This window comes from Triturus cristatus, chromosome 11, assembly GCF_964204655.1.
Source record: "Triturus cristatus chromosome 11, aTriCri1.1, whole genome shotgun sequence".
NCBI lineage: Eukaryota > Metazoa > Chordata > Amphibia > Caudata > Salamandridae > Triturus > Triturus cristatus.
The window spans coordinates 460,274,299-461,427,731 of record NC_140594.1 but is presented as its reverse complement, the minus strand read 5'-3'; positions in this window follow the sequence as shown (position 1 = coordinate 461,427,731).

The following is a 1,153,433-nucleotide window of genomic DNA, read 5'->3' as shown; positions in this document are numbered from 1 at the left end:
GAATCGCTGGATGATGTTGAAGAGTTCCTTTGAGTTGCAAGAATTGGTGAGTATTTTGTTATGAATGAAGGTCTTCTTTGTGGATCTTTATACGTTGGTGGTAGTCTGTCATGGCATTCTTGTAGGTGGTTCGGTCTTCCATGGTTTTGCTGTTTCTCCACCATTTTTCGGGACATCTGCAGGAGCATCTGGCTTCTTGTAGGTCGGTGGTGAACCAGGTGACCTTAAGGGGGCATTGTCTGTTGGTGGTGTGGAGGGGCCCGAGGTTGTCTGTGCAGTTGGTGACTCAGTGGTGTAGTTCCTTGGCTGCAGAGTTGTCGTTGGTCAGGCCGGCTCTCAAAAGCTGCCATGCGAGCCTTGCCTGACCTCACAGTCCATGGCCTCGAAGTTGGCCACAGACCTCGCTGCCATTGTTCGCTATTCAGGGTTGACACCACGACACAGGACCCTGCCCCAGGGATTACTGCAGGTGCAAATACAATCAGCAATAGTTTTACGCTATATAGAAGACTTGTCTCCAATTTCTTTATTAGAGTCAAGATGTGACCTCATCCACCTGTAAGAAGAACATGACATGGCTGATCAAATGTATTTTACTCGGTGCTGCTGTGAAGGCTTGAGTACATTGGAATTGGTGGGTCAGCTTTGAAGTGGTTTAGTTCTTTTCTCATTGTGCATGCTGAAACTGTGACTTCCTCATCATTTGTTTTTTCCACCTATGAGGTCCCATGCAGTGTCCTGCAGGCTCATCATTGAGCCCTTCTATATTTAATGTATATATTTCACCACTTGCTAGCCTTATTTGTCATCTTGGTCTGACCTTGGTATCTTATTCTGGCAAGCAATTAGTGGTGTTGCTAACAGATAGATCGGCAGCCAAAGAGAATCTATGTGTTGGCTTTTCTGCTGTGGCCAACTGAATGCAGTCTAATTCTCTTAAGTTAAATATAGATAAGATGGCAAACTTTATGTTTGAATCCATTTCCATAGTTCTGATCTTTCGGTGGTGGCTTTATGAAATTGTCTCTCCCCCGAATCCAGCGACTTTGTCAAAGAGTGTTTGTTTTTTCCTAATAGACAGTAAACATACTCTGGATAAACAAATTAGTGTGGTTACTTCATCCTGCTTCTACTACATGTGGCTGTGCCGAAAGTCCTTCCACTGCTTCCTTCCATCATCAATATGTAACCCAGACATTGGCTTTGTCTTGCCTGGATTATTTCGGCGTTTAATATTTGGGAATTCCTACCAAATTCCTGCACCACCTTCAGTGGATGCAGAATGCTGCAATACAGGAGGCTCATGCTCTTACCTGTTTCACTTCCACATCTGCTCATGAGAGAGCTCTTCATTGGCTACCCGTTGAAGCCTGCATCGAATTCAAAGCAATTTGTATTGTACATAAAGTGTTTTACAGACAGGGGCCTCTGCTGTGTGAAGAGAATTTACAAAGGTATACTCACAGCTGTGTCTTCTAATCTTTGGAGTATCCCTTGATGAAAGTTCTACACATTAATCGTACTTGTATGGGAGAAAGATCTTTCTTGTATTTGGACCCCAAATTGTGGAACTCTGTGTCTCTTTGTCTGTGCCTACACACAAATCATTTGACTTTTAGAAAAAATGGAAACTTGGTTATATGTTTACTGTCACCTGGTTCCTATATGGCTATTGTCAGTTACCACCTGCTTTTTTGTGGTTTATAAATTTGAAAATAAAAAAATAAATACATGTAATAACTTAACGAGTTTGAGTTGTGATGTCACAATGCTTTATGCCAGCAGCCAAGTTGAAAGGTAGATCACAGGTCTGCAGATTAAACACTTTTTTTCTTATTGGTTTTCTAAAATGTACAATAATCAGCACAAAGGAGAGATTTATGGCAGCATGCACATTTTTTATAAACCTCTTTTGTGCAATACCATATAGCACAGCCATTCTACTCCCACCTGCTCACTATACACCACTCTGCATCAGTACAGCAGAAGCTGCGGAAAGACCTGTGTCAGTTCTCCATTCAGCATCACCTCTAAGTCCATAGCAGTCCCCCCCCCCATTCGCCCCATCACTGAGTATGCTTCTGGGGACATCCCTGAGTCCAATAAACAGTCTCCTCAAGTTTGGAGAACCAATCCATCGTCCTCTGCCATTCTGCATACGGATACAGCCAGACCACATGAAAAAAAATCTGCATCAGGGTGGGAGCAGCAGAAGCACTGGGGCTTGGGAAGTCTCCCCACCCTCCAGCGGCAGTGGGGGGGTTTAAATAGGTAATATGTAGGAAATTCAATTGGATAAGTCGCAGTCGGGCCAGTATGACAGTTTCCCTAAGAGCCAGAAGCACATTGCACCAGTCAGCATCATCAAGTTCCCTAAAACAGCTGTCACATTTTAGCTTCAAGGACCTATTTTTATCTGGGACATGGTGTACCAAGGAGCGATATATCTTTAAATATGCCAAAAGCTGATGCTACCCATCAACAAGTGTGACTCCAGTGGGCTGTATTTGGGAAGAAGTGTAAGGTTGGAGCAAGTAGCAGGTAGGGCATGGCAGACCTCCAGGTATTTGTGAAATTGTGTACGGCTATGCTAAAAAATGGTCTGTAGCTTGACAAAGGGCTGCATGTGGGCACCACTCCACACATTGGCCAAGGGCGTAATGCCAATCTTATCCCACTGACTAAACACTTCTAGCTGGGCTGTATGATGTGTTCAGCATCCACTCCACAGAGGAGTCTGCTGTGTGAGTGTACGATCCCAATCTATGAAGCGGAGCACCTCATGCCAGAATAGTAGCATCACTTTAGTGAGTTCCAGCATAGAGATGGGAATGCGGCAACCATACAAGTATCCCGGGACCCTCTCTAGGCCCAACAAGGCCAATTCTATAAGTGTGATCACTTCAACCCGCCCCCCATCATTCAGTCATTGATTGCCCAAAGGTGCGATGCCCAGTAATAGAGCTTGACATAATTCAGCCATTGTCCCCCGTCAAATGTCGAATGACAGCACCTAGCCCTCGCAATGCGAGGGGATCGCTCACCAAATAAAGGACCATTGAGTTGTTTAAAGCAGGTGAAGGGGATGGGAAAGTGAAATTCTGCAGGGTGTAGAGGTGCCTAGGGAGCAGCAGCATTTTGAACAGCGCCCCCTACCCAACGTATTTAGTGGGAGATCAGACCAGGACCATTGCGCTTGATTTGTATCAGCAAACTAAGGAGTCAGATTGAAAGTCTGAGATAGGCCTAGTGGGAGTAATATATAGGTATTTGAAACTGAGGCACTGAACTGGAATGGTACTCAGCCAGCTTACTATCAGTGTGTCCCCATTCAGTGGGACCAGAAGAGACTTTCACCAATTCATCCAGAGGCCAGTGGCATCCTCAAATACACCCAAAATGTGGAGGACACAAGGGCCCAACAACTGTGGTAGGGTCAAGAAGAGGAGCACATCAATCAATCAATCAATCAATCAATCAAAGACATTTATAGAGCGCACTACTTACCCGTAGGGTCTCAAGGCGCTTAGGGGGGGGGGGGGGTGCCGTCACTGCTCGAACAGCCAGGTCTTGAGCTTCTTCCTGAAGGAGAGGTGGTCTTGGGTCAGGCGCAGGTCGGCCGGGAGGGAGTTCCAGGTCACATCATCCACGTATAAGACTACCTTATCCTCCGTGCCCTCGCCCAACCGCCATCCCCACACCTGATCATCAAGCGAGATAATTGTAGCCAATGGTTCAATAACCAAGGTGAACAGGAGGGGGCAGAGAGGGCACCCCTGCCTCGTACCTCCGCAAGTGCGAAAAGGCGCTGAGAGTGTTCCAATGATGAGAACCTGAGAAGAGGATTCCCCATGAAGGCGATGGACCCGTCTACGGTACTTTGGAACAAAGCCCACACACAGCAAAATCTGGCCAAGATAGACCCAGTCCATCATGTCAAAAGCCTTCTCGAAATCAACCATGAGCAGCGTGCTGGGGTCAAATTTGTGTGATGGCAGGCAAGAGCAAAATGGATTCTACCGATGCAGTGATGGATACCCTGGCTGGACATAAGGTCACACTGATCGTCATGAATAAGATGGGGCTGTACCCGCAGCACCCTAATCACCAGAACTTTGGCAAAAATCCTAAGCTTTGCACTAATCGGTGAAATGGGTCAGTGAGAAATGCAGGTTTCAGCCTCTTGCCCCTTTTTCAGAAGGACAGCTATGGTGACCCCATCCAGCTCTGGGGAAAGGAGCCCCACTGCTCAGATTCAGAATATTAATGCACCAAATTAGGTGTAAGTACAGAACCAAATGACTGATAGTACTCTACATGGAACCCATCCATCCCAGGGGTTTGTCCGGTGTTCAGGTGCCGTATGGCCACCTCCTCCCTCGATATGGCAATCTCGAGGTTCGCACTCTGAAGCACATTAAGCCCGGTCAGGGCTATGCAGTGCAGAAGCAGGCTAGCCTGCTCTTGCTCCGGCCAAGGATGGTGAGCATGTAAGACTTAGTAGTAGGAAGTGAACGCATTCGCTTTATACTCAGCATCTGTGAGATCTCAAGCCGCAGCATCTTTGACCCCAGGAATTATACACAATCCCATGCTGAGCAAATAAAGGAGCTTCCCATTGTTATCATAGTGCTTGTACAATCTCTGAGTGGACATTCAGCAGAATTGTCGAGTCTCGTTAAGCACTCGACCTCAAGTTGCCAATGGATCCCCTTGGGAGCCCCAGCAAGGAAGCACTTTTCAAGGGCAAGAACGTGAGATTCAAAGCATGCAAGCTCCTCCCACTAAAGCCTCGCTGCTCTGCGGATGTAAGATTTAGTGATCCCCGAATTGTGGCCTTGCTATTCTCTCATAGGGATCCGGAAGAGACCACTGAGCCCATATTGGTCTGAAAATAGAAGTCAAGCTCTGTCCAAAAGTGCTCTCTGAACTGCTGCTCCATAAGACACCAGGCATGAAGTCGCCACATCAGGAGACTAGAGTGGGTTGGATCCCTGAAACAGACGAGCACCAGAGAGTGCTCGGATATGTCCCAGGAGAGTATATGCGCTGCCGTCGTATGAAGCATGTCACAGCCAGGAGAAGGAGGAGTTCAGTCTTGTACAGGGTCTTAGTCAAAGCTGGTGTGTGCATGTACTCCTTGTCAATAGCGTGTCAGGTTTGCCAGGCATCACAGAGACTCAGGAAATCCATTCAGGAATCCAATTGTCATGCCCCCACTGTGTATGACTGGCCGAGGTCCTGAGGTGCTTATTTCGGGAAGTGGTGTTGCTTTGAAGTTCCCTCCCAGAATAGTAGTCCCCGGAAACAATCCCTGTGAGCACCATGAGGGTCTGTGTCAGCAATGAAGGCAGTATATATACACTCAAAGGTTTGCAGCCTAGCATACCCTCCATTGCTACATAGCGACCCGGTGGATCCAAGGATGACCAAGACACCACCAAGGGGAATGTTCTGTGCAGGAATATAGCCACCTCCCTGCCCGGATACTCTGACATGTCCTGCGGGGTAGACCTGGTCATAACCTAACCCAGAATGAAGAGTTGGTGCCCAGAAGATGAGTCTTCTACAGCATCAAGACCTGACGTTCCATGTCAACACTTGGAACCAAGCCATATTGAAGGTAAGAAGGCCCAGCTCCCCAGCAATGTGCACAAGGGGGTGGGGTAGCAGGGAGCATGTGAAGTGCACAGTGTGTGCAAAAGCCAACAAAGGAAAAAACCTACAATAAAAAGCACACTGTCCCATTCCTCCCAACTCCTCCTCTCCATACTTCCACCCCAGAAGCAGCTGCAGCCCCAGCATAGTCCCACAAGCATAAACGTGTAAGATAAGAGCAGGCGTTAGAAGTGGATCTCCTCCTACATAGGATCAATTGACAGTAGGTACGAGCGGGTGCCCCCAGGTCAACCCTTACAAGAACCCCAGCTCTCTTCTAATCAACAGAAAAAGGTTGAAACTACGCCTTTGTCTCCAGGGGCAGTCTCTTTTTGGGCCACCTGGGAGTAATTACTCCGGGGTGTAGGATCTTCGTGCTCTATCCAGGGACCCTCCTCCAGGTCCAGGGGAATCAGTTGAGCCCCTTTGCCATCTCTGATCACAGAGCTCTCCAGGCCACTGAAAGTCCGGGTTGCCTGGACAGTAGAAGTCTCTGGTTCTCCTGGCAAAAGGACGGTGGATCATGCTGGCAGAGCTGAAGGCGTTCAGCAGCCCACTGCCAGCCCTCCCTGCTCCTCATAAAGAAATGGATGTGAGAATCACAAATCACTTTCATCTTGGCTGGGTAGATCAGCCTATAAGGCAAGGTAAGCTTCTTCAGTTCGTCTTTAGCAAGTCAAATGATTTGCACTGGGTCTGAACCAATTTGGTATAGTCTGGGAAAATCATCATTTGGCTTGAGTCAAAGTGAAGAGCTCCTTTCTTGTGGGCATCCAGGAGGATCACATCATGGTCCAGGTAGTTCAGGATCTGCACAATCAGAGATCGGGGACGCTCCAGGAGGTGTATGCTTGGCAAGGGCTGTATGAGCTCTCTCTATGACAAACCATTAGGGGAGGACATCATCCAAGATCCAAGATTTGAGTCAAGTGTCAAGAAAGTGCTCAGGGTCCAAGCTTCAACCCCCTGAGGAAACCCCACAAGGCACAGATTGTTGTGGCGAGGTCTGCTTTCGGCATCCTCGACCCTGGCTTCAAGGGTTCGGGTGATGCTAGTCAGCTTGCCCACCGTGTTCCGTGAGATCAGCAACCTCATCTTCAAGTTCAGAGATTAGCCCCTCAGCCTCAAACATGCGGCCCACAAAGTTTCAGAGGTCCTGGTGCAAAGCACCACTTCCATCCCCACCTCCATGGCATTCACCTCCACCACCTCCCTAGAATTCTGGATGGCCTGAACTGTAGGATGTCTGACACATCAGAGGTTTCCAGGTGGCACTCCCGAGAAGTGTCAGAAGGGGATCTGGGTTGAGTCATGGAGGACAAACACCGCCATATAAAACACTTGTCGAGATGTGCATCCCTGGAGAGGTGCAGTGCGAACTTGGAGATGCGCTCCACAGAAAACCACATTTATAACCCATGTGCATCTGTGTGGTGTATCTGTGTGGTCTCCAAGTTTTCATCTGATTGTGTGTGTGTTCTCACTCTATATAGTTTGTGTGTAGTTGTTGTGTCAACACCATTACTTATGGTCTTGGCCTGATGATTCTACAATCAGGAAATGCATCACACAGACTGGGCCTGATGATTATACAATCGGGAAATCAGTCACCCAGAACGTGTCATGGTATGAGCCTGGTGATTATAAAATCAGGGTATGAGCCACCCAGGCTGGGTCTTATTATTATGCAATCAGGAAATATGTCACCCAGAACACATCATGGTAGGAGTATGGGGATTATACAATTATGAAATGTGTCACCCACTCAGCAGCCATCTTAATTGGACCGGAACTACAAAGGCACTTTCAGCCTGCAACAGGTTGCTAGCCAATCAGGACTGGGTGTGGCCATGGTCACATCTTCAAAGCAGCTCCAGTCACCGTTGGACTTCATGATAACAGCATCTAGTGGATTCTGAGTCACGAGCCTGCAGAGGAAATCAGTGCATCATTCTCTGTCACCCCAAAGTGACTTGCAACATCCTTATAATGTACAGCAAGTGGTACATTATCCATATATTGTGTTAATTCTCATATTTATTTTTCAGCTTTTTCTAGATGTTTCTTTTGCACCTTGTGGTCAGTGCAGTCATCGGTTTAAGATATGCTGGCACTAATATGTCTGCAAAGCCATGAATATATATGCATGAAAGCATATTACGAAAGTCATATGGAAATTATGTGCATGTTATATATGGTGAAATCAATATCTTCCTGTAAAGTCCAATCATTAATTTATTACAGGTGCCTTCTAATTTAGGAACTAACCTGTAATAAAGAAAATTACATCATTATTTGCATGTTATGATTTATTAAGCAAGCGTATTACATCACAGGGCCCTTTCCTGAGTAAATGCCCAGGGCTAGATGCTTGCATCGATCAAAGTTGTGAAGGAGGAATAAAAGAGGCGCTAAAACACTGGGCCTGTGTGTGGAAAGAGACAAACAGTTGAAGGAGAAAAATGCTACTTCTACTTCCAGAGCACAGAGACAGAGTTCTCATGCCCAACAAATCTTGTCCATTTCTCAATTCTCAAGAAAGACAGAGTCCAATATGTAATCTGAATTGGCTGCTCTGATGCTGAGAAAAATGACTTACCGCTTGTTCACCAATGTCATTGTTGCATTAGAAGGAAGGATGTGAAGACTGGGCACTTGACGAAGATGTTGTGGAACATGGTGAAGCAATCACAGTGTGGAGTGGAGCACTATAAAAACATCTAGGTGGTCCCATGGCAGCCAGTCCTGGCTTCTTTTTTTTTAACCTAACAGAAAATCGCATTCTAGTACATGTAGTTTTGTGTAATGGGTTGAAATATTTGAGCATGAAATTGCTAAAATTTGCTAAAGGTTTCACTAATGATATGATGTCATTTGGCAACTATATCTATAGGGATTATGGACAGTGAGAAGGGCACCGAAACTCAAGAGTAAGGAGACATCAGAAGAAACAGGTTCAGGATATCATAGAACAAAATAGGACCTATTAATACAATGTAATAACATTTCAAATGACTGTGGGGTTTCATAATCCTCTAAAAGTCTCTAGGGTTGCGATGCTTCATACTCTACAACAGCACAGAACTCTTGTGGCACTTGCAATGTTATGTTATGTTATGTTAGTTGCATTTGAAGAGCGCACAGTTACCCTGGGGTGTCCTGGCGCTAGCACTCGTTGCTGGGGGGAAAAGACTGTATGCTACTGTGCAATGAGCCAGGTCTTTAACCCTGTCCTAAAGGAGAGGAGATCCGGGGCGCTCCTGAGATGGAAAGGGAGCTCGTTCCAAGCTCTGTAGGTACAGTTAATAAAACTCCTCCCTCCCCAGTTGACTCTTTTAAATGGGGGGACTTGAACATATTTAGCTCCAGAGGAGCGTAGCGTTCTTCCCGGGACATACTAGACGAATTTACGCCTCAGGAAGTCGGGTCCTGCTCCATTGATGACCTTAAACACTGTACAGAGTGCCTTGAAGCGAACTCTTAGTTTCACCGGGAGCCAGTGAAGTTGCCTTAGCTCCTTTTTCACTAAAACAAATGTAGGAGTTCCTGACAGCACTCTTGCTGCTGCATTTTGGGCTAGTTGTAGCCGATTAATGTGCTGTTTTTGAGTGTTGAGATAAAGGCCATTGCAGTAATCCAAACCCAATATTATCATAGCCGTAATCACTGTCTTGAGGCTATTTTCAGACAGGAAGAACTTAATCTTCCATATATTCCTCAAGACTAGAAAGCAGGCTGAGGTCACCGTGCTTATTTGGTCACTCATGGTGAGCTTGTTGTCCAGCAATACCCCCAGGTTTTTTTGCTTTCCTTGTGGGGGGGGGGGGACATACACCAAGATCTTCCGGCCACCAGTCCAGTGTCCACATAGGTGGATTGTTGCCAAACTTTATGACATCGGTCTTGGTGGAGTTCAGATTTAGGCAATTAGATGCCATCCAGTGTGAGATGGCCCCCTTACAGTCATGGAAACGTGCCTCAGTTTCCGTTTCCCTCTCTTCCATCAATGATAGTACTATTTGAGTGTCATCAGCGTATGAGGTGAGTTGGAAACCAAATGATCTGATGACACCAGCCAGGGGTGCCACGTAAATATTGAAAAGTGTCGGCCTTAGACACGAGCCCTGTGGAACCCCGCATGGAAGGGAGAAGGGTTTGGAGCTGTTACCATCAAGATTCACCGTTTGTGACCTGTCGGTTAAAAAAGACTGCAACAGTTTCCAAGCTAGCCCTTCTAGTCCTATATCTGATAAACGGTCCATCAACACTTCATTGTGGACCGTGTCGAATGCTGCCGACAGGTCAAACAAAATCAGCACAGCATTGCCACCCCCATCCAAGGCTTCTCTAATTTCCTCAGTGGATTTGAGTAATGCGGACTCCGTCTTATGTTCTGCTCTGAACCCGTCTTGGGAAGGATCAAGAGAGTTATTAAGCTGCAGAAACGCTCTCAGTTGGATATTCATGGCCTTTTCCAGAATTTTGGTTGGGAAAGGGAGCCGTGAGATGGGCCTGTAACTGTTAGGATCTTTTGGATCCAGGATCTGTTTTTTCAGCAGTGGGAGAACAGAGGCCTTTTTCCAGGATTTGGGAAAGGTGCCAGACCCCAGAATATCATTCAGCAGGGGTGTGAGTGCTGTTCCAATAAATTCAGGATTTTGCTTCAAAATCCGTACTGGACAAGGATCTGTGGGGGTTCCAGACTGAATAGAGTTCAGGAGTTTAATCGTTTCTGGGGTTTCAAGGGATTTAAATTGTGCTAACACCAGAAGAGGGCAGGGGCAATCAAGACTATCCAAGTACGGGTGATCATGTGCCCTGTTGTCTACTTGTGAAAACGAGGAAAAAATGATTTCTACTTTTTTTTTTTAAAGATATCTGCTAACTCGTCACAGAGTTCAGAGTTGTTCTGACTCTTAGAGACATTCGGGGTGGCCAGTTTTTTAAGAGTTTTGAAAAGTTCCTTCGAGTTTGATTTGGCCAGTGTTATTTGTGCAATATCCTTATGTTTTTCGAGGACCACTTTTCCCATATATGATACCTGCACTTGACGCCCCATGCACAATCAACAAAGTGACCATCAAAGATATGCATGAGTACCCAGCCAAAATGAAGGGTTGCTTTCAGCAATAGAGATACTGACAGGAACAGAGACATGAACAGCTCTCAAAACCAGTGTTGCCTAATGTAAGTGATTGTTACCATATCATGCTACAGATGCTAATGCAGCAGCAGATACACAAACTAACTGTATGAAATTGGGTTACTGGTTGAAGGAGGTGCAACCCTACTCAAGCAGCAACCACAATTTCTGTCAGGGTGAAACACAAGAAACCTCAAGTTAACCTGTGCTCAGACCTCTGGTAGCCTGGCACAAAACAATCAGGCTTTACTTAGAGTCAATGTGTAAAGTATTTATGCAACACTATAAACAAAAATAAAGTGAAAACACAACACAAGAAAAATAAAAAAACAATTGAGAAAAATTGAGTAACATATAATACATTTTTTGACACAAAAAGAACAAAATCCCAATTATTCGAATGGGACACATGCAATTTAAAGGTTTTGTGAAAATCAAAGCTAAGGATCAAAAAGAGCCAACCACAGTTATCTTGTCATGGTAGACCAGCTTCACGTTACAAGTTCATACTGATTGTGATGGAGGTTAGGCTAGACACAGGACTGAGTTCAGTCAGCTGAGAAAGTACCTTGTGGGCTTAGGCATCGAGATGCGATGTCCTTGCGTCAAAATGCGTGGGCCAGCACCAAGAAGCCGTCGACCAGGAGTTGCGGTGTGAGGTCTAGCATCGAGAGGCATCATGCAGCAGCAGAGTCAATGAATGTTAATAAGGAGGTGTGATGCGAGGTCCTGCATTTTCATAGAGGAAATTGGTGAGGTTTGCAGGAGACTTATGCTGTGATACATCGGCTCAGGGGACAAGATGCGTCAGGCTGGGCTGGTGTTGGCGCTGGGCTGCATTGCCATGGAAGAAGCCATCGGTGCTTGAGAGGGCTTGCAATGAGATGCATTGGCACTGAGGACAAGCTGTGTCATGCTAGGTCAGAGCCAATGGACACTGATGTCGCATTGCGTGGAGATGCGTGGAGATGTGTCGAAGTTGAAGAAGGGGCCAACCAACTGACCCTTGGAAATTCACTGGAGTTGTGGGTCCAAGCAAGCAGGCTGGATTCTCCAGGGAATCTTACAGAAATGGAAGAGTCCTGGTGAAGCAGCAGCAGGCATTGGCAGCAAAGCAGTAATTGGGCATCAATCAGGTCATCAGGGTGCACTTCACAGATGGGCTGTCTTTCTTCCTGGCAGAGTCTTCTGGTTGTGAAGTGATCTGAGGAGTTGGGTCTGAGAGTCCAATATTTATACCTGGGGCCCACTTTGAAGCAGGAGAAGTTTCTGAAGGTCTTCCCATGCAAAGGTGTCTGTTTTATCCTGTCTGCCTGCCCGGCCCCAGCTTGTCTTTTCTTGTGAGTGTGCTGAGGCAGAGCCTTTGTGATGTGCAAGTGTGGTAGGTGACAAATGATCCCCCTATCTGACCAGAAATGGCCCATCCTGCCAACACCTATTCCCAATATGTCTCAAAGTCTGGAAGCAATACACAAGATCCAGCTAGTTATGTTACCCAGGATACAGGCTGCAGTCTCCAAATGGTTGGGACGTGAAAATGCCAACTTTCTAAAAGTGGCACTTTCCCAACTGTGACTTAAAATCCAACTTTATTATTAAAGAGTGTTTGAAATTACAATTCTTTGGAGACCAACCTCAATATTCCTATCTGCTCCTAATTTAAAGGTATCACTTGTTAAATGTGATATGGTAACCCAATGTTATCCATTGGCAGAGTTAGGTCTTGCAGCAGTGAACAATAAGGTGCCGATTCCGATGCTGTAAAACCCGGGTACGAATGGTCGTACGGAGTGTATTCCCCGTACGACTCGTACCCGGGAAATGCACCTTACAAACCAGCAAGTACGATTCATACAGAAATACCATTTCCGTACGAATCGTAAAAAACTACGTGCGACGAAAAAATACCCACAATTCCGATCCGGGACATCGCGTACGTGACCTCCGGACGGAGTCAGGCAGCGTTTTATGGACCAGCAAGTACGAATCGTGCTGACATCACTCCGCACGGATCATTTTTTATGGCAGCCAAAAACTCCCTGTAAATTGAGGACGACGCGAAGAAGGAGCAGCGGGACGCGACGGACAGCCATGGACCCCATCCTACGTGTCATCCCGGCCCTCCTAGCCTATGACCTGGTGCACCGAAACCACCGCGCACGCCGCAGAAGGTCAGCACAACACCCAGGGGCAAAGGGGGGGCGAGGGGCCAGAAACATAACCGCTACCCAATTTCAAAAATACCATATACTGCCCATACATTAGCTCCAGGGTCTGGTCACTTCAGGGGGCGTGTCCACCAAACCCCGCGTACGCATACCCGTCACAACTACAATGGTGGTACGGCCCGTACCACCATTGTAGTGGTGATGTAGGTGTACGCGCCATACCCACGCCCTCAAAAATACAATTACACAGTCATTGTATGAGCTGGCACCCGAATTCTAATAAGCCACTGTAAAGAAGAAATAGGATATCAGTAAGTACATATACATGGCACCACGGTGGTCTGGATGACTTGACACTCGTAAGTTGGTATCAGCAACAACCAAGGACTTACACACATGCAAACACACTGTGTGAACATGGATATGTATAATCAGAAAACAAGTGGTAATCAAACTGTGCCTTCCAGTAAAATGTGCCAGCGTGTCCACGGAAAGTGTAAAAGTACTTTATTTTGCACTTCCCTGGGAGACATCTGTCATGCAGGCACATTATTGTCCTTCACAACCAACTAGCAAAATGAAGCATATGAAAAATTCAGACATGTTGACAAGTGTAGTGAGCGCCAAGGTACAAAACTTATTGACTAAAAACGTGAATCATGCCACCTGTCACATGGACATCCGTACCATGATGACACAGTTGGCAACACATCTGACCCACTGCCTGTCATGTGGAGTGGCACACATGTCCAAACACAGGACAATGCATTAGCTAATGGGCCTGCAATGTGTCGGGATAAGGAGCACCTGCACTGAGGAGACACCCTCATGGCAAGCAAGAATGTCCACACAGATGTCAGCACACACACACCAAACTACGTAGCATCTCGACCACACACTGGTGGCAAAAATGGATGAGCATGAGCCATGTATTTGCATTTTTGACACATGCTGCAAAGCACAAACATTAAACCCAGCACAACATGACTGGGTCACTGCATGTTGAATGTCTGTCCAGACAATTATCACACACAGGTCAGACCCGGCAAGGAGACATAAGGTTTGGACATGTAGGCCTTGCCCGCACAAACCCCCATACCTGAGACAATGTTATTGAGACAGATCCAGAAGTTACACCTCTTAATCTGGGTTTACTCAAATGTGCATCAAGAATTCCTAAATGTACTCCACATCATCTTGTGAGGTTGCCAACACATATTTGTGACCAACAACCATCAACAGATGGTTGTACATAGACAAACATGCACTGCCCAGTGTGAGGATGCACAAGCAAAATGGGGTCAGCCTGTACAATGGGCACATGTAGCACACTTTAGATAAATACAAATGAGGCCAGGGAACAATGCCACAGAGGCCAAACTATGCTGAACACACAGAGAATGGGCACAGTGTTGGATGACACACATGATTCCAATGCAAGGGTGTCTTAGGGGACTGTAGTGGGAACACTGCTCCATGGTCCTGGAATTATCTGACTGTAACATGAGCTACCGTCCCGGCACTATGCATATCTCCCACTCATGCACATCATGTCTGAGGCCACAACATCGGTCATGCATGCTGCAAGTCTGTTCATTTGAAAACTCACACTCCTATGTTGAGACTCAGCATCATTGCCAACTAATATGGACCCCCAAATGACTGAACAGGACAGGGCGCAGGCAAAGTAACAACACATGTCTCAGACCCCCCCCACATGATGCAGAAAGCAATGTGCACTTGGATTAACTGCCAGCCTAGATGACCATGTGCAATAGTGATTACACACAGACCAGGGAACACATGTCAAGGAGGGGAAGGGAGGAAGAACAGCACAGTTTGACTTTGGGGAACAGGATATGCACTGCACAAATTAACCCTCGCTGTGTATCCAGGCGACTGAGCACTTCCAAAAGCTGGTGACACACAACAAACACACATGTACCTACCCCCTTCCTGCTGCTGCAACTCCTGTAACTGCCTATCCAAGTCAGGAAGACCACCGCCAGGACACGCTTCATCTGGTGGGTCTGTCGTCTGCCCCCGCCGTGCTTGCGTGGAGGTGAGTCCTTCAGCTGCCACCGGGCGATCCTCCGGGTCCAGCACCGGATGTCCTGCCAGCGTTTCCTCACCTGGGCGAGGCGCCGACTGCGACCCTCCACCGATCTCACGGCCCTGACGGCCCGCTTCCATATCTCCCCCTTGGCGTAGGCAGTTACCTGTGAGGATGACAAAGTGGGACAACATCACTACACCTGCTCCATGTCACAGAGACCCACATTTGAACATCTTTGATATGTTGAACAGGGCATAGGAAGCCGGCAACAAATAGCACCTTTGTCATAGGGACATTAGCCTCTGTGGAAGCCCCAATGCACTACATGGCATTGAAAGTACACAGGTGGCATGAGGGGTGCAACACACTCCCTGATAATGGCACATGCTGTGCATCACATGCAACACCAGGCTGATGGACAGCACCTCCAAGCAGTCACATGCCCCAGGCCACTGACGCAACCTCAGCAGAGTACACAGACACACTCAGGCACAGATCAATCACCTGCCATTGGCAACAGCGGATACAAACATCACTCTGCACATGTGCCACTTGCCTGTGGGGTGTCACAGGTGTGGTGCTAGGTCAGCAAGTAAGACACTCTGCACGGCTTACTTCTCACATCAGATGGGTGGAGCTGTTGCCTCCTCCATGCAGCTGGGGTGCAACACTCCACATAGACACTCCCCCACATGACAAGGAACATTCACACACATCAATGTCCAGGGGGCGTACACATCATTTGGACACTCTCACCACAGCTCCACTCAACTCACACACATCTGTGGGTACAGTCACCTGTCACACCGGGGGAGGCAGGGAATCACCTCTGGACAGTAGGACAAAAATTGCCCTAAGGATTGGGCAGGCTGAATGTGTCATGCACTATGCAGTGAATGTCACAGTAAGCAGAACGCAAGTGAGGAGTGCACACAGGAACTAAATCATGCTCTGCATGGGAAACATAAGCCATTTCCCCCCTGGGACCCACTCTAAACAACATTGCATGTCTGTCACACCTGGACACAATGCCAGAAGTGACACTCACAAAAGAGGTGCACAGTCAAAGCTAGTGGAGTCAGCACTCACCTGCTCCCCTGGTCTCCCATACAGGCTGGGGTACTGTGGGAGGATGACGTCCAGCAAGGCCTCATTTTCCTCATGGGTAAAAGGCTGGGCCCTCTCCACAGACCTTGACATGGTGCCAGAGGAAGCACAAGCAGCAGCAGTGGTGTCGAGTGAAAGGTAGTGCAGGCAAGTGCCCTCTCATGGGTTCTGGCTGACTTATATCTGCCTTGCTGGGTTTCCTCCAATCCCTTTAAACATACCACAGTGAGGGCCTTTGCATGGTTCAAAATTTGAGCATAATGTGAAGTCAACAACCACTTTGCAACATTGTATTTAGTTGCCAACTGCCTTTTCCAGGCCACATGATAGAAAATTTGAACTTGAAAATCGGTATCCATGACAACCAGCATGCATTTAGGCCCTAATACGTGTCCCTCATGTGTCCCTATGTAATTTAGCTATCCACACACAGGTACGGCGCGTTTCACATGTACCCCTACCGCACCAGTTGCACAGTGAGTTTGATACGTGCATGTACGAACAGTGTGTACACGTACGTGTACTACCAGTGTGTACACGTACGTGGACTACGGTCGTACTCGTACGGGTACGACCAGTGTGTAGACCTATGTGTACTACCAGTGTGTGCACGTACGTGTACGACCAGTGTGTACACGTACGTGTACGACCAGTGTGTACACGTACGTGGACTACGGTCGTACCCGTACATGTACAACCGTAGTCCACGTACGTGTAAACACTGGTAGTACACATAGGTGTACACACTGGTCGTACACGTACATGTACACACTGGTCGTACCCGTACGTGTACGACCGTAGTCCATGTATGTGTACGACCAGTGTGTACACGTACGTGTACTACCAGTGTGTACAGTACGTGGATTTTGGTCGTACACATATGGGTACGACCAGTGTGTACACCTACGTGTACTACGGCAGTGTACACACTTGTCGTACACGTACGTGTGCGAGCAGTGTGTACATGTACGTGTACTACCAGTGTGTACAGTACGTGGACTACGGTCGTACACGTACGGTACGACCAGTGTGTACACCTACGTGTACTACGGCAGTGTACACACTGGTTGTACACGTACGTGTGCGACCAGTGTGTACATGTACGTGTACTACCAGTGTGTACATGTACATGGACTACGGTCGTACACATATGGGTACGACCAGTGTGTACACCTACATGTACTACGGCAGTGTACACACTGGTCGTACACGTACGTGTACACACTGGTAGTACACGTACGTGTGTACGGTCCATACACACACCCGTACTCCGGCGGGAACACCAATGTGATGATAAGGACCATTCACACGCCCTCAGAGCGTGTGTACGGTGCGTTTCACAGCTTACACAGGTGATAGGAGGCGCACACAAATGAAATGGAGGTGTCAGACTCGTGCACGGCTGTACATCAAGTCATAGTCATTGCAGTTCTTCATGTGCAGGGCCTAGGTGTGTCAGACAGTGATATGGCACATGTCTCCTCATGTTTTAGCACAATAGATGTGTGATGACCTGTGTACACATGTCTTGTGTGATGGGGCAGTATGTGGCACACTTCCCCTTCCCACTTTGCACATGTGTGCATGTAGTACAAACGTGTCAAGCACTGCATCACTGGTATGACACAGTCACCCACACCCGCAAATGTCCCCTGATGCCAGGGACAGGGGCACTAACACCTGACATCTAAGAACCAGCGTGCCCCGATGTGACTATGTCCTGTGTGTCATGTGTTCCCATGAGCTTGCTGTTGGTGTTCCGTCAACTGCATCTGCTGTTGCTGCATCCAACATATGTCTGTGTGTAGATGGGCATGGCACACATATACGCACACCATGCCACACGTGGATTGATTTGATTTGATTTGATTTTAGGTTTTCTAGAGCGCGCAGCTACCCTAGGGCATCCCGGCGCTAAAAAAAGACCACGGTACTGAGGGAAGGAAAGGTCAGGAAGACGAGCTCAAGGGAAAAGTAGGGTTTTTAGACGTTTCCTGAACCTGAGTTGGTTGTGTTCTTGCCTCAGGGAGAGAGGAAGGGCGTAGGGATTCACACGTTACGTGTGTCTGGATGCTTCAAAGAGGATTTTATGACATGAGGACATATCTGCGCCGTATCTATGTCTGTGTTTTTGTTTTTCACGTGTACCCCTTCATCGCTATGTGTATGATCTGTACATTTCCAATGATATGTGACCTGTGCGTCTAGCTTGCTGCCAGCAGTCTGTATGAGATGACATCCTTCAAATGCAGATATGTGGATGTATGTCACTCCTGTGATGTCTCTGGCTGTTCACTTACACTGGCCCACAGCTAGTTTCGGGCCATGTCATGTAGAACTTGACTATCAATGGGTGTAGCTGGCTTGTCGTAGGAGTATCACCTGGCTGCCATACGTGTCCTGGATGTATTGCACAGACCTGACTCTGTATTAGCAGATGTGTAGTAGCAGTTGAGCGTGTGCTCAGTTCATTGACATTGATGTTGTTATGTGCTAACTGTTCATTATTCCTTCCAATTTTCTGCAGGGCACCGCCTCTCCCCCGACCAATGCCAGACTTGGGTGCCATGAGGGAACGTGACTGCATAAGACGTTAGTGCTTCTCGCAACAGTTGATTGAGAACTTGACCGCAAAGCTTGAACAACACCTCCAACTGCGACACAGGTATCCTACTGCGCTGACCCCCAAGATGAAGGTGATGGCAGCCCTACATTTTTTTGCCACCGGTACGTTTCAATTCACCATAGCTGATGTGGGTGGCATGTCACAGACCATGTTCAGCCGTGTCCTGCATGATTTTTTAGAAGCCATGTTGGAGCACCTGGATGAATTCATCCATTTTCCAACTCATCAGCAGTTGACAGGTGTCAAGGGTGAGTTCTATGCCCTGGGAGGGATGCCCCATGTAATTGGGTCTATTGATGGGACACATGTGGCTTTGGTACCACCACAGGCACAGGAGGCCGCCTATCGCAACCGTAAACATTACCACTCTATAAATGCCCTTGTAGTGTGTCTTGCTAACATGCTGATTTCCCATGTCTGTGCACGTTTTCCAGGGTCAGCACACGATGCCTACATCATGAGGCGTAGCAGGGTGCCAGAAATGATGCTGGGGCTGCACAACGAACGAGCATGTCTTGTTGGTGGGTATACTCTGTTTTTCCTTTGTTTAGCGCTATATTAGTATCTTACGGCATCTCCTGACCCACTTCTTTACATGATGTTTCCATGTAGGGGACTCTGGCTATCCCAACATGCCATGGCTGATGACGCCCCTCCGCAACCCCAGAACAGCTGCAGATCACCGTTACAACAACGCACATGGCCAGACCAGGAGAGTGATTGAGAGGATGTTTGGCCTCCTGAAGAGCAGATTCCGGTGCCTTCACAAGACAGGCGGGTACCTCCCATTTGCACCAGTGAAGGCCTGCAAGATCTTCCTCGTGTGCTGCATGCTGCACAACATGGCAGTGGAGAAGGCTGTGCCACTCATCCTGGATCCGGATGAGCAGGAACATCCACCCGTGGAGGATGAAGGGCTTGGTCACGAGGCAAGTGAGGATGAGGAGGAGGAGGACGACGACATCCGGAGTCAGCTCATATGCAACTTCTTCTCATAATGGTGAGTCCATGGGTCTGAGTGTGCACGCCCGGAGCCTTGTGTGGCATGTGTTGCAATGTGTGTGTCCAACTGACTGTATGCTAAGTGACTTAGATGTGTGTTCAGATGTGTCACTCGAGTGATGATGTCCTTCCACACACTTTAGCTTAGACACTCAATTTTAATATAGCATGGTGACACACTTATTCCTGTAGAGTAAATGACCATGCATGCGGATGACAATCTCTTCCCTGACTTCTTGTGTGTCTGTCATCCCCAGATAGTTTCACATGCTGTCTGCTCGTGTCATCGTTGGCCTCCCGCTATTCCTCATGAGTATTGCAACGTGTGCTGAATCAGCGTCCCATGCACAGACATGGTGAAAGTCTATTTGGTTAAGGATTGCTGCATGGCATTTTGGTGTTGGTAGGTGTTTGTAATGTGTGGGCACTGCTCCTGTGCATGTTGTGTTACTATACATACATGTTGACTCACCATGGGCCACATGATATGTTGCATGACTCCCATGTATTGATAGTCACCCTTCGTAGCAGTCATCTGTGATGGGACTGTGGATTCTGATGAAGGCATCAATGTGTGTACAACTTCCCTCTGAAACATACGGGATGCTACGGGTGGACATAGTGTGGGACATCCCCATTAGAGGATACATGGGGAATTGCAGCCCCTCCGTTTGCAGCAGGGGGTGTTTTTCTCACACCCTTCACTTGTGTGCCAGTTCAATGGATTTACAGCATCTGTGTTGTGAAGGGGGTGTCCAGTGTAGGTCCCACATGTTCTGCCAAATGACCTGTGAGTCTGTTCATAGTGATGCATTTCCCTTGGTGTGAACCTGAGTAATAAAGGTGTTCCTCACCCTCCAAGGTGCCTCATCTCTGTCAATGCAGGTCTCTTGCCACTTTGCATGCGGCATCTCTGGCATAGTTGTCAAATATTGTGCATAGGAGTCTATGTGTAGTTTAGCAACATGCATGCAGTTCTTCAGGGATTTGAATATCCATTGTGCATGATGTCCATGGTTGTGTATGTATTTGGGCATGTTGGTGACCACAACAGTCCGTCAACACCTGCTGAGGGTGTGTATCCTGTGCGCAGCTCGTCCTTCAGTTTAATGATCCGGTGTCAGTCATCTTTGCTGATTGTGCATCCATTGTCTCTGGGTGTGCCATGGGAAACCGGACACTCCTTCCTTTACATACGCCTGTTGCAGTAGTCCTTTCTGACATCCTCGTCTTTGTGTGCAACTAGTGGCATAGTTTCCAGGTCATGCCGCCTGCTGCTGCAGCCCCTGCAGCAAGGGCACAGAGAGTTTACAGATTCGGCAACACACACACCTCAAAGATGCTCCTCCCTTCCTCCCTTCACCCATTCATTTGGCTGGCATCAGCTTGTCTGTGCCACTGTTGCGCCCACGCAGTGCCAAAGGCTGGACCGTCAGCGCATGCAACGTGCACATTGCACGAACCTCATGTCCTTACATAACCCACATCACACTACAGTCTGATGTTGCAGCCACCCTCCAAGCATTGTCCATCCAAGGAGCTACCGCCTGCTCTCAGACCTACCCTAGGCGCACACACGACACCTTTGCATGATGATTGTGCAACTCCAACTGCCTACACAGCGCTGCCCCGCCTTCCAGGCCCTGTCCCTCCTACTCCCCACCGGCTCCGTACACCAGCAAGGCCATGGGAGTGGGACTCAAGCCTTCAGCATGTAGTATAGTGGCATAATCTGGCACATGGCCCAGGTATCATCTCTCAGTGTGTCAATCTTCAATGTGTCCAGGTCCCCCTCACCGGCATCACATGCACACAGCACCTCTTCATCAGCTCGTATGACATCGACAGCCAGGTGCTCCTCACCCACACCAAAGACGCAGCCATAGGCAGTTCCAACATTCAAGAAGGCATGAGATCCATTGATGAATGGCTGAACATCAGCCACCTGAGGCTGGACTTATACAGGACTGAGGTAATCATCTGAGGATTGTCCCCTTACAGGTGGGTCAACTGCTTGTGTCCCACCCGCAAGAGCCCTGCACATGCACCCAGTGCCCACGCACACAAGATGGTGTGCATCATGGATTTGTCACTCACATTTGCCATGCTAATCACCAGCATCTGTACCTCAGGGTGCAACACCCTCTGCATGATGCACATGATCCACAGATAGATCCACTCCAGGGAAAGATAGACCATGCCCCAGGCCCACGACACCAGCCGTGTCAACTACTGCCCCGCCCTCTACGGAGCAAGTACATCCTAACTCCCAGGAAACCAGTCCACATCCAGGCTGCATGTGCACACCTCAGCTTCAACATCCTGCACCCCAGCCACATCACCGTGCACCAGAGATAGCTGCAATGTATCACTGTGTGCTGTAGGATGACCTTCAGACTCCTCACCCACACTCATGAGGCAGGCCACAAACCCAGACCCCACACCAACCTTGGGCCGTCTGTCATCCGAGACCCCATTGTGCCAACTCCGTGCATCCAACCTTGCCCTGGCCACCATTCTTCACATCCACCGTACTCCAGCATGCAGGACATAGTTCTCCCACCTGGCTAGACATACCTGCTAATCCCTCCCCGGCAACATCCACATGAGCCATGACCTCTACGCCTTCAAGATACTCTTCCCAATTGGTCTGTCCGCACAGTAATGCATGCGTCCCCTCAGCAGCTTGAGGCCATCACGGGTGAGTATTGTGCCCCATGTCTGTATAGTATGATACATTGTGACCCATGTGTGTCCTGTCCCAGACTCAGATTCCAGGGTATGGATGGCTGGAGTTAGTTCAACACTCATGCATAGTTTGAAATTTCCTCACACGTAGGTTGTGTACTCATGCAAAATGAATGCAACATGTAATTGTAGAAAATGAGATTTATTCTCGGTGGGGGGGCCTGTTTAGTGTGGACAAATAGGTGCTATACAGTGTGCATGGAATCCAAAGTTCACAGGGGGAGATGGCATCCTTGTCAGTTGAAGTCATCAGAGTCCAGACCACAGTGTTGGTCATCATTGGTCAGACTGTGACCAGCAAGTCCATGTGGCAGAGAATGTCATTGGATGAGGTGCTGCTGTTGCGCCAGAGGGCCAGGTGCCAGGCCAGGTGACCTGGCAGATGTGGATGGTCCACTGCCTCTCACGGTCTTTTCCGTGGATGACCCACCTTCCTTGCGGGACCCTCAGATGCAGGCCTTGACGATGCTTGGGACGCTCCGTCGGACGAATCCTCCTCCACCTCCCTCCGGCTGGTGCTGGTCTTCGCCTGGTGGCACAGGGAGGGTTGCCCATGTTGTCGGCGATCCGACGGAGTGAACGGCTTATGTCCGTTTGCACCGCCAGGAGCTCAGCTAGTCTTGCCTCCATCCGTCCTTGGTGTTGTTGTTGACTGGTGTGTTGCTCGGCCTGCTGGTTCTTAATCTCGTTGAGGGTCCCCACTACCTGGGTGATGCCCCTGGTGTCACGCCGGTGTGTGTCCAAGATGTGGCAAATGTGTGACATACCGGTTCCCTCAGCTGGCTGGTCAGGTTCGCGCCTCCGCCTGCCTCCACTCCCACCACCCCTGCCCACACGAGCCTGGCCTGCCGTTGTGGGCACATCGGGTCTACCGGACCCCTGAGGGATGGCATTTGCAGGGTTGTCTGCCTCCTCCTGGGTGGCCATAGAACCTTGTCCCTCCAGGTCAGACTGGCTCAGTTGTTGTGTGCGGGCAGGGCTCCTGGGTGTCTCCTGGGTTGTGGCAAGAATGGGGGTGGTGATTGGCACAGATGTACCTGACGCAGGTGCTGCAGGGGCTTGGGCACCAGAGGGTCCAGGTTGGTTGGGGTCATCCACAGAGTGCTGAGAGTCGTCGCTGCCGGTGAGATCATCTTCCTGCCGAGCCTGGGCCTGTGATTTTTCCCCCCCCAGTGTTGGGAGGAGATCCATGACGTTGCCCTGTGTGTGAGAGAGAGACAATGTTAATGCTGTTTCATGCGACATCCATGTTTCATCCATGTTCTGGTTGCCACAGTTCCTCCTGGTAGTTGTATGTGCCAAGCATTCACATCAATGTTCACTTGTGGATGGGTATGTTGCAGGGGACTGATTGAAAGGTTATCCAGGGTCTTTGACATGTCACATTTGGCCTTGGATGCTTTTTTGGCTGTGGCTTGATCTTGTTGTGTCACATGTCCACTGTGAGAGTGTGTGACTCCCTTGGCTGCCCCGGAGGTGTGTGCTTGTGTGAGGGGTGAGTGATCATCACTCAGCCCGACGCTGTTCAACATCCACATGGCCCCCCTCACACAAGTGGCCCGCCACCGCAACCTCTAAGACATCTCTTACGCCAATGACACCCAACTCATCCTCTCCCTCACCAAGGACCCTCACACTGCCAAGACAAACATCCACGAGGGTCTGAGGGCCATCGACGACTGGATGCGGAGTGGCCATCTGAAACAGAACTCGGACAAGACGGAGGTCCTCATCCTGGGACCCACACCCTCACCCTGGGACGACTCCTGGTGGCCAATCACTCTGGGGACATCACCGACGCCCACCAAACACGCACGCAACCTAGGATTGATCCTCGCATCCTCCATCTCCATGTTCAAGCAGGTCAACGGCGTCTCCTCCTCCTGCTACGACACCCTACGCACGCTCCGCCGGATCTGCTGGTGGATCCCGACTTAAACAAGTAGAACAGTGACACAGGCCCTCGTCAGCAGCTGATTGGACTACGCCACTGCACTCTACGCAGGACTCCCATCCACACACCAACGGCGGCTACTACGCTTCTGAAACGCCTCGGCACAAGTGATCGTCAACGCCCCCCGCCACAGCCACATCACCCCCCTCCTGAGAGACCTGCACTGGGTCCACATCGACAAGAGGATCACCTGTAGGCTCCTCAGCCACGCACACAAGGCACTTCACACCGCCGGACAAGCCTACCTGCACATCAGACTCTACACCCCCACCCGCCAGCTCCGCTCCGGCATCCTCGCCCTCGCAGCTGTTCCCCGCATCCAACGTACGCCCGCCTGCAGCAGATCCTTCTCCTACCTCGCCGCCAAGACCTGGAAGACCCTCCCAACCCACCTACGACTGACCCAAACCTACTTGCCTTCAGATGACTCCTCAGGACCTGGCTCTTCGAGCAGTATTGGAACCCCCCCCCCCTCAGCGCCTTGAGACCCTGACAGGTAAGTAGCGCGCCTTACAAATACCCTGATCGATTGGTGCCTGCTGGTGGGTGGAGTGTGATTTGGCAGTCTCCCAGGTGATGTATCTGTCCCCCCATGGAGCATGCTGCCATGTCAGTGAGTGTGAGTTCCTGTCCTAGATATCTGAGCTGGTTGTGTTTGTGTTAGATTTTGCAGTTGTCACAGGAGGGCCTTGTGCTGCCTACAGCAGGGCCAAGTGTCAGCTACCTTGTCAGTACTTTGCCAGTCCCTGTGCATTGCGCATGGTGCATGGGTATGTACCAGGGCCTTATGGGCTGAGGGCAATGGTGTCTGTTTCTGAGTTGGACAATATGTTTGGTCATCCCCACCCTCCCAGCATCCTGGACATCCTGTCTTGGGTTTGTGGTTTGTGTAGGCTGGGACATGGCATGGCCTTGCTTTGTGAATGGGGCATACTCATGTTAGTGGCCTGAGAGTTGTTTATAGTGTGTCAGGTAAGGGCTTGGGGGTAGGTGAGTGCATTTGTTGTAGTTGGGGTGTGGATGCCATTCCCCCCATGTTACGTGAGTTGTTTGTGTACTCACCAGGCTCTCGAACTCCTTCGACTCCGTGTACTCCCACCGGCAGAAGCAGGGCCATCACCTTCTCCTCCCAGGGATGGTAATGTACCAGTCTGCGGGGCAGCCCACCTCCTGTGATGTTACTCTGGGCGTATTCCTCATTCCTTTTGCGCTTGACTGCCCTGCGCAGATCGTACCACCTGGCTTGACATTCATTCATGGTCCTTCTGATGGGCGTAACAGCATTCACCCGATCGACGATCCTCTGCCACAGGGTAGTTTTTGGGGATATGCTGGTCTGTCTGACCAATGTTCCAAAGAGCTGTGGCTCGACTCTGATGATTTTGTTGACAAGGATGTCCAGCTCCTCCCTTGTGAACTTTGGATTCTTGTCTGTGGGCATGGTGTGGGGTGTGGATGGTTATAGGTGTGTGGGTGTGAATGTGTAGGTGTTATGTGTATGTGTAGAAGGGGCCCCGTGCTAGGGGTATGGCGCGTACATACGGGGCTGGAGTGGGGGTACGGCACGTACATACGGGGCTGGGGGTACGGCGCGTACATATGGGGCTGGGGTGGGGGTACGGCACGTAGATACGGGGCTGGGGGTACGGCGCGTACATACAGGCCTGGGGTGGGGGTACAGCACGTACATACTGGGCTGGGGTGGGGGTACGGCGCGTACATACGGGGCTGGGGTGGGGGTACGGCACGTACATACGGGGCTGGGGGTACGGCGCGTACATATGGGGCTGGGGCTGGGGTGGGGGTACGGTACGTAGATACGGGGCTGGGGGTACGGCGCGTACATACAGGCCTGGGGTGGGGGTACAGCACGTACATACTGGGCTGGGGTGGGGGTACGGCGCGTACATACGGGGCTGGGGTGGGGGTACGGCACGTACATACGGGGCTGGGGTGGGGGTACGGCACGTACATACGGGGTGGGGGTACGGCGTGTACATACGGGGCTGTGGTGGGGGACCGTACGACTCGTACCCCGGGCACAAGTGTACCCGGGGTTGGGGTCGTACACAGTTCGCTCCGTATGGGACGTTTTCCATACGCTTGTGCATTCGGAACGCCGGTACGGATCGGACTTGTGCGCTCGGACTTCAGTTTTATGACTCGTACGTAAAACTGTCCGAGGACGCATTGTACACTTTTCCCGAGGCGATTCGTATGTATTTTTCCCGTACGAATCGTACTTCACCGTTTGTACGGTACTTGTACGATTCGTACGTAAAAAAATACGGATACGAGTCATACGGTAAAAAAAAATACAGGATCGGAATCGGCCCCTTCTTGTTTATAAATGCTTAAAATGTACTCAGAGGTAGACGAAGCTAACTGGGACAAAAGTGCCTAAAACGAAGAATGTGCCTGACACTAAATAAAAAAAAGTGTCTAGAAGTCGGAAATGCAATTGATCCCTCATCCGTATCCCAAGGAGCCACCTCAAATTGAGGCATCAAATAAGACTACCGTCTTTCTAGAAGCTTTAATTAAAATGTATGTCCTACTTATAGATGGACCCCTTTTTATTTGGTGCACAGACAAAATATTGAGTTTTTAATATCGACCTACATTAATATTGAGTTTTAAATATTGTAGGGACAGAATATCAACACCAAGAATATTGGTGACCGGAATATCGACCTGAAGGTAAGAAATATCGTTTTTGTTTATATCGAAGTTATTAATATCGATAGTAAAAATATTGATGTTAATAATATGGATGTTCATGTTAGTGTTATGTATTTTAGTATGTATTTATATGTATGTGTTCCACATGTTTTGTTATGTTTTGTATTCATTTTTTAAATATATGTATTAATTGTTTAGAAGTTAGTAATTTTTTTTAAAGTAAATTTTGCATTTTAGTGACGTAGCAGGTTGTAGGTTTATAGGGGAATAGGGTGGGAAGTAATTCAATTATAATAAAGTAATTCATAATTTTTAGAAATTATTAATTATTTTTAATTACATTTTGCATTTTAGTGCTGTAGCGGGTTGTGGGTTTATGGGGGAATAGGATGGGAAGTAAATTAATTGTAATTAAGTAATTATTAATTTGTACTTATTGGTATTGATATTTAATTTATTGTTAATTAATTATTAATTGGTAATTAATTTTTATTAACTGATTAATTGGTAATTATATTACTTGTATAAATGTTTTAGTGGAATGGTTGTGGGTTTATAGGGGACTAGGGTGGGAAGTAAATTAATTATAATAAGGTATTTAATAATTTTTATTTTTTGGTATTGATAATCAATTTAATGATTAATAATTATTACTTGGTCATTAATCTTTATTAATTAATTAATTGTTAAACATATATAAATTGTGCTAATTTATTTTAGGAGCGGGTTGTGTGTTTATAGGGGAATAGGGTAGGAAGTAATTTATTATAATTAAGTAATTAATTATTAATATTTATTGGTATTGATAATTAATTTATTGTTAATGACTTATTAATTGGTAATTAATTTTTATTATTATTGGTATTCAAAATTATTTTATTGTCAATTAATTGATTAATTGATAATTATATTGTGTTAAATTTGATGCGGAGTGGGTTTTGTGTTTATTGGGGAATAGGCTGGGAAGTAATTTAATGTTATTAAACCAATTATTAATTTTCATTTCTTGGTATTTATAATTAACTTATTGTTAATTTATTAATAAATCAATATTTAACTAAAAAAAAATATTTAATTGATAAGTATGTTATTTTTAACCTCTGCCCTATCCAACACTTTCCCTACTGTTGCACTTTCTGGAGTTAGAATAGCAATTATAACCCCTACGCTATCCAACCCTTTCCCTACTGTTGCACTCTCTGGAGTGGGAATAGTAATTTTTACCTCTACGGAATCCAACACTTTCCCTACTATTGCACTCACTGGAGTGGGAATAGTAATTTTTACCCCTACGCTATCCAACACTTTCCCTACTGTTGCACTCCCGGGAGTGAGAATAGTAATTTTGATCCTTTCGCTATCCAATACTTTGCCTGCTGTTGCAATCTCTGGAGTGGAAATAATAAATTTTACCCGTACGCTATCCAACACTTACCCTACTGTTGCACTCTCTGGAGTGGGAATAGCAATTTTTACCCCTATGCTATCCAACACTTTCCCTACAGTTGCACTCTCTGAAGTTGGAATAGTAATTTTTACCCCTACGCTATCCAACACTTTCCCTACTGTTGCACTCTTTGGAGTGGGAATAGTAAGATGGCGGCTAGCTAACGGCCATTGCAGCGGAGCAGTGAGGGCTTGGAAGTACGAGACCGATGGCGAAATAGGCTGTGCGGACCCGATTCCCCCGTAAAAAACAAAAAAGAGAGCCCTGAATACGGTTACATTGTTTTGGAATGCCGAGGGTGATTCTACTGACCTGACATGGCTCTGTGAAGCAATTTGCTCGGGCTGTGGTGCCCGCGGTATCGGCTTTCACGTCTGGCCATAGACGCCACAGGAGCATAGGAGGGCGGAGCCCGGTTCCAAGGCTGCGGAGTAGAGCAGGATCCAGGCGGAGCGGAGCAGACCTTCGTTCCAGGCCGAAAACGGAGGGCGTTCATCACAGCGCCCAGGGTTCATTGAATTGGCTTGCTGTAAGACGGAAGGAGGTTATGGCTCCTAAAGTTGCAATTGGGGCGAAAATCGCGTCCCAAAGGAAAAAAGCTTTACGGGAGGATACTGAAAGTGTTTCAGCAGGCAATGACGATTCTCGTTTAATGCCTTGCCCCACCGGATCATCAGAAAAGAGGCAGCTGAATACCGGGAGAACTCGGCAGGCTACCTCCTCGATCGCCTCAATTGCCGACATCTTCCCCAAAACGGGTAAGGAGAAGGAGAAGGAGAATGAGAGTGCAAAGGTGAAGGAGGTGGCTAAAATGGTGGGGGGCAGTATCTCTCCAGTAGTCATAGCCAACGCTCAAAATGAGGAGCCCGAAGCTGGTAATATCATGGGTGGGCTCCCCCACAATGTTGTGGAACTTTCTGACCAGATACCACCTACTGCACTATTTTTGTCTAAAGAGACAAGCCTGGATGGCTCTCCTGTTGGGGATGAGGCGACAAAGGTGACATCTTCAGCTGAAAATTTGTTACCCCCCAAGGAAGTAATGAGGGGCGAGGTAGGCCTCTCTGCGCAGGGCACCGATACCGCCGATGTCAGGGTACAGCTACAGGAACATGTACAGGTGCTGCCGGTTCTCTCAAATATTGGGGGTGACCCGGGCTTGGGTGTGGGTGGCCCTCTTATTGAAAAGGAAAGAGATACTAGCGAATGTTTTTTCTCAGTCTCTGAGGGGGCAGAATGGTATGATGATGAGCGCAGCTCTTATTTAGATTCAGAGAGTAACTCAGAATCAGACTTTCCAGCAACTACATCAAGACCCCCAGCAGGTCCGGCTACGAGGAATCAGGCTCAGGTTAATCCCCAATTTGAACTCAGTTGGGATCACTCTTCGGCCTTGGCTCTCCAGGGATCCCCTAATATGGATACCACCCACCTCTCACTCCTGGAAACAATACACAAAGAGATAATTGCGCATAGAGAGGAGACCCGCCAGGACAATCGTAAAGCCCAGGCTGCCATGAGGAAGATGCAGGGTGTGGTTAGGAAGCTCTCAAAAGTCTGTACCAACATGGGGGATAGAGTATCAAGCTTGGAGGAGAGAATCATATTAACGGAGACTGAGGTAGCTGCAGCCACCAGTCAGGTGAATTCTCATTGTTCACAGGTGGTCGACATGCAGTGGAAATTGGAGGAGATGGAGAACAGGCTGCGTCGGAACAACCTGAGGGTTTTGGGGATCCCAGAGGGAGTCGAGGGCTCGGATATAAGGTCATATATTATTAAACTTTTCAAACAAGCATTTCCAGAACTCTCTCACTGGAATTGGTCTACCGAGTTACAACGGGTTCACCGTACCCCCTTCAAACTTCGTAGGAATTCCAAGGAAGGCGATAAACCCAGGGCTGTGCTGATATTTCTTGGCAATTTTATTCTGAGACAATCTATCGCAGAAAAAGCGAGACCGGATGCTAGGAGAAGCAGTGAAGGGGTCTCTTTCTTTGTGCGCCCGGACTTCTGCCATGCGACAGTGGAACGAAGGTGGCGTCTGAGGGAGATGATTAAACCATTCCAGGATAAGAAGATCCAAGCCTTCCTGATAGACCCAGCTCAGCTAAAAATAATTAATGAAGGCTGGACTGTATATTTTGCTTCAGAAGTTAAGGCAAAGGAGTTCTTGGACTCTTTAGGCAAATAGCTCTATTTGTTAAGCTGCCGGGGGCAGTAACTACCCCAGTCTGTCTTTAAGGGTTTAGTTGATTGTTAGAATCTCTAGAATCTCTAGAAGGGATATCGGGTCGTACATTTTCATACTGGTTAGACGTGGTTCGGTCTCTGCAGTTGTTTTGGATTATTGTGTTTGTTATAACAGTTTGTCCTCACTGTGTTCTCTGCATTCCATCACACGCACAGACTAGGTCTGAGCGCTTCTCAGAAGGGGCTGTGGCAGGGGGGGTTAGGGGCAGGGGTGGGGGGGTTGGGGGGGTTGGGGTCAAGGGCTGGGAAGGGTGGAGGGGTGGTGGTGACTTCAGAAAATAAGAGAAAAAGATGCAGTTTGGAGTATGTGGAGTATTTTGGATATGTTTCTAGTCAGATTATGATTATAGCAATGGTTAACTGGTTGAAGGTGCAGGTGACTCTTGATGTGCAAATAGATTCTTGTGATGGCGTGCATTAAAGTTTGTTCGATTAATATAGGCGGGATGAATGATTGGAGGAAACGTAAAAAAAATGGGCACAGTTTGTGAAATATAATAAATGTGATGTCCTCTGCCTTCAAGAAACTCATCTCCCTTGGGCTAGAAGGAGTCTCATGCTTTTGAGCGGCTTTGAGCTGGTAGCATGTACAACGCAGTCATCGAAAAACCGAGGGGTTGCGGTCTTAGCTAGAACATCCCTGGGAGGGGCTAGGCGGACTAAAGTGGACAGTAGTGGGAGATGGGTTTTAGCGGAAATGGGAAAAGGTTTTACGTTGTGCGTTGTCTATGGATCAAATAGTGACGATCCCAAGATCTTCGATTTCCTTGAAATAAAATTGATGCACTGGCCAACCCCCATAATATTCTGCGGGGACCTAAACATCTCAGCTGACTGGTTTAGTAATTCAGTATATTCAGGAAGGAAGCCGAGAGTTTTCAGGGCCATAAAGGCTCTTATTAGTTCAAATGGGATGGTAGGTGTATGGGGGGTCAAGGAACTCCTAAAATCAGGCTTCACATACTTTTCAAACCCTTTCCAAAAGTATACAAAATTGGATTATTTCTTTGTGTCATCCTCGGAAATAAATAGGGTGGAAATCACCAAACTCCCGAAGTTTTTGTCGGGTCATAACCCGCTGGTGTTATCATATGAAGTGGAAGGGCTAGAAAGGGCTCGGACTAGATGGACCTTCGAAAGGAGGTTATTGTCGGATAATCGGTTTGTTGAACACATAAGGAAATGGGTGGTGGAATTCTTTAATGCCAATAGATATAGTACATCATGAAACGGGGTCTGGGAGACATTTAAGGCGGCCTTTAGGGGCGAATCAATAAGCTGTGCAGCAAGATTTAGAAGGGAAGATATGAGTGAGGTTGAAAGACTTTCAAGGAAATTATCAGCTACGGAAGAACAACATACTTTGGATATAGCACTAGGTCGGGATAGCAACGAGAGTCATAGGATATTGTTGGTAGCTAGAGCGGAATTACAGAAGTTGGTGATGCAGAGTGCGATGTGTGATTATCAATCGTCTAGGGCTTAAAGTTACGAAACAGGTGAACAGGCTGGTAGAATTCTTGCTCTTCAAATTAAGCAGGGGAAAGCAAAAAATGTTATTCCTAGGATAGAAGAAAATGGGATAGAATTTACAGACGCTAAAGAAATCCTACAGGTCTTCAAGAATTTTTATCAAAATCTCTATGGTGAGGGAAAGTTAGTTGACCTCCAGGGTTAAGCGGTTGTCAATAATGGCCCTCGAGTAGGGGATTCAGTAAGGGAAGAGATGGAGACGGAAATCAATGGGAGTGAGATCTCGGCTGCCTTGCGAAAGTTAGCCACAGGCAAGGCAGCGGGCCCTGACAGGATCCCTTTGGAGGTTTATAAATGTGTAGAATCTGAGATCACTCCGCTTCTCATTGATCTTTTTAACGGTATAATCTGTACAGGAGTAGTCCCAGAGTCATGGAGGGAAACTAATATGGTCGTCTTCCATAAGAAAGGGAAGCCCAGTGAGAAACCGAGATCTCATCGTCCCATCTCGCTTATTAACGCAGATACGAAATTATATTCCAAGATATGGGCTAAAAGGCTGGGCAGGATCATTGGCGGTCTTGTCTCCCCGTGGCAGCATGGGTTTGTACCTGGGCGAGGTACCACGGACCATATCAGGAGAGCAATAGCTCTGTTCGATGCTCAGGCTGCTGTGGGGGGAGAGATGGCCATGATCCTGCTCGACGCCGAGAAAGCTTTCGACCGAGTGGCTTGGAATTTTCTTTGGCGTATTTTAAGGGGGAGAGGATTTGGTGAGAAATGTATCAAAGCGCTTAGAGCGATGTATGTCGATCCAGTGGAGCGGATTGTGGTTATGGGGGAGAGTTCTGATAAAATGTATATGAATAGAGGGACGCGTCAAGGGTGCCCTTGCTCCCCAATCCTCTTTTCTCTGTACATCGACCCACTCATTCGGAAGATTCTAGAGAGCTCTATGATTAGCCCCGTGGTGTGTAATGGCTATGAAAGCAAGATTATGGCGTATGCAGATGATTTGGCAGTGATTACCACCAACCCTCAACAAGCACTCGTGGTCCTGGCTCAATTGGCCAAAACGTATGGTAGTCAATCTGGGTATTTATTAAACGAATCTAAAATACAAATCATATGTACCAAAAATATCGTTAAATCAGACTCTAGATTCGTGGACTCTGCAAGTTATTTGGGGATCAGAATTAACGCGTCAATTGATAGGATAGTAGCGGAGAATTTTGTCCCACTAGGCAAATCTATAGAGGCCGATTTGAAAAGAATAGACGTTTTACACCTTTCACTGATCGGGAGGGTTATTGTCCTCAAAATGTCAATGTTCCCAAAAATGTTATATATGTTTCGCGCCATACCCCTTTTAGTCGAGGAGAAAGTAATCAAAAACTTGGAATCAATCTTTATAAGGTTTATATGGCAGTATGGGAAAATCAGGCGTTCTACGAATCTCATGTCACTTCCGAGGGAAAGGGGTGGGTTGACCCTACCAAATTTTAGGCTTTATCATTGGTCATGTTTGTTAACTCAAATGTCCATTTTTTTCCAGTCACAGCCATGTCACAGCCCAGTAGACAACGATAGTCAGATGCCACCCTCAATCTTTGAGTTACTAGTTGGGAGAAAAGCATTAGGTCTTTTGATGTGTGAAATCGATCGTAGATATTGCAAAAGGGCCCGTTTTAAGATCTTGGAAGGGGCGTGGGGGGTTTGGAGGGCTACTTCAAAGTTCTGCAAAATCCCCAAGATAAACCCATTCCTCCATCTTTGTAATTCGAGTCTATTCTGGCGGATGGGCTTAGATAGAAATCTTCGGGTTTGGAAGGATCTGGGAATCAAGATGCTAGGGGATATATGGGGCGAAGATGGGATAAGGGGGTTCGATGTCCTTCAACGTAGAGCTGGTATTCCATCACATTATTGGCTCTCTTATGTTCAATTAGTATGCACACTGAAGGCATTAAGACCAAGGATGTCACTTATGGTAGAATCCCCCTTGATCGATATGGTGGTGAAAGGGGGTCAGAAAATTAAAGCTATTTATATGTCCTTATTGGGTGAAATTCAAGATGATCTGGAGAAAACGGAACACGCCCTGGCATTAAAATTAGGGAACCCTGATGTTGATCTGTATATGGCTCCATATTTGAACAACAAATTATTTCGCTCTACGAATCTGAGGGCTCAGCATTACAAGACTTTGTTTGATCTTAATTATACTCCCGTAAAGTTGTATGCATGGGGGGTTAGGGAAGACGACAGATGTCCCAGATGTAATATGGGGCATGCAGATCTGTTGCATATGTTTTTTAATTGTGGCTCGCTAGTAGTCATTCAGGGAGAGATAGTGAAATTCTGGGAGGGATTATTAGGTCAAAAGATCGATCTATCCCCTTCCCTAATGTTATTGGGCACAGACAATAGGTTAGATCTTGGAAAAGCCGAGGAAGCTCTGGTTTTTATTTCTGTAGCTGTACTTCGGATCTTAATTTCCTCAGGTTGGAAGGATACGAATGCTCCCTCATTTCAAATGTGGCTGTCCAGATTATTAGGTATGCATAATATAGAGATATCCCTGTATGCTCAGAAGGGGAAGAAAACTGGGGATTTTGGTAAATTTATCTGGTCCCCCATTTCAAACTGGAGGGCGGTGAGAACGAGAGAGGGAGAACATTTAGTATTGTGAATTGTTTATTTATCTCAACCTTTTGACATTTCTTTGATTGTTAAGCTTGTGAAGACAAAGAATATTTGTAATGCTGCTAAATCTCTAGCAATTGTTCTTTCCTTTTTTTTTTGTTTTGCCTCATTATGTCCAAACTGCATAAATAAAAATAATAAAAAAAAAAAAGGAGTGGGAAAGTGGGAAAAGTAATTTTTACCCCTACGCTATCCAACACTTTCTCTACTGTTACACTCTTTGGAGTGGGAATAGTAATTTTTTTTCCTCCGCTATCCAATATTTTTCTGTATTGTTTTAGTTAATGTTTAGGAGCGGGTTGTGTGTTTATAGGGGAATAGCGTGGGAAGTAATTTATTATAATTAAGTAATTATTTTTTAATATTTATTGGTATTGATAATTAATGTATTGTTAATTAATTATTAATTGGTAATTAATTTCTAATAATTATTATTTATTGATATTGATAATTATTTTATTGTTAATTAATTATTAATTGTTACTTCATTTTTATTAATTGATTAATTGATAACTATATTGTGTTAAATTTGATGCGGAGTGTGTTTTGTGTTTATTGGGGAATAGGCTGGGAAGCAATTTAGGGGCCGATTCCGATCCTGTATTTTTGTATTCCGTACGACTCATAACCGAATTTTTCCCGTAAGAATCGTACAAGTCCCGTCCCACCTGTGAAGTACGATTCATACGGGAAAAATACCTACGGATTGGCCCGATCCGTATGAATTCGATCGGAAAAAGGTGTACGAGACGGACCTGGACACTTTTCCGTACGAAGCCTAAAAATACAGTCCGACTGTACAAGTACGATCCGGACCGGCTTTCTGATTTAGGATTCGTACGGAAAACGTCCCGTACACGGGGAATGACTTCACCCACTACAAAGCAAACATTGTACGACGCGTATCCCGGGAAAAGTAGTTCCCAGGGTGCGAGTCGTACAGGGGTACGAGTCATACAGGCCCCCCATGCATATGTACGCACCTTACAACAACATCATCGTGTATGTATGGTGCGTACCCCAACATCGCGTATGTACGCACCCCATAACAACATCATCGCGTATGTACGGTGCGTACACCAACAACGCGTATGTACGCACCCCACAACAACATCATCGTGTATGTACGGTGCGTACCCCAACATCGCGTATGTACACACCCCACAGCAACATCATCGCGTATGTACGGTGCGTACCTCAACATCGCGTATGTACGCACCCCACAACAACATCATCGCGTATGTACACACCTAACAACAACATCATCACGTATATACGGTGCGTACCCCAACATCGCGTATGTATGCACCTCACAACATCATCGCATATGTACACACCTAACAACAACATCATCGCATATGTACGGTGCGTACCCCAACATCGCGTATGTACGCACCTCACAACAACATTGCGTATGTACGCACAGTACGTAGGCAATGTAAAACAGCACAAGGAGGGTCTATTAGATTCGCACAACACCACAAAACACGTCTACAGTGCACAAAACATGGAAATGACTGACCTGGCCACATCCAAACAGGCAAACAGAGGGGCAAACTCACAACCACCCCTTATAGCACACCCACCAAAAATTCAAACTGAGGCCCACCCACAATTGGACCAATAAAAAGGGCTCACACACACAAACCATTAGCGTTTGCAACAGACTCACTGCAGCTAGAGAGCACGCACCAACAGCTACACCCATCCACCTTAACATATACACCTTCACACAACCTCCTTCACACATACCCCCTCTTCACATTCAGACCCACACCTTCACATTCAGACCCACACACCCTCAACCATCCACACCCTCACCCCACACCATGCCCACAAACAAGAATCCAAAGTTCACAAGGGAGGAGCTGGAGATCCTTGTCAATGAGTCGAGCCACAGCTGTTTGGAACATTGGTCAGACAGACCAGCATAGCCGATAAATCACGCCTGTGGGATAGAATCGTTGATAGGGTGAATGCTGTTGCACCCATCAGAAGGACCAGGACTGAATGCCAAGCCAGGTGGTACGATCTGCGGAGGGCGGTGAAGCGAAAAATGAACAACGACTATGCCCAGAGCAACATCACTGGAGGTGGTGGGCCCCGCAGACCAGTACATCTCCATCCCTGGGAAGAGAAGGTGATGGCCCTGCTTCCGCCGGTGGGAGTACATGGACTTCAAGGACTTCCAGAGCCTGGTGAGTACACAAACAACTTACGTAACATGGGGGTATAGGCATCCACACCCCAACTACACAAAATGCATGCGACTACCCCCAAGCCCTCACCGGCCAGAACCCCAGTCAAAAACAACACTAATGCCAATAACATGTGTATGCCCCATTGAGAAAGCAAGGCCATGCTATGTCCCATTCTACACGAAGCACCAACCCAAGAATGGATGTCCCGTATGCTGAGAGGGTGGGTGTCACAAAACGCATTGTTGAGCTCCAAATCAGACACAATTGCCCTCATCCCATATGGCCAAGGTACATACCCATGCACCATGCTCAATGCACAGGGATTGAGAAAGTACTGACAAGATAGCTGACACTTGGCCCGGGTGTAGGCAGCACAAGGCCCTCCTGTGACAAGTGCAAACACAAACACCAAGACAACAAGGTCAGATATCTAGGACAGGAACTCACACTCACTGTCATGGCAGCATGCTCCATGGGGGGACAGCTACATCACCTGGGAGCCCCAGTGCCAAATCACACTACACCCACCAGCAGGCCCTGTCACACACACCCCTTACACAAGCAGACACCCCTGGGACAGGCAATGGATTTACCCACTGTCACAATGGACATGTAACACAAAAACACCAATACATAGCCGAAAATCTACATGTCAAAGACTCAGGAGAACATATCCATCTGTCCCCCGCAACATACCCATCCACAAGTGAACATTGAGGAGAATGCTAGGCACATACAACTACCTGGAGGAACAGTGCCAACTTGAATGTGTATGAAACATGGATGTTGCATGAAACAGCATTAACATTGTCTGTCTCTCACACACAGGGCAACGTGATGATTCTCCCCCCAACAATGGGGGTGAAGAATCTAAGTCCCAGGCTCGGGAGGAACCTGATCCCACCGGCAGAGACGCCTCTCAACACTCTGCGGATGACCCCGACCGACCTGGACCCTCTGGTGTCCATGCCTCTGCAGCACCTGGTTCAGGAACATCTGTGCCACACACCAGCCCCATTCCTGCCACATCCCAGGAGACACAGAGGAGCCCTGCCCGCAGTGAACACCTGAGCCAGTCTGACCAGGAGGGACAAGGTGTGCCGGGCACCCAGGAGGAGGCAGACAACACTGCCGCTGCCATCCCTCAGGGGTCCCGTCGACCCGATGTGCCCACAACGGCAGCCCAGGCTCGTGTGGGCAGGGGTGGTGGGAGTGGAGGCAGGCGGAGGCGAGAACCTGACCAGCCAGCTGGAGGGACCGCTATGTCACACATAGACAACATCATGGACGCATACCGGCGTGACACCAGGGAGTTCAGCCAGGTAGTGGTGACCCTCACAGAGATGAAGAACCAGCAGGCCGAGCAACACACCAGTCAACAAGAACACCAAGGACAGATGGAGGCAAGACTGGTTGCGCTCCTGGCGGTGCAAAGGGACATAAGCCATTCACTCCGTCGGATCGCCGACAACATGGGCAACCCTCCCTGTGCCACCAGGCAAAGACCACCACCAGCCACAGAGAGGGAGGAGGAGGAGGATTCGTCCGACGGAGCGTCCCGAGCATCGTCAAGGCCTGCATCTGAGGGTCCCCGGAGGAAGGTGGGTCGTCCACGGAAAAGACCTTGAGAGGCAGCAGACCATCCACATCTCCCAGGTCACCTGGCATGGCACCTGGCCTTCATGTGCGACAGCATCACCTCATTGACTGACATCATCTGCCACATGGACTTGCTGGTCACAGTCTGACCAATGATGCCAAACACTGTGGTCTGGACTCTGATTACTTCAAATGCCAAGGATCCCATCTCCCCCTGTGAACTTTGGATTCTATGGTCCCTGTATTGCACCTTTTTCTGTGCATAAATCACGCCCCAGACCTATAATAACAAAATTTATAATTGTAATTTGATGTTGCAGTCATTTAGCATGAGTCCACAACATACGTGTGGGGATATGTCAAAGTATGCCTGAGTGTGGAACTAACTCCAGCCATCCATACACTTGGATCTGAGTCCGGTCGAGGACACACATGGGTCACAATGTATCACCAAATACAGACATGGAGCCCAACACTCACCCATGATGGCCTCAAGCTGCTGTGGGGGGGCTTGCAATACTGCTCAGACAGACCAATTTGGCAGAGTATCATGAAGGTGTAGAGGTCATGGGTCATGTTGAGGTACCCGGGGAGGGAGTCCCAGGTCTGTTTGGCGAGGTGGGAGAACTATCTCCTGCATGCAGTTGTTCTGTGGATGTGATGAATGGTGGCCAGGGCAAGGTGGGCTGCACGGAGTTGGGCCAACGGGGTGTTGGATGACAGACGTTCAAGGTCAGTTTTGGGTCTGGGGTTGTGGATTGCTCCCTGAGTGTGGTTGAGGAGTCTGAAGGTGATCCTGCAGCAGACAGTGAGACATTGTAGCTATCTCAGGTGGACGGTGATGTGGCTGGGGCGAGGGATGTTGAAGATGAGGTGTGCGGATGCACCCTGGATGTGGACAACTTCTCCTGCAGTTTTGCTGTTGTTCCTCCGTAGAGGGCATTGCTGTAGTTGACCCGGCTGGTGTCATGGACCTGGGGGACGGTCTGTCTTGCCTTGGAGTGGATCTATCTGTGGATCATTTGCAGCATGCGGAGGGTGTTGCAGCATGAGGTACAGATGGTGTTGAGTTGCATGGTAATTGTGAGCGATGAGTCCATGATGAACACCAGGTTGCGTGCGTGGCCACTGGGTACTGGAGCGGTGCCCAGGCCGGTGGGACACAAGGAGTTGACCCAGCCGTAAGGGGACAATCCTCAGATGATGACTTCAGTCCTGTCCAAGTCCAGCCTCAAGTGGCTGATGATCAGCCATTCGTCAACGGATCTCATGCCTTCTTGAAGGTTGGATCTGGCAATGGCTGGGTCTTTGGTGAGGTTGAGGAGCAGCTGGGTGTCAATGGCATACGAGATGATGATGAGGTCGTGTGCGCATGTGATGGTGGAGAGGGGGGTCATGGAGACATTGAAGATCATCACGCTGAGAGATTACACATGACCCCAGTGTACTACATGCTGCAGGGTGAAGGCCGACTCCCTGGGCCTTGCTGGTGAGCCACTTGTTGATTTAATCCTGGGCCCTCCTCTGGATACCAGTGTTGGAGATGTGTAAGCTGACAGTGTGGTAGCACATGGTGTAGAATGCCGTTGAGAGGTCAAGGGGGGTGGTCTCACCATTGTTGAGCAGGGCTAAGTTGTCGTTGGTGGTGGCAATGATGACGGTTGCAGTGGAGTGATTACTGTGGAAGATGTTCTGGTGCCTGTTGCCTGGAGCTGTTTGCATGGAGGAAGTTTGTCAGTTGCTCGTTGAGTGTCTTCCTGATGACATTTGCTGGGTAGGGAAGCAGGGTGATGTTCCAGGAGATCCTGCGGTACTGCCGTCCGTTGTTGAAGAAGGGCCTGGGTCTCTGCATGCCTCCAACTCCCATGGAATGTGGCAAACTCAAATGAGACATTCAGGACACCCTGGACGTGGGCTTCAAGGATGGGGAATGATGTGGTTGAGATGTTGTGGGAAGGGGCCTGATGGAGAGCCAGAGTGGATGGTGCACATGAGCCAGGTGGTGTATTTGTTGCTGACGGGAGTCCAGAACCTGAGGGGGGTTTGTCCCACGGATAATAGTGCTGTCTGCCTCGGTGTGCCAAGGCTGTCGTGTATTCTCATGAGCTTGCAGTGGTACAAAGTTGCAAGGGATGTGATCTGCCTTGCAAGGGTGGGGTGTCTTTTGGATGGAGATCTGCTGCCAGTTCACTCACAATGCTGATGAGCTTCTTGATGTCGTGGGTTTTGGTGCCTCTGCCCTATCTGAAGGATCTCCACTTGTCCTTGCTGATGATATGGTGATGGCTGTGTGTGGCGTTTTCCAGGGCTGTAAGGTAAATGAAGGTACTTTGTGTTGCAAGGTTTGCACAAGAGTCCGGCTAGATCTGTATGAGTCCAGTAGGTCTGCCTTGTACCAGGTGGCTTAACTGTTGTTGTGCTTCACAGGAAAGTCCGTCAATGTGGCAAGATTGTTGGATCAGTAGCTGCTCCAGTGTGTGAGGTTGTAGGGTGTGGTGGTGTTGTTGGTTCGAGTGTCCCACACAGCTTGTCTGTGGTGACTTACATCAAGCATCTTTGGGGGATCGGTAGCGGGGTGTTGGGCAGTGTGTTACTTGTCGGCGACGTGGATGCAAATGTTGATGGACCAATTTTGGATGGTGGTGTGGTTCTCCTCCAGCAAGAAGTTACTGGCCCCCAGCCACATGTAGCCTGTGGAGGTGAGGGCGTGCGTGTAGATGTACGTGTTGATGGCTTTGCGGAATTGTGGATGTAGGCCTGGAGATCTGTAGATGAGTGTTACTCTGAGGGTTGCCAGGGGGTTTGAGCAAAACCGGATTTGTGACTCTGAGTGTGTACTTGGGAATAAATTGCAATTCATCCTCCGGGATTGTTGTTGCCGTCCCTGCGGGTGATCTTGTATCCGTCTGAGATGGCAATGAAGAAGTTGTGTGCTGAGGTTGCTTTTGACCAGGATCCTGTCAAGAAGGTGATGGGTGGGGCTGTTGTGTTGAGGAGGTAACAGAGTCCAATGGCGTGCTTGTGGACGGAGCGGGTGTGGAGTAGGAGGCACATGACCTGGTTGTTCTGACAGGGTCTGGTAGGCAGGGCAGCGCTGTGTAGGCAGTTGGAGTTGCACACTCAGCATGCGAAGGTGTCATGTGTGCGCTTAGGGGTTGCCTGATAGCAGGCGGTTGATTGTCTGGAGGACATTGCTTGGAGGGTGGCTGCAGCATGAGCGTGTTGTGTGAAGTGGGTCATGCAAGGACCAGAGGGTCGTGCACTGTGCACGTTGCAGGTGCAGACGGTCCTGCCTTTGGCACTGCGTTGGTGCAACAGTGGCACAGACAAGCTGCTGGCTGCATTTAGAATGGGTGGAGGGGGAAGGGAGGAGCATTTTAGAGGCGTGTGGGTTGCAGAATCAGGGCACTCGTGGGGCGGTTCCGTAGGTGAGGCAGCAGCAGGCAGAAGGGGTGAGAAACTAGGCAAAAAGTAGCACACAAAGACAAGGAGGTCAGAAAGGCACAGTGCAACAGGTGTATGTAAAGGAAGGAGTGTCAGGTTACTCATGGGTCACTCAGAGAAAATGTATGAACAATCAGCAAAAATGACGGCCACAGGATCAGGCAACAAAAAGCGGAGTTGCGCACAGGAGACACACCGTCAGCAGGCGTTCACGTCCCGTTGTGGGGAGCAACCTGCACAAATACATACACAAACAGGTACTTCATGCACAATACATAATATTAGCCATGAAGAACTGCATGCATGTTGCCGAAGTACACATACACCCATATGCTCAATCTTTGACAATTATGCCATAGATGACGCATGCAAACTGGCAAGAGATCTGCAGTGACAGAGATGAGGCACTTCAGATTGTCCTGAACACCTTTATTACACAAACTCACACTAAGGGAAATGCATCCATACGAATAGACTCTCAGGTCAGTTGACAGAACATGTGGGACATACGCTGGACCCCCCCTTCACAACACGGATGCAGTAAATCCCAATGAAGTGGCACACAAGTTAAGGGGATGAGCCAAACACATCCTGCTGCACACGGAGAGGCTGCAATTCACCATAGAGCCTGTTGTTGTGATGTCCCACACTATGTCCACCAGTAGCATCCACAATGTTTCAGAGGCAAGGTTTACGCACATTGATGCCTACATCAGACTCCACACTCCACTACAGATGACTGTCAAGAAGGGTGAATATCATGTCATGGGAGTGATGCTACATGTTACATGCTCCATGGTGAGAAGACATGTATGCATGGTACCACAACATGCACAGAAGCAGTCCCCACACATTCCCAACCCGTACCACCACCAAAAAGCCTTGCTGCTATCCTTACCTAAACTGACATTTCCACATGTCCGTGCATGGCACGCTGATTCAGCACACGTTGCAATCCTCATGAGGAATAGCAGGAGGACAAAGATGACACAAGCAGACAACAGGCGCAAAAACCTGGGAAAGACAGACACACAAGAAGTCACCTAAAACAAATCTCGACGCACACATGGTCAGTTACGAAACATGAACAGTGTTGGACACATGCAAATTTCAAAGAAAGTCTCTCCGCAAAACTGTGTGGCATGACATCATCACTCGAGTGACATATCAGTACACACATCAAAGTCACTTTGCATTCAGTCAGCTGGACACACACATTGCAACACATGCCACTCAATGCTACAAGCTTGCACACTCATACCCAGTGACTCACCATTATGAGAAGAAGTTGCGTATGAGCTGACTCCGGATATAATCCTCCTCCTCCTCATCACTTGCCTCATGACCAAGCCCTGGATCCTTCACGGGTGGATGTTCCTGCTCATCAGGATCAAGGATGAGTGGCACCGCCTTCTCAACGGCCATGTTGTGCAGCATGCAGCACACAATGAAGATTTTGCACGCCTTCTCCGGTGCATATGGGAGGGACCCGCCTGTCTTGTCAAGGCACCGGAATCGGCTCTTAAGGAGTCCAAACGTCCTCTCAATCACTCGCCTGGTCTGCCCGTGTGCATTGTTGTACCGGTGATCTGCAGCTGTTCTCGGGTTGCGGAGAGGTGTCATTAGCCATGGCATGTTGGGACATCCAGAGTCCCCTACATGGAAACATCATGTAAATAAGTGGGTCAGGAGATGCCGTAAGAGCCAAAGATACCGCAACACACAGAACAAACAGAGTATACCCACCAACAAGACATGCTCGTTCGTTGTGCAGCCGCAGCATCAGTTGTGGCACACTGCTACGCCTCATGATGTAGGCATCGTGTGCTGATCCTGGAAAACGTGCACAGACATGGGAAATCAGCATGTTAGCAAGACACACCACAAGGGCATTTATTGAGTGGTAATGTTTACGGTTGCGATAGGCTTGCTCCTGTGCCTGTGGTGGTACCAAAGCCACATGTGTCCCATCAATGGACCCAATGACATGGGGCATCCCTCCCAGGGCATAGAAATCACCCTTGACATCTGTCAACTCCTCAGGAGTTGGAAATTTTATGAATTCATCAAGGTGCTCCAACATGGCTGCCAAAACATCACGCAGGACACGGCTGAACATTGTCTGTGACATCCCACCAACATCAGCTATGGTCAATTGAAACGTACCTGTGGCATAAAAATGTAGGGCTGCCATCACCTTCATCTTGGGGGTCAGCGCAGTAGGATACCTGTGTCGCGGTTGGAGGTGTGGTGCCAGCTTGTCGGTCAAGTCCTCAATCAACTGTTGAGTGAATCTATAACGTCGGATGCAGGCACGTTCCCTCATGGCAGCCAAGTCTGGCATTGGTCTTGGGACAGGCGGTGTCCTGCAAGACATTGTTAGGAATAATGAAGATTGAGAGTCTGCCAACATCAATGTCAATGAACATAGCACATGCTAAACTGCTACAAAACATCAGGTAACTATGGAGTCTGGTGTGTGCACTACATCCAGGACACATATGCCAGCTTGCTGGCACTCCTACGAAAAGCCAAATACACCTGTTGATTGTCAAGTCTACATGACATGCCCTGAAATGAGCTGGGGGCAAGTCTGAGTGAACAGCCAGAGATATCACCGGAGTGACACACATGCACATAGCTGCATTGGAAGGATGTCATCTCATCCAGACAGTTGACTGCAAGGCACACGCACAGGTCACATGGAATGTCAAATGTACATATGACACACATTGCGATGAAGGGGTACACGTGACAACAATTAAACACAGCCATTCAGATAACCCAGACATGTATGCCTGGGAAAATATGATGTCCAATGCACACAGACACTACAGCCGTGGGAATCCACATGTGGCATGGTGTGCGTGGATGTGTGCCATGCCCATCTTCACACAGAGCCATGTTGGATGCACCAACAGCAGATGCAGTTGACGGAACACTAACAGCAAGCTCTTGGGAACACATGACACACCTGACATAGTCACATAGGGGCACATTGATCGTGACATGTCAGTTGATAGAGTGTCCCTGTCCCTGGCCTCAGGAGACAGGTGCGGGTGTTGATGACTGTGCCATCCCACTGCTGCTGTGCATGACACAGTTGGACTACAGACACACATGTGGCAAGTGTCAAGGTGATGTGTGCCACATAGTGCCCCATCACACATGACATGTGTACACAGGTCATCACACATCAATTGTGCAACTAGATGAGATGACCTGTGCAATATCACTGGCTGACACACCTAGGGCCTGCACATGAAAGTATGCAATGACAAGTACTTGATAGACATCCTTGTGCAACTCGTAGCCGTCCATTCCTGGAATGTGTACGCCTGTATTACCATTGTAAGCGTGTGAAACACACCGTACACATGCGATCATCACGTGTGTACACTTCGTTTCAATATAGTACTTGTGCCGTAGGGGTACGTGTGAAACGCACCGTACACCCGCAATCATCACGTGTGTACGCTTTGTTTCACTATAGTACTTGTGCCGTAGGGTACATGTGAAACGCAACCCTAAACCCGCAATCATCGCGTGTGTACGCTTCATTTCACCATTGTACTTGTGCCGTAGGGGTACGTGTGAAACGCACCATACACCCGCAATCATCGCGTGTGTACGCTTCGTTTCACAATAGTACTTGTGCCGTAGGGGTACGTGTGAAATGCACCGTACCCACGCATTCATTGCGTGTGTACGGTCCGTATCACTGTTCTACTGGTGCCGTAGGAGTACGCGTGCAACGCACCGTACCCACGCATTCATTGCGTGTGTACGGTCCGTATCACTATTGTACTTGTGCCGTAGGGGTACATGTGCAACGCACCGTACCCATGCATTCATTGCGTGTGTACGGTCCGTATAACTGTTCTACTGGTGCTGTAGGAGTACGTGTGCAACGCACCGTACCCACGCATTCATTGCGTGTGTATGGTCTGTATCACTATAGTACTTGTGCCGTAGGGGTACGTGTGCAATGCACCGTACATGTCCACTTCCGTTGTTGCGGTACGCAGGGGTTGCTGGCCACGCCCCCCCAAGTGACCAGACCCTGGTGGTAATGTATGGGCTACATATTATAGCTGCAAATACCTGAAAGTCGAATGCTTTTAATATTGCAGTGCTACATGTTTTTAACACATTCTGAAGAAGAGCGTTCCTAGGAGCAGAGCATAGCTGATCCTGTGATGTGAACTCTCTGAGCTGATCTATAAGGTATGGGGTTCCCCATTCAAGCCTAGAGACCTTTTATTAGTCTAATAATACTATGAGTGTGTTAGAGAAAGGAAGGTGGCCTAGAGCCACTGTCATTTTAGTATGATTGCTCCTTTCATTTTCTATGGTATTGTAACTATGCTGATGGTTTTGATTTTAATCGTTTGTCTGCTAATGTTAGCCAAACTGCTGCATCTAAGGACACGAGGTTTATAAAATAAACTCTTTAAACTTTTCCCTTGTCTCTGTTTATTCTGTTGTGGACTGGTACGAGAATAATTACGAAAAGGTGTTTCCGATTCCCACCATTCCTGAGAAATATACTAAGTCGCTTGTTCTGGGTTGTCTATACATTGGGACCGCTGAGCTAAATCTCGGATAACGAATGGGACACTGATGCTGGCCGGATAGGGGTTCTGGGTTCTGAGGTGAGTTTTTGGTACACCGCAATTCACTGAGGGCCTGGGTTCCTGCGCATAGTTCTGCGCATAAGCAGAATCCCTGCAACATGGCGCCCAACATGGGGCACCTAACGTTTTGTCTATTGATTTGAGACGCCTTAGTAGTGCTTGTATTAGTCCACAACACCCTCACTCTGGTTTCCGGATAACTGGAGTGACGGTTTAACCTACCTGTGTTTCGACTAAATAGGTTCATTCAAGCTTGATCATTAAAAAGGTTATTTAATCTGAACCCTGGTGCTACTGATATATTGTAGATTTACTGTTTGTGTCCTAATGGCGGTCGATATTCCGGCTCATAGCCGAGCCCCCCTGAAACGTCATTTGGCGAATTATGGGGTGCCAGACGATGGTATGGCTGTGATTTTTGTAGTGAGTGCCGATGCGTTGTTTCCGTTTGAGTTGTTCTACTCTTGGGTTACTTTCCCGGCGATAAGTGATGACGATGATACGTTCCACAATTATACTCACACGGCGTTACCAGCCAACTATACGCCATATAGGACTCAAGAAATTCCTTTTTCCGCTTGGCAGCATAACATTTGGTTTAATGGCGCCCTTCCCCATGCGGTAACACCGGCGAGAATGGGCCCTTTGTCCTTTCCAGGGGCCACATGGCCGGTGTTAGCCGTATTTACGCCTCATCCCCGTTACCTGCAGGTAGCGGTGGCTGAGTTGCGCGCTCTGCACACTGCCCTGATTACAGTACATAGGGCTCTAGTGCAGTACGTGTCACGCAACGTGCAGGTGGTCGCTACTGCTGTTGCGGGACAACCGACGGACCACCACGCGGTGGTTATTAGTCCTGTTATGGTCAATTCGGTGGTCGGCAAGCGACCCCAGAATAGGGATGATTTCTATTATTGGCTTGCTGAGAAATTTGTTCAAATAGAAGCGGTTTATCCGCGTACATCTCCTGTGGAGAAGCACAGGATCCTTACCATTGCTTTGCCTAAAGACTTGGTCCCAGATATGGCAGATTGTGAAAACTGGGGTAAGGTCTTTGCAGCGACATACTCGAAGTGCTATGGCACTCCGTCTCTGTCGGTACTGCCCTCCGTTATAAAATGTGTTCAGGAGAATCATGGTGCGGAGGCTGCTATTGAATTAGGTATGCGGCTTGTCGGTGTCTTTGATGTGGTTGCTACCATGATCTTGGGCAACCTCAAAGGAGATGCTATGCAGTTCCCGGTGCTTAATAAATTAGACGCAGTGGACGAAGACGACAAGCTGAGGGAATTCGCAAAGATTATTGCGATGGCCTATAAACAGGTTGGTCGTAGCGCTTTAGGGGTTAAGCCAACTGTGAAAAATCCTGATTCTCAGCAGACAAAGGCAAACTTGTCTGGTAAGGACGAGCACCCTAACTTTCCTAAACAAAGTTGGAGGGCGAAAAAACAGGAGAAACAGCAACAGAAACAGGGGTCTCGTCCTGCCTCTCCCGTTCAGTCAAGTAGTGAACGCACTTATGATTTGCGCGATCGTGCTACTATTAAGTCACCTGATAGATTTCAGGTTTCTGAACAACGCTCTCCTCGTTCTTCACAGGAAACATCGGCTTCACAATCCGGTGGCGGAGGCGCTGGGAAAAGTCGGGGTGCACCGCAGGCACGTGAGCAATCCCGACAGACCGACGGCAAAGGCAAGCAAGAAGACTCTGTACGTCAGCGACCCCCGTTTCAGAAGAAGAAAGTTGCTGCTCTGACAGCGAGGTATGCCTCAGATGGTACGAACGCAGCTTCAGAACCTAACATGGGCGCTAACGCTGCTGGACAGCGCGGTGGAAGTTACAGTAGTGCGACAAGCACTGCGTCCATATCTGGTGGCGACAGCAACTGATATATTCGTAAATATTGAAACTGCTGACACTCGTGTGTCTACCCCTGATAGACTATATAATATAGTTCTTCACATTGAAGGTGACATACAATGTACAATTCAAGGTTTTTTTTGGGATAATCTGACCACTACCTATGGTATTTTGTTGGCGGAGGCAGATTGGCCCCCGGCTTTCGTTTTGGCTGCTCCTAGAGGGGAGGAGGTGATCCTCCCGTCCTTTGCGCACACTGTGCCTAAGGTCTTAGCTGATAAGTATGCCGGGGATTGGGCTCAGGTGCAAGCCCCTGCGTTATATCGGACTCAGGTGGGCTGGGATAAATTTTCCCCCGGCCATGAGATTCCGTTACGGACTACGCCCCAGCCACAAGCCCAATACCCCATGCGTCGTGAAGACAGATCTCACGTAGCATCTATCCTTGAACAATTGGAATATCAGGGAGTAATCGAAACATGTGTGTCACCTATGAATAATCCCTTGTTTACTGTGACGAAGCCTGACGGGTCGTACTGCCTAGTTTTGGATTACCGGCACCTTAACTCTCATTGCCGGACCTGTGCAGTACAGAATACCCATAGTTCGGCTCTCGTCGATAGTCTCGTGAGAAAAAGGTTTAAAACCACACTTGACATTTCCAATGGCTTCTACAGCCATAACCTGTCCTCTCTTAGTAGTGAGTGGACGGCATTCACCTCTGGTGGCAAACAAAAACAATTCAAAAGATTGCCAATGGGCTATAAAAACAGCCCGGGAGTCTTTGCCGCTCGCATGGTCTCCCTCTTAGAGGGTGTAGACCCAGATGCGTACTCGTACGTGGATGACATTTATCTCACGGATGACGAGTTAGACCCGCATCTTCGACGCGTTGATCGCATTATTGTTTTGTTTGCAGACTTCGGTTACAAATTCAATTTTGCGAAGTCGCACATTGCAGAGTATACAGTGTTGTTCTTGGGGTACGAACTCAACAATGAAGGTCGAGGATTGGCTCCGCACTTTCTAGAAAAGTGCGCATGCCTCCGTGCTCCTACTTCACTGAAGAAATTACAATCCCTGCTGGGTTTTCTGAATTTCGGTTGAACTTATATCCCGGATTATGCCCAGCGTATCAAGCCACTTTACGCCTTGGTACAACCTACTTTTTCCAAATCCTGTTGGCTGCCTGAGCATTCAGCTATATTGCAGTTATTGCAAGCTGATCTTCTTGCTTCTAAGTACTTACTGACACGTGATAATCACACTAACCTGGTCATAAGAATAGTGCCCGGCGCAGTTGGTTTCACATACTTAACGTTCAATGAGGGCGACACCGTCCCCATTGCTTACAAATCTCACTTGTACACTTCAGCTGAACTGCGTTTTTCTGCTGTCGAGAAGGTTCTGACAGCAGTACAGATGGCGATTCTGAAAGAAAGAGCGCTCTCACAAGGAAAACGCATGTTGGTGGTTACACCTTATCCCGCCCTAGAGGCGGTGACGAAAGCAAGTGCACCGAATTCTAAAGCTTTGCATCCAAGGTGGATACAATGGGCCACTTCCTTGACCTCGCCGGACGTCACCTTTATATTTGACGCGGCACTTCAGACTCAGGAGTTTTTGCAGTATGAATTCGCTCATCCAGCTCCTCTGTCCTTGCGCCCGCTCGAGGATTACCATTGTGTCATATACACTGACGGTCTGCGCAACCCGCAACTGGATCAAAGCACGCATTCAGCGGCTTGCGCAATTGTGGTTGGTACTTTCGTGAATGGTGAATTCATGTCCGATGTAGTGCACATGCAGTCATTGGGTGATTGTACCGCTCAGTTGGCGGAGCTACGTGCCCTGGTGCTCGCACTGGAGTTTGCTGATACCCGAGTCACTACACTTATAGTGAGTGACTCCTTTTATTGTGTTCAATCTTACAACGACAATCTACATTTTTGGTCTCAAAATGACTACCATGATTCCAAAGGTAGCACTATAAAGCATAAACTGCTTTGGGTTCGAGTGGCAGATCTTAAAGACCGTCTGCCTCTCGTGAATGTAATTCACACTCTTGGTCACCAACGCGTTGGTGTCCATGCTGTCGGCAACAGCTTAGCTGACGAGGCAGCAAAAACAGCAGTGGCGACATACTTAGTAGCAGCAGTTACAAGATCCAAAAGTAAGATCGATGATGACATCTTGGCAGCTATTGCTGCTACAGAGCAGGGCACGAAGCCACCGAAGGGTTTCCCTGCTCGTTACCATTATCGCTTAAGTCCTGATAAAGTCCCATTAGTGAGGATTAATGACGTTGGTGACAGATTGATTCCCAACGCGGACTGCAGACCTTCTTTGATATTAGCGGCCCACGAGGGCATCGCGTCCGCGCATGCCGGTGATGCGGCTACTATATCGTTGTTACAACAACGTTACTGGTGGTGCGGTTTGTACAAACAAGCCAGGGCTTATGTTCTTAATTGTGATATTTGCCAGCAGATTAAACCTTCTTCTGCGGCACGCCCGCCACAAACTCAGTTGTACATATCTAGTAAACCATTGGGTTGTGTTTATTTAGATCACTGCGGTCCTTTTACCTCTGATACTGCTTTCAAATACATCTTGGTTGCAGTGGATTCGTGCACACGTTTTCTGTGGGTGTGGCCACAAAGGAGTGCTGATTCTCGCACTGTCAGTAAGGATTTGCGTGTCTTTGTTGGGAGTTTTGCGTGTGGTACCTTTCATTCTGATCAGGGTCCGGCGTTCGCCTCTAAGCCGTACAAAGAGGCCATGAGAAATTTGGGGGTCCAAGTCAAATTTTCGTCTCCCTACTGGCCTGAGGGCAATAGTGTAGTGGAGCGAATGAACCGTGACTTAAAGCAATCTTTGACAGCCCGAGTTTTGGGTACTGGCCGGAACTGGCTTGCCCACTTGTATGACGTGCAACGTGCACTTAATTATCTCCCTAGAAGGTCTCTGGGTAGGCGGACCCCATACATGATGCTCTTTGGTGTTCGAATGTTTGTTCCAGACCTTGATGGTCTAGACATGGCGGCGTCGGCCGCACCCTTTGACGTAGATGAACACTGTGCTGTATTGCAGATTCTACAAGAAGCCAGAAACAGTCTAGCGAAGGAACACGTACCCTCCTCATCTGAAGCTGAGGTTCAGATTCCGGTAGTCGGCTGGCTACCCCGAGTTGGTGATCTGGTCCGTGAGAAGGTGGAGAACAAGAAGGAGTTCGGCCCCTCTTATCGGGAACCGGTTCTAGTGCTTGGAGTGCAGGGTACAAGAACTGTCATTTTACCTCCTCTTCCTGGTAGAAAGGATAACAGGTACATTTCGATTGACAATGTCAAACTACAACGAGTGGCCGATTCTTCTTAGTATGACTCCGGCAGTTTCATGCCCTTCGATGTTGAGAAATTCTGTTGTGGCCCGAGCTTCTGACATAGTGCCTGATGTTGCCATCGAGATGCATGCCGTTACTGGTCCCTTGTTGCCACAAACACCTAGTGGCGTGCTTGAAGAAGTTGAGCATGCTTATCCTGCGTATGTTACCTTGCCTGCTTTACAATCCACCACAGTTGCCCTCTCACAAGACTCTTTTGATTCTCGTTCAGTGAATTCCATTGCCCCGTCCAAGGTTTCGATTTTTGTGGCTTGGTTCAAGAGACATTTTTTGATACCCCCTTGGACTTACATTTGGCTGGTGCTCATATGTGTTTTTTTGTTTATGTCCATTGGCTTTGTGGTAGTGTTTTTTAGACTTATCAATGGACACTACCTGAATGAACGTTCTACAATTCGACTAATTAATGGAACTTTGGCCCCCCACTCCTCATCACACATAATGAAGAGGGACCAGACTTTTGTGAACTTTACTGCCTGGCCTGTACGTGATGGGATCGCTTGGGATGCTGTTAAATTTCAAATCCATGGCCCCACTGAAGTGATTAATGTGCCAAATGTATTTCGTGTTTCTATGGGTGATGTCGTTAAACAGAACATTCACTCAGATGATTGGGATGTTCAAGCCATAGAAGCACTGTTTTCTGATTTGAAATATTATGCTGCTTTTGATGCTGAGGATTTGTATTTAGATACTGCTAATTATGATGAACAATTTTGTTATCAACATTATGGCACACATTTCCTGCACAAGGCAAATACGTTTAGAAATTTTGTAAATTTTACACAATGGGAGCACTGCCCCGCCCCTAGGATGGGCAGTTCTACCACGCTAGTGGAGAAGTTCACTTATTTTTCTGATTTTAGTGTAGCCCATCCAGCGTCCTTTTATTTTAAGGTTGCGCCTGAGGCTGCTTCTAAAATTAGACGGACACACACCAAATTATTGTATTCCAAGTCCTTTATGGACGAGTTGGCAATTGGCGGGTATGATCTGTGGAAAGCTACGGTCGATCTTAAATTGGTTTGGGGTTCCAAACGATGGCAGGTACAGGGAACAGAGGCTTTGCATCGTGCCTGTCTCATCCCGAATCATATCTTAGTTTTAAATTCATCCATTTTTCAGACGACCTATTTTGGATTGGCTACCACTAAAAAATTAAATTCTCCCTCCATGCCGGATCTGGGTGCTTATCCAAATTGGGGTAATCATATGGGTCTATCCCTTGATATGTTGCGGACACAGGCTTTCAACACTTCCTTCAATATTTCTACATTGAACCCGAAGTGGTGGTTGGTGTGGCAAACGAGTGCGGACTCTTGTCAACATAGGTTTCTGGATTTGAAGCAGGGGTATACACAGATTCGTGTGGACCCCCGTTTTGAATCCTCTCACACTGTAACTACATACTCGGTAGGGAAGTTATGCCAGTCTTGGCTGCAACATTCCACTTTATCGTCGGTCAAGCTCCACTTAGCGCGATTGAATGACAAAATAGATTTGAATAATTTTGTTAAGGGTCCTGCTATTGGCAGACCCAAGCGATGGGTGTATGCTGTTTATAACGAAGTTTGGAAGTTGTCACAAATTGAGGCTGCTTCCAGATTGCGTGCTATTGATCAGGCCAATATGGAAAAAGTGCTGGCTGTTATAGATAATAGCATTGTATCTCACAACAAGGTCAAAGAGGAGAGTTGAACCACACACGGTATAACTCCTATAACTAGACTCACAAAAATATACCCTAGTGGAGAGGATATCAAAAGGTTAATTACAAAAGTGCACAGAACACACACCTTCAAAAATATTAGTTTTTAAAGACGAGAACCCTCACTCACCAAGATGGTGACATGCTTCATCATTGGGTCCCCTCTTGCACACAGTGTCCGCAAGGTACACTGTGTGGGCTTCTACTCTCCCTTAGGAGAGGAGCTGAGGTGTTTTGACACTCCAATGTGGATATGTGAATGGGGGGCAGAGTGCAAATAATATCAAATGTGATTTAAAACCATCTCTCTAAGGCGAAAAATTATTTATTGGCTCTCCCTTAGGGATGGATCTTAAAATAAGGAGTGTGACGATAGGGATAAGATATTTCCTATCTGACTAGGTCAGGTCAACATGTTTCTGCCAAACTGAGGTGAATTCATGGCATTCATCAGGACCATTGTCTTGTCACTCTGCTTCAAAATGATAAAAATAAAAACCATACTTATAATTCGTAGGTGTGGAGAGACCAACATCAGTTTGGTCTTCTTACTGTAACACAAGAAAAAACACACTTCAATATCTCAAATAGTATCATATACCTAACGTGTCTCTCACCCAGTGTATGTGGAATCAATGCCAAATAACACCCCAGTGACGCAAAACACCAAACAATGATGAAAAAATAATAATTCTCACCATAAAGCAGATCAATACCTGCCAATACCTTTTATTGGTCCTTATGTTAAGCGGGTATCTAAGAGTGTGAAAAACATAAAAGTATACTACTTATCACCATAATCAAACACAGCATATTACTAATGTGGCAACTCAATATAGCAACATACTGCACATAAGATCAAAATGAATTTCAGTATGGGGGTTGTCCAAAGTAAAGAAGGAAAAGAGGAGAAAACAGAACAAAACGAGTGAAAGTTCCTCTTCTCGTTTACTTAAAAGAGACAGCACCTCTTTCTTTTAGATTTTAGTTGGTTTCCACTCTTTTGTAAACGATCAATCGATCAACAAATGTTTACATATTCCTGCAATTCTTTTCGTCAACAAGAAAGCATATACACCTCTCACGTGTATAGTTCCCCACTCAGTAAAACCCCGGACAATCAAGCGAACCAAAACCGAGTGTTCAGCCCGTTTTACTGGCTATAAGGCACTCGTATAATAGATATAGACTAAAAGGTCACCATCTCTGACACAGGGGTATGTAAAAATAAACACATTGCTCACCAAGTTACACCGCCAACTTCTCCCAAATGGAGCCGACGACATCTTCTGAAAAGCTCCTTTCTTAAATGTTGATTTCCTGGGTCCCGGCCGTGCAACCCGGAAGTGTACCAAATTGCTTCCGGTTGCAACGACCTCTTCATTCAAAATAGCCGTAACAAAACGAAATGGACTGATTTAACCATCGTAACAACCAGGTGCATATATATGTGTATACATTTTGCGATCCCTGTCTAATCTCAGGCGCTCGCCTTGATACCTCTATACTAATAGAAAACTACTCCCGAGAAGCAGAACCTGGAAACAGTACTCCGCTCAGCTGTATACAATGCATTCTGGGGTCTGTAGTTAGTTAGCTTGTTACTAAATCTATTTGTTTGATTAGAAAGAGAGGACCCACGTTCAGGATTCACTTTCTGTCTACCAGTGTTCAAACACATGTTGCCTGAAGAATGCATCGCCTAATACATGCCATCAAAGAGAAGTGACTCGTCTCATATCTAGTGTGCAGACTAATTGGACTCAATAACGGCACAATAAAAGAAATATTATTCATAATTGTCATATGAATCTAAACTTCACAAAGGTGTTGTGGGGCAGGAAATTTACGAGATATGCAGACTTTAAGGGGCAATAGATACGGGATATAACGCAGCCATGTGAAGAACCAGCAACATGTGTAGCATTTTAAATAAGACAAATAATTGCCAAAATCTCAGATTTACAATGTATTCCACGGTATATCTTCATTCAGACCATTAATATGGCTTTTCAAGCGAAACACCCACCTCTGTTCCCTAAGTAACAGAACTCTCTCCAAAGGACCCATATTGACATGGTATTTAGGTTTATCAATAATAACCCATGTAAAATCATCTTCCGTGTGTGACTTGTCAACAAAGTGTCTAGTCATGCAGGACCCAATGATGAAGCATGTCACCATCTTGGTGAGTGAGGGTTCTCGTCTTTAAAAACTAATATTTTTGAAGGTGTGTGTTCTGTGCACTTTTGTAATTAACCTTTTGATATCCTCTCCACTACGGTATATTTTTGTGAGTCTAGCTATAGATAATAGCATTAACATCCTGTCTTCTAGAATCTATACTTTAGATACCATTGTTTCATCAGTAGTAGACATTGTGCAGGATGATTTATCTGTATTGTATCATGGTCAGAACCAATTGCGCTCCATTATGCAGTTTGCATGGACATTGCAAACATTGAAGGCAGGAAAAGTCCCTTGGGATTACATGAATACTTCATCTTTATTCCTTCCCTTTAATTTGACTGCGAAACAGCAATTCATGTCCATGAAGGATGCTACATATTCATTGCTGCACATTGAAAAGTTAGAACCTTTGCCTTTCTCTGTCGCCGAACTGAATTCGGCTGTGTGGCTTGTACATGGGTTGATCACTCTACCGTTTCGCTTGTTCGCGTTTAGTTCGTGCATGAAACATTATGCCTTGGGCAGGTACGAACAGTTGGGTACTGCCTTCTTACATGAAGTCTGGTCGCTCCCTTTCACATACAGATGTGTGAGGGACGGCAAGGAGGTTTACTTGAAAGGTGAAGTGTGCACTTCTGCACCGGATTACTCTGTTGTGTGTAGGCACATTCAATTGCATCGTGCATGTAATATACAGGCCCCTAATTTAGCTTGCGTCCTGAAAGGGATCCCTGTCCCTGTTATAACCCCGTCTTTTACGCTGCTTGCTAACGGTAGTTATTTGCTGTTAAATAATGAAGCTTGCTGTGGGATGCTAGTGGGAATTCCCTACATCGTGACTGTATCACAGAGGGTGGTTTGCTGTAATAACGTCCTTTTCCCACCCCCGCATGGCCGGCTGGATGTCTCCATATGGCCTTCGATTCCAACCTTGAAAGCAGAGTTCAATAAGATGAGCAGAATAAGGGCTCTATTGTCTCAGAAAGAGGTCGCTCTGACTTCATCCCGGGAAACATTTGTCCTTCACGTGGTGAACAAGCACACTGAGGTGCAGGCGCTTTTGAATACTGATCTTCCCCTTCATTTTGGGACCTTGATACAGACTATCTTTAATGCCTCTTCCACAAGTGGCATAGCTCATTTTTTAAAATCTTGGGCTCCGGCCTCGTGACCTCTTTTCAAACTATTTTTGGAGTGATCCCGGCCTTTTTTCATTCTATTTTTTCCAGTGTCTTCAGAGGTCTCCCTTTACTTCTTGCCCTCATAGCTGGAATACTATTGTTGATCTGTGCCTTGCGCTATGGATGCTCAACTTGCGTGGCACAACAACATGTCCCGGCTGCACCATCTTCGTAACCAGATGATTGAATTCTATGGCACCTTACCACTGGCAACTCTGAGCGTAGCGTATGGATTGTCCTTCCGGTTTGCCTACTTTACTTGTGTGCAGCCTGTCTTTCATTGCCTAGATTGTCCGTTCCAATGGGCTCTGGATTTGTGTCTGTCAAACCCGGTGTCTCCTGATCCGGATTAGGATCGGCTTATGAGCCCCCTAGTGGCCCATGAGTCGAACTGTTCTGGCGTCGGGATTATGGCCTGTGCTGCAGCGCATGGAGTTCTTGGTAATTGGGACATCGGAAATGCAGCGATTGACTTCTTGACGAACAGTTATCTTGAGATACCCACCGGTTGTCCTCGCCAGGTGCTGGAGGTGGTTGAAGAACACGTCTGTTCTTTCCCTGTCCTGAACTGGATGGCCGATACTTTTGCGGAACGTTCCAATGATTTCCTCTTGGAAGCAGTAGCAACGTATTGTGCATACACTTTGATGGATTGACTTTTGTAATTTCGTTCGGTCCTCAGTCCTTGATTGTTTTTTTTTTTTTTTGTGTGATTTTTTCATCTCCCTTTTACGTTTTTAACTCTTTCCATTGAAATTATTTTTCTCGTACTTTTTCATTTCCCTTATATGGACTTCTAGTTCATGCCCTTGGTTCCGTTCTATCGAACTTGAACTCTGCATTCTTGCTAGTGCGCCCCTAGTGGTTACTGGTCCGATCATGGGGGGATGTAGTGAAGATCGTTATCTACCTATGTACAACGCTAAGTTAGCATAACCGCGTTTAAATGTTAGAAAGCCATCTTGCCGCTTTTGCTGCTTTTGCACACAACACTGTAGTCACATGTTATTAGAATTGAGAAATGCTTACTCGACTTTGCTTCACAGGAGAACTGTCTGTTGTTAACATCTTGAACAGTGAATAGCGACCTTGGTCTGTACACAGTGTAACAGAAACAGTCTGGATCGCTAGACGGTGCATGTTGTTGAGTTCAGGTTGATCGGCCCACTAATTTAGCCATAGCACGCACGCAGCTGCAAATACCTGAAAGTCGAATGCTTTTAATAATGCAGTGCTACATGTTTTCAACACATTCTGAAGAAGAGCGTTCCTAGGAGCAGAGCATAGCTGATCCTGTGATGTGAACTCTCTGAGCCGATCTATACGGTATGGGGTTCCCCCATGCAAGCCTAGAGACCTTTTATTAGTCTAATAATACTATTAGTGTGTTAGAGAAAGGAAGGTGGCCTAGAGCCACTGTCATTTTAGTATGATTGCTCCTTTCATTTTCTATGGTATTGTAACTATGCTGATGGTTTTGATTTTAATCGTTTGTCTGCTAATGTTAGCCAAACTTCTGCATCTAAGGACACGAGGTTTATAAAATAAACTCTTTAAACTTTTCCCGTGTCTCTGTTTATTCTGTTGTGGACTGGTACGAGAATAATTACGAAAAGGTGTTTCTGATTCCCACCATTCCTGAGAAATATACTAAGTCGCTTGTTCTGGGTTGTCTATACATTGGGACCGCCGAGCTAAATCTCGGATAACGAATGGGACACTGATGCTGGCCGGATAGGGGTTCTGGGTTCTGAGGTGAGTTTTTGGTACATCGCAATTCACTGAGGGCCTGGGTTCCTGCGCATAGTTTTGCGCATAAGCAGAATCTCTGCAACAGTTGTACTGAAAGTTTACCGGGTACGAGTCGTACAGAGAAAACACTCCGTACAACGATTCGTACAGCCTTTTTCCAGGATTGGAATCGGCCCCTTAATGTTATTAAAGTAAATATTAATTTTCATTTATTGGTATTTATAATTATTGTATTGTTAATTTATTATTAAATCATTATTTAACAAAAAAAAATTATATAATTGATAAGTATGTTATTTTTAACCTCTACCCTATCCAACACTTTCCCTACTGTTGCACTCTCTGGAGTGGGAATAGTAATTTTTACCTCCACGCTATCCAACACTTTCCCTACTGCTCCACTCACTGGAGCGGGAATAGTAGTTTTTATCCCTATGCTATCCAACACTTTCCCTACTGTTGCACATACTGGAGTGGGAATAGTAATTTTAATCCTTTCGCTATCCAACAATTTCCCTGCTGTTTCAGTCTCTGGAGTGGAAATAGTGATTTTTACCCCTACGCTATCCAACACTTTCCCCACTGTTGCACTCTCTGCAGTGGGAATAGCAATTTTTACCCCTACACTATCCAACACTTTCCCTACTGTTGCACTCTCTGCAGTTGGAATAGTTATTTTTACCCCTACGCTGTCCAACACTTTCCCTACTGTTGCACTCTTTGGAGTGGGAATAGTAATTTTTACCCCTACATTATCCAACACTTTCCCTACTGTTGCACTCTTTGGAGTGGGAATAGTAATTGTTTTCCCTCCGCTATCCAATATTTTTCTGTATTGTTTTAGCTAATGTTGTGTATATATATATATATTTTTAAATTAAAAATATTGTAATTTTTTTTAATTTGTTAAATATATTTAAAACAAATTAAGAATATTATTTTAGTATGTGTATATATGTATTTATAATTTATAAAATGTTTTTAACAATTTATAAGTTATTAAAAAAATATTGTGAATATTATTAAGTATATATATTATATTTTATATGTATATGTTCAATTTATTGTAACATTATGGTGCTGATTCCGATACGGGTCGGAAAGCACTCCGACTGAGCTGGATCCGGAGTGTTTTCCGACCGAGCCGGAGGCGTGCAGTCCGACCGAGCGAGTACGATTTGGCCGTATGCTGCCGGGAGCCGGTCGTACGACGCGTACATGGGCTCCCATTGACTGAATGGGTACGTCGTGGACTAGTGTGCCCCCTACAGTGGGTACGTGTCGGTGCCATCCGCACCGTACATGCCTGTGTTGGGGAGACCCATGGGTCTCGACCCTGCGTCCGAGTCGTAGGGCCGCGGGTGTCAGGGCGTCCGACGCGGACCTCCAAAGGCAACTTTCCGAACGTTTTGTGAGCCGTGCATCGTACTGGCTCAGTCGTACATCGCATCCATTGCACGCCACGGTTAGCTTACGGCCGAGACGTACGGAGCGGTTGAGACCCGGAAACGACTCGGTCGATGATTTTCACGTAGCTCGCATTGTACTAGCTCCCTCATACAGCTGTACGAGTTGGGCAGAAAAGACACATAAGGCTCATAGTTTTTCCGGCCAGATCATGTTTGGTGCCCTTCCGACCCGGATCGGAAGCGGCCCCTTAATAGACGGTTGAAAACATTAGATTTTAGAGTGGTGTAATGTTTCTGGCTATTGGGGCAGTGGCGGCCGGCACAGGTAAGAGTGGCGAGGAGGTGAGGCGGGGTGGGGGGAGTTGACAGACGACTGGATAGGTAAAATTAAATAAATAATAAAATAAAAACACTTACCCTGTGACTCGGCAACCACAAGGTGCATGGTTTTATTAATTTTTTTATTTAATTTTACCAATCTAGTCATCTATCGACGTCCTCCCACCCTACCCTGCCCCCGACTCCCAACCGCTCTTACGTGTGCTGGCCACCACTGTATTGGGGCATAATATAATTGGACATTTCCACTAACCCTGGGTCCAGTGCTGAAGATGAAGAAGAGAAGCACTACAAACTGAAACGACTATATGTACTTCCTATGTATAATCAACCATTATCTCAATTTCCAATTTCATTACCATTGCATCTTAAAGGTAAGGAAGCTCCTCTTGTGACAGGTATACAGTTGCCAAAATGACACTTTCACAATCGGGTGAAGAAATCACACTCATCCAAGTCCCACCCAACTACGGACCAGAGCCAAAATGAGACAAATAAACCACTGTGATTCGTGTGTTTCTGTAAAGATACTCTCAGGTATTTTGGACTCGGCAGTATTCTCAACAGTCTTCTGCCTCATAGGAACAATATACCGAAGAGACCACGCAGACCAGGATGAAATAACAGATTTATCATAGCGGACCCTGATATGTAAACCAGCAGGATGTCACTATTCGTAAGAGGCACAGTCAATGTATGCCCTCGTCACTCTAGTTTTGATATCAACTTTACTAACTTTAGCAAATACACTATGAGGTCGATTCCGATTTCGGCCGGAAAACTTACTATCCGACACGGACCCGCCAATATTTCCGACCGAACCGTACCCACGTCTTCCGAATAGCTGAGTACGATGCGATGCCTGAATTTTTCGAAGGATTCGTCCGGAAATATAATCCTACAGACGATTCGTCAGGCAAGGAGCCTGACGGGATAGACTCGGACGCGCAAGATTAGACATAGCCAAGCGTCAACCCTACGCAACCGAAACGTACACGAACGATGCCACATAGCCAGGCATAAACACGAACCGCCCGAGTTGGACGCGAACGATGCCACATACACAAGCATTAACACAAACCGCCCGAGTCGGACGCGAACGATGCCACATACTCAAGCACAAACATAGGCAAGCATCAACACAAGCCCACCGACTCGGACGCGACCGCGCCACATACCCAAGCACAAACATAGGCAAGCATCAACACAAGCCCACCGACTCGGACGTGACCACGCCACATACTCAAGCACAAACATAGGCAAGCATCAACACGAGCCCACAAACTCGGACGTGACCGCGCCACATACCCAGGGCACAAACATAGGCAAGCATCAACACGAGCCCACAGACTCGGACGCGACCACGCCACACACTCAAGCACAAACATAGGCAAGCATCAACACGAGCCCACCGACTCAGACCCGACCGCACCACATACCCAAGCACAAACATAGGCAAGCATCAACACGAGCAAACCGACTCGGACGCCACCGCGCCACATACTCAAGCACAAACATAGGCAAGCATCAACACGAGCCCACCGACTCGGACACGACTGACGCCACATAACCTACCATGAAATGAACCCAGTGGTCCAAAACAAATTACACAAGAACAAGCATCATCTGCTGACAAAACAACTTACATATCTTATAATAAAAATCATTGAAACAGAAAAAGGACTACACCAAAATGCAATGTCATCCAAATCAAATAATACATTTCCATTTTAAGTCACACCCACAAATCTCCCTATATAAAGCAAGCAGAAAACGTCCTACAACATTTGCAAGCAGACCACACCACTACACAGACAACTCATCCACACACATAACTCATCCACCACACAACCTACACACAACTAGCACCACTGAAACACACACCTACACACACACACTCACCCTCAGCTTCACACACACATACATCACCACCACCACCCATAACCATGCCCCTAAGGAAGAATCCACAGTTCCTAGCTGCTGAGTTGGAAGTGTTGGTCAATGAAATCATCCGAGTTGAGACACAGTTATTTGGCAGCATGGCCCAACAGACCTCACAGGCCCAGAAAAGCAAATTGTGGGACCGTATTGTCAGCAAGGTGAATGCCCATTCACCTATCTTGCGCACACTGGAGGATATCCGTAACTGGTATTACGACGTCTGCAGGAGGGTGAAGAAGCTCATTGCCAGAGAACATGCCCTGAGTAACAAGACTGGCGGTGGATGTCACAAACCGGTTTGTTTGAAAACCTGGGAGGTGAAGGTGCATGACCTGCTCCCACAGGAGTCTATTACAGGATTAACTGGAATTCCTGAACCTCGTGAGTACATGTACAAGTAGTCTAAAGTTTGCTTGAATACACATCCACAGACATCTCAGCAAGATATCTTGGATGTAACTTTGTTACCACTGTCATGTAAGCCTGGAATATGCTGGTCCATTTGTCAGGGGTGGGAGGAGGAGTGGGAGCAATGACTACTGCCACCAGCACACATTAGTCACACACACACACACACAACAAAACAACTGTCACTATGCTGTCCCAGAGAGTGAATGTCAATGCCCTGTCAAGATGGCAACACAGGCACACATGTACTAAATTTCCAACTTATCCTGCCATCTTGAGGCCTACTCACACGACTACAGACCATGCCTCAACTGCACATGACACACACTGACAGGTCAAGATGAGTCACATGTGCCCAGAATGTGTAGGCCATGAATGCCAGAAATGTGTGTGGAGGACAGGACACACTAAACCAGCTATCACACCACATAACACAAAACACACACAGATGAACACACATCTGGGACTATTCACGCAGACGGTAGATGTGAGGTGTAATGCTAGACGGCTAACACTTAGGTATTTGCCACATGCACAAGCCATACTTCTGTCCAGCATCGTAATTCAACATCAGTCAGCGGTGTCTACATCCTTGAAAACTAACACCCTCCCTCTCATTTATACTATGACAAGGATGAGTGAGCTGGTCTGTTCACAAATGTAAAGTGGCCTATAAGTCAACACAGCCTAACTCAAGCACCAAACACACTGCACCTCACAGCCCTGACCATGAAAATGCAAAAGGACATCCCTGTATCACCAATCAGTCCATGTAGAACAAGTAGACTGTACATGAAGTGATCATGTGCTAAAGTATGTCTCAACAAAGTATGTCTCATATGCAATGTGATGAGACATGACTCTGTAGTTATTTCTCATCATTTTGTACACATGGTCCATTGTAAATTATGAGCACAAGCTAGGAGTAGTCTCAAAACTGTAGTGGTGAGCATCATAACTACACATACCATGGACTAATAACAATGAGCATCAAGTTAGCATTGCCACACACGGATCACAACTGATTGTCCTACACACACACCACACTAAGGGAATGCGTCATCAGCCATCTTTGCATACTTACACTCAAGTAAAAAAGTTGTTAATGAGCTGTCTCCTGACATCCACCTCCTCTTCCTCATCGTCACTGGCAATGTGCCCCAGGTCAGGATCCTCCCATGATGGTGGTCGTTGGTCCCTGTCATTCTGGATGATGGATAGCCTATTCCTCACAGCCTTGTTGTGAAGCATGCAGCACACAATAATTATTTTGCACACCTTCTCAGGGGAAAATTGCAGTGCACCTCCAGTACGATCCAGGACGTGTAATCTGGTCTTCAGCAGGCCAAATGTGCGTTCAATCACATGCCTGGTCTGACCATGTGCCACGTTGTAACGGTGGTCAGCTGGTGTGACCGGGTTCTGGAGTGGTGTCAGCAACCAGGGCTGGTTGGGGTATCCAGAGTCCCCTACATTTAACAAATATAAATGGGCATCAGAGCAAAAACAGGCTACATCATGACATTAAATTAACACACAACTGACACTGACAACATGACTCACCAACAAGCCAGGCACGCTCATTCCTGAGCTGGGACATCAGCTGGGGGATCCAACTCATCCTCATGATGTAGGCGTCGTGTACAGATCCTGGAAAACGTGAACATACATGTGAGATGGTTTGATCCGCCAGACATACCACAAGCGCATTGATGGAATGATAGTGCTTACGGTTGCGGTATACCTGCTCATGGGGTCGTGGTGCCACCAAACCCACATGTATACCATCAATCGAACCAATCACATGTGGCAGTGCATAAAAGTCCTCCTTAATGGCCCAGAACTGTGGTGGTGTTGGAAAATATATGTACTGGTTGAGGTACCTCAACATGGCCTCACACACATCCTGGAGCACTCGACTGAACATTGTCTGGGACATCCCACCAGCATCAGCCACAGTAAACTGGAACATACAGTTGCAAAACCATGCAGTGACGCCATCACCTTCACCCTGGGGGTAAGGGCAGAGGGATATGTGCGGCCAGGCAGCAAGTGTGGTGTCAACAGGTCTGCCAATTCCACAATCAATGCACTCAAAAAGCGGTACCTCCTCATGCTCTCACGCTCCACCATGGTAGTGAGATCCGGGAAGGGTCTGTGAACATTTGGTGCCCTGCGGAACACATGAGAAATTATGTACACACATCCCTCCCTATTCAAAAAACAACTGATAACGAGTCAACTGATTGCGTTTCACTCACAATGATGACACAGTGAAGTCAGATGTCTGTGGTAGATATAATCCCTGACTTGCGGCAATGTGAGCATGAACAGTTAGACAATTACGCCCTGGATTTCCTAAACATACCGTGTAGTACTGTGACTACTCACTGTTGTCTGTCACTCTACATGTGACCTATTGTAACATACACAACACACACAAAACCAAGTCCAAAGCAGATATCTCAAGTACAACTAGCACATGATATCAATGTGCACTGACATGGACAAGGTACTAATGCCTAGCAAACAACACAACATACAGACAGCGTGTCACAATGCACAGCACTATCATGGTGTTGACATTTTCCGGATATGATGTATGACCTACATTTCCTATCACAGTGACAGAACATTGATGATGTGTATCACTAATTTATATGACATACAGACATGCTATTCAATTACACATGGACCCTACAGGAACTCACATGCCAAATGCAATATGTGAAAATTGTTCTTTAATGTGACAAGTGTCAGCAGTGAGACCTTGCGTCACAAAAGTCTCGCACCCTGTGGACACAATAAAAATGAGTTTACACTCAGTAGCGTGATCATGATCTCTTGATACTGTGAATATGTGTGGATGATTACTGTGTTAACATAATGATCCTCTGGGACAATGGACAGGCATAGGATGGTGAATTGGGAAGTGGACACTCACACCTGTCATGTTCCTCACTAGCACTGCTACAGTTGCCTTGTCAGCTTGGGTCACAATGTGAGTGATCTTCTCTGTGTTCTCTGTACCTTATGACATGTGCTTAACTCCATCAACACAGGGCATGCTGCATGGCATCATCCATACACATATTGTCTGAGTAGATGAGTGTGCATTGCTTCTACGCACGTGCAAAATCATGACCGAGCCAGCGGGACAGATAGCATCCTGGATGCAATGCATTTTGAGGCGTGTGATTTAGCAGGAGGCGCGACTGACACATCCCGACCGAGCCGGACGGACAGATAGCATCCTGGATGCTATGCAGTTTGAGGTGTGTGATTTAGCAAGAGACGCGACTGACACATCCCGACCGAGCCGGACAGACAGATTGCATCGTGGATGCTATGCAGTTCGAGGCGTGTGATTTTTCAAAAGATGCGACTGACACATCCCGACCGAGCCAGACGGACAGATTGCATTGTGGATGCTATGCAGTTCGAGGCGTGTGATTTTTCAAAAGACGCAACTGACACATCCCGACCGAGCCGGCCGGACAGATTGCCAGTTGGTCATCATAGTTAACCCTGGGCATAGTTCGCGAAGTAGCTCTACACGTAGCTACGCAAAGTGCACTTCGCACTACGCGAGCTACGCATAGCACTTCGTGAACTGCGTAGTACCCTGTTGGCACTGTGCAAGATGCCGTTTTCAATGATTGCACAGTGTGGACAAGCATCCGGCACTGTGCAGTCATTGAAAACGGCATCTTGCACAGTGCGAGCTGTAGTTTTCTGCCACTCGAGTAGATTTTTACTGGAGCAGCAGCTTTCTCAATGCGGACTGGTAGTTTCTCGCGAGCATACGCGACCACTCGCAATGAGAAACTTGACCTCCCCGCATTGAGAATCTCGCTGGGAGGTTTATTTTTCCACGCTCGCGATCGGCAACTTGATGTTGCTGATCGCGAACGAGGAAAAAGTCTCGCCGGGATGTCATTTTGCTTGCTCGCGGTCGCCAACTTGACGTTGAGGACCGCGAGCAAGCAAAAAATGACCACTGCACTACACTATGCTACGCGTGTTTGCACTGGGCTACGTGCAATTCGCGTAGTGCGAAGTAGCGCAAACTTTGCAAACTACGCAAGCGTAGCTTATTGCTTTGCCCAGGCTTAGTCATAGTGACAGATGCACATTTTGCATCATGCACGATTCGCGTAGGGTACGATTCGAATCCTTTTGCACACAAATGTATCAAAATCTAAACTGTCATGATGCAGAGTCTTTGAACGTGGTGGTAGGCGTGTCCGATGTGTACTATTTCATGGATTAGGCAAATTCATAAAATGCAAACGAGTCGGACCTATCCTTTTGGATGCATGGAACCGGTTCTGCCTCAGCAGCACAGATATAAGGCTGTCTCTTGCCCTGAGTGCTCACTTGCCTGCTCTGAATGATCAATAAGGACATCTCTGCTACCACTGCTGCTGTCTCTGTATCCTCTGGCTCCAAGAATGGCATGTACTGTGGAGAGGGCCTCAGCATTCATAGAGGAGGAGAACCAGGCCCTGCTGGACAGCCTCCTACCACAGTACATAAAGCTATATGGGAAACCAGGGGAGAAGGTGAGTGTGCAGTCCTCAGCCTCTCTCATTGTGCATCTTGTCTGACTACCAGTAATGATATTGTGTAATGCTGGGGCTAGCATGTTCACTCAGTAGTTGTCACCCTTAAGATGTGTAGGTACCTGCAGTGAACAGGTACTTTGCTGTGAGAGTTTTTTTTAGACGGTCATACTATCCCGGGAAGGTTTCCATTTTGGTGATGCAGGACAAGTGTCTATCCCCATGGGTTTCACTACCTCTGTTCATCATATGTCCTTGTTTAACCCCTTGTGTGCCCCGCCCTTTCCACGCCCTGTGCCGGGCGTTTCATTAGCGGGCGGGGCTCATGACGAGATAGTCTCGTCATGGGCACAGAGCAACCGCGGCCCATGACGAGACCATCTCGTCATGGGCACTCAAGGGGTTAAATAACATGTTTATCTAACTGTGTGATGGACAAACATGTAGCATGTGTTTTCATGGCCCTTTAACTTTGTCATCCTCACAGATTGATGCCCATCAAAAACAGGAGATATGGCTGACCCTTGCCCGGGCGGTTAGATCTGTGGGGGTCCACAGGCGTCGGATCTGCAACTGCCAGAAGAGGTGGCAGGAACTACGTGGCTGGACCAGACGCATTGCAAGATTCCAGCTGAAACTGTCACCTCCTCGCAGGAGGGGCGGACGCCGGACCCTTACGCCCCACATGCACCGGATTTTGGAAGTGGTCTTCCCTGACCTGAATGGGCAGTTAAAGGCCAGGCAGCAGCAAGGAGGGGGTACGTACATGCCTTTTCTGTGAACTGTGTCTAACCTGATCTTTGCTTTGCTTCAGCCTGGTTATGCTACCCCAGTCCATGTGTCGGTTTGAACTAGCATCATGTTCCTTCATTCATTTATGGGCCTTCCTCATCTGAGACACAGGTGTGTCCCTTTCAGTCAGTCACATGTCTGATTGTTGGTGGGGGTGGCCTGCTGTTGTGCAAGGTTGGTGCTGTTGGTCCGCTTCTGCGACCGTCAGAGTGTGTTTGCCTTCATGAGTATGTGTGTTTAGTGACATGTATCTGCACATGGACAAATCCATGACATGCACTCTGTGGGGCACATGAATACTTGTCCTAGTTGATGCTCTGCCTCGCCATATGTGTCTGGTGTGTTTCACAGACACACATGCAGCAGATGGGACAATGTTGTGGGCACTGAAGTATGCCCATTATTTCTGTTACACATGCATGGACACATGCCTAATGTTCAGGCAACTCGCATGTTTCACATGGACTAGGTCAGGAATGCCTACTCTGGATGTGGTGTACACTCTGTTATCCCAATCATGTGTTCAAAAATGATTTTGATGTATTGTGCAATGTGCAATCAGGTGTCTGCCTCTGTATCATTGTGGAGTGTCTTAGCTTTTTAGTCAACTGTGCTCTCTAATATTTAGTGGTGGCCAGCCATCTGACATGTGCCTGGTGGATCTTCACAATGGGGTCAGACTGGGTGTCTAATCACTTGACTGTGCCTAATGGTGTATCAAAATGGCAGCTATACTACATTGTCATCAGACTGAAATGTGGTCATGTTGACAGACTTGTACTAGCTGACACTGTACTGTGGCCTTTGTATGACGTGGGTTCATCACATCAGTAGCATTGACATGTGGGTGGATTTGGGGCGACATGTGCACTTCACCAATGCAGGGCTTATATTCGCCACAATGAGAAAGGTGCTTACATTTGGTTTTGTGAAGCACTGCCCCAGTGACAGCAGGCAGCAGGAAAACTTGACCAGGAGTGCACTGTATCATGTGCTTTCAATTCCAACAGTGTATCCCACAGTGATGTAAGTTGTCCTGCATACACTCAATTGTGGAATTGTCCAGCAATACCTGGGAACATCATGGTGTGTGGTGAAGGAAGCACATCCATATAGTTTAGATTTACTTTGGGCATCCCTTATCCTGACACATGGACCAAGTCAGTGGCAGGAGATGGTATATGTGTGTACTGATACATTTCTATCACAATTCCTGCAATCAAGAAAACTGGCTATGTGGTGCATGTGTGCACATATGGGTAGTGTCTGGCTACATGCACCAGACTGTGGTCTCCATGGACATGTGGGATATGAGGGCCTTGGTTTACTGGTAGACTGACATGTGTTTCACAGAAAGATGTCAGCACTTTACAGAATTTAAAGCAAATGATTCACAGACGTGCGCAGTAATGTCCTGTACGGACTGGGATGTGTGATGTCAAATGTGTGACTGATGTTTAACTGTTTACCCTGTTTATTTGCAGTTACATCTACGGACACTGGAGGGGACAGCTCCACGGACCATGAGGAATAGCAGAGTCTGACAGGGTCCACTTCCGAGGGTTGAGGGACCCAGTGGCACGGAGGGTGAGGGGAGCCACACTGAGGAGACAGCAACTACAACCACCTGAGATGAGGAAGACAGCTGCACCGGTGTGGACTCCCTTGTGGATGCGGGTGTCAGCAGACCCACGGCAACATCTGTTAAGTCTTGCCCCAGCACCACCACCATCTCCACCCTCCCATCTGCTCCCATCACAGATGTCCATGGAGGCTCCCCTGTAAGGGAGCATGTCTCCTTCATGCCAGGCACCGCACCCCCTGCCCCCGTCTCCCCTGCTGCCCTGAGTGTGGAGTCTGTGGACTTACTTTCACAGGTCCATGTAGGGCAGACATCAATGCTGAGTGTCCTCCATTCTCACACCAGTCTGTAGACCCAACTGGTGTCCTACATGGAGGGCATCTCAGCCAACATGTCTGCCCTACATAGGACCATTCAGTCCATGGCCTCCACACAGATGGCAGCAGTGTCCCTCCTCCAACAGGCCCTCACCCCTGCTACCCCTGCCACATCCACAGTCCCCACTCCGCTGTCTGTCCAACAGACACACACACCCGCACATGCACACACCACATCAGCCACTAGCAGCACACAGACACGCAAGCCAAAGACAAGATCCCCAAGCACGCACTCTCCGGGGACTGATGACACACACACAAGGGATGGGTCACAGACACACTTACAGGTATCCACAAGCACTACGCAAACCTCAGATGCCTCTCCCTCCAATGCACCTTCCCTTGCCTCACCTACTACCCCCACTGCCAAGCAGCTCTTCCTATGTGACCTTGGTCTCTTCCCCACAGACCTATCAGAACCAACTTACAAGGGGAAGAGGAGGTCAGGACAGATGGAGGGGACTTCCCCTGCTAAGCGCATACCCTCCCCCAGGTGCAAGCACACTGAGGCCACCACCGGCAAGTCTCCCCGGACCAGGAAGGGGAAGACACCACCCAAAGGACACACTTCCACCTCACACTCTCCAGCCAGCAGCCCCCCAGACACACACATACAGGTCCCACAGCCATTCCCTGCACTTGGTTCACCCACATACTCATACCACATCCCCAGGATGCTTAGGCCCTCACCCCCTTCCACTTGCACTTCCACCCCCACTTCACATGCCCAGCCTGTTCCTGCCACTGGTGTGGAGGAGGTGTCTCCCCCCTCTGTCCTGCCCACAGAATCTGAACCCCAGTTTACTCCTCTCGATGTTGGCACTGCAGTAGGAGGCACATACACCCGTCTGACTTGGGCACTGCAGTTGATAGCCCATTCACAACATCTGACATGCACATTGCAGTGTTGCAGGAAAACACCACATCTGAGTTGTACCCAGCAGTGGTGACGGCGCCCATTGTCTCAGACCCCTCCACTGCAGTTGCTGGCATCACTCCTGCACCCTCCACAACTCCCATGCCCCATTCTTCTGTCCCCTGATCCTGTCCCTGCAGTGCCTGGCCTGCCACTATGTGTGCCCCTCCAAGGTGTGAGATGTCTCTGGTCCACAGCAGTTCAGGCAATAATTGTGTGACAAGTTGTCACATGTCACCCTGATAAAACATTTTGATGGACTGGACATTGACCTTTTTTCTTCGTGGCATGGACACTTATATTTTTTTGAGAGCTTAATAAAGCCTATTTTTGTTAATCAGTGTTGTTGCATCTAATGTACACGATGTTGATGATGTAAATAATGAACTTGCTGTTGTGATGGTGTCTGTGTTTGTGCATCTGCACCACTGCACTGTACTGTCTTTTCCTTGCTATTGGCAGTATGTATTTTGGAGGTTTTGATCTGTGTCCCTGCGTCTCCTGGCTCATCAGCATGCACATTCATTATTTTTTGTGTCTGCCATTGCTGCCATGGTATGGTACTTGGTCACCTAACAGCTACAGTCTCCACAGGATTCCTCAGTATGTGTGTCTGTTGTTGGGGATATGTGTGTATGCATCATGTTGGTCATTTTGCACATTATCAGACTATACACCAGAGTCCTTGTCAGGGATAATGTCCATTGCCTGTCTGCACATGGCAGAGGGTGTTCTTGGGATACACGGCAATATTTGCCTCAACAATGCTATTTTAGTATGTGACACGACAATTACATTGCCACAGCATTGCTTGTGCAATTTGGACTGGGAATCATGCATGCTGTCTTGGAGCTGCTGCTATTTTCATGTACACATTCAGCTTTTGCTCACTGTGGTGATGGGTGTTTTAGAACTCATTACCACAATGATCATTAGATACAGGGAAATTGAACACCACAATGACCTTTTGGTCACTGTAGTGAGGGGGGGAGTAGACCCCATTACCACAATGGCCATGAAATGCAGGATATTAGTGACACACATAGAAATATTGGGCACACGTATGTTGTGAGTCAGATTGTATGATCACTGCCACAATCTGTGTTGTGTGCATTTTTTACATGCAAACATGCAATGTAGATAAGATGGTAGGGGTGGTGGTTTGCTGGGTCACCCGATGTGTGTGTATCCTTCCACCTATGACTGGTGTTGGGCATTTAGATGGGCATCCACCCCCCTATGGGGTGAACACTCCTGGGAGTGATAGGCATCCACCCCCCTGTGGGGTGGACAATAGTGGGAGTGATAGGCATCCACCCCCTTATGGGGTGGACACTACTGTGGGTTATGGGCATCCACCCCCCTATGGTGTGGACAATAGTGGAAGTTATAGGCATCCACCCCCCTATGGGGTGGACACTACTGTGGGTTATGGGCATCCACCCCCCCTATGGGGTGGGCAATAGTGTGAGTGATAGGCATCCACCCCCCTATGGGGTGGACAATAGTGGGAGTGATAGGCATCCACCCCCTTATGGGGTGGACACTACTGTGGGTTATGGGCATCCACCCCCCTATGGGGTGGACAACAGTGGAAGTGATAGGCATCCACCCCCCTATGGGGTGGACACTACTGTGGGTTATGGGCATCCACCCCCCTATGGGGTGGACACTACTGGGAGTGATAGGCATCCACCCCTCTATGGGGTGGACGATAGTGGGAGTGATAGGCATCCACCCGCCTATGGGGTGGACAATAGTGGGAGTGATAGGCATCAACCCCCCTGTGGGGTGGACAATAGTGGGAGTGATAGGTATCCACCCCCCTATGGGGTGGACACTACTGTGGGTTATGGGCATCCATCCCCCATTGGGGTGGACAATATGATAGGCATCCACCCCCCTATGGGGTGGACACTACTGTGGGTTATAGGCATCCACCCCCCTATGGGGTGGACACTACTGTGGGTTATGGGCATCCACCCCCCTATGGGGTGGACACTACTGGGAGTGATAGACATCCGCCCCCTGTGGGGTGGACAATAGTGGGAGTGATAGGCATCCACCCCCCTCTGGGGTGGACAATAGTGGGAGTGATAGGCATCCACACCCCTATGGGGTGGACACTACTGTGGGTTATGGGCATCCACCCCCCTATGGGGTGGTAAATAGTGTGAGTGATAGGCATCCACCCCCTATGGGGTGGACACTACTGTGCATTATGGGCATCCACCCCCTATGGGGTGACACTACTGGGAGTGATAGGCATCCACCACCCTATGTGGTAGACAATAGTGGGAGTGATAGCCATCCACCACCCTGTGGGGTGGACAATAGTGGGAGTGATAGGCATCCATTCCCCTGTGGGGTGGACAATAGTGGGAGTGATAGGCATCCACACCCCTGTGGGGTGGACAATATTGAGAGTGATAGGCATCCACCCCCCTATGGGGTGGACAATAGTGGGAGTGATAGGCATCCACCCTTCTATGGGGTGGACACTACTGTGGGTTATGGGCATCCACCTCCCTATGGGGTGGGCAATAGTGTGAGTGATAGGCATCCACCCTCCTATGGGGTGGACACTACTGTGGGTTATGGGCATCCACCCCCCTATGGGGTGGACACTACTGGGAGTGATAGGCATCCACCCCCCTGTGGGGTGGACACTACTGGGAGTGATAGGCATCCACCCCCCTATGGTGGTGTTTCCTTTCGTGTACTCTTGACATTATGGTGTGTGGTAGGTGTCTAACTTACCTTCTGCGTCGTGCGTGTCGGTGTCGATGGGCAGAGAGTATAGGGAACACATGCGCGATTGGGTACATGGCTGCTCTGTCTCGTCCCCGTGGATTGTGTTCTGGCGCGATTCAGAGCTTTCATACGCCTCGTCCGGATGCTGTGACGTGTTGGAAGCGGCGCCCTGCACGACGCGTACTGTGCGAGCATCGTACTTGCGTACCTGAAATTGGTCCGGATGAGCCCCCGTACAACTCAATTTCAGTGTTTCCAGAGCCTGTTCGCTACTGACATAGTGCACGAATCAGAGCGGATGATTCAGTCGGAAATTTGCAGGTTAGAAGCATCATACTTGCTGGTTTGGAGGCAGAAGCTCCGGATACGAGTCACTTGTCAGGTACGCCTACGAATAGCATTGGGAAGGCATTTTTAGCGACACCGGAATCGACCCCTATAAGTTAGTTACATCGGTTTAGATATTCCCAACGAACGACTGCAAAGACGATTGGGTTCAGTCACACAATATGACTTATGCACGACTATTGAGGAATATTGCCTCTGTATTACTGGGATCCTTTAGACCTGGACATCCATATATTATCTGCAATCCTCTAATGCACGCCAGCTGACAATTAAATACTGAAGTTTCCTAAAGAAATTATCTAATTGTAACAGATGGATATTATGAATTCATTTAGTGAAGTCTACTCTTTATTCTGAATATTCGAAAATCAGCCACTGGAAGGGGTTGGCATTCACTCTGTATGAGCATTCCATAGCCTGATGTCAATTCGTGAAAGTATGAGGGTTGGAGGAAGTGAACCCATACTTGATCTTGCCTGTTTTGCATTCTCCTACTTGCTAGAAGTGATTTTGCTACGTAATTAAGCACATGACACTTTACTTCCTGAATTCCATCTCTTACTTAATTATAGGCCTAAGTGCTATTTAGGGGTCTATTTTGCAGAAAAGATTAATGATCCACTGTTGATTAGAAAGTGCGTCTGACGGACCCTTGCTCCTGGACTCTTGGCCTTGGGCTGTTGTACTGTCTTTAAGCCCACTGTTCGCCGGACCCGCTTCGCGGGTCCCGCTTCACCGGAATTGCCGCTGGGGAATCTGTGGAGAGGCTGTGCAGTCTGTGCTGTGCTGGGGCTTTTGGGCAGGGCTGCGAGCGTTTCTGCAGGGACTCCGTTTCCCAGGAGTCCCTGCCTGGCCGATTGAGAACACCTGGCCCGCTCTCCCTGTCAGCCCCGCCCCCTGCGCACAGAGTGTGTTAAAGAGCCTGCCTGCCTCTTACCTGCGGGATCCACTGTTGATTAGAAAGTGCGTCTGACGGACCCTTGCTCCTGGACTCTTGGCCTTGGGCTGTTGTACTGTCTCTAAGCCCACTGTTCGCCAGACCCGCTTCGCGGGTCCCGCTTCACCGGAATTGCCGCTGGGGAATCTGTGGAGAGGCTGTGCAGTCTGTGCTGTGCTGGGGCTTTTGGGCAGGGCTGCGAGCGTTTCTGCAGGGACTCCGTTTCCCAGGAGTCCCTGCCTGGCCGATTGAGAACACCTGGCCCGCTCTCCCTGTCAGCCCCGCCCCCTGTGCACAGAGTGTGTTAAAGAGCCTGCCTGTCTCTTACCTGCGGGATCCACTGTTGATTAGAAAGAGCGTCTGACGGACCCTTGCTCCTGGACTCTTGGCCTTGGGCTGTCTTACTGTCTCTAAGCCCACTGTTCGCCGGACCCGCTTCGCGGGTCCCGCTTCACCGGAATTGCCGCTGGGGAATCTGTGGAGAGGCTGTGCAGTCTGTGCTGTGCTGGGGCTTTTGGGCAGGGCTGCGAGCGTTTCTGCAGGGACCACGTTTCCCAGGAGTCCCTGCCTGGCCGATTGAGAACACCTGGCCCGCTCTCCCTGTCAGCCCCGCCCCCTGCGTGTCACGTCTGACCTATAACAGTGGTGCTTACTTCCGCTGAGCTGGAGCGTCCCGGGAGAAGCCCAGGACAAGGGCGGGACCGTCTGTGGCCGGCAGGGGCCGAAGGAGGCTGGGCTGGGCCCGCTCTTTGACATTGCGCCTTCTGACTACTTGTTACAGTACGTTCCCTGTATCTAGAGATCTCTGGTGTTTGCTTATATAGTATTGTTCATTTTAAAGCTCGTTGGCTGCAAAGTATGTCTTCTCCTTCAAATACCACTGCCCAGATCTTTACTCAGGCCGAGGTGGGGTCAGCCATCTTGGGTCCTCTAGACAAATACTTTAGTCGGGTAACCCAAGATATTGACAAAGAGATCGCTTTGGCGGAGAGGCGCGCCGAGCGTAGGTTATCTATTGAACTCCTTAAAATTCCTTTGGAGAAACGGCCACCTCAGGGTTTCCCGGCATTGGTTCCTCCCCTGTCATCCCTAACCCTGCCAGCTGTACTGGAAACGCCTTATGCTTTTCCCCCTTCACTAGAGCTGTTGGCTGGCTCGTCTGTGGGTCACGACGTGCCCATTTTGCCTTCTACCTCGTCCACTATACCAACTTGCTTACCTACAGGGCAGGTGACCACTGCCCAACCGAGTGTGTCAACTCACATGGTTAAAACTAAACCAAGTAACAAAAGAAGTGCTGCCCCGAAGAAGTGCTATCTTTCCAAACATCCGAAAAAAAAAATAAGGAAGGTTGGAATATGCCTGCGCCCTTCCTGCGAGCCTATTGGGGCTGGCTCTGGTGGGGCTAAGATTGTCAAGGACGGAGTTGTTCCGTCTAGTCCCGTATCTAACATGAATGACCCCTCAGCGATGGTATTGGCTGAGACCTTATCTTCTGCTCCACCCCTGTTCTTCGAGTTGGAGAGGCTGATGAGGTTTCTCCTGACTCCTATTGAGGAACGAGTTAAAAAATTAGCTGATCGGTTAGATCATTTCGAGCAGGCTACTCTAGATAACTTTTTTTCCACCAATTCCCTAATCAAGTCCCACCATAGGACGGGGGATAGCATCAATCTTCTGAAACCAAATGGCCAGGCAAATGGTGTGTCCATCGCTGAGCCTCCTCCCCCCGTAGTCAGCATTGCAAGTAGGCCTCAGTCGAAGGGACAAATCCCTATTACTAATTTAGATTTGTCGGACCCTCCAAGTAGTAATACCACTAAAAAAAACAAGTTGCCTGATACTGCGGTTATGGGTAATAAAGATAGCTCCAAAAGTGGCAATCCTGTATCTAATGGTTCCCAACCCTCACCAAGCATTTCAACACCCCGTCTTGGCGTTCCTGTTAGGGGTAACAAAGACAGTTCCAAAACTAATAACACTGTATTGAATAGTTCTCAACCACCACCAAGTATTCCAACATCCCGTCCTGCTGCTCCTGTCATTAGCCTGCCTGACACCCTCCCGATGAAGGCACCTCGTAGGATACCTCCTATGAATCTCACCCCAGATTCTTATCCTTTCGTGGCTGTCCTCACTAATGTACCACCTTTGTTGGCCGGGCAAAGAGAATCCTTCCAGATGCTAAAAAACAAGTTAATGCACTGGTTAAAGGCAAATAGACCACTGCCCGGGGAAGTGGACGGGCTGATTATTGGAGTAAGAAGGACAGACTGGATAGGTGGTACTCCTAAGCACTTGGGGGGGAGTGTATATTGTTCATTTCCAAGATCCTAGGGTGGCACGTCTGATTACGAAGCAAAATTGGGGCACAAGCAGTGGTGGAATTGGTGTTGTTGATCTCACATTTTTTTATCCAAGACCAATAGGTGTTCAATTTGGTATGACCAGTGAATTAGGTTGCTATAATAATCTCCCCTCCCCAGGGTTTGTTCCTTTCACTATACCCTTACAACGGGGTAACTTTTATAATGGACCAACGTACAATCGTTTTGAAGTGATGAAAGATCCGGGGTGGGTTCATTGACCAAATTCCGATTATTCCACGAACAGTAGGGAAGGTATGACCCGTTGGGATATATGTGGGAAGCCTGTGTTAACTGTTTTGACTAAAAACGTGGAATCAAATGAAATGAGAACTGGTTGGGAGACTGTGATTTTGGAGGAAACATGTGGGGAGTGTATTCCAATTTCTGGGGACTCTGGAAATGAGGAACTAATTACACTTAGCACTGTTGGCACCCAAGAGGTTGATCACAACACTGAGGATACCAACCGAGAGAGGGAGGGGTACGACAGAATCTTAACAAACGACTTTGGGATGTCCTGTGTAGGAGTAGTACCCATGGACGGCCCCAGTTTAGGGAAGTTTTTTTCATGGAACATCGCGGGGCTGAGTAGCAAGCTGATGTCCCAAAACTGGATGGATTTCGTCAATGGCTTTGAAGTTTGTTTATTCCAGGAGACATGGGCTTGCGACCCTATATTTCTTCCTGGCTACTTACATTTTTCAATCCCGGCCAGTAGAGGTGCTAGGGGCCGACCGATGGGAGGCCTTACAATCTGGGTAAGGCAATGTCTTCAAATAACAATCAAAGTGGTGGATCTGGGTTGAAAGGACATCCAAATGCTAAGAATAGCCTCAGAAAAGTGGGGAGGGATAGATATATACAACATCTACGCCAGGGGCAGTACCACTGGGAGTTCACCCATTCTAGAGGCTTTGTCCACTTTTTTGGAATCGCAGTCCCTGGGTAACAAAGTTGTAGTAGCTGGCGACCTAAATAGGACTTTCGAACCATTGGACAGTTCGGATGATCCCCTAGGGCAAGAGGAGGATACGCAATGGGGTGTTCTGACTTTAAATCTGGCTCATGTTAAGTGGTGGACGAAAGATATATTACAACTGAATGCCATTTGCCTGGAACATGGGTTGAGAGCCCTAAATGGGAGGACGAAGGGCGATAGGGAAGGTGCCTGTACATTCGACAATGGTCATAACCAAAGTCGGATAGATTATGTCCTTTGCAGCCTCAATTTGTGGCAGTTGGTATGCGACATGAAAATCGAGGGTAGACTGGAAAGTGACCACAATCCCCTCTGTGTGACCCATAACTGGTGGAAGGCCATATCAGGGAACCATCAATTAAGTGACGGCCTAATGTCTACCATGGCCAATGACATGCGCAGACTTAACTGGCCGAGTGTATTGGCGAATGCAGAATCTATGGACTTTATAAGTTCGGAGGTGGATGCTGCAATCGCTGCTATGGAGGCTGCAAACCCCGTAATCCCAGGTTCTAGGGAAATAACGGACATACACAACAAGCTCTTTTCCCTTTTAAAGCCGCTTTTCTTGAGGTCCCGCAAGATAAATAGGAAACAACCACCCAAACCAGCTAGGTGGTTTAATCATCAGTGCAGGGAAGCCAGGTTAAGCTTGGGAAGAGCAATCAGGAATAGGGACAGGGCAGCGACTAGCGAGGCTAGGAAGCACTACAAGGTTAGCGTTTCGCTAGCAAAAAAAACATGGGACGAAAAGTATTGGGCAGAACTAAAGGAGGCCTCGGGGGCTAAGGATTCCAGGTTATTCTGGAATATTGTCAAGTGGGGTAGAGGTGGAACTCCAAATAAACCCGACAATAATGTCGCTGAGGGTGCCTGGGTGGATTATTTCAAACCCCAATATGCTGAGACTACCAAGTTTAAGGATGTGGAAGTAATTTCAGCTGTATTCCCCACTGGGAATTTATTTTCCCCTAAAGAAACTGAAGTTGCAATATGCACTGCCCAAGGGGGAAGGGCCCCGGGTCTAGATGGGATACCCTCTGATGTTTTCATAAACGATAAGGTGAGGTGGGTTAGGTATGTATTCCTTTTGGGAAACGCTATTGCGAAGGGAACGGCAGTCCCAGAGCTATGGAAGGGAGCAAATATTATACCCATATATAAAAAAGGGGATCGGTCCCTCCCGGCCAATTATAGGCCGATAAGTTTGATTGCCACTATCCAAAAAGTGGTAGGGAGAATGGTGGTAAACCTATTAATGGATTGGGTAGACGAGAACAACGCCCTGTCCCCTTATCAGGCAGGTTTTCGGCGGGCTACAAGCACAGTCGACCAGGTGTTTCGCTTTGCTCTGCTGCAGTGGGGGACGGTGGTGCTCAGCGAGGGCAGCCTGTATGTTGCCTTTGTCGACTTGCGGGCTGCCTTCGACCTGGTCCCAAGGAGAAAGCTCTGGGCAGTTCTGAGCAAAATAGGCCTTCCGGATGAGTTACTCACCTTGATAATGAGGCTGCATGAGTGTAACTTCGCCAAAGTTCAGTGGGGTATGAATGGTGAATCATCTGCCGACTTTCCGATTGAACGCGGAGTACGACAGGGGTGTGCTATGGCCCCCCTGCTTTTTTCCCTATTTATTAACGGAATTGTGGCTCGGATGCTGGATGCCAGTGTCGATGCACCTTCGTTGGCGGGCCTCAGGGTTCCGATCCTGATGTTCGCCGACGATACGTTGATTTTATCCAAAACACCGGCTGGCTTGCAGCGAGCTTTAAACATCTTCGATCTTTTCTGTGGGGAACAGGGCCTGGAAGTTAATGTGGGTAAGACCAAGCTGATGGCCTTCTCACCGAAACGTAGACCCCGGCCTAAAATACTTTTGAACAATTGTGAGCTTGAGGTGGTTACTGTATTTACCTATCTTGGGGTGCAGATAGCAAACAATCTAAAATGGTCCCAACATATAGAAAAGGCGGTCTTGAGGCATCAACAGATTTCGGGGGCACTTCGGGTGGAACACAAAAAGTCTAAATCAAAGCCTATAAAACCAGTCCTGGCAGTATATGATGCCAAGGCTATTGGGTCTGCCCTATATGGGGCTGAGCTGTGTAGTTTCGAGAGGCTTCTCCCCTTGCAAATATCGGAGAATAGGTTCCTCAGGGGAATCACGGGTCTCCCTCAGAGTACACCATTAACCCCGCTTGGTCTTGATTTAGGGAGAAGATCAGTAAGTGACCGAGCGCGATTGCGCCCGATTCTCTATTGGAGACGCCTCTGGACTACCCCAGAGATACGGCATTATGCAGAGGGGTTCCTTGCCATAATTAAAGCTGACACCTTTCATAAAATAGTTTGTTTAAAAACCTTAGGACTGCTTTAGGTGACCTCGGCCTCTCCAATCTATGGGATAATCCATCTGGGGAACCCTTTCCAAACAAAAATATAATTAAAAGCTTATATTGGGATTGGATAGATGGCAGACTCTGGAGTAGAACGAGATCAGATACAATGGCGGGGCGTTTCTTAGAAATCAAACTGTGTCCTGCATTGGAACTATACTGGGACAGTATTACTAATCCAGGGGATAGGAAGCTTTTCTTCCAGTTAAGATTAGGTGCCCTTCCTCTGAGATGACTGACGGGTAGGTGGAGGAGTTCAACCACCTCGTGCTGCCCGGTTTGTGGTGCAACTGAGGAAAATATAGGTCACTTTCTATTCTTGTGTAAAGCTTATGCCACCCCGAGAAGAGTTTGGTTAGCTCCTGTTTGTAGAAATCTAGGGACATCCAGGGGTGTTGAGGCGCTACGAATTATTTGCACCGCCACTGATATGCCTATTGTTCTAGGAACAGCACAGTATCTGGGGTGGGCATGGTCCATTAGACGGAGGGCAATTTCTATTAATATAATATAACTGGGGTATCAAGTGATTTCTGTGTAAATGTACACCAAAGATTTTTATTGATTATGTACGCACAACTGTCTTAAAAGTATGTATAAATAGGAACAATTTAATGTGATGCATTTTAAATGTATGTTTGTGCTTTTATGAGTATATTCCTCGAATAAAGCTTTGAATAATAATAATTAATGATTTATTTGTATTGAATTATGTCTTCCTAATTGGTAAGATTAAGGAATTATTTATATACCTCTCTCCATAGTGGGCCATTTTACCTTGGTCTGGTTGTCAGTTCTGACATTGTGTAACTTTTTGTTTGCTGCTATTCCATGTGCCCTTCAGATTAAGGGTGTCCCACAGGGCAAATTAGAATGCGAATGCCACCCTGGCAGTTGCATTGCCCATGATATGTATTGTGGTGGGTGCTGCGCTGTGCAACACCCGCCGTAAGACAAAACAGACATCTCACACATATCCGTGCACTACGTGGCAGGCACCATACGGTACCTAGCACATGGTGTAGGGATATGTAGGGGGATCCATAGGTGCCTCCCCGGGGCCTATGTCCCGTGCCCAAGGGGTTAGGGGGGCACGCTACGGGCTTGCAAATCTGTTTCCGCCTGCTGTTTTGCTGCGTTTTGACTGCCACAGAACCACCGGCAGAAAGGGATATTGTAATCCCTACAGCAGTGCCGGACAGGCATCATTATGATGTCGGTCGGAAAGACTCCTAAAGACATTCAGATTTTCCTAACCCGAGTCGAAACTGTGTTTCCGACTCACTCGGAATCATTTCTGAATGGACGATTACGAGAGATGGTAACCATTCGGTCTTTCCGACTCGGTTCCACCCGCCATTCGGAGACACCGATTCAGTCGGAGCCGAATCGTACAGGTCTACGGACCACGTTTCCGACTGACATATTAAGATGTCGGATTCGGACAGCCTTTCTGAATTGGCTTGTCCGACACGGAACGGCTGTTAGAAAGTGAATTTGGAGGCCTGTGGCAGGCCCCCCTACACCCAGACGCCTCCAGTTGGGGCCCTTGGGTGTACCCATGGGACCCCTCTATACAACCATGCACAGTGTAGCAGGCACCATGGGGTGCCCGCCACAGGGTGCAAGGTTTTCCGCAACCATCCCTTTCTTCAAGGGGAGCCTGTGTTGTCGGACGGAACACAGGGTCCTATTGAAGTCAATGGGAGTCCAGCCGAATGGTGTTCGGGACCATCGTAATTGATTTGTCAGACTACCCGAACCCAAGTCGGTCAGAAACATTTCCGACAAGGAGTCGGTCGGAGTGCTTTCCGACCCACATCATAATGAGGCCCCAAATTTTACTTCAGTGAAAGGTGCAAATTTTAGACAGATGCATTTTTATTCCACATGGCTCCTGTATAGAACCCCAGCGTTTCTACATAAAATTAATCCTCAAATTCCATCAAAAATGTTTAGGTGTATGAGGGAGGCGGCAGGCACATACTCCCATAATTTGGTGTTGTCCAAGAATAAGATCATTCTGGTCTGAGATTGACCAGTATTGTGCTCATACTTTAGAATTGGCCCAGTCAATTGATACTTAGACTGCGTTTTTTGGGTATTCACCTGGTATTAACAGGGGCCTCTTGAAAAGACAAAGAGTATATATATAAATGTATTAATTGCAAGATCAAATATTCTTCAAAACGGGTGCCCTGAAGTAATTCGGACATTTCAACAATGGATGTTGAAAGTATGTGGAACCAAGGAATTAGAAAGAAGATATGCTTTAAGAACGGGCTCTAGATTCTGGGAGGTTTTGGGATAAAAGTATTTTAGTCAAGATCAAATAAGAACTGTGAGGAATGTGCAATATAATATTTATTATTTGTATTTTTCATGGCTTATATATTCCCATTTTGTAAATTGCAGTTTCTTCCTGGTGTTATATCATCAAATTATGGGACTGATTCACAAAAGGTATCCACAGTCATGACGGAGGCCTCGCTGTCATGGGGGAGTCTCTGCACTCGGGGTGGAATCTGAGTAAGGAGAATTGGGGTCTATTAGGATGGCAGTCGGAAAACCACCCGATGCCATGGAAGCGGAAAACTACCGTCCGCCAGTACCGTGGATAAACCGGTGGCCAAATTAGGATCAACCACCAAAAAACACCGACCGAGGCTGAACGGGGCCAAGAAAAACCACCCGTAGTGGGCAGAGATGGCCAAAATCTGTCCGCGGTGGTCGGATTCACAGCAGAAACACACCAACCCGCCGCAAGTATAGCGGAGACACCGCACTGGAAATTAGGATACCCCCGATGGTCCCGCGGTACGTTCCGCTGTTTCCGACTGCCGCGGTCGCAAACAGTGATGAATGGGAGAGCCAGCGGAAGAGCTGCAGCATAGCCACCGCTGCGGTCGATCCATGACAAATATGGCGGCCGAATGAAAAAACCCACAATAAGACCACAAGCTGCACGCAGCAAACTAGCCATGCCCCACAAAAACACAAAACACACCCCAATGACATAACCACATGGCAAAAAGAAAAATACAAATCCCAGGACAACCCACACAACACACCTGACAGAACTCCCCCATTTGGTCACACCCACATAGCTGAGTATAAAACCAGCCCCTTCCCTTACCACAATCGTTTGCAATACTCCACAACTGAAGAGCCCAACACCAGAGCACAAAGGAGAAGCAAATCAACATGCCATCACTACTCACACCACACACAGCACCACCACCACTTCCACACCTGCACTACTAACCCCCTGCACATCACACACCATACACATCACTACCACACCCACCACTCACACCCCTGCACCCAAAACCACTTTGCACACCACAGACCATGGCAACACATAAAATGCCCAAATTCACAGAGAGTGAGTTGACAGTCATGCTAGATGAGATAGTCAGAGGGGAACCACAACTGTTTGGTAGCCTGGTCCAACAGACACCATTAGCCACAAGAACACAAATGTGGGCAAGGATAGTAGAGAAGGTCAATGCACAAGGGACCACCCCGTGATCAAAAAAGGAAATCATGAAGCGGTGGCATGACTTGAAGAGGGTTGTCAAAGAGAGGAGGAGCAAGAACCGAGGACTGGCAGTGGCCCTCCCATTCCACCAAAACCATTCACTCCATGGGAGGAGAAGGTGCTTGCCATACTGCATACAGAGAGCCTCACAGTAAGAACAAACAAATGACTACCACCACATTGCTATGGAGTGTCTTTCACAACTACAAAGCTACACCACCTAGGAGGAATTCCATTCACCTGCACCACACACTCCCAAAACATGTCTCACAGATCCGACATTCACTCACTCCCATTCACCCCAAACGTAGCTAGCAACATTACCATGGGGGCATGTGTACAGGCATCGAGCACTACAACCCCCACCAGGACCCCTTGTCCCACAGCATCAGTAAGATAGAGCCCTCCCCCCGCCCCACCCAGAAGCATGTGTCAGCCATTACATAACCCACATCAAACTTACAGGTAGGTAGCCATCTTCACAGGGAGGGTGTTTGTGGGTGGGAGGGCTGCTCTACTACTCCCACCATGCCCCCTGTCCCACACCTGAGCAGGATGAAGCACTCCCCCACCCAGAAGCATGTGGCATCCATTGCATTGTTTACCTTCACCTAACAGGTTGGTAGCCATCTGCCCTGGGAGCGTGTTTGTGGGGAGGCCAGCACCACTACTCCCACCATGCCCCCCTGTCCCACATCTGAGCAGGATGGAGCACTCCCCCACCCAGAAGCATGTGGCATCCATTGCATTGTTCACCTTCACCTAACAGGTAGGTAGCCATCTTCACAGTGAGGGTGTTTGTGGGTGGGAGGCCTGCACTACTACTCCCGCCATGCCCCCTGTCCCACACCTGAACAGGATGGAGCACTCCCCTACCCAGAAGCAGTTGGAAGCCATTGCAGTACACCAAACAAACTGACAGGTAGGTAGCCATCTTCACTGGGAGGGTGTTTGTGGGTGGGAGGCCTGCACTACTACTCCCACATACCCCTGTCCCATACCTGAGCAGGATGGGGCACTCACTCACACCCAGAAGCATGTGTCAGCCAGTGCATTGTTCACCTTCACCTAACAGGTAGGTAGCCATCTTCCCTGGGAGGGTGTTTGTGGGTGGGAGGCCTGTACCACTACTCCCACTATGCCCCCTGTTCCACACCTGAGCAGGATGGAGCACTCCCCCACCCAGAAGCAGTTGGAAGCTATTACAGTACACCAAACAAACTTCCAGGTAGGTAGCCATCTTCCATGGGAGGGTGCTTGTGGGTGGGAGGCCTGCACTACTACTCCCACCATGCACCCTGGTCCCCCAGTACAGCAAGATGGACCTCTCTATACCACCCAGATACATGTGGCATCTAATGGATGGATCACTACAAACAAACAGGTAGGTAGACATATTATTCTGTCTCGTGCCACCACTGAGCAGGATGTAAGCCTCCACCACTCACACACAGATGTGTCACATAACAAAGCCAAATGCAAAAACATAACAGGTAAGTTGCCAGTACGTGCACCTAGCCATTCGTCTCAAAATAAATGGTGCCATAGGACAACACCAGCCCTCTCATTGAACAAATATGCACACCGATCCTATTGCCACGCACAGCGTGCACACAGCTAAGCAAAGGAAACTGTCACAGCAACCAAAGTGTGACACACCAATGAACATGTAGAAGAAAGTCTGTGCACAATCATGCACAGCACCTATTGACATGCACAGTGCCATGGGGCCAGAGCAACAAGGACCATTTGAAAAATAAGAAAGCATGTTTGGTGGTACAAATCAAGATATGGACAAGACAAGACAAAGGTATGCAGGAGATGACAATGGCCAGTCCATGGCCAGCTGTGACATCTGCCAGGTCAGACAAATCAACAAAGAGTCCTCACTGAAATAATATGTTGTGCTGGTCCCTAGATGTCAACATGTCCCTGTAGTCACAAATTATGCACGTGGCGCATGGTATGTATTGACAACTCACACCATGGACAAGTAATGCATGTACCACAGCATCATGTCAGGAGGCACAGTAGTGCACATAGAAAACAATGTGATGATCAGTCAACTGTGTAGTGTACAAACAGTGAATGACACACAGCTAACACAAAGCTTGCACTGCAATGACCATTTCACATCTGACCCACAGGTGACCAAGAACTGACTGCAGAGGACAACACCAGCAACCTGCAGAGCCAGTCTCCCCCCATACATGGACTATCTGATGTTGACTCCCGGGATTCTCTGGATGATGAGCTGGAAGCTGGCCCATCTGGTGTGCCAGGGCACAACAGGTCCCAGGACCCCATCGTCCCCACACCACATCTGCTGCAATACCAACATCTCTAGAGACCCCTGCTGTCACGGCCTGTGCATCCTCCACCATCACCATCACCACCACCACCATCACCACCACCAGTGCTGCCTGCAACACTCCCCCTGTCCCAAAGGATGACCACCCACCCCACTGACTGAGGAGGGCAGAGAGAGGATGTGGGTGCCTACAGTGGTGAGGCAACAGGTCCATGGTATCAGGGAAGGTGGGAGGGGCAGGGTCACCCACAGACAACCAGAGGCTGGGACCCAATCCCTGAACCACATCACCAGAGTCCTTGGGGCATATGAACAGGGCCAGGGACGAACGGGACGATCGAACTGTTCTGCGAGCTCATCCTGCTGATGAGGTCCATCGACACCCGCATGGGACAAATTGTGGACCTCTTGGGCCAGCAAGTGGCGGTACTGAGGGACAGGCCAGCGTCACAACCAATACCTCCACTTCCCTCTGGTGGGCCGCAGGATGACAGTTCACCATCCTCCCCTGCGGCCACAGAGAGGGGTGAGTCCTCAGACCCCACTGACCCTGCAGCAGGGCCCTCCCCTGCTAAGCGACGAAGGGGTCCTCCTAAGAAAACCCTGGGAGTATCTGGAGGCAAAGTACCTGACAAACACCAGTCACGGAGCCAGCCATGAAGGCAACCCTCTTCACCACTGCATTGACTTTTTGGACTGTTCTTTCCCACACTGCCTTGTGAATGGCATCTGTCTGTTGGACTGGGTCACCACATCAATGTGGTGACTACTCGATTATCTCATTTACCATAACTGTCAACTCACTGCTCCACTAATCACCTCAATGTAAATGTTCACCCCCTCACATGTCACCATTGTAAATAAAAAATCCTTACACACATGTTGTTGTGTCTGCTCCGTCTTTATTCCAGGATGTACAGTCTTCAAAATGATTACAATGTACCAGGAGTATGGAATGTATGTAGGCAAGGAGAAGTTGAAGGCACCTAGGAAAACACAACAGAACAACATTCACTGGTCTGGGTGTGGCATCACAGACATCACACAACACCTACCATCAAGATAATCCAACATGCACACATCACAATGGGAAACAAGTGTCAACATACACATCATGTAGATGTTCCTAAATGACCTGTCCCAGAAACATTGTCAGCCACCACTGAGTCTACAACTGGCTGCTGTCACAAATCTCACATGCACCTTTACAACAACAGCAACATCATCAGACAATGGGTACGTTGTACATTGCCACCCACCTTCAAGTGAAGTAGCGGGTGATGAGCTGTTGACGCAGGTCAACACCTTCCTCCTCTCCACTGTCCTCATCACTGGACATGGGTTGGTTTGCAGGCGGGGTCCTTGGGTCCTCATCATCATCCAGGATCAGGGCAATATCATTGCGAATGGCTAGGTTGTGGAGCATGCAGCATGCCACTACAATCTGACACCTTCCCTGGAGAGTACATCAGTGCACCTCCGGTCTTGTCCAGGCAGTGGAAACGTGACTTCAGCAGACCAAAAGTACGCTCCACCACATGAGGTGTCCTCCCATGGGCATCATTGTAGCGGATTTCAGCCGGGGTCCTGGGATTACGCAGTGGGCTCAGCAACCATGGACGTTTGGGATATGCAGAGTCACCTAGGTGTGACAAACACAAATAAACATTGCTTTGTCGCTGAGGTAGAGGGCAGCAGGTCACACACCCAGCATGCCATATGGCTAGGCATACTCACACAGAATCCATGCACGCTTGGGAAGCAGATTAGCCATCAGCTGGGGTACAATGCTGTTATGCAGGATGTAGGAGTCATGGGCTGAGCCTGGGAATTTGGCACACACATGTGAGATGATCATATCTGCCAGGCACATCACTTGCACATTTATGGAGTGGTAATGTTTACGATTCCTGTAGATGTGCTCACGTGCCTGTGGTGGCACAAGCCCAACATGGGTGCAATCAATGGCACCAACAACATGGGGGATGTGTCTGCAGGGATAGAAATCTCCCTTCACAGCTGCCAATTCAGGCCCCCTGGGAAAATGGATATATCTGTCCTGGTAGATCATCATGGCGAACAGTACATCACGCAGCACCATGCTGAACATAGGTTGTGACATCGCACCTGCGCTGGCCACCGTGTGCTGGAATGATCCAGTGGCAAAAAATGCAGGGCTGCCATCACCTTATACGTTCAGGTGAAAGCTGTTGGATATGTTCTGCGAGGCTGCAGGTGGGGCTCCAACATATCACAAAGGGTTTTTAGGGTGGCTCTATTCAGACGGCATTTCCGGATGATCGCCTCATCCTCCATGTCTTTCAGCACTGTGAGGTGACGAAGCAGATTTGGTCTCCTCCTAGTTGAGATGAAAGTGGACACATGTTAATGCATTACATCATGAGATGGGCACAGCATCTTACGTTCTGGATGACACAACGCCAACAATGACTGTCATCAAAATAGAGTTACAGACCAGCTTACATGTAGGGACACCTTCAGCTACACAAATGGCACACTTGTCAACTTACACAAAGCAAGTACCTCAAACACCACCTCGGTCAATGTAAATGCACATAGGGATATGGCCACATTTACCATGGGCACGGCTGGGAGTATAGCATCCAGCATATATGTGTAACAAATCAACCCCACTGTCTCATACCTAGCTGCTGTACCTGACACACCTTCGTGCGTCATTTGAACCTGGCACACATCAACAACACAATGACCACAGTCTGAGCAGAAATTACGATTGTGTGCATGATCAGACATAAGAGGACATGCAAAAAAGAACATCATTCATTGAGACAAACATTGCTGTGATTGTCACTGCACCTCAACACATTGACATGTGTACACATTGTAGAGTCCATAACAACACTGTCTTGTGTACAGGACCATCAATATCATAAGTGACATGTGAGGGAGTACATGCCAATCTACAAAATCACATACACAAACATGGCATGTGTAGTCACCAGTGGAGTAAATGGAACATTGGCATTGTGTGCACAATGATGTGCCATTGACCATGTGGCCACTGTGCACTGTTGATGTGTGCCAGATGGCCATTGTGAATGTATGGCACCCAAATCGCGGGAGCTACCGCCTGGCCCCAGAGGTGTGTCACCAGCAATCCCCAATGCACAAGTGATAGCCATGGAGACATGCCCAAATGGCGGTTGGCATGTCCCCCCACCCAAATCGCGGTGGCTCATGTGAATGTATGGCACCCAAATCGTGGTAGCTACCGCCTGGCCACAGCAGTGTGTCACTGCCATGGAGCATGCCCTTACAGCCAATGGGAACCTTAATTGCAATGGCATGTTGCAATTTTGAAAATCGCTGTGGGCGTGCTCCGCCACCGCGGAGCCGGTCATTGGATGGAATTGAAAGATGCACCATCACGGTAGCACCTGCCTGGCCCCTGCGTTGTGTCACCGCCATGGAGCATGCCCTTACAGCCAATGGGAACCTTAATTGCGGTGGCATGATGCAATTTTGAAAATCGTGGTAGGGGTGCTCCGCCACCACGGAGGCAGTCGTTGGATGCATTTGAAAAAGGCAGACCTAGAACAACAATTGCTGCAGCTTGGCACCTTTGAAATGACCCCAGGGGGCTATATATGTGTGGAAGGTAGGCTCACATTTCCACTGCTCCCAGAGCCTGCTGCCAGAGACCCCTCATCTGCTGCTGCCTCCAGGGACTGCTGCCAGAGACACCTCACCTGCTGCTGCCTCCAGGGACTGCTGCCAGAGACCCCTCACCTGCTGCTGCCTACAGGGACTGCTGCCAGAGACCCCTCACCTGCTGCTGCCCACAGGGACTGCTGCCAGGGACCCCTCACCTGCTGCTGCCTCCCAGGACTGTTGCCAGGAACCCCTCACCTGCTGTTGCCTTCAGGGACTGCTGTCAGAGACCTCTCACCATCCAATTTTGCCGCTGGTGTCTCATGTCCACAGTGATGGCAAGGACTGAGAAGATTCGTGCCAGTCCCTTCACAAGCAAGGAGCTGGAGGTCCTGGTGGACGAGGTGCTCACACAGTACCCAAGGCTATATGGCGCCCCAAAAGTCATGGTAAGTCCTCAACAGTGGGGGGGAGTGCAGGGAGGGCACACATGTAGTTGGACTAATGCAGTATGTGCCTGTGAGTGTGGGGTTGTGTCATGCACTGCCTAACATGCTGTCTCCAGGGGGACGGTGTGTGTACCCTATGCCACAGGTTTCCCTGCCTGCAAATGTATGTTTGAGTGACCTGTGTTGTGTTGTCAGCCATACAGTGACGCAGCAAGTTGTTCTTGCAGGAGTCAGGACAGTGATTGATTGGCTGAATGGCTGTGTGTGCCCCTGTTGTCCATCTCAGTGTGAGCCCAGCTGACCTGCACAGTCCCCGCACAAAAAGACAAGGACACATCACTTCACTTACAGAGTATTACATCAGTCTTTTCTCATTGCACTCCAGCTATGGGCCATCTCAGCACTGTAGATTGCACCCGACCAGCCTTGTGAAAAGGATTTTGGATTTGTGAGATCATGTCCCTCAATGTGACATTTATGACACAGTTAACTATTCACAGGGCAGGGACATTGAGGGCTGTGCAGTCTTGGACACAGTTAGTCTACCCCCATACATAGGTTGATATGTGATGTATGTCTTGCTCAACCTAAAAAGGGACTGGAGATGTGGGCAGGCTACACAGGGGTTTCAGTGCTGGCATCCTGCATTTGTGTGAGATGTGCAGGGACTGTGTTCCCCCTCACACCTGCATGCACTTACATCAGCTTCCCCCATGCAGATGTACCATGTGAGATGTATTCTTGTCCCTGTTAGACATGTCTGTGGATTTTGGATGAGTTTGTATCATGCTACTGTACTATGAGATGTAGGTACATGACACTGTGTCACTGATCATTTTCCCCTCTTGTCTCCCATGCCTGCAGCTCAAGGTATACCAGCATAAGGCCGTGTGGAGGGCCATTGCGGCCAAGGTGCAGGCTCTGGGTGTTTCAAACTGATGGCGCACCCACTGCCACAAGAGGTGGGACGACATCATCCGGCCAGCAAAGAACGTGGCAGAGATGACCTTGGGGCTGCTTCCGCACACTGGGCGGTTGGCACGGCGCAGCATGACACCACTGATGAGCCGCATCTTGGCCGTGACACAACCTGAGCTGGATGCACATTTGAAGGAGCATCAGCAGCAAGCCAGGGGTGAGCATTCTGGGAAGGTTGACTTTGGCTGGGAGTGGCTGCATGTGTACAGAGCCTGTGCCAGCGCTGGCCTATGTGATGTTGGTGGTTTGATGCAGAGGCTTGTAAGTGACTGCTGGGCTGGGTGCAGGTGTTATGCATTTGCCCTACCTATACATACTAAGGTAATTTGAGTACTGTGTATTCCCATTGCATTCTGAGCAACCCTGGGCGTAGTGGGCGTAGTGGGCGTAGTGGGGCTACGTGGAGCAGCGCGTAGTGTGCCCAAATCTTCGCACACTCGCGCACTCCACGTAGCCCCACTACACGCCGCCCGCCTCCCGCCCACCCTCCTTTTAAAATAATGTAATCTTGCGAGAAATGCGCATGCTCGGGCATCTGCGCATGCGCATTTGTGAAAAGAAGTTATCGGCAACGAGGAAGAGGGAGCCCCGGGACGCCGCGCTGCAGGTAAGGCATTATATTAATTTTTCTATTATAGTTTACATTATTTTAAAAGGAGGGCGGGCAGGAGGCGGGTGGAAGGCGGCAGGCAGCTCTGCTTCGCCCTGGCGTGTGCTTATTGCTGCCTGCTACGCCTACTTTGAAAACTGCGAAGCAGGCAGCGCTACGTACACTCCGTGGGCGAAGCGGAGTACTACGCCCGGGGTTAATTCTGAGTCGTGGTCGTCAGGTATTTTCTGCATTGGGGTATTCTGGGGAATCCCATGGGAGGGAACCGCTGTGTGCCCGATCTGAGTGTGCCTTCATCAATGCGTCCATTGCCTGCACTCAGATTTGTGAGGCTTAGACATCTGACAGCAATGTGCACCAGTCATTGTGCCCCCAAGTACAACATGGTGGGTGGCATGGGCTCATGGCCATTGTGAAATGTCATGTTGTAGTCTGTGTCTGTGTTGTCCACTCCTGCTCCATCCAGATCTGTCAGTGGCAACAAGCAGTGTGCCCCCATCATGGCCCTAGGTGTTCTCAGATCTATTTGTGTGTCTGGTTGAACGGAGCCACTAGCAGGATGTTGTGCTGTGTGGTCATCACATGGCTCACTTATGCCTGCATTTTCAGTTTCCACGCTCTTTTTGAGTCAATATAGTGAGTTAGCACAATGTGATTGCACAGGGTGTGTGCAACATGTAGATTTAGTCATCTTTTGTGATGCTTTGCTTGCATATGTTTGTTAATGTTGCTGCCACTGAACTGACCCTACATCTCTCTCTCTCATGCAGCATCTCCTGTGGTCACGGACGGACAGGAGACGGACACCAGTGGGGGTGAAACAAGCACAACAGCTGCACAGGAGCCCAGGGACACAGATGTCACCAGCGCCCCAGAGGGGGACAGGAGTCTGCTGGAGGAATACCAGCCTGAGACGCAAAGTTCCACATCATCTGCGGCCAGCGGTGATGCATCCATGTTGGCAGGCACAGGGAATGGGGACTCTGCATCATCTTCCACCACACAGCGGCCAGTGCCCACCATCCCAGCCACTTCCTCTGGTCCTGCCCGTGTTCGCCCCAGTAAGAGAAGAGTGTCCTTCACCCCGGGCACCACTGCCCCTGCCCCTGTCTCTCCTGCTGCCATCAGTGCTGAGTCTGTGGACCTTTTGCCCCAACTGTGTGTAGGCCAGACATCTCTCCTCAATGTCTTCATTGACCACAACAAAAGATTGGCACAGGTGCTTGCTTTCATGGAGGGCATACATTCAGACGTGGATAGGCTGCACCGGACTGTCCAGTCTTTGTCCTCCACAGTGACGGCAGCCCTTCAATAGGCACATACTCACAGTCCGGCTCCAGTCCCTTTGTCTACCCCCCTGGCATTGGCCACGTCTGACGATAGTGACCACACTCCACAGACCTCCAAGTCATGATACAGCAAACGAAGCACACAGCAGCAACAATCCAAGCGGTCCCGGGCGCAGGCACTATCCCCACAGAAGACCAAAGCCACACCAGAGCGCAAAGACAAAAGCCCGTCAGGCGACACCAGGGGCCAAAATACAAAGAAGCAGGCCTCAGGCTCACATGCCTCAGAGGCATCCCCTGCCAAGGACTCCCCTGTCCCTAAAGCATCTCGCAAAGAGAAGCATACAGTTGCTGTGCCCACTGAGAAGGTGGTGCATGCCAAGGGTACACCCAGGAAGGGCTCCGAGGCAGATTCACCCACCACCTCGACTCCCATTCCAAGTCCACTGAAGCAGTGGAAGGAGGGCACTAAAGGGGTAACACCTAGTAACCAGGGGATGGAAGGGCAACGGTGAAGCCAGGCAAAGCTGGATCTTGCACATCCCCAGAGGGAGTGCCAACGTCTGCACCTGATGCAGCTTTGGTGGTGAGTGTGCCTGTTGTGTCCACGCCACTTCCCGTTGATCCAAAGTCAGGCAAGCCATTTATAATCCCCAAGAAGTGGAAAGGCACCCCTCCACAATCTCCCACCCACACTGTGTCTCACATCTGCATGACTCCGCCTCCACGTGCCACTACACCACCTGGTCGAAGCAGCTCTCTGACTTGCCAAGCCACTGATAGCTCTACCTCAGCTGGTCCGCTCTCTCCCCGGTCAAGTGCTCCGACAGTCACCGAAACACAGCCAGCTCCCAGTCCGCCTGACAGCCAAGTCTGAGTGGCAGTCACCCTCACACACCTGTCTCTCAAACAGGTGGGCCTGTACTGCACATTGTTACCCCCTGACTGTGTTGCTGCCCCTGGAAAGGTACAGTTGCACACATTCCCTGTGCAGCTTCTCATGGACATATTCTGCACCCTGAACTGGTCACAGGCCTTGCTGTTTTGACCTTGCCTGTGCAGCTTCTCATGGACATACTCTGCACCCTGAACTGGCCACTTGCCTGTGCAGCTTCTCATGTAACTTCTCTGCACTTTGTGATGGCCACTAGCCCTGTTGTTCACTGCTGTTTGCCCCTTGCCTGTGCAGCTTCTCATGGACATACTCTGCACCCTGAATTGTTCACTGGCCTTGCTATTTTGGGCTTACCTGTGCAGCTTCTCATGGACATACTCTGCACTTTGCCCTGCCCACTGGCCTTGTCATTCACTGCTATGTGCCCCTTGCCTGTGCAGCTTCTCATGGACATACTCTGCACTTTGTGATGGCCACTGGCCTTGTTGTTCACTGCTATTTTCCCCTTGCCTGTGCAGCTTTTCATGGACATACTCTGCACTTTGTGATGGCCACTGGCCTTGTTGTTCACTGCTGTTTGCCACTTGCCTCTGCAGCTTCTCATGTAACTACTCTCCACTTGGTGATGGCCACTGGCCTTGCCCTTGTCTAATATTGGTGCCTATCTGTGCAATATGTGAATAAAGACAGTTGCTCCTGTTGTCTGTATTGTCAGTGTCCTTACTGAATAAAGTTATTTTGCTGTGTGTATATGGTTTACTGTGCCACATGCTCTGTGTGCCACTTCAACATAGCCAATGTCTTGGCTCACTTACTATATTTTTTACAAGGGTGACAGGGACTTCAGTTATCCTGACCCTGATACTTGTGGGGGCAATGATGTCAATTTTAAATAGAAAGCAGTTGTCATTTTCTTATTTTGTTCATGTTGGCTATATTGTACACATGTCAGGTTGAGGGGCACTGCCAGCACAGAGTGGGATTCTATCCACAGGATTGCAGTCAGGCTGGCCAGGGACATCATGTATGTGTATTCTTCCTTTATGTGTGCCCAGTAGTGTATGTGTGTGGTCATCTTGTGATGGCCGGGCATCCCAGTCCCATGGCTTACTTTCAATGTGTGCTCTTGGGTGGTCAAGAAGTGTGCAGTGTGAAGGGGTGACTCCGTCAGGATTGTTGATGTGTGTGTGCCCCTGCATTGTCAACTACACACATGTGTCACCCAGGAGTTGGTTGCCTGTTGTTTTGATTGTTCAGCACTGTGGATGTGGTTGTATGCACATGTGTGAGATGTATGTTGTGCACTGTGCAGTGTGTTGGTGTGTATTTGCAGTTCTGGCTGACTCCTACTTGTTGTTTTTGTCAATTGTGAGTATGCTGAGCGTGTGACTTGCAAGTCAGTGTTGTGTTTTGTTGATCATCCATTGTGTCTTGATACTGTTTGTGGAGATTGTGCAGACCTGCTTCTCCACACTGCCATTGTGGTTGTGTTTTCTCATGCATTGCTGTCACATGGTGCCTTTTTGTCTCCAGCCTGGCATGTTGTGTGTGGTGTCATACCATCCCCTATCTGTGCTTCAGATGCCTACCCATTGTGAATCTGCACTCCCTCTATTTGTGTATGGTACACTCCTGCCATGTCCCCTACTGACATGCAGAACACTTCACTTTGATGTCAGCTGTCCCCTTGGTTTACATGTGTGCGTGCCTCCCCATCACTTCATTGGTGACACTGTGCTTTGTGGTGCCGTTCTTTGGCCAGGAGCAATGTGGCACTCAGGACATTTCCTTAATAGGTTATTTGTGATGTTCTTGTGCTGTTTGGCCGTCATGGTTGCTCATATGCACTTCAACTGTGTGTGCTGCCCAGTCCTCTGGTCAAGTTGTTTCCACCTTTTTGTCCCACACTTCTGCATCTGTTGGTGTTGTGTTGAATGTATGTGTCTTAGCTGTGGTTCTGCTTCACTTCCTGGGTATGATGTTGGCTTTGTGCTGTGCAGATTGGTGTTGTATGGGTTAATGATATGTCACTCATATCTGTGTGGGGCTGGTATGCTTGGTGTGCACACACTGCTTGTTGTGCATGCAGTGCTGTGGGTGTATGTTGCCTTGTCATTGCCTGGTGTGCATCCCCTGATGTCCTGCTGTGTTTGCTATGTGATTTTTCTGCCTGTGCATCTGTTGTTTGTTTGATGTGGCTGTGTTTTTCTGTGATGGTGCACTTCTCATCTGTTTTGTGGTATGTTGTCTGTGCATTGTTCCGGACTGATGAGGTTGTGCACTCCGGTTGTGTCTGTGCTCCCATTGCCTTTCCACAGTTTAGCTGCACAGTTCATGTGTGGTCTTGTTGTGGTTCTGTGTGTGTTTCTGTTGGGTTATGTGTTTGTCTGTTGTTTTTGTGCAGACATTTGTTCTGGCATCCCTGTGTGTGTGTGTTGTTTGTGGCTACCCCCAGGGTGTGTGATTGTTTGTCTGTGTATTAACTGAAAAATATTGCCACTCGTCAGTGTGTTTGGCACTGGTGTTGTGTGCTGCTGGTGTGAGGGGTGTGTGTCGGTATATTCCTACTAGTGTTTGACAGTCATGGAGTGTGTCAATGTGCCCTGTGTGTTGTGCTGCTGGTGTACTCCTGTGAAATAGTTGTATACATATGTGTGGCTGTTCACAGTTTGACTTCAGGGCCTTCCTTTCATGTTTGTGCCTATACATGTGTAGTTGCACTGAGCTGTCTGTGGTTTGACTTCACTCACTATGCCAGCCATGTGTGCTTTGATGGGCTGAGGGTGTTGTTCTATGTTCCTTGTCTTGCATGTGATGTACCCATGCTTGTCTCCATGGCCTTCCATTTGTGTGTACCTCACTTTGTCTTTCCTATTTGTTGTGCTCCATTGCTGGTGGCATGTGGTGGGTGCATGTGTCTGTGTGTCAGTATGGGGTATGTCTGTGTGACTTGGCAGGCTGTGTGTCCAGTAGGATGTGTGTTCCTTTATGTGTGTGTGTTCATTTAGTGCTTGTACTCATGTTTGTTGCCATGAGTGTGGTTTTGTTGTGGTGTGTGTGTTGCCCTGGGCCTGTGCTTCTGTGCTGTGTGTTCCTCTGCAGCCACTCCTGCTGTGGCAGTCTCGCTGGTTGCTTGGTGTGTGGTGCAGGCTGTGGATTCACCTGGCTTGTTGTTGTGCATGGGGGTGCACAGGAGGGGCACATGGCATGTGCCTCCAGGAGGGGGCTAGTGTGTGGAGTGTGGCCCTGTGCTCTTTGTGCCCTGCCCATGCCTGGCACTGGCCCTGCCTTCTGCATTGTGCGCATGTATTCCCTTGTCTTCACTGCTGCGGTGACATGACCGGGACATTGCTGCATGATCACAGAAAATGTGTGTCCTGGATGCAGAGGGGTGACTTGGTGGCAGGTGGGTCATGTGTGGGTACACTTGTGGATGTGTTCCTGTCCCCATCTAGGTGTCTGATGTGGATGTGGACCCTGTATCAGGCCATGAGTTGTGTGTTGAGGTTGTGTTATTGCGTACCTGCAGCGGCGTCCGCGGCGGTCCATGAGATGCTGGTGATGTATCAGGTACAGCACCGGAAAAACATGTAGGGCTGGGTCCATTGCGGTCATGTCCGGGTGGTGTGGACTGGGACTCTGGTTTCGCGCTCCGCTGTCATACTTCCGCCGTCTCTGTTTGGGCGGTTTCTCCGCTACGGTGCCACTGCTCGTTTGGGGCATCCTAATTTGTGGAGCGGGGCGGACGTCATTCCACACTGCAGTGAGTCTCCATTGGCTCACACCACCGCGGTGGCACGAGCACTTTGATGGCGGTTTGCATCGCACCACGGCGGACGGGAAATGGGCTATGTTTGGCCATACTAATATGACGGGCGTGAGGTCCGCTGCTTGTGGGCGGTAAAATGCATTTTTCCGCACCGCCAGCGTCGCGGTGGTGCCACCGCCCGCCATCCTAATAGGCCCCTTGGTGTGGAGAATCCTCCACAACTGCGGGTCCCCCTCCACATGTGTGGAGGCCCTTTGTGAATCAGACCCAACATGTTTTAATAAGTGTGACCTTCTGCTTTATGGCACTTTTATGTTTGTTGAACTCTTCCAATAACAAATGTATAATTTAAAAAAAGATATGAAAAGGACTGAATGTTTAATTGAAGATCCCATGCAGACAATAGTGGTAACACTGTACTAATGGGGGAAGTAAACTACAGTATTATAAACGTTTTTATTCTCAAACGCTGAGCATAATTTAATTCCTGGATGCTGACTTTGGTATCAGTTATTGCTTTGAATATGAGCCTTGTAAATCTATGTTATTCCAGTGCTGAGAAATTCAGCAGTGTTTCCAAGACGAAGTTACAATATAAATGTTAATTACATACATTTCAAACTTTATTAAATTCAATTGAAAATGTGTGTATAAATGTAAAGACATTCTGAAAACTGATAACTGAGAAAGTGGGAGAGAGGACTTCTGGTGCCCAATGTGCATAATGATTTCTATTCTCAAGGTCTTAACGCAGGGATATGTTTCATTATTATTTATAGAAATATTATGCTAACATTTCTAATAGTTGGCCCCCATGGGGGATAAACAAATCTTGAAGTATGTTTGTGTCTGCCGTTGGTGCTGGAACAATATTCAGATTGTGGGTACTGCCATTAGTGTTACACCCTCAAATTCATAGAAATTGCAAAAAGTCCAAGCATGACCGCATGGTGTCACCGTGTGACACGTGATATCGGCTCCCATTACACGATCTTGTGGTGAGAAGCCCATATCACATGGTGGCAGGGAAAACGAGCTGAAAACCACTATATATTGTCGTTTTCCAGCTCATTTGCCGAGACTTTGAGCTGCCGACGTCCATTAAGGGGTGTGAGAACACCCCAGGACATCGGGGTTTTTTTTTTAGAGGGGGCTTTGGGGTGAGGTGGAGCTCAAAAGTGCCTTGTAGATACTTCTCGGCACGAAGCCCCACCCCTTCAAGCCCCCACCCCCTCTTCACATGGTGAGATTGTTCTTCAAGTTGGCAGGCAGGCATGCATGACACAGAGAAAAATATAGAAAATGGACCCACCCTTTCTGTAAATGAGCAGTAAGGGTGTAGTATGTAGCCGGAGGTGTATTTTGAAGCACACTGTCGCAAATGTATTACTAACGCATGATGTGGTAGTGCACTGTTATTTACAGACACACATTTCCTTTTGAAATTTGCAGAGAAATGCAGGACTAGTGATAAAACTATACAGTGTTAAAATGATAACGTGTGGAAATCGGATTTCAGTGAATCTTTTTTGTGCCTCACCAAATAAAATGTTTGTTTCAACCAAACTTCAAAACTTCAAAATAAAGTGAATCATTTGTGCTTTCCGAACTGCTGATTTATATTAAAATATTTGTACAGTTAATTTACGGAAAGTTAGGTTTTGTTGTATGTTAGAAACATTTTTTATTTCACGCTCTCTCTACCCCAGTAGGATTATCAGACAGTTCACTTTCCAAAACCCTCTCAATTAGCAGTCAGAGAAAGAAGAAGAGAAAGACAAGCAAACCCTAATCTCCATGATAATAAAGCAGCAATTTGCCTCTATCTGCTTCTTAGCTTTTGTGTCTGCCGCTCATTCATTAAACGGGAGGCATTCTGAGTATGTCTATTCTTCAGACAAGAAAATAACAGATATCCAGCTCTGCGTTGATCCAGCGCATATGTTCAAGAACCTCTAAAGTTCTGTCAATATCTGTGCTCCCATGAACTGTATCCAAACCAGGAGCCCACACTCAAGGGACTCTTAAACAGTAAGGGGCAGATTTATGAGCCCCTTGCGCCACTTTTGCGTCACTTTTAACATGGGAAAAGTGACGTAAAAGTGGCGCAAGGGGCTCATAAATCTGCCCCTAAATTTTCTGTGGCCGGATTATGTATATTGCATCAGTGCAATTTTGCATTGACGTTTTCTCTCTCTAGTGTGTAAAAACTAGAACTTGGACAGGTTGGTCAGCACAATTGTTGTCACAAATATTGGTTCAAATTCTGCACCATAACATATAAATACTGATGTATTTAAAGCACGGGCGGTGATATGGCAGTCTGGCCATCGACCTTGCTGCCCATCCCTTTCACCCCACCACGTAATGAATTATGACATTTCTATGTAAAGCCGGTTTTTGCAAAGTGGGAATTGAAAGAGGACTTTAGGCATGTGGATGGGTTCACTTCCATGTTCCCCTACAAGGGATTACCCGCCAGGCCTCACTGCAGCACTTCAACAGACTTAAAGGTTCATTCCTGATAAGCAAAATCCCTCAGTTACACGGTGCTTTAACAGCTGGATCGCAGCTCTGGTGCATTGCACGCTCCCCAAAGTCTTTACTTATCCCACAGCCCCCGATGGGATTATTTATTTTGATAATGACACTAATTTGAAAGTGTAAATATAGTTGATGGCTTCCTGCCGCCTCCCAGGTCAATACCATGAGAAGTACTGCAGCAAAGACCCAGCAAATGCGCCTTGGAGACAGTATGGCTTTTTAATGTCCCCGTGTGACTAATTATTAAAAAGGCAAAAAAGCTGTGTTGCTGAGTTTAATTAAAACATGAAATGCGTTCCTAACAAAATGGTTATTTGTGAAATACAACCTTGGATGATAATAGAGCAGTGTAGCTTCCTGTAACTGTTTTGTAATGTGCTTGGTTGTGGCATCAAAGCCTCTTCCAAGCATCGTGAATGCACACCAGTAGGGTGGCTGATTTGCCAATATTGTAGCCGCAATCACAATTGGGCCACACTTTGCTTGCTGGCGCATATTCAGTCAGTCTGTCGGTTCTTTATTTCGGCACAATGGCCATAGTAGAGCATGCTAAAACACAGTACATAACAAGAATAAACCAATACTAATACTTAAAAAGTCTCTCAATTCTTTGGAGCTAACATATACAACTGACATATTGCATGTCGTATAAGTCCAAATGTTCACAATTAAAACAGTAGCAGAGTAAAATAGCAATTATTCAAATTTGAAAGAATAGCAATTATTGTGACCCACCTGAGGTCAGAATGGGCAAAACCTGTCAGAGTCACAGGAATCATGTTTCCATTTGGCTGTGATGGAGCGGATAAGCAACATTCCCATACAGAACTTGATATATAAGGTCTTCGCAAAGGGGGCTCTGAATCTCGTCCAAGAACGCCGAAACGGTGTCTTCTTCCAGAGAGAAGTTAAATTTGAACGCCATGAAGGAGATAGGAAGTGAACCAGTTCTAGGAGAAAATAAAGTTAGGTTGTCAATGTATCACCAATAGGCGTGTCTGAGTTCAGACTGTGAAACTCTGACAGAATCTGTGAGGGAAGGCCAGAGGTGTTCATACCTGATCTGGCCCAGTTGGTCTTTCATAGCCCAAAGCCAGATGTTCTTACAGGCCCTGGCTGTCCCAAGACATCTTCTAGGGCCATGCGGAATGGCATGAGCTCTGGGGATACCAAGAGTCTCCGCCAGTAGAGCAATGTTCTTAGCCCAACTATGTCATTGAGACTTCGGAGGCCCTAATCTAACCATAAGGGAAAAAGCAGAGTACTGACTGGTAGGCTGATTAAGCCCCCCTATTTCAAAGCCATATAAAGTAGCCCAGAGGGCCTGACATTTATAGATTTCTAGGGCAGGTATTATCAGATGGAAGAAAGAGCCCCTTTGAGCCCTCAGGATGCCCACACAGTGTTGTTCTAGTTTGAGCCTACACTTCAGAACATGAGATGGCCAATCAAAGCTTTCAATAAGCATAAACCCCAGGTAGGGCTTAGGGGCTGACATTCATTTTACCTGTTCTCTGTTGAAACGCTGCTCTTTCTTGCTACTATTTGCTGTTTTACTGTGTGGGGTGTCATTTAAAAAAAAATCATTCATAGCCTTTTTGCACATGTTCTGTTTCTCTCCATGAATTTGGGGGCAGTTTTAATTTGACTGCATCTCCGTTTTTTCCCTCACTTCCGGTGTGCCAGAGAGAGGCGCCATTTTGTTTTGGCGGGCGCGCTCTAGTTCTCTGGCCACCGGGGCTACTTAAATGCACGCTCCACGTTCGCGCAGTGGGCGCGCCTAAGGAAAGCCCGTCTGTGCTCGTCAGCGTCTCGTCAGCAGCCGGGGCCAGTTATGCTGCTCCGCAAGTGTTGGGTGATTCAGGCCGGCGGTGCTTCTCGAGTGAGTCTCTTAAATGTTTGCAGGGAGCTTGCTGTGACAATCAGATCTACCCCAACCTATGGGGGATGCAAAACTATGTGTGCGGGGTTTGTGGGTATCATCTTTGTTTGGAACCTATCCCGGCGTTTAGAGCTCCTTCCATTGCAGCAGCATTAATAAACGTGCGCTCACTGAAGAAGCACCACTTGGAGGTGTTTGATTTATTGGAGGAAAACTCTCTGGACCTTTTATTTATTACTGAAACTTATCTGGACAGCTCCTCTGACCCTATAGTGACGATGGCTATCCCTGTGGGTTATAACATTTGCAGATTAGATCGCACTGTGGGGAGAGGAGGCGAGGTGGCTGTTATTTTTAAGGATAAATGGGAGCTCGGTAAAAGTGAGCTTTGTAATTGGGGTGGCTGCGAATCCCTGGATTTTAGTATTCATTTTTCAGCTCATTTCACGCTGGGCGGGTCTTTGATCTACCGCCCTCCAGGCGTGGCTAAATCTTTCCTTCAGGCTTGCGATGAGGCTGTTTCATTGTGGGCGCTTCGGTTTTCCCACTATTTGATTCTTGGAGACCTCAATATCCATCTGGATCAAGGGGATTCAAGGGATACGCAGGAGCTTCTTGAGATTTGCCAGGTAGCGCGGCTCTCGCAATGGGTCTGCCAGCCTACCCATCAAGGTGGCCACATTCTCGATCCCATTTTTTCAACTTTTCCCATTAAAATTAAGGCTCCACTTCTGGTCCCGTGGTCAGATCATTACTTAATTTACTTTTCATGGGAAGTAGCCTCTCCGAGCTTTAGGCCTGCAGCTTGTCATAAACCCCCTTTTAAGAAAATTGATCCCGTCAATTTTGCCAGGGTTTTGCAGGACAACAGGCCGTCCCTGCCACAGGACTTTGATGGGAGCCTGGCAACCTTTTATAACTGGTTGCAGGATTCTATGGCTGAGATTGCCACTCTGACTTCTTCTAGATGGTCTAGGGATTCTCCCTCTAAACCCTGGTTTACAGTGGAGCTACTTCATCTGAAGCGGGACTGAAAGAAATTGGAGCGTTCTTGGCGCCTCAGTAACTACTGTCGGGAGGCCAAGGGCCGGCTCAGGCAGGGCCAGAAAATGTATTACAAGGCCATCTCTTTAGCAAAAAGGCTGTACTTTGCCACTTGCAGAGACCAGGCTCAAAATAAAGCTAAAGAGATTTTTGCCATCGTTCAGAGCTTTATGTCCCCGTCAGCTCAGAGCAGCATGATGCCTGCGACGGTGGTTTGGTGCGAGTCGCTATCCAAATTTTTCTTGGATAAAATTAAATGGATACAAGATAGCTTTTAATGTCCTGCTGCCCAAGAATGCATGCCCCCCATCTGAGGTGTCTCGTGGTCCCAGCCTGGAGGCTTTTTCTTTCAACCATTCCTTGGCTAATTTCTCCTCGGTTGATCTGTCCTGCACGTTGAGAGTATTGAAGGGCTTGAAGTTCGGCTCCCCGGCTGACCCGTGCTCGGCAAGATTATTGGCTTCCGTGGCAGAGGTTGTGAATGCTGAAGTAAATTACATCATTAACCTGTCCTTGCATGATGCTAGGGTTCCGAGTGCTTGGAAGCAGGCTAAAATCCTCCCCCTCTTGAAGAAATCTACTCTCAATCCCTCGATCCCGGGGAATTATATACCGACCTCTCTTCTCCCTAGCCTTACTAAGGTTTGTGAGAAGATAGTAAACAGACAGTTGTCAGAGTATGTGGAGAGGGCGGGCCTATTACATCCAGCTCAGTCGGGCTTCCGCCCTTCTTTTAGTACGGAAGGTGCTCTGGTGGAAGTATCGGAAGCTATTCGGGAGTGTCTCAATTGCTGGCGGGAGAGCAGCCTTAGTGCTGCTCGACCTGTCGGCTGCCTTTGATACGGTCCCCCATCCCTTACTGCTGGACAGACTGGCGGAGATTGGTGTGCTTGGTTCAGCCTGGGGCTGGATTAAGTCCTTTTTGGAGGGTCGGTCTCAGCAAGTTTGGCTACCCCCGGCGGCTTCTTTACCTCAGCGGGTTTGCACAGGGGTTCCTCAGGGTTCATCCCTTAGCCCCCTTTTGTTTAACATCTACCTTACCCCTCTCGCTATGTTGGCGGAGGGTCTGGGGGCTAAGGTGATTGCCTACGCTGATGACACTCAGCTACTGTTTACATGGAATAAGAACATGGCTACTGTGGCCCCTGTGCAATCGTGTCTTTCTGCAGTTTTCAAGTGGTTGGCGAAGGCCCAATTGAAATGCAATGAAGACAAGTCAGAGGTGCTGCTGTTTGGTGATTTTCCATCTGGGTTTAGAGACTTGATCTGGCCAGCTGAGTTTCCACCCCCTCTGTCCAGTAGCCAGATCGCTGAGAACCTGGGAGTTTGGTTTGATGGTAATATTTCCTTCTCCAGCCAAGTGAAACGACTGGCGGGTTGCTGTTTTGGGCTCCTCAGAGTCCTCAGAAGATTTTTCCCGTTTCTTCCACAGGCGGCTCGCGAGTCCGCGGTGCGTGCGCTTATCTTGTCCCGTCTGGACTATGCTAACGCGCTCTATGTGGGGATTCCAGCCTACTCCCTCAATAAACTTCAGGTGATCCAGAATGCGGCCGCCCGCCTCCTGGGGGGGATCCCGCCCAGGGAGAGTGTGCGGGGTTACCTGCATTCTCTGCACTGGCTTCCGGTCAAGGCACGAGTGGTGTTTAAATCCCTCACCATAGTCCATCGAACACTCAATGGCTTAGGTCCGGGCTATCTGCAGAAACAATTCTCCTTTTATGTTCCGGGGAGGCCTTTGCGCTCCTCATCCCTTAAACTGGCAAAGATCCCTGGTTTTCAGCGGCATCATTTGGGGGGCGCTTCCTTGTCAGTTATTGCGGCCCGTGCCTGGAACGCACTTCCCTTGGCTCTTCGCTGTGTGGAAGATATTGCTGTTTTTAAAAAAAATTTAAAAACTCATCTCTTTATTTAAAGTCAGGTATTGTTCTGTTGCCCCTTGCTTGCGCCGGGACACTCCTTGGAGTAGCCGTGCGCGCTATAAATTTAAATAACATAACATAACGTAGGGAAACATTTGAACTCTCTCTAGTGCAAGCCCACTAAAGAGATGGGTTAAGATGAAATGTTGGTCAAGGGGTCAATACCATATATTTGATCTTGCAGAGGTTGATCTCCAGCCCCTGCTGACTGCATAATGACCCCAAAAAAATCCAGAGTTTTTGGATCCCCAAGGAGGATTTAGATAGCAAAATGAGTGTCCTCCGCAAACAGCAGGGCCAGAATCTTATATCTGGTGAGACACTGGACTTCACCATCTCATTTATCAAACTGAAATACTAGGTCATTGATGTGGAGAAAAAAGAGGGTTAGAGCCAACACAAACCTCTGGCTCACACCCCAATTTGCCGGTATAGGGCCAGTTAAATGCACTGCTAAGATAAAGGGACCCAGTCACATTGGCATGGGGAATAATGCAACAATAGTATGTGTTCTTTATTCAATTTCTGCATGCACAAACAGTAATTTACTGTATTTTGTGCTACTATTTGAGCAATCTTTACATACAACTGCAAATCATAGGAGCTAACACCTACATTGTACGCATTAGGCATAATTTGGTTTTCAGCAGAAATGGAAGTATGCACCCAAAACTAGATTTGATACCCAATAGTGATCAGGGCTTCTGAGTTAGTCCCACTGCAGCAACGTGGTTGTAGGTTTGGACTCTTCAGCAACGTGCACCACAGTGGTTGGAATGAGTGGAGGGATCTCAAAGCATTTTATGCTGTTCAGGGCTTGTGGCATGCCCTGAAATCCTGGGGTGTCTCGAGGCTGAGACACTGTCCACAAGGGTGTGGGTAATCTCGCACAAAAAGTGTGAGTTTCATTCTTTTTTTGTATTTGGAGAGATTTCAGGGTTTGAGTAAATGTGTTCGGGATTTGGCATCTGATGAGATATCTCACTGGCTTTTTGCACCAAAATAAGGATTTTGTAATTAATCTAGACAATGTGTTTGCTTATTCTCAACTCCTCTCTTGCTATTTCCAATCTGACGCCCCAACTTTTGCGTTCTTTATGTTGTCCTCCTTCCCCAGTTCTTCCTACGTCCTTCACCACTACCAGTCCTGTTCTGTTGTTTTCTTTAATACACCTCACCTTCCATTGCTTCTACACCCTTCTTTGTTTGTCATCACTGGTGTTGTTCCCCGCTACCTCCACCATTCCTCTTTTTCTCTCTTGTCTGCCATTATTTTAGTTTAATTTGATATAAACTTTTAGGAAAGACCAGCAGCTACAACTTGCTGTCGGGCTTTTCTAAAAAAAAATATTTTTGCACATCTTGTATTCATTATTTTTTAATTTACTTCTCCAAGTGCGTCTGCCATCTTGAAAAGCTAAATATCATTGATGAACAGCATCGACAAAAACAATTTTCAAAGTCAATAGGTATGTCTTATTAAAGTCAAAAGGTTGAGACTGATCGGCTTTGCTAATCTTTAAATTGTTGTGTATGGCAGACACTGGTAAGATCCAAACAAACAGCAGGTAGGGTATAAAAGGTAATAGCCGGACGAAGTGGCAGGGAAAAATATGGGAATTTTTGAAGTGTGGATGTGAGAAAGAAGGGATAAAACACTTGTAAAGCTGTGTTTAGTAGTTAAAAGGGTTTACGTACAATTGGTCAATTCTACATTGCACAATCTTTCTTTCACCAATCATGAAGGGTGTTACGCCTTTTGGATGATTGTCTTTTCATGGTCTCATAAACCAAATGTATTTCCAGAGTTGACCATAAATTTTGAGTGTGTGCTTTCTAAGGACAAGGTTTGTATTGTGGGATGCCTTACAAAAGTTTTGCTTTTCTCCTAATCAACACTTATTATGGCCGCAATGATACACATCATTTCGACTGCCTAGGGGCAGGTTGGTCCACTGTTTGCGATATACAAACTAACAATAAATGAATTAAAAACAAGTACATAAATAGGTGTTCTGTAAAGTTGCAGTTAGTATTCATTGTTAAAAGGGCAGGTGTTGCAGGGATTCTGCTTATGCACAGGAAACCAGGACCTCAGTGAATTGTGGTGTACCAAAAACTCACCTCAGAACCCAGAACCCCTTATCCGACCAGCATCAGTGTCCCATTCGTTATCCGAGGTTTATCTCGACGGTCCCAATGTATAGACAACCCAGAACAAGCGACTTAGTGTATTCTCAGGAATGGTGGGAATCAGAAATACCTGTTTGTAATTATTCTCATATCAGTCCACAACAGAATAAACAGAGACACGGTAAAGTTTAACCCCTTCTGTGCCCGCCCCTTTCCCCGCCCTGTGCCGGCCGTTGAATTAGCGGGCGGGGTCTATGACGAGCTGGACTCGTCATGGGCACAGCGCCACCGCGGCCCATGACGAGTCCAGCTCGTCATGGGCACTGAAGGGGTTAAAGAGTTTATTTTATAAACCTCGTGTCCTAAGATGCAGTACTTTGGCTAACATAAGCAGACAAATGATTAAGATCAAAACCATCAGCATAGTTACAATACCATAGAAAAGGAAAGGAGTAATCATACTAAAATGACAGTGGATCTCACCCACCTTCCTTTCGCTAGCAAACTAATATTATTATTATTAGACTAGTAAAAGGTCTCTAGGCTTGAATGGGGAACCCCATACCGTAAAGATCAGCTCAGTGAGATCACATCACAGGATCAGCTAGGCTCTGCTCCTGGGAAAGCTCTTCTTCCGAATGTAATGAAAAACATGTAACACTGCAATATCAAAAGCACCCGACTTTCAGGTATTTGCAGCTGCATGCGTGTTATGGCTAAATAGTGGGCCGATCAACCTGAACCCAACAACATGCACCGTCTAGCGACCCAGACTGTTTCTTTACACAATGTACAGACCAAGGTCGCTGCTCACTGTTCGAGATGTGAACAACAGACAGTTCTCATGTGAAGCAAAGTCGAGCAAGCATTTTCTCGATTAATAACATGTGACTACAGTGTTGTGTGCAAAAGCAGCAAAAGCGGTAAGATGGCTTTCTAACATCTAACGCGGTTGTGACAACTTAGCATTGTACGTATATAGATAGCAATCTTCACTACACCCCCCCTTGATCGGACCACTAACCAGTAGGGGCGCACTTTCAAGAACGCAGAGTTCAAGTTTGATAGAACGGAACCAAGGGCATGAACTATAAGTCCATATAAGGTAAGTGAAAAAGTTCAAAGAGAAAAAACAAAGAAAAAAGAATAACAATGAAAAAAAAAAAACATTCAAAGGATAAAAAAAAAACAGCATTGAAGGACGTAGGACGAATTGAAGGTGCAACAAGTCAATCCATCAATGTATAAGCACAATAAGTTGCAACAGCCTCCAAGAGGAAATCATTGGAACGTTTCGCAAAATTATCTGCCATCCAGTTCAGCACAAGGAAGGAACACACATGCTCCTCGACAACCGGAGAGTCCAGTACCATTCGAGGACAACTATCGTGCTCTTCAAGATAACTTCTCGCTAAGAATTCATTTGCAGCCGTTCCGATGTCCCAATTCCCAAGGACTTCATGTGCTGCTCCACAGGCCATAATCCTGACGCCAGAACAGTCCAACTCATGAGCCACTAAGAGGCTCATTAGCCGATCATAATCCGGGGCAGGAGACACCGAGTTCGACAGACACAAATCCAGAGCCCATTGGAATGGACAATCTAGGCAATGAAAGACAAGCTGTATACAAGTAAAGTAGGAAAACCGGAAGGACAATCCATAGGCTATGCTTAAGGTCGCCAGTGGTAAAGTGCCATAGTATTCAAGCATCCGGTTACAAAGATGTAACAGCCGGGACCTGCTGGCGTGAGACGCAAGTTGTTCATCCATAGCGTAGTGCGCAGATCAACAAAAGTACCCCAGCTACGAGGGCGAGAAGCAAAGGGAGACCTCCGAAGACGCTGGAAAAAATAGAATGAAAAAATGCCGGGATCACACCAAAAATATTTTGAAAGGAAGCCACAATTTTAAAAAAATGAGCCAGGCCACTTGTCGACGAGGCATTAAAGATAGTCTGAATCAGGGCCCCAAAATGAAGTGGGAGATCAGTATTCAAAAGCGCTTGCACCTCAGTGCGCGTGTTTGCTACGTGAAGGACAAATGTTTCCCGGGATGAAGTCAACGCGACTTCTTTTTGAGACAATAGAGCCCTTATTCTGCTCATCTTATTGAACTCTGCTTTCAAGGTTGGAACGGAAGGCCAGATGGATACATCGAGCCGTCCATGCGGGGGTGGGAAAAATACGTTATTACAGCAAACCACTCTCTGTGATACAGTCACTATGTAGGGAATTCCCATTAACATCCCACAGCAAGCTTCATTATTTAATAGCAAATAACTACCGTTAGCAAGCAGCGTGAAAGATGGTGTTATAACTGGCACAGGTATCCCTTTCAGGACGCAAGCTAAATTAGGAGCGTGCACATTACATGCACCATGCAATTGAATGTGCCTACAAACAACAGAGTGATCCGGAGTGGAAGTGCACTCTTCACCTTTCAAGTATACCTCTTTTCCGTCTCTCACACATCTATACGTGAATGGGAGTGACCAAACTTCGTGCAGGAAGGCAGAGCCAAGTTTTTCATATCTGCCAAGGGCATAATGTTTCATGCACGAACTGAACTTAAACAGAGGGAACGGTAAGGTGATCAACCCGTGTATAAGCCACACAGCGGAATTTAATTCAGCAACAGAGAAAGGTAAAGGTTCTAACTTTTCAATGTGTAGCAATGAATAAGTCGCATCTTTCATGGACATGAACTGTTGTTTTGCGGTTAAATTAAAAGGAAGGAACAAAGATGAAGTATTCATGTAATCCCAAGGGACTTTCCCAGCCTTTAACGTCTGCAATGTCCATGCAAACTGCATAACAGAACGCAATTGATTCTGACCATGATACAAAACAGACAAATCATCCTGCACAATGTCTACCACAGATGAAACAATATTATCTAAGGTATAAATTCTGGAAGACAGGGTATTAATGCTATTATCTATGACAGCCAATACCTTTGCCATATTGGCTTGATCAATAGCACGTAATCTGGATGCAGCCTCAATCTGTGACAACTTCCAAACCTCGTTATAAACAGCATATACCCATCTTTTGGATCTGCCTACTGCAGGACCCTTAACAAAATCATTCAAATCTATTTTGTCATTTAATCGTGCTAAATGAAGTTTAACAGATGCTAAGGTGGAATGTTGCAGCCAAGATTGGCATAACTTCCCTACTGAGTAGGTAGTTACTGTGTGAGAAGACTCAAATCGGGGGTCTACACGAACTTGTGTATACCCCGGCGCCAAATTCAGAAACCGATGTTGACAGGAATCCGAACACGTTTGCCACACCAACCACCCTTCCGAATTAAATTCAGAAATATTGAAGGATGTGTTGGAAATGTATGACTGCAACGTAGCAAGGGATAGATCCGTATGATTACCCCAATTTGGATAAGCACCCAGATACGGAACAGAGGGAGAATTTAATTTTTTTAAAGTAGCCAATCCAAAACAGGTGGTCTGAAAAATGGACGAATTTAAAAATAACATGTGATTCGGGATAAGACAGGCACGATGCAAAGCTTCTGTTCCCTGTACCTGCCACGGTTTAGAACCCAAAACCAATTTAAGATCGATAGTAGCTTTCCACAGATTATATCCTCCAATTGCCAACTCGTCCATAAAGGACTTGGAATACAACAATTTGGTGTGTGTCAGTCTAACTTTAGAAGCAGACTCAGGCGCAACCTTAAAATAAAAGGAGGCCGGATTTGACACACTGAAATCAGAAAAATAAGTGAATTTGTCCACTAATGTGGTGGAGCTGCCCAGCCTAGGGGTGGGACAGTGTTCCCATTGTGTAAAATTTACAAAGTTTCTCAACGTATTTACTTTGTGTAGGAAATGTGTGTCATAATGTTGATAACAGAATTGCTCATCATAATTAGCAGTATCTAAATACAAATCCTCAGCATCAAATGCAGCATAATATTTCAAATCAGAAAACAGTGCTTCTATGGCCTGAACATCCCAATCATCCGAGTGCATGTTCTGCTTAACAACATCACCCATAGAAACACGAAATACATTTGGCACAGTGATTACTTCAGTGGGGCCATGAATTTGAAATTTTACAGCATCCCAAGCGATTCCATCACGTATAGGCCAGGCAGTAATGTTCACAAAAGTCTGGTCCCTTTTCATGATATGTGATGAGGAGTGGGGGGCCAAAGTTCCATCAATTAGTTGAATTGTAGAGCGTTATTTCAGGTAGTGTCCATTGATCAGTCTAAAAAACACTACCACAAAGCCAATGGACATAAACAAAAAAATAGATATGAGCAACAGCCAAATGCAAGTCCAAGGGGGAATTAAAAAATGTCTTTTGAACCAGGCCACAAAAATCGAAACCTTGGACGGGGCAATGGAAGTCATTGAATTATTGTCAAAAGAGTATCGTGACTGGGTAACTGTGGTGGATTGTAAAACAGGCAATGGAACATCCGCAGGATAAGCATACTCAATATCTTCAGGTAGACCACCAGGTGTCGGTGGCAATAAAGGACCAGTAACTGTATGCATCTCGATGGCAACATCAGGCAAGGTGTCAGAAGCCGGGGCCACAACAGAATTTCTCAGCATCGAAGGGCAAGAAACTGCCGGTGTCATACTAAGAAGAATCGGCCACTCGCTGTAGCTTGACATTGTCAATGGAGATGTACCTGTTATCCTTGCGACCAGGAAGTGGAGGTAAAATTACTGTTCTTGTACCCTGTACTCCAAGCACTGGAACTGGTGCATGATAAGAGGGGCCGAACTCCTGCTTGTTCTCCACCTTCTCACGGACCAGATCACCAACTCGAGGTAGCCAGCCGACTACCAGAATCTGAAGCGCAGCATCAGATGAGGAGGGTATGTGTTTCTTCGCTAGACTGTCTCTGGCTTCTTGAAGATTCTGCAATACAGCACAGTGGTCATCTACGTCAAAGGGTGCGGCTGACGCCGCCATGTCTAGACCATCAAGGTCCGGGACAAACATTCGTATGCCAAATAGCATCATGTATGGGGTCCGCCCACCCAGAGACCTTCTAGGGAGATTATTAAGTGCACGTTGCACGTCATATAAGTGGGCTAGCCAGTTCCGGCCAGTACCAAAAACCCTGGCTGTCAAAGATTGCTTTAAGTCACGGTTCATCCGCTCCACTACACTATTACCTTCAGGTCGGTATGGAGACGAAAATTTGACTTGGACCCCCAAATTTCTCATGGCATCTTTGTACTCCTTAGAGGCGAACGCAGGGCCCTGATCAGAATGAAAGGTACCACATGCAAAACTTCCAACAAAGACACGCAAATCCTTTATGACAGTGCGGGCATCAGCACTCCTTTGTGGCCACAACCACAGAAAACGTATGCACGAATCCACTGCAACCAAGATGTATTTGTATGCAGTATCAGAGGTAAATGGACTGCAGTGATCCAAATAAACACAACCCAGTGGTCTATTGGATATGTACAACTGAGTTTGTGGTGGGCGCGCTGCAGTTGAAGGTTTTATCTGCTGGCAAATGTCATAGTTAAGAACATAAGCACGGGCTTGTTTATATAAACCGGACCACCAGTAACGTTGTTGTAACAGAGATACAGTAGCCGCAACGCCGCCATGCGCGGACGTCATGCCCTCGTGAGCTGCTAGTATCAAAGATGGTCTGCAGTCCGCGTTGGGAATCAATCTGTCACCAACGTCATTAATCCTCACTAAAGGGACGTTATCAGGACTTAAGCGATAATGGTAACGAGAAGGGAAACCTCTAGGAAATTTCGTTCCCTTCTCTGTAGCAGCAATAGCTGCCAAGATGTCATCATCGATCTTACTTTTGGATCTTGTAACTGCTGCTACTAAGTATGTTGCCACTGCTGTTTTTGCTGCCTCATCAGCCAGGCTGTTGCCGACAGCATGGACACCAACTCGTTGGTGACCAAGAGTGTGAATAACATTCACGAGAGGCAGATGTTCTTTAAGTTCTGCCACTCGAACCCAAAGCGTTTTATGCTTAATTGTGCTACCTTTGGAATCACGATAGTCATTTTGAGACCAAAAATGTAGATTGTCGTTGTAAGATTGGACACAATAAAATGAGTCACTCACTATAAGAGTAGTGACTCGGGCATCAGCAAACTCAAGTGCAAGCACCTGAGTACGAAGCTCCGCCAACTGTGAGGTACAATCACCCAATGACTGCGTATGCACGACATCGGATTGGAATTCACCATTCACGAAAGTACCGACCACAATTGCGCAGGCCGCTGAGTAGGCGTGCTTTGATCCAGTAGCCGGTTGCGCAGAACCGTCAGTGTAAATGACACAATGGTAATCCTCGAGCGGGCGCAAAGACAGAGGAGCTGGATGAACGAATTCATACTGTAAAAACTCCTGAGTCTGTAGAGCCGCGTCAAAGATATATGTGACGTCGGGCGATGTGAAGGAAGTGGCCCATTGTAACCACCGTGGATGCAAAGCTTTAGAATTTGGTACACTTGCTTTCGTCACCGCCTCAAGGGCAGGATAAGGTGTTACCACCAACATGCATTTACCTTGTGATAGCGCTCGTTCTTTCAGAATCGCCATCTGCACTGCCGTCAGAACTTTCTCGACAGCGGAAAATTGCAGTTCAGCCGAAGTGTGCAAGTGTGATTTGTAGGCAATGGGGACGGTGTCGCCCTCATTGAACGTTAAGTATGTGAAACCCACTGCGCCTGGCACAATTCTTATGACCAGGTTGGTGTGGTTATCACGCGTCATAAGTATTACGAAGCAAGAAGGTCAGCTTGCAATGATTGCAATATAGCTGAATGCTCCGGCAGCCAACATGATTTGGAAAAAGTGGGTTGTATCAAGGCATAAAGCGACTTGATACGCTGGGCATAATCTGGAATGTAAGTTCGACCGAAATTCAGAAAACCCAGCAGTGATTGTAATTTCTTCAGTGTCGTGGGAGCACGTACGCATGCGCATTTCTCTAGGAAGTGCGGAGCCAATCCTCAACCTTCATTGTTGAGTTCGTACCCCAAGAACAACACTGTATATTCCGCAATGTGAGACTTCGCAAAGTTGAATTTGTAACCGAAGTCTGCAAACAAAACAATAATGCGATCAACGCGACGGAGATGCGGTTCCAACTCGTCATCTGTGAGATAAATATCATCCACATACGAGTACGCATCAGGGTCTATGCTCTCTAACAGAGAGACAGCGCGAGCGGCGAAGAAACCAGGGCTGTTTTTATAGCCCATCGGTAATCTTTTGAAGTGTTTTTGTTTGCCACCCGAGGTAAATGCCGTCCACTCACTACTAAGAGAGGACAGGTTATGGCTGTAAAAGCCATTGGAAATGTCAAGTGTGGTTTTAAACCGTTTTCTCACGAGACTATCGACGAGAGCCGAACTGTGGGTATTTTGTACTGCGCATGTCCGGCAATGAGAGTTTAAATGCCGGTAATCCAAAACCAGGCGGTCCGACCCATCAGGCTTCGTCACAGTGAACAAAGGTTTATTCATTGGTGACACACATGTTTCAATTACTCCTTGATATTCCAATTGTTCAAGGATAGACGCGACGTGAGGTCTTGCTTCGCGACGCATGGGGTATTGGGGTTGTGGCTGGGGCATGGACCGCAACGGGATCTCATGGCTGGGAGGCAATTTATCCCAGCCAACCTGATTACAATACAACGCAGGTGCAAGCACCTGAGCCCACTCCTCGGCATACTTTTTAGCTTGGTCCTTCGGCACTGTGTGCGCAAAGGACGGGAGGATCTTCTCCTCCCCTCTAGGAGCATCTAAAACGAAAGCCGGGGGCCAATCTGCCTCCGCCAACAGAATATCATAGGAAGTGGTCAGATTATCCCCCCAAAAAACTTGAATTGTACGTTGTATGTCACCTTCAATTAAGAGAACTATATTATACAGTCTATCAGGGGGAGCCACACGAGTGTCAGCAGTTTCAATATTCACGAAGGTGTCAGTTGCTGTCGCCACCAGATATGGACGCAGTGCTCGTCGCACTACTGTAACTTCCGCCGCGCTGTCGAGCAGCGTTAGTGCCCATGTCAGGTTCTGAAGCTGCGTCCGCACTATCTGTGGCATACCTCGCTGTCAGTGCAGCAACTTTCTTCTTCTGAAACGGGGGTCTTTGACATGCAGACTCGTCCTGCTTGCCTTTGCCGTCAGTCTGTCGGGGTTGCTCACGACCTTGGGCACCCCTTCCTTTCCCACGGTCTCCGCCACCGGATTGTGAAGCCGATGTTTCCTGTGAAGAACGAGGAGAGCGTTGTTCAGAAACCTGAAATCTATCAGGTGACTTAATACGTGATCGATCGCGCAGATCATATGTGCGTTCGCCGGACGACTGCACGGGCGAGGCAGGACGAGACCCCTGTTTCTGTTGCTGCTTCCCCTGTTTCTTTGCGCGCCAACTTTGTTTAGGAAAATTGGGGCGTTCGTCTTTAGTAGACGAGCTCACCTTAGTTTGCTGTACTATATCAGGAATGATTACGGTAGGTTTTACACCCAAAGCACTACGGCCCACGGTCCTGTATGCTTTCGCAATTATTTTAGCGAACTCCTTGGGCTTGTCGAGTTCATCCACGCGGTCCATCATATTAGCAACTTGGAACTGCATGGCATCTCCTTTGAGGTTGCCCATTACCATGGAACATACCACATCGAAGCGGTCGACAAGCCTCATTCCCAATTCAATAGCAGCCTCCGCACCGTGATTCTCTTGAACCTTTTTGATGACGGGGGGTAGTACAGACATAGACGGAGTGCCATAGCACTTCGAATAGGTTGCGGCAAAGACCTTGCCCCAGTTAGTGCAATCAGCCATATCTGGGACCAAGTCTTTCGGCAAACTAATGGTGAGTATCCTGTGTTTCTCCACAGTAGTGGTATGTGGAAAAACCGCCTCCAGTTGGTCAAATTTCTCAGCAAGCCAGTAAGGAAATTCATCCTTATTTTGGGGACGGTTGCCGACTACCGAATTAACCATAACAGGACTAATAACCACCGCGTGGTGGTCCATTGGTTGTCCCGCAACAGCAGGTGCCCCCACCTGCACGTTGCGTGACACGTACTGCACCAAAGCCCTATGGACTGTTATCAGGGCTGTGTGAAGTACGTGCAACTCAGCCACCGCCACCGTGAGATAGCGGGGATGAGGCGTAAAGCCAGCCAGCACCTGCCATGTGGCCCCTGCAATAGACAACGTGCCCATTCTCGCCGGTGCCACCGAATGGGGAAGGGCGCCATTAAACCAAATGGTATGCTGCCAAGCAGAGATTGGAATTTTTTGTGTCCTATACGGGGTATAGACTGCAGGTAACTGTGTGGCAGTAAAGGAATGAAACGTATCATCGTCATCCACCGCCGGAAAAGTCAGCCAAGAGGAAAACAACTCATACGGGTAAGACGCATCAGTGCTCACCACAAAAATAACAGCCATCCCATCATCCGGCACCCCATACGTCGTCAAATGACGGCGTAGAGCTGCACGACTATGCGCGGCTATCTCAACCACCATTAGGACACACTAAAGAGTATCAACGATATCAACAGTAGCACTGGGGTTCAGTAAAAATAACCTTTTTGATGATCAAGCTTGAAGGAACCTATTAGTCGAAACACAGGTAGGTTAAACCGTCACTCCCGTCAACCGGAAACTAGAGTGAGGGTATTGTGGACTAATATAAGCACTACTAAGGCGTTTCAAATCAATAGACCAAACGTTAGGTGCGCCATGTTGCAGGGATTCTGCTTATGCACAGAACTATGCACAGGAAACCAGGACCTCAGTGAATTGTGGTGTACCAAAAACTCACCTCAGAACACAGAACCCCTTATCCGACCAGCATCAGTGTCCCATTCTTTATCCGAGGTTTATCTCGGCGGTCCCAATGTATAGACAACCCAGAACAAGCGACTTAGTGTATTCTCAGGAATGGTGGGAATCAGAAATACCTGTTCGTAATTATTCTCATATCAGTCCACAACAGAATAAACAGAGACACAGTAAAGTTTAAAGAGTTTATTTTATAAACCTCGTGTCCTAAGATGCAGTGCTTTGGCTAACATAAGCAGACAAATGATTAAGATCAAAACCATCAGCATACTAAAATGACAGTGGATCTCAGCCACCTTCCTTTAGCTAGCAAACTAATATTATTATTATTAGACTAGTAAAAGGTCTCTAGGCTTGAATGGGGAACCCTATACCGTAAAGATCAGCTCAGTGAGATCACATCACAGGATCAGCTAGGCTCTGCTCCTGGGAAAGCTCTTCTTCCGAATGTAATGAAAAACATGTAACACTGCAATATCAAAAGCACCTGACTTTCAGGTATTTGCAGCTGCGTGCGTGTTATGGCTAAATAGTGGGCCGATCAACCTGAACCCAACAACATGCACCGTCTAGCGACCCAGACTGTTTCTTTACACAATGTACAGACCAAGGTCGCTGCTCACTGTTCGAGATGTGAACAACAGACAGTTCTCATGTGAAGCAAAGTCGAGCAAGCATTTTCTCGATTAATAACATGTGACTACAGTGTCGTGTGCAAAAGCAGCAAAAGCAGCAAGATGGCTTTCTAACATCTAACCCGGTTGTGCCAACTTAGCATTGTACGTATATAGATAGCAATCTTCATTACACAAGAGGGTGGATTATTTGAATTGGTCACATAATAAAAAAGCATTTCTGAAACCCTTTACTGTCAGATGATGGCTAATTCTCATCTTTGGAGTGTGACCTTACCCCACATGGAGAAAATTAAAATTACTCAAGGGAAATATTCAAACCACAAGAAAATGTGAGTATCTGAGAATGAGATATTGATATATAAATGGTGTGGCTTGTTGAGTGCCCTGGAACTAAAAGCACCCCCTCCCACAATGAGCGTATCACTATGGTGAATCTTTGTGTAGTGCAAATTGTAATCTATATTCTGGAAGTGAGTTGTGCAACTAGCACACTTTCTCATAATATGTTCTAATTGAAATATATTTAAATAGCACTGACGAGGCAGTGACGTTTTTTGTGGCAAGTAGCACCCTACCCCGGAACCCACGATTAGAGTTAAAAGTAGATTAGCAATGTGTTTTTTTACATGTGTATTAGATGTGTTAGGTTTTTGCTCTTAATTTCGTATATGTTTAGTAGATTTAGAGCAGGGATATAATGATTGGAATGGATTTGAAAGGGAAGTAATATGTTGTTTTTAAAAGTATTGGTCGTGCGTGCCTGTTAGTTGGGTGACATAGCTAAAAAAAGAGGGTGAAGTATAAGAAGGAGGTTAGAAAGTTCATAGTAGTCAGGTTTTGGAGGAGTCAGAGAGAGAATGAGACAAAGGCTGATAAGATTTTTTTTAAACATTTGACATTAATCATGTCAAATTCATCGCACTGTGTTTCTCGGTCCTCATTAAGGGGGTCATTATGATGGCGGACGGACTGCCACCGCCAGCCGCGTGGTAGCGATCCGTCCGCCATCAAACGTGAATTGACCGCCCGCCACATTAGGATGGCGAGCGGATCCACACTGTGACCATGGTGGTTGCAAAGACCGTTCACCACGGAGCCGGCACGGGCAATCGCACCGATTGCCTGGCGGAGCGGTCCGCATGCATAAAATGGTGGTGGTGCCTAGCAGGCACCGTCCATCATATCATGATGCAGGCTTGATCCAGCCTTTCCATGATGGGGAAACAGTCATGAAAAGGCTGGCGGAGATTTTATTTGGGGGCCTGTTGCGGACCCAATGTGTTGGGGGAGTTGTATGTGCACTCAGTGGGGTACCTCCCTACATTTCAGTGCACTAGGTGGCAGGCACTGTGTGGTGCCGGACACGTAGTGCACTGAAATGCACAACCTGCATTTCCAGCAGTGCGGCGGGTGCTGCTGTCAGCAGCACCCACTGCAATGTAAAAATACAAGATACGTCCGCCATGGTGGCGGTCGCATCCTACTTTGGTGTGCGGAACCGCCGCATGTATTGTGGACAGTCCCGGTCACCACCACGATGACGGACGGACTCCAATCCATCCGCCATCATAATCAGCTCTAAGTATGAGTGTCCTGAAGAGAAACAAAGGAAGGACTTCCTTTCAAAATGGCTTGATTTTGGTCACCATCTTGGAGTGTAGTCTGGCCAAAGGATTTTGAATAGTTTGTTAATTCAAATATTAGTTAGCCACCTTTTTTCCTCTCTACCAAACATGAATGATTGGGTCCTTCCCTTGCATGCAATCACCTCAGTGCACATACCTTTGTTTTGCCGCACTTCACTTTTTGTACGGTTCCTAGAGTGCCAGTCTTGTGGCAAGCATCTCACCCATTTAGTAATGTACCTTAAATAAGGTAGGTTCCATATCCTCCAAAGTGGTTACGGGGGTTCTGGCAGTTGCACATTAGTGGTCAAGGTGTTGTCACCTTCCTGGATGACAAAAAGGATATTCAGAGATGCATGAGGTGCCAGCAGTGATTTTGATTGGCTGCTGCTCCAAAACTGATGGAAAATATGATTATTTGAATGGCTGGCCAATCTGATAGCCGTTCTGAATTGTCCCTGTTTTATGAACATTTTGATTGGCCGCTGGTAACCTATCAGTAACAGGTCACAAAGTATAATTAAAGATGCACTTTGAAAACAAAAATAAACATGTCTTTTCCTCCTTATGCTCCATTTTTTATATGAACAGAAAGGATATATTTATCACAACATGTTTATTTTTTCCATGCGTTAGGTAATTTTAGGAAAGATAGAATCATGTTTCTACATTTTTTAAAATCTTGTTTGTAATAAACTGATTCTAATCTTTTAGCAACAAATATCTAACTGTTGTTTGTTGTGTTTAATTTTGCTCTAATTGTTAGAAAATGGCCCTCTCTGAAGGGTCACACCAAACTTTTTGTTCTCCTCCTATTTTTCTGACCTTGTTTTTGTTGACTTTAGGACTCTGAGCACTTCATCACTGCTGACCAGTGTTAAAGTGCATCTAAACATAGTGACACTGGTAAATACCCAGTTTGTATATTTAATTTCCAAGTAAGTCCCCACTACTGTGCACTACATGTCCCCAGGCCTTTAAATTAAATACTACTAGTCGGACTACAGCACTGCTTGTGCTACCCACTTCAGTACCCCATTCACCATGTCTCAGGTCTGCCATTGCAGGGCCTGAGTGTGCAGTTTAATGCCTCTTTGATGTAGCATTTAAAACAACTTGCCAGACCTTAAACTCCCCTTTTATTACATGCAAGTCACCGCAAAGGTAGGCCCTATGCAGTTTTATGGGCAGGGTGCTAAGTAAGTAAAAGGTAGGATATGTAACCTGTATGGTTTGCATGTCTTGGTGTGAGGCCTACCCCTCTCATAGAGTATTACTGGGAATTCCTCAATAATCTTTTAAGCTGTAATTCCTGATCAGAGATGAGTAGCTTTTTGATGTTTCATATGTTTGGAAAGGTATTGATATTCCTACTTACTGGTGACGTTGGAGTTAACTTTACTATTTTAGAAATGGCACTTTAAGAAAATGGATATTTATCTGCACTAACTGCTCTGTGTGCCTGACAGCCTGTCTCCAATACACGTCTGGGCTGGGCTGGGTGACAGTACATTTGTGCATTCCCTCTAGACAGCCACAACACAAGACACTCAACTGACTCTGCATTCATCTGCATACTAAAGGGTCATCTTGGGAAGAAGGGAGGAGAGGAGGTAACAATTGACTTGCACAGGTAGAGTCCTTTCTCCACACAAAGGCCTGCTGTACCCCCCATAGCTAGGCTGGCAGACAGAACTAATCTGAAAGGGACCTGTGCACTTCAGAGAGTTCCTTTGAAGTCACCCCCCACATCAAAGACACTTTTGAGTAGAAGTACTGGGTCTCTGACCCCACTAAAATCAGTTACTTCTAGATCTTGAGCTAAACATCTGTCAGAAGGACTGCTGTGTTACTCAAAGAACTTAACTGTACTGCCTTTATGGAAGGACTGCTTTTCTGCTTGTTGCTCTGCTACCCGCCACTCCCTGACTTTGCTGGAAGGATGCCACCTTCCCTCAAGTGATGTTCAAGGGCTTGCTGGCTTGCCTCCTGTTTTCTGAAGTCTCATGGAAACAAAAGACTTCCTACAATTCTGCTGGTGCTGCTGGACTCTGCCTTCTGTGAGTACTACCCTTGCCTGAAGTGCCTCCTCCAAGCCCTTGGCCCCAGAAACGGATTCTACTGCTGTTTTTGTCATCTACAGCTCCTGGGTCCCTGAAATCAAGCTTTTGTGCTCTTCATGACCGTGGACTGACCCATTTAGACTGGGACTATGTTGCTCGCTCAAAGGATCAGTGCGAGCCACTGGAAAATCGTCTCCTTGCACAGTAACTAACTGCCACCATGACCACAAGGCCTTGTCTGCTGTCTGTTTCGCCCTTCTGTTTATATTGTGCCTGCAGGATCAGCACTAGCAATGCTCTACTTGCTCCAGTTGACTGTCTCCCCTGTAAACAGGGCTCTTGGCTCAGCTTGATATGGTAACACTTCAGAGGGACCTTTTTCGAACTGTATCTGACCCGCGCTTCATCGCACTCGCACTGAATTTTGCATCTACCCCAGTCTAGCGCGAGCTAAAGTAACCTTTTAGACATCTAAGCACTGTTTTTGGTTTATTCCTCAAAAATTCATAACTCCAGTTCTGTTTATTAGATTGTTGTTGTGTTGGTCTTGTTTTATTCATTCAAACACAATCTATATTTCTAAGCATGTGTGGACTCTTTTTGTAGCGTGTTCATTGTGTTACTTTCGGTGTGTGTTGCACAAATACTTTTCACTCTGCTTTTGTAGAGAAGGCTAACTACTCTGTGCCAAGCTGCTGGAGGGTGAGCATAGGTTGTCTTATTGTGTATATAGCTCACCCTGACTAGAGTGGTGGTTCCTGCCTGGACTGGGTGCATATCTCATCCAACTAGGAATCCCATTTCTAATATTGGTGATCAGCAGTGAGGATAGGACTTGTGTTTGTTCAATTCCAAAGTAGTAACTCAATATTCACTACAACTCCATACAAAGACCATTACTATTTTTTCTCTCTATTGGTAATTTTTCAAAATTTGACTCTTGCTTCACCCTCATCCATTTGGGACTCTTTTTGCTGTTTCACTTGTGATACCCTGTCAGGATGTTCATGGATCTGAACTACCTAGCATACTACACTGTGAGAGAGCTGAAATACTTAAGCAAGGAGAGGGGGCTGAATGTGGGCAGGAAAGCTTCCACAGTAGAACTACAGATAACCCTCAGAGCCTATAAGGAAGTTAGGAGGCCACAAGCAACAACAGAGGCTGAGAACCCTGAGATGAGGGGGGAGTGTATGTGCATATGGTTTTGGACATCAGCAACATTAAGGACTACAGCAAGGCTGAGCTGAGGAAGTTGTGCAGAGAAAGAGGACTGAGAATCCCAAATGTTGAACCAAAGTTGGAGTACCAGTTTGCCCTTAGAACCAACCCGAGAGGATGTCCACAGGATGCAATCTGCACCACCAGAAGAGTCTGAAGTAGACTACCTCAGCATTCTTGAGAAAGTTGAAACCTGGTTGCACCTGACCTCAGAATCCGGGCCCAAAAATGACAGAGGCCCTGAGAAGGGTGATGTTGGATGCACTAACCTGTTATAACCTGAACCCAGTGGGAGCGATGTTCATGCTTGTCCTACCACGTCCTACACTGCAATGAGGACCCCATTTCTGCAGGCCCCTGTAACAATGAGAATGGGGGGATGGGACAAAAAATTTAAAGAAACATAATCTGGTCCGTTGGCTCATTAGACGCTCTCGTCTGTGGTTGCCAATAGGCGTTGCCCATAATGTAATACTAGGTGGCCACTGAGGATGTGGTGTACACTGCGATATAAACATAAGCATAATTACTCAGAGATAATCACACCTAACAGAAGCACTCCCCTGCGCATCCCACCACACTCACTTCAGTATCTGTATTACCTTTTCACACAACCAGACCAGCAGGTAGCCATGGATCTTGGCTCAGGAAGAAGGAATGGAGCCCTTTTCAAATCTGAAAGTGCAGTAATAATGGACTGTCCAGACCTGAACCAGGCAAACCTTTGGGTTACTTCACCATCCAACTATTCCTAGTGGCTATCTCTAAACGTTCAGCCGCGTTCCATGCAAGTAAGAGCGGTGAGGCCGGGTGGAGGGATTTCAAACGACGATGACGAGGGAAAATTAAATAAATAATTACTTTTCCCTCGTCATTGTCCACCAAAATCCCCCCTACCGGACCCCACTGCTCTCACAAGCATGGTCCGCGGCTGTAGTTTCATATGTGCTTGCAGTTGTAGTCCTGTATGTACTGACTTATTACCTTTGCTGCGAGCTTTTGTGGTGAGATGTTATTGTATTGTAAGGTGTTAAAGAATGATGTGTCGATGTCTTCTGCAGGCTTGTGACTCCGGATCCACTAGATGCTGTTATAATGAAGTCCAACAGCGAATAGAGCTGCTCTGAAGATGCAACTGAGGCTGCATTGATTCCTGATTGCCTAGTAACCGGTTGCAGGTGGGGAGTGCCTTTATAGTCCCGGTCCTATTAAGATGGCTCCTAAGTGGATGACTCATTTCCTGATTGTATAATCACCAGGCTCATACCATGACCTGTTCTGGGTGACTCATTCCATGACTGTATAATCATCAGGCCCAATCTGGGTGAATCATTTCCTGATTATATAATCACCAGGCTCATACCATGACTTGTGACTCATTTCCGGATTGTATAATCACCAGGCTTCATAAGGTGAACTCGGTGACTCATTTCGTGATTTTATAATCGTCAGGCCCAGTTTGGGTGACTAATTTCCTGATTGTATAATCATCATGCCGAGATCATTACATAAGGGTGTCAACACTAGAAGTTCACCCAAAGTATATTGGGTGAGAACACACACACAGTCAGACACACATGTGGAAAGCACATAGATATAGCACACAGATGCACATGGGTAATAAATGTGGGTTTATGCAGAGCATATCCTATAAGATCACACAGTGCCTGTCCAGGGATGCACATCATGACAAGCATCATATATGGTGGTATATGTCTCCATGACAGTACCCCCCTTAATGGTGCCCCCGTGGTTGCCTCACTACATGAGGAAGGACCTGTTTCATGGGGTTCAAACCGTGAATTTGTTGTATTAATCAGGGTGCATGTAGGTTGTGGATGTGCTCGTAAGACCACTCTTCGGGTCTGAACCCCTTCAGTCCACTAAATAATTTAGTCTTCGACAGATCAGTTTTGAATCAAGAATTTGCTTTACTTCATATTCTAGCTCTCCCTCTATGTCAATAGGTTCAGGGACCTGGGGTCTGCACAGGTCCGGGCGACAGGGTTTGACGAGTGAGACATGAAAGACAATGTGGATTTGTAAGGCCTTTTGTAAGTCATAAGAGATTGCTGTGGGGTTTAGAACGTTATTGATGGTATAAGGCCCAATGAATTTTGGATTAATTTTTTTGATGACCCAGTAAGGCCAAGTGTTTTGTCGATAACCAGGTCTGTGACAGAATACTCAGCGTTGGGAGATATGTTTCTGTCTACATGCAATTTGGCCATACCTTTGGCTAATTCAAGATTTTTCCTGGCTTGTATGTGAATGGTTCTCAAGGTTTGGTGGTTTTCTAGTGCTATTGGATTCATGGATGGTGTCGGCCATTCAAAGGGCAAAATATTTGGGTGATAGCCAAAGGACACAAAAAAAGGGAGAATACCCTAATGCTGAATGTTCAGCATTATTGTATATAAACTCCATCAGATGCATACTTCAGTCTTCCTTTTGTTGTGCTACCAAACATCTTAAGTACTGTTCTAATGTTTGGTCCAGTTACTCAGTAATGCTGTTCCGCATGTGGCTGGTAACTCGTGGACAGCCTGAAGTCAGTTTTCAACAACTTGCAAAGTTGCTGCTATAAATGTGCAGTGAACTGTGTTTCCCTATCAGTGATCAGAACATTGGGTATACCATGCAGACATACAATATGATGTGTGAATGTACGAGCTAAAGTTTCAGCCAAAGGCAGTTTGGGTAAAGCAATGAAAAGCCCTATTTTAATTAAGTGATCTACATCTACCAGAATTACTGTATTTCCTTAAATGATAGGCATCTCTACAATGAAATTCATGGACACCATGTGCCATGAACTAAGGGGTGTCGGCAGCAGTCTTAACAACACATTAAATTTTTTGTGTTCTACCCTTGCTTGGGCACACACCATAAATGTCTTGATGTGCCTTCTGATGTCTTCTTTTAAGGTGGGCCACCACAAATGTCTCTGAACCACTGCAGTGTTTTTTTAAATTCCCAGGTGCCCTGCAAATCTGAGTAAAAGTACAGTGTAATGGCTTTTTTGCTGTAAGGCTTCATGCAGCACATATATAGCCTCCAGATGAAATAGCAGGCAGTGATCCTTCTTCCTGATGTTCTTAGCAGAAATCCAGTGATGGCAATTTTATCTTGAGTGGCTTTTTTCACAGCAGATAAGAATTCCTGATCCTCAATAGTAACATTTATGTTCAGGAGGTGTTCCTCCACTGGATGGCCTTCATAGAAAATTAGTGGTGGTTTTTTAGATAGTTCCTTTGGTATGTGAGGTGCTTGATCCTGAATCTGAGACAAGGCATCTGCTTTACCATTCTGTGCTCCATGGCAATATTTGATTAAAAAATCAAAACCAGCAAAGAATAGTGACCATCAAAGTTGACTTGGTATGAGGGGCGTAGCTGATTTCAGGAACTATAAATTCCGATTGTCAGTGTAGATGTCGATCGTATGGCGAGCCCCCATCAAGTAGTGTCTCCACTGTTCAAATGCTCTCTTGATGGCTAAGAGTTCCTTATCTGGAATGCTATAGTTTATTACGCTAGGGGTGAACTTCCGGGAATGAAAGACCATTGGGTGCATTTGGCCTGTGACTGGATGTCCCTGTGACAGTACTCCTCCCATCGCATGATAGGATGCATCAGCTTCTAACTGGAAGGGCAAGGTCACGTCCAGATGGGGCCTACAGGAGTTGTATCAGCGGTCGTACTCTGGTGGAGAAATGCTGTATAAACCTCCTGTAAAACTTCGCTAAGTCAAGGAAACTTTGAAAAGACTTCACTGTTGTCAGTCTACCAATGAATGATGGCTGCTACTTTGTTTTTGTCCATCTTGATTCCTTCAGGGATGATAATGTAACCCAGGAACTCAATCTTGGATACATGAAACTGACACTTCTCCAACTTTGCAAAGAGATAATTCTCACTTAGGCATGTAAGCACAGCTATTACATGATCGATGTGTGTCTTCATGGTGTCAGAGAAGATGAGGCTGTTGGCATTATGCACCACACAGAAGACATCCAGGTAGCTTCCTAGAATATCACTCATAAAATACCGGAAGACAGTAGAGGCATTGCAAAGTCTGAAGGGCATGACGTGATATACGAACAGGCCAAACCTGGTCCTGAATGTGGTCTTCCTTTTATCACCCCTTCCATCTCGCACGAGATGACATGCTCCCCTGTGGTCAAGTTTGGTGAAGACTTTGGCTCCTTTTAGTTGATCCTATTCACTGCAGTCAATGCAAGTGCGTAAGTCACCCCCCTTCTTTGGAAAGAAGAAAGGATGCAATGAGACCAGGGACTGGGAAGGACGTATGAATTCCGACACCATGATTTCATTTAAGTATTGTCAGAGATGCTGATTCTCCAGATCCATGAGAGCATACATCCTGCTACAAGGTATATAAGCGCTTGGCATCAGATCTATCCTACTGTTGTATTTATAATGCAGGGGTAGTTGACAAGCTTGTTCCTTGATGAAAACCTCATGAAAGTCTAGATAGTCATGGGTAAGGAGGAAACACATAAGATTTGGGCCTTACTACCATGAGATAAATAGCGAGCTGGAGTACTGATTGCTGAGTGTAGCTCTATTGCTTGTTTGGTACACTGTTTTTTACAATGGGATGACAATAGGAGAACTATGTGATTAGCCCGGTGAATGGATGGGTCGTGCAAGGTCAACCATGGCATTCCTAAGATCAGGTGGATGTTAGGTGCATTGATAAGGTCAAAATGGATGCTCTTGTAATGGTTGAGCCCTAAGTGCAAAACTGTGGAATGAGTGTGGCAATGCATTGGGCCAGAGGTTAGTGCTGTTCCATCAACTGCTTTGTCTGGCTCAGGGACTGCCTTTTTAATACAGGGTATCCTTGGCTGACTAGCCAATGAGTAATCATTGAAATTACCAGTAGCTCTAGAATCTATGAGGGCTGCTATCTGCCCTTGTCTAGCATCTGGTAAGGTCAGAGTGATGTTGATGTGGATATGGGCCACAGCCCCCTGCTGCGTATTTCCCAAAATAATTAGATCTCTTGGTCCATTGGTTTTCTTGAGTAAGGGATCTTTTTCAAACACAGGAGTACTAGTTTTCAGCTGCTTCTGGTGTTCATCTGGGTGTGTACTATGGCTTGCTCCTTCTTTCCTGGCCTTTCTTCTCTTAACTTAAGGAGAGTTCTACAGTCTTTGAGAAAGTGGCCACTTATGCCACAGTATAAATACAACTTTAGTAATCCCCTTTTCTCACGTTCTTCTTGAGTGTGAGGCGCCCTGATTCGGTTCACCTGCATGTATTCAGGGTTGTTACTTCCTTTCAAACCGTTCTCCCACAACAAGGACACAGGGGCATAGTTACAGGCCCCTATCACCACCACAATGGCTTAACACTGCCTTGTAAATAAGGCCCTCTTTCACACTATACTCAGCGTGAAAGGGGCAGGCAATGGGTGTTGTGGTGGGCGTCCCACCGCAACACCCATTGATTTTGACGCTGCCCCCTATTTACAAGAGCAGCCTGAATAGGAGGCAACGCCAAAATTAAGACAAGGGACCTGGTCTTAAACGCGTGAAATGAGGAGAAATGCTTTATTTCTCCTCATTTTTGCTGTTGCCATCAAGGCAGCACACATAAAAACAGCAACATGAAAATGCTTGTTTGTGTGCAGGAAGGTCCCCCTTCCTTAACATAAACAATCATCTTTAAAAAATGCTGTTTTGCAACTTCTATGTGGGCTGCATTAAGTAGCACACATACAAGTTACAACATTACATTTAGAGATTGTTTATGTGCAGGAAGGAGGACCTTCCTGCAAATAAACAATCTTCCCCTCAACACAGGCACCCTTGCACTATGGTAAGGGGTGCCTGCGTTGGCGCTAAGCTGTAAATATAGCGCCAGCGCAGTGGGAAACACAGGGCTGCACCATACTCTAGTAAATAGGATGCAGCCCTGTGTTTCTAAGGTGATGAAGGGTGTTGTTAGCCTTCTTGGCTTAAGGACACGCTTCGCCACTTTCTTGTAAATATGCCCCACAGTTCGGACCATGATCAACTTATAGTCTATTCTGGTTTCATCTCCTTTCCATTCCAGCAACCTATGATCCAACTCGACAGTTAAATCTATAAGTTCCTGGCAAGTTTCTAGTAGGTTGACCCCCTGGGTTAGGACGTCCTTAAGTTCACTACTAAGACCTTGGTAAAATAATGAGGAGCATTTGGCTTCTGGCTATGCGATTTCAACCACCAGTCTATTAAACCTGGTTATATATAACAAAAGGTGTTGTGTGTCTTGCCGCAGCTTAATCAACTCTCTATCCAAAGAAAGTCCATGTGTACTATGGTCAAACTGTTTGTTTTTTCATCGCAAGAGGTGGTCAAATTGTATAGAATAGGGTCATTGCATTCAATAAAGGGGTTAGACCAACTGGTGGCATAACCTCCTAAATAAAAGTAAATATGACAGAATATACACCGTTTTACTCTGCTCATCGGGGAAAGCTGCAGGTTTGCCTGGGAAGTGAAACTTGCATTCACTAAGGAATATGGCATATCTTTTGGTATCCCTATACACCTTTCTGCACCCAAAACTAGAATGGTGGGAGGCTGTACGACACGTATTGTATAAGCCTTAGCGGGTGTGGTAGTTCCAACCCCAGGTGGTGCAAGAGTGGGAGAGGAAGTGGAAGTATGAGTAGAGAAGATGTGCTCCCAGTCATGAGTAAAGGAGAAGGAAATGCCCATGGATATCGCTTACCACTAGCAGAACCAGGCTTCCCCTAGCAAGAAAATCTAGCTACCTCCCTAAGTATTGTCCTTAGGTCCCTATGTAGTTATTGGCTTTCTACTCGCGAAGCCTGCATTTCAACTTGTAGACCCATGATCATTTCTAAGATGGATGTCAATACCTGGTTAGCATACATCGCTCAGGCTAGTTTAGCATACAAGGGCTAGTGAAATTGTCAGATGCACTAACCTGACATATTCTGAACTCAGTGGAAGCGATATTCAATCTTGTCTTACCACGCCCCTCACTGCGATGCGGACCGCATTTCTGACAGCCCATAGGACAAAATTATAGAGAAAGAAGATCTGGTCCGTTGGCTCATTGGACACCCTCATCTATGGTTGCTGGGTAGGAGTTGCCCTTGACGTAGTACCAGGTGGGCTTTGAGGATGTGGTGCACACTATGAGATGAACATAAACAGAATTACTCACAGATCATCACACCTAATGCAAGCACTCCCCTGTGCATCCCACCACACTCAGTTCAGTATCTGTAACATATTTTCACGCAACCAGATCAGCAGGTAGCCTGGGATCTTGGTTCAGGAGAACGGCAAGCTGCTGCCTTAAATTGAGTCACTGAATAATCGCCTGAAGGAATGGAGCCCTTTTGCAATCTTAAAGTGCCATATGGTACCCTACACACGAGCCTCACAATAATGAACTGTCCAGACCTGAAGTAGGAAAACATTTGGGCTACTATTCCCTCCAACTATCCCTTGTGGCTATCACTAAACATTTCAGCAAGCTGGACATGAGATGCTGAGGGCAGTGTCATACATGCTAGCAGTTGTAGTCCTGTATTTACTGACTTATTACCTTTACCAAGAGCAGCTGTGGCGAGATTCTATTGTAAAGTGTTAAAGATGCTCCCCAGGGGTGCGTAACTGGAGGCATGACATAGTGTTCAGTTTCAGATGTGCTGCTGTCCCCTGCAGGTCTGTGACACAGGATGACATTCTGAGGTCCGCTGCAGACTCATGACACAAAATGCTGATGTCCACTCCAGACTTGTGACACAGAATAATGCGCCAATATCCTCTGCAGGCTTGTGACTCAGGATCCACTAGATGCCATTATCATGAAGTCCAACAGCAACCGGAGCTGCTCTGAAGAAGCGAAAGAGGCCTCACCATTTTCTGTTTGCGTCAACATTGGGTACAGGGGTAGTGCCTTTATAGTCCTGGTCCAATCAAGATGACTGCTGAGTGGATGACTCATTTCCTGATTTTACAAATAATTGAGTCCTCAACTCATACCGCTGGCCACATCCTGGATGGTATTTGTACTAATATGACCAGTCTTATGGTAGAATCTCCCTTAGCAATCACGTGGTCAGATCATAAATACATTTCATTCAAGATTAGATTTGATAAGGACCCTACAGCGACTGGTCGGAACCCACAAGACCCTATAAAAATCCGGAAATGGAACAATATGCTCACACATCCAGAGCTTTTAAATATGGCAGAGATAACTAAACCCAGTTTTTCAGGTACTTCTTCCATAGATACAGACAGGTTTTATGAATGGATGGAATCTTTGGCCGATAAGTTAGCCCCACTCACGTATCTTCGGAAGGTACGGAGTAATAGCAAAAAGCAAGCCCCATGGTTTACCCCCCGTCTAAAGGAACTACAAATGAGCTGTAGGAAAAAAGAAAGAATTTGGAGGACTAGTTACAAACCAACGGATCTTAGGTTGTTTAAAGATGCCCTCAAACAATACCATCATAGTATTAAAGTGGAAAAAGTTACCTTCTACTCTAATCAAATTGAGTCAGCAGGAAATGACCAAAAAATCATTTTTGATATTGTTAAGTTATATACGGAACCTAAGATACTGACTCAAGAAATGATACCATCACAAGTATTATGCGATTCTATCTCAACATACTTTGAAGAAAAAATCAGAGACCTGAGGGAAGATTTTGCTGTAACCACCCCCTCGATGAGGGGGGCTACACTCGCAGGGTCTGCAAAAGTTTTTTCTAGCTTTCAAGAAGTCAGTTTGGAACAATCAAAACAGGCTATCCTTACCTGTAAATCGGGTTCCCCGTTTGATCCGTGTCCTCCGAAAGCCTTTCAGGCTCTTGTAGAGAGTATCAACCCGGTTATTAATAGGATAATTAATGCATCATTTGAGTCCGCTAATGTTCCGGACACTTGGAAAATTGCGGCAGTAAAACCTCTCCAAAAAAAGAAAGTTGCTGATCCCAGTACACTTTCTAACCTACGACCAATTTCATCATTGCCCTGGTTGAGTAAGTTGGCGGAAAAACTGGTAAACAAGCAATTGAACGAATTCTTAGGGAAAGAAAATATTCTTCATTCTAAACAATCTGGCTTCAGACCTGGCCATTCGACAGAATCAGTGCTGCTCCACACATCAGAAACATTCAAATTGGTGTTAGATGAAGGCAGGGATGCAGTACTGATTCTGTTGGACTTATCGGCAGCGTTTGATACCATCTCCCATGCTGTCTTGTTGGATAGATTGGCGAACTATGGCATTACCAATAAGGTATTATCCTGGCTGACATCCTTCTTAGGAAATAGACGTAGTATTGTCACCCTCGGCCACTATAAGTCGGCAGAGAAACTGAGTCTGTCAGGAGTCCCTCAGGGCTCTTCTTTGAGCCCTACACTTTTTAATCTATATATGACCCCGTTACTCACTCTGATCGACTCATTTGAGGTTGAGGCTAATACATATGCAGATGACACCCAGATCATCCTTACCTTAGATAAACATTCCACCAATTCCGAGGAAACATTTTATCACTGCCTAACAGCAGTTATGAATTGGATGAAGGAGAACCATCTAAAATGTAATAGCCAAAAAAACGAAATTATGTTGTTTGGTAAAACTAATCTTTTTTCACCTAGCCAGTGGTGGCCTGAAAATATGGTTCCTCCACCTAATATTGCGGATTCTGCTCGGAATTTAGGAATTGTATTTGATCATTCTTTATCCTTCCACAGACAAGCATCGCAAGTAGCAGGCATGTGCTTTCATACAATAAAGACTTTGAGAAAGTTTCTTGACCTTTTGCCTGTTCATGCTAGGAAGGCAGTTGCAGTGGCGCTAGTGCTTTCACGCCTGGACTACTGCAACAGCCTGTATGCGGGTGTAAACAAATCCATCATAAAAAAGTTACAAGTGGTCCAGAACACAGCTGCCAGGATGGTGCTTAGGCTTCCTCGGAGAGCTTCCTCTTCGTCAGCACTTCAATTTCTACATTGGTTGCCCATACATAAAAGAATTCTGTTTAAAATTTTAACTATCATCTATAAAACTACTAAAGCACTTGGGCCAGTCTATCTTAGAACTCGAATTCAGCCTTACACCACACATCGTTTTCTTCGGTCTTCATCTGGACATTTTTTGGTAGTTCCCCGTTTTCGACTGAAAACAAAAGGGGGTAAAACTTTATCGGTTTTAGGGACAAAGGCTTGGAACAGGCTGCCGGCTCAGCTGAGATTGGCGCAAACTGAAGTGCTTTTTAGAAAGCTCTTAAAAACCTGGGTTTTCTCTATCAATGATAGTATTGTGTTCTCTCTGCTATCATGCTAATCATGCCATCTGTTTCTCTATTTCTTTTGTTACCGCTATGTCCTTTGTTTCAGTTTGATAGCGCCAAGATGCTCCCTGGAGTGGACGTAGCGCTCTATAAATAAACTCATTCATTTATTCATTCATAATCACCAGGCTCATGCCATGACCTGTTCTGGGTGACTCATTTCCTGATTGTATAATTACCAGTCTCATACCATGATGGTGACTAATTTCCTGAATGTATGATCATCAGGCCCAGTATAGGTGACTCATTGCCTCATTGTATAATCACCAGGCTCATACCATGATGGGTTTTGGATGCCTCATTTCCTGATTGTATGATCATCAGGCTTAGTCTTGGTGGCTCATTTCCTTATTGTATAATCATCAGTCCCAGATCATAACATAATGGTGTCAAGTCAACACAACAACTACAGAAAAACTATATGTGGTGAGAGCACACACGCAATCAGATGCACCCGTGGAAAACACACAGATACACCACACAGCTGCATATGGGTTATAAATGTGGGTTTATGTAGAGTGCATACTTCAAAAACTCACACACCTGCCCAAGGATGCACATGACGACAAGTTTCATATATGGTGCTGTACGTCCTCATAACAGATGAGGAGGAGGAGAAAGATGACTGGACAGAGGCTTCAGAAGAGAGAGGGGAACCCACAGAGAGAGAGTACCCTACTTGATCCTATCCCAGGAGCGTTGTCTCCTCCCAAACCCTGTCCCCTGAGGATCTCAAAGACAGGCAGCTTGAGAGCGACCAGAAGCTGCATCTGGCCCGTCTGACTACAGAGGAGAGAAAAGCTGAGGCTGAGTGAGCCTTTGAGAAAAAAATGTATTGTGGGCTCATGAACTGATTCTCAAGGAGCTGGGAAGCAGAGCACTGCAGGTAGGTTCCATCATCAACAATGTTATTGGCAGCAAAACGACTGTGTCCAGTGTAAATATGCAGTCCAAATACCGAGAGACGTGGTGTCTGACTTCAAAGAGGGGTATGACATACACCAGTGGTTTCAGGCATATGAGGCAGCTCTAGAGGTGCACAGGATCCCTGAGGAAGATTAGGGAGCTGGCATATGGAGTCATATTTATGGTGCTAGAAGTGATGCCCTACTAGCCTTAGAAGACGGTGACAAGTTTCCACCATGAAGGAGGCCCTCGTAAAGAAGTATGAATCCACCCCAGAAGAGTGTAGGTTGAGTTTCAGGGGCAGTCAGAAACTGTCTTACCAGTTCAGACAGGATTTTGTAGGATCCTTTTGCAGAGTTCTTTATAGTTGTGTGAAGGTTAGCATGGTAAACACTGTTGAAGGGATGTACATTTTACCAGAGAGCACCTGTTCAGTTATTGAGTGCGAGTTCCTTTACGCCGGGGAACTTGCAAAGAAGGCAGACCACTGGATGAGCACCAGAGTGTCTGAAAAGGCATTTGGCAATGATGATAAGGGGATTGGCTGAGGTTCTCCCCAACCGAGTGTGGGGGGAGGGGTTCACAAAAACCCAGGCACGTCTCAGTAAAGTGTGCGAGGGGAAAGGGTCTCATGTCCCTTCCATTAGTAGGATAGGCTGGGTGAGAAGAGAACCAAGATGCCCTATTCCCAGCCCCAGAGCTTGAATTGATCCCAGAGGGAGCACAAGGAAGTGAACCAGATCTGTACCATGAGAACAGCCACTGATGTGAGTCCCACAGTATCAGGAGAACTTGAGAAGGCGACTAACACATGCACCCAACAAGTTCTGCTTTCTGGTAGACACAAAATGAGATAGCCAGGAAGCTTGAATGTGTACATGGGCCCAGTGTGAGTAATTTGTTGATTTGTGAAATGTTCGACCTGGCCTTCCGCTGGGACGGTAGTACCACCCCACAGAGGAAGGTGTAGAAGGCTAGATAGAGGGGCAGAAGGTGGAAACTGTCCACAGTGGGAGGACCAGTGGTTCAGGAATTGCCATCTGTGATATCAGAAGACCCCAAGACTGACACTGACAAGGTCACTCCTGGCCTGGGGGGGGGGACTCCATGCACTGTCACAAGGACAGAGGGCTGGAGACCTGCACCAGACAGGCTCTTGTACCACACAGGGTGAATGTGTTCCACTTGGTGGAAGGGTAGTTGTACTCCCCAGAAAGTCCTGGCTTACCAGGTACATGTTCAGCCTAAGAACACAGACCCTGGGTTGAAGGATCAGGCCCAGGATATCACTCCTGACCTTGTGGGAGGGAGAGTGAAAAAAGGGTACAGGTTGCCTAGGGCTACTGCGCCCACTCTGAGAAACATCAGAGATCCCTAAATATCCAGTGGGCTGTGACCTGGCTCCTGACACTGACTAGTAGTGGCAAACAGCCTGTTTCATTTTTCACTACTGTGAGGCCTACTCCTCTCATAGGGTTGCATTGGAAATTCCTTAATAATCTTTTAAGCTATAATTGCTGATCAGAGAGGAGTAGCTTTTTCATGATTCATACCTTTAGAATGGTATAGATGAATGCTACTTACTGGTGAGGTTTGATTTATCTTTACTATTTAAGAAATTCCACTTTTAGAAAGTGGACATTTCTTTGCACTTACTGCTCTGTGTGTCTGACAGCCTGTCTACAATATACATCAAGGCTGAACTGGGTGACAGCTACATTTGTGCATTCCCTCTAGACAGCCACAGCACAGGACACTCAACTGCATCCGCATTTATCTGGATACTAATGGTTCATTCTGGGCAGTAGGGATGAGAGGAGGTAACAATTGACTTGAATAGGTAGTGTCCTGTCTCCACACAAATGGATGATTTACCCCCCCATAGCTCGGCTGGCAGACAGGACTGGGCTGAAAGGGGACATGTGGACTTCAGAGATTCCTTTGAAGTCATCCCCTAAATCAAAGGCACTTTTGGATATAAGTATTGGGTCTTTAACCCCCTAAAACAGACACTTCTGGATCTTAAACTGAACCTCTGTCAGAAGGACTGCTGTGCTGCTTAAAGAACTCAACTAGACTGCTTTTATGGAAGGACTGCTTTTCTACTTGTGGCCCTGCTGCTTCCTGACTTTTCTGGAAGGACTTTACCCCGGTCAAGCACGACCTAAAGTAACATTTTCTCAATGACTTCTTAGCAATACTTTTGGTTTATCTTTAAAAATTCATATCTCTGGTTCTACTTATTGGATTTTTGTCATCTTGGTCTTGTTTTAGTCATAAAAATATCATCTGGGGGCGTGGCTAGCGGACAGCGGTAATGGTCGCTCTCTAAAGCAGCTCCACAGCCCTCGCCAAATATCCGAGCATTTCTCCGCTTATAAAACTGGTGAAATCCCAATCACATCGGGAATCTCAGCAAGACCTAATCCGGCATGATGGCGTCGCATGGGGAGAAGATCCGCGGGCGTTTGAGCTAAGCAGAGCAGCCGACTTGCGATGCTCCGGAAGAGTCAAGATGGTGGCGGGTAAAAACACCGAGCTAGCCCCAAGCATACCCCGCGGAACGTTGCTGCACTGAGAGATAGGCATTGCTGGGAGCTGGAAGACCCCCCCCCCGAGGTCTACTGGAAAGTGGCGCAGGAGTGGGGACAATGGAACACCACTGCGGACGGAGACGTGTGTGAGGGGCACCCGAGGACTGTGGCGACTGAAAGCAGGCTGGGGAGGTGGCTAAATCGAGGCCCCGGCTTTGGGGCCTGCCTGCAAGACCGCCGGAACACGCCGTGCTCTGCAGCATTTCTCAGAGGACACCGGGGAGACGAGGTGAGAGGGGACGGGCTGAGAGCTCCAGTGGGTGCACACGCAAAGATAACGCCCTCGCCTTCCTAGTGAGGCGGAGGGCAAGCAGAGCAGCAGACCGTAAACTGAGGCCCCGGCCGAGGGGCCTACCCCGTAGTCGCCGTAATAAGACAGCTCCCTTCGACCCCAGGTCCACAACTGCAACGGGGCACCTCAATACACAGTGGACACCGCACCCATGTTATCCTCCTAACCCCTACAGAGGTCTGGGAATAAGGTGGCAATAGAGCAGCATTGCTCATCCGAGGCCTAAGCTGGCTTCCACAACCTGAACTGCGCCCCCAAGACTATCACAGAGATTAAGTCAATGATCTATAAGCAAGGCTGAGACGAGAAGGTACTACCTGGCGATCTGGCCCCCACGTACTCCTTCTGTGGGCTGCCGGAGTAGAAGTAACGACGCAAACCTGGAGCTGGCCCGGTTCCCCAGGGGTCCAGGACGCAGCGGAGGTGGGGGTCCCACTGATTAAGACCGCATGGTTGCGTGCCAACACAAAGCTCCCTACACCAGATGCCTTGGCCTTGCTGAGTGGTAGAAGGCACACAATCTGACACAATACTGACTTTGCTGCGGGGTGGAGACGACTTGAATCCTTGCCTATTTAGCAGACCCACCTGGAACACCGACTGGCTGACGGAGGGTAATCCTTTCCTCCGGGCTGGCGGCGGCAACTGCAGGTGTGTTTCCACGCATAGATACGTCTCTCTTGTCCCCTGCGCACTCACCATGGCCAGCAACAAAGGTTTGAAATATCAAACACAAAAGCAGCTGGCGAAATTTGTCTGGACCAAACAGGGAGAAGACAACGCTGCGACACCTAACGATGATCCCAAAACCGCACAACTTTGCCCCCCAACAAAAAATCTTACCCTTGAGGACATCATGGAGGCCATAGCAGGGGTGCGGACATCTCTGGAGACGCGAATCGACTCGGTCAATATTGAAGTAACCCTCCTGCGAGCAGACTTTAAGAAAATGGACTCTAGGTTCAAAGACGTTGAAACCACAACAAAGGCCCTCGTTTTCGACACCTCAACGCTGCAGCGGCAACTTGCTCAACTCCAAGTTCAACAGAAATGGATGGAAGCGCTCCTGGATGATTATGAAGGGAGGGAGAGACGCAGTAATATCCGTATCCTGGGAGTTCCTGAAAGAATGGAGGGACCTGCCATGGACCTCTTTGTAGAAGACCTAGTACTCACCAAACTCCTACCCAAACGTCTCTCCAACTATTTCTCCATTGAACGGGCCTGAAGGCCGTCCAAAGCCGGGAGCTCCTCCGAGGTCCATAATTGCGAGAGTTTTCAATTTCCGCGATAGAGACGTCATCTTGTAGACTGTGAGAGCCGGACCTCCTCTGAAAATCGACAATGTAGGTGTCACCTTTTTCCTGGACTTCACGGTCAAAGTCCAAGCACAAAGACGCAGATTTACAGCAGTTAAGAAGGCACTTAGAGATAAAGACATTGAATATTCCATGCTGTTCCCGGCTAAACTTCGCATCGTATCTGAAGGTAAGACTTGTTTTTTTCTATCCCAGGAGGAATCTTGGGAGTGGCTGGACGGTTGGCGAAAAATAGGGAGGACTTCAGAGGGTCGCAACAATAGGAGCCCCAACAGCCAACGTGACCCTCCTGCACCAAACGAATGGCTTCTGGGGGGAGATTCAGACGGAGCACACTGACTTGAACCGCTTGCTCTTGCCGCTCTTGTTGACTTTCCTTAGCTATATTTGTCCTCTCAGTTCCGAAACGACAATACACTTGGGCTACAATACTCCTATTGATGGTCGAAATTATCGCCATGGCGGAACTGCTCGTATCAGGCGTATACCTAACTGACTTGACGCCAATCAGACGCTACCATGAGGATTGGACTAGAATTAATAGCATGTAAGTATACCATGAACACATTATGCTGATAAGGCGAGGGGTGGAGGTGGTTAGCCAGGCACCTCACACATGGACGGGTGGGCGACAGGCACTCTGCCTTGTTGGGGAGTGGAAAATTTGAATTCCACTTGCAGGGGCGCAGGGAGGGGGACTCAGAAGGGGAAAGGGGGGTAGTTGGGGTTTTCATAGGTACCAGTTTTTTGCACAGAACATCCGAGTGAGTTTATCTCTGCCATACCTAAAGACTAGACTACTGTTGTCATCCATGTATTTGGGGGGTGGGACTGGGGAGGTTCTGCCAACGCACCACTTCTCGTACAGGGGTTCATCTTAAGACAGACTTCAGACAGACTTAAGACAGACTTAAGACAAACTTAAGACAAAATCTTAACTTAAGTCTGTCTTAAGTCAAACTTAAGTCAAACTTAAGTCAAAATCCTAACTTTACTACTACTAAATGCCATCTGTGAATACCCAAAGTAGTACGTTTAGGATTTTGCCTTAAGTTAGTTCTGTGAATCGGGCCCACTGACGTGGAATGTTAATGGCCTAGGCAGTAAAATTAAAAGGGGAGTGGTTCTGAAGTACCTCCAGAGACAGTCGCCAGATTTAGTGCTTCTGCAAAAAACCCACTTGGTGGGTAACAGTTGTAAAGCTCTTCACAGATGGGGATACAAACTCGTGACACACGCAGGGTTCACATCAGGCTCCAGGAGCACAGGCATTCTTATTCATAAAAATGTAGCCCTTACAACTACCCCTATATGTACTAATCCACAAGGTAGATTTGCGGTATTGGAGGCGCTTTGGGAGGGTAAACCACTGAATATAATATCGGCCTATCTTCCACCGGCTCTGGGAAAAATGGCACTACAATACCTGGGGAAAATATTAATAGACCTTCCCCCAGGCACTCTCATACTAGGAGGGGACTTCAATATGATAATGGACGAAACAGTCGACAGTCAACCCCCAAAAATGTCCCCCCCGTCGCAGTACGTACCTCGCTGACTTTTCCCTGGCTATGGAAATTGTGGACATATGGCGGGTACTGAATTCTAATGCGGTCCAATTCACTCACTATTCCAACGCACACAAAGTAAGTCCCGTATTGACTATTTTTTTACATCCCTCGCAGACATAGGCCACTTCCAACACCCCCAGGGGCTCCGCAGAGGTATCTCCGACCATTCTCCCCTCAGGGTAGACCTTACTTTCCACCAGCGACATACCCGAGGTCCCATAGTAATCAGCCCATGGCTTCTTACTATCCCAGACATCAAGGAAGACCTGGCTGAAAACACAGATCATTATTTCACTGAAAATGTTGGATCTGTTGATTCAGCAAATACTATCTGGGAGGCCAATAAGGCGGTAAATTAGTGACTCTGGCACTGAAGGTAGGCTATATCTGAAATCAAAATGAACAATTGACCCAACTGTAAAGCGACTTGCTCCTCTTAGAGGCGGAACACAATGCTTTTCCCACTGAGGCCACTGCCCAAAAACTCTGAAACAAACAGATAGAATACAAGGCCTTAGCACAGGAAAAAACACAGGCGAGACTCCTTCACACACGCCATCGAGTTTATGAACTTGGTGAATGAGCGGGCAAAATGTTAGCATGGCTGGAGCAGTGGGATCAGGCGGCATGATGGTTCCCCGAGATCTTCCTTGAGGATGGAAGGCGGGTAACAGACCCCCGGGAAGTAGCAGAAGTGTTTGTGGATCACCTTGAGGCAGTACACACCTCCAAAACGACCACCTCCTCCGAGGACTCACGTCAATTTTTGGAAGAAATGAACCTACCTACACCCTCAGACAGTGATAAGGATGCCTTAGATGCAGACCTAACAGCAGAAGAGATCTGCAAGGCTATTTTTGCTATTGATTCCGGGAAAGCAATGGGGCCTAATGGTATTTCGATTGAGTTCCTCAAGGGGATGGTCCTTAAAGTGGCACCTCACCTTAAAAATATGTATGAGGAAAGTCTAGAGCGGGGAATTCTTTCTTTAGATTAAAGACTGGCTTCCATAGTAGTCATAAAGAAGCCAGGTAAACCGGCGTCTCATTATAGCTCGTATAGACCCATTTCTCTAATTAGTTCAGAAGCTACGGTATTAGCTAAACTCCTTGCGTCTCGGCTTATCGCAGTCCTCCCATCTCTGGTCCACGAAGACCAATCAGGGTTTGTACCAGGCCGTAACACCGCCTTAAATATTCGCCGCATCCATAACGTCCTTGGCAGGCAGCCGTACTTGCAAGAAGATGCGGTTATATTATCGTTAGACGCCACTATGGAGTTTGATTCAATAGAGTGGCCTTACCTTTTCGAATTCTTGGCAAGATTTGGTTTTGGCCCGCGATTTCAACAATGCATGACATTGCTCTATACCGGACTGTTGGGTCAAGTCAGAGTTAACAACCATACTTCACGTATATTTGCCTTACGGAGGGGGACCAGGCAGGGATGCCCCCTGTCCCCCTACTGTTCGCACTGACCCTGGAGCCATTGGCACACTGGGTACGACAGGAAATCTCAATACGGGGATTGAGATGGAGCAAAGACAAAGAGGACAAAATATTGTTATACGCCGATGATATCTTATTATACTTAGCATCCCCTCAAGCTTCTCTTAATAGTTTGTTTAACGTTAGCACCAATTTTGGCAAATATGCTGGATACACCATCAACTGGTCCAAATCTGTCTTATACGTCCTACACGGCCCCTCGCCCAGACTACCTCGAGGCTACACAATTTAGCTGGCCACTGAGGGTTTCAAGTACCTGGGCATTTTTATTACGCCAGACCCCAAAATGTTTTATAATCGCAACCTTCAAGGCCCCCTTAAACGGCTACAAGAGGATGTTAAACACTGGAGATCGCTACCCTTATCTCTCTTGGGGAAAGCGGCTCTATTTAAAATGTTAGCACTCCCTAGATTCTTGTATGCACTCCAAAACTGCCCATTCCCGCTCGAGGATACTTATTTTACCGCCATTGAAGGTGAACTCCGTACCTTACTATGGGACGGGAAAGCACCACGTATCACCCTACGGAAGCTAACAAAGGGATGGTACGACGGGGGGATTGCCCTTCTGGACCTCCACCTCTATTATTGGGCCTCGCAACTTGTGGATGTCAATCACTGGATTTATGGCTTCCCGTCGAACCCGTCTTTCCATTTAGAACAATACCAAACAGGGAGGGAGGGATATCTGGGGGATCTTTATAGTAAGGTTCCAAAAGGTCGTTATTTAGGACCCATGTCACAAACTGTGGCCGTCTGGCATAAGGCCACTAAGCGCCTAGGATGGGCGGATACATTTACAAAAGCTACGCCGCTATGGTCCTCTCAGAGGTTGGGATTGCTCTGCCAACATACAGGGTTTGATAGATGGGACACCATCGGCATAACCAGTATAGGAGACTTGATCAGTAAAGGAAAACTTCTCACATTTAAGGAACTACAGACCAAATATGATCTTGCACCAGGTGAGGTTTTCCGATACTTTCAGATCAGACACGCTCTTCTCACAAGCGTTCCAAACCTGTCCTCCCTACCGGATTCTTCCCCTTTGGAGGATCGCCTGCTCACAGAACCGCTCTCGTGGGGGGCTGTCTCCTGCACATACCGTAAACTCTGCAATAACTTACCGGAATCTTTCCAGGCTCTTCGAGCGCGCTAGCAAGTAGACATGGGGCCAATAGACGATGAAGATTGGCAAACTACCTTAATGTCCCCCAGGGAAACTGCAATAAATCACCGCTTTCGCCTCATACAATTGAAAATACTACACAGGTCTTATCTCTCGGGGTGCTCCTGGCAAAAATAGGAAGCCGAACAGATGCGTTGTGACTCAAGGGATGCGGCCAGGACAGTACCTTTTACCACGTCTTGTGGGAATGTCCCATCATACGTTCCCTGTGGGACACCGCAACTAACAAAATGAGAGACACACTGGGTAAACACCTTCAACTATCACCGAAAATGGGGATTTTGAACATATGGGAGGCCACCGACCTGACAGACTTAGAGCGGCAGTGGGTGGCACTGGGATACTTGCTGGTGAAGAGAGCTATAGCGATGCACTGGGGGTCCAACGCACGGCCGTTAACGGTGGGATGGGTGACATAGATGGACAGATGCATGATTGCAGAGAAGGAGGTCTACAAACAGCGGGGCTGCCCGAAGAAGTGGGATAGGAAATGGGGAGAGTGGAATGCATTCAGGGGGGAGATCTGTACTTCCCCGACAGAAGATATGGCGATGAGGAGAAACCGACACAGTGACCTGCCAGACCTCTACATATTTGTAGTCTATGTATCTTAAAATGCATTTATGGGGAGGTCTGTACCTCTCCGCCAGAGGATATGGCGAGGAGAAAATTGAGACAGTGACCTGTCAGATCTTTAAATATTTTTAATCAATGTATATTGCAATTCACTTACGGAGAAGTCCATACCTCCCCACTAGAGGATATGGAGATGGAAGTACGTCGTAACAGTGACCCTTTAATCTTTAAATAACTGTAGTCTAAGTATACTGAGGTATTATGGCGTATATAAATTGGATTGTTATGTGATTTTGTAATGATGATTCTGTGCTTAATTTTAATAAAACTTTCAATAAAAAAATATGTCATCTATTTGTTTTAAATCTGTGCGGAGTATGTTTGTGGTGTGTTTATTGTGTTACTGTGTGTGTGTTGCACAAATACTTTACACATTGCCTTTGTAGTTAAGCCTAACTACTCTGTGCCAAGCTATCAGAGGGTGAGCACAGGTTACCTTAATGTGAATCTCTCTTACTCTGTCTAGAGTGTTGGTTCCTGCCTGGCTAGGGTGCATTCCTTAGCCAACCAGGAATCCCATTTCGAACACTAATGATTCTAATTGTATTCACATTTACAAACATCCTATCTCTTTCATATGAAGAGCACCACACCAAAGATTTAAGTGGTTTGTGGGAAAGGTGATGCTGTGACCATGTATTATAAGGAATACATTACCCCTTGCTGTACATAATAAGGATACAGAAAGTCACCTTGGAGTTCCATGACCTTATAAGTGAACTCATCATTTGGCCTCGTTCACCTATATGGTCACAGAACTCTTCTGTGACTTGCAATATCCTTATATTGTACAGCAGAGGGGTATGTTTGCCCACATATAACATAACATTCTGAAATAATGATACCTGGCAATTGATCACTTCCTGCTACCTTCCATCTTTAGCCAAAATGTTACCTGGCTGCTAAAAATACAGCAGCTACATAGGTTCGCGTTCACTGTTAAAAGTATGGCTAATACTGACTGTGCATGACCGAGCTGCACTCTCTGCACGGCATGTAAGGATGACCGGTCTCTTAATAAATGTAAGCCTCACATCCCATGGAGTTAAGTTGATAGCATAGCACTAATTTTTCTTCCTACCCTACACTTGACCCTTTTACCACGGGAAAATCGTGCCAGAGCAAACCATCAATTCCCGCATTGGAGACCTTCGAGACTGGACACTTAACAGCCACTTTCACTGCAGTCAGCAATTTTTAGCATGCATTAAAAGCTACTCCATGTTTCATTTCTGTGGCACGAGGTCAAAGGTGGACGTCAGCCCGTTCATGGAGGTCACACAGTCAAGCGTGCAGGCGAGGGCGCCCAGTCTTGTTTAGATGTATTTTCCGGCTGCATCCTCATCTTCCACGCACGACCATCCGCGTGATCAGCCCCATTAGGTTTCATTCATTTTACTTAACACGAGCAGTCAACTCCTGAGCAAAATTAACAAACGTCGCGACCTCCAACACAGGAACCACCTGCATAAGCGCAAATCAGAATCTCTAATTAGTGCTTGTGGCAGACACTGGACCTTTGCGTGACCTCATATAATCAAGAAAGTGTACGGCGGAAGGAATCGAGAGGTGATTAACAAGATGCGGCGTGCAATCCAATCTAGGCGCGCGTCTTGATACTTGATTCTGTCAGCCACCTCTGACAGCTGCTCTGGTTCTTTCCTCTTCCGCGGCACACTTGTTTGCGTAACATAATTCATTTGATGGGTTTGCGATGCTCTATAAGTGAGCGTTCTTGTTCCCGCCTCGTTCATTACATTTATGAATTAGATCAGAAACAACCCTTGGCACCGTAATATCCACGCCGGTCGCGTTATGTGCAGCGCCTGACGCATTGACTTTATATTTAGGTTTGCAATCGGGCAGGTTAGCGCGCATGAAAATATTGCAAATACCTATTAGCCGCGTAATTGCAGGCCACATTACAATCTAGTCGCTGCTAGAAGTCTCTTAACAATATGAGGTACGCATTGGTGTTTGTTTCACAGACTAATCGGGCATATCACCTCGCGCTCTTTTTACAGATGTTTATTTATTCACTTTCTCGGTAGTTGCTTGTTTGCAGCGTGATCATTTGTACTCTTAACAATGGGGAGAAAGCTATTCGGGCAGGGTCGGATTGGTAACGCGGGCACTGGGGAAATGGCCGTAGGGCCGGTGGCCGTGTTCTAGCTGTTGGCTGCTCTTTGGGCAGCCTGGGGGCTGTCGGTGATGTTAAGATGCCGCCAGGGACCCAGTGAGTGCCAAAGTGGCCTTTCTATAGGCGGATGGGCAGAGGTATCACTCCCTTTCACTCGCTGGGCCGGCCCATTAATGTATGCTGATTGAGTGGGGGTAGGGGGCCTGAGCAGAAGTGGTCTCACTTGCATTCATGTGTGGCTCAGCAGTGTGAACTAATCTGTGCATTTTTTTTTATCAAAGTGAAGTTATCAAAACATGCCCCCCACCCCCTTTATTTTAATAAAACTTCGCTGAAGCAGTGTTTTGCAGAAAGGGAATACGCAAATGTGGGCCACTTTTGTTTGGTGTGCCAGCGCCGATTTTTGATCCCAATCCAAACCTGTATTCGGGCCAACCCCAAGGTTCCTCCTGGACAAAGGGGTACCCGCGCAGTTGCTCTCACTAATGCCAGGGCCAAAGGTGACTTTCGACTGCCATCAAGCCAGCAAATGCAACCCATGAGCAGCAGACAGCACAGACACATTGTGAAATGTCAGACTGCTGATGAACAAGAGCGACCATCACTGAAAGAGCCGGAACCAAGGATTTGGCCTGCGCATGTACTATTGCAGGGGCATGTCCAACTATGTGATTTTTTCAGCACATAATTTCATGATCCTGTCTGCAGCCTTGGAGTATTCATTGACTACTGCAGGGCAATCTGTCCATATCCTACTAATTGGTTTTAAAATATACTGTAGCAGTAATCATGTAATCTTAGGGTGAAATAACTGGTAGCACTTTTTCCTAGGATGTGTTCTTTCATTATGCTATTAACTGTAATATTTTATGGTTTTAGGATGCAAAATTGTTATGGTTTTAATTAACTGAAACAATAAACTTAAACCTAACCCAAACTTAACTTACTGGAGTGCGTGCTCCCATACTTCCTAGCCAACTCCCTGACGTCCTCCATATGTCCAAGAGAGACTGTCAAATATCTTTGTGTCTTCTCTGTGCTAAGAGCCGAGGATGTTTTTAGCTCACAGTGTTATAGCTCCCAATTTCTCAAAAACAGATGCTATTAAATTTGTTCCCTTAGGGATCTATTCACAAAGGTAAATATGAATGCATATATTTACTTGCGTGCAATCATTCATTTCAGAGGTTGATTGTAGGTGGGGCCCAACCACGCTCATTTTTAGGAGACCAGCAACTATTTCTTCTCATCAGACTTTGACACAGACGAACAGAGAAACAAACACAAAAGGGGGAAAGAGGAGGGTGAGAAAGAGGGAAAAACAGTCACAAATAAAGAAAGCATAGAGATTCAAAAGTTATGGGCAGGTTGCCATAGTCTAAGGGCAGAGAGAGATCGAAGGTCACGACTGTGCTTTGGGCCAACAGCTCATGTGCTGGTTACTTATAGAGGCTAGAGGAAGCTAATGGTGAACCGAGGGGGCTAGGTTGTATGGCGATGTGAATGGTGGAGCGCTTGTGCGCTCATGTAGATCTGAGTCTTGGCCAGGACCAACAGAGTGTTGCGACAGATGATCGTTCACTTGGCTGAGTGGTGCTATTTCATCAAAGAACAGTACAAGGTTAAAACCGAAGCTAGCCTCTGCACCTTTCTCTCCTGTATCAATGGCAGAGGGATCAGAGGTGCCATTTTGGACTTTTATGCTGGGGGATGCCAGGTTTTGATCACCTGCCATGATTTCTGGTCTTTTCCTTTTTCTCTGATGAAGGGGAGGCAGAGGATGCATGCACCTGAACTGAAAAGCATGTTGGCGTTTGAGCTGCTGCAGCTGGTGCTCCCTCCTGGAATAGGCCCTCAATATGAACATGATTGTCCTTGCTTGCTGAGGTCGATATTTTCAAAAAGATGTGATACTTTGGTATCACAATACTCACTGATGCACAGGAGGATATTATGTTTTGATCATGTCGCCTTCGTGTTCCCATCTGCCTCTTGGGACTACATCTCTGTAATTAATTTTTACTCAATTGAAGATGAGATTTTTCACTGTGTGAGTGCACCCTCACGTATTGCTCATATCTACCTCGCATTTCTCGTTTCAGGTTACCTAACCAGCCAGAGTGGTATGTAGATTTTTCACGTATCCACTTAGTGTAGATAGTACAATCACTGATCCCGAGGAAGTGCCCAGATCTTTATGACAAATATGACACGAAACATGTCGATCATTTGAGAGTAGGGTATACACAGCTAGATGCATCATTTCTAGTCTTAGTACCCACCTCAATCCCCCCTTTTTTAATTAGGCTGTTTACCTTCATAATAAAAAGTATTTCTTGGACTAACTGACCTATTTTAGATTCACGCAAAAACAACATTTGATGGACAGAATGCAGAACAATGTCATACATTCACCCCAGTACAGAGATCTGGGCCTAAATCCATCGTTTTTTTGCTCACCATGCCATTCCAGTTTGAACCCAGCCATATGCAAATCAGTCTTGACCCTGTGCCCCATGGGAACAGTCCAGCCCGAACTGCCAAGCCAGGTCCTCCCTGGACTGGAAACAAGCATCCTAGGACCGGTTTCGGGCTTTCAGCCACTGGAGTCAAGCTATCCTGGCTGACGACGGCTGATAGCCAGAAACCGGTCCTAGGATGCTTGATTCCGGTCCAGGGAAGACATGGCTTGGCAGTTCGGGCTGGACTGTTCCCATGAGGCACAGGGTCAAGACTGATTTGCATATGGCCATGTCTAAACTGGGGTGGCGTAGTGGGCAAAAGAACGATGGATTTAACCCAGATCTCTTGACTGGGGGAGAATGTCTGCATTGTCAGCATTCCGTCCATCAATTGTTTGTTGTAACACTATTTTAGATTCACTTCACCTTCACTCACATCTACACACTAGGACCCTCACCCCCAATGCACCTACCGGCAGGAACAAAAGATCCCCGCCAAAGAGCCCCGGTTCGGGTGCCCGTCAGGTATTGCAGCACCGACCTGACGAGGGGCAGGCTTATATGATGAAGCATGACACCTAGCTTGCTGGGTGTGTGAGAGCCCTAGTTCCAGCAAGGGGAATTCCCCCCCTTTCCACAGCACTACTAGTGGGTTTTTTGTAACCCTACACACTTGACAGTAATCCTTATCTTCTTATGAGCTTAGAGGAACTCTGTACTCAGTTCTTGTGCGCAGCCTTGATGGGGTATGTACATTGGACCTCATTAAACTTACCCTAGTGTCCCCTCTTTTGTTTGATATGCTCTTCACAGCTACCACTAGGATAGCTTTCTGAAGGTTATCTTTGACCTTATACATCATAAAGGTCGTTGGACTGATGCAAGGTGCCCACTTTAATTAGTGTACAGCATATACCAGACCAACTTCTCACAGCCACCTCCACTGTGCATGCTTCCACCCCCTGGCATGAGCCCTATATTGGGGAACTCATGCCATGAAGACCATACCTGTGTTAGCCTGCTTGTCACCGATCTCTTACCTCATCAGGCCTCCAGCTTCTTTCCTGCCACCACCCTTCACTTTCGGCATCTCAGCGACAATGGTAGTGGAGACAGTGTCTGCAGCTCAGGTGGGACCGGCAGGTTCAACCAGATCGACATTGGCATCTTCGAGCAGGCTGGCAGGGCAAAGCAGCAGTATTGTGTGCTTGCCTATCCCACCAGGGCTCTGGCCTTCCTGGGCTTCCTACGCCTTTGCCTGCGTAACTCAGCATGATGTCAGCTGCAGCTGCTGTCATTGCCTGCTCGAACAAGGGCCACACCCACTGTGTTTCCACCGAGTTTCATGTTTATTTACAGTGGGACTCAAATTAATGTACAGTATAAACTTGAATGCAAATGAGGAATCCAGGCAGCAGCACAGCAACAGCTTTCTTCACTCAAGGTGCTGACCTCTTTAACATGGCTGAACAGCTGTGACAGAAAGAAAGCATCAATAAAAATAAGTTGACTGAGTGCGATAAAAGGCAGGGAGTGTCTGGTGGTGGATGAAATAGCCATGAAATGTAATCAAGACTAAACAGCCTTGGTATTATGCACCCCCAATTCAGTAGCACCAACTGCAGGCTTCTGAGAAAACATAGGACCCCATCATTTATTCTTTCACAGGTTTGCACTGCTCATGTGCATATTTACCACTCACCATGGTGTAACTTTACACTTTTTTGGTATTCACTATTTTCATCTGTAGATATACTGTTAGATATAGACTTACAGGAATCTGCAGTTAGATTGAGTATTCATTATAAACAGTATTATCTGATTTTTACGGTGCGTAATTTGTTTTTTCGATTAGAGATTAACTGCCTCTGTTATGCTATGTGAAATAAACCCCGTCATGTCAACCTTCTGACGCCATGATAGGTACATAGGTAATTCTTCGAATTGCATGTTATTAACAGTCGCTCTATGCACGTTGCATGATAGGATTCCCATTTCGGCATACCCAGGATGTGGTCTATTCTCCTTCTCATCCCGTTTTCGTGAGATTACTTGGCTTTTTCACTGCCTTTAGGGCAATTACACCATTACAGGCATGTTTATCATGTATACCACACTTTACCTTGGAACAATTACATTCTCACACGCGAAATGGGTCATATGCCTGACTTCTGTTTTTTCTATTTTCCCCTTATTTTCTTACCAATTTCTTCTACAGGTGTTCTTAATCTTACTTAAGATGTCAGTTAAGACATGTATTCTTTGCACACTAATAAATGTAATCAGGCATGTATTTTGAAGTCCTGATGATGCTCCTGTATTAAACAATGGATCGAAACATCATCGACCTTAAACACTCTGACCCTATAAATATGTGTAAGTGACCCCAGTTGTGGATTTAAATGATGGACCTTTAATATCTCATGCCTGTTTGTTTTCACGTTTTTAACACCCATTGAGGATTACCCTAGTGGGGTTGATCTTCCACACATATATATATGCTTGATTAAAATTGTACTACATATCCATTTTGATTACTCCTGGGAATTATTCCTATCTTCAGAGCATTATTATCTATCTATTGTCTTTAGGGACCTTTGTTTCTGAACGAGTTTGTGAGACCCACATTTCAGTTTGTGAGTTCTGCCAAACTCATGGGTCTCTATAACATTCACTCCTTGCCTACTCCTTACCCATGGTTTCAGATGGTTCACCCAGGATGTAGCACTAATCACTTCCTGGATTACAAGCATGAATTTACATTTGAGTCTCTTTTAGATGAAGTTTGCCTTCCGGCAGCAAAAGAATAAAATGTGAAATAAGAGTAAGGGGTATGCAAGGAGTGGGTGTTATAGGGACCCGTGAGTTTGGCATCACTCACAAACTTAAATGTGGGTTTCACAAACTCGTTTCCAACACTTTGCCACCTTGCAAAAGTTTGTAGATGAACTCCTATAAATAATTTTACAGAGTTCTAGCTAGCCCCATGCATAACCCTCCTCCTTTTGCAGCTGGGCTTAGGACTGGCCATGAAAGAGATAGGTGAAAGGAGCACAGATTTCTTTGATAGGCAGTAGTGTATTCACACACAACATAATACACAAGGCAATGTGGGTGTCACCAGACCATTCAAAACAGAATCAGATTGACCATGTTTTCATTGCCAAGAATTTCCAGAGGTTTCTGCAGAATGTGAGCGAGATAAGAGAAGCGTGCATGGTGCCAAAGCATCACCTAGGTTAAAGCTTAAGCTGAAGAAAGCATGGATGGAACCCACAAATCAAAGTCAGTGATATAACACCACCCTTCTCAAAGATGCACAGAAATGGAGTGAATACTAAGTCACACTCAGCATCAACCTGTAGGTACTGGGTCCCAAGAAACACCAGCATAAAGAATGGATCTCCACCAAGACTCTCCGCAAAATCCAAAAGAGAAAGGAAAATAAAGATACAGTCTACACCAGCTAAAGAAGAGTAGAATAAGCAAAAGCTCAAGGCAAATATCAAAACCAACAAGGAAGTAAAGAAAAGCTCAAGAGGAGACAAGCGAAGATTCATTGATTGTCTTGCCACAGAAGCCCAGAAAGCAACAAGCCATGGAAACTTCAAAAAACTTTACAACACAACACGGAAACTCTCCTGCAGATACAGCAATCCAAATATCTTTATTAAAGACAAAGCTGGAAAGATAATCATGTGTAACGGGGTCCAACAACAAAGATGGATGGACCATGTTGAAGAACTGCAGAACCAGCCCATGCCTCCACATGCCAGACATGCAGCCAGATGACAAGGGTTTGCCAATCGACTGCAGCAGACCAACTAAGGAAGAAACACGGCAAACCATCAAACATCTGAGAAATTGAAAGCAGCAGGACCCGACAATATTCCTGCAGAGGCATTGAAGAAAGACATTGAAACGCCAGTAGACATGCACTACCACATGTTTGGAAAGATCTGGGAAGAGGGAAAGCTGCCATAAGACCGGAAGGAGAAAAAGCTGGCTGAGATATCTCATTATGATCCCCAAGAAAGATAATTTAACAAAGTGTTTAACAAAGTCATCCTGAACAGAATGAAGGAACAAGTTGACGCTCAGCTGTGAGGTCAGCAATCTGGCTCTGCAAAGATAGATCCTGGACAGTCAAGATTGCAACACTGTGCATCATCATTAAGCAGTTGATGGAATGGAACTTCCCCCTCTTTGTCAACTTCATCTACTAAGAGAAGGCATTTGACAGCATGGACAGAGAGACCCTTTAAAAAATCTTCGGTCAGTACGGCTTTGCCAGGTACTCATAAGAATCATCAGGAATTCTTACAAAGGATTAAACTGCAATGTAGTCAATGTAGGACAACTCACAGAAGCCTTCCAAGTGAGGATAGGAGTCTGACGGGCTTGTTTGCTCTCACCTTTTCCCTTCCTGCGAGCCATAGACTGGATTCTGCAGACATTCACAACAAGGAGAGGAAATGGGATCCAGTGGACATCTTGGACGCAGTTCGACAACCTGGACTTTGCAGACTACCTGTTCTTACTCTCCCATATCCGTCTGTAGGTCCAAGAGAAGACTGATAAGGTACTACATCAGAACAACTTAGCCTCAATGTTCACAGGGGAGAAAACAAGATCCTGAAGGCTGACACTGCCAGCATAACTGCAGTCACTCTTGCAGGTGATACACTGGAAGAGGTTGAGGTTTTTACCTACCTGGGCAGTGCAGGAAGGCCAGACGTTGATGTCAAGGCAAGAACCGACAAGATTATGCCTGAGTGAAAAATGAATGCTTGATCTTGTTGTTTAACAATGTTTCTGAGGCTCCAGAGCTTGTTCCAGGCTAAGGCTGCCAAAAAAGAAAACGAGTTGCTACCCTTTTTTGGCTAACCTTTTTCTCTGATCCTTGACCAAAGCCTCATGAGATGAGTGTAATTGACTGCCAGGAGTCTAAGTTTATATTCCGGCAAACAAATCTTGAGGTTCAGAGTGGAAAATGCTCTGAGTCAATGGCAGTGCTTTGTAAATAATCTTCTTCTTTACGGGAAGCCCAGTAAGAGACCTCACATACGGCAAGATAGATGTTCTAAAAGGTAGTTTAAAATGAAAATGAAATGACATGCCAGTGCTTGTTTTACTGCCTCGTTGATAGAGAGTTTTGAATTTTGTGAACCCTTTGCCATGGGGAAGATAGAAATTGGCTTGTAGGTTGACTGGGGTATGTGATTTAATCAAGTAAAACCCATAATCCTAATCATGTTAAGAAGCAGGTAAGCACTATATTAACCTTTGCTCACACTCTGGTAGCTTGACACACAGCAGTCATGCTTAACTTAGAGGCAATGTGTAAAGTATTTAAACAGTAAAACATTGAAAACACCACATAAAAAGATTCCAAACCAGGTTAGAAAATTGACCTCAATTTCATAAATAAAACAAAACAAAAATGACAAAAATCCAGTAGGTAGAACTTGAAATATGAATGTGTAAATAATAAACTGTAAAATAGCACTTACAAGCAATAAGTGCTTACTTGGAATATATGGTCTTGCGGGACCGGGATAAAGTCAAAAGTTCAGGCTGACCGCAATGGAGCATGGGCTGGATACAGGGATCCAGAGAGGCACACTGAACAGAAGTACTTTGATCCTGGCTGCGTCTACATTGAAGATGTGGGTCACTGCCAAATCAATGCAGCGTGTCAATCCACGCAACAGGGGAAATGCTCCAGTCCTGAGCTGCACAGCAGCGATGATGCATTGGCTCTAATGAGCAAAGAGCTGCGATGCAGAGATTAGGCATCGTTGTCAAGGATGCCGTTGACTGAGATGCAGAGACCATGTGCAGGGGTGGTTTGGAAAGCCATGAATCTGGGCCAATCCACGCAGTAGCAGCATTACGGCGATTCTGGTCATGAAACATGAGTGATGCATTGGTTCTGATCCACACAGCATGGGCAATTCACCGGTTCTGAACCATGCAATGGCACTGAAGCACCGGTTCAACATACGAAACATGAGCTTTGTTGAAGCAAGTACCTTAGGCCTCACTACCAAGGGTCCAGGACTGGGGTGGCACCACAGGGCAGGGCAGACTCACAGAAGGCAGAGTCCAGATGCAGAAGCAAGGAAGTCTTTTATGTCCCTGAGACTTCAGATCAGGAGGCCAGCTAGCTAGATTCAACTGATGCAAGCCCAGTCCTTTTCACCCAGGCAGGGGAGCATCAGGCAACAGGGTTGCACATCAGGGGAGTAGTCCAGCACAACAGCAGAAATGTACTGAAGTGGTTGTGTCTGAGGTCCAGTACTTATAACCGGTGGTGCCTTTGAAGTGATGGAGACTTCAGAGACAATGCTTTGAAGTGCACTTATGTCGTGACCTTTCTGCCGCGGTTCCAGACTCACTACAGGGGATATGCAACCATTTTCTGGGAGACAGGACACAGTCTATTCAGGTGAAAGCGAGACTGGGTCCAGCTCCTCCCTTCCATCCTGCCAGGTGTAGTGTCTTCATCACCCTGGGTACCTGCCACACGGAGTTTAGTTTTACACATCTTTATTCCACTTTGTGTAACTGCATACTTAGCATTCTAAACCATCCTTCAGTTCATTCAGCTCTAACACTTACGCCCCAGTCCATCAGGAGCCAAAAGGGTCCATCATTTCTAACTCACAAGACACGACGTCTCCCCCTCTGTTAAATGAAAAAATTATGAGTTTTTTTTTACAAATCTATAGATAGATAGACATTTACTATTACATATTTTCAATCAATCTGTTTGGTGTTTCAACGGTATGACCTGATTTTGTTCTCGGAAACTGGGAACTGTCATCACTAATGTCCAGGATCTGCGTATGGGGTGTAGAGGTAACAGCAGCCACTGATTGTTCAGACCAAGTCTCTCCTTTAACAGTTAGATCTGATGAATTATTAGTTAAAAGCCAAAAGTTATAAGATTAGCTTGTAATAGACTTCCTAGGGCACTGGGCAGTCACCATCTGTAATTTGGTACACACCACTTGAACATGTTCTGCTTCTAATGGAGCATCAGATTTTCTTCTCCACATTTGTAGTGTGAGCACTCAATCATCTTTCCTAAAGATAATCTTTTTCACAAGTCGTCTCTGGTCAGGATCTATGTTTTCATCTTTTGTTTCTTCTCCAAGTATTTGTCATGAGTTGCTTTCTCATCTTTCTTTCTCTGATTGGTCCACTGAGGTAACTTGGTGTTCATTGCTTTCCTGCACATTCTATGTCACAGGACTTTCAACTGTGGTTGAGTGGGTTGTTGAACGATAAGCTCTCAAGGTAAAATTCAACGCAGTTTTCAAATCGAGCTTCTCAAGACTAGCATGCTGCATTACCATCTTTAGTGTACTATTAAAAGGCTAAACACATAAGTTAGCCTTTGGCCCCAAAGGTGTTCTCTTCTGATGCAATATATTCAAATTCTCCGAGAACTCTTTAAACTCTCAACTATCGAAAGGCTGGCCATTGTCGGACTTCGCTATGGGTAGAACACCCCATGTCGTAAAGATGCCAGCTAGTCTTTTAATGACTCATTCTTGTGCAGTAGATGAAAGATCTTCAATTAATGGAAAAAATGTAGTCATCAATAATCACTAGCAGGTGATGTTCATTGTTGAGTGGCTCGAAAAAGTCAATGGCTATTCTCTCCCATGCATGCTTTGGGAGTTCTGACATGCTCAAGGTGTAGTGAGTAGTTTTGTAAAAAGGCAGTTGCATAGATGACAGGCCCTTAGTTCCTTTTCAACCCTGTCATCAAGATAGTAAAACCAGACTCGGTCTCATAGAGCTCGATTTGTGGCAATGATTCCACAATGTCTTTCATGCGCTGTCTCAATTATTTTCTGTTGCAGAGTCTTCGGAATCATAATTCTTGACCATCATAGGATAGCTCCTACCTGAGTTATGGACAGCTTAGCCTTAATATTTTTATATTTCTGATATTCTCCGTCGCTGGTGAGTGGTCAAGTATGTTGATTCCACCACTGATGTGTTGTCATGTCCTTTAGGTTTAACATGTTATCATGTATCATGGCAGTGATAATCAGGGATAATGAAATGGAAGCTGGTGTGTTTGATTTTACAATGAATTGCTCTCAGCCATCTCGGAGGGAGTACCTTGTCCTTGTTGAGATGGGTGAATATGATGTCAATGAATGTCATAATATGTTCAGGCCCAACAAAGGCAAAATCAGTAAATGCAATGTGAACATATGCCACTGTTTGTAGCCGCACAATTGGTGTCTGGATTGGATACCAATAAGCCTTGGCAACGGCAACCCATGTGTTGAGAGTAAAAAGGCTTCGTGTGGACCAGCAAGGTCCTGTGGACTCCCCAAGCAATGGAGTGTCAGGGCACGTCTGGAGCAACCAGGTAAGCCAGTTGAAAGTTAAAGTATCCTTCTCAGGGACCCACAAGTCGACGGACAACGGATCACGAAGGGACCTCAAGAAGAATCATTAAATACCAGTCCACGGGACACTCGAGGAGTGTAGGCCAGTAATCTTCAGTGGAATCACTGCTCGGGGTCTGGACTACAAGTAGCCCAAAGCAGAGCCTCAGGGATCGCCAAAGAGCATATGCTGCTGCAAATGTGCACCGTGTCCAGGGGTTCGGGTTGCACGGTCTCCACAAGGGCTTTGGATCTCAGGTTTGCTGAGAGCACGGATGGGCCTCAGGGAAGCATGGAAACCCACCTCCTGTGTTGCAAAGTCTTCGGAGTACTTCAGGAGCTACGTAGTTGCAAACCGGACAGATGCGTCTTTGGTACCTGCCTTGCAGGGGAGTAACTCCTTTACTCCAAGGGAGATTCTTCGGTCATCCAACGTCGTGTAGATAGTTGAAATTCTGGGATTCTCTAGCAGAGTTTTGTCCAGGTAAATGTAAAGTCCTTTAGCCAGGGGTTCCTACTTTATACCCAAGGAAGGGCTGGGACAAACTCTGGGGACCCACCTGTGGGAGGGTCAGGACAAAGGGGTGGCTACACCCATGTCCTTTGTCCAGTTTCATGCCAGAGCAGGGGCTGGTAGCCCCTGCAACCGGTTTGAGCTGGACTATGCACAGGGACACAAAATGTGTCCCCAGTGCAGACATCAAAGCACTCTTGCAGTGCACCCACCCAGCCCCAATACACTAAAGCCTGTCTGGGAGGTGGTCACATCTCCCTGTGATAGGAAACCTATTGTCCAGCCTCCCCTACAGAATTTCGTCCAGCAGCACGAGGGCACACTAGTGTCTGTGGCTGGCAGCATCCATTTTGTGATGCCAGGGTTCTGTGAAGCTGGTACCGGGTGTAACGGTGAAGTCATATTTTTCCCTCTAGTACGGTGGAATCATACCTCCCCCACCAGTTACTGGTGGGGAGGTAGGATTCCAAGGTGTTTGACACCAAACACAACATGTTTCTATGCAGCCATTCCAAAGTTAGCATTTACCGCGAGGTTATAATGCACTTAAGAGTATATGGTTTGGCTGCATCACAAACAACCCCAGAATAGAGGTTCCGAAGGCTGCAGAGGGGCTCTGCTCATGCATGGGCACCCTCTCACATAAAACCCAGCAACCTGCCTCAGGATTGAAAAGGCCTGCCATGGGGTGACTGATAAGTTTATAAGTGTAGTGATATGGATAGATATAGTAAACCTATATCTAAGTAAGGGGTGCATACACCACCTTACACAGGCTGCTGTAGCAGACCTGCTGTGTCATTTTGAATGGTCTTCCAGGGGTGGCATAATACATGCTGCAGCCCCTGAGAGGCCCCTGGGGGTACCTATGCCTAGGTACATAGTATACCATATCCTAGGGACTTATAAGGGTACCCCAGAATCCAATCTGTGGTGTACCTAAAGTACATGCAAATACTTTAGAGAGGAAGCAGCTAGGCTGGGGTCCTGGATAGCAGGATCCCTGCCAGACTAAAGTCGACAAACAGTGAAGCATCAGCAAAAAGTGAGGGTAACTATAAGAAGCAGATCCTACTCTCCTACACTTCCGTTCCCCAGAAATACCATAAAGCTAGATACCAAATGTAGATAGGCACACTCAACTAATCAGGACACGACCGGCACACCACACTTAGTGATCATGCACTCCTCATTCCGGACATCTGGACACATACACACTGGGCCACATTAGCTCTTCCCGAGGTTGAGAGCCATCTGTGTCCTTATCTGATGCCAATGTTTGTTTATTTGCAACTGAGATGCTTTTTTTGGAATGTAGCAAAGTGTTTTATTGTACCGCATGAACTGTATAAATGGACGGCTAAAACTTTGTACATCAAAAGATTTTGAGCAGACGCATCCTGCTTTTGTTCTTTTGTTCTCCCGGCCTCAGCGTTTAAATAAACCAACTTCTTCCGCTTTTGCCAAATGCCTCTTGTCTTTTCCTTTATTTAAGGTAAATGTAACATTTTGGTGAGCCAGCCAGGAGAGTTTGGTTCATCAAACCCAGCTCCTGTTGATGGAAAGGCCCCGGGTCGAATGGATTCATCTGCACAAAAAGATCAATGAGCAGAAGCAAAATTGACTAGAAGTTCTGCTGAATCCACGGGGCGGAGGTCCATCCAGAGCAAGCCGTCAGAAGGTAAGAGAGCTTCATCCGATCCTTAGACCCAGTAGTGGCATGTGGCAAACTAGGAGAAGCACGTAGATTAATTATGCCTAATCAGCACGCTAGAAGAAGGCAAAGGTAGCTACAATGTTTGGTACTTTATCCCGGGTACAGGGTACAGCTAATCTCTGGGTGTCAGTAAGGGAAGGTTTGTACCTCTGGGCGTGGTTCAGTGGATTCATTTAGTCCCTGGGTGTCAGTAGGGCATAGCTTGGGGAGCTGGGCATGGTGGCAAGTGGGTTCGCATAGTCTCTGGGAGCCAACATCTCAAACCTGATTTTTTTGTTGTAAAATCACCTAGTGCTATTGATTCCAACACTTATAACATCTAAAAGAAGTGAATGGTATTTCCTTTTTTCTCTCTGCTTGGATCACTGGGTGTTAGGCAGTGATACGCACAACGGGGTGTAACATACACCCAGGGTATAATATAGGGTGTAATTCAGCAGTTGGAAAAAGTTTCAGACCTGGGTGGATCGGGTATAGCTTTTATCTGGCCACAGAGAGCCGATAAGTATCAAGTTATTCCTGTATCTCCATTTAAATTGTTGCAATCTTTTGGCTGCCGAGCCGTTAATGACAGACTAACAGGCTCACCCAGCAATGCGTACTACACAGAGCATCCCCTGTCCTTTGGCTCTAAGCACTAGGAGAGGGCTCAGCTTTTTGGAGAAAATAACTGTTTTCTCTTTCAACCTTTTTAGCCTCTATTGGATTCTTTTTCATTTTTTTAACGTTTGTTGATGTTGTGGTGCTGTAGAAATTTTGCAAATCATGCTGCATGTTTAAATCTTACGTCTCATATTAAGTCTTTGTTTTTACATGATGATAACGGTTTTTCAACTCAAAAGTTCATGATTGCTAGTTTTCTGCTGCAAAACAATCTGCACTGCCCTGAACTAACAACTGCACTTTTTTCAGGTTGTTATTGTTTCATTGCATTATTATCTTTGTTCCATCTTAACCATTTTTTTGTTGATGCATCAGGTTGTTTTTTGAGCTCATAACTAGTAGACTGAGTTTTTCATACCACGGTGTGTATACAGTTCCGCCAAACAAGAGTAGAACTGGTAATTAATTTTAAAGCAAATCTTGAAATAACCAAAAGTTAGCATACCTTTAAAACAGACACATTTCCCAATCCATCATGGAGACTCAATTAGACCAAATGCGAGTGAAGTTCTCCAACCAGGCTTGGAGACTAGAAAGACACTGCTGTGAGTGGCACACTCATTTCCCTGGCCTAAAGGGGCAAATTTGACACCAAAACCATAGCGTATACAAAAACTTTAATTCAGAAAAGACACAAGGGTCAAGAAAGAGCCCAGCAAATGACCCTGATAAGGATGCAAGCCGACACAGGGATGCCCCTAACAAGCACCATACCCGACCACAGAGCTGACAGCAGCAGAGAGGAAGGCTCCAGCTCCTCCAAGTCTGAAAGCAAAGGCGAAAGCCTAGAATGAGGCCTGCCCAGCCAGGGGGCAGAAAGGAAGCTCTCGCCAAAGACCACCCAGTCACATAAGAACATTCCGAACCCCCTGACAGTCCCGGACAGCCTTAAGGAGGGCTCCATGGTCCTAATGCTCATAAGCAAAACACTGTACCACTTTCTGGTCGACACCAGAGCAGCTAGGTCATGCCTATGGGAAGGATCAGCTCCTCTATCAAAGACCACTGCCATGATACAGGGGATTTTGGGATCCATGGATAAAGTCCATCTGACTGAACCCCTTCAAACTGGAAATAGGAGGAAGTAAGATCAAGAAACATTTGCTGTAATATCCCTCCTCCCCAATCAATATATTAGGATGGATACTATTGCACAAATTGAGAATGTCCATCCAGTTCTCTGAGAATGGAAATATAGCCTACTCTTCCCCTGGACTCTGCCCCCTACAGTCCGGAACAACAACATCTGCTCACTCCTTGGGGATACTAGCCAGAGCAGATGTTGCCTGATGGGGAAATAACTCAGCAATGGGACCCCAGGAGAATCCAACTTAGTGCTCGCACCAGAAAACCAAAAGGTGGGTGGCCTCAAACCATCATAGAGTGCCACTACTGCCGCCGAAGAAACCACAAGGCTGCCCATTGTCATCTTGAGGTATTCCACAAAGGGAATAGACTGTCATCAGGGTATAGACCACAGAATCCCTACACACAGGCCAAGTCATGAATCCAAAGCATCAGCACCCACTACACACTTGCTTCTGGAATTTCACCCTACATGAAGAAGGCAAAATGACAACGTAGGGATAACTCAAGAACCTTTGATTTAACCACAATAGTAAAAATAACTCAAAATCCTTATTTAACAGCAACAGTAGGGATAACTTCAAAACTTTACCTCCAAACAGTAGGGATAATGTAAAACCTTTAAGTGCGCACAGTAACATCTCAGGATGGCCGTTATATAGACCGGGAATCCACACTAGAATTCTTCATCCAGATGCCCACAGGAAGCCCGTGGACCCTCAGCTGTTGATCCTCCAAGGCAGGTCAGCTGACCCAACGCCCGGGGGGGCGACAGTCTGACGAGGGAATAGAAGTGCCCCCAACGGTGCATGAAAGCAGGGACCCAGACTCTTATGCCCATACCACCAGGGCATGCCACAGTTCAAAAGAATCCCACTCTCCAATGTCTTTCAGGCCTTCTCCAAATAAAGGCCCACATATAGATCTAAAACGTGGCGAAATGCTCTGCTAGTGGAAACCAGACCTTTCTGGTTTTCTGGGCTCAAAAAGAACACTAGTGCTCCATGGGTCTCACACTGCCCCAGCACCGAGACAGTAGATAAATTCACCGAAGATCAGCCTTTCCAGTTTGCTCACACAATAAGCCCCCAGCTGCACAACTGACTCCTCTCCTCAACCAATTGGATCACACCTCACCAAAAGCGATAGATCTGAACATTCAGTGTCCGGTGAGAGGGAAGTGATGGAAGGCAGAGGGTCTCCACAGTTAACCTTCTGAGCCCGCATCTGAGGTACAGGGATGGGCATTTCAGCAATGCCTAGCTGGTCAAAATGACACTCACAGGCCCCATGGGGCAGCATCCAAAAAAAATGGACAGCCCAAACCCAGCCAGAGCTGTGTTTAAGCTACAGACTCCAAAGAACAGTGTCCTGGCAACTGACCCTCAAAAACCAGAAGAAAGAACTGATTTGCAGGCCCAATCCATTGGAAAGTCCCACCAAGTTTGTTTACAGCACCTCCATCAGGTCGAACACCCAGAGTCTCAGCGGGACCTTTGACTCTTGGCGAGAAAACACTGCAGGCAAACATAGTCCCAGCCACTTTTTTCACTGCAGTCCCCAACAAGGTGTCCAAATGCGACCTTTCAACCACCTCCAGTATCCTTTATTAGAAGTGGCACAGCCCAAGAGCTGGGAAACAGCCCACTGGGACCCTCACAATAGAGCTCCAAGACTGTCAACCCTTTCTGAAGAAGGGCAGGACCTGGAAATTCGGCCCAATCAGAAAAAACCTTGTTTCACGACACTTTCTAGACCCAAGGGACAGACATGTGTCAACAGAAAATTAACCCTAAGAATTAAAAATCCTCCTCTTCTCCCAATTGCATGCAACCCAGATAGGCTAAAAGGACACATCAGCACCTGCTAAAACATCACACTCTGAATCGAATAGCTTACAGAGAAAATGCTGCTCCCGCAATAGCAAGGAGAGAGGGGAGAACCAATAATATGAACCACATTAAAATTAGTTTAAAAATTCCCGGTCACTCCCAAAATTCTAATGCTCACTGAAATTAGTTTAACAACCTTTAAAACCTCACCAATGACCTTAAAAAGCCTATCACCTCTGTCCAATACTGATAGGAAAACCCCCAGCAAAACAGTTGAAAAACAGTAATGTTCCAATAAATTGCCTAACAAATGTGTTATTCCTGGTTATCCTCAAACCCACAGCTCTTACCCCACAGGTCAGTGATCGAATTGTAAGTGCATCAATAGTGCTGTGACCCACCGTTCCTCTACTTCTGGCTCTCAAAAGACTTTCCATAGACTAGTTACTCAGGTACTTCTGAATTCAATTTCCTTTGGGGACTTCAATTTAAAGAGGCATTCTTTCTGCATTTCAACAATTCGAAAACACCCCTGAGCAACCCAGACATCAATTATCAGACACCAAAGCACAGACAACAGCCGCCTGACACTAAACCACAGACAACAATCAACAACAAAAAACAACTCAGATGATAGACATCCCCCTCAAAGGCTATTCTACATTTAACAGATTCTTTTCAAGTTAAGTACCCTTGTATTTTTGTACACACTCTCTTTAGCCAAAGTGCTTTTGAGCCCCTCCAGAACCAAAAATGTACATGATTTTGTAAGCTCTACTTCTGCATTCTTGCAATGCATTTGCAAGGACCTCTCTCAACTCACTTACACTAAACCAAAACCCACACACTACACAGCGCACTCCTACACAACACCTGGTATCTGCATATAAGCAGTATAGGTAACCAAACTGCGCATAGATCATGTTACCTCTTCTTTCTGACACCTCATGGTGTAGGCTCAAATTTGCTTTACTTATCACAGGAGCTAGTCCCTAAAAAAGCAAAATGTCTCATCCATCTGTACCTTTTTTAGGATCAAGGCAAAAATCCAACTAAACTGAGTAGAACCCTGTAGGACTCTAGTAAACATCACATGATATGAGACCAACACCACTGCACTATATCTTTTCACCGAGCCAAGTGATATCCAATCAAAGGTAGACAAGATGTGCAGGAAAAGCACCATAGGGGAAGACTCTGTTTGGCCCAGGATTTTGTATAAAAGAGGTTTCTTGAGGTAGTAAAACCACTGCACCAGTGGACAAATACGTATGCTTCCACCTCCGTCTGCAGTGGTCCCAGGGCAGCCCTTAACATCATTGGGGCCACCTTCGCTAATGATCAAGGGACCCCAGACATCGAATTCCAGTGCAGGTCTGCTCATCTCAATCATGCAGGGGGAATGAATCCCATTGGAGGGGGTCCAATGGCAGCAAAGACACCCCATGCCAAGAAATCTGTGAAAGCAAGATCGATAGGTACATGTGGTTGGAGGGGAAGAGCCAACTCCTAATTGTACAGAAAGTTATGTTGCACTCCTTATGTTTCAGAAGCAATGGAACCATACAGTTGGACAGCAATGAACATTGGGTTACAATAATACCTATACCGGACCTGCAATGTGGCACCTCTATGCTGATGGATCTGTACTGCCAATGTGGGGTCCTTGCCTGCATCCAGCCTGACCCCAGGATGCCGTGGCCTCTGCATCCTCCTGACCATACCCACCCCAACCCTGGTTATCCCTGGAGAAGATAGGTCTGAGCTGTCTCAACATCCGTTACAGAAGAAAACAACTCTGTTTCATCAGGCTCAAAGGAGAACTACTGCCGTGTATTTTTGTTGAGGTCAGTACAAGGACATTCCAGAAGATTTCAGGCTGTTCACAGAAGCTCAAGTAAACGCCAGAGGTTCAATACCATCCACCATGCAAACATAAGCCATCGCCTTTTGGTTACAAATAACCACATGGGAGATGAAGAAACTCATAAACAGTTTTGCTTTCAGCCTTAACACTATCAAAGAGGAGTTGAGAGCCATCTATCTATGGTGGTGCGACACCGGTATGCGTTGGACTTGATGATCGATATGGACGGTGGGGTGTCAAAATCGGTGATTCCTGTTGTACCTTTCTCCCCGGAATGACCTGGAAAATGGGTAATTAGCTCATGCCATCCAAAAACTACATTTCTTACAAACCAACATGAATAAGGAGGGAGGTGCCCCGGAGCAGGACTGGTTACATACTTTTTCATGGATCCCCTTATGGTTATCAAAACTATTTAAGTTGTTCATACCAATTCTCATTGCTGCACTTCTGTTATGTGGTTTCCTATGTATCGAGGTTTCTTGCTGTGAAAATGCAAACTGAAAATGAGGTAGTATGCACTTAGGGAAAAAGCAACTGACACTACACACACACACTTTCAAATAACATAACTGTCATGACATACGAGTAGGATAGAGTAGTTGATGAATCAACTAGTGGGGGGGAATGTTGAGATGGGTGAATACAATGTTATGAAAGTCATGATATGCGCAGGTCTGACAATCATCAATAACAGTAAATGCAGTGTGAATGTAGGCCACCAATTGTACCCACACAATGCCCGTCAATGCAATGTCAATGTACACCATAACATGTATTCGCACAGCAGTGCCAACACCAGCAATAATTCTACCAATGTATTCCTTGATCCATGTTCATACGATATTATTGTTGCGAATAGGAAGAATGTCAACGTGTGCACAGACCAGAGAAAACATTCTCATTAATACCAGTAGAAACTATATCAATGTACAAAATCACCACTGTATGTGTAATAATGATAATGTTAATAGAAATGATACCAGTGGTTGCCATATTACTTTTATGAGTTCCAATGAACTCACATCATTGCTGTGCGATTCAATCAAGCTGATCTCTCCATCAACCCTGAGTCAGAGATACGTGGTCACGCAGTTCCTGTGACCCATGCCCATGCCTATCAAGTAACAGGTCACAGGTGGGGTCCCCAAAAAACCAAAGACAAACATGCACCCAGGGAAAACCTTGATCGATTGCACAGATGGGTGGTTGCACAACAAACAAGTCTGAGATAATTGGCCCCAATAAATCCCATTTGGCCAAGGGCTCGCGTTCCCCAGAAATACCACGAAGCCAGATACCACATGTGGAGTGGCACACTCAACCAATCAGGAAACGACAGGCACACCACACAAAGTGATCATGTACTACAAATGCCAGACATCAGGACACATACACACTGGCTCACACTAGCTCTCCTCAATCTCGAAAGCCATCTGTGTCCTTATCTGATGCCCTCATTTGTCGAATGACAATGAGATGTTTTTTTGGAATTTAGCATAGTGTCTTATTTTACCCCATGAACTGTATAAATGGACGGCCAAACCTTTGTTCCAGAGATTTTGAGCAGAATTGATCTGTGCAGGCTCTCCCAGGCGCAGCGTTTAATAAACCAACTTCTTTCTGTTTTGACAAATGCTCCCTGTCTTTTCAATTTTTTAAAAAAAAGTAAATTGATATTCAAGCAACAACCTTGTATAGGTAAACTGGAAAAGTAGTCAGCGGGGTTCTAATCTTTCCCTGGATGATGCACAATGGTAAAATTAAACTCTTTTGAATGTAGTCCCCATCGTTCAATGCGAGGAGGCATTTTGGCCTTTGGGTTGTCAGATATAGTCAGTAAAGCTTGAGGATCAGTTGCAAGCGTAAAAGGGTCTCCGTACAGGAATACATGGAAATGTTCCCAAGTTCATATCACAGCTAAGATTTCTTTTTCAGGTTGTGAGTAAACACATTCTGTTTGGGACAAACATTCACTTGCATGTGCCACAATGTGCCTTTGAGTATGCAAGTGTCAGCTGTGCTGTGTAAGGGTAGCACCTAACCTGCAGGGGCTAACGTCAACAACAACCTCTCTATGAAAATTTGGATTCAAGTATGCCATTTCACTAGCATTCTCAATGGCCTCCTTAATTCTTTTAAAGCTTTTCTCACATTCATGTGACCAATAAAATTAAGCATCCTTTTTCAAGTCTCTCAACAGAGCACTTACAGTGACAAAGTCTTTTATGCATCTGGAACAGTCACTTGCCATGCCAAACAATGAAAGAACCATAGAAACATCTTGTGGGGAATCAGCATTTGACAGGGCTTGTACTTTAGCAGGATCTGGTGTCATACTCCCATCAGAAAAGATATGGCCAAAGAATTTTAGCATTGTCTTATGAAACTCACACTTGTTTACATTCAAAGCCAAACCAGCTTCAGCAAGTAAACAGCATACTTGTGTAAGAGTTTTATCATGTTTCTTTTGTGTGGCTCCGAAAACCAATAAGTCATTGCTGTGAACGAACGCATTCATGACAGGCTGTATGATATGTCGAATGACGTCTTGAAACAGTTTGACTGCAGAGGACACACCAAAATGAAGACTTTTGTATGGAAACAGACGAACATGTGTAGAAAAAGTTGTAGTGTACTTGCAATTTTCTTCAAGTTCTAACTGATGATAACCTTCATTTAAATCAAGGTGAGAGAAGACCTCTTCACCATTTAATTGCATTATCATGTCAGCAATATGCGGACCTGGATGTCATTCTCATTTAATTGCCTTGTTTGCCTGACGCATGTCAACGCATATGTGTATAATTCCTTCACTGACCTTTTCAAGCACTACCACTACGGGAGAAACCCATGGCGTTGGATCAGTTGAACACTCAATAATGTCATGCTTAAGTAACGCTTCAAGTTCTTTTTCAACAACTTCTTGCAAACAAAAAGCAATTTGTTTATATTTCTTTGAAACAGGATGGAGGTCCTCATTAATATTCAATATTACTTTTAGAGTCTTAAGCGTTCCCAAATCATGAAATAACGAAGGGAACTGATTTACTATTTCGTGTTGCGCATTCATGTTATAATTCACAGACATCCGTCCCATATCTGTGTCTGCGCTGAAACTGAGTAGACAAAAGACACACAGATGATAAACAATGCAGAGCAAATCAAGCATTCACCCCAGTCAGTAGATTTGGGTTAAATCCATAATTCTTTTCCTCACCATGCCACCCTATTTCAAACCCAGCTATTTGCAAATCAGTATTTGCCCTATGCTTCTTGGGAACAGGCCAGCCTGTACTGCCTAGCCAGGTCCTCCCAGGACCGGAAACAAGCATCCTGGGACTGATTTTGGGGCATAACCCCTCATCAGCCAAGCTAGCTTGAATCCAATGACACAGTGAGCCCACGACCTATGTCTGGGCATACCTGGTGCACTTAGGGCGAGAAAGCAAAAGACACACAGATGATGGACGAAATGCAGAGCAAATCAAGCATACACCCCCAGTCAATAGATCTGGGTTAAATCCATCATTATTTTGCTCACAATGCCACCCCAGTTTAGACCTAGCCATATGCAAATCAGTCTTGACCCTCTGCCTCATGGAAACAGTCGAGCCCAAACTGCCAAGCCAGGTCCTCCCTGGACCAGAAACAAGCATACTGGGATGGGTTTCAGGGCATCACTCCTCATCAGCCAGGCTAGCTTGACTTCAGTGGCATGCAGTGCACGGGACCAACGTCTGGTCATACCCGTCCCACTCGGGGTGAAAAATGCAAAAAGACAAATGATGGAAAGAATGCAGAACAATGTCATGTCAGTAAGTGAATAGTAATTTCCAAGTAAAACGTACTACCACTGGTGAAGTGAAGAAAACGCCAGCAACTCCTGGTTGGATCCCCATGAATGGTGAACTAGTCCAGGAGAAGATTGTGGACAAGCCTGTGCCTGTCCTCGCTGTCAAAGGTGCCCAAACTGTACATTTACCACCCCATGCTGGCTGCTAAAACAAGAGATTTGCATCAATAGATCTCATCAAACCACATTACGTGGCTGGTTTTACACACTTGGCCATGATGGCTCCTCGGTGGTTACCTGTCTCTTCTGATGATCACCAATGAAGCTTCTTTTCCCGATCTGGGGATAGCTCATAATGAAGTGGAACTTCTACCTGCTAATTCAACAACTACTATAAAATCTACTTGTACAGAAACACAGATTTCAATGCTGAAACCTAACACGGATGGTGTTTACATCAACGTACTAGTGTTCGAGTCAACTACCAGTTCTTCACATCCTCAAGAGCTGCCAAAAATATATCAAACAGCCTCAGGCTACTTTTTTTTCAACTTTGAAGACATATCTTCGGATTTGTCTCAGCCACCTCTGTTTTCAGTACTATGAGTTAGATTGTGTGTATTCTACTTTTGGCTGAAGAAGACATAGTTTGTTTCTCCATGGCTATAGCTGTGGATTGGAATGTTGTTGCTCTTCCTTGTACTTTGGATTGTTTTTGTGACAAGCTTTTTCCTGCTTCTGAATGGATACTATCTCCCAGAACACTCTGCTGTGCAGCCGATAATCTTGGTTTTAACACCACATTCTTCATCACACAAAGTGCAAAGAGATCTTTCCCTGGTGAACATTTCTGCTGTTTCAGTTCCTGATGGAATTGTTTGAGGTAGGGTATTGTATGATACATATGGTCCAACAAAACTTTTGTAAATACGGTATGTATTTCACATTTCATTGAATTACATTATCACCCCTAGTACTGTGTCCGATGATTCGAACATTGATACACTGCATGAAATGTTAGAAGATCAAGAGTAGTCTATGGTTTTTAACTCTGATGATATGTATGATGGCACAAATAATTTTGATGAAATGTTCTCTTTTAAACATTATAGGTATCACTTCTTGCATAAAGCAAGTACTCCAAATGCACTATTTAATTACACAATGAGAACGCTGCCATACACTTCTCCACTTTTTTTTTTTGTTTTGTTTTTGTTTGTTGTTTTCTTCCCCTCTTATCTCCTCTCCCTCTATTTCTCCTCTTCTCCTTTCTTCATGTGACTACAACGGCTAAATCTGGACGAAAGTCACCATGTAGAGGTCTAACCATGTTTTAATCTTGTTTACTTGTATACGCTACTCCGTTATTCCTGCTGATTTTGCTGTATAACTGGCTGGATGAAATTTGTATAATGAAATGTATGGATCGGTTTTCTTTTGTGACGATGAATAAAAAAATTAAAAAAAAAAAAAGAGAACGCTGCCATACACAACCACGGGGTAGTAAAAAAATATTTGCACATAAGTTTGCATATTTTTCTGGTCACAATACATCAGACCCAGGATCTTGTTATTCTAAACTCACACCATCTCTAGCAAAGAAAAATACGCCCACTGAAACAAAGCTGATATATTCTGCATCTTTTCTTTCCAAGATGTCCACACCACGGTTTTACCGTTAGAGAGACACTGTTGAGTTAAACTCTGTTTGGGGAACTGAAGATTGGCAGATTCAGGGGAACAAGGCAATATTTAGATCATGCCATATACCACATCAACTGATTTTCCTGAACAAAACTGTGCAGCACACATCATGTTTTGGCCTGGCTAAGGTAAAAGATTTAAATACACCAAACATGCCCACATTTGCACATTGTGCAAACTGTCAGCAGTTCATACAATTCTTCAGGGACCTATCAGGGGGGATGGTTAGTGTGGCCGTTAGATGCTAACTGATGTAATGCACGTTTTCTTGGTGACAACAAAGGGTTTACAATTAATAGGCCCAACCTACGTTACGCGCAAACCCAACACTCAGGGATTAGAACAATTTACAGTTTGAAAAGGTAAGCCTAGATTGGCTAAAAACCTCAACATTGTCTCAGGTGAAGCACCACTTTTTACTTCTCTCTAATGACATGGGACTACCAGACTTTTTTTTGGGTCCCCAAAAACCATGTCAAAAGTGCTTCTTGTATGGAATATACAACAAAGTATATGGAAGTATGTAGAAGGTTTCACAGCAGGAAGCTGCTGAGAGACTGCACGAAATTGACAGGAAAAATTTAGAAAAGGCTCTAGTATTAGTTGATAATGGTGTGACTACTTTGTCCACTAAGATATACTCTCTGAGAAATATAATGTCACCTGCAATAGACATCATACAGAATGAACTGTCCTCCTTACAACATGGGCGGTAACAGCTTAGATCGATCATGGTACTAATCAGAACGCTTCAGACACTTTGTGCCGGTTGGGTACCATGGTGACACCTTAATACCACTAGCTTGTTTTTACCTTATAACTTAACAAAACAGCAAACCACCATGTCAAGAAAGAACGCAATGTATACAATGTAACATATAGAGACGTTAGAGAAACTACCTTTTACTGTTTCAGAAATACCTTCTGCAGATTTGATAATCCACAGGTTTATTTTTTCTGCTAATTTCGGCATGTCACTTCCATATTGTTTACAACACCATCAAGTAGGCGGATTCCAAGCACTAGGAGAAATGTATGTGCATGAGTCGTGCATATTACATTTTAGATACCACTGTAGGAATAGTGAGACTGAAGCTTTTCTTAGCGGGACTAACGTCATGAGTACTTTAAGGCATTCCTTTGTATGTGGGGAGGTTTCACTTTATGGTGCATGCAATGAGTTCATAGCATATTTGTCCAGCAATCTGAAGGGTTCTCTAGCTGCTGTGATTGGTCCAGCTTTCGCATTGCTCTTGAATAGGAGTTATTTGAATTTGAATGATCAGAGCTGCTGTGGCATGAAACCGGGCATTGCCTATCTGGTAACGGTTTCTGCAGTCATGACCTTTTGCACACAAGTACTGTTTCCACCTGCCCCCATAGTTAGGGAGGAAACACTTTTACCTTCGATAAAGCTTTAGAATGTGCACTTTGATGCTTTGAGCAGACTGAAAGCTTTTTGCTCCAGAAGCATGTAGCCTTAACATCTGTATAGGAGACATCTGATCTCCAAGTTGCAAGGTCTTCTTTTGAGATACAGTTGCTAATCCGCACTAATTTCCTACTGCATTTTGGGAAGCTTGTACACAGCATCTTTACCATGTCTAGTACGAGTGGAGTAACACATTTTTTCAAATCAATTGACTCTGGGTTGGTTAACATCTTCCAGACAGTCCTCCATCATTCATGCACTCCGTGCTTGGAAGCGTTTTGTGGAGGCTGTCCATTGGTCCTACTCCTGATTAGCGGGACAGTGCTTTTATTTTGTGTGCTTCACAATAGATGTCGCATCAAGAGGCAAAATGGAACTGGCACTACCACATGTGCTCCTGGGTCATGATCAAATAATATAGTGTTTTAGAGCAGCCTTGCTTCATGAACTTAATTAGCATTTGTTATTGTCCATTCAGCCTGTATTCCACTGTCTGCTGTGCACTTTCAAGGGTGCCCTGGACATATGACTAGGAAAGCAACTGGTTCAACCATTGGACATGGAACTGCTGGTGGGCGTCCTAATGGCACACTTGTACCTGTGTCCTTCGCTCTTGCTGTTGCTTTTGAAGGTATTGTATGAGCCCTCCTAGGATGCTTCAGCTCCTGGTGTTCTGGATCTTGGCTTGGCTTATAGGATTTTACACTGGCTATTCCTCCTTTGGTGGCTACTCAGGAGGATGGATTGGAACACATTTGCTCTGTGGATCTGCTCCCATGGGTGCCTCTGGGAACATCATCTGCAGCAATAGTCAGTCTACCTCTCGGAACATTCTGACAGTTTCAAGTCATGGGAACCTTTTCATTTGGCTTTTTTCTTTTAAATGATTACCTTTTTTAAACAATTGCTTGATTTTAATATTTTAAGAGTTTGATTTTCGCTATGTTCTTGCTTTAAAGTAGCACAATGTTCTATATAATTTAAGGTTTTTATGGCTATTTTACCCTATTTTTTTAGCATAGTTTTGATTATCGTCTCACATCCAAGGAGTGGGTATCAAGTGGTTAGGATAGGCCCGGTTGGAAACACCATTGTTTTACATACTCATATTTCTTAGGTTGCCTTCTTTCTTACACAATGACTTTTGGCATACATTTGCTGTTGTGTCCATGCCGGATAATATTTTCTGAAAGAGTTTTGCTTACATTTCCACTTTGTAGGCACACTATCAAGACACCTTGAACAAGTTAATTTGCACAAATATTAGTGCATATTGTTGTCTGGGAGGTGACCAACGCTATCACAATAGGATAAATGGTAGCAGCCTGACAGGGGCTTAGGCATTGCAACATGGGTGTTGATGTTATATATATAGCATCACTTCCCTGTTTAAGGAGGGAGGAGCATTTCACTGACACTGCAAGGTTTCTGCATGCTGGAATTCCAGCTCAGCTAATTCCTGTTTACCTCTGCAAAGAGGGATATCCAGCTTACGACCAAGATGGGCACTCTGATGACACTTACCCAAAGGTAATGGGGAGTTAGACCACCTGACAGGGATTTGGCTGATCACCCACCCTAGGGAAACTAGGTTAGGAAGTGCTACACAGAAGTACACTAAAATACAGTACTTATATGCCAGCATATATTCGCTGTGATAGCACAATGGTGGAATTGTTAATCTTTTTCAATATTATCATAATGCTAATTAAACTTTTATGTTTCATTCTACTGATCATCGCAGTGCATGTATTTTATATAAGAACCACAATGCTTCAATAAATATTGAAATGCTTTGCTGAGTATATCTTGTGTATTTCTTTGGGTATGCACAAGTCACAAAACAAAAGGGTCCCAGATTCCTTGAAGGATCAGGGTTGTCATGTTCTGAGGCCATACACTCATTTGTTACCCTGTAAAATTAGGGGTGCAGATAGTGCACTGTGAGCTAACAAGACTAGAGGTCAACATATTCTGAGGGTGTGCACTGAATCAGTCTGCCGCAATTCTGATGTTTATGTTGTCCAACAAGCACACAGTTTTATAGAGAGGCATAAGTCATACAACAACCTGGCCTTGATGATGTGCATCAAATACTTAATCTGGAACGTTCTAGTGCCATTTTGTCTTCATGCCATGACACCCTTGCATTTTCCTTTGCTTTGCAAACTGTCACAACATGGTTCTCCATTCCACAGCCTTTACATATCTGTCCAAGAGTGGGACATTAGGCTTTGTGTGTAAATAAAAATTCACATCTAAAACACAACCTCTTTTTACAAGTAGACATTCATTTGTGCCCTTCAAGTTTTTGTTTTGACTTACTTTTCACGCTCATGACAGATTCAATCTGGGCACCTCGGATCTCCATGTCCATGTCCGCAACTTGTCTATCTGCATGCTATTCAGCCCTGGCAGCAACTAACACTCCCTCCAGACTAAGAGTTTCTCGCAGAATTCATCCTCTGAATGGATCCATCAATAACTCTTGATGCACAGCTACCTCATCATTAAATTCATTGAACTTACAATGTCTGCTGAGTGTGTGAGTCTCTCTATGAATTCATCAATGATTTCATCAACTTTCTAGAATTCTTGGTTTAAGATGTATTGTTCATAATCAACATTTGGCATTCGATTAAACTAAACATTCAACACTTCTTTAATCTTACCATATGTGTCTTCTTCATTTGTTTGCAGCATTTTCTTTATGACTTCTTTAACACCAGAAAATGTTTTGAGACACTTGATAAATTTTATATTGTCAGTCTCGTCAGTGCATCAATTAAATCATCAAATGTCTCTATCCACCAGTCCGTCTATCAGCAATATTTAGAGTTTTGGCAGTATCGAACAGTGGTGGAGGTGGTTTGAAAAAAGTGTCAGTGCAGTTACAGTTCCTTGGAGTGGTTGATATTGAGAGTGGAGCTCTCTATGGCTCCCTCGGCAGATCATCTTGAATTGGTTCTTGTGAGCTGTCTCGAAGGTCTTCAGATATGCTGGTTTCTGGATCATCCTTGATAACTTTGGAAAGTTGGCCTCGGTCTTTTCCTCCATTGGAAAAGCACTGTTTCTATATTCCAAAGATATTTGCAACCATTCTTCTTGTCACCTACTGCTATGTTCCTGTTCTGACCGTCTTCACGGCCATTCATTTAGATTAACAGAAACCACCTCTGTGTTAAGCCTGTGCTTCGCCTGGGTTGCGACATCTGGTGCTAACATCGTATCAGCTCACTTTATTTAGTTTCTGGTGAGTAAATAACTGGTTTATTCTTTGACGTCTCTTTGGGTTCACTTGTTATCTTACAGCTTGCGATTATTAATAGCTGCTCTTTGAAAACCTTGTTGTATCTGTCTTCAGTGCTGGTGCTCTGGATTACGTATGCCTGTATATTGCGTAGCAGTGCAGTAACTTTATGTATGGTCTGATCAGCAGGTTCTCGGTCACCGATATGTAGATTTCTTATCAATAATTTGTTGTTTCCAATTTCTTTACAGTGACTGGAGTGGCACTTTGACACCACATATATTAAGCATTGATTCTGTACTTTGGTTGCAACACATGTGGCATGCACAAGCAGGGTGCTCGAATCATGGCAAACACTCTGGGAGAGCACTGTCAATCTTCGGGTTACTTATCCCACTAACTAATTGCCAGTTGCAGTGTCTTTCCCAGCCTGGGTACTCACCAATGACTATGCCTAACACAGAGCTTAGTTTACACGTCTTTGTCTGCGTGTAACTGTAAACTCAACATTCTAAACCAGCGGTTAGTGCATTCCACTCTAACACATCTGTCACAGTTCTATGGAGTCCATCAGGAGTGAAAAGGTTCCATCATTTCTAACTTGTAAGACACTGCACCAGGATGGCCCATCAAGTCACACTTAAGATGCCATTTTGTGTGGCTGTCTAAGGGAAATACACAAAGCCCAGCTGTCACCCTCCCCAGATGTGTATCGGAGGTAAGCAACAGGCACCAAATGGCTAAAGTAAGAAAATGCCAACTTTCTGAAAGTGGCATTTTCGGAATTGCAATTTAAAATCTGACTTAACCACAAGTTGTGATTTCAAATTGTGATTTCACAGACACCAAACTTGAAAAGTCTATCTATGCACAGTTGGGGATTACACTTTAAGAATATAATATGTTATCTTATGGGAGAGATAAGTCATGCAGTAGTGAAAAAATAATTTGAAATGTTTTCACTACCAGGAGGTGTAAAGCTTAAAGTACATCCTGCCCTCCCGGCTATCCAGGGCCAACCTTAGGGGTGACATATGTTTTTAAAGTGAAGAATTGGGCCTGGCAAGAGGTTTATCTTGCCAGGTCGAAATGGCAGTGTAAAATACCCACACAGGCTCTGCGGTGACAGGCTTGAGACATGGTTAGAAGGCCACTTAAGTGGGTGTCTCAATAAGTGCTGCAGGCCCACTAGTGATATTTAATTTACGGGCCCAGGGCATATGTAGTGCACTTTACTAGGGACTTATAAGTAAATTAAATATGCCAATTGGGCATGGTCCAATTTTACCATGTTTTGGGGAGAGAGCACAAGCACTTTAGCACAGGTTTGCAGTGCAGTCCTAAATCCACAAAAATGAGGGCAGAAAAGTGGAGGAGGTAGACATAAAGTTGGGGGTAGACCCCCCTAAAACTGTCAGGTCTATCAGGGTCCAGTGCCAATCCTGAATAACACCACACCAGCAAAGCTAGCCATTTCTGGCCATACTTTCTGCTGTGGCAGGTCACTCTCTAGTAGCTGCTTGATAGGAAAGTAGATGCAACTATTGATAGAATCACAAGATGAGCAGGTTTGAATGTGGTTCACACCCACAGCAATGAGTTACAGGAGAGATGTACCTAACACTATTATGCAGAAGTGTAACGAAAATGTATCATTAAAATTCAGTTCTCTCTTTCAGTACTTTCCATTGCATTACAGGCGTATTAAGAATGCTGTACGCTGTCACTGGCCATGTAGCATGTTCCTTTATGTAAGGGTGCCATAGTAGAAATATGTGAAATTTATGCTCTATGGAGTTTTGTGAATTCTGAATCTCGAAACAGAGGGTGCAAATATAGAGTTTAAGGTGAAATCCTTCCACTCGAGAATAAATAGTCATGAAGTGTAAAACAGGAGCAGTGATGCTTAAGTCACTATCTGGTATCCTCAGAATGCAGCCCCTTGCTACATTAGTCATTTGTAGTATGAGCCCAGGAATTTCCATTTCAGAAAAAACATGCCTTCGAGAGAACAGATGAGGAAGTACCAGCAGCCGTCTTGTGCAGTTCATCTATCTGCTAGTTGAGTGGCAAAAATAATTAGAAATGACTCCCTCCTCCAATGATCAATGAAAACCTGCACCTAAACGGCAAAACGAAGGGAAGAGTTATGGTATATTTTATCATGAATGAAAATTAACTGGATTTCCTAGGGTTTCTCAGTATCTGTATAAAGGTTGAATTATGAATGTTATGTACTTCCTTTTGTTTGATCTCACTGCCACAAGTCATCAACATGGAAGCGGGGTTGGTCATCTCCTTGGGATGTCCTGAACTTTATTCATAAGGTGTGGAGCGTCATTACGGCCCAGCCCGGTCACACAGCGATGTAAATAATTACAAACAAATACTCCGTTTCAATGATGTCATCCGTTTTTATACATTTAATTGCATTTACATCCAATATAATTAGACTTTTTTCTCAATCCACATGTAAGGTTTCATGCTTTTCCAATGCTTTTACTGCTTCTAATGCAATAGATCTGCCCATCGAGGCCTTGTTCTAAAGCATGTTTGGTAATGAATTGTTCATCCTAGGCAGTATATTCCACTTCAACCCAATGCATTTCGGGATCAATAGCCCTTCTTCAGGGGTAACTGCAAATTTAAAAACCACCATTACTATTTTTACTGCATTAGACATGTAACATAGTCTGTGCTTAACTCATTTTGTTATATAAAACCTCAAAACCATGCATTTAAATAACAGAACCCTTCACCTGCCACTGCTCTTATATTCTAAACCGACACCAGTTTACTGTTTCTAAATGAACCCAAAGTATATCCCCTGCTTTCTGGGTCTAGAAGACTGGTACCTGGAGCACTGAGGGCCTCCCAGAAGAGCTTTAAATTGCATGGAATCATACCTTCCACACTGTTTATGGTGTGAGGGTATGATTCTAACATGTTTGATACCAAACATGACAGGGTTAATTACAGGCACTTAAGAGATAGCCTCGCGTAATGACGCATGGCCACTTTATGTATCGTAATGGCGGACAGACTTACAACCCGGGAGAATGGACTCTGAGGGTTGTAGGGGTGCCCTGCTCATAAAGGAGCTCCCTCACCCTCAGAACTGAGCAACCTGCCTCCAGGATCGAAAGGCCTGCCTTAAGGGATGACTTAGAGGTTTTAAGTGCAGTGACCTCAGATACAAGGATCTTATTTCTGTCATACGTGGTGCTAGCCTCAGCTTACACAGGTTGCAATGGCAGGCCTGTAGTCACAAATTGAGTGGTCTTTCATAGGTGGCATAATACATGCTTCAGCCCATGGACGACCCCTGGTATACATATACCTTGGGTATCCTAGTACCATATACTAGGGACTTACACGGGTACACCAGTAGGCAAACTAGAGTAGTTAGGGAAGAAGCACAGAGAGTGGGGTCCTGATGAGCAGGATTCCAGTCAGACTAGTCAGTAAAACATAATAACACCAGCATAAAGTGGGGGGGACCATGAAAGCAGATCCTACTTTCCTACAATATGTCACAAACTTAGGGGCATATTTACAATATTTTGGCATTAGGCAGCATCGCAAGCCTTCTAGCTATGCTGTCCTACACCAAAAGAAAAATATGGGAATATGCCATTTCTGAAAGATATGGGGCATTCCTGTCCTTTCTGATGCTCGTTTTTGGGGATCCATGCAAGCCACACCTCCCTGGATTCTACCACGTGTCTAGTTTTCAGAAATGTCTGGGTTTGGTAGGTTTCCCTAGATGGCTGCCAAGCACGGGACCACAATTGCAGGTGTTCCCTTGCAAAACAAGGTTGTTTTGTGACAGATCATTTAAATGTTGCCACAGTACATTTTGGGCCCTTCCCTGTCATGGGCACTTTTCCCACCCAACAAAAGTGAGGTCGCTTTTTATCCGAAGATGTCGGGAATTGCTGGGTGGTAGGAAATTTATGCCAACCCGGTTGTCGGGTCTGGAATGTGATCCGAAGAAGAACCAGGGCCCCAGGAGCGAGGATTAATTCTCAACTCTCCCGTAAGGTAGATCTACTGATCGATATTCAGCAAAAGCCACGACCAGAGAAAGATACCTCTAGGGAGGGAGGAGATGACCATAGGACCACGGAACCAGGACGACAGCAGTGGGCTGGAGAGACAATGCTGTAGTACATAAAATAACAAACTGGAGAGACAAAAGTGTGATACAGGTTAGTGCTGAGACTAGAATGCAATAATTGATATACCCAGGACAGTTGTGCACATTCACATACTTACATAGTGCGCAATAGAACAAGCCAGGATGTAGACCTTATCAAAGTATCTCTGCTAGAACAAGAGATACGAAGATCCGGTGTTGTGATAGGCTCTCCACATAAGTTCTTGGGGTGCAATATCGTTGAGAGCCAGGAGTAATTGTTATTGTGACAAGCGCATGTTTACATGGACTCCGAATAACTGTGCAAAGTTAAAAAATAGGACAGCGCTCCTCAAACCCTGAGTTGGCAGTCACTCAAAGGCTCCGATGAAAATGGCACAAAGCAATAATCTCCTTTCTTCAGGAGAAACGGGAAAGAAGTCTGGGCGCTACTCGGAAATAACAAGGCGCTCTATTCAAATGTTCCAGCCAAAGTCAATGTTCATATAACAAAAGAAATTCAAACAGCACCAAAAAACGATATGGAAATCTTCCTACCAGGGAGAAGGTTTCGTGGCATGCAAACGAACCTGAATGATTGCGAAGGAGACGTTGAAGGGAAAGACCTCGTCGACTCGCTGACCTGGCGATGACTCATGGACTCCAGACGGCTTCTCTAGGAGGGGTAATCGGAGCGCTCAGAGGGTTTGTGCTTCCAGGCAGCGAAGTAGCGAGGTGGCTATCCGGGAGGAGGGCGGCGGAATGCCGTGATAGGTTTTAGGCTCCAGGTGAGTGAAAGGAACGGTTCCGTTCAGGCAGGATCCACATAGGAGTAGGAGAACGATAACAGGCGTTATCCTCGAGGGCAGCAAAGCGAGGAACCGGCAACAGGAAAATCCACACAGGGCGTGGTCCAGCACAGCTGAAGGAAGCCAAGCGCTGAACCAAGGGTAAAAATGCTTAGTTTAAACAGGCAGCGCAAGGCAGCATGGGAAGGCGCACAACTCCACCCCCAGACACAGGGCTTTATGGGAGATGTAGTGTAGGGTGCGGGATGATTGAACAAAGACAGGAGGCATGACGGGTAACAGTTCTCCCCCCCAAGGGTCTACCCACCGGGCGGGGCTTGGTAGGATGTAAAGCATGAAATCGTCTAATCAATGTAGGGGCATGTACGTTTTCAGCAGGCTCCCATGATCTGTCTTCAGGGGCGTATCCCACCCAATCTACCAGATACTGCAACTTCCCCCTCTGTCTACGAGAATCCATTATTCTCCTTACTTCAAATTCTTGTTCGCCATTGATGATAACAGGTGGTGGAGGTAGTTCGGGATGGGACGGAGGTTCATAACGTTTAAGTAAGGAGGGGTGAAACACTGGATGTATCTGATATTCAGGGGGTAGATCTAACTTCAAGGCTACAGGATTGATGAGACCTTTAACTGGAAAAGGACCTATAAAACGTGGTTGTTGTTTTCTAGGGCCGTCTAGTCGTAGTGTCTTGGTGGAGAGCCATACCATGTCTCCCACCTCATAGGTGGGGGCAGGGCGTCTATGCTTATCTGCTTGTTCTTTCATGTGTTTCTTGGCCTCTTGTAAATGAAAAGACGCCTGATCCCAAACGGTATGAAGCTGTGTATGATGCTCCGCCACAGCGGGGATTTGTGTCAGTAAGTGAGGTAGGTGCACCGGCAACCACTGAGGGTGATAACCATAAGTAAAGAAAAAGGGAGAAACCAGTGTGGAGGAGTGTTGTGAATTGTTGTATGCAAATTCTGCTAAGGGAAGGGCTTGTACCCACTCACTAGTAACAGTGGACAACAGACAGCGGAGGTAAGCTTCTAATGCCTGGTTAGTTCTTTCGGTTTGCCCATCTGTTTGGGGGTGATAAGAAGAAGAAAGACGGTGATCTATCTTCAATACTTGACACATTCCCTGCCAGAATTTGGCAATGAACTGCGGTTCTCTGTCAGACACTATAATGGAGGGTAAGCCATGTAGCCGGACTATGTTGGTTAGAAACACATCTATGAGTTCCTTAGCAGTCGGCAATTTCTTCAAAGGGATGAAATGGGCCATCTTAGAAAGCATGTCCATGACCACCAGTATGGTGTTGAATCCTCTATTGTTAGGTAACTCAGTAACAAAATCCATACTAATGGAATGCCATGGTGAGGGAGGAATGGGCAAAGGGTGCAACAGACCCGCAGGCGCACAATGTTGTGCTTTCTGCCTAGCACAGGTAGGACATGTTCTAACGTAGTCACTGACATCTTGAGCCATTCCCTTCCACCAGAACCACCTGTGACATAGTTGTATAGTCTTCTCGCTACCAGGATGAGCGGCCATCGGCAGGTCATGACACCACTGGATGATCATCTCTCTTAGTTCTAGAGTGGGGAGGTACAATTTGTCCTTATGGTAAAATAGGTGATCGACTATCTTGTTCAAAGGGTTAGACGTCCAGTCCTCTTTAGGGAGCAAAGCATAGGCAGCGAGTAGTTTGTCCAAGAAAGAGCCCTCAGCCTGTCCATTTTCCAATGCTGCAATCTTATGAAGGGGAATGATGTGAGGGGGTTCTTCATGTATGAGTTTGTCGACTTTCCCTATACGGGAAAGTGCATCAGCCTTGCCTTGCTTTACTCCTGGACGGAATGTAATGACGAAGTTGTATTCGCTGAAGAAAGACAACCACCTCATCTGTCTGGGGGTAAGAGCCTTAGCAGACTTAAAGAACTGGAGGTTTCTGTGATCAGAAAAAATAGTAATGACGTGAGGAGAACCCAAGAGATAATGTCTCCAGTCCTGAAAGGCTCTTTTGATGGCCAGTAATTCTCTTTCTCCAATGGTGTAGTTTTGTTCGGCCGCGGATAGAGTCTTGGAAAAGTATGACACAGGATGCAGAACTCCTGTTGTCTTGTCTCTTTGGGATAATACACCACCCACCGCGTATTGTGAAGCATCAGCTTCTACGTAAAATGGTTGGGAACTATCTGCATGTCGCACAATGGGGGCGGACACGAACTTCTCTTTCAAGGCTAGGAAGGCCTGTTCTTCTGCTGCATCCCATTCAAAAGCAATCCCCTTTTTCAATAATCTGGTAATGGGAGCAATCAACTCGGAAAAGTGATCTATAAACCTTCGATAGAAGTTAGAGAAACCCAAGAAGGATTGCACCTCACGCACCGTAGTGGGACTAGGCCAAGACGTTATTGCAGAGACTTTTGCAGGATCCATATGAATTCCCTCAGGAGAAATCACAAACCCCAAGAAGGCCACTGTGGTGACATCAAAGAGACATTTGTCTAGTTTTGCGAAAAGATTATTGTCTTGCAGCCGTTGTAGAATCTTTGTCACGTGCTGCTCATGGTCTTTTTCGTTCTGGGAATATATCAAAATGTCGTCTATATAGACAATAACAAACACATCAAGATAGTCTCTTAAAATATCATTAACAAAAAACTGGAAAGCCGCAGGGGCATTGCATAGACCGAAAGGCATTACACAATACTCGAACAGGCCGAATTTGGTGCGAAAAGCCGTCTTCCACTCATCCCCCTCCCGCACCCGAATCAGGTGATAAGCCCCACGAAGATCTAATTTCGTGAAGATGGTGGCCTTTCTCACCTGATCCAGAAGAGAAGAGATGAGCGGAAGAGGGTATTGATTTTTGATCGTACCTTTATTGAGGGCGCGATAGTCCAAACAGGCGCGTAGACCTCCTTCTCGTTTAGGAATAAAAAAAATAGGAGATGAGACTGGGGAAGTGGAATGACGTATGAATCCTTTTCTGAGCATGTCTTGTAGGTAGTCATATAAATACTTAGTTTCTGGCTCAGTGAGAGCATAAACTCTGCTAACAGGAAGATCCGCCCCAGGAACAAGGTCAATCCTACAATCATAAGTGCGATGAGGTGGCAGCTTTACTGCCTTAACCTCATCAAACACATCACTAAAGCAGTTATACCTTGGCGGTAAAACTGACGAAGGAAGCGTCTCAGTGGCACAACAAAGTGGCGAGAGCTCCCCTATGGTGTCATTATAACAGTGTAAGACACAAAAATGAGAATGCAATGTCACTTTCCTTGATACCCAATCAATGTGGGGATTGTGTAGCTGTAGCCACGGTACTCCTAAGATAGCACCGAAAGTGGGGGTGTCAATTAAATCGAAGGTTACTGATTCTGAATGGCCATTGTCACATACCATTGTAATCTCGGGGGTTTGATAGGCAAGAAGGCCTGATGCCAGTTCTGTCCCATCAACTGCACGTACTTGTTCAGGCTGAGTCTTAGGAAGGAAGGCTATCCCTAGTGCCTTGGCCAAAGAAATATCCAAAAAATTACCCGTGGCTCCTGAGTCTAAGAGGATGGGTAGGGTTTTTCTGTGTTGGGAAGGCATGATCAACACCACATTTAAGGTAAAATGTTTAGGAACTAAACCCACAGTATGAGCTATCATTGGGGAGATCTGTGTTGCTAGAGGACTCAGAAAAGCGATCTCTCTCTCTTCCAAGTCAGTTAGTTTTCCGACAATGTGGCATTGCCGGTCTTTGCTGACGGAATCTTCACAGGCGTCTTGGGTTTAACAAGGCAGTCTCGTGCGAAGTGTCCCCCTTTTCCGCAATACAAACAAAGATTGAGTCTCCTTCTGCGTTCCCGTTCTTCGGACGACAAAGGGCCTTTTATGCCCCCTATCTGCATGGTTTCACTGCCGTCCTTCACCTCTCTCTTTTCCCCTTTTGGCAACAAAAATCGAGGGTATTCTCCTTTGGTCTTTTCCCCTTTTCTTTCACTGAGGCGATGATCTAATTTGGCCACTAAATCAATGAAAGAAGCACAATCTTCAGGGGAATTCACTATTTGGGACAGAATATCCTTCAATTCCTCTCTGAGGCCTCTGTAAAAGAGAGAGGTTCTTTTGTCTTCGGGCCATTGAGTCTCAGCTATTAATCTATTGAATGTAGTTATATATGTCAATAGGTCTTTGGAACCTTGTTTGAGACTAAGTAGCTCGTTATCACTAGGTTGCATATACAGGTGTCTAGCAAAGAGACTGGTCATGCGTTCCTTGAAACTTGATAAATCGTATGTCACGGGATCGTCATTTTCTACTAACGGCACCGCCCATTGTGCAGCATTACCGGTTAGGTACGAGATGATAAACGCTACTTTGGCGGCGTCGTTTGGAAAGGAGGCGGCTCTACACAGAAATTGCAACTGACATTGGTTCATAAACACACTAAATTTACTGCTATCACCACTAAACCTTTCTGGCATGGCTAATGGAGTAGGAGTTGGTGATACCACTGTAACGTTAACAGGAGGAGCCCCGCTACCTAAGGAAGAAGGAACAGAAGCAGAGGATGTAGGGACCTGAAAATGTGCAGGCTGGATGTAACTTCTCTTAAAGTGGGGGGTTCCTTCTACGTGTTGTTGTGATTTTAGTATATCTACTTCTGTGACTAATCTTTGATTCTCATTTCTGAGTGCTCTAAGCTCGGCTTGCAAAGAAACAACTGCGGAAGTTAGTTCGCTCATAGTTGTTTTGGTTGGGTCTAAAGGCAAAGACCCTGCTATAAGAGGGTCAAAGGCTACTGCCTTATCCATCCTCGCTCGGGGGCTTAAATAAACGTGGGCTTGGCTTTCTGTCGGGTCTGGAATGTGATCCGAAGAAGAACCAGGGCCACAGGAGCGAGGATTAATTCTCAACTCTCCCGTAAGGCAGATCTACTGATCGATATTCAGCAAAAGCCACGACCAGAGAAAGATACCTCTAGGGAGGGAGGAGATGACCATAGGACCACGGAACCAGGACGACAGCAGTGGGCTGGAGAGACAATGCTGTAGTACATAAAATAACAAACTGGAGAGACAAAAGTGTGATACAGGTTAGTGCTGAGACTAGAATGCAATAATTGATATACCCAGGACAGTTGTGCACATTCACATACTTACATAGCGCGCAATAGAACAAGCCAGGATGTAGACCTTATCAAAGTATCTCTGCTAGAACAAGAGATACGAAGATCCGGTGTTGTGATAGGCTCTCCACATAAGTTCTTGGGGTGCAATATCGTTGAGAGCCAGGAGTAATTGTTATTGTGACAAGCGCATGTTTACATGGACTCCGAATAACTGTGCAAAGTTAAAAAATAGGACAGCGCTCCTCAAACCCTGAGTTGGCAGTCACTCAAAGGCTCCGATGAAAATGGCACAAAGCAATAATCTCCTTTCTTAAGGAGAAACGGGAAAGAAGTCTGGGCGCTACTCGGAAATAACAAGGCGCTCTATTCAAATGTTCCAGCCAAAGTCAATGTTCATATAACAAAAGAAATTCAAACAGCACCAAAAAACGATATGGAAATCTTCCTACCAGGGAGAAGGTTTCGTGGCATGCAAACGAACCTGAATGATTGCGAGGGAGACATTGAAGGGAAAGACCTCGTCGACTCGCTGACCTGGCGATGACTCATGGACTCCAGACGGCTTCTCTAGGAGGGGTAACCGGAGCGCTCAGAGGGTTTGTGTTTCCAGGCAGCGAAGTAGCGAGGTGGCTATCTGGGAGGAGGGCGGCGGAATGCCGTGATAGGTTTTAGGCTCCAGGTGAGTGAAAGGAACGGTTCGGTTCAGGCAGGATCCACATAGGAGTAGGAGAATGATAACAGGCGTTATCCTCGAGGTCAGCAAAGCGAGTAACCGGCAACAGGGAAATCCACACAGGGCGTGGTCCAGCACAGCTGAAGGAAGCCAAGCGCCGAACCGAGGGAAAACGCTTAGTTTAAACAGGCAGCGCAAGGCAGCATGGGAAGGCGAACAACTCCACCCCCAGACACAGGGCTTTATGGGAGATGTAGTGTAGGGTGCGGGATGATTGAACAAAGACAGGAGGCATGACGGGTAACACCGGTGATCCCAAATTTTCACACAAAGACATTTTCAGAAAATTTGATTTTTGAGCTAAATTTGAGGCTCACAGGGCATTCTGGACAAGAAAACGTAGGGGTATCCAGGGCCAGACTGGGAACAGAAACCGGCCCTGGCAAACTGCTCAGCCGGCCCCCCCTGGGGTGAGGGGGTGTGCAGCCGAGCAGTTTGCCAGGGCCGGTTTCGGATGATTTTGTTACAGTGGGCCGATATTGCCGACCCCCGGTAACAAAAACGGCTCCCCAGGAGACCAAAACCGGCCTCCACCATAGCGGCCTACCCGGGAAAATGCCCAGTGCCCGCTATGGCCAGTCCGGCCCTGGGTGTATCCACACAAGCTACCCCTCCATTGACTCTTCAAAGTGTTTAGTTTCCAGAAATGTCTGCGTTTGGTAGCTTTCCCTAGATGGCCGCCTAGCCTGGGACCAAAAACGCAGGTGCCCCCTTTGCAAAACTTGGTAGTTTTGTGATAGATAATTTTGATGTTGCCATGTTTTGGCCCTTCCCTGTCACAGGCCCTTGGCCCACCCAAATAAGTGAAGAACCAGTTTTATCAAGGGATTAACACTGGGTGGCAGGACATTTGTACCAACTCGATGATCCCATCATTTTCCCACAAAGAAATGTGCAGAAAATGTGACTTTTTAGCAAATTTTGTGGTTTGCAGTAGATTCTGGGTGAGAAAACGTTGGGTGATCCATGCAAGCCACGCCTCCCTAGACTGTCCCAGGTGCCTCATTTTTAGAAATGTGTGGGTTTGTTAGGTTTTCCTAGATGGATACTGGGCCCAGGACCCAAAACGCAGGTGACCCTCTTTCAAAACCAAGTTGTTTTGTGATAGACCATTTTGGTGTCACCTCTACAGGTCTTGGGCCCTTCCCTGTCACGTGAACTTGGCCCACCCACACAAGTGAGGTAGCATTTTTATCGGGAGATGTGGGAGAATGTTGAGTGGTAGGAAATTTGTGCTGACCCAGTAATCCCACAATTTACCACACAGAAACAAGCAGAAAGTTTTACTTTTTAGCTAAATATAAGGTTTGCAGGGAATACTGGGGAAGAAAATGTTGGGAAATCCATGCAAGCCACACCTCCATGGACTCTCCTTGGTGTCTAGTTTTCAGAAATGTTTGAGTTTTGTAGGTTACCCTAGCTGGCCGCCGAGCGCAGGACAAAAATGCAGGTGCCTCCCTTACAAAACCTGGTGGTTTTGTGATAGATACATTTCATGTCTCTTTTATGTTTTTGGCCCTTTCCTTTCATAGGCACTTGGTCCTACCACACAAGTGGGGTAGCATTTTTATCAAGAAATCTAGGGAAATTCTAGGTGGTAGAAAATTTGTGCTGGCCCAGTGATCCCACAGCTTTCCCACACAGACATGTGTGGAAAATTAGACTTTTTAAATTAGAATTTGAGATTTGCAGGAGATTCTGGGTTAAAATAATTGGTGGGGTCCATGCAAGCCACACCTCCCTGGACTCCTCCGTGTGTATAGCTGGTGTATAGCTTTCAGAAATGTCTGGGATTGGTAGGTTTCCCTAGATGGTCACCGGGCCCAGGACCAAAAATGCAGGTGCCCCCTTGCAAGACCTGGTCATTTTGTGATAGATCATTTTGATGTCTCCACAATACGTTTTGGGCCCTTCCCTGCTGCGGGCACTTTGCCTACCCACACAAATGAGGCACCTTTCTTATTGAGAGACCCGTGGAAATGTTGAGTCATAGTAAATCATTCATCTCCCAACTTTCTTACACAATAATGTTTGGAAAATGTGACTTTTGGGCTAAATTTGATGTTTGCAGGGGATTGCGGTCCACACAAGTGAGGTAGCATTTTTATCAGGAGACCTAGGGGAATGCTGGGTGTTAGGAAATGTATGCCAATCCGGTCATCCCATATTTTTCCTACACAGAAATGTGAGAAAAAAGTGTGTTTTTGTCAATGAATCAAATTTGCAAGAGCTTCTCGGTGAGGAAACCTTGTGGGATCTACTCAAAAAATACCACATATTATTGCCTCAGTGACCTGTTTCCAAAAATGTGTAAGGGTAGAAACTGATCACTACAGAGAGAGCATGCATTGACAGTAAAACATTAGTGTACACCCATTTACTGGTCAATAATAGGCATACTGTTTGTATTTGGCACAAGGGTAAGTAAATGGTTCATAAAAAACTTTATTCACCAATGACTTGATGAAATACAATACGCAAAAGTCATTGTTAATAATTTTACACCACAATAGAGAATCACTGACATACAGCTTGTGAGCTATTAAGCCACATCAAGGCACTGACTGCTTTCCAGTCCATTCCCACGCCTTTTATGCCTCTGAAAAAGAAAACCATTCACACTGTCAGTTGTAGGCCAAACACATTACAACACTTACATTTACAAACTCGCCATTCAAGGGCCCATCACTCTCATTCACCAACAGGACTAACACACCAATCTCACCACCATACACCCAAACCTCAGAAAACTTACAAATGCACATCAAGCAAGTCAATACACATACTGGCTACCAGGTACCAACACACCTCCAGCCCACACACACCACCAGCCAGATACCAGTTCACACACAACAATCACACCACCTGTCATCTGGTGGAATGGGTGGACTGGTGTTTTGGTGACGATGTGTTTGTAGTGACTTGCTTCACAAACACACTGGCAGCCAAATGCCAGTCCTCACACACCAGCCCCCAAACGCCAGTCCACACAAACTGCCAGCCAATCACCAGCCCATGCACACTGCCAGACAAGAGCCAGTCTACACACACTGCCAGCCAAGTGCCAGTCTACACACACTGCCAGCCGAGCACCAGTCCACAAACACCAACAGCCAAGCACCAATACAAGCAGACAATCAGCCAAATTCCAGTTCACACACACACACAGAAACATATTCCCTTGTGTCTATCGGTTTTACGCCATCCTTGGGGGCAGATCAGACTAAAAAGTGGCTGATCTGTCCTGGGGGCAGAAAAAGGCCAAAATACTCTGCCAATAAGGGGGAGTGGCCATTTCCCAAGAGGCCACTCCAGACATCTAAATAAAATAGTCCCGGGTGTCTAGTGGTTTTGTGTCCCTTTGGTGGCTGATCTGCACCTGGGGGGAGTAAATGGCCAAAATAATGCCCCAATAATGGGGAGTGACCCTTACCCAAATGGCTGTTACCTGGCATGTATTATAACTAAATCCCTGGTGCCTAATGCACTTTTGGCCCCCTTGGGGCCAGGTTGGCATAAAAATATGACCGATCTGTCCCCAGAGCCACTTCCAGAAACTAAAGAAAAACTCTGGTGGTTAGTTGAGTGGCTTTCGGCCTGGGGATGGCCAAAGGAGGGCAATCCCCAACCAGAGATTCACTCAACTAGCCACTTGGTAAAGGTACCATTGGAAAGGGGAGTTTCTCCTCTTGTGCTTCGGTGCTTGGGATTACGAGATATGCCCCTGGGTACCTAGGCAGTAAAGGTGAAATGAGCCGATCAGCTTATTTCACTTTCACTTTCAATGTAATCATGTCAGTGCCCCATGTGTCATTACATTGAAAAAAAGCCTTGGACTGCTGAGGAGGAGCTCCTGAGGCAAAAAGAAAGAAAATGAAATCTCTCTGCTGTAAACAGCAGAAGGAATTCCTGCCTTGTTTATCCGGACAGCTTGGAGCTTCTCTTGACACATGAGCACAGTGGCTGAGCATGGCTCCGAGCCACCCTAAGCATGGATGGGCTTATGGTGTTGGAGGATATTATTAAAATCCTTCAGACAAACCTAGCAAGAGGAGGTGGGTGAGAGGGGAGGGAAAGCGGAAGAGAGAAGAAGCAAGGAGGTTAAGACTATGTATGTAGAGACGCGTCACAAGCACCGCGCTAGATGACCATGTTGTTCCAGCTGCCAACCCCCAGCATTTTGCTTTGTTTTTTCTCTCATGCAATGCTCAGCTCGGTAGGACTTGCCCGAATCTTGTGGTCAAAAGTGTTTTCTGAGAAGACCTGCCACTTTGGTTTAAGGCTGAAGGCACCTATTTCTGTACATGGATACTGATGCTGCAGTGAATTCACTACAGTAAGGATCCATATATCAATTACAATGTATTTTTTAACTCCTCCTGATACTGGTGCTCCTCTCAATGATATAGCTATATGAGGCCTGGGCGGAGTTTGCAGAGTTTTGCTACACGGAACTCCTCACAGTGACCAAAAATCTCCATGGAGTTCTGCAAGTGGCAGAGTGCAGTGCGTACTGCCATTCACGCTGATCTTCCTGCTGCTCGAGTAGAAATTCAACCCAAGTGGCAGCTCGCGGTCCCCTACTTACTGTTGGCAAGCGGGGCAAAAACTCAGCTGCACTACGCGGAGTGGAGTTTTCTGCACTCCGCGAGCTTCGCGGTGCGTGGAGTGCAGAAAAGTCTGCAATCTCCACAAACGGAGCGGAATTCACCACCCAGGCCTAGGCTATATGCATTTTAAACAGGGTCAAGACTGATTTGCTTATGGCTGGGTCTGAACTGGAGTGGCAAAGTGAGCTAAAGAACGATGATGGATTCAACCCAGATTTGTGACTGGGGGTGAGTGTCTGAAAAGTTTCAGCACTCCGTCCATCATCTCCTTGTGTTTGCTCTATATGTATTTAATTTCAGCTACGCCTCAACTGCTGTCCGCTACTCAAAAGAATCTGAGTTGCTGCTTACACCCTCTCATTCTTCTGAGGTACGGCTAATGATTTGCATTTCTTAAATGTATCTAGCTGCACAGTTTACTTGATTCAGACCTTATATTGTCTATCCCAAGGAGGTTACCACAGAACAAACCACTTTGATCTTTCTTAGCAGCAATCTTAATTATTTATATTAATACTTCCAGGACTTATTAGCAGCTCATCACTGTGATATCTCTCTGCGGATGAAGTGTTCGTGCAAATACATGAATAAATACTTACTCTTTGATCAAGCTTGTCACTTGTAGTCTCTTTAATGGACATTTATCAAAGCTGAAGGACAAAGCCTTTCCTCTTTGAGCCCACCATTCGCCATAGAAATCAGCAACTGGACCTGGTATGAAAACCTCTCAGTTCTAATGGATAATCAGTGATTTCACAGTGGGTGGGTCCTCTTCAGCTCCTCGTCTACAAAACAGCCCTTGACTTTGGTCAAAAGGCCCAGGAAAGACCTTGACTCTCCCTCTAAATTACTGCCTCCATTCACTCTTGACTATTCCATGGATGAACTAAGTGCTCTGACTAAAACCTTTTGTGGTTAAAACTAGCGCCTCCTTTTACGCATCAAGGAGAAATGTTGAGCAACAGGTAAGAACTGTGGAGGACTCTATCCAGATTTATCTCATCTGACAAAGGAAACTGAATTACCTAAAAGAAGTACTGAACACTTGGAGAACAAGAATCAGAATGGGACTTTATGACATTCCTGAGAATTAAGAGGGCCCGAACATGAATTCTTTTTTGCAAAAAGCTGTTCCTGCCAATATCCATTTACAAGCACATAGCCCTCTCAACATCCAAAGGGCACATCACTTGGGCCCCAAACCTTCAACTTCTTCACACCACAACAATCCTAGAGGCATAATTATTATTTTCTTACAACATGCTGACTTAATGCACATCATTGCTGTCACCAGACAAGTTTGGTTCCTGCAATGGTCTGGTCACAAAGTTTATTTCTCTCAAGACTTTCAAATGCCATGGCTGCCAGGAGGAAGTGTTTTCTTGAGTTTCGTCCCAATTAAAGTCCATGAATATCAGATACAATCTAGTCAACCCCTGTTTTTTTCAAAATTACTTACAAGGAAAAGACATACCAGTTTGAAGAGCAAGCCTTACTGTAGGCCTTTTTTGTCAACACAGACATGAAGATATGGAGATTGATGCAGCTGCCAAAACATGTCTGTTTCCTGCATAGTTGGCCTGTTGATCTGATTAACCAATTGCTCTTTCTTATTTAGGTTTAATCTTATACTTGACTTTCCCCTATTTAACACCCATAACTCCCCTTTGTTTTTCAGCACAAGTCTGCCTTTTAGAGTATTTCATCGGTCTCAGTTTCCTTCACCCTATATGTGTTGTGTACTGCTCCCACCAATTACTCTTCTTTGTGGTCCATGGTAAGTTCACCTTCTTTTTGTTTCACATGTTTTGGTCATTATACGTAACCTATTGTTCTTACCTTTATAGTGTTTGTACTATCTCCCTTGTTTCACCCCGTTCCAATTCCCACAGCACGTACAATCTATACTCCTTCCTCTTCTCAATATGTTTTGTGCCCTTAGACCTTGTTAATCAGAGCCGAATCAGCTCCCATCTCTTTTTTGTTTCAGGCACTTCGTACCCTCTGCATCCTTTGGGATGTCCTTTCTATGTTACAGCAACCAAGTATTTCCCTCCCTGCGTAGCCTTCCTGTTTTTTCTGTTTTTATAGGATTCTTCTCCCCCTCGTATTCCTCCTTTACTTCTCTCTTTTTTCCCCTTCTTCTTTCACACTTCATCCTATATTGACACACTTCTAAAGTTCAACATTATAAAACTTGTGTTCTCTATCCATGTGCACTGGTGGCCTCTCTTCCAATACTTCTCTGAATAACAACTTGAAAGCTAAGGGACAAAGGAATCCTATCTAACATCAACATATTTTGTCTCACCTATCCGCATTAAAATGCCAACTCCCCTTACTTTAGGACATACCAAACTAAAAAACAATGGGTTGGTGAACTCTATTTTCCTCCTCTGTGCTACACAAAAATGGAGTAGTAATATTATTTCATAAATGCTTAACCTAATCATTTGTTTCACAAGAGACTGACACTTTTACAGTCATGAATGTATATGGCCCCATGCACCCTGACCCAATATTCTGGAGGTTTATTTCTCAAAAGATTTCACAACATCGAGCAGACAATCATTTTAGGCGGTGATTGTAACCAATCTATTGATCCTATCCTGAACCAACACTCATCCACGAAATTCATTCAAACAGACAATCTCTAATCTTGCCCTAACCGATACCTGGAGACTGATTCATCCCGCTCTATAATAATTTTCCTTCTACTCAATCCTTCACAACTCCCAAACTGAGTATGTGTTGCTAAGTAAACATTTGACCCAACACCTAGTACACCTAGAGATTGATTCAATCTGAATATCTGATCATGCCCCAGTTTGTACTGACTTGGATAGTCTTCAAGATACCTCAAATAGATCTGGGTGGCAATTTAATAACATCTTCTTCTGCAACAAGGAGTTCCTTCAATAATATGAACATTTGTACATGATTATTTTGAATGTAATGATACAGAGGAGTCCTCTTTTTACTTTGTCTGGGACACCTTCAAAACTGCCTTTAGAGGTTTATGATAAACTATAGCTCTAATAAACAGAAGGATAGGGAGAAAGAATCTGTCTGTATTCTGATGGATATCAAATGTTTGGAGCACAAATATTTCACGTCCAAGAATAACAAGCCAGATTTAGATGAACTGGTAGCAGCAAAGATGCAATTTAATAAATCAACTACGGAGAAAGCATGTGGCACTCTACTTAAGATTAATGCCAGATATTACAGAGGTAAAAATAAAACTGGTACTCTATTAGCTAATTACTTGAACTGCAAGAAAAATCCTCTATCAAATCAATAGCCAATCAGGCCAGAAATACTCTATTTCGCAACTCGGACATTGCTATTTGCTTTGCATTCTTCTATCAAGAACTGTATACCCCTGAATCTCTGCCTTCAGAGGAGTCTCTTAATGTGCTTCCATTACAATTGGAGAATTGTTTTCAGCAGTTACACTTCTACCTTTGGGTAAGTTGCCTCGACCGGATAGGTTTACAGTGAATTTTTTCCTCATTTTGAAGATTATTGCATCCTAAACTATTCACTTTAATTAATTATTTTCTCTCACAGAATAATTCCTCTGGCTCTTTTACGGAGGCAATGATTTGTCTCATTTAAAAAAAAAGACCATTTTGCCAAAGCTTTAGCTCTTAGACTCAATGATATTATGCCCAATCTAGTGGATATGTTAAAAATAGAAACATCACTAAAAACTCACATGTGTTTCTGAACATTCATAGTAAAGCCCCCAAACTCAATACTCCCTTGCGGCAATTTATTTGTTTAGATGCTGAAAAGGCGTTCGACACAATTTATTGGCAATTCTTCCTCCAATCTCTACGCTGGCATTGGTTTGGTCCAAACTTCCTTCAACTCATATCATTGCTTTATTCTTCCCCGTGCTCATCTCTCATGGTCAATGGTTTACAATCTCCATAAGATCCTCTTAAGAGAGTCACGAGGCAATGATGTCCTCTATTGCCCTTATTATTTATTCTTGCTCTCAAAACTTTTCTTTTTAGTTTGAAACTTTCTGATGGCTCTTCTGGTTTTCAGCTTAAGAACACTCCCATTAAATTCACAGCATACACGGCCAACATCCTTCTTTACATTTCTAAACCAGAAACAACCCTTCAGCACTTTTGTGAAGAGCGAAGGACTTACTCAGAAGTATCGGGGTATAAACTCAATATAGAAAAATCTTAAGTGATTCCCTTGAGTACGTTTTGTTTCAAATCCTCATTCGCTGGAACAGGCTAATCTTGGAACACAGATGAAATAAAGTGTTGGGGAATCCTCTATTGCAAACATATTATGGACACTCTAAAATTAAATATGGATTATCTTCTTTCTAAAATGACTAAACTCACTCAGGGTTGGTCACCACTATTTTTGTCATGGTGGGGCCATCTTGACACAATGAAAATTATGATTCTCCCCATCATTAATTTCTATCTCATGATGCTACCTTTTAAAATTGCTGCAAACAATTCCAGAGGAAGGGCCTGGCCAAGATGGGACGTGTCTATCTGTCTCTCCCGTGGGCAACCCGGCAAATCGCCGGCCTTGGGCCATCTACAGCAGTTGGAACTTCGGGGGAAGGTGCCTCAGAGAAGCGGCAACTCCTGGGACCCGGGAAGCGTCCTGTTGACATTTGAAATTGCTGCCATTCACTGCAGAGCACGGAGTGACAGGACTGCGCTCCCGACCTCAGGGCTGGGACCAAGCAAAGTGGATTCTGGAGCCACCGGAGTGGTGTGCAGGGGAGGCCCGGACCCCCGAGGAAGTCAAGAGAGGCAGCCGCTGGCTGCACTGTCGGCCCAGCAATTGAACGGTGGCGGATCGCGGGATTGGGAGTGCCCCGTGTGAGGTCCTGGAGTCGCAGGACCCCGCCGAGAAGACTTTTGGCCCTGCGACAGACCTGAGCCCGGGTGAACGATCGGGACCCGGCTCTGCTACTTGAGGCTTTCCCACGTCGGGACACTGCAGGCAAGTGAGGGGAGTTATGCAGTGCATGATTGGCACAAGGAGTGGGTAACGTGGGTCGGATCGGCTCAGCAGCACATCCGGCCACTGCATACACGGCCCACATTGTATGCCCCCACTGGCCTCAAGGTGAAGGGCACAAGGGATAACTCCACATAGGAGATAGGGGCGCGCAGGCACCCAAGCACGGTGCAACGGGGGTGACCCAGCAGACCAGATGCCTGCTGTGTTGTGCCCGGTCTTAACATCCACGGTAGCATCAAGGCAGGGAGACCTGCAGCACTTCCGTGGTTCTCCCATCTGTTGGACACACCTGGCATAGATAGAGCGGCAGCCCACCCACGCGGGAGTTCACGGATGAGACTGGGTGTTCTCAAACACGGCTGCCATTAGAGGCAGCCGCCATTAGAGGTGGCTGCCGAGGGTGGGGCCCGGCTGCCTATTGAAGAAGCCCAGCTAGGCACAGGGTGCGGCTTGTGGGCGTACTGTGCGTCCCCCCGCTCGACCTTGGTACCGGATTGGAGCCTCGGGGAGCGCTGGCTTGAGGCCCTTCCACTGGAATCGAGCAGCCACCAAATAAGAGGCACGCGGGTCTGAGACCCATCAGCGGGGTTGGATCAACATAGCAAGGAGTCAGCCACCACATAGCATCACGTCTGCAGGGCTTTACCAGGGGTGAGGTTCCATAACCCTTGGCCAAGAGGAGAACAGGCACTTTGGGAGGCAGAGACTGACAGGCCCCGAGAAGAGACGCTACCTGGCAACCCTCAGCAGGGACCCCCAACAGCAGTTAGTGCCTGCCAACACGAAGAGGGACACAGCAGAGTTCCCTATAGCCTATTAGCCTTACACCGCTACATACTGATCTCGCCAGGACCCGCACTGGGACTCCCCAACATGAGTAGAGGCGGGTAAAGATGGGGCAGACCGGCAGCAGCATGTCATACACTGAGAGAGAGGCCACGCAGAGTCTCCATGCACCCCCGATATAGCCGGGGGATCCAATCCCGGGCGCTGATCGGCCCTGATCTACCACTGCACATCCCATTCTGCAGGGGAAGAATATGTCCTCTCCCCGAGGGAAGAAGGACAAAATGAGAAAGGAACTCTTCGTACGTGCCCAGGGTGGTGCCACAGCAGACCCCTCACCATCGGGCGCTGCCTCCTCCTCACAGATGGATGAACCCAAAGAGGAACCAGTGACACAGGCATTCCTGGAGTTCTTATGTACGGCACTAAGTGAAGATCTACAAACGGTCAAACAAGACCTCACCTCTGAAATTGAGGACATACGCAAGGATGTGGACTGCATTGGCGAGAGAGTTGCAACGCTGGAAGATAAAAGTAATGGCAGGGACACTGAGATGACGGCCCTACAACAAGAGGTTATTCGCATTCGTGATCAGCAAGTAGACCTGCAAACACATCTCAAGGACTTGAAGAACCGTTCCTGTCGTCATAACATCAGAATACGTGGGGTGAGAGCAAGCGAGGAGGCTGGCGACATCTTCACTTACGTGAGAGATCTTTTTAATCATATTCTGGGCAATCCGCTCGATGCAGACTTCAAATTAGACAGGGCACACAGGGTGGGTCTGCCACGCTCCGACAAAAGGTCCCCCCATCGGACATACTAGTATGCCTCCAAGACTTTCGCACTAAGTAGGAGATTCTCCGCAGGGCCAGACTGATGCATCCGATCACATTCTGCGACTAGAACCCTGTTCTGTACCAAGACCTAGCTGCACTCACCCTGCAGAAGCGGAAGATCTTCTGGCCTATCACTGCGCATTTACACCAGCACAATATCTCATACAATTGGGGTCACCCATTTCGACTAATTTTCTGACTGGATGGCAAGCTCTACCAACTCCGCTCCCTCTCTGAGGCAAGCCTGCTGTTAGGCGTCGACATCCCAGATGATGAAGAGGGTAGTGGCAGCCCCACTCGTGAGCCGGGAGATGCACAACTGTACTGGCGGCAACAAGGGCGGCGACGCCGCACCAAAAGACCCGACCCTGCGGAAATCTCGAAAGGGCAACAAGCGGTGTTGGATGCCCTGCCGGTGGCCCTGGCAAAGACGCAGACCTTGTGATCGGCACATGGTCCACGGATTTTTCCAAACTTTGCCACTGGGGCGGCTGGTGGGAGGGGCAGGGGGACGACCTCAGTCACAACATGGCTCCCATGAAGACACACTGCCAATCGTCTATGGATGACGGACTGAACTATGATTCTCAAACTTTTTTCGGCGCCCATTGAGCCAATCATTTAGCGGGTTTTGCTGGTTTACAGGTAGTCACCGTTAATTGAAACTCTACAGAGAATATTTCTCTGCAACAGTGATGGAACTTAGTATGTCATAACAATAGACTGGATCTCTACAAGCTCAATTCTACCTATCTATTTGTCATGTGTAAAATGTCGAGAAACTATGTAACAATGGCAAAGAAGATGCAGTGAAATTGCCAAAATATGCCCTCCCACTGGAATTTCTTATGAAATTTGCAGAAGGGAATTGAAATGTAAACCTCTTTATGTCAAATGCAATGTCCAGTCATTAGTATTGAGGGTGTCCCTCAGGAGATGGATGTCTTCAATCATGAAGTAATTATAAATGTCTGATTTGTTCGGGGATATGTGGTTGACAAAGGGGCCCAATCCCTTTAGCTTCTTGAGTGTCAGAGAACTCTAGTTGACAAAACACTGACAGAAGCAGAAGCAGGAACTTTTGCTCCCTTCTTGACTACCTCTACCTCTTCTTGGTCCATAAGGGGCATTTTTTGGAAGTGCAGCGATGGCAAGGAGGTCAATGATGTTTAATGGGGGTGATCCAAAAGGTCGATATGACAGCTCATGTGATTTGGAGAACCCAAGGGTTATGAGTCAAGTCTTCCCAAACTGAAACAAAAAGTATTACATTACCCCTCTGTTCCTCATGTATCCAGGGAGGTAGTCATTGACTGATACCACTTATATACAACCCAGATCCTTGACATGGATCCAGTACAGGGGCTAAGTTCACCAACAACCTGCTTCCAGACTACAAATGTGCATATGAAAACTCTGGCTGGGCTTAATTTCCTGGCCACTGGATATTTCCAGACGGTCAATGGGGACACCGTAGTCATCTCACAGGAAAGCCAATCCTACTGCCTGCCGCAGGTACTGAGACTCATCACCAACTGTATCAGTTTATCCCCATGCCACAGTCATTGGTAGAAAGGTAAAGGGTGGTAAGAGAATCCAATGTCATTGTTCACTTCCCTCTGGTATTAAGTGCCATCCATTGCACCCACATGGCACTTTATCCTCCCTACCTGATGGAACATCATTTCAGCAAGACACCACTGTCACTCCATCAATGTGCAAGCTGTTTGCAATGAACAGGCTGCTTCACTGATGCATAGACTGACTTTCAAGGGAGGACACAGATCAGCTACCTCTTCTGACAGTCACCTCTTGTACATCATTTGGCTAAAAAGGATGATGCTGACAGTTAGATAATAGGAAAGTAATATCTCTAATTGGTGCTATAAGTGTACCTATTGATTGGCACCTCCGATATAATCACTCATAACATCACTGTATAGACCAAAAATATTACTATTGTTCACATGAATGTATATAATGTCTACAGCTTTTACAACAACCTAGGCTTTATACAAATATCACATGTCTTTGTTGCATGTGATGCTGGGAATTCCCTCTTTCTCTATTTCCTCACTTCCTTCTGACTTTCATCTACACAGCCTCTGAGGTACAACAGGATACACACATGTACCAATTCATCACTGGGTGCAGTTTTTGTACCCCCTACTCATGGACAGTAAAGGAGGTGCTCTAGTACTTCTATGTAGTATTGTGCTTTTTTTCAAATAAAAAGGAATCCAGTTAAATAAAATATTATAAATATCTTTTGAGAAACTCTATATAGTCTTCTTACCTTTTCTTGAATGTGTGGGCATGCATGTTGCTGTATGTAAGACGGTTGTATTAAAGGAAGGAAAATGCGAGACAATATAGAGTTTGAAGCATATTATTGTAGCATTTTTTGCATGCAAACTTTATCAATGAATCGGAACATGTGTAAAAAAACACTGATGAATTGTAGGTAAAAGTGCTTTTTTATTTATAAAGCTACCAAAGTAATACGAAATTTTCTTCAGTACATTTGTAGGGACTGGAGGCTGGTGGGATGATTGCAGAGATCCCCGCCTTTCCATAATCCCAGGTCACTCCAGGTGACTCTTCTCCCCGTAATGGAGGGCAGCAGCGTTCTGTGCCTGGGCTTCTAGGTGCTGTTCACAAGGAAATCTGAATCTGTACTCGTATGGAATGAGGACTGAAGACTGGCCAGTCTGCCTCACCCTCTAGAGCCGTGTGAGCCATCTGGAACCCCAGCCGTTCTGTTCAACACAGAATTCGGGCGACTCCAGTCCACTACTGCGGCGGCAGCTATTATTTGAGGCTGCGGAACAATTTGGAGGACTTTGTAGAAAGCGTGATACGCCGACATAATATTGACGAGAGGACAGTCGGCGCAGCAGCTCAGAGGAAAGTAAGCTCTGGTGTTTTTTTTTTATTTTGATGCTGGGCATGTCAGATAGATGTTGTGAATTGATGGCTGTTGGTGTCCAATACTAAGAGACTTATGGGGTTTGGAGTGGACCTGGCCTGAGCTGGGAACGATTCTGATAATGAGCGTCAGCACAAGCTGAAAGTCAAAGTGCGAGGCCAAGAGTTTCTGTAAGTGAGCCTGGCTTTGAGACTTCCCTTTTAATTACCAGTTGCTTGAGTAGCTACAGGGGTTGTCTGGAGATACCGGGCGTTTGACAAAACTCGTATCAACACAAGTCGTATCATAAGAGTCAGAAGGTGATAGAAGCGGCTATTCCATTTTCTCTAGGTTGGAGTATAAAATCGGACTGCTGCTTATTGATTCAGGCTTTAACCTCTTGGCGAGTAGGGTTGGGCACCCAAGGGGTTAAGATGGGTAAACATCTCAAACAGGCTAACGCCATTGCAAAGGTTGACACCGCAGCGCGGCTCAAGGCTAAAACTCGACTCACCCAAGCAAAGGCAGCAGTAACAACAGCTAGAGCTGAGAGCAATGCAAGCCAATCGAGTTTAAACTCTAGTCAGGAGAGCTCAGAGGAAGAGCTTCAAGAAATTAATCAAGCGGAAGCAGAGTCTGCCACTCAGAGGGCAACATAGGGCTCTTCTGGCATGGAAAATTAACTAACAGTCGAGCCCACCACCAGTCCCACCAGAGAAGTGACAAGAAACCCAAAAGGCTTTCCGTTATTTTCCAAAAAAGCTTTACAGTCAGCCTCAGCCCCTGCTAAAAGTTCAGTAGATCTGGTACAACGGATGGAGGGGGGGTCGCCAGGGGGTAGATCCATAAATACACCTGGACAGACTCCACTTTTGCTGTCTCCGATTCGGTTATCAGGGTCTCTACCGGCCCCCTCTTCTGCCACTCTACAACCACAAAAGCTCGGTCTATTACAGGACACTAAGTCCGCTATATCAAAACTACCAACTCAAGCCTCAGCATTGACCCAGTTACTTTCGGAAGATGCAACAGATGCAGCAGTACAATCGCTGGATGCACAGGCACAGACTCAGCTACATTCTCACACGGTCTGTCAACCTGCACTAGACTTCCCAGATCAGTCAGTTGGGATTATGGAGCAAGGTGGGAAACAGCAGCAGAGCGATATACAGACATCAACCAAGGAAGCGAACACTCTCCAAGTTGATATAAAAGCCATGCTAAATATGATTTTAGATGAAATGAGAAATATGAAGAAATCACAAGAAAGTGAGATATCTTTCCTCCATCTCCGTTTAGGGAAAATTGAAGAGGCTGTGGCATGTCTCCCGGCTAGAATTCTCGAAGCCGAATCAAGAATTTCCGTACTGGAGGATCAAATAAACTTAATGATTCTGAAACCCAAAAACGCGGAAAAAGGATAAAATTGCTTTAGAGAACTAAGTAGAGGAATTAGAAAATCATTCTCGTCGATCGAACCTGCGCTTTGTGGGAGTACCTGAGGGGAGTGAGGGCGCTCAAGCTCTCCAATGGGTCGAGTCATTTATCAAGCAGAAGGTCTTGCCAGAGTTTTCTGACGATCTCATGATCACGAGGGCGCACCGAGTTACATCACATCCCCTACCTAATTCATCGATCCCACGAACAATTCTGGTGAACTTTGCCGACTTTTGGATTAAAGAGAGGATCTTGAACAAAACTATAAAGCAGAGACAATTTCCTGTTAATGAGGTTTATAAATGCCAGAGTTTCTCAGATATGTCTGTGGTTGCAGCCCGTAGGAGAAAAGAGTTTGTTAAACTTCTGTACCTTTTTAAAGCTCAAGGGGCGCTGGCTTCTATAGCACAGCAATCAAAACTGTGAGTCCTTATTAAAGGAAAATGTCATATGTTTTCTTCATTAGATGAAGCTCAGGATTTGCTGAAAGAGATCGCATCTGGAAAATGATTCAATATGGAAGTAAATGCTAAGGATCTGCAGGGTCGGAGGGAGGAGAGAGGGTCACCCAGGGTGCAGCAACAAGGCACCTCATAATGTTCCAGGGGAGGGAGAGATGTGGCTGGTGGGGGTTTTCCACATGTCTGGTGAGGGGATCTGGGGGGGAAGGTGGGCGGGTTAATAGCAGTAAAAAGAGCAGCAGCAGGGGTAATTGGGGAAAGCTCATCAGGATTGTGGGATTTTTCGTTGGCTTTTTGAAACTCTTTAGAAATTACAAATAAATGCTGTATTATTTCAGTCAATGTTAATGGGATACTAAACAAACAAAAGTATGGAGGACTTATCAGGTGGCTAGCTTCCTTTTCGCCCCAGGTACTATTTCTTCAAGAAACTCCCCAAAGCTATTTCTTCCAAGAGTATTTTCTCATGCTTTCTATGCTTCAGCTGGGCTGGCCAAAAGAGGGGTAGCTATCTATTTTTGTAGAGGTCTTCCGTGGGAATTTGATCAAGTCCGGAGAGACCCCTCTGTAAGGTGAATCTGGGTCGAGGCCAAATTAAGCGGTATGATATTAAACTTTGTAAATTACTATGGCCCTGAAGTGAGCGATACCACAGCTCTACTTAAAATCAGTGAGCTACTCAGGGGGATACCGGGAAAGATAATCTTGGGTGGGGATTTTAATTTCATTCAAGATTTAAAGAAAGACACCTCCAATAAAAACAAGAAAGAGTTAAAGCCCAAAACCAAAAAAGTCTTAGATGCTTTAAGACAGGAGCATCTCTTGCTAGATCCCTGGCACCTAACTAATCCAACTGATTGTAAATATAAATTTTACTCTCCCCAATTAAATACTGCTTCCCGTGTTGACTTTTTTAAAATATCGCGATCCCAGAAGCATAAATGCATTGAAATAGGGGCAAATTCATTTTCTGACCACTCCATTGTTAAGCTTGAGTTGGAAATTGAGGAGGGGAGTAGGTTAAGATCCAGGTGGCAGATGGATCGTCTCCTCCTTCAGGATCCTCAATGGGTAGCCAACACAAAAGAATGGATACTAGAATACTTCAGGATAAATGAAAACACGGCAGAAGCTTTCTCAGTTTGGCGGGGGGTTTAAAGCTGCCTTACGTGGGCAGATGATTTCTTTTTCAGCCACCCAGTCAAAACACTAGCGTGATAAAAATTGCCAAACTTCAACAGGCGGTGGACAGTGCTTTGCGCCTGAGAAACAACTCGTCACAGGGGGCGGGGGAAGCTGGAGGTCAGCTTGAAAGGGTGAAACAGGCATTGAGGGAATTTTTTTTTAATTGAAGAAATAAGTATCTCAAGAACATACCAACAATGAGTGTACGAGGACAGCCACATGGTTGGTAAACTGCTAGCCGGGGTAAAAAAAAACAAAACAGGAAGCAGCCTTGATATCTGAAATTATTGATCCAAAGACCAGTAATACGATAGCGGATAAAGACGACATAGCCCAAGTCTTTATGGAACACTATTCCCAGTTATATGCCACCAGATATGAGGCAGGATTGGACCAAATCCAGGAATATTTTGAGGGGGTAAATCTTCCCAGTTTGTCAGAGTTACGAGCGGAACAAATCCATCTCGACATTTCTGAAATAGAAGTTTTGAATGTAGCGAAATCAATTGCAGAGGCAAAGGCCTGTGGAACTGATGGGCTGCCGATCGAATTTTATAAAACTTTTTCCAAGGAATTGACCCCCTTCTTGGTGAAGCTGTTCAACACCACTAAGTCGGGAGGCTGTGTTCCCTCAAGTTTCAAAGAATCCATAATTGTCAGCTTTCTGAAGAAGGGGAAAAACCATAAGGATGTCAATTCATACAGATCGATTAGTCTCTTCAATACTGATTTTAAATTCTTATAAAAGTGTGGGCCCAATGATTCACCCCCATAGCCCACAAACGGCTTCATAGTGATCAGTCCAGGTCTGTGGCAGAGAGGTCCATGTCCTCCAGTACTGGGTTCTTAATTCAGGCTCTTGATTACTTTACAAACAATAAAACTCCAACGCTCATTCTGATGGTGGATGCCAAAAAGGCGTTCGACCTGGTTAATTGGGACGCACTTTTTTTCGGACTGGATTAATTTGGTGTCCCTGCCCAAATTATAAATATGTTGAGGAACATCTATCAGGGGGCCCAGGCCCAGGTGGTGATAAATGCCAATCACATAGGGACAGTCAATTTCAATTGTGGGACCAGACAAGGTTGCCCGATGTCCCCCCTACTGTTCACCTTTTTTATTGAGCCCCTGGCCATTAGAATTCGTGGAAATCCAGAAATCAAAGCTCCAATAACGGGGATGGCGAAATTAAAACTCTTCACAGATGACATAAGTCTATATTTGAGCCCCAAAAGTCTGAATGGGACCAGGCACTAAAAGAGTTTAGCCAATTTGAATTAATAGGGGGGACAAAATTAATCCAAATAAAACAGAGATCCTAACATTGAATGTCGACTGTAATTTTCTACACTCCAATTTTTCATCTCAGGCTTCGAAAGGAGAACCAATACGATATCTGGGTATATATGTCTATAATCACAATCTATAATGAACAATTGTTCAGCCTAAACTACTCAGCAATGTGGAATAAAATCAAGGCTTTCCTTAAGAAGTGGTCTTTATTACCTCTAACTCTAATAGGCCGTGTAGCTCTTATAAAAATGTCTATCCTTCCCCTATTAGTATTCTTCTTTATAAATGTACCCCTGAAGATTAATTCCAATTATTTTAAAGAGCTGGAGTCTATGTTCAGGGAATTTGTCTGGAGCAGGAAGGCCTCTAGGGTTTAGTTAGCTATACTGCAGTTAGAAACTAATCAAGGTGGTTTAGCATTACCAAAAATATGAACTTACTATGAGGCAGCAATTCTGGTTCTTACAGCACGCTTATTGGAATCAAATGGCTTAGTAGACACATTTATTTTGACATAATGGTTCAGTAGTCTGGCGCGCGAATTCCGATATTTTTAAAAACATCCAAATTTATGAAAAAGGCCCGATACAAGACGGTACGAGACTTTTGTTCTAGACTAAAATCCGTTTTAGGTCTCGCCTAGGCAGCGCTTGCGCTGTCTCGTTGAGTCATGCAGTATATACTTTAGTGAGTGGAAGACCGCCTCTTTTTAAATAGTTGCTTTCATTTGTTCTCCAGTGTGCCTTTCAAACCTTCTGTAGTTGGTATTGGTTAATAGTGTTTCAAGTCCCTCCATTTGGGCTCTTAGCCAAGCCTATGGCTATTGGCCCCTTTCCTTGTATTAGGGGTGTTTTTTTGGATGTTGGACTTTTTTATTTGTAGCACGTGATGTTGATAGAGTGCCTCCCAGGCACAGACACATAGCCCCCCCCCTCCCACGCTCTCCCGTTCGTGCCCTCTGCTGCTGATGTAAAGCACCGCCCCCCTCCTGAGCTCTCCCGTTCGTGCCTTCTGCTGCTCATGGAAAGCACCGCCCCCCCCTCCCGCGCTCTCCCGTTCGTGCCTTCTGCTGCTCATGTGAAGCGCCGCCCCCCTCCCTCGCTCTCCCTTCGTGCCTTCTGCTGATCTTGATTGCCTAAACATTCGGGGTTAACACCTACACTCTACTCTGGGTCCATGCTGCTCTCGAAAGCGGTTTTAGTGTTACACTGATTCAGGTGCACGCATCCGCCAGTAATTGCCATCTACTGTTCACGCATGCGCGACAGACGTAGCAATAATTCCACAATAAACTCGCTATTTAGCAAGCTCTCCGCACACTCGATGTGTACGATTTCTCTTCCTTTTGGGTGACCGGCTCTGTTTCGATCACGGCTACAACGGCCGATCTGCCAACAAACAAGGTTTTTCTGATACAACGTGATAGCACTGATCTATGCGCTGTGGGGAATTACGTCTCGGGTAAAACTTCGTGAGGCGCATGCGCTCTATTACGAACACGCTCACTTGTCCCGATCGAGACACACAGCTGATCTCGATCGCGGACTTCTATTTCACCTGCGAGCACTATGAAAAGCCCCCTCGGGTAAAACGTCGTGAGGCGCATGCGCCCTATTACCAACACGCTCATTAGTCCCGGTCGAGACACACAGCTGATCTCGATCGTGGACTTTTACTTCACATGTGAGCGCTATAAAAAGCCCCCTCCTGTTCCGGTCGATACCTCCCAGACGGCTCGTGAGTCAGTCAGAGGTATCGACGGACAGGTAAGGGAGGAGGCTGATAGCTCTTGCTGTTTTTGCTCTGCAATTGAACTATTTCCCCAGATGGAACCAGTAGAGCCCAGTGGACACTCATAGCCACTTTTAATATCTTTTACCAATTCCTAGTATTCCATCAGATTATATGGGCAATAACCATTCACCAATTACTGGTTTCTGCCTATCACTGGGGTCCATTATGCTACCAGTTTACTAAGATACATGATCCCACATCAACAAGGGTCAGCAGAGATTTAGACCATAAATACATTCTAAGAGTTAGGAGTTCTTTAAGGTTTCGGACATTCTAGCTATTACAGGTTCTTTTTAATATGTTTAAAATACGTGTGTTTGAGATTGAAGCAGACAGGTATCAATCAGCAATCTGTCTGGGCTTTTCTCCACATTTAAACAGAGCGGTGCCTCCTTCTCCGAGTAGTCAGCCGGGTGAGGTGAGGCTTTACTCCCACACAAAGCTGGGTGAGTTTTTTTGCTATTTTTCTACCACTATTTTGATATACAAATTGTATCTCCAAACATCGTTTTGAGTTTGTCTGAATATCAAGGCACGGCTAACTTTAGACCGGCCATTTTGCAACTGATGGTTTTGTTTTGATGTGCATGAGGTTTGATATATGTATTTTATTTCCAGGAATGAAGACATTGTCCTCACGCTCAATGCTAGAGCTGTTCTGGTAGGGTGGCACACGCCACACACATATCCCACATTCAATTGATTTGCATGGGTTTAGTTATTATTGTTTTTTCACTTTATGAGATTACCTTAAGCAGTAGCTTTTTTTCAATTTCAAGGTCCTGAAGAAAGCCGGGTCAAATTGACCGCTCCGGCTGAAACATGTCGACCATACTTCTCACACACGAACCAAAAATTAGCCTGTAAAATTCATACTAGACTATAGGTTCTTTTAGATATGAAATTTGATCAATCTACATTAAATTCATTTTTGATCAAATATTCATTTTTAACCTCACATCACTCTCTTAGCACTGCACTTTACAGGAGCCCTCGACTATTTGGGTCCATACCCCTGCAGGAGTTTATTTTCCTTCCGGGTTTCACTAGCCTGTATACCTGAGCGATCTGCCATCTCGGGCTCAGACAGTGATTCCTTGGAGTTCCAGATGACGATGCTCCGCCAGTAAGGGTGGGCTGATGGACTCCTTTCTCCCGCAGGGGTGCCTCAACTATTCGCAGGTTCTCGTACACACCTTCACATTAACCGTCAGTTGGCTATTTCTGTTTTGAATGGACTGTACTTCTTCTTTTTGTTCTATAGTGTCTATTAGGGATCGGAGTTGTTTCAGTCCTTAAACCAAGTCCCTTTTTTGTGACCCTCCTAAAAGTTGTTGTTTTGTTTGTAGAGCAGCCACGGCTGCGGGTCTAATTCTGGCTTCTAGGAATCTCTAGTAGTCGTAAACCGCTCCCTATTGTCCTTAACCACAAGACCCTGCTCTATAATGGCCGACTTTGCAGGCCTTGCTTTCGATGATGAAACCCTGAGTAGCATTTTATCTGACAATCCCAGCATCCTAGACTCTTTACCAGAGATTACAGGAAATCCTAAGGATGACTGGGCCACCTTACTCAATCTTCGAAAAAACCAATCACGGACTGCGGTCCATGGCTTAGTCATGACAGAGTACCTACGTGGGAAATGTGCCCCTACAGGGCTTATTGTGACTAATACCCCGAGACTATTCCTTACAGACAAACAGTTCACACGAGACTGGTCACTTATAGCCTGGCGCTGTACCCGTGACTGGCTCATTCTCATCATCAGCACGGCGAAACGTCAGGCAGATGCAATCCTAGTTGAGATCCAAACGCTGGAGGGGCAAATTAAAACTACCATCACAGCAGCCCTTTTCAAAAAACAAATGGATGAGACAAACAAAACTAATAAAGAATATAGGGACAACATCCTGATTAACAAAATTGACAAATTTAAGAAGGATCTCGCCCGATTTTCATGGGAAAAGATATACCCCTACACAAGCGACACATATGTAGCACCAACATTTAACAACAAGGGGAGACGCTATGGTTCCAATTACTCTTCATCTGGGTCCGAAGGAGGATCTGATGATTCTGATTCAGGTATGTCAGGGACACCGCAAGGAAGAGGGAGAGGTCAATCCCGTAGGTACAACCGAAGGAGGGGTAATCAGACCTTTTACCCCAATCAGAGCCAATGGTGGCCACCGGCACCTTGGGGCTACCAACCACCCCCCTTTCCGCCACACATGCACACTTATCCACCTCAGCAGCAATTCTTCCCTAACCAGCCTTTTTTAGATCAAGGCCAGGGACGCAACAGAGGCAAACGGAGAGGAACCCCAACGGTACACTGGCAATCAGACCAGACATTCCCCAACACTCGGAGCAGGAGGGGCAACCAACAACCACCCACGAACTCGACCAGCGAGTAAATGACCTGGTAGTCAATCTGAGTTCAAAAGTGCTGACGACTGATGAGGAAAATGTCCTCAACAAGGGTTTGGGTTTTGTTCCCACACATTCAGGGGATCCATTCACCCTGAGATGTGAAATTGAGAAATTCTTCAGAAAGATCAGGCTGCATTTCTTCTTTAAAGAGAAAGGTCCAACAGTCACAACCGTTGGCAACGAGACCAATGAGGTCAATACTGGATTACGTCCTAATAGTACGTTTTGTCCTCTTCCTCACCAGGTCCCCCCACAAGTGTCTACTTTTGAAAAGGCGGTGGTTCATGATTTAATGACACTATATGACACTCGCCCCCATTCTTACTGTAACTTTTCTAAGAAGGATCAGACTGCCCTGAAAAACATCATCAAGGACACGTCGATCATCATCAAACCAGCAGACAAGGGTGGGGCTACGGTCCTACAAGATACCGTCGCCTACCGGGCTGAATGTTTGAGGCAGTTGTCAGATGTTAATTCTTATCGGGCCTTAGAGTCAGACCCTACATCTAGACTGTCCCTAGAGATTAAACAGCTGGTGGAGGAAGGGGAGGCAGAGGGATGGATAACATCACATGAGGCGAAATTTCTGGTGACCAACAACCCGGTTATACCCTATTTCTACTGCCTCCCTAAAATTCACAAACAGCAACGACCACCTCCGGGACGTCCCATTATCTCTGGGATTGGTTCATTATTGGAACCTCTATCTAAATTTGTAGACGTGTTTTTAAGACCCATGGTCACCGAGATGCCTACATATTTGAAAGATACGGCTGATGTCCTCCGTATTTTACCCGAGGTTGAATTCAATCCTGATACCGATCTATTAGTCAGCCTTGATGTAGAGTCATTGTACACTTGCATTCCGCAGCTTGAGACCCTAGATGCAATCAGAGGACTCTTAGAAGCACGGTCTCTGGACAGCATCACCCCAGTGCCTTTTATCATGGAATGCGCCAGATTGGCCATGATGGAGAATTATTTCAAATTTGAAGATCAGATCTTCCTCCAGACATCTGGTACTTCAATGGGCAGCGTTTTTGCGCCCAGCCTCGCGAACCTATATGTCCACTTATTCGAACAGGACTATGTACTCAACCACAGCAACCCTTATCATCATCATGTGGTGCTGTGGAAGAGATACATAGACGACATCCTGGTGGTGTGGCGAGGCACAGATGACGAAATTCTAGCCTTTCATTCGTGGCTAAACCAACAGAATGCATTTTTACGCTTCACCATTGAATACAGTAAACATCGTTTGGCCTTCCTTGACATCTCCATTTTTGTTCATGAAAACTCATTGAGTTCGGAACTATACAGAAAACCCATGTCTAAAAACTCTTTGTTGTCATTCAACAGCTATCATCCAAGGGCACTCCGTGAGAACCTCCCAGTCGGCCAGTTCCTGCGGATTCGCAGAAACTGTTCCACCAGACAGTTGTTTGATAAACATGCTGGAGCACTAGCAAAACAACTACAATCGCGACAGTATCCTAAACATCTAGTACGGAAAGCCTGGAAACGGGCATCTAATAATCATCGAGATGCTTTACTAGATACCGCTGTGCCAAGGACCACCAGCGAGAGACTCACTTTTGTTACTACATTCTGCACTGTGTCCAACCAAATACAGAAGACAGTACGCAAGCATTGGCCGATATTGAACATAGCATCGGGCAGTATCTCGCCTCCTTTATTTGCTTTCAAAAAGGGCCCAAGTTTGCGAGACAGTTTGGTCCACACAAGACCACTATCACATTCAGTCTGTGAGACAAATACTTTGTGGTCCTTACCACCTGTTCGGGGCCATTTCCCCTGTGGCATGTGCAGTGTCTGTCCGCAGACTACTAAAACTACATCTGTGGACATAGGCACAGAACGCCCCTGGATATTACGCAACCACACGAATTGTAATTCGGATTGCGTAATCTACAGAATCACTTGCCCTTGTTTGCTACATTACATAGGGTACACCACACGGAAAGTCAAGCTCCGCATCAGCGAGCACAAAAGTACCATCCGCTGCATGAGACAATCCACGTGTTTGACCGAGCATTTCCTAGCTAAGAAACACAAAGCTGAGGACCTCAGGTGGATTGTCTTAGAACGTCCATTTATTCCCCAACATTTAACGGACGTTTCTCAATTTCTATTTGCCAAAGAACAGAAATGGGTTTATAAGCTCAAGACTGACACCCAGGGACTGAATGATAACATTCCATGGGCTTCCGTCTACACCTAAGACAGTTATACTGCCATACTGTATGAAGGTGTACATCCGGTTAAATGACTGGGACGCATTTTACTAATCATAACACCCATTTATATCCATTGATTATCTATTTGGATGGGCCGAACTTCTCCATGTCCATCTCCCTTTGGGTCTTCTGCTTTGATGAGTGAGTCATCCCTTACCATCAAAAGCTAAACATGATTTATTAGAATACTACTAGGGCACTAGATGACCCCTTTGGGCACCACTACCAACTAGACCCCCTGAATGAAGAACTGGTTGCCATCCCTGTATCTATCTGGCACGAGAGGGGCTGTAACTTTAGCTCTCCTAGTAGTAGTGACCAGCGGGCATCATGTTTCTCATGGTGACTCTACTTCACGAGATCTATACATACCCTGTGTAACAGTGTCTCAAGGATTCTGAACCACTGCCTTATAACCCTTGACTTCGCTGTGAACCAATTGTTCGACTTATGATCTTGATTGCCTAAACATTCGGGGTTAACACCTACACTCTACTCTGGGTCCATGCTGCTCTCGAAAGCGGTTTTAGTGTTACACTGATTCAGGTGCACGCATCCGCCAGTAATTGCCATCTACTGTTCACGCATGCGCGACAGACGTAGCAATAATTCCACAATAAACTCGCTATTTAGCAAGCTCTCCGCACACTCGATGTGTACGATTTCTCTTCCTTTTGGGTGACCGGCTCTGTTTCGATCACGGCTACAACGGCCGATCTGCCAACAAACAAGGTTTTTCTGATACAACGTGATAGCACTGATCTATGCGCTGTGGGGAATTACGTCTCGGGTAAAACTTCGTGAGGCGCATGCGCTCTATTACGAACACGCTCACTTGTCCCGATCGAGACACACAGCTGATCTCGATCGCGGACTTCTATTTCACCTGCGAGCACTATGAAAAGCCCCCTCGGGTAAAACGTCGTGAGGCGCATGCGCCCTATTACCAACACGCTCATTAGTCCCGGTCGAGACACACAGCTGATCTCGATCGTGGACTTTTACTTCACATGTGAGCGCTATAAAAAGCCCCCTCCTGTTCCGGTCGATACCTCCCAGACGGCTCGTGAGTCAGTCAGAGGTATCGACGGACAGGTAAGGGAGGAGGCTGATAGCTCTTGCTGTTTTTGCTCTGCAATTGAACTATTTCCCCAGATGGAACCAGTAGAGCCCAGTGGACACTCATAGCCACTTTTAATATCTTTTACCAATTCCTAGTATTCCATCAGATTATATGGGCAATAACCATTCACCAATTACTGGTTTCTGCCTATCACTGGGGTCCATTATGCTACCAGTTTACTAAGATACATGATCCCATATCAACAAGGGTCAGCAGAGATTTAGACCATAAATACATTCTAAGAGTTAGGAGTTCTTTAAGGTTTCGGACATTCTAGCTATTACAGGTTCTTTTTAATATGTTTAAAATACGTGTGTTTGAGATTGAAGCAGACAGGTATCAATCAGCAATCTGTCTGGGCTTTTCTCCACATTTAAACAGAGCGGTGCCTCCTTCTCCGAGTAGTCAGCCGGGTGAGGTGAGGCTTTACTCCCACACAAAGCTGGGTGAGTTTTTTTGCTATTTTTCTACCACTATTTTGATATACAAATTGTATCTCCAAACATCGTTTTGAGTTTGTCTGAATATCAAGGCACGGCTAACTTTAGACCGGCCATTTTGCAACTGATGGTTTTGTTTTGATGTGCATGAGGTTTGATATATGTATTTTATTTCCAGGAATGAAGACATTGTCCTCACGCTCAATGCTAGAGCTGTTCTGGTAGGGTGGCACACGCCACACACATATCCCACATTCAATTGATTTGCATGGGTTTAGTTATTATTGTTTTTTCACTTTATGAGATTACCTTAAGCAGTAGCTTTTTTTCAATTTCAAGGTCCTGAAGAAAGCCGGGTCAAATTGACCGCTCCGGCTGAAACATGTCGACCATACTTCTCACACACGAACCAAAAATTAGCCTGTAAAATTCATACTAGACTATAGGTTCTTTTAGATATGAAATTTGATCAATCTACATTAAATTCATTTTTGATCAAATATTCATTTTTAACCTCACATCACTCTCTTAGCACTGCACTTTACAGGAGCCCTCGACTATTTGGGTCCATACCCCTGCAGGAGTTTATTTTCCTTCCGGGTTTCACTAGCCTGTATACCTGAGCGATCTGCCATCTCGGGCTCAGACAGTGATTCCTTGGAGTTCCAGATGACGATGCTCCGCCAGTAAGGGTGGGCTGATGGACTCCTTTCTCCCGCAGGGGTGCCTCAACTATTCGCAGGTTCTCGTACACACCTTCACATTAACCGTCAGTTGGCTATTTCTGTTTTGAATGGACTGTACTTCTTCTTTTTGTTCTATAGACACATTTATTTTGACATAATGGTTCAGTAGTCTGGCGCGCGAATTCCGATATTTTTAAAAACATCCAAATTTATGAAAAAGGCCCGATACAAGACGGTACGAGACTTTTGTTCTAGACTAAAATCCGTTTTAGGTCTCGCCTAGGCAGCGCTTGCGCTGTCTCGTTGAGTCATGCAGTATATACTTTAGTGAGTGGAAGACCGCCTCTTTTTAAATAGTTGCTTTCATTTGTTCTCCAGTGTGCCTTTCAAACCTTCTGTAGTTGGTATTGGTTAATAGTGTTTCAAGTCCCTCCATTTGGGCTCTTAGCCAAGCCTATGGCTATTGGCCCCTTTCCTTGTATTAGGGGTGTTTTTTTGGATGTTGGACTTTTTTATTTGTAGCACGTGATGTTGATAGAGTGCCTCCCAGGCACAGACACATAGCCCCCCCCCTCCCACGCTCTCCCGTTCGTGCCCTCTGCTGCTGATGTAAAGCACCGCCCCCCTCCTGAGCTCTCCCGTTCGTGCCTTCTGCTGCTCATGGAAAGCACCGCCCCCCCCTCCCGCGCTCTCCCGTTCGTGCCTTCTGCTGCTCATGTGAAGCGCCGCCCCCCTCCCTCGCTCTCCCTTCGTGCCTTCTGCTGCTCATGTAAAGCGCCGCCCCCCTTCCGCGCTCTCCTGTTCGTGCCTTCTGCTGCTGATGTAAAGCGCTGCCCCCCTCCCGCGCTCTCCCATTCGTGTAGCGCTGCAGTGCCCGCTTGGGGTCGAGTTCGCGCTACATAAAACTGAGGGAGCGGGAGAGTGCGCCTTGACAGCTAGGACAGGCAGCAGGTTTCGGAGCGACCGCAGTGTAAAGCGCTGCCCCCTCCCGCCCTCTCCCGTTCATGAAGCGCTGTAGTGCCCGCTTGGATCGAGTTCGTGCTACATAAAACTGAGGGTGTCGGGGTCACTTGTCACCAGTGTATGGGGTCTCTGTCACGGGCACAGAGGGGTGTGTGGGGTACTGGGGCATCACGTCATTAACTAGGTGTGGGGTCACCCAGTGATTGTATGACAGACCGCGCTAAGAAGCGCACATGGGGTGTTAAGAGGTCACCTGTCACCAGTGCATGCGGTCTCTGTCACTGAGTGGTGTCAAGGGGTTACCTGTCACAGGCGGTGGATTGGGGTCATTGAGTGAGAGGTGATGGTAGTGAGAGGGATGGGGCCATTGATCACTAACTGGGCTCCCATGGGGTGTGAGGTGGGCGTTGGGTTACCGAGTAAGACACTGAGTGGTAAGGTAGACCTTGGTTTCTGTACAGACTCTGCTAGTAAGAGTGTCCTCCTGTAACAGGACATTTAAAGCACGGCTAACCCCCCCATGAGTGTATCCAGGTGCTGAGAACCTGCGCTTGTTAGTCTAGGGCTGGATAGGTGCAAGCTGGAGCAATGTTAAGGTGTAGAGCGGCATCACACACTGGGCTGAGGGGCTTAGCCACTGGCAGGACTCGGCAGGGTCTCTGCAGATAGACGTGGGGAAGGTGTCACTTAGGCCCTTTGGCACAGCGAAGCCAGGGATAGATTCATGTCTGTCTGTGCCGACCGCCGAGGGGTAACGCTGAGAACTGCGGAGCTGTCAGGGTGGACAATGAGGCCACATGCATGCTCCTGGCGGTTTGGCCGAAGCATTAGAATCAGCATGGTCTGGGGATGTGTTAAGTTTGGGTAGTGGGGGCTGATGTTCAGCTGAACTGGTGGGCATTTGGTATGACCAGACAGATTTAAATCTGGCCGGGATTTGTGTTTCATTGTGTTTCATTGTTTTATCTTTTGAGGAAGTGCATTGGTCTCTCTGAACTTTTTATCAATTGCTAAAACGATGCAGGAGTTTACCAATTTAGCAAAAATGTCTTCCTGTGTGGGAAGAAATGATTAATATATACTGAGCATCTGGAATGCAATTTTCCCAGCACCTTAGTTATCGCTTTTCCTTTGCATTGCACACCAGCCAAGACCGGCTTTAGGGCTGTGTCACCAGTGCACCGGGCACTGAGCTCCTGGGCAGTGTGTTTTGAAATATTTTATGGTTTTAAATTAGACTGCTTGAGTTCCTTGTGTCTTGTGTGTCAGGCAATTTCCAGACAACAATCAAAGTGGGAAAATAATTCTGGTGATTAATGTTTTTGCTGGAGAGTGATAGTTTTGCCTCACCATAAAGTAGCGCAAAGGCTTATTATGCCTGCTGGAAAGAAAGTGTACCATGCAAATCCCACGTAGCTAGCTCAGTAAGTAACTGCCCTAGTCAAACAGATCCGTCTGTTATTTGCACTTCATTAGTTACATTCCTAATATACAGCATTGCTATTTATTGTCATCTCAGAGTTGCATGCAAACTACAAGGTATAAGTTAGAACATTATGTTTTCCCCACTCTTTCATTATCCTAAACTTCCTAAAAAGGGTTCATTTTGTTAGAAATAAATTCTTATTAGAAATGCCACTCCAACCACAGTGTTACATTTTAAATCCTGACACTGTGTTTGGAAAAAGCAAGCACTCTTAATATATACTGCCTACCAGTATGGTTGTCTTGTGACTCCTACACTTTGTAGTCCTCTTTGTCTTGAGTTACATTTCACACACACTCATTTGTGCACGTGTGATACATTGTTTCTGTAAAATGTGGCTGGGAAGTAAAGTGCTCTAATACCCTACACTGCAATGATTATGTCTACAAAACAAATTAAATAGATGTGAGAGAGGTTGCCCTTTCTCTGCCCGGTAAGGGTGCCTTCCTTACCCCCTCCAGATACTGCGAGTGCTTGGGTCCTGCTTCTTCCACTGCAGGTGAATTCTGGGGCTTTGAGTGGCACTGGGCCCAATTTTCTCATCTCCCTCAAGCACCTGGATCAGTGTTGTTGTAAATCTACCATTGGTTCCTGAGCAATCTAGTGGGCATGGCCTTCTCCCACCTATATGGGTCATTAAAGATATTTTAAGAGAACAACGATAGTTCAGGGGTCACATTTTTTAGTCTTGTCCAGCTCGCTGTTTGCTTCTCAAGACCTAAGTTACTGTGGTGTAAGAAGAGCAGGAAAACTCATTCTTCAAGCTTCTATGCCACCCCAAAGTGGAACGTCTCTTAAGCTGGGGGGATCCTTTTGGGCACACAGCACTTACCTGGAATTTAAAAGGAAACACCGGAGAATAGCATTGGCAAGTGTGTAAGTTATGCCATCTATTTCTGGGTGACTTATGTTAAATATAAGATTCTGATCCTAAAAGTTCAGGGTTTAAATCATTTCTATCTCCAAAGCTATGTATGCTTGGTGGTCTCTTTTGTTATAAATTATATTCCAGTACTCATCAGGATGTGTAAAAGATGAATACATTTTTGGGAAACCATAAGTGGTCTTGAGGGTTCTTTCAGCTCTTTCATAATACATTTTTGTTTTGTGGCAAGTGCCAACTCTTTTCTTAGGACCAGGATGACCTGGAGAATCACTCTATACTTTACAGACACAGCTATTATGTTAAAGTATGCTTATATTTGTTAATTTTTGTGAGCTATTTTCTCGAGATGTTCTGTGTATATTGAGGAGAAAAGAATTCCAGGACGTTAAGTTAAGAAACTGAATCTCCTATTTATGGAGAAATACTTGTTTATTCCTTACTTATGGTCCCGTGCTTGATGTACGGTAAGTATTTATTTTCTCTAAAGAAGTCATCTTGCTCTCCCTTTTCTCAGGAGGATTATATTCAGATCTTGTATTTTCAGTGATATGACCACCGAAGGCCCTGGTTTTATATTAAAAATAGAGCTGTGGACTATACCATTTCCTGCGGAAAGGCAATATATCTCTCCATGTGTTACCATACATAGCGTGTCACGCAGTTTGGTGCTTACTTTCCATCCATGTTAAAGAACAGTAGATGTTTCAGCACCCAGGCTAATGTGCTGCATAGCTAAATACATATAAGGTCCCAAAGGCGAGACCGATTGCATTGCAAATGCTCCTCAGGATTTAACTATCTAAAGCTGGAGGAATGTAAAACTCTCGGTCTGCAAGTACACTCCGGTCATCTTAAAAGTTGGAAGGACTGTGGTCTTGAGGAATTGGGGCACTTTTCAATTAACAAGAAAGCAATCTGCTGGCAGGAGGTTCAAAATAGATATGGTGACCAAATTAAGCCTGGTTTCTTGGAGTATCTGCAGATTGTAAATTTCATAAATAGGTATAATCTAGTATTAAGCGGTGCGCCAACAAAGCAGGTAAAAGCTCTAAATAGAGCCAAATTAAAGGGGGTGGGAAATTGGTATACTCAGCTGCGAAAGTGTAAAGAGCTCCTCCTTTTGGAAGAATTCCTGGGAAAAGTAACATGGGAAACTTATTGCTCTTTCTCTCGCCAGGAATGGAAGTCTATAGCCCAGTTAGGCAGTAAGGCACTAAGAGAAGCCAACTTTAAAAGAATGGCTTTTCTATCTCGGTGGTTGGCATATTACACCCCTAAATCTCTTAGTAAAAGACATCCGGAAGTGGAAAACAGATGTTTCCGATGCCAGGCAGAAGGTGAAGGAGATTGGCTTCACACATTCTTCACGTGCCCAAAACTTGATGTATTCAGGGTCAAGATCTACTCGCCTATAAGTCAGGCAATTCAGAAGAGGCTTGACCCGGAAGCAGAGGTCTCTTTGGCATTTCTAGAGTAAGGACTGACTTGACAAAAGCAAAAGAGACATATACGGCGATCAGCTCTTTAGTTGCTTGTTCTCTAATTCTCCAAAACTGGGGGTCTGAAGATGTACCTTCTTACTCGAAATGGCTAAACCAAATGAAACGAACGATGAGGTTCGAAGAAGCTTATGCCAAGAGGGTTGGCGCAATAAGAAAATTGAAAACTGTCTGGAAGCTTTTTGAAAATTTTGAAACAATGGTAGAAATATAAATGTTATAGACTTTTGCATTGTAGTGTCAGGGAGCACCATAGCACATTGCACTTTTTCTGGCGCGTCTAGGATGCAGTTTAGTAAGGGCACGATTGCACTTTTATAATGCAACTTCTCCGCGGGTAAAATGTCCGCATGTTGTTGATTGGTTATAATACGGGTTTTTAAGAATAAAAAATGCTCTAGAATTAAGGGTACAGGTAATAATGAGTTTAAATATTTCGGCTTTTGAGATGATTCTAGGTAAGCGCAAAGGCCATTGAATAATGTCAGTATACCTATCTCTTGTCACTCTAGTACTCAAGCACTCAAGCACATTAGAAATGTAATGAGTAAGATCGGTCCACTTTCAAATAATGTAAGACTCTGCCAGACTTCTGTTGTCTTTTTATCAACTGTTATTGTCTCTGTATTTAATCTATGTTGGTTCCATTTAAAAAATTAACAAGAATTTATGATCGTAAAATCTTTGTTTCTATTCCTGATGATTACTGTGATCTCTATGTATGTTATGCCCTTATGCTCTGCTCTATAAAAAATAAAAAAATAAATGAAAACATTTGTAGGGACTTTTTTGTGAGGATGTGAGGATTTGGGTGACATTTTATGGGTTTGTTGGTTGTTATCACTCAAAGGGGGAATCTTCTTGCCCTAGGTAAAATTTCGAGAATGCCAAAGTGATCGGAATAATTCTGTATTACTCGCTGAAACAGAATTACTGGTAACTAGGCAATTACACCTTCCACAAAAGCACATTTAGGTGCCAATTCCGATCCTGTAAAACCCGGGTACAAATGGTCGTACGGAGCGTTTTCTCCGTACGACTCGTACCCGGGAATTCCACCATACAAACCAGCTAGTACGATTCGTACAGAAATACCATTTCCATACGAATCGTAAAAAACACCGTGCGTGAGTCAGGCAGCGTTTTACGGACCAGCAAGCACGATTCGTACCCACAGCACTCCGCACGGCTATATTTTTACGGGAGCCAAAAAGTGCCGGAAAAGCTAAGTACGCCGCGATGCACAAGGAAAAGGGGGCCCAGTACGTGCCGTACCCCCACCCCCGCATGTACGCGCCATACCCCCACCCGCATGTACGCTCCGTACCCCCACCCTGCATGTACGCGCTGTACCCCCACCCTGCATGTACGTGCCATACCCCCACCCCGCAAGTACGTGCCGTACCCCCAGCCCCCCCGCATGTACGCGCCGTACCCCCAGCGCATAGCGCTTGGGGTATGGCGCGTACATACGGGGGTGGGGGTACGGCACGTACATGCGGGCTGGGGGTACGGCGGGTACATATGGGGGTGGGGGTATGGCGCGTACATGCGGGGTGGGGGTACGGCGCGTACATATGGGGTGGGGGTACAGCGCGTACATACAGGGTGGGGGTATGGCGCGTACATACGGGGGTGGGGGCCTGGCGCGTACATGCGGGGTGGGGGTACGAAGCGTACATACGGGGGTGGGGGTATGGCGTGTACATACGGGGGTGGGGGTACGGTGCGTACATGTGGGGTGGGGGTACGGCGCGTACATATGGGGTGGGGGTACGGCGCGTACATATGGCAGTGGGGGTACGGCGTGTACATGCGGGGTGGGGGTACGGTGCGTACATACGGGGGTGGGGGTACGGCGCGTACATATGGGGTTGGGGGTATGGCGCGTACATACGGGGTGAGGGTACGGCGCGTACAAGCGGGGTGGGGGTACGGCGCATACATGCGGGGTGGGGGTACGGCGCGTACATGCGGGGTGGGCGTATGGCGCGTACATGTGGGGTGGCGGTACGGCGCGTACATGCGGGAAGGATGGGGGTACGGCACGTACATGCGGGGTGGGGGTACGGCGCGTGCATGCGGGGTGGGGGTACAGCGCGTATATGCGCGGGGTACGGCGCGTACATGCGGGGTGGGGGTACGGTGTGTACATGCAGGGTGGGGGTATGGTGCGTACATGTGGGGGGGTTGGGGGTACGGCACGTACATGCGGGGTGGGTGTACGGCACATACAGGTACGGGCTGGGCTACGATGTTGGGGTATGGTGCCTACAGGTATGGGGCTGGGCTATGGTGTTGGGGTACGGTGCGTACAGGTACGGGGCTGGGCTACGGTGTTGGGGTACGGGGCATACAGGTGCGGGGCTGGGAGACGGACCTGGGGTGCGGCGCGTACAGGTGCGGGCTGGGAGACGGGCCTGGGGTGCGGCGCGTACAGGTGCGGGGCTGTGCTACGGTGTTGGGGTACGGTGCGGAGGGGGGTACAGTGCTGACATACGGGGGTAAGGGGCTGACATGTGCGGGTGAGGGGGGCTGTACGACTCGTATCCGGGCACAAGTTTACCCGTGTACATGTAGGCTACAGCGTTCGCTCCGTACGGGGCATTTTACATGCGGTTGTGTATTCGGACAGGCGGTATGGATCGTACTTGTGCGCTCGGACTTCTGTTTTACAATTTGCACGTAAAAATGTCCGGCTCCCTGTCGGACACTTTTCCCGACGCTATTCGGACGTAAAAATCTACGGCTCCCTCTCGGACCATTTTCCCGACGCAATTCGTATGTATTTTTCACGTACGAATCGTACTTCGCAGTTTGTACGGTATGTGTACGATTCGTGCGTAAAAAAATACGGATACGAGTTGGACAGTAAATTTTTTTAACGGATAGGAATCTGCACCTTAGCGAGCCACTCTCTCTTGTTCTACATTTAGCACTATATTGTGACACAAAATGCATCCTCCTGTTCACATTGAATGGGGGGTGCATTTTTCGCTTAGAAAATAGCACTAAATTATGGTTGTAAATTGGGGGAAATTATGACCCCAAGAGCACATTTAGTTGCCGATTCCGATCCATTAAAATAATTTACCGTCCAACTCGTATCCGTATTTTTTTACGTACGAATCGTACAAGTCCCGTACAAACGGCGAAGTATGATTCGTACGTGAAAAATACATACGAATGACCTCGGGAAAAGTCTACGAGATGTCCCCGGACAGGTTTACGTACGAGTCGTAAAACTGAAGTCCGAGCGCACAAGTCGGATCCGTACCGGCATCCCGAATACACAAGCGTATGGAAAACGTCCCGTACGGAGCGAACTTTGCACGACCCCTACCCGGGTACACTTGTGCCCGGGGTACGATTTGTACGGCCCCCTCCAGCCTCCCACCCCTCCCACGTACATCCGAACCGTACCCCCCACTCCCGTATGTACGGCACGTACCCCCAGCCCCCCCTCCGGATGTACGTTCCATACCCCTAGCCCCATATGTACGTGCCATACCCCCAGCCCTGTATGTATGCGTCGTACCCCCAGCCCCCCGTATGTACACGCCATACCCCCAGCCCCGTATGTACGCGCCGTACCCCCAGCCCTCCCGTATGTACGCGCCGTACCCCCAGCCCCGTATGTACGTGCCGTAGCCCCAGCCCCCGTATGTATGCGCCATACCCCCAGCCCCGTATGTACGTGCCGTACCCCCAGCCCCCGTATATACACGCCGTACCCACGCCCTCAGAGCGTGTGTACGGCCCATACCACGCATACCCCTACATCACCACTACAATGGTGGTACGGGCCGTACCCACGCCCTCAAAGCGTGGGAACGGCCCGTATCACCATTGTAGTGGTGATGTAATTGTAAGCGCCGTACCCACGCCCTCAGAGCGTGTGTACAGCCCGTACCACCATTGTAGTGGTGATGTAGGTGTACACGCCGTACCCACACCCTCAGAGTGTGTGAACGGCCCATACCACGCGTACCCCTACATCACCACTACAATGGTGGTATGGGCCGTACCCTGAAGAACCAGAACCAATTGGGCCTGGCGGCGCAGGGTACGCCTTAATCTCCTGGGTTCTCCTGCTTCAGCTAACAGAGACACGGGGACACTCGGTCGGCGTAAAAGATCAGATTTTATTAGCTGCAGTTAGTACAGTTGTCCTAGGTATGTTCTCAGGAGACTGCCACTTCACTCCGTGGTGCACAATCTTATATAGTAAATAGATAACATATACATTAACAAAGAACACACCTAAAACATACATAGAGGACCAATAAGGTAAGGTTAAAGACAGAACATGTCCAATAGAAAAGGTTGAAAAACAAAGATATCGAGTAACTCGAAGAAGCCTCTCCTCCAACGGTGTTTGCCATCCCTCCCACAGGTTAAGGTATTAACATGTCTGTAACTGGTTTGCAGGTGGCGAGATACGTTTGTGTGTTTTGGAGGACAGTTGTGAAACAAGAGAATATGAGCGGAGGACAGCGAAGGCCAGAAGATAAGATAAGGTCAGGAGAGAATAGTGTGAACCAACAGATAGTTAAGACAGGGATTAGGAAAACCAGACAGGGATTAGTGTACTCGGCCAGTCTCTAACACCAGCTTCGTAAACAGAGGCACAAGGCTATTTTGACACAATATTGCAGGAAAAGTAGAAAAGACTTTGTTCATCGTGCTGCCTGAGTGAGGGCAACACAAAATGGCGGCAGAGCACAAAATGGCGGCTCAATGCAATCGTGATCGAAAATCGAATTTCCACAGACCCTCCTTTTGCCAGAACTCAGGCAAGATACACAGACTCATGTTAATCTGAGTCGATGTCGATGTCCATGAGGTCATCGAGCTGTTGCTGTAACATCATTCTAATATTCTCTGTTCTTTGTGTCTTAGGTTTTGGGATGCACATAGTAGCACAAAGGTCGCGGATGGCGGGACCACAGTGCATACAAAGACAACAAGAGAAAACGATGGCTAAAACCATACCGAGGAATGTTAGCACCTTCCAACCCCATTTGGACAGTAGTCCCCAAAACCATCCCAATAACGACCAATCTCCTTCGTCCTGATGAATTGACTCAGAGATTATATGTAATTTAGAGATGGCCTGGTATACTGTCGGAGCGTCATCAGGTATTTAAATACAGCAACTCGATTTGATCAATTTACAGACTCCACCACGATCTGCAAGAATAACATCTAGGGCAACTCGGTTCTGTAAAGTCATAAGACGATCCGCTTGTAGTTCTGCTGTAATATTACTTAAAGCTCCTACAGTGATGTCTATGGTAGTCTCGACAACACAAACCAGTTGTCTCATATTCCTGCTGTTTGCCATAGGACCCCAAAAAGGAAGAAATCCTTTTAGGAAGTCTCCTCCCTCTTGACCTGCTGTGTCTTTGGAATCAATAATTCCTCTGCTATATCTGTTTTTATGGAAATTTGAAGAAGCAGTGTATGTAGAGGGGAAGAAGAAAAGCTATATAGCAAGTTCCAGAAAAACCAGTCGGCAACCACGTATAGGCTCTATCGTGACAGATGAAATACGTGCCCTGAGATGGCACTAATGGCGGCGAATTCTGAGAGGAGTGGACGTAAGTATGGGAACAAAAGATTTTTCTCTGTTCGGAGTCAGTAGTTTGGCCATTTATTTGCAAACAGAAATTGCCTTGATGAGGTACAGTCCAAATTGGTGAAGACTTTCCTTGTTTAACCTTATCACTAAGTCTTGTGATATAATGAGTGACGTTCCAATTAGTATATGCTTTTCTCTCAACAACAGAAATTTTACTATTTTCCATGATTTTAGCCATAGCTACCATTCTCTTTATCAATGAACTATGACTGAAATCTGGACCACCAATATAAGAACTGACAGGTCGTTTAAATCGGCTTTGATAGGCGTTAGAAAATTATAAAATAAGCCCAAGCAGAACCTTCATAAGAGAATGGAAGGACTAAATATGGCATCCCTTTTTCTGTGGTGTGAGGCATTAGTCCACATACCCAACAATCGGTTGTATTAATTACTAATTGGTGTTGGTGTAATAATGGAATAAACGAATTATTGTAATATTCGATTCTTCTAACAAGTTCATGTTGAGGAAGTGTATGAAACAGATGTGGAGAGATAGTAGAATAAGAAGGCACAGAGATAGAAGAAGGGACAACTTTTTGCTGTATAGCGTAAACAATCCATCTTATACACGCCAATAAAATACACAATAATATAAAAACACATAAAGTTATACCACAACGACTGTATATTATTTTACAACGATTGTCTTTCATTTTGTTCTTTCTCTCTCTTTCGCTTAATGTGGTTTCCATCTTCTAAATGGATGCTCACGGCAATCTTCCTTAATCACTTGGTCACGATTGTCTGCCTTCCTATGACACCGCAAGTCCTGCAGGCCTATTGCCACTACTCAGGTCACAACCAAGACTCCCACCGTGACCCTGCAACCGGGATAGAAACTACATAGAAGAGAGAATCTCAAGTTTTCTTATTCAGTCTGGGTCTTAAATCGTAATGAGCCTTATCAGGTACAGTCTGATCCTGAAACAATGTTCGTGGATTTGTGGTATTCAGACGAAAATGTGGTGGTACAGCTTCTTGGAGAATGTTGTCGCTTTCTTTTTCCGACAATGTTCCATTCAAGTGTGCATCACTAAAAGGTATGAATCGGAGAACCTTCTCGCTCTCAGAGTCATTTATACCCTTACGGACCCACTGATCAAAGGGCAGAGGCAAAGGAGCCTTCTTGCAATGCACGTCGTGGATCCAGTTCTTCTTTCCTTCAACCTTCACTGCTGTACGAGTAGCTAGGAGAACCTGACGGGGTTCTCTCCAGCGAGCCTCCAAGTTCTTCGTCCTTTGGAAATTCTTCACACAAACCCAGTCACCTGGTTGGATGGAATGACCTCAGTCTGTGGAGGCCTCTGGCAAAGTGCTCTGAACCTGTTGATAGAGAACACGCAATTTAGTTGTAAGGTCGTGCAAATAATCAATCAACATTGGGTATGGCAAGTCTGAGGAGCAAAGTGACCTGCTGGAGTAGGGGTTCCCTTTCCCGGATTGTACATTAAGCAAACAATGCAATGTTTCACTACATTGTCTGCACACTTCGGGATTCCTTCGTTTTGCCATACTGGAGCCAGAAGCTTGCATATTCCTCTCGCACTTAGGTGGGCTGGACCATGCGCCATAGTAACTACAGGTAGTACATAAGCGTCTGGTAACAGCCAACGTTGGTGCTCGGATAATTCTACCCAACATCCCATCTCATCTAACATTCCTGTACTTTCTTTCCACTTCCTCAATTCTTTTTCTGTAGCCTCTTCTTGAATTTATTTCACACTTTCTACTGTATTCTCATACATTCCTGTTTCTCTGACCCACTTTGCAGGGCCTGCAACATACATGCGACTTGTAGCATCTCTGGCTGTCTTTTTCGCTACTTCATCCGCACATGCATTCCCGCGACCAACATCGTCAACAATCTTCTTATGTGCGCTACACTTCATAATTGCTATCTGGGTAGGCTAAGCAAGTGACTCAAGAAGGTCAGTCACCAACTGACCATGTTGTATCTTAGTGCCGTGGGAAGTAAGGAATCCCCTTTCTTTCCACAAACGTCCAAAATTGAACGCCACACCAAAAGCGCATTGGCTATCGGTGTACACGTTCACTCTTTTTCCTTTGGATAACACACACGCTCTGGTTAAGGCTATCAGTTCAGCTGCCTGAGCTGAATTATGTCTGATGTGTGCTGTTTCCACGATTGTATGCAAAGTAGTAACAGCATAAGCTGAAGTTGCTTCTCCATTAGGAAGCTTAAAACAAGAACCATCTACCCATAGCGTTCCATCCGGATTCACTAATGGCGTATCTGTTAGGTCAATTCTACCTTTTGTCTCTTCCTCAGTATGAAAGAAACAATCATGTTGTTCCTGAACACCTTTCTCTTCTGGAAGAGGCAACAAAGTCGCTGGATTTAAAGTATTACATCATTTGATATGCACGTGACTAGCCAAGAGCGTCAGCTCATATCCAGACAAACGTGCACTCGTAAGATGCTGTGTTCTTGTTCTGTTTAGCAAAGTATCCACTGCATGTGGCACCATAACAATGAGAGTGTTATCCAGCACCACTCCAGCAGACTGTCGAATAGAAATTGCTGCTGCTGTCGCTTTAAGACAACTAGGCAATGCTTTAGCTACTCGATCTAATGTAGCCAAAAAATAGGCACATGGCCGCTGTCTATCTGCAAATCGTTGTGTTAAGACTGACAACGCACAACCTTCTCTTTCATGAACATAGAGCGTAAAAGGCTTACTGTAATCAGGAGTACCTAGTACAGGAGCAGAACATAGAGCAGCAGGTAAGTCAATAAAACTCCTCTGACATTCGTCAGTCCATGGAAGGGGCTGAGGCGTATATTTCAAAGTGAGTGCCAACAAAGGTTTGGCCAACAGAGAGAAATTAGGGATCCACTGCCTACAATAAGAAGTAATACCCAGAAAGGCACGTACCTCTCTTTGTGTGGATGGCACAGACATTTGCGCAATTGCTTGGATACATTCTAGGGTTAATTGTCTTCCTTTCTTTGATAAGAGATGACCCAAGTAGGTAACCTCTCGACGAACATATTGTAGCTTAGAAGATGAAACCTTATGATTAAGATTGGATAAGTGTCGCAACAATGCAACCGTCACATTCTTACATATATCCTCTGAATTAGCAGCGATTAACAAATCGTCCATGTACTGAATGAGAGCAGCATCAGACGGCAAAGAAAAAGCATCAAGATGACATTTCAAAGCTTGACTATAAATAGAGGGACTTTCACAATAGCCTTGAGGTGCGCGTTTGAACCGGAAGCTTCGGCATCCAAGAGAGAAGCCAAAAATGTCCCTACTCTCTTCAGCAATGGGAATACTAAAGAAAGCATTTTTCAGATCGATAACAGAAAACCAAACCGCTGTAGAAGGTATCATCGTCAACAACACAGTGATATCTGGGACAACAGGAAACTGTGGTACAACAATTTTGTTCACCTCCCGAAGATCAATTACAAAGCGATAAACAGGAGGCTGAGAAGGATCAGTGCGTTTAAGAACAGGGAGAATAGGGCTATTACATATGTTACCTCTCATTTCCTCAATCACATCTTTCTGAATCAAATCATGAATGATTTCCAGAAGCGCTTTTTCGCCTTCAGTGGAAATTCTATATTGAGGAACACGTGGCAATTCAGCATTGGGCTTGAGAGTAACAACATAAGGTGGAATTTCAAGATAACCAACATCATTTGGACCCGTGGCCCAAAGCATTGTAGGAACAGAAAGCAATTCAGGTGGGAATTGATCTTTTGACAAATACATTGGAGAAGTCAGTTGTTGTCCTAAAGTGAGATATACACCAGTAGGAGAACAAGATATCGTGGCATGCAATCTTTTTAATAGATCCAAACCCAATAGATTCTTGCTGCAACCATTCGTTAAGAGAAGCGTAACTTCTAAATTATAAGGGCCAATTGAAATAGGCAAAGGGCAAGAAACCGGATTACGAACTGGGGCGCCAGAAAAACCTACAGATACATTCGTTAAGCCAGACAAAGGTGCCCCAGGGAGTTTTGAATGAATGATAGAACTTCTCATCGCACCAGTATCTAAAAGAAATGGCTCTGAAACACCCATTGTAGTGACGTTAACATAAGGTCCATTCTGATCTACTGGAATTGGCACAACTCCCTTACTTTGTCCATGGCTGTCCTAGTTAGCATGAAGACTTTCATTCTCGCCTTCAATATAACAATCCTCATTGTAATACTGTGTAGACTGAGCGTTTTGCTGATCAAAGTAGCTCACAGAACTAGAGGGAGGAAGGGAACGCTGTTCTTGGGTCAATATACCTCGACCTCTATCTCTGTTTGCTGACTGGAGGCCAGCACGACCTCGCGGAGCAGATAGTGTCCCATTACGCTGAAATAAAACCAGACAACTATTCTTAAAATGACCTTCCTCTCTACAATAGGCACATTGATTAGGACCTAACAAAGGTCGTGGAATATATGGCTCAGTCTTTTGATACACCCTTTGAAACTGTGGAGGCTGTTGAAACTGGGGCTGAGCATAACGAGGTGGATAAGCCGGTTGCAAGAGAACCTTAGTTTTTAATTCTTTAGTCTTTTTCTCTTGCTTATCTTTTTCTTCTTTAGCTCTATTTTCATAATATTGAGCAGTAGCCAATATCTGGGCTGAAGAAGAAACAGCCCATGAACTTTCAGAGTCTTTCAGCTTATGCGACAGCTCGGGAAGCAAATTCAATACGAACTTATCTACAAATAATCGCTGTCCACCCTCTGTAGTCATATCCTGACCACTGTGATCAATGAATGTTTCCTCGAAACGAGTGAAGAAATCGGAAACACTCTCATCTTTCTTCTGTTTACACGCGTCTAATTTATCCCAGTTGACTCTCAAGGCAGGCATCATCGTTTTCATTAATGTAATAATCCTACCAGGGAGTTCTGAAATCAAAGCATCAGGCTTCGTACCACCCACTTGGTTTCTATCTGCGGCAATTATAGCATCCCAGTCAGCACCTAATTCCTGTGCGTGATTCTCCTTACGAATCCTAGCCCATAACGCTTGTGGGACTATATTCCCCATCAACATATCAATATCTGCTAAATTCATGATGCAAGCATCAACAGTCTGTGACAATTCTTTATAATAACCTGCAGGGTTCTTATGAGGATCCGGTAGAGACTGTTTAAGAGCCAGGACTTCAGATCTTTTCCAGGGCACATGTACCCATATACGCTGGAAATGAGCAGGAATAGCTAGATTACCACCTGCTGCCGGAACCTCTTCTCTCCATACCGGAGGAACCTCTCTCATCGGATAATTTTTCAGTGTCAACCTAACTGAGGGATCGGAGTCAAGAAAAGTCTGTGAAGTAAATAAGGTTCTAAAGGAAACAAGTGTCTTTACGGCGTCCTCAACCTTAGAACCCACAATGAGTCCCTTATCAAAATTAGCCTGAATATCTAACAGACCCTGAGGGACCGAACCCAAGTCCATATCCTCCCAACCTTTAACAAGAGTATCACACATAACATTGAAGACATATCTCTGCGTAGGCGCATTCCACTGTGAGAAGGTAGGCATAATGTCGGGTACGCTATACCGAGGACCCTTCTCAATCCATTTGCGAGCGAGAGAGTCCAACCTTTCTCGTTCTTCTGAAGCTGGGAACTGACTACGAGACTGTCTTCGAGAAAAAGCCGGAGACACATTTAATGCCTCAAAGAAAGGTGATAAAAGACCAGAGACCGTTTCTGTGAGTCGTTTACGCATAGACGGAGAATTGGACATAAGAATAGGGGACAAGGTATTAGGCGAACTAACGGAAGGGAAATCAGTAATTACCGGAGGAGCGGAAGGCGTAGAAGATGAAGGTAAAGGAGTCGAAGGCAAAGCTGGCAAAGGCGGCAATACTTGAGGGGGCAAATGTGGAAGAGCCGGAGCAAGCGGAGGCGCGACTGGCGGCTGAACAGGCTGTAACAACGGGGGTGCATTAGCACCTTGTACATAGGGCGGAGGCAATCTTAATAGGTGAGACATCAAGGAGTCCTCTTCTAAATCCTTTCTTTTATCAGAGGGGGAAGCTGGCAACATCGGATAGCATTTATCTATCGCCATACGATGCTGTCTCTCTGAAATTTCCATCGCATTATCAACTTCATCATCTCTAAGTTGCTGAGCAGCCTGTATAATTGTCATACTCTGTGCTTTCCTATCTCGTTTTTCTTGCTTAATTTTTCTCTGTTTGGCTTCCTTACGCCAAAGGCGGAAAGAGTCAAACTTTGCTGGCCGGGCTTTTCTTTTAAATAAAATAGTTTCCAAATTATCTAGTATGTCAGGCTCAAAACTACCATTTTCTGGCCATTTTAAAACACCATCATTCTTCGTGTATCGGATCCATGTCTGGTTAAAGGAAATGGGGCCAACACCATGTTTAGAATAGAGCTCATAAGTGGGAGTTCCAACCGAAGGAATCGGACAAGAGTCCTCCAGCCGGGAATCCCTATTACAACCAAAACAACAAAGTTTCTCAAACTTAGTCAGACCAGGCATCGTTATTTCACTGGACTGTTCACAAACATCAAGGGGGTTAAATCAATTAACACAGCACAAATGTACTTACCCCTCGGCTTCGGTTATTGCAATACCCGAATCAGAGACCCAAAGAACCTAAGAACCAAAGAACCAAAGAACCTAAGGACCAAAGAACCAAAGAACCAAATGTGGGAGCGACCCACCAATACTTGACTAAGATGTCTTCTTACACCAACAGAGGCCCGTCTATCGTCTCGCTTTACCGTACATCACCAAAAAGAGGGCCAAGGCAGGGCGGCAGTCAGGGCAGCAGTCGTCAGTAGCCGTCAGGAAGGAGTAACCACGCTGCAAAAGACCTTCGGACCACTTTCGACATACAGGGGTCGCTTGACGTGGCTCGTGCTTCCTCCAGAATTTTCTTGCGGGGTTCCTCACGACCTTCAGGCAGAACCACTACCTCTGAAGCCGCCCTAAGTTGGGCGCCAGTTGAAGAACCAGAACCAATTGGGCCTGGCGGCGCAGGGTACGCCTTGATCTCCTGGGTTCTCCTGCTTCAGCTAACAGAGACACGGGGACACTCTGTCGGCGTAAAATATCTGATTTTATTAGCTGCAGCTAGTACAGTTGTCCTAGAAGTACACACGTGGCGCACAATCTTATATAGTACATAGATAACATATACATTAACAAAGAACACACCTAAAACATACATAGAGGACCAATAAGGTAAGGTTAAAGACAGAACATGTCCAATAGAAAAGGTTGAAAAACAAAGATATCGAGTAACTCGAAGAAGCCTCTCCTCCAACGGTGTTTGCCATCCCTCCCACAGGTTAAGGTATTAACATGTCTGTAACTGGTTTGCAGGTGGCGAGATACGTTCGTGTGTTTTGGAGGACAGTTGTGAAACAAGAGAATACGAGCGGAGGACAGCGAAGGCCAGAAGATAAGTTAAGGTCAGGAGAGAATAGTGTGAACCAACAGATAGTTAAAACAGGGATTAGGAAAACCAGATAGGGATTAGTGTACTCGGCCAGTCTCTAACACCAGCTTCGTAAACAGAGGCACAAGGCTATTTTGACACAATATTGCAGGAAAGGCAGAAAAGACTTCGTTCGTCGTGCTGCCTGAGTGAGGGCAACACAAAATGGCGGCAGAGCACAAAATGGCGGCTCAATGCGATCGTGATCGAAAATCGAATTTCCTCAACCCACGCCATCATAGCGTGGGTACGGCCCGTACCACCATTGTAGTGGTGATGTAGGTGTATGTGCTGTACCCATGCCCGCAGAGCGTGTGTACGCCCCGTACCACGCGTACCCCTACATCACCACTACAATGGTGGTACGGGCCGTACCCACGCCCTCAGAGCGTGTGTACGGCCCGTACCACGCGTACCCCTACATCACCACTGCAATGGTGGTACGGGCCATACCCACGCTCTGAGGGCGTGTGTACTGCCCGCACCACGCATACCCCTACATCACCACTACAATGGTGGTACGGGCCGTACCCACGCCCTCAGAGCGTGTGTACGGCCCATACCATGCATACCCCTACATCACCACTACAATGGTGGTACGGGCCGTACCCACGCCCTCAGAGCGTGTGTACGGCCCGTACCACACGTACCCCTACATCACCACTACAAAAGTGGTACGGGCCGTACCCACGCCCTTAGAGCGTGTGTATGGCCCATACCACACGTACCCCTACATCACCACTGCAATGGTGGCACGGGCCGTACCCACGCTTTAAGGGCGTGGGTACGGCCCATACCACCATTGTAGTGGTGATGTAGGGGTACGCGTGGTATGGGCCGTACACACGCTCTGAGGGCGTGGGTACGGCCCGTACCACCATTGTAGTGGTGACGGGTACGCGTACGCGGGGATTGGTGGACACGCCCCCGAAGTGACCAGACCCTGGAGGTAATGTATGGACAGTATATGGTATTTTTAAAATTAGGTAGAGGTTATGTTTCCTGCCCCTCGCCCCCCCTTTGCCCCTGGGTGTTGTGCTGACCTTCTGCGGCGTGCGCGGTGGTTTCGGTGCACCAGGTCATAGGCTAGGAGGGCCGGGATGACACGTAGGATGGGGTGCATGGCTGTCTGTCGCGTACTGCTGCTCCTTCTTCGCGTCGTCCTCAATTTCCCGGAAGTTTTTGGCTGCCGTAAAATATTTGCCGTGCGGAGTGACTTAGGCACGAATCGTACTTGCTGGTCCGTAAAACGCTGCCTGACTCCGTCCGGACGTCATGTACGCGATGTCCCGGATCGGAATTGTGGGTATTTTTTCGCCGCACGTTGTTTTTTACGATTCATATGGAAAAGGTATTTCTGTACGAATCGTACTTACTGTTTTGTAAGGAGGATTTCCCGGGTACGAGTCGTATGGAGAATACGCTCCGTACGACCATTCGTACCCGGGTTTCACAGGATCGGAATCGGCACCTTAGTGAGCAGCTACTCATGCTAACTATTCGAGCTCGGTTACATTCAGTGCAAATTCTTTTTTTTTTTTTTTTATAAATAATTTTTATTGAACAAAAAAAAAACAGTGCAAATTCTTATTGCAAAATGCTATCTTGTGTCCATTTGGGACGCAAGGGTTCATTTTTGTCCTAAGAATTATCATTAAATGCAGAGTTACTCTTATCACGTAATTCAAGTATAATCTTCCAGAATTCTTAGGTAATTCTGTGTAATTACACTACATAGATTTACGTGCTTCACATCAAACCCTAAAATCTTTCATAACTTCTGCTATGCAATAATTGGGCCTACTGAAGATCGTGCTGGGCTTGTAGATTTTGTTGAGGTGGGATTGTGGGTGGTGCAGGTTGGTTGTTGTTAGGGTTTGGGGGAGAGGTGGGCCTTACAGGTTGGTGTTGTGCCCTAGTTGATTGAGACAAATGTGTTATTACTTTAGATAAACACAGTCACCTGCGTGGTATGGCTTCTCAAATCTGTATGCCCAAGGCTTATCCTCTTCCAATCTCCTCCCTGGACAAATTAAGTTGTTGCTGCTGCAACTTGCCATGCCTTGAAATGGATATTTAAATTTTACACAAGACATGGGTAACTATCTCCAACAGCCTTGGTACAGATGCCTGGCGAGATTTGATTTTGCATAGCCCATACCCCATTTGTTGAATGTTCCCCTTCACAAGAGATCCTTGTTGTTGCATTTCCATCAGGTTTTCCACTTATGTTGAGGGTTGTTGCTTGATATCGGGGAGGTCTTGGTAGGAAGATTGTTGAAAGGGGTGTGGACTCTCTTATAAGGGCTTTCTTCTCTCTCAGTTGATGACAGGAAAACTATAGTTGTACTTCCATTGGAGGACAAAGCCTGAGAGCCAACTGAGCTACCTGTGGGCTGCAAGAAGTCCTGCCTAGCTGGTGCAGGGATCTATGCTTTTGAAGCTGTTGGGTGGAGACTTCTAATCCATAGGAGTTGTCGTGGTGGGAATAATTTGTATTTACCAAACAATGCAACGCCGCACAAAAAAGGCTTTGCATAGCTTAGTAAATACAAAAAATGATTTTGTGTTGGGGATGTGCCACAAACGTTGCTCAAACCTAACACAAAATCATAGTAAATCTGCTCCCTTGTCTCTTAACACACCCATGGAGGCAGATCTCTGTGAGTCCAGTGAGTGTGATTGTGAAATTCACTGAACCAAAGCATCAGGGCAAAGCCAAAGTACAACCTCTATGAGTGTGCATTCAATAAAACTCCTTACCTTTGAGAGCTGCAATTGAAGAATACTGGAACAGGGCCTTCCCTTCACTGATTACATTCTAAATCCCCTTTTGTGTATTTCACTGAGCACACTGAAATAATCGGAGGCAGTCATATAGTCAGTGTTTTAAATAGACAGGTACTGTCCGGTACTGAGTACCTGCACTTCTTTAATTTGAAAAGGAGAGTGCCTGCACTCCTCAGCACTGCCGCAATACATCTAATGGGAGAGTACAGGCACTTCTCAGGAGCAAATAGGTACTCAGAAGAGTGAGTACCTGCACTCACTTGAATGTTTCCATTTAAAGCTCTGCATGAAGTGCTCTACAAAATCCAAGATTCTTGTTTGAAAACCCCAGAGAGTGAACTGATGTGGCAATAATTGATTAACTATCAAGTGAAGAAAGAGCATAGCATCAACAATGGACATGAAAAGAAATTTAGCTTGGGGGAGTCATATGACGTAATTAAAGGCCATGATTTTAGAAATGCATGATATAGGAAAAGTCTGAATTTTTGAGTTGTGGAATATCGTCAGTTTTGGGCGATCCTCCATGGAGCAGAACAGACCAGCTCAAAAACCTCTGCGATCGAATTGGGATAATAGGGCGGAAGTCGGGTGATTTTCGATCACCGCCCAATTTTAAATATGGCGCTCATCCTCCAGTAGTTCGGACGCATTCATTCAGCACTATGTCACTCATTAACAAGAGAGGAAATCATATTTTTGTACATATCCTTCGGTTTTTCTATAAAAAAAACACAAATCATGCATTTAAATATGGCACCTGAAACACTTTAAAGTCTGTAAAATAACGTGAATACATCCCATTAGAGCTTACTCCTAATTTAGCACAGCTGGAATGTGTATATTTTTCTCACGCCTGCACTCTTGATCAACAAGCATTCTTGCTTATGGCTTCCCTGCCTGGCCGATGTTCTGCTAATAGCTGCCCCCGCTGCCTGCTTGGCCAGGTGTGAGAATATTATTGAGTCACGTCACGAGCCGCACACCGTGAAGCTTGCAACTTGTCGATTGCTCTCCAAAAAGTGTATATTTATTGCCAAGTTTCTTCACATTTGTATTGCTAAAGTGGATCCAAACTCCGACAGTGATGAACAGAAAAAAATGGTCATAATCATACAATGACCCTGTTATAATATGTTGTGCTTTTCTGATTGAGGTCGTGCAGTATATCACCTACAGCGAGGTTTTCAGAGTACACCTATGTGTTGAAACCCTACTGCATTATTGTTCACTTTCTGGCACTTTTAGTGACATACCTGCCACCTAGCTTCTCGGTGCTAAACCAAGAGTTCTTAAACCATTTAGATGATTTAGGCTTCAGATAGACAATTAGCATATTTAATATATTTATTTTTATTGAATACATTTGTGAAGGATATTTTGCAGTCGGAAGCCGCCTTTGAGTGGGGGAACATGGGGATTACATTTGCAAGAGCGGTGCTTCTGGGTGAGGCGCTAAGGTGTGGAACTTCCAGGCAATGGAAAGTGCCCACTTTAAATCAGATTGTATGGTAAAGCATGTGGCCACGTCAGAGGGAATGCATTACCTACAATATTTATCACGGAATTGAATCTAACTGGGATGAAAAAAGGTGTACTTAGTGTACCCAGTGAATGCGAACACCCCAGTGCACAATACTTAATTAGATGGTGTAAATATCTCCATTCTTGGTTTTCCCTGGGAAAATTAGAAAATACATGCAGAATTATTGCTTTCCGATTATCGGGTTAAACAAAACAGACTAAGGTGCTTTATTCAAGCGACTGGGCAATTAAGTGCGGTGGGGTGGGGGATGTCAACAGAATAGGATATATTTATTTAATTAATTTTCCCTATGCCTACATCTGTCGTCTTCCTTCCGCCTCTTCCGCTGCACCCTGCCACCACACTTACCTGCAAGGGGCCGCCGCTGCCCATGAGTGGGTCACTGTTGAGTCAATCATGAATCCTCAACATGTGAAGCATGGACAAAACTAAGCGGTGTTATGACAGACAGACTTTTTTGTCCTGAGGAGACCCATTGAAATTATTTTGTGGGTCGAAACTTCGTCACTGGAGTGGGGATTAGCCAATTGAAATAGGGTCAAATTCTGAATTAGCGCCTAACTACCAGTTTTGGATGTGCAGAAGTGGGCGGCATGCCATCACCGGGCTCCCGCACTGCTATAGCTTACTGCTGCCAACCTGCCAGATCACAAGTTATTTTGTGGTCTGGGGGCGGTAAGCGTGGCAGTCCCGCGGTGGTGCAGTTTGACGGCTCATATGTGAGCCTTAAACTGCACCACCGCAAGTGCACATTCCTGCATGGCATTACTATGCAGTCCATGCTGTGCAGGAATGGGATGCATGCACAACAAGGAGCACAACATGTGCCCAACTGCAAGCACCCCAGTGCACGGGGGAAACAGGGGGCCCTCTATGGCCCCCTTTCTTTCCTCACTGCCAGCAGTTACATGGAGGAAGAACGTCCATGAGACCAGTGTCAGTGAGGAAAGTCGTAATATGCTTGGCGCTGTTGCAGGGCACCACCAAGCATATTGCCTCCACCACCAGGGATCTGTTATCCCTGGTCGTTGCGGCGGTGTGATGGCGGTCTGACCACCCAATTTGTAATAGAGCAGTCAGACCGCCGGTGTGGTGGTGGCTGGATTGCCACTGCTGTGCTACGGTGAGTTTGGCAGTCCTCGGACCGCCAAACTCATAATTAATCCATTAGTGTTTGTACTGAACTGAGTATTAAAATTGTGGATATCCCTGAATGTGTATATGTATCACATTTTAGTTGTTTCACTACCGCACCTATGAGAACTGCACCATCTTTTTTGATTCATTAAGCACCTATTGGGGGAATAATTGTGATCAATATAGATGATCAAAATTGGAGTATATTTCAACTTCATGGTAAATTGTGATTGGTCCTGTGTAATTTTCTGTATCGGATTACACAGCACATTTCTCATACTGTAAAAATGAACAGTTTTTGCATTCAGAAATTTTCCATGAAAAAATACCACAACGAATTTGTGCTGGGACCAGAACGTACCTGTCCACTTATAATCAAGGCCATAATGTCTGTTGTTAGGTATCTAATGGGACGGGGGTATCATGGAAGATATAAAACATATAGCTGGAAATATTTGCTTATCATATTAAAGAAACTGTTTGTGACATTGTTGCAAAAGTGTATATTTACAAGCCAGCTTCTGTACAATATTATTAACATTCAAAACATTTCAAGTTAAGCAGGTCTCAGGGTTCATGAAGGGCCTGGGACACCAATTAAAGTGATTATCTAGTTTAGAAAAGCAAGTACTGCAAGGTCATATTAAAAAACAATGCAGCAATATACAAATATTTGATAACATAACATATGTTGGAAATGCCCTTTTTGCAGGGTCACCCTCAGACTTTTTGCCTTCCTCCTCCCCTTTTTGATGAATTTTTTTGTTGACTTTAGGACTCTGGGCACTTTACTACGGCTAACCAGTGCTAAAGAACTAGTGCGCTTTGCTTAAACATGATAATAGTGGCATATCCACAATTGGCACCTTTAGTTTACTTATAAGTTCCCAGTGAAGTGCACTACATGTGCCCTGGGTCTGTAAATGTAATGCTCCTATTGACCCTGCAGCACTGATTGTGCCACCCAGTTCAGTCGCTATTCAAACATGTCTTGGGCCTGCCATTGCCAAGCCTGTGTTTGCACTTGTAAACTGCCATGTTGACCTGACAAGTTAAATCTCTTGCCAGGCTCACATCTTCATTTTAAATACATATAAGTCACCCATAAGATCGGACCTGGACAGTCCAAGAGGGTGCAGTGTATTTAAAATGTAGGGCATGGATTTTTAAGTTTTACATATCCTAGTAGTGAAAAACAGTGGGCAGTCAAGATATCGATGTTTTAATACTGACCTCCACTAATATCGAGTTTTTCATATCGTAGGGACAGAATATCAATGTCAAGAATATCGTTAACCAGAATATCGACTGTAAGTTAGGAAATAACGTTTTTTTTATATCGAAGTAAGTAATATCGAAGTTAGTAATATCGAAGTAAGTAATATCGTTAGCAAAAATATTGTTGTTTCTAATATTGATAATTATATTAGTGTTATGTATTTTAGTATGTATTTTATAAGTATGTTTGAAATTTTTGTAATGTATTTTTATTATTTTACAACATATGTATTAAGGTGCTGATTCCGATCCGTTAAAAAAATTACCGTACGACTCGTATCCGTATTTTTTTACGTACGAATCGTACAAGTCCCATACAACTGGTGAAGTACGATTCGTACGTGAAAAATACTTACGAATCGCTTCGGGAAAAGTCTACGAGACGTACCCGGACAGTTTTACATACAAATCGTAAAACTGAAGTCCGAGCGCGCAAGTATGATCCGTACCGCCCTTCCGAAAACACAAGCGTATGGAAAACGTCCCGTACGGAGCGAACTTTGTACGACCCCTACCCCGGGTACACTTGTGCCCAGGGTACGAGTCGTACGGCCCCCCCAGCCTCCCCCCACCTGCGTATGTCTGCACCGTACCCCCACCCACGTATGTCCGCACTGTACCCCCCACCCGCGTATGTCCGCACCATACCCCAGGCGTACCCCAATTCTCGCGTATGTACGGACCATACATACGCGAGGATTGGGGTACGCCTGGGGTACAGTGTGGACATATGCGGGTGGGGGGGTACGGTGCGGACATACGCGGGTGGGGGGGTACGGTGCGGACATACGCACCGTACATATGCAATGTTGGGGTACGCACCGTACATAATGACACGTACGATGTGGTTGATGGCGTGCACGTCACGTTCTGGGCCCTCTTTTCGTCGTGCATCGCAGCGTACTTAGCTTTTCTGGCACTTATTGGCTCCCATAAGAAAATAGCCGTGCGGAGTGCTGTAGGTACGAATCGTACTTGCTGGTCCGTAAAACGCTGCCTGACTCCGTGCGGACGTCGCGTACGCGCTGTCCAAGATCAGAATAGTATGTATTTTTTAGCCGTACGGTGTTTTTTACGATTCGTACGGAAATGGTATTTCTGTACGAATCGTACTTGCTGGTTTGTAAGGTGGATTTCCCGGGTACGAGTCGTATGGAGAATACGCTCCGTACGACCATTCGTACCCGGGTTTTACAGGATCGGAATCGGCACCTCTATATATATTACTTATAATTTTTAAACTTTTAAAAGTATTTTTAAGTATCTATATTTTAATTATATGTATTATTTACTTTATTTAACAATATTTTTTTAACTTAAATAAAAAACGATATTTTTAACAACGATATTTTTGACATCGATATTTTTTTTCTCTATATTTTTGTACTTACCATAATGTAGGATGTCGATATTCTTGACTTCGATATTCTTGCTGCGATATTTTTGTAGGTCGATATTCTGACCTTCGATATTTTGTCAGTGATTCCGGAAAAACAATGTGTTTTTCACTACTGCAAGGCCTATCTCTCCGGTAGGATAACATTTGGATTACCTTATTACACCTTATAATAATAATAATTTCAAATTGTGAAGAGATGAGACCCCCAAGTTTGGTGTCTCTGGAATCAAAATGTAAAATTCCAAATTATGGTGAAATTATATCTTGAATTGTAATTCTGAAAATACCACTTTTGTAAAGTTGCCATTTTCCTACTTTAACCATTAGGTGCCTTCTGCCTGTCTCGAAATACACGCCTGGGGTGGGGGAGAGCTAGGTTTTGTGCATTCCCTCTAGACAGCCAGACACAAAGGGAGCTTAGGTGGGACTGATGGGCATTCACATCCTGATGTGCCATTCTGTGAAGGATGGGAGGGAGGACCTAAGACTTACACCTGCATAGGCTGTGTGCTATCCTCACACAAATGGGTGCATTCCCCCCTGCAGCGAGCCTGGACCCAGGGCAAGATGGGCATGACTCTATGCACTCCAAAGCCATCTTTCCAAAGTCTCCACAACGTCAAAGGCACAACTGGGTATAAGTATGGAATCTCTTACACCAATAACTCAGTACACTTATGGACCTGTGGATACTCTGCCAGGAAGAAGGAATGCTATGCTGTTGAAAGGACTACCACTCTGCTGGACTGCTACTCTGCTGGACTCCTGCATGGCTGTGCTGACCTGCTGCCTGCTGCTCTTTTGCCGGGGAGTGAGAAGACCTGGACATGCATCTCTCCAGCCCAGAACAAAAGTGACTCCAAGGGCTTGCTGGCTTGCCTCCTGATTTAAGTTTCAGTGACATAAAATACTTTCAACTCACCTTGGTACAGCACCTGGATTTGCTATCTGAGAGTCTTGCCCAACCAAGTGGTGCCAATCCAGTCCTGGACCCTTGGAAGTGGGCATAAAATGCAGCTCCATCTAATATCGATGCATTTGTGCCATTGCACTGCTCAGAACTGGCCATCTCCATTGACACATTGACACTGCTGCGAGGATAGAGGGCATTGCATTCCCATTGAGGCATTGCCGCTGCTGCAAGGATCGAGAATATCACATCACCGATGGTGTGACATGTTGCCTCTATTTCCGGCTTATCCGTGACTTCGCACAGCTGGAAGTCGACACCGCCTACATCCTGAGGATCAACACCGACGCACCACCTTTGATCCTCTCATCTTGTACCCAACAAAACCGCAAACCAAGTTACTGTTTCAGCGAGTGAAGGCCTTCCCTGTCTCTGACCCACACTCCATTGTGATCGGCTTGTACTTTTGGTTTTGACACTGTTGAGGGAGACCACATAGCCCCGGTTAGAGCTTTATGCTTTTAAGCACTACATTTCAGTTTATTCTTTCAAAATTCATAACTCCGGTTATATTTATGAGATTTTTGTCGTTTTGGTCTTGTTTTGTTCCTTAAATTAAGCTCTATTCTTCTAAATAGATGTGGTATCTTTCTAGATGGTGTTTCATTGTTTGAAGTGATGCACAAATACTTTACACATTGCCTCTTTTAGTTAAGCCTGACTGCTTTGTGCCAAGCTATCAGAGGCTGAGCACAGCTTAATTTATGGTGTGTATCTGACTTACCCTGACTAGGATTTTGGTTCCTGCATGGACAGGGTGCATACCTCTGCCAACCAGAAACCCAAATTCTGACAACATAACATAATTTGACATGTAATGACATGACATTACATGACATAACAGATAATAACCTAATATTGCTGACCCGGGAAATGGAATGCCCTGAAAGGGATCAATTTCACCAGTGTTTTCCACGGTGTGAGACCCATGTTGTGTTAAGCCTCACATTTTGTAATAGGCAATGTATGTGTATGAATTTAGAGCTTATGAAAGGTGTACACACAATAGGGACTATTCATAAAGGTCAGTTAGACTTCTGAGTAATTTACACATGTAATTTTGTCTTAAACCTTTCACTGACTTTACTGTTTTAAGCTATGCAAAAAAGTAAGAGTTAAAGTTATTCAAAAGTGCACATTTAAACTTCTCCCACCTTGAAAAAGGGGGTGGAGTTAAACTTCCAAGTATAACTTACTACTGTCAAAAATTAAACACTACTAAGTCCAGCATAGTAAGGAGAGGTGGATGTGGAAACCTGACACATAGGTTTGTGAACAGCATTTTGAGGAACATTTGTAGCACTATTGTTGTACTACAAAAAGTAGCTTCAAAATGAAGTTCATGAATAGGTCCCATTATTTCTTTGTCGTACAGTGTTGCTGATCATGCAGGAGTCCTAGATTTCATGGTGGGTGCCAGATACTAGTTGTGAGCCTTGATGTGATAAGTGACGTACTTACAATGGACAGGTTACACATGTTTCTGCACCTCGGTGTAGAGAGGAGAGGCACTAAGCCAGAGACTCTTCAAAAACAAAGCACAGCGCTGCAACCTCACCACTCTGGATGAAGAATATCAAAGCAAGACAATGAAGAACTGGATTTAAAACAATCCTGGATGTGCAGAGAACAAGCTTATGGAAGTTTAAAACCCCTCTATTATGAAGAGGAAACAATCAGAATAAATACAAAAAAGCCTTACACTTGTAAGATCAGAATGAACTTATCACATAAGTATTAGGGCAGACATCGTTGTAGTATAGTTGGGAAGGATCTGTGTTTCCATATCCCAACATGATCATAGTTTTTCGGATAAGCAACCCTAGTTTGTATGCGGCTGCAAGTACAAAATCTAAATGTATCTGATGTATTTAAGAGTAGGTTGGATTTTGTAAGAAATGAGTGGAGACAGAGATATGAGAACACGAGCAGTATCAGGAGAGAGGCATGTACGGGAATAGCAATGTCAGGAAATCTCCATGAAAAATAATCAGAGTTTCACAAAAACAAGAGAATGTGTTTTAAGTTAGGAAGGTGGATTGGGTTAATAGTTATATGTGGGCTCTCTAGAGGGTGTCTATATTGACTCTGGTTTTTCCTACCTCAACCTCACCTTAACAAAGGTGAAATAGATTTGATACCACAATGCGCAGTTGAAGCAGCCACTGTCATTGAAGTACCAAACAGAGCTGAGCAACTCAGAGTGACACAACAGCCACTTTCTTGAGGTTTAACTCATAAATATCATCCTTTACATAATATACTAATACATCTAAGTCACAGTTGCTACTGTGCACAAACCAAAACATCTTCGAACAGTTAGCTTAGATCACTCAGCAGGGAGTTGATCAGAGTAGCATTTCACATTTTAATGGATATGTGGTGCTGAGACCATTGAATTGGAGGCCTATTTAGACATTGGAGGACTGGATACTACGCCACCTATGTGGTGGACGTCCAGTCTGCAGTCAGCGAAATTATCTGTTAAAACAAAGTGAGCAAAGGTCTGACGCCTGACAAATTGCCATGAATATTTATACCAACTGGCCACCGAAATGTAAACTATAAAGGATGGACTTTGTAACACTGACCTTACAATTAAGCAGCCTGTGGTTACAAGTATCATCATAAAAAAGCACATTTAGAAAAGAAAAGCTCAAGAAAAAACACATTCTTAAAATTAGTTTATCTGTAGATGTATTCTTTTCTCCTTATATATTGACAAAAAGGTTGTGACCAATACTCTGATTTGGCATTTGCGATCGTTAAAATACTTTAAAAAAAATGATTTACTAAACTAATTTTATGAGTCTGGAAACTTTTTTTAACTCCTAAAGGGTTCTGATTCGGTATCTGGCGGGGCATGTTGTAGGCGTCCTTTCCAAACACTGAAATGGTAGCTAATGTATCAATGTTGTGCGATTGCACTCTGGTTGCACATCATTGATTTTGGTAAAGACACATCATTGATTTTGGTAAAGACACATCAAATGAGGTGGTAACCCATTCGCAAATTGAATGGGTCCCCTTGAGACACCTTTCCCATTGGTGACTATAAAAGAATGGTTAACTTTAAGAAAATCTACTTTTCTCTAAACACAGTCCCGTTTTCTTTAAGGAAGGAGGTCTGCATTAAGAAGAAGTTTGTTTCACTAAAAAACAATCACAGACATGTTGGTCTACTGACCACGGCAGGCCACCATCACTGTGATGGCCTCCATATGTATTGAGCCAATATGTGCAACCTATTTCAATAATGTACATGAGGTAGGTTGGACTCCAACCCACTATGATTCAGAATTTTAAGAACCACACATTAGTACAATTGTCAGTACTTGAAATTCTTGATTGATCGCAAAGATACTTTTGCAAACAGTAAATAGTGCATATGGCCCGTAATGCTGTATGGTATAAAATTGTAACTTTGCGTTTTAAATGTAAATATAGTAGTGCCGTCATGGATTCAGCAATATTGTGTATTAATACATTAAAGTGCTAGTCTGAATGTCTGAAGGGTGCAATATATTTATTTTCCTAAACAATAACGTTTTGTAGCATATTCAGCAACAGTAATGCTATAGAGTGCACATAGGTTGATGTTAATGATGTGCTATTATTTGAAGAGTGCAATACTCTCTTTTCAGACAGAAAATATGTCCTTCTCAGATAATAATTTTCTGCTGATTCTCAACGACCTGACTTTTATTTTTCCAGGCAGCAATACTGTGCTATTTATTGCAGGGAGCCTTTTCCATATATAGGATAGTAACACTGTGGTGCATGTCCCTGAATGGTCTAGGCTGTGAAAGATCTGTTAGAATGCAGGGCAGCATACACTGAACAATAAATAGTGCTGTGCTGGCTACACATCAACAGTAAATGCAGAGTCACAATCCCTATACACTAATGCAGTTCTACATAGTCCATCACAGTAAATTTGTGCTCCACACTTTCACTCAGTGATAATGTCCTCATTACTTACAAGTACTCGTCATTACTGAAAGTCAGGCTCTCCTTATGACAGTTCTTATAAACGAAGTGAAACCTCATTCAGGGGACAGTCATTTCACTTCCACCCAATTAAAAAAAGTATTTTTTATTTTTTAAGAAAAAAAGCCTGCCTATACCATGGTGTAACTTTCTAATCAAGATAGAGACCCAAGGATGCAACAGTTACTGGAGGGCAGGACAGAAGGTCTGTGACGATGAAGGTCTAAAACAAAATAATGATGATTTCCTGTGAGTAGTGAGGACATTATCACCTTGTTGCCTTTCTCATCACAGTCCTTACGCAAGACAATGTAACAAGCAGGTAAAAGAGGATGTTGTCATATGGGTGACAGGAAGTTGTACATGGGTAAAGAGCAAGGATTTGTTAAAAACGATTTTTTTATATAGAGGATAAGTGAATTGCCTGTCTCTTGTTTGAGAACCATTCACGGAAGTACAATGATGAGAAAGTCGACAAGATGGTAATTCTGTCTCATTGTCTCAGGTGACAATGCTGTGCTGTGCAAATGCCTCATTGGCTAGAAATGTGTTGACATAAAGTAACTGGTACAGTTTAACCTCCTTGTTCTGTGGGACCTCTGTACAAGAAAGATATTCTGCTCCCCAGGGGGCATTCCGACCTCAGAAAAATCTCAAATTGTAGCCTGCCCATTTCAGTTCATTGCATGCTTGCTGTCAGGGCTGGTTTGGCCATTTATCTCGTCGGGCATTTCCCCGGGAGGGCTACAGACATTATAGGTTGGTTTTTGAATGTGAACGATTGCCGCCTTTTTCTCCAGGTTTGCTGGATTATGGAAGCAGGCAGGGTGAGTGCAAAAGGAGCAAGAGGGAGAAAGATAAGGAGATAACTAGAGAGAGAGAGAGAAAGAGAGAGAGAGAGAGAGAGAGAGAGAGACTAGATTCATCATTCCTACCAGAGCTGTGTCTGATCCCAGTCCAGTCCTGCTTGCTGTGCACCCAAAGGAGATTTCCTTCAATATCTGGACTATTCCATCAAAGCCTAAACCTCCCATGGCGTTATCTAGCCAGGTGGTGATAAGAAGTGTTTTGTTTGTGCCGCGAAAGAAATTTAATAATAAGCTTCGAAAGAATAATAACATCAGATACAGGGGAGCGTTCAGGTGCGTGCCATTCCTGCCAGCGCTTCTCCTCTAGGCGGCGAGGAGAGACACGGTGTTGTGATTCTATCGTTCAAGGCCGATTAAAAAGCTAGATTGCAAGGCCATGTTCGGAAAGTGCTTCTGGCTTTGTTATCCTATTTTTAAAAGGTGAAATATTGTCTTTACAAGTGCAGTAACATGGACTTCTTCAAGTCAGGCCTGGCTGTTTGCTGCATTCTTTTATATGTTCCCCCATTTTCGGGAGGTAGCGTTTGGAAGTAAAAACGTGCCTGTCCTGGATTCAAGGAATACTTGTGAAGGGATATATGAGGCTTTCATTTTCCAGACAGTAGATTTTCTTAGGAAATCCAAATTTCCATAAAGATTTTTATTAAGGGCCCTGTTTTCTGCTGTTAAAGTATCCTTTGCATCTGAAAATACCTCATTTACACCTGACACTGAGGGATTGCTGAGAAAAACTATAAAGTGATTGATAGATTGCATGAATCAATCTCACACACTGGTAATTACTCTGGTCCAGAATCCAGTCCATCATTTGTGTGCACACCATGCCATCTCATAAAGTAACGAGCCATTTTCAAATTAGCCTGGTCTTTTTCCCATAAGAGCCGTTCATCCCAGACTGCCAGGCAAGGTCCCCTTTGAAGAGGAACATAGGCAACATCAGTCGGGTTTCGGTCTATCTGGACCTCATCAGTAGGGTGCAGCTGTATTCTTGGCAGGCGTATGTACATTTCCTGCTGTGAATTTCTTCATCACACAGAAGAAGTAATTAGCAGTAGTAAATCAGACTCATCGGGTGAGATTAGTTTGTCAAGTATATTCGGGAATGCCCCTTTGTGGGCATCTCGATAATCCGAATTGACCTCTTCCCACCTTTGAAAGGGTAGGATATTTGCAACTCCCATCCAAGACACAAAAATAAACTGATCACCCTTATATTTGGAGGGGATGTGGTGGCAGACATTTCTCCATGGGAAAATGTTTTTACATGGGAAAAAATGCATTAACACAGTGGCTCCATTCCCTGTGTGCAGAAGTCTACTCTGTAGAATTCATCACAGGGGGATAGACCCCATGTGACATGGCATTCCCAGTAATACAACTGGAGACCTGTGCCTTGCTCAGCCTCCATACTGCGGCAACACATGATGGACGGAATGTTGAATAAATCAAACCTTCACCTCCAGTCAAGAGATGTGGGTAAATTCACTGTTCCCCTGCTCACTATGCCACCCCAGTTTGGACACAGCCATATGTAAATCAGTCTTGACCCTGCTCCTCATGGGAACAGTCCAACCCGAACAGCCCGGGGACCGGTTTCGTGCTATCACCTCTCATTAGCCAGGCTAGCTTGAATCCAGTGGGACAGCGAGCAATGGACCCACGTCTGGGCATAACCATCCCACTTAGGTTGAAAAATACTGCGACAACAAATGATGGACGGAATGTTGAATAAATGAAACATTCACACCCAGTCAAGAAATCTGAATTAACTCCATTGTTCTTTTGCTCACTATTCCACTCCAACTTGGACCCAGCCAAATGCAAATCATTCTTGACCCTGCTCCTCATGGGAACAGTCCAGCCAGAACTACTGAGATTCTAAAAGCAGACTGGTGTGCCCACAGCATCAGATCAGCAAATTACTTACTTATGCAGTTTATGGCTTAAACTGCCCTCTCTTTGTTTCTAGTCTTGTTTTGGGCTATGTACCATACCATTTACTTTATCAAACAGTTCATCTTTCTCTTCTTTATTGCATTCAGTACTTTGGTTACTTAACCCATGCTAATGCAATGTGGCTATTGTAGGACACCAAATATGAATTTATTTAAGTTGAAAAAGAAGGTTTATTGAAATAATATAAAACATTACAGTAAATACAGAAATAAGAGATATGATCTTAACTGTATAGTCTGTTTTATAATTTGAAACGGGAGGGAGAGACGAAAGAGGGAAAGGAAGGGGAGGGAAATTATGTTTATAAAATACTAATCTAAGCATAACCCCTTATAAAAAATATTAATATCCACTAAAACATATTTAAGAAAAATGGAAATTGTGCAAGAAAAGTAAATAAAAAGTAGAAACAGATTCATTGAGGTTTAGAAACGTCTTCAGTGCGGGGATTATGGATTCGTATTACATTTACGGCTATATCAAGAAAATTAGTAATAGGTGACCATAAGTATTCTTGCTTTGTAGCAAGGGAGATGGGATGGACATATGCTCTATATAACCTATGATTATAACAAATCCCATAGCACCAAACTTGATAAGAGATATTAGTGGTATTCTTCCAAGCCCTAGTAATTTGTTGGAACGCAACCGCAAGGAGGAGATCTACAATTTGAAACGTTTTTGGATATGATTCCCACTCAGAAGATACACTACCTAAAAATATGTTAACAAAATTGAAGGGTATCTGTGTATGAAAGATTTTGTTGGTATGTTTCCAAACTAGCTCCCAGAAGTTATGAACATGAGGGCAAGTGAATAGCATGTGGTGTAAATTGACGGGGGTTGTATTACAGGACCAACAAGATGGTGAGAGTGCAGGATTAATTTTATGTAAGGAAACGGAAGTTAATAATAATCTGTTCTAAATATAAAATAAGGTTTTGGTAGTATTTGCAGCTTCCTAATTTTAATCCAGACTTTATTCCAGGTAGAAATAGGTAGGGACAATTGGAGATCAGTTTCCCATAAAAGTTCCAGCTCTCTTTTATCTGGAGTAGCTGGAGAAGAGGATAAATGTTTATAGACTTGGGATGCAGATGGGGAAAGAGATAACCCTGGGCGTAGGACTAGGCTATGCTCGCGTAGTTTGCGTAGTTTGCGCAACTATGCGCTACGCGAATTGCACGTAGCACAGTGCAAAAACGTGTAGCGTAGCGGGCATTTTTTGCTTGCTCACGGCCCTCAACGTCAAGTTGGCGACCGCAAATGAGCAAAATACCATCCCGGCGAAACGTTTTCCTCGTTCGCGATCAGCAACATCAAGTTGCCGATTGCGAGCGTGGAAAATAAACCTCCCGGCGAGATTCTCAACGGGGGGAGGTCAGGTTTCTCATTGCGAGTGGTCACGTATGCTCGCGACTGCTCGCGATGAGAAACTACCAGTCCGCGTTGAGAAAGCTGCCGCTCGAGTACAAATCTACTTGAGCAGCAGAAAAGGACCGCTTGCACTGTGCAAGATGCGGTTTGCAATAATTGGCCAGTGCGGACAAGCATCCGGCACTGTGCAATCAGTGCGAACAGCATTTTGCACAGTGCACTACGCAGTTCGCATAGCTACGCGTAGCTTGCGTAGTGCAAAGTGCACTTTGCGTAGCTACGCGTAGTGCTACTACGTGAATTACGCCCAGGGTTAGAAAGAGACAGGACCGAGAGAATGCCTGGAGGGGAATATGAAGGAGAAGTATTAGATGATAAATTATTGCACATTAACTGGATCAGCGTAATTAGAGAAGTATATTTAGACTCATCTGAATTAGGCAAATAAAAACGTGTTTGAATGATTGAAAATGATATACATGTATCATTCTGGAAAAGTTGATGTACCCAGTGAAGCCCTCTAAAATGCCAAACTCTCCAAAAAATAATTCTTTTTTTTGATTTTAAGAAGTTTATTATACCATAATGAAGTTTGCAGAAAATGGTCTCTAGGAAAGAGGTGATTAGTAAATAAAGGTTGAAGAATTTTGCAACTATTATTGAAAATGGGAATAGAAAGAGATAGAGGACGATGAGTAAAAGATAAAAATTCTTGGAAGGAGAAAAGATGAAGAAATTGTTTCTCGATAACAGTCCACAATGGTAACATCGAATCATCATTGTCCTCTTGAAGTAATAAAGAGGTTTGTTTAATAGAAGATGCAGTGTGATAGGCTTGAAAATCTGGGAAATAGCACCTCCTGATTGTATTGGTCTTTTAAGTTTGTGTAAAGACATAACAAGGATTTTTATTATTGCATAGAAATTTTGATAGAGTAAAATAAATTGTTTTAAAATGTGATTTAGGAATGTTTATGGGAAGATTAGAGATATATAAAAGTATTATAGGAACTAGCATCATTTTAATCATGTCAAGACGGCTTCAACAGGATAAAAATAAAGGATTCCATTTGGATGTGTTATTTTTCAATAGTGTTTGTAGTTCCTTTAAATTTGTTACAATGGATTCTTTAATGGAAGATTAAAACCTCAGACCCAAATATTTAATTTTTTCTGCGTTCCAATGGAAACCGGAAGAAATGTAATCTACGGAAAAACATAATTTGTTTAGTGGGAGGATTTCACATTTGTCGGTATTACGTTTATAACCAGATACAGAGGCAAAGGAATGAACCTCCGATAAGAAAGTTTGTAAAGAGTTCTGAGGTTGTGATAGAAAGAGTAGAATATCGGCAGCGTAAACAGAGAGTTTTAATTGATTAGAACCATATTTAAAACCAGTAATGTGAGAATTTGAGTGGATCTTAATTAAAATATGGTTCAAGAACTAATATAAAAAGAAGAGGAGAACCCTGTCTTACCCCAAGATATAAAGGAAAAGAGAAGATATAAGACTATTAGCTAAAATTGAAGAGAGAGGAAAAGAGTAAAGTAAGCAAACATAATTTACAAATTTGTGACCAAAACCAAACCAGGATAAAGTGGAATAAATAAAAGGCCAACCAATTCTATCAAAAGCTTTTTCAGCATCTAGATATATTGCTGCTAAGGAGTCTGTACATAGTTTGGCTTTAGTAAGGACGTTAAAGAAGAGTCTGTTATTTCAATTTAAGTTTATTATGTTTTGGCTCTCAAAGAGGGCCACATAGAATAAAAACACAATTATACAACAATACTTACAATAAAATCACAGACAAACAGATGAGAAGAAGATACATCATATACACTGGTCTGACAATTGACAGATGCTTCTCTATATTTCATTCAATAAATATTTAAAAAACCTTTAAAAAAGTTAAAAACTTTAAAACAGAACATTTCATTTGGAGGACAGTAAAGTGCATGAAAAAAAGTGTTTACATTTAAAATTCCTAGTTGTAAACAAATAGGTTTCAACCATTTATAACGCAATGGGCGTAAAACAGGACAGATAAACAGAACGTGATTACGATCCTGTACAGCATTATGGCAAAGATTACATATAGGAGATACACCATACCATTTAGCTAAAAGTGGATTTAGTGGAAGCAAATCTTGTCTTAACAGGTACCATAACCTACGGACTCTGTGGGGGATATTCCATGTGAGGTATTGTTGTGGCAGCTTTACTGTGTATGTGTTTAAAAGAAGTTGCCTTTCCGATTTTCCTTGTTGGGCAATCATATCCAATTTATAACTGAGCTCCCAAGATGCACTTTTTAATTTAGATTTTAGTTCGGAGGGAGTAAGTAGGAACAGAGTACTTACATCCAGCTCTAACAGAATTACTGCTTCTCTAAAGTTTTTTACTAACAGGGAAAACTCATTGAAATTGCCCAGAAGCTCATTTTTTATGGCTTCCCGTAAGGAATCCTTTTTACCTCTAGCTATACAAGCTACCCACCTTACCAGAGCTATCAGCCCCTGTACCCAACAACTTCTGAGTCCGAACTCCAATCTACATGAGGATAGAGAACAAGCTGTATTAATGGAAGTAATTCTTCTTAATATCTTTCCTTCCGTTCTATGTAAAAATCCCCAGTGTTTTAACTCTACTAATTCTAACCCATACAATAAAGTTGCAGGGATCTTTGCCCTAAATACCTCCATAAATAGTGTAAGGTGTCTCTTCCCTGTAGCCTTGTACAAGGAGCATAATCCCATACCATGGGCTAATGCTTTACGCGAGTTATGATCTGTATGGGGTTTCTCACTTAAGTTTGCCGATATTATTTTACCCAAAAAGGTGTAGGTTTTTACCACCTCTAACTTATGTCCGCCTATGGCCCATCCATAATTTACAGACCTACATTTTTTCTTTCCAAAAATACACATGATTTTACTTTTCGAAGCATTAATCTTCATGAAATTTGCTTCTGCAAATTGATTTAATGCACATAAGCGGTTAGACAAGCCCTTCGGAGTTAAATCTAATATGAGGATATCATCTGCATACATTAGAATTGATACAGGAGATCCTCCAATTATCGGGGCTATCCCACCGCACACTGAAATGGAAGATGGGAGGTCTGCCGTATAGAGAGAAAACAATATAGGGGCCAATATGCACCCTTGTTTTAGCCCATTAGGTGAGGGAATAGATTGAGACAAACCTCTTTCTCCACCTTGTAATACCTTACACCACGTGTTCGAGTGGAGGGCTTTTACAAGTTCGAGCAAATATAACGGCATCCCTAAAATAGCGAGTTTTCTCCACAGGGTTGGTCGGTCGACCTTATCAAACGCTGTGGAGAAATCAATGAATGCCGCATATATTCCACCACCGCGAACACGTACATATTTATCGACAATCACCTGTAATGCTGTTAAGTTATCAAGTGTACCATGCTCTTTATGAAATCCAGTTTGTTCCAAAGGTAGGATGTCATTCGCTTCCATCTATTCGGAGATTAAAATCAATAGACATTTTGCAAAAATTTTCCCTATCGAATCTAAAAGAGCAATTAAACGATAGTTCCCAGGGCTATCCCGCTCTCCTTTTTTGTCTGTTATTATGAGAGAGTTGCCTAGCTTTAATAAAACCACATTGTTCTCTTCCAATTAATCAGGGTAAAATTTTCTCTAAACGTAAACTAGAATTTTTGCAAAGATTTTGTAATCCAAATTAATTAGAGAAATAGACCTATAGGTGCCGATTCCGATCCTGTAAAACCCTGGTACGAATGGTCGTACGGAGCGTTTTCTCCGTACAACTCGTACCCGGGAATTCCACCTTACAAACCAGCAAGTACTATTTGTACAGAAATACCATTTCCGTACGAATCGTAAAAAACACCGAACGGCTAAAAAATACATACAATTCTGATCCTGGACAGCGCGTACGCGACGTCCGCACGGAGTCAGGCAGCGTTTTTCGGACCAGCAAGTACGATTCATACCTACAGCACTCCGTACGGCTATATTTTTACGGGAGCCAAAAAGTGCCGGAAAAGCTAAGTACGCTGCGATGCACGACGGTGCGGAAATACGCGGGTGGGGGGGTGCGGTCCGTACATATGGGGGGTGTGGGGTACGGTGCGGACATACGTGGGTGGGGGGAAGGCTGGGGGGGCCGTACGACTCATACCTCGGGCACAAGTGTACTCGGGGTAGGGGTCGTACAAAGTTCGCTCCGTACGGGGCCTTTTGCGTGCGCTTGTGTTTTCGGACGGGAGCGTACTTGCGCGCTCGGACTTCAGTTTTACGATTTATATGTAACACTGTCCAGGGACATCTCGTAGACTTTTCCCGAAGCGATTCGTATGTATTTTTCACGTACGAATCGTACTTCGCCATTTGTACGGGACTTGTACGATTCGTATGTAAAAAAATACGGATACGAGTCGTACGGTAATTTTTTTTAACGGATCGGAATCGGCACCATAGTGTTGACAAAGATTATGATCTTTACCTTCTTTGGGAGAAAGGCATATCAAGGCTTCTTGAAAGGAACCACCAGACTTTTTGGAAGAAATAAAGAAGTGAAATAATAGATATAACTTCGGAATGAGAGTTGAAGAAAAGTGAGAGTAAAATTCAATCGTAAAACCATCAGGTCCTGGAACTTTACCTCGTTTAATGGATCGAATAGCAGAAAGATTATCTGATTCCTGGATATCATCATCTAACACCAACAAATCTAAATCAGCAGAAGACGTAGGATTAATAGAGGATAAGTACCGAAGTATAACATCCTGGAGCACTTGATTTTCAGGGGTATAAATGGTTTGGAAGAATTGAGTAAATTCTGATAGGATAGCTTCATTTCTATAAACTAAATGATTGTTAGAAGACAGTATAGAACTAATTTTGGTGTGTTCTTTTTTAACTTTAAGATAATTGGCTAAAAATGTACCCGCTTTGTTTTGCCCCACAATATATTTGGCTGATCATTTGAGCAAAAATTAGTTAGCATTATCAGTTGAAATTTTGTTAAATTCGAATTTTGCTTTGACTAGCTCGTCCGAGCATGATTTAGAATTTGTATGGAAAAAAGAGTGTTCTAATTGCTTAATATGTGTCGTAAGTGATTGTGATGTGAGCAAAGAAAATTTCTTTCGTTGGGATACAAAGGATATAATAAAGTCTCTGGAGGCTGCTTTGAAAGCATCCTAGATAATCTGTGGAGACATGCATGGAGTATCATTTTCACAGGAAAAAGTGGAGATGAAAGAGTGAAATTGTTGGGTAAAATTGGAATCTAATAGGATGAAGTTGTTGAATCTCCATTTGCGAGTACCATGAACAGGAGGAAGAAGTTCGAGATCTAAAGAAGCAGGGGCATGGTTGGAAATCAATATTGAACCAATATCTGAATGAACGATATGTTGTGAAAGTGCTTTTGAGATGAATAGGTAGTCTAAACGAGATTGGGAAAAATGTACTGGAGAAAAGAAAGAATATTCTCAGAGTGCAGGATTACATAACCGCCAGGCATCTATTAGAGATCTTTGCTGAGTAGTGGAAGTGAATTGAGAGTGCATAGGGAGGGGTATGAATCTAGAACGGGAATTGCAATCAATAATAGGGTCCATAACCAAATTACAATCCCCACCAACCAACAAATAATCATCATGAAAAGACATCAATTTAGATAGTATTGTGGGCCAAAAAGTAGCATCTGGGGCAATGGGTACATATAAATTAAGAAAAGTCAAAGGAATATTATTTAATAACAGTGAAAGAGAGGTCCGTCTACCCGCATCATCAGAATCTTATGAGAGAATTTTCAAGTCAAGACGCTTATGATATAAAATGGCTACACCATTACGATTACCTGTACCTGGAGAGGAAAAACATGGAAAACCCATTGTTGTTTAAGTTTAGCTATCTCTTTTTCTAAAGCATGAATTTCTTGTAAGAAAGCTATATCACCCTTTAACTTAGATAAGTGAGAGAGTACCCATTGACGCTTTATAGGCGAACTCAAAGCTTGACATTCCATTAAACAACTCTTGAAGTGATGTACAATAATCAATGGATTAAAAAATAAATGCAATAAAAGTAACACAGTTAAAATTCAACAACAATCTATACGTGATAATGTTCAACTTAAAATTTGCAATATCATACCAATCAAAATGAGTAGCATAAAGGAGGAAATGAGTGGTTATAAAAGAAGAAAAAGTTCGAGAAAATTATGTGGGTAGGTAATGGGGAGGAGATATAGGAAAAGAAGAAAGAGATAGAAAAAACATTAGCAAGGAAAAAGAGGTGACTGAAAAAGGGTAGGTAAAGTAATAAAAGGGAGAAGAAACAACTATAATCAATAAAAAACATTTATGATACATTTTAAAAATATAATAACCACTTACAAAAGATATAGACAAGATGAGGATGATAAAATCATATGAGGAGAATGGTACAACTAACCAGGCAAAAAGATGAAAAGTATGTAGAAAAAAATAAATAGTTGTGAAAGTCAAGAAAGTAAGAGAAAAAGGTATAAGCTGGAAAGAGGGAAATAGTATAAAGAAAGAAGAGAAGCCTTCAATTGAGTAAGAAAGATATTTTGAAAAGAGATAAGGAGAGTGAAGAGAGGGAGAGGAGACAAATACAACAAATAAGAAACATACCATAAAATCTGTCAATATAATGACTAATGACAGAAAACATGAACAAGATGAGGGTGGTGAAGCCACATAAGAAAAATGGCACAACTAACCGGGCAACTAAGGGCGGACCGGGGAGGGAGGACATTATCCAAGCAGACCACGGTTAACAAAGAATATGTAAACATGGACTACCGCACCTAATAAAAGAGGAAAACATAACAGGTGATTACAATATAGGGGAAACCAAGAAACTTAATTAGACGAGAACACAACAGTATGGTTTGAGTAATAGAGCATATCAAATGAATAACATCATGAGATCAAACATTGGCTTGTCGGTACAGTTCCATATCTTCTCCACACTGTTTCAAGAATCGCTGCAGAAATGCAGGATCTTCATAGTTCGTGTTTTTGTTCTTATATGTCACTTGGGTCGAAGAGACCAAATCTGGCATTAAGATTACGGAGTGCTGGTCTCATATTTATGAACTTCTTCCTTCGATCTGCCGTTTCCTTAGCATAATCCTGAGCTAAAATTAGATTGGATCCTTAGGTATTCAGTCAGTGGTCAGCAATTGGCAAAATGTCGCTCTAAGGTCTATCATAACTACAAATCAGTTATGGCAGGTAATCTGCTGACCCCATGTGTGTGGTCAACAGACTATATATACAAATCCTCTGCACACATTTAAAAGTAAATACATAAAGTTTCATAAAATACCACAATGATGCTTGACTTTGTATATTCAGATGTCTCTAATTCAAGATCTTAAACCTTCTTAGCCAACCCGTGTTTTGTCGCTGTTACAGGGGATTGCCCTGTGACGTCTTCAGGGCTGACGTCAGTTTCAAGTAGTCTCTTAGCTCCAGTGAAAATCCCAAACCGGAAGGGGTTCCTATAATTTCTGCACCTGGAGAGGTAGTCTATTAAGTGCTTAACCATCACTGACACTTGCGGCACGTGCGTCTCTACATTGTATTGTTTACAAGAAAGAAGGAAAGTGAGCACATTACATACCTAAGGAATTCAATAAATAAAATGAATCTGACAGAACACTGTGGTAAATATCTCCTATGAAATGGTGTGTACCAATTAGCTCTGGGTGACATTTTCTTCTCATTTAATACATGTAATTTAAATGAAAATTACACATATTATCCAAAATATGTTTTGTCAGTGTATGAAAATGTTGGTAGGAGAGCATAAATTGTTACAAAAATCACAGAAGATGATGACAGGAGTGTGGTTCAAACAGAAAATGTAATTCAGTCACAGTGTACATCCTTTCACAGTTACCCTAGTGACATTTTCTGCCGGAACCAGTCCACTTGAATTATTGTAAGAGATGAAAACAAAAATTACTGGAATTATGTGAAACCAAACATTCAGGAACTACCCAAGATTCGCTGGCATAAAACAAAATTGTGCAGGTGAACTAAGGGCCTCATTTATGGAATCTTGGCACAGGTCAGCACAGCAAGGCACCTTGCTATGCTGCGCTATACCAAAGTGAAATAGTAGGAATGCACTATGGCACATTCCTGTCCTTTCTGCCTGTTCTGGTGCCATTTTGGCAGCCTAGTGCCAAAGTAGTCACACTTGCACCAGGGTGCACTGGTGCCTCCATTGCACGCAGGATTGTTTTTGTGCAAGTAGGGGTACCTTCCTGCACAAAAACAATCCTAAGAGGCAATTTCCTCTATTCCTGTGTGCTGCAGAATGGAAAGAGGAAAGAACAAGGAGAAATAAGCATATTTCTCCTCGTTACACCTCACCTCTGAAGGTGTACAGATTTGGTGCTTCCCCAGGTTTGCATCACTTTGTAAATCTGGGGCAGCATCAAATTCCATGGGCGTTGTGTGGGATAACCCGCCACAACGCCCATGGAACACCTCCTGGGAGCAGGGTAAGGCAACACATCGATTACTCATGATGCAGGGTGGCTTTGTGTGGCTTCATAAATCTTTATGTACCACTTTACGTGGTGCAAAAGTGACACAGGGCTCTCATGAATGAGCCCCTCTTCATCAGGTGCCTTAAAAGTGTAAATAAAAAAAACATCAAGCTTTTTCTCACAGCAGCTTAGTGCCTGTCAAACCTTGTCTGTGAATGTGTATCTAACTGTTGAAACAGTACAAGAAAATAATTGGTTTCATGTTTTTGTCATCCTACTCTTTGTCCTTCTTCAAATGAGCCTCAATCAATGGACAGTTTCTGTTTTAGCTCGAATGGATGTTGGAAATAGGTAGTTCTAGGGCTTGCAACACACCCCAAAGTTCCTTCATGCTTAGCAAGATAGCTAAAGGAGAAACCGTAGCATGGAGAGGCAAAGGGAAGGTCATGTGGTTCAATTTCTTCTTTACAGATAGAAGGCATTTCGCTCGTGCAGGATAGCTTCCAGTATAACATAATTTTCGTTTTGCACAGATGCAGGTAAGATTAATCACGCAAGTTGGTGTTTTTTTTAAGCTGTGCACCACTAAATGCTCTTTGAGAATAACCTTCATTGACTTTTTGTATTTATTGATTTACACCAACACAGTGCAAAAGTATATTTGTGCATGTGTAGATAAAAGCATTCTTTTGCTAAATAATGTACTATCTTATAGGTCTGCAAAAAGGTTATTTGTCCAAAAGTCAGATTAGCTGCAGGTGGATGCAATGCCTAGTTTATTATTTTTTTAAGTAGTTGCACTTTCATTCTGTGTCTGCTAAGCAAAACTTCCAGCTACCGGAATATATTCTCTTTTCCAAAAATGACTGTTTCACCACTGTAAGGAAAACTACCTTCCTCTCTCCGATTTTCCAAAGTGTGGTCCCGAGTGAGGCTTTGTAGGCATAGGCTCTTGCCTGTGATTTGGCGCTTAGCATTATGGTACTTGTATTGTCAGCGTTTTCACTCATTCATTTTCTTTAAATCAATTTCTGACATACGTTTCATTTTTCAATAAGCTCATTGAAGTAATATTGCATACTTAAGTTTGCCAATTTGTTTATAGTCCAATCATTATAAATGCCAGGTGACAGAATACAACTGCAAGGCAGTGTCTTCCAGGTGAAGAAGGCCAAGGAGTCGATATGTTATATTGCAAAAACCTTTGCTAAACTGCACTCGAATAATAAATTCTGATGGTGTCTTTCGTGAGGTGGATACATGTTGACTGTGACCTGGAATGATAAAAAAAAAATCTCATTACGCACAGGCCACGTTACAGCTACCAGAGGGTAATGGTTTTTGCTCACCTGTGCCCTGGACATAATGTGAAATGACCAATCAGAGGAGAAAGATTGTTTATTTTTTGTAAGTGGTTGACCATGAAAGCATATATGACATCTACTTGTTTGTTCACCTCATTGGTGCCGACATGATTGCCTTAAAGATCGCTGCCTTTGTGGCTCGCGCAGTTGGCTCTGCTTTTAAGGGTAGGAAGAGGAATCTGTCTCTGGATCCTTACCAAGGATCGCAATCGCAACGTCATTTTTAATGTGATTGGGAGCGCTGCTGTGGAATTGGTTTATCTGTGCGCCCACACTGCATAAGCAAGGGTAGAATATGTTCCCCAAGGGATACATACGAAAAAAGCTGACTTTCTAAATGTCCCAGTTAGCTAATTCAAAGCATCCCTTTGACCCTCTCTAATGTGCGGAAGGCACGTCAGCAGCTTTTCAAGTTAATTTTGTTTTGAAACAGTTAACGACCACGCCACACAATATTAAGCAGGCGCAGTTTCGTGGAATTAGCTTGCCCTTTGCAGACAGAATTCTAGATGTGCTGAGCCTGCCTGAATGCCACATTTTGAATTAAAATCTCATTTTGAAGGTAAGTCGCCTAGCTCATTCTCTTAAGGAAAATGAGGAACTTGTGGTTTCAAGTGATCTACGAGGAAGACAAGTGCTGTAGGGTCCGCCTCAGTAATCTCCCAGCTGCCTGGAAGGTGAACAAATCTGTTGGGGTCATATTTTCTCTGTATTTGCAGAGAATCTGTGAAATGCTCTGCCAGCTGATGTTACTACCATTTTAGAACAATTTATACATAGCTTCCAAATTTCCCAGATCCAAGGATGACTAGTTAGGCCAGGATCGTTTTCTTTCTTAGAATTATTGGTTTTGTAGTCTTATTTAACCCACTATAAAACCAAGACTGCAAGTTCCAAAATCCTTAGAAAAACTGGGCTGCCTGCATGGTCACAACTGCATCTCGGAAATATGCAGTTCTGTTTATATTTGACTGTAGCTTAAAGACATATACAACCTTCAAACATTCCTAAATGTCTTTAGGAATGTTTTGAAGGTGGTTAAAAGCTTAGTGCTGCCTTGCTGAAATATACTTATTATCAGACATTGGTCTCAGTCACCCAGTCCTAGGGCATAGACAGATTGCTTGCCACATGTTTTCCCACTTGGAGGATTCGTATGGTGAGTTTCTGAAATTCTTTCACTATAGTCTTCAAAATGTGTGGAAACCAGTGGCTGCAGGGATGGGGTGTGTGATGACTAACTTTTGTTAACCACTATTATTTCAGGACTTTGGTCACTACTGTACATGTCACTGGGTGTCCTTTTTGGTCTCCTGCTTAGGTCATATGTTGAGAGTGTACAATTCACACACTGTATGACTAAAGAATTCACACTCAGTAAATGTGACAATCAAGTCAGAACTATATACCAGAATGAGGGATAAAACAAACAAACCTAAACGGAAAATCAACAGAAGGCCCAAACCACTTCTGCAACAGAGATATGACTTCAACATGTTTCTAATTCTTCTGGAGTAAGGCTCCATAAACCTAAATAGGATGAGGAGCTATAGGACAATTTTATCATCCTGTCAAAGGTTGTGATGCATCAGTTGTCATAGAAAATGCCCACATCTTAGTCATCTTAATACAACTTTGATAACAAGCCTCAGTTACTAATTAAAACATACCCCACATAATTTAACCTTAGTTGAATTGTCAGCAACTTAGTAGGTACAGCCTACACAGCTGAGAATTTGTTACACATTCACATTCAAATGTGGTCAAAGATACGAGGCACTGAGTCACCATTGTTCATCAATAAACTAGTTGTTGCTTCAAATGGTCTACAAAGTCACTATTTATTCTGAAGAGCTGAAGGTGCTGAGTAGTATTATAAAGATCCTGCAGAGCGTAGTATAAAGGGTCAACCGAAAAGCTGTGAAGTTTCTATCTAGGAGTATACATGGATAGCCAGCAGATGGTCAGTTGGTTCAACCTAGTATGATTGATCAACCAAGAAGCAGTAAAGGTAGTGCCCTGGAATCCACATGAATAAGCAGTAGATGGTCAAGAGTCCAACCTAGTTTATTGGATCGGCCCAGAAGCAGCAAAGGGAGCTGACCAGGATTTTAAATGGATTCTGTGTAAAGGATCTTCAAGGTCGAGTCAGAATCGATGAGGGTGCCACACACGAAATAGAAATAGTAAACACTACAAAGATTTAGGGGTAAATCCAAAAGTAGCAGAGGTGCAACTAATGAATGTTTGGTAGTTATTATGTAGTGACCACAGTAGGAAGCCTGTAGGGTCGGCCCAGAAGCTGGAAAGGCACTGCTCAGGTTTAATTTATAAGGATAAACAAAGTCATCTCATGAGTCACCAGGAAACAACTTAATATACTGAAGTTAAATGTTAAATGAAGGACATCCTATGAATATGTATTCTGTGCTCTCTAATGGATAAGAGGATTTTGAGATTTCATTCTAGGACTGTCCTAAAATACAACCTTCAAACACACCTTTATAGCACTTGGAGCACAGAATTGTATGGTAATTAAATGGAAGAACAACTTATGTACCATGATAGACTAAATTATGTGGCAAGAAAAGGCAAAGAATGCAGCCTGATGTGGCACATTCTGAAGCAAAATTATTCTGCTATTTTGTAAATTTAACAAACATTATTGCTGTTTGGGCAAAGCTTTCACTACACTGGAGTGGGTTTAATATCAAAACAGATCAATCACCTGACAGTTGAGCAGTTAATCTGTGCAAACGAACCTGCCACAGCTCTACAACACGATGTATTCTTTTCTAGTAACTGTTGATCCAGTTGAGCTGCAGATTGTTTATTATTGAAATCTAACACAAGGAGATGATGGACGGAGTGCTGAAATTTTTCAAACACTCACCCCCAGTCACAGATCTGGGTTGAATCTATCATTATTTAGCTCACTTTGCCACCCCAGTTCAGACACAGCTATATGCAATTCAGTCTTGACCCTGTGCCTCAGCCATGTCTTCCCTGGACCGGAAACAAGCATCCTGGGACCAGTTTCGGGCTAATAGCCCTCTTCAGCAAGGCTAGCTTGAATCCAGTGGCAAAGTGAGCAAGGGACCCACGTCTGGGCATACGCCTTGTGTTTGTATTTTTGAAATCTGCTATTTATGCAGCAGAAGGTGGAATATGAAGCAAGAGGCATAACTCCATATCTAGGCTATAAACACTGCAGAAGCAGAATCACATATATCAAGAGGTGCTGATTATAGATGATCTTTTTGGAGTGACCAGTGTATGGTCGAAGGTTAGGTTTGTGGGACTCTTAACCATGGGAGTCAACAAATAAACAAATTAAGTCATTGTGAAATGTGAGACAACTCACTTTTGAGAGTTGCATTTTCTGCTTTGAACTCGAAGCAATATAGGTTGTTATGCAATTTGAGAGTTTTGTATTGTTATAAACATGTTAAAGTGATATGGGAGCTAGTCACCAAAATCGCAGAATGACACAAGTGTTTTTTTTTGTTTAATTCAACATTCGTCTTTACATTTATTTAAGCTCTTTGACGATTCTGTTCATACAGTACAATATTAGAAAGTAAAAGAAAATATGTTTTTTTTATCGATCCCTGTTAGACCTGACATCCTTGGCGTGGGTTTTTCCCCTATCTTTTGCCTCTGCTACCTGGATTTTTTGATGCTGTGATGGATTTCGCTTTGCTGGTTTAGATGCTTTGGACACTCTGCCACTGCTAATCAGTGCCAGAGTGTAAGTGCTCCCTGTGTAAAATATCGTATTGATTGGGTATACCTGATTGGCATATCTGTATCACCATGAAGTCCCTAGTAAAGTGCACTGTGTGTGCCAGGGCTGGTGATGACAGATGCTACTAGTGGGTCTGCAGCGCTGATTGCGCCACCCACCTGTGTAGCTCTAAAACCGTGTCTCAGGCCTGCCGCCGCAGGCCTGCCTGCAGTCCCCGGACTGCCATGTCCTCCTGGCCAGTGTCCACACTGGCCGGGCCTAACCCTTCCCTTTTCGTACACGTCAGTCATCCCTATGGAAGGCCCAAGGTACCCCCCTGGGCAGGGTGCAGTGTGTGTAGAAGGTAGAGCATGTACTAGTGCAGGTAACATGTTCTGGTAGTGAACACCGGCCATTTTGTGTGTTCACTACTGCAAGGTTATCTTGTTCCATAGGCTAACATGGGGGAGGCGGGTGCCAATGGCTATCCGCCTATCTTCTCATAGGAACAAGATAAGACATGAGTGTTTGATATCCCTGAGCTCAGCATTTAATAACACATCCTTTAGGAGAGGTTGTTTTTAAATCCTGAGTTGGAGAATAGTACTTTTTAGAGAGTAGCTGTTCTCTTGTCTGACCCTTCTGTGTGCCTGGGCGCGCTTGTGGATTGACTGTCTGGTTTGAGAGTGGCAGGGGCGGGGGATCCCCCGGGAGGTTGGCTGAGTCAGCCCTCTGCTGAATGGCGACATTTGCAAGGAGAGTGGAGGGAGGAGATAGCACCTGGGATTGAATAGGGCTGTGCCTGCCTGCCACTCTGCTGGCTCCACCTCCTGCTGGGCGGCTGACGACTCTGCCCCTCACTCTGAGAAGAATGTAGAGGTCAGGAAAACAAAGTGCTCCAGCAACACCCAGAACTGGATCAGACCGGGCTCAGGACCCACTTGCACAAAGACTTCAAAGACTTCTAGGGGTATAAGTACAGGACCCCTGACAACAGATTTTTAGATTCGACCATCGAGAGGAACCTCTGCTGAAAGACGGACCGCTGAAGAACTAAAGGAAGATTGCCGTGCTGTGTGCTCTAGAGGCTGACCTGTTCTGCTGTGCAACTGAAGCTGAGGAGGAGAAGGGGTCTTGCTGTGTGCTGACCCTATCCACTTGACCAAACAAGACTTTGCTGTGTGCTGTGTCTTCAACTGAATCTCCAAGGGCCTGAGAAGAGCTGGCCTCCTGTTTCGCAACCCAGGGATAGAAAGGTTGCCAAGGACTCAAGACTCTGCTGTGTCCCACCTGCGCTGCTGTGTGCCGCAGGGACCGTGGACTGTTCTACCAAGCTTCTCAACATCTGCCTGTGAGGTGGGCTGGCTGCTCTCTGTCTTGCTGGAGAGTACCGCACCGAGCCGGGCCTGACACCGGTTGCCGCATCAAGAAGATCGACGTGCTCATCGGCACGTGCCTTGCCGCGACCCGGAGGCCTGAAGCAGATCGAGAGTCGTATTTCCCTGCTCTACGAAGCCGCGCTGTGAGTGGCTGACTCCGGTGACGTCGACATCGTCACTGGGGGACTCGTCGAGGGAGTTGTGGAATCCTTGCACCGAACAGCCCGAGGAGCGCTTGTACAACGAGTGCAGCGACACCGCCGGAGCAAAGTAGCTGCCTAAACATCAAGAGCCTACAATCTGATTCATTCTCAGTGAGTATCGAATCACTCAAGAGACTAGAGACTATCGTCTGACGATCCCGACCAACCAAGAAAGCGAATATTGTGTAAACCTGTGATGCTTGATTTCAACTGCGGAAACTAGATAAAGATATATTATTTTTGATATAACTCACCTGTGTGGTCTAAGTTTGTGGTGTGCGGAGGGGGGATCATTGTGGTGTCTACGTGCAAATACCTTACACATTGCCTTGGGGATAAGCCTGTCTGCTCGAGCCAAGCTACCTAGAGGGTGAGCAGGGGTTATCTACCGTGTGTGTCCCTGTACCCTGACTAGAAGCAAGGGTCCCTATTTGGTCTAAGGTGTATACCTCTGCCAACTAGAGACCCCCAGATCTAACATTGGTGGGCAGCGGTGCGGATTAGAACCAGTATTTGCACTTGACCTGCAGTGATTCTTCGTACATCACTAATCTAGTAAGCAGTTGCATTGCACAAAGTTTTTACGAAGACTATTCTTGGAGGATCGACGAAGAATCATGTCTCTGAATGGAGTAGGTGAGGAGTCGGAATTGCAATTCGAAGTGGAAAAGTTGCTCACGTATAAGAAGGAGCAACTAAAGCAATTCTGCAAGCAGCTTGGATGCCCAGCGAAGGGCAGCGCCAACAGGACGGAGCTACAGAAAGCTCTAAGGGCCTGGTGGGAGGCCAAGAATGGCGCAACCGAGGAAACTACTGAAGGGGATGGCACACCGGAGCACAGATTTGGATCCGATGATCTGCCAGTGAATAGGCCAGCGTCTAGGGCTGGCAGCGCCCATTCCAGTAGGAGCCTCTCTCCAGAGGAGCTGGAGGAAAACCAGAGGGTTAGAGCCCATGAGATTGAACTTTTTAAACTCAAAGCTCAAGCGGAAGAAAGGAAACTGCACCTTGACAGTGAGAAAGAGGCGGAGGAGAGGAGGAATGCTCTCTCTTTGGAAGAGAAGAAACTCCAGTTGGCTCATGAAGTGAGCATGAGGGAGCTGGACATTAAAGCCAAACAAGTGGCGTCCAGTTCGAATGGTGGTAGCGCACAACCAGTACAGGTGGGTAAAGTATACATACCGAAAGATTTGGTGCAGAATTATCAGAGGGGTGAGGATATCTATGCATGGTTTAGATCCTATGAGCTTGCCTTGAAGATGACTGAAGTGCCTGAGAAGAGTTGGGGAGCAGGTTTGTGGAAGCATTTTGAGGCCTCTGGGAGGGATGTCTTAGCACCCTTAGAAGCAGCAGGGACCTTAACCTACCCCGCTATGAAGGAGGCCTTATGCCTCAGGTATGGGCTTACACCAGAACAGTACCGCCAGAAGTTTAGGAACTTCAAGAAACTTGATTCGAGTACGTGGGTGGAGTGTGTGAGTATGTACACGCGTACACTGGAAGGTTGGATAAAGGGCAGCAAAGTTACTGATTATGTGGGGTTGTGCCACTTGATTAGTTGGGAGCACTTGAGTAGTCTATGTGTTCCAGAGCTGCGCCAGCATCTTTTAGACAGCAAGTTAACTGATCCCAGTGAGCTTGCTAAAGAGGCAGACCGCTGGACTAGCACCAGGGTCAACAAAGGGGTGGTAAGTATGCCAGCCAAGGGTGGGCAGGGTCCCCAGCAGAAAGGTGGGGAGGACAAGGGTAACAGTAAGGAGTTCTCTAAAGGGCCCCAAAACAGTTCCCAGGAGAAGGAGTCCCAAGCCCCCAAGCCGAAGAGGTCTTGGCCCCCTAAGGGCAACAGACCACCGCCTACTTGCTATGCTTGTAGGGAAGTGGGGCACATCGCCCCTAAATGTCCCAAGAAACCCCCAGCACCAGCTGCTGCTCCAGTCCCAGGGTTAGCTAGTGTAGCTTTGGGAGGGGATTTGATTTCCAGTGGGGAAGAGGGATTAGCTATGATGACCCTTGTCTCGTTAGGAGACCAAGAGATGGTCCAGGATACCTTGATACCCGCTAACACTAAGAAATACGGGCAAAAGGTGACCATCAATGGGAGGGAGATAGAGGCTCTGAGAGACACCGGGGCTAGTGTGACATCTGTCAGGTGTCAGTGGGTGTCTGAAGAGCAAGTCATTCCCAATGTGCTCCGCCCAGTAGTGGCAGCTGACACTTCAGTTCGCCTCTGCAAGATGGCGCGTGTTCCCTTTCCACAGGGGGGAGTCTCTGGTACCTTGGAAGTCTGTGTCAGTGATGCCTTGCCGGTAGATTGTCTGTTGGGTAACGAACTGGAGAGTTCTCCATGGAAGGACGTAGAGCACAGAACTCACTTGGAAATGTTAGGACTGCCAGCGTGGATCTGTGTATCCACACGTGCCATGACAGCCAGTAAGGGTGGATTAGTAGAACCGGAGCCTGGAACAATGGCCCAGGAACCTGCCAGGAGAGGAAGGGGCAGAGGGCGCGGGAAACCGGCCCCCACTGTTCCCACGGTCCAGGAGGAAGCAGAACCTGAGGGGGATGCCCTGGAACCTACAGGGGAGCAGGTGGCCGAACTGGGGGAGTTGCCTGAGCTGACCCATTGGCAGCAAGAGGGTGGCCCCTCCAGGGAGGAATTCTGCCAGGCTCAGAAGGAGTGCCCTTCTCTCGTCGGTGTGCGGCAGCAGGCTGCCGACCAGGCCGCAGGCCTAGGGTCCAAGGAACATTTGATTTACTGGGAGGATGACTTACTGTATAGTGAGCCTAAGTTCGCTGAGCCCGGTGCAGCCCGTGTGCTGGTGGTACCCGAGCGCTTCAGGAACTTCTTACTGGGTCTGGCTCACAACGTGCCTCTCGCAGGACATCTGGGGCAAGACAAGACCTATCACAGGCTTGTCACCCACTTCTACTGGCCTCAGATGAAGAAGCACGTTGGTACCTTTTGTAAGTCTTGCCAAACCTGTCAAGCCAGTGGTAAGAGCAGAGGGAAGTGCGTGGCGCCCCTCCAGCCGTTTCCTGTAGTGAGCACCCCTTTCGAGCGGGTGGGCATTGATATCGTAGGGCCCCTGGATCCCAAGACCGCCTTAGGCAACAGGTTTATCCTGGTCTTGGTGGATCACGCCACTCGGTACCCGGAAGCAGTCCCTCTCAGGACAATCACAGCACCCGTGGTGGGCCGTGCATTGATGGGGATCTTTTCCCGTGTGGGGTTCCCCCGAGAGGTGGTCTCCGACCGGGGTACCAACTTCATCTCTAGGTATATGAAGTCTCTGTGGGAGGAGTGTGGAGTAACTTATAAGTTCACCACTCCTTACCACCCTCAAGGAAATGGGTTGGTTGAAAGGTTCAACCGCACCCTGAAAGGTATGATTATGGGCCTAGCGGAGCCCATGAGACGGAAGTGGGACGTCTTGTTACCATGCCTGTTGTTTGCCTACAGGGAGGTGCCTCAGAAGTCCTTAGGGTTCAGCCCCTTTGAACTGCTGTATGGCCACCCTGTTAGAGGACCTCTCACACTGGTGAAGGAGGGGTGGGAGAAATCCCGTAGGAAAACCCCCCAGGATGTGTTCAGCTATGTGCTGGCCATCCGCAACCAAACGCAGCGCTTCAGGAAGCTCGCTCAGGAGAACCTAGAAGCCAGCCAGGAGGAGATGAAAAGATGGTACGACCAGAATACCACTCTGGTAGAATTTCATCCCGGGCAGAAAGTGTGGGTAATGGCGCCGGTGGAGCCTTGTGCGCTCCGTGACAAGTGGACCGGGCCATATGAGGTGGTAGAGCGCAAGAGTGAGGTGACCTACCTGATCAACATGAAGACTCCTAGGCAGCCCCTTAGGGTCTTGCATGTGAACCGCCTCAAACCCCACTTCGAGAGGTCTGAAGTGACGATGCTCATGGCTACAGACGACGGTGGGGAAGAGGATAGTGATCCTCTCCCTGACCTCCTGGCAACCAAGGAGCAAGACGGGTCAGTGGATTGTGTGGTCCTCTCGCCCACCCTGACCCCAGAGCAACAAAGAGACTGTCGCCAGGTGTTGGGTCAGTTTGCCTCCCTGTTCTCCCTGACACCAGGTGTCACCAATTCGTGCGTCCATGATGTGGACACTGGAGATAGCCTGCCTGTGAAACAGAAGTTTTACAGAGTAGCTGACAAGGTCAGGGCCAGCATCAAGGAAGTCGTTTCCAAGATGTTGGCGTTAGGGGTAATTGAGCCCTCTAGCAGTCCCTGGGCTAGCCCAGTGGTCCTTGTTCCCAAGAAATCTGCTACACCCGGTGGCCCGTCAGAACTTCGGTTTTGCGTGGACTACCGCGGGCTCAATGCGGTCACCAAGACTGACACGCACCCCATCCCCAGAGCTGATGAGCTCGTGGATCGGTTAGGAGCTGCCCGGTACCTCAGCACCTTAGATTTGACTTCGGGGTACTGGCAGATTGCCTTAACTGACGGGGCAAAGGAGAGGTCGGCATTTTCAACGCCAGAGGGGCACTTCCAGTTTCGCGTCATGCCCTTTGGATTGAAAAATGCCCCTGCCACCTTCCAGAGACTGGTCAACCGGGTACTGACCGGGCTGGAGCCATTCAGCGTCGCGTACCTGGATGACATTGCTGTGTTCAGCTCCACTTGGGAGGAACACTTGCAACACCTCTGTGAAGTGTTGAGGGCGCTGCAGAAGGCAGGCCTCACTATCAAGGCCAGTAAGTGCCAGATAGGGCAGGGATCGGTGGTGTATTTGGGACACCAGGTGGGGAGCGGCCAGGTGGCGCCCCTACAGGCGAAGATCGATACCATTTTGGCTTGGGAACCCCCCAAGACGCAGACAGAGGTGAGAGCCTTTCTAGGACTCACCGGGTATTACAGACGGTTCATCAAGGGATACGGCACCATTGTTGCCCCCTTGACGGAACTAACCTCTAGAAATCAGCCCAGGAAAGTGAATTGGACCGAGGCCTGTCAAACTGCTTTTGATGCCCTGAAAACTGCAATGTGCACAGCACCGGTGCTTAAGGCGCCTGACTTTTCGAGTGAGTTCGTAGTGCAGACAGACGCTTCAGAGCAAGGCGTGGGAGCAGTACTCTCACAGATGGACGACGAGGGCGGGGACCAACCCGTAGCTTTCATTAGTAGAAGGCTACTTCCCAGGGAACAGAGGTGGAGCGCTATTGAGAGAGAAGCATTTGCTGTGGTCTGGGCCCTGAAGAAGCTGAGGCCCTACCTGTTTGGGACTCACTTCCATGTTCAGACCGACCACAGGCCCCTCAGATGGTTAATGCAGATGAGGGGTGAGAATCCAAAACTGTTGAGGTGGTCCATCTCCCTACAGGGAATGGACTTTACGGTGGAACACCGTCCCGGTACAGAGCACGCCAATGCTGATGGTCTGTCCAGGTTTTTCCGCCTTAGCGATGAGAACTCCCAAGAGGGTGGGTAGTTCTCCCCACTTTCAGCTGGAGGGGACACGTGTTAGACCTGACATCCTTGGCGTGGGTTTTTCCCCTATCTTTTGCCTCTGCTACCTGGATTTTTTGATGCTGTGATGGATTTCGCTTTGCTGGTTTAGATGCTTTGGACACTCTGCCACTGCTAATCAGTGCCAGAGTGTAAGTGCTCCCTGTGTAAAATATCGTATTGATTGGGTATACCTGATTGGCATATCTGTATCACCATGAAGTCCCTAGTAAAGTGCACTGTGTGTGCCAGGGCTGGTGATGACAGATGCTACTAGTGGGTCTGCAGCGCTGATTGCGCCACCCACCTGTGTAGCTCTAAAACCGTGTCTCAGGCCTGCCGCCGCAGGCCTGCCTGCAGTCCCCGGACTGCCATGTCCTCCTGGCCAGTGTCCACACTGGCCGGGCCTAACCCTTCCCTTTTCGTACACGTCAGTCATCCCTATGGAAGGCCCAAGGTACCCCCCTGGGCAGGGTGCAGTGTGTGTAGAAGGTAGAGCATGTACTAGTGCAGGTAACATGTTCTGGTAGTGAACACCGGCCATTTTGTGTGTTCACTACTGCAAGGTTATCTTGTTCCATAGGCTAACATGGGGGAGGCGGGTGCCAATGGCTTTCCGCCTATCTTCTCATAGGAACAAGATAAGACATGAGTGTTTGATATCCCTGAGCTCAGCATTTAATAACACATCCTTTAGGAGAGGTTGTTTTTAAATCCTGAGTTGGAGAATAGTACTTTTTAGAGAGTAGCTGTTCTCTTGTCTGACCCTTCTGTGTGCCTGGGCGCGCTTGTGGATTGACTGTCTGGTTTGAGAGTGGCAGGGGCGGGGGATCCCCTGGGAGGTTGGCTGAGTCAGCCCTCTGCTGAATGGCGACATTTGCAAGGAGAGTGGAGGGAGGAGATAGCACCTGGGATTGAATAGGGCTGTGCCTGCCTGCCACTCTGCTGGCTCCACCTCCTGCTGGGCGGCTGACGACTCTGAAAAGAATGTAGAGGCCAGGAAAACAAAGTGCTCCAGCAACACCCAGAACTGGATCAGACCGGGCTCAGGACCCACTTGCACAAAGACTTCAAAGACTTCTAGGGGTATAAGTACAGGACCCCTGACAACAGATTTTTAGATTCGACCATCGAGAGGAACCTCTGCTGAAAGACGGACCGCTGAAGAACTAAAGGAAGATTGCCGTGCTGTGTGCTCTAGAGGCTGACCTGTTCTGCTGAGCAACTGAAGCTGAGGAGGAGAAGGGGTCTTGCTGTGTGCTGACCCTATCCACTTGACCAAACAAGACTTTGCTGTGTGCTGTGTCTTCAACTGAATCTCCAAGGGCCTGAGAAGAGCTGGCCTCCTGTTTCGCAACCCAGGGATAGAAAGGTTGCCAAGGACTCAAGACTCTGCTGTGTCCCACCTGCGCTGCTGTGTGCCGCAGGGACCGTGGACTGTTCTACCAAGCTTCTCAACATCTGCCTGTGAGGTGGGCTGGCTGCTCTCTGTCTTGCTGGAGAGTACCGCACCGAGCCGGGCCTGACACCAGTTGCCGCATCAAGAAGATCGACGTGCTCATCGGCACGTGCCTTGCCGCGACCCGGAGGCCTGAAGCAGATCGAGAGTCGTATTTCCCTGCTCTACGAAGCCGCGCTGTGAGTGGCTGACTCCGGTGACGTCGACATCGTCACTGGGGGACTCGTCGAGGGAGTTCTGGAATCCTTGCAACGAACAGCCCGAGGAGCGCTTGTACAACGAGTGCAGCGACACCGCCGGAGCAACGTAGCTGCCTAAACATCAAGAGCCTACAATCTGATTCATTCTCAGTGAGTATCGAATCACTCAAGAGACTAGAGACTATCGTCTGACGATCCCGACCAACCAAGAAAGCGAATATTGTGTAAACCTGTGATGCTTGATTTCAACTGCGGAAACTAGATAAAGATATATTATTTTTGATATAACTCACCTGTGTGGTCTAAGTTTGTGGTGTGCGGAGGGGGGATCATTGTGGTGTCTACGTGCAAATACCTTACACATTGCCTTGGGGATAAGCCTGTCTGCTCGAGCCAAGCTACCTAGAGGGTGAGCAGGGGTTATCTACCGTGTGTGTCCCTGTACCCTGACTAGAAGCAAGGGTCCCTATTTGGTCTAAGGTGTATACCTCTGCCAACTAGAGACCCCCAGATCTAACATTGGTGGGCAGCGGTGTGGATTAGAACCAGTATTTGCACTTGACCTGCAGTGATTCTTCGTACATCACTAATCTAGTAAGCAGTTGCATTGCACGAAGTTTTTACGAAGACTATTCTTGGAGGATCGACGAAGCATCATGTCTCTGAATGGAGTAGGTGAGGAGTCGGAATTGCAATTCGAAGTGGAAAAGTTGCTCACGTATAAGAAGGAGCAACTAAAGCAATTCTGCAATCAGCTTGGATGCCCAGCGAAGGGCAGCGCCAACAGGACGGAGCTACAGAAAGCTCTAAGGGCCTGGTGGGAGGCCAAGAATGGCGCAACCGAGGAAACTACTGAAGGGGATGGCACACCGGAGCACAGATTTGGATCCGATGATCTGCCAGTGAATAGGACAGCGTCTAGGGCTGGCAGCGCCCATTCCAGTAGGAGCCTCTCTCCAGAGGAGCTGGAGGAAAACCAGAGGGTTAGAGCCCATGAGATTGAACTTTTTAAACTCAAAGCTCAAGCGGAAGAAAGGAAACTGCGCCTTGACAGTGAGAAAGAGGCGGAGGAGAGGAGGAATGCTCTCGCTTTGGAAGAGAAGAAACTCCAGTTGGCTCATGAAGTGAGCATGAGGGAGCTGGACATTAAAGCCAAACAAGTGGCGTCCAGTTCGAATGGTGGCAGCGCACAACCAGTACAGGCGGGTAAAGTATACATACCGAAAGATTTGGTGCAGAATTATCAGAGGGGTGAGGATATCTATGCATGGTTTAGATCCTATGAGCTTGCCTTGAAGATGAATGAAGTGCCTGAGAAGAGTTGGGGAGCAGGTTTGTGGAAGCATTTTGAGGCCTCTGGGAGGGATGTCTTAGCACCCTTAGAAGCAGCAGGGACCTTAACCTACCCCGCTATGAAGGAGGCCTTATGCCTCAGGCATGGGCTTACACCAGAACAGTACCGCCAGAAGTTTAGGAACTTCAAGAAACTTGATTCGAGTACGTGGGTGGAGTGTGTGAGTATGTACACGCGTACACTGGAAGGTTGGATAAAGGCCAGCAAAGTTACTGATTATGTGGGGTTGTGCCACTTGATTAGTTGGGAGCACTTGAGTAGTCTATGTGTTCCAGAGCTGCACCAGCATCTTTTAGACAGCAAGTTAACTGATCCCAGTGAGCTTGCTAAAGAGGCATACCGCTGGACTAGCACCAGGGTCAACAAAGGGGTGGTAAGTATGCCAGCCAAGGGTGGGCAGGGTCCCCAGCAGAAAGGTGGGGAGGACAAGGGTAACAGTAAGGAGTTCTCTAAAGGGCCCCAAAACAGTTCCCAGGAGAAGGAGTCTCAAGCCCCCAAGCCGAAGAGGTCTTGGCCCCCTAAGGGCAACAGACCACCGCCTACTTGCTATGCTTGTAGGGAAGTGGGGCACATCGCCCCTAAATGTCCCAAGAAATCCCCAGCACCAGCTGCTGCTCCAGTCCCAGGGTTAGCTAGTGTAGCTTTGGGAGGGGATTTGATTTCCAGTGGGGAAGAGGGATTAGCTATGATGACCCTTGTCTCGTTAGGAGACCAAGAGATGGTCCAGGATACCTTGATACCCGCTAACACTAAGAAATACGGGCAAAAGGTGACCATCAATGGGAGGGAGATAGAGGCTCTGAGAGACACCGGGGCTAGTGTGACATCTGTCAGGTGTCAGTGGGTGTCTGAAGAGCAAGTCATTCCCAATGTGCTCCGTCCAGTAGTGGCAGCTGACACTTCAGTTCGCCTCTGCAAGATGGCGCGTGTTCCCTTTCCACAGGGGGGAGTCTCTGGTACCTTGGAAGTCTGTGTCAGTGATGCCTTGCCGGTAGATTGTCTGTTGGGTAACGAACTGGAGAGTTCTCCATGGAAGGACGTAGAGCACAGAACTCACTTGGAAATGTTAGGACTGCCAGCGTGGATCTGTGTATCCACACGTGCCATGACAGCCAGTAAGGGTGGATTAGTAGAACCGGAGCCTGGAACAATGGCCCAGGAACCTGCCAGGAGAGGAAGGGGCAGAGGGCGCGGGAAACCGGCCCCCACTGTTCCCACGGTCCAGGAGGAAGCAGAACCTGAGGGGGATGCCCTGGAACCTACAGGGGAGCAGGTGGCCGAACTGGGGGAGTTGCCTGAGCTGACCCATTGGCAGCAAGAGGGTGGCCCCTCCAGGGAGGAATTCTGCCAGGCTCAGAAGGAGTGCCCTTCTCTCGTCGGTGTGCGGCAGCAGGCTGCCGACCAGGCCGCAGGCCTAGGGTCCAAGGAACATTTGATTTACTGGGAGGATGACTTACTGTATAGTGAGCCTAAGTTCGCTGAGACCGGTGCAGCCCGTGTGCTGGTGGTACCCGAGCGCTTCAGGAACTTCTTACTGGGTCTGGCTCACGACGTGCCTCTCGCAGGACATCTGGGGCAAGACAAGACCTATCACAGGCTTGTCACCCACTTCTACTGGCCTCAGATGAAGAAGCACATCGGTACCTTTTGTAAGTCTTGCCAAACCTGTCAAGCCAGTGGTAAGAGCGGAGGGAAGTGCGTGGCGCCCCTCCAGCCATTTCCTGTAGTGAGCACCCCTATCGAGCGGGTGGGCATTGATATCGTAGGGCCCCTGGATCCCAAGACCGCCTTAGGCAACAGGTTTATCCTGGTCTTGGTGGATCACGCCACTCGGTACCCGGAAGCAGTCCCTCTCAGGACAATCACAGCACCCGTGGTGGGCCGTGCATTGATGGGGATCTTTTCCCGTGTGGGGTTCCCCCGAGAGGTGGTCTCCGACCGGGGTACCAACTTCATCTCTAGGTATATGAAGTCTCTGTGGGAGGAGTGTGGAGTAACTTATAAGTTCACCACTCCTTACCACCCTCAAGGAAATGGGTTGGTTGAAAGGTTCAACCGCACCCTGAAAGGTATGATTATGGGCCTAGCGGAGCCCATGAGACGGAAGTGGGACGTCTTGTTACCATGCCTGTTGTTTGCCTCCAGGGAGGTGCCTCAGAAGTCCTTAGGGTTCAGCCCCTTTGAACTGCTGTATGGCCACCCTGTTAGAGGACCTCTCACACTGGTGAAGGAGGGGTGGGAGAAATCCCGTAGGAAAACCCCCCAGGATGTGTTCAGCTATGTGCTGGCCATCCGCAACCAAACGCAGCGCTTCAGGAAGCTCGCTCAGGAGAACCTAGAAGCCAGCCAGGAGGAGATGAAAAGATGGTACGACCAGAATACCACTCTGGTAGAATTTCATCCCGGGCAGAAAGTGTGGGTAATGGCGCCGGTGGAGCCTTGTGCGCTCCGTGACAAGTGGACCGGGCCATATGAGGTGGTAGAGCGCAATAGTGAGGTGACCTACCTGATCAACATGAAGACTCCTAGGCAGCCCCTTAGGGTCTTGCATGTGAACCGCCTCAAACCCCACTTCGAGAGGTCTGAAGTGACGATGCTCATGGCTACAGACGACGGTGGGGAAGAGGATAGTGATCCTCTCCCTGACCTCCTGGCAACCAAGGAGCAAGACGGGTCAGTGGATGGTGTGGTCCTCTCGCCCACCCTGACCCTAGAGCAACAGAGAGACTGTCGCCAGGTGTTGGGTCAGTTTGCCTCCCTGTTCTCCCTGACACCAGGTGTCACCAATTGGTGCGTCCATGATGTGGACACTGGAGATAGCCTGCCTGTGAAACAGAAGTTTTACAGAGTAGCTGACAAGGTCAGGGCAAGCATCAAGGAAGAAGTTTCCAAGATGTTGGCGTTAGGGGTAATTGAGCCCTCTAGCAGTCCCTGGGCTAGCCCAGTGGTCCTTGTTCCCAAGAAATCTGCTACACCCGGTGGCCCGTCAGAACTTCAGTTTTGCGTGGACTACCGCGGGCTCAATGCGGTCACCAAGACTGACGCGCACCCCATCCCCAGAGCTGATGAGCTCGTGGATCGGTTAGGAGCTGCCCGGTACCTCAGCACCTTCGATTTGACTTCGGGGTACTGGCAGATTGCCTTAACTGACGGGGCAAAGGAGAGGTCGGCATTTTCAACGCCAGAGGGGCACTTCCAGTTTCGCGTCATGCCCTTTGGATTGAAAAATGCCCCTGCCACCTTCCAGAGACTGGTCAACCGGGTACTGACCGGGCTGGAGCCATTCAGCGTCGCGTACCTGGATGACATTGCTGTGTTCAGCTCCACTTGGGAGGAACACTTGCAACACCTCTGTGAAGTGTTGAGGGCGCTGCAGAAGGCAGGCCTCACTATCAAGGCCAGTAAGTGCCAGATAGGGCAGGGATCGGTGGTGTATTTGGGACACCAGGTGGGGAGCGGCCAGGTGGCGCCCCTACAGACGAAGATCGATACCATTTTGGCTTGGGAACCCCCCAAGACGCAGACAGAGGTGAGAGCCTTTCTAGGACTCACCGGGTATTACAGACGGTTCATCATGGGATACGGCACCATTGTTGCCCCCTTGACGGAACTAACCTCTAGAAATCAGCCCAGGAAAGTGAATTGGACCAAGGCCTGTCAAACTGCTTTTGATGCCCTGAAAACTGCAATGTGCACAGCACCGGTGCTTAAGGCGCCTGACTTTTCGAGTGAGTTCGTAGTGCAGACAGACGCTTCAGAGCAAGGCGTGGGAGCAGTACTCTCACAGATGGACGACGAGGGCAGGGACCAACCCGTAGCTTTCATTAGTAGAAGGCTACTTCCCAGGGAACAGAGGTGGAGCGCTATTGAGAGAGAAGCATTTGCTGTGGTCTGGGCCCTGAAGAAGCTGAGGCCCTACCTGTTTGGGACTCACTTCCGTGTTCAGACCGACCACAGGCCCTTCAGATGGTTAATGCAGATGAGGGGTGAGAATCCAAAACTGTTGAGGTGGTCCATCTCCCTACAGGGAATGGACTTTACGGTGGAACACCGTCCCGGTACAGAGCACGCCAATGCTGATGGTCTGTCCAGGTTTTTCCGCCTTAGCGATGAGAACTCCCAAGAGGGTGGGTAGTTCTCCCCACTTTCAGCTGGAGGGGACACGTGTTAGACCTGACATCCTTGGCATGGGTTTTTCCCCTATCTTTTGCCTCTGCTACCTGGATTTTTTGATGCTGTGATGGATTTCGCTTTGCTGGTTTAGATGCTTTGGACACTCTGCCACTGCTAATCAGTGCCAGAGTGTAAGTGCTCCCTGTGTAAAATATCGTATTGATTGGGTATACCTGATTGGCATATCTGTATCACCATGAAGTCCCTAGTAAAGTGCACTGTGTGTGCCAGGGCTGGTGATGACAGATGCTACTAGTGGGTCTGCAGCGCTGATTGCGCCACCCACCTGTGTAGCTCTAAAACCGTGTCTCAGGCCTGCCGCCGCAGGCCTGCCTGCAGTCCCCGGACTGCCATGTCCTCCTGGCCAGTGTCCACACTGGCCGGGCCTAACCCTTCCCTTTTCGTACACGTCAGTCATCCCTATGGAAGGCCCAAGGTACCCCCCTGGGCAGGGTGCAGTGTGTGTAGAAGGTAGAGCATGTACTAGTGCAGGTAACATGTTCTGGTAGTGAACAACGGCCATTTTGTGTGTTCACTACTGCAAGGTTATCTTGTTCCATAGGCTAACATGGGGGAGGCGGGTGCCAATGGCTATCCGCCTATCTTCTCATAGGAACAAGATAAGACATGAGTGTTTGATATCCCTGAGCTCAGCATTTAATAACACATCCTTTAGGAGAGGTTGTTTTTAAATCCTGAGTTGGAGAATAGTACTTTTTAGAGAGTAGCTGTTCTCTTGTCTGACCCTTCTGTGTGCCTGGGCGCGCTTGTGGATTGACTGTCTGGTTTGAGAGGGGCAGGGGCGGGGGATCCCCTGGGAGGTTGGCTGAGTCAGCCCTCTGCTGAATGGCGACATTTGCAAGGAGAGTGGAGGGAGGAGATAGCACCTGGGATTGAATAGGGCTGTGCCTGCCTGCCACTCTGCTGGCTCCACCTCCTGCTGGGCGGCTGACGACTCTGCCCCTCGCTCTGAAAAGAATGTAGAGGCCAGGAAAACAAAGTGCTCCAGCAACACCCAGAACTGGATCAGACCGGGCTCAGGACCCACTTGCACAAAGACTTCAAAGACTTCTAGGGGTATAAGTACAGGACCCCTGACAACAGATTTTTAGATTCGACCATCGAGAGGAACCTCTGCTGAAAGACGGACCGCTGAAGAACTAAAGGAAGATTGCCGTGCTGTGTGCTCTAGAGGCTGACCTGTTCTGCTGTGCAACTGAAGCTGAGGAGGAGAAGGGGTCTTGCTGTGTGCTGACCCTATCCACTTGACCAAACAAGACTTTGCTGTGTGCTGTGTCTTCAACTGAATCTCCAAGGGCCTGAGTAGAGCTGGCCTCCTGTTTCGCAACCCAGGGATAGAAAGGTTGCCAAGGACTCAAGACTCTGCTGTGTCCCACCTGCGCTGCTGTGTGCCGCAGGGACCGTGGACTGTTCTACCAAGCTTCTCAACATCTGCCTGTGAGGTGGGCTGGCTGCTCTCTGTCTTGCTGGAGAGTACCGCACCGAGCCGGGCCTGACACCGGTTGCCGCATCAAGAAGATCGATGTGCTCATCGGCACGTGCATTGCCGCGACCCGGAGGCCTGAAGCAGATCGAGAGTCATATTTCCCTGCTCTACGAAGCCGCGCTGTGAGTGGCTGACTCCGGTGACGTCGACATCGTCACTGGGGGACTCGTCGAGGGAGTTGTGGAATCCTTGCACCAAACAGCCCGAGGAGCGCTTGTACAACGAGTGCAGCGACACCGCCGGAGCAACGTAGCTGCCTAAACATCAAGAGCCTACAATCTGATTCATTCTCAGTGAGTATCGAATAACTCAAGAGACTGGAGACTATCGTCTGACGATCCCGACCAACCAAGAAAGCGAATATTGTGTAAACCTGTGATGCTTGATTTCAACTGCGGAAACTAGATAAAGATATATTATTTTTGATATAACTCACCTGTGTGGTCTAAGTTTGTGGTGTGCGGAGGGGGGATCATTGTGGTGTCTACGTGCAAATACCTTACACATTGCCTTGGGGATAAGCCTGTCTGCTCGAGCCAAGCTACCTAGAGGGTGAGCAGGGGTTATCTACCGTGTGTGTCCCTGTACCCTGACTAGAAGCAAGGGTCCCTATTTGGTCTAAGGTGTATACCTCTGCCAACTAGAGACCCCCAGATCTAACAATCCCTTTAATTTATGAGCTCTGCCATTTGAGAACAAGCAGAGCATGCAGGTTTGCAACATAAAATCATAGACCTGGAAATGCAATTTATGAACTTGGCAAGGCTTTGCCTGACTTGAAATGTAAGTTATTTACCCTGCTAATGGAAAATGATTCTATATCCTTGTACGTTTCAAATTTTAGTCTCTCATGGGGATACTCCTAATACTTTAACTTCCTAGTCTGTTTCCAAAAGATGTACTCAGAGACACAAGGATGTGAAGGTAGGTCTTCAGGCCCCGCCTTTGTAACCTCAAATCAGTACACACGCACACGCACAATGGTATTTTACAGTTATTTGTTTATTTATTATGCAGCATTTGTCTGCAAACCAAGTGCATACAAATGATCATAGTTAGTGTAAGCAGCTCAGCAGATAAGATGATTTTAGGCTAATGTCAGATAGGCCCAATTACATTTCATCACACACCATTAATCTATTAATGTATTCCCTACCCACAGTGTCTAAATGTTTCCAGCCATATTAGCTATATGGCTGTATTAGTTTAATCATCCTTAATTATACAAAGCCTTATAGAGATGCCCTGCAAATATATTGCTGCTATTGTGTCAGCAGTAAGAATTCAGCCCTTCAGCATCACCCGTCAGCAACTGGTCCATGTGTTTAACCCCCCACTTCCTATATAAGTACCTTATATAATGTTATCACTGGTAATTTCTTATGGAGCAAGGGGGGTCACTTTTGCTTAGTTCCTGCTTTGATACTAAAATATGCAAACAATGATTCTTTTCTGAAGCATACAGAAGCTATGGAAGCTAATGCTATGTTTTTCTTCTTCCTTCCAAGACAAATCTCCTCAGTGTCATCTAAACTGGAAGCAGTGGTTGCAACAAATGCATCAGAAATGTTTTCCCTTTTTGGCCTGGTAGTATGAACAATATTAGACCCCACAGTTTCCGGCTGGCTGGCAAGCATCACAGCCAGTCGGAATCTGCCATTCTACATAGGATGAGTATGGTACACATGTCTGATAACCTGTGCTCACCCTTGTGTAGCTTGGCATTGAGCAGTCAGGCTTATCCTCAGGGCCCAAGTGTAAAGTGTTGGCACAACACCACTCCCTCAAAACACTGCATATAGCACAAAAAAACTCCACACCGCTGAATAAAACACTGGTCTTTGTATTAACCACACATTGAAATCAAATGAGATACATCTTTTATATACACTTTACAGGTATATGCAATTGTCAAACTTTACCACTGAAATCAAAATGAGATAACCATTGTGTATACTCATTACAGGTATATATCCAATTATCAAACTTTCCCATTAGGAGCAGTATGCCCAAGTCAGAGACATTCATTCAACATAGCATTCCTCAATATCGCATACCCCCAGCAGTTACAAAGGTAAAGCAATCACGGGTCTTTGACTATGCATCGTGACCCAGCCCCTCAGTCACTCAACTACACCAGTCAATGATACACATTTCCCTTGCTTTTGGCAGATTGATTAGACTGACGGAACCACCTAAAACACAACAAAACATTTACTTAGTTTAATCCATCTGGATTAGACCTCCAGGTGCCTGGCGGCACTTGCACAAGTGTGGTATCACCATTCCTCCGTAGACAAGAGGTTGTGACCCATGAAGCTGGCGTGCTACCAAGTCTGGAGAAGTGTTCCTTTCAGGTGGAGGTGTGAGCTGCCGTAGCTCCCGTGAGCCAGCTGTAGATACCCACAAGGCACAAGGAAACCCCTTGGGCCCTGTCACGATGTTCTTCACAACAAAGTACCTTGTGGTGAGGGTCCAAGGAGAGGGAGCCAGCGACCTCAGATAGAGTATGCGATGTAAAGCATTGTTGTTCTCCTGATCTGGAAGTCAAAGACAATCTCAGCTCCCAACTCAGGCCCCCTCACCCCTCATACACCACACAGTGTGGAGTGTAATATAGCAAAGGTCTCTTGGTTGCAAGCATGAGTCTCTCGGATGCTGTAAGCTTTCCCCCTGCACTCATTGAACTCCTCACATACCGGCACCTCTGGTGGGCTGCTGATCTTTACAAGCACACTAATGTGCACAGTGTGATGACGGTGTACATCAGGACAGCCCTTGTCCCAACTGACAATCACTTCCACCCACTTCCACCACGCCTGACCTGGTCCTTAAGATCTCAGGAAAATGGGGAGTTCATTTGTGTCCCTGGGATCTAGTGGACAGGAGGCTAGTCAACATGCCCTTGGAGAGTACTTAGGGACCCGGGCCCCGACAGTTGGCACTTAGCTGCAGGCCAGCAACGTCTAGGCAAAATTCACCAAGTGCTAGTCCCATTCCTGGAGAACGACAAGCTCCAGGTCACCACAAGTCTGCAAATAATTGCCAAAATAATTCCTTGTGTGGATGTCCCAGTGTCAAACTAGCATAGAATGGTTCCATATCCAAAAGCTTCTTTGACTTCCGAGGCTGGAGCCCCAGTAATTCTACCGAAAATGGCCTGCGAAGTTGTGGTCAGTTCAAAAGGCCACTTTTGAAATACACAGACATCTCTAAACTTTGTCCTGTCTACCATTCTGCCCCGGGCGGTTTCATCACTATCTTTAGTAGGGCCAAGACCGTGCCCTTGGAATGTAGGTGGCAATTTGTCCCTCACTTAACCGTCCCAGAGATGACCCTTAGAGTCAGAGGTCTGCAGTTTCCCTTGAGCCCCTAGTTTATGGCCTTTTATCAGGAATGCACAGCTGTCCTCCCAGCACCCAGATGGGAATTGGAGACAGGCAAACAAGCACACAAAGCCATGACCATCGAAATGCCCACTTTCCCAAACTGACATTTCCACATATATAATGTTGAATCCACTCACACTGCTGGAGAGGATACACCATTACGAACTCATTAATATCAAACACTGTACTGCTGCTATCCTGCCCAAGGGAAATACTGCTCAATAGCCTTTCCCTACATTCCCTCTTGCTAATCCAATGCGAGAAGCAGGCCCCATCGTACCAAACCCACCATCCTGTGCCATCTCCTTGACCCTTGCACATTACACACACATGCACCTGCCCTACATCTTCCCAACACCATACCCTGTCACCAGGTAGAACTCTAATATAGCAAGAGACATGAACAACTTTGGCACATAGCTTTTTAAATGCCAAGCTGACTAACAGTATCCTGCACACACAGGCACCACACCAGGGCAAACCTGTGGCACGATTAATGAGCTACCTCCTTGGATGGCACAACCAGTGCTGTAGGCCCATGGAATAGTATTTGAGATACATGCCCTGGGTATATGTCTTACTCCTGGACAAGGGACTTAAGGCTAACTCAAGTCAGTCAATCATGTATGTACCAATCACCAGGATGTATATGAAAAGCACAGCGCTTTGGCAATGAATGACAGTCCTAAGGCAACAAAACAAGGTCCAAACATGAGGTCGGCAGCCAAATAGATCAGGAGAGACTACGCCAAAAGATGCCAGGTCTAATAAACAATTTCAGAAAACATGGAGTTCCTAAACAGAAAACATGGGAATCAAGCACACATTCATTACCATTTACCATTCAAACTGTTAGGCTGTTTCTCAAGGCCCTATGCCTATTATGCACATTCCCTATTATTAAATGAGGTTACGCTTGCATGCAGTCAGACCTGTCTTGCATAAAATTGATGTCGAACTGTAAAATTTGTGACTGCAAATTCCTTGATGTCACTTTGATGTCTTTATTAGGGGTAGGCGGAATTTGCGTAGTCGCGCTACGCAAAGCTCCGTGAAACAGTAAAAAATCCCCACGAGCACGCAAAAGTTCAGCAAGCATGCGGAATTGCTTGTTCAGCCCGTTCGCGATACTTTTTTCGTGTTCGCAAACGCTGTTTGCATGCTCGGGGAGAAATATCTTGCGAACACGCATTTTGAAAGCGCGCACAAGCAAAAAATTCCATGAAGCCGTGGATTGCAGAATTTTGGGCAATTCCGCGTTCTCCGCGGAACGGGAAATTACCCAAATTTTGCAAATTCCACGAGTGGAACGGGATTTACCACCCAGGCCTAGTCTTTATCATAAATGACATGGAGAAATCGTATTTTACTGTGGATGATGGTCATCATAGTTGACTGACTAATGTGTGGTTCAAGTTGTTGATGTGGAAAATATTCAGTCAAGGAAAAAGGATATAGATTTGGCTTCAATTGCAATGCCTTTCCCATTATTCAACTTGCTCATAAACAGAAATGTTTCTAATCTCATTAAAACGATAAACATCACCTCGATTCAGCCCCAACAAATTTGTTGTCAACAGGTCTCTTGGTTTTCTAGTCACTATTCCAAAGGACTGAATAAATCCTTGAAGACAAGTTTTGTGCAACCTATTCTAACATGGTAGATATTTAGATGTAATCCATGCAAACATAAACAGTCTTCAGTTGGTTCTATGGGCAATATAAAAAGGTAATGTGTGAAATGCTTTGATTATTGTCAGCCACTAGTAAGTATTCTCGTCAACATCCCAGCTTATTGAGTTTTTGAGCAATGAACCACTACAGACTGGGTCTAGTAGTTAAAAGTGAGCTTTGTGTGGCCCTGAAAAATTACCAGTATTTGAGACTGGTACAAGCATTCCAACTATCACTTTTTGTTTTTCTCCGTGGCACCTCCTAATTGCAATGGGTATGCCTAGATATGCAAACTGGAGCTCACTGTTTAAAAGGCCTCAAACTTCACCTCACAGCTGAGGCACAGCAAGGCGGGAATTGGTGTAAACTGTGTTTCCGATCAGAAGGGTCTTGTCTGTTGGTTTATGCAGCACTGTTTCCATTGGACCAAGGTAGTAGTGATGCACTGTCAAATAAAAGATGATGGGCTTCAAAGCGACCCTCAGTAATGAACAGTGATGTAGATTAATTCATGCATTTTACCCATCACTTTTTTCCCAGTAGCTAGATATCTGCTAACCCAGTCTGGGCATAGGTGTAGGATTTTTCACCTTGGTTTATCCCCTCCATCAAAAAGATTGATGGTCAACTTTAAAGACAAGTACCTTTGACCCTCTGAGAGGCTCAGGAGCCAAATTCTTGGAATGTTGGAATGAGTCCTAGGGAATAGTTCTCAATCACATGTGGTTCGGTCGGAAATAGTTTGTAAAGTCTTATCAACTTCAGTGGGAGCTTTGCACCGTTCTCTCAGATGTATATCATTTAAATTTGGAAAGAAGTAAAAATACACAACAGTTGGTTATATAGAGTATATATTGTTACATAATAGTTCATCTCTCTTCATCGATAATATAACTCAAAAAAGGTCCTTCGTGCGCAGTGAAACGGAAAGTCCTCATACAAAGTTACAAATTTAATGGTGGTAAAATTTTGTGGCAAGCAAAATTATTTTCGAACTTCCTGTGTTGGACGGGCTTCTGAAAAAGTGTTTAGAGTGCCAAGGCCCTTGTCGCAAGTGACCTTTTCATTCTGATTTAACCAGACACAGTAGCTTCCACCCAAATTGGAATTATTAGTCATGCTTTATTACTGCATTTGGTGTCATCATATTTTAATACTGCTCTTTGTACCAAACACAAATGTACCAGCTGAAACTTGTTCCAACATTTCTGAGGAAAAGATAGATAAGGTTGACTTCTGTCTGCTCTTTCCCATACCAGATACTCAACATCACATGGCTCTTAAAAGGTCCTGTAATACCACATAGCAGCAATGGTACCAAGGCCCAAGGCCCTGATTGCAAGTCAGCTAAAATGGCATTAGCTCATGGAATTCCTTCTACCTGACTCCAAGTGTGTCATTTTTTCACACCCTGGGGCAGATTTACAAGCCCCTTGCGACACTTTTATGCCGCCGTTGTGACGCAGCGGCATTGTATACAATGCACCACGTTGTGACACATTTACATCGTGATGCATCTAGGGAGATGCGCCACGTTGTAAAGCCCTGCCTCACATTATACCTGCGTCAGGTATGATGTAATGTATGCAGAGTGGGCGTTCCCACGCAAAAAAGCCTTGTAAAAGTGACGCAGTGAAATTTACAAGATTTCACTGTTCACTTTAACGACGCCACTGTGTCAAAACCTTACACCTGCTTGAAGCAAGTGCAAGGAGTGATGCAACACAATGAGTATAGGCCGCCCCTGAGCATTGCTGGAGTTGCGTTGTGCTTGCGAAATGACTCCAGCAATGCGTTACCTTTAAACTGACAGATGCGTCACGCACCTGGCAATCCTTGCGCCACGGTGTGCCGCATTGTAAATGTGCCGCATCCAGGGTGGCACAAGGGTTTTTGTGCCTGACGCAAATTAACAGACGCATCTTTTCCTAGAAAGTGAGTAAAAGACCCAATTTTACCAACCAGTAATTCCACATGGTAAAATCGCACAAGGCTTTTACTGAAGCAGCAGCCAAGCTTACTTCCCCTTTTTTCTGACAGGAATGAGCAGAAAATGCCCCCACCCCCCTTTCCAGAAGCAACCTTACACCTTCCTTCCTACTCCCCCCCACTACCCGCCTACCCAACCAATGGTCCCCACATTTCCAACCTTCTCTGGAAAAGTCGTAAATGTATGATTCCATTATAACCCTGGGCGTAGTTCGCGTAGTAGCGCTACGCGTAGCTACGCGAAATGCACTTCGCACTACGCAAGATACACATAGCACTACGCGAACTGCGTAGTGTGCTGTTCGCGATTATTGCACAGTGCCGGATGCTAGTCCGCACTGTGTAATCATTGAAAATGGCATCTTGCACAGTGCGAGCTGTCGTTTTCTGCCGCTCAAGTAGATTTTTACTTGAGCGGCAGCTTTCTCAACGCGGACTGGTAGTTTCTCATCGCGAGCGGTCGCGAGCATACGCGACCACTCGCAATGAGAAACCAGACCTCCCCGCGTTGAGAATCTCGCCGGGAGGTTTATTTTCCACGATTGCGATTGGCAACTTGATATTGAGGACCGCGAGGGAGCAAAAAATGCCAATTCTCTACGCAATTTTGCACTGTGCTACGTACAATTCGCGTATCGCGAAGTAGCACATACGACGCAAACTTCGCGAGCGTGGCGTAGTTGTCCACCCAGGGTTAGTTCTAATACTGACCGGAAAAATAGGTTTAATGCAGCAATTCCCAATTCCATGAGGTTTAACTTGTAATTTCATGTTGCTGGGTAGGAGTTACTGTACTGTAATTGTAACTTTGCATAAGAATTTACAGTGCTGTAAATCTGCCCCAGTACTGTGCAACTCGTAATGAAGGCCCAGGTGTGGTATCACAGCACCTTTTTATTCGGACATTCTTAATTAGGGCTTAATCGGCCATTCACAGTGAGGACCTAAGTACATACATTTTTCTGGTTTCCTTTGTTTTAGGAGTAATAATTTGATGGCCAGTTGGATGACGTCACTTTACAAAACGATGGGATTTTCTCTTTAACTGCTTTTAAATTAAATTTGACTGGCTATTAAGCTCGTGATTAAAAGCAACACAAACAACGCAGTGATGACGATGATGACGATGAAAGGCATTTGTATAGCGCGCGAATACTCCATGGAGTTTCTCGGCGCTGACCGTGTGAAGGAAGTCTGCCCTCTTAGGGCATTCAGAATGAGGATGGACATTTTATGTGAAATGTTTTTAATGTTTTCTTACCAACGCGTTTGGTCTGTGTATGAATAAATAGATGCACATGTTTAAAAATATCATTCACTAAGCACACAATTTGGAAAAAACATAAAGATATAAATGAGTATAGAGGTTCTCCGAATAGCAACTCTTACCACTTGGAACAGAGCACAGCTTGCACTAGTAAGGACGCCCACTCTCTTTTTTGTAAGTATATTCTCATCATACAGAGCTTAGAAATGCATACAGTAACTGCTCAAACTTTTTTAGAATTTGATTCAAATTACAAATCACAGCAAACCTTGCACCTGGCAAAGTTAAGTGTTTTTGGTTTCAGCTACACATAATTACCCTTGCCTTCACCTAACTTTGTCAACAGTCTCAACATAGAGAATAATGATTTAACTTCAGCATTCATCTCAGGGAAAGGTCACCCAATAAAACTGGTTACTTTTTAAAGTTTTTAATTGATGTTTTTGCAATTCAAGCAGTAACCTGTATATATGTGATAACCTCCTAATTAACCTTAATGTAGGAGATGCAGCAATCAGACAGCAATCACAGCAACTGTTTGCCATAAGCATTAGATACAAGAATCACTGTATATTTATTCAGTGCGTCTGAATTGATACTGTCTGCCACAAAGATGTAAAAGGAAAACATCTGATAATTATGCGTAACCTAGGAATATGTGAAAAGGAATTCACACCTGGTAAATTGCGGTCATCTCAGAGTTTTTAATTTTTTTATTGCTTTCCTAATTAGGGGCCGATTCCGATCCGGGTCGGAAGGGCACCGAACGCGATCCGGCTAAAAAAACTACGAGCCAAACGTGTGTTTTCCGCCCGACTCGTACAACTGTATGAGCGAGCAAGTACGATGTGAGCTACATGAAATTCACCGACGAGGCGTTTCCGTGTCCGAACCACTCTGTACGTCTCGGTCGGAAGCTAACCGTGGCATGCAATGGATGCGATTTACGACCGAGCCAGTACGATGCATGCGTTGGACAGCCTGTGCGAGCCGGAGTGTCCGGCTCGCAAAACTTCCGGGTCGTTTCCTTTGTGGGTCAGTGTCCGACCTCCTGTCAGCCGCAGCCCTACGACTCGGACACAGGAGGAGATCCAAGGGTAGCCCCAACACAGGCATGTCCGGTGCGGATGGCACCGACACAAACCCACTGTAGGGGGCGCCCTTGCGCGAGACGTACATCTTGCAAACGTTGGCTGCTACATTTCAGATATTCATTGTTGTACTTAGCTTTTTTTAAAGTTACCAAAGAGAAACAAATGATGTCCAGGTGGTAACAATGTCCCTGTATAATGGAATGTACAATGCTTTTAACTTGCAGCCTGAAAATAATGATACCTTCTTCATCAAGAACATGTTTTGTTTCATTATTCATGCAAATTCATTCCACAATGCAGAGACAGTGGCGAAGCAGAAATTATTTCAACAGGGCGTCAAGGGGTAGAATAAGTTAACACATTTAACTTCTCTTTGGACTTCTGGGACCTTATCGTGATGCCATTCAGTGCTGAACACAGAAGGAGACTGTATGTTTGTGATAGAGCGTTGCTGATGCGAAAATTGTAGGGGTGCACCATATTCATTGTTAGTCAGCACCCGCATATAACTAAGCATGTTATCCAAGAATAATAGAAATGTATTCATTGAAATAGAAAAGTAGAAATGTAAACAGGCCTCGAGAGAAGAGAAAGGCCACCAGTTATTCTGAAATGCATTGGTGTATGTGTAATGCTTAGTATAATAATGTCATGCATTAAGAGACATTAAGTCATGTTAGAAGAATGAAGAAGGTAGTTCTCTTACTAAAATGAGACGAATAAATTGAATTAGTAATTGTACTATGTTTAGTTTGAGGCCTAACCATGTATGTAAAGGGAAGGCCTTTGTTTATTTTAGCCATGTTTTATTAGGACGACAGGATTTTAACAAAGCTTAAATTGCAGTGAATTGTGAAACCTCATGATGTTAGGGGTTTTTCTGTTCTGCGTTTGGCTGCAGGTACAAAGCCATGTAGCTCGTTAGTTAGAATAAGTCTTTGTTCAAATGCAATGGAGACAGAAGGAGTAGACAGGAAGGGAGTGGATTGGAATGTAAAGTTGCAACTCCTGGTACAGAAAAGGCCTGGGACCCAAGGTCGAATTCGTGGAAAAGAAGATGAAAGGATCCAAATGGAAATCTACTGAAGGAAGAAGCGGCCTGAAGGGGTGTGCTGAGGGGCGTGTACAGCTTTTTGGGGTTTTGTATTAGGGACAGAGCCCCGTGAGCAGCAGACGAGACTTAGGAGAGGGACTGGAGGGAGCAATATAGATCGAGCTCTCATATGTTGAAGACTTCTTAGGAAGTTTCACTGCTGACACCTTTTATGCGATCCTCACCTGGAAGGGAATGTTGAGTAGGGATGTCACCTTAGAATAGAGTAGGGACAGTAATGATTTGATTCATGACTTTGAACTTCGATATCACAATTGCTATAGGGTACTTGATGCTTTTGGAAGCTGTAATTCTGTTTATCTTTAGTCGTATGCGGATACTTCGTAGACTAGTATTTGTATTAGTCCCCATTTATCTTTTGTACCTTGTATTGAGGTGCCTATATATTCAGATGTTTTTGCTGATAATAAAAGGTCAACCTCCCAGATTATGAGTCTTCCTTTCAGAAATGTCAAATTGCGGTAAATACGATTTGATAATTGTGTTTCTTCCCTCTACGCTATTCTGCAAGTAAAGAGATCCTGGCGACCTGAGTAGGTTCTTGTAAATAATCAGATGAGATCAAGAACCGGCGTTCCCGGTTGGTAGCAGACACGGATGGTTTATTTCTGATAGCGAGGGAAGATTGAGATTAGGATAAGTGATCCTTGAGGCCCATCAATGATAAGTGAGGTTGAATCATCGGAGGGCGAACGGCAGACGGCCTGGCGGACGGACGTAGATAGCGAGTAGCAGGGCGGCAGCAAGCAGAAGCTCGAAGAGTGAGTATGAACAGGATACGATGTTGTAGATTGCGGTGTTGTATTGTATGAGATGTTTTGCGGAGTTGGTGTGAATGTTGTGTGATTGTGAGATCAGGCTGTGAGCGCGCGCAGCCCGGGAAAGTCTTAGGCGATGAGAAGCCTAATCGAGAGGGTGTAGAAGACACCCCTGGTAGATTTTGTTGACCATTGATCGTGGGGTACCATCGATCACCTGGACCGAGATAGGGGGAGCGAATGTATGAGTGTGTGACAACCTGACGCTGGACGTGGGTTGTTGTATACGGAATTTAGTATTTGTAACCTATCAGAGGCGATCTGTCTGCCCGGTAGGGACAGACAGTAACCAACCGAGGTCGACAATTTCGAGAGACTGTGGACGGACAGTCAGAGGCTGTGGACGGACAGCCAGGGGAGTAACTTGTTTGGGATCAAACGGTTATTTCAGCGTGTGAATGGGACGAATGCAAGGGTGAGACGAGGGGTGTGCAGGAGGGGAACTGCTGCGAGTGGAGGAACAGTGACGTCACAAGGTGTCACGCTGCGATAGGTTGGTTGGTGTAGTTTGCGCTGTCATTGGCAGACAGATACCAGGAAGTAAACAGAGATCGTGTGCGTTTAGCATTTGGTCATTATGAAATGTTTTAAAGTTTTCCAAGAATTGTGTCGAGGGGATGAACATGTGGTTACTCGAGAGGGTACGGAGGCCCCTCCTGAGGACACGCCAGCACACTACATGGCGAGAAATGTAGGGTTGCATACCATAGTTTGGCTTGAGAATTGGCATAAAATGACTCAAGGTGAAGGAGAGTTAGCTTTCCCACGGTATGGTTCATTCAGATTAGCGGTGTTGTATCAGCTGAAGACTGTAATGGCAGCTTTACGACCTATGCCGAGGCCCACACAATTTGAAGCACTACATGCGTGGATTAGAGCAGCGCATGATAAGGAGAGAGGTAGAAATCAGGAAAGGGTGAAAAGGTCAGTCCAGGCTTTCCAAGATGCTAGATGGGATGCAGCGGAGAAAAGATGGAGAATGCAGGCAATAGAGGGACATAAATCATATCCCTTATTGGAGACGACAGGAAAGTCGAAGGAAAAGACAGTAGATCAGGAGGAAGACAGTGACATGGATGATAGCCTGGTAGAAAGGTTGCTATCCGAGAGACCACCTCCATACAATCCGGATGCCTCAGAAGGCAATGGGACAAAGGAAGAAGAGAGTAGGGGAACAGTACCCCGATCAGAAGTAAGAGTAGAAGGAAAGATCTCTATGGAAACCGAGAATATTAGGTATAAGTCTGTAGGCAGCTCGGAGGTGGAGAGAGGAGTGAGGTTACCAGATGCGTTGAAAATACCAGTTATCATCGGACCTATTGAGTCGATGTATGAGCTTGAGCCAGAAACGGCAGGGAGTTTAGAACAATCAGAGGGTAGGACGAGAAATGGAGTAGAGGAAAATGGATTGGTGAGGAGAATGGAGCGGACTCTGAAGCCTATAGAATGGAGTACGCCGATGCCAGCTACAGCAGACTCTTCAGGAGGACAGGGAGAATCGAGACCTACTAGACCAAGGTCTTTAGTTGAGTCAAGATCAGATTTGAGAATGTGGACACCACCGGTGAGAACCCAAAGTCAAGGTGTGTTAGACGCAGAAAGGGGACAAGGGATGATTGTAAATCGCTCTGTTCCCATGGGCAGATCAGGAGAGGGTAGGCCACAGGAAAGAGAATGTGAGTACAATGACAGGGATGGTACAGCCTGCCAAGAAGTTCTGAGGGGAGCTTTGAGAGGGAAAATGTTGGATGTCGTAAGGATAAAGGCAGAGTTGGATGAGATAATAGGTGGAAATCTACCCCTGGAAAGAATACTAACCTACGAACAAGATGAGTTACTCTTTTTAGCGAAAGATGTGACTCGTAAAGCACGCACGGCTCATGAGAAATTGTCGGAACTGGCAAAAAGATATGGGGTGGATTTGTCGAAAACTAAAGCGTTGCAAGGAGATCACCGGCTACAGTATAGCGATCAGGAATTGGAAGATAAGAGACTAATGGGATTGAGAACCCATGTCAAAGATTTGATTATAGCAATGCGGGCATGGATCATGCTCGATAAGTGGGAAGAAAGATGGTCCAAGAAGAAAAGCTCTAGAGGAGTAGTGGGAGAGACGCCACCTCTGGGTGGAGGCACGACGGCAATAGGGAGTTTCCCTTTAAGGGAGGTACAGAATGGAGGGTACGTACATGTACCCTGGAGTAGAGGGGACTTGGCTGCCTTCACAAATGATTTTCCCCGGCTAAGGGAAAAGCCTGTGGAGTGGTACAAGCAAGTTGATCGCTTTGTCAAAATCTCGAAGGTATTGTGGATTGATTTGAATACTTTGTTTGACATTGTGATCCCGGGGGATCTGTGGTCGGCATGTAAAGTTGCAATTGAATGGCCGGCCTCAGAGCCCGACAGGGATTTGATTACACATGGCCCGTCGCCGATAGTGATGAAAAAATTCGAACAGGTAATTACTTGGTTGAAATCGAAGGTCTCACCTCAAGACACTGATTGTGTGAAGATAGATAGGACTGTACAAGAGCCTAAGGAGACAGTGCATGAATTTTACGAGAGGCTTTTGCAGGCTTTTAAACAGTACAGTGGTTTGGAGGCGTTGGGTACCAAAGACATGGGACAGTTTGTGTCCAAGTTTGTGTTGGGATTGAGGCCAGAGGTTAGTTTAATGATACAGCAACATTTGATTTGTTGGCAGAATAAGCCTGTGGATGAGATTCTCCGATATGCTAGATATTGCAGCCATGAGATTGAGTCTAAGCACAAGAAATTGAAAGATAATCTGCTATTAGTACAGATGCAGACCGCAGTTCAGGGACAGTCTACCGAAGGAACGTTGGGAAGGAGGCAGGGAAATTATCAAGGAGGAGCACAGAATGCCCAAGGACAGGCGAGGCCGAGAGGAGTAGATCCTAAGACCGGAATAGATGTGGCAGTGTTGAAAAAGACCACAGCTTGTCATCTTTGCCACCAGATTGGACACTGGAGACGCGAGTGTCCTTTTAATCCATTAAATCAAATACAGCAGGAAGAAGAGTTGACCCATGTTCCAGTGGCAGACACACTCCCTGTAGTGACGCAACCTAGAATGACAAAAGGGGGGACGAATGTTCCGCAGGTACAGGTTCCCCGACCGCCTAGAATACAGAATATGCAGCAGGGAGCTCGGACGTATGTACAGATGCCTCTATTCGAAGTGAATGGGGAAGATGATTCTGATCCAGCAACAAGTTCTTGCTGGGGAGGAGAAGATGATTGTACGCTTCGAGCGGTCCTAGAAGTAGATCAGAAGGGACCCTTTGTAGAAGCAGAGATCGATGGCCACCCTACGACCTTTTTGGTTGATACGGGGGCTACAAGATCGACTGTAAGATCCGCAGTGATCCCGGATCTACCCCTTTCTGGCCAAACAATCCAAGTTGTTGGGGTAGCGAATAAGAAATTGACTAGCTCACTGACGGAACCAATACCGATTAGGATTGGGAACTTCAGTGACAGACACCAGTTCGTGGTGTGTGATTCTAGTCCAGTCTGTTTGTTAGGAAGAGATCTATTGTGTAAGCTTAATTGTACCATCTACTGTACCCCGAATGGAGTGGAAGTCCAGACCAGAGACGATGATGCGACCTTTAAGGTTGCAAACCAGCGTTGGTGCGTGGAAATGTATCCTGCACTCACGGTGGAGGAACTCCCTTTAGACCTGAGGGAGTCTGTGTCAGTTGATGTATGGGACCTTAGTGGGGAAGAGATCGGACTAGTTAAAGGTGTAGATCCAGTGAAAATAAGAGTCAAAACGAATGTAGAATACCCGAGAACTCCCCAGTATAAACTGTCACCGGAAACTATTGAGGGGATTAGACCCGTAATTGAGTCCATGCTTAGGCAAGGAATTTTGAGAGAAATCAGGGGTAGTCCATGTAACTCGCCCATAATGGGATTGCAGAAACGAGCGGGAAATTCAGGATTGTGCAAGATTTGCGAAGAATTAATGAGATCGTAATCCCATGTCGTCCCGTGGTACCGAATCCATCCGTGATCCTGTTCCAAATCCCATGTGATGCGGAATGGTTCACCGTGATTGACCTGTGTCAAGCCTTTTTCTCGATTCCTCTGCATGAGGAGAGCCAATTTCTTTTTGCGTTTAGGCTGGAAAATTGTGTGTTAACATGGTGTCGTATCCCACAGGGGTACACTGAGAGCCCGTCTATTTTCGATCAGATTTTGAAAAAGAACCTTGAAGGTCTGGTGCTTCCCCAAGAGTCTGTTCTCGTCCAGTACATTGATGATTTGCTTGTGGCGTCAAAAACTGAGGACGCCTGCAGGATTGATACAGTAGCACTGTTGAATTTCCTAGGAGAGAATGGGCATAAGGTGTCTCCAAATAAATTACAGTACTGTCTGAGTGAAGTACAGTATTTAGGTCATCGGATTGAGAAAGGTAAAAGAAAGATATCACCAGATCGCATAGATGCGATTTTGAGAATGCCCGTCCCTACGACTCAGAGGGCAGTTCGAATGTTCTTGGGAAGGGTTGGCTATTGTCGCCAATGGATCCCGAACTTCTCCTTTGAAGCGAAGCCCTTACAGCCGCTGACACGCAAGGATGTGAGTGATCCGGTACCATGGGATGAAGACTGTTTAAGGTCATTTTTGAAACTAAGAGAAGCCTTGTGCTGTGTGCCAGCTTTGGGAATGCCTGATTACAAGAAGGCATTCGCATTGTTTTGCTGTGAAAAAGAAGGTTGCGCATTGGCAGTGTTAACTCAAGTTCATGGGAATGTCCGTAGACCAGTTGCCTATTTTTCGGCTACACTAGATCCAGTAGCCTCTGCGTTGCCCGGATGTCTCAGATCCGTTGCTGCAACAGGTGTCAGTATCGAGAGATGTGAGAGCATTGTAATGGGTCATCCGCTTACTGTGCATGTGCCACATTCTGTTGAACTGTTGATGACCAGGACTAAGACACAACACCTCACGAATATTAGATTGACACGTTATGAACAAGTCATCCTAGCTGCTGAGAATGTAACGTTGAAGAGGTGTTCTGTTTTAAATCCTGCCACATTGTTACCGATCCCGAATATAGATGATGAAGATTGTGAGGATCATGACTGCCTCGATGTGACTGAATTGTGCACCAAACCCAGACCTGATATTGTGGATGAACCACTTTCAGAGCCAGATGAAATATTCTTTGTGGACGGTTCATGTTTAAGAGACAATACGGGTCAGTTGAGAGCAGCCTTTGCTGTTTGCACCATTACCGGAGTGGTCGAATCCGCTTGTCTAGAAGGAGTATACTCCGCTCAGGTGGCTGAGCTTATTGCCTTGACTCGTGCCTGTTTGGCCGCTAACCAGATCCGTATAACGATTTATACGGACATCCAGTACGGGTTTGGTGTCGTTCACGACTTCGGACAGTTATGGTCCCAGAGGGGGTTCATGACATCATCTGGGTCGCCCATTAGAAATGGAGATTATGTGAGACAATTGTTGGAAGCATTGCAAGGCCCAGATGAAATCGCAGTGGTAAAGCGTTCTGCCCATACAAAAGGAAATGATTTTGTGTCACTTGGAAATAATAATGCAGATGAGGTTGCTCGATTTTGTGCAGAACAGGGGTGTGACTTCACAGAACGACACATAAGGGGAAATGAAGAGACAACTGACTTCAGTGTGATGTTGGCGATGGCAGATACGTGGGAAGAGTTAAAACAATTGGAAGACGAGGTGTCTGACCAGAAACGGGATAGTTGGGTGCGAGCAGGCTGTGAGAAGGGAGATGTGGATGTTTGGGTTTCAAGTAATGGATGATACATGGTGCTGTACACCTTGGTAGGGATGCGATGGTGCGAGTGTTTCGTCAAACATGGTACAATACGAAGTTTTGGGCAGCAGCCAAAGCTGTATGTCAGAGATGTGTCACCTGTCAACAAATGAATGTAGGGAAGAGGACAGCTGTGACAATGAGTCACATAGGGAGGTCAGGTGGCCCTTTCAACAGGATGCAGTTAGATTTCATTGAGATGCCAAAATGTAATGGGTTAAGATACATATTAGTCGTAGTGTGTGTCTTTTCTAGGTGGGTGGAGGCTTACTCAACACGCAGGTGTGATACTCTAACTGTAGCTAAGTTACTGTTGAGAGAGCTTATCCCGAGGTTCGGGTTCCCGACCTCTTTGGAATCGGACAGAGGAACGCATTTCCACAGCGAATTAATGAAGTTGCTTTGTGCTGCCCTGAACATAGACCAAAGGTTACATTGCAGTTATCGACCAGAGGCTTCTGAGATAGTAGAACAAGTTAATGGGACATTAAAGGCCCGAATGGCAAAGGTGTGCTCCTCAACTTCTCTGAAGTGGCCAGATGCCTTACCTTTGGTTCTGATGAGTCTCCGAAGTGTGCCTGATAGGAGAACTGGATTGTCACCCCACGAAATATTGATGGGGAGAGCGATGCGTGTGCCAGCAATACCAGCCTCTGCATTGATAAATATCACTGATGATGTAATTCTCGACTACTGTAAAGGCCTGGCTGATGTGGTTCATTCTGTGTCCCAGCAGGTGCAGGCGGTAGCTGTTCCAGCCGCAAGTGATCTGTGCCACGACCTGTGCCCAGGGGACTGGGTGTTGGTACGAAAGCACGTGAGTAACAGTTGCTTGGATGTTCGCTGGAGAGGCCCGTACCAGATTATTCTGGTTACAAATACAGCGGTGAAGTGTGGGGGACTACCGAACTGGGTGCATGCCTCCCATACCCGTAGAGTTCCAGCACCCTTGGAAGATACAGCCCCTCTCGTGAACGAAAACCCAGCTGAGGTGGCAGGGCCATCTGAGAGGGCAAGTCAAGCTGTAAGGGTGGCTGACGCAGCTGGTTGTGCACTGGAACAAGCTGTAAGCGAGAGTGAGAGAAACTCCGAATCAGAACCAGAAGCGGAAGAAGGTGCAGTAGGTGGAGTGGAGCCAAATTCTGCCGAGGAGGAAAGCAGTGCACAGGGTATTGGAAGGGAGAGCAGGGGTGTCTCAGAAGCAGAAAGAGTTTGGCCCGTGAGTCTGAGACGGGTAAATTCGAGAGGGACACCGAGAAGAGATCTTGCCCCAGTATCGGAGGTGACCGAGTCAGAACCGAGTGAGGAAGATCAAGATCCGGAAGCTCCGAGAAGGTCGAGGAGAGCCAGAGTGCCGTGTCACAGGTACGCTTCACCTGAGTGGACGTACGTAGCAACGAATGCTAGGACCGATGAGTACGGGGAGGCTGAGGTCGATTACTCTTGTCAGCGGTCCACCGGCTCTGAGGGCGGAAGTGTTGCTGAAGATCCCAGGATTGGAGATCGAGGGAGTACTGACTCTCCATATTCCAGATCCGCCGCTCCTGAGTAACATTCGTGGTTTGATTTTGGATACCTTGGCTTTCCCGAACTTTGCTGTTGTACCTTCTCCCCAAGAACTGAAAACTCTCAAACTTGAAATTTTGCAAGAAGTCCTAGAGTTGTTGGGACCTGCAGTTATTTTGGATTAGAGAGGAATTTTGTCGAAAAAGGAGCTAAAGGAAGGAAGCCTTTGCTGATCCGAAATAAAGTAGAGAACTGAAACGTTAGAAGAGAACATTAGCTACAGAGGACAATTGTTGCATTGAAGTACAAGCCTGAATTAGGAAGAGACTCTCGCCCATTGTTATTGAACTAGATTCTGAGCGTGGAGGAAAAATGGTGGAGCCTAGAAATTCACACCGTAGGGCGAAGACAGTGATAGGTACACTTTTGGGAGTAGTCATAGCTGTTATATTCGCAGTAGTCATAACTTCGTATGCAGTGGCCCACAGGGAAGAGGGGAAGATGCTGGGAACACATACACCTGTCACTCCCAGTACCAAGAAGGATATCTCAGGAGATAAAAGGGCGATGATGCTAGAAGAGAGTCGTATGTTACACATGGATTTGTCGAAAGGTGATTTCAAGCTCAATGCATATGCGAAATTGTTGTATGAGTACGTTGATGTGATGGATGCGAAAGATTGCTATGTGTGCATGCAGTTGCCTGCTTCTGTAGATGAGGGTATTAGATACCATCACCTTCCATTGACTTATGGGATTTCTTGCAGTCTATTGCTTAGCCTGTTTTACGAAATGAAACAGTTCGAGTATTATTTCTCTAATTATGACACAGTACTTCCTGACGTACCAGCGTTTAAGCATTTGAATAAGTATGATTATTATAAGTCAGAAGAAAGACTTCGGACTTATTTCATACCGACTCAAAGTTTGGATACAGCTTATGCACATAGACATAATTTGACATGTTCAGTGTCGGACACTGAAAATAAATTTATTGGCCAAGTTGAAGACAGATATAGAAAATTAACCCAAGATAAGGATGGGGGAAAGAAATCAACAGATTGGACAGAGGAAGAGAAACTGCATAAGTCAAGGGGAAGTTATGGACCCATAGCTTTAGTTCAAGTACAGAGGGGAAATCTGTGTGTTGCTCGTCCTCAGTCGGACAAGGACAAAATCTGGGTTGGACACAGCACATGTGCCCATACCTTTACTATGGAAGATTCAGCTAGGAACTTCTTCCAGGGTCAGACACAGGTCATCCCGACAGTGTATTATGTGTGTGGAAGGAATGCATATGTGAGGTTGCCTGAGCAGTGGTACGGGACTTGTTATTTGGCTGTTATTTTTCCGAAGATATACCATGCCGAGGATTTGACTCTGCTAGAGACAGGACACCACTCTAGAGCACGGAGAGATGCAAGTGCAGGAGTTGTGATTGGTGATACCTTTGGAGCAATCATACCCGGTCTGGGTGTGGTTTTGAATGATGTGAAAATACGAAAGCTAGCAACCGTGGTTGATGAGTTGTCAATGAACATGGCGAAGTTATTGTTGTTGGTGGATGGAGAAATGTTATCGATCAGGACAATGGTTTTACAAAATCGTCTTGCATTAGACGTATTATTGGCAAAAGAGGGCGGAGTCTGTAAATTGTTGAAGGTTCAAGAATGTTGCACGTATATTCCAGACAACAGCAAGGAGCTGAGGAAATATATAGTCAACATTACCACACTTCATGAAGAGGCTGAAATATTGGCAGAAGAGAATGTGTGGGAGAAGATTGGGAAAGGATTTGGACATGTGGGAAGCTGGTTTGCAGATTTAGGGAAAGGAATTCTCGGATATGTGCTAAAACCAATCCTGATTGTGGTGGTTTGTGTGATCTGTTTGTGGGGACTTGTGAGAGCGTACAAGTGGTACCGAGGAAACAGAGCTGAGAGGATTCTCAGGGGATATGAAAGACGAATGGCGCATATGCAAGATAATCAGTATCAGGACGTAAAAAGAATGGAGGGTTTCCGACATAATAGGATGGTTACCACCTCTGTATGAATGGATTTGTGTGATGACAAGTTGTCATCAAAGGGGGGAACTGATAGAGCGTTGCTGATGCGAAAATTGTAGGGGTGCGCCATATTCATTGTTAGTCAGCACCCGCATATAACTAAGCATGTTATCCAAGAATAATAGAAATGTATTCATTGAAATAGAAAAGTAGAAATGTAAACAGGCCTCGAGAGAAGAGAAAGGCCACCAGTTATTCTGAAATGCATTGGTGTATGTGTAATGCTTAGTATAATAATGTCATGCATTAAGAGACATTAAGTCATGTTAGAAGAATGAAGAAGGTAGTTCTCTTACTAAAATGAGATGAATAAATTGAATTAGTAATTGTACTATGTTTAGTTTGAGGCCTAACCATGTATGTAAAGGGAAGGCCTTCGTTTATTTTAGCCATGTTTTATTAGGACGACAGGATTTTAGCAAAGCTTAAATTGTAGTGAATTGTGAAACCTCATGATGTTAGGGGTTTTTCTGTTCTGCCTTTGGCTGCAGGTACAAGGCCATGTAGCTCGTTAGTTAGAATAAGTCTTTGTTCAAATAGAATGGAGACAGAAGGAGTAGACAGGAAGGGAGTGGATTGGAATGTAAAGTTGCAACTCCTGGTACAGAAAAGGCCTGGGCTCCAATGTCGAATTCGTGGAAAGGAAGATGAAAGGATCCAAATGGAAATCTACTGAAGGAAGAAGCGGCCTGAAGGGGTGTGCTGAGGGGCGTGTACAGCTTTTTGGGGTTTTGTATTAGGGACAGAGCCCCGTGGGCAGCAGAAGAGACTTAGGAGAGGGACTGGAGGGAGCAATATAGATCGAGCTCTCATATGGTGAAGACTTCTTAGGAAGTTTCACTGCTGACACCTTTTATGCGATCCTCACCTGGAAGGGAATGTTGAGTAGGGATGTCACCTTAGAATAGAGTAGGGACAGTAATGATTTGATTCATGACTTTGAACTTCGATATCACAATTGCTATAGGGTAATTGATGCTTTTGGAAGCTGTAATTCTGTTTATCTTTAGTCGTATGCGGATACTTCGTAGACTAGCATTTGTGTTAGTCCCCATTTATCTTTTGTGCCTTGTATTGAGGTGCCTATATATTCAGATGTTTTTGCTGATAATAAAAGGTCAACCTCCCAGATTATGAGTCTTCCTTTCTGAGATGTCCAATTGCTGTAAATACGATTTGATAATTGTGTTTCTTCCCTCTACGCTATTCTGCAAGTAAAAAGATCCTGGCGACCTGAGTAGGTTCTTGTAAATAATCAGATGAGATCAAGAACTGGTGTTCCCATTTGTTTTTTCCAATCTTCATGCATATATTAACTCCGAAAATGTCCAGTTCAGTGTATTAGCTGTAGACAGGTAGGTAAGTATTGCTCTGTGTTTCCAAGCTGTGCTGTTTCTATCCCATACACTAAATTGCAGACTTACTGAGTTAATGTATGTGCTTAGGACAGGGAAATTTTGGGGGAAACAAATCTTTGTCTTCTCTCTGTTGTGAATGGCATTAGGACACGACCCCTGGATTTGTGAATCTTACAACTCTGCTTAGTGATATACTTACAGTTTTATATTAGAAAAGGTGTATCTGAAGTGTGGACACAATAAACTCGATGCTGACGACCAGTTTTAAAGCATAATTGGGTTGTACAAATAAAAAAACCACACCTTTTGTCACGAGAAGTGTGATTATGTTGCTGAATGTTAGACCAGGTTCAAGGGTTGGGCCTTAGATGGACCATGTTGATGTGAACTGAAGATTTAGATCACTTACAAAAACTTTCATATTCTCCTAGAACAATTTTCCAAGCTCAGTTAATAATAACAGACTCATACATGCTCATCTTTATCAACTGTACATGTATAAGTGCATCCATAGTCAAAATCATCCCTTATGGAGAGCACTGCATCGTTCATAACATTGTGCATCCCATAGTTCACGACAAATATTTCAACAGCAGCAAGCTAAAAGTGTAAAGTCTTCACTCGTTTCTTAGTTTGTTCACTTTTTTTCTTCGATCCCATGTAATCAACCCTATTTGTGATGTCAAGAGGTAAACTCTTTCCTTATTTGATGGTATGTGCAAAGCAACTCCTGTCGAACGATTAGGTCTTTTTTAACTCTTGGAGAAATCAAAAGCACTCTACACTTTGAACTAAGCTGATCTGGAGGCTGATGCAGTTTAATAATCCTTATTAGCTCACCTGGGGCCATGTCCTGCTGGACCCCACACATTGCAGGTGTCCATGTCAATTGAAGTCTCTCACAGGCAATAGGCGGACCGTTTTTAACAGAAAAAAGTCAAATGGTACTTCGCTACCCCCAACATCCATACCACATGCTAACAGGCAGGGCCAAGTTGTCAAGGATTTAGAAAGAAGCAAGAGTTTCAGGCTTGTCAAAATTGCTGCCAAAGTACAAAATCTTTTGGGAAGATTAATTGGGGACAGAAGGTCACCAAAGATATTGTATCCAAAATGCTCATGAAATTGAACAGCTGCAAGCCTTCCAGAATCTTCAGTGGTATGGTGTACTATGCACACTGTGCACACATTAACTGAAAAGTTAATTTAATTGCCAAAAGGAAGGCTCTGTAAATCGTAACTTCTTTAAAGATTGAAGAGCAACAGCGTAGTCAAATATTGAATTCACACAATTCACTAGAATGTGTTTTATTGTTTTGACCAGGGAGCTGGTGCGTGCATCAATTGACAGTAAGGTTTCAATTCATGCACTAGCAGAGATAGACAAGAACCTTTCTATACGTTTCCAAAAAACCTACTTTGCAGCTGCCAATTAAAAGGTGAGGACATAAGAAAGAAAAATATGGAATAGATGGCGCGGTCCTGGCCTTTATTTCTGCCAAAGATACACAAAACACTAGGCACGTTAAAAAGAAGTTGGTGGTATTCCCTGCTTCATTTTTACATGCCCTGGCAAGGACAAAGACTGACTTCTCTGAACTGGCCCTCTTAGCCCCCTATAAGTGTAAAATAATGGCAATCCTCACAATTTCCTTTCCTGGGGTGAACAACCCCCCTTGACCTAGGGCTGATCAGGAGATTTGCTCACTGGTGCCACACGTGCATATTATTATCAAGGTATTCTCTGGTTTTCCCCTTTTGCCAGGTGGTGTTTGCACTGGAACATAAAATTGCCTTGTTTGACAGTAGCCCTGTAAGTGCACCAAGAAAATAAGAGATATCTGCATGACAGTCCATGCACTGCATACTGAAACCTTCCACTGGCCTATATTTTCCCACCACAGCCTGGCTTGCTCTGTCATTGAGGGGGCGGAGAAATATAGCTGTGTGACATAGCTGTAGGTGGCAGGGTTAGGCCTGGATTCAGGTTATACTTCTGGTCTTGTTAGAAAATATACTCAAATTAATCATATCTTAAACAACCACTTCAGAAACAAGCCCAAAAGTGAATTATGTGGCATGATTATGGAGAACTCTTAGCAGCCCAGGAGTGGAGCAATCCTGAACAGAAGTACTGCTCACATCAAGCAGCTGATTTTATTGGGTTGAATTCCTTAATCTGGGTTAAGTTTGGAATTGTCTGTCAAAATAGGCTTTCATGGTCAAGAAAAAGAGGTGAAGGAGGTGTGTGTATTGCCTATACCTTGCGAATGCTCATTTAAGTAACTTGAGTATATAAGGTAAATATGCTATATTCTTTACTTTCATTTGCACAGTATATTCATGTGTTAATTGTATGTCAGTACAAAGCACCAGCTAATATGCTACGTATTTTTCAGGTGGGTTCTGTATGCCAGCGACAGACTGCAGACAATGAATAGAATAGACCTGCCTGTCTTGGTTTTGCTCACTAGGTGATCACTGCAAACAGGACTTGACATGGTAAAAACTTTCAGAAACACTTCTAAAGGAAGGGGTTATTGCTATAGTACATTGTGGGATTCAATGTAATTGAATGAATGTAATAGTTGCTCCCAGACAGTTCTCTTGATGATTGTCCCTATGAGGCAAGATTATTCGAAGTGGTCAACAGTGAAAGCAAAAAGAATAACTTCAAATTAGCTTGAGCGACCCAACAGTGAACAACTAGTACAAATAGGGATTTTTCATGTGTCTTTCAAGCCAGATGAGGCCACCGAATTGGGCGTAAGTCAACTGGATGATTTTGAATTGGCATGATGACCTTTAAGCTTCTTCTTGAACAATAGCACCAATCGACAAATAACACCCACCACCACTCTCTGGCCCTTCCCTTCCCTGAGTGGTCTATGACATCACCGGAACCCTGAGGTGAACAATGTCCCTGTTATTCACTGTTACCCATCTCTAATTTTATGTTATGTATGGCTCACAAAAACCATCAGCCCTTCATTTTGAGAACTATGCAGGTTCTGAAAAGTGAATGGGGAGTCATACATAGCATGGCCTATCCATCCAATTGCTAAAAAAAAAAAAAATACTTGGCTTCTTGACCACCAACCACACCACCATCTGGCCCTTACATTCCCCACCTCCCCCATCTCCTTGTGATGTGATCTCTGCTTTGCCAGCGCTGTACTGAAAGACTCTGTGAATGTCCTGGCTGAGCAGCCTGGAGTTCCTTTATAATGGAGCAATAGTGGCTATCCATGTTTGTTATCCATTTCTGCTACATCATTAGAGTGAATTACCAGATATAGTCTCTCGCATTCACGCTTGTGGGGCTGGATGACAGCCATGAGTCCCATAGCCATTCCCACCACTTCTCCCCAGAAGTATAACTGATCCTGTTCTGTGGTAATAAACTGAACCACTCTTCGAGGGCGGACCAGCTCTGCTAACAGAAATCCACTACAAATCCAATAACGCTGTACTGTGTGGAAAGAATGTTGCACTTAAAAAGCACATCCTTGCTCCCATAATAGATTTCAAAGAAAAATGCATTTTACTGTAATTTCTAGTGGAGTATATTTTAACATAGTACCTTTGATGCTACTTTCATCTAGTTAACAATAAATGTAATTGTGGTGAGTGTATTTAATTCAGGATTGTGGGCATACCTTAAATTCCCCATCCAGAGTGAGAATATCTCTTACACATGCTGATAACTCCCCACCACAGCCACACCCGCTGCAGATAGCGTCTGTCCCTACTTTTGGTCTATTTCCACCACTTCCCCTTACCATAAGGGCAACTGCTGGTAATTGCCACCCTCCACAACATCATTGTGTGCCATTAGGTCACAACTTGTTAACTTCATCGCTAACCTGCTAACAGGGCCTTATTAGCTGGATGGCTACTACCAACATCAATCATCGCCTGGGCTCAGACCTTCTCCTTTTGGGCAATCCAATTTTCTGTTTTTGAAACATAGCTGCAAACACTACTTTGCTGCTTAAATGAACTACGAGAAACATATTTGAAGCTATTTTCCAGAAAATATTCAAGTTGGTAAAAGAAACACAGCTCATCAAATAGTTAGAACCAACTTACTCTAATACCAATCCTACCATAGGTCACAATTAGGGCTGGCGGTGACAACTTGTCAGGCGTATAAACACCCCCGCCACCATAAAAAGTCCATTAGAGCAATGGATGATGGGGAAAGTGCATCTGAGACGACCCATAACGGCAACTTGACCTCTCAGGCTTGAAACATACACCCTTTGGCTATAAAGTCGGCAGCAGTTTTCTAATGAGCTTTATTGGCCACTGAATGGTCTGTATGGATCATATTCCCAACTACAGTTTCAGCCAGTACGTAATACACCAATGTAATTTCCTAGTCAGGAAACCCTATCCAGCACCCATTTTGCACCTGTACGCTTTCTTTTTAAAGTCCTAATGCCTGTATGTATACTTTTTCACTTCACAGGTTTCACGCCCATGCAGATATTGATTGCCCTTGTACATTCAGATCCTCGCAACCCAATTCAACGGCCATCTTTCAAAATGCAACCATAACCCGTGGTTGACAGGATGTAGAATGCACCTTTTCTGTTTGGCTGATATAACGCGAAAATATTGAGCTACAAGACACCATCGGCCCCTGGGGAGCTTCATGTTTGCTCTGTGCTTCCTCTTGGCTGTTGTATTACAGTTCTGATGTCCTGTCATGCTGTTTTTTAAGCTTAACGATCACCACCAGTTGCGGGATAAAAAAAAAAATACGCTGGTCTCCTCCTGGTGTGGCCAGAAGGCTAGACGAGAGAAGGCATTGGTATTTCAGAGATGAAAACTTCAATGGCTTTAACAAAGGAGGAGAGCTCAAGATGTAACAAAACTCGGATCTATCTCAAATTCTTTGCGTTTCCCAACATTTCTTAGGGTTTCTACGGAATAGGTTGTTTCCTTGGCCATAAAAATAGCCCTTTGTACTACTGTCTCAAAGTGTATTCGGTGGTGACCTCAAACGGCAAATGTTATATGCTGTACAAACTGGAGAGTTTGGAGCATAACAGAAAAAGTTACCTCAAGCACGAGTCTTTTGTTAGCTGTTTATGTTGCTAGTTATATATAGCGTTTCAGCTCTCTTGTTAAATATGGCACTTCTTCGATATTTGTTAACAGAAATTCGACCGTTTCCTTGAAATTGTTTCAGTCACTGCCTAGAATTTTAGTGAGTGACTTCCAAGGTTCACCATCTTGTCTCACTGTTACACGTGAACACATGAAATACATATATAAGAAAAACTAATCTTTAAGAAATTACTTTTAAAATATGAAACTGACTCTTGGTCTAAATAAGCTATGTTTTGATTGACTGACAAGAGGAAACACTCACCCCATCATCAAATCTTACCTTTTTCAGGGGCCAGTATACACAAAAAAGGTCGGTCCTAACCCATTATGTCTCAAAAGTAGTCCCTCTGTGTGCTTCACAAAAGATGAAATGTAAGACCACATTCACAACACCAGAAATGTAGTTTTTTAAATCCTGCCATACGTGCCTTGGAGTCACCCTTGTGCTTCAAAATATGCCAATGATGAGCAGCCGGTTGAGGGATGCAGACATGATTTCAAGCATCTCGTTAGATTTCAACTTTTCCTAGGATGGATGACAAGTCCTCTGGCGCATGTTTTACAAATCACAAGCTCTTTTGCTCATCTTTTCTCATATGGTCCTCTGTACAGGAGGGTACCATGCATTTAGTCCTACCTTGGCCTTACCTCACTTGTCATCTCTACCACACCCTTGCTTCCCCTCAGAGTAGCACATAGCCAGAATACGTGCCGTTGGATGTGATTTACGTAAGCAGGCTATGATGGTGTGCTAATTCTGCGGCCGCCATTTTGAGATATGCTGCCAGAGAGAGGGGGCGGCCCTGTTTTTGCACCTTTTCCACACTCAAAGAACATTCCTCTGTGCTACAGCCCACGTGTGGTCCCTGCCGGCTTCCTGTGTGCCAAAAGAGCTCCCTCCAGCACCACCAGAACACTTTTGATTATAATGTGGTCAGCAATCCTCCATAGGGATATATCTTTGATTTTGAGGAAAAAAATATTGTTTTTCTCTGAAAATAAAAGTGCAATTACCCCGATGCTCTGCGAGTTTTGTCAGAACATGTGGAGAATAGCATTTTTTAAATTCGGTTCGTGACCACCATATTTACCTGGAGAATACAAACAAGAAACATAACCTTTGGAAGGCACGCACTTTGTAGGATTGCCCTCCTGATGCTCTAAAGCCCCTTGGTCTGTGGTGAATGGGCCGCTTGCTAAAGGTTTCATATGGCTGCGCTAGCTGACACTTTACCCCGGAAAGCCAGGCATGTTTCTGTCACTAAATGAGGAAGGTGGTCGCAGTATTGGTAGATGAGGCATCGGTCTGTTTTTTGGCTGATGTCCCACCGATCCCTAAATTGTCCAAGTCGTGGTAAGGGTCAGGAAATGGGAAGCATCTATTGCGCATTTATTAATAGATAAGGCTAACACAAACTTCTTCCCATAATCCTATGGGAACACCTTGTTAATTCACGCTGTTGAGACAGCTTCGGAAAGTCAGCTCTGCAGCTGCCGTCACTTGAGTACAGCGTGGAGTGACGGCGCCATTTGACTTCCTACCCTCACAGCCTGGCATGGAATCGACACAGACAGCATCCTCCAAATGTGTGAGTCAGCGGAGACAGGACTTAAGGTCAAAGCGTCCGAAATTCGCAGCTCGGGAGACGACTGGACTTTTCACGCAGCAGATAGGCCGCCGAACACCGCCGAGCTGACATACATATTCAACCCAAAGGCTTCATTTTCACAAAGTGACTTTTATGGCCAGGCAGCCGCTTTAAATACCTCCCCTAATGGAATTCAGGTTACACTACACGAGATCAAAGAGGGAGCGGCGGCCAGGATTCTTTCTCTGCCTGACAGGAGTCATATAAATCGGGCTCTGGAAATGAGCGGCTGCATCGAGGGATATATAAATATGGCATTTCACTCTTTCTCTCCCTCTCGTAACTCAGCCGTGTAATGGCATTCTGAGAATAAACTGGAGCCCGGGCTACTCCAAACGGCCCTCGGTCTTGCAAATACATCAAAAGTGGCGCGAAAACTTAACACGAATGGCTGCTTGATCCTCATCATATATGAGGTACTCATTATATACATTTCTTGGCTTTCCGGTGCTTCTTGCAATACAGCTGGATGTGAACGGCAAGAGCAGCGGTTCCACTCGACCTGCTTTATAGAGGTACAGTGAAAAATAAAACCGGTAATAACGGTACATTCACATCACTAGTGATTTAAACACGGCGTTTATATTTTCTATAAAATAAAATATTATAGCCGAACTTAAACTCGAAAACATACCCAGCGTAGTAAATGCAACGTAAGTACTTCAACAGTCAGTTCAAGGGTGATGTTCTTTCAGAGGAAAATCTGTTCATTTTCATTCGCAGAAAGCGGTCACAAATCACACACTGACATTTTGCAAATGGAAGGAATTTTGTGAACGGACCTATCGGTGGTATTGGTCGCAATAAACTGACCTGATCAATATTTAAGAGGTAGGTAAAACATTGGGTACTCACTTCGATTGGATATCATAGCATGGATGGTGGCCTGCTGGGGTCAGCAGATCATCATGTGTGTGATTGCATTTTAAATAAAGTCAACTTTGCTTTAAATGCAGCCTGTTTTCCTTAAAGGAAACTGGGCCGCGTTTAAAAAAATATGTTTCGTTTTTAATTGTTTGAGAGTTGTCACTGGTCTCGTGGACCACTGTCCACTCCCCAACAAATTTTATTTGACATTCGCAAAGGGGCGTCAATGGTACCCCTGCCTATTTACGAACGGGTTAACACCTCCTTTGGGGTGTTGGTTACATTTCAATGTTTTGAGAATGAAGTTCAGTTGCAAAACATTGATACATACCTGAACACATTTCTGTTTGGAAGGGACTCCCTAAACTTGTCTCTTACAAACACCAATTCATTTTGGGTTTTGAAACTCATTTTGGGATTCAGTAAGATGTTATTGGGTTGGAAAATGGATTTAGAATATAAAATAAAGTCATTTTGTGGTCACAAACCAAAGGTTTTGCAAATTTTAGGAAAGAGAACAACAGACTCACAGCAAAGATGAATACCTGTCTAGAGTGGAGAGATCATTTGGACTTGTATTTTAATGGTGTTTTGGACTCTGCCTCCAGAGCTACTGGCACTGGCACTTGCGTCCCATCCCACTCACGGAGACAGCTCCCTTTTGTGGCCTTGCTGGGAACCATAAAGAAGGAAAGTCAGCTTGGATTTGTGGTAACTGGACATGGATCATGCAGGTACTATAGGAGGGAGACCATGGGATATTGCTGGACACATGCAGTCAGAAAATAGCTGAAGACCTGAGTGCTTGAGAAGTGCAGACAGGGAGAGAGATTTGCCTTAATACCAAGGGGTGCTGCTGCAGGAAGCCCTCAGTTCAGGAGATTAGTAATGGTAAGGATAGGAGGGAAAGTCAGTCAATCAAATAATCTTATTTTGGTAAAAAAGACCGTAAAAGCACAGGCTAAAACAAGTTAGAAACAAATCACACACTGCAAAATCACAAAGATAAAATGACTGGGTTGCACCTCATCAGTTATCTTTTTGATGTGTTGTAACTGGGTGACAGTGCATAATTTTTCCTTAAACCCCTCACCTGTGTAATAAAATTCAATATCGTGAAACAGATTGTAGGATACTCACAGGGTTGTAAAAATAATAAACCTTCTTGATGAGTTTTAAAACATTTCCCAATTAAAATTGGGCCTAAAAACTGGGTTTTAAAAGCTGGGTGTAAGGTGCAGAAAAACATAAAATGCTTGGTGGACTGTATGGACACTGAATTGCATGGGCAGCGGGGTAATGAAGCAAACCATGTCCAAGGAACAGAAAAAGCCACCAGGAAGTGAATCATACTTATTCAGAGGCGGTTTAAATAAAATCTGTGTTCTGGTGCCTTTATCCATAATAGATCAGCCTCCATTCCTTCACAAGTTGATAAGGGGATATACACATGGATAGTTACCATGTTCGCAGCTTTCTCAAGTCTCATAGTGTCTCTATGGGCATGGTATGTGTCCTTTACCAGAGCCTTCGTGCGTAAGCCAATCTCACTAGCACTCTTAAAAATACTAGTTAATCCTAAATCACAAAGTGTGTTTTTAATATACTTAATCCAAGGGATGTCTAGCATATTGGTCTGTTGATGTTTAGCATATTGGCCTGTTTCAGACAATCCTCCAATATTCCCAAAGTGAATCTTAGTTACGGAGTGGACCAGATTTTAACCCAAAACAAAATAGGTGCTATAAAATCAAGGCCCGTTTTTTTGTGAATGATAAAACTTGTTGTAGACCTGGGAATTCCTAAAAGCCTTGCTAAAAACTTGTTTTCTGCTACCTGAAGGCCTTTACGGGTGTATATCCCGACTCACGAGCCAAATGTACCAACCGACAAGCATTTCATTCTGTATAGCATTAACAGTTCTTTTGGAGGATTGTGCCCTAATTTTTTTGCAAATCTAAACAAGGATTTCCAGGCTGCCTCCAACAACTGGAATTTTTGAGAATCAGGCAGTCCCACTTCAAATTGTTGCTAAACAGAATGCCCAAATAGCTAAAATCAGTTGTTTTCTTTATTTGTGTATAGCTAAAAAAAAACAAAAAACGACCTTGGGCGGGTGGTCTTGGGCCCACGTGTTAAAATATAGGATTTGTAATTATTTGCCTTAAGGTTTAATCTATTCATAACACTATAAAACCCATCTGAAAGAGCTTGCAGGCTATTTGCTGTGCAGGCCAGGAAGAGGGCATTGTCCATGTATAATAAAGCTGGGACTGGGTGCAAACCTATTTTTGGAACATCAGGGGTACAGTTTATTAAAAAAAGTCAATGGCATTAATATGAAAAAGAAGTGAAAATGGCGCCAGGATGCAACCTAGTAACTGGGTAACTTGGATGTGGGAAGTTGGGTTGCCAATCTGGGAGTAGTGTACTCTCATGTTTGTGTCTTGATGAAGGCATTTTAACACATGCAAGAGGGGTAAATTCATTCCTGCAAGTTTTTGGATGTCCCATACTTGATTTCTGTGCACTAAGTTGAAGGCACAGAGAGGTCCATAAATGCCATGCATAAAGGCCCCTCTTCTGGACTAGACATATTTGCCCAGAATTAGGGAAAGATTCAGAGCTTACTCTGTAGTATCCATTCCTGAGGGAAAATCAAAAGCTCTTTACATCCCACCTCAACTATTAGGAAGAAGCAGCAGTGCATTTTACTGAGGAATCAGCAAGAAAGACAAAAAAATGTAGAGACCAGGAAGACATAAAAGGAAACACATGAAGGCTGGAGAGTACCACCAGGAGCAAAACAACTAAAACCCCTTGAAATGTGGGCAGTCATTCCCAAATACCTTTGTGGATAGGTTTTCTTGGGTTCACTGGTAGTACCTCTGAAGTTCTGCAAGGCCACTAGGGTACCAAAATGTCTACTGTGCAGATGGCTTCCCTGGAGAACCAGCAAGATCGACAGTTCTTTTGAGCCTTACTTGAAATTATTTTCCCTTAGTCATGGGGATCCACATCTCATTCTCACCAAAGGAGCCAGAGGCCTTAGGAACTGGTCCTCTCAGAAGGGGAGCTGCAGATGACCCAAAAGGGCCACAGTGCCCGGTTCCCCTATTCCTTGCTTTCATGATTAGGGGATCAGGAGGGTGAAAGCAGCCTAGTTTTATGAAGTGACAGCATCGCACTGCTGGGCCAAGAGGGAGACAGAAAAAAGGAGCTGACCTGACTTCATGGTATTGTTGGTGTGTGTTAGACTCGGGGGTCTCTGGTTGGCGCAAGGTTGCCCTTGTGTCAAGCAGGAACCCTCTCCTCTACGTCAGGGCGCAGGATAACCCCTTGTGAATGACCCTTGCTCACCCTCTAGGTGCGTGGCGTGAGCAGCCAAGGCGATTCCTCAGGCGTTGTTGGTTAAGCACTTACAATCACACACACAGTAAATACATCAATCCCCCCAGAAACGGACACCAGCCTTGGATATGTAGAAAAATACGCTTCTTTATGTAAAAATAGGTATATATATCTCAGCAGACTTATCACAAGACCAATAACGTTTTCGCTATGCCACCAGGTTGTAAAGCAGGCAAATGTTCTTTGTTCGCAGCTTCAAATGGAGACTTTGTAGTCTCTTGCAAATGTTACTTGTGGTTCCAGTACTCACAGCGATCGGCTCCTGCGAACGGGGAAATAAGGCGTTGCGGGCCCCGAGCCCGATACTGGAACTTCTTTTGTGATGTGGAGAGTCGGCACAGGTCGGTGCGACTCTCAGCTTCGGAAGTGTTCTTGGGTCCTCAATCAGCAGGTGTGGGCAAGTAGGCAGGCGCGGCCAGCGACCCTTTAGCACGGCGGTGCAGGGGGGTCTCCACAGCGGGGGCGGCGCGGCCTGAGATGTCCGGGGATAGCGAAGCGGGGTCACAGGGCACGGTCAGTGCAGCTGGATGACCCGGCGTAGATCACAGTCGTCGGACGGTTTCCGGCGGGAGGGGTGATAGCGCGGTCAGCGCGCTCCAGTGGCAGGCGGTGACAGGGATGCAGGCAACCTAGCCCGGGGACAGAGAGCGGCTCCGGTCGGAGCGGGGCTCTCACGGGTTTTGCGGCAGGCAAGCTTCTGAGTGTCACGGCCCTAGGAGGGGCGATGAGGGGCGCAGTCTCTTTCCAGCGGGATGCACACACGGCTCGAATTGGAGGACGAGCAAAAAGCACAGAGAACCCACTGGTCCTGGGGTTCAGTTCAGGGGGCAAGCTCAGATCAAGCCCTTGGAGAATGTTCAAGCACAAAGTAGCAAAGTCTTTTCAGTAGTCTCTTCCTCTCCTTTCTCAGCAAGGCAAGCAGCAGGCCAGCTCCTCCAGCGTCTTCTTCTCCTTCTAGTCGGGCAGAGGTTCTTTGTGGTAAAACAGGATTCTGATTTCTTAGGAGCCAGGCTCCTACTTTTATACCATGATTCTTTTGTTCTTTAGCGCCAGGGGGCCTGGGCCTGGCTCAGTCCAGTTCTGGAGCACTTTGTTATGGTGACTCTGCTCTTTCCTTTCAGCAGCAGGGCAGAGACATCAGCCGCTCCACAGGGGGCGGCGCCGGCTTTGTGGTGGCAGAGCACAGGTCTATTCAAGAGTCAAGGTGTACTCCTCCCACCCATCCTGGTGTCATCTCCCTGCCCACCACCTGGCAGCCAACCTGTCTCTGGGGATTCCCCAACCCTGCTCCTTACTGTTGCTAGGCAGAACACACACACACAGCAGAGGCGGACTGAGATGGTCAGGTCAGTAAATACTAACTTTCTAAAAGTAGTATTTACAAACCCAGGATATTAAAATAAACTTGACTACAAGAAGTATTTTATTATTCTGAGTTCAGGCATACTAAACTTGACACTCTACCATGCTCTCTGAGTCCACTGGGGTCACAGCGTTGGCGTGATCCCAGCAGCCCATTCTGGCCTATGGAGAGCAGGTAGCCTTCAATAGTGAAGAACGAAAAGGGCTGTAATTCACTACTAAGACATGCCACACACATCAGGGCATGTCCTACCTTATGCCTACAATGCACCCTGCCCTTGGGCCTACCAGAGGGGTGGCTAATATGTAGGTAAGGGAAGGTTTAGGGACTGGCAAGTGGGGGCACTTGCGCAGTCAGCGCGACGGTCCCGGACCGCGCATAGGGTCTGCGGTGGCAGACCCTAGACACATTTTACACGGCCGCTTTCTGTGGGTGGCGCAACCAGCGCTGCAAGCCCACCAGCAGCATTGGCATTCACAAGCCCTGGCACCCCTGGTGCACTCTACTGGGGACTGACAGTGAATCCAATAAACCAATCATGAACATCAATTACAGGTACACTTTACCTAGGGAGCACTTGCACTGCGGCACGGATTAGCCGTGGCGCAGTGCCCTGAGCGGACAACACCAGCAAAACAATCGAGGCACACCATCAAAAAGTGGAAGGGAAACTCACACCAAGGTGCCAGGTCTAACACGTGTCCCCTCCAGCTGAAATGTGGGGAGAACTACCCTTGCCCAGGGGGTTCCTCGTCACTAAGGCGGAAATACCTGGACAGACCGTCAGCGTTGGCGTGATCTGTACCAGGACGGTGTTCCACCGTAAAGTCCATACCCTGTAGGGAGATGGACCACCTCAACAGCTTCGGGTTCTCACCCCTCATTTGCATCAACCATCTGAGGGGCCTGTGGTCCGTCTGAACCCGGAAGTGAAACCCAAACAAGTAGGGTCTTAGCTTCTTCAGCGCCCAGACCACAGCAAATGCTTCTCGCTCAATTGCACTCCACCTACTTTCCCGTGGAAGTAACCTCCTACTGATGAAGGCTACGGGTTGGTCCCAGCCCTCCTCAGTCATCTGTGAGAGAACAGCCCCTACACCATGCTCTGAAGCGTCTGTCTGCACTAGGAATTCCTTGGAGAAGTCAGGGGCCAAGAGCACGGGCGCCGTGCACATGGCAGTCTTCAGGGTGTCGAAAGCTTTCTGACAGGTGTCAGTCCAAATCACGTTCCTGGGCTGCTTCTTGGAAGTCAGCTCTGTCAAGGGGGCAACGATCGTTCCATAGCCCTTGACAAACCTCCTGTAGTACCCAGTGAGCCCCAGGAAGGCCCTCACTGCGGTCTGCGTCTTGGGGGGTTCCCAAGCCAGGATGGTCTCAATTTTGGGTTGCAAGGGTGCCACCTTGCCACTTCCCACTTGGTGTCCCAAGTACACCACGGAACCCTGCCCGATCTGGCACTTGCTTGCCTTGATCGTGAGGCCTGCTCGACGCAGAGCCATCAACACTTCCCAGAGGTGGCGCAGGTGTTCGGGCCAGGTGGCACTGAACACTGCGATGTCATCCAGGTAGGCGGCACTGAACGCATCCAGCCCAACCAGTACCTGGTTGACCAACCTCTGAAAGGTGGCAGGGGCATTCTTCATCCCAAATGGCATGACTCGGAACTGGAAGTGCCCATCTGGTGTAGAGAATGCTGACCTCTCTTTGGCCCCATCAGTCAAGGCGATCTGCCAGTACCCAGACGTTAAATCAAACGTGCTGAGGAACCGGGCAGCCCCCAGCCGATCAATGAGCTCATCAGCTCTGGGGATGGGGTGCGCGTCAGTCTTCGTTACTGAATTGAGTCCTCTGTAGTCCACACAGAACCGGAGTTCAGGTGTGGCTCCCGGCGCAGCAGCTTTGGGGACCAAGACCACGGGGCTGGACCAAGGACTGCTGGAGGACTCAACCACCCCTAGCGCAAGCATTTTGGAGACCTCCTCCTTAATGCAAGCTCTGACCCTGTCAGTTACCCTGTAAGCCTTGTGCTTCACGGGTAAGCTGTCTCCTGTGTCCACATCATGGACGCACCAATCTGTGACACCAGGAACCAGGGAGAATCTGTCGGAAAACTGCCCCAGCAAGTGGCGGCAATCTTCCTGTTGTTCGGGCGTCAGGGTGGGTGAGAGGTTAACTCCATCCACTGACCCATCTTTCTCAGAGGCCACTAAGAGGTCAGGAAGAGGCTCGGTCTCCTCTTCCATTCCATCATCAGTGGCCAGCAGCATGCCCACTTCGGTACTCTCTAAGTGGGGCTTAAGGCGGTTAACATGTAGGACCCTCAAAGGGTTCCTGGGAGACTGCATGTCCACCAAGTAGGTGATAGGACTTTTGCGCTCCACAACCTCAAATGGACCTGTCCACTTATCCTGAAGTGCACAAGGCTCCACTGGGGCCAAGACCCACACCTTTTGTCCAGGTTGAAGCTCTACCAGAGTGGCATTCCGGTCGTACCACCGCTTCATCTCCTCCTGGCTGGCTTCCAGATTTGCCTCAGCAAGTTGCCTGAAACGCCGAGTCTGGTTTCGGAAGGCCAGCATGTAGCTGTATACATTCTGGGGAGGTTTCCTGGGAGATTGCTCCCAGCCTTCCTTTACCAAACTCAGAGGTCCTCTTACCGGGTGACCATACAGAAGCTCAAAGGGGCTGAATCCTAGAGACTTCTGTGGCACCTCTCGGTAAGCGAAGAGCAGGCATGGCAAGAGGACGTCCCACTTACGCCTCATTGGACCGTCCAGGCCCATGATCATGCCTTTGAGGGTTCGGTTGAATCTCTCAACCAACCCGTTTCCTTGGGGGTGGTAAGGAGTGGTGAACTTGTAAGTTACCCCACACTCCTTCCACAGGGATTTCATATATGTGGATATGAAATTGGTCCCCCTGTCGCTCACCACCTCTAGAGGGAATCCCACTCGGGAGAAAATTCCCATCAGTGCCCGTCCCACCACGGGGGCCGTCACTGTCCTCAGAGGGATGGCTTCAGGGTACCGGGTGGCATGGTCCACCAAGACCAGGATGAACCTGTTGCCCAGGGCTGTCTTGGGGTCCAGAGGCCCCACAATATCAATACCCACTCGTTGGAATGGTGTACAGACCACAGGGAAAGGTTGCAGAGGAGCCTTGTGCTTCCCTCCGCTCTTACCACTTGCCTGGCAAGTCTGACAGGTTCGGCAGTAGGAATCTGAATTCTTGTGCATTTGGGGCCAGTAAAAGTGGGTGACAAGCCTGTCATAGGTCTTGTCCATCCCCAAATGTCCTGCTAACGGCACATCGTGAGCCAGCCCCAGTAGGAAGGTTCTGAACTTCTGGGGTACCACCAGCACACGGGCTGACCCAGGTTCAGCAGCCTTAGGCTCGGAATACAGGAGGTCACTCTCCCAGTACACGTAGTGTGTTTTGGCCTGAACACCATTGGCCTGGTCTGCAGCCTGCTGCCGCATACCCACGAGAGAAGGGCATTCTTTCTGCTCCCTGCAGAATTCCTCCCTGGAGGGACCTCCTTCTTGCTGCCAATGGGTCAGCTCAGGCAGGTCTCCCAGCTCGGCAATCTGTTCCCCGGTAGGCTCCAGAGCATCCCCCTCAGGGTCTACTTCCTCCTGGGCCGTGGGAACTTTGGGGGCCGGTTTCCCGCGCCTCCTGCGCCTTCTCCCTAAGGCCGGTTCCTGGACCTCTCCCTCAGGCTCCAGGACCCTCTCAACACCCCTACTGGCTGCCATGGACCGGGTGGTCACGCACGCCCAGTCGGGTAGACCCACCATCCTCAGATGCGTGGTCTTCTCCACCTTTTCCCAAGGGGAGCTCTCCAGGTCGTTCCCTAGCAGACAGTCTACAGGCATGTCAGTTCTCACAGCGACTTGTAGAGTACCAGAGACCTCCCCCCACTCAAAGGGAACTTGAGCCATTGGACAACGACTCTCTATGTTGTCAGCATTGACAACCCTACAGTAGGCATTGGGTACAATCTGCTCTTGAGACACCAGGTGTTGCCTCACCGAGGTCACGCTGGCTCCTGTATCTCTAAGAGCCTCAACCTTCTTTCCATTGATGGTCACTACTTGCCCATATTTCTTAGTGTTAGAGGGCAGGTAGGTTACAGGGACCATCTCACTGTCTCCTAGCGAGACTAGGGTCATCTGCCCGGGACCCCCACCCTCCTGGACTGCTACCTCCTCCCCAAAATTAACATTAGCTACTTGCCGGGGTGGAGCACCAGTGGGTGCGGTCTTACCAAACAGGCGACACTTAGGATCAGAGGCAATGTGACCCGGGTCACCACACCTGTAACAATTGAAGGACCCTTTGGAACAGGTCTACTGCGGGGGTGGGGGAGGCTGAGAACCCTTCTGCTGGTTCCCTTGGGAATTACTTTGGGGGTCTTTTTGGAACCCCTTCTGTTTACCCTTGTCCCCCCCCGCTCTTCTGCTGGGGACCCTGCCCACCTTTGGCGGAGTCTCCCACTTGACCCTTGTGGACCCTGGTGCTGAGCCAGCGGTCCGCCTCCTCAGCAAGCTTCCTCGGGTTGGACAGCTTGCTATCAATCAGGTGCTGGCGTAGCTCAGGAAAACATTGACTGGACAAGTGCTCCCATGCAATTAAATCAAGCAGCCCTTGATAATCATTCACTTTGCTACCCTTCACCCAACCATCCAGTGCTCTGCAGAAAAAAGTTACATACTCCACATACGTACTCTCAGGGATCTTCTTAGTCTCCCTGAACCTCTGTCGATATAGCTCAGGAGTTAACCCATACCTGGTCATTAAAGCTTCCTTCATATGGGGGTATGAGGCTTGGAGATCTAGGGGTAAATCTAACAGTGTGTCACGCCCTTCAGCAAGGAACCTTCCCCACAACCCCGCTCCCCAGTCTTTCTCAGGGACCCGGTGTGAAGACATGGCCACCTCATAGGCTCTAAACCACTGCCCTATGTCATCCTTTCTAAAATACTCCTTTACTACATCTTTGGGGATGTACACCTTGGACTCTACCTGCACCGGTGGAGTGCTGCCACCAGAAGGAGCGGTGTCCAAACTTTTCGCCTTCAGCTCCAACTCCTTCAATCTTATATCATGATCCATTTGGCGTTGTTGTGCCTCCAGGGCCAACTTCTGCTTTTCCATTTCCATTTGTCCTGCCAACTTTGCCATCTCCATTGCATGCGCCCTGTCTGCTGCCCTGTCTGCCAGCTCCTCTGGCGACCGGACTCTGCTGGGCTCCTCAAGGTTGTCGGGTGGAACGATGTCCCCCGCATTCCGTGGGTCTCGTGACTCCTTCCAGGCTCTCAGCGCCTTGGCGTACTGGGTCCTCCTCTTGAATCCAGCATGGGGAACTCGGAATTTTACACTGTAGCCTTTCAATTGCTCCATCGAGTAGCCTTCCAGTCTCTCCCAATCCACCTCATCTATTCCAGAAATCACAGAGAGTGCTCTCCCAGCGGAGAGTGAGCTAGGCATGGTTGCAGTAACGGCAGATGTCTCAACAAAGTTCAACAAATGAAAACCTGTGGCTGCGTTATTTGGTCTGCTCTCACTATCTGGTGATTAATAATTCACTGTATGCAAATTACAAATGCAAATCCGAAATCCCAGCCGCTGCCACCAATGTTAGACTCGGGGGTCTCTGGTTGGCGCAAGGTTGCCCTTGTGTCAAGCAGGAACCCTCTCCTCTACGTCAGGGCGCAGGATAACCCCTTGTGAATGACCCTTGCTCACCCTCTAGGTGCGTGGCGTGAGCAGCCAAGGCGATTCCTCAGGCGTTGTTGGTTAAGCACTTACAATCACACACACAGTAAATACATCAATCCCCCCAGAAACGGACACCAGCCTTGGATATGTAGAAAAATACGCTTCTTTATGTAAAAATAGGTATATATATCTCAGCAGACTTATCACAAGACCAATAACGTTTTCGCTATGCCACCAGGTTGTAAAGCAGGCAAATGTTCTTTGTTCGCAGCTTCAAATGGAGACTTTGTAGTCTCTTGCAAATGTTACTTGTGGTTCCAGTACTCACAGCGATCGGCTCCTGCGAACGGGGAAATAAGGCGTTGCGGGCCCCGAGCCCGATACTGGAACTTCTTTTGTGATGTGGAGAGTCGGCACAGGTCGGTGCGACTCTCAGCTTCGGAAGTGTTCTTGGGTCCTCAATCAGCAGGTGTGGGCAAGTAGGCAGGCGCGGCCAGCGACCCTTTAGCACGGCGGTGCAGGGGGGTCTCCACAGCGGGGGCGGCGCGGCCTGAGATGTCCGGGGATAGCGAAGCGGGGTCACAGGGCACGGTCAGTGCAGCTGGATGACCCGGCGTAGATCACAGTCGTCGGACGGTTTCCGGCGGGAGGGGTGATAGCGCGGTCAGCGCGCTCCAGTGGCAGGCGGTGACAGGGATGCAGGCAACCTAGCCCGGGGACAGAGAGCGGCTCCGGTCGGAGCGGGGCTCTCACGGGTTTTGCGGCAGGCAAGCTTCTGAGTGTCACGGCCCTAGGAGGGGCGATGAGGGGCGCAGTCTCTTTCCAGCGGGATGCACACACGGCTCGAATTGGAGGACGAGCAAAAAGCACAGAGAACCCACTGGTCCTGGGGTTCAGTTCAGGGGGCAAGCTCAGATCAAGCCCTTGGAGAATGTTCAAGCACAAAGTAGCAAAGTCTTTTCAGTAGTCTCTTCCTCTCCTTTCTCAGCAAGGCAAGCAGCAGGCCAGCTCCTCCAGCGTCTTCTTCTCCTTCTAGTCGGGCAGAGGTTCTTTGTGGTAAAACAGGATTCTGATTTCTTAGGAGCCAGGCTCCTACTTTTATACCATGATTCTTTTGTTCTTTAGCGCCAGGGGGCCTGGGCCTGGCTCAGTCCAGTTCTGGAGCACTTTGTTATGGTGACTCTGCTCTTTCCTTTCAGCAGCAGGGCAGAGACATCAGCCGCTCCACAGGGGGCGGCGCCGGCTTTGTGGTGGCAGAGCACAGGTCTATTCAAGAGTCAAGGTGTACTCCTCCCACCCATCCTGGTGTCATCTCCCTGCCCACCACCTGGCAGCCAACCTGTCTCTGGGGATTCCCCAACCCTACTCCTTACTGTTGCTAGGCAGAACACACACACACAGCAGAGGCGGACTGAGATGGTCAGGTCCGTAAATACTAACTTTCTAAAAGTAGTATTTACAAACCCAGGATATTAAAATAAACTTGACTACAAGAAGTATTTTATTATTCTGAGTTCAGGCATACTAAACTTGACACTCTACCATGCTCTCTGAGTCCACTGGGGTCACAGCGTTGGCGTGATCCCAGCAGCCCATTCTGGCCTATGGAGAGCAGGTAGCCTTCAATAGTGAAGAACGAAAAGGGCTGTAATTCACTACTAAGACATGCCACACACATCAGGGCATGTCCTACCTTATGCCTACAATGCACCCTGCCCATGGGCCTACCAGAGGGGTGGCTAATATGTAGGTAAGGGAAGGTTTAGGGACTGGCAAGTGGGGGCACTTGCGCAGTCAGCGCGACGGTCCCGGACCGCGCACAGGGTCTGCGGTGGCAGACCCTAGACACATTTTACACGGCCGCTTTCTGTGGGTGGCGCAACCAGCGCTGCAAGCCCACCAGCAGCATTGGCATTCACAAGCCCTGGCACCCCTGGTGCACTCTACTGGGGACTGACAGTGAATCCAATAAACCAATCATAAACATCAATTACAGGTACACTTTACCTAGGGAGCACTTGCACTGCGGCACGGATTAGCCGTGGCGCAGTGCCCTGAGCGGACAACACCAGCAAAACAATCGAGGCACACCATCAAAAAGTGGAAGGGAAACTCACGCCAAGGTGCCAGGTCTAACAGTGTGCCTGAGGGCACCAAGAGTACAGCAGACTCCCACAGTAGCCCCGTCATAATTTTGTTATTTAGTAATGTAGAAAATTGGGTTACTGGTTGAGAGGAGTGAAACCACATTTAAGCAGCAACTGCAATTCCTGTCAGGGTGAAGTCACAAGCAACCACAAATTAACCTCTGCTTATACCTCTGGTAGCTTGGCACTAAAGCAGTCAGGCTGAACTTAGAGGCAATGAGGAAAGTATTTATGTAGCACTTCAAAATAGTAATAAGGTGAAAATACAACAGAAGAAAAATCCCACACCAATTTAAATAATTGAGTAAATTGAATGAATTATTTGACACCAAAACAGCAAAAATCCAAATAGTAGAACCAGAGATATGCAATTTTAAAGATTTAGGTAAGTATAGCGCCAAGAATCACAAGTGCCACCCGTGGCTATCTGGTTGTGCGAGACCAGGTGAAAATCACAAGTTCAGGCTGATCACAATGGAGTGGGAACCAGATACAGGGACAAGCTTAGTCCATCTGAAAGAGTTACCTTCATAAGTTCACTGCGAAGAGTACTGTTTGCGGTGAAGGGGACCCCGAGAAGCAGAGCGAATGTCACAGATGGTCACCACTATAGTGCGAAGGGCAGGCCCGGTGTCGCGGACAGTCATTGCTATTGCTGTGATGCAAAGATCCTGTCGGGAATCATGGGTCGTTGCTAGAGATTCACATTGGTAGTCACTACGGGCTGTCAATGCTGCAGCAGGAAGTGCAGATCTTGCATTGCTGGGCGTCACTGGTGGTCGCTGTGGCGTGAAAAGGCTGGTTCACTTGAATTTTGTGTTGGTAGACGGCATGGGAGGCAAGATCTTGGTGTGAACAGGGCCATTTGTGGTCTCAAAGAGCCTAAAACTTCAGTATTTCTCCTTCTCTTAAAGGGGGGGCTCAACTGATGCCAAACCAAGTATCCAGGACATGACTGGCACCACTTTGGGATCAGGAATTCCCTCTAGCAGCGGGTCAATTGGGCAGATGCAGGGAGGCCTCTGGAGCTCATTATGTTCATGAAGCTCAGAACAGGAAATCAGTCAGCTGACTCTTGGAGTCACTTCAGCCTGGGATGAAGGATCCAGGGCCAATCTTCCTTTTCAGCCAGCAGGGCAGCAGGGTAGCAGAGTAGAAGTGCAGCAGAGTACAGTCCTTTGTCAGATGCGAAGCCAATGTTACCATCTTCACTGGTTAGCAGTGGTAAAGTGTGTAGAAGCCTAAAAGCCAGCAACAAAGGTTTCAGAAAACAGGAGGGCGTAGGCAAAATGTTTAGTGATGGCCTTGCAGGTAGGGCCAAGTCCAACATGACCCCACCCTCCAGCCAAAATCCATGGTAGACGAATCAATACATTGATGGGCTTCCCAGCTTAGGTGATGGAACATGGATGAAGACCCTTTATGCAGTGGCATTTGTCAGTTCAACCCTCTTCTGTACTCAGTTTGATCCCTCTGTTTACACTCTCCTGAGTCACTGAACTGACCCATGCGTACCCCATCTGCAAAGCACCTACCCTTTATTTGCTCACAGATGCATCAAATCAGGAAAAAATAACAACCCTGGCTAACAAAGTGATGTGGCCCTTCCACCCATTGAATCGGGCTTCTTTCCCCAGCCGAAGGAAAACTTTGTCCATAAGGACAGTAAGCAACAGAAGCCCCTGGTGGCTCTCAGTGTGAAGAGCCAGGCCCCAGACATCCACTGCCTGATGGAAGCTCCAAGCGGGGACATTGGGTTGGCCACTCTTCCAGCCTTGGGGCTGGCAAGGAGTTCCGTAGAGGCAACTGTGGGTTGACATAACTCTGTGATACTGTTACTGGGCATGTGCACATTACAGCACACAGCCCTTCAAAACTGCACACTTGACTGTCCTTCACCCAACCATTCAGTACCTCACTAGAGAAGTCCAGAAAATCTACCCACGACTGTTCAGTCAGTCTGTCACTGTTCCTAAACCTTAAGCAGTATCCCTCTGGGGGAGACTAAACTTAGTGATAAGGGCTGCTTTCATGGGAGTATAGGACATCCGGTCAGCCACCTCTAAAGCCAACATGGCATCCCTCCCTACAGCTGGCATGCGCCTCCACAGACTGACCCCCCAAACCTCCTCTATAACCCAATGCATTCTAAGGGCAACCTCATAGGCTGGAAACCACCTATCAATATCATCCCCCACCTCGAAGCTGAGCATCAGGCCTTTAGGTAAAAGGACTGCTCGATCTCCTTTGGACTTCACTGTATCACTGCATCTAATTCTGATGGATTCTCACAGCTGTTTGGCCAGTTCCTTTAGACTCAGTTCATGAGCTAACAACTTTTTTTCTTCTCTAGGGCTCTTTCCACCTCAGTCATTCTCTCCTCCACTGACACTTTTTCTGCCTCAGCTCTACTCTCTTCTGCAACCAGTATGGCTAGATGCAGCTTCATGTCTCTCTCAGTTTTTCTGTCCTGTAACCCTTTAGCAAACAGGTTATTAGAAGATACACTGCTTCCAGCAGTGGATTCAGCAGGACACCAAATTTCTTTGGGCCCTCCTCTCTCTTCTGGAGCTATACGTGAGTCATTTTCCTTCTCCTCTTTATCATCCTTCTCAGGGCCATCACCCTCTTAACACTCTGGAGGGACTCCCCCACCAGTTTGGCATCTCAAAATCACACATACCATGGCAGGCCTGAAACATGTTTAAATGTGCTACTGAACTGGGTAGCACAATAAGTGCTGCAAGCCCACTAGAAACATTTAATTTACTGGCCATGACTATGTGTAGTACCACTGTACTAGAGACTTATAAGTAAATTAAATATGACAGTTCGGTATAAGCCAAGCACTTTAGCACTGGATCTATAAAAAAACATAGGTGGCAGTGTTCAAACAGCTCAACTCACACATCACAAATTCAGGGTAAATATAGAAACAGGGTCATAGGAAAATGTGTGCTAGGAAGGACGAATAACACTATGCCGCCCACCTAGTGTTAATCGATATCTGAAGAAAACCTTCAGATATTCACAAAATAATAACATTCCAAGCACCACACAATAGGAAAATCTTGGTCTGTCAGCCCGACATGTCCAAAGCTTTGTCCGCAGAGAAACAGAAACTTAGTAACACATTGACCTAAGTCCAAATATGAAATAAGCATGGGTGGCAAAGTCCGCTCTGCTGGCAGAGTTCTCTGAGTTTTCGCTACTCTGCGTTCCCCTTTCAGTTGAAGTACTCCAATTTTTGAGACCCCAGAGGTGCTAGGGGTAGCACCCTATGACTTCGAGTACTTCCTGATGTGGTATTATAGAATTCTGCATATCTTGATAATATAACAAAGAACTTGGCAACAGAAGCTGAAATATGAAAAGACATCTTTATTAAACTCAAATGAGTGAGACTACGTCGCACAGAAGCCTTAGCAACTGGATGAGGCAGTCTGCAGAACAGAAACCAGTCTCCTCTTTTATGGAGAATGTTACGCTCTGGGCAACACCGCCCTTCTCTTGCAGTTGGTCATTCACATGTATACATTGCAAATGAAAAGGCAGAGTCATGATGACCATCCCACATTCCAGTTAAGCCAGCCCGTAATTATTTACCCAGCAAGGCTCAGATCCCACATCAGATATCGATAGGCCCCAATAAACATGAGCATCTCCTGTTTTGGGAAACAAGCCATAAAGCAGGAACAGTCAGGTGTGAAAGAGATTAGCCGGAGGCTTGTGTAGGATGAAAAGACTTTATGGTGTGTCAAGCCCTGATGCTAATCACAGGTGGCCAGAGGACGGGGAACTCGTGAGACCAGTTTGACCTGGGGTGGCGGAGCCAAGCTGCCCAGGTCACAGAAAAGTCAAAGAAAGGCACATGTGCTCTAAAAGGCCCGTTTTTGCTTCATGCTATATAGCCTATGTGAGGGCAACCATAAGATGGCCACCGCTACAAAATGGAACCCACGGAGTCAATGTATAATAACGTATACATAGTGCATTCATAGCTAAAACGTTACACAAAGCACTTGTACATACCGCATTGACCATTCGCGGTTCGCTAATACCGGGATAGACAGGGGTAGGGCCCTGCCTCCTACGCGGTCCCAAATTTTAAAGTACGACAGACCCTCCTTTTGCCCTTACATAGGCAATAACTATACTCTCATCAATCCGAGTCCAGGTCTACAGACATGAAGTCATGGAGATGTTGCTGTAGCATCATCCTATTACTTAGCGACTCTCACGGGACACGTCTCCTTACACATGTAGTAGCACAAAGGCCACATATGGCAGGACAAAATAAGGAAGACCTCTATCTAGGTGGCATAAGATCACACACCCAATAATTAGTGATGGTCATTACTAACTAGTGTTGATGCAGAAGCTGTACAAAAGAATTGCTTACGAATTCTGATCTTTTAACCTGCTCATGTTCAGGAAAAGGGTGAAAAGAATGCAAAGAAGCAGTAGTAGGAAAGGACATAGGTTGGGAAGCGGGTGCAGAAGTCAATTGGGTAGAGAAAAACAATCCCATCCATAAATGACAACGTCATGTTTAAAAAGACACTAGAAAACTCGTTATTAAAAACATATAGACAACGGGAGAAAGTAGCGACCACTATTACAAATGAAATAATATTTGTCTACAACCCTGAGCAAAAAGCAAATCCTAAAATTATTTAGTAACATTTTAGGGCTCCTATACATTTTGTATGTTCAGGTGAAACAGTGGTGACCCTCATCAATGCTCTGAGGTGAAAAGGGGGTACTCTTCCACAGAAAATGGATTTTATTCTGCTTATACTAGACAATGCCAGCAAAACAAACAGTCTTCTAACACCTAGTCTATACAATCACACGGAAACCTCTTGTGAAATCACCTATGCCCAGAGTCCGTTCAAAAAAACCTCTCTGGCAGGCTTCTATTGTCCATCAAATCTTCTTCTGTTGTTTTCTTTTGCCTTGGCCTCTTCATTCAAGCCTTTCATGAGAAAAGTACTGCTTAGTTGGAGTGCCCTCCTGGCAAACACCCACAGCTCACTCGAAAAAGTCTCAATGTCTCAAGGCAGTGCGCCAGTATTTTTCCTTTGCGGCAGGCACTACAGGTAGTGTGCTCTCCATTGATCAAGGGCACAGGTCATCTCGTGCAGATTCGGGACCATTCTCAGACTCCAACACTCGTCATTCAGTGTCAGAGGACGCTCAGGCTGCTCTTCCATGGACACTGGAATGTAGTGCCTTCTGTCAATCTTGGATCCGCCAGTGCACTGCACTTCCATTGAAGCAAAGGAAAAGAGGGGGTGTGTTTGTGGCCAAAAACTCAGGCCAAGGGGCTCAAGGGACTGCACACTGTCAGAGGTTACCAGCACATGACAGGCACTCTTTTGCACTGGAATTCTGGTTCTGTGGCAAAAACCAGCTCCTCCTTCTTTTCTGATGTTGAACGCCTTCTGATGAAGCAAGTGTGATGCTTTAAACAGTTCGTTGTATAACAAGGGGACTGTAAACAGGTGGCCTGTGATTTTCAAAGGAGTGGCCACACACCATGGGACAATTTTCGTCTAGAATACACTGTCTTTCTCAGGAAGCAATACAAATAAAAAGGCAGTAGGCAAAACAGTGCCTCTAAGCTTTTCAATTGGGTTTCCATGTGAGAGCCTCCATCATCTAAGGGTAGATAACTACACGAGAATTCTATCTAAATGGATGTCTTCACATATGGTGGTATTGTCTAACGGGGCAAACACATTTTTTTCTGAATGATTACATCTAGGTGTTCCTAAATTCCTTATCCAGAACATCTCAATAGAGAAATCACATGGTACAAATTATCATGGGCATGTAGAAAACTTTCACATCATACGCAATATGCAATACACAGGCTAATAGTCAAATATGCAAACAAAAGACAAGAACTAGAGGGTCCTGATATTTGCATGATTAGAAACTTCTGATCCCACCGAAAATTAAAGCAGCAGGAACAAAAAGGGTAAATACCACATTAAAAAATAGACATTGAAAATTCGTCATGTTCAAAAAAGGTAAACGTAAAGTATCTCCTATCGGGATGGAAAACTTGTCTTACTATAATATAATATACTTGACAGTCAGGCTGGAAAACATTGAAGCAGGCCTAGGGACAATTCTTGAAAACCAGTCTGGTCATACAAGAGGGCATTATACATAATATGGAGGTTCCTGGTGCATCACTGCAGTCTGGAAGTGTGTACCTGAACAATACACCTACAATAATAAATGGGCTGACTGGTGAAAGGAATACGGAAAAGGGAATTGGAACTAGGACACAATTCAAATCCCCAATAACTAAGCATGATGCGACATCGGTCAGGGAAGAAGCAACAAAAGCAATAAAAAATAAAAATCTATAGGAAGGACAAGAATTTACTTGGGTGATAGTCAGGCATGTGACACTACACCAAGAGTACGGGTGGTACACAAAAGGCCAAAGTTACATACATTTTAACTCTACCGCTGGCGACTACACCATATACGGTAATCTTAGCTAATGTTCCAGTTCCTTCTGCAGGGAAAAATGAAAACCTAGTTTCCTTTTAAGAAGCAAAGGCCATATGCTACTTAGGAGACAGGACACCATTAACTAATGTAATATAGAAATTAGGCCACCAATCAAGGATACATAAACGTAGGGCTGCCTGTTCCTTTAAAGGAAGGGGCAGTAACGTGACTAACTGCAGGTGACACACTTTGATCCTGTAGATCTCTTTTAGTTTTCTGTAATACCATTATAGCCAATTTAGACATGCACTGGTAAAGTGCTGCCTCTCATGTTCACAGCATGAAATATCATTAGCTGTGGAATTTAGTAACCAGAACAAGTTCAACCAACTGTTGCGTAGCGATGGGCATCATCATGACCATCCCCTCACAACACAGGTAAACTTGTAATAGTATAAAAAGCAGCAACAAAAACAACGAAAACATGCAAAAAATAATAAAAACGCACAAAACATCAAGGCATCAGATATACTTGCTGTATATCAAGCACAAAAAAGCACAGACAAAACAATAGCATATGTAAAATAAGCGGTGACACACAACACCATGTCATGTACTTTTATGCACTGTAAACCTGCAGCCCAAAACCCAATATTTGGGCCTGTTTAATTTGTCAGGTTTAAAATCCTTACCCTCCTTTTTGACAGTAGATCACCAGGCAATGGAAATCTGCTGTCAAATATAACGTTACTGTCTCTCTTCTAACATACAGGACCAGCAAGAACAATTCATGATAGGACCAAATACACAAAAATAAATTGCCATTACTTAACTGTACCCCCTTGTCAGGCCTTGCAACATCCAGCCACTTTAGTTTTACCTTTCTAAAAAAAGAATCGCTACACTGACACTCCATATTAATTTGGCACCTACAATTTCCACTGTGAAAAATAATCCTTGATTAGTAAAATCGCTCTAAATGAGGCATGTAGCTTTCAAAATGTTTAGAAAAAGGGGCTGCATTTTATTGTCTGTCTAAGACTTAATGCAACACTTTGTTTTCTGTTAAATAACAGTAACTAGCAGACATTATTTTATTTTCATTTATTTTAGAGCGAGTCACAAATGTATCAGTTCTCAAAGTATTTAACACGATGTTTGGGCTTTTAAAGAAACCCCTTTTTCTATATTTTCCCTTTGGAATTAAGTTCTTTAGTTTTATTGATGATCTTGTGGAGAAACCAGAAACCCCACCTTCAGAGGCCCGTGTAGCAAGGTCATTCTGCATTCCACAGAGGCAAGGCCCTAATTTAAAAGGTCATAAATGTCAACGTGGCAGCCTATGGGGAAAACCAAAGATAGCATCTCAGCAGCGTAACTTGAGCCAGCCTCTGCAGCTCTCCTTAGCCCCCCGTAACTTGAGCCAGCCTCTGCAGCTCTCCTTCGCCCCCCGGCTTCTGCCACTCTGAATTTGTCAAAGCCAGAAGGCCTTCCTAATTCCTCCTAACTTGCAATAATTCACTCTATTTTGAAAAATAATTTCTCCTTTTTAGGCGCTAAAAAAAAAAATTATCTCTATTCCCAGATTATTAAACTACATTTACTGTGAATAATTCACGAAACTTAATAACACACATACCACTTTTTAGAATAAATCCTTGTTACAATCCTATGTAATGGTACACATTTCAACAACCTTAAATGAATGAACATCTCAGTAGGCCCAGCTAAAGTTAGACTGAACTCCAGCAATTGGGACCGCTTTCTGCCCCAGTCCACTGGCACTGCGAATTGCATTTGCAATGAGTTTTGATATTTTCTTCATCATTTAGTCACTTGCCTTTATACCACATTCTTTTTTATTCCCTTCGTCAATACAACCTTCCTCACGCTACTCTTCATGTCTTTATTACTCCCCTTCATCATCTCTCTTCCCTCCACGGCATTCTATTTTCCCAATTGTTCTTCTCCTTCCTACGTATTACCTAGTTCCTATAACCGTAATTCTACATTTCTCCACCCCTCTATCATTACTGACTTCATCACGTACCTGCTCACAAACATCCTCTTTTTCCTTCATCAAAAAAAAAAGAATTCTCCATTTCTCTTTCTCTATGTGGGTGCTAACTCCATTAAGGCCGTTTTCTATTAACATCAAATAGTTGCGGGTTGCGACACCATATTTTGTTTAATTTCTCCAAGTTTTAAAAAGGTCCTGTTTTTCATAGCGCGTTCAGTAGTATTGTGACAGACACAGCTAAAGTTAGAACCTTCAACCCTGATATTAAAACAAGCCTTTGTACTGGCACATTGACTCATTGAATCATAAGAAGGCACAACCTGTAAATATATATCAAACCTAAACGTATGCATTTACTGAAGTCTGAGACACTTTAAAAAGTACTCTGAATGGAAGAAAATGCAGTTCAAACAGTGTCTTCTACCCAAATTCGACTTTCATTTTTTTGGCATTAAAAAATGAATATCCTACAATTATTTTGCATAATATGCATTACCAGAATGTTTATTACATAACCCATGAGTCAGGCATTGGAAATAATAACTTATACTTTATAGAAATGAGCTTGTTTGCGCCTGCACCAAGGGAAAATTGTACACGCGAATGCTTGTCATTTTAGTGATGCAACACAACTTAAATCAAATTTTAATGCTAGGAGGTCATAGTATGAGTATTAAGCTTTATAAATATCAAAAAACGATTTTGAAAAGCACTTATTTTTTAAAAATAATTTTTCCATGTTTAATAATTTTCTTTTTTTTTAAAAAAATCCCAATTATTCGTTTTTGTGATAAATCCATGTATAAAAAACAAGCTGCATCCCTTGCCTATCATTTTGGACACATTAACTCACACGCCTAAGCGCATAAGCCCAACTTGAAACGCGTCACATTTTTGCGCCACTTTCATTTAAAAGGACGGTTCTGCAAAATTATACCCGTGTTCAACTGGGAAGGTGCTGGCTGAATGAACATTTCTATCAAATATACTGCAGCTGAAAAGTTTGCCTGTGAACATCTAATACAATGCATCTAAGGAAAATGCTGTAAATTTATTTACTTTTGCAAAAATAGATAATTTCGTTTTTGGGGCCTCATTTATATCTATTGAATGTGTTTCTAATTTTATCCTTTAAGCATTTAACGGCAGTTTTGTATATGTGCACAATTGCTCATTCTATAAATTAAAGAGCACCATATAGCTATTTTAGCACGTCACATGGTTCGTTTCTGGATTTCTTTTTTAAGTTTCTACTTGATATTAATTAACCAACAATTTACTTAACAGACTGGAAACATCAGAAGACCCACAAACACATATTGAGCTCATTTCAGACATAAACAGAAAGGGGTTAAACAGACAATACAGCGCGCTTTAGCCATTTTTCATAAATAGCGCCGTCGCAATTTACTTACAGAAGTTGCACTAATGATAAAAAAACCACAGACATTTAAACACACAGTTGACTTACAAATCAATACGCATGACAGAAAGAAAGAACAGCTCACAGACTATACTTGAAACAAACCATTTGCAAATACTAGTTGTAGGTCATATTTACAAGCAACGCTTTTCAATAGTGTTCCAAAAGGCTGCATAAACAGCCCCACAGACAGATGCATGTCCAAGAAGTAGTGAATGCGCTCAATTCACTAGCTTTGCCTAGCAGAACACCACACAAAATCGTTCTGCATATCTTCATTCATGAAACTGCGCAGAACGAAGGATCCTTGTTTTGTATTATGTCATATTTGAATTCCCTGGGGATACAAAATCACCAAGGAAGAAATATGTTTTTAAATTTAACCTATTTAGATATTTCCCACACTATGGTACCTTTCAAAACAAAAAGCAACACATTTTTCCATGTGAGCTTACAAACAGGCATGCCAAAAATACTGCGGAAAACGCAAGTATTATAATCAAAACCAAATGGAGAAATATCTCCTCATTACCTGCCTACACAAATTGCAATTCGCATATCCAAACCTATACAAACCAAAAGCTACATTTCCAAATTTGCTAAGATCAGGCATCTTATAGCTCACTAATCTAGCTTCAAACTTCAAGGGGTTATCTCTACCAATACACTCGCAAATAAGCGAGACCCTCGGTTTTGGTAATTGCAATGAACAAATCAGAAACCAAGAAACCAACCCCTCGGCTTTGGTAATTGCGATAACCAAATTAAAGACCCAAAGAACCAAAGGACTGGGAGCGACCCACTTATACTTAATTCTTATTCTTAATAATCAAAAGGTTATCCAAATTCTAATTGTCAAGTTCTACATGACCAAACGTCTTCTATAATACTCACGCCAAAAGGGTTCTTTTTCTCACCTTTTGAGTGACATCATGTGGAGGATCAAAATCAGGAAGAGCAGAAATATACCGGGCTACATAATCAAAGAATCTCCAGAATCCCTGTGCACAGAGTACCTTCTTGGTAGAATCCCGTTCTGTCCTCCTCAGTAGATTTCAGTCTCCTGACAAGATCACTCCCACAGAAAGTCACTTCTCTGATGAGGCCGCGCTGGTGGGCGCCAACTGAAGTACTCCAATTTTTGAGACCCCAGAGGTGCTAGGGGTAGCACCCTATGACTTCGAGTACTTCCTGATATGGTATTATAGAATTCTGCATATCTTGATAATATAACAAAGAACTTGGCAACAGAAGCTGAAATATGAAAAGACATCTTTATTAAACTCAAATGAGTGAGACTACGTCGCACAGAAGCCTTAGCACCTGGATGAGGCAGTCTGCAGAACAGAAACCAGTCTCCTCTTTTATGGAGAATGTTACGCTCTGGGCAACACTGCCCTTCTCTTGCAGTTGGTCATTCACATGTATACATTGCAAACGAAAAGGCAGAGTCATGATGACCATCCCACATTCCAGTTAAGCCAGCCCGTAATTATTTACCCAGCAAGGCTCAGATCCCACATCAGATATCGATAGGCCCCAATAAACATGAGCATCTCCTGTTTTGGGAAACAAGCCATAAAGCAGGAACAGTCAGGTGTGAAAGAGATTAGCCGGAGGCTTGTGTAGGATGAAAAGACTTTATGGTGTGTCAAGCCCTGATGCTAATCACAGGTGGCCAGAGGACGGGGAACTCGTGAGACCAGTTTGACCTGGGGTGGCGGAGCCAAGCTGCCCAGGTCACAGAAAAGTCAAAGAAAGGCACATGTGCTCTAAAAGGCCCGTTTTTGCTTCATGCTATATAGCCTATGTGAGGGCAACCATAAGATGGCCACCGCTACAAAATGGAACCCACGGAGTCAATGTATAATAACGTATACATAGTGCATTCATAGCTAAAACGTTACACAAAGCACTTGTACATACCGCATTGACCATTCGCGGTTCGCTAATACCGGGATAGACAGGGGTAGGGCCCTGCCTCCTACGCGGTCCCAGATTTTAAAGTACGACACAGTGTGGAGTTTGGCAGGAAACTCAGTCTACGGTACGGTGGAGCTGAATTTTCTAACTTTACTGCCACGCTTGACTCACCAGCCCATTCAACTTCTGAAATTAGAATTCCCAGTTTAAAGTAATCACAAAATTTATGGAGAAATAGAAAAAAAGGTTGAAAAATATCGACGGTGGAAAATTATAACACAACTCATCTATATTAAAAAGAAAAATTGAGCCATAGTCGGGGGTATTGAGCCGCCTGCCACTGGGAGTATTATTGATCAGCACGGTGGTGGATGAGGTCGCTACTGGAACCGGGCGGCAGGCAAACGCTATAATCCTGTGCTCATTATTTCCCGTTACACAGAGGCCTGCAGTGCAGGGAGGGTGGGCACAGGCAGCCAAGGATCTGATGCCAAGAAATATCAGTGCAAACAATATCTGCCCTAATTAATGCAGCCCCCGGGAAGTTCAAACTGCATGCAGAACTCATCTCGTGGGTTCAGACCCTGATCGTACTCCAAGTTCTCCTTCTGTGGAATGCGCTTCCTCCCTCTGCTCCGCACTGCCCCCACTCCCCATTTGAACACTCCTCTCCACAGCGCAGGAAAAGAAAGACGCAGGAGATAGAAGAAACTTTTGAAGTAGTGTGGACAGATGCAGAACAACCGGCCCAAATATCGGAATAAAAAAATTGATATATATGTTAAAATACCTCAAAGATTTTGCAAACAAATGCGTTGCAATAGCATATAGCGCAAGAATATTATATGTTCCTCAGAGCCCCAAGGACAAAAGTTATTTGGTTAGAGTAATTCGTTATAAGCAATGAGATCCTAAGAAAGATCCAGATCCAAGTATCTCAAAAAATGCTGAAAAGGAAAAGGATAACAACCATGAACGTCATAGAAGCGATGTGCAAAAAATGCACAATCAAAGTTATGCACAAAGAAATACCAATATATTATCAAAATGTTGCCGTACTACTATTGCAAGTAAAACACCCATATAGGTATAATATCGTCTTACTTCAAGTTTCAATAACAACGATGACGTGTGAACGTTGCGGTGTTAAGGGCTATGATGAGCCCATAGTTATCAGATTCCAAAATAGCTAGAGTAGCAAAAAACACAAAGAACCACAAACTCAAAGTCTAAGGAGGTGCAATTAAACACCCTGCTTAAGCCCTTACATGTGTAAAATCTCCAGTCGAAGCTTACCGGCACCATTAGGTGTCCCGTCAGGGTAGACGCTTGTATGGAGCTGTCACATGAGCGGCTCTTTGTAAAATGACTAGAATAGTAGAAAGTGAGGAGAGCCCAGTTGTATGATGTTACAATGCATGCTTTTACCCCACATGCCGTTACAATGCAAGTTTTTACAATAACTTGCTGTCGGGGGTGCGCTCGAGTTTGGAATAGTATAATTTACTATTCCAACTCCAGTCTGTGCAACAGTAGGGAAGGTGTTAAGATTAAATCCGACATCTTATACCCCCTACAGCAAACCATTTCATTGTAATGGCATGCGGGGTAAAAGCAAGCTTTGTAGTGGTTGTTTTCCGAGAACCCGAATGTAGGTGTTTCTCATGTATAAAGATGAGCGTCACATTGGTCGCGTAGGCGCTCATAATGCTACAAGTTAAAAATCAGCCATATAGTAAAGACAGACCAATTTACAGTCCCTCGTATTGAAATTAGGTGTAAAAATGGTCAATACACACAAAAGTACAGGTAACGGATAAATCAAGTCCTAATACATACACATCTGACAGATATAAGATGTTTTCAAAATTAAGCATAAAATACTGATCCCTTGAGCATACCCAACTCCGAAATTTAGGCATATTGTGCATGAGGGAAAAAAGACAGTGAACCCAGATCCAAAAAGGGAAAAGAGGAAGCATTATACTGTATTAAGTATAATCATCATATATCAAGTAGTGAAAATGGAGTAAAAACTGGTGAAAAACCTTTGGTTGATTAGAATTATGTAAGAACCAAGTTATTTCTCAGCACGCATTTACACACACATATATTTAGCGACAGCATCAATATTTATTTTCATTGTAAAGTTTGTTGCTGTATATTTTTAGATTTAAACACAGTTTTCTCATTTGACAGTAGCACCAATAGGAAACTAAGCATATAAAGTACACATCCAAGAATACATTGAATATGAATATGCATTCTAATATTGCTAACAACAAAATTAGGCTCTTCCTATAAGTTAAAATACAAGGAAACTATAGACATTAACATACAGAATACAGAATGTATACTAAATCTTCCAGGCCTATTTGGTGATTAGTCATGACTAATAAGGTAGTGTGTCACACAGTTGTGACTGCTCCCAAGGCCAACTCTAATGAAGCTGTTGGTCCCTTCGCTAGACAAGAATCACAACTGACTGGGGTGGACCTTCTCATATTCGAGAGCCTAGTAAGGAGTTGCTTGTGGAATGACCTTTGGGTCTTATGGCTAACCATGGGCCAGATGCCTGGTGAGGGCAGCCTTGTTTGTCTTCTGGCCTCATAATTAACATCCTTCTGAAAGCAACTCTTTACTTGATGGTGCTTGGCAATGTCCTGCCCCTAACTGGTCATTCCCCAGAATCATACATACAGCTGAAGAATATAGTGACTCATTGGATGGGCACAAATTTAAATTTAGGCCCAGACATATATGAATGCATCAACATGGTTAAGAGGGTTGGTTTTTTGGTAAAGGACACAAAGACATTGGGGGGATATTGTGTAGTAATACATTTCGATTAAGGCAATGTGGTGGAACAGGTGTTAGCTGTAGCATGCTCCCACAGGCCAGTAGCATCATCTCCCATCCAGGTTTTGCCCCTGTGTATTGTCTATAAACCCAAAACATTGTGTCTCACACCTTAGGACTCAGATGTTCGACAAAGGTTTGGTTGTTCTGTTAAACAATTTTTTGCCTCCTCAAGTGAGACCGCCAATAGTTTTGCCCCTTTGAGCTTTCTGGACTCGTAATTGACTGGAGTCTTCAGAGAATTTACCCTTACTAGAGTTAGTCCCTTTCAGTTCAGATAGTAGCTGAATTGACATGCAAAGAGAGTGAATAACATCTACTAGTGATGAGCTTTGTGTAATAAGCTGGAATATCGCAGGGCTTACCTCTAAACTTTCGGATCCAAACTGGTTAAGGTATATTAAGGGTTTCCAGATAAAATATTTACAAGAAACTTGGGAAACCACTAACACACCTTTTTAGAGGGTTATAAAACATGGGCTGCATGATAATTGTTATGTTGTTGAAGATGACAGGGTGAGTTACTGAGTTACATTCAGGGGCCCCCACATTAAAGACCCTTATGATAACAATCTCAGGATTGTTCTCTTTTTATTTGTTAAACTTTTATAATGCACACACATGGTCACAGGCTACATCTGGTGTTCACACTCTTGGCTTATACATTCAATTATTAGATAAGCACTGGAAAGGACAGGCTAACCTAATTATTGTCAGGGATTTTAACATTCATCTATACGATAGCCCAAATGAAGCTTTGAATAACTTCCAGAGGCACTTGCTTTCATCAGGACTACATTTGGAACATAGAAAAGAAGGTACTGATTTAACTGCACTGCTAAACAATTTTAACCTTGTTTTCACCCAGGATATACTGGAAAATGTCCAAGGGGCATTAGTGACCCCTATGTATACAGGAAGGTTTTGTGCTTCTACTATGGATTCTGGGTTTATCTCAGCCTATTTACAACCTAAGATTTCAAAATTTTGTATTTTCACACAAGAGTTTAGCAATCATAATCCCCTGATGTTAGCTCTGAAGAGATCCCACATTGGGAGATCTCTGAAGACCCTCGCTGCACCTCAACCACATTGCCAGGGGAGATGTTTAGGATGGACTACGGTAGAACATGAGCACATTACTAATACGTTATTTCAGAAATAAAAATTTGTCTTGACCTTACTTTCCCAGATCACATGCTCTTATCAGCTTTTAGTCATATCACGTAAAAGGTTGCTGAGCTTTTATATTTATTACCCACAAAATCCACCATCATTGCTCCAAAATGGTTTTATTTTAGATGCTCAGGGGCTTTACATAATTTAAAAAGCATTCTTAAAGCATCCCCCAGAGATAGTGTGCAAGTAACAACTTGTCGGCACAATGGATGAAACACTAGGAAAGGCGTTTTAAAATGTACTATTCCCACTCAAGTTAATTCAACAGTACAGAACGCGTTGGACAAAGGAGGGGTACAATTTACTATTCCCACTCCAGTCTGTGCAATATAAGGGAAAGCGCTGGACTGAGGAGAGGTAAAATGCACTATTTCCACTCCTTTCGGTGCAATAGTAGGGACAACATTGGACTCAGGAGGGTTAAAATGTACTATTCCCACACCCGTCGGTGCATTAGTAGAGAGACTGTCATTCATGCCAAACAACTAACATATATTCGCAATTCTATTAAATAACCAAACATATAAATATTTAGATTTTACAATGAAATGTCTATATTTTAACAAAAATTAAACAAATCACATGATTATTACAATTTGTAATAATTATTATTATTTAAAACAAATAGTATTGATTTAATTAAAATAACATACTATATTCTGACAATCATAACAGCTAACAATTAAAATATAATTGAAATTAAACCGCATAACACAATTACATAATGAATAACACAATCTTTAATAAATGTATACATTCATTTAAATGTATTATTACTTAAATAACTTCGTACCCTATATTTCTAAAATCTAAATAACACAGACCTAAAATATAACATAACAACTATGATAATTTCACAATTTACATAATTACCAATTATATAATTATTAACAAATTAATGCTTAATTATTAGTAAAATATTTCTTAATTACTTTCCCAATCTGTACCTCTAAAAACCCACAACCCACAGCCCACAGTTAAAGTACAACTTAAAAATGATAATTATTACACAATTTACACAATTAGATATCAGTTAACCGATTATTAATAAGTAACAATTAATTAATTAATTAATTATATTTAATTAACTTCCCACATTTACCCCTACAACCCCAACAACCTACACCTGAAATATAACTTGAAAAAAAAATCTTAATTAACAATATACGTGGTTAAGCAGCAATTAAATATTTATTATCAATTAATATTAATGATTAATTAATTATATTTAATTACCTTTCCACCATCTACCCCTACAAACCCCACAACTCAACCCACAAATATTGCTTAAAAATGACATTAATTGCATAATTTCTATAATTAATGATCAATTAAATAACTTTAAGATAATTATTAGTTGATTAAAATTAATGTGCTTCCTACCCTGTACACCTACAAACTCTACAGTCTGCTCTGACACTGTAAATTACAATTGAACAATAAAATTAAATTTAAAAACAACTAAACATTTACAAACTGTATTTACAAACATTAACACTACTTATGCAAACAATCTTTAACATACACATTTGAAACATATACCAAAATACATAAAGATAATTAAGAAACTATATTCTTTACAACAATATTTTTGTGAACGATATTAACAGCTTAGTTATTTTGAACATCGATATTAACAACATAGATCTTTTTGTAAACGATATTACCAATTGATATACTTTTTCAACGATATTCCTGCATCACAATATTTGTGTGTCATAATGTCAAAAATTCAATATTTGTGTGCCTTGATTTTTTTTACTCAATATTCTTTCTGGATTCTGCTGACCTGCAGGCTGGTGGGCTGCTACCACACTGTGTATGAAGGTCTTCTTTTCACACATATGTATTGATCCCCTGTGTGCATCCACATGGAGAATGGCACATGTGGGCTCTTTAGGGCCCCTTTTCTTTCCTCACCACCAGTGTTTTCATGGATGAAAGACCTCCATGAAATGAGTGGATGTGAGGAAAGTTGTAATATGCTTGACTGGACTGCAATGGTACTGCCTCAAGCCTGCTGTGCCACCACCAGGGAACAGCAGTTCCTTGGCAGAGTCAGCAGTCCTAGGGTGGCACGCCACTAAAGTAGTAATGTGGCGGTTGGACCATGCCCCACAACGAGTCTGGCAGTCCTCAGACCGCCAGACTCATAATTTGACCCTTAAAAGATAAACAACTAAACGTTCAAATGAACACTGAACTAAAACTAATACTTATGTTTTAACTAGTTAAAAAGAATTGTTTCAGGTTAAAAAATGTAAAAGTCTAATCTACCAAAAATTAAGTTAACCTTCCTTAACTGTTTTTCTGCTTTGATGGCACAAAAAGAAAAATTCAACACCAGAATAGTCTAAGCTGCTCCCTCAGAATTTACTTTGCACATTAAGCTTTAATGGAATTGTTCAGCTATCAGTAGATCTAGGTTTTAAATGTGCCCAAATTTGTAGAGGCTAGATCCAACTTAGTGGATATAGTAGTAGGGACAGCTGAAGTAACTGATGGTTACGAATAAAAAGTTACAGATATTGCCGCTGCGTGGGTCCTAATTGCACCAGATAAACACTCAATAAATGTCACAGAGTAAAAATGATAAAATCACAATTTGGTAGAAACAGTTCTGCATTGAAAGCAACGTCAGGTATTAAGTGCAGCAAGATATAATGCAGCAGTTGTGCCCTGTAAAAAAAGATGGTTTCTGCTGCATTGCTAGGACCTTTTAGAAAGATTAATTTTAACAATGAGCAGCTAGAGTTGTTGTTGCAGAAAGAGGAGTGATAACTGTGTGGTCACTCGTCAGTGTAGGTTCTCCTCCTCTTCCTCCCCCATGTATGCAGCACTTTTTTGTAGAAGGCTTGGCCATGAATAGAATGTTGCTTAGACTCATATAATTTACTGGTGTTGTGATGTGACATGAAATAATTCCATTTGCAAGAGTATTCGCAGACATTAGTGCCATGTTTTTGTTATTGTTAATTATTGGTGGTATTTGTGCAAGTGTTTTGCATTTGTAAATACTGTCTGCACATCGCTCAATGTGCAAAAGGTATTTCTGCACTACTTGCATCATTTATGTGTCAATAGTAAAGACTTTTGACACTGACACATTCCCAGTGCTCACCCCATTTGCAGTCACATTACTCTACTGAGGTTTTGACATGAGGAGAAACAGTCTTCAGATGTCCTATGTTGCTTGTGGTTCTTGGCACCAAAATGCAGGAATTGATTCTTGAGATTGACGTACATCATTCAACTCTTGGGTGGATAGTGGCAGTCAGCTCCTTGCTTGTGGCTCTTGGCACTAAAATGCAGGAATTGATTCTTGAGATTGACATACATTGTTCAACTATTGGGTGGATAGGGGCAGTCAGCTCCTTGCTTGTGGTTCTTGGCACTAAAATGCAGGAATTGATTCTTGAGATTGACATACATTGTTCAACTCTTGGGTGGATAGTGGCAGTCAGCTCCTTGCTTGTGGTTCTTGGCACTAAAATGCAGGAATTGATTCTTGAGATTGAAATACATTGTTCAACTCTTGGGTGGATAGTGGCAGTCAGCTCCTTGCTTGTGGTTCTTGGCACTAAAATGCAGGAATTGATTCTTGAGATTGACTTACATTGTTCAACTCTTGGGTGGATAGTGGCAGTCAGCTCCTTGCTTGTGGTTCTTGGCACTAAAATGCAAGAATTGATTCTTGAGATTGACGTACATTGTTCAACTCTTGGGTGGATAGTGGCAGTCAGCTCCTAGGCAGGTCCTGATGCTCTAACATCTGATGGGAGTCTTCAATCAGAAAGAAACGTAATGGTTAGAGTGTAGAAGGAAATAAGCTTTTTCATATAACTCCCTCTTTTTCCTCTGATAGATAGTCATAGTATTTTGAAACAGCGTATTGGAAAATCACTAACTGTGCATGTGTTTCTTTTTTTAAAGTAAAAAGAAATTGCAAGACTCATTATACGAATGTGCGTAATTGCATGTAAAACCACTGTATTTAGTTTCCCACATGCAGGTGCTCTGCTTCCCTATTCTTTGCACGATGGAGCAGCAGAAAAGCCAGGCATGGTTGATTTTGAAGGAAGCCACAGGGGTGTGCAGTTTAAAGGTGGGGGGAGTCAGACATCACAAAGAGTTAACAGAAGAATATGTAGGGAGAGTTAGGCATACTGATACTGATAAGATTCAAATGACAAAAGGTTAAAGCCTGCTTTTCCAGAGGGGCGTCTGATGAGTGGCCAAATTGGTTCAAGGAGACCAGTGTTCTTTTTCCATGGGTGGGAATGAATGTAAATGACCTTCTGGAGGCACAGTCTATTTTTGCAATTGTAACATATTGAAAGGTTCAAAATGACCACTTAATTTATAGAGTTATAGCCATAATCGAGAAACCTGTAGTAAATTAGAAGGGTTGAAGAATCTGAGTTGGCACATCTACCATCTCTGCAAAGTTTGCTATATGATGGTGCTTGTGACTGAATCCTCACATGCTAAAGTCTGTTACCTGCTGCATGCAGGACAAGACCTTGAGACAGAATCTCATTCAGAAGAAAGTTGTTGGAGGTCGTTTGTGGTCTGTAGCCACCGGAGCCAAGCCTTTTGAGTTTTCCCAAGGGGCAGAATATGACTGGAAATATTAACTCATAGGGAACAGAGCCATACCACAAACATATGTGGTGCATAAACTAAAAGCAGAAACGAGGCCGATGGTACCATGGGAGGGGATTGTAACTGCCATGCCAAGAACTGCATGTTCCGATAGAGGATCAGAGTGCACTGACCATCTGGATCACACTAGGTCACCAAAAAGACTTAAAGCAAACTGGAAGACATGTTGTAACTGGTTTGGCATTGGTCTTTGGGAACATTAATTTTTGACCTTGGAAATGAGCAACAAAGCCAGCATCCACTCACTGTGAGCTGAGATATATATATATATATATATATATATATATATATATATATATATATATATTTTTTTTTAGAGAGTTTTATATAGCGCAAACTAGACCAGAGACATTGGGTATCAGAGCGCTTTACATGAGCACCAATGTTTTTTAGGCACAGGGAGATTAAGTCATTTGCCCAGAATCACAGGATGTTGAGCGTCGTTGCTGAGACTCAAACCCTTTTCCCCAGCTTCGAAGTCAACCGCTCTAGCCGTAAGGCTACATCCTCTCCCCAAAATCCCCCCATATCCAGATGGAAAACCTCACCTTGATGTCAAATACTCTGTTATCAGCAGCAAATCCTGAATATGCAACTGAGAAGATCAATACACTGTGTATTTCGTGAGGTACACATAAAGGGTGGGAGTCTTTCTCTGATCCTGGAGTTGAATAAAGACTTCTGTAGCCACTTCTGAGTAAAAAATGCCATCGACTGTCTATGAAGAAGGATGAAGAAGGGTTAAATGAAACTGTTGTTCTTATTATTTCAATCAATTTTATTGAAGTTTGAATAAAACAGAGAATTCACAGTGCAATTACTGTAAGGGGTGACAATCAAATCACAAAGTGAAAGGAGCCACAACGAAAATAAAATAGTCATATGTGAATTCCATAGCATATAATTGGAGTGCATGAATCCAATCATATAGGAAACTGTAAAAAAACACCCTGAGAAAGGAACGGAATAAAAGCTCCTGAAATTAGACAATCTGATCTTAGTTGTAAGTACACGGTGTATCAACTAAAAAGAAAGAAAAGAAAAAGATGCATAGTGCATAGCAAAAGAAGAAAAGGGAGTAGAGGGAGAAGGAAAAGTAGGAGGCAATAGTCTGGTGTGGCCGGAACAACAGGTCCATCAACAAACACACAGAAAAGACAATAGAATTCACCAAGTAATCAGACTGTACGTAGGAACTTTATAGCTGGACTATTAGGGTGGTTTAGATTTTTGCATTTAGACGTCAAAAGAATCCCATAAGCGTAGAGCCCTAGACATGTTTATGTACCTTTTTGTACATCATATTATCAGCCCCTCTGGTAACACATAACATATTCCACCATTTATTAAATGGGATTTCTGAAGTTGATTTTTACTCAGATAAAACAGTTTTTGCTCCAAGTGAAATCAAAAGATCGAGGAATGGCATATCATTTGCAGGCAATGTGAAAAGGTGTGGGCCATTAGTCCTAAGGGTATCGTCAGGAAATCAATCGTAAATGGGGTCTTGAAAATGTGACCTATCGTGCTTTGCAGTCTGGTCCAGAAGGGGTGAGTAAATTTACACGTAAACAAATGTGTTTCAGGGATCCCATTTCCTGCCCACAATACCAGCAAGTATCAGAGGCAATAATGTCTAATTTGTGGAGTATAGCAGGGGTCTAATATGCCTTATGTATAGACAAACATCTGGGTTGAACAAATTCAGTGTGATTTTTGTCCTGAAGATAGATTGCCAAATTCTAATCCAAGTCTAATCCGTAAAGTAAGATGAATGAGAGGGTGGAATAAAAGGTTGCCATTTCTTTATTAGACTTTTAAAGAGGGAGAACTTAGGTGATTCTAAGATTTGTATGGACATGAGACAGTGTCCAAGTCTCCTAAAGTTACCAAATGAGGATGGAAGTTGAGGAGTGTGTGGGAAAGGGAGTTTCCATAGGACACCTTTAACTTTTAAAAAGTTATAAAATTCTATGACATGGAGGTTATGAGTGGCATGTAACGTAGAAAATGGAATGGGATTGGAGGGAGTCCCAAAATAGCATTTTCCCAAATAATTTAATTTTATGATTGTGCCACAAGGGTGTTAGGAGTAAATCTGACATTATTGCAGAGGCGCTTATCTACTGTTTTTTAAAACTCTTTAACCTTGAGGTGACTCATTTCTTTTTGGCAGTTTGGTCTTATTTTAAATTAATCACAAAGTATTTTGTATCTTTACTACAGTGTTCTAGAGAGCTTTACTGAGTGATTTCTTGATTCAAGAGTTGTGTTGATACTACTGACCCTTAATGCATATTCTCAGTTTTAGCCTTTTGTGTCCGATCTGTAATACTAGGAGGCAGATAAGGGTTTCTTAGATACCAGTGTTTGCCTGGCTAGGAGCTAGTTTTGCATGGTGGTGGAGAATTCCCCCAACTGAGCAACCTGGCTTACTAAGGGTGAAATTCTTGAATTAATCTCAGACAGAGATCATTCACATTCAAATCCGACTTGGTGCAACTCCAATAGGGACTGTCCAACTGAGACTGCCAGGCCAGGTGTAGCAAACTGGGCTTCCTTTGCAGATGCACCCGCCCCCATTTTGTGCCCCATTTCAGACTGCTAGAGCTGTGTTTTGACTCGGGGACCTGTTAACCAGAACCCCGCGCCTGTGCTCTTCCCCTATAAGTGATGTGAATTGGTGCACCCAATTGGCAAGTTACTTTGCCCCCTTATAAGTCCCTATTATATGGTACCAGTAGCACCCAGGGCAAGGGTGGTAAAGGGGCCACCAGAGCTACAGCACTGTATTTTGACACCGTGTGTGACCCAAGTAAAATTATGTCTGCAGGTCTGCAATTGCAGCCCTGCATGAGCAGCCTGTCTGCTCCAGAGTGACTCTACACACACCATGTGCTGCAGATCCACACCGCTGCCTTAATATAAGTAAGTCACTCTTAAGGTTGGCTTCCTAAGCCCAGGAGTTAGAGTGCATTATATTAAAGGTGTAAGTGACTGGTGGTCCATGGAGTAACATTTGCTGGCTACTGAGAAAACTCGAGATAGCCAGCTCCATTATGGAACAACCAAATTGTGCTGTGTTTGTTGTCAAGCACAGTGCTTTTCCCACCAAAATGCTTCTGGTGTTGAGGTTGAGTTGGCATGCATGTAGGTGCCACTCTAAGTGGGTGCCCACCTAACGTTTAGTGCTCCAGTGTCTAGGCGAGGTTCGGCAAGCTGTTTGCTGCTAAGATAAGATTCTGCCATCCTGATGGGATGTGCTAGCACTTTCCCAGGATGGGGACAAAGGCGCAAGTAGGAAGGAGGTCACACATCCCCTCCCACAGGATGGCTAGTGTTTACAGTCATCAAGGCGGTAAGCCTGAAAGGCATTCACCAACCTTGATGAGTGATTACTTGTCCTCCATCAAAGGAAAAAGCCCTCCCCCCCAGTCCAGCCCGACAGGAGCAAAAATGACTTGCTAAGGAGGCGTACACCTCCAAAATGCTAACCAAGCACACCTTTAGGGTGGGGTAGGAGGTCTGTACAGTGTTCTGCCATATTGGAAGACCCTAAATTAGAGGGTTCTGGGTAGAAAGGTGATGCACACCCACGGGATATTGTCACCTCAGGGGCAGGATAGCCGCAGGAACCAGTAGCCCATTGGCCACTGTGACTCATGCCCTTAACGCCCCCTAAATTAGGATTTAAAGGGCTCCCTTGGTACCATAACGTCACTTCTGACTTTGAATCCAAGAAGAGGTACAAAGAAGAATCCGTCACCAACAACAGGACTTTAGACTCTACCGCAGTGGGAAGATAGGATACTTAAGTGCCCTGAAGAGAACATATACTAGAACAGAGTGTTCGATGTGTGTCTGTGGCAAAGACTCATTGCTCCCAGCAAGAGGGACTCCAGTGGATGCCACAAACCAATGCAGACTCCCTTGGAATTGTGGGACTAGTCCTCGGGACGCTGCAGGAAAATCAGTGTGCTGCATGACTCAAATTGTGACTTGGTGGGCCTGTCAAGAGTGAGCCAAAGAGACATTGGGGTCTATTAGGATGTAGGGTGGATCGCCACTGCCCGCATGGTGGTGGCGATCTGCCCTACAACACAACCCACTCGCCACCCATACTAATATGGCGGGGGGACCCCGGCAGACTGAAAGACCGACTGCCGGTTTTCTGCCGGTCTACTAGTCGACCAGGCGGAAAAGGGGCTGGATATTGTGGCGGTGTCTGCTAGACACCGCCATCCATATTAGGATGGGCAGTGGTGCAGGGCTTTCCATGGCGGAGACCCTGCCATGGAAATCCATACCGAGTTTACTCATGGGGGCCCGTTGCAGGCCCCCAGGGTATTGGGGTCGGGGGTGCACATGAGGGGTACCTATGGTACCCCCCTACATTGTCATGGACAGGGTGCCTGTCTCCTTGTGCATGACAATGCACAACTTGCATTCCCAGCATTGTGGTGGGCGGTGCTGTGAGCATCGCCCACCACAATGCTGGAATAGAGGATGCCACCGCTACGGTGGCGGTGGCATCCTAATTGCCAGTGCGGGACCGCCACACCACTGGCGGCCGGTCCCTGCACCGCTAGTGTGGCGGGCGGACTAAATTCCGCGCGCCATCCTAAAAGGCCCCATTGTGTCCTGCAATCCTGGAGAGGTAGCTAATATTTCACCAAGATTGAAGCTGCTACTTCATTCCTGTCAACCTCCAGCTGCCAAAGTATCCATAGATTAAACTTGCAGCAGTAAAGGCTTGGTGATCGCCAGTCAGGTGATCGACCCCTAGGAGGGAGACAGCCTTTACAACAAAACTGTTAAACGCATGCCTTTACATCACATGTCGTTGCAACGCAAAAGGTATGCAGCAGGGGGTAGAAGGTGCTGGATTAAACTCCAACACCTTCCCTACTGTTGCACACACTGGATTTGGAATAGACAATTAATCAATTCCAACTTCCAGCACCCCCTCCGACAGAAAGTCGGAGTAAAAGTTTGTGTTGCAACGGCATGCAATGTAATAGCATGCACTGTAACGTCACCTATTCCCCCTAGGAACACCTCACTGCGCCATCGACTGATGTCAGCAATGACCCCGCTTCTGTGTCTCTGCATCCTGAGGGTGAAGTTGTTAAATGTGAGGTAAATCATCTTTCGTGTGACCTGCCCTGGTGATTGATTCAATTCAATATTTATTAAAGATTTGGAACTCCTAGTAGACCCACATAAAAGTACATACATATTATTACAAATAATAAATCATAACAGAGCTCATTCCATGGACTATCATAAAATTATTAGGGTCCTTCGTTGGCAAGGCTGGAATTCCTTGAGGTAAGAGCAGTCAATATTGTCATTTATCCCAGCAGTAGCGGCTCGTGGAGGGAGTTCCGTGAGGCAGTGAGGCGGGGCGGGGGAGGGGCAGGGTGGGGAAATGTAATCACCAGAATATGGATGAACGGAGGTAAGTAAACATTTAAATAAATAAAATGAATTTCGTTGCGCACGCTGCATAGCAAAATGAAATGCAGCGCGCGCAAAGGAATTCGTTTTATTTATTTAAATGTGTACTTACCTTCGTTCATCCATATTCCGTAGTTTACATTTCCCCACCCTGCCCCTCCCCTACCCCGCCTCACTGTCCCACCAAACTCTCTCCACGAGCCGCTACTGTTTCCCAGTATGTTAAATACTTAAGGATTTGAACATTTAAATTGTATACATAATAAAATCGAAAGTGCAGTTTCAACTAGAAGATAAATTTAGAATTAGCAGCAAGAAGAAGGAAATAACAGAGCATCTCCTAAAATGTGCAAAGGGCAGTAAGTATCAACCCGTTCATACCAGTTCATGTGCAGAACAAAGTCCAAAGTTCAACTTCAACCAAAATATTCAATTTCCAATTAGCAGCGATAAAAGGAATGACTAAGCATATCCAAACCTGTGCAAATAGCAATTCAATAGCAGCCAGTTCAAGTGCAAAATACATCCAAATCCCACTTCAGTTAAGTTTTGAAGTTAACAACAACAATATAGTGGGAAACAAACGCAACATATCCCTATTCTGCAAAATAGCTGTAAATAGCGACCAAACATTGTGCAAAATACAAATTGATAAAAGACAAAATACTAATACTTCACAAGAGAATGACAAACAAGGGGATTAATTTAAAATATATTCATAAAGTCCTTAAAATAATAAAAAGTTTTACACACACTGCTTCATTTTTTGGACAAAAGAGATAGTCTCGTGCTGATGCTACATTTTAACACAATTTTGTTAAAACATCGGCCGAAGCCAACGATAATGACTCGATGACAATACTGGACAAACAAAAAAAACATGGTCCAGGGTCTGAATGCTCAGGTTACACAAGTTACAAATGTTTCCATTATTCAAATTCTGGGACCAGTTTGCTGTCTGAGGAACATGGAAGACATTCAACTGTTGTACCTGGGTCTTAGGACCGCAAAGGCCTCTACTCTCCATGAGTAAAGGGGAACTCCATCTCCAAGTGTGGTTTTGTTAAGTGCTGTGTTTGACAGCTCCTGCGGATTACATTCAGTACCAAATACAGCCTGCACCCCTGGGCAAGGTAACAAAGTAACGACTGTTGGAACTTGATCTAGGGAGAAGCATGACCTTATCCACAAGAGGGTTCATTTGACCTAACCCTGTAAATGATCAAGTGTCACCTGTGTTTTCCACTGTTCATTTCAATGGGACCAGTTCCAGAGATTTACTGCCTTCATTTTTTAACGCTTTAAAAATCCACAACTCTGGTTTTATATATGATACAAAATTTGTTTTGGTGTCTATAATTATATAAAAATACACTGTATTTTTATAAATCATTGTTGGATTTCTTTCAAGTCATATCAATCACTTATGCACCATAATTGTACTGTAAAATAATGTACACATGATCCTCCAGTAATGCCTGACTCCTATTTGCCACACTACCAGGTCTGAACTCAGGATTATTGTTGATTAATCTAAGGATCATTTTGTGTATTGTGAGAATATTGCATGGTAAGGCCTCCCAGCCACACCACATAATATTCCACCTTGCAGGACCAGGTCTCTTATTAATGTAAATACAAGAAATCCAAAGTAATTTTTTACCTTTCTGGGCCTCATGTGTGATATTCGTCTTGATTCAGGGACTGATATCTGCCCACAACCATGAATCTTAGAGTGTCTCATTTAGAAATTAAAAAAAATAATCAATTGAATGTTTCGATTTCTCCAAGCCACTGATATTTATTTATGCTTCATTACAGTCTATTTTTACTGATGTACAATGCCACTCTGGATAGATAGAGGCAATATGTAGATCAGACTTGGCCATGTTAAGGAACAGTCTCGTCCAACCTGCCATTCCGGGGTCCTTGAGGATGAAAATAAAAGCAATCCCAGAACATTTTCAGCCTATTTGGACCTCATCCATGAGCTGCAGTTTGAGTCTAATTCCACAATGAGCCCAGGGCCAATGATAGGTCAGGTTCTTCCCACTTACGGCCTCTCACTTATGGTCCAATGTCTGCAATCTGAGAAATTAGTAATTACTTGTGTTTTCCAAGGGGAGTTGTGGAAAGTGATATTACCTGTTCCTCTTAGAAATGTGATCCAGTTCAGCCAGGCACTAAAGGTGGGAGCAGCCGTGTTCTTACAGTTGGCGAATATCTACCTACACACCAAAGTCAGTATTATGTCCACTCGGAGTCTAACATTCCTTGAGTGGTTCCAAGAAACCCTGACTTAGTAAGAGAAAATCTTTTATGAGATAGAGCCCACCGAGAGTGTGGATAAAGTCAAAGATGGTGTCCCAGAAAGAGGAGACCTTACAGCAGTAAAGTAAAAGGTGAGAAAGGTCCCCATTAGATGCATTACAGTTCAAACATGTTGGGTTATCTTTAAGAGCCATTTTATGGAGCCGTGCCACAGTCCAAAATGTTCTATATAGAAGCCAGTACTTTGTTTGGGAGAGTGCAGGAAAGATCTTATGGGAAACAACTGATTTCCAAAATTAGCTGCCAGATATTCGGGGTGATGGTCCAGAGTCTATTCCATTTTTTTATGACTGTCCCCGTGATGGATGTGGATTTTGGTTTTAAGAGGTGCTAGAGCTTGGAAGATTTCTAAGAGGAGCAGATAATATCACCCTCAAAAACTTCCTTTGGAAAACACAAAAACAAAATATTTGGGAGTCACTGGATACTTTATTTGCCACGACAAAACCTCCATGATCCCTGGTAGATTGCAGCATACCCTTCTTCCCAGGCCCTGGGATGGAGCCTCTCTGGGTCTCGGACAGTATATCACCCACCGAACACTATACCTTCAGACTCTACGTGCAGTCCTTAAATCCTAAACATCCAAGATTATGGGCAAGTTAGTTAACCCTGCATCATTTTCACTGGTAAATATGTTGGCCTCTTACGCAAATATTCCTATACTTGGCTGGTATACAAACACCATGTCAAGGGACGTCTAGGGGTCCCTCAGTGAACCACTCATTACTTTTCTCGATTGTCCTACTTTTTCCTTACAATATTGTTTAACTATTTCTGCGCTCTTAATATTGCTTTTAAATTAATGAGAGTTACTTTCTGGTTTTGTAGTATCTACAGGTCATCAATGAACCCTCCGAATGTGCTCTGTCTACTATGTATCCTGATATGCTGTCGTACCATTGTTGATTTTTGATTTGTTTTGTTCTGTTCTGTTTTGAAAACTTAATAAACATCTTATGAAATCAAACAAATAGTAAATACTTGAGACTGGATTCCAATCCATCTTTTCATTTGCTCCTCGTGCCACCCACTCTGGAGAGAGAACTGCCATTGTGCATATTAGACATAGGGATTCATTTTCAGTTCGACAAGCAGTCTATTAGCCTCACTGATGAGCAGGGGCCCTACATCTACTCTCCTCACAATAAATCCTGTGGCTGGCAGTGACATTTGTGCCTTGTGCATCTGCTGTAGTGGGTGCAGTGTGATCACTGAATATATGTGGCAGTGATCCTACTCTTCCAAACTCTAAATGAGTACTGCTGTCATTGGGAATTTTCCATCCCAACCTGCCTGCCAAGACTTCTGCTCTTCCAAACGCTAAATGAGGGCTTGAGTACTGCTGTCATTGGGAATTTTCCATCCAAACCTGCCTGCTATGTCTCCTCTCGAGAAGAACACTAGCAAACAAAACATTATTTCAACCTCTTTTTGGTTCTTGCATTACAAAATGTATAGTGTTTTAAGTCCTCCAATATGTGAACACAATAGAGGCTGCCAGTATTATAGTCTGAGAGCTGTTAATTGGATATTTACTGTACCCCCTTAGTAGTTGAATGGTAAGCATGTATCTGTGTTATTATTAAAGTGTTGTCAACGTTCAATTCTTAGATGCACAGGTCTAGATTACTGCTGTTTGTCTAACTGTACTGCTCTGTAACTAGACTCACCTTGCACAGCCTCTCTTGAGGTAAGCCTTAGACTGCCTCTCATCAGGTCCTTCACCCAGCGGCTTATGGGCAGCCAACAATACTGTGGTGACCTGCACAATGGAAATTGGCCGTAGGGTGAGACCTATGACTGCACCCTTCATTCTATTTTGAATATTTTTTTGCATCCACAGATTCTAAATGGGATGCATGTATCCAGCGCAAGGTTCCCTGCCCAGGTGCCTTAGATCTGTGTAATTTGCAGTGCCTGATCAAAAGTCCAGCTATGACCAGACCTTGCTTCCATCACTATTTGGGTGGTCAACCCCCACTATGCACAGCCTTTGCCAATAGGAGCAGAGGTGGAGGCAGGCCTTTGCCAAAGACCAGGATCTCAGGCCAACACACAGTGCGTGGCCAACCACAGTACCCCATGGCCATAGGCCGTGGACAGCGGGGGTTGGTCCCCGCACCTGGAAGGAGGGTAGGTCCTGTAGCCCACTCATCATGGATGGCCAACTACTGTGCACATGACTGGTCAAACAGCAGTTGGACACATGGTTGTGTCTACGACCAGATCCTCCTTCCTTTTTAAGAAAAATATGTTTGGATCTGTGAATTAAAGTCAAGTTTCCACGCCCTGGTGCCATGAAAACTTGTATTCATCCCCGGCTGGTGCTGGATTCAAGGGTTCTCTGCAGATCTATAAATTCATGCAGGATCCTCTAATTTGCATAGGAGAGCTTTGCTGGGAGTCATGAATCGTTGAGAGTCGGAAGTAGTAGCAGGCAAATCTAGTATTTTACAACAACAACAACAACAAAGCTTTATTTCGACACGTGATGTCATAAAAGCACAAAATACATAAAAACAATTACAAATTCATTATTTTTAAAACATGTCTTAAGAAAAATCCAATTTGAGATATACAATAAATATCTAAAAAATGTATTAAATTTCACAGCTTTGGGGATTAAAAACGATAGTTTAAAAGATTTAATTAAAACTAATAAATTTTTGCCTGATTAGCCATGCCCAACCTAAAAATTTGGCCACTCCACAAACTAAGGTGGTGTTGGTGGTGGTTTTAAGGATTCGCATGGCGACAATGTGATCCCTTGTTCCTAAGAGTAAACAGACGGGTCTAAGCCATTTCGTCCTAGGTAGTGGATAGGCTGGGCATTCAAAGAAGAAGTGAGAGACGTTTTCAGTGGCACCAGGACAGAATGGACAGTCAGGGAGGGTCTTGTGGGGGGGTTTCCACTTGCTAGTATGATTACGTAATGGGAGCGTCCCGAACCTAAACTGAATGAAGAGCGACCTGTCCTTGGGCTTAGTAATAAAATCAAGGTATGGTTCTAAGAAGATAGTTGATTTGTGTTGATAAAAAACCTCTGTCAGCCTTCCAATATTGGGATCTCTTTGTTCCGAAGCATCCACCCAAACCCAGAAGGCTCGCTTAACTTCCACCTTCGATAGTGGTGCCTCTGCTGGCCAAACTGTTGTAAGGCCGGTTGCGATCAGAAGTTTTTTTGTGTTTGTGAGCCACTCAATTTTATGGGCTCCTTGCATGTTCATGACCTCCCTAAGCCCTTCAACATAGTTAGCGAGCTCAGGGGTTCGCCACAACCGCGCCCAATATAACAGAGGGCGAAGGGTGGCTAGATCCCTGATTGAGCGCCTACCAAAGTCGCTAAGGAGTGGTTTAGTCGGGGTACCCCTGGGGAGTGATACAAGTTCCCTAAAGAACTTGTTTTCGCTGGTCACAAGTGAGTCAACACAGCTGTAGCCCCATAATTCGGCGCCATAGAGTGCGCTACCCACCGCCTTTGCAGCATAGATGTTTAGTACTGGGGTAATAGGTTTAGAGGTAGAGGCCCGAAATTCCTTTCCCAGGGCACCAGTTACTCTTTTAAGATTAAGTGCCATTTTATCTATATGGGGCTGCCATCTGAGCCCGTCGGAGATTCTGATTCCTAGATAGTCAAACTCTCCGACGCGCTCAAGTGGTTTCCCTTCTAGGGTCAGAATAGAACCAGAGGATTTTGAAGGGTTGAAGTAGAGGAGTTTGGTCTTGGCGGTATTGATGACGAGGCCTCTTCGCTCACAGAACAGAGAGAAACGCTGTAACAACTTCTGTAAACCAGACGGAGTTTTTGAGATTAAAAGAGTGTCGTCTGCGAAAAGAAGTGCGGGAACTTTATCACCCGCCAGAGCGGGAACATCCGCTTCAACTTCAAGCAGAAAAGAGACCACGCCATTCACAAATAGTGTAAAAAGTGTTGGTGCCATGACACACCCTTGTCGAACCCCTCTATTCACTGGTATTTTTTTGGTTTTCTGGCCCTGTGTCCCCCATCTAATGCAGGCAAAGTTCTCTTCATGCATTCGGATGAGGAGTTTCAGGATGTAGGAAGGGATACCCAGCTCCTCCAAAATCGACCACAAACGATCGCGGGGGACCAAATCGAAGGCGGTCTTAAGGTCAATGAACGCAAGGTATAAAGCACCCTTGCCGATGGTAACCGTCTTCCAGTAAAGGAGCATTAACCTGAATGCTTGGTCAATGGTGCTAGTGCAGGCCCTAAAACCCGCCTGGAACTTGGTTAGAATCCCTTTCTCGTCCACCCAAGAATGTATCCTCTCCAGAAGTACCCTACCGACCAACTTCTGGCCAGAATCAATTAAGCTGATTGGGCGATAATTCGCCGGGTCTCCCTTTGAGCCCTTCTTGAAGATGGGGATTACTTCTGCACCCTTCCATGACTCCGGCACCGGTGATCCGCTCAATAGACTGTTGATATAGATAGTAAAAAACGCAGCCCAGCCCTTTGAATTGGCTTTGAAAAGATCTCCCGGAATGCCGTCAGGACCTGGTGCCTTGGCAGATACAATCTTGTCAATGGCGATTTGAACCTCTTTCTCCTCAACACTTGGGAATAAAATATGGTCATGGAATTTTACTGCAGACCCTGGGCTGGTGGGCTGGTCTACCACAACCTCAGGACCTGCGTACAAGTTCTTGAAGTGGTTAAACCATTCCCCATCCGTGATGTGGTTAGGAATTTGCGCCTGGGCACAGCTGGATGATCTTCTCATGATAGACCAAAATAGCTCGCCATTTTTTGCATGGCTCGCTAGTTTCAGTGAAACCCAGCGCTGTTCTTCCCAGTCTTTTTTGGCGGATGCGAGGGCTTGCCTATAAAGCAACCTCGCTTGCCTAACCTCACCAGGATTATTGGATTTAATTGCAGAGATTAGGCGATTTTTCTTTGTTCTGCAATCTTTAGTGAACCAATCATTCTCTCTCTCAACTCTGGGGTTTGGTTTTTTCCTATGATCAATGAACAATGTCCCAATTGCATTCATAGAATCCACATAGACTTTAGTATAACTAGAGTTGTCCTCGGGTAGTAAAGAAAGCCTGGTGGTGTAGTCTGCGAGGATATTCTCCAGCGCAAGAAGTTTAATGTCACTAAGGGCAATTTTGGACCATTTAAGGGATCTACCACAGTTAGAAGGCTCAAGCTTCTTGGTCAACAACTGTATACCTGGTTGAGGAGAAATAGCCTGTCTATGCCAGACTTCTCGCATGATGAGGGACAGGGGGTTGTGGTCACTGGATGTTGAAGGTATTACAACCATATCGACGACAAATTTCCATCCCCTCCTGTCAATTAGAATGTAATCTATTCTACTTTGACTGCCAACTCTGTTAAAAGTATTAGCGCCCACTAGATCAGAAGGGGTGCGCCCATTGACAGCTCTTAAACCGAATTCTAACGCTATGGCATTCATTTGAATTACAGCAGGAGTCCATCTTTTTACGGGGTTTAAGGAGAGTAGGGGGATATTCCATCTAGTGTCCTCGTCATGTGCGCCCAGTATATCTTCTGTGGCAAGTGGTTCAAAAGAACAATTGAAATCACCGGCGACAAGAAGATAAGAATTCGAGGTGCATGCAGAAAGTATCTCTGAGAGGGCTGTAATGGTAAGCGACTTGGCGCCCCCTTGAGTGCCACGAGAATAAACATTAAAAAGTTCCCAGGGTGGACTACTCTGGGTGTCTTTGATAATAAGTCTCATTATATCAGGCGTAGAGCGACCGTCAATGGTGACCTTCAGGTTGAGATCTGCCCTGATCCAGACCATGAGGCCCCCGGAAGGGCGCCCACGGCCTGACGAAATAGCTGGTACAGAAAAGCAACAAAACCCCGATTTATATAATGGATCGACACTCCAGGTTTCCTGGAAGATACATATATCATGTTCTTCTATGAATGCGTTCCAGTCAGGGAGGTCTAGCTTGTTACGTAGACCAGCTATGTTCCAAGAGACAATCTTAAGAAGGCTAGGTGTAGACACCCCGGGAGTTAAAGCGCTTAGAAGATGAAATTGAGGGGGGTCAGGACTAATAATGGACCTCGTCGGGCTCGTTAACATGATTGATGAATTCGAGCCCAAATGATCAGTCACTAAAGTGGGCTCTAGGGGACAACTTACTGAGAGAAGCGGAGGAGAGGCTGGAGTAACTTTACTGTCCTCCAGTCAGTCGACAGCCTCAAGACTGCTAAAGCGGTTTACTGTAGGAATAAGGTCTAAGGGTGGCAGATGTATAGGCCAACTCCCCAGTGGAGGGCCTCTCCCTTTTCTATGTACAACTGTCCATGGTTCTGTGAAGTGGCCAGGGGGATAAAAATAGGTTAAGGGGAGAGTTGAAATACAAGATCCTATGGTGGTCGACCTCCAGTTGCAAATATGCTCAACTGCTTTGGTGTCCTTGAAGTTAATTAGGATACAATCCCCCTTTATGTTTTTAGCTAAGTGGCCTACCCATGGGACCCGTCGTACCATAAGAATTTTGGCGCTGATGTGCGGTGGTAATGGTCTATTTGTGTTGAGCCAATACACAACCCTATTCCTTAGGGTTGCGGGTGACTCAACTACGTTACTCTCCAATTCGGGCACTCCTGCCAAAATGACAACATATGGAGCTGTTTCGGGAGGTAAGTTGGGAGTATTAGCCATAATTGAAGACTCTGATGTTAAAGGCCTAGCAACCTCTTTTAAATCTGTTTTACTGGACAAAATGGGGTTCCTTGGGTTGCCTGCTCTGGTAGGCATATTTGGTGTGGTTAGGGGTTGGCTTTCAATTTGGGCTGATGGTAAAGCTGTAGGGACCAACGGGGCTTTCTTAGCTCTAGGGTTGGCAGATGGATTTGGGGCCTCTAAACTAGGAGTAGTGCTTGGTGCAATGGACAAACCCCCTAGGATACATTCAATCCTGGCTAGATGTTTTTCGATTTTAAGTAATCTGTCCTGCACAGGACAAAGAGAGGACCTAATTAAATCCCGTATGTCATGCAAACTCAATGGGTCAGGGGTCCCTCCCTTGGCCACTACGCTTTGCCCTTCTCCCTCCTCCTGGCTCATTATCCTTAATGATGTTAAACTGGATTGGGGGACAGAGTCATCCAGTGGGGCCCCCTGTAAGGGTTGCTCGGTGACATCAGGGGTTTTATTCAGTTTTCCCGTTTGATTTGGTACCTTATATTTGCTTTTAGAGTATTTGCCCTTTCTGCCGATATTGGGTGGGCGCCCTTGTTTGGTTTTGGGAATAGCCCCCAAGTTACGCTCCCGAAGCTGCCTGGTGCTGCACTCCGGGGCTGTGCTAGGGGCAGACGGCAGTGGGCAAGGAGACAATAGCAAAGAGTCGAGGACCATAGACTGGTCCTCCACTAGAGTATCAGCAACCGTTCCGCTAGCTGGCAGCTCCTGGGCTGATGGATCTGTGTCAGATCTAACTGAGCTTGTAGGAGATAAAGTTTGACGTGCTGGAGATCGAGCATTAACAAGGTATCCCAGGGAGGACCTTCTGGCAGCTGCCAGATCCTGGGAGACGCGACGCTCCAGAAGCATTATTTCTTGATCAATGACACAATTAACTTTAGTAACAAATTGGTCCATTGTCCCCGTGAGATGAGCGTTTGCCGCCCTGACTTTGCTGTCCTTCGGTGGCATGATAATGGCCAATAGAATGAGCTACAAGGTAGGCTGGTACAACAAGAGCAAAAATAATAATTACATAAATGTTCAGTTTCGCATGACACTATTAAATACAAAGCGCCTGTAGAAGAAATGGGGCAACAGTACCTTGGATGGGATGGTGTGCGGGAAACGTTAGAGGGGTTGCCCAGCCCAGTCCGTTCCAGGCAGTGACGGGCAAGGACGGGCCCGCCCTTGGCCCGGGCTTCGCCCGGGCGCGGCCCGCGCGCGTCCCGCGCTGCGGTGTTACTAATGGCCTGATATAGGGCCCGGGCGCTGCGTGATGACGTCTGCAGCGTGCGCCGGGCGCTAGGGCCTCTGGGTGATGTAGTTTTCCCCTGCCGTTCCCCTCACGGCGATGATGCAGGGGAGGATTTGGTAGGTAGAGACAAGCGTGCCCCTCTCAAATGCCGTTCCCCTCACGGCAGACTCACGGACAGAAAAAGGGAATCCTTCGGCCAGGTAAATGCGCGTCCCGCGCTGCGATGTTACTAATGGCCTGATATAGGGCCCAGGCGCTGCGTGATGATGTCTGCAGCATGCGCCGGGCGCTAGGGCCTCTGGGTGATGTAGTTTTCCCCTGCCGTTCCCCTCACGGCGATGATGCAGGCGAGGATTTGGTAGGTAGAGACAAGCGTGCCCCTCTCAAATGCCGTTCCCCTCACGGCAGACTCACGGACAGAAAAAGGGAATCCTTCGGCCAGGTAAATGCGCGTCCCGCGCTGCGATGTTACTAATGGCCTGATATAGGGCCCAGGCGCTGCGTGATGATGTCTGCAGCATGCGCCGGGCGCTAGGGCCTCTGGGTGATGTAGTTTTCCCCTGCCGTTCCCCTCACGGCGATGATGCAGGGGAGGATTTGGTAGGTAGAGACAAGCGTGCCCCTCTCAAATGCCGTTCCCCTCACGGCAGACTCACGGACAGAAAAAGGGAATCCTTCGGCCAGGTAAATGCGCGTCCCGCGCTGCGATGTTACTAATGGCCTGATATAGGGCCCAGGCGCTGCGTGATGATGTCTGCAGCATGCGCCGGGCGCTAGGGCCTCTGGGTGATGTAGTTTTCCCCTGCCGTTCCCCTCACGGCGATGATGCAGGCGAGGATTTGGTAGGTAGAGACAAGCGTGCCCCTCTCAAATGCCGTTCCCCTCACGGCAGACTCACGGACAGAAAAAGGGAATCCTTCGGCCAGGTAAATGCGCGTCCCGCGCTGCGATGTTACTAATGGCCTGATATAGGGCCCAGGCGCTGCGTGATGATGTCTGCAGCATGCGCCGGGCGCTAGGGCCTCTGGGTGATGTAGTTTTCCCCTGCCGTTCCCCTCACGGCGATGATGCAGGCGAGGATTTGGTAGGTAGAGACAAGCGTGCCCCTCTCAAATGCCGTTCCCCTCACGGCAGACTCACGGACAGAAAAAGGGAATCCTTCGGCCAGGTAAATGCGCGTCCCGCGCTGCGATGTTACTAATGGCCTGATATAGGGCCCAGGCGCTGCGTGATGATGTCTGCAGCATGCGCCGGGCGCTAGGGCCTCTGGGTGATGTAGTTTTCCCCTGCCGTTCCCCTCACGGCGATGATGCAGGCGAGGATTTGGTAGGTAGAGACAAGCGTGCCCCTCTCAAATGCCGTTCCCCTCACGGCAGACTCACGGACAGAAAGAGGGAATCCTTCGGCCAGGTAAGTGCGCGTCCCGCGCTGCGGTGTTACTAATGGCCTGATATAGGGCCCGGGCGCTGCGTGATGACGTCTGCAGCGTGCGCCGGGCGCTAGGGCCTCTGGGTGATGTAGTTTTCCCCTGCCGTTCCCCTCACGGCGATGATGCAGGGGAGGATTTGGTAGGTAGAGACAAGCGTGCCCCTCTCAAATGCCGTTCCCCTCACGGCAGACTCACGGACAGAAAAAGGGAATCCTTCGGCCATGTAAATGCGCGTCTAGTATTTTACATTTTAAACATGGGAATCCGTTTGGGGCCTTCCCACATAGGTCTGGGAGGTCAAGTGGTGCTCATACCGATTGTGTGCCCTTTTTATGTTTTTCAGGACTTAAGGATTATGTCCCCAGGACCTTTAAAGGTTGCCACAACATTTTGTTTCATTGCTGTGTGAACAAATCAGATTCATTTGGATGACCCACAGGCCTACATTTCTCAATTCTCCTACAATGTAAGCCATTCATATCCAGCTCGCGTCCTTCTTTAAATTTTAATTTATTGAAAGACATGGACCAGATTTACATTAAATAAAAGAAACATCTTTAAGTAATCTTCGACATTTAAGCCAAAAGTTTGTTTAATTCTATTCACTCATATTTTCTCTAAGAAGGAGTTGGGAATTAAAATAGGAAATGGCACTTTTGCCCCCCTATTCAGACCTGCAAGAAAGTAGCTATGAAATAAAGAAAGTTGAGGAACCTTTTTTTCAAAAGTTTTGTGCAGATTCATCAACAGTGCTAAAAGTTTCAGAAAAACAGAAAACATGCCTTTTCTATGGCTCCTAACCCTTTGCTATTGCTGCAAATAATATATATGTGTGTGTGTGTGTGTTTGTACACGTATCTGTGTGTATAAAATTATTTTTGTGTCTCTCTATATATACTCAATATAAACTTCCATAGACAATAGTATGCCATTTTGTTGAAATACCCTTCCCTAGACAATATTTTGTTGTCAGTATCATGTATACAATAAATTGTATTTGTAGGCCGATGTTATGGGGATGTATATTGTGACATACATATAATCCATTAGGAGAGTGTCAGAGACTTTGCTGACAAAACGGGCGATTTTTACTTCTTGGTGCTCTGTGTGGCTGTACCTCGAAGCCATATATGCAATTTCTAGACAGGTATGGGAGCCATCCTTTTAAGATTCAGCAGGCACTCTTATATGTGGCCCATTGTACTGCTAGAGAATGAAGGCGGCCTAATACCATCTCTTGAATTGTAATGTCTCTCATCCATGCATAAAATGCACCCTTGACAAGCGACTGGATGTCTGACTTAATGGTATGTACCCGAAGAGCAAAAGTGACTTGTACTTGAAGTCAATGATATGACCAATTTGTGGGGATCGGGGCGTCATTTATAGAATGCGCTGTAAAATCTGAGTTATCGTTAGATTGAGTCAAACCATTTAATTGCATTTTCTTGTTCTTAAGGATTTCTCTCCCTCGATCTGTGAATAGGAATACATGAATGTTTAAACAACCTTTATTCTGCATTGTAGGAATAATGAGTGTGGATCCTGGAGTGAAAAGAAATCTCAATGTACAAAGCCCGTATGAGATTTACAGATTTCATATTTTTTATTACCAAATAGTGAAGAAGAATAAATAAAAAATGTGATTTTCTTTTCCGCAAAGAGTAGATATTTTGTTCAGCATGGAAAGAAACGTACTTCCAGGCACAAATGTCAGCAGGAATCGTGCGAGAGATGCAAGCTATTTAATGCAAAACATTGAATATATCTGTGTTCTCTGAGATGGCTGTGGAGCCACGTCTGTTGAGTGGAATGTGGATTCTATGTAAAAGTTTGCATTAGGGGCATTACTTGAAATGAAAATTTGCACTGGTTATAAATCAGATGCAAAATTATAACATGCATTTTCTTTAGGTGTGCCGTCAGCGCACACACAGCAGAGTGCAATGGCATAGTGTATATTTTTAGGGATTTGCTGCCCTCAAAGAGAGAGTGTATTATGGAGGCTTGGAGCACTGAAGGAAGAAAAGAGTTCTAGGATTGGGGTTCATACAATATATTTGGAAATACATAGGAATTACTAATCCTTTGCATCATCCTTGGGTCAGCCAAGGCAACCAAAGGCTTATTTGGAATATGCAAAGCATTAGAAGCCTGATCTGTGTGGCCTTCCATGGCTTGCCTTAACAGAGGATGTTCCATGGGTGGAACATGGGTGTCCCCGAGCATCCAAATCTGGATGTTATGTTATTCCACATTTACTAAGCTTTGTAAAGCTGACATTTGCATGAAAATAGTGCGCTTACCACAGAGAGGAGTAGTGAGGGGACATTGTATTTTTCTTCTTGTGTTGTCCTCTTTCTGTGCTTGATGCATTCTGTCTTTTTGGATTGCTTTTGAGCAGAAAGGAATCCCTACCAACATAAAAACAATCCTGCCCATAATGCAGGCACCTTTGTACCATGCTCAAGGATACCAGCAACCTGTCTGGCTGCCCTGCGTTGCATGAAATAATCTACCCCAAGGTATCGCTATGTGAAATTGTGCCATTCTTCAAATTTGATTGGCTCGATTTGGGTCTTTGTTATATGAGAATGAGGATTAAATCACTTCACCCCAGCCGTAGGGGGAAGGGGATTTATGGCATCGTTTAGGCCTTGGCAGACATTCCAATGTCTTGACCTTCACCACCATGGTGGATGGCCATCGACAGAATTTAGAGATTGCCGTTAGCATGGCAGAGATTTCTCTCTTTGAAGGGAGTTGCCCCCATGATGGCTCCTTCTTAAGAGTCAAATTTGACACAGAAACTCCATTTTGAAAGTGTCAACTTGAGAAACGTTTTGTGTTCAGAGAAAAGAAACTCAAAAAAAGGAAGTTTGTTTTTTCTGAACAAAAAGTAAATGGCCCTGATGCACAGTGAGGTCTTTCTCTGTACTTGCCTGTTTTCTCCACACCCTGCATAGTGGACCAACGCAGGAAAAATGTATAATGATCATTCTAGTCAATCCTCCTTTTCTATATCATCACCATTCTTTTTTCATCTTTTCTGGACCCTATAGTTTGCTTGTTTTACAATTGTGTGGACTTTACACATACTAACCAGTAATAGAGAGCCTGTGTTCTCCCTTTGAACCCGGTTGAATTGGTCTACTTGTAATTGGTACATTTAACTTGCCTATAGGATTCTAGTATGTCCTGTACAAGTATACCCAGGGCCTGGAGGTTAAATGCCACTGGTGGAATGCAGCACCTATTGTGCCACCACTATAGTGTCCAACCAAACTTGGCTTCAGGTCTGCCAGGCATTGCCAGACAGCTTATGTACAAACTGTTAAAATAACCCTTTTTTGCAGGTAAAAACCTGCGTTTTAAACATTAGCTATTCACTCCCATGCAAGCACTGTATCCCACAAGGTAGGGTGCATGGTATTTAAAAGTGGGACAGGGAGAACATTATTATTACTGTTCGAACTGTCATCCTTGGTGTGGTCTGCCCCCAAACATTTTGTCTTCACCTTTCTTGTTTTATGAATTTTGTTTTTGTTGGTGTGAAGACTGTGCCCTTTACCACTGCTAACCAGTGCTAAAGAGCTTGTGATCTCTATCTAAAACATGGTACAATTGGCTTACACCTGATTGGCACATTTAATGTTCTTATATGTCCATAGTACATGGTACTACATGTACCCAGGGCCTATAAATTAAATGCTACTAGTGGGCCTGCACCACTGATGGTGCCACACACTTATGTAGCCATTTAAAACATGTCTCAGGCCTTTCACTGCAGCCTATAGTGCAATTAACAAACTGCCAAGTTTACCTGGCAAAATAAACCTTTTGCCAGGTCTAACCCTTCTTATTTATTGCATTTAAGTCACCCCTAAGGCAGACCCTAGAAAGCCTATAGAGCAGGGTGCAGTGTATTTACAAAGTAGGAAATGTGTTTTTAACCCCTTCAGTGCCACGCCCTTTCCCCCTCCTGTGCCGGGCGTTGCACTAGTGGGTGGGGTTCATGACGAGATAGTCTCGTCATGGGCACAGCGCAACCGTGCCCCATGACGAGACTATCTCGTCATGGGCACTGAAGAGTTTAAGTTTTACATGTTGTACTAGTGAAAAAGACTACATTCATTTTTCACTACTGCTAGTCGTGTCTCCCCCATTGAATAACATTGGGTTACCTCCACACATTTAAGAAGTGCTAACTTTTGAATTGGGAACAGCTAGGAATGTTGAGTTTGGCCTCAAATGAATTGTAATTTAAACTCCTCTTCAATGGTAAAGTCTGATTTAAGTCAAATTCTGAAAATGACACCTTTAAAAGGTTGGCAATTTGTTGTCCTAACCATTTTGTGCCTGGTGTCTGTGTCCTGGGTCACATGTCTGTGAATAGCTTGGCCACTGGCCTTTGTCTATTCCTCCCAGGCATCCAGCCAGAATGGGTTGGGTGGAGCTGTTACCTGGCCCATCCACATTTCAAAGTGTTGCCTCCATCATACACATAAAGGGACCTGACACTGGACTTTCGTCACCCCAGATTACTTGGAGCCTTGGCAGAGGAAGAGAAGTTTTTCCAGAACCGGATGTGGGGGTTACCAGGGTTCACTGATAGAATATCAATATCAAAAATATCGATGTTCTGAATATAAAAAAATAATGTAGAACACAAAAATATCGACTCCTATACCTAAACAGGTAAGTACAAAAATATTGAATCAAAAATATCGATGTAAAAAATGTTGATTCAAATATATATATAAAATGGAGGCGCTTAAAACCGCGGCGCTGCTGCGGCAGAGCGGGTTCCCTGTTTTTTGCATCCACCTACCTGGCAAGCAGAAATTCTTGGCCTCAAGGAAGTCCCGTGGATTCCATCACCGCCTGCCACTGCTCCCAGCTGCCTGAAGCCGTTCCGGTCTCCCGCCGCCGCATCTCCATCTCACGCGGCCGCAGTGGGGAGACCGGACTACAAGACCCAGGTGCCTTAGCGGTCACGAACCACGTGACCGAGCGTTGCGCGCCAGGAGGCGCTTAAAACCGCGGCGCTGCTGCGGCAGAGCGGGTTCCCTGTTTTTTGCATCCACCTACCTGGCAAGCAGAAATTCTTGGCCTCAAGGAAGTCCCGTGGATTCCATCACCGCCTGCCACTGCTCCCAGCTGCCTGAAGCCGTTCCGGTCTCCCGCCGCCGCATCTCCATCTCACGCGGCCGCAGTGGGGAGACCGGACTACAAGACCCAGGTGCCTTAGCGGTCACGAACCACGTGACCGAGCGTTGCGCGCCAGGAGGCGCTTAAAACCGCGGCGCTGCTGCGGCAGAGCGGGTTCCCTGTTTTTTGCATCCACCTACCTGGCAAGCAGAAATTCTTGGCCTCAAGGAAGTCCCGTGGATTCCATCACCGCCTGCCACTGCTCCCAGCTGCCTGAAGCCGTTCCGGTCTCCCGCCGCCGCATCTCCATCTCACGCGGCCGCAGTGGGGAGACCGGACTACAAGACCCAGGTGCCTTAGCGGTCACGAACCACGTGACCGAGCGTTGCGCGCCAGGAGGCGCTTAAAACCGCGGCGCTGCTGCGGCAGAGCGGGTTCCCTGTTTTTTGCATCCACCTACCTGGCAAGCAGAAATTCTTGGCCTCAAGGAAGTCCCGTGGATTCCATCACCGCCTGCCACTGCTCCCAGCTGCCTGAAGCCGTTCCGGTCTCCCGCCGCCGCATCTCCATCTCACGCAGCCGCAGTGGGGAGACCGGACTACAAGACCCAGGTGCCTTAGCGGTCACAAACCACGTGACCGAGCGTTGCGCGCCAGGAGGCGCTTAAAACCGCGGCGCTGCTCCCGCGTCGCGGGACCGCGCGCGGGTAGCGCCAGGAGAAGCCCGGGACAAGGGCGGGACCGTCTGTGGCCATCCGGGGCCGAAGGAGGCCGGGCTGGGCCACCCCTCTTGGCTGTCGCAAGTAAGATACATCACAAGCCTAATCACGTATTGTGCTGTAAACACTATACTTCGAACTCTGCAATCTTTGTGTGTACTGTACGCGTACATTTGCACTTTCCCACTGCTTGTGCTTACATTTCAAGTATGCCTGTCACACCGCCTATACAGCCACCTAAAGGCAAGATTACACTAGGGGGAGGCCCACGGAAAGGGACCCTTGATCACTTTCTGGCCAAAGCTGTTTCTAAGTTAGACAACGAAATAGCGGACACGGAACGTCGTCTGTCCCATGGTAAACGTTCCTCTCTGGGTACCATTCAGTTGATTACGTCTCCTTCACCTGTAATACATAATCTGGTAAATACTTCTGCTTCAACTAGCGACCCGGGCATTCCGCTACTTCTTCAGGATCTGCAGCCGACAGCAGATTCTCAGAGGGACTTAATTATCATCAATACAGGTGCGAAGACCTCCCCACACCTCGCTATGGAAGGGGTCCTACCGAATACGCCTCTTAAAACAAAACCAAGGCCTATTAGGAAAATAAATCCCTCTAAACAAACCAGACTCGTGGCAACTCTGAAAAGAAAGAGGGGCGGCGCAGGAACAACAGGTAGCTGTTCTAAAGCACCGAGGTTATTCCCCAGTTCTTCAAAATGCAATGATACTACGCTACCTGCTGCCCCTGACCCAAGTGACTGTCTATTCCAGAGACTCGAACAACTTGTGAAGTCACTTCTCCTACCTCTCTCTGAGAGAATAAAAAGGCTAGCTGAGCAACTAGACACTTTAACAGCTGTAACTTCCTCAAACGGTTCCTTACTGAAGGATCTGGTTATTTTTCAAACAACTGTTGATCAGAGGAAACAACCAGTTATGCCCCTTGGAAGAGATGTACCACTGCCTAATGATACAAACATTCAGCCTTCGGCCATTTTACCTGTCTCCGAAATTGCGCCCATTTCCTTAGAAGAGAGGGAAAAAGTAACCCCGCAAAACATACTAGAAAGGAAAAAGACCAGAACTTCCGGGGAACTAAACTCACGACAGTCTTCTGATAGAATGGACGAACATATTGACTTACCACCCGAATCTGCCCCATATGTTATTATACTTACGGGTGTGCCAAAATTAAATCCAGGAAAGAAGGAGGGGTTTGTGGAATTAAAAAATAAAGTAATATATTGGTTAGGCAAGAATAGACCTCTGCCCTCAGATCTTAACGGCGAGATTCTATTTGTGCGAAGGCTGACCTGGCTTGGGTGTAGGCCCAAAGATATAGAGGGAGACATTGTGACTATAAATTTTAAAGATCAGAAAGCAGTCACTTTTATAGCGGATTGGTTTCTAGAAAGAGGTGTGGAAGGAATATCTACACGTGTTTTGAGTTATTTTTACCCTCAATCCCTTCTCACTCTTCAAGGAAATAGTCTTATTTGTAGGCCGCCTAGATATACAAGAACAGTTCTAGCGCCCCAACACCCAAGATCTATTAATACTGTTCCTTTGATTCAACATTCTAGAAACCCTAGTCGCTGGAATGTTCCTCCCTCTTTTTCGCCCTTTCCAGACAGGCCTATTCTTCACCAACACCAGCACATACAAAGCTTACCTCAATATTCAACCTGGCCTATACCAGTCACAAACCGTTTTGAGGCACTTACAGATCTAGAAGACCCTGATTGACAGATAGAACCTAGCCTGGAGTTTGACTCACGTGGAGCTCCTAATTCGACTGTTAATACCCATGCTGCCACCTCTTACCCTGGAACAGATATCGTTAACATTTGTACTATGGGTATCCCAAATCGTGTGGCTCTTATTGATCAGCCACAAGTCAGTGGTGACAAATTATACCCTGCGACTATTCCTAATTGTGACTGCCCAACATTTTCCAGTCCCCCTCTCCCTCAAACTTTAAAAACTAGAGCTAATAATAAAATTGCACCTTTTATGAGGGAAACAGGGGATGCTGATAACATCATTTCATGGAACGTCGCAGGCCTCTCTAACAAAATATCACATCCACCGTGGCTAGATATAGTTACACGCTACAGCTTTATCTGTCTCCAGGAAACGTGGGCTATAGACGAACTCCACATCCCAGGATACCAGACCTTCCATGCTCCTGCACAAATAACCTCTCAGGGAAGAAATAAAGGAGGTTTGAGCATATATGTTTCAATAACGCAGGGCATAAAGGTATTGAGACATATATTCACTGAGAATTACCAGATTTTAAATGTCAGATGGGGGCGGGAAAGATTTCTAACCCTCATAAATTTTTATAATAATATCCCCAGTAGCAATCTAGAAAGCCAGATCGATGATCTTATGTCGAGTATCAATGCTATTAAGCCCCAGAAAAAGGGTGTGCCGCTGTTGATCTGGTTGGGCGACTTTAATTGTACGATTTGCCCACATGTTTCCAATGGCATTTGCGGCCTTGGTAAACATAAGGACGACAACCCTACTCATTTTGTTCACTCAAAACTGGGCGATACTCTTAATTACATGCTTTTCCATTTTAATCTGTCTTTTATTAACGAACTTTGCATCCCAAATACCCCCTTTAAACCAACTTTTCACGGGCGGGGATGCAATTCGACCATTGATTTTACCCTTATATCTCCATCAAGTGAAGGATTGGTCACCGCCTGGGAAACACTTAACGTTTTCTTTAGTGATCATTACCCAATTGCTTTCAATCTTAAAATCAGAACGATCCAGGAGATCCCCGTAGTTACACCCAATTACCATCACAATATAAATCTAGCCACTAAAAATGGCTATTCAATAAAATGGGATAGGGTCAACCCTGTTGATCTCCTACATACTTTAATGGGAATTAGCCTACCCGATATACTTGCCTGCCTAACAGAAACAGAGGAGTCATCAGTACTTTTGACTCCCTTCTTAAAAATCCAATCTGAATTAAAAAAATTATTAACTAGAGAGCGTCAACCTAACATTAAAATTGGCCATGGCTGGTTTGACAAAAATTGCACCAAAGCTCTTCAAGACCTAAAAAGGGCCCTGCATGAAACCATCAAAGCATCTGATGAAATCAGCAAAGCCAGAAAACAGTATTATTTGGCCATAAAAATCAGGAAGCAGACTCTAAAGAAAGAGGCTTGGTTGGCCTTAATTGAAGCGTCCAAATCCAGGGACAATATAGCTTTCTGGAAAGCGGTTAACGCTCCCTATTTACAGCAAAACCAGACAGATGTTATAGACATGGCTATAAACGGGGAAATTTGGGTAGATCACTTTAAAAATGTATATGATAAATCAGAAAACCTTAATTACGGTTACCCCCTGATTGACGGGGTTATCATTCAACCACCCACAATTCAACCGATTATATTCCCAATAGGGATTTCCTTCAACTGCATGGAGATTACTAAAGCAATTAAAGACAGTCCCTCAGGTAAAGCACCCGGCCCTGACGGCGTCCCGATGGATGTCTACAAGGCAGAAACTGATCTTTGGGCTCCCCTGTTAACGAATGTTTTAAACAATTTTAATCGACATGGGCTCCCACCATCCTGGTCTGAAGCTATAGTCGTCCCTATTTTTAAAAAAGGAGACAGAAATGCCCCAACCTGCTACCGCCCAATTTCACTTTTAGATGCCTTAATGAAGGTAGCAGCTAGGGCAATTTTAAATAGAATTCAACTCTGGGCAGAGGAAAATAATGTATTATCCCATTTACAGTACGGTTTTAGTACAGGAAAAGGGACTATAGAACAGAGCTTAAATTTGGCCTTAGTTTTATCAAAATACACGCAGGCAAAAAAGGGAAATCTTTTTGTTACATTTGTGGACCTGAGTTCCGCATTCGACTGCGTGAACCATGAACTACTATGGTCCATATTATCTGAAATGGGCTTAGATTCCAACATTCTAGCATTTATAAGAACTCTGTATCGTGATGCAGGTGCTAGAGTCCGTTACGGAAACAAAGGCGAGTGTTCTGATAAATTCCCTATCAAGAGAGGGGTACGACAGGGGTGCATTTTAGCCCCCCTTCTCTTTACCCTATATATAAACTCTATTGGCCAATACTTAATAGAATCACAGCATGATTACCCAAAAATTTTAGGAGCTCCGACCCCAATACTCCTTTATGCTGATGATGCCGCCATTATGTCTCGGAACAAGATAGGCCTTCAGAGGGCTGTCTTGAAGTTTGCAACTTACATGAATGAACGAGGGTTAAAAGTAAATATTGCAAAAACATACACGATGGCTTGTGGTCCGGGAATAAAGAAATTGCCCTGTCCAATCTTTTTAGATAACAGCAGAATCGAGACCACGGACAATTTCTCCTACCTAGGAATACATTTTGACAGGAGGGGAAATTGGCATACAGCAATAAATGCTAGAAATTTGGCCCTCATCCGAGCTATTGGCGCGCTAAAACAGTTCTCAGCTAAACTAGGTGGCAGACCAGTGAAAGAGTTGATCGTTCTTTACAAGGCTAAATGTATCTCCACTGCCACCTATGGAGCTGGTCTCTGGGGTATTGAAAATGCACAACTATTACAAAAAACTGAAAATCAATTTTTGTGCTACCTATAGGAGTTTCAAAATCTACATCGACTTATTTTATACATATTGAATTGGGACTGCTGTATATACTAGATATCATTAAAATTGCGCCTATACTCTTGTGGCATAAGATTTGGGTTACTCCGGAGACCAAATTAAACAGAGACTTGATTACTGACTGTCTCAACCTCGACGGACTAACCAACATAAAATGGCTCACATATGTAAAAAATATGATGATTGACCTTGGCCATCCTGAGTTTTTTATGAAGCCTTCTACCATGGAATTGGTCTCTAGAAAGACCCTAAGAGAGCTGACTTTAAACTATCTTACAACTAAAAGATGGAATTTGGAAAAAACAAAAAATACAGTCCTCAATTACCAAAAAATAACCATGCAAGAAGGCCTCCAAAACTACCTACTAACTCAGTCTTCTTGTTATGCCCGAATGCTTCTCACTCGCCTTAGATTTGGAAATTTTTATCGTATGATTGCTTTCCCTTTCTGCAACTCTTGGTCGAATGAACTCCCACCTTGCCCTTGTGATGATACCTCTGCCCAATCCAACATTCATTGTGTTCTTTTTTGTAAATTTTATCAGTTGCCCAGGGGGGCTTTTCTGAAACCAATTTTAAAATCCTGGGGTATTCGTACTTGTAGACTGGCTATGATTAGGTTATTACAGTTGGACAATGAATGTACTATTATCGCATTAACGAGTTTTTTTAAAGCTGGCTGTTAAGTTTCGGAGCTCAATGTACTAATTTTAATTTGTTTTTCTTTGTAATCCGACAAACTTTGTCATTAACAGGGGACTATACCGATTGACTTTGATTATGCATAAACAACCCTTTTTTAAACCTTCTTATCTGTATATATATGTATGAATATTTTGATGTACGCTTTTATGATTTTAAACCTCAAAATCGAATAAAGCTTTCTTGATTGATTGATTGATTGATATATAAAATAAAATGATATATATTAAATATATTAAATATTATTAGTAATTTTAACAAAATAAAATAAATTTAATATACACTTTTACAAAACAAATAAACTTAATAATAAAAAAGCACCAACATAATAATGTATACATATACATACATTTACTTTAAAATAATTAATAAACTATTATCTTTCATTTTTAAAAACAATTATATAAAAATAATGTATATATATACAAATAATTAAAAATATAAAAACATAACATTCCAGTAAGTGCAACAGTAGGGAAAGTGTTGAATAGTGGAGGAGTGAAATTACTATTCCAACTTCAGTGAGTGCAACAGTAGGGAAAGTGTTGGCTAGCGGAGGGGTAATATTCACTATTCCAAATCCAGTGAGAGCAACAGTAGGGAAAGTGTTGCCTAGCGGAAGGGTAACATTTACTATTCCAAATCCAGTGAGAGCAACAATAGGGAAAGTATTGGATAGCGGAGGGGTAAAAAGTACTATTCCCACTCCAAAAAGTGCAACAGTAGGGTAAGTTTCGGATAGTGGAGGGGTAAAAATTACTATTTCCACTCCAGTAAGAGCAACAGTAGGGAAAGGGTTGGATAGCGAAGATGTAAAAGTTACTACTCCCACTCCAAAGAGTGCAACAGTAGGGAAAGTGTTGGATAGCGGAGGGGTCAAAATTACTATTCCCACTCCTGTGAGAGCAACAGTAGGGAAAGTGTTGGCTATCGGAGGGGTAAAATTTACTACTCCAAATCCAGTGAGAGCTACAGTAGGAAAAGTATTGGATAGCGGAGGGGTAAAAAGTACTATTCCCATTCCAAAGAGTGCAACAGTAGGGAAAGCTTTGGATAGCGGAGGGGTAGAAATGATTATTCCCACTCCAGTAAGAGCAACAGTAGGGAAAGTGTTGGATAGTGAACATGTAAATGTTACTATTCCCGCTCCAAAGAGTGCAACAGTAGGGAAAGTGTTGGATAGCGGAGGGGTAAAAATTACTATTCCCACTCCAGTGAGAGCAACAATAGGGAAAGTGTTGGCTAGCGGAGGGGTAAAAATTACTATTCCCACTCCAGTGAGAGTAACAGTAGGGAAAGTGTTGAATAATGGAGGGGTAAAAAATATTATTCCCACTCCAGTAAGAGCAACAGTAGGTGAAGGGTTGGATAACGTTGGGGTAAAAATTACTATTTCCACTCCAGTTAGAGCAACAGTAGGGAAAGTGTTGAATAGTGGAGGAGTGAAATTACTATTCCAATTCCAGTGAGTGCAACAGAAGGGAAATTGTTGGCTAGCAGAGGGGTAAAATTTACTATTCCAAATCTAGTGAGAGCAACAGTAGGGAAAGTGTTGGATAGCGGAGGGGTAAAAATTACTATTCCCACTCCAGTGAGAGCAAAAGTAGGGAAAGTGTTGGATAGCAGAAGGGAAAAAATTACTGTTCCTACTCCAGTAAGTGGAACAGTAGAATAAGTGTTGGATAGGGGAGGGGTAAAAATTACTATTCCCACTCCAGTAAGAGCAACAGTAGGGAAAGGGTTGGATAGCGAAGATGTAAAAGTTACTTTTCCCACTCCAAAGAGTGCAACAGTAGGGAAAGTGTTGGATAGCGGAGGGGTCAAAATTACTTTTCCCACTCCAAAGAGTGCAACAGTAGGGAAAGTGTTGGCTAGCGGAGGGGTAAAATGTACTATTCCAAATCCAGTGAGAGCAACAGTAGGGAAAGTGTTGCCTAGCGGAGGGGTAAAATTTACTATTCCAAATCCAGTGAGAGCAACAGTAGGGAAAGTATTGGATAGCGGAGGGGTAAAAAGTACTATTCCCACTCCAAAGAGTGCAACAGTAGGCTAAGTTTTGGATAGTGGAGGGGCAAAAATTACTATTCCCGCTCCAGTAAGAGCAACAGTAGGGAAAGGGTTGGATAGCGAAGATGTAAATGTTACTATTCCCACTCCAAAGAGTGCAACAGTAGGGAAAGTGTTGGACAGCGGAGGGGTCAAAATTACTATTCCTACTCCAGTGAGAGCAACAGTAGGGAAAGTGTTGGCTAGCGTTGGGGTAAAATTTACTATTCCAAATCCAGTGAGAGCTACTGTAGGGAAAGTATTGGATAGCGGAGGGGTAAAAAGTACTCTTCCCATTCCAAAGAGTGCAACAGGAGGGAAAGCTTTGGATAGCAGAGGGGTAGAAAATATTATTCCCACTCCAGTAAGAGCAACAGTAGGGAAAGTGTTGGATAGTGAAGATGTAAAAGTTACTATTCCCGCTCCAAAGAGTGCAACAGTAGGGAAAGTGATGGATAGCGGAGGGGTAAAAATGACTATTCCCACTCCAGTGAGAGTAACAGTAGGGAAAGTGTTGGCTAGCGGAGGGGTAAAAACTACTATTCCCACTCCAGTGAGAGTAACAGTAGGGAAAGTGTTGGATAGTGGAGGGGTAAAAATTACTATTCCCACTCCAGTAAGAGCAACAGTAGGGAAAGGGTTGGATAATGGAGGGGTAAAAATTACTATTCCCACTCCAGTTAGGGCAACAGTAGGGAAAGTGTTAGATAGCAGAGGAGAAAAAATACTATTCCCACTCCAGTAAGTGCAACAGTAGGGAAAGTGTTGGATAGCGGAGGGGTAAAAATTACTATTCCCACTCCAGTAAGTGCAACAGTAGGGAAAGTGTTGGATAGCGGTGGGGCAAAACTTACTATTCCCACTCCACTGAGTGCAACAGTAGAATAAGGGGCCGATTCCGATGTCGGTCGGACTCAGGTCTGTCCGACATCGGTCAGGAGCCGTAACCGACTGACCTGCTGTCGTCGGTTACGGCCCTGCTAGTACGATGCGACAGAACAGGGTTCGGTTGCACTCGTATACAAGACAATGCAGGCATGCATTCCGAGGGAATGCATCTCTGCATCCTTGAAAGCAGGGGTGCAGTTCATCCCTGCACCCTGTGGGCAGCACCCCAAGGTGCCTGCCACCGGGTGCAGGGATCCACAGAGGGGCACCATAGGTGCCCCCAGGCTGCCATTTGTCAGCCTCGCACCAATGGGGGCCCTACTGGGGGGCCCCCAAAGACAGTTTCTGACTGCCTTTTCGTGACGGAAAAACCATCACTAAAAGGCAGTGAGAAGTTGCCATCGTACTCCCTTGGTCGCAGAGAGGCGGCCGGGGGAGTACTGGGAGATTTCCAGACGGTGGACGGGCTCTCCGAGCCTGTCGTCCGCAATCCGGAAATCCGTGTCGGATTCCTTTCCGACCGAGGCCATCGGAATGGCTCGGTCAGAAAGGAATCCGGCCGACATGATCCGAATCGGTCGGAACGGCTCCAACCGTCGGTCAGAGCCCTTACGACAGGTATCGGTATCGGCCCCTAAGTATTGGATAGCAGAGAGGTAAAATTACTATTCCCACTCCAGTGAGTGCAACAGCAGGAAAAGTGCTAGACAGTGGAGGGGTGAAATTACTATTCCTATTCCAGTGAGTGCAACAGTAGGGAAAGTGTTGGCTAGCAGAGGGGTAAAATGTACGATTCCAAATCTAGTGAGATTAACAGTAGGGAAAGTGTTGGATAGCGGAGGGGTAAAAATTACTATTCCCACTCCAGTGAGAGCAAAAGTAGGGAAAGTGTTGGATAGCAGAAGGGAAAAAAATACTGTTCATACTCCAGTAAGTGCAACAGTAGAATAAGTATTGGATAGTGGACAGGTAAAAATTACTATTCCCACTCGAGTGAGTGCAACAGTAGAGAAAGTGCTGGATAGCGGAGGGGTAAAAATTACTGTTCCCACTCCAGTAAATGCAAAAGTAGGGAAAGTGTTGCATAGCAGAGATTTTTTTTACTATTCACACTCTAACACTTAAACAAAAAAGTAATAAAAAATTAAAAAATAATAAACTATATTTAAAAAGTAAATATAAAAACTATTAAACAAATAAAAAGAACACATATTAAATATTAATTTCATATAACAAAAACCTCGAAATAATATATTAAAAATAAAAAAATAAAAAGAAAAGTCTTTTAAACTAGAAAATATTTACAAACAAAAAAATGTATTCAAACATAAATTCATTTGTATTATTTCCTACCCTATAACACCACACCAATGAGAAAACACTTTAACATTTCTAATTAAATTTATTTACATGATTAACATAATTAATAATCAATTAAAAAATATTATTAACAAAAAATAAATACACATCAACTACACAAACTTTAACACTATAATATCCACAACACACACCTAAATTAAACTATAAAATTATAAAACACAATTAAAACTTATTTTAAAATGTAAAACTACTTCTATTAAACACTAATAATGATAGAATTAAGTTTCATCCACTCTGTACCCCTTTAAAAGTAAAAACAACTCACAAAAAATTAAACAATCCCCTAAAATAAATATCAAATAATTAACATTAATTTACAACTATGGCGTCGATTCCGATCCTGGAGAAACCGGGTACGAACCGTCGGACGGAGCATTTTCTCCGTCCGACTCGTACCCGGTTAAAAAACATTACAAACATGCAAGTACGATTCGCACGGAAACTGCATTTCCGTGCGATCCGCACAAAATACCGACCGACGAAAATATACATACAAACGTGATCCGGGAAAGCGCTGACGTGACGTCGGGACGCATGCAGGCTGTGGTTCACGAACCAGGAAGTACGATCCGCACCGACGTCACCCTGCACGGATTAAATTCTCCGCCTGCCAAAAACTGCCGGGAAATCAGGACGACGCGCACAAGGAGCACCTGTACGCGACGGACAGCCATGGACCCGAACCTACGTGTCATCCCAGCCCTCATAGCAGTCCACCTGCTCAACAGGAACTGACGCAGATGCCGCAGAAGGTCAGAACAACACCCAGGGGCAAAGGGGGGGGCAGGGGCAGGACACAAAACCCCCACCCAAGTCACAAATCATACATGCCCTGGACATACCTGAACTTCAGGGCCTGGTCACTTCGAGGGGGTGGGGGCGTGTCCAGCAACGGAAGTGGATGTAGACGTGAACCGGCAACACAACAAGTCCGGTACGTACCGTACCCACACCTTAAGAACGTGGGTACGAGTCGTACCACGCCCACCCCTACGTCACCCCAATAATGGCGGTACGGCCTGTACCCACGTTCTAAAGGCCTGGGTACAGGCCGTACCCCCACCCGTGTATGTACGGCGCGTACCAACACCCCACCCGTGGATGTACAGACCGTACCCACACCCGCGTACGTATGGAGCGTACCCGCACCCCAACAGTGTATGTATGGAGCGTACCCCCACCCCAACAGTGTATGTACCGACCGTACCCACACCCGCATACGTATGGAGCATACCCCAACCCCAACAGTGTATGTATAGAGTGTACCCCCACCCCAACAGTGTATGTACGGACCGTACCCCCACCCGTGTATGCATGGAGCGTACCCAGACCCGCGTATGTTCGGAGCGTACCCCCACCAGTATATGTACGGACCATACCCCCACCCCACCAGTGTATGTACGGACCATACCCTCACCCCACCAGTGTATGTACGGACCATACCCACACCCGTGTACATATGGAGCGTACCCCCACCCCAACAGTGCATGTATGGAGCGTACCCCCACCCCAACAGTGTATGTACGGACCGTACCCACACCTGCATACGTATGGAGCGTACCCCCACCCCAACAGTGTATGTATGGAGCGTACCCCCATCCCAACAGTGTATGTACGGACCGTACCCACACCCGCGTACGTATGGAGCGTACCCCCACCCAACAGTGTATGTACGGACCGTACCCACACCCGTGTATGCATGGAGCGTACCCAGACCCACGTATGTTCGGAGCGTACCCCCACCAGTGTATGTACGGACCGTACCCCCACCACACCAGTGTATGTATGGAGCGTACCCCCACCCCAACAGTGTATGTACGGACTGTACCCACACCCGTGTATGCATGGAGCGTAACCAGACCTGCGTATGTTCGGAGCGTACCCCCACCAGTGTATGTACGGACCGTACCCCCACCACACCAGTGTATGTATGGAGCGTACCCCCACCCCAACAGTGTATGTATGGACCGTACCCACACCCGTGTATGTATGGAGCGTACATGGCCAGACACAGGAGGGGTGTGTGCAGAGTCCTCCCAGCAGTGCCCAGACACAGGAAGGGTGGGTGCCTATCACTCCCAGCAGTGCCCAGACACAGGAGGGGTGGGTGAAGAGTCCTCCCAGCAGTGCCCAGACACAGGAGGGGTGGGTGCCTATCACTCCCAGCAGTGCCCAGACGCAGGAGGGGTGGTTGCAGAGTCCTCCCAGCAGTGCCCAGACACATGAGGGGTGTGTGCAGAGTCCTCCCAGCAGTGCCCAGACACATAAGGGGTGGGTGCAGAGGCCCCCTGCAGTGCCCAGACACAGGAGGGGTGGGTGCCTATCACTCCCAGCAGTGCCCAGACACAGGAGGGGTGGGTGCCTATCACTCCCAGCAGTGCCCAGATGCATGAGGGGTGGGTGCAGATGCCCCCAACAGTGCCCAGACACAGGAGGGGTGGGTGCCTATCACTCCCAGCCGTGCCCAGACACAGCAGGGGTGGGTGCCTATCACTCCCAGCAGTGCCCAGACGCAGGAGGGGTGGTTGCAGAGTCCTCCCAGCAGTGCCCAGACACAGGAGGGGTGTGTGCAGAGTCCTCCCAGCAGTGCCCAGACACATGAGGGGTGGATGCAGAGGCCCCCAGCAGTGCCCAGACACAGGAGGGGTGTGTGCAGAGTCCTCCCAGCAGTGCCCAGACACATGAGGGGTGGGTGCAGAGGCCCCCAACAGAGCCCAGACACAGGAGGGGTGGGTGCCTATCACTCCCAGCCGTGCCCAGACACAGGAAGGGTGGGTGCCTATCACTCCCAGCAGTGCCCAGACACAGGAGGGGTGGGTGAAGAGTCCTCCCAGCAGTGCCCAGACACAGGAGGGGTGGGTGCCTATCACTCCCAGCAGTGCCCAGACGCAGGAGGGGTGGTTGCAGAGTCCTCCCAGCAGTGCCCAGACACATGAGGGGTGTGTGCAGAGTCCTCCCAGCAGTGCCCAGACACATAAGGGGTGGGTGCAGAGGCCCCCTGCAGTGCCCAGACACAGGAGGGGTGGGTGCCTATCACTCCCAGCAGTGCCCAGACACAGGAGGGGTGGGTGCCTATCACTCCCAGCAGTGCCCAGATACATGAGGGGTGGGTGCAGATGCCCCCAACAGTGCCCAGACACAGGAGGGGTGGGTGCCTATCACTCCCAGCCGTGCCCAGACACAGCAGGGGTGGGTGCCTATCACTCCCAGCAGTGCCCAGACGCAGGAGGGGTGGTTGCAGAGTCCTCCCAGCAGTGCCCAGACACAGGAGGGGTGTGTGCAGAGTCCTCCCAGCAGTGCCCAGACACATGAGGGGTGGATGCAGAGGCCCCCAGCAGTGCCCAGACACAGGAGGGGTGTGTGCAGAGTCCTCCCAGCAGTGCCCAGACACATGAGGGGTGGGTGCAGAGGCCCCCAACAGAGCCCAGACACAGGAGGGGTGGGTGCCTATCACTCCCAGCCGTGCCCAGACACAGGAAGGGTGGGTGCCTATCACTCCCAGCAGTGCCCAGACACAGGAGGGGTGGGTGAAGAGTCCTCCCAGCAGTACCCAGACACAGGAGGGGTGGGTGCCTATCACTCCCAGCAGTGCCCAGACGCAGGAGGGGTGGTTGCAGAGTCCTCCCAGCAGTGCCCAGACACATGAGGGGTGTGTGCAGAGTCCTCCCAGCAGTGCCCAGACACATAAGGGGTGGGTGCAGAGGCCCCCTGCAGTGCCCAGACACAGGAGGGGTGGGTGCCTATCACTCCCAGCAGTGCCCAGACACAGGAGGGGTGGGTGCCTATCACTCCCAGCAGTGCCCAGATACATGAGGGGTGGGTGCAGATGCCCCCAACAGTGCCCAGACACAGGAGGGGTGGGTGCCTATCACTCCCAGCCGTGCCCAGACACAGCAGGGGTGGGTGCCTATCACTCCCAGCAGTGCCCAGACGCAGGAGGGGTGGTTGAAGAGTCCTCCCAGCAGTGCCCAGACACAGGAGGGGTGTGTGCAGAGTCCTCCCAGCAGTGCCCAGACACATGAGGGGTGGATGCAGAGGCCCCCAGCAGTGCCCAGACACAGGAGGGGTGTGTGCAGAGTCCTCCCAGCAGTGCCCAGACACATGAGGGGTGGGTGCAGAGGCCCCCAACAGAGCCCAGACACAGGAGGGGTGGGTGCCTAATCACTCCCAGCCGTGCCCAGACACAGGAGGGGTGGGTGCCTATCACTCCCAGCAGTGCCCAGACGCAGGAGGGGTGGTTGCAGAGTCCTCCCAGCAGTGCCCAGACACAGGAGGGGTGTGTGCAGAGTCCTCCCAGCAGTGCCCCGACACATGAGGGGTGTGTGCAGAGTCCTCCCAGCAGTGCCCAGACACATGAGGGGTGTGTGCAGAGGCCCCCAGCTGTGCCCAGACACAGGAGGGGTGTGTGCAGAGTCCTCCCAGCAGTGCCCAGACACATGAGGGGTGTGTGCAGAGTCCTCCCAGCAGTGCCCAGATGCAGGAGGGGTGGTTGCAGAGTCCTCCCAGCAGTGCCCAGACACATGAGAGGTGGGTGCCTATCACTCCCAGCAGTGCCCAGACGCAGGAGGGGTGGATGCAGATTCCTCCCAGCAGTGCCCAGGCACATGAGGGGTGTGTGCAGAGTCCTCCCAACAGTGCCCAGTCACAGGAGGGTTGTGTGCAGAGTCCTCCCAGCAGTGCCCAGACACATGAGGGGTGGGTGCAGAGGCCCCCAGCAGTGCCCATGGAAAGAAAAAGGGTGGAGTACCAACAGATCCAATGGCCACAATTGTCAGTCAGGTGCACAAAGACCCTGCAAGTACATGTAACACATGTGTGCGAGGCTGGGAGTACACACATGCATACTGCCTAAAAGGGAACATGTCCACATGAAGTCATGTCAACAGTCCACATACACAAGTACAGTGATCACCAAGGATGCCACGAATGATGCAGGTGGAGACATCGCTCTGCATGCATGGCCAAAGTTGAAGGGGTCCGTCACACACCCACCCAGCTAATGTACACACAGCACAGCACAACATATTGGAAACACCCTGCAGGGAAGATGTCAGGGTACACAGAGGAAGGAACACACCTTGGGACAATTTCACCATGCAGTAACTGCTTACATGAACAAAGAAACTTAGCTAACACCTTGTGATGGCACACAGATACCAGGGTCCCCCCTATGACCAGCACACTACTACATTTCCCACACACCCAACACATGATCACCACCCAAAATCATGTAGCAGCCCCACCAACAGCAATATCAGAAAAGCAGTAGTGTTCTAAGGAAACAAAAAATGGCTTTAATCAGCATGATCAAAAATTGTTTGTTTGTAGAAAGTTCAATATTTACAAAGCCCATAGGGAAGTCCATGAGTCACAGCTGGATGGGGGACACAGTGGGACGCGTGTCCCCTAGCTTGCCTGCACAGTTCAGACCACCCTGTCTTCCACAGGGGGGGGCATCATGTGGGGGAGAAGGACCAGGCACCGCAGGGACAGGAGGGGCAAGGGCAGGCATTGTGGGTGCAGGGACGGAGGACTCCACCACAGGGGGTGGGGCAGCGCCAAAGGAGGTGATGAGGATGGCGCTGCACACGTCAGCAAGGTCCCCCAGCGTCTCCCCTGCACCCGAAGGAACCACAGGCCCCAAGGGGGGGGGGGCGGAGGAATGGGTAGGAGCGCCACTGGGGGAGGGTGTCCTTTGCCCGCTTGCGGGGTGGTGACACTGTTGGGCTCAGGGACAGAGTGGCCATGAAGGAATCCTTGCTGGATTCGTGGCCAGGAGAGCTGAGGGGAGTGGATTTGGAGGGAGTGGATTTTGCGGAATGCGGACTCCCACTCTGGCTGCGTGACTTACGTTTGCCCCCCGACCCAGTGGGTGTGCCTACCTCACCCTGTGTGTGCGTGCCAGGAGGTGTGCGCTTGCCCTGCCCTGCTGGTGTAGTGCCTATGTCTGGTGGGGTGTGTGCATGCTGATGTCTGGGTGTACGTGGGACAGGCATGGGAGTGGGAAGTGTGGATGGGGCAGGGGTAGGGGGTGGGACGTAGCGCTGCAGGAGACCCACTGCTGCAGTCAGTGTCGAGTCTATGGACCTCAGCAAGTTGCGTTGGTCAGACTGCGCGGCTGAAATGCCCTCCAAGTATGCCTCCATCTGGTTCAGCACTCGGCTGTGGCCATGGAGGACATTAAGCGTCACAGTCTGACCAACCCGCAACTGCCGCAGGATGTCCACAGACTCGGCATTGGTGGCAGCAGTGGAGACAGGGGCAGGGGGTGCGGTGCCTGGCAAGAAGGAGACACGTGGTGACCGAGCACGGCGGGAAGGGACACGAGCAAGTGGGAGGCCAGTGATCGGAATGGAGGGGGCGGGTAGTGATGGAGTGCTGGTGTCAGCTGTGGGACCAGCCTCCGCCCCCTCGGAGTGCTCAGCCTCGGACCCGTCTACGTCATAGTCGCTGGTGGTGTGACTGGACAGGTCCTCCGCTGCACTCCCGTCGGCCTCCGTGCCACTCGATGTGCCAGACAACTCTGCACTGCTGGCACTGGTGCTCGCTCCCTCCACACGGTCCGTGCCAGTGTCTCCCTCGGTGTCCCCCGACGATGCTGTGGGCAAGGTGAAGAGACAGAAAATGATCAGACACCTGTATACATATGTCACATGAGTAGAATCCACATAGGTCACAGTGCATTGGCTGAAAAGCAACATGAGTAACATCTACAATACAAGGTACATATGTAGGCCCTGCAACACACAGTTGGTTGACCCACCATGCCACTGACCAACTATGGAGAGCATGACACAAAAGCAAATAACATGATATGGATTAGGACAGAGGAGCCAGGCACTGGGGACAATCTAGCACAGCATCTGCGGCACACAGCATTGGCGTAAAAAGGGATGAGCAGGAACCATGTCTATTAACTGTAGGCACATGCTGCAAAGGTAATACTTAAAAACATGCCCAACATTAATGGGTCACTGCACCTTGAGTGTATGTCCAGACAAACATCACACACTGCCCAGACCAAGCAAGGAGACTCCAGGTTTAGACATGTAGGCCTTGCCCGCACCAACCACCCCCTACATGAGCCAATTTTTTGAGACACAGGAAGCACTTACATCTCTTAGTCTGGAATAAAAACACATGGCCTGCAAGAAATCCTGATTGGACACAAAAAAACCCTGGTGCGCCGGTACAAATACATCATCTACAAATGGCCATCATCAGATCATTTTACCAAGACACGCAGGCACTGGCCCCCGTGAGTATGAACAAGGGACATTTGGTCAGCCTGTACAGTGGACACATGCAGCAGAGTTTACGTAAATACAAATGGTGCCAGGGTACAATGGCACAGAGCACAACCTATGCTGTAGACACGGAGATTGTCGACATTTTTGGATTACACACATGATACCTAGGAAAAGATGCCCCAGGGGACAGTAGTGGCAACACTACTCCATGGTCCTGAATGGTACTGACTGCAACACAAGCCACCATCCCTGCACTCTGCATATCTCACACTCATGCACATCATGTCACAGGCCACAAAATAGGACATGCATGCTGTAAAGCAATACACTTTTGAGACACACTCCTATGTCTGGACTCAGCATCAGTGACAACTGACATGGACCCCACAAGTACTGAACTGGACATGGCACAGGCAAGGTCCCAAAACCTGTTACACACCACCCCCACACATGAAGCTGCAAGCATTGGGCACATCCATAAACTGGCAGCCTAGATAACCTTGTGCAAGTGTGACTACACACAGACCAGGGTACACATGGCAAGGAGGGGAAGGGAGGAAGGACAGCACCGCTACACTTTGGGGACCAGGAACTGCACTGCACATGTAAACCCTGGCAGTGTATCCATGCAACTGTGCACTTACAAATGCTGGTGACACACAACAAACACACAAGTACCTACCCCCTTCCTGATGCTGCTTTTCCTGTAAGCGCCTGTCCATGTCAGGGAAGACGACCACCAGCACACGCTTGTGGATGTGGGTCAGACGGCGGCGCCCATGGTTCTTTTGGCTCACAGGTGAGTCCCCCAGCAGGACCCGTGCGATCCTCCGCATCCAGCACCGGATATCCTGCCAGCGTTTCCTCACCTGGGCTAGGCGCCGCTTCCGACCATCCATCTGCCTCACGGCACTGATGGCGTCCTTCCAGATCTGCTCCTTGGCACAGGCGCTTACCTGTGAGGATGAAAAAGTGAGACAACATCAATACACCTGCGACATGTCACAGAGACACACATTAGGACAATTTGGCTGGTTTTAACAGGGCATAGAATGCATCAAACTCATTACACCTGTGTCATAGGGACATTTTCCTCTGTGGAAGGCAAAATGCACTAGGTGGCATTGTAGAGTACACAGGTGGCATGAGGGGTCCGACACAATCAATCATCCAGGCTCACACTGTGCATCACAAGCGACACCAGGATTATGTGCAGCACCTCAAAGCAGTCACATGCCACAGGCCACTGAGGCGCCCTCAGCAGAGTACACAGACACACACAGCCACAGGACAATCACCTGCCATTGCCAACTGCAGCTACACACCTCACTCTGCACATGTGCCAGTAGACTGGGGGGTGTCACAGGTGTGGGGCTGGCCCATCACCGCAGACACACAGCACTGCTCCCTGCTCACATCAGATGGGCAGGGTATATCCATCCCTCATGCAGCTGGGGTGCTACACTCCACATATGCACTCACCCACATGACAGGGGACTTACACACACCCACCAATGTCCAGGGGACAAACACATCATTTGTACACTCTCAGCACAGGTACACTAAACATACACACATCTGTGGGTACTGCCACCTGTCACACTGGGGGGAGCACAGATTCACATTAGGACTGTAGTAACAACATTCCCAGGAGGATTAGACAGGCAGAATGTGTAATGCCACGTGCAGTGATTGTCACAGTACACACAATACAAGTGAGGAGAGCAGACATGCACCACAGCACGCTCTGGCTGGGAGACATTAGGCATTCCCCCACCCGGGACCCACCCTACAGTACATTGCATGTGTGTTACACCTGGACACAATGGCAGAAGTCACAGTCACAAAAAAGGGGCACAGTCTTTGCTAGTGGACTCAGCACTCACCTGAACCCCTGGTCGACCATACAGCATGGGGTACTGTGGGAGGATCACATCCAGCAGGGCTTGGTTCTCCTCGTGGGTGAAAGGCTGGGCCCTCTCCACAGACCTGGACATGGTGCCAGAGGAATCACGAGCAGCAGCAGTGGTGTGGGATCAAAGGTTGTGCAGGCAAGTGCTCTCTCATGGGACCTGGCTGCCTTATATCTGCCTTGCTGCCCTGTTTCATTGGTCACTCACATTTGCATCCTATGTTTCCTCCAATCCCTTTAAACCTACCACAGTCAGTGCCTTTGCATTTTTTTTTTATTGAGCATGATGTCAACTCAACAACCACTTTGCAACAAAGTAGATTATTTCAAACTGACTTTAGCTGGGCAACTGATGAAAAAATTCAAACTTTAAACTAGGTCTCCATGACAACCGGCATGCATGTAGGGCTTTATACTTGTCCCTCATGTGTCCCCTATGTAATTTGGACATTCACACACAGGTACGGTGAGTTCCAGGGCCCTAGGGAACCCCAAAAGCATAGAAACGGCCCGTACACGCACGTGTACGGGGTGTATCACTATGGGTACGCCTACGCGAGCACATCCATAGTGAAACGGCCCGTACACGCGTGTGTACGGGGCGTATCACTATGGGTACGCATACGCGAGCAAAGCCATAGTGAAACGGCCCGTACACGCGCGTGTACGGGGCATATCACTATGGGTACGCATACGCGAGCACACCCATAGTGAAACGGCCCGTACACGCGTGTGTACGGGGCGTATCACTATGGGTACGCATACGCGAGCAAAGCCATAGTGAAACGGCCCATACACGCGCGTGTACGGGGCGTATCACTATGGGTACACATACGCGAGCACACCCATAGTGAAACGGCCCGTACACGCGTGTGTACGGGGCGTATCACTATGGGTACGCATACACGAGCAAAGCCATAGTGAAACGGCCCGTACACGCGCGTGTACGAGCCGTTTCACTATGGCTTTGCTCGCGTATGCGTACCCATAGTGATACGCCCTGTACACACGTGTGTACGGGCCGTTTCACTATGGGTAGGCCTACGACAGCACTCCCATAGTGATGGGGAACGTACACACGCCCTCAGAGCGCATGTACGGTGCATTTCACACCTGACAGTGGGTACAGGCAGCACACAGAAAGGAATAGAGCTGACATACTTGTCCAAGGCTGGACATCAAGGCATTGTCTGTGCAGTACTACATGTGTGGGGCACAGGTGTGTCAGGCTGTAATGTGGCACATTACTCCTGAGTTGTGAAGGCAATAGATGTATGATGAGATTTGTACAGATGTTATGTGTGATGGTGGACTGTGTGCCAGACATCCCCTTCACTCCTTTGACATGTGTGCATGTAGTACAGAACACTTATGAAAAGCGGCACTGCCATGGCACAGTCAACAACACACGCAACTGTCCCCTGATGCCAGTTACAGGGGTTTTCACACCTGACATGTGACTACCCGCGTTGCACGATGTGACTATGTCATGTATGTGTCGTGTGTTCCCATTAGCTTGCTGTAGGTGTTTGGTCAAATGCACCTGCAGTTGCTGCAACCAACATGTGTCTGTGTGTAGATGGCCATGGCACAGTGTTACGCATACCAGGCCACATGTGGAATCCGACGTAAGGTGTGTGTGTATGCGTCGACACGGAGTTTCAAAACAAGGACATATCTGCATCCTCTCAATGTATGTGGGATCATTCTTGAAATGTAATCCTTCATGGCAAGGTGTGTGGTCTGTCCTTTTTCTATTACATGTGACCTGTGCCTCTAGTGTTCCGCAACCGGTCTGTACAATAAACATCCTTCCTCTGCACATATTTGGTTGTCTGTAACTCCTGCAATGCATCTGCCTGCTCACTTACACTGGCCCACAGCTAGTTTCATGGCATGGCATTATGAGGTTGAGAATAAACGTTTGGATCTGTCTCTTGGTAGGAGTGTCACATGGCTGGCATACGTGTCCAGGGCATATTGCACAGACCTGACTCTGTATGTAGCATATGTGTATTGCATGTTGACCATTTGCTCAGTACATTGACATTGGTGGTGTACTGTACTCACTCTTTGTTGTCCCTTCTAATTCACTGCAGGGCTCCGCCTCTCCCTCGAGCAATTCCGGACTTGGCTGACATGCGGGAAAATGACTGTATACGCCGCTACCGCTTCCCCCAACGTTTGATTGAGGACTTGACGACACGGCTGGCAGCACACCTCCAACCGCTACACAGGTATCCTGGTGGACTGACACCCAAGGTGAAGGTGATGGCAGCGCTACATTTCTTGGCCACGGGTACCTTTCAATATACCATTGCCCATGTGGGTGGGATGTCCCAAACCATGTTAAGCCGTGTTCTGCATGATTTTTTAGAGGCCATGTTGGAGCACCTTGATGAGTTCATAAAATTCCCAACTCCTGAGCAGTTGACAGCTGTCAAGCGTGAGTTCTATGCCCTGGGAGGGATGCCCCATGTCATTGGGTCCATAGATGGAACACATGTGGCTTTGGTACCACCACAGGCACAGGAGGTAGCCTTCCGTAACCGCAAGCATTACCACTCCATTAATGCCTTTGCGGTGTGTCTTGCCAACATGCTGATTTCACATGTCTGTGCTCGTTTTCCAGGATCAGCACACGATGCGTACATCATGAGGCTTAGCAGGGTGCCTGAAATGATGCTGCAGCTGCGCAACGAACGAGCATGTATTGTTGGTGGGTATACTCTGGCAGTCCTGTATTTAACGTCATCTTCCTGTCTTACTGCTTCTCCTGACCCACTTTTGTCCATGATGTTTCCATGTAGGGGACGCTGGCTATCCCAACATGCCATGGCTGATCACGCCTCTCCGCAACCCCCTTCACGGCTGCCGATCACCGCTACAACAACGCCCATGAAGAGCCGATTCCGTTGCCTCCACAAGACCGGTGGCGCACTCCCTTACATGCAAAGACAGACTTAGATATAATTTCACTAACTTTTCATACGTTTTGTTCTATTGAAGAGCAAAACACAAAGAACATGAGAGGTTACTCATGACCTCAGTAAGCCATCTGTTATGGAAAGTGAGATGTGGTCATTACTAGTAGGAGTGTGTGAAATTCATGTAATGTGATTATGCATCATTACAGGAAATTTCAGCAAAATTAATCGGAATTCAAATACATCATTTTGAGTAATATTTTAGAGAAAAATGCATCCTTTGGCATGAGGACACATTTAAACAGAAGCACCACGATCAACAGCCACTTGCTATCTATGGTTGCCATGTGTTTGCGGTCATCACTTATTGCAAATGACACATTTGCTTTACATTTCTACTGTGAATGTTTACTAATTACGCAAAGGTGCATAATGGCATAATTTGAGGAATTTGGCACAACAAGTATGGATCACTAAAGCAAGATAGACTTTTCTGACAGTTTTGCCCTTTTTGCAATTTAGTATTGGTGGTTTCTTGAAATATGCATGGTACAGAATATCAGGGATGACATATGTACCAAAATATTGTGGCAAATGTACTGGCGGCCAAATATCATGAAGCTAAGTATATATAGAAAACTATAGGTTACAATACTTATCTGTACATATTAAAAAAAAGTTTAAAATGATGTAAGTTAAGTGCTGAAATAGCAATAACACTAATGTTTAAAAAACATTTACTGAGCTTATTATAACTTGCATGCTTGCCATGCATTGCGTTTGACATCATATATCATATCACTCATAACATGTTAAAAGACATTGTAGGAAAGTAGTATCTGCTTCTTATGGTTACCCCCACTTTTTGTTTGATGTGATACTGTTTTTGACTAGTCTGACTGGGATCCTGCTAATCAGGTCCCCAGTCTATCTGCTTTTTCCCTAAATTATTGTTCTGTTCAGTACTTAGGTGCATCCCATATTGGATACTGGGGTGCCCTTGTCAGTCCCTAGTATATGGCACCGTGTACCCAGAGCATAGGTACCAGAGAGGTCTCCCATGGGCTGCAGCATGTATTATCCCACCCATGAGAGACCATTCAAATTGGAACTACAGGCCTGCCATTGCAACCTGTGTAAGAGGGTACATGCACCACTTACTAAAGATATAGGTTTACTATATTAAAGGGTGAGTGCACTTAAATCCTATAAGTCACTCCTATAGCTGGCCTTCACAATCCTGAAGGCAGGGTGCTTGGCTCTAAGTGAGAGGGTGCCTCTGCATGAGCAGGACACCACTGCAGTCTACAGAGTCCATTCTCCCGGGTTGTCACTAAAGCAGCTATATACTATATAGAGGGGCACTGCGTAATCAGATGGCCATCTCGAAAACAGCTGCAATAAATCCTATCATGTTTGGTATCAAACATGTTGGAATCATACCCCCCACACTGTAAACAGTGTGGGAGGTATGATTCCAAGCACTGGAAGAGCCCTATGTTAGGCTCTCAGTGTTCCTGGTACCAGCCTTCTAGTCCCGAACAGCACAAAATGGTTGCTGCCAACCAGAAACACATTTCTGCCCTCCTGCTGCTGAGCCAAGCTCAAGCAGGGGAAGGCAGAACAATAGGCATCCTGTCACAGGGAGGTGTGACCACCTCCCAGACTGCATTTGCTGTATTAGGGCTGGGTGGATGTGCTTGCCAGCGCCTGAAAGTCTGCATAAGGGGCACATTTGGTGTCCCTGTGCATAGTTCAGTTCAAACCATTCCTGGGAGCTATTGAGTCCTGTTCTTGAGCAAAACTGGACAAAGGACATGGGAGTAACCTCCCCCCTGTCTAGACCCTTCCCTAGGAGAGTCACCGAAATCTTCCCAATGCTTTCCCTAGGGTACTTTAGGGCTTTCCTGGGTGTAGGTCCCTAGATTCATCGTTGGAAAAGACTCAGATCTGAAACCACTGCAATTCTACCGTCTTGGCACTCTGGACTTTGCTGGACTTCGTTTAGGCCTGACTTTGTCTCCTTTCTAGTCTGCTGCATCGTCTGTGCATGTGCATCATACAGGAACCTTCCAGTGCCTGTGAAGCATCAAGGACTAACTACCGAAGTAATCTCCCTTGGTGCGAAGGAGCCACTCCCCTGCATATGCAGGCACCACAACTAAGTTGACCCGTTTGCAGATCCGGGGCTCCTCTGGACTCTGTGGGCTTTGCAACACAGGTGATGCTTTCCCCCAGCCTGCTCTACCCTCTAAGGAAGTTTGAGGCCAGTAGTCCTTGTGGGGGTTGCAATAACCAAACCCCTGGGTACTGCATTCCCTTTGCAGTTGCAAAGGCTTGTAGACATCTTTGCAACAAGGTCTTCGGGATCCAAGTAGCCACAACCTCGAGCACCTCAAAGTGACCAGAATCTTGAGCCACACCACATCGTGTGCATCGTGGCGTGCATCTTTTTGTGAGCTGCTTGAGGTCCTCTCATGACTCTAGTGCCTCCGGCCTGTGGGTCCACTTGAGGGTCAAACTTGTCTCTTTAGGGCTTCCCTGATTGCTCAGGGCCTGCCGTGACTCCCCATCTTGTGGTGAGTCTCCTGGGCCTTGCTGGTCCCAACTGTCTACCTGATTGACTTCCTGCGTGGGTTGCAATTGCCAAGGCTTGTTGGTGCTCCCATCAGACACCAACACCTCAGCACTCGACATACTTCATGGTACAGCTCGTATCCAGGTCCTGGTTGTCCTCAGCATCGCCTGGTCCTCGCAGCTGCAGAGTCAAGGTCACTGTCAACTTTACTGTGGCACCCTACATCGGAAGGCATTCGTCTTTCAAGTCTCCTGGTCACCCCTGAGTGACATAGACTCTGTCCCCTCTGATTCAGGTACTCATCATCAAGAGTCCATGCTTGGATTGTTCAGGACACTTTCTTCTCTTCCAGCAGCTGCACTTTCCTGAAGTCCTCCATTCGGGTTGACGGCGGTTTCTGACGCCAATTCACACCCTTGCACCCGGCTTCCCTGGGATAGGTAATGTGGATACCAAGGTATCCACGACTGGGGTGGCTCTCCAGCCTTCTCTCTTCCACAGGGTTTCTTCAGGGTCTACTGGGAAAGGTCCCCAATCTTTAAAAATTCCAACGGCGACTTACACATTGTTTACGTAGTGGGTCGCGACACTGCTCGTCATACTAGCAAATAGCCCCAAAGAATTCTGGATAATGTAGTGGCAGCGGTGAGTACGCCTATGCCACGAGTATGTGAAATAATGCCATCCCTGGACACGTGTTTCGAGGTAATTGCCTCTCGTCAGCAGGGAGCAGGTAGGTATGCGGGGTGCCAAGTAGACTGCCAAAATATATAGGTAAAGTACCTTTCAAGGCGCGCAGGTGCAGACACCAGGCTCGTCAGCCCAAAGTCGCTCGAAAGAGCTTTAAATAGTTTACGTAGTGGGTCGCGACACTGCTCGTCATACTAGCAAATAGCCCCAAAGAATTCTGGATAATGTAGTGGCAGCGGTGAGTACGCCTATGCCACGAGTATGTGAAATAATGCCATCCCTGGACACGTGTTTCGAGGTAATTGCCTCTCGTCAGCAGGGAGCAGGTAGGTATGCGGGGTGCCAAGTAGACTGCCAAAATATATAGGTAAAGTACCTTTCAAGGCGCGCAGGTGCAGACACCAGGCTCGTCAGCCCAAAGTCGCTCGAAAGAGCTTTAAATAGTTTACGTAGTGGGTCGCGACACTGCTCGTCATACTAGCAAATAGCCCCAAAGAATTCTGGATAATGTAGTGGCAGCGGTGAGTACGCCTATGCCACGAGTATGTGAAATAATGCCATCCCTGGACACGTGTTTCGAGGTAATTGCCTCTCGTCAGCAGGGAGCAGGTAGGTATGCGGGGTGCCAAGTAGACTGCCAAAATATATAGGTAAAGTACCTTTCAAGGCGCGCAGGTGCAGACACCAGGCTCGTCAGCCCAAAGTCGCTCGAAAGAGCTTTAAATAGTTTACGTAGTGGGTCGCGACACTGCTCGTCATACTAGCAAATAGCCCCAAAGAATTCTGGATAATGTAGTGGCAGCGGTGAGTACGCCTATGCCACGAGTATGTGAAATAATGCCATCCCTGGACACGTGTTTCGAGGTAATTGCCTCTCGTCAGCAGGGAGCAGGTAGGTATGCGGGGTGCCAAGTAGACTGCCAAAATATATAGGTAAAGTACCTTTCAAGGCGCGCAGGTGCAGACACCAGGCTCGTCAGCCCAAAGTCGCTCGAAAGAGCTTTAAATAGTTTACGTAGTGGGTCGCGACACTGCTCGTCATACTAGCAAATAGCCCCAAAGAATTCTGGATAATGTAGTGGCAGCGGTGAGTACGCCTATGCCACGAGTATGTGAAATAATGCCATCCCTGGACACGTGTTTCGAGGTAATTGCCTCTCGTCAGCAGGGAGCAGGTAGGTATGCGGGGTGCCAAGTAGACTGCCAAAATATATAGGTAAAGTACCTTTCAAGGCGCGCAGGTGCAGACACCAGGCTCGTCAGCCCAAAGTCGCTCGAAAGAGCTTTAAATAGTTTACGTAGTGGGTCGCGACACTGCTCGTCATACTAGCAAATAGCCCCAAAGAATTCTGGATAATGTAGTGGCAGCGGTGAGTACGCCTATGCCACGAGTATGTGAAATAATGCCATCCCTGGACACGTGTTTCGAGGTAATTGCCTCTCGTCAGCAGGGAGCAGGTAGGTATGCGGGGTGCCAAGTAGACTGCCAAAATATATAGGTAAAGTACCTTTCAAGGCGCGCAGGTGCAGACACCAGGCTCGTCAGCCCAAAGTCGCTCGAAAGAGCTTTAAATAGTTTACGTAGTGGGTCGCGACACTGCTCGTCATACTAGCAAATAGCCCCAAAGAATTCTGGATAATGTAGTGGCAGCGGTGAGTACGCCTATGCCACGAGTATGTGAAATAATGCCATCCCTGGACACGTGTTTCGAGGTAATTGCCTCTCGTCAGCAGGGAGCAGGTAGGTATGCGGGGTGCCAAGTAGACTGCCAAAATATATAGGTAAAGTACCTTTCAAGGCGCGCAGGTGCAGACACCAGGCTCGTCAGCCCAAAGTCGCTCGAAAGAGCTTTAAATAGTTTACGTAGTGGGTCGCGACACTGCTCGTCATACTAGCAAATAGCCCCAAAGAATTCTGGATAATGTAGTGGCAGCGGTGAGTACGCCTATGCCACGAGTATGTGAAATAATGCCATCCCTGGACACGTGTTTCGAGGTAATTGCCTCTCGTCAGCAGGGAGCAGGTAGGTATGCGGGGTGCCAAGTAGACTGCCAAAATATATAGGTAAAGTACCTTTCAAGGCGCGCAGGTGCAGACACCAGGCTCGTCAGCCCAAAGTCGCTCGAAAGAGCTTTAAATAGTTTACGTAGTGGGTCGCGACACTGCTCGTCATACTAGCAAATAGCCCCAAAGAATTCTGGATAATGTAGTGGCAGCGGTGAGTACGCCTATGCCACGAGTATGTGAAATAATGCCATCCCTGGACACGTGTTTCGAGGTAATTGCCTCTCGTCAGCAGGGAGCAGGTAGGTATGCGGGGTGCCAAGTAGACTGCCAAAATATATAGGTAAAGTACCTTTCAAGGCGCGCAGGTGCAGACACCAGGCTCGTCAGCCCAAAGTCGCTCGAAAGAGCTTTAAATAGTTTACGTAGTGGGTCGCGACACTGCTCGTCATACTAGCAAATAGCCCCAAAGAATTCTGGATAATGTAGTGGCAGCGGTGAGTACGCCTATGCCACGAGTATGTGAAATAATGCCATCCCTGGACACGTGTTTCGAGGTAATTGCCTCTCGTCAGCAGGGAGCAGGTAGGTATGCGGGGTGCCAAGTAGACTGCCAAAATATATAGGTAAAGTACCTTTCAAGGCGCGCAGGTGCAGACACCAGGCTCGTCAGCCCAAAGTCGCTCGAAAGAGCTTTAAATAGTTTACGTAGTGGGTCGCGACACTGCTCGTCATACTAGCAAATAGCCCCAAAGAATTCTGGATAATGTAGTGGCAGCGGTGAGTACGCCTATGCCACGAGTATGTGAAATAATGCCATCCCTGGACACGTGTTTCGAGGTAATTGCCTCTCGTCAGCAGGGAGCAGGTAGGTATGCGGGGTGCCAAGTAGACTGCCAAAATATATAGGTAAAGTACCTTTCAAGGCGCGCAGGTGCAGACACCAGGCTCGTCAGCCCAAAGTCGCTCGAAAGAGCTTTAAATAGTTTACGTAGTGGGTCGCGACACTGCTCGTCATACTAGCAAATAGCCCCAAAGAATTCTGGATAATGTAGTGGCAGCGGTGAGTACGCCTATGCCACGAGTATGTGAAATAATGCCATCCCTGGACACGTGTTTCGAGGTAATTGCCTCTCGTCAGCAGGGAGCAGGTAGGTATGCGGGGTGCCAAGTAGACTGCCAAAATATATAGGTAAAGTACCTTTCAAGGCGCGCAGGTGCAGACACCAGGCTCGTCAGCCCAAAGTCGCTCGAAAGAGCTTTAAATAGTTTACGTAGTGGGTCGCGACACTGCTCGTCATACTAGCAAATAGCCCCAAAGAATTCTGGATAATGTAGTGGCAGCGGTGAGTACGCCTATGCCACGAGTATGTGAAATAATGCCATCCCTGGACACGTGTTTCGAGGTAATTGCCTCTCGTCAGCAGGGAGCAGGTAGGTATGCGGGGTGCCAAGTAGACTGCCAAAATATATAGGTAAAGTACCTTTCAAGGCGCGCAGGTGCAGACACCAGGCTCGTCAGCCCAAAGTCGCTCGAAAGAGCTTTAAATAGTTTACGTAGTGGGTCGCGACACTGCTCGTCATACTAGCAAATAGCCCCAAAGAATTCTGGATAATGTAGTGGCAGCGGTGAGTACGCCTATGCCACGAGTATGTGAAATAATGCCATCCCTGGACACGTGTTTCGAGGTAATTGCCTCTCGTCAGCAGGGAGCAGGTAGGTATGCGGGGTGCCAAGTAGACTGCCAAAATATATAGGTAAAGTACCTTTCAAGGCGCGCAGGTGCAGACACCAGGCTCGTCAGCCCAAAGTCGCTCGAAAGAGCTTTAAATAGTTTACGTAGTGGGTCGCGACACTGCTCGTCATACTAGCAAATAGCCCCAAAGAATTCTGGATAATGTAGTGGCAGCGGTGAGTACGCCTATGCCACGAGTATGTGAAATAATGCCATCCCTGGACACGTGTTTCGAGGTAATTGCCTCTCGTCAGCAGGGAGCAGGTAGGTATGCGGGGTGCCAAGTAGACTGCCAAAATATATAGGTAAAGTACCTTTCAAGGCGCGCAGGTGCAGACACCAGGCTCGTCAGCCCAAAGTCGCTCGAAAGAGCTTTAAATAGTTTACGTAGTGGGTCGCGACACTGCTCGTCATACTAGCAAATAGCCCCAAAGAATTCTGGATAATGTAGTGGCAGCGGTGAGTACGCCTATGCCACGAGTATGTGAAATAATGCCATCCCTGGACACGTGTTTCGAGGTAATTGCCTCTCGTCAGCAGGGAGCAGGTAGGTATGCGGGGTGCCAAGTAGACTGCCAAAATATATAGGTAAAGTACCTTTCAAGGCGCGCAGGTGCAGACACCAGGCTCGTCAGCCCAAAGTCGCTCGAAAGAGCTTTAAATAGTTTACGTAGTGGGTCGCGACACTGCTCGTCATACTAGCAAATAGCCCCAAAGAATTCTGGATAATGTAGTGGCAGCGGTGAGTACGCCTATGCCACGAGTATGTGAAATAATGCCATCCCTGGACACGTGTTTCGAGGTAATTGCCTCTCGTCAGCAGGGAGCAGGTAGGTATGCGGGGTGCCAAGTAGACTGCCAAAATATATAGGTAAAGTACCTTTCAAGGCGCGCAGGTGCAGACACCAGGCTCGTCAGCCCAAAGTCGCTCGAAAGAGCTTTAAATAGTTTACGTAGTGGGTCGCGACACTGCTCGTCATACTAGCAAATAGCCCCAAAGAATTCTGGATAATGTAGTGGCAGCGGTGAGTACGCCTATGCCACGAGTATGTGAAATAATGCCATCCCTGGACACGTGTTTCGAGGTAATTGCCTCTCGTCAGCAGGGAGCAGGTAGGTATGCGGGGTGCCAAGTAGACTGCCAAAATATATAGGTAAAGTACCTTTCAAGGCGCGCAGGTGCAGACACCAGGCTCGTCAGCCCAAAGTCGCTCGAAAGAGCTTTAAATAGTTTACGTAGTGGGTCGCGACACTGCTCGTCATACTAGCAAATAGCCCCAAAGAATTCTGGATAATGTAGTGGCAGCGGTGAGTACGCCTATGCCACGAGTATGTGAAATAATGCCATCCCTGGACACGTGTTTCGAGGTAATTGCCTCTCGTCAGCAGGGAGCAGGTAGGTATGCGGGGTGCCAAGTAGACTGCCAAATTGACTTGTACGGAACACGTGATCGTGTTCTCACACTGCACATCCTCTCCACGGGGTTCCTATCTACATACATTGGGAGGTTTTGTGGGTCCACAGCAATTCTACGTCCTCTCAATATTGTCCTGACTCGAGTTGTGGTTCTTATATCACTTTCTTAGTATATGGTTTGCTCTCCCCCTGAGGCCCACTGTGTGTTATTGCTATTTACTGTGATTTCTTTGCTAAGGTATTGTGGGCTTTGTGTCTTTCTCTGTGTGGGAGATACTGTAACGTACTAGATAGTGTTATATAATAAATACATATTTTTATAAATTCTTTGGGACCGATTCCGATCTGGGTCGGAAGACCACCGAACGCGATCTGGCCGGAAAAACTACGAGCCGTACGCGTGTTTTCTGCCCAACTCGTACAGCTGTACGAGCGAGCCAGTACGATGTGAGCTACATGAAACTCACTGACCGAGTCATTTCCGGGTCCGAACCGCTCCATACACCTCGGTCATAAGCTAACCGTGGCGTGCAATGGATGCAATTCACGACCGAGCCAGTACGATGCACACATCAGACAGCCTGTGCGAGCCGGAGGTCCGCGTCAGACCCCCCGACACCCGCAGCTGTACGACTCGCTCACAGGGGGAGACACATGGGTCTCCCCCACACAGGCATGTACGGCATGTATGGCACTGATGTCTACCCGCTGTAAGGGGCGCACTTGTTCGAGACGTACCCATTCAGTCAATGGGAGCCCATGTACGCGTCGTACAACTGGCTCCCATTGACTTCTATGGGAGTCCGACTGAACCGAGTCCGACAGCATACGTGCACATCGTACTCACTCGGTCGGACTGTAGGGGTCCGGCTCGGTCAGAAAACACTCCGGATCCGACTCGGTCGGAGTGCTTTCCGACCCGGATCGGAATCGGCCCCTTTGTGTGGTTCTTTTTCATTTAATCTATATTAAAGATTGCATTCTAGTGAACCACGCTTATTTACACTCCTTCAAGACCAAGCCTGAAGGCTGGTCTCCACAGCTTCCACTTGGATAGCTTTCTAAGGTTGTCGGAGACCTCCTAAACCACCAAAAGTGTTGGCTGGACAGGTGGAAGGTGCCTACTTACATTTGGGGACATCATATACCAGGCCAGCTCCTCACAGACATCATCAATGACATCACTCATGACATCTCAAACAGTATCATTTATGATGTCACCAATGACTTCACTGATAACACCATAGCCATGTACATCGGAGAGCTACTGATTATACCTAGGAGAGCCATAGACTGGAAATAGCGCATGTCTTGTGAGCAAGTGTGTTTGGGCATGTTGAAAGTTACATGGTGTGCTAATAAAAAATCACTAAAGTTTGGGGTGCGAGTATTACTACTTGTGAAATAAGGCCAAATATGAGCACCCTAGTTGTGGGTTGTAGAGGTGTGTTTGAAAGTAGGTTTAGGCTTAAAGCTAAAGTCAATTACAAAAAATGCATGAGAAAGGCCAAACCATATTGTGATAATTGATTATCCACCAGTGCATATCTGAGCAAGTTACCATGTTAAATACTTGGGACCTTGGGCCTTATGTAGGTAAATTACATTTACCGATTCTTAAATACCGAATTTTACCGATTCGGTATTTATGAATCGGTAAATGTAATGTAGGTAAAAAAATACCGATTCGGTAAGTGTCGGTATTTTAGAATCGGTATTTACCGATTCGGTAATGGTAACCTGTATCTCATTGATTCCTATGGGCCAGGAGGCCCATAGGAATCAATGGGAAGCCAGTTACCATTACCGAATCGGTAAATACCGAATCGGTAATGGGGGGAGCTCAATCAAGGGTGGCAGGGTGTCACATTGACACCCTGTTGCACCCCTGATTCCTGCATGTGTGCACATGTGGCACACATACATGCCCTGAGGGCATGTGTGTCCGCCACATTGCACACATCTAAGGGCCAAATAATGCATTAACAGAGACATTCGTCATTTACCACCAACTTTCAGTTGGTGGTAAATAACGAATCCCCACACCCACCACACACTCCACCTACATCTCATTTCTGTATTCGGTATTTACCGAATCGGTAAAATTACCGATTCGGTAATTTTACCGATTCGGTAAATTACCGAATACAGAAATGATCCCCCTACATCTCAAAAGCCTAAATACCGGTCGGTAACGGTATATTTACCGAAAATTGGCCGTTACCGACCGGTATTGGGCTACCTACATATGGCCCCTAGTGCTATAGACACATTTTATGTAGCAAGGATATTTATAAGGTGTGGATGTTTATTTTCAGAACTTTGCTGGGGATGTTGAGGCATTGCCGATAGTAGAAGAATGTAGAATGTAAGTGTGCCCCAATTGGAGATGGTTTATGCCACCCTAGGATTGTTTGCATGTTTCTAAGGTTGCATGCTATTTAGCTCAGGCCTGGAATGTGTGTAGTCTATTTTTTTTAAACTATGAAGGGTAGTCCACAGGGCCTGACGGAAGGTGTGTTTTCTGTAGCAAATGTATACCTGTCAACCTCTTAACTTAAAATTGTTAAAATTTAAGAGGGTAATCCTATTAAAGTGAATAGTAAATTGTCCACAGGTGTAGCATGTTGAATTACCTCAAATGGGCAAACCCTAAAGGATGGTATCACAATGATTGTATGGTATCATCAGGGATGTCATCAATGATGGCATTTCAGATGCTTTCAGTGATGTCATCATTGATGCCATTTAACTTGTCATGAGTTATGCAATATGTGTGGTCATAAGCAGTGCATTGTGTAGGTTTCAATATACTGGATCTGATGAATTTATGCCTTACAGAGTGTAGAGTTGTTTAATGGAGAGTGGTAAGGGTAGAATTTCAAAATAGTAAAAGCTTTATGTACAGATTATGTTCCTGTTCTTTCTATGTAGTCTGTTGTAGGCCTCACATCTTTTGTGTATGCTCATTCTCAAAGCAGTTTGAAATCACCATTTAAAAATGTTGAACTCTGTGTTGTAAAAATGGACCAACCCAATAAGAATGAATAGTAGGTTTCTTTATAGATTTTTGTTGACTCTTTGCAAATTAGAGAATGCCCAAACATATATTTCACAGAGAGTGCTTGTAAAGCTTGCGCCTCCATTGACACCAAGCATACATTTTGCAGAGATTGCTTAGTAACTTGTGCCTCCATTGCCACCTTTGTGTAGAAATGTGGCCAGCTGGGCAGATCCATTGGTATAAATGAAACATTCATATCGAACTAGAGGCAATATTTAATTCGGTAGAGGATATTCTTGTTCATGCTGCAGGAATGATTGTGGTTGGAATGTAGAATCAAATCTGTAATCTACATCTGTTGCAGTGAGAGAGTTAGCCCATTGAATGCATTGTGGATGCAGTGCTTTAGCATTCAGAAAGCTTGCCTTCGTAACGGCTTCCAAGTTCAGTACTGGGGTTATGACAATTATGTGTTTGCCCTGTGCTAGGGCTTCCTCTCTCACTACAGCAGTCTGTACTGTTGTGAGCCTTTTTATTGTTGGTGCAAAATGCATTTCAGCGCTTGTTTACAAATGTGACTTGTGTGCAATAGGTACTGTATCGCCTTCATTAAAAGTAATGTAGGTGTACCCAGTTAGTCCAGTGACTATGCGGATCACCGGGTTAGTCGCGTTGACACGCGTGTGAAAATGTTTGGAAGCTATCATGTCAACTTGTACAGAACGTAGGATGTCAGTATGTTCCTGTGTCCAATGGTGCACTGAAAAATCAGGTCTAATTAAGTCATAGAAAGGTTTTACCTTCATGCTCTAGACAGGAAGTAACTTGATTGGGACCTCATCAGAGGGATTCAACAACTTCCTCCGGAGGCAAGATGGCGGCTGCTTAGGAGGCCGGTAGCAGTGCTAGCAGGTTATGGCGGGTTGAGTATATGAATTGACACCCATATAGAGACTGAAAAATGGAAAACGGAAAAACCACTCGATTCCGACTACAGGATTTCCCCCTCCCTATTCTCCCATGCGATATCCTCGTAAAAAACTCTTTCTACTCTGCTCAAGAATCGTGCTTCGTCTGGTTGGGCGAATTATAGAAGAATACCTTACCGTGCTATTGTCCCAGAAGCTAAACGGCAGTTGTACGATGGCTCCCAAGGTGGCGGCAAGCTCCGCTGCCGGTAGAGCGGCGGTGGCCGCTCGAAAAGCTCGGTGCGAAGTTCCGGCGGACCCGGCGTCCTCTGTGCACTCTCCCAGCAGCCTGCGGCCGACCCTCTCACTTGACCCGCCGGCACTGAGGCGAGGAGGCGGAGTCAACAAGAAGAACCGCCCGGCAGGTCCGACAGTGGTGGAGCTCTTCCTGTGCATGAAGGAAGCGCAGGCTGGAGCAGCGGCTGGAGTAGCGGCTGGAGTAGCGGCTGGATGGCGCCTGGGTGCGGAATAGGGAGGTGAGTCGGGAAGATGCTCGGGTGGAGGTTCCGGACACCCCTGGCACAGATGACATTATCTCAACATATGTATGTGAAGGGAACGCTGTGAAAGAGATACCCCCAACCTCCTTAGTTGAAACCGGAGGTGAAGAGATTGCCGGAGCAGAATTACTACAAGAGAACCGTGCTGTTGCTGTTGGAGCAGAAAATTCGCCCTTAGCCCCCCCTGAAGGATTGGCGGCGTTAGAGGCTGTAGAGGTTGTAGAGGCTGTAGAAGCAGTATGTAAGACTAAAATAGGCAAAGGGGGGTACATGGATGGTAACAATGGCGATGATGGTAGAGAAACTAAGGCTAATAAGAAAAAAGGTAAAACAGGAATGGCACGGGAGTATGAGAGTCAAAAAAGAGGGCAAACTGCGACATCTATTCCGGAGCTGAACAAAGTGACTATGTCAACAGAATCATTAGATAAAGTTAGAGGTGAACAAGATAAGGAACCTAGTGATTGTTTCTTTTCGGTCTCAGAGGAGGCGGAATGGTCAGACAATGCCCTGAGCACATCACCTGGGGCTAGTAGCTTAGAATCAGATTCTGTAGACAGTGATGTCGACCACCCCTTGACAGCTAAAAAAAAATCTTCTATAAAAAACGCTACACAAAGCAGGGGGAAGAAAGACTTGAAATGGGATTACTCAGCGGCTGCCCCTCTATCTGGTCCACTCCTGGGTACATCACCAGTAGAGTCAAATGGGATTAATGATACCTCACCCACATTGGATACAATTTACCAAGCTATCTTGGCGCACAGGGAGGAAACACGTCAAGATAGCTGGAAAACTCAGGCAACTATGAGGAAAATGCAGGGGGTCGTCAGAAAGCTCTCTAAAACCTGTTTCAATATAGGAGAAAGAGTTACGAACCTTGAAGACAGAATTGTGGTAACGGAATCGGAAACTGTAAGTGCCGCGGCCCTGGTGAAGGCCCAAGGATCACAAATTCAAGATATCCAGTGGAAGCTGGAAGATTTTGAAAACAGACAAAGAAGGAATAACCTTAGGGTGTTGGGGGTACAGGAGGGTTTGGAGGGGTCTGACGCCAGGGCGTATATAATTGATCTTTTTAGGGCTGCCTTCCCCGAATTGTCTGAGTGGAACTGGGCAGTAGAGATACAAAGAGCGCATCGCACTCCTTTTAAATCACGCGTGCCTGCAAAGGAGGGGGATAGACCACGGGCCATATTAGTATTTTTGGGCAATTTCCTCCTTTGCCAAACAATCTCAGATAAAGCCAGACCAGATGCTAAAAGATCAAGCAGGGGGCTTCATTCTTCGTGCGGCCAGACTTCTGCCACTCAACAGTAGAAAGGCGCTGGAGGCTGAGACAGCTTATAAAACCTTTCCAGGAAAACAATCTCCAGGCCTAACTTGTTAACCCTGCACAACTTAAGGTCATTAACCAGGGGCTCACGCGGTATTTCACATCCGAAATAAAAGCTAAAGAATATTTGGACTCTCTGGACAAATAAAGTGGGCCTGGCATATCTAACAGTGGGGGTTGGTCATGGAAAAAGAAAAAGTAGGGAAAGGAAAGGAAAGGTATTGTAAGACATAAAGGGTCAAAATGGGGGAGAAAAAAAACTGTTGGGGTGTAGGGGGAAAGGAGTGGGCATTGGAGTTGACAATGCTGAATTCCTATGGTACTGCATATTACGTGGTTCTGGTTTTTAGGATACTCAGAATATGTATGGGTGAAATGTAAATTTTTGATGCTGGGCTTTATAGGACCCTGGCCTCTAGCGCCGCGCGCATCATATGCACAGACTAAGGTCTGAGCGCCTCAATTGGGTGGTGGGACGACTTCAGGGTAGGGGGGGAGGGATGGAGGCCCCTTGGGGGTGTCTGGTTGGGGGGGAACAGGGTGAGGAAAAGGGGGAAAAAAATTGAAAAAGGAAAATACCTGGTGTTATGTTTTTTATGGTTTAAGTTTCTTAGTATAAAATATTTCATTGGGTTTAGACAAAGGAGATTGGTTAACTCAGCAAATATTAATGGGGAAGCTTAAGATCTGCTCAGTTAATATCGGGGGCCTGAATGATTGGAATAAGAGACAAAGGCTTGGGCAATTCGTCAGATCAAACCAGATAGACTTAATTTGTTTACAGGAGACTCATCTACCTTGGGCTAGGAAGCATCTGTTAAGTATAAGAGGTTTCGATTTGCTGGCTTGTTCCGCACAGACATCGACCATTAGAGTAGTGGCAATATTGGCTAAATCAATGATGGGAGGGGCTAGACGCCAACGGTCAGATGTTTTAGGTAGGTGGGCATTGGCGGAACTCGAGCTGGGATTTACAATATGTACAATTTATGACTCTAACCAGGATGAGCCCGAGTTATTTGATCAATTGGAGATAGAACTGGCGAACTGGCCAGGCCCTTTTGTGGTCTGCGGGGACTTTAATATCTCTGCAGACTTTACAGCTGTAGTTAATAATGTCGGCTATACGGGTCGCAAGCCCAAGGTATTTCGAGCATTGAGTTCCCTAATTACATCACATGGGCTGTCGGATGTCTGGGGGGATAAAGTACCGAACAACCCAGGATTTACATATTTTTCATGTCCCTTCAAGAGATATACTAAACTGGACTATTTTCTTATTTCATCAACTGAATTGAAGAGAGTCGGTATAAAAAAACTACCAAAAGTGATTTCTGATCATAGTCTGCTAATCATGGAGTATGATATAGATATTTTAAATAAGGGCCATTCGAGATGGACCTTCGAGAGGAGACTATTAGCAGACCCTAAATTTGTAGAATATATAAGGATTTGGTCTCAAAATTATTATGATATGAACCGATATAGTACATCTAGAAATATGGTCTGGGACTCTTTTAAATCCGCTTTGAGAGGGGAAAGTATTAGCTATTTAGCTAGGTTAAGGAAAGAGGCCAGGGAAGAAAATGAGAGTTTTGTGGTCCGTTTGACAGAAGCAGAAGAATTACATATGATGGATATTGTTCATGGGAGGGAGGCCGCTGAAAGTCAGGAGAAGATTCTCATCATTAAAGATGAATTACATAAATGGATAGCTCTGAAAAACGCCGAGGAATATCAGATCTACAGGGGCAAGATGTATGAGACAGGAGAGCAGGCAGGCAGACTTCTGGCACTCAGGATAAGGCAGGGGCAGAGTAGGAATGTGATAACTAATATTCGAGAGGGGGATCAGGATTACACCGAGCCAGAGGATATTCTTAAGGTTTATAAGAATTATTATCAAAACTTATGCAGCGAGGAGAGTAGAGCAGATATTTCTAGTTTAGAGTTCGAGGGCATAGGCCCACGGCTAGTTAATGAGGATATAGCAATGTTGGAGAAGGATTTGGTAATACGGGAAGTGGTGGAAGCACTGCAGGATTTATCAACAGGGAATGCTGCAGGGCCGGACAGTATCCCGCTGGAGTTATATAAATGCTTACAGGATGTGATAGTTCCTTTGCTGTTGGACTTATTTAATGGCATAATTTGTTCTGGGGAAATCCCAGAATCTTGGAAAGAAACCAATATTGTGGTGTTCCATAAAAAAGGTAAGCCTAAAGAAAATACTGTGTCGTATCGACCAATATCCCTCATAAACGCGGACACTAAGATCTACGCTAAGGTCCTGGCTAAAAGGTTGGGGAGGGTTATTGGCGGTCTGGTTTCCCCGTGGCAGCATGGATTTATCCCAGGTCGAGGAACAACAGATCACATCAGGCGGGCTATTACTTTGTTTGATGTGCAGGCTGTCACGGGGGGACGGATGGCCATGATCCTCCTGGACGCAGAAAAGGCCTTTGATCGCGTTACATGGAAGTATCTATGGGGGGTATTAGAGCGAAGGGGCTTCGGCCCTAAATTGGTGCTAGCTATCAAAGCTATGTATTTAGACCCCAAGGCTAGAATTAAGATGATGGGAGGGAGCTCGGAAAAAGTTTGTATTTCACGCGGAACACGCCAGGGATGTCCCTGCTCACCAATCCTCTTTGCCTTGTATATTGATCCACTAGTACGCAGAATACTACGATGTGATGATATTAAGCCAATAGTTTGTAATGGTTATGAAACCAAACTCTTGGCTTATGCAGACGATCTAGCTATAATTACCCCAGAACCAGAGGCGTCTCTGATTGCTATCACAGGGATAGCACTGGAATTCGGACGGTGTTCGGGGTATCTGCTAAATGAAAATAAGACCCAGATAATATGTACTAATAATATCGACAGGCCTGATCAAAGATATTCGGATGCAGCGGTTTATCTTGGGGTTAGGATAACCCGCAGTCGACACAATCATTGAAGATAATTTCACTCCGCTAATTACATCAATTGCGGCAGATTTAAAAAGAATAGATGTTATACATTTGTCTTTAATAGGGAGAGCTAATGTGCTCAAAATGACAATGCTACCTAAAGTATTGTATCTCTTTCGCTCTATCCCGTATATGATTGGGGAGGATATGCTAAAATCTCGAGAAGCATTATTTATGAGTTTTATGTGGCAATATGGCAAAATTATGCGGTCTATTAAATATTTGTCTCTCCCATATGAAAAAGGAGGGTTGGCAATTCCTAACATTAGATTTTATCAATGGGCTTGTCTAATTAGCCAGATGGCAATATTATTCGATTCAGCCACAAATCTGACTGATACTCCTTTTGGCAAAGTGAACCCGCCGTCTATTTTTGAACTACTTTTGGGAAGTGAAACTCTGGACTCTGGAGCTGCTGTTACGTAAGACTGACAGACGTTATTATAAAAAACGCGATATAAGGTTCTAGATAGTGTGTTGGAAGTCTGGAAATCAGTCCAGAGAATAATGGCAATTCCTAGAATTAATTATTATACACCTCTCTGGAACTCCGGTATTTTTCCGCATTTTAGTAACAATAGGATGGGAAGAATATGGGCACAGCAAGGAGTCAAAAGAATGGGTGATCTATTTGTAGGGGACAATATGTTGAGCTTTTATGATATCCAACGGAAATTTGAAATTCCAGATAATCAAGGGTTTAAATTTGTACAGATTTATCTAACCTAGAAAGGTATCAGACCACGGTTATCTCCAGGGGGGAAAATTAATATCATTGAGTTTTTATTAGGAGGTGGAACTAAAATCAAAATGATATATAGAACTTTATTATCTAGAATACCAGAGGACTTGGACAAATTTGAGTCATCCTGGATGTCGAAATTACAAAACCCTGAGGTTGATTTAGATAAAGCACTGCAATTAGCTGGGAAACTGTTTCGCTCCACGAATTTGAGAGCCCAACACTTTAAAACCCTTTTCAATCTGTATTTTACACCAGCTAAATTATATGATTGGGGTAAAAGAGTGGACGATACATGCCCAAGGTGTTTGGAAGGGCCTGCTAACCTTTTGCATATGTTTCATCAATGTGATAAATTAATTGGAATTCGGGGTGAGATAGAGAAGTTTTGGGAGGGGCTGCTAGGTATTAAGATTAATCTATCCCCAACCCTTATGATAATAGGAACTGATAGTAAACTGGGTCTTAGCAAGGAGAATGAAGCCTTTGTTTTCATATCTGTGGCTGTTCTCCGGATATTATTAGCGGCAGGCTGGAAGGATATTGTAGTACCTTCCTTCCAGATGTGGCTGGCTAGACTCCTGGGAATTCATAACATCGAATCCTCCTTATATACTCGGAAGGGAAGGAAGATGAGTAAGCTGAGGATTAGTATTTGGGCCCCCCTTAAGAGCTTGAGAGACTCTCGTTTACAAAATTGCTTAAGGTTGTATATCTTGCACCGTAATGAATCTAAGAGATTTTGGGGTTGTTAAGAGATTCAAAATGTATGTGGTGTTTATTTCTTGTCCCCTTAATTCCTTAGTGGTTTGTAATTTTTATGTTTTTTGGGGGTTTTTTTCTGTGGCAGATATATAATAGCATTTTGTATATAAATGAAACATTTTCGAATCTCTGTAAAGAAAGTTGGGTCTTAGTTGGAATTTTATATAAATTGAAGTATAAAATGTATCGATTATTGATTGTACCAGGTATTTTTTCTTTTTTTTTTTTTTAAAAAAGGTTTTACCTTGTCTGCTAAATCCAAAGAGTATGTCCTGTCAAATTGTAAGAATTTCAAGAATTCTAAAATGGATTGTAGTCTTTTCAGAGTCATTGGAGGTTGGAGCAGTGCACATTTTTCTAAAACCTATGCCACCAGGCTTTTGTCTTCACTTGACATCTCATACCCTAGTAATAGGACACTGAGGTTGGCAATTTTTGATGTTTTTTAAACCAACTTTGTAACCCAGGTGAGCAAACCAAAGGATTATGTAGTTCACTCTGGCCTGGTGTTCCATTAATTCATCGTCCGTCAGATATATATCATGTACATAGGACGGTGCCTCTTCAACAAAATTTGAAGTAACTCTGTTACCCTGGCTGAAAACAATCCAGGGCTGTTCTTATATGCCTGGGGTAATCAACAAAATTGACGTTGAGAGCCTAGCACCAAAAATGTTTTCAAATACCTGCTTCCAGGTGCTATATTTTGGCAGAAAAATCCATTTTGAGATGTCTATTGTTGTTTTGTACTTCTTGCGCATGATGTTACTCATTAGTGCGGAACTCTGTGCATCCTGTACTGCAAATGTACTTGTGGATGCATTCAAATATCTGTAATCTAAGACTAGATCATATGAATTATTGGATTTCTTTACGGGAAACAAGAGATTATTCAGAGGTGCAGTGGAATTCTCTATCACACCCTGATATTCAAGTTGATTTAAGATCTCCCTGACTTGTTTCTTTAGCTTATGTTTAATCGGGTATTGCCTCTGAGTTTGAGTAATTGATTTTAATTGGATTTCGTTATGAGGTGACTCATCATCCCACCCAACATGATTGCGGTAAAGTGCAGGAGCTAACGCTAACACCCATTCCTGCGTACATGTATTTTTAACTGATTCTGGTACAAGGTCGGAAAAGCAGGTAGAGTAACTTCTTCTCCCATTGGGCAATCCATTATGAACTCCTTTTCGGCCAAAAGATTGTTGTAACTCTAGGCCAGGGTTTCATAAAAGAGACACTTCACTTTCCTGAGTATGTCCCCCTCCATCTGGAGTGTTATTTCATATAAATGATTTGGGACACTTACAGGTGGTTCCACAGTGTTATGCTCACTCAGCTCTGCTACCCCCAGAAGGTCCATCAGGTTCTGGCGAAAATATGACACTAAAATGCATGCAATTACAACACATGCTTTTACAACGCAGTCTTTACATCGCAACTACCATTACATTGCATTATTTTACAACGCATGCCATTACAACGCATTTTATAAAACTACCATACAATGCATTACATTACAACACATACCATTACAACACATACCATTACAACGCATAATACTTTAAGGGCAACAGTAGGGTAAGTGTTGGATAGTGTAGGGGTAAAAAATACTATTCTCACTCCAGTGAGTGCAACAGTAGGGAAAGTGTTGACTAGTGTAGCGGTAAAAATTGCTATTCCCATGTACCCCAAATGCCATACCCACCCTAATACTAAAAATCTCCCTTACTTACCTTATAATGCGTTGCAATGGCATCCGTTGTAATGATATGCGTTGTAATGGCATGCGTTGTAGTGACATGTGTTGTAATGATATGCGCTGTAATGACATGGCGATGTAAAGGCAGTTGCGTTATAAAAGTTGCATTGTAAAAGTAGGTCGTTGTCATGGATGTTTCCCGGTTCTGGTGAGCAATGGTGACTTCAGCTGTCGCTCTGTTCAGTATTGTCACTGCCCATATCCCATTTAGAAGCAGAGTTCTCAGTAGTGTGGAAGAGGTGTGGCGCAGCGGCCAGGGGGCCTGACTCCAGACCACGGGTTCACGGTTCGGTCCCCAGCGCCGGCCGCAGGTGAGCCCGGCACCATGTGACTCTGGGCAATAGCTCGCTTAATCCTCCCGAGGGTCCCCAGTGCCGGGAAACCACTTCAGAGGTAGCTGTGCGCTTTACAAATTCAAGGTTATTATTAATATTATAGCCTGGGCATTTCTAATTTTATTCTTGGCTACCTTCTTCTCTTTAAATTGAGGTTTTGAGGTCTTTGGATTGTCTTGCTGTTTAATGATGTAATCCAAAGTGCGATGTTTCGCCCTTTTCGTCTTGACTCGCTCTTCTGATCTGTACTCTTACCGTCCGACTCACACCGAACACTTTTCAGATGTCTCCTGAAAGGAACGAGATAAACGTGTATCAGTATACTAATACCTGTAAGGCTTTCTAATATTGTCACGGTATCGCAAATTGTATTTTCTTTCGGTGTGTTCCTGTTGAGACCCACCTTGTGACTATGTTTTGTTTGTTTCTTTGTTTATTATCCCATTTCTTCTTTGAATAATCTTATGCTTGCTTAGAGTTGTCACTTTCAGAACTACTCTTAAATATTGGTTCCCTGGTTTGGCTCCCAGATTATCCCTGCCTAGACAGGCATACATCATTTTTGAGGTAATTTTAGATAATTCGTGCTCCTGCTGTGCAGGAGTGAATTCTCTCAGGCATTGGCATATAGTCACTGCTGCTGCCACCCCTGTTATGTTACTCAACATAATGGTAGATACCTGGGCAAAATTGCCCATCAGTTTCATTCCCAGATCAAAGCCAGGCACCGCCCGGTACTCTGAATCTGTTTCCAGTACATCTTGTAGGAGTGCTATTGAGGGGGTACCATGTGTTCTGGTATATACAGCAGAGAAGATTGTTCCCCAAGTGGTGCAATCTTCTAACAGGGGAACCATCCCCATCGGCAAGCAAATTACCAGTATTCTGTGTTTTTCCAGTGGGCTCGTACGAGGAAAGACTGCTTCAAGTTGTGCTGTTTTTTGTGCTATCAAGAATGGGCTTTGCTCCTGGCTGGTGATAACCTTTCTCATAATGGCATTCAGTGTTTGTGGGCTAATACCTGCAGTGGCCATGTATGGTTGTGTAGCCTGAGCAGCCCCCACAGGTTGGACTGTCAGTGGTCACATTACATATTGTGTTACATTTCTGTCAATATTTACTAAATCTCTGCAAAGTTTGTTTATTCCTGCTGGTGTTAAAGAAGTAATGTCTGGATGCAGTGTGTATAATGCTAAGACTGGCCAAGTTGATACTTCTCTGCTGAGCGGACCGAATCTTGTGTGTTCTGTGGTATGGGGTAGGGCACTTTCAATCAATCAGGGAATTGTAAGCACACTACTCACCCGTGAGGGTCTCAAGACGCTGAGAGGGGGGTCCTCAGATATGTTTAGCTGAAGAGTCAGGTCTTTAGGGTCTTCCTGAAGGTGTTCAGGGAGGGGGCACGTCTGATGTATGCCGGTAGCTCGTTTTAGGTCATGGCTGCAATGTGAGAGAAGGATATTCTGCTTGCTCTGGCTCTTTGGATGCGCGTGTTTGGGCCAGTGCGAGGGTGGAAGGTCAGAGGTTTCTTTTGCGTACGTGAAAGTTGATTCTGTCGTTGAGGTTTTTGGGTCCATTGTTGTGTAGGCATTTGTGGGCATGAGTGAGGATTTTTAAATTGATTATTTTCTCCATGGGGAGCCAGTGGAGACTTCGTAGGTGTTGGCTGATGTGATCGTGTTGGGGGATGCCGAGGGCGAGTCTGGCGGTGGTGTTCTGTATTGTCTGGAGTTTGCAGAGTAGGGACTTGTTGATTCCGGCGTAGAGTGCGTTTCCACAGTCCAGTCTGCTGTTGATGAGTGTGTGGGTGTGTGATCGTGGGGATGTGGCGGGCTGGAATAACAGACGAGGAGGCCAGATATAGTGGGCTATAGTGCGTTTCTTTAATATACACAAGTTCCAGTATAGGGTTGAGAGTCACGGGTAACGGGGTGATGGTTCTCGTCTCGGTCGTCCTTGTCGGGGTTTCTGGTACGCTTCCCGCTCTTAGCACTCTTCGGCGGTGGTAGACCGGGGTAGGTGTTCCTCGGAGGACCGAAAGAAAAACAAACAGAGGAGCCGTCAGTCCTGCAGGGATTCTGCGGAAGATACCGTCCCCGAGACCCACAATGTGATGAAGAGGAAACGGACCGTGAGGGGGGGGGGAAAGAAATGGGTCGAGGAGGAAAAAGGACAAGACTGAGGGTGCTCGGAAAGGGTTTGTGAGAAATAGGACTTATAGTGTAAACAGTGCTGTATAGTATTTACAAGGGGGTTGGACGTGACTGTAGAAGTGAGGGAGTCTATATACAAGGAGGCTTCTATGGTTTTACACAGCGTACCTAGCGAGCTAGAATATGGGGGAAGGTACTCACACGCTCCGCCGTAACTCTCCTTTGAGTTACGGCCGCTCTTCAGCTACCTCCGGAGGACTCCACCAGTCTTCCGACCATTCCTCGAGGTCCCCACTTCCGTCTTCTCCTTCCTCCGTATCGCCAGTCGAGAGTTCCTGCCACGATCTTCCGACTCCTTCGTTCTTCTCAATTCCGTCTTTTCTGTGGTCGTCCACCGGGGAGGGGGAGGGACTTCCGGGGTACCGGTCGAATCCTTCCGGTCTGTCGTCACATCGGATTGGACCCTGTAAGAGAGAGAGGGGCGGGGTCGTCGTTGTCACGGACTCTTTGGAGATCATATCGTTTGGCGTGTCCGGGAAGGGAGAACTCCGTAAAGGAGGTAATCCGGGTGGTACACGGGAGGGTTTAGGGTTCGGGGAAAAGGGTCCCTCACATCCCCTTTCCCTAGGTGTCTTTCGTGTACGGGGGAAGGACATAGGATACCGTGATAGGTAATCTGCGTTTCCTTGTTCCACCCCCTTTCGGTGGATTGTGGTGAACCTGTAGGGTTGTAGTGCAAGGAACCAGCGAAGGACCCGGTCGTTATGACCTTTGTTCCGAGCCATCCACTCCAGGGGGGCGTGGTCGGTGTAAATGGTGAATTCCCGACCTTCTAAATAGTAACGGAGACTTTCAACCGCCCACTTTATAGCCAGAGCTTCTTTTTCTACCACAGCATAATTTCTCTCCCTGGGAAATAACTTCCTGCTGAGGTAGAGAATGGGTTTTTCGTTTCCATACGGGTCTTTTTGTGACAACACCGCCCCCAACCCCTGTTCCGAGGCGTCAGTCTGCAAAAGGAAGGCACGTGTATAATCAGGACTCACTAGCACGGGATCTGAGGTCAATGCATGCTTAAGATCGGAAAAAGCCTGTAGTAACAAGGGGGTGGGATGTCGGAGTAGGGTCTCAGTGTCTGTGGTTTTTTTCAGTAAGTCGGTGAGCGGTGCTGCCCTTTGAGAAAAATTGGGCACGAACCTCCGATAATACCCTAAGAGGCCTAGGAAGGCACGGAGGTCCTTTTTCGTTGCAGGAAAGGGGAGGGAACGGATGGCTTCGGTTTTGGCATGTTGGGGTCGTATGAGGCCCTCACCCAGAAGGTACCCCAAGTAGTGGACTGTTTGAGCAGCTAGGGTGGTTTTAGCGGGATTGATCGTGAATCCGTATGACCCAAGAGAGGAGATGACTTTGTGCAGGTGGTCCAAGTGTTGTTTCCAGTTATCGCTATAGATGACTATGTCGTCTAGATATGCCCCAGCATACTGGGTATGGGGTCGTAGGATGTGGTTCATGGCACGTTGGAAGGTGGCGGGAGCACCGTGTAGGCCAAAAGGGAGGACCAGGAACTGGTATAACCCCTCAGGAGTGGAAAACGCTGTTTTCTTCCTATCCTCTTTTCTGAGGGGTATCTGCCAATAGCCTTTACAGAGGTCCAGAGTGGAGATGAACTGGGCCTTCCCTATGCGTTCGATCATTTCGTCGACCCGCGGAAGGGGGTATGTGTCGAATGAGGATATCTTGTTGACTTCCCTGAAATCAATGCAAAACCTGACGGACCCGTCAGGTTTGGGAACCAGGACGATCGGTGAGTTCCAATCGCTCGATGAGGGTTCTATTATGCCCATTTTCAGCATCTGTTCTATCTCTTGTTTTATGACAGTCCGACGGGCTTCAGGGACTCGATATGGCCTTTGTCTGACCACCTTTCCAGGTTCTGTGTGAATAGCGTGTTCGGTGATGGTCGTATGACCGGGTACCGAGGAAAACACCTGACGTAAGGGGTATAGATATGTCATAAGGTCGTGACTTTGGTGGGAGGGGAGCCCCGAATCTATACAGGCAGCAAAGGAGAGGGGTACCTGCTCCAAGGTGTTAGTGAGGACGGGACGTGGGCCTTCCCACTTTTTCAGCAGATTCACATGGAAGATCTGCTTGGTGGCTCGTGTTGGGTCCAGTTCCAACTCATAAGTGACAGGGGTTACCTGTCGAATCACGGAATATGGGCCTTGCCACTGCCCCAGGAGTTTATGGTCAGATGACGGCATCATTAACAGAACCAAGTCCCCCACGGAGAAGTTTCGGGTTTTTGTTCCCTTGTCGTATTGAACTTTTTGTTTGTTTTGGGCGTTCTCCAGGTTCTGATGTACAATGTCTCTCATTAGAGCCAAATGGGTTTTCAGGTTGGATATGTATTCCGGGAGGGGGCGAGTACGGTTGGGTTCCGCTTCCCAGGCTTCTTGAGCCATATCCAACAGGGTACGTGGGGGTCGTCCGTATAGTAGCTCATAAGGTGAATAGCCGGTACTGCTCTGGGTTTTGCACCGAATAGCAAACAACGCTAGGGGTAGCATATCCTCCCACCTTTTTGCTTCCAACCCCAACAGTTTCTTAAGCGTTTGTTTCAGCGTTGCGTTATAACGCTCCACCAGCCCATCGGTTTGAGGGTGGTATGCTGAGGTCCGGATCTGTTTGATCCCCAGTTGTGAGCAGACCTGTTTCATCAGGGCGGACACAAAAGGCGTACCCTGATCGGTTAGAATCTCCCGGGGAAATCCTACCCGAGAGAACACTGAGATGAGGGCTTTAGCTATGTTCTGGGTAGTCGGTTGTCGCAGAGGTATCGCCTCCGGGAAGCGAGTGGCATAGTCCACGAGGACTAGGGCATAGCGACAACCGCTACGAGAGGGTAACAAGGGGCCTATAATGTCCATCCCTACTCTGCTAAACGGGACATCTATGATAGGGAGAGGCAACAAGGGCACCCTAGGGGGTCGATATCTACTGTTTTTTTGGCATACCGGGCATTCCCTGCAGTATGTTTTCACTTGTTGGTGGACCCCGGGCCAGTAGAATCTTTCCAGAATGGTTTGGCTGGTTTTTTCGTCGCCAAAATGTCCGCCCAAGAGGTGGCTATGGGCGAGAAACAGGACCTTGTCCCGGAAAGGGCCGGGAATCAGGAGTTGAGGCTTTTGTTGCGCCCCTCCCTTACGGTACAACAACCCTTTTTGTTTGAAAAAGTAGGGACCTACGGTAAGTGGATCTTCTTGCTCAAACGCCGTAGCCCATGCTTCCTGTAGAACGGGATCCTCTTGTTGAGCGGCTCGGAATTCCTGGTCTATCTGCCAGGGATGTTCGTCCGGGATAGCTGGGAAGACGTCTACATAGTCTCTTTTCTCCTTTTTCTTCTGTGCTTTGGTTTTCGGGAGTTTGGGTTGGTTTATGGGCGAGGAGAGCCCCTGAGGAAAGGGGGCTTCTTCCCACCAAGTGTTTAGGGCATCAGTTGTGTCCTGGAGTAGACCGGGCAGACCGTGATAATCGCTCCCCAAGATGGCTTCTTCTGGAAGGGAGGGAACGAGACCTACTGTGAGGGAGGTTCCCGGATCCTTGGAATGTTGGACCTGGACTTGGGTGGTCGGATATCTCTTCGTGTCGCCGTGAACACATTGAATGGCGACCATCCCTGAGGGGGGGTCGACAGGGCTCTGCATGACCTGGGGCCTAATAACACTCTGTCTACACCCAGAGTCAGCCAGAGCGGGGAGGGTTTGTCCGTTTATTGTCACTGGACGATGGAACGAGGGCGGTCCGGTACCGGGAACGGAACAAACATAGTTTCGGGTCATACCAATCTCCATGGGTTCTTCCTTGTGGGGGCACATTCGAGCGATATGTCCAAAACCCCCACAGCCGTAACATTGAGGTCCTGGATTGGTAGGGCGTAGGGGTATTGGGGAAGGCATCAGAGGGGTCAGTATGGGTCTTTTGGGTGGAAGAGGGCGGATAGGTCTGATCCCTGTAGCGGGAGGGTGTCTCTGGGGATGGTCCTCCTTGACTCGTAGGTTCTCTTGGGCTCGACTGTATGCACTTGCTATTTCTACCGCTGTTTCCAGAGAGAGACGGGCATGCTGACGTACCCACCGTTGGGTGCTGGGATGGAGAGAGGACAGGAATTGTTCTAAATGTATTTTCTCCAAAATCTCCTCTTTAGTGGCTGTCTCCGGTTTCAGCCACCGCGCGGTCAGGTCCTTGATCCGAAACGATAAGGCTCGGGGAGTCTCCTGTGGTCGTTCCTTGACTTGTCGTAGCTTCACCCGGTAGGTCTTGGCATCAATGCCCAATCGTTCCAATATACAGGTTTTGATGTCCGCATACGGAGTGGTGCCTTGTACGTTCGCTTGCTGATATGCTGCCTGTAATTCGCCAGTGAGTAAGGGCCCTAGGTAATGTCCCCAACGGTCTATAGGCCATGAGGCGGCCTGGGCTAACCGTTCAAAGTTTGTGAAGAAGAAATCCGGGTCTTCTCCCGGTACGAACTTTTGGAGGACCACCGAAGGTAGGGAGGCTGTTGGTCTCTGTTGCTCCAAAACCGTGGTCAGCTTACCCAGCGCCTGTTCGTGGGTGTTTCCCTGGCCTTTCAGGACGTCATGGAGCTGCCCTCGGTCGTCTTCGGCTGTTTTTAGGAAGCGTTCCATCAGGTTCCCGAGTTGTTCTTGGGAGGCAGCCATCCTCTGCATTACGGCCTCCATGTCTCCAGCGGATCCCACTTCTGACACCAACTGTGATCGTGGGGATGTGGCGGGCTGGAATAACAGACGAGGAGGCCAGATATAGTGGGCTATAGTGCGTTTCTTTAATATACACAAGTTCCAGTATAGGGTTGAGAGTCACGGGTAACGGGGTGATGGTTCTCGTCTCGGTCGTCCTTGTCGGGGTTTCTGGTACGCTTCCCGCTCTTGGCACTCTTCGGCGGTGGTAGACCGGGGTAGGTGTTCCTCGGAGGACCGAAAGAAAAACAAACAGAGGAGCCGTCAGTCCTGCAGGGATTCTGCGGAAGATACCGTCCCCGAGACCCACAATGTGATGAAGAGGAAACGGACCGTGAGGGGGGGGGGAAGAAATGGGTCGAGGAGGAAAAAGGACAAGACTGAGGGTGCTCGGAAAGGGTTTGTGAGAAATAGGACTTATAGTGTAAACAGTGCTGTATAGTATTTACAAGGGGGTTGGACGTGACTGTAGAAGTGAGGGAGTCTATATACAAGGAGGCTTCTATGGTTTTACACAGCGTACCTAGCGAGCTAGAATATGGGGGAAGGTACTCACACGCTCCGCCGTAACTCTCCTTTGAGTTACGGCCGCTCTTCAGCTACCTCCGGAGGACTCCACCAGTCTTCCGACCATTCCTCGAGGTCCCCACTTCCGTCTTCTCCTTCCTCCGTATCGCCAGTCGAGAGTTCCTGCCACGATCTTCCGACTCCTTCGTTCTTCTCAATTCCGTCTTTTCTGTGGTCGTCCACCGGGGAGGGGGAGGGACTTCCGGGGTACCGGTCGAATCCTTCCGGTCTGTCGTCACATCGGATTGGACCCTGTAAGAGAGAGAGGGGCGGGGTCGTCGTTGTCACGGACTCTTTGGAGATCATATCGTTTGGCGTGTCCGGGAAGGGAGAACTCCGTAAAGGAGGTAATCCGGGTGGTACACGGGAGGGTTTAGGGTTCGGGGAAAAGGGTCCCTCACAGGGTGACTGTCTTCCTTGACTCAGGGGGAATCCACTTGAAGGTCTTGCAGAGGATGCGGAGGGTGTTGAAGCAGCTGGAGGTGACAGCGTTGACCTGTCGGTTCATGGTGAGTGATGAGTCGAGTACGATGCCGAGGTTCTTGGTGTGGTCTGAGGGGGTAGGTGGCCTTCCGAGGGCAGTCGGCCACCAGGTGCTGTCCCATGCAGAAGGGGTGATACCAAGGATGAGGACTTCTGTCTTCTCGGCATTGAGCTTCAGGCAGCTGTTGGTCATCCAGACTGCTACGTCTTGCATTCCTTTATGGAAGTTGAGTTTGACAGTGGTGGGGTCTTTGGTGAGGAAGAGGATGAGCTGGGTGTCATCTGCGTAGTATATGATGTTGAGGCTGTGTTGTCGGACGATGGCTGCGAGGGGGGCCATGTAGATGTTGAAGAGGGTGGGGCTCAGTGATGAACCCTGTGGGACTCCGTAAGTGATTTTCGTGGGGTCAGATAGGAAGGGTGGGAGTCTGATCCTTTGGCTTCTTCCGTTGAGGAATGATTGGATCCAGTCCAGGGCTGGTTATTGTATGCCTGCGTCATGTAGTCTGGCAAATAGTGTGTGGTGGGAGACAGTGTTGAAGGCCACTGATAGGTCGAGTAGGATGAGGGCTGCGAAGTGGCCTTGGTCCAGGAGGGTACGGATGTCATCGTGGCGGCGAGTAGGGCGGTGTCTGTGCTGTGGTTGCTTCGGAATCAGGACTGGGATGGGTCGAGGACGGCATTCTCTTCAATGTATCGTGTCAGTTTCCTGTTGACTGTTTTCCCTGCATCTTTGGCTGTGAAGGGGAGGAGCGAGATGGGCCGGTAGTTCTTGAGGTCGATCGGGTCAGCTGTGGGCTTCTTGAGCAGTGGTCTGACTTCTGCGCGCTTCCAGTCATCTGGGAAGGTGCCTGTTTTGGAGGTGGTGTTGATGGAGCATTGTAGTTCGGGTGCGATGGCAGCCGCGGCTCTGTGGTAGATGTGAGGGGGGCAGGGGTCAGTGGGGGCCTCCGAGTGGATGCTTTTCATGGTCGAGGCGGTGTCTTCGGCCGTGATCAGTGTCCAATTGGAGATGGTGGGCTGGCTGGTGTTTCTGGGGGGCGGGGGCCATCTGTGGCACCTGGTGGATGGTCGATGAAGTTGTCGTAGAGGTTTTTGATCTTGAGGTGGAAATAGGTTCCAAGCTTGTAGCAGAGGTCTTGGGATGGGGTGACATCTGTGGCTTTTCTGCGTGGGTTGGTGAATTCTTGAATGATACTGAAAAGTTCCTTGGAGTTGGTGGAGCTGACCAGGATTTTGTTGTGGATGAAGTTCCTCTTGGTGGCTTTGATCTGGTTGTGGTAGTCCGTCATGGTGTCCTTGTAGGTGGTGTGGTTTTCGGTTGTCTTGGTGTTTCTCCAGTTCTTCTCCAGTCGTCTGCAGGTACCTCTGGCTTCATGGAGAGCGGTGGTGAACCAGGCGGCTTTCCTGGGGCGTTGTCTGTCAGGGTTGCATAGCTGGGGGGAGCTCATCAGCGCAGATGGAGATCCAGGTGTGGAGTTCTATGGCTGCGTCGTTTGCGTCGTGTGCTCTTGGTAAGTTAATGGGACTTCTATGTCCACAAATGGGAAATACTCATCAGGTGGGTCATCTTCAATGTATTCATGAAATAACGGAGTCAGTGCCTCTGCAGGCGGGAATTTAAACCAAGAATAGAAAACATTTGTTCTGAATGCTTCATGTGCCTCAACCATGAAGGTAACATCTCCACCCGTTTCAAGAAGGCCATGTTGTAACAATTTCATGGTAACTGCCTGTCTGCAATTCTCGGAAATATTTAATCCACTCCACTAACTATTCTCCAATGTCCTCATCAATTTGTTCGGTCACTGTTAGAGCCGTAGCATTTATGCTATAATCTTATGAAGGCGTGGTATGCACAATCTGGGAACTTCTAATCCTCCTAGCTTGATTTAACCTACAGCCAATTCATAGGTTATACCTACTCAGCTGAGGCGGATTTGTTTCCCTTCCCACTATGGACATCTCTGGTTAAAATGTGAGTACGGGCCTCTGAGAAATCACGAGTGAACTAGTCAGATTAGACCTTTAAATAAGAGCCCCACGTTGGACGCCATGTCGTGTACTTCCTACCAATCCGTCGGACCTGCGCATTGTTCCGATATGATAAACTAAGAGCATAGTGTCAAGGCTGATTCCGGACACCCTCGCGGGAGATGTTGGCCTGTAGACCAGCTAGTTCACGGTGCCACCGTAAGCCCCCCTAACCTACCAGGGAGCAAATGTTTCTTGCAACCACTGAACATGACAACCCTTATTCCTCAGGGATCATGGAAGCAGTACAGTACCTTTCCCTCAGTCACTCCTGCTTACTTATTTTCAGAGAAATATACGGACAATACACAATGGGATGTTTTCAAAAACATTTATTGAACCAACGTTATTCTCATAATATGTGTGCTGCAATTATTATTAGACAGAAGCAGATAAGCATGATTACAAGCACCAAGAGCACAAATAGTTGAAATAGTTTTACCATGGTGCTAAACAATTGTATTTATGCAGGCATATAAACAAGACAGTAATCTAGCTTACCCTCTTCTATGTGAATGCTGCTCTAAGTGTAACTAGTGTGTGTGTGTGTGTAGAGCCAAGAATCCCCCAAGGGCCGATCTAACCACATTACCTGATGGGATAGAGTGAAGGACCTCGTCTTGGTCATGAACTGGACACCCCTCACGAGATGTCAGGTTGCTGCGAGATGATTTCTCACCATGTAAGGACCCTCATTGTCAGTGGAAGTACTTCCTTTACTAATCTATTGGGATGCTCACCTTTTATAATAGAATGTAGCCTTGAGATGAATGCATAGATTAATGATGTTGTGGATATGTAGATAGCCCTGTTGTCCAGTGGATGAAGATAGTGATGACATTTATACGTAGTAAGGAACAAGACCTTGTACATGATGATCAGGGTGTTGTGATAATGCTGTTCATCGCTGGATGTAAAACAAGTTTAGTTTCAGAGAAACTAATCCAACATTGTTTGGGGAGCAAATGTATAAAAATGTCACAGCTTGGAAATGTTATTTGTAAGGACATTGTAATAAATAAGCTGCTTCGCTACATGGGCTTAACTACCTCCCAAGCCCAAATCTCTGCCGAACACCCTACCTATTTTCCAAAGGATAATGTTAGGTTTGGCCTTGCCCTGATCCCTTCCCCATCCCAGACCACCCCTCCCAAAGACAAACCCACCCCTACCAAAGACAAACCCACCCCTTCCAAACTCCAAACCCCCCCACCCAAGTAAGATCATTGAGGTGCCTGCTCTCTGCCCCATTGATTCCTCTTCTAGAGGAGGTTTATTTTGGCCATGTGAATAGGAGGAAAGTTATGGGCATGCAACCCAGACTTTGAATTTTCTGGTCTAGTGCTTTTGATATTATCTTTGGTGTTGATATATGAGGGGGTTTTCTTATACTGATCATCTACCTGCATGTTCCAGCTTACAGGTAGGTAGCCTTCTCAACAGGGAAGAGGGGTGGAAAGGCAGCGAGCACTACAACTCCCACCAGGCACCCTTGCCTCACAGCTGAGCAAGATGGAACACTCCCCCTATCCCAGAACCACTTGGCAGCCATTTCCTTGCTATTCTTCAGATTACAGGTAGGTAGCCTTCTCAACAGGGAGGGGTTGTGGATAGGCAGCCAGCACTGCAACTCCCACCAGGCACCTTTGCCTCACAGCTGAGCAGGATGGAACACTCCCCCCACCCAGAACCATGTGGCAGCCATTTCATTGCTATACTTCAGCATACAGGTGGTAGCCTTCTCAACAGAAAGGGTGTGTGTGGATAGGCAGCCAGCACTACAACTCCCAACAGGCACCCTTGCCTCTCAGCTGAGCAGGATGGAACACTCCCCCACCCAGTACCACGTGGCAGCCATTTCATTGCTATGCTTCAGCTTACAGGTAGGTAGCCTTCTCAAAAGGGAGGAGGGTGTAGAGAGGCAGCCAGCAGTACAAATCCCACCAGGCACCCTTGCCTCACAGCTGAGCAGGATGGAACACACAACCTACCCAGAACCATGTGGCAGCCATTTCATTTCTATGCTTCAGCTTACAGGGAAGTAGCCTTCTCAACAGAGAAGGGGGGTGTGGACAGGCAGCCAGCACTACAACTCCCACCAGGCACCCTTGCCTCACAGCTAAGCATGATGGAACACTACCCCCACCCAGAACCATGTGGCAGCCATCTCCCTCCACAGTGCCACCTAAAAGGTAGTGTTAGATGTGGGGGTCTCTAGTTTTCAGAGGTAGGTACCTTTGACCAAATAGGGGCCTTTGCTTCTAGTCAAGGTAAGGGGGTACACTCCTAAAATAACCCCTGCTCCCCCCCTTGGTAGCTTGGCACGAGCAGACAGGCTTATCTCCGAGGCAGTGTGTAAAGCATTTATGAACACATACATAATACAGTGACAACACTACAGATGGACACCACAAAGGTTGTATTATAAAAAATAAGTATCTTTATATAGGCTTAACACAAGACCACAAACGACAAAAATCCACAATACTGTACTTTAGAATGGTAGAAATAGCTTAGTTCTCTTTAGATGGTAAATGCGACATTTTATGTTCAATGTACCTTTGGATGCGTAACGCTATACAAACAAAAGGGTTGCAGGGAAGGTGATGCGTCGGTTCCTTACACGCAAGAACGGTGATGTGTCGGTTCCTTGCTTCGGGGGAGGTGATGCGTTGGTTCCCTACTGCCGCGTAGGGGACGGTGATGTGTCGGTTCCTTACCAGAGAGGAGGTGATGCATCAGTACTTCACCGCGTGGGGAGGTGATGCGTCGGTTTCTTACTGCGCTTCTGTGGCAATGCGACTAGCGCGATGCGATGACGACCCGGTGCAATGAACAAAAATGGCGTCTTCTTGATGTTGCGACAATGAAGGGGTGATGGGTGCATGCCCGACGGCCGTGCGGCGACTCGGGGAATCTTCTTGAGCCGCGACAGGCCCTGCGACACGCTTCTCTGGTGATGCGACGGCATCTGCTGCAACGGTGACACTCTTCTCCAGTGATGCGGGGCGCTTCAGCGATGCGATGGCGACAACGGCAGCGACGGCATGCTTCCTCAGTGATGCGACGACAGCTGCTGCTGCAGTGACACACTTCTCTGGTGATGCGATGACATCTGCTGCGACGGTGACACTCATCTCCGGTGATGCGAGGCACATCAGCGATGCGATGGCGATAGCGGCAGCGGCGGCACGCTTTCTCGGCGATGCAACGAAAACTGCTGCAGCGGCGACACTCTTCTTCGTCTTGAGTAATGCTTCCAGCTCCCACCGACACGCGGTCTCTCAGCAGACCCAGCTCAACAGCAGGCACTTCAGGTTCCCAGCAAGGGAACTCTGGGGAGCTGGTTGGTGAAGTCTTGTATCCCTGAGACTTCAGGCAGGAGGCAAGCTCTAGTTCAAGCCATTGGAGATCTTCTTACAAGTTGATGAAAGTAGCACAACGTCCTATCTCCTTTCTTTGGTAATCAGGTAACCACTGCAGGCTAATCCTCAAACAGCACACAGCATAGGGATAGTCTCCTCCTGCAGTCTCTCTCTCTGGTTCCACTCCTCAGCAAAAGTTCTTCTTGTTTCCCAGAAGTGATCTAAAGTCTTGGGGTCTGGGCCCCAGTATTTATACTCATATTCTCTTTGTTCTCTGACGGCAGAGAGGCGTTTGCCTATGCTAAACCAGTTCTGGTCAGTCTTGGAGCACTTTGTTTACAGGACTCCTTTTTCCTTTGACAGTGTGGGCCAGGGACATCAGATGCACCACAGGAGGTGGAGCCAGTATTGTGGAAGGCAGGCACAGCCCTATTGAGGTCCCAGGTGCAACTCCTCCGACCACTCTACATGCAGAACTCTCTATTCAGCCTTGTGCTGACTCACCCTGTCTCCTGGAATCCCCCAGCCCCTGTCTCTCACAAACCAGACATGGAATACACAACCTAGCAGAGGCAGGCTTGGATAGTTAGGCAAGAAAATACCTACTTTCTAAAAGTGGTATTTCCAAACAAAGAATGTTAAACCCAACTTTACTAAAAAATGTATTTTATCATTCTGAGTTCAGGCATACTAAACTCGAATTTCTAACATGTTCCCTGGGTCAGTTAGGATTAGAAGGTGTTATAATCAAACTGTCCATTCTGACCTATGGGGATCAGGTAGCCTTGCAATAGTGAACAACGAAAATGGCTGTAATTCGCTATTAAAACATGCCACACACACCAGGGCATGTCCTACCTTTTACTTACAACGCACCCTGCCCTTGGGCCTACCTTAGGGGTGTCTGATATGAAGAGAAGGGAAGGTTTAGTGACTGGCAAGTGGGTGCACTTGGCCAGTCAACATGGCAGTACCAGACTGCACATAGGCTCTGCAATGGCAGGCCTGAGACACACTTTACAGGCTGCTTTGGTGGGTGGCACAACCGGTGCTGCAAGCCCACCAGCAGCATTTGATTTACAAGCCCTGGGCACATGCAGTGCACTGTACTAGGGTCTGACAAGTAAACCAAATAAGCCAATCATGGAGTCAATAATCCATACATCAATTTACAATAGGGAGCACCTGCACTGTTGCACTGATTAGCAGTGGCACAGTGCCCAAAGCATCTAAAAGCAGCAAAAACATATGAGGCAACAGAAAAAAATGGAAGGGAGACCCACACCAATGGTGCCAGGTCTAACATGTAGGTAGTCAGCACATGCACCCTGTTATCCTTCCCAATGTGTATGGAGCTATATGACCACCACATCCCTCACTAGTTATCCAACTATGTACAGACCCAAGGTCACATCCAGTGCTCACACAGGTAAGCCCATGTGAATGTTACATAACTCACACTTTGAATCACAAAGTCCCATGCAAATAAACTCAGGACCCAATCCTGCAAAGCACACAATGCAATGTGTAAGTCCCATTTTTTCAAAGCATGAAGGGTCGGCATAGCTGAAACAGATTCTCAGAAAAGTCTACAGTATCTCAGCCTAACCCAAAGTGGATGTGCATCAAGTTGGTAGATGATGACATGTCCTTGTAAACACACTATCTGTACATGTCAAATGGTTGGTATTTACATGCCACACTAATAACAAGTAATGTATGTACCTCTACATCATGTCATGATGCTGATAATCATTTACCAATACCATGTGATTGCAATGTAAAAAGTTTGGTGTATCAACTAAAACATCCAAAACTGGGTCACCAAGGTTGAGGTGTGTACTTAACTGACAATGTAACCTCTGTTCAACAGGAGATTCGCAATCAACAGCTGGTGAGAACACCACCAACCAGCAGAGCCTGTCTCCCCCACGGAACCTGAACTCTCTGATGCTGATTCTCTAAGTTTCTCGGATGAGGAGCAACAACCTGGCCCCTCAGGACTGCCAGGGCACACTTCGTCTCAGGGCCTCATTGTCCCCACCATCACCACCACAACTATCAACACAGCAGCGACAACTACGCTGACCCCTGCTACAATGACCTGTGCTGCAGCCACCTCCACCATCACCACCGCTGCCTGCAACAATGTCCCTGGCTCAGTGGTTACCAACACCACCATGTAAGCCCAGGCTGCTGGGGACAGTGTGTGGTTTGTGTACAGCCAGTGCCACAGGTCCGTGTTGGCAGGGCAGGTGGGAGGACAACTGTGGGACAATCACATGAGGACACTAAGACAGAAGCTCTGGCCACCGTCGCAAGAGTCCTTGGTGCGTACCAACAGAATCAGGGACAGATGGGCCAGATTGTAGAGGAACTGCGTGAGCTCTGCCTGCTGCAGAGGTCCATGGACACACGCATGGGACAACTTGTGGATCTCATGGGCCAGCTTGTGGGTGTTCTGAGGGACATACATGCTGCTCAAATGACGGCTCAACCACCCTCCAGTGGCCAGCCTGCTGATACTCCTACCACCTCAGCTGCAGCCACAGAGAGAGGTGAACTGCAAGACAGTGACTCCTCAGACACCTCCCAGCCTGCAGCAGATCCCCCCTCACCAAACACAAGAGGGGAAGTCCGAGAAACACCATGGGAGGACACGTGGCAAAGCACCAATCAAAGCCAAGTCGCTGTACTAGCCATGACGTCACCAGTGTCGCACTGAACATTGTGTTGATTATCCAATCTTACATTGCCATGTTGGTGGCAGGAGTTTGTTGGATTCTATAATTCTATTATTGTGGTGACTACTCTATTTGTCTCTGTTACCATCACTGACAACTCATACACTCAGTATGCACAACTAACTTTTCATTCACTTTAAATTTAACACAATCTAATAGAAAATAAGCACAATTTACACATCTATGCCTTTGTGTCAGTTCCTTGTTTATCACAGTATGTACAATATGTACAATGTAAACCCCGATTCCAATGTGCCACAAGCTTTGATTGTGATGTGGAGGAACCTAGAAAGACACAAGAAGATGACATTGAGTTGTCATATGATGGCATCACATCAACAACACACCATTAGTCAACACCGTTCAATATTTATCTCACATAACACTGACCAACACCATCAAAATAGACATGAGGTAAGTGGAAACAAAACACTGTGCCACACACATTAGCCCTTAGCAGTGTGCCAACAACAGCCAGCATCCTAACACATCATGTATGCTTCGGTACTAACAGCGAGGCAAACAGACACAGTCATAGTTGCTCAATGGTAACTCACAATCAAGGGAAGACATTGGCGATCAGCTGTTGACACAGGTCAAGAACATCCTCATCACCACTATCAACATCACTGGGCATGTATGGATTTGCAGCAGAGTGCATCTGTTGATCATCCTTGTCCAGAATCAGGGGGATCTCTTTGCACAAGGTCAGGTTGTGGAGCATGCAGCATGCAACTATGATCTAACACACCTTTTGGGGAGAGTATATAAGTGCACCAACACTATTGTCCAGACATCGAAATCTAGCCTTCAGGAGTCCAAAAGCATGCCCCACTACTCGACTTATCCTCCCAGGGGCATCATTAAAGCGGACTTCCCCCGGTGTCCTTGGATTGCTCAGTGGGCTCAGCAACCAAGGCCGGTTGGGATACCCAGAGTCACCTAGTTGTGAGACACACAGACCAATTTTGCAATATAAATATTTGAGAAGACCAGCATGTCACACACACAGCACACTACTTGACACAGCTCACTCACCAACAAGCCACGCACACTCCGGATGCAGACTTTCCTTCAATTGTGGGATCACGCAGTTACGCAGTTTATAGGAGTCATGCTCAGAACCTGGAAACTTGGCACATAAGTGAGAGAGAATCAGATCTGCTTGGCATATCACTTGCACATTTATTGAATGGTAATGCTTCCTGTTACAGTAGATGTGCTCATGTGCCTGTGGTGGAACAAGGCCAATTTGTGTGCAGTCAATGGCTCCAACAACATTAGGTATGTGACCAAGGTCATAAAATTCCCCCTTCACATCTGCCAATTTATTTCCCCTTGGAAAGTGAATGTAACTGTCCTTGAGGGTCATCAATGCAGACAGGACATCACGCAACACCATGCTGAACATAGGTTGAGACTTTCCACCTGCGATGGCCACCATGTACTGAAGTGACCCAGTGGCAAGGAAATGCAGGGCGGCCATCACCTTTACTTTTGGTGTCAAAGCTGTTCGATATGTTCTGCGAGGCCTCAAATGGGGCTCCAACTGAGCACATAGCTCTTGAAGGGGAAGGCGATTCAGACAAAATGTCTTAATGATGTTGGTATCCTCCATTGTGGATTAAAACCATGATCTCTTGACTTGGTAAGAGTATTCTGCATCATTCAGAAACTCTGTCCATCACCACCCCCTTTTTCCCAAATAGATTTTATCCACACTCAGTGTGGGAGGGTATGCTCAGACGTGAGTCCCTTGCTCATTGCACCATCAGGATTCAGGCAAGCCGGGCCGACGAAGGCTGTGATGCCAGAAACCGGTCCCCGGAAGCTTGTTTCCTTCCCAGTATAAGAATTGGCTTGGTAGTTAGGTTTGCCCTGTTCCCATCATGCACTGGGACAGGTACAGACTAATTTGCATGTAGCCAGGTTCTGAGCTGGGATGGTGCAGTGAGCTAAAAACGGTGATGGATTAAAACCATGATCTCTTGACTTGGTAAGAGTATTCTGCATCATTCAGAAACAATGTCCATCACCACCCCCTTTTTCCCAAATAGATTTTATCCACACTCAGTGTGGGAGGGTATGCTCAGACGTGAGTCCCTTGCTCATTGCACCATCAGGATTCAGGCAAGCCGGGCCGACGAAGGCTGTGATGCCAGAAACCGGTCCCCGGAAGCTTGTTTCCTTCCCAGTATAAGAATTGGCTTGGTAGTTAGGTTTGCCCTGTTCCCATCATGCACTGGGACAGGTACAGACTAATTTGCATGTAGCCAGGTTCTGAGCTGGGATGGTGCAGTGAGCTAAAAAACGGTGATGGATTAAAACCATGATCTCTTGACTTGGTAAGAGTATTCTGCATCATTCAGAAACTCTGTCCATCACCACCCCCTTTTTCCCAAATAGATTTTATCCACACTCAGTGTGGGAGGGTATGCTCAGACGTGAGTCCCTTGCTCATTGCACCATCAGGATTTAGGCAAGCCGGGCCGACGAAGGCTGTGATGCCAGAAACCGGTCCCCGGAAGCTTGTTTCCTTCCCAGTATAAGAATTGGCTTGGTAGTTAGGTTTGCCCTGTTCCCATCATGCACTGGGACAGGTACAGACTAATTTGCATGTAGCCAGGTTCTGAGCTGGGATGGTGCAGTGAGCTAAAAAACGGTGATGGATTAAAACCATGATCTCTTGACTTGGTAAGAGTATTCTGCATCATTCAGAAACTCTGTCCATCACCACCCCCTTTTTCCCAAATAGATTTTATCCACACTCAGTGTGGGAGGGTATGCTCAGACGTGAGTCCCTTGCTCATTGCACCATCAGGATTCAGGCAAGCCGGGCCGACGAAGGCTGTGATGCCAGAAACCGGTCCCCGGAAGCTTGTTTCCTTCCCAGTATAAGAATTGGCTTGGTAGTTAGGTTTGCCCTGTTCCCATCATGCACTGGGTTAGGTACAGACTAATTTGCATGTAGCCAGGTTCTGAGCTGGGATGGTGCAGTGAGCTAAAAAACGGTGATGGATTAAAACCATGATCTTTTGACTTGGTAAGAGTATTCTGCATCATTCAGAAACTCTGTCCATCACCACCCCCTTTTTCCCAAATAGATTTTATCCACACTCAGTGTGGGAGGGTATGCTCAGACGTGAGTCCCTTGCTCATTGCACCATCAGGATTCAGGCAAGCCGGGCCGACGAAGGCTGTGATGCCAGAAACCGGTCCCCGGAAGCTTGTTTCCTTCCCAGTATAAGAATTGGCTTGGTAGTTAGGTTTGCCCTGTTCCCATCATGCACTGGGACAGGTACAGACTAATTTGCATGTAGCCAGGTTCTGAGCTGGGATGGTGCAGTGAGCTAAAAAACGGTGATGGATTAAAACCATGATCTCTTGACTTGGTAAGAGTATTCTGCATCATTCAGAAACTCTGTCAATCACCACCCCCTTTTTCCCAAATAGATTTTATCCACACTCAGTGTGGGAGGGTATGCTCAGACGTGAGTCCCTTGCTCATTGCACCATCAGGATTCAGGCAAGCCGGGCCGACGAAGGCTGTGATGCCAGAAACCGGTCCCCGGAAGCTTGTTTCCTTCCCCGTATAAGAATTGGCTTGGTAGTTAGGTTTGCCCTGTTCCCATCATGCACTGGGACAGGTACAGACTAATTTGCATGTAGCCAGGTTCTGAGCTGGGATGGTGCAGTGAGCTAAAAAACGGTGATGGATTAAAACCATGATCTCTTGACTTGGTAAGAGTATTCTGCATCATTCAGAAACTCTGTCCATCACCACCCCCTTTTTCCCAAATAGATTTTATCCACACTCAGTGTGGGAGGGTATGCTCAGACGTGAGTCCCTTGCTCATTGCACCATCAGGATTCAGGCAAGCCGGGCCGACGAAGGCTGTGATGCCAGAAACCGGTCCCCGGAAGCTTGTTTCCTTCCCAGTTTAAGAATTGGCTTGGTAGTTAGGTTTGCCCTGTTCCCATCATGCACTGGGACAGGTACAGACTAATTTGCATGTAGCCAGGTTCTGAGCTGGGATGGTGCAGTGAGCTAAAAAACGGTAATGGATTAAAACCATGATCTCTTGACTTGGTAAGAGTATTCTGCATCATTCAGAAACTCTGTCAATCACCACCCCCTTTTTCCCAAATAGATTTTATCCACACTCAGTGTGGGAGGGTATGCTCAGACGTGAGTCCCTTGCTCATTGCACCATCAGGATTCAGGCAAGCCGGGCCGACGAAGGCTGTGATGCCAGAAACCGGTCCCCAGAAGCTTGTTTCCTTCCCAGTATAAGAATTGGCTTGGTAGTTAGGTTTGCCCTGTTCCCATCATGCACTGGGACAGGTACAGACTAATTTGCATGTAGCCAGGTTCTGAGCTGGGATGGTGCAGTGAGCTAAAAAACGGTGATGGATTAAAACCATGATCTCTTGACTTGGTAAGAGTATTCTGCATCATTCAGAAACTCTGTCCATCACCACCCCCTTTTTCCCAAATAGATTTTATCCACACTCAGTGTGGGAGGGTATGCTCAGACGTGAGTCCCTTGCTCATTGCACCATCAGGATTCAGGCAAGCCGGGCCGACGAAGGCTATGATGCCAGAAACCAGTCCCCGGAAGCTTGTTTCCTTCCCAGTATAATAATTGGCTTGGTAGTTAGGTTTGCCCTGTTCCCATCATGCACTGGGACAGGTACAGACTAATTTGCATGTAGCCAGGTTCTGAGCTGGGATGGTGCAGTGAGCTAAAAAACGGTGATGGATTAAAACCATGATCTCTTGACTTGGTAAGAGTATTCTGCATCATTCAGAAACTCTGTCCATCACCACCCCCTTTTTCCCAAATAGATTTTATCCACACTCAGTGTGGGAGGGTATGCTCAGACGTGAGTCCCTTGCTCATTGCACCATCAGGATTCAGGCAAGCCAGGCCGACGAAGGCTGTGATGCCAGAAACCGGTCCCCGGAAGCTTGTTTCCTTCCCAGTATAAGAATTGGCTTGGTAGTTAGGTTTGCCCTGTTCCCATCATGCACTGGGACAGGTACAGACTAATTTGCATGTAGCCAGGTTCTGAGCTGGGATGGTGCAGTGAGCTAAAAAACGGTGATGGATTAAAACCATGATCTCTTGACTTGGTAAGAGTATTCTGCATCATTCAGAAACTCTGTCCATCACCACCCCCTTTTTCCCAAATAGATTTTATCCACACTCAGTGTGGGAGGGTATGCTCAGACGTGTGTCCCTTGCTCATTGCACCATCTGGATTCAGGCAAGCCGGGCCGACGAAGGCTGTGATGCCAGAAACCGGTCCCCGGAAGCTTGTTTCCTTCCCAGTATAAGAATTGGCTTGGTAGTTAGGTTTGCCCTGTTCCCATCATGCACTGGGACAGGTACAGACTAATTTGCATGTAGCCAGGTTCTGAGCTGGGATGGTGCAGTGAGCTAAAAAACGGTGATGGATTAAAACCATGATCTCTTGACTTGGTAAGAGTATTCTGCATCATTCAGAAACTCTGTCCATCACCACCCCCTTTTTCCCAAATAGGTATCCTCCATTGTCTCCAGGTCTGGGAAAGGCCGATACACAGGTGGTTATCTCCTAAGTATTCTGGCAGGGGACAGATGTAAAAATGAGTCAGAGATGAGATGTGGGTAACAGCTTACATAATGACTAACACAACCACAACATTGACATGACTGTGAACACAGATTAATGCACAAGTGACATGCATAGACACCTTGATCTCCTGTAGTCATTCATGTAGCCAGGATGTACATAATAACTACTGTCAAAACAAAATCAGACTATGTGAATGTTATATAATACACTGCTACATCATGAGTCCCCAGCCCTGTGTGTAGCTGATACAGCACAGCCCATGTGACTAACAGCATCAATGCTGAGTTGTATGTAGCTGCTGTTACTGCACAACCTCAAGCTTTAGTCACACTAAGCACAACATCATTGCAAAATTAGCCCAGCGAGTGTAAGCTGGACAACTATCAATATAAATACAGCACTGTGAACAGACAAACGTGCACATTACGAGGTCAGTCCATCATGACCGTGGGAGGGGTTTGCATTACACGCATTGGCATGACACAAAAATGATAGCCAATTCAACATGAAATCTGTATACATGCCCACATGGATGAAATTTGACATGTGAGTACGGACATACCAATGCATTTAATCATGTGTACTGTGATGACATGTGTGGGCATACTTAAGTTAAATGTCACACTCTCAATCCACTTTACACCAAGCTGAAATTAGTTTTGGTAATGTGTTGTGATCAGTGATGCAATTCGCAAAGCGAGAATGCTTATGCACAATGTGTTGACAGGCATGGTAGGCGTGCGCCGCCACTGCGGTGATAGGAAATGGCCACAATTGAATGATGCAGGATTGCGGTAGAGACATCCTAAACCCCACTGAGTGGCACCACCTATGCGAATGTCATTGCCGCCAATGGGAACTGCTATCGTGGTTGTTCATTTCAGTTTAAACATCGCGGTTGGTGTGCTCTGCCATTGCGGTGACAGGCATTGGCCACAAATGAATGATGCAGGATTGCGGTAGAGACATCCTAACCCCTGCGGTGTGACACCGCCTATGCGAATGTCATTGCAGCTAATGGGACCCACCATCGCTGTAGTGCATTACAGTTTAAACATCACAGTAGGCGTGCTCCGCCACTGTGCTGACAGGCATTGGCCACAATAGAAAGATGCTCACCAGGTGGACCAATTGCATCAGCAGAGTACCAATGGAACAACCCTAGGGGCCTATAAATGTCTGTGAGATATCCACACCTGTCACTTGCATACAGACACTGCTGCCTGCCGTTTATCACCACCAACTGCTGCCATACCGTTTCTCTGGACCCAGTCATGGCTGGTACAGAGAACATCAGGGCCAGTCACTTCACCACAGATGGGCTGGTGGTCTTGCTGGAAGAGGTCCTTGGTCAGTATGGGCGGCTATATGGTGCTCCAGAGGTACTGGTAAGTGTATGAGTAAAGGTTTTAGAGTGCTACAGCGTTAAAAATATTCCTCTTCTTGTCTCCCATGCCTACAGCTCAAAGTCAATCAGCGTAAGGCCATATGGAGGGCCATTGCTCGCAAGGTGCTGTCCCTGAAGGTCTCAAACCGACTCCATTCACACCGCCACAAGAGGTGGGATGACATCTGCCGCCTCAGCAAAAACTTTGCAGAAATGATGCTGGGGCTGGTCCCTCAAAGTGGCAGGTTGGCGCACAGGAGCATGAGCCCACTAATGGCCCGCATCCTGGCAGTCACACAGCCAGAGCTGGTTGGAGGCTTGAGGGCCCAACAGCAGCAAATTGGGGGTGAGTATTGTGCAAAGTGTGACTTCACGCATTAGTGACTGCATTAATCCCAGCCCAGAGCAAGGCAGGTCCTCTGTGATGTCTCTAGTGTAATGCAATGGCTTCTAAGTAGCACAAGCAACGAGTGCAGAGGTTCTGCATCTGTACAATGTTTTGTTTCTCATGTGGGAAATACATAAACGGTGTCATTGCAATTCATCTTGACATGTTTTCATCTACCATCTGGTGAATGTTGTCTGAACTGAGATAATCCTCCACAGGAGAAGACATTGTGTGAAGTGTGTATCCCAGTACACTTGTCAGCCTTATGTGTGCTGGGTGGTTCCCACAATAGTGTTCTCATGTGATGATGTGTATGTGGATAGAGATACACACATATATGGACTCAGGGTGCAGTGTGTTAGCAAAGTTTACACCTGTCCCATGGTTTGTGTTTTTCTAAACGATACAGATGACAGCATCAATGTAAAACATTTAGTCAAATATCAGCAGCATGGCATCACATGAAGTAATTTCCTGCAACAGGGACAGCAAGTGCATACAGTGGCTGATGGTCTAGATGGTGAGGATTGCAGTGATGCATTGGCTGATCTGCATTTGATAGTTGTGCACAGAGCAACATGTCTGTGATGGTTAGACTGTGGAAGTTTGAAGCAATGTAGCTAAACGTGTCTATTGTGAGATTTTTTTGGCACTAGGCCTAACATGGTTGGATGTGATCAGTTGGTGTGTCAAATTGTGATGTGAGTGACGTGTTGTACAGGGACTTTTGTTGGTCCAAAAAAATGTCACTCAGAGATGCAGTCCTCAGTATGTGTGCATTGAGGAGGTGTGTCGATAAGCATCAATGCATGGTGAAGTTGTAGCTACCACTTCAAATCAGTGAGTGAATTCTTGGGACATTGATGTGTAATGGATGTCATCATTCAGCAGCACAGTTTAGGGATGACAGATACCAGAGCATAAGTATTGGCACACATTAGCAGTCCTTATGGAGGACACTCATTGCTTCATCCACAGAATGCACTCTCATGCCTTGGATCATTGACTGCTTGGCAGGCAATATAAATGCCGCTGGTATGTGACATGGCACAAGGGCCTTGTATCACACTGCCCAAATCATGCTACTGTGCATTGTCTTTATGACAACATTAGTACACTGGGCTTAGTAGCACTTCACAAAATATGTGTCTATGTGACATATACAGCAGTGTGAGTCTCAGAGACATCAACTGGCAATGAACAGCAGTGAGCATCATGTTAGGGTGCATTGAGAGATTTGTTGTGTGGACTTCCATCTAATTTACACATCTACAAAGTGGTTACGATTGTTAAACAGTAGTTGTGTTTCATTGGCAAATATAGTGGATGTAAGGAGGTAATGTCACTTAACAATGTCTAGGTTTCTGTTTGTATTTGTGGGGTTCAGTGAACTCATACTTCAAGTGTGAGAAAAACAACATATTTGGATGTTTAACTCTTTTACCTGCAGGCATGTAGGTGTGCCTACAGATGATAGGATGTGAGGTTGAGATGTAGACACATGCACAGAAATTTGGCAGTGTCAACGCAATGTGGAGCATGACTATCCACTAAGCATGTTTACGTGAATCAGCTGATCATGCCAGGAATTAGGATAATGCATATAGTACATGGATAATTTGGATGTGGGACTTTCAGTGCAAGTATTTCTGTTTGTATAGCAAATCATGTTTGTGAGCAGGCCACTTTACTCATCCTATGTCTCTGTCTCTTGCAGCATCTACAAAGAGCTGAGAAGGAGAGGGGCCCAACACAGTGGGGGAAGCTACTGGCATTACTGGTCCCCAGGAGTACAGGGACCCTGAGGGGACCAGCACCTCAGAGGGTGACAGGAGTGCCCTGGAGGAGTCCGGTCCTTAAACACCTATGTCATCATCTTCACACTCCAGTGGTGACTCCTCGTGGTGGCGGGCACAGTTCAACATCTGCTTCTTAGTCTGCCACACCCTGTCCTGTGCCCACCCTCCCTGATGCTCCCCCAAGTGGTATCCGGGCCCTCAGCCCTAAGATGGGTAGAGTCTCCTTCCCACCAGGCACCACTGCCCCAGCCCCAGTCTCCCTTGCTGTACTCAGTGTGGAGGCCATAGACATCTTGCAGCAGCTGTGTGTGGGTCAGACTGCGCTCCTGAATGCCCTCTAGGGTCATGGCAACACGTTGTCACAGGTAGTTGCGTTCATGGAGGGCATTCATTTGGGCGTGGGTGGCCTGCACAGAGCTGTCTATTCTTTGTCCTCCACAGTGATGGCAGCCATTCTGCAGTCCCAATCTTCCAGTCCTGCTCCTGTCACTTCTACTACCACACTCCCAGTGCGCCCCCCTGACTAGAGCACACACACACCAGAGCACTCAGGCACCCAGTCAACCACATGCAGTGCACAACAACAGCACTCCAAGCAACAAAGACACCATACACCATCCCCACAACACACTAAAAGCACACATGACCGCACCACAACCAGCACATCACAGGCCACTCAGAAACATAAGGATAAAAAACATGCATCCACATTGCATACTTCACATTCCTCGCCCTGCAAGCACCATCCCATCCTCACAAATGATCCAAAATCCACCCAAACACTTGCCCTGGCTGATGTGGACCTGGTGCCTGCCACAACTGGCACCCCCTTCAGAGGGCTGGTTTGGCAAACACTGCCACTTCCACCACCACCCCTGTGAAGCTTGGAGAAGGTAGCAGAGAGGGAAAAGAACCTCCACAACAGGGTAGGCAGAGGGAAAGATCACCAACACCCCAGCGTACCATCAGGTCTGTTACATTTCCCCAGGAAGATCCACCACCACCAGCTGCTACACTTTCATGGAAGAGGAAGGCTGTGCAACACTTTCTCAGGAGTATTGGGGTTCAAGTGAATGCCCATGTCCCTTTGGTGTCTCCACCGAAGCAAGTTATCTCCTCTCTTCACAACATAAACCTTTCCCACAGCCTCCTTGTCCATAAATTGAATCTTCATTACTGCATAGCCCAGTACATCAATCTGCAAACCAACATACTCCTCAGGGTTGATATTTGGTGAGAACAGCTCGATTTCATCCTTACCAAACATGCTTCCCAATTTTTATCACCAACCATAGTATAAGGTGATCCAGAATCAGCCAAGACTAATAACTGTCTTCCTCCAAGTATTATTTAACGCTCAGGCATCTCCAACTTGTTGCCATCAATTATACCATCATCTCTCACACTCAAAACAAACTTTGTTTCCTCTTCTAGGCAATGCACAACTGGACTCGGTACGGCGACACACTCGAGCATAATGTCCTTTCTTACCATATTTCTTGCATGTGGCAAATCTAGCAAAGCAACCAGGATTATTAGACAAATGTCCTTCACTCCTACACCTGAAACTCTTAAAACCACTGGTAGGGCATCCAACATTTGAATGTTCATTCCCCAAAAATGTCTTACTAATTTCACCCATCACTGCCTTGTCTTTTAACTTCAACTCCCTTAAAACCTTCCTTATTTATCTCATGTATAACCGCTTCATCAGATGACATCTCTTTATTCGGGTCATCCTTCATCTCACTCACCACACACTTGTGCTCTCCATACCTTCCACAGTAGCTATGGTTTCTTTTAGATCTGAATTTTTAGCAAAAAGTTTCTGCTGAACCCTAACATCATTGGTGTATCCAACTATCTGATCACTCACTAGTGAATCAGTGAGTTGTTGAAATTCACAAGTGCGTGCCAGCGTTTTTAGAGTTGCAACATAACTTCCAGTTTCCTCTTGCTTACCCTGGACTCTCATGAAGAACTTGTCGTTCCAACACAACATTTATTTTTGATCCAAAATGCCTCTCAAACATCATAACAGACATGTAAAAAACATTTTCTGGTTCACCTTCACCATGCCCCAAGATAATTTCTTCCAGACTTTCATATACACGTCTACCTTAAATCCCTATACTGTGTAATAAAACTGCTTGTTTTCTGAGGGCTGACATTTTTTCACCACCAATTGCCATCAAGTACGAATCAAAAAAGAGTTTCCATCTGTTCCATGGTAAAATGGGGTCACCCTTATCACAGAGAAACTTTGGTGGCTGAGACATGCTGGGTGATGCCATAGTGAAAAGGATCAAAAACAATCACACAAAAAGAAAAGAGAAAAAGAAGAGAGAATAAAATGAAAAATGTGTAAATGGTTTCTTCAAAGTGCAATTAAGGATTATGACAAGGAACAATAACACTGTGTAAATAGCAGACATAAGGAATTATACTGGCTAAGAAAAAAAAAAGGAATCCCAACCATACATTGTAAGTAACGGCAAGTTCACGAAAGTTATAACTACTAGAGACAAAACGTTTAGGTGTGCGCACCACTGCGCTGGTTGAAGTGCTATTTCTTGAAGATAATTCAATGTAAGCTCTTTTGATAAGGAGGGTGTGCGCATCACAGCGCTGCTTGAGGTGTTCTCCCTTTAAAATAACTAACTATTATTTTGATAAGAAAGACGTGAGCATCACCGTGCAAGCATAGTAACGATCCCCATGGAGTGTGCCTTGCTCTTGTGAAACTTTGGGGCATATCAACAAGGGCTTTATCTCTGCTTTTTTGGCTTTAAAAGCCAAAAAAGCAGAGATAAAACTAGCACCCTATCAACAACAGGGTGCTAACATGCAAATTTGCATGTTAGCACCCTTTTACTCTACGCTTCCCCTTGCATCTCTAATGAGATGCAAAGGGGGCGTTCCAGAGTAAAATAATAGGAGAAATGTCGCTAAGCGACATTTCTCCTATTATCAAGAATGTCGCTAACCCTGTTAGAGACAAAAAAAGCAGCGCTAACCGCGGTTAACGCTGCTTTTTTACGTCTGGTATTTTTCAGACTTAGCCATGATATCCTATGGAAGGAGGATATCATGGCTAAGTTTGCCTGTCCCTATCAACAAGGTAACGTGTGATTATCGCTGGGTTTCCAGCGATAATCTCACGTTAGCCTGTTAGCGTGAGGATTTTTATCGCTATTGAGATAAGCGTTGCTAATAGCACGCTATCTCAGCGATAAAAATTCACGCTAGCCGGCGATAATTATCCTAGCGCTAAGTGCGCTTAGAGATAATTATCGCCGGTTGTTGTTGATATGCCCCTCAGTTCTGTGAAGGGGGTGTGCACATCACTTCGCATGCACCAGAAACAGATGCTTAGTTGAATGCGTTGGAAACAGCCTAAGGACTTCTTTGCGCATGCTCCATAAACCGGAAGCAATGATGATGTGTCCGTGTCTCGAAGAAATACATGATAACATATATAACCCTCGCCAAACTGTGGAGGATTCCACTGGATCACAGGGAGCCACAGCGCCAGTGCAAATAGGCCACACACACCTCTCCACAAGGATCCCACCAGCTGCAGCGTACAAGAGTTCTGCCATCAAGCTACGGGTGTCATCACTGTGTTCCGTGAGCAGGTGCATGCGAATGGCATTCTTGAAGTCGCTCGTCGTACTCCAGTTTAAGTGAAAGCAATGCTCATAACAGTCGGTCCTTCAGGCAATGCAACCAACCCCAAAATTTGAGCAGACATGGGCAAATGGGGCCTAGGGACCCTCGAATAGTCTACCTCACTCACAGCTTCACAATTTATGTCGTTTGGAGCCAATCCTTCTTTGTGAAAACTTGTGTTGTAGATCCGTGGGTTCACGAGGAAACCGGTGGTTCATAAATCCCTGTCCCCAGCAGGCACCCATTGCCATTCTTAAGTAGTGGTTATCACACCTGCACAGTGTCCATTTTCAAGTATTTATTTAGTAAATAGCATGAAGATCACCAGTCGAGCAGCAGCTCAGTATCTAACTGTCAACACAATCCCCAACATTCCACCAACACAGCTAATTATTCTGTCACTGATGACCACTGTAATGTACAGGTTGTCCAGCTAGTGAGGCAAGGATCAGATATGCAGGATCCAGACACTGGGCCAGGAGACCTTGCATAGAGAGCACAACATGGTGACTTGGTGGTGGATGTTTAGTGGACTAGTGCCTAATATGAAAATAAAACATATGCATATAGGACTTGCAATTGTAGCTTTTATTGTCAAATATTTTTGTCCCAAATAAATCTGTCTTCAAAGCTAGTATTCTGAACCCAAAAGGGAAAACCGATGTACCTCTCTGCGGATTTTCACCATTCAATTGATAAAGTTATATGATGTTGTCCTTAATTCTCCTTTCCTGCCTGTCCTTTCTCTTCTTTTTTATGTGTGCACGCATAGCTGGCACGAGAGGGATCTCTGGCTCCACAGAAAAGGGGACAAGTAGGGACTGGGTCACAGGTTGTGAGAAATAGAGGAAGGAGAGTGGTGGAGACAGAAATGAGGTGAAAAGGTAAGTGAGGTAGAGAGAGACATGTAATTTATAAGGAAGGGAGAAAGGGGAACTTGGCAGAAAGAAAGGTACAGAAAGGTAAAAAGAGAAAGTGGTGCGATAAAGAACTGAGGATGAGAAATACGGTTTTAGAAACAAGAAGAGAGAGCTAGGCATAGAAAGACAGAAATGAGGAAAGAGTTAGAGTAGTGAGGTACACAAAGGGGTGATAAAGATAAAAACAAAATGTAGAAAGAGAGGTAAGTAAGAAAGTTAGCAGCAGTGAGAGGTAGAGCTAGACAAGTAGAAATGAAAGGTAGTCACAGAAGTGTAGAGAGGTGAAATATAAAAAGCGAGAAAGGAAAGTCAGAGAGAGATGTGAGGGTAGTCACAGAGAATGATAGAGGCTGATGAGGATGTAAGAGAGATATAAATGGATGTGGTGTGAATGAGGTCTGCTTTAGAGGGGAAGTTGAGGGATTGAGAGGTGAGCTGAACAGATTTAAGATAGAAATAGAGTTAGTTACATAGAGTTGTAGATCTAAGTAAAGAGGGTTGAAGAGAGAGCTGAGATAACATGATGAGGGAAAATAAGAAGAGAGGCAAAAGACAAAACAGATATGTGAGGCAGAGTTAAACAGGTAAAGGGTGGCAGAGAGATGTGCCATAGCGGTAGTCTAAGGGAGGGGTAGATAGAACAGTGAGGTAGAGAGAAGGGCAGATCATTAATCTTCGCGTAAAGACTCCTGAATAGAAAACTGGGCTGCCCAAGTCATGCACATCTTCTAAAAGTGATGGCAGCACAAATTGTACCGACATTGTCATAGAGCCCTAGTAGTTTGGTGCGGCAAAGAGGCGGAACAGCTAAACGATCGTCAGACAAAGGTCTACAAAGCTGTTTTTAATTTACCAAAGTCCGCTGCTCCAGTTCAGGTCCGGCTGGAATTCAGCCTTCAGAAACAGAAATTCCGGAGCATGAGAGGCTTCGTGAAACTATGCCACAAATTTTGCGCATCTGAGCCGGGGTCATTGAACAATACATACTGGAAAGAAATCAAAATCCAAATGGACCAAGACATTCCACATTCATGGAGAGCATACCGGAGAAAATCATTAGCAGAACTTGACATACAAACAACATGCGATAGCCAATTCGAGCGGGTAGCTTTTGGTAAATTGGTAAATAAAACATCAAAGAAGAAGTCTTTCCTAGAAGACAAAATAACAACCTTGAAATGCAGACATGGGTGGACCGTGATTAACTCTTACATATCAATAAAGCCTCAGGCATATTTATTAACACATTTCAGTACTGAGCTAAAAAAGAGTTTCACCAACTACCGTTTGGGCATGCATGATTCGAAAGATCTACAACCATCCTGGCAAAGCAACCATCAAGCAGCACACTGTCGACTATGTGGCTTCTGTAACAAAACGCTAACACACCTGCTGTGTGCTTGCCCAGCAGTTAAGGATATAAGGAGGGGGCTTTTAAAACCAATTTTTAATGAATTGAATATTCGCACTTGCAGGCAAGCAGTGATACGTTGGCTGGAAGGATCCTCAATAATCCTGGCTTGCCGGGGTGTATACCTGGCAAAAGTAAGGAAACTTTTAAGGCAAGCCGATTTAGAGGCCACGAATAAAGCATGAACAAGGACGGCAGGGGCGTCGCATACATGACCCACTAGCCCAAGCAGCAAGCGGAAAAAAATAAATATATATAATCCACAGGACAACGGGAACAACATAGAAAAATGGTTAAGTTAGGAATTTAAAATGGAAGTTTTATTTCGCACAGGATTTAGCTAAAATTAATCCTTGACTTTTTCACACACTTGAGCACTTCTGAAAGCTTTTAATAGAACCCGCACAGATCGTTTAAACTGTTAAGATGACATTTTATGTGCATTATAATGTTATTCAGATTTTAAAATCTTGGTAACCATGACACTGAAAAGTAGTATTCAATGGAAGATTAAGTTTAATACTTTTTTAAAGTGTGAATTGTAACGATTTTAAGTAATCATATACAATAAACTATTTGACTTGACTTGAGTAATTAGTGATTTAAAGACAGATGAGCTACAACAAGAAATAGTGATAGAGAACTGGAGGAAAAAGAGTAAGGTGATGTAGAAATATAAGGAAAAGGTAGAGAGAAAGAGAGAAGAGGGGAGTGCGGGGTGAAGAGTAAGCCGGAAGAAAGTAATAAATTGGAGATAGAAGTAAAGAAGGGTGTGGTCAGGTAAAGAGAGAGTAATAATGAAGCAATAAATATATGAGGAAAGACAGAATAATAGAAAGGCAGAAGGTTGTGAGGTGGGCATGGTGATAGAAACAAAGTATAGGTGAGCAGAGAGAGGGAGATAGATATGAGATAAATAGAAAAAGAGAGGGAGAAAAAGAGAGAGTGAGAAAGAGAAAGAGTGAGAGAAAGAGAGAGCGAGAGAGAGAGAGAGAGAGAGAGAGAGAGAGAGAAGAGGTCTGTTTGAAGTTTGTAGCCCAGTGCGAATGTCTACTTTGCCACACCTTGCAACAGCTCTACATAAAGGACTCTCTTCTGCCATGGATAGATTAGCCTTTTACACCAGTTATACTCTCCTTAACAGCCCAAATATACCTCTCTATATGAATAGAGACAATAGAGAATACATAGCTGTTAGTACTTTCACTGCATCTTTTTATCTTTAACTCCTACCTCCCAAAAAACATCAATTTCTACAAAATAAAATATGCTCACTTATGGGCAGGTGTCGCTGAAAAGGATGATTCAGAGGCCCACAAATAGAGACATAGTGCTCCTTATCTTAGTCTTTGCTATGGCACACCATAAACTGCATTTGGCAGATGCAGACCAGGTAAGAGCATCCTATTATGGTGAATGCAGTTTGGTGTACAGGTGTAAACTCTATTATGCACTCTAAGCAGCACATTAGTGACAGGCAGACCTATTGTGTTAAGCTGTGAATCTGAATTTCACTGTAGGCAACAACCCCTCCTGCAAGTGAAACGGGGGACAGATCCCTCTGTAGGTGGAAGCAGTAAATGACTGAACTCTCTTGTGTGAGAATGCCAATGGGTTCTTGGAATCTCTGTTCCCCCTCAAAAAGGGTATCCTTGGGTCCACACTGACTGTGTGCTACTTCAATGTGCCACATAGTCATATGTCTACAGATCACCACTTTGCCTCTTTGTCCATGTCTGTAATATGGCACAGTTTCAAAGGCCAAGGAATTACTCACCTAAATAGGTCCACACCTAATGTAAACAAGATCATGGAACAGAAGAAGCCCAAAGTAGAACGAACACCCAGAAACCCTAGGCTATCATATGGTAGAAAAGCACTGTCTCAAGGAGTACCAATTACAAAGAGAACTGAAAACAGTCAATGGGTTGATAAATAATTCATTCAGGACACATTAAAAAACCTTCAGGTAAAATATTTACAACATCACAAAATCTAGCTCAAACCATTTAATGGACATAAGTATATGCAAATGTCAGAATCAATTTCTGCTCTCAAGTGCTCACACAGTGATCACCTCCTTGTGCAAAAAGATATTTGTGCACATTAAGAGGTCTATTAGGATGGCGGGCGGAAAAACACCCCAACCGCCATGGAAGCAGAAAACAACCGCCCGCCGGCCCCGTGGGAAAACCGGCAGCCAAATTAACATTAACCGCCCAAAAATTCCGACCGCGGCGGTACGAGGCCAAGAATAACCACCTGTAGCGGGCAGATATGGCCAAAATCCATCAGCGGCGGTCAGAATCGCGGCAGAAAAACAACAACACTGCCCCGGAAATTAGGATGTCCCCGACGGTCCCGCGGTATGTACCACCGTCTTCGACCGCCGCTGTCGCACAATGGGATGAATGGGAGAGCCAGTGGAAGAGCTGAAGCACAGCCACCGCATCAAAAATATGGCGGACGAAGCCAAAACCCAAGAAGGCCAAAAAGTGCACACAGAAAACTAGACATGCCTCCCAAATACACAAAACACACCCCAATGACACAACCACAAGGCAAAACAAAAAAAACAAATCCCAGGGCAACACATCTGTCAGCAACACCCCAATTGGACACACCCACATAGCTGAGTATAAAACCAGCCCCTTTCCCTGACCATAATCCCTTGCAAAACTCCAGGCGAGAAGGGACACATACCCCAGCTGACAGGAGAGGAAAAGCACACAACATCACCAGCCACACCACACACAGCACCACAGCCACCTCCACACCAGCACAACTAACCCCCCTACACAACACACACCATACACAGCACAACCACAACCACAACTCACACTCCTGCACCCACAATCACTTTGCACACCACACACCATGGCCACACAGAAAATGCCCAAATTCACTGGGAGTGAGTTGAAGGTCATGGTAGATGACATAGTCAGAGTGGAACCACAGCTTTTTGGTACCCTGGTCCAACAGACACCATTAGCCACAAGGACACAAATGTGGGCTAGGATAGTCCAAAGGGTCAATGCAGTAGGGACCACCCCAAGTTCATAAAAGGAGATCATGAAGCGTTGGCATGATCTGAAGAGGGTGGTCAAGGAGAGGAGGAGCAAGATCCGTGAGCAGGCTCAGAGGACTGGCGGTGGCCCTCCCATTCCACCAAAACCATTCACACAATGGGAGGAGAAGGTGCTTGCCATACTGCATCCAGAGAGTCTCAAAGGAGTAGCTGGGGAATGGAGGCTGGTAAGTACAAACAAATGACTACCACCACTCTGCAATGTACTGCCTTGCACAACTACAAAGCTACACCACCTAGGACACACACCATCCATCTGCACCACACACTCACAAAAACATGGCTCACAGATCCACTCCCATTCACCCCAAACATAGCTAACAACATAACCATGGGGGCATGTGTACAGATAGACAGCACTACAACAACCACCAGGCCCCCTGGCCCACACCTGAGCAGGATGGACCCCTCCCCCACCCCACCCAGGAGCATGTGTCAGTCATTACACTGTTGCAGCGTGGGATGTCAAATCCACCCTTCGTCACAGACCAAATATCGCAATAACACATTAACTCAAATACATTCATTGGTGGAGCCCATAACACCAACACTCACACTTCATTAATCTGTTTCCCTAGAGGGATAAGTTTCCAAACGCTGACATGAAAGGAATATCTTTTCACCTAAACCCTAATATACATTGATTGCCTTTATTAGCTTCAAATCTCGTGATATTCAGTTAGTTGATTTTGTAATTTGGTAATTCAATTCTTTTATTTATGCTCTTCTCTTTTTCTAATATCTTTAAATAATCGACACAACACATCTGTCTATTAATCAAAGCATCGTTTATCTAATTAAATTGCACGTTTTAGAAAATCATCGTCCAAACCGCAGAACATCATATTTACCTAATCTGGCTATTAGTCGTCCTCTAAATCAGTCAAGCTGAGGAAAAAATCTTTAAATTCATCAAAGTCATGCCGCAATTCAGTCTCTCAAAGGTTCAGGATAACAGCTGTCCAGCAGTGTCACCGTCCTCTCCGTCAGCATAACGTCAGGAAAATGAAAGTTCGCTCAAAGAAGGACTCCCTGATTCGCTTTGTCTACCCACTTTTATAATGAAACTAACATCAAAATGTATCAAGAATGAGTTTTAGACAGTCCTTGGTGGATTTGGGGTCACTAGGTAAAGTTCTCACATGGTCCGTTAGATTAAGTCATCGCATTTGCTGGTTCCGGTTTCAAAGACAGTTCTTTGTTTTGTAGTCCTGGCAACTCTCCCAGTACGACCTTGGTTGGTACATCTTTCCTGGGGTCAGGACGAGGCCATTGTTGCTGGCGATGGTACAGGCGCACTTCAACCAAAACCTCGTGGGACTGTAGCAGTCACGTCGTGTGTCTCAGTCGGCCATCTTTACTAAGGCCCAAATGGTCAACTTAAGTAAAACAAACACAAAACGTAATTAAAACATTAAAATGGCTAATAAAATGTTAAACCCTCACTAATTCCCCTATGTGTAAGTAATTATCTAGCATAATAGCAACATTTAAAGCGTTTATATTCACGCAGTGATGTCATCTGGTGCAACTTACAATTACGTCACAAAAGCAACATATATCATGCAATATTCTAATGATTTAGAGAAGGGACTAGGATATGCAATCTGCACTCCACCTGACAAGTTTAATCTTGAAAGAGATTTACAAAGTTTTTTCAGAAAAATCCGTCTTAGAGAGTTTTTCAAAAATAAGGAATGCCCTACTATTGTCAACAATAAATCAGGTCTGAAACCAAAGTCAAAATGGACTCCATCATTAAATCTTGTTAATAATAAAAATATTATTTTATTCGAAAAAGTAGTTGAGAAGAACATTGATGATCTTCTTGACAAAAAACTTTTCTGGAATAATAATCTTAGTTTGGCAGAGAAAAAAGCTCTCAATAATTTAGAAAACTGTAAGGACTTAACCATCAAACCAGGAGACAAGGGAGGTAGTATCATAGTAATGGAGACAGAAGATTATAATACTAGGATGCTTTCCCTTCTAAAGAATACTGCACATTACCAAAAATCAAGCAAAGAAGAGTGGAATACTCTGATTCATAAAGTAATGAGACTCCTTGATTTTGCTAAAGATGATGACATCTTGTGTCCTGATGAATATAACTTTCTTAAAAACACTAATCCAAAGGTGCCAGCGATATATGGCTTGCCTAAAGTCCATAAAGACCTTACAAATCCTCCCATGCGGCCCATTGTGTCAAGTATTGATTCAGTGACCGAACCCTTAAGTAAATATGTAGATACATTTCTTCAACCGCTGGTGGTGAGTCAGACAGCATATATCAAAGACACCACCGCAATGATTAAGAATGTGGAAAATATAGCATACAACATAGACAATCAGTGGCTAGTAACCTTAGACGTAGAGGCCCTATACACCAACATACCTCAAGATGACACAATTAGTATGTTAGAGGGCCTCTTGTCTAACGGAACCGATGAATTATCCTCACATTCTTCCTTTTTGGTCGAATGTGTCCAAATCATCTTGAAAGACAATATTTAGGGATGACTACTACAGGCAAATCAAAGGGACCAGCATGGGAGCCACCTGTGCTCCTAGCCTGGCCTGCCTGTATGTGGCAGCTTTTGAAGATAAACATATCTTCAACACTGCAGCTCCCTTCTATGAAAATATAACATGCTGGTCCCGGTATATTGACGACGTTTTTTTCATGTGGAAGGGCACAAGAGAACACCTCACAGACTTTATAGACTGGCTTAACCCTGGGGACATCAATCTGAAATTTACCTCAAGCATAAATAAAGAAAGTTGTGATTTTTTGGATATTAAGATCAAACATAAGGCTGGCACATTATCTGTGGAGCTTTACACGAAACCTACGGATCGTAACACTATGTTACACTATCAAAGTAACCATCCTTGCTGTCAAAAAGACAACATACCATTTGGACAATATCTTAGGATTAGATGGAATTGCACAGACATGAAAGATTTTAACCGACATGCTGATGTTTTAACTAATAAACTCCAAGATAGAGGATACCCAAAGAGGCTTATTAGACAAGCCTATAAAAGAGCTAAATATTACGACAGGGAATCTCTTTTTAAACCTAAAGTTAGAGTAGAAACAGAACAAATCCCTCCATTGATTTTTGTCACAAACTTTAGTAATGTAAGCAATAAGGTTAAAAACATTATAAACAGAAATTGGCAACTCCTGAATGACAAGAAGGATGAAATATTGCCTAGACCTATGTTTAGCTTTAGACGTAACCGTACCATTCGTAACCGGTTGGTACATACTTATAGAGAAGAGACAAGATGCAAACAACGAAGCATCAATAGTGCACCCCTTCCGGTAGGCAATTTTGCCTGTAGCACATGTAAAAACTGTGATAACATCAACAAAGGCAACGTGATAAAACACAATGGAAAGACACACATTGTAAAGAGTTTTATTAATTGCAAATCAAAAAATTTGATTTATCTGATCGTTTGCCCCTGCCACAAAGGCTATATCGGGGAAACATCTCGTGAAATCAGGACCAGAATAACTGAACACTAATCAGCTATTAGGACAGGTAAAAAAACAGCTCCCCTAGTGGAACACTGGATCACCCACAACCACAAAATAGAAGAACTTAAATGGTGTGGTGTGGAGATTATCCAACTCAGTACCCGTGGAGGGGATCATGAATGTAAAAGAAAGAAACGTGAACAATTTTATATGTCATATTTTGATACGTATAAAAATGGTCTTAACAATAAAGAAGAGTGGGAGAGACTAATATAAGAGACATATAACATTAGTTAATCTCTCTAATCAGCTCAGTCCCTTTATATTGCGTTAATACATAACCTCTTCGTGATACAATAAAACTTGTCATAAACTGTTAGTCCACTTACAGCCCATTCAAGTTGAATACCACAAGTATACCACCTTATTTAACTAGAATTTTCAATAACCCCTTGAAATTTGGGCTTGACAATCCATTTATTTTGTACCTCAAAAATGGCCGTCAAAATTCTTTTTGCGATGACTTATAATGTTATCTGTCAACTGATCAGGCTAGAGTGATAGCATCTCTGTATATATGCTTCCTATGGCAACAAAGAGGAAGAAAATAACTTTATTCATACAGTCAAGTGTAATAATGCATACTACAAGATGGCCGCCGTGAATTCGAAACTGTAACGGTACGTTAATCGGCTTAATTATACATTCTTCTTGCTTTCTAGCAAATATACACTGTTTGAATTGAATTCCATTTTTAGTTCTAACCACGTTACGCATAAAAGATCTTTATTGTAAGAATGCATACTACAAGATGGCCGCCGGGAATTCGAAACCGTAACGATACGTTAATCGGCTTAATTATACATTCTTTTTGCCTTCTAGCAAATATACACGGTTTGAATTGAATTCTATTCTTAGTGCTAACCGCGTTAAGCAAAAAAGAACTTTATTGTCTTCGTGACATTCGGGTATTTATTGATGCACCTATATAAATGCACTGGAAGTGATTGTAACATTGAAACCCGGACATCCGTTGACGCAGGGAGGCCGAATCCACTTACACAGGTATGCCGAATCGATTGAACCCGGACTTTTCTTCTTAAACTTCTAATTTTAAACCTTATAGTTTACAAAATACTGTTCAGCAGCATAGAAAACTTAAGCTCTCCCTTTCCCCACTATTTCTGACATTTTTTGCCGGTAAAAACCGCGGTGGTGTTTAAATATACACTTCTAATAATAAGAGTCTTTCTTTACCGCGTTTCTAGTCCAACTCGAACATTTTGACCCTAGAACAAGACTATAAATGTCTTATGAGACTAGAAGAATAATATTTGTACATAAAAAAATAAGCACTGCCCATTAGATGATAAAACGACAGTAGCACGTTTGATAGCTTATGACCTTAAATCAATTTTTTCGTTCCAGAGCTTAAATATGGCACGATGAGAAGTACATACCTACTTGAATAAATCTCAAAATTATAAAGTGCCTGCACTACCATTCGAATAGGTGAGGTTCATTTAATACACATCGTATACCTATATAGCCCATAAAAAATTTAAATAGATAGACTTTTGCTCTTTTTTTCTCTTATAGAATCCTCTATATTAAGGATTTGAGATCGATAAGATTTCTCCGTCCTAAATTGAAATACGGTGGCGTCAACGGATATTGAGCCAAGTAACCACATTGTCAGAGGTAGTAGCACTTTTATTTAACTCAAGGGGAGATGTTGAATCAATATAAACTGAGAACACTCTGTATATACTTCTTTTTTTATTATTATTTAGAACACCATACATTGAGACTATAAAGGTGTTGAAAAAGGTGCCTCAACAAGATTATGCAATTGAACAATCATAATTTGTCGCACAAGTAAGGTATGAAAAGAAGCTTTATCAACAAAATAATTTTTTTGCATTGCTAGCGAATACATGCTATTTCTAAATATGGATCATATGAAATAATAGTTTTTGATTATTAGATCCAATTTATTCTGTGGTCAAATGTTAAAGTCTTGTATCACAAGAATCAGGGGTAATGTGCAAAAACCTTTTTTTAACCAAATGTTGAACTGGTGTGAACAACTAATGAGATTTAGATAGATTGACCCTAAAATAACACTCAGTACATGTTAGGTTTCTTGATTTATGTATGACACATACTTTTTACACTTTTTATGTTTAGATTTTATGAAAACTATTTGTCCTAAAGAAGGTGGAAACATTGAACCAAACACCGAAACGCCGCGTCAACTGTTTTTCTAATTAATCCTTTTAAATTCTTGCTTTTTTACTATAAGATTTTAACCTCTAGTGGGAGGAAGGCCACATATAGCATTTTATCGAATACATAATTCTGTATATATTTGTTTCACATAATAAACTGATGTTTTAACCGTGATTGTACTAATAGTATGTTCTTAAAACCATATATTGTATTGTATCATTACAAATAAGAGTTATTGATAGTGGGTCCCACAGGTAAAAGAGATGTACCCAATGAGATTCATCACTCTCAGGACCCAAAAAACCTTTTTTCTTAGCTTAATTGCTTTAATCTGGGAACTTTTGTCTTGTGTTTATTTGAATACCTCGTCCCTATAAATACAAAGGGGTACCTCCCTTTCTTTTTTGGATATTCTAGTTTTCTATCATTAGTATGCGTACATATATTAGTATACAATTAATTTAGCCATGCAAAATGCAAACCCCACGTGTAATTCTTTTGTTTATATATTTGGTGAGTTATCACTTCAAACGGATTAATCATATTACCATTAATTGATTATTCAGATTAATATAAACGTGCAGAAAGGGGGGGTATACAACATTTTTGTACTACCCACTCCAGCAATCCCCCGTTTGGTGATTATATCACCACACCAACAACATTTTGTATCCCTTTTATGGAATTTGAAAGTGATTTCTTGTTTTTATTCATATTTCAGTTTCCCCTGTTTCTTCTCTTTTTGCTGATGTATACATACTCTCCTTGATTTCCTAAAATTCTATTTCTTCAAATTCTCTTTCTTGTTTCTTATCTCTTCTCCTTAAATTTTCTCTCCTTAACTTTTTCTGATTTTTATCCTTTTTATGACAGATACACCCTAATCTAATTATTAATACTATGAAAATCACACATGTTAATGGAAATAATATCTTACCTAAAAACGTACTACCTAGTTTTACTACAAAATCTTTAATAGCTGATAATCTCTTTCCAATCTTTTCCCATACACCTTCATCCTCCAGTGGTGCAATTTCATCATGCAATTCTGTAATATTTTTAATATAAATTTTCAAATTTTTACTTTCGTCAGGAATGTAAGTACAACAGTGTTGAACTTTCAGCATTCCACAGACTCCACCCTCTTTTGCCAATAATATATCAAGGGCAAGTCGATTTTGCATTACCATAGCACGCATGGCAACCATTTCAGTATTTACTAATAAAAATCCTCCAGCGGTGCTTGTTGACAAGCGATCCACTACTGTTGAAAGTCTTCTAATTTTGTTTGCATTCAGAGATATTCCTACTGCTGGTATCAATGCTCCAAAAATGTCACCCACAATTTCTGTCCAAGATTCTCTCTTACTACGTGCTAAATAACTACCTAAACTATGTACACCATCTTCTCCTCTATCCATATGAAAAATCTTTGGGAAAACCTGGCCTACATAACATGTGCCATACCAATGGTCTGGCAAACGATAATATGCCCTGTTCCCACAAATGAAATATAATCCAGGAAAAACTAGATCTTTTCCACCTTTAAATCCCCATCCACCCATGATTCAGTATGTATCAAAGCACTCACTATTCCCTACAAAATAATTATCATATGCAGTTTGATTCCTTCGAATACACAATTTCCCTTTTTGAGGCCAATCTAAAGCCATAGTTGGACTCTTTTCCCCTTTCAAGTGTTTTTCCATTTCTACATCCCAGACTGTTTTCTCCACCTTTCCTTCTGAAGCCTTTCTTTGCATTTTCAGTCTCCTTTCTTCAACCATATCTAAAAATGTATTTTCCTCTTTCTTCAAACTGCTAGTCAAATTATTTCTAAATATGTATTCTATTGTTAGTTCTTTAGTCTCTAAGAAAAATTCACCTAATACCTTTGCAGGTTTTACCTTGTTTAGTTTGTTAATTGATGGTACTTGTGAAAATATAGTATCTACATCTGAAAAATAATATTCTATTTTACCTGTTTGATAAAATAAACTAGCTATTACACTACATGTTATTCCATAAGTCACTGGAAGGTGGTGATAAGTCACTCCCTCTGATACAGAGGCAGGTAACTGCATACACACGTAGCAGTCCCTTACGTCAATTGTCTTTACATATTCATACAACAATTTTGAAAACACATTATTAGAAAAATCAGTTATAGACCTGTCTTTATGTAAATAATTTGTATCTATTCTAATCAGAACTACCTTTTGAATCTTCCCTATATTAGTTATGTTTTCACTATGTCCTTCTAATGTATCTATAGTAACTTTAAATGAGATCAGTAGAGCAAGCATGCTCCAAAGAAGCATTAATAATCCTGTACAACAACAACATATTTTACAACATCTCCTCAAAAATGTACATCTACCTTTGCTACTATCTATGTTTGCCATCTTAGCTAAAATGGACCGTGTCTTTTGACTTAGCCTCTTCTACTTCACAACTAGTTTTCTAACCCAAGGCTCTAAGCACCTACTTGGTTCCACCAGTTTTTGTCTTTTTCAGTATTTTATTTGTCTTTCTCTCAGTTGGTTTCTTGTTTCATTCAGTTTGGCATTTCATATTTTTTCACTTTTCCTTCGTTTACGGTATACAGAATGTCCTGAACATCCGCTTCTTCTCCAATATCGGACAAGATAACTTTCAGGATTTCCGATTCTTCATCTTCCTCAACCACTTCCGGTACAACCACCTCTGGATTTCCTTGGCTATCCGCCTCTTCTTTTACTTCAGGCAGGGCCACATACGTCCATTCTGGTGATTTATACTTCTGGTTAGGTTTCCTTGTTCTTTTGCTCTCTTTAACTACAATTGTTTCTTCTTCTTTTGATTTCTCCTGACTCGTCACTTCATTCACCTGTTCAGCCCTTGGTGAATTTACTCGTGTCAGTCGATATCTCAATCTTTTTATTTTATTCGGCCAAACGTCGTCTTTTGCAGTTCTTTTCAATTTACTCCCTTTATCGTTCTTTTCAGTTCTCCAAGCTCTCTTTCTTGGAACTCGACCTTCAGGTATTTCATCTTCGCTTTCCTCTGACTCTGTTTCGACTTGCTTTTTACTCTCATCAGTTTCTTTTTCCACCACTTCTTTTGTTTTCCCTACTTCGGTCCCTCCTCGAATCTCTGACATGCAATCTTCCTGCTGACTACTTGTCCCTGCTTCTAACTGGATGTTGGTGTTCCCTACACCTCCTCGGGGGTCTTCCCCAATAATCTTTCCCACTATCTCTGTAACTGGCACCTGTCCATCTATATGTGTTGTTTCAGGTGGAATTTCTCTCAATCTTTCATCTGGCACTTCCTTCTCATGAATTTCTTTTATCGTCTCTTCACTGTCTTTTTCTTTGTTGTTTCCTTCTTCTTTCCTGAATGATTGTGCTCCTTGTTCGGTTTTTGAGTCTGAACTGGTATCAGAAATCTGTAACCTTCTCCTCATGGAACTACTTCTGGGGACAAAAGTTAAACTTGGTTCTGTTTTCCCCCTTTCAGGGTTTTCTTTGTCTTTTGGCTCTCCGTCATCTGACTCAGTACTGGATTCTGATTAATCAAAATACTCCCTTTCTGTGCTGTCTACTGGATTTGGAATTCTCAAAGTATGACTTGCATGGATCCAGTTCCTCAATCCAGCACACTTCACAGCTGTTGTTGTGGTCAAGATGAATTGTCTTGGTTTTCCCCACCTGCAAACCAAACAGTTTCTTCTTCTGTGGACTTTTATCCTTACCCAGTCCCCTGGGCTTAGATCATGGGCTGGCTTCTTTTCAAGGGTGGTGGCATCCGCTTCAACCTGATGAAACACAGATTGAACTGTGTCAGCCAGGCTTTTACAGTATTCCAGCACCATGTCGTCAGTTATAGTCATCATCTTGTTGACTGGTATAAAAATGTGGCGCATGGCTCGTCCCGTGATGATTTTATGGGGGCTTAACCCTGTAGTTCTGTCGGGAATTGATCTAATAGTCATGAGTACCAGAGGCAAGACATCAGGCCATTTCATACCTGTGGCTAAACACATTTTCCCTATCCTGTTTTTGATAGTACCATTCATCTGTTGCACCACACCAGAAGCCTCTGGTCGGTAGGCACAATGTAGTTTTTGTCGTACATTCAATGCTTCACAAATCAGTTTTATGATCTCATTATGAAAATGTCCTCCTCGGTCTGATTCAATTGTCACTGAGAACCAAAATCTAGGGATAAATTCCCTCAAAAGTAATTTTGCCACTGTCATCCCATCATTTCTTCTTGTTGGAAATGCCTCTACCCATCTGGAAAATAGACAGACCATAACCAAGACATACCTCAACCTGTTACAGGGAGACATTTCAATGAAATCCACTTGCATTCTGGTAAAAGGCCATCCTTCTCGATAGGCCTGGGCCAAAATTCCGTTCCGTTCGCGGAAATTGCGATAATTTGGAATTTTAGCGTTCCGCGGAAAGCGCGAAAATGTCAAAATTTCCACATTCCGCAGCTTAGCGATAATTTATTTCTTGCTCGCTCTGTAAAATAATACATTCTCGCGTGTGCGCGATCGCCTTACCTGAATCCCCGCATTCGCCGACAAGTTTTCCCGATCCGATCGCGTTCTCCACGAGATGTTGGATTGTTGGTAGCCATTTGCGCTGTCTCACGACAGTTCGCGCCCGCAGTAACGTCATGCGTCGCGCGATCACGTCTTTCTTCTTGCGATCATGTACCGCGAGACAAGTGAAAACAAGATGGCCGCGCCCGCGAGCAACCGCATGGGTAAGTTGGCGAGCCACGACCACGCAGAAAATACCGCGAACGGGCGAGAAAAAAACTTCTGCATCTTTGCGATATTTCCGCATGTTTGCGGAGATTTGTAACATTTTCGCGATAATTTGTGAAAGTGAATTTCGCAAATTCCGCCCACCCCTACTTCTAGACCTATTGTTCCTAAACTCACTACTGTCTTTCTTCCTGGATTGTATTGCTGACATATTAGGCATCTCTGACAAAGACTTTCTGCTACAAGTCTGAACTTTAGCATCTCTCCCTATGTGTCCCTGTCCATGATACATCCGTGCCATGGCAGACATCATGCTATCACGCATGAATAGTCTTCCATCTCGATAGACCCACACATGATCTTTCTCTCTTGGTGCACATCCTGCTTTTACCCACTGCTTTATTTCCTCCTCTCCTGCTTCTTCCTGCAATTGTATTACTTCTTCCCATGTTCCCACAGTGTTAGTAAACATCAAAGAGCAAGAAATCACCTCTTTTTCCTTAGCCCGATGAATTGAATTCTGATTTCGTGCACAGTAATGTCATTCGCAAATTTATTTCCAGTAGCGATATAATCACCACTGCGACTATGGGCAGCACACTTTACAACAGCCAATTTCCTAGGCAGCTGTATCGCATCAAGCAACTTCCCAACCACTTCAGCATTCTTAATGGGAGTTCCACTTGAGGTTAAGAATCCTCTCTGCAGCCATATCTGGCCGAAGTACTGGCTATCAGTTATCACAGTCACTCTCACACTTTTCCCAATCTTGCATGCTCTCGTCAAAGCAACAAGTTCAGCTACTTGGGCCGATTTTACTCCTTTCAAATAGGATGCTTCCATTACTGCTGCCACTGTGCATACCGCATATGCTGCACTTAACACTCCATCATCTGTCCTCAAACAAGATCCATCAACAGACATAACAAAATCACTTTCTGGTAAAGGTTCATCTTTTATGTCAGGTCATGGTTTTGTACAGAAATCAAGTACATCCAAACAGTCATGATCTGCTTCATCTCTTACTTCCACATTCTCAGCATCAGGCAACTATGTTGAAGGATTCACATTCAAGCATCTCACAAGACTTACATTTGTTGCACCTAATATGACCTTTTCATACTTAGTCAGCCGACTATGTGTCATATACTGAGTACGACTCCTTGTTAAAAGGATCGCCACATCATAAGGTACAAACACTTTCACAGGATATCCCATCAAAATTCCCTCACTCTGTTCCAAACTCCGACATGTAGCAGCTACTGCTTTTAAACACCCAGGTAGGGCTAAAGCTACTGGGTCCAACATTGATGAAAAATATGCAATTGGTCTCCTCAGTTTTCCATGCTTCTGTACTAGAACAGAGAGTGCACATCCATTTCTCTCACTGCAATACAACTCAAATTCTTTCTCATAATCAGGCATACCCAATGCAGGTGCTTCACACAACTCATCTCTCAATCTTTTGAATGCTGCTAATTCCTCTTTGTTCAAATCAATGGGATCTTTCACATCACTTCTTGTCAGTCGTACCAAAGGTTTTGCGATCAACGAAAAATTGCTGATCCATTGACGATAATATCCAGCCATTCCAAGAAACATTCTCACTTCTCTTTGGGTCATAGGTGGACTCATTCTTTTTATGATCCTGATTCTGTCTATTGTTATTCTTCTCAGTCATTTTTCAATGTTATGTCCTAAATATTGTACTTCCTCCTTACAAAATTGTAATTTCGATGGTGACACTTTTAGTCCTCCATCTGCCAAATGATTCAGCAGGGCTATCGTGTCTACCTCACAAGCTTCACGGGTTTTCGATGCCACAAGTAGGTCATCGATGTATTGAACTAACACTGAATTTTCTGGCATTTCTAGATTTTCCAAGGACTTCTTCAATAGCTGATTAAATATTGAGGGGCTTTCTGTATACCCCTGTGGAATTCGGCACCAAGCCAAAATATGCTCACCGAAACGAAATGCAAAAATTTGCTGACTGTCATGGTGCAATGGAATGGAAAAGAAAGCATGGCATAGATCAATCACTGTATACCATTCTGCGTCATGGGGAATCTGATATAAAATCACAGATGGATTCGGTACAATGGGACAGCATGACACAACAATTTTGTTTATCTTTCTCAGATCTTGTACTATCCTAAACTTCCCACTAGGCTTTTTCAGTCCCATTATTGGTGAATTACATGGACTACTCATTATTTCTCTCAAAATACCTTGTTTTATCATTTTTTCAATCACAGGAGTCACTCCTTCAATTATTTCAGGTGTCAATTTATATTGTGGGACATTTGGATAACTTACTCCTTCTTTTACTGTTATTTTTACTGGATCTACATTTCTCATTAATCCTACATCTTCTACGGTGACATCCCAAACTTCTGCTTTAACAGATTGTTTTAATTCTTTAGGTAAGTCGTCGGGGTTAAATACAGCATATGTTTCAGTAACCTCCTTCACCCTGTTTGCCATTGTCATTTTATTCAACACATCATCATCTGGTGTTTCAAATGCTATTCCATCTGGGGTACAAAATATAGTGCAGTTCATCTTGCACAACAAATCTCTACCTAACAAATTCACAGGACTGGTGTCGCACACAACAAAGCGGTGCATTTCAGAAAATTTCCCTATGCTAACTTTCACTGGATCTGTAAGGTAAGTTTTAATCTGCCTGTTAGATACACCAACTACTTGGATCGTTTCATCCGAGAGAGGAAGATTCTTAACATCAGCTGATCTAACAGTTGATCGAGTAGCACCAGTATCAACTAGGAAGGTAATATTTTCTTACTAACTTTTCTATCTACAAATGGTCCTGTCTGGTCTACTTCTAGAGTTGCGCCAAGTACGCACTCTCTTCCTCCCTTCGGTACCGTCAATAACCCTCTTCTGAATCACTCTCAATGTGTTGCAGCCAATACTGCGAAGCAGCGCTAGCGCACAGCGGTTTATTTACCTGTTCTCCGTTGTAGAATCCCGTTTCATTACTATACTTCTGGGAATTTTTGCTCTGTGGAAAAGGTGGTTTTGGCACCTGATTCTGTTGTGTTACAACCTGCTGCTGTCGCTGCGATTGAACACTCACCTCATTCTGCACCTGTAGATTCAATTATGCATTTTCATCGTTAGAACTCGGGGGAAATTTACACTCGGATTTCCAATGCCCTATCCTACCGCAATTATGACACGGACATTTCTTCTTAGCTTCCTCTATATTTCCTTTACCTTTCCCAGGATTAACTTTTTTTTTCTTGATCCTGTATTATTCGCTTGTTCTGCTAATTGAGCTTCCTGTCTCTCCGCTACCTTTACTTGTGCCCACATAGCCTTTTCTTTCAATTTTCGCTGTTTTGCTTCAATCTAATCACTGAAATATTTAGCATGTCTCAGTACTTCGTCTATTTTCTTATTTTGCCAGTCTACGGTATGCTGTTTGATCATCTCACTAATTTCTGGACGAAGACCATATACAAACCTGTATACAAAATGACTTAAATACTTTTCACTCAGATTTTCGTCCCCACTAAATTGTTTATAGGCCAAAATTAACCTCTCATAATATGCATGTACTGACTCCTTGCTTTCCTGATGTGTTCTGTCAATTTTTACCCAATCTGTCTCTTTAGGAGGTACTTTGTTTTTCAGAAATACAATAACCAATTCGTATTTCTTCATTACCTCAGGGTCTGGAGCCCCTGTTTTTGGATCCCTTGGGTATTCTTGTGTTGGCCAATCTATCATGATTTTGCACTCTGTCCATAGATCTGCTAGTACTATTATGTCAAACAGGCTGTTTAGATCTATCCACAATACTTTGGACAATTTTACAAATCTGTCCACCTGTCTATACCACTCGACGGGTTTTTCACGTAGTCGAGGGAAGTCATTTGTAAATGACAAAATATCTTGCCTAGTCCATGGGACATGTACATATACTCCTCCTGGAATTTCTCTCATAGGGCATTCTGTCACGACCTTCTCTTTTTCTCTAACAGGGATATCTGAAAAGGTTTTATCTGAAACATCATCTCTTTTTCGATACCATCTACTTTTCCATTTGTCCACATCTCCCCATTTTCTCAACAAAATAATTATTTCCTTAATCTGACTCATTCGTCCTGTGGTATTCATATTTTCAATGTCCCTTTCAGTCAAATCTACTCGATAGGGTTTCTGTAGGGCTTTTACCTTTTCAATATCTATACCCATTTCATTTTCCACTTCTTCTAATCTTTCATGGAGACTTTTTGCTCTCCACGTTATGCTTTTACACAGAAATAACAACTCCTCATCTTGGTAGGTTATTAACTTCTCCGTAGGGATAGTTCCTATTATTAACTCTTCTAGTACCATTCGTAGTTTGGCCACATCTATTGACTGAGATTCTTTGTCTTTCTTCTGCAAGCTTCTCAACCATTCACTTAATTCCTCTGTAAATGGCCCTACTGACTTCTCTACATTTCCTTGTCCAAAATCCTTTTGTGTTTCTAATATTGACTCCACTGTTGTTATACGCCTTTCTGCATAATTCTGGCCTACAAACGGATTATTTAAAACATTTGGTTCAAACATACTTATTGTCTGTCTCCAAGGATTATCATTTTGACTCAGTTTTGGTTGTTCAACCTGTTTATTGCTTTTATAAGGGACCGTCAAACAATGTTCGCTATCTTTCTGTTTATCAAAAATAGGCATTACTGGACCTATTGTTACTGGAACCGTTACAGCTTCCAGATTTTTGGTCAATTCTCTTATTTTCTCTGTTAATTCTAGGGTTGTCTTTGCTAGTTCTGCTGAATTTTCATCGTTTATTTTACCTCCGGACTTCTTTTCTACCTCTCTAATGGAATTGTTTTTTCCCAAATCTTGGAACTCTGGTTCCGATTTTATGATTCGTACTGTTTCTTTCATTGGGGCACTTGGGGTTAATATTTCTGGTTCTGGCCGATATGGGGGTGGATTTTTATAGAACATGTCATCAAGAACATCATCCTCTGATTCATTCACTCCATACCCTCTCGATTCCACATTATGTCTCTTTTCTACGCATTTTCTTCCTTCATTTTCTCCTGCAGTTCTTACGGGAAACAAACCCTCAGTCATACTCGCATTCCGCCACCTTCTCATTCGATTATCATGATTCTCATGTCTATATGACCTACCAAACATGTACCTATACCTTCCGCCACTTCTCTGTCTTTCTCGGTCGTGCATCTCGTCTTCCCATTCTGTCAATGCTTCAAATTGTGTCGGTCTAGGTCTTGGTTCTAAATTCATCATTTTCTCTCTTAATTTTCTCAAAACTGCCAAATTAAATGAACCATGTTCTGGAAAAGCCAACACTCCGTCTTTTTCAGTACACTTGACCCAATTGTCTAACCAAATACAGGTGTGATATCCATATTTCGCAACCGTAAAGGATGCGGGGGGTTTCGGTGGAGGAAGTAACTGTCCTTCCCTAGTTACAATCGGTTTGTCCTTCTTAAACCACTTTTTAATTTTACCAAACCAGGACTTTTTCTCCTTTTCTAGTGGATCGTAATACATTTTCCTGTTTTCCGTGTATTGCTAGTCTCTCCTTTCAACTGTACCGCTATTCTGTCCAATCGTATCGCGACTCACACTAACACACCAATCCGGAGCGTCTACGTCACCATGTGCTTCTCCACTCCTAGCTTGGCGTACACTAACGCACCAATCCGGAGCGTTCTACATTTCCGACTGACTGGCCAATCCCAGCGCGGTCGTTCTGACGTCAGCAGCAGCTGCCGCAGCTCCTGCTCCTGTCTACCCCTCCTTTACAAAATCCACTTGGTAAGTTTTGTTTCAAATTTACAATTCTGTTAGTAACAACATAAAAACACCACCATTGTCCGCTTCACTTACCAAGGAATAGCAATAGACCTTTCTCACGAGAATTTCGTCTTTCCCGAGAGCAGCGCTTACCTCTGCCCTACTACGGAATTGTTACTTTCGTTGATAAATTAGCACATCCCTCTACCTTACCCTTCTAACAAGCATTAGCTAACCGTTTCTCCAGAATTAAGACACATAGTTGGAGACCCAATGCTCCTGAGAAATAAAACTAGAGTTTCACAATTAACCCAATTGCCTTCACATTCACGCACTTTCACATGAGAAAATGTAGGACATTCACACAGAATCCTGTCTTTCCCGAGAACAGCGAACAGTCTGTCCTACTACAGAATTATGACATACGTTAACAAAGTAGCACTTTCCTCTACTTTATCCTTTTAGCAAGCTCAGAGAACACCTGTTACCTTTCCAGTGATAAGCGTTATCAGAATGCCATTTGGACACCTGGTACCTAAGACCAAAATTTCACAGGTGACCTTCGCTATCATACACACTTCTCTCATACAGAAAATGTCTCTAATGGCAACACACGACGATGTCACCGAATCGAACCCAGACAATGCGTCGTGCAACTTCAATCGTTACAAGTTTCTCCCTGTGTACCTACAGGGCAACAACAATTCCATCTTTCCCAAGAGCAGCGCTTACCTCTGCTCTACTACAGAACCGTTACAAACTTCCGACTTCCTACATCCCAAAAGCCGTGCAAACAACATAGAACTCGACGCGACTCAACATAGAGTGTTAATATATAAACCAATATCAATCAATAACCAATAATCAATAAGCAATTTACAAGCAATAATCACCAAACCAAAACAATAACAACCATCATTCTGCTACCAGAAAAACTGTTGCAGCGTGGAATGTCAAATCCCCCCTTCGTCACAGAGCAAATATCGCAATAACACATTAACTCAAATACATTCATTGGTGGGGCCCATAACACCAACACTCACACTTCATTGATCTGTTTCCCTAGAGGGATACGTCTCCAAATGCTGACATGAAAGGAATATCTTTTCACCTAAACCCTAATATACATTGATTGCCTTTATTAGCTTCAAATCTTGTGATATTCCCCTCATTTGGCGATGAATCAGTTAGTTGATTTTGTAATTTGGTAATTCAATTCTTTTATTTATGCTCTTCTCTTTTTCTAATTTCTTCAAATAATCGACACCACACATTTGTCTATTAATCAAAGCATCGTTTATCTAATTAAATTGCAAATTTTAGAAAATCATTGTCCAAACCGCAGAACATCATATTTACCTAATCTGGCTATTAGTCATCCTCTAAGTCAGTCAAGTCGTGGAAAAAATCTTTAAATTCATCAAAGTCATGCCGCAATTCAGTCTTTCAAAGATTCAGGATAACAGCTGTCCAGCAGTGTCACCGTCCTCTCCGTCAGCACAACGTCAGGAAAATGAAAGTTCGCTCAAAAAAGGACTCCCTAATTCGCTTTGTCTACCCACTTTTATAATGAAACTAACATCAAAATGTATCAAGAATGAGTTTTAGACAGTCCTGATTGGTGGATTTGGGGTCACTCGATAAAGTTCTCACATAGTCCATTACATTAAGTCATCGCACTTGCTGGTTCCGGTTTTAAAGACAGTTCTTTGTTTTGCAGTCCTGGCAACTCTCCCAGTACGACCTTGGTTGGTACATCTTTCCTGGGGTCAGGACGAGGCCATTGTTGCTGGCGGAGGCGCAGGCGCACTTCACCCAAAACCTCGTGGGACTGTAGCAGTCACGTTGTGTGTCTCAGTCGGCCATCTTTACGAAGGCCCAAATGGTCAACTTAAGTAAAACACACACAAAACGTAATTAAAACATTGAAATGGCTAATAAAATGTTAAACCCTCACTAATTCCCCTATGTTTAAGTAATTATCTAGCATAATAGCAACATTTAAAGCGTTTATATTCACCCAGTGATGTCATCTGGTGCAACTTAAAATTATGTCACAAAAGCAGCATATATCATGCAATATTCTAATTTTCTACCATTAGTATGCGTACATATATTAGTATACAATTAATTTAGCCGTGCAAAATGCAAACCCCACGTGTAATTCTTTTGTTAATATAATTGGTGTGTTATCACTTCAAACGGATTAATCATATTACCATTAGTTGATTATTCGGATTAATATAAACGTGCAGAATGGGGGGGGGGGCATACAAAAATTTTGTACTACCCGCTCCAGCAATACAACCCTTATCAAACTTACAGGTAGGTAGCCATCTTCCCTGGGAGGGTGTTTGTGTCTGGGAGGGCTGCACTACTACTCCCAACATTCCCTCTGTCACACACCTCAGCAGGATGGAGCCCTCCCCCACCCCACCCAGGAGCAGTTGGAAGCCATTGCAGTACACCAAAAAAACTCACAGGTAGGTAGCCAGTATGTGCACCCATCCATTGTTCACACATTAAATGGTGCCATATGACAACACCAGCCCTCTCATTGCACAAAGAGGCATACCTACCCCATTGCCAAGCACAGTGCACACACAGGTAAGCTAAGGAAACTGTCACAACCCCCAAAGTGTGACACACCAATGCACAAGTAGAAGAAAGCCTGGGCACATTCATGCACAGCAACTAGTTACATGTGCATCACCATGGGGCAAGTGCAACAAGGACCATTCTAAAAATATGAAAGCATGTGTGGTGGCACAAATCAAGATATGCACATGACAGGACAAAGGGATGCAGGAGATGACAATGGCCAGTCCATGGCCAGGTGTGACGTCTGCTAGGTCGGGCAAATAAACTATGAGTCCACAATTAAACACATGTTGTGCCAGGCCCTAGATGGCAACAAGTCCCTGTAAACCTCAATTGTGCACAGTTCGCATGGTATGCCTTGTCTCCTCGCACCATGGACAAGTAATGCTTGTACCACTGCATCAGGTCAGGAAGCACAGTACTGCACACAGTCAACAATGTGATGATATGTCAATTGTTCAGTGTCTAAAAAAGTAAATGACACACAGCTAACACAAAGCTTGCCGGGTACACTGCAATGACCATTTCACATCTGACCCACAGGTGACCAAGAACTCACCGCCGAGGACAACACCAGCAACCTGCAGAGCCATTCTCCACCCCCGGTACAAGGACTCTCGGATGTTGACTCCCAGGATTCCGTGGACAATGAGCTCGAGGCCGGCCCATCTGGTGTGCCAGGGAGTAACAGGTCCCAGGACCCCAGCGTCCCCCCCACCACATCTGCGGCAACAACAACTCCACAGAAGACCACTGCTATCACGGCCTGTGCGGCCACCACCACCACCACCATTACTGCTGCCTGCAACACCCTCCCTGTCCCAGAGGATGCCCAGCACACACCACCCATGGAGGAGGGCAGGGAGAGGATGCGGGTGCTCACAGTGGTGAGGCAACAGATCTGTGGCAGCAGGGCAGGTGGGAGGGGCAGGGTCACTCAGGGACACCAGGAGGCTGGGACCACTCCCTGGAACACATCACCAGAGTCCTGGGTGCATACGAACAGGCCCAGGGACGAATGGGCTGGTCGGACGATCTGTTGCACGAGCTCATCCTGCTGATGAGGTCCATCGACAGCCGCATGGGACAAATCGTGGACCTCTTGGGCCAGCAAGTGGTGGTACTAAGGAACAGGCATGCGCCCCAGACAACACCTCCGCCTCCCTCTGGTGGGCTGCACAATTACAGTTCACCATCCTCCCCTGCGTCCACAGAGAGGGGTGAGTCCTCAGAACCCACTGGCCCTGCAGCAGGGCCCCCCCTGCCAAAAGACAAGTGGGCCGTCCCAAGAAGACCCTGGGAGTATCTGGAGGCCAAGCACCTGCCAGATGCCAGTCACGGAGCCAGCCATGATGGCAACCCTCTCCATCATTGCATTGACTCTTTGGACTGTCCTTCCCCACACTGCCTTGTGAATGGCATCTGTCTGTTGGACTGGGTCACCACACCAATGTGGTGACTACTCGACCATCTCATCTACCACGACTGTCAACTCACTGCTCCCCCCAATGGAAATGTACACCCCCCTCGCATCTCACTATAGTAAATAAAATATCCTCACACACATGTTGTTGTGTCTGCTCCATCTTTATTGCAGGGTGTACAGTCTTCAACATGATCACAATGTACCAGGAGCATGGGCTGCATGTAGGCAAGGAGATGTCGAAGGCACCTAGGAAAACACAACAGAACAACTGTCACTGGTCTGGGTGTGGCATCACAGACATCACACAAGCCCTAACACCAGGATAACCCAACATGTCACAATGCCCACCAAGTTTCAACATACACATCCCGTTGATGATCCCAAATTACATGTCTTAGAAACATTTACAACCATCACTGGGTCTACAACTGGCTGATGCCACAATTCTCACATGCCCCTTCACGACAACAGCAATATCATCAGACAATGGGTATGCTGCACATTGACACCCACCGTCAAGTGAAGTAGCGGGTGATGAGCTGTTCACGCAGGTCAACACCTTCCTCCTCTCCACTGTCCTCATCACTGGACACGGCTTGGTTTGCAGGCTGGGGCCTTGGGTCCTCACCATCATCCAGGAGCAGGGTAATCTCCTTGTGAATGGCTAGGTTGTGGAGCACGCAGCATGCCACAACAATCTGACACACCTTCCCGGGCGAGTATGCCAGTGCACCTCCGGTCTTGTCCAGGCACCGGAAACGTGACTTGAGCATGCCAAAAGTACGCTCCACCACACGATGTGTCCTCCCATGGGCCTCATTGTAGCGAACTGCAGCCGGGGACCTGGGATTCCACAGTGGGCTCAGCAACCAGGGACGGTTGGGATATGCAGAGTCACCTAGGTATGACAAACACAAATAGACATTGCAACGTCACAGAGTCTCAGGGAAGCAGGTCACACACACAGCACGCCACATGACTAGGCAGACTCACCCACAATCCATGCATGCTCTGGAAGAAGATTAGCCATCAGCTGGGGCACTATGCTGTTCCGCAGGATGTAGGAGTCATGGGCAGAGCCTGGGAATTTGGCACACACCTGCGAGATGGTCATATCTGCCAGGCACACCACCTGCACATTGATGGAGTGGTAATGCTTGCGATTGCGGTAAATGTGCTCACTTGCCTGTGGTGGCACAAGAGCGACATGGGTGCAATCAATGGCCCCAACAACATTGGGGATGTGTTCAAGGGGATAGAAGTCTCCCTTCACAGCTGGCAATTCAGCACCCCTTGGGAAATGGATGTATCTGTCCTTGTATAGCATCATGGCGGACAGTACATCACGCAGCACCATGCTGAACATCGGTTGTGACATCCCACCAGCGCTGGCCACAGTCTCCTGGAACGATCCAGTGGCAAAAAAATGCAGGGCTGCCATCACCTTATAAGTAGGGGTGAAAGTTGTTGGATATGTCCTGCGTGGCTGCAAGTGGGGCACCAACAGATCACAAAGGGATTTCAGGGTGGTTCTGTCCAGGCGGCATTTGCGTATGATCACAACATCCTCCATGTTCTCCAGCACCGTCAAGTGACGAGTCAAATTTGGCCTCCTCCTATTGGAGATGATAGTGGACATATGTCAAGGCAATACATTATGAGATGTGCACAGCATATCATGTTCTGGATGACACAACGACAACAATGACTGACATCTATAGTGACTAACAGACCAATTTACATGGAGGGACACCTTCAGCTACCCAAAGGGCACACGTGTCAACTTACACAAGACAAGTACCTCAAACACCACCTTTGGCAATGTGAATGGACATAGGGATATGGCCACAGTACACGCCTGGGAGTCTAGCATCCAGCATATGTGTAACTAATCAAAACCACTGTCTCATACCTAGGCAATGCTAAATAGATCAACATTCATCGAGACGAGCATTGCTGTGATTGTCAGTGGACCTCAACACATTGACATGTGTACACATTGTACAGTCCAGGACTACACTGTCCTGCCTACACCAACATCAAATCTTTAAGTGACATGTGAGTGGGTACAGGCAAATCTACATTACACTCACACAAACATGGCATGTGTAGCCATCAGGGGAGTAAAATGAACATTGGCATTGTGTGCACAATGATGTGCCATTGAACATGTTGGCACTGTGCACTGTTGATGTTTGACAGATGGCCATCGCCATTGTATCGCACCCATATCACGGTAGCTACCACCTGGCCCTGGCGGTGTGTCACCAGCACCCCCATTCACACAAGTGCGGTAGTCATAGGCATGCAGACATGTGGAAATGGCAGTTGGCATGCTCCACCGCCAGAATGGCGGTGTCTCGTGTCAATGCATGGCACCGATATTGCGGTAGCTACCGCCTGGCACCGGCGGTGTGTCACCAGCACCCCCATTCACACGAGTGCGGTAGTCATAGGCATGGAGACATGTGGAAATGGCGGTTGGCATGCTCCACCACTAAAATCACGGTAGTGGACACTGGGCCCCTGCGGTGTTACACCACCATGGAGCTCGCCCTAGAGCCAATGCGAAGCTCGATAGCGGTAGCATGATGCAATTTTGAAGATCGCGATAGGCGTGCTCCACCACCGCGGAGGCGGCCATTGGATGCATTTGAAAGATGCACCATCGTGGTAGCGCACACCGGGCCCCAGCGTTGTTTCACCGCCATGGAGCATGCCCTTACAGCCAATGGGAGCCATGATTGTGGTGACATAATGCAATTTTGAAGATCGCCGTAGGCGTGCTCTGCCACTGCAGAGGCGGTCATGTGCCTGGGAGTGTGGGGTAGTGTCATGTACTGCCTGACATGCTGTCTCCAGTGGGAGGGTGTGTGTACCCAATGCCACAGCTTTCCCTCCCTGCACATGTATGTATGAGTGACCTGTGTTGTGTAGTCAGCCATACAGTGACACAGAAGGTTGGTCATGCTGTAGTCAGCACAGTGATTGCTTGGCTGGATGTCTATGTGTACCCCTGTAGTCCATCTCAGTGTGAGCCCAGCTGGCCTGCACAGTCCCCGCCTACAAAGACAAGGACAACTCACTCAACTTACAGAGTATGACATCAGTCTTGTCACTTATCACTCCAGCTATGGTCCATCTCAGCACTGTGGTTTGCACACAACTGCCCTTGTGATTGACATATTGGATTTGTGATCTCATGTCCATCCATGTGACCACCATGACACATTCAAATATTCACAAGACAGGGACATTGATGGCTGCGCAGTCTTGGACACAGTGAGTCCACCCACAATCACAAGTTGACATGTGATGTATGTGTTGCTCAAGCAAACAATGGACTGCAGATGTGGGCAGGCTATATTGGTGTTTCAGTGCTGGCATCCTGCATGTGTATGAGATGTGCAGGGACTGTGTTCCCCCTCACACCTGCATGCTTTAACATCAGCTTTTCCCATGCAGGGGTTCCATGTGGGCTGTACTATTGTCTCTGATTGACCTTTCGTTGGATATGTGATGATGTTGTATCTTGCTGCCACACTGATAGATGTCGGTACATGGCACTGTGTCCCTGATCATTTCTCCCTCTTGTCTCCCATGCCTGCAGCATAATGCCGTGTGGAGGGCCATTGCAGCAAAGGTGCGAGCGCCGGGGGTCTTAAACTGATGGCGCACCCACTGCCACAGAGATGGGACGACATCTGCAGGCTGGCAAAGAATGTGGCGGAGTTGACCCTGGGGCTGCTTCCTCGCACTGGGCGTCTGGCACGGCGCAGCATGACACCACTAATGGGGCGCATCTTGGCGGTGACACAGCCTGAGCTGGATGCTTGTTTGAAGGAGCATCAGCAGCAAGCCAGGGGTGAGCATTTGGGGAGTCTGACTTTGGATGGGAGTGGCTGCATATGTACAGAGCCAGTGCCAGCGCTGGCCTCTGTGATGTCGGTAGTGTGATGCTGTGGTATGTTAGTGGCTGCTGGGTGTGGCATGCATTCTTCTGCATTGGTGTAGTCTTGGGAATCCCATGGGAGGGAATGGAAGTGTGCCCAATCAGACTGTGCGTACATCAATGCGTCTATTGCATGCACCCATATTGGGGAGGGCTAGACATCTTACAGCAATGTGCAGCATTCTATTGTCCCCAAGGTACGACGTGGTGGGTGGCATGGGCTAATGTCCATTGTGGACTGTCATGTTGTAGTCTGGGTCTGTGTTGTCCCCTCTTGTTCCATCCAGTTCCGTCATTGGCAACAAGTACTGTGCCCCCATCGTGTCCCTAGATGTGCTCAGAGCTAGCTGTGTGTCTGTTTGAACAGAGCCACAAGCAGGGTGTTGTGCTGTGTGGTCATCACATGGCTCACTCATGCCTGAGTTTCCAGTTTCCACGCACTGGTTGAATCTATGTAGTGAGTTGGCACGATGTGATTGCACTGGGTGGTGTGCAACATGTAGATTTGCTCTACTTTTGTCATGCATTGCTTGCATATGTTTGTTCTGTTTTTGCCACTGACCTGCCTCTGCATCTCTCTCTCTCCCATTCACCATCACCTGTGGTTACGGAGGGACAGGAGGTGGACACCAGTGGGGGTGAAACTAGCACCACAGCTGCCCAGGAGCCCAGTGACACAGATGTCACCAGCACATCAGAGGGGGACAGGATTCTGCTGGAGTCCCAGCCTGAGACGCAAAGCACCACATCATCCGATGCCAGCAGGGATGCATCCATGTTGGAGAGCACAGGGAATGGAGACTCTGCATCGACTTCTACCACACAGCGGCCATTGCCCACCCTCCCAGCCACTTCCTCTGGTGCTGCCCGTGTCTGCCTCAGTAAGAGGGGAAGAGTGTCCCTCACCCCTGGCACCGCTGCCCCTGTCCCCCCTGCTGCCATCAGTGCTGAGTCTGTAGACATTTTGTGCCAGCTGTGTGTAGGCCAGACAGCTCTCCTCAATGCCTTCATTGACAAGGACAAGTAATTGGCCCAGGTGGTTGCTTTCATGGAGGGCATACATTCCGATGTGGGTGGCCTGCACCGGACAGTCCAGGCTTTGTCATCAACAGTGACGTCTGCCCTGCGACAGGCACATTCTCACAGTCCAGCTCCAGTCCCTTTGCCCCCCCCCGGGCAGTGGCCACGTCTGATGATAGTGACCACGGTCCACATAGATCAAAGTCACGATACAGTACACGGGGCACACAGCAGCAGCAACCCAAGCGGTCCCGTGCGCAGACACCATCCCCACAGAAGACCAAAGGCACCCCAGAGCGCAGGGAGAAAAGCCCGTCAGGCGACACCAGTGGACAATTAGCAAAGCAGGAGACCTCAGGCACACATGCCTCAGTGGCATCCCCATCCAAGGACTCTCCTCCCCCTAAAGCATCGCGCAAGATAATCGTACTGTGTCTGTTCCCACCAAGGAGGCGGTGCATTCCAAGGGTACACCGAGGAAGGGCTCAAAGGCAGTATCACCAACCACCTCGACTCCCATTCCAAGCCCAGTGAAGCTGGGGCCGGAGGGCACTGTAGGGGTAACACCTAGTAAACAGGGGAAGGGGGGGCAGAGGCGAAGCAAGGCAAAGCGTTCCACTGGGTCCAGCACATCACCAGAGGGGCTGCCAGTGCCTGCACCTGCAGCAGCAGTGGTGGTGTGTGTGCCTGTTGTGCCCACACCAATTCCCATTGATCCAAAGTCAGGCAAACCATTTAGGATCTCCACGAAGTGGAAGGGCACCCCTCCACAATCTCCCAGCCACACCGTGACTCCCGTCTGCATGACTCCACCTCAACGTGCCACTACACCACCTGGTCCAAACTGCCCTCCAGCTTGCCAAGCCACTGATAGCTCTACCTTAGCTGTTCCGCTCTCTCCCCCTTTAAGTGCTCCGACAGTCCCTGAGACACAGCCAGCTCCCAGTCAGCCTGACAGCCAAGTCCTAGTGTTAGTCACCCTCACTCACCTGTGTCTCACACAGGTGGGCCTGTACTGCACATTGTTGCCCCCTGACTGTGTTGCTGACCATGGAATGGTACAGTCGCACACATTCCCTGTGCAGCTTCTCATGGACTCAGTCTGCAGTTTGTCATGCCCACTGGCCTTGCCGTTCACTGCTCTGTTGGACCCTTCCCTGTGCAGCTTCTCATGGACATGCTCTGCACTCAGCTCTGGCCACTGGCCTTGTTGTTCACTGCTGTTTTGCCCTTGCCTGTGCAGCTTCTCATGGACATGCTCTGCACTCTGCCCTGGCCACTGGCCTTGTTGTTCACTGCTGTTTTGCCCTTGCCTGTGCAGCTTCTCATGGACATGCTCTGCACTCTGCCCTGGCCACTGGCCTTGTTGTTCACTGCTGTTTTGGACCCTTGCCTGTGCAGCCTCTCATGGAAATGCTCTGCACTCTGCCCTGGCCACTGGCCTTGTTGTTCACTGCTGTTTTGGACCCTTGCCTGTGCAGCTTCTCATGGACATGCTCTGCACTCTGCCCTGGCCACTGGCCTTGTTGTTCACTGCTGTTTTGGACCCTTGCCTGTGCAGCTTCTCATGGACATGCTCTGCACTCTGCCCTGGCCACTGGCCTTGTTGTTCACTGCTGTTTTGCCCTTGCCTGTGCAGCTTCTCATGGACATGCTCTGCACTCTGCCCTGGCCACTGGCCTTGTTGTTCACTGCTGATTTGGACCCTTGCCTGTGCAGCTTCTCATGGACATGCTCTCCACTCTGCCCTGGCCACTGGCCTTGTTGTTCACTGCTGTTTTGGACCCTTGCATGTGCAGCTTCTCATGGACATGCTCTGCGCTCTGCCCTGGCCACTGGCCTTGTTGTTCACTGCTGTTTTGCCCTTGCCTGTACAGCTTCTCATGGACATGCTCTGCACTCTGCCCTGGCCGCTGGCCTTGTTGTTCACTGCTGTTTTGCCCTTGCCTGTGCAGCTTCTCATGGACATGCTCTGCACGCTACCCTGGCCACTTGCCTTGTTGTTCACTGTTGTTTTGCCCCCTTGCCTGTGCAGCTTCTCATGGACATGCTCTGCGCTCTGCCCTGGCCACTGGCCTTGTTGTTCACTGCTGTTTTGCCCTTGCCTGTGCAGCTTCTCATGGACATGCTCTGCACTCTGCCCTGGCCACTGGCCTTGTTGTTCACTGCTGTTTTGGACCCTTGCCTGTGCAGCTTCTCATGGACATGCTCTGCACTCTGCCCTGGCCACTGGCCTTGTTGTTCTCTGCTGTTTTGGACCCTTGCCTGTGCAGCTTCTCATGGACATGCTCTGCACTCTGCCCTGGCCACTGGCCTTGTTGTTCACTGCTGTTTTGCCCTTGCCTGTGCAGCTTCTCATGGACATGCTCTGCATGCTGCCCTGGCCACTGGCCTTGTTGTTCACTGTTGTTTTGCCCCCTTGCCTGTGCAGCTTCTCATGGACATGCTCTGCGCTCTGCCCTGGCCACTGGCCTTGTTGTTCACTGCTGTTTTGCCCTTGCCTGTGCAGCTTCTCATGGACAGGCTCTGCACTCTGCCCTGGCCACTGGCCTTGTTGTTCACTGCTGTTTTGGACCCTTGCCTGTGCAGCTTCTCATGGACATGCTCTGCACTCTGCCCTGGCCACTGGCCTTGTTGTTCTCTGCTGTTTTGGACCCTTGCCTGTGCAGCTTCTCATGGACATGCTCTGCACTCTGCCCTGGCCACTGGCCTTGTTGTTCGCTGCTGTTTCGGACCCTTGCCTGTGCAGCTTCTCATGGACATGCTCTGCACTCTGCCCTGGCCACTGGCCTTGTTATTCACTGCTGTTTTGGACCCTTGCCTGTGCAGCTTCTCATGGACATGCTCTGCACTCTGCCCTGGCCACTGGCCTTGTTGTTCACTGCTGTTTTGCCCTTGCTTGTACAGCTTCTCCATGGACATGCTCTGCACTCTGCCCTGGTCACTGGCCTTGTTGTTCACTGCTGTTTTGCCCTTGACTGTGCAGCTTCTCATGGACATGCTCTGCACTCTGCCCTGGCCACTGGCCTTGTTGTTCACTGCTGTTGTGGACCCTTGCCTGTGCAGCTTCTCATGGACATGCTCTGCACTCTGCCCTGGACACTGGCCTTGTTGTTCACTGCTGTTTCAGACCCTTGCCTGTGCAGCTTCTCATGGACATGCTCTGCACTCTGCCCTGGCCACTGGCCTTGTAGTTCACTGCTGTTTCGGACCCTTGCCTGTGCAGCTTCTCATGGACATGCTCTGCACTCTGCCCTGGCCACTGGCCTTGTTGTTCACTGCTGTTTTGCCCTTGCCTGTACAGCTTCTCATGGACATGCTCTGCACTCTGCCCTGGTCACTGTCCTTTTTGTTCACTTTTGTTTTGCCCTTGCCTGTGCAGCTTCTCATGGACATGCTCTGCAATCTCCCCTGGCCACTGGCCTTGTTGTTCACTGCTGTTTTGCCCTTGCCTGTGCAGCTTCTCATGGACATGCTCTGCACTCTGCCCTGGCCACTGACCTTGTTGTTCACTGCTGTTTTGCCCTTGCCTGTGCAGCTTCTCATGGACATGCTCTGCACTCTGCCCTGGCCACTGGCCTTGTTGTTCACTGCTGTTTTGCCCTTGCCTGTGCAGCTTCTCATGGACATGCCCTGCACTCTGCCTTGGCCACTGTCCTTGTTGTTCACTGCTGTTTTGGACCCTTGCCTGTGCAGCTTCTCATGGACATGCTCTGCACTCTGCCCTGGCCACTGGCCTTGTTGTTCACTGCTGTTTTGGACCCTTGCCTGTGCAGCTTCTCATGGACATGCTCTGCACTCTGCCCTGGCCACTGGCCTTGTTGTTCACTGCTGTTTTGGACCCTTGCCAGTGCAGCTTCTTGTGGACATGCTCTGCATTTTGTGCCTTACTCGTCTCTTCTCATGGTGCCTATCTGTGCAATTTGTGAATAAAGACAGTTGTTCCAGTTGTCTATTTTGTAAGTGTCCTTACTGAATAAAGTTATTTTGTTGTGTGTAAATGGTTTAATGTGCCACATGGTCTGTGTAGCACTTCACCATGGTCAATGTTTGGGCTCACTTGCTCTCTTTTTTTCAGGGGTGACAGGGTCTTCAGTTTTCTTGGCCCAGATGCTTGTGGTGGCAATGGTGTCAATTTCGAATGGTTTGCAGTTGTCATTTACTTGATTAGTTCATGTTGGCTTTATTGTACACATGTCAGGTTGGGGGGCACTGCCAGCACAGGGCGGGTTTCTGCACACAGTATTGCAGGCAGGCTGTCCAGGGTCATCATGTGTGTGTTCTTCCTATATGTGTGCCCAGTGGTGTATGTGTGTGGTCATCTTGTGATGGCCAGTCACCCTAGTCCCATGGCTTGCTTTACATGTGTGCTCTTGGATGGCCAGGTAGTGTGCAGTGTGAAGGGGGTGAGTTTGTGGGGAGTGTTGATGTGTGCATGCCTATGCAATGTCAACTACACACATGAGTCACCCAGGTGTTGTGTGCCTGTTGTTTTGATTGTTCATCCCTGTGGATGTGGATGTGGTTGTATGCCCATGTGTAAGTTGTATGGTGTGCACTGTGCAGTGTGTTGGTGTGTCCTTGCAGTTCTGTCTGACTCCTACTTGTTGTTGTCACTTGTGAGTATGCAGAGGGTGTTACTGGCAATTCAGTGTTGTGTTTTGTTGCACATCCATGTGTCTGGTGGTTGTTTGTGGGGTCTGTGCAGACCTGCTGCTCCACACTGTCATTGTGGTTGTGTTTTCTCATGCCTCGCTGTCCCTTGGTGCCTTCTTTCCTCCAGTGTGGCATGTTGTGTGTGTTGTCATGCCATCCCCTATCTGTGCTTCAGCTGCCTACCCATTATGGGTCTGCCCTCCCTCTCTTTGTATATGGTACACTCCTGGCATGTCCCCCACTGACATGCAGTACACTTCACTTTGGTGTGAGCTGTCCCCTTGGTTTGTATGTGTGTGCCTCCCCATGACTTCATGTGTGCCACTGTGCTTTGTGGTGCAGTTCTTTGTTCAGGGTCAATGTGTCACTCAGTGCATTTTCCCAATGGGCCATGTGTGATGTTCTGGTGCTGTTTGTCAGTCATGGTTGCTGCTATGCAGTTCAACTGTGTGTGCTGCCCAGTCCTGTGGTCAAGTTGTTTCCACCTTTGTGTCCCAGACTTGTGCATCTATTGGGTGTTGTGTTGAATGTATGTGTGTTGTTTGTGTTATTGCTTCACTTCCTGGGTGTGCTGTTGTCTTTGTGCTGTGCTGTATGGTGTTGTGTGGGTTGCTGTTCTGTCACTGATGTATGTGTGTGTGTGGTATGCTTGGTGTGCACACACAGCTTGTTGTGCATGCAGTGCTGTGTGTGTATGTTGCCTTGTGATTGCCTGGTGTGCATCCCCTGATGTCGTGCTATGTTTGCTATGTGATTGTTCAGCCAGTGCATCTGTTGTTTGTTTTCTGTGGCTGTGTTGTTCTGTGATGTTGCACTTCTTGTGGGTGTTGTGGTATGTTGTCTGGGCATTGTTCCTGAGTGATGAGGTTGTGCACTCCTGTTGAGTCTGTGCTCCCATTGCCTTTCTCCAGTTTAGCTGCACAGGGCATGTCTGTTGTTCTTGTTGTGGCTCTGTATGTGTTTCAGTTGGGTTATGTGTTTGTCTGTTGTATTTGTTTCTACATTTGTGGCGGCATCTCTGTGTGTGTGTGATGTTTGTGGCTGAGCCGCGGGTGTGTGGTTGTTTGTGTGTGTATTGCCTGTCACGTATTGCCAGCCTTCAGTACTGGTACTGGTGTTGTATGCTGCTGGTGTGAGGGGGGCATGAGTGTAGATTCTTACTGGTGTTTGTCAATCCTGAGGTGTGTAGATGGTCTCTGTGTGTAGTGCTGCTGATGTACTCCTGTGAAGTAGTTGTATGGATGATGTCTGTTCCCAGTTTGACTTCAGGGCCTTCCTTTCATCCTTTCATCTTTGTGCCTATACATGGTTTGCCTTGCTGTCTCCCTGTGTGGTTGCACTGAGCTGTTTGTGGTTTGATTTCACAGCCACGTGTGCCTTGATGGTGTGAGGGTGTTATGCTCTGTTCCTTGTGTTAATGTGATGTACACATGCTTGTTGTGTGTCTCCATGGCCTTCCATTTGTGTGCAGCCCACTTTGGTTTCCCTATTTGTTGTGCTCCATTTCTGTTGGCATGTGGGGTGTGTATGTGTATGTGTGTCAGTCTGTGATATGTATGTGTGACTGTGCAGGCTGTGTCCATTTGGATGTTGATTCCTTGTGTGTGTTTATTTGTTGCTTGTCCTCATTGCTTTTTCTGATGAGTGTGGTGTAGTGTGTGTTTCCCTGGCCCTGGCCCTGTGCCCTGGCTGTGTGTTGTGTGTTCCTGTGCAGCCACTCCTGCATTGTGTGTCTCCATGATTGTTTGTTGTGTGGTGCAGGGTATGTATTGCCCTGGCTTGTTGTTGTGCATGGGGTGCACAGGGGGGGCACATGGCATGTGGGGTGTGCTAGTGTGTGGTGGGAGTGGGTGTGTCCCTGTGGTCTTTGTGCCCTGCCCATGCCTAGCACTGGCCTTGCCTTCAGCATTGTGCACATGTATTTGCTTGTGTTCGCCGCTGCGGTGACGTGACCGGGACATTGATGCATGGTGGCGGTAGCTGTGTGTCCAGGATGCAGCAGGCTGACTTTGTGGCAGGTGGGTGATGTGTGGGTGCCTGCCCTTGTGGATGTGTCCCTGTCCCCCCTAGGGTGTCTGATGTGGATTTGGACCCTGTGTCAGGCCATGGGTTGTGTGTTGTGTGTTGTGTTATTGCGTACCTGTGGCGGCGTTCGCGGCGGTCCATGAGTTCCTGGTGATGTAGCAGGTACAGCACTGGAAAGACGTGTAGGGCTGGGTCCATTGCGGTCGTGTCTGGGTGGTGTGGACCGGGACTCTGGTTTCGCGCTCCGCTGTTGAGCTTCCGCCGTCTCTGGTTGGGCGGTGTCTCCGCTGCGGTGCGTCTGCTTGCTTGAGTCATTCTAATTTGTGGAGCGGGGCGGACGTCATTCTGCATGGTGGAGGGTCTCCATTGGCTCCCACTGCCGCAGTGGCGGGCGCACTTTGATGGCGGTGCGCGTCGCACCGCGGCGGCTGGAAATTTGCCTATGTTTGACCATACTAATAAGGCGGCTGTGATGTCCGCTGCTAGCGGGCGGAAAAAGGCATTTTCCTGCACCGCAAGCGCAGCGGTTGTCCCACCGCCCTACATCCTAATGGACCCCTAAGTGTTTGCCAGCTCTTTAAGCCTCACAGATATTCCTGAGTCACGACATGACAGTCTCATTCACTTTATTCTTGGACCTTATTGGCCTCCCTAATAACTTCAGCTCTTCAAAATAGGATATTTCGGCCCTTGCTCTAGCATGATCAGCTGGCACACAACACTGGGCTAATACAGTTGCTCCATGCAAACCTGCCCTAGACACCCTACCTTTAAGCCTTGATGATGGCCCAGGAAAACAATTAAAGGAGGTGAAACATTATCAATACAATAAATATTGCAGTCAATCAACATTAATTGTGAAATCCAATTTAACTGCTTATTTATTGCAAAGTCATATTGATCAAATGCTTCATCTTTATATACACACTTACCTTTTTTACTTATTGTGTGAGCTTTTATAATTTAACATTAATTGATTCTAACAATTATATATAATCATGTTTATTTCATTTTTTACACTATTTTTTGTAGCACTATCAGTATTTTATCTGGAAGATTTTTCCTATCTTCCTGAATTAATTATTTATTAACTGATTCACTGATTTACATTTATTTTGAATATGAGTCAGTAGCATTCTATTATAACCAATAAAAAAGAGGGCAAACCCCAATGGGACAGTGCGGGTGCACATCTAGCACCGGCATGATCCATATTACAGAAAGGGGGACACATTGTCTGCAGCATATTCTGTAATATCAAAGTGCCCTGCCCCTGCAAAGAGCAGATGCACAAGCCTAGTGCACCTCTGGGCACTTTTTATATAAAAGGCCCTTGGACCAGAATAAATAGTAGGTTTACACCAGAGATGGTACTCATACCTCAGAAATCGTCCATAGCATACCTACAGCAATAAGAATTTCCCTACAAAGGAATTATTCTTAAATGCTGTCTAGGTGGGATAGTTACATTATCGTGCTAATATGTAGAAGAAATTAACTTGATTAACATTTAACCACTTTAACAGTCAGAATTATTTTGTTAAATGGGCTTGTTTGGTCACCATTTTGAAGTACATCAAGGCATTGCTTACGAGAGTCACAGTTTTTGAAGCTGGAATATAAGAGGGTCAAAATCCCCAGTTCTGAACCCTATCCTTGGACCAACAGCTGATGATTATGATTTTTTTTTCCCAGAATGAAGATTAACCACAGGGACCCGGGACACAGAGGGGCAGATTTATCATTGTTTTGTGCTGCCCTTGTGCCGCCCTTGTGCCACACAAGGTGATGTCGGGTGATATAAAACCTAGAACCGTACTTACCAAGCCATGCAATGCCACCCTGCGTGGCTTGGTGCAAGGCAGCTCAAGTCAATGCCTTGCAATACACTGCGTGCAGAGGTGGTTCCTCTATGAGAGCATGGGGATGTTGACCCCGTACTGTGAGCCACCGCACTTGAGACAAACTTCTTTTAAACACACTTCGTTTTACCATGAACCGGCATTCATCTTTTTCCTATGAGGGGTAGGGCTACACCGCTCTTTCCCAGCAACGATAGGCTGTTACGACCAATCGGCAGTGTAAACTGAACTGTGCATGTCAGATTGAACAGGGTTTTCACTGTGGCCAGACTAGCATGTGCAGTTCAGACTTTCAGATGAAATGTTACCAGGGAGGTGACACAGCAGAGACACAGCCCCGTTAGTTCCTGATGGAGCATTGTCTTTGCCTTACCCAGCCAATCCTGGTACTGCCTCTTATGCTGTTTAGTATTAAAAGCAGCACCGGAGCAGAACATATGATTGGCTGGGATGTTTTGGGCTTATCTGTTGTGGGAACAGCATACACACATTGACAGCAGAGCAGCGCAACGCGGCGCATTAAGGATGACAAGTTAAGATATATGTTTATTTTTGACCGTCTCCATGCCCAAAATAGATGGTAAATGTTTTATTAATAGAATATGCACCGATTACTTCTGTAATACGAATTTCATTCTGCACCCATTGCTGCAAAATTTAAATCGTACTGCAAAGGTGATCGGGTTACATTCTATATATAAAGCATTTACCATCCGTTATAAGCCCATTAAAGTTTTACACGCCTCACCACTTTTAGAATTTGTCAGCCGTCTCTGACTGCGTGGTAGGGGAATTGCATGGATGGAGTGTAGGTGTTCCCACTCATCTAACTATGCATTATGACTCAGATTTATGAACACTGGTAGACCTGGGAATGCATCCGACTTGTCCACCTTCCCACCAGATGCACAACAAGCAGAAATAACTTTATTTCTCAATGTTATTTCCTCTTTCTAAGTGTGCTGCATTCCACAACACACATAGAAACATGACATTGCCTCTAAAGATTGTTTTTGTGCAGTGAGATGTCTATTCCTGCAGAAAATGTAATCCTACCTGCAACAAACTCATCCTAGTATCATGATGCAAGGGTGCCTGCATTGATGCTAGGCTGCACTGAGTGCGCTAGCGCAAGGAGAGGACAGGAATGTGTGTTTTTCCATCTGTGACTGCTTTGATTTAACTTTTTGTTTCTGGGCGATCTGTACTTTTTAAAGCTGCTGTTTTTTCTGCAGGTGACTGTTGAATTTCTCTCCTTGTTTTCCATGCACTATGCTCAGGCCAGCAGAGACAACCTCCCAGCCCCCCCCCCCCTTTGTGTCTTTAAAAGGTAAAAGAAAGGCAAAGTGCACCCTCATAGGCTAAGCAGAGTGTGTCTAGGAGACTGCTTAATCAGCTCTATGGTTTCAACTTTGTGTTAAAAAGTGTATGTAACACTCCTTTTTGACTACAAAAAATGATTTATTTATGTACGCGAAAAGCAGTATTTTCAGTGGGTTTAGATTTAGATCTGGGCCTTCCCCGCTGGCTAAACCAGGAACTGAAAAGTGTGGATTGAGCTTGTCTATACCTAGGAGATTCTGACTTCAGGAGCAGCTCTCCCTGCCACCAGCCTGTGCTTACCTGATTGGCCATCTAGCTCCCAAGCACCCTGAGCCCCCCTCCTCCCACACTTGCAGGCTCTTAGGGTCTGTATAGGGAACCCAAAAATAGCCACCTCCATCGTGTATCCCAGCCTCTCAGTGCCCTAAACAGCCCATTAAGCAAGCAACAGCAAAGGTGGTAAGAACATAGACTTGTACTATGTATTCTTGATACTTTAAAACTGCTCTGGTTTTTCAATCCATGATTGCTTAAATTAAACTTGTATCAGTACATTCTGTACTTTAGTTGTTTCTACCTGTGACTGTTGAATGTCTCTCCTAGTTCCCCCTGTACTGTTCTCGGGCCAGCAGGGGCAAGCCCCAGTTCCCCAGTCCCCCCTTTGTGTCTTTAAAGATTGAACAAATGGCAAAGTACACCCTCAGAGGCTAAGCAGAGTGTGTTTAGGAGACTGCTTAATTGGCTTTATGGTTTAAACTGTGTTTGGAAAAACAGTATTTTCAGAGGTTTTAGATGTAGATTTGAGACTTACCTTCTAGCTAAAACAGGACCTGAAAAATGTGGATTGAGCCTGTCTGTATGCAAGGAGATTCTGACTTCAGGACCAGATCTCCCTGCCCCCTGGCCATCAGCCTGTGCTTAAGGTCACACGCTCCATATATAAGTTTGTTATTGGATGCTACATTTGTGCTCTGACTGGCTGCTATGTGTGGTGCTTCTATGGAGCTTAGAGTTAGTGTTCTGATTGTCGGATAGGTTCACGGTTTTTGAGTGGTTCCTGGGGCTGGGTTTCTCTTGGACCTAGGGCTTAGGGTTTTGTTTCTGATTGGCTGCTAGGACTAGGGCAGTGATTGTCTGTAAGGACCTGGTCTCTTATTTATCCTAAGGCTTAGGGCTAATGGTGTGACTGGTTACGGCTATGGTTCCCATTGGCCGCAGGGGTCACCTAATCACGAGGGCTATTTAAGGTCAGGGTTCAGCGTGTCTCAGCCTCGGCATCGAGTCTAAGGGCAGCGAGAACAAAACGGAGCTTCCTGTTTGGGCCGGTTTAGGACTGATTAGGCCTCAGGCCAGAGACACTACCCATTTTCCAATTCCCCAGCACCCACTCTACCCCATCAACAACCATATTAACACACTCACTGCATATTTACTTTACTAATTTACTACAAACAAATCCCACACACATTTCAATGTCCTAGCACCCACTACAAAGCCCCACAAACCACATCTTTACCCCTTTCTAGCCCAACTACCACACATTTCTACCTTCACTCACACTCAAAACACCACTCTGTCCTATCCCACTAACAAATCCTCTTATAACAAACACGACCCAAATTCACACTATACATAACCATATCCAATAGAGACACATACTCCCTGCTTTTATTACTACCAACAGACCCCTGTCTGTCACCAACAAACCTGCACTCAGCCTTCCATTTTTTCATCCACCAACACCCTCTTCTTCTTTTTACCAAGAAAACACAATCACACAACCCTTACACTCCACCACATTTATGACCTCTTTTAGCAATCAACTCTAACACAAACACTCTTAACTCACACACCACATACACTCTTCCCTAAAACACATCACCACCCCCTTTACCTTGCAGCATCCATTTCCCAACAATACTTTACATACAACTACTTCTCACAAACAAATATATTATCACCTCCTTTCACTGCTCCTCCAACACAGAACAGAACACACACACCAGCACAACACACTCTCACACACACAACACCTCATAATACTTTCCATCACAAACTAGAAAGATACACCCATTCTCACCCTCCTGACTACACAAATAATAAACACCCTAGACCAACTCCACTGCCAAGCGTTCTCACTTCCCCCGCACCGAACATATATACAGCATCATAGCAACTCTATTTTAACTGTCTTTCATCCATTGGATAATGTAGAACCTTACAAAATGACCTACATGCTGCACCACCACCCCTGACTCATACATCTTCCACCTCAAATAGACGCAAACAAAATAAGCAACATGTCCCTCTTCCCAACTATGCATGTCCATGTGTATTGCACAACAAGGCTACTCTACAAAAACAACACAGCTCATCAACTCACTCAACAACCACCTCCACCACCTACACACGCAGACCCATCAAGATACCTTCTTAGTCTCCTATACGAGAAACACATTTCAGAATTCTACACTATTGCTATACAGCTAATTTCAACATTATGGACACACCTGCTACAAGCCAACACACACTGCTCACTCTTGTACAAAACAAAGTCACACCATCACCAAAGCACATTCTCTAAACTGCCTACTAATAAATGCACGATCACTCTAAAACACAAGCATCACATCCGCGACCTTCTCACTGACACACAACCTGACTTACTCTTCATAGCTGAATTATGGTTGCGAGATGACATGGTTCCAGTGTGTCATGAAGCCGTTCCACCAGACTATTAAACTATCACACAAAATTGTATGGGCAAAAGAGGAGGTGGTCTAGCTGTTGTATTTAAGCAAACATTAAATATCAATAAAACTGACGACGTGTCCATACAACGTTGTGAGGCCCTATTCACCAGATGCAACCCTACATCATCTTCCTCTTGTAACTTCCTGCTCCTTTACAGACCTCCACCTAGGAATGCATCATTTCAAGACATACTTCTAGACACAGATTCGAACCATATCATACTACACCCCAACCTATGCATTCTTGGTGACCTAAACATTTGGTTTGACAAACCCAATATGTCCCATCCAAAAGCAATCACACTGATCTAGACGCACTGAACCTACATCAGATCATCCACAAACACACACATATCACTAGGTTCATCCTAGATGTCAATTTTGTAAATCCAGAACTAGTTACCTTTCAAACAATTACTCCAGCCACATGGTCAGACAACCATTTGCTTGCTTTCCAACATAAAAGAACACAAAGCAATACACCTAAAACCAACTTACTGGTATCCACCTATCAACCGTGGAACAAACTCAATTTTGAATACTTGGAAATACAATTAACATCAAGCACAGACTTAGACACAATACATTCTGTTCAAAAACTACATGAGTGGCTACAGGAAGCTTTTGCTATTGTATTACCATTAAGAGCAACACAAAAGAACAACAGAAAACATGCACCTTGGAGAAATACAGAGCTAAAAGAGATAAAATAGCTAATTGGAAAACTGCACCATACCTGGCCCAAAACAAACCCCAATCCAGACAAACTTCACTTGCAGAAACTATGGATTATACAAGTCAACAATCAAAAAAGGTGAGAAAAACTACTATTAAGACAGAATCCAAAATGCTAAATGTGCAAATAAAGAATGCTATACAATTCTCACTGAATTGCCTAGAAGGAGCTTATCCCATTACTCAAGAATTCACAGACAAACTGGCAAATCATTTACCTACCAAACAAACACGTTGGACTCCTATATAAAACAAAGTAAAACAATCAGCACCAACCATTTTCCAAAAAACACTTCAAGAGTAGGCTAACCCAGCCTCTGCATTCCTTCCAACAAATATCACGCAATTAATTTATTGACCTAGTCAGAGCAAGCAGGCCTGCTGGCAGCCCTTCTACATATGCCCATCACAAACCTTCAAGACAATTCTTCTAACTACCTCTGCTACCACACCAGTGAGAAGAATCATCAACAATTCCTTAGCTACAGGAACCTTTCTAGAAGATCTAAAAAATAAGTTATACAAATGCCAATTACTAAAGTGAACAAACCTGGACCCACTTAACACCAACAACTACAGACCAATTACAAGTGGACCTTTCTTAGGCAAACTGATAGAAATAGCAGCATTTTCCCAGATGTCAAAATTAATTGAAGATTATTCCAAACTTTCAGTTTTCCAAACAGGATTCCTTCGTTATCTTGGAAAAATAGTTTGGTCTCAATGGTGACGGTGTCTGCTATGGTCTAGTTATGTAGCTCCTAGACATGAAGCCTCCAGTCCGACCTGGGCCTACAGTCCCTAGTCCCTACCTTTAACTTCAGTGGCGAGTGATCCTAGACCCAGGCCAGGTATTCTATGCCCTCAATAACTTGGATCTCTCCTGCCGGGGCAAAGAGGTAGTCAATTTGGGAAAAGGTCTTATGTGCCCCTGAAAAAAAAGAGTAGCTAAGGTCGAGTAGGTGGTGTCAGCGACAGAGGTCAGCCAGTCCTAGCGATTTCGCAAATTCCACCAGTGGGGTAGGTGTCTGAGTGCCCGTTGCCGCACAGGATCTATCCAAGCATGGGTTCATCACATCATTGAAGTCTCCCCCTATTATATGGGTTGAAGAGTCTGAGTCTAACAATATCTTGGCCACTGCCTGTAGTGTCTGGGACTGCAGTCGCTGCGGGGCATAAACCCTGGCCAGGGTAAGCCCCCTCCATCCCCATGTACCCCTGACCGCTGCAAATGTGCCCCCAGGGTCAACCCAAGTCTTGGTTACCAGAAAGGGTTGACTTTTTTTTAATAAGGACAGCCACTCCACAGGCTCCAGGGGAAAATCCGGCATCAGCCAGTGTAACATAGGCCCCTCTTCCAATAAATTTTCATCTGGTACCTCGAAGATGGGTCTCTTGCAGGAGGACCACGTCAGGCTTAGTCCGTTAAATATATCTGTTCTCTAGGCCCCTCTTAATCTTACTGCCCAATCAGTTGACATTCCACATCAACACGGTATATGGTGTGTCATGCATTATGTTTGTGTTTCATGCGATCCGTACGTGGAGCATTCCATAACCTGCCAGCCCCTATCCCGCTGTACCCAACTCTGCAATGTAGAACATCCTGCTGAAACTAAGAACAAAAACCTGTTAATACAAAAAACTAAAAACTTCCTTCCCTTCCCTACTCTGGACCCCCTACCCCACATCCTCTCACAGCCTATGTCTAACCCTTCTACTGTCATAATGACTACAGGCGTATGATTCCACTGAGGAGTCTGTTGAACCCTCTGTTTCCCAGCCCGTTATTCCCCCAAAAAGACCAAAGCTACAAAGGTTATGATCCCTGTTCAGGAGAGTAAGGCACGTGGGGCCCGATTCACAGAACTAACTTAAGACAAAATCCTTCTGTGAATACCGAAAGTCTTAAAATTAGGACTTTTTCTCAGTTTGGGAGTAGTAAAGTTAGGAGTCCTAACTTTACTACAACTAATTTGAGAAAAATCCTAATTTTAAGACTTTCGGTATTCACAGAAGGCATTTAGGAGTCCTAAAGTTAGGACTCCTAACTTCTGTGAATACCGAAATGAGTAAGTGCCTTCTGTGAATACCAAAATGAGTAAGTGCCTTCTGTGAATACCAAAATGGTAGTAAGTTTAGGATTTTGTCTTTAGTTAGTTCTGTGAATCGGGCCCACAGTCTCTCCCTGGCGTGAACAAATCTAGGAGGGGGGCCTCCTTGCAATCGCTGTTTTGTCAACCTGCTCTTCGCTCATGCCCTCGGTTCACATTTCTTTGCCACTTTTGTTCCTTAGCAGTTGGCGTTCAGGTGCCATTTCCGGAGCCGTCGCCCCAGATCCTTCCACGTTGTGAATGGCCTTGAGCAAGGGGTGGTCACCGTCAGAGTCTTCCTGGGGCTCTTAATCAGAATGATCAGCATGAGTGCTGACCCCATCAGTCGAGTCTCTAGTGGCGGCCCGAGTCCCCCTGCCCCCTCCTCTGATGGCTCGTCTCTCCGCCGATATGGAGACCCAGGCTGCGTTGTCCCCGGGCGCTTCGGATTCTTTGCAGTAAGTCACCACTTTAGCCTTGTTCTCTGCGGTCTAGGTTCCCATCGTGGTTGCGAGTCCCCAGGATGCGTCGTGTTGCTACCCATCTCTGGTCTGGGCCTCGGGCGTTCCTCTATCCACTCCCAGGCATCTTCGGGCATTTGAAAAAAATGGGTGGAATCTTGAAAAATTACCTTGAGTTTGGCTGGAAAGAGAAGCATATATTCGATGTGAAGAGCCCGGAGTTTAACTTTTATGGAGTTGAAGGACCTCCGCATCTTCTGCACCTCCCTTGAGTAATCAGAAAAGATCATGATTCTGGCATTAGCCAATTTAAGTTCTCACAGTTTTCACGATTCTCTTAGAATTACACCCGGATCTTGATAGTTCAGAAATCACACGATTAGGGGGCATGGAGGGGCCCTAGGCAGAGGCCTCATAGCCAGCATCCTGTGTGCTCTCTCAATGAGAAAACAGGTGGAAAACTTGGTGCCCGGTGAGGCTTCTCCCAACCATTTCATCAAGAAGACGAATGGGTCTGTGTTCTCCTGTCCTTCTGGTACCCAATAAAGCGGAGATTGTTTCTCTGAGCTCTGTTTTCTGCATCGTCGACCTTCCACATCACCTCCCACATTCTGGCACAGAGCTCCTTGATGTCTCCTTTGGATGTATGTGCTGTGTCTTCTACCTCTGATATGCGAGCCTCCATTTGCGTTACGCAGTCTTCAATGTTGCGTACGTCCTGCCGAAGGAGGGATACCTCTGTTCATTTCTCCACCATTTTGCCTTCAATTGCCTCTCTCGAGGCATGAATTGCCTGAAGGATTGCTGCATTATCTGGTGCACTGTCAGTTTCCCCTTCTGATTCTGTGGGCGCGGGAAGCACCTTAGTGCACGTATCCATTTTCCATTGCTTTTGCGTCTTGGGTTCCTTATCTTTGGCCACTGTCAGATATAGCAGTTGCAAACTGTCGTCCCCACATCCAGAGGCTGGCAATACCAGTGTGAAGCACACAAGCTCTCTGCGGGGAGGCTGGTATGTTGAGCAGTATCTGGGAGGTGGGACAGTCACATCCACTCTGCGTGTGATGTTAACTAAAGAGCTACTAGCAGAAGACCTCTTCCGGCACCATGGTGCCATGATGCCCTCCAATAGCTAGCCCAGTATATGATGGTTCCCTGGATGCATGTTACACGTTCGTCCACAAGGGCCTCTCTCTAGTGTTCACCAGTTACTCATTCCCCAGTGGTGTTTCCCCTGGGCCTCTGCTGTGGACCCTTTCGGATATTCTGTCCTGTGTAGTCTCGCAGGGCCAGCCAGTACCATAGGCCCCATCTCGGGCGTGCCTCTGCAGCATCCCAGCCCTCGTCGACAGCTGGCGCAGTGTCACCTCAGAGTAGTCCCCTACTTGGAGAGAGAGGGACCAATGTTATATACTTATGGTCGGGTCATTCACCCCAGGGAGTCCACAGGCGGGCGGTCCGTGAACAGCCATGCAGCAGACCCAGCAGGGCTGTAGAACTCCCTCAGGGGTGCACTGCTATGTGGCTCCAAGCAGGTGTCTCTGTGTCAGGGGGGCTGGAGGGCTCAGGTAACATACTTTGCCCCAGGACATCCCTCGCATCTGGCGTCACCTCCCCCAGCCCTCAGGCACCCGACGTCTCTTTGTGGTCTCTCCAGCCCGTCGAGCTAGTGGCTGCAATCTGCCCCCAGGCATGCCAGCAGCGTGTCTTTCAAAGAGGCTCGGATGTGAGGTTGGGCACCGGGAGGACCGCAGCACCAGGACAAGTCTAGCCACAGCAAACTGCTCCTCAGAATCACTGCGGGCACCTCCCTTCACAGCGGGCCGAAGGGGAGGAGGAAGTGGAAACTCCACACTCACCGCGTAGGAGGCCGGCTGCCCTGCATCTTTTCTGCCCAGAAAACACACCTGTGTCAGCGCCGCACCCTCATCAGCTTCTACCAACGGCAGCTGTTCACCGCCTCCGGGCATGTCCGCAGCTCACTCACGGCCTTCACCACGTTCCAGTCATGGACCCGGGTTCACAAGGAGCTGCTGCACCGAGATCAACTCACCCCCGCTCGCATCACGGTAGGATTGTGGTGCTGCTCCTCACACAGCGGCAGGTCGAGGGGGGAGGGAATGGGTGCCCCCTCTCACCACGCAGCAAGAGATATCATCACGGCTGCCCAGATGGGGGAAACCTCTGCTCTGGCGTCGTGGGGTCTGCAGGACCCAGTCTTGGTGGTATCCCCCCTTAGCCAGCCGATAAAGTCAGTGTTTCGCCGGTGGGCTGGCACTGCAGGTGTCACAATACAGCGTATGGGGACTCCTCCTATCGGTGCGGTGAGGAGCCCCGGGGCACCACTGTGTAGGTATCGGGTCCGGTCGACCATCTTGGCGGTCGAGTCCCAAAGTCGTGCAGAACGCGTTTCTGCCCCAGATTGTGCCGTAGCACCCATGGAGGCAACTTCCTCCGCAGGGCTCGGACTCGACGCACACTCGGCTTGGAGGTGTGTGTGTAATTTGTGGCTGAAAGACAGGATTTCGGGCAGTATTAAGGTCGGGTAATCGGGGCCTCAGCAAACGTGCCTACTCAGCCATGCCACTGGCAACGCCCCCATAACCACCATATTTAAACATAAATATACAGCATACCACTCTGTCTATAAGCATTTATTTGTGCAAAAATGAATACCTACATATTTGTATTGCTTTATTTAAACAAGTATAATAATTATGTTTATAAATATATAGATATTTTTTAATTCTGCTCAACAAATGTGCATATTACTTATGGTCATATTCTGTGTTTAATATGTATATTGATCACTGTATAAAGAAGTAAATCGTTATCATAACTATTCATCTACAGTTGCTTCACTATTGAATTACAAAGCAAAACAAATTATAAAAATAAATACATTTGAAGTACAGCAACACTTGAAAGTCTGAGTTTATTAAATGCAACTCAAATCTACATATATTACCTTCCTTATACACTCTCCCCACTGCACTACCCGAATTTTCACCCTATACCTGTTTGAAATGGGGGCTCGACTTGGCACAAATCCAAAGTACAACGTAGACCGCGAGATGTGCGGGCCAGCCACGTAGTCACTTGGACCCCCTAAACAACAGTACCTTGGAAACGTAGTCAATCAGTGAATCACAGCACCGTGGTGGTGAGGCATCCCAGCCGATGAGAAGCCACACCCTTCTGTCACGGTGTAGGCAAGGCGTCGAGCACAAGACAGGTAAGTTAGGTGGAATAGGCTGTGAGGCATCAGTCCCAGTGAGGCGATACAATGTCGAAGAGTTTGTGAAATCACCCTTGTCAGGTATCGGCTCTGCGATGACAGGTTGGTGGTGCTGGCAATGATGATGCCTGTGCAACCTCTGGCATCGGGTAGGTTGATAACTGCAGGTTTCAGCAGGCCTCAAAGCTGCAGTGCAGGCTGTGCACTTCAAGAGTGGTGTGTCTCACCTCTGTGCAGGTCACTGCATCACTGGCAGTGTCGCTGACAGCGTCTCAGCTGTTCTTCCTGCTTTGCAGAACCAACCACATAATTCTCAGGGCCCTGGAACTGGAATTGGCACCGTTTTGAGCACAGGAATCAACAGAGGAGTCCAGGTGCTGGCCAGTGGTTGCAGGTGAAGTCTTTGGGGTCTGAGACTTCAGAACAGGATGCAAGAACATACAAGCTTTTGGAGATACTTCTTCAAGCAGGTTCACAGCAAAGTTCCATTCTTTGTCCTCTCCTTGGCAGAAGCAGCAACTGCAGGCCAACCCTGAAAAGCATACAAGGCAAAGGGGCAGTACTCCTCCGTATAGTTCTCCATCCCTTCTCCTTGGCAGAGGTTCCTCTTGAGTCCAGAAGTGATCTAATTCTCTGGAGTTTAAGGTCCAATACATATACCATATTTTCTCTTTGTTCTCTTTGTGGCAAGGATCTCTGAGCCCAGTACAAACCAGTTCTGTCCTCTTTGGTGTAGCGTAATCAGAGGAGGTGGAGACAGCATTGTGCAAAGGAGACATAGCCTCTTCAGGTGAAAGTGAAACTCCTCCCACCATTCTAAAAGCAGCCAAGGTCTATTCAGCCCAGCTATGCATCACCCAGGAAAGCCAGGGCACACCTCAACCCCCCTTTAAGAATGTCTAGAGTAAATGCACAGCACAAGCCTCTGTCACTCTAAAACCAGACAGTCAATACACAAACAGCAGAGGCCCACAGAATGGTTAAACACAAAAATGTCTAAAAGGGACATTTTCAAACACACAATTTAAAAACCATCTTGCTAAAATGATGTTATTAAATTCTGAGTTCAGAGAGTCTAAACTTTACTTCTCTATCTTGTCTCAATGGAAAAGTATACTTGTAAGATGTTACAAAGCAACTCCCATGTTAGCCTACAAGTTAGATAGCCTTTCAATAGGGAAAATCTAAATGGGGAGTATTTTACTATCAGTACTTGTAAAACCCACCTTCACATGTCCTACGTTTTACATACACTGCACCCTGCCCATGGGGGTACCTTGGGCCTACCTGAGCGATGCCGTACATGTAAGATAAGAAGAGGCTTGGGGCCTGGCAAGTGGGTGCACTTGCAAGGGCACTTTGGTGATTACAAACTATGTGCGCAGACATTACAGGAGTAGGTCTGAGATAGATTTACAGGGCTATTCATTTGGGTGGCATAATTAGTGCTACAGGTCCACAAGTGGCATTTGATTTACATGTCCCTGCACTGTACTAGGGACTTACGAGTAAATAAAATATGCCAATCATAGATAACCAATCATAATAACAATTTACACTGGGAGCACTTGCACTTTGGCACTGATCGGCAGTGGCAAAGTGCCCAAAGCATCTAAGTCAGCAAAAACTAAATTCATCACACAGCCAACAATGCTGGAGGTAGAGGCAAACATTCAAGGAAAATCACGCCAAGGATACCAAGTCTAACAATACCTCTTCCGAAAAATCTTCTACCTCCACTCATTCTACTACTATGACTCCCAGAATAACCCATTCTACCCTTTCTAGGCTCTTCTCTCCTCTGACCCTCCTTGCATTATCTCATACCTCTTTTACTATTCAGATCTCTCAAACAAGCCTTTCTAAACCCTTTCCTCTGACTCATCCCCTCCATCTCTCCTTTACTCACCCCAAACCTCCTCTTACTGGGATGACTGACACAATATCGACATTCATAATATCAACATACAAAATTATCAAAACACAAATATCGATAACATAAATATTGATATGCCATACTTAGTTAAAAAATGAACAAATATCGAAACACAAATATCGTCAAACACAAACATCGATATAACTATCGTTGAAATCAATAATATCGTTAAAAGTAATATCGTTGACACTGAATAAACATACAAAATACCACAAATATCAAAATAAAAAATATAGATCACACAAACTTATTTTCAAAACTAAAATATCAACACCTTAAAAATATTTCAGATGACACAATACATAATACATAAAATATAAACAATATCACAAACACACACAACATATTAAATATACACAATGAAAATAAAAAAAATATAATTTAAAAAATGTACTTTAACATAGGTAAAACAACCAAATTAATTCCTCTTTACAAACAGAATATATCAAATAAATATTTATTTTCAAACCTTAATTACAATATAAATTACAAATTAAATACTATCATACTTTAAAATTAACAAAGAATAAAAAAAATGGTTAACTGAAAATTAATTACCATTTCCCAAATAAGGAAAGAGCTGCCAACAAAATGACAAACATTAGTAACAACCAATAAAAAACACCTACAACTTAAATAATCCAATAAGATTTACAGAACAATTAGACAAACACCATATAAACAAAACTAAAATTAACATTTTTTATGCTTCAACAGAAAACACAAAGATAAGGGAAATGTCTGCCAGATTGTTTCTACAACATTGGACTTTCACATTGAAAACTCAGATATCAACTTTACAAAGTAAGTAAAATATAAAGATAATGTTATAACTTAATAAAAGATAAGTAAAGTACTTTTAAAATAATGAAATAAGTAATGTAATATCTATTTTAATTATATCTCCGCTACAGAAACTCCAAACGACACTCAACTAACTACAAAGAACATCAAAAAATCACCTTAGCAAAAAGTAAGTATACATTAAAATTATACTAATGCAACAAATATTAATCCCAACCCAAAGGCCCCACTAACCACACAAACCCTAAAGAACAGAAAATGGTGTTAAACAAATGAATTACAATTATATATTTTTTCTACAGAAAATAAAAGGAAACACTAAAGCCAAGCACCAACAGAAACATCTCAACATCAAAAAAATTCTGCAGATTAAAACATGTAAGTATAATTTTATTTATAAAAATCTGTAATATAATAAAAACATTTATAATATATGTAACTTTTTTTATATACATTTCTCATAGCAGTTGAAACATGAAAATGACTGAAGGAGCAAAATTCATTACTTCACAAAAAGGAAAACTTTTATTGTGCTATATGGGATATGTCTACGCCCAGGAAAAACAAACATGCCACAAAATTATTTGGAAATGATGCAAATATTATGCTAATGCACGTTATGGGAGGTCTACAACAAATGAAACTACTGTATTAAATGTTAAAGAATATAACCACCCCTAACATAGCAGAAATAGAAGAAAGATATACTTTGGAGACTCTTAAAGAAGCTAGCACTAGCTAAAAACGACTACTGAAATACTAAAGGACATACTTCCCCGAGTTCCGGAATATATAACTTGCCAATTACCCTCCATCCCAATGTTAAAATGATTAATAGCTAGAACAAAAAAATCAACTATGAACACCCCACCTGCCCCCAAAAATGTCAGTGAAGTTTAAATACCACCTGAACTCACTCTAATTCATAATGAAGAACCATTCCTTCTTTATGATAATAAATCTAATGAAAAGGATTATAATATTTGCAACTCCTACAAACCTACTTAAACTACAAAATTGTGTGACATGGATGATGGATGGAACATTTAAAATATGTCCCAAACCATTTTACCAAGTATACTCAATCTATGGACAGTATCACAATAGCAACACACCCTTATATATGCCCAATACCCAAACAAACAAACAACTACCTATTTAGAACTCCTAACAAAAGCAAAGCAAGAATCTAATAACTACTACCCTCAACAAATTGTCGAAGACTTCGAACAGTACATGATACAAGTTATACTTAAAAACTACCCTCAAACAGCAATGCAAGGTTGCTATTACTACTTTAATCAATGTATATGGAGACACCTTCAATAATCTACCCTTAGGGGCTCATTAGGATGGAGGAAGGGCCACCACCGCCAGCCATGCGGTGGCTGTCCTTCCGCCCTCTGACTGCGATTGCCCCAGCCAAATTAGAATGGCGGGGGAAATCTCACCATGACCGTGGCAGTCGCAAAGACCGTCCACCATGGAACCGCCAAAGGGAATCCTTACGATTGCCTGGTGGAGCGGTCTTCATCAGTAAAATGGCGATGGTGCCTAGCAGGCACCGTCCGCTGAATTACGATTTTGGTGGTAGACAGCAGTTCCATGGCGGTGGATCCGCCATGGAAAGGTTGGTGGGGATTGGGGGCCCGTTGTGGGCCCCCCTTGGGTTGGGGGAGGTGACGGTATACTTGGGGGGTACCCATGGTACCCCCCTACATTCACAGCACTATGGGGCAGACACTGTGTGGTGCCTGCCACGTAGTGCTGTGAAATGCACAACTGCATTGCGGCGGGTGCTGCTGTCAGCAGCAATCACCGCAATATTAAAATGCAGGATCCGACCATCGTGGTGGCGGTCACATTCTGATCCAGTGTGCGGGACAACCGCATGCATGGCGAATGGTCCCGGTTTACACTGTCCGCCATCCTAATGAGCCCCTTAGTGTAGAATATGCAACTAATAGCAAATCGCATATGAAATTAAAAAGCTAATTGCACTAGCCTATGTCCCAACAACTGATGTAGCAGAACACTAGAATTTATTAATAGAAAGCCCCTACTACCAAACAAATTAACAAAAACTAAGTCCCTATTCGACTATTTAGAGGATACCTTGGTGGGAAGGCTACACAGATCTGGACACAGAAGACAGCAAAAATTCCACATTCCGTGGAGGAATGTATACAACTGTGCCCTAAACAAAGAAGTAAAAACTAATAATGCTGTTGAAGGATTGGATAATGCTTTTAAAGCCACAACAGGCAGAACACAACCAACCCTACATAAATTATTAGAATCAATCAAAAAAGAACAACGCTATCAACAAGTAAGACTAGAACAATCTATAACACAGCTATGTCTAAAACAAACTAAAACAATGTACAAGCACTGACAATGCAAAGCGAGAATATACCCAAACACTAAAGGGCTAAAATATTTCGAAACAATACCAACATCCCTACTTTAAAATATTAAGACATAAACATAGAAAAATAATAATTGTAAACTGAGTTCTTAACTAAACATTTTTATTCTAACATATAAAATATAAATATAATGTCAATTAGTTTTAATGTTTTTGACATGATAACTATATTTTATAACATGAAAAATATCAATGCCAACTATACAAATAACATTCCCTCCCACTATAAATAATTTAAAATAACCTACGTTTTTGTAGCTGAAAAATGTAATCCAGTCAGCCAAAAAAAATCCAAATGTAAAGGTATTCCAATACTAAGGTAAAACTCCCAACTTGAAATGGAAAAATGCAACTGTGTAAAACAAAACTCCAGCAACAAAATATCAATTGTGTAGAACCATACAAAACCTGAAAAATCAATTTTAAAAAAGAAACGCTCCAAGAAAACCCGAAAAATAAAGGAAGTGTAAAATAATTATTAGTTTGCTATAAACTAATACACATTTCCTTTAAAAAACAAACTGCATCTTTCCCCCAATGCCAATTTGGAAACGTAGCATACCTGTAGGAAAAAAAACACAATCTCTCCCGCACAAACATAAAGTAATAATATTTAAAAACACACATAAACATACTGATAACACCATACTCTAAGTATAATTAAATATATATAACAAACCATAACACCAAACTATCAGGGCACTAACTGCATTTCAAATACGCTAAACTACAAATGAAACCTCACAACAAACATAAAATCCAAACCTTATATACAATATATAGTACCTAACTACCTTCGCTCTACCCCTAAATTAAGTCTAAAAGCAATTAAATTAAACTTACCTTACCCGATGCGAAGCAGCCTCCAACCGTGAGCTTCTTCTCTCAGAAATGACCTAAAGCAACACTGATAGCATAGAAAATAGAACTTAGGGGCTCATTACGATGGTGGGCGGACAAGAGTCCGCACGCAATTGTTGCAGTGTGTGGGACAGCCCGCCAGTCATGAGGCGGTCTCACCACTGCAATTACAAAGCGCCCGCCACTATGGCGTGCGCATTCCGAGCATTTAACATTGCGGACAGTGCTGCTGGCTGCAGCACCGTACGCAATGTTAAAATGTGACGCTGTGTTTTTCCCTGCACTACGTGGCAGGCACAATGCAGTGCCTGCCTCGCAGTGCAGGTAAATGCCCTCCCAGTGCAGCAACACCTCGCCCCAAAACAAGGGGGGCCTGTAACGGGACCTCAAACCCAATTCCCGCTAGCCTTTCCATGGCGGTTCCCCCACCATGGAAAGGCTGGCTGAGGCTAGCATTGTGATCTGGCGGACGGTATATGCATTTGTCTGCTCCGCCAGGCAATCGTGACGATTACCTGCCACTCAGTGCAGGGATATGCAGGACATGCTCCTTTGGACATCGCTGCGGTGCTGCTGGCAGCAGCAGCAGCAACCGCCGCAATGTTAAAGGCTGCGATCGTAGCGCCGCAGTCGGATTTCGACTGCAGAGCATATTAATTGGACCAGCGGTTATGCCGTGGTTTTGGCTGGTGGTCTTTTCCCTCTACCATGGCGGTTGGGGTGATTTTCCGACCGCTTTCCTAATAGACCCCCATTTTAACTCAGGGAAGGTGCTGGACAATAAAGATATAAAATATACTATTCTCACTCCAAACTGTATTATCTCAGGGAAGGTACTGGATAATAAACATATAAAAGATACTATTCCTACTCCAAGCTATATTATATCAGGGAAAGTGCTGGGCAATTAACCTATAAAATATACTATTCCCACTCCAAACTACAAAAACTCAGGGAATCTGCTGGACACTAAACATATATAATTGACTATTCTCACTCCAAACTATATTAACTCGGGGAATGGCATGAACACTAAACATATACCCCCACCCCCGTAGGTACGGTGCGGACCCCCAGCGTGTAGCGCGTAGCGTTGGGGGTCCGCACCGTACCTACGGGGGTGGGGGTACGCTCCGTACCTACGGGGGTGTGGGTACGCTCCGTACCTACGGGGGTGTGGGTACGCTCCGTGCCTACGGGGGTGGGGGTACGCTCCGTACCTACGGGGTGGGGGTACGGAGCGTACCTATGGGGGTGGGGGTACGCTCTGTACCTACGGGGGTGGGGTGGGGGTACGGTGCATACATGGGGGGGGGCTGTGGGTACGGTGCAGACGTGTAGGGATGGGGGTACGGTGCGTACCGGGCCCCCTTTTCGTCGTGCATCGCGGCGTACCTAGCTTTTCCGGCACTTTTTGGGTCCCGTAAAAATTTTGCCGTGCGAAGTGCTGTGGGTACGAATAGTACTTGCTGATCCATAAAACGCTGCCTGACTCCGTGCGAATGTCGCGCACGCGGTGTCCCGGATCCGATTTGTATGTATTTTTTTGCCGGTCGGTGTTTTTTACAATTCGTACGGAAATGGTGTTTCTGTACGAATCGTACTTGCGGGTTTGTTAGGTGTTTTTCCAGGGAACGAGTCGGACGGAGAAAACGCTCCATCTGATGGTTCGTACCCGGGTTTTACAGGATCGGAATCGGCACCTGAATATATATACTTTACTATTCTCACTCCAAACTATATTGACTCAGGGAAGGTACTGGACACTAAACATATATTATTTACTATTCTCACTCCAAACTATATTAACTCAGGAAAAGTGCTGTACACTAAACATATCTAATTTACTATTCTCACTCCAAACTAGATTAATTCAGGGAAGGTGCTGGACACTAAACATATATAATTTGCTATTTGTACTCCAAACTATATGAACTCAGGTATGGTGCTGGACACTAAACATATATTATTTACCATTCTCACTCCAAACTATAATAACTCAAGGAAAGTGCGGTACACAAAACATATATAATTTACTATTCTGACTCCAAACAATATTCATTCAGGGAAGGTGCTGGACACTAACCATATATAATTTGCTATTCACACTCCAAACTATATTAACTCAGGGAAGGTGCTGGACAATAAACACATATACTTTACTATCTCACTTCAAATTATATTAAGTCAGGGAAGGTGCTAGACAATATACATATAAAATGGACATTATTTTATTTAATTAAATATGTTTTAATCACTACTCCTATCTGCTATAAAAACAAAATGAATGATTACATTTTTTATTTTAATTAATTATTTAAAAAATATTTTCTAAATATTGAACTTTACTCCACAAACGTATCTGCAATAACCACTCTTTTTGTTTTTTAATTTGGTTTTAATTTCTAAACATTTCCCGCCCCATCATCTGTAAACGCAACATCCCACCATTGTTTATATATTTTATAACATTATTATTAAAATAATAATATTAAAAATATGTGTTTAATATTTACAAACACTCCCTACCCTTAACTCCATATAAACCCTTCACTACACATCTAAAAGATGTAAAAAATATTAATAATTTTCTTTCCTATTAGTTATTTTTTTTATAATTCTTTTTTTTTTAAATACTCCCCACCCTTGTCCTCTATAAACTCAACATCCCGCTCCTAAAGAATATCTATACATTTCTTTATTATTACTTAAAAATGTATACACATTTGAAAGATACATTACCACTCCTAAAACAATTTTTCAATAAAAATATCCAATTTATTTAAAAATATTAATATATTTACAAATATATACTATAAAAAAATACACTACATTTACAAAATTGATATTTGTTTATAACAATATTTTCAAAATCTGTATTTTTAACAAGGATATTCAAAAAATACACTTTCTCCACCCTGAGCTCTTTATCCCCCTACTGTCCTTTTTGATCCAACCAACAGACTGACATTGTCCCCCGGTCGGAGTAGCATTCTACTTGCCAAAAAGGTGCTTAAACACCTTGTCAGGGGTAGTAAGCACTATATAAATGCATTAACAATTACATATAGCAGTAAATATGGCACATTCCGGTCCATTCATGCAGTGTATCAAGTTGTCTTGTTGCATTGTGTGAAAAAATGATAACAATGGGCCAGATTCCTTTTCCATGTGGTTTTCCTTAATTCTATGTAGAAAACCATTAATATTTTCTGACTGTTCTGAGCAGGCAAAAAGTGGCAGCTGGAGCGAGATGGGGTTGGGTGATCAGACCAGGCTCAAGCTCGTCTGGAGGAAGCATTTGTTGCTCTCGCCGTGCTGCTGCAGAGCTTAGTTTGGATACGGTTGTGATACTTCCCACAGCCCTTATATCTGCACCTTGTTTTCGGCTCTGATGCGTTAGAGTACATCAGTTTGCAGACCTGCTAATCCTGTGCCCTTAGACACTCAGAAATTGCGGGTGGATGAATTCCACTTGGATGTCTCATTCTGGATGACTGGTGCCACTGGTAATCAGGGCCCAAAATAGGGGCCGATTACGATGGCATTGTGGTGGTGACCAGGACCGTCCGCAATACATGTGTTGGTCCCGCACACCTAATTTATTTATTTATTTATTTTTGACATTTGTTAAGCGCGAACGAATACCTGTAGGCGTCTCGGCGCTAGACCTTAGCAGCTGTCCCTTATCGAAGCATGGGAAACATTAGGAGATAGGAATACTATCACTGATTAAACAGCCTGGTTTTCAGCTTCTTACGAAACTGTAAAACTGAGGGGCAGGTTCTAATGTGATGAGGCAGAGTGTTCCATATCTTTGGGGCGGCGACTAGAAACCGGCAGTCACCCCATGACACTGTTTTGGAGCGTGGAACCACTAGTTGGTTCAGATTAGAAGAGCGAAGCTGTCTGGATGGTCTATAAGGAGTAAGCTTGTCCTTAAGGAGGCGTGGTCCCTGATCATGAAGTGCCTTGTAAATTATACAAAGTGACTTGAACTTAATCCTGTTTTGGATGGTCAACCAGTGAAAAGTTCTTATGGTGTCAGTGATAGGTGCAAACTTGGGTGTTCTGGACAGAAGACGCGCTGATGCATTTTGTATTGTCTGCAATTTTTTTGTTACCCTGACTTGGGCATTAAGAAAAAGTGAGTTACAACAGTCTAATGATGAAAGAACTAAAGAACTGACCAAAGTTTTGGCAGCAGTGTCTGGCAGAAAAGGAATGATTTTCCTTATCATTTGGAGTTTGTGATGGGCAGTGGCTGCGACCTTATTTGCATGTGCCATGAAGTTAAGCTGGTTGTCGAAGATAACTCCCAGATTCCTGACCTTGAGGGTCGGACTAGGGGGAGTACCAAAGGCCGGCGGCCACCAGGAAGTGGGCCATCTCGGGGAAAGAGAGCCAAAAATGAGCACCTCCGTTTTATCGGAATTAAGTTTCAGACAGTTGTCTGTCATCCACTCTCCGACTGCTACCATACCGTTTTTAAAGCGTTCTTCTACCTCCTGCCCATCACCTTTGATGGCCAACACTAGTTGCGTATCATCAGCATATGAGGTTAGGCTCATCCCGAATGCTTTGATCACACCCGCAAGGTCCGACACATAGATGTTAAAAAGTGTCGGACTAAGGGAGGAGCCTTGAGGAACCCTACAAGGAAGTGAACGCTTGGCCGATTGATATGGCCCCAGTGTGACCACTTGTGTTCTATTGGACAGGAAGGAGGAGAGCAGATCTCTCGCCGTATGAAGAATTCCCATCCGTCCGACACGGTCTACTAAGATCTTATGGTCGACCGTGTCGAAGGCCGCCGAGAGGTCAAGCAGAACAAGAAGTGCTGTCCCTCCCTGGTCACGGACAATTCTAATGTCGTCCGCTGCCTTGAGAAGGGCGGTTTCGGTTCCGTGATATTTTCGGAAGCCAAACTGTGTGTCATCCAGCAGCTGATGTTTCTCGACGTATTCTGAGAGCTGCTGGTTCATGGCTTTCTCCGTCACCTTAGCTAAGAAGGGGAGGCTTGCTATAGGTCTGTAATTCTTTAGTTCTTCCTTATCTAGGTTAGATTTCTTAAGCAAGGGCTTAATAAGTGTGTTTTTTAAGGAGTCTGGATAGATCCCGGAACTGAGGATGGTATTACAGACCTGAGTAAGAACAGGCGCGGTTACGTCTATCACATTGGAGAGCACTGAAGAAGGGCATGGGTCCAAGGCCGATCCGGTTTTGATGGATCTGATAATAGTTTTTATGTGTTCAGTGGTAAGAGGCTGAAAACTGGACAGGATGTTTCCTGAGGTGGTATGAGCGGTGGGAGCTCTGGAGGTGATGGTGGTTGAAATGAACGTTTGATAAATGTTGTTTACTTTGGAGTAAAAGAATTCAGACAATGCGTCGCAGAGTGATTGAGACGGAGAGGGATTTAGATCAGGTGCGTTGCCGGACAAGGTTTTGGTGATATCAAAGAGTTGTTTACTCGAGTTTTTGGCTTTTTCAATTTGTTCTGAAAAGAAGGTCTTTTTGGCAGCAGTGATCATAAATTTGTAAGTAGATAACGATTGTTTATAGGTGATCTTGCTTTCGTTATTGTAGTTTCTGCGCCAATGCCTTTCCCTGTTCTGACACAGTTGTTTTTGTATACGCAGTTCCTCTGTGTACCACGGTGCGGTAGGTGAACTTCTGTTTCTAGAATGGAATTTCGTGGGTACTAATTGATTAGTAGCGGCACCTATCCATTCGTGAAATTGACGGGTGGCGGTGATGGGATCATTAGATATCTCTGGGCATGTATTGTCCAGTAGTGATTTTAATTCAGTATGGTTGAGACTCTTCCATACTTTAAAGGGGCCTGGCACTATAGCCGTGGGCTTCTTCCTCCCTTGTTCCTTTATAGTCAGGCTACTAAAAATAACGAAGTGATCAGTCCATGACATGGGAAGAATGCTGGTTATGTGTAGGTCCTGTACGTTGGAGAATATACCGTCCAGTATATGTCCTGCCTGATGGGTGGGGGAGGTGACCAATTGTCTGAGGCCCATCGTTTCTAGGTCCGATGTCAGGGCGGCAGTATCATTATCGTTTTCTAGATCCAAATGGAAATTCATGTCGCCCAATATAGTTGTGGAGTCTTTGGTGGCTATTTCTTCAGTTATTACATGTAGATTAGTCAAGAAGGCTGCTCTCGACCCAGGAGGGCGGTAAAGGAGAACTCCCTTAAAATTGAACAGAGCTGAAAACTTAATGTCAAAGTGCATAGCTTCACATGAAGCACCGGAAATAAGGGATGTGCGGACTTTGAAATGGTCTCTAGTAATAATAGCTAAACCTCCTCCCTTTTTCCCTTTATAGCCAGGAGGCAATGCTACCACTAGATCAGGTGCTGAAGCATCATCAGTCCACGTTTCGGTGATGAAGAGAGCGTCTAGATTGTTATCACTGATACGGCCGGCTATTTCTTGCCTGTGTCTGCCCAGCGATTGAGCGTTAATGAGGGCCATAAGAATAACCACCTCCGTGGCATCAATTTGCCTTTTGGGCTTCAAGTTCGTATTATCAATAACAATCACGCTATTACAGTGGGAGCAGCTAAGTTTGGTGACCATCGGTGTTTGTGACAGGTCATGTTTGGTGCATCGAGATAAGGAGGTAGGTTGGAGCTTCATCAAAGCCATGGGTGTATAGACTAACTTAGGGTATGAGGCGGGTAAAGCAGGGTTCTTGGCCCTGGGCACGGGCCAGGCGCGGACGGGCGCAGACGGGCTTGCCTTTGGCGCGCCCGCTGCGCCCGCCCGCTGCGCGGACGGATATTCATGTCCTTATATCCGGTGAGAGGAGGGTGGGAGGCGGCCAGCATCTGCAGCGCTACCCCTCCCTCACCCAAGATGGCCGACCCGCTAATTAGGATGCGACCGCCACCATGGCGGTTGAATTTTGCAATTTAACATTGCGGCAGGTATTGCAGTCAGCAGCATCCGCTGCGATGTTCAAAATGTATGTTGTGCATTTCACTGCACTACGCTGCAGGCACCACACGGTGCCTGCCACTTGGCGCAGTGAAATGTAAAGGGTACCATGGGTACCCCCCCAGTGCACAAACACCACCCCTAGACACAAGGGGGGCCCGCAACGGGCCCCCAAAACCAATCCCCACCGGCCTTTCCATGGAGGTTTACCCGCCATGGAAAGGCTGGCTGAAAACAGCATCCTATTTTGGCGGACAGTGCCTGCTAGGCACCGCCACAATTTTAGGAATGCAGACCGTAACGATTGCCTGTGGCGGTCCCATGGCGGACGGTCTTTGCTTCCGCCACCGTTGCAGTCTGGATACCCCTGCCATTGTAATGTGGCGGGGGGAAAATCGTGGTCTGATGGCAGAAGGCCCACCACTGCATGGCTGGCAGTGGCGGTCCTTCCGCCATTGTAATGACCCCCATATTTTGGAACGTTTTTTCGCTCACATTGAAAAGCATCATTTTTAGCTTTTGCTCTTTACAACCATTTCTGTGGTTAACACTTTCTGCAGTTATATATTTGCATATCTTTTAAGTGGAATAAATCCTAAGACCCTGCTTCCAAAACAGCATTCCCTTTAGTTACATGGCTGCATTGGAAGACTAAAAATGACGGGTGCCCTTTTGAAAGAAATGTGTGGTGTTTTTGTCTATGCTGTCATAATTGGCAAATTTGAGCACACTCCACACTGGTTATAAAACTCATCGTAATTAATTCAGGCATATTACCATTGGGGTTTATCTGCTTATCACGGTTCAAAGTATGTGTGAAAATAAATCCCGGTGGTCAACAACTAATTTCTTCCCTACCAGATACCAATTAGGTTTCCTATAATTTTGATATCATTTTCTAATTACCTTCAATTTAGTATATTCTGTATTCACATACAGCTCATTTTACACACTATACTCCACAAGGTTATTCAATACTCATGTAAATAAAAACAACATTTTAGGATGTGTGGCAGAAGGAGTTATCCCAGAGATGAACAGATGCATGCTACATGAAAGTAGCCACACACCTTAAATAATGTTTGCTGCTGTTGAGTTAACTCATTAGGCACACATAATAATTGACAAAATCAAGAAGGCAGAGCAAAAATGGGTGCAAAAAACTGAAAAAACATTGTCTGCACATGGTTTCTGGTGATTTCTGCTCTATAACGGGAAACAAAAGTTTGTAAATGCTTTTGTTGTTACCAGTGTTTTACACAATGATACCAAACCCACACAGATTTGCCCTCGCTGCTGTGCACAGCTCTACAAACAACTCAGACACTTTGGCGGTTTTGTTGTTTGATGGTCATTTGTATCGTAAAATGTTTTAGATGTGCAAGTACTCGTTTTGACCACGTTTTATAAAGGTAGCTTCGGTGAGATGACTGGTATGGAAATTCTGCTTACACACTTACTTTACATACTGCATTGAGTGATTTTTGATTAAGTGTGTGCTGTCAGGACTTAGGGGGTGATTACGATGGCGGACGGACTTAAGTCTATCCGCCATCCTCCCAGGGTTTGGGACCACCCGCCTATATGGCACCTGGCTGGCTGTTGTTTTGTTGTGATCCTTCATCTTCAAGTATATATATATATATATATATTCACTTAAAAAACCATAGGTTTCAGGGGCGTTATAGTTAGCTGGACTTTTCACTCGTACAAAACCATTGAAATTCCCCCGTTATATTTACTCGCGCGCCCGCAATGCACTGCTGATGACGTCACATATTACATCACTCATGACATGGTCAGTGACATCACTCATGACATCACTGATGACATCGCAAATGACATCACTGATGACATCACTGATGACATCATCCAGTGAATGTGTGTTTTTCTGAAAATTACATATGTTTTATATATGTATATCTCAAGGTCGATGGAAGAATAAATGGGTATATAAGTGTCTAAATGGATGAATTGTTTTTGAAAAATTGATTATATAACTGACTGATTAAGTGTATCTTAGGGAATACATGGCTTAGTGAGTAATGTTTAAATATGTAAATATCTGTATCAGTCTCTCACTTTGTGTATAAGTGGCTTCATGGGTTGGTGAGTAGCTACATGAGTGTCTATATAGGTTATTAGTTGGTTTTGTGAGTATCAGTATGAGTGTCTGAGTGTCTGTATGGTTCGGTGGGGGGTATTACGTAGTGCATAGGTGCATGAATGAGTGACTCACTGTTTGTATGTGTAACAGGATGTATAGGTGTATAAGTACATATGATGAGTGAGTACATGTATGAGTGACTGTATAGGACTGTTGGTGAATGAGTGGATGTGTATGTGGATCTTAGAATTACTGAATAGGTTGTTGTAACTGATATTGGTATGTCCATTGTTTTGAAACTTTTAGTTTCTATTTTTGAATGTGTGTATCAAAGGTTATATTAGGGGGAGAGGAGGTCTGCCACGCTATCACAAGGATGATGTCATCAATGATGTCATTTGAGATGTCATCAGTGATGTCATGAGTGATGTCACTGACCATGTCATGAGTGATGTAATATGTGACGTCATCAGCAGTGCATTGCGGGCGCGCGAGTTATAGTTAGCTGAATTAACTATAACGGGGGAATTTCAATGGTTTTGTACGAGTGAAAAGTCCAGCTAACTATAACGCCCCTGAAACCTATGGTTTTTTCAGTGAATTTCGAAGGTTTTTTAAATGCTAATTCCTAACTATAACGTACCTGAAACCTATGTTTTTTTCAGTGAATTTCAAAGGTTTTTTAAATGCTAATTTCTAACTATGCCTACAGAGATAGGACATGTGAAGAAAGAAGAAAAAACGCACAGAAAGAAAAAAAAGAAATGCAGAAAGAAGCAACAGAAGTCCTCAAAGACGAAGAAAAGTGCAGGAAGAAGGATAACGTGCAGAAAGAACAAACAGAAGAGCAGAAAGAAGCCTTGCTGCAAAATCATCCTGTACCCTCAACTTTTTCAGACGGATACTGGTGGAAACTGAGTCTGACTAACCAGTCCTAGAGCCAGTGCTATGTTAAAAGACACTCAGAATACAGTGAAAACGCCTACATACACTATGGAACACTATGCGCTGTGGTCCCCCTGTGATCAGCATGACCTCCTCTGTAAGCCCCTAGTATATAATAGGGCAGGGGATTAAAACTACCTCTCAAAATGCGCCACAGGACGTGTTTGCACACGTCACCTCAGGCCCCGTCCCCTCACTTCCTCACTGTGTAAACACGCCCTGTGGCCATTTTAAGTTGGGATATTAAGTCCCCTTGAATCCTGAGGGTCCTTACGGTACAACTAGACCACTAGGTACCTCCAGTCTATTGACGGTCACATTTAATAGTTTTATATCAAAAAAGAGTGGATCACTTGAACCTGTTATCCAGGGTTTGGTGGTTATTCGGCCGTTCCTTAAAAAACCCTCATTCACGTTTTTAGGTGGATTGTCTGGCGGTATATCTTGGTTCTCCGCCTCGATAACGTGACTGCATCATCATCGGGTTTAGTGTTGTGCTACCTCCACCTGGAGGAAAACCACTGGATATTACAGTAGCGATCAGAGATCAAAAATGGACAGAGTGCTCATGTGTCATGAAATAGTGAAAGTTAAAAAAGGATGTTTTCTCATGCTACCTAGACTTTAGTCTTTATTGTTGTCTGGTGCGTGGAAAAAGAATAAAAATAGGGGAAATTGTACAGAAAGGGCAGTTAATGTGTCCGCTGTACAATCAGTCCAATAGGTGGGTCGACATGTTTCAGCTCTTTACGTGCCCAGCAGGGTCAGGTGAGCTTTCATCAGGACCAGGGGGTGTTATCTTAAAGAAGGATATTGTCCACTTTAAAAGTGAGGAGTTCGGAATATTTTTCACTGATCTCCTAGTAAAAGGTTAGTACCTATGGTGAAAAAGAGGACGAATAACATATGATCTATTGGTAAAAATATAGTTTCTTTAACAACTGATTCTTTCTTAGAGATTCTTTTTAAAAAAGGTTTCTACCCAGAGTACATGACGAGAAACAAGCAACATGGCAATTCTTTATATACAGTAAGAGCTGCAAGTTGAGTTTGAACACGCCACTGGTTACATAGCAAGTATAGATGGCAAATCTTTGCAATGATACCTGTATGTGATGTCTGATGGTTCAGCTGAGGGCTTTTCAGAGGAGTTATTCTGATTAATAAAGGAATACACTTTTCTACGAAAAGTTATACATAAGGTTATCTCAGAGATTCATTTTAAGTCCTAAACGTAAAACATGAATGTCCACGTGATCTTTGTGTTGAGGATCATTGTACAATGTGTTGCAAATTAAGGGCTGTATGGGATGCTGTGTTGCGGAAAAATACTCTGATTGGTTTCAAGAAAGCAGTGATGACTATGGTTTGTCATGTGTACAGATGATAATCACTGGAAAAGGTCTATTGTCCATAAATGTTGTAAACTTAATGACCATTGATAATGCACCACTCACGTCGATTTTTAACAGAAAATATGGCGGCATACTCGAGCTTGCTCATTCATACATTCACGTAGATCTGTAAACACACGTTTCTCTCGCAATATAAATGGCACCCGTTGTAGGGCTTTTGAGACCTAAACAGTGCTTCTGTTAGATTTATAGCGCATGATTGTTGTTTAGGCAGTACATCGAGGCTCAATTAAGAACACAGGGAGAGCGACACATAGCACGCGCAAGTTATGTAAACACTCATTGCTTGGGTGGCCTTCGTACCTTAAAAGCTCCGATTTAGGGCTTCTTAGGAAGAATGGCAGCGTAGTCGGGCTGTGAGGGAGGGGTTGGGAGGTCGGAGGAGAGGGGGGAAACAAAGTGAGATTTAAAATTTAAACAACAGAAGTCTTGAATTAACGTTACGTGTCTCCGTCTCCAGGGTTTTCTCCATACCGGGATTTCCGCTCTGCACGACTTGTGCTGACGCTGTCTTCCTGCTTGATGGAGATTGCCCGCACTCAAACGTTTTTATGCAATTTGGAGTGAAGAAAGACTATTGGTTAAGGCAGCAGTATACAGGGCTGTCGGTTTTCACAGTCTTTATCTGTATAGGCCACTATAAACAGTGTTCTAAGTCTCGCCAATGTTGGAAATGGTGTATATGACTATTGCAATTTGGAAATTATAAATTACCACTGCACCTATTTTAATAAAGACAAATTCACAGACAAGGCGTGAATAATGGTAATATTTCGAAATTCATAATGAGGATTGCGTTGGCTTGGGTTTTGAGAGATTGTTAATCATTAGAGTGCCAATAAAGTTTATTTGAAAATCATTTTGGTATCATTATATGGAGCATTGTTTCTGGCCATAAGGTAAATAATGTTTAACATGTTCACGATACACTTAACCAGGGGATATCATCGTTCAAACCTGTTATATTTGTTTTTAAACGGTGTACCCATCTTTGTTCTTGTGTAAAGAGACGTTTCTCAACATTTTGTGACCCTGCCACCATGGACTCTATGACTATCCACTTGAGGTCATCGAGCGTATGTGGGTGATTGATAAAGTGACTGCTCATTTTGGTGGTGTGAAGTTTACATCTGATGTTGCTTCTATGTTCGCAGATTCGCTGTTTTATCTTGCGACACGTCATTCCGATGTATCTCAGATTACACGGGCAGGTAATCATGTAGATAACATGGGTGGTGTTACAGTTGGTATGTTGTCTCATCTTCCACACCAAGTCAGGTGTCAATTCAATGGATTTTGTTGTTTCTGTTAAGTGACAGACGGAGCAGTGTCCACACGGGAAATGGCCTACCACTGGTGGCAGGTTCCATAAAGTACTTGTAATTGTATGTGTCTTTTTTTCGAAAGGACGAGTGTGTACTAACATGTCCTTGAAATTCTGAGTTCTCCTGTTTGCGAAGCGTGGTTTGGGCCAATTTAGATCACCCGAGGTTAGAATGCGCCAGTTCTTGTTGATTAACACATGTTACTTGATCAGATGATTGTGTTTTGGGTATTACTTCTAGCAGGCTCTCTCTGTGTTGATTTCTTGCTCTCTTTTGACATTTATTTACAATTTTCATAGGGTAATCGCGTTTGAGTAGTTTTATGCGTAAGTCTTCAGCTTGTTCTTTGTATTCACTCAGCTCACTGCAGTTCCTTTTTAGGCGCAGGAACTGACTGTAGGGTACATTTTCTCTGAGTGGGCGTGGATGGAAGCTGTTGAAAGAGAGAAGGCTGTTCTTAGTCGTGGGTTTAAAAAAAGTTTTTGTTTTGATGGTATTATCGGTTACATAAATATATAGATCAAGAAAATCCAGGTGGTCCTTGTTTGTGTTGATGGTAAACTTTAGACATTCGTCTCGTGTGTTTAGCCAATTATGAAAATCTCTTAGATCTTCTTCTGTTCCTTCCCAGAACATGATGATGTCGTCAATATATCTCTTCCAGAAGGTGATCCTGGTGTGGAATGGATTGTTGATGTTCTGGATATGTGTCTTTTCAAAATTACTTACATATAGACCTGCCACGCTCGGCGCAAAGGTACTTCCCATGGAAGTACCATGGCACTGCTGGTAAAGAGTGTTGTTATATTCAAAATATTTCTCAGTCAGGGCCATTCTGCAGCATTCTAGGATGAAGTGTCTGGGGGTGTGGTATTGCCAGTCGTGTGCGAAAAGTAAGTCTTCCAGGGTGTTCAGAGTTTCCTGTTGAGGCAGGCTGGTATAGAGGCTTTCCACATCTAGTGAGACTAAGATCATGGTTTCACTTAGGAACGGTTGGTCTTGCAAAAGGTTGAGTAAATCTCGTGTGTCTTTTAAATAAGTTGGAGTCTGTTGTACCATCGGTCTAAGATACTGGTCTGCAAATTGAGAGAGAGGTTCTAGGAGAGAGCCTATTCCGGATACAATTGGACGCCCAGGTGGTGGGCGTTGGTTTTTGTGTACCTTAGGTAAGGAATAAAAGTATGGTATGCGTGGGGAGTCAGTTCTTAAGAATGAAGCCTCATTCTTAGTGATCCAGTTGTTTGTCTCTGCTTCCTCTACCATTAGGTTAATAGTTCTTTTTAACCTCGGAGTTGGGTCTTCACTGATGACTTTATAGAATTTTTCGTCAGATAGTAATCTTAGGCACTGGTCGTTATAGTGGTCTTTGTCCATGATAACTATGCCTCCACCTTTATCGGCTGGCTTTATGATGATGTCGTTATGTGTTCTTAATTCTTCCAAGGCTTTCTTTTCTTTATTGGAGATGTTTATAAAGGATTTAGTCGTCTTCTTGTTGATTTCATTTATCTCTCTCATAACTGCCTGTTCAAAGGTCTGGATTTCTATTGGTACCTGATGGTTCAAAGGGCAGAATGTAGATTTGGGTCTCAGGGCAGTGTCTCCAAGATCGAGGTTATTCTCTGTACCCTGAAAAAATGCTTTTAATTTCAGTGTCCTACAGAATTGGGCAACTTCACATTGTGTCTTGAAGAGGTCCAGTGGTGGTGTTGGTACAAAGCCCAGTCCTTTGTTAAGGACGTCTTCCTGATCTTTTGAAAGAGTAATTTTCGACAGGTTGAAAATTAGTGGGTCGTGCTGGTACTGGGTTTTTCTTTTGTGGCGTTGGCCATACTCCTTGTCAGTATCTGTCTCTCCTGATCTGTCCAGGTGACGTTCCTTCGCCTCCCTCGTTGGTTTGTACGGCCTCTCTCTAAAAAAGTCGGTTGTTGTACATATTGTCCCATGTAGGGACCTAGTTGTGGCGGTGCTGTCTGGTATGGATTCATCCAACCTTGATAGTTTGGAGTGAAGGGATGGAAGAGTGGAGGAGGTTGTTCCCCGTAATTAGGGTTGCGCCAAGTGTTAGGTCTTCGTCGTTGTTGGCGTCTGTTTTGCCCTCTGAATTTTCGTCGTTGCATGTTGTCATCCCCACTCCAATCTGAGTTGTTAGAGGAGTTACCACTGGAGTCATTATCAGTTTGGGGATCTGATACCTCATAATCATCCTTGCTGTAGGGGTGCATTTTTTCCATGGAGAATTTTTTTAAATCCTTACTTAGTTTCTGGATTTTACTCTGTGTTAGATATTCTCTTGACTCATTCATATCATGGTTGATTTCTTCCAGTTTTTTCTTGAAGACCGTGATAGATACCATGTTTTTTAATTTTGCTTCACTCAGTTGGATCTTAATTGTGAGTGCCTCTGGTAGTCTGGTTGCAGTTTTTATTATCAAGACTAAGTAGTCTCTAGTACATTTCCAGGATATGGCTGACCAGTCTTTCCTAAATGCAAGGTCTCTCAGAAAGATTCTAGGTGCATTATGGACCCATAATCCTCTAGGTGCAGCGTTTCCACGTAAATATTCAGTCATAATAATGCCATGAATGGCTGTTCTCACTTGTTCCTTTTTGTCCTCGGATAGTTGTTCCCAGTCCTCATTCTGAGCCAGGGTTTGTGTGATTTCACCATCTTGCAGAAGGGATGGAAGGGAAAGAATTGCGTTGATCTCGTCAGTAGAGTAACTTAGTCCTAAGTTCTCTGCCATTTTGCTGTACTGGGTCAAAAGGGGTGGCGTTAGTGTTCAATGTGTTCTGTTCGAATAATCCTCAACTAAATTTTCGGGGCGTCTTCGAAGGGGATATGGTTCCCACAGCTGCACGCTGCTGTATATATGGCTAATCAGTTGGTAGGGAATAAGAAGGATACGTGATCCAGTCGCCTTCCAATTAATAGTTTTATATCAAAAAAGAGTGGATCACTTGAACCTGTTATCCAGGGTTTGGTGGTTATTCGGCCGTTCCTTAAAAAACCCTCATTCACGTTTTTAGGTGGATTGTCTTTAAGATAACACCCCCTGGTCCTGATGAAAGCTCACCTGACCCTGCTGGGCACGTAAAGAGCTGAAACATGTCGACCCACCTATTGGACTGATTGTACAGCGGACACATTAACTGCCCTTTCTGTACAATTTCCCCTATTTTTATTCTTTTTCCACGCACCAGACAACAATAAAGACTAAAGTCTAGGTAGCATGAGAAAACATCCTTTTTTAACTTTCACTATTTCACGACACATGAGCACTCTGTCCATTTTTGATCTCTGATCGCTACTGTAATATCCAGTGGTTTTCCTCCAGGTGGAGGTAGCACAACACTAAACCCGATGATGATGCAGTCACGTTATCGAGGCGGAGAACCAAGATATACCGCCAGACAATCCACCTAAAAACGTGAATGAGGGTTTTTTAAGGAACGGCTGAATAACCACCAAACACTGGATAACAGGTTCAAGTGATCCACTCTTTTTTGATATAAAACTATTAATTGGAAGGCGACTGGATCACGTATCCTTCTTATTCCCTACCAACTGATTAGCCACGGTCACATTTAATATACACGCACAACAAGCCATTCAAAGGGGACTCGACAAAAATTCGACCAAACTATGCAAGAAACCCCCCTCACGGTTAAGAAAGCACACATCCACCGCCGGATGTGTAATACTTTTTATTTTACTCTCTGGAAAGGAGACAAACCTCACTTGAGAGTCACAGCGTGCTCCTGGCTGAGCCCAATGCTGTGTTACACCCACCAGTGCCCGCCGAGTGCCTCACACCTCTGTGTTGTATTCCTCCAGCTAGTGCGTATGCTATGACACTCTCTAGCCCATGTGCACTGTAACACCACCCCGTGAATAATTTCATGCCACACTTGCCTTCGCATGGGTTATATTGCCCCATCTAACGTGCCTTCCTCGATGCCTATGTTATAATGCACAGCGCTATGCCATACATATTACAATCTGGGATCCATATCTTTGTCACAGTGCATATGCAACGTTACACTCCCCAGCACATATTTTATATTACAACTTTAGAGACTAGTTAAGTTACACAACACTGCCCTGTGCATATTACACTCCAAGGCTCATATCGCATAGCACGCGCTAGTGCCTGTGCTATCTCGCGCTCTCCAATGAATCTGTCATTGCGCACAATGTATTGCATATTATATTTCATGCCCGGTTCATCTTATATCATATTTTTGGTGCATAGTTTATACCATATACCATATCTAATTTTCATTTCCAATCGTGCTCTCAGGACTATGTTCTATATAACACTACATCCACCTACCCTTTTCACAGGCATTACATTTTGTGATGGGGGGTGGAGGGTCAGGGGGTGTTTCTGCCAAGTGAGCCCGGAGTCACAGTCACAAACGTCCTCTTCTTCCTGAATAAAAGTGAGATTATGCTGCATACTTGTTCATATTTTAAGTAGTTCGCACAGACACACATTTTAAAAACAATAAAGTTCCTAATACCCACCTTCTCTGAACAGTTAGCTTGCTGCCCCATCCACCTCCTCCCTATCCTCTGTTGTCTGAATCCATGGACTAGCCTCCTCCCTCCTGCCAAGCATGGTTTGATGGGCTGCCACTGCCCTCCATTTAGCATGATGTACCAGTCCACCCCTCCTGCCCTCCATTGCCCAATTCTATGGCCCATCATTGACCTCCTGCTTAGCCTCTGTGCTTAGATTGCTGCCCCTATTCTCCTTCCCCCTGCCCTCCGATGTCTTTGTGCATGCCCCTGCTCCATCCTTTTTGCCCACCATGTTCCATGGACCTGCCACTCCTATCTACTCTGAGTGTTCTGTTGAGCTACCACTCCCCTCCCACCTGCCTAGCATTGTCAGATTACTGTAACCTGCCCCTGCCACCTCCACCCTGCGTGTCCACATGCCATGCCCCTATTGCCTTCCTCCTGTCCTCCATGGTCCATTTTACTGCCACACCCTTCTGCCCTCCCTGGTCTGTTGTGCTGCAACTGCTCCTGCTGCCTGCCCCGCGCGGTCTGTTGTGAGCCCCTTCCCCTGAACTCTCTTGTCTGTGCCCAGGTCCTGACCCTCCCTTCTATCCTCCATGGTCCTTTGTGCATGCCCCTGCACCCTCCTTCTTGCCCATCATAGCCATTGTGCTGCCACTAACCCTCCCGCTTGCCATGCATGGTCTTCTGTGCTACCATGGCCCCTCCCACCTTCCCTGTGTGGTCAGTTAGCTGCCCCTGACCCCCTCCCACCTTCCCTCCATGGTCTGTGTGTATGCCATCATAGTCTCACTGTTGCTCTCCATGGTGTGTCTTGTTTCTAGTGCCCATCCTGCCTGACCTCCATGGTCATCTTGCTGCTCCTGCCCTGCCCCCTTGCCCCCAGCCCTCTGTTTCCATGTGCAGACCCCTATTCCCTCCCTCCTGACTTGTCTGTTCCATTGTAATGCCCCTGATCCGTCCCTCCTGCCCTTTATGGTCTGTTATGCTGCAGCTTTCTCTCCTGTCTGTCCATTATGGTCAGCTAGCTACCATTGCCTCTTTCCCCTCTGTTCTCTGTTGTCCATGTGCATGGTTCTGTCCCCTCCCTATTGCTTTCTATGGATTATTGTGCTGCACTCCCGTCCCGCATGCGCTGTGTGGTGTATTGTGCTGCTGCAAACCCTGATGCCTGCCCTGTAGGGTCAGTTTGGTGCACCTCTCCATGTCCCTCCTGGCCTCTGTTATCCCAGTCCATGTCCCTACCCCAATTCCTCCTGCCTACCATGATCCAATGTACCATACTTGCGAACATTTTGAACATGGAAAGAGGGAGATTTTGAAAATAAACTGGGGTATTGATTTTCCCCTTTGAGTTACATTGAAAAAGAGGAGATTGTAGACAGGAGACAGATCAAATAAAGCCCATTTGAGCTTAAAAACTTTGGACGTTTCCTGGCTGAAACGGGTCTGTTGGCATGTATGGTTGTACTACCACTGCCTCTTCCTTCTGCCCACAAAGGACTATTATATTGCCACAGCCTCTCTTGCCAGTCCTGTATTGTTGGTTTGTTGCCCCTGCCCCCATTTCCACTGCCCTCCATAGTCTGTTGTGCTGCCACTGCCCTTCCTGCCTGCCCAGTGTGGTCAAAATGTTGCATCTGCACTCTCCTACCTGCCTTCAATTTTCAGAGTCCATGCCCCTGGCCTCTGCCTCTCAACAGTATCCCAATGAACAACTAGATTGATACCATTCTATATTTATAACAAAAGTGTGGAATGCCTGACGTCATCTTGATGTAATCAAAACAGTAATACCTAGAGTATTTCCTTTAGAAATTACATATATGAGAGGGTCTTATTTGCATCAAAATTATGGTTAGTGCTCTAAAAAACTAAAATGAGGACATATTTTCTGAGTTTTCAAATAGCGACAAAGAACTTTTAAATTATTTGTAATCTTTATGTTTTTTTATCCAGTTGACCACTTGATAAAATGTTGCACCCAGGGGAGAGGATGTGGTGTTACTTTCAGATCTGCAGACTTTGCAACTGGGGAACCAGGTTGGAGTTTCTGTTTCAGCTCAACATTCTGTGATTCTGGTCAAATCACTTAATCTCCCCATGGCTACAACCAAAATGAATTTGATCTTGTGTGATGTAACCAATGCTCATGTAAAGCACTCCAATACCTGACTAGTCTGCACTATATTAAACTGCAAATACACAAAAAATAAGTGTTTTGCACACTTCTGTCATTGGGCTATACTTGGGCTACATCTGGGTGATATTTGGGCTACATTTGGGCTCTTTTGTCTCTGGTGGCCATCTTGGGAGATTTATTTGTTATGAAGTTTCCTAATTTCCTCATTTACTGCAGTCTCCTCAGTGGGAATACTTTCAGTTTTTTATTTTGGTTCCATCAAGAAGGCATTCAGATGTGTCACACATTTGCCATAAATTCTGAATGTTAGCACTCTAGTTGCTCATTAGATCACTGTAGTAAAACTACTGCTCACCAGGGAAGTCTGCTGCTGGTATTCAAAGTGCATGTTTCAGTCTGCATGTCAGAATTTTTCTATGAAATAGAAGAGGATTTGAGGAGTCAAAATGTGCCCTAATTTTTCTTTCTGCAGCACTAATCATAATTTCTATGGCAAAATGAACCCCCTCATTTTGTTCCTTTGTAAATTAAATGTTTTAAGTGTTACCACTTTATTCCAATCAATATGGCTTCAAGTGTGCCATACTTTTGTCATAAGTAAGACTGTTAGCGCTCCAGTTGTTTGTTAGAACACTCTGGGACATTCAGTCATTGGGCTATACTTGGGCTACATCTGGGTGATATTTGGGCTACATTTGGGCTCTTTTGTCTCTGGTGGCCATCTTGGGAGATTTATTTGTTATGAAGTTTCCTAATTTCCTCATTTACTGCAGTCTCCTCAGTAGGAAATACTTTCAGTTTTTTACTTTGGTTCCATCAAGAAGGCATTCAGATGTGTCACACATTTGCCATAAATTCTGAATGTTAGCACTCTAGTTGCTCATTAGATCACTGAAGTAAAGCTACTGCTCACCAGGGAAGTCTGCTGCTGGTATTCAAAGTGCATGTTTCAGTCTGCATGTCAGAATTTTTTTATGAAATAGAAGAGGACTTGAGAAGTCACTCAAAATGTGCCCTAATTTTTCTTTCTGCAGCACTAATCATAATTTCTATGGCAAAATGAACCCCCTCATTTTGTTCCTTTTTAAATTAAATGTTTGAAGTGTTACCACTTTATTCCAATCAATATGGCTTCAGGTGTGCCATACTTTTGTCATAAGTAGGACTGTTAGGGCTCTAGTTGTTCTTTAGAACACTCTGGGAAGCTGGAATAGAACACAAAGGAATCAACTGACAGTCTCTGCCCTTGTTGGATGTACATGTTTTACTGAGAATGTCAGACTTCATTCTCACATGACTGAGAAAGATAATGTGAATTTACAGAAAATATGCTCTCAGTTTAGCTTATAGATCACCTTCCAAACCTCTGTGGGAAAAGCATGAGAAAATAGTTTTCTCTCAAACATGATTCATGATATCACAGCAGACGGCTTTTTCACATGGTAAACTCACCTTAGAACACACCACAATTCCTAAAATGGGTATGGTACCATCAACAAATGATTTATAATGTAACTAAAGTCTTAAAACCTTCTATTAACTGCAATGCTTTTTAATGAGGTGCTATCATGTATATTGGTCCCAAGATGGCTGCCAACACTTCTTCGATGAAGTGCTGACTGCCAATCAGATCTCCGCCCAGATATATATGTGATTTTACTTTTGATTTTCTCAGGAACTACTGAATGGATTTACACCATTTAAGCAAAAGGCACGAGTCTGAACTGAGGACTACCTCTTTGCCAAATTTGGTGTAATTCCGTTCAGCACTTCGGGCTGTACCTTCGACTAAAGGTCCTATGGGAAAATGCATGGGGAAAACGTGTTTTGGGACCCCCCTTTTTTCTCAGCCCCCGCTTGACGAATCACCCCGAGACTTTCAGGGTAGGAGCTGAGTGGAGCGCCCCATTAGTTTTGAAAATTTCACGAAGATAAGTCAACCGGCTCCTTTGTTATTCAAAATAGAATTTTCAGATTTCCTATGGGAACCCGGTCCTAACTATAACTATCTACTGGCGACCGCCAGTAGATAATATACTGAAAAAACCATAGGTTTTACAGACAATATAGTTAGAAATTAGCATTTAAAAAACCTTAGAAATTCACTGAAATAAACATAGGTTTCAGGTACGTTATAGTTAGCTGGAAATGACACTCGTACAAAACAAGAGAAATTCCACCGTTATAGTTAGTTCAGCTAACTATAACTCACGCCCCCGCAATGCACTGCTCATGACGTTACATATTACATCATGCATGGCATGGTCAGTGACATCACTGATGACATCATGAATGACATCTCAAATGACATCGCTGCTGACATCACTGATGACATCATCCACGTGAAAATCTGATGCACCTCATCACAGTGTAATATAACCTGTGATACACCCACTGTAAAATACAGACTACCATTTTTGAAACCATCGACACACCAATACCAGTTACTATGTACGCACTCACTGATTCCTAGGTCTATAGACACATCCACTCATTTACCCATACAATCACTTACACATGCAGTCACTCATCAATAGAACACTATCATATGCACCCATACACCTATTCAGACACTCACACACCACCTCTCATGAAATGGAGTTACTCACACACCTAGTCAGTCATGCAAAGAATCAATCACACTCCCATTTACTCACCTATACATTTATACACACATCACCTCACTTATACATACAGATACTAACGCATGCTTACTCTCTTATATATTCACTGATACAAGTACTCATTCATCCATACAGCCGCTCTCAGAATCACTCACTCTCTCATATAGTTTTTTATATCTCTGGGTCCGAAATCAGCATAGGGAGGGAAGTCACACAGCCCCCCTCCCCTTTGAAAAAAAAATAAAGATTGGCCTAGCCCTTGGGAATGAGGGCGCTGGGGCCAAAAGGATCAAGAAAAGGGAGGTCACACAGCCCCCCTATCTAAAATTAGACTAAAGATTGGAAACAGGTAACTCGCCGATGCACTGCCCCTTGCCTACTCAGTCTGCTCTAGCAATTCACTTTTTCATAAGTTTTAAGACTGGCAATTAGTGATGTAATTCTAGGACAGCGTGGTAAACAATCCCATGTGATTTGTACTCAGAATGATCTACCCAGCACTCTGACCTTGCTATCAGGGTTTGGGCTGAGACTGGCTACTGGTCCTTGGCACAGTACCATGCCAAGGACCAGTACAGTTGATTGGGCATCAACTGTTTTACTCTTGGAACTGTAGCTAAAGCACACATGAATGCTTCATGAAAGTCCCCTGGATCTGGAAGAAAAACTTGATATCCATTCTATTCCCCCACCACTCACCTTTATATTTCATATCAGTGGTCCTGAAGAAGGTGGCTTTAAAGCGATAATTCACCACTGAAATGTGCGTTGTCCTGGATGTCTGATACCCAACTGACAACACAGCCACAGAGACTGATTTAGATCTGTTTTTACTGTGAATTTTTGAATGTATGCGATCTAGGGTGGGTTTGAATATGTATGATGAGAAAGTGAGAATGTATGATGGCATGTAAGGTCAGTATGCGAGTGTGGTCAATAGTTAGGGGATGTGTAATTAAAATTAAATGATATAGGTACTATTGTACTGTGATGGAAAACAACATAAATGTCGATTTGTTACAACTGATGAAATTGTTATAAATGTGAAATACTGATTTTTTTAACTAAACATAATGTGCATTTTTTACCTCTTTTTTATGTTGACACAAATTATGGGATTATTAAATAAAAAAAGTGATAAAAAGACACAGAAATTGTAAGTTTGTCATTTCACAATTGTGGATAGCCCCATAGAGCTGTTGCCAGCCGGCATACAAGTCCTTTTTAGATTTTCGAACATAGAAAAAAGCAATAAAAAAGCAATAGGAAACAATAACCTCTAAATTAACAAGCAGAACAGAAGATAATAATATTATGAATAATAGAGGTGCATATCCACTAAAGGACTGTTATTAAAATGAATTTGGTAATTAGATGTATTTACAATGGGTATGACAACCTACCTCTAAGCCCCCAGTATACGGTGGGTAGTATATGGGTATGTAGGTTTAGAGGCCCAGCAGATTTAATGCTCTTAAATTTGCTCTGCTGTGTGGCCTACTGTCATTTTAAAAGTCAGCACTGCTTTGCAGGCTGCTTTTAAATTAAAATTATATGCAAATTCAACTTTAAAATTAAAGGTATTTCCAAAGACTTAAGCTACCATAATTTTACATATGTCACCCCTAAGGTATTCCCTACGTGCCCTAGGTGTGGGGTGCCTTGCAAAAATAAGCAGGGACAATATAAAAGATGTGTTATATGCTCTGGTGAGGAAAAACTGCCAATAACATTTTCCCCTATTTCAGTTTATCTGCTCTATAGGCTAACATAGGAAGGCTTTATTAAACTTTAATACAGTCGAACTATAGACAGGAGTGAGCTAAAATGATACTTCAAAGTGTTAAAATAATAGAAAAAATTCAACTACTTGCCAAGGTTTTATTTATTATAACTATGATAGATAAGAAGTCATAGATTTTGCTTTACTGATGTGCCTAAATCCACGTCTAGAGTAGCCTCTCTTGATTGGCCTGTCTTTGACAGGCTGAGCCAAGCTGCTCTGCTGAGGTATGAAGTGCCTTGAAAGGAAACAAAGAGACATCTGGTGGGAGGAGATCTGCGAGCTACAGAGCAAAAGGCAGCAAGAAGGCTTGGTAGCCAAACTGGCTACAAAGAGGTAAAGACACTTAGGACGGGACCCAAGCCTACCCCCACTTCCTGTAACCCCAGCCAGAGGGGAGCCCCTGTAATTGAATTAGCAGAGGGGTTGTAAAGTGGAAAGGGAGTGTAAGGGAAAGTTAGCCATATCAGTAGGTTGGGTTAGCCAGACCCTTAGCTCCAGGAGAGAATTTTCTCATTTTGGATTTTGAAAAACAGTGCTCTCTGGGATAGAAAAATGCCACACTTTAAAGGAATTTGTCATACCCGCAGGGTGACACCCTGTACCTCATTGTTCAGGGGTGGCCCCCTGCTTGTCACCCCAGAAGCTTGAATAAATATGGGAGAGATCCCCACCAACTTAGATCCTTGCCTGAAGAAACAAGAAGAAGAGGGACTGCCCTGCTGGAACCACTGACCTGCACCAAGAGTACTGCACTCTGAATGACTTCACCTGCTGCACACTTTGAACTAGAGTAAACAAAGGACGTTGTTTGCACTAAAAGTTTAAGGAGTGGGCTCCCTGACAGCAACAGGTTGAAAGAGCTCCATATGCATGTTCTCCACCAAGACGAAACCAACTCACCACCTTCAGTTGGACTTTAAAGGATTTGTACAGGAGCATTGTGGGAACTGTTGTCCCAACTCTCCAAGAAGAAATTGAGAACTTCTGGAACCTTGACTGGTGTTGTGTACCCATCAAAAACCCAAATGGACTTTGTGGATGCTTCATGTGGAGCATTTTGACCTAAAAGCTCAATACGATGTACGAGTCAAGCCAGCAACATCAAACCGCGACCCATCCTAAAATTCAGCTTTGTCCCACTGAAGCTCTGGAGCTTTTTGTCATCAACAAGACTTCCAGTAATCGACTGAGGCATCCGGGCTGAAGCAAGCTGCCATCGTCAAACCCAATTAACCAGACTGCTCAGGCAAAAAAGCTCAAAAATAAGTGACTTAGTCAGAAGGTAAAAACTTGACCTGGCCCTCATGCCCAGTGTATCCGATCCACGCTCCATCGCGGTCGACCTAAAACTTTGACTTTGTCCTGGTCTAGCGCGACCAGATGTCCCAAGTTGGCGCTTTTGGCTTTTAAGCTCTAGAAAGTGTTTATTCTTTAAAAAATCAAATATCCTATTCCCCACATTTCTGTCGTTTTGGGGTAATTTCAATCATAAAAATATTTCCTATTTTTAAAATTGGTGTTGGATTTTTTTTGTCTGTTGTGTCTTATTTATTTAATGTATTGGCATTTTTAAATGTCGTGCACACCTTTCTCCTAAGTTAAGCCTGCCTGTTCGCAACCAGCTACCAAGGGGTGAATGAGGGAATATTATATTCAGACCTTGATTGGACCTTATATTGTGATTGTGGCCTTATTACTAGTCTCAGGTATCTACCTACACCTACTAATACACCACCTTCCAACACTAGCATAGTGGTAAGACATGCACTAGGTTAAGTAAGTTAAATGATACAAATGGACCCATAGCACTTATTGTGCTACCCACTTAAGTAAACCTCTAAACATGTCTCAAGCCTACAATTGTAACCTGTGAGTGTAGTTTTAGACTATCATTTCGATCTGGCAAATGGAACCTTGTGCCAGGCTGAAAGCCTCCTTTTTAAAACATGTCAGGAACTCCTAGGGTAGGCCCTGGACAGCACAGAGGGCAGGGTGCAGTGTATTTAATAAGTTGGACATTTACATGTCCTGGTAGAGAAAAACTCTCAAAGTCGTTTTTCACTAGTGCATGGCCTACCTCTCCCATGGCATAACATTGGAGTTGCTGTATTACATTTAATGAGATATAACTTCCAAATTGAAACAGGTAAATAGTTTATGTTTCGTGTCTTTGGGATTTCAATGATAAATCCTCTCTCATGGTAACTTCAAATTACAATTTTGAAAATGCCACTTTTAGAAAGGTGTCATTTTCCTGCTGTAGCATTTAATGCCTGCAGCCTGTCTCTGGGTCACATGATTGAGTGTAGCTGACAGTTGAGCTTTGTGTTTTCCTCCTAAACAGCCACACTCAACAAAGGGGCTGGAAGTGCTTGGTTGGGCCATCACTGGCAGGATGGGACGGCAGAGCTGGGTACAGCCCTACTTACACTTGAATAGGCTGTGTCCTACCTCCACAAAAAAGGTTGCATACCCCCGCAGTCAGTCTGCAGCCAGGCAGGGAAGGCAGAAAACCTTTGCACTTCAAATAGAAGCTCTAGAAGCTTCTCCCACTTGAAAGGAGGAACCTGTTTAAATATTTAACCTCAGACACCAACTCATCAGGAAACTTCTGGACATGTGGAGACTCTGCCAGGAGAAGGGACTGCTCTGCTGCTTAAAGAACTGCCACTCTGCTGTACTGCTGCCCTGCTGGACTACAGCCTTGCTGGACTGCTGCCTTGTTGGAAGTCTGCCCTGCTGCCCTCCTGTCTGAGTCAGAAGGATTAGACCTGCACCTGAACCCAGAACTCCCAGAATGTTTCCATTGGCTAGTCTCCTGGCATCCTGTTCAGAGCCACATGGCCGTAACACACTCCCAAACATTTGAGCCAACACTCAGGTCCAGCTGGATTAAGCACCTAACCCCCAGATGGTGCCTCTCTTGTCATGGACCCTTGATGTGGCCTTGTTGGAGCTGATTTTAAGCTTTGAGGCTTTTCATGGCCCCAAACTTCTCCATTGGTGCTTGAATGTTGGAGCTCACACAGCCCGCTAATGCAAAGTTTTTCCAACCCAACACTTCGCACTGCAGCATTGGCCACTCATGAGGAATGCCAATGTGAAACTCCAGCCTGACTGCTCATGACAATCAACTGCAACGCCAGGCCTGCTCTTTGTGCTACATTGATGACTGTCCACAATATTTCTTATTGCCTCATCCACCATGAATGGGACTCTGCACTGGACTGAGAAGGTAACTCTTCAGCGTGACTAATCTGGCCCATGCATCCGACCCCTACTCCATCGCAGTCAGCCTGAACTTGTGATATATCCACGTGTGGTGCTTTGGGATTTGTGGCAGTATTTTTACTTACATCTTTAAAATTGCATGTCTCGGATTCTACTGATTAGATTTTTGATATTTTGATCTTGTCTTAGTTATTGCAATTTACTCCATGTTTCTGATTTGGTGTGGTATCCATTTTGTGTAGTGTTTTAATTTTAAAATTGTTTGAAGTGTTTCACAAATACTTACCACATTGCCAAGTTAAGACTGACTGCTCTGTGCTAAGCTACAAGAAGGTAGTGTGCAGGTTAATTTTAGGCCTGGGCGGAGTTCACAGAGGTCTAAAATACGGAAACCGCAAAGTGCTGAATAAACTCCGCCATGCCCTGCGGAGTTCTGCAAGCAGCAAATTGAAGTAAGTCTCACTGCTCACACTAATTGTTAGCACTGAGAGTTTGTCCCACACTGTAAAACTAGCACGAATTACACCACAGACAGCGCAACATGGAGCTGCTTCTTTCTGACACTCAAAAGGATGTTCTATTTGAGCAGCAGTTTCCTCAACACGAGTGGCAGGTTTCCCAACGTGAGCAGTAGTGACCTGCTGTGACTGCAGGCGTTGAGAGATCTCACTGGAAGGTGGTCTGGAGTATGATTTCTGCACTCGCTGCGCAGGAGGACAGCTCCTCTCTGTGCTCCACTGAGTTTTTGGGATCTCCGTGCTCTACGCAGATCTTGTAGTGGACAAAACTCAGCAAAGTCTGCCAGGGGAGCAGAATTAATCACCCACCCGAGTTAATTTGGGATTTGTTGTGGCTTCACTCTGACAAGGATTGTGATTGCTGTTTGAGAAGTGTTTCACCCACCTCAATCAGTAACACAATTTCTTACATACAGACATGAGTACCTAATGCAGGCAACACCTCTATATATGTCAAATGTTTACTCAATGTGATATACCTTTGAACACCACTGAGAAAATGTAACTGGAAACAAGTAGTTGGCTGAGTTTTGTTAGGGTGAAACAATATAGCAGATACATTTAGTAGGTTGTTGGTGCCGCTAGTGGCATACTTTGCCATCAGACCTCACCCGTATCATAAAAGTGCACTTTGAAGTTGTCGAAATTCACCATTGAATATTTGGGGGCATATCAGCAAGGCGAGGCGATAGAATTATCTACGCTTTTGCTGCCGTTTTCGGCCGAAAAGCGGCGATAATTTTATCCCCTAATTAGCAAGCTCACGCTAACGCGTGAAAACTTGCGTTAGCGTATGAATTCCTAACGCCCAGCTTTGCATCTCTAATGAGATGCAAAGTGGGCGTTCCTGACCTGACATGACAGGAGAAATGTCGCTAAGCGACATTTCTCCTATCATCAAGCCCCACGCTATGAAGCATAGCGGCAGGAAAAGTAGCGATAACCCCTACTTTCCTTACGCCTGCTTCAGGACTGACTTAGCCATGATAGCCTATGGAAGGTGGATATCATGACTAAGTTTGTGGGGCCCTATCAACAAGCTAACGCCACATTGCATGAGATTATCGCTGGGTTTCCAGCGATAATCTCACGTTAGGCAGTTAGCGTGAGGATTTTTATTGCTTTTGAGATAAGCGTTGCTAATAGCACGCTATCTCAGCGATAAAAATCCACGCTAGCCGGCGATAATTATCCTAGCGCTAAGGGGCATATTATCAAGGGACGACGATAATATTATCGTCGCTTTAGAGCCCGTTTTCGGGCGCAAAGTGGCGATAATATTATCACATTATCATCAGGGCACGCTAGCGCGTAATTCCTTGATGTATCGCCCTTTTTTCACACGCCTCGCCTCTCATCGATAATGAGATGCAAAAGAGGCATGGGTGTGAAATGCAACATGGGATAATATCGCGAAGGAAGCTTCGCGATATTATCAAGGAGGGTTAGCGATAAATAAAATTGTGTTAAGTATGCCTTAACTGAGGCATACCCAACATGGGGGGTGGATTGTGTGGCTAAGACCACAGGCCCTATTATCGAGGATATCGCAGTTTTCCACCATGGAAAACGGCGATATCCCAACTATCTCTGGAATTTTTATCACCTAGGCGATGCGCGTTGTTGATAACGCGCTAACCGGGCGATAAATTCCAGAGATAGCCGGCGATAAATATGCAAGCGTTAAGCGTGCTTTGCGATATTTATCGCCGTCCCTTGTTAATATGCCCCTAAGTGTGCTTAGCGATAATTATCGCCGGTTGTTGCTGATATGCCCCCTGCTTCTTTACAGTGGAAAACTGACCTTTTCCATGGGTGTCAACTGAACCCTCGCAATCCTAGTCACACGAAGAACCATACATTTATTTCCCGTTTTTTACTGCTCTAGCAGATATAAATATTATGAGGTGGGCGTTAAAGCTAATCGCTGAAAGATTTCTATGGAACCTTTTAAAACAGTAATTGAAAAAAAGAATGACAGCTGCTTATAAAACACGACGCCGCTAAAGACTGTTTTCGTTTCTCTGTATTTAAAACGATCCTGCCACAGCTGTTGAAATAGAATAGAGTAATAATTATTCACCGTTCCCACGCCACTCTCCCTGATTCCTAGCGGAATAATCGGTGGAAGTTCAACGGCCTGATCCTCCTGAGGGTGTAGGTCATCTGGCTTGCTATCACTTACAGGTCGTTCTCTTTTGCTGTCGACTCAGTGCACCGAGACATTCACCACACTGCCTTTTTTTCATACTTTTCTCTTTAGGTCGGTACAAGTTTCATTTCTTCCATTCCTATTTTTGTCTGGAACTCTGAGTTTTACGTCATCACAATGCGCTGTCCATTGTAGAATCTTTGAATGAAAAGTCTGTCAATATTATTGTTATAGAGCTTTCTCATGTGGTGATGTGTGTGGTGCAGCCCCATGAAAGGGTTGGATACCGAAGTCAGTTCAAAGCAGCCCCACCCTACAGGGATCCCTGAAAAACCGTCTGATTGCGGAATGCCCTCAAATGAGCCTTCTAGCATGCAGCCTTCTGGAGAAATGCTAGTGTGGCAGGTTGCCCACACCGGCCGTATGCATTACTTTATGCTCTTAAGACTTGATGCAGTGTGCCATCAAATGATGTGTTCTGTGATTCTGATATTTGTGCCACTTTCTTTTGAGCCCTCCTGAAACATTCAATAATGCAGTTCACCTGGTGCCATATTTGCGGTTGAGGCAATGTTAGAAAAACTTTGTTTCACATATTAAACGTCATTACAAAACAACACTTTCGAGCATATTTATGGGAATTGTGTTGCAGGGCAGCGCAGCAAGTTACCTTGCTGTGTGGCCCTGCGTAGTAGGGAAAGGGCAGAAATGCACCGTCTTTATTGAATACGGCGATTTCCTGTCCTTTCCCCCACCGTTGGGGTCCTTTCAGCAGCCTAGCACTGATGCAGGCACCCTTGCACCATATTCCTGTTTTTTTGCAAGAAAGGGCACCTTCCTGCACAAAAACATTCCATAGAGGAGTTTTCCTCTTTCTCTGCGTGGGGCAGCATGCAGCACACATAGAAAGAGGAACAAATAAGGAGAAATAAACATATTTCTCCTTGTTACACCTCACCTGGGGAGGCATATCTTTTTGCGCATTCCCAGGTTTACAAGGTTTGGTAAATTTGAGAGTGCATCAAAAACCATGGTATTTGCGTGGGAACACCCATCGCAACGCCTCCTCTGCACAGATTAATAGAACACAGCGATTTGGGCTGCGTTGCTTTACTCCATATTTGTGAAGGCATTCAAAGCGACGCAGACTGACTTTGCGTAACTTACTAAATATGACTTCGAGATTTGTGTCATGCATGCACCACGTTGTGTGGTGCAAGCATGATGCAAAGTTCTCATAAACATGACCCTAAGAGGCATATTCACGAGGAAGTGGCGGTGAGAGGCGTTGGCCTATTTGGCTTAACGCCTCTCACCGCCACTTCGGAAATGCCAGGCCAGATCCTATTCTCAAGAATGTGGTGCAGCCTGGCGTTTCCCCCTGTGATGGTGCTAAGTTTCACGACTCAACGCCAACACAGGCACCCTTGCATCAGAGTGCGAGGGTGTCGGAGAGCAGGGAGGTTTGCACATAAACAATCCTAAAATGCCGTTTAGTAACTTACATGTGGGCTGCTTCATGCAGCCCACATGTAAGTTACAAAACGGAATTTTTTTAAAAGGTTTGTTCATGTACATGAAGGGACACCTTCCTGTACATAAACAAATCATGGCATTTAGTTTTTTCCATGTGTGCTGCACAAGACAGCACACATGGAAATAGCAAAACCGAGGAGAAATAAGGCATTTCTCCTCGTTTCTCCACCTTAAGACCAGGATTTTTCTGGTCTTAAGTTCGGCACTGCCACCTATTATCGCCACCCTTGATAATAGGTGGCAGCGTCGAATTCAATGGGTGTTGCGGTGGTACGCCCACCGTAACACCCACTGCATGCCCCCTTTCATGCTAAGTTTAGCATGAAAAGAGCCCTATTCTCAAGGCAGCATTAAGCCACTTAACATGGCTTTAAGCCACGTTAATTGGGTTAACGCTGCCTTGAGAATGTGGCACTGGCCCTATCGCCACAGGAACGTCAAAAAAAGTGATGTTCCCATGGCGATAAGGGCTTGAGAATATGCCCCTCAGTGTGTTAAAATCAGTGTTGTCTGGCAGTTTGAGCTGAACGGTTCGTATCAGGATTGTGAGCAAAAAATGATTTGAATCAGAATGATCCATGTCTGGACTTGTGCAGTTGCCAAAAAACATAAATGACTGAAATGTGGACCAGAGTGATTCTTTTACATGCATCCCACCCATCATATTTTATTGTATTAATGTCCTAGGTTTTAATGGGGTGCCCAGTGTTGGTCCAATGACCCCATGCCATAGTGTCCAAATACACCTCATCAGTTAGACTCATCAGTGCTGAAACCAGGCTAGGATTTTTGTGCATTGGCTGAAAATGGATATGGTTTAGAAGGTCAGGCTGGATTATTCAAATGGAGCAGGACCAAGACTAATTTGAATATGGTTGCTCCCCATCTGAAACGACAGAATTGGTGTAGGAAATGATGGATGGAAATGCTGTCAGAGAGAGCAATTGTGATGGGCATGCCCAGACAAACGCCTCATGCCTGTTGTTCTGTGGATTCAAAGCTGCACAGCACAGATGAAACTCAACAAGCTAAAACAGGTGTGGAGTCACATGTATTGTTATTTAGAGATAGTGCAGCTTGGCAGATTAGACTGAAGCACGATGAAGACTGATTTGCCTATGGTTGCTCCCCATCTGGAATGGTGCATTAGGCTAAATGTAATGGACTCAGACTGGAGTAGGCCTACTGGAGCAGTACCAAAACTAATTTGCATACGGTTGATCACCCATCTGGAATAACTTTTTGGCCAAAAAACAGAGCAATTGCTAAAGTCTGAGGTATTTGCAAACATTTCACTCATCACCTTTGTTGTTTTAATTGGTAAAGGTTAGCACCTTCAATCTGATATGAGAGGCCACCAGGAGCCATTGAAATCTTTGTTAGGTGGAGGAGCTATAGGCAGTCCAAAGTACACTTTAGACTGCTCAAACTGTGGGGTTAAATAAAATGTGCAACTTGTTATGACTGTAGACATCCCAGCCAACAAGACATTGCTATAATCAGTCTCTTTGAACTAATGCTGGATTTTGTGATAGTTGAACTATCTTCTACGGAAAAAAAAATATTTATGATAGGTTAAGCTCAGAATTTTCACATTGTTTTGACCTCAATAGCAACGACATCCACCCTAAAATATAGATGGCTGGTGCTGTAATTCTTTACTCAACAGTCAATGAGAGTTTAAGCTGAACCAGCTCAAACTTTTCCATTACCAGATGGAAGAAAACACTCATAATTTATCCACTGTTACATTTTGAAAAACCAAAACACCACTTCAGTATCTTAATAGTTGTAGTGATAGCTGAATCTGATTAAAAATCAAAGGTGGCTATTAAAAAGAACTGGCATGAACCCTCAGTACCCTGTATTGGAGTCTTATAGATTTCATTGGTGCTTGTACCAATACAACTGTATTCAGATAGGAAAGAGGAGAGGAGTTGGACTAACGGCTAGGGCGGTCGACCTCGAATCTGGGGAACCGAGTTCGAGTCTTGGCAATGACGCTGAACATTCTGTGATTCTGGGCACATCATTTAATCTCCCTGTGCCTGACAAAAATGAATGTGTCCTCATGTAACGCAACTGGTGCTATGTAAAGCGATCTGAAACCCGATACCTTTTGGGTCAAGTTTGCGCTATATAAAACTCTGCGCAAAAACAAAAAGAAAAAAAAAGATGGAGGTTTAGTGACACCTTTAAGACACCCACTATCCATGCCAACCTCTCAACATTATGATGCGTCGAGGGCGTCATATAGCATTATAGCAACAAAAGAAGATAGTTGCTTACCAAGATCACACCAGAACAACCAGAGGTGAGCAACTGTTTTTCTTGGTGCTTTTGTTTAAATGCGTTTTTGTGCCAGTAATTGAAGCAAAAATGCAATTCATGCTAAAAGATAGAATTCAAAGATAGATTCTCATTTCACGTAATTACACAAAATGTCACATAATTTTGCTGAAATTTCATGTATTTACGCAAAAGAAAATTATTTGAATTTTTCTCACCTCAAATTAGAATAATTATTATGACGCCCACCTCCTCACATATGTGCACTCTCCCAAATGTTTGTGCGATTGGAGTTAGCATAGTAAATCTAACCCTCCACAAATATATTCACATCGACTAATGTTAGTGAGACTAAGAATAAAATAGTATATATGACCCCTCAGAAAAAAGAAATAGATGTACATTTTCCAATGTCTTTGGGACTGCCGTTAGAATTGAAAATATTATCCATAAATATATTAATTTTGTCCAATGTTTCTTAGACTCGATTGAAAACAGTACATCTGAGCCACAAATATTGTGCATTCCCTGCAATGTTACTGGGACTTAAGTTAGATATTTATTCTGACCCCTCCAGACATATGCACTTTCCTCAAATAGTACATCTGGGATCCTTTTCCCCTTTTATGTGCACTGCCCACAATGTTTATGGAAATGGAGTTAAAATATGTAATCTAATCCACTAATATGTGTGGTTTCACTAATGATTGTTAGACTGGGTTCGAATTATAAATCTGAACGCTCTTGAAATATGCGCACTTTCCCCATGTTTGTGGTACTGGAGTTAGGATATTAAATATGTCTTGCTAAATATATGCATTTTCCCCACTATTTAAGGAACTGGAGTTACAATATAAATGGATCCCCCAATTATATGAACTCTTCTCAAAGTTTGTGGGTACTAGAGTTACAAAATGTACTTTAACCCCGTCCTCCCAAGTATATGTACTTTCCCCAATGACTGTTGTACTGTTCTTACAATAGTAAATGTGAACCACCTTCAAATATTTGTCATTTCCTCAATGCTTGTGGGACTAGATTTAGAATATTTAATCTACCCTCTGCCCAAAAAATATATACTTTGCCACATCAAATTCAACATGTATTTTTATTGCTTATAGGTTTGTAATATTTGCATTATATATATATTTTTTTTTTTTCAGTTTGAAATGCTTTATTGAGATAACTTGAAAGAATCCAGAGATACTGACCAATACATATGATCTTAACGATGATGAATGAAAGGGGCATTAGGCCAATACTATCTAATAAATAAACAAAAAGCATTTTATAAGGTTTTATGGATGAGACGGGAGGGGCAGAAGAAAGAAAGAAAGAAAGAAAGAAAGAAAAGAAAAAGAAAAGAGGAAGAAGAAGGAGAACAGAAGAAAAGAAGAAAGGGAAACAATATGAAGAGGGTAGGAAGCAAACATGGCAAATAGAACAAGCAGATAAAGAAGTCAAAAAGCGATTGTCAGTTGAGTAAAGGAGAAAATAAACAATATGGGAGATGTGATAAGGAGGACAGAGCAGAAACAATCATTCATGGAGGTTTGAAATTCTCAGAAGAGCAATGTGAAGTACGCCTCGACGCCATGCGATCAAGGTATGTTGTGAGGGGCAACCAAAACAAGTCTCTATTAAGAGAGGGAGTGGAGGAGGCAGCAAAGCGTACATCAAGCCTATGATGATGACAAAGAGAGTTCCACCAGCATTTTATGGATAAGTTAGTGAGAGATTTCCAGTTAAAGGCTATGTGTTGGAATGCCAGGGCAAGCATAAGGTCTAATAGACCAGAGCAGTCTGAGGGGATACCTAAGGAGTCAGAAAGGCTGCCTAAGAAAGGAAGAGGAATAGAGTAGGGGAGAGAGATGGAAAATAGTCGAGAAACATAAGACCAAACCTCACTCCACAGAGTAGCAACAGGAGGACAAAGAAAGAGAAGGTGAAGAAGAACAGCATCAGAGGAACCACAGGTCCAACAATTAGAACCATGAGTAGGGGAGAAACGAGAAATCGAAGCCGGGGTGAGATATAATCTGTGATAAAGAAAAAACAAAGACTGAGTCAGGGAAGCAGAGCGAGACGTTTTCAATGATCTGGACCAGATTTTATCCCAAAGAGCAGTCGACCAGTCACAACCTAGATCTAACTCCCAAGCGCACTCCAGCTTAGATTTAGAACGGTTCAGAAGAGGGGACGAGAAAGATTTATAAATAAGAGAGGCTTTGGGCAGATTGAGCAAGATTTGAAGGAGAGGAGGCTGGGAGATAGGAGATGATGAAGGAGGGAGGGAATAATAAACATCGAGAAGGAGAGTCATGAGAACAGTGAATTTGCGGAAGAAAGACTGAGGACAGTGAAATAAAAGACGAAAGCTAGGAAAGGAGCATGGGATAAGCCCATCAAAGAGCTGTTTAACCCATACGAGACCCTTTGACCTCCAAGAAGACCAATAAATAGGCCTATTATTTAAGAGGATAAGTGAATTATACCAAATAGGGGATTCTAAAAAGGATTCACGAGTAATAGGAGTAGAACAGACTAAAGAATGTAGAAGTGAGGAGGTATGTCTGAATAAAGGAAGAGAAGTGAATGGATTTTTAACAGAGAAATGTATGGTTTCAAGAGGAGAAAACGGAGAGAGTAATGAGCGCTCAATAGAAAGCCAAAAAGGATCAAAGGGAGAGGGTTGTGAGATAAGCCAACTAGAGGCCTGACGCAAAGAGAAAGCCTTATGATAGAGACGGAAATCTGGAAAGTTGACTCCACCGTTCGGTTTAGGTTTACGAAGGATGGCTAAAGCAATCCTGGACCTCTTATTCCTCCACAGAAATTTAGAAAGACAGGAATCAATGCGTTTAAAATGGACATCCGGAATGTGTACAGGGAGCATGGATAAAGTATATATGAGGATGGGAGATACCATCATCTTAATCGAGTCAAGCCGACCCCACCATGAAAGATAAAGAGGATTCCAAGAGGATAATAATTTATCAACACGGGAAAGAACTATGGACATATTCAATTGAATGGACGTGGCGATGGAATTTGAGAACCATATTCCGAGATATTTAATTTTAGAGGAGTTCCATGCAAAACCAGTAGAAGAAAACTGATGGGGGAGGCAATATTTTGTAAGGGGAAGAATCTCAGTTTTATCAGAGTTGATCTTATATCCAGAGACTTGTGAGAAGGAGGTAAACTCCGATAGCAGAGCTGGAATAGATTGTTCAGGGGCAGAGATAAATAAAAGAATGTCATCAGCATATGCGGAGAGTTTCAGATGCGTCTTGCCATACAGAAAGCCAGAAATAGAAACATTATTCCGAATAGACGTCAAAAATGGTTCGAGAGCAAGAACAAAAAGAAGCGGGGATAAAGGACAACCTTGACGAACACCACGTTGGAGAGGGAAATATGAAGAGAGATGGCCGTTGACAAGAACAGATGCTTTAGGGGCCGAGTAAAGTAAGGAGATAAGGGAAATAAATTTAGGACCAAAGCCATGCCAACGCAAAGCAGCAAACAAAAAGGACCAATCCACCCTGTCGAAAGCTTTCTCAGCATCAACAGAGATGGCAGCAAGAGGAATGGAAAGAGACGTGACTTTATTTAAAACGTTAAGGAAGAGGCGAGAATTGTCCGAAATGAGTCTACCTTTGACAAAACCACACTGTTCCTTCCCAATGAGATGGGGCATAAGAGGATCCAGACGTAGGGCAAGAAGTTTGGCAAATAATTTATAGTCTACGTTGACTAAAGATATTGGACGGTAATTTTTACATAGTTGAGGATCACGACCTTCCTTGGGGATAAGGCAGATCGTGGCCTCATGGAAAGAGCCAGCTGCAGAGCCAGAGAGAAAAAAGGATTGAAAAAGTGATAGAAGTTTAGGGAGCAAAAGGTCAGAGAAATGCATGTAAAACTCGACAGAGAAGCCATCGGGGCCCGGCGCTTTGCCTTTGGTGAGAGTCCTTAAAGCACTATCCAGTTCAGTGATAGAAAGGTCATGCTCAAGATCAGGGAAATTAAGATGGGAGGTTGAATGGGCAGGGAGCTTTTCAAAGTAGGATTGAAGAAGAGAAGGGGAAGGAGGAGACTCGGGTGTATAGAGGGACTGATCAAAAAGTTGGAATTGGTTAAGAATCTCCTGTTCCTTATGAAGAAGTAGGTTATCCGAAGAGTATATGGAGTCTATAGAGGTACGCTCTTTGCGGGTTTTAAGGTAGTTAGCTAGAAGCTTACCTGATTTATTGCGACCCCCATAGTAACGAGCACTACTCCGAAGCAAAATTGAAGAGGCATTGTCAGTCGTGGTTTTGTTAAAATCCATTTTAGCACGTATAAGGTCTGGCAAAACAGACTTGCTATAGGAAGTATAGAATTTATGCTCTAAAGATTTAATATGAGCCAACACGCTTTTCTGTTTTTTAAGAAAATGTTTCTTCTTTTTAGAAACAAAATCAATAACAAAGCCCCGTGCAGTCGCCTTAAAAGAATCCCAAATAATATGAGGAGCCAAAGAGGGGTCAGAATTAAGTAAGAAGAATTCATTAGCAAAGGAAAGAAAAGAGGAAGAGAAAAGAGGATCTGTGAGGAGGGAATTATTAAATTGCCAGCGGGAAGACTTAGGAGGTGCAGGGAGAAGATCGAAGGTCGTGACAATAGGGGCATGATCAGAAATAACTATGGGTTCGATAGAAGAGGATAAGAGGTTCTGAGAAAGGGATTGAGAAAGAAAGATATAATCAAGGCGGGAGAGGGAGGCATGAGGAGGCGAGAAGAAGGAGTAATCAAGGGTATCAGGGTGTGAAAGTCTCCACGAATCAATGAGATGTGACTGCGAAATGGTGTCGAGAAATTGTTTGTGTGATTTGTGGGGGTTAAAACGGACAGAGGATTTGCGGTCAAGAAACGGATCAACAATCTGGTTGCAGTCACCTCCTAAAACAAGCATGGTATCTTTATGCTGAAAACATTTCGAGGTAATTACAGGCCAAAAATTACAATCAGAGTGAGTAGGGCCATAAACATTAAGAACAGTTAGAGATACAGAATTGATTAACAACTTAGCTAATACCCATCGACCATCAGTGTCAGTATCTTGGGAAACAACTTTACATTTTAACCTTTTATGGCATAAAATAGCAACACCATTCTTTTTATTAGAAGAGGGAGAGAATAAAACCGTGCCCACCCAGCTTCTTTTCAACTTAAGCGATTCCGCCTCAGTAAGATGAGTTTCTTGTAAAAGTACTAAATCGGGGTTGTAAGAAGCTAGGTGGGAAAGGACTCTCTGTCTCTTAATCGGGTTAATAAAACCTTTTACATTCCATGAAATAACTTTGAAGGCAAAAACAGTAAATCATGAACATGGAAAGAAAGCCACAATAACAGAAAATAAGAAAAAGATGCCAATAAATACATATGAAGAGAATAAGGAAAAAGAAGAATGAAAGGTGCAGTTAAAAGGGAATAAGAAAAAAGATGTAATAATAGAGCAGGCAAAGGAAAGGTAGAAATAAATAACAGAAGAAGCGAAAAAGAAGGGGAAGAAGAGGAAGGGCAGGAAGAAGGAAGTACAAGAAGAGACAGTACATATCCAAAAAGGATGACTGAAAGAGACATACCTGAGAGGGAAAAGGGGAGATAATGGGGTTATGGAAGGATTCGACAAGAATGACCACCCAAAGCCAGGAGAGCCAACTGCACCAGGACGGGGAAGGAACAAAACGAACCACATGGGATGGAGAATAATAATACACCAGCCAATCTAGGGAAGGAAAAAGATAATACAGACAATTAGACTAAAAAACAACAATATAAAAGCAGAAAATATACATAGGAAGCGAAAACACAATCCAGCAGCTAATAGAAAACAACAACAAAAGCGACAAAGGAAAGCCCACACCAGAACATTAACCAAAAAAAACCTGCAAGAGAAGAAAAGAGGTTAGAATAGTCAACCATTAGCAGAATTGGAGGTATCCATGCCAGCATTAGTCTGAATATGAATGAAATTTTTAAGTTCGGCAGGATCATGAAAAGTCCACGTCTGATTCTGATGGGTCACCTTGAAGAGGCAGGGATGGAATAAACCATACCTAGCACCCAGAGAGCGTAGAGAAGGTCGAAGACTCAAAAATTCCTTTCTTCTCGCAGCAGTAACATTAGAGACATCTTGCGAGAGGAACACCCTCTGGCCCATCCAGGAGACTTGCCGTTTGGATCGAGCTGCAGAAAGGACCAGAAGGAGATCCGTGAACTTCAAAAATAGGATGATGACTCCTCGTGGTTTAGTTGAGGCTGAGGAACGAGGGCCACGTCTATGTGCTCTCTGGATACTAAGAGAAGTAGTAGAAGGAATGTCCAAAAGTTTCAAAAGAAAAGAGGAGAAAAACGCAACAGGGTCATCTCCCTCCAAAGATTCCGGCAGACCATAAATACGTAGGTTATTCCTCCTGTTTCTATTTTCCAAGTCCTCAGTGTGCTGTTGAAGTGTGAGAACAGACTTTTCCAGCGAAGAAATACGCTGAGAGTTAGTGTGGATATCTGTAATCTGCTGCTCCACGGAGGATACTCGGGTGTCCATAGTCGCCCATCTTGCCTCAAAAAGTAGCATTTTTGTATTGGTCTCTTCCACAAACGGGCGTAAAGCGCGAATTTCCTCCAGCAGTAGTTCCATAGAGATAGGAGACGATGGTTTATCGGGAGGAGGAGAGTCCTGTTTCAGGCGCTTAGAAGAAGTAGTAGACGGAGACACTTTATTAGGGGCTGATGATGGTGGAGAAGGGCGATGGGGAGCCGCTGCCGCCATTGTATCTGTAAGTGAAGAATGATCCGCTGTTGAGGAAGAAGAGGAAGAGGGCGTAGGAGAAGACTTCGAGGGCACAAAGACAAACTTTGGATTGCGTAGCTTGCCCATAGAGCCCAAACGTGCAGAGAACAGAGTGAAAAGGACCCTGGCGAGCGTCGTGTACCATAAATAACAAAGTTCAAAAATGAGGCAACAGTGTTCAACTATGTGTGGTGAAGCTCAATAACGGTCCATAGAGATGTGTGGAAAACCAGCGGAAATATTACTGAGGGGCAGCAGCACACCAGGTATCAAAGGTAGTCCCAACCAACGATGAGCTGACCATCAAAGAGTAGCAAAAATGACCTGCGGACATCCAGGAGCCATGCAGAATATATTTGTTTGTTAACTGAAGTGGGAAAGTCTAAAGCTTCTTATTCATACTTGGGGCAGAGAGGCAGAAGTCACCCATGAGGCAAGAATAACGGCTGGTGGGGGAGAAAAGCTGCAACATAACATGAGGGAGAGTAAGAAGCAGCTGTCAAAAATATAGGTAAAAGGAGGTGCAAATGTTCAGAAGCAGCGGGCAGGTATAGGAGGAGCCATCAGGCGCCATCGACTGTTCTCCGTGTGAGGAGAATTCACACAGATTGGCCGCGCGCGAAAGTTGCGCCAGCCTCAAAATGGCGGACGCGCTGAGGCACCTACGGTTCCAGACGAGAAACGGAGCATTACCGCACGAAGGTCGGGTCTGGCGGTCACATCGGAGGCACACCACGGTCCGTAGGCAGCAGCCGAAAGAAATCCACAGAAACGGGCGGAAAACAGCAGAAACGGAAGAGAAGTCCCTCCCGGTGCAGCGGAGCTCCGGAGTCAGGCGGCCATCTTGTTCGGCGTCCAAGCCACGCCCCATATATTTTTTTTAATAGGTTTTTTATATACATACAAACATTTGTCGATCAGGTTCGCCGCCTTTGGGCTATAAGGTATAGAAATTAGTATAAAAGTACCTTTTGGTCGGGTCCCCCATTGCTGGCTATATTCTTATGTAGTAAAGAAAGGTCTTAAAGTGGGAATGTACAGGACAGATTGGAATAAGTTGAGGAGGAGGATAGGACAGAAGCACAACTGCATATACCCTCCTCGGCAGGTCGTCGTTTTGTTCTAGTTTTTGACATGACTCTTGATCCGATCTGTTTCTTATGGTGGCTCATAAGGGACTAGCGCCTTGTCCAGAGCTTCCCATAGGCCTCTGGATGTCGCCTTCCACAGGGAATATTGCATTGCCAGGTTATCTGCGCCCCTGAGGTGGATGACCCAGTTGAGCCAGCTCTTGTAGGATGTTTTTGAGGAATCTTTCCAGTTCGTTAGCACCCGTTTGATCGCTGCTGTCAGAAGTAGGTCCAAAAGTTCTCTCTCTCCCTCTGTGGGGAGGTCTGTTCGAATGAACGCTGTGGTGAGTGAGGCAAAGTTCCTTGTAATCCTGCACTTAAAAACATTGTCTATGAATTTCTTTTCCATTTTTTTCTTTTTCCAAACTTTAAATACCAGATCAAATGTCGATTTACTAGTTCGAACAAATGTAAACGGGAAGAATCTTTGCCGGAGACACGAGCAACCCCGGGGAGACTTGAGTGTTGGGCATACAGAATTGCCGCACCATAGCAATACAAATGGCTGGTTGCAAAAATCTCCCACTGACTGCGGATCTTAAAATAACATCACTCAATGTTATGGGCCTAAACCACCCCATTAAATGCAGGAAAATAGTTGATTATCTAGCAAAGTCCAAAAGTGACATAGTCCTGCTACAAGAAACAAAACTAGAAGAGGAAGACACCAAACTAATCAGAGCCAAATGGATAGCGCAGATAGCAAGCTCACCTGCAGACAAAAAGAAGAGGGGAGTGCTGGCCCTAGTTTCCAAGAGATCGAGGCTAACAATAGACTCACACACACATGACAAAGAGGGCAGACTGCTTTTAACAAACCGCTCCAGAGGGGAAGAAAGGGTGCACATAGCAAACATATACGGTCCCAACATAGATGACCCCACTTTCTGGGCAGAGGTATACGACTCCCGAGACAAAATCCCACAAGATGAACTCATTGTCGTTGCTGGGGACTTCAACATCCCATTAGACCCCCTAATAGACAGGCAATCCCCTTGCAAATACCACCCCACCAACTCCCACACAGTACTGCAAAACATATGCTCGAAATTCAATCTCAAAGACGCATGGAGGTTGCAGCACCCAGCCACGAGGGATTGCACCTTTTATTCCAATCCTCATAAATCAAACACGAGGATAGATTACATCCTAATCTCAGGGAATCACACACATAAGATTGAAGAATCTGCGATCGAACCAAGGCTAGTCACTGACCATTCAGCCATTAACCTAAAACTAAATGGCACACACAACAAAGCAATCCCTAAAAGATGGCACTTTAGGAATGACACCATCAGAGACCCGGGCAACAAAAAGGAAACTGAAGAAGCCATAGAGGACTACATAACCAACAATGACAATAGAGAGGTTAGCACCAATACCCTGAGGGAGGCACTAAAAGCAACCATTAGAGGCAGATTAATCAGCATCAAGGCAAGAGTAAACAAGAAAGCGAACCTACAGTTGACCCAGCTAGAGTGAGGTTCTGGACTTTTAAGAGTCCAGAGGTGCCAGGGAAACAACACCCGAAGACCCCTGAGTTCCACCTGTCCCGGTGCACAAAATAAACAGAGACGCGGGTTTCTCGATGGTGGCGTCAAAGACCAAGGTTTATTTACTGCAGGGACACAGAAGTCATAGGAACCACACAGAGGCAGAATCTACGAGACTGTTCAAATTGCATTAAGTGGCTCATTTCTTAAATACACGAAAAATGTCTTGAGGCAACATTACACGAATATTTCTCATGCCCAACCCGGTATCCCAAACAGTCAATAAATATATATCAAACAATAATTATTCGTAGGTTTTTGGTATTCGATCATGTCCCCTTGTCAGGTTTCCATTCTTTGCCCGATACTCCCCATCATAAAAATCGTAACCTCCCCATTGTAAAAGCCCAGAAGGAGAGGAGCAGAGCCAGGTGCAAGGATTGAAAAGCAGGATAAGAGGTGTTTATGGATCATAAACGGGCATGGCTATCGTCTTCGGCCTCTCGGTCAGGACAATGGGCATGAGAACCAGTATAGCAGGACTGGCCTCAGGCAAGGGAGGCAGCTTGATTCTGCCTAGTCATGTAGCGTCAGCCTTTCTCGGGACTCGGGCTTACGTGTCCTTAACAAGGTGATCTTGCCGGGGTCATTGTCCGTTCATTGACTATGTGAGGGCAAGAAACAAAATGGATGCCATAACTAAAATGGATGCCATGACTTTACAACTAAATGCCCTATTTCTCAGTGAATTTATGCTAGTTGCGTAGCGAAAACACTGTCATGCATGTAATGGATCATTTGCGGTTCATTGGTACCGAAATCGTGTCAGTACTACGATACCGAATTCACGGGTTCGGATCGCTACAGAACCTCAGACCGTCCTTTTGCCCTTACATAGGCAATAGCTTACTCTATGTCAGAGTCCATTTCTATGTTCATTAGGTCACTGATATGTTGCTGAAGCATTACTCTATCTCGTGGCGTATCTCTAAAAACAGGTGGTCTTCTTACGCAAGACGAAACACAAACGCTACATAAGGCAGGACCACACTGAACGATGAGACAGCACGAAAATAAAAGTACCAACGTGACACCAGCGACCATCAGAACCTTCCATCCCCACGCAGATAACAGGCTCCAGAACCATCCCATTAATGACCAGTCACCTTCCTCTACATGAATGGAGTCAGAGATTTTGTGCAACTTAGAGATGGCCTTGTATACCGTTGGCGCATTATCTGGGATAAAAACACATCAACTTGATTGGATCATCTTACATACCCCACCTCGATCTGCAAGTAACACGTCAAGGACCATACGGTTCTGTAACGTCATGAGGCGATCCGCTTGAAGCTCAGCCGTTAGGTTACTAAGGGCACCCGCAGTTTCTGTAATGGTGGATTCAACTACCCGTGTTAGTTGACGTAGGTTTCTACTGTTGGCCATAGGCCCCCAGAACGGGAGGTAACCTTTGAAAAAGTCTCCTGCTTCTTGGCCAGCAGTATCTTCTTTACTGAAGACACCTCTCACAACTCTCGTTTTGTGATAGTCCGGTGCAGCAGTGTATGTCGGAGGTAACAGTTGAGCGATATAACATGAGCCTGAGAAATCAGCGGGCAGCCATGTGTATGCTCTGTCTTGACAAACAAAATAGGTACCCTTAGCAGCTAAAAATGCAGGGGAAGACTGTGACGGGAAAACGTATGTTTCGATACAGTCACTCTTCCCTAGTTGAGCTTTCGGATTCCTCCCATTTCCTTGCAAGCAGACTTGACCTTGGTGAGGTACGACCCAGATCGGAGTCGAGCTTTTACGTTTGTTCTCACCCAGAGTAATGCCATATTCCGTAATGTTCCACCCCATGTAAACTCGCAATTCATCCTTGGGAATAAACGGAGTGTTATTGACATCTCTAACCATGTCAGTAATTCCCTTTACCAAAGCTCTGTTAGCGGAGTTATACCTAGTGGAACGCGGAGGACGTGGGGGGTAGGTCTCTAGAGCATAGGCGAACATGGTCTGAAATGCCCAGAATGATCCATTATAACTAAAGGACAAAACTAGATAGGGAATGCCCTTATCCATGGTATGTGGTATCAAGCCACATACCCAGCAATTCGTTGTGTTTACCACTAGTTGATGTTGGTGTAAGAGCTGAATGAAAGTGTTATTTATAAACTCGGAGCGTCGAGCTTGCTCGTGTGCACGAAAAGGATGGAAAGAATGAATAGAAACAACAGTCGGAGAAAAAGGAACATGGGGAGATACTGTAGACGTAACAGGTGCAAAGATCAATTGAATACCAAAGATAATTCCGCCTACCAAAGTTATTAAAACAATCAGAAGTGTCAGAGTACATTGCATTAGAAAACATTTACTATGTATTATGTCATATAGTTTGGTCTTGTGCACATTTTTGACGTTAACCCGTCGTAGTTCAGGAAGCTCCATCTTCTACAACCGTTCGCAACGGATGGTTTGTACCTGTTAAAAACTTGCCTCTGTTTACCCTGGGAGTTCCCAAAGTAAGCAGAAGAAAGCGACCTTGTGTCTGGTTCCCTGCAAATTAAAACAAGGCACACGTTACGACCCTACGGTAACCCAGACGGCAAGGTGAGAGAACAGTAAAAACAAAAAGATAAACAGCAAACTTCCTGACTGAATGAAATGCGAGAAGATCAAAAACAGTTTTCAAATAGAAAATTAATTATGCAATGTCATTAGTTCATAGCATGAGAACGTAGATTATATCTGTACTTTCCAGGTCTTGTCTGATCTTGAAATAGCTGGTCTACAGGTGCAGAAATGTTCGACTCCACAGGTGATAAATGTTCACTTTGTACAGCACTCTGTTCAGGGTTTGAAAGAGCAGTTCCTGCTGAGGTGTCAGAGTTTTGCGTTTCAGTTTGTTTGTCCGTTATATATTCTGCATCACTGAAAGGGATGAGCCTAGGAACAGGTTCTGTCTCGGATACACCAAATCCCTGTCTAACCCAGTTGTCGTAGGGGAGTGGGAGAGGGACACGTTTCGTATGGCTAGCGTGTACCCAGTTCTTTTTTCCAGCTAGTCGTACAGCAGTTCTCGTTGCCAGGAGCACCTGGTACGGGCCCACGAATCTTGGCTGGAGGTTCCGAGTTCTTTCAAAGTTCCGGACCACCACCTGGTCTCCTGGTTTCAACGTGTGGCCTGGACTCTCTGGCAGTTTAGGCAAGGATTCAAATACCTGTTGATGAATAAGGCTTAATTTAGTAGTCAGATCAAAAAGGTAGTCAATTAACATAGGATATTGGATCTGTTTGAATTCCTTTGGCCTAGGGACTCCCCAAACATTGGCAGGACGACCGAACACAATCTCATATGGGCTAAGCCCTACTCGAGAGTGTACAGTCGCTCTGATGGATAGCAGAGCTAAAGGCAGTGCGTCTGGCCAGGAAAGACCAGTGGTAGCTTGAATTTTAGCAAGTTTCAGTTTCAAGGTACCATTGTACCCTTCAACCAAACCTGCTGACTGTGGGTGATTCGCACTGTGAAATTTTTGAACAATCCCCAGGCCCGCACATACACTCTTCATAACTTTCCCTACAAACTCACTTCCGTTGTCTGACCAAACAATCCGTGGCATACCATATCTGGGGAAGTATTCTTTGAGGAGGATTTTGGCAGTGGACATAGCAGTGTTATCCTTTAATGGGTATGCCTCTACCCATCTTGAAAAGGCACAGACTACCACTAGGACATATTTAAGATTATTACACCTGTCCATGTGGATATAATCTAACTGAATCACTTCAAAGGGACAGGAAGGGGGAGCAAAATGACCTGTTGGGGTTCCTTTACCAGGGTTATGCATCAAGCATACCATGCAATTTTTCACCACTCTTTCCGCACACTTAGTGATTCCATCATTCTTCCATACTGGAGCTAACATTTTACAAATCCCTTTCGAACTGATGTGCGCTGCTCCGTGCGCCATCGTGACTACTGCAAGCACGTACGCATCAGGTAACATCCAACGTTGCTGTTCAGACAGATCAACCCAACATCCACTCGAATCCAATTTACCCGTTTTCTCCCTCCACGCATTCTTCTCATTTTCAGTTGCTTCATTTTGGATTGCCTTCACACTTTCAATCGTATTCTCACACATTCCTGATTCAGCAATCCATCTCGCAGACGTTGCAACGTACATCCGACTCATCATGTTCTAGGCCGTCTCTTTGGCGACCTCATCAGCAAATGCATTCCCACGGCCAACATCATCCGTAATCTTTCGATGCGCACTGCACTTCACAATCGCAACTTCATTCGGTAGGGTCAGGGATTCCAATAGATTGCTGACTAACTGTCCATGTTGGATCTTAGTCCCATGGGACGTGAGAAAACCTCTTTCTTTCCACAGGCGTCCAAAGCTATGTGCTACGCCGAAGGCGTATTGGCTATCAGTAAACACATTCACTCTCTTTCCCTCAGCTAAAACACACGCTCTTGTCAATGCAATTAATTCTGCAGCCTGGGCAGAATTCTGACTCACTCTTGCGGTCTCCACAATTGTACTCAAAGTCGTAACTGCATACGCGGCCGTCACATCACCATTCTGTAATTTAAAGCACGAACCATCGACATATAGAGTGCCGTCTGGATCTAGTAATGGAGTATCTTTTAAATCAATTCGACCTTTTGTCTCTTCCTCAGTTCTGAAACAACAGTCATGGGGATCTGAATCACTCAACTCCTGAGTAATCGGCAACAGCGTTGCTGGATTCAGTGTGTTGCATCGCTTGATCTGAATATGGCTTGCCAAAAGCGTTAGCTCATAGCCTGATAGTCTAGCACTGGTGAGGTGCTGAGTTTTCGTTCGATTCATGAGTGTATCCACAGCAGGTGGAACCATGACTACTAACATGTTGTTCATGACTAGTCCAGCAGACTGTCGGATAGACACTGCGGCTGCTGCTGTGGCTCTTAAACAACTTGGCAATGCTCGGGCTACCGGATCTAATGTGGATGAAAAATACGCACAAGGCCGCTGTTTGTCACCAAATCGTTGTGTTAAAACACTCAATGCACAACCTTCCCTTTCATGGACATATAGTGTAAACGGCTTACTGTAGTCAGGAGTACCCAACACAGGAGCTGAACACAATGCGTCACGCAAATCAGAGAAACTCTGTTGACATTCGTCAGACCATGGCAAAGGGCTCGGAACACCTTTTCCAGTCAGGGCTACCAAAGGTTTTGCCATGAGAGAAAAATTTGGGATCCATTGTCTGCAGTATGACGTATTACCCAAAAACGCACGTACTTCTCTCTGTGTGCTTGGTACAGTCATCTGTGAAATTGCTTTGATTCTCTCTGGGGTCAACCTTCTTCCCTCCTTTGACAAAAGATGACCTAAGTAGGTCACTTCTTGGCAACAATATTGCAGTTTAGAAGGTGACACCTTGTGATGTAAGTCTGACAAATGACGCAATAAAGAAATTGTAGCTGTTTTACAAGTTTCCTTGTCATCAGCAGCTAGTAAAAGATCGTCTACATATTGGATCAGAGCAACACCAGGAGGAAGTACAAGAGTATCCAATTGACTCTTCAATGCTTGGCTGTAAATTGAAGGGCTCTCACAATAGCCTTGTGGAGCGCGCTTGAACCTGAAACTGTGACCTCCTAAGGAGAAACCAAAAATGTCTCTACTTTCTTCCGCTATCGGAATGCTGAAAAATGCATTTTTCAAATCAATCACTGTAAACCATGTTGCCGAGGCAGGAATCAACGTCAACAATGCAGTGATATCTGGTACCACTGGAAACTGTGGAACCACAATTTTGTTAACCTCTCTGAGGTCAATCACAAATCTGTAGATTGGAGGTTTGGAAGGATCAGTGCGTTTCAAAATCGGCAGAACAGGACTATTGCAGACATTTCCTCTCGTTTCCTCTATCACATCTTTCTGTATTAAGTCTTTCACGATCAGTAAGAGCGGGATTCGTGGGAATTTAACATTCGCTTTTAGACTTACCACATAAGGGGGGATTTCCAAGAGGCCTACATCGTTAGGACCAGTTGCCCAAAGAGTATCAGGGAGAGAACGTAGCTCCGGTGGGAGCTTATCCATCGACATGTACATTGGAGAAATGACTCTTTTGCCTAATGTGAGCTGTACTCCAGAAGGAGAACAGTACAATGTCGCATGCAGGCGTTTCAACAGGTCTAAACCAAGCAGATTCTCATTACAACCGGTTGTTAGGATAAGGGGTGCTTCTTGCTCGCATGGCCCAACAGAGATAGATAAAGGATTGGACACAGGATTGTGAACAGGGGCGCCTGAGAAACCTACTGAAGTGTTCGTTAAGCCAGACAAAGGTGCGCCAGGGAGTTTCGCATGCATGATTGAACTTTTTGCCGCACCAGTATCCAACAGAAACGGTTCGACCACGCCTGATGTAACTACTGCGACATAAGGTCCACTCTGATCAACTGGAACTGATACTACTCCCTCTCTTTGCCTGTGGCTGTCCTAGTACTCGCTTCTCTGAATCTGTTCATTATGATCATAGTAATCTTCAACATGATACTGTGAAGATCTACTTGGCTGTGCAGGTTGTACATTTCGCTGATCGAAATAATTTGACGGGCGATCGGCCTGTGGTATCATAGTACCACGTCCTCTACCTCTAGGAACTTGTATAGACCCAACACTACTTCTCTGAGCTGGGACACCACTGGTCTGTGCGTGCAGTACTGGACACTTGTTCTTATAATGACCCTCCTTTTTACAATAGGCACACTGATTCCATGCTAACTGTTGTCGAGGAAATCCATAATTAAATCTTTGGGACGTCCCTTGCTGAAATTGTGGCTGGTGCTGAAACTGGGGTCGCTGCTGTGAATCTGACTGATTCGAGCGAGGCGGATATGCCTGTTGCAATAGTACTTTAGTCTTTAAATCTTTTGTTTTCTTTTCTGACTTTTCCTTCTCTTCTTTCTCTCTATTCTCATAATACTGGGCAGTTGCAAGTATCTGTGCTGTCGTCGACACTGCCCATGCGCTCTCGGAATCCTTTAACTTATTACTAAGCTCAGGTAGTAAATTAAACACGAACTTATCGACAAACAACCTCTGACCTCCCTCAGTGCTCATATCTTGCCCACTGTGGTCTACGAAGGTCTCTTCAAATCTAGTGAAGAAGTCAGAGACGCTTTCGTCCTTCTTCTGTTTGCATGCCGATAGTTTATCCCAATTTACCCGTAACGCTGGCATCAGCGTTTTCATCAGATTAATTATTCTGCCAGGTAAGTCGGCAATCAGAGGTTCAGGTTTAGCACCGCCAACTTGTTGTGCATCTGCCGCTACAATAGCTGGCCAATCACCTCCTAGGGCGACTGGGTGGTTCTCTTGCCGAATCTTGGCCCATATAGGCTGTGGCACTACGTTGCCAAATAGCATTTCAATATCTGCCAAATTCATGATACACGCTTGGACTGTCTGCGTCAACTCTTTATAATAACCAGCAGGATTTTTACGCGGATCTGGCAACGCTTGCTTTACTGCTAATACTTCAGCTCGCTTCCAAGGGATGTGTATCCACACTCTCTGGAATTGTGCTGGAGCAGCTGCAATACCATTAGCCGCATTAGCGGCAACTGCTTCGCGCCATATAGGTGGAACTTCCCTCATCGGATATTGACCTCGTCTTTTCCTAGTAATTGGTGATCCATTATGGTCCCTTGGCATTTGAAGAGGGGAATCATCCCTATACGCTAAAATCAGTTCTATCGCTTTTCCTACTTCTGAACCTATCACCATTCCTGCGGTGAATTTCTGCTGAATATTTATCAGATCAGAGGGGACAGTATCTAAGTCATCCTCATCCCATTCTTCACGCACAAGAGAACACATCACGTCAAAAACATAACGTTGAGTTGGTTCGTTCCATTGCATAAAGGTATCTAACACTTTTTGTGCATCATACTTCGCAGCTTTCAACATCCACCTAAGAGCTGTCGAATCTAACATTTCTCGTTCATGGGGACCAGGAAGCTGGCTACGTCTCTGTATAGAGTCAGAAACGGGGGTCCCAATTAAAGACCTGTAGAGAGGAGTTAAGATGTTAGTTACAGAGTCGGTTATTTTCCGACGAACGGAAAACGGAGTCAGAATGTTTACAGGGTTCGGGAACAAGGCAACTGGAGCAGAAGAAATAGTAAGGGTAGGAGTAGCAGGTAAAGCAGTTTGCGAAATGACAGGCAAAGGCGGAATAGGCGACCCAGGAAGAGGGGGCGCCGTGGGATCATTAACCACGGGAAAGACAGGAGCTGGATTCAAAGGAAGTGGAGCACCTATTCCAGGCTGACCAGCAGCTGGCTGTACAACAGGTAATAACTGTGGTGCTGTAATACCCTGTGCATACGGTGGAGGTGAGCTCAACAGGTAAGACAACAGAGGATCCTTTTCAAGGTCCTCTATTGGCTTAGCAGGACAAGATGGCAATACAGGGTAACATTTATCAATTGCCAAATTATATTTTCTATTCGCCATCTCCATTGCTTTTTCAGTCTCGTTGACATGCAGCTGCCTAGCAGACTCCATTAAAGTCAACCCTTTCTCTTTCTGTTCTTTCTTTGTTTTCCTAATTTCTCTCTGTTTGGCTTCTTTACGCCATACGCGAAAAGAATCAAACATTGCCGGCCGGGCTTTTCTCTTAAACAACTTCATTTCTAGATTGTCTAGGATTTCACTTTCAAAGCTACCATGCGGTGGCCAACTAAGGACACCATCTTTTCTGGTATAACGAACCCATACTTCATTATACGTAATAGGACCAACACCATGTTTACAATAGAGCTCATATGTAGGAGTTCCAATCGGAGGAACCGAACACGAATCCTCCAACCGGGAATCCCCGTTGCAACGTAACAAGGACAAGAAACAATTACTACCTTTAGTCATGACTAATGAAGACAAATTTTAACCAAAATGCGCAGAGAACTTAGGCCTACCAAAATTAACCAATACCAAAACAAAGATTATCCTAACAAGAGCAACCAATGATAATCTACAAATTCAATACAAACGTATCCAGATAACCAAACTGAGCACAAACCACTTAATACTTAACTGAAATGTGGAAGACGTCACCAAGGAGAACCCGTCTACGTCTCGCCGTACTAAGGTCTGCACCTCGGGTCCAAGACAGGGCGAAAGTCAGGGCAGCGGTCCTCTGTAGCCGTCTGGGAATGGGAACCCTCGTGGAAGAGATCGTCGGGCCACTTTTACGACATGCAGGGATCGATGAAGCGGGGTACCTCCCTCCAGAATCTTCACACAAAGCTCCTCGAACTTTTCAGGCTTTGGACCGGTACCGGATGACGTCGCCCCACGTTGGGCGCCAATTTGAGGTTCTGGACTTTTAAGAGTCCAGAGGTGCCAGGGAAACAACACCCGAAGACCCCTGAGTTCCACCTGTCCCGGTGCACAAAATAAACAGAGACGCGGGTTTCTCGATGGTGGCGTCAAAGACCAAGGTTTATTTACTGCAGGGACACAGAAGTCATAGGAACCACACAGAGGCAGAATCTACGAGACTGTTCAAATTGCATTAAGTGGCTCATTTCTTAAATACACGAAAAATGTCTTGAGGCAACATTACACGAATATTTCTCATGCCCAACCCGGTATCCCAAACAGTCAATAAATATATATCAAACAATAATTATTCGTAGGTTTTTGGTATTCGATCATGTCCCCTCGTCAGGTTTCCATTCTTTGCCCGATCCTCCCCATCATAAAAATCGTAACCTCCCCATTGTAAAAGCCCAGAAGGAGAGGAGCAGAGCCAGGTGCAAGGATTGAAAAGCAGGATAAGAGGTGTTTATGGATCATAAACGGGCATGGCTATCGTCTTCGGCCTCTCGGTCAGGACAATGGGCATGAGAACCAGTATAGCAGGACTGGCCTCAGGCAAGGGAGGCAGCTTGATTCTGCCTAGTCATGTAGCGTCAGCCTTTCTCGGGACTCGGGCTTACGTGTCCTTAACAAGGTGATCTTGCCGGGGTCATTGTCCGTTCATTGACTATGTGAGGGCAAGAAACAAAATGGATGCCGTAACTAAAATGGATGCCATGACTTTACAACTAAATGCCCTATTTCTCAGTGAATTTATGCTAGTTGCATAGCGAAAACACTGTCATGCATGTAATGGATCATTTGCGGTTCATTGGTACCGAAATCGTGTCAGTACTACGATACCGAATTCACGGGTTCGGATCGCTACAGAACCTCAAGAGGAAGATATAAAAAAGCTAGAACTCGAGCATGTAAACAACAAACAAGACAACACAACTCTTTACACCCTGACACAACAAAAATACGCATATAACAAAATCATAAGCGAGAGAGCGGGATTGTGGTTTGACAAATGCAAGGCTCTCAACCTCTGCGAGTCTAATCGAGCAGGGAAACTGCTGGCATCGTACCTGAAACACAAACGTAACCAGGTAGCGATCTCATCAATCAAAGACCGACACAACAAAACATACAAAAGTCACAAGGAAATACCCAAGGCATTCAAAGGCTTCTACTCAGAGCTTTATAGGAGCCATAAGACACTCGACAAGGAGGTGTGCAAAAGATTTCTAGAAAGACTGAAACTCCCGAAACTAGACCAAGCAGACACAGCAAAACTAGGACAAGAAATCAACCGCACGGAGATAGAATTGGCAGTTAAATCACTTAAAAAAAATAATGCCCCGGGCCCGGACGGCTTCACAGCCGACTTCTCCAAGGCCTTCCTACCCCAGCTAACATCTACCCTGAAAAAGGTTTGTAATCAAACAGCAACGTCAGGGATTGTCCCACTGTCTATGACAGAGGCGACAGTAATAGTCATACCGAAAGAAGGTAAAGACCACCAACATCCGGATAACTATAGACCCATATGACTTATCAATGTGGACTGTAAAATATACGCCAAAATCCTGGCGGCCAGACTGAACAAGTTCCTACCCAAAATAGTAGGTAACACCCAAGTCGGCTTCATGCGGAACTGACTGGCGAGCGACAACACACCGTTATTCTGTCATGTACTAGAGCAAGTTTCGGAGAGACAGGCGCCGGCAGTGGCCATAGCACTAGATGCAGAGAAGGCCTTTGATAAGGTGTTGTGGGCTTTCCTAGAACAATGCATGTACAGCTTTAACTTAGGAGATGACTTCGTCAGAATGACAATGGCCCTATACCAGACCCTCACGGCTCGCATCACGGTAAACGGTTCACTCTCTGACAAGTTCAAACTCAAACAAGGAACCAAACAAGGGTGCCCACTCTCACCGTCACTCTTCCTCCTGGCTCTTGAACCCCTAATTAGAGACATAAAATTAAATGAAAACATAAAGGGGATTAACTTTAAGGGAGTGACCATAAAACTGGCAGCCTATGCAGACGAAATCCTGATAATGACAGGCAGCCCAAGGCATCAATAAAAGTGCTAATGTCCACGATAAAAGAATACTCAGAACTCTCAGGGTACAAGCTTAATAATGAAAAGTCTAAGTGCAAGCCATTAAATATTTACTGTTCTAGGGAAGTGCTGGGAGACTCAGGACTGGCCTGGCAGACAAACCGCATCAAATACTTAGGTATACTATTTGGCAGAGACCTAATAACCACAATACGGCACAATGAGAAACTTCTATTGATAAAGATAAAGAAACAACTAGAAGACTGGTCACCTAAATTTATGACATGGTGGGGAAGAATTGCATTATATTTATTAAAAATGTTTTACTGTATTTTAGTTTTTGTGTGATTCTTTAACATTTCTATTTTTCATTGTTTAGGTTGTTTAATAAAGAATTTTAAAACAATTATATTTAATAATTTATTATGTTTCTTATTTACAGTGGTTGCATTCATACGTATTGCATGTTTTGAGATATATATGTTAATATTTAAATGTTTTATTATTTGCAAAATATGAAATGCTATTTAGAAAATAAACCTGTTGAAAAGACAAATATATACTTTTTCTAATTTTCTTTTATTTTTTATAAATATGTGACATTTATATAACTTTTTATCTATTTCTAGAAATTGCAAACCTAATATTTTTATGCTGGGATAGAGAAGTAATTTCAAATATTGTACATATAATTTAAGTAACTTTTGTTTTTTTTTTAAAATAAAGGGGTAATAATTAGAAATAAGTGTTTGTCATAATTATCGTAACAAAATATTGAAAATGTTTTCAGCACCATATTTTACCAGTAGATGCTTTTGTTAAATGTATTTATTTTCGATTACTATATTGCTGTGATCAATACTTTTTTTTAGAAGATACATGTCTATGTTTAATGGCAACATTTTAAATAGATATTTTTGAAATTATTATAAAAAATGTATAGAAACTCAATAACTTGGCTACAAATATTTTCTCTTCGATATTTTTGTTTGTTAGATTATGTATATATGAACATGTGGAGCTCAATAAACGAAGGGCCAAATTACGAGTCTGGTGGACCGAGGACCACCAAACGTACCTGAAGCTGACGACCTCCTCGCCTCCCGTGCCACATCGCGCATCCTCTTCTCTTCCTGGCAGCCTCATTGACAGACTCCTATCCAATCCCTGCGTTGCTCTTCCAGGAAGCAGCGCGGGGATAGGCCTTAACGGCTGAAAAGACACTCTGCTCAGGTCAAGGAGTCTGTCGGGTTTTTCCATCCCTGCTGCTCAATGCAGCCAGGCTGGAGAAATCTAAGTGAGCATGTGTGTTTTGGTTGGCCTGAGATGGCTGGCCAAAGCACATATGCACACATTGCACTCCTCTTCCCCCTCCCATGCCTTGGCCCCACCCCTCCCTGCAGCACTGGGTCACAGCCGGCATTGAAAAACAAAACGATGCTACAACATCGTTTTATTTTTCATTTGCTGGCTCTGAGCCAAGCAGTGGGGCAACGCTCCTCTGCCATTGCGAAGGAGCCGCCGCTGCACACATTTTTGTTATTCGATATTCAACCTATGATATTTTGTATCAAAATATTTTCATGCTGGATATTCTGACATCCAGCCATTAATGGGACCACTGGTTTCAACTCAAGGGGTGAATCCATTGCACTTGTATCTAATTTATTAAACGAAATGGGAAGTAGAGTGATGAGATTATAGCTAAAGACATTTTCTGTGTTTTATGCTCTCTCAGTCAATCCAATACTTCTCCTGATTAATGTAACATAATGCACAAATAACCAACCCTCAGAAACAATAACACAAGAAATCTAACATCTTCTCTTAATCTCCTATCTTTGAACATGTGACAAAGGTTAGAAAAAACACACAAAAATAAAAAGTTCCCCACCCCGCCGTAGCTAATTCCCCCCATATATGGCCATCGTCTGAAAAAGATATTGAGAATAATACAATAGTTCTTTCTTTAGGCATTTAAAAAAAGAGATATACAATATAAAATAAATAAAAGCTTCTAGTTGTTTTAGTGCTTCCTCTCAAGAATGAACACACACAAGACAAACAGACTCTGGATTCAGCATACCACTTTTACTTTGCCTGCTTTTAAGGAACTACTGCATTTTTTGTATTGTACCTGCTCATCTTGTCTTTTTGTCTCTTTTCTCTAAGTCCTTTCAACTGTAAATTCATATGTTTTTCACAAATTCAAATTTGCAAAAGTGTAACATAAAAAATATTGCTCTCCAATTACTTATGCAAGGAAATAAATCTAACAAGCTACTGAATTTACTGCTGAAAGAGAGATCAAGGGGATTGTTCTCTTCAATTTAGGCCACAAATCTAAATGTTGGGGAATAGGGTGGGCTATTTTCCAAACCCAGTAAATACCCATAGGTAAGACATTTATGATAGTGTTAAATATCTTCTATTCCCTTGAAAATGAAGTATAAATTGTTTGAATTTGTATTAAGCACACCCTATTCTGCATGTTTAGCCTTTTTTCTGCGCTTTTCTAATACATTTCTTCAATTGAGGAAAAATTGCGAATGTAGTAATGATACAGCACGTAATTTCAAATCCCTGAAAAAACTAAGCCTGGGCAAAGCACTACGCTACGCTCGTGTAGCTTGCGAAGTTTTGCGCTACTTCGCACTACGCGAATTGCACGTAGCACAGTGCAAACACGTGTAGCGTAGCGTAGCGTAGTGCAGCTGTCCTTTTTTGCTTGCTCGCGGTCCTCAACGTCAAGTTGGCGACCCCGAGCAAGCAAAATGACATCCCGGCGAGACTTTTTCCTCGTTCGCAATCAGCAACATCAAGTTGGCGATCGTGAGCGTGGAAAATAAACCTCCTGGCGAGATTCTCAACGCGGGGAGGTCAGGTTTCTCATTGCGAGTAGTCGCATATGCTCGCGACCGCTCCCGATGAGAAACTACCAGTCCGCGTTGAGAAAGCTGCCGCTCGAGTAAAAATCTACTCAAGCGGCAGAAAACTACTGCTCGCACTGTGCAAGATGCCGTTTTCAATGATTGCACAGTGCCGGAGGCTTGTCCACACTGTGCACTCATTCAAAACAGCATTTTGCACAGTTCAAACAGGTTACTACGCCGTTCGCGAAGTGCTACGCATAGCTCGCGTAGTGCAAAGTGCACTTTGCGTAGCTACGCGTAGTGCTACTTCGTGAACTACGCCCAGGGTTAGAAAAAACTCACATTTGCACTATGAACAGTTTTTAGCCCTGAACTTGTAGTTAGGGCCTTAGTTTGTTGAATAGTCAACATGCTAAAACTGTTGTATAGTTAAGAATCTTACTTTGTTATATGAATATAAAAAGGAAACTTGTCAAACTTTGCAAAACACCTAAGTTGGCCCATAACATATGTCTGTGTTTGTAAATCAATCTATATTATGCACCACATTTGTCTGAAAGTGCATGTACCAGACCAGATAATGTTATTTTGTGAATGTAAAACACGCTGTCATCTTTTGATCTGGATAATGGTGAACTATAGTTCAGATTTTTTTTTTATAATTCAACACATTAAAAAGAAGACAGCTAAAATGCAAAACAATACAGTAATCTCAAACTCATCCATCCTAAAAACCAAGCTGGCCATACCGCTTCCTAATGTAAAGTGCTTCTCTGATGTAACTTATCTTGGCATAGCAGATTTCCGGGGGTTCAAGGTTAGTTAAAAATCTAAAACCTTAGCAATAAGATTTAATATTTTGAGTATGCAGAAGGGGGCTAGGTACCTTCTTCGAGGGACATTATAAAGTACACAAAAAGACAAAAAGTGCATGGTGATTTGTCAAGAAACATTCTCACATGAACACAAGGACAGTTTATCTGCCCATTGTCCTTGCACTGGAAATGTGTCCAGGAAATGTGCCATACTCAATTTCTTCATTGTTAGATAAAATCTAGATTGTGGATTATCTATGCAGGTAAAGTAAAATTGCATCTCCTGGTTAAATACCTCATTTTCCACATTATCCAAGGAGGGGAGCTGTAGGGGTTTACATCCACGCTTGATTTGGGTCTGTTCATAATAAGCGGCCCTAATCAGGGCTTCGGCTGATCGGGGAATTAGAGTTATTTTTTTCTAAAACACCAAAAATCCTAACTCCTTCAGGCTATGATGAATATATCTGAGCCATGGGATACTTTCAGCTGTATCCATTGCTGAAGGATAAGTCTGGAAAGTTCTGGTTCAGGAGTTATCCAGATCTTTAGCCACAAAAGCAAAGCAGCCAGGCCCACACTGACCTCCAAATATTTTAAATCCATCTCTGAGTGACAGAAGAAGGTTGAGGCTCCCTAAGGGATCATTTGGAGTTTAATCAAAAAGTGTGTGTTACAATTTGTAGCCTGGTGCAGTGGACATGTTCCCAGACTCCAGCAGCATATGTGACATTAGGGCATCATTACGATGTTGGTCGTGCTCTTGTTCGATCAGCAACATAGCGGGACTGCCTGACAAGGAGTCGGCAGTCCAGCTGCGCTTATTACTATGCAACCACCTTCACTGTGGTCGCAAAGTGTATATTTTCCATTGTGACTTGTGCTGCGGGCTGCAGCACAAGCCCCAATAGAAATTGGAGAATTTGTCTGTCTGTCACACTTTGCAGGGATGTTTAGGGTGGCAGCAAGGCGGACGAATCACAACGAGAGGGGAGGAACAGAGGGACATTGCAAACCCTACGATGGTGCTTGAGCAGGCACCGCCCCTATTGTGGGGATTACTGACACTCTGACAGTCCGACTGACTCCCAGTGTCAGACTGTCCCTCTGCCTGATGCCTTAAATGCACGCATTGTAATGTATCGGTCGGACCGCAGCAGCATTTGACAGTCGGACCACATCCGATGTGCTGTTGCATACGGTCCGACTGGCATCAGAATGACGCCCCCTAGAATTAAAGAAGGCTATCAGTTCTTTTACAGGCCTATGTCCTAATTTTGCCAGAAATCGGAAGATTGCATCAACTGATCTATTAGTTTGCTCACTAACACCAACAATGAATCCCATTTTAATTGTTGGTAAAAAAGTAGGCATAAATAGCAAAGATGTGGCACCTTCTCTACCATTTTTACTTGGATATAAAAGGATTTGGTACCACAAAGAAAAGATTTGCTGTGAAGTAAACTGTTTGCTGTTCTGGTTAAAATAGCAGCATTGTTTGCGTGTAACAGTGTGGGGATGAAAAGAGTGCCCATTCCTGGAAAATCCATCGTCCCATGCAATAGGTGTGCTTGTAGACTGTTTATATACATATATATCTGTGTGTGAAAAAATGTGCCAATATGCATGCCTGGGGCACACCCTCTGTTGACAGTATTTGAGATGTACATTCTCTTCCTGGGCCATATCGGATCTTAATTGAGGTGTCACAGTGCAGCCTTCAAAGAAGAGTGACAAACGACTCCTATAGTAAAAAATTATCTTTGATACTACATTAAATGCCAAGAAGTGTTTGTAAGACAAGTGTATCCCGAGCATGCATGAGAGATATTTGCCCCTCATTTCATATCCCAAAGGTTTTAAGCACTAGCCTGACACCCTGCCCTTTATCAAATTCTGAATTCTCTAAGTACATTTATGTTGAGCTAGGTGAAAACTGAGAGAATCAACAGTTTTTCTCATGGGTTCCTTATATAATCAGGTGTCACTGAGAAGTCAGACAAATTTACATATAAAGAAAATTTACTGGCAAAACTGTGAACTTTAAATTCTTCATATATTGAACATTGCAACATTTAACGAAAACTGCCAGTGAGCCGATTGATGTTTAGTACTGAAGCCAATTTTAGTGCATTGAACACACTCCTCTTGTGACATTGTGGCGCACATGGGCAAATGTTAATTTCTAGTTTCTCTAGGAAAATTAATTAAATTTATTAGATATAGGAAGACGACGATAAATCACGGTAAGCTAACACAGACAAGAGATTAAAGGCTATAATCGAATTTTCTGTACATATTAGACTAAAATGTAAAATTTAAATATAAATATTGTAGATTGTGCTTGAAGTGTACAACTCACATTTCGTTATGTCTTTATTTCGATTAAAATAATCATAAAAGACAATACATACAATGATGGATACAATTTTGTTTTTATCCATCATTGTATGTATTGTCTTTTATGATTATTTTAATCGAAATAAAGACATAATGAAATGATAGTACAACGCACAAAACGTGAACTGGAAATAACAAATTCTTAAAATATTTTTTCTAAAAAATATTGTTTTCAATCGCATTATTTTTAGATATTGTAAATCAGCAGGTCAGACATAGCTGAAAACAGGCAATGGGAGACAGGGCCGGACTGGGAACCCAAAGCAGCCCTGACAATTATTTTCAGACCAGCCCCAGTAGTGTTGCTTAAAAACTACAGGACCTGCAAGGAACTCTGCAGCAGGTGCTTTCCCAAACTGCTGCACTGCTACAAAAACAGCCCCGCAGTCACAAATCCGCTCCCCCTTTGCTTCATGCAAAAACTGGAAAGTAACTTTGCAGTTTGAATATGGCCTTTTCACTTTAAAGGGCGCAAAACGTTCACCTTACTATCATCAACATACCTTTTAAAACGAACCAGTTCTTTGACATCTTTTACAGTGTAACAAATAATATGAAATACTCCTCTAGCAATCATTGAAAACAAGGAAACTCAGCTGGGATGCCTAATTTTAAAACTCTATTTACACGAAACAGCCTTAGACAGAAAACATTGTGATAATTGCAACTTTCAAAGATTTGGGATCTATGCTGCTTTAGGCTGCTTCATTGATTAAATATTTTTTGTGGCTCTTTTCAGTGTTAAAAATGAGCCCAAAGCGAGCTAGAAACAAAGGGCCTCATTTATGAAAAGTGACGCATCGCTGCGGGAAAACAGCGATGAGTCACTTTTCATTGCACCCTCCTTGCGACATACTGGATGTGTCATATGTACAGTATGACGCATCATGGCGCAAGGAGTTACAGATACGTCAGTATTTCTGACGTATCTGTAGGAGCAAAAATGACCCATTGCTGGAGTGTGTCACAAAAGTGACGCAACTCCAGCAATAGATCATTACACATGGGCTTGTCCCATGATAAATGTGCCTGCGTCAGTCTTACGCCTGCCATAAGATATTTGCGTCCAAAAGTGGCGCAGTGAAATCTATGAGATTTGTCACTTCTACGACCTTTTCTGCATTGGAACGCCCCCCTGCATACATTATACCTGGCACAGGTATAATGTGGCGCTGGGGTTTACAAAGTGACGCATCTACCTAGATGCGTCACTTTGTAAATATGAAGAAACATGGCGCATTTTTTACACTGCTGCTGCGTCACAAAAAGTGACGCACCGGCGGCGTAAAAGTGATGCAAGGCCTCATAAATAAGGCCCAAAATGTATGAAATTATTAAGCACAACTTTACCCAAAATACAAACATTGACATATTCTAGTGCAAACGTTCACAATGAAATGAAAGCATATGAGGAAAACACTTTTTCAGGCAAGACTTCAAACAAGTAAACTAGCTAAATAAGATATTCATGCTCCTATTTTCTAGAATAAGTAACATGATTTTAATCTCTTCCTTTCAAATAGGATTGAGCATTAGCAAAGACAATAAGCCTGGGCGTTGAACTCCTCTCCGCTCGCAGAGTTTGCGAAGTTTAGGCAACTTTGCGACTCGCGTAGAGCGCGAAGTTGCAGATTGCTACGCAATCTACCACGTAGCGTAGTAGTTTTGCTTCCTCGTGCGCTCAATATTCATTCTCGCGTGCGCAGTAACGTCTTACTGTGATTCTGTGTTCGCCAACTCGCTTTTCTGTCCGTTCGCGTGCGCCACGAGATTTGTAATATGGCCGCCCGAGCCCGCGAGAGTGTGCGAATACGAACACATCATTCGGGTGCGCAAGCTGACTTCCGGCGGCTGTCTTTGTAAGATCGCGATCCCGAACATGCAAAAACTACAATCTGGCGAAGAATATCTCTAGAGCTTCATAAAACCTTCTCTAAAATGATCATTTTGCTCAGAAAAACTCCTCAGATTGTGATTTTGCTGTAGTCTTTTGTGTAAGGAGTCCTTAAATTTTTTTTACTCTTTTTTTCAAGAGGAAGGAGTTGCCCCTGAGTCTCCAACTTCCTGTTCCTGTCCAGCAGGCTCCTCCCAGTGCTTTGTGCATGTGCTGTTCACTTTCATTTGGATTTGGAGCTTGAAGGATCACTTTTTGTGTCTGTCTGCTGCATCATACCATTGGATTGGATTTATTTGAGGACTTTTTGATTTGAGATTTAATTTACTACAAGTAAGTTGGAGAATTGGTGTGTTTGTTTCATTGGGGCTTGTTTGTACCTACATTTTTCTGGGATTTTCATTGTTTTTAAAAATTATTGTTGTGGGTGGCCTGTACTTTTAATAGGGGCCTAGTTGTTTTTCTCTGCAATTTCAGCCAGTAGGGTACCCATGGGTACATGTTTCGTGGTGTCTGTTGAATTTAAACATCATGTAGGGCATGGATGGCATAGGATTGAAATGCTAAATGTGGCTGTGGTGTATTTCACTGTTTGTGTGTGTGTGTGTGTGTGAAATACCTTTGTTGGATGTGTGTGCTTGATGTGTAACTTCTTTCCAATCCTTTCGTAGCCCTGTTGATTTTCATTTTTGTATAAAAGCTGTGTTGTTTAGCAGGCCTCTTTGTCCGGTCATATATAGGCCTGCTTCAGTTAATTGTTTTCCATGGCCTGTTGTGACTGTGAGTGGCCATGTGGCTTGTGGCAATTTTGTGGTGGTAGTTTAGTAGTGTGTGCTTCTTTTTCCATAAAGTCCTGCATTTCTTTTCTTTGCTCCCCTTGGCTTATGCTTGTTGTTGTTGTGTCCTGGCCATGTGTGTGGCGGGCATTTTGTGAAGGCAGCCATTGTGCTTTTGCCATAGGCTTACATTGTCTGTCTTCCATTTCTTGTTGGTGTGGGTGGGTAGCGGCCATTTTGTGGAGCCATCCAAGCATTGTGCTTGCTTTTGCCATTCTGTTCCAAGCTTGTGGCCTAGTCTGCCAGTAGGCCCAGAGGTAGTCATCCTCAAATCTTTGGTGCATAAAAACAGTTTGTGTTGTCTGTTGAATTTATTTTACACCATGGATGGCTTTGGATTGAATTGCAAAAGGTGTTTTTTGGGGTGGAATTGCAGTTTTTGTGTGTGTGTTAAATAAATAGGGCTTTTCAGCCAGTAGGTAACCCTAGGGATTAAGCTTGCATACTTTCAGTAACTCTGCACAGCGCGACAATGCGGACTTACAGTTTTGTCATTTTCGCGCTCTCAATATGCGTGTTCGCGCTCGCGATAATGACTTTTTGTACAGTTCGCGATCCCGAACATGCAGCATTTGCAATCTGGCAAACAATATCTCGCGAGCAACATAAAACCTTCTCGAAAACGCTGATTTTGTGCATTTTGCTAAAAAAACTCCTCAGGTTGTCATTTTGCTGTAGTTTTGTAACACGGAGTCACTTTTATTTTTTTAAAACTATTTTTAGGAGAGGAAGTAAGTTCCACAGAGACTACAACTTCCTGTTCCTGTCCTTTGTAATCACTTTTTTGTTATTTTTGTGGTGGGTGGCCTGAGCATGTGTGTGGCAGCCATTTTGTGAAGGCAGGCATTGTGCTTTTGCCATAGGCTTACATTGTCTGTCTTCCATTTCTTGTTGTTGTGGGTGTGTAGCGGCCATTTTGTGGAGTCATCCAAGCAGTGTGCTTGCTCTTGCCATTCTGTTCCAAGCTTGAGGCCTAGTCTGCCAGTAGGCCCAGAGGTAGTCATCCTCAAATCTTTGGTGCATTAAAAACAGTTTGTGTTGTCTGTTGAATTGTTTTTTACACCATGGATGGCTTTGGATTGAATTGCAAAAGGTGTTTTTTGGGGTGGAATTGCAGTTTTTGGGTGTGTGTTAAATAAATAGGGCTTTTCAGCCAGTAGGTAACCCTAGAGATTCAGCTCGTGTACTTTCGGTAACTCTGCACAGCACGACAACGTGGACTTACAGTTTTTGTCATTTTCGCGCTCTCAATATGCGTGTTTGCGCACGCGATAACGACTTTTTGTACAGTTCGCAATCCCGTACACGCAGCATTTTCAATCTGGCAAACAATATCTCGCGAGCAACATAAAACCTTCTCGAAAACGCTGATTTTGTGCATTTTGCTAAAAAAACTCCCCAGGTTGTCATTTTGCTGTAGTTTTGGAGCACGGAGTCACTTTTATTTAAAAAAATATATTTTTAGGAGAGGAAGTTCCACAGAGACTACAACTTCCTGTTCCTGTTAGGGTGACCAACCGTCCGTAAATTTCACGGACAGTCCGTAATTTCGGCCGTCTGTCCGTTGTCCGTGAAGGATTCTTTAACGGACGCCATTTGTCCGTAATTTTAACCGGGCACTGGTCGCACCACCCTAAAGCCGTCACAGCTTCCACCCACCTCCCTGCTTGACTCCGATGCTGGTGAGGTCTGGTGTAACAGACTCCGATGCAGTACCAAAGATCAGATACCCAGCAGCATTGGAGAGGCACAGCGGGATGGCAACCCTCACACCTTCAGCCCTTGATGAGCTGTTAAGAGGTGCTTGAAGGTGACTGAGAGGGAGGGGCTGCAGCTTAGGAGAAGGGGCATCTATTCAGATGCAAACAGCCCTGAATGCCTCATGTCTCTGCAATTTAGAGGGGCTTCACAAATTCCCTTTCTGCCCAGGGCCCCAAAAATCGTAGAACCGGACCTGATTACACCGAGGCAGCACGTGGTTCTCTTCACAGAGCTTAATTATGGTTACTAAATTGTAAGCAAACCTTGGCTCTTCAAACATGCAGTCTATAATGTAATTAAATACAGAAATGGCACAATCGCACCCATACTGATTAACAAAGTATGGAGGACAATCAGTTAAATCAGTTCTCTTGGAGCATCTCCTGTAAGTACTGTACATCACAGTGGGGGATGGCAAAATTAACCTTTTAGAAAGAGAGCCTGTCATCTCATTGACTTGTCCAGGAGGGGGTGAGGAGCCCTACCCCACCCTGGGAGAGACCAAGATGATACTAGAATACTGCATGCCCACCCCTGTGCCCACCCTGGTGGCTCCTGTTCCCCCTCCTGTGATGGCTCCTGCCCCCCCCCAGTAATGGCTCCTGTCCCCCCATGTGGTGGCTCCTGTCCCCCCTCCCCCGCCTGTGATGGCTCCTGTCCCCCCCACCCCCTCCCCCCGTGGTGGATCCTGTCTCCGCCCTGGGTGGCTTCTGTCGCAGTCCTGGAATGGCTCCTGCAGCGAGGGTGAAGTTCTTGATGGGCCTCTTCTCAAAAAGGCTCAGCTCAAAATTAATATGAAAAGGTGAGTGAGTAAGTGAAGGGATGGGTGGATGGCTGGATGAATTAGTGAAAGGGTGAATAGATGAATGAAAGAATGAATAGATGGATAATGAGAGAGGATGGATTGATGAGTGAGTGGAAGGATGGATGAGAGAAAAAGGTAAATAGCTGGATGTATGGGTGGAAGGGTAGCTGGATGGGTAAAAGGGTGGATGGATGAGTGAAAGGATGGATGAGTGAAAAGGTGGATGATGAGTGAGTGAGTGGGTGGATGGATGAGTGAAATGATGGATGGATTTATGAATTGATAAGTGCAAGGGTGAATGGATGGACGGATGAGTGAACGGGTGGATGTAAGGATGGATGAGAGAGTGAAAGGGAGGGTAGGTGGACAAAAGGATGAATAGATGAGGGAAGGAGTGAAAGGATAAATGGATGAGAGAAAGGATGGATGAGTGATAGGGTCAATGGATGGATTCATGAGTGGATGAGTAGATGGATGGGTGGGTGGATGGATGGATGGATGGATGGATGGATGGATGGAAGGAAGGATGATTAAGTATAAGGGTTGATGGAGAGAGAAAGGGAGGATGGATGGATGACTGAAAGGGTGGAAGAATGAGTGACTGGGTGGATGAATGAGTAAGTGAAAGGATGGCTGGATGGGTGAACGGGTAAATGGCTGGATGGATGGGTAGAAGAGTGGATGGATGAGTGTACAGATGGATAGGGTGAAAGGTTGGATGGATGGATAATGGATGGATGAGTGAAAGGATGGATGAAGGGATGGATGAGTGAAATGATATATGGAAGGATACATGATGGATAGGTTTGCAAATGGTTAAATATGTTTGGATATGGCTGGGTTACTTATATACTATTGCGCGACCTCCTCTGATGTGTCTATAAAACTTACCTATTGTCCTGAAGTTTTGTCCTGAATTTTGACCTCCTGTCCTGAATTTGTGTCCTGAATTTTGACCCTTTGTCCTGAATTTTTACACTCACTGTCCTGAATTTGCACCAATGCCAGTTGGTCACCCTAGTTCCTGTCCTTTGTAATCTCTTTTTTGTTATTATTGTGGTGGGTTGCCTGAGCATGTGTGTGGCAGCCATTTTGTGAAGGCAGGCATTGTGCTTTTGCCATAGGCTTACATTGTCTGTCTTCCATTTCTTGTTGTTGTGGGTGTGTAGCGGCCATTTTGTGGAGCCATCCAAGCAGTGTGCTTGCTCTTGCCATTCTGTTCCAAGCTTGTGGCCTAGTCTGCCAGTAGGCCCAGAGGTAGTCATCCTCAAATCTTTGGTGCATTAAAAACAGTTTGTGTTGTCTGTTGAATTTTTTTTACACTATGGATGGCTTTGGATTGAATTGCAAAAGGTGTTTTTTGGGGTGGAATTGCAGTTTTTGTGTGTGTGTTAAATAAATAGGGCTTTTCAGCCAGTAGGTAACCCTAGGGATTAAGCTTGCATACTTTCAGTAACTCTGCACAGCGCGACAATGCGGACTTACAGTTTTGTCATTTTCGCGCTCTCAATATGCGTGTTCGCGCTCGCGATAACGAATTTTTGTACAGTTCGCGATCCCGAACATGCAGCATTTGCAATCTGGCAAACAATATCTCACGAGCAACATAAAACCTTCTCGAAAACGCTGATTTTGTGCATTTTGCTAAAAAAACTCCTCAGGTTGTCATTTTGCTATAGTTTTGGAGCACGGAGTCACTTTTATTTTTTTAAAACTATTTTTAGGAGAGGAAGTAAGTTCCACAGAGACTACAACTTCCTGTTCCTGTCCTTTGTAATCACTTTTTTGTTATTTTTGTGGTGGGTGGCCTGAGCATGTGTGTGGCAGCCATTTTGTGAAGGCAGGCATTGTGCTTTTGCCATAGGCTTACATTGTCTGTCTTCCATTTCTTGTTGTTGTGGGTGTGTAGCGGCCATTTTGTGGAGTCATCCAAGCAGTGTGCTTGCTCTTGCCATTCTGTTCCAAGCTTGAGGCCTAGTCTGCCAGTAGGCCCAGAGGTAGTCATCCTCAAATCTTTGGTGCATTAAAAACAGTTTGTGTTGTCTGTTGAATTGTTTTTTACACCATGGATGGCTTTGGATTGAATTGCAAAAGGTGTTTTTTGGGGTGGAATTGCAGTTTTTAGGGTGTGTGTTAAATAAATAGGGCTTTTCAGCCAGTAGGTAACCCTAGAGATTCAGCTCGTGTACTTTCGGTAACTCTGCACAGCACGACAACGTGGACTTACAGTTTTTGTCATTTTCGCGCTCTCAATATGCGTGTTTGCGCACGCGATAACGACTTTTTGTACAGTTCGCGATCCCGTACACGCAGCATTTGCAATCTGGCAAACAATATCTCGCGAGCAACATAAAACCTTTTCGAAAACGCTGATTTTGTGCATTTTGCTAAAAAAACTCCCCAGGTTGTCATTTTGCTGTAGTTTTGGAGCACGGAGTCACTTTTATTTAAAAAAAAATATTTTTAGGAGAGGAAGTTCCACAGAGACTACAACTTCCTGTTCCTGTTAGGGTGACCAACCGTCCGTAAATTTCACGGACAGTCCGTAATTTCGGCCGTCTGTCCGTTGTCCGTGAAGGATTCTTTAACGGACGCCATTTGTCTGTAATTTTAACCGGGCACTGGTCGCACCACCCTAAAGCCGTCACAGCTTCCACCCACCTCCCTGCTTGACTCCGATGCTGGTGAGGTCTGGTGTAACAGACTCCGATGCAGTACCAAAGATCAGATACCCAGCAGCATTGGAGAGGCACAGCGGGATGGCAACCCTCACACCTTCAGCCCTTGATGAGCTGTTAAGAGGTGCTTGAAGGTGACTGAGAGGGAGGGGCTGCAGTTTAGGAGAAGGGGCATCTATTCAGATGCAAACAGCCCTGAATGCCTCATGTCTCTGCAATTTAGAGGGGCTTCACAAATTCCCTTTCTGCCCAGGGCCCCAAAAATCGTAGAACCGGACCTGATTACACCGAGGCAGCACGTGGTTCTCTTCACAGAGCTTAATTATGGTTACTAAATTGTAAGCAAACCTTGGCTCTTCAAACATGCAGTCTATAATGTAATTAAATACAGAAATGGCACAATCGCACCCATACTGATTAACAAAGTATGGAGGACAATCAGTTAAATCAGTTCTCTTGGAGCATCTCCTGTAAGTACCGTACATCACAGTGGGGGATGGCAAAATTAACCTTTTAGAAAGAGAGCCTGTCATCTCGTTGACTTGTCCAGGAGGGGGTGAGGAGCCCTACCCCACCCTGGGAGAGACCAAGATGATACTAGAATACTGCATGCCCACCCCTGTGCCCACCCTGGTGGCTCCTGTTCCCCCTCCTGTGATGGCTCCTGCCCCCCCCCCAGTAATGGCTCCTGTCCCCCCATGTGGTGGCTCCTGTCCCCCCTCCCCCGCCTGTGATGGCTCCTGTCCCCCCCCACCCCCTCCCCCTGTGGTGGATCCTGTCTCCGCCCTGGGTGGCTTCTGTCGCAGTCCTGGAATGGCTCCTGCAGCGAGGGTGAAGTTCTTGATGGGCCTCTTCTCAAAAAGGCTCAGCTCAAAATTAATATGAAAAGGTGAGTGAGTAAGTGAAGGGATGGGTGGATGGCTGGATGAATTAGTGAAAGGGTGAATAGATGAATGAAAGAATGAATAGATGGATAATGAGAGAGGATGTGTTGGACTTGGCCCTTTTTGCAGGGTCATCCCTAAACTTTTTGCCTTCCTCCAGTATTTTTTCTGACCTGTTGTTGGCTGTTTTATGACTCTGGGCACCTTACCACTGCTGATCAGTGCTAAGGTGCATATGCTCTCCCTATGGCAAAATGTATACATTGATTGGTTTCCATGTTTGGCTTATTCGGTTTACTATCAGCCCCTAGTAAAGTGCACCAGGAGTGCCAGGGCTTGTAAATGCGAATGCTGCTGGTGGGCCTGCAGCACTGGTTGTGCCACCCACAGAAGCGGCCTAGTAAAATGTGTCTAGGGTCTGCCACTGCAGAACCTGCGTGCAGTCTGGGACTGTCGCGCTGACTGCGCAAGTGCCCCCACTTGCCAGTCCCTAAACCTTCCCTTACCTACATATTAGCCACCCCTCTGGTAGGCCCAAGGGCAGGGTGCATTGTAGGCATAAGGTAGGACATGCCCTGATGTGTGTGACATGTCTTAGTAGTGAATTACAGCCATTTTCGTTTTTCACTATTGAAGGCTACCTGCTCTCCATAGGCCAGAATGGGCTGCTGGAGTCACTACACGCTGTGACCCCAGTGGACTCATAGAGCATGGTAGAATGTCAAGTTTAGTATGCCTGAACTCAGAATAATAAAATACTTCTTGTAGTCAAGTTTATTTTAATATCCTGGGTTTGTAAATACTACTTTTAGAAAGTTAGTATTTACTGACCTGGCCATTTCAGTCCGCCTCTGCTGTGTGTGTGTGTTCTGCCTAGCAACAGTAAGGAGCAGGGTTGGGGAATCCCCAGAGACAGGTTGGCTGCCAGGTGGTGGGTAGAGAGATTACACCAGGATGGGTGGGAGGAGTACACATTGACTCTTGAATAGACCTGTGCTCTGCCACCACAAAGCCGGCGCCGCCCCCTGTGGAGCGGCTGATGTCTCTGCCCTGCTGCTGAAAGGAAAGAGCAGAGTCACCATAACAAAGTGCTCCAGAACTGGACTGGGCCAGTCCCAGGCCCCCTGGCGCTAAAGAACAAAAGAATCACTGTATAAAAGTAGGAGCCTGGCTCCTAAGAAATCAGAATCCTGTTTACCACAAAGGACCTCTGCCCGACTAGAAGGAGAAGAAGACGCCGGAGGAGCTGGCCTGCTGCTTGCCTTGCTGAGAGAGGAGAGGAAGAGACTTACTGAAAAGACTTTGCTACTTTGTGCTTGAACATTCTCCAAGGGCTTGATCTGAGCTTGCCCCCTGAACTGAACCCCAGGAACAGTGGGTTCTCTGTGCTTCTTGCTCGTCCTCCAATTCGAGCCGTGTGTGCATCCCGCTGGAAAAGAGACTGCGCCCCTCATCGCCCCTCCTAGGGCCGTGACACTCAGAAGCTCGCCTGCCTCCAACCCGTGAGAGCCCCGCTCCGTCCCGAGCCGCTCTCTGTCCCCGGGCCAGGCCGCCTGCATCCCTGTCACCGCCTGCTACTGGAGCGCGCTGACCGCGCTATCACCCCTCCTGCCGGAAGCCGTCCGACGACTGTGATCTACGCCGGGTCACCCAGCTGCACTGACTGTGCCCTGTGGCCCCGCTTCGCTATCCTCGGACATCTCAGGCCGCGCCGCCCCCGCTGTGGAGACCCTCCTGCACCGCCGTGCTAAAGGGTCGCGGGCCGCGCCTGCCTACTTGCCCACACCTGCTGATTGAGGACCCAAGAACACTTCCCAAGCTGAGAGTCGCACCGACCTGTGCCGACTCTCCACATCACGAAAGAAGTTCCAGTATCGGGCTCGGGGCCCGCAACGCCTTATTTCCCCGTTCCCAGGAGTCGATCCCTGTGAGTACTGGAACTGCAAGTAAAGAGACTACAAAGTATCCATTTGAAACAACGAACCAAGAACATTTGCCTGCTGTATAACCTGGTGGCCTAGCGAAAACGTTATTGGTCTTGTGATAAGTCTGTTGAGATATATATACCGTATTTTTACATAAAGAAGCGTATTTTTATATATATCCACGCCTGGTGTCCGTTTCTGGGGGGATTGATGTATTTACTGTGTGTATGATTGTAAGTGCTTAACCAACAACGCCTGAGGAATCGCCTTGGCTGCTCACGCCACGCACCTAGAGGGTGAGCAAGGGTCATTCGCGAGGGGTTATCCTGCGCCCTGACGTGGAGGAGAGGGTTCCTGCTTGACACAAGGGCAACCTTGCGCCAACCAGAGATCCCCGACTCTAACATTGGTGGCAGCGGTTGGGATTTCGGATTTGCATTTGTAATTTGCCTACAGTGAATTATTAATCACCAGATAGTGAGAGCAGACCAAGTAACGCAGCCACAGGTTTTTTCATTTTTGAACTTTGTTGAGACATCTGCCATTATTGCAACCATGCCTGGCTCACTCCCTGCTGGAAGAGCACTCTCTGTGATTTCTGGAATAGATGAGGTGGCTTGGGAGGGACTGGAAGGTTACACAGTAGAGCAATTGAAAGGCTACAGTGTAAAACTCCGAGTTCCCCATGCTGGATTCAAGAGGAAGAACCAGTACCTCAAGGCGTTGAGAGCCTGGAAAGAGTCAAGAGACCCACAGAATGCGGGGGACATCGTCCCACCCGACAACCTTGGGAAGCCCAGCAGAGTCCTGTCCCCAGAGGAGCTGGCAGACAGGGCAGCAGACAGGGCGCATGCAATGGAGATGGCAAAGTTGGCAGGACAAATGGAAATGGAGAAGCAGAAGTTGGCCTTGGAGGCACAACGACGCCAAATGGATCATGATCTAAAAATGAGGGAGTTGGATCGCAAGATCATGAGTTTAGACCGCTCTCCCTCTGGTGGCAGCAATATTGAGTTTTACAGTGCTGAGAGAGTAGTACGCACACCCAGAGATGTGGCGCCTGACTTGAAGGAGGGGGTTAACATACACCAGGAGGTTCAAGGGCATGAGGTAGCTCCAGTAGTGCGCAGTGTCCCTGAAGGGAATAGGGTAACTGGCGCAGGGGTTCATAGTCCTAGTGGAGGGAGGGACACTCTACTGACTCTAGCTGAGAGGTACAGGGAGAGGGGTTCCCCCAAAATTGAAGTCCTGGTGGGTGAATGTGAAGACCGCCCAGAAGAGTGTGGGTTGTGGGACAGAGACAGTCCGATACTGTCTTGCCAGTCTCAGGAGAGTGGTGTGGAGTACGTGTGTGAGGCACTGGATGGTAAGGTGAAGGATAGTTTGGTTAACCCTGCTAGGGGGCTGTGTGATTCAATTGTGGGAGAGCATATTTTAAGTCCCTGTTTTCCAGAGCTATGCCAACACCTGTTGGAGAGTGAGTTCTCTGACCGCAGGGAGCTCACATTGGAGGCAGACCTTTTGGTGGAGTCCGGAGGGTCTGGAAAGGCATTGGGGAGTGATCCCACGATGAGTGGTCCAGGTGTCTTCAAACCCAGTGTGGTGGAAGTGTCTCAGAGTAGCCCAGCTAGGTCCTGTAATAGTGAGAGGGGTGTAGGGCCTCACGTCCTGTCTGTAAGGGGAAGGAGTGAGAATGGGTTATGTCCCGGTAGTGCCCAACCTCAGTCTCAGAGCTTGGATGGTTCTTTGAGGGAACACCAGGTGGGGAGCCTAGTCTGTCCTGAGGGGCTGCCCGTCGTGCGGGATCCCCTAGTGTCTGGTGAGCTAGGAATGTCTGTAATCAGACCTCCATCAGTTCTGGTGTCTGGCAGTACCGCTCCAGTTGGGAGGGTGCAGAGGTCCAGATTGAGGGGTGAGAGGGGGAAAGAGTCCCCAGTGGAAGAACCAGTGGGTCAGGGGCCAGCCAGAAGGGCTGCGTCCCCCGTGAGTGACCATGGTGACACCACTTCTGTCCTGGGGGACCTTCAGGCACTGTCAGATGGACAGGGGTCGGGAGATCAGCGCCAGGCAGACTGTCGCACGACACAGGAGTTATGTGTCACCCTCAGGGGGGGCATGCGTGCTCCCCGGGAAGTCCTGGTGTGCCAGGTGAGCGTTCAGCCGCATGGGTTGGTCCCAGGGTTGGGAAGCCAGGTTCAGGTGTTGTCTGACCTGAAGGGTGGGACTACTGTAATCAGTGTCCTGACCCAGGTTGCTTCTTGGGGTACCACGCCAGTTGGGAGTGGGCAGTACTCTGGGAGGGGGTGCAGAGGGAGGGAGTCCTCGCCTCTGACCCCGGCTCAACTGACGGGTTTAGACCCTAGGTTGGAGGGCCAGGTTCAGGGTGTCCCCCCGGACCTGGACGCCCAGTTGCAGGATAGAACACCTGAACTGGTGGGCGAATTGCGCAGGACACCTGGCCCAGGTGCCCTGGCAATTCTGGAAGGGGGTACCACTCCAGGTGGGAGGGTACAGAGCCTCAAGGAGAAGGACCGGGTGTGGGAGAGGCCACCCCAGTCTTGGGTCCAGCCGCCGGGTACAGTCCTGGGGCTGGTGGGTCAGTGCCAGGATATCATACCTTACCTGACAAGGGGGAGAATGGACAAAGGGTGCCAAGCACCTGGGGCTACTGCCCCCCGCTCCCTGGCGCCACAGAGGATTGAGAGCCCTGAGAGGCATACGGCCTGGGTCTCATCCCTGACTACTGTCAGTGGCCACTGTAGCATTTTGCTGTCTGTCTGTTGGGACACACCTATGGGCCAGTTAAGGTTAGGTGCTGCACAGGTGGTGTCCACAGGTGAGGAGAAGGGTTCCCCATGGATTGGCTTGGTGGGCCCTGAGAGTATGGACAGAGGGAGTCCGATAGGTTCAGATTGGCGTAGAAATGGAGTCTGCCCCTGCAGTTGCGGGCCAGGTCCTTGTTCTATCGCCCCAAGCAGGGAAGACCATCACGGTGGTGATTGGTCTACCCTGCGTTTTGGCTGGAAGGGGGTTGTGTTGGACTTGGCCCTTTTTGCAGGGTCATCCCTAAACTTTTTGCCTTCCTCCAGTATTTTTTCTGACCTGTTGTTGGCTGTTTTATGACTCTGGGCACCTTACCACTGCTGATCAGTGCTAAGGTGCATATGCTCTCCCTATGGCAAAATGTATACATTGATTGGTTTCCATGTTTGGCTTATTCGGTTTACTATCAGCCCCTAGTAAAGTGCACCAGGAGTGCCAGGGCTTGTAAATGCGAATGCTGCTGGTGGGCCTGCAGCACTGGTTGTGCCACCCACAGAAGCGGCCTAGTAAAATGTGTCTAGGGTCTGCCACTGCAGAACCTGCGTGCAGTCTGGGACTGTCGCGCTGACTGCGCAAGTGCCCCCACTTGCCAGTCCCTAAACCTTCCCTTACCTACATATTAGCCACCCCTCTGGTAGGCCAAGGGCAGGGTGCATTGTAGGCATAAGGTAGGACATGCCCTGATGTGTGTGACATGTCTTAGTAGTGAATTACAGCCATTTTCGTTTTTCACTATTGAAGGCTACCTGCTCTCCATAGGCCAGAATGGGCTGCTGGAGTCACTACACGCTGTGACCCCAGTGGACTCATAGAGCATGGTAGAATGTCAAGTTTAGTATGCCTGAACTCAGAATAATAAAATACTTCTTGTAGTCAAGTTTATTTTAATATCCTGGGTTTGTAAATACTACTTTTAGAAAGTTAGTATTTACTGACCTGGCCATTTCAGTCCACCTCTGCTGTGTGTGTGTGTTCTGCCTAGCAACAGTAAGGAGCAGGGTTGGGGAATCCCCAGAGACAGGTTGGCTGCCAGGTGGTGGGTAGAGAGATTACACCAGGATGGGTGGGAGGAGTACACATTGACTCTTGAATAGACCTGTGCTCTGCCACCACAAAGCCGGCGCCGCCCCCTGTGGAGCGGCTGATGTCTCTGCCCTGCTGCTGAAAGGAAAGAGCAGAGTCACCATAACAAAGTGCTCCAGAACTGGACTGGGCCAGTCCCAGGCCCCCTGGCGCTAAAGAACAAAAGAATCACTGTATAAAAGTAGGAGCCTGGCTCCTAAGAAATCAGAATCCTGTTTACCACAAAGGACCTCTGCCCGACTAGAAGGAGAAGAAGACGCCGGAGGAGCTGGCCTGCTGCTTGCCTTGCTGAGAGAGGAGAGGAAGAGACTTACTGAAAAGACTTTGCTACTTTGTGCTTGAACATTCTCCAAGGGCTTGATCTGAGCTTGCCCCCTGAACTGAACCCCAGGAACAGTGGGTTCTCTGTGCTTCTTGCTCGTCCTCCAATTAGAGCCGTGTGTGCATCCCGCTGGAAAAGAGACTGCGCCCCTCATCGCCCCTCCTAGGGCCGTGACACTCAGAAGCTCGCCTGCCTCCAACCCGTGAGAGCCCCGCTCCGTCCCGAGCCGCTCTCTGTCCCCGGGCCAGGCCGCCTGCATCCCTGTCACCGCCTGCTACTGGAGCGCGCTGACCGCGCTATCACCCCTCCTGCCGGAAGCCGTCCGACGACTGTGATCTACGCCGGGTCACCCAGCTGCACTGACTGTGCCCTGTGGCCCCGCTTCGCTATCCTCGGACATCTCAGGCCGCGCCGCCCCCGCTGTGGAGACCCTCCTGCACCGCCGTGCTAAAGGGTCGCGGGCCGCGCCTGCCTACTTGCCCACACCTGCTGATTGAGGACCCAAGAACACTTCCCAAGCTGAGAGTCGCACCGACCTGTGCCGACTCTCCACATCACGAAAGAAGTTCCAGTATCGGGCTCGGGGCCCGCAACGCCTTATTTCCCCGTTCCCAGGAGTCGATCCCTGTGAGTACTGGAACTGCAAGTAAAGAGACTACAAAGTATCCATTTGAAACAACGAACCAAGAACATTTGCCTGCTGTATAACCTGGTGGCCTAGCGAAAACGTTATTGGTCTTGTGATAAGTCTGTTGAGATATATATACCGTATTTTTACATAAAGAAGCGTATTTTTATATATATCCACGCCTGGTGTCCGTTTCTGGGGGGATTGATGTATTTACTGTGTGTATGATTGTAAGTGCTTAACCAACAACGCCTGAGGAATCGCCTTGGCTGCTCACGCCACGCACCTAGAGGGTGAGCAAGGGTCATTCGCGAGGGGTTATCCTGCGCCCTGACGTGGAGGAGAGGGTTCCTGCTTGACACAAGGGCAACCTTGCGCCAACCAGAGATCCCCGACTCTAACAGGATGGATTGATGAGTGAGTGGAAGGATGGATGAGAGAAAAAGGTAAATAGCTGGATGTATGGGTGGAAGGGTAGCTGGATGGGTAAAAGGGTGGATGGATGAGTGAAAGGATGGATGAGTGAAAAGGTGGATGATGAGTGAGTGAGTGGGTGGATGGATGAGTGAAATGATGGATGGATTTATGAATTGATAAGTGCAAGGGTGAATGGATGGACGGATGAGTGAACGGGTGGATGTAAGGATGGATGAGTGAGTGAAAGGGAGGGTAGGTGGACAAAAGGATGAATAGATGAGGGAAGGAGTGAAAGGATAAATGGATGAGAGAAAGGATGGATGAGTGATAGGGTCAATGGATGGATTCATGAGTGGATGAGTAGATGGATGGGTGGGTGGATGGATGGATGGATGGATGGAAGGAAGGATGATTAAGTATAAGGGTTGATGGAGAGAGAAAGGGAGGATGGATGGATGACTGAAAGGGTGGAAGAATGAGTGACTGGGTGGATGAATGAGTAAGTGAAAGGATGGCTGGATGGGTGAACGGGTAAATGGCTGGATGGATGGGTAGAAGAGTGGATGGATGAGTGTACAGATGGATAGGGTGAAAGGTTGGATGGATGGATAATGGATGGATGAGTGAAAGGATGGATGAAGGGATGGATGAGTGAAATGATATATGGAAGGATACATGATGGATAGGTTTGCAAATGGTTAAATATGTTTGGATATGGCTGGGTTACTTATATACTATTGCGCGACCTCCTCTGATGTGTCTATAAAACTTACCTATTGTCCTGAAGTTTTGTCCTGAATTTTGACCTCCTGTCCTGAATTTGTGTCCTGAATTTTGACCCTTTGTCCTGAATTTTTACACTCACTGTCCTGAATTTGCACCAATGCCAGTTGGTCACCCTAGTTCCTGTCCTTTGTAATCTCTTTTTTGTTATTATTGTGGTGGGTGGCCTGAGCATGTGTGTGGCAGCCATTTTGTGAAGGCAGGCATTGTGCTTTTGCCATAGGCTTACATTGTCTGTCTTCCATTTCTTGTTGTTGTGGGTGTGTAGCGGCCATTTTGTGGAGCCATCCAAGCAGTGTGCTTGCTCTTGCCATTCTGTTCCAAGCTTGTGGCCTAGTCTGCCAGTAGGCCCAGAGGTAGTCATCCTCAAATCTTTGGTGCATTAAAAACAGTTTGTGTTGTCTGTTGAATTTTGTTTACACTATGGATGGCTTTGGATTGAATTGCAAAAGGTGTTTTTTGGAGTGGAATTGCAGTTTTTGGGTGTGTGTTAAATAAATAGGGCTTTTCAGCCAGTAGGTAACCCTAGAGATTCAGCTCGTGTACTTTCGGTAACTCTGCACAGCACGACAACGTGGACTTACAGTTTTTGTCATTTTCACGCTCTCAATATGCGTGTTTGCGCACGCAATAACGACTTTTTGTACAGTTCGCGATCCCGTACACGCAGCATTTGCAATCTGGCAAACAATATCTCGCGAGCAACATAAAACCTTCTCGAAAACGCTGATTTTGTGCATTTTGCTAAAAAAACTCCCCAGGTTGTCATTTTGCTGTAGTTTTGGAGCACGGAGTCACTTTTATTTAAAAAAAAATATTTTTAGGAGAGGAAGTTCCACAGAGACTACAACTTCCTGTTCCTGTTAGGGTGACCAACCGTCCGTAAATTTCACGGACAGTCCGTAATTTCGGCCGTCTGTCCGTTGTCCGTGAAGGATTCTTTAACGGACGCCATTTGTCCGTAATTTTAACCGGGCACTGGTCGCACCACCCTAAAGCCGTCACAGCTTCCACCCACCTCCCTGCTTGACTCCGATGCTGGTGAGGTCTGGTGTAACAGACTCCGATGCAGTACCAAAGATCAGATACCCAGCAGCATTGGAGAGGCACAGCGGGATGGCAACCCTCACACCTTCAGCCCTTGATGAGCTGTTAAGAGGTGCTTGAAGGTGACTGAGAGGGAGGGGCTGCAGTTTAGGAGAAGGGGCATCTATTCAGATGCAAACAGCCCTGAATGCCTCATGTCTCTGCAATTTAGAGGGGCTTCACAAATTCCCTTTCTGCCCAGGGCCCCAAAAATCGTAGAACCGGACCTGATTACACCGAGGCAGCACGTGGTTCTCTTCACAGAGCTTAATTATGGTTACTAAATTGTAAGCAAACCTTGGCTCTTCAAACATGCAGTCTATAATGTAATTAAATACAGAAATGGCACAATCGCACCCATACTGATTAACAAAGTATGGAGGACAATCAGTTAAATCAGTTCTCTTGGAGCATCTCCTGTAAGTACTGTACATCACAGTGGGGGATGGCAAAATTAACCTTTTAGAAAGAGAGCCTGTCATCTCGTTGACTTGTCCAGGAGGGGGTGAGGAGCCCTACCCCACCCTGGGAGAGACCAAGATGATACTAGAATACTGCATGCCCACCCCTGTGCCCACCCTGGTGGATCCTGTTCCCCCTCCTGTGATGGCTCCTGCCCCCCCCCCAGTAATGGCTCCTGTCCCCCCATGTGGTGGCTCCTGTCCCCCCTCCCCCGCCTGTGATGGCTCCTGTCCCCCCCCACCCTCTCTCCCCGTGGTGGATCCTGTCTCCGCCCTGGGTGGCTTCTGTCGCAGTCCTGGAATGGCTCCTGCAGCGAGGGTGAAGTTCTTGATGGGCCTCTTCTCAAAAAGGCTCAGCTCAAAATTAATATGAAAAGGTGAGTGAGTAAGTGAAGGGATGGGTGGATGGCTGGATGAATTAGTGAAAGGGTGAATAGATGAATGAAAGAATGAATAGATGGATAATGAGAGAGGATGGATTGATGAGTGAGTGGAAGGATGGATGAGAGAAAAAGGTAAATAGCTGGATGTATGGGTGGAAGGGTAGATGGATGGGTAAAAGGGTGGATGGATGAGTGAAAGGATGGATGAGTGAAAAGGTGGATGATGAGTGAGTGAGTGGGTGGATGGATGAGTGAAATGATGGATGGATTTATGAATTGATAAGTGCAAGGGTGAATGGATGGACGGATGAGTGAACGGGTGGATGTAAGGATGGATGAGTGAGTGAAACGGAGGGTAGGTGGACAAAAGGATGAATAGATGAGGGAAGGAGTGAAAGGATAAATGGATGAGAGAAAGGATGGATGAGTGATAGGGTCAATGGATGGATTCATGAGTGGATGAGTAGATGGATGGGTGGGTGGATGGATGGATGGATGGAAGGAAGGATGATTAAGTATAAGGGTTGATGGAGAGAGAAAGGGAGGATGGATGGATGACTGAAAGGGTGGAAGAATGAGTGACTGGGTGGATGAATGAGTAAGTGAAAGGATGGCTGGATGGGTGAACGGGTAAATGGCTGGATGGATGGGTAGAAGTGTGGATGGATGAGTGTACAGATGGATAGGGTGAAAGGTTGGATGGATGGATAATGGATGGATGAGTGAAAGGATGGATGAAGGGATGGATGAGTGAAATGATATATGGAAGGATACATGATGGATAGGTTTGCAAATGGTTAAATATGTTTGGATATGGCTGGGTTACTTATATACTATTGCGCGACCTCCTCTGATGTGTCTATAAAACGTACCTATTGTCCTGAAGTTTTGTCCTGAATTTTGACCTCCTGTCCTGAATTTGTGTCCTGAATTTTGACCCTTTGTCCTGAATTTTTACACTCACTGTCCTGAATTTGCACCAATGCCAGTTGGTCACCCTAGTTCCTGTCCTTTGTAATCTCTTTTTTGTTATTATTGTGGTGGGTGGCCTGAGCATGTGTGTGGCAGCCATTTTGTGAAGGCAGGCATTGTGCTTTTGCCATAGGCTTACATTGTCTGTCTTCCATTTCTTGTTGTTGTGGGTGTGTAGCGGCCATTTTGTGGAGCCATCCAAGCACTGTGCTTGCTCTTGCCATTCTGTTCCAAGCTTGTGGCCTAGTCTGCCAGTAGGCCCAGAGGTAGTCATCCTCAAATCTTTGGTGCATTAAAAACAGTTTGTGTTGTCTGTTGAATTTTTTTTACACTATGGATGGCTTTGGATTGAATTGCAAAAGGTGTTTTTTGGGGTGGAATTGCAGTTTTTGGGTGTGTGTTAAATAAATAGGGCTTTTCAGCCAGTAGGTAACCCTAGAGATTCAGCTCGTGTAATTTCAGTAACTCTGCATAGCACGGCAATGCGGACTTACAGTTTTTGTCATTTTCGCGCTCTCAATATGCGTGTTTGCGCATGCGATAATGACTTTTTGTACAGTTCGCGATCCCGTACACGCAGCATTTGCAATCTGGCAAACAATATCTCGCGAGCAACATAAAACCTTCTCGAAAACGCTGATTTTGTGCATTTTGCTAAAAAAACTCCTCAGGTTGTCATTCTGCTGTAGTTTTGGAGCACGGAGTCACTTTTATTTTTCAAAAAATATTTTTAGGAGAGGAAGTAAGTTCCACAGAGACTACAACTTCCTCTTCCTGTCCTTTGTAATCACTTTTTTGTTATTATTGTGGTGGGTGGCCTGAACATGTGTGTGGCAGCCATTTTGTGAAGGCAGGCATTGTGCTTTTGCCATAGGCTTACATTGTCTGTCTTCCATTTCTTGTTGTTGTGGGTGTGTAGCGGCCATTTTGTGGAGCTATCCAAGCAGTGTGCTTACTCTTGCCATTCTGTTCCAAGCTTGTGGCCTAGTCTGCCAGTAGGCCCAGAGGTAGTCATCCTCAAATCTTTGGTGCATTAAAAAAAGTTTGTGTTGTCTGTTGAATTTTTTTTACACCATGGATGGCTTTGGATTGAATTGCAAAAGGTGTTTTTTGGGGTGGAATTGCAGTTTTTGGGTGTGTGTTAAATAAATAGGGCTTTTCAGTCAGTAGGTAACCCTAGAGATTCAGCTCGTGTACTTTCGGTAACTCTGCACAGCACGACAACGCGGACTTACAGTTTTTGTCATTTTCGCACTCTCAATATGCGTGTTTGCGTACGCGATAACGACTTTTTGTACAGTTCGCGATCTCGAACACGCAGCATTTGCAATCTGGCAAACAATATCTCGCGAGCAACATAAAAACTTCTTGAAAACGCTGATTTTGTGCATTTTGCTAAAAAAAATCCTCAGGTTGTAATTCTGCTGTAGTTTTGGAGCACGGAGTCACTTGTATTTTAAATAAAATATTTTTAGGAGAGGAAGTAAGTTCCACAGAGACTACAACTTCCTGTTCCTGTCCTTTGTAATCACTTTTTTGTTATTATTGTGGTGGGTGGCCTGACCATGTGGGTGGTGGCCATTTTGTGGATGCAGGCATTGTGCTTTTGCAATAGGCCTGCATTGTCTGTCTGGTATTCCTGACCTTTTCTTGTTTTTGTGAGTGGCCTGGCCATGTGGTGGGGGCCCTTTTGTGGGACCAGCCACTGTGCTTTTTCCATAGGCCTCCAAGCTTGTGGCCTAGTCTGCCAGTAGGCCCAGGGGTACTACTCATCAATCATCATGGGTGCATGGAAGTTAAACAACTGAATTTCAACATCATGTATGGCATGGATGGCTTTGGATTGAATTGTAAAATGTGGGTTTTACTTTTTTTCTGGGGTATATTTCACTTTTTGGGTGTTGTAAATAAATGCCTTTAGTTTTTATGTGTATATGTTCGTTGTTGTTGTTGCTCCCTGATGCTGCATCCATCCCATAAGATGCACAAATTTGTATTTAGGGCAAACAAGCTACACTACATTTATGTTTTTGTTCTTTGCAATTCTTATTCTTCCTGAGTGTACACAGTACAGTACAAGTACACCAGGAGCCCTGGCCTTGTCAGTCTCATAAATGGCTATACTGTTGTTGTTCACTGACTTCATAAAATTTAATGATTGTGACCACTAAGAATAAGAAGTTATATATTATATTATTGATATTTTGACTGATGTTCTTTTGGCTTTTTTGCTTTTAGGTGCACAAAAGACGGAGGAGGTGTGTCATCATCATCGACCTTTTTGGTGCCAGATCGACGTCCTGCTGCTGTACACGACGTGACGTGATGTATGAGTGACCTGACCAGGCATCTCTCCAACTTGTGCAAATGAGTGCTGTTTTGACATCTGAAGAAGATGCCCCAAAGAAAGCAGGTAGCAGGTCCTCCGGTACCAAGAAAGTTGCCATGGAGAAGAAGGAACAGAAGAAGAAGGAAGTGTCACTTAAGTCTGGTGTGCCTCCCAAAACCTTTTTTGGGACACCGCTGCCTGCGGCAGCAGTGTCCGGGGGCCAAGCTGGGGGCAGCACCTCCACATCAGTGGGCCCAACCCAGGCCCAAGCAGATGAGTGTGGAAGAGGTAGCCAGCCTTATGGTATAAAGCAGTGATGCGGAACCTAAACTAAACCATTGCTATCTCAAAGTAGTACACAATCAACGCAGGAGGGAACACAACAGATAAGTGGTCAACAACAACTGCCGCAACCACCGCCCGCAATAGTAGCTGTAGTTCCTCCAGAAGTAGGGGCAGTTCAGGAAATTGAGCCTCATGCAGAGGAAGAAGAGGAAGCCACTCCTTTAGAAGTTCCATTGTCTTCCAAATCCCCAGCAAGGAAAAGGTGGGTTAGTACAGCAAGTTCTTCACCAAGCCCCCCTTCTGATAATCTAGATGCCACTTGGAAGCCACAAACTGAGAGGGAGACACGTCACAAGAGCAGGGATGGGAAAAGGAAGGTTCCAGAAAGCCTTACACTTATGGAGGTTGATGTAGAAGAGCAGGATAATGATGATGATGAGCCAGTCATCGCGAACATCACGCCCGGGCCTGAGGAGATGGAAACCAACATTTTTACACTATCCAAAATGGCTGCGAGGGATGTAGCACACATATCTCCAACACAGGTAACACCAACACGACCTCCAGCTTCCATATTTACATTAGCAAAGGGCCGGCAGCGTCCTACATCCAGCACAAGCACCACCTCAGCAGAAGTAGGTAGTGGTACTGCACAGAGTCAAATTCAACACACACCCTCCAGTTCTTCCGGCATTGGAATTGGCACCTCCAGCAGGAGACAATAGTTAAGCTCCCCAGTGTGGGACTTCTTTACGGTTAGCGGAAAGGAGGAGAACATTGCTATATGCTCTGTTTGTCATACCTCTGTTAGTCGTGGTAAGCTTGGTACAAACTATGGTACCGGAGGCCAAATGACCCATCTGAAAAAACACCATGCAATCCAGTGGGAGGAGAACCTTCATCGCATAAAAACTGGAACCATTGCTGTTGGGGATAAACGAGTAGAAAGTCCGCTCATGGTGGAACAGGAAGAAGAAGAAGAGGGAGACTATCTCTGTGGTAGTGGTACACAAAGTAGCCCTGTCCCCAGCACTGCAGTGGTAACGCCCACGTCCTCAGTAACATCTCAGTGGCACAAGAGTAAGAGTCAGCCTGAGACACCAAGGAGTACTGCTTTTAAAAAAAGTGCGACGTTGAGCACAGGAAGGAATACCACGCAGCCCACCATTCTTAGCATGTTTACTAAGCCGGAGGGACAGTACGAACACAACCACCCAATAGCACGTTTGTACAATGCGAAGCTGGCTAAAATGTTAGCACTGGACCTTCTCCCTTTTTTCTTTTGTTGAAGGGGGTGGGGGTTTCTTGAATTTGTGACCACCATCTGCCCAAAATGGAAGGTTCCCAGCCGCTACTATATCACAAGAGTTGCTGTTCCAGCACTACATCACGACGTGCTGGAATTGCTTGGAAAGGCCTTAAAACAGAGTGCTGTTCAGAGTATCCACCTGACAACAGACATGTGGACCAGTTGCCAAGCCACGCCACTGATTACATGTGCATCACTGCACACTGGGTCTCTTTTTTCGGGTGTTAAAGATAAGATGTCTGAAGGTGTTGTTGACACCGCTGAGATTTTTAAAGACACTCGCAAACATGCAACTGTAGCCATGTTTGCTATGGAGAAATCTCATACTGCTGCAAACATTTTGGATGAGTTTAACAGCAAGGTGTTTGAGTGGCTGCGGCCAAGAGGGCTTAACATTGGTTTTGTTGCCATGGACAATGGAAGTAATGTAGTTAGGGCCATGAAAGATGGTGGCTATTTCAGGGTCCTGTGTTAGGCACACTGCATTAACATTGTTGTTCAAGGCTTTCTGAAAAATGAAAGCAAAGTCAGCAGCTTACTGAGCACCTGCAGAAGAATATGCACACATTTCAACCATTCTTTTAAAGCCCGGAAGCAGCTGAGGGTAATTCAACGTGAGCATAAAATGCCAGTCAAAGCACTGATCCAGGAGGTGCCAACATGTTGGAACTCAACTTATTACATGCTTGAGCGTCTGTTTGAGCAGTACATACCACTCAATGCTTATGTCATGAAAAGGTCAGGAGATCCTACTGTGAAAGGCATGACCGTTGAGATGGCCCAATGGGACCTCGTTAAATGCCTGAGAGAGATGCTACTTCCTTTTGAGGTCTTCACACATGAAGTCAGCAGGGAGGACTGTACTATGGGCCAAGCTATCCCATTGTTGTACATGCTAGAGCAAGAGCTGAAGGAGGTGTCAGAAATGTACGCAGGTGTGGATGACAAAGTAGAAGCATATTATTTGGCGGACACCTTAGCCGCTCGCTTATCTGACAATACAAGGATTCAAAATAACATTGTGTCACATCAATATTACATTACTGCCTCAATTTTACAAATTACAAATTATTGCTGACCAGTAATGAAGTAATTCCTTTTTCAGAAGTGGATGTTGCCAAGTACAAAACTTTGATAGCTGAGGAAGCCACTGACTTTGAAAACAAATGGATCTTAATTAGAGGCCCGCCACCCCAGGGCAGAAAAAGTACTACAGGGCACCCAGAGTCAAGTTCTACTTCAGAGGTCGAGAGCAGTGCGTTTCCCTCCCAGCAGTCAACACTGCCAGCAATAACATCAACAGCACCAACAGGATTCAGCAGCCACATTTAAAAAAAACGGCAGGTGATTGGTTTCTACGGAAAGGGTTTTGTACATCCATTACTGATGCAAAGGCAAAAGAGGCCAACCAAATCGGAGCACCCCTGAACATTGAGCAGATGGTTCAGGCCTATCTAGATGACACAACAGAGGTCTTCATGGAGCAAAGCCCATTGGTGTATTGGTATGGGAAAAGAAGCCAATGGCCAGTGCTCAGCAGGCTGGCGATAAAGTATGTGGCTTGCCCTGTTGCAAGTGTCTCTTCAGTGCGTATTTTCAGTGCTGCTGGTGCCATTGTTACAGTGAAAAGGACCAGTCTCTCACCCAAAAGCGTGGAGAGGTTAACCATGATCAAAATGAATCAGCACTTTATACCACCGGAGTACAATACGTGAATCACAGCTGGAAGAGGAGAGCGACTTCGATGACATAAGTAGTGGGTTCTTACATAACGTACTTCTGTCTGAACCACCAGAGTTTGAGGACGAGCTCCTCTTCCCTGACAACTAGGCTTTCAAATTGTTCTTCCTTCCTTTATTTGTGTTTGACTGTGTATCTGTTTTTCTGGTTCAAAATCTAATCACAACAAATCCATCAACAGTCTCCTCTTTTTATTTCCCTATTGGAGTTGCACGTCTGTGCATGACTGTCAACTCCACTCCTCAGAGACCTGCTCCATCTTCCTTACTCTCCCTAAATACATTTCAAGCAAGCCATACATTGTATGGAGATGGAGAATAGTACAATACATGTTGCCTCTAACAGTCCCTCCATAAGAAGTGAAACGTGACTACAGCTATATTCTATTTTGTTTCCAAGCCGAAAGAAACTCATCACTGACTGTCAGAAGGCTAGGCAGGCATCTGATCTGACAGCCAGACAGGTAATGAGTGATTATTGTGAATGATGGCATGCATTGCATTCAATGCTTGCTGACTACGAGTGAATGTGCATGAAGTCAAACTATACTAGTTTATCTACAAAGTAAAAGTGACTCAGGTGACAGTCAATATTTCCTTGTTGTTTAATAACCACATTGTACTCCTACCACTGCAGGTGTCGCCCAATATCCGTTGCAATTTTGTCATATGGAATATATTATACACTTAATCAGTCACTACAGACTGAGTTGGTGTTGGAGAACACGTACCACATGGTCATGATGCTGCTGAGCATACTATCTTTGCACACAGTCAGTCAGTTGGATCGGAGATAATTGATGGAATAACTGCGTATCATGGACTGTCTTTAAAGGTAAACAGTTTCAACAAGAACCACTGCAGACCTAGGCTACATGTCCATGTAGTGGTATGGACTGGAGTAGAGTGTAGTGGTATGAGGGACAGTGGCGCATTGATTTAGTCACTTAATTTGGAAAATGCTAGATTGCTGCAGTGCATATGCCTTTTGTCTGGCTCGGTCAAAATTTAAGGTAAATGGGGGTAGGGTGCCTGGCCTGTGCCGCGGTTGGCCTGTTCTGTGGCTGTTCTGGCTCCTGTCCCGTTGTTGTTGTAGCTTAATGCCGTAGAGTAGACACTATGTATCCTATCCAAGCTGCCTCAATCTGAAAGTGTTCTCTCAAGAGTCTTGTCTTCTCTTCTTGCACTCCACTGTAATTGAGTGTATTTTTTTTAATTCAGTTATTTTTCAATACCCCTTTTGTTTTTCCATCTACACTTACAGGCCGGCCTTTAACCTGTGCTATAGTGGGAGAAACAACTCACACTTACCTTACCAATCCGCATCAGGCAGGCATTGGTACCCAAGATTGATGTGCAGAGTGTCCATGGAAGTGAGGACCAAGAGGAATGACAAGAATGATGCAACTCCACATTTGGACCAGGATAATACAGTAACTTTAGTATCATTCATCATTCGTCTTTAAATTTATTTGATTCCTTTTTTCTCTTCAATCATTACGACTGTGTGTTGTGGTTTGTTTGGTAATTGATCCCTACAACTATTTTTTCATTTCTTTGCTAGCTTGAAAAATAAAAGTAAGCCCGGTACAGCATGTAATTTGGTTCGGTCTGAGGGCGGCAGACAGGCAAGGCAAATTTCATATTAATAATTTCTGCCCTGTACTGTCTAATTGTGTAGTAGTAGTTAGTAAGTACAACTCATTCTCATTAACCATCAAGTTCTCTTCATCAGCATGCATGCATTTCCTTTTTCTCACTTTATACTTCGATTTCTTTGATAATGGATCATGGTCGTCTTACAAGATTGTGTTTTACTTTTGTTGTGTCCATGCATACTGTCTGTTTTTCTTTGTCAAACCTTTCCCAAAACCCCCCTTCCCATCCATTCAGCAATCCCTAACCCTCTTCCCCCGGGCTGTGTGATTTATATTGAGGTGTGATGTGACTGCATTAAATGTACACCAACAATTGATCACAAGCTCGCTGGGGCAGATGTGGTGAAAGCAACACTAATTGAATTTCAACTAAGGCAGGGCAAGGATCTTCTTCTGCTTGCCCACCCATGCTCTAGTTTACTTTGTTCTACTACTCCTCCCACAGTCTCTCAGTCAAGTGACTTTCTCTTTCTTTTTTCAAATGCTATTGCCAGTGTCTACTACTACCACCACAATAATTGCATCTTCTCCATTAATTTGGGAAACCAACCATGCAGCCATCAGTGTGCCGAACTTCATCATCATCAATCAGAGGTAAGATATGTTTGGTGAGAGGTATAATGGACTAGGAGGAGAGACTGACAGTACTAGTATGACAATTAAAAATAACTCAGTGAGGGGTACCGTATCTATCTGTTTGTGTGTTACAAAATCAGCAGATCTTTTAAATCACACACTGGCTGCGGGCATGCAGCAGCAAGTAAACAATGTAACAAACCATGTAACTTACATTGAATTCAGAAAACAGTAACCCACCACAAAACATTAACATCGTATGTGTAAGTAAATAATATGAAATGTGATATACCCTAACAAAAAATACCCACCCCCCTCCCTAACCCCAACCAATGTCCAAAACGAAAGTCAAAGTCCCAATGTCCGAAAGTGAAACCCCAACCCCCAAAACCTACCCACCAACAAAAGGAATTAAAAAAGGGGCAAATGACGAGGCCCTCTATAGTCGGCGGGCCTTCAGATGTTTATCCACCAGGATTTTTACCTGCTCCTCTAGGTGCTCCTCCAAGCGGGCCATCCGGCGGAGCAGCTGGCGGCGAAATGCCCTGCAGTTACATGCAGAGTGGGGGGCAGCAGTGGTAGAGATGGAGGCGCGGAGGAGGGCGGATGCCGGACCACGACAACGTAAAACTAGAGGCAGGGCCTGACTGGGGCCCGGGGCATTGGATGAGGCTGCAGCTGCAGCCGCCTCCTCCTCCTCCTCCGCCTGAGCCACCAGCCGGCAATATTCATCGCAAATGGCCTCCAGTTTACGGCGCCGGGCCCTGGCGGCCAACACCTTCCTCAATGGTTTTGGTTTGTTCCACGTCTGTTGCTGTCCCTGTCACGCTACTGGAGTAGCGCAACGATCCATTTTTCACCGGAGAAGCCGCTTGGACGCCGGCACCAACTGCCCAGCAGCTGAGGAGGGTGAGGTGCAGGCCCCGGGACTGCGAGGACCAGCATTCCACAGCTCCAGCTGGTCCTCTTCCCGCGTGAGCCGCGCCCCCTCACAGCGCCACGCCCCCAGCCAAGCCCTACAACAACTCGCGGCACCCGCTTCGCGGGTGCCACTCGCTTTGGTTTGTTCCACGTCTGTTGCTGTCCCTGTCACGCTACTGGAGTAGCGCAACGATCCATTTTTCACCGGAGAAGCCGCTTGGACGCCGGCACCAACTGCCCAGCAGCTGAGGAGGGTGAGGTGCAGGCCCCGGGACTGCGAGGACCAGCATTCCACAGCTCCAGCTGGTCCTCTTCCCGCGTGAGCCGCGCCCCCTCACAGCGCCACGCCCCCACAATCTACTTCCCTTTAAAGAGCGCGCTCTGGACCGCGTAACGCGGGACGCGCGCGGGACGCAGCCCGGGGCGAAGACCGGGCAAAGAGCGGGCCGTTTAAGGCCGTTCAAGGACGGCTGAGGACGGCCCTGGCCCCGAACCCCTGCCTCTTCGCCCATATTCATCACCTAACGTCTAAGGTAGGCGGACCTGTGTCCTGTTTCATCGCATATCAACATTAACGGTCACTACCTTTTACATCATTTATTGTTGACTTTGTGCTCTGATGTCGGCCATGCGCAACAGAACTAGAAGTTGTGCGAAAAAAGCTGCGGCGGTCACACAGGTGACAGGACCTATAGACCTCTTTATTTCCCGTGTAAATGAGACTATTGATCAAAGTATTGTTGTTTTGGAAAAAAGAGTCTCCATGGATCTTGCAAATGCTAAGCGTTCATCCTTGGGTTCCCTTGTCAATGCCAAATCACCTGCATTGCAGCCTTCGAATGTCTGCTCTCTACCCTTAACCATACCCACCAATAGTGCTCCGATTGTGCCAAATATTGTTGATTTATCGGTTGCCCTGTCAGAGTTGGACCCGTCTTTTGCGGACTTAGAGGTTACTCCAGACCTAGAGGCCTGTCAGTCCTCCGGCATAGCGGCCCCATGTCTGAGTGGGTCTAATGAGGTGGTAACAGCTCCTGTACCTATAGCTTCTCGGGGAAGGGCCACCAGTCTCCCAAAGGCTATATCTAAGAGAAAAAGCAAAGCTAAAGTGACAGTTAGGAATCATAATTTGATTTCCCCTACCCCACAAATGACTACAGGTATTCCTTGTTGGGTGCAAAACTTGGTAATAGATTTAAAACTAGACCTTGAAGCTACAATAGCAGCACAAATCAAGCCTCTAATTTCCAAACTGGATAGGCTTACGTCTTTAATACATTCGAAATGGCCACAAAAAACGAATGGGCAAGGGCCTGATCAGCCACAAGGGAGTACAGAAGCAGTCCCTAAATGTTCACCATGTATCCAGCCCCCTAAAGATGTATTAACTAACGTTCAAGTAACTGTAGCCCCCGGGAATCCAGTTATACCTCATTTGTTGCAAACCAGGAGTAATTCTGCTCAATCCACATCTATACCCACTCCGAGGGTGGTGGGACCGATTTCGACTTCTCAACACTTTGCTGTTGGTAATAATACTACCACTACACAAGTAAAAGATGTTGTAGGGAAATCTAATACCCCTTTAGTATCTTCTCTTCCCACGAACATACCTGAAGGTCCTAAGCCTAAGCAGGCACGTTTTAGGTCAATCACTCTACCACCAGAGGTTTCCCCTTTTGTGGTCGTATTGACAGCAGTCCCCCCGTTGAAAGAGGGAGTAAAAGAAAGTCATGTCGAGCTAAGAAACAAATGTGCCCAATGGTTCCACTTACATAAACCTCTACCCAACGGTATGAACGGCGAAATTCTAACTGTACGTAGAGGGGATTGGGTGGGCAGAAGCAAGAAAACAATAGTAGGGGATGTAATCACAGTTAATTTTAGAGATACAGGGACAGTTAGTTATATATGTAATGTTCCCAACAGTGGTCCTGCGACTCAAATTAACCCATTCCCCCTATCTTACTTTTTACCGATGCCTTCAAGATCAAACCCTCCCTGTTCCACTTTACAAAGTAACAGAGGATCCGTGTTTCCCCCGCAACATACTACCAAACCATGGCAGCAACCACCTTATCCCTCTTCTTCTTTTTTTCCACATTTTGTCAATTTTCACCAGCAGCCACTACATGTTCCATCTTTTCCTCAGCACCATGTTAATTCTCATTGGTCACATCCTCCCCATTTTTCACCATCTTCATTTCAGTCTGACTATCAGTGGCAGCAACCCTTTCAGCCACCACAACCAGTTAAACCCCAGTGGCAGCAAGCATGGCAGAACCTGCCCCCTTCCCAAGATTCATTGTATTCACAATTTGCTCACCCCAACAGATATGCTGTGTTGGATGAGGTAGATTGACTGAGCTCTACTGAAGGTTTGGATTTAAACATCTCTTTGTCCTACTCAGATATGGCGAGTGCTTCTCCTGCTACACCTTTAATCACACTCCCCGAATCCCCAATGGTGTCATCAGTAATACCCCACTCGTGTTTAGAAAACAGGGACAGTTATGATGCATGTATAGATACTGTTACTCCCAGATTAAGCCCAGATATTATCTCTCGGGAAGATGGTCCTAATCTATTACGATCAATTCAGCCGGAGCCATCTGTAGTTGGTGATTCTGGCAAACCAGCAGGTCTCTCCCTTGTTTCCTGGAACATAGCTGGCCTTGCCAGTAAATTGGGTACACCCTTCTGGACCAGTTTTTTGGGGGAGGGATTTGACCTAATTTTGTTGCAGGAAACTTGGTGTCTGGATCCTATCAACATCGAAGGGTACATATCATACTGTCTCAGAGCCACCAAATCTAGCTCGGGTAGGGCTAAGGGGGGCCTCCTGATGCTTATATCTACCAAGCTGCGCGATTGTACAGTTAAATACAGCACGACAGTTGGGGCTCATAGCCAAGTTATAAGGTTGGAGTGCAAAAAGAATATCGATTTAGTCGTGATAAATTTTTATAATAATCTCTTTGATGCTACTAGAGGGGATATTCTACCGCCTCTAGAAAGGGAAATAACTAAAGCCCTTGGTATCTCGAAAAGAATGGCCGAGGTTGTCTGGGCTGGGGATTTTAACTTGCAACCCTGCCATCTGTCCAACGGGAACATCTGTGGCTTTGGTGCAGCAATGAGTAGTCATTGGGGGGGATTGGGCGTGAGGGAGGATTTTCCTCATTTCCAACATTGCAGTTATGGTTCCACATTAAATAATATGCTAATCACATTAGACATGACCCTGTTAAATTGTAACACAAACAATCAGGCGAAAATATGCCCTACATTTACAGGCAGAGATGCAGGATCATTTATAGATCATATTCTGTTGTCTAGCAGTGGAGGTTTTACCGATTTGCATGTAAATGAAGAAAGTCTCAGTGATCATAATAGCCTTCGTGTTACCCTTTTGAGGCATGGTACCTCGACGGTTTCAGGTGGGAAATGTTCTACTGACTTAGTACCCATTAGACCGAAGGGTCTAAGGATCAAATGGACTGGTCTAAATTCTAAGGTTAAGCAGAAGGAGGTTATCACCAGATGTAAGAACCAAATTAGTTCCTGCTTGGAGGATGATTGTGACCTAGGCTGTTTATTAGTTCACTTCATCTCCATGAATAGTATTATTGATGGTATTTTTACTAAGGCCTCGTTATCCAATAGCGGTCCGAAGCAGGGGTGGTTCGATAAGACCTGTATAGCCGCCCTCCATGATCTAAAGAATGCCTTAGGCACTAACCCACGTGTTAAGACGGACATACAATTTTTTAGGGTAAAATATAAAACAGCAATTAATACCAGGAAAAGGGTATTACAGACCGAGGCATGGGATAAGTTGAAGGAAGCAGCCGAGACCAAAAACTGCAAATTGTACTGGGAAACCATTAACAGCCCGTTTCTCAATAAGGAAGATGTCCCAGAATTAACATCCTATGTGGCTTGTAGCGATTGGGTCAGTCACTTCTCCAAAATCTTTAATCCAGACGGGTTACCTCTTGAGCTAATGTTACCTGAGTCTATCTCATGGTTACCCCTCCCGTTGGGAATTACATTAGAAGAAAGCCATGAAGCAATTTCTTCAAGCAAAGGAGGTAAGGCCCCTGGCCCCGATGGGGTCCCGCTGGATTTATATAAAGACGAACCAGCTCTATGGGCTCCCATCCTGGCGAGGTTATTTAATTGTGCGGCAGAAACTAATCCCCCGCCCACTTGGGGTCAATCAGTCATTATTCCTCTACACAAGAAAGGTGACAAATCAGAGGCCTCTAATTATCGTCCAATTTCATTATTGGACGCCTCTGTGAAGGTGATGAGTAGGATTTTGCTCAAGAGGCTGGAAGATTAGGCAGCTGATTTTAACATTTTAACCAGAGTCCAATATGGCTTTCGGAAAGGCCTGGGCACATTGGACCAATGTGTAAATTTGGACCTTTTAATTAATAAATATACTGTGGCTAAAAATGGCAACCTTTTTTTATGTTTTGCTGATTTGAGCAGTGCTTTTGATTTGGTTAACCACACTATTCTTTGGGAGGTTTTGCTAGATGCAGGGGCTCCGAGGGAAATAGTCCACTTTTTAGCTAGACTTTACGAAAAACTTTCTTGCAAGGTCCGCTATGGCACCCTTGGCGAATGTACCCCGTTTTTCAAAGTGTCTCGGGGTATACGCCAGGGATGCGTTTTGGCCCCGTTGCTATTTTCCCTCTTTATTAATGACGTCGACCGTTCACTGGTTGACATCCCAGCAGATGCCCCCTTGATTGGTGGTAAACCTGTTCCGTTGTTACTTTACGCGGACGACGCTGTTCTCATATCTCGTACACAGTTGGGCCTTCAGCGCCTAATTGATAATTTTATGCATTTTATTCAAGTTAGGCGGCTACGCGTGAATAAAACTAAGACGTATGTTATGTCATGCGGTCGGGCAGCTAAGCAGGTAAAGCATACCTTTTTTCTGGATAAGGAAAAGTTGACTCCTGTCAAGTCCTTTTGTTATCTAGGAATTACATTTAATAATATCGGGTCCTGGACCTCGGAATTTGATTCCATAAGACTAAAAATGCTGCGATCTACTGGCAGTATTTTTCGTTTTGCCTCTAAACTCGGCTCACGAAGCATTTTAGACATGATGAACATATACAATGTTCGTTGTGTCTCCTCTGCACTGTATGGGGCAGGTGTATGGGGCCATAGTGTGGGTACATCTCTGCAGAAGGAGGAAAATAAGTTCTTAAGAAGGTTGTTATGTGTTCCCCCTTCTGCCTCCACTCTGCTGATTCACGAAGAAGTTGGGATCGAGTTTATCTCTGATTTAGCAGCAGTCCGGCCACTTTTATTGTGGCGTTCTATTTGGGCTAAACCAGAGACTCGATTTACTCAGGATATCATTCTTGATTGTATAGGCCTGGACCACTCCTCACGCATACAGTGGTTGAGATACATCCACCGCTGGTATCTCCTTCTTTTCAATATAGATGCATTCCGCGAGCCAGAGGAGGTTGTTTCTATTTCAAAAAAAGAAATCAAGACAACGTTTTTTAACTTTCGAAAGGCAGAGCGAGACAAAATTTCTGGCAATCTTGTTACCGTGAAATTTTATAAAGATTTAAATTTAACTTCGGGGTTCAAATCCTATCTTGCGTATGTGACCCGTCCCTCCCATCAGTATGTTTTAACACGCGTCAGATTGGGTATTGCTCATCATCTGGTTGCATTTCCAAACACAAGAACCAGTTCAGATATACCCTGTCCGTGCGATAGTATTTCCCGACAAAATAGTCGCCACTTTTTACTTCTTTGTAAATTTTATCATTCTCTTAGGTTAAAATACCTTAAGCCAATTTTTATCAAATATAATATTCGTACTACAGAAACAGCACTGATACTTTTATTCTCATTAGAGAACGAAGAGATTTGTTTTTTCCTGGCTACTTTTATCTTGAAATGTACAGCTGCCAGGGAAAGTATTGTACTATAAGATTTTTATACTTACCTGTCTGTACCTATGTTATACAGCTGCCAGGTATTGTATTATGCTGCTATTACTGATTACTGTTTACATTTTTGCTTGTATATATAAGTCCCAAGTTTTATATCTTCTTTGTAATTAGGGTATTATTTTTGTTTTTTGACCACAGTATTTTATGACTATTTATAAATTTTGATGTACAGCTGCTAGGATAGGCCCATTGAGTAATTCCCACTGATCACCTGTTTGTTCATTCATTTACGTTTTTCTTTTATAACAGTATGTTGACCCAAACTGGCATGATTACCTAATTGTTGCACTTTAGCCTTTTGTACAATGTCTTCTCATTGTTTTTTATAAGTGGTCATATGGTGACTTTACACATTTTTAACCATGTATTCTTTTGCTTGTATGATTTGTATGCACAAATCGAATAAAAGCTTTAAATTGAATTGGTTTTGGTGTGGAAGGAGTATCTATATAAAGAAAGAAAAAGAACATGTTGTAACCAAAACAGAAACACTAAAATCATTCAACACATAGTGTCACAGTATCACTAACAAGCACAGTACATAACATTTGTGATTTGGTGGTAAGTATCTATACTCCTTTTCTTCAAAGTAAGACTCTCCAGTGACAGTTTCAACCTATGCTGTCTATTGATGATAGTACATCCAGGCATACATCCATTGAAGTAAGCGTCTATCCTTCTTTTTGATATATCTCTTAACAAACCTTAGTTGGTTTCACCAACAACCACCCATGCTTCCGCTCCTTCCTTGCTTGCCTTGGCTTTGAGTTTGAACCAAACACCACTGATTCTTGCTATCTAGTAGTACTATCCACCCATACTGTGTCGCCCACCCAGGCAGGCATCCTCTTTCACCTTCCACCCATCCTTCAACAACCCATGCATCTGATCTGATTACTATCAGCCACCTATGCATGCTTCCAACATATCCTTCTCTGCCAGTCAGTCATATTATTTATCTCGCCCGTCCTTCCACCCTTCTTTCCCTCTTTGTTCAACACATCCATCAAGGTCATCTGATCTGAGGTTGTCTTCTCCATAAAACCTTCACAGCTGATTGTGGAGTCAAATTGAAGAGACCATTGGTTACTCAACTCACGCTGCTAATGCTAAGCAAGGGTGTCTTCTACAACCGTTGTATAATGTTCACTACAACTTAATAAGTCGCACAGTACAGTGAAGTAGTGAACACACTTCCATCTAGTAGTAATGTCAAGAAGTAATGAATATAACTTACCACCGCCGGCCACTGCTGCTGGCTCCCCCCTGTCGCTCCTGCAGGTGCTGCCAGTTCTCCCGCCCCCTCCGGAATGGCCGCATCGCCGCTGGCCCTGCCGGCACTGGTGGTTGGTAGTGTGACTGGAAAAAACATAACACATTTTTAGATGCCTGGAAACCTCCCCCTATTTTATTTTATTAGTGTTCACTTGGAACATTAAAAAAAAGTTGAAAAAAAAGTGAATACAATATACATCAGCACTAGAGTAGTACAGTCAGTAGACAGACACTAGTAGTGATATGGTTCCTAGGGTCATCTAGTCCTACTCTACTCTTTTGAAAGTTATCCTGAGCCATGTGTAACCCTTTTAGATTCATCATGTCGACTACTACTCTTTTGGCGCATATTTAATTATACCTGGCAGCTTATTGACATGTGCAGTAGACGCCTTTGAGGCCACATAACTGTTGCGTACAAGTAAAGAGGTCGAAAAACAAGCTACTTTGTTATTGAGTTTGGTTTGTCCGTATTGCTTAGCCATCACATACATGTTACACTTTTTACCATGACTGCAAAATGCTTGCATTCACCAGTATACTATCTAACGGCTAACGCGCAGCATTTTTCTCATATAATAGGCGGTAGATTCCCTTCTACAAACCAGAGATTTACAGAGCTTATAATGCATGATGTAACAAGTATTTCTACGTTCTACGGTGAGCAAAATGGTGTTATGTTCTGGGTTGTCTGTCTCAGTCATCATCAACATTGTGAATCTTCTTCGTGGGGAGGTCGGGAGTGGGACCCTAATGTGAGACACTATAGCTAGTCGGTCAGGGGATCGTGGGTTCTTCGGACTGAGGTATGATCAGTAAGGTCCAACCTCCCCTCACCAACATCCTATTTTGTTGTGCATAGTTCTGCATGTGGCTCTGCAGAATCACTACAACAGTAGTAGTATATTGTGCTATCCGATCCAAAATACTAGTCAAATATCTGGTTCGGCATTTTGTTTATGGGAATTGTCAAAGCCTCAATATTGAGAAGACTAGAAGAGGACAACCGAAAGGACAGGACACAGTGGCTAGAGCTATTGGTCAATCAGAGTTTTATTATTCCAAAGAAAACTTTCAATAAAGAGTGGGCAACTGTGCAAGCTTCGCTACAGACAGAATAATAGTAGTAGTACAGAGAGTCATAGCAGAGGCAGTTAGAAGGAACTTAGTTAGAGGCAGGGATAAACAGAATTTGGAAACAGATAGTCAAGGTCAAAGAAGTTTTTGTAAAAAATAGAATTAGAAAGTGGAACCATAATTTATAGTTCGGAAAAAAAAGATGCAGTAAAAGTTAGGGAAATATAACTGTTAATATAACCACTGGAGGACTTACTGGGGCCAGCAGCAGGAGCCTCGGTATTGGAGCGGTCCTGTGGTTCTCCCACCCGACTCCGAACCCGTCTTCTTGCCCCTGGGTGGTGCTGATGATCATGTAAAATATAATAAAGAAAGAGACAAACATTAAGGAGTGCTGTGAAACAAATAATAATAAATCATTTGGAAAAATAAGTCAAAAAACATTTTAGGAAACAACAATTGCAATGAAATTGACCTATCTAATCAGATGGATCGACTACTGGCTGCTTCCTGCATTCACGGATCCTCTACTTATTTATGAACACTCCACTGTTCTATAATCAATCTGATTACAAATACTAACGAGGCCTAGCAAGTACCACCAGACCTACACCACCTATTCCAGATGGGCCAATTGTTCACTAAGTCTGAATTTCCAGTTTATTTAGCCATCAAATGCATAGATGAGATGGAGGATACATGCATAAATTTGTGCATACATACAACAAATTGTGGGTTGGTTGCATGATTCTGATCTAGTTCTGCTACTGACTGACCATGCTAAGCCTACCACTCACTAAACAAAGTACAAAAGGTTCTACGTAGGACTGGGGTAAGCAGCACTCAGTGACAGAGGAGGCGTCACGCAGACCGCGTAAAACAATTATTAACTAATACTAACTACACCTAGTATCCAATATCCATCCACCACTATTTCACAGTAGAACAATGGAAGCACTAGATTCTCTCTGGCAAATCGCATTACCTAATTTCAGTTTTATAAAATAAACTCTTACATAATCAGCACAAGCTAGCGCAAACTATGTTGCAAACAAGTAAGAGTACCACTGAGCACCTGGGTCCTACAAACACAGAAGATTTAGCTTTTTGGAACGTAATTTACCAGCAACGCGTAGCACACAGCAGTAATCTTGTTATTCGTCAAAAATGTAATTTATATACAATAACATAAGTTACTCACCAAGCCCAACGACCTCAACACCTAGCAGGTCCAACAGATCCTGCTCCCAGTCCAGGATGTCGGACCACCGGTGGGCCAGCTGATTATGGGTGCGCCGGACCCCTGAGCACCGGAACACTGCCCGGCGCACCTTCGCCCACTGACGGTGACGCTCCTGGGTAGCGTACCCAGAGCCAGGCCTGCCGCCTGCTGCCAAGGTCAAGGGGAGGTGGCGCTGAATGAAAAAAGCAAGGGCGGCCACCTCCGCCTCCCCAAAAAGTTGCCGGGCCTCACCCCTGCAGGACGCATTCTGCCGCAAGGCAGGCTGCTCTTGTCTGCTGCAGGACCCTTGCCCTTAGCACTAGGTGTGCCCTTGGCCATGGTTCTGGGGTGGGTGGGAGGCGGAAAAGAAAAGTTAGAAGAAAAAAAAAAAGTTAGGGGGAAGAAGAAACAAAAAAGTAATAAAAGTAAAAAAAACAGTAAAAGTAGAAATAAAATGCAAAATATAAACTTAGGGAAAGAGAGAGATAGATGATAACTAAAAAAAGTCAGATAGCATAGAGTGAAAAACAAGATGGCCACGCCCATACGCGACCGCGTGGGTAAGTTTGCGCGATATTTCTCGCGAACATGCAATAATCGTGAACAAGTAAAATGGGCTCCCGTACACGACATGCGCATCGCGAACACGCTATCCGTGACCCGGAACAGGAAATAAGGCATCGCGAGCGGGCGGGACAATTGAAAAACAAGATGGACACGCCCATTGGCAACCGCATGGGTAAGATCGCAAGATAATATCCCCCGAGCATGCAAACAGCTCCCTGAACACGCTCACCGCGCTCCCGAACAAGAAAAAGCCATCGCGAACGGGCGCCCCAAACAACTAAGCAAGCTCGCTAAGCTACGCGTAGCTCGCGTAGTGCAAGAACATCTTCGCGTAGCTTCACGAAGCGCGACTACGCGAACTACGCCCAGGTTTAAAAGACAACAGGTATTGGCTGTAAAACACTGATATATTGGCACAGCCACAGGGCATGGCTGGCAATCTTGGAATGCCTTTTCTGCTAAAGAACAGAATTTGAAAAGCCAATCGGTTTTGCTTTTGGGACCTATTGGCTTTGTCATTGGTTTTTAGCAATGCTGTACAGCATCCCCAATGCTGTGCAGAATGGCTAAAGAGGAAACAAAAAAGTCACTGTGATGCTACTAGGTCATTTTGTGGGCTTAAGCCGCACACATGGACATGCCTATAAAATATCTCAGGTACTTTTTTTCCTTTTTATTTACTGGTCGAGTTGAAATGGTAAATAAAAAACATTGCAAAGGTGACTTTTTTCTTTCTTTCTAAAAGTGGGCGGGGAAAGCAAGAGGAGAACAGGTTGAGGAAACAACACCTGAGGAACAGATGGAACACAGAGGGTGCGTAGGTGGAAGTAATACTGAGAGTGTGGTTGTGGGATGCAACACAGAGGGCAGGGGGATGCCTCAGTTCTTCTGCACTGTATTTTGGAAATCAAGGTGTGTATGGGAAGGCACTGGCATTAGTGTAATGCTGAAGATTGGGAGGAGGGCAATGATCTGGACATCTAGCTATTTATCTATTTCTGAGCTGTAAACGTTTTATTTTTCTGTTTGTTTATTTGGAACAATGTAATACTACCCTAGATGCAACTGGTGTGCTTCTCTAGTTTTTTGGAGACATTTCATTCCTTGCCCAGACATAATGCTATTTTGTGTTTATTTTAACCCAAAAAGTAGACCAATGATAGTGGATAATAGTAGATTGATGTCTTCTGGAATCACCCTTTTAAATCACTAAGGGGCATATCAGCAAGGCGAGGCGATAGAATTATCGCTGCTTTTTGCGGCCGTTTTCGTCCGAAAAGCGGCGATCATTTTATCGCCTTATTAGAATGCTCACGCTAACGCGTGAAAACTTGCGTTAGCGTAGGAATTCCTAACGCCCAGCTTTGCATCTCTAATGAGATGCAAAGTGGGCGTTCCTGACCTGACATGACAGGAGAAATGTCGCTAAGCGACATTTCTCCTATCATCAAGCCCCACGCTATGAAGCATAGCGGCAAGAAAAGTAGCGATAACCCCTGTTATCGCTACTTTCCTTACGCCTGCTTCAGGACTGACTTAGCCATGATATCCTATGGAAGGAGGATATCATGGATTTTTATCGCTAATAGCACGCTATCTCAGCGATAAAAATCCATGCTAGCCGGTGATAATTATCCTAGCACTAAGTGCGCTTAGCGATAATTATCGCCGGTTGTTGCTATTATGCCCCTAGGTACTGTGCATTTTGCCTCAACCCTCTTATGTGGTCAACCGTTTAGGAGTTCAAAATTATTCAGGCCTTTTGCATAGTTTGGATGTGAAAATTCCACAGATTCCTCACCTATTTAATCAATGTAGGACATCATCTACTATTTCCATGCACATTGGATCACACAAGCTCTGGCAGGAATTGCCATATGCAATGTCTGATTGTGTGCGTTCATGAAGTATATGCTAATGACTGAATGATTTTATAACCTAATATACCTTTTCTTTACTTAATACATGAAAACGAAGTAGTTTGTCCCCAAATTGTCATACAGAATTTGATTAACCATTCATTAGTCAACATGGAGTGCACTGATTTAATCCAAGGTGTATTTCGCAGTCATTGCTCCTTTCAAAAGTGCAGGTTGAAGTCCAATGCTGCAGGTCATAACCAAATACATTGGACCTGATGTGCGAAAGGGTTTGGTAGTCAAAAAATGTGCGATTCCCAAATGTGCATGCTTTGCAACCACAAAAGCAAATGTTGTAAAGCATGAAAGGAGAGTTGTGAATAACAAATGTATTTGCCACTCGCAGGGGCTTGCAGTGGTGTACCCCTAATTCCTTGTTATTATTATTATTATTAATTATCTTTATTTCGGTCACTGGGACCATAAAAGAATAAAACAATTTTATATACAATAAAATGCACAGGATTCAAGGCAATGCAATATATCCAAAAATGTGCCATAATTCTCATAGAAAGCATATATAATATCCAATTTGAAAAGAGACTACAGTTTGATTCATGTGGCTATTAAAATAGAGACTACTCAAGTACGCGAGTACCATATGAAATTCCATGCACAAATTACAAAAATCATTAGCTGCATTCGGGTACGCTATTCAATTTGGTATAGTAATTTCGAGTAAACCACATGGCTGTTAAAAATTTTGCAACTGCGAATACTATAGAAGCTGTTAAATCAGTTTTTAAAACTCTGTATGCTGAGAGATGGCGAGAGAATCCTAGATTTTTTAATAAAGGTACCAGCCAATACTTTCTTGGTCTCTGATAAGCATGACAGAAAAATAAAATGTGCAAATCTGACTCGATTGGGTAACCACACGCTGGGCATTGAGGTGCAAGTTGCGAATGGGACCAATTAGCCATATATTCCCTGAGAGGTAAAGTGCCATAACGCCATTGAAGATAGAGTTTCCTTGTTAAAGAAGGGCTTATGTTGTCTAAAACAAGTTCCCGGTGATAGGTATCTTTGAAGGTCAAAAATTTATCAGACAGAGATCCGACCCGTACACTCGTAATAGCCACACGCAAATTATACTCATGAATGGTTGATGTGAGAGTTTTGCGTGAGATCTTGCAACATGTGTTTGCTGGGTCAGACCACAGATCTGGTCTTCCTATCTTTTCACATGTCTGTTTGACAAACTTTAACCATGGCAGAAATGTATCAATAGTTTGCAACCTCTCATGAGGGTTGCAATCCATTGACTGGATGCCAACAAATGAAAAGGGCTGGCATCCTTTCACAAAGTGGAAGCTTACATGAGAGACAGGTCAATCTCCATGATTATGGACTACAGTCATTGGAGGAAGCACACTGTGCTGCATTGGAGCAATTCGTCAATCAATCAATCAGGAGTTTATAAAGCGCACTACTCGCCCGAGAGGTTCTCAAGGCACTGGGGGGGGGGATGCAGCTCTGAGTCAGCCGAAGAGCCATATCTTAGGGGTCTTCCTGAAGGTATGCAGAGTAGGGGAGCGTTTGATGTTGACTGGGAGCTCGTTTCAGTCCTTGGCCGTGATGTAGGAGAAAGCTCTTTCACCCGCTCTGCAGATGCACAGGGTTTCTGCTAGGCGGTCGGCCTTGGTATCATATCTATATAATCTTTTGCCTGCAACCCTTGTTTTTTTTTATGGATAGATGCACTGATTTTTTAAATAAAAACAGTATTCTACAAATGTATGTTGTCCTCTGATCCTGGTATTATTTTATTCTAGAATTCTGTAGGTTGTAGTTGAATTCAATACCTACTTGAGGGGTGAGGTCCATTTTTCCCATGACCTGTAAGTGGCCTCTTCCAACCTGTCGCTTGATTACCGATAATGGGTGCTGGACATACCAAGGACAGTAGAGCCCTAATGACAACATGACAATCCCACTCTGCAAAATGACAATTATATTGCACACTGAGCTCGACAAAATATATATACCAACTGCACAGCTATGAATGTCATTTATGAACTTTCTCTTCACTTTTGAAAAATGAGATAATGAGTCACTTGCTGCTGTCACTTGTGAGTTATTAGTCTCTAACTCATCAAGACAAATGTCATAGCAGGAGCCACAGTGTATTCTTTTGTACTCGTTTCCAAGGCGTAATTAAAGGGTTTAGTGCTTCTTTGCAGAGATGCCTTCAATGTGGCATTTACCTATCCATTAACGGAGTCAAGTTTCTAAGAAATCAACCTAGTAGCTAGGAGGCTTTGGAACGGTGGCGTATTGATCCGGATGAATTTAGCAGCACTTTATAATGATTTCCTTGTGGGAGTTTTCCTCTTCTGGCAAATAAAAACACTTTTCAAGAGATATAAATTAACATTTATTAGTAAACTGTTTTGAATGGCATGTAATTAGTTTGAATATCTGGGTGGGTATGATCGGTTGTGAAATAGAATGCAATGTCATAAATCAACATACGGGCATGATAAACTTGAAGTAAGCATAATATGACAGGAAGAGAAAAGAGCAAGAAAACAAAAGCTGATCAGACGGTTCTAATATTAATGAGGCAGAGAATATCTGTGTAAATATTAATTTATGAGTGTGCAAAATTGGACGCCACTAGCTTTGGAAGGGATCTCAGTTTAAGGTCGGGGGCAGCGGTTTCAGATCAAGGCTGTCCGAAATTGTGAAGTCTGTCAATCCTCAGTTTTGTAAAATTTAGAAAAACATTTCCTGCTTCATGAAATGCAAAGCTTGCAACGCTCTGCTGTGGGCATTGGTTGGGTTCTCTATTACCTCTCGACAGCTGCTTCCTGTCCTCTCTTCTGATCATCCCAGCCTTGCTCCCTTGGCACCTGCCTGCCACTGCACAAGGCAGACAAGCCCTCAGCTGACCCCGACTGCCAAAGAGTCCCCACACCTGCTCAGGGCCAGACACTCCACACCCTGCACGTTCCCTTATCCTCCTCAGCAATAACATTTATGCAGTGACCATTAATGTTGCAAGATCAACCACGTTTCTCTGCTGCAGAATGAACTGCTTATGTATAATCCTGTTGAAAGTGATCATTAGGGTTGACAAACCAGGAGCTTTAAATTTTATGTTGGCTAAAGACATATGACTTCACAGGAAAAGTACAAACCTTCACGGGGCATATTATCAAGCACGGCGTTAAAATTATTGCCGCTTTAGCGGCAGAAAACTGCCGCTAAAGCGGCAATAATGGGCTTGATAATATGCCACAGAGAATTCCAATAGAAGCCCATGTTGACACCAGGAAGCAGTGTTTCGTGAGGACTCCGTGTTACCAGCCCAAGAAAACAATCATTCTTTGATCTTCTGTGCAAATCATTTCACAGTTGACATCCTGTTAGAATAACCATACCCCTCCAATCAATTTGCCTGGACCGCCGTTGAAATCCTAGGGCCTCCTCCTCCACAGTCCTGATGAAGACCCGCTTGTGACACTCCACCAAGCGCCCATAGGGTTGAAACGTCGACGATCTATTGTAGCACAGATTGCAGGACATAGTTGTTACCAACTATTTAATTTGTTTAACTTACTTGTTACCGCATTTTGAATCTGGCCTTTCAAAAACAAACCACATCCTCCCACCCTCACTTCACTGCACTATGTATTTATATCACCACTGAGCACCACTATCTCACTATTTTGTATCACTGTATGAATTTGGAAGTATAAAATTCTGCAATGTGTTTCTGTTTATCGAATCTTATCAATTCTGATACATAAATCAATGAAAATCCTTTCTCTGTGTTCTTGTTCCTCTTTCCCCTTTTGTTCAAGAAATGTTTTTGCTTTCAGAAATCTATTATATGTTATGCTGAAGTAACTATGGCTAACTACAATACGCATTGTTTCTACCCAAGGGAACCATTGTTCTTTATACATGTTGACACCAGAACATGGGCTTCTATTGGAATTCACAAGGGCATCAAGCCCATTGTCGCTGCTTTAGCAGCAGTTTTCTGCCGCTAAAGCGGCGATAATTTTAACTCTGTTTCTTGATAATATCCCCCCACATTCCTCCAATTCAGAGACTGCCTCTCTCTCTCTCTCTCTCTCTCTCTCTCTCTCTCTCTCTCTCTCTCTCTCTCTCTCTCTCTCTCACACTCTCGTGAGCTTATTGAACCTCAAAGGGTGCATCAGGAACATGATGCTAGATTTTCAACTATTATAAATTTGAGGTGCCGGGCAGGAAAGTGGAGGGTAGAGAGTTGCAATGTAACATTTTTATTATGTTATGTTATTTATTATGTGTAGAACAAAACAATCAACATAGATGTTTAGTGGTATGGATAAAAGTGTCATGGAAATAAGAGCTCCCAGGTTCCAATTAAAAAAAGGGTCTTTTGTTTCCTGCGAAGAAGCTGTAGGTGAGGAGCAGAAAGTCAAAAAAGATACATTTGCTGGTAATCAGAAACTTGTTGAAGGGAGTTTCTCTCCAAGGAAATGTATACAAACTACTTTTGTTACAGGCAGATTCAAGTATTCCTAAATGGGAAAAGAAACAGACACTATTTCAAGAGGACGTAAGAAAAATAGGGGCATATTATCAAGAAACAGCGTTAAAAGTATCGCCGCTTTAGCAGCATAAAACTGCCGCTAAAGCAGCGATAATGGGCTTGACAATATGCCCTTGAGAATTCCCATAGAAGCCCATGTTCAGGTGTCAACATGGGCTTCTATTGGAATTCTCTGCGGCATATTATCAAGCCCATTATCTCCACTTTAGCGGCACCACTGGAATGAGAATTGGACATCAGAACCTACCACTTCAGTACATTTCTGGACATGTGGATACTCTGCCAAGAAGAAGGACTGCTGTGCTGCTTACGAACTGCCACTCTGCTGGACTGCTGGTCTGGAAGAACTACTTTCATGCTGTACTGACCTACTACCAACTGCTCTTCTGGTCTGGGTAAGGACTGGACCTGCATCACCCGACCCCCAGAGGGACTCCAAGGGCAAATTGGCTAGCCTCCAGTTCTGAAGTCTCAGGGCCATAGCATCTGTGAGTTTACCCTGCCAAGTGGTGCCCTCCCAGTCCTGGGCCCTTGGAGGTGGGCCTGTAGAGTTGTTGCAACCTTAATAATTTTAATTGCTATGTAATATAGAACTTAGAATTGTGAAACTTGAATGTATTCCTATGAAGAAAGAGTTGGCAGTTGGACTGAGAGAGAGAAGCTGGAGGTGTTTTTTATGTACAATACACTTCTGGGCACTCTTAAACACTGTCAAGTGATCTTTACATTGGAGACAACATACCATCGGTATTCTCCTCTCATGTGAGTAAACAGTGTCTGAGCAGCGCTGTCTGAAGCACTATGAACTCGTATTCAACTTGTGCAGTGCCAGCAGCCACAACAAAGAGTTCCACTATTGTCAATTACATGAACGCACAATATTTGCTGCTGATAAAAAGGCGAACACATGCAGATTTACCAAGTTGTGAGCCTACAAGCGGAAGAAATTGTGAACGCATTCTGATTTTCTGAGCTTCCCAAGCTTTCAATATATAACTGAATGAAATTGTGAGCCCATGTTGGCTTGCTGAGCTCTCGATGTATAACCGGATGAAATTTTGAGCGCATGCTGGCTTGCCGATGCAATATTTGACTGAGTGGTGTTTATGATCAGCAAGGCATTGAGTGGCATATATTAAATTTTTCTCAAGACTTAAGCACTGGAGTGAAGTGTGCATCTACTAGTGTCATAGTGAGGGCGATTTCACAACATAGGCCCTATTTATTGTTTGAGCTGCACTGATACTTTAAAAAGTAAACATTCTGTAAGACAGGGAATCTGTCATTGTCTTACCTAGTCTTCAAGAACCTCATCATGTACAATGCGATCAAATAGACTATCATCATGCACAATGCGATATTTATGATCTCTGGAGAATGATTGAGAACAGTAGGAGGGATGTGTCTCTCTTCCATTGGAGGAAAAGTCCTGGGTAACAGCAGCTTTACACCTTAAAAGGAACCTTACCATTTTAAAAGGAACTACGTGCAACAAATTGTAGGAAAGGTCCCTAGCAACCAAAGGTCTTACATTCAACTAAGTGCAGCAAATAAGGAAAAGTTGAGTTATTATATTTTCTTCCACTATGTTTTTTATGGTAGTTTGTTATGGTAATTTTATACTTAAGTTATTTATTTTGATTATTTGTGTTAATTTGTTATGTTAATTAACAATTTGCATTTCTGGTTAAACCACAAATAATTGCTGATTTACCATGGCTGACCAAGGTTAACTCTAACTCCCACATTCCTAGCTACTCCTGGGGAACCTCCCATACCATGGTAGCAATGGAAAAAATGGTTTCTCACTTACTTGTTAGCCATTGGTGCCGACATGTATGGCCCAGTGAGAAGCCAGGTAATTTTACTACACCATCTTGGAGTTGAGGCGTGAATGTTATATAAAGATCTTCCAGAGGTATCTCTTGGTGCAGGAGATGGACAACCTTGTAATGTCTATGATATGTCCCTACAGATGTAAGAAGTGCGTTTTGTAACAAAACTAAATACAGTTTTAGAACTGCACAAGTTTTTCTCTAGGGTGCAAAAGCCAGACGAAGACATTGCGTCCTATGTGAGGGGGTTATCTTTGACATGTCAATTTGAAAATGTAGCTGATTCTCTTATACAAGACTAAATAGTGAGGTGTACTAGTGACAAGGGAATAAGAGGAAAAACTGTTAATAAAGAACCCAACATTTGAAGAGACAATTGATATTGCTAAGAGTTTCTAACTTATGGGAAAAAGAGATGGCTAAAGGAAACAGAGAAAAAGGCAGTTCTGATGTGACAAAGGAGCATGTGTCGTGTATATCAGATGTGTGTGGATCAATAAATAAGGTCAAAAAGACTAAACTAGTTAGGAAAAATCATTTGCAAGGAGGATCTAATGATAAAAAATAATCTCGGTCAGCACAAAAAAACAGTCCCCAAAACTTCATATGTTATCGTTGTGAAGCGCCACGGCATATAGGATCAAGCCCAACATGTATAGCAAGAAATGATTTGTGTCTCAACTGTGGAAGGAGAGGTCATTTTGCCAAGGTTTGTAGGTCAAGAAATTGTATAACTATGGTTAAAGAAGTCAATGATGTATGTGAGAATATACAGGAACTAGAGATTGTGGTGGATGATGTATGTGAGAGTAAGCAGAAAATCTCACATATAGACAGGAAAGACAAATTAAAGAAACCCCATTGCAATTTGTTTATCAACAGTTACAAAATGAAGACGTTAGTGGATTCAAGGAGCTTATACACTTTGTTATCTCAAGACACCTTTCACAAGGATTGGAAGGAAAATAATAAATTGAACAAGCCCAACATAAAAGCTTTGGGCTATGCAGGAAAGACCATTGATATAATAGGAATGAGATGGATGACGATACATTTTGAAGGATAACAAGTGCATGGCAGAGTGTACATAACCAAACAAGGCTTTAATCTGTTAGGGTGGCACCATCAAAGAGATCTGAACATAATTCTTAATCCTAATGTCAAGTAGCCAGGTAAACTACTGGGGTGCACTATGTGGAAAAAGAAATGAAATGTAAGGAGGTTTATAGGGAACAATTGATGCAGAGATACCCAGAAGTATTCATAGATAAACTAGGGAAACTCAAGGGGTTTTTGCATAAGATTGTTCCAATGAAAAATGCTGTCCCGGTGTTGCACAAAGTGAGAAGTGTTCCTCATCTATTGAGTAAATCACTACAGAAAGAACTAGATAATATGCTAGAACAAGGGATAATAGAGCCAATAGAATACTCTGAGTGGCTAGTGCAATAGTAGTGGCACCTCAGGAGGGAGGGACAATTCGGTTATGTAGAGGCCTACAAGACCTAAATAAGAGCATATGGGTGGATAGGCAGCCCCTCCCCAACATTTCCGAGATGTTTACAACAATGGAGGGAGGAAATGTTCTCAGTGTAATTGACATGTCTGCTGCGTACCACCAGATCGATCTTTACAAGGACTCTAAACACCTCACATACTTTTTGACACCGCTGGGAGCATATTGCTATTGCAGGTTGTCTTACGGACTTGTGTCAACCTCAGCGGTGTTTCAAAGGATCATGCACCTAATTCTGGGAACCCTTAAACAAATCCTATGTTTTCAGGATGACATATTGATTGTGGGAAACAATGAGGAAAATCATGATCATTTCATGGAAGAGGTGTTGTTGTGACTAAAGGAGTGCAGGTTGACTATAAAGAAAGATAAATGCCAATTGAGGATAACCAATGTTATATACCTAGGGCATGAGACATCTTGAAATGGTATTACACAGAAGAAGAGCATTTTAAAGGTGGTGAAAGAAGCTCCACACCAACAAATAAAGATAAGCTGAAATCTTTCTTAGGACTGATGGAATATTGCTAAAAGTTTGTTCAGAATTTTGCTGAGATCCTGAAACTTTTGAGGGTACTAATGAAAAAAGGTGTTGCCTTCAAGTGGAGAAAGGAATGTGACACGGCGTTTAACAGTGTAAAATATGGTATATTATGTGCACCAACTTAGGGTCATTTTGATACCATTGCCAGGACATACATAATGACAGAAGCCAATAATGTAGGTATTAGTGTCATCCTGATATAGGTGAAAGATGGTCAAATACTGCATTTGTGCTGAATTATATAAGTAAATTATGGAATTGTATTTCATGTAATTATGTGTAATTCATAATTTCCCCAACATTTTCTGTAATTTGCAGGACAGCAAATTACAAGAATTTTACAAATCCATAAAAAACCTACACAGTTTCCAACCATGGACTTTACACTTCTTCAAGAAACATTCTGGTTTCAAGAGTGATATGGTTGCCTCTCAGTCAAAGACACCAGCTAAAGTTTTTCACAATGAAATACACATCATTGCTTATTGTGATATTTTAAACACAGGTTTTTCTGCAGAGAAGCATAGGAAAGAGATGTGGCCTAGCGACCTCAAGGCTACACTCAACATTGTGTGCTTCTGGGCAAATCACTTATTCTCCCTCTGTGAAACATATATTTGTGTAATCCCCAATTGATGTACACAATGTCTTCTGACCCTTAAATAAATGTGCAGTAAAATAAATACTCCCTCTCCTTGATAGAGTAACCATCTTCTAAACCTAGAGGTGTCCGCCAGCCCAGTGGACATCTCCTATACTGGCAGGAACCACCATCACTACTATTCCTATAAATCTATTAAAAGTTTGATGCATGATCTTTTTAACATGATGGTACCATCCGTCAAAATTTGAACCTTATTTTTTTAATTTTCAAAAAAACGAAATCCCAAAGCAGGATTTTTATTTTGGAAATTAAAAAAAATTGTGGACCCCTGCACCATGGAAGTTGTTTCCCATGGTGTAGCGGTCATTTTGCAGATTTGCTGCCACTAACTGCCAGAGTTTGCCTGGTGCTGATGAACAGTGAAAACTGCCTTTTTGATCACCCACTCTAAATTGAGTGGGTGGTCAAATGGCCAAATATCCAACATATGCAATATAGTATGTTAGCAATGAACCAGATTTCGCATTTGTCGGTCGGGTTACCCTGTAACAAACATGACGGATATCCCATCGACCATATTACAAGTGCCATATGATATAATGGACTCGTAATATTACTGACGGAATATCTGTCATGTTTGTGATGGAGTTACCCTTCCGCCAAACTCTAAAGCAACAACAAAACCAGGACTGGGTTTGGACTCTAATCAGTAAGGCTGAGCCACGATTAAACAAAGAACAACCAGAATGCCAATACTGATAGCTGATTTATAATATTTACTTTAAGAAAACATTGAAATAAAACAATGTATTTCACAGACCTCTATTTCCGTCTGAGTAAATCCAATCTTTCTTTATTTTTCAAATCATATTTCTCTATATGACACCATAATTCAAAAAATTCTTAAAAAAATTCTTGCCCATCACATCATACACATCATATAATACACAAATATTTTACTACCATTCCATACCAAAGCACTTATAACCCATTACACTCTATTTGTACAAAATCTATGCATACCCATTCATCCCCATTCTCATTCCAACACTCCAAAAAATACAACTACCATACAAACAATTCCTAGAAGTTTTTCAACTGATTCTACAAAAGCCACAGAACAATTGTATTTAAACCATATTTATATACGATCAGACATTCATATATGAAAAAGATTCTCAATTCTTGTGGCAAAACTAAGGTCTACGCGTTTCAAACCACCTCAACTTTCGGGGTTCTCATCAGGACATCGTAACTAGAAAAGAAAAGAGAAAAAGCCCTTTTTCATTAATCTAGACACTCAAAACCCTTCTCTTTACACTCATTGCCTCCACCGGCACCTCTCGCTTACCTCCTTCGTGATCTAGATCAGCCGATCTAGCAAATTCAAGGAGGATAATTATTCCTGGAAACAAGAAAAACCAAATCTTTTGTGACTCCTACTTATCTACATGCCAAGTAACATACTTATGGAAGAAATAGAAATTCCTCTTACTTCCACAGGCTCAATGTTGCTCAAAGTAATATGCTGCCAACACCAGGCTTCAAATAACGACCTGAACGGATTCCTGTCAAGAACAGAAAATACGACTACTATCACAACCCCATTGTTAATAGAATGCTGCTTGTATATAAGTTATTTTTTCTCTAACCCCTTTCAACTTACTTGAAAGGTCGGTTTCGTTTCCCCGATATTTTCCGTATCGTAATGTTCTTTTGCTGCGTTTTGAATTAGCCTGCAGAAGGCGAAAGAAAACTGTTGTATATGTTACAGTCAAAGTGTGAAATCCCGCATTCTATAAAATGCCTAGGTAATGTATAGAATGCCTGAAAATGCCTGAAAATCGAACGTCAAAGTATGAAATGATTGACATTTTATACATTGCCTAGGCATTGTATACTTTGCCGGATTGTCTGCTGGCAAAGTATATAATACGCCTAATCCCGCCACTTTATTCCTGCCCGGCAATGTGTGAAATCCGGCATTCTATAGAATGGCTAGGTAATGTATAGAATGCCTGAAAATCGAACGTCAAAGTATGAAATGATTGATATTTTATACATTGCCTAGGCATTGTATACTTTGCCGGATTGTCTGCCGGCAAAGTATACAATAGACCTAATCCCAGAGACAGCACAAGTTATCAGCAAGTGAGGGGCAGAGACAACACAAGTTGCCAGCAAGCGAGGGGCAGAGACAGCACAAGTAACCAGGCAAAGAGCAGGTGGCAGCCGTGCGGTGGTGTGGGGAGCGACCTGCCTGCAAGCAGGGTCAGAGGTCATGTATAGCATCCGGCTGAGGTTCCACAGATGCTCTGCCGTCATCCTTTCCCGTGGTTCTTGTATCACCATGTCGGTAGGGAGTGTAGTGCCAAGACAGGAATCAAGCCATGCTGACATTCAACGACGGTTCTGCGATGAATTATCTCAAGTAAGAGCCAATGCTGCTAAAAACGGTGTTTTCCTAACCAAAACCTTTTACCAAAAGTTAGTGGACGATGTGAAAAAGGCTAAGACGACCATTAAGAAGGAACCACGGGACTATTGGCTGGTGAAACACTATGACGTAATGATGGTCGAGAATACGACTAAGTTGATCTATCCTGTTAAAGAAGGTACGAGTGCTATTCAGTTTTACGACGCGGACTCCGAGTTATTTGACGTACTCCATAAGGCCCATTTGGCTATTGGTCTTGTAGGACGGGACAGGATGTTGAAAGAACTTTCACCCAAGTATAAGAACATTACCCGTAATGATACTGAGCTGTACATTCACCTTTGTGAGCCTTGCCAGAAGAAGCAAAAAGGTGTTAAAAAAGGTGTTGTGGTCAAGCCAATGGTTTTTTCTGAATTCAACTCCTGTTGTCAGGTCGATCTCATCGATTTTCAGTCCCATTCTGACAGAGAGTACAAGTTTATAATGGTGTACCAAGATCATCTCACTAAGTTTGTAGTTCTCAGGGCTCTGAAATCAAAGAGAGCGGAAGAAGTAGCCTACAAGCTTGTCGACATATTTACGTTGCTTGGTGCTCCAATGATTCTACAGTTCGATAACGGCAGGGAATTTGCAAACAATATGGTAAGCAGCCTAAAGGAGTATTGGCCCACCTTGAAGATCGTCCATGGTTAGCCGCGCCACTCAGAAAGTCAGGGGAGCGTCGAAAGAGCTAATCGGGACATTGAAAATATGCTGTGTGCTTGGATGCAAGATGAAAAAACTAGCTGCTGGAGTGAGGGATTGCGGTTTGTCCAATTTATGAAGAACAGAGCTTTTCATTTTGGGATTAAGGGGTCACCATACGAAGCTCTGTTCGGCTGCAAAGCTGGAGTAGGTCTCTCGACGTCATCCCTGCCTCACGACGTTTTACAAGACGTAGAGACTGAGGAAGAGCTCGAAAAAATAATAGAGAGCGTACAAACAACACAACAGCAGGAAGAAAGACGAGATGAATCAGTGCAAGAGGCACAGCTCCCTGCAGAAGACATAGCTGAGAATGCAATCCATGATGGAGGAAACCAAAACAGTGATGAAGCCATGGTTATCGAAGAGCCTTCCATTTCCGTGGTTACCGAAAATCCTTCTTCTTCCGCTATCTGTTACGTCTGCTTAAAAGAAACCAGCGGTGCTCATACATGTCGAAAGTGTGGCCGAAACGTTCATGCCATCTGTGGACATTCTCCTAAAGATGATGACGGCGACGAAGTAGAAGGTTATGGGGTTAGCATTTTGTGCAATGTTTGCTTCAATATTGAGAAAGCTATCCAAAGTAAAATGGAATCGAAATCGAACCTTGAGATTCAGGCCCAAAAAATGAAAAGGGATTCTGACAAAAAAATTCCTCCTGTGCCTTTGGGTGCCACTGTGCGAGTTCCGATGCCCGACGTTGACAAAGGGCGGGGTGACTCACGCAATCTCTTTGGCAGTTGTTATGAACGTGACGGAAGATGGTTTTTACCGACTTGGAACTGCACAAGGAATCTTGAAGCAACTCTACACCAGATCACAATTCACCGTATGTCCAAAGAACTTAATGAGAATTGAAGACGTTCCTGACCACGAAATACCTCTCCGATCTGCAGCTACTTCTCAGTCCACAGGAAGCGGCCAAGGATTCGTCAGGTGTATGTGCAAGACAAAATGCCAAAATATGAGGTGCCTTTGTGTGAAAAAGAAAATTAAGTGCAATTCAAAATGTCACTCTAGCCTTCCCTGCTGCAACAAGTAGGTCATGCCAGTTCTGCTTTGTGTTTCACCGGTAACAATATTCTGTTCGCATTCTTCTTTAAGTCGTGAAATGTATGTACAAGATCAAAGTGCCAAAATAGAAGGTGTTTTTGTGCTGCAACAAGTAGGTCATTCCAGTTCTGCTTTGTGTTTTACCGGTAGGAATATTCTGTTCGCATTCTGTAGGTCATGCCAGTTCTACTTTGTGTTTCACCGGTAACAATATTCTGTTCGCATTCTTCGTTAAGTCGTGAAATGTATGTACAAGATCAAAGTGCCAAAATAGAAGGTGTTTTTGTGCTGCAACAAGTAGGTCATGCCAGTTCTGCTTTGTGTTTTACCGGTAACAATATTCTGTTCGCCTTCTTCTTTAAGTCGTGAAATGTATGTACAAGATCAAGTGCCAAAATATAAGGTGTTTTTGTGTGAAGAATAAAAGTGAGTACAATTCCACGTGTTACTCTGGCCTTTCTTAGTGTAACAAGTACTTCAATCTCAGTTCTGCTTTCATTGTTTTCCAGTAAGAATGTCCTGTGCTTTATTTTGTAGTTTTGTTCTTTCAGCTTCAAATGCGTATTAATTAATAAAGGCTTCTCATCTTGTGCCCTTTTAACACTTTGCGTAAATGGTACTGGTCATTCTGTATAATGCCTAGGAATCTCATCTTGTGCCCTTTTAACACTTTGCGTAAATGGTACTGGTCATTCTGTATAATGCCTAGGAATTGTATAGAATGCCTAGGAAAAGTATGTAACATTTTCACAAAAAACTTATATTTCATAGTTTGCCGAAAACCATCAGGCATTCTATACATTACCTAGGCATTCTATACAATACCGGGATTTCACACTTTGACTGTAACATATATATTCTGTTACGAGCGAGACAAAACAATCGCCGAACCGCAAGGTTGGCACTTACCTTTCGGCATATTTTGGCAGATGTGATGTGCTCCGTCGGTGTTTCAACTTCTTTCAAACCGCGGGCTATGATGCAAGTCAATTACTGCGATGGCCGTTGTTACAAATAAAGCGCCGGACTTCCGTTTTTTTTGCTAGTGATGCTGGGAAACGTAGTCCACTAATTTCCCTTTCATGTACCAACAACTTTATTCAATGCTGTAGTGCACAAGGAACAACGTGGAGGATTTTTCAAAAATACCATGTTACCAGTTTACAAATTGTGCTCTAAAGCACAGATGCAGCCATTAAACCAAGCATCAAAATGTCACAAATCAAATGCAGATGGGGGTGATTTTTAAAAAAAAAGATGAATATTCAGCTCAGCTTATATATTTCAGATAATTCATTAAGCCCATCAATTGCTGTATTGAATTTCACTATCAGCATTGCTTCTCTTCGTGATAGTTTTATCTCCAAGTCTGGTCCATTTTAAGTCTTTTTCTGAATGATTATGTAGTCTCCAATGGTTGACTAATGGAGCTGTTTGGACATTTTTCTTAATCCTGGATTTATGTTGTGAGATTCTGAATCTCACCTCTTGATTTGTTTTTCCTATATAAAGCATGTTGCATGGACAATGTATTCCATAGATTACATTCCTTGATTTACAATTAGTGAATGCATCATGTTTCCAGTAAATGTAATTATGTGTTAACAAGGCACCCTCTTCTGTACTGGCACAACTGATACAGGTTCCACATTTGTGGTGGCCAGAAACTGGAGGAAGGCCCACATACTCCCTTAAAGAATTCTGCTTTATTTGTGGTAAGGCCGCTCAGACTATTTGGTTAGCAATGCTTCGATCTTTTTTAAAAGCAAAAAGGGGGGTGGTTTTCAAAGATGGATCCAGATTTTTTACTAGATGCCAGTTCTGGTTGATAACTTTCTTCAAAAGGTTTGAATTTGGACAAAACGTCGAAAAAACATACAATTCTTTCCATTGGACGCCTGTTTCTTTTTTCAAGTAGGACTTCTCGTGGTGTCCACCACACCCTTTTCATTGCTCTCTTTAGCAGTTTTTTTGAGTAGCCTCTTTCTTTCAAGTTATCCAATAGTTTTGTACCATGGAGTATGTATTCGTCCTTGTAAAAACAATTCGGTCTTATCCTAAGGAATTGCCCATAGGGCAGGTTTTCTCTCAGATTCCTGGGATGGTTGCTTGAAAAATGTAAAGCTTTGTTTCTGTCTGATGTCTTTTTTTTTTTTTTTTTTTTTGAAACCGTTTATTACAAAACTCAAAAAATATACAAAGATGGGCCTACAACCTTACGGCCGGCCGCTAGTAAACAAAAGGAGCATATGATACACATTGTAGAGCGCGCGTTGCGGCTAAGGAAGATGCACAGGAGTTAGCAGCGTTGATAGCCACACCATCCGGACCCCACTGTACGTTTTCATTTTAAACTGAAATAACAACCAGAAAAAACAAAAACCACAAGGCAATCTACAATCAGAAATAGCAGCATGTGCTCCCCTGAGAGGGGGACCCTACCGATCCATAGGAGTATCAAGAAGGGGAAGAGATCAGGATTAGGGCTGGGTAAAACTCAATGCCCGGAACAGGGAAGATGGGTCGGCTACGGGGATGGGGCAGGCGACGGATCGGGCAATAACGGTGGAGTACAGACTCCCCCGCGGTAGGCGTTCCAGGGGCCCCAGACTTTCACCCATGTCCCAGGCTTACCTCTCGCAACATACACCACCTTTTCCCGAAACATGCACCAATCCATATGTTCCTTCCAGGCCGAGACAGTCGGGGACCTCTGAGATCCCCACAGTTGAGCAATATCACGCTTGGCCACCATATATCCCAGAGTCACCCACCGCGTCTATGGCGCCGAGTAGTCGGTAGGTTCCCACACATTCAACAGGCATCTCCTCGCTTCGGGTAGCAGCACCACATGCGTAACCACACGCAGGACCTCATGCACACCACGCCAGAATCGCTCCACCTCCGGGCATTCCCACAATATATGCAGAATGGTCCCCAAAGCGCCACACCCACGCCTACACAACCCGTCCACAGCATAGCCCATACGCAGAAGCCTCGGCCCCGTCATGTAGACTCTGTGGAGTATCTTGAGCTGGACGAAGCGAAGGCGGGCCGGTATGGCCACCTCTTTCGGGGAAGCCACCGCAAGGGTCCAGTCCTCGTCGTCCAGCTCCAGCTCCAGTCCATCGGCAACCCAAGCCTCATGAAGGGCAATCAGCAATCCCGTGCGGTCATTGATCAGTTTTTTGTAGTGAGATCGTGCTGTCCGGAACGTGTCCATCCAGCACTCTATCCTCAAGGGGGGAACACTCCGGGATGGATGCAACGTTCGGGAAGACGGAGCCCAGTGCATGACGGATCTGCAAATACCGAAAGTACTCCCTGCCATGCAAGTGGAACTCCGTCTGCAGCATCTCGAATGTTTTAAATCCTCCCCTCGTCCAGAGATCCCCCACCTTGCTAATGCCTATCATGTCCCACTTCTCGAAGCCCTTCGAGGTCCACAGGGAGCCCAACTGCTCGGACACGTACAGTGGTGACGCCCGGGTCAGACGATCCTTCCACCCGATCGCCACATTAGCCGCGTGCCACACTCGCACCATGACACGCGTGGGGCCGGTCAGCCGAGCGTCGGGCGTGCTGGAGTAGAGCGCTCGATTATAGTCCCCACCCGGGAGTAGCATCTTATCCATTTCGAATGCCGGGTTTAAAGCGGGCCCATACAGGCCGTGATTAATCGCAGCCAGCTGGGAGGCCCAATAGTATCGTTTGATATCCGGGAGGGCAATCCCGCCGTCATACCATGGGAGCGTCAGCTTCGCCAGGGCGATACGCGGCCTCCCGTCCCAGAACAGGCGGCGCTGCAAACTCTCCACCTCACGGAAGTAGCGCGCTGGGACGGGGTCCATAGTATTCTGCAAAGCGTAGAGGAAGCGCGGCAGAGACATCATCTTAAACAATGCCGCCCGGCCTAGCGGCGAGAGCGGCAAGTGCGGCCAGCGCGTGACATCTTCCTTCAGGCGCTGGAGGGGGGGAAGCAAGTTCCGATCATACCGGGCCTCCAGGTCCAGAGTAATGAAGACACCCAGGTACCGAAATCCCTGTGGGTGATCTGGATCGGACAACCCCGCGGGAGAATGGGCGCCTCCCCAGAGAGAACATACACGCACGATTTAGCCCAGTTGATGACAAGGCCGGAGTTACGACCAAATGAATGCAAAACATCAACCAGTACTATAAGTGAGTTACGTGGGGAAGCTAGGTACAAGAGGATGTCATCAGCGTATAGGGATACGCGGTCCTCATGCTCGGGGGTCCAACGGAGACCACGGATGGAGGGCTCCCACCGCAGCCACTCCGCCAGGGGCTCCAGGGCAAGCGCAAAAAGGAGCGGCGATAAGGGGCAGCCCTGCCGCGTGCCCCGGCCCAGCTCGAACGGAGCCGATACTCTACCGTTCACCACCACCTGCGCCAATGGGCCCGAAAACAGCAATTTGACCCAACTGATGAACCCTGCGCCAAAGCCAAACTTCGCAAGCATCGCCCAGATGTATGGCCATTCAAGCGTGTCAAACGCCATGGTGGCGTCCAGGGATGCCAAAATGGCCGGCTCCCGTATGTACTGAACACGTGCAAGCACCCCATGCAAACGCCGCAAGTTAAGAGCTGTGTTACGATGGGGAATAAAGCCGGACTGATCCTGGTGAACCAGTTCGGCCACCACTCCGACCAGCCGATTGGCCAGGACCTTGGCGAGAATTTTAGGCTCCGCGTTCAGTAGCGAAATGGGCCGATAGGATGTAACCCGGTCCCGAGGTCTCCCCTCCTTGTGGATAACCACGATTGTAGCCAGACGCTGGTCCAGCGGGAGGGAGCCCACCGAATGGGCCTCCAGGAACATCGATCGGAGATGTGGTGCCAGTGTATCCGGTCTCAATTTGTACAACTCGATGGGGAGACCATTAGGACCCATGGCCTTGCCGGAAGCGACCGAACGTATGGCGAGGGCGATTTCGTCGGAGGTTGGAGCGGCGTCCAACGACACTCTGTCCTCCTCCGAAAGGGAAGGCAGCGCGATATCCCTGAGCAGGGTACGGGAATCCTCTTCAGAGCAGGAAGACACCGGGGAATACACCCCACGGAAATAGTCCGCGAAGCAGGAGACAATTTCTTCCGGCTCAGTAACACACACACCGTCTGTTTTCTGAATCAGCGGGACTACACGACTCGCTCTCTCCTTTTTGTCCAGCCACGCAATCAATTTACCAGCCTTGTCACCCACATCATACAATCTCCCCTGTTGCTCTCTACTGAGGCCCCTGGCTGCCTCCGTGACGAGGGCCCTATAGGCCGCTTGCTTGAGTTGGAGGACATGCACTACGGCATCCGTCACCCCGCTTTCTAAATTACCCTCCAACTCGGCTATCTCAGCTTCCACCCGGGTCACCTCCTCCCGCTCGCGCCTCCAGGTGTGGGAAATGAGGGACAGGGCCTCTCCTCGTAGTACTGTCTTGAATGCCTCCCACAATGAGACAGCCGAAGGCACGGACCCCACATTCTCGTCAAAGTAGCGCTGGAGGGATTTAATCAATTCAGTGCGAATAGTGGGGTCGCGCAAGTACCAGGGATTGATCGGGACCACCCTACCCTCACCCCTCGGAAAAAGGTCCAGGTGTAACAGGAGCGGGGAATGGTCCGAGATACCCCGTGCCAAATGGCGCACCTCTCCCACCCTCCCAACATAGGCCGCCGGGACCAGGACATAATCTAGTCGTGAGAGACTACCATGGGCCCCCGAATGGAAGGTATACTGTAACTGCGTGGGATGTTTTAAACGCCAGCAATCCACCAATCCCAAAGTGTCCAATAGACCAGAGAGCCACGCTTGGGCCCGGGGGAGGTCCCTAGGGGGGTGACGATCCACAGTCCCGGAAACCACCGCATTGAAATCCCCCCCCACCACCAGAATCCCCCCCGGAAGGCCAAGGAGGAGGCGCCCCAGGTCCGCAAAGGTAGTCGACTGCAGCCCCGGTGGGACGTATACTGACACAAAAACCACCACTTTGCCCTCCATCCTTCCCACCAAGACCGCGTAACGTCCCCTGTCGTCATGGAGCACCTCATCAATCTCCAGCGGAAGCGAGTTCTTAACCATGATGCCCACACCCCTAGAGCCAGACGTAAAGCCCGAATGGGCCACTAGGCGATAGCCACGCCGATTCATGGCGCAGAAGGAGTTGCCAATGAGGTGTGTCTCCTGCAGAAAAACTACATCGGGCGAGATTCGCTTCAAGAACTGCAGGACCACCCCACGTTTAATCCTGTCCCCCAGTCCATTCACGTTCCAGGACAAAAGAGTTAGTTCCCTACCCCCCATCATAGACAAGAGCCACCATTCGTCCCCCCGAGAGCACTATAGAGCTAGCACAATGATACCTTTGCCTTGTGGTGAAAACGAACAACACCCCCCCATCCCTACCCACCCACCCCAAACAAAACTCCCCCCTCCCTGCACCCCTGCATGAGCCCGAACAGCCCCCCCAACGTGCAGTGTGCCTGTCGCCCCATATATATAATAAAAACTAGCTAAGCCCCCTAGAGGAGGAGGGAGAACCCCCAAGAGACCCCACACAACCTCCATAGGAGGGGAAATTATACAGACAGATGCTTAATCGAGAGTGGCAACATTTTGTCCAGAGTGAAGCCCAACATCACCCCCTCAGTCCCGATCCAGTGTGCCGTCTCCCCCCGCCGCCCCCCCCCCCGCCCCCCAGATCACGATCCCCAGACAGAGTGCCAGCCAGTCTCCGGCCGCTTCGGGGCGATCAAAAAAGTGCGTGCGACCCTCTACCTCCACTCGCAGCTTGGCTGGGAAGAGCATTGCGTATTTAAGGTTCAAGTCCCGAAGACGGCGCTTGACGCCTTGGAAGCTCAGTCTCTGCTTCTGGACCGCTGGGGTGAAATCCGGATAAAAGTTCACCTCCATGTTGTCAAGCTTAACCGGCCCCAACAGTCTGGAGGCTTGCAGGATAGCGTCTCTGTCCCGAAAGTTGAAAATCCGGGCAATGAGGGGCCGCGGAGGGGCTCCGACCTTCGGCCTTCCCCCGGGAACCCTGTGGGCCCGCTCCACCGCCAAGAATTTACTCAGCCCCCGTGGCTGGAGATAGGTAGCGATCAGGTCCTCCACAAATAGGTCCGCCGCCGCTTCCTCCCGTCCCTCGGGTACTCCGATGATGCGGATGTTGTTTCTCCGGGCCCGACTCTCGGAGTCCTCCAGGCGCCGATCCATAAGCGCGCTCGCCTGACTAAGCCGGCGCACCTCTGTTTGTAGCGCCGCCACATCAGTAGTAAGGCCCGATGCGGTGTGGGCCAAAGAATCAACTCGGTCGTTGGTCTTGGAAAGATCGGCCCTCACCAGGCCAACATTCACGAGGACCGAGTCGATCTTCTGTGCCAGTGTGTCGAACCGCTGGCCTACCGAGGCCTTCATCTCGCAATGGCGCCCATGACATCCCGCAGAGTCAGATCCGTGGGCAGGTCCGGGGCATCAGGAGGGTCCTCAGGGGATTTGTGCGGTCCGCCGGGAGATCCCTTCTGGAGGGTATAGCGGTCCATACTGTTGGCTTGATGGGTGGTGCCACGCCGGGTCGGCTTGGTCTTTGCCCGGTCTCCATCTTGTTTGGTGGCCATGGCCACTAGTCTCCCGGTCGCACCAGTCACGTCGTGAAGGGCAGGCAATCAGGGCCACAAGCTCCGAGGGGGGCCACCCCCGATCGGCGGGGTGGGTCACAGCCGGCGGGCAGGCCAAGTCTCCCAGCGAGACCACACCAACACAAAGAGCCCCGCGACCCAACCCTGCAGTGATTGCAAGGGGGTGCGAAAGCGAAAGCGAAAGCGCGGGGTGCGCGACTCGCCAGGCCCGGCCCGCCGCTGTTGTTCACTTTGTCACTGGATCACCCCTCAGCGCAAATCCGGGGTCTGGCGAGGAAAAGGCCGCAGACTCCAATCGGTGCTCACTCCGGTGTCTGAGGTCTGATTTGACAACGGGAAACAGGTGCCACCTCAGCTCAGGCTCACCAACACATTCCCCTCATCCGAGACAGGATAAATTCAGGATAGTCGTGGGAGGTTGCGGAGGTCCTCGGGAGCCTCGCACCTACGTGGCCATCTTGGTTGCGCGCTAGGCTCCTCCCGTCTGATGTCTTTTTGAATAACGTTGTAACCAAACCTCCTTCAGCCGGATAAACTTCCACATCTAGGAAAGCCATTTTTTTGTATGAATGATTCATACTAAATTTAATGTCAGCCGTTTTGTTGTTCAACCACTCATGGAAATTGCAAAGGTTTTCCACGTTGCCTGTCCATACCATGAATATATCGTCTATATAACAAGTCCAATTGCCAATAAATTGGGAAAATGGATTGTTATTATAGACAAACTCATCTTCGTATTTTGCCATAAAAAGTACAGCTAGCTCAGGGGCAAAATGACACCCCATCGCTACTCCTTTTTCTTGGTATTATGAAACTAAGAAAATAACTTATATAAAAGAAGCATTCTATTAACAATGGGGTTGTGATAGTAGTCGTATTTTCTGTTCTTGACAGGAAACCGTTCAGGTCGTTATTTGAAGCCTGGTGTTGGCAGCATATTACTTTGAGCAACATTGAGCCTGTGGAAGTAAGAGGAATTTCTATTTCTTCCATAAGTATGTTACTTGGCATATAGATAAGTAGGATTCACAAAAGATTTGTTTTTTCTTGTTTCCAGGAATAATTATCCTCTTTGAATTTGCTAGATCGGCTGATCTAGATCATGAAGGAGGTAAGCGAGAGGTGCCGGTGGAGGCAATGAGTGTAAAGAAAAGGGTTTTGAGTGTCTAGATTAATGAAAAAGGGCTTTTTCTCTTTTCTTTTCTAGTTACGAGGTCCTGATGAGAACCCCGAAAGTTGAGGTGGTTCGAAACGCGTAGACCTTAGTTTTGCCACAAGAATTGAGAATCTTTTTCATATATGAATGTCTGATTGTATATAAATATGGTTTAAATACAATTGTTCTGTGGCTTTTGTAGAATCAGTTGAAAAACTTCTAGGAATTGTTTGTATGGTAGTTGTATTTTTTGGAGTGTTGGAATGAGAATGGGGATGAATGGGTATGCATGGATTTTGTACAAATAGAGTGTAAAGGGTTATAAGTGCTTTGGTATGGAATGGTAGTAAAATATTTGTGTATTATATGATGTGTATGATGTGATGGGCAAGAATTGTTTAAATAATTTTTTGAATTACGGTGTCATATAGAGAAATATGATTTGAAAAGTAAAGAAGCAGATGGCGCTAGTGTGAGCATTTCCTTTCCCGGACGTCGCGCCGATAGCTACACGAAGCTGCTCTGACCTCTTTAGCTAGTAGACCTGATCTGACTGTAAAGGATAGCGAGGATTCTTTTTTTACCCGGCAAATGTTTGGAGCTGTCTCGTCATTTCATGCACCCAAGCGCCAGACACCTAGAGCCTCAGCTTATGTTCGGAGCGGCTCAGGAGGGGTGAGGCTCCATGTTTGGATTTCTGTGGTGCTCCGCCTCTACGGTAACGCCGTCTCCATCTCAGGCAAGGGAAAAGCTGCTGCCTCCTTCCCTGGGAGGACTCAAATGCGGCTGATTCTGCTCGGCGGCGGTGGCGAAAGCAGCGGAGGGGAGGAAAAAACCTAGAGAGAAGTAGCAGTAACGAAATGACCACCCGCGGTCAGAGGACACTCAAGCCAAAATCCGCCGTGGCTCAGGAAGAGACGGGGAGATAGAAAAAACGGAAAAAACAGAAAGACCGGACCCTCCACTTAAAGGTAAAAGGGACCCGGGGGCAAGCAAAAAAAATATGGGGAAGCCTGGAGGTGTAATGTGTCCAAATGAAAAGACAGTGGAAAATATTGGACGTACCCCATCTATTACCAGACATTTTTCTATTCTTAAAAATACACCTACCCCTGCTACAATCGCTCTAAATAGTCTAACCGAGGCCCTCTCAGAGCAAGGGGCCATACCGTCTTCTCTGCAAACAGTGCAAAATACTACGATCGGACTCGCTGGAGCGGCTCTGGTGAATAAGACAGGCCAGATATCAGAGTTCAATCTTTGCGGCCAAGACACCATCACCGCTACTACTGCTGTTTCTGTTTTTGATACTACCGCTCCCCCTGCCGCTATCACCGCCATTGCCGCTTCCACAGTCTTTGCCCCTGAAGGCGAAGCCGGAAGAATGACTCTCTGGACGATTAAAGATACTGAGGAGAATGGTCACGAAAACTCGAACCCTAGATCAACAGAGCCGCAGACCCCAGATTTAGTTAACGAGAATTTCTTTTCTGTCTCAGATGGATCCTTAACTGAGACTGACAATGAGCTAGTGAGCTCAACAGGAACTAGTAAATCTGAAGGGGAGATAAACAACTCCGCTCCTAGAACTATCAAACAAAAAAAAAGCCTGAAACAAAAAACGCAGCCAATCGAAACGGGCATATCCAGACTTATATGGGTCTCTGCCTGATGGGGATCCTAATCTACAATTAGGCGCAAGACCGCAGCCTACCATTGAAAACCCCCCGGAACCTTCTTTATCATCAATTCTTGCGTCCATCAAGCAGTTCCAGGAAGAAGTTAGAACAGATAGTCTTGCTGCGAAGGGGGCCTCAAAAAAGCTCCATGGTGGAATAAGGAAACTAAATAAAATTTGCACTGATATTGGTGATCGGGTCTCTATGGTAGGAGGGCGAACAGAGACCCTTGAAGCTGAGGTTTCCCAAGTAAAAGAACAAGGTGCATCCCATGAGGCTCGCCTCACCGATATGATGACCAAGCTTGAGGAACAGGAAAATAGGCTACGGAGGAATAACCTTAGATTACTAGGGATACCGGAAGGTGTAGAGGGAGATAACCCTAGAGGGTATATTGTAAAATTACTTCCGTCTGCCTTTCCATCACAGACTAGTTGGAATTGGGATCAGGAGATCCAAAGGGCGCACCATTTTCCCTTTAATCTGAAGCAAAAACCGGACGGCAGTAATTTTGGAAATGAGAAACCTAGAGCTTTTTTGTTTTTTTTGGGGAATTTTCTTTTAAGGCAATTAATATATGATCAGGCCAGGCCTAATTCCCAGAGAGAAGTAGATGGAATTAAGTTTTTTGCTAAACCAGACTTTAGCCACGCAACAGTGGAGCGAAGATGGCGACTGCGTCAATTGATTACTCCCATACAACAACAAGGGGCCCAAGCCTTGTTGATGAACCCCGCAAGACTGAAAGTTATATTTGAAGGATCGACCCAAGTCTTTATTTCTGAGATTAAATCTGCGGAGCATCTAAAGGAAATAATGGGAAGAAAGAGAAAATGAAGTTTGAAGCTCAGGACTTTGGGACGAACGTTCTAAAAACTTAAGTTTCAATTAACCAGGGGGGGCTTGAGTTGTTTTCTCCCTAACTAAAAAGTGGTGGGGGGGGGGAAGAGCTAATCCGTATCTCCATTTTTCTCATTGGGAGTAGACAGGCCAGTCAGATTTTTGTAATCTTTGTAATTGAGACACTAAACATTTTGGGGGGTGGCGGCTGAGCCTCACACTCGCTTCCGTCATTCAGGATTTCCCTGGCTGTCTTTTTGGGGGAGGAGGTGGGGGGGGGGGTCGGGTCCGTATTGAGTGCTGTGGGGCTAAAGGCTAAAATATTGGCATTCTCTTTTTTTTAAATATTCAACGTTACATTTTAGGCAACATCTATATTGGTAATATAGGAGAGCAGGAATTGTGGCTTTACGGGAGAGACTGTAGGGCCGGTGAGGGTGGTGGGGGAGGGTGGCTGTGGTATGTGGGACAGGGGGGGACTCGGCTGATGCGGATTACACACAGGTTATTATTCAGGGTATTATTAGAATAAAAAAATTATGAATTCACAAAACAAGCTTAGAATTGTTTCATTAAATATTTGCGGGTTGAATGATTTACCGAAGAGACAGAAAACCGCACAGACATTACGATTGATGGGGGCGGATATAGTATGTCTCCAAGAGACTCATATTGAAGGGGGCCAGAAATTTTTGTTGAATTCTCTAGGTTTTAAACTTATCGGGGCAACTTTGCAGGGTGTCCGGGTAAAGGGGGTCGGGATTCTGGTGCGTAAAACATTACCGTTAGTAGCGAATCAGGTTAAATCTGACGCATTACTAAGATGGGTTATAGTAAGGTGTTCTTTATCTTCCAATCTTGTATTTACGATTTGTTCGGTCTATGCGAGTAATTTAGATGATCCCGGTGTGATAAATCATGTTAATCAAGAATTAGCGCATTGGCCGCTCCCGATAATTCTATGCGGTGACCTAAATCTAAATTTGCCCAGTATCTGGGATTCAGACAATTCTTGGAGCTATGAGGGAAGAAAGCCCAAAGTCTTTCGGGCTTTGCACAACTTAATAAATACTCATGGCTTAAAAGATGTTTGGGCTTATTCAAAGCCTGACCAGAATGGCTTTACTTTCTTCTCAGCTCCTCACCGGTCGTTAGCAAGACTGGACTATTTTTTTGTTTCTTCTGCTTTAATTTATGATTGTTCTATTGATGTCTCCCCCCGACTACTGTCGGATCATAATCCTCTCATTTTAAACCTTGAGGGCTGGAGCAACCAGGGACCAGGCTCGATCTGGACATTTGAAAAGGCTCTCCTATATGATAGCAATTATCGAGGACACATGGCTGGTTGGATACGGGAATTTCTGGGTATAAATATCGGGACTGCATCTGTAATGGTGGTCTGGGATACCCTTAAGGCAGGTATTAGGGGGGAGACATTACTCTTTTCAATCAGAAAGAATAAAAAGGAAAAAACACAAATTGATTTATTACATAGGCAGATGATAGAAGCAGAAAAATACAGGCGGTTCAGGCAGGTTTAGGACTAGAAGAGGCACAGACATGGGTCGCGGTCACTAAATCAGAGATGGGGACTGTTTTAGCAGAAACAATAGCTACTAAATGGGCAGCATCAAGAGAGAAATGCTATGAGTGGAGCGAGTGCATTGGACATCAGCTCGCTATCTCTACTAGACAAAGGACAACTGCAAATACTATCACATCTATTCATACAGAAATTGATGGGCTAATTACTGGTTCCAAAAAAATAGAGAAAGCCTTTAGGAAGTTTTACGAAAAGTTATATTTAGAAGAGATAAGAGGATCACCAGAAGACATAGACATGAAGATTAGAGAATATTTAGAGGGAATACCGACAGCCGAATTGAATGATGATACACATGACGTACTGGAAAACTCTCCTACTTGGGAAGAGATCGCAGCTGCATTGGCTAGCCTCCCGGATGGCAAAGCCTCTGGGATGGACAGTATACCAGTTGAATTCTACAAAATCTTTTCAGAACAAATAAAAGATCTCCTTACAAATGTAGTAAGGTCCATTTTCGAGGGGACCTCTCCACCGAATTCCTGGTCATCAGCTAAAATTGTGATATTTCCCAAGAAGGATAAATCACCCCTGGAGATGGTATCTTATAGACATATAACATTAATTAATACTGATTCTAACATTTTCTCTAAAATTATTGCCATGATAATATCTACAAATATTGAGCCATTAGTATCCAGGTGGCAACATGGATTTATTCCAAAAAAAGGCACCACCGAACATGTCCGCCGGACTATTACTTTATTTGATGCCGCCGAGGTGACAGGAGACCTGGCAATTCCTCTGGGCCATCATGCGGCATATTGGTTTTGGAGTAAGAATCATCCAGGCCATACAGGCATTGCACCAGAATCCAACAGCCAAATTATTCATTAATGGTCAGTTGACAGAACAAATAAAGATAACTACAGGAACGAGGCCGGGGTGTCCCTGCTCGCTTCTACTCTTTGCCCTCTATATTGGCCCTTTGATAAGACGAATCGAAGCTAATTCCTCAATTTCATCAGTTGTTAGGTTTGTCATAGATACAAAGATTATGGCTTATGCCAACGACATTGCCATAGTCACTCCGGAACCCGAGCTCGCTATCAGGGCTCTGGAGCAAGAAGCTCAAGAATTTGGAATGATCTCTGGTTACGCCCTGAACAGAACAAAAACGCAGATCCTTGTTAACAAAAAAATAACCTGGGTAGACAAAAGAATCCCTAAGAAAGCAAAATACCTTGGAGTCAACATCGTTCCAGACCTTGATACTCTGGTAATAGAAAATCTGACCCCCTCGCAACCGATAAGAGAAAATCACTTAGGAAAATTGATAATCTACACTTAACTATTGTGGGAAGATGCAATGTTTTCAAAATGACATATTTCCCTAAATTACTTTATTTTTTTTGGGACAATCCCGCTTGTTTTTAATAGACGTATACTTTTCGTTTTTGAACACATTTTCTCTCAGTTTATCTGGGCACACACACAGCCGAGAAGGGCCTTTAATCTTCTTTCCTTATCTAGGGAGAGGGGAGGCTGGGCTCTTCCCAATTTAAAATTATATTATTGGGCTGCTTCCCTGAAACATTGTTGTTAATTAATGCATGAGGATTATATCTTAAGCCCGTCAGGCCTGCCTTCTCCCTATGTTTTGCTCTGAGGGGAAAACGTAAGGGGGTGTCTGTGGCGCCAGTTGAAATATAGCTATTATAAGCGAGTTAAATTTAAGACGATGATAAGTGCTTATCAGGTCTTTCGTAATATTCGCAGAGTATTTGGAATTGATAAGCTAAATCATTATACCACCATAAGAAATAATGATAACCTGCCACTAATATTTAAAATTGCATATCTGCAACAATGGCATCTCGCAGGTATTTACAGATTAGGAGACCTGTATAGTGCTGGCCGTATTCGGTCATTTGAGGCACTGAAAACTGGCTATAATTTAAATAATGATCATTTAGTATAATGATAATTTCAGTATAATGCTATCACAAATTATTTAGTAAAGAAAACTGGGGGGCCCGCCGGGTTTGCAGCGGTAGGCCTTATAGACAAACTGCTTTTCTCTAAATTAACGAGGATAGGAGATATCTACTGTATTTTGAATGAACAAAGACCAGATGATTTAAGTAAAATAGATGCTAAATGGCAGTCAAAATTAAATATTCTACCTAACGCTTTCTTCTCCGCCTTGAGCCTAGCACGAACATATCTGCTATCCCCTAAATTACAAGCACAATTCTATAAGACGGGATATTTTATGTATATAACCCCTAATTGGATTGCCAAATGGGCAATCGGTCTTGGAATACTTGTCCTCGGTGTACAGAATATAGTGCGGATTCTGTGCATATGTTTGCTATATGCCACTACTGAAAGAGGTACAACTGTTTTTAAGTAGAATTCTCTCTTCAGACATTCAACTTATGCCAACTACTATTATGCTAGAGCTATATGATTGACTTGATCTTAAAGAAGGGGGCTATCCTCCGGATATGCATTGCTATGCATTGGAAAGATCTGAATCCCCCGTCGTTCGGCCAATGGCAAGCTAGATTTCTTGCCACTTATAGTTTGGAGAGAGCAGTTTACGCTAAAAAGGGAAGAAGGGCAAGAGAAAAGGGCTTGGTGGTTTGGGACCCTTTGACTAGATAGCTAGACACTCTGAATACCTAAGATGTATAATGAATTGTTTTGCATGTTTGATTCCTTCCTCCCTCTCTCCCCCGCTCCTCGTCTGGCCTCTTTATATCCCTGCTCTCCTTGATCAGAAAGATATTTTCTACTTTTTTTTATTGCTGTTAATATATAGATAACATTGAAATTTGTATTCATATCGAAGTACTGTGCCTTAATTCTTGTAAACATAATATGCCCCTCTTATTCACTCTTTTTTTTTTCTCCTGTTTTCTTTTTCTTTGTACCCGGGGTGGGGGGGGGGTGCTGTTAAAAGATGAACGGGGGTACAGAACAAAGAACCTACAAACAGCATTACTGAAAGTAAATAACTCCAACAGAGGAACAGTGTCGCTTAGTACAGTTCAGGATACAGTTTCCACTGAAGTTGAGAGAGAGGATAACCCACACAGAAGGGATGAAGCGGTTAGACTAATAACTACATACAGCCACCATGAAAAACATGTCAGGAATATCATTAAGAAGAATTGACCAATACTAAGAACTGATATCATTTTTTCTTTTTATCACGAGCACCTTATAAGCACTTGCACTTTTTTAAGAATATTTGCACAGTTATTAAGTCATGTACTTGATTTGCACAACACTGAAAATCTGCTATTAGGTGAATCAATGATTTGTCCCTATGTGCCTTGACTCAATAGTGGTAAAAATACTATCGCAGCTGGGCACTTGCCCTGTATTCAACATGTATTGTTATGTATTTTGTATGTCGATAGTTGCTTGAATATTTATTCCTATTTGAATGTATATTTATATATTTTATCATGTAAATCTGAAGTATTTCATGATATGATCTGATGAAATGGCACAGCAGTAGTATGTTGATTAGCTTCATTATGCGAGTGGGAGGGAATGTTCTCTCGAGGTGTCGCTATATAATGATCTCACAGAAAACAAAAACAAAAACAAAGAAAAAAAATGAAAAGTAAACAAAGATTGCATTTACTCAGACGGAAAAAGAGGTCTGTGAAATACATTGTTTTATTTCAATGTTTTTTAAAGTAAATATTATAAATTAGCTATCAGTATTGGCAAACTCTAAAGCAGGCTCAAAGTAGTCTCTGTCACTGACATACTGAAGTTCCTCCCCGCGGGCTGAATTTCGATTTGGCAGAGAGGGTACTCTGTTGCCGCTGCACTGGAGTACCCTCTCCACCAGACTTTAAATCAAGACCAAGGGCTGCTACTGTTCAGTGGAGGTAAGAGAGGTAGTGGCTCTGGTCTGGTTGAACTTGAACATGTGTGCACACATGTGTATATGTGTGTGCACTGATCGAATATGACTAATGTCTCACTCAGCGTGGTATGTGTACACCGGTTACCTGTTGCAGAGAGGACCATTCATGTATCTTTGAGGACTTGTGCAGGCTTTATACTGTGAGTGTGCATTCATAGTGTACATGTATAGCGCTTAACTAAAATGTGTGTGCATTACAGTAGAGTACAATATTTGTGAAATGTGCACCTAAGTACGATATCACCATAGTGTGACCTAGAGACAAGGTTGATGCACCAATTACATGGTAAACAGGGATCCTGAGTGCACATATCCCCTTCACGTCATCATATTTGGTACTTTAAGTTTTTCAAAGATCCATTGGCCAGCTCCTTAATGGACTCTGTGTTTTTTTGAATCACCTTGATGCGGAACATTAATTACCCTCCTGGTCAGCTGGGGGATCAAAATTCTGCCACACAATACGATCATGTGTAGTGATTAGCCTTGCTCCTGGTAGAGAAAAGAGTGAGGATAGAATCTGTGCGCCAAGCATGGGAAAGCTCAACATTCATCTTGTAAGAACACTTTGGGGTACATTTACAAGAACTTGTGCTACACATCACCAAAAAATGTTAATGCTACGTTACACAGCACAGCGTATCGCGGGAAAATAACCCTGTGTCAACATGGAATTCACAACAAGGCGGTACCATGTGATAGTCTGCCGAAACCGCGGACAATGTCCACGATACAACCACCTTGATGGAGATAAAAACACAAACCACTACACAAAAAAACCTGCGATGGGCCAAAGCGGGATAAGAAAACAGTGACAACCAGCGCGAGGGCAGCAATACTCACGCGTAATGCGGGAAAAAGCACAAGAACGGCATACAGAAAATGCCACCGAAAAAAATACATCAACTTCGGAGTACCGCGGAAGCACCAAGACCGACTACAGAGGACAACATGTACCCCAAAACATCCAAGCGATGTGGAAGAACAGAACCGACAGGCACATCGAATGAAAGAGACCAGTGGCAGACAATTCAGAGCCGCAGGAGCGACTCGCCCATTGTGCAGCATACGCACATAAGCATAAGTGCACCTTAACATTGACAACATCCCGGAACCAACCAGCAACACCTCCACAACAGAACACAGGACACAACTGTTTCCAAAAATGTGCACAACATGGCAAATCACACCTGAAACCGCTGGAAAATGTAACATGACAATGTACAAGTACAACCTGTAACCTGCAAATATGGTTTAATCACAGATGCAGTGCAATTGGATATCTTGTATTGCCCCATGATTGCCATGGACGGCCACAATGTGACGTGCTCATGAGAAGTAAGTGTCAATGATGGAATTCCTATGGGCCATTCCTGCCGCAGCTGCAGTGGGATGTGGGCCACCTGTCCCATCGTCACCATCATTGCCTGGTACCTCTGGAACTGGGATCCATGGGGCATTGGTGCGAACACAGATGTTGTGCAACACACAACATGCAACGATCATCTTGCACACGATGTCCGGGCTGTACAGGAGCTTTACATCTGGACGGCACGCTGACCTGGAGACTGGGGTAGGGCATGAGGGCAGAGCAGGGCCTCGAATGTGTCATAGGTGCCTTCCACGGAGTGTCGCGGGGAGAATTGGAGGTCTACCTGAAGGCATGATACAGAGGGCACATGCCAGCTGTGTACGGCAACATGGCGGATATGAATGCCACAGACCCATGCCAGACACCTAGTCCGTACCTGCCCATTGCTGATGACAACCCCCAGGCCACAGGCTCAGACACCAATGATGTTCCGCCGGAGGATGACGGTCACTCATGGCTCACAGGGTTAGTGGCACCACGTGTCGCCGGCTTGCGTTGAACAGTATTAGTGGCACCACGTGTCGCAGGCCTGCGATATGGAATTATGCCTCACTGATCAAAGGGAGTCTGGTGCTGTGGCCGCTGCCATGGACTTGAGGTCACTGCCATTCAGGACTAAGGACACTGTTCTACATGTGGGACATACTGTGCCAAAGATGACGCTAGTGGAGCATGTTAATAAGTTAGGAGTGATGTGGACCAGCGTCAGGGGGCCAGCGATTGTCTGCCGAGGCTGCAGAGGTTGCAGGACTGGGGCTTGGAGCTTGCACCGGAATGTGGCGGGCCCTCTTTGACACACAACGGTGTCGGCAGGTGAGCAGTGCGGCACTGGTGCGCTGGGGTGGGAAAGCCTGGCCTGTGCATCAGCATCCTGGGGTGCAGCAGCTGCACAAGGTCGCAGGCCCCGCAGCTCACGGCGTCAGCCTCGTGGCAGGCCGTGTGCTGCCGCACTGTTAGTGACGTTGGCCTTCTCGGGAGTGAACCACGCTCTGCACAACAGGGTTTTTGACCACACCCCTGCGCAGCCCTGGTGTACTCAGGGCCAACCCACTACGCTCACGCACACAGGGGGGAGCGCTGCGTGTGACACTTCCACACCCATGGCCTGGGGTGACATAGTTGCGTCCACTGCTCACTACTCTCCAGTCACCAGCAGTTGTGGTCTGCATGGACATGTCTGTGGTTTGCATACCCATGTCTGTCCTGCACATCCACGCCTCACTTCTCGTTGTGTACATTCCCATTCATGGGTCACTTGCATCCTCGCACATAGCTGCATTCCGCATCTCCACACGTTCGGCTGTTGGGTGGCTGTGGTGCCATGATATGTCTGTATTGGATGCAGGGGTAGCCCAGGATGACCATGGAGTGGTGTTGTCGTGTCTGGTAGGTGGTCGTGCAGTTTGACTTGTTGTATGTTGTTTGGTTACATGTGCGTTCCCACAGTTGTACATTGTGTGATGGTGGGTTTGGGGTGTGTGATGCGTTGGTTTGGCACTTACCAACAAGCAGTCCAGTTCCATATGTGCCATCCTGGAAGCGCTAGTTGATGATGGACTGTCAGAAGATGAAGGAATCATGCACACTGCCTGGGTAGTTGGCGACGAAATTGGTGAAGAGTCCCCAGTGGTCCACTATTGCCTGCACATAGATGCAATGTGTGCAGTCGATTGCCCCCAACACAACTGGGAATCCGGCTATGGTGTAGAAGCCTTGCTTTGTCTCCAGTTGTTCCTGCGCAGTGTTGGGGAAGTGAAGGTAATGGGGTATGAAGCTAAGGATGGCATCCAGGACAGGTGTGATGAACTTTGATAGGGCTGGCTGTGAGACCCCTCCGACTCTGGCAGTTGTTGGTTGGAAGGTACCAGTGGCCAACAGGTGCAGCACAGCCAGCAGCTTTGTCTGTGGAGGGATGTTGGTTCTCCGCTGTGTTGGGACCGTCAGCCTGTTGGCGATGTGGGTCGTGATGCGGAGGGTGGTTGTCCTTTTGAGCCTGTAGTGGGCACTGACTTCCTCGGGCGTTAGGTCTGTGAGAGTGGTGCGTTTTTGGTTGGTCCACTGTCTTACACTGCGCTGCCTCTTTGGTGGTCCAGGGGGCGGGTCCGGGTTCTGGGGGTGGTGGCGGTCCTGGGGGTGGTGGCGGTGGCTGTTGTGGTCCTGTTGGGGCTTCGAGATGCATGATGAGTAGCTCCACGGCGTCGTTTGTTCTTTGGGTGTGGCTGTGTGCGGGGCTCCGTTGCCTGCTGCAGGTAGTCGTCCGTCTTTACACCTGCTTGAGGCGGGTGTTAAATACCTATGGCTACCATGGCTTATTGCCTGTTTTTGGTTTGCTTCACAGATCTGGCAGTTCGTTGTGAAAGTGGTGTTGTGGTTTTTTCGTGTGTTTTTGCACTGGAACGCCTACTCTGCATCTCATTAGGGTTAGTTGGTGGTGTCCACCGTGGAGATACATTTTGGGGCAGTTATCATAGGAATACTGGTGTTGTCTGCAGTTTGCACCAGCTTGTGAATGGGGTGTTAGGTCTAGCTCCATTTTTGGTGAGTTAAGGTGGAGATAAATCGGAGATAAGTCTTTGTGAATATCCCCCTTTGTGTTTAACCAATGTAGGGGAGCACAGATAAAAGATCACTGCAACAACAAAGGATAATGTAATATAACAGTAAGAGAGATGTATTAGCTATTTATCTTCCATAACTGATTAGAGTGTATAACGTGTGAATAATGGCAAATCACTTTACTTTCATGTCTCCATTCACACACAACATCTTTCTATATACAGTGCCCCATAGTTAAGATCTTCCTGCTGCAATAAAAATATTTCTCTTAAAGCTCTGCATTCTTCCTTGATGTCTCCAAAATGCCTATAATAATTAAGCAAAGAATAAGAGGAAAAACTCTAAAAATAATGTGGGTGGTTTAAGGGTGAAAAAGCTGACAATACTGAAAGCATGCGTGAAGATAATGGACAATATTTACAGTAATCCATGGAATCTGCAGTTGATGACATTAAAATGACCTGCGTGGATCTTCATATGTTTCAGCTGCCTACCAAGTAGGATATATTTACAAAAGAACGTAATACATTACTTTAATGAGTCTCGGTTTGTTTTTGACATTGCTTAGAATATGAGCTCCAGCCCCCAGAGCCAATCTGCCACTGTTGCCAGTGGGCTGAAAGCTAAGGGGATGCTTTCAGTGCAGGACGGCCTTCCATGATCCAACCCTGCCCCACATAACTTCAACCAAAACAGCTTCCTGCATGGGAATATTTACACATTTTTCACACAACAGGGGGAAGCAAGCAAAGTTCATGTGCTGCGTTGTACAAAAGGGAAGATATGGCACATTTGTGCTGCTCCTATAGCGACGCACTGTGTGCTGCCTAGCACCAATGCAGGCACCCTTGAACCATGATCCAAGGGTTCCTTCGCTACAGGCAGGATTGTTTTTGTGCTAGAAGGATACCATCCTGCATAAAAGCAATCCTTAACCCCTTCAGTGCCCATGACGAGCTGGACTCGTCATGGGCCGCGGTGGCGCTGTGCCCATGACGAGTCCAGCTCGTCATAGACCCCGCCCGCTAATGCAACGGCCGGCACTGGGCGGGGAAAGGGGCGGGCACTGAAGGGGTTAAAGGCATGCACCTCTTTCTATTTGTGCTGCAGAATGCATAGAAAGAAGAGATAACAAAGAGAAATAAGGGTATTTCTCCTTGTTATGCTTGGTTCAGGGAGGGGTAGTATTTGACACGATCTCAGCTTCACTCACCTTAGTAAATCTTGGGACTGCATCAGAATCGATGGCTGGATGCATGGTAATCAAAACAAAAAAGAGGGCCCCTGTATAAGAAGATGAGAAGGCAGGAGAGCAGGGGCAGGGAAACCAATAACAAAGGAACAACCTGCCTGAAAAATTATTACAAAAAAAGCTCATGGTCACCGAAACTCACGTCGGCGCATATTCAGAATTTAAATGCAAGGACCAGAAAACTTGTTAAACACTATGGGGCACATTCCCACGGCGATAGGGGCCTTGCCTTATGTAACGTGGCTCAACGCTGCCTCGTCCATAAGGCACCCTGTCACGCTATGTTTAGCATGAAAGGGGTATGCAGTTGGTGTTGCAGTGGGAGTTCCACCGCAACACCCATTGTATTTGACGCTGACCCCTATGTACAAGGGTGTCGCAGATAGGAGGCAGCACCAAAATGAAGACCAGGAAAACTCTGGTCTTAAGGTGGCGAAATGAGGACAAATGCATTATTTCTCCTCATTTTTGCTTTTTCCATGTATGCTGCCTCGTGCAGCACACATGGAAAAAGCAAAATGCCGTGGTTTGTTTATGTACAGGAAGGTGTCTCTTCCTCTACATAAACAATGCTTTTTAAAAATGCCATTTTATAACTTTCATGTGTGCTGCATGAAGCAGCACACATGAAGGTTACAAAATGGCATTTTCGGATTGTTTATGTGCAGGAAGGGTCACCTTCCTACACATAACCAATCCTCCCCTGCACCCAGACACCAGCCCTGCGTTTCCGAAGTGGCAGAGCGTGTCGTTAAGCCCAGTAGGCTAACGACACGCTCCGCCACTTCATCGTATATTTGGCCCTATGTTTACTGGAATGCAAGAATTATCTATGTTTAACCCACTTTATGTTGGAAAAGTATGTTGAACATTAGAGTGGCTAGTCCTCTACCCTGGTCCCTGTTTGGCTTTCTATTGTTATTGTGTTTGCTTTTAGAAGTGGAGTGTGTTTTTGAGGAGGGAGGTATGAATGATAAGGATGCAGTTTGATTCTTTTTTTGAGAGGGAGTGGGGGTTAGAGCACTTTTGAAAATTTGCAGTTATGTAACAAAAATAAGTCACTATATATGTTTGATTTATTCTGTGTCAGATAGTTTTCATATTTGTATGTCTTCGGGATGATATATATTCAATATAAAAATGTATATTATAATGAGATCTATTGTACATACGATTTAAATTTTTGTCTACATATATTTTGTTTGAGTCACATGGCTCCCTAGCGACTGTGAGCTTTTTTCTATTTATGGTGAGAGATTCCGCCTGACTATATTTCAGTCTAGTTGTTCCTTTGTTATTGGATGCATGGGAATACCAATGCTCCAACCATGCAACGCTTCCCTGACTCAGTTACTTTATAGGAAAAATCCGTTTGTAAAGCCATACAAATCTGATTTGCGTAGCTTTGTAAATCCCAACTAACATTTTGCATTGTGGGTGCGCTAAAAAAATAATGAAATCACAAGCAAAATGTTAGTAATCCTGGATCATAGGGTGAGGCTGGTTTGATCATTTTTGCTAGGGCTGATTTTGGTTTCCTAGACATGCCTGTCACACTCAAGCATTGAGCAGCACTTATCATTTATACTTCTGTTGGTGGAAACATATTTTAAAGTATTTCTAAACTATTGAAATACAGCTCCTAAACTTTTTTCACCTCTTTAGTATTTCTTTATTTTTTTTAGCACAGCCTGTCTGTTTCACCTCCTCCTTGACTTCAGCATGTGCATCATTAAAGGGTTTGCTACCCGTTTGCGCATGCAATTTTCCTCTGAGCCATGTACTAACACTATTTTGCGAGTCGCAAATAATTTGTGACTCGCAAAATATTGTTTAGTGACAAGCTATTAGGGGCGTACCCCTCCTAATAGCGACTCAAAAGCCATGTATGAATACTCTGCGACCGCAATAGCGGTCGCAAAACACTCACAATTTACTGCCTTCTTGAAGAGGGTGTTAATGCAATCGCAAAAGGCAAGGGGTCCCCTTGGGACTCCTTGCGCTTTGAAAATGCTGGGGAAAGTATTTTTTAGAGGCAGGCAGTGGTCCCAGGGACCACTACCTGCCCTTAAAAAATGAAACGAAAACGTGTCATTGTAAAAAAAAAAATGCATCCCATTTTCCTTTAATAAATATTGGATTAATTTTTTTTCTAAACTGCTTCATTTAAAAGCAGTCCCAGACATGGAGGTCGGCTGAGCCCAGCAGGCCACCATCCCTGGGAGGGCCAGCCATTCCCAATTCCCAAATTGCGAGTGCCTCATTAATATTCATGAGACTCGCATTCTGCGACCCCATCGGGAATCACAATCAATGTCTCAGACACTGTTGTACATTTGAAATTGCGACTAGCAAATTGCGACTCGCAATCGAGTGCAATTCGCGAGTCGCAATTTCATATGGTCGTACATCTGACCCTATGTGTTTAAATTATAGCCTAATGTAAAACATGACAACAAATTCTTCAATTTGATTCACCTATTGTCCAACCTTTGAGAATTAGGCCACAATAACTTTCTGACAATTATAAATAAAATTATTAGTTTGTTTAAGAAATTACTGTTTTGTATAATTAAATCTGTATCTGTGTTTAAAGTATGCAATGGAGGACAAGGAAAATAAATAATTGTTTATTCTTCATACTTCTGCGAAGCTCACTGCAATTTTACTGGTGGGAGAGCAGGAGCAACTGATCTTACTTCCAGCGCCACAGATAGTAGGTATCTTCTAATCAGTAGTGGCTCCTTTTCATAACAAGTGGTGGGCGGGGGATGGAGGGGAGGTGTGAGGGGTAGGGCAAATATAATTAATTAAAAAAATCCCTTACCTGCTGCTGCGCTACCGGCTGCAGTCTTGGGACTCATCTGCTCGAGGGCCCTGCACACTGCACAGGCTCCTAGACGTTTATCAAGATGCTGCTCTCATGAGAGCAGCACAGTGATTGGCCTGAGGAAGCTTATTTATTGCTCGCTCAGATTCTAGGAGCCTGTGCCTCTACTGCACCCAGCTGCACAACACAGCTTGGGTAGAGATCAAAGTGCGCATGATGGTTTGGACGGCCTTAGACAGCCAGCCAAACCATCCATCATGCGCTACTCCTCTCTCTGCACTCGTCATGGCCCACCCTGCCTAGACTTGGCTGCCTGCAGAAGAAAGAAAAATAAAATGATAATAAAATGGTTTTATTATCATTTTATCTTTCCCGATTCTGTCCGCTGCCTGGTACTCAGCAGGAAGGTGAATCTCCTCCTCCATAGTGGAGGCGTAGCTCCCAGTGGTTCCTGTCTCTTAGCCCAGCAAACACACAAGCAAAGAAAGGGTCCTTTACTTGCTCCAAAATAATACTGCCTTCCTGGTGATTTGATCTGTTGAGAAACTAAGCACAACAATGGCTGATTCATCTGTTTTGTAATGAGAGGGCTACTGTCTGGGAAAATGCTCTCACAAGGGCAAACACCTTGCCATGTACTGTAACAATCCCCTTTTGAAGACTTAGTAAAATATCAAGACACACAATTCTCAATCCTCTGAAGTCCTCTAGGGAAATGACTGAGAGTGAAGTGTCCTTTTGCCACAGCTATATGTCTTTGATCACACCCCACACTAGATCAAACACACCTATTGATCCTCAGGATAAAGGTTCAATATGGCTATCATTCATCACTGCACACATTGGATCCATTCAAAACTAGTTTACTTTTTGTACCACTTAAAGCAGTTATCTTTCAGTTTGCTAACACTAGCTGATGATTGCTTAAAAAGAGAGGGCGATTTTGCTGAATTACAGGCACTGAACAGCTAGCTGGCTTTTACATCACATCACTGTCTGCAGAAAAGTTATCTAAAATGTTCAAAGCAGATGCGGAATATTTCAGAAAAAGGAAAGTGAAATATATATTTATATATATATATATATATATATATATATATATATATATATATATATATATATATATATATATATATATTCACTGAAAAAACCATAGGTTTCACACATGTTATAGTTAGCTGGACATTTTACTGATAAAAAAACCAATGAAATTCCCCCGTTATAGTTACTGCAGGCAACTATAACTCACGCGACCGCAATCCTCTGCTGATGCTAATACTGTATTTAGACACTTATTTGCCCATGTCTTCTTCCATTAAATTTTAGCTTTACATATATTACAAATATTTTTTTTTCATAAAGACACATATGTCATCAGCAGAAGATTGCGGTCGCGTGAGTTATAGTTGCCTGCAGTAACTATAACGGGGGAATTTCATTGGTTTTTTATCAGTAAAATGTCCAGCTAACTATAACATGTGTGAAACCTATGGTTTTTTCAGTGAATTTGCAAGGTTTTTTAAATGCTAAGTTACTTTACGCCATTCGTGCGCGCCCAGTTAACGCAGTTCGTTCCGTGCGCGCACGCGGTGCGCTTTGCGCACCGCGCGCCCACTTTCCGCAGTTAGTGCCGTGCACACACAGTGGTCACGCGGTGCGCTGCGCGCACCGCGTGCCCACGTTAAGCGGGATGGGCCATGTACGCACGATGCGCTTCGCGCACCGTGCGCACATGGGGGACATATTTTGCGCATCTTTGTGAAATGTATTCTTTGTTAACTTCCTACCTATGATAAGCCATGCACAAATGGTGCCCTTCGGGCACCATTTGCACACGGGGTGGGGAGAATGTGGATAATTTTTTTTTTTTTTACTATTTTTTACCGTGCGCGTACGGTAAGCGTAATCGGCGATTTTCCGAAAAAAAAAATCTTTTTTTTTTTGGGCTTGGGGGTGGTTTGGGGACCCCTGTATCAAAGCTGGGTGGTTAGGATCTCATTAAACTGCCTCTTTACACATTTTTGGGGTTGGTTTTTGCTGCCCTACTCAGGAAGCGAGAGAGAAAATGGCGGCCGCCGCTTCCTGGTTTCGATCGATTCGAATGTTTACTAAGAACTAAGAGCCAATCAGAATCGCGCTCGCGCACGCCACCGTACGCGTACGGTAAGCGCACGGTAAGCGCACGGTAAGCGCACCGTAAGCTGCCACAGATATATATATTGATTTAAAGGCTATTTTCTCAGAATCTACTGAACAGATTTACACCAAACCTACAAAAGGCACTTCCTTGACCTGGGGACTACCTCTCTGCCAAATTTCATTAAATTCTGTTCAGCCGTTCGGGCTGTAGCCCTGTCTAAAGGTCCTATGGAAAAATGCATGGGAAAAACGCGTTTTGGGACCCCCCTTTTATCTCAGCCCCCGCTTGACGAATCCCCCCGAGACTTTCAGGGTAGGAGCGGAGCGTAGCGCCCCACCTATTTTGAAAAATTCGCGAGGATTCGTCGACCGGCGCCAAAGTTATTCAAAATAGAATGTTGCGGATTTCCTATGGAAACGTGGTCCTAACTATAACTACCTACTGGCGACCGCCAGTAGGTAATATATATATATATATATATATATATATATATATATATATATATATATATATATATATATATATATCTGTATACACGGATGTATGTACACGGATATATGTATACATATCTATCTAGATATGTACGTATACATATCTATATTCATATTACATCACTCATGACATGGTCAGTGACATCACTGATGACATCACTGATGGCATCTCAAATGACATCACTGATGACATCACTGATGACATCATCCATGTGATAAATTACTGCATCTTCTCACACCCTAATTTAACCGTTGATACACAAACTCAAAATTACAGACGTCCATTCTCAAAACCATAGATATTCCAATACCAATAACAAGTTCACTTACTCATAAAAATAGTACCACATTCTTATGCTCTTATACAATCATTGATACAAGCACACACTCATCCATACAGCCACTCTCACAATCACACACTCTCACATATACCCACTTATATACCCTTACACGCATATATACTGCCTTTCACATATGTAGTTAGTCACAAATGTACCACTGAGATATACATTCAATCCCTAACATACCCATACATACACTCACTCAACCATACAGTTCATCACAGATGCACTCTTAAAACCATGCACCCATAGAATCACCCACTCACACATCTATGCACAGAGTCACACACAGCCTACCCACACAAACACTCAGGCACCCATACAGATACTCAGACAACCAATCGATAACCCATATAGACACTCATATAGCTATTCACAAAACCATGCAGCCACTTATACACCAACAGACAGAAACATACAGACATTCACACAGTTTAGTCACTAGTCTGCAGTAAGATACATTTAATTACTCACTTATAGAGTCAGTTACGCACCTAGAAAATCATCCATTCACACACTTGTACAGCCACTCATTCTTCCACAGGCCTTTCACTATAAATATATAAAACGTATTTAAAATTTACATAAACACACAGTCACTGGATGATGTCATCAGTGATGTCATCAGTGATGTCATCAGTGATGTCACTGACCATGTCATGAGTGATGTAATATATGACGTCATCAGCAGTGCATTGCGGGGGCGCGAGTTATAGTTAGCTGAACTAACTATAACAGGGGAATTTCAATGGTTTTGTACGAGGGAAATGTCCAGCTAACTATAACACACCTGAAACCTATGGTTTTTTCAGTGAATTTCAAAGGTTTTTTAAATGCCAATTCCTAACTATAACGTGCATGAAACCTATGGTTTTTTCAGTGAATTTCAAAGGTTTTTTAAATGCTAATTCCTATCTATAACTTATCTCTGAAGATATCATGAAAAGCATTCTTTTTTAAAAGTAGAGTGCACATTAGTTTTGTGGAAAAGCATCTTTGTGATTGGTTAAGAAAAAGCAGTTTCAACGTGGAGTACATATCATAGGATAAAATTAGCTCAGCTCAACCACACCTGCTACTTGCATTTGGAAGGCACTGTTCGAACTTAAAACAATCGTCAAATTTTAACCTGCACGTGTCATTTAATGTTCAAGAAAGTGTTACAAAAAAAATCGTAAAGTTTTAAAAAATTGATGAACTTTTAACCTGCACGTGTTGTAGAATGTTCTAGAAAGTGTGTTGATAGAATACGTTGCACTTCTGACTTCTATGTGTTGTTGAATATTAAAAAAACGGTTCATATGGAAAATTAAAAAGAAACCAATAGAGAAGTTTTGAAACCTAAAAGAATCAAGGAACTATTCTAATTTATTCTTTACATGTATTTATGCGTGCAGCAACAAAATTATAGACACAACAGCACCAGGAAGAGAAAGAAGCAGGGAGTGGGGGGATGAGGGGAGATGGGCAGAATGGCACACATGCACAATTAAGTACAGCACAAGTATAGACAAACAATGGCCAAAATGAAACACACCAACAAGGAGCACAAGTCACACAACCCGCCAACATCACACCACTGAACGAGCATAGAAGTGAAAACCACGCTGCATTCATACAGGATGGGTACAAAGGCCAGTCGTTGGTGTTGTGGGATGTCTGCGACCGTGGTCATCATGGATGAGATGCCCAGCATGTGGCACATGGTCGAGTTAACTGTGTGTTATGGTGCCAAACGGCTGCTCCTCCCTCCCACGAGCCCCCACACTTTTGTACGGTGAGCTGTTGTATCTCGTGCACTCGTACGGCACGCCACTGTAATGCCTATTTGCGCATGTCCTGCTACATTCCAACAACAACATCACAGTGCCGTTTGGAGGTGGTACACGCCACTTTACAACATCGACTGCTGCGGCTCTTGTAACAGGCCACACCAGAACACAGAGACACACTTACCGCACTTCCTGTACACGGACATGTCCGTGACACCCCGTTCCCCTTGCCGGATAGGCACACCCCTCCACTGACCTGTGAACCCCAGACCAGCACACGCCAGTTGTGCAAGCAGGAGGATGCGTACGTAGCTACACATGCAGGCTCACTGCCAACGCTCAGGTGACAGCATACTGTGATGTTGCAGGGCTTGTGCCTATCATGCTAAGACAATGACCACAGGGACACACTTACTAAGATATGGGTTTGGGGAGCATTGGCGGTCCTGGAGTTGTTGAGATGAGTCTTCTGGCCCTCATGGGTATCCCTGTATCATGCTCATTGACTTTATGGCACCTGTGGGTGTTCTGGTGTGGCTCTTGGCTGTGTTCCCTTTCATGGTGCAGGTAGTTGTCCTGCTTAACACCAGCAGAAAGCAGGTGTAAAATCCCTGGTGCTAACGTGTCTTATCGCCGGAATTTGTTTCGCATTGCAATTAGTGTGAAAGTTGTGATGTGATTTTTTTCGTATGCAGAACAATATACGAACTGAGCAGTGTATCTCGTCAAGATCCAGCACCTGACGCACTATTCCCAATCAATATAAATACAATGAGATTTCTTAATAGATTTCGTGTGTACACTGTAAGTGCAGCCAATACCTCAGTGCAATACAATACAGGATTTTAGTATTTAGAATAAATTGCAAAGGTGCACCTCATGTCTTTTTGCACGGGAACGGCTACTCTCCATTTCATTATCAGCACTTTAACGCAAGTAAAGTTGAGATAAATCTAACACACTATTCAGAAGTTTGTGCAAACTACAGATATCACTAGTATTCCAGCGATAAGTGCCCCAAAATTTAACACCATGGTGGACTCCATCAAATAACAGTAATACGAACAAGAAAGAGTCACACAGCAGTTAAGAGAACAACCAAAAACATTATTAATTTTTTTTTCAAACTTTATTTTTTATAATAATAAATATATAAGCGATAAACTATTTTCAAACTTTATATTTTTATTAACATAAATATAAACAATAAACTAATAAACAAAATGTAACAACAATAATACAAAACAACAAAGCAGAACACTCCTGTGGGAACCACGGATGTCGACGACAGACCTGGAAAATCAAAAAGATTGTTAAAAAAACAACAACATGGTATTCTTAACAAAATACCACAAGAATCAAATCACAGATATATAAAATGTATACAGCTAACAAAATTTTATAAGTTTAACTTACAAAAACTGTAAATGTTGCCGCTTTAAAATATTTACCGAATCTGAGGATTTTTTTTTGCAGAAGGCACCACGCCCACAAGGTTTTTCAACAGTGGTGAAGACATTTTTAATTTTTTCCAAGGGGCAGACAAAGGCCAATGCCACCTTCTTCATTCGCAAGATTTGCCAAAGAGTTCTGTTACGAGGAGATCCCTACTAAAAATACTCGTGCGGCACAGCAAGTATGATGAAACACCTAAGGACCCTTCATCCAAACAATCTTGCACGAGAAGAGTGCAAACAGATAAGAAACACTCCTGTTCTGTATCTGTAAAAAAGAATCACAAATAAATGTATATTAATAACTTTCAAATTTATACTATTCCATTACTGTACAAAGACATTTTATATAAAAACTGTCTAAGACGCTAGCCCTGAACCACAAGTGTGACGATCGTTAAAACACTACATGCATAGTGCATACTACTTTGAAGCAGTTCATGCCCTAAAGACTACCTCACTAAAAGACTACATGCGAACTGACTAAATGATTACAGTACTATAAGGAGACTCACTGGGTGAGTGACAGGGTGTTTGCTAGAAGAGTATGAATACTAACTAGAGAATTGAAGGTGTGAAAGACAACTGTGTAGGTGATTAGAGGCCTGCATCAATACTGCATAGGCATTTAAAGCAGTCCATGTGCTAAGGCCTGGCTCACTGCATGACTACTTGGGTACTGACTGAATGATTAGAGTACAGCAAGGAGAGTGCCTAGGCGAATTTATAAGTGCTAGGATTTTCGCACGAGGAATGGATTAGTACTTGGTACTAAATGAGTCACTAGAGGAGTGCAAAGGCAGTCAAAAGTGCTGGACTGTATGGATACTGACTAGGAAATTGAAAGTGTGAAAGACAAGTGTCTAGGTGGTTAGAAGACTGCATGCATAGTGCATAGGGGTTTGAAGCAGTCCATGTGCTAAGCCCTGGCTCAGTGTATGAATACTTAGGCACTGACTGAATGATTAGAGTACTGCAAAGATAGTATCTTGGTGAATTTATAAGTGATTGGGTTTTAGCACAGTGAATGGATTAGTACATGGTGCTGAATGGGTCACTAGAGGACTGCAAAGGGAGTCACAGGGTATTTCCTGGAAGAGTATGGATACTGACTAGGGAATTGAAGGTGAGAAAGACAATTGTGTAGGTGGTTAGAGGACTGCATGCATAGTGGATAAGGGTTTGAAGCAGTCCATATACTAAGGCCTCGGTCACTGGATGAGTACTTGAGTACTGACTGAATGATTAGAGTACTGCAAGGAGAGTGCCTGGGTGAATTTATTAGGGTTTGGCGCAGTGAATGGATTAGTACATGATGCTGAATGGGTCACTAGAGGAATGCAAATGGAGTGACAGGGTGTTTGCTGGAAGTGAACGGATACTGACTGGGGAATTGAAGGTGTGAAAGACAAGTGTGTAGGTGCTTAGAGGACTGCATGCATAGTGGATAGGGGTTTGAAGAAGTCCATATGCTAAGACCTGGCTCTGTGCATGAATACTTAGGCAGTGACTGAATCATTAGCGTATTAGAAAGAGAGTGTCTTGGTGAATTTATAAGTGTTTGGGTTTTGGCACAGTGAATGGATTAGTACATGCTGTTGAATGGGTCTCTAGAGGACTGCAAAGGAAGTGACAGGATATTTCCTGGAAGTGTATGGATACTGACTAGGGAATTGAAGGTGTAAAAGACAAGTGTATAGTATGTTAGAACACTACATGCATACTGCATAGACATTTGAAACAGTCTATTTGGTACTTAGAAACTGACTAAATAATCAGACTACTTCTAGGACAGTGCTTAGGTAAAACTTTTAAATTTTCAGTTCTGCAACAGTGAACAGAATAGTACATGGCACTGCACCTTAGTGTCAAACCCTGACTCATTTTATCAATGCATAAGCAAAGACTAGCTTCTAATGCTACTAAAACTTGACAACATGAGAGGTTTTAAATTAGTTATCTGTCAGCAAATACACAATGTTACCAAATGCCTCTCTCACAGTGGTTCTCAAATGCACACAGACTCACAGTGTGATTCTAGACAAGCACCACTATCCCTAGGAGTTTACCAAAACTCATTCACTACAGTGGAAGTGGTAAGCGAACTGCACACAATCTTCATATTTCAGGACTGCACTTTTATGTCAAAGCCTGACTCATATAATCAAAGCATAAGCAAAGACTGGCTTCTAATGCTACTAAAACTTCACAACATGACCGGTTTTAAAACAGGTATATGTCAGCAAATACACGATGTTACCAAATGCTTCTCTCACAATCCTTACCCAAATGCACACAGACTCACAGTGTGATTTTAGACAAGCAACACTATCCTAGGAGTTTACAAAACTCATTCACTACTCTGGAAGAGTTAATGGTACTGCACACAATCTACATATTTAAGTACACCACATCAGTGTCAAAGCATGACTCATGTAATCAACGCATAAGCAAAGACTGGATTCTAATCCTACTAAAACTTTACAACATGACACGTTTTGAAACAGTTATCTATCAGCAAATGCATGATGTTACCAAATGCTTCTCTCACAGTGATCCCAAATACACACTAACCCACAGTGTGATTCTAGACAAGCACCACTATCCCTATGAGTTTACCAAAACTAATTCACTACAGTGCAAGTGGTAAGGGAACTGCACACAATCTACATATTTCACAACTGCAATTTACTGTCAGTGCCTGACTCATATAATGAAAGCATAAGCCATAACTGTCTTCTAATGCTACTAAAACTTGACAACATAACATGTTTTACAACACTTATCTGTCAGCAAATAAACAATGTTAACAAACACTTCTCTCACAGTGGTTCCCAAATGCACACAGACTCACAGTGTGATTCTAGACAAACAACACTATCCCTAGAAGTTTACCAAAACTCATTCACTACAGTGGAAGTGGTAAAGGAACTGCATACAATCTACATATTTCACAACTACACTTTAATGTCAATGCCTGACTAATTTAATCAACGCATAAGCAAAGACTGGCTTCTAATGCTACTAAAACTTGACAACATGACCGGTTTTAAAACAGTTATCTGTCAGTAAATACACGATGTTAACAAATGCTTCTCTCACAATCCTTACCCAAATGCACACAGACTCACAGTGTGATTTTAGACAATCAACACTATCCTATGACTTTACCAAAACTCATTCACTACTGTGGAAGGGGTAAGGGGACTGCACACAATCTACATATTTAAGTACAGCACATCAGTGTCAAGGCATGACTCATTTAATCAACATATAAGCAAAGACTGGATTCTAATGCTACTAAAACTTCACAACATGACAGATTTTAAAACAGTTATCTGTCAACAAATACATGATGTTACCAAATGATTCTCTCACACTGATCCCAAATACACACTAACTCACAGTGTGATTCTAGACAAGCACCACTATCCCTATGAGTTTACCAAAACTCATTCACTACTCTGGAAGAGTTAATGGTTCTGCACACAATCTGCATATTTAAGTACACCACATCAGTGTCAAAGCATGACTCATTTAATCAACGCATAAGCAAAGACTGGATTCTAATGCTACTAAAACTTGACAACATGACAAGTTTTAAAACAGTTTTCTGTCAGCAAATACACGATGTTACCAAACGCTTCTTTCACAGTGGTTCCCAAATGCACAAAGACTCACAGTGTGATTCTAGACAAGCACCACTATCCCTAGGAGTTTACCAAAACTCATTCACTACAGTGGAAGAGGTAAGGGAACTGCACACAATCTACATATTTCACGACTGCACTTTAATGTCAACGCCTGACTAATTTAATCAACACATAAGCAAACATTGGATTCTAATGGTACTAAAACTTGACAACATGACAGGTTTCAAAACAGTTTTCTCTCAGCAAATACACGATGTTACCCAATCCTTCTCTCACAGTGGTTCCCAAATGCACACACACTCACAGTGTGATTCTAGACAAGCACCACTATCCCTTGCACTATACCAAAACACATTTCTTCATCTACAAGGAGTACTACATTTTACTGCAGAATCATAACTCATTTCACAAATTCATAAACAATGACTGGTTTCTAATTCTACCAAAATATAAAAAACTGCATAGTTATCTGTCTACAAACACATGAAAAAAACAAATCCTTATCACAAAATAGTTTCCACATGCACACACACTGTCAATAAGATTGTAGAGAAAAGAAAGTACTCCCTACACTTTAGCAGGAAAAATACATTAGTCTGATTAAAATCAAAATAGTCTACATACATAAATAACTCATCTTTCAAGTTGTTTTGTAGATTAAGAAGTATATCAGTCACTCTATATCGTATCTATATATCGTAATCAAAGGGGAGGGAAAGAGAAGCTATGGTCCATCCGGCTTCCAATGGTTAGTTATAAATCAGGGGGGAGAGAGAGAGAATGGACCACTTGTCCTGTGTTACCAGGGTCTTTTCGGTAGTGTCCGTCAAAAAAAGACCCTCATACATCAACACAGGCCGATGGCGGTATATTTTCATTCTCCGCCTTTTGTGTACTGTTTCAGCGTCATCATTGGGTCATTTTCTTTGTGAAAAGCTGGCCTCCGCCTGGAGGAAGACCCGCTGGTGCTAACAGTAGTGGCAGGAATAGATGTGAATAATGTGCTCGTGATATTGTGAAAAATTGGTTAAAATCCCTATGTCACTTTTAACCTCAATGATTTATTAAGGAGGCAGTGAATGGGAGATTAAAAAGGAGGTATCGTGCGTTTAGAATGAGTTACTTATCATACGCACTTGTTATGGGTCAACATGTTTCAGCCCTCTGTGTATTCTCGGGGCTTTCATCAGGACCGATCTTAAGAGTGTGCAGCCTTTTCGGTTCTGCACGGAGTGGTGTACTCACCGCTCTGGATTCAAAAGGGTCAGACCAGTAGTATCTGTACCTAGAGAGAGAAAAGAAAGTTGGGGGATGCACTTGTACATGAAAACTTATGCATTCAATAGTTTCAGTAAGTGGACTGCTGGAACAGTGTTACTCAGTTGTCCTCATTGGGAGTGAGTATAACGCTTCATTATGCGTTTAAAGGGGATTTAACTCCAAAAAGGTAGGTGAACAGGGTGGTTAGATTTGAGGTTACAAAAAGTGTGTATCAGGCTATGTTGGTTAAAGCGTATGGGAAGTGTGAGGAGAGCTTAATAGCTAAGGTAAAAAAATTCCAAATACGGGCGATTGTGCTGTCTGAAGGCACGCATATACCTGAGTTCAAAGTGTCACTCGTATGTCAGCAAATAGCATACTTTTAGAATAAATGTGATGTCCCAAATCTGCGTGCTTTTGGCTGATTCTTGATGTCTTTTATTGGTGGTTATGCTGTCTAAAGGCACGCATATACCTAAGTTCTACGTGTCATCCATTTATCATCCATTTACATCCATTTAGAATAGAAAATACTGTATCTCGAATTCGCGCGCTTTCGGCTGCTTCTTGATGTCTTAATTGTAGGAAACTATCGTAGATCTGAACGTACAGACCGGGATGAGAATACTGATGTTTAGAGAAGAGCATGAGTGCCTGGTGAACTCACATGGTCTTGGCAGCTGTAATAGGCAAACTCTTTGTCGCGCGTGATTGTGATATTTACAAGTTCTTTGTATTATTGACATAGAAACATTGCGGGCAACGAAACGCACAACAAACAATCATACAGGTTAACTGCTGCTTTATCTTGCAAGCGTTTAATTAAATAGCTTCATGGAGTCACCGGTGGGCCTCTGAATACCGATTCCATTCTAAGGAGAGAAAGTTACAGTGTCTTACTTGAAACTTGGATGACGGCAGGGAAGTCTGTTCAGGGGTTTGCTCGTATCTCTCACCAATTGCTTCACAGTGATTCACTTGTGCTGGCTCTCACTACGGTGCTCCGAATGACGCGAGGGCCGGTCACGGTTCGTTTGTATTCCCGGTGGAGGTTAAAAGGGAAGAAGGACTGTAGTGGAGTTGGTTGGCATGGTTGATTGGCACAAAGTCCTTGTTATTAGAAAAAAGACTATGGCGTTGTAAGTTAGTCTTTCAGTGGCTAAAGAATATTAAATTAAATAATTGCAGTTTAATTCTTAAAGTGGGGAACTGATTCGGGAGTGTAGAATATGTGTAATCGCGTCTTCTATTCTTAAAGGGACAATAGTTATATGTCATCCTTTATGGTGATTTATTTTTTAGTAAATCTCGGTCCCTTGGCCAAATCAGATGGTTACATCAAGAGCCAAGGGGGATTTTTGTTATAGAACTGGAAAGTTCTAACCGTCATTCTAATGAGAGCTTTTAAACGACAATCGTTTGTCAGTTGATCTTATTCAGTGAATGAGGAGTGTAAGTTATGTTCTATCACATCTTCTATTGTTAAAGGGACAATTTCCATTAGCCAGCCTTTATTGTGATTTAATGAATCACAGTCCCTAGGCTAGTTTAGGTGGTTATATTGAAAGCCAAAGGGTGCTTTGTTATAGAATTGGAGAGTTCTAACTATCATTCTAAAAAGAGGTTGTTAATGACAAGTGATCTTCAGGGCTCAATAGTTCATGATAGTTCACGCCACGGGATATTATCGTTCATTCCTCCTGTGTCTGTGTGGAGGCGATAAATCCAACGTTATTCTTTCTCAAAAAGAATCTTCTCTGCATTGTGCGATTTTGGATTACCCTTCTGACATCGTCAGGAACATGCTTATGTTCAAGATAGTGTTTTCTCATCTTAGTTGTAATTCGTTTGCAGGTTACATTACTCCTGTGTTCACAAATTCGAATCTTCACTTTTCGGCACGTCATCCCTATGTACTTGAGGCCACAGGGACATACATTCATGTAGATCACATGTGTAGTGTTGCAGTTTGTATGGTGGCGTAGCGTCCAAGTGAGATTAGGTAGAAGTTGTAGTGTTTTCGTTGTCTTTGTGAGTTTACATACTGAACACGAGCCACATGGGTAATGTTCTACTATTGGGTTGAGGTTCCAGAGTGTTGTTAAGGTTCCATCATTTGTAGTGGCAGTTGGTCTTGTGTGTACAAGGATGTCCTTGATATTTTGTGTTCGTTTATTGGCAAAGCGTGGTTTAGGCCAGTGCAGATTGTTGGATGTTAGAATTCTCCAGTTCCTGTTTATTATTTTCTTTACAGTGTTTGTGGATGTACAGTAAGTTGTAACACATGTCAACAAATCCGCTGGTTCCTCTCGTTGGATTGATTCAAGTAAATTTTCTCTGGGCTGATTCCTTTGGCATTTCTTGATTGTCTTCACAGGGTAATTCCTGAATTCTAGTTTATGTCCCAGAGCTTCTGCTTGAGTCTTATAATCTGTTAGCTTGCTGCAGTTCTGTTTCAGTCGTAAAAACTGTCTGTAGGGTAGATTTTCTCTCAATGGTCGAGGATGGGAGCTGTTGTAAGATAAGATGCTGTTTCTTGCTGTTGGTTTGTAGAAGGTTTTGGTTTGCAAAGTGTTGTTTTCAGAAAAAATAGTGACGTCTAGGAAATCTATTTTTCTGTCATCTGATGAATGTGTAAACTTGAGGCACTCATCTCTCGTGTTTATCCAGGTTAGGAAATCTCCTAGTGCTTCTTGAGTGTCTTCCCAGATCATTAGAATATTGTCAATGTATCTGCGCCAGAATTTCATCCGATCCAGAAAAAGATTAATGAGGTTCTGTATCCATTGTTGTTCAAAAGCGCTGACGTATAATCCCGCCACACTGGGCGCGAATGTGCTTCCCATTGAAGTTTCCGTGACGCTGGGCGAAGAGGGTGCCCTCATAATCAAATAATTTTTCAGTCAGGGCCATCCTACAGCATTCCAATACAAAGTGTCTCGGGGTTCTGTATTGCCAATCTTGGGAAAATAGAATGTCCTCTAGGGTCTCTAAAGTTTTTTGTTGTGGTAGACTTGTATAGAGACTCTCCACACCAAGTCCTACCAAGAGCATTGTCTGGTCATTATATGTTAGATCTACTAGCATATTTAGAAGATCTCTAGTGTCTTTCAGATAAGTTTTCTGTACTATTGGTCTCAGGAATTGGTCTGCAAATTGTGACAGTGGTTCAAGTACAGAACCAATCCCTGAGACTATGGGGCGTCCTGGTGGTGGTGATTTATTTTTGTGGATTTTTGGTAATGAATAGAAATATGGAGTTCTTGGGGATATTGTTCTGAGAAATTCAGTTTCATGTTTTGAAATCCACTGGTTGGTCTCGGCCTCCTCCACCATGAGTTCAATAGTCCTCTGTAGTCTTTTGGTTGGGTCTACAGTTAGCTTTTGATAGAATTTTGTATCTGAAAGTAATGACAAGCATTGGTTGTTGTATCCTTGCTTACTCAGAAGAACAATAGCTCCCCTTTTATCTGCTGGTTTTATTACCAGATCTTCATTCTGACGTAGTTCCTTCATTGCTTTCTTTCCTTGCTGTGAGGTGTTCACAAATGGTCTTTTTGTAGGTTTCATATTGTCTATTTCTTTCATGATTGCCTGTTCGAAGGTTTGTATGTCCACGGGGACCATCTGAATAGGTGGACAGAATGTCGACTTAGGTCTGAGATTGGTGTCACTATCTTGACTGCAGTTTCCTTTATCCATAAAGAATGCTTTTAGTTTGATCTTCCTACAGAATTCAGACAGTTCACACTTTAGTTTGAAGATATCAGTCGTCGGTGTTGGGACGAAACCAAGTCCTTTGTTTAAAACTTTTTCTTGATCTACTGTGAGAATAGTATCGGTGAGATTAACTACCAATGATTCATCGAACTGGTCCCTGGTTGTTCCTTTGTCATACTTCGTGTATGTACTTGTCTTTCTTGTTCGCTCCATGTTACTCTTTTTCTCCTCCCTCTCTGGGTGCTTTGGCCTCTCCCTAAAAAAGAGGGCTGTTGTAAATTCATTGGTGGTCCCATGGTGTTAGGACCCTGGAAGTAGGGGTTTATCCAACCTTGGAAATTCAGTCACTCACCATATTTTCTTTTACAGAATCTCTGCACTGTGCACCTCTCACCAAAAGCAAAGAATGAAAAAGTTTCCCTTTCATTTTCCACACATATACATGTAAACATCGGATGTATGTCGTTACAACACACACTTTTACAACGCATGCACTTACAACGCATTTTTTACAACGCAAAATCCATTACAACGCATTGCATTACAACGCATGACACTACAACGCATTTTTAAAAACTACCTTTACAACGCATTCCATTACAACGCCTACTACCTTTACAACGCATACCATTACAACGCATAATATTAAATTGCATTTAAGGTAAGTATTAGATAGTATAGGGGTAAAAATTACTTTTCTAACTCCAGGGGGTGCAACAGTAGGGTAAGTGTTGGATAGTATAGGGGTAAAAATTACTATTCTAACTCCAGGGGGTGCAACAGTAGGGTAAGTGTTGGATAGTATAGGGGTAAAAATTACTATTCTAACTCCAGGGGGTGCAACAGTAGGGTAAGTGTTGGATAGTATAGGGGTAAAAATTACTATTCTAACTCCAGGGGGTGCAACAGTAGGGTAAGTGTTGGATAGTATAGGGGTAAAAATTACTATTCTAACTCCAGGGGGTGCAACAGTAGGGTAAGTGTTGGATAGTATAGGGGTAAAAATTGCTATTCTAACTCCAGGGGGTGCAACAGTAGGGTAAGTGTTGGATAGTATAGGGGTAAAAATTACTATTCTAACTCCAGGGGGTGCAACAGTAGGGTAAGTGTTGGATAGTATATGGGTAAAAATTACTATTCTAACTCCAGGGAGTGCAACAGTAGGGTAAGTGTTGGATAGTATAGGGGTAAAAATTACTATTCTAACTCCAGGGGGTGCAACAGTAGGGTAAGTGTTGGATAGTATAGGGGTAAAAATGACTATTCTAACTCCAGGGGGTGCAACAGTAGGGCAAGTGTTGGATAGTATAGGGGTAAAAATTGCTATTCTAACTCCAGGGGGTGCAACACTAGGGTAAGTGTTGGATAGTATAGGAGTAAAAATTACTATTCTAACTCCAGGGGGTGCAACAGTAGGGTAAGTGTTGGATAATATAGGGGTAAAAATTACTATTCTAACTCCAGGGGGTGCAACAGTAGGGTAAGTGTTGGATAGTGTAGTGTAATATTATGCGTTGTAATGGTATGCGTTGTAAAGGTAGTATGCGTTGTAATGGAATGCGTTGTAAAGGTAGTTTTTAAAAATGCGTTGTAGTGTCATGCGTTGTAATGGAATGCGTTGTAATGGATTTTGCATTGTAAAAAATGCGTTGTAAGTGTAGTGCGTTGTAAAAGTTGCGTTGTAAAGGTTGTTCCCCGTAAACATCAAATCACAATCCTTCGCACATAAACTCAAAAGCAAACACACATTTCTATTGGTTAAACATTTCAACCCTTTCCAACTGAAATACATTTCAACCCTTTCCCCAATCTGCCTTCTGCCTGTTACCATAGAAACAGCTCATGGAACACTGCACTGAGCTCACAGGTCACAAGTTCAGCACACAATGTTCCTACACAAGGCAGGAAGTGTGCTTGACTTTTCAACATATCAGCTTATCATATATAATGTTCCTTACAATCTGTTTTTGTTAACCAATAACAATCATACCTTTAAAAAACAAAAATATACACCCTACCTTTCAGTGCAGAAAGTTGTTATACAGCCAATGATTTCTTGTCGTTTTTCAAAAAACGTTGCCGTGGATCCGCGCACCCACCGCGAGAGAATCCGTGCATCCAACGCGATAGGATGCGCACACCGTGCGCGCATTTCGCCGCTTTTTTTTAAAAAAAAGAGGGGCCACAGGAAGTCCATCTGGGACCCCTAAGCAGATCTAGAGGGTCAGAGTATGTCCACTCTGCCCCCTTTATATCTTTTATACACTTATTCCCCTTCCATCTTCATCCTCGCTTCTACCGAGGCAGAAAAAGACCGCCAACAGTTCCTGGTTTCGAATGTAGAGAGACGCTCAACAGCCAATTAGCATTCAGCGTGCGATCGTGAGGGTGCGCGCTTGGTTCGGGGAGGGTGCGCTTACGGTGGTGGGTACGGTCCGCGGATCCTCCGCGGCCATAGATATCAGTAACTTTTTTACCCTAATTTTCTCAGGAACTACTGAACAGATTCACACCATATATGCAAAAGGCACGAGTCCAAACTGAGGACTACCTCTTTGCCAAATTTGGTGTCATTCCGTTCAGCGGTTCGGGCTGTAGCTGCGACAACAGATCCTATGAGAAATTGCATGGGGAAAACGCGTTTTGGGACCCCCCTTTTTTCTCGCCCCCCGCTTCACGGATCACCGCAAACCTTTAGGGTAGGAGCGGAGTGGAGCTGGCCAGTTTGAAGAATTTCGCGAAGATTCGTCAATCGGCGCCAAAGATATTCCCAATAGAATGTTGCGGATTTCCTATGGAAAATAGGTCCTAACTATAACTATCTACTGGCGACCGCCAGTGGATAATATAAATATATATGTGTATATATATATATTTATTTAAAAAAATCTCCTTCTCCCTTCAACAAAGAGTCCGGCCACTCAAGAGAGGGTGTGGCTGAGAACATTTATTGTATTCACTGGCCGTTTAACCAGAGACGCGTTTCAACAATCTCTTGCCTTTTTCAATCTGGAAATTTGAAGCGTGCAGGTAAGTAAAACAGTACACCATCCATTTCTGTAAAAATAAATACAACACACAAAAGTTCATTTTAAACAAGCTGGTGTCCTGGTAGACATCACTATCCAGCCTGCTCAGTGCGTGTAGTAAATGTTCTGATAATGTTGCACTGACACTCTCCATGTTCTTAATGATGTTGCACACAGCACTTGTAGTCTTTTGTCCTCGTCCACATTGGCCTCGCCACTCACCCTCTTCTTCGATGTTAACAAACAGCTCCCTGCTTCGAAGTCCTTTGCACACACGCACAAGCCCAGGAAAGAGGCATCGGTACACGGAGCCTGCACATCTCGCTGGCGTGTTGTAGTTCTCGCTCTGCCACGGCGAGCCCCACTGGCCTCTCCCTTTAGGCATGCCACTGTGCTCAGCATATATATATATGTAACTTACTGGCAGTTAGTATAGTTAGGATGCAGTTTCCATAGGAACAGCGTTCTTTCATTTGCCAATAACTTTGGCATTGCAAAATGTTCAGAACTAGTTTGCCGCTCACTTTAGCTGCTGTCTTGACAGTTTCGAGGTGATCCACCAAGCAGGAGCCGAGAGAAAGGGGTGTCCCAAAATGGGTTTCAGCCATGTTAATTTCCATAGGCAATGTAAACATGGCTGCAGCCTGAACTGCTGAACAGAGTTACACCAAATTTGGCAGAAAGGTAGCTGTAAATTGGTCCATTCAGTAGTTGTGGAGTAAATTAATGACATTTCCAATTTTTTAGATCGGGAGGTGGAGGATCCATGTCCCCTCCCAATCTCATTGTGAGATCTGATTGTGTGCCAACACTTCAAATCAAGAGGTGTTGGCAGCCATCTTGGCTCACAAAAAGAAAAGAGGGCCCTGGAGGGAGCCCAAATGGCCATAAAACATTTTTTTTTATTTTTAGCAGTATCTGGGCTTCCTTAGTTATCAGCCCACAGGTGGGCAGGATCCGGGTGGAATTTTTGTTATAAGGGAGGGGGTGCACTGTTCCCACCCCCCTTGGGGGGGTTATTATTGCCCGGGGTCTGCAGCATCCCTGGGGCTTCTTTATAAATGAATGCAGGGGATGCCCATACAGCCTCCAACGCTGCCACAGGGACCACCTTCTCCCCAGAACATATTTATTTTAAACTGAGGGCGTCTCTCAGACCCCCCTACCCCGGGCACCCTGGAGCTTTTCCGGAGAACAATGTGGGACGCCGCTCAGACCTCCCTCCACAGCCTCGGGGGCTGCCACCTCCCCAGGACTTTAAAGTGCACACTGTAAGAGATATTATCACAGCCAGTAAGCAATACATACAGGTATTAACATACACATTTAGAGACCCATACCGTTTCTGAGAGGGTCAGTCATATAGTGACATAGTTACTTACATTTCCAGTGACACATGCTCAAAGAAAATGGTGCACTCACTCAGATATGTACTCAAGTACTGACACAACTAAGTCAGCCATCAATACAAGCCACCCTTTAAACATGCCTCAGGCCTGCTACTGAAGAGCATGTGCTGCAGTTTTACTACCAGGCCGATCTGGCATATAAAACCCCTTGCAAAGCCTTAAAGTCCTTTTTTATTACATAGAACTGACCTCTAAGGTAGGCCACAGGTAGGCCATAGGGTAGGGTGCTTTGTGCTTAAAAGGTAAGACATGTACTTTGACGTTTCAGTGAGTTACATGTGCACTTACAGACCCATACTCCCAGTTAGCCATCCAGTCTCCCAACCATACTGCAACTCAAATACCTATGTACAAAAGCATAGAGTCACTCACACACCCAGTCAGACAGCGACAGAGGTAATTACACATTCACTCACACAGCCATACAGCACTTATGTATCCTGCAGTAAGAGAGCCATTTGCACACACAGTTACATATCCCAACATTCACTAAAACAGCTAGTAAGCAATCCATTCAGCCACTTTCATACACATTTACAAACCCAAAGACTTACTAAGCGAGCAAGTCATATGCTAACACAGTCACTTACATATCCAATGACACACCCACACAGGACTAATACGCTCCTTCAGAAAGCTTTAAATAATTCTGTGAAATCCCATGCCTGTATTGCTACCACCAAGGCCTTCCAGGATTTCTGTGATAAATTAGCCAATTTCTTTGAAAATGAAATTAAATCTATCTATAAAAACCTGCCAGCTATCTCGGACAGCTTTCAGCATGATTTTGACCTTAATAACCCCCATCCAATGCAACGGTTAGCCTGAGCAATTTCCCACTTTGCTCTGATGGTCAGATGTTGGATATGCTATCCCATGCTAAATCCAGTTCACCTCTGGACCCTTGCCCCCCTAGAATAACAGCAAGCTTAATGACCTGTCTGGCTCCTGTAGTCACAGACGTATAGAATCTCTCACTGAATTCAGCTACAGTGCCCAAGGAATGGAAGCACACATTGGTGACTCCACTGCTCAAGAAAACTTCTGCAAATCCTAAAGATGATGTCAACTATTGACCAGTCTCACTGTTACCTTTCCTTGCCAAATCTCTAGAAAGATTTATCATCAAACAATTTACTGCCTTTCTCAAAAAAAATCACATCTTGTATTATTCACAATCCGGTTTCATAGAGTTTCATAGTACAGAAAGCACTTTGTTGGCCGTGGTTGATTATATCAGGATCTCTCTTGACACAGGCACCCCTATTATGCTGGTGCTGTTGGATTTGTCGGCAGCATTTCACACAGTCTCCCATTCATCATACGTTTTTAGGCATCACAAGGCTGGGCTACATGGCAGAGCCCTGCATTGGCGCTGTAGCTTCCTTACCAATCGAACACAACAGGTATGCCTGGACCCTTTCAAGTCTCGTCTTATGCACTAGCATAAGGGAGTACCACGGGTCCGTGTCTAAGTCCAACCTTCTTTATTATCTACATGGCACCACTCGCCCGGATCGTGAGAGCCTGTGAAGTGAAGATATTGTTGTACGCTGCCGACAACCAACTTCTCATTTCCTTCGGACCAGACCCAGACAAAGTGAAAAGCAAGTTTGCTAACTGTATGAGGGAAGTCGCTGCTTGGATGTCTAGTAACTATCTTTAACTAAACAGCGACAAGACCGAGATTATACTTTTTGGGAAGGCTTCAGAGCTCTGGTCAACCTATTGGTGGCCACCTGAATTGGGCCCACATACCTCTAGACTGACTAATACAGCCAGTAAGGACTCAAGACAACCACTTACATATACCCATCGAGACCTATGCATATACTAAGACAGACAGCCATGTAGTGACATAGTTACTTACACATACAGTACAACACCCAGAGAGGGACCGATAGATATCTACTCAAGAACTGACACTCTAAGTCACCTATCCAGATAAGTAGCTATTTAAACATGTTTCGGACCGTCTACTGCACAGCTGTGTGCACAGTTTTACTACAAAGTCGAGTAGCCATTTAAAATCCCTTTATAAGCCTTAAACTCCCTTTTTTACATATAATTGACACATACCGTATACCGTAGGTACACCTACACTGATTCATACACTGCTCACCCAGACATACTCTAATCCATACAGTAGCACACCCAGGCATATACTTATGTATACACTAATAAGCTCAAGGGCACACTCATGCATACACTGACACACTGAGGCACACACTGATGCATCCATTGACACACCAAGGCACACACTTGCGCATACACTAACACACCCAGGGGCACACTTATGCATACACTAACAAACCCAGGCACACATTGATGCATTCACTGACACAGTCAAGCACACCCTTATGCATACAGTAAAATACCCAGGCACACACCCTGATGCATATAGTAACATACACTAATGCAAAGACTAACACAGCCAGGCAGACACTGATGCACATACTAATACACCCAATCACACACTGATCCATACAGTAAGACACCCAGGCTTACATTGATCCATACACTGACATACCCAGGCAGATAGTGATGTATACGCTGACACACCCCAATACACTGAATCAATTATCATACAATAAATATATTCATTTCAGGCAGTAGTTGTTATAGAACCAAAGACAGGGAAGCTGCCACCAATTGAGTTACAGATAGGCCTTAAATGAAGAGTTGGCTAATTACCTTTAGATTTTAAATGGAATATTGAAACTGACGGTGTAGACAGAGATGTTGATGAACCACTTATTGTTCTAGTAAATGGTGTCCCTACCAAAAGCAAAAAAATCTGGCAAGAGTTAGTGGATGCTAATAAAGTAGAAAAAGCTATGTTATACCACAAACAAAATAATGTTTATTATAAAAGTGCTGATGAAAGCTATAAGGGCGATGACATGTTACCATCAAGTGGAGAGATTGAAAAGTAGATAGAACCAAATCAGAAGAAATATACGAACACTAAAGTATCCATCCACTACATTCCAAAGAAGTTATTGGTGATGCTATTGATCTGTTTCCAATTAAACAAGCAAAAGTAGCTCCAATGAGTGTGTGTGGGAGGAATGTTTAGAGCCTCTCTGTTTTCCACAACTATTTCTCACTGGAGCAGGTGGCCAGTCTGTTGACCACCCTGTACAAATGCCAACCAGATTATATTCAGAGGACCCTAGATGTCGGCAATGTATTCCATACATATTCCATCGATTATTTGAGAGTGACTTGTCTGGACTATCATATACTGTAAACCAGATACTGAAAACAGGAGTTAATCTACAAAATCTCTCTGTAGAGGAATTTATTGACAAAGTTCATGGTAAGGATGAAAATTTGGAATGCAATTAAATTATTCAATGGCATGCCAATGTGGGACAAATGAATATTGGTATTATCATCATGAAGAACTGAAATGTATATTATGAAACTTAGGTGCACCTACTTGGTTTGTGACACTCAGGGGCATATTTACAAGAAGTTGAGGCTGCCGTAGCATCAGTTTTTTAACATTACAGAGGCTTGTTTTATCACTGTATTTTCAAGTTGCTGCCACTATTCCAGCATAAAGATGAATTTTCAAGATCGGCAATTCTATTAGCAGGACGTAACAAAAATGAGATGCAAGGTGGGCGTTCATGTGCAAAAACTGCAGATAACCCCACTTTGCGATATTTACAATGAAATTTCCGTCTGCGATAATCCCCCAAAACACCTGCATATAAGGGAGACTAACTGAGAACCTCATTGGCATTCTCAACGACATCATGGAGGTACTACTCTTGCAGCTTGGAGCTCCAAGAAGACCACCGCCACCACCAGCACTACTACAGAGGCAGCCTAACAGAAGAGAGTGGGTCTACCGCCAACGGATCACCCGATACACCTCCAGCCAGAGGATGTGATAGCGCACTACAGGCTAAAAAGGACATCCATCCTACGCCTACTCACTCAGATAGCACCAAAGCTGTAGGCAACATCCCAGCACTGCACGAACATTCCTCCACAGACAAAGTTACTTGCAGTGCTGCACATGTTGGGCTCTGGTAGCTTGCAACCAACCACTGCCAGAGTGGCCGCAGTCTCAGAGGCATCCTTCTCCAGTTTCCTCCTGACTGTCTTGGATGGCATCATCAGACTGATGCTTCTCCAACACTGCGCAAGAACAACTTGATAACAAGCAAGGCTTCTACGCCGTTGCTGGATATCAGCATGTGTTGGGGGAAATTGACTGCACCCATGTGCAACTTGTGCCTCCTTTGTACACTGCTAATATATACAGGAGCAGGAAGCACACATTTAATGAACATGCAGACAATTGTGGACCACCTAGGCCTGTTCATCGATGTCATTGCCAAGTTTCCAGGGAGGTTACATGACTCCTACATCTTCCGTCAATTGGTCATCAGCCAGCGGTTCGAGAATGGCACCTATGGAAATGGACTGCTTGTTGGTAAGTACAACCTGAAAACACCACACACCTCAAGTCACAAAACATGTAGCTCAACCATGTGAGAATGCATATGTAGCAAATTGAATACAACATTCATTGTAACTTGGCCAACTACTTTACATAAACACCTAATGGCAAAGAACCACGCATATGTAAGTAGGCCCAACAAGGGAGTAGGCCAGACATTCTCTCACAAACCACTATGTCACTCTTGGAAAATAGATCTTGCAGAATTCATCAGACAAAAATTGAAAGGAATCAATGCAGCCGGTGCCACAAGCCATATGCTTGTGTTGGGGTGCATCCATTCTGAAACAAACACATGAGCCATATCTACAACAAGATGACAGATCACCCTGCTATCCACTGCGCTGGTGCACAATTAGCTGACATGCACAAACACAGGCACCCATGCACCATGGTGCAAGGATCCCTGCGTCATGGGAGGAAAGCATATCTGCATGAAGTGACACCTAACTGCACACAAACAATCACAAAAGTTGATTTAACATTAGTCTGGGTCATGTCAGAATGTAGCGTGCATAGAAAGAGCATACAAACAAGAGAAATGTAAATCTATCTACATATTGTACATCCCAACGTCTCCCCTGGTGAGGTGTAGCAATCTGATGCACAAATGTAGCCAAATAAGTGTGCTGCGTAGGAACACAAACCGCAATAACTATGGCCATGACCCCAACACGCACACAAGCAGAGTAAAAGTTAACATAAGCCCGAAGATATCATTACACTTGTCCGTTGTCTTTACATGTCCCAGTAAGTCAAATGCACCAGATAGCACGGCTACTGTCACTCAAACAGTGATCCACCTTGGGGGCTAGGGGGAAGGAAATAAACCACAACGAGTACAACATTTAGTACCCAAGTATTTCCGGTGCCAGTTACCCTCAGCACAATAACTCACAATGATGTATCTTGCTGGTGTTCAAACATAGTAATGTGCCTAAGATCAAGGGGGCTGCTTCACAAGGTGCATGTGCCACCAGTGCCTCACATACAATCTGAGCATAATTGACTTACCGGTGGTGCAATGGTCCTATAAATCACGCCAAAGGTGTTTTGAGTGACCCAGACATCCTGACACTCACAACATGGTGATAATACACAGTGGCATCATGGTGATGTGTAGGCTGTAAAATACAGGCAATTCAATTTCCAGTGATGCAGGTCAATTGTATGTACAACAAAATTACGAAGCAGAAAGTACAGACATGCACAATATAAAATAAACCCCTCTGTAAACACAGCAGGTACAAATACTAATGGACACTTCTCTCCATTTTCTGTTTCAGGTGATTAAGGCGATGCATTGTCACCATAGCTGATGACCCACACACAGTCTGTGGTGATGGATCAAACCCAGATCTGTTGACTGGGTGTGAGTGTTTGATTGGTTCTGATGCTCCGTCCATCACCACCCCCTTTTGTACCGCTTTGTTCGCCATAAGTTGGCAGGGTATGCTCAGACGTGAGTCCCTTGCTCACTTTGCCACTGGATTCAAGCAAGCCTGGCTGAAGACGGCTGAAATGCCAGAAACCGGTCCTAGGAAGCTTGTTTCCGGTCCAGGGAAGGCATGGCTCGGCAGTTCGGGCTGGACTGTTCCCATGAGGCACAGGGTCAGACTGATTTGCATATGGCCATGTCTTTTACTGGGGTGGCAGAGTGGGCTAAAAAACGGTGATGGATCAAACCCAGATCTGTTGACTGGGTGTGAGTGTTTGATTGGTTCTGATGCTCCGTCCATCACCACCCCCTTTTGTACCGCTTTGTTCGCCATAAGTTGGCAGGGTATGCTCAGACGTGAGTCCCTTGCTCACTTTGCCACTGGATTCAAGCAAGCCTGGCTGAAGACGGCTGAAATGCCAGAAACCGGTCCTATGAAGCTTGTTTCCGGTCCAGGGAAGGCATGGCTCGGCAGTTCGGGCTGGACTGTTCCCATGAGGCACAGGGTCAGACTGATTTGCATATGGCCATGTCTTTACTGGGGTGGCAGAGTGGGCTAAAAAACGGTGATGGATCAAACCCAGATCTGTTGACTGGGTGTGAGTGTTTGATTGGTTCTGATGCTCCGTCCATCACCACCCCCTTTGTTTTGTACCGCTTTGTTCGCCATAAGTTGGCAGGGTATGCTCAGACGTGAGTCCCTTGCTCACTTTGCCACTGGATTCAAGCAAGCCTGGCTGAAGACGGCTGAAATGCCAGAAACCGGTCCTAGGAAGCTTGTTTCCGGTCCAGGGAAGGCATGGCTCGGCAGTTCGGGCTGGACTGTTCCCATGAGGCACAGGGTCAGACTGATTTGCATATGGCCATGTCTTTACTGGGGTGGCAGAGTGGGCTAAAAAACGGTGATGGATCAAACCCAGATCTGTTGACTGGGTGTGAGTGTTTGATTGGTTCTGATGCTCCGTCCATCACCACCCCCTTTTGTACCCCAACACGCACACAAGCAGAGTAAAAGTTAACATAAGCCCGAAGATATCATTACACTTGTCCGTTGTCTTTACATGTCCCAGTAAGTCAAATGCACCAGATAGCACGGCTACTGTCACTCAAACAGTGATCCACCTTGGGGGCTAGGGGGAAGGAAATAAACCACAACGAGTACAACATTTAGTACCCAAGTATTTCCGGTGCCAGTTACCCTCAGCACAATAACTCACAATGATGTATCTTGCTGGTGTTCAAACATAGTAATGTGCCTAAGATCAAGGGGGCTGCTTCACAAGGTGCATGTGCCACCAGTGCCTCACATACAATCTGAGCATAATTGACTTACCGGTGGTGCAATGGTCCTATAAATCACGCCAAAGGTGTTTTGAGTGACCCAGACATCCTGACACTCACAACATGGTGATAATACACAGTGGCATCATGGTGATGTGTAGGCTGTAAAATACAGGCAATTCAATTTCCAGTGATGCAGGTCAATTGTATGTACAACAAAATTATGAAGCAGAAAGTACAGACATGCACAATATAAAATAAACCACTCTGTAAACACAGCAGGTACAAATACTAATGGACACTTCTCTCCATTTTCTGTTTCAGGTGATTAAGGCGATGCATTGTCACCATGGCTGATGACCCACACACAGGTCCAGAGAGACTACTGTCTTGCACTGGGATGTAAAAGGGCCATTGGTGAAAGGATCTTTGGTTTTCTTAAATTAAGGTTATGATGCCTTGATATTTGGTGGGGGAGACTCCTGTACAGGCCTGAACTGATCTGTAAAATCATACTGGCTTGTTGCATTTGTCACAACATCTGTGTAAGGACTAACTCACCATTGCCAGTAGACCAGGAGAAGCATGACAATCTGGAGGATGCAAACACAAGGAGATGATGGACGGAGCGCTGAAACTTTTCAGATACTCACCCCTAGTCACAGATCTGGGTAGAATCCATCATCGTTTTGTAGCTCACTTCGCCACCTCAGTTCAGACCCAGCTATGTGCAAATCAGTCTTGACCCTGTAACTCATGGGAACAGTCCAGCCTGAACTGCAAATGCCAGGTCTTCCCTGAACCAGAAACAAGCATCCTGGGAACGGTTTTGGGGTAACACCCTTCGTCCGCCAGGCTAGCTTCAATCAAGTGACAAAGTGAGCAAGGGACCAACGTCTGGGCATACCCTGCCAACTTATGGCGACAAAGCAAACACAAGGAGATGATGGCAGGATTGCTGTCCAGGATGAACAAGGTTATGCAAGACACACCACAGCTTCTGCTGCTGGAATAGCAAGGGGGGATGCCATCATCTGTTATTCTTTCACATAAGAACCATCAACAAATGTCCTGTCACAAGCCTTTCTGAAAACCAAAGTCCACAGTTTGTGTTTTTGCAAAATCAAATACCACTACAACAATGTCAGTATGCTTAGTTTGTGATTTCAGAAGTTGATCAATTATGTAAAGTCACATTAACAAATACCAGTGTCACACTGATCTCTCACATAGCAGGTGAAATGACACCAATTAAAGTAAGAGTGGGAATGGGAAAATGTATTGAGCATCTGAACCTATTACTGTGTATGGTGCCTCAGTTAGAATCAATAACTGTGTGTTGTGTCTTCACAGGAGGACCATCAGGTCTGTTTTCACACAAGAGCATACTTCAACATACACTGTCATTGTAGCTGGGGCCGCATAACTATGAACCACCATAAAAGTTGAAATACAACATATCTGTGAATTCCATGCCACATGAATAATGGTTACTGACAACAGTCACAAATATAAATGACAAATGTGGACTGGATCCACTTGTGGGTGTGGAGGATGAAGATACAGAGGATAGTAAAGCTACCTGTCCATCTGCCATATTGTCACTCTCCTAGCTTCAAGCTGTGGTTCACTGTCACACTAGACTGATTGGCAATTGTGCCTGACACAAGCTGTTCCTTATGCCATGTAACAATGTATTGTACATATGTCGCTAACATGACGATAAATCTGTCTGATATACACTGTTTGTGAATATCATCAGATTTCTACTGCCTCCCACAACCTCCTTGAATCATGCCCCTAAGGGATTTTGCACAACCTGTTGAAAATGTGTACATCTGCAATTACAGCAGAGCAAATACACCGATGTGAATCTGGGGCCAAGCCTTCACATTGTTTGCTGCTTCAGAAATCTGTTTTCCTGATGTTCATGTCCAAGTGTGTTGCAAGCCTGTAAAACAAGTGCAGACATCACAGCAATGTGTAATGTGACAGTCACATATGTGGTCACACATACAACCTATGCCAACCATAATGACTACCACTGATGCATGCATGTCTTATCACACATAAATAGATGTGGATAGGCATCAATATGAGGACCAAGGACATGTTGACAGCTATGTATTACTGAAATCACGAATGACTGAAGTCACCTACACAACACAGATCACATCCCATAGCCTTATGGTATCATGAGTCATGCTATTTCATTAAATCTGGCACATCTGATGATCAACTTGCAATTAGCATTAAAAGGTTTGCCACTTACACACGTAAACGAGAATTGTTTTCTGAACCGCCAGTGAAAAGAATCGCAAAATACATGTTACAACACTGAAAATTACCACCCAGCACTTTGGGGGTAAAATAATATCGCAGAGTCCAAAAATGGGAGGTAAATCCAAAAATGGGAGGTAAACACCCAGGAAATGATGTCAGTCTGCATCCTGTGTCATGGAGGAGTACTGTACAGTTTCACTTTCTCTTTTAGGCACACTGTCAGTGTCTGTGGAGAGTGTTGGACGTGTTTTGAGTTGTGTGCTGGTGTTGTTGGAGAAGAGAGTGGTGTTGTTTCCTGTGAACTGTCCCTAGTGTCTCTATCAAGTCCTGTGTTCTAGTCTTTACGTGTTTTTTGCGTCTTGTTGGGTGTCTGTCCAAGGGGTATATTTGTCTTTTTAACGGTTTCAGAGTAACATTTTGGGGTTTTCTTTTTACATATTGGGGTTAGGTGTGAGTTGGGAGATGTTGGGTTTGGGTAGGGAGGGTAGGGTGTCAGAGGGGGCATTGGAAAACTTCCTCTGGCTAATGAAATTTAACCTGCCACTGATGGTGGAGAGTGGGGGATGGATCCTGCAGGGTTATGCTATCCGTGTCTGAAAGGTGAGGTGGGAGCACATCCGCAACCACATGATGCGGATTTTCGCGGTGAACAGGACTATCCACCAATGGAAGCACCGATGGCAGGGTTGCGTGGAACGTGAGGGTAACCTGTTGGACCACCTGAGAGTTATCGTTGGCAGGCAAGGTGGTAAGTACATGACAAAAGTTTCATTAGCTCAGAGTGTGTTTTCCATGTCAACAAATGCAGTCAGTGACACAATGTAATAAATGCTACAGGATGATGCCATTCATTTTTTTAATCAAGCTGCCTAGCTCAAACACAATCACACTTGCAGCATTGTGCAATTGTGCCACTGTTAATGATTATATATGACCATGTGCAGTAATGTCTGCACTTCTGCACATATAAAAAAATAAAGTTCTGTGTCAGGTTTTAATGTGTGCTGAGCAGTGCAGCATATTAAGATTTTGGATAAGGATATTTGCGTGTGAGGACTCACAATGCATATGAAGTGCTCATGTGAGCTGCTTAATGCATGATATATGACAAAACACACTCCCTGATGGACTAACTTGTCTATCCCGTTGTGCAAGGGTTTAAGTATTTGTTAACAGTTCCTAAAGTAGGAGCTGGATCACATGTATGCCAACCTTTTAAATCCTTAATATTGCAATATGACATGGGTGTTGTTGTGTGAGGTCCAATGAAAAAACACATTTGCATTGGGACACTTGTCACTATTTTTGGTGTGTAAGTCTGCCTCATACAAAATGTAGGATCAGACCATGTCAATTGTTTCAGCACACCCTTGTGAAAAATGCTAAGCAAATATCGACTACCCAAAATGAAGAAAATGATGCTGTGGCTGGAAATGGGGCCTTGTGAATGTGACACTCAAGTAGTGTGTGCAAAATGATCTCATATTGTAGCAGGATTGTCTTGTGTTCCACAAGGCTGCAATGGTCATGTTTTGTGTGTCAAACAGGCAAATCAGATCCATTCATGTATGCAAAGTGAACAGTGACAGAACAGTTGCAGGATATCAAATTGTATTTAGAGGAATCTGATGATGAACATGACACATGTTGAAATTCTCCTCTGATACTAACACAAGTTTTTATCATATCTCACAGCTCGAAGACCACTAACAACTCAAGGGGACATCGATGCCTTCATGGACCCACATGGCACTAGTGAGTGCCTTCCTCATATATTTTCTTTGTGAGATGTGAAGATTTAATGGACATGCTCCTGTATGTAGTTGAACACAGTCTTTGAGTGTATCACCTCTTGTGTGATGATTGGTCTGGAAATTGAGATGTATGCATACATTTATGATGGTGTGATTGAGCACAGCATTTGTCTTCCTGACTTAACATTTCACATCCCGAGTTAGTGAACGTTATCATCATACTGTATTAGTAAATATCCTGCTTATCACTGGCTTTTGGCCTGTCTCTGAGCAATTATCATGGCACGCAAAACATGTAGATACTCTGCCACAAATGTGCAAGGGGGCCTGCTTTGATGCTAGCCATAAAAAATGGGCACTGTAGTCCATGCAAATACTTTTTGCCACGTTAACGTTGCACCTTGTTTGCCAACATGCATTAGCAACATGTCAGACCCCTAGTCCTAAGATGTTGTCATGTTATTACATACAAAATACATTTCCAATTTGACCATCTAAGATATGTCCCATCAGATGTGTGATGCAATAGAATTCATTGTGAACAAATTCCCTTCATTCTTTGCATGTCGCTGTGGCTGTTCATGCCCAGATTAATGCTGTATGCAACTGTCACAAAATGTGACATAAGAACTGCATTATACTGTGATCTCAGGTGTGAATACATATCCAAATCAAAAAGAGTAGATGCCTTCTAGGCATTGCATCATGTGTATGTGGCAGCTAAGGCTCACGTTGCATGTCGACAGCCAAATGACATGTGATATGGTCAGTCTGTACTGAGTGATTCAGTCAATGACACCTGTGAAATTACACTGACACCTTCACTGAGTCACAAAATTCCAAAGGGGTGTGTCTCCCCAGCCGCAGGAATTGCTGTCTTCCCAACTGAAATTTCATATCACATGGAGCACGGTAAGATCATAGTAAAATACCATATAAGAACCTTTACTATTAACGTTTCCAATATGGATCATATGTTGACATCTTGTCATATGTACACTCTACTACTCATGTAACAATATATGCATTAATGCTCTTTGTATCTTGTTTTATACCAGTTGTTTTGACATATAATTACGCTGTCTGCAGTGTTCTATTTAAAGTTCCAGAAGACTAAAATGACAATGGGCGTCACCACCATAATAAACAATTTAAATTACTATAAAGTGACTAAGTGCCTTGTGATATTTCTGCCAAATATATATATATATATATAGATATATATATATATATATATATATATATATATATATATATATATATATACATATATTATCTACTGGCGGTCGCCAGTAGATAGTTATAGTTAGGACCGTGTTTCCATAGGAAATCTCAAAATTCTATTTTGAATAACTTTGGCGCCGGTTGACGAATGTTCGCGAAATTTTCAAAACTAATGGGGCGCTCCGCTCAGCTCCTACCCTGAAAGTCTCGGGGTGATTCGTCAAGCGGGGGCCGAGAAAAAAGGGGGGTCCCAAAACGCGTTTTCTCCATGCATTTTTCCATGGGACCTTTAGTCGAAGGTACAGCCTGAACGGCTGAACAGAATTACTTGAAATTTGGCAGAGAGGTAGTCCTCAGGTCAGGGAAGTGCCTTTTGCAGGTCTGGTGTCAATCTGTTCAGTATTTCCTGAGAAAATAGCATTTAAAAGCATATAAATATCTATACGCGCGCACCATGCACGCACGTTGCCGTGCGCGAGCGAAATTCTGATTGGTTGTTAGATGTCAGTCAACATTCGAATCGGTCGAAATCAGGAAGTGTCGGCCGCCATTTTGTCTCTCACACTGAAAAGGAAAGGGGGAAAAAGGTGGAAAACGTGAAAAGGGGGCAGGGAAGAGAGTTCCTGACCCCCTAGCCTTTGTCAGGGGGTCACAGAAGGACCCCCAAGGGTGAAATAAACATTTTTTTTTTTTTTATAAAAATCGCGGGGTGCGCGAATGGTGCGCGCACGGTGCACGGTGCGCGCAGTGCCCCGTGCGCCCAATGCGCGCGCACGGTGAAATACCTTAAAAAAAATATATATATTAATAAATACATAATTTAGCATTTAAAAAAACGTACAAATTCACTGAAAAAACCATAGGTTTCACACACGTTATAGTTAGGATTTAGCATTTAAAAAACCTTTTAAATTCACTTAAAAAACCATAGGTTTCACACAGGTTATAGTTAGGTGGACATTTCACTCGTAAAAAACCAATGAAATTCCCCCGTTATAGTTAGTTCAGATAACTAAAACTCGCGCGACCGCCACTCTATCACAAGGATGATGTCATCAGTGATGTCATGAGTGATGCCACTGACCATGTCATGAGTGATGTAATATGTGACGTCATGAGCAGTGGATTGCGGGAGCGAGAGTCATAGTTATCTGAACTAACTATAACGGGGGAATTTCATTGGTTTTTTACAAGTGAAATGTCCACCTAACTATAACCGGTATGAAACCTATGGTTTTTTAAGTGAATATATATATATATATATATATATATATATATATATATGTTATCTACTGGCGGTCGCCAGTAGATAGTTATAGTTAGGAGCGTGTTTCCATAGGAAATCTCAGTAATTCTATTTTGAATAACTTTGGCGCCGGTTGACGAATCTTCGCGAAATTTTCAAAACTAATGGGGCGCTCCGCTCAGCTCCTACCCTGAAAGTCTCGGGGGGATTCGTCAAGCGGGGGCCGAGAAAAAAGGGGGGGTCCCAAAACGCGTTTTCCCCATGCATTTTCCCATAGGACCTTTAGTCGAAGGTACAGCCCGAACGGCTGAACAGAATTACTTGAAATTTGGCAGAGAGGTAGTCCTCAGGTCAGAGATGTGCCTTTTGCATATATGGAGTCAATCTGTTCAGTAGTTCCTGAGAAAATTGCAGTTAAAAGCACATACATATCTATAGCCGTGCACCCTGCGTGCACCGTGCGCGCACCCTAACGTGCGCGAGCCTAATTCTGATTGGTTATTACATGTCAGTCAACGTTCGAATCGGTCGAAATCAGGAAGTATCGGCAGCCATTTTGTTTGTTTTCAGTGCGAGAGTGGAAAAGGAAGGTGGCGAACGTGAAAAGGGGGCAGGGTAGAGAGTTCCTGACCCCCTAGACTTTGTCAGGGGGTCCCTCAAGGACCCCGAAGGCAAAAAAAATCATTTACATTTTTTTTTTAAATCGCGGGGGTGAGCGCACCGTGCGCGCACGGTGAAAAACCATAAAAAAAAAAAACATTTTTAATACGTAGTTTATTGAAAAATAAATATATTAAAAAAATAATAATACATACATAACTTAGCATTTAAAAAACCGTACAAATTCACTGAAAAAACCATAGGTTTCACACACGTTATAGTTAGGAATTAGCATTTAAAAAACCTTGCAAATTCACTTAAAGAACCATAGGTTTCACACATGTTATAGTTAGGTGGATATTTCACTCGTAAAAAAACAATGAAATTCCACCGTTATAGTTAGTTCAGATAACTATAACTCGCGCGACCGCCACTCTATCACAAGGATGATGTCAAGAGTGATGCCACTGACCATGTCATGAGTGATGTAATATGTGACGTCATGAGCAGAGGATTGCGGGCGCGCGAGTTATAGTAATCTGAACTAACTATAATAGTGGAATTTCATTGGTTTTTTACGAGTGAAATATCCACCTAACTATAACATGTGTGAAACCTATGGTTTTTTAAGTGAATATATATATATATTCACTGAAAAAAACATAGGTTTCAGTGGCGCTATAGTTAGCTGGACATTTCCCTCGTAAAAAACCATTGACATTGTTATAGTTAGTTCAGCTAACCATAACTCGCGCCGCCGCAATGCACTGCTGATGACGTCACCTATTACATCACTCACGACATGGTCAGTGACATCACTGATGACATCACTGATGACATCTCAAATGACATCACTGATGACATCATTCAGTGTCTGTCTGTTTCTGTAAAGTTTAATTTTGTTTCATATATATCCCAAGCTGTATTGGGGAATGAGTGGGTGTATAAGTGTCTGTATGGAGGATTTAGTAGGTGCGTGACTGACTGTATAAGTGAGTGATTAAATATATCTTACTGAATGCATGGGTTAGTGACTAAACTGTGTGAATGTCTGTATGTGTCTGTCTGGTGATGTGTAAGCGGATGCATGGTTTTGTGAATAGGTACATGAGTGTCTATATAAGTTATTGATTGGTTGTCTGAGTATCTGTATGGGGGCCTGAGTGTTTGTGTGGGTGGGATGTGTGTGTGGGTGATTCACTGGGTGCATGGTTTCAACACTAGGTCTGTAATGGACTGTATGGGTGGGTGAATATGTGTATGGTTGTGTTAGTGAGTGAATATATAGTTCATTAGTACATGTGTAATTTGCTACATATGTGAACGGAAGTATATATGTATGTTGGAGTACAGAAATGACTATAACTGAGAGTGTGTGATAGTGTGAGTGGCTGTATGGATGAGTGTGTGCTTGTATGAAACCTATGTTTTTACAGTGAATTTCTAAGGTTTTTTAAATGCTAATTCCTAACTATAACATACCTGAAACCTATGGTTTTTTAAGTAAATTTCAATGGTTTTTTAAATGGTAATTCCTATCTATAACTTATCTCTAAACCTATGATGTTTCATGATTTTCATAGGATTTCTAAATCTTTATTTTTCAGTTTATCAATTCCTTTAATTATGTTTTTTATATTGTTTTTCACCAGTTTTTTAGTTTTTTTTTCACTTATTTCTTATAAAAATTAAAAAATATTTGTTTTTAATGAATATTTTATAAAAAATATTTGTAATTTTTTTAAACTATTTTTTTATATTGTCTTAAAATATTTTTTAAACTATATTTGTAATACTTTGTTATTATTTTTTTGGGATTCGCTCACACTATGCGCACCTTTCTCGATCCCTGCATGGAACATAGTCGGCATTTTACGATTGTAGTGTAGGATCCGCGTACGGTATGCGTTGGGTAAAAATTTTCATGCACGATTGCTATGTGACCGGTACGCGACTCCAAGCCCATACACGGCACGTACGAAGTACGTTACGCGACGCTCGCGCTCTTCCGTGAAACTTCATGTGCCTGTTTGACGCGGTGGGTGCGCTAATCCCGCAAAATATTTTAAATGTCAAAAAACATATATACATGTGTATTTCATGTAAATATTAAAGGAAGACATAATCTAAGCTACTCATAAAATTAATATATTTTTACTTCTAATCCTATATTGCTTTTAAATGCAATTTCGCGGATTCGCGCTCGGTGCATGGTTACTTATAAGTACCAAAAACTCTCAATGAACACAACAGCTTTTTTTAGAGCCACTCAAGAACGGAACACATAAGCTTGATGTTTATCTCCCAAAAATGTCAGGTTTTTTTGCTTGGAGTCGCGCACCCAACGCGTTAGTAACCGCACACCTTACGCAAGAGAAATCGCTCACCCAACGCGATAGGATGCGCGACTCCTAATTATACCGTTAAAAAAAAATAGCCCCTATCACTAATTTTTATTATCCACGGGGACCCCATCCCCTGGGGCTTATAAAAAACGTTGGGGACCGTGGGGGGAGCCCCAATGCCCCCGCGGTCCCAGCCGGCTCCCCGCGGCCTTCGGGAGCCGGCATTGCTTTTCCACATGGGGAGCTGCTGACATGCAGCTCCCCGTGTGGAAAAGCAATATGGTTTGGATTTTGAAAGAGAGAGCAGGTTTCCCTGCTCTCTCTTTCAAAATCCAAACGAAGTTTGCTATGGGAGGGTGGGAGACTCCCGCCCTCTCATAGCAAACAACAGTGTCCTGGGGGTGGGCACCCCAGGACACTGTAGGAGCTGGCCCTGGGGGGTGGCGGTCCCCAGGGCCATCGAGGGCTCCAGGAGGGGGGCCACGCAGCCCCCTCCCTCAATAAATAAAGCCTTGGGGGTGATGGTCTACAGGGCTTGGGGGGCCATTCAGCCCCCCCACCCTATTTATTTTCTAGCCCCAGGGGGTAGCAGTCCCCGGGGCTGGAGGGCCCCCTATTAATTTTTTACACATTTTGCCCCCGGGATTTGGCCCCGCGGGGGCTAATTATTAAGGAAGCGCAGAAGTCCACGCTTTGTTTTTTTATTTTTTACGGCCGGATCCGCGCACCCTGCGCGCATTTTGCCGTTTTTAAAAAAAGGGGCCCTGGGAGTCCTTCTGGGACCCCCTAAGCAACTCTAGAGGGTCAGAGTATTTCTACCCTGCCCCCTTTCTATCTTTCACACACTTATTTCCCTTATTTCTTCAGCCTCGCTTCTACTGAGGCACAAAATGGCTGCCAACAGTTCCTGGTTTCAAATGTTCACAGACACTTGACAGACAATTAGCATTCAGCGCATGATCAGGAGGGTGCGCGCACGGTGCGCAGAGGGTGCGCTCAGGGTGCGCATAGGGTGCGCAGATCCTCCGAGGCCATAGATATATATGTACTTTTAACTCTCATTTTCTCAGGAACTACTGAATGGATTTACACCATTTAAGCAAAAGGCATGAGTCTGAACTGAGGACTACCATTTTGCCAAATTTGGTGTAATTCCGTTCAGCATTTCGGGATGTAGCTGCGGCTAAAGGTCTTATGGGAAAATGCATGGGGAAAACACGTTTTGAGACCCCCTTTTTTCTCGGCCCCCGCTTGACGAATCACCCCGAAACTTTTAGGATAGGAGCAGACCGGAACTGGCCAAAAGTTTGGAAAATTTTGCGAAGGTTCGTCAACCGGTGCCAGACTTATTGGGAATAGAATGCTGCGGATTTCCCATGGAAAATAGGTCCTAACTATAACTACCTACTGGCGACCGTCAGTAGGTAATAAATATATATATATATTAAATATATATATATATTTTTTTCACGCTCCCTTTCTTTCCTCTCTGGATCAAAAAAGGCACTCGCAGGGGTCTTTGTCGTTAAACAGTTTTAATTCGTACAGCCAACATGACACGTTTCGGCTTGCGCCTTAGTCTAATGTTTTTCAATTTGGCGCTAAAAGACAAAATTTTTTCAACATCCGTAAATAAGTCACATGATGTACTGACATAACCAGCAACAAAGGCAAGCATATCACGTATAAGCATAAGCGCCATCTTAATACATATACGTTCTGACTGCCTCAATACTTTACTGCTTAACCCGTGATTGTCATGTTGCTGTTTCAACTTTGCTATAAATCCGCATTTGCAATATATCAACCCGATGTTAAATAAAATGCAACATTGCATAGCAATTAATAAAACGTGTAAATTATCATTATAATCAAGCCGTATATCAGCATGGTAGCTGCCCAATTACAATTATATCATTTTGCCGTGTATCGGCTTAACCTATGTCTTATGATGCTTTTGCATCCAGTGGCAGCTATATAACTCGCTATATCACCGTGTATCGGCTGACATCCTAACCGCTCTAAGAATATCATTGTATATCAAGGACAAATTAATAGAAAACCTTTTTATTTAAAAGAAAACATTTGAAAAACAGAAATTTCCACAGACATTACAGTTCATTTCAGTTACCTCAACAGTTTCATAAATTCATTGTGACAACATTTCATGAATCACTACTTAATCACCGAGATGTATAGCTAATTCTTCCCCTATATTCATTCCTTTCGGGGCCTTGGTCTCTAAATCAATTATATATCTCGATTCTAATCTTCGTAGCCTCATAATCCTGTCTCCTCCCCGTATATTGTTTGGAACCTGATCTAGACCAAAATAACCGAACAGCTCCCTGTCACTGTGATGTTGCTCTGCAAAATGCCTTGCCACCGGGTACGTGGTATCCTTTTTGGCTATTGCCCTCATGTGCTCTAACACTTGTATTTTTATGGAGTGGATAGTACTGCCGATGTATCGCAATCCACATGGACACTCTAGGCAGTATACTACATACGTAGTGTTACACGTCAAAAATGTGTTTATGGTCCTTTGCTTTTTGAGACCTGGCACTTTGTACATGAGTGTTCTTCTGCTTCCTGTGCAAGCCTTGCACTTTCCGCAAGGATAAAAACCTCTTAATTCCATTAAGGTCCCTCCTGTATTCAGCTTTGTTTCTAGATGACTCTGTACTAGGCTACCCTCAATGATCTAGCTTTTCTAAAGGTTAAGAGGGGGAGGCTGGAATGTCTGAGCCAATAATATTGGTTCAGTGACTAAATATCGACGGACAAAATATCGACTATACAAAAAATCGACACTAAAATATAGAGGGACAGAATATCGACTCTCTATCTACAAACAGGTAAGTACTAAAATATCGATTCCAAAATAAAGAGTGTCAAAATATAGTTAGCCAAAATATCAAATTTTTTAAATGTATTAAAAATAATATAAAATTAATTAAATATTAAAAACAATTAAATAAAACATACATAATATGATATAAAATAGCTTAAAATGTAAACATAATATAAGTAATTTAAAAAAGTCGAGATTTTGTTGGATACTGAGAGCGTAAAAATTACTATTCCCACTCCAGTGAGTGCAACAGTAGGGAAAGCGTTGGATAGCGTAGGGGTACAAATTACTATTCCCACTACAGTGAGTGCAACAGTAGGGAAAATGTTGGATAGCGTAGGGGTAAAAATTACTATTCCAACTCCAAACAGTGCAACAGTAGGGAAAGAGTTGGATAGCGTAGAGGTAAAAATTACTATTCCCACTCCAGAGAGTGCAACAGTAGTGAAAGCGTTGGATAGCGGGAGGGTAACAATTACTATTCCCACTCCAGAGAGTGCAACACTAGGGAAAGCGTTGGATAGCGCAGGGGTAAAAATTACTATTCCCACTCCAGTGAGTGCAACAGTAGGGAAAGCGTTGGATACTGAGAGCATAAAAATTACTATTCCCACTCCAGTGAGTGCAACAGTAGGGAAAGTGTTGGATAGCGTAGGGGTAAAAATTACTATTCCCACTCCAGTGAGGGCAACAGTAGGGAAAACGTTGGATAGCGTAGGGGTAAAAATTACTATTCCAACTCCAAACAGTGCAACAGTAGGGAAAGCGTTGGATAGCGTAGAGGTAAAAACTTACTATTCCCACTCCAGAGATTACAACAGTAGGGAAAGCGTTGGATAGCGGGAGGGTAACAATTACTATTCCCACTCCAGAGAGTGCAACACTAGGGAAAGCATTGGATAGTGCAGGGGTAAAAATTACTATTCCCACTCCAGTGAGTGCAACAGTAGGGAAAGCGTTGGATAGTGGGAGGGTAACAATTACTATTCCCACTCCAGAGAGTGCAACAGTAGGGAAAGTGTTGGATAGCGGGAGGGTAACAATTACTATTCCCACTGCAGAGAGTGCAACAGCAGGGAAAGGGTTGGATAGCGTAGGGGTAAAAATTACTATTCCCACTCCAGAGAGTGCAACAGTAGGGAAAGCTTTGGATAGCGTAGGGGTAAAAATTACTATTCCCACTCCACTGAGTGCAACAGTAGGGAAAACGTTGGATAGCGTAGTGGTAAAAATTACTATTCCAACTCCAAACAGTGCAACAGTAGGGAAAGCATTGGATAGCGTAGAGGTAAAAATTACTATTCCCACTCCAGAGAGTGCAAAAGTAGGGAAAGAAATGATTTAAATTAAATATAAGATGACATTAATTATCAATACTGCTAAAAAGTTAATTAAAAATAATTACCAATTAATAACAATTAATTACCATTTAAAAATATTAATTATCAATTGATAAAAATGTATTACCAATTAATAATAATTAATTACCAATTACAAATTAATTATCAATTATCAATACACATAAATAAAAAAAATAATATTTACTTTATTACAATTAATTTACTTCCCACCTAATTCCCCTACAAACCCACAACCCACTCCCATTTATAAAAAATACAATTCACATTATCAATTAATCAATTAATAAAAATATTTTTGCAAATAATAACAATTATTTAGCAATTCATACAAATTATTTACCCATTAATACAAATGTATTACCAATTATTAAATAATTATCAATTAATTATCAATACACATAAATAAAAAATTAATTATTTACTTTATTACAATTAATTTACTTCCCACCCAATTCCCCTACAAACCCACAACCCGCTCCTATTAATAACAAATACAATTAACATAATTATCAATTAATCAATTAATATAAATTAATTACCAATTAATAAAAATAAATTACCAATTAATAATTAATTATCAACTAATTAATTATCAAAACATATAAATATAATTAACATTTAATTAACCATAATTAAATTACTTCCCACCCTATTCCCCTATAAACCCACAACCCGCTACGGAATTAAATTACGCAATAATTAAATTACATAACATTCATTTGTTTAAATAAATTAAACATACATTACAACAATAATACATCCTTTTAACACATATACTACCATACATAACACAAAACAAAATCGATATTATGGTAATCTATATTTTAAAATTCGATATTATGGTATTCGATATTTTTAAGGTCGATATTTTGGTAATCGATATTTTGTACCCCAATTTCGATATTCTGACCTATCTATATTTTGTAGAGTTGATATTCTGTCCACTCTATATTTTAACTTCGATATTCTGGCAGTCGATATTTTGGAATCGATATTTTGGGTGTTTACCAATAATATTATCTGGGTAGGCAATCCGCCCGATTGGGCAGAAAAGCCCTGGAATATGGTGGTGGGGAATTGCCTTTCCATGGCGGAGACTCCGCCATGGACAGGCTGGCGGTTTTGGCTTTGGGGGCCCTATGCGGGCCCCCAGGGTGTTCAGGGGGTGGGGGGTGCACATGGGGTGTACCTATGGTACCCCCTGCATTGTCATGGACATGGTGGCAGGCACCTTGCGGTGCATTTCCAGAATTGTGGCTGGCGGTTCTGGAATGGAGGATACCACCGCCACGGTGGCAGTGGCATCCTAATTGCAGGTGCAGGTGCAGGACCGCCGCACCACTGGCGGCCGGTCCTAGCATCCTAATGGGCCTCTTTGTCTGACTTCTGGGTTATCAAAGCAAATAGAATGTGGTACAGTGTACTTGGGAAAAAAAATATGTGTAAATTAAAAAAATCTACTACACTATATTTGGCATTAAAACATGGAATACATACTAAGTGCAGTCGAAAAAATATGGTACTACTGTGGTACTCTGCAAACATTTTCTTAAAGACAAAATCTAATACAATACTTACCTTTACACACTTATATAAACTGACGTACCTCTTACTATACACTGATAGAGTAGGGCACTTTTCTACCAATTAAAAGCCAGAACACAGCCAAAGTGTGGTTTAAAGATGATGACTGCCTTGTACTTCTGTAAGGGCAGACATTAGGGTGCTGATTCCGATCCTGTAAAACCCGGGTACGAACCGTCGTACGGAGCGTTTTCTCCGTCCGACTCGTACCCGGGAAAACCACCTTACAAACCCGAAAGTACGATTGGTACAGAAATACCATTTCCGTACGATTCGTAGAAAACACCGACCGGCTAAAATATACCCACAATTCCGATCCGGGACACCGCGTACGTGACGTCCGGACGGAGTTAGGCAGCGTTTTACGAACCAGCAAGTACGATTCGTGCCTACGTCACTCTGCACGTAGCATTTTTTACGGGAGCCAAAAACTGCCGGGAAATTGAGGAGGACGCGAGGAAGGAGCACCTGTACGTGACGGACAGCCATGGACCCCATCCTACGTGTCATCCCGGCCCTCATAGCCTACGACCTGGTGCACAGGAACCGACGCAGACGCCGCAGAAGGTCAGAACAACACCCAGGGGCAAAGGTGGGGGGCAGGGGCAGGAAACATAACCCCCACCCAAGGCAAAATGTATACATGCCCTGTACATACTGTACCTCCAGGGACTGGTCACTCCGGGGGGGAAGGGCGTGTCCACCAAGGCCTGCGTCCCGCCACAACGGAAGTGGACGTGGACGCGTCCCGTCACCACAACAATTGTGGTACACACCGTACCCACGCCTTAAGAGCGTGGGTACGGGTCGTACCACGCCTACCCCTATGTCACCCCAACATTGGGGGTACGGCCCGTACCCAGGCCTGAAGAGCATGGGTACGTGTCGTACCACGCGTACCCCTATGTCACCCCAACAATGGTGGTACGACCCGTACCCACGTTCTGTAGGCCTGGGTACGGGCTGTACCCCTACGGCATCCCAACAATGGTGGTACGGCCCGTACCCACGCCTGAAGGCCTGGGTACGGGTCGTACCCCCAATGTTGGGGTGACTTAGGGGTAGGCGTGGTACGACCCGTACCCACGCTCTAAAGGCCTGGGTACGGGCCGTACCCCTATGGCACCCCAACATTTGGGGTACGGCCTGTACACAGGCCTGAAGAGCATGTGGGCCTGATGAGCGTGGGTGCGGGCCGTACCACCATTGTTGGGGTGACGTAGGGGTAGGCGTGGTACGACCCGTACCCACGCTCTGAAGGCCTGGGTACGGGCCGTACCACTACGGCACCCCAACATTTGGGGTACGGCCCATACCCAGGCCTGAAGAGCGTGTGGGCGGGTGGGTGGGTGTCGTGCTACGATCCACATCAGTGGACAGAGACATAGGGGTGGGTGCCTAACACTCCCAGCAGTGCCCAGACATATGAGGGGTGGGTGTCTATCACTCCGAGCAGTGCCCAGACATATGAGGGGTGGGTGCAGAGGACTCCCAGCAGTGCCCAGACATATGAGGGGTGGATGCCTATCGCTCCCAGCAGTGCCCATACATATGAGGGGTGGGTGCCTATCACTCCCAGCAGTGCCCAGACATATGAGGGGTGGGTGCATATCACTCCCAGCAGTGGACAGAGACATGGGTGTGTGTGCAGAGGAATACCTGCAGTGGACAGAGACATATGAGGGGGGTGTGCCTATCACTCCCAGCAGTGCCTAAACATATGAGGGGTGGGTGCCTATCACTGCCAGCAGTGCCCAGACATATGAGGGGTGGGTGCAGAGGACTCCCAGCAGTGCCCAGACATATGAGGGGTGGGTGCCTATCACTCCCAGCAGTGCCCAGACATATGAGGGGTGGGTGCAGAGGACCCCCAGCAGTGCCCAGACATATGAGGGGTGGGTGCAGATGACTCCCAGCAGTGCCCAGACATATGAGAGGTGGGTGCAGAGGACCCCCAGCAGTGCCCAGACGCAGGAGGGGTGTTTGCCTATCACTCCCAGCAGTGCCCAGACGTATGAGGGGTGGGTGCCTATCTCTCGCAGCAGTGCCCAGACATATGAGGGGTGGGTGCCTATCACTCCCAGCAGTGCCCAGACATATGAGGGGTGGGTGCATATCACTCCCAGCAGTGGACAGAGACATGGGGGTGGGTGCAGAGGAATACCTGCAGTGGACAGAGACATATGAGGGGTGGGTGCATATCACTCCCAGCAGTGCCCAGACATATGAGGGGTGGGTGCATATCACTCCCAGCAGTGGACAGAGACATGGGGGTGGGTGCAGAGGCCTCCCAGCAGTGGACTGAGACATGAGGGGGTGTACATCATCCTCCCATTAGCAAAACTCCATGGGTGCATGGAGGCATCCACAATGTGCGACTATGTTGATAGGAGGGGGGGTCGGAGGGATGGGTTGCAGCGCTACTGGGGGAGGGTGTGGACAGGGGGGGGACTCAACTCCCCTACCTGGGGACTTCCTCAACCGCTTGCGGGGTGGTGTCACACTGGGGCTGAGGGACAGACTGGCCATGAAGGACTCTTTGTCCGACTGTTGGGCAGGGGAGCTAAGGGGAGTGGTTTTGGAGGAAGTGGGTCGTGAGGACTGCGGACTCCCACTGTGGCTGCGTGGCTGCCGTTTGCCCCCCGACCCAGTGGATGTGCCTACTTCCCTCTGTGTGTGCGTGACTGGAGGTGTGCGCCTGGCCTTCCCTGTTGGTGTGCTGCCTGTGTCTATTGGGGTACATGCATGGGGATGTCTGGGTGTGCTTGGGACAGGCATGGGAGTGGGAAGTGTGGATGGTGCAGTGGTAGGGGGGGGACGGAGCGCTGCAGGAGACCCTCTGCTGCCATCAGTGACGAGTCCATGGACCTCAGCAACATCCGTTGGTCAGACATCACTGCTGACATGCCCTCCATGTACGACACCATCTGTGTCAGCAGTCTGGTGTGGCCATGGAGGACATTAAGCAGCGATGTCTGACCAACCTGCAACTGCCACAGGATGTCCACAGACTCGGCATTGACGGCAGCAGGGGAGACAGGGGCAGGGGGTGCGGTGCCTGGCACGAAGGAGACATGTGGTCGCCTAGCACGGACAGAAGGGAGCCGAGCAAGTGGTAGGGTGGTGATAGGAATGGAGGGGGGGCGAGAGATGTACAGCTGCTTTCAGCTGTGGGAGCAGCCTCCGCCCCCTCTAGGAGCTCAGCCTCGGACCCGTCAGCGTCATAGTCGTTGTTGGGACTGGACAGGTCCTCCACCTGACTCCACTCGCCCTCCGTGCCACTTGCTGCACCAGACTCCCCAGCACTGGTGGCACCGGTGCTGGATCCCTCCTCCACGTCCGTGCCGGTGTCTCCCTCGGTGTCCCCCGATGATGCTGTGGGCAAGGTGAAGAGACAGGAAATAATCAGACACCTGTATATATATGACACATGAGTCCAAACTACATAGGTCACAGTGCATAGCATGAAAAGCATCATGAGTAACATCTACAATACTACGCACATGTGTAGGCCCTGCACTACACAGGTGGTTGACCCACCATGCCACTTTGAAACAATGGAGAGCATGACACAACAGCACAGAACTTGATATCGAATTATACGGAGAAGCTAGTGTCTGTGGACAGTCGAGCACAGCATCTGGACCACACACCATTGCCAAAAATGGATGAGCAGGAACCATGTCTTTTAACTTTTAACACATGCTGCAAAGCACAAACATTAAACCCTGCACAACATGGCTGGGTCAATACTTGTTGAGTGTCTGTTCCGACTATCATCACACACAGGCCAGACCTGGCAAGGAGACATAAGCTTTGGACATGTAGGCCTTGCCCGCACAAACCACCCCCACCTGAGACAATGTGATTGAGACAGAGGAAGGACTTACACCTCTTAATCAGGGATCACAAATATGGGCTCCATTAAATCCTAATTGCACTCTAACTAACCCTCGTGGGGCTGACCACACATATTATTGACAATCATCATCAGATAGTTGTACACAGACACACAGGCACTGTCCAGTGTGAGGATGCACAAGCCACATTGGGTCACCCTGTACAGTGTACACATGTAGCACACTTTATGTAAATACAAATGAGGCCAGGGTACAATGCCACAGAGGCCAACCTATGCTGAAGACACTGAGAATGTCCACAGTGTTGGATGACACACATGATTCCTAGGAAAAGGTGTCTCAGGGGACTGTAGTGGCCACACTGCTCCATGGTCCTGGATAGATCTGACTGCAACAGGAGCAACCGTCCCCACACTATGCATATGTCCCCCTCATGCACATCATGTCTGAGGCCACAACATCAGTCATGCATGCTGCAAGGCAGTTCATTTTAAGCCTCACACTCCTATGTTGAGACTCTGCATCAGTGCCAACAATCATGGACCCCCAAATGACTGAACTGGACAGGGCACAGGCAAGGTCCCAACACATGTCACAGACCACCCCCACACATGATGCTGCAAGCCTTGGGCACTTGGATTAACTGCCAGCCTAGATTACCTCGTGCAAGAGTGACTACACACAGACCAGGGAACACATGTCAAGGAGGGGAAGGGAGGAAGAACAGGACCGGTTGACTTTGGGGAACAGGATATGCACTGCACATATAAACCCTGGCAGTGTATCCAGGCGACTGAGCACTTCCAAAAGCTGGTGACACACAACAAACACACATGCACCTACCCCCTTCCTGCTGCTGCTTCTCTTGTAACCGCCTATCCATGTCAGGGAAGACCACCGCCAGGACACACTTCATATGGTGGGTCAGGCGCCGGCGCCCGCGGTTCTTGCCATCTGGTGAGTCCCCCAGCAGGACCCGCGTGATCCTCCTGGTCCAGCACCGGATATCCTGCCAGCGTTTCCTCACCTGGGCCAGGGGCCGACTGCGACCCTCCACCGACCTCACGGCCCTGACGGCCCGCTTCCAAATCTACCCCTTGGCGTAGGCGGCTACCTGTGAGGATGACAAAGTGAGACAACATCAATACACCTGCTCCATGTCACAGAGACACACATTAGAACAATTGGGCTTGTTTGAACAGGGCATAGTATGCAGCCAAATCATAGCACCTTTGCCATAGGGACATTATCCTCTGGGGAAGGCCAAATGCACTACGTGGCATTTAAAGTACACAGGTGGCATGAGGGGTGCAACAGAATCAATGATCATGGCTCACACTGTGCATCACAAGCAACACCAGGATTATGGACAACACCTCAAAGCAGTCACATGCCCCAGGCAACTGACGCAACCTCAGTGGAGTACACAGACACACACAGGCACAGGACAATCACCTGCCATTGGCAACTGCGGGTACAAACATCACTCTGCACATATGCCACGTGACTGGGGGGAGTCACAGGTGTGGGGCTAGCTCAGCACGTCAGACACACAGCACGGCTCCCTGCTCACATCAGATGGGTAGGGCATATGCATCCTCCATGCAGCTGGGGTGCAACACTCCACATAGACACTCACCTACATGGCAGGGGACTTACCACACACCAATGTCCAGGGGCCGTACACATCATTTGGACACTATCACCACGGGTACACTCAACTCACACACATCTGTGGGTACAGTCACCTGTCACACTGGGGGGGACCACAGAATCACATCAGGACTATAGAAACAACATTCCCAAGAGGATTAGCCAGGCTGAATGTGGCATGCACCATGCAGTGATTGTCACAGTAAGCACAATGCAAGTGAGGAGTGCAGATATGAACCACATCAGGCTCTGCATGGGAGACATAAGGCATTCCCCCCCCTGGGACCCACCATGAACAACATTTCATGTCTGTCACACCTGGACACAATGCCAGAAGTGACAGACACAAAAAAGGGGCACAGTCACAGCTAGTGGAGTCAGCACTCACCTGCTCCCCTGGTCTCCCATACAGGCAGGGGTACTGTGGGAGGATGACGTCCAGCAATGCCTCATTCTCCTCTTGGGTGAAAGGCTGGGCCCTCTCCACAGACCTGGACATGGTGCCAGAGGAATCACAAGCAGCAGCAGTGGTGTGGAATGAAAGGTTGTGCAGGCAAGTGCTCTCTCATGGGTCCTGGCTGCCTTATATCTCCCTTGCTGGGCTGTTTCATTTACAGGAGTACAGAGTGATTGGTCAATGTCATTTGCATCCTACGTTTCCTCCAATCCCTTTAAACCTACCCCAGTGAGGGCCTTTGCATGGTTCAAAATTTGAGCAATGTCAAGTCAACAACCACTTTGCAACATAGTATATTGTCTGCAAGCGACTTTTTCTGGCCACCTGATGAAAATTTTTGAACTGGAAACTCGGTCTTCATGACAACCAGCATGCATTTAGGCCCTTATACTTGTCCCTCATGTGTCCCCTATGTAATTTCACTATCCACACACAGGTACGGTGCATTCCACACGTACCCCTAGGGCACCACTACTCCAGTGATATGGTCCGTACACGCGTGTGTAGGGCCCGTATCACCTTGGTAGTGTTGCCGTAGGTGTACGCCATTGTGATACGGGCCGTACACGCGTGTGTAGGGCCCGTATCTCTATGGCGTACGCCTACGCCAACACTACCCTAGTGCTATGGGCCGAACCCGCGCGGAAACGGCCCGTAGCACTATGGTAGTGATGCCATAGGTGTACGCCATAGTGCTACGGGCCGTACATACGCGGGTACAAGCTGTATCTCTATGGCTTACGCCTACGCTAACACTAGCATGGGGATAGGACCAGTGTGTACACGTACGTGTGTACGGTCCTTGCACACACGCGTACTCCTACCCAAACCCCATATTGTGATACGACCGTACACACGCCCTCAGAGCGTGTGTACGGTGCGTTTCACAGCTTACACTGGTGATAGGAGGTGCACAGGAAAGGAATGGAGGTGTATGACTCGCACAAGGATGGACATCAAGTCATTGTCAGTGCAGTGTATCATGTGTAGGGCCTAGGTGTGTCAGGCAATGAGCTGGCACATGTCTCCTCATGTTTTAACCCAATAGTTGTGTGATGACCTTTGTACACATGTCATGTGTGATGGGGCACCATGTGGCGCACTTCCCCTTCACACCTTTTACATGTGTGCATGTATTTCAAACTTGTCAAGCACTGCATCACTGGCATGGCACAGTCCCCAACATCCGCAAATGTCCCCTGATGCCAGGTACACGGATGATGACACCTGACATCTCACTACCAGCGTGCCACGATGTGACTATGTCATGTGTGTGTTCCCATGATCTTGCTGTTGGTGTTCCATCAACGGCATCTGCTGAAGCTGCATCCAACATGTGTCTGTGTGTAGATGCCCATGTCTCACTATTACGCACAACAGGACACATGTGGAATAACACGTGACGTGTGTCTGTATGCATCTAACAGGGACTTGCGAGCTTAGGACATATCTGCGTAGTCTCAATGTCTGTGTGATCATATTTGACATGTACCCCTTCATGGCAAGGTGTGTGGTATGTCCTTTTTCCATGACATGTGACCTGTGCGTCTAGCTTGCTGGCAGCTGTCTGAATGAGATGACATCCTTCAAATGCACATATGTGGATGTATGTCACTCCTGTAATGTGTCTGGCTGTTCACTCACACTGGCCCACAGCTACTTTCATGGCATGTCATGTAGACCTTGACAATCCATGTTTGTAGCTGGCTCTTGGTAGGAGTATCACCTGGCTGGCATACTTGTGCAGGATGTATTGCACAGACAGACTCTGTATGTGGCATATGTGTATTAGCTGTTGAACATGTGCTCAGTTCATTGACATTGGTGTAGTAATGTACTCAATCTTCGTTATTCCTTCCAATTTTCTGCAGGGCACCGCCTCTCCCCCGACCAATGCCAGACTTGGCTGCCATGAGGGAACGTGACTGCATACGCCGCTACAGATTCCCCCAACGGTTAATTGTGGACCTGACAAACAGGCTGGCACCACACCTCCAACCGCGACACAGTTATCCGACTGCGCTGACCCCCAAGATGAAGGTGATGTCAGCCCTACATTTCTTCGCCAATGGTACGTTTCAATTGACCATAGCTGATGTGGGTGGCATGTCTCAGACCATCTTCAGCCGTGTCCTGCATGATATTTTAGAAGCCATGTTGGAGCACCTGGATGAATTCATCCATTTTCCAACTCATGAGCAGTTGACAGGTATCAAGGGTGAGTTCTATGCCCTGGGAGAGATGCCCCATGTAATTGGGTCCATTGATGGGACACATGTGGCTTTGGTGGCACCACAGGCACAGGAGGTAGCCTTCCGTAACCGTAAACATTACCACTCCATTAATGCCCTTGTGGTGTGTCTTGCTAACATGGTGATTTCCCATGTCTGTGCACGTTTTCCAGGGTCAGCACATGATGCCTACATCATGAGGCGTAGCAGGGTGCCAGAAATGATGCTGCAGCTGCACAAAGAACGAGCATGTCTTGTTGGTGAGTAGACTCTGTTTGTCCAGTATTCAACGGTATCTTAGTATGTGACGGCATCTCCTGACCCACTTCTTTACATGATGTTTCCATATAGGGGACTCTGGCTATCCCAACATGCCGACCATGCCAACATGCAGACCAGGCGAGTGATTGAGAGGACGTTTGGCCCCCTGAAGAGCCGATTCCGGTGCCTCCACAAGACCGGCGGGTCCCTCCCATATGCACTGGTGAAGGTCTGCAAAATCTTCCTCGTGTGCTGCATGCTGCACAACTTGGCAGTGGAGAAAGCTGTGCCACTCATCCTGGATCCCGATGGGCAGGAACATCCACCCGTGGAGGATGACAGCCTTGGTCACGAGGTGTCAAGAATTCCTGTCATGCGAGGGGAGGAAAACGGTAACCAGCGAAAACGGACTACATCTCCCAGGATGCTTAGCGGTTGAGAGGTTATGTAAACAGGAGAGCTGTTACATAACTCAAGGAAAACACGCCCTTATGTAAACAGGAGAGCTGTTACATAACTCAAGGAAAACACGCCCTTATGTAAACAGGAGAGCTGTTACATAACTCAAGGAAAGCACGCCCTCTAAAGGGAGGAACCGGGAGGTACAACGCTGTCGGATATTGTGTTTACACCGACGTACCTGCTTAGTGAAGAGCAGTGTTCCGGAGTGGTGCTCCAGTAAGGCAAGAACGGAGGTAGGTCGAGTCGTTACTCCCTGGGCCGTGTCTTGCCCCATCGTCACCTGTGAAGGACCCGGAAGCTCTACCGGATTACCATTGAGCTTCGCTTTTTGACTCGGCTGAGTCAAAGCGCAGTGGCGCTTTTGCTGGTTGGAGTCGTAACTCCCAGCCCGACCAGAGATACAGGGACTGCCAGCTGTAACGCACACCAGGAGGTGTTTGCCGCGTTACAGACTCGGAAGTCCACAGGATCGATCGAGCGGCTGCTCTCGGTTCAGTCTTCTTTGCTTGTGATTGGGGTATCGGTGACGCATCACCAGGAGGTGACTCCGCGTCCCTGTGCAGTCTGAGGAAGAGGTTGAGCGGCTGCTCCCTTCAGGTAGAGACCCCGGCTGGGTGTTTCCCTGACTCCTCGATTCTCCCCAACACTCTTCATGCCCCTCACAGCCTACCGATTGGCATTGTCGGCCATTTCATTTCTGCCCTCTGTTGGCATACGCCGGGATCGGCGTATATGCAGAGGACGGCTAGGACCATCCGTGCTGTGGGCTGGTAACGTACTTAGCCTGGAGGATTCCAGTGACTATAACCTTTGTTTATTCCTTGTATTATTTTTGCCTTCATTAAAATAACTAAACCTTCACAAGTGGTTGCGTTCTCATTATCGTGTCTGTTAAACGATCCTGAGACGTTCAGGGCGTTACACGAGGCAAGTGAGGAGGAGGAGGAGGAGGACATCCGGAGTCAGCTCATACGCAACTTCTTCTCATAATGTTGAGTCCCTGGGTCTGAGTGTGCACGCTTTTAGCCTTGTGGGGCATGTGTTGCAATGTGTGTGTCCAGCTGACTGTATGCTAAGTGACTTTGAGGTGTGTGCTGATGTTGTGTCACTCGAGTGCTGAAGTCATTTCACACATTTTAGCTGACACACTCAATTGACAACTGGCATGGTGTCAACCTTATTCATGTAGAGTACATGACCATGCATGCGGATGACTATGTTTTTCCAGACTTCTTGTGTGTCTCTCATCCCCAGGTAGTTGCGCATGCTGTCTGCTCGTGGCATCGTTGTGCTCCTGCTATTCCTCATGAGTAATGCAACGTGTGCTGAATCAGCGTTACATGCACGTACATGGTGAAAATTCTCCTTTGGGTAAGGATTGCAGCAAGGCTTTTTGGGTGTGGTAGTTGTTTGTAATGTGTGGGCACTGCTCCTGTGCAGGTTATGTTACTATGCATACATGTCGACTCACCATGGGGCACATGACATGTGGCATAACTCACATGAATTGATGGTCACACTTCGTGACAGTCATCTGTTATGGGATTGTGGTTTGTGATGAAGGCATCAATGTGTGTACAACTTCCCTCTGAAACATACGGGAGGCTACGGGTGGACATATTGCGGGACATCCCCATATGATGCTCAATGGGGAATTGCAGCCTCTCCGTGTGCAGCAGGGTGTGTTTGGCTCAACCCCTTCACTTGTGTGCCAGTACAATGGATTTACAGCATCTGTGGTGCAAAGGCGGTGTCCGGTGTAGGTCCCACATGTTAATCCAATAGACCTGTGAGCCTGTTAATGTTGATGCTTTTGCATAGGTGTGAACCTGAGTAATAAAGGTGTTCCTCAGCCTCCAAGGTGCCTCATCTCTGTCAATGCAGGTCTCTTGCCACTGTGCATGCAGCATCTCTGGCATGGTTGTCAAGGATTATGCATATGAGTCTATGTGTAGATTAGCAACCTGCATGCTGTTTTTCATGTATTTGATTCTCTATTGTGCATGTTGTCCATGGCTGTGTATGTGTTTTGGCATGTTAGTCCCCCCCACGGGCCGTCAACACCTTCTGGGGTGTGTTTCCTGTGTGCAGCTCGGCCTTCAGTTTCATGATCCGGTGTCATTTATCTTAGGTGATTGTGCATCCTTTGTCTCTGGGTGTGCCATTGCAAACCGGTAACTCCTTCCTTGACATACACCTGTTGCAGTAGTCATTTCAGACATCCTAGTCTTTGTGTGGATATTGTGGCATAATTCCCAGGACATGCTGCCTGCTGTTGCAGCCACTGCAGCAAGGGCACACGTAGTTTCCAGATTTGGCAACACACACACATCAAAGGTGCTCCTCCCTTCTTCCCTCGACACATTCATTTGGCTGTCTTCGGCTTGTCTGTGCCACAGTTGCGGCCACGCGGTACCAAAGGCTGGACCGTCTGCACATGCAACGTGCACATTGCACGACCCTCAGGTCCTTGCATGACCCACATCACACTACAGTGTGATGTTCCAGCCACCCTCCAAGCAAGGTCCATCCACACATCTCCCGCCTGCTCTCAGGCATGCACTGAGCGCACACACAAAACCTTTGCATGATGAGTGTGCAACACCGACTGCCTACACAGCGCTGCCATGCCTTCCAGGACCTGTCACACCCACCAGGTCATGTCCCTCCTACTCCCCACCAGATCTGTACCCCTGCAAGGCCATGGGAGTGGGACTCAAGGCTTCGGCATGTATTATGCTTTCGTCGTGAGGCACATGGCACAGGTATCATCTTTCAGCGTGTCAATCTACAATGTGTCCAGGACCCCCTATCCACCATCACATGCGCACACGACCTCATCATCAACTCATATGCCATTGACAGCCAGGCGCTCCTCACCCTCACCAAGGACGCAGACATTTCCAGTTCCAATATTCAAGATTGCATGGGATCCATAGATGAATGGCAGAACAGCAGCCACCTGAGGCTGGACTTGTACAGGACTGAGGTCAATATCTGAGGATTGTCCCCTTACAGCTGGCTCAACTGATTTTGTCCCACCCACAGAAGCCCCGCACAGGCACCCAGTGTCCACGCACACAAGATGTTGTGCATCATGGATTGCTTGCTCTAATTTGCCATGGTAATCACCAGCATCTGTACTTCACACTGCAACACCCTCAGCATTTTGCACATGCTCCCCAGATAGATCCACTCTAAGGTAAGACGGACCATCCCCCAGGTCCACGACAACATCCGTGTCAAATACTGCCCTGCCCTCTACGGAGTAGCCACATCCAAAATCCAGGGACACTTGTCCACATCCAGGCTGAATCTGCACACCTCAGCGTCAACATCCCGCGCCCCAGCCACATCACCGTCCAGCAGAGATAGCTGCAATGGATCACTGTGTGCTGCAGGATGACCTTCAGACTCCTCACCCACACTCAGGAGGCAGGCCACAACCCTGACCCAAAACCAACCTTGTACCACTGTCATCCGAGACCCCGTAGTGCCATCTCCGTGCATCCAACCTTGACCTGGCCACCATTCTTCTGATCCACCGTACTCCTGCATGCAGGACATAGTTCTCCCACCTGGGAACACATACCTGGGACTGCCTCCCCGGGAACCTCCAAATGAGGCATGACCTCTACACATTAATGTTACTCTTCCAAATAGGTGTGTCCTCACAGTTTCCCTAGCACCCCCTCAGCAGCTTGAGGCCATCACAGGTGAGTATTGTGCTCCATGTCTGCATTGAATGATACATTGTGACCCATGTGTGTCCTGTACCAGACTCCGATCCCAGGGTATGGATGTGTGGAGTTAGTTCAACACTCAGGCATAGTTTGACATTTACACACACATATGTTGGTGAATAATACAGCAACATCTCATGACAAAATTAAGTATTTATTTTTGGTGTAGTAAGTCTTTTGGTGGATGAAGTAAGGTGCTCGACCGGGTGCATTGAATCCAAAGTTCACAGGGGGAGATGGCATCCATGTCAGTTGGGAGTCATCAGAGTCCAGACCACAGTGTTGGTCATCATTGGTCAGACTGTGACCAGCAAGTCCATGTGGCAGAGAATGTCATTGGGTGAGGTGGTGCTGTTGCGCCAGAGGGTAAGGTGCCACACCAGGTGACCTGGGAGATGTGGATGGTCCGCTGACTCTCACGGTCTTTTCCGTGGACGACCCACCTTCCTCGTGGGACCCTCAGATGCAGGCCTTGACGATGCTTGTGATGCTCCGTCGGATGAATCCTCCTCCTCCCTCCCTGTGGCTGTTGGTGGTCTTCGCCTGGTGGCACAGGGAAGGTTGCCCATGTTGTCGGCGATCCGACGGAATGAACGGCTCATGTCAGTTTGCACCACCAGGAGCTCAGCCAGTCTTGCCTCCATCCGTCCTTGGTGTTGTTGTTGACTGGCATGTTGCTCGGCCTGCAGGCTCTTCATCTCGTCGAGGGTCCCCTTGATGTCTGTGAGGCTCGACACAACCTGGCTGATGCCCCTGGTGTCATGCCAGTATGTGTCCAAGATGTGGCACATGTGTGCCATACCGGTTCCCTCAGCTGGCTGGTCAGGTTCTCGCCTCCGCCTGCCTCCACACCCACCACCCCTGCCCACACAAGCCTGGCCTGCCGTTGTGGGCACATCAGGTCTACGGGACCCCTGAGGGATGGCATTAGCATGGTCGTCTGCCTCCTCCTGGGTGCCTGGAGAACCTTGTCCCTCCTGGTCAGACTGGCTGTGTTGTTCAGTGCGAGCAGGGCTCCTGGGTGACTCCTGGGATGTGGTAGGAATGGGGGTGGGGGTTGGCACAGATGTACCTGACGCAGGTGCTGCAGGGGCTTGGGCACCAGAGGGGCCAGGTTGGTCGGGATCATCCACGGAGTGGTGAGAGTCATCGCTGCTGGTGGGATCATCTTCACGCTGAGCCTGGGACTGTGATTGTTCCCCCCCATTGTTGGGGGGAGGTCGATGACGTTGCCCTGTGGGTGAGAGCGAGACAATGTTAATGCTGTTTCATGCCACATCCATGTTTCATACATATTCAAGTAGTCACAGTTCCTCCAGGTGGTTGGATGTGCCTAGCATTGTTCTCAATGTACACTTGGGGATGGGTATGTTGCGGGGGACAGATTGGTATGTGCTCCTGAGTGTTTGCCAGAAGATTTTTGGCTGGGGTGCTTATTTGGCTATGGATTGGTCTTGTTGTGTCACATGTCCATTGTGAGAGTGGGTAAATACGTTGTCTGCCCCGGGGGTGTGTGCTTGTGTGAGGGGGGTGTGTGACCAGGCCTGCTGTCATGTGTAGTGTGATTTGTCATTGGGTCTCCCAGGTGATGTGTCTGTCCCCTCATGGTGCATGCTGGCATGACAGTGTGTGTGAGTTCCTGTGCTGGGTATGTTAGCTAGTGGAGTTGTTGTTTGAGTGTACAGTGGTCACAGGAGGGCCTTGTGCTGCCTACAGCAGGGCCAAGTGTCAGCTACCTTGTCATTACTTTGCCAGTCCCTGTGCATTGGGCATGGTGCATGGGTATGTACCTAGGCCATATGGGCTGTGGGCATTGGTGTCTGGTTCTGAGTAACCCTGGGCGTAGTTCGCGAAGTAGCACTTCGCGAAGCTACACAAAGTGCAGTTCGCACTACGCGAACTACGCGTAGCACTTCGCGAACTGCGTAGTACCTTGTTCGCACTGTGCCAGATGTCGTTTTCAATGATTGCACAGTGCAGACAAGCAACCGGCACTGTGCAATCATTGAAAATGGCATCTTGCACAGTGCGAGCTGTAGTTTTCTGCTGCTCGAGTAGATTTTCACTCAAGCGGCAGCTTTCTCAACGCGAACTGGTAGTTTCTCATCGCGAGCGGTCGCGAGCATACGCAATGAGAAACCTGACCTCCTCGCGTTGGGAATCTCGCCGGGAGTTTTATTTTCCATGCTCGCGATCGCCAACTTGATGTTGCTGATCGCGAACAAGGAAAAAGTCTCGCCGGGATGTCATTTTGCTTGCTCGCGGCCGCCAACTTGACGTTGAGGACCGCGAGCAAGCAAAAAATGACCACAGCACTACGCAACACTACGCTATGCGTGTTCACACTGTGCTACGTGCAATTCGCGTAGTGCGAAGTAGCGCGAACTTCGCAAACTACGCGAGCGTAGCGTAGTGCTTTGCCCAGGCTTAGTTCTGAGTTGCACAATGTGTTGTGTGAGCCCCACCCTCCCAGCATCCCGGACATCCAGTCTTGGGTTTGTGGTTGGTGTGGCCTGGGACAAGGCATTGCCTTTATTTGTGAATGGGGCATGGAGACGTTAGTGGCATGAGCGTGGTTTTTAGGGTGTGGTTGTGTGCGGTGAGGGCTTGGAGGTAGGTGAGTGCATTTGTTGTAGTTGGGGTGTGGATGCCATTCCCCCCATGTTACGTGAGTTGTTTGTGTACTCACCAGGCTCTGTGACTCCTTCGACTCCGTGTACTCCCACTCGCGGAAGTGTGGCCATCACATTCTCCTCCCAGGGATGGTAATGTACGGGTCTGCAGGGCAGCCCACCTCCAGTGATGTTACTCTGGGCGTTCATTTTCATCTTGACTGCCCTACGCAGATCGTACCACCTGGCTTGGCATTCATGCCTGGTCCTTCGGATGGGCGCAACAGCATTCACCTTATCGACGATCCTCTGCCACAGGCTGGTTTTTTGGGCTATGCTAGTCTGTCTGACCAATGTTCCAAACAGCTGTGGCTCGACTCTGATGACTTCGTTGACAAGGAGCTCCACCTCCGCCGTTGTGAACTTTGGATTCTTGTCAGTGGGCATGGTGTGGGGTGTGGGTGTGGATGGTTGTGGGTGTGTGGGTGTGAATGTGACGGTGTGTGCGTGAAGGTGAAGAGGGGGTGTTTGTGAAGGAGGTTGTGTGAAGGTGTGTAAGTGAAGGTGTAGTTACAGTGTGAGTAAGGTGCAGTTGTTTGTCTGTGGTGTCTGTGAGCAGTGGGTCTGTTGCAATGGCTTGTGGGTTGTGTGTGTGGGCCCTTTTTATTGGTCCATTTGTGGGTGTGGCTGTGTTTGAATTTGTGGTGGGTGTGTTATAAGAGGTGGTTGTGATTTGGTCCTCTGTTTGCCTGTTTGGATGTGGCAGGTCAGTCATAGAGATGTATTTTGTCATGTTGACGTGTTTTGTGGTGTTGTGCGAGTCGAATTGACCCTCCTTTTTTGCGTAGGTACGGTCCGTACATACGCGATGCTGGGTGAGGGTGCTGGGGTACGGTGTTGGATAGCGTAGGGGTACAAATTACTATTCCCACTACAGTGAGTGCAACAGTAGGGAAAATGTTGGATAGCGTAGGGGTAAAAATTACTATTCCAACTCCAAACAGTGCAACAGTAGGGAAAGAGTTGGATAGCGTAGAGGTAAAAATTACTATTCCCACTCCAGAGAGTGCAACAGTAGTGAAAGCGTTGGATAGCGGGAGGGTAACAATTACTATTCCCACTCCAGAGAGTGCAACACTAGGGAAAGCGTTGGATAGCGCAGGGGTAAAAATTACTATTCCCACTCCAGTGAGTGCAACAGTAGGGAAAGCGTTGGATACTGAGAGCGTAAAAATTACTATTCCCACTCCAGTGAGTGCAACAGTAGGGAAAGTGTTGGATAGCGTAGGGGTAAAAATTACTATTCCCACTCCAGTGAGGGCAACAGTAGGGAAAACGTTGGATAGCGTAGGGGTAAAAATTACTATTCCAACTCCAAACAGTGCAACAGTAGGGAAAGCGTTGGATAGCGTAGAGGTAAAAACTTACTATTCCCACTCCAGAGATTACAACAGTAGGGAAAGCGTTGGATAGCGGGAGGGTAACAATTACTATTCCCACTCCAGAGAGTGCAACACTAGGGAAAGCATTGGATAGTGCAGGGGTAAAAATTACTATTCCCACTCCAGTGAGTGCAACAGTAGGGAAAGCGTTGGATAGTGGGAGGGTAACAATTACTATTCCCACTCCAGAGAGTGCAACAGTAGGGAAAGTGTTGGATAGCGGGAGGGTAACAATTACTATTCCCACTGCAGAGAGTGCAACAGCAGGGAAAGGGTTGGATAGCGTAGGGGTAAAAATTACTATTCCCACTCCAGAGAGTGCAACAGTAGGGAAAGCGTTGGATAGCGTAGGGGTAAAAATTACTATTCCCACTCCAGTGAGTGCAACAGTAGGGAAAACCTTGGATAGCGTAGGGGTAAAAATTACTATTCCAACTCCAAACAGTGCAACAGTAGGGAAAGCATTGGATAGCGTAGAGGTAAAAATTACTATTCCCACTCCAGAGAGTGCAAAAGTAGGGAAAGAAATGATTTAAATTAAATATAAGATGACATTAATTATCAATACTGCTAAAAAGTTAATTAAAAATAATTACCAATTAATAACAATTAATTACCATTTAAAAATATTAATTATCAATTGATAAAAATGTATTACCAATTAATAATAATTAATTACCAATTACAAATTAATTATCAATTATCAATACACATAAATAAAAAAAAAAATATTTACTTTATTACAATTAATTTACTTCCCACCTAATTCCCCTACAAACCCACAACCCACTCCCATTTATAAAAAATACAATTCACATTATCAATTAATCAATTAATAAAAATATTTTTGCAAATAATAACAATTATTTAGCAATTCATACAAATTATTTACCCATTAATACAAATGTATTACCAATTATTAAATAATTATCAATTAATTATCAATACACATACATAAAAAATTAATTATTTACTTTATTACAATTAATTTACTTCCCACCCAATTCCCCTACAAACCCACAACCCGCTCCTATTAATAACAAATACAATTAACATAATTATCAATTAATCAATTAATATAAATTAATTACCAATTAATAAAAATAAATTACCAATTAATAATTAATTATCAACTAATTAATTATCAAAACATATAAATATAATTAACATTTAATTAACCATAATTAAATTACTTCCCACCCTATTCCCCTATAAACCCACAACCCGCTACGGAATTAAATTACGCAATAATTAAATTACATAACATTCATTTGTTTAAATAAATTAAACATACATTACAACAATAATACATCCTTTTAACACATATACTACCATACATAACACAAAACAAAATCGATATTATGGTAATCTATATTTTAAAATTCGATATTATGGTATTCGATATTTTTAAGGTCGATATTTTGGTAATCGATATTTTGTACCCCAATTTCGATATTCTGACTAGGCCTGGGCAAAAATTTCGTTCCGTTCGCGGAAATTGCGATAATTTGACATTTTTGCGTTCCGCGGAGAGCGCGAAAATGTCAAAAATTCCGGTTTCCGCAGCTTGGCGATAATTTGTTTCTTGCTCGCGCTGTAAAATGATACATTCTCGCGCGCGCGCGATCGCCTTACCTGAATCCCTGCGTTCGCCGACAAGTTTTCTTGATCCGGTCGCGTTCTCCATGAGATGTTGTATTGTTTTTAGCCATTTGCGCTGTCTCGCGACAGTTCGCGCCCGCAGTGACGTCATGCGTCGCGCGATCACGTCTTTCTTCTCGCGATCATGCACCGCGAGAACAACTCAAAACAAGATGGCCGCGCCCGCAAGCAGCCACATGGGTAAGTTGGCGACCCGCAACCATGCAGAAAATCGCGCGAACATGCCGGAAAAAAACTTCCGCATCTTCGCGATATTTCTGCTTGTTTGCGATAATTTTAAACATTCTCGCGATAATTTGCGAAGGTTAATTCCGCAAATTCCGCCCACCCCTAATTCTGACCTATCTATATTTTGTAGAGTTGATATTCTGTCCACTCTATATTTTAACTTCGATATTCTGGCAGTCGATATTTTGGAATCGATATTTTGGGTGTTTATCAATAATATTATATGGGTAGGCAATCCGCCCGATTGGGCAGAAAAGCCCTGGAATATGGTGGTGGGGAATTGCCTTTCCATGGCGGAGACTCCGCCATGGACAGGCTGGCGGTTTTGGCTTTGGGGGCCCTATGCGGGCCCCCAGGGTGTTCAGGGGGTGGGGGGTGCACATGGGGTGTACCTATGGTACCCCCTGCATTGTCATGGACATGGTGGCAGGCACCTTGCGGTGCATTTCCAGAATTGTGGCTGGCGGTTCTGGAATGGAGGATACCACCGCCACGGTGGCAGTGGCATCCTAATTGCAGGTGCAGGTGCAGGACCGCCGCACCACTGGCGGCCGGTCCTAGCATCCTAATGGGCCTCTTTGTCTGACTTCTGGGTTATCAAAGCAAACAGAATGTGGTACAGTGTACTTGGAAAAAAAAATATGTGTAAATTAAAAAAATCTACTACACTATATTTGGCATTAAAACATGGAATACATACTAAGTGCAGTCGAAAAAATATGGTACTACTGTGGTACTCTGCAAACATTTTCTTAAAGACAAAATCTAATACAATACTTACCTTTACACACTTATATAAACTGACGTACCTCTTACTATACACTGATAGAGTAGGGCACTTTTCTACCAATTAAAAGCCAGAACACAGCCAAAGTGTGGTTTAAAGATGATGACTGCCTTGTACTTCTGTAAGGGCAGACATTAGGGTGCTGATTCCGATCCTGTAAAACCCGGGTACGAACCGTCGTACGGAGCGTTTTCTCCGTCCGACTCGTACCCGGGAAAACCACCTTACAAACCCGAAAGTACGATTGGTACAGAAATACCATTTCCGTACGATTCGTAGAAAACACCGACCGGCTAAAATATACCCACAATTCCGATCCGGGACACCGCGTACGTGACGTCCGGACGGAGTTAGGCAGCGTTTTACGAACCAGCAAGTACGATTCGTGCCTACGTCACTCTGCACGTAGCATTTTTTACGGGAGCCAAAAACTGCCGGGAAATTGAGGAGGACGCGAGGAAGGAGCACCTGTACGTGACGGACAGCCATGGACCCCATCCTACGTGTCATCCCGGCCCTCATAGCCTACGACCTGGTGCACAGGAACCGACGCAGACGCCGCAGAAGGTCAGAAAACCACCCAGGGGCAAAGGTGGGGGGCAGGGGCAGGAAACATAACCCCCACCCAAGGCAAAATGTATACATGCCCTGTACATACTGTACCTCCAGGGACTGGTCACTCCGGGGGGGAAGGGCGTGTCCACCAAGGCCTGCGTCCCGCCACAACGGAAGTGGACGTGGACGCGTCCCGTCACCACAACAATTGTGGTACACACCGTACCCACGCCTTAAGAGCGTGGGTACGGGTCGTACCACGCCTACCCCTATGTCACCCCAACATTGGGGGTACGGCCCGTACCCAGGCCTGAAGAGCATGGGTACGTGTCGTACCACGCGTACCCCTATGTCACCCCAACAATGGTGGTACGACCCGTACCCACGTTCTGTAGGCCTGGGTACGGGCTGTACCCCTACGGCATCCCAACAATGGTGGTACGGCCCGTACCCACGCCTGAAGGCCTGGGTACGGGTCGTACCCCCAATGTTGGGGTGACTTAGGGGTAGGCGTGGTACGACCCGTACCCACGCTCTAAAGGCCTGGGTACGGGCCGTACCCCTATGGCACCCCAACATTTGGGGTACGGCCTGTACCCAGGCCTGAAGAGCATGTGGGCCTGATGAGCGTGGGTACGGGCCGTACCACCATTGTTGGGGTGACGTAGGGGTAGGCGTGGTACGACCCGTACCCACGCTCTGAAGGCCTGGGTACGGGCCGTACCACTACGGCACCCCAACATTTGGGGTACGGCCCATACCCAGGCCTGAAGAGCGTGTGGGCGGGTGGGTGGGTGTCGTGCTACGATCCACATCAGTGGACAGAGACATAGGGGTGGGTGCCTAACACTCCCAGCAGTGCCCAGACATATGAGGGGTGGGTGTCTATCACTCCGAGCAGTGCCCAGACATATGAGGGGTGGGTGCAGAGGACTCCCAGCAGTGCCCAGACATATGAGGGGTGGATGCCTATCGCTCCCAGCAGTGCCCATACATATGAGGGGTGGGTGCCTATCACTCCCAGCAGTGCCCAGACATATGAGGGGTGGGTGCATATCACTCCCAGCAGTGGACAGAGACATGGGTGTGTGTGCAGAGGAATACCTGCAGTGGACAGAGACATATGAGGGGGGTGTGCCTATCACTCCCAGCAGTGCCTAGACATATGAGGGGTGGGTGCCTATCACTCCCAGCAGTGCCCAGACATATGAGGGGTGGGTGCAGAGGACTCCCAGCAGTGCCCAGACATATGAGGGGTGGGTGCCTATCACTCCCAGCAGTGCCCAGACATATGAGGGGTGGGTGCAGAGGACCCCCAGCAGTGCCCAGACATATGAGGGGTGGGTGCAGAGGACTCCCAGCAGTGCCCAGACATATGAGAGGTGGGTGCAGAGGACCCCCAGCAGTGCCCAGACGCAGGAGGGGTGTTTGCCTATCACTCCCAGCAGTGCCCAGACGTATGAGGGGTGGGTGCCTATCTCTCCCAGCAGTGCCCAGACATATGAGGGGTGGGTGCCTATCACTCCCAGCAGTGCCCAGACATATGAGGGGTGGGTGCATATCACTCCCAGCAGTGGACAGAGACATGGGGGTGGGTGCAGAGGAATACCTGCAGTGGACAGAGACATATGAGGGGTGGGTGCATATCACTCCCAGCAGTGCCCAGACATATGAGGGGTGGGTGCATATCACTCCCAGCAGTGGACAGAGACATGGGGGTGGGTGCAGAGGCCTCCCAGCAGTGGACTGAGACATGAGGGGGTGTACATCATCCTCCCATTAGCAAAACTCCATGGGTGCATGGAGGCATCCACAATGTGCGACTATGTTGATAGGAGGGGGGGTCGGAGGGATGGGTTGCAGCGCTACTGGGGGAGGGTGTGGACAGGGGGGAGACTCAACTCCCCTACCTGGGGACTTCCTCAACCGCTTGCGGGGTGGTGTCACACTGGGGCTGAGGGACAGACTGGCCATGAAGGACTCTTTGTCCGACTGTTGGGCAGGGGAGCTAAGGGGAGTGGTTTTGGAGGAAGTGGGTCGTGAGGACTGCGGACTCCCACTGTGGCTGCGTGGCTGCCGTTTGCCCCCCGACCCAGTGGATGTGCCTACTTCCCTCTGTGTGTGCGTGACTGGAGGTGTGCGCCTGGCCTTCCCTGTTGGTGTGCTGCCTGTGTCTGTTGGGGTACATGCATGGGGATGTCTGGGTGTGCTTGGGACAGGCATGGGAGTGGGAAGTGTGGATGGTGCAGTGGTAGGGGGGGGACGGAGCGCTGCAGGAGACCCTCTGCTGCCGTCAGTGACGAGTCCATGGACCTCAGCAACATCCGTTGGTCAGACATCACTGCTGACATGCCCTCCATGTACGACACCATCTGTGTCAGCAGTCTGGTGTGGCCATGGAGGACATTAAGCAGCGATGTCTGACCAACCTGCAACTGCCACAGGATGTCCACAGACTCGGCATTGACGGCAGCAGGGGAGACAGGGGCAGGGGGTGCGGTGCCTGGCACGAAGGAGACATGTGGTCGCCTAGCACGGACAGAAGGGAGCCGAGCAAGTGGTAGGGCGGTGATAGGAATGGAGGGGTGGCGAGAGATGTACAGCTGCTTTCAGCTGTGGGAGCAGCCTCCGCCCCCTCTAGGAGCTCAGCCTCGGACCCGTCAGCGTCATAGTCGTTGTTGGGACTGGACAGGTCCTCCACCTGACTCCACTCGCCCTCCGTGCCACTTGCTGCACCAGACTCCCCAGCACTGGTGGCACCGGTGCTGGATCCCTCCTCCACGTCCGTGCCGGTGTCTCCCTCGGTGTCCCCCGATGATGCTGTGGGCAAGGTGAAGAGACAGGAAATAATCAGACACCTGTATATATATGACACATGAGTCCAAACTACATAGGTCACAGTGCATAGCATGAAAAGCATCATGAGTAACATCTACAATACTACGCACATGTGTAGGCCCTGCACTACACAGGTGGTTGACCCACCATGCCACTTTGAAACAATGGAGAGCATGACACAACAGCACAGAACTTGATATCGAATTATACGGAGAAGCTAGTGTCTGTGGACAGTCGAGCACAGCATCTGGACCACACACCATTGCCAAAAATGGATGAGCAGGAACCATGTCTTTTAACTTTTAACACATGCTGCAAAGCACAAACATTAAACCCTGCACAACATGGCTGGGTCAATACTTGTTGAGTGTCTGTTCCGACTATCATCACACACAGGCCAGACCTGGCAAGGAGACATAAGCTTTGGACATGTAGGCCTTGCCCGCACAAACCACCCCCACCTGAGACAATGTGATTGAGACAGAGGAAGGACTTACACCTCTTAATCAGGGATCACAAATATGGGCTCCATTAACTCACCCTCGTGGGGCTGACCACACATATTATTGACAAACAATCATCATCAGATAGTTGTACACAGACACACAGGCACTGTCCAGTGTGAGGATGCACAAGCCACATTGGGTCACCCTGTACAGTGTACACATGTAGCACACTTTATGTAAATACAAATGAGGCCAGGGTACAATGCCACAGAGGCCAACCTATGCTGAAGACACTGAGAATGTCCACAGTGTTGGATGACACACATGATTCCTAGGAAAAGGTGTCTCAGGGGACTGTAGTGGCCACACTGCTCCATGGTCCTGGATAGATCTGACTGCAACAGGAGCAACCGTCCCCACACTATGCATATGTCCCCCTCATGCACATCATGTCTGAGGCCACAACATCAGTCATGCATGCTGCAAGGCAGTTCATTTTAAGCCTCACACTCCTATGTTGAGACTCTGCATCAGTGCCAACAATCATGGACCCCCAAATGACTGAACTGGACAGGGCACAGGCAAGGTCCCAACACATGTCAAAGACCACCCCCATACATGATGCTGCAAGCCTTGGGCACTTGGATTAACTGCCAGCCTAGATTACCTCGTGCAAGAGTGACTACACACAGACCAGGGAACACATGTCAAGGAGGGGAAGGGAGGAAGAACAGGACCGGTTGACTTTGGGGAACAGGATATGCACTGCACATATAAACCCTGGCAGTGTATCCAGGCGACTGAGCACTTCCAAAAGCTGGTGACACACAACAAACACACATGCACCTACCCCCTTCCTGCTGCTGCTTCTCTTGTAACCGCCTATCCATGTCAGGGAAGACCACCGCCAGGACACACTTCATATGGTGGGTCAGGCGCCGGCGCCCGCGGTTCTTGCCATCTGGTGAGTCCCCCAGCAGGACCCGGGTGATCCTCCTGGTCCAGCACCGGATATCCTGCCAGCGTTTCCTCACCTGGGCCAGGGGCCGACTGCGACCCTCCACCGACCTCACGGCCCTGACGGCCCGCTTCCAAATCTACCCCTTGGCGTAGGCGGCTACCTGTGAGGATGACAAAGTGAGACAACATCAATACACCTGCTCCATGTCACAGAGACACACATTAGAACAATTGGGCTTGTTTGAACAGGGCATAGTATGCAGCCAAATCATAGCACCTTTGCCATAGGGACATTATCCTCTGGGGAAGGCCAAATGCACTACGTGGCATTTAAAGTACACAGGTGGCATGAGGGGTGCAACAGAATCAATGATCATGGCTCACACTGTGCATCACAAGCAACACCAGGATTATGGACAACACCTCAAAGCAGTCACATGCCACAGGCAACTGACGCAACCTCAGCGGAGTACACAGACACGCACAGGCACAGGACAATCACCTGCCATTGGCAACTGCGGGTACAAACATCACTCTGCACATATGCCACGTGACTGGGGGGAGTCACAGGTGTGGGGCTAGCTCAGCACGTCAGACACACAGCACGGCTCCCTGCTCACATCAGATGGGTAGGGCATATGCATCCTCCATGCAGCTGGGGTGCAACACTCCACATAGACACTCACCTACATGGCAGGGGACTTACCACACACCAATGTCCAGGGGCCGTACACATCATTTGGACACTATCACCACAGGTACACTCAACTCACACACATCTGTGGGTACAGTCACCTGTCACACTGGGGGGACCACAGAATCACATCAGGACTATAGAAACAACATTCCCAAGAGGATTAGCCAGGCTGAATGTGGCATGCACCATGCAGTGATTGTCACAGTAAGCACAATGCAAGTGAGGAGTGCAGATATGAACCACATCAGGCTCTGCATGGGAGACATAAGGCATTCCCCCCCCTGGGACCCACCATGAACAACATTTCATGTCTGTCACACCTGGACACAATGCCAGAAGTGACAGACACAAAAAAGGGGCACAGTCACAGCTAGTGGAGTCAGCACTCACCTGCTCCCCTGGTCTCCCATACAGGCAGGGGTACTGTGGGAGGATGACGTCCAGCAATGCCTCATTCTCCTCTTGGGTGAAAGGCTGGGCCCTCTCCACAGACCTGGACATGGTGCCAGAGGAATCACAAGCAGCAGCAGTGGTGTGGAATGAAAGGTTGTGCAGGCAAGTGCTCTCTCATGGGTCCTGGCTGCCTTATATCTCCCTTGCTGGGCTGTTTCATTTACAGGAGTACAGAGTGATTGGTCAATGTCATTTGCATCCTACGTTTCCTCCAATCCCTTTAAACCTACCCCAGTGAGGGCCTTTGCATGGTTCAAAATTTGAGCAATGTCAAGTCAACAACCACTTTGCAACATAGTATATTGTCTGCAAGTGACTTTTTCTGGCCACCTGATGAAAATTTTTGAACTGGAAACTCGGTCTTCATGACAACCAGCATGCATTTAGGCCCTTATACTTGTCCCTCATGTGTCCCCTATGTAATTTCACTATCCACACACAGGTACGGTGCATTCCACACGTACCCCTAGGGCACCACTACTCCAGTGATATGGTCCGTACACGCGTGTGTAGGGCCCGTATCACCTTGGTAGTGTTGCCGTAGGTGTACGCCATTGTGATACGGGCCGTACACGCGTGTGTAGGGCCCGTATCTCTATGGCGTACGCCTACGCCAACACTACCCTAGTGCTATGGGCCGAACCCGCGCGGAAACGGCCCGTAGCACTATGGTAGTGATGCCATAGGTGTACGCCATAGTGCTACGGGCCGTACATACGCGGGTACAAGCTGTATCTCTATGGCTTACGCCTACGCTAACACTAGCATGGGGATAGGACCAGTGTGTACACGTACGTGTGTACGGTCCTTGCACACACGCGTACTCCTACCCAAACCCCATATTGTGATACGACCGTACACACGCCCTCAGAGCGTGTGTACGGTGCGTTTCACAGCTTACACTGGTGATAGGAGGTGCACAGGAAAGGAATGGAGGTGTATGACTCGCACAAGGATGGACATCAAGTCATTGTCAGTGCAGTGTATCATGTGTAGGGCCTAGGTGTGTCAGGCAATGAGCTGGCACATGTCTCCTCATGTTTTAACCCAATAGTTGTGTGATGACCTTTGTACACATGTCATGTGTGATGGGGCACCATGTGGCGCACTTCCCCTTCACACCTTTTACATGTGTGCATGTATTTCAAACTTGTCAAGCACTGCATCACTGGCATGGCACAGTCCCCAACATCCGCAAATGTCCCCTGATGCCAGGTACACGGATGATGACACCTGACATCTCACTACCAGCGTGCCACGATGTGACTATGTCATGTGTGTGTTCCCATGATCTTGCTGTTGGTGTTCCATCAACGGCATCTGCTGAAGCTGCATCCAACATGTGTCTGTGTGTAGATGCCCATGTCTCACTATTACGCACAACAGGACACATGTGGAATAACACGTGACGTGTGTCTGTATGCATCTAACAGGGACTTGCGAGCTTAGGACATATCTGCGTAGTCTCAATGTCTGTGTGATCATATTTGACATGTACCCCTTCATGGCAAGGTGTGTGGTATGTCCTTTTTCCATGACATGTGACCTGTGCGTCTAGCTTGCTGGCAGCTGTCTGAATGAGATGACATCCTTCAAATGCACATATGTGGATGTATGTCACTCCTGTAATGTGTCTGGCTGTTCACTCACACTGGCCCACAGCTACTTTCATGGCATGTCATGTAGACCTTGACAATCCATGTTTGTAGCTGGCTCTTGGTAGGAGTATCACCTGGCTGGCATACTTGTGCAGGATGTATTGCACAGACAGACTCTGTATGTGGCATATGTGTATTAGCTGTTGAACATGTGCTCAGTTCATTGACATTGGTGTAGTAATGTACTCAATCTTCGTTATTCCTTCCAATTTTCTGCAGGGCACCGCCTCTCCCCCGACCAATGCCAGACTTGGCTGCCATGAGGGAACGTGACTGCATACGCCGCTACAGATTCCCCCAACGGTTAATTGTGGACCTGACAAACAGGCTGGCACCACACCTCCAACCGCGACACAGTTATCCGACTGCGCTGACCCCCAACATGAAGGTGATGTCAGCCCTACATTTCTTCGCCAATGGTACGTTTCAATTGACCATAGCTGATGTGGGTGGCATGTCTCAGACCATCTTCAGCCGTGTCCTGCATGATATTTTAGAAGCCATGTTGGAGCACCTGGATGAATTCATCCATTTTCCAACTCATGAGCAGTTGACAGGTATCAAGGGTGAGTTCTATGCCCTGGGAGAGATGCCCCATGTAATTGGGTCCATTGATGGGACACATGTGGCTTTGGTGGCACCACAGGCACAGGAGGTAGCCTTCCGTAACCGTAAACATTACCACTCCATTAATGCCCTTGTGGTGTGTCTTGCTAACATGGTGATTTCCCATGTCTGTGCACGTTTTCCAGGGTCAGCACACGATGCCTACATCATGAGGCGTAGCAGGGTGCCAGAAATGATGCTGCAGCTGCACAACGAACGAGCATGTCTTGTTGGTGAGTAGACTCTGTTTGTCCAGTATTCAACGGTATCTTAGTATGTGACGGCATCTCCTGACCCACTTCTTTACATGATGTTTCCATATAGGGGACTTTGGCTATCCCAACATGCCGACCATGCCAACATGCAGACCAGGCGAGTGATTGAGAGGACGTTTGGCCCCCTGAAGAGCCGATTCCGGTGCCTCCACAAGACCGGCGGGTCCCTCCCATATGCACTGGTGAAGGTCTGCAAAATCTTCCTCGTGTGCTGCATGCTGCACAACTTGGCAGTGGAGAAAGCTGTGCCACTCATCCTGGATCCCGATGGGCAGGAACATCCACCCGTGGAGGATGACAGCCTTGGTCACGAGGTGTCAAGAATTCCTGTCATGCGAGGGGAGGAAAACGGTAACCAGCGAAAACGGACTACATCTCCCAGGATGCTTAGCGGTTGAGAGGTTATGTAAACAGGAGAGCTGTTACATAACTCAAGGAAAACACGCCCTTATGTAAACAGGAGAGCTGTTACATAACTCAAGGAAAACACGCCCTTATGTAAACAGGAGAGCTGTTACATAACTCAAGGAAAGCACGCCCTCTAAAGGGAGGAACCGGGAGGTACAACGCTGTCGGATATTGTGTTTACACCGACGTACCTGCTTAGTGAAGAGCAGTGTTCCGGAGTGGTGCTCCAGTAAGGCAAGAACGGAGGTAGGTCGAGTCGTTACTCCCTGGGCCGTGTCTTGCCCCATCGTCACCTGTGAAGGACCCGGAAGCTCTACCGGATTACCATTGAGCTTCGCTTTTTGACTCGGCTGAGTCAAAGCGCAGTGGCGCTTTTGCTGGTTGGAGTCGTAACTCCCAGCCCGACCAGAGATACAGGGACTGCCAGCTGTAACGCACACCAGGAGGTGTTTGCCGCGTTACAGACTCGGAAGTCCACAGGATCGATCGAGCGGCTGCTCTCGGTTCAGTCTTCTTTGCTTGTGATTGGGGTATCGGTGACGCATCACCAGGAGGTGACTCCGCGTCCCTGTGCAGTCTGAGGAAGAGGTTGAGCGGCTGCTCCCTTCAGGTAGAGACCCCGGCTGGGTGTTTCCCTGACTCCTCGATTCTCCCCAACACTCTTCGTGCCCCTCACAGCCTACCGATTGGCATTGTCGGCCATTTCATTTCTGCCCTCTGTTGGCATACGCCGGGATCGGCGTATATGCAGAGGACGGCTAGGACCATCCGTGCTGTGGGCTGGTAACGTACTTAGCCTGGAGGATTCCAGTGACTATAACCTTTGTTTATTCCTTGTATTATTTTTGCCTTCATTAAAATAACTAAACCTTCACAAGTGGTTGCGTTCTCATTATCGTGTCTGTTAAACGATCCTGAGACGTTCAGGGCGTTACACGAGGCAAGTGAGGAGGAGGAGGAGGAGGACATCCGGAGTCAGCTCATACGCAACTTCTTCTCATAATGTTGAGTCCCTGGGTCTGAGTGTGCACGCTTTTAGCCTTGTGGGGCATGTGTTGCAATGTGTGTGTCCAGCTGACTGTATGCTAAGTGACTTTGAGGTGTGTGCTGATGTTGTGTCACTCGAGTGCTGAAGTCATTTCACACATTTTAGCTGACACACTCAATTGACAACTGGCATGGTGTCAACCTTATTCATGTAGAGTACATGACCATGCATGCGGATGACTATGTTTTTCCAGACTTCTTGTGTGTCTCTCATCCCCAGGTAGTTGCGCATGCTGTCTGCTCGTGGCATCGTTGTGCTCCTGCTATTCCTCATGAGTAATGCAACGTGTGCTGAATCAGCGTTACATGCACGTACATGGTGAAAATTCTCCTTTGGGTAAGGATTGCAGCAAGGCTTTTTGGGTGTGGTAGTTGTTTGTAATGTGTGGGCACTGCTCCTGTGCAGGTTATGTTACTATGCATACATGTCGACTCACCATGGGGCACATGACATGTGGCATGACTCACATGAATTGATGGTCACACTTCGTGACAGTCATCTGTTATGGGATTGTGGTTTGTGATGAAGGCATCAATGTGTGTACAACTTCCCTCTGAAACATACGGGAGGCTACGGGTGGACATATTGCGGGACATCCCCATATGATGCTCAATGGGGAATTGCAGCCTCTCCGTGTGCAGCAGGGTGTGTTTGGCTCAACCCCTTCACTTGTGTGCCAGTACAATGGATTTACAGCATCTGTGGTGCAAAGGCGGTGTCCGGTGTAGGTCCCACATGTTAATCCAATAGACCTGTGAGCCTGTTAATGTTGATGCTTTTGCATAGGTGTGAACCTGAGTAATAAAGGTGTTCCTCAGCCTCCAAGGTGCCTCATCTCTGTCAATGCAGGTCTCTTGCCACTGTGCATGCAGCATCTCTGGCATGGTTGTCAAGGATTATGCATATGAGTCTATGTGTAGATTAGCAACCTGCATGCTGTTCTTCATGTATTTGATTCTCTATTGTGCATGTTGTCCATGGCTGTGTATGTGTTTTGGCATGTTAGTCCCCCCCACGGGCCGTCAACACCTTCTGGGGTGTGTTTCCTGTGTGCAGCTCGGCCTTCAGTTTCATGATCCGGTGTCAGTCATCTTAGGTGATTGTGCATCCTTTGTCTCTGGGTGTGCCATTGCAAACCGGTAACTCCTTCTTTGACATACACCTGTTGCAGTAGTCATTTCAGACAACCTAGTCTTTGTGTGGATATTGTGGCATAATTCCCAGGACATGCTGCCTGCTGTTGCAGCCACTGCAGCAAGGGCACACGTAGTTTCCAGATTTGGCAACACACACACATCAAAGGTGCTCCTCCCTTCTTCCCTCGACACATTCATTTGGCTGTCTTCGGCTTGTCTGTGCCACAGTTGCGGCCACGCGGTACCAAAGGCTGGACCGTCTGCACATGCAACGTGCACATTGCACGACCCTCAGGTCCTTGCATGACCCACATCACACTACAGTGTGATGTTCCAGCCACCCTCCAAGCAAGGTCCATCCACACATCTCCCGCCTGCTCTCAGGCATGCACTGAGCGCACACACAAAACCTTTGCATGATGAGTGTGCAACACCGACTGCCTACACAGCGCTGCCATGCCTTCCAGGACCTGTCACACCCACCAGGTCATGTCCCTCCTACTCCCCACCGGATCTGTACCCCTGCAAGGCCATGGGAGTGGGACTCAAGGCTTCGGCATGTATTATGCTTTCGTCGTGAGGCACATGGCACAGGTATCATCTTTCAGCGTGTCAATCTACAATGTGTCCAGGACCCCCTATCCACCATCACATGCGCACACGACCTCATCATCAACTCATATGCCATTGACAGCCAGGCGCTCCTCACCCTCACCAAGGACGCAGACATTTCCAGTTCCAATATTCAAGATTGCATGGGATCCATAGATGAATGGCAGAACAGCAGCCACCTGAGGCTGGACTTGTACAGGACTGAGGTCAATATCTGAGGATTATCCCCTTACAGCTGGCTCAACTGATTTTGTCCCACCCACAGAAGCCCCGCACAGGCACCCAGTGTTCACGCACACAAGATGTTGTGCATCATGGATTGCTTGCTCTAATTTGCCATGGTAATCACCAGCATCTGTACTTCACACTGCAACACCCTCAGCATTTTGCACATGCTCCCCAGATAGATCCACTCTAAGGTAAGACGGACCATCCCCCAGGTCCACGACAACATCCGTGTCAAATACTGCCCTGCCCTCTACGGAGTAGCCACATCCAAAATCCAGGGACACTTGTCCACATCCAGGCTGAATCTGCACACCTCAGCGTCAACATCCCGCGCCCCAGCCACATCACCGTCCAGCAGAGATAGCTGCAATGGATCACTGTGTGCTGCAGGATGACCTTCAGACTCCTCACCCACACTCAGGAGGCAGGCCACAACCCTGACCCAAAACCAACCTTGTACCACTGTCATCCGAGACCCCGTAGTGCCATCTCCGTGCATCCAACCTTGACCTGGCCACCATTCTTCTGATCCACCGTACTCCTGCATGCAGGACATAGTTCTCCCACCTGGGAACACATACCTGGGACTGCCTCCCCGGGAACCTCCAAATGAGGCATGACCTCTACACATTAATGTTACTCTTCCAAATAGGTGTGTCCTCACAGTTTCCCTAGCACCCCCTCAGCAGCTTGAGGCCATCACAGGTGAGTATTGTGCTCCATGTCTGCATTGAATGATACATTGTGACCCATGTGTGTCCTGTACCAGACTCCGATCCCAGGGTATGGATGTGTGGAGTTAGTTCAACACTCAGGCATAGTTTGACATTTACACACACATATGTTGGTGAATAATACAGCAACATCTCATGACAAAATTAAGTATTTATTTTTGGTGTAGTAAGTCTTTTGGTGGATGAAGTAAGGTGCTCGACCGGGTGCATTGAATCCAAAGTTCACAGGGGGAGATGGCATCCATGTCAGTTGGGAGTCATCAGAGTCCAGACCACAGTGTTGGTCATCATTGGTCAGACTGTGACCAGCAAGTCCATGTGGCAGAGAATGTCATTGGGTGAGGTGGTGCTGTTGCGCCAGAGGGTAAGGTGCCACACCAGGTGACCTGGGAGATGTGGATGGTCCGCTGACTCTCACGGTCTTTTCCGTGGACGACCCACCTTCCTCGTGGGACCCTCAGATGCAGGCCTTGACGATGCTTGTGATGCTCCGTCGGATGAATCCTCCTCCTCCCTCCCTGTGGCTGTTGGTGGTCTTCGCCTGGTGGCACAGGGAAGGTTGCCCATGTTGTCGGCGATCCGACGGAATGAACGGCTCATGTCCGTTTGCACCACCAGGAGCTCAGCCAGTCTTGCCTCCATCCGTCCTTGGTGTTGTTGTTGACTGGCATGTTGCTCGGCCTGCAGGCTCTTCATCTCGTCGAGGGTCCCCTTGATGTCTGTGAGGCTCGACACAACCTGGCTGATGCCCCTGGTGTCATGCCAGTATGTGTCCAAGATGTGGCACATGTGTGCCATACCGGTTCCCTCAGCTGGCTGGTCAGGTTCTCGCCTCCGCCTGCCTCCACACCCACCACCCCTGCCCACACAAGCCTGGCCTGCCGTTGTGGGCACATCAGGTCTACGGGACCCCTGAGGGATGGCATTAGCATGGTCGTCTGCCTCCTCCTGGGTGCCTGGAGAACCTTGTCCCTCCTGGTCAGACTGGCTGTGTTGTTCAGTGCGAGCAGGGCTCCTGGGTGACTCCTGGGATGTGGTAGGAATGGGGGTGGGGGTTGGCACAGATGTACCTGACGCAGGTGCTGCAGGGGCTTGGGCACCAGAGGGGCCAGGTTGGTCGGGATCATCCACGGAGTGGTGAGAGTCATCGCTGCTGGTGGGATCATCTTCACGCTGAGCCTGGGACTGTGATTGTTCCCCCCCATTGTTGGGGGGAGGTCGATGACGTTGCCCTGTGGGTGAGAGCGAGACAATGTTAATGCTGTTTCATGCCACATCCATGTTTCATACATATTCAAGTAGTCACAGTTCCTCCAGGTGGTTGGATGTGCCTAGCATTGTTCTCAATGTACACTTGGGGATGGGTATGTTGCGGGGGACAGATTGGTATGTGCTCCTGAGTGTTTGCCAGAAGATTTTTGGCTGGGGTGCTTATTTGGCTATGGATTGGTCTTGTTGTGTCACATGTCCATTGTGAGAGTGGGTAAATACGTTGTCTGCCCCGGGGGTGTGTGCTTGTGTGAGGGGGGTGTGTGACCAGGCCTGCTGTCATGTGTAGTGTGATTTGTCATTGGGTCTCCCAGGTGATGTGTCTGTCCCCTCATGGTGCATGCTGGCATGACAGTGTGTGTGAGTTCCTGTGCTGGGTATGTTAGCTAGTGGAGTTGTTGTTTGAGTGTACAGTGGTCACAGGAGGGCCTTGTGCTGCCTACAGCAGGGCCAAGTGTCAGCTACCTTGTCATTACTTTGCCAGTCCCTGTGCATTGGGCATGGTGCATGGGTATGTACCTAGGCCATATGGGCTGTGGGCATTGGTGTCTGGTTCTGAGTAACCCTGGGCGTAGTTCGCGAAGTAGCACTTCGCGAAGGTACACAAAGTGCAGTTCGCACTACGCGAACTACGCGTAGCACTTCGCGAACTGCGTAGTACCTTGTTCGCACTGTGCCAGATGTCGTTTTCAATGATTGCACAGTGCAGACAAGCAACCGGCACTGTGCAATCATTGAAAATGGCATCTTGCACAGTGCGAGCTGTAGTTTTCTGCTGCTCGAGTAGATTTTCACTCAAGCGGCAGCTTTCTCAACGCGAACTGGTAGTTTCTCATCGCGAGCGGTCGCGAGCATACGCAATGAGAAACCTGACCTCCTCGCGTTGGGAATCTCGCCGGGAGTTTTATTTTCCATGCTCGCGATCGCCAACTTGATGTTGCTGATCGCGAACAAGGAAAAAGTCTCGCCGGGATGTCATTTTGCTTGCTCGCGGCCGCCAACTTGACGTTGAGGACCGCGAGCAAGCAAAAAATGACCACAGCACTACGCAACACTACGCTACGCGTGTTCACACTGTGCTACGTGCAATTCGCGTAGTGCGAAGTAGCGCGAACTTCGCAAACTACGCGAGCGTAGCGTAGTGCTTTGCCCAGGCTTAGTTCTGAGTTGCACAATGTGTTGTGTGAGCCCCACCCTCCCAGCATCCCGGACATCCAGTCTTGGGTTTGTGGTTGGTGTGGCCTGGGACAAGGCATTGCCTTTATTTGTGAATGGGGCATGGAGACGTCAGTGGCATGAGCGTGGTTTTTAGGGTGTGGTTGTGTGCGGTGAGGGCTTGGAGGTAGGTGAGTGCATTTGTTGTAGTTGGGGTGTGGATGCCATTCCCCCCATGTTACGTGAGTTGTTTGTGTACTCACCAGGCTCTGTGACTCCTTCGACTCCGTGTACTCCCACTCGCGGAAGTGTGGCCATCACATTCTCCTCCCAGGGATGGTAATGTACGGGTCTGCAGGGCAGCCCGCCTCCAGTGATGTTACTCTGGGCGTTCATTTTCATCTTGACTGCCCTACGCAGATCGTACCACCTGGCTTGGCATTCATGCCTGGTCCTTCGGATGGGCGCAACAGCATTCACCTTATCGACGATCCTCTGCCACAGGCTGGTTTTTTGGGCTATGCTAGTCTGTCTGACCAATGTTCCAAACAGCTGTGGCTCGACTCTGATGACTTCGTTGACAAGGAGCTCCACCTCCGCCGTTGTGAACTTTGGATTCTTGTCAGTGGGCATGGTGTGGGGTGTGGGTGTGGATGGTTGTGGGTGTGTGGGTGTGAATGTGACGGTGTGTGCGTGAAGGTGAAGAGGGGGTGTTTGTGAAGGAGGTTGTGTGAAGGTGTGTAAGTGAAGGTGTAGTTACAGTGTGAGTAAGGTGCAGTTGTTTGTCTGTGGTGTCTGTGAGCAGTGGGTCTGTTGCAATGGCTTGTGGGTTGTGTGTGTGGGCCCTTTTTATTGGTCCATTTGTGGGTGTGGCTGTGTTTGAATTTGTGGTGGGTGTGTTATAAGAGGTGGTTGTGATTTGGTCCTCTGTTTGCCTGTTTGGATGTGGCAGGTCAGTCATAGAGATGTATTTTGTCATGTTGACGTGTTTTGTGGTGTTGTGCGAGTCGAATTGACCCTCCTTTTTTGCGTAGGTACGGTCCGTACATACGCGATGCTGGGTGAGGGTGCTGGGGTACGGTGTTGGGGTACGGTGCATACAGGTGCGGGGCTGTGCTACGGTGTTGGGGTGTGGCGTGTACAGGTACAGGCTCTGCTACGGTGTTGGGGTGCGGCGCGTACAGGTGCGGGCTGTGCTACGGTGTTGGGGTACAGTGCATAGAGGTGCGGGGCTGTGCTACGGTGTTGGGGTGCGACGCGTACAGGTGCGGGCTGTGCTACGGTGTTGGGGTGCGGCGCGTACAGGTGCGGGCTGTGCTACGGTGTTGGGGTAGGGTGCGTACAGGTACGGGGCTGGGCTACGGTGTTGGGGTACGGTGCGTACAGGTGCGGGGCTGTGCTACGGTGTTGGGGTGCGGTGCGTACAGGTGCGGGCTGTGCTACGGTGTTGGGGTGCGGTGCGTACAGGTGCGGGCTGTGCTACGGTGTTGGGGTGCGGCGTGTACAGGTGCGGGCTGTGCTACGGTGTTGGGGTGCGGCGCGTACAGGTGCGGGCTGTGCTACGGTGTTGGGGTATGGTGCGTACAGGTACGGGGCTGGGCTACGGTGTTAGGGTACGGTGCGTACAGGTGCGGGGCTGTGTTACGGTGTTGGGGTACGGTGCGTACAGGTACAGGGCTGGGCTACGGTGTTGGGGTATGGTGCGTACAGGTACGGGGCTGGGCTACGGTGTTGGGGTATGGTGCGTACGGGTACGGGGCTGGGAGACGGGCCTGGGGTGCGGCGCGTACAGGTGGGGGGCTGGGGTACAGTCCTGGGGTACGGGGCGTACAGATGCGGGGCTGGGAGACGGGCTTGGGGTGCGGCGCGTACAGGTGGGGGGCTGGGGTACGGTCCTGGGGTATGGGCGTACAGGTGCGGGGCTGGGAGACGGGCCTGGGGTGCAGTCCGTACAGGTGCAGGGCTGTGCTACGGTGTTGGGGTATGGTGCGGAGGGGGGGTACGGTGCTGACATATGGGGGTACAGTGCTGACATGTGCGGGGTGAGGGGGGCTGTACGACTCGTATTCGGGCACAAGTTTACCCGTGTACATGTAGGCTACAGCGTTCGCTCTGTACGGGGCCTTTTACATGTGGTTGTGTATTCAGACGGGCGGTACGGATCGTACTTGCGCGCTCGGACTTCTGTTTTACGATTTGTACGTAAAAATGTCCGGCTCCCTGTCGGACACTTTTCCCGACGCTATTCGGACGTGAAAATTTACGGCTCCCTCTCGGTCCAATTTCCCCACGCAATTCGTATTTATTTTTCACGTACGAATCGTACTTCGCAGTTTGTACGGTACTTGTACGATTCGTGCGTAAAAAAATACGGATACGAGTCGGACGGTAAATTTTTTTAACGGATCGGAATCGGCACCTAGGTATTTCATATACTGTTTTGTCATCGGCATGTACTTTGGTATACCAAGAAATTGCCAGGGTATACCACGTCCAAATATACTCCACTCAACGGCATGCCGCTCCACTCTTTGAAATAAAATGCCACTCCACTCCACTAAATAACACATCACTCCACACACCACTCCACTCTACCACATGCCACTCCACTGTAGGACATGCCACTGCACTCAATGCCATTCCACTCTATAATGCCTGAGTTAACTCTGTACCACTTCACTCCATGCCCCTCCTTTCTAGGACACTATGCCACACACCACTCTAAGGCACACCACTCCATTCTACTGTTTGACTATCCACTCCACTCCAAACCACTCCACTGTACAATACAGCACTCCAGTCTACCAAAGCACTCCCCTCACGCTACACCACTCCAATCTACGACACCTCACTTCAGTCTACGCTACTCCAATCAAAGCCCCTAAACTTTAAGACACGATACAATATACCATTGTATCACACTCCACCCCTCTGTATTGTACTATACACCATTACATTCTCACTGTACAACAAACCACTTCACTCTAGGAACTTCGACTCCACTGTATGACACTCCAAGCCACTCCACTCGGCCACATGCCGCTCCACTCTACAGCATGCCAAGCCAGTCTACCACACAACACTCAATTCTATGACATGCCGCTCCACACTATTCCACTCCAATCAATGCCACCTCCACTCCAATGTAAGCCCCTTCATTCTAAGAAACTGTACAGCACATCAATGTGTCATATGTCACTTATTCTTCTGTACAGTACATCACACCACTACACTCTATGCCACTCCAATGTACAACATGCCGCTCCACTCTGTGACAGTCCACTCCACTGTATGACACTCCACATCACACCACTTCATTCTACCACATGCTGCTCCACTCTACAACATGCCACTCCAGTCTACCACGTCACTCTACTCTATGACATGCCACTCCACTCAATGCAACTCCAATCTATGACATCCCACTTCAGTCTGCCCCACTCCAATCTAAGGGCCAGATGTACAACCCTTTTTTGCAGCCGCAAACGGGAGATTGGCTGGTTTGTGACAGCAAGAAAGGTTCCAGGCATGTACAAATGCTATTTTGCGAGTCACTGACTCACAAAATAGCATTTGCAACTTTTACTATTAGGAAGCGGTGTCCCTTCCTAAAGTGAGTCACCATGCCATGTACTGTTGTTTTGGGACCGCATTTGCGGTAGCAAAACACTAGCAGTTTACCACCTACTTGTAATCCACTTGCAAACGGGAAGGGGTCCCCAGGGGACCCCTTCCCCTTTGTGAGTGTGTGCGTATATATTTTTTAAGAGTAGGCAGTGGTCCCAGGAACCACTGCCTGCCCTTAAAAAATGAAACTGAAAAGTTTCATTTTTCTTTTTTAAATGCATCCCGTTTTCCTTTAAGGAAAATGAGCTGCATTTTAAAAAAAAACTGCTTTATTAAAAAAGCAGTCACAGACATGATGGTCTGCTGACCCCAGCAGGCCACCATCCCTGGGAGTGCTAGCCATTCCCAATGGGGTCGCAAATTGCGATAGACTCATGAATATTAATGAGGCATGCAATTTGGGACCCCATTGGGAATCGCAAACAGTGTCTGAGACACTGTTGTACATTCATTTTTGCGAGTCAAAATTTGATGCAATTTGCGACTCATAAAAATGAATGGTTGTACATCTGGCCCTCAGTCCCGTCACTCTTGGACACTGTATGACACACCACTGTATCACACACCACTCATCTATATTGTACAATACACCATTATACTCTACTCTACTCTACTCCACTCCACAATACTCTACTACTCCCTATGCCCCTTAAGCTGTATACCACTGACTCTATTCCACTCTACGACTATCTACTATATGCCACTTCACTCTATGATGTCCCACTGAACTCTATGACAAGCCATTCCACACAATGCTATGCCACTCCACTCTATGACACTCTAGTCTACACTGTGACACTGTAGTGAGGAAATGGCATTAACTGCAGACATTGTTAAGTTAGCATTAGTAGTATATGCTTGGCTGCCATTCTGCCGCTTTTGCACACAACCCTCCATGGCTCTGTTCTCGTGAAATACTTTGCTGGTGCTGCTTCACATGAGACCTGTCCACCTTTCACATATTCAGCATGGCACCGGGCTCTCTGTCTGCACAGCCTGTTCAAGGTCGAATAACAATGTATGCTGTTGATTCACTTTGGTCAGTCCCATGCACATAGACATAACATGAAGCACAGCGGCCCAACTGAAACTCGGGTGCTTTTAATATGGCATTACATGCATGAGAAGGCACTTGGAGAAAACCTTTCCAACATAGAAGAGCTGTGCTGATCCTGAGATGTAATTCACTGCATCTGATCTCGTAGGTATGGGGTCTCGCTGACAAAGCCCAGAGGTCTTCTATAATTATTCTAAACTAGCTCATGAGCACAGGGAGGGTGGTAAAAGGAGCTGTAGTCCTGTTTCCACTGTCATTATAATATGATTTCCTCTTTTGTGCTTTATGGAATTGTAACAATGCTAATTATATTTTTTTTATGCATTATGCTGCTTGTATTGGCTAGAGTACTGCACCTTAGAGCACGTTAGTTAAAAATAAATATTTTTAAACTATACAGTGTCTCTGATTACTCACTTTGTGGACAAGTATGAATGTGATCGAAAGAGTGTTCTTGTTTCCCACTATTCCTGAGAGTTAACTAAGTTGCATGTTCTAGGTTGTCTAATCATTGGTAGCTTCACTGTAGTACGGAGAACGAATGAGTCACTAATGCTAGTCGGATTGGGATTCTGGGCACTGAGGTGGCTTTTTTAGTACACAACAATACACCGAGGTCCTGGTTTCCTGCGCATAGTTCTGTGCATGAGCAAAATCCCTGCAACAACACTTCACGCCATTGCAAACTATGACACACCACTCCACTAAAGTACATGCTACTCCACTCTACTGCATGCCACCCCACTATACGGCATGCCATTACACTCTACGCTACCCCACTCTTCACCACTGTAAGCCACTCTACTCTAGTCTACTCTACTTTACACTCCTCCACTCTGAAACACTATACTTCCCTCTATGCCCATCAGGGACACACTACTCCACTCAATGCCACTCTATGACATTCCACTTCACTGTACAACACTCTAAAGAACTCCCCTACATCACCGCATACCACTTTACCCCACTCTATGACACAGTACAGCATATTATTTCACTGTACTAACCTACTCCACTCTACACCACAACACGCTACACCACTGTATTCCAGTCCACTGTATAACAATCTATGCCACTCCAGTCTAACACACTGTACAACACACCAGCCCATTCTATGCCATTCCACTGTATAGCACTCTGTAACTTTCTAATCCACTTTATACCACTCCAGTGTGTTCTACTCTCTTCCACTCTACCAAACTCTATGACATGCCACTGTAGGACACTTCCTTCCACTTCAGTATACAACAATACATGCTTCTCCACTCTATGAAATGTCACTCCACTCTATGGCATGCCAATTAAATGTACATCAGTCCACTGTACACCACACCAGTGTACACCACTCAACTCTATGCCACTCTACTGTAAGCTACTGCACTCTCTACAATGAAACTCAATGCAATGCTGCTCTATGCCACTACACTGTACACTAAACACTCTACATAACTCCACTCTATGCTATCCCATTGTATGCCACTGCACTCTATACCATTCTACAGTAAGTCACTCCACTCTATCCCAATCCACTTTATGTCTCTCCACTCTCTGCTATTCCACTCTATGCCACTCCACTATACATCACTCTACACCACTCAAATCTACAGTATTCCTCTCTACTTGATTTCACTCTATGCCAGTCCACTCTATGCCACTCTACTGCACGCCACTCCACTGCATGCCACTCTACTGTACGCAACTCCACTCTATGCCTTTCTCTGAATTCCACTCTACTCCTGTCAGGGGATCGCTTTCACACACATCACACCAACCTCTAGCCTGTGTGATCTGCCTATGCTCTCAGGGTTCTCACATTAAACATGTGGCATTACTTCTAGGGTAGGTGGCATTTGATCTCTGAAAATATATGTGATGCTCAGTAATATACTTTTTTCTATGCCACTTAAATATGAGAAAAGTGCTTTATTTTGTTTTTCTTAATGTTGAAATACAGGTTTGTTTACTTGGTGATTCCTGTTGCCTACTTACAGTAATCACTGTTTCTTTAATCACATCAAGTGCATCAGTATGGTTGTGGGCTTAATAATGTAATGCTCCTCATATTGCAATAAGACGTGTCCCAGCACATTCCTGGTACACGTTCCCTTAACGGCCATTTCTGGAGCTTATAAAAACCTGCGCCTTTGAATTTCAGCGCTTGGCTATGTTTGCCGCGAGCAGCGTGTTGCTTCTTCATTCATCGGCGGTGGACGGTGGCTGTTTTCATGGGGCGAAGAGCCGGCTCCAATGTTCTTCTCATCACAACGTGCACAACGCGATCTACAGTCAGTGACTAAAACAATTGATGAAGACGCCACTCAGCTAAGTTACAGTCATTCTGGAATACTCATAGGGCCTTGTACTTATAACCGTAACAGTACGCTCGCATGCTTGTATATAGTGATGTGATTGCCAGTATGTGATTTTTCTGGGATATATTTGTGACATTTTCAAAATAGTGACATTGGTAAGCAAACCCATCGTGGCCTTTGTACTTAAGAAGTTAACCCTAGCTGTTATACAGCATTTAAGGAATATGAATGGACATGCAATATTCGGGTGCACAATGCAGGGTGAAACAAAATTGTTCTTCTGTTGACATTTATTTTCTTGTCTCTTCTCTCTTAAAGAAGACTAATCTATGACACTAATCATTTCTTGTATAGCCGATGAGGTGGTGAGAGACGTTATCTCCCCGCTAAAGTGAGACACGCCTTGATGGACCTGAAGTAATTATATTCCCATTGGCAAGAACAGAATTTAGCACAATAGAAATAGTGGTGCATGCACACACACCATGTCCTCTGCACACACACCATGTCCTCTGTACTAACAAACACTCTATTTGCCATTTAGATACAGACAATTGCATTCCAGAATTGAAACCTGGCTGGTTCAGGTGATAGAACGCAGCTGTGTATTTTCTCTTGTCTTTTCTTATCCATTTCCACTTCCTCATGGAACACCTGCCAAGGGCTCCTGTCCTGCTCAGCAGCTTTGAGAGGTGTTCTAGGAGATCAGGGAGCTAGTCATCCTGCAGACAGCCTGGTATTCAGGTGAGTGGTCACAAGCTAACAAAAAGCCAAGGCACAAACACGCAGGGCTGCCAGGGCGATGAATGTCACTAAGGGTGATTTCTTGGGAGAGAGGCAGACTGAAGAGACCCCTTCATTGTTGGACTTAACTAGGGCTCTTGTAAATTTACAACAAGAAGTATCTACCCTAAAACAAGAAAATCAGATCTTGCAGTGTGAATTACATGGCTATAAACCTCCTACAAGTCCATGAGAGAATTTGGCACCTAAGCAAAAGAGTCCACTGGTGCAACGACCACGCTATCAATTTACTGGTCAGACTCCGGCAGCTCCATCATCCGGGACACAACCCGTAAATGTAATGGTCACCACACCTGTGCCTGTTCCCTTGTCCCCTCCAGAGCAATATTTTGGGGATCATGCCAAATATAGCATTTTCATGAACCAATGCCAATTGTAATTTCTTTGCCTCCCATCCGCTTTCCCTACCAGTGTTGCTAAAATAGCCTTTATATTATCCTGTCTGGGTGGGATGGCAGCCACCTGGTCTATCCCATATATTGAAAGAGATGGCATACTACTTCCTGATTTAAACTGGTTCAAAAAAGCAATGTGGAAATTGTTCGCTAGACATCGGTTTGGGCAGGCAAGCGATAATGAGCTTCTTAATTTGCAACAGGGTAATAAAGATTTGCTGTCCTATATTACAAACTTTAATCGACTGGTAGCGGAAACGGAGTGGCTTGAAGCCAAAAGAACCTCTTTATTTTAGCAGGGACTCAGCGATGAGCTAAAAGATGTGCTTGCCCAAATTGTAGATTCTCCCAGTCATTGTGCCGAATTTATAGATTTGGTTATCCGCTTGGATAACCGTTTAGGAGAACGTAGGGGAGAAAAGAACTGTGGAGAAAATACCAGACTAGTAGTGGTTAAGCAGGAAAAGAAGGAACCGGCACACGTTATTCGGGATAGCACTGAGCCCATGCAAATTGGTAGTATTAGAGGGCTTCTATCTAAAGCAGAGAAAGACCGACGGCGCCAGTTAAAGTTGTATCTCTACTGTGGTAAGCCTGGGCATTTTGCTCACGACTGTTCTCTAAGACCCAGCACTGCGAAGAAGGCAGTGGAACTCTTAAAGGTGTCTGGTGAAAATGCTAAAAACTCACAGTCAGAAATCTTTTGGGGCCAGTGAGAAGTGAGGCCTCCTAACCGAGCTCAACAACTAAGGTGGCCCCTTCCAATTTCTTAGCAAATACCAGTACTTCTTCTCCACACCATTTAACTCTGATCGTTATTCGTGACACTGGTTTGGTCCCCCCCAAATCCGTAAAATTCTTCCTATTTTACTCAATTCAGGGGCCACAGGAAACTTTCTGGATATTAGTTTAGCCAAAACCCTAAACATCCCAACTGTAAGTAAAAGCACTCCAGAAACAGTGAGAGCCCTTGACGGGTCGGAATTATCTTCAGGCTTAATTCTTCATCAAACTACCCCCTTGACTATGGTTTGTGCTGACGGACATACCAAGCAGATTCAATTTGATTGGATCAATACTACAGTCTTTGGTGCTATCTTAGGGGTCCCATGGCTCTAGCTCTATAATTCTAAAATTGACTGGATTAAAAGAACAGTCCTGGTAGATTCTACACATTGTTGGAAGAAGTGTTATTCAGATAACGACCAGCTTGTAACACTATTACATTGTGCAGTGACCATTGGTGCAGCAGATTCCACTACCTGTATGATCCCTGACATTTACAATGATTTTTATGATTTGTTTTCTGAACTGCAAGCAACTCAATTGCTACCCCACGGTCATATGACTGTCGGATTGATTTGATCCCTGGGGCAGTGCTACCCTGTAGTCGAGTATACGCTCTGTCCAAACCTGAGACCAGCTATCTGCATGGCTATTTGGATGATCTCCTGACTAAGGGCTTTAAACGGCTCTCCACATCTCCTATTAGTTCTCCATTATTCTTCGTCCCTAAGAAGAATCAGGAAATGCGCTTGTGTATTGACTACTGTACGGTAAATAAAGTAACAGTGAAAAATAGGTATCCACTCCCTTTGATACCAGTCCTATTAGACCAACTACGTAATTCCTCCATCTTTACCAAACTTGACCTCCGTGTTGCATGCCATCTGATATGGGTCAAGGAGAGAGATGAGTGGAAGACGGCCTTTCAGACCAAATCTGGTCTGTTTGAGTACACGGTTATGCCCTTTAGACTCTTCAACGCTCCTGCAGCCTTCCGATTTTTTATCAACAAAGTGCTGCAGGTCCTTTTTAGCTGTGTAGTAGTCTATATAGATGATATTCTCATCTATTCTTCCTCAGAAGAAGAACATGTGAATCATGTCAGGGCAGTACTACAGAAATTGCGAGATAACCACCTTTTCGCCAAGGGAGAAAAATGTGTTTTTCACTCTGCCAACATTGAATTTTTGGGATACATGATCACACCACATGGTATCTCCATGGATCAAGCCAATGTACAAGCTATACTATGGTGGAAAGCACCAGAATCAGTAAAAGACGTCCAACGATCTCTGGGCTTTGCCAATTTCTACCAGCGCTTTATACCCCAGTTTTCCATGGTAGTGTCTCAAATCACTCGACTCCTAAAAAAGAGGGTCCCCTTCCAGTGGACAATGGCAGCAGATGATTCCTTTTGCCAGCTCAAAAGGGCCTTTACAGATGCACCAATCTTACACCACCCAGACCCCTCACAACCCTTTTATGTGGAATAGACGCTTCCTGGGTGGCTGTTGGAGGGGTCCAGTCCCAAATAGACCCTGTTTCCGGCTGTTTTCATCCTGTGGCATATTTTTCAAAAAAACGATTGTCTGCTGAACAAAACTACACTGTGGCAGAGTGAGAGTTGTTCGCCATAATGCTCGTCATTCAAAGAATGGCGCCATCATTTGTTAGGTGCAAGACACTATTTACACAGACCACCGGAATTTGCAGTTTTATCAAAGTGTAATGGCTCTAACACCACCTCAGCTCCGTTGGCTTCTGTTTTTTAATGAATTTGATTTCATTATCACATACAGACCAGGTAGCCAACAAGAGAAATCTGATACCTTATCCAGAATGGGTTCCCCTCATTTGGAACCCGATGCAGAACAAGCCAAACCAGTAATTCCGGTGGAAAAAATAGTAGCCTTATGTGTACCACCGAATTTTCTAGCTAAAGTACAAACCACCCAGTCTACAGTACCCATGCCTCCTGAGGTAACCAAGAAAGGAACTTTATGGTATTATGAAAAACAACTATATGTTCCTACTCAGGATTTACGTGACACCATACTTCAGTGGAAGCATGACGTAGAGTTAGTAGGCCATCCAGGGGAGAAAAAGACCTTAGAATTGTGCAAATACACTTTTGATGGCCCACCTTAGCCTCTGACATCAGAAACTACTTCCAAACTTGCTCCACTTGTCTGCAGTCCATGGCAACACATATGGCACCCTCTGGATTATTAAACCTCATGCCTATACCACCCTCACGATGGCATATGGGAGTATGTATTTTGCTACCGATCTTCCCTGTTCAAATGGTCAAATGGTCTGGGTTGTAGTGGACTATCTAACCAAAGGGGCACGTCTTATCCCATTAAAGCACATGCCGTCAGCAAAGAACCTCAGTGAATTATTTTACAACATGTGGTAAAATTGCATTTACTACTACCACGATCGTTTCTGACCATGATCCACAATTTATATCCAGGTTTTGGCGTTGTTTTTGTTCCTCAAAAAGCATTGACGTCAGCCTGTCCTCCGCCTATCATCCTCAAGCGGACGGACAGATGAAGCGTTTGAATCAGACACTAGAACAAATCCTGCATTGTTTTGTTTCCGCTTGGAGAACAGAATGGAAGAAAGCATTACCTCTGGTGGAGTTTGTATATAATAATACCATGCATACTACGACAGGGGTAATCACCATTCTTTTGCCTTTTGGGCTATCACCCTGTCATAGATCCTCTAAAACCAGAACACATTCCTTCCGTACATGAACATCACAAACGATTGCAAGAAATACAAATTTGTGCACATCAACACATAGAACAACAGCAGCAACAAATGAAAAAAACAGGCTGATAAGCATAGGAAAGTCGCTCCACCATACGCTGTAGGAGACCAGTTTTGATTATCTTCTAAGAACCTAAGACTTGAAGGTTCCCGAAAATCCCATCACAGGTATATTGCCCATTTACTATTACAGAAATGATTAATCCAGTAACGGTAGCACTATCCCTGCCTAATGACTTCCCGATTCATCCAGTTTTTCATGTATCCCTTGTGAAACCATACTCAGTCAACACCTGGGATGGTCCTCCACCACCACCTGTGAAGGTATATTGACAATGGGAATATGAGGTTGCAAGGATTTTAGACTCTAAGCATGTACGTGGAGTGCTATCCTATCTTATAGCCTGGAAGGGGTATGGGCCAGAAGAAAACTCCTGAGAACCAGCTTCCACCATTCATGCCCCTCGGTTAACACGTAGATTCTATCTGCTAAACCCATCTAAACCACGTCCATTACCAGGACTCTTGAGGGGAAGGACTACGAGGGGATCGGTTTCACACAAATCATGCCAACCTCTGGCTTACGTGATCTGTCTACACTTTCAGGGTTCTCACATTAATTAATCATGTGGCAATACTTCCAGGGTAGGTGGCATTTGATCTCTGAAAATATATGTGATGCTCAGTAATGTACTTTTCTCTGTGCCCCTTAAATATGAGAAAAATCCTTTATTTTGTTTTTCTTTATGTTGACATACGTGTTTGTTTATTTAGTGACTGCTATTGCCAACTTACAGTAATCACTGTTTCTTTAATCACATTGAATGCATCTGTACGGTTGTGGTCGTAATAATGTAATGCTCCTCACATGGCAATAATACGTCTCCCTGCACATTCCTGGTACACGTTCCTTTAACAGCCATTTCTGGCGCTTATAACAGCCAGTGCCTCTGTTGTTCAGTGCTTGGCTTTGTTTCACGCGTGGAGTGTGCTGCTTCTTCTTTCATCAGCGGTGGACGGCATCTGCTTTCAACGGGCGAAGAGTGGATTCCTGCGAACCGCTTCAACATTCTTCTCGTCAGGATGTGCACAACGCGATCTACAGCCAGTGACTAAAACCATTGATGAAGACGTCACTCAGCTAAGTTACAGTCATTCTGGAATACTTGTATGGCTTGTACATAGTGATGTGATTGCCAGTAGGTGATTATTCTGGGACATACTTGTGACATTTATGAAATAGTAACATTGGTAAACAAACCCATTGTGGCCTTTCTACTTAAGAAGTTAACCCTAGTTGTTATATAGCATTTATACTAGGGTAAGAATATGAATGTACATGCAATATACGTGTGCATAATTCAGGGTGAAATAAAATTGTTCTTATGTTGACATTTATTTTCTTGTCTCTCGTCTCTTAAGGAAGACTAATCTTTGACACTAATCGTTTCTTGTGTAACGCATGAGGTGGTGAGAGAAGTTATATCCCCGCTATAGTGAGACACACGTTGATGTTCCTGAAGTAATTATCTTCCCGGTAGGAAGAACAGAATTTAGCGCAAGGTGATTAAACAAAGTTGTGATCAGCCTAATGTACCCAATAGAAAAAGTTATGCAGGCACACACTCCATGTCCTCTGTACTAATATACACTTTATTTGCCATATAGATACAGACGATTGCAATCCAGAATAGAAACCCAGCTGGTCCAGGTGATAGAACGCAGCTGTGTCTTTTCCCTTGTCTTTTCCTATCCACTTCTCCTTCCCTCTCGGAACACCTGCCAAGGGCTCCTGTTCTTCTCAGCAGCTTTGAGAGGTATTCTGGGACTTCAGGGAGCTATTCATCGCTCCTGCAGACGGCTTAGTATTCAGGTGAGTGGTCACGAGCTAACAGCTCAACTCCACTGTACACCACTGCAATGTATGCCATACAACTCTATCCAACTTCAATGTATACCACTCTACTCTGTGCCTCTCTGCTATACGCCACTCCATGATATGCCAATCCATGCTATGTCACTCCACTGTACGCTATTCCACTTTATGCCACTCCACTTTATGCCATTCCACTCTACGCCACTACACTCTACAATATTCCACTCTAAGGTAAATCATCTACACCATTCCACTCTATGCCTCAGTAGTCAAAATGATTCCACTCTATGCCACTCAAATCTACACTACTCTATGCCACTCCACTCTATGCCACACCACTGTATGCCACTAATTCAATGCTACTCATTACTATGCTACTCCACTCTACGCAACAGCACTGTCCACCACTCCACTGTATGCTATTAATTCATTCAATCAGCTTTATTCGGCAATTAAGACATAAAAGCACATTTACAAACATTATTTACAATTATATAAATTACCTAAAAAGATAAAAATCCAATAAAATTTTTTAAACGTCCGTCAAGCGAATTCTTTCTTTTAAAAGGATGAAAAATCACAGTCATAAGAATGGGACCAGTTCATATCAGCTTAAATTGCACAGGGGATAACATAATATAACTTTATGGACGCATTACTTTGGTTGCCTACTTATGATAACTGCAGCAGGTGGTGTTAACAAGATGCGGTATTGATTGTGTGGGAGGAGTTTACATCGTGTCTCAAAGCTTTTGATCTTATGCCCCAAGCCCACCCTAGAAACTTAGCCACTGCTATACAAATCGGGGGTGCAGGATCAGTGCACAGAATGCGAAGGGCGATGGCATATCTTCTGATGCCCAGAGACTTACAAATTGGTTTTATCCTTTTTTTCCGAGGTGTTACATACATTGGACAAAAAATTAGTACATGTCCTATGTTCTCGCATTCTTCTACGCATCTATAGCACCTATCATTACTAGTACCTGATCCCCCCCATCTGGTAGTAAAATCTGCAACGGGTAATGTGCCCACTCGCAGCTGAAAATATAGCTTGCGATCTGAGGTTTTTTCAATAATGTCCCAAAACTTCTCTTTGAGCGGTTGGGCTTTTAACTCAAGGAAGCGGGACGTTAAGTGGGTGGAAAGGCCTTGGGCGGTTTCTAGTTTGTAAACCCATTCCCAGTACATCATTTTCAGCTTTTCTTTGGAAGGGAAAACTGCGCATGCAGGGTTTTTCCAAAGTTCAGTCAGGCCTATGCTACCCAGAGGGGATTTTATCTCAAGCAACCAAGTTATTTTTTGGGACCTATCGGATTCTATTATATCCACAAAGCCACTCCTATAATGCATGAGTTCGTCTGTGCACCAAAGTCGACGCCAGTATAGTATTGGGCGTAACCTCGCCAGATGTTCCAAGGGTTTTTTGCCAAGATCCAATAATAGGGGACGCAATGGCGTGCTAGGAGGAAGATTTGTGACTTTGCGAAGAAAAGCGTTTTCTAGAACCTTCAGACTATTCAAATTGCCAAAGCCCCAGAGCTCAGCCCCATAGAGGCATGAGCCCAGGACCATCGTTCCATAGATTTCTAGAACTGGAGAAATTGGCTTTGTGAGTGAGTTTTTGAATCTGGATAGGAGAGCCCCTGATATTTGCTTATGTTGTAACACGGCACGGTCTAGTTGGCAACCCCAGCGCATGTCTTTTTGTAATGTTATCCCCAGATACGTAAATGAGGTAACCTCCTCCAAAGGTAACTTGTTCATGTATATTTTCCCTTTGAAGGATTTTGATCCGTTAAATGACATGAATTTGGTTTTTCCCGTGTTAACTTCCAGACCCCTTTCAGTGCAAAATTCTTCAAAACACCGGAGTGCCTTCGATAGGCCACTGGGGGTCTTCGAGATAATCAACGTGTCGTCCGCAAACATGAGGATAGGGATGCGTACACCTGCCAAAGCAGGTGCATCGGTCGGGGTCAGTTGGAGGCGACCCGCCACCCCGTCGACAAAGAGTGAGAACAGGGTCGGCGCCAAGACGCACCCCTGCCGCACTCCCCTGCCGACCGGGAAGTCCTCGGTCACCTCCCCCATGCCCCCCCACCGCACCCGGGCAACGTTTTCCTCATGTAAGCGGACGATCACGGAAAGAAGTTCAGGAGCAATACCCGTTTCCCCCAGAACCTGCCAAAGCCTGCTCCTTGGAACCAAATCAAAGGCTGCTTTTAGGTCCACAAATACTGCGTAAAGGGCACCTTTCCCCAAGACCACCGTCTTCCAATATAGATTGACAAAACGGAAGACTTGGTCAATTGTACTTATCCGGGAACGGAACCCTGCCTGCATTGGGCTCAAGATGTCATAATCGTCAATCCAAATTTGGATTTTGTAGAGGAACAAGCGGCCTATGATCTTTTGGATCGAGTCAATTAGACTAATTGGCCTATAATTACTTGCAATTGTTTTGTCCCCCTTTTTGTATACTGGGACGATTTCAGCCCCCTTCCATGAGCACGGGATATCTGCTCCCTGTGCAATTGCATTTGCAAGTTGCATAATGTAACAAGACCAGAGACTTCTGCCATTAACAAACATGTCTGCAGGAATTCCGTCCATGCCAGGGGCTTTTCCCCCGACCACTTTGTCCAAGGCTCTTTCTACATCTTTTATTGAAAATATGGCCTCAGCGTAAAATACAAATGGGAAGGTCTCAAAAGGGCTGTTTTCACACGGGGCGGCGTACTGGGGTTTGAAGTAATCAACCCAAGCATTCTGCGCCACGTTGTTTTGTGGCCGCTCTGCTATGCCACCCCTGTCCCATTTGTATGTGTCCCAGAAAACTTTGCTATGCTACTCCACTCTACGCAACAGCACTGTCCACCACTCCACTGTATGCTATTCCACTTTACGCCACTTCACTTTACACCACTCCACTCTATGCAACTCCACCCAATGCCACACTACTATATGGAGCTCCACTGTATGCTATTACACTCTATGCCACTCCACTTTGCACCACTTTAATCTACACCACACTACTCCACAGTATTCTACTCTACACCACCCTATGCAACTTCACTGTATGTTATTCCACTGTGCCCCACTCCACTCTATGGCACTCTACTCCTTGCTATTCCACTCTATGCCTCTACACTATGCCCCATTCCACTCTATGCCACTGCACTATACGCAGATCCACTGTACACCATTCTACTTTATGGCACTCAACTCTACTTCACTCTACACCATCCACTCTACACCGTTACACTCTTTGCCACTCCACTCTACAGTACTCCGCTATAGGTGTTTCCACTTTATGCCACTTCACTCTACGCTACAGGAACCTATGCAATTCTACTTTACACCAGTCCAGTATTGCTACTGCACTGTATGCTTACCACTCTGTGCCACTTCACTGTATGCCAATTCACTTTATGCCACTGAACTGTACACTATTCCAAAATATGCCACTTCACTATGCATCAATGAGTGCCACTCCATACCACAGTATCCCACTCTATGCCACTCCACTCTACGCCACTTCACGTTAAGCTATTGCACCCTACACCACTCCAATATATGCCAATCTACTCTACTCCACTCCACTCCACTCCCCTTTCTGTCACTCCATGCACTCAACTTCTGGTGAAGCCATTCCTCTCTACCCCACTCCATTCCACCCTTCACCAATTTACTCTACACCACCCCATTCTATGCCGTTCCACTTTCTTCCTTTCCACTGAATGCTGCTGCACTTTACACTATCCCAGTCTATGCAACTTCACTGCACTCCACTCCACTCTGCTTTATTACATTCCATTGTATTCCGAAACACTTTATGACACTCCCCTCTCTGAAATTCCACTCTATTCCACTCCAACATCACTCTACGCCAGTCCACTTAACATTATTCCACTGTCTACTACTCCACTTTACTTCACTCAATCCACAATACTCCACTCTACTCCACACCACTCTATATCACTTCACTTTATGTCACTCCACTTTACTCAAATCCACTCTGCACTATTCGGCACTCCACTGTACACCACTCCATTGTTCATCAATCCAGTGCACACTATTCCACTCTAGACCACTCCACTCTATACCACTTCACTCGTTGCCACTCCACTGTAAGTCACTGCACTGTCCACCACTCCATTGTATGCTATTCCACTTTACACCACTTTTCTGTATGCCATGCCACTCTATGCCAGTCTACTTTATGCCACTCCACTCTGTGCTATTCCACACTAAATCCCTCCACGACACGTCACTGCATGCCAGTCCATTCTACATCATTCCACTGTATGCCACTCCACTCTCCGTGTCTCCATCTACATGTTCAATCCCTCCACTCTGTGTCTCTCCACTCTACGCCAATCCACTTTACAGCATTCCATTCTATGCCACATTGCTTTATGTCACTCCCCTCTACCCCACTCCACTCCAAGCTATTCAAAAGTGCAGTACTCTAAATGGAAATTGAAAGAAACTTATAATGTGCATTATGCCAAGGCATCAAAGCGCTGGAAATCAAAAGAAAAAAGCATCCACTAAATCCAAGAGAAAACAAAATATTCCATTACGGAAGGTGGCAAAAGAGTCAAGACAAGCAATATGAGTGGGCATGGTATTCCAAAATTTGGGAGTAGCTACAGAAAAGGAGCAGCCGCCCCATATAGCTTTCTGTAATCTTGGGATAATCATCTTCCTAAGGGAACATTTTCTAAGATGTCTTTTGTGGGTGTACCAATGGAAAGCTGTTCTCAGAGGCACAGACCCATTCTGGTGTAGAGCCTGAAATACCATGCAGAGTGCCTTAAATGTCACACGCTTTCTTCTAACAGGAAGCCAATAAAGTGAATGCATACCCTCCCTCACTGAGAGATGTTTGGGGACATTCGGAACCAGGCAGGCAGGCGTATTCTGAATTGCCTGCAGTCTGTTGAGCGAGGACACATTCATTTTTAAATATATTATAAGGCTTTGCAATAATTCAGGTGAAATGTAATCAGAGCAATAGCTACATTTTACAGATTTTGATGTTTTAAAAACAGGAGCTCACCGTTCTATTGACCTGTGTGTCAAAACTGAGGGAATTGTCAAAACTGAGCCCTAAATTTTTTGCCAAGGCCACAGGGGTAGGTAATGGGCCCCACATCCCAGGCCACAAGATTTCCGACCATACCAATTGATGTGCTCCAAAAACCAAGATTTCTGTCTTATCTGCATTTAATTTCAGATGATTTTCCTTCATCCAGGTACTGACACTGACCATGCAGAGTTTAAACTTGTCAGCTGGCCCAGGAAAATCATCAGTTAAGGAAACAATGATTTGTGTATCGCCTGCATAAGACAACACCTGAATGTCAAAAGACCTCACCAGTCTGGCCAGGGGACAATGTATATGTTAAAAAGGGTCTGACTGAGGGAGGATCCCTGTGGGTCCCCTCAGGGAAGCTGGAAAGGTACAAGCCTGAACTTGCCACAGCTGCCTGGAAGAGTCCTATTAGTAGGAAAGGACTCTAAAAGGTCAAAAGGTCTACAGACATACCCCTTACCCCTGCCTGATGCTGTCTTTGTACCAGGCAGGATGGGGGTATCCTTTTGAATGCCACTGATAGATCCAGCATTACCAGAATACCAGCGCTTTCCTGACACCTGGCACTGTATATACTCTGCAGGACAACCACTGCTGATTCAGTGCTATGACCACTGTGAAATCCATTTTGTGAGGGATCCAAAAAAACATGTGCAGTTATGAACTCAACCGGTTCCTAGTGTAAATATTTTTCTAAAAGTTTGGCTGGTGCAGGCGGCAGCGAAATAGAGCATAGATTTTTTAGAACCTTTGCATTCCCGTTTGGCTTTCTCTTGGAGAGGGATGACTTCTGACTCCTTGCATAATGGAGGAAGTACTCCCTTAGACAATACCTGAGTAACATCATCCTTTCTTTATGTCGGTTCAAAAGAGCCATAAAAGATCATAATAACATTTCAGTTAAAACATAAACCGCCCTTTTTACATAAATAGTTTAAAAAACACACTAGTACATACAAGATAAGATAACCTTAAATGTTTACCCCTTTCCAACGTAGCTGGCTCATGGCAAGTAGAAATCTACTTACACCAGATACCATAAGTCGTGAGCTATCTGATTTTAATATTCTTAAGGCCTCCGGATATTTTCTAGTTGGCAAACGCAGACACAGCGGCTTTATCCATTTCCTTCTAGAGTGGACATATGCAGGGCAAAAAACTAAATGTGTGAGCTATCTTCCTCTGCATCCAACGAGCAGAGTGAGCATTTAGATTTCTTTCCCACTCTTTGCTGAGATGACCACATAGCTGTGAATAAATTTATCTGGAGGATCTCACATTTACATTTACAAAAGAAGGTTTTACCTAACTGTGGTTGTATTTCGTCTAAGAACGGTTCAAAACATTGAGTCAGTTTAAAAGATTAAAACAGAGTAGTGAGTCTTCCCTTTGAACCGTCCGATGCGACCCTATTCAAAGTATAATTCAAATAGGTATATGTTAAGAATAAGTTTCCCACACAAGGGAATATGTTGATAGATGATTTATTCAGAAATCAATGTCATAGGCATCAACCGTCTCCGTTTGCCACGACCTCCCACTCCAGTCTGAACACTCACCCCACCCTCATTCTATGACCTCCACATGTTCTACTCGTAACATTCCAGGCCAGATTACAACACATCCCCTTTACATGGAGGACATTAATTATTCAAGAACACATGACCTGAAAGTAAAAGAAAATACACAAAAATATAACAATAAAACCAATAGAACAATTGCTCTAAAAAAAAAATAACAACAAAATATAACTATAACACTTATAGAACAATTCTCCAATAATACATGAAGGCAAACCTACATAATATAAATTCAGGCAAACCTACATAACATAAATTCACCCCCCCCCCCCAATCTCCACAAATACCAGCTATTGTAACACATAATCCTTGAATCTCCTTGGAATGCATTTTCTTCTTGCAGGACGCACCCCTACTGACACCGCACTCTCGCCCCCAAGAGATCTATCGTGAAAATCCACACCATCCTCACCATTACCCTCACTGTAAGGGTTCTCTTGATACTTCACCAACCTCGACATACTCCACATTGCACCCGAATCCACCCTCACCACATTCTTCCTGATGGTCACAATGGTAAAGGGACCAATGAATGAGGACTCTCCTTTCAAACTATGTCTTGGATTCTTCACTAAGACCCTGTCCCCTACATTCCATTTCCTGCTCCTAACCCTCATCCTTGAATCATAATCAGCCTTGTACCTATGCTGATATTCCAAAATCTTTTCTCTGCATTCTTCCCTGCTTCTCACAGGCCCAGCAAACACAGGCAACCAAGAAGGATTAAGTTTTGATGTGGCCTTCCTGCCCCTCAAAGCCTCAAATGGCGAGATCTGAGTGACTGCATTTGGTGTGGTACGATGTGCCCACCACGTGTCCCTCAAAACCCCACTGAATGAGACTCCAGAACTTAATGCCCGTTGAGCACAATCCTTCACAATTCTATTCATTCTCTCCAACAACCCATTAGCCTGTGGAGCATACAATGCCGTTTTTTGATGTACAATCCCAAAATCTTTGAGGAATTCCACCATTTCGTGTGATACAAATTGTACACCATTATCCGTGACAAGAAACTTTGGCACCCCTTCAGAAAGGAAAACATCCTTTAAAAACTCCACAGTATACTTAATTTCCTTCTTGTAATTTAAGGTCAGTGAACAAGGGTCAACCCGAAAGCCTATTGAGGCCCAGCTTGAGAAACCAATTTCATACATGATTGATCCAGGGAAATGTGAGTTGGTTGTCTAATCCCAGTAGTTTTTCAGACTCTGCCTCGTCCGTGGTCCAAATTCTGGTATAGTAAATTAAAGGTATCAGTGTGGCTAAATACTCAGGGGCAGATTTACAAGCCCCTTGCGCTGCCAGTGCATCACTTTTTGTGACTCACGGCAGCGCATTTTTCTGCCCCATATTTACAAGGACAGGAAAATCCACCCTGCGTGGCTTTTCCTGTCCTTGTAAATACGGACCCTTTACACGCAGCACTTTGCGTGAAAGGGTAGTCCCATGGGTGTTGCTGTGGGTGTTCCCACACAACACCCATGGAACCAGACACATTTCCAGATTTACGAGAAATCGTAAATCTGGAAATGCGTCTGAATGCTACGCCTCCCAGGGGGGCCTTGGGGAGGTGCAACGAGGAGAAATGCATTAATTTCTCCTCGTTATTTTCCTCTTTCTATGTGTGCTGCATTCTGCAGCAATAATAGAACGAGGAAATAACCTCTAATGCTTGTTTATGTACAGAAAGGTGTCCCTTCCTGCACATAAACAGTACTTTAAATAAATGACGTTTTACAAATTCTATGTGTGCTAATGCAGCACACATAGAATTTGGAAAAAAACATTTCTGATTGTTTATGTGCATGAAGGGAACCCTTTCTGCACATAAACAATCATCCCCATGAAGCAGGCATCTTTGCACCATGGTGCAAGGGTGCTTTCGTCGGCGCATGGCAGCAGTTTGTGCACCAGCGCAGGGGGAAGCACAGAGATGCAACATATTGTTGTAAATATGTTGCATCTGTGTGCTTTCAAACTAAGCCGGCACAGCATTCGTTTACTGTAAATCTGACCCTTTAAACTCTTAATACCAATGTCAAAAGAGAGAGAGATCAATGGTGTATTTTTGGGAAGCGATATAAGCAATCACATAGCTTTTTTTCCCCTACTATGAGTAGGTTCACATTTTCTCTGCCCCATAGTTCAGATCCATAAGGAGCAGCTGATGGGCTCTATATCTGTAGACCTCTAGTGCTGGTGAAATTGCCTTAGAATCAGTGGCCTTTTATTTCTTTACAATTGGAATGGAATTTTGTGATAATAACTTTTGCTAGGAAAGGCACAATCAGGGCCGGAGCAAGTTGAAGAATTCTAGGAGAACAGGGATCATCAGGTGATCCTGATTTATAAGCTCATAAGATACTTTCGAGGAGGAGAGTGGAGTGAAAGCAAACATACCAGAGAGCGCAGAATGGTCTTCAGGATCTTCTATTGAGAGGGACGGACACTTCCGCCAATACATTACATTTGCAATAAATTATTAAAATCTCGTCTTCAAAATATGCTGCAAACATTTTGAGAGCTTTCCAAGGAATGCTGAGTTGGCGGTATGGAAAGCTCATTGACCACCTTGAATAATTATTGAGAGTGTTGGTGGCAGTCCTAATTTTGTTAATGTAATGAGTGGTTTTGGCCATGGCAATAGCACCTTTATATATAAATAACAAGTCTTTGTGTTTACCTTTCTCTACTGATGTAGGATTAGCCTTACATTTTCACTTTTGCCTCCGGCACTGCCGTCTAAGATCTTTTAATTCTTCCGAGAACTAGGGTGTGAAAGCTTTGGCTCTTGTACAAATCATAGATACAATAGGAGCAACCTGGTTAATGTTGACCGTAATCCAGTTTTTAAATTTATCCACGCTAGGTTTGCGGGCATAATTAATATTTTCAAATGCCTCTATATGCACAGATTCCATATCTTCTGTAGAGATTTTATTCCAACGCCTATAGAGTATAGGTTTATCCTGTGCCTGTCCTACTTTCTCCTGTGTTAAGATTTTAAGAGTCACCACTGAATGATCCACCTATCTTATAGGAAGAGTATTCCCCACCAACAATGCTTCATGGCTGGTAAAAATCCCATCTAATGTATCTCCTGCTGTGTAGGTTGGGATTTTGACCAGTTGGATAAATCCAAAGCATGACATAAATTCCAGCAGTTCAATGAAGTCATTGCACCCGTTACCTTTCAAATGGAAGTTAAAATCACCTAAGAGAGTGGGGTTGGGGTTGGCAATACAAGATTAAAAAATTCATCCCCAGGCCTTGATAAAATGCATCACCCAATTGTACACAACTTTATACTATTCCACTTTAAATCACTCCACTCTAAGCTACTTAACTGTGCACCACATCACTCTATGCCACTCCCCTCTATGCTATTTCACTATATGCCATTCTACTGTACACCACTCCACTCCACTGTACAACACTATACTTTATGCCATTCCACTTTACGCCACTCCACTCTGTGTCACTCTACTGGAAGCTACTCTACTCTACACCATTTTTAGCCAATGCCACTCCAGTCAAAGCCATTCTACTCTAAGCCACTCTACAGTGTGCCACTCCACTCTATGCCACTCTACTGTACACCCCTCTACTGGACGCTACTCAATTCTACACCACTCATCTCTATGCCACCATAGTCAAAGCTATTCCACTCTGGGACACTCAACTCCAAGCTGCTCTATGCCACTTCATTTTATGTCACTCCACTCTTTACAACTTCTATGTGCACCACTACACTGTGTGCTATTCCACTTTATGCCACTCTACTGTATGGAACTCCACTGCACGCTATACCACTTTACGCCACTCCACTTTATGCCACTTCAATCTACAGAAACCTTCTCTATGTTATTTCACTCTATGCTGCTATGCGCAACTTCACTCTCTGTTATTCCACTTTACCTCACTGCACTGTATCCCACTCCTCTATATGATACTCTTCTCCACTGTACTCTACTCCACCGCATACAACTCCACTCGAATCCACTGCACTCTATGCTATTCTACTTTACAGTACTACACTCAACGCCATTTATGCACTTCACTTTATGGAACTCCACTGTACACCAATTCAATCTACACCACTCCATTCAATGCCATTCTACTCTTTTCCATTCCAGCGAATGCCACTTCACTGTACGCTATACCACTGTATGCAACTTCACAGTAGGCAACTCCACTCTGCACCACTCTGCTGTACTCCACTCCACTGTATGACAATCAACTTTAAGCCACTGCACTCTGTGATATTCCACTCTACGCCTCTCCAACATCACTCTATAGCAGTCCACTTTATATTATTCCACTGTATGCCACTCCACTCAGACCACTCCACTCCACGCCACTTTATGCCAATTTATACTTTACACCAGTCCACTCTACGTAACTTAACTTTACGTCACTCCACTTTACTCAAATCCACTCTGCACTTTCCAGTACATGCCACTCCATTAAACACCACTCCACTGCATGCTACTTCACTCTATGCCACTCCACTCTATGTCACTCCATTGTATGCCATTTCACTCAGTGCCATTACAATCTATGCCACTGCACTGTCCACCACTCCACTGTATCCTATTCCACTTCATGCCACTTCACTGTACTCCACTCCACTCTATGTCAGTCCACTTTATGCCACTCCATTCTGTGGTATTCAACACTACGTCACATCACTCTAAGCCGGTCTATTCTACATTATTCAATTCTATGCCAATCCACTCTTCGTGTCTCCATCTACACTATTCCACTCTAGACCACTCTATGCTAATCCACTTTATGCCACTCCATTCCACTCTACCACACTCCACTTTACTACACTCCACTCCACGCTATTTGACTCTTCACCACTTCACTCCACACTACTGTACTCTATGGCACTCCACTCCACACCAACCCACCCTACCCCAATAAACTCTATGCTATTCTGCTCTACGCCACTCCATTCTACACCACTGTAGTGTGCACCACTAACCTCTACACAATTCTACTCCATTCCACTCCACTCTATGCTATTCCACTTTATGCCACTCCACTCTATGCAACTCCATTCTACAGTATTCCACTCTTTGTCACTCCATTCTATGCCATTCCACTCTAAACTCTACACTTTATACCACTAAATTGTATGCCAGCGCACTCTGTGCCACTCCACTGTGTGCTATTCCACTCCATGCCATTCCACTCTACACCACTCCACTCTATGTGACTTCACTGTATGCTATACCACTCTATGCCACTCCAGTCAACTCTACTCTACTGTATGCCACTGCACTCTATGCTATTCTACTCTACGCCACTCAAATCTATGCTACTCTATGCCACCCAACGGTACTCCACTCCACTCTATGCCACTCCACGTTATACCACTCCACTCTATGTTATTCCACTCTTTGATCCACTTTTACACTATTCTTTTGTATGCCACTCCACTGTACACCACTCCACCCTATGCCACTCTACTCTATGCATTTTTCCTCTACACCACTCCACTCTACAAAGACTTCACCACTCAACTCCATGCCAATACACTCTATGATGCTGCACTATATGCAGCTCCACGTTACGCCACTCTAATCTATGCCACTCTACTCTATGCGTTTCCACTTGAGACGGTTCAGTTTTAAGATTTTACACTGTAGGCCACGCCACTCTAGGCCACTCTACTGTATGCCACTCACGGAATGCCACTTCATCCCACACCACTCCACTATACGCTATTCCACTCTTAGCCTTTGTCCCTAGGCCGTTCTACACCACGTTACGCCATTCCATTCCCAACTCTACACCACTCTGCTTTTCGCTGTTTCTCTCTATGCCACTTCATTGTATGCCACTCCACTGTTCTCCACTGCACTGCACGCTATTCCACTCTGTGCCACTCTACACTATTCCACTCTTCTGTATGCCACTCCACTCTACTGTAGGCCATCCAAATCTATGCCGATGCTTTCTAATCGATGCCACTCTACATCACTCAACTCTATGCCACTCTAAGCAACTCCACTATACAGTACGATACGCTATGTTGCTCTATGCTACACTGCTGCAATCTATGATATTCCAATCTACCCCACTCTACTCAATGTCAGTCCACAATTTCACTCAAATAAATGCCACAATATGCAACTCAACTGCATGCTTTTTCACTACACACCACCCCATACCATGCTTTTTGACTCTACACCACTCCACTCTACACCATTGTACTGTATACCACTCCATCCATGCCACTCCACTCTACACAACTCAACCCTATGCTATTCCACTGTATGCCACTTGACTCTCTGCTACTCAACGCCACTCTAGTTCTATGTTCTTCCAATCTACACTACTCCACTCTACGCCATTCCACTCTTTGCCACTGCACCATTCTCCACATCACTTTACACCACTCCACTCTGCCACTCCACTGCGACTCAACTTTATGGCACTCTACACTACTCCACTCTATGCTTTTTACGCTATGCCAGTCCACTCTATGCCAATCCACTCTACAATATTCCACTCCATGCCACTCAACTCTGCTCTACTCCACTCTATGCCACTGTACTGTATGCCACTCCACTTTATGCTATTCCCCTCTACACTACTCCAATGTACACCACTCCACTATGCCACTCCATTCTACACCACTGTACTCTATGCTACTCCACTCAATGCCACTCCACTCTAGCTCACTTCACTGTATGTTATTTCAATCCACGCCATTCCACTCTACACAACTGTACTGTGCACCACTCTACTCAATGCCACTCCAGTCTACGCCATTCAACTCTATGCTATTCTAGTGGATGTCACTCAAATCTATGCCACTAAATGACACTACACTCTATAGTATTCCATTCTTTGCCACTCCGCTCCATGCTATTCCATTCCATGCCACTCCACTGTATGCCACTCCACTATACCACACCACTTTATGCCTCTCCACTATATGCCACTCCTCTCTACACAATTCTACTCTACACCACTCAATTATGTGCACTCTATGTCACTCAATACCAGGCCTTCCACCTTACGCCCCTCCACTCTATGCTACTGCAATCAGGGCCGGACCGGGAACACAAACCAGCCCTAGCAATTCTGCTGGACCTGCCCTGGGGAGGTGGGGTTAGTGATGCCACGAGCAGTGCTGCCGCTTTTGTTACTGGGGTCCTATATTGCAGCACTGCTGCACAACTGGCCCCCAGTAACAAAACTGCCCCCCACCACTGGAAAACTGGCCGCACCCTTCTGACCCAATGAGAAAATGCCCGATGCCCGCTACTGGCCATCAGGTCCAAACTGAAATCTACGGTACTCCACTCTACCCCACTCCACTCAGCATTTCTCCACTCTATGACACTCTACTCTATCCCAATCCAGTCCATGCTGTTCCACTCTACACCACTCCACTCTGTTCCATTCAACTCTACACCACTCAACTGTATGACACTCCAACCCATACTATTTGACTCTACACAACTCCACTCAACACCACTTTCCTGTATGCTACTCAAGTCTACGCCACTCAATCCTATGCTATTTCACTCTATGCCACTGAACTCTATGCCACTAAATGTCACTCCACTCTATGATATTCCCCTCCATGCCACTCCATTCTACACTATTCCACTCTATGCCATGCCACTCTACTCCATTATGCACCACTTCACTTTAAGCCACGTCAGTTTACGCCACACCACTTTATGCACTCTACTTTATACTATGCCACTCAATACCATGCCATTCCACTCTATGCCACTCCACTCTATGCCACTGCAATCTATGATATTCTACTCTATGCCTCTCTACTCTACAAGCCTGGTGTTGCTTTATTAAAAATATATCTGTGACTGTTGCTATTTTTCAGTTTTTGATTTTACTCGTCCTAGACAGCTGGAAAGCTTGTTTTAAAAAAATTTGTTTAGTTTACCTTGCACTTTTATCGCTTGTTCTGCCTTCACTGCCGTTTCCCCAGTCCACCACAGAGTGTTCCGATTGTGTGGAGGGAATTGAGGCAGAAGGTGGGGGGCAGGCATCCAATCAGTAGGTCAGGAGGCGGAGCCACTGAGTACATGAATCAACTGCCAGCAGTGACGCGAAGCAGATGCGCGCAGCGGGCGTGCTCAGCGGGCGCGCTGCTGGCGCGCCGAAGGCAAGCCTGTCTGCGTCCGTCCGCACACGGCCAGAACCAGGGGCCAGGAACCCTGCCTCTAATGCAAGGGAACTTAGATATTTAGGCCCGCAGCTACTCGCCCTACATGGGGAACTTTACGAAAATTGCATCCACAGCATAAATCTGTCAGAAGGACATAGATCCTGCACAAGCTGCCCCTTAAAAGTTGAACACCCTCAGTGGGGCTCAGTCAAAGCGCAGCATACTACGGAGCTTAAAATGTTCCTTTTGAGCTGCAGGTCTTTGACAAAGCACATGATGGAAATTAATTTATTACTCAGTGTGGAACAGCCAGAGGCACTATTCCTGACTGAAACTTGGCTACATAAAGATGCAGACCCAGATATGGTGCAGGCATTACCACCATGCTATTTCATCCTTAGGAGGGACAGGATAGATAGGAAGGGGGGAGGGATTGTGATTATTTTGAAAAAAAAGTTTCAAAGGAAGGATAACCCCTGATGTTTTGCAGGATTGCGAAAGACTTGGCTTTACTCTCTCCTTTTCCCCGGCCTGCACACTGTCAGGAATTTTGATATATTGTCCCCCAGGTCCTTGTGGGATGTTTATTGAATCCCTCATGGATACTGCAGCAAACGTGGCTTGCTCAGCATCGAACTTCATGATCCTCGGAAATCTCAACCTCCATTTTGGAGACCAAACAAAAGCGGAGGGACTGAATGTTACACATCATCTACAGACCCTTCCGCTACTTCAAAAGGTTACTTGCCCCACACATGAGAAAGGCCATATTTTAATCCAGTATTCTCCAACCTTAAAGATTTGGTAACTGACTGTCCAACCCCCATTCCTTGGTCAGACCACTTTATAATCCCAATTACATGGACATCCTCATCCCGTATAATACACCACCAAACCACCAAAAATTGAACTATGGGCAGATTTACTAGTTAATACCAGCCCAACAGGGAATATGGACCCCAAGACTGCCTCTCAGAACTTTAACGATTGGATAACGTCCTTCCTTGACGCCATCATCAAGCATAAATGGGGAACAAACAAACTAAGGGAAAACCGATCTCCTTGGTTTAACCCCAAAATTAGAGAAATTTAACAAAAATCTAAAAGGCTCGAGTGGGCCTGGAGGAAAGACTACAGTACCGATAAGAACAAAATATATAAAGAAACTATTAAACTATATCAAACTGAGATTAAAAGAGCTCAAGCACATTATTATGAGGAGAAAATTAAGGGGTCCGCGAATGCTCCTAAGGAAATTGCTAGGATAGTCAAAAAACATATTAGTCCCCCTCAGCCTGATACTTCATCTGATTCCTCACCACAAAAATGTACAGAACTGGAACAGTTCTTCAACAATAAGATTCTGAAATTATATAATGCTTTCTCTCCGGCCACTATATCTGAGAACCCATTCTCAGCTCAAGTGATGGCAGAGAAGTATTCAGCAGTTCTACAAGAGTTTCCCTTGCTAGATCTCTCTACGCTTTCCCAACTTTGGAACTCAATTAAATCAGGCGCCCCCTGTGACCCAGCGCCACTACATCTGATGCACAAAGTAAAAGGTGCCATTTTCCCTCCTCTTTTATATGTTCTCAATGCCTCCATCCTTACCTCTCTAGTGCCCAAAACATGGAAACAGCGATGGTCAAGGGACTTCTTAAAAAATCAAACTTAAATCAAGAGGTATGGAGCAATTACCATCCAAACTATCTTCTACCTATGACTAGCAAATTTTTGGAAAAACATATCAATAAAACTCTTACTGACTTCTTAGAATCCCACGCAATCTTGCACACCTCCCAGACTGGTTTGCGCCCCAAACATGGGACAGAAACCGCGCTGCTCGTAGTGTCGGAAGAGGCGCGCCAACTGCTCGATCAGGGTGGCATGGTAGCAATCATCCTGCTAGACTTAAGTGCTGCATTTGACACTGTAAATCATAAAACTTTAATTGACAAACTCAAAGCAGTAGGAGTGGCAGGGAAAGCCCTCTCCTGGTTCCAATCCCTCCTTACGGAGAGAACCTTCCAGGTGTTCGACGGCACTCATTCCTCAAAATCTATCCCACTGTTGTGTTGCGTCCCACAGGGCTCCTCATTAAGCCCCACCCTGTTTAATGTGTATCTTAAACCTCTGGCCGACCTGCAGATTGTAGGAGAGTTGGATCTGCTCTTATGGTTACCCCCACTTTTTGCTGGAGTTTCACTGTTTTTTTACTTTAGTCTGGCTGGGTCCCTGCTATTCAGGGCCCCAGCCTAGCTGCTTCCTCTCTAAATTGATTGCATGTACTTTAGGTACACCACAGATTGGATCCTGAGGTACCCTTGTGAGTCCCTAGTATATGGCATGCTATGTGCCGAGGGCATAGGTACCCCAGAGGCGTACCAGAGTTGAAGCATGTATTATGCCACCCCTGGAAAGCCACCCAAAATGACACCACAGGTCTGCTACTGCAGCCTGGGTAAGGTGGGGCATGCACCCTTTACTGAGGTATAGGCTCACCATACCCCACTTATCACTGCACATACAAACCTATCAGTCACTCCTATGGCAGGCCTTAACAATCCTGAAGGCAGAGTGCTTGGTTATATGTGAGCGGGTGCCCAGGCATGAGCTGAGCCCCTCTGCAGCCTTCGGAATCTCTTCTCCGGGGTTGTCAGTGGTGCAGCCTGACCATATACTCTTAAGTGCATTATATCTTCAACGGTTAATGCTAACTTTGGACTGGCTGCACGGAAACATGTTGTGTTTGGTGTCAAACACCTTGGAATCATAGCCCCACATCAGTTCTTGATGTGAGGATATGATCCCACCCTTCTAGAGGGAGAGACATGGCAGTACTGGTATATCCAGTAGACATCTAACAGAGCCCTGGCATCACAAAATGGATGCTGCAGCCACAGACACAAGTCTGGCCTCCTGCTGCTGACCAAAACTCCGGCAGAGGAGGCCTGGACAATAGGTTTCCTGTCACAGAGAGGTGTAACCACCTCCCAGACAGGCTGATGTGTATTAGGGCTGGATGGGAGCACTCTCTGAGTGCTTTGAAGTCCTGCACTGGGGGCACATTTGGTGTCCCTGTGCATAGTCCAGCTCAAACCGGTTCAGGGGCTTAAAGCCCCTCCTCTGGCATGAAACTGGACAAAGGAAATGGGTGTAGCCACCCCTCTTTCCAAACCCTCCCATAGGTGGGTCCCTAGAGCTAGTCCAACCCCTTCCTTAGGTATAAGTAAGGAACCTCTGTAACCAGAATTGTAGATATCCCTGGATGAAACTCTGAAGCTGAATCCTGGAATTTTGACGCTCTACTCAAGACTAGAGGACAGAAGAAATCACCCTTGGGGTCAAGGAGTGACTCCCCTGCTTGGCAGGCTCTAACAAAGCAATTTGCCGGTCTGCATTTCCGAAGTTCCTGCCGGACTCCAAAGTATTTGCAGCCCAGGAAGAGTATCTCCAGACATCTGAGAGGCCGACCGAGTCCCCAGCAAAGCTGAGACCTACAGCCCTCGTGAGTAGCGTGGAACCAGAACTCCTGGTCACTGGGCACTTTTGCAAGTGCATTGACTTCTCGACGTCTCTTGAAATCGTGCTTGGGGTTACATGTAGCCCTCACCTCAAGTAGTAGATCCACTGAAGATTGTTGGCCTACTCACCCAGAGTGACCCGTGGGCCGCCATTTTGTTTTTCCTCTCAAGGTACCTTCGCGATCCCTGGTCCGTTGACTGGTGGGTCCCTGAGGGGGTAACTTTGCTTTTCCTTGGGCTTTCCTGATTGCTCCAGACGTGCCCTGAGTCTCATTCAAGTGGTGAGTCCCACAGACCTTGCTGGTCTGCACCGAAGCATCTTTCTCATTTCTGCGTGTGTTGCTGTTGCCAAGGCTTGTTGTATCCAATCCAAGCACTGATGCTGCAGCACTTGACATCCTTTATGGGACAGCTCGAATCCAGCTCCTGGTTGTCCTCGACACCTCCTGGTCCTCGTGGCTGAAGAGTCAAGCTTCACCTTCTTCACCTGAAATCATCCAACATTGGTGGGCATCTGCCTATCGCCTTCCTGGTCACTGGCTAGTGACCCAGACACTGTCCCCTTTGCTTTCAGGCTCTTCTCATCTTCAATCCAAGCTTGGATCTTTTCGGACAATTCTCATCTTCCCGGCAGCAGCACTTCTTTGCCAGCTCCCATTGAAATCGACGACGCGACCCAACACCATTTGACACCTATGCACCCGACTTCCCTGGGTGAGGTAACACGAGTACTCCAGGGCTCCCATGGGTGTTGGCCCTAGAACTTCCTAAGTCCCACAGGGTTTGGTCCTAGTTCGATTCGAAGTGTCCCTAATCTTTAAAAATCCAACCGCGACTTTACCCATAGAAGCTAATGGGAGCTCGCGGCAGTGTTCTCACACTGCACACGGCCCCCATGGGTCCCCTGTGTCACTACCTTGGATGGTTCATTGGGGTCCCAGTGATTCTACAGGCTCTAGGCCTTGTGTCTAGTTAAGTCGTGATTCTTATACCACTATTTTAGTATATGGTTTGGCTCAGCCCCTAGGGCCTGATGTGTATTTGTGCTTACTACTGTCATATTTTGAAGTGTAACTTATGTGTTTTGACCTCTAGCCTCAAAAAGAGACTAGGAGGGTGTGTTTAGAAATAAATACATATATTTTATATATATACCTGGTGTGATTGTCTTTCATTTAGCCATTCAGGAGATTATAGACTGGTAAAACAAGCTGCTTTACATTCCTTCAAGACTTAGCCGAAGGCTGCTCTCCATAGCTACCACCAGGATAGCTTTCAATAAAGGTTGTCTTTAGCCAATAAGGGGTTGTTTGGACTGGTACAGGGTGCCCACTATAACTAGTGGACATCATATACAAGGCCACCTTCTCACAACCCTCTTGCCTCTTTCTGCACCTCTGTTCTTTCGTTCTGTACTTCTTTTGTTTCTTTCTACACCTCTCTTGTCTCTTTCTGTATCCCGCTTGCCTCTTTTTGAACCCCTCTTGCCTCTTTCTGCACCTCTGTTCCTTCTTTCTGCACTTCTTTTGTTTTTTACTACAGCTATCTCACTTCATTCTGCACCCCCTTGCCTATTGCTCCACCCCTCTTCCCTCTTTCTTCACCCCAGTTGCCTCTTGTTGTACCTCTGTACCGTCATCCTGCACTTCTTTTGTTTCTTGCTTCTGTCTGCACACCTCGTGCCTCTTTTTGCACTTCTCTCTCCTCGTTTTGTACCCCTCTTCCCTCTTTCTGCACCTCTATTGCTTCTTTCTGCACTGCTCTTGGTTCTTTCTGTACCTCTTGCCTTCTTTCTGCACCACTTGTGCTTCTTTCTGTACCCCTCTTGCCTCTTTCTGCACCTTACTTGCCTCGTTCTGCACCTCTGTTCCTTCTTTCTGCTGTTCTTTTTTTCTTTCTGCACATCTTGTGCTTCTTTCTGCACCCCGCTTACCACTTTCCCTACCCCTGTTTCCCCTTTTTGCATCTCTGTTGCTTCTTTCTGCATGCCCCTTGCCTTTCTCCACCCCTCATCCCTCTTTCTGCACCTCTGTTGCTTCTTTCTGCACTTTTCCTCCCTCTTTCTGCACACCTCTTCCTTATTTCTGCACCCCTCTTGCCTCTTTCTCCACCTCTGTTCCATCTTTCTGCACTTCTTTTGTTTCGTTCTGCAACTCTCGTTTCTTTCTGCACGCCTCTTGCTTCTTTCTGCACCCCTGTCGCCTCTTTCTGCACCTCTGTTCTTTCTTTCTGCACTTTGTTTGTTTCTTTCTGCACATCTTGTGCATCTTTCTGTACCCCATGTAACTCTTTCTGCACCCCTCTTCCCTCTTTTTGTACCCCTCTTGCCTGTTTCTGCACCTCTGTAGCTTCTTTCTGTGCTCCTCTTGGTACTTTCAGCACCCTCCTTGGCTCTTTCTGCACCTCTGTTCCTTCTTTCTGCGCTTCTTTTTTTTGCACCTCTCTTGCTTCTTTCCCACCCCTCTTCCCCCTTTCTGCATCTCCTTTTGCTTCTTTCTGCACTTCTCTTGTCTCTTTCTGCACCCCTTGGGCCTATTTCACACCCCTCTTCCTGCACCCCTCTTGCCTCTTTCTGCACCTCTGTTTCTTCTTTCTGCACTTCTTTTGTTTCTTTCTGCACATCTGAGTTCTTTCTGCGCCCCCTTTTGCCTCTTTCTGCACCCCTCTTCCCTCTTTCTGTACTCCTCTTGCCTCTTTCTTCACCTCTGTTCCTTCTTTCTGCACTTCTTCTATTTCTTGCTGCAGCTCTCTTGCTTCTTTCTGAACCCCCTTGCCTCTTTCTCTACCCAGTCACGCTCTTTCTGCACCCCGGTCGCCTCTTTCTGTGCCTCTGTTCTTTCTTTCTGCACTTCTTTTTTTTCTTTCGGCACATCTTGTGCATCTTTCTGTACCCCACGTAACTCTTCCTGCACCACTCTTCCCTATTTTTGTACCCCTCTTGCCTGTTTCTGCACCTCTGTAGCTTCTTTCCGTGCTCCTCTTGGTTCTTTCTGCACTCCTTGTTCATCTTTCTCACCTCTGTTCCTTCTTTCTGTACTTCTTTTCTTATTTTCTGCAACTCTTGCTTCTATCTGCACCCCTTTTGCCTGTTTCTGGACCCCTCTTGCCTCTTTCTGCACCTCTGTTCGTTCTTTCTGTACTTCTTGTGTTTCTTTCTGCAGCTCTCATGCTCTCCTACTTCTTTCTGTACCCCCTTGCCTTCCTCCACCCCTCTTCTCTTTTTCTGCACCCCAGTTGTCCCTTTCTGCACCTCCCTGCTTCTGCACTCCTCTTGCCTCTTACTGTAACTCTGTTCCTTCTTTATGCACTTCTTTTGTTTCTTTCTGCATCTCTCTTGTTTCTTTCTGCATACCTCTTGCTACTTTTTCCACTCCTGTTCCCCCTTTTTGCATCTCTGTTGCTTCTTTCTGCACTTCTCATGCCGCTTTCTCCGCCCATCATCCCTCTTTCTGGACCTCTGTTGCTTCATTCTGTACTCCCCTTGCTTCTTTCTGCACCTTTGTCCCTTCTTTCTGCAACCCTTTTACCTCATTCTGCACCCCTTTCCTTCTTTCTGCACCCTCTTGCCTCTTTCTGTACCTCTGTTCCTTATTTCTGCACTTCTTTTGTTTCTTTCTGCAACTCTATTGCTTTTTTCGGCACACCTCTTGCTTCTTTCAGCACCCCTCGTGCCTCTTTCACACCCCTAATTCCTCTTTCTGCACCCCTTGTAGGAATGTGAAATCTGACTGCATGGTTGCCCCCACTTTCTTCCTGGTGTTTTGATGGTTTTTGACTTAGTTTGGCTGGGAACCTGCTATTCAGGTCCTCAGCCTATCTGCTTTATCTTATAAATTGATTGCATGTACTTTAGGTACACCACAGATTGGACCATGAGGTACCCTTGTGAGTCCCTAGTATATGGTATTCTCTGTACCCAGGGCATAGGTACCCCAGAGGCCTATCAGGGGCTGAAGCGTGTATTATGCCACCCCTTGAAAGCCACCCAAAATGACACCACAGGTCTGCTACTGCAGCCTGAGTAAGGTGTTGCATGCACCCCTTACTGAGGTATAGGTTCACTATGCCTCACCTATCACTGCACATACAGACCTATCAGTCACTCCTATGGCTGACCTTAACAATCCTGAAGGCAGAGTGCTTGCTTATATGTGAGAGGGTGCCCAGGCATGAGCTGAGCCCCTCTGCAGCCAGACCTTCGACTCCGACGTCCTCCAACAGCTCATGGACAGCCTCTGCAGCCCACTTCCAGGAGCAAGCCAGCCCAGCTGCTACAAAGAGAACCCACCCCCTGCACAGTACACACAGCAGGCAGCACCCACCACCACGGCTGCCTCCCAGGACCCCCACGACGAACACATGGCCTCCCAACTCCGTGTGGTTACTGGATCTCATGCAAGTGATTCTCGATTATTAAAGTATACAATGCAAAGTGTTGAGGAGATGTGCCGGACAGATTTGAGTATGCAGAGCTCAGACATGTACATGTCAACATACACTGATGGTCTATTGAGTGAAGTGGACATTTATTGTATGAGGTATTGAAGTGTATTAAAAACATTATAGGAAAAAGTCAAAAAAGTTGGAAAAAATCAATCCAAGAATAAAGTGAATTTCTTACAAGTCTTGGAGATTGCAGTCCAGAAGTTCTTCAGCGGCTTGAGATGCGTAATGTTCCAAGAGGCGATTGTTGCCATCGTGTGAGAAAAGCAAAGCGATCCAATTCATATCCTCGAAGGGACAGTAATGTTCCTCGAATGTTAGAGCAGCAATTTGAATTGGCAGGCAATCTGCGATTTTGTCAAAGGTAGCCCATTGCAGGAGATCTTTCACGGCTTCGCAGAAATCCCATTCCGCCAGGATACCTTTTTGCGTTGCATCCGCCATTGCTCTACTGCCCAAACAATCAAGTTCATGGTTTTCAAGATACTCCGTTACCTGCTGGATATCGGGAGTGTTTGCTGGGATGTTGGCAAGGCATATATCCATTCGCCAATCGATTGGGCAAGTTTTGCAATAAAAAGATGGTTGCACGCAGATTGTATATGTGTAAATAAATGTCATGTGGTAGCTGGCTCCGATAATTGATAGGGAGCAGGCAGTTGAAAAGTTGTTCCATTTTTTCACGGTATTGATGTAGCTTCGCGTACAGGCGTATTCTGTCGGACATGCTTGTTACCACAGGGAGCGCAGCCATTTTTAACAAGCTAAAATAGTAGTAGGGTGGCCGCAAACAGAGCGAGAATTGTGGGCACTGTTCCTCTTATTCCAGAGATGATCCAATGAATGAAGTCTGGTATTAGACTAAAAAGAGTTTGAAAGCCTGTGACAAGGCCGGAGGAGACAGTGTTAAAAAAGAGTGCCAGACCTTAAATGTCAGATGTGTTGAAAATTGTGTAACAATTCACAAAGTGTAATGGGAGGTTCGTATTTAAAAGGGAGTGTATTTTACTTGAAGTTCGTGCTATCTGCAGTCGATAAATTACATTTGGAGCAGTGAGGGACACTTCTGTTTGAAACAAAAGCGCTTTCAGTTTGATCTGTTTAATAAAATCTGTTTTCAAAGTAGGTATTGAAGGCCAAGTTGAACTTTGGGAGTTACTTTGTGTGGGTGGGAATAGAGATTGCCAGAGGAAGTTATCCGGTTTGAAATAGTAAGGACATACGGTATGCCAGCTCACATTGCGTAGCAGTCCATGTTATTAAGAAGCAGATAACTGCCGTTAGAAAGCTGTGTGAATGTTGGTCTGATTGTTGGAGTTGGCGTGCTTTTAAGAAAGCACGAAAGATTGGGGGCTGTAAGCTTAGAAGCGTCATGTAGTTGGACATTCTTGCATAGTAATGAATGACTGTCATTGTGGTCCCACTTTTCACCTGTGAGAAAAACTTCTGTATCCTCTTTAAGACAGCGATATGTAAATGGGAGAAACCACTGCTTGTAAAAAAACACGCTACCTTATATAATCACACACAACATGACAAACAACATGTACACCTAGCAGACACAACAACACTACGTACTGTGGGAGCCGTGGCTAGCCATGTACACAAACCAAACATAGCACCTCTGCCACACAATGCAGAATGAGGGGAGAGATGGGAGCAACGTATGTGTGAAGGTGGCAAGTGATTCTCGATTATAAAAGTATGCAATGCAAAGTGTTGAGGGGATGTGCTTGACAGACTTGAGTATGCAGAGCACAGACATGTACATGTCAACATACACTGATGGTCTATTGAGTGAAGTGGACAGTGGACGCAACCATGATAGTACAGTCAGTAGGGAAGATTACAAAAACATAGCGCGTATGTGCCCCCCCTCAAATCTTTAGCGTAGTGGGCTGGCTCAGCGTATGCAAGGCTAGCGTAGGGGTATGAATAAAAGGCATGTTTCTCTGGGAGTGGTTCTCTTACGGAATGGCGAACATGTCTGTCAGGTCTGCGCAGCTTACACCGCCACGAGGCTGACGCCGTGAGCGAAGGTGGCTGCAGCAATAATGCTCTCAGCCTGCTGGTACCCAGAAACCGTCATGGCAGCTGCAACGCACATATGCCCCACAGTTCACCTTTCGACACCGCTGTATGTGAAAGATGGCCCACCACGTGCCGGCAAAAGCTTTTGGGCCGAGGTCTGCAAGCTGGGAAGGCTCCTGAGATCAATGCTGGCTACCGCGACACAGGCAGACACCGCCCAGCCTGAGGCCCAGCACCGTGGAGTGCTCTATATACTACTAACACAGTAGTCCAACAGGTACCAACAGTGGAATGGTGTCTTGATCCCACAATGGACGATGTTAGAATTGCATCTGAAAGTGCAGCTGAAGGTACTCCCTTCGACCAGGTGTAACCAACTCTAGGTCCCAACAGTGGAACGGTGTCTTGATCCCACAACGGACGAAGCTGGAACTGCATCTGAGAGTGCAGATGAAGGTACTCCCTTCGACCAGGTGTAACCAACTCTAGGTCACAACAGTGGAACGGTGTCTTGATCCCACAATGGACTTTGTCCGATATTACCTGCTGTTTGTTGGTTTTCACAGAACTCCCTCCGTTGAGGTGCATCAGACTCTGTGCTTCCGTAGCTAATTGCTGCACATGATTATTGGGCTTGGCTGAGTGCAGTTGCTGGAGTACACTATGGTACAGCAGGTCCGAACAGTGAAACGGGGTCTTGATCCCACAATGGATGATGTTAGAACTGTATCTGAGAGTGGAGATGAAGGTACTCCCTTCGACCAGGTGCAACCAACTCTAGGTCCCAACAGTGGATGGTGTCTTGATCCCAAAATGGACGATGTCCGATATTACCTGCTGCTTGTTTTTCACAGAACTCCCTCCGTTGAGGTGCATCAGACTCTGTGCTTCCGTAGCTAACTGCTGCACATGATTATTGGGCTTGGCTGACTGCAGTCGGTGGAGTACACTGCAGTACAGCAGGTCGGAACAGTGAAACGGGGTCTTTATTCTGTGATTGAGGAGGTCAGAAGTTAAAGTGTGTGATGATTTGTGTGTACCCCCTCCGATCAGGTGCAACCAACTCCATGCTTTCGAATCCAACGGCACGTGGCTGTGAGGCGTTAATGACCACTGCCTCTGACCTACACTGCGGTCAGCAGGGCTCACAATTCAAATCGAGAGGAGACTGTTTAATTACAGAATCCAGTAGCCAACTAACTACAATATCTATTGAAATATACACAATAGCCTTTTAGTATACTTGCTTGAAGAACTTTTTTAAGATGACTTATAAGTCTAGAACAATGACCAAATTATTCTTAGTAGTGGTAAAGAACACTGAATAACAGTCTACACAGTGGACAGCAGAGATCTCAATTCGAATTGTTTTCATTTATTTATTGCAGAGTTTTGTGTAATTTATGTTGCTGTATTTTGTGAAGAGGAAGTGAGAAAAAGTATTCATTGAAGACTGTGCTCAATACTGCCTTCAAAATACACTGCAGACAGCAGTGTTCACAATTCAGATCTAGTTGCTATTGTAGATGACGCAGTCCTGCAGGAAAAAGACATTGCTCCAATGCGCTCTGTCCTCACCACGCATACGCATCATCACAGGGTCCGCACACGGTTTTTGTTGCTTCGCGAACGGCAAACAGGACAGCTCAAGTCAACGCTACATGGCTGTGGGCCCATGCTGACCGCTCTCTGGCCTACACTGCAGACAGCAGTGTTTACAATTCAGATCAAGTTGCTATTGCGGATGAGGCAGTCCTGTAGGCAACAGACATTGCTCCTAGTACGGCCCGACCGCAGAACGCATCATCGCTGGCTGTAGACATGTGGAATGCTTTTGATGTGGCTATCTGAGTGCACTAGACCTGATGGACCCTTTATGATACAATCCTTTTGTGTATTATTTCAGATATACTACCTGTATCTCAGTATACCACAAGTTACGGTTCTTTTACGATAGAATCTTTTCTGTATTATTTCACATCTAGTGTCCGTACCTTACTGCAGCACAAACTATTGACTCTTTTATTATTGAATCTGTGTGTGTGATCCAATGATTACTGTTGTAGTTGATGCTAGCAGCAACCATTCCCTGAGGGCTGGTTTACACTCACCCCACACGCATTCAGCACAAACGTCACTGGATATGTGACCCTGGTAATAAAAAGAAGTCGAGCGCACGTGCCCCGTACCCACTTCCACTATCTATCTGTATCCGTGTGTTCATTATCTATGCATGATACTGCTCCTGGGCTGTACCACATTACATTGTGCTGTGGACAGCGTATGCAACCATGTTACCTCTGGCAGTGGGGAAAACATCTGTTATGTAGCTTTTAGATGCATGGCTATCACAGGTGGAAGGCTACTTTACAGAGCATGAATATTGATGAAGATGATGGTCGCATGTTGTGTGTAGTGTCAGATATGTGTACATAGCAAAAGGTTTTCAAAAAAGCTCTCTAAGCAGAAGAGGAGTCTCTCATCAAACGCTGTAGAGAGAATGACTAAAATGGGTGGGGTCCTCCCACTGTTACAATGGGAAATGTTATGAACCAGTCAAATGCTTTTCTTTAAGGTCACATGGCAATCGCGCACCGAGCGCGCAAGGAGGCCGCACAAGACGCGATTTTAAGAAAATATATTTACCATAATATAAGTTTATTACAGTTAGAAATATATAAATGTTTAAAATGTTTTAGATTATCGCTTGTTCTCATATACACTTTAAACTTATTTAGATATAGTTTTGAGACAAAAAAAATGAGGGAATGGTGTACCCGGCGCGACACCATACATCTATGACGTAACACAGGGCCTGGCAGCATGCACTTGTTGCATACGCAATGCGCAGTGGGCGTGACCCCATACGTACACGACGTAAGGCGTGGCTTGGTACTGCGTACCAGTCGCATACCAAAGTAGCAGCTGGCGCAACCACATACGTATATGATGTTATGCAGGACGCGGTGCCACGAACCCGTCGGATACGAAATGTGCATCCTTTAGGAGTTTAGCAATATGGCGGATAGGATTCGCGTGTTGATGGAGCTTGGTACACTTCCGGTACGGGACTTCAGTTTTCTCAACAAAGTAAAAAAAAGATATAGATACTTGTTTTTTGAAGATATAAATCATTACATATTTTTTTAAATTAATTTTAAAAAAGGATAATAGAGTTCCAATATATTACACAAAAAAATAGAAAAAATATAGGTTTTATAAATATTAAAATATGAAATTAACATTTAAAAAAACACTTTAGAAATTCACTGAAAAAAACATAGGTTTTACAGACGTTATAGTTAGGAATTAGCATTTACAAAACCTTTGAAATTCACTGAAAAAACCATAGGTTTCAGGGACGTTATAGTTAGTTGGACATATGACTCATATAAAACAAGAGAAATTCACCCGTTATAGTTAGTTGAGCTAACTATAACTCGCGCGCCCGCAATGCACTGGTGATGACGTCACATATTACATCACTCATGACATGGTCTGTGACATCACTGATGACATCTCAAATGACATCATCCACATGATAATCTGATGCAAATACTGATGGCTAATATAAACTTAGATACACGCACTCTAAAATACAGACTACCATTTTTTACACCATACACACAACAATGCCAGAAACTACATACCACTCACTATTTCCTAGGTCTACACTCACATCCACTCACTTATACATGCAGTTACTCATTAATACAGTACTATAATATGCACTCATACACCTATACATACAGTCACAGTCCGCCACTCATCCATAGAGTTACTCACACACCTAGTCAGTCATGCAAAGAATCAATCACATACCCATTTACTCATGTGTACAGTTATACACACCAACTGCGTCATTTATACACACACCACATCACTTATTTATGCTGATACTAACACATACTTACTGTCTTTTACAATAACTGATACAAGCAGACACTCTTTTATACACCCACTCTTCAAATAACTTACTCTCACGTATAGTCATTTATATACTCCAACACTCACATATACTGCCTTAAAACATATGTAGTTACTAACACATATACCAGTGAGACATTCATTCACTCACCAACACACCCATACACAAACTAACTCACCCATACAGCCCTTCCCAGATGTAGTTTTGAATCCATACAACCATTGAATCACCCACTCAGACATGTATGCACAGAGTCACCCACCCCCCACCCACCCACACAGAAACTCGGGCACTAATACAGATACTCAGACAACAAATCAATAACCCATATAGACACTCATGTAGCTACTCACCAACCCATGCAGCCGCTTATACACCAAGTGAGACACTAATATAGACTTTCACACAGTTTAGTCACTAACCCATACATTCAGCAACACATGTTCAATCAGTCACTTATACAGTCAGTCACGCACCTACTAAATAATCCATTCAGGCACTTGTAAATCCGCTAATTCTTCAATACACCTTGGCATAGATATATATGAAAAATATTTAAACTTTACAGAAACACACATTCACTGGATGATGTCATCAGTGATATGCGAATATAACAAGGACCCCCTGTTAGTACCTGCCGCAAATGGCCATTTTGCCATCGTATCCTTACCAGATGGTCTACGCACTGAGAGTATCTCTATAGAGGTTATATTGACCCTGTACAATTTCATTAATTATATGAAACAAGTCTAAAATACAGACTACCATTTTTTACACCATACACACAACAATGCCAGAAACTACATACCACTCACTATTTCCTAGGTCTACACTCACATCCACTCACTTATACATGCAGTTACTCATTAATACAGTACTATAATATTCACTCATACACCTATACATACAGTCACAGTCCGCCACTCATCCATAGAGTTACTCACACACCTAGTCAGTCATGCAAAGAATCAATCACATACCCATTTACTCATGTGTACAGTTATACACACCAACTGCGTCATTTATACACACACCACATCACTTATTTATGCTGATACTAACACATACTTACTGTCTTTTACAATAACTGATACAAGCAGACACTCTTTTATACACCCACTCTTCAAATAACTTACTCTCACGTATAGTCATTTATATACTCCAACACTCACATATACTGCCTTAAAACATATGTAGTTACTAACACATATACCAGTGAGACATTCATTCACTCACCAACACACCCATACACAAACTAACTCACCCATACAGCCCTTCCCAGATGTAGTTTTGAATCCATACAACCAGTGAATCACCCACTAAGACATGTATGCACAGAGTCACCCACCCCCCACACACCCACACAGAAACTCGGGCACTAATACAGATACTCAGACAACAAATCAATAACCCATATAGACACTCATGTAGCTACTCACCAACCCATGCAGCCGCTTATACACCAAGTGAGACACTAATATAGACTTTCACACAGTTTAGTCACTAACCCATACATTCAGCAACACATGTTCAATCAGTCAATTATACAGTCAGTCACGCACCTACTAAATAATCCATTCAGGCACTTGTAAATCCGCTAATTCTTCAATACACCTTGGCATAGATATATATGAAAAATATTTAAACTTTACAGAAACACACATTCACTGGACGATGTCATCAGTGATATGCGAATATAACAAGGACCCCCTGTTAGTACCTGCCGCAAATGGCCATTTTACCATCGTATCCTTACCAGATGGTCTACGCACTGAAAGTATCTCTATAGAGGTTATATTGACCCTGTAGAATTTCATTAATTATATGAAACAAGTCTAAAATACAGACTACCATTTTTTACACCATACACACAACAATGCCAGAAACTACATACTACTCACTATTTCCTAGGTCTACACTCACATCCACTCACTTATACATGCAGTTACTCATTAATACAGTACTATAATATTCACTCATACACCTATACATACAGTCACAGTCCGCCACTCATCCATAGAGTTACTCACACACCTAGTCAGTCATGCAAAGAATCAATCACATACCCATTTACTCATGTGTACAGTTATGCACACCAACTGCGTCATTTATACACACACCACATCACTTATTTATGCTGATACTAACACATACTTACTGTCTTTTACAATAACTGATACAAGCAGACACTCTTTTATACACCCACTCTTCAAATAACTTACTCTCACGTATAGTCATTTATATACTCCAACACTCACATATACTGCCTTAAAACATATGTAGTTACTAACACATATACCAGTGAGACATTCATTCACTCACCAACACACCCATACACAAACTAACTCACCCATACAGCCCTTCCCAGATGTAGTTTTGAATCCATACAACCAGTGAATCACCCACTCAGACATGTATGCACAGAGTCACCCACCCCCACCCACCCACACAGAAACTCGGGCACTAATACAGATACTCAGACAACAAATCAATAACCCATATAGACACTCATGTAGCTACTCACCAACCCATGCAGCCGCTTATACACCAAGTGAGACACTAATATAGACTTTCACACAGTTTAGTCACTAACCCATACATTCAGCAACACATGTTCAATCAGTCACTTATACAGTCAGTCACGCACCTACTAAATAATCCATTCAGGCACTTGTAAATCCGCTAATTCTTCAATACACCTTGGCATAGATATATATGAAAAATATTTAAACTTTACAGAAACACACATTCACTGGATGATGTCATCAGTGATATGCGAATATAACAAGGACCCCCTGTTAGTACCTGCCGCAAATGGCCATTTTGCCATCGTATCCTTACCAGATGGTCTACGCACTGAGAGTATCTCTATAGAGGTTATATTGACCCTGTACAATTTCATTAATTATATGAAACAAGTCTAAAATACAGACTACCATTTTTTACACCATACACACAACAATGCCAGAAACTACATACCACTCACTATTTCCTAGGTCTACACTCACATCCACTCACTTATACATGCAGTTACTCATTAATACAGTACTATAATATTCACTCATACACCTATACATACAGTCACAGTCCGCCACTCATCCATAGAGTTACTCACACACCTAGTCAGTCATGCAAAGAATCAATCACATACCCATTTACTCATGTGTACAGTTATACACACCAACTGCGTCATTTATACACACACCACATCACTTATTTATGCTGATACTAACACATACTTACTGTCTTTTACAATAACTGATACAAGCAGACACTCTTTTATACACCCACTCTTCAAATAACTTACTCTCACGTATAGTCATTTATATACTCCAACACTCACATATACTGCCTTAAAACATATGTAGTTACTAACACATATACCAGTGAGACATTCATTCACTCACCAACACACCCATACACAAACTAACTCACCCATACAGCCCTTCCCAGATGTAGTTTTGAATCCATACAACCAGTGAATCACCCACTAAGACATGTATGCACAGAGTCACCCACCCCCCACACACCCACACAGAAACTCGGGCACTAATACAGATACTCAGACAACAAATCAATAACCCATATAGACACTCATGTAGCTACTCACCAACCCATGCAGCCGCTTATACACCAAGTGAGACACTAATATAGACTTTCACACAGTTTAGTCACTAACCCATACATTCAGCAACACATGTTCAATCAGTCAATTATACAGTCAGTCACGCACCTACTAAATAATCCATTCAGGCACTTGTAAATCCGCTAATTCTTCAATACACCTTGGCATAGATATATATGAAAAATATTTAAACTTTACAGAAACACACATTCACTGGACGATGTCATCAGTGATATGCGAATATAACAAGGACCCCCTGTTAGTACCTGCCGCAAATGGCCATTTTGCCATCGTATCCTTACCAGATGGTCTACGCACTGAAAGTATCTCTATAGAGGTTATATTGACCCTGTAGAATTTCATTAATTATATGAAACAAGTCTAAAATACAGACTACCATTTTTTACACCATACACACAACAATGCCAGAAACTACATACTACTCACTATTTCCTAGGTCTACACTCACATCCACTCACTTATACATGCAGTTACTCATTAATACAGTACTATAATATTCACTCATACACCTATACATACAGTCACAGTCCGCCACTCATCCATAGAGTTACTCACACACCTAGTCAGTCATGCAAAGAATCAATCACATACCCATTTACTCATGTGTACAGTTATGCACACCAACTGCGTCATTTATACACACACCACATCACTTATTTATGCTGATACTAACACATACTTACTGTCTTTTACAATAACTGATACAAGCAGACACTCTTTTATACACCCACTCTTCAAATAACTTACTCTCACGTATAGTCATTTATATACTCCAACACTCACATATACTGCCTTAAAACATATGTAGTTACTAACACATATACCAGTGAGACATTCATTCACTCACCAACACACCCATACACAAACTAACTCACCCATACAGCCCTTCCCAGATGTAGTTTTGAATCCATACAACCAGTGAATCACCCACTCAGACATGTATGCACAGAGTCACCCACCCCCACCCACCCACACAGAAACTCGGGCACTAATACAGATACTCAGACAACAAATCAATAACCCATATAGACACTCATGTAGCTACTCACCAACCCATGCAGCCGCTTATACACCAAGTGAGACACTAATATAGACGTTCACACAGTTTAGTCACTAACCCATACATTCAGCAACACATGTTCAATCAGTCACTTATACAGTCAGTCACGCACCTACTAAATAATCCATTCAGGCACTTGTAAATCCGCTAATTCTTCAATACACCTTGGCATAGATATATATGAAAAATATTTAAACTTTACAGAAACACACATTCACTGGATGATGTCATCAGTGATATGCGAATATAACAAGGACACCCTGTTAGTACCTGCCGCAAATGGCCATTTTGCCATCGTATCCTTACCAGATGGTCTACGCACTGAGAGTATCTCTATAGAGGTTATATTGACCCTGTAGAATTTCATTAATTATATGAAACAAGTTCGCCATTCAAGGGATTATAAATAATTGTCTACCAAACAAGATCTCCCAATTCAAGAGATTTTACAGTCTTTGAACTGACCAATTTACCCTGTTCACAAAGTACTGTTCCACATTATCGTCCATGTCGCAACATTGATGGTGTAACCGATATAATACCTTTAGGTGCTTTTTATCTCCTGAAGACAACAGTATTCTTCCATTCCTCATTAGCTCTCACTTTGAGCACAGGAACTGTGACTCTTTCCTGACGAAGGCGTTACTTACGCCGAAATGCACGTCGATTAATACTCAGTCACATTATAATATTGTTCATTTTCCTTGTACAACATTATTTTTATGATTGTCATGATTTTAATTTTAGATTTCTGTAGAATACCTTGTTGTTTTTATACAGTTGCTTATGAGTGATTTTAATTAAGAAAATAAATATACACTTATTTTCATGTCCATTGTTGTTTCCAGTTCTGTCTTTTTGACCTTGTGACACATATTCAGCTTTATCAAGTGATGATTGCCTAGGTTGTTATTTGTCAAATATGATGTCATCAGTGATGTCATCAGTGATGTCATTTGAGATGTCATCAGTGATGTCATCAGTGATGTCACTGACCATGTCAAAGTCAAAAAACAAGCTTTATTCGGTGCAAAATGTACTACCATAAAAGCATTCTAATCAGAAATATCGGTTACAATTTAAAAAGAAAAAAGAATGTGCAATTAGGTTAAAAACGGGAAGACATCATACTCAATTAATACAACAAGGTACAGTACACAATTACATAATATGTAGTGCAAATAAACAGAATGAGCTATGTCATTTATATACAAAAAGTACTATTGTATATCCCGATATAAGGTACAGTGCAAAATAGTGAAAATGACCTGTATCATATAGATACAAAAGGTGCATTGTGCTACATAAAGTGCATTGTACTATCGTATGTCCCAATGAACAGGACATGAAATAGCTACATACACTCTTCTGGCTTCTCTTGTAATAATGCTTCCAAGTGTGAGTAAATCTTTCTTCAGCTTATTGCCATTAATGTTAGTTAATTGAGATTGCTTTTTCGAAAAAGGACCATAAGAGCATTCTACATTTATCCATACAAGACAGAAAACACTACGACAGTTTTTTTTTAAAAGATGAATTGTAAGTATAAAATTATTGGATACATTTGTCCATCTAGAACATTATGTCACAGAATGAATAAAAATTCATAGGGATAAAGCAATAGAACAAAACATCCTGATAATTCCAGGTTAGCAGCATAACTTTGTCACTCCAGAAGACTTTCCTTTATTATTTGACTCTGCTTATTCCATGCACGGCCTAAAAACTTTGCCACCCCGCAGATCAAAGAAGGAGTGCCGTCTGTTCTTAGAATTCGGAGGGCAACAGAATGTTTGGTTGTGCCAAGATTTCTGCAGATTGGTTTTAGCCATCTGGCCCTTGCCAGTTTGTAAGAAGGGCAAGCAAAAAGAAAATGAGCTGTGCTTTCCTCCGGGGCAGGGCAACATGGGCATGATTGTGCTGAAAATTTTGGAGAATTCCATTTAACTGTGAACGAATTAAGGGGTAGTGACCTTAACCTAAGTTGGATATAAAGAGTTCTATCTCTTGGGTCATGAGTCATGTAATATGTGACGTCATCACCAGTGCATTGCGGGCGCGCGAGTTATAGTTAACTCAACTAACTTTAACGGGTGAATTTCTCTGGTTTTATATGAGTCAAATATCCAACTAACTATAATGTCCCCGAAACCTATGTTTTTTTCTGTGAATATATATATATATATATATATATATATATATATATATATATATATATACTCCAAAACTCTTCTCCAATCCAAGAAGACACTCAGACACTCGAAATGCTGCAAATAGTTTTAATGGCACGGTAAAAAACGACGCGTTTCAGCTTTATGCCTTGTTCACGCTCGTATACATATACATTCTCCATGTTTAAAAACATATCTCGATGTGTTGCAAAAATAGAAAAGGGGCTCAACCAATCAATGCCCTCAACATCCGCGTAACTGTAGCGGCCATCTTGGAAAGATATCAGTGTCTACAATATATGGACTAACATTGAGGGCTTTTGGCCATGTAAGAACTGCAAAGCCTGCAAAATTGGCATCCCCAAAAAAGAGGTGGAAGGCAGAAGTGGAGGAAACTGGAAAATTCAGCAACACATTTCTTGCAAAAGCAAATATGTGGTGTATGTTGTCGAATGCCCCTGTAATCTAAAATATATAGGCAGTACAATTTGTGAAATTAAGAAACGTATTCTTGAGCACATCAGAGCCACTGTCAACACAGATCGCTCAAATGCCATTGCTAAGCATATGGAAAACTCACATGACAGCAAATGGGAATTGCTCCGCTACTACGCTATTGAACAAGTGCCAGTTTTGGATCGAGGAGGAAACCGAGAAAAACTCCTCCGCCAAAAAGAATCAAAGCATATTGTGTCATTTAGAACTTTGACCCCTCATGGCCTCAATCAGGATGAGGAACTCTTTGTACATTTGTGAACCCTGTTGGTATAACTAGGTAGCATACCCCTGTGTTGTAGTATAGACATCAGTATTGGTCAAATACAAAAATTTCTTTGCAGTAACTCTCTTTGCAAAAGTCTTATCATACTAATTTGGCATATTTCCACGAATATTAGCCAAACACCCACTAGAGGGAGGAGATTTGGCCAACTACTCATTTCATTTTGATTTTCAATCTTGTGTTAACATGAGCTTCCCCACCAGAGGGATGGAACTTCCGATGTGACTCTTAGTTTTATATGGCACTTGCGCTTTGCACACATTGTACCATTAACCCACTAGAGGGTAAAGAACACGTTTCAGTCTGCACACAACAAGTGTGTTTAACACAATGTTTATGTTAACCTGATTACCTGATGCATTATGTTACTTGCTACTGTGTTGATTATAGCGTTCCACTTAAGGATTGTAATTATGATCAACCTTGTCACTTGCTTTCTCTCGCCTAGTTACCTGAGTTTAATTTTGGTACATTTTGCTTTTGTGAATTCACCAGCACAAAATACACGGACTACAATGACCAGCATGCTTTGCAAATGCTTAAACAGGAAGTAGCAGCAATAATTGACATAAATAATGTCTGGCCATTGTGTTAGGTAACCCGTGATCAAGGTTCGAGTGAGAACCGAAACGCGTTGGGCCAGTGTTGTTGTTGACTGGCTGTGCTGATGAACTTTCTTTTGAATTAAAAACGAACTGAAACCTAAAACTTCTGGATTCCGTCTGAGTGCGTGTACTCCTGACCTCTGGGCTCAGAGGTCTCCTGCTTCTTGTCTATACCGGTTGTCCTACCGGCTGTATCACGCACCCCCCAGACTGAAGAGCGCCGTCCCCCAACCCAGGACATTACATGATTCCCATATATATATATATATATATATATATATATTCTTACATACACACAGATATATACACACACATATATAGATAAATATCTTTTTACATTTCAAAGTAAACAATATGTCAATTGAATAAAGAAAATATATTTCCTTTGATAATCTGACAAATACCTCAGCCTAGATGATGTCACTGGCCTGGATTAGTAAAATAAGGCCATTAAAATGGATAAGGTTATGCAGAAGGTTACTTCATTTTGTTTATATAAAAAACAAACAAAAACTAGGCTGTTTTTAAAAGTGCTTGTAATTTTTTTCTCAAAATTGTGTTACATCAAAATGAAAAGTCAAAAAAATATGTTTTGTTGTTTACTTTTTTGCATCCATTCATGTCAACTCAATACAGAAGAAGGAGATATGGAGTTAATCGCCAAGAAGGTGTGAACCCTGTTGGTGAAGGTGTAATTGTGGCACAAGGTTTATCATAATATTTCCTTTTGTGTCAAAAATCATACCAATATATTTTTGATCACTTGCAAAGGACTGTTTCGAGTGGACACATGCCTGCCTAAAAGAAATTAAACATGATTTTGCTAAATTTTATAAAAGACAGTTGTACCAAACAGGTCAAAAGCTTTTTGCTTCAGGTGAGATGTTCCGTCACAATTATGACGGATCTTACGTTCCCTCTATTACAAGTGACATAGCGTAAAATGCACTTATGATACAGTGAATGTTGCAAAGTTCACATTTGTGAGTTAGTATTATCAACAAACAATAGTAAACATGTGATACAAAATGACAAAACATACAATTAAATGGCTAAAAGTTTTATTGAAAACATAATAAAATTATGTTTGTTTATGAAAAAGCTATTTGTTTTATGTTAAAAATGTCAATTGTGCATAATGTCCTACTCAATCACAAATAGGCCTGTAAACTAGACTGTTTATTGAAAAATGAATTCTTTAGGCATATATATTTTTTTAAAACAGAAAGGAATGTGAGCACATTTGTGACAGAATAACACATACTAAAAATACAATATTTTGATGTCCTTTGATATGTCCAGAAGATAAATTAATGATGAACAAAAATAGAATACTTAAAGGGCCTTTTGCAGATGGAATGGTCCATCACAAATGCAAGAGAGATAGTTTGTCTAATGTATTCAACCGGCAATATTTTATGATCCATTGGAATTTTACAGATGGAAATTCTGTCACGTATATGTTGAAGTATCCCATATGCAAAAATCTAAATCCAGTAAACAATATGACTCATTTTGAAAAATTTGAAATGCATTAGAGTTTATTTATTTTAAAATTGTAAATTGCATTTTAATTTTCATGTTAAATATATATGAATCAATGTATCAAAATATCTACTGTAATGTTGTACCCATTTTTGACTAAACTGAATGCCAGAACTCTTTTTTTCACAATGGTAAAACAAATACAAATTTTATTAAGATATTTTAAGGTAATTGTTTTTAAAAGTGGATTAAAAATGTATCAAGCTCTATGTTTTTACTTATAATGTAGAAGTATTTTGAAACTAAAAATACAATTATTTTTTAATTTCTTCAACAGCATAAGTACATGCATAGGGTGAGATACATTAATAAGCACCTTACGTACTAAATCAATACAATTACTTTTTACATTAAAAAAATGCTTAAGGTAATTGAAGTATTACCACTGTGAAACAAAACAAAACAGGCTTTTAGTTTATACAAATATTGCTACAACATTACAGTAAATATACATACAGTAAATACTGACACACATTGATTCATATTTTTTTAAAAATATAAATAAATCAACTTTTTTGGCCTTCTACATACAATGTACAAAGGGATTTTTGTCTTATATTATTTTTTTACCTAAGTTCACTATTAAAAACAACAACTCAGAAGTGTGAAACATTTCCTGGAGAGAATTAAAATTGGTTAAGAAAATGAAGAAAAATATTCAAATTTGAAAACTGTGACCAAATGGTTGCTGAAGATGTTCCCTACATGCAGGAAATTACGATAATAATAAAACAACGTTTAAAGGTCTATACACAAGTTTAGTTACTTCACCATCAAAATCTAAAAACAGTTTGGAGAAAAAACTTGATTATCACTTATATTTACACAGATACATTAAAGCTATTGTGCATGTCTTTACAGCATCTTCAAGAGCAGATGAACGAGACCTTGGCCAAGAAGGCAGAGAAGCAGTTGCCCACTGTGTTCGAGTTGTGAGACATCAGACACTGATGGACCCATTGGCATGGGAGAGAGGGGACTGGAATGGAGGCTACCAGCTCATCATTTTTTTATCAGAGGCCTCCACAAGTGACCAGTCCCTAATGGTGGTGGACTCTTCCAGAACAGTTGCAACCTCATTCATGTCCACCACCCAGAGACAAATGTCCTCCCTCACTCTTGCTCTCCCCCAGTTGGCCACACCCAAAGCCCTAAAAGTGCCAGGTCTCCTTTGCCACTAGCACCTCACATCCTGCCCCTGTCACCCCGGCTGTGCTGGGTGAGGAGGCTATTGACCTATTACGCAACATCTCTGTCGGCTAGACTGAAATAGTGAATGGCATCCAGAGGCTAACCTGCCAAATGCAACACATGGTTGCATTTCTGGATTCCATTCACACTGCAATGTCTGGCATGCAGAGATTGCTTGACATAATAGCAGCCTCCTCACTCATACTGGCCTCCCAACCAGCCCAACCTTCTGCCCCAACTCAGTTCCGTTCCGCAACCCAAATCCAAACTCCAACCCCAATGCCAAGCACACTCACTTTTTTGCAGGCACCCACTCTAACAGACACAAACAGCACAATCACACAAAAACACTTAACACTTAAACAGAAACATACAAAGAAACACAAACAAACAAAACCCAAACAAAACATAAAAACGTTATTGAAAGCTGTACCCACAATCACAATACCCACATACTGCACCACACCCACAACCCCCACAACCACAACCCACACACAACCACACACACCACAACCACCACCACACCCACAAACACTACAACCACCACCACACATACCACAAGCGCCACAAGCACCACCACAAGCACCACCACACCCAAAAGCACCACAACAACACTAACCACCACAACAACACACTCATCAAAACCAACACACTCACACAAAAGCACACCTACACACAAAACAACACCAACCAAAAGCAAAAGCACACACTCATCAGAATATTATACACCAGCCAAAAAACACACATCCAAATATACACAGCAAACACCAGAACCATATGCAACTGCCACACATACAGACACAACCACCACAACAACACACTCATTAAAACCAACACACTTACACAAAAGCACATCCTCACATAAAACAACACCAACCAAAAGCAAATGCACACACTCACCAGAATAGCCATCAAAAGTAAAATCTCACACATCCAAACATATACATAACAAACACCAGACCTACATGCACCTGCCAAACATACAGACACAAGCACATCACCCGAACCAGGTTTTTCTATTTCCAAAAGCCAATCCTCAACCACCCCTCCTACCCTTACTCCTTCCAAATCCACATCTTATCTCTCCTTAACCCATACCAATCCTAAACCTATCCCTCCCAAGAACAATCCTTGAGGTACCTGCTCTGTGCCCAATAGATGGCCTTTTCCGAGGTAGCCTTTGGACTATGATTAGGAGGCAAGTTATGGGCAACAAAACCACAGGATGTTAATGTGTGAAACCCTTTTGCTCTTCTTTTTTATATTTGAATAAAATTAAAGAGAGAAGGATCACATTTATAAATAAAAATGTTATTCTACAAAGTTTGTCCTAACAGTATTAATAAATTACAACTAATTGATTATTCAAAATGTTAATGATGAAAATGTGAAATATATATTTATTTAGAAAGTTGTATAGAGCGCGAACAAGATCCTAAACGGATATCAGAGCGCTATACAATCAGTAAGGTTACAATACAACAAATAGATGTTACACATAGCGCATAAACAGAGCATCTTGTGTAGGCAAAGCAATAATCAACCTGAGGAAAAACAAAAAGTCCAGTTGATTAGATGGTCTATTATGACCATCTTGCTAGGGACACGGATGAGATTGGAACCCAGGTGTCTATAATCCATAGTTAAGTGAATTTGGCCATGAGTATCGATTTTACCTCCATTTTGAAAGAAGCAGTGGAGGGGTTAAGTCTGGTTTCAGGAGGTAAGGCATTCCAGATTCTGGGAGCCATCCCGGAGAAGGATCTGTTATATGTTTTCTTCTTGTGGAACCTTTTTGGTTTCAGTAGTAGGTTATCCGCACTTCTTGAGGATCTGATCCAGCCAGAGATCGTCAGTTTCTGTGCCAGATAAGAGGGTGCATTGTGGTGAAGGGCTTTGTGTGTCATACACGCTATTTTCAGATGAATTCTGCCTTCAAGGGGTAGCCAGTTCAAGGATTGTAGATCCGGGGTGATGTGGGAGTTTCTTTTGGAGCCGGTGATGAGTCTGGCTGCCAAATTGATCGAGGCTCTTAATGGTGCAGTTGGAACTTTGGGTAGGCCACAAAGAGAGATGATAACGTATTCCAGTCTTGGTATGACTAGTGCTTGTACTGCCTGTTTGAAGTCATTGAGTGGTAGGAAAGGTTTAAGTTTCCTTAGTGTATTTATCTGGAAGTTTGCTCCCTTTGTAACACTGCTGATGTGTTTTTGCATATTGAGGTTACTGTCAAGAATAATTCCGAGTGATTTCGCTGAGTCCACGATGGTAGGTTGAACTTTGAATGCTGTAAGATGTTTAATCCACTCTCGCATTTTGGGGACTTGGGCGGGTGGAGCTATAAGGAGGAATTCTGTTTTTAGGGCATTCAGTTTGAGATGGTTTTCTGCTAGCCAAGTTTGTGTATTCCTAAGCGATAGGTTAAGTGATTTGATGTCATCTAAGGAGTGGATCTTGAGGTATAGTTACGTGTCGTCGGCGTACATGTGATATTGTACGTTAGATGCTTGTAGAACTTCGGTGAGTGGTTCCATGAAGAGATCAAACAGCGTTGGGGAGAGTGAGGACCCTTGTGGGACACCTAGAGTAACTGGTACTGGTTTGGAGAGGGAGTTATTGACCTTGAATTGTTGTGTCCGATTATGGAGAAATGAGCTAAACCAGTTTAGCACTGCACCTGAGAATCCCATTCTGTGTTCCAGGAGGTCTAATAGATTCTCGTGTTTTATCGTATCAAAAGCTGAGGATAGGTCTAGTAGAATGAGTAAGCAGGCTCCATTTTGATCCAGGAGTTGTAGCGCATCATCAATTATGTGTGTCATGGCTGATTCAGTGCTATGACCTGCTCGGAAGCCTGATTGATGCTTGTTAAGGAGGTCAAAGTGATCAATATGCCTTGTCAGTTGGAGGTGAACACATTTTTCCAATAATTTGGCCAAGGCAGGGATGTTGGTGATAGGGCGGTAGTTGTTTAAGTCCATAGGGTCGGCCATGGGCTTCTTTAGGATGGGTGATACCTGGCCAGCTTTAAGGGTGTCTGGGATGCAGCCTTGTTGAAGTGAGCTGTTTATGAGCTTGGTCCATATCGGCAGAAGCAAAGGAGTAAGGTCTTTGACGGCATTAGCAGGGAGGGGATCGGCAAAGTGGTTGGCAGGGTTCAGGGTACTGAGTATTTTGCCTATGTTTTCTTCAGAATAGGTGGTAAAGGAAGACCAGGATGCGTCATTTTTCAGGTCAGGCTTTGAAGGGCTAAGGTATGAAGCAGTTGGTAATGCTGGGGTATTTGTGTGTGGTCTCGCGTGTAGGGTTAGGTCACTTAGGAGGTCCTTTTTGATGGTGTCAGTCTTCTGGGTGAAGAAGACGGCAAAATCTTCACAGTTTGGTTGCGGGCGTGATAAGTCTTGTGGACGTTGTGGTGCCTCCTTGGATTGGGTTTTGATTAATTCAAAAAGTTTTTTGGGGGGGTTTCTTGCTTGGTCTAGTTGGAAGCTGAAGAAGTCAGCTTTGGTGCGCATGATTTTTCGGTAATATGCATTTCTCTTTGTCCTAAGGATCTTGAGGTGGTTTGCGGATGGAACAGATCTCCATGTTCGCTCAGATGTCCGGAGTGACCGTCTGTCTTCATTAAGTGTTCCATTGTACCAGGGCTTTGATTCTTTTATGGATACTCTCTTTATTTGAAGAGGTGCGACCTCATCTATTATCGAGGTCATGGCGTAGAGGTAGTGATTGGTGAGATCATGGACTTCGGAGGCTCCTGCGGGGGGTCGAAGTAGGTTGTAGGTGGTGGGTGGAAAAGTGTTGGGCTTGAGCTTTTTCATGTCTCTTTTCCATATTTTAGTTCGTGTGGGTTGCGCCGAGTTAAATTTCACCATTTCCTTGATGTAGAAAGTAATAATATGATGATCTGACCAGTCGCAGGGTTCGATCGACTGGATCTGAATGGAATCGGTTTTAGAGATTATTAAGTCCATAATAGATCCTTTGTTGTGTGTAGGGCTGTTACATATTTGGGTCAGGTTTAGGTCTTCTAGGAAGATTTTGAGACTATTCACCACAGTGTCATTGTGATCGTTCCAATGTAGATTGAAGTCTCCAAGGAATATTTGGGTGTTTAGTCGCCCCATATTTGTTGTTACCATATCCATGAAATGTTCAGTGAAGGCTAGGTCGTCACCCGGTGGATGATAGATGATGTGTATGGAACATAATGGTTTACCATAGTTGGTGATGTCAAGGCATAAGTATTCGCAAGAGGTGAATACAGGGGATATGGCTCTGTTCACAGAGATATTACTACGATGTATGCACGCGATACCTCCCCCTGTTTTATCAGTTCTGTCTAATCTAATGATATCGTAGTTTGGGGGTACTAATATGTCCATGATTGGTGTGGAGAAAACTTTTAGCCAGGTTTCCGTTAGCAGTAACAGGTCCAGTTCCTGTGTGAGAATGAGGTCAGCTATGTCCGCTGCGTGTCTATATGCAGATCTACAGTTTAGGAGTATACATTTTAGCCGGGGCGTGATAGTGGATGAGGAAGGTTCCTGAGTGAGGGGGATTCTTCTAAGGTTGTTGCTGGTAATGCCTCTAGTGATGGGTTTAGTAGATCTGTGAGGGTTGGAAGGGATAGTAGGGATCATCATTGAGGCGGGGGTGAGCTTGTTCACGGGAGTGGATGCATATGAGTTTAGCAGGGTGAGTAGGTCAATCTCTGATAACGGACTAATGGTTCTGAGTGGACGGGTTGAATTGTTACAGGAGGGGACTGAAATCCATCTGGGCGGAATGAGATTCGACGAACCTGTTGAATGGTTCTGATGCCCGCTGAGTTTGGACTGTCTTGAGGGTCTGGTGAACCACGGGTTTCTCGATATCCGATCGTTGAGTTCTTGTAGTTCAGTTATGATTAGAGTTAGTGAGATCATGATCTCATCAAGTCTAAAGTTAGGTACGGATACGAGTTGGGTCAAAGGTTGTGTGGAGGGTGAGTCTGCCTGCAATGTAGTTTGGTCGGGTTTATGGTCTGGGTCTGGTGTGGATCGCGTTGGGAGGGGCATTGCGGGTGTGGGTGGGCGTGTTGTAGATATGGATGACAGGGCTGTGGTGGTGGATGGTTGGGTAGTGGGTGTGGGAAGAATACTAGATGAGGGTGAGTGGGCTTTGGGGGTTGAAGGATGGGCTGTCGATGTATGTAGTGTGAATGTGTGCAGAGTGTTAATGGAGGGTAGCCTGTCTTCTGTGTGGTAGTGGGGTGTCCTATTGTGTCCTAGCCCTTGAGGTGTGGGCGGTGTTCTGGAGAGTTGGATGTGCATGTTAGTGGAGTCGGTGTTCAACAAGGATGAGGTGCCGTGAGTGTTAATGTGGGGAGGGGTGGTATCTGCCGCGGGGGCATCTGTGAATATGGTTAAGGGGTGTGCGTTACCTGTTGGATCTGTGTAGGTGAGTGCTGTTATGTTGGGTAGAAGGGGTATGTGAGTGTCAGGTGGCCTGGAGGTAGTATGTGTGTCCAGCGCAGATAGTGGGCTGTGTGGTGAAGGAGTAGAGTTGGTGTGGGGATTTTGTAGTGTGAGTTGCCGTGAGATGGAGTAGGGGGAGGTCCGGGCGGGAATAACATTTGAGTCGGATGCAGGTGACGTTCGTGCAGGTATTGGGGAGTGGTTGTCCGAGGGAATAGGCAATGGTGTGTATTGTATACTTAAGGAAGGAATGTCCAGAGTGGAAGTTCGGGATTTATACAGATGGGCTTTGATGACTGGGAAGATATCATCCAGGAGGTTTAGATTGCGGTCCGTTGATTGCATGAGAATGGTTCCATTATTGTAGATGGTGATGGTTGCGGTCGCTCTAAAAAGCTGAGAGGGGGAAATGTAAATAACTATACCATGAGCAGTTTTCCTAGTGGAGGAGATAGTGAATAATGTAAGGAATGCGTTTCTCCATAGAGCTCTTCGTTTAGTGTGGAAGATGATATCATTGGTTATCTGTCCGGTACGTGTTGAGGAGTAGGAGTCGGCGATGGGTATTTCAGGGTGAAGTTTTAAAAAATTGTGTTTGAAACGTTTTGCGGCATCTCTTGAGAGGTTCGGGGGGTAGATGATGGTGTATGTGTGAGTGCCTGTGAGTTCCATAGTGTGCACCGTTTAAATGGTGAGAATGTTAAGGGGCTTGGAATGTAACTGTGGCTCGAGTAGAGATCCGTGCGATATGATGTGTCAGCTGAAGAGGTGGGGGGATTATAGTATGAGTAGGGAGGAAGGGTTAGGTCTAGAGTCCGAGTGATTGCGTTATTGGTGTCTCGTGCGTGTAGGATCCTTACATTTATGACATAAAATACAAAGTCTTTATTAATGATAGAAACAGTTGCAGAAAAAATATATGTAATGGACTTAAAAATTTGTGCAAGCATTCATCATGATAATTGACACTTACACCAAAAAAAGAGTTGACATTTTTATTCTTAAGTGTTATTACAACTTTATTTAGCATTTTGTTTTAAATAATCATGACACACATAGCTGAGTCATCACATACATCATTGAAGGCTAATACCGGGAGGAGATCAGGACAAAGACATGCACCAGAGTAGCGTAAAAAAGGTTTACCAGCAAGGTCCAACATTGTTCCCCAAATTATGATGTTTAAGAAGATCTCCCCGTAGCCAAAATCAAACAGTATGTTTCATGCAAAATATGCAGTATTAGACAACATCAGCAAAGCCAGGATGGGTCTTATTGATAATAGGCTTAGCAGTAATGAGAGTCATATATATGAGGCCTTTAGTGTTTTTGAGGTGCCGTGAGTGTTAATGTGGGGAGGGGTGGTATCTGCCGCGGGGGCATCTGTGAATATGGTTAAGGGGTGTGCGTTACCTGTTGGATCTGTGTAGGTGAGTGCTGTTATGTTGGGTAGAAGGGGTATGTGAGTGTCAGGTGGCCTGGAGGTAGTATGTGTGTCCAGCGCAGATAGTGGGCTGTGTGGTGAAGGAGTAGAGTTGGTGTGGGGATTTTGTAGTGTGAGTTGCCGTGAGATGGAGTAGGGGGAGGTCCGGGCGGGAATAACGTTTGAGTCGGATGCAGGTGACGTTCGTGCAGGTATTGGGGAGTGGTTGTCCGAGGGAATAGGCAATGGTGTGTATTGTATACTTAAGGAAGGAATGTCCAGAGTGGAAGTTCGGGATTTATACAGATGGGCTTTGATGACTGGGAAGATATCATCCAGGAGGTTTAGATTGCGGTCCGTTGATTGCATGAGAATGGTTCCATTATTGTAGGTGGTGATGGTTGTGGTCGCTCTAAAAAGCTGAGAGGGGGAAATGTAAATAAATATACCATGAGCAGTTTTCCTAGTGGAGGAGATAGTGAATAATGTAAGGAATGCGTTTCTCCATAGAGCTCTTCGTTTAGTGTGGAAGATGATATCATTGGTTATCTGTCCGGTACGTGTTGAGGAGTAGGAGTCGGCGATGGGTATTTCAGGGTGAAGTTTTAAAAAATTGTGTTTGAAACGTTTTGCGGCATCTCTTGAGAGGTTCGGGGGGTAGATGATGGTGTATGTGTGAGTGCCTGTGAGTTCCATAGTGTGCACCGTTTAAATGGTGAGAATGTTAAGGGGCTTGGAATGTAACTGTGGCTCGAGTAGAGATCCGTGCGATATGATGTGTCAGCTGAAGAGGTGGGGGGGTTATAGTATGAGTAGGGAGGAAGGGTTAGGTCTAGAGTCCGAGTGATTGCGTTATTGGTGTCTCGTGCGTGTAGGATCCTTACATTTATGACATAAAATACAAAGTCTTTATTAATGATAGAAACAGTTGCAGAAAAAATATATGTAATGGACTTAAAATTTTTGTGCAAGCATTCATCATGATAATTGACACTTACACCAAAAAAAGAGTTGACATTTTTATTTTTAAGTGTTATTACAACTTTATTTAGCATTTTGTTTTAAATAATCATGACACACATAGCTGAGTCATCACATACATCATTGAAGGCTAATACCGGGAGGAGATCAGGACAAAGACATGCACCAGAGTAGCGTAAAAAAGGTTTACCAGCAAGGTCCAACATTGTTCCCCAAATTATGATGTTTAAGAAGATCTCCCCGTAGCCAAAATCAAACAGTATGTTTCATGCAAAATATGCAGTATTAGACAACATCAGCAAAGCCAGGATGGGTCTTATTGATAATAGGCTTAGCAGTAATGAGAGTCATATATATGAGGCCTTTAGTGTTTTTGACATCGTCAGGTGTAACTGTTGGCCCCGGTTAAGAACAAAGAGGGTCCCTGGATAATTTCATTTAGGGAGAAGAAGGCAGGGAACAATCGAACATTAACAACAAAAACCGCTCCTTAATATACAATTACTAGACGGGTGATACCTCCATCAATAAAGAATATATAGTCCCACTAGTATATTCGATTATTAATCTTTTTATTTTATTTTACAAAATGTTGTTTTATTTTTTTCTATTTATATAATTAAGATCATAACTTCAAAATGTAATACAAAATCAAGCAGTGTATTCTTAAAGCCCAAAGAGGAATGATTTAACTGTCTCACAAATGCACTCACTCATCACCAGACAACCAACTAACAATCATAACACAACACAATCATACTCATAAATTTGACTAAACATGAAAATATACTTTGTAATTAATTTCATAATTAATTTTGTAATTAATTTCATGAATACATGCAATAAAAACAGACAGAGGAATGCGCCGACGCGCGTTTCGTGGTGGAGTGGATACCCCACCAATCCTTCGTCAGGGCACAGAGCATTAATATATCACGGAGTGGTCAAAATAATTCAGGACCATTCAAATGCTTTTTCAGATGCGGTGCAATATGGGCTTTATACGACAATAATAGAATATTTTTTATACAACAGTGGTATTGCTACTACTAGGTGGTATTGTTTCAGGGTCCAACAAACCAGAAGAATATCCTATCGGTGTTCTTTTTGTGCAGGGAAAGAGCAACCGTGAATCCCTATAGTACTACGTATCAACAAGTCAGTGGTCTAGTAACCAGTCGATAAAAAGCATAAAGCTGCCATATAATCGATACTCGGGTCCACGCTCAAGGTGGCTACTTGGATATATTGCAGAAAAAGTAACTATCATATGTAGAAGAATACATCTAAAGAATAATCCATAAGATATCTGGTCCTGCTCCACCTTTGAATAGTATGCCGATAAAGTAGAAGACACTGTAGAGAATTTCACCAATATGGGCGGGATGTTGCCTCCATACCGTGCGGTGCCCAGTGTAACTGTAGGCCCCGGTCCTATGTTGGCATTGTTTGCAAGTGATGAATGGATACCACGTTGTATCAAATTTGGCCACCCTGTCCTTCATAATGCCGGTGAGTTTCTCCATGCCATACATGTTCCATACATTCCCCCACCACGTGTTGAGCAGGGATGTCTAGGGTTGCTTCCACATCGGCACAATGCACAGTCATGCTGCTAGAAATAGGTGAGAAAGAAGCCGCCCTGATGGAGTTGATGTAGGGAAGAGCCAATCTGCTCCTGGGTCACCCAGGAGAGCAAGTAGTTGATCTTGGGGCAGTAAAATACTAGTGACGGAGTGTATTGTAAGTAGGACTTCATCCCAAAATGCTTGCATGCTCTGGCATGTCCATCATGTATGCATGAAGGTGCCTCGCTTTCCGCATCCCTCCCAACAAAGCTCAGGGCTCCCAAACATTTTATGCAAAAGTACTGATATCTAATACCAATGCATGAGGATTTTGTAAGAGTTCTCTTTGTAGCGAAGGAAAATTGAAGATTTGGAAGCCCTCTGTGAGAAGTTGGCCTGGTATATGCTGTCCACTAATTATAGTGGGCACCCTGTGCCCGTCCAAACATCTCCTTATTGATGATAGGTTAAAGACAACCTTTATTGAAAGCTATCTTAGTGGTAGCTATGGAGAGCAGCCTTCAGGCTAATTCTTGAAGGAATGTAAAGCAGCTTGTTTTACCAGTCTATAATCTCTTGAATGGCTAAATGAAAGACAACCACACCAGGTATATATATAAAATATATGTATTTATTTCTAAACACACCCTACTAGGCTCTTTATGAGGCTAGAGGTCAAAAACATAAGTTAAACTTCAAATATTACACTAAAGTAGCACAAATACACGTCAGGCCCTAGGGGCGAGCCAAACCATATACTAAAATAGTGGTATAAGAACCACAACTTAACTAGACACCAGGCCTAGAGCCTGAGAATAGCTGGGACACCAAGTAACCACCCAAGGTAGTGACACAGGGGACCCATGGGGCCATGTGCAGTGTGAGAACACAGCCGCGAACTCCTGTTAGCTTCTATGGGGAAAGTCTCAGTTATATTTTTAAAGATTAGGGAAACTTAGAAATAAGTCAGGACCAAACCATTTGGAAGTTCTAGGGTCAACACCCACGGGAGCAATGGAGTACTTGTGTTACCTCACCCAGGGAAGCCGGGTGCATAGGTGTCAAATGGTGTCGGGTCGCGTCGTCGATTTCAATGGGAGCTGGCAAAGAAGTGCTGCTGCCGGGAAGATGCAAAGTGTTTGAAGAGATCCAAGCCTGGATTGAAGTCAAGAAGAACCTGAAAGCAGAGGGGACAGAGTCTGGGTCACTTGCCAGTGACCAGGGGCACGATAGACGAATGCCCACCGATGTCAGGTGTTTCAGGTGAAGGAGGTGAAGCTTGACTCTTCAGCCACGAGGACCAGGAGGCGTTGAGGACAGCCAGGAGCTGGATTCGAGCTGTCCCACAAAGGATGTCGAATGCTGCCATGTTGGTGCCCGGCTTGGCCAAAACAAGCCTTGGCAACAGCAACCCACGCAAAAAGGTGGAAGATGCTCCCGTGCAGACCAGCAAGGTCTGAGGGACTCACCACTTGGTAGGGAGTCAGGGCACATCTGGAGCAACCAGGGAAGCCCAAGGAAAATCAAAGTTGCCTTCTCAGGGACCCACCAGTCGACAGACCAGGGATCGTGAAGAAGCCTCAAGAGGAAACACAAAATGGAGGCCAACGGGTCACTCGGGGTGACTAGGCTGACAATCTTCGGTGGACTTTCTGCTCAAGTTAGGGGCTACACATAACCTCAAGCATGACTTCAAGAGACATCGAGAAGTCAATGCACTTGCAAAAGTGCACGGTGACCAGGAGTTCCGTTTCCACGCTACTCACAAGGACTGCGGGTCTCAGCTTTGCTGGGGACTCAGGTCAGCCTCTGAGATGTCTGGAAATCCTCTTCCTGGGCTGCAAATTCTTCAGAGTCCGGCGGAAGCTTCGGAAATGCAGACCGGCAAAATGCTTTGTTCCTTGACCCCAAGGGAGATTTCTTCAGTCCTCTAGTCTTTAGTAGAGCATTGAAGTTCCAGGATTCAGCTTCAGAGTTTCATCCAAGGATATCTAAAGTTCTGGTTGCAGAGGTTCCTTACTTATACCTAAGGAAGGGGTTGGACTACCTCTAGGGACCCACCTATGGGAGGGTTTGGAAAGAGTGGTGGTTACACCCATATCCTTTGTCCAGTTTCACGCCAGAGCAGGGTCTGGAAGTCCCTGAACCGGTTTGATCTGGACTATGCACAGGGACACCAAATGTGCCCCAGTGCAGGACTTCAAAGCACTCTGAGAGTGCTCCCACCCAGTCCCAATACACATCAGCCTCTCTGGGAGGTAGTTACACCTCCCTGTGACAGGAAGCCTATTGTCCAGGCCTCCCCTGCTGGAGTTTCGGTCAGCAGCAGGAGGCCAGACCCGTGTCTGTGGCTGCAGCATCCATTTTGTGATGCCAGGGCTCCCTTAAGTTTCTACCGGGTATACCAGTACTGCCATGTCTCTCCCTCTTGAAGGGTGGGATCATATTCTCACATCAGGAATTGATGTGTGGGTATGATTCCAAGGTGTTTGACACCAAACATGACATGTTTCCGTGCAGCCAGTCCAAAGTTATCATTTACTGTTTTAATTATAATGCACTTAAGAGTATATGGTCAGGCTGCACCACCTACAACCCCAGAGAAGAGATTCTGAAGGCTGCAGAGGGGCTCAGCTCATGCCTGGGCACCCTCTCACATATAACCAAGCACCCTGCCTTCAGGATTGATAATGCCTGCCATAGGGGTGACTGATAGGTTTGTATGTGCAGTGATAGTTGAGGTATAGTGAACCTATACCTCAGTAAGGGGTGCATGCACCACCTTACCCAGGCTGCAGTAGCAGACCTGTGGTGTCATTTTGGGTGGCTGTCCAGGGGTGGCATAATACATGCTTCAGCCCCTGGTAGGCCTCTGGGGTACCTATTCCCTTGATACATAGTATACCATATACTAGGGACTCACAAGGGTACCTCAGCATCCAATCTGTGGTGTACCTAAAGTACATGCAATCAATTTAGAGAGAACGCAGCTAGGCTGGGGCGCTGAATAGCAGGGTCCAGCCAGACTAAAGTCGAAAAACAGTGAAACACCAGCAAAAAGTTGGGGTAACCATGTAAAGCAGATCCTACTCTCCTACACCCTCTGCCATAGGTTTTGTTCATAATGTCAGTGGCTAGTTCCATTGTATCACATAGGCACATTTCTGTGATGGAGTGAGGTTAAGTATACGATGATAGAGCCAAGAAACGCCTCTACACCTGATATTTGTAGGAAATAAGGATTCAATTGGTGTCTCTTCCCTCAGCATGGTTAGGCGGGATGGAGGACACCCAGCCCAATGTAGAGCTTGCGCAATCCTATAAGCGTTCTGCCTAGACAAGGTGTAATTTGAGAGTAGAGCCTTGTTGGTTTGCAGGTCCCCTTCTATGTAGAAATCCCCCAACCGTGGGGATCGTCCTTGGTCCCAACAAAAGGAGTCAATGGTCTGAAGAAAATATAGCAGTCGGGGGATAAAATCATTTATGAGGCAGCTGAGCTGGCCCAACCAGGAAATCTCTAGCTTTCCCCACCTGTACGAGTCCTTAAAGAGGGCAATGAGCAATGGAGAGATGTTGTCATCATATAGGGCCTTCGTGTGTGGAGGTAGTTGAACACTAAGACATGTGCTTGCAGATGTTGTTTATTGAATACCTTCCCTCTGGATAGACTCCCGGAGGCTGTCCCATGGATCTGTCACTCCCATACCCCAAGACTTGGAAAAATGTATCTTAAATCCAGATGCCTGCATGAATAGGTCAAGTTCCCTCATCAGTGCATGGAGAGATGAGTTGGGGTCAGTGATGAAGCAAAGGATATCATCTGCAAAGAGAGCTTATTTGTGCTCCTTGCCCTCTATCAGCATACCGAGAATTGTAGGGTTGCTCAGAATTTTTCCTACTAAAGGTTCCATTGATAAAGCAAACATAAGGGGGCATGGGGGCATCCCTGATGGGCCCCCTTAGTGAGGGTTATAGTTCGTAAAAAGAAGGCACTGACATTTAGTTTAGTGACAGTTTTTTTAAAAATCAGCTTAGGTAAAAATGTTTATTTTGGTGCCAATACGCGTCTTGTCTAGGTCCAGGACCTTCGACAGGTATGACCAATCCACCCTGTTGAATGTCTTGTCAGCGTCGAGTGAGAGAAGAGCCATTAGCTGGCTGCGACTCGACGCAACCTCCATAAGTGCAACAGAAAAGCAGGTATTGTCGTTGGCCTGTCTGCGCTATGAGGGTCGGCCGAACTGGGTGACGACACACTGCCAGAATGGACATGAAGACCTTCACATTGCAATTCAGAAGTGCAATGGGGCGGTTCGATGAGCAGCATTGGGTGTTGTTAGGCCGTCAAAATCTTTCGATTCAGCATTGACATACAAAGGCACTGTGCCTTGCCCCAATTGCGGCAATTGCAACAACATTATTAAGGGGAGTTCCATTTAGCATCCCACACGTGGGTTTAACATCAAGCTATATGTTACAGCAACTTGTGATTCTATAAACCTTGTATACATGTTGAAGTGCCCTTGTGGCTTGGCATACATAGGCAAAACTGAAAGAAAGATCAAAATCCGTTTGAACAAACACAAGAGCAACATCCGCAACAAAAACGTTAAATCCACAGTGGCAGTGCATTTTAACGATCACAATCATAACATCAGCCAATTAAGATTCTTGGTATGTGAAACTGTATCCATTAAAGAAGGCAGAGACAATCGCAAATTTTTACTCCAAAGAGAGACAGCTTGGATTTACAAAATGAACTCATTGGTACCTCACGGACTCAATGACCGCGTTGAATTCAGTTGTTTCATGTAAACAACCCTTGCTCTTTGTACTATGTTCTGGTTCCATTTAACCTTTCAGTTTCTTGTCAATTATTCCTTATCTTTATCTTCATTTTAACTCATCCTTTAACTTTAAGCATCTGCTTCCACCTTTGAACGTTTTCATATTCTGTTGATTTTACTACTTTGACTAACTTTTTACTATTTTCTGTCTTTTTACGTTATTAGTTCCACGATTTCTACTTTTCCCGCTTAGCTGTCTTTTCACTTATTTGTGATTCGTTAAAATTTTCATTTTCTTATTGTCTTGACTGCGTTTACATTGCTCCATTCATTTGGTTATTCCTTCACTTTTTCGTAACTTTATTGTCACCTCGCTCACTGTCACACATTTACCTCTTCCAACATGGCCGCCATAGGAACGGCTCTTTACTTACTCCCCTTTTCACTGTTTATAACCACTGGAACTAATGGCCGCTATGCGAAATTTCACTTTCTAACGGGTGCACGCCGAACGCTCACCTTGGTTTGTTTAAGATAGTTCTAGTTTTAGTTCCGTTTTGAAATTCTTTCCACATTGGACTGAGTTCATTGGATTACGGGTGCTATACTTTTTGTATATGTTCTTCAATCATAGCGTATTACGGGTACTATACTTTCCGCACATGCTTCGTAATCACAGTATTTTTTTCCAGCTTTTTACAGGCTGTGCAGAGGAGCAGCTGGTCGAGAAGCCTCTGCAGGCTGACCCTCGTGTGGCTAAGCAAAATTAGATCTTCTGCATATAACAAGTTAAATGGGTTCCGCCAAGTCTTAGAGGGTGTGAATAAACATCATAAAGTGACTGTGGTGGATCAGAGATGAAAAGATTAAACAGGAGGGGCGCCAACATGCACCCTTGTTTTACACCGCAGGATGCTTGTATTTTCCTTGAGATGTGGGATCCATCTCTCAATTTTATATGGATCCAGGTGTTAGTATGGAGCTGATTGATGGCCTTTAGGAGGGCAGATGGAATCCCCCATTTGTGCAATTTAAACCATAGTTGACCCTTGGGCACATGGTCGAACGTCACCTTGAAGTCGACAAAGCAACAATGAAGTGGGCATGCAGTGCTAATTGTGCCACCCACTAAAGAAGCACTTTAAAACGTGTCTCAGACTTTCCAGTGCATCCTGTAGTGCAGTTTTGAACTACCAATTCAAACTGGCAAAATAAACCTTTTGCGAGGCTCAAACAACTCTTTTTAATACATATATATTGCCTCTGAGGCAGGCCCTAACTAGCCTATAGAGCAAGGTGCATTGCACTTAAAAATTGGAATGTGTGTTTTATGTTTTTCATGTCCTGGCAGTGAAAAACTCTTAAATTATTTTTTCACTAATGTAAGGCCTATATCTTCCATACTATAACATTACCTTACCTTATATAATTTAATAAGTGCTAACTTGGGAGCAGGTAGAAATGTCGGGCCTGATTTAGAAAGGTAAACTGAGGCAAAAAGTCAAATTTTATGACTTTTGGTAATCACTAAGGGCATTTACGAGTAGAAAAGTTTGACTTTTATCTCAATACAACTTAAGGTTTGGTTTTAAGTGTAACTAAGACCAAAACATTAAACTAATTCTAATTTCCTCTGGTCTTTCAGCTGTTCACAGCAGCTTGACACTCCAGGGAAAATTGCAAAGAGGAATTGAGAATTACTGGGTAAAGATTTTGGATTTTCTACTTCACCAGGAAATTTGCCATTTCACAGTGGAATATCAGGGATCGACTAAGAATACCCGATAACTAGGGGTGGGCGGAAAATTCCGTTCCGCTCGCGGAACTTGTGAAATTTTGGCATTTTCGCAATCCGTGCGGAACGCGAAAATGTCAAAACTTCTGTGATCCGCGGCGGAACGGAATTCGGGGGCATTACAGTAGTAGAAAGTACTCCAGTTGAGTAGAGGTATTGCATAAAACGGTGGCATCTTCCTGGATAAATATGCAGGGCAGGATTCATTCTGGCACGGTGCTCCTGTCACAAAAATTAAACCTCAACAGGAAGCACTTACAGACATAAATAAAGCAGGTGCCCGAGTTGAAGCTCAAATTCAGTAACGTATTAATCAGCCCCAAAAATTAGTGAGCACGGTTGAGGCTGGGCAGGTGTGCTTTCTCCCCATATCTGCCGTGGAAAATTAGCTGTAATCCTTGATGGAGGTCTTTGCATCCAAGAGTTTCTCAAGCACAATCCCTGTGTATTTCCTGTGACCAGGAGGCTGCTTTCTCCTCATCTGCTGCTCTGACCCTTCATAAATAATAGGCATGTGAACTCGCAAAGAAGCCCCGCCCATCTGACCCGCCCCACACACACTAACGGTATGCAACGTCTTTCTGCCCTTTCCCCACTATGATGGACAGCTCACCCAAGGGATCTCGGCACCTTTTGGTGCGGTGGCAAAGTTACAGACACACATGGTCACTGGAAACAACTCTTCTGGCCCTTTACGCAGCTTTAGTGTAGGAAAAGCACTTTACATTTACCCAACGAGGTAGCACTTACTGATTAGCCAGTAGAAAGTACTCCAATCGAGTAGAGAGGTATTGCACAAAACTGTGGCATCTTCGTGGATAAATGTGCAGAGCAGGATTCATTCTGGCACGGTGCTCCTGTCACAAAAATTAAACCTCAACAGGAAGCACTTACAGACATAGACGTGGAGGTCTTTGCATCCAAGAGTTTCTCGAGCGCAATCCCCTTGTAATTCCTGTGACCAGGAGGCTGCTTTCCCCTCATCTGCTGCTCTGATCGGCCTCTGACCCTATCAAGAGGCATGTGAACTCGCAAAGAAGCCCCGCCCCCGAAATCTCCATGAGCATGCGAAATTCCTCTGTTCGGGGAGATTTTTGCCGTTTCGCGGAATTTTGCGAAAGGCAATTTTGCAAATTCCGCCCACCCCTACCGATAACTCCATAACCATGCATAGTCCCTGGAATTAGGGGTGCGAGAAAGTTTCAGCACCCCCAAAAAAGACGATGCTGGGGCCCTATTTTGTAAAGGGTGCACTTTCCCTGTTTGTGCTCAATGTACCTTAAAACAGGTGCACCGGGCGCAAACAGGGAAAGTGCACCCTATTACATGGAATGTTCTGCCCCCAAGACAGCAGCTAACTCGCGCTGCCTGGGGGCAGCGCATTCATGTGAAAAAGAAAGAGGCTGCTTTAAAGCAGCTCTGTGTTTCACAGTGCAGGTGGAAAACCACCTGCACTTTTAAGGGAGAATTAGAGATCCCCTCACAGTAAGGGACTGCACCCGCCTGCAAGGGAATGTCTGGGGGGTCCAAGGGACACCCTTCACCCCCTCGAGAAGGCCGACATCAGGGAGCATACTAACAGTGCACCACCTTTTTGGAGGAGTACTGTCAGTGCACATCCTGACAGCTTCTTTGCCTCTGCGCCTGCATCTATATTATGGCGAGGGTGCAGAGGCAAAAGGGTTGCCTCATTTGCATGGGGCCACGCTCCATACAAATGAGGGAAAGCCCTCTTAAGATGGCACTGGTGCTTTATGTGCACCAGTGCTATCGGCATTACAGAAGGGGACGCACAAGTGTCTGTGGCCCCTTCTGTAACACCAAAGTGACACAGGGGCATGCAAATCAGGCACAAACAACCGTTGCACCGCGAAGCAATTCCATAATACGACCCCTAGAGTTCAGAGGGTGAATGAGCAATAAAGATGCCTTTACATTTAGTTTTTAATCCTGTCACATTTGCTATGTGTTTAAATACAGAGATAAAATGTCAGGCTATGTCTTTTGACACATTGTTGTTTATTGTTTTATAATGGAGATTGGTGTTTACTTTTCTTTCTCCGACTACAAAGTGAGAGGGTTTTGTAATGTAAACTATATGAAAACAGTTCTAAGGTACAGGGAATGTGAACGGAACGGCTGTTGGATGTTACTTGTTTCTAACACACATCAAAATTGTAATACCTGTAAATTAACTGTACAGTACTTCAAAATAAATCAGCAGTTATGAAAGTACAAATCAAGTGCATTTTTAATCATGAAGCTGTATGGAATCAAGGATTTTAATAGGATCAAAATAAATCATGACACTTGGTAATACACAAATTATAAATATTTGCTGAAACTAATTTTTTACACTTTATCGCTAGAGAACTTCATTGTTTTATCTGTAGAATTGTGTTTGTGCAAATTTATTGGACATTTTAATAGAACATATCATGTCTGTAAATCACAGTGTACTACTGTAGCATGCTTTAGTGATATATCTAAAACAGTGTGCTCTAAAATGAAGCACAATACTACACCCTTACCACTCTTCTGCTGAATGGGCTTGGCTCATTTGCTCCACTATTTCATTGTGTGACACTTGGGGGCATATGTACAAGGAGTTAACGCTGCTTTTTTATCGCTGTATTTACAAGTTGCCGCTAACTGTAGTAAGTGGCAGTTTTCCGACGTAAACGTGAATTTTTAGGATCGCCACTCCTGTTAGCGGGACTTAACAAAGATGAGATTCAAGGTAGGCGGTCCAGTGCAAAAACAGCCGCTAACCCCACTTTGTGATATTTACAAGGAATTTCTTGTAAGGTGCACAAATAAAAAAAAACTGCCTCTAACTACAGTTAGAGGCAGTTTTTTAAGACCAGAAAAAATCTTCTTAAAAATGGTGCAAATGGTGCAAACACTTGGGGCCTCATTTCAGAAGGATTTGGTCCTGGACAGCACTGCAAGGAATGTTACTGCACTGCCCTGCAACACAACTATATGACAGGAAAGCGCACCGTTAATAAGATAGGGCGCATTCTTGGCCTCATTCATGAAAAGTGTTGCATCGCAGCGACAAAATAGCGCTGCAACACTTTTCACTACACCCTTCTTGCGACACCATGGATGCGCTGTATTCACTGTACGGCGTTCCATGTCGCAATTAATGACAGATGCGTCTGGAATCCTGATGTATTTGTCAGCGCTAAAGTCACACATTGCTGCAGTTGTGTCACAAGCATGACACAACTCCTGCAATGCATGGGGCCAGCCAATTCTTGTGGCACTGCATCACCCTTATGCCTGCCATGAGGCAGGCGTAAGGTATTGATGCAGTGGCGTCCTACAATTGTTGCAGTGAAATCTGATGGATTTCACAGCGCCACTCCTATGAGGTTTTGTTATGTGGGAACACCCACCATGCATACATCATACCTGATGCAGGTAGAATGTAGCACAGGGCTTCACAAGGTCATGCATATGCCTGGATGGGTCACTTTGCAAACACGGTGCAACGTGGTGCAAGAATTACATTGCAAGTATGTCAAGAAAATGATGCACCAGCGGTGTGAAACTGTCAGAAGGGGCTCATGAACCCCCTATCATTTTCCCCTATGTTGGCACACAATGGCTGCCATGCTCCATTGCAGGCACACTTGCGCCATGGTGCAAGGGTGACTGTGTTGCGGAGTTGATTGATGTTTTGGCTCCATCTCTTCTCGAGACGTCTGCCAGTGGGGCTGGACTAGTGGAGGGTGGGAGTGAACCATTTGGCCTTCTTGGAGTGTTGTTTGCCTGTTATTGTCTTGAGGGGTGCCAGGGTGTGGGTACAGTTGGAGATCCATTGGTGGAGGTTGCGCACTGCATTGTTGGCGTATGGTGGCGCTGAGGGAGTTGAAACGAAGTTATTTGTTGGCCTTGATCCAGCTGTGGTGGGGGGCAATGATGGTGTACGGTGGGTGTAGTGAAGGCATTATGTAAATGAATGAAATGAAATGAAAACAGCACTTGTAAAGCACGTAGCTACTCAGGGGCATCCCAGCACTTAAGGGAAAAGCCAAGTCTTCAATAATTTCCGGAAGGCTAGATGGCTGGGTTCCCTCCGTAGGTGGAGGGGGAGGGTGTTCCACAACTTGGCGGCATTGTAACCAAATAGGCGACAGCCACTTCTGGCCCTCTTAATCCTGGGGACAACGGCTGGGTATAGATTGTCTGAACACAACCGTCTATTCGCCACATAGGGCTGGACCATGGCATGGTTGATCGCGGGACCATCATCAAAACAAATAAAATCATGGGATATTCATTTAGCGCACATATCACTCGAAAGTCTCATGGCGCTAGCGGACAGCTCAAAATAACAGCTTGGTTAGATGCAATTAGATGTCAAACAGCCATGTCTTTAACTTTCTGCGAAAACCATTGTGATCATTGATGATACATAAGTGTGGGGGCAGTTTGTTCCAAAAAGCCAGAGCAAGGAAGGAGAAGGATCTCCCTCCGTTTGTGGTAGTGCGAATTCTGAGAGATGCGAGAAGTGATTGGCTATTGGATCTCAGAGTTCTGCCGGGTTGGTACCAACTTAACTTTTTGGCCCAAAAGCCCAGGCCTCTTCCGTACATATTTTTATGCGTTAAGCATAGAATCTTAAAACTTATTTGTTTTCTGACAGGCAACCAATGTAATAGTCTCAGGTTGGGTGCCAACGGGGATCTTGGCGGAAGATTGGGTACTAACCTGGCTGCGGTGTTCTGCAGAACCTGTAGCCTTGAAAGAAGGTCTTCATTTATTGATGCCAACAGGGCATTTCCATAGTCCATACAGTTGATGATCAGTCCCTGGACTAAAGGTTTTCTGGCCTCCATCGGAATCCATTTAAAAACTTTGAGTAAATTACGCATGATGTCAAAGCAGGAGCTAATTATCTTATTGATTTGGTTTTTCATTGATAATTTATTGTCAATTTGGAATCCTAAGTTCCGTACTGTCTGTGTTGGAGTTGGGCAGGAGTCGAGATTTGAAGTCCACCAATCATGTGACCAATGCTCATGAATAACAACAAAACGTTTTAGAACAGGGGGTCCAAGGGAACCATTTTTATAGACCCAATGGTTTCAAATACCTTAATATCCAAATATATGTAACACCACAGAAACCTAGGGTCTGGACAAGCTGAGCACTACAAAGAACAACAGAGCAAATTACTAATGTTAGAGATAGTCTCATAACATAAAGGAAAAAATCCCATCAGCCACCAAAGTAGCATATCATCATTTGGAATCCAGTTATGATTGTATAGCCCTACAACAACTAAGGGCTGTACTATAAGTGAATAAAGGACTCACCAATCCTGCAAGAATGTAATCAATGCAATAGTGTTTATTTCAGTAACAACAATCCCTAAGTGTGATAGTGCAAATTGTTTAGGTGGTGGTGGATGCAGTGCAAGTGAAAAATGTGTGAATCTAAAATTGTCTACCGGGGCAGTAACACCTTTTTATTAAACGCTGTCCGGTTGACAAGATTAAAAGCCAGTGCAAATGCAGTTTCAAATAATAACTGCTCAAGTCTGAAATATAAGGTCTACATGTTTCAGCCCTATGATCAATCTTGATCCAGGCTTTCGTCAGGACCTAGAAAACTTATGCTACTGCAATTTCCAAATGAGAAGAGGTACCGATGGACAGAGCGGGCCTCATTTTTCTGAGCAGATGCCAGGTGAGGTGAGGAGAGTACCCGTACTCTGACGGGACTTAAGAAGATACTCCTGTGAAGAGTTTCCTAGAGTTTCTGGAAATTCCAGGGTAATGTAGGTGGTATTTCAATAACCATCGTCATTATATATGATTTTGTCACTCACAAATTGCATCCGGAAGTGGGGGTGTTCCGTGATCACCGTCTGGTCATTAGAGTGCGTGGTCAGTCGGAGTGTGCTTTTTCAGACAATGGCAATGCCTCCTGGATGCTCTGGGGGGTCCGTGCAGGTGAATTTGTAGTCGTTTGTGGATGGTGATGGCAATGTCCGGTCCAGAGTAGAGGCAGGTCAAGATTTCCGTGGAGAAGGCGATGTCTGCAACTCAAGGGCAGTGGTGTAGGGAACCCCCACTCTAGCAGCTTAAGTAGTATCTAAAACTGGGCTTGGGGGGGTTGGTGAACTGAGCCCCACTAAAACGTTATTTACTAATGGGCCTCTTCTGTCTGCAGGGAATACCATAAAACTGGGTCTAGGCCTGTGGACTGCCATACAAAAGGAAGGAAACCGACAAAGATAAATAGTTCAGATAGAGTGCAGAGTGAGGGGGAAACTTAGCATGAGCAAGAAAGATTGGAAAGAAAAAGTAAGGATGAGAGAAAAAAGATGGGTGGATAGAAATGGCAAAAAAAACATTGGAAGGAGGAAGGAGGGTTGGCTGGAAAAAAGGGACATTGAAGGAAAGAAGGAAACAAGGTGAAAGGTGCGATAGAAGAGTGAAAGAATTATTGGATGGAAGGGTGAAAAGAACTCTTCTAAGGGAGGTCAGGTTTGCTCACTTTTCGTGCTTAGTGTTGTTAGAGGTATGTTTCAAGAAGGTGATATTTTGATTTTCCGGCTATGCCTTTGCTCCATTGGTTTGGACGTATCCTTTGTGGGCACTCATAATGTGACCATATCTTTAGACTACCTTATTTTTTTTAAAGTAGTAAATACAGTAGCAGCTGTTCCAGTTTTGGGGTGGTGGACAATACTGGGGGGGAGATGGGGTGAGGGGAAAATTATTATTTTTTAACTACCTGTTCCTGCGCCCACCACCTTGGTGCTCCTCTTCCGACACTTGTCACACTGCACAGGCTTCCAGGGGGCAATCACAGCCCTGCTCTCTCATGAGAGATGAGAGCAGTGCTCACAGCGCTGTTCTCTCATGAAAAATGAGAGCAGCGCTCTGATTGGCTTGAGTGGGCTGACTTGACACTCACTCAGGCCCTTTTCTCCAACCCAGCTGCACAACACAGTCATGCTGAAGAAACATGAGTGTGCATGTCTGTTTGGCCGTCCTGAGACAGCTGAAGAAACAGACATGCACACTTACAAGAGCCCAAAAACTCCTACCTGACTGTGACACTAGGCAGGATGGGCTCACCCGCCCTAACCTCTGCTGGGAGTAATGAAAAATGATATTATAATAAAGTGGTTTTATTATTTTATTTTTTAGTGGGGCGACGTTCCTGCGCCATAATGGAGGAGCCGCCCCATCACCACACCACATAACCCCAATTTAGAAATGCATTAATATTGAATCCGGTGAAAGTCTTCTGTTCAAGTCCCCGCTCGAGGAAACCAAATCGCTTCTAAATTCTGTTTACAAAAGGCTTGTTGGAGTCTTAGATTTATTCTTCATGTTTGAGGTAGACAGCAATGTTTAATTTATTTCGAACGCTGCGGAAAAATTGCAGGGCAGCAAGCTTCTTTTCTTTTTTCCTTTTTGCCCTTAATTTACGTTTAGTTTCTGCCTGAGACAGATCCCATCAACTGCAGGACCCTCTTTCAGCTGTAGCCGTAATGTAATAAGCCAGCATGGATTTGCAGAGGTTGGCTGACCTCACTTGCAATATTCTTTTAGGTCCTGGAAAAGCAAAGGGATTTAAGGGTTAGCTTTTAACCGCTGGGTGTTAACCGCGAGTATATTATCTTCATCGTTTACTTTTATTTCCCTACTGTTTAGTTGTTAGGGTCTCTTTAAAGGTCGTAAGTGCTTTGTCTCACACCGTTTCAGAGACTCCAGCGTTTCTCATGTGCTTGTCATTCAGAAAGACTTTAATGCTGACCATAGAGACAGAGGGATAAGATGTATTAAATTAAAAGCTGAAAAAAAATGACATTTCTTTTTTCAACTGCACTTGATGAAAAGAACGCATTCGTTATGCAGACGAACAAATACAATTATGAAGATTCCTAGGGGTGACCCAGTCCACCAAGTAACCAGCACCTGGGAGAATGAACAACTTGGGTTTCTGTATAACATACATGCTATGGGGGTGAGCTTAGAGTGATGAAAAGATGGCTCAATGATCTAATTCGAAAATAAAGTGAGGTTTTTTACAGGACAAAGAGCTAGGCTTTCTTGCAGAGTGATTTGCGTTTCTCAACAACACTCTATGGACCATGAGGCCTGAGGGAAATGAAAATTAAACTGGAAAAATTGTAAAATCTCAGAATTTTGAGTTGCACGAAATTTGTGAAATGTTCACATCACATGGTTTTGTGCTCTTTTACTTATTTTGCAGAGAAATTATTCTTCTGGGAGACATTTTATGTTCAAATCAATCTTCTGCCAGTAACTCGTCAAAGCTAGGTATGTCTTCAACTGAAAATATAAAACACAAGAGACCACCTAGGTACGTTTCAGAGAAAAAACATTTCCCTTAATTTGGTTCAATTTCCATATATTTATCTGAACATTCTCAAGAAATAAATACTCATTTTCACGCACCCCCGCTGGGGGTACGGCGCGTACATACGGGGGTGGGGGTACGGCGCGTACATACGGGGGTGGGGGTACGGCGCGTACATACGGGGGGCTGGGGGTACGGCGCGTACATACGGGGTGGGGGTACGGTGCGTACATACCGGGGTGGGGGTACGGCGCATGCCGCGTACATACGGGGCTCTGGGTAAGGTGCGTACATACGGGGGTGGGGGTACGGCACATACCGGGCCCCCTTTTCCTCGTGCATCGCGGTGTACTTAGCTTTTCCGGCACTTTTTGGCTCCCGTAAAAATATAGCCCTACGGAGTGCTGTGGGTACGAATCGTACTTGCTGGTCCGTAAAACGCTGCCTGACTCCGTGCGGACGTCGCGTACGCGCTGTCCAGGATCGGAATTGTATGTATTTTTTAGCCGCACAGTCTTTTTTACGATTCGTACTGAAATGGTATTTCTGTACGAATCGTACTTGCTGGTTTGTACGGTGAAATTCCCGGGTACGAGTCGTACGGAGAAAACGCTCCGTACAACCATTTGTACCCGGGTTTTACAGGATCGGAATCGGCACCTAAGTGTGGAAGCCACCACAGATGGCAGTTTGACTAATTTCTCATTATAGATCAGGTGGTAAATTGGCTGGGAACATTTCTCCAGGTATTACCTGTAGAAATGTGTGGAGCCACATCAGTTCAGAAAAAATAATACTGCTTGGTTTTGACAGCCACAAGCACTGTTCACATAATTTTTTCCATATTCTGCCTGGGAATACCCAGGTTTTTGTGTTAAATCCACCCTTGGGGTGATGGTGGTCCAGATGATTTTACTGCCTACTTTAAATTGCAGCACTCAGAAAGATATAAATAGAAGATCGGAAGGGGAGTATATTGCTAAGCTAATGATTGAGAAAGTTCTGCTCTCACCATCATGTTCTTGGATTGTGAAATGATCAGTGTTGCCCAGGAAGAATTTTGGGGCTCATTTAGAGTTTGGCATTAGGCCTGCCATCCGTCAGGGTGGCAGAGGACATTATGTGTAATGGTGCGAAATGGGGGATATTCTCAAGAAGATTTGATAACTACCGCATAAGTAGCATAGCGCAACTCCTCACATTGCAGTCCATTGCGGGAAAATAACTCAGTGTCAAGGTGGTATTCCTAAGCCGGCGGCACCATGCGATAGTCCCACGACAACGCGTCAAACCAACGCGTTAAACTCAACTCGACGCCACAAAAATGCGAAGCACCAACGCGAAAAAAGCGGCGATGATGCCAATCGCGATACAAACGTCTGCCAAAACCAGCCACAGGCCTGCAATCCCCATGTGACATGTGGGGAAATGCACTACAAAAGGTGAAAAAAAACCATACAAAAGCCAAACAATCGCTAAGCACAATGGAGTCAGCCAGAGAAAGTGCAGAGGACAACCAGAACCCCACAAGCACCCAGGAGGACCAGCCTGGGACTTCGGGGTCAGGGAAGGGCAAGGAGAAGAAGAGTAGGAAGAAAAGGTTCAGTCCGCAGGGAAACAGGATCCTGATAACGGAGGTGATAGAACACCATCAACTACTATTCGTCACCTCCACTGTGTCACTGGCAACTAAAAATGGAATATGGCAGACCATCGTGGACAAGGTGAAGTCAGTGGGAGTGCTGAAGAGGACAATGGACGAAATCAAGAGGCGCTGGAATGATGTCAAGTGCAAAATCAAGCAGAAGCTCGCAAACAACTGGAAGGCAGAAATGCAGACTGGAGGTGGGAGTCCAGCACCACAGGAGGAGCTGGACGAGATGGAGGAAATGGGGCCCACAGTCATCAGTGGGGAGACGGTACAGGAGTTGGGGGCCCTGACATTGCTTAACAGGACCGGACACAACAGCAACAGGGTAACGACCAGGGATTGAGGGGATGGGGGAGATGGGCACAATGGCACACATGCACAAGTAAGCACAGCACATCTTCAGACAAACCATGCCCCAGACCCCCAACTCCCACCAAGATACCAATGCACCCAAGAATGCAACATCCCTGCACTGTAGAAGCACAAAAGTCAGAGGCACACCGCATGTAAGGGATCAGGGGCAGCCAAATCAGAGCTGCAAGGGCGATTCCCCAAAAAAGCGGCATACACATCACATGCAGAGCACATCACCATTGACAACGATGTGGCACAATCCGCAAAATGTCCACAACAGAACAGGGGACACAACTGGTCCTGTTTGTGTGCAGTAACTGGCCAATCACATATGGCATCGCAGGGAAATGTGAGATGACAATGTACAAGTACAAACACACATCCGTGAAGTTGTCGAAATGTCCACTGTCCCACATCACAGAGGCAGCTCCCCACAAATAGTAACAATGTACACTGTCATTCAGTCTGCATGTAAACATGTACAATGCATCAACATACATGTGAACACAATGTTAAACTGCATCTCCCCTTCACATTGCAGAGGGAAATTCCACACCTCCTGCAGAGCAGTCCCAACCTCTCTTCTCTGATGACGAAGAGGACAACCAGACCTTCGACTCCGACGTCCTCCCACAGCTCATGGACAGCCTCTGCAGCCCACTTCCAGGAGCAGGGCAGCCCAGCTGCTACGAAGAGAACCCACTCCCTGCACAGTACGTACAGCAGGCAGCACCCACCACGACGGCTGCCTCCAAGGACCCCCACGACGAACACATGGTCTTCCAACTCCGTGTGTTGGGATGCCAGGAGAAGCTGGACGAACAGGTGCAGGTGGGGTTCGACAGCATGGCAGCCAAACTAGACACCATACGTGGGTGTCTAAGTCCCATCAGGGACCACTCACAGTCCCTAACGTACACCAACAGTCTGCTCCATGCTCTCCAACGAACCATGGCTGACATTGCCAGGGTCCTGACTCAGAGGCAAGAACGACTGGCAAGTCATAGTGGCTCCAGCGAGCTTGCCCGGGAGTTTGGACTCATGCGGAGGCTCAAGGAGGACAGGTAGCATAAGTGTGCTGACACAGAGGCTGACACGGATGCACACCAGCAAGAGTTAGCTGGGTCCCTCAATGCCATAAAGACCATCCTCATGGCATTGCTGCCACAAGGCCTGGCGCTGATTTATGCTGCTGCTACCACTCCATCCACATTTCCGGCCCCTGATGTGTCAGTGCCACACAGTGCGGCGGACATTCCATCTCTGGCCCCTGCTATGTCACTGCCACACAGTGCTGGAGACAGAACACCACCACCCACATGTGAGGCACATGAAATAGCAGAGGATGAAGATGTGGATGAATCTGCCCCTGTGGTCAGAAGGAAGCGGTAGCATTCATGTCCGCCATATGGCCGGTTTCTGCTTGGTTCTGCACTCAGCATCATCCCCTTCCACTGTTCCCCTATGCACTCTGCGACACTCACCTTGGACCTCGACATGGACTGCCATATTCTGTTTTGTCACCAATGACACAGATATCAGACTGCAGACTGAACTCCTCCACTACAGATGAACTTGTCATTCCCTGAAGAACTCTGGCTGGCCCTCCACGGGCCAACGCTGCAAGATGGGGTTTACATGGCCCTGTACTGCCCCTGCTACAACACTCCATTGAATGTGCATTAAACATTCATTTACACAACCGAGTGTCATGTCTATGATCTTGCAAGTGTGGAGGTATGGATGCATGTAGGGTCAATGATTTCACCTTATGTCCATGTTGCTTATGTTGTGGGACTGGGGTCATAGGGTGACACATTGCCGATTGCGTGCCGAGTGGCGCCGACACTAGAACGGGGAAACACACATTCATTACTTCCTTGTCCAGACCAGAACGGAAGCACGCCCACAGACCCGGGGTCATTGTTCACACCCTTATGTTGGACTGGCATACACCAGGCCAGCCCACTCTGCTCACGCTCACAGGGGGGGACAACGCTACATGTCCCAAGTCTTCCCTGTGGGGATCTGCTGCTCACAGGTATAGTTGTCTGCTTGCCACAGCCACTCCCTCATGGCTGGTTCACACCCACACTACACCCATTCGGCACCGGCGTCCCAGGACATGTGACCCTGCCAATAGAAAGGACCTGGCGCACGTGCTGGACGCCATTTCCACTCTCCAAATGGGTGTCTCCATGTGGGTATACGTTATGCATGAGGGCCTAGGACCCTGCCACGTCACATTGACCAGTGCTGGTGGTGACATGATGGCGTCCGCACCATGGGACTCAATCATAAAGGGTCCATGGCTAGCGGTGCACAGACTTGGTGGCACCGGATGCACTGCGGCAGGCACAGGCACACCGCCACGGGACGGTGTCTTTCGGTGAAATGAGATAGTGGTACCTTCAGTGCTGAACGGGTGTGCAGCCTGCGATGATGCGCCATCCGGGCGGTCTGAAATGGTGGCATTGGTGTCTGCCCTGCTGGACCGCAGTGTAGGCCTAAGCCAGCAGGCAGTGCGGGCCTCCCGCCACGTGGCGTTGCCTCGTGGCTCACAGAGTTAGTGGCAGCTATTGGGCTGAGCGGATGTGCAGCCTGCGATGATGCCCTGTGCACTGATGTGTTCTCTGCCATTGCGAAATCAAGACCCAGAATCAGGTGTGTGACCTGATGGCCCGCAGTGCGTGGCTGCATGACATGGAGGGTACCATGGTCGCGGGCCCCGGGCTTGGAGCTCCCACCGGCACGTGGTGGGCCCTCTTTGAGACACACTGGTGGTGGAAGGTGAGCAGTGAGGCCTGGTCATGCAGGGGTGGGCAGTCTCCGCTGGGCAGCATGAGGGGCTGGGTGCAGCAGCCTGTGTCCGCAGGAGCGGGCAAGCGATGATGGCGTGTGCTACTTTATAGACTCTGCCATTCATGTCTCTGGCAACTGTTTCAGATGAGTGACCTGGGGGACTGCAGTGTGTGCCGACATGTGGTTGGAGACACCGGTGGCTGCAGGTGAGCAGTGGGGCCTGGGTCCGCAGTGTCGGCACTCTGTCTCCCTCTTTCCCTCTCTCTTTTTCTCTCCCTCTCTCTTTCTCTCTCCCTCTTTCTTTCTCTCTCCCTCTCTTTTTCTCTCTCCCTCTCTCTTCCTCTCTCCCTCTCTCTTTCTCTCTCCATCTCTCTTTCTTTATCCCTCTCTCCCCCTCCAGCCGCGGCCCGTGGAGGGAGTTCCGTGGGGTGGTAAGGCGGGGCGGGGGAGGGGCAGGTTGGGGGGTTCTAAAAACCAGAATATGGATAATTACAGGTAAATAAACAATTAAATAAATAAAACAAATTTCGTAGCGCGCGCTGCATCGCATTTTGCAAAATGCGATGCAGCGCGCGCTACGAAATTCGTTTTATTTATTTAATTGTTTACTTACCTGTAATTATCCATATTCTGGTTTTTAGAACCACCCACCCTGCCCCTCCCCCGCCCCACCTTACCGCCCCATGGAACTCCTTCCACGGGCCGCGGCTGTCCCCCTCTCCCTCTCTCTCTCTCTCTCTCCCTCTCCCTCTCTTTCTCTCTCTGTCTCTCTCCCTCTCTGTTCTTTGATGGGCGCATGTCACACCTTCTTATCTGTCTTTCTGTCTTGCAGGCTGTGACTTACGGAATGCCCGGAGAAGACCCGCCGTGCCTCTTCATGATTGTTTTTTTTGTTTCATCTTTAATAAAAAAAAAATTTTGGTTATGTGATGTAGATGTGTGTTTCCATTTTTATGGCCACACCTGTATGTTAGGTGTTGTGGTTGTGCGACTTCAGGCGATTTGTTTGGGCCATGGTTTTGTGGAGTTTATGTGCATTCTCTTTGTCGGAAGGGAGGGGGGGCGGCGGTGTGTGTTTTTGCCCTCTTGGTGCTCCAGGCTGCATGCTCAGTTGCTCAGGGGCATCTCTTGTTCTTCATTGTTTGGCTATGGGCTGTACTCCCTTGGCTGCTGCCTGCTGTCGTCCGACTTTGCTCCAGGTCAGAGCAGGTGTTTCCTGCTGCTAATGCGCCTTATCCCCTGTTTTGTGTTCTTATCGCAGATGAGGCTGGTCGTTACGAATGTTGTGGACTGGTGTTGTCGTGGCTTTTTGCTCAGGAATGCCTACTCTGCATCTCATTAGCGATAGTTGCCGGGGTCATCCTTGGCGATGTTTTTTGAGGATGCTATCACCGGAAAACTGGTGGGATCAGCTGTTTGCACCAGCTTGTGAATGGGGCGGTAATTTTATCGCGACTTTGGCTGCGATAAAGTGCAGATAACTCAGCGATAGCTCATTGAGAATACGCCCCTATATTTTAGCATAAAATATGTCCTAAGCTTAATTGTTGGATCGATGATGCATTGACACAAAAGCACTCTGTACAACAGTCATTCGCATTCTGTTCCTTTGTGTTGGCAGTATATTTTCACAGCAAATAACACTTTTTGCTGTACATTTTAACTGTCGATGGAGTGAATCACATAATTATGGCTTAATTTTGGGAATTTCCTGTAAAACGTGTAGTTCGGCATTTCCAAAATTGCGCGGATTATGCTGGTGTGATTTAAATTTCACCCAGGACTATTTTCATGCAGTTCTCAAAAAACCTTTTCTGTTTTACAAAAAAACAAACTCGCAGATGGAAGTTTGTTTTTGTAAAAAAAAATACTAATTGCTCTGACGCCCAATGGATATGGTGATCACTTTTCCTATTTTCTGCTCAGGTCCACCTGGCTTTCCCTGGTGGTCACAAACTGAAAATAGTACATCAGACTGTCTGCTCTAAATAAGGAAGGTGGTCCGATGTACATACACCAATGGCTCCAAGTCCGACGGACCATCAGTGTAAGGTTACTGTCTGTATAGCCAGTGTGAAACATGATGGTCCACCTGACTCCAAGCAAGGTGACCATTAGTTTGGTGGCCATGGTAACTCCTCCAACCATTAGTTTGGTGGCGAGGATAACTCCTCCACATTTTAGTGGAACACTTTGTCCCCCAAACTCTAATTGAGCCACCTAGCGAGCAACTTCAATGAAGTATCAGAATAAATGTATCAAGAAAATATTTGCATGGATGATGTAAGGCACTAATCTGTACATGTCTGGCAAAAAAAAATCCAGTCGAAGTCATTGAGAGTTGAAGAGATCTGAGGGCACAATAGCAAAAGAAAAATTTCATACAACTGCACAGCAGCCAAAGGCGCTGTCCTGTGTTGCACTGGGGGGGGGGGCGATCAGTGCAGACCCATATTTACTAATTATGGCCCGATGCTGCTCCTTTACCCTCCGGCTGCCTAGTGCCACACACACACACCTTTGTATGATAGAGGTAAGGTGAGTGTGTACCATGTAGCATAGGTTCTCTACTGAAAGGGTAGACTTCCAGCACAAAATCATATGTCTAGACATTTGTTTTTATTTCTTCTATTGGATGTGTGCAGTACAGTGCACAAGACAATCAATATATAAAATATAAGGAGACATTTTATAGATTCAACTTTGAATCAAAAACATGGGTGGTTGCTCTGTAATGTCCAAGCACCAGCCAGTGCAAAGAAGGTTTTGCACCAGAAAGTAAATACCACATTATGAATTTGCACCAGTTTGTGCCACTTTGTGTGACTTACGGGTGGCGCAAAGTTTTGATAAATCTGCCCTGGGTCTTATCTTTTAATCCTAGAGATGGCAATATTATGTTGAAACTCACTGAGCAATGAAGGTTTGGAAACAATCAAAGCATGACGGCAGAATAGTGGTCCTAAATTTTGTCCAGTTGCATCATCAGTTGTGTGTCATTGATTGTCAGTCATATAGAAATGGACCGTGATCAATTGTCTGCAACATGGCACATTATAAAGACACAACTATTTAGGAGATAAATAGGAACCCTTAAACCTTGAGGTGGCTCTATATTGTAGATGGAAAAGGGAGAGTAGAAAGAGATAGATTAAGATCAATCCAAGAAAGAGCTGTGGAAACTTGACCAAGCTTGCTCAAAAAACTGAGAGCCATTTAGAAACCACTGGTTTCAAAATGTGCTCAAAGGTAATACATTTCTAGTTTGCTTTATATGCTAACATCAGCCATCATATGGAGATTTTCGAGGTTGAAAGTCAGTCTGTAGTGTTTTGTCCACTCGCGCCTCTGGCGCGTGGACACTCTAGGGTCTTTTATGATGCCATTGCCCCGGGAAATGGGACCGCACTATAAGGGTGCGGCAGTCCCGCATGGGCAATTAGGATGCGCCCGCCACACTGGGGGGTGTATCCCGAATTTTTTGCATTGCAGCGGGCGGTGCTGTCAGCAGCACCAGCTGCAATACAAAAAAGGCATGTGCGCATTTGCATGCACAATGTGGCAGGCACCGCGCGGTGCCTGCCACTTCATCCATGCAAATGCATGGGCGTACCATAGGTACCCCCCATGTGCCCCTCCCACCCCCCCCCAACATCCGGGGGGTCTGCAAACACGTGTTGCCGCCATGGAAAGGCTGCTTCCCGCTGCCATCATAATATGGATGGCCATGTCTAGCAAACACCGCCTGTCACGGTCCCTCGGAGGCCTCTCAGGATCGGTTCGTTGCTCAATTGGGGTCCACCTATTGACAACCTCAATTTCCGATATGCTATAAAAGCACGGACATTAGAGGGGGTCAATCGGGGGAAGGAAAGGAAGGGAACAGCGGGGAGGGAGATCTGTGGAGAGAAACGATGATTAAGACACACTTAACAGAATGTACCTCAATAAGTTAGCTCACTCCTTCCAGGAAGTACACAATGATACATATATATCTACATATATACCTGTAAAGAAAAAAGAACTCAAGGATTGCATCTGCAACTAGAAGGACGATTGTATCAGCATCTGACCCTCTAAGATAAATGGGATGCTTGTCTGATTGTTCGTACCACCTGTACGTGATACACAGCAGAGAACTGTGAATACATAAACATTATCAGCAATAATCTTTCTCTAGGTTTTTTACCACATAGTATCAGGACATGCGCTCCTTACCCACCATAACCAGTGCAACTGTGGGCCTCACAAGGGAAGAAGGAATTACGCAATATGCTCAGCACCTCTCTTACATCCCCTGCTAAGACGAAACAATACACACAGAAAAAATAATTAAGATGGAGAATTGATGTTAGGTAAACAAGTTGCTTGATATCGTAGAAGGGTGCTATACCACCTGGTACTGGTTGGTATTGGTAATGTCTAGGTTACACCAAAGCGCTTTACATGCCATACGTGAGGTACAGCATCGAGGAAATGTAACCCCCAAACTACACAACTCCAGGCGATGTATCCTGAACACCCTCCGATTAGGAAGCTATGGATTCTATCCGGCGCTGTTATCCAACAGGGCCGTAAAATGAGAATGAACAAGTAATGACTCTTGGCGGTGTCACTCAGGTCTGCTATGGCAAATAGTTAAGAGCAGAACTAGCGGCGTGAGTCACAACGCCGGGTTGCTTGAAAGTACAAAGGTATGACTCTTGGCGGTGTCACTCAGGTCCGCTATGGCAAATAGTTAAGAGCAGAACTAGCGGTGTGAGTCACAACGCCGGGTTGCTTGAAAGTACAAAGGTATGACTCTTGGCGGTGTCACTGACACCCTTACCCCACCAAAGCCAACTTGGAATCAGCGAGGCCGTTGGAACGTCCTCCGCCTTCGGCAGCACGAAACGAAATAATCTGCATCGTTCCTTCTGCTTCGTCGGCTTACGTAGCCAGGCGGATCCGCGCAGCGTTGCCTCCTGCGCATGCGCTCGGCCAAGGATCCCGGGAAGTGTACTGCGCAAGAGACCCCATCCATATCTCACGCATCTCGCGGAGATGGAGCGCGGCTCTAGTCCCAGAAGCGCCGTAAGGTCGTCCCCTCAGGGAGTGTGCAGCGGTCGCAACGGAGGACGTGACACCGCCACCATATCAGGCCCCTTTTCCACCCGGTCACCAGTGTGACCGGCGGAAAACCGGCGGACGGTCTTTCCATCCACCAGAGTCCCCCCCGCCATACTAATATTGGAGGGGAAATGGGATGCGGGCGGAGGAGAATGTCGGGCGGATCGCCACCGCCATGAGGGCAGTGGTGATCCACCCGACATTCTAATAGACCCCTCTGTGTGTAGCTGCCACGTGCTGCCCGTCGGAGCGCGAGCCAAACCCAGGTTGACAGTTGGTTGCCAGTCGGGTGACAGTTTGTCTCGACAGTTGAACGTAGCCAGCGCTGTCTGTGGGATCCTATTACTTTACTGCCAATAAATCTTTTTACCTCTTTGGATGTCTCCTGTCATCACTACATTCTTCGTAGGCCTCTCTGCACTCATCATCCCATACAAAAACAGTTTGGTTTTTCACCAGGTTACAAATGGGGCGTACCTTAGTTGCATAGTCAGGAATGAAATGAGAATAGAACTCAGTCAAACTAAGTAGTGAATTCACCCCTTCTTTGGGAGGAGAAGCATCTAGTATAGCTTGAACCAGGCCGGGCTTTGGTGTGACCCCTGCACTCGTGATGGTCTACACAGTATTTTACAGAACCTCTGGATGGGCAAACAATAAGTTGAAATAGGTCAAGCAAGTGATTAGACTGAATGAATTATAGAGTTTCATCAGTGGTGTCATACTTTATCTTCTTTGGTGTAAGTCTATCTGGATGGGGTGCAGAAGAGCCAAAATGGATTGAGTAGCTTCATTCAAAGGGATTATAATTAGAATCTCATATCTGCAAGAAATCAGTTCTTCACCGGTATACAATAAGTAGAAAAAGCCCAAAACATTGAATGAGGATTGCTTTCTCTTGCACTACACGAAGAGCTACAGAATTGTTCACCTGTATATTGCATCATTTTAGTTGGTGACCCATCAACAGTTTTTTCTATCAACCTGGTGTTCTGTGGTACTGTATAGGGTAATTATTGTACACTAAATAATCATGTAAGAAGAAGAACCTAACTAAAGGACTGATAGTTGTAGTAGCAGGTGGATGTAGTGTGTGTGCGAGTAAAGGTGAGAGTTCAGTTCAGTTCAGAAGAAAGTGTGTAGGTGAGCAGCAGAATCAACTGTTGAGATAAGATAATTTCACACTTGATAAGATAGTTATAAAGGCCAGTTTTAACAAGTCATTTTTTATTATTTCAATGTGGAGCTGTTGGCAGAGTCCTCAAGGCCACTGACCTTGGTGTGGTTAGGCCAACAACTATTTTGTGGCTTTTTGACCGTATGTCAGGTGTGTGCATGTGTTTAGTCATGAGTTTGCATACCTTGAGCATGTCTGAGTAGATTTGTAGATGTTCCTGGCTATGCTTACTGGAGAATCATTTGTCTTTGGATAAAAAGATGCAGGCACTGTCAGAAATTCACAATATTTTGGAAAAGTCATGGTTTCGGTACACTAGGAGCAATTGATCATTTTCTTTTTAATCATTTGGAAGTTTTTCCAAAAAATACTAGGGGCATATTTACAAGATGATATCACCACCAGAACGTCACTTTTAGCGATGTTCTGGTAGCGATATTCCCTTCTCCTTATTTACAAGGCGGCGTCAAGTTACTTAATGTAGTTTAACACCACCTCGTAAATAAGGCCCCTTTCACGCTTCACTTAGCGTGAAAGGGGTGTGCAATGGGTGTTGAGGATCATTGTGTAACCACAAGACCCAGGAGAATTCTGGGATGAGGGAATCAGAGACACGGGGTACAAGGAGCTGGCAGCCTCCAACATAAACTGTTCATCACAATAGAGCCGCTCCCAGTAAGGTGTTGTTAGTGCTTATGCTAATCCATTCGTGAGTGCAGGCATCTCACAAAACGTGAAGGACTGGTCTCACACACCACCTGGTGTCATGCTTCATCATTGGCCGGTCCTCACCCTCTAAAACCTTGGTTTGATAGAGGGCGGGCATACACCTGACGACAGGGATGCACTTCTAAACTAAGTGGGGGCCCGTTCAAAACAATAGTGAGTTTAAAAAGCCATTATAGATGTCAAATACATTTTTAATGATGCTGGAATCTATATGGTAATAAAAACAGGGTGTTATGTGTGTTGGGGATATTTTTGTCCCCCCACCAATGTCAGTGTGGTCGACATGTTTCTGCCAAATGTCCCAGTAGGGTCCGTGGCATTTATCAGGACTTTGGTGAAAAATCTGCAGGCTCTACTCTTATGGTGAGAGAGTTTCCACTGAGTGGGGTGATGAGGATCACACTCCACTGTGATATGGCCTGTGTCTAAAGCCTGAAAGAAAAACATAGTGGTTGGAAAACGCACAGTGTAACATATCACTAGTAACACAACATTTAAGGACTTGCAATAAGCCACACACATCAGAACTCTACTGTGAGTGGCTATAAGTGCAGCAGTTGTGACAATCATCTTTTCACCAAGAAATACATGGAGACGTTGTCTCCAAGTTGCTTACCCTACAGTTGGGACACTGTACCCCATAGGAGGGTGAGGGCAGGAGACCCCTTTGTTCAAACGCTAAAAACAATGGTGAGGAGAGAAACAGAATACCGGATATTAAAAGAAGGTTGGTAAATACTACAAGGAACACACATGATGTTCTGTAGTAAATCAGAGTAAAAGTACCTGAAAAGGAAACACATTCATCCACACATTCATACTCTTACTGATACGTGACGTGATCTCCGCCTCAATGCCTATATCCATGCTCCTCCTCTTCTCGATGATAAATGAGTGGAGTGGCATCCGGCTACATATAGTGTCGGCGCTGGGAGTTAAATGTCAATAAGGGTCTAATTGAGTGCCGGAGTGCGGTATCCGGTGTCCCACAATTCGCGCTATGTAGAGGTAAGAGACACTGCCTAACCCACCAAATATGGGATTCCAGTGTGGTACGAGCAATCAGAAATGAAGCGGCCGACATAATCTCTGTAATCAGGTGATACACGCCGATGCTTAAGAGCGTCTGAGCATCATGCTTGTGCACTGTAGGAGTGAAACCGTGCATGTGCCCTCCACTAGGCTAGTGGGCTGAGAGACGCGCATGTGCATGGAACAGCTCAAAGAGAGCCAAGCGAGGCTGTGAGCCATGTAACAGCACTACAGAAGGTTAATGCCCATCCAAATCCTTGGATAGAAGCCAGTAGCCATAGCAATGGAAGTATATGACATAATGTAAATGTGCCCCGGCTACCCATGGCGTGCTGAGCGTGACCTGGAGATAGATAAGGATACACAGCTCAAAATTACGGGACATAGTACCAGACCTGTACAGTGCAGTCGGGCGTGAGTGTGACACACTAAGAGATATCCATGTAGGGAGGCACACATTTTTCTTGAAGTAGTGTAAAGGTTATTAGGTCAGTAAAAAATAACAATAATAATCATACCAAAGACTGTAACTATACAGTCCAAAAACGAGTGATGTATATTGCTATGTTCATTTGGGAAAGTGCAGACTAAGTGCTCCTGTATGTACTGTGGAGTCTTGTGCTACTTAAACAGCTAGTTGTAGCCAAGGAATCTCGTCATTTAGCCCTTCTTTCCATGTACAAAGGCGGTATACCCACCTTTGCTCTCGAATGTGAAGTGGTCTGGTTAGATCTGTTTACTGTTTTTTCATGACTTCCATTTCAGGTCTGTGTCCTTATGATTGTGTTCCAGGAAGTGTCTAGTAAGTTTGGTGTTGTTTTTTTTCACAGTGTATGGTACTGCGATGTTCATTGATGTGTGTATTTATCTTCCTGGTGGTCATGCCTACATACTTCAAGTTGCAAGGGCATGTGAGGAGATAAACCACATTCTCCGTATTGCAGTTGCTGAAGTCATTCAGTCTCCATGGGCGTGTGGTACCAATGTCTACTTCCTTTTTAGTCAAGGTATACGGACATGCGACACAACTGCCACAGGCATAGTGTCCAGTTGGTCTTTGGGTGTTTCAGAGGGTCATTTGGTCATCCCTCCAAATCAGGACGACGCGAACAAGGAGCACCTGTACGCGACGGACAGCCATGGACCCCAACCTACGTGTCATCCCGGCCCTCATAGCAGTCCACCTGGTGTACAGGAACCAACGCAGCTGCTGCAGAAGGTCAGAACAACACCCAGGGGCAAAGGGGGGGGCAGGGGCAGGAAACATAACCCACACCCAAGTTGAAAATCATATATGCCCTGTACATACCTGACCCCCAGGGCCTGGTCACTTCGGGGGGCGGGGGCGCCTCCACCAAGGCCTGCATCCGCCACAACGGAAGTTGACATGGACGCGAAGGGGCAAATCAACAATTGTGGTACGCACCGTACCCACGCCTTAAGAGTGTGGGTACGGGTCATACCACGCCCACCCCTACGTCACCCCAACAATGGCGGTACGGCTCGTACCCATGCCTTTGGGACGTGGGTATGGGCCGTACCGCCATTGTTGAGACATAAGGTTTGGACATGTAGGCCTTTCCTGCACAAACTCCCCACTACCTGAGACAATGTGATTGAGACAGAGGAAGTACTTACACCTCCTACTCGGGGATTACAAACATGCCCTTCAATAAATCCTGAGTGTACACAAAGTACCCCTCGTGCGCCTGTCCACACATATAATTGACAAACAACCATCATCAGATAGTTGTACCAAGACACACAGGCACTGGCCACTGTGAGTATGCACAAGCCAAATTGGGTCACCCTGTACAGTGGACACATGTAGCACACTTTACGTAAATACTAATTAGGCCAGGGTACAATGCCACAGAGCCCAACCTATGCTGAAGACACAGAGAATGTCCACATTGTTGGATGACACACATGATACCTAGGAAAAGGTGCCCCAGGGGACTGTAGTGGCCACACTCCTCCATGGTCCTGTTTGGATATGACTGCAACAGAAGCGACCGTCCCTGCACTATGCATATCTCACACTCATGCACATCATGTCTGAGGGCACAACATTGGTCATGCATGCTGTAAGGCAGTACACTTTTAAGACACACTCCTATGTGCAGTGCCAACTAACATGGACCGCACAATGACTGAACTGGCCAGGGCACAGGCAAGCTCACAACACATGTAACACACCACCCCCACACATGATGTTGCAAGCATTGGGCACTTGGATTAACTGCCAGCCTAGATAACCTTGTGCAAGAGTGACTACCCACTGACCCGGGAAAACATGTCAAGGAGGGGAAGGGAGGAAGAACAGCACGGGTTGACTTTGTGGAACAGGATATGCACTGCACATATAAACGCTGGCAGTGTATCCATGCGACTGCACACTTCCAAAAGCTGGTGACACACATGTACCTACCCCTTTCCTGCTGCTGCTTCTCCAGTAAGCGCCTATCCAAGTCAGGGAAGACCACCGCCAGCACACGCTTCATGATGTGGGTCAGGCGCCGGCGCCCACGGTTCTTCATCCCTTCTGGTGAGTCCCCCAGCAGGACCCGGGTGATCCTCCTGGTCCAGCACCGGATATCCTGCCAGCGTTTCCTCACCCAGGCCAGGCGCCACTTCCGACCCTCCACCGACCTCACGGCCCTGACGGCCTCCTTCCAGATCTCCCCCTTGGCATAGGCGCCTACCTGTGAGGATGACAAAGTGAGACAAATCAATACACCTGCTACATGTCACAGAGACACACATTTTAATAATTTGGCTGGTGTGAACAGGGCATAGTATGCAGCCAACTCATTGCACCTTTGTCATAGGGACATTATCCTCTGGGGAAGGCCAAATGCACTACGTGGCATTGAAAGTACACAGGTGGAATGAGGGGTGCCACACAATCAATGATCCTGGCTCACACTGTGCATCACAAGCTACACCAGGATTATGTGCAGCACCTCAAAGCAGTCACATGCCCCAGGACACTGACGCAACCTCAGCAGAGTACACAGACACACACAGGCACAGGACAATCACCTGCGGGTACAAACCTCGCTCTGCACATGTGCCACTTGACTGGGGGTGTCACAGGTGTTGGGCTAGCCCAGCACGTCAGACACACAGCACTGCTCCCTGCTCACATCAGATGGGTAGGGTATATGCATCCCTCATGCATCTGGGCTGCAACACTCCACATAGACACTCACCCACATGACAGGGGACTTACACACACACCAATGTCCAGGGGACGAACACATCATTTGGACACTCTCACCACAGGTACACTCAACTCACACACATCTGTGGGTGCAGTCACCTGTCACACTGGGGGGAACACAGAATCACAACAGGACTGTAGAAACAACCTTCCCAAGAGGATTAGCCAGGCTGCATGGGGCATGCACCATGCAGTGATTGTCACAGTAAGCACTATGCAAGTGAGTAGTGCAGACATGCACTACAGCATGCTCTGCATGGGAGACATGAGCCATTCCCCCCCTGGGACCCACTCTAAAGAACATTGCAAGTCTGTCACACCTGGACACAATGCCAGAAGTGACAGTCACAAAAAAGATGCACAGTCTAAGCTAGTGGAGTCAGCACTCACCTGCTCCCCTGTTCTCCCATACAGGCTGGGGTACTGTGGGAGGATGACATCCAGCAATGCCACATTCTCCTCCAGGGTGAAGGGCTGGGCCCTCTCCACAGACCTGGACATGGTGCCAGAGGAATCACGAGCAGCAGCAGTGGTGTGAAATGAAAGGTTGTGCAGGCAAGTGCTCTCTCATGGGACCTGGCTGCCTTATATTGGCCTTGCTGGCCTGTTTCATTTACAGGAGTACAGAGTGATTGGTCAGTCTCATTTGCATCCTACGTTTCCTCCAATCCCTTTAAACCTTCCTCAGTGAGGGCCTTTGCATGATTCAAAAATTGAGCATGATGTCAAGTCAACAACCACTTGGCAACATTGTATATTGTCTCCAACTGACTTTTGCTGCCCACCTGATGGATAATTTGAACAGGAAACTCGGTCTCCATGACAACCAGCATGCATTTAGGCCCTTAGACTTGTCCCTCATGTGTCCCCTATGTAATTTCACTATACACACACAGGTACGGTGCGTTCCACGCCCCTTGGGCACCACTACTCCAGTGATACGGTCCGTACACGCGTGTGTAGGGTCCGTATCACTATGGTAGTGTTGCCGTAGGCGTACGCCATAGGGATACGGTCCGTACACGTGTGTGTAGGGTCCGTATCAGTATGGTAGTGTTGCCATACGCGAACGACATAGGGATACGGTCCGTACACGCGTGTGTAGGGTCCGTATCACAATGGTAGAGTTGCCGTAGGCGTACGACATAGGGATACGGGCCGTACACGCGTGTGTAGGGGCCGTATCACCATGGTGTACGCGTATGGCTACACTACCATAGTGATACGGACCCTACACACGCATGTACGGACCGTATCACCATGGTGTACGCGTACGGCTACACTACCATAGTGATACGGACCGTACACACGCGTGTACGGACTGTACCACCATGGCGTATGCGTACGGCTACACTACCATAGTGATACGGACCCTACACACGCGTGTACGGACCGTATCACCCTGGCGTACGCATACGGCTACACTACCATAGTGATACGGACCCTACACATGCGTGTACGGACCGTATCCCTATGGCGTATGCCTACGGCAACACAATCATAGTGATACGGACCCTACACACGCCCTCAGAGCGTGTGTATGGTGCGTTTCACACCTTACACTGGTGACAGGCAGCACACAGAAAGGAATTGAGCTGTCATACTTGGCCAAGGCTGGACATCAAGTCATTGTCAGTGCAGTCCTACATGTCTCGGGCCTAGGTGTGTCAGGCTGTGATGTGGCACAAATCTCCTCATGTTTGAACCCAATAGATGTGTGATGAGCTGTGTACACATGTCATGTGTGATGGTGCACTATGTGCCACACATCCCCTTCACACCTTTGACATGTGTGCATGTAGTACAGACTTGTTGAGCAATGCGTCACTGGCATGGCACAGTCGCCAACACCTGCAACTGTCCCCTGATGCCAGGTACACGGATAATTACATGTAACATGTGACTACCGGCGTTGCACGATGTGAGTATGTCATGTGTTCCCATAAGCATGCTGTTGGTGTTCCGTCAAATGCATCTGCAGTTGCTGCATCCAACATGTGCATGTGTGTGGATGGGCATGGCACACTATTATGCACACCAGGACACATGTGGAATCAGACGTAACGTGTGTATGTATGCATCGAACATGGTCTTGCGAGACAAGGACATATCTGCGTAGTATCAATGTATGTGTGATCAGTCTTGACATGTACCCCTTCATGGCAAGGTGTGTGGTCTGTCCTTTTTACAGGGACATGTGACCTGTGCCTCTAGTGTTCCGCAACCTGTCTGTATGATAAACATCCTTCTTCTGCACATATGTGGATGTCTGTCACTCCTGTAATGCATCTGCCTGTTCACTTACACTGGCCCACAGCTAGTTTCATGCCATGTCATGTTGAGCTTGAGAATCCACGTTTGTAGCTGGCTCTTGGTAGGAGTGTCACCTGCCTGGCATACGTGTCCAGGATATATAGCACAGACTCTGTATGTAGCATATGTGTATTGGCTGTTTAACATGTGCTCAGTATATTGACATTGTTGTTGTACTGTACTCACTCTTTGTTGTCCCTTCCAAATTACTGCAGGGCTCCGCCTCTCCCCCGACCAATGCCAGACTTTGCTGCCCTGAGGGAACGTGACTGTATACGCCGCTACCGCTTCACCCAACGGTTGATTGTGAACTTGACAGCAAGGCTGGCACCACACCTCCAACCGCTACACAGGTATCCTACTGCACTGACACCCATGATGAAAGTGATGGCAGCCCTAGATTTCTTTGCCACGGGTACGTTTCAAGATACCATAGCTCATGTTGGTGGCATGTCCCAGACCATGTTCAGCCGGGTCCTGCATGATTTTTTAGACGCCATGTTGGTTCACCTGGATGAGTTTATTCATTTCCCAACTCCTGAGCAGTTGACAGGTGTCAAGGGTGACTTCTATGCCCTGGGAGGGATGCCCCATGTCATTGGGTCTATTGATGGGACACATGTGGCTTTGGTACCACCACAGGCACAGGAGGTAGCCTTTCGCAACCGTAAACACTACCACTCCATTAATGCCCTTGTGGTGTGTCTTGCTAACATGGTGATTTCCCATGTCTGTGCTCGTTTTCCAGGATCAGCACACTATGCCTACATCATGAGGCATAGCAGGGTGCCTGAAATGATGCTGCAGCTGCGCAACGAACGAGCATGTCTTGTTGGTGGGTATACTCTGTTACTCCTTATTTAGCGTCATCTTTCTGTCTTACTGCTTCTCCTGACCCACTTCTGTCCATGATGTTTCCATGTAGGGGACTCTGGCTATCCCAACATGCCATGGCTGATCACGCCTCTCCGCAACCCCAAAACGGCTGGCGATCACCGGTACAACAATACCCATGGGCAGACCAGGCGAGTGATAGAGAGGACCTTTGTCCTCCTGAAGAGCCGATTCTGGTGCCTGCACAAAACCGGCGGCGACTCCCATATGCACCGGTGAAGTTCTGCAAAATCTTCCTTGTGTGCTGCATGCTGCACAACATGGCAGTGGAGAAAGCTGTGCCACTCATCCAGGATCCGGATGAGCAGGAACATCCACCCGTGGAGGATGAGAGGCTTGGTGACGAGGCAAGTGATGTTGAGGAGGAGGAGGAAGAGGACATCCGGAGTCGGCTCATACGCAACTTCTTTGCTTAGTGGTGAGTTGCAGTGTCTGAGTGTGCACGCATTGAGCCTTGTGTGGCATGTGTTGCAATGTGTGGGTCCATCTGCATTTATGGCAAGTGAGTCAGAGGTGTGTTTGGATGTGTCACTCGAGTGATGGTGTAATAAAAGAATGTCTTTCCTGAGACACTATTTTCACCTAGCATGTTGACAACCTTATACGTGTCGAGTACATGCCCATGCATGCGGATGTGCTTCTTTTGGCTCACTTCTTGTGTGTCTCTCATCCCCAGGTATTTGTGCATGCTGTCTGCTGGTGGCATTGTTGTGCTCCTGCTATTCCTCATGAATACAGCAACGTGTGCTGAATCAGCGTAACATGCACGGACATGTCGAAAATTCTCCTTAGGGTAAGGGATGCAGCACGGCTTTTTGGGTGTGCTAATTGTTTGGAATGTGTGTGCACTGCTCCTGTTCATGTTTGGTTACTTTGCATACATGTAGAATCACCATGGGGCACATGACATGGAGCTGGATTCACCTGAATTGATAGTCACACTGTAATGTGATTGTGGATTGGGATGAAGGCATCAATGTGTGTAACACTGCCCTCGGAAACATACGGGATGCACCGGGTTGACATAGTGTGGGACATCCCCATTAGAGGCTCAATGGTGAATAGCAGCCTCTCCGTGAGCAGCACGGGGTGTTTGCCTCAAACCCGTCACTGTGCCAGTTCTATGGATTTCCTGCATCTGTGGTGCAAAGGGGCATGCCAGTGTGGGGCCCACATGTTCATCCACATGACCTGTGCATCTGTTAATATAGATGCATTTACCTTCCGGCAAACATGACTAATAAAGGTGTCCCTCAGCCTCCAAGGTGCCTCATCTCTGTCAATGTAGGTCTCTTGCCACTGTGCATGTGGCATGTCTGGCATAGTCATCACAGATTATGCATATGAGTCTATGTGTAGAGTAGCAAGATGCAAGCTGTTTGTCAGGGATTATGATACGTATTGTGCATGATGTACATGGCTGTGTAGGTATTTTGGCATCTCAGTCCCCACAACGGCCACTTTGCTGCATGTGCATCCATTGTCTGTGTGTGTGCCATGTTGAACCAGACACTCCTTCCTTATCATACACCTTTTGCAGTAGTCCTTTCTGACATGCTTGTGTTTGTGTGCAACTTCTGGCATGGTTTTCAGGACATGGCGCCTGCTGCTGCAGGCCCTGCAGCAAGGGCACACAGAGTTTCTATATTTGCCCTCACACACACGCCTCTAAGATGCACCCCCCTTCATCCCTCCACCCATTCATTTTGGTGTGATCTGCTTGTGTGTGACACAGTTGCGGTGGCAAAGGCTGGACCGTCTGCACATGCTACGTGCACATTGCACGTGCCTCATGTCCTTGCATGTGCCAAATCACGCTACACCATGATGTTGAGGCCACCCACCAAGCAATGTCCATCCAATACATCTGTTGCATGCACTCAGGCATGCACTCATCGCCCACACAACACCTTTGCATAATGAGTGTGCAACTGCCTACACAGCGCAGGCACGCCTTCCAGGCCCTGTCACACCAACCAGGTCATGTCCCTCCTACTCCCCACCAGCTCTGTACCCCAACAAGGCCATGGGAGTGGTACTCCAGGCCTCTGCATGTAGTATGGTGTTGTTGTGGGACACATGGCACAGGTATCATGTCTCAGCGTGTCAGTCTACAATGTGTCCAGGATCCCCCTCTACACCATGAAATGCGCACTGCATCTCATCATCATCTGGTGTCCCATTGCCAGCCAGGTGCTCCTCCCCCTCCCCAAAGACGCAGTCCTTGCCAGTTCTCAAATTGAATAATGCATGGTATCCATTGGCAGATGGCTGAACATCGGCCACCTGATGCTGGACTTGTACACGACTGAGGTGTTCATCTGCGGATTGTCCCCTTACAGCTGGGTCAACTGCTTGTGTCCCACCCGCAAGGGCCCTGCACAGGCACACAGTGTCCACGCACACGAGCTGGTGTGCATCATGGATTGCTTGCTCACATGTGCTATGCTGATCACCAGCATCTGTACCTCAGGCTTCAGCACACTCTGCATTATGCACAAGATCCACAGTTCGATCCACCTCAAGGCAAGAAAGACCATCCCCCAGGTCAACTGCAACATCCGTGTCTAATCCTACCCTGCACTCTACGGAGAAGTACGTTACAACTCCCATGATACTTGTCCACATCCAGGGTGCATCTGCACAGCTCTGCTTCAACATCCGGCAACCCAGCCACATCACCGTCCAACAGAGATAGCTGCAATGGATCACTGTCAGCTGCAGGATGACCTTCACAATCCAGGCCCACACTCAGGATGCAGCCCACGACCACGACCCCAACACAACCTTGTGGCACTGTCATCCAAGACCCCATTGTGACATCTCCATGCATCCAACCTTGGCCTGGCCACCATTCTCCACATCCACCTGACTCCAGCATGCAGGATATAGTTCTCCCACCTGGCTACACATACCTGGGACTCCCACCCCAGGACACTCCACATGATCCCTGACCTCTGCGCATGACTGTTGCTCTTCGAAATGGGTCTGTCCGCACAGTTGTGCAGGCACCCCCTCAGCTGGTTGGGCCCATCGTGGGTGAGTATGGTGCTCCATGTCTGTATTGGATGATACATTGTGACCCATGTGTGTCCTGTGCCAGACTCAGACCCCAGGGTATGCATGGTTGGAGTTACTTCAAAACTCAGGCATGGTTTGACTTTCCAACACACACATGTTATGGAATAATGCAAAATGACGGCATCATCTCGTGATTTTTATGATTTTTAATAGTGGTGGGGTACGGGTTTGGGGGGATGTAAAGAGGTGCTCGCCGGGTGTCTGTAATCCAAAGTTCACAGGGGGAGTTGGGATCCTTGCCATTGGAAGTCATCAGAGTCCATGCCACAGTCTTTGTCAACATTGGTCAGACAGTGACCAGCAAGTCCATGTGGCAGAGAATGTCATTGGATGATGTGCTGCTGTTGCGCCAGAGGGCCAGGTGCCAGGCCAGGTGACCTGGGAGATGGTGATGATCCGCTGACTCTCACGGTCTTTTGCTTGGACGACCCACCTTCCTCCGGGGACCCTCAGAAGCAGGCTGTGACGATGTCTGTGATGCTCCGTCAGATGAATCCTCCTCCTTCTGATCCCTCCCTGTGGCTGGTGGTGATCTTCGCCTGGTGGCACAGGGAGGGTTGCCCATGTTTTCGCCAATCCGATGGAGTGAACGGCTCATGTCCATTAGCACCGCCACGAGCTCAGCCTGTCTTGCCTCCATCTGTCCTTGGTGTTGCTGTTGACTGGCATATTGCTCGGCCTGCAGGTTCTTAATCTCATTGAGGGTCTCCACTACCTGGCTGATGCCCCTGGTGTCACGCCGGTATGTGTCCAGGATGTTGCGGACGTGTGACATAACAGGTTTCTCAGCTGTCTGGTCAGGTTCGCGCCTCCGCTGTCCTCTACTCCCACCACCCCTGCCCACTTGAGCCTGGCCTGCCGTTGTGGGCACATCGGGTCTCCGGGACCCCTGAGGGATGGCATTTGCGGGCTCGCCTGCCTCCTCCTGGGTGCCCGGAGTACCTTGTCCCTCCTGGTCAGACTGGCTGCGTTGTTGTTTGCGAGCAGGGCTCCTGTGTGTATCCTGGGATGTGGCAGGAATGGGGGTGGTGGTTGGCACAGTTGTACCTGACGCAGGTGCTGCAGGTGCTTGGGCACCAGAGGGGCCAGGTTGGTCGGGGTCATCCATGGTGTGGTGAGAGTCGTCGCTGCAGGTGGGATCATCGTCACGCCGAGCCTGGTCCTGTGATCCTTCCCCCCCAGTGTTGGGGGAGATCGACGACGTGGCCCTGTGTGTGAGAGAGAGACAATGTTAATGGTGTTTCATGCGTCATCCATGTTTCATACATATTTAAGTTGGCACAGTTCCTCTGGGTAGTTGGATATGTCTAGCATTCCTCTCACAGTGCACTTGTGGATGGATATGTTGCGTGGGACAGATTGATATGTACTCCTGGTTATTTGGCCTGTCTAATGAGTGTTGGGATGCTTATTTGGCTATGGATTGGTCTTGTTGTGTCACATATCCATTGTGGGAGTGCCAATTTGCGTTGGCTGCCCCGGGGGTGTGTGCTTGTGTAAGGGGGTGTGTGACCGGGCATGCTGTTGGGTGTGGTGTGATTTGTCATTGGGTCTACCAGGTGATGTGTCTATCCCCTCATTGTGCATGCTGGCATGACAGTGAATGTGAGTTCCTGTGGTAGGTAGGTGGCATGTGGAGTTGGTGTTTGAGTGTACAGTGGTCACAGGATTGCCTTGTGCTGTCTACAGCAGGGCCAAGTGTCATCTACCTTGTCTGTACTTGGCAAGTCCCTGTGCATTGTGCATGGTGCATGGGTATGTCCCTTGGCCACAGCTTTCAACACTTTTCCTATGTGTGACACACTCTTTGTTGTTGCATCATTTTTGAACGCAGTGAGCAGTGTAGCGAGCGTGCGTAGCGAGCGATGCAGAACCGGCTTACGTGTTGCACTGTACGTGGTCAAATGGTGCTTTTTCATATCTATTGGAGAATGCAGGTAGGTAACTTATGCATTTGTGACTGGGTTCTAACAAACACAGTGAGTGGGTATACTGGGTGTAAGGTTAGGTTTGTGCCTGCAGCAAGGATCTACTTGTGCACAGTTTGACACATGGCCCAGTGATTTCCAAACGAAAAAGAGGTGTTTCACGCACTGCCAGACCTTGTCAACATGCACACAGTCCACCTGCTGACGAGCGGACATGCCCACACCACCCAAGGGTGATTTTGTCTCCCTCTGTCTCCCTCTCTCCCTCCCTCTGTCACCCTCCTCCCTCTGTCTGTCTCCCTCTGTCACCCTCTGTCTCCCTCCCTCTCTCTCCCTCTCCCTCCCTCTGTCTGTCTCCCTCTGTCGCCCTCTGTCGCCCTCCCTCTCTCTCCCTTTCCCTACCTCTCCCTCCATCTGTCTGTCACCCTCTGTCACCTCAGCCCAGCTTCCTGGGCACACACACTTTGCAGGTCTTTCAAAGGCCATTGGCTTGTTCATGTGGCTTTGTTTAGAATCTCCCGGCCCACATTGGGCAGAGTGTCTCTGAGTCTGCGCTGCTGCGGCGGTTTGTGCTGACACTCTTTCACAGTGATGCCTCTTCATTAGCTGCTGTTATGTGCAAATTGGGCCTTCATACCCATGTCATCCTGCGACGCGGCCACCATTTGCAGGCGACACAGTACAGTGTCGGGACACACTGTTTGTATAGCTCTGCCCTAGGCCATATGGGCTGAGGGCATTGGTGTCTGCTTCTGAGTTGCACAATGTTTTTTTGGAGGCCCACCCTAACAGCATCACGGACATCCTGTCTTGTGTTGGTGTTTTGTAAGGCCTGTGACTTGGCATGGCCTTGCTTGGTGCATGGGGCATGAAGCCGCGAGTGGCATGTGCGTGTTTTTGGAGTGTGGTTGTGTCCGGTGATGGCTTTGGGGTAGTTGCGTGCATTATTGTGAGTTGGGTTGTTGATGCAGTTCCCCCCATTTGAGGTGAGTTGTTTGTGTACTCACCAGGCTCGGCGACTCCTTCTACTCCGTGTACTCCCACCGGCGGCAGCGTGCGCATCACCTTCTCCTGCCAGGGATGGTAGTGTACCGGTCTGCGGGGCGGGCCACCTCCAGTGATGTTCCCCTGGTTATATTCGTCAGTCATTTTGCGACGGACCGTCCTCCGCAGATCGTACCACCTGGCTTGGCATTCATGTCTGGTCCTTCTGATGGGCGCAACAGCATTCACTCTCTCGACGATCCTCTGCCACATGGCTGATTTTGCTGCTACGCTGGTCTGTCTGACCAATGTTCCAAAGAGCTGTGGCTCGACTCTGATGATTTCGTTGACAAGGATCTCCAGCTCCGCTGTTGTGAACTTTGGATTCCTGTCTGTGGGCATGGTGTGGGGTGTGGGTGTGGATGGTTGTGGGTGTGTGTCTGTGGTTGTGAAGGTGTGTGTGTGAATGTGATGAGGGGGTGTTTGTGAAGGTGGTTGTGTGAAGGTTTGCAAGTGTAAGGTATAGTCAAGGTTCAAGTATGGTGCTGTGGGTTGTCTGTGGGGTCTGGCAGCAGTGGGTCTGTTGCAAAGGCTCATGGTTTGTATGTGTGGGCCCTTTTTATTGGTCCATTTGTGGGTGTGGCTGTGTTTGAACTTTGGGTGGGTGTGTTATAAGGAGTGGTTGTGTTTTGGGCCTCTGTTTACCTGTTTGGCTGTTGCAGGTCAGTGTATTGGATGTATTTGGGCTTGTTGGACGTGTTTTGTGGTGTTGTGTGATTCAAATTGACTCTCTATGGCTTGGTACGACTCGTACATGCGCAAGGCTGGGTGAGGGTGCTGGTGTAGGGGCCTGGGGTAGGGTACAGGCACAGGCAGGGTGTAGGGGCCTGGGGGTACATGCCGTACATATGTGAACCGAGGGTACGGCACGTACATAGGGGGGACTGGGGGTACGGCGCGTACATACGGGGTGCTGGGGGTACGGTGTGTACCCCCACCCCCGTATGGACGGTGCGTACCCCCACCTCCGTATGGACGGTGCGTACCCCCACCCCTGTATGGACGGTGCGTACCCCCACCTCCGTATGGACGGTGCGTACCCCCAGCCCCCGTATGTACGCGCAGTACCCTCAGCCCCCATATGTACGCGCCGTACACCCAGCCCCCCGTATGTACGCGCCGTACCCCCAGCCCCCCTATGGACAGTGCGTACCCCCACCCCCTATGGACGGTGCGTACCCCCACCCCGTAGGTATGGAGCGTAACCACCGGACATACGGGGGTGGGGGTACACTCCGTACCTACAGGGTTGGGTGGGGGTACGCTCCGTACCTACGGGGTGGGGTGGGGGTACGCTCCGTACCTACACGGGGTGGGGGTACGCTCCATACCTACGGGGTGGGGGTACGCACCGTACATACGGGGGTGGGGTGGGGGTACGGCGCGTACAGGGGGGCTGGGGGTACAGCGCATATGCGGGCACATGTTTGGACGTCTCCATGCTTGCCATGGGAGTTAGTTTTTCACTACCAAGACATGTCAAACTTAAAGTACATGTCAAGCTTTTTAATTACAATGCACAGCTTTATGGGCTGCTTAGGTTCGACATTAGGGTTGACATATGTCTTGGCACAGGGGTTATATTTCCAAGTTGAATTGGCAGTTTAAAAGTGCATTTACATGCTGCAACTGCAGACCTGGGACAGCCTTTCAATCAATCACTCAATCAATCATTACTTGTAAAGCGGTGCTTCTCACCCTTGAGGGTATCCAGGCGCTGGGTTGCTAGGTTTAGTGGAAGAGCCAGGTCTTGAGTTTCTTCCTGAAATCCATCGGTGAGGGTGATGTTCGGAGATGGAGGGTGGGCTTTCTAGGGCTTGGCAGCCAAATGGGAGAAGGAGTGTCCTCCGCTGTGGCTATGGATGATGCGTGATGTCTGTGCCAGGGGTGAGGAAGGTGGACTGAAGGCTTCTGGGTGGCTGAGCCCTGGAGCCATTTATGGGTTACTTATGTGAATGGCATAATCAGCCCTGCAGCCCCCACTAGAATCATTTAATTTGCCAGGTTGTATGACAGAGGCATGCATATCTAAACCATGTGTGCCTCTATAATGCTGCCCTAACCACAAATTCATCTGAGCAATATATTCCTTTACCATGCATGCCTTTACCACACATGCCTTTACCATGCAATTTTGTGGTAAAGGCATGACTGGTAAAGGGATATGTGTGGTAACGTTCACACTGAGCTCTCCCCCCAAGCCCTAAAACTGACCCCAACCCACCCATGACCTAAAAACTAAACCGAGCCCTAAAAACGACCCAACCCCGAGCCAAAAAACATACCCCAAATCCCCCAAGCACTAAAAACTACCTTGCCCCCAAGCCCTAAAAATGACCCAATCACTCCTGAGTCCAAAAATCTTCCCTGACCCCTCAAGCCCTGGAAAGTAGCCTGACCCTCGAACCTCCCCCGAGCCCTTAAAACAAACCCAACCACACGGGAGCACTAAAAACTACCCTGACCCCCCCTTAAGCCTGAAAAGTAACCCAACCCCCCTGAGCCCTATAAACGTCCCCGACCCCCAGCCATAAAAAGTACCCTGACCCCACTTAGCCTTAGAAACAACTCTGACCCTAGCCCTAAAAACGACCCCCTGTCCATAAAAACTACCCCTCCAAAATCTGTCCCTAGCCCACTTACCTAACTGCATCCTCTCCCAATCCTTCCTGTTCCTGGGCCCGCCCATTCCAGCATCTAGATTGAACATAAGCCATAACCACACATCTGTGTCGTTAAGGCATATGTGTGGTTAAGGCAAGCGTGGTTATACTTGGGGGGAAATGGCATGCGTGACTTAGCCCGTGTTGTAAACGCTGTTTCCCAATTTACCAGCCAAAGGTATATGGTATGATACTTCACTAGTGACATATAAGACAATTAATTATGCCAACCAGCTGTTAATTGTTAGTGGATCCTAGATTACCTAGATCACCCAGAATATCTTCATTATAGGATTACTGCCAGGTGTTTTGCTCACACTCGCCCCTTCTCTGAAATTTTTTGCTCCCTGTTATCAGTCTTGCTCCTACTTTATTGGTTTTTCAAAAGTTCTTCATAAGTTTCTGTACCTAATTGTTGCCTGCTGTTTCCATATCGTTTCTGCTTTCCTGACATCCTCTTATTTGCACATAGCCATATTTTCCTTTTCTTTTTTTTTTGCATTTGGTTGTTTTCTCAATATTACTCATCACATTTTGATGAACTGTAGAGCACTCTATTTAATTCTTGGTTCGGTCCTTAATCACATATATTTTCAAAATAAAATGAACAGATTGTGTCTACTGAACAAATTCATTTACTGAGCCAAATTCACAATCTTCTATGTGTTTTTTGTCCATTTTGTATCATGCAAAGGAACTTTTGGTTATTAAACTGTCCCATTGTTAATTTGATGTGAAGATGGCAGACAAATAAAAATGCAACTGTACCATATTTACCAGCCCACTGGTACACTTTGGGATTAATTTCGAAATACCAGTAAATACAGCAGTAATAACCTTCAGCAGTGACCTTTTCTGTAAGACTTTACTGTTGTATGTTGCCATTTACTTTTAATATGAGGAATAACTGCTGGATTCTCCATCTTCATGTTCACATTTACTGACAGACTTGAGAGGCTATCAAACAATCTCAATAAATCCACTGTGGACTCACAGTATTTCTGTAAATATTTTAATGTGGCAGAGGAGTACAAATATTCAGTAATGTGAAAAGTACTCATGGTTTACACTCATTTAGTTGCCGATTCCGATCCGGTAAAAAAAAATACCGTACGACTCCTATCCGTATTATTTTACGTACGAGTCGTACAAGTACCGTACAAACTGGCAAGTACGATTCGTCCGTGCAAAATAACTACGAATAGCATCGGGAAAAGTCCACAAGAGTGCGTCGGAAAGTGGTCACGTCCGAATATCGTCGGGAAAAGTGTACGAAAGTGATCTGGACAGTCTCACGTACAAATCGTAAAACACAAGTCCGAGCGCGCAAGTACGATCCCACCCGTCCGTCCGAATACACAATCCAACGTAAAAAGGCCCGTACGGAGCCAACGCAGGAGCACACATGGAGACGGGTGAACTCATGCCTGTGTACGAGCCGTACAGTCCCCCCACCCCCAAATATGTGAGCACCATACAACACCCTGTCCGCACTGCACCCCAGGACCACAACTGTAAGCGCTGTCCCCCCCATGTACGCGCAGTACCCCGAGCCCCCCCACCGCATGGACGCACCCTACCCCAGCACCGCATGTACGCACTGTATCCCCAGCCCCCCCACCGCATGTACGCACTGTACCCCCAGCCCCCCACCGCATGGACGCCCCCTACCCCAGCACCGCATGCACGCACTGTACCCCCAGCCCCCCCACCGCATGTTCGCACTGTACCCCCAGCCCCCCCACAACATGGACGCACCCTACCCCAGCACCGCATGTACGCGCCGCACACCAACACCGTACCCCAGCACCCTCACCCAGCATCGCGTATGTACGGATCGTACCTACGCGAAAAAGACACATACAGAACCAGGACACAGTAAAACAGCAGAAGGAGGGTCAAAGCGACTCGCACAACAACACAAAACACATCAACACGACAAAACACAACTCAATGACTGACCTGCCACATCCAAACAGGCCAACAGAGGCCCCAAACACAACCACCTCTTATAACACACCCACCAAAATTCAAACACAGCCACACCCAAAAATTGACCACTAAAAAGGGCCCACACACACAAACCACGAGCCTTTGCAACAGACCTACTGCGGACAGAGCCCACACACAAACCACCCCACATAACTCATACCTTCGCTACACCTACACGCACACACCTTCACACAACCTCCTCCACAAACATCCCCCTCTTCACATTCGCACACACACATTCACACCCACACACCCACAACCATCCACACCCACACCCACACCCACACCCCACACCATGCCCACAGACAAGAATCCAAAGTTCACTACGGCAGAGCCGGAGCTCCTTGTCAACGAAGTCATCAGAGTCGAGCCACAGTTGTTTGGGACATTGGTCAGACAGAGCAGCATATCTGAAAAATCTGCCATGTGGCAGAGGATCGTCGATAAGGTGAATGCTGTTGCGCCCGTCTGAAGGACCAGGCATGAATGCCAAGGCAGGTGGTACGATCTGCGCAGGGCGGTCAAGAGGAAGATGAATGAAGAACATGCCCAGACCAACATCACTGGAGGTGGGCCGCCCCCCAGAACCCGTACACTACCGTCCCTGGGAGGAGAAGGTGATGGCCATGCTACCGCCTGTGGGACTACACGGAGTGGAAGGAGTCGCAGAGCCTGGTTAGTACATAAACAACTCACGTAACATGGAGGGAATGGCATCCACACCCCAACCACAACAAATGCACGCACCCACCCCCAAGCACTCAACGCACACAACCACACTCAAAAACCACGCCCATGCCACGAATGTCACCATTCACCCTCCACAAATCAAGGCAAGGCCATGTCCAAGGCTACAACAACCACAAACACAAGACTGGATGTGCGGGAGGCTGGGAGGGTGGGCCCCACACAACACATTGTGGAAATGAGACGCAGACAACAATGTCCACAGCTCATATGGCATAGGTACATACCCATCCACAATGCACAGGGACTGGCAAACTACTGACAAGGTAGCTGACACTTGGCCCTGCTGTATGCAGCACAAGGCCCTCCTGGGACCACTGTACACTCAAACAACAACCCCACAAGAACAGGTATCTAGCACAGGAACTCACACACACTGTCATGTCAGCATACACCATGAGGGGACGCACACATCACCTGGGAGACCCAATTACAATTCACACTACACACAACAGCACGCCCGGTCACCCCCCCCCCCCCCCTAACACAAGCACACACCCCCGGGGCAGGCAACGGATACACACACTCCCACAATGAACATGTGATACAACAAGACCAAACCAGAGCCAAGTAAGCATCAGAGACAACTATCTACAGGTCACACACTCAGGAGAACATCCCAATCTGTCCCCCGCAACATACCCATCCCCAAGTGGACACTGAGAGGAATGCTAGGGACATCCAACTACCTGGGGGAACTGTGTCAACTTGAATATGTATGAAACACCGATGTGGCATGAAACAGCATTAACATTGTCTCTCACAGGGCAACGTCGACGATCTCCCCCCAACACAGGGGGGGAAGAATCACAGTCCCAGGCACCGCGTGAAGACGATCCCACCGGCAGCGGCGACTCTCACCACTCCGTGGATGACCCCGACCAACCTGGCCCCTCTGGTGTCCAAGCACCTGCAGCACCTGCGTCAGGTACATCTGTGCCAACCACCACCCCCTTCCCGCCACATCCCAGGACACACCCAGGATCCCTGCTCGCACTGAACAACACAGCCAGTCTGACCAGGAGGGACAAGGTTCTGCGGGCACCCAGGAGGAGGCAGACAACCCTGACAATGCCATCCCTCAGGGGTCCCGTAGACCCGATGTGCCCACAACGGCAGGCCAGGCTCGTGTGGGCAGGGGTGGTGGGAGTGGAGGCAGGCGGAGGCGAGAACCTGACCAGCCAGCTCAGGACCCCGGTATGTCACACATACGCAACATCCTGGACTCATACTGGCGTGACACCAGAGGTATGGACCAGGTCGTGTCCAGACTTTCCGAGATGCAGGGGAGCCTCGATGAGATAAAGAACCTGCAGGTCGAGCATCATGCCAGTCATCAACAACACCAAGGACGGATGGAGGCAAGACTGGCTGAGCTCCTGGCGGTGCACAGGGACGTGAGCCAATCACTCCGTCAGATCGCCCAAAGTCTGGCAAACCCTCCCTGTGCCACCAGGCATAGACCAGCACCAGACACAGGGAGGGAGGAGGAGGAGGAGGAATCATCTGACGGAGCGTCCCTAACATCGTCAAGGCCTGCATCTGAGGGTTCCCGGAGGAAGGTGGGTCGTCCACGTAAAAGACCGTGAGAGTCAGCGGACCATCCCCATCTCCCAGGTCACCTGGCCTGGCACCTGGCCCTCTGGCGCAACAGCAGCACCTCACCCAATGACATTCTCTGCCACATGGACTTGCTGGTCACAGTCTGACCAATGATGACCAACACTGTGGTCTGGACTCTGATGACTTCCAATGCCAAGGATGCCATCTCCCCCAGTGAACTTTGGATTCTATTTTCCCGGTAGAGCACCTTCACACATCTACCAAAAGACTCACCCCACCAAAAATAAATTCACATTGTGCTGCACATGAGATGTTGCTGTCATATTGCATTATTCTACGACATATGTGTGTGGAAATGTCTAACCATGCCTGAGTGTTGAACCAACTCCAGCTGTCCATACCCTGCGAACAGAGTCTGGTACAGGACACACATGGGTCACAAGGTATCATTCAATGTAGGCATGGAGCACCATACTCACCTGTGATGGGTGCTGGCTGCTGAGGGGGTGCCTGCTAAACTGTGCGGAGAGACCTATTTGGGAGATCATCATCAAGGCGTAGAGGTCATGGCCCATGTGGAGGTACCCGGGGAGGGAGTCCCAGGCATGTGTGGTCAGGTGGGAGTACAATGTCCTGTATGCTGGAGTATGGTGGATGTGAAGAACGGTGGCCAGGGCAAGGTTGGATGCACGGAGATGGACCAACGGGATCTAGGATGACAGACGTACCAGGTTGGTGTGGGTTCGGGTTTGTGGACTGCCTCCTGAGTGTGGGTGGGGGAGTGTGGAGGACATCCTGCAGCACACAGTGATCCATTGCAGCAATCTATGGTGGACGGTGAGGTGGCTGGGGCGCAGGGCGTAGAAGCTGAGGTGTGCAGATGCCCCCTGGAAGTGGACAAGTGTCCTTGGAGTTTGGATGTACTTGCTCCGTAGAGGGCAGGGCAGTATATGAGATGGATGTTGTCATGGACCTGGGGGATGGTCTGTCGTAACTTTGAGTGGATCTATTTGTGGATCATGTGCATAATGCAGAGGGCGTTGCAGCATGAGGTACAGATGCAGTGGACTAGCATGGCATATGTCAGCGAGCCAAACATGATGCACACCATCTTGTGTGTGTGGCCACTGGGTGCTTGTGCAGGGCCCGCAGCAGCATGCGCCATCTCCCTGCCAAATGCCCCATTTTGCACACATAGACTAGGATGTCAGAAGGACAACTGCAACAGGCGTGTGTGTAAAGTAAGGAGTGTCCAGTGTCACATGGCACACCCAGAGACAATGCATGCACAATCACCAAAGAGCCATTGCACCGGATCAGGAAACTGAAGGGCGACGTGCGCACAGGAGACACACCCTCAGCAGCTGGTGATGGCCCATTGTGTGGTTGACCTTACTAAAATACATACACGACCATGTACTTCATGCCCAATAGTGAGCCTAATCCATGATCAACTGCATGCATGTCGCCAAACTACACATGGACTCCTATGCATTATCTACAGCAAGTATGCCAGAGATGCCGCATGCCAAGTGGCAAGAGACCTGCATTGACAGAGATGAGGCACCTTGCAGTGTGACGAACACCTTTATTACTCATCCTCACACTAATGGAATTGCATACATTGGAACAGAATCACAGGTCATTCGGCTGACCATGTGTGACCCACACTGGACACCCCCTGCAACACACAGATGTGGTAAATCTGACTGAGCTGCCACACAAGTGAAGGGGTTGAGCCTCACACCCCTTGCTGCACACGGAGAGTCTACAATTCCCCATTGGGCCTCATATGGGGATGTCCCACACCATGTCCACCATGAGCATCCCGTATGTTCCTGAGGGACGTGATACACACATTGATGCCTTCATCAGAATCCACAATCCATGACAGAAGACTGTCAGGAAGGGTGACTATCAATTCATGGGAGCCATGCAACACGTCACGTGGCCCATGGTGAGTCGACATGTATGCATGGTAACACAACATGCACAGGAGCAGTCCCCACATTTCACAAACATGTACCAACCACAAAACGTCTTGCTGCACTCCTTACCCAAAATGAATTTTCACCATGTCTGTGCATGTAACTCTGATCCAGCACACGTTGCAATACTCATGAGGAATAGCAGGAGTGCGGTGATGACATGAGCACAGACGACAGCCGCAGGCACCTGGGGAGGACAGAAACACAACAAGTCAGCGAAGAGCCAGTAATCCCCAGACATGTACATGCACTCTACAGGATTGATGTTGTCACCATGGTATAATGAATTGTGTGTTCCCGCCAAAATTAGGGGAATGACATTATCACTTGAAGGACACATCAGAGCACACTTCCAAGTCACTCGGCACACAGTCAGCTCGACACACACATTGCAACACATGCCACACAAGGCTCTAAGCGTGCACACTCAGACACAGGGACTCACCATCATGAGAAGAAGTGGCGGATAAGCCTACTCTGGATGTCCTCATCCTCACTTGCTCATCCGGATCCAGGATGAGTGGCACAGCCTTCTCCACAGCCATGTTGTGCAGCATGCAGCACACAAGGAAGATTTTGCAGACTTTCACCTGGGCATATGGGAGTGCGCCGCCGGTCTTATGGAGGCACCGGAATCTGCTCTTCAGGAGTCCAAACGTCCAATCACGCGCCTCGTCTGCCCATGGGTGTCGTTGTACCGGTGTTCTGCGGCTGTTCTGGGGTTGCGGAGAGGCGACATCAGCCATGGCATGTTGGGATAGCCAGCGTCCCCTACATGGCAACATCATGGACAGAAGTGGGTCAGGAGAAGCAGTATGACATTAAGAAACCGCTAAATACAGGACAAACAGAGTATACCCACCAACAAGACATGCACGTTCGTTGCGCAGCTGCAGCATCATTTCCGGCACCCTGCTACGCCTCATGATGTAGGCATCGTGTGCTGATCCTGGAAAACGGGCACAGACATGGGATATCATGATGTTAGCAAGACATACCACAAGGGCATTGATGGAGTGGTAATGCTTGGGGTTACGAAAGGCTACTTTCTGTGCGTGTGGTGGTACCAAAGCCACATGTGTCCCATCAATGGCCCCAATGACATGGGGCATCCCTCCCAGGGCATAGAACTCACCCTTGACACCTGTCAACTGCTCACGAGTTGGAAAAGTTATGAATTCATCCAGGTGAACCAACATGGCCTCTAACACATCATGCAGGACACGGCTGAACATGGTCTGGGACATGCCACCTACATCAGCTATGGTCAATTGAAACGTACCCGTGGCAAAGAAATGTAGGGCTGCCATCACCTTCACCTTGGGGGTCAGTGCAGTAGGATACCTGTGTAGCGGTTGGAGGTGTGGCTCCAGCCTTGTGGTCAAGTTGTCAATCAACGGTTGGGAGAAGCGGTAGCGGCGTATACAGTCACGTTCCCTCATGGCAGCCAAGTCTGGCATTGGTCGGGGAAGAGGCGGTGCCCTGCAGGAATTTGGAAGGAATAACCAAGATTGAGTACAGCACTACACCATTGTCAATGAACTGAGCACATGTTCAACAGCTAATACACATACAGAGTCTGTACTGTGCAATGCATCCAGGACACGTATGCCAGCCAGGTAACACCCCTACCAACAGTCAGCTACACACGTGGGTGCTCAAGAACAACATGACATGCCATGGAACTAGCTGTGGGCTAGTGTAAGTGAACAGGCAGACGCATACCAGGAGTGACAGACATCCACATATGTGCATCAGAAGAATGTTTTATCATACAGACCGGTTGCGGGACACTAGAGGCACAGGTCACATGTTCTTGAAATAGGACAGTCCACACACCTTGTCATGAAGGGGTACATGTCAGGAATGATCCCACATACATTGGGACTACGCAGATATGTCCTTGTCTCGCAAGCCCATGTGCGATGCATACATACACCCGTTACGTCTGATTCCACATGTGGACTGGTGTGCGTAATAGTGTGCCATGCCCATCGACACGCACACACAAGTTGGATGCAGCTACTGCAGATGCATGTGACAGAACAACTAGAGCAAGCTCATAGGAACACATGACACACACATGACATAGTCACACCGTGCAACGCCGGTAGTTACATGTCAGGTGTCATCATCCGTGTCCCTGGCATCAGGGGACAGTCGAGGGTGTAGGTGACTGTGCCATGCCAGTGATGCAGTGCTCGACTGTCCCCAGAGAGTAGCTCCTCTGTATCTATTGATATCAAGTCATTTGCTGTAGGGTCATGCTCCCCATTGTTTCCCAGTGGCATGGTGTGTAAACCAACTGTGTGGTGCAGGGCCTACATATGTTTGTAGTATTGTAGATGACACTCATGTTGCTGTTCATGCAATGCGCTGTGTCCTATGTAGTTTGGACTCGTGTGTCATATGTATACAGGTGTCAGATCATTTCCTGTCTCTTCACCTTGGCCACAGCATCGTCGGGGGAAACCGAGGGAGACACTGGCACGGACGTGGGGGAGGGATCTAGCACCGGGGCCACCAGTGCGGGGGAGTCTGGCGCAGCAAGTGGCACGGAGGCCGAGGGGTGTCAGGCGGAGGACCTGTCCAGTCCCAACACCGACTATGACGCTGACGGGTCCGAGGCTGAGCTCCCAGAGGGGGCGGAGGCTGCTCCCAGAGCTGAAAGCAACACTCCCTCCCTCGCCGCACCCTCCATTCCCATCACCCCCCTCCCACTTGCTCGGGTCCCTTGTGTCCGTGTTAGGCGACAACAGGTGCGTGAGAGACGGCAAGGAGGTGTATTTAAGAGGTGAAGGGTGCACTTCCACTCCGGATCATTCTGTGGTGTGTAGGCACATTCAATTGCATGGTGCTTGTCACATGCACGCTCATGATTTAGGTCGTATTCTGAAAGGGATTCGTGTGCCAGTCACGACCCCGTCTTGTAATCTGCTTGCTAACGGTAATCATGTGCTATTCAGTGATGAAGCTTGCTGTGGAATGCTTCCGGGAATTCCTCACATCGTGACTGCATCACTACGAGTGGTTTTCTGTCATTACATCCTTTTCCCACCCCCGCATGGCCAGCTCGATGTATCCATCTGGCCTTCCATTCCAACCTTGAAAGCAGAGTTCAACGGGATGAGCAGAATAAGAGCTCTATTGTCTCAAAAACAAGTCGTGTTGACTTCATCCTGAGAAACATTTGTCCTTCACGTAGCTCACACGCGCACAGAGGTGCAAGCGCTTTTGAACACTGTTCTCCCACTACATATTTGGGACTCGGATTCAGACTATCTTTCATGCCTCGTCAACAAGTGGCCTGGCTGTTTTTTTAATGAATTGTGGGCTCCGGCCTCGTGACCTCCTTCCAAACTCTGTTTGGTGTGATCCCCGCATTTCATCATTTGATTTATTCTAGCGTCTTCGGAGGTGTCCCTTTGCTTCTCGCCCTCGTAGCTGGGGTGCCATTATTGATCTGCGTACTACGCTGTGGCTTCACAACTTGCGTTACAAGACAGCATGCACCGGCTGCTCCATCTTCGGAAACAGATGCTTGTCTACTACGGCACGCTGCCGCTGGCGACCTTAAGCAGTGCCTATGGATTGTCCTTCTGGTTTCCCTTCTTTACCTGTGTGCAACCTGTCTTTCATTGCCTAGATTGTCCATTCGAATGGGCTCTGGATTTGTGCCTGTCTAACTCGGTGGCTTCTGACCCGGATTATGATCGACTGATGAGCCCCTTAGTGGCTCATGAGTTGGACTGTTCTGGCGTCAGTATCATGGCCTGTGCTGCTGCACATGGCGTCCTAGGTAATTGGGACATCGGAACCGCTGCATATGAATTCTTATCCAGAAGTTATATTGATGTCCCCACCTGTTGTACACAAATGGTGCTGGATGCCCCGATTGTTGAGGAACACGTGTGTTCTTTCCCCCTGCTGAACTGGATGGCAGATAATTTTGCGGAACGTTCAAATGATTTCCTCCTAGAAGCTGTTGCAACTTGTTGTGCTTATACCTTGATGGATTGACTTTAGCCCTGCTCATTTCATGGTGCATCCATCGATGTCATATTTTTTCCCCTCTTACATGGTTAATTTCCCTTCCACATCGTTCATGATTGACATTTTGTTCTGACTTTTTCGCTTCCCTTCTATGGACTTCCAGTTCATGCCCTTGGTTCCGTTCTATCAAACCAGTCTGGGTGACCAGACGGTGCATGTTGTTGTGTGCAGGTTGATCGTCCCACTATTTTGCCATTACATGCACGCAGCTGCAGATACCTGATGGACGAGTGCTTGCATATTGCAGTGCAGCACGTTTCAGTTTCATTGTGATGGAGGACTTTCGCAGGAGATGGGACTAGATGATCCTGTGATGTGATTCCACTGAGCTGATCTATACGGTGGGGGGTCCCCCGTCCAAGCTTAGAGACCTTCTATTAGTCGAATTATACTACTATTGGTTTACTGGCGACAGGAAGGTTGCTGTTTCCACTGTCATTTTCCTATGATTGCTCCTTTCATTGTCTATGATATTGCAACAATGCTGCTGCTTCTGAACTTAACCATTTGTCTGCTTATGTTAGCCACAGTACTGCATCTTATGACGCGAGGTTCCGTGAATAAACACTTTCAACTTGACCTTGTCTGTGTCTATTCTGTTGTGGACTGATCTGAGGATAATTACGAACAGGTATGTCTGATTCCCACCATTCCTGAGAATGTTGTCAGTCGCTTGTTCTGGGTTGTCAATACATTGGGACCGCCGAGCTCAACCTCGGCCAATGAATGGGACACTTAGCTAGTCGGATAAGGGGTTCTGGGTTCTGAGGGGAGTTTGTGGTACAACACACATGTCTCCTTCGTGCCAGGCACCGCCCCCCCTGCCCCTGTCTCCCCTGCTGCCGTCAATGCAGAGTCTGTGGACATTCAGCGCCAGTTGCAGGGTGCTCAGACATCGCTGCTGCGTGTCCTCCATGGCCACACCAGACTGCTGACACGGATGGTGTCGTACATGGAGGGCATGTCATCAGCGATGTCTGACCAACGGATGTTGCTGAGGTCATTGACGGCAGCAGTGGGTCTCCTGCAGCGTTCCGTCCCCCCCTACCCCGGCACCATCCGCACTTCACACTCCCATGCCTGTCCCATGCACACCCAGACGTCCCCATGCACGCACCCCACCGGACACAGGCAGCACACAACCAGGGAAGGCCAAGCACACACCTCCTGTCACGCACACACAGGGGGGAGAAGGCACAGGCACTGGGCCAGGGGGCAAACAGCAGCCTCGCTGTCACAGTAGGAGTCCGCAGTCCTCACAAACCACTACCTCCAATTCCACTCCCCTTGGCTCTCTTGCCCAACAGTCGGACAGAGAGTCCTTCATGGCCAGTCCGTCCCTCAGCCCCAGTGTGACACCACCCCGCAAGCGTATGTGGGATTCCCGGGGCAGGGTGGTTGCGTCCCCCCCTCTCCACACCCTCCCCCAGTTGCGCTGCGACCCATCCCTCCGACCCCCCCCCCCTCCTTGGGGCCTGTGGTGCCTTCGGGTGCAGGGGAGACACTGGAAGCGCTTGCAGCAGTGTGCAGCACCATACTGCCCTCCTCCTTTGACGCTGCCCCACCCCCTGTGGTGGAGTCATCCGTCCCTGCACCCACGACACCTACCTGTGCCCCTCCTGTCCCTGCGGTGCCTGGTTCTTCCCCCCCACATGATGCCCCCCCTTCTGTGGATGATATGGTACAGTGAACTGTGCAGGCAAGCTAGGGGAGACGCGTCCCAACGTGTCCCCCCCCAGGACTTCGCATCTGGCGTGGCCTATGTGCTTATTGAATGGTGTACTGTAGCTACTTTTCTTCAAGATGCTGTATGTGGTATTTTTTTTTTCGTTTGCACACTATTGCTTTTCTGGTATTGCTGTTGGTGCTGCTGCTCCCTGAGTTGGGGTGGTGATAATGTGTTGGGTGACTGGGAAATGTTGTAGTGTCCTGCTCATGGGGAGGACCCTGGTATCTGCATGCCGTCACAGGGTATCTGCATATATTCTTAGGTCATGTTAGCTCTTACTGCATGGTGACATTGTCCCAAGGTGTGTTCCTTCCTCTGTGGCACCTGTCGTCTTCCCTGCAGGGTGTTTCCCAATTGTTATGCTGAGCTGTGTCAACATTTCCTTAGTGTGTGACAAATCCCTTCGACTTTGGCCATGCATGCTCTGCAATGTCTCCACCTGCATCGTTTGTGGCATCCTTGGTGGTCACTGTACTTGTGTATGGAGTATATTGACATGACTTCATGTGGACATTTTCCCTTTTCCGCACTATGCATGTGTGTACTCCCTGCCTCACAAACATGTGTTACGTGTTCTGCAGGGTATTTTGGCACCTGCCTGACAATTGTGGGCATTGTCTCTGTGTGTACTCCACCCTTTTACTTCCATGGGGGGCAACGACTTGTTGGCTGCCCCGGCACCTGTACAGTCCTATCATTCCTAGAATGTGCGTAACAGTGTGTGTTCCCATAGGCTCTCTTGGTTTAGTGGTGTTTGGCATGAGGATGCAGTCTTGTTGCATGGTCTCAGTGTGTGTATTGTGCTGCCTCCGCCAGGGGTGGGTATGCATGTGTAATTTGTCATCACACCCACATGTGGTGTGTCATGCAGTGGGAGAAGGACGTCCATCCTCATGGGAGTGGGACACTGCTGTCAGTGATGTGTTGTCATGGCACTCTCAACATTGTTGCACATTGTGGATGCCTTCATGCACCCATGGAGTTTTGCTCATCGGAGGGTGATGTACACACCCCCATGTCTCTGTCCACTGCTGGGGGTCCTCTGCACCCACCCCATGTGTCTGTCCACTGCTTTTTGTCCTCTACGCCCACCCCTCATATGTCTGGGCACTGCTGGGAGTGATGGGCACCCACCCCTCATTTGTCTGGGCACTGCTGGGGCTGATGGCCACACACCCCTATTTGTCTGTCCAGTGTCGTGGTACGAGCCGTACCCACGCGCTGATGGCCTGGGTAGGGCCCGTAATCCGAGGGCACCCCAACTTTGCGGGTGCGGCCCGTACCCATGCCTTTGGGACGTGGGTACAGGCCGTACCGCCATTGTTGGTGTGATGTAGGGGTGGGTGTGGTTTGTGCCGTACCCACATGCTGATGGGCTAGGTGAGCCAGTACCCCTAGGGCACCCCAACTTTGGGGGTGCGGCCCATACCCGTGCCTTTGGGACGTGGGTACAGGCCGTACCGCCATTGTTGGTGTGACATAGGGGTGCGCGTGGTATGTGCCGTACCCACGCGCTGATGGGCTAGGTGGGCCCGTGCCCCTAGGGCACCCCAACTTTGGGGGTGCGGCCCGTACCCATGCCTTTGGGACGTGGGTACAGGCCGTACCGCCATTGTTGGTGTGACGTAGGGGTAGGCGTGTTAGGGTCCATACCCACGCTCTGGGGGGCGTGGGTATGTCCCGTACCACCTTTATGCTGGTGGCGGTACGCGTCCACGTCCACTTCCGTTGTGGCGGGCCGTGGGATTGGTGGACACGCCCCCCGATGTGACCAGACCATGGAGGTAATTGCTGTGCAAAATGTTTTAGTGATTTGTGGAGTGTGGGTTATGTTTCCTAACCCTTGCACATACACACACACCCCTTTGCCCCTGGGGGTTGTTCTGACCTTCTGCGGCATCTGCGTCGGTTCCTGTACACGAGGTGGTAGGCTATGAGGGCCGGGATGACGCGTAGGTTGGGGTCCATCGCTGGTTGTGGTGTACCGGGGCTCCTTGTTCGCGTCGTCCTCAATTTCCCGGCAGTTTTTGGCTCCCGTAAAAACTGCTGCGTGCGGAGTGACGTCGGCACGAATCGTACTTGCTGGTCCGTAGTACGCTGCCTCACTTTGTCCAGACGTCGCGTGTGCGCCGTCCGGAAACAGATTTGTATGTATTTTTGGGCCGGTCGGTGTTTTTTCCGACTCGTGCAGTAATGGTATTTCTGTGCGAATCGTACTTGCGAGTTTGTAAGGTGTTTTTCACGGGTACGAGTCGGACGGAAAAAACGCTCCGTCCGACCATTCGTACCCAGGTTTTACAGGATCGGAATCGACACCTTAGTGTCCAAATTCCCCACTTTGATCACTGGAAATGTAAAGATTTGTTCATCATTCCCCCACGCAATGATGTTAGGAGAATCTCACAAATCTTTATTTACAGACGTTGCATCGTCTGGATACATTCACTAGCATGTTCTAAAATCTCTTTGTATGTAAAAAAAAATCTTGGGTCAATAATTGTCAAAGTTTTGCACCATGCAAGGTGATGCAAGGGTGACACAAATCCCAGATGAAATTTACCAAGCCACGCAAGGCTACCTTGTGTGGCTCTGCGGTGCTTGGTAAATCTGGAGTTAGGCAAGGCAGCGCATGTCGTAGCCTTGTTTTACTCTGCCCAAAGGAGTCGTTCCATGGGTGGAGCATCAGTATTCTCCCACACCCACCCATGAGTGGTACACCTGAAAATGAATAAAAATGCTACGCCTTCCCAGGATAGGCTTAATGAGGAGGAATATCTTTATTCATCCTTGTTTTTTCCTCTTTCTATGTGTGCTGCATTCCACATCATACATAAAAAGAGAGAAAAGCCTCACAGGATTAGATAGCAGGAATGCGCTCTATCTTGATAGATGTGACACTTTCCTGCTGTCTCCCTTTCGCTCAGAGTAGCTCAGCAAGGTATCTTGCTGCATTTCACTGCATGAATAAATTAGACATATGGCACATAGTGAGGTGGAGAAGTCTCATTAAGGGCATGACCACAGCATTCATTCATCCTCCGCCTCCGGTCCCATTTTCACCTCAGATCTGTGAATTAGCATTCACAGATTCACTATTCAGGAGATGGCTTGTAAAAACGTTGAGGGGCAATGACATGTGTGAACCCCAAGGAGCATTGTCTTGGCCTTGTTTTTACTCTTCTGAGCAATGGTGTCCATGCTCCATTTGCTTGGTTGAGATAGGTTGATGGGGTCAGCAGTGCAGTGCATGCATAGTTTGGAACAACCTCCCCTTTCTAGTGGACGTTGATAGGCTGAGCTGCCCCTCTATTAATAGAGGAATACAGGCTGAAATATTCTGTCCAAAGCTTAGTTGGGCTGGCTACTCTGCAACTGGATGCTTCATCCACAATATAAAGGTGGTTATTTTCAGACTCTTGCAGTTCCAAGAGTGTAGGTTTGGGCTGGTGTCGATTGCCTACATGGTATATGGCTTCCAACTAATTTCATGAGTGATAAATAGGACCATTCCAATGGAAATGCAATCCTCTTTATTTAAAAAACTTGTGTGAGTTCAGCCATTTGTACAGGTGAGTTTTTCCCGCTATACCAGATTGCTAGTTCCTGCTAAAGAGTTTAGGCTGTTTATGAGCTCCTCAAAACCATACAATCTCTTTCTCCCATCACCATGTTATTCAACTGTAATCCAAACGCCCCCAAAAAATCACTATTGGGTGTTGCCAGACCTCGAAAGTCAGATTCACTTTAAGCCAATGGTCTACAAATGCATATTTCAGGAAATTTCATATAGAGCTTGCAAACTATTGCTCCTTATTTAGTCCATGCGTTCCGTGTCTTAGGGAACGACACATCCAATATGGGGTGAGAGAAAGGATGACATAAAATTGCACATTTTTGCAGAATTTGAAATGTCACATAAACTCCCTCCACTGTTAATCTAAAAAATTTAAGTAATACTAAATGGTCCAAGTACTCTAACAATTCCTTATCCATGTCCCCTTTTCTCCTTATTTCAGATACACTTACCAGTACAGTAAAGAGCAGTGGGACAAGTTATTTGTGAACAATGAACTTGCTGGTTCCTCCTTATCGATGTAAGATATTAATAAACTAGCTTTAACTTGATATGATCTCGAATCCTCAATCTTCAGATTAGAAGGTGAGAATATACCAAACTAGTGCAGGTTTTTTAAAGCTGTTCAATTGCTTTGGCTCCAGAATAAGTGGCTAATATTATGTGGACCCAAACACAGAGAAACAAAGCGAGGAATATACAATATACTTCATGAAGATGTAAAATGAGAACAATTAATGTACATCATGGTTAAAAGTGACATAAAGGGTTATATGCTTCCTTTGTAGACAGGAAAGTTTTATAAATGTTGAAAGAGTTCCAGAATCCATAGGAAAGGATCACTAATAATGAAACATATTTTAATATAACCCGTACGCCTTTTATAGCTCTGACCTGAGTCTGTCTCTGCCTCTCTCGCTCTCTTTCTTGCTTTCTCACTCGTTCTCCTCCCTTTCTCAGTCTCTCTCTCTTTCTCTGTCTGTTTCTATCGCTCTCTTTTTCTCTTTCTTTCATGCCCACTTTCTATTTCCGACTTCGTTTCCCTGCTCTAGTCGACATGGCCCCTAAGGTTTTCATTGAATTAATTATGGAATTTGAAAAACATATTTAATTCAGCTAATGAAGTCAAGATACGGAAAATATGAGCTTCATGTCCAGCCTCTAATAGGCTCATTTTGTTCAATTTAGTTACATTTTAATTTGTGTTTTATCTGTTGTGTGATCACATGCAATATCACTGCTGCATTTATTGGATTAGGGAGACGTCTGGCTCTTCTTTCCTGCATATGAAGTTGATTTGTGAGCTAGCTTTAAAGGTCTGTTTCTGCAAGGTGGGTCCCTGTGATCTTATTTTGGACGTGACACAGTATACAGTATTTCACGGTAGTTTTAGTTGTCAAAATAAAACCACTTCTTGATATCTGAACTACATACGCTGCTTTGTTGTATTTTCCATTGAGGGTCTGCAATGCCAACATGAGTTGCTTAATAGGCGGACATACTTCTTACAAGCAGTTAAAGACACCTGTACGAGAATGGACATATGAAAGAAACCTAGGTGCACCAATACTGTCATTTACAGGGCTGCATACTAGACTGGAATCGAAGATTCCGAGAAGGTGTGTTTTGTCCACTTAAAAGAATGCAAAGTCTGTCAGACTGGTGTCATGTTTGTTGAAACAAATTTGTTACTTTAGGAATTGTCGTTTGAGCCTATTTGTACACGTAGGGGAACACTACAATAGTAGTAAGATTGCTTGTATTTACACTTAGGTCCTCACTAGGAGAGGCCTGGTAGTTTGAGGCGATAACTATAGTTTAGATGAAATCTGACACCAATGTGTTCGGATTTTATGGATGTGATAATTATCATATATTCCTTTTTTGAGGAAATAATATCCGGATTTTTTGTTTTTTCCTTACCGAAAGCTGCATGTCCCCGTGAAGAATTGGGTCTTTTCCTGTTGTTAAATTCTGGCAGGGTTTCCCTATGGAAAGGTAACAAACGGTAAGATCTTTATCACATCTCTTAATTACCGGATGCAATAAACATCGCACTAGTTGTAATTGCGATCCATTCACTAGCCAGTGTTTGTGAATAAATAGCAATTTAGCTTGGGCAACTCTTAATGAGGGACTAAGCATAGATTTATTCTTCTGGTTTAAAAGCGGTTACATTATGCAATCATTCTTTATGTGACCAGAAAATTATTTTGTGAATCAACCTATGTAATAATATGTTAGTACACAAAATAAGGAACCGGAGAAAGTCTCAGTCTCGCCTACATAATTAATCTTCCTTAGGCCGTTTGCAAACTATGACTGCCCTTGATTGGTTAAAATGACATTGATGTTGGCCTGCAAGTCAGCAGGCCACCAAGTTTGTCATTGATTTTAAATGAAGTAAACTTTTTGGGAAATGTGGCTACTTTTTTAAAGCAAAGGTGCCTTATATTTTTTAAGTGCTTTTTTGAGCTTCCAGTGAGAATTGGCAGTAGTCCCTTGTCTTTTCTTTTTTCAAGGTAAATTCATATCCTAGAAACATTGAGAACATAATTGTATCTCCCTGTGCCTTGGTTCCCTTCTTCTGAAACCCAATATAATGTTGTTCATTTTCAAAAACATGTTTATTTAAACTAATACAGTTCAATACTATCTTCAATTACAAATGTACACTGTTAGAAAGAGCCTTTTTTTTGCATGGTGAGGCCCACTTTTTGTGGACTAATGCTACTTATGTTTTGACTTTGTGCAATGGAACTCTGCTAACCTGGCCCCAGTACATATGCTCTGACCCCTAAAACATGTTGACATTTGCCTGACTGGCATATTTAGCATTCCCATAAGGCCATAATACATGGTGGCCAAATTGTAGCTACGGCACAGAAAGTTGAATCTCACCTTTGGAACACAGCACTACTGTGCCATCCACTATTGTAACTAGTCAAACATGACTCCAGGCCTACCGCTGTTGCCTTACTTCTGCAGCTTTAAATCTGCAGTTCTACATGTCAAAATAACCATTTGTAACAGTAGAAAACCTTCCTTATAAATATTATTCACTCCTACATAAGTCACCCCTACGTAGGCGTTGCAGCCCACAGGGCAGGGTGCATGGTATTTAAACGCAGGTCATGTAGAAATGTAAAGGTAGCATTTCCTTCCAGTTACAAGCACTCAAAAGTTATTTTCACTACAGCAAGGCTGGCTAACCTTTAGGGATACAATAGAAAGCAGGATTAATAGTAATATGAATTTGGACCATCTAGAAATATGATTAAAGCTCTTTGTAATATTTATTAAAACCCCAATTTACTGGTGAAGTAAATAAAACTTTAATAGATATTAATGAAAAGTAACTTTTACAAAGTTACCATTTTACTTCCGGAAGCTACCGTAGGCTAATGTGCATTAGTTTGCCAACTGTAGCCTAGCCAGTTATATCCCCTGACGTGATGTAAAAAATGCTACCAGAGCGTAGACAACGGCTTGGGTGTGGGAAAGTATTTTTCCTTCCCTTGGCAGTAAGACCTGTTGGGATGTACCCAGGAATTGAATTTACCTTTAAGACCTTTCCTGTCACAAACCAATATTAGGTGATACCTGGAAGGACTTCTCTGGGCATGACATTTGAATTTCTCCGCATGGAGCTTTTCCTGCCAAAAGAAATAGATTCAGCAGTACAATTCCCACCTTAAATTGGGAAGAATTTCAAGGATAACACCTATCTTGTTTCACTGGAATATTTTTAGTTCCCAAAAAATACACTAAGTCCCAAGGTAAAACCTCCAACTGGGCCAACTTGATTCATGTATAGCTCAAAATAAGTTTGGCAAGTCCTGCATTCCTACACTAAATTCTGGAATAGCGAGACCACGTTTCAAAAGAGACCAAAATCAAAAAAGGAAAACATTTGGGTGGAAAGGCCTCACCCACTCTTTTGCGGCATGCTTAATCATTGGCCAGTCCTACCTAATAATATAAGAAGATACTAACCTGGTGGTTTCAACCTCATTGGGGAGGGAGATCAGAATAATTGTTTTGTGGTACTAAGCGGGATCCAGATACCTATCTAAAACACCATCAGTGTAAACCTGGGTATTTCCTTCATTCTTGGGCACACTGGATTAAAAATGCACATGAGGATTCTACCGAGAGCCTATGTCTTGAGCATCATCTCAACTCATAATCTCCAAAAATGTTTTGGTGTCCATTAGATACCTCCTAAATTGGTATAGGGCCACAAACTTAATTTGTCTGCCCTTTAAAATAAATCATTAGGCACGTAGTGCTAGCATCTGTGCTTTCATGAAAGTGGGAGTGTTGTCATATGGTATTTGTTTTACATATTGGGTCCGATTCCGGACGCAAAATGAACCGACCGACACGGACCCGGACCGAATACCGACCGACACAGACAAGCGCCGTATGACTCGTGCAGTACGATGCAACACGTGTGAATTACAACAGACACGTACGGAATACAAGCCGTACGACCGAGCCGTAGGGAAAATAGTGATCCGGCCGGAAAACTGACGCAATTTTCACCGACCGACACAAACCCGGAATGCACCCGACCGACCGGTACCCGCTATGTACGATTAGCGCAGTACGATGCAATGCATGTAAAACCAGACCGACTCGCACAGAGACCAAACCGCACGACCGACACGCACAGACAACCGGGCACACAAGCAATAGAGACCGCCGCGACCGCCGCGTACCAAACACAGAAGACATGCAGCGTGAATGAGGCGGAGAAGCCCGCACGAGACAACAGCAGCGTCCGTTTCCGTCACATGAACGTCTCCTTCATGCCTACAAAACACAAAGGAAAAAAGACAAAAAAAGGACCAAACAAGCAATGACAAAGCCAATAAATACCAAAGAAAAAAACATGGGACAAAGACACACCCACAACTCCAACTATATAAAGGGCTACAATCACTACCATCATCCCTTGCAAACAGAAGACACAGCCAGCAGCAAACACCAGTACACAGCAACCACAGGCACACTCACAACTCGCCCATCTAACACAAATATCAGCACCTCATACAAAAGCACACACACATACACACAGCAAAACCAACACCAACCCACCATCACTTGCACCCTCACACACACATCAATCACCACCACCACCCATCACCATGCCTCCAAAGAAGAATCCAAAGTTCACAGATAGTGAGTTAGAAGTGCTGGTAGACGAGATCATCAGAGTAGAGCCACATTTGTTTGGTACATTGGTTCAAAGGACCCCCATCTCACAGAAAACCAAGATGTGGGCGAGGATTGTGGACAAGGTGAACGCCCAAGCACCAGCAAGGTGTACAAAGGACGACATCCAGAACAGGTGGTATGACTTGCACAGGAGGGTCAAGAAACTCATCGAAAAAGATCACGCCCTGAGTCAGTGCACCGGCGGTGGCCCTCCTGCCAAACCAGTCTACTTCAGGACCTGGGAGGAGAAGGTGCGGAACATCCTACCACCAGAGAGCATCCATGGCCTAACACACATCCCAGAGCCTGGTGAGTACACAAACAACATACCCAAGATTGTGTGTCAAGGGGACAGTGAAACCATGCACCGCAAGCAAAGCTACACTAACCAATAGATAATCAGCCCAAGATGTGTATGCCAGTCACACAAACACAATACCTGCCATCTCAGAGTGACTGGAAACTGTGTCATGACATGCACCAACCTACAAACAAATAGAGCAAACCAGTGGCACTATGCCAAATACACCCTGCCAGACAGTTTGCCACCACAAACACACCACCTCACAGTGCAGCTGACTGTCATGAAGGAATGGTGGGGATGCAGGTGAAGTGAGTGTAGCCAAAAGCATGATGGGGCCTGTAGTCACAGATAATGCACACCCTCCTGATTGGCCCATCAAGACCTCTCAGAAACATGCCCACATCACAGGGAGTGGAAAATGACTGACAAGATGGCTGACACTGGGTCCTGCTTTGGGGAGCACAAGGCCCTGCTAGGGGTTGTGTGCAAATCAGAAGCAGGACACCACTGACTGACATCCTGAAAGACAACTTGCACGCCCTACAATGGAAGCATGTTTCATGATGGGAAGGAGGACTGACAGCCCTGACCATACTAATCAGCATGGGGGGACACCCCCCCTCAACACAAACTCCACACAACTCACCGGGTACAATGCATTGACACACACCTCATTGAAATATCAGCAAAAGATACCCCGTACTGGGTGCTGCTGTGTGAAGCACAGGGGCTCACTTGGGACGTGTAGCCAAACAAACACCAGGATTTCACAGTCAGCCATCTTGCCATTGCTGTCACACCCCCTCACAGGGAAGCAGAGTCAAGAGGGAGGAAGTATGGGCATTCTGGGAAGGGGGTGTAGCCAAGAGTATGATGGGACTCGCAGTCACAGACAAACCTACACCCACCCACATGGCCCAGCAAGATCAAACTGACCCATACTTGCCTCACAGGGAGTGGGAAGGGACTGACAAGATGTCTGACCCTGGGTTCTGTTGTGGGGAGCACAAGGCCATGCTGGGAAATGGCCAAGAACAATATCAAACTCTGTCTGTGACAAGCTGGGAAAAAGCAGTGTACAGGCAGGCATCTGTTTGAAAAGTAGAAAATGTCATGTTTGTGAACCAACGATGCATGTAGAAACATAAGTCACATTTTGTGTCTCTTCCAAACACAGGTGGTGCTGGGCACCCATCACCAAATGACGAGGATACCCAGGCCCAGACTCTGGTGGAGACTGAGCTCTCTGGTCTGACTCTCTCACTGTCCTCTTCAGATGACGATGACCAACCTGGCCCCTCCGGTGTGAGCCATCATGCAGCACCAGCAGCATCAACATCTGCCCCCCCTGTACCCATGCCTCCAGCATCTGGACACCAACAGGGCACCCCCACCAACACGGATATACCGCAGACAATCAACACCCACAGCACAGGGACACAGGACCCCCCGGAAGCTACAGCCAACACTACCAGCAACACCACCCAAGGGGTCCCGGTGTCACCTGTGCGTACCGCCGCTGGTCCTGCCCGTGTGGAGAGGGGTGCTGGGAGGGGTGGGAGGCACAGGGTGCACCTTGCAGAGGGGTCTGGACTGCATGATGACCCCCAACCGGCACGCATCTTAGATGCGTACCAGGATAGCACCGGAGGATTTCGCCAGGTAGTGGGGATCCTCAAGGACATGCAACACGAGCAGCTCATCCACCATGCCCGCATAGAGACCAAGTGGGATGACATCACTGTGGTGCATCGGGACATACTACAATGCCTCTGCCAGATCAACACCAACCTCTCCACACCCCCCTGTGTGCCCACAACATCTGTCACAACACCATCTGCCAGCGCCACAGGGAGGGAGGAGGACTCTAGCGGAGAGTCCCCTGCACCGCAGAGGCCTGCACATGAGGATCTCCCCCCCGGTAGAAGAGGGGTCGTCCGAAGAAGGACATGTGAGAGGCAGATGTCCCAGCACATCCCCCAGGGCCTCCAAACCTGTTCTCGACAATGTTCTTTGTGCGCAACCCGTTCACCTTGTCCAATCGCACACAACTCACCCACATGACATGGAGGGTTCATGTTGGGCCAATGTATCAGATGACTGTGGACTTTACTCTGGACATTTCATCTACCAGCACTTCCAACTCCAATGTGAACTTTGGATTCCAGCACCCACCAACCTGTGCACTTCCTTCACACATGTTTGTAAATAAACTCACCAGTACACCATACTTGCCTCTGTTGTGATTCCAACTTGTCATGTTCAGGGAGATGTCGATCTGCCACACAACACAGTGCATGCCAAATACTGCAACAATGTGACCAACGTAAGGTGAGTCGTGGGGATGTGACACATGTGAGGGACACACACCACTATGGCAACACAACACATACTCACCATGGCCATGTTACTCATCACACACAATGATGTTGACCTGAAACACATTGACATGCACAGACACAACACCAAGCCCAGTCAGTTGTAACAAGTCCACAGGTAAGGTAAGCAGATGTCACTCAGATGTGGGAAGACAGACAACGCACATAACAAAGCTTAGCACAGGTTCATTACACATCAGCGACACGTTTATTCCACACTAGTTTCACGATAATTCTATGTAACAGTGGAGACACGCTCCCAATGTGTTGGAGAATGGAAGTCGAGATATGTGTGGTACATCAGTTGATGGGAATTGTCAACTTCCACACTGGTGTTGGCTTCTGGGTGTTGGGGGTCAGTGTTGACCACACAACAGGCAAAGTACCCTGGGAAGGACAGACAAGATACAGTCAAAAGCACAGAAGAACAGGAGAGAAATGCAATACACATGCACAAAATATGTTGCAAAACACCTACACAAACACTAGTTAGCAGTACTACCCTATTGTGGAGTACACACCACCTGAATGGACACATCACAGCAGGCATCCAGTCAAGTGGCACACAGACACACTCAGACAGCAATAGAGCTGGCTCAACACATTCCAGGCTACCTCCATACATTCACATAATAACCCTGTAAACTCACATTCAGGTGAAGAAGTTGTTGATGAGCTGGGAGCAGACATCACCATCATCTTCATCATCACTGGCATCTTGGCCCAGGCCAGGATCCTCCACAGGTGCCGGAGGTTGGTCATCGTCATCGTCATCCTGGATGAGAGGCCCGTCCTTCCGCACCACCATGTTGTGTAGCATGCAGCAGACAAGGATTATTTTGCACACCTTTGCAGGCTCATATGGGAGAGCCCCTCCGGTCTTGTCCAGGCAGAGAAAGCGGCTTTTCAGGAGGCCGAATATCCGCTCAATCACCCTCCTGCTCCGACCATGTGCCTCATTGTAGCGCAGCTCGGCTGGTGTCACAGGGTTCCTGAGGGGTGTCAGCAACCACGGCATGTTGGGGTATCCGGAGTCACCTACACACACAAAAATGAACAAGTAGCTGAGTTTTGTAGGAGTGAGGAATACAACAGTGACAAACACACACAATGAGAAACAGTCAGTACACACCAACAAGCCAGGCATGCTGAGCTGGCATCTGTGACATCAGCGTTGCAATGTGACTACTCCTCATAATGTAGGCATCGTGCGCCGAACCAGGGAACCGTGCACACACATGTGTTATTGACACGTCAGCAAGACAGACCACCAGAGCATTGATCGAATGGTAGTGCTTCCTGTTCCGGTATGCCTACTCATGTGCCTGTGGTGGTATCAGGGCAGCATATGTCCCATCAATAGATCTGATGACGTTCGGCATCCTCCCCAGTGTATAAAAGGCATCCTTTATTTCAGGGAGTTCAGCTGGGCTCGGGAACTTGATATACAGGTCGAGAAATTGCAACATCCCCGCCAATACATCGCGTAGCACCGGACTAAACATCGTTTGCGACATACCACCAGCAGTAGCCACAGTGTACTGGAAGGTACCGGTTGCAAAGAAGTGCAGGGCTGCCATCACCTTCATCTCTGGGGTCAGTGCTGTGGGGTATGTCCAGCCAAGTAGCAGATGTGGTGCCAACTGCTCCGCCAACTCCGCAATCAGTGGCCTGGTGAAGCGGTACCGTCTGGTGCAGTCGTGTTCCTGCATGGTTGCAAGGTCTGGGAATGGACGATGGACAGCTGGTGCCCTGCAGTACAGAGATGCACAAAGGAAGATTGTCAGTTCATCCACCCATGTGGCCATGACCATGATCACTATCACATGTTAGTTCATGACATTGCACAATGTACTGAGGTGTGTGCTGTTGAGCATGGACACATATGTCACCTACAAGACCACCACCTCACATCTCAATTCCACATGTCCACATGAGTCCCATGTAGTGCAATGGCCAATCATCTGGCTGTGTCACCCAACCTATGTGTTGCTGCAACGTTAAAAAAACACACCACAGTCACAATTGAGGCCTCATGTCTCCCAGGCATCACAGATCTTTGCCATGCAGAAACCCAGGCTCCCTGTATTGCCACATCAACACAGCAATGGACATGGCGTAGCACGTACACACCACAAGGCAAGCGTAAGTCCCACAGGTAGTGGCCACTGTTGTTCCTGCCGGCCCTACATGTACGTCTCTTAGACACACACCCCATCAAGGTTGATGCATATACCACATGGATGTGGAGACTGTCACCCATTGGTAATATTTGATCAGACACATCTGAGACACAACATGCACACAGACTGTGGGTGCACATCAGTATTGTGGCTACAGGTCTCACTGTGACGTACATGCCATCACCCCCAGGACTCAGGGTGTATGTGACATGTCCTAAACATATCCAACCTGACACTGTGGCCTTGACTCATGCCCATTTCTGTCCAATTGCACATCACATTGGTAATGTGCATAACACCGAAAAGATTCTGCCCCCATGTACACGTGCACAGCCTGGGAGTGGCTGCACAAAGTGCCAGCCAAAAAAACAGCTGTGGCCCCCCAAACACCCAGGGAATGCAGCCTTACATGCCATGGGACACTGTGTGGCCAATGCTGTAGTGTGGCAGGTGTGCACAGGTGTCCATGGCCAGTATATGTGTGCTGCATCCGTATAATAGTCACACTAATGAAGTCCGATGCGGGTGACAAGGCGTACGCATTGCATGGGTCATGTCCGAGCCGAGCATATGCCTTGTCATTGAATGCAATGAGGTCCGACGCGGGTGACAATTCTTATGCATTGCATGGGTCATGTCCGAGCCGTGCGTACGCTTTGTCATTGAATGCAATGAGGTCCGATGCGGGTGACAATGCGTACGCATTGCACGGGTCATGTCCAAGCCGTGTGTACGCTTTGTCATGGAATGCAATGAGGTCCCACGTGGGTGACAATGCGTACGCATTGCACGGGTCATGTCAGAGCCGTGCGTACGCTTTGTCATTGAATGCAATGAGGTCCGACGCGGGTGACAATGCGTACGCATTGCACGGGTCATGTCCGAGCCGTGCGTACGCTTTGTCACTAAATGCAATGAGGTCCGACAAGGGTGACTATCATGCATATGCATCGCACAGGCATGGTCCGAGACAGGCATACGCCTGGGCCATTGAATCGTATGTAGACGGGTGCATGTGTATATTCAAAATACGTGTTGTACAGTCAGTTGAACGAGCCAGGCGCACCCATTGGCTCTGGACTGTCATGGAGACAGATGCGGATTCAAAACTTGTACGAGTTGTGCACTGGAAATTCAGTTGGATGCCTACAACAATGTTGCAATTTCAAGTGTTCCGTGAAGGTGAAGATTTGAACGATGCGGAAGGCGTGTACGAGTCGTACTTTTAAATGGATTGGCCAGATTCATAGAATGCAAACGTGTTGGACCTATCACGTGGATAAAAACAACATGAAGAAAAGTTTGAAAAAATATTATGGACTAAATCGGACTATTTTTGAACAAGGTCAAATGGTTAATCATTGGTTGGATTCGCAATCCATTATGCAGTGCGTCTGGGAGTGGAGCGTGTTCTTCGCGAAAGAACCCTACAGTATTGCAGTCATTCATGGTGCATTAAGGGCAAGGCATAGCCCAGTTTCTCACGCAACTAGTAAAGTATGTTTAAAATTAAAGGGATTATATTGAGAGAAATAAGGTGTGCATACCACCTCCTACAATGAAAGGACCTATCACTTGGGACACATGGCACAGATTCTTCCTATGCAGCACAGATATAAGGCTGGCTGGCCCCCAGGGAGCTCACTTGCCTGCACTACATGCTACTGGACCACATCCCTGTTACCACTGCTGCTGTCTATGCATCCTCTGGCTCCTGCTATGGCACGTACTCTGGAGAGGGCCCCAGCCTGCACTGAGGAGGAGAACCAGGCCCTTCTGGATGGGCTCCTTCCAGAGTGCAGAAAGCTCCATGGGAAACCAGGGGAGCAGGTGAGTGTGCAGTCCACTGCCTTCCTAATTATGCATGTTGTCTGACTAACAGTACTAGCAGTGTGTACACCAGCGGCAAGCATTCTCAATGACTACTTTCATCCCCCAAAGTGTGTAGGTACATGCAATTAACAGTTTTCCTGCTGCTAAAGTGCATTATTGCAAGCTTAAACTATCCAGGCATTGTTAACTTGTCAGACATGCATGTGCTTTTGCAATCCCCATGGTTGCACTACCTGTGTAATTTATTTCCCTTTGTGATGATGACATGTCTATCCAAATGTGTGCTGCAGCAATCTGGGGCATGTGTGTTAATGTACTTTTCACTTTGTCCTCCTCACAGGTTGATGCCCACCAGAAGCAGATCTGGCTGACCATCGCCCGGGCTGTTCGTTCTGTGGGGGTCTACAAGCGCCGGATCCGCAACTGCCAGAAGAGGTGGCAGGACCTTCGGGCTAGACCCGGAGGATAGCTAGAGTCCAGCTGAAGCTGTCACCTCCACGCAGGAGGGGTGGTCACCGGACCCTGACTCCCCACATGCTCCGTATCCTGGCAGTGGTCTTCCCGGACCTGGATAGGCAGCTGAAGGCCAGACAGCAGCAGGAAGAGGGTGAGTCCATGTCTGATCTGTGTATTATGTCTGACATGCAAATAGCAGTCTTTTGTCCTGGTCACACTTCCACATTACGTAGCTCTTGTTGTCCCAAACTCAGGCCCCTCATTTGTTTGATGCACCCTCCTCATCTGTTCCACAGGTGTGGCCCCTACAATCTGTTGCTTGTGTCACTAGGGCACTGTGTCCCTGCAGTCAGCTATGCTTCAGGTACCGGTCAGCATCAGTTCCTGTGAATCTGTTGTGTGTTTCATGGGTGGGTCAATTGTTTACACAATGCCTGAGATCTGACATGTGATCTGTGTGTGCCCTTGAGATGTGTACCAATTGCTGGTCTGACTCGCAACATTTGGCTGGGGTATTCCAAACAAACCCATGCAGCAGGGTACTCCAATTTTTGGGCCTCAGGAGTATGTAGAGCAAGTATGTCACACTTGCTTATCCACCTGACTACTGTCCAGGGCCAAACACTGTTTCACTTAGTCCTGGCCAGTCATGCCCCCTCAAGGACATTTAGAAACACTCTGTAGTCCCACTCCTGTATATGAAATTGCAGGTTGTGCTCAGTGACATGTGCCCTCAGGAGACTGCCTCTGTGTCATTAGGGTGTGGCTTGTTGCTACGTACAACTGGGGTGTCCATGATTCAGAGGGTCAGCATGACATCTGCAATGTGACTGTGAGAGACAAGACCTCTGTGACATATAGGTGTGTGATCATCTGACAGCGCACAATGGTGTATGCAACTGTGTCCTTCATGCAGCTGGGTTACATGCATGGCAGACTGTGATGTGTTAATGTACAGGGATTAGTGTTTGCTGCGACTCATATGTCTGATTTGCATGATGTGGGGTCTTCTGGGTCCTGGATATGTTGTTTGCATGGGATGAACAAGTGCGCCGGTCATCTGCTGAGTTTGCTTTACCCCAGATCTAGGATTGTGAGTCAGTGCATATTGTTGTTGTCTGGATGTCCTGCCCCTGTGACAGGAGACAGTGTTGACTGACTTTCAGGGCATCCCAGTGCCATGGCATTTAACTTGCTATGAGTGAGCCTGCATTGTGTTCAAGTGTGCACCATGCACCACATTTTGGCATTGCCCATCAGGACAGGAGTACATCATTGTGTGTGTTGCCGGCATTCATCACAAGCATGCGGAATGAGTCTCTGCCCATCCCTTTATCCGGACACCTGTACTGAGTCAGTAGCAAGAGATGTGCTGTGTGTATAGTGACATACTCCTACATGTTCACTTGCATGTACAACTAATGTGTGGGTGGTGCATGTTGGCACATTGGGGTTATAGCATCCAACATGCAACAGACATATGTGTGAAAGCCAAGGAGGGATATGTGTGCCATGGTTGATGTTGAGAATGACAATTGTCTCATCCTAAACAGTGTTGGCACTTTGAGCTGTGTTCAGCTGATGATGCCAGGGCTTGCCCTGTGATGTGATGTACTCACTGTGGTGTGTGCAGTCGGTGCAGGTGACTGATGTTGTTCTCTTACTTCTTATTCCTATCCAGATACATCCACGGCCACAGGAGGGGACAGCTCCACGGACCAGGAGGAGCCACAGAGCCTTACAGGGACAGAAGGAGAGGAGTCGGGTGGACCCAGTGGCACGGAGGGCGAGTGGAGCCACACAGAGGAGTCGTCAGCACCATCCCCCCAGCTGAGGGCCACAGCAGCTCTGAGGATGACTCCCTTGTGGAGGCGGGTGTCAGCAGCACCAAACCCCAGCTAGTGAGCCTGTCCCCGCCCCCGCCCCCGCCACCACCACCCCCACCCCCCTCCCTTCGGCTCCCATCCCAGAGGTCCCTGTGGGCTCCCGTATTCGTGAGCATGTTTCCTTTGTGCCAGGCACCGCACCCCCTGCCCCTGTGTCCCCTGCTGCCTTGAGTGAGGAGTCTGTGGACTTACTTCGACAGATCCATGTAGGGCAGACGTCGATGCTGAAGGTCCTCCATGCACACACAGGTCTGTTGACACAACTGGTGTCATTCATGGAGAGCATTTCCTCGGGCATGTCTGCCCTACAGAGGACCAATCAGTCCGTGGCCTCCTCCCTGATGGCAGCAGAGTCCCTCCTCCAACAGTCCCGCACCCCTCCTACCCCTGCATCACCCACGATTCTTAGCACCCTACCTGACCCAAGCACAGAAACCCCCAAACCAAGGTCTAGATGTGCACACAAGCAAGCGCAGGGGACTGATTCCACACTCACAGGGGCTGGTTTGCTGACACACACACAGTCATCCACAATCACTCTGCAGTCCTACAAGACCTCTCCCTCCCAGCCCCCTTCCCTTGCCTCACCTGCAACCCCATCCTCCCAGAAGCTCTTTCTCTGTGACCTTGGCCTCTCATACCCAGACACCCTCCCCCAGGCGCAGTCAGAGAGAGACGCCCACCCGCAAGTCCCCCTGGCGCCGGAAGAGCAAGACCCCCCCGCCACCACGCAGCTCCAAGGCAAAGTCTCCGTCCTCCATCCCCCAGGCCACCACTCCAGAGGTTCCTCCGCGACTCCCTGCCCTGGGTTACCCCACACACAGATACACCATCCTCAAAATGCTAAGGCCATCCCCCCTAGCACTTGCTCCTCCACACCTGGTCAGACAGTTGGTGCCACTGATGTGGGGACCGTGCCCCCCCCCCCCTCTGCCCTGCCGACCTCACCTGTCCCCCATTCCACTCCCATGGATGTAGGCACTACTTTGGAGTCCACGACCACCCCGTCTGACTTGGGCACTGCAGTAGTGAGCCAATCCACTCCATCTGACCTGCCCACTGGAGTTGTGCCGGCACCCACCCCATCTGACTTGTGCCACACAGTTGTGACAGCACCCACCACTTCAGTCAGCTCCACTGCAGTTGCAAGTGTCTCGCCTGCATCCACTACCTCTTCACTGCCTCCTTCTGCTGCACCCTGATCCTGTCCCTGTGGTGCCTGGCCTGCCCCCATGTATGCCCCTCTGAGGGGATGACCCCGGTCCTTAGCAGTGCAGGCAAGTAAGGTGTGACAGTTGACACTCTACTTCACTCCTTGGCATTTGAACATGGACTGGCCATTGGCCTTTTGTTTGCACAGACATGTAGATTTTCATATACTGAATTAGTCACTCTAGTTCACTCCTTGGCATTTGGACATGGACTGGCCATTCGCCTTTTGTTAGAACAGACGTTTCACTTTTAATATGCTGAATAACGCTTTTTTCTTTATCCCTGTGAACTTGATTTAGCTGTACATTATGTTGATGTTGTTTTACATGCCCTTGCACCTGTAATGCTTGGTTTATAATGTTGAATACTGATGTGTTGATGTGAGGTACTCCCTGTGGTCCATGAGATATGTATCCTATTCTGGTGGGTATCCATGTCATCCTTTGCAGCTACCTGGGTATGTCAGGATCAACTATTTGTATACATATCTCTGTGAGCATTTCATTTGCATGGTCACATCTGTGGCTTGCACCCCTGCATATATGATGTGCTTCCCATTGTCCAATTTGTCACTTCCACATACTTTGTGCTCATCAACACTGGACCTACAGGTGTGGGCATCATTGTAATAGGAGCAACTGGGGCCTCTGTGCAACTTGCTAGACATATGTTTTGGGTATGTGCTGATGACTTAGGGGAGACTCACGTACCCAGGTTGTTGTGACCAGAGCCTTCTTTGTGTGGTACCTGATGGCTGACTGACCAAGTGTTCTGCAGACATGAGTGGGACTTGCGGTGAATATGCTTGGCACAGCTGGGCTCCCACAGGAGTTGGGTCCCCTCAAGTAAGTGTGTTGTCCAGTGACATGGCCTGGGCCCATGGTGTGTGTTGTATGAGCATCTGTGTGTGTGTCCACATCCCTGTTCATACACAGACAGTGTTCCCTTGATATGTTCCTGTTGTTGATGCTTGCTGAGTGGTACTTTGTTCATCCCACTACTTTTTCAATGGGCTACCAGATGTGTGGGTGCATGACACACTACTGTTAATTGGTGTATCATCATTGGGATTTGTCAGTTCTGAGTGGTGATGATGTTGTCAGACACAGATGGGACACAGTCAGGGTTCCTCAAGGCACCTGTTTATTTGCTAAATCATGTAGTTGTCCCTAGGTGGTAGTTTTCAGTGATTGAGACATTTGTATGTGTGTGTGACTGCTCCCACTTGTCAGGTTCATGGCTGCGATGCTGGCAGGTGTCAGCATGTGTGTCTTGTGTTTCTCCTTGGCATCTGCATTGTCCTGGGACAGTGGCAGGGATTCTGAAGGTTACATGAGCTTTGAGGTCATGGCCATGTACCGCATATTGTGTAGTATGTCTGTCATTCTCCAGGGTTGTGAACTGTCCTTGTGTGATGTGTGTGTGCACCTTAGATCCTCCCAACATTCCTGTGTTGGTAATGGGTGCATGTGCAATGTCACCTGTCCATGTGGGCTTCACAGATACACATTGTTGCAGTTTAGGGTGTGTGGTGTTGAGGGTGGACTGATGTGAATGTTTGCATAGGTGGTCCCCTAGCTCCCATTTGTCCATGGATGAGGGGCCATGCTGAGTGATTTGTGTTTGTGTATGTGTGATGTACGTTTGTGGCACAGGACACATGTCTGGGTTTCCCAGTTTGTACGACATCTGCCTTTGTCATCACAGTGGAGGTGTCATGCATGCTTGTGTCACCCCAATGTCTGGTCCCTGGGGGTAGTGCTGTTGTGTGTCAGTCTCTTGCTGTGTTAGTTGGTGTTCATTCCAGCTTGTGTCACATGTGTCTGTTGTGCTCCCTCTCATCTCCCAACGCCTGATTGCCCACTGAGGGTGTCCCAATGATGGTTTACTTTTGTATGGCACTGCGTCCACATCTGTGTCACTGTGGTTCAGCCCCCCTCATGTGTTGTGTAGTTGCCTGTGGATACTGTGACACATACACACACATGTTGTGTCCGATGTGCAGTGTGAGTTTGCCTGTTTGTGTTTGTGCATCTGCACCAGTGCATTGGAATTGCTGTTGTGGGCCTTTGTCTGGATTCTGTTTCTGTGATTTTGCATGCTGTCCCTGTGAGTCATTTCACATCATTGTGCACATTCATCCTGGTTGTTGGGTGCCATTGCTGGCATGGAATGTGAGTTTGGGATCTGACACCTACAGTGTACACATGTTGTTTTGATTGGTGTGTCTATTTTCGTGATGTGTGCATGCTTGGTGATGGTCACTTCTGCTGTTGTGTCATTGTACGCTGTATGCATTGTCAGCCCCCATGGGTGGTGCTTGTCAGCACATGGCCGAGAGTGTGTTTTGTTTTCACAGCACTGTTAGCCTCACCGCATCTCTGTGTGTATGGGACACAACCACTAGTTTGCCCCAGAATTGTTTGATGTGTTGGGAGCAGGGATCATACATGCTGTTTGTTTTGTGCAGCTTTGACCATGATGACACTTACCTTTTGGTCACTGTGATGAGGGGGGTTTAGTCTCCATCACCACAATGCTCGACATCTGCTGCATTTTGGGAGCCCCCAATTAACTTATGTTCTACACAGTGAGGGGGTGTTCTTTTTACATTGCCATAATGCTATGGTGATGCTTGCCTTGTGTGTGTCACACTCATGTGTTGGTCACACATGTGCTGTTACTTACATTGTATGCTCGTAGCCATAATCACTGTTGTGGGCATTTGTCACAGACTACACACTGTTGTCATGATGTTAGGGGGGATGTATTTTGCGGACATACCTGATGTTGGAGTATGGTGGATGTGTTGCGCATCACCCATCCTATGGCTGGGGGTGGCTGTAGTGATGGGCAACATTAGCCCTATGGGCGTGGGTGGCAGTAGTGATGGGCAACAGGTCTCCTATGGGTGGGGGTGGCTGTAGTGATGGGCAACATAAGCCCAATGGCTGGGGGTGGCAGGGGTGATGGGCAACATAGTCCATATGGGTGTGGGTGGCAGTAGTGATGGGCAACAGGTCCCCAATGGGTGGGGGTGGCTGAAGTGATGGGCAACATAAGCCCTATGGCTGGGGGTGGCAGGGGTGGTGGGCAACATCAGCCATATGGGTGTGGGTGGCAGTAGTGATGGGCAACAGGTCCACTATGGGTGGGGGTGGCTGTAGTGATGAGCAACATAAGCCCTATGGCTGGGGGTGGCAATAGTGATGGGCAACAGGTCCCCTGTGAGTGGGGGTGGCAGTAGTGATGGCAACATAAGCCCTATGGGTGTGGGTGGCAGTAGTGATGGGCAACAGGTCCCCTATGGGTAGGGGTGGCTGTAGTGATGGGCAACATAAGCCCTATGGCTGGGGGTGGCAGGAGTGATGGGCAACATAGTCCATATGGGTGTGGGTGGCAGCAGTGATGGGCAACAGGTCCCCTATGGGTGGGGGTGGCTGTAGTGATGGGAAACATAAGCCCTATGGCTGGGGGTGGAAGGGGTGATGGGCAACATAGTCCATATGGGTGTGGGTGGCAGTAGTGATGGGCAACAGGTCCCCTATGGGTGGGGGTGGCTGTAGTGATGGGCAACATATGCCCTATGGCTGGGGGTGGCAGGGGTGATGGGCAACATCAGCCATATGGGTGTGGGTGGCAGTACTGATGATGGGCAACAGGTCCACTATGGGTGGGGGTGGCTGTAGTGATGGGCAACATAAGCCCTATGGCTGGGGGTGGCAGTAGTGATGGGCAACAGGTCCCCTGTGAATGAAGGTGGCAGTAGTGATGGGCAACATAAGTCCTATGGGTGTGGGTGGCAGTAGTGATGGGCAACAGGTCCCCTATGGGTGGGGGTGGCTGTAGTGATGGTCAACATAGGCCCTATGGCTGGGAGTGGCAGGGGTGATGGGCAACATCAGCCATATGGGTGTGGGTGGCAGTAGTGATGGGCAACAGGTCCACTATGGGTGGGGGTGGCTGTAGTGATGGGCAACATAGGCCCTGTGGCTGGGAGTGGCAGGGGTGATGGGCAACATCAGCCATATGGGTGTGGGTGGCAGTAGTGATGGGCAACAGGTCCACTATGGGTGGGGGTGGCTGTAGTGATGGGCAACATAAGCCCTATGGCTGGGGGTGGCAGTAGTGATGGGCAACAGGTCCCCTGTGAGTGGGGGTGGCAGTAGTGATGGGCAACATAAGCCCTATGGGTGTGGGGGGCAGTAGTGATGGGCAACAGGTCCCTTATGGGTGGGAGTGGCTGTAGTGATGGGCAACATAAGCCCTATGGCTGGGGTGGCAGGGGTGATGGGCAACATAGTCCATATGGGTGTGGGTGGCAGTAGTGATGGGCAACAGGTCCACTATGGGTGGGGGTGTTAGTGGTGCTGGCCATGCAACCCCTATGGTGGGCTGTTGTTAGTGGCCAGGATGTGGATCCCCTGTGTGTGTGTGCAATTTTGCAGGTATGTGTCGTTTGTTTGTGTTGTAGGTGTCTGATTTACCGCCTGCGCCGTCGGCGTCGGTCTCTGAGCCGGTCATAGATGTAGAGTACTGGTATGACCTGCACGATGGGATTCATGATGTGTTTGTGTCGTACATGCTGCTTGTTGCTCCATCTCGTACCCGCTGCAAGCTGGTCCGTCTCGTAGCCGTGGATTGAGTTGTGGCGTGAATCGTAACTGATATGCTTGTTTTCTGGATGCTGTGACGTGCCGTACGTGACGACCCGTCCGGCGCGTAGGAAGTACGCATCGTACTTGTCATGCCGGAAACTGCTATGGATACTGCTTCCGAGCGACTCGGTTCATCTTTAGGAGTTACGGCTCGGACGGAGAATGGGACTTGATTCACAGCCTACCTGTCGATTGTGTTTTTGGCAGTTATGCGCATCGTACTTACTCTACAGGACGGACCGGCTCCGGGTACGTGTCGGTCATACGGTAAGGCTACGGACAGCTGTCCGACCGGCTATCGGAATCGGCCCCATAATGTTGATTTTTGGACGTATAAGATGCTGGGTGTGTTGCCTGTGAGCTGTGTAAGCTTTAACATGAAAAGGTGTGTGATCTAAAGAATATATGTTTGTCATAAGAGTGAAGGTTAGTGCACAAGCTGAAACTATATCCTTAACTTTAAAATGTATTAACATATTAGTTTTTATTTAAAGACCTCCTGTGAAAACATTAGTCAAACTTAACTCACTCTAAACTTCAGTTTTTAAGGCATTTGTTTTATATTTAAAAATAAATATATTTATTATTATGTACTTCACATATATGTAGAAGTTTTTTCAAATTCATTCTTACCTAAATTTGGTATGATAATCTCTGTTGTAAAAATGATAAAAATGATCAACCTTCGGTAAGTAAGTAAAATAAATTTGTAGAGCGTACAGTACCCAAAGGTCACAAAAAAACAAAGCTGCGACAGAGGCAGGGATAGCAAATGAAAAAGATGAGAAAACCCTACACCAAAATAAACTACCAACTTTCACAATCCCTGAATGTTAGATAACGCCTCTCTCTTTGAAGTCAGAGAAAGAAAAGTAAACACAAAGCTCCCTTGGAAGACAGTACCTGACATTTGACCTCTGTCTTTGAATGCACATCAATTATGACAAGAAAATAATAAAATGTAAAGGCCCAATTACAGAAAGTGAGCACTCATGGAAGAATACACTTGCTGGCACATGCATGAACGTAGGCTTTTGCAATTCCTTAATTGCGATTATTAAGGAATCGCAATTAAGGAATTGCAAAAGCCTATGCATGTAGGAATCGCTATAAAAATAGCGATTCCTACATATTCCTTAATTGCGACTCGCAAATTGTGGGTCGCAATTAAGGAATGGCGTCCCATTAATTCCTATGGGCCTCCAGGCCCATAGGAATGAACTGGAGAGTGCATGAGAAATTTGCGAGTACCAGTAGGTACTCGCAAATTGCTCATGCAATTTCAAGGGTGCAAGGGTATCAAAATGACACCCTATTGCACTCTTGAAATTGATCTGTGCACATATGTTGCACACACACATGCCCTAAGGGCATGTGTGTGCGCAAAATGAAACTTTGCAAAATGCACAAAAGTGCATTTTTCAAAGTTTTTGCAAATTACCATGAAGTTCAAATTCATGGTAATTTGCTCCCCCTATTAGCGAAATCGCAAATTTTTTAACTTTAATGCATTGCATTTAAGGAATCTCAATTTGAGATTCCTTAAATGCAATTGCTATTTAAGTAATCGCAATTTAGAGATTACTTAAATTGCGATTTTTGCATTTGGGATGATGCATCCCACATGCATAAATACCGGTCACAAAGGGGCAGATTCTGAGGTTTGCGACTGGTTTTGGCTTTGATGCATGTGCCTGTAAATATGCTATGCTCCACAGAAGTTGAAAGCAAGCAAATGTGAGTTACAAACCACAAAGCCAATGGTAAGCAATAGGCAGAATGCATTCACAGGGAAGTTTCCGAATGTCCCCATGATGGCAATAGCAAACCAAACAGCTGTGCTGTCTGTTAGGCTTTGAGCTAAAAAGAACTGATTTGTCATGTGAAAACCTAGGACAGGTAACTTACATTTTCTGTCGTTGGAAATATCTGGGAACCTTAGGTGCACACATCAGTTTACATGCATTAACTGCACCATGTCTTATTATGTAGAATAAAAGGTGTTTGCTGTTTAAATGTTAACCATATAAATGTATTTTGATTTCCTATATTAAAAATGTTTTCTATTACCTTGATATTTTGTAGCATACTTGCTACATACAATACGAGTGTTTTATTTTTATTTGATTGTGGTTGCATTTTTTAAAAATGGAACTTTATATTCGCTGGAAACAGGAAGGGTATCACATAACAAATCATAGAAAATTCATTCTAGCGGCAGAAAGAAGTAGCACCCTCTGGTGTGCTGCATTGTGCCTTTTGCGCAGATTTTACAGTACCGAACAGGTTCCCGGCACTCAAAATCAGCACAACATACTGAATTCCGACCTCTCGCAGAACTCTTTGGAATCTCAATGAGTTTTTCAGTAATTCCTTGGAATTTCGCAGAGTGAAACTCCGTGAGTTCCGCCCACCACTACATTTCATATACCTGATCCTGAGTACCATATTCTTATATATCCATTAGGATTGGGCATATAAATGGTGTATGCAACATTCCTACATCCAAACCTAAAAATAACGGTGTAGCCTATACTGATTAAAACTTCCAGAAAACTGTTAAGAACGTGTAAGTTGCCTGCAAAGGAAAAGACACACAATTGATGGACGGAATGCAGAACAAATCAAAACATTCTCCCCCAGTCAAGAGATCTGGGTTAAATCCATCATTCTTTTGCTTACCATGCCACGCCTGTTTAGACCTGGCCATATGCAAATCTGTCTTGACCCTTTGCCTCATGGGAACAGTCCAACCCGAACTGCCAAGCCAGGTCCTCCCTGGACCGGAAACAAGCATCCTAGGACCGGTTTCGGGATTTCACCCCTCCTAAGCCAGGATAGCTTGATTCCAGCGGCACAGTGACTGAATGCAGAACTAATCAAAACATTCACCCCCAGTCAAGATATCTGGGTTAAATCCATCATTCTTTTGCTCACCATGCCACCCCAGTTTAGACCTGGCCATATGCAAATCAGTCTTGACCCTGTGCCTCATGGGAACAGTCCAGCCCGAACTGCCAAGCCAGGTCCTCTCTGGACCGGAAACAAGCATCCTAAGACCGGTTTCGGGGTTTCACCCCTCTTCAGCCAGGATAGCTTGATTCCAGTGGCACAGTGAGCCCAGGACACACGTCTGGGCATACCTGGCGCATTTAGGGCGAGAAAGCAAAAGACACACAATTGATGGACGGAATGCAGAACAAATCAAAACATTCACCCCCAGTCAAGAGATCTGGGTTAAATCCATCATTCTTTTGCTCACCATGCCACCACAGTTTAGACCTGGCCATATGCAAATCAGTCTTGACCATGTGCCTCATGGGAACAGTCCAGCCCGAACTGCCACGCCAGGTCCTCCCTGGACCGGAAACAATCATCCTAGGACCGGAGATCGGATAGGATCATCTATCTCCGCCCCGGTAGTGGTGCACTGGCCACATGTCGCTACCCACCTTCACCCGACATCTGTCTCTGGGGCTATGTGGGTAATCATTGTATGGTACTAATTGCATGATGTACCTCACAATACAGCAGCAGATCTTGTCTGTACTAAATTATAACAGTTGACATTCGGTGTGATTTTGATCGTCAGGTTAGATCTATTTTCAAAATTGTCCTGTAATAAGACAATAATATGCAGGTTTTCAAATCTATGGTGGCTCTGAGTAATATTTGAAAAGAGATTGTTTCATCTTTAAGATCAAAAGTAAGAAATGAATATCGTTCAGCATTCTCGTCTCAGGAAGATGTGTAGCTATTTTCATAGCCAAAGACGAAATGGTATTTTACCACTGGGGCGCTCCCATTGCCCCAGAAACTTGGGGCCATATTTACAAGCAGGCGATAAAAAATTATCAGCGCTTTTGCGGCCGTTTTCGGCCGAAAAGCAGCGATAATTTTATCGCCTAATTAGCAAGGCCATGCTAACACGTGAAACCTTGCTTTAGCGTGGGGATTCTTTACGCCCAGCTTTGCATCTCTAATGAGATGCAAAGTGGGCGTTCCTGACTTAACATGACAGGAGAAATGTCGCTAAGCGACATTTCTCCTATCATCAAGCCCCACGCTATGAAGCATAGCGTCAGGAAAAAAAGCGATAACCCCTGTTATGGCTACTTTCCTTACGCCTGCTTCATGACTGACTTAGCGATGATATCCTATGGAAGGTGGATATCATGGCTAAGTTCATGAGTCCCTATCAGCAAGCTAATGCCACATTGCGTAAGATTATCGCTGGGTCTCCAGCGATAATCTCACGTTAGGCAGTTAGCATGAGGATTTTTATCGCTGAGGTGATAAGCGTTGCTAATAGCACGCTATCTCAGCGATAAAAATCCACGTTACCCGGCGATAATTATCCTCACGCTAAGAGCGCTGAGCGATAATTATCGCCGGGTGTTGCTGATATGCCCCTAAGTTATTTCAGGCCATGTATTCCAACCCTGTGCCCTCTCACTTTGTAACAGCTGGTTACAGTAATTATAATGCTGGGCCTATGGGGAGATTGGCTAGATAATAATAACTTATCATTCGGGTGAGGGAAGAGAATAGTTTTATTAGCAAGAACTCTACCTAACTCTGCCAGGCTTTTACCCTAGCAGAGCATGGGGAGCACTGCCGCCTTAGAGAAGATTAGAAGCAAAAGTCTCTTTAATCTCATGTCAAGCAGTTGACACATCCCGCTCCCACAGCAGGACACTGCAGTAGGGGAGAGGAAGTGAGAAAGAGAGAGGGAGATGTGCCACGCTTCTGTCGGCTTGCGCTGCCAGCAGTACTCCTGCCTGAGGGGTAACGTCGCAGACAGGCCGCTGATACTCTCTCATAATGTCTTTTTCTTGGTTTATAACTATGGCATCGTTTACTCCTTGACATATGCTTCAGAGCCAGTTCCTTTGCAGAGGCTCCAAAGAGCCTCGGGCTAGATTGCTTATCAGTGTAAGGTGTTGTTTGCAATGTACCCATGTTAATCTGTGTCCGAAGTCGGGCTCCCTGGAGTAGCCGTTCACCTTCACATGAACACTAATTGTGTGTCTCATGTTCGGCATTGCTGTTTTATTCTTGTTAATTGGGTATTGCACTGCAGAGAATGGAAATATTTCAATAAACACAATCCTCTGAAACACCTTCAGAGATCCCTTTGCAGGGTATCCTCATGCTTCAGCTTACACATGGAATATCTGGCAAGAGCCTGTGTGTTATATCACAGAGGGTAGAGAGTTCAGGAGGAAGCTGTAATGTCATTATAACATGTGTGACTAACACCCATTTATATTTTGTGGAATATACGTACCATGTACACATGAGTATGTCATATGTAAAATATGTTCCCAATCCAGAACTCGATGCCATCAAAGCAATGGACTCTGGTCCATGAAGTCCCCAATGATCTTCATTAGAACAGTTTACTGACTATGTCAATGTAACTTTTGCTATAAATTACCATGCCCTAGCACTTGCAATTATACACACACATTCGGCCAATGGGTTGGCGTGTCATGTGCAAGGTAAATGGTGTATGTCTCTCCCAGGCCCAAATAAAATGGGTGTTCTGGAGGATAAAGATTTGGATGGGGTGACCCTGTAGTTCAAAAAGAATGGCTTAGTCTCTCAGGTCTATCACAATTACGTGGTTGTGGAATGATGTAGGAATATCACCCACTGTTGGTATTGTGTTAGTGGTGGCTTTATGAGGATAAGCCATTCAGGTAAGCATTGTGTGGTTGTGGGAGGGTCATAAGTGAATCTCCTACTTGTAAGTGTAATGGTGATGCTTCAGTGTGCTGTGATTTAGAGTGCTTCTCTCCTTTTGATGTGCTATGAGGTGGTCCCAACTGCTCCTTTGGTGGTTGGTTCCCTGCATGTTGTCTTATGTGCCGGGCTGGCCAGCTCGCATGTTTGTGGCTTTAGGGGTTTGGTAAAGGAGCTGTAGTGTGAGTGTTTGGTATTTTTGTAATAGAAAGGGAGAAGATGTCCGAGGTGTGTTTGTTTTATTTATTGAGTTTATGATCATAGTAGCATATTGACGTGTACCACATCTCTATATTTATAATGGCAATATGCTTGCACTCAACAAGTTACTTGCATGTTTTTGATTTAATGTCTTTTATTACCTGGCATTAGCATTCATGGTCTTTTACAATTAGTAAGTTACATGTATATTTTTTACATTTTATATTGTTACGTGTATCATCTCTATATTTAATTTGGTAATGTGTTGCATACTTAGTTATGCAGTGTGTGTGTGATGGTTTCCCCCTGATATATCCATGCACCTGTATTGCCTCTCGTTTGCTATTGTGTAGACATGCATGCACTAGTCGCTAATGTTACTCTAGCTTTTGTATGCACTTTTCTTGCCTCTTGTTTTGCTATTTGATAGACATGCATGGAGTAGTCGCAAATGTTTTTCTGGCTTTTGTGAAGAAGGGAGATATGTTATACCTGCTGCTCAGCCAGTGTGACTGGGGTATAATATGTTGGTGTGTGGTGATGCTGTGGAATGTTGGATGATGGATGATGCAGAGAGTCAGTTGGAGAATAGGGTTAGCAGCAGAAAGGTGGCTCCTGGTGGGGTTCTTCATGACAACTACCTAATAAACATCTTACATAATCTTCTCCTGGACTACTGGACATCTTTTATTACAACAATAATACTATAATTGCGTCATTGCAATATATTTGCTATATCAAGCAACTTCTTTTTGATTTCTTCTGCCCAACTTAACTTACTTTTCAATATTTCATCTTTACATAAGGATTCTACATTTGTCTGCTCAGATAGTTATAATTTATCCCAGAATCTCAAGGACCAACTTATAGCAATCATTGAACAGGTTTCCAACATAGATTTAATCACTATTGCCTTGGCCAATGCACATTTTGGTAGGAAGAGCATATTCTTTACACATCAATCCTCTGTCTTAGCCCATCCTCAATACCTGCTCAGACCTAGAATCTCCAGTCTATACAAAAACTGTGACACAACCAAAGCTTTAAATGTGGCCAAGACTGGGTGAAGTGATGGACCATCATAGGCACTCTTCATTTTTTCAATTCAGGGTTGGTTGAGACGGCTTTATGTTTCTGCATATCATTGTGCCAGCTTTAGGAGAGGGATTCAGTGAAATCATCCCTAAATACTTATATTCTGATTCTTCCTGGACTGGAGTTCTCTCTATTGTCCATCACTTCTCCACTTTCTTTTTGCCAAATGTCATAATTATATCCTTATCAAAATCTATTACTAGATCATTACTTCTGCAGTACCTCATAAATTACTCTAATTTCTTTCAAAGGCTGATTGGAGAGCTATCTACAATGAGTAAATCATCGGCATAAAGGAGACAAGGACTATTAGACACTCCCATTTTTGGTGAATACAACCATGTAAACTGTGGGACTTTGGGTACATCAGCTAAATATGGCTCAAAGAGTGTTGGAGCCATCACACATCCGCGGCATAAACCATCCTTCATTTGTATTCTTCTTGAGAGGCTCCCCCCTTTATCCACTTTTACCCTGGCCCAGATATTAGTGTAGAGTTCTTCCTGAATTCTCACTAGACCTTCTGGAATTTTCTGAATTTTTTACTATGTCCACAAGGTATCATGGTTAACTAGGTCAAACGCTGACAACGAAGCAAGCACAGAGGGCCCCTTCCTCTTCAAGTGTCTTACTGGCAATTGCCCAGAGATGACAGCAATGGTCAATTGTGCCATGATATTCTGTAAAGCCCTCTTGTTCAATTGAGATTACTTTCCCCTTGGCAATCCATACATTGAGACTGTTCAATAATATTTTCCCAAATTTCTTGGCTCCAATGTCCAATGAGACTAATAAGCCTACAATTTTTGGGGGGAACTTAGGGGCACTCTTTTTATGTATTGCTCCAATATTAGCCCCTTTCCAATTTAAAAAGAAAATGCCTGTAGCTGTAAACGCTTTATATGCCTTGGAGTGGAGTTTTGCCCATCAATCCAAATTCTATTTTATTAATATTGTCAGCAGATCATCAGGCCCTGCAGATTGAATTTGGCTGATTCTAGATGTTACATCTTTTACTGCTAATCTAGAGAAGATTGCTAAGGTCTCATTGATTTTGGGACCAGGGATCTAGAGGATGACATCATCCTTCGTCTTAAATAGAGAAGTTATACACTCTACCCATGACTCCTCAGGTACCATGCTAGCCTAATTTCTCCCCTTCTCCTGTGTACCATATCTTAACAACCTCCATAATTTCTGGATGTCTTTTTCTAAAATAGCCAACATAATTTACTCACAATTGTTCTTATAAAATATGACTTTGTTTTGCCTTATACTGTTTTTATACTGTTTCAACAATTCTCAATAGACCAAACTATCTTTAATCTGCTTCTGGGCACGGTGTAACCTTCTTAAATGTTGCTTTATCAGACAGCATTCAGTGTCAAGCCTTCTGTTAATTTTCTTCCCTTTACTAGTACAAGGCGTTAGTATCTTAAATTTCTTCTGCCAGTCTGTAATTAGGCATGTAACCAAAGATTTTTTCATGCCTACGTACCTATTTACCAGGTCTCCTTCCTGAAGTAAATGGGAGTAGGAGTCAATGTTATTTTGTAATTCTGCAAGAGCTTGAATATGTTGACCACTTATACGCATCATAAGGTGCTTGGGAAATTCAATATTCAGCAGCAGAACCACTTTTCTTCTTGACATTTTTAGCTGATTGGTCACGCATTTGATATGGTAAAACCTGAAAATTCTCAATCAAGGAGAAATGTCATGCTTGGGTAGAGATGTAATATAGGACTTTCCATAGCACAATGTCTATAAGTTCACTGACAATTGCAAAAAAGAGCAGGGGGGACCAAGAGCGCATCCGGGTCCAGCATACATGCTCCAAACTAATACTAGTAGTCTCACAGGTATGCAGTTTCTGTAGAAAAGAAAAGTAACATCTAGAGGAATCTTAACAAATCTGGTAGTGTACTGAGTCAAGGGAGGGTAGTTCCCTTTTGGAATAAGAGCCCTCAAACACCCTTACAGGGTGTCATGCTTCATCATCGGGTTTTTGCTTCTCGTAGAGACAGCTCTGCAATCCTCAATGAGCACCCTCAATGGGGCTCTTTAGCGGACATTTTTATCCAAGGCCGTTTTGTTAAGTGCCTATAAAGGGCACTAGGTGTGGATGTGTGCTGGTGTTAATGAAAAGTGGTAAGTGATTAAAAAGATCAGGTAGGGTACAGGACTAAACACTTTTTATTTTGCGTGTCCACCTGTCTGATTAAAAATATGGGTGCCACCGGCAGAGACAATGATCTCTGGTTGCTGATTCAACATGTTTCTTGCCTTATATGTGTCAAATCTGCAAATTTGCAGTAATTCATCAGGACTAATATGAACAACTAATTAATCAAAGCATCAACAGAGTGCCAGGATCCAGAAGTGTCATCGCTGTGGTCCAGAAAACAAATTCGAGCTACTAGCTTCCGAGAAGATGGCACCTTAAAAAAAAAGAATGGTCTCAGGTGGCATGGAAGTGTAGTAGGGATTGGCTAGTACTTATCAGAAATATGGCCAAATGACTGGGTGAGGAACTGCTAATCAAAATTCAGATAGCAGAGGGGGCACTCAAGACAAGTATCCAACCCTCAGTATACAAAAATAATCAGGCTGAGATAAACAATGAGATCACTGAGAACAAAGACTACCTATTGAAACAAAAAAAACAATAAATTACAGAAAGATATTTAAACATTTGACAGAAAGGAGGTCTACCCTTACCTAAAAGAAGACTATGTGTCGGCAGCTGGAGAGTTCTCATCAGATGAGAGCAGGACCTCCAGCAGAAGAAATTTGACCTCCTCCAATAGCAACTCTAGCAGCAGTGGTTGGGGCAATAATACTAGATGAGTCAGAAGGGGCAACCCAGGCTTTTTCCACAACTTTGGGCACCTACTTTCCAAGCACCACCTTTATGGCAGTACCCCATGTTCCCGCAAAGGCAACCACTCTTCCCTCAACCTTATAGCCAGCCTTTTTTAGACAGAGGCCGGGGCAGAGGAGCACAGAAACAGGTCCAATGGCAGGACTCCCCAACCACAGGTGCAAACAAGAAGCCAGATGGAGAAGACAAACTAATTGTCAACCTCTCTGAAAGATTGCTAATTACAACAGAGCACAAAGAAAGGTTTAGGATTTGTTCCAAACACCAAGAAACAATACATTTTGGGAGAATTGTGAACTCCACACTTTCTTCCATAAGATAAGACTAAGAGCCTTTTTCAAAGAAAAACCCACCTCTCTCAATCAGATTCTGGTTTAAGGACCCCATCCAGATCCACCCGACAAATAACATGACACCAGGCAAGGTCTTGCACTTTAAACAAACAGTCCTTAAATACTTTCCAAGAACTGCAAGAGTTGCCCCTTCCCGAACCTATTTAGAGCCAAGCTGACAGCAATTAAATCCTTGGCTGATGACAGACAGAACACCATTAAACAAGCAGATAAGGATGGCGTAATTGTAATTCTGTCGACCATTGACTATGAGACTGAACGTGCCCACCAGTTAGTCAAGAGCCAAGACTACACTCCAGTGGCTACAGACACCACTAGGAGACTCAGTACCCAGATCATTTCCCTTCTCTCAACACCAGAAACCAATGATTGGATCAGCCTTCTAGGAGGATGATATATACTCCAACACTTACCCATATCTTCACAATATCTCACTCTGGCATTGGTACATTGATGATATCCTGATCCTTTGGAAAGGGGATAGAACTACCCTTGAGGCCTTCTTTGAATAGGTCAATACACTCAACCCATTACTTCGCTTCACAAGCAATGTGCCAGATAGGAACCTTCCATTTCTAGACTAGATGATGCACCTTGGGACAGATTGAAAACTCACAATTACCACTTTTAAAAAACCCACAGATTGCAATAGCCTCTTACTTTTTGGGAGCCACAACCCAAGAACCTTGCGAGAGAATCTCCCATACAGTCAGCTACTCCGATTGCGTCGGATTTGCAGCTCTATCACTGCCTACGACACCCAAGCAACTGAACTGGCAACAAACCTAGAAGCCAGGGCTTTCCCTGCACACACTGTTAGGATTGCAGGAAGATGCACTAGGAACAACAATAGAGAGGCCCTTCTAGAACATGCCGAGAAGGGACCCACTGACATACTGACGTGTCACCACATACACCACTGAATCCAACAGAATAAGCAAAATCATATGCAAACATTGGAACATTCTGAGTGCTGGTAACCTTTGCCTACCACCTTCTAGGTTTGCTTTCAAATTAACCTTGAACATCAAAGACATGTCAGTCCAAACAAGACCACAGAGAGCTGCTGCTAATAACTGCAGCACTCTTTGGCTTTGCCTCCTGTGAAAGGTCACTTCCTCTATGGTTCTTGTGCAGCATGCAATCTTACCACTGCCACCAAGGACATTAAACTATCAAGAACCTTCATTTAGGGACAACAGTCCCATACAAAGTGCCACACAAAGAACTGCATCAACACAGTGACAAGTACCTGTGAAAAATGATATATAGGGATGACAACACGCCCAGTTAAAACCCGCATCACAGAACATCAAAGTAATATGAGATGCCAGAGAATCAGCACTAAGATGAGTGTCCAATTTGTTAATTTTAGGCACTCTGCAGACAACTTACTCTGGAACATTATTGAATCACTACCAAACATGACCAAGGGCACCCTCAGAATTGGATTTTTCACCTTTCAACCCACATACTTGGGTTGAATGATGAAATTTCATGGGGGAACTCAACACATGATCATGCCAGTTAGTTGTGCTCCCACGCGAGCTCCTTTGGGAGATGCCCACCTATGTGTTTTATAGGTATACCTAACTGACTCACCACCAGCCCTTTATTGATATCTATCCTAAAACAAGGACTTTGGATCTATACCTGGGTTTATTTCCAGTTCTCCCGTTAATTTGGTGAACCTTGGACCTGTATCAGGCGAGCAATAATGTTGGTTTTTCACTTAACTTCTTTTTATTAGAGGCGTCCCCCATATAGGTTTCTTCTAAATTTATAGCCCACGACATGAGCCCACCCTTTAAAATAGATATGGTTTACACACCGTTGTATAAAACGGTTCCTTGTCTTGTCGATACATATTCTGCTAATGACTTCTCCGCGCTGCCTCTTTGAGGCATACTGATCTATTTTTGGTTGTGATGCCCTTGGTGTTATAACCGCTCATCTGTATGCCATGCTTATAGAAAAATACCCCGGGCACCACTCTCCCCTAGAGATCATTGAAATGAGCACTCCTTTATTAGAACTTTACCTTTATCCTCATATTGTGAGGAACATTTTCACACTACAAGATGACACGTTCTCTAGCAACCTTAATACGTTGCCTGTTATAAACACGGCACTCCATTTCGCAGCCTACAGAGATGCATGTACCTAGGCAACCGCTAACACCTATGACACACCGATATGAAACCTATGCTCAGAAGTGAACAAAAGTGGCAGGCCACCTGCGGTTCTCGTTACCAAGGTGTCAGAGATGGGGTAGGTTGCTGTGGGAGTTCCGCTCGAACGATGTAAGTAAATACAGCCTAAATACTCTTACCCGTGTTAGTTGCAGATGCCCTCCACCATGGCAACCTAATGCAGCATTTCCCATTGTAATCAAATCTTTCTCTACCCCAGCGTATTGCAGTTCAGCACACTGCTTCGAACACCATTGAAGCATAGCACACACAGCCCGGATTGGGTAAGTGGTGCAATCGATGACCTCTCTTGCCAACTTGAATATTTTAACAATTTTATTTTCACACACTGTTTTTCCAGTTGGATGGCTCCCTCACTTACTGTTGTGAATGTGATATACTCTGCACGATGATGAGCATGCCTTTTGTGCATGTTTTCCTGAATATAACAGTTTTTACTAAGGTTATCTACTGATCATTGTTTTCATGCCTTTGCTGTGTACTCTTTCTTGTCCTAACAGGTCGGCCTCGTCAGGCGCATAATCGGATAAGCCCGGCCAGGGTTTTACGGTAACAAAGTATATTAGTCACTCAAATTTGTTGCCTGGACCACAGTGATGACACTTCTGGTTCCTGGCACTGTGTAGATGCTTTGATTAATTAGCTTTAAACATTGGTCCAGATGAATTGCCACAAACAATTTATTTGATAAAAATACAGCAATAAATATGTCGCCCTCATATTAAATCCTCCACTAGAGATCATCGCCTCCACCGGTGGCATCCATATTTTTAATCACAAAGGTGGACACGCAGAGTATAAAGTCTTTATTCCAGTACCCTACCTGATATTTTTTAATCACTTACCACTTTTCATGAACACCAGCACACATCTACACCGAGGGCCCTACACAGGCACTTCATAAAACGGCCTTGGATAAAAGATTTCCACTAACGAGCCCACTTAAGGGTGCCCATCGAGGATTGCAGTGCCGTCTCGACAAAGAGCAAAGGCTTATGATGAAGCATGACCCCTGTAAGGGTGTGTGAGGGCTCTAAATCCAAAAGGGAACTACCCCCCTTGACTCCGTACACTACTTGAGTACTCTTGATGTTACTTTTCTTTTCTACAGGAACTGCATACCTTTGAGACTATAGGTTCACTGAGCCAGTATATCAGAAGCGTAGCAGCCATTGAGGCATACATATGTTCGGCTGTGTAAAAAACTCTGCAATTTGACCGCTGTTTTAGATTTTTGGAACCCTGGAAATGGAATACCATATACTTTCAAAATATCTTTAGTGTTCACCTCATCTTGATCTAGTTGAAGCTTCAAAGTGAAATATCTCAAGATTAATTGAAAACTCGATGAATATAACACTAATATTTGTCCTACATCTTCTTCTAATAGCTCATATTGTGTTAAATTATACTTGAATACGTTCTGCTTGATGCATGCATTTTTTAATACCATGCACCCTACAGTTCTTTCACAATTAAACAGATCTATCTTAGCCATATGCAGCCAATCACTTTTTGTTTGTATCTGGGTTACTCCCTTCGCAATATGTGATTATACCAAAGTGACTAATCCTTCCAAATTGTATCCAGAAGCATTTGAAAAAGCTTCAGAAAATATATGAATGAAATCGGGGAAGAAAATGTTTTCTCCCGACACTCAGTTCTCCTGAAAGCATAAAATCTTGTATTCCACAAAGATTGTTTCAAATTGATCAAACTTCAAAATATGTCTTAGCCCATACACATTCCATACAAGTACTAAAAGAATGTTGGGAGAAGATGTATTCTAATCAAAATCATTGAAATCAGAAACTTTGTGCCAAGTTAACTCATCTGGGTTCATTGGATCAAATCTATTATAACTATACACTGCTGCAGTCATGGATAAATTATCTTCCGTATGACCCATTGATCTATTTGGTCCATTGGCCTTACAGTCTTTCAGAAGCAGATTTAATTGTCTTACATCAAGCCCGGTGTGACACTTGAAAAATGCCCCTACTTGTGGGGTATTTGCTTCAGGCGGTGATACAAATGTTATACTTTTTGCAGCTAGTTCATCCATTGAAACCTTTATAGTTTTCTTTATGAATTTAGAGAAAAATGTACTCACTGTTATTTCCTTCGAAGATCCCCCACACAGAAATTACTCTTCAATCAATCAATATATCTTTATTCGTCAAATTATGACCATAAAAGACGCAAATCAATATAATACAATCACATCAATTCTCAAAAAGGCTTGTGGGACTCTGCGTTACACATGCACCATTAAAAGTATAAAATTGATGTTATGTTATGTTATATTTAATTTATACAGCGCACAGCTACTCGAAAGTGTCCCGGCGCTAGCTACAAAAAAGGTAAACAAGGGGAGTGCACATCAAAACCAGACTAAAACAGCAGAGTTTTTAGTTTTTTCTTAAACAGAAGAGGGTCCGGAGTAGCCCGAAGTGCCAAAGGCAATACATTCCAGGCAAGGCCAGCTTTGCGTACAAAGGAGTTTCCCCCAAGCATTTGACGTTTAAACCTGGGGGGTTGAACCAGCAGCTGAGCAGACGAGCGCAGCTGTCTTCCTGGTGTGTAAAATGCTAATCTCTTCCGCAGATAGATGGGTCCCAGGCCATATAGGGCCCGATGAGCAATGGATTAAGGGTGGGCGTAGTGGGCGTAGTGGGGCTACGTGAAGCAGCACGTAGTGTGCCCAAATCTACGCACACTACGCGCTTCGCGTAGCCCCACTACGTGCCACCCACCTCCCACCCGCCATTCTTTTAAATAATATGAGCAATGAAAATTAAGTAAAGTAAGTCGACTTACCCGTAAGCGCGGCGTCTCCGGGGCTCCCTCTTTCAGTTTCTAATTTCTTCTGGCAAATGCGCATGCGCGGACGCCCGCGCATGCGCATTTCTCGCGAGAAATGCGCATGCGCGGGTGTCCGCGCATGCGCATTTGCCAGAAGAAATTAGAAACTGAAAGAGGGAGCCCCGGAGACGCCGCGCTTACGGGTAAGTCGACTTACTTTACTTAATTTTCATTGCTCATGTTATTTAAAAGAAGGGCGGGCGGGAGGTGGGTGGCGGGTGGCAAGCAGCTACGCTTCGCCCTCGGCGTGTGCGTAGCGCTGCCCTGCTTCGCCTACTTCGGAAAGTGCGAAGCAGGCAGCGCTACGTACACTACGTGGGCGAAGCGTAGTGCTACGCCCGGGGTTACAATGGATAACATTTTGTATTTTAAGCGGGCTTCGACTGGGCGCCAGTGCAAGGAACGCAGGTGAGAGCGAACACTAATCCTTGATCGCAGACCCAGAAGAAGCCTAACCGCCGAGTTTTGCACCACCTGCAGTTTCTTAACTAGAAAAACAGGGCTGTCCACCAGAAGGGCATTTGCGTAGTCCATACGTGATAAAATGAGAGCGCGGACCACAGTTTCCCTGGCACTACCTGGCAACAGAGGAAGAAACTTCCTCAGGGATCTAAGAGTGCCAAAGCAGGAACCGGCCAGCTTCTTCACCTGAGTCAAAAAATTCAGGTTTTCCTCGAACCAGACGCAAAGATTTTTTACAGTGCTTTTACTGGTAGTTGGTCGAGGAAAATCCGATGGCCAAAGCCTCTCTCTAAACTCTGCTGAAGCAGAGCAATAAAAAAGTATTTCGGATTTGCCCTCATTGCATTTCAGCTGAGCATTCGCCAGCCATTGAAATACTGAGGATAAGCAAAGCTGCACAACGGCAGCCGAATCATCATCCCTGGTCCAAGAAAATAGGAGCTGCGTGTCATCAGCATAAGCCATCACCTTAGCCCCCAATGACTCTGTAAGATAAACCAGCGGTGTCATATAGATGTTAAAAAGCAAGGGGCTAAGTGATGACCCTTGGGGCACACCCGTAGTCACCAGCAAAGGTGCAGAGGCACATGGAGGAAGCCAGACCTGCTGAGACCGATCCTCCAAGAACGACTTGACCCACTGTAAAGCCGAGCCAGAGATACCTATCTCTGAGAGACGGTCAAGGAGCAAGGAGTGGGGCACGGTGTCGAAGGCAGCCGAGAGGTCTAACATCACCAGGGCTGCCTTCCCACCGGCATCCAAACACTCGCGGATCACCTCCGTCACCTCAAGCAATGCTGCCTCCGTGCTATGTAAAGCACGGAAGCCTGACTGAGCCTGCTGAAGCAAGCCTGATACCTCGACAAAGTCAGTAAGTTGCGACGTAACCACCCTCTCACAGACCTTAGACAAACTTGGCAAAAGCGAGGTAGGGCGGTAGTTCTCAGGTAAGAGAGGGTCAAGAGATGGCTTCTTTAGGAGGGCAAGAATCAGTGCCTGCTTCCATGAGAGAGGAACATGCGCCTCATGAAGTGATTTGTTGATCATATAGTTCACTTCTAAGTTGATAGTATCTGCCACGTCAGACAGAAGTCTAGCCTCACACGGGTCTTTAGGGGATCCCGACTTTAATGCCTTCTTAAGAGAGCTAAAAAGATCAATCAGTCTAAACGCAGAAAAGGAAGGAGCAGATTTTACCCTCGACCGCGCCAAGACGGCGCAACTAAGCTTCCTAGGGGACGTCGAAAACGACTCTTGAATGGTAAATATTTTATCCCTAAAAAAATGTCAAACATTTAATAACATGTGTATAAAGGGCAAAGTGCTGGATAAAAATTAATAAAATATTATTAAAAAGCAGCAGTAAAGTACATCAAATACAAACATTTTAAATAATCAGGCAGGCAAATATTTCATCAGAAGGGCTGTCCCTCCATGGTTTTGCTGGTTCTAACTGCAGCTTCAAAAAAAGAACACACCCTGAAGCAGAAAGCAGATGTGTTCAGCAGAAGCAGGTGGTACAAGGCCTCTTTACATTTGGGAAGACCCGATGATTTTTAAAGAGTTTTAAGCAAGAGTCTACGATGGTAGTTCAAACTGTTGCAAAAGAACATATAATCTAATAACGCTTGCTCAGACACCCCGTCGCAAGAAGAGATTAAAATTGGTTCCCCAAAATGTCAGTTGAGTTACCTGCGCTCATGGCCGCCAAACCATACTGGCTCTAAAACGGAAAAGGTGCGACCTCTCCCATTGAGTAAGGCTACGTGTGAATATAAAAGACGGGGTCTGCGCTAGCAAGGCGTCTATAAAAGACCTGCACCTATATTTTGATTAGCTCATTTTGCAACCTTCTAGCTTCACAAATTCCCCAAAATTACTCTTGATCAGTAATTTGTCATCTTTAATGATAGTCTTCGGAGACACAAAAAGAGAAGCCAAACCCAACTCCTGAAATGTATGTGAGATGTAGTTTAACTAGGGAATAGGACCTCATTTGTCCAAGCTAAGACAATCCAAAATGATGTCTCTGCAAAAATGCAGAAATCCCATCTGTTTAAGGTCGCTAAAGGTTATATCCGTTAGGCTTGCACATGTATAGAAGACCCCAAGTTACTTTGACCTGTTTAATGGCCTCATCTTAGCAGCCTTCTTGCCTCGTTTTCCAGTATCAAATTAAGTTGCTAACAGCTCCTCACTTGGTTGCGGACTCACAGCATGACCAGGGTTATTAGTTTTTACTATGCTAGCATCTCCTGAACTCTAAGATTTGGTTCTCTAGTCCTCTTTGTATGAATGGAGGGACTTATTAATTTACGTTTGTTCATATCTTTATTAAAATATCTGTCATTACCCAATTGGTTTTTGATGCTGCCAGGAGTCCTGTTAGCCCTGGGACTAAATTATCCTGCTGCTTCATCCCTTGAATCTGCTTTTTTTAGTTCTGTTTTTTTGGAGGCGGTTAGATTCCTGCCTAAAACTTTCACTGAACCTTTGGCCTTTGTTACTATTGATTGAATCTTTTCTCTTTGTGTGCACACTACCACCCTTATGTTTGGTCTCACTCAATCTATTCTTCTGTGTCCCCCTCGTATATTAATCCCCCGATTTGATCCCAAGCATTGGGACTTCAGACACAAGATTGTTGGGGGCACATTTTGGTCCTGTTTCATTTACTGAGTGACTTATTAGTAAATTTAAATCATTTGCAGGCCCTACTGGATGCACTAGAGAAGGCATACATTTATTAATAGCTTTCAATTCTGTTGCAATGCAGTTAAGATACCCGTTTTTTTTGTTGGTTTTTTTGTTTTTGTTATTATTTGCCACTGTTGCGTCCAGGATCCACTGTAGAGTTTTCTGCATCAATAAGAACATGTCAACAAGGGAATCCGCAGGGTCTGCAGAATTATCCAGAGGTAGCCGACTTAACTGATCCGATGGAAAACGTTTTTCAGAGAAGTTACTGTCTTTCCTACTCCCTTCCCTTTCACCTTGTAATGAAAGCAGATCCTCCTGAAACTTCAGTCCTCTATTATCTATAGGAGACCCTATGTAACATACTCTGTTTTCAGATCAGTCATATTCGCCTGCCAAATTATTGGAAAAGAAGATAAATGTGGTTCTAATACTCCGGGTAAAGCCACTTCTGGTTGATCAAAAAGGGAGTTTCCCTCAAAAGTGATGATATTAATAATGGGCCCATTTCACTCATTTTCATTCATAGCCTTTAATGCAGGACTCCCCCCTTAGCTCTTTCACTAAAATGAAACCTTGACCTCTGGGCCAAGGCCAGCACCCTCCCCAGCAGCTCCGCCTTCTGATCACGGCACCAGCACAGCACAGAGACCTTGGACCGAGCAGGGTACAAGCCTGCTGCCCGTCCCAGCGCCTCGGGTCGCCTGTGTGCCATCCATCATCTCCCGCTCCCACACTCTGCTCATTCCCTCTGCTGCCCCTGCTGTACTGTGTTTTTCTTCTGTCTTCATATAATTTCATTTAGTTAATTTTCCCCCTCGTTACAGGTATTTTTTCTCCTCGCTACTGCCCCTTTTTTCCCACCGCTGCTGACCCTGTGGCCCCGCCCACCACTCAGCCTCACTCCCACCTCCCGACCTCTGCTTCCGCCCCCTCCCCTACTTATGGTGACCGCTGCGTGGTTGCACAGTGGATGCATCCGCGCCTGGACCGCGCCCACCGCCAGATCCCCAGCCCCTGCGAGCACCACGACACCAGACGCCGGTACGATGCCAACCTCCTCTATGCATTCAACGCCGGCCGATCTACCGCCTCCTTCCAGGCCACCCCGAAGCACACCCACGGACCATTCACCTGCCAAAACTGCAGCTTCACCAGCCAGTACACACCAGCACATCCTGCCCCCCCACCAAGGCAGACAACGGCCACCTCAGATGCATACTGCTCAACACCCGCTCTGTCCACAGGCACGCCATCGAACTCTGGGACCTGCTCGACTCATCCACCCCGGACGTCGCGTTCCTGATGGAGACCTGGATGAACACCTCATTGGTGCCCAACGTTGCCATAGCCCTCCAGGATGGCTACAAGATCACCCACAGGAACCGCACTAACAGACCAGGAGGAGGAATCACCATCGTCCAAAGAAATAGCCTCAGAATCTCAAACCAACACCAAAGCCACCGTCAGCTCCACCCAACACCTGCACTTTCAGATCCACATCGATCCCAACACCACCCTCAGAGGAACCCTCGTGTACAGACCCCCAGGACCCCGGGGCACAGTTCATCGACCCCATCACAGATGCCATCAGCTTACACACCCTGGCCTCCACAGATTACATCCTCCTTGGAGACCTGAACTTCCACCTCGAGAACACCAATGACAGCAACTCCACCACACTACTGGACAACCTTGCCAACCTTGGCCTCAAACAGCTCGTCACAACTCCCACTCACTCCGCCGGACACACGCTCAAACCCATTTTCTCCACCAGCAGCCACGTCTCCGTCAGCCATACCACCGAACCCCACTGGACCGACCACCACTGCATCCACTTCTCCTTCATGAAAACCACCGCACCCAAACACCAGCAAAGAATCCCCCACCGCAGCTGGAACAAAGTCACCGAAGACCAGCTAATCACTACCCTCGCCTGAAACGCACCAACCGACCACACCGACACAGCCGCCCGCAACCTCAGGCAATGGATCAACGACTGCGCCAACATTCTCGTCCCGATCAAGAAACCCTCAAACAGATGCACCGACAGAAGAGCCATCTGGTTCCCCGCCGACCTCCAGACATCTAAGCAGACCTGCAAAAGACTAGAGAAGAAATGGCGCCAGAGCAAACACCAGACAACCATGCAGCCCACAAGAATGCCAGCCGCAGTCACCACCAACTCATCTGAACGTCCAAAAGGACCTCCTTCAAGGAATGCATCAACAACAATGCACACAACAGCAAAGAGCTCTTCAACATCGTGAAGGAACTCGACAACCCCAGCTCCAGCTCCAACGACATCCCACCTTCACAAGACCTCTGCGACTCTCTAGCAACCTTCTTCCACTGTAAGATTGCAGACATCCACGACAGCTTCAACTCCCAGACCTCTCCAACAGCCGCTGACACCCCAAACCCACCGCTCCCCAGTCGCACCGGCTACCTGACCTCCTGGAACCACATCAACGACTAAGACTCCATCAAGACCATGAACACCATCCACTCTGGCTCACCATGAGACCCCTGCCCCCATCACATCTTCAACAATGCGAGCTCCATCATCGCACCCCACGCCCTACTCAAGAAACCCAAGTCAGACCCAAAGGACCTCAAGAACTTCCGGCCCATCTCCCTGCTCCCGTTCCCGGCGAAAGTCATTGAGAAGATCGTCAACAGACAACTGACCCAATTCCTCAAAGAGAACAACACCTTGGACTCGTCCCAATCCGGATTCCGCAGCAACCACAGCACCGAAACTGCCCTCATCGCCACTACCGACGACATCAGGGCCCTGCTGGACAACGGCGAAACCGCGGCCCTCATCCACCTGGACCTCTCGGCTGCCTTCGACACTGTCTGCCACCACACCCTTCGCACACGCCTTTACAACGCAGGGATCTGCGACAAAGCCCTAGACTGGATCACCTCCTTCCTCACCGACAGAACCCAGAGAGTCCGCCTCCCTCCATTCCGATCCACAGCCACCAAGATCACCTGCGGCGTACCCCAAGGATCATCCTCAGCCCGACCCTCTTTAACGTCTACATGACACCGCTCACCAATATCGTCCGATCGCATGACCTCAACATAGTGTCATATGCCGACGACACCCAGTTGATCCTCTCTCTCACCAAAGACCCTGCCACCGCCATAACCAACTTCCACGAAGGGATGAAGGCCGTTGCCAAGTGGATGAAGAGCAGCCACCTGAAACTGAACTCGGACAAGACAGAGGTCCTCATCCTCGCTTCCACCCCCTCCGCCTGGGACGACTCCTGGTGGCCGGCCTTGCTGGGAACTGCGCCTACACCCACCGACCACTGACGCAACCTGGGGTTCATCCTGGACTCTTCTCTGTCAATGGTCCAACAATTCAACGCCGTCTCTTCCTCCTGCTTTAACACCCTCCGCATGCTTGGCAAGATCTACAGATGGATCCCCACCGGAACCAGAAGAACGGTCACCCAGGCCCTCTTCACCAGCAAGCTGGACTACGGCATGCCCTCTGCGCGGGAACCATGGCCAAACTCCAGAAGAGACTCCAACGCATACAGAACGCCTCCGCACGCCTCATCCGCGACATCCCCCGCCACAGCCACATCACCGCTCACCTGAGGGACCTGCACTTGCTCCCCGTCAAGAAGAAGATCACATTCAAGCTCCTCACTCATGCTCACAAGGCACTCCACAACACCGGACCAGCATACCTTAACAACCAACTTGCCTTCTACACCCCGAACCGCCAGCTCCGCTCCGCCGACCTCGCCATTGTCCCACGCATCCGCAGAATGACCGCCGGTGGCAGATCATTCTCCCACCTCGCTGCCAAGACATGGAACACCCTTTCTACCCACCTATGACAGACCCAGGACCTGCCGACCTTCAGGTGAATCCCCAAGACCTGGCTGTTCGATCAGTAGCTGCTCCCCTCCCTCAGCGCCTTGAGACGCTCACAGGTGAGTAGCGCGCTATTCAAATGTTTGATTGATTGATTGAAATGTTTCCCCACAAATACTTTTCTGGTTAGACCAATGGTGTTATCTCTTGGGAAATTGGAGAGATTTGATTCCTAAAGGCGGAGGGGGTTTCCATGCAAGGCACCAACTGCCCTACAGTTTCCCCAACTCTGAGGGAGAAGTTGATATTGTTCCCTTTTCACTCGGAGCCTCCATAGTTCTTCCCTCAACTGGTGAGGTTAAGACATTTGATTTAATTTCCTTCGTGCTCCTGGCATTGCTTTCTGCTAACTTTAACTTTACCTAAAACTGTATGTAAAAAATACACAATTCAGGTTATTTGCCACCTGATCATAGTGCCTTAGGTGTATCCATCTAATTGCACCCCTTCTATGAGGATCCAGGCCCCAGTGGTGGCTCACAAACACTTCTAACCTTATGGCGCCCACCTCCCAGTGTATCTAAGGGGGTGAGGCAAACTCCGCCACCCCTCCAAAGGATACACAAATCCAAGGAAGTAGAAGAGTCTACTTTGGAGCACCTAAATCTAACATGGTCTCTCTTGGCCACTGTCTCAGGTGATCTAAAAAATGAAGACAATTTGAAGGTAAATTAGTAAATTCGCTAGTCTTAGAAATGCCAAGGTCCATATCAGGTATATCTCATTATCTTCAGCCCAACCATTGCCCACAAGCCGTACTGGAGGCCACCTTTTGGCAGTCAATGATTGAAGTTTTCTCCACACAACTTTGACTCTGGCCCCCAACAAACATGGCTCCACTTAGTGCTCCTCTAACCATATTAACTCCCTTACTCCTTCCACAGCCAAGCTGTACCCACCTCCTGTCTTCACTTGTGGTAGTCGGTGAGGGATAAAGGGAGTAATCTTTGGCAGAGTGGCCCCAACCAGGAATGGCTGATGACCAAGACTGGCAGCTGGCTGTGGGGGGCAAAAACAGTAGGACTGTGGCAGTACTGCTGTGGGAGTCAAGAATTTCAGAACTGTGGCAGCACTACTGCAGGACTTTGGCAGTTCCACTGCAGGGGCATTCAGGTCTGTAAAAGGACAGCTCTGAGACGTTAACGCCGGGACCAACAACTAGCAGCTAGCCAGCATGACCGGCACAAATAGCGGGCCAGCATGACAGCACGACTGCTGGGCACAAGCGCACTCCAACCGCTTCCGTGGGAGGCTAGGCATAGGTGAAGGGTGTGGCCAAAGGGTTACAAGGCTTCCCGTCGGAGCAATCACCAGCAATCTCAGAGCAATCACCAGCATTCTATCCAAACCAAACTGCATTAAGCAAATATCAAAGATAGGCAGACCGAGAAGATAATTCTGAGATATTGGGAATTGTTGCTGCCCATGTATCATGCAGTGAAAATCAGCTGCTTAGTACTGCATTCTTCCGCCTCTCCCCTGTTACAGCGCAAGGTGTACAAGGGTTCAAATGTGGTTGGACAGGAGTTGATACAGCCCCCTCCAGGACGCGGTCAAATCCTGATTTGGGGAAGGCGGGATTTATCAAATGCTCCCATCTCTGACTCTTCTTCTATTGGTGGTCCCTTCTTTTCACACATTCAATATTTGTTAATATGGATGCTTTAGTCGATGTTTCATGTTCTGACACTGTATCATTCATACATTGGATTTTTTACATTGCAGACAGATATGTGCAGCGATCCAATGGATTTGGTTCTCACATTCCATTGGAAACTAGAAACGGTGTCAAAGAGAGGGACGTGGTCATAATACCACTTTAAGCAGATGGTGTTACTATATTTCCTAGCCTGAGTGGATGAGGGACTGACTTGTGATCACTGCGCCTTGATGTTCTTATTTTATTTTATTTATCGATTTATTGATTTATTTGTAGAGTTTTATATAGCGCTGGTTAGACTCGGAGGTATCTGGGCACTTTACATAAGCACAGTTGTACAGAGTTACATCAGTTACCATAACATAAAATAAGACAGATACGAGTCACTTGGAGCAAGAGGGTGGGCATGCGCATTTCTCGCGAGAAATGCGCATGCGCGGGTGTCCGCGCATGCGCATTTGCCAGAAGAAATTAGAAACTGAAAGAGGGAGCCCCGGAGACGCCGCGCTTACGGGTAAGTCGACTTACTTTACTTAATTTTCATTGCTCATGTTATTTAAAAGAAGGGCGGGCGGGAGGTGGGTGGCGGGTGGCAAGCAGCTACGCTTCGCCCTCGGCGTGTGCGTAGCGCTGCCCTGCTTCGCCTACTTCGGAAAGTGCGAAGCAGGCAGCGCTACGTACACTACGTGGGCGAAGCGTAGTGCTACGCCCGGGGTTACAATGGATAACATTTTGTATTTTAAGCGGGCTTCGACTGGGCGCCAGTGCAAGGAACGCAGGTGAGAGCGAACACTAATCCTTGATCGCAGACCCAGAAGAAGCCTAACCGCCGAGTTTTGCACCACCTGCAGTTTCTTAACTAGAAAAACAGGGCTGTCCACCAGAAGGGCATTTGCGTAGTCCATACGTGATAAAATGAGAGCGCGGACCACAGTTTCCCTGGCACTACCTGGCAACAGAGGAAGAAACTTCCTCAGGGATCTAAGAGTGCCAAAGCAGGAACCGGCCAGCTTCTTCACCTGAGTCAAAAAATTCAGGTTTTCCTCGAACCAGACGCAAAGATTTTTTACAGTGCTTTTACTGGTAGTTGGTCGAGGAAAATCCGATGGCCAAAGCCTCTCTCTAAACTCTGCTGAAGCAGAGCAATAAAAAAGTATTTCGGATTTGCCCTCATTGCATTTCAGCTGAGCATTCGCCAGCCATTGAAATACTGAGGATAAGCAAAGCTGCACAACGGCAGCCGAATCATCATCCCTGGTCCAAGAAAATAGGAGCTGCGTGTCATCAGCATAAGCCATCACCTTAGCCCCCAATGACTCTGTAAGATAAACCAGCGGTGTCATATAGATGTTAAAAAGCAAGGGGCTAAGTGATGACCCTTGGGGCACACCCGTAGTCACCAGCAAAGGTGCAGAGGCACATGGAGGAAGCCAGACCTGCTGAGACCGATCCTCCAAGAACGACTTGACCCACTGTAAAGCCGAGCCAGAGATACCTATCTCTGAGAGACGGTCAAGGAGCAAGGAGTGGGGCACGGTGTCGAAGGCAGCCGAGAGGTCTAACATCACCAGGGCTGCCTTCCCACCGGCATCCAAACACTCGCGGATCACCTCCGTCACCTCAAGCAATGCTGCCTCCGTGCTATGTAAAGCACGGAAGCCTGACTGAGCCTGCTGAAGCAAGCCTGATACCTCGACAAAGTCAGTAAGTTGCGACGTAACCACCCTCTCACAGACCTTAGACAAACTTGGCAAAAGCGAGGTAGGGCGGTAGTTCTCAGGTAAGAGAGGGTCAAGAGATGGCTTCTTTAGGAGGGCAAGAATCAGTGCCTGCTTCCATGAGAGAGGAACATGCGCCTCATGAAGTGATTTGTTGATCATATAGTTCACTTCTAAGTTGATAGTATCTGCCACGTCAGACAGAAGTCTAGCCTCACACGGGTCTTTAGGGGATCCCGACTTTAATGCCTTCTTAAGAGAGCTAAAAAGATCAATCAGTCTAAACGCAGAAAAGGAAGGAGCAGATTTTACCCTCGACCGCGCCAAGACGGCGCAACTAAGCTTCCTAGGGGACGTCGAAAACGACTCTTGAATGGTAAATATTTTATCCCTAAAAAAATGTCAAACATTTAATAACATGTGTATAAAGGGCAAAGTGCTGGATAAAAATTAATAAAATATTATTAAAAAGCAGCAGTAAAGTACATCAAATACAAACATTTTAAATAATCAGGCAGGCAAATATTTCATCAGAAGGGCTGTCCCTCCATGGTTTTGCTGGTTCTAACTGCAGCTTCAAAAAAAGAACACACCCTGAAGCAGAAAGCAGATGTGTTCAGCAGAAGCAGGTGGTACAAGGCCTCTTTACATTTGGGAAGACCCGATGATTTTTAAAGAGTTTTAAGCAAGAGTCTACGATGGTAGTTCAAACTGTTGCAAAAGAACATATCATCTAATAACGCTTGCTCAGACACCCCGTCGCAAGAAGAGATTAAAATTGGTTCCCCAAAATGTCAGTTGAGTTACCTGCGCTCATGGCCGCCAAACCATACTGGCTCTAAAACGGAAAAGGTGCGACCTCTCCCATTGAGTAAGGCTACGTGTGAATATAAAAGACGGGGTCTGCGCTAGCAAGGCGTCTATAAAAGACCTGCACCTATATTTTGATTAGCTCATTTTGCAACCTTCTAGCTTCACAAATTCCCCAAAATTACTCTTGATCAGTAATTTGTCATCTTTAATGATAGTCTTCGGAGACACAAAAAGAGAAGCCAAACCCAACTCCTGAAATGTATGTGAGATGTAGTTTAACTAGGGAATAGGACCTCATTTGTCCAAGCTAAGACAATCCAAAATGATGTCTCTGCAAAAATGCAGAAATCCCATCTGTTTAAGGTCGCTAAAGGTTATATCCGTTAGGCTTGCACATGTATAGAAGACCCCAAGTTACTTTGACCTGTTTAATGGCCTCATCTTAGCAGCCTTCTTGCCTCGTTTTCCAGTATCAAATTAAGTTGCTAACAGCTCCTCACTTGGTTGCGGACTCACAGCATGACCAGGGTTATTAGTTTTTACTATGCTAGCATCTCCTGAACTCTAAGATTTGGTTCTCTAGTCCTCTTTGTATGAATGGAGGGACTTATTAATTTACGTTTGTTCATATCTTTATTAAAATATCTGTCATTACCCAATTGGTTTTTGATGCTGCCAGGAGTCCTGTTAGCCCTGGGACTAAATTATCCTGCTGCTTCATCCCTTGAATCTGCTTTTTTTAGTTCTGTTTTTTTGGAGGCGGTTAGATTCCTGCCTAAAACTTTCACTGAACCTTTGGCCTTTGTTACTATTGATTGAATCTTTTCTCTTTGTGTGCACACTACCACCCTTATGTTTGGTCTCACTCAATCTATTCTTCTGTGTCCCCCTCGTATATTAATCCCCCGATTTGATCCCAAGCATTGGGACTTCAGACACAAGATTGTTGGGGGCACATTTTGGTCCTGTTTCATTTACTGAGTGACTTATTAGTAAATTTAAATCATTTGCAGGCCCTACTGGATGCACTAGAGAAGGCATACATTTATTAATAGCTTTCAATTCTGTTGCAATGCAGTTAAGATACCCGTTTTTTTTGTTGGTTTTTTTGTTTTTGTTATTATTTGCCACTGTTGCGTCCAGGATCCACTGTAGAGTTTTCTGCATCAATAAGAACATGTCAACAAGGGAATCCGCAGGGTCTGCAGAATTATCCAGAGGTAGCCGACTTAACTGATCCGATGGAAAACGTTTTTCAGAGAAGTTACTGTCTTTCCTACTCCCTTCCCTTTCACCTTGTAATGAAAGCAGATCCTCCTGAAACTTCAGTCCTCTATTATCTATAGGAGACCCTATGTAACATACTCTGTTTTCAGATCAGTCATATTCGCCTGCCAAATTATTGGAAAAGAAGATAAATGTGGTTCTAATACTCCGGGTAAAGCCACTTCTGGTTGATCAAAAAGGGAGTTTCCCTCAAAAGTGATGATATTAATAATGGGCCCATTTCACTCATTTTCATTCATAGCCTTTAATGCAGGACTCCCCCCTTAGCTCTTTCACTAAAATGAAACCTTGACCTCTGGGCCAAGGCCAGCACCCTCCCCAGCAGCTCCGCCTTCTGATCACGGCACCAGCACAGCACAGAGACCTTGGACCGAGCAGGGTACAAGCCTGCTGCCCGTCCCAGCGCCTCGGGTCGCCTGTGTGCCATCCATCATCTCCCGCTCCCACACTCTGCTCATTCCCTCTGCTGCCCCTGCTGTACTGTGTTTTTCTTCTGTCTTCATATAATTTCATTTAGTTAATTTTCCCCCTCGTTACAGGTATTTTTTCTCCTCGCTACTGCCCCTTTTTTCCCACCGCTGCTGACCCTGTGGCCCCGCCCACCACTCAGCCTCACTCCCACCTCCCGACCTCTGCTTCCGCCCCCTCCCCTACTTATGGTGACCGCTGCGTGGTTGCACAGTGGATGCATCCGCGCCTGGACCGCGCCCACCGCCAGATCCCCAGCCCCTGCGAGCACCACGACACCAGACGCCGGTACGATGCCAACCTCCTCTATGCATTCAACGCCGGCCGATCTACCGCCTCCTTCCAGGCCACCCCGAAGCACACCCACGGACCATTCACCTGCCAAAACTGCAGCTTCACCAGCCAGTACACACCAGCACATCCTGCCCCCCCACCAAGGCAGACAACGGCCACCTCAGATGCATACTGCTCAACACCCGCTCTGTCCACAGGCACGCCATCGAACTCTGGGACCTGCTCGACTCATCCACCCCGGACGTCGCGTTCCTGATGGAGACCTGGATGAACACCTCATTGGTGCCCAACGTTGCCATAGCCCTCCAGGATGGCTACAAGATCACCCACAGGAACCGCACTAACAGACCAGGAGGAGGAATCACCATCGTCCAAAGAAATAGCCTCAGAATCTCAAACCAACACCAAAGCCACCGTCAGCTCCACCCAACACCTGCACTTTCAGATCCACATCGATCCCAACACCACCCTCAGAGGAACCCTCGTGTACAGACCCCCAGGACCCCGGGGCACAGTTCATCGACCCCATCACAGATGCCATCAGCTTACACACCCTGGCCTCCACAGATTACATCCTCCTTGGAGACCTGAACTTCCACCTCGAGAACACCAATGACAGCAACTCCACCACACTACTGGACAACCTTGCCAACCTTGGCCTCAAACAGCTCGTCACAACTCCCACTCACTCCGCCGGACACACGCTCAAACCCATTTTCTCCACCAGCAGCCACGTCTCCGTCAGCCATACCACCGAACCCCACTGGACCGACCACCACTGCATCCACTTCTCCTTCATGAAAACCACCGCACCCAAACACCAGCAAAGAATCCCCCACCGCAGCTGGAACAAAGTCACCGAAGACCAGCTAATCACTACCCTCGCCTGAAACGCACCAACCGACCACACCGACACAGCCGCCCGCAACCTCAGGCAATGGATCAACGACTGCGCCAACATTCTCGTCCCGATCAAGAAACCCTCAAACAGATGCACCGACAGAAGAGCCATCTGGTTCCCCGCCGACCTCCAGACATCTAAGCAGACCTGCAAAAGACTAGAGAAGAAATGGCGCCAGAGCAAACACCAGACAACCATGCAGCCCACAAGAATGCCAGCCGCAGTCACCACCAACTCATCTGAACGTCCAAAAGGACCTCCTTCAAGGAATGCATCAACAACAATGCACACAACAGCAAAGAGCTCTTCAACATCGTGAAGGAACTCGACAACCCCAGCTCCAGCTCCAACGACATCCCACCTTCACAAGACCTCTGCGACTCTCTAGCAACCTTCTTCCACTGTAAGATTGCAGACATCCACGACAGCTTCAACTCCCAGACCTCTCCAACAGCCGCTGACACCCCAAACCCACCGCTCCCCAGTCGCACCGGCTACCTGACCTCCTGGAACCACATCAACGACTAAGACTCCATCAAGACCATGAACACCATCCACTCTGGCTCACCATGAGACCCCTGCCCCCATCACATCTTCAACAATGCGAGCTCCATCATCGCACCCCACGCCCTACTCAAGAAACCCAAGTCAGACCCAAAGGACCTCAAGAACTTCCGGCCCATCTCCCTGCTCCCGTTCCCGGCGAAAGTCATTGAGAAGATCGTCAACAGACAACTGACCCAATTCCTCAAAGAGAACAACACCTTGGACTCGTCCCAATCCGGATTCCGCAGCAACCACAGCACCGAAACTGCCCTCATCGCCACTACCGACGACATCAGGGCCCTGCTGGACAACGGCGAAACCGCGGCCCTCATCCACCTGGACCTCTCGGCTGCCTTCGACACTGTCTGCCACCACACCCTTCGCACACGCCTTTACAACGCAGGGATCTGCGACAAAGCCCTAGACTGGATCACCTCCTTCCTCACCGACAGAACCCAGAGAGTCCGCCTCCCTCCATTCCGATCCACAGCCACCAAGATCACCTGCGGCGTACCCCAAGGATCATCCTCAGCCCGACCCTCTTTAACGTCTACATGACACCGCTCACCAATATCGTCCGATCGCATGACCTCAACATAGTGTCATATGCCGACGACACCCAGTTGATCCTCTCTCTCACCAAAGACCCTGCCACCGCCATAACCAACTTCCACGAAGGGATGAAGGCCGTTGCCAAGTGGATGAAGAGCAGCCGCCTGAAACTGAACTCGGACAAGACAGAGGTCCTCATCCTCGCTTCCACCCCCTCCGCCTGGGACGACTCCTGGTGGCCGGCCTTGCTGGGAACTGCGCCTACACCCACCGACCACTGACGCAACCTGGGGTTCATCCTGGACTCTTCTCTGTCAATGGTCCAACAATTCAACGCCGTCTCTTCCTCCTGCTTTAACACCCTCCGCATGCTTGGCAAGATCTACAGATGGATCCCCACCGGAACCAGAAGAACGGTCACCCAGGCCCTCTTCACCAGCAAGCTGGACTACGGCATGCCCTCTACGCGGGAACCATGGCCAAACTCCAGAAGAGACTCCAACGCATACAGAACGCCTCCGCACGCCTCATCCGCGACATCCCCCGCCACAGCCACATCACCGCTCACCTGAGGGACCTGCACTTGCTCCCCGTCAAGAAGAAGATCACATTCAAGCTCCTCACTCATGCTCACAAGGCACTCCACAACACCGGACCAGCATACCTTAACAACCAACTTGCCTTCTACACCCCGAACCGCCAGCTCCGCTCCGCCGACCTCGCCATTGTCCCACGCATCCGCAGAATGACCGCCGGTGGCAGATCATTCTCCCACCTCGCTGCCAAGACATGGAACACCCTTTCTACCCACCTATGACAGACCCAGGACCTGCCGACCTTCAGGTGAATCCCCAAGACCTGGCTGTTCGATCAGTAGCTGCTCCCCTCCCTCAGCGCCTTGAGACGCTCACAGGTGAGTAGCGCGCTATTCAAATGTTTGATTGATTGATTGAAATGTTTCCCCACAAATACTTTTCTGGTTAGACCAATGGTGTTATCTCTTGGGAAATTGGAGAGATTTGATTCCTAAAGGCGGAGGGGGTTTCCATGCAAGGCACCAACTGCCCTACAGTTTCCCCAACTCTGAGGGAGAAGTTGATATTGTTCCCTTTTCACTCGGAGCCTCCATAGTTCTTCCCTCAACTGGTGAGGTTAAGACATTTGATTTAATTTCCTTCGTGCTCCTGGCATTGCTTTCTGCTAACTTTAACTTTACCTAAAACTGTATGTAAAAAATACACAATTCAGGTTATTTGCCACCTGATCATAGTGCCTTAGGTGTATCCATCTAATTGCACCCCTTCTATGAGGATCCAGGCCCCAGTGGTGGCTCACAAACACTTCTAACCTTATGGCGCCCACCTCCCAGTGTATCTAAGGGGGTGAGGCAAACTCCGCCACCCCTCCAAAGGATACACAAATCCAAGGAAGTAGAAGAGTCTACTTTGGAGCACCTAAATCTAACATGGTCTCTCTTGGCCACTGTCTCAGGTGATCTAAAAAATGAAGACAATTTGAAGGTAAATTAGTAAATTCGCTAGTCTTAGAAATGCCAAGGTCCATATCAGGTATATCTCATTATCTTCAGCCCAACCATTGCCCACAAGCCGTACTGGAGGCCACCTTTTGGCAGTCAATGATTGAAGTTTTCTCCACACAACTTTGACTCTGGCCCCCAACAAACATGGCTCCACTTAGTGCTCCTCTAACCATATTAACTCCCTTACTCCTTCCACAGCCAAGCTGTACCCACCTCCTGTCTTCACTTGTGGTAGTCGGTGAGGGATAAAGGGAGTAATCTTTGGCAGAGTGGCCCCAACCAGGAATGGCTGATGACCAAGACTGGCAGCTGGCTGTGGGGGGCAAAAACAGTAGGACTGTGGCAGTACTGCTGTGGGAGTCAAGAATTTCAGAACTGTGGCAGCACTACTGCAGGACTTTGGCAGTTCCACTGCAGGGGCATTCAGGTCTGTAAAAGGACAGCTCTGAGACGTTAACGCCGGGACCAACAACTAGCAGCTAGCCAGCATGACCGGCACAAATAGCGGGCCAGCATGACAGCACGACTGCTGGGCACAAGCGCACTCCAACCGCTTCCGTGGGAGGCTAGGCATAGGTGAAGGGTGTGGCCAAAGGGTTACAAGGCTTCCCGTCGGAGCAATCACCAGCAATCTCAGAGCAATCACCAGCATTCTATCCAAACCAAACTGCATTAAGCAAATATCAAAGATAGACAGACCGAGAAGATAATTCTGAGATATTGGGAATTGTTGCTGCCCATGTATCATGCAGTGAAAATCAGCTGCTTAGTACTGCATTCTTCCGCCTCTCCCCTGTTACAGCGCAAGGTGTACAAGGGTTCAAATGTGGTTGGACAGGAGTTGATACAGCCCCCTCCAGGACGCGGTCAAATCCTGATTTGGGGAAGGCGGGATTTATCAAATGCTCCCATCTCTGACTCTTCTTCTATTGGTGGTCCCTTCTTTTCACACATTCAATATTTGTTAATATGGATGCTTTAGTCGATGTTTCATGTTCTGACACTGTATCATTCATACATTGGATTTTTTACATTGCAGACAGATATGTGCAGCGATCCAATGGATTTGGTTCTCACATTCCATTGGAAACTAGAAACGGTGTCAAAGAGAGGGACGTGGTCATAATACCACTTTAAGCAGATGGTGTTACTATATTTCCTAGCCTGAGTGGATGAGGGACTGACTTGTGATCACTGCGCCTTGATGTTCTTATTTTATTTTATTTATCGATTTATTGATTTATTTGTAGAGTTTTATATAGCGCTGGTTAGACTCGGAGGTATCTGGGCACTTTACATAAGCACAGTTGTACAGAGTTACATCAGTTACCATAACATAAAATAAGACAGATACGAGTCACTTGGAGCAAGAGGGTGGGAGGAGGGCGGATTGAGACAAGGGTGTAGAAAAAAAAAGAAACAGAACAAAGTCAGGCAGGGCTGGAAGGGGAAGGCAGCCACAGGATCACAGAGGGAGGAGGTGGGGGAGGGAAAGGAAAAAATAATAATAATAATAATCAAAGTTCCTCTCCTCACCCTCAAAACATGGTAAATTGGCGTATCCCTAATTGACATATTGAACTTGCCTATAAGTCCTTAGCATGTGGTACAGTAAATATACCCAGTGCTTGGAAGTTAAATGCCACCAGTGGACTGCAGCACATATTGTGCAGTCCAGTACAGTGGCAATAAAAACGTTGCTTCAGGGCTACTCTGGGTTGCCTCACAATAGCATCTTGAACCCAGATGCAAAGCCTTTCAAAATTAATCACCCTTTTGACACATAGGAAAACCTGATTTTAAATATTAAGGGCCCGATTCACAGAACTAACTTAAGACAAAATCCTAAACTTACTACCATTTTGGTATTCACAGAAGGCACTTACTCATTTTGGTATTCACAGAAGGCACTTACTCATTTCGGTATTCACAGAAGTTAGGAGTCCTAACTTTAGGACTCCTAAATGCCTTCTGTGAATACCGAAAGTCTTAAAATGAGGATTTTTCTCAATTTAGTAGTAGTAAAGTTAGGACTCCTAACTTTAGGATTCCTAAATGCCTTCTGTGAATACCGAAAGCCTTAAAATTAGGATATTTCTCAGTTTAGTAGTAGTAAAGTTAGGAGTCCTAACTTTAGGACTCCTAAACTGAGAAAAATCCTAATTTTAAGACTTTCGGTATTCACAGAAGGCATTTAGGAGTCCTAAAGTTAGGATTCCTAACTTCTGTGAATACCGAAGTGAGTAAGTGTCTTCTGTGAATACCAAAATGAGTAAGTGCCTTCTGTGAATACGAAAATGGTAGTAAGTTTAGGAGTTTGTCTTAAGTTAGTTCTGTGAATCGGGCCCTAAATAAGTCACCTATAAGAACACCTTGCTGCCCAGAAGGCCAGGTGCATAATATTTGCAACATGTGTGACATTTGAAATGTCATTTTCCCTTTAGTGACTCGGTTCAAACCCACACTGTCACTAGTCAGCCTGTGACTGGCATGCAGGCAAATTAAAAGTATAGATTATACACTTTATCTATAGCTTTCAACCTGTGTCAGCTACAGGCTCAATTCAGACTTAATTTTATATTTAATAAAAATCCAATCTAATGGTGAAGTCAGATTTTTATTGTGCTACATATATATTAGAAACATAACTTTTTAAAAAGTGACCTTTACCGTTACTGGAGCTGCTGGAGTCTAATTAGTCCATCACCACCCCCTTTTGTACCGCTTTGTTCGCCATAAGTTGGCAGGGTATGCTCAGACGTGAGTCCCTTGCTCACTTTGCCACTGGATTCAAGCAAGCCTGGCTAAAGACGGCTGAAATGCCAGAAACCGGTCCTGGGAAGCTTGTTTCAGGTCCAGGGAAGGCATGGCTCGGCAGTTCGGGCTGGACTGTTCCCATGAGGCACAGAATCAGACTGATTTGCATATGGCCATGTCTGAATGGGGGTATGGCAGAGTGGGCTAAAGAACGGTGATGGATCAAACCCAGATCTGTTGACTGGGTGTGAGTGTTTGAGTGGTTCTGATGTTCCGTCCATCACCACCCCCTTTTTTACCGCTTTGTTCGCCATAAGTTGGCAGGGTATGCTCAGTCGTGAGTCCCTTGCTCACTTTTCCACTGGATTCAAGCAAGCCTGGCTGAAGACGGCTGAAATGCCAGAAACCGGTCCTAGGAAGCTTGTTTCCGGTCCACGAAAGGCATGGCTTGGCAGTTCGGGCTGGACTGTTCCCATGAGGCACAGGGTCAGACTGATTTGCATATGGCCATGTCTGAACTGGGGTGGCAGAGTGGGCTAAAGAACAGTGATGGATCAAACCCAGATCTGTTGACTGGGTGTGAGTGTTTGATTGGTTCTGATGCTCTGTCCATCACCACCCCCTTTTGTACCGCTTTGTTCGCCATAAGTTGGCAGGGTATGCTCAGACGTGAGTCCCTTGCTCACTTTGCCACTGGATTCAAGCAAGCCTGGCTGAAGACGGCTGAAATGCCAGGAACCGGTCCTAGGAGGCTTGTTTCCGGTCCAGGGAAGGCATGGCTTGGCAGATCGGGCTGGACTGTTCACATGAGGCACAGGGTCAGACTGATTTGCATATGGCCACGTCTGAACTGGGGTGGCAGAGTGGGCTAAAGAACGGTGATGGATCAAACCCAGATCTGTTGACTGGGTGTGAGTGTTTGATTGATTCTGATGCTCCGTCCATCACCACCCCCTTTTGTACCGCTTTGTTCGCCATAAGTTGGCAGGGTATGCTCAGACGTGAGTCTCTTGCTCACTTTGCCACTGGATTCAAGCAAGCCTGGCTGAAGACGGCTGAAATACCAGAAACCGGTCCTAGGAAGCTTGTTTCGGTCCAGGGAAGGCATGGCTTGGCAGTTCGGGCTGGACTGTTTCCATGAGGCACAGGGTCAGACTGATTTGCATATGGCCATGTCTGAACTGGGGTGGCAGAGTGGGCTAAAGAACGGTGATGGATCAAACCCAGATCTGTTGACTGGGTGTGAGTGTTTGATTGGTTCTGATGCTCCGTCCATCACCACTCCCTTTTGTACTGCTTTGTTCGCCATAAGTTGGCAGGGTATGCTCAGACGTGAGTCCCTTGCTCACTTTATTTATTTTTTATTTATTTTGGGAATTTGTAGAGCGCGACTGATACCTTGCAGGCTTCCTGGCGCTGTAGAATACTCAGTTAGCGAATAACCGGGGGAACAGTCAACGGACAGTTTATTGAGGGAAAAGCCAGGTCTTGATACGTCTCCTAAACGGAAGAAGCTGGGACATCTGACGTATGTCAGTGGGTAAGCTGTTCCACAGCTTGGCCGCTGCAACCCTGAAGGATCTTCCCCCTGTTCTGGCTTTATTAAATCTGGGTACCTTTACCAGACAAGCCGAGGACGAGCGTAGATCTCTGGCAGGAGTGTACCACCTAAACAGGGCTTGCAGAGGTTTAGGTCCAAGTCCATGCAGAGCCTTAAAGACAATGCAGAGGGACTTGAAAGCCACTCGTTGTTTTAGAGGTAACCAGTGTAGCTCAGACAGAGCTGCTGTGGCCGAAGCCCTCCTCGTCCAGCCAAGAGCCAGCTTGGCGGCGGCAGATTGAATTCGCTGTAGACGATCCATCAGCGTGACTGGAGACTCCAGGAGCAGGGCGTTACAATAGTCAAGGCGACTGAGTATCGTACACCTGACTATCGACGCCCTGGCTTGTGCCGGGAGAAGAGGCATGATTTTCCGCAGTGAGCGAAGCAGGGCTGTGCAGATCCCCACAGTTTTCGTCACCTGGGTTTCCATACTTAATTTGTTGTCAAGCATGGCTCCCAGGTTGCGAACTGAGGGAACTGGCAGAGGTTTGTCACTAAACTCTAGGGGCCAGAAATCAGTCGGAAACTGACGGGGTATCTTGGTGCCTGAACAGAACAGAACCTCCGTTTTTGCGGAGTTAAACTGGAGGGAATTTATGTGAAGCCATCCAGCCGTCGCTCTTAAGCAGTCGTGGAAGGTCGAGAAAGGAGTGGCATCTTCACCCTCCCAAGAGAGGATGAGCTGTGTATCATCCGCGTAGTTTATTGTTTTGATCCCAAAGGATTGGATTAGTTGGATTAGCGGGATGAGATACACATTAAAAAGGATGGGGCTGATGGAGGAGCCCTGAGGGACTCCCTGGGGTACTGATGCGAAGGTGGATTGGAATGGGGGGAGAGAGACAGCCTGTCTTCTGTCCCGAAGGTAGGAGTGAAACCAGAGCAATGCAGTGCCCTCCACTCCCACCTCACCAAGTCTCTGCAGCAGCATACCATGATTGACCGTATCGAATGCGGCAGACAGGTCCAGCAGTATCAGCGCCACTGGCTGACCCCTGTCTGCACGCATGCGAAGATCCTCCAAGGCTGTCAGGACTGCTGTTTCGGTGCCGTGGGCAGGACGGAACCCGAACTGGTGATCATCAAGGAGATTGTTTTGTTCTAAATGGGCGGACAGGCCCGAGCTGACCCATCGTTCGACGATCTTCGCTGGGAAAGGCAGCAGGGAGATGGGTCGGTAATTTGACAGACAGTCCGAGCTCAGGGAAGGTTTCTTCAAGAGAGGGGTGATCAGTGCCCGTTTCCAGGGAGTTGGAACAAAGCCACTGTGGAGAGACTGATTACATATAAGGCGCATGGTGTCAAAGAGCTCGTTTCCAAAATTTTTCCAGACTTTTGGTGGTAGGGGGTCGAGTGGAGAGCCCGAGGTGATACCAAGCGCCAGTCTTTCAAACTCGGAGACCGGAATCGGGGGGAATTCCTGAAGTCTAGCCAAAAGGACAGGGCCAGGAGGCGACGAGTTTCGAGAACTGGTGTCTGGTCCCTGCATATTGGAAATGCCTGAGGCTGGAGGTGTTTTCAGGTTGTGAATAATAGTGTTGATTTTGTTGATAAAAAACACTGCAAGATTGTCACAGAGGGCTTGGGTGGGAGGCTGTGTAGAAGTGACACAGTCCGGATTAGTTAGATTTTTAAGTATCTGAAAGATACTTTTTGAGCTGTTAGTGGCATTGGAAATGATGGAGCAGTAATGTTTAGCCTTATTTTGGGCGATAGCCGTTTTGTACTCCCGGAGGTTTTCTTTCCAAAGAATTTTGTAGGTGTCAGAGTAACCCTGCCTCCATTTTCTCTCTGCTTGTCTGCATGCTAGTTTGAGAGCTCTTAAAGAGTCATCAAACCATGGGGCCGGTGCCCGTCTCTGGGGTTTACCCTTTTTTTGAGGGACGAGGCGGTCCGAAGTGTTGGAAATCCTGGTGCAAAGGGATAGATAGTTAGCCTCCACTGGACGAGTAATGGAAAAGCTGTCTGCCACTTCAAATACTGGGCCATTCAGTCTGAGTTTGTCCAGAGCCTTCCAATCTCTGTACGGGGGTACAGGGCCGTGGAGTGCCGGTCTACAAGACCTGCTGCCTGCTATATAAAATTTAATGAGTGCGTGGTCGGTCCAGCACATCGGCAGAATATCACTCAGATGTGCTAACTGGGGGGAGGAGAAGATGAAGTCGAGCTGGTGCCCTGCTACGTGTGTGGGTTTGTTCACTAGCTGGCACAGTCCTATTCCTTCACAGGAAAGTAGGAGATTGTTGAGTGCAGAATCTAGGCTGCCGTTGGGCCAGAGGTTGAAGTCGCCCAAGACAATCAGGTTGTTGTGTGAAGTGGCCATATTAGTAAGGGTGGTGAGGAGCGACTGCTGCTGAGTGGAGTTGAAGGCTCCCGGCGGGCGGTAGCAAATCACAGCCGTAAAGGTAGTTCCGAGATGACAGTCGATGGCAAGGCCAAGTATTTCGGTCCCAACCACTGGGTCCATAGCAATAGTTTTTACTGACCAGGACGCTCTATGGATTAAGCCGACTCCGCCGCCCCGCCCTTTAGGTCGTGGGAGGTGCCGGATTTTGAAGTCTTGTGGGCAGGCCCAATCCAGTTCTATATTGCAGTCAGAGTGGGTCCAAGTTTCCGTCAGGAATAAGGCATCAAGATGGTGATTGTCTATGAGCTGAGCGATTTCGTGGGCGTGTTTAGGAAGGGACCTGACATTCAGCAGGCCACCAGTAAATAAGCCTTTGCGCGCAAAGTCGTGCAGAGGATAAGCGGTATCTTGGAAGGACAGTTGGCCTTCGTGGGCGTAGTCTCTAAGGAGGAGTAAAGCCTCACGCGTTAAGTGCGGAGAGCTACTGGTGAACGAGGAGAGCTGGGCCGCGGGTGGCACACTTTGCCACTGGATTCAAGCAAGCCTGGCTGAAGACGGCTGAAATACCAGAAACCGGTCTTAGGAAGCTTGTTTCCGGTCCAGGGAAGGCATGGCTTGGCAGTTCGGGCTGGCCTGTTCCCATGAGGCACAGGGTCAGACTGATTTCCATATGGCCGTGTCTGAACTGGGGTGGAAGAGTGGGCTAAAGAACGGTGATGGATCAAACCCAGATCTGTTGACTGGGTGTGAGTGTTTGATTGGTTATGATGCTCCGTCCATCACCACCCCCTTTTGTACCGCTTTGTTCGCCATAAGTTGGCAGGGTATGCTCAGACGTGAGTCCCTTGCTCACTTTGCCACTGGATTCAAGCAAGCCTGGCTGAAGACGGCTGACATGCAGGAAACCGGTACTAGGAAGCTTGTTTCCGTTCCAGGGAAGGCATGGCTTGGCAGTTCGGGCTGGACTGTTCCCATGAGGCACAGGGTCAGACTGATTTGCATATGGCCATGTCTGAACTGGGGTGGCAGAGTGGGCTAAAGAACAGTGATGGATCAAACCCAGATCTGTTGACTGGGTGTGAGTGTTTGATTGGTTCTGATGCTCTGTCCATCACCACCCCCTTTTGTACCGCTTTATTCGCCATAATTTGGCAGGGTATGCTCAGACGTGAGTCCCTTACTCACTTTGCCACTGGATTCAAGCAAGCCTGGCTGAAGACAGCTGAAATGCCAGAAACCAGTCCTCGGAAGCTTGTTTCCGGTCCAGGGAAGGCATGGCTTGGCAGTTCGGGCTGGACTGTTCCCATGAGGCACAGGGTCAGACTGATTTGCATATGGGCATGTCTGAACTGGGGTGGCAGAGTGGGCTAAAGAACGGTGATGGATCAAGCCCAGATCTGTGGACTGGGTAAGAGTGTTTGATTGGTTCTGATGCTCCGTCCATCACCACCCCCTTTTGTACCGCTTTGTTCGCCATAAGTTGGCAGGGTATGCTCAGACGTGAGTCCCTTGCTCACTTTGCCACTGGATTCAAGCAAGCCTGGCTGAAGACGGCTGAAATGCCAGAAACCGGTCCTAGGAAGCTTGTTTCCGGTCCAGGGAAGGCATGGCTTGGCAGTTCGGGCTGGACTGTTCCCATGAGGCACAGGATCAGACTGATTTGCATATGGCCATGTCTGAACTGGGGTGGCAGAGTGGGCTAAAGAACGGTGATGGATCAAACCCAGATCTGTTGACTGGGTGTGAGTGTTTGATTGGTTCTGATGCTCCGTCAATCACCACCCCTTTTTGTACCGCTTTGTTCGCCATAAGTTGGCAGGGTATGCTCAGACGTGAGTCCCTTGCTCACTTTGCCACTGGATTCAAGCAAGCCTGGCTGAAGATGGCTGAAATGCCAGAAACCGGTCCTAGGAAGCTTGTTTCCGGTCCAGGGAAGGCATGGCTTGGCAGTTCGGGCTGGACTGTTCCCATGAGGCACAGGGTCAGACTGATTTGCATATGGCCATGTCTGAACTGGGGTGGCAGAGTAGATAAAAGAACGGTGATGGATCAAACCCAGATCTGTTGACTGGGTGTGAGTGTTTGATTGGTTCTGATGCTCCGTCCATCACCACCCCATTTTGTACCACTTTGTTCGCCATAAGTTGGCAGGGTATGCTCAGACGTGAATCCCTTGCTCACTTTGCCACTGGATTCAAGCAAGCCTGGCTGAAGACGGCTGAAATGCCAGAAACCGGTCCTAGGAAGATTGTTTCCGGTCCAGGGAAGGCATAGCTTGGCAGTTCGGGCTGGACTGTTCCCATGAGGCACAGGGTCAGACTGATTTGCATATGGCCATGTCTGAACTGGGGTGGCAGAGTAGGCAAAAGAACGGTGATGGATCAAACCCAGATCTGTTGACTGGGGGTGAGTGTTTGATTGGTTCTGATGCTCCGTCCATCACCACCCCATTTTGTACCGCTATGTTCGCCATAAGTTGGCAGGGTATGCTCAGACGTGAGTCCCTTGCTCACTTTGCCACTGGATTCAAGCAAGCCTGGCTGAAGACAGCTGAAATGCCAGAAACCGGTCCTAGGCAGCTTGTTTCCGGTCCAAGGAAGGCATGGCTTGGCAATTCGGGCTCGACTGTTGCCATGAGGCAAAGAGTCAGACTGATTTGCATATGGGCATGTCTGAACTGGGGTGGCAGAGTGGGCTAAAGAACGGTGATGGATCAAGCCCAGATCTGTTGACTGGGTGTGAGTGTTTGATTGGTTCTGATGCTCCGTCCATCACCGCCCCATTTTGTACCGCTTTGTTCGTCATAAGTTGGCAGGGTATGCTCAGACGTGAGTCCCTTGCTCACTTTGCCACTGGATTCAAGCAAGCCTAGCTGAAGACAGCTGAAATGCCAGAAACCGGTTCTAGGAAGCTTGTTTCCGGTCCAGGGAAGGCATGGCTTGGCAGTTCGGGCTGGACTGTTGCCATGAGGCAAAGGGTCAGACTGATTTGCATATGGCCATGTCTGAACTGGTGTGGCAGAGTGGGCTAAAGAACGGTGATGGATCAAACCCAGATCTGTTGACTGGGTGTGAGTGTTTGATTGGTTCTGATGCTCCGTCCATCACCACCCCCTTTTGTACTGCTTTGTTCGCCAGAAGTTGGCAGGGTATGCTCAGACGTGAGTCCCTTGCTCACTTTGCCACTGGATTCAAGCAAGCCTCGCTGACGATGGCTGAAATGCCAGAAACCGGTCCTAGGAAGCTTGTTTGTGGTCCAGGTAAGGCATGGCTTGGCAGTTCGGGCTGGACTGTTCCCATGAGGCACAGGGTCAGACTGATTTGCATATGGCCATGTCTGAACTGGGGTGGCAGAGTGGGCTAAAGAACAGTGATGGATCAAACCCAGATCTGTTGACTGGGTGTGAGTGTTTGATTGGTTCTGATGCTCTGTCCATCACCACCCCCTTTTGTACCGCTTTGTTCACCATAAGTTGGCAGGGTATGCTCAGACGTGAGTCCCTTGCTCACTTTGCCACTGGATTCAAGCAAGCCTGGCTGAAGACGGCTGAAATACCAGAAACCGGTCCTAGGAAGCTTGTTTACGGTCCAGGGAAGGCATGGCTTGGCAGTTCGGGCTGGACTGTTCCCATGAGGCACAGGGTCAGACTGATTTGCATATGGCCATGTCTGAACTGGGGTGGCAGAGTGGGCTAAAGAACGGTGATGGATCAAACCCAGATCTGTTGACTGGGTGTGAGTGTTTGATTGGTTCTGATGCTCCGTCCATCACCACCCCCTTTTGTACCGCTTTGTTCGCCATAAGTTGGCAGGGTATGCTCAGACGTGAGTCCCTTGCTCACTTTGCCACTGGATTCAAGCAAGCCTGGCTGAAGACGGCTGACATGCCAGAAACCGGTACTAGGAAGCTTGTTTCCGTTCCAGGGAAGGCATGGCTTGGCAGTTCGGGCTGGACTGTTCCCATGAGGCACAGGGTCAGACTGATTTGCATATGGCCATGTCTGAACTGGGGTGGCAGAGTGGGCTAAAGAACGGTGATGGATCAAACCCAGATCTGTTGACTGGGTGTGAGTGTTTGATTGGTTCTGATGCTCTGTCCATCACCACCCCCTTTTGTACCGCTTTGTTCGCCATAATTTGGCAGGGTATGCTCAGACGTGAGTCCCTTACTCACTTTGCCACTGGATTCAAGCAAGCCTGGCTGAAGACAGCTGAAATGCCAGAAACCGGTCCTCGGAAGCTTGTTTCCGGTCCAGGGAAGGCATGGCTTGGCAGTTCGGGCTGGACTGTTCCCATGAGGCACAGGGTCAGACTGATTTGCATATGGGCATGTCTGAACTGGGGTGGCAGAGTGGGCTAAAGAACGGTGATGGATCAAGCCCAGATCTGTTGACTGGGTAAGACTGTTTGATTGGTTCTGATGCTCCGTCCATCACCACCCCCTTTTGTACCGCTTTGTTCGCCATAAGTTGGTAGGGTATGCTCAGACGTGAGTCCCTTGCTCACTTTGCCCCTGGATTCAAGCAAGCCTGGCTGAAGACGGCTGAAATGCCAGAAACCAGTACTAGGAAGCTTGTTTCCGGTCCAGGGAAGGCATGGCTTGGCAGTTCGGGCTGGACTGTTCCCATGAGGCACAGGGTCAGACTGATTTGCATATGGCCATGTCGGAACTGGGGTGGCAGAGTGGGCTAAAGAACGGTGATGGATCAAACCCAGATCTGTTGACTGGGTGTGAGTGTTTGATTGGTTCTGATGCTCCGTCAATCACCACCCCCTTTTGTACCGCTTTATTCGCCATAAGTTGGCAGGGTATCCTCAGACGTGATTCCCTTGCTCACTTTGCCACTGGATTCAAGCAAGCCTGGCTGAAGATGGCTGAAATGCCAGAAACCAGTCCTAGGAAGCTTGTTTACGGTCCAAGGAAGGCATAGCTTGGCAGTTCGGGCTGGACTGTTCCCATGAGGCACAGGGTCAGACTGATTTGCATATGGCCATGTCTGAACTGGGGTGGCAGAGTAGGCAAAAGAACGGTGATGGATCAAACCCAGATCTGTTGACTGGGTGTGAGTGTTTGATTGGTTCTGATGCTCCGTCCATCACCACCCCATTTTGTACCGCTTTGTTCGCCATAAGTTGGCAGGGTATGCTCAGACGTGAGTCCCTTGCTCACTTTGCCACTGGATTCAAGCAAGCCTGGCTGAAGACAGCTGAAATGCCAGAAACCGGTCCTAGGCAGCTTGTTTCCGGTCCAAGGAAGGCATGGCTTGGCAGTTCGGGCTGGACTGTTGCCATGAGGCAAAGAGTCAGACTGATTTGCATATGGGCATGTCTGAACTGGGGTGGCAGAGTGGGCTAAAGAACGGTGATGGATCAAGCCCAGATCTGTTGACTGGGTGTGAGTGTTTGATTGGTTCTGATGCTCCGTCCATCACCACCCCATTTTGTACCGCTTTGTTCGTCATAAGTTGGCAGGGTATGGTCAGACGTGAGTCCCTTGCTCACTTTGCCACTGGATTCAAGCAAGCCTAGCTGAAGACGGCTGAAATGCCAGAAACCGGTCCTAGGAAGCTTGTTTCCGGTCCAGGGAAGGCATGGCTTGGCAGTTCGGGCTGGACTGTTGCCATGAGGCAAAGGGTCAGACTGATTTGCATATGGCCATGTCTGAACTGGTGTGGCAGAGTGGGCTTAAGAACGGTGATGGATCAAACCCAGATCTGTTGACTGGGTGTGAGTGTTTGATTGGTTCTGATGCTCCGTCCATCACCACCCCCTTTTGTACTGCTTTGTTCGCCAGAAGTTGGCAGGGTATGCTCAGACGTGAGTCCCTTGCTCACTTTGCCACTGGATTCAAGCAAGCCTCGCTGACGACGGCTGAAATGCCAGAAACCGGTCCTAGGAAGCTTGTTTGTGGTCCAGGTAAGGCATGGCTTTGCAGTTCGGGCTGGACTGTTCCCATGAGGCACAGGGTCAGACTTATTTGCATATGGCCATGTCTGAACGGGGGTGGCAGAGTGGGCTAAAGAACGGTGATGGATCAAACCCAGATCTGTTGACTGGGTGTGAGTGTTTGATTGGTTCTGATGCTCCGTCCATTACCACCCACTTTTGTACCGCTTTGTTCGCCATAAGTTGGCAGGATATGCTCAGACGTGAGTCCCTTGCTCACTTTGCCACTGGATTCAAGCAAGCCTGGCTGAAGACGGCTGAAATGCCAGAAACCGGTCCTAGGCAGCTTGTTTCCGGTCGAAGGAAGGCATGGCTTGGCAGTTCGGGCTGGACTGTTCCCATGAGGCACAGGGTCCGACTGATGTGCATATGGCCATGTCTGAACTGGGGTGGCAGAGTGGGCTAAAGAACGGTGATGGATCAAACCCAGATCTGTTGACTGGGTGTGAGTGTTTGATTGCTTCTGATGCTCCATCCATCACCACCCCATTTTGTACCGCTTTGTTCGCCATAAGTTGGCAGGGTATGCTCAGACGTGAGTCCCTTGCTCACTTTGCCACTGGATTCAAGCAAGCCTGGCTGAAGACGGCTGAAATGCCAGAAACCGGTCCTAGGAAGCTTGTTTCCGGTCCAGGGAAGGCATAGCTTGGCAGTTCGGGCTGGACTGTTGCCATGAGGCACAGGGTCAGACTGATTTGCATATGGCCATGTCTGAACTGGGGTGGCAGAGTGGGCTAAAGAACGGTGATGGATCAAACCCAGATCTGTTGACTGGGTGTGAGTGTTTGATTGGTTCTGATGCTCCGTCCATCACCACCCCATTTTGTACCGCTTTGTTCGCCAAAAGTTGGCAGGGTATGCTCAGACGTGAGTCCCTTGCTCACTTTGCCACTGGATTCAAGCAAGCCTGGCTGAAGACGGCTGAAATGCCAGAGACCGGTCCTAGGAAGCTTGTTTCCAGTCCAGGGAAGGCATGGCTTGGCAGTTCGGGCTGGACTGTTGCCATGAGGCACAGGGTCAGACTGATTTGCATATGGCCATGTCTGAACTGGGGTGGCAGAGTGGGCTAAAGAACAGTGATGGATCAAACCCAGATCTGTTGACTGGGTGTGAGTGTTTGATTGGTTCTGATGCTCCGTCCATCACCACCCCCTTTTGTACCGCTTTGTTCGCCATAAGTTGGCAGGGTATGCTCAGACGTGAGTCCCTTGCTCACTTTGCCACTGGATTCAAGCAAGCCTGGCTGAAGACGGCTGAAATGCCAGAAACCGGTCCTAGGAAGCTTGTTTCCGGTCAAGGGAAGGCATGGCTTGGCAGTTCGGGCTGGACTGTTCCCATGAGGCACAGGGTCAGACTGATTTGCAAATGGCCATGTCTGAACTGGGGTGGCAGAGTGGGCTAAAGAACGGTGATGGATCAAACCCAGATCTGTTGACTGGGTGTGAGTGTTTGATTGGTTCTGATGCTCCGTCCATCACCACCCCCTTTTGTACCGCTTTGTTCCCCATAAGTTGGCAGGGTATGCTCAGACGTGAGTCCCTTGCTCACTTTGCCACTGGATTCAAGCAAGCCTGGCTGAAGACGGCTTAAATGCCAGAAACCGGTCCTAGGAAGCTCGTTTCCGGTCCAGGGAAGGCATGGCTTGGCAGTTCGGGCTGGACTGTTCCCATGAGGCACAGGGTCAGACTGATTTGCATATGGCCATGTCTGAACTGGGTTGGCAGAGTGGACTAAAGAACGGTGACGGATCAAACCCAGATCTGTTGACTGAGTGTGAGTGTTTGATTGGTTCTGATGCTCCGTCCATCACCACCCCCTTTTGTACCGCTTTGTTCGCCATAAGTTGGCAGGGTAGACTCAGACGTGAGTCCCTTGCTCACTTTGCCACTGGATTCAAGCAAGCCTGGCTGAAGACGGCTGAAATGCCAGAAACCCGTCCTAGGAAGCTTGTTTCCGGTCAAGGGAAGGCATAGCTTGGCAGTTCGGGCTGGACTGTTCCCATGAGGCACAGGGTCAGACTGATTTGGATATGGCCATGTCTGAACTGGGTTGGCAGAGTGGACTAAAGAACGGTGATGGATCAAACCCAGATCTGTTGTCTGGGTGTGAGTGTTTGATTGGTTCTGATGCTCCGTCCATCACCACCCCCTTTTGTACCGCTTTGTTCGCCATAAGTTGGCAGGGTAAGCTCAGACGTGAGTCCCTTGCTCACTTTGCCACTGGATTCAAGCAAGCCTGGCTGAAGACGGCTGAAATGCCAGAAACCGGTCCTAGGAAGCTTGTTTCCGGTCCAGGGAAGGCATGGCTTGGCAGTTCGGGCTGGACTGTTCCCATGAGGCACAGGGTCAGACTGATTTGCATATGGCCATGTCTGAACTGGGTTGGCAGAGTGGACTAAAGAACGGTGATGGATCAAACCCAAATCTGTTGACTGGGTGTGAGTGTTTGATTGGTTCTGATGCTCCGTCCATCACCACCCCCTTTTGTACCGCTTTGTTCGCCATAAGTTGGCAGGGTAAGCTCAGACGTGAGTCCCTTGCTCACTTTGCCACTGGATTCAAGCAAGCCTGGCTGAAGACGGCTGAAATGCCAGAAACCGGTCCTAGGAAGCTTGTTTCCGGTCCAGGGAAGGCATAGCTTGGCAGTTCGGGCTGGACTGTTCCCATGAGGCACAGGGTCAGACTGATTTGCATATGGCCATGTCTGAACTGGGGTGGCAGAGGGGGCTAAAGAACGGTGATGGATCAAACCCAGATCTGTTGACTGGGTGTGAGTGTTTGATTGGTTCTGATGCTCCGTCCATCACCACCCCATTTTGTACCACTTTGTTCGCCATAAGTTGGCAGGGTATGCTCAGACGTGAGTCCCTTGCTCATTTTGCCACTGGATTCAAGCAAGCCTGGCTGAAGACGGCTGAAATGCCAGAAACCGGTCCTAGGAAGCTTGTTTCCGGTCCAGGGAAGGCATGGCCTGGCAGTTCGGGCTGGACTGTTGCCATGAGGCACAGGGTCAGACTGATTTGCATATGGCCATGTCTGAACTGGGGTGGCAGAGTGGGCTAAAGAACGGTGATGGATCAAACCCAGATCTGTTGACTGGGTGTGAGTGTTTGATTGGTCCTAATGCTCCGTCCATCACCACCCCCTTTTGTACTGCTTTGTTCGCCATAGGTTGGCAGGGTATGCTCAGACGTGAGTCCCTTGCTCACTTTGCCACTGGATTCAAGCAAGCCTGGCTGAAGACGGCTGAAATGCCAGAAACCCGTCCTAGGAAGCTTGTTTCCGGTCAAGGGAAGGCATGGCTTGGCAGTTCGGGCTGGACTGTTCCCATGAGGCACAGGGTCAGACTGATTTGCATATGGCCATGTCTGAACTGGGGTGGCAGAGTGGGCTAAAGAACGGTGATGGATCAAACCCAGATCTGTTGACTGGGTGTGAGTGTTTGATTGCTTCTGATGCTCCATCCATCACCACCCCATTTTGTACCGCTTTGTTCGCCATAAGTTGGCAGGGTATGCTCAGACGTGAGTCCCTTGCTCACTTTGCCACTGGATTCAAGCAAGCCTGGCTGAAGACGGCTGAAATGCCAGAAACCGGTCCTAGGAAGCTTGTTTCCGGTCCAGGGAAGGCATAGCTTGGCAGTTCGGGCTGGACTGTTGCCATGAGGCACAGGGTCAGACTGATTTGCATATGGCCATGTCTGAACTGGGGTGGCAGAGTGGGCTAAAGAACGGTGATGGATCAAACCCAGATCTGTTGACTGGGTGTGAGTGTTTGATTGGTTCTGATGCTCCGTCCATCACCACCCCATTTTGTACCGCTTTGTTCGCCAAAAGTTGGCAGGGTATGCTCAGACGTGAGTCCCTTGCTCACTTTGCCACTGGATTCAAGCAAGCCTGGCTGAAGACGGCTGAAATGCCAGAGACCGGTCCTAGGAAGCTTGTTTCCAGTCCAGGGAAGGCATGGCTTGGCAGTTCGGGCTGGACTGTTGCCATGAGGCACAGGGTCAGACTGATTTGCATATGGCCATGTCTGAACTGGGGTGGCAGAGTGGGCTAAAGAACAGTGATGGATCAAACCCAGATCTGTTGACTGGGTGTGAGTGTTTGATTGGTTCTGATGCTCCGTCCATCACCACCCCCTTTTGTACCGCTTTGTTCGCCATAAGTTGGCAGGGTATGCTCAGACGTGAGTCCCTTGCTCACTTTGCCACTGGATTCAAGCAAGCCTGGCTGAAGACGGCTGAAATGCCAGAAACCGGTCCTAGGAAGCTTGTTTCCGGTCAAGGGAAGGCATGGCTTGGCAGTTCGGGCTGGACTGTTCCCATGAGGCACAGGGTCAGACTGATTTGCAAATGGCCATGTCTGAACTGGGGTGGCAGAGTGGGCTAAAGAACGGTGATGGATCAAACCCAGATCTGTTGACTGGGTGTGAGTGTTTGATTGGTTCTGATGCTCCGTCCATCACCACCCCCTTTTGTACCGCTTTGTTCGCCATAAGTTGGCAGGGTAGACTCAGACGTGAGTCCCTTGCTCACTTTGCCACTGGATTCAAGCAAGCCTGGCTGAAGACGGCTGAAATGCCAGAAACCCGTCCTAGGAAGCTTGTTTCCGGTCAAGGGAAGGCATAGCTTGGCAGTTCGGGCTGGACTGTTCCCATGAGGCACAGGGTCAGACTGATTTGGATATGGCCATGTCTGAACTGGGTTGGCAGAGTGGACTAAAGAACGGTGATGGATCAAACCCAGATCTGTTGTCTGGGTGTGAGTGTTTGATTGGTTCTGATGCTCCGTCCATCACCACCCCCTTTTGTACCGCTTTGTTCGCCATAAGTTGGCAGGGTAAGCTCAGACGTGAGTCCCTTGCTCACTTTGCCACTGGATTCAAGCAAGCCTGGCTGAAGACGGCTGAAATGCCAGAAACCGGTCCTAGGAAGCTTGTTTCCGGTCCAGGGAAGGCATGGCTTGGCAGTTCGGGCTGGACTGTTCCCATGAGGCACAGGGTCAGACTGATTTGCATATGGCCATGTCTGAACTGGGGTGGCAGAGGGGGCTAAAGAACGGTGATGGATCAAACCCAGATCTGTTGACTGGGTGTGAGTGTTTGATTGGTTCTGATGCTCCGTCCATCACCACCCCATTTTGTACCACTTTGTTCGCCATAAGTTGGCAGGGTATGCTCAGACGTGAGTCCCTTGCTCACTTTGCCACTGGATTCAAGCAAGCCTGGCTGAAGACAGCTGAAATGCCAGAAACCGGTCCTAGGCAGCTTGTTTCCGGTCCAAGGAAGGCATGGCTTGGCAGTTCGGGCTGGACTGTTGCCATGAGGCAAAGAGTCAGACTGATTTGCATATGGGCATGTCTGAACTGGGGTGGCAGAGTGGGCTAAAGAACGGTGATGGATCAAGCCCAGATCTGTTGACTGGGTGTGAGTGTTTGATTGGTTCTGATGCTCCGTCCATCACCACCCCATTTTGTACCGCTTTGTTCGTCATAAGTTGGCAGGGTATGGTCAGACGTGAGTCCCTTGCTCACTTTGCCACTGGATTCAAGCAAGCCTAGCTGAAGACGGCTGAAATGCCAGAAACCGGTCCTAGGAAGCTTGTTTCCGGTCCAGGGAAGGCATGGCTTGGCAGTTCGGGCTGGACTGTTGCCATGAGGCAAAGGGTCAGACTGATTTGCATATGGCCATGTCTGAACTGGTGTGGCAGAGTGGGCTTAAGAACGGTGATGGATCAAACCCAGATCTGTTGACTGGGTGTGAGTGTTTGATTGGTTCTGATGCTCCGTCCATCACCACCCCCTTTTGTACTGCTTTGTTCGCCAGAAGTTGGCAGGGTATGCTCAGACGTGAGTCCCTTGCTCACTTTGCCACTGGATTCAAGCAAGCCTCGCTGACGACGGCTGAAATGCCAGAAACCGGTCCTAGGAAGCTTGTTTGTGGTCCAGGTAAGGCATGGCTTTGCAGTTCGGGCTGGACTGTTCCCATGAGGCACAGGGTCAGACTTATTTGCATATGGCCATGTCTGAACGGGGGTGGCAGAGTGGGCTAAAGAACGGTGATGGATCAAACCCAGATCTGTTGACTGGGTGTGAGTGTTTGATTGGTTCTGATGCTCCGTCCATTACCACCCACTTTTGTACCGCTTTGTTCGCCATAAGTTGGCAGGATATGCTCAGACGTGAGTCCCTTGCTCACTTTGCCACTGGATTCAAGCAAGCCTGGCTGAAGACGGCTGAAATGCCAGAAACCGGTCCTAGGCAGCTTGTTTCCGGTCGAAGGAAGGCATGGCTTGGCAGTTCGGGCTGGACTGTTCCCATGAGGCACAGGGTCCGACTGATGTGCATATGGCCATGTCTGAACTGGGGTGGCAGAGTGGGCTAAAGAACGGTGATGGATCAAACCCAGATCTGTTGACTGGGTGTGAGTGTTTGATTGCTTCTGATGCTCCATCCATCACCACCCCATTTTGTACCGCTTTGTTCGCCATAAGTTGGCAGGGTATGCTCAGACGTGAGTCCCTTGCTCACTTTGCCACTGGATTCAAGCAAGCCTGGCTGAAGACGGCTGAAATGCCAGAAACCGGTCCTAGGAAGCTTGTTTCCGGTCCAGGGAAGGCATAGCTTGGCAGTTCGGGCTGGACTGTTGCCATGAGGCACAGGGTCAGACTGATTTGCATATGGCCATGTCTGAACTGGGGTGGCAGAGTGGGCTAAAGAACGGTGATGGATCAAACCCAGATCTGTTGACTGGGTGTGAGTGTTTGATTGGTTCTGATGCTCCGTCCATCACCACCCCATTTTGTACCGCTTTGTTCGCCAAAAGTTGGCAGGGTATGCTCAGACGTGAGTCCCTTGCTCACTTTGCCACTGGATTCAAGCAAGCCTGGCTGAAGACGGCTGAAATGCCAGAGACCGGTCCTAGGAAGCTTGTTTCCAGTCCAGGGAAGGCATGGCTTGGCAGTTCGGGCTGGACTGTTGCCATGAGGCACAGGGTCAGACTGATTTGCATATGGCCATGTCTGAACTGGGGTGGCAGAGTGGGCTAAAGAACAGTGATGGATCAAACCCAGATCTGTTGACTGGGTGTGAGTGTTTGATTGGTTCTGATGCTCCGTCCATCACCACCCCCTTTTGTACCGCTTTGTTCGCCATAAGTTGGCAGGGCATGCTCAGACGTGAGTCCCTTGCTCACTTTGCCACTGGATTCAAGCAAGCCTGGCTGAAGACGGCTGAAATGCCAGAAACCGGTCCTAGGAAGCTTGTTTCCGGTCAAGGGAAGGCATGGCTTGGCAGTTCGGGCTGGACTGTTCCCATGAGGCACAGGGTCAGACTGATTTGCAAATGGCCATGTCTGAACTGGGGTGGCAGAGTGGGCTAAAGAACGGTGATGGATCAAACCCAGATCTGTTGACTGGGTGTGAGTGTTTGATTGGTTCTGATGCTCCGTCCATCACCACCCCCTTTTGTACCGCTTTGTTCCCCATAAGTTGGCAGGGTATGCTCAGACGTGAGTCCCTTGCTCACTTTGCCACTGGATTCAAGCAAGCCTGGCTGAAGACGGCTTAAATGCCAGAAACCGGTCCTAGGAAGCTCGTTTCCGGTCCAGGGAAGGCATGGCTTGGCAGTTCGGGCTGGACTGTTCCCATGAGGCACAGGGTCAGACTGATTTGCATATGGCCATGTCTGAACTGGGTTGGCAGAGTGGACTAAAGAACGGTGACGGATCAAACCCAGATCTGTTGACTGAGTGTGAGTGTTTGATTGGTTCTGATGCTCCGTCCATCACCACCCCCTTTTGTACCGCTTTGTTCGCCATAAGTTGGCAGGGTAGACTCAGACGTGAGTCCCTTGCTCACTTTGCCACTGGATTCAAGCAAGCCTGGCTGAAGACGGCTGAAATGCCAGAAACCCGTCCTAGGAAGCTTGTTTCCGGTCAAGGGAAGGCATAGCTTGGCAGTTCGGGCTGGACTGTTCCCATGAGGCACAGGGTCAGACTGATTTGGATATGGCCATGTCTGAACTGGGTTGGCAGAGTGGACTAAAGAACGGTGATGGATCAAACCCAGATCTGTTGTCTGGGTGTGAGTGTTTGATTGGTTCTGATGCTCCGTCCATCACCACCCCCTTTTGTACCGCTTTGTTCGCCATAAGTTGGCAGGGTAAGCTCAGACGTGAGTCCCTTGCTCACTTTGCCACTGGATTCAAGCAAGCCTGGCTGAAGACGGCTGAAATGCCAGAAACCGGTCCTAGGAAGCTTGTTTCCGGTCCAGGGAAGGCATGGCTTGGCAGTTCGGGCTGGACTGTTCCCATGAGGCACAGGGTCAGACTGATTTGCATATGGCCATGTCTGAACTGGGTTGGCAGAGTGGACTAAAGAACGGTGATGGATCAAACCCAAATCTGTTGACTGGGTGTGAGTGTTTGATTGGTTCTGATGCTCCGTCCATCACCACCCCCTTTTGTACCGCTTTGTTCGCCATAAGTTGGCAGGGTAAGCTCAGACGTGAGTCCCTTGCTCACTTTGCCACTGGATTCAAGCAAGCCTGGCTGAAGACGGCTGAAATGCCAGAAACCGGTCCTAGGAAGCTTGTTTCCGGTCCAGGGAAGGCATAGCTTGGCAGTTCGGGCTGGACTGTTCCCATGAGGCACAGGGTCAGACTGATTTGCATATGGCCATGTCTGAACTGGGGTGGCAGAGGGGGCTAAAGAACGGTGATGGATCAAACCCAGATCTGTTGACTGGGTGTGAGTGTTTGATTGGTTCTGATGCTCCGTCCATCACCACCCCATTTTGTACCACTTTGTTCGCCATAAGTTGGCAGGGTATGCTCAGACGTGAGTCCCTTGCTCATTTTGCCACTGGATTCAAGCAAGCCTGGCTGAAGACGGCTGAAATGCCAGAAACCGGTCCTAGGAAGCTTGTTTCCGGTCCAGGGAAGGCATGGCCTGGCAGTTCGGGCTGGACTGTTGCCATGAGGCACAGGGTCAGACTGATTTGCATATGGCCATGTCTGAACTGGGGTGGCAGAGTGGGCTAAAGAACGGTGATGGATCAAACCCAGATCTGTTGACTGGGTGTGAGTGTTTGATTGGTCCTAATGCTCCGTCCATCACCACCCCCTTTTGTACTGCTTTGTTCGCCATAGGTTGGCAGGGTATGCTCAGACGTGAGTCCCTTGCTCACTTTGCCACTGGATTCAAGCAAGCCTGGCTGAAGACGGCTGAAATGCCAGAAACCCGTCCTAGGAAGCTTGTTTCCGGTCAAGGGAAGGCATGGCTTGGCAGTTCGGGCTGGACTGTTCCCATGAGGCACAGGGTCAGACTGATTTGCATATGGCCATGTCTGAACTGGGGTGGCAGAGTGGGCTAAAGAACGGTGATGGATCAAACCCAGATCTGTTGACTGGGTGTGAGTGTTTGATTGCTTCTGATGCTCCATCCATCACCACCCCATTTTGTACCGCTTTGTTCGCCATAAGTTGGCAGGGTATGCTCAGACGTGAGTCCCTTGCTCACTTTGCCACTGGATTCAAGCAAGCCTGGCTGAAGACGGCTGAAATGCCAGAAACCGGTCCTAGGAAGCTTGTTTCCGGTCCAGGGAAGGCATAGCTTGGCAGTTCGGGCTGGACTGTTGCCATGAGGCACAGGGTCAGACTGATTTGCATATGGCCATGTCTGAACTGGGGTGGCAGAGTGGGCTAAAGAACGGTGATGGATCAAACCCAGATCTGTTGACTGGGTGTGAGTGTTTGATTGGTTCTGATGCTCCGTCCATCACCACCCCATTTTGTACCGCTTTGTTCGCCAAAAGTTGGCAGGGTATGCTCAGACGTGAGTCCCTTGCTCACTTTGCCACTGGATTCAAGCAAGCCTGGCTGAAGACGGCTGAAATGCCAGAGACCGGTCCTAGGAAGCTTGTTTCCAGTCCAGGGAAGGCATGGCTTGGCAGTTCGGGCTGGACTGTTGCCATGAGGCACAGGGTCAGACTGATTTGCATATGGCCATGTCTGAACTGGGGTGGCAGAGTGGGCTAAAGAACAGTGATGGATCAAACCCAGATCTGTTGACTGGGTGTGAGTGTTTGATTGGTTCTGATGCTCCGTCCATCACCACCCCCTTTTGTACCGCTTTGTTCGCCATAAGTTGGCAGGGTATGCTCAGACGTGAGTCCCTTGCTCACTTTGCCACTGGATTCAAGCAAGCCTGGCTGAAGACGGCTGAAATGCCAGAAACCGGTCCTAGGAAGCTTGTTTCCGGTCAAGGGAAGGCATGGCTTGGCAGTTCGGGCTGGACTGTTCCCATGAGGCACAGGGTCAGACTGATTTGCAAATGGCCATGTCTGAACTGGGGTGGCAGAGTGGGCTAAAGAACGGTGATGGATCAAACCCAGATCTGTTGACTGGGTGTGAGTGTTTGATTGGTTCTGATGCTCCGTCCATCACCACCCCCTTTTGTACCGCTTTGTTCGCCATAAGTTGGCAGGGTAGACTCAGACGTGAGTCCCTTGCTCACTTTGCCACTGGATTCAAGCAAGCCTGGCTGAAGACGGCTGAAATGCCAGAAACCCGTCCTAGGAAGCTTGTTTCCGGTCAAGGGAAGGCATAGCTTGGCAGTTCGGGCTGGACTGTTCCCATGAGGCACAGGGTCAGACTGATTTGGATATGGCCATGTCTGAACTGGGTTGGCAGAGTGGACTAAAGAACGGTGATGGATCAAACCCAGATCTGTTGTCTGGGTGTGAGTGTTTGATTGGTTCTGATGCTCCGTCCATCACCACCCCCTTTTGTACCGCTTTGTTCGCCATAAGTTGGCAGGGTAAGCTCAGACGTGAGTCCCTTGCTCACTTTGCCACTGGATTCAAGCAAGCCTGGCTGAAGACGGCTGAAATGCCAGAAACCTGTCCTAGGAAGCTTGTTTCCAGTCCAGGGAAGGCATGACCTGGCAGTTCGGGCTGGACTGTTGCCATGAGGCACAGGGTCAGACTGATTTGCATATGGCCATGTCTGAACTGGGGTGGCAGAGTGGGCTAAAGAACGGTGATGGATCAAACCCAGATCTGTTGACTGGGTGTGAGTGTTTGATTGGTTCTGATGCTCCGTCCATCACCACCCCATTTTGTACCACTTTGTTCGCCATAAGTTGGCAGGGTATGCTCAGACGTGAGTCCCTTGCTCATTTTGCCACTGGATTCAAGCAAGCCTGGCTGAAGACGGCTGAAATGCCAGAAACCGGTTCTAGGAAGCTTGTTTCCGGTCCAGGGAAGGCATGGCCTGGCAGTTCGGGCTGGACTGTTGCCATGAGGCACAGGGTCAGACTGATTTGCATATGGCCATGTCTGAACTGGGGTGGCAGAGTGGGCTAAAGAACGGTGATGGATCAAACCCAGATCTGTTGACTGGGTGTGAGTGTTTGATTGGTCCTAATGCTCCGTCCATCACCACCCCCTTTTGTACTGCTTTGTTCGCCATAGGTTGGCAGGGTATGCTCAGACGTGAGTCCCTTGCTCACTTTGCCACTGGATTCAAGCAAGCCTGGCTGAAGACGGCTGAAATGCCAGAAACCCGTCCTAGGAAGCTTGTTTCCGGTCAAGGGAAGGCATGGCTTGGCAGTTCGGGCTGGACTGTTCCCATGAGGCACAGGGTCAGACTGATTTGCATATGGCCATGTCTGAACTGGGGTGGCAGAGTGGGCTAAAGAACGGTGATGGATCAAACCCAGATCTGTTGACTGGGTGTGAGTGTTTGATTGCTTCTGATGCTCCATCCATCACCACCCCATTTTGTACCGCTTTGTTCGCCATAAGTTGGCAGGGTATGCTCAGACGTGAGTCCCTTGCTCACTTTGCCACTGGATTCAAGCAAGCCTGGCTGAAGACGGCTGAAATGCCAGAAACCGGTCCTAGGAAGCTTGTTTCCGGTCCAGGGAAGGCATAGCTTGGCAGTTCGGGCTGGACTGTTGCCATGAGGCACAGGGTCAGACTGATTTGCATATGGCCATGTCTGAACTGGGGTGGCAGAGTGGGCTAAAGAACGGTGATGGATCAAACCCAGATCTGTTGACTGGGTGTGAGTGTTTGATTGGTTCTGATGCTCCGTCCATCACCACCCCATTTTGTACCGCTTTGTTCGCCAAAAGTTGGCAGGGTATGCTCAGACGTGAGTCCCTTGCTCACTTTGCCACTGGATTCAAGCAAGCCTGGCTGAAGACGGCTGAAATGCCAGAGACCGGTCCTAGGAAGCTTGTTTCCAGTCCAGGGAAGGCATGGCTTGGCAGTTCGGGCTGGACTGTTGCCATGAGGCACAGGGTCAGACTGATTTGCATATGGCCATGTCTGAACTGGGGTGGCAGAGTGGGCTAAAGAACAGTGATGGATCAAACCCAGATCTGTTGACTGGGTGTGAGTGTTTGATTGGTTCTGATGCTCCGTCCATCACCACCCCCTTTTGTACCGCTTTGTTCGCCATAAGTTGGCAGGGTATGCTCAGACGTGAGTCCCTTGCTCACTTTGCCACTGGATTCAAGCAAGCCTGGCTGAAGACGGCTGAAATGCCAGAAACCGGTCCTAGGAAGCTTGTTTCCGGTCAAGGGAAGGCATGGCTTGGCAGTTCGGGCTGGACTGTTCCCATGAGGCACAGGGTCAGACTGATTTGCAAATGGCCATGTCTGAACTGGGGTGGCAGAGTGGGCTAAAGAACGGTGATGGATCAAACCCAGATCTGTTGACTGGGTGTGAGTGTTTGATTGGTTCTGATGCTCCGTCCATCACCACCCCCTTTTGTACCGCTTTGTTCGCCATAAGTTGGCAGGGTAGACTCAGACGTGAGTCCCTTGCTCACTTTGCCACTGGATTCAAGCAAGCCTGGCTGAAGACGGCTGAAATGCCAGAAACCCGTCCTAGGAAGCTTGTTTCCGGTCAAGGGAAGGCATAGCTTGGCAGTTCGGGCTGGACTGTTCCCATGAGGCACAGGGTCAGACTGATTTGGATATGGCCATGTCTGAACTGGGTTGGCAGAGTGGACTAAAGAACGGTGATGGATCAAACCCAGATCTGTTGTCTGGGTGTGAGTGTTTGATTGGTTCTGATGCTCCGTCCATCACCACCCCCTTTTGTACCGCTTTGTTCGCCATAAGTTGGCAGGGTAAGCTCAGACGTGAGTCCCTTGCTCACTTTGCCACTGGATTCAAGCAAGCCTGGCTGAAGACGGCTGAAATGCCAGAAACCGGTCCTAGGAAGCTTGTTTCCGGTCCAGGGAAGGCATGGCTTGGCAGTTCGGGCTGGACTGTTCCCATGAGGCACAGGGTCAGACTGATTTGCATATGGCCATGTCTGAACTGGGTTGGCAGAGTGGACTAAAGAACGGTGATGGATCAAACCCAAATCTGTTGACTGGGTGTGAGTGTTTGATTGGTTCTGATGCTCCGTCCATCACCACCCCCTTTTGTACCGCTTTGTTCGCCATAAGTTGGCAGGGTAAGCTCAGACGTGAGTCCCTTGCTCACTTTGCCACTGGATTCAAGCAAGCCTGGCTGAAGACGGCTGAAATGCCAGAAACCGGTCCTAGGAAGCTTGTTTCCGGTCCAGGGAAGGCATAGCTTGGCAGTTCGGGCTGGACTGTTCCCATGAGGCACAGGGTCAGACTGATTTGCATATGGCCATGTCTGAACTGGGGTGGCAGAGGGGGCTAAAGAACGGTGATGGATCAAACCCAGATCTGTTGACTGGGTGTGAGTGTTTGATTGGTTCTGATGCTCCGTCCATCACCACCCCATTTTGTACCACTTTGTTCGCCATAAGTTGGCAGGGTATGCTCAGACGTGAGTCCCTTGCTCATTTTGCCACTGGATTCAAGCAAGCCTGGCTGAAGACGGCTGAAATGCCAGAAACCGGTCCTAGGAAGCTTGTTTCCGGTCCAGGGAAGGCATGGCCTGGCAGTTCGGGCTGGACTGTTGCCATGAGGCACAGGGTCAGACTGATTTGCATATGGCCATGTCTGAACTGGGGTGGCAGAGTGGGCTAAAGAACGGTGATGGATCAAACCCAGATCTGTTGACTGGGTGTGAGTGTTTGATTGGTCCTAATGCTCCGTCCATCACCACCCCCTTTTGTACTGCTTTGTTCGCCATAGGTTGGCAGGGTATGCTCAGACGTGAGTCCCTTGCTCACTTTGCCACTGGATTCAAGCAAGCCTGGCTGAAGACGGCTGAAATGCCAGAAACGCGTCCTAGGAAGCTTGTTTCCGGTCAAGGGAAGGCATGGCTTGGCAGTTCGGGCTGGACTGTTCCCATGAGGCACAGGGTCAGACTGATTTGCATATGGCCATGTCTGAACTGGGTTGGCAGAGTGGACTAAAGAACGGTGATGGATCAAACCCAGATCTGTTGTCTGGGTGTGAGTGTTTGATTGGTTCTGATGCTCCGTCCATCACCACCCCCTTTTGTACCGCTTTGTTCGCCATAAGTTGGCAGGGTAAGCTCAGACGTTTGTCCCTTGCTCACTTTGCCACTGGATTCAAGCAAGCCTGGCTGAAGACGGCTGAAATGCCAGAAACCGGTCCTAGGAAGCTTGTTTCCGGTCCAGGGAAGGCATAGCTTGGCAGTTCGGGCTGGACTGTTCCCATGAGGCACAGGGTCAGACTGATTTGCATATGGCCATGTCTGAACTGGGGTGGCAGAGTGGGCTAAAGACCGGTGATGGATCAAACCCAGATCTGTTGACTGGGTGTGAGTGTTTGATTGGTTCTGATGCTCCGTCCATCACCACCCCATTTTGTACCACTTTGTTCGCCATAAGTTGGCAGGGTATGCTCAGACGTGAGTCCCTTGCTCATTTTGCCACTGGATTCAAGCAAGCCTGGCTGAAGACGGCTGAAATGCCAGAAACCTGTCCTAGGAAGCTTGTTTCCAGTCCAGGGAAGGCATGACCTGGCAGTTCGGGCTGGACTGTTGCCATGAGGCACAGGGTCAGACTGATTTGCATATGGCCATGTCTGAACTGGGGTGGCAGAGTGGGCTAAAGAACGGTGATGGATCAAACCCAGATCTGTTGACTGGGTGTGAGTGTTTGATTGGTTCTGATGCTCCGTCTATCACCACCCCCTTTTGTACCGCTTTGTTCGCCATAAGTTGGCAGGGTATGCTCAGACGTGAGTCCCTTGCTCACTTTGCCACTGGATTCAAGCAAGCCTGGCTGAAGACGGCTGAAATGCCAGAAACCGGTCCTAGGAAGCTTGTTTCCGGTCCAGGGAAGGCATGGCTTGGCAGTTCGGGCTGGACTGTTCCCATGAGGCACAGGGTCAGACTGATTTGCATATGGCCATGTCTGAGCTGGGGTGGCAGAGTGGGCTAAAGAACGGTGATGGATCAAACCCAGATCTGTTGACTGGGTGTGAGTGTTTGATTGGTCCTAATGCTCCGTCCATCACCACCCCCTTTTGTACTGCTTTGTTCGCCATAGGTTGGCAGGGTATGCTCAGACGTGAGTCCCTTGCTCACTTTGCCACTGGATTCAAGCAAGCCTGGCTGAAGATGGCTGAAATGCCAGAAACCCGTCCTAGGAAGCTTGTTTCCGGTCAAGGGAAGGCATGGCTTGGCAGTTCGGGCTGGACTGTTCCCATGAGGCACAGGGTCAGACTGATTTGCATATGGCCATGTCTGAACTGGGTTGGCAGAGTGGACTAAAGAACGGTGATGGATCAAACCCAGATCTGTTGTCTGGGTGTGAGTGTTTGATTGGTTCTGATGCTCCGTCCATCACCACCCCCTTTTGTACCGCTTTGTTCGCCATAAGTTGGCAGGGTAAGCTCAGATGTGAGTCCCTTGCTCACTTTGCCACTGGATTCAAGCAAGCCTGGCTGAAGACGGCTGAAATGCCAGAAACCGGTCCTAGGAAGCTTGTTTCCGGTCCAGGGAAGGCATGGCTTGGCAGTTCGGGCTGGACTGTTCCCGTGAGGCACAGGGTCAGACTGATTTGCATATGGCCATGTCTGAGCTGGGGTGGCAGAGTGGGCTAAAGAACGGTGATGGATCAAACCCAGATCTGTTGACTGGGTGTGAGTGTTTGATTGGTCCTAATGCTCCGTCCATCACCACCCCCTTTTGTACTGCTTTGTTTGCCATAGGTTGGCAGGGTATGCTCAGACGTGAGTCCCTTGCTCACTTTGCCACTGGATTCAAGCAAGCCTGGCTGAAGATGGCTGAAATGCCAGAAACCCGTCCTAGGAAGCTTGTTTCCGGTCAAGGGAAGGCATGGCTTGGCAGTTCGGGCTGGACTGTTCCCATGATGCACAGGGTCAGACTGATTTGCATATGGCCATGTCTGAACTGGGTTGGCAGAGTGGACTAAAGAACGGTGATGGATCAAACCCAGATCTGTTGTCTGGGTGTGAGTGTTTGATTGGTTCTGATGCTCCGTCCATCACCACCCCCTTTTGTACCGCTTTGTTCGCCATAAGTTGGCAGGGTAAGCTCAGACGTGAGTCCCTTGCTCACTTTGCCACTGGATTCAAGCAAGCCTGGCTGAAGACGGCTGAAATGCCAGAAACCGGTCCTAGGAAGCTTGTTTCCGGTCCAGGGAAGGCATAGCTTGGCAGTTCGTGCTGGACTGTTCCCATGAGGCACAGGGTCAGACTGATTTGCATATGGCCATGTCTGAACTGGGGTGGCAGAGTGGGCTAAAGAACGGTGATGGATCAAACCCAGATCTGTTGACTGGGTGTGAGTGTTTGATTGGTTCTGATGCACCGTCCATCACCACCCATTTTGTACCACTTTGTTCGCCATAAGTTGGCAGGGTATGCTCAGACGTGAGTCCCTTGCTCATTTTGCCACTGGATTCAAGCAAGCCTGGCTGAAGACGGCTGAAATGCCAGAAACCTGTCCTAGGAAGCTTGTTTCCGGTCCAGGGAAGGCATGGCCTGGCAGTTCGGGCTGGACTGTTGCCATGAGGCACAGGGTCAGACTGATTTGCATATGGCCATGTCTGAACTGGGGTGGCAGAGTGGGCTAAAGAACGGTGATGGATCAAACCCAGATCTGTTGACTGGGTGTGAGTGTTTGATTGGTTCTGATGCTCCGTCCATCACCACCCCATTTTGTACCGCTTTGTTCGCCATAAGTTGGCAGGGTATGCTCAGACGTGAGTCCCTTGCTCACTTTGCCACTGGATTCAAGCAAGCCTGGCTGAAGACGGCTGAAATGCCAGAAACCGGTCCTAGGAAGCTTGTTTCCGGTCCAGGGAAGGCATGGCTTGGCAGTTCGGGCTGGACTGTTCCCATGAGGCACAGGGTCAGACTGATTTGCATATGGCCATGTCTGAGCTGGGGTGGCAGAGTGGGCTAAAGAACGGTGATGGATCAAACCCAGATCTGTTGACTGGGTGTGAGTGTTTGATTGGTCCTAATGCTCCGTCCATCACCACCCCCTTTTGTACTGCTTTGTTCGCCATAAGTTGGCAGGGTATGCTCAGACGTGAGTCCCTTGCTCACTTTGCCACTGGATTCAAGCAAGCCTGGCTGAAGACGGCTGAAATGCCAGAAACCGGTCCTAGGAAGCTTGTTTCCGGTCCAGGGAAGGCATGGCTTGGCAGTTCGGGCTGGACTGTTCCCATGAGGCACAGGGTCAGACTGATTTGCATATGGCCATGTCTGAACTGGGGTGGATCAAACCCAGATCTGTTGACTGGGTGTGAGTGTTTGATTGGTTCTGATGCTCCGTCCATCACCACCCCCTTTTGTACCACAAGAGGCACAGGAGGCAGCCTCCCAGTGTTGGGACCCTCAGGGGTCTAGGTGTGCCGCGTCATTTCCGGGGAGAGGGGGGCAGGGGGTGAGGTACATATACCTCTCCCCACCCTCTGGGCGCCCTTTTTGCCCACTACAGCGATGCTGTTTTGGTCGTGTCCCCTGAGCTGCTGCCTCTCCAGCGTGGTGAGTGCATACCCCCGTCTCCCCCGCCCGTTCTCCCAAGTCCCGGGTAGCACCTTGAGCTGAACGGCCTGACTGCGGCCCGCGGGATGGGGGAAGGATTGGGCAGCTCTCTGCATCACGGGTAGTGGTGGTAGAGCCTCTCCCCCTCTGGTGAGGGGGGTGCGAGCTGGGCCCCAAGCCAGCAGCGTTGCCGGGAGGCCCCTGCCCACGCGGTATAGGTGCCCATGGCCCGACTGGGTCTGTCTCCCACAGGGCCGCGCAGCCCCCTTACCCCCCGGGGCTCTTGGTTCCAAGAGCGGTGGGGGCCAAGGCATTGGCCCATGTGGGGGCACCGGGGATTCCGTTGCCGACAAGGAAGGTTCTTGGACGGGGGAGTAGTTGTGCATGGGTATAGGCTTTGTAGGGGGGGCATCCCGCCACATTGTGGGGCAGCGGTTGCTGTGCAGGCTCCTCCGTCAGGGAATCCAGTTTTGCGGCGGGGCTTAGGTCTGGCGCCGCAAGGGGTGTCTGTTTACAGGGGAAGCCAACCGGGCCCATCACCGCAGGGTTGATCACCGCATAATTGAGAAGTCTGGGAGTGATCTCAGTGGGCAGGAGCTTCGGCGGCCGAGCGAGCTTGGTCTCCGACTCTTCTACAAAGAAGTCATGTGTCTAATCCGGTGTAGCAAAGGGGTAGTAGTCGCGTAATGTTCACCAGGTGGGTACATGAGCCTCAGCGGCTCAACGGCTAGACTGCCGACTTTGGTGCCGGAAACCAGAGTTCGAGCCTCGAGGTCGCGTCCACATCCTGTGATTCTGGGCAAATCACTTAACCCCTTCAGTGCCCGCCCCTTTCCCCGCCCAGTGCCGGCCGTTGCATTAGCGGGCGGGGTCTATGACGAGCTGGACTCGTCATGGGCACAGCGCCACCGCGGCCCATGACGAGTCCAGCTCGTCATGGGCACTGAAGGGGTTAATCTCACCGTGCCTGAACATGTAATGTAAATACGGTGCTCGGGTAAAGCGCTCCAATACCTTCGGGTCGAGTTCGCGCTATATAAAAATGCAACAAAAAATAATAATAAAAACGGGTACGTCCTCCGATGCACACCAGTACTGGTTCAGGCCACTTGCGAGCCTGCTAGGGCCGGAGTGTATTTTCTCCACTACTTTGAGCCAACAGTTCACAGGGTTGCTCTGAGTCCCGGAAGCAGGCGAGGGGGGGTGCGGAGTCCCATCGGCAATGTACAGCGAGATGTGGAGAGGCAGACAGGGTCAGTTATGATGGTGTGAAGGGAGATGAGCAGCGTTGGCGTTGTCCGGTTTTGGTGTCTTCTAAGGCAGTTGGGTACTCCCCTCTGTGATTACCAGACAAAGGTCGCTGGCCACGCAGTAAGCCTGGGGGGCCCCCTTTTTCCCTGCAGCACCATACTCCCTTCCCCTCCCCCTTTTCACGGTGCTCTCAAGCACTCCTGAGCGGTTTTATTGGGCGATGCAGTGACAAAGAACCATGACGGTGACAGCTATAGTATTTACTGGATATTTACGTGCTCAAGCCAGGCAGGGTGCTTACTGAGTGATGCCGTGGCTTTGCTTAGTGAATTACTGCTTGCGTTTTCACGTATTGGATGGAGGGACATAAGCTCTCGTGGATGAATAATTTCCACGAGCCGACCCGTTTGCGAGTTTCCAATTTAATGTTCTCCATGCTCCGGTAACGGGCGCTGTGGCAGCCAGCTGTTTAACGTTAGGCTCACAGCCAATGGCGTGGGCGCAAACAATGCGAGGAGGCATGGGGGTATGGGATTGACTGCCTCATTTGTTGTCAGGTGTTCATTGGCGGTGGGCTTGGATAGCAACACGTGGCCCTGTAATGTGTTTAGCTGCTGCACTCCTTGCTCTCCTTCCGCCAGTGGTCGGCCTTCAACAAAACATGGGCCAGGATATTACGCTGCTACTTGCTGACAGTTTAGCGAGGAAACCTGTGAATAGAACTGAGTCAAGCCGGTCCGTCAGATAGAAACAGCGTGCGAGCCTCGGGGTGGTCAGAAGACAGTGACGCATGTGAAGGGTTTTATGCTGAAGTCGGAAGTGGCACACATTGTCCTGTACATGGTGGCATTCTAGGGAACTGCCTGTCTAGAATGTATTAGGGTAAGAATGCTGTCTCTACAGTGAAATTAGTCCGCGGGAAGAGCAGTGACCAAGCGACAGTGCTTCACTGGTATTAGGAAAAGCTGGCAACTGTCGGCCATCCTTCGTGGTATTGAATTGGCATGTCGTATGCCTAATGTGCCCTAAAGTGAATGTGGGCAATGTAACTAATCGACTGAAGTCAAAACAACTTATGGCGACTTGTGGGGTTTTGAGGATATTTCTGTGTGAGCTTTCGTTGTTTATGTATTCATGAAGGGTCTGCACTTGGTGGTGGTTAGCTGTAATGGGGGAGGCGGTCCATCCTCGCACTCCAGACGGGAGGCGGTCCATCCTCGCACTCCAGACATCAACATCAGTGGTAATGCAGCTCCTCAGCCAGGTCCATGGAGCCGTGCAATGCAGGTGTTGCAGCTGGTGACCTCCTCCCGCAGTAATTGGCCGGGTGGTTTCTGGTCCTCTGCACAGTCACTCAATTGAAATGAAATGAAATGAAAAGACAATTTGTAGAGCGCGGTAGCTACCCTGAGGCATCCTAGCGCTACGGACCAAGCAAATAGGTTGAGGGCTAGGGTTTATACTGGTCTATTGAAGAGCAGGGTTTTTAGTTGCTTATGGAACCGCAGAAGGTTGGGCTCAGAACGAAGGGAGAGGGGAATCGAATTCCATAGGATGGCCGCGTTATAGGAGAAGGAGCGGCCTCCACACCTAGTTTTATTAATCCTGGGTACCGTGGCGAAGAAGGAGGAGGCTGACCTGAGCTGTCTGGTGGGTTTGTAGGGGGTAATAAGTGGGTGGTTAATGGCCGCCCCGGTTTTTCAAAAGGCTCGATGGGCAATACATAGGGCCTTCAAGTCGATCTTCTCCCTGACCGGGAGCCAATGGAGGTTCCTTAGGCCGGGTTTGACGGAGACCCTCCGGGGTATCAGGAGCAGGGTTCGGGCGGTGCAGTTTTGAATAGTTTGGAGCTTGCGCAAGGTGGCTTGGGGTGCCCCTAGATAGAGAGCGTTCCCGAAATCCAGCCGATACAGAATGAGACCCTGAACCAATTGTTTACTTACCTGCAATTATCCATATTCCGGTTTTTAGAACCCCCCACCCTGCCCCTCCCCCGCCCCGCCTTACCGCCCCACGGTACTCCCTCCACGGGCCGTGGCTGACTGGCAGCAGGTCAGGAGCAAGGTGGTGCAAAATGAAGTGGCCTCCGGACGCACGGAGGGACATCTTATGCTGTGGGGGTGATTTAGCAGACATTGGACACCGCTTACATCCTGGGTGCCATTTTAACCAAATGGACTTTGCAGCAAGAGTAGGGGTTGTATTTGCATTGAGCGAATTCTTCGCTGCATGGCCAACAGGGTCCTTGGGCCACCTGGAGTGAGGCACGTTGCCCTGTCTCTGCCTTATGGATTAATGCTGCCACTTCGGACAGAGGAAGAAAAATAAATGTAAAAAAAAAAACTAAATAAATAAAAATGGGCCGAGCACATTGAGAATGGACTAATCTTTCTCACCTAGGTGTTGGGACAGGTGTATTAGGGGTTGGCCCTTTATTTTAATTGCACGTAACTCATTGTCAGGGGTATCTGGGGGCCATTAGTTCAAGAACTCACTGTCTCACGCCAGTACTTCCTCCACTACCTGCCAGTGCAGATAATTCTCTCTCAGTAGCCTTGGGAGTTTGCCGCCAACGTCTTGGTACCAGCTATGGGCTTGAGAGCTAAGCTTGAGGCACAACATTCATTGTCAACTTGACCACAGACAACTAGTAGAGGGTGGCAGGACCTGGCTTCCACAGATGCCACTAGGGCTAACATGACTGGCGTTTGTTGGCTGCTGTTGAATGCAAGGGATACCCAATTTCACAATAAATGTGAGCTCACGTGTGGAATGATTGGGTTTGTCAGCCACTCTAATGAGAATGACTATTGGATTAAAAGCATAGTTGGCAAACTAGGAGTGAACTGCTAAACAGCTTGGGCCTCACTTGTTATACAATGCAGGTGTCTGTGGGCACCGACACGTTACCAGCGGGGGGAAACATCACACTGTCCCTGGTAACAGGACCAGCAGTCCGGGGCATCTAGGTTCAGGGTAAATAGAGGGGCGTTCTAACCCTGTATTGGGCTTGCCACATTGCTGCGCTTGAAAGACTGAGGGAATGTCTCCGGACAAAGTTGTGCTCGCAATTTTGTTAGTTCAGCAAGGGGACGGGTGCCTACAATGTCCTCACATTTTGCAGTTATAGAAAGAAAAGAAGTGTAAAGGAATAGCAGTACTGTCAGGATTGGAGCTGAAAGGGCTAGTTTTCCCCGGTTGAGGCAACAATCTCATAGTCAGGCTAGGCTGGTCCGAGGAAGGCGTAGATGCGTATCTGTAAGATCGCTCTCCGCCTTCCTACGGTCATTTGTAGTGTAGTAACATCTCTACCCCTTCCTTCCAAGATGGCCGCTGGTCGGTCCGCTTCTTCCCTCCCACTGTTCCTCTGCTGTGGTGCAGTGTTTCTATTTTGAAGTTGTGCGCGCGCTTCCAATACGCGGCGCACTTCAACTGTCTAAATTTGTGGAGTGGCGGTGTTCGCTCGAGCTCCGTCCTCTTCCGGTTAGTTTCTAGTCAGAGTTTTGGACTTCTTAGAATAAATTTGTTGCCTTTAGAGAACCTTCACTCAGTCCCGCAGAGGGATAATATTTCGAGAAAACCAGCTGTATCTTCGAAGGACTTCGTTGGGAGAATCTGCAGAGAAGTGGGCATCTCGTTCACGACGTGAGGTCAAGTTCTTCATGAGTAAGGAGGGTGAGAGGCTAGGCGCGAGAGCTGGGCATTTTGAGAAGTAAGTGTGCCTTTTTTCTCTCACATTCTTGGAGTGTCAACCTTCCAGTGAACTTCGTTTCTGTGACTAGAGACTCTGTGGGTCAGTAAGCTTTTCAGTTCCGCTTATGATTCACGTATTCCAGCAACAATAGTTCTTCAGTATAGAGTTGCCAGTCAGAATCAATTTTGAATACCAGTGGATAGTAAAGAAAAGAAAAGAGACTGAAATAAGAGACAGAAGAAGGAGTAGTTTTGAATCAAATAAAGACTTCCGCAGCTTGAACTCAAATGAGCAATTGTAAATATATATATATATATATTTATTTAAGAGCATTCACCTACCAGCATCATCTTCGGTGTGCAGAGTCCAGCAAGAAGATTAGCCAACTATCCTCAACCTCATATTTCAGCTCTTCATTTAAAATATAGAATAACCTCTTGTTGGGAGACAGGTAAAGCTGGAGGGAGAGAGTTGGGTGGAGGGGGCTTAAGGAAGAAACAGGGTTTTACATGTGAATTTTCATTACAGGATTTGCTGCACGCCAACAGTACAGCCCCTCTTTCCCAATGAGATACCCAGCTGAATGAGTATAGAGAGTAGCTACCCACTGTGTCAGGACAGGTATAGTGTGGAATAATTACATTTGGAATTCTTAAGGGTAGTAGTTGTGGAGCAGTTGTTTATTAACTCTCGTTACAGGGATCTAGAAGAAGGAGGTTCGAGACCAGTCCAGAAAGAAGACACAGTGCAGTCTCTCTTGTCTGTCCAATTCCCCTTTCCCCCTCCTCGCTGTTCGTGAGCCTTGGAGTTCGCGGCAGCGGAGTAGGGGAGTGGAGATCCAGCATCTGCTCCTGTGGAAACCGAATTTCAGCTTGAGGTACTTGACAGATTGAAGTGCCATAAAACTGAATTCCACCCGAGCACGATGGCTGAGGGGATTGATGTTAAGGCTCTAGCTACAGTATTAGACAGTATCCAGAAGCAGTTAAGTGATACTATGGAAGAGAATAAGTCTTTGAGAGAAGAGGTCAGAAAGTCTGTCTTAGATGCAAGTTATTTGCGCCAACAGTTTGAAGAGTTTTCTGGGGGAACCCGTCCATCTGTCCAAGAAGATAAGCCCCCCTCTTTTGCCCCAGCCCCTTCCGCTGCCGAACTCACTACACAGGTGATCCACGCTATCTCGCCAACTATTCCATTGGCTGCTCCTGAAAGATATAGTGGGGATCCGAACAAGGCCCAAATTTTTCTTACTCAATGCTCCTTACACTATCTCTGTCGGCCTATTATTTTCAAGGAAGATCAGTCTAAGGTGGCGTTCATGCTGTCGTACCTGAGTGGAGATGCCGCCGCCTGGTCTATGCCGTTGGTGAACAACAACGACCCCATTTTATATGAATTTGAAGGCTTCAAGAGAGAATTTCTACGAATTTTCGACAGACGGTCCATCTCGCAATCCACTGATAATGAGTTGTTAGATCTGAAGCAAGGGAATCGTGAATTAGTTGCATATTTGGCGCAATTTAATAAATTAATTGTAGAAACCAACTGGCCAGAGGCTAAACGTGCTGCAATTTTTTATTGTGGTCTCAAGGATGAGATCAAAGATGGTCTATCACAGATTCCAAAACGTCCCACGGAGGTTTCAGAATTAAATGACTTAGTTCTTCAGATTGATCAGCGTCAAAATGAAAGGAAGAATGAGAGGCGGAAAGAAACCTGGTATATCCCTCCTCGTTTTGACAGAATTAAAGCAGAAGGATCTAAGCAAAAAGAATCGACGTCAGAAGATGAACCAATGCAGATTGGTTCCGTTCGAGGTCCGTTGTCTAAAGAAGAAAGAGAGAAGAGACGTCTGGGAAAGCTGTGTATGTACTGTGGGAACTCTGGTCATTTTGTGAAGGAATGTCCAAAGAAGCCAAAGAACAATTCCTGGGTAAAAGATCGGCTCCACCAGTAGAAGGGGTTGCCCTGGTGGAAGCTAAGGAACAGTCAACTCCAGATTCGAAATTAGTGGCAAATACTTTGCAATCTTCGGCCCCACATTTAATTTTGTCGGTTCGGATAAAGTTTGGAGGTCAGATCAAGGAAGGAATGTTGGTCATGATCGATTCAGGGGCCACGGGAAATTTTTGTGACATTGGATTTGCTAGAGCTCTTGGAATCGCCTTTTTGAAGAAGGAACGGCCGGAGCCTGTACGTGCTGTAGATGGAACAAGTTTGTCCTCCGGTCCTATAGTCTACGATTCTGAGGAGATTTTGTTGTTTGGACCCGGCCAACACGTGAGCTCTTTACAATTCAACTTAATCGATGCTCCGCAGTTTCAATTTATTTTGGGTCTGCCCTGGCTCACCGAGCATAACCCTCAAATTGATTCGGCTCAGCGATCCATTCGCATGAATTCACATTTTTGTTTGCAACATTGTTTCCAATCCCATCCAGAACCATCAACAGCTTCACAAGCTTCACAGTCCCAAATCTTAGCCAGCATCCCAAAGACCATTTGTGCTTTAGATACTCAAGAAATTCCCCAAGAATATGAAGATCTTGCCTCTGTATTTGATGAAAGAGAAGCGGAACATTTGCCTCCCCATCGTGAATACGATTGTCGTATTGAGCTGGAGCCGGGAGCCTCTCTGCCCTGTAGCCGAATTTACGCATTGACCGAAGCAGAAAATGTCCATTTAAAAGAATATTTGAGTAATTATCTGGCTAATGGCTTCATACGCCCTTCACAGTCTCCGGTTTCGTCTCCACTTTTCTTCATTCCGAAGAAGGATGGCCAGCTGAGAACTTGCATAGACTATCGCGCCCTCAATTTGGTGACCAAGAAAAATCGTTATCCACTACCTTTGATTTCTGAGCTCTTGGATCAGGTAAAGGGAGCGAGGGTGTATACTAAATTGGATCTGAGAGGGGCCTATCATCTGGTCCGCATGGCTGAAGGAGAGGAGTGGAAGACGGCCTTTCGCACTCGTTTTGGTTTGTTCGAATACCAAGTTATGCCCTTTGGCTTATGTAACGCTCCAGCCGCTTTTCAGCACTTCGTAAATGATGTGTTGCGAGAATTTTTGGATCGATGTGCAGTGGTTTACATTGACGACATCCTCATTTTTTCTGCCAGTTTAGAAGAACATATTCAGCACGTCAGGTCCATTCTGAAGAAGTTGCTTGAGAACCAACTTTTTGTCAAACTGGAGAAGTGTGTGTTTCATTCTATACAAGTGGAATTTTTGGGATTTGTCTTGTCACCCAATGGAGTTTCCATGGATGAATCAAAGGTAAGGGCCATCAAGGAGTGGCCCTCCCTGAGTTCAGTGAAGGAAGTATAGAGTTTCCTCGGCTTCGCCAATTTTTACAGGCTTTTCATAATTAACGTTTCGGAGCGAGTTTGTCCCCTCACGAAGTTGCTCAAGAAAAAGGCGAAGTTCGAGTGGAATGCGGAAACAGAAGCAGCCTTTAATGAACTCAAAAGCATTTTTGTATCATCTCCGGTGTTGCTTCATCCAGATCCTGGAGAACCGTTCTTTGTGGAAGCAGATGCCTCCAATTTGGCCATTGGAGGAATTTTGTCTCAGCGCCATAAGCTGGTCAATTACATCCTGTAGCTTTTCGCTCCAGGAAGTTAACAGCTGCAGAGATAAATTATCCCATCGCGGATAAGGAACTGTTAGCAGTCAAGGATGCGTTTTTGGAGTGGCGTCATTATTTATTGGGTGCCCGGCACGTGGTGACCGTCTTCACGGACCATCGAAATCTTCAGTTTTTAAAATCCGCCCGCACCCTCACGCCACGTCAATTGAGATGGTCACTATTTTTTGCCGATTATGATTTTGTTTTAACTTACAAGCCTGGATCAGCAAATGGAAAGGCGGACGCTTTATCTCGTTTGAGTGTGAGCGAAGAGGGCAAGACTGGAGAAGAGGGAGTTATCATTCCTGTAGATCGAATTATCGGAACTCTCACTTACACAGACATTGAAAAGAAACTACAAGATACACAGTCTCTAGAAGAAGTGAGGAATTGGACTGCCAAGGGAAAAGAATTCCAAGTCAAAGAAGGAAGGCCCTATTTTCAAGACAAGTTGTTTGTATCAAATGTGGAATTGCGAAGGCAGATCATCGAACACTTCCATGATGAGCCTCTAGCTGGACATAAAGGGGTGAAGAAGACATTGGAGCTGATCCGAAGAGAGTTTTGGTGGCCGGCAATGGAAGCTCAGGTGCAGCAGTATGTAGCCACTTGCGAGTTGTGTATCAAGGGAAAGACTCCTAGAAGGGCTCCACAAGGTCTTTTACAGCCATTACCTCTAGCCCCATACCCTTGGCATACCATTTCCATGGATTTCATTGTGGATCTCCCGTCTAGTGGTGGCCACTCTGTCATTTGGGTGGTGGTGGACCATTTTTCTAAAATGAGTCATTTCGTCCCTTTGAAAGCTCTTCCCAATGCCACTCAGTTGTCCAAACTGTTCACACAACACATTGTAAGGGCACATGGTATTCCAAAGACAGTCATTTCAGACAGGGGTCCTCAGTTTGTCTCTCGTTTTTGGAGATCCTTTTTAAGAAGGTTGGGTGTTGACTCTCGTCTGTCCACCAGTTTCCATCCAGAGACGGATGGACAGACGGAAAGAGTAAATCAATAATTGGAGCAATACTTGCGCATGTTCTTGTTGGATCAGGAAGGTGAGTGGCCTGACCTAATATGGGCAGCCGAGTTTGCTTACAATAATGCCGTTCATGCATCTACTGGTTACTCCCCATTTTATTTGAATTCAGGAAGGCATCCTAACACACTGGTAGATAAAGAAATCAGCAATGTGCCAGCAGTGGAGACAGTAGTACAAGAATTACATTTGGCTTACCGATTAGCTTCTAGAAATTTGTCTAAGGCTAAGATTTCCTATAAGAAGCAGGCAGACAAGAAGAGGCGTCCAAATCCAGTTTATGAGAAGGGAGATCAGGTCTGGGTTTCCACCCGAAACTTACGTCTGAAGGGGAACCGGAAGTTCCAGCCTAGATTTGTGGGGCCTTTTCGGGTAGACCGGATGGTGAATCCTGTCAGTGTTAAGGTTCGTCTTCCTCCAAGGTTAAAGATTCATCCAGTCTTCCATGTTTCCTTGCTCCAGCGTTGTCCTGAGGGTTTTAGAGTCAAGAGGTTCCCTTCGTCAGTCTTGGTGCAGGGAAGTGAGGAATTTGAGGTGAAGATTCTAGGCTTCAAAGAGGGAAGATTTTCTACTTAGTTGACTGGAAGGGTTATGGTCCTGAAGAGAGATCCTGGGAGCCATTTTCCAACATCCATGCTCCACGTTTGCTCAGAGAGTTTCATCGCACTCATCCCACTAAACCCAAGGAGGAGAGGAGGGGGGTTTTGGTGGGAGGTACTGTCAGGATTGGAGCTGAAAGGGCTAGTTTTCCCCGGTTGAGGCAACAATCTCATAGTCAGGCTAGGCTGGTCCGAGGAAGGCGTAGATGCGTATCTGTAAGATCGCTCTCCGCCTTCCTACGGTAATTTGTAGTGTAGTAACATCTCTACCCCTTCCTTCCAAGATGGCCGCTGGTCGGTCCGCTTCTTCCCTCCCACTGTTCCTCTGCTGTGGTGCAGTGTTTCTATTTTGAAGTTGTGCGCGCGCTTCCAATACGCGGCGCACTTCAACTGTCTAAATTTGTGGAGTGGCGGTGTTCGCTCGAGCTCCGTCCTCTTCCGGTTAATTTCTAGTCAGAGTTTTGGACTTCTTACAATAAATTTGTTGCCTTTAGAGAACCTTCACTCAGTCCCGCAGAGGGATATTATTTCGAGAAAACCAGCTGTATCTTCGAAGGACTTCGTTGGGAGAATCTGCAGAGAAGTGGGCATCTCGTTCACGACGTGAGGTCAAGTTCTTCATGAGTAAGGAGGGTGAGAGGCTAGGCGCGAGAGCTGGGCATTTTGAGAAGTAAGTGTGCCTTTTTTCTCTCACATTCTTGGAGCGTCAACCTTCCAGTGAACTTCGTTTCTGTGACTAGAGACTCTGTGGGTCAGTAAGCTTTTCAGTTCCGCTTATGATTCACGTATTCCAGCAACAATAGTTCTTCAGTATAGAGTTGCCAGTCAGAATCAATTTTGAATACCAGTGGATAGTAAAGAAAAGAAAAGAGACTGAAATAAGAGACAGAAGAAGGAGTAGTTTTGAATCAAATAAAGACTTCCGCAGCTTGAACTCAAATAAGCAATTGTAAATATATATATATATATATTTATTTAAGAGCATTCACCTACCAGCATCATCTTCGGTGTGCAGAGTCCAGCAAGAAGATTAGCCAACTATCCTCAACCTCATATTTCAGCTCTTCATTTAAAATATAGAATAACCTCTTGTTGGGAGACAGGTAAAGCTGGAGGGAGAGAGTTGGGTGGAGGGGGCTTAAGGAAGAAACAGGGTTTTACATGTGAATTTTCATTACAGGATTTGCTGCACGCCAACAGTACAGCCCCTCTTTCCCAATGAGATACCCAGCTGAATGAGTATAGAGAGTAGCTACCCACTGTGTCAGGACAGGTATAGTGTGGAATAATTACATTTGGAATTCTTAAGGGTAGTAGTTGTGGAGCAGTTGTTTATTAACTCTCGTTACAGGGATCTAGAAGAAGGAGGTTCGAGACAAGTCCAGAAAGAAGACACAGTGCAGTCTCTCTTGTCTGTCCAATTCCCCTTTCCCCCTCCTCGCTGTTCGTGAGCCTTGGAGTTCGCGGCAGCGGAGTAGGGGAGTGGAGATCCAGCATCTGCTCCTGTGGAAACCGAATTTCAGCTTGAGGTACTTGACAAGTACTTGTACTGGGCACACTTCACAGTAAAGCCAGCAATTATGAAGAATTGGTGGGTGTCAGATATTATTTGCGTAATATCAGGGAACTGCAGCTAGTGGAAGGATTGTGACTGTCATGCTTTTATTCACAGATTACTATACATGTTAGTCAATAGGGTTTTGTAACCTGCAGGGGGAAGGACTCGATCAACTGTCACCCTCCCAATAGAGTCACAGTGATACACACTTTTCAGTCGAACTACACATGTGCTTGAACCATGAACTGACGGATATATCTCTGCCCACATTATCTTAAGTTGTATCACAACATCACCATCTTCAGACTCAGGGCCATTGTTATTTGGTGAAGCAACAGCAGGGCACAGACCTTGGGGACGGCAGTCGCCGCCCATATACCTCCTCCTTTGTCCTAGCCCACACTTAGTCCATTCCGCTTTGAATCCACTGCTGGATTGGCTGACACAATAGCCTTTTTTAAAAAAAATATTTTTTATTACATTTTAAACACGAAAATAAAAACCAGGCGACATTCCCGCACAACTTCCCTCGCAGGGGGTACTCACAATAGTAGGGGGGGCCAGAGAGCGCAAAGAGCCTCCAAGTCTCCGACCGAACCAAGCAGCCAGCCACATAATAATAGAGGGATCAAAACTAGGCCTGGGGTGCAAAATCCAGTAGAGGGGCTCCTCTCTCGCTTGACAGCATGACCCTGCAGGGCTCAAGCTATTGGGGCCGGTCGTTTCAAATCTAGCACGTTCTGGCACCCCTCCACCTCCAGTAGCATCAAAGGGAACCAAACTCAAAATAACAAATTCCCCCTACCCCACATCCCCCCCTAACCCCTCCATCCCCCCCCCCAGTGGTGGTGGCTACCAGTCATACTTATGACAAACTCCTAGCCATATTTGTACCTGCAACAAGTGGAGGGCTCTAGTCGAGGGAGGACACACCGCCGCCGGTAGCCCCTTAGAGAGAAAGCGAACCAGTGGTCCCCAGCAAAAAATGAAGTTCTTAAAGGACATCAAGAAGACGTCAGCCATCCGTTCCATGCTCAGCAACTTCCACAATCTCGCATGCCACAAAGAGATCGCCGGGGCTTCCCTTCTCTTCCAGGCCGCCGCCAGAGTTATCTTAGCCGCCCCTACACAAAGCCAAAGGATCTTTTTGTCCGCACGTGTCTGGTGCTCAAGAAGGGGATCCCGAAGGCCCAGCAGCACGTAGGCCAAGGAATCCGCGATCGGATATCCCAGGATCTCCTTAATATGGGACAGTATCTCCTCCCAGTAGGGCCGGATGATCGGGCAGTCCCACTAGATGTGGCGGAAGTCCCCCAGGAGACCACAGCCCCTCCAACACCGGTCGGAAGTGGTAGGGTAGATGCGGTGTAACTTGGCGGGTGAAAGATACCAGTCCATCATGGTCTTGAGATGTGCCTCGCGGAGTTCCACCGAGAGATTGTGTTTGGTCAAATCTCTCCACAAGTGGGACCACTCTTCCTCTGAGACGGCACGTCCCAGGATGTCCTCCCATAGGCCCATGTAGTGCGGCCTCGGGGAGAGCGCGGTAGTCAAGAGGTGGCCATAAATAAAGGAGATGGCCCCGCGCATCGTCGAGGTGCGAGAAAGAAATGCCTCAAAAGGGGTGGGCGGCCGCGTCGCCGCCTCTCGAACCGACGGGGAGAGGGCCCAGTGCAGCATTTGTGTGTGGCGGAACTGTTCCGTCTGGGGAACCCCATAATCCCAGCCACAGTTAGTAAACGTGAGCGGGGCAGTGCCATGAAACAGATGCGTGAGAGCGAGACAGCCCCCCTCTCTCCAAGCATCAAAAGGTCCCTCTTGCATTGCAGGCGGAAAGGCCGGATTGAAATGAATGGGAGTAAAAGGCAATGGGAACGTGGTCCAACGCTCGTCTCCAGAAACCGAGTCCCAAACCTTAAGTGTAGGTGTGCTGATGTATGCATTCTTGGGTCTATCCCCCTTAGGCTTCCATACTAAGTCCCAGATTGTGCGCCCCGTCACACTTCTGTCCATGTGAAGCCAGTGTTTCTCCGAGAATGGTTGGGTCCATTCCACCAATATCCGCAATTGCGCTGCCTTATAATAAAGGAGCGGGTCCGGGAAGCCCACACCACCCTCCCCCCGAGGGCGCCGGAGAGCGGCAAAGGAGAATCTAGCCCATCCCCCCTGCCACACGAAATGGAGCATAAGCGTCTTTAGGTGGCGGAATAAGTCACTGTCCAGGACAATAGGAAGCGCCTAGAATAAATATAAGAGCTTCGGGAGGAGGGTCAGTTTAATCGCGTGTATCCTACCCAGCCAGGAGATAAACAACGGCTTCCAGCGGTTCAAATCAGATTGGATCGTGGCCAGCAAGGGGGGGAAATTAGCAGAATACAGTTTCCCCACCGTGGGAGTCAAATGCACGCCCAAGTACAGTAAGGAGGAATGAGCCCACGACAGGGGTGAAAGCGGTTGGAGGCGCTCCACCTCTACTGACGAAAGCGTGAGGTTAAGGATATAAGATTTGTCATAATTCACCTTAAAGCCCGCCACCGCCTCAAAGCTCGCCAGGGCCGTCTGAACGTGGGGAAGGGAGTGCACCGGGTCCGCAAGTGTAATCAAGACGTCGTCCGCAAACAGGGAGATCTTGTGTTGTTCGCCTGTAAAGGGCAAACCGCGTATGTCCGGATTTCCCCTGATCGCCAGTGCCAGGGGTTCGATACTCAGCGCAAACAGCAAGGGGGAGAGAGGGCACCCCTGCCGCATACCCCGCGTGTGCAGAAAAAGGGGTGATAAGTAGCCATTAACCGCCACCCTCGAATGGGGGCCGCTATAATTGGCCTTGAGCGTGGTCAGGAAGCGATCCGAGAACCCAAACGCCGCCAGGGTACGGAAGAGGAACTGCCAGTCCACCCGGTCAAAGGCCTTTTCAGCATCTAAGCCGATTAATACTGCCGGGATGTTGAAGCGATTGGCCTTCTCAATGAGGTGGATCACCCTCCTAGTGGTATCATGAGTGTGACGCCCCTTGATAAACCCCGATTGGTCCGGGTGGATAAGAGCCGGCATCAGATCTTGCAAGCGGGCCGCAAGGATGGAAGAGTAAAGTTTGGCATCGATGTTGAGCAAGGCGATCGGCCTGTACGATGAACATACTGTGGGGTCTTTACCGGGTTTGGGGATGACCGAGATGACCGCTTCTGCCATAGACGCCGAGGAAGTCCCCGATTCGGCCATAGAGTTGAATAACTGAACCAGGAAGCCACTAATATCAGCGGCAAAGGTCTGGTAGAAAAGGGCCGTGAAACCGTCCGCACGCCTTGTGGGGCTTCAGGGACTTAATGGCCCCCAGCACCTCCTCGCTAGAGATGGGGGCAGAAAGCAAGTCGTTCCAGGCCCCAGACACCTGTGGGAGCGGGAGCACGCGCAAATACTCCCTCTGGGTAGTGGGGTCCAGGGACTCCCCCACGTACAACGCCGCATAGAACTCCCCGAAGCGCTCAGCCTTGGCCGCATCACACCGCTGCAACGAGCCGGTGGTATCCTGGATGCCTCCTATGTAGTCTCTTTCACGCTTGCGGCGCAACTGGCAGGCCAAATGCCTCCCCACTTTGTTTCCCTGAGCATAGGAGAGCTGGCGAAGCTTCAGGAGGGTGAGCTCCGACCGATTGGTATAGTGAGCTCGGAGTTTGCCCTGGATAGCAGTCAGGGGCCGCAACGTCTGCCTGGAAGGGTGGGCCTTATGCACCTGCTCCCGCACCGCGAGCTCCGCCTCCAACGCCTCGCGCTCCGCCCTCCTCAATCTGTTAAGAGCTGCGTTAATGGCCAAGCAACTACCCCGTATGGAAGCCTTAAAGGCATCCCAGGTAGTAAAAACTGAGGTGTCCTGCACCGGGTTAAGCTCAAAGAACTCCCGAATCGCCTTACGGAGCACCCTGCAGGAGGGGTCGTCTCTCACCAGTGACGCCAGAAAATACCACCGGCGCGGAGCATTCCCCTCCGGCGCCCACTGAAGGCCCAGCGCAAACAGGCTGTGATCAGAGATAGCAAGAGGAAAAATCTTGGCTTCACTCAGGGACCCCCGGAGGGACTGACTAAAAAGAATGTGATCTTGGCATGAATACGAGTGATGCACATGGGAGAAAAAAGTGTAGTCTCAAGAGAGGGGGTATAGGGAGCGCCATCTGTCTAACAAGCCCAGCTCCTCAAAGCGCCTGCGCGTCTCGTCGGGGAATACCCCTGTTTCCGTTCTCCGGCGGTGAGAGCAGTCCAACTCCCGATCTCACACCAAGTTAAAATCTCCCAGCACAAAGAGTGCCCCTTCCGCAAAGTCCTCTACAGATCGCAGAAGGTCCAGGAGGAACCTATTTTGCCCCACGTTGGGAGCGTACAGCACGAGAAACGAGCAAGTCCTACCAAGAAGCACCCCCTTGACAAAGAGCCATCTACCCTCCCTGTCGCTCCTAACTCCCAAAGGTTGGAAGTGAAGCGTCAAGCGGAACATCAGGGCTACTCCCCGTTGCTTGGAAGCCGCAGAGGACCTATAAATAAGGGGGAATTGCTTATGCTTCAACCGGGCTTCATCACGCCGAGCCAGGTGGGTCTCCTGGAGACCAACCACATTTAGGTGGTGAACCAAGATATACTTCCAGACCTTTTGGCGTTTCTGGGGAGAGTTCAACCCCTTCACATTCCAAGTTCCTAAGGTAACAGGCGTTTTTCACACAGCCCAACTCCCAGCTCACCACGAATCCCTCTATACAAAGGGAACTCCCCGCTCCCTACACCATCTCTGCCCATAAACGCCTCCTCCCAAGCAGGCCAGTAGCTCACCTCAGCACCACCACCCCCAGACCATCCCCAGCGACATCCCTGGCTCGTGCCCCAGGGCGACCCAGAGCCTAAGTGACATCGCACGTAACTGCAGACCCCCCGCCCCCCACCCCGCCTCGAGTACAGGCCCCTTCGAAGCCTAGCGTGACTCCCATCCCTCACCACACAACCGCTCTCCCCTACCCTCCCCGGCCCCCCTCTCCACACCCCCACTGATTGAGACTGGCAAATCCACCTTTCAAGCAGCTTTTGGCCACCACCACTGACAGTTCCCCATCCCTCCTCCCCCCACTCCTCCGCGCAGCCCCCCCCTCTCCCCCAAAAAGCCCCACCCAACACTCAAACAAAACCCAAAGGCAAAAAATAAAAATCAGCCCCAACAAAAAAAATTGCAACAACACCAACATTTCAACCAAGAGGGCTGACGTTGAGACCCTCAGGAAACGATGTCCCAGGAGACAGTCAGTGTCCCAGTCGCTCATCGGCCCGGGGCGTCTTCCCCAAAAGTACATAGTTACCCATGGTACCTGAGCGGAAGAGGGGGGGGCGTCCCTCCACCGCCAAACAGCCTTCCCTCTGCCTTCAAGCAGCTGACGAGCTGTCCCACAGCGACACCCCTGTTGCAGTCACCACGGAGGCCACCGCTCCATTTCGTTCCTGCTGACTGGCCGCCGTGTCCGGCCCGTTCTGCTCCGCCTGCCTTCCTACTCTGTGCCAGGATGAAGAGCGCCACCGGCGCCGCGAGGGTGAATGCCCATCTCCCCGAGAGGGTGCAGTGTCCTCCAACTCAAGAAGGTCGCTGGCCGCCTGCAGTGATCTAAGTTGGACCAGCCTGTTCTGCCATCGAAAGATGAGGCGAAAGGGATGACCCCAGGAGTACGCCACATTCTGGTTGCGTAGGAACGTTGTCACGGGCCGAAATTCACGTCGCTTCTGCAGCGTAGAGGCCGCCAGATCTTGGAAGAGTTGAGGATGGTGATCCCTGAAGAGTAAATTAGTAATACTCCTCGCCTTTCGAAGAATACGTTCCTTGAGCTGGAAATCATTGACGCAAACCAAGATGTCTGGTGGGGGGGACCCCGAACCTCGCGGCAGCCCCACTCTGTGAACCCTGTCCATCTTGACCTCATGGAGATCATCGTCGCCAAGGATTTGCAATAAGAGAGCTTCAACATATCCACGCAGATCTCCCGCCTCGCCGTCCCAGGGCACCGCTCGGATACGGATGTTGTTTCGACGAGATCGGTTTTCCAGGTCTTCCGCATGGGCCTGAAGATCCAAGTTCTGCTCCGTTAGTCGAAGCACCTCCTGTTGAAGCTGGTGGACGTCGCCCGCCAGGCCCAGATCATGCTCCTCCAATGTTGTCACCCGCTCGCCAATGCCGTCCACATCTCTTCTCACCTCCCTAAGATCTGAGGCGAGCTGGGAGCGGAGGTTCGAGATATCCACTTTTGATGGCAGAGAAAAGTTCTAACATAAAGGCTTTAGTGGCAGGTGAGTCCTCGTCTCGCTGCTGAGAGGAAGCGCTGGTACCTGGGGGCGTCGCCGGCTGCGCGCCCCTTGTGGCCCCTTCTCTGCCCGTTTTGCCCTTGCGGGGCCCAGACGACATCGTGCGCGATCTGGTGGGCATATGGTATGCAAGACCGGGGGCGGACTCCTCTTCGTTCGACCGGCCTCTCCACGGCGGGCACCTCCTCCGCTACTGCTCCACCGGTGCTATCGCAGGACTGGGGCCCCGCATCAGGGACTCCTCGCCACACCGTACGGCAAGCCCACCGTCGTTGGAGCACACGACCTCCACCTCTTCTCTACACCCCGCCAGCCAGGCCAGCGTCCGCACCTCCACTGTATGGCTCCCGGAAGGTCCTGTCGTCGCGGTCCTGAGCCGCCAAGGTGGTCAGCAGTTGACGCCTGTAGGCACAGCCAAGGCAGGGAATGCGCGTCCCACCAACCGCATCCAGGCCCACAGGTACGCAGGTTGCAGGCCTCTCCCCTCAACTAGGTGCAACAGCAGCGATGCCCCACATGCAACCCCCCAGGGCTCTCGGGCCCAGCGACAGTCCAATGGGGGGTTTGTGGGGGGGAAGGGAGCTCACCGGCGTTGGAGGCAGCGGTTCGAGGGATGAAGCAGGCCTCACACCAACAGTGATCGCCCAGGCCCGAGCGTTGCACAAGAGGACGCTCCCTACCTCTGCAGGTCCTTCGCCGATGCTCCACCTGGAATGGAGTCTCCTCGGGACCCCAAGTTCCCGCCAGCTCTCTGCAGATCCGGGTGGTCCACGAACCCGACAGTCCAATGCCACTCCTCCAACGTCGGCCTCCGGCGCCCTCCGGATCTCACCGCGGCTCCTCACAAGCGTGTCCTCCGCTTGGTGCGGCCGCTACTGGCCGCCGGCGTGCACCCCTCACAGCGCCGATCCTGCCGCGAGAGCAACCGGGCCGTCCCCTCCAGCCGGGCCGCCGGTCGACGCTCCGCAAGACTCGCAGCACTGGTTGCTGAAATACCTCTGTAGCGGAAGCGCGGCAAAGGGCCCGCCCCCAGCCGCGTCCTCATGCAAGGCTCCCGGTCTTGGCTGCCGGCCTCCCTCTAGGCCCCAACGCCGCCAGTGGGTCCGCCTCTGCTCCGGAGGTCGCAAAAAGCGGCAAAGCTCCTCCAGGGCCTCCGGGGGACAAGCGCCAGCTCCGGGTGTCAGCCGGGAGACCCAAGGGAAGGTGCAACACAACGCTAAGCAGGTACGGCGGCGGAGGGACAGAAAGCACGTCCTACTCCGTCGCCATCTTGGACATGCCCCCACAATAGCCTTTTACTGGTATTATCTCTTTGGACACATATTGGCACATTCGGGCCATGTATTGTTTTTCTTCGCATGAGGGCCTGCGATTGGTTCGGCGGGTTTCTACGGGCACGCATGTGCGCCGTGTCTGGAGTAGCTAGGTCCAAGAAGTAAGGCAAGTGGGGTCCTGGCGGGATACTGAGAATCTTAAACGTGACGCTGTTGTCATTGGTTCCACTCACATTGGTACTATTTTCACCCTGGGGAATGAAGATCGGTCTGTACAATAATTTCCTACATGTGAGTGGGGGATGCCCTCCACATCCTAGCTAATTCTAGCTATCCAGGGGACGAAGGCAGTTCACTAATAATGAACATTTGTAGTGGCCCTGTTATCAAGTTTGGATCCCCACTTTACAGGATTAGCACCTGATTGGGGGAAAGTGTTCTGGATGCGGTGCCAGAGGATACCGGCCATTTGGGGGTATCAACTAATTGATTGATGCAGGGTGAAGATAGGGGGTATGGAAAAAGTACCTGATAGAGGTACGGTAGAGCGTTATATGTGGCAGGCAGCATTTGGTGCCAGGTAGCTTTTGGTGCCAACCAGCAAATGGAAATACCACAAGGGGCTCCATAAGAGTCTGCACATGTGTCAGTAGCAAAGGCATTGACCTGTCATATAATAGTCCCCTATTAACATACAGGTAGTAAAGGTCAATAGCCTGTTTAGGGGGCAGGCGCATGAGGCCAGGCGGCGCTTAGCGCTGGACTGGGCCAGCACCAACACTTTCAGTTGGAGCTGTGGTTGTACTCAGGCATAACTTGAAGTGGATTAGAGCCTCCTACATGTCCTTTGCTGCTCCCAGCAACATCCCAATCTGGGCTGGGTATTCCACACCTCCCGTTCTCAACATCCACTAGTATGCTTCCAGGGTACCATAGCAGTAGTTCGGCAGGGGGTCACTCATGCCAGGGTGGGGACAATAGCAGGGTGACTCAGCATCTTTGATCGCTTGCAGAGGGTGATGGACGTGCAGGCAATAGGAAACGAAAGGGCAGGCAAGTTATGCGTATGACTTACCACAGGGCTCCACTAGCCAAGAACTCTGGCCCTGTGTACACACTTGTCTCTCTTGGGGAAGAGGGATCTGTTGCAAGAGATAAAGTCCTCCAGGTGTAAGTTAGGCAACAATTGGGGGCATGTGCGTTATGCTTTTGCTTGCCTAGGCCACGGGGTTTTGAAGAAGATGGGGCTTCAACTGCGAAAAGTGGCCTTAGACTTGTTTGCTGGACCTGGAGAGGGGCACGAGCAAGCAGGATGTAAGTAAAAAGGCTTAGGTGCAAACTGGAGTGTATAGAAAGGTGTGCAGTGCTCAATTATGAGTGTTAGCAACCCAGCATTTCTTTATTTGGCCAGGATCAATGGTTGGTATATGGCCTTTCGTGTGTCTTCGGGGTGGCACGAGGGGCGGAAGGCAGGAATCGGAGACAGGTGTTGTTTCCACCACTGAGTTAATTTGGTTTGGGGGCCTAGGCTAGCGCTGGAACAGCTTGCTGTAGATAGCTGTGTCACAGACCGGGGGGAGTGTCTCCCTACCTAACAGTGGGACATACACTTAAGAAGCAATGAGTTGTCTTTCCTGGGTAGGAAGGCACTGCTGTAAGACATGAAGTCCTCCATGCGTAAGACATGTGGGGGTGGATTCCTCCTCCTAATGTGCAGGTCATACACCTGGGAGGGAATAATCTTGCATCTCTGGGGAGAAGGGCACTGCTTCAAGCATTGACAGTCACCAGGTATAAGGAGCAACCATCTGGGGACCTGTGAGATATGGTAGGCTGAGATAACGCCCCGTCGGGTGTGGCAGGGCGCACAATCAAGGGAAGCCATGGAGGTCTCTCGCAGGAAGGTTAACTGCGCCATGAGGAAATTCACTGAGCAAAGGGGGTTTTGGCTTCATCCGTCATGGTTTACTGCACACTAAGGCCACAGGGTGTTTTGATGAAGACTAGGTACACCTGTCCAGTGTGGGTATGGACATGTTCTGACTTGATCTGGGGGAGGCCTTAGAGACAGCAGTGTGTAAATAATGAAGGCTATCTTGGTGGGAGGCTCTGGGGTGACGGGGCCACACCCAGAGCTGTGGCGGAGTTATAGGGCGATCCAGAGGCTGTAAGGTACATACAGATACCCTCTGCAGGAGCACAACAAGGGTGCAAAGGCCAAATATCCACAGGGAGGTCCTCGTGTTGGACCCTGGAGGAGCGACGGCGCCCCGTTAGTCCTACGGGCGGTTGTGGACCTGAGCAGCCGGGGGTTGCCTGGCAGGCTCCGCCCCCTTATGGAGCGTGAGCAAAGGGGTGGGCAGTTGGCCCACTGGTGGGAGGGGTCCACCCTCCCCAAAAATATGGCAAACACCGTTGGGCAGGGCCACGGTGTCATTTGGCTCATCAGGTGGCAGGCGGCGAGGGGCTGCCTGCCTTGGGATCGCCCGTAAGATCACCCACCAATGTTGGCATATTTGTAATGGTAATAAACCTGCAGCAATTTTCTCCACAAAGAAGGTGTTTTGTCTGGTTATTGCTCTAGGAGAATGCTGTATGGGGGAGGGGGAGTGTTTGCCGATATTGGCACTATCATATTAAATTGATACGGCAAGAAGTGAATTGATGTCCTGCTGGTACTTCAAATTCACCTGTTTAAACAACTGTATGAATCAATATAAAGTTACCCGTCTGCACTCTATTGGTATAAGTCAGTTGAAACCATGCATTGCATAACTGGTCTTGTGCTCGCTTGTAGGATGTAGAAATGATCATGGCTGCCGCCTTTGGAAAGCTGCTAGACGTTTGTGGGTTGATTGTTACTCACAGTTGCATATTAACTTTTCATCATGAGAACATCTACCCAGCTGTCTTTGTTTAATGCTCAGTACTGCAATGAAACAGCAATGGGCCGAACATTTCCAGCAGCGCCTAGCCCCAGCGCCGGGCTCATCATACTTAGCCCAGAGCCCAGCGCTCTCCGCGTCTCTCCTCATTCCCTCCTTGTCTCCTCTGGGGAACCATTCATTCTGAGCATCACCTCCCCGCAACCCCTTCTCCCAACCTGCGGTGATAAGGGAATGCAGCTGGCTGTGCTGTGATTTCAAAGCTCAGCCAACAATTCCGGGAGATGCAGTTCATTGCTTTCGACCGTGATTAGATCAATGTAGAAAGGCCAGGGATTGCACCGCGCGCCAGGGAGATAGTTCTTAATGTAAAACCGCAGTCCTCCTGCTCCGAATTACCTTTTCGCTCAGTAGGCAGACCCATTACGGCAGGGGGGTGGTTGAGATGAAATATAGGCCTGTGGGTTTAGCGGAAATCACACTGTCATCGAAGCACTTGTAGTTTCATCGTTCATGCATGGGCGGCTGCCTCTCACAACAATGAAGATTGGACTAATATGAAAGGGATGCTTTTTGTCTGCGCCACTGGCGTCCTCTCAGAGCCGTTCTTTCACGGAAGAGACAAGGAACAGACGCTCGAACACCGGCTTCAACCTGCTATTGGCTGCTATAGCCGTTGCCGGGTACGAGTCACGACAGGCGAGGTTTCTTCTAGGCCATGTGAGATATTTTATTTAACACGGATTTGTTCGTGATTTAATGGAGATACGGATGGAAAGCATTTACCCCCTTAAGAGTAAAACAGCGATTTAAATGTAATAGGGAAACTGATTTATGACTCAATACTTTCTACAATTGTTCCAAGTGATTGAAATCCTTTCCTTTTTTTTCGTTTATACTATTTTATTCTACGCATTATTTATTGTTTAAACAAAGTCAATGACATCCGGATTTCTCTTCAAAAGGTTTTTTAAAAACCTGCTGCATGCAGTGTTGTCAATTTTTATCTTAAAAAGGCTCTACGGGTTCTGGACCAGACAAAAATAACAGTTTGCATCCTCTCGTTTTATTGACACCTACATTTTGAAGAGAGTCATTGAAGTGTGTCTATGTGTGTGCGTGTCAGAGAAAAAGCAAAAGAGAAAGGGAGAGAGAAAGAGAGACCTGATATGTTTGATTCAAATAGCGCACTTATCACATACCCTGTATGTTTTTATGGAGCTTACAGCACTTAAAAAACATTCCTGAATTGTATACCTATATTTTTTTCATACAACAATATCCATGGAGAGTTAATTTTTGAAACTTATAAAAAAAATCTGTTAAAGGTTATGTTAAAGCTGTAGATGTAAAACACATATTATTCCAGACCCCAAGGATTTCAACGCAATTTAAGACTCGGGTAGCTCAGTGGACTACCACATCTGCTCTCAAACAGCCCAGGTGAATATAATGTACAATGCGCCCATCTCACAACTTATGTTTTGCAGAAAACTGCTTTATAAAGTTTGATTCTAAGATTGTTTTCACACTTTAAATTCAAATAATAAGAATATTCCTTATGTTCGGCCATCAAAATCTCGAATTCATTTATTTTTCACACAATTGCTTATTCCAAGTTTCTGAGAGTTGAGTAACACACCTTTTGCGCTGGTTTAGAGTCACAAAAGTGACACCAACAACCGCAATGTTTTTTGTTGCTAATTTTTTTCCAGCGCAAAACTTGTTTAGCGCTGGAAAGTACCCTGTAAGTAGCGCAAAGCAGCGCAAAGCACTGCTTTGCAGTAGTTTGCTCCAAGGGAGCGTTACATGGGTGGTACATGGGCGTTCCCATGCAACCACCCATGCCTTTTGACGCAAAACCATATTTACAAAGATTTATAAACATGGTTGTGTGCCAAAAGTTTACGCCCCTACAAAGGAGGCGCTAACAGGAGAAATGCTTACATTTCTCCATGCTTTTCCAACTTTCCATGCATGGTGCACTGTGCAGTACGTATGCAAAGTGGAAAAAGCTTTGCATCATGCCGAGCATAGTATTTTGTACAGGAAGGATATCCTTTCAGTACAGAACCTATGCTACACTCATGCACACACCCTAGCGCTGCGGCGCTAAGGTGTGTGCATGGCGCACGGCAGCTGAAATCAGCGCTGGCGCAAGGGAAAGGGGAGGAGAGAGCCATATCTCTGAAGAGACTGCTCTGCGTTGCGTGACTTTTTAAACAAATCTCCCCCTAAGGGTTCTCATTGCAGAGATTGCGCTCCAAGTACGGAGACTCCCTCATAACTGCGGGGTCTCGCCAGGAGTGTGGAGGCTCCTTGAGAATCAAGCTGGAAGTGTCCCTGGGTTCTCTGTAGTTTATGCTCTATCTTTAAAGTATTAACAATGGATATGACGCACCTCGGACATCACATGTGTCACCTCCTAAGTTTAACTTAAGTCCAGAATGTCCAAATGTGCCCTCTTACTTGAATACTGCTGGAATTGGGGATGGTCATGGTGCTATCAATAAATCAAGAATTTCTTTTAGAGTGGATTGTACTGTACAGAAGACTGTCCTCGCACGTCATCAGCAGTTTATTTTCTATTTTTTTACTATTTTATAAACGGAAAAAAATTGTATGAAACCTCAACCATGCATCCGCCTCACCACGAGTACTTTGGTTTACAACCCAAGTAGACTTTGATGATTACTATATCTTTGGCAATATATCAGGTTTGACTCCGAAAGCAAGGCAAGGTCAAATTAGGTGAATAATCCATAAGTAGGTCTATCAGCTTTTCCATTTATGGTGAAAAGAAAATCCTAACTATTGCCAGCAGCTTTGAAAGGTCGTGCATGTAGTCCCACATTTTTGCAAGCCTGTGAACCAGTGCATTCAAAATGGCAGTGTTTAATAGCCGCTATAGTGCAAAAGACCAAGCCAGCTGTGGGAATGACTGATCATGTGATTATAAAGCCTGCCAGGCAGGGACATCTTAAGGATTTTGGGGGCCCCTGTTCAGAACAGCTTTGAATTTATGATCCAATTTGAGCCCCTATTTCCCACGCAGTTTTCGCTTCCTCAGCTGCGTTAGCGATCCAGTTTGCATCATAGGCATTAACCTATATATTTCCGATGTAAACAGATGCGTGCAGCTGACAGCAGTAGGATTTAGTGTTTTCTGCCCTGCTACTAGGTTTTTAATACTTTTAAAATTGTATATATGTGGCTGAATTACTCTGTGCTTTTCAACAATTTCTCCTACCTACGCGCACTTGCACTTTACTTGATTCTGCTTGCCTACACTTCCTTAGCTGCTCCGATTTACATCTCGCTTTTCCTCCAGTCCAGGTCCACCGTGGCTGATACGCCGATTGTGCGGAGGGCTGGGGTTACTATCAGGCTCCTCACTTCCACCCACGCAGTTTCTGCTTCCTCAGGTGCGTTAGCAATCCAGTTTGCATCATAGGCATTAGCCTATATATTCCTGATACAAATGGATGCGTGCAGGGGGCACGCCGCTGGCGCCCCAAAGGCAGGCCCGTCTGTGCCAGTCAGCATCCCGGAGGCGTCTGGCACCGGCCATGCTACCCGGTTCTCCTCCAGGAGTTTCTTCCACTATATTACAATAGGGAAAAACTGCTTAGCCTTAGGCGGCTACCATTACGTCAGTGTACAGCGGCTGATCTGAGCCTGGAGGTAGACTTTCGATGCAATAAGTGCAACTGGTCTCTCCTCCAGCCCAGGAAACTCGAACCCAAGATCTTTCCACGCAACAATAAGTGTAAAAACAATAAGAAAACAGAGGACTTAAAGGCCACCCTTTTGAATTGTCGCTCTATGCAAAAGCATGAACCACACATGTGTCTCCTACTTTTAGACGAACGGCCTGATCTTTTACTTCTCACTGAGACCTGGCTGTCTAAAGCCTCCAACCCTTCTATCACCTCGGCCATCCCTACGAGTTATAAAATCCTTAGGAGGGACCGGCCGAGTGGTAAGGGGGGCGGCGTCGCCGTAATTTACAATAAAAAACTAGACTGGTCTCCCATCCCGATGGAAAACATTGAGGGGGCAGAGTCCTTAGGCTTCTGCTGTACCTTAGTCCCCATCATAGCATAGCTGTTTTTCTGATTTACAGACCTCAAGGTGCAATTGGAAAATGTAATACTATGCTTAATACAGCCACCACCTCCCTGGCCTTAAAATACAACAAGTGCCTTTTCTGGGAGATTTCAATATACATATGGACAATGGAAAAGACCCTCAAACAATTTCCTTGTTGGGGACGCTGCAGGCCTGCAACATATTTCCATCTATTTCTTCAGCCACCCATGAGAAGGGCCATACCCTAGACCAAATCTTTCACAACTTTGACATATCTGTAAGCCTACCTCTTACCATTACCTGGTCTGACAACCTCATATTAAAATGTGTCATTCCCAATTCTGCCACAGCCCCTCAGGCAAACGCAGGGCAGAGGGTCCCTAATTACAGGAAGTTCCATAAAATATCCATCCCGATGTTAGCAGATGCTCTCTGTTGTTCCTCAACGGAGCTGTCTGGCTGCCCCGACTCGGACGCCCTATCAATAGAGTCATAGCTCTGAACCAACATTGGTGCAGAGGTCCCGGTTGTTTCCCGCTCCTCAAAGAGGTCGGCCCCACCAGCTACATGGTTAAACGATTCCCTCAGACCTAGCAAAACAAATTGTAGAAAAATGGAATGGAAATTGTATAAATCCTATCTACCTGAGGACAAGAAGGTGTATAAAGACACCTTAAAAGATCATTACATTCTCGTGAAGGCAGCCAAGAAAAACTTCTTTCAAACCAAGATAGAAAATGCCCAAAATAAGAGTAAGGAAATATTTAGCATAGTTAAATCCTTTACCCTTACCACCCCGAAAGCCAGTACAAAGGAAGGGCCATGCACGGAAGAATGGTATAATCAAATAGCTCAATTCTTCCACAAAAAGATCTCTGTGATCCAACAAACCTTCACTAACATATCAGAGGAAGAACTGACCTTCTACCTTAGTTCTTCTAGCAAATTTCACCTCTTGGATCCTCCATCTTTACTAGCTTTCCCTGAGTTTCAGCTTGAAGAGTCACTGACCCTTCTCCAAAGTATTAAGTCTGGCTCTCCTACCCACCCATATTCAGCAAATATCCTGAACCTATTAGCTCCCACCATAAACCCCATGGTAAACCAGCTCATTAATGTTTCCCTCTCCTCAGGCAACATGCCGAAATTATGGAAGAATGCTAAGATTCTTCCACTGATATAAAAGGCTAACGCCAAACCGACAGACCCTGCCACCTACAGGCCAATCTCCCTTTTTCCGGCCCTCTCCAAAGTATCAGAGAAGCATGTAAACAAGGCCCTCCAAAAACACAGTGAAGTTGGGAAGCTCATTCATGACTCTCAATCTGGTTTTAGGGCTAACTACAGTACAGAGTATGCTCTGCTGGAAGTGACTGAATTTCTCAAGGGTAAGCTGGACCAGGGAGGCATGGTTGTTCTGATACCGCTCGATCTGTCGGCGGCCTTCGATACGGTCCCGCATGACAGGCTCCTGGAAAGACGTGCTAACATCGGCCGAGGGGGGGGAGGGACCGCCTTAATGTGGATGTCATCCTTCTTGGCAAATAGATCTCAGGACATCTGGATTCCCCCTTTCTCATCCCCGGTTCTGGCCATGAATGTAGGTGTCCCTCAGGGCTCCATTCTCAGTCCTACCCTTTTAATATATATCTATCCCCCTTGCATTTCTGGTAGAGGAAGAGGGCGTCAAAATAGTTTCCTATGCTGATGACACTCAGCTGATTTTTACATGTGAAAAAGGAACCGACTTCGATGGGGCAATGATTAGTTCTTTCCTCACAAAGGTTTTTAACTGGCTTAAGATCAATCAGCTGAAGTATAATCCTGACAAAACTGAAATTGTTTTCTTTGGTAATCCAGAAACGCCTGACTGGAGCTCTTGGTGGCCAAAAAGATCTGCCGCCCCCACCCGCGGATAAGGAGAAAGTAAAAAACGTAGGAATTGTCATAGACAAGTCACTCTCCATGCACTTTCAAATAGAAAATCTTACTGGCGCTTGCTTAGGCACACTCCGGATGCTAAAAAAATCCTGCCACTGTTACCGCTTGAGAGCAGAACGATCGTGGTGCAAGTCCTGGTGACATCAAAGCTTGACTATCTCAACAGCTTGTACCTCGGTCTTCCCAAATCCCCTACACAGCACCTACAAGTGGTACAAAATGCGGCAGCCAAAGCCATCCTGAGACCTAAACATAGATCTAGTATGACCCCTATTCTTAATTCTCTAAACTGGCCCTCCATAAAAGAACGGATGGACTTCAAAGCGATGACCATCTTCTTTAAAGCTTTCCATGGCTTAGGAGCCCGGCTACCTAAATAAGCGCGTTAATCGCTACACAACATCTAGACCCCTAAGATCTTCCAATGCCAACCTGGCCATTATGCCTAAAATATGCCGTGCCCACACTGGAGGCAGATCCCTCGGCTTTCTAGGTGCGAAATTGTGCAATAGACTCCCTGAGTTTCTGAGACTAACCACAGACCTACTCTCTTTCAGGAAGAACTTAAAAACCTGGCTTTTTAATAACTGATGGGTCTTTTATGCACGTTTTCCTCCCGCTGTCACTCGCCAGGATACTCTAGACTGAGTAGCTGCATGCTTTATTAAATACACTATTTCCTTTCATTAGGTCCCTGACAGTGCAAAGGAACACTCGTCCAAATTCTAAGTGCCTTATTTATGAGTCTTTGCTTTATTTTTATGCCACTGGTGCGTCACTTTTTGTGATGCACTTGCAGCGTGAAAAATGTGCCACGTTGAGCCCTATTTACAAAGTGATGCATCTAGGCCGATGCATCACTTTGTAAACCGCTGCACCACATTCTACCAGCACCAGGTATATTGTATGCAGGGTGGGCGTTCCCCCTCAAAAAGCCTCATAGAACTGGTGCATTGAAATCTATGAGAACTCAGTGCACCACTTCTAGGACTCCATTGCGTCAATATCTTACACCTGCCTCATGGCAGGTGTAAGACTGATGCATTCCCTTTCATGTGGGGCTTTCCCCATGTGAAAAGACACATTGCTGGAGTTGCGTCTATTTTCAGACACACCCCAGCAATGCATCACTTTTGCGCCTACAGATACGTCAGAAATACTGACGTATCTGTAACTCTTTGCAACATGATGCATCATACAGTAAATATGACGCATCCATCAGGTCGCAAGGAGGGCGCCCTAAGAAGTGATGCATCCCTGTTTTCACACAGCGATGCATCATTTAAATAAGGCTCTAAATGTGTTTACATCTAATATTCAGGGATAGGTATGTGTGTTTTCAATATTGTAATACAGCAGCAGCTCACCAATATTACTGCAAACAATCTCTGTGACGCCCTCCCATTACTTATGTTAGGCCTTGTTTTGATCTAAAAGAAACTTTTTTTATGTATATTGCATGAAACATAAACACAACATTTCTCTGCAAAATGGCTGTACTAGACTCACACATAAGGTACATAAAAAGTAAATGAAAGGAAAACAGTATTTAAAACAATCTTTTTAAGAAATATTCAATTCAATTAATTAGGGCAAAACTCTGGAGAACGGAGCAGACTCTGTCAGGGGGCCCCCTGAGAGGCTGGGGCCCTGGGCCAGAGCCCACTTTGCCCATGCATTAAAACGTCTCTGCTGCCAGGGAACTTAAATAAGTGGCAAAGTGTTGCAATGTGGACAGCGCACAACACGGGACATCGGTAGTATGCATTCACTAATGTCCTGTACTAAATGCCCATCACGGGGTCGCTGCCTGAAATCAAGAATAAAGGTGGCACAGCCGTTCTATTCATGCAAATAGTAAAAAACACAACTGAGGGCCGCAAATAACATCTCACAAGAAACTAAGCAAGCACACAATACTAATATGACCAAAATGGTGCTGAAAATAAACTACAGACTATCATGAAAATTAAGATGTAAAATACTAACTGACAGATTTAGAAGGTGTCAAAGTGTGAACCTTGATTTACTTTCAACAAGGATAAACATGTGTATACTACTATCTTATTTTGATGGAAATCGCAAGAAATATCGTCATCGGACACGAAGGGGTCTATTTTTGTTGTTTTCTTAGACACTGATGAAGTAGCTTCCAATCACAGGTGGCTTAATCTCAAGAGCAAAGAACATGAAAGGGCCTTTCACGTCCCTATGTGTGTGGTTTGTTTGTTTTCTGTATGAGGTCCAATTGGGCTTCGAAAGAACAGTGAGAAATGTCCGATTAAAGTGAAAGAATTATTTCAAGAATTATTTCACTGCTGTTGATACATGGGATGTAGACTATCGCTGTCCAGAATTGGACCATGTGATGCATAGATCTAATTAATCTTCTTGCCATACTTATGATGTCAGATTCAGAAAAAGAAGACAACACGTAGCTCTGGGTATTGCCATTTTTGATGGGTTTTTATTTTGCTCGCCATTCTTCACTTTGTATGTTATGTCACTGAGAAATGGATTATATGCTATCCTTAATGCCTCTACTTTGTTCTTAATAACTCATAAGGATACTGGGGCCTTCCTGCCCACCTAAATGGATCAGCATGGCCTTTGTTAAGGGTATTCCATTTCGACTTGGTGAGTATCTTTTAGTGTGTTTGGGGACTAGTGTCCTTACTTTGTTAATTTATTATTTAATGGCATACATTGAAGTGCACTTTGTCCTGCAATTTGCACGCCTCTTAATGGCTATCCTTGTTATTTTGCAGTCATCACAATCAAAAATAAATAAACGTATGTTTAAAGTGTTTTCCTGATTGTATTCGACACTGAGTGCAAAAGGTCCCAAAATTGAGGGGCGCCACCACATGTAAGGGGCGTGGCGCCTTTAGTGGCATCAAAGGGCCCTAGAAAGCGTAGGAACCCCTTCCGGGTCGCGAGACCCGGAAGGGGAAGGACACGAGCAAAGTGACCGGAAGTGCGCAGGCAAGTAGAGTCTTAGTTGACCCAGGAAGCAGTTAGTTTATGGCGGGGGGTTTAAAAGTGAAAGGGGCGTGATCTTCGCCCTCTTTGTCCGCGATCCTGCTAGGTGGTCGGAGGTCGCATCGGAGTTGCGGAGGTCGCGTCGGAGTTACGGAGTGGACGGCGGCTTAGGCAACGAGAAAGGCGACCGGAGCCCGATCGGCAGGTAAGCGGGCCTCACAGTGTGCAGAATAGTGTTGAGATATCGTGTTGAGCAAGGGACACGCGGGGCACGGCTTAGAGCAATGAGAGGCGCTAGGTAGAGGGCCGGGAGGAAGCGTGCCCGATTAAAGAGATCAAGCATGCGCTAGCAAGAGCGAACGAAAGCGAGCGAATAATGATAGGTTCATTGAGGAGCGGGAGCTATAGCCCGTCGTAACTGGGGCAGCGAGCGATGAATCGATGCGAGTACCGCAAAAGGTTTAAAAGAGCAAAAACGCTTCTTTGCACATAGCGTAAGGGTCCCGGGGGCGGAAATTAAGGGGAGATTTGAGTAGTGCGCTGCGGAGTTCGAGAGCAGCTAAATGAAAGCAACTATCGAAGGCAGTCTCGAAGGGAACAAAGACAGAGAGGCGAGCCATGTATGATGAGAGCAGCTAACGAAGGCTGGACATGTGTCGAAGGATAAGCATTAACGATGTGAGGTTACAGGCTTAGCGGGCAGAACACAACCTAGTCAGTAGTAGGGGGGGCAAATAAAGGGATGCAACGAAGGGCGATAAAGGCATGAAAGTGAAAGAAAGGATGCGAACAGAAAGGAAGTTAGGAATTCCTTAGAACCCAACCCACGGGGGAATGAACATTAAGTACATATGGTAACAAAAATTTTGTCTCTTAAGTGCAGAATGCCTCCACGACGGGCGCAGAAAGGGAAAGGAGCTAAAGCGGCAAAGGACGAATACCTGGCATTGACTGAGTTGTTGGAGTTCACCAAAGAGAGGGGAGTGGATTGGGCGCTAAAGACTCTGAAAGAAGGGGCGGGTACAGGTACACAGGAACAAGCTTTGCGAGGCAAGCGGACGAGGCGTACACCGGAAAGGTTCAAAGATGCGCCAATGGACAAACGCAATAGACCAAATGACGCTCAAGACACATCCTCAGGTGAGGTAGAAGTTGTCGAAACAACAAGTTTGGGATCGAAAGCTGCACAAGTAGGGACCGCGAAAGGGGGAGACGACAATATAAACAATGTGGCACAGGGGGAGAAGATACCAGCATTAATGGTGGGAGCGCCCATAGAGCAAATGGTCCCTCAAAATACGCCATCAGTGGTCGCACAACCAGGCAGTGGAATAGCGCAGGTATGGGTTCACTCAGGGGGGTAGCGCAATCCCCAGGCATAATAGCGGCAACGTCACAGGGACAGGCACTGAGTAATGGCGCCATAGGTTCAATGATTCCCGCAATGGCCTATCCGGGGGGGACAGGGCTAGTAGCTATGGGGCAATCCCCAATGGTAGTAACAGCGCCCTCACAAGGACAAATACTCAACAATGGCGCAGGAGCCACAGCAGGACCCTTCCCAGGAGCACTGGGGACAGGCGTGACTGTGCAACCATCGTTAGCATACAGCCCTCTAATGTATGGATCTGCGTCCATGGCGTTATCGCCCTCAGCTGGGATCACATGGCATGTGCCGATAGAGACCAATGAAAAGATTTTGAAAGGAGAATATATATAGACGTTTTTGATCTCATAAATGCCGGGGTGGTGCCAGGAAAAGGCAGAGTAGGAAAGGAAGGCGACTATAGGCAGAAGAAGGTATGGGTAGATTGGTCTATAAAAAATTGGATTACGGGCTTTGCAATTTACACGGCTATTATAGCTGAGAAGTGCCCGGCAGTAGCTCCTCAATTAATTAGCTACATATCCTTAATACATGGGGCGGCGTCCGAATTCCCAGGGACAGGATGGCTCCAATACGACACCAAGTTCAGGCAGATGAAGGCAGTGCACCCAGGGATGGCATGGGATCAGCGGGAAATTAATGTATGGCAGACAGTATTTTACTCAACATTAGCAGGGAATAAGGCCAATCAAACCTTTCCCAACCAGTCCTTTCGTGGGGACAGGGGTGCGGGAGACAAAAAACAGGCCTGCTGGCAGTTTAACAAGAATGAATGCAATCGGGGCACATCATGCAGATTCAAACACTGTTGCGCCTTCTGTGGAGTGCCAGGACACGCAGAAATTAGATGTTATAAGAAATCGGGAAAGCCAAAAGAACAACCTGCCCCCACACAACCTAAAGGTCGGCCCCCACATGCCCCCTAAGGGCTTGCCGACACCTATCAAATTGCACGTGCTATCATACCTCCTTAGCAAATATGACAGATTACAAGATGCACAGTTTTTACATGATGGATTTCGTATTGGATTTCGCATCCCATCTACAGCCACACCAACCGCCAATCCCCCGCGCAACCAACGCTCCGTGCTTCAAAACATAGAGGTGACTAAGCAAAAAATTGCGAATGAGGTGGAGCTGGGGAGGGTGGCGGGACCATTCAAGCAATTACCTAAGCCTGACCTGGTATGTTCGCCATTGGGGTTGATTCCAAAGAAGGAGGCAGGGAAATTCCGTCTAATTCACAACTTATCAAGCCCCCCAGGGTCATCCGTCAATGACAAACTTGACCCAGACCTCTGCACAGTGCGCTACACCACCTTTGACACCGCAATTCAGAAATTGCAGAGGCTAGGCGAGGGAGCATTGATGGCTAAATCAGACATTGAGGCAGCCTTTCGTCTACTGCCGGTACATCCAGAAGACACCAAGTTCTTAGGTTTCACTTTCGGCGAGGAGTATTTCTTTGATCTATGCATGCCAATGGGGTGTTCGATCGCGTGCGCTGTATTTGAGACTTTTAGCAGGTTCCTGGAATGGGCTGTACAACAATTCTTAACCTCAGTTAATTCTTACGAGGTGGTGCACTATTTGGACGATTTTTTGTTCATGGGACCACAGGGCTCGCTAGCATGCAGGAAGGCCCTGCTGGGCTTCCAGCATCTGGCAAAAGCTTTGGGAGTACCATTGGCGGCAGAGAAGACAGAAGGGCCAACTACACGGCTAACATTCCTAGGCATAGAGATAGATACTCGTGAAGGGGTATGCAGGCTCCCGCAAGAGAAAGTGGTGGCGTTCAAGGCGGCTATTGAAACTTGCTTGTTGGCACGGAAAGTGACGTTACATCAATTGCAGGTATTAGTGGGCCAGTTGAACTTTGTGCTGCGAGTCATACCAATGGGCAGGACCTTTTCAAGGAGCATAGCAAGGGCAATGTCAGGGCTATGCGAAAAACACCATCATACAAGGTTATCAACTGAGGTGAAGAAGGACTTAGCTATTTGGAAAGACTTCCTAGAAAATTTCAATGGCACAGTGTTCTGGCAAACGCCGAATCGCCCCAATGGGGAATTGGAATTGTTCACAGATGCAGCCGGGAGTGTGGGTTTCGGAGCTATCTTAGGCCGCAAATGGTGCATGCAACACTGGCCGGAAGAATGGGCATTGTCAGGTCTCACAAGGAACATTACCTTTCTTGAATTGTTCCCAATCATTGTGGCTTTGCATCTGTGGGGGGGCAGTTTGGCGAACAAGCATATTGTGTTTTGGTCAGACAGCATGTCAGTAGTGATGGCAATTAACAATCAGAGAGCAAGGTGCACATGGGTTCTGCGCTTGCTGAAGGAGCTGGTGATACAATGTTTGCGCCTGAATGTACACTTTACTGCCAGACACGTGCCAGGGATAGACAATTCAGTCGCTGACGCCTTGTCCCGTTTTAAGTTGACAGAGTTTCGCGCCCGATGGCCGCAAGCAGACATAGAGATGACGGAATTCCCGGCCGGACTATGGAAGCTTGGTGTCCCACAGCCCACGAGTTGATAACAGCTTCTCTGGCTCCCTAGACAAAGAGTATGTATGAGAAGTCATGGCAGGCATATCAGGATTTTGTCAAAAGAGCAGAAAGATTAGAAGATTTTGCACCGTTAAGTATCTTAGAATTCATAGTGCACCAGAAAGAGAGGGGGTAATCTCCAGCAATGATGAGAAGACAATTGTCAGCAATAGCATTCTATGCTGGGTTGAGCGGTGTGGCAGACCCGACGAAAGACCCAAGGGTGAGGAGAGCGATAAAGGGTTGGGAGCGATTGACACCAGGGGCAAAAGATGCTAGGAGACCCATAGATGCAAGCAGATTAACTAACATGCTGGAAATTTTGCCCAGAATTTGCTTTACACCATATGAGACACAATTATTTAGTGTGGCATATTCGCTGGCCTTTTTTGGGGCATTCAGGGTATCAGAGTTACTGGCGGCCTCAAAAACAGACAAGGAAGGGGGCATACGAGTTGAGGATGTTATTCTGACAGACGATTCTTTGCAAGTCAGGGTGCGGAGATCAAAAACAGATCCACTAGGGAAAGGGAGTTGGATCCAGTTAAGACCTATGGCAGGGGCGACATGTTGCCCAGTGAACCTTACAAGGACCTTCCTGCGCATCAGGCCAAATGGGGGCGACAGCAGATTGCTAGTACATGACGATGGGTTACCCCTCACAAGATTTCAGTTCACTAGAGTGTGTAAGCTAGCGCTGGTAGGACTAGGGGTAGACACGGCGCATTACACCTCTCATTCATTCCGCATCGGCGCAGCCACATCAGCAGCGGCACTAGGCCTTCCAGATGAGATCATTAAGAGGTTAGGCCGATGGAAGTCGACATGCTTTGAACGATATATACGCCCCCAGCTACTATAGGTAGGCTGATTGTTCCCCCCTGTTTTACGGCACCTCACGTTGATTATGTCCATCTTCAATTTACTCTAGGTACACCTACTCAGAGGTCGCAAATATGCTGGTGTGGTCATTCATTTATACGCAGGGCAGGGCTCATTTTCAACGATTCTCAAGAAGAGAGAGATCAGAAGTCGAAAAGAATTGACCACCATTGGGTGGGGGTAGGCGGACAACGTTTAAGAGGTGTCCCCAAGGACCTGCAGGGCGCCATGGTTAGAGGCATGCCGGTCCCTGACATTTTAGTAATACACTCAGGGGGCAATGACATGATCCCGGCAGGGAGGAGGGGAGTTAAGGAGACTTTGTTCTCGGTGCTGGCAGAAGTCAAGAACATGTTACCCAAAACAATTTTATTTTGGTCCGAGATCATACCACGACAACGTTGGGCGGAAAGGGCGCCTCCGAAGGCGATAAATAAGTCGATGAGGAGGCTGAATCAGTCGGTAGCGGGAATTTTAAAGGGATCCAGCATACGTAACATCAGACACAAGTTGATACAACCTGCAAGGTTAGACCTATACGCAGAAGATGGAGTTCATCTTTCCAAGGCGGGTAACGCGTTGTTCATACAGACTATCTTAGGAGCTATTGAGGAGGTACTGGATTGAGCAGGGGGGAGGGCGAGCCCACCAGTGAGCGTCTCGCCCTGTGGCGGGGTCCTGGCCAAGAGAAATGACATGGACTCCGTTTTGCGGTGACTTTTTAGTACCAGAACAGGTCTGGAAGTCTATCAGGGCTCCGGGCTGGCGAGAGAGAGAGGGCTGACCTGCTGGTGGCTCTGGACTCTCTGGCTCTACCCCAGGAAGCCAGCGGTTGTCACAAGAGGTGGCAGACTATTTACCTGCGGCTCTGTTGACCGGGGGGCGGTCAGCTTAAGGAGAGCAGGTTATCTTGGTTGGGGCCTACTGGCACAGCCCGAAGATCAAACCTAAATATGTAGAATCTTACAGTCAGTTGGAGTGCTGTGGTGTGTTGAAAAATTTATTAAAAGATGTTCACGAATAAGTAAAGTGGCCAATGAGTACATGGCCGGATCTGTATTAATAAAAGTTACACTGTGAAGACCAAAAACGACTCAGGTGTTTCTATATGGGGAAGAAAGGAGGGAAGGAGGGCTAGTGCACTTTGTATGCCAGCTATGAGGGGCGCCACCACATGTAAGGGGCGTGGCGCCTTTAGTGGCATCAAAGGGCCCTAGAAAGCGTAGGAACCCCTTCCGGGTCGCGAGACCCGGAAGGGGAAGGACACGAGCAAAGTGACCGGAAGTGCGCAGGCAAGTAGAGTCTTAGTTGACCCAGGAAGCAGTTAGTTTATGGCGGGGGGTTTAAAAGTGAAAGGGGCGTGATCTTCGCCCTCTTTGTCCGCGATCCTGCTAGGTGGTCGGAGGTCGCGTCGGAGTTGCCCACCCACCCATCCCTGAAAGCGGTGCGTTAGGTAGGCGGGTTCCAGGTTCCTGGCCAAGAGAAATGACATGGACTCCGTTTTGCGGTGACTTTTTAGTACCAGAATAGGTCTGGAAGTCTATCAGGGCTCCGGGCTGGCGAGAGAGAGAGGGCTGACCTGCTGGTGGCTCTGGACTCTCTGGCTCTACCCCAGGAAGCCAGCGGTTGTCACAAGAGGTGGCAGACTATTTACCTGCGGCTCTGTTGACCGGGGGGCGGTCAGCTTAAGGAGAGCAGGTTATCTTGGTTGGGGCCTACTGGCACAGCCCGAAGATCAAACCTAAATATTTAGAATCTTACAGTCAGTTGGAGTGCTGTGGTGTGTTGAAAAATGTATTAAAAGATGTTCACGAATAAGTAAAGTGGCCAATGAGTACAAGGCCGGATCTGTATTAATAAAAGTTACACTGTGAAGACCAAAAACGACTCAGGTGTTTCTATATGGGGAAGAAAGGAGGGAAGGAGGGCTAGTGCACTTTGTATGCCAGCTATGTGGCTGATCTATAACGACAGATTTTTGAACGTCCCCATCAGGGACTTGCTGGAGCAAGCCCATCACTTTGGCAAAGTCTGGCAATTCTTCTCCAAATTTGCAAGAATGCAGTCCAAATAAATTATCAATGGGTGGATTCTTGCAATATTGTTTCCTGAAGTGCTCGGTTGTTTGATGATCATAGTTTGCTGCCCAAAAAGTTGATTTTAATGTTCTCTCTTGTTCTTCTTTTCTTATATCCTGCTTACGAGACTATCTGGCACATGCATCAACGTAGGCTTTTGCGATTCCTTAAGTGCGATTATTAAGGAATCGCAATTAATGAATTGCAAAAGCCTATGCATGTAGGAATCGCTATAAAAATAGCGATTCCTACACATTCCTTAATTGCGACTCGCAAATTGCGGGTCGCAATTAAGGAATGCCGTCCCATTCATTCCTATGGGCCTCCAGGCACATAGGAATGAACTGGAGATTGCATGAGCAATTTGCGAGTACCAGCAGGTACTCGCAAATTGCTCATGCAATTTCAAGGGTGCAAGGGTATCAAAATGACACCCTATTGCACCCTTGAAATTGATCTGTGCACATATGTTGCACACACACATGCCCTAAGGGCATGTGTGTGCGCAACATGAAACTTTGAAAAATGCACAAAAGTGCATTTTTCAAAGTTTTTGCAAATTACCATGAAGTACACCTTCATGGTAATTTGCTCCCCCTATTAGCGAAATCACTAATTTTTTTACTTTAATGCATTGCGTTCAAGGAATCTCAATTTGGGATTCCTTAAATGCAATCGCAATTTAAGTAATCGCAATTTAGAGATTCCTTAAATTGCGATTTTTGCATTTGGGATGATGCATCCCAAATGCGAAAATACCGGTCGCAAAGGGGCAGATTCACAGAATCTGCCCGTTTGCGACCGTTTTTTCCTTTGATGCATGTGCCTGTATTTTCCGTCACAAAATTGTGTGGGCACTTTTGTAGCCTACACATTGTAGGCGAAGTGTGCAAGTAACACAGTTGGCGTTATGATCTCTTAGTAATTTATGAATGGAACAATCTCCTGACTCAATCACATTAGAGCTAGGGATAGGCACAGTAATGAATGGAGATTTGTATTTTTGCCGCTCACGGGGAAGTGAAATGGCCACCAGCATTGGCACTGCATTCAGAAGAGTTGTATAGTTCATGTCTATGCAGGCTGAACTCTTTCTTTTTTCCTTGACCCCTAAAGAGGATTCACATGATATTGTTTATTGCTTGTCTTTAATCACATCATGAGGAGCAGAGCATCACCGAAAACTGTGCACCTACAAACTGATGATGACGCTGGTATTGTTGACCTTCATTCAATTTTCAGTTGGTCAAATACCCTTCTGGGTAAGGCACCCCACCCACAAAATACTACAGTGCCTCAAAGGCTGAGTGAGCTGTAAATAAGGTACTGGGCATGCCTCATCATTTTCCAAATCACAGTGATTGCAGCAAAGCACAGTGGGTGCAGTGGGTTGAGCTAGTCTCCAGCACTGATAGCAGTAGAGTGACTTCCTCTAAGTCTTATGGTCACTTATGGAGATTCTTTTAAAGACTTCATCAATGTCATGACCATAACGCTGCTTCTAACCTATCAATGTCATGATGTTGGTTTACCAACAGTGAATCTGTGACACTTTCTGGTATATCATGTCTTTGTGACATGCTTGTAGCAAATTGCCCCAAAAGGATTATGGGAGAGAAGTCACAATTTAAATGTGAGCTATGGCTGAGCTCTGTCGCTGCTCAGACAATGATCCCCAGAGGTACGAAGGTCTTGCTAATGCCTCCTTTGCTAGCTTTTTGGTAACATAACAGGAACCAAGGTTAGAAAACGTTTGGGGTGCCTGTAACAAGCCGCCGTGCAGTCATTTAATATCAGAAACAAATAATGTACACTCTACCCACCAATTTAAAGGGAAACAATAAATGCTTATTAAGACAAACAAATTAAATAGGAATGAAATTGCATAAAGCATTCAAAAGTAAAAGCAAAAATACATTTAAACCTAAAAGAAATAAAGGAGTTTAAATAGCCTTGCTGGCTTCTTGGTTAGTCAGATCTTACCCAGATAGACTCAGATTTGAAGGTCAAGAGATGACATTGCATAAAAGTGGGTGGAGCTACTCCTTGGGTAGATAGTGTTGTTCAAGAAAACAAGTAAGTAAGAGGGTCTGAGGGATCACACGACCAGCCTGGACAAGTCCCCCTACTAACAATGTATAAACGCAGAAGTCCAGGGGTATGAAGCTACAAAAGAACAAGAAGACTAAACAAACAGAAAAAGCAGTGGAGCTCAGAAAACCTGAATGAAAATAAACTAAAGCCAAGTCAAAAAGTCCTCAAAAAGAGGACATAATCCCATCACCCACCGTGGTGGCATGCTTCATCATATGGGATCTCCTCTCAACCAAACCTGGTTTGGCTGAGGAGCTACTACTCCCAATCTGCAACTTAAGGGAGGAGCTCGCGGATGTTTTAATCTACGCTAATGGAGCGGGATCTCCTAAAGATCGATGAGGCTAGCCTAAGTAAGGTGAAGACCTAAAATGCAGTGTAGAACTAAGTGATTTTAAAATTGACTACGGGAACATTAAAAAACTTTAATTACGTATATCCCTGTGCCAATATTAAAAGCAGAGTAGTAGCGCGGTCTGACTAAATTGACGAACGCGCTTATTATAAACCAGGAAACGGTCAGACCAAAAGCTCCACTGCTTTTTCTGTTTGTTTAGTCCTCTTGTTCTTTTGTAGCTTCATACCCCTGGACTTCTGCGTTTATACATAGATAGTGTTGTTGTCACGAAAGTAGTCTTGCTGAGAGACAGATCTGCAAGAGATGCAAAGCTTCCCAAAGTACAGAGGAAGGCAAAGCATGTCCGTTCGGCACAGATGATGCTAATTCAAGATGTTAGCGAGGCAAAGGCGAGAAGAACTAGAGTCTATGAGGAAGACTCATTAGGATTTTATTGCAGAAGAGGGAATTCTGCACCATTAAATTCGATGGCCTCTTACAAGAATCAACCTTTTTGGGGACTCTGTATCAGCCTCTAATTTGCTGGACGAATGTAGGAACCACTTACAACATACATAATAAGAGGACAAAGCAACTATTTAAGGGTGGTAAAATAGAAACAAGCATTTGCAATACAAACGGTCTCGCATTTTTGCGAGTTAGAGTCATTGGAGTTGTAAATCAGAATGTCTTTTACCTATTTTTTTTTTTGGTGTCATGGATATATGTTCAGAGACGCCGCTGCAGCACTGTTTATTGAACTGTAAATGGGAAATTACTACTGGGAACAGAGAAGCAGCTGCAGCACTGCCTAGAGGACTTAGAATGGAGGAGTTACCGATGGGACCAGAGACGCGGCTGCAGCACTGTTTAGAGGACTAAGAATGAGGAATTACTAATGGGACCAGAGTAACAGCTTGTAGTACTGTTTAGAGGACTTAGATTGATTACCAATGGGACCGTAGTAGCAGCTTGTAGTACTGTTTAGAGAATTTAGAATGAGGAATTACCAATGGGACTGGAGTAGCATTTTGGAACACTGTGTAGAGGACTAAGATTGGGGAATTACCAATGGGACCAGAGTAGCAGCTAACAGTACTGTCTAGAGGACGTAGAATGAGGAATTACAGGTGGGACCAGAGTAGCAGCTAACAGTACTGTCTAGAGGACCTAGACTGATGAATTTCCAATGAGACGCGAGCAGCAGCTAGGAGCACTGTGTTGAACACTTAGAATGAGGAATTAACGACAGGACCAGAGTAGCAGCTAGCAGCACTGCCTAGATGACTTAGAATTGGGAATTACCACTGGAAACAGAGACACAGCTGCAGCAGTGCCTAGAGTACTTAGAATGGAGGAGTAACCAACGGGACCAGAGAAGCAGCTGCAGCACTGTCTAGAGGAGTAATAATGAGGAATCACCAATGGGATCAGATTAGCAACTTGCAGTACTGTTTATAAGACTTAGAATGAGGAATTACCTATAGGACCAGAGTAGCAGCTTGAAGCACTGTTTATAGGATTTAGAATGAGAATTTACCAATGTCACCAGAGTAGCAGCTAGCAGCACTGCCTAGATGACTTAGAATGGGGAATTACCACTGGAAACAGAGACACAGCTGCAGCACTGCCTAGAGGACTTAGAATGGAGGAGCAACCGACGGGACCAGAGAAGCTGCTGCAGCACCTACTCTAAGAATTAGAATTAGGAATTATTGATGTGTGGAAGGGGGAGCAATATGGAAAAGGCATTTGTAATGCAATCGGTCTTGCCTTTTGGACCTTATAAGTATTTAGCCATGCAGCACATTATACTGGGCAGTGCAACATCTACTGTTCTTTAACATTGAAGTTGGGGGTTGACTAAAGCAACATATTTAAGGGGGGAGTGAAGAATGGAAAAAGATATTGTTTTTTTTCACCTGTTCAAAATGTTGAGGGTCACCGGTGATGGAATGTATCAGATAGGGCAAGCTGAGAGTGTGCGAGTGTGTGTGAGAGAGTTTTAGCGAGAGTGTGTTTGTGAGGGTGAAACTGTGTGAGAGAATGGAGGGGTGCCTGAAGGCCCGTGCAAGAGAAATGTGTGTGCGAGTGTAAATTGGGTGCATGCCTTTGAGAGAAAATGTGTGCATGAGAATGTGTTTGATTGAGAAGTTAAGAAGCATTATATTTACGTCCCCTTAAAAGCCCAGTTTGCTCTAACAGAGACCTGAAGGTTTCTGAAATGTGGCTGCCCGTTTTTCGGATATTCCACACCGAAGAGTTAGCAGCCTCCACTAATCAGTGGCAGGGCCAATGGCGCAATTACATTCTTCGAGGCTTGCATTTGTGAATAATAATGTTTCGTGTAAAACACAAACTTTTTGTCCGGAACTCCCAAATCTCACACCCATGCACGATTTGAAAGTAAAGACATTTCTGACACCGACACACCATCGAGCTGCTTGCGTGCTGTAATGTGTGCAGCAAAAACACAGCTCCTTGACTCTCCCCACCAGCAGAATGCGGCGCTATGCTGTACCCTAATGTACACAACATATGCTAAAACAATCATTGCCGTGCATTGTCCTCTAGGGCGGAGCTGAACTCCCATGCTTTGCAAACTCTGGTCTAATTTCCTGCATCCCCAGTCTGCACATTCCCTGCATCACGCACACACAGCCGGAGGCTCCGTGCAGCAACTGAAGGAAAGTTCAATTGCACACAACTGACAATAGGGACCTGACAACAGAACAAACGCATTACAGTCTCTACGAGGATGTAAAGGAACTGAGGGTCATATTATCAAGCACGGCTTTAAAATTATCGCCGCTTTAGCGGCAGAAAACTGCCGCTAAAGCGGCGATAATGGGCTTGATAATAGAAGCCCATGTTGACACCAGAACATGGGCTTCTATTGGAATTCCCAAGGGCATATTATCAATCCCATTATCACCGCTTTAGCGGCAGTTCTCTGCCGCTAAAGCGGCGATAATTTTAAAGCCGTTTATGCCCCTGAGAGATTTATGAATAACTAACGCACACAGTAGTCAGTGAGCGCAAAGCCAGTGAAAAGCAAAGGGGGTACATTAAAAAGATAATCAAATGATTCTCAGCAATATAGAACAAAGTATATGTGAAGGCAAGTTTAAACTCTACTAAAACACAAGACTAAGGGGCATATTATGAAGACAGGCGATAAAATTATCGCCGCTTTAGCGGCAGAAAACTGCCGCTAAAACGGCGATAATGGGCTTGATAATATGCTCTATGGAATTCCAATTGAAGCTCAGGTTAGATGTCCTTCACATCCAACATGGGCTTCAATTGGAATTCCATAGAGCATATTATCAATCCCATTATCGCCGTTTTAGCGGCAGTTTTCTGCCGCTAAAGCGGCGATAATTTTATCGCCTGTCTTGATAATATGCCCCTAAATACTTAAATATGAGTGGGAGGTATGATAGGTCTGTTAGAGGGGAAGAAACAAAATTCATACACTAAACTAATTCAGCATGGTCCACCAACATTCAAATTAAATGAATGTTACTAGCAGTGGTACTGCTCGCAGGCAGTCTCCGCGGCAGAGGCCAGGGCGTATACAGCCACACAGCAAGGAGGATGCCCCGGAGCTCACGTTAGCAGCGCTGCCAAGGTTTCAGATTTCTATGAGTGACATTTTCATAATTTCCGTGCAATTATGAGTGACATTTCAAGTACTATGAGCGATACTTTCTTGAGGAAAAGCAAGCAATGTAGACAAGGAAAACATACCAATATCAGGAATTACATCCATGTGAGCAACAGCAGCTGCAGTAGTAGCAGTCATAAAGTCAGTGTTTGCCTCAAGTCACAGCTACTGACTGAATAAGGAGATGCTCCTTGTTACAGAACTGGTGGCACTGTGATGATGAGGCAGGAAAACATTGGACCTGGGCTGCACCGCCTAGTGGTACATCTCTATGTTACTGGACGGGCCAGCAGAAACAGATGCTGCCTTAGACATCCTTTGCCGACTGGCCCCCGGCTCCTCCCTCCTAATTAATGATGCTGCTTAGAGCATCACTCCAGGCCTCTCTGTCTCAGGTGGGACCCAGACCAATTCCAAACAGGATGTGAGGCCCTAAGTAAGACAATTAACTCTTTTCATTGGTGCCTGCGTAGTGTTGCCAGGTGGGACGGCAGAAAAACAAACTAAAACAGGTTGCCATCCTTTGGCCCCCTTCCCCTGCCAGAAATCAATCAGGAGAGAATCAGGACTCCACATCTGCATGGTTCATGTTCTTTGCAGCAGGCACAATCACCCTCTGCGCTACTTTTATAATGAGTTAAAACTGCAACCAGACAAAACTGGGCTCTCTCCAGCAGGAACATTAATCAACAACTTTTCTTTATACTTACGTTGAAAACTCTGCATCGCGTACTTTTGACTCCAAGGCAATTTTAAACACAGCACCCGGGTGAGCGCCAGGTGGCAGAGCAACGCCCTAAAGCCGACCCTGCAGAAATGAATTCTGTTTTTCCATTTAATCAAGGCAATTTTAGATGTTCTAGGTCCATAATGGCATAATTCATTTACCACAATGCACAAAATAACTGATGTTGAGTGTCACTCATAACGTCACACAGTAAATCTCACCCCACTAACACAAACATTTGAAAATGTGGCTGTGCAGTGACAGTGTACCTTAATCTGCAAATTGACCCTGCCACATAACAATTTGTGTAATTCTAATGTTGTATTATTCATCCAGAAAACTAAGTTTGCACAATTTGTGAGACAAGGATAACTGTTTAGGAATTAACTACAGAGCTGTAGCCATTTTCTATCTTAAACCTGCATCCAATATGCTGTTTTATGTGCCTGCGAATATATCACTCCAGACATTTTCACATTTACGTGTTGCTGCATATCACGGGTTTGAAGGAGGATGGGGGAGCTGACTGGTCTTAGCTGTCTGTGTAGGCCTGGCAACTGTAATGTCCCGTCTAAGAGCTAGAGGCCCTGTCAGGAAGATCCCGTACTAAGCCCTGCCTTCTCCAAGAATCCCCATCTCCAAGTCAATCAGGTTGCTTGTCAGTTCTACACCAATAGAGCTACCAAAACCACCATGTTGTGGTAAATAATTTAATTACCGGGACTTAATTTGATACAGAACATAATAAAAATAGCTCAATAAATAAGAGGCAGAATCCGTGGTATTAGAGGTTCGGAATGGGCTTTATTCTAATGGACGATTCGGAATCGTGGCCTCCAGGTTCCATCACCACGGAGGTTCAGGAAGTGAAGTACATACATTATTGATAATTAATCACTTTTATACAATAGGCATTACAGTGAAGCAAATGCGAGAGGCGTAACAATTGATAGCAAAGATAACATTTCACATGCGTAGCTGAAGGAGGCGTAATTGGGAGTAACAAGAAAACGTCATTGGTTGTGATGTTACATATGGGTGGATCTATGAAATAATTTCGCAATGTCAGCAGAAATACTTGGCAGAAATGCGCGCGCAGCAGCATGACGTGTGATTGACGTGTAGCTAGGGGGTGAAGGGGACTTGACATTTAGCTCTACATGTGGCGACAGATGTCTGGAGGGTCAAGTCAACCTAATCCCAAATCATATCTAACATCCTATGTTTAAAGAACTATGTTATCCAAAAGAGAGGCCTTCTTGGAGTAGAATCTTATTCTATACTGACTATACTGACTGTTAGTGCGTGTACAAGCGTCTAAGTGTCTACACTAGATGCGAGGGCAGGAATCTTCCATAGTAACAGGGCTATGAATTACTTGTATAAAGACAGAGAAACCGGGCCTTTGCTCGGTAGCTGGCAGAATGTTTACTTAAACTACTAGACAGGAATGCATTGGGCAGGGAGCGGAGCAGATAATTTCGAAGGTGAAATACAGTTCTTGGCAGGCAGCAAGCTGATGTCAGGCATCGTGAGCCGCGCAGAGGATGAGACAAAGTTCATGGTCACAGATGCAGGCTCGGACTGGAGCTTCAGAGACAGAAAGCAAGAAAAGCTTGATGACAGAATCAGGGCCTACTTGCCTGGACTGTAAAAATGGCATAAGTGAACCATATAAAGGCGGTGGCCTTTTGTACTTAGGAATGGAATATCCGGCCCATTCATGGCGGATCTGAAAGAGGACATGTGAACGGTGGACGCACATGTATTTGCGTCTTCATAACTGGAACTGGAGGGAACATACATGTACTTGTAACATGCACATAGAACCGTTGGGGTCCAAGATAGGGGACATAACTGACCAGAAAAATCCATATTTCCACATTCCCTCCTTGTCCCCTACTTGCCCGTCAAGAGATATCAATCTTCATCAATCCATTGATCTGTTCATATAGCATCATTTGTTCTTCTTTCTTCTTCCGGGATCTTGAACGAAAATCTTGATGTGGAATACACGATGTGGCACACAGACCACAAATCGCTGGTCCACATTGCAGGCATAAGCAGCAACTGAATAGTATGAGAAGGCCAATACCTAGGAAGGATAGAACTCTCCATCCCCAGGCTGATAACACGCTCCAAAACCACCCGGACCAAGTGCCTGGATTCTGGTGTATCTGGCTCACAATCTTATGAAGGCGGGTTATAGCTTTATATACAGATGGCGAATTTTCTGGTATGAATACGCAGCAGCTTGATCCGATGACCCTACAAGCTCCGCCCCTATCGGCCAGGATGACGTCAAGGACAAGACGATTTTGAAGCACAACAATCCGCATAGCAGACTGCTCTTCTGTTAAATTGCCTAAGGCGGAAATAGTTTCGTTCACTACTGCTTCAAGGGTTCTAGTTAATCTACGTATCAGCTTACTATTAGTAACGGTACCTATATAGGGAAAGAGACCTTTATTGAAATCTGTGTATTTTTCCCATGCTGTTTCAGTGTAATCGACTATTGGGAGATCTCTCCTTTCTCTATTGTGTACTAAATGAGTATTTCTGTGATAATCAGGAGGAGCTAGAAAAACAGGTGGCAAAAGAAATCCAATGTAGCAGGTACCATCCCAATCTAGAGGCAAACGTACATATGCCGTCTGCCTACATATAAAATAGGAATGGCGGGAAGCTCTAAATGTCGACTTGCCTTGATCACTGAATTCTATTACAGTGGTGCATCTACTATGGCCCATATGTATGGAACCATTCTTTCTTACACATAATTCACCTTTTACTGGAAATACTGACATGACGGGCAAACTTGGAGTGACTTCGGATTCGACATTCAAGATCAAGAGATTAAGCGTAAAATTACCTAATCCATATACTTCATTTTCTAGATCAGTTCCTGTTCTTTTGGGAAGTCCCTCCTTGTTGGGGTGGCAGACTTTAAGTAAAACTAAGTTCAGATTTCCCCATACCCAGTTGTCTTGATAAACTGCAGAATTTGAATCTAAGGAATTAATTAAGCTAAACCATGCTCCACAGGAGCCGTTGTGTGTGAACGGGTATGGAAAAAGAGGTAGAATTCCTTTATAGTTCTGATAGGGAGGGAGTCGGCCACATATCCAACAATTTGTAGCATTGCTAACCTGATGGGAATGATGTAACATACTAATAAAAGTGTTATTGCGCAGCGCAAATCTGTATGACAATTCATGTGGAGGTAATTCACTAAAAGAATGTTCAGCAGTAATATTATAAACATGTCTAGAAATAGGATAATATATGTGCAACAATATACTTGCAATAATTATTAAAAGACTTAAGAAAAACAAAATTAATAACGTCACTGTGCAATGACTACGCAGTGATTTACAGTATGCATGTCGTTTCAACATTTTTCGGGTTTTTCCTCTATTCAGATCTAAGGGATACATGTCGGAGACAAATTCAACCGCTTCACCTTGGAGAGGACTTAAACAATCGAATTGCCCGACGGATTAGATCTGAGTTTTAGTTTATAATGTTCGCGACTACTTGATTCAACCAAAGAAAGTTTTGAGTCAATGGGTGAAGACACGCGAGGTGTAGTTTTTACATCTGATGGTAGTCCATAAAATTTCTTGATATGACTTGAATGTACCCAGCCTTTTCTGCCTTCGATCTTCACGGCTGTCCTTGTGGTGAGCAAGACCAATTGCGGCGACCTCCACCTAGGATCCAGCTGAGTCTTTCGATCAAAGTTCCTCACTAAAACGAGATCCCCCGGAATTACGTCATGGGGTTTCACCTCAGTGTTGTCAGGAAAAGCTGCAGCTACCTGTGAACGACAAGATTGTAGTGCAGACATCAAGGAAGCCAAATAATCTGTCAGCATATTACAGTCAATATCAGTTATTTTACGTGGTATAGGCGTCCCCCACATATTTGGTGGTCTGCCAAAGATCACCTCATACGGGGATAGCCCTGTTCGAGAGTGTGCTACCATTCTCATGTAAAAGAGTGCAACTGGTAATGCTACTACCCAGTCGACACCTTTCTCCCTGCATATTTTGGACAATCTAATTTTCAGGGTCTGATTATGTCTTTCCACGAGACCTGCTGCCTCGGGGTGTCGGACACAGTGGAATTTCCACTGATAGCCTAACAAAAGTGAAACGTGTTTCATTAGTTCGGATGAGAACGGCTGGCCGTTATCTGAGTAGACAGCACGTGGTAAACCGTATCGTGGGAAGAATTCTCGAACTAACTGTTTGGCAGTAGTCGGGGCAGTGTAATCTGAAACCGGGTATGCCTCTGTCCAACGGGAAAGAGCACAGACAACTACGAGAACATATTTGAATCCTCGACATCGTTCCATCTGGATATAATCCATCTGGAGGATTTCAAAAGGGTGATCAGGAGGCTGAAATCCACCCTGCTCTACGGGGATGCTTTTTCCTGGGTTGAACTGACAACAGATCATACAGGTACGAACTTTTTGTTTCGCTGCTGCTCGTAAATGTTTGTTGAACCAAATGTGTTGAATGCTGTCTAGCATAGCTTTCTCTCCTAGATGCGCTGGACTATGGACAGTGTTAATAATGACTTGGACCATTGAATCAGGAAGGAACCACACAGATTTTTCCTTCGTCATCCATCCTTGATCCGTTTGGATCCCTCCTAATTCAGTCCATTTCCTTATTTCGTCTGGAGTAGCATGTGTCTGTATGTCAATTACATCAAGAGCGGGATCCTTAACCATCATGCAATGTGTTGGTGTCTGGACTATTGTCTTTGTCATGTCGGATGTTTGAGTTTGAGCAGTCTGTTTAGCTGTTCTATCAGCTAGATCTTTGCCTTGAGAAATGATATCAGTAATTTTCGTATGAGCTTTGCATTTCATAATCGATATTGCAATGGGTAGATGTATTGCATCTAATAAGGCATGAATGAGGGGTCCGTGCTGAATGTGGGCACCATGAGAAGTTAAATAACCTCTCTCTCGCCACAGCACGCCGAAGTCATGTACAACTCCGAATGCATAACGTGAATCAGTGTATATGTTGACTCTTTTATTTGTGGCTTGAATACAGGCCTGTGTCAGGGCGACGAGCTCTGCTGCTTGAGCGGACAAGGTATTTATACACTTGGTTTCAATAATTTCAGTGTCTGTTGTGACTGCGTAAGCGGCCACTAACTCTCCTGTACCTGTTCTCATACATGAACCATCTACATACAACGTCAGGTCTGGATCTGACAATGGGACATCTGTCAAGTCTTGTCTGGGTTTCGTCGTTATTGTAATAACTTCAATACAATCATGAGCTAGTGGGTCTGTTCCATTTACAGGTAAAAGTGTGGCAGGATTCAATGTGTTACAACGTCTGATTTCTATATGTGGCTGAAACAATGTTAATTCGTAACCTGTAAGTCGCGCTATAGTCAAGTGTTGTGTTTGCGTTCGATTCACAAGAACCTCTACTGCATGTGGTACTTGTACTGTCAATGGATGTCCTAACACTATGGCATTGCTTTGTCTGATTGCTAAAGCTGTCGCTGCCACTGATTTCAGGCACGCAGGAAGAGCCTGAGCTACGGGATCTAATGTACTAGAAAAATAAGCACACGGTTTGTGTGATCCTGCTTGTTCCTGTGTGAGTACTGACAAGGCAGTACCTTCTCGTTCTGTAACAAAGAGTGTAAAATGTTTTCTGTAACATGGTGTTGCTAAAACAGGTGCTTGGCATAGAGCTTTCTTTAAGCTTTCAAAAGCTAGTGTGTGTTCCTGAGTCCAAGGGAGGACAGTCGATGTGGCTGCCTCCTGTGTTGTTAATTGAATGAGTGGTTTTGCTAGAAATGCATACTGAGGGATCCACTGCCTACAATATGAAGTGAGGCCTATGAAAGCCCGCACCTCCTTTTGTGTCTTGGGTATTGGCATGTTAGCTATTAACTGAATGCGATCTGGTGTAAGCTGCCTTCCCTCCTTGGACAGCGAGTGACCAAGGTAAATAACTCGCTGGACACAGAATTGCAGCTTAGAAGGTGACACCTTGTGCCCCTTTTCGGCTAGAAATTGTAAAACCGTCAGTGATGCTTTTTCACATTCACGTTCGCTTCGGGCGGTGATCAGCAGATCATCGACATATTGAAGCAGAGCAGTGTTGACTGGCATGTGTATACTGTCAAGTTCTCGTTTCAGTGCTTGGCTATAGATGCTGGGGCTTTCTGTAAATCCTTGAGGTGCGCGTGTGAATTTAAAGCTACGTCCATTTAAACTAAATCCGAACAAGTATTGGCTTTCCGGATCTATTGGGACGCTGAAAAAGGCATTCTTGAGATCAATTACAGTAAAGAATGTTGCTTCGGAATCAATAGCTGTCAGTAATGAAGAGATGTCTGGAACTACGGGGTATTGTGGTACAATACATTTATTTAATTCGCGCAGATCAATAACCAATCGATATACTGGGGGAGCCTTTGGATCAGTTCGTTTAAGAATCGGAATTATCGGTGAATTACATACATTGGAGTCGGTCTCCACAACCACTCCTTGGCCAATAAGCTCGTCAATGATTTGCAGTAAAGCCATTACAGCATCTGGGGGTAACTTGTATTGTCGCATTCGTGGTAGTACCACTCCTGCCTTTAGTGTGACTCGATAGGGTGTAATGTTCATGCAACCAACATCTGTAGGGCCTTGTGCCCATAAATGTGTCGGTAAAGTCTGCAGTCGGGAATCCATATCTCGAGACACATAGTGACCTTTGAAATCACGTAAAAACAATCTTACTCCTTCCGGAGAACAACATATTATAGCTCCTAGAGCTTTCAGTGTTTTTATACCTAACAAGTTTTCTGGACATGATTTAGTAAGCAATAAATCTGTAGTTCTGGTCAAGGGTCCTATCGTAAGTGGAAGAGGCTGTGATACTTCATTAACAATAGGTTTTCCTGAAAAACCAAGGGAAATATTCTGTGAGCCTGAGAGGGGTGCCCCTGGAACTTCACTACGTTTTATAGTTGTTCGACTTGCCCCTGTATCTAGTAAGAATTTTCTATCTTGGCCTAATAATTCACTATGTACATAAGGTCCTTCTTGGTCTACAGGGACCTCGATAAGGGGTAAGTCAACTTCCCTCTCTAGGCTGGTTCATGCATATCGTTGATAATCAGGATAGTCATACTGTGCGGTCTGGTACAGCTGTCGTGTCGTGGTTTGTGTGGCAGCAGCAGGCAACGCTGGTGCGGCCGGCACAAACTGTATAGACTGTTGTGGAGCTGGCATGGCCTGTGCATGCTGCGGTGCTCCTTGTTCATTCTGATCCTGTCTAGGTGGCCGTGGTCTTTCTTTTGTAATACCTGTGGCGATATTACGCTTCAGGACTGGGCAATCGTGTATGTAATGTCCTGGCTGTTTACAATAGTTGCATGTCCCTTTTACAGGTCCTGCTGATTCACCGGAATGTGTCGTACCCTTTTTATGTCCTTCAGCTGGAACTGTCTGGGAGACTAGCATTTTCATTTTCGTGTCTTTCATGCGTCTTTGTTCATGATCTTGTTCCTCTCTAATTCTATTGTGATGATACTGTAACATTTGTAACATTTGTGATGGGGTATTACCTTGCCAGGTACTCTCGAATTTTAATACTCTATTCTTCACTTGGGGCAAGGAATTTTCAACTAATTTTGTCACAAACAGATGTGGGTATGACTCGCTACTTGCTTTTATACCACTATTTATACCAAAACATTTTTCGAATCGGGCATAGAAATCACTAGTGTCTTCATCTTGCTTTTGTTTACAGGCTGAGATTGCACCCCAGTCTTCCTTTTTCGTGGTTAATAAACGTGGTAGTACCTGTACTAGTAAACCTGGCAGTGCTTTAGTTTTGTCCCCAAGCCCCGAACCTGGGCCTCGGGCCTTTTCTTCATTTTCTAATGCTGTCCAATCTATCTTTTGGTCTCCTACCTCCCACTCTTTTTCCTTGAGTTTTTCATAAATGCCAGCAGGCATTAATACCTTTAATATTGTCATAATGTCGGGATAGGTATACTCTCCCATGAGTAACATGTCTTTAATTTCTCGGTGGAAACCCGCTGGGTCTTTGTCATGACTGGGTACCACTTTCTTCATTTCTAACAATTCTATTTTCGATATGGGCGTATATACATATACACGTTTAAACTGATTGTCCTCGCCCTTTATTGGGTGTACTTCTCGTAAGGGATTCTGTCTGTCCATGTAATACATCGGTCTTTCCTTGATGGGCAGTGAAACATGTTCTGGACATACAAAAAGAATGTACTGCCTTCTGGATTCTAGTATTTCCTTAATTAACTTAGTACCTGAACCTTTCCATCTATTCGTGAGTAATTCAGTCAATATATCAGGTAAGGGACCAGGATCTGAATGTTGGCTTTTATATAGTATAAGAAGTTGTTGAATCATATAAATCCCAGCTAAACGCTGTTCATCTGGGGTGAGATTCAAAAATGTGTGTGCTACTGTATCATCATCATACTTTCCGGGACTGTCAACCCAATGAACGGCTGACCTGGCTAATTCTTGTTCATCCATAGAATCGAGAAAATGATAACCCCTTCGTTCTCGCAGTAATTTGTCAGCGGCTTGGAACGAATGCTCGGGGGACCTTATATTTATTATAGGTGTTTGGAAATTCCTGTTATTTTCTAGACATATCGGACGTATCGGGTCAGTAAGACATCTAGTACTATTACAAGATCTTCCTCTACCTACATAGGCTATGGTATCTGACTGTCCTGTGGGCAGTCCTGATCCTTCCTCCTCGCTTTGTTCGAACTGGTCTACCGCTAATCTCTCTTCGTGTAGGCGTTCTATTTCTTTACGGATCTTTCGGCACATGGCTATTATACAGTTTTGCTTATCATGTCTCCCTTCTGATATATTCTGGCTCCATCTGGTAAGAATTTGCATTGCTTCCGGGTCTACCCCCGGTCGGTCTTGATTTCTGATCACACAATTTATGAGGAAACGTAACAGTTCCCCTTGTATCTCCACTTTCTGGTATTCCATAGCTCTGTTAATACATTCAGAATCTCGCTCTGTTTGGACAAAATGGTATATATTATCTAGATGCTTAGTCATTCCTGGTAACTTCCCTAAATACACCGCGGCTCGTCGGATACGTAATGATGCCATGATCATTTCGTCCTCTTTGCCGGGCACAGGGTCATATCTACAATCTATAAGAAGTTCCTTAAGCGTGCGGGCATTTATGAGTTTGGGGGTACGTGGATGTGCTGACTCTTGAAAGGTAAGTTTATTTACTCTGGGTGGCGTAGAAAAAATATTGGTAGCACCTCCAGTAGCCCCGTCTGGAGTATCGGGCGTGAAAGGATTCGTAGAACGCGATACAGCAACTATAGGTGTGGACACAGCTATAGAAGTAGCTGTAGGAACAGATGTAGAAACGGACGTGCTTGCCGGAACTTGTGTCAGGATTTGATGCTGTAAGGATACAGATACAGGATCTTGGCGTTGAACCTCCCCGGCCGACGGTCTATGTGGGGCGGGGTTAGCATACTCAGGAGCTGCGTCATCTAAATATGAGGAAAGAAAAACATCTTCTGCGGTTCTAGGATGCCCTTTAGGATGTACCTTTATTGGAAACAATGGGGGTGGCAAGTCTTTTGGTATCCCCGCAGTAGCCTTAGGTAATCCCTCGGCCAGAAGGGGATACATACCCTTCATAAGGGCATTTCTTTGTCTGTCTACTTGTTCTGATTTCACTCGTGTACCTTCTTCAATTAATAGATTTTCTCGAACTTCATTTGAATTCTCTTTACTCTTCTCTTCCTGTCTACGTGCTTTTTCTGTGCGTCTATACGATTCTTTACGCCATAATTCAATGGCGTCTTTCTGTGACTGTCTGGCTTTCCTTTTCCATAACTCTTCCTCTACTTTCACGATACACTCTGCATCCCAGGTCCCAGCTGCGGGCCACCTCTGACTTTCTGGTAATTCCTTAGTGTAGTCTACCCATAGATCAAGAAATAATATAGCGTCTAGGCCGTGTTTATGATACATGAAGTACCCTGGGGTGTCCCTAGGAGGAATGGGAACAGCTTCTTCGAGTGCCCCTTTTCTAGTTGTGATCTGTCTTAGTTTCGAAAAGAGCGGCATATTGAGAACTGGTCTGATACTTGATCTTGAACAAACTTAATACAATAAACCACAATAATGAACAGTCATTCATACCACAATATGCAGGACGTATTAATACATTTAACATTTAACATTTAAATGAGCAGCGATGATGATGACGATCTAAGAAAACTTAATCATAAAACATAATTCTCGACATTAACGGAAATTATTCTGAATTTATATACTTGATATACTAGATATACTGCTAAACAGTACAGATACACTGCTAAAACAGTGCAGACCGGATTTGTGTACCCAAACCCGTCTGGACCGGCACAACTTATGTGCACGCCAGAACGCCTCCCCAGTAATGGTACTCACCGGGTAGCTCGGAACGGAAGGCCTCGGAACGGAACTGAACTGAACTGGACCGGACTGGACTCGACTCGAAAACTTCAGACACTTCAGGACATCGGAAACCTGGTGGGCCTCTGTATACCTCGGATCTTGCTCTCTCAGCTAGGCTCTGGTCGGGATACTTCGCACTTCTCACCGCCTCGTCTGGGTGTTGATCGCAGCCTCAGTCGCCCCCGCTTGACCGGAGGGAGATACAGGAAATCCTGCTGGTACGCGTTGTTGTCCGTCCAGCTGTGGCAGGAGACCGGGCCTGCAACGCACCGCCGGCGCGTGAGATGAGAAAGTGTCCCTGTTCGGGCGCCATTTTTGTGGTAAATAATTTAATTACCGGGACTTAATTTGATACAGAACATAATAAAAATAGCTCAATAAATAAGAGGCAGAATCCGTGGTATTAGAGGTTCGGAATGGGCTTTATTCTAATGGACGATTCGGAATCGTGGCCTCCAGGTTCCATCACCACGGAGGTTCAGGAAGTGAAGTACATACATTATTGATAATTAATCACTTTTATACAATAGGCATTACAGTGAAGCAAATGCGAGAGGCGTAACAATTGATAGCAAAGATAACATTTCACATGCGTAGCTGAAGGAGGCGTAATTGGGAGTAACAAGAAAACGTCATTGGTTGTGATGTTACATATGGGTGGATCTATGAAATAATTTCGCAATGTCAGCAGAAATACTTGGCAGAAATGCGCGCGCAGCAGCATGACGTGTGATTGACGTGTAGCTAGGGGGTGAAGGGGACTTGACATTTAGCTCTACATGTGGCGACAGATGTCTGGAGGGTCAAGTCAACCTAATCCCAAATCATATCTAACATCCTATGTTTAAAGAACTATGTTATCCAAAAGAGAGGCCTTCTTGGAGTAGAATCTTATTCTATACTGACTATACTGACTGTTAGTGCGTGTACAAGCGTCTAAGTGTCTACACTAGATGCGAGGGCAGGAATCTTCCATAGTAACAGGGCTATGAATTACTTGTATAAAGACAGAGAAACCGGGCCTTTGCTCGGTAGCTGGCAGAATGTTTACTTAAACTACTAGACAGGAATGCATTGGGCAGGGAGCGGAGCAGATAATTTCGAAGGTGAAATACAGTTCTTGGCAGGCAGCAAGCTGATGTCAGGCATCGTGAGCCGCGCAGAGGATGAGACAAAGTTCATGGTCACAGATGCAGGCTCGGACTGGAGCTTCAGAGACAGAAAGCAAGAAAAGCTTGATGACAGAATCAGGGCCTACTTGCCTGGACTGTAAAAATGGCATAAGTGAACCATATAAAGGCGGTGGCCTTTTGTACTTAGGAATGGAATATCCGGCCCATTCATGGCGGATCTGAAAGAGGACATGTGAACGGTGGACGCACATGTATTTGCGTCTTCATAACTGGAACTGGAGGGAACATACATGTACTTGTAACATGCACATAGAACCGTTGGGGTCCAAGATAGGGGACATAACTGACCAGAAAAATCCATATTTCCACAATGTCCTTACAAACGTTGCCCCTTTTCTTTATTAACCTGGGCGGGGAGAAGCTGTACATCCTGGAAGAACGGCTGCGGGCGCAGAGCATCCTGGGGGACAAGGCTCGGAAAGGTGTGCCATCTCCACAGTACACCCCAGACCCCTTCACTACCAAATGCAAACTTGTCCATTTTTCCCTAAACCATAGGGGAAATTATGAAAATGTCACTCATAGCAATCTTGGCAGCTATGTGCTGGGACCAGCATTGAAACCGCCAGCTGCGGAGCGCTCAACACGAAGGGGGAGGTGAGGGACGAGATCACAAAACTTTGTTTCTCACCCTCAGCTCTTTGCTTCCAAGAGGCAGCGCCGAGCCCCGATCCCCGCTCCGCCATGAAGTCAGCCTCGGCGCCTCGCAGTGCAGGGCGGAGGCGGAGGGTGGGACTAGAGACGCTGAGAGCACGCAGGCGCCTTCTTGGACTGACAACCCTGGCATTTGTGAATGAAAGTTAGTCACAATAAAGGGCAGCGTTGAATTGGCTTAAACTGCCATTTGATTTACATTACACATCTTATACTGCAAATGGTCAATGTACATTTGAACCAGTTCAGGGAAGTGGCCTTCTCACTGGCCCTTACTCCCCTGAACTCTCCGGCATCAGGGAAGCTCCGTCTTCCTTTGTTCGGTGTGCGTGGCTCTCCTCGGTGCACGGGAGCCCCGCACACAATTAGGCGTGAGACGCCTGTGCACTGCTTCCTATGCACTTACGGGGGAGTTCAGGGAATGCAAGAGGGAGGGAGGGGTTAAGGGTGGGTGCATGGTGGGAGGGTGACTCAGTGAGGGAAACAAAGATAAACCCCCGTTAAGGGGCTTGTCTTGAAGCGAGGAGGAGGCTCAACATATAAAGCTGCCGACTTTGGAGCTGGAGAGCAGGGTTTGAGCCTCAGCGTGGGCTGTATCACCTAATCATAAAAAAATACAGCGATCTCGGAGGTGGGTGCGGCGAGACAAATAAAAAAAATACAACACACATGGAGGGGCAAGACAGATACAATTAAAAAAACATGGTCAGATGCATCTGAAACAAACGGTGCAGAAAATCGAAGGGAGTAGGTGGCTCAACATATAACGCTGCTGACTTTGGAGCTGGAGAACAGGGTTCGATGCTAGGGTGGGCTGTATTAATCGTTAATAAATAAACGGCTATATTAGGGAGCGACAAATAAAACAAGCATTGGCAATGAAATCGGGACGCGATAAGGCATCAGAATGCAGGAGGAACGGGGTGGAGCCACTGGAAGAAAGTAGTCTGTGCAGTAAAGGGGCCAAAAGCCGTGGAGGAACACAAATGAAGAATGTCAATCATAAGACGGGACTAACAAGCCTACAACCAATCGGAAGGCAGCATTTAAGATGCAAGCCAATGAAAATAATGGACGGAGAGTGGGCGGTGCTTTCACAAATCTTCCACACTATAGTGTATACTGCATGTCTCAACGAGACAGCGCAAGCGCTGCCTAGGCGAGACCTAAAAAGGACGCTTCGAATGTACCAACTGTTTGATGCAGCTCTAATTTGATAACTTATGTTTAATTGCCGGTTCCAGCTGGTCATGAATCATAGATCACTTTGTGAATATTGACTAGAGTCTGAGCTCAGTAATTTCGGAATGGAAATCCAAATGACATCTTCAAAATCTGTGGAGGGAACAGAGACTCAAAAGTTCAGAAATAAACAAATAGAAGTAAGGATATGTTATCCAATTCCGAATGATTATACACATCATGGGTCATTAATTTACCCATTTCCACTTACCTTGTCAAGTTTTGGATTTAACATAAACATTTAGTCACAAAGAGGGTAGGTGGGTAGAGTCCTGAAAAATAAATGAGTTCACCAAACTATTACTAGGATGTGCAACATATCATTTCTTTGACAGGATATTTTGTGAACATTTTAAAATTTTAGCATAAAATGTGATTTGCAGCAATTTCACTTGACTTTTTCAGAAAAGAACATACAATGCATCAAAAGGTCACACGAGGAACACACAGGAGACAGCTTTCTTTTATGTCTTCATTACCCTTTTTAGACAAAAAAACAAAAGTAAGAACATATTGCAGTGGCATACAGTACCCCAACATTCCATGTACAATGAGGAGGGCATACTGCTTTTCAGACATATCCAAACAGAAGTATGTTGTGCCTCCTAGTTGGGGGGGCATAATTAATGGGTAAGAGGACATGAAAAGGACACAGAAACACTTGCAGTTCCAACCACAGAGAAGCAGGCCAGAGATCTAACATCTTGGTTCCGCTTCACTCGCTCACATCTGCATCAACCATACTCACTTCTAACTGCACACTTGGCTCTGGGGTGGGGCACATAACTCCCACTGCAACAGTAGGTCTTTGATTCAGTTATTTGGAGGAGAAAAATCGATTGAATTTTAGGAGAGGTCCTTAGCGTAGTCCTCCGTGCTCGCTGCATGGTCATTTCCGCCTCTGTCCACCAACTTGTCCCATCTCGCAAGGTCCTTCTTCGTGTGGTCATCCGTGTGGGCATCGCAGAGACGCACCGCTTCTACAATTGCCCACTCCAGTATGTCCATTCTCCATCTGTGATGGGTTGGGGTGCAGCCCGCGCAGAGTAAATGGCTATTTGATGTCTGTCCAGCACCAGATCTAGGAGAGAGAATCTGTGATTAATTTTCCTGCCTTCCTTGCGGAATGGCATAGGAAACAGCTTTGAGCAGTAAATGTCTCTTGGCAAGATGTTTTCTCTGCACACCAGTTTGCACAAGCAAAAAGTGCTTAACATTTGGAAAAAGTTTACTTAATATAATAATCATGAATTTTACAAAATTCACCAAAAAATAAATTAGATCGAGGCCTAATTTTATCAAAACTATCAAAAGAGAATCAAAGAAAACTGTTATGACACTAAATGGTGCACCAAGTGACAAATGAAGGGGCCACTGCAATGAAAGGTTCACTATATAAACCTACCTATGGAAATCATTCAAAAGCCTCATCCAGAATCTACCCTTGTGGAAAAAAACAAGAACTTGTGTACCTACAATGTGACTCCTCTACATGTAGACAGCAGTTTTGCTTAGCAGCTTTTCTCCTAAAATGATTTAGGATGAGATTATATAGTTGGCTCATAACTGAGATTGTCACTGTTTGCCCTTAGTCCAAACATGGATTTGGCAGTTCTCACTGTCAGAACACTTGTCAGACAAAGCAGTGACATAACGTAAAGTAATGAGTGTTAGACCTGTCATCTTTGGTGTGGTTTACCCCAACATTTTGCCTTCAGACTTCCTGTTTTTGCTGAATTCTTTTTTTCTGGCCATGGGACTCTACACACTTTACCACCGCTAACCAGTGCCAAAATGCTTGTGCTCTCTCCTTAAAACATGTTTGATTGACTTATACCCAATTGGCATATTTAATTTGCTTGTAAGTCCCTAGAAAATTGTCCCTGCCTATGCCCAGGGCCTATAAATTAAATACTCCTTGTGGACCTGCAGCACTGATTCTGCAACCCACTTAAATAGCACTTAAGGCCTGCCCGCCCTGCCATTGCACCCTGTGTGTGAGCGCAGTTTTGAACTGCAATTTTGACCTGGCAAATTAAACCTTTTGCCAGGCCTAAACATTCCTTTTTAATACATAGTTCACCCCTAGGATAGGCCCTGGACAGCTCAGAGAGGAGGATGCAATGTATTTAAAAAGTATGACATGTACATTTATGTTTTACATTTCCTGGTAGTGAAAAACTCTTACATTACTGCAAGGCCTAACATTCCCATAGGATAACATTGGAGTTACCGTATTACATTTTATAAGTATAATTTCCAAATTAGAACAGGTATCAGTTCAGGTTTGGTGTCTCTGGATCTGTAATGAAAAATCCTAACTTATGGGGAAGTCTGCCACTCTGCTGTACTTTGCTCTGAAAGACTGATGCTCTGCTGTGCTGCCCTGCTGCTCTCTTGCCTGGATGAGAAGGGCTGGACATGCACCTCTTGAACCCAGAACCCACATCATCTCCAAGGGCTAGTTGGCTGGTCTCCTGACTTAAAGCCTCAGGGACACAATAGGCTTCCAACAACCTTGCTCCTGCACCTAGACTCTTCCATCTGTGAGTCTACCCTGCCTAGTGGTGCCACCTCAGTCCTGGTTCCTTGGAAGTGAGCTTAAGGTGCACTGTCAGCATCTCCTCTGCTGCGCAGCCCAAACCGAAGGAGAACTGGCAAGCCACTTCTGCTGCATGGATTAGACCTATCACAAAGACCTGCATCAAAACCCATCAGGACTGCTGCTGTGCAACACATACTCAGCGCAGGCCCTTCCATCCCTTGTCGGCAGCAGCCTCGCCGATGTTGCCGGACTCCGCATCGCAGTCTTGCAGCTCCTCAAACCTTGCACAATGCCTGATTGCATGCCATGCTGCATCCCCAACGCCAGACTAGCAAATGCAAGCCCGATTGATGGGATCCTTAACAGTGGCACATGCCTGCTCATCGCAACCTCAACACATTCCGGAACCAATGCATCGCTTCAGCTGTGCAGCACTTCTTCGACGCTGATCTTTACGATGCTCCATAAAGCAGGATTTAAGGTTCTTTGCTCAGTGGGGCTATCACAGTCCCTGTAGCCCGCCCGTGCTCCATTGCTTTCAGCCTGAGCTTGTGACTTTGTCCTGGCCTAGAGCTAGCAGATATCCACAGTTGGTGCAGAATGTGGGGAGGTGCCTCTGAGTCTCCCATACCTCGCAGGAATGCACAAGTGTTTTGTGGGTGCACTGTACCCTAGTAAATATATATGACTGTGACATGCCCAGTCAGTGGATCAGGGACAATATTAACCACAAATTAATGAGGCATTGTGCCCCTAGATATAAGATTCAACCAGCATTCAAAATACAGTCAAATAAGAAAGGATTCACTGAAAAAGAGAGTTTGAGATCAGAAATTTAGAAGCCATAAAGATGTATTCAAATTTTTAGGCATAATACAGAATCAAGATAAATGCAGACGCAACAATTAGGATTAGTTCAAATGCCATTACGGCACTCAGAACAAATAGATATAATGAAAATAGTCTGTCTAAAAATCATGAAAATAATCTGTCTCAAATGTGTAGCAATATCAATATGAAATTGGGCAGCATCAGTAGTTGAGACCAAAAGAGTCTTTTAAAGAGTTCTGGCTCATGCACACATTGAGGGGCTTTTATAGCCGTTTCTTCTGAGAAATGATAAAAACTGCAAATTCAGTATGGTATGATAATTGCTCTAAAATCATACTTTCTCATTTTAAAACATTACAGAACCCTAACACCTCATCACTAGCCCACCACATGAATAAAGATTTGGCCTCTTGTGACCTAATGTGGTTGAGAGGTGCTAGAAAAATCTAGCTACAAAACATCAGAAACCATTATGAATGAGTGTGTCGGCTTGAACAGCCCTGGAGAAGTAGCAAAAGGCTACTACCATCGAGTTAGGAGGTTTTAGAAAGAGTGTGTCATACAAAATAAACAGTACTGCATGTAGTGTCAGATGGATATGTAAGCAAAACTTAATCTAGGCATTGAAAACCTTTACAAAAAAAACAACATAATAATTGTGTTTCAAATGCAACAGCACTATGTTGATGTACACATGTGAATTGAAATGTAACGTAACCAATATAATGCATATTTTAATAAATCCATGAAAACGCTAACAGGTAACCGGGCCTCATAAACTTACGTAATACCTATGCATCAAAGGGTTCATATTCCTTAACTCCTGCTCCCTATCAAAAACCTGGTGAACCTGTATTCTGCTTTAGATGCAAAATAGCCAGTTAAAGACATGCATATAAATTAGTATTGTAGGTTTTAGGGTTAGGCAAATAGCCATGATTTTATTTACATTCTTTAGAAAAGTAACTACTTATTTTTATACAGTGCTTCACATCCCAGATCTCCTGTTTCTAATTCCTTTCACATACTTCTACCAAACTCAATAGTAGTCAATTTATTGACCTTGGCAAATGGTGGGATTTAGCCACCCGGTAGCATTTCGAAATTGGGACCAGTGGTACACTGTGATGTCAGGAGCCAATCTTTTACTCATTCAGCCATCTTGCAATCTTCTGGAGCATTTTGCTTACAAATTCATGCTGGTGATGGTAAAACCATTACTTGGGCCATATTTATCAAGGGTTGTATTGCTTTTGCAACATGTTGTGTGGTGCAAAATGGACACAACCCTTGAAGTGCAATTTATCAACCCACACAAGGCCACGTTTTGTGGTCCTGAGTGGCTTGATATATCCAGAGTAACACAATACAGTGCAAATTGCTGCAATGTGTTACCCTGCCCCACGGTGGCGTTCCATGGGTGCTGTGTGGGTCTTGCCATTCAACACCCATGGATTTTGATGCATTCCCAGATTTTCCATTACTGGTAGTCTTTGGAATGCACCAAAATGCTACACCTTCCCAGGGGAGGCGTAACGAAGAGGAATATGTTTACTTCTCCTCGTTTTTTCCTCTTTCGATGTGTGCTGCATTCTGCAGTACATATCAAAAAAGGAAAATGTCTCTGGGGATTGTTTTTGTGCAGGAAAAACAATCCTTCTCACAACACAGGTACCCTTGCCCCATGGTGCAAGAGTACCTGCATTGGCGCTAGGCAGCACATTGTGTGCCAGTGCTAGAAAAACGCAGGAATGGGCCACATTATGATAAATACAGATCATTCCTGCCCTTTTCCTGAAACATCGTGCAGTGTAGCAAGGTAACTTACTACGCTGCATAAGCGTTACACTTTGATAAAAATGGACCCAGATATTTAGCTTAAATAGGCAGGCCAGTTGAGACTTGCAGGAGTGGTTAAGAAGCGTATGGGTCTCTACGTAACATTTCAGGAGAGACATGTTTACAAGGTATTTTTAAGGCCATTACCATGCTCGCAGCTATCATAAAATGCCACCTCTGGTGTTTTCTGCATGTTAACACTTAATTGAGTCACTTGTTGTCTGGCCTAATGGTCTCTTGACAATTCAATACATACTATTTTCATTCTTATTCCAGCTTTTCAACATGTTGCTTGTTGACTGTTCGATTACATAATTGTTAGATATTCATGTTAGGCCACTGAAACTAGACCATTTTAGTGGGATAATGTGGAGGGTCTACTCAATGTATATTTCAAACTTTAAACAATAAAAATGTTCTCTGCAAACTTAGGTGTTTTCAAAATCAGCGATTCTCTGGCAAAGATTATGCACTAAATAGCTGTGTTGCCTCCAGAGAGATGTGTTTCTTTCACAGATTCATAATGTATGTGAAAACCGACTACACCAGAAGGATAGCTCATTGATCAGAACTTTCACATCTGACAAATGTAGTAATGGGGCTTTAGGGGGGGCAGCCAACTGTCTGGGTGACTTGCACCCCTGGGTTTTTTGGGCCGGGAGTGTAGCCCGAGCACAATTGGGCCCAGTGGCCTACTTTTGGGCTGTCATGAGGGTGGATATTTAACCGGCCATTTCATGTGATGTGCCACCATTTTGGTTAAGTGACACAGCAGCCGGTTGGTATAGAGAGTGAAGATTAGTTTTTGCGGTAGCGTATGTATAATCTGTGAAAGGTAGAGAGACAGTGAAATAGTACCTTGATGACTTCAACCTGGTTCAGCGGATTGCAGCAGCAGCTGACAAGGTTCCAGGAGCTCATGGGGTGCCCCTAGAGCCAGAGAAGACACAAAGTCCAAGCACGATGTTGTCATTTCTGGGTATTAAATTGGGCTTGGTGGCAATGGAGGCACGCTTACTGACGGATAAAAGCTGCATATGTAAATGTTGATGGATGACATGATGGCCAGACAGAAAGTGACGGTTAGGAAGGTACAAGTGCAGCTAGGGCATCTGAATTTTTTATGCCGATCGTCAGGTTGGGAGGTACATTTTGTAGGATATTGAGCAGGTCTTTGGAGCGGCTTACACTGCTGCACCATCACATGCGCCTGTCTGTATGATGAAAGAAGACATATGCATGTGGCGCAGGTTTTTGAAAGAATTCAATGGCATCCCCATGATAGCATCTAAGGAATGGGAATGGGATGTCTAAATATATTCAGATGTGGCAGGTGCTAGTGGTTTTGGTCTGTACTGGCAGGACAGGTGTTGTGCCAAAGAGTGGCCAAGACATTGGAAGAATGGGGGCAGGAGTATTGCCTTTTGGAGCTTTTGAGCTCTTTCCCCTAGTGGTAGCTGTCACAGTGTGGGTACAGAGTATGTGCCAAGGCTATGAATCCTCAGGATCGTATGTTGCTATGTATGATCCACCTCCTGATAGCCCCAAGGTCTGATTTGAATAAACAGACGTTATGGAGCGATCAAGCGGGGGAAGGGAAGGATGGGAACAGCGGGGAAGGAGACCTGCAACAAAAAGCAATATCGTTGAGAACACAGTTCATTTAGAAATTCCACAATATCATCCTCTTAACTTGCCTATTCTAGAAATACCTATAAAATGAAATTTGCCTTATTCCAGTACGGGAAACTGTGAGGTATGAAATCCACTTGTTGATCTCACTTGTTGATGGAATAAATTACACAATACGCCTTCAGGCATTACCAACATACATTAATGGTCATGCTATACCTTCCAGGAAGACACACATACCAAGGTTATACACAGGTAGAGAGTAACGGGGTGGAGAGCTTGTCATCCAAGAATGCTCGACGAACCCCTGCTGTGGGAATACATATACATAAACAAACCCAGTCAATAACACTGGTTTAAATCAAGCGTTGGGGTTGACTAAGACATAAGAGTATATAAAGCTAATGTATCCCTTGAGAACAAGACACTTTGCCTCTTGGATACTTTCCGAGAATCAACAGCATCAATTAGGTCATTAGCCTGATGAGCTCACATTGTGTTAGTTTAGAACCAATAACTATACATAGGCACAGCATAGGTTTCCATAACCTAAATGCCTACTAATGTCAAAACCTATAGAATGGCAGTGAGTTCCAAGTACATAAGATTCTAACATCTAGGTTGCCACAAAGAAGAATTTTTCAGAATAACTCCTTGGGAATTGTGATATAAAATGCTGGCTTTGATATTACATGAAGCAAGCACTATACTAGCCCCCGCTCGTTCTCCCTGCTGAGTTAGATCCCCAACTCGCCAACACGGGAGAACGACGGAACAGTATGGCACCAACTCAGGATGCAGCCCCACATCCAGCATGGACAGCAATTAGATAGCAGAAGAGAGCCAGCTATCACACGTTTTTACCCTGCCTAGTAAGCAGCCATGCAACCAGTGCGGAATGAAATGTGGGAAAAGAAGAGAACCAGGTACTCAGAAGTCAATAATGTTCTTCTCGTTTTTACCCCGCATGAGCCGGAGTCCCGACTGACCAACAGGGGAAAACAGCAGAAGGTCCAAAGCACGCTGCGTGCAGCAAGCCGCAGCGTAACCAACTCCAGCACAAACAAATAGGACGAAGAAAGAGTGGTGCTCGAAGCACCCTTACCGGACTTCCTTTCGTCAGCGCTGAATCTCCGGGTACAGATTAATCATCCCGGACTAGTGATCTAGAAGAGTTTTTGTTCTTTCGCTTCCTCTGACGTGGCCAAGTCAGATATGGCAGTATTCGCATGGAATCATGGGAGTTGTAGTCTATTTGAGTTTATAAGCAGGGGATTCCATGCGGACACAGGTTTCTGTCAGTGCTCTAGGGATGCCCTTTTCCCCTCCGATGCATTGCAACAGTTCATCTTTCTCCCACAGAACACTGACAGAGACATGGTTTCCTGAGTAACCTTTTATGAAACCTAGCAGTGAATCGAGGGTTGTCAAGAGTGCACTGAAATCTCCGCAGAGGCAGAATGTTGCTTTTTCCCAATGCCCTCCTCCCGGAGCTCACTGCGTTAAGCAGCTTCTCCAGGCCGGGGGAAAGGGGAGTGGACACAGAAGAGACACTCGTGCTGGACCTGAACTCCTTCTTCGCCCTTCTTAGATGATACGGGACCACCTAATGCACAGAGGGAGACAACTCTTCAATTCTAACATTTGTACCTACTTCTGACTTCTTCCTCCTTATCGAACTCTCTCTCCTTAATCCTTCCAGGTTCGGCGTGAGTAATTGCTTCTCTTCTGATATTATGGAGGTTGCAGCTGGGATTGAGGGACAGCTACTTCCTAGTGCACATGGGAGAGAAAAGTAACAGTTAAACTCCCTTCCTAACCTTCTACTCTAATACTTCTATGGGCCTGTCTTCCTACCTTCTCACTATACTGCGACTTTCCAATGGAAATGTATGAAATACAATAGTCAGCAATTGGATAAAACTTCTTGGCGAAAATACCCTTGGTTCTCTGGCTCCTCAAAGGAATTTCTAATCTCAAAGGTAATCCTTGAATGAAAACAGCTATCCATATGCTCAGCTCCAGAGGGTTTACGCGCAAAAGGAGACCAGGAAGGAAAAAAGGTGGGAGGACAGAATAGGGTAGCACGCATGGAAGGAGGGGTGGAGGAGGCTGAGCATGTATGATAGAAGCCTTGTAACTTTCTCAGTTCTCGACGCAGTCTTAAACTGTCTTGAGCTTACTTGTCTCTGGGCGATGAAGATATTCTCACTTGCTCACCTCGTGCTCTACGGTAAGCCTACCGAAGCAGGGAATCCACGGTGAGCTTCTCTGGATATCAACGAAGAAGAAAAACTGAACGCTGAAGGGGCAGCTCTAGTCACAAACAATGTTCTTGTCAAAAACTGCCCAAAACTACGAACTGTGGTGAGGCATTTCTAGTTCAAGTACTTCTCTACCCTTCTGAGAGAAAATGTGGAAACACTATGAAGAACGCTACCAGTTTTGACTAAACTGTAGCGCGACGCAGGAAAAACAGCTTCTTCTCTAGTCAAGGCTCAAATTGAAGTGCGCAGTGGAACACGCGCGTGCCGAGTATGAAATCTCGAATCACGCGAGATCCACTCCTTCAGTACAAGTACATCAGAGGAACTGGCAAATAGGGCGGCCATCTTAAAGGGTCAATTCCTGCTTAAACGTTTACCCAGCAATTGCAACTAGAGGGCTTCACAATAACCCTATGATTGCAACCTTGATTCTTCATAACAGAAATGACATTCACTAGATTCCTGACAAGGGGCATGAACCCCTGCAGCTGGTTCCCATGAGTTTTCCTCATTCTCATATCCCTTCCATGCTACCAGATACCACGATATTTTCCGGTAGATTTTAGAATCCATGATCCCCTCACCTCATGCTGAACATCATTATCCACTGAGAAAGGCAATGGAAGCTTCTTAACTGTTGAATGGGATGGCTTGAGTAACGATACATGAAACACAGGGTGTATTCTCAGATTAGAGGGCAAAGCTAGTTTCACCACCACAGGGTTGAAATTCTTGATCACTTTATAGGGCCCGATGAATTTGGGAATGAAGACACTATACTTTTTTTAACCTGATATTTTTCATATATAACCATACATAATCCCCCTTTGTGTACACTGGCCCTGAACGTCTGAGTTTGTCAGCATATGCCTTATATATGATCTTCACCTCTCTCAAACCTTTCAGTGTTTCCCCCAGGGTGTTTTGTATGTGTTTGAGTCTAACCTGTACCTCAGGGATCAGTCCACCGTGTAAAGGATTCAGAAAGGGAATGAATCTTGGATGAAACCCATAAGTGCAGTAGAAGGGAGTATGTTTAGTAGAACTATGGGTAGCGCTGTTATACACTATTTCTGCTAACCATAAACTGTCTATCCAAACTTCTGAAGTGGTATCAACATAACATCTGAGGTAGTGCTTTAAGGTCTGATTTACTCTTTCTGTCTGGTCATCTGTTTGTTGTGGGTGGAAGCAAGTGAACATGTTGGAGGAGATCCCTAAAGCGGAACACCACACCTTCCAGAAGTTAGCTGTAAACTGTGAATCACAGTCAGAAACAATTACCCTTGGTAACCCATGTAATCTTACTATGTGTACTAAGAGTAAGTAAGCTAACTGACCCTCTGTAGGTATCTGTTTACAGGCAATAAAGTGGACCATCTTAGTAGGATAATCCATGACAACCAGAATGATAGTATGGCCCCTGTCAGGAGGCAGCCCTACCAGAAAATCCAATGATAAGTGTTCCCACGGTTGCACTGGAGTAGGGAGTGGTTGTAGAAGTCCAGCCTGTCGAGCATGGTTGTCTTTCATTTTGGTTACATATTTTACATTCTTTCACCCATTTCCAAATGTCTTTTTTGACGGTTGGCCACCAAAACTGTTGCAGTATAACACCTCTTAAACACCTGTTTTCGTAGTGAACAGATGGGTATCAAAAGCTGATTCCCTCTTACCGGAAGTCCTTTTTTCACCTTCCAGTCTTTGTTTCTCTCCAACCATGCCTTCCACTCTCCAGATAGGATATTGTTTGCAACGCTTTTAAGAAAGGTTTCTGTGTAGGTCATGCAAACTACATTCTGATGGTTTACAATAGCATGTGCAGGGCCTTCTTCAAGTGAAATTGGATTTGCCTGGCTGCTAAAGCGTCAGCCTTCCTGTTCTCACTCCCCGGTCAAAAGGTCACCTAGAAATTGATTTCCGCAAAGAACATCATCCATATCAGCTGTCGAGGCGTTAGATGACTTGCAGCCGTCATGAACTGAAGGTTACCGTGGTCGGTAAATATGATGACGACATGCTTGGCACCCATCAAGAAATGTCTCCAGTCCAGGAAGGTGTCTCTGATGGCCAGCAGTTCTCTCTCTACCATCGTATAGTTGCGTTCGGCTTAGTTAAGCTTCCTTGACATATAAGCTACCGGGTGTAACTGGCCTGTAGCTATATGACACTGGGATAATTCTGCTCCTACAGCAGTATCAGAAGCATTTGCTTCAACTACGTACGGTCGGTCAGGATCGGCATGTATCAATACAGGGGTGGACACAAAAGTACGTTTTAAAGCTTCAAATCCTTTCTGAGCCTCTTCAGTCCATTGAAAGATGGACTTCTTTCTTAACAGACGCATGAGGGGTGATGCCAGATTTGAAAAGTGGCTAATAAACCGGCAGTAGAAATGAGCGAACCCCAAGAACCACTGGATGTCTCTTACGTTCTGTGGGATAGGCAAATCCTTCACTGCAGATATCTTCCATTCAGACATTTCTTGTCCCCATGGGTTCAACATAACTCAGAGAAATTCGACCGTAGTTACTCCAAAATCGCATTTGCTGATCTTGCAATTCAAATGGTGGTCTCGTAAAGCATGCAATATGGTACCCACATGTTGTTTATGAATCCTTACATTTGATGAATAGATCAGGATGTCATCTATATATACCACCACAAACTGATCTAAGTACTCCAGCAAGACGTCATTTAGAAAAAACTGAAATGATTCGGGAGCATTACATAAGCCGAACAGCATCACAAGGTATTCATATAAGCCACAGCGGGTCTTGAATGCCGTCTTCCACTTGTCCCCTTCCCGTATACGGACCAAATGGTATGCTCCTTTAAGATCTAGGTCGAGTGTAAACCATGTCTTTCTTTACCTGCTCCAAGAAGATGTTGATCAGAGGTAATGGATACCAATGATGTTCTGCTCGTTTTTCACCCCACATAAGCCAGAGCCCCGACTCGCCAACAGGAAAAACAGCAGAAGGTCCAAAGCATGCTGCGTGAAGCAAGCCACAGCGTAACCCACTCCAGCACAAACGAAAAGGACTAAGAAACAGTGGTGCTCTAAGCACCCTTACCGGACCTCCATTCGTCAGCGCTGAATCTCCAGGTACGAATTAAAGGGCCCAAACTTTTGATCCGGAAGCATTTTTGTTCTTTCGCTTCCTCTGACGTGGCCACATCAGATACAGCAGTATTGCCATGGAATCATGGGAGTTGTAGTCTGGTTGAGTTTATATGGAGGGGAATCCACTCAGACTCAGATTTCTGTCAGTTTCCTAGGGATGCCCTGTTCCCTTCCGAGGCGTTGTGACAGAATGGCACATAAAATGGTCATTTTCCGGGTGGATATCTTGGCTGTTGTACATGTGGTCAATAAGCTGTTGGCCAGGGATGAACAGGTGCTTAAGTTACTGAGAGCCTTCATCCTTAGTTGTCTGAAGCATGATATTCTGTTTCAAGGCAGACATGTGCCTGGGGTGGACAATGACATTGCGGACGCTTTGTCTCATTCACAGTGGGAGAGGTTCCATGGGCTGGCCATGGAGGCGGATATTTACATGACACCCGTACCTGCAGGGATTTGGTCCACAGAAGACAAAGGATGCTGCAACCTCGTGGTAAGGTCTATGGTCGTTTCCACTAGGAGTGCGTACAGTCAAGCTTGGCAGATATTTTTAGAGGGAGGATAACAGGTGAGGGAAGAAGACTGGGCAAGGGAGGAAGATGTTGTTCATTTTATTTTGTCTGTGATTGACAGAGGTCTGTCTAAACTCACCATTGGACGCAAGTTGGTAGGGATTGCATTTAGGGGCAAGCTGTGGTGGGGTTAAGCCCCTTTCACGAGTGAGTTGGGCAGACATATTCTTTAGGGCTAGAATGTGGAGCATTCAGAATGTCAGAGTTATTGGGGATTAAAAGAAGTTGCAAGGATAAATTGGAAGGAGTTAGAGATTGGGTGGACCTGAGTGCGGTAACTGTCACGCTCAAGAACTCTCAGACAGTACAAAGGGAAATAGGAAAAGTGGTAGTAATGGAGGCCAGTGCTGATCCATTTTTATGCCCAGTACGTTAGGGGTGCAAATTGAAGGGTTGGATGACAGGGGACATGGGGTAGTGTTTTGTAGAATGGCTGGGCAGGTGGTAACTGCTTCATTGCTATTGTCGGTGATGCAGAGATCTTTGCTGCAGCTGGGGGAGGCCCCAGGAGAGTCTGACACTGTTAGAAATGGGGGTCTCTAGTTGGCAGAGGTAGGTACCTTTGACCAAGTAGCGGCCCTTGCTTCTAGTCAGGGTAAGGGAGCTATACTCCTAAAATAACCCCTGCTCACTTCCTTGGTAGCTTGGTACGAGCAGGCAGGCTTATCTCAGAGGCAGTGTGTAAAGCATTTGTGAACACATACAGTAATACAGTTAAAACACTACAAATGGCCACCACACCAGTTTAATAAGTAATCTTTTTCTAGACTTAACACAAGACCAAATGACAAAAATCCACAATGCAGTATAAAAATATGACTTTTAGATGGTAGAAATAGCTTAGTTCAATGTAGATGGTAAATGCGACACTTTACTCTCAAGTACCTTCGATGCGTCTCGCAAAACAAACAAAAGGGTCGCAGGGAAGGTGATGCATCGGTTCCTTGCTTCGGGGGAGGTGATGCATCAGTTCCTTACTGCAGCGAAGGGGAGGTGATGCGTCGGTTCCTTACCGGAGAGGAGGTAATGCATCGGTTTCTTACTGCGTTCCGGTTACGATGCCACAAGATGGCGCCTCGAAGCGCAGTGATGAGCCGGTGCGATGCGACAAAATAGCTTCTTTGATGCAATGCGACAACGTGGTTGCGATGCGTGCACGCCCAACATCAATGCGGCGAAATCAATGGTTTCTTGAGCCGTGACAGGCCTTGCGAGATGCTTCTCCGGTGATGCAACGGCAACCTCTGCGGCGGCGACATGCTTCTGCGGTGATGCGACACGCTTCTTCAGTGATGCGACGGCGAACAGCTGCGGCGGCGACACGCTTCCTTGGCAATGCAACGGCAACTGCTGCGGTGGTCACATACTTCTTCCTTGTTGCATTGCGCTTCCAGCTCCCAGTGACACACAGTCTCCAGAGGGCCCAAAACTACAGCAGGCACCTCTCTGCAGTCAAAGTTCCCAGCAAGGGAATTCAGGGGGAGCTGATGGTGAACTCTTGTGTCCCTGAGACTTCAGAACAGGAGGCAAGCTCAGCTTCAAGCCCTTGCAGATCTTCCTCAAGATAGTAAAAGTACACACAAAAGTTCATTTTCTCCTTTCCTTGGCAATACGTAACCACTGCAAGCCAACCCCAAACAGCAAACAGCACAGGGGCAGTCTCCTCCTTGAGCTTCCTTGGTTTCTCTCCTTGGCAAAGGGTTTGTCTTGATTACCAGAAGTGATCTAAAGTTCTGGGGTCTGGGCCCCAATATTTATACTGCAAAATCCTTTGCCCTCTGAAGGCAGAGCGTGTCTGTGCCCAGTCAAAACCAGTTCTGTCCTCCCTGGTGCAGCTTCCTGGCAGGAGTTGGAAACAGCATTGTTGAAAGCAGACCTGTCACTCACAAACCAGACATGGAATTCACAAAACTAGAAGAAGCATACTGGATGGTTAGGCAAGAAAATACCTACTTTCTAAATGGTATTTTCAAACACAGAATGTAAAAATCACCCACACTAAAAGATGTATTTTTAATATTCTGAGTTCAGGCATACTAAACTCGTTTTTCTACTTTGTTACCTGGGTCAGTTAGGATTATAAGATGTTATAATCAAACTGCCCATTCTGGCCTATGGAAAAAGGTATCCTTGCAATAGTGATAAAATGAAATTGGCTGTAATTCGCTATCAGGACATGCCACACACTTCAGGGCATGTCCTACCTTTTACATACAATTCACCCTGCCCACAGGAGTACCTTGGGCCTACCTTAGGGGTGTCTAATATGTAGAAAAGGTAAGGTTTAGGGACTGGCAAGTGGGTGCACTTGCCAAGTCGACAAGGTAGTCCCAGACTGCACACAGGCTCTGCAATGGCAGGCCTGAGACACAGTTTACAAGCTGCTTCTGTGGGTGGCACAACCAGTGCTGCAAGCCTGCCAGCAGCATTTGATCTACAGGCCCTGGGTACACATGGTGCACTGTACTAGGGTCTGACAAGTAAATCAAAAAAGCCAATCATGGAGTCACTAATCCATTACAACAATGTACAATCGGGAGCATATACACTTTAGCAGTGATCAGCAGTGGTAAAGTGCCCAGAGTCATAAAACCAACAAAAACAGGTCAGAAAAAAGACAGGAGGAAGGCAAAAAGCTCAGGGATGACCCTGCAAAAAAGGGCCAAGTCCAACAGACACTCACTCATTCAGGATCGGGATAGCCACAGATGCAATGAAGCAGGGTTGGGACAGGGACAGAAACATGCATTTGGGGCAGTGGACTTCGGAATGTTTTAAGGGATATGTCAAGTTGGGGGAGCCTAGAGACTGCAACATGTAGTTTTCTATTAACTCAAACATGTGCCTTTTCAGGTGCAGTAGTGTGGCCAGAGTAGGTGGTGCTGTCCATTTGGATAGTCGTCATTCATTTGTAATATGGGCGGAAGAGCATGAACCTTTAGAAGGGGAAAGATTTTACCTTGGGTTGGACTCTTTGTTGTTCAACATTTTGTGGCACTGAAAAGGTGGTATGAGATGGCACAAACTCCTGCTCTGCTTGAATAATTTAATACAACAGCACATATGCCCTGATGTTTTAATTGTACAACTAGGGGATAATAATCCGGTGGAATGCAAAGGATTAGCTTCACTGAAGCAGATGAAAAGGGACTTGTTGGAGATGAGACTGGAACGGTCAGGATGCTTTGTCATTTGGACAGAATTTATTCTTTGGAGACAATGGAGATCGGCCGAAAGACCCGCCGCTATTGACAAAGCAAGGAGGAAGATCGATAGGGCCATGAGATCATTTTTCAGGGATGAAGGTTTCGGTAGAGTGTAGCATGCTGAATTGAAGTATGCTGTGGTATATTTTTTCAAGGGGAATGGAATGCCATTGTCTCGCTTCGGGATGGAGCTATACCTGATTCAGATAAAAGAGGCCTTAGACAAGGTTTTAGACATCGTATATCCTAAATCTTCCTAGGTAGGGGGGGTCAGAAAAGTCATAGAGAGAGAGCAACTTTTATGAGCGGCATCTTTTAGCTAGTTTTTTTATGTTTACATGTTAACTTTATGGTTGTGAACAAGTTACTCCGGGAGTAGGCGATAAGGTTAAGATAGGATATGCTTAGAGGCTGAATAGGATGACGGGACCAACAGAGGCATTATGATGTGACCGCCACCACAGCAGTCGCAATGCCTATCTTTTGCATTGCAGCGGTTGCTGCTGGCTGCAGCACATGCCACAATGCAAAAAGGGATACATTACATATCCCTGCACTATGTGGAGGGCACCATGCTGTGCCTGTCACATGGTGCAGGGATATGTAGGGGGGCACAACCAACAGCTTAGGGAAAGGGGGCCCACTACAGGCCCCAAAGTCCCTTTCCATCTTCCTTTTAATGGCGGGTTACCTGCCATGAAAATGCTGGCAGGAAGGGACATCATAATCCCTATGGCTGTGCCTGGCAGGCACCGCCATCATTGTAGGGATTGGATGTACCTCCAATGCACTAGTGAGTTCAAGGAGCCCATCGGATGCGTGGCGGTAATTCAATTTGTAATATGGTGGGTGGATTACATTGTTCCGATGGCTGTGGGACTGCCACTGACGGGATGTCAGTGACTGTCCTACCATCATCGTAATCTGCCCCTTGGTTAGGAAGAGGTTTAGAGATGTAGATAAGAGGTTACAGGGTTAAAGTTCAACAGTTAATGACCGAGTAGGGGTTTCTAAATAGTTGCAAAGAAAGGATAAGGGTGGGGAAACCTTAAGGGTGGGGAGGAGGCTATGTAGGTGAATAAATGTATAGTGAGACATAGCTTTGTAAGGCAAGTGCCAAGGGTAATGTTGTGAGGTGCACCTGTCTTCAATAAAGCAGTCTTCTTTTTTACACATATTAGAGCATAATGGTGGTCTGTGCTGCACTCATTCGACCCAATAGGTCTTTGGGGGCAGCCAAACGCCCGGAAGGCTTGCACCTGCTGAGTTTGTAGGCCGGGAGTGTAGTCCAAGCACAATTTGGCATATTGGGCTACTTTTGGGCTGGCAGGAGGGGGGATATTTAACGGGCCATTTCAAGTGTCGTGCCACCATTTTGGGTAAGGTGACACAGCAGCCAGTTGGTTTAGAGAGTGAGGGAAAGTTTTTTACCTGCCCTTCCTCCCTTATGAAATTTAGAGGTTTTCTATAGGTCAGATTTAGGGTATGACCTATTTTTTGTTGATCATGGGTGCGCTGCAGTTAAAAATGTAATTGGTTATCGCTTGAAGCAGGTGCAAGGTGTCTGGTAGCTAGTTTTTACATGTTTACAGGTTAACTTTGTGGTTGTGAGCAAGTTACTCTGGGAGCAGGCAATAAACTAGAAGATACTTAGTTAGGTAGATGTTTAGAGTAGTAGATAAAAGGTTACATGGTTAAAATTCAACAGTTAATGACCCCGTAGGGGTTTTTAAACACTTGCAAAGAAAGGATAAGGGTGGGTATACCTTAGAGGTGGGGAAGGAGGCTATGTAGGTGAATAAATATATAGTTAGGCATATTTTTTTAAGGCAATGGCCAAGCATAGTGTTGTGAGGTGCACCTGTTTTCAATAAAGAGGCACACATATTAGAGCATGATAGTAGTCTGTGCTGCACCCTTGCTGCCCAATATAAAGTTTGGTTCCTGAAAGGCAGCATCAGCATTTCGTCCTTTTGAGTTTGTTAAACTGAATGCCATTACATGGTAATTGCAACATCTGTTATTTACAATGTAGTATAGAAATGGCAGAAGTTCATATGAAGCACTACATAAAAATAAACGATTACATTTCTCAAAACCATAAAGACAGTGTTAATGTTCAAATAAGTATTTTTAAATTCTCCTCATATCTTTTAGAAATCAAAGCACACATATGTCTTTTAAGGAAATCCATCTGTTGATTTTCACTTTCAATCTGCTCATCAGTGCTTGTCATTCACAATAAAGGTATCTGACAGCCATAACTAGTATAGTTCTCACTGTTGAGATGGCAAATTGTCATTAAATTAAATGCATAAAGTCTCTTCTTTTGCCCGTATTATTATTTATTACATAAAGCTTCATTATCACTGACGTGGAAAAATCCCTGGTATTTATGTGTCTCATAATTAAAGTTACTGAGTCCTGATAATTCCATTTGTGGGGAAATATCAGAAATAACAATCTTTTGAGGAACAACTTGCAGGCATTGTTGTTTCCATGGTCAGAGAATGGGGGGGTAATGGGTCAAGATCCTTAGAAATCCTGCGTTAATAGAGCATATATGGTGTTGGTCACTTGTTCTTGACAATGGGAGACCCTTTCCCCATTATTGGTACTGAGCTTTAGGATGTGCCAGAACAAGTCAAAGTAGTCACTCTTTTTATGGAAAAAATTCGAATTTATAGATCTCTTGAATAGTGTTGTGATGCTTAACTCTTTTGAGAGTTCTGAGTCATGCACAGCAGAGACGGATCATATGTCCCCGAAACAAAATAAAATATTTAACAGCCAACACGTGTTTTGCCCCCTCACATTGGCCTTCTGGCATGGAGCTTCCTCAGGGCTGCAAATTCGTGAAGAGCAAACATAATAATACGGTAACCAATATTAGATACATATTTACAGGGATGCAACAGAGCAGGTCTGGTGTGGTGTAAAAAAAGGCTGTGATAGAATCGGGTGGAAAGGACAACAGAGGAAGTAGATTAAGATTTACATAGTAGGTCTGGTCTTTATGACCTTTTACAACTCTAAGATGGCGCATAGTTCAGAGTGGTGAACCTGTGACCCGGATCAGGAGGACCGCCAGTCCGCAGTGCTCAGAAGGTTCCCACACCACAGGGTCACTGCCATTTCCAATTGATCCAGACTACACTCTAGCAGACGGACGTTTTTCAGACCCATTACCCCCCATTCTTTGACCACTTTCCGGTGGTCTGACCATTCAGCACCCTGAGAGGAGATTGTTTTCCAGACATTCACCCAAGATTAGCCACGCATATTCAACAGATGGCATTCTGCCAAGACATAAGAGCACAACGTTCGACCAGAGTTGAAGAAACCTTTTCAACCAATCCAGTTACTACAAGGAATTCAACAAGCAAACCTAATCCAACATCTGCTAGGAGTACCTTCCAAACACTCGAATGTGCTGTTAAAAAAGAAACCTCCAAATGGTGGGAAGCAGCGTCCTTAAAAAAGTACTTAGAAGTTGATAGAATTCCGCGAGGCCTGCTGAGCCTTATCTTTCCACCATCAGACGCAGCAAACCCGGAATACATCGAAATATGGGAAGGAAACTTAAAAGAATGTTCAAATAACATGATTAAACAACTAATAGATTTCACAGAAGAGGAATACTACAAAGCAAAAACAGAAGTGGACAACCTAACAAAACACATTGAGGACTCAAACTGGGGGGACTTAACCAGAACGAACTATGAGATATTGAACAACATCAATGACAAATTTGAAGAGGACTTAATTGAGAGGAAAAATCGGAAATTCGTCCGCGACTAGCTGGATTACCAATTTGGTCGTGTCTACACTTTTGACAAACGATATGATACAAAGCTGGTAGTTAATGTCAACAAGGATGATTCTTCACAGAAATCCGGACCCTCATCCAGTTCAGACATAGAATCACCTATGACCAATTTAGAAAGTGACACGTCAAGATGCAAAGTAATTTTTTTTAAGAGGTCCTTTGATACAGGTTGGGTATAAAAACAACAAATACCCAAAATACCACAACACCAGCAGCCTCCCTTTGATACTGAGAACCACATACATCGCCAGCCTGGGTGACCACAAGAGCCAGGAAGAACGAACTGGACAAAACAATGCAGAGATAGAGAATTTGGTTAAAAATCTTTTGAACACTGTACTTTCTGACCATGAATTAAATATACTAAACAAAGGACTTTCATTCTGTCCCACTTCATCTTGGAACCTGGTAAGAACAAACATTAACTTATTCAAATTCACCAGAAAGCTTAAATTAAAAGTGTTGTTTGAAGACCACTCCAAATGACAACAAGGATCACACCAAATCCCCATCTCCAATCTCTCTATCCAAGAAATGGAAAACATTGATCTACTAACAAACCTAAGCGAACCAGCGATAGACCTGAACTCACTCTCCAGAACGGTTTCAGAATTGGGAATAAGTACTGACATGACCATAGATACCAACCAAACCAAAAAGTCTACTTTCTGCCCTCAGTTACCGGCTGGTAACAGTATAGATGCCTTCCATCTAGCAGTGACCCATGATCTTGAGAAAGAACACCAAAAATATCTCAGAAAACAGAAATTTCTTCCACAGAATATTACCACAGAGGAAAGAACGGCGATTAAAACACTACAGGCGAGGAAGGACTTGATCCTCAAGGAAGCAGACAAGGGGGGCAACCCAGTGGCCCTACATGTGGATGATTACATCAATGAGGCACACCATCAACTATCCGATAACACATGCTACCAATTCTTTTCCAGGACGCAATGCCAGACATCATACAGACGCTAAGGGAGAAACTTGACAAATGGTATGGGCCAGAACTCCTCCCTTATGAAGAAAAAGTATATCTTTACATTGAACATCCCACCATGCCCACATTTTGCCTTCTCCCAAAAATCCATAAGGGTATCTACCCGCCCCCAGGAAGACCCATCATAGTAGGCATAAACTCACCTTGCTCTGGACTTGAGGAATTTATTGACAAGAAGCTGCAAGTACTGATGAAAGACATCCCTTCATTTATACAAGACAGTAAAGACATCCTACTTAAAATCAGAGATATCACTTGGGAACCGGACTTCCTCCTAGTATCTATCAACATTGTGAGCCTTTTTACCTCCATTGTACATCAAGATGGCCTGAGATCAGTACAACAATCACTTTGGGCCCAACCTGCCAATTACTTAGAAACCAACAAAATTATACTTGAAATGCTAGACTTCTGTCTGCACAACAACATCTTCAGTTTCATTTGAAAGATCTACAAACAAGTACGCGGAACTGCGATGGGTGATAAATTCACGCCGCCATATGCCTTTGTCTTCATGAGCTTTGTTGAGAAGTTCGAGCTATGGGACCCGAGCTTTTCGGATTTCACTGCTCATATTGTTCTATGGCGTCGGTACATAGGCGATATTTTTTGCATCTGGCAGGGAGACCTACACCTGTTAGAAAGGTTTCTACGCAACCTGGACAACAACCCGTGGGGAATCAAAGCAACTACCAACTTTTCCAAAACTGAAATCAACTTTTTGGACCTCACATTCTATGTGAAGGATAATCTACTGCACAGCAAACTGTACAGAAAAGATACCGCGGTGAATGCTATTCTACCAGCAGGAAGTTGCCACCCAAAACACAACATCAAAAAGGGGAACTACTTCAAATCAGAAGAAACTGCAGCGAAGAACAGATGTTCGAACTCAAAGGAAAGGAAGCAATAACATGCCTGGAGAAGCGAGGTTGACCTGTGCTATCTACAAAACACTTAGACTGCTGTCTCAAGGATTGAGAGAGCCACTACCTTAGGCCCCAAACCTCCAACAAAATGTGAAGAAGACACCAGGATTTGATTTATTATGGACTATCACAATGGACACCATAATATCAGACAAATTCTTAAACGCCACTGGCACTTGCTAAAATACCCTCCGGGGCTCAAGGATCATCTCCGTAATTACCCAGAAATGAGCTTCAGAAGGGCATCAAATCTCAAAAGACTACTAAGCAGATCCAAGTTTGTGGACAAAAGAAAAAGACAACCACATTCCTAGACAGACCAGCGGGTTTTCACACTTGTCATAACTGTAACATCGGCAAACTAGGTATTAACAAAACCCAACTTGTACCCATGCCACAGGACAAACATATCAGAATCAAAGAATAGATTGATTGTAATAGCAAGTTTATCATCTATGCGATTTTCTACCCATGCAATCGACCATACCTAGGGAGTACGATTTGACCATTATGCATACGAATTCTGTAACACTACAGAAACATCAATAAGTACAATACAGGCCACCCGCTAACAGACCACTTACATAATGCTCATCCACACAAGAAAAGTTCACCTTCTCTGGCATTGAGGTGATACATCCACTAAAACGAGGAGGAAACTGGGAACTCAAACAGCGAAGAAGAGGGAGTGAAACTTGAACTAAATAAAAATGCAGAAATGCATGTTTGGTTGGGTGAGGAATAAGTGGATATGAGGAACCCTACCGACTCCATCAATCTCTTGGCTGTAGAAACAGGCTCTTGAACGCCCCACCCGCAGCAGGGCCCACGACAGCTCAGGAGGTGGAATCACCAGATTCACCCCTTGACCATGAGCAAGCAGATGTCACTGAATACATTATATAACTCTTATTAACCAAGACCACCCTCGGCACCACAGGACCCACAATAGTGCAATTAACTTAGCATAGATGTTTGACCAATTCAAGGCCACCACCTATACATAGATAACCTTGTGATACATATATCTGCCCCTACACCAAGTTCATTACGTTCATCCCCAGGCTAGTCTTACATGCTTTTCTTATTAGCACCCATTACGCACAATGATTGCCAAAGTATACAGGAGTTTGCCACGACCTCCCTTCCTTCCATACATTTAAAGATGGCTGCCGTATTTTAGGCCACATCCCACAACACTTGCATGTCCATATCTCGAAGTCTCATTTATATCTGCCAATACATTAGTATCTCTACACTGTTCCCTTATAGCGCAAACTTTTACACAGTTGGTCCGGTTGTCACGATTTATACATATATTAATCGGGCTAGTGTGCTACGTGCAACTTTGATTTTCACATTGAATGACAAACACTATACTAATACATAATCTTCTTGCAAAGCTCCCTGATAGAGCTGACATTTTACATAGTCGGTCCAGTCTTTATGACCTTTTACAACTCTAAGATGGCGCACATTTCACAGTAGTGAACCCGCGTCCCAGATACGGAAGGACCGCCAGTCCACGGCGCTCAAAAAGGTTCCCGCACCATAGGGTCACTGCCATTGACGATTCATCCAAACTACACGTTAGCGGACAGACGTTTTTCAGAAGTAAGTGGCAGTACAAGACATGGTTCGCCGGGCCCAGTGCCAACCATTTTGATTTAGTCTTTTGTCCCGTGGCTGGTCCCCCTGATCTACGAGGGGCCAGCTTTTAACTGACTTTAACCTAGCGCACTAGGTTAAAGTCTGTCTCCTCTTAAATAGGATTTCGTAAATACGCATGCATTTAAGAAAGGGTTCCATTCCTACCTCCTACTTTGATAATAGCCCATACTACGGTAAGCGCACTCCAGACTGGGCTGCGAGAACTTAGGGACTCTTTTTCCTGTTAACAGGAACACTGTGGATTGACTTGATTATTTTCCCACACGCCCCCGCCCATTTTCACTAAGGACCACCACACCTGACTCTACCCGCAAAGACAGGCATTGACCACATTAATATTTGATTATTTACACAGGCCATCCAGATTTAAACCACCACAGAATACCACGAATAAACTCTAACTCTTTTGCATTGTTGAATATTTGTTTTTATCCCCATATGGAACATGACCTGGACACTACAGCTTCGTATGTATTTCTGTGATTTATTTTGAAATTGATGATGATGTCTGTAATGTTCTTTGCAACTGAATTTGATTTTGGAGCCTTTTCTGGTAATATATAAATGTAATTAATTTATTTACCTTGTCTCCTCAATCTTTCCACATCTTATGTTATTACCTCATTTTTCAAATACCCCCGCTTTGTTCCCCACTAAATCCTAACTCTCCCTTCCCATTGACTATCATTCTACTCAACCGTTTCACCTATAATTTCTTCACCTGTCCCTACTGCCTTCTCCCTCGGCTATAATTTCTCCCTTGCTGTTAATTTTCTCTATATTCTTCTTCCTCCCTTCACTTTCATGTCTCACACTTCTTTCTCTCATATCTTTTCAAACCGGTCTCTACTACTAGCACGGTCTTGTATTTTTCTTTCTTTCTTTTTCTTTTCTTCTCCTTAATCTACTCCCTCCTTTGTCCGTTCTATCCGATTTTATTACCCCCTTTTTTATACCGCACCATCCCTGGTGATGAATGTTTACACCTGCTCTGTTGCATCCTTGTAAATATGTGTCTAATATTGGTTACCGTATTATTATGCTTGCTCTTCACGAATGTGCAGCCCTGAGGAAGCCCCATGCCAGAAGGCCAATGTGAGGGGGCGAAACACGTGTTGGCTGTTAAATGTTTCTTTTTGTTTCGTGGATCTATGATCTGTCTCTGCTGTGCATGTTTCGGAACTCTCAAAAGAGTCAACCATCACAACACTATTTAAGAAAGCAATACATTCGATTTATTTCCATAAAAAGAGTGACTACTTTGACTTGTTCTGGCACATTCTAAAGAATTTTTGTTTCCATGCCTATTCTTGTGTATTTCCCTGTTAATCCACAGAAATAGAGCACCTGTTTCCACCCCCTAAAATATCCATGTAAAACACCAAGAGCCATATCACATAAAGTGAGCCCTGGAGCACTAAGTTTAGAGATGGTTTCTGCCATAGTTTTGGGCTGACTGATGTTCTAAATAGTTGTAGAACTGTAGCAGTACTATTTTACCATCTTAGGCAGATTCAAATGGTTGCCTGTCTGAGGAGGTTTGGAGCTATTTGTCACTTTGTCTAAAAATGTAGCAGCCTTTTTTAACATATCTAAATTAAACAACAGGATCTAAAAACAGGACCTAACATAATAACATAACATAAACAATGCAACATAAAGTAGTAGAAGAAGACTGTCCACTAGTCTTTGTTAGGGAAGCACAATGGGGGAAGGAAGTTAGAAGGGTAGCTTTTTCTTTCATAGTACCTGAAGATATCAGGGAAATCTACTACAGTGAATGGGCTGTAAGACAGGCTCCGACCTTTTACAGTATTCAAGCGAGGTGGGACAAGTGCTCAAACCCACATATTATTCTCTTACGCAGTCAGCCACAAGCACAATACTCTTTAAAACCAGAATTAAAACTTGGTATAAAAGCAATTTTAGATCAGTTGCAATATCTGGGCATCATAGTGCATTATCTTTCACCAAAGAACACACCCCTTTTTCCCATCTCCAAAACAGATGGCTCCTATAGGATAGCATTAGAATATAGGAATCTGAATTAGCATATGCGAACCTATACAGTACAAAACGCGAATAGCACAGGCTTAATGACCAACCAACTGCAGAAGAAATATATATATTTAGATATCTCCAATGGGTTTCTTGTCAACATTTAGCACTTGAAGGTGAGTATCTAACTGCCTTTAGTTTCAAGGAGGTGCAGTTCTGATTTCAACTTTTGCCTATCGTCTATAAGCATACTCCTGGCTTTTTTTCCACAGGCATTAGGCTTAGAACCAGATAGCGAGGTATTGTCATACATTGATGATATCTATCTTACTGATGATGATTTAGAGCTGCACCTGTCTTGAGTGGACAGAGTGGTGACCATATTAACTTCATATGGTTGCAAAATCAATTTTAAGAAATAGAAAATTGCCTACCTGACGGTGACCTTCCTAGAATATATGTTATTCAGTGAGGGCAAGGGTTTAGCTCCAGACTTCCTTCAGAAGTGTGCTACCTTGCAGCTTCGAGATGAATTGAAAAAGTTGCAATCCCTGCTGGGATTTCTCAACTTTGAGCAAGTTACTTGGCTCATTATGCCAAGCGAGTTAAGCCCTTGCATGTCTCAATTTCTCCCACATTTTCCTCTAAATAATGGCTGAGTGTGCACACCGATATCTTGTGTGCCCTACAAGCAGACATGTTCAAGACTAAACATTTACAGACTAGAGATAATAAAACTAGCCTAGTTATCAGAGTCATACCCATTCACTATGATTATACCTGTGTGAGCTATAACAAAGGGAAGACCGTTTATATTACTTACAAGTCCCAGCTGTACAAACCGCTATTTTGAAGGAGCGCCCTTTGATGCAGGGAAAACATATCATTGTTGTTTCTCCTGTGACCATACTAGAAGCGGCCACCAAGGAAATCATTCAAGGAAATCATTCTTAATGCTCACACACTACACCTGAGAAGGGTGAAGTGAGCCTCTTCTTTAAGTGCAGTGGATGTAAAGTTCCAGTATGATCCAACTAGTCCTATGCAACCTTTTCTCCTATATGTACAACATATTGGTCCAACTTCAACTACTATGTCCATTGAGTCTTACCACAGAGTATTCTAAATGGATGGCTCCGTCCAACAGGTGGTAGGAACAAAATAAAAGTACCCCCCCACCCACACTAAAATCCTCATTAACATGCAGAACATGCAGAATTTTATGCCCTGTTACTTGCACTGCTAAAGGCGGACTCCTCAGTTCTCACAACTATTGTATCTGACTCATCCTTTTGAATGCAGGGTTACAATGTTGACTGATAGAATTGGTGATTGAATAGAATCAATGATTCAAAGGCAAAACCTATAAAGAATAAACATCTTTGGGTAAAGGTAGCTGTCTTATAAGACATACTTCCACTGGTCCATGTGAGGCACACTTTAGGCCATCAGAATAATGGCATTCAGGTTAAAGGGAACTGTGTGACTGACACAGTAGCAAAGGCTGCAATTCAGTCAGCAGGCAGGCAGCAGTCATAAAGCAGATATCAAACAAAGATCCACACAGATATCTTAAATGCCATAAATGCAATCAAGTAAGGAGATAAACCTTCTGCAGGCTTTCCTCCCAAATACACCCTTAATTCAGACAACACTCCAATAGTCTCACTCCCAGGAGTGGATGACAGGATAATACCTAATACTCTGCCCAGATTAGAATTAATTGAAGGAGCTCATGAGGGATTGGCATCTCCACATTTAGGAGTCAACACAACTAATACAATGGTACAGCAACACTAATGGTTGCCTGGTTTATATAAACTGACTTGGGATTATTTTAGTCAGTGGGACATGTGTAACAGATTAAACCCTCCACTGTCAAAAGACCTTTGCCAGCTCCCCCCACAATCTCCAACATCCCCTATCGGGTGATTCATTTAAACCACATTGGTTCCCTTAATTGAACCACATGATATGTGTCACGTTTCCGTCCCCAGTCCAGCACTCCTCAGGATTCGAGCGATGCTATAGGGTATCCACCTCTTGACATCCCCAACTCCAGCACTAATGGCACAGAAGATTTAGGGTGATGAAACGAGGGAAGGGAAGGAAGGGAACAGCGGGAAGTAGAACCTGTAAAGAAAAATACACAATACAAACAAAACATTGAGGCAAATCATGCTACTCTCATGGATTCTCACTATAACCATAGACCCTTTTTATGGGCTATTCATCCTGAATGGTACTCTGTCCTCCACAATATTCCTTCATACGCGTACAGACAAAGAATCCAATACTACACCCGGACACCGAACATTCACACAAGGCATGAGAGCATAGCACAGGCATGAAGGCGCTCACTCCCCCTTTTCTTTCTTACTCTTTCCTAAGGGTAGTGTGCTGAGATAGGAGGAATTCCCTACTATAGTAAGGACGTCATCGGAGGGTCTGATAGAGCTCTAGCAGTGTCCCTATACTCACATAGTTACTGGAGTCTCTAATGCGCGGTTACTGTACCGCTCTATGTACATAACAATCCATCAATAGAACCAACAACGCACGTCAACCCCCACCAATGCGGGATGCAGACGTGATGCGTTTCAGGCGGGGTCACTACCCCTTTGGAAAGCCCACAGCACTCCAGTCTCGGAGTACGCTGCCGAGCTATGTGCTCACAGTGAAAGACAAAGGTAGTATGCTCCAAGGAGGCGGAGCCGGGGCTTCGGTACTGAGACTGTCCTCCCCCGTCAGGGAGGGTGGTGCACTTAACTGACAAGCAGCGAGGGAGTCCTCCAGTTTTTTCTCGGCCGTCAGATGAAAGGCAGCAGACAGGTCGCCTTGTTATGCTTTATGGACCCGTTCAGTAGAACCGCGATGAGACCGACAGATCCATGTCTCCTCTCAGCTATGGGATGCTAGTGCTGGGACGTTTCCACTTCAGGCTCGCCGACAGACTCGCTTCTGGGAATTACGCACAGCGTCACAGGTGCGTTTCGCCGTCTTTATGATCGTGACTCCTCCCCCTCTGGGCCCTGGGCATGCTGGGGGTCGTAGGCAATGCAGGCGCGCGGTACCTGCTTCCTGACAATATGAGTACATATTGGTGGCAATTGATTTGTGTTTCCGATTCCTATGGGTTTGGCCATAGAGAAATTCAAGTGTTTCAGCAGTAGCAAAGCATTTTCAGTGTCTGGTAGTGATTGGGGCAATTAATTAATTTCATTAAGATAGCTATCCTGCATTTACCTACAAGGCTCATAAGCATTCAGTGCCTGCTCGCGGATCTGTCTGCAAAACTGCAACCCGCTCAAATCTTAACTGAATGGTGTCATTGAACACGCTAACTGCAAAATGAACAATTGATGGATGGAATGTTGAACAATGTCAAACACTCACCCCCAGTCAGAGATCTGGGCTTACATCCATTGTTCTTTTGCTCACCATGCTATTTCAAATAAACCCAGACATATGCAAACCAGTCTTGACCCTGCTCTCCATGGGAACAGTCCAGGACGAACTGCCAGTCCAGGTCCTCCCTGGACTGGAAACAAGCACCATGGGACCGGTTTCAGGGTAGCACCCCTCATTAGCCACAATGGCCAGACGTACATGGGATCCATGTTTGGGCATACCCATTCCACTTGGGTGACAAATGTAAAAAGATTCAAGCATTCCATCCATCTCTGTTTTGTATACTTATTGGGGCACCCTAAGTGGGACCGGTATGCCCAGACGTAGGTCCTGTGCACACAGTGTCACTGGAACCAAGCTGTACGTGGCTGATGAGCCCATTCCTAGGACAAATCCAGTCCTGGTTGCTTGTGTTCTGGTTCAGGGAGAACCTGGCTTGACAGTTCCGGCTTGACTATTCCTATTGGAGAAGGGTCAAGACTGATTTGCATACAGCTAGTTCCAAACTGAGGTGGCATGTTTTGCAAAAATATGTTGAGCTGAGATGCGGTTGCGAGTGATTACCAGGGGCTGAGATTAATTCAAGAATCCCTGTTTTGTATTCTTATTGAACGTGCTAAAGGCATAATTAAACAGTCCTTGACTGCTAGGGTACTAAGTTCAGCTCATAATCTGTATGGAGTTCAGAGAGCATTGAATACCTTGCCAAGAGGAGTATTAAATGGACGCACTCCATACAAGATTCTCTTCGAAGGTCCTATACATGGGCCTGTCTTAGATAATCCGGGGAATGTGGCAGATGAAGAAAAGTATGACTTGAAATGTTTAAATGCTTTGCAGAGAAACCAAGAAGTCAGAGACACACTGTTTAACTTGAATCACTCTGACGCTGCCACCTGTGAAGATAAGGTTATTACGGCTGCTGATGGGTGGGTTCCCATAGTCACAGACCTAGTTCTTAAAAAAATCCATAACAAGCAAACTTTTGAACTAGCCTACAGACCACTTGCCACTGTTCTTGGTGTAAAAGGTAATAGAACTGTTATCCTGCCTACCTTACTTGGCTTCAGGAGAAATAGACAGGTGTTCATTGTTCATGTAAAGAAGCACTATGTGGCAGTCCTCTACAGCAGGTCTTCACATACATCAAGAAGAATTTAGAGTAGAGTCTTGTCAACCTGGGGAGAGGAGTTGGCCTAACGACTAGGGCCATCAACCTCAAATCTGGGGAACCGGGTTCGAGTCTCGGCAATGACGATGAACATCCTGTGATTATGGGCAAATCATGTAATCTCCCGTGCATAACAAAAATTAATGTGTAACGCAACTGGTGTTATGTAAAGCGCTCTTATACCCGATACCGGGTCAAGTTTGCGCTATATAAAACTCCGTAAAAAAAAAAAGCTCTCCCTGTTCTGAATAACTTGCCCCATTAACCAAGTAGTAACATTACTAGTTCGAGTTTACAGCCTGGGATATTTGAGAGCAACACTTTATGCAGAACACTGAGATCTACAAACACACCTAATGCTTCAAGTCCAATAACTGCTACTCTCCAATGCAGTTCTATGACATACTATGAAATTCAACCTGACTCCATGTCATTTGAACTGGTGCCCTTACGAGAGCTTAAAGAGGCCAATGACATTGAGGACCACTCTGGATACTTTACATAGAACATTTCAACCCCTTCTACAGTCACTAACTGCCAGAAACTGGTTCAAGCTTATCAATGGCTTTGTGGCAGGTACCTAATTCCTTTGTGGTCCTATGCCTAGATCACTTTGGGAACTTTTCTTATCATTATATGGCTTTTAACAATATTTGTCATTCCACTGCTACTAAATAGACATTTCGCCCCTGCAAGAACAAGAGCATCGCTTATGGTTCGTGAACTGCAACCCCACTCTTCATCTCACAGAGTCTGAAGAGATCGATACGCTGCAAACATTACAGTTTATCCTGTCCCTGAGGGCATAGCATGTGAAAAAAGTCCCATTTCAGATTATGGGACCTTTTGGGACTTTGCAATGGCCATATGTGATCAATGTTTCAATAAACTATGTTGTAAATGTAATTCCTGATTCTATTTCAGATGATTGGGACATTGAGACTGTTAAATAAATGATGTCTGATTTACAGGCAAATTCTACTTTGAATAATGAAGATCCACACTTGAATTCATCTAATTACAAAGAAATGCATGTTATCATCACTTTGCACATTATTACATATGCAGGATTAGCTATTCTAGAGAAATTCACAATTACATCCAGTGCGAACATCATGAGTTGTCGCCACTGCTGAGAAGAGGGTGACCTATATGTTGATGGCATATCCTCAAAGTTCCTTGTTACCAGAGTGCTGACAGACCACACCCTTCAGCCTTCTGTTTCATGCAGAAGCTGGAACAGCTTCCAAAAACTCTGGGATTGTCCCTATATTAACAACCTGGGCCTATGGAAACGGTACATTGACAATGTACTTTTGATATGGACAGGTCCAGAGGAAACACTGCTAAATTTTCATAATTGGTTGAATCTAAGATCCAATGATATACAGTTCTCCTTAGATTACAGCAAAAAGGCTATTAATTCCCTAGATATAACTATATTGGAAGAGGATGGGTGTGACCCACTTGTGGGACACCCCCGCGCCGCACGGCCACCAGCTGCTGTGTGTGCCCCCTCGCCTTGCCCTCTGCCTCGCTGCCTGCCTCGCTGCCGGCTGACACCGCTGGCGTCTGTTTTTGCTTGTTTTGTCTAGCATTTGTGCTTGTTTGAACTGCATTTTCCTCCCGTGTTAGCAGCTTTTGTCTGACTTTTGTGCCTGTATTTTTTCTAGTCAGTTTCTGCATTTTCCTCCCGTGTTAGCAGCTTTTGTCTGACTTTTGTGCTTGTTTTGTCTAGCATTTGTGCTTGTTTGAACTGCATTTTCCTCCCGTGTTAGCAGCTTTTGTCTGACTTTTGTGCCTGTATTTTTTCTAGTCAGTTTCTGCATTTTCCTCCCGTGTTAGCAGCTTTTGTCTGACTTTTGTGCTTGTTTTGTCTAGCATTTGTGCTTGTTTGAACTGCATTTTCCTCCCGTGTTAGCAGCTTTTGTCTGACTTTTGTGCCTGTATTTTTTTCTAGTCAGTTTCAGCCCTTTGCGTTCTCCTGCCTGTCTGCCCGCCTACCTCGCCGCCCTCCGCCTTCCCTCCCCGCTCCCCGCTTCCCTCCACCACCGCTGACCACGCCCCTTTTTCCTTTCTGTTCCCTCCCCGCTCCCGCCTCCCAGCTGCCCCGCCCACCCGCGCACTTCGCCTTATATGGCGACCGTGCGAACGCGCAGCGGGCGCGCCGATTGTGCGCCGAAGGCGCGCCAAAGGTAAGCCCGTCTGCGCCCGTCCGCGACCGGACCACGCCCAGCGCCAGGACCCCTGGCCAACGAAGATCCCGACCGACCCGCCTGACGTACTCCGCCGCCACCCTCACCGCACTCAACACCGGCCGACTCCCAGAATGCCATCAAGCCACTCCACGACGTACCCACGGACCTTTCAGCTGCCACGCCTGCAAGTTTACCTGCATCCGGACCAGCCTCGCACCAGCACCCACCAAGTCGAACACCAGCAGCACCCACCTCAAGTGCATCCTGCTCAACACCCGCTCCGTCCACAGACACGCCATCGAACTCTGGAACCTTCTAGACGCCACAGCCCCTGACGTCGCCTTCCTCACGGAGACCTGGATGAACGCCTCTTCAGCTCCTGACATCGCCATCGCTATCCCAGAGGGCTACAAGGTCGTCCGGAGGGACCGAAACGCCAACCAGATGGGAGGAGGCATCGCCATCATCCACAGGAACACCATCCGTCTCACGACCAGCACCGACAACACCCTGACCAGCGCCGAACACCTGCATTTCCAGATCCACACCAACCCGAACACCACCCTCAGAGGCACCCTGATCTACCGACCCCCTGGACCACGCACACAATTCAGCGAGGACATCGCCGACTTCGTCAGCCCGCATGCCCTCCCCTCCGCCGACTACATCCTCCTGGGAGACCTCAACTTCCATCTGGAGAACAACAACGACCGCTACACCAGCACCCTGCTCGACAACCTCGCCAACCTGGGACTCAAGCAACTGGTGTCCACCCCCACCCACCTCGCCGGACACACACTCGACGCAGTCTTCTCATCCAGCACAGACATAGACTTCAGCCACGCCACAGAGCTTCAATGGACGGACCACAGCTGCGTCCACTTCACCTTCAAGAGAACGACGACCCACCAACACCAGCAACAGGCAGCCCGCAGAAGCTGGAACAAGATCACAGCAGACCAGCTCGCCACCTCCCTGAACCAGCACCCTCCTGCCAGCTCAGCGAACCCCAGCCAAGCCGCCGACAACCTCACGAAGTGGATCAGCAACTGCGCGGACGAACTCGCCCCACTGAGGACCCCGCCTAGCAGACCCGGCAGCAAGAAGGCCCCATGGTTCACCGACGAACTCAAGAGCTCCAAGAAGAACTGCCGAGCCCTCGAGAAAGTCTGGAGAAGGGAACCGACACCAGACAACAGGACCTCCTTCAAACTTGCCACCCGGAAACACCACCAGCTGATCCGCGCCGCCAAGAAAACAGCATTCAAAGACCGGTTGGACAACAACGCACACAACTGCAAGGAACTCTTCAACATCGTGAAAGAGCTTTCCAACCCCAGCGCAGGAAACAACGACATCACCCCATCACAAGACCTCTGCAACTCCCTCGCTTCATACTTCCACAACAAGATCGCGGACATACATAACAGCTTCAACAACCAACCAACGCACACCATGACCGAACAACCACCCCCCACCACCACCCTCCACGCCTGGACCCCGATCAGCACCGAAGACACCATCCGCACGATGAACTCCATCCACTCCGGATCACCGACCGACCCCTGCCCTCACCACGTCTTCAACAAGGCCGACGCTGTCATCGCACCCCACCTGCGAGACATCATCAACACCTCCTTCGACACCACCATCTTCCCTGAGAGCTGGAAGCACGCCGAACTCAGCGACCTACAGCGGACCCCACCGACCTCAAGAATTACCGCCCCATCTCGCTCCTCCCGTTTCCAGCCAAAGTCATCGAGAAGACCGTCAACAAGCAGATGGCCGCCTTCCTCGAGACAAACGGATCCCTCGACCCCTCACAGTCCGGCTTCCGAGCCAATCACAGCACCGAGACCGCCCTCATCGCCGCCACCGATGACATCCGAGCCCTGATGGACAATGGAGAAACAGCGGCCCTCATCCTCCTAGACCTCTCTTCGGCATTCGACACGGTCTGCCACCGCACCCTAGTACGGCGCCTCAGCAACATCGGAATCCAGGACAAGGCGCTGGACTGGATCATCTCCTTCCTCGACGGAAGAACACAGAGAGTCCGCCTACCACCGTACAAGTCAGAGGCCTCCGAAGTCACCTGCGGCGTCCCTCAAGGATCATCTCTGAGCCCCACCCTCTTCAACGTCTACATGAGCCCCCTCGCGACCATCGTACGCAAACACAACCTCAGCATAATCTCCTACGCCGACGACACCCAACTGATCCTCTCCCTGACCAACGACCCCGCCGCCGCCAGATCCAACCTGCACAAAGGGATGAAAGAGGTAGCCGAGTGGATGACGACCAGCCGCCTGAAACTGAACTCGGACAAGACGGAGGTCCTCATCCTGGGCTCCTCACCCTCCGCCTGGGACGACTCCTGGTGGCCTCCCGCCCTGGGCACCGCACCCAAACCGACAGACCATGCACGCAACCTGGGCTTCCTCCTGGACTCCTCCCTCTCCATGACCAGGCAAGTCAACAACGTCTCCTCGGCGTGCTTCAACATCCTACGCATGCTACGGAAGATCTTCTGGTGGATCCCCACCGAGACCAGGAAGACCGTCACCCAGGCCCTCGTCACCAGCCGACTGGACTACGGCAACGCCCTCTACGCCGGTACCACCGCCAAGCTCCAGAAGAGACTCCAGCGGATCCAGAACGCCTCAGCCAGACTCATCCTCGACATCCCACGAACCAGCCACATCTCCGGACATCTGAGAGACCTTCACTGGCTCCCCGTCAACAAAAGAATCACCTTCCGCCTCCTCACCCACGCACACAAAGCCCTACACGACCAAGGCCCGAGCTACCTCAACAGCCGAGTCAACTTCCACGCTCCCAAACGCCACCTCCGATCAGCCAACCACGCCCTCGCCGCCGTCCCCCGCATCCGAAGAGCGACTACAGGAGGAAGGTCCTTCTCCTACCTGGCCGCCAAGACCTGGAACTCCCTCCCTACCGACCTGCGCCTGACCCAAGACCACCTCTCCTTCAGGAAGAAGCTGAAGACCTGGCTGTTCGAGCAGTAGCGGCACCCCCCCCTCCCCCCCCCCCAGCGCCTTGAGACCCTACGGGTATGTAGCGCGCTTTACAAGTGTCACTGATTGATTGATTGATTGATTTCCTCCATAATACTCTGTATATTTTTATTTTATAGGTTTTATATAGCGCTGGCTAGGCCCAGAGGTATCAGAGCGCTTTACATTGGTGAGAAGACAGTAACGGTTAAAACACAATATTACAGCAACAAGGCAAAAACAATATATCAACAGCATAGAATATCAACATAAGACAGAGGAGAAATGGCATGAAATTACACAAATAATAAACAGATAAGCATAAATAGCTATATACATATATGACTGGTAAATTGGAGATCAGGTGCAGGGCGTAGGATTAAGCCCCCAGTATTTATTCAGGAGGTGCATTTTGAGGTTTCTTTTGAAGCTGACGTAAGAAGGGTTAAATCATAGGTCTTTGGGGAGGGCATTCCAGATGTTAGGGGCATTTCCGGAGAAGGAGCGGGATTGTGTGGATTTCTTGTTTAGCAGGGGTGGGACTAGGAGGAGAGCGTTGGTGCTTCTCAAAGGAATGAGCAGCCCGCTTTGCAGAGTTTATTGGTGAGGTATGGCGGTGTGTTTTGATAGAGGACTTTGTATGCAATGCACGCTGTTTTGTATGCGGATCTGCCTTCGATGTGGAGCCATTTGAGAGTTTTGAGGGCAGGGGAGATGTGGTCGAAACGTTTGCAGTCAGTGATGAGTCTTGCTGTAAGGTTGAGTACAGATTTGAGTGGAGCTAGGTGGACCTTGGGGATTGCGGTGAGGATGGCGTTACCGTAATCAATTCGTGAAAGGACAAGAGACAGGACTACTAATTTAAAGTCATCAATTGGAATAAAGGGTTTTATTTTCTTGAGATGACGGAGAGTGAAGAGGGCTCCTTTTGCCGAGTTTTTGATGTGGACATTGAGATTCAGGCTATTGTCGATGGAGATACCAAGAGATTTAACTGAGTTCGACAGGGAGAGTAAGCAGTTGAGGGCGGTGAGGTCGGCGATCCAGGATAGAATGGGGAGGGGGTTATTTTTTGGGGAGAAGAGAATGATTTCAGTTTTTTGGGGGTTGAGCTGGAGATGATTTAATTGGAACCAGGATTGGATCTCAGTGAGGATGTTGTTAAGGTGTATGATGTCCGCATGGGTTTTGATCTTGTAGTAGAGTTGGGTGTCGTCGGATAGAGGTGGTAGTTAATTCCAGCTTGTTGAAAAATGTGAGTGAGGGGTTCCATAAAGAGGTTAAAGAGAGAGGGGGAGAGTATAGATCCCTGTTGGACACCTAGTGAGACCGGAGTAGGGTTAGAGAGACAGTTGTTGATTTTGATTTGCTGAGTTTGGTGTTGAAGATAGGAGACAAACCATTTGTGGGCAGCACCATTGAGACCGAAACGATCTCTGAGCACCTTAAGTAGGGCGGAGTGGTTAACAGTATCAAACACTGCAGGGAGATCTAGGAGGATAAGAAGGGAGGTCTCGCCATTATCCAGGGAGCGGTGGATGTCATCGACAAGGTTAAGCATGGCACTTTCGGTGCTGCAGCCTTTCCTGAAGCCTGATTGTAGGGGGTCGAGTAAGTTTAAATTTTCGATGTGTTTGTCTAATTGGAGCCGGACACATTTTTCAAGGGCTTTACATAGAAGGGGGAGGTTAGAGATGGGGCGAAGATTGTTAAGATCATTGTGGTCGGCATTAGGGTTTTTAACAATGGGGGCGATCTGACCAAGTTGTAGGGAGATGGGGACACATCCTGTGGAAACTGAGGTGTTGATGACTGTGATCCAAGTTGGGGTAAGGATGTGTTTTAGGTCTTGGAAAAGGTTAGTTGGGAGTGGGTCTTTAATATGGGAGGACGGTTTAAGTTAAGCAATGATGTTAAAGACTTGCTGCTCAGTTACCGGGAGGAAGTGAAGTAAGGAGGCATTGTTTTTTAGTTGTGAGTTAGGGTGATTGGTTTCAAGTGGTGTAGATGAGGATGAGTGTGGGTAATAGTCTAGGGGAGGTGTAATAGGTAAGTGAGGGGAGTAGTTGAGGTGAGGTGATGAAGTGGGTAAAATTGGGCAGGGAATAGGGGGTGTGGGGAATGTGGTATGTGCTCTGATGGTCATATCAGGCGTTGGTTGGGAGTTGGTTAGGATCTGTGTTAAGAGGAATGGTTGATCTATTTTAGCAATTTTTTCAGAGAACAAGTGGGCAATTTCTTCACATCTAGCGATCGATGCCATTAGATTCGGAGGTGCGGAGGATGTTTGGTTGCGAATGATATTTAACAACTATCTGGGCCTGTTTTTGGCCCGATCGAGTTGGGTGCGGAAGAAGGATGCCTTCTCGTTAAAAATTTGTTTTTTGTATGTGGATCTAGCTAATCTGAGGAGTGCCAGATGTGAGGGAGAGGGATGGTGTCTCCATGTTCTTTCCATCAGCCTTAGTGAGCATCTTTCGTTATTAAGCTCTGAACTAAACCACGATTTGGCGGGAATATTTCTTTGGTTTTTAAGTTTAGGTGGGGCCAATCGTTCAAGTACTTCTGTGACAGTTTGTTCACGTTTTGTGAGGGCGGGGTGAGGAGAAGTTGAGCTTGGAGTTGAGCCTCAAGAACACCAGAGGGGATGAGTTTAAGATTTCTGGTCAGTTTTTTTGGTTTGATAATTTTTGGGGGGTAGGTGATGCTGAGGTAACAATGGTGATCAGTATGAGGTGATGGTCAGACCAGTCAATGGGGATGATATTGGTCAGAAAGGCCACATCCTTATTGGTAATGATGGCGTCCAGGATGGCTCCGTTGGGGTGGTTGGGGGACTGGCATAATTGTTTGAGGTCATTAATCTCAAGCAAATTAGTGAGGAGGATGATTGAGGGATCATCGGTAGCGTTCCAGTGGAGGTTGAGATCAGCAAGGAAGAGATTATTAGATTTGGAAATTTGAAGATTGTGCCAGAAGGTCAGAGAATTCATCAATGAAAGGTTGTGGGATTCCAGGAGGGTGATAGATGTTATGTAGACGAATTGGGAGGGAACCTTGTACTTTTAGTTCAGCTTCAAGGTATTCAAAGGAGGAGTGGCAAGAATTATTGACAAGGGATAGCTGAAGTTCATTTTTGAAGATTATGGTTAAACCTCCCCCTACTCGGTCTATCTTTCCTCAGGATAGAGTATTCGGGGGGAGAGAGTAAGCCAAGTATTCTTGTTGAGTGGTCTTTTAGCTATGTTTCCGTGAGGAACGAAATGTCAATGGATTTTCTAAGGATTGTTTCAGAGATTTCAGTGGCATGTCGGACGGCAGATCAGCAGTTCACAAGCATGCAGGCGAGGGGTTTGATGTTGCTCTTGGGTGGAGGGCAGGAGTGGACAGCGGTGAGTTGGGGAGAGGGTCTGGGGGAGACGGGAGAGGAGGGGGTTCTGTCAGTTCCTAGAATGACGGAGATGTTGGAGTAGGGGAGAGGTGGATTAGTGATTGGTGAACTAGTATGGTAAGAGTTGCATAGGTCGGAAAGGTCAGAAGGTGAGAGAAGGCTCAAGGTGCGGCACGGCCTATGCATACAACAGCGGAGAGGGGTTGGTCTCCAATGATTGGCGGAAGTGTTGTAATTTCGGTTGGAGTAGGGGGACTTAGCATGTTTGGGAAGGGTTCTTGAGCTAAGGTAAGAGAAATCGTCTCTGACTTGTGAGAGTTCAATCGTCAAGTTAGAGAGATCACGTTCAATGTTGGGTAGGCTCTGGGATATTAGAGTGAGGGGAGACACTGTTTGGGAGGGGGATAGGGAATGGTCTGTGTTAGCTGTAGAGGGGGGATTGTAGAGAGTAGGGTGTGAGAGATCATTGGGGGCATAGTGAGGGAGAAGAAGGGGCAGGGGGCAAAATAGGGGAATCAGGGTGGAGGTGTAGGGATTCAGGTTGGGTGGGCAGGGGGAGTAGATGGGCGAGGGGGAGTGAAGTAGGAATGTCAGGAAGAGGGAGGGTCGTTGGGGGGAGAGAATATTTGGAAGTCGGAGACTGGGGGTGAGTTGACGAGCTGTCCGGGGAGGGTGATGTTAGTGATTGGAGGATGGTGTTAGCTGGCGGGGTGGGAGGGGAGGGGGAGAGTGGGGTCAGAGGTACAGGAGAGGATGGGAGGTCACTGTGTGATTGGGAGGATGGCAGGTTAGGAGTAGTTTTGTTAAGGTGGAAAGACAGGGTGTTGAAGTGGTGTTCAAAGATGATGAGTTGGGAATCAGCGGCTTGTATGAGGATGTTACCCATTTTGAAGATGGAGATGTCAATTGCACCTAGAAAAGATGGGGAGGGATTAGTGGATAGTTTAAATCCATAAGGAATTTTATTTGATTTAGTGACTGGGAGATTTCTGAGGAAGATGCTTTTCCAATTGGAGGGGCATTTGGAATAGAAGATGAAGTTTGTTTTAATAGGGGAAGTGAGGCTGAGGTAGTTATCAACTATAAGTGAATCAGGGTTTTGGATGAGAATTTTTTGTTTACATTTTTTCCTGGGATTTTTTGAGCGATTGGGCGGGTATAGAATGGTCCATGAGTTGGGGCCATGTTTGGAGAGAGTAGAGTCCAGGTGGGTGTGTGCGTGAATGAGTGTGGGCATGTTGGGTTGGTAATGAGAAGGCGAGAGTGGGAGAGAACGAAATGATTTTTCTCTTCTCAGAACCCTACTCAATTCAATCTTCCTGCGCATAAAACTTAACTTCCCCGCCCACCCTTAGATGACAATTCTGACGTTGATCCTGCATTTCATAATTCAGCCTAGCATTCACTGCGAAAATATTCTATACTAGTTAATCATGCGCAATGATTAGCTAGTATAGAATATTGTCGCAGTGAATAGGGTTCTGGGAAGAGAAAAATCATTTAGTTCTGGCATATATCACATTGACACACTTTATGTTGCTAAAGGCAAGGGATTCTGGGATTGGTAGTACATCTGGTTGAGGCAACTACGGGGACGAGGAATTTAGAGGGTGAGGTTGTTTTGTACTGCAATCTGGTTAGTGAGTGAGTAATGAAGGGGAGACTTCCGTAAAAAAGAGGGACCGAGATTTCGTTTGAATGATAGACCGCTCGTCAGAATGTATAGAGGGCAATGAGACTGCTTAATGCAGCATGGATCAGGGAGGTAGAGGGTTAAATGAGGACGACGGCTAATGAAAGAAGGAGGGTGGAGACAGAGCACAGGTGTTTAAAATACAGATTTGGGAAAGTACGTAGTACTTGTAAGCTTGTGCAACAGAAGAGAGCAGATTCTGAAGGTAAATGCTCGGGAAACTTTAATGTTGGTTAATAATTCGCCCATTAAAGGGTTTCACGCAGGTTTAAGGGATTGTAGATTCGGGTGTCTCAATGATGGTTGTGTACAGGAGAGAAATGTGGGAGGTTGAGAGAGGTGGTTTTGGGCACAGACTTAGCGGTAACTTTAAGGTTACATTTAGTGGGAAGACGTTGATTACAGACAATTTATACAAGGAAGACACAGCATAATTTCATGTATACATTAACATGTTGCATAAGTTCAAATAAACTGTTTCACAATAATGTTTTTAAATTGTAGAGTACCCCTGACGAAGGGCCAGAAACAGGCCTGAAATGCATTGGGTTATCGGGACTAACGAAAGAGGATTACTTATGTACTCTCCGCGCCACAGTATAAGGCCTGGATTGGCATGTCTGCAGCGTATAAGGATATAGTGGAAATACGTAAGGTGCCTCTCATGTGACAAGAGGAAAATGGATTAATATTTAAAATTGGACAAAATTGGAATAAAAATTATGAAAATACACGAATTCTTGGCATCAGAGTTATGCTTTAACGTACGATGTGCGTCCGGCATCAGGGTGACTTTTCGCCCCTTCTAGAGATGTTCTCCTATTCACGTGGTTTAGGGCAGACCACGTTTCCGGGCCAGCACGCAAGTAGACTCAAACACAGGAGTGAAAGTTTATGAAAAGAAAGTTCAAGAAAAGGAAACCTGTGTGCACTCTGTCAGCCCCCCCCCATCTTGTGCAAATATTACACCCGCCATCACCTCAGGGGACTAAAGGATAACCTGTTGTATGGTCAATTCTTGAGATTAAGACGTGATTGTTAGAAGAAATCCGATTACTTCAGGGAATTTGATGAACTGATTGACAGATTAAACAACAAGGTTACCCCACCAAGCTACTCAAGAGGTCATGCAAATGGGCATTTTATTGTCCAAGAGATACTCTTTTGGAACCCAAACAACGCACAATGGCATCACATGATAGGATGAGATGTGTCACTGCATTTTGCACATGCAGTAAAGAAATTTAAAAAATCAACAATAAGCACTGGGCATAAATTGCGGATGAAATTGAGATTTCAGACGTACCCATACATGCTTTAAAAAAAGGCAAAAGTGTAAAAGATCATGTTGTAAGATCCTTCCTGGGGGAACAACCAAAAACGACCCTTTTGACGCATTGGAATCTTCTGCAGATTATAGGCCAGTACAAGTGTGGGTACTCCAAAGCATGTAACTTAACCACAGAGTTAAAGGCATTTACACATAACAACCATACATACCAGCTCAAGGGTCACACCAACTGTAACAGCACTGATGTAATTTATATGATTAGATGCCCTTGCGACTTCATATATGTAGGCCAGACCCGATAGAATGCTAAGGCCCGCATACTCCAACACTGTAGTAGGATAAGGCACAAAGTACAGGGTGCCCCCCTTGTTGAACATTTTATTACATTTGAACACTCTGCTGGGAGCTTAAAGTGGATAGTGATTGAAAAAAATCATAGTGAACCACAGACATACTGAATTTGAGGGAGTCCAAATGGATACACAATTTGGACACATTAACCAGAGAACTCAATGAATATTAGGAGATTTTGAGAAAGGCTGCTACACTGTAACCGACCACGTAGTCTGCCTATATTTCTTGTTGTACCATACATAAATATATCCTGCAAGTATCCAGGTGATACATTTAATTAGATGTAAGTTATAAACGTTTGCCTGTGTCTCAATATCACCCCCGATATTCAAGCAAATCCGTGTTTGCTTTTCTTTTTGATAATGGCGTATTTTTAACATAAATCTAAATATGTATATTAATCACTATACGTGTTAAGAATCATCTGTGGTTTTAACTATATTGAAATTATTTAGATTGCCAAGCCTATATTTAAAGAAAATGTATCATCGTCTTCTCTCTTCTGTCAGCTATTGTTCTCTTTCGGTGTATTACTTTAGGTCATTTTTCTTTTCAATATTTAACATACTGGCCTTCTATTTCAGGAATCTATTTCCATTATTTTCCTGTTATCCCTTTTGAATAACCAAATGTTTTGGTGGTGAAGAAAGACTCTACCTATCGGTACCAGCGGCTACGTGCACTTTTTATGTAATCGCTAGCAAGTTTAAACCTCTCATCCATGGCACGCCCAGTGTTTTTTCAGTCTCCCTATCGAGCGCAGATGGAAAGGTAGCACAAGCACGGCCTGTACGCCCGACTAAGTTTGTAGCTCCACTTTGATACATATTGTGATTGAGATAATTTGTTTATCCCACAGTTCTCAGAACGATTTTGTTCCACCGGGACACGATCCTATTAGGAATCCACTTCCTGATATGGATACAGCCACATAGAACTAATTTCTGTAATTTTGTGCCCCGATTTTTTAGCACACTGAACTTGCCTGGGAATACCTACATGTGAAGGTAGTCTCCCTTTGTGTTATAATCGTAGTAATACATTTACATCCTTGAATGGCAACTTATGGTCACTAATTTCTTTTCTAAAGCACAGACATAGACCATTCAGTGTCCACCACTATTCTTGAGAATTGCCAGGGGAGGATGTACATTGATTCTACACCTCCAGTGTCACATGGTGCGGAAGCACCACTGGAGGTTAGTGTTTTCTTTAGTTATTGGCGATGCAATTGATTTTGTCTTTATTTGGGACCCACTCTCAAACTAATTTAGTGTGACCTTCTTTAGGTTGCCCGACATTTTCTCACACTTATCTCTGTCCTGATGAAGACCCGCATGCTAGGATCATAGCCACCTTGTGTGAGGTTGAAACGTCAACTTTTTTAGATTAACAAGCCTGGACTGATTATCAATACCTGTTTGGGTGTTTGTTCTAAATGTACACCACCCATTTTTGAACAAGGAGAAATAAGAAACTGTAATAAATACCATAGACAGGCTACCTTTATTTTTATCTTTCCTTCACTTTCTCCTGATCCCTATGTACTTGACCACCATCTGAAACACTCCTTTCTTTCCTTCTGGGAGCAACCATTATATAATGAATTTGAAGTTTTCTATTGCTGAATTATGACTAATGACCCTTGATACAAAAATTGAATTAGACTGTTTGACTCTTTATTAAGTGCTTTTCATTCACTGCGTTGCCTTTCTTGTTTTGTTTTTCGCTCGCCTAAAGAGCAAACTATATGTTGCATTTGTTATGGCTTATGTACCAGTAGGACCATACTGTTTTACGTACCACATGTTACCCAGGTCCTATGGGTTTTGTATGGGTTACCCCTGTATTTTGTAATAGTGCAGATATGGCATCTATGCATTTTGACACTCTAAACAAGTGGGGCCCGATTGGCAGAACTAACTTAAGACAAAATCCTAAACTTATTAACATTTACTCATTTTGGTATTCACAGAAGGCACTCACTCATTTTGGTATTCACAGAAAACACTTACTCATTGATGAGCAAGTGCCTTCTGTGAATACCAAAATGAGTAAGTGCATTTAATCATTTTGGTATTCACAGAAGGCACTTACTCATCAATTAGTAAGTGCCTTCTGTGAATACCAATACGGTAGTAAGTTTAGGATTTTGTCTTAAGTTAGTTCTGTGAATCGGGCCTAATGTTTATTACAAAAAGAGGCCACCTTGACTTCAGTGGTTGAGACCTCTAACCTGCAGACAGCCATAACTGCTCTAGAAATTCAGAGGCTGATATGCAAGCAGTACACAACACATTTTGCTGATAACATGCAAACAATATTCAGTTTCTCTTTTTTCTCTGGTATTGTAAAAATTTTTAAGAACTAGACGATAAAGGGCTTGTATCTGCTTACTCAATATAGTCGTCATAATGTGTCTTCATACCCCAACTGCATGACCGTGACTCAACGGGAGGGAGAGATTTAAGAATGATTGACTCATTCAGGGAAACACAGACTAATGTACTGATGGACTGACTATGGAGGATGTGATGGACTGGGGAGAATGTTTTGGGAGGAGGAATGTTCTTTGTTCTTGATTTTCTGCTCTTTACTATTTACTTCTTGCTCTATACTCATTGGGCTCTATTCACAAAGGTAAACTGAGATGAAAGTCTAACTTTGCGACTTTTGGTATTCACAAACGGCATTTACGAGTAGTAAAGTTTGACTTTTTTCTCAATTTTGGTCTCAGTTAAACTTAAGACCAAAACATAAGTTTAACTGAGACAAAAGTCTAACTTTACTATTCGTAAATGCCCTTTGTGAAAACCGAAAGTCGTGAAGTTAAACTTCATCTTAGTTTACCTTTGTGAATCAGGCCCTTTATTTATTACACACTAGTGACTGCATTAGTATTGGCTTATATTCTTCAAACTATCCTTCTTCATTTTGTGTTTTCCTACTCTCTTTTTTTCTTTTCTTTTGCTCTTATTATCAGGCACTTATGTATACAGTTGTTGTCAAACATGCTATGTTTCTTACGTCTGTTATGACTATATATCATTATAGCCTGGTTTAGTGCTTTGCACATTTTGTCCCTGATTTCGATGTCGGCCGGAGTTGCCTCCGATCAACATTGTTGCGGATGGGGAACCAACCGACCTCAGGTCTGCGGTTGGGATACCTCAATTAGGATGCGAACACTCATGGGGAAGTCGCTAACTTACACTTTTCAATAGGGGCTTGTACGGCTGGCCGAAACTGCCTACAGCACTAGCTTCCATTGAAGTTTTGAAGCATCACGGCACCATGTGGCAGGCACCACATGGTTTCCATTAGAATGTTTCTGTGCACACCTTGTTTTCCTTTTTGAACGTACTCATTCTAGAGCAATGCTGATGTGCCGCCCAGCTGCATGATCCGCCCTAGTTCACGCTTGCATTAACAACTTAAAGAATAGGATCGTGTTTGCTTTCCTTGCACAGGTGCACAGCGTTTTCCTTTTATTTAATGCTTATTTTCGAATTTTCAAAAAATGTGTCCAGATACTCCAAGCATTATCATGACTTCATTTATTTTCACATGATCAATCACACGTAAGACAATATGTCTTGAAATGCTTCTTATGCCTCAGATTTGCTAATCCAAGCCTCTCTCTGGGCACGTCACAACACATAAAACATCTTCAGGAGTGAATAATTTGGTACCCAATGCATTTCGAGCTATAAATAAGCTCTTCTTCAGGGGTTTCACTACAAATAAGAAAACATAAGTCAATAAATTGCAACTACCAAGCCATAACAACAACGATTCTGCACTTTTTTTTTAATGTTTAAAAACCATGCCTCATATTATGACCAACACTACAGCAACGTATTCCCTCTGGAACCGTAACACTGCGTTAAACAATAGATGTCCTAGGGGTCCCATGATCAAAATGCTTCATATTGCTATTTCAGCTCTACCGTACAGTTGTTAAAACCCACAACGGTATCAACCAGCATCAATCTCCTGTGACTCGATACTCCAACTGCAATATTCAACCTAGTGTTCATGTACCTTCATGTTTCTTCGTGTCTATATTCCTAAGCTTTTCTTGAAAGCAGCAATTGACTTCCTGATCTTTCTGAACTTTTAAACCTGTGCAACGTTGTCCCTCCTCTCCTCGTGAACCAATGATGAATCAGCATAAGAAGCCTTTCAAGACATATTGTCTCACATGTGATTGATCATCTGAAAATAAAGTCATGATAATGCTTGGAGTATATGGACTAATTTTTTGAATATTCAAAAAGAAGCATTAAATAAAAGGAAAACGCTGTGCACCCACGCAAGGAACGCATACACGGTCCTATTCTTTAAGGAACCACATGGTGCCTGCCACACAGTGCAGGGATGTGTGCCGCCCAGGGCCACATGCGGAAGGCCAGGTGGGAAAGGGGCCCTGCTAGGGGCCCCAAAGACACTTTGCGACAGCAGTTCCATGTCAGAAAGGCCAACATAGAATTGCTGTTGGAAAGAGCCTTCATAATCTCGATGGTGGAAACGCTGTCTTTAAGGGATTATGAGGCCCTTCCGACTCGTCGACGGGCTTCTGGACCCCATCGAAACCAAGTTGGATCCCCCCGGGCGGTTTAAACTCCGACCATTGTCATTGTAACACGGAGGTCTGAGTTTAAACCTACAATGTCGGTTGGAAAGCCTCCAACGAACGGTCGGAGGCTTTCCAACTAACATTGTAATTAGGCCCTTTGTTTTATAAAATATTAAAGAATGAATACACACAAAAAAGATGATAGGGTCTTGTGACTGGATTTAAAACATTATTTTGACTTATTCAAGTCTTTTTCCACTATTCATTTTCCCACCATTTTGGGTGATTCCCCATCATCATGCTGCTAATCGACTGTGGTATTGTCATCTTCCCCCTGTTCCAATCAGGAAATCAACAACATGTATCCAGCTCAACAAAAGTGCAGATAAACTCTAGCACATTATATGAGATATGCTTGGCAATCTGAACTCATAGAGCATTGGATGCTCACCATTCACAAAATGGTACATAAGTGAAACCCGTGTTCGAGTGCATACCCTTTGCCATCAAGACCTTGCTTATTCTGTCCGCAGTCTCATTTAAACCTGCATAGAAGAATAGGAATTCATCTAAACTTGATGTTCCTGCCTTGAACTCACATCTCCTAAGCACCAAACCTCCCTTGGAGCTAAGAGTTGATAGGGATCAGGTATAGTAGATAGCTGAATCTCTAACCCTCTGGAGACTATTCTTCCTTTCTCATCTACTCACTCAATTGGATCTCTCCCCCCCAGTGTCGTGGTTCAACAAATTAATTCAACTGGAAATGAAACGTAAGTTCCTGGAAAGACATTGAGGATTCAAAAAATAGGTATAAAACAGCAATACAAAATTATCTTGGGCTCTGCTGAACAACAAATTCCCTTTTTTACTGTGATAAAACCACAAATGCTAAAAATTGTCCTAAAATGCTCTTCAATCTAGTAAAAGAACTGTCGGACTTCTGTAAACTATAAACTCGCTCCAGCGAACTTGCTCTCTCAGCCTCAGTGCGAGGAGCTTGCTGTCTTTTTATCAAAAAGTTGGCAGATATCAATATTCATTTGCCCAATAATCCCAAGAATAGAATACATTCTACTGATTCTGCTGTTGTTAACTATACCTTAAACCATTCCCAACAAGAGCGTGACTGCACATATAGTCCAGATCCAATCATGAGTTTGAAATTGTGGTATTCTTTGTATACTGTGACTTTTTTGACAGTCTCACAGTCAAATAAATCTGGCTCTCCACTGGATCCCTTACCACCCTCTAAGCTTTGTCTTCTGGACCCAGAGGTACTACAGGTGATGATGAATCTCCTCAATGCTTCATTACTGAAGGGTCATGTGTCACATAGTAGGAAGCATGCTATGGTTCTTCCACTCTTAAGAAAAACCTAACCTGGATCCAACTAATTGGCTCTAACTTCCGGCCAATTTTCCTGCTGTCTATTTTCTCCAAAGTTTTGGAAATGCATGTAAATGCTCTACTCACAACATACAAGGAGGCCCAAAATCTTGAACCCCCACAGTATAGCTTCAGGGCCAGGCATAGCACCTAATCTGCCCTCCTAGGAGTCACAGATCATCTAATCCGACTCCTGGATGGGGATGAAACTTCTGTGCTCATTTTACTAGATCTTAATAAAATGTTGTGGACAACTCTGGGGTCCACAACATTGGCCTGATTACATAGGCACCCTCCCGAACGTATCACCCAAGGTTAAGAAGTTGGGCTTTGTTATTGATGAGCATCTTTCTATGAAGCCCCAGGTGCATCAAGGTTACCTCCACCTGCTTTGAGGTGCTCTAGTTGGTGAGAAAGATCATTTGGATGATTCCCTGGTCAGCCCAAAAGACAGGTATTAAGCCCTAATCGTATCTAGACTTGATTATGGTAATGTCCTTTACTTAGGTATAAATTAGGCATCCATTCAGCATCTGCAGATGGTTCAGAACTCTGCTTCTAGACTGTTGTTTCACCTCCCAAAGTACTCTTTGATGGATTTCACACCTCTTTCAAAAGCTTCACTGGCTTACAGTTATGAAGCGTATTAAATTCAAGGCCCGGTGCTATATGCTCAAGGCTAGAGTTGGGCTGGGCCCATGCTGTATCCAGGAATTGGTGGTGCCCTACCTGCCTCCATGTTCACTAAGGTCACTGATTCAGGCCTTATGTTCTGTGCCTAGGTTTTGCTTGGCTTGTATGGGAGTTGTTGCTTTGCAGGCTTAGGTCCAAAACTGTGGAACTCTCTTCTCTGATCCCTGGGGAAATGAACCTCACTGCTTGCTTTTAGCAAAGGTCTAAAGACCTGATTATTTTAAACTTTAATCTGTATTCCTTTTATTTTGCTCAGCACAAGGAAATCCTTTTTGGTAGCTGTTGTACTTTATAGGCTTATAAATAAACTGTCCGACTGAAACCATCCTGGGCTTCCAAATGGAACAGCCCCAGTGGCTTATCTCACTATGGAAACAATAACAATATGGAGGCAATGCTAAGCAGTGAATTTGTCTCTTTTACAGAATGCTACTTATGACAGAGCAATGTCTCCAATGGCATTTTCAACACAGCTCTTGATGAATGGGTTAATTCACTGTTATTTCTTGAGCCTTCGGGAGAAAGTCACAATTGCCACAGAGTGCCTTGAATGTGCAACCAATTGCTAATCCAGTGTGGGCTAATGACAATGAACATATGCCATTTATATTTTAAGATCATTGTTAGAAATGGGGGTCTCTAGTTGGCAATGGTTGCACCTTTGTCTAAGTAGGGACCTTTCATCCTAGTCAGGGTAACCCCTGCTCACCCCCTTGGTAGCTTGGCACCAGCAGACAGGCAGAGGCAGAGGCAGTGTGTAAAGCATTTGTGCATGCATACAGTAACACAGTGAAAACAATACAAATGGACACCACACCAGTTTAGAAAAATAAGTAATCTTTAGTTAAACCAACAAGATCAAAAATGAAAAAAATTCACGATACAGTATTTCAAAATATGCAATTTGCAAGAATAACCTGAAAATGCAGTTCCTTGAAGTCGGTAGCTCGGCCCGGTGCTACCGCTGTGCTGAAAACAACAGAATCCAACAGTTCAGTTTGGCCGTGTCGGTCATGGCGTCGGCAGACTCGTAAACAGCACCTTTGTGTATCGGCCGACATGTTGGTGTGGGCCGGTCGTGACAACCATCGCGGTTGAGATGCAAAGTGTAGAGGTGTGGTGTGTGGTTCACAAAATAATAAAGGAGCCTCTGGAGCCTGACCATCTTGGAGAGTGAGGTCCGTGCCACCATGGGCAGTCGGAGAGCGACAGAATAGGACACAGGATTTCAGGGAGTGGATCACCTTATCCAGATCGCCCTCCCTCAAATTATCAACTGCACATTAAATGTTAATACCCAAGTATTTAAATGTATGGGCGAACAAATGATGTCTGACGGGCATCCAGCAGGTCGGAGGGCGTCTTGTGACAATGGAAAGATGCACATCTTGATCCTGTTGACCCTCAAGGCTGAGAAGGCACTATAGTCCTTTAGGATTTGCAGAGCAAAATCAATGTCCTCCTCCCCATTATTCAGATAAATCAACAGGCCATCGGCATAAAAGGAGATGATATCTTCCTTCCCCTCCATCATGAGACTTCTATCCTGGCACTACCGTTCAGAATCGCTCTGCCAATGGCTCTATAACTATGACAAAAGGTAGTGGGGACAATGGACATCCCTATCTTGTTCCCCCGAAGATGTCATAGGGGTCTGAAATCATATAACCCATTTTTAATCTTGCCGTGGGCTCCAAGTACAGCAGTCTCATAAATTTCGCCTATACCTTGCCAAGCTCCATGCAGAGCATGACCACCCTGAGAAAGTCACACCTCACGGTGTCAAAGGCCTTTTTTAGGTATACTCACATGATCAGGGCCTGGGGTTGGTCTGCCCAATCACAGTTGTGGACAATTTTATAGAGTCTTCCTAGGTTGAGGGAGGTGTTGTTTGCAGGGATGAGCCTATTCTGATTGGCATGTATCAGAGTTGTCATTTACAGCTGCAACTGGGCGGATAGTGCCTTACTCAAGACCTTGATATTGGAAATAAGCATGGAGAGGGGTCTGAACAAGTCCGCTGTTTTGGTATCAGGAGTTTTAGTTTTCTGCAACGGCACCACCAGGGCCTCTGTTGATGAGTATGAAAGTCTCCCCATCTCAAGGGCATATTAATACAGGGTTTCCAATCAAGTAGCTGGCACCTTAGTGTATGTCGCAAAGAATTCTAAGGGGAGTCCATCCAGGTTCGGTGACTTGCCAGTATCCATGCTCCTGATAGCAGAATTTATTTCCTGGGAAGTGAGACTCAGTCCGGTCTGTCGCAAGCGGCATATAGAGCATCATATGATAGTCCCGGAACACTGAGTTGATCTTTGTAGGGGAGTAGAGCGTGTCTCCCCCAGTGACTTCACTCAGGAAATGGGTGTGCCCCTGCTCTCTGGGCATACTAACCAGGCCAAGAACCTCCCCAGTCTCCCCTCCTCCTCATGAGCACGAGCAATAGCTCTCTATAATTATGGCATCTGAGGTGTGCCAGGGCCATATTATATTTCTCCCTAGCTTCCAACAGGTGAGGGAGGGCATCCTGGTCCATGCTCAATGTTTTGTCCTACCTATGGAGCGTTCCATTGAGGCATGTGTGTTCCAGATCTAGCTCCCGGCATATCCCTACAATGCCCATGCACCACTGTCTTAAAGGCTTCCCATTCTATCAGGCTATTCGAAGTAGTCCCAGAGTTCATATTAAAGTATTGTACTATCTGATCAAGAATACAACGTCCGTAAGGGCCGCAGAGTGCATGTGCCAAATATGAATTTTGGGGCGCTCGTCAACTGGTTTGAATGATAGCAGGAATGGGCTCTGATCAAATAGCATGCGGTCAAGGTATTCAGCATGTGTTACAGACCTACACAGCCACCGTGAGCAGAGATAGCAATCTAGTCTAGTGTGTACCTAATACATACTTGAGTAATACGAGTAGTTCCTATCAAGGGCATGCTGCATATGCCACACCTTCTCCATGTCCCATTGCACCATCCATTCTCTGAAGCCCTCCACTGTCCTATGGACCTGCACCCCTGGCAATGGGAGGGTTATTCGGTCCAGTATAGAATCAAGGACATAATTAAAGTCACCCCAATGAGCAAGCCACCCTCAGGAAAATGGTTTAGCTTTGTCAAAATGGAACTTAGGAAATGGGTGTGGTCTAGTTTCGGTACATACACAGTTCCAGCACTTCCTTTTTGCCACGGGGCTGGCCCTCAACCAGGACACATCTGGCCTCCTTGTCTATTTTAGCAGATGAGGTCTCCAAGGGGAGGCCTGCCTTCACCCAGACCAAGGCCCCCTATGTGAATGCAGAGTATGTGGTGGCATGTACCTATCCTCACCAGTGGCGCTGTAATCTGTCTGCCTCTAAGCCTCATGAGGTGGGTTTCCTACAACATGGCTACATCAGCACCTCGCTTCCTAAGGTACATGTGGTTTTTATGATGCTTGGCTGCCGCACCCATGCCTTTGACATTCGATGTCATAAATTGAAATGTGTGTGAAGATGGTATGGCGGCTGTTGTGTTGTGTCCCTGTCCCCCGCTATCCTCCTCCTCCTGGCAACTCCTCCACCCACATTCACTCCACAGAGACTATGAACCAGAAAAAAAATTAAAACATGAATCCCTACTCCTTTGCCCCACACCAGCCCAGCAATGGCGGATCACCCAAACAATAAGCATCAATTGTATGAACAATACATTTGTCTTCCATGCCAACTCTGTGGGGCCAGAAGTGATGGTAGGCTCAAGTTCTGAACAAGTACTCTGTGGTCGTCTTACCACACTGGCCTCCATGTCTATCTCTGCGTAGCCACCAGAGACTCTAAAGTTTCTCAGCCAACGCCTGTGGCCCCACCAGCAAGTCACAGGGCACAACCAAAAACTCCCTTACAGGATCTCATCTACCATCTGGGGGAAATGCTTGGGTGCTATCATCCGTCTGTTTCGGTCCCTTGGATTCTGAATATCCAGTACCATGCCCCGCAGCTGAGCCCCTCTCCATGCCTTTGCCGCCACCTGCAGGGCTGCCATCTTGTCTGCTTGTGATTTGGTTGGCTTCACCAACGTTTCATGATGCGCTAACCCCTGTGTTTACCGCCTTCCTTTTCGTCATTCACCACTGCCTGCCTTGGCTGGTACTTGTCTCTTCTCTCCTGCCTGGTATACCTCCATCCAGGTCCAAACTTCCTCTGGGTCCTAACAGAAGTATGGAATGTGATCCTCCATGATTTTTATTTGTGCAGGGAACAGGAGAGAGGAGGAGGAAGTACCGAAGTTCCTCCTTGAACAGTGCCCTCTTGACTTCCAAGAAAGAGGCTCTCTTTTCTTGGATGGCTGCCGTGTAGTCTGGGAGCAGTCTTACCTGACCATTTCCCTCCTTATATGGGCCTGCCTCATGAGCCCACTGCCCCCTGTCCTCATAGTGTAGTAATTTGTCCACCACTGGTTTGAGAAGTCACCCAGATGCTGGTGGCCGGGCCGGGAACCTGTGCAACCTTTCAAGCACAAAGCTTGGGGTTAGTTGAATCAGGACTTTCGTGTTTCGCAGCATTGTCTCCAAGGAGGCCGCCATATTGAAGACCCATCACTCACATGCTGTTCCATTTACTGTGGCTTTCTGCATTTCTGGCTTTTGCTTCAGTTTGCACACCCGATCCATTAGGCCCCCAATTGCACGCTCATAGCTTGCTGGGCCGGTTGCAGTCCCCTTATGGCCACCTCTGATTCTTTGACTCTGTCGGCCACTTTGTGGTTGTGTGCCTATAGCAGACCCAGCTCAGCATCCACTGAGCCAATCTTCTTCTGGAGTGTGGTCTTTACATCTGCTATGAACTTTAGGATTTTGTTTAAGGTGTGTTGCATTGGTTGGGACAGTATTTCCAGTGCCATCTCTGTCTCCGCAGTTTCCTTCTTTGCCTCCGGTCCCTCGTGAGGCGGTCCCTGCGACTTGGCCCTTGGTTTGCCCATCTCAGCACCCAGAGTGGTCATCCACTGAGCTCCCCTCCTCTAGCACTTGCCTAGGAACAACAAAAAATAAGGGAAAGAATTATGGGGAAGTCTGAGGTGGTTTTACAGCTGCAGGGTCTGGGCACCTGCAAGGACCTCCCCAGGGCAGCTGCCTCTCTATACCCCATTTGGCCTTTGCACCCCATGTGGCTGGAAGCAGCCTCCCATATGTGTGTGACCAAGAGTGGATCATGTCAGCCCCCCAAGCAGTTCCAGGCGACTCCCGGCCTCCAAGGTCCAGGCCTCAACTTCTGTGCATGCGCCAAAGTGTGCACAAATATTCAGGAGCGAGGGGAAGATGTCAGAGAGAAGAGGATGTACCAAGATGTCATCCGCTGTTTGGTCGCATAGAGCGCCCTCTGGTGCAGCTGGCCCTCAGCAGTTGCCATGAGTTGGTACAAAGGGCTCCATCACCCTCAGTGTCAGGGAGCCGTGCTCATGGTTGCGGGCTCAAATATTCCAACTCTCCCCAAAATGTCACAAGTGGGGCACTGTCATGTAGTTTCTATAAACCTATATAGGATCTGCGCGTTTAGACAACATACACTGTAGGACTGGTGTCCGGACTGATTCTAGACACCCCTACCGGCTATTTTAGCCTGTATACCAGCTAACTCACAGTGTCACTAGGAACCCCTCTTACCAAGGAGAGACTACATCTTGGCAACTATTGAGCATGACAACCCTGATCCCTCAGGATAGTGGAAACAGTGCAAAACTTTTCGCTCAGTCACTCATGCTCACTTTGTCTCAGAGAGATACACAGAATAAACGGTGGGGACATTTTTCTATAAGCATTTATTGAACCAGCATCATTCTAATGTTAAATAGGTGTGCTGAAACAACCATAAGACATAAATGATCGTAAGCACCAACAGAGTAAAAGGATGGTAGATTTCTGCCATCATGCTAAAACAATGAATACAGGCAAGTATATAAAATGCATGACAGTAGTAAATGCGTACTCTTACAATGCGACACTAACTAGATGTAACTAAGTGTACCTAGCATGCCCCTTGACGCACAGGGGTTTTGTTTGGGCTTACATTATGTAAAGTAAATGTTTGTTGAATCTGTTGTGTATTACAACAACATTATCTGTATTACTTCCAGCCCTGAGGAAGTCGTAGGGTTCATACCCATAGACGACGAAACGCGTTGGCGTAAGGGAATGGAAGATCTTGTAAAATAAAAGACCGGACAAGCCCAACAAAATACTTTTTTTTTTGTTCTTTCATAATATTGTACTGTCTATAATTTGCATGAGCTTCAGAAATTGTAAAAACGCTTGTTCAATCTTTGATTGAAAATTAGGGGAATTAGGGTGGATGTTCTCTCACTTTGAATATACCACAGGATATGTGTAATTGAATCATACTAGATTTATTGGTGTTAATTTGAATGAGCGCCTGAAGACTCTCTTCACCCATTATAGTTAACTGCACATAAGGGTAGGCAGCTCTATAAGCACATTACTGCCAAAATATTCAGAATGAGTGACAACTTGGATCATGATAGGATGGCAGCAGAGTTATGTGATAACCTGTGCAAAGGGAGTACTGTAACTGAGGCGGGCAAAAGTGGTAGTCGTCCACAGAATGAAGGCTTACGTGACAAATTAATTAGATTGGAAAGACTGAGTGTTCAGAAATGTCAAAGGGGTGGGATGGCACCACCTTGAAACAATATGTAAAACTAAATAGGGTCCCAAGAGGTCTTTGTTCACAGATCATCCCGACATATGACGATCTGGACGAAGACCTACTTAACATTGGGGAAAAGGAATTAACATCCAGTTCCATGAAGTTAATGGACATTCTGATAGAGAATGCAGAGAGGAAAGTAATGAAACTCCAAACTGAAATAGCATAGCTTGAGTCTGAGATTGCAGCATTAAACATGCCGGAACCTACAGCCAAAAAATTCTGATATGCTTAAAACAGTTCTATCTAACCATCAGAATGACATCTAACAGAGAAAGGCTCGTAAATTAAAGTGGGGCGAGGTGGATTACAATAGTGGGAGGGTTATTTCCTTCTCTAGCAAATATGACTGTTTAATTCAGGCGGATAAGACCAAACAACCGTCCGAACCATTATCCACCAGTTCTAGTAGTACCTCTCTGAGTACAATACCAACTAGTGAATGTGAAACAGAAATTACATGCGAAAAGTGCACACCCCCATCATCAGATCAAGGTCATCCCCTACGGGGAGATGGTTAGAGCCTGACGTAATTGTAGTGATGATGCACATTTCCTTACTTGTATAAAAGATACGGAGAAGTGTTTTATTCAGAGAGGCTACCCTAAAAGTGATATTGAGCAGCAAAGGAAAGGGCCATGAAGACTAAAAGAATTACTACTTTGAGACCAAGACACACTGATAAACAGTCCACTGCGCAGATTAGATTAATCACAGACTACACTCACATCAGTACTGCATTACGCAGAAGCCTGAATAAACACTGGCACATTCTGCAGGCAGATAGAACTTTGCAGGAATTTTTAACAGACAAACCCAAGATCACATTCAGAAGGGGAAGAACATTGGACACTTTACTGAGTCCCAGTTATCCTATCAAAAGTGAGTTAGAAACATGGTTAACACAATTTTCCAAAGGTTTTTTTAAAATGTGGTCATTGTGGGATGTGTAGGTTTGCTGAGCATAAGACTAAGCAATTTAAAGACAGTACGGGCAAAGTTTATACCATATTGACTAATATTAATTGTGGCACAAAATATGTTGTTTATATCATTACATGTAAGTGTGCTAAAATTCATGTGGGGAGCACTATAAGGGCACTAAAAGATCGTGTTGGAGAACATATGCGAGCAACAAAACACAATGATATAAGATACCCCATTGCTGAACATGTTTATAATTGTGCTGCACAAGGTCCTAATAAAACATTTATGTTCTATGGGATCGAACATATTAAACAAGATCCACATGGTGGCAACAGGGAGCTAAAAGGCATAAGGCGCGGTTGATCATGCATTTGCGGGCCATGGACGAGGGGCTCAATTATGATCAGGAATTGCAATATTTTCTGGGTGACTAATGGATGTAGTATTCATGAGATGTATTTATTTACATTGTCCATAATTGATAGACATAGTTCACTAACTGTATATGAGATTAGATAAGCGTGATGTTAGTGAGTGAATATCATAGGAAATGAGGCATGAGTGTGATTAATGAATACTGTTGAATGTTGAATCTCCGTTTAGTATTACAAAAAGATTAATCAGATTATAATGTGCCAATAGGTCAGGTTGCCTTTTATTTTGATGTTGTAAAAAAGGTCTTTATTTTCAGTACTCGTTTTTTAGAGTCAAAGAAATGGACCATTATATGCAATCTAACTATTCTAATATGGGGCAGTGCTATCCGCATGTTTATAGACAATGAAATGGCAGATTGACTGTAATTTAACTTTTCCAATATGGCGCAGATGATACTTGTATAGTAGTCACACCTCTACTTTGTGTGAATGTTATTTGAACTCCTAATGCGATGAGGAGCATGCCTTCGACATATCGGGATGCGGCACAGGAGGATACTTTGTAACACGTATGTGCAACGTTGCTGGTTCAATATATTTGCTCTTCTATTTAACCTTGGAGTTGGTATTAATACTTGACCGCTCTTTACTTTTACGTTTATTCCGCTTCTGTTAAACAAATTCCTTATAAAAATTCTATACTTTAATACTAGGATGTTCAGATTTATGGAAATAGACCAATAAATATAATCTAACTATTCCAATATGGGGCATTGCTACTCGCATGTTTATCGACATTGAAGTGGTTGATTCACTATATTCTAACCATTCCAATATGATGCTGATGATTTTGGTAGCGTACTCACCTTTTTACTTTCTGGGAATGTTATTTGAATTCCTAACGGGACTAGGAGAGTGTCTTCGCCTTATCCGGGTGCGGCACGAGAATACTTTGTAACAGGTATGTGCAAAGATGCGGCTTCGATATATTAGCACTTCTAGATAACATTGTAGCCGGTACTGATACTCGGCTGCTCTTTATTTTTAAGCCTCGCCTTGCTATCGCGTAAGCGATTGCAAAGTGAGACTATTGTAAGGGGCTCCCAAAAGTGCTCCGAAAAGCGGATTGCATGGCTAGCACGCGCACAATCATGCGCATCGTGCCGCCATGCAATCCGTTTTGCATCGCACTTCAAAGGGTCCGCTCCCCCGCCTGGAATGGCCTCCCCGGCCCCTGCCAAGCGCGCGCGCCACGCTCCGCCGGGCTTGTCTTGTTTAACTTTAACACTGAGCGCGGCGCCCGTGTTAAGGACACTGCGCTCAGTGTTTAAAGTTAAAAAAGAAAAGCAACAAAGCGCGGTGTCCTTCAAGCGGCGCCGCGCTAAGTTTTAAACTGCTAGGTGGGTGTTCATCTCCGACATCGTTTTTTTTCATTGTACTTTGCGTATTTGAAACAAGGTCATTAAATTTGAGTAAAGCATGCACATCGGCCGAGGCCACGCTCTGTAAGGGCACATTGTTATTATAGAGTTTCGTTCCTTCTCAGTTGTTTATTTCTTCAGCTTTCCGCGCACTCTCCACATCATAATTCATAGCCTTATACACGGAGCACCCTTTAAACATGGCGCATGTTTCGGGTATTCATTTTTAGTCCCTTTTCCATTTCCAGGGCGTTTTAAAACTTCCTGGCGTACCTGTTCTGTTAACTCGGTTTTCCTAGGAGTGAGTTCGGCACGGCAGTCTTGGTGTGTTGAGGTAAGAAGAATGCCGGTACTTTGGATCAAGAGTTAATATAGTTACTTTGCGCACGTCTATGCTAATATTGAGACCTTTGAGACCATTTCACCGGGTGACAGTGCGGTCACTGATCATGTTTCACTGGCATTCGGTCATATGAGGTCATTACTTGACATTTTCAAGCTTACACGTTGTATGGACGTTAAGTTAGCAGAGTTTACCTGTGCTTTCTACCATTTCTTAGCAACAGGGTAAGGAAGAATTTCAGTGTTACTGCACGCAGCAATTTAAATTTGGGGTTCAACTCCACGCTTTTCAACATTGTTCACGGGTAAGGGATACTGATCAGCTACTGTTGACATTCTTAGACAGTGTTGCTTTAACAAGCTCAAACACGAGGTTCGGATACATTATGATACGTTTTGTCTTTAGATCACTCCAGAGGAAGTGCTGTGGTTGCTATAAGTCGTTATATATTGTTGCAGAGCCATTCTTTAAGTGGTAGTCTTTCTTGAGCAATGGTAGTGACGGTTTTTACTTTTTCTGAGATACTGTTGTATTATGAAGAAAACTTCTACACTGTCTGCATGGATCACCATTTCATCACGTCCCTTCACTGAGCATGAGTTTTCAGCTTTTCACCTCTTGGCTTCTTTTGCTTCAGTGTTCTTTACCCTTCACTTTTGCACATCCTGATATCAATTGGGAGTACTATTGCCATGTCTATGTGTTCGTTTGGGTGCTACAGGCGACACCCCTTTATATTTGATTGTTCTATCATTTCACTGAAGGTAATTCAATAAGAGCACAAATATATAATGGCACGGTGCACTGCATTGCTGACTTGGAAAAAAAGCATTTGCAATGCAATAGGTCTCACATTTGCAAGATTTTAAGCTGTTGGCATCGTAAATGACTACCTTTTATTTATGTTTGAAATAACTTCAATAATAAAAGGCATTGTCATTTACAATACCAATAGGACAAAGTTTCGAAAATGCGAGACCTATTGCATTGCAAATGCTTGTTTATTTTTTTTCACAGGTTGCCCCGCACTTCAGGGACCTGTTTGAACTATCGGAATTCTAGTTTCTGTTCCTGTCCACAGTTTATACACACTTCGACTTGGATTTACTTGTTTATTGCACAAGTGGTAAGCGTAGAATACTTTGTAAACTTGACAGGGAAATGTTTTATTTAAATAATTAGTAACTCGGATTTTGTTTTGTGCCCCGTATTCCAGGGACCATTTGCCTTTATTGAGATAATTTTTTCTACAATCGTTTGGGATATGGAGATTGAATATATTAGTATTGGAACATTGACGGCTTGAATGTTTTGAATATTCCACGGTACCTACGAGTAAGCACTATTTTTGGCAATGTGATATCGAAGGACTGCATGGATTGGTTAAAAGAATATTTTGCGTTCCCTTTCAGGGTCGCAATTTGGGTTTCGTTTCTTATATTTAAGACTTCGAAGTTACTTTACAAAGAGAACTCTTATTTGGAATCAAGATTGAATAGAGAGGTCAGTCTTACCTTTGAGAGTGTGGCAGTTTGTGATTGTTATAAGACGCAATGAACAACTGGTACCTCATGACTCTTGATTTCAAAGCTAATTTAGGTTTGTTATGTCAATTAGATTCTTATTTATTAAGGTACCATCCTTTTCATTTCGAATGCATTAGTGTTGTGATGGAGCATGTATTTCACTTGTGGTTCATCAACATTAACTGCACATTGGCTTTTCTTACGGAATTGTGCAGATTCACTTACACAAAGGAGATATTATGGAATTGGATGTTTATGTAAATATCGGATTCAAATTTCTGAACTTTGAAAATGTATATATTTTTTGTATACTTTGCTTAAGTATTTTATTTCAGAATGGAACATTTACACAACTTCTCTGTTTTGATTAGTCCCTTGACGCAGAGGGGTTATGTTTGGGCTTACATTATGTAAAGTAAATGTTTGTTGAATCTTTTGTGCATCACAACAACATTATCTGTATTACTTCCAGCCCTAAGGAAGTCGTAGGGTTCATACCCATAAACGACGAAACTTGGTCTTTCATATTATTGTACTGTCTTGTTTTTATAATTTGCGTGTGCTTCAGAAATTGTAAAAAAAGTACCTAGCATGTATGTAGGTGTAGAAGCCAAGAATCCCTCTAGGATACAGTCCACCCCATTACCTGAAGTGAGAGACTGTGGGACCCCGTCTTGGTCTCGAGATGGTCACCTCGCAAGGGATGTCAGACCACTGCGAGCTGGAGTGTCTGCTTGAAGGAACCTCAGCATCTCGTGTCAGTGTATAGGCAGGGAAGTCCTTTTCACCTCTGATGACCTCAGCAAGATATGGTGTATATATACCCAAAGTGGTACCCCCAGGTGATATACCTTGCTGCGTCATGACGGAAGGAGTGACCCTTGTACATAGTTATTATGCAGGAGATAGTGTCCTGCTGTGATTCCAAGAATCCTCATGCATAATGAATGAGGCTAGTTTTCAGAGAAAACCCCATGTCATTTAGGCATTACCATAACTAGGCCAAAGGTCAGTCCCAAAAACCGTTATGTAGTGTAATGGCAGGAGAAATATAGGTGAAAGGTCGAGCTGCTACCTGAGCCTATAGCCTATATTGGGCACCTGTATGAAACATAACATCCCCCAGGTCTCTCCTTCCTTGTGGTCCAGACCTAGTCATTGCATGTGCGTCAAGGTGCACACTAATAAAAAGGGATATATGGGGGGAGACCCAGCCGTTGCCCCGTTACTCTCATTTCCCCTGCAAGAATCCACTATGCGCAGTATACCCTCAGGGAGATCATGCCTCTCACCTTCGTCTGTGGTTCCCCCTAGCATCCGCTCCACTGCCCTCCCCCAGGTGGGTGTAACGCAAGGAGAAGACCTGAGAGGGGGCACTGATGCACTTCACGCTCACCTCAGGCAGGTAGGAGCCCCCCCCCATTATGCCAGTGCTCGCAAGTCTTAGGCCTCAGCTTGCCGCTCTTCAGGGACCCTGGACATCCTATATTGTGGTCTGCTGCTTCTGTTGTCCCACCAAAGCCTTGTGACTTGGGCCCTATCGCCGTCAAGGTCTCTGATTGACTCAGCCCATGTGGTTGTCTCCACTCCGCTTTCCCCCAGTAGTTCAGAAATAGGTGAGGGGGGTTCCCAGGGTTGGGGTTCAGTCTCCACCACTTCCTGTTCGGGCTGCTGCACTCTGCACCGCCCCCCCCTCGCACCTCAAAAGCAGGTGGGAGGCCTCTACAAATCACTTCTGCTCCCCGGGTCCCTGATACATCTCACAGTGCGAGGGGGAAGGTGGCTCGAGGCCAGGTCGCCGTTGCATCAGCACTTCTCGCACTCCCACACCTGTACCCTCTCCCCATGGGCTTCAGGAGCTGCGATGGTCCCCGCAGGTGCGCTAAGTTTGCAGGATTCTGTCTGGCCAATGCAGAGCCTCGGGTTTAGGCATCCTCCTTCATGGCCATCGTAGCCACGCACCCAGTACTGTTCCATGGCTTGAGAGAAATTGTACTATACGCAATTCGCCTGAAACACTGGCACCGTTATGTATTGTTATTTGACATACATCTATGTTTGTTAACCATGTAAAGCGTGAATAAAGAAATATTTTTTAAAAAGTTAACGTTTGCAGAATGAGCGTTCTATTAAGTCTCTAGTCCTGTACCATAAAAAGTTTTTAAAAACAGATAAGTTTTGTGATGGGAAAACCTCAATGTCAAAGGTAACAATAGCAATTTGGTGCCCCAGATATTACTGAAAAAAGTAATGCATAATGCCCATATGTAACTTCTTACAATTAAACACCAGGGCCATCAGGGCTTTGAGGCACTATTTATAGATGACTTATTTAATGTGAGCTGTAAACCTATACTTGCAAACACAGCAGGCTTATCTTCTGTGTCATGGAGCTGCTTGACAGCCCTTATGCTGTGACATTAATTTCTCATCAACTGTTTGACTTCATGCCACCTGCACAATTTTGGCTTTTTTTTAGCTCTTTGTCCAATTCAGTAGCAAGTGACCCCACGTCATATGCGAAACATTCACCTGCCAATAGCACTTTTCATACTTGGGGGCATATTATCAAGAAACGGCGTTAAAATTATCGCGGCGATAATGGGCTTGATAATATGCCCTTGAGAATTCCAATAGAAGCCCATGTTCAATGTGTCAATATGGGCTTCTATTGGAATTCTCTGCCGCATATTATCAAGCCCATTATCGCCGCTTTAGCGGCAGTTTTCTGCCGCTAAAGCGGCGATAATTTTAACGCCGTGCTTGATAATATGCCCCTTGTATTTGTGAGGTTATACTCATAATGTTAAATGCGAAGATATCATTTTCAGATTCCAATTATGTTATAGGTTGAACTATCCCACCTAACGCAGGGTGGCTCGGTAGCTTTGCCAAATCCCCCGTCCTTTGCTTAGATCACATGAGGATATGTGCCTGCAGAATCTATATTATCATATCTTCTGAATAGTAGATGCTCTTGTGTACAGCTGCAGTCACAATGAAACTTACAGTTTTCTTTTGTATTTTGAAGGCAGAGTGTATTAATCCAACAAATGATAACAGGCTTCTGTTTGCCAACGATTTACAGCCTTAGCATCCTCGAGTGCTTTTTTCAATATGCAATAAAACTGTCTACTATTCCCTACAAGAACCCACATCCAGGTACAATGTTTATGAGGAAAAAATCACCCAAGTGGGCTAATATCAAAGACATTTGTAATGCACATTCGCAATGAACTAGAAGCAGACTGCTTAAATGGAATTCGATTTTGCTCTTACATTTTGTGCAGGTTTTGTCATTCATTCAATGCTGAAGTTCAAATCTTTACTGCTTTTGTCTGTGCCGAATCTGTTCTGTGCGATAAGTAGGGTTTCACTGCTGCTTCCTGTGCTTTTACTCATTCCACCTCAGCAACAACCCCAGATGTTAATACAGATTAACATAGCGCCCCCTTCACTTCCACCCTCTGCTCCTGTCCATCTCTCATGTTGCATGCACCCCAGGAGAGAGATTCAATCACAGCTACAAAGTACTCCACAACACTGGCCCTGCATACCTGAACAGACGCATCCACTTTCACCAATCCTGCAGACACCTGCGCTCTGCCGGTCTCTCACTAGCAAACACCCCATGCATACACAAAAGCAGAGCAGAAGTCAGCAACCTTGTGTACCTGGGCCGTAAAACCTGGACGACCTTCCACAAAACATCAGAGCCTCCTCCTCTCTTCTTGACTTTCGCAAGAAGCTGAAGACCTGAATTTTCAGGTAAGACCCCCATGGTATAACAGATAGCGTAACATAACTTAACATAACATAACACAACATAACATAACATATAACATAACCTAACATGGGGCTGCTTGTGTCCTTATCTGTAGGATATTGCCCACTCTTGATTGACTGTCACCTGGCTATGCCTGTCTATGCTCTCTGTTCCTTGGTGAGGCCTCTTTGTAACCACAGCAAGAATCTACCTAATCTGCCCGTGCCAGATATGCCTCTACATGTGACCCAGCCAAGACACTTTCCGCCTAACTCTGGTAGGTTCCTACATTATCCCTCTGTCTCACAAGGCTCCTCTCTTCAGTATTATATCAGGCCTCTCTCTCCGTCAACTCTTGTCAGGCAAAAATCTCTTTGCATGCTTCCCCTACCCAATGCAGAGGCTGAACTTACAGCCACTGCCCATGTAAAATAAGCTTGGACATATTCTGCCCATGTCTTACATATTTTGATTGTGGAACAAATGAACACAGCTACTGCCCATGCTACACCTTTTCTATGTGCCTGATTCACAAAGGTAAACTGAGACAAAAGTCTAACTTTACATCTTTTGTTATTCACAGAGGTCATTTACGAGTTGTGTCTTTACGTCTGCAGTCCAACCAGAATCTCCGGCTCAAGCCAAACTCTCCGGCTCGGGCCGGATGAAGTGTAATCCATGGGCTGGAATGCAATTTTTAGAAAAAGGAACATTAGGAACGTGAGATAAATGGCAGAGGCGGTCATGAAAATCAGTTTGGGCAGGGAAAAGGGTGTGGCCACACTGCATCACATCCTAGAAAAGTTTTCACCTTTGCATCATGGTACATGCAGTCCACAATGTGTGCTCCCCTCAGTGGTGACTGCGGTGTTACACCAAACTCACTGTTGACTGTAATGTTACACCAAACATTGGTGTAACACTACAGTCAACACTGTGGAGAGCGCAAATTGTGGGTGGCATGTACCATGATGCAAAGGAGCAAACATTTCTGGGATGTGATGCAATGTATGGCCACACCCTTTCCCCTGCCCAAACTGATTTTCAGGACCTCCTCTACTTTATATCTCATGTTTCTAATGTTCTTTTTGTAAAAATTGCATTCCAGCCCATTGATTGCACTTCATCCGGCCCGAGCCAGAGATTCCAGCCCAAGATTGAGCATACGGCTTGAGACGGAGATTCCAACCCAATAGTGCACACAAAGATACGACCTATAAATGACCTCTGTGAATACCAAAATACGTAAAGGTAGACTTTTGTCTCAGATTACTTTTGTGAATCGGGCCCGGAGTTTAGACCTAAAGTCTAAAGGTCTAAACTTGAAGTCTAACGGTCCAATTCACAAAGGTAAACTGAGACGAAAGTCTTACTTTACGACTTTCGGTATTCACAAAGGGCATTCACGAGTAGTAAAGTTAGACTTTTGTCTCAGTTAAACTTACGTTTTGCTCTTACGTTTAACTGAGACAAAAAGTCTGTGGTCTCAGTTAAACTTAAGACCAAAACTTAAGTTTAATGGAGACAAAAGTCTACCTTTACTACTCGTAAATGTCCTTTTCGAATACCGAAAGTCCTAAAGTTAGAATTTTGTCTCAGTTTATCTTTGTGAATCGGGTCCTATGTTTAGAATTAAGGTCTAAAATTAGAGCTCAGGTCTAAAATTAAGGCCTGATTCACAAAGGTAAATTTCGACCTGAAGTCTTCAGGTCTAAAGTTAGAATTTAGGTCTAAACTTAGGCTTCAGATCTAAAGTTAGATATCAAGTCTAAGTTTACCTTCGTAAATCGGCCCTTAGAATTAAGGTCTAAACTTAGACGTCAGGTCTAAAGTGAGACTTTAGGTCTCAATTTAGCCTTTAGGTCTAAGTTTACCTTTGTGAATCAGGTTCTATGTGAGGATAGGTTGCACTTTCGTAACTTCACTTTATGAATAGACTGAGAAGGTGTGTACTGATGGCACCTCTAATACATTCTTTCTGTGTGAATTGGAATCTTGCATTGTTGACTGACGTCCATGCTGTATTTAATTTGTGTGATTGTAGCACTTAGTACCTCTTTTATATGTGAGAATATTGCATTACAACTGCAGTATCAGTTCTAAGTATGTTTTTGCCACTGTTTTTCCTGCTGTACTTGTTCATTGTGTGAGGCACACGTGTAGTATTCCTGGTCATACACAACCTATACTGTGATTGACAGATGTTTGAAACAACTTTTCCTTGTAATTTACCACTTCAGTATATGTGTGGAGGACTGTACTGCTACAACATATGCTGTGCAAGTTTTGTATGTAACCAAAGCTTACAATACTGCTCTATATCATGTATTTGTTCTGTGCAGGTGTGAAAAGTTAGATCTGCTACTGGTACTATCAGAGTGGGATAAGAACAGTGTCAAAACATTTTGTACTGCTGCTCTTTGTGCTGCATGCACTTCCAGGGGAAGTTTCCATTTGTGCAGTCCAGGCCTGTTGATTGAAATGGGAAGCTTATACTGCTAGAGATGTGTCTATTCTGTCTGCATGATGTTTGAATGTACTCAGGGTTGAAACTATACCTAAACGTATGGGGCTAGTGCTTCAAATGATCGAGCTGGACCATCCAGAGAGCCAGTATGAGAAGAGGCATTGGAAAAAGCCCATAGTTCTGATTTTAATATGCTAACAAGTGTAAACAGAAATTATGTGTGGCATAGTGCGTAGTAGAATGTCCAGGGTAAATGTGTTGAGGTCAATGATGGAATGTGGGAACTGTCAGAAATGACAGTTAGCTAGACAGTGCCGTTGGATGAAGTGTATAAAATAAAGCTCCTCTTACCTTGCTACTTGCTGTATCGTCCATTGAAAGAACATCACATTTCTGGTGACTGGATGAGGATTGCTTTCCAGACACAGCTAGACACCTCAACACGGTGACGCTGAGGCAGGTTTGCAGATCTATGCCACATAACTTAATTGGAAAGACACCACTCATATACAGTGAGGCAGCACGTCCTGGTGCTTTGAGTTCAGGATTGCAGGAGGCCTGATTCCGGTTTGAGTAAATTTTGGTTCCAAGCGTGTGAGTAAATGTGTTTTGAGCTCTGCACCCTCATTCAGTATCTTCAGCATGTAGCTTTATGGTGAATCAGAATACATATTCAGTATCTTCAGTGCATGGTCTGAGACTGAATGCGGAGAGGGCACATGACTGCTTAGGCATTTGAAGCAACTGTGCTCTGAGTGGAATCAGTGGGAAGACCTCAGTCGCATGACTGGCAAAGAATCAGCAGTTGCGTAATCGGCTAGCGAGTGAAGGCTGTGCCATTCCACAAACCTAGTAATTCCCGTTTGAGTACCAACAAATCGGTCCGTGTGCAACCGTCAGACTGCGGATGTGCAGGATAGCGTACGCATGCGCTCAGAGTGTGCTCCCTATCTTGGTGTCTCTCTTACGGCCTGCTGATAGACGGCTGACATTTTGGTTTTGGCTGATTTTCAGAGCATTTTCACTGGAAGATGCTGCGGTGACACACACACCATTATCATTAACTGTGTGTGCACACATTTAAACAATGGAGACATGCATACCTCAACAACCTAACCTTTATGACAGTCTGTCCATATATTTAAACAACTGTGACACACACACACCAGTGGTACCTTAACCTTATTATCTATTCCAAGTTGTGCTGGAATTTTGTAGGCTGATTTCTAAGAAATCTAATGGTTTAAGGTGCAAAGAGGTAGAATGTAGAATGTCACAGCTCCTCCTTTTTCCTTACCATCTCCTGGATAACCTTTTCCTATAGGGGCTAAATGGAAGAAAGTTTTTAGCAATTATGCATGGGTGTGTGGCACAAATCTTATCACGGAAAGGAAACATGCTACCGCTGCATTGCCTAGGTGTGGAAGGGACAAGATATGTTGGAGAACTTACCGGAACTTAGCCAGGCTGAGATGCGTGCTCTCAATGAGTTTGAAATAGCTATGGCTCAACTGAATCATCATTATTTTCTGCATGTCAGTACTATACTTGTAAGGTATCATTTTGGCTTGAGGAATCAGGCTCTAGATGAGTCAGCAGAAGATTTTATTACAAGTTTAAGGAAACTGGAATCGACATGCAAATGTGGTGGTACTGTTAAAGAGAGAATCTGGGACCAGTTTGTGTTACATTGCAACAGCGATAAGATACGTGAAGAATTATGGGTGAAGGATGAGCCACCACTTGAGGAAGTATTTATAGTTGCAAAGCGTGTTGAAGACATGTTGAAGTTTGTGGGAGTAATCAAGACAGAAAAGGGGGTAAGGTGCACTGAAAAGGAAGGTGTGACAGAAGTGTTGTGAAAATGCATAAGAACTTCCTGAAGAAAATGGAAGCAGAAGTTAAGGGACAGAATAAAACGGACCCTGATTTTAAAAGTACATGTTTCAGATGTGTGCTCCAAGGTCATAATGCTAATTATAGATCTTGTCCAGCTTGTTTCCAGGTTTATTATTCCTGTGGGATCCTAGGTCATTTTACCAAGTGTTGCAGGAGTACAGGGGAGAAAACAAATAGAAAAAAAGGCTGTGAAGCAGGTCAAGAAGTGATTCTACAGGTAGATGATTGGGTAAAATGTTTCCCTCACAGATGATAACCATTGATTGTGTGCAGGTCTCAATGAAATTTGATTCATGTTGACAAATCCCAATTATTTTACCCTGACATTTGTAAAATGTTTTCCCGAAGGGAGGAAATTGATGGCAATTGATGTAAAACCAGGTGGTTATTGAGGACAAAAAATGTATATGTTGGGTTATTTTGAAGCCGACATAGGGATTGGTGGACATGCTTGTGGCAAATTCATGTGTAATGCCAAGGGGATGATTTGCTGGGGTGGGATCATCAAAAAGAATTGGGCGTTTGTCTACATCCTAACACAATACCACAGGTTCAGGAAGATGAAGTAGGTCTAAATCATAACAATTTTGCAAAGGAATTTGAAAGTTTGTTTCAAGAAAGGCTTGGAAAGTTGAGAGGTTACAAACACAAAATAAGGTTGAGAATAAATGCAAGCCTGGTAGTGGCTAAAGTCAGAATAATTCCATTGAACATGCAAACTGTGGTAGCAAGAGAGTTGGAAAGATTATGCAAGTGTGGAGTGATTGAACCTGTGGAAGCAACAGAATGGTTTGCCTCAATAGTGGTGGCACGCAAGGGAAATGGGGGCCTTCATCTCTGTGTGGATTTGTGGGCCTTTAACAGAGAGGTAGTAGTAGATACATTCCCTTTGCCCAACATTGAGGAAATTGTCACAGCTTTTTCTGGTACCAAAGTATTTACTACTCTTTACTTTGTGTCTGTGTATCACCAGATTGAACTAGAAGAGGTTTCTCAAGACCTAACAGCATTTGTAACACCGTTTGGGGTGTATCGCTTCAAAAGAATGCCTTTCGTACTGATCTCTGCAGCTGCAGTATTCCAAAGGGTCATGCTGGGAATTTTGAAAGGAATACTTAGAGTAAAATGCTCCCAGGATGATATTCTTATTTTTAGAACAATGAGCACTGAACATGATCTCAGAGTAAGGGAGGTTTTGGGCAGGCTTGAAGCTTAGGCTAGTAAATGTAAATTTGGTGTGAGTGAAGGTAGTTACCTGGGTTACAGAATCTCAGAAATAGGGATAAGGCCATGTACTGAGTTGGTTGAAACAATCAAATCTATGGAAGGGCTGAAGTGTAATGAATACTTTTTGTCATTCCCCAATATGGTGCAATATTACAGCAACTTTATTAAAGACTTTGCTAGCAAGATGTATAACATGAGGAAATTGCTGAAAAAGACGGTGGAATTTCTTTGGGATAATGAGTGTGTTGATGAATGTGCAAGAATGAAACAAGAATATTAAATGAATTGTGTAATGCACCTTCTTTACAAGCACATGACCAGGGCCGGGCTGGCCGTAGCAGGCACCGGGCGTTTCCCCGGTGGGCCGCTAGGGTGGGGGCCGATTTTGGCCCCACTGGGCCGTTTTTGTTACAGGCCCGTTTTTGCAGCATAGCTGCAATATTGGCCGCTTTAACAAAATCGACCGAAACAGGCCCTGGCAAACAGCTTGGCCGCACCCCAACCCCCCCCCCCCCAATGGGGGGGAGCAACCGAGCACTTTTCCAGGGCCGGTTTTTGTTCCCAGTCCGGCCCTGAACATGACCCAACATGTGACACAAAGGTACTGTGCGATGCCAGTACAAAAGGTTTGGGAGCACTTCTTATTCAGACTAAGAATGGTAAGGTGAAAATTATGTACTATGTTTCGCCTACTTTTGAAGGAAGTAGAATGTAACTACTCTGTCACTGAGAGAAAATCACTAGCTGTTTACTGGTCTGTCAACAGATTCAAACAGTTTCTGTGGAGAATCAAGTTTATAATTCAAACAGATCATAAGCCAATAGTGCAAGTATTCACAAGAAAGGATTTGGATTCCCTCCTGTCATGAATTAGGAGGTGGATTGTGGCAGACTGTTTGTCGAGATTAGTAGATATGAAGAAGTCAGGGGCAGATGCAACAGATGACATGGTTGAAGAAGACCTAGTGAATGTCTGTGAGATTACCCAAGGGAGTATAACAGAGAGTGAGTGGATGTAGGAGTTACAGAAGCATGAGGAAATTAAAAAAAATGATACCATTGTTAACTTGGACAGACCTAATGCAGCACAGTTAAAAGAATACATCGGAAAGTGGGGAAATTGATAAATGAACTTGCAGTTGACAAAGGATTTTTGTTAAGAGGAACAAGGTTGGTCCCACCAAAAACTTTGAGACAAAAAGGGTTGCAACCTGCCCATGAAGGGTCCATGGGACCATGATGTGGAATCTATGATAAGGGACTCTTTGAAGTGTGTGCCATGTGATAAAGGGCTAAGAACTAACCAGCGTCCCATGGTAAGCAGAGATCTAACAAAATATCCATGGGAGGAAGTCGCTATGGATATTTTGGGGCCAGTGAAAGGAGAACATGCAGCTCCCTATTTATTGGTACTAATGGATTTGTATTGCAGGTGGGTTGAGGGGTCATATGTACATGGCATTTCTTCTTCTGCAGTCATTAGGTTTTTCGAAAATATCTTCAAGCGTGAAAGTCAACCAGGTTATCTGCTTACACATTATGGAGTGCAGTTTTTGTTTCATGAGACAGAAGCATATCTGAAAGAATGCGGAATTGAACATAAAAAGTAATCTTTATTCACACTGAAGCTAATAGTGCCATTGAGAGGGTTGTGAATGTGTTGAAGGCAGACATACAATTGTCAAGAGTAAATGGCTTAGATTGGAAAATGGAATTATCAAGCAAATTATCTGGTTATTGCATGACTACATGCACTACCATGGTCAAATTCCAGTTTGAGTTGTTCAAAGAGAGAACCTCATGCACAAAAGCATGTCCTGGCTGGATGTTCTGGAGCAAAGGTTGTGTCAACAATGCTTTGGGTGAATGGAGAAAGAAAGAGACTGTAGCTCAGTACAAGAGAAAAGAGAATTTTGACAAAAACAAGAAAATAGGAAAGAGTAATTTGGAGGTCAGAGTTGGATACTATGTAAAGATAAGAGCACCATAAGGTTGTGCTGACTGATCAAAGTATACTAGGAAATTAGAAGTAATCAAATATGTCAGGAATGCAATCAGAACACATGATGGTAGGTTTGCAATAGGGACATGGTAGCTGTTCTTCATCAAGTGCCAGACTTATTTCTTCCTGCAAACTGGATCCTCAGCAGCTGGTGAGAAATATGGTGGGTCCAGATAAGTTGGGGACACGCTCCAATGTAACTCCAAACCAGAGGGAGAGCATTAGAGGAAGTAAGAAACCTTCCCATCTCAAGGATGTTGTGGTGTGCTATTCATAAGAAGTTCTCTGGGACCAGTTACCCCCGATGTACCATATACAAATAAGTTATAGTTTAGATTGTGTGCTCTTTTGTTATAGTTCTTGACATGTTTGGAAACAGCATTGTAATTTAAAGTTCAGTCATTCAAAGCTTTATATAGATGAGAGTGGGTGGGCGATATTTGCTGGTTGTTTTATTTATTGTGTGAGGCAGAAGTGTGGCATAATGCATAATAGAATGTCCAGGGTAGAATGTGTTGAGGTCAGAGATGGAATATGTGTGACTGGGTTTATTAGTGGCTCTATCCTTTTGCAGATGGGTTTGTGAGTTGCAATGTGAGTGTCAGACTGGATGCATAACTGGGCCTACAGGTTTGTAAGTGTAGTGTTTAGTGATTGAAATTTGAGACTATAAGTGTTAGATTTGAGCCCATGGCTTACTGTATATGGCCTACCAACTGCCTACTTTAGGGTTGATTTATATATAAGAGAGGAGCACTGTCAAACATCAGAAGGACTCTTTCAACTGAATTCAACCTACTGGTAAAGTTGTAGAAGTATGTTGCTGTATTTCTACCTCTCTTAGTGTCTCTGTAGCTTCCTAAATGTGTTTCTATGGAAGTGCATTGACTGCTTTCAGACTGCGTTACTGAGTAATGGGGTATTGAACTATGTGTGTAGAACTGCCTCCAAAAGGCCTACCTATATATGGCATATCTGTATACGTTAGTAAATTGCTAGGTGCTATTTTAAGTGTGTAACTGGGTGTATTAGTAGCTCTATTGTTTTGCACATAGGTATGTCAGTTGCAATGTGAGTACCAGACTGAATGAATAACTGGGCATATGAGTCTGTAAGTGAAGTTCTCAGTGATTTAAATTTGAAACTATATGTGTTAGATTTGAGCACACAGCTCATTGTCTATGGCCTACCTATTGTCTACTTTAGGGGTGAGTTATATGTCTGACAAAAGGACTTTGAGACTTGTGAAACACTCTTTGAAGTCAATTTGACATTTTGATAAAGCTGTAGACACAGGTTCTGCAGAAGCAGGCAAGAAACATGCTATAAGGGGCACTTGCCTACATGGATGACTTGTTAGTGTTAGTCCTTTAGACAATATCTGAATGAGTGTCTTAGTCCCTATTTGGTTGTATTTGTATATTTAGGGAAGTATATTGCTATATGACTATCTCCATTACTGTGTGTATGGCTCTCAAAATGTGAATCCAAGTGACAGCATGCATTGCTTAGTGGGTGTGTTAGTGACTTTTGGGTTATGGAACTGTGCATGCAGAACTGTGTTCAGCAGGTCTAGCAACATATGATGTCTGTTTATATTTGCATGAATACTTTAGTGCTATTAAGAGTGTGTAACTGGGTATAATAGTGCCTCTATTCTTTTGTAGATAGGTATGTGAGGTACAATGTGACTATCAGGCTGAATGTATAACTGAGCATAGGGGTTTCTAAGTACAGATGCCATTTACTAAAACTTGGAAGTATATGTCTCAGATTTGAGCACAGAGCTCACTGACTATGGCATATCTACTGTCTACCTTATGAGTCAGTTATGTGTAATAGAAGAACAGTATAAGGCTTGGAAAGCACTCTTAAAACTCAATTAGGCCTATCGGTAAACTTGTAGACACAGGTTCTGCAAAAGCAGACCAGACACATGTTAGAAAGACTATGTAACTGCTGTTGTTAGTGACTCAATTTTGAAAGTATGTGGCTTAGGTTTTGAACACATAGCTGACTAAAATGCTTTTTCATCATCTTGAAAATACTTTTTGTCAAACTCCTACTGAGGAGATAAAATTCACAGCAAATGGGAGCCACTTTGAGTGACCTGTATCCACATGGGAGTGTTGGGTGGCACTCAGAGCCATTAAAAAGTGGTGGTGAATTATCAGTTATAAAACAATGCTAGTAGTGTATAACTGAGATTTTCATAAAAAAATCACGATCACTCAGCCACCATTTTGTATTCACAAAAAAGCACACATTTCACAAAAAGATATGTGTTTGCTAAAACAATAAATAAAGCATGCTTATGGTTATAGACAAACTCCTGGTTGGATGCACATGCAGCAAGGTGCAAGGCGTGCCACGCCCAAAGGCCAAAGCTCATTGTACACAGTCAAATGCCATGTGCATTGCAACTGGGTACATGGCAGGTGAATGCAGAACATCATAAAAAGCGATATAAATTCACTGAAAAAGAACAGTTAATGATTAGAGAGTGTTTCTGAGCACAAACATTGAATGAGTCCTGATATTCACCAGTTATAACAGTTTGACAATGGCACAAGAAAAATGGCACTCGACTAAGACCAAATCATGGCGGGTGGCGTGAAATATGGTGTGTGTCGTGTGTTAAATACTGTTGCTCGCAAACCTTAGGATATTTTTGGGGTTTGTCGTCCCTAAACAACAATTAACTTTTGAATGGGTTTTATTCAATAAATGTGTGTGTTTGTGCTTATATATATATATATATGTGTGTGCAGGTATATACCTTTAGAAAACAACTTTGAACAGTTACTCAATAGCGTGTTGCACTTTGTTTTTTGATGTAATAAAAGTTTCTGATTTTTTTTTATCTTGTGCTGGTGTTTCATCGACTTTCCTGTTAAAAGTTGTTTTGCTTGCTTCAGATGAATATACCTTCACATAGATTATAATCACTTATCCTCGACCCGCAATGGAAACATATGTATATGTTCACTAAAAAAAACAAAGGTTACATTATAGTTGGGTTCAGATTTTACACACACAAAATCAGAGAAATTCAGCAGTTACTGTTGTAGTTATCTCAAGTAGCTATAACTTGTGCCCTAAGGAAACTTTAATTCGCACCCATGCCATGCACAGTTTGCACATCAATAATTTCACTGCACATTTTCCAATGATGTCATAGAAGATATCATGAATAATGTAATATGTGAGGCAATTAGCAGTGCATGGCATGGGCGTGAGTTATAGTTACCTTAGGGCACCTTTGGTTTTTTAGTAAATTTCTAAGGTTTTTAAAATGTTATTTCCTAACTATAACGTCCCTGTAACCTTAGTTTTTTTAATGCATTTTTACAGTATTTTTAATGCTATTTCCTAAATATAACGTCCCTGTAACCATTGTTTTTTTCAGTGCTCTAGGCTTTTTTAATGTAAAGTAATATTTAATTCCCATACATTAATCGAACCGCTGCAGTGCATTGCCTTCGGCCATCTGCGTCGGGGGATTAGCCAACCCCTGCATGCAACATTCCACACTGGAAGCAGCAGACAAACTGTTTGGGGAACAAGTAACATGTTTATTAACTGGTGCAACAAACAATTTAACAGCCACTTCCATACAACAGAAGTATGAGAAACTCGAAAGAATACATAAAAGAATTAACAAAATGGTGGGACGTAGAATACATCTAAAAATATATTGTTTGTGGCTGAGTGTCATAAGGGCTAAGGAAATTAACAGTACACTTTTTTGGAAATCCAAACCTCGAAATGCTGAAATAATGGGAGGGAAATTCCAATAATTGCACTTGAAATTTTTTAGAAATACTGGTGAAATATGCATGTGAGATAGAGACACTGAAGTATAGAAATAACTGATGGTTGGAATGCTTGATTTAATCTCAGTTATCGAATTACTTGGGCCGCATCCCAGTCCATTGTTTTTTTGCACACCATGGCACCTCAGTTGGACCTAGCCATATACAAATCAGTCTTGACCCTGCCCCAATGGGAACAATACAGCCTGAACTGCCAGGCCGTGTCCTCCCTGAACCGGAACATGAGTCCATACTGTGGTGGCTTGGTGGTGTAAAACGATGAATTGGGATGCGTCCTAGAGTGATTGGCTGTGGCTGAGATTGATTCAAACATTCAAGCCATCACTTGATTTTCATACCTTCACATTATGCACTAGTCCGCTAAGCATCTAACAGTTCTCCCCTAGCGTGTTTTTCCTACAATGGGAGAAGAAAGCTGGTTGGACAGTGAATTCCACATAAAATGTAGTTGATGAAAGGAAAAATATCAAAACTCTAAATGGAAATGGCTTTATCAATGCTTGTTCAAGCTTTCTTTTGGAACTATTGGGCTGGTGAACACCACATCGCTTGAGCATTTGGGTGTTATTGTGAGCCCCTGTTTCTGAAAGTTTAACATATCTTTCTGTACTCTTTGTCACCACAATGGCATGAATGAGACAAACGGGGTAAGAAAGTCCAATTTGCTCCAAATGTTACACCCAAAAATATATTTTGCTCAGGCTCCCACAAATCCTTAAAACATCTCTTCATCAGGGCAGGCTTTTTAAGCACTAGAACCCCTTAATTGAGACCAGAAATTCAATCAACCAGGCAGCTAAACAAAGGGGAAGCTAGAGACAGAGCTTCAAACTGCACATATGCCTTCTCTCTGCAACTGCTGCCAGTGTGGTTCTTGCTTGCTCTAAACTTAACTCTGCATTGATGAGATATCTGCCAAACTGCTTCCCAGTTGTGGTAAAGTGAAATTACGGCCCAGAACCAGACAGACAGAAACAAAAGCTGCAACAGGGCTGTGTAATGATCATATTTTTAAAACAATATAAGTACATGTAGTGATATGGTTGCTGTGTCAAAGGGAGTCTGGCAAGAATTAATGTTGTGCTCTGTTGTGCTCAAATGTTCACTTTTTCAAGGATCGACTTTCCAGAATTCCCAGTTGGCATGCTAGCCTAAGTCATATTTTCCCCAGCTCAAGAGATATTAATAAGTAGCTTATCCAGCCTAGTGCTTTTCTTAGTCCAATGAGAAGTACTTTAGTATCATAACAAAACAAAATACTACAAAAACTAATCAGTTACAAGGTTCTACAAAACACCTCCCAGGGCTTTAGCCTAAAACAATAACTTTCTAAACATCTACAGTGGTCTAATACAAGTCCTATGGGATCCCCATATGGAAAGTGCTAAAGCAGTGACAAAAGGTCATAGACAACAATCATGCACAGGTGCAAGCTCACTATTAATTAGGCTGTGCAAACAACTACAGTTTTGGTAACCTGTAGGCCAGTTTGTTGGGCTCTTTAGCAAAAGAGTTCATGATGACAATCATTAATTTTCAAAACATGTCGTCCTACCTTTTTTTAGATCAAGGTATAGTTCTCTGCATCTTTGATTTCAGGCCTTGCTGTTGTTCAATGTGGAAATTGATGGTGGGCTATTTGTGGTTGTCAGTGTCCTCATCAGACAATGCAGGATCATGAGTAGTGAGGAGTCAAAGCCGTTGTAAAATTGCCAGCAATAAAATTACATTTGTAGTTTGTGAATACCAAAACAGTAGTAAACGTAATACAAAGTGTGAGTTTACTTTTTGTAATCCAGGCAATTGACGTTGATCCACAGTCTAAAGTTCAAGAGTCAGTTTGAAGTGACTCCTTTTCAATTTTACTTTTCCTGGCTTAATGGCTGCACTGCAGACACAGCCTTTGTGCAAAGGGATGGCTTTCATTGCAGGTAGTGATGATTCTGGCTCCAAGCAGAAGTATCCAAACATGAGCACAATGCTGTGTGAATTCTCTGCACCTTGCTATCATCAGCTTTTCTGAAGTAGCAAAAATGCAGGCCCGGCCTATAAAACCTACACCCCTTTAAAAACCAGAATCTGATCCCCAATCTCCCACCAGTAATCAACCGGCAGTTTACAACAGGAACTAATTAGCAATCCCATGTTAAAAGACCCAGATAGAATTTCTAAGGGTAGCGTTGTCTCCACTCTGCCACACCTCAGTGTCTGGAGTTTCTTCCATAAGTTCCACACATGCAGACATTGCACTTCCACTGTCTTGGGAAGCTGTTTTTAATCCTCCTTCTTGCACCACGTCAAACCAGGTGCAAGCCAAAACGGATCCTGCTATCCCAGCAGACACAGGATAATCTTTTTCTATGCAGATTATTAGCTGTGCCCTGTTCAACCTCCTCTTGTATAGCTCACAAGAAATTAGCAGTCCTCTATTTAGAGGACAGATTGCAGATGAGTTAAATCACACTCTGGCATAATATATGGAGCAACGATGGCACTTAATTCACCAAAGGTATGATAACAGACTGTCTTACTTTGGAATATAGAGCAATAATACCATGGTTGGCACATGTAAAAAGTTAGCTAAAGGAGGTGGATGAGAAATTGAACATTGAGGACCTGGAAGGAGTGTTACAATTTTGTAAGAAAGATTTCAAAACTGTCTTGATTGAGAAAAAGTTGGCTGATAGGGAAAATAGAGAGTTTGGTAAATCAACTGTGTCAATGTACCTCTCAGGTCCCATATAACCAAGCACCCAGATCTGCCTCAAACTAGTATCAAACATTCAACACATTTTATCTAATAAGACTGCATATAGGCACACTGCACTTTTTGGTTGCTTTTCCCAAGATAGGCTTTTGTTCCCAAAAGCTAACCAAATGTCCATGAGATGGTACGTCCAGCCAGTCTACATTGCATTTTTCACTCTTTTGTAACTTTTATAGGGATCTAAGGAAACAAATACTCTGGCTATTGTTTGTAAAAGGAAAAAAGTATTTATTATAAAGATGCTTTTAATTTTATCCGTAAACTTGATAATGAGAATCTATGCTATCGAGTCTCTGTCCATGTTTCTTATGCCATCCAAAGAAAGAAACAACTGCTATACCTGGACATTTTATGATATGAAAATGGATAGCCAAGGATATTATATTCTTAACAGCTCTAATATATGTCATTCAATTATCCACATCTGATGCTTCTGATAATGTTTTTAACTTGTTGACTAGCTCGGTATCTGATGTTCTCTGTTTGTATATTTAATTTGTTGATTTCTTGAGACCATTTTAAATGAATTTTAAATATTAACGTTTTTATCAAGATCTTTGTAAATTTTATCTATGTAACTATTTTATGGATATTTTTATCCGAATAAAGATTTATTTGATTGATTAATTGACCATGTACAGACTTTGCCTCAGTGCACAAGCCAGGCCACTGTGCCAATTCAGCTATCAAAAGATCACACTACCAGTTCATGTGCAGTCAAGTCACGTGGGGCATGGGTCATACCTGCAGACTCTGCAGGGGACATTGCCATTCCAACTCTTCATACAATTAGCAGGCTTACACAGGGGAAAGCAGAGCTGTCCCTCCTCTTACAGGATGTGTTCATTTCTGCCTTGAACAATAAACCTATTGGATGTTTAGAAAAATTTCAATCGCCCCAATTACATACCATCTTTCAAATATTTGAACTAATATTACAAACCAGTTAAGCTTAAAATCTAGGCAGGAACGCTATCCTTTAAAAAAAATCTCTGTTGGGACCAGGCACTTAGAAGCAAGGCTATCACACTGGATACATATTTCTGTAATCTTCATCATCCACAAGTCAACACAGATATATTAATCTTGTATTGTGCGTACTGTGAATTGAGCTGCCTCTAAGTGTTTTTGCAAGCTCAGGTTGTGGGTGGGTATCACTGGCCACAACTGAGAACTCTGAAGTTGAGGCTGAAGTCACTAAGAAGTTCTCACAGTGCCTGTTATTGGGTCATATTGATTGCCTGAATACATGCCCATACAATCCTTGGTCCCTTTGCAGACCGCTCAAAGCAATGGTGAGATGTGCCACTCTTGAATATATGAGAAAGTGTGTGAGAAAGGAACAAAGTTGTTGTAACGCTTACAAGTGAATGAGTTTGGAGGATGGTGAAATGAAGGAGATTACGCCATCCCTATATACGAGGAACAAAGCTGTTGAAATGCTTACCGGTGAGTGAGTTTTGGGGATGGAGAAATGAAGGAGATGCAAGGAAGTACGTTCAGAAAGACAGAGGGCCATATTCTCAAGGCGCTATCGCCGAGTTATCGGCATCCTAACGCAGCCAAATTTGCGATAAACACACACCCCATTCACAAGCAGGTGCAAACAGCCCATATCACCAGTTTTCCAGCAATAGCAGCCGCAAAAAACATCGCCAAGGATGCCCCCGGCAACTATCTCTAATGAGATGCAGAGTAGTCGTTCCCAAGTAAAAAGCCGCAACAACACCACGCCACAACATTCTCAACTACCAGCCTGATCTGCGATAAGATCACAAAACATGTGATTAGGCGCGTTAGGACCAGAAAACTAACACCTGCTCTGACCTGGTGCAAAGTCGAACTACAACCTGCACCACAAAAGAGAGCCCAGCCCAGAGCCACACCTGAAGAACAACAGATGCCATGGAGCCACTGAACATGCAACCCGGAGCCCCAAGAGGGCAACAACAGACACCGCCATCACCCCCAGGACACCACACCCCCCGGGGCCCTACTCCGGGCACCCCCCACCCACCCCCGGACAAAGATATGTCACATCACGGAATCATATACCAGATAGCCAACATGATGTCGTACAATCACATCTGGTGACATGCATGTGTCGACACAACAATGAGCATCACACATTCACTTTCGAAGCAACAAATGAAAATGTATTAAAATAAACACAGAACAGAAATGAAGACACATGTCGCCTCCCCTCAGGACAATCCGTAGGTCACAGCCTGCAAGACAAAAATCATGATGAAAAGGTGTGTCCTGCGGACATCAAAGGACAGAGAGAGAGCGAAGGAGAGAGAGAGTGAAGGAGAGAGAGAGAGCAAAGGAGAGGGAGCGAGAGAAAGACGGACAGAGAGGGCGAGCGAGAGAAAGACGGACAGAGAGGGCGAGCGAGAGAAAGACGGAGAGAGAGGGATATATGAACAGATAGGGGGAGAGAGACCTAGAGAAAAGAAGAGAGGGACAGGGAGAGAGAGTGCCAACACTGCGCACCCAGGCGACATTGCCCACCTGCTGCTACCTGTGTGTCTCCAAACACGTGCTGGTATGTAGTGCAGTTCACCAGGTCCCACATCTGAGCCAGACCCGTCATCTGAAACAGAGTCCAGATCCATGAATGGCACAGTACATACAATTGCACAAGACATCATCGCCTGACCGCCCTTGCGCACCCAGGCAGCTGCACCCCAGCCCCTCCCGCCACCCAGCGGTGCATGCCCACCCCTGCGCACCCAGGCATCACTGCTCATCACCTGCCACCAGCATGTAGAAAAGATGGCCCACCACGTGCCGCTGCAAGCAACAAGTCCGGGGTCCGCAGACACGGCACCCTCCACATCATGCAGCCCCGCTCCGCAGGCCACCAGGTCTCACGTTTGGTGCTGGGTCTTAAATACTCAATGGCAGAGGACATACCAGTGCACGCGGCCTCACCACAGGCTGGACACCCGCTCAGCCTCATAGGTGCCACTAACTCTGTGATCCAGGAGGCGACGCCACATGGCGGTAGGCCCGCATTGCCCACTGGCTTAGGCCTACACTGTGGTCCAGCAGGGCACACAAAACCTGAGCTGTCTGGACCGCCGGGACGGAGCATAATCACAGGCTGCACACCCGCTCAGCACTTAAGGTGCCCCTACCTCAGTGCACCGAAAGTCACCGTCCCTTGGAGGTGTGCCTGTGCCGGCCGCAGTGTATCCAGTGCCACCAAGTCTGTGCCCCCACAGTCATGGACTCTCTATGATTGGGTATCGGGGTGCGGATGCTATCATGTTCCCTCCAGGTCTGCAGAATGTGATGTCGCAGGCCCCTGGGCCCCCATGCCTACATGCACACCACACGGATACCCACCGAGAGAGGTTGAAAATGGTGTCTTACATGTGCGCCCGGCCCTTTTTATTGGCAAGGTCACATGTGCTGTGATGCGTGTGCTGGATGTGTGTGGTGTGGGTGTAAACCAGCTGTGAGGGAGTGTCTGTGGCATGCTGAAAAGTAGACCTGTGAGCAGCAGATCACTACAGGGGAGTTCTGGCACATGTGGCGTTGTTGTCCCCCCCGAGCGTAAGCGTAGTGGGCTGGCCTGGCGTATGCCACTCCAGTGTAAGGGTTTGAACAATGACCCTGGGGCTCTGGGCGTGGTTCCGTACGGGGCTGGACAAGGAAGTAATTAATGTGTGTGTCGCTGCTGTTGCATCTGCGCCACCCGGGCGACAATCGACATTGTGTCACCCTGTGACCCAAGTCCAACGACATGAGCCACATAAGAGGAATTCACTGACCCAACATTTATCCATGCTACCACACTTGAAAGACCATAGAGACCATAGAGACAACACATCTGTGTGATTCGGAATGTTTAATGCACATTCAGTGGAGTGTTGCATCTGGAGCAGTACAGGGCCATGCAAACTCAACTTTCAAATGTTGGCCGGTGGAGGGCTAGCCAGAGTCATTCAGGGAATGACCAGTCTAAAGGAAGTGGAAGAGTTCCGTCCACAGTCTGATAGCAGTGTCGTTGGCGATCAAACAGGTTATGGAAGTCCATGTTGAGGTCCAAGGTGAGTGTCGCAGAGTGTATCGGGGGACAGTGGAAGGTGATGATGCAGAGGGAAGGACCAAACTGAAACCGGCCGTGATTCGGAGATGGATGCTACCGCTTCCTTCTGACCACGAGGGCAGATTCATCCGCATCTTTGTCCTCTGCTGTGTCATGTGCCTCACGTGTGGGTGGTGCTGGCCTTTCTCCAGCACAGTGTGGCAGCGACACCTCAGGGGCCGGAGGTGGAATGACTGCAGCACTGTGTGGCACTGACACTTCAGGGGACAGAGATGTGGATGTAGTGGCAGCAGCAGAATGCATCAGCGCCAAGCCTTGTGGCAGCAATGCCATGAAGATGGTTTTGAGGTCATTCTGGAAGCCAGCTACCTCTCACCAGTGTGCAGCCTTGGCAGCTACTCCTTCCACATTGGCCCGCTCCATGTTCTCCATGAGCCTCTGCATGAGTCCCAAATCACGGGCGAGCTCGCATGAGCCACTCTGACTGGACAGTCGTTCTTGTCTCACAGTCAGGACTCTAGCAATGTCACCCATGGTTCGTTGGAGTGCATGGAGCAGACTGTCGGTGTCCGTTAGGGACCGTGAGTGGTCCCTGATGGGACTTAGACACCCACGCATGGCATCCAGTTTGTCTGCCATGCGGGCAAAGCCCACCTGCACCTGTTCAGCCAGCTGCTCCTGGCATCCCAACACAAGGCGTTGGAAGGCCATGTGTTCTTTTTGGGGGTCCAGAGAGGCAGCCGTGGTGGTGGGTGATGCCGGCAGAGTGGTCTGTGCAGGGGGTGGGCTCTCCTCATTGCAGCTGGGCTGCCCCGCTCCTGGAGGTGTGCTGTGGAGACTGTCAATGAACTCTCGGAGGGTGTCGGAGTCAAAGGTATTGTGGTCCTCTTTGTAATCAAAGAAGAGAGGTTGGAACTGCTCTGCAGGAGATGGTGATTGTTCCTCTGCAATGTGAAGGGGAGATGCAGTTTAACAATGTGTTCACATGTGTGTTGTTGCATTGTACATGTTTACATACAGACTGCATGACTGTGTACATCGTGGCAGTTTCGGAGGGGCTGTCCATTTGCTGCGGGACTGTGGACATTTCGACAACATCACGGCTGTGTGTTTGTACTTGTACATTATCAATTCGCATTTCCCTGCAATGCCACTTGTGATTGGCTAGTGTCTACACCCATTCGACACCAGGTGTGTCCTCTGTTCTGTGGTGAGCGTGTTGCGGTTTGTGCCACTTCGTTGTCAATGTTGATGTGCTGTGCACGTGATGTGTGTATACCGCATTTGGGGGGAGTCACCCCTGCTGCTCTGATTTAGCTGCCCATTATCCCTAAAATGCGGTGTGTCTCTGACTTCTGTGCTCATACAGTGCTGAAATGTTGCATACTTGAGTACATTGGTCTCTTGGTGGGTGTTGGGATCTGGGGCATGATTTGTCCGCAGCTGTGCTCTACTTAATTGTGCATGTGGGCCATTGTGCCCATCTCCCCCGTCCCCAGTCCCTGGTCCTTACTCACCCTCTTGATGTTGTGTCCGGTCCTGATGAGCAGTGTCCGGTCCCCCAACTACAGTCACCTTCTCCCCACTGATGACTGTGGACACCATTTCCTCCATGTCATCCAACTCCTACTGTGGCGCAGGACTGCCACCTCCAGTCTGCATTGCTACCTTCTGGTTGTTGGTGAGTTTCAGCGTGGTTTTTCGTTGACGTCATTCCAGCGCCTCTTGACCATTGTCCTCTTCAGCACCTTGTCCACGATGGCCTGCCATAGTCCATTTTTTGTCGCCAATGACACAGTGGAGGTGACGAACAGTTGTTGATGGTATTCAACCACCTCCATTATCAGGATCCTGTTCTCCAGCGGACTGAAGCGCTTCTTCCTACTCTTCTTCTCCTTGGCCTTCCCTGACCCCAAGGTCCCAGGCAGGTCCTCCGGGGGGTTTGTGGAGTTCTGTTTCTCCTCCGTACTTGCTCCGGCAACATCCATGGTTCTTCGCTGTAGTTTGGCAGTTGTTTGTCTGTTTTTTTTCAACTTTTATGGTGATTGATCCCGCCTGACGCATGTGGATTGCAGGCCTGTGGATGGTTTTCACTGATTTTTGTATCGCGATTGGCCTCATCACTGCTTTTTTTGCGTTAGTGTTTTGCATTCTTGCGGCTTGGCATTGATTTTAACGCGGTCATTTGACACGTTGTCTGGTGACTATCGCATGGTACCGCCGTGTTGTGCATACCTCTCAAACAAGGCGTAAATTTCCCATGTGGGACTGCGATGTTGAGGGTTGCGTCAAGTAACTTTTTCGATGGTCATCACACGTTCTTGAGAATATGCCCTAGAGTGCAGAAGAGGAAAGAGATCAGGTGTGAAATATGCTGATGGAGGATTTTAGGAAAACGTGGGGACTAAATGGGTGTATGTGTCTCACAAGGAAGCTGCAGAGGAAAGCAGTGTGAAGGGGAGAACAAAAGTGAATGAGACACTCTACAGAACTCTACTCATTCTACAGGCCTCAGTGATGTTTAATTCCAGCCTCATATTATCAGAGCTGAACATATTTCAATTCTAATATTTCACATTCATATTATTGTTATTTATGTATTTGATACTGCTTACAAGCCAGGAGTGGCCCGTGCAGGTAAGAGTGGTGGGGCTGTGGGGCCGGGTTGGGGGGGATTCGACAGACAACCATGAGGGAAAGATAAATAAATAATCGTATGTCGAAATCTTCGCCAACCGGCCCCACTGCTCTTACCTGCATGGGCCGCGGATGTAACAAGCAATAGGTCTGGATTGTTTTAGGCAGATGTCCGTTATTGTGTGATGTGCCTGGCTGCAGATGGCTCAGCGAGGGGCACTCCGAATGTGGTCAAGTGGCACACTGTGTGTAGCACAGGATTTTAGTTTACATGTTTTTAAGTCAAGCACTTAATTATACATCCCTGCCTTTTGGAAGGGTTTCATAATCATGTTTCTTTGGCCATTCCCCATCCGAAGCCCCTACAACTCTTTCATCCCACTTAAATCAATGATGGCTACAGTCTTCTCTTCTGTGTTCAGCTTGGCAGTGCAAGGCAAACACTGCCATTTTTTCAGCTTTTAACAGAATTGTGCTGTGTGTGACTTATTCTCTGCTCCCATCTGTGTACTGCTCTTCATTTCCCTCTCCTTCCAAATTCTCAGGCAGCAGCAGCAGTGCCCGCCCATCTTTCCTCTTTACCTGGGAGTTACTAAGGAAGTGCCGCTTTCATTTTAAAAACAATACATTTTGCCCTCCTCGCCTGATGATAAAGTCTCAGTTGTCATTTTGCCTCCGTGTGGAAAATGGTAAATAATAATAATAATGTCGTATTTTTACAATAAAGTCGAAAGGTCAGGGAGAGATTCCATCCGCATCCGGGGGGAGCTAGATTGTAATATAGCAACTCGATAGATAGAAAAAAATCTCCTGCCTCATATACGATTTTTCACCATAGAGTCATGCTATTTTTATTGTTATTGTGACCTGAGTGGGTCAAAAGGAGGACTGTTAAAGGAAGAAAATAAATCAAACGAAATTGGCTAGTGGTGGAGTAATGACTCTGAGAAGAAGCTTTGCAGGGGTGGAGCTGCTGCCCAAAATATCAATGTTGCCGGTAGCATGAGCACATAAAATGCAGATTTTTTTTGATAACTATAAGTGCCAAATTAAATTAAGAAATTCGAACGATATGATAGTTGTAGATTTTGGAGAGGCTAAGCATCAAATGAATGTTTAATTTTTATATTGTTTCCTCAATCAGGCCTTGTGATTGTTGTTCACGGCCCATTTTACAGACAGGGTGTACTGTCCTTTATTGAGCCACAGCACACCTTTTAACAGGGACAGTGCACCCTATTGCAATTTAAGCACTGCCTGTTAGGGCAGCCACAAACCTGCACCTGCCCTGGGGTCAGCACATTCGGTGAAATACAGAGCATCTGTTTCACAGTGCAGGCATCATGCTGCCTACGCTTTAAACCACATTTCACATGCAAGTCATTGTTGTAGTTCAATCAAAGCAAAACAAGAGCATAACATCTGGGATACATTAGGTTACACACAAAAGGCCAAGTCTGAAAACAGTGGCCGGAATTACCTTAAGGAAGGTGGTTTCACTAGTGTACATCGCTACTTTTCACAGAGCAGCGTACAATCAGCTCACACAGTTGCCTGCAAGTGCCACAAAAGGAAGAAGGATTGTACAATATAGTGATCTGCTTGGCAAACATAAGAGGGCATATTTACAAAGAAATTAAGAAGCGCGGCGCTGCAAGCTATTTTGCAGTTCCACGCTTCGTCATTTCAAAACTGTGATATGCCGTATTCACAAGAATAATGCCCACCCCTGTGTTTTCCCTTGCGCTGGAGCTAAAAAGATTGCCTAGTGCCAATGCAGACACCCCTGCTCCATGGTGCAAGGGGGCCTGCATTGCAGGGATAAGTACATTCATTACATACATTCATACAATCATTAATGGCGATTTGCTTTTTCTGGGGGGAGAGGCTTGATGCCCGAGGTGGATGGCGGCACCCGTGTGAGGCTCCTCCGGACGGTGAACACTGACCACATTTTGGAGCTATTTACGCACGCATGGTAAGGCGCTCTGACTAGCGGATGATGTGCTGACTACCTGGGCACACTTTTAAAGCCTTTTCAGAGATGCGGGACTTTAAATTCCTCATGTCGCATTCTCAATTCATGCCGCGCTGATTGCGACTGCCATTTTGGATGTAACGCCTCCTCCTCAATAGGACACCTGGTGAAAGACATTTGGTGATTACTTCTATGTGGCATCACTCAGGATGGAATTTTTGTCATGGAATTACATTTTTTTAACAGGAGGTAATCTCTGTAGCTTGTTGGGGTTTCTTTATATTCAATTTGAAGCAAGTTCTGCTACATCTTCCATTTTGTCTCCCCGATTCGCTCCTGTCATGAGTTTATTTAAGCGCTGCTCATTTCTTCCTACTGAATCAAATGTGAGGTATCTCCGCACCACATTTCTCTGGTGGCAGTGTGACATATTTTCTTTCTTTTTTCACTAAAGAAAGTCATTGTTGTTTTTTATCTCATCACTGGCAGCGATTTTGTTGTGGTTTTGCATTTGAGGGGGAGCCGGTGTATTCCTTACCATATCTGAGTTCCAGTATTCTATCACCTTATGGGAAGGTTGAGAAAATTGGAACCCCCTGAGTCACGTTCTACGCAGTCTTTCATTAAAAATTCTAGAATCTTCACGGAATTCACTAAAATGGAGGACTCATTAGTTTCTATTTCTAAAGGCTCCTCTCCTTCAAGCACAATCACTCCTGCTACAGGGAAGGCCACCACTAAGCGTTTGAAAAAGGATCCACCTTTCCCAACAAAGTCCTCTTCTCCTGTCTCTCTTGACATGTTATTAGAGGAGATATGTGCTCTTCACCCCTTCATGGATAAAACAACCACAAAATTGCAAATTTTAACAGGGAATTGGTCTCAGATGAACGATCGTCAAACTTCGGTGGAACATAGTGTCTCTTCCTATGCTCACACCAACGAGAAAGTGAATACTCTTCAGTCCCTGGTTTCTTCACTCAAGCGGCAGGTCAAAGAACTTGAAAACAGGAATAGAAGAAATAACCTCTTTATTTATGGACTGCCGAAAATCACAGAAGGCTCAGACCATCTGTCTTTCTTCTACATTTACCAGAAGGTAAGTCGCTTAACATCCAACGTGCTCACAGACTTGGTCATCAGCATACTGATGTATACACTTCTAGGAGACCAAGAGCTGTCATCACGTACTTTCTTGAGTATACAGATCTACTCAAAGTACTCGCAGCATGTCTCATGGTCTGGCTCCAAATTATTTTTTGCTCAAGACTATGCCAAAACTACTGCAAACAGGCGCAAAGAATTTACTAATTTGAGACCTGATTTACGCGCTTTGGGGGCCCGCTATGGACTTTTTCACCCCTGCCTATTCAAGGTTACTTACAAAAACAAAACTTCAACATATGAAGATCCTATGAAAGCAGAGCTTCATTAATTCCTGCAACTCAGAATCTATGGACTTTTCTGGCACTCCATCATCTCAACATATTTGATGTTTTTCATCCATTGCAGCAATTTTTCTTTGTGACTCTATTGTTCCAAATTTCTAGTATATAGTTTCTTAGTTTCATGATGTTTGCTATCTTACTATTTTTTCTTTGATTAGATCAATATGTTATGTCATTTTATTTTATAACTCCTACCTTTTTTCTTGGAGAACCGTTTTTTGGTCCTTTCTCTCCAGGGATGTTGATGTTTGTACCCGCCATATACCCTTACCCTATGTGCAATCTTGTGGTCCTTCCTCGTCTTGCGTTCCGTTGAGTTTGGGCATGCCACCCGTTCCATGTGGTTTCACCCCCCCATCCTCTCATGATGTTCTTAGGTTTAGGCATGTTTTATCTTTTTTTATTGTTGTTCCTTTTTCTTCCTTTCTCCTTTTCCTTCTTTGCTTTACTTCATCTTTTACTTTCTGTTTTTTTTGCTCATTGTCTCACATTCATGTTTGCATTTATTCTCCTTAAATTCTTTTTATAGTCATAATTTATGCTCACATGGTTAGGTTTATATATATCCTGACTGCTGATCTTTGATGGCTTGTCTAGGCCTTTATCTTCTTGTTGTCTCATTGTTGTTTTTATGTCCTAGAAAATCGTATCATGGAATGTCAGAGGTCTGAATTCTCCCATTAAACGCCAACATGTTTTAACGCATTTATCTAAATTGGGGGCTACTATTGCCCTTTTACAAGAGTCTCATCTCGTGGCAACCGAATCTTTGAAATTGAAAAGAGGATGGGTTGGGGAGGTTTTCTTCTCACCAGTTGATGGTAAACGTAATGGTGTAAAATCTCTCATATATCGATCTCTGTTAAGTTGCTTTCTCAACTATCCGATGAAGATGTTAGATGGTGGTACACTAAATTGCAAATTGGAGGTGCTCCAATTTCTTTGTTTAACATTTATGCTCCCACTAACGGTGACCCCTCGTTTTGGACATCTCTATCCCAACAACTTTCATCTTTTATTGATGATAATTTCATTCTTGTGCGAGATTGCAATCAAGTGGTTGATCCCTTCATAGATTGCAAATAGACGGTTTCTTTTAAACCAAAAAAACACATAAGATATTTATTCAGACTTTCCAAAAATATAAACTTATAGATGCTTGGAGAATTTGCAATCCTACCACAAGTGAATATGCTTATCACTCCCCGGTTCACCAAACCCAATCTCGAATTGACCACTTTTTTGTCTCTCACAGTATTTCCCAATCATTGGGAGATGCGGCCATTGGGTCCATTCTAATATCTGATCATGCCCCCATTTCCATCCAATTGGATTTAGCTCCAAAACATAATGCACCTAGGCCATGGCATTTTAATAACTCACTCATTTTAGACCCACAGTTTATTTCCTCTTTTGTTTCCCTCTTTCATGATTATTTCTCCTTAAACCAAATTGATACTCTACCCTTCTCCATAATTTGGGATGCTTTGAAAGCTGCCGCCACAGATTTTATTATTGGTTTTGTTTCTAGAAAACGCAAAAATTCACAGAAAGCAACCAAAGATCTTTTGGCTGAGATAAGGAGATTGGAGCACTCCTACTAATGCCTCACTTTATTTGTTAAAATCCAGTGCAAAGTTTTATTGCGGCCAGAATAAGGCCGGCAAACTCTTTGCGAATTACTTAAAAATTAAACATAATAAGTTTGATATTGATTCTATTATGGATGAGCATAATATATTGCATTTTAAGGATTAAGAAATATTAAACAAATTTCTTCTTTTCTATAAGACACTATACACACCAGAAATCATACCCTCGGAATCTAATATCTTTTAGTTTCTCTCAAGCATTCATTGCTCCTTGGATATCCAAATGGATTTTACTTCTTTAGAATCTGATATTTCACAACAGGAACTTCCCATTGCCCTACAAACACTCAAGAAAGACAACGCTCCAGGACCAGATGGTTTCACAGCAAAAATCTTCACACACTTCTCCCCCAAATTACTCTCTCTTAAATGTATTCTCACATTTGAGTGAGTCTTTTGGTTCCTTCTTGGAAGCGCCAATTTGTCTAATTCATAAGGAAGAAAAAGATTTAAAATGTTGTAAGACTTATGAGTCTATTTCACTTGTAAATATAGATTACACATTTTTTCTAAGGCTTTAGCCATCTGTCTGGAAACATTCTTCCCCCAATTATTGGCTGCAGAACAATCTGGATTTGTTAAGTGCGGCCTTATCTCGGATAAAACTTGTTTATTTTTTGATATCCTATCCAAATGCTCCCATTGACAGATTCATTGACAGAGGTAGCCTTAGACGCGGAGAAAGCGCTTGACAGAGTCAACTGGTCTTAAATCTTTCAAACACTTAAATGGTTTGGTTTTGGCCCAAAGATTATCTCTCTGATTTCAAATTTGTATTCTAATCCACAAGCTGCCAGTTTTGAAAACGGTAATTTATCTCCTATTTTGATCTGGGGAGAGGTGTTCTACAAGGTTGCCCTTTATCTCTGCTACGTTTTAACTTAGCTTTGGAACCTTTTATGTCCAGACTTCATCAAAACAAAGATATATGGGGATTTGAAGCTTATAACAAGCAAATTAAATTGGCAGCTTATGCCGATGATATATTATTATTTATCTTAAGTCCTCAATCCATATTATATCCCTGCTTTTTTACAGGAAGTGGAGCTCTTTGCGTCGGTAACTGGCTATAAGCTTAATAGAGATAAAAGTGAAAAACTACCCCTAACCAATTATACTTTTAAGGGCGATTTTAGGGCTTCAAACTTTCATTGGAATTCCCATCATATCAAATATTTAGGTGGTTTACTTTACCCCTCTAATTCCAACAACACTTTTTCTGTGTATGGAGAAGTGCATATAAAATGTCTCCACATTAACAACTAAATGGTACCCATTATATCTCGCAAAGTGGGGTCATTTAGACAGTATTAAAATTATGCTCACACCTATTTTTTAAATACACTCTCCAATATTCCAGTACCCATTCCTCTAAAAAAAAAATCTATTTTATCATTATCCTTGTGGAATAATAAAACATCTTGCATGTCACTGCTGAGATTAACAACGCTAAAATCAGAAGGTGAAGTTAACTTTCCCAATTTCCCTACTTATCAAAAATATTTCTTACATTGTCAAGCTTCGAGATGGCTTTCTGAGTCTCTGACAGATTGTCCTCTGTGGGTAGACCTTGAATGCTCATATCTTTCTCCTTTTTCTTTTTAAATTTCTCTCTTTCACCCGCAGACCACAATCTATATCTACCTCTATTGTCAAACACACCTGCAAACATCTAGAATCTAACTCAATTGTATCCCCTATTGACCCAAACTCGTTTCTTAATTCCTCATTATGGCATAATAAACCTATACTAATTTGCTGTAAACCTTTCTATTGGAAATCTTGGAGGCAAAAAGGCTTAATTTGAACACACAAACTTTTTTCTCAAAATGATGTCATACCCTTCACAAATGTTAGTCAGCTTTTTGATCTACCCGCATCCTTTCACTCTAAGTATAATCTTATTAAGCTCTCTCCAGTGCGTATGCCCAAGTTTTATCTCAATACCATCCTAATCCTCCCCCTCTAAACGGTTTACACATTCTTTTATATTCTGGCCCCAAAGCTTCTACTATTTATACCTATCTACATTCCTTACATACCGAAAGAGAGAAAACTAAAGTAGAACTTTCTTGGGAAGAAGATCTTGAAGTAGTTTGGTCAATTCTTTTATGGATCAAAATATGGACCAAGATCAGGAAAACTTCCAGGGCAGCAAACACTACACAAACATTATATTTTATTTATAATACACCCAGTTAAGCTACATAAAATACACAGTGACACATCTGATACATGTTTGTCTTGCTCCTCCACAGCTGCTGACTTGAAACACCTACTTTTTACATGCCCGCACGTGCACACTTTCTGGAAAAATGCTTGGGCACAATTTAACTTAATCTTTGGCTCCAGTTTCCCTTTCTAAATTAACTTAATCTTTGGCTCCAGTTTCCTTTTCTCTGTCGTTCACTTATTTCTAGGCAGTTTATCACCTGTCTGGGAAGACTACACTCATAACATGAAGATTGTTGATTTATTGTTAGCAGTCGCCTTCCAGCAGATCACCAAAAATTGGAAAGATTTGGCTAAATGATCCTTCCAGGCATGGTGATATGCTGTATGCTATAATCATAGACTGATACAGCATTTGTTCATCCTATTCATATAGCTGTAAAACGTTTGAATTTATGGTCACCTGTTACAATGTAAATTGATGCTAGTGCTAAGCGCTCTTTCTCCCTAAATCCTATTCAGCAAGAAGTTGGCCGACCTCCGGGACACTCCTCATCTTCTTAATATATTGTTACACCTCTGTTATTTTCATTTTTATATACGTTGTAAGAAATGCAGTATCTTATTGATTATATTGTTTTCTTGTTGTTTTACCATTCCATCACAACCATGTTTGCATGATATTTTCTCTCAATTGAGCTTATTTCATTTTTTATTCTTATTTTTGTGTTTAGATATTGTACCTCATATTTTGTACTTTATCCTTTGTTTCTTCAATAAAATTACATTTGAACTAAAAAAAAATGGTGATTTGCTCCTTCTATGTGTGTTGCAGAATGCAGCACACATAGAAAAAGCAAAAAACAAGAAGAAATAAAAGTATTTCTCCTAGTCGTGCCACTCTAATTCCTGCTTTTCAAAGGGGTTAGCTTTTGGCGCAGTCTCAGATTTACAGATCCTTGTAAATCTGGGGCAGAGTCAAAAAGCAATGGATGTAATGATGGAACACCCCAAGCAACACCCATTGCATACTTCTTTTAATGCAGATACCTTCATCAAAGGGTACAATATTTAAAAGGCGGTGTTAAGCCACGCAAAGTGGCTTAGTGCTGCTTTGTAAATATGGAGCAGGGCCATGAGCCACCGGCTTGTTGGAAAATGTGACGCTGAGGTGGAGCAACGCCCATGTAAATATGCCCCATGAGGTTCCCATAAAGATATTTATTTACAAGGCCCTTGCCCCGCCGGTACGTCACTTTTCCCATATTAAAAGTGATGCACAGGCAGTGCAAGGGGCTTGTAAATAAGCCCCAAATATTGGTATTGGCATGCCTCACTTGCAAGTCCTTAGTTTCAAGGATAACAATTGCAGAGTGTATGGATAAACTTATCGAGTCATAGAGGGCTGACACCACACCCTTATCAATACCCCATGTTTTAATGTAAGATAGAATAGAAGTAACCTGGAGAGGGACAGGGCTTTGCCAGAGAACACCCTTCAGGTAATGTTTAGACTATCTGTATTTACAACTCTGAGAAGGTGACAAGTGGGATTAGATGCCTAAGTCATATAAAGATTTGCAAGTATTACCACTGATCAGGGCGTCCAATATGGTAATGCCTCAATGTTGCCTGTGAAATGAGTATTCTCCTATCGCTAGGTCCTTGTTGATTCCGATCGGTGCCCCATTATGCATACACCAGTGCCCTCTGAGTTGTTTGTGAGACAGAGCCCAGTAGCAGTGGTAGCTCCTCCGCTAAGGCGGAGGAGCATTGCCCCACTGCGCAAAAAGGAAAAATCAAATGACAATAACGTGTGGTTATTGTCATTTTATTTTTCTAATTGCATGCAGGAAGTGGCCTGTGTGGGGCTGGCGGAGCTGGCCAGAAAAGGGGAGGAGGGGTTTTCACTCCCAACGTGCACATGAATTGTTTAGCTGGCCCTCTTGGACCGACCAAACACTTCATGTGTACTTTGCATGTTCCTACCAGGCTGCTTTACAGAGCCTGGTCAGGAACATGCACAGGCTCCCTGTTCAAGTCTGAGCACAGATCCATGGCGCTAAGACCAATCACAATGCTGCACTGCAGCATTGTGATTGGCTCAGGGGAGACTGTGTGCTTCCTGCTGCTGCCAGCTAGGACTGGAGACCAAAAGACAAAGACAACACATGGGAGGCGCCAGCTAGCCAGCCAGCCGTTCTAAGTTAAGTGATTTTTTTTTGTTGCTTAACCTCTCCCCCGCCCCACCCCCGTCCGGTAGCAGCCTCTACTGCCCAGTAGCCTAGCATCACCAGAGAGACGGTGTTGAAATTTGGTATACTGGTTGAGGTGGGGTGAAACCCTACTCAAGGAACAACCACAAGATCTGTCAAGGTGAAGTCACAAGCAAACACCCGAAAGGGCCGAACCCACAAGTTCTGGACCTATTCTAGAAACACAATTCGATGGTTCTTTTTAGAAGCATGGAAGCGTATAGGGGAGAACATTTGTTATTATTGCCAATCAATTAAACAACAATTCCTTTGGACACATAGTAACCACAAACACCTCCGTAAAGTCAGTTGATGTCGTACAAAGTCAAAAATAGCTGAACATAAAGACACCTCAAGAGTTTAAAGTACATTGGAACCACCATAAAGATAAAGTTGTGTATCCAATTAAGATGATGCAGCATAAGTAAAACTATTAATTCAAGAAGCAGGATGCAGAGGGTCAGAAAGCATGAGTACAAGTTTCCCTGCATCAAGGGTTGATGAATATGAAGCATTAATCTATCTCTACACTAACACTAAAATGACATCCCTACTCAAGCATCTTCAGTGAAAGGACCAAGAGGTGTCAGCATGAGGAGTCTTCCTAAGAGGTCCCTCCACCATTAATGGACCAGACAGAGCTTACTCTAAAATGCTCTCTCTCCGAAGGCAAAGTAAGAAGTGGGAACTTTTCCTACTCGTAATATCACATTATTGCGGGTATCTTTCCTGAAATTCCTTGCGGGTCACCCCATCTTTTCTGGGTACAGTCCTAAAGGTAGTTTCCCATGGGACAATGGTGTTCTTCTCTTGCAACAATTTGTCCTCAGTTCCTGGGCCTTCTCCTGTGTGAAGCTCAACAACCTTCCTTTATTGATTTAAGCTACCCGATTGTAAATTCTTCTCTCCTGGCCTGACTGTTAAACTTGGAAAGGAACCAATTCTACAGCACACATGAAATTTGACTTGTTAAATGTGAAGTGAGAGTTTCTAGGGAGCTGCATTTCAGTCCTAAAAGATTCAACTAACATAAGAAAATGGCAAATTAACTTTAACAAATGTGCATAGGAAAATAAGGAACATTCAATTTACCTACATGTAAAACGACATGATTATTAGCTCATTTAGTACATGATTAATTGTCAGTTTTATAACACAAGTTCTTCACGTTAATGTTTCCTACTAGTTAAATTTACTTACTACATGAATTCTCTGTGTTACTTTTCAATGGCCTAAGCATTTAACGTTTCTAGTTAATACATTTCAAATTCTAACACCTCATGTTCATAGACAAAAGATTATATGTGGGTGCGCTCTACACATGTGATTATAATGCAGCTCTACAAATAAAATGTGATTCCCGCTACATCAGTTCCCTCCTTTGATGACATTGAGTCATCACTAAACACCTATAAATCTCTGTAAAGTAGACTGATCTAAACAGATGTCATAGCTAGTCTCCTCTATCTGGACTGCTCCAACTGCTTCAGATTCTCATAATGACTGTCCTTTGGTTTTTCCACCCTTCTCTCTCTTTCCCTTAAGGAGTTCTCCATTTGCTTTGCCTTATGCCATTTGTATGCCCTTATCATACCTAGCAAGATGATAACACAGATCACAACACGTATGATTGGCTTCAAGATATTTCCAAGAAATCACTTTACTAGATTGGCAAACCAACGTCCAACTGCGCCAAATCCCTTTCCAATCTTATCCCAAACTCCCTTAGCTGCGAGATCATGTATCTCATCTCATGACGTACATCAGTGATGTTGCTTATATATCCCCTAGGGTCTTTACTTTTATCAGGGATATAGGTACAACACTGTTGGACCTTCAGCATCCGCTAGTTACATTTACCTACTACTTTAATTCTCCATGTAACTTTTCAGTGGCATAAGCACATCATGTTTCAAGTTAATACATTCCAAATTCTAACACCTCATCTTAATATGACAAAAGATTATGGGCCACATGCATCAACGAGAAAACTGGTCGCAAACGGGCAGATTAGCAGAATCTGCCCCTTTGCGACCGGTATTTTTGCATTTGGGATGCATCATCCCAAATGCAAAAATCGCAATTTAAGGAATCTCTAAATAGCGATTCCTTAAATTGTGATTGCATTTAAGGAATCCCAAATTGAGATTCCTTAAATGCAATGCATTAAAGTTAAAAAATTAGCGATTTCGCTAATAGGGGGAGCAAATTACCATGAAGTTGAACTTCATGGTAATTTGCAAAATCTTTGAAAAATGCACTTTTGTGCATTTTTCAAAGTTTCATGTTGCGCACACACATGCCCTTAGAGCATGTGTGTGTGCAACATATGTGCACAGATCAATTTCAGGAGTGCAATAGGGTGTCATTTTGACACCCTTGCACCCTTGAAATTGCATGAGCAATTTGCGAGTACATACTGGTACTCGCAATTTGCTCATGCAATCTCCAATTCATTCCTATGGGCCTGGAGGCCCATAGGAATGAATGGGACGGCATTCCTTAATTTCGAGTCGCAATTAAGGAATTTGTAGGAATCGCTATTTTTATAGCGATTCCTACATGCATAGGGTTTTGCAATTCCTTAATTGCGATTCCTTAAAAATCGCAATTAAGGAATCACAAAAGTCTTTGCTGATGCATGTGCCAGTATTTGTGGGTGCACTCTACACGTGTGATTATACTGTACCCCTAGAAATAAAATGTGAGTTCCGCTACATCACACCAAATTTTACTTGTGATCAACCCTCTTGTAGTCTGGCACAAGCAGTCATGTTTAACTTAGAGGCAATGTGTAAAGAACTCATGAAGCACTTTAAACAATAATAAAATGAAAACACAACACAAGAAACATCCCACACCAATGGAGCAAATGTAATAAATTATTTGAGATCAAAACAACAAAAATCCAATCAGAAGAACCAGACATGTGCAATCTCAATATTTGAGTGAAAATAGTGTCTAGAAACACAAAGAGTCAACGGTGGTTATCTGATCATGCCGACCAGAGCAAAGTCTCAAGTTCAGTCTGACCACACTATACCTTAAATCCTGGTTTGAGGAAAGGTGCATGATCCCACGTTGATGTTGAGTCGCACAGATGTGGTTCAGAGGAGCTACAAGGCTGAGATATTGAGTCCTGCATCATTGAAAATGCTGTCGATGAGGGGCTTGTGATTTTAAGGCCTGTGTTGGGGATGTGTCGCACAGTGGTGGTTTCAAGGAGACTGCAGGCAGTATCATGATGGAGGCTCAGCAGTGGGATGAGTCACACTGTGCCGGTTCCGAAGCAGATTCAAAAAGATGCATCACGCTGCCTTCATTCTGCTCACGGGACCACAGCTGGGCTGGGTAGAGCACCTTCAGGCCCAATTCCAAGGTTCAGTGACTGTGGTGGCAGTGTTGGGGTCAAGGTGGCTGGAGTCTTTTCTAACCACGAGGCTCTGATCAAGTGGCCAGCCAACTAGCCATTGGAGTCACTCAGGTGGTCCTGGAATCATGTTTCTGGTCTAGTTCAGCAGCAGGACAGCAGGGCAGCAGAGTAGCAGTCCTTCTTGCTGAGCAGCACATCAGTAATTCTGAGCCTTCCACAGAACCAGAGATATACTGAAGAGTTGGATCTGAGAGTTCCATATTTATACCTGCTGTCCACTTTGAATATGTGAGAGTTCTGGAGATTTTCATACCAATAGTTGCTTAGAATTTCTTCCATCCTTGCCCTGGCCCCAGTTTGTCCGGGGTCATAAAAGAAAGTATCAAACCCTTTGTGAATGTGCCCAGCCAGAGCCTTTGTGATGTGCAAGTGTGGAAGGTGACAGGTTCTCCTCCTCATTAAGTCAAAGATGGCATATCCTGCCAAAACACCTTTGGCTCTTTGTTTCACTGCCTGGGAGCAATACTTAAAGACCAACTGCCAGCTACACTTAGTCATGTGACCCAAGATAAATACTGCAGACACTAAGGTGCCGATTCCGATCCGGGTAAAAAAATTTGAGTACGACCTGTATCCGTAAATTTTCACGTATGAATCGTACAAGTACCGTACGAACTGCGAAGTACGATTCGTACGTGAAAAATACATACAAATTGCGTCTGGAAAATGGTCCGAGAGGGAGCCGTAAATTTTTACGTCCGAATAGCGTCGGGAAAAGTGTCCGATAGGGAGCCGGACATTTTTACGTGCAAATCGTAAAACAGAAGTCCGAGCGCGCAAGTACGATCCGTACCAGCCGCCCGAATACACAACCGCATGTAAAAGGCCCCGTACGGAGCGAACGCTGTAGCACACATGTACACGGGTAAACTTGTGCTCGGATATGAGTCGTACAGCCCCCCCTCACCCTGCACATGTCAGCACCGTACCCCCGTATGTCAGCACCGTACCCCCCCTCCGCACCGTACCCCAACACCGTCACACAGCCCCGCACCTGTACACACCATACCCCAACACCGTCGCACAGCCCCGCACCTGTACGCACCGTAACCCCACCCCCCCGTATGTACGCGCCGTACCCCCACCCCCATATGTACGTGCCGTACCCCCAGCGCTATGCGCTGGGGTACGGTGCATACATACGGGGGTGGGGGTATGGCGTGTACATATGGGGGGGCTGGGGGTATGGCACGTACATACGGGGTGGGGGTACGGTGCGTATATACGGGGGGTGGTATGGTGCGTACATACAGGGGGTGGGGGTACGGTGCGTACATACGGGGTGGGGGTACGGCGTGTACATACGGGGGTGGGGGTACGGTGCATACATACGGGGGTGGGGGTACGGCACGTACATATGGTGGGTGGGGGTACGGTGCGTACATACGGGGGTGGGGGTACGGCACGTACATACGGGGGGCTGGGGGTACAGTGCGTACATACGGAGGGTGGGGGTACGGTGCGTACATACAGGGCTAGGGGTACGGTGTGTACATACGGGGGGTGGGGGTACGGTGCGTACATGCGGGGTGGGGGTACGGCGCGTACCTGGCCCCCTTTTCCTCATGCATCGCGGCGTACTTAGCTTTTCCGGCACTTTTTGGCTCCCGTAAAAATATAGCCGTGCGGAGTACTGTGGGTACGAATCGTACTTGCTGGTCCGTAAAACGCTGCCTGACTCCGTGCGGACGTCGCGTACGCGCTGTCCAGGTTCGGAATTGTATGTATTTTTTAGCCGCACAGTGTTTTTTACGATTCGTACGGAAATGGTATTTCTGTACGAATCGTACTTGCTAGTTTGTACGGTGGAATTCCCGGGTTTGAGTCGTACGGAGAAAACGCTCCGTGCGACCATTTGTACCTGGGTTTTACAGGATCGGAATCGGCACCTAAATGTTTAGGACAAGGAAACACCAACTTTCTAAAAGTGACATTTTCAGAATTCAGACTTAAGATCTGACTTCACCATTAACGGGCTTTAAATTACAATTCTTTGGAAACCAAAATTGACATTCCTACCTGCTCCCAATTGAAAGTTAGCACTTATTAAATGTAATAGGTTAACCTAATGCTATCTTGCAGGAGAGGCAGGTCTTGCAGTAGTGAAAAACAAATGTAAGGGGTTTTCACTACCACAACATGTGAAACTTAAAAGTACATGTCCAACTTTTTTTAATACACTGCACCCTGCTGTCTGAGGTTTTTAAGGCCTACCCTAGGGGTGACTTATATGTATTAAAAAGGGAGGCTTGGGCCTAGCAAGAGTATTATCTTGCCATGTCGAAATGGCAGTTTAAAACTATACACATAGGCTGCAACGGCAGGCCTGGGACATGTTTAAAGGACTACTTAAGTGGGTGGCACAATGAGTGCTGGAAGCCCACCACTAGCATTTATTTTACAGTCCCTGGGCACATTTACTGATACTTTATTAGGGACTTTAAAGTAATTTAAACAAGCCAATTGGGTGTAAGTTAACGCTACCATGTTTAGAGGGGTGAGCACAATCACGTTAGCACTGGTTAGAGGTGGTAGACTGCGCAGAGTCCTAAAGCCGGAAAACACTAAGTCAGCAAAAACAGGAAGCAGAAAGGCAAAATTCTGGCTTTGTTTTTGCCTTTTGTGGTACAAAATGTAGACACCAAGTCTGTTTCCCCAAATGCAACTGTTCTATGACCACCCCATTGACTACCCCATTGGGAGTTGCACACAGTCATGGAATAAGTAACTATTTGCAACAATTAATGTGCTAAGTAGTAAGAGTTTATGTTGGGTAGCAATGTACTGCTTGATTATAAGGCCATGTGTAGTTTTGAGTGTTTAAGTCTGGGCTGGAGCAGGGGTTTAGGACAGGAAGGCTCTGTATCTTGAAGATATGGTGCATTCCTGTCCTTTTATCTTGACGCCCGGCAGCGCAGAAGGAAGGCTTGCTGCGCTGCTGGGTGTCAAAATATAGTAAATGAGGCCCAAATTCTTTTATGCAACACTTGATCATCCGCAGTGTTTGAGTTAGGATCCTCCCAATGGCATTCCCAGAAGGTACTTGTATTGAAGAGCAACTATCATTTTGGGGACTTTTATTCTCACCAACAAGGAAAGCTGCCAAAAGGGCAGGCCACCCACCATGACTACAGAGCGTATGCCACCAGTGCAGTGGTCCTTTAGGAGTCTTAGTATTGTCTTAAATTAGGATGCAATGGTATTCACACCCATAACCCCCTTGCTGCGAAGGAGCCACCATCCCATGAATAACCCTTTTTCATGTTTCAGGTGTTTGTGCTTAAGCCTTCATAACTTCTACCATAAGTTTCTTATATGTTGGAAATTCTAAGGGAACTGAGGAGCTATCCAAAATATTTCAACATATCGTTTTTTCTTTAGAAAATTAGGAAAACAGTGTGGTGCAAGAAGGTGTATTTGTTTTCTTCTAAAAATGGAATAAACAAATGGTGCATTGCGCTGAGAACAAAATTATCCCAGATTTCAGAAACACAAGGAGGGTCACAACTCCAAAGAGATATAAAATAAAGGCAATTTAAAATTTTTGCCATTTGCATTTTTCTACCTGCTAGTGGACCTTTACTACTTTTCATGGTTCTATCTTTTTGGCGTTTGTGGTGGAAACAGGTGATAACCCCATGGTGAATCTGTGAGCCACACATTTCTGAAAACTAGTCATAATTTGGCAATCATTGCAGGGCTATTCATGTATATCACCTATGGTTTTCTAAATGCAGCTAATCTTTGAACTCTAAAAATAACGAAAAATAGGAGTGAAAAAATAGTAATTAATGACAATATTTGCATCTTTCATTTTTTACCCTAATGGTCAATTTCCAAATGCAATATATCTTTATGTCCATTAGACCCTTTTGGTGAAAAGGGTGTATAGCATATGTGGGTTGTCCAAAAACACGCTATGCCCAGAGCCACGAGCGAGCTGCAATTGATGAGGATATTTCATTGTGTACCAAACATGCAGCAATCCAAACTGTAAAATATAATCAATTAAAAATGGGGATGGAGGAAACTTAAACACTTTGGAAATGTGCCCAAGATATTGAGTTCTGACTAATGCTGATTGTGCAACTCTGATTTTGGGGTTAATCGTAGTATGCGGTGATTCAGAGGGCATTTACAAATTGTGTACTTTTTCACGTCCTGCCTTACATTTAGAAGCCAAAATTGGAGTGAAAATAAATTCATAAAAATGGTACCCCACTTGTGGGGCTGGGTCCATAGCCCACACAAGTAAAGCCCCCACAATGGTGTGAGTTGCATGGATACCATTATGTTTTCTATGCACATATACTTTCCCAGCAAACCTCAAACTTTGGTTAAAATCACAAATATACTCAAATTCCAGTGACGGACAGTTCAGGAATGTGAGGGAATACTCAAACGTCCTACCATGTAGCATTCCCTCGCTTATCTAGTGAAAACAGTACCCCACTTATGTGGCTGAACATATGACTCATGATAAGAGAGACTCCGAAATGCATGATGGACACATCAAATTTTCACAATAACATCCTTACCCAATTTGATGATGTTGATAGCTGCAATATTTGGGCCCGGATTTTGGCGCTCACCAAGGGAAACTTACTAAACCTAGACATTTCTGTGAACTAGACATGCAGGAGAGTCCAGAGTGATATTACTTGCATGAAAGACATTATCTTTTTGTACCCAGCATGCCATGCAAACCTCAATCACTGGCTAAAATCACATGTTTCTCTCACATATTGTGCTGTGAGCACTGGGCCAAAATCTGTGGGCGGTCCACAAAATTCTTACAACCCCATTATCCTACACTTCACCTATTAATCTGATACCCCACTTGTGTGGCTGGGCCTATCACCTGGTACAGGAATGGAGGAAAGCTGGCTATGACCATATGGTTTTCACATGGTTGTTGATTTGCCCATTGCTGGGTACATCTTTTCAGATTGCCAACATGTAAGAGATAATGCAAGATGAGATAGAGAAATATAAACCAAAATTAAAGGTTTCTGTGGAAGTTGTTATGATTACATAGAAACAGAGGCGGTATAAGGATAGAATATGTAGTAAATTGCCTTTTCTGCAAGGTTACTGCATTTTCTTCACTTTTTTCTGGACCCTATTTTTGTTGGACTTAGAAACCTGTGCACTATTATCTCTGCTGACCAGGAGTAAAGTGCCTGTGTTCCCTTAAAGTATGTGGAAATTGGCTAATCACTGATTGGCTTCATTAGCTTTCTTATAAGGCCATAGTGTGTGATTCAGAAAATACACCTATGGCATGGAAAGTTAAATGCCATCTGTAAACCAAAGCAAGTATTGTGCCATCCACTAGCGAAACAAGGTACACATGGCTTCAGGCCTACCCTGTGTATTCTGGCAGCAGCAGCTTGAAACCTGTTGCACAGACCTGTCAAAATCACCCTTTTTGACAGGTAGGAAAGGACCTGAATTAAATGTAATCCCTAAGCACACCTTGCTGCAACAAGGCAGGGTGCATAATATTAAAGAGTGGAACGGATGTATGACGTTACAACGCATGCTTTTACACCGCATGCCGTTACAACGCATTTTTTACACCGCAAGATCTGTTACAACGCCAGCCTTTACAATGCATGCTTTTACAACGACGTACACTAGATGGAGTGCTGACATTAGAAATGTATAATTTACTATTCTAACTCCAGTCCACGTTGCAGTAGGGAAGGTGTTTGGATAGTAAAACTACACTATTTCTAATGTTAGCACGCCATCTAGTGCATTTCGTTGTAATAGCATGCGTTGTAATGGCATGCGTTGTAACAGATTTCGCGTTGTAATAGTTTCGTTGTAATGGTAGTGCGGTGTAAAAGTTGCGTTGTAAAGGTTGTTCACCAGTGGAACATGTATGACATTTGAAATGGCATGGTTCCCCCAGTGACTAGACCCAAAATGACATTGTCACTGGTCAGGCTGGAACTGGTACATAGGCAAAGTCTAAGTATAGATTATACACTTTAATCTATCATGTTTGACCTGTACAATCTACAGAATCTATATTTCTGGTCAGGGTAAGGGGGAAACACACTGTAGATAACCCCTACTCACCCCCTTGGTAGCTTGACACGAGCAGACAGGCTTATCCCCAAGACAATGTGTAAAGTATTTGTACCAACACTCACAGTAATACAGTGATGACACCATAAATGGACACCACACAGGTTTAGAAAAATAAAGTATTTTTATCTAAGTTTCACAAGACCAAAGTGACAAAAATCCAACATACATAAAAATAGGTTTTCAGTAAAAATGTCTTTAAAAGGTGTTGCCAAAAATAAACTTGTATATTCTGTATTTCTTTCACAGGTGTTACAAAAATAAATTGGCAAACTTCTGCATTTCTTTGTGTGCATGGGTACGAGGGTGAAACAGTCCTTGACTGGCAGTAATTTATGTGTCCACCTGGGGGATTCCCCAGCATACGCCCCCTTGGCCGATGCTGGTTGCGTTGAACCCTTTAAGGCTGTTCCCGGAGGCACCCCACGTGGCGGCTTGAACGCGCAGCTCTGTGCATTACCTGGGAGATGAGTTAAACGTTGGCTCACGGCTCCTCAGGACTTCAGCTCGTCGATCTCCCTACACGGCTTAGAGACAGCGTCTTCCGGAAGGGAGCGCAGCCACGCGCTCTCGGCAGCGAAGTTGACTTCTTGCTAGGCGGCTGAGTGTTGGAGGTGTTCCGGTTGCTAGGATACGCCTCGCAGCTGATCGCGCTGCCACCCGGTTTCTTCCACTTGGCGATTACGATCCTGCTGATGACTCGGGCCAGCAGCTGTGACGGCCTCACAGTGGATTGTGGCTTCAATCCCCTTCCCCGGTTTCCCCGGATGATTACTATCTCGCTGACGACTCGGGCCAGTGGAGGTGACGGCCTCTCAGTGGATCGCGGCTTCCCACCATGCACTGACACACGCACAGCGTCACGGAGACGATCGCAATGCAGACTTCACGATAGGTACACGCTGTGCACAGACACACGCACACACAGCGTTTGTAGAGATCTTTGGAAACTTTGTTGTCCCTGAGTTTCCACAGGCGCTTGGAGATTTCCTTTCCAGCAGGGGACACAGCACACAGCAAAGTCCTCTTCCTTCCTTTGGCAGAACAGCAACTGCAGGTCAGCCCGAGAACACACAGCAAGGGCAGTCCTTCTTCTCAGTTTCTTCTGCTCTTCTCCTCAGCAAAGGTTCTTCTTTATTCCAGGTTCATCTAAAATACAGGGGTTTCAGCTCAATATTTATACCCCAAATGTCTTTGTTCTCTAGGTGTAAGGGGTCCTGAACCCAGTCCAAACCAGTTCTGGGTGCACTCTGCCAGTGCACAACTTCTTCCTTTGTCAATGTGGGTCAGGGTCTTCAGACACACTGCAGGAGATGGAGCCAGTCTTTTGTGGAAGGCAGGCACAGCCCTAGTCAGGGACAGATACTACTCCTCCCATCACTCCAAATACAGATGGGCCTATTCAGGCTGATTCACCCATACTCCTGGAGCCACCCCAGCCCCAGTCGCTCCAAAGCCAGACAGTCAATTCACAACCAGAAAGGTTGAACAAGAAAATAGCCACCTTCTAAAAGTGCTATTTTCAAACTCAGAATTTAAAAAACATCCTTACTAAAATATGTATTATTAAATTCTGAGTTCAGGGATACCAGACTCCAATTATCTATCTCACTCCTATGGGAAGATATGCTTGTAAAATGCTACACAGCATTCCCCAATCTGTCCTATGGGAAAGATAGCCTTTCAATATTGAAAAACGAAATTGGCAGTATTTCACTATCAGGACATGATACACACACCAGTACATGTCCTACCTTTTACATACACTGCACCCTGCCCAGGGGGGGGTAACCTTGGGCCTACCATAGGGGTGTCCTATGAGTAAGAAAAGGGAAGGGTAAGGCCTGGCAAGTGGGTACACCGGCCAGGTCAAAATGGCAGTTAGCAAACTGTGCCCAGGCACTGCTTTGGCAGGCCTAAGACATCTCTTTGGGGCTACTCATGTGGTGGCACAATCAGTGCTGCAAGCCCACTAGTAGCATTTGACTTACCAGCCCTGGCACATGTAGTGCAATTTATTAGGGACCTACTGGTAAACAATTATGCCAATCTGGGAGAACCAATCACAGTATCAATTTATACAGGGAGCCCTTGCACTTTGACACTGATCAGCAGTGACAAAGTGCCCAAAGCATCTAAGCCAGCAAAAACGAAATCCAGCATAGCATCAAAAACACAGGTGGTAGAGGCAAAAAGTCAGAGAAAATCACGCCAAGAATGCCAGGTCTAACATGCTCCCAGAGTGGTAACAATGATATGGTTGTGGGAAAGTGTTTAATATTTTCCCCTTGCAAGAAGACTAGTTAGAGTGGACCCTGGAATTCACTAACTTCAAAGGGGCCTGTCCTGTCACAATAAATTGTTAGGTGACACCTAGGAAGGCCCAGGGTTTCCTCATCTTGAATTTATCTAGAATGAGAAGTACTGTAGGATTGTTGGCAGTAAGACAAGCAGGAACTAAGGAAATAGCGAGTAGGGTTGCCCCCTGGAACTTTTACCCCATTGGTTAGGAAGTGCACAGGGAGCATTAACATTAGCTGATGCCAGACATAAATGTAGCGTTCTCACAACCCATTCTCAGAACACCTTCTCAACCTTCAGATGCTCAGAAGGGGACTGAATCTGTTGACTGTGAGCTGATAAGAGCCCTGAAAGACTCAAACTGCTCCCTTTTGTACCCAGGTCAAAGAAATGCACTCCCAGGGATAGTTGGCTGGCCTGCTGAGTGATGGCAGTGGCATCTAGACCTGGACTAGTCTTTGCTGTTGGTCTATGCCTGACACCCCAAGAATGTCCTTGTGGCCTTAGAAGTAGACTCTTGTGGTTGTTTGGCCACCAGAAGAAAGCTTGTTTGGGGCTTGTGGGGAATGTATTCGGCCAGTGGTTTCACAGTAGCTCATTGAATTTCAGCATTGTCAGTTCAAATGTCCCTGCACCTCATTAAAAACAACTACATCTCATTTTGCTTTGGTGCATATAACATCTCCAACAAGAAATCTTCTAAGCTTCAGAGCACTAGTGGGACCAATCTTCTTGAGGTGTCCAGTCTTTGGTTCTACGGAGGCAGCTACAGTTTCAGTAGTGTCCCACAGTGAGAGGATTTTTCTTCTCAAGAGGTGACAACATTCAAATCTTCATTTGGGTTCAGAAGAAAGTTCTGAAATTTTCTTCAAAAAAGTTATAAAGTCCTTTTCTGCAGTTGGACTTAGAAACCTTTTCAAACTCTTTAACTTCCAGACCTTGCCTGTGACCAACCACTTGGTGTATTCAAATTGGGCCTCAAATCACATGTGCATCCCAGTCTACTGCTTCCATAGACTATCATTAGTGTTTAGTGTTTTTTATCATTATTTTTACTTTAAAATGTTTAAATTCATATCTCTACTTCCCATTATTCGATTTTTGTGGTTTTTGTGTCATTGTGTTTATTACCTTCTACTAATTCAGTTTGGAATTTTTATTTTTTGACATTTTGAATTTATAACTGATTTGGTACTGCATGAATACTCTACATATTACCTTAAGTTAAACCTTTCTGCTGGTGCTATAGCTACCATGGGGTTGAACTCAGGTTAATTTAGTGACTTTGAGGGCTCACCCTGACAAGGTACATTGTTACTCCTTGAGGCATGAGGTTGGCAGTCACCTAGCCCAAGAAAATAGTTTTAGTTGCAGGATACATAAGTGAAAGTGGGAGCTGGTGAAACGCTGCTATGATGGAGCTAGGCCCTAATAACTTCTCAGAAGCTGACCGGTCTGCAGATTACCCATCCTGATGATTGATACATGGCCTGAAACTGCAACTGCTGCCTTTGGGGATTCGTTGAGTGTACATCAGGAGGCAGTCTGATGCCACCTGAATCCCAAAATTTGAGTTTTGTTGAAATTGATGATGGACCCATTAGCATAGTCATACCATATATCAACTCAGAAGGCTTGTGCTACCTCTCAGGTAACAACCAGTAGAATAATTTACAATTTCAGGTGTTTGAAATATGGCCATATCCATTGCCCCTCAAATGGTTTAATTCATTTGCAGGTCATGTATTATACCTTCTACTCTCGTTTTACAGTCCCTTAATCTCCTTACATCATCCTCAACGGACACTGTAGTCCCGACATTAGAATCTATTAGCACACATTCTCATTCCTTTCATACCTTATCAACATCTGCCTCTTCAAACTTATCCTTTGAGCCTAAAGAAATAAGATGCACCTATGTATGCATCTGTAATTGGCACGTCTGCAGTATCAGCAGCAGTCATGTCTTGCAGCCACCTAGCCATTCCCACTGCACCTCTGCCTGCCCAGATTGTGACTGTACCCTGAAATTCCCCTAATGAAGGCCAAAAGGAAGAGAATTTAGGTACTCCTTTGCCAACCCCCCATTATCACTAATTATTTTAGTTCATACCTAAGAAACATAAACATTGTTCTGGTGAAATGGCGTTCATTTTTATTTAGAAGTCCATTCAAAATTGGTTCGGTTAGCAAAGGACTGAAAAGAGTTGTTCTTGATGGTTCAGACACTTGAAGTTAATTTAGATGTGAGTGGTTTGTGTTTGTGGAATCTCGCTTCCAGGGCGACCCTAATCACACAATGCAATCCTTGACCCAACCAACGAGGCATACTCCAAACATCCTTGTGTATCAATGAACCAAGGCACGGATTTCCTTTTTAACACGTATATCTCCCTCAAACCTTGCACTTGAAATTTCAGCCAGCCTCATTACAAGAGCCGCTGTCTAAGGCCACATACAGCGGGAAATGCCCACCCAACCGTTAGTCCCATGGTTTCAATGAGCTCCTTAAACGCATCACGATAACTGAATTAAGCACCATTCAGATCTTGAAATAGCCAGCAATTTAACTGTTCTTAGAAACAGCCAATCCAAGCCCAGTTACACCAGACAACTCACACTTGTCCGCTACATGAGACTGAATCCCCTTCCTCCTTGGGAAGGAAGACATTGAGGGGCATATTCTCAATGACTTATCGCCAAGTTATCGGCAGCAAAAGTGGCAAAAGAATTATCGCCCCATTCTCAAGCTGGGGCAAACTGCGGATATCGCCAGTTTTCCAGTGATAGCTTCCGCTAAAAACATCGCCACAGATGTGAGCAACAACTAACGCCAATGATATGCAGAATAGGGGTTCCCGTGCAAAAACACACAAAACACCACTTCGCGACATTCTCAATGACCAGCCAGAGCTGCGATGCGATCCAAAAACAGGCGATAAGGCACGTTAGCAGCAGGGATTTAACACCTGCCTTTTACTGGTGTAAGAGTAATCACAGTGGAATTGATTTGCAAAGTATCAGCAAACATATATGTAGTCAATATACATAAATTGCAACCACACCAAAAATTAAATGCGATGAATCACTATGATTTAATCAATTGGAACAAGGTTATCGGAAGATCAACGGTTCAAATGACAGACTGAATGTCACAATCACAATTATTGGTCAAACAGGTGCAAACAAGGTGATAAGTGAGGAATTTGGGTCATTGCAAGTGATGTGCAAGGGGAAGGTAGTGCATATATATACATCCACATTAAATTTTTGAAGCCTATCCTGCCAGATTTTTGGCAAATACAATCAATGCGACAGCATAAACAACAGATGCAGTTATAATATCACTGTCATCCAGGTTTGACGTAAAATGAAAAAGAAAAGTCGACGATTCAACCCCTGTGGGGACCAGCAAACTGTAAGTCTTGGAGATGGGGTCTTTTTCAGGACCAGATGGTAAGGGGGGCAGGGGGAGCACCTATGGATAATAATAGAAGTTATTGCGGTGTGTCTGAAAAAGAGGGGAACATATCTCATTAATGGAAAAATCAGAGCAAGATTTACCAGCATCAGCAGGAATCCTTTGTGCTGGAAAATGAGAGTATGGGCCTGCAACGCTCCTAGGGGGAGGAAAACAAGAGAGCCAAAACTAGGGTCACAATTCATACTAGTGGCTGAAGGAGGAGAGAGCTTTAAAAACATACATGGTAAGTATGTACTCGCCATAGGGAAGTAAGGGAGTAGCATAGGCAGACAATATCTATGGTGGGCTGATTAGTAGCGAAACACACAAGGTTCAATCGTAACCCGTGACTGAGAACGGAAACATAAGGGAAAAGTGGAAAACCACATGGTTGAAACATGAGAGGTATGTCAAAGGTGGCGCGCTTTACAGGATGGGGCACAATGCCCAATGGTTAGCCTAGAAAATACTGTGAGATAGTTGTGAAAAAAGGGGCTGATCGACGAAGTGAAGAAGCAAAGGCCCGCTAAATTCTGCGAGATGCTAAGTGATTACAAAGGGAATTTAAAAATGGCCAGGAATTGGTGTGAGATTATTTAAAAATATGGAGAAAGTACAACATTCAGAGCGCGGTAGCTCAAAGGTTAATGTGAGCTACATTACAGAGAAATTACTAGGTATGTTAAATAAAATGAGCACGCGACCCAGTTTACCGCATACGGCATTCAGGTCGCGCTCAATTAGGGCTGGTATGCCGTGTCCTTAAGGAATCAAGGCTTGCATGAATGTAAAAACAGCGCGGGATCAAGGCCTTGAAACTGACAGACTGTAAACACAAGGGTTCAGAAAATACAGCAATTGTTATGTTTCTTGTTGTTGGGGAAACAAAGAACACATAAATGAGCAAGATGGGCGTGGGGTGGGGGACTTAGACCCGACAACCGATGGCAAAAAATGTAAATGAATATGAGGAGGTAAAGGGGTTAGAGAACTAATCCCCGGCAATCAGTGCGAGCAGAATTCTAAGATAAAATTAATTACATGGGTGAAAGCGTGCAGCCGATCACGGCGTGACATACCTCGAGGGAAGCGTTGAGACATCTGACAGCTATCCCAAGAGAGTATCACGTGACTGATTAAGTAATATGAAGAGGCGTGCAAGTCATGCACGCAGCTTAGAAAATCGATCGTACCTCAACCGATGTGTTCAAGAGGCCGGAGTTGTCGATCCCAGACCTAGTGTGAGAGCTGATTCGGGACAAGGATCAACTAGCGCTATTTGGATATGCGTGCAGTCAAAACATACTCGCAGAGAGAGGGGACTATTTATACAGCGGTGGGGCACAAAATTGGCGCTAATAGATCGTCTAATCTGACTTGAGAGAGGGAACTATTTAGACAATGACGGAACACAAATTAAACGGGCACTGATGGGATGAAAAATAATAAATAAATAACATTAACCATACTTGCTGACATATACCAAGACTGTTTGCATCACAATTTTTTAAAGAAATCATAGTCCCATCTCTCTGCGAGTATGTTTTGACTGCAACCATATCCAAATAGCGCTAGTTGATCCTTATCCTGAATCAGCTCTCACACCAGGTCTGGGATCGACAACTCCCGCCTCTTGAACACATCGGTTGAGGTACGATCGATTTTCTAAGCTGCGTGAATGACTTGCACGCCTCTTCATGTTACTTAATCAGTCACGTGATACTCTTTTGGGTTAGCTGTCAGATGTCTCGACGCTTCCCTCGAGGTATGTCACGCCGTGATGTGGTACTGTAAATTTCGGAACCATGTTGGTAACATGGTCCTACCCTGCCAATTTTGGTATCAGCGAACCGCAAATGACTAATGCGGTATGCATGAGTGTTTTCGTCATGTTTCACCGATGAATTCACCGCGTACACGATACTACATGTCGAACCCTCGGGTTCCATTTTAAAAGGGTAACCATTTTGTGGTTGCCCTCACATAGGCTGCGCATTGAGGCCATGCCTAGGCCTAAAGGACACGCAATCTTTCCTTGACTTCTGTGTGACCTATGCAAACTGACTCCGCTGCCCGGGGTCAGTCCTGCCCGGCCGGTTCCTTTTACTGCGGCCTTATGGGATTAGCATCAGGGCCCAACACATCATAAAGTCGTGTATCCCACGCGACTCCTGACTAATCCCTTTCACACCTGACTCTGTTTCCTACTTTATGGCTTGTTTTACGAGTAGGAGGTGTCCGTTTTATTGGGGTCTGCTGATATCTGATGAGGGTTCTGAGCCTCGCTGGGTAAATAATGATGTGCCGACCGAGCTGAAATGCGGGATTATCATCATGACTGTGCTCTTTCTTTGAAGCGAAAATATGTGAACTACCACTTGTAAAATAGGGGCAGTGTTGCCCAGAGCATAATATTCTGTATATAAGAAAAGACTGGTTTTTGGTTAGAAGCAGTCTCCTGAGAACATACATCGTGTTGTACTTCTCGGATACCTGTGATTGGTCTGTAGCCAATCAATACGATCTTTGACTTCACCTAGAAGACTCTGTGTTTCTGTGGTCCAAGACAGGAAGAACTCGAAGTCTCCAGGTGTGTCCCCTGGCACCGCTGGGTTGGTTCTGAAAAACCCAGTACTTCAGTTGGCGCCCAACGTTGGGCGATTTCAGCGGTATCGGTCCAAGCCAGAGGTTCGTGAGGAGCTTCGTGTGAAAATTCTGGAGGAAGGCCGCCACTTCATCTACCCCTGCATGTCGACGTGGTCCGAAAGTCTTTACTGCGAGGTTCTCCGCGTCCCGACGGCTACAAAGGACTGCTGCCCTGACTATCGCCCTGTTTTGGACCCTTGATGATTTGGTAGAGCGAAACGAATTAACGAGTCTTCTGGTGACGTCATGGATACCTCAGTTAAGTATAAGTGGAGCGTCTCCCAGTCCTTAGTTTGGTTTGGTATCCCTTTGGGATCGCTTTGATTTGGAACTTGCAAGTGCCAAAGCCGAAGGACTCGTGTATTCACGAGACTATCATATTGGATAAGCCTTTGAAGTTTGAAACTAGACTAGTGAGCGAAGATGCCTGTTTCTAGTATATTTGGAAATTTGTTTTGTTTGGGTTGTAATAGGGACTCCCGATTAGAGGATTCGTGTCCGGTTCCTCCAATTGGAACTCCAACGTATGAGCTTTATGTGAAACATGGCGTGGGCCCCATTGCGTATAATGAAGTATGGATCCGATACACCAGGAAGGATGGTGTTTTAAAATGGCCCCAAAATGGTAGTTTCGACACAGAAATCCTGGATAACCTAGAAGTTAAATTATTTAAAAAGAAAGCCCGGCCGGCGATGTTTGATTCTTTCCACCTATGGCGAAAGGAAGCCAAACAGAAAGAAATTAAACTAGCGAAGAAAAATAAAAGAGAGAAAGGTATGTCGATAATGCAAGCAGCCTTACAGTTTAAAGATAATGAAGAAGACCAAATGAATGAGCAGCTGCACAGGCAACGTAAACTAGTGATTGATAAATGTTACCCAGTTTTGCCGCCCCTTCAGCAAGATGCGTCAAAAGAAAAGGAGAAAGATCCCCTAATGTCACATTTGCTGGGTTCACCACCCCCGTATGTGCAGAGTGCTACAGCACCTCCGCAGCCTTTAAATGTACAGCCTCTAGTTAATTTGCCGCAAGCCTTCCCGCAGCCGCCAGCTCCCCCTCAGCCGGCTCCTATGCCTACGACTCAGCCCTCTCAAGGGCCGCCGGTTTCGCTGCCTATCTCTTCTGCGCTCCCTGCGACTTTACCTAGTGCATCAGCTGCCTCCCTCGGCGCTCTTCCCGATACGACCCCTGTACCTGTATCTGCACCCGTTTTTCTTCCCTCTGTCTTTCCCCCTGTTCTTGCCTCAACTTCTCCTTCTACACGACAACGAATAGCTAGTGCGGTCACTAGTTTTATGTCACCTCTCTTCGGGTCATCTAGTACGACCCCTGGTTCACAACGTACGCAGTTGCGTAGTCAGCTGCCAAGTTCTGAAGAGAAAGAAGTATTAGACCGCATGGCACATAAATGGGTCGTTTTTCCTTCAAGATATGATGTGGAATCTGTTGTAAATGTTTTTCATCAATGGGAAGCACCAAAACAGAGATACGTTTTCGAGAAAATGTGTGAATTCCTCTGTGAGGAGTTGGAAGATCATGGTCTAGATTCAAGCCCGCAGGAGCTGTGTCATGTACGGATAGAGCAGTTGCGACATTGTTGTCCTTCAGGAATGGGGATTGTCATCAGTCGTTGTTCGAACAGGAGTTCCCTGTAGGGAAAAAGGTAAAAGCGCGCCAATATACGATGCGTGAGGTTCCTCCAGTTTGGAGACCTGGTGATGCAAATGCTAATCCACCTGTTCTGCCACATTTTCAGCGTGTTTGGGTACACGTGCCGTGGAAGCGAGGTGAAGTGATAGCGCTTAAGCAGACATTGCCTGACCCCCGTAAAAACCCTGCAGGATATTAGAAGGAGTTATCACAAACCGCAGAATCGTGTGTCATGAATTTAGCTGACATTGATATGTTGTTCGGGAATGTTGTTCCGCAGCCTTTGTGGGGATTGATTCGTAATACAGATCATGCTGCAGAACTAGGTGGCACATGGGCTAATATCATTGCTACAGACACTAGACAAGTTGGTGGTGCGAAACCTGAGCCCTTAATAGCAGAGCTCCCTGGTAGAATTATTACCTACATGAAGACTTTAATGCCGGCGATGCGTGTGAATTGGGATAAATTATCCGCATGCAAACAAAAGAAAGACGAAACAGTGTCTGATTTCTTCACCAGGTTTGAAGAAACATTTATCGACCACAGTGGTCAAGACATGAGTACGGAAGGTGGTGAACGGTTATTTGTTGATAAATTTGTGCATAATTTGCTCCCCGAGTTGTGTAAGAAATTAAAAGATTCAGAGAGTTCTTGGGCTATTTCTTCATCAGCGCAAATACTGGCTACTGCACAGTATTACGAAAATAGGGATAAAGATGAGAAGGATAGAGCAGACAAGAAAACAAAAGAATTAAAGATGAAGGTTCTTCTACAGCTGGCTTACCCGCCACGTGGAGATCAGAATAACTATAAGCAAAATCAGAGTAACTATCAACAACCCCAACAGTTTCAGAGTAACATGCAAAGGTTCGGGTATTCCCAACCGCGTGTTCCTGTGGATCCCAATCAGTGCTCGTATTGAAAACAAGAAGGTCATTTTACGTATAGTTGTCCTATATTGTTGCAGCACACGAATAATGCTTATGGCACGAGAGGTAGAGGTGGTCAGCAAGCTCCTAGGGGTAGAGGGTGTGGGAATGTTCCCCAGAACGCGCGTCCTCTTCCACCTCAAAATACGATGAACAGTTTTGATCAGCAGGCCAATGTAACTGGTGGGACAGCTCAGTACTATAATAACGACTATTATGCAGAAGATGGAAACGCGGAAGGTAATGATTACTAGGACAGCCATAGACAAAGAGAGGGAGTTGTTTCAGTGCCACTGGATCAGAGTGGACCGTATGTTAAGGTGACTACAGCGGGTGTGTCAGAGCCTTTTTTGTTGGATACTGGTGCTGCAAAGAGTTCAATTATGCACTCAAAACTCCCTGGCGCGCCTTTGTCTGGCGAAATGAATGTTTCAATAGGTTTTTCTGGCGCCCCGGTTAGGAACCCGATCTCTAGTCCTATGCCACTTTCTGTTGGACCTTGTGAGCTGAAAGCACCCCTTATCCTAACGACAGGATGTGGTGAAAACCTGTTAGGATTGGATTTGTTAAAGAGATTACATGCAACATTATATTGTTCCCCCTCGGGAGTACAACTTACACTGGGTAGGGAAGTGACTTCTCCAATGTATTTGTCGAAGAATAAACTGCCAGCTGAATTGTCATCTCTTCCGGATGTCCTTTAGGCTACTGGTCCTAACGATGTAGGTCTCTTGGAAATACCGCCATATGTGGTCACTTTGAAAGCCAATGTTAAGTTGCCACGCATTCCCCAGTACAAGATCTCTAATGAAGGTGAGGAAGCGTTGTTAGCGATCATCTATGACTTGATTGAAAAGGATGTAATCGAAGAGACAAGAGGCAACGTTTGCAATAGTCCGGTTCTGCCTGTTTTAAAACGTACTGACCCTTCTCAGTCACCTGTTTACAGATTTGTGATCGATCTTAGAGAGGTCAATAAGATAGTTGTGCCACAGTTTCCAGTTGTCCCTGATATAACTGCCTTGTTAACTATGATCCCAGCTTCCGCTGCCTGGTTCTCAGTGATTGATTTAAAGAATGCTTTCTTTAGCATTCCGATTGCAGAGGAAAGCAGGGATATTTTTGGTTTTAGTTTAGGAGGTCGCAGCTTCCGCTTTAAATGCGCTCCACAGGGCTACTGTGAAAGTCCATCAATATACAGTCAGGCTTTAAAGGCGCAGCTCGATACAATTGTCTTACCTAGTGGTGCTACCCTTATTCAGTATGTTGACGATTTACTAATCGCCGCGGATACTGAGGACATTTGTAAAGAAGCTACATTGTCATTGTTGCGTCATTTGTTTGCCTTTCATCTCAAAGTGTCTCTCTCAAAACTACAATATTGTCGACAAAAAGTAACCTACTTAGGTCATCTCTTGTCGAAAGAGGGAAGGAAACTGACCCCAGAAAGAATTCAGGCCATTGCTCAATTGAGCGTGCCAAGAACACAGAGAGAAGTGGGTGCTTTCTTGGGTATTACTTCCTACTGTAGGCAGTGGATCTCGAGTTTTTCTTTGCTGGCAAAACCTTTGATAGCATTAACATGCAAAGATACACCGAATCCCGTACCATGGTCTGAAGAGTGCCAGGAAAGTTTTTCAGAATTGCGTAATGCATTATGTTCAGCTCCTGTATTGGGTACCCCCGACTACAGTAAACCGTTTACATTGTATGTTCACGAAAAAGAAGGTTGTGCGTTGTCGGTGCTGACACAGTCTTTTGGAGACAGACAGCGCCCATGCGCGTATTTTTCGTCAACTTTGGATCCAGTAGCTAAGGCATTGCCAAGTTGGTTGAGGGTTAGTAATGAATAACACGTTGATTGTAATGGTTCCGTATGCAGTGGACACGTTGTTGAACAGGACCAAGACACAGCACTTAACTAGTGCTCGATTGTCAGGTTATGAATTAACACTGTTAGCGAGTCATGTGCACATAAAGAGGTGCAACACGTTGAATCCAGCTACATTATTACCGATTTCAGCAGACACAGATGAGATTGAACAGCATGATTGTCTGTTCAGAACAGAAGAAGAAACAAAAGGGAGAGTGGATCTTAAAGATACTCCCCTGGTTGAGTGTGATGGTACTTTATGGGTGGATGGCTCGTGCTTCAAGCTTCCGAATGGTGATACGACTGCTGCATATGCTGTCACGACTTTGCACACGATTGTTGAAACTGCACGTATACCACATAACTCGGCTCAAGCAGCAGAATTAATTGCACTTACAAGAGCATGCGTGTTGTCGAAAGGAATGAAAGTGAACATATATACTGACAGTCAGTATGCCTTTGGCGTGGCCCATAGTTTTGGGCGCTTGTGGAAAGAACGTGGGTTCCTGACTTCGCATGGATCTAAGATTCAGAATGGTCAGTTGGTGAATGATCTCCTTGAATCACTGACCTTACCATTACAAGTCGCGATTGTGAAATGCAGTGCACACAAGAAGATTGTTGATGATATTGGTCGTGGTAATGCGTTTGCTGACGAAATCGCGAAAGGAACAGCAAAAGATGTGACGAATCGAATGTATGTTACAGGCCCTGCAAGATGGGTTGGTGATGTTGGAATGTGTGAAGACACGATAGAGAGCGTGAGGCCCCGCTCTACAAGAAAAGGAGGGGAGAAAAAGGAGGGGAGAAATAAGAGGGCTCTTCATCAATCAAGTGGATTGTAGAGCGGGGCCTCATTTCTACCCGAGGAAGGCTCCAGGGAGGTGAGGTTTGGGCCTTGATCATGCAGGGTAAGCGAAATATTAGAATCCTAATGGGCATACTTCTACGCCTGTAGGTCTTATTTTGAGAGCACGGAGTTTGATAATTGATTTATTTTTCTGTAGGTGATGATTGCATCCTGTACATGAAGGTTTCGCATCAAGCGAGGTTGTATGGTTCTTCTTACTACAGTGTTCTGACATAAGAAGATCTTGATTAATGTGCAGTAGCTGCTAATAGGTCCTGAAGAAAGCCTAGGATAATTTCCGTTTGGGATGAAACATGTTGACCATGAAGTAGGAGTCATTGTGTTTTCTGCTATGAATCAATAGCGGAGACTCAAGTTAACTCCCCTTGTTTTTACTAGGTGTGAGGAAAGAGATATTGTCGAAACGCTTTAAGTCTTTTCACATAACCTTTTTAATGTTCATTGCACTGCATCACATCATATTTCTCTCTATTACTCTTCAACACGTTGTGGCATCAATTGCTTGCCTTGGTTGGGAATGGCATTCACGAAGAGCGCATGAGCTTGCCACAGAGGGAATTCTTATGATCAAAAAGGTTACCCTCATGGAGGTGGCGGATAACCACGTGATAACACTGATCAACAGAGCTTGATACTTTAGCTCTATCACAACGATATAATTTGATGGAAATCCTGCTCAGCTCTGTTTGCCAGGGACAAAAGAATAGTTATCCTTCTACTAGTATACACATCACCGATTGTGCTCCCCCTTTTTAGACCCCCAGTCTATTTTTGTAGTTGTATAAGTTTAGAATAGGGGATTTGGACTTGGGCAGGTCTTTAAATTATTTTTCCCTTAGACCCTTTTTCTCACCTGTTGTTTTGATGGTCTAGGGTGTTCCCTGGACTGACAGGTGTACTCCTTAGCAGAAGACACTCATCTGCCGCGGACAGCACGATTAGAGGATGGAGTTTTCCCAGATGAAGAGACCCGCTGAGGAAATAAATTTTAAGAACAGAATATGTAAAGTAATGAATAGCAAACGTTTTGTAATATTATGTCTGTTTGTCCTATTTAGCATGATGATGTTTTCTATAGGTTATGTATTATTGTCTTTTCAAGTACCGTTTACACCCACTACACAGCCCATACCTCCTCGTACTGTTTCCTCACACTCTTTCCACCCTCTGCCTGAACACAAACAAGCTAGACGTGCTGAGTTCGTAAACAACTCGTTTATTCAACTCCTGCACCAGCACCAACTAGTTATGAATACGACAAATTGCTGGGTGTGTGGTTTGATGCCACATACCATTAATAAGGGTATCCCATATCTAGTGCTGCCGTTTAGCTATAATGGGTCATCATGGGCATTCCAGACTATGTTCCTTTTTGCGCTTGAAACCTACTTCCCGCGACCACCGCGTTCCACTAGACCTAGCACGAATAATAAGGCCTTGATGAAAGGAGTTGCTGATATGAGCAGAGATATCAATGCATATTCATCTATTCCCAAGGATGAGTTGCGAGCTTATGTGGGTTGGAACGCGACGGGGTATAGCATTAGTCTGGGCGAGAAACAGCGTAAAAGTTCATCCCCAATTTGGGTCGTACCCCACATAGGTCGGTTCTGTTTACAAGGTGATGGTCAGAATCCAAGAGCTCAATTAGGGAAGAGTGACTGTGCTGAAACGTACACTTTCCCATCACAGTTTTCCCCTGCGTTTTTGGCTGCCAAGGGTACATACTTTGTTTGTAATGATCGAGCATATACATGGTTGCCCCCTGATTTCTCGGGCACGTGTTATGTTGCAAATTTGCTACCGCCGACATTTACTGCCGCCTCTGATTATCACAAGACCAGAGTTGTGAGAGGCGTTGTTAGTAAGGAGGATACTGCCGGTCAGGAAGCGGGAGACTTTTTCCTGGGTTTCCTGCCGTTTTGGGGACCAATGGTCAATAGTAGGAACCTGAGACAACTGACTCGTGTAGTTGAAACCACTGTTAATGTGACGGCTGGTGCCCTTGGTAACTTGACAGCTGAGCTCCAAGCGGATCGCCTCATGACGTTGCAGAACCGTATGGTTCTAGATGTCATACTTGCAGACCGTGGTGGGGTATGCAAGGTTATCCAATCAAGCTGTTGTATTTTCATACCAGATAGCGCTCCGACAGTCTATCAAGCCATCTCCAAACTGCATAAGATTTCCGAATCCATTCATGTGGATAAAGGAGACTGGTCGATGACGGGGTGGTTCTGGGGACTGATATCAGCTTGGGGATGGAAGATTCTAATAGTCACTGGGACGATCTTAGCCATTCTTTTCCTGTTCTGTCTATGTATACAGTGTGCTCCTGTAATGTGTAGCCTCTGTGTTACATCATGTGTAAGGAAACCTGTATCAAGGGACGAACTAAGCAATCGGATGATGCTACAGCAGCATCTTCATGACTTTATGAATATAGACCTGGACTCAGATTAGTATGAGTATAGTTATTGCCTATGTAAGGGCAAAAGGAGGGTCTGTGGTACTGTAAATTTCGGAACCATGTTGGTAGCATGGTCCTACCCTGCCAATTTTGGTATCAGCGAACCGCAAATGACTAATGCGGTATGTATGAGTGTTTTCGTCATGTTTCACCGATGAATTCACCGCATACACGATACTACATGTCGAACCCTCGGGTTCCATTTTAAAAGGGTAACCATTTTGTGGTTGCCCTCACATAGACTGCGCATTGAGGCCATGCCTAGGCCTAAAGGACACGCAATCTTTCCTTGACTTCTGTGTGACCTATGCAAACTGACTCCGCTGCCCGGGGTCAGTCCTGCCCGGCCGGTTCCTTGTACTGCGGCCTTATGGGATTAGCATCAGGGCCCAACACATCATAAAGTCGTGTATCCCACGCGACTCCTGACTAATCCCTTTCACACCTGACTCTGTTTCCTACTTTATGGCTTGTTTTACGAGTAGGAGGTGTCCGTTTTATTGGGGTCTGCTGATATCTGATGAGGGTTCTGAGCCTCGCTGGGTAAATAATTATGTGCCGACCGAGCTGAAATGTGGGATTATCATCATGACTGTGCTCTTTCTTTGAAGCGAAAATATGTGAACTACCACTTGTAAAATAGGGGCGGTGTTGCCCAGAGCATAATATTCTGTATATAAGAAAAGACTGGTTTTTGGTTAGAAGCAGTCTCCTGAGAACATACATCGTGTTGTACTTCTCGGATACCTGTGATTGGTCTGCAGCCAATAAATACGATCTTTGACTTCACCTAGAAGACTCTGTGTTTCTGTGGTCCAAGACAGGAAGAACTCGAAGTCTTCGGGTGTGTTCCCTGGCACCGCTGGGTTGGTTCTGAAAAACCCAGTACTTCAGTGATCGGCTGCACGCTTTCACCCATGTAATTAATTTTATCTTAGAATTCTGCTCGCACTGATTGCCGGGGATTAGTTCTCTAACCCCTTTACCTCCTCATATTCATTTACATTTTTTGCCATCGGTTGTCGGGTCTAAGTCCCCCATCCCGCGCCCATCCTACTCATTTATGCGCACTTTGTTTCCCCAACGACAAGAAACATAACAATTGCTATATTTTCTGAACCCTTGTGTTTACAGTCTGTCGGTTTCAAAGGCCTTGATCCCGCGCTGTTTTTACATTCATGCAAGCCTTGATTCCTTAACGACACGGTATACCATCCCTAATTGAGCGCGACCTGAATGCCGTATGCGGTAAACTGGATTGCGCGCTCATTTTATTTAACAAAACTAGTAATTTCTCCATAATGTAGCTCACATTAACCTTTGAGCTACAGCGTTCTGAATGTTGTACTTTCTCCATATTTTTTGATAAGCTCACACCAATTCCTGCCCATTTTTAAATTCCTTTTTAATCGCTTAGCATCTCGAATAATTTAGCGGGCCTTTGCTTCTTCACTTCGTCGATCAGCCCCTTTTTTCACAACTATCTCACAGTATTTTCTAGGCTAACCATTGGGCATTGTGCCCCATCCTGTAAAGCGCGCCACCTTTGACATACCTCTTAGGTTTCAACCATGTGGTTTTCCACTTTTCCCTTATGTTTCCGTTCTCAGCCACAGGTTACGATTGAACCTTGTGTGTTTCGCTACTAATTAGCCCACCATAGATATTGTCTTCCTATGGTACTCCCCTACTTCCCTATGGTGAGTACATACTTACCATGTATGTTTTTAAAGCTCTCTCCTCCTTCAGTCACTAGTATGAATTGTGACCCTAGTTTTGGCTCTCTTGTTTTCCTCCCCCTAGGAGCGTTGCAGACCCATACTCTCATTTTCCAGCACAAAGGATTCCTGCTGATGCTGGTAAATCTTGCTCTGATTTTTCCATTAATGAGATCCGTTCCCCTCTTTTTCAGACACACCGTAATAACTTCTATTATTATCCATAGGTGCTCCCCTTGCCCCCCTTACCCTCTGGTCCTGAAGAAGACCCCATCTCCAAGACTTAGAGTTTGTTGGTCCCCACAGGGGTCGAAAGGTCGACTTTTCTTTTTCATTTTACGTCAAACCTGGATGACAGTGATATTATAACTGCATCTGTTGTTTATGCTGTCGCATTGATTGTATTTGCCAGAAATCTGGCAGAATAGGCTTCAAAAACTTAATGTGGATGCATATATATGCACTACCTTCCCCTTGCACATCACTTGCACTGACTCCAAATTCCTCACTTATCACCTTGTTTGCACCTGTTTGACCAATAATTGTGATTGTGACATTCAGTCTGTCATTTGAACCATTGATCTTCCGACAACCTTGTTCCAATTGAATAAATCAAAGTGATTCATCGCATTTAATTTTTGGTGTGGTTACAATTTATGTATATTGACTACATATATGTTTGCTGATACTTTGCAAATCATTTCCACTGTGACTACTCTTTTGTGTACCACTATTTACCCGAGTCCAGGGGTCTATCGGGTTACCCCATTGATATACAACTTGTTACTGGTGTATAGCATGACGTCTACCTGCAGTATGAAAGGGAGCCCAGCCAGAGCCACACCTAAAGACCTAAAGACCAACACATGTCATGAAGACACTGCTCATGCAGCTCGGTGACCCAAGAGGTTCACAACACCCACTGCCACCACCCCCATGCCCCCCTCAGAACAGCCCCCCGGACTACCACCGAGGCAGCGCAGAACAGGACAGAGGACATTCCTAACACGCACCAGCCTCAGAGACTCAACGCAAGAGGAAGTAATTGCCCACTACAGGCACAAAAGGACAACCATCCTCTGCCTCCCGGCCCACATTGCCCACAGGCTAACGGTACCAACACAGCGGAAAACCAACATCCCTCTGCAGACAAAGCTGCTGGCTGTGCTGCACCTGTTGGCCCCTGGTACCTCCCAACCAACAGCTGCCAAAGTCGGAGGAATCTTATCGCCAGCCCTGTCAAACTTCCTCATACATGTCTTGGATGCATGTCCGCAACAGCGGGCCCCTGTATCCGCACCACGCGACAATTCCAATTCGTAGCTTTCCTGCGCAACCAACCCCAATGCCAGCCATTGCCAGACGTCTCTGTGCCCCAGTTCCAAGATTGTAGTAACTGAAATGGGGGTGTGAACGGTCATGTAGTCCAGTAGTCAACAGTACTGCAAAAGCAGTCCTCTATTACAAATATACAAATAAACAATACGAAAAGCACAGCCAACGCCCAACCGGGAACTTCATCAGGGCAACGTGTGGATTCAAGTAACTGCATATGCTACGGGAACTCCCCAATACAATTCCATACTCTGGAAGTCAGTATTCAGAAACCTGTTGGACAAATGGTGGCAATGGTCAAGCGTCCGTATAGTAGCAAACCTAATCTGGCACAGTGTATAGCAAATGGACAAACCGGAATGCTTACAGGAAAGACAAATCCTGCTCAAAAAGACTGTACCAGAAGTACGTGTGGTCATAACCTTCGTAGGAAAGAAAAGGAAGGTTACGGTCACACAAACTTCTCTTATGGTCTCATGATGCAGGATTTCTCATATCTGTAAGCATCACGGTTTGTATCAGCTTTATATCCATGCACCTTCACTCCCCCCACCCAGCTACAAGAGTGCTGCCGTGACCGGTGGTGCCTACGCGATCCTGTATGCCTGCTGCACCCCAGCCCGGGTCCCCAGACTGGTCTTCCGCCCAGCGATGACTGCCCACCCCTGCGCACCCAGGCCTCAATGCTCACCTTCTGTCACCCCAAAACTGGTCCTAGGATGCTTTTTTCTGGTCCAGGGAGGACCTGGCTTGGCAGTTCGGGCTGGACTGTTCCCAGGAGGCACAGGGTCAAGACTGATTTGCATATGGCCAGGTCTAAACTGGGGTGGCATGGTGAGCAAAAGAATGATTGATTTAACCCAGGTCTCTTGACTGGGGGTGAATGTTTTGATATGTTCTGCATTCCGTCCATCAATTGTGTGTCTTTTACTCACCTTCTGCCACCGGCGTGTCTCCAAGAGGGCCCACCACGTGCCAGTGCAACCTCCTCAGCTGATCGCTGGATTCCGCGCCACAGGCCCCAGCGCACCCTGCTGCACCGCACCGCGGAGTCATGTCTGTGCAGCCTGCTGCCTTCGGCGTACACTGCGGTCTAGCTGGGCTCACAATTCAAATTGAATCTTCATTGGCAGGACGGCGTATCGAGGCCTACGCATCATCGCAGGCTGCACACCTGCTCAGCTCTGGTGCCATGTGGCGGTAGGCCCGTGCCGGCCAAAGGGCCTCAGCTGCCACCAACTCTGTGCACTGCAAGTCATGGGCCCTTTATGATTGAGTCTCGTGGTGCGGATGCCATCATGTCACTTCCGGCAGTGGGGAATGTGATGTAGTAGGGCCATAGGCCCTCATGCATCAATAATGACCACATGGACACACTCAGATAGATAGTGGAAATGGCCTGGAGCAGGTGCGCCCGGCCCGTTTTATTGGCAGGGTCACATGTCCTGTGATGTCTGTGCTGGATGGGTGTGGTGTGGGTGTAAACCAGCCCTCAGGGAGTGGCTGTGGCATGCTGACAACTACACCTGTGACCAGCAGATCACTACAGGGAAGACCTGGGACATATAGCATTGTCGTCCCCCCCTGTAAGCGTAAGCTGAGTGGGCTGGACTGGCATATGCCAGTCCAGTGTACGGATGTGAACAATGACCCTGGGGCTCTGGGCATGGTTCCGTTCTGGGCTGGACAAGCAAGTAACTAATGTGGGTGTCTCTGTTGTGGTGTTGGCACCACCTGGACGGCAATCGGTAATATTGCTCCCTGTGACTCAAGTCCCACAACATGAGCAAAATGGACATAAGGGGGAATCACTGACCCTACATTCATCCATACTTTCACACTTGAATGATCATAGACATGCCACATCTGTGTGAATTTGTATGTTTAATGCACATTCAGTGGAGTGTTGTAGCTGGAGCAGTACAGGGCCAGGCAAACCCCACTTTACATTGTTGGCATGTGGAGGGCCAGCCGGAGTCCTTCAGAGAATGACAAGTACATCCGAAGAGGAAGAGTTCAGTCCGCATTCTGATAGCTGTGTCATTGGTGACCAAACGGAATATGGCAGTCCATGTCGAGGTCCAAGGTGAGTGTCGCGGAGTACATCGGGGGACAGTGGAAGGTAATGATGCAGAGGTCAGAACCAAGCATTAACAAGCCATATGGCATAGATGAATGCTACTGCTTCCTTCTTACCAGAAAGGCAGAATCATCCGCATCTTCGTCCTCTGATGTTTCATGTGCCTCACATGTGGGTGGTGGTGTTCTGTCTCCAGCACTGTGTGGCACTGACACATCAGGGGACGGAGATGTGGATGTCGAAGCAGCAGCAGCATTAATTTGCGCCAGGCCATGTGGCAGCAATGCCATGACGAGGATCTGCAGGGCATGGTAGATCCCAGCTACATCATTCTTGTGTGCAGCCGTGGCAGCCATTCTTTCCGCCTGCACCCGCTCCATGTTCTCCATGGTCCTCTGCGTCCCAACTCCTGGATGACACTGCTGGTGCCACTCTGACTAGACAGTTGTCCTTTTCTCAGAGTCAGGACTCCAGCGATGTCATCCATGGATCATTGGAGAGCATGGAGTACACTGTGGGTGTCCTTTCGAGACTGTAAGTGGTCCCTAATTGGACTTAGACTCCCAGGTATGGCATCTAGTTTGGCTGCCATGAGGTCGAACCCCACCCGCACCTGATCAGCCATCTTCTCCTGGCACCCTAACGCACATCGTTGGAAGGCCATGTGTTGTTTGTGTAGGTCCTGGGAGACAGCCGTAGTGGTTGGTGCTTCCTGCTGTGTGGTCTCTGCAGGGGGCGAGGTCTCCTTGATGCAGTTTGGCTGCCGTGGTCCTGGGAGTGGGGTGCTGAGGGTGTCCATGAGCTGTTGGAGGGCGTCGGTGTCGAAGGTGGGAAGGTCCTCTTCATCATCAGTGAAGAGTTGTTGGGTCTGCTCTGCAGGAGGTGTTGATTCTCCCTCTGCAATGTGAAGGGGAGATGCAGTTTAACATTGTGTTCACATGTATGTTGACACATTGTACAAGTTTACATACAGACTGCATGACAATGTACATTGTGACAGTTTGGGAGGAGCTGCCTATTTGATGTGGGACAGTGGACATTCTGACAACATCACGGATGTGTGTTTGTACTTGCACATCATCATCTCACATTTCCTTGAGAGGCCAAATGTGATTGGCCGATTTCTACGCACAAGCCGCAGCAGTTGTGTCCTCTGTTCTGTTGTGAACGTGTTGCAGTATGTACCACATTGTTGTCAATGTTGATGTGCTCTGCTTCTTATGTGTGTGTGCTGCACTGTGGGAGAGTTGCCTCTGCAGCACTGATTTTGTTGGCCCTTATTCCTTTCAGGCGGTGTGCCTTTCAATTCTGTGCTTATACAGTGCTGAGATGTTGCAGACTTGGGTAAATTGGGCTCTTGGTGGGAGTTGGAACTCTTGGGCATGGTTTGTCTGCAGATTTCTTGTTGACGTCAGGGGTTGTTTGTGCACGTGGATGTGTCAGAGTGTGACCTGCTCCTTTACTGATGTGGTCCAAACTCAGCCACCTCTGTGTTGTGGCATGCACCATGTCATGATAATTGGACTGCAACCATGCTGATTGTCAAGCAGTGTCACTTGCATTGTCAGTGTGGGTCACGGACCTGCAGCTTTGCTGGGTTCAGCACATGTGCATGGGTTTGTTGTGTGATTAGTGATGTGTGGGGAGGGCCCCCTCTGGGCACATAGTCGACGGGGGCCTACTTGCAGTTTCCCGGTGTGCTGCAGTGTGCCAAGGGGATCACAGACATGCTCCAGAGTCATTGTGGGTGTGCACTGTGCTATGCTTAATTGTGCATGTGTGCCATTGTGCCCATCTCCCCCGTGCCTGGTCGTTACTCACCCTCTTCCTGTTGGGTCGGCTCCTGTTGAGCAGTGTCCGGTCCCCCAACTCCTGCAACCGTAACCGCACTGATGACTGTGGACACCATTTTCTCCATCTCATCCAGCTCCTCCTGTGGCGCTGGACTCCCACCTCCAGTCTGCATTGCTGCCTTCTGGTTGTTGTCGAGGTTCTGCTTGGTTTTGCGCTTCACATCATTCCAGCGCCTCTTGACCTCTTCCATTGTCCTCCTCAGCACTCCGATTGCATTCACCTTGTCCACGATGGACTGCCATATTCCATTTTTTGTCGCCAATGACACATTGGAGGTGACAAACAGTTGTTGATGGTATTTTATCACCTCCGTTATCAGGATCCTGTTTTCCTGTGGACTGAACCGCGGCTTCCTCTTCTTCTTGTCCTTGCCCTTCCCTGACCCCGAGGTCTGGTTCTCCTCGTGGAAGAGGTGTGGCGCAGCGGCCAGGGCAACTGACGCCGGAACTCGGGGGCTCACGGTTCGATCCCCGGTGCCGGCGGCAGATCAGTCCAGCACCATGTGACTCTGGGCAATAGCTTGCTTAATCTTCCCGAGGGCCCCCAGCGCCTTGACACCTTTGGGTAATTGTTCACGCTTTACAAATACTGGACATTTACATTGTGGGGTTCTGGTCGTCCTCTGTTCCGGCTCTGGCTACCTCCATTGTGTTTTGCAGTTGTTTTGGGGTTTTTTTTCTTTTTTTTTCTGCTTTTATGATGATTTTTCCCACCTGACGTGTGTGAATTGCAGGCCTGGCACAGCTTATCGCTGATTTTGTCATCGCGGTTGGGCCCATCGTCACTTTTTTCGCATTCGGGTTTTGATTTTTATCGCCGTCCCAGTAATGTTTTCGCTGACATTTGATGCAATGTCGGGAAACTATTGCATTCTACCGCCGTGTTGAGAATACGACGTTGACTTGGAGTTATTTTCCCGCGATAGACTGCGATATGTGAAATTGCGTTAACCGATTTTAGCGTTGATTATCGCACGTTCTTGAGAATATCCCCCTGAAACTTGTTCACACAGCAACACAGCATATGCTCTTACATAGAGTGTAATTGGGTACCCACTGTAACGGGGGAGTTTTTATGAACCTTACACATTTGCATTTTTTAAATGTTAACATATATGTATACACCTAATCCCTTGTCTGTGTTTTTAGTGCGAATGCACCATGCCCCAAAACGTGAGATTATCGCTGGGTTTCCAGCGATAATCTCACGTTAGCCAGTTAGCGCTAGGATTTTTATCGCTGATGAGATAAGCGTTGCTAATAGCACGCTATCTCAGCGATAAAAATCGGCGCTAGCCGGCGATAATTATCCTAGCGCTAAGTGCGCTCAGCGATAATTATCGCCGGTTGTTGTTGATATGTCCCTATGGGGCATATTATCAAGCCAGGTGATAAAATTATCGCCTCTTTAGCGGCAGAAAACTGCTGCTAAAACGGCGATAATGGGCTTGATACTATGCTCTATGGAATTCCAATTGAAGCCCATGTTAGATGTGAAGGACGTCTAGCCTGAGCTTCAGTTGGAATTCCATAGAGCATATCATCAAGCCCATTATCGCCGTTTTAGCGGCAGTTTTCTGCCGCTAAAGCGGCGATAATTTTATCGCCTGGCTTGATATTATGCCCCCAAGTTCCTATAGAATGTGTACATGGACGTGGGTGTCCAGGGCATCGGAACACTTCTTCCTCGGGGAGGCAGATTAATACATACCGGCGTGTTTGTTTCTTCTTTTTCTCAGAGCTGTTGTGATTCTTCACTTAATCTTTCCCCTTCATGGGATTAAGTGCGTGATCCGTTTTTCTTGTACGCCAAAAACTCAATAAATATTGATTGGAAACTAAATACACTGTGACTGCGGCGTGCACTGTGCTGTTGTACATACATTTTTTTCTTAGCGGTATACTGCATGCCGCCAACTGTGCTAAACTGATCTGTACAGCAAGTTCCATAACTGAAACATCCTGCAAAACAAAAGAGCAAATCCCCTCCACCACGCTAACAATGCCAATATTCCAATAACAGCAATTAATGCCCTATGTGACCAGAGAAAAACAGAAACACGGTCTGTAGAGCAGATAAAGTATAAATTGGAACACACAATGGCTGCATCAATTTTAGAAAAGCCACGAAGCCTGGTGATAAACTTTCTCGAAGATAACAAACACAATTAGACACGAGTTATGTTTCCGGCTATTAGGTAGCAAATCGAATCCTCAGAGATTGTGAATATGAATACTGTCCTACTGAACCATAAAGTTTTCATTTTTTAGACCAATTAAGTGTCGATGGAAGCCATTAGGAGGACCCAGTGCTAAGAATCCGTGCCATGTTTGCATCAGAAGAATGCGAGGCCGATGTCAATATCTTCATGGGGGTCCTTTTGATTTTCTTGTAGCAGGAGTACATCATAATAGGAACCCTGCCTGGGTAAACACTTATAGGCAGCTCTAGCATGTGATGCAACCTAGTGATGGTTGCGCTACATGCCTCAGTGACAATATATCAACCAAGCAGGAAAGACCTGCTTTGTGACATATGAATGCTTAGTACTGAGGTAGCGCTGGGCCCCGAAAAGTGTGGAGTACCTGGCAAAGAGCCACAGCTGCCCTGCCCTTGTGACGTCCCTGATTGCTAATCCGGTGTTGCTAGTAGCCATTGAAGTAGATTGCCTTGTAACACTAATGTTTTGACCTTTGTACGTACTGATGTAGGAACAAATCGCAGGGCATGGGGAATTTTACAGAAACAGCAATACCTCATGCGCGATTATAGTATCTAGTGGGAGTATTAAATAGCACCCTGAGTTTCACACATCTTCGAATCATGCCAAACTCAGTTATAGTAGAATTGGTTTTTTCAACACCTACCCCTCCACCCAGGCCCCTATAATTGCTCGGTGTGGGATTACATCACATTATAATCCCTGAACAAACCTCGGGTTCTGTGCAGATTTAAAATTGTATGCTGTGAGGTAAAGACCAAGGGGCATATCAACAAGGGCTTTATCTCTGCTTTTTTGGCTTTAAAAGCCCAAAAAGCAGAGATAAAACTAGCACCCTATCAACAACAGGGTGCTAACATGCAAATTCGCATGTTAGCACCCTTTTACTCTACGCTTCCCCTTGCATCTCTAATGAGATGCAAAAGGGGCGTTCCAGAGTAAAATAATAGGAGAAATGTCGCTAAGCGACATTTCTCCTATTATCAAGAATATCGCTAACCCTGTTAGAGACAAAAAAAGCAGCGCTAACCGCGGTTAACGCTGCTTTTTTACGTCTGGTATTATTCTGACTTAGCCATGATATCCTATGGAAGGAGGATATCATGGCTAAGTTTGTCTGTCCCTATCAACAAGGTAACGTGAGATTATCGCTGGGTTTCCAGCGTTAATCTCACGTTAGCCAGTTAGCGCCAGGATTTTTATCGCTGATCAGATAAGCGTTGCTAATAGCACGCTATCTCAGCGATAAAAATCGTCGCTAGCCGGCGATAATTGTCCTGGCGCTAAGTGCGCTCAGCGATAATTATCGCCGGTTGTTGTTGATATGCTCCCAACTGCCCACAGCTTTCCCCTAATAGATTTCTGCATGTTAAATCGTAACTAAATTTAAATGAGGAAATATGCAGGAAAGATCTGGGATCTGCTGAGGTAAACAATGATTCCACATGTAATTCTCCACTTTCAAATGCAAATTTAGGGGCATATTATCAAGCCAGGCGATATAATTATCGCCGCTTTAGCGACAGAAAACTGCCGCTAAAACGGCGATAATGGGCTTGATAATATGCTCTATGGAATTCCAATTGAAGCTCAGGTTAGACGTCCTTCACATTTAACATGGGCTTCAACTGGAATTCCATAGAGCATATTATCAAGCCCATTATCGCCGTTTTAGCGGCAGTTTTCTGCCGCTAAAGCAGCGATAATTTTATCGCCTGGCTTGATAATATGGCCCTTTGAGTTAATGGAATCTACCGGATGCTCCACTAAATACCTAAACTTTTACTGAGGCACTCATAATAGAGGCCTACGATTTGACGCTATAGCAATATGAAAAGCTAAATATAAATATGTTAGTATTACTTGTATGTTACTCAATCTAAAATTCTTAAGAATGGGGTGTTCATACATCAATTAATGTGTTGTCATTCTCACTAAAAAATACGATTTTCCTCAAAATATGTACAATCTAAAAACAAAAAGGACCCCATGCTTGTACACAAATGGAACAGTACAGGCCGATATTCACAACTAATTGATAAAACAGGTGTACTGATATACCTGGAAAGCCACAACAGGCAGGTTTCCAGTAATACTATTACACCTACTATTACACCTACCATGTAACTTTCAAAAGGCTGCCTATTGCCTCTCTGCAAGTTTGTACATAACAGAGCTTTTCGGACAGGTAGAAGTAAACCTAATGTGTGAAAGCATAATATTTTCCTTTTTGTTCCCACCAGGGTGAAAATATATCTTTCTAGGGAGAAAATATTATACTTCAATCAAAGCAAATCAGGGTTATTGCATTTCCTTTTCCATTCATGGAAGGGGAGTTACTCCAGCCCTAGGCATTCGCACATTTAAAAGGCAAAACAAGCTTTATAATGGCCAACCCTTGTGTTGCATTTACTACTGGAGATGTCTCATGCTACAGCCCATCATTAAGGAAAGAAACCCACTCCCTCCACCTTTTTACAAATGGGTGAAGAGTGTCTGTCAGGCTGAGCAAAGGTCAGCCTGACTGACAGTCTTCATGTTTGAGTCAGGCAGCCAGGTGCTGTGAGTGTGCTAAAGCCACAGGCGCCTGGCTCCCTGAGCCGAAACTTGCTGGGATGAAGATTTCTCAGCACAGCGAGCATGACATCCTCAGCCCAGAAAAGTCTTCTGTGAGGGCCCCTCTAATGATGAAGGGAAGTGTCACTGATATACTCGGACCTGGAGACTTCCGCTTTAAGCCCTGAACTAACCAGTGCCGACAGTCCATCAGTGACGCTCGTCACAGAGGGTGGTGGTGTGAATAACACTCACTGACCACATCCTGCTGTGTGATGAGATAAGGAAAGTCCTCCTCTCATTGGCTGACCCATGGCAAGGTCAGCCAATGAGAAGAAGTGATTATTGGTCGGTGTATTGGTGCTTGTGAATTGGTGTGAATGAGTGTGCATGTGGATGTGTGTGATTATGTGTATGTGTCTATGTCGAAGAGAGTGTGCATGTATGTGCCTACCCACCAGTGCTGCACATTGCTGGCCACCACTGGATATCTCCACACTCAATATAGAACAACTTTTCATGTTTACATTGGTAAGCCTTAGCTTCATTAATTTTTAGGAACCTCAATTAATCCTTTGCCAGAACTCAGTAATTTATTTTACTTTTCAGCCATCGATGCTCCAAATTTGCATTGTAGTCCATGTCAAGTGGAAAATAAATGCCTCATATTTTTGCCTGAACCTGTTTTTGTTTACTTTTTGGACTCCGTGCACCTGCTCCTGCTAATCAGTGGTATAGTGATTGTGCCTTACCTTCTATTCATACTTTCTCACCATTTATCCTTACCTTTGAAGTTTTTCTTCTGCAAAGAGCAGTGCCTTATACTCTGTTTTTGACTTGTTATCTTTCTCCCAGCTTTCTTTTTTCCAGAAATTCAGGCACTTAAGCACACATTTACTAAGGTTTTGCTTCAGGGTTATGGCGCAGCCCGGTCGCTAAATCATTTTTGGCAATTACCAAGCCACGCAAAGCCACTTTGCATGGCTTTGAGCAGTTTAGTGAATATAAATTAACACAAGGCAGTGCATAGCGTTGCCTTGCATTACTTTGCATCAGGGAGGCGGTCCCTGGGTGGAGCATGGGCGTTCCCATGCATCTACCCATGGTTTTGGTGCAATCCCAGACTTACAATGGTGAGTAACCCTAGGATTGCACCAAAAAGCTAAACTTTCTATACTTGTTACTTCCTCTTTCTAAGCATGCTGTATTCTTCAACACACAAAGAAAGAGGAACATGCCTCTAAGAGTTGTTTTTGTGCTAGAAGGCATCCATTCTTGCCCAAAAACAATCCTGCCCAGGCAGCCTTGCATCATGAAGCAAGGGTGCCTGCATTGGCGCTAGGCAGCACACAGTGCACCAGCACCAGCACTAGAAAACAACAGAAATGCACCATCTTTGGAGATATGGCACATTTCTGCTGTCTTACTTTCATGAAATTGAATGCAGCAACTTTGCTTGCTTCCATGCACTGCATAACATGTTAGTAGATATGCCCCAAAATTAGACGCTTTCAGTTCTTAGTCAGGTGCTTTGATACACACTGCTTTTTAGAGCGGCTTTTTCCACATCCCCTCAATGTCCCTGCTTCACCCATGAACTGCCCTATGCTATGTTCTTCCGTAAGCAGCTGAGGGAAATACAAATTCTTGTCCACTCCTCCTCAGCATCCTTTTCTTCCCATCCTCCTCTGGGTTCCTGATGGCTGTAAAAGTTCCTTGAGTCTCCCACTGGGCTTTGTTCCTTGTCTGACGTGGGGTGTGTACCCTCTCTTGATGCCGCAGTTTTTGTCACGATCTGTCCTCTGTTATCCTGTGGGTCCCCATTCACACCAGAGTTCTGGTCTTCACCATTCGTCCCTGAGGCATATCAAGCCCTGTCATTTGGTTTCCTTTTCCTTATCTTTCACTTTCCGTACTTCTTTCTCTCTTCCCACATTGACTTCATTCAGTCTTTTTTTTTTCTTAACTATCTGTATCTTTCTTTCTAGGAGCTGTTTCTCTGCTGGAAGGATAAGACCATGGGATACAAGTAAGTGCAGTGGTCGAAGTTCATTAAAAAAAAAGTGTGGGAACTGTGATGCTGCCCGCAAATGGGGGTAGAGTGAGAGGGGGTGGGGTCAAAGGCATGGCTAAAAAACAAAATGTTCTGTAGCTTTATTCTGTCTTTCAACTTCAGGTAACTACATATAAAACAGACAAAACGTAAATTAACAATAAATGCAAGTTAAGTCAATCAAGTTAAGTCAATCAGTGGAAAATGCTCTACCGTACATTATGAAACCTATATTAGTTAATGCACCGCAGCGATTTGTGTCAGTAACCATAAAGCCACCGAATTGAATCAATCTTGGTGCAGTGGAGATTAGTGACTTGTGTATGTTTAGTGCTATTAGGCCCCAGACTGTGAAATAAAGCACCGTGAATATGTAAGTAATTTTTTAAAAACTTGCATTGCATATACTAGAAGAAAGTTTGCTATAAAATGCACAACACGGTTTAAGTCATGGGGCCTGATTCATGAAGTTTTTCCCACCACTTATTCTAGTTTTACCCATGATGTATTCCTGAATTCCAAAAGTAAATCAAGAAAAAGCAAACAGTACTCCTGGTTTACTCCTGGAATTCAGGAGTAAACCACTAGTAGTAAAAGAGTAAGTGTAAGTTACTCACTGCAAAACAACAATCCATATGTTTGCAAATCGAATGTGTAACTTAAGCTACATTCTTAGCTTCCTACATAAATTCATGCGGCTCCCCAACATTACTTAACATATGTGTATGCGGAGTCTTAATTTCTGCATTAACTTACTAAATACTCCGCATTATCCTAGGTCGTATCAATTGATTGCAGTGACACCTTTTGACTCAATCCAAAGTGCCTGTGTCCCCTGTTTCTGTAGCAGCAGCACTCGTTACCGCAGTTCAGGTGGCGACATGGCATGTTTATCATGTGTTACATCCTCCCTCTAAGGCATTCGTGTGCTGCGAGTTTCCCGCATTTTATGATCTACAAAGTATGCTGTTAACCCGCCGTCTAACAGCAAAGGCCTTTTCATAGCTGTAATCACGGCAGTAAAGCACGTGTTTCTCTTTCCGCTATGACAGGGTTTGCCCAGTGGCTAATGACCACACGATGTGTGTCATTGCTCACAGAGAGAGAAAGGGATGTAGGGCAGAGTTCATTTCGCTTGACCCCTGTGGAATAGAAAAGACATTTTGCACACCAACCACAAGCAAGATTCAATCGAGACAAGAAGGTTGTGATCATGTCATGTCCTATTATGGGAGGCAGCCAAGCGGAGGAGACATCTCTGCCTCCCAGGCCAGTCAAGCAGTTAATTATACTCTAAGGCAGGAGAAATAGAACTGTGACTGGTCCACCTGGTTGCCTTCAGTTTTCCAAGAAGATTTTCAATCACTGACCATTTCCAAGTACTCTGTGCTCACCGCGCTGGCATGCCGATACTGTAACACTGCATTGGAGCACAGTCTTGGATTGGGCAATGATTGGTTGCGGGGTCTGGGCACTGCCCCGGAGCTGGTCTGGGCAAAGCCCAAATCTCTGTGAGGTGAGAATGTATGGTTCCGCGTAAACATTGGTCAAGCAAGATTGCTTAGTTCTCGTTGTGCTACAGGTTGGTCGGCAAGTGGTGGTGAAAATGGCTTTTACACAAGGTAGTACGATTAAGCTTCAGCTTTCTTTGACTGCAGTGTTCACAATCTCTATTGGCATTTCTTTATGTATATGATTAAAAAAATACAAAAATATTAAGTAAGATCTTTCACTGTAAATAGCGAAGTGTGCTATTCCTAGCCGTGTGAAAGAACAAGGGGGAAATTGCACCTATAAGGAGCAAGGGCCCTCACACACCCCGAAAGATGTCATGCTTCATCATAGGGCGGCTCCTCGTAGGACCAGCACTGCAATCCCTCACGGGCCCCGTAGGGGGGCTCTTTGCCGGAGATTTTTTATAGACTGTGGTCTTAGCCGTCGGTGAAGCAGATGTGTGTGGGATGTGTGGTGTATATACAGACTGAGTAGAGTGTGGGAGATGTGTGGATTAAAATTAACTATGGGAGCCCGCTGAACCAACTTTAATTGGCGGGTTCCATGTCATGTTTAAAAACAGCGATTTTTGAATGTAGAGATCCTAGTAGTCTCTTCAAAGTAAGATATTTCACTGCACTGGTGCAGTGTCCTTGTACTTGAAACCCCTAAAACATCAAACACGGATGCAGAGATTTATTTCAGATTCAACCTTTCCATTCACTTGGACTGCTGGCCACAGATATGCAACAAAGGTTTGTTCTAAATATTTCCCACATGGAATAAGTAATTAGCGTCCGTAGTATTGATCAATATTAGTCAATTTTTAAGGATCATTAACATTTCTCTCTTTCAACTGTTTGACTTTCTAGTTCTAAAAGCACCTGCTGAATTCATTTCACGCATGCGCATTTTCAGGAGCATTAATTCAAGCAAATTCTATCTAAACAAGTATGTCGACTCCAATTTTATACAGTTGATATAATCTAAATATGGACGTTATAACATCCTGACCATACTATTATTGTTTCCACAGAGATTTAATCATAATCTAATTATTTTCAGTGCGAAATTGATGAGCAGTCATTGGATATATTTATCACATTTCATTATTTGTGAAATAAAGAGAACAAATAACACTGCAAGTCTAAAGTCAACAAGTATGATTCTCATGATTTAAGTGATTTTTGTCCACACATGAATTAGGATTTTCCCTTCTTAACAACAAGGGAATACGTTAATGTTCTTCACAGGACACTGGCTGTTTCACCTATGTTTTATTCTTATGGTATTATTTGCAATATAATTTGATACATATATGCTGAGACAGCGTGTAATTACAGTGGCGACTCTTCCACTAAGGCAAAGGAGTGTCGACCCACTGCTTTTAAGCAGTGTAAATAAAGGAGACATCAAATGATATTAACAAAGTTATTATCATTTTATATTTCCATGCTGCTTTGCGGGCAGGCGGAGCTCCTCTGCTCTCAGGGCAAGGGAGGAGTGGTTTGCCCACTCCAAGTGCGCGATGACTGTTTGGCTGGCCCCCTGGAGCAAACCAAAATAGTCATGTGCACTTCACATGTTCTATATAAAACGAGAAGAGGGGGGGACCAGGAGCTTGTTATGGTCCAGTGTCTATGCTCTGTGTATCGTCTGTATCAATCAAAAAAGGAGACACTGTTCCAAAAAGAAGAGAAACAAAAGGAGACTCAAAAAGCATGAGAAGAGAGGGTCCTAGGCTTTATAAGACCCAAGTGTTGGAAGGGGAAGCAGAGCTTATTTTCTCTTGTTGCCCTCACACACCCCGGAAGGTGTCATGCTTCATCATCGGGCGTTTTGCTCCTCGTCGGGCCAGTGCTGAACGGACCAACTACGAAGTGCAGTATGTGTAAAAGTGATCTGGGGGATAATACCCGCAGTATATATCCGGGCATCCAGGGACTCAATGGCCCTGCTATCTGTTATGTCAGATTGAGAGTCGCTCCTGGATATGAGCCTAGGTGAACATAAACGACAAAAGAAAAGAAAGGGAAAAACAATATGTCAAAGTTTTAGGGTAAATATGTCCCAAATTTGTCCATAGACTGGACACGAATAGAAAAAGACTGAGTACATGGTTACGGTGTTACAGGGAACACAAACTCCACTCACGAGTGACCGGGAAAGTGGGGTCTCGACGATAAGCAAACGGATGGCCAACCCCAGGAGAGGTATCCTGGAGTAGGGGGCCTCCCGTCGCCGATCGGAGTCACCCACTGGTCCCATACACCTCCTGTGGAGGGTCTGATGAAACTCAACATTAATGTGCAGGTAATTATTCAGCGGGGGTGGTGACAGCTCATCTCCCATTGGTGTCTGAGCCACAGAGTAGACACCCCTAAATTACATCTCACAGCACTCACCTAAGTATAAGGAGAAAGTTGCTCCAAAGACTAGGGGACGAGTGTTCACACCTTCTTGTGCTAAGAAAGGAACAAAGGGATCTCCCAGTGAGTAATGGCATACAAATAAGTTTAGACCCTGTGGTCTAAATCGGGGTAAAGTCAGCGACTAGTACCCTAGATGCGCCTTAGGTATTTACTTACAGTTTTGCTCCGGTGTGGCCTCTGACGAACCTACCCCAACCGTCCTCCTGTCTGGAATGGAACCGCAACAGGATGAGGGTTCCATTTGTAGTCCCAGCAAGCATCGTGGAGGCGGTACCTGTATCCGGTCAGAGTTTGTAACAGGTGTGTGTTCGGGTGTATATAAGATGATGCGCATGCGCAAAGACCAGACATGCGGTCTTCGCGCATGCGTGGCCAGAGTGAGACTACGTTCACAGAGTGTGTTCGAGTCTATTATGGAAGGTGTGCATGCGCGAAGACAGGGCTACGTTTTCTTCGGTCTGCTACTTACAGAACGTGTGGATTATACATTGAATTAAAGTATAATACAATGACAGGATATCCACAGGGTGATAGGTTCTTAAGCAGATGTGAGGTGTCATATACATTGAAGACATCTTGTCTGAATATAAAGAAATCTCTCGATTCTGCGCATGTGTAGTGCCACGGTAGCTGATCATAAACACATGCGCAGTGGACGCACATGTGTGTGTGCCCTCATATGCTAAAAACAAAGAATCAAGGTAGCATATTACAGTCCACAGGTCCCAGTGAGAATGGGTATGTGGAGAACGATGCGAGGAGGGGGAGGAGGATGTGAGAGAGGGTCAAAAAATATTTAAAGGTCTGAAAAACAGTACCTGATTGTGTGCAATGTTATCGGTCATCTAATGGTAGTAAATATAGATGGCCACGAGCAGGGTCAAACTGTATGGATAGTCTGTGTGGGTACATGATCATCAGATTGATCGTCACGATGAGATGGTCATCTCATCTAATGATGTGCTCTGTCTGGTGCTAAGCTTGTGTGTGAACTCCTCGGGGAAATGGCGTTATCTTCCCCTATAATACCACTGTGCACAAAACCATGGTCATAAACGGTAAATACCCCAACAGAAATGTATACACCCAGACTCGCATTATTGAGTATATCATTATCAACACTCAAAACCATGGGTGTGTCAAAGCAGATGTAAAAGGAGACCTGGTGTGTTGCTCAAGGGGGAGATGTGACTTATATGTCTGTAGTCAGAGACAGATCTAACTGGCATATCAGCTGAATGATGTCTAAAGGTTATTTACAGTTCAGTCCATGGTATCTCATCATTGAGACCTTGTTCATTTGTTCATAGGCGATGTACCCATCGTTGTTCTCGGCGTAGTAAGGAATTACTACTCCACAGTTGGTTGCTTTCCAGTATTGGCCATCTGATGTCATCACATGAGTGGCCTTTCTCGATGTAATGATTAGTAAGTCTCGTGGCTGCTCTGCCCCGTCTGATAGTGCTTTTGTGCTACCTGCACATTAATGTTGAGTTTCATCAGACCCTCCACGGGAGGTGTATGGGACCAGTGGGTACCTCCGATTGGCGGCGGGAGGCCCCCTACTCCGGGATACCTACCCTGGGGTTGGCCATCCGTTTGCTTATCGTCGAGACCCCACTTTCCCGGTCACTCGTGAGTGGAGTTTGTGTTCCCTGTAACACCGTAACCATGTACTCAGTCTTTTTCTATTCGTGTCCAGTCTATGGACAGATTTGGGACATATTTACCCTAATACTTTGACATATTGTTTTTCCCTTTCTTTTCTTTTGTTGTTTATGTTCACCTAGGCTCATATCCAGGAGCGACTCTCAATCTGACATAACAGATAGCAGGGCCATTGAGTCCCTGGATGCCCGGATTTATACTGCGGGTATTATCCCCCAGATCACTTTTACACATACTGCACTTCGTAGTTGGTCCTGAGGAAGCGCCACGGATCCGTTTGGACCGCATGGGTGCGAAACATGTCGACCACATTGACTACATTTTAGTTATCTGATGGGACATTAACCCCATTATGGTAACACCTAACCTGCGGGTTTTTTAGTTTGTCAAGGGTGCCATTCCTTTGTCTTTATTAAACAATATTTTTCGAGCAACCCTTAGACAATTTTTAATTTATCACGTCACACACACGACTGCACCGCTACCTTTTTTTAGGGCCCAAACCACACACCCGCAAGCACCAAACGGCGTTTTCTCTAAAAAGATCTCCGCTAAAGTGACCCTTCAGGGGACCCGTAGGGCATTGCAGCGCCGGCCCGACGAGGAGCAAAACGCCCGATGATGAAGCATAACACCTTCCGGGGTGTGTGAGGGCAACAAGAGAAAATAAGCTCAGCTTCCCCTTCCAACACTTGGGTCTTATAAAGCCTAGGACCCTCTCTTCTCATGCTTTTTGAGTCTCCTTTTGTTTCTCTCCTTTTTGGAACAGTGTCTCCTTTTTTGATTGATACACACTTCACATGTTCTCCATATGGGCTGCATTACAGCCTGCATGGAGAACATGCCCAGACTGGTTCTGAATTCTGAATTACCAAAGGCACTTCATAATGCTATGGATCCTCTTTTGACTGGTATAGAACCACAACTACATAACACTTCTGTTGCCATTTTGTGAGTAGGAAACTTCTTCCACAATGCAAATCATACTAGTATGTATCATGTTCAAGGTCTTGTGCATTGCAAACAAGGCCTTACCTAACTCAGGGCCTAAAGCCATTAGAGCAATGCTTCACTGGTGTGTGACGTCCAGATCTCTTCGCTTGGCTACTCATTAGCTAGTGGTGGTCATCAAATTTAGGAACGCAAAATGGGGAGGCAGATCCTTCTTGGCGGCTGCTTCTAAGCTAAGGAACACCCTCCTTTTCACCTGACGAGCCGGAAAATTTGATATGGCCTTTAGGAAAGCCCTTAAAAGCTTGCTTTTAACTTTATAAGCTACATCGCCTTACTGGGGCCACTAGAGTGATAGTCTGTCCCTGTGATCCTGCCTTGTACTGTCTCAGTGCCTTGACGTCTTCAGGTAATTGTGTGCTTTATAGATTTATCTAATTTCATTACCTCACCTGTGACAAGTAGCCTTATTCCCCTTAGGGTGCTCTCTGATGACCTTTGTTTTTTTCCCCTCACACCACCTTAGCTCAGTGGTGTAACACAAAAAAAGGGGACCCCACTGAAAAATGTTGTGAGTAGTCCCTGAGACTTCTATTTTCAGACACAGTCATACGCTTTGTGCTGAATAGGGATTTTCTGTATGGTTAGGACACCTCTGCACCACGGTAGCTGCAGAAGCCTGTGTCATACCCCTGCTACAGCTGTCTTTTTCATATTATCTGAATACTTAAGGATATATATCAGCAAGTGGGTGTATGCAACATTAGTAGGACATGTAACTGATGTCTATGACAGGCCCCCATGAGTGTCTTGGAAGCCTTTGCTGCTTTCAGGCACAAGTCACCCATTAAAGCCCCTTCTACAATGTCAAATGTAACTTTGGACTATATTGTGACAAAGTTGACAGTGATCAAGCTTTCTGTAGTCTCTGTGAAGTATAACACATTCAAGGTCTTCTGAGAGGGGAATCTAATCCAACAGCAGTGGTTTCTTCATGAGGGTGAGGGGGCATCGCCCACCGCCTGCTGTAGTGATGCTAAATGTGAAAAATAAAATGGCAATGAAATGATTTCATTGCAATTTTATTTTTCATGTTTCTGGTGCAACAACCTCCAGCCACGATAAATGGGTGTGTATCCTCCTCTGCTGTCGGTTGGCAGCATAGAGGTCTGGAGCAGCAATATGGACCATCCAAAGTACACATTTCCGGCTCTCTTAAGACAAGCACACTTTGCAGCTCTCCACTCAGCTGTTTTAGACAGCTAGGTGGAGTCCAAACACAGGCCTAAAGGACCTGAAGGAGCATATATACAGGACGCTCCATCTAATCCTGGCGCTACTCTCATGTTGGTGAGAGTAGCGCCAGGATTGGTTAGTGGAATTTCCTGGAGGCTGGAGCCTGCGGAGCTATCAAAGGAGTTAACAAGAATGACATTGTACTTTCATCAGTCAAGGTAACTGACTTTATTAATTACTATTTACCAATCGCTTTGTCTGTATGCATGCACCCACCCACTCACCACTTAGTTGGCTACCCACCCGCCACATTGGAGCATATGCGTGCCAGTCACCTCTGTGATCCACTACGATAGGGCAGCATTCCAAGTTCATCTAGACACCGAATAGAAAGTCTTGACACTTCTGAGAAGGTGCTGAGTTCCATACCCAATTGGACCTAGGTGTTGTAGCAATGTGAGACTTAAAGGGGAACTTAACAACAGGAAAGGGAGAGACAAGGTTAGATTATACAGAATCCTGGAAGCCATCAAATGAAAGACATGCTTGAGTTCTTGATAGAATATATCTTATGACTACTGAAGAATGACTGACTTATATCATAAACACAATGTTGATCTGCCACATTTCACCCATAAAACCTTAACCAGAATTTCATTGTCGTATTCATAAACAAGAAAAACAGAAATACCAATAACAAAATATTGATGCCAAAAATAGCTAAAATTAGTATATTGATAACAATATTGATAAACAACAAATTGGTAAACCATTAAATTGATAGAAAACAATTTCAATACCAACATAATTGCCTACAATAAAATTGCCTAAAATAAGTACAAAAATGTATTACATTTATAAATGAATCATTATAAACCAAAATACACATAACATCAATAAATGAAAATATATTGTTAACATTTATTATACTAAACCTAAAAATATATAAACTAAGACACATCAACTTTAACACAACCTACAATTAATTACAACATACTAAAACAATTGCAAAAAAGTTGAAAAATAAAAGCAAATATCAGAATATAAAAAAATGAATGAATAATTGTGAAAAGAATTACATTTTCTAAACATATGAAAATATACTAATATGTACATATATATATACATATATAAATATATGAAGTTTAAGGGTGGTTTTGCCAGGAAGATTGAACTACCAGAGAAACTTTGATGTGTGTCCGTTCTGGCTTTGACCTGGTTGCAGGCAAATAAAGGCACATCAGGTTTGGCAAGGAAATGTGGATTTTTGACAAATCTAGCACAAACATTGGAAAGCTAACTGAAGGGCCAATGATACTGAGAATTATAAATGTTTGGCAGTACAAACCCACCGAAGGGGATACATTGTACACCACAGAACTACTAAACCTACCATGCACTGGAAATGCAGACTCACTTGGGAGGCCCACTGGAGGCCAATACTGGTAATTAGCATATTAATTAGTGCTCTTCAAGCATTTTGTTGCAAGGCCTCACATCAGCCTTTGATCAAGGATTAGGAAAGTCTGAAACACGTAAGTCCAAGGTAAGTATTAGCCTTAGAAATTCACTGAAAAAAGCAAAGATTACAGGAACGTTATAGTTAGGAAATAGAATTTAAAAAGCTTTAGAAATTCACTGAAAAAAACAAAGGTTACAGATACGTTATAGCTAGACTCAGATTTCACTCGGAGAAAACCTGAGAAATTCAGCAGTTATAGTTAAATGAGCTATAGTTAGCTGAGTTAACTATAACTCATGCCCCCGCAATGGACTGCTTATTATTGGGATGTGGCGGTCCCAGGGCCTGCGGAAGGCTGCGCAGCTATGGCATTCATCATATTTAGCCCGGAAAGGTGATGGTCCCCGAGGCTCCTGAGAGCCGCGTGGGCCCCTCCCTCATTATTAAAACATTTGCTTGGGGAGGTAGCAGTCACCAGGCCTCAGGGCACCCACAGCATAAATTACAAAAGTGACAGTTCCTAGGGTTTGAGGGATCCTAGGAGGGGGCTCGTGCAAATGTATTAAAGGTTGAAATGAGAAATGTTCTCCAAGATATCAGAGAAGCAAGCACTACCGTTCAGGAAGTGCAGGAACTGTAACTCATGCTCCCCGCAATGCACTGCATATGACCTCCCTCTGGAGGTGGCAGTTCCAGGGCCTGGAGGGTTACTGCGAGGGCAACCCCAGCATATATTATGAAATTGCTGCTGGGAGGTGGCAGTCCCCAGGGCTTTGGGATCCTAGGAGGGGTCCTTGTGCACCCCTCTCCTACATATTTGGACTCACTCTCAGGACCTGACCAACCCAGGGGCTGATTAAAAACAAAGTGTGGGAGACAGCACTTCATTTTTTTAAACATTTTCAGCAGGAATCGCGGATCCAGCACAAGTAAAAAGAGCATTGTGATTAATGTTAGAAAACATGACCCTTCCACCCCAAATGTATCAAAGGTCGAAATGAGACATGTTCTCCAAGATATCAGAGAAGCAAGCACTACCTCTCAGGAAGTGACAGGAACTACTTTAGAAATATACTGCCTCAAGCTCCTGACCAAGCTAAAGGCCAACTGTCATCAAGCCCAGTTGGACCTGGCCCTCTTCAGAGTCACCTCCAAACCTTTTGCCTTCACCCCTCCTGTTTTCTGAACCTATTTTTGTTGGCTGGTCTGTGTACTACATCACTGCTAACCAATGCTTGTGCTCTTTTCTTTGAACATGGTAAAATTGGTTTGCGCCCAATTGACACATTACTTGTAAGACGCTACTAAAGTGGTCCTACATGTCCCATGGCCTGTAAATTAAATGCTACATGGCTCGGCATCGCAGCGGCCATCCTCCCAAACCATGTACCCAGCCACACCCATTCAGCCCTCCTCCTGAAGTCATGAACAATGCACAAATCTTTGTATTAGGGGGTAGTAAACCCCGGCTGTATTTTATTAACAAACATTAATGTCAGAGAAAACACACATCACTTCAATTAATTATATGCAGTAACCCTTAGTATTTACAGTTTTATTTACACATGGTGATGCATGCGTAACCTTCACAGAGATGCTTGACATCAGATTACCTACCACTATCTAGACGTGTTCCTGGGTACCCGATTTATGCCCTCGAGTGAGATCATGACTGGTCCCTTTATTGTCTTCCTGGTCCAGGCATAGCCTTTCTGCTCAATGAACTGTGGTTGGTCCCTCCTTAGAGGAGGTCCCCACCCACCCACACCCCCTCTTAGGGGTACACCTGTGCAAGGGGCCCATCTGCCCACCAGGATACCTACCTCGGGCACCACCTACACCCATCTCTAGTGCTAGTCTTATTCCCACTGCACACATACCACATGTGTGGGTAGTTGGCCAGAAGGTCCAGGTGCCAGCAATCGCTTGCAAACCCCTGTGCAGCTGGATCCTCCATTCTACCTCCTGCCAGCACCCTTGGGAGGGGCCTGTATCCCCACTGTCATGCAAATGTAATAAAAGGTAATGCCAAATTGACACCCCTGTCATAACCTCATCCACCACAGGCCATCATAGTTCCCCTACTATCTGGCCTCCACCTAACCTGCACCTCTACTGAGGGTGATGCGCTAGCCATGCCAAAATGTTCTCAAGAAGCATATTGTTACTGATGTTTGATAGGTGTACTCCGTCCTGCAAGAAAAAGTACTCACCTTTTCTGAAACCATGGGGAATGGATACCAGCTTAGGAAAGCTGAACAGTTCACTAACTTTGTTATTTAACCATTTCACCAAATGATTCAAAGCACTGATCAATTTGCCATCCCTCCACTTCAAACTTTAGAAGATGTGAGACCACACCAGTACTACTTGAGGGAATTTTTGAGTCAGCCAACCAATCTTGGTTATCAGCAGCTCCAACAGCCGTCGATGGCAAACATGCACCAAATAGTTGCCACCCAGATGCAGTCCAATAGTCCCAAGGGGCAGGACCACCTTGGGTAACATTGTGTCCAGAGCCCCTAAGCCATAGAAGAGCAAGATAGGCCTCCTTCATGGGCCGGAGATAAGACCCACACAACGGTAATCCCAGACACCTCCTCATGGACAGGAGCCACCGAGAATTCCAGCCACTCACTCAACTCTCCGCACCAACAACCTGCACAATTCGGCAAAAGGAGAGACGGATAAGGGAATTGCCACTGCCTTTACAACATATGCAGCCTTATGTAGTGCTTGTAGCAGTCGGAAGACCACCTGTCGATCCTCCACACTGCTGCACTAGAGAGCCCCATCACTACTGCAGAGTGGCTCCCCTAATCCTAACAGAGTGAGACTCAAACTCTGAAAGGTCCTACCCTTCTGCCTGTAGGGCTCTGTGAAGGATTCTGCAGAAATGGTACCTGGTTAGAGGCGTTCCATCAGTTTGGCTAACTAAGGGCCCCCCCACACCGTGAATTTAGCCGTCCAAGAATACCTCCAAGATCTCAACTGGGCCACACGTTTTACCCATAGCCGTATGCAGCAGGACGTGGTCACCCCTCCTAGCCTGGTCTGTCTTGGACCTGGGGATATAAATCGCCAGCGACCCACAACTATACAGCTACTGCACATCTGCGAGTTGCAATCCCCCATCAGTGTCCCTCTTCTTCTTGGCTACCAACTCACTTACCATGAAAGCCCCATAAAAGGCAAGAGTAAATACCACCTTAAATAGATGGACCTCTTTCAGTGACCTACAGATGGTCCCCAGAATCACCGCTAGCTAACCCGTTTCAATGTGTCAACTCCGCTTGGGCTTTGCACTATCTAGGTGCATCCAACCCCCTTAAGGGGTTTGAACAAAGAAATACCTGGCCCCGTCAGTGTACCCCAGCATCCTTGCAAAAAATTAAATGTAAGATATGTGGTGCTTGGCGGTAACCACCGAGGACCCCTCATCCTGCAGGACTGCCGGGAAACCCCTGATTTACGAGGTGGTAAACCAAGTCCCAGCCCCTGCCTGCCCCAAGGAGTCACAGTAAGTGTGGAAGGCCACCTCATAAGCACCTCCTTGTCCTGGCAGCTAAGCTGGCTGCCACGAGGTCCTGTAAGCTTGGACACCAAGCTGCTACAGATGGTCCGGGAAAGCCATAGTTTAGTCTGCCGCTCCTGGGTGATGGACTTTAAAAGCCTGCATCTTGAAATGAGACAAGGTATCAGTAGCGTTGTTTAAGACGCCTAGTACATGCTTCAATTTTTTTTTATTTTTTTTATTTCTGTTTATTAAAGTTAGGACAGAACAAAATCACATAAATGAACACATATTTGTAGTTCGCTGGTACATTTTCCTAAGTCAGTGTACATAGCACTGTTACATCTAGTACAGGACAGATCACACCCATGCACCCATGTGTACCGCTTCATCCCCTCCCCGTTTCAGTTCGAGATGTCCTCACTCGGCAACTCCAGTGGTTCACAGATAAAGCCCCTGTATTTGTTCCAGGCTCCCCACACTTTCCCCCATTTCTGGGGACAGCCTCGGTTAACATATGTATCCTTCTCTGCTACCATGGCTTCATCCATGTCCATACACCAGGCCTTGACATTCGGTGGGCATCTGGAGCCCCACAACCTAGCTATGTTTCTTTTGGCGACCATCATTCCCAAAGTTGCCCAGTCCTGTGCTGGATGGTTTAAATCATTTGGTTCCCATATATTTATCAAACACCTTTTAGGTTCTGGTGCTACCTCCTCCACCTGCGATATGGTCCGCATCACTGCCACCCAGTAGGGCATGATCTTCGGACATTGCCATATAGTGTGGAAAAATGTTCCCTCCTCCCCACATTCCCGGATACAATACGGATGAGAGATATTCCCTATTTTATGTAAGGTTAGTCTAGTGTAATATACACGGTGTAGTATCTTTAATTGTATGAGCCTCAATCTCGAGGGTATTGCAACTTCCTGTGGTGATGAGAGTGCTATCTGCCAGTCTGTTTCGTCAAGTTCCCCAAGGTCTACGGACCATTTGACCTTCAGTGCCTGCGTTGGGTCAGGTAGGTTATTAATTAATTTACGATAAGTAAAAGAGGTGGCTTTTTTCGTCATATAGTCAGTGAGGAGTCTATCCTCTAGGGGAGAGGCCTCCGGCAGTACGGTCGTTGGTGGTATAGCTGCCTGTAGTGCATGTCTAATCTGCATGTGCTGAATTGTTCAGAAGGGGCTAGCTCGTATTGGTCCTGTAACCCATAGGTCGCCTACCGTAGAAATGCCTATGGCGTCCCAGTTATTGAACCCTTTACTATTTCTAAGTCTTCCCAGCCGCTGTGCATCCCAGAGTGGAGTAAGCTGTGTAATCACCCCCTGCCATCTCAGTTTTTTATGTGTCAAGTACCATATGTCAACTGTATGTGCCGTCAGGCCAATCAGTGGGTTAGCTCGTTTTTTATTGTATAAGGCCATCATTACTCCTCCATCTCCCAATATATATCTGCCCGCCTGGAACGCAGGGTCAACCTGCGGGGCGTGGATCCATTGATTGATTATTTTTAACTGTTCTGTCCAATAGTACAGTTGTATGTTCGGTAGTGCTATACCCCCATCATACCAGCTCCTAACCAGCTTTTCCATTGCAATACGCACTGGCTTATTTCCCCACAGTAAACTAGGGACCTCTGTCGCTATTGCTTTAAAATAGCTTGCTGGTACCGGAAACTGAGTATTTTCCAAAGCATAGAGAAACCGTGGAAGTGCCATCATTTTAAAGAGTGCTGCTTTCCCAAGCAGCATCAAGGGTAATGCGTGCCAATGCGTTGCATCCTGTTTTAGACGATCTAGGGGGGGTATTAGATTTTTTAAAATAAAGTCTTCAGGCCTAGGTGTCACATAGAAACCCAAATACTTGAAGCACTCTGTCGTGATTAGGAGATCGCACTCTTTCGGAAGTTGCGGTGGTGGACCGTACAGTATAAATAAGACCGACTTAGACCAATTAATAGTATAGCCCGATACTCTCCCATAGTTTTCACAAACGTTCAGTAGCACCATAATGGAACGTCTGGGGGAGGCCAAGTATAGTAAAATGTCATCTGCATACAATGAGATGCGGTCCTCCCATCCCACCGCCCATTTGAGTCCCCTGATGGTCGGTTCCCACCTGATCAAGGCTGCCAGCGGTTCCAGCACCAGGGCAAACAGCAAGGGGGATAATGGGCAACCCTGGCGAGTTCTGCATCCCAACGGGAAGTCCTCCGACATGTGCCCATTAGCTGTGACATGTGCCAGCGGTTTCGAGTTAAGCAGGCGTACCCATGCACAGAATTTAGGGCCAAAGCCCAGATGCCTAAGGACCACGAATAAGAAGGGCCACTCTACCATGTCAAACGCCATACGGGCGTCTAACGAAAGAATAACAGCCGGCTCTTGGATATAGGGTATACGGGCCAACACCCCATGGAGGCGTCTCAGGTTAAGAGCCGTGTTACGACCTGGCATAAAACCCGATTGGTCTGGGTGTATGAGGGCCGGCATGTGCGAGGTTAATCGAGTCGCCAAGAGTTTTGCGAGTATTTTAGCTTCAGCATTGAGCAAAGATATTGGGCGATATGAGGTGTATTCCTCAGGAGGTTTCCCAGGTTTTGGAATTGCCACAATGGTGGCCGTTCTTTGGTCCCGCGGGAGTTCTCCCGCATCTAGACTTTCGTTATACATTTTTAATAGGTGTGGGAGAGTGTTCCCACCATCCTCTTATAGTACTCGATGGGTATGTTGTTAGGCCCTACCGCCTTCCCTGACTGTAGGGACTCGATCGCTAACTTCAATTCGTCTGCCGTGAGGTCAGCTTCAAGCGTGCTGGTCGCCTCAGGTGTTAATGTGGGCATTTTAATATCTTTGAGGTAAGCTTGTGCCTCCTCAACCGTGTTGGTCGGCGAAGGTGCATAGACCTGGGCGAAGTACCTGGCCAGGCCGTTTACAATTTCTTGAGGGTCTGAGACCACTACCCCCTCTCGAGTTTTAATCTGTGCTATCCAGCTCCTTGCTCGTTCTTTTTTGTCAAGCCAGGCCAGAAGTTTACCCGCCTTATCTCCAATTTCGTATATCTTATGTTGTGCATTCTTTAACTTGGACTTCGTCATCTCTTTTAAGTATTCTCTGTATTCTTGTTGCTTAACACTCAGGGATTGGGACGTTTCCAGCGTCGGGTGTTGTGTATGACGGTCCTCGGCCTGATGCAAACTCGATTCCATGTCTGATAACTCCCGTCGCTGTTTGCCTTTATAACCTACTATGGATGTAATGGCTTGCCCACGGATAACAGTTTTATAGGCCTCCCAAAGGGTGGCTGAAGATGAGATTGTCATTGTGTTTTCTTTAAAATAATGTTGTGTCGTAGTGCTGAGGTCGTTAAGGAGTTTGGGATTGTTTAAATACCCTGGGTGTATGGGGTAAATGCGTCATCTAACTTTATGATGGCACGCGTATGTAAGTAGCACTGGGGAATGATCTGATATCCCTCTGGGTCTGATCTCTATGTCCACTACATTCTGCAGGCTGTCCGCAGATGTCAATAAGTAATCTATCCTAGAGAGGCTATTATGTACTCCCGATTGATAAGTGAACTGTCTTGTCGTGGGGTGACAGCACCTCCAGGCATCCAGGAGACCAAGGGCTTCTAGAAAAAACTCTCTATGTGAGATAGTCTGCTAGTGTGGGGTTTGGGAGGATGTCGGTCAAGCGACCCATTGATTGCAGCATTGAGGTCTCCCCCAATTATTATTTCTCCCTCTGGTAGAGCGAGCAGAAATGTACTGAGTGCTGGCAGGGCCACAGCGTGAAGCGCTGGAGGGGTATACACTGACACCACATTAAAGGACCTTCCCTCCCACTGACATGCTATAGCCACAAAGCGGCCCTGGTCATCTGTCCATTTTCGGTTAATGATCAGTGGGAACTGTTTTCTTACCAGGATACCTACTCCCCGTGAGCCGGACGAGAACTCAGAGTGCACAATCATTTTAAAACCAAACCGATCCAGCGCTTTACAGGTCGTTCCCGTTAAGTGTGTTTCCTGTAAGAGGGCTATCGCTGGTGCACACCGCTTCAAATATTGCAAGACTAAACCTCTTTTAATCTTATCCCCTAGCCCCCGGACATTCCATGTAACCAACGACAAAGGAACAATTAGGCCCACCGGGGACGTTAGTGACTCAGCCCGTGAGTGATCCTGAACCATTATTCCTATCGCATTTGAAGCCTGCAGTCAGTGCCATAGAGCGTCTGCATTTCCTGTAACCAGCACCTCTAAACCAATTTGCATCCAATGCCCTTAAAAAAGTAATAACCAATAACATCCAATATTGTAATAACAACCCTGTCCCCCCCACCCACCTCCCTGCCTCCCTGCTTGACGGACCCATAACTACCCGCCACCCCAACAGTGCAGAGTGCTTAGTACCCTTCCCCGATACCATAACTTGAGGGTGAGAGCAATCGTCCGCTGTCCTCGGAAACCCATTGTTCCCTCTTCAGTAGTAGCGATCTCGTCTCTCTCTCTGATAGTTCGCGTACAATAAGTAATTGGGCAGCATGACTCCCCTCCATCGGGTTGTTCTCGTCGCAGTAGTCACTCCCTCGAACCCTTGTGTGAGGAAGTCTCGGCGTCATTACAATGGAGTCATTGAGAATCTGGTAGACTGACCGAATTCTAGATTTCAGCCGTTCGTCATATTTAGGCTGCGATCGCCTTGGTATTACAGGCCGTTCCTCCCTTACATCAGCAATGAATGTCACCTTCTCCTGCAGTTGTCTACTCTAGTCCCTCTTGCTCTTTGGCTTCCTCGCGGTGGTTGTGACCTCCTTTCCGGCGCTCTGAACGTGGAGTTTTACGCCAACCCTCCAGCCACTCCTGGGCATCTTCCGGCGATAGAAAGAACCATGTTTTACCTTTGGCTTCCACCCTTAACTTTGCAGGGAACAGCATTGAGTACTTGATCCAACGTTCGCGGAGTGTTTTTTTTAACTTCAAGAAATCCGTGACGCTGCTTCATAACTGCTGCAGTGTAGTCCGGGAAGATGGTAATATTTGCGTTGTCGAGCCTCAGAGGGGGAACGACACGTGCAGCCTGTAGTATTACATTATTTCCCGGTAGTTGAAAATACGAGCCAGGATAGGGCGTGGAGGGGCCCCAGGTTTGGGTCAGCCCCCTGGTACTCTGTGTGCCCGTTCCACGGAGAAGTAATTGGAGAGGCCCCGTGGGTGGAGATGATTTGTAATAAGATTTTCAACAAACAGGTCAAGGGCTGAGCCCCCTGTCTGTTCTGGCACACCTATAAGGCATATGTTATTCCGTCTTGATCGCCCTTCCTGGTCCTCCAGTTTAGCAGCCAACAGTCTATTATCTGCTGCGAGCTGTTGCATTTGCTGCTTAAGCGTGGTCGTGTCTCTAATTAGGGTGGCTGCTGTGACCTCCACCTCCGATACTCTGGTGAACATTTTGTTAAGGTCAGCCCGGATTAGTGAAAGTTCTGCTGAGAGGGATCCAATGCGAGAATCTAGGGACGTGTGCACTTTATTCAGCGTGGTCATAATATTTTGCAGTGTCACTTCTTTGGTTTCTCCCGTGGTTGCACTTGGTCCCGGCATTGCATCGTGACTCAGTGGATCCGGCTGCGATTTTGTATAAGCGTACTTTTCTAGCTTCGCCTGGTTCGGTCCCTTCGTACTTCTGCCGCTCATTGTCGCGTTGGGGGTATGCTCGCACAAACGGAGCATTCAGGAGTGGTAGTCACCACCGCCTGCCAGAGGGCTGTCACAGCCCAAGCGGCCTGTCGGGTTTCCCACCCTGCTTCTCCTGTATTGCGCTGCGTGATGTGCCGTAGGTCTGGCCCTGTTTATGGGACACACTGTGTCCGCACTCTTCTAGAATGATCTTTGGTTCGGCACACAGAATCAGTTCAGCAAATCTGGGGAGGGCCCCCGCTTCAGATAATATGTCGTTGTGCACTGCACTGTGGTGCCCTCTACAGTGGGGGCCGTGTTCAGTATGCAAACTCACCCCCAAACTAATGTTTCGCTGTTGGACCTCTGCCTGGGAATGATGCGCGCCTGGGCCAAGCGCGGTCAGTTCTCTCCAGCCCTATCCGCAACACAGGCAAAAGAGCACCACTGAAGCAATGTGCAGGCAAGAGAGGGCCTTTGCAGTAGTCACCATGGGGTTCAATGAGGCGCTGCTGTATGAGTTAGTAAACAAGTGTGAATGGGCCTTTGAGGCCACGCGATGTCATTTGCGGTATGTAAGCAGCCGGCGTGTGCTATATACATGAGCAGTACCTGGGCAGCACAGCGATCTGATGCTTTATAGTGACACTGCCGTCCTAACCTCGGAGGGCCGCGGGAGCTGCCTGTTTGCCAGCGTTTCAAATGTGCACTCTTCGACAATTGCGAGAGACGCGTCCGGTCCGTGAGGCGGCAGTCTGCCCGCCCCTCCGTCCGCACAGATGTTCGACTTTGCACCGTCTCGTTGGGAGAGAGGTGCCTCCTCTGATTCGCTGCTAGCAGGGGGGGGGGCCTCTCCCAGCCGCCCCCAGTCCGCCACACTCTGTTCCCACCTTCGTGCAGCACTTCGCGTCCCCGCGGTCGTCTCTGTCTGAACTGTACTCCCCGGCTTTCCTCGCCGGGGTAGGCCCCTCGTCGGCTCTGAGCCTTCTACGCCGTCCGAGTCTTCCGTTCAGCCTCGGACCGGGAGGAATGGGTGCCCAGGGATTTCCCGCCACCATTAGCTGTGGTATGCTTGAGAGAGAGCCGCTGGATAAGTGGTCGGATGTATTAGGAGGGTTCCTCGGATCACGGAGCCTCCCTAGGTTGCGGCCATTTTCTACGGCCGTTAGCCACGCCCCCCACACACATGCTTCACTTTTAACAGCACATTCAGCTTCAGACATAGCAAAACAATTTCCTTTAACAGCCTTAGAATCATCTTGCATTTTTCTGATTGCTGATTAATGCACTCAACTACAGTCATATTATCCAACCAGAACATGATTGACTGATTGCAGAACAGGTAAAGTGTGATATTAAGTCCCTATTCTGAAAATGCCACTTTCACAAAGTTGCCATTTTCCTGCCCTTGCCGTTTAGCGATTGGGGAAAACTCTAGAAACTTCTCCCACTTCAAACTGGGTACCAGGATTATATATTGGACCCTCAGACCCAACTCTTCAATACACTCCTGGATTTGTGGCTACTATAGAAAAAGGTGCCCTACTGCTTGAGGTCTGCCCTGTTTGCCTAGAAGGAAAACTGGACCTAAACCCTTCTTACCAGACTGAAGTGTCTCTAAGGCGTAGCTGACTGACCTCCTGTTCTGAGCTACAGGGTCTTTAATGAATGTGACTGCTCACCATCAAGCCACACCCAATACACCAACACTCCCTTAAGACAGAGGTAAAACTCAACACTCCCTTAAAGTGAGGTACCTTTTACCACTGCACCTTTTAAATAGTACATTTTGCACAGCACCCCCAAAAGACAAGGCAATTACGCAGCACTTCCTTATGGCGGGGCAAAAAAACAAATTCAAATGTATGGAATATAACACTCATGAGTTTATTAATGTAGCATTTATCGCAGATTACTCAAATGTTCAAAACGGTAGGCCAAATATATCAATCAATGCAGCTTCTCAAATGCCAATTACCTACAATAAACCATTCGAATAAAATGCAATATGTACAGGTAGCAGGGAGTAGAAAATATATATACAAGAAAGAGAGAAAGAGAGTGGTTAGCAACAACTCACCGACTGGCTATGCAACATTCTTTTCATCGTCAGCTAGGGAAGCCCTTTCAACAGCCCAGGAAGAATACCAGCCGGGACCCAAGTTCCGATACCGATCCACAGAATAAATTCTTTGGTGAACTTCCGCTTGGGCTGCCAAAGCCTCTAGCTTTAATACTATTCAATGTGAGGCAAAGCTTCTAGCAAACTTCGCCCCCTTTCTCATTAGAAAGAACCGAGCTGGCTTGTACCAGTCTGCGTCAAGGCCAAAAACAGTGGCTGGCTAGACCCCTGTATAATGGATCCGAGGCAGATTATGCACATTGCAAAGATAATATCCAGTTCTCTCTGGTCAGTGAGGTGCGAAAAACAAGTGAAGAGCAAAAAAGACCTTGAATATGAATCGCAAGCACTGCTGTGTAGGCAGGAGCAAGGCAAAATCAGACATGAGGCCTTGTCAAAGCCAATAGGAAGAACTCATAATTCCGTGCACGCAGAAGCAAGGCAAAGTCATAAAGTAAGATGGCATGAGACCATGCCAAAGCCAATAGTCATAGTCAAAGAACCAGATGACATGAAGCCGTGTCATAGCCAATAGTAAGCACTTGTAATATAAATGTACGGTTCTACTCCATGACAATTCCCACTAAAAGACAATAAGATTACAAAACAGAAGCGAAGCAGGCACATGCAGGATGGTCCTACATTAAGGCTAGGGTAAAATAACAAACTAAAGTCAGTTAAAATGGTGGTAGTCAGGGGTCATCATAGGGTGCCAATCCACAAGAGTGGCTCTTTTACTACATTCCACCCCATGACCCTCGACTATCACCATTCACTTATATCATATATCAAAAACTGAACCTCTTAACTAAAGACACCACTACTAGTGAAAAACGGCATTTTTTAATTAAAAGACAAGAACTGCTCAAAACTACATTTCTTAACTGAAAGAACAAAAACTATTCAAAAACTAAATGTCTTAACTGGAAACACAACTACAAGTGAAAAACCTCGTTTCACAACTGAAAAACACAACTGTGAGTAAAAAACTACTTTTCCTAAATACATGTTGAAGCAACAACTTATGTGCGGAACTGAAAACACAGAAATAGCTCATGCATATCCGGATACATGTTTGATAGATACACAAAATAAATTAATCAAGCTTTTGAACTCAATAACGCTCCTAATATCTCTAATGGTTAATACTGGAACTTCTACTGCTGAAGTAGTCAAACTGATAGATATATAGTTTGCTAAAAGCAACAGCAACAGTTTTTTCTTTAGTCTCTAGCTCAGAAAACATCTGCTCTAATTGCAGCACAATGACTCTGCTGTTCTCCTTCTCTTTAAAAACACAGTCCTTCTGTGTGAAAGACACACAGCCTTCTCGCGTTTTGTTTTAACTTCATGTTTATGAAACAGTTTACTGGTTCTGGCAAAGCACATCCCCGTCCAGTCCGTTCAGCCACTGGATATCAGCTTCCATTGTCCGATGATCACTCCAGACTTGAGGGGAGGGGGGAAGAGGAGGGGAAGGGGTCCCACTCATACGGGGACAGGGCATTCAAGCACTCCAACACGTTGCAGTATTATGACCTGAAAAAGAAACAAGCATCACTCTTCTTCTCTTTTTAAAAAATATCTTTTTATTTAACAAAATTCGATATAAAAGTACAGTACCGCAGACATGACATGTGGAATTACAGTGGAGACAATTACCTATCAGAAACAGTAGGATAATTCATTGGAAATCACGGTGAAGGGGCATTATCACAATCCAAATTATGGGGTGGAACACAAATATTACCACAGTAGTGATTCCAGGGGTCCCAAATCTTGGATCATTTCCGGGGGCAGCCTCGGGCAATGTACACCTTCTTTTCCCTCAACATACAACAATCGAGGTCTTTCTTCCAGTCTGCAATTTTGGGTGCATGTGAGGCCCCCAGAGCTGAGTAATGTTCCTTCTGGCAACCATTTAGCCAAGCGTGACCCATTGTGTAGTGTGAGTGGTGAGATCAGTAGGCTCCCAGATATTAAGGAGGTATCTAGCATCACTCTTCTTGCAAGAAACATTTTTTTCAAAAAAGAGCACGTTTCCCCTGTCCCTGTTTTAAATCTAAAGGCACAATATTATCATTCCTGTCTGCACGGTCACTGCTGGCTCTGGGGAATTGTCTGAATTCTACCCACGCTTTAGCCTCTGAATCCTTGGTATTGGAATGAAACTCTATTTTTCCCTGCACAGCAAGAAGGGCTGGGGCAGTCTCCTTCCTGACCACTTCTCCATTCCCTGCTGGATATGTGCTCCCTTTATCAATTGGCAGAAGCCTAAGGCATTCCATCTGCTCTGGTAATTTTCCTTCCTTCAACTCACCCTTCACCTCCTGTGTGACTGGTTTGGCTTGTGCATTCTGACAAACAGGACACTGCAAAATCACAGTTTTAATCAAATACACGGTAACTGTACTTTGTGTCAACATGGTCCAAATCTCCTTCCACAATTCCTTGCCCCACAATTCCTTTGCATTTATCATTAAATTATGAGCATGGCACGTGGGAAGCCAAGTTGCTTACCCATTGGCAGTGGACCTTGAATCAGTGTAAATATGACATTTTCCTGGCAATTCTTGTTTCAAAGCTTGGTATACAGCATATAGTTCTGCAAACTGACTACTCTTTCCTTCTCCAGTAGTGGTCGACAATTTCTGGGTCACAGGATTGTATGACACCGCCTTCCAGTGCCTCTTAGCTCCTACATACCTGGCTGCACCATCAGTGAACCACACATGCTTCTTGTCCTCCACGGACAATTTGCTAAATGGCTCACCTCACTTTACAGGAGACTCCTGTATTTCAGGTACATCATGCAACACTACCGTGCCCTTGGGACCTACTCGGGTCCTATCCTGTATATACCACTTCCATTTGATTATACTGGCTTCCTGCGCATGTTCAATTCTGTGAGTCTTGGGGAACTTATCACCCACTGCATTATAGGAATCTCAGGTCTCAAAATCACATTATGCCCTAGGGTCAATTGCTCAGTATCCCCAAGAGCCCAATAGCATGAAAGCAACTGTTTTTCTAAGGGGGTGTACCTCTCTCCAGCATCTGGCAGTTTCTTTGTCCAAAACCCTAAAGGTACTTTTGTTATTCATTGCTTCTGCCACAAATTCAAAGCGTGCTGAATAGCCTCTTTTGCCAACTCAAATGCAATCTGTTGTTGCTCTCCCCATTCAAATGCATTTTTCTTTAGCATAACTTTGTACAATGGGGTCAAAATCTGACTTATGTTAGGAATGTGTTGTCTGCAAAAACCAAATAAACCAATGAACCTCAGGGCTTCATTTCTGTTTCAGAGCACTGCAAATTCTCTAATCTTTTGTTTCACTTGGGGCACCACCTCTCTGTGTCCCAGATGCACACTCTGAGAGGGTCCTTGCAATTTGGCGGGATTTAACTCCCATCCCTTGCTCTGCAAATGCTCCACAATCCTGTCTGACTGAGTCTGTACTTGTGCATCCTGACACATAGAAATCATAGTTCTGAGTAAATCTAGGGGGATATGGATCCCTTCATTGTCTTCCCACCTGTTTGTATGGTCTTTCTCTCCTAGGTGCTCAAATTTAGTTATGCATGCCAAGTCTGAATCGTGTGTCACCACCTCTGTCTCCAAGGTTTTAGCCTTTTCATCTCTAAGGAAATTACATTTTCTGTCATGCATAGTAGCTGCACTTTGCAGTACAGCCTGCCACTTCAATGGGAAATTCTCTGTCTCAAACTCCACCCCTGAACTTTCTATTGAGACCTGCGTAAACTGCTCATGCCAAACTGCAGCTTCTGTCTGTATATACCACTTAATCACCATTGCTTCCTCCCAATGACAAATCACATTTTGTCTCACCATCATCTGCCCAATGTCTTTCAATATGCAAAAGCACAAAATCATCTGTATTTGACCAGCATCTCAATTTAAAAGTAACCTCTTTTTTTCCTGCACTTCCCTGTAACCAAAAAGAGCACACTGCTCTTAGACTGACATGTCTGAAATATTTTGCACAGACTGCTGTGCAAATTCAAAAATACATTGCTGCATTTCTCCTTTGAAAATAGCATTTTTCCATGTAGAGCAAAATTCATTGTTCACTGCCATGTCTGAACTATACCTGGAACCAACGATCGCTGCTAAAAAACTGGTCTGTGTATCTCACTGCACATTCCTTTCTGGCTGAATAACCTCCTCAAAAGAATTAATTAAGACCGTCTGTGAAGCCTGCCGAGTAACTGGCACGTTTTCAAAGCTCACATTCTCCACATATGACTCATCGCTAGTCAAAGCAAACAGCTTCCGAGCCTGGCACAGGCTTAATTCTGTTTTCAAAAACCCATTTTCAAATTGCACATCAACCAGCTCTCTTTTCAGCTCACTATATTTCTGTTCTAATTTTTGATACATGCTAAACAAAGCATTCAAAATGACGTCGCTGTCTCTGTCTGAAATGTCATTAATCTCCTGCTGAGTAAGATCCTTCATACTGTTCATCGCAACCCCCTGCCTGCCAGCTTGATTCTGAAAGGTTAACATGGTAGAGGTATTTTTGGCTTCAACTAACTTTTTCTTTAATGTCTCACATTCACGTTGCCACTGAACTTATTTTGAATGCATTTCTAAATAAACACCAAAGGGAATCCAGCCCATTTCTGCCTAATGTAGCTAAACACACACTCCAATTCTCACATAAACCAGCACAATAAGCCCACTCATGGGCTAGCACACCATGGGCTAGCACACCATATGGGACTACCTCTCAATCAAATATATCAATTGGTATCTGTGAATCTGCTTTCAATTTCTAAAAAACATCCCCTTTAAAAAAACAACGTTTGAAACCTGTTCGTGACGCCAAGATGTAATGAATGTGGCTGCTCACCATCAAGCCAAACCCAATACCCCAACACTCACTTAAGACAGAGGCACAACTCAACACTCCCTTAAGGTGAGGCACCTTTCACCACTGCACCTTTTAAATAGTACACATTGCACAGCACACCCAAAAGACAAGGCAATTACGCAGCACTTCCTCATGGCGGGGTAAGAAAACAAATCCAAATGTATGGAATATAACATTCATAAATTTATTAATGTAACATTTATCGCAGATTAATACAATGTTCAAAATTGTAGGCCAAAAATATCAATCAACACAGATTCTCAAATGCCAATTACCTACAATAAACCATTAGAATAAAATGCAATATGTACAGGTAGCAGAGAGTAGAAAATATATATACAAGAGAGAGAGAGAGAGAGAAAGAGAGTGGTTAGGATCACCTCACCGACTGGCTATGCAACGTTCTTTCCATCTTCAGCTTGGGAAGCCCTTTCAACAGCCCAGGAAGAAGTACCAGCCGGGACCCAAGTTCCGACACCGATCCACACCAATACGTCTATTTTTTGGTGAACTTCCGCTTGGGCTGCCAAAGCCTTTAGCTTTAACACTATTCAATGTGAGGCGAAGCTTCTAGCAAACCTTGCCCCCTTTCTCATTAGAAAGAACCGAGCTGGCTTGTACCAGTCTGCGTCAAGGCCATAAACAGTGGCTGGCCAGGCCCCTGTATAATGGCTCCGAGGCAGAGTATGCACATTCCACAGGTATTATCCAGTTCTCTCTGGTCAGTGAGGTGCGAAAAACGAGTGAAGAGCGAAAAAGACCTTGAATATGAATCACAAGTTCTGCTGTGTAGGCAGGAGCAAGGCAAAATCAGACATGAGGCCATGTCAAAGCCAATAGTAAGAACTCATAATTCCGTGCACGCAGAAGCAAGACAAATTCAGAAAGCAAGATGGCATGAAACCATGCCAAAACCAATAGTCAAAGTCAAAGAACAAGATGATATGAAGCTGTGTCAAAGCCAATAGTAAGCACTTATAATATAAATGTACGGTTCTACTCCATGACAATTCCCACTAAAAGACAAGAAGATTACAAAACAGAAGAGAAGCAGGCATATGCAGGACCGTCCTACATTAAGGCTAGGGTAAAATAACACACTAAAGTCAGTTATAATGGCGGTAGTCGGGGGTCATCAAAGGGTGCCAAACCACAAGAGTGGCTCTTTTACTGCAAGCGACATAACAAGCCTCAGAGGAATATATGTCGATACACCGCAATGCAAAACAACGCATACTTTTACCATGAAGTTATTAGTTTGCAGGTACCATTACATCACAATTTTTTTCTATGCATACCATTAGATAGCAAGTTCCTGGAAATTCTTTTAAAATGTCATTACAACAGATCCCTTTACCCCGCATACTTTTTCCACACATTTCTTTGTATTAAAAAAAAACCCTACCCTACGCTAAATTCTACATCCAAATACACTACCCTACAAAACACACTACCCCACCACGACACTACCCCTTTCCCCAGACCTGTCCCTACGCGCAAACACTACCCTGCATGAACCCCCGACACTACCATAAACCCTACATCACTACCCTACACTACTCAAACACCACTACACTACCCAAACACTAAAACACTACCTCCTGCATGAACTTCCCCTAACCCCCAGTCCTATCCCTACACTCTAACACTACCTGCACGACCCACCTGACACTCCCCTAAACCCTAAAACACTAGCCTACACTACACAAACACCACAACACTACCCTAATCCCTAAAACACTACCCCCACCACAACACTCCCCCTTCCTCTTTCCCCCAGTTCTTTCCCTACAAGCAAACACTACTCTGCACAAACCCCCCAACACTACCCTAAACCCTAAAACATTACACAAACACCACTACACTACCCGAAACAGTAAAACACTACCCCCTGTACGACCTTCCCCCACCTCTCGGTTCTGTCCCTACAAACAAACACTACCGTGCACGACACCCCGACACTACCCTAAACCCTAAAACCCTTCCCTACACTCGACAAACACCACAACAATACCCTAAACCCTAAAATGCTACCCCCTGCATGACCTGCCCCCACCCCCAGTCCTATCCCTACACTCCAACACTACCCTGCATGACACCACCGTCACTACCCTAAACCCTAAAACACTACCCTACACTAGACAAACACAACACTACCCTAATCCCTAAAACACTACCCCCTACACAACCATCCCCGACCCCCACTCCTGTCCCTACACACAAACACTACCCTGCACGACCCATGACAATACCCTAAACCCAAAAAAACACAACACTGCCCTTAATAATAAAAGACTACCCCCTGCATGACCCACCCCCTACCCTAAACCCTTAAAAACTACACAGCACCTCTTACCTCCCACTCCTCGTGGTTCCTCTCTTCTCCTTCCAGCGTCATCAGAGGGGCGGTGCTCAATGCACGTCGTTTTGAGGAAATGGAAGAGCCTCAGTTTCCTCAAAACATGTGGATCACATTACAACGCTTGCGTTGTAACAGCGCATGCGATGTAATAACATGAGTAGTAAAAGTTACGCATTGTTACAGCGCATGCATTGTTAAGCTTGCGTTGTAATGGTATGTGGAGTAAAAGTCACATAAAAAATGGCTGTTTACCGCATCAGAGCCCTCCCTGCATCTAGCCATCTACCCAGTTGATGTGTTGCCTGGACCTGCACCCGGAACTGCTTGAGCCATGCTGGCCTCTGCTGGAGGGGGCACCTGGTCTACAAGTATTGCTCCTAAGAGCCTGGACCATTGGTATGGCATCAGTTGAGCTCCTCTCTAAAGAAAAGGAGAAATCCTGACGTTTTTGGATCATTGCAACCACAAACATGCCAGTTCATGCAAAGATCTTGTGCCCCAAGCCGATTGCCAACATGAAGCTCCAGTGAACCCAACTCGTCTTACTACAGCAGCTCCCAGTAAAGACCAACAACACATGACCTGCACTTCGCCCTACAACATCAATAGCCAGTGGTGACTGCCAATGTCAATCTCCTGCAAAGACCGTCCACAAAATCCAACACGATCTTCACACTACAGCGCCAGCTGTCCACAATGCCCGACCTGCTCTTCACTCAACAGCGACAACTATCTGCAATGCTTTCCTTTCTCCTTGCGTCCTCCTCCACCACAAACAGATCTCTTTGTGCGGGAATTTAGAAGGTATTTTTTTCAGCTGGAGTAAAAGACCTAGCTTTGTATTACCTCCTATGATCAGTCATACTTGTTGTTTGGTGAAAACATTAGCAATAAATCATTTTTCAGAACAACATCTGACAGCTTCTTTATGGCATAATTATAAGATAATAGTTAGTAATAGAGTTTTCCACTGCAATAAATGTAGTGCTAAGAGACTATATTTGATGTTGAATTTCAGCAAGGATATTAAAATGTTATAATTTCAAGCGTTAAAACGAAACATTTTATGATCCTGACATTTTTGGTTAATAGTATAACAGTTTTGAAATTCTTCTAACACAAGTTTTAGATTTAAATTGTTGGGGCGATATTGACCTCGAAAATGTATGAATTATACTGTTGCAACATACATTGGCTTTGGGGTAGTCTTTTAAATATAAATCACTGGGATCCACCAAGGACAACAACATTATTTAAAAAATGTATCTTCATTAAAAGGAGGATCAAAATTGCATATGACCAACATTGTTGTAGGAAAAAATAAGGTTAAAGATAGAGCCAATTTTACATTCAGTGAGCACAACCCACCATATTTATTTTAAGAGAAATTGTTCTTCACTCTAGCTTAACTTATAAAATGAAAATTCTAATTATCAAAAATGCTGTCATATAATTACCATAAAGAGAACATTAATCAAGCATATATTTTCAAGTGTGTGCAAACACAAATATTTTGGTCAGCTGCTTGGGATAAAAGTAATGAGATTTTTAAATATCTTCTCTTTTTGTACAATCTATGATTCTGGGTGATACTCATTTTCAGTTTTTTATATTAGTAGATATATTGTTAGTTATAGCTATATTAGTAGATTTAATATAAGCCATCACCCTCCAAGTTGTTATATGTAATAGGAAAAAATGAACAAAATGTTTATTTCAAGATGTGATTGAATATGATATGTCTTAATCAGAAGGTCAATAAAGTTCATTCTACCTCTGTTTAACTGCCCATCAAAATGTAATGGTTGCCTTTCACCATATTCTTCTCCCAGTTTTGAGTTATAGGAACCTGCTTGTTCTAACACAATGTAACTTCAAGTATTTTATTCATATAAATATGCATAATATCCTTATGAACCTATGGAACCCCCTTCCATCAACTTTTTTTCATTTCTCTCATTTCTTTCCTTCGCATCAAATATGTGATTATCATAAAGCACAAACTAAATATTTTTAACTTGTTTCATTTAGTTTACCTAACTTCTTTCTATTTTATGTGAGATTAATGTTTCAATATGAATTATGTCTCATTCTCAGTAGCTTAAGTATTTATTGTTTAAGTACTTTATGTTGTTGATTAATGTTCTTCCCTTCTACCTTTGAAAAGTTAGTGTATTCTTATCACTTATTGTTTGGTAAAGCTTTTAAAGGATGAAATAGAAAAGACTTACCATGTGTTTTTGAGATTTGATAAGACTCAGAGGGATGACGAACTGGAAATGAACAACATACCCTTTGTGAACACGTAACATGACTGTTGCACTGGGTTCTGCCCCAGAGGTATGCCCGGATTTTTTTCTTTTCTGATGACCCTAAAGAACAACTTAAAAGGCCTATCCCTCAAACGATTACTTGAAGTGTTAGTTCCGGCGTCACCGATTCTGACACGGTAGCTTGGCGCGAGGCAGGAAGGCACCCGAAGGCAATGTGTTAAGCAGTTATGCAGCACACACTCGCACTGACTCAGATGTGCACACGCAATGAAGAGACACCACACCAGGCTGTTTTATAAAACAAGACTCTTTATCTAATTCAAGTCAAAGCAGTCGATAGGGCAGATAATCTCAGAGCAACAGCAAATTCACTTCACTTCAAAACAGTTCCTTCAAGTACATCAGAACAGCAGAACTTCCTGCAGGTAAAAGGGCAGGAGTAACAACGTTCTCACTGCAAGTACCACTGTAGGTAATGCAGTGCAGGTTAAACACATAGGCTTCAATGCATTCAGGTACATTCAATTCAACAAAGAGCTTCATCGAGGTTTGCAAACGACATGAGAAAATTTCTTAAGGCACTTTCAATAGTGTACCATCCCTTGTGTGGGCATTCAACATCAAGAACACTTGGTATGCATGAACGCACTTTTGGCAATGCTTCCTGGGTAGGACAGGTCACATAGCGCCCTCCGCTATGCAGCACAAAGATTAACTCTTAATGGGGATGCAATCGGTGATCAGGCCAGATCTCTACCGGCCTTCTACATTCAATCAGAGAGGGAGTAGTCAGAGGAAGCCCACCTTAGGCATCTGCCCCCTCCCTCGGTCACACTCAGCTCGATGTTCAAAGGGGGCGCCGTCCCCTGGATTCCCCACTCACCACTTGGTCTTTGCGGGGGAAGTTGCAGCCACAAATATCGCAGGACGCCTCCTCCCCGGTCAGCCCGCTCCTCTCTGCACGTGGGGCTTCGGCCGGGGGAGGCGGATCGGCGTGCTGCTAAAGCTGGCAAAGTTACGGGCTTCCTTGAATAGGGGGCGGAAAGACACTCCTCGATCCACCCAGAAGCCTCGCAGATCCTTGCAGGTGTGGCCGGCAGCAGGCCCCGGGGCTCCGTAGGCCTCGAGACCCGGGAGCCAATCACAGCGCGGCCTGAGTGGGTGGCACGGCCAATGATGCGGCTGGTGCCCTGGTTTCTGGGCAACGCCTCCTTTCCATGCAGCAGGCCTAGCGCGGCCTGGATTCAATCACTGTGGCTGTGATTTACGCGGCGCCTGGGCTGCGGCGGTGATTCGGGCCTCAGCTTCTCCTGGCTTAGCGGCACCCGGGCTGCAGCGGTGATCACGGCCCAGCGCTTCTTTCTTCAGCGACCCCGAGGTCGCGGCGGTGAGTTTCGCACACAGTGCTTCTCAGTACAGGGCACAGGAGCCGCGGCGGAGATCCTGGGCAGAGCGCTTCGTTATCTCTTTTTGGACACATCGCTTACACACTTCCAAGCGCAGGGGCTGTGGCGGTGATTCCGGGACACAGCAGGAGTGCGCTGCACAGCGCTCAGCAGGGTAGGCAGTTCCTTCGGGCCAGCAGCCGCGTGGGCAGCCAATTCGGGTAGTGCAGCGCTAGGGGAGCACATCGCTTGTAGCAGGATGCAGGCTATGGAAGCCCAGCGCTTAGAAGCACGGCGCTTTACCTGGTGATCCCCCAGTAGCAGCAGCGCTCACAGGGTCCTCAGCGCTTCAGTCCCAGCGCAGGTGGTAGTGACATCTTGATTGCGGTTTCTTTGGTTGCAGTATCTTGGGGGAAAGGGTAGGGGGGTTGAGTTGGCAGGGAAAAGAGGCAGGATGGTTCCCTGCGGCACACTGGAGTTGGTCTCCTGGGTTTCCCCCTCACTGGCCAAGGTCAGCAGGCTGGCAGAGCCCCTCAGCTATCTTGGGTACAGCAGGGCCTAAGCTCAGTCGGACTCAGTAATGTAGGTTCCCCCCTAGGCCCAACAGCCTATACTCCGGCAGAGGTCCCCCCAGGTCCAGTGGTGCCCCAACTGACTAGTTAGGTTTCCCTCCTTTCCTCTTATACCCCTAGGTCAGGTGACCCTCCTGAAAGGTAGCAAAGTATAACCCCTCCCTGGGCTGGAAGGTTCCAGGGGCTTCTACCATGTCTGTCTATGTGACAAAAAGGCAGGACGGCAAGGATACAGTAACAGTATGTCCCAGCCTGATCCTAACTACTGGTGCGTGTATGTACAATGGCCAATCCGCAGTAGTAGGGGCCTGTGGCAGCCATATTATTAGGGGAGAGCACCTGCACCTCAGCACTGTTTGGCAGTGGTAAGGCACCCAGAGGCCTAGGTCCAACAAAAGGATGGTGGCAAAAATGAGGCGAGCAGGGAAAAGAATGGGGTAAGACCACCCTAGGGCTGACAGGTCTAACAAGAAGTAATATCAGTAAAACATGTTCCTTCTCTGACATATGGTGTAGAAACTTTTAGAGGATGTGCTGATATTATAGACAAGCTGGTGACAGGTACCTATCGTCGCTTGTTTCATCTACCTCAGCAGACATCACCAGCGCAAATTCGACTTGAATTTGGCCTTAGATGAAAGAACCTAAACAGTTTAGGGGCATATTTGAAATTTTGCCACAAACTGAGACGGGATAAAACGCAACGCTGGTGACAGTGATTTGGGAGGCGATAAGTGACAACAAACATAAGCAGGCCAACGATTACTTCAAATTGGCTATAGACACGTTCAAGGCTGAACAATTATGGGCTTTACCCCTTTCACAGGTGGCATTTAACAAAGTGATAAATGGGTGTAGCAAAAAAATGTCCTTGCTGCTGGATAAAGCAAAATTGGCTAAAAGAGCCCGTGCATGGACAGTGATTGCCTCATATGGTATGCTCAAAGCGCAGAGCTATCTAGGGGGTCTAAATAGCCAAAGGGCCAATTTGAAATTTATGAGTCTCCGGTTAGGCAATAGCCTATTCCGTGGGGACACCCCAACGTGGATAAAGCCGAGTGGTAATAGGATGTGTCGCCGCTGTAATTATAATAGAGAAGACATTAGTCATATCATCTGTAGTTGCCCAATATGATTCTAAGATATATCGAACAAAGGCAAACATAAAGGTTATTTCAGATAAAGGTTTTTATTGGGTTTTTGTGATGATTGCATATGTTTTATCTGTTTTTATAATTATAACAATGCAAAATCTTGTGATAACATAATAACTGTTTAAACTCATTTGGTATGTTGGTGTGATTGCACAATGTCATCTATGGTATGTACCATCTGCCAATGTGTATTTGTAAATTATTGCACTTGCATTTCTAAAGAAAAAGTACTGACTGAACAATCATTTATGGAGTCTTATTGTTGTGTGCCAATGATTGGTGATTCCTAGCCCACACCACCTTCCTTGAGTAGGCCTTAGACTGCTCTGCTTAGCTACCCTGTAAGAGTCAAGCGCTACAATGGGGTGTTTGTTTCCCACTAAGGACAATTGAACTATTACTTGTGCGAGACACACAACTAGTAACTCAATTTTCAACAGTGAAATTTTTCGTTAAATGTAGATATGAATACCTTGAAATGTTCTTTTCAAAACACCCTAGCAGCGCAAATCAACCATGTGTACAAATTAATTTTGTACACTTTTTTAAAGTGACTGCCTAGTCCCTGAAATAATTACCCCTATCAGTATTATGAAGTAATCCCAATGTGGGTGATGGCTGAGCTCTTTTTAGCAATCCTTCCTCACTGTTCTCACAGAGAACATTCTGAAGAGGTTATGCATATACAGAGCTTTGCTACATTAAGGTTGCACTATACAAATGTGAAAATGGATGCTGACTAGTTTTGAGCTAAATCCTGAAGCCATAATGTGTTTCACAATCCACAAATTGTGTATATTCTACTGAACAGTTTTTTGTCCTTAGGACAAAACCTGTGTGATAGCTTACCCCTATTTTGCATTTCAAGACTCAGAAAATAATTGTATTCCACCAAGAGTGGAACTGTATTTAATTACTAAAAGCTTCTACCTTGTGAAATTCAACTGGAATATATGTCAGTGAATCATATTAGGAAATTGCAATTATTGGGGTCCCCAAACTATAATAAATGTGTGTGATTACGGCTTTCCGATTGAAGCCATCATAGTTTATATTTTGCCACACATAGGGGCATATTTACAGGGATTCAATTTTTTTATGTTTGGGTGGCTTTTTTTGATCGCTGTGTTTACAAGTTGCTGCAAAGTCCAGTTGGTCACATTTTTTCAGTGTTAACGTGATTTTTTTCATAGCAGCACTACTGTTAGCATTACTTACTGAAAATGAGATGCAAGGTAGACATTCCCATGTAAAAACTCTTGCAAAACACACCACGCCCTATTTGCAAGGATTTCCTTGTACGTTGCTAAAAACAGAAAAATGTACGCTAAGTCCCATTAGAGGCAATTTTTTAACGTTAGAAATTAGTTGGTCTTAAAAATGGTGCAAACACACTTGGGGCCCCATTTAAAAGGTTTTGGTGCAGGACAGCACTGCAAAGAATCTTGCTGTGCTGCCCTGCATCGAAACAAAAGGGCAGGAATGCACCCTATCAATAAGATAGGGTGCATTCCTGTCTTTTTCCCCTACGTTGGCGCACAATGGCTGCCATGCACCATCGCAGGCATCCTCCTGCACAAAATCAATCAATACAGGCGATTTCTTCTTTATGCAGCACACATAGAAAAAGGAAAAAAGAGGAGAAATGAAAACATTTTTCCATGTTGCACCTCCCAAATGCCACCCTTGTGATGGTGTCAGATTCTGATGCCTTTCCAGCTTTACAGTTTCTCATAAATTTTGAAATGCTTCAGATTCCATGGGTTTTGGGTGGAAATGTCCACAGCGACACCAATGGAATGCCCTTTCACACAGTTTACTGTGTAAAAGGGTTACATAAATACTAGGCCATCAAAAGCGACGTAAAGTGGCTCTACTTGGCCTTGTAAATATGCTGTGGCGCATTGCACCACCGGAACATCAAAAAAGTGAAATTCCAGCAGTGCAAAATTGTCACTAGGGCATCTGAAATGAGGCACTGGGATAATAGAAGAACTTCTGCAATGTATCCTTGGCAAGGTCAACAATGCCATGGACCTCCTGCCATTGCAGCTAGGAGCACCAAGATTACCCTCACCACCCTGTCATGCGTCACTCACCTGCACAACTGCTCCATTCCCTGACTGGACCTGATCTCATTTAAGTGCTGACCTTGGTAGACCAGAATGTCAGCAACAGAAAGCCAGAGACTCTTCGGAGCTGTCTGGAACCATAAAAAAAGGAGAGATGCACAACCAGTCGACCTTAAATTAGGTCATCTGCCTTCTGAGGAGTCACATCCAGGGGCCGCCCAGACCACACACTGGATGGCTACGTCACAGTGGAGCCATAGTTACTGGGGGAGCTGTCAGGGAAAGTGTCCAGATCCTATCTCTGAGTGCAATGGTGCACCATGGCACCGTTACGATGCCAACCTCCTCCACGCACTCAACGCCGGCCGATCTACCGCCTGCTTCCAGGCCACCCCGAAGCACACCCACGGACCCTTCACCTGCCGAAACTGCAGCTTTACCAGCCAGCGTACGCCAGCATGTCCTGCCCCCCTTCACCAAAGCAGGGCACAACCATCTCAATGTGTACTGCTCAACCCCCGCTCCGTCCACAGGCACGCCGTCGAGCTCTGGGACCTGCTCGACTCATCCTCCCCAGATGTCACTTTCCTGAGAGAGACCTGGATGAACACCTCATCGGCACCTGACGTTGTCATAGCCATCCCGGATAGCTACAAAATCACCCACAGGGACCGCACCAACAGACCGGGAGGAGGAATCGCCATCGTCCACAGAAATATCCTCAGAATCTCAACCAACACTGAAGACACCCTCAGCACCGCCGAACACCTGCACTTCCAGATCCACATCGATCTCAACACCATCCTCAGAGGAACCCTCGTGTACAGAACCCCCAGAACCCGGCCACAGTTCATCCACTTCATCACAGATGCCGTCAGCACACACGCCTTGGCCTCCACAGACTATATCCTCATCGGAGACCTGAACTTCCACCTCGAGAACACCTTCGACAGCAACTCCACCACACTGCTAGACAACCTTGCCAACCTCGGCCTCAAACAGCTCGTCACAACACCCACCCACTCCGCCAGACACACGCTCAACCCCATTCTCTCCACCAGCAGCAACGTCTCCATCAGCCACACCACCGAACTCCACTGGACTGACCACCGCTGCATCCACTTCTCCTTCAAGAAAACCACCGCACACAACCACCAGCAAAGAATCCCCCATCACAACTGGAGCAAGGTCACCGAAGAACAGCTAATCACCACCCTTGCCTGAGACCCACCAACCGACCATACCGACACCGACACAGCCACCCACAACCTCAGGCAATGGATCGACAACTGCGCCAACACTCTCGCCCTGATCAAGAAACCCTCAAACAGGTGCACCGACAGAAGGGCCATCTGGTTCACCGTCGACCTGCAGGCATCCAAGCAGGCTTATCGAAGACTAGAGAAGAAATGGCGCCACGATAAAACACCGGACAACCATGCAGCCCTCAAGAATACGAGCCGCAGACACCACCAAATCATTCGAACGGCCAAAAGGACCTCCTTCAACGAACGCATCGACAGCAACGCACACAACAGCAAAGAGCTCTTCAACATCGTGAAGGAACTCGCCAACCCCAGCTCCAGCTCCAACAACATCCCGCTGTCACAAGACCTCTGCGACTCTCTAGCTACCTTCTTCCACCGCAAGATCGCAGACATCCATGACAGCTTCAACACCCTGACTTCTCCAACAGCCGCCGACACCCGAGACCCACCGCCCCCAGTCACACAGGCCACCTGATCTCCTGGAACCACGTCAATGACAAAGACACCATCAAGACCTTGAACATCATACACTCCAGCTCACCATTAGACCCATGCCCCGACCACATCTTCAACAAAGCGAGCTCCATCATCACTCCCCAACTCCGTAAGATCTTCACCAGCTCATTCAAGACCGCCACCTTCCCAGAAAGCTGGAAAAATGCAGAGATCAACACCCTACTCAAGAAAACCAAGGCAGACCCAAAGGACCTCAAGAACTTCAGGCCCATCTCCCTGCTTCTGTTTCCAGCAAAAGTCATTGAGAAGATCGTCAACAGACAACTGACCCAATTCCTCGAAGAGAACAACACCCTGGACTCGTCCGAATCCGGATTCCGGAGCAACCACGGCACCGAAACCGCCCTCATCGCTACCACCGACGACATCATGGCCCTGCTGGACAACCACAAAACCTCATCCTCCTTGACCTCTCGGCTGCCTTCGACACCATCTGCCACCACACCCTACGCACACGCCTCTACAACGCAGGGATCCATGACAAAGCCCTGGACTGAATCACCTCCTTCCTCACTGGCAGAACCCAGAGTGTCCGCCTCCCTCCATTCCGATCCAAAGTCACCAAGATCACCTGTGGCGTACCCCAAGGATCATCCCTCAGCCTGACCCTCTTCAACGTCTACATGACACCGCTCGCCAACATAGTCCGATCACACGACCTCAACATCATTTCATACGCCGATGACACCCAGCTGATCCTCTCCCTCACCAAAGACCCCGCTACCGTCCAAAACAAGCTTCCACAAAGCAATGAAGGCCGTCGCCGTAAGGATGAAGAACAGTCGACTTGAAACTGAACTCGGACAAGAAGGAGGTCCTCATCCTTGGCTCCACAACCTCCGCCTGGGACAACTCCTGGTGGCCGGCCGCACTGGGAACCGCACCGACACCTACCGACCATGCACGCAACCTGGGGTTCATCCTGGACTCATCTCTGTCTATGACCCAGCAAGTCAACGCCGTCTCCTCCTCCGGCTTCAAAACCCTCCGCATGCTTGGCAAGATCTACAGATGGATCCCCACCGGAACCAGAAGAATGGTCACACAGGCCCTCGTCACCAGCAGCCTGGACTATGGCAACGCCCTCTACGTGGGAACCACGGCCAAACTCCAGAAGAGACTACAATGCAAACAGAACACCTCCGCATGTCTCATCCTCGACATTCCCTGCCACAGCCACATCCCCGCCCAACTGAGGGACCTGCATTGGCTTCCTGTCAACAAGAGGATCGCCTTCAAGCTGCTCACCCATGCTCACAAAGCACTCCACGATGCTGGACCAGCATACCTTAACAAGCGACTCACCTTCTACACCCCCAACTGCCAGCTCCGCTCCGCTGACCTCGCCCTCGCCACTGTCCCACGCATCCACCGAACGACCACCGGCAGTAGATCCTTCTCCCACCTTGCTGCAAAGACATGGAACACCCTTCCCATCCACCTATGACAGACCCAGGACCTTCTGACCTTCAGGAGACTCCTCAAGACCTGGCTGTTTGACCGGTAGCAGCTCCCCCTCCCTCAGAGCCTTGAGACACTCACGGGTGAGTAGCGCGCTTTACAAATGCTTGATTGATTGATTGCACATGCAGTGCCTTCCGACTCACTCGTATAACCTGCTCCAGATTGGGGGTGGCTTGCTCCACCTAGGCCTCCCAATTCGACTGGCTCTGTGAATGACAGCTTGTTGCACAGACCCTTTGCTCCTTGTCCTCAGCACCTGCTGACCAGTAGATTCCAGCCAGGTCCAGTCCTGTTCACTGGCATCAAACAATTGCATTACCATCTCACACCATTTTCAGCCTATGCAGGAAGAGGAGGCATCAATTAACCACTAGAAACAACGCCCTCTGCCTCTTCACCCTGTGGCACAGTCAGGGAAGAAAAGTACTGTGGCGTTATCCACTTTCACCTCCTCCAACTTGAGTATCTCCCTCAAGACAGCGTCACAATCCCTGTAGGAGGCAGAAGAGAAAGGTTCTAGTACCTGTTTCCAGTGGCGGACGGCTCGCCTGCACTCAATGGCACCTCTCCACAACAAAGAAATGGGAGAGTGCACCTGCTGGCAGTAGGTCATGCAACCATGTCTCAGTATATGCCACTGCATCAGCTACTTCTTCTTCTTGGGCAGACCCACCACCCACACATTGTTCTGCTGGGAGCAACCCTCCCCATCCACCGCTCTTCTTTCTAGTGACTTCACACATGCCATCAGCTGTTGTAACTCCAACGCTGCGTTCCGTATAATAGGGTGGACTTCGGTCAGTTCATGCTCAGTGTAGTGTAAGTGGTTAGTCAGCTTGCGATGATCTGCACGCTCCAGGGTGAAGTCAATTGTGATGTTGTCAATGCAGCCCTCAAGGGATGTGCACGTTTGTACGAAGGAGATATCTATTTTCTCGACTGCCGTGAGTGCAGAGTCTAGTTTGGAGTCCAGGGTGTCCGCTGTCTCCTGCCCCAGTGGAGAGTGACCCATAGCCTCTCGGTTCACTGACACGGAAGAGCGGCCAGGTGTTGATGCTGCCCCCAGGTACAGGCGGCCTATCAATGCAGCAGATGCCCAGGCACTATGTATGACCTGCGGTGCAGTGCAGTGTGGCCAGCCAGCCCCTCTCCTCCAGCCAGGTGCATTCTAGCCAGGAATCTTCATTTTGGCGGCACTGAGGAAAATCAATCAATCAATCAATCATTCAATCAGGGACTTCTATAGCGCGGATACTCACCTGTGAGGGTCTTAAGGTGCTGGGGAGAGAGGCTGCTAGTCAAACTCGGTGGAGCATCATTCAAAGAGCCAGGTCTTAAGGTCCTTCCTGAATTGAGTCAGCAACACAGATTGCCTGAGGTGCAGGGGCAGGGTGCTCCAGGTCTTGGAGGTGAGGCAAGAGAATGACCTTCCTCCTGTTCTGGTCTAGTGGATCCTTGGAACGGAGGCAAGAGTAAGTTGGGAGGATCAGAGTTGTCTGGCGGGTATGTGAAATGTGTGGCAATGGTTGAGGTATTCTGGTCCTTTATCATGTAGTTCTTTGTAGGCGTGAGTGAGGAGTTTTAAAGTGACTCTCTTGTTGATTTTTGAGACAGTGGAGTTGTCGCAGGTGTTGCATGATGTGGCTGCGCTGGGGGATCTCGAGGACCGGTCTGCCAGCAGTGTTCTGAATGTTCTGTAGTTTCTTGAGCTGTTTCTGGGTGACGCAGGCGTAGAGTGTGGCGCCGTAGTCGAGTCTGCTGGTGATGAGTGCATCGGTGACCATCTTTCTGGATTCTGTGGGGATCCATCTGAATGTCTTTCGAAACAGGCAAAGCATGTGAAAGCAGGCTGAGGAAATTGCATTGATTTGGGGGTTCATAGTGAGTGATGAGTCCAGTATGATGCTGAGTTTTCTTGAGTGGTCCATTGGGGTGGGGGAGATTCCAGAGCGGCTGGCCACCAGGAGTCATCCCAGGCTGAAGGGGTGGGTCCACTATGATTACTTCAGTCTTGTCCAAGTTGAGTTGAGGCAGCTGTCTTTCATCCAGGTAGCAACAATAACCTTCATTAAACTGTGGAGGTGGTTTTGTTGGTTGTAGGTTCATTAGTGAGGGAGAGGATCAGCTGGGAGTCGTCGGCATAAATACAATGTAGAGTCCGTAGCTTTTGATGATGGCTGTGAGGGGGACCATGTAGATGTTGAAGAGGGTGGGGCTCAGGGAGGAACCCTAGGGTACTCCACAGCTGATCTCCATGGGTTCTGAGAGGAACGGCGGTAGTGTGACTCACTGGGTCCGGCTGTGAGGAAGGAGTGGATCCAGTCCACAGCCTTGTTGTGGATGACGGCATTGTGGAGTCTTGCGATTAGGGTGTTGTAGAAGACTGTTGAAGGAGGCTGAGAGGTCTCAAAGGATGAGGGCTGGGGTCTTGCCCCATCAAAGAGGGAGCGGATGTCATCTCTGGCAGTTAGGAGTGCAGTCTCCTTGCTGTGGTTGCTTCGGAAACCAGGTTGTGAGGTGTCCAGGATGTGGTTCACTTTGATGAACTAGGAAAGTTGGACATTGATTGCCTTCTCTATGACATTGGATGGGAAGGGTAGGAGGGAGATCGGTCTGAAGTTCTTGAGGTCTGTTGGGTCGGAGGATGATTTCTTCAGCAGAGGGTTGATTTCCACATATTTACAGTCATCAGGGAAGGTGGCGGTTTTGATGGAGCAGTTGATCTTGTGGCAAAGCTGGGGGGCATTGACTGCCACTGCTCTGCAGAAGATGTGGTACGGGCAGGGATCCATCGGGACACCGGAGTGGATGCTCTTCATTGTTGTGCTTTTGTGAGCGTGATCCAGTAGAGCATGGTCTGTTGGGGTGTGGCTTGGTTGTGTACAATGGTGGTGGGCATGGTGGCCGGATCTGCGGTGTTGACGCTGTTGTAGATCTTCCTAATCTTGTGGTGGAAGAAGGTGTTGAGTTTGTTGCAAAGGTCTCGGGCGGGCGGCACATCTGTGGTCTCGCTGTTGGGCCTGGCAAACTTCTTGACAATGGCGATGAGTTCCTTGTTGTTGTATGCATTGGCGTTGATTCTGTCTTCGAGGGTTGTTTTCTTAGTGATTTTCAGGAGGAGGTGGTGTGCGCTGATGGCAGAATTGAAGGTTGCACTAGTTTCTGGGGTTTTGTTGTGCCTTCATCTCTTCTCAAGACGTCTGTAGGTGGGTCTGGACTCGTGAAGGGTGGGAGTGATCTAGCTGGACTTCTTGGAGTGTTGTTTGCCTACTCGTTTCTTAAGGGGTGCCATTGTGTCAGCCCAGTTGGAGAACCATCAATGGAGGTTGAGCACTGCGGCGTTGGTGTCCGTGGGTGTTGGCGGAGTGGTGGTGCTGAGGGAGTTGACGAGACGTTCTACGCCAGCCTTGCTCCAGCAGCATAGGGAGCGATGATGGAGGTGGTGTACGGTGGGCTTGGTGAAGGCGAGATGTACGCAATTATGGTCGGTCCAGGAGAGTTTGGTGGTGTGGCTGTAGTTGAATTTCCCACTGGTGGAGAAGACAGGGTCAAGCGTGTTTCAGGCTATGTGTGTGTTGGTGCAGTGACTAGCTCCTTGAGTCCTATGTTGGCAAGGTTCTCCAGGAGGGAGGTGGTGTTCTGGTCACTGGGGTTGTCCAGGAAGAAGTTGAAATCTCTGAGTAGGATATAGTCGGTGGATGCAAGAGCCTGGAGAGCAATGAGGTCTACGATGGCATCCATGAAAAGTGGTCAGGAGCTGGGGAGCCTGTAGACAAGGGTGCCATGGAGGGTGATGTTGGGGTTTGTCCGGATCTGAAAGTGGAGATGTTCCATGGTCGCAGTAGTGTCATTAGAGTGTGTGGTCAGTCAGAGTGTGTTTTTGTGGATGATGGCGATACCTACTCCTGGGCGATCGGAGCGGTCCTTGCGGGTGATTTTGTAGCTGTCCAGGATGGCAATGGCAATGTCTGGTCCGGAGTGGGGGTTGGTACAGGGTTCGGTGAAGAAGGCGATGTCTGGAGAGGTGGAGTCAAGGAGGTCCCAGATTCCTGTGGAGTGTTTGTGAAGGGATCGCACATTAAGGCAGATACATTTGAGGTGGTCGGGTGTGCTGTTGGTTGGCTGGGCAGCAAAAGGAGCTGGTGTGTTGGCATGGCAGAATGTGTGTTGCAGTTTTAGCGGCAAAGGGTTCAAGGGTATTCTTCGGTGATGCTAGATGGCAGGTGGCATGGCATCCAGGTTTGAGTGCAAGGAGGGTGCAGGAATTTTATCAGTGGAGTGTCCGAGAGGCAGGGTCCCTGGCGCTGGGCATGGTCCAGGCATGGACAGACGCAGGCGGGCTGGTCTTCGATGTGCCCATTGTATACGGCCACACATCGACCCCCATCAAGCAGTGCTGCTGGGGGTGGACAGCTGGGAGGCAGGAAACACGGGAAGGGACACAGGAGTGGACGGGGCTGTGGGTATTGCAGAGGCAATGAGGGAGAGGACAGGGAAAAATGAACTAAAAAAGCACAGAAAAAGAAAAAAAAACAAAGCAAAGGCAGAGGCAAAAAAGCAATGGAGAAGAGCACTAAGAGAGACAGAAACAGCAGAAAAGAGGGACAGGAGGGCAGTCAAGCAGCGGAGCAGTGAAGCTCTACCACTGTACCAACAGGGAAGAGGTGCAGACAGGAGCCTGGGGGTGGAGGAGGGCCTCAAACTCCTTACCTCCCGGTCAGAGGATCCAGCAGCAGCAGATGGGGAAAGCAGCAGCAGCTACCAGATGGTTCAACACTGTGGAAGGAGTAAGTCCACTAAGGGATAGTCCCCCATACACCCAAAATGCGCACTAGCAGGGGGCGAGGAAAGGCAGCACCACCTGGTCTCCTCCTCTGATCTAACAGTGGCAACTGGACTCTGTGTTCCCCAGTGCCCCAGCGAGTAACAGCGGATCAAGCTGCATGTTCAAGGGCCTGGACCCAAACCAACCCCTCGTGCCCCTGGCTCTCATTGCCACCAACAGCCGATATCAGCGACTTGAGCCAGTTAGTTGAGTCCTTCACCAGTCTTGTGTGGTGTCCTTAGTGATGTGGCACCCCTGCAGCACAGGGATTGATCAGGGCACATTGTGCGCAACTCGCTCATGCTAGGCCTGGGCCCGACATGACCCCCAGGCCTCCTCCACTCCCCATTCCACCTTCTCCTCACCTGGACATCAACACTGGGGCTCAATCCACCCCACTCTCTCCAAATCTGTCACTCAGCCAGCAGGAGCCTCAGCCAGGCCGACTTTCAAACGCCTGGGTACAGTAGTCGCAGCAGAGTCCGCTGGGGAACGTCCCAATGCAGTTGATGCAACAGGGCCCTCCTAAGTGTGAATTCTCTGCACTCCTGTCACACAAGTTCGGCACAGCTCAGGGGCCTTACCCTCCACAGTGTCCGGGCAGCGCCCCCTCCTCTGGCCTGTGATGCAGAGAGGCGCAGCCCACCATCGGCAATCTCCTCCATGCCCCTGGTGTAATGGTGGCACATGTTATGCAATGCAGACCTCCTCACGTAGGTGCGCAGGAACGCCTGTACCGATCACAGCTCCAAGGGGCACCCAGCGGTCTTCACCATGCAACCTACCAGACTTTGCCACCAGGGAAGGGGGATCGCCGACAGCTCAACGTGTACCGCCGTGGCCCGCCTTCACTGTCAGGCCACAGTTACTAGATAGCACCGGGGCCTCCAACTCCAGGTTTCAGATGTAGGCCCAGCAAGGCCTCCAGCCCCCGGGGATGGTCCAGACTTCCAGGCATCAGTCACCATGGAGTGGCAAGGATGGTGCAATTAAAAATGCTGGATCACTGTTTTTACTCAGCGAGGCACCACTTTTCATAAATGAGGCCCCGATTCTGCATTTCCTCGACCCTGGGTCTCTGGCTGGTTATCCTGGCTGTTGGGGGGTAGGGTCGTTGTTGACCTGTGCTGTACTTGGTCCTGGCTGCTCCATTCTGCATTCCCGTGTTTTTTTATCCTTAGAGGTGTATTTGTCAGCTCTTTTTGCCTCTAGAGGTTGAAAAGGAACGTTGGGCTGACTAACGGGAATTTTTTTGCCTCTAATTGGCTGGCCATCCCTTTTTTCACGCTAGCTTCAAGATTTTTACCGTTGGGGTGCTAGAGTTAACGGGAATTTTCGCCGCTGCTAGCCGATCCTAATGCCATGTAACAATGTACTGTAAATACATCACAAACATGCCTATGGTTTTCGGCAATAGACAGTGGTAAAAAAATTGCCGCTAAGCTACGTCAAAACTGCTTAGCGGTAATTCTTGTAAATATACCCCATGGTTGCATAAAGGTTGGCCTACATTCCAGTGCATGCCAACTGATTCCCTTCATCATAAACAACATGGTTCTTTAGGTATATTTTATCTATAGGGGCATCCTAGTCTGCCTTTAGCACCTAATTGAAAGTTAGGATGCACTATATTTTAATCTTGAGAAATACTATGTGTGTATTACTGCAAAAGTAATAACCTTGTGATTTGAAAGATTTAGACTGACATCGCACACTTAAGACTACTGTTTCTCATATTAGATGTTGGTAACAGACCTTGTAAGAACTGCTGATTCCAGTGTCTTAATCTGGCAAGAGTGCACAGGGGTCATCCAGCTCAAACCCAGCTATACCAAGTTAGTTAGAACGGGTTATAATCAAAGCCTTCCGGTCTAGAACATCTGCATACCATATTCTAATAATTCCGCTATACTAAAATTTCAAAAGGTACAGATGCAGAAGGAAAAGCAAGATGGACTAACAATTAGCACTAGTTCTATTTTCAATGGCTGCAATGTTGCCGGTCAAACTGAAGACAGATTGCCAGGGTCAGTGCATTTGACATTGGATGAAAGTCCTTAAACTTGTCAGAATATCAATACATTGTGTAATATAAATATGGTGGCCTAAATTTTGTTAACAAAAATGTTGCTTCATTGAGTGTGAATTTGCTATTACTACCTTCAATGGGGCAAATGTTTTGCAAATGATACTTAGAACATGATGTTTATGTCAGACAATATTTAGGCTACAGTGTTCTGGCACCATACCTATTTTTTAACCTATATTTATGAGGACTATTGTATTGAATAATAGTTTGACTGTGTAAATGATGGACTGTATTCCAAAGTATTTTTCAAAAGATAAGGCCGAAGATACAGCCTGCTTTTAAAAATGACGTGTGCGAAGATCAAGACTAGCAGAACCAAGGTTGTAATTGAGTCCTTAGTAATGAAAAGAGGATAAGGGTCCTATATAACAAGAAGCTGACATTGCTTTGTTATTTATTTTAATAATTAGTGTTGTATCCTCAGTGAAGAAAGATTTAAATGGATCTGAAGATTTTAACTGTTTAGTAATTCACCATGAGCTGGTAGACGATACCCTGTATTTTTATTTGTAATTGTACTATATGATTGTTTGAATTGTTTACTTTTATGACATTAATTTGTCGAATAAAGTATTTGAACTGAAACTGAAACTGATCTGAAGATTCAGGAATTCGTTCAGAAATTAAGCGAGCCCTAAATTCTACTTATTTACTGCTGAAACAGAGAATCCATTTTGTTTGTAGTTTGTGTTATACAAGTTCACCGTCTTCTTAAAACAAAACAATTTGAGGTTACCAGCAAATTATCTGTTTACGGTTGGTGTAAAAAGTAAAGTGTCTGCCTCTCTGTGCAGCTTTTTCCATCCATACAAATTTTTCGTTTGTCCCTGATATTTCTTGTTATCATTCAATTTGTGGCTGTCCCTAATCTCAGAGTACTCCAAAACCACATATATTATGCTCCTGAGGGAAATTACATTGAAGTAGACTAGGACAGATAAGACCTTGAACTTAATGGAGAGACAAGAGCAGCAGGCTTACTTAATTGATTATCACTAGTTCTATAAAAGTGTTAATAACTTCAAATAAAAATGATAGATAAAAGGGAGGTTTCTAGGTACAGAGCCATCTTTTGTGGTTACAAAACCGGAGACTTGCAAAACAAGAAGACCTGTGTAGTATCCTAGTATCCTGTTTATGTTTATGTATGCCATTTTCCACCACATGCTCAGCCAGTGGAATGTTACTGTGATGATGTTTTACCAAATGTTGGGAGTCTGTGAAGAAAAGCCACAGTTTAGAATGAGCTGAGCAGCATGCTGGCTGCTCCTGGTGGGGCTCATCTATATATCTTCAATAAATCTCATGAACTACAACAAACTGTCTGCACTTTATTACTACAAACTGTAATCACAGAAGGCCACTATCCAAAACAAACAAACAGAAATGTCTTTCCGACTCTAAAACGGGGTTTGCTACCCTTTCCTAATTTCACATAGAAGGGGGCATGCAAGACACGTCCCCTCAGCTATATACAAGACATGAAGTCTTGTATTAATTGTTTCCCGATCAAAATTACAGCGGTAAACCATTGATGGGTTACTGATCATTGAACCGAGTTTGGTATATATTTGTAAAGGAGATGTTGTCCCTTTGGGACAGCTTCCCTTTAAGGACCACTGCCTGCTGCGCCCGATTAGTGGCGTAGCTTGGACTTATGCCACCCGAGATGGCCCCTGCGTTTTCCGCCCTCGATGGGCGAATGCAAGAGCGAGGGGCTGCTGGTGATTCTTGGATTTGCCGCCCAGCGACAGCCGTAGGTAAGAGCTAGAGGGGGGACTACGGTGACCCCAAAACTCAATTAAAAATGTGCTGGTGGATATCAAGGCTGATATTTCTATGGATTGTAGGCTGTTACCTTATTGATCTGGAGTTGGTGGCTGCTGTCTTGAAACTTTGAACAGCAGCATTTCACTTCAGTTCAGAAAAATGTATTTTGGTCGTTAAGACCATAAAAGTATATATAGAATACAATACATTTCATTAAAAATAAAATAATAAAAAGCAATCCATCCATCTTACAAAAAGGCGTGTGCATCAGCTTATTATTTCATAAACCAGTCTGCAGCGACACGTGTCCGGATCCATTGGCCCCATTAAAGTGCATGTGCAAACAATGTGCAATTACAAACGGCTATAACCGAGAGGCGAACATGAGGTAAAACTACTCAATTGTGGCTATAAAAGTACAATTGGTTTTAGACAGCATTGAGGTGCTTTACTGGGGTTGTAGAGTGGTAAATCCAGGGAGGTCATATAACAAGCCACCTTAGGAGTAAAAAGTTGCACATGCAAGGAAAGAGTAAAAACTTTTATGCATCAATAAAATTACAATTTGAGACATAAAAAGCTTTAACGTTTAGATTAAACTGTTATCAGGTGGGGACATTATATGAGATTTTAAATAGTCCAACATCTACACCACATTGAAATTAGGAATCGGGATACAGCGAAAACAATGGGCGTGCGGGTGTCAGTTTTCAGGACTCTAAATGCCTCACCACAGCACACAAATTCTAGATTCCTGCACAACTGGATAAGCCAACGCTGTCTGACTGGTTTGTAGCCTAGGCAAAAGAAGAAAAAGTGGAGCTCTGACTCTTCCTCATAGTTGCAGGCAGGGCACCCTCGCAAGGCTGTCTTTGACCATTTACATGAAAAAGCACAAAGTGGCAGGGTACCATGTCTAAACTGGACATGTAATTTCCTTGCCAGGGGCAGTTGGAAATCATCCAGGAAGGGCTCAATTATGTAATCATCTTTCATTAACAAAATTAGGCGGTCAGATGGCCTGAGGTTGAACTCCCTGGGATGGCTGCAAGTTTGGATATTTGATAGGTTTTTACTAATTCGGAGCATGAGATTTCAAAATATGCTTCCACTGGGTTACTCCAAAGACTAGGCTTTCCCAATGTACTGCATTGATGTATGTAAACCAAGGGATTTTATCTGCACACGGGAGACTCAATAGGTCTTTTAATTCTGATCGGTAAACTGCCAGTTCCGATGTCACCCACAGACTATGCCAAAAGGTTAGGGGTCTGAGACCAATCTCATCCCCAATTGGTCTGATTCCTAGATCCAGTCGTAGGGGGGTTAGAGGGGCGCTTGGGGGGGTGACCCAGGATCTGCCTCATAAAGGTATTCTCTACCTTACTCACATTGCTACAAGAACAATCCCCCCATAATTCAGCCCGTACATTGTCGCACCCTTGGTTGCACCTTGTAAATCTCTGTTATAGGCCCAGTGGGTTTAGTGGAGGAGTTTCTTAATACCCCCAGTAGTCTGGGCTAACTTAAGCTTGGCTTCGGCTATTTGTATTCCCCACTCCATATTTTCTGTCAGGGTGACACCCAAATATTCAAATACCAACACCCTCTCCAGCATAGTGCCATCTAGACAGGGATTGGAGCGGGATGTCTTTGCTGGGCTGAAGACCATAAACTTGGTCTTCTGAGTGTTAATCTCCAGCCCCCTGTTATTGCAAAAGGCGGCAAAACTATCTAAAACCCTCTGGATGCCCGTGGGTGATTTTGACAATAAAAGGGTGTCATCCGCAAACATCATTGCTGGGACCTTTGTACCTACTAGCTTAGGGGCATCGTTGTCTTTTACCTCAGTGAATTGGGCAATCAATGCGTTGACAAAGAGGCAAAACAGGGTAGGTGTGAGCCCGCACCCAGGCCTTACTCATCTGTCAACTGGAAATCGGGAAGTTAATTCACCTCCTTTCCCACACCTTACTTGGGCAAAATTTATTTCATGCAATATAATGAGCATGCTCAGAAAATGGCAGGGGATCCCCGTGTCTCTGAGTACCCCCCATAATTTGACTCTGGGCACAAGATCAAAAGCCTTCTACAGATCCACAAAGATTAAATAGAGGCTGCCACCCTCCATTCTCACCGTTTTCCAAAATATGAGTTGGAGTCTACATATGTTGTCAACGGTGGAAGTGTTCTTTCTGAAACCGGCTTGATATGGGCTCAATATTTCGTGTTCTTCCATCCACCCTTGGAGGCGATCCAGAAGTATCAGTGCAAACAGATTGTGCATGACATCGATCAAACTATAGTTTGCAGGCAAGAGTGGTGAGCCCTTTTCAAAAACTGGGATCATTTCATCCCCTGTCCAGGTTTTGGAGATCAGCACACCCTTCATGGTAGCACTGAATAGAACCTCTAGGTAAGGTCCCCATATTTTCGGTTCTTCCCTAAAAAGGGCCCCCAGAAGTTTATCCAAACCCGGTTCTTTGCCAAAGGGAAGCTTATTTATTGCATTTAGAACTTCAAGCAGGGTGATCTCGGCAACTTCTTCGTGATTGGCCCTTGGAGGAGTCATGGGTGTGTCATCACAAAGGCCGAGCGCTTCCTTCGTGATATATCGAGCCTGGAAGTGTGTTTCTTATGATTCTGCTGCTATGTTTGGTTCTATTGCTACGTTGCCTTCACAACTGCCCGTGCTGACTATGGACCAAAATTCCCTCATGTCTTTGTTGGTTAGGGCGGTTTTTAAAGCATCCCACCTATTCAATTCCCAGGTCTGTTTTGCTATTCAGGTGGTTTCTTTATACAACACCCGCATGTGTTTGGTTCATCAGTAATATCAGGAAGGGGATCAAATTGACAATTAAAGTCTCCCCAACAATCAACAGCATGTTTGGGGGGAGAGTAGGAATGTAAGGATCCAATTCATCGAAAGTTGGGGATTCCATGTTCAGACCGGTAGGTTGGGAGTAGATGTTAATGAAAGCCAGATTCAGCTTGGTGGGGAAACTAAGTGCTACACATAGGATATCAGTGGATGAAGAATTCAGCTGATTGACTTTGCAACCCAGATGTGAGCCAACCCAGATACATAGACCCCCGGACGGTCTACCCCTGCCCAGCGAGTTGGCTGGAATGCTAAATGACGCAAAACCCACCCTTACAGGGTACTCCCCTGCCCATGTTTCCTGGAA